This window comes from Corythoichthys intestinalis, unplaced genomic scaffold (genome assembly GCF_030265065.1).
Source record: "Corythoichthys intestinalis isolate RoL2023-P3 unplaced genomic scaffold, ASM3026506v1 HiC_scaffold_23, whole genome shotgun sequence".
NCBI classification, from domain to species: Eukaryota; Metazoa; Chordata; class Actinopteri; order Syngnathiformes; family Syngnathidae; genus Corythoichthys; species Corythoichthys intestinalis.
Window position 1 is genome coordinate 7,284,154 of NW_026651592.1, and position 1,153,433 is coordinate 8,437,586.

The window sequence follows — 1,153,433 nt, forward strand, 5'->3', positions numbered from 1 at the left end:
ATATGAAACTGTATGTTGTCGGCGATTAGCCTCACAATGATCTTAATTGTGGTTGTCAGTCCGAAACCCTCTAAATATATGTTAAATGCATCTGACCAGGTATAACATGACTACTACATAGTCTGTGGTGATCGTTTGGTGCCCAGTTTTCTTGTCGAACTGCAGCAGTCCATCTCGCTCTCCTCTCCGGGTCTCTTGGAATACGGTAGAACTTCAAGGCTCTCCGTCTATCTTCTCTGTTACTGCAACCAACCGCACACACGCCTTCAACATTTAGATTATTAATGTTAACGAGCAGAAAAACATGCCGCAATATGAGGCATGTACGTAGCAGTAATGTGTAAACAAGACGAGTTGACGGACAATATGCCGGCCCCAGTCAGGGGGGCGAGTTGTGACGTCATGTGATTGGGGTCTATAGACCAGGGGTCCCATTCCTTTTTTGCACCACGGACCGGTGTGAGTTTGGGTCTTTTTTTCACGGACCGGTGTCCTATCAAATTTTGCAACCTTATAAAATTTTGCTCACAAAGCTTTTGTGGCGTGAAAAAAGCCCTCTTTAATATTCAGTTGGACTCTCAATGTTATCCAATGGTGCTAAAAAACTATTTACATCATAAACATACATGTGCAACACGGAAATGGCGTAAATTAATGCTTAACGACACGGCGAAGTTGTTAAGTGAGAGGGATACGTGCAGTTGTTGTGTGCACCTAACATGGCAAACGTAAGTCAATATTCCTTTCTTTAAAGAAAGTTTGTAGTGTGTACTTTGGAATCGCTGCATTCGTGGTCCTTTTTAACGTTACGTGCATGCCAACTTTGTCAGAACACCGGCAATGTGAGGCAGAATAATACAGCAAATATAAAATAGCATTTGTTTTTAGCCCAGTCATGTTAAGTGCAGGGAAAAAATACAACTCACCCGCTGAATCAGTGGGAGGCCTGAGTTTGTTTCGTTGAGACAAGATGGTCCCGAAATGGGTGAGTGAGAGAAGCTAGCATCACAAATACACGATGTTGGAAATTGTAGCACAGTTTTCAGCGCGCTCCTAGCGATGTCAGGATATTCCGAAATGACTTTAATCCAGAACTTCGGTAGTTGTCTCAAATGTACGTTTAAGTCGCCGTGATTTGCGATCTCTACAAGCTGATATTCCTGTTCCACAGACATGCTCGAATAACTCGGTTTATTCACATACGGGTCACGAATTCACTCCTTCGCAGTTCGTGGGTCTTTAGTGATTGGGAAGTAGCATGAATTTTGTTTTCTTCGAGGTTGTAGGCACATCTTCTGGCTCGTCAGGTTCCCTTTTCCCCGTAAAAAGTCTGTCCAAATTCGTCTGTCATTCTAGTGTGGGGGCTAATTATTTCCGGGAAGAAATGTGATTGGCGACGACCTACGTCATACGTTATTATCGAGTCCAAGCGCGCATAGATATACAAAACGAGATTTAGTGCTAACAGCCCAATCAATGCATTTCTATGATGACCTCCTATCCTGTAGTTGTATATCTAGAGTAGACAGAGATATTGGTGTGTTACGCGGCACAGGCCAAAGTCAATTGGCCAGAATGCAGTCGTTAATAAATTACTTATTATTTCTGCGCGGCCCGGTACCAAATGCGCCACGGACCGGTACCGGTCCGCGGCCCGGTTGTTGGGGACCCCTGCCAAAACCCACAAAATTTGGCACACTTGGTCGAATTGGCCCAATTAGAAGAGTCATTTTGTTGTGAATATGGGCGTGGCTGCACAGCTCAGTAGCGCCTCCTTTTTTGTAGGACTGTCTTCAATAGGGGCTTTTTTACTTAGGTGTGTGAATGTATTTGTAATCCCAAAAAAACGCAAGTTCCAAGAAAGGTTCTCAGAAGATGATGAGAGGGAGACGATCTGCCACCACCCTGACCTGGGTGCCGTCCGAGTTGCGCTAAAGTGCGAGGGCCCGTCCAGTCCTGCTTCTAGGCCTAGTTCATCTTGTTTTTTCTGAACCGGAAGTTCCAGGCAGATATTGTCCGAGATGGCGTCGCCCATATTTCGCTCAGGAAACTTGTCTATATAACTGAAGTCATCATACAATGCAAATATGGTTGCTTAAAAGTTGGTAGGGACAATTTGAGCACCTGTTGGTAGTATTTTGTCCCTTCCGTCTCCATGCAAACCTATGCCCTCGATTAGAATGATAATGTTCCAAAAGCAAATGACAACAAACGCACACATTAGCTTGATTTTTTTTTCTTTATTCATCCATTTTTTTCTTGTTTTTCCTTTTTTCCTTTTCGCATTACGAAACAAATGTTTGCAGATGTCCTATGAATAAACAACAGCACCCTTTGCTCCCTTTCAAAAGAGAGGCCTTCATCACCTTTGTTTTGTCCACCAAAGAACCTCCTTTTCTTCCTCTCCAGATCCCCCCTCTTTCTCAAGGTGACTTCTTTGACTTGACATTCTTTTAAGTGCATTTAGCGGAAGCCTTTTTTCTCTCTCTCAGTATCATTGATGATATCATGGTCAATGGCAAACAAATATTTACATTGCAGCTGTGACTCACATGAACTGTCCTTTTTTATGGTAGTTTTCCCTGTCACTTGAGAACTGGAGAGGGAGACAAGCATTCGTAAAACGGCTAACCACATGAACATCATTATCGTCATCAACAGGATTAACAAGACTCTTTTGTCGTTACCTGTGTTTTCCCGCCGGTAAGACAAAAAGGTTAATAGATAAAATGGTTTAAAATAAAGTTTAGTGATTGTGCTTTTAAAACCAATGTAAAACAAGAATAAAAGAAAGCAAAAAACATTGACGACAACACGTAACATAACAGTGCATTACAAAAAAAACAAAAACAAACAAACAAACAAAAAAATCCCAAAGTGGCACTCTTGGGGTTGCTAAATAATATTGCAATTTACAAACATGGATGGAAATGATAAAAATATTTATATTTACTGGCATAATAAAATTAGGTTTTGTATTCTTTTTTTTTAAATACCCCAAAACAAACAGGTTACGCAAATTGAGGTACCACAATGGGACGACATGTATTACATACTGTACGCATATTTACACACATAAAATCCAGCCCTCTCTGCTTGCATCTTACAGTAACGCATGTGTGCCGACTCGACGAAAAAAAGCTCTTGAGCCTTTTTCTTTTTCAAGACTTCACTCCATATTGCATTGGAAATAAACATAAATACCCTAGCGGCGCACTTCAGCGCACCCTTCTTGCGTGTCCTTATCTCTTCATCGGTTTAAAAGTGATCAGTTAGAAGACAAAAGAAGACAGTGGTGAGGTTTCCAGATGTAAAGAAATGCTGGCGATGTACAATATGAGCGGCAGTTGACATGGCGGCGAAATACTGAGATATTTTTAAGAGGAAACAAGGGTACTCAGCAAAAAAGCAAAACAAACAAACGTAATCATTCTTATCATCTTCAGCTTTCCACCATCTGAAAAAGAGGAGGAATATGAAATTAGCATCACGCTTTTATATTTGTCTAAAATTTCATACCTCAAGCTCTTCATTTCCTGCCTGCAAAGTCCCTGTGGTGCTGAGGCTCATGTCAGCCAGGTTCCTTTGGCCAGCTTCGCCTCTCCGCCGGCCGCCTGAGCCCCTAGACGACATGGAGCTGGAGGAGCTCGGGTCTCGCGGGCTGTTGACCACAGGAAACTGCGGTCGGCTGTACGGCAGAATGTCCTCTGTACCTACCGAGCCCAAACAGTACTGATTAGATGGAACAGGTTTATCACACTTGAGAGAGCCATCCTATGAGACTCTTTGGAATTTGGAAAAAAAACAATACCACTTTTGAATTGAAAGACTTGTCATGTTTTTTCAGGTTTGGTTTCTTGTCAGTACAATCATTATAGACATGGTTACAACTCGCTTCTAGGGCCAAACAAAATAGAAATCATTTTACAGAGTCACAATCCGTCAAAATCCAGGTAGTCCCAGGTTACGAACCACTTCCGTTCTTATACTGGCTACGTAACATGAATTTCCACAAAAATTGGAATTAACCCTTCAAGTACCCCTAAATCCCAAAATAACTATCTAAAAAGTCCAATATTGTAAGTCCCTGAAAAAGTCTTGTCCCTTATCCATTTTGTAGAAACAATTGCTAATAACCTGACTTTTAATTATTCAATCGGTTTCAGAAATGGCTCATATGAAAGCTAAGACCTTCCCAAATGATGTTGAATGTACAAAAATATATTTTTTTCAAAAAGATTTATCATTTAATGAAAACATAAAGGTCAAATTTTGGCAAGACGAAAGTTCTGTCGCCTACAGAAAGAAAATTGAACAAAAAATGTTCTTCAAATACAAAAATATGTTACATAAGAATTAAGTAGTGGTGCTGTGAGATCCAAACTTTACAAATTGTCAAGAGTGAAAGAAGTAAAAAGCTTCAAAAAGCACAATTGCCTTGTTTGCTGTCTGTAAAGCTGAACAATTTCACATTTAGTGAGGGCAGAACACGTCATACTAATAAAGTACATTAAAAAATAAGATACTGTGAGATACGATAAGGTACTGTTAATGAAAAAATTTAAAAAAAGACTGGTGACAAAATAGCGGATGAGACCCTGGCGTCGTAGTCGGAATCACGTACAATAAGTCGAGTACGTCGTAACCCGACGACTACCTGTCCGTTAAACGTTAACCCAAAATGGCTTAGCAACCTAGCCAATCATCATCGCGTTTGCAACCGCGTCACCACCCCTTTCCTTCCTCACCCCTCCCACTCAGCTCTCTCCCAGGAAGCTGTGACGAAATCAGACAACTCACATTTCATTCAAACAAATTGTAGTAACGCGCCCCTTCGCATCCTCAGTAACGGTAAAGGCGTTGCAAAGATGGGAAAAGTAATTAATTACATTACTCACTACTGAAAAAAATAACGCCGTTAGAAATGCGGTTATCCTCTAGCGCCGTTATTAAAAACACTGGTGATGAGTTCCATATAAGGGTTCTATAGAAGTGTTGTACCTCCTTGTTGGCGCCCCCTCTGGCCGCCTTTGCTCCCATGTACTTTTTGTCTCTCCTGGGCCTCCCTGCGTTCCGATGAGCTGGTTCTAGGGTCCGAGCCATCTTTGGGTCGATATCCCCCCGCTCCAGCTGCCCCTCTCTTGTCTCTACCATCTCCCGATTTGGGCGAGACCACTCCTCGGCCCTCCAGGCTCACTTTGGAGGGATGCGTGGGGGACTTTAGCACCGCCGGGGGAGGGATGGGTGGCGGTGGAAGATCTGTGGTTGGGACACAGAAAATAAGACCACATTGTTTACGCTTGATACGCTCATTCCAGTCCTAGCTACAGTGGGGCAAATAAGTATTTAGTCAACCACTAATTGTGCAAGTTCTTCCACTTGAAAATATTGGAGAGGCCTGTAATTGTCACCATGGGTAAACCTCAATCATGAGAGACATATGTGGAAAAAAAACAACTGAAAATCACAGATCAGATTTTCTACGGGGTTGAGATCTGGAGACTGGCTTGGCCACTCCAGGACCTTGAAATGCTTCCTACGAAGCCACTCCTTTGTTGCCCTGGCTGTGTGTTTGGGATCATTGTCATGCTTAAAGACCCAGCCACGTCTCATCCTCAACGCCCTTGCTGATGGAAGGAGATTTTCATTCAAAATCTCTTGAAACATGGCCCCATTCATTCTTTCCTTTACACAGATCAGTCGTCCTGGTCCTTTTGCACGAAAACAGCCCCAAAGTATGATGTTTCCACCCCCATGCTTCACATTGGGTCTGGTGCAATTCAGTATTCTTTTTCCTCCAAACACGTGAACCTGTGTTTCTACCAAAAAGTTCTATTTTGGTTTCATCTGACCATAACATATTGTTCCAGTCCTCTTCTGGATCATCCAAATGCTCTCTAGCGAACCGCAGACGGGCCTGGACGTGTACTGGCTTCAGCAGGGGGACACGTCTGGCAGTGCAGGATTTGAGTCCCTGGCGGCGCATTGTGTTACTGATAGTAGCCCTTGTTACTGTGGTCTCAGCTCTCTGTAGGTCATTCACTAGGTCCCCCTGTGTAGTTCTGGGATTTTTGCTCACCGTTCTTGTTATCATTTTGAAGCCACGGGGTGAGATCTTGCATGGAGCCCCAGATCAAGGGAGATTATCAGTGGTCTTGCATGTCTTCCATTTTCTAATAATTCCTCCCACAGTTGATTTCTTTACACCAAGCGTTTTACCTATTGCATATTCAGTCTTCCCAGCCTGGTGCAGGTTTACAATTTTGTCTCTGGTGTCCTTCGACAGCTCTTTGGTCTTGGCCATAGTGGAGTTTGGGGTGTGACTGACTGAGGTTGTTGATAGGTGCCTTTTATACCGATGTTTACAATTAATTCAGCCCGAAAAGGGCTGACGGGAGAAGCCGAAGCTTATTGAAACCCGTCCCCAGTATACCATATAGGACGCAGAAAATATCGAATATCAATTTTTGACATTCAGATTTCGTAGTGATTACAAGTTTTATTTATTTATTTTTTATTTATTTTTTTAATAGTAACCATCCCCTCTGATTGTTCATTTTCCCAATAGTCCATTGTCGATCGTGGCAATGTGCTCGTTATGTTGATTAGATCCAGTAGATTACTTCATAATTCAGTAGTTAGTTTACGAACATTCATCTTAAGGTTGCGCAGCTTCGTAGTAGGTTGCATCGCCATTCCGGTTGTGGACTCATGGCCTAGGGGACTGGCATCGCTAGGTCCTTCATAAGGACCGTCCCAGCGATCACTGTCACAGTTTGGAGTATGACTGAGGACAGGTGTCTTTTATACCGATAATGAGTTAAAACAGGTGCCATTAATACAGGTAACGAGTGGAGCCTCGTTAGAAGAAGTTAGACCTCTTTGACAGCCAGAAATCTTGCTTGTTTGTCGGTGACCAAAAACTTTTTTCCACTCTAATTTTTAAATAAATTCTTTAAAAATCAAACAATGTGATTTTCAGTTTTTTTTCCACATTCTGTCTCTCATGGTTGAGGTTTACCCATGTTGGCAATTACAGGCCTCTTTAATCTTTTCAAGTAGGAGAAATTGCACAACTGGTGGTTGACTAAATACTTATTTGCCCCACTGTATTTTTCAATGCCCGATCGAAATACATTGAAATATTTAAGGTAATTAAAAAGTAAAGATTTAGGCCAGAATATGCAAGAAAGGTAAAATACTGTTGAGAGCGGCAGACAAAAGAATTCAAGCAATATGAAGCAAGAGGGGTGATGGAGTGGTGTTGGTTGGCAAACAAGAGCAAAATGAGGAGGTCAAAGAGTCGACTATATGGAGGGTGGCAGCCGAGGCGAAGGGTTGTTTTAATCAATTTAATATATCTTTATGGGAGACTAGTCTCAGTCGTCAACAAATAAGATTGAATGAGTGGGAAGCTACAGGAATATGTATTGGATTCTATAATGTGAAAGCATTTCTAATAAGAAGTATTACAGCTGATAGAATTTTCTTTGTCTCTCTCTTAAATGTTTTCAATCAAGTTAATGTGTCTTTATGGGAATATTCTCAGTCTGGAGCAAAAAAAAATAAAACGGGAATTCGTTGGACACGTTCCGTATATATACACAAGTATATAAATTCAAGCAAAGGATCTTTTTTCTTTATTGACTTGAAAATAAGGTCAAATTTCTAAGCAAACAGAGTAGCCTACATTGATTGAAAGGTGTTTAAATGAAGGATTTTATTGGATCATATAACATGAAAGCTCGAGCTTGGTCTTGCCCCAATTGATTCGCTAAACATGATGATGGTAGCGAATGTCATCGGAGTGCATTCAAAGGTTACGCTTTGATTAATTCTGGAAAAATTTATTATGATCTAAATGGTAAATGATAAATTGAGTAGACTACCCCTCTAAAGTACAATATCTGCTCAAAAGCAATGCCTTGCTAGATGATAGATGCTGTACCACGCCTTAATTCATAACTGACTGAAAGCAACTTCATCATGGATAACTAATGTTAAGCTAGGGTGACGAAAAGTCCTCTTTTGCCTGTACATGTCCACTTTTTACATGCTGTCCGTGGCGTCCGGCGAGGTTTTTTTAATTATGAAAATGTCTGGTTTTCATTATTTTTCAAGAGACCAATTAGCGTGTGTTGAGATTGACTGACGCTTTGCACAGAATTCGACGGTACTGTGCTGCCTGTGACGTGTTCCCAGAGCGCCTGCCCAGTTGTTAAGACTTTTATTAAAAACAATAGGTATATAATCAAATTGTCATGTACCCAAAAGAGTAATTGAGTCGACAATATATTTATTCTACTTCGGATACCAATTTGCGCGTGCGTGCGCAGTCAAAGACTGGCTTTATCATGCCGTCATTCCCAAACAAACCTTTGTCACGCCAGGAGCTCACATGCTATCGGTATGTACACTTGCTAAATTTTCCTTTCGACAACTGTTGACTTCTGTTAGAGCTTTGTACTGGTGTGATCTCTAAAACCCGTTTGGTGTTGCATCATTGCGCTGCCTATGTTTGTAAACTTTTAAAGTAATGTTTGATTTTTGCCTTGGCTATAGGTGCTCGTTAATAGGTAGTTTGTCAGTGAGCTAAGCCCTGCTAGGCTTTATGGGAAATGTAGTTTTGAACTACTTCTGCGTTTGGAAACTTGCTGGTTGAATTGTTTGTGCGTTTATTTCGGTTATTGTTTGCGTGCAATCTAGAAAATTGAATCAGGATAATAATTGAGTACGAATAACAATTTATCAATGACAATTGTATTGATAGTGATTTCTAAAAATGTTCATTTATCACAAAGCCTACTGCGTGTGTGTATTGACTGGACTACACTTCCATGGGTCTGCATTACATTTTATATATATATATATATATATATTAGGGCTGTCAAACGATTAAAATTTTTTATCGAGTTAATTACAGCTTAAAAATTAATTAATCGTAATTAATCGCAATTAATCGCAATTCAAACCATCTATAAAATATGCCATATTTTTCTGTAAATTATTGTTGGAATGGAAAGATAAGACAAGATGGATATATACATTCAACATACGGTACATAAGGACTGTATTTGTTTATTATAACAATAAATCAACAAGATGGCATTAACATTATTAACATTCTGTTAAAGTGATCAATGGATAAAATGTTATATTAAAACGCCTCTTAATGTTTTCGTTTTAATAAAATTTGTAAAATTTTCAATCAAAAAATAAACTAGTAGCCCTATTCTGTCCTCAATGTGTGTGAGTACACAAATTGACAGATAGCGAACAAAAGTTCCAAAAAGAAATCAGACGGTGTGGCAAAGTTGCATGGACTTTACTGAAGTCATCTCTTTTTGACAGGAGCACGTTTCTTGTATTTTTGTAAAACTGAAAATAACAAGGCAATGTGTCAATAACTTGCATAAATCACAAAATAACATAAAATGTACACACACGTGTCCATTTGAGCAGTAGCACTAGCCAATTAGCTCACAAGCATCTAACAATGTAACTGCATTTCACCATATATGTGAACAAATTCAAATACACATCATCAATAACTATCTAATGCTCATGAATATAAACAAAGGAGGAATATGACTCACAAGCGATGCATGTATTAGACACAAACAGTGTGATGGGGCTATGAGAACTGCCACTGAATACTGGATGCGGACGTTAGCTGGTCTGAATAGCACTGTCTATTAGTGTGAGTTCACGTCGACATATAATCACGTCAGAAAAGCGCGCCGAAACCCAAATAATCCGCTGCACTGAATCGCCAGCAGAGGGCGACATTACGCCACATAACATATGCAAGTCACACCCAAGCGCCAGCAGAGGGCGGAAAAACTCCATAAAACACAATTAACAAGTTGGCCTTTCACTGTACTGACATTTAAATCTGTCTGAGCGGGCATAGTGCGTTAATTGCGTCAAATATTTTAACGGGATTAATTAAAAATAATTAATTAACGCCCGTTAACGCGATAATTTTGACAGCCCTAATATATATATATATATATGTATATATACATATATATACATATATATATATACATATATATATATATATATATGTATATATATATGTATATATATGTATATATACATATATATATATATATATATATATATATATATATTTTAGCTATTAGTTTTTAAACAACTTCTGTGCAATGATGAAGTTGCTATCTGATTATATCGAGGTCGATTTCTGTCTTTAGTTTTCATTAAAAAAAAAAAAAAAAAAATCAAAGGAAAATATTATTAATAAAACTGAATGTTCCTATCCAGACGGAGGAGGCACACTTTTAAATATATTAAAGTGATAAGGCATCTTTGAGTGAACTTGAGGCCGAGCTTTTTTGGAAATCAAAATGTGGACCCTATGTTAAGCTAACCCAGTGGATATCGTTCGCAAACCCCTTTTGTTTTTTTGCAGTGTGGAGTCAGATGCTAAGAACAACGTAACAACAGAACATACTATTGAGATGAGCTTTATCGATATAATTATGAGTTAAAGCTGACAACTAAATGATAACAGTGAAAACAAAACTGTTTTTTTTTTTTTTTCAACAAACCAAGAGATGAATTTTTGAAGGAAAAAAAAAATTTAGTCATATAAGTCTATATGATCAACAACAACAAAAAATCTTGGTAACACTTTACAATAAGGGTCCCTTAATTAACATTAGTTAATGCATTTTTAGACAATAACTCATGTTTAAGTAACATGACAATAATTAATGTAATCCCTTATCTAACATTTATTAATATGTTAATTAACATGAGTTAATGCATTTTAAGACAATAACTAATGTTTAACTGGCATTACAATAATTAATATAATTGCTTATCTAACATTTATTAATATATTAATTAACATGAGTTCATGCACTAGTTAATGCATAACCAGACAGTAACTAATAGTTTGGTAAAAAAAAAAAAAAAAAAAATATATATATATATATATATGTATATATTAGGGCTGTCAAAATTATCGCGTTAACGCGTGGTAATTAATTTTTAAAATCACGTTAAAATATTTGACGCAATTAACGCACATGTCCCGCTCAGAAAGTATTCTGCCTTTTGGTAAGTTTTAAAGCAAGGCTTTTTGTGCTGTCTAACAGCGAACTCTTGTGGTCGCTTTGCGACATGGTTTATTGTTTTCTTGCCAGTTCCATATGGCTGCACGATGTCTCGGGCTGACGCCTACGTTGTAATGTTGTGCTTATATGATCCTTGGACAAGATTTGTCCGTAAGTATGGTCGTTGTAAAGAATGTACATATTATGTTAGTAAGCGAAATGTTATATTTTTTGTATGAGACGCTTTTTGTTTATGTTTAGTGAACCTGTATAGCATGCTAAGCTAACGTTGTTGCTAATGCAATGCTTGTGTACTTTTTTTGTGTAGTTTTACGACGGTCTAAAGAGGACAATGGTTTGAGGCCATTTTATTAATAAATCAGATGAAAAAGGAAGAAGTCTGATTATTAAGGCGTCGTTCACTAGCTGTCTAGCTTTGGAAAAAGTAGACGCTTCGGAGTGAGGACAACATAGACAGATTTAAATGACAGTAGAGTGAAATGCCCACTACAGTCCTTATGTACCGTATGTTGAATGTTTATATCCATCTTGTGTCTTATCTTTCCATTCCAACAATTTATTTTACAGAATATATATATAATTTACAGAAAAATATGTCATATTTTATAGATGGTTTGAATTGCGATTAATTGCGATTAATTATGATTAATTAATTTTTAAGCTGTAATTAACTCGATTAAAAATTTTAATCGTTTGACAGCCCTAATATGTATATATATATATATATATATATATATAAAATTTCTTAGTTAAGGGATATGTGTGCTACACTTTACAATAAGGGTCCAGAAAACATTCAATAATGGTTAATTAAGGTTAAGTAATACTCATGAGGTACGTTCATGTCAAATAATACCATACTTAAGGTTAGGTTATAATATATAATATATATGATACGTTACTTAACATTAATTCACATATACATTAGTGCATTAATAAATAGTTATTAACGTATACTGGTACTAGTAAGTGATTATGTTATTTCAAAATGAGAAATATTGCTCTGTGAGTCCTTGGGTGCTGCTAACCTAACCTTAAGTATGGTATTATTTAACGTGAACGTACCTCATAAGTATTACTTAACCTTGATTAACCATTACTGAATGCTTTTTTGGACCCTTAATGTAAAGTGTAGCACATATGTCCCTTAACTAAGAAATTATAAATGCTAAGTTAACAAACCCTAACCCTATGTAGGCCCATATATATTTTTAATTTTACCAAACCATTAGTTACTGTCTGGTTATGCAGTAACTAATGCATTAACTCATGTTAATTAATATATTAATAAATGTTAGATAAGCAATTATATTAATTATTGTAATGTTACTTAAACATTAGTTATTATCTAAAAATGCATTAACTACCGGTAATGTTAATTAAGGGACCCTTATTGTAAAGTGTTACCAAATTCTTATTAGATAATTTTTCCTTTAGTACTTGCAGACCATAAACGGTATGGTCTTCGCTAGAGTGGCTGCAGTGGTAGACAGGATGGGGGACGTGGAGGACTGGAGGGGGGAGTATTCAATAACCTCCAAATGAAAAACAATCCATTCAGATCAAATGTAATCAGCAGGAGTACTGACAGACTGACTGTGACGGACAGATCTGTCCGCTCAAACAAAGACAGAGGAAGAGGATGAGGCTGAGGAAGGAATATAAGGAGCATGGCAGGAGGAAGAGGAAGCGGAAGCCGAGGGTGGGTGGGGGTTGAATATATAGCTGCTCCGCTGGTTCCCACTGAGCTGGATATTAAATCTCACTGTCAAGTGCTTCCAACACTCAAGGGCAGCTGACACTAAAAAGGAGAGCCAGCAGCACACATCCACCTAAGGCGTGTACAAATACATTTACACACCATACCGCATAAACATGTAGCACATTTGGTTAGTTAAATATTTTTTCACAGTGAATTATTATTTTTCCTGTACTATAAGGGCACTTTCACGTTAGACCAAGAGGACCAGCGTCTAGTTGGAGAAATACCTCAGAACAATAATTGCAAATGACTTGTTGAAAAGGTTCAGTATTAAAACCCTACCAACCGAACTTTCCGGGTAGCATCACGTAGACGAAAGGCGCACTCATTGATTGGACAAATTCAGAAGAGGAAATACCTCCTTCGGAGCGAAGGGGAGGGAGCGTGGCGTGACGCTGCACAAGTGCACCGAGACCCATGATTTTTGAGGGGACAAGAGTTCCTTTGTTTGGTCCGAACTAGACTTCAGATGCGCATTCATATTTACAAAATGAAACAGACAGCATATATGAGAAAACAGAACTCTGGTCCGTTTAAAAAGGACCAAAAAGTGCTCATGTGAAAGCGCTCTAAGGTTATATTCTGCCAAACTGCCACAATATTTCATGCAGTCATTCCTTTATAAATGAAAGTTCTCACAAATTCATTGCATGCATGTGACTAGCAAAGCCCCCCCCCAGCCTCATCAGCAACAAATTTCTGCCCAGCAACACAAAACAAACACATACAGTACAGTATTTTAGTTTAAACACATACTTTAGTTTACTTAGATTTTATGATTTGATTAAAAAAAAATGGTTTTTAATTATCAACTTTATTAATTGGCACAATAGATTAAACATTATGGTGTCAGCCAAAACTGGCCAAACAAGCTGCCCAGGGACTCAAAGCTTGTGGAGTTATGTCAACAAACGGCAACAGGTGGTTAGGAAAGCCATAATTTTTACTCAAGTATAAGAGTGGTCTTACTTCTAAATAATATTACTAAAATAAAAGTAAAAGTAGTCATCGAAAAATTTCCTGAAGTACAAGTAAAAAAGTATTCGATGAAAAGAATACTCAAGTAATGAGTAACATTTTGAGTAACTATTTATGATGTCTGATTAAAAACATAATGGTATTTTTTTTTCAGCACAACTTCTTCTATATGAACTCTTATTATTATACTGTACTATAACCTATTACTAAAGTTGGGCATCGAGCATCGACTGGACCCGGTTTTTACACTCTAATGGTCCTGGAACCGTTTGAATTTTAAAATTTTGATTCCATGTTTCAATGCCCTGACCGCCGAATGGAAAAAAATTGCTGCCGAAAACCACGAAAAAGAAGCCACAAGAAGCGCGTGTTTGTGCATTGCAACTTGCATGTGCGGCGGTGCCCAAAAGTTTGGCTCAACTTTACAAAAAAAAAAAGACCAGCCAGCTCAGTGCAAGATTTGCAACACAACTATACCACGCAAAGGTAGCTGTATGACCAGTATGATTAAACACCTCCGGCTTCATGGAATACAAGTGCTGAGTAGCATAGCTGAGTGCCGCCCCGGTCCTCTAACCAGTCAGAAAGGTAAGTAAAACAATAAATTACATCTGTCTTCTGCTGTTCCAGCGATCCGACCCCGGATTAAGCAGTAGATGATGAATGGATGAATGGAAAACAGTCCGAGAATAAGTCGTATTATTACATCGGGCTATGGTCAATATCATGTATATTGAACTAGATGCGAGATGACTGAGTTGGCAGCGTTAGCACATGTATAGAGGACTAGATGCGAAATGACAAGACTTCCTGGCGTTAGCAAACAGCCGCCATCTTAAAGCAGTCGACGCCGCCGTTAAAATTAACAGTATTAAAAGATATTCAAATTATAATCAATAGAAGAATTTATACTAATGCTTTGTTGTAGCTCCCAGCTAAGGTACATCTATGGCAACGGAATATGTGTAAATGTTTTCTCTGTGAGCTTTTGAAAAGTAAACATCTTTGTGAAAGTGCACTCCTATTAAAAGAAACTTCATCACATTCAAGTTCAAAGACCAATATTTATATCCAAGTTAAAAAAATAGCCTTGCGAGAAGTTAATATAATTCATAATTTTTTTATTTTTTTTTTTGCATTTTTTTTTTTTTTAACCCTGCCTCTTAAAAGAATCTGAATCGAGAATCGTTCGGAACCAGATTCGAAACATGTAATCGGAATCGTTCAATTTCAAACGATGCCCAATCCTAACTATTACGTGACCTTATTAGGCCAAGAAGATGACACAAAAACCATCAAATTCATACCAGAAAAACACTATGAAACATCACCCATTAAAGAGAATGAATGCCCTCTAGTAGAGAAAAAAACCAATGGAGTCATGTGGTTATTGTTGAGGCGTCACATTGGTGAAACTGAGAAGGCCACTGGCATCTCTAGCAAAAATAATGTCGTACGTAGAATGAAAACGAAAAAATGTAGTGACTAGTATAGCCCATAGTAGTGACGCAAGACTAGTGTTTCATCAAAAAGCTACTCAAGTAAAAATAAAGAGGTGGTCAAACTACTCTAAAAAAATACATTTTTCTCAAAAAGTCACTCAAGTTAATGTAAATGTAACTCGTTACTACCCAGCTGTCAACTCCATTCTTCAATTCTTGGAAAATTCAACTTTTTTTGTGTTAACGCAATTTCTAATTGAGGAAAGGCAAACCGAAAAAAAAAAAAAAAAAAAAAAAAAAGCCATGGCTTTTGATTCAAAATCAAGAGAGTTGGTTCATTTTAAGTGAAGGTAGCACTGAACTATTTATCTAATTCAGGGGTAGCCAGCGTTGGTCCTCGAGGGCCCCTATCCAGCTTGTTTTCCATGTCTCCCTCCTCCAACACACCTGACTCAAATAATCAGGATCGTTATCAGGCTCCTGCAGTGCTTACTGATGAGCTGATCATTTGATTCAGGTGTTTTAAAGGAGGGAGACATGGAAAACAAGCTGGATAGGGGCCCTGGAGGACCGGAGTTGGCAACCCTTGATCTAATTGAAGAGACTAATTCTAGTCGGGAATAATGCTCTACCTTCATTGTAGGCTTCACGTCTCTGGTTCCCCACTGGTGTGTGGTGCTTCTGCTTCTTCGGAGGCCTCCTCTGCACCGCCGCCATACTCATGCTGCTGTCTGTGGACACTGGGCTGCTTGGACGATGGCCCACTGGGTGGATTTGGTATTTCCGTGCTGGGAAAGCAAAAAAAAACTATATATATATACAGATGGAGCAGAGGTTATGCCACATTATACACATAGGCCATTTTTGTGTGATAACCTCTTTCCCTCAACCTTAACTCTATTAAAAGATGTATTTTGAGTTCTAAGCTTTTACTACGTTTAAAATAAACCTACCTGATAGTGGTACACTTTCCTGGCCTTGCATGCCCGGATGTCTGGCCACCCGCATGCCCGAGTATTCCGCGGCGGCCACAACAGCTTGCGCAAAGTCGGTGTCCGTAAAGAAGGATCCGTCTGACGAGCTGACGGCACTGGACCTCCCCGAGGAGACATTATCTTCCTCAGAGGCGGAACCCCAACCATTGATCATGGAACCCGTCACCGAGCTCTCCAGGTCGCCCATGCTGGACGCCGGCGTCTGTTCGATGCCCCGTAGCAGCAACCGCCGTTGGTGCATCTGCGGGTGGTGGGGGTGGGTGTGGTGGTAGTGCATCTTTGCAACCTCGGCGTCAGTGTCCTCTTCCTCCTCGTCTTCCTCTGGAATTGCCTCTTCATCGTCCTCCATGCCGTCGGTATCCAGGGGATTATTGATGTAACTATATGTATGTGATGGCGAAAGGGGCATGGGAGGGGGTGGGGGGCTCACAGCATGGCGCCTAGCAAGAGAAAAAGTCAGAGTCTGTCATTATAATCAACATTTTGAGCCCAAAAAGACAAAAAAAAAAAAAAAAAAAAAAAAAGTTTTTGGGTCAAAATTTGTAATATTGCTGTCCTATTGACAACCAAATATGCGCAACAAAACATTTTGAAGCTTGATAATATTCATTCAACTTCTTAGGACAAATATTCAACAGAAATAAATTAGATTTAGAATTAACAGAATAATTACACGTGTATCAAATACTTGTTCTCCCCACTGTGTGTGTGTGTGTATATATATATATATATATATATATATATATATATATATATATATATATATATATATATATATATATATATATATATATATATATATTAGGGCTGTCAAACGATTAAAATTTTTAATCGAGTTAATTACAGTCTAAAAATTAATTAATCGTAATTAATCGTAATTAATCACATTTCAAACCATCTCTAAAATATGCCATATTTTTATGTAAATTATTTTTGGAATGGAAAGATAAGACACACGACGGATATATACATACAACATACTGTACATAAGTACTGTATTTGTTTATTGTAACAATAAATCCACAAATGGCATTGACATTCTTTCTGTTAAAGTGATCCACGGATAGAAAGACTTGTAGTTCTTAAACGATAAATGTTATAGTTACAAGTTATAGTAATTTTATATTAAAACCCCTCTTCATGTTTTCGTTTTAATAAAATTTGTAAAATTTTCAATCAAAAGTAGAGTTAATATAATAATAAGAAGAATAAAAATAACAATAATAAAAATAGAGTGACCAAAGTTTTACGTGTATTTTGCATAGCTATTTTGATATGGAATGCCAGTTCATTTTGCATTGTTGTTTAACTGAGTGTCAGAATAGGGCCTCATTACTATAGACTGAAGTGCTTTTCTTTTTGTGAATTTTTTTTTTTTTTTTTTGGAGAGATAGGAATATTATTTTTGTTGTGCTTTCACTAAACGATACTTACATTGGGGAGAGCAAGTATTTGATACACTGCCAATGGGTTTTCCCATTGGCAGTGTATCAAATACTTGTTCTCCCCACTGTATGTTTGTTGTGAAGGAGTTGCCAATAAACGGCGCGGTCCAAAGAGCGCCTGTGTCCACTCGCCTTTACTGTATTAAATATATCTGCACATATCTTACCCAAAATACAACAAGAAACACATAATTGCCACTAAAAGAAAGAAAACTTACCAAAATATGTGTGGAGCACAAATAGCAATTTGCGTTGCATTGTGAATACAGCATAAACGTCTCACAACTACTAATTCTCCCACGTTTTGAAGAAATAACATGAGTATGGAACGGCGCTGCCCCCAAGCGGCCGGTGGCATTCTCTTCACTCTTAATGCCCATAAACTGCCTCATTGTATAATCTATTTGAGGCAATATGCGAGATGGTCATTCACCCAAGCGCCAGCAGAGGGCGGCAAAACTCCATAACAACAAGTGAGCTTTTCACTGAACAGTCATTTAAATCTGTCTGAGCGGGACATCTGCGTTAATTGCGTCAAATATTTTAACGTGATTAATTAAAAAAATTAATTAACGCCCGTTAACGCGATAATTTTGACAGCCCTAGTATATATAAATATATATATACCTCAACTTCCGCACTTTCAAATGAGACAGCATGACGAATTCACATAAAAAACAAACAAACAAACAAAGAAACGCTTTTCACAAAAAAAAAAAAAAAAAAAAAAAAAAAAAAAAAAAAAAAAAAAAAATAAACGTCAGTATTGAAGTTGCCATGCTGTACATGGGATTACTTTACCTGCGCTCGTGGCTGTCGGGCGCCTCCTGTAGCATGGGCGTCATCTCTTCCTGCGGCGAAGGCGTTAGTGTTGCAGTGGACTGGTGGCTGTACGACACGGCGGCGGGGGAGGACGCCGTGCCGCGGACAGGAGGAGTGGGCCCCCTCTCCATCTCTTCCTCCTCCATGTCCTCTAGCTCGCCGGGCTGAAGGTACATGTGAGAGGGCGGCATGGAGCACTGCATGTCTGGGTCGCAGCTGCCAACAACAGAGAGGAAAGTGAAGGCTCATTATTTCCACATCATTTGCCCAAGACGCGCGTGTTTTTCAACATCGGAAAACATGTGGTAAATATTCATGGCATCCCTCCATCAAGGTTTGACATAGATTAAACCCCCCCTTGGGCACATCATACCCGTCATACCTTTCTTCCATTGACAGTGAGTAGTCCTCGGCGCTCCGCGTCGGAGGCGGGTTAGCAGGCGGGGGAGGCAGAAGGTCGGCCCAATTCATTGTGCTCTGTTTTGTCAGTTTGGGGGTGCGTGTTCCCTTCTTTTGACCCTGGCTGCCTGCTCGACAAAACACGAAAAAGCAGTTTCAATAAAAGCTGCATGCGGCAATAAAAGATTGTTTGTACCGCCTATTCCATGGCAAATTGTTGTCTGTCTCACAGATTTGCGGTTAGGGATTTGAATCTGGTCTTTCAGGTTGACCCCTTTATTGACTCTAAATTGTCCGAAAGTGTGAATATGATTATAAATGTTTTGTGCCCTTCGATTTTCTGGCAACCAGTCCATTCTGTACTCAACCTATCCACCCACAACACTAAAAAAGACAAGCATTTGGATGATGGATTAAATTTGTGTCACCCATTAGTTTGCGTCTGTGAGATCTAGTTTGAGCTTTAGTTGGAGGAAATCCTTTGTAGGACTTTGCAACCCTGGAATTTACCACCAAAAAGAACATGCTAATTCAAACTAAAATGGCAAAATCCCAGTTCAAATTTATACATGAATCAGAGTGACTTTTTTTGTACGTACCGTTATGATAAGCATATTTACCCAACTTCGGTTTGATCACCAAAACACATGAAAGAGGTTCTGTTTTTTTTTTAGGGGTGTCAAACAATTAAAAATTTTAATCGAGTTAATTACAGCTTAAAAATTAATTAATCGTAATTAATCGCAATTCAAATCATCTATAAAATATGCCATATTTTTCTGTAAATTATTGTTGGAATGGAAAGATAAGACACAGGATGGATATATACATTCAACATACGGTACATAAGTAATGTATTTGTTTATTATAACAATAAATCAACAAGATGGCATTAAAATTATTAACATTCTGTTAAAGCGATCCATGGATAGAAAGACTTGTAGTTCTTAAAAGATAAATGTTGTACAAGTTATAGAAAGTTAATATAAAAACCCCTCTTAATGTTTTCGTTTTAATAAAATTTGTAAAATTTTCAATCAAAAAATAAACTAATAGCTCGCCATTGTTGACGTCGCCGAGCGGGACGTCACATGGGCTCCCTGCCGTTGCCATTGAGTGCTTTTCTTTTTCTGAACATTATTTTTTTGAGAGATAGGAATATTTTTTTTGTTGTGCTTTCACTAAATGATACTGTAGCGACGTAACTGTTCCGCCCAAATGCATGATGGTAAGTTGGGCAACCATGACTGTCAGTGGTGGCTGCAAATAGTATATGTTCTGGTTTCTTTTTTTTTTTTGTGCATTTTAATTAATTTGCTTTAAGTCTTTTCTGTTACAAACAAAACAATGTTAACGAAGTTATTATTTGTTTATTATAACAATAAATCAACAAGATGGCATTAACACTATTAACATTCTGTTAAAGCGATCCATGGATTGAAAGACTTGTAGTTCTTAAAACATAAATGTTAGTACAAGTTATAGACATTTTATATTAAAACCCCTCTTAATGTTTTCGTTTTAATAAAATTTGTAACATTTTCAATCAAAAAATAAACTAGTAGCCCGCCAATGTTGATGTCAATAATTACACAACGGTCATGGGTGCTTAAGCCCATAAAATCAGTCGCACCCAAGCGCCAGCAGAGGGTGACAAAACTCCAAAAAACACAAGTAAAAAGTCGGCATTGCACTGTGCTGTCATTTTAATCTGTTTACAGAGCGGGGCATGTGCGTTAATTGCATCAAATATTTTAACGTGATTAATTAAAAAAATTAATTACCGCCCGTTAACGTGATAATTTTGACAGCCCTAGTTTTTTTTCATAACTTTGCATGGATCTTGCACCATTTTTTAAGGGCGAATCTTCATAATGATCATAAAAATTAGATATTTGCTATTTAGAATCACCTATCTTTAAGCTGCAACTTTCGAAATGGTTGTTTCAAACTTATATAGACGACACCCCTTGAAATTTTAACATGTCATCGCAATTTTTATTTTTCTGCTCCTAACGATAAGCTTTTCCACCCAATTTCATGTTGAAAGAAAAATATGACGGGTGCTAATTTGCCCCCCTAATTTTCCAGAGAGCTCTATTAAGTCAGTTTTGGGGGCAGCATTACCAAGGAATTTACTCATCATAATAGACATGTGTTTGCCCTAAATTGCTGTGATTCTTGGCATCTTCAAACCCCCAAAAGGTTATTCATTCATTTGGAAAAGAATAATAAACACAGGTCCACCGCCTCACGCTCAATTCTGAATGATTGACAGATGACTAACAGAGCGTGAATTGACCGCAGAATAAATGCATAAATACTGCTCAGACTTTGTTTGTATGCATCCACATGCCTCTCAGGCCTTCAGTAATGGGAAGTGCAATAAAGGCGGCGTTATCCCCGCAGCGTTAAAAAAAAAAAAAATGCTTCGAAAAAAGCAGCCAATTAATACCTAGAGTGTGAACCAATGAGCTGTGAGGCCTAATGACTACAACTTGAAATGTGATATCTGAATGGATATGTAACATTAAGCGTGGCAGCCTTGCATGGCGTCTCTCTAGTGTGATAACATTTGTCCTTGTCCAGAAGACAGCATAGATCCCGACAGAATTAAGTGGTATTTTCACAATTAAAGCAAAGGCAATAAGGGGAAACAGAAGTTAAAGAAATGCAAATGGCACAATGATTCACAAAAAAGAAATCAGATAGGACCATAAACTACTCTATGAAGGAAGATTTGTTTATGGCTTGATATTCATGATTTCAATTAAAAAGCAAGGCCTTGTAATCAAATAACTGTATTACAATCAGGCACACTAACCTTACCCTGTCCTATCCTAGTCCTTCCTGTCATCCCTATTCCTGTCCTATTGATCACCCCTTCCTCAAACAGTATCTCTCAGTAAAATCAATGTTTGACGACTTTGTAATGCATTCATTACAATTGCATTACAAACGCATAATTGACGACAATGTAATGCAGTCATTATGCTAGCATATTCAATCGGGAAAAAAACACAAAAACATTCAACCGTAATTTTCGCACTATAAGGAGCACCTGACTATAAGCCGCCACCCACCAAATTTGGCACCAAAACGGCATTTGTTCATAGATAAGCCGCACTGGACTATAACACCAAAAGAAACCACCATGAAGTTTTGAACCAATTGGCTGCAAAGCTTCAATGCTTCAAGAAGTGTCATTTGGCCAACACTGCTCCCGTGCGGCAGACAGTCAACCTCTACTGCCATCTGCTGTCAACACTGTTGTTGTCCAACATGCCTCCTAGCATGCATTGCAGCGCTAGATATGTAAATAACAATCAAAATTCATGTTCCGTGCTAAATATTTCTTCAGTTACTGTTGTAGTTGTTTCATTAATTCCTAGTTATGGTATTTGGTAACACTTTATTTGACAGTGGTGCCATAAGACTGCCATTAGACAATAACAATTATGACATGACACTGTCATGAGCATTGAATGCTTATAACAAATGTCATTTAGTGTTATCTGGTGAATTATATCCCTTTTGAATGGATGTAAAAGATCAAAGCTGGACATAAATGGCGTTAGTGACATAATTTGCCAGATGACACTTAATAACATCGGTCATAAGCATTCAGTAATGACCATGATAGTGTAATGTCATAGTTATGAATGTCTTATGACAGTCTTATGACGCCGTTGTCATATAAAGTGTTACCTCTCACCCCAAATAAATCAATAAATAAGTCGCACTGGACTATAAGCCGCAAAATGAAGGAAAAAAGTAGCGACTTATAGTCCGATAAATACGATAATTATCCCCAAATAGACGACAAAATCACTACTCTAATTGATTTCTGAATACCAATGATCAAAGTTAAATTTAATTTATATTTGATAAAAAAATATTAGTACATGCTGAAAGGTTAGCAACATCTTACCAGAGGTGCTGCTGCTACCTCGGTCTGAGCTGTTGTAGGAACCTCCAGTGTGGGTGTCGTGGCTGTGATTGTAGGGTATGGTGGCGGGCATCATGGAGGTGTCACCCCCTCTGTAGCGATCTAATTGGCAATGGGCGAGGGGACAGAAAAATTACTTGAGGGTTTGAGGAAAAACAACATTGCATCAGACTTTCCACAGGATTTTAGAGAGGGAATGAAGTTCTTTTGCATTCCATAAAGGCTGGATTTATGCTACATGTTTAAAAGGACAATTATTAGCACCTCAGGCACAGTTATTATCAGAGGTGAGTAGAGAAGCCAAAAAGTAACAGTAGCATTACTTCAAAATAATATTACGCTAGTAAAAGTAGTCATCCAAAAACTTTACTCACGTACAAGTAAAAAAAAAAGTATTTGGTGAAAAGAATACTCAAGCAATCACTAACATTGTAACTGTTCACAATGTTTTATGATTTTTTTAAATATATTTTTTTTCTCAGCACAAAGTTATCTATATGACCTGTCATTATTATATTGTACTATAACCTATTACATAAAATGAAGCAAAATGAATACAAAAAATAAAAATCATTGAATTCTGAAGAGAGGAAAAAATACGTACAGAAATAAAACATAAAGAGCATGAGTGCTATGCGAAATCTGCGCTTTCGAGCCATGTTGACTGCAGTGCTCAATGCCAAATACTTAATTTCTTACGGTGCTTTAAAGACGCCATGTGATTGAACAGGCCGGCGTGATCATAGAACGGCAGGCTTGAGTATGATTGGTAGAATGGCGCCATGTGATTAATGTTGTGACGTTTCATTGGCGAAACTGGTAGAGCCGCTGTTGGAAAAATTTAATGACTAGTGTATCCCAAAGTAGCGGAGTAAGAGTAGCGTTTCTTCTTCACAAATCTACTCAAGTAAAAAGTATGGCTTTGTAAAACTACTCTTAGAAATAAATTTTTTCTCAAAAAGTTACTCAAGTAAATGTAATGGCGTAAATGCAATGCGTTAATACAACCCACCTCTAGTCAGTATACGCATTTTGTAAAAGTAAATAGAAAATATTAATCAAACCAGTTTTAAATTACATAGGGGAAACTGGACAATCTCAGTGCGACCCACACCTTAAAAAAAGAATATCACTTGCAGAATCATAATTGGACACTCAGACCTGTTGTGTAAATCCAGCCATGGTAGGTTACAAAATGTTAAATCATGTTAACAGTGGTTGGTATTTGAACATGCGAATGAAAAGGAAATATAAGCTCTAAAATGTTCCTCTTCCTATTGCGAGGCAAGATAATAAAAACTAAGCAACACACGAAATAGCGTTGTATTTTCCTTGATGAGCCTTGGAGATGATCCAGAAAGTGCAACAGCAGAAGAGATGCGAGTAATTGATGAAGGGTTAGATCAGGGGGTGTCCAATTACATGCAGAAAAATTAAAAGCCAGTTTTATTTTTGTTTTATTGTACCAGACACACCAAAAGAAGTCAATCAGTTAATTTGGGCTCTATAACTAATGTACCTCTGTACCAATGCTGCTTTTTGCAGCCCTTTGAATTTTCGCCTTAGTCTTTTGGACGATAATACATATTAGTCTTAGTCATATTTTAGTCATCTCAAAATGTGTTAGTCTCTGTCTAGTTTTTGTGACAAAAACTCACAACTAATTTCGCATAGCTTTAGTCGACGTTTACTCAGAATGCTTTTGTCTTCAAAATTAGAAAATTTTGCTCCCAAAAAATAAAGGTTTCCAACTATTTCAAATGAGCGTTGACAGATGAGCAAATATTGTAGCATCTACAAATCTTATCACGTAATAATACACACTCAGCAGGAAAATAGCACATTATTTTCAATTAATTACACCCACCTGGAAGCCACGAACTGTTCGTCAAAAAAGTTGTCAGAGGGTTTAAGAGGACGCTCACTGTTAGCATTTGCCTAATGCTAACGCAAACGCTATACTAACGCAACGATTTACATCTAGTGTGTGACGATCACTCAGCACAGACCTTTAAAGGCTAAAGCAGTGCTTCTCAATTATTTTCTTTTTCGTTTCACGCCCACCCGACTCTCTGCCGCCACTGTAAATAGTATCATTTGTCTATAAAATTATTATTATTGTAAGTACACCTCTGCATAATGTTGTCCTTTTTAATATAAAAGAAAAACGTAATATAAAACAACTTACAATAATGTATAAATTCATTAAAATTGTTTTTTTTTTTGTAACAGAAAAGACAAACTAAAAGCACATCAATTTGACTTAATTAAAAATAAAATAAAATAAAATAAAAACTCACATCCAAACTGTAAAAATATACTCAGGTAATTGTTTTGACCATTTGATACGGGAAAAAAAAAATCAATAAATAATAACTCAATTCAAACTGATTTGCAAAATTAACTCATGAGGACAATATGCCAAACAATTTGACCGAAAAAAAAAAAAAATAATAGAACAAAAATGACAGTTGACAGAGGGACCGTTTTAATTTTTGCTGCAGGCAGTATCAGCTCCTTCACTATGGCATGGGGTTATTTTGCACTGAGCAACTTGGTATCCAACCTTATATGATGCTAACAGTGCTCGCTGGTTTACTTATGTAACACAAAGCAGGACGATTGTTGGCAATATTCAGCACGCTTTCGCTGGAAAAAAAAAATCAAGTGGCTTATCAATGTGATTGGGGTATAATGTCTTTAAGTCACGTCTTAATTGATTTGGCTTCCTGCTGTCTGCTGCAAACATTTTTAGACACAGTTAACAGACTGGTCTTTCCTCATCTCCCACTGTATTAAAAGTCAAGGCCAAACACTACATACGCTTCATGATATTTCCTCGTCTTAGCTCTTTATATATCCAGTGATCTTAGCAGTGTGCTCTTTGGTTCAAAAGTCCGCACACTCTGAAAATGACAGCGCCACTGCCACACACTGAGTGGATGTGCAATTACACTTTATTCTAGTACGGCAAAAAAACATGTTCCCCGAGGTCACAATGGCGCCACCCTGTGGGGTCCCGCCCCACTATTTAAGAAGTATTGGGCTAAAGCAGCATTGCATATTTCAAATCTTACCGTGTGTGCGAGAGGACACTGCACTGGTGAGTGATGGGGGCGCAGCACGTCACATGAGTGACACAACCAGACACTGGTACGATGCAGGCTAGCTACCGTATTTTTTGGACTATACGTCGTACGACTATACGCCTGAGTATAAGTCGCACCAGCCAAAAAATGCGTAAAAGAAAAGGAAAAAAAACATATAAGTCGCACCGGAATATTAGTCACATTTTTAGGGGGAAATTTGATGGAATCCAGCACCAAGAACAGACATGTCATCTTGAAAGGCAATTTAAAATACAATAGAGAACAACAGGCTGACGCTAGAAATTAGATCGGGCCTAAAAAATCCAGCCCGACCCGACCGGCCCGTGGTTATTAAAGCCGGACGGGGCCCGAGCCCGATCAATTAACTTGATTTGCTTGCCCGAGTCCAAAAAACTCCGAAATTGTATATTTTATTTGTAGGCACGGGCCAGAAACCCCCCCCACGAAATTGTATGTTTCATTTGTGAGGACTCAGGAGAAGGAGGAAATGCGGGGATGCGATGCGTGGTTGCGTTTTGTGGTATCACGTTTGTGATGATGCCGGTGCACATATGAATAAGGATAACAAATTAAAGCCTGTCTTTTGTAACAAATTCTCCCAGTTAAACAATACTGTAAGATGGACATTCAATGAACATTTACATCTTTTATATTTGCGTGTCTGTTCTAACAGGCGGATAGTGGATTTGACATTTATTTTAATCTCCTCGATTTGGCAGAAAAAAACGAAAAGGTTTTCTCAATGTTTAAATAGTCTACATATTTTTATGATCATTATAAATGCATTTACGCAACGAAATAACACTGGAAAAGTTTGTTAAATATATTTCTCGTATGAGACTAAAGCGCCACATTCGTTTACATTCAGTGAAGCCAACACCAATTTCCATATAGCGATTTTAATCCTTTCCATATACCACTCCTATCGCAGTTGTTTGCTTTTCAATTCCCCTGTCTTTAGTTTGCTTTCACTCCTCTGCTGCTCCATATCGAAAGGAAATACCAGGATGCTCGCGGAGGGCGCCATGAGAGCGGTAGGGGAAGATTGAAAAGAGAGCGGGGTCACTGCGTTCACGTGCGCAGACATGCACAGCGCCTCCTCTGTTGTATCCAAACTATTTATTTTTATTTAACATCCATACATCTTTTTAGTATAGATATATGAATATATATTTATTTTTTAAAAAAGTTAGCGAGCGACAAGTCGGCTTGACCAGACCGTAAAAAATCAGACACAAGTCTATGAGTATGAGACGCACCCTCTGCCAAACTATGAAAAAAACTGCGACTTAAGGCCGAGTTATACTTCCGCGTCAGACCTACGCCGTCAAGAAAGAACCGAGTTACGACCCTACGCCGTAGCCTGACGCGCGCCTCTCGAATTTTCTAACCCTCGCGTCGCATAGACGTGTATGACGTGGCGAAAACAGACTTTGATTGGTCCGCTCAGACTGTTGTTTCCGGTTTAGCGTGAAATCACCGCCATTGTAGAATAGAATCAAACATTATTTTCTACACGCAAAAATGGACCAAGCCGACGGGAGTATCATCGAAGAGCAAGACGTTATTGTGATTGCCAAATGGCGAAGTCGGCGATTGAAAAAAAAAAAAAAATGGAAGAACCACCGAGACGTGTGTGTTCGGAATCGAGTGGCCACACGAAGCGGTGACCCAGTTGGCCAAAAACTGCCAACTTTTTATCACTTTATGTCGTATTTTTGGTTGGTGCACTTCATCATTTATTGTGTACATATGTTTGCTGTGAGTCTGACTTATTTACGTGTCACACTTCAAGTATATGAAGAATAAACACAGATTTGGTGTCAAAAGAGTTGTTTTGATCTTTAATTTTCAATAACAGACAGTTCACACACAATATATCATCACTGATTGAGAGTGCCTCGGTGCTTTATATGATAACGTTAAAATCAAGGCTCCCAACACAGTTTGGGAAGTTCCATAGACGCCAGAAATCTGCTATGGCTTCCCACTGGCTGGTTGTAGGACACGGCAAACAAATCGGGCTGGAGGGCTTTGCAGACCTTGAACGCAGTGCTCGACGCCAGTTTGAAGCTAGCCGCCACAGCTAGCTCTCTCCACCCGAGTCTAAAACTCTCTGTGCGGCATCAAAAGTCGGCCAGACCGCCTCGAAACCGTCTTCTGCGTCGCCTGCCCCTCAACATTTGGATGTTCAATATTTATTCAGTGTTGATGAGCAGAATATTTACTTTAAAGAGTTCCATCTTGCATTGTTTATTTTTTCTCCGACTAGCGGAAGTCAACAAGCATGCCCCAAAACCGTACCAACATAACGCCACATCCCTCTAGTGCAGACATGTCCAAAGTCAGGCCCGGGGGCCAAATGTGGCCCGTGGACAAATTTTATCCGGCCCCCAGCCTCTGTCATAAGATCAATAACATCTGGCTCGCACACAGACTTAATAAATTGGTCAGCAGCTCTGCAACCAGCATGTGAAGTAGCTTACACACTAAATGCTGCTCCTCATTTACCCACTAAAAGGCAGCAGCACTCTAAGCAACATTACCCCGTGTGACCCTTTACTCTCAGTTTTCTAAAATGGCAACAATCAACAAAAAACTTACTTGCTCCTACTGCTGAGCTGTGCAGTCGCACACAATTGAGCTCCTGAAGGGCACGCAAATTGACAATATGTGAAATTTCCATGGCAATCAATGACTTTTCAACGAAATGCGTAAAACTATGACTGGACTGATACACAATATGCTGTTTGTGCGATGGGGGACGGGTTTCCGATAAGCATTTGCTTTTCCCGTCTCCCTTGTCAACAGTAGAACGCACACACATCACAGATAAGATGTTCTCACAGCAAAGGATGATTAAATGCCAGGGTCAGAGAATAAGACATAACACTTCCAAATGAATCGGACATCTAAGGGAGGGGGGGTGTTGCAATATTTGTAAAAAATGAGTTTAAGTTTGATGTCCAACATGACATGTCAACTGCTATTGAAGATTTAATGGAATGTATCACAAGTGAATTAAGTATCCCAAACTGCCAAAGCATTACCATTTGCTGTGTCTATCGTGCACCTGACTCAAACGTACAGCTTTTTACTCAGCATATGGAAAAGATATGGTTTAAAACGAATAACAAGCATGTGTTTTGCTGTGGGGACACAAATCTGGATATCAGAGAACATTCCCTCTGTAGCTACTCATATCCTTCTAAAATCCATGTTCTTGGAACCAATACTGACAACTGAGGTAAAGAGTCTAATTATGCAGTGCGACAACAAAGATTAAAAGGACAACTGAAACGGAGAACAAATTTAAAAAAATACAGAAATAAACTTAACTCCATCCTACGTGCTTGTAAAAAACAATACTATTGCAATTTACTGGAAGACAACAAAAACAACACTTGCAAATTATGGAAAATTCTAAACGGGATGATAAAAAGAAATAGGGAGTAAGGGAAATCTTACCCTGAGTGATGACAATGACAATAAATTCAATTCAATTCAAAAAAAAAAAAAAAAGAAATTTGACTGCGACGGCCGACGCTTCAAGTATAGGTAGAAATTGGACTATTTCATCTCTAAAATATGCAACTGTGTCTGCCTCATTTGCAAAGAGACAGTCGCTGCTTTTAAAGAGTTCAATGTGAGGCGATATTACCAAACAAGACACGCTGACATGTACAACAAGATTACAGGGAAGATACGTAGTGATAAACTGAAGCAACTTGAAACTAGTTTAATTTCACCTCAGCAGTATTTCGCAAGAGCCCGAGACTCCAAAGAGTACGCCACAAAGGCTAGTTGCGAGATTGTTGAAATTATTAATTTAAAAAAATAATAAAGCAAATGTGACACACAGAATGGCTTGCTAAAATTTGCTTAAATATATTGTTCTATGTAAAGGACGTCAGCCAAGGTCGGCCCCCCACATTTTTATCACACCAAATCTGGCCCCCTTTGCAAAAAGTTTGGACACCCCTGCTCTAGTGGCTTGGCGGTGAAATACAGAGCAACGCGTTCCCTCACCGCAGAACTATCGAATGTCGAATGACGCCGTTGTCGCTACGCCGTCAACGCAACGCGGGAGTATAACTCAGGCTTTACTGTATAGTCCGAAAAATACAGTACAAATAAAATTGTCACACATTGTGAACATGTGAAGGAAATTATTGCGCATGTTCGTTTCGTCTAGCCTTGTCAGAGGAAAACTGTCGTTACGCTCGTTATGTTTTAGTCTCCCAAAACACGTTTTTAGCTTGTTATCTTCTCATCATCGTCATGAAAAAAGTATTCGTTGTAGTCCTCGTTGTCGAAAACAACACTGCTCTGTCACTGATCAAACATTGGACACCCCTAGGTTAGAGATTAATGTCTCACACAAACACACGCACGCACACCCATACAAATAGGTGAAAGGGAAAAATGGCAGCGTCTAAATGAGTTGAAGATGGACTTCCACATTGGAAAAGATTGAAGAAGAAGAAGGAGGAGGTTGCGTTGGATGGCGATGATAAAGGCTTTTGGAACCACCGGGCTGCTCGAGTGACGGGGACCGTCCTCACACTCACCCTTGTTGAGCTTGTTTTGCTCCATGATGCTGTACTGCATTTCCTGTTTGGGCTGCAAGATGCCGCCAGCGGGCTTCCAACAGTGTTTGTCATTCAGCTCCCCTCCAACAACTCCTCCTCCACCCGCAGTCCCTCTCTCGTTATTGCTCATGATGGACGACTGGATGAGCTGCGTGGTGGCGTATGGTGTGGGCTGGCCGCCGGTACCCACGAAGCGGCCGTCCTTTAGGTTTGGGCTGTTGAAGGTCTTCATCTCGTTGATCTTATTGGACAGGTCCACATCGCCGTACATCCCTGGTTCGGGCACCAGGAGGCCGCTTTGCTTATTGTCCATCTGGCTGTTGTAATTGGCGATGCAGTCGGCTGGAGGACACGGGGATGGTTACTGAAGCTGCCTGCCATTTGCTAAACAATTTTTAAATGCTGGGGCCGTTTATGGGAGAGGAGAAGCAGCGTTTGTATAATTATACATTTTATATGGTGAATTCTTAAGCAAGCCGCTTAGTGTCACACAAACACACAGGTGCCATGCAAAGGTCAGTTAAAAATTAATTATTCTTAAAAATGAAGAAATCATATATTTGGCTGTATTATATGCCTTGACACTATGTCTACCAGAATAACATCTTGAGTCCTTTCTCCCTCTTTTCTGGTATGTCTCTCATTGTATTTCCCTCCCACAAACATGTCAACTTCTGCCTGGGAGAAATCAAACACAGCCTCCTGCTCTTAATCCTAATATTTCCTTTGTGTGGGTCGCTTTTGTAGAGAGAGAGGCACACACAGTAGAGAAACCTCTCGGGGGAGCTAACCCAGATATCGCACTTTAGTTCCACTGGCAGCTCCCACCTTTGTCTTATCTGTGTACTCTTATTTTTTGTGGTGTTGGTAGTGTGTTGTTTTTGTGCTTTGCTTACCAGGTCGGCTGTACGTCGCCAGGTTGCTGTCGCTATTGCCGTTACCGGCGGCGCAGCAGTTGATGCTGCAGTTGTTGTGGTTGGAGCACGAGTTGGGCCAAGTGTCAGCCAGCCAGGGCTGCGTGGCAGACTCGCCCATGTTGAGGAGGCCTGGCCTGCAAGCAAAAAGAAAAAAAACCCCAAAATATTCAGATATCAGTTCAACATCAATGATAGTTTCATTATCTTTTGTCGTTTTATATTCTGGTTAGATACACAATGTGTTTTATTTGTTTCACATTTAGCTCCACCTTAAATTTCAAATGAATTTCGCTTATACTACCCCTAGCAAAAAGTATGGAATCACCAGTCTCGGACAAGCACTCACTCAGACATTTTATCATGTAGAACAAACTCAGATAAAAAGCTTGAAAAAATAATGAATTAGTTCAAAAGTGCAACTCCTTGGCATTCAGAATCACTAAAAGAAATGAATAAAAAAACATTGTGTTGGTCAGTAAATGTTACTTTTAGAGAGCAAGTGCAGGGAAATACATATACAATTGCTCCATTCTGTAGAAAAAAATATGGAATCACTCCATTTTGAGTAGAAAATACAGCCACACCTAGTCAATTTCCTTTCCTTAAATGGGCGCCTGCCTCAGATTAGATCTGCTCGTTAGTCAGCAGTTAAAAACAGTGCAGTTATCACACCTTGGAGGGTTCCTGGAACAAGTGGATTCACAAAAAATCATGGCTCCAACAAGAGGGATGTCTCGAGACCAAAGAGAAGGATTATCAAACTTCTTGAAGAAGGTAACGCTACACGTATGGTTGCCATAAATGTCGGCGGTTCACAGTCAGCTGGACCAAGTACAAACAGTATGGCAAAGTTGTTAAAGTTAAGCGTACTGGTAGACCGAGGAGGACATCCAAACGTCATGACAAACAACTAAAGGCCATAATTCTTAAAAACAGAATATGTACAACAAGACAAGTGAAGAAGAAATAGGAGGAAGCAGGAGTCAAGGTATGTGACAGAACTGTGCAAAATCGCCTAAAGTAAATGGGATTTTCATACAGGAAAGCTAAAAGGAAACCATCATTGACACTTAAACAGAAAATAACAAGACTGAAATGGGCTAAGAAGAGGCAATCATGGACTGTGAATGACTGGATAAAGGTTATTTTCAGTGATGAGTCAAGAATCTGCATTGGACAAGGTGATGATGCTGGAACTTTTGTTTGGTGCCATTCCGATGAGATTTACAAAGATGCCTGCATGAAGAAAACAACAAAATTCCCTCAGTCCTTGATGATATTGTGCTGCGTGTCAGGCAAAGGCACTGGGGAGATGGCTGTGGTTAAATCTTCAATAAATGCACAAGTTTACATTGAAAATTTAGGCAGCTTTCTTATCCTTTCAATTGAAAATATGTTTGTCATTTTCCAAGATGACAATGCATCATGCCACAGAGCTAAAACTGTTAAAGCATCCCTTGGAGAATGACCTGCAAATAGCCCAGATTTCAACCCTATTGAAAACCTGTGGTGGAAATTGAAAAAAAAAAAGGTCCACAGCAAGGCTCCAACCTGCAAGGATGATCTAACAACTGCAATCAAAGAGAGTCGCACCAAATTAATGAAGATTACTGTTTGTCACTCATCAAGTCTATGCCTCAGAGACTGCAAGCTATCATAAAAGCCAGAAGTGGTGCAACTAAATACTAGAGATGTGTTTTGATTGTTATTTCTTTGTTTGTTTATCATGATTCCATATATAATTTTCCTCAGAATGGAGTGGTTCTATATTTATTTCACTGCACTTGCTCTATAAAAGTAACATTTACTACCACCATAATGTTTTTATTCATTTCTTTTTAGTGTTTCGGAATGTAAAGAGTAGCACTTTTGAACTAATTCATTATTTTTTTCAAGCTTTTTATCTGAGTTTGCTCTATATAATAAAATGTCTGAGTGAGTGCTCGTCCGAGACTGGCGATTCCATACTTTTTGCTAGTTGTTTAAGGTATTTATTTATAGTTGTATAAGGTATGTAACACAAGAAGTTCCCGGGTTACATGATTTTGACTTTACGACACCGGAGTCTGCAGTCATTTATTTAATTAATTTTTTTAGTCACGTAACAATGTCTCGTCCACCATTTTGTCGCCACTTGCGCAACAGTGTAGGATGTGTGTTTGAGGTCCATATTTTTCTCAGTGCACCTTTTTCACCATCCACCAGCATTAATGGTAAGTCCAGTATCTTCATTTTTAACTTAATTTCATTAATATGACGTATTAATTTTAGATCGTTAGTTTGAGATTTAGGGGTTTTTTAGGCATACTTAAAGGGATCCACCGATAGAAAGACTTGTAGTTCTTAAATGATTATGTTATTATGAATTAAAATAATTTGATACTAAAACCCTTCTTGATATTTTCATTTTTATACAATTTGTAAAATTAGTTTAACTAGTAGGTCGCCATTTTTGTTGACGTCGCAGGGCGGTGACGTCACTGGGTTACGTTGCCGGGCTTCCCGAGTATGACTCTAGTGACATAAACATGTCATCTATTATCCCTTTCAATTTGAACCAGTGGAGAAAATTAATGACCATGACAGCACTGTCGATATTTTACAAAAAGAGCAGCAAAAGCAAAATGAACAGGAAAGACTGGATGAGACAAGACGAGAGTAGGACGAACCCGGTGTTCTGCCAAAATGTGCTACACCGAAGAAACATCCTGCAGGAGGCGAATTTGACACCCAAAGTACTACCGTGCGCTTTCAGCTTGTTTTGTTTAGATGCATACAGACAAAACATACTAATGATGCCTTAAGAAAATACTTAGACATAGTGATATAAAATAAGGGTGGTTTAAATACGCTACGTGACTAATGTGGTCAACAGAACAACAATCTGCTTTAAAGCTACAACAAGAAAACACAATGCTTAAAGGTACTAGACGGAAACACATGCAAAAAGTATTTTAAGGCAATGAAAAGGTAATAAAAGACTCAATAAAAACAAAAATAGTAAGTACTCGCCGCTTTTAACCGATGTGCGCATGTGTTGGACATCTCGCCGCGTAGAAGGAATTGCAGAATACCAGTATTGTTCGTCTAGTGACAGTGACAAACTACGTCATCACCCCAGCGTCCATTGCGCGCATAAAACATGGCGCCCTCCGTAGGTCAAAACACGTACTAAATATTACACATTTTTAAATCATTGGCAGTATTTTACATGTTTCTGACAACATGTTTTAGTAAAAGAGAACTATTGTGGCTTATTAGAGCCTACAACTTTTAAGTCCGAGGTTTCCTTAAAGGGTTAATTCCAATTTACGTGGAAATTCGGGTTACGTCGCCAGCCTAAGAACGGAACTCGTCCGTAAACTGGGGGCTTACTGTATTTTATCAGTAGAAAAAAGTAAGCTCTGAATTGGAAAAAAACTCAATTTACCACTGCATTACCATGTATAATAGTGTTAGCAGAAATCAAAATGGTAGCATTGCAAATTTTGAAGAAATATCACATACGTGAAGTCACAAATCAACAAATTATTATCAGCTACTTTCATATAAAAGAGAGGAGCTGATTGGAAAGTAACTTCTTCTCTGTACTTCTAAAATATAGTCTGCACAGAATTGGTTAATGTAACAGGACACAATGGCATTAATGTGAAAGAAGTGCAGAAACATCATATTTGAAAGAGAAGATTATGTGCAGTTTTCATCCAGCAGCTGAGAAGAGGGAAACTACAAATCCGGCTTTAGTACTTTTTGCCTTTTGGACACACACACACATACAGACACAGCACAAAAATCCCAGCTAAACAGATGGTGTCTGCTCAACTCGCCTAAAGCTTGACAACACTTTCTCTGAGCCCACGTGAGCATTAGCAGACCGCCTGGATTAGACAAACAGATAAAACTCCCTTGCAGTATTGCTAAATGTAACATCCCAAACTGCCCGTGAACCCTGAATGCACCTCACTTGCTCACTCGCATTCCAAAATATCTCGAACGTCAAATACATATGGCGGAAAACACAAACAAGACTGAAAAAGCAGTTTCTGCTCTTGCACTCCTCTTTAAAATAAATAGCTGTATTTTAGGCCAAAAGAACTGTTGTGTTCGATAGACCAATATGTCTATATGCTGCCATAGCAGATTCATGGTGCATTAAGCCCCCGAACTATTTTCAATTTGTCCCTTTTACCCTGGAAACCCCTGTTTACAGATGTCGCGCAACCGCTTTTGTTTCAACCCAGCCATAAAAAGAAGGTAAGTAATTATATTTATTAATCAAAATGTCTGTCATTTTTAGCTTAGAATCATTAATTGCTGTCTAATATTTTGTTTTGAAAAAAAAAAAAAAAAAACTTTAAAATTTTTTTCACTCGCATATTTTAAACTTTTAAACAATGAAAAAAATGGCGTCTGTAAAAAAGTCACGAATATCTACCTCATAACTATCGATTAACTGTATTTTTTGTTACTGTCGCATTTCCCCCAATATGTTAGATGATAAATAATGGATCCAAACAAAGAAAAATTGAAAAAAAAAAAAACCTTTAAAAGGGTAAATATATGAAAAAGAACATCTCAACCACTCCTTGATGTCTGCGATTTCTGCATCGCGACCGTTGTTATATTACCATGTTTCACCCATAAAATCCCCCCCAAATCCGGCTGTGGCTATTCACATCTGTGTCTTGACACTCAATGATACATGCTACACGGACATTTTTGGTCGAAACAAGGTAAGTACGCGATAATATCTCGTTAAAATCATGGCATCTTTAATTCTGCTCTCGCATGCTCTCGCCTCCAGTTAGGGCTTTGCTGTTTAAATTTTTTTTTTTTTTTTAATGCCCTCCTGTTCAAAAAATTTCTTCCCCCAGAAAATAGAGATTTTAAGCTTTCCAACGATGTATCACATTTGCATATAGGACTATTTTGAAATTTGGTCAAATTGGGGGTCTCAGGACAGAACTTCCAAGTCATCTGAGTGTTTTCTGCCATATACATAAATATGCTCCTTTTCTAGCACACTTTGGATTACTAAACACATGTCCAACATGAAATGAATGAGCTATGTATTAACTGTTCAGGGGAGCCTTAAAATATTTTAGTTACGTTTATCTTAAAGGTCCTACTTAGCATAGGGTGACCAAACGTCCTCTTTTGCCCGGACAAGTCCTACTTTCACGCAGTATCCTCGTTGTCCGGGCGGGTTTTATAAATTCATAAAAATGTCCGGTTTTTATGATTTTTTTTTACGGGACCATCTTGAAGAGAATTTCTCCGGCCGCTAGGGGGCAGCGCTTGCCTGCGTTGACGTTGCTCCTACTAGTAGGGGCGGGAGAAGGAGTAGATCTTCCTCTTCTTTTTTGTTGGCAGTTCACCCTTTGTTTCATGGAGAATTACCACCATCTACTGACGGATTGGCGAGAGCTCAGACTACAGTAAGGAGTTCAATAAGAAGTTCTAAAAAACGCGGCTCCATACACCTTTCTGTAAGTTTCTCCTGTTAATGTCGATCACGTATCTTCTGTTGTACATAGGGTTATATGTGTACACAGAGAAGCAGTATATTGTATGAGTCTTGTAATTGTTCTGCGTTAGTCAGTGGTTGAATGCTAGTATAGCTAAATAGCTGTGTTGCTTATGAGTTTTTTTTTTTTTTACGATAAATACGTATATAATGGCAACTGTTGACTTCTGTCGGAGATTTGTACTGGTGTAATCTGTAAAATTCCGTTTGTTGTCGCATCTTTGCGCTGCCGATGGTAGTAAACTTTTATAGCAAAGTCTGATTTTTTGATTATGGGCAATGTAGTTTTGAATTTGAACTGCTGCGTTTGGAAACATGCTGGTTGAATCGCTTGTCAGTTTATTTCAGTTATTGTTTGCGTACAATTTAGAACATTATTTGAGAATAAAAATTGAGTGGGAATAACATTTTGTCATCGACAATTGTCGTGATCGTAATTTTCAAAAATGTTGAGTTGGCACATAGCCAACTGTGTGTGTGTATTAAGTGGACTATCATTTTTTTTTAATAATTCTTCTTTTTTTTTTTTTTTTTTTTTTAAGGAAGAATAAAGCCTGTTGAGTAAAAAAAAGTGGGAGATATACGCATCTTTGATTGATCTTCGAGTAAAATTCAAGTGTCTCGAGGCCGGGCCGAGTGTCCTCTTTTTTGGAAATCAAAATATGGTCACCCTAACTTAGCATGCTGTAAATTGCAGCCAAAGAGTTCAAATGAATTAAATGAATTATCCAATTTTAAATTTCGTAATAGCACCTTGACTCACAATTGCCACGACTTGCGAGTTCTGAACATTTTCCTCAAAATGTATTCATGCAGCTTTGCACAAGCCTTGACCTGCAGTGTTTTTCTAGTATAAAATGTACCATTCCACCACATAAAGGGCGTTTGCACTATACGGTATGTGTGAGTGTCCATGTTTTGCAATGATGCAACGGCGCAGCCTGGTGGTCGTGAGTTTTTCTACACATCATCTCGTTTAAGTAACTCCCCCAACCCCAGTGAACCCACTAATCATGGATCACACCATTCTGTGGCATTGCGAAGTCACAGCACGCCCTCTGTAGTTCAGATGAGGGAAGTACACACAGCTCAAACACCTCCAGCTCTTTCATTATTTTTAATAACTTATCAGTCATTATGTTGAGAAAAGATGGTGGAAAAATAAAATACAAGTCCTCAGAGCTGAAAACGGGTGACAACTGCTGACCAAATATGAATTTACATTTGGCCTGGTAAAGAATACTCTCACATAATAATCACTTTTTTGCCAACAGTTACAAAAACTCAGTAGAGCTGAAGGTGAAACTCATAATTCAAGCCATCAAGTTGTGTCATTTTCTGACAGCATTCAAATGGCAAATTCAAGCATAAGCAAGCATTGAATCTATTAAGTATTCAAACTCCCCAATATTTTCCATAATTCAGAATATTTTGGGGGGACACAAATATGCACTGTATTGTAGTAAATATTTTTTTTATTCATGACAGTATACTTTTTTCACATGTTTCTATTTTTATTTATTTTTGTATTTTATCTATGTTGTATTTTCCAGCGTTTTATTATATCTTTCCACAATATTCCACATTTTTTGACTGTTTTTTGTATTGAAATTTTCAATGATGCAACTGTATTTCTCATATTTTTGAAAAATATTTGGTCATCCTAGGGTGTCCAAACATTAGCACCAAGTACTGTAATTCTTTCACAGTATAAGCTGAAACCACCCAACTTTACAAGAAGCAAGTGAGCCAGAAAAAAAAAAAAAAACAACAAAAAACTCCAAAGATTATAGTACGTACAGTGGTATGAAAAAGTATCTGAATCTTTTGGAATTTCTCACATTTCTGCATAAAATCACCATTTTTTGTGTTCTGATCTTTGTCAAAACCACACAGATGAAAAAACAATGTCTGCAAAAACTAAAACCACCCAAACATTTATAGGTTTTCATATTTTTAATGAGGATACTATGCAAACAATGACAGGAGGGAGAAAAATAAGTAAGTGAACCATCACATTTCAAAAAATTTAGTGGCTTCCCTTTGGCAGCAATAACTTCAACCAGACGCTTCCTGTAGCTGCAGATCAGTCTGGCACATCGATCAGGACTAATCTTGGCTCATTCTTCTCGACAAAACTGCTGTAGTTCAGTCAGATTCCCGGGATGTCTGGTATGAATCGCTGTCTTTAGGTCATGCCAAAGCATCTTAATGGGGTTCAAATGTGGACTTTGACTTGGCCACTCCAGAACGTGTATTTTGTTGTTCTGAACCATTTTGAAGTTGATTTACTTCTGTGTATTGGATCATTGTTTTGTTGCAGCATCCATCCTCTTTTTCACTTAAATTGTCTGACAGACGGCCTCAAGTTTTCTGCAAAACATCCTGATAAACTTTTGAATTCATAGTTCCATTAATGATTGCAAGCTGTCCAGGCCCTGAGGTGGCAAAACAGCCCCAAGTCATGATGCTCCCTCCATCATGCTTCACAGTGGGAATGAGGTGTTGATGTTGGTGAGCGGTTCCCTTTTTCCTCCAGACATGACGTTGTGTGTTACTCCCAAACAATTCAACCTTGATTTCATCAGTCCACAAAGTATTTTGCCAAAACTTCTGTGGATTGTCCAAATGCATTTTTGCGAACATTAAACCAGCAACAATGTTTTTTTTCGACAGCAGGGGCTTCCTCGCATGAACACCATTCTTGGCCATAGTTTTACATATAGTTGATGTGTGCACAGAGATATTGGACTTCCAGTGATTTCTTTTAAGTTTTTAGCAGACACTCGGTTCTTTTTTTACCTCTCTGAGTATTTTGTGCTGAACTCTTGGCGTCATCTGTGGTGGACGGCCACTCCTTGGGAGAGAAGCAACAGTGCTAACTCTCTCCATTTGAAGACAACTTCTCTGACTGTCGATTGATGAACATCCAGACTTTTAGAGATGGTTTTGTATCCTTTCTCAGCTTTATAAAAATCAACACTCCTTGATCTCAGGTCTTCAGACAGTTGTTTTGGCCAAGCCATGATGCACATCAGACAATGCTTCTCATCAAGACAATTCTTACCAGGTGTGTGTTTTATTGTGGGCAGGGCAGCTTTAAACCACTCATCAGTGATTGGGCACACACTTGTCTTAAATTGTTTGCTAAAAATTGGTTTCAATTGCTGTTTAAGTCTCCTTAGGCAGATGGTTTACTTACTTATTTTTCCCCCTTATGTCATTGTTTGCATGCTATCCTCATTAAACTATGAAAACTTATAAATGTTTGGGTGGTTTTAGTTAAAGCAGACACTGTGTTTTCATCTGTGTGGTTTTGACAAAGATCAGATCAGATTGATGATTCAGATTGTGATTTTATGCAGAAATGTAAGAAATTCCAAAAGGTTCAGATACTTTTTCATACCAATGTATATTTTATCACTTAATGTTCATTGATTTTGTCTTCAATGTCCTTTTTCAAAATTTTTTACGTACATTCAGGTAGTCCCCGGGTTACGAACGAGTTCCATTCCTATGCTGGCGACGTAAACCAAATTTCCGCGTAAGTCAAGCTTAACAATTAAGTACTTCTAAAAAACCCCTGAATCTCAAAATAACTATAAAAAACATGTATTATGTGTCATTGTACCATCCTCACCATGACGCTGGACCTAAGTCCTAGCTAGACAGCGAGCTAAGCTCTGAAATGAGGATGAAAGAAATCAGTGTGGGTTGCTGACTTTTTTCATCTGCTCATGACTCAACACTTGAAGAATGAAACGAAAATAAAATAAAATTAAATCCGTTTCACCTTTAATAACAGCAATTCAAATTTGCATATATAACTTGCAGGTGATACAGTAATAACAATCAGCACAAACGATTAGCATGTAGGCTATCAGTTAGCGTCTGCACATTATCAAAAACAATCACTCAAACTCGCCCCAAGTATTCCACCACAATTGAAAACGCACAATAAACAGTACAAATGTGTTATTTACAGGTGTTGCCTCCGTGGATGCTTCACAAGCAACAAATGTGTGTGCAGGCTTGCACGCCCAACCCCCCCCCCCACCCACGTGGCTGCACAACTTCTTCGTTGGAACAAATGTGCTCTTCCTTGTGTGTGTCTGTCCCCAGGCACTCTTCTTCGTGTATGCAAATATGTTTTTCTTTGTGTGTACATGCACTCTTACTTGCATGCAATTAGTACTACCTGCTCTAACCTTCCTGCGCCAAGATAAAAGCATGCACACACACACACACACACACACACACACACACACACACACACACACACACACACACACACACACACACACACACACACACACACACACACACACAAAAAAACGAGACTCGGGCGTCGTAAAGTCGAACTCATGTAAGTCGGGTACGTACTTTAGAGTACGTTAGCACTCATCATTTGCATTTTTTGCAGTTATTTCTTTTCTAATTTTTACTTATTCAAATCTTATATTCATGATGAAACTAGGGCTGTCAAACGATTAAAAATTTTAATCGAGTTAATCACAGCTCAAAAATTAATCATAATTAATCGCAAACCAAACCATCTATAAAATATGCCTTATTTTTCTGTAAATTATTGTTGGAATGGAAATATAAGACACAAGAAGGATATACAGTGCTGCTCGAAAGTTTGTGAACCCCACAGCGATGGTCAGATTTTTTGTAAAAAAACCTAAAATAACCTTATTAAATGTTAAGTTATACCCAAATCCACAATACTGACATTCCAAATAATGGACTGAAACAAAAGAAATAGTTATATTGTCATTCTTTATTTAACAAAAGTGGTTGATTTAAGAAAAACTCAGATATCATGTGTGCAAAAGTATGTGAACCCCTTCAGTTAATAGGATATTGCGCCTCCTTTTGCAGAGATTACCTCAACCAAACGGTTTCTGTAGTGACTAATCAGCCTCTCACATCTACTTTGGGGGATTTTTGCCCATTCTTCCTTGCAGAACGCAGTCAGTTGAGAGAGGTTTGATGGGCGTCTGGCATGAACTGCTCGCTTCAGGTCCCGCCACAGCATTTCAATGGGATTTAGGTCAGGACTTTGACTGGGCCAGTCCAGAACACGAATCTTCTTCTTTTTCAGCCATTCCTTGGTTGTATTGCTGGAATGCTTTGGATCATTATCATGTTGCATGATCCACCTTCTGCCAAGCTTTAACTTCAAAACAGATGGCGTCAGGTTATGTTCTAGGATTTGACAATATTCCTCAGAATTCATGATTCCCTGGACTATGTGGAGTTGTCCAGGTCCTGAGGATGAAAAGCAAGCCCAGATCTTGACATTCCCACCTCCATGCTTCACTGTTGGGAGAAGGTTCTTTTGGTGGTATGCAGTGTTGACTTTTCGCCAGACATGGCGGTTTTGGTTGTGACCAAACAGTTCAATTTTGCACCTACATCAGTTGATGAAAACTCTTTTTAATTTAGTCTCGACAACACAACTGTTAAAAAAACAAAAAAAAAAATACTGAATTGATTGATTAGGAAATCAGGTTGAAATAATAGAAAATTGCAAAATGTTGAGGGGGTTCACAAACTTTTGAGCAGCACTGTATACATTCAACATACTGTACATAAGTACTGTATTTGTTTATTACAACAATAAATCAAAAAGATGTCATTAACATTATTAACATTCTGTTCAAGCGATCCATGGATAGAAAGACTTGTAGTTCTTAAAAGATAAATGATAGTACAAGTTATTGAAATTTTATATTAAAACCCCTCTTAATATTTTCGTTTTAATAAAATTTGCAAAATTTTCAGTCCAAAAATAAACTAGTAGCTCGCTATTGTTGATGTCAATAATTACACCATGCTCATTATGCTGAAACCCATAAAATCAGTTGCACCCAAGCGCCAGCAGAGGGCGACAAAAAAACAAAAAACACAAGTAACACGTGCACATGACACTGTGCTGTCATTTTAATCTGTTTGAGTGGGGCATGTGCGTAAAAAGTGTCAAATATTTTAACGTGATTAATTTAAACAATTAATTACCGCCCGTTAACGCGATAATTTTGACAGCCCTAGAACTATTCCAGTTAGATTATAATTACAGATGTCCCGATTGATCGGGTCCGATCACGTCATTTTCAAAGTATCGAAATCGGCAAAATAATATCGGCCATGCCTTTTTTCAATATATATATATATATATATATATATATATATATATATATATATATATATTTTTTTTTAAATTAAATCGTTTTCTAATTGTATTTAACGTTACAGACATAATATGTTACACTCATCCAGAGTCTTTAGTTTAGGCTTAAGGTAGGGTTATCAAATTTATCCCGATAACGGCGGCAATTAATTAAAAAAAAAAAAAAGTATCATGTTAAAATTAATGCAATTAATGCATGCGCTGCACGACCCACTCACGCATTGTCGCGCTCAATCAGTAATCGCGCTGTTTTACCTATATAGAGAGATAAAAGGCAGCTTAAAATGAGTGAATTTTGGCAGCCTTTGGAGCCTTTTTTTAATTGGCTAAAGCCTTACAATCCCTCTCCCTACGATTTGAAATATCATGGGAAGCAATGTGGGGAAGCAAGGTAGCATTTAATCTTTTTCTTAACACCTTATGTTATTTCCCAATGCAGAGAAGATATATCAATTGGTAGCACTACGCACAGTCATGGTTCCATTTCCCATCATGCATTTGGGCATGTCTACAGTATCATTTACTGAAAGTTCAACAAATACACTAGATGGCATTATTTAGTCACAATATACAAAGTCACAAGTCTTTCTATCCATGGATCCCTCTCACAGAAAGAATGTTAATAATGTAAATGCCATCTTGAGGATTTATTGTCATAATAAACAAATACAGTACTTATGTACTGTATGTTGAATGTATATATTCGAGTTTTATTCATTTTTTTCTTAATGCATTGCCAAAATGTATATGATCGGGAAAAATTATCGGGAATGATTGGAATTGAATCGGGAGCAAAAAAAAGCAATCGGATCGGGAAATATTGGGATCGGCAGATACTCAAACTAAAACGATCGGGATCGGGAGCAAAAAAAAACATGATCGAAACAACCCTAATTATAATCTTAGTCATTGCAAAGGGTATTTTGTTTCCATGCCGTTAAAATTAATTTTCTTTCATTGATTTCATTGCCTTAAATATGCTTTATCTTTTCTGAGCATTTCTTACCTTCCAGCACTGCTCACTCCTTCTCCGCCTCTTTGGTACGCCACTGGAATGACAAATCGTGACAAATCATAAAGTACAATGAACTACAGTTATCCATTATACAATTAAAACCCACTTGCGTGCGTGTGTGTGTCTGTGTGTGCCCACACTTACCAGTTGGTGTGAAGGTGAAAGATGGCACTGTTGAAAAGGAGGAAAAGTTTGAACAAATACAATTAAAAACTTCCATCTTTCACTTAAAAAATTAAAATACTCGAAAAGTATACAAAAAGTAATAATAACTGTGTATTAAAGATGTGACCAACAATTAATTTTTTTATTTTATCTTTATTTTATCAGGCAGTCTCATTGAGATTAATATCTCTTTTACAAGAGAGGCCTGAGCACAAAGAAACATTCACAATTGTCAAACAACACAAAATACTCTAACGGAAACAGTTACAATAATCAGTAAAAACATCAGACAAAAGAGATTTAAAATCACCAAGATGGAATGTTTAGGGTTAAGTAGTTGGATGATCGTGTTTTGTAGTTACTGGATTTGAATGACAGGAGAGATGTGAGGTAATTCGGAAGTTTGCAAAGTAAAGCCTTATAGATGAATAACATGATACGGATATTTCTTCTTGACTGTAGTGAGGATCAACCAACGTTTTGATAAAGGGTACAATGATGAGTGTAGAAATTGTCATTGGTGTCATTGGTCGTAGTGCACTGTGATAGACCGGGTTTAACTGTTGAAGAGTTGATGGAGATGCTTGACAGTACAGGATGTCCCCATAATCAAGTACAGAAACAAAAGAAGATAATACAATGGTTTTTCGGTTAGAAGTTGACAGACAGCCTTTGATTCTATACAGGAAGCTAAGTTTAAATTTAAATTTACGGATTAGATGATGAATATGAGTTTTGAATGATAAATTACTGTCAATCCAAATTCCTAAGTATTTGTATGAATCGGTGAAAGTAATTTGAGTACCATTTAGGGATTTGATTCCGGGTAAGTCATTGTCAGTAACTCTTTCACTCCCAGCCATTTTCTCCAGAGCAAGGCCCTTCGCTCCTGGCCGTTTTTTCTGGATTTTGACTGATTTTGCAAGGCCCACAGAAAAGTATGTTCTATTGCTATATAAACTTGGAACCCACCAAAAGAAAGATTAGACTCTCTTCTTTCAGCAGAAAAAAAGTAAGTTTGTATCTTTTTCCATTCTTTAGAAATCAGCATTAGAAAAGAGCTTAGTTTGAGCAATTTTCCAATTTCTGATGAAAAAACGGAGAAAATGAGCTTTTTGTAAACGCATACATTTCAAACATAACTTTGACTTTAACACAGCTATTTTTTGCATTAGTTACATCCCAAACATCTGAATAATGTTTTCCTTTTACAAAATATAATGAACAATACAAATACAGCTTTTGATAGCAAAGTAAACTTTTCCCTCATCGTTGTCTGTCTCACAAAGATGGATTATTTTTGCATTTCTGCGGGGTCTGCTTGGCGAGCCGCTCCACGGGGGGTTTCACTCATTTTGCACGGTCGTCCAGCGCCTGGCGTCCCAGGCGTCCTCTCGTTGTTTTGTCCGGTCGGAGCGCCGCCTGGCTTCATGCCGCCAGCGCTCTGACAAAGCTGCCCGGCCGTTCACTGCTGTTGAATCGGTTGCCTGGTCTTCCAAAATGCGCTACTGCCCTCCAGTGGCCAGTTTTATTGCTTTAAAAGGGGTTTGGAGCGTTGCTCTTTGTTTCTCAGATACAGCGGAAGCTATATATGCTTCTTATAAAAAAAAACAAAAAAAAACGCAAAAGACGTATAAATACGTTTGTGGGCCAGTGGAGCATTTAAAAATAGAACGTTTTTATACGTTTCTGGGAGCAAATGAGGTAATAGTGGAAGTATAGTAAACCATGTATTTAGTTTTTTCAGAATTGAAAACTAATCTGTGATTATGAAGAGATATTTGTAAACTATCAAAAGCAGTCTGTAAATGAGTCAGAGCTAGAGATGGGGAAGAACCGGGCGCATATAGAATACAATCGTCAGCAAAAAAGTGGACATTTTTAATAGTAAGTGGACTTGATTGAACATTTTTGGCGCCAAATAAATTGTACACGAATGAAAATAAAATAAATTTGCTTCATCACCGCTACACTCGCGTTCTAAAGTCACTTTCCATTAGGGCTGGAGTTATCGAATATTTTAGTAATCGAGTAATCGACTGAAAATTCTATCGATTAATCGAGAAATCGGATAAAACAAATATATTTTTAGGTGAAGAGCAATTATAAATATACATGAGAAAACAAGACATTTCATCTAATTTTGAAACATTTTCAGTCAATCAATGTCTTTATTTTTGATGTATATTGTTGAAAACAGCCAACAATTGCATCTCAGATGTAACTAGAATTAAAAAAAACTGCTTTCACTCAAAAAACCTTTAGATCTTATTAAAAGAAAAAAAAAAAAAAAAAAAATATATATATATATATATATATATACCTAAAAATACCGTTACACTTGATAACACACATCACTTAAAACTTTGGATTTTTTCCCACGTGTTTCAATTGAATTTCTATTTGTTTAAAGCCATTTTTAAGCTCTAGTTAAGTTTTAAGTTAGTCTAAACTGTAAGTCCTGATAGGATTTTGAGTTTTTGCAGTGTTCAAAATAAATGCATTATACAGGCTGTATTAGAGCACATTAGGGACCAGTGCTACTTGGTGTTTTATCCAGCAATGACTACTGAGCTAAAATTGATAGTTAGCATTATTGAGTTTTTATTTTACACCCTCATCACTCCACAACACTATGTTATGTTAAAGCCTGTATGTAAGACACGTTAGCCACGCATTGACAGTGGTCATAATTAATAGAAACCTAGCCCTCCGCAGGGCTAACGTTACGTGAGCTAGTGACAGTAACGTTAATCTTATTTATTAGCGCTTAGCGCTTTTTATTAGTGCTTAGCGCTCTACTGCTTTAAGATGGCGGCTGTTTACTAACGCTGCCCAGAAGCGGCCTAGTCTGTCATTTCACATCTAGTTCAACATACATGTGATCTCTGTGAGATTCATCAGACGCTACCTGCTATCAACGTAGCATCGTGCGGGCTAGTATTTAGCAACGTCGGCGTCGTTTGTAGCGGCTGTCGGCTGATGTAAGGGTTTTTGCTGTTTTTTTAAGCTTAGAGCTGTCAAAATAAACGATTACTCGAGGTGAATAAAATTACTCGGATCAGTTTTTAAACTCGAGTTACTCGAGTTGCTCGAGTATTTGTTTCAGCTCTACTTTCCATTGATGTCTTGCGTCACAACGAGTGCGGTGCATTTGAGCCTGTGCGTGAGTAGTTTGGAGTTTGATCAATAAACAGTATACAACAAAGTAGCATTTAAATGCATAAATGAGCATTTGCTGTGGTTTAGTACAATACGTCTATAGCATGACCGTATCAACCGTGCGTCCGTCTTGCGGCAAAACAAAGAAACTGCGGCGTTGTCATAAATCGTCACATTTTTACATTACGGATGTCGAAAAGATCATGTGTCGAAGAGATTGTGTCTCGAAGTACCACTGTATGTGTAATAAATTCCGATTTTTCTTGCTCATGGGCTAGTCAACTAATCGCAATAAAATCTGAGACTAGTCGGTAAGGAAATTAGTCGAAATTCCCATCCCAACTAGGAATACCTTAGTCATCCTCGGACTCTAAATGGGGCAAATGACTTACATGTCGTCTTGGCAGAAAAAGAGTTTTAGAAGCTGTTTTCTACTCTTTTGAACTCAGAAAACAGAAAGTCGTGGAAGATTTGATGCAATGGCACAGGACACACCACATAGCACCCTACTCCGCCGCCCTCACGCCTTTGAACCCAGTCCAAATGAGACATCTGAGGCGAATATGCAGTTGTTGACGCAATTAAGTCTGAGCGTGAGAAATGCGCTTTGACGAAGAAAATAAATCAAGGCGAAAATTGCTTCAATCCGAGGCCAAAATATAGCATTCTAATGACATATACTGCTACAGAATATAATTAATGTCCTGTTTTAACCTGCCTCACCCTGAGCGCTCTGTTACTTCACGTGGCTGCAATTATACTCTTTTCCAAACACTCTTCAGACGCTGAAAAGCAAGGCCTCCTGCAGTTGGAGTGCAGAGTGAGGATGAAGAGGAGGCGGAAGGAACATGAGAAAGAGATCTCAACCCACCCTGCACGCTTTGCCACGGTTCATTTCAACTAGATAGTCTCAAGAGGTCCTAACTGCTTTCTTTATCAATTTTTGGAAGTATCTGTTTAATATTTTGTGTTATATTTATGCTTTCTATTTTTTTTTTATGTGTGAAAGTATTCCTCCATTTCTGTTCATTCATGTTACCTCTATGTAAATTTAGTTGACAGCAGGTTAACTGTAAACTAGGAATAGATTTGACACACTTGAATATTAAACACAATTATAACAACAATATTTGCCTGCTCTTGCTGATTTTTAAGTAGAATTTAGTTCGCAATGTACAGTGGGGAGAACAAGTATTTGATACACTGACGATTTTGCTGGTTTTCCCACTTGCAAGCCATGTAGAGGTCTGTAATTAGTATCATAAGTTCTCTTCAACTGTGAGGGACGGAATCTAATAAAAAATCCAGAAAATCACATTGTATAATTTTTAAATAATACATTTGTATTTAACCGCATGAAATCAGTATTACCAACTAGTAAATATTTCTGCTCTTAGTTCTTTTTTAAGAGCCCCTCCTGTTCTCCACTCATTACCGGAAGTAACTGCATCTGTTTGTACTTGTTACCTGTGTAAAAGACACCTGTTCACATGCTCAAACAAACAAACTCCAACCTCTCCACAATGGCCAAGACCAAAGAGCTGTTTAAGGACATCAGGGATAAAATAATAGACCTGCACAAGGCTGGGATGGGCTACAGCAAAATAAGCAAGCAGCTTGGTCAGAAGGTAACAACTGTTGGAGCGATTATTAGAAAATGGAAGAAGTTCAAGTTGACGTTCAATCTGCCTCGTTCTGGGGCTCCATGCAAGATCTCACCTCGTGGGGCATTACTGATCATGAGGAAGGTGAGGGATCAGCCCAGAACTACACGGCAGGAACTGGTCAATGACCTATATAGAGAGCTGGAACCACAGTCTCGAAGAAAACCATAGGAAACACAATACGCCGCCATAGATTAAAATCCTACAGCGCACGCAAGGTCCTGCTGCTGAAGCCAGTGCATGTCCAGACACGTCTGAAGTTTGCCACTGTCCATCTGGATGATCCAGAGGAGCAATGGGAGAAGGTCATGTGGTCGGATGAGAGCAAAATGGAACTTTTTGGTCTACACTCGGCTCGTCGTGTTTGGAAGAAAAAGAAGGATGAGTACAACCCCAAGAACACCATCCCAACCGTGAAACATGGAGGAGGAAACATCATTTTTTGGGGCTGCTTCTCTGCCAAGGGTACAGGACGACTACACCGTATTGAGGGGAGGATGGATGGGGCTATGTATCGCCAGATCTTGGCTGACAACCTCCTTCCTTCAGTGAGAGCCCTGAAGATGGGTCGTGGCTGGGTCTACCAGCATGACAACGACCCAAAGCACACAGCCAAGGCAACTAAAGAGTGGCTCCGTAAGAAGCATCTTAAGGTCCTGGATTGGCCTAGCCAGTCACCAGATCTGAACCCGATAGAAAATCTATGGAGGGAGCTGAAAGTCCATGTTGCCTGGCAGCAGCCCCGAAACCTGGAGGCTCTGGAGAAGATCTGCATGGAGGAGTGGGCCAAAATCCCTGCTGCAGTGTGTGCAAACCTTGTCAAGGACTACAGTAAACGTTTGGTATCTGTTATAGCAAACAAAGGTTTCTGTACCAAATATTCAGTTCGATTTTTGTGATGTATCAAATACTCATTTCATGCAATTAAATGCAAATTTATTATTTAAAAATCATACAACGTGATTTTCTGGATTTTTGTATTAGATTCCGTCCCTCACAGTTGAAGAGAACTTAAGATACAAATTACAGACCTTTACATGCTTTGCAAGTGGGAAAACCACCAAAATTGGTAGTGTATCAAATACCTGTTCTCCCCACTGTACTTTGGGAATCTATTTCTTTGTAATTTCAATGTATTCAAAAATGTTATCTAGTAGTACTTAAGAGGCAGGGAAAAAACAAGACATATGACAATATTTTTGCTCTTGGCATTGATAGGGCTAGATGCTCAATCCATTTTGAGTGGGAGTGTATGGTAGCTAATGAGTTAGAAACAGGGCAAAAGGTCACATCACCATCTTTAAGCCTGGCAGGCAGACTTCACATAACGTAATCAATACTTACCCTTGCGTATTCCAGCGTAGCTGCTGGAGAGTCCGTTCCTTTTCTTCCTGTGCCGGTACAGCCAAATGCTGAAGACCAACAGGATGATCCAGCATGCGGTACCGATACCGGCGATAAATGCCGGCTGTTTCACCACATCAGATATCTGCTGCGATAGAGGATTCTGTGGGCCCTCCGCTGCCGCCGTCATCCTCCCTGATGCATCTGAGTCAAACAATCAAGAATTTTATTTTTGTCGCGCAGACGTTATTCGGTAGTACTTTCTACTCACCGAGTTGGAAGTAGGTGACGTCACTCTTGACCCCGGGGCCTGCCCCGGTGCTTGCCGCCACTTCCACGCCATAGCGGACCCCCGGAGCCAGACTGGGAATGAGCACGGAGAAGGTGGTGGCGTCCACAGTGCGGTTGATGTGGTACCGGCTCTCGTTTCCTAAGCACCAAATCTTCCACAAATGAGACAGAAATACACGTTTAAGAGTGAGAGCGCATCCATCTGAACATTTCTGTTTAAACTTTGTGTCTCTGTTCACCGAGTCAAACATTACATGGTGGCAAATTGGAGCCATAGCTCTAAGAGCCTGAGCTCAGTGGGACGCAGCTATCGTGTTGTGCTGTACTTTGTACTTTCTATTTTCAAAACTTAACATTATGTTTTCCAAGCCACGCCAAAAAATGCCTCAGTATTAAAGTCGGGTAGTCATAACATTTATATGGAAAATAAACAGTGATATTGGGGGTGGGGGGGGTAAAATCAATCATCTTGAGCCACTTAGAGCGGCTTGGGGGAGCGGCAATCTGTACATCAAATGTTAGTGCCACAAAGGGAACCAAATGTCCAAGAAACATTTGCTTTCATGTTACACGTGCACGCTTCCTGGGGACTAAAAGCCATAAAATGACTGCAAATTGTGGGAATATGAAAGTGCTATTATGTTGTTTGTGTAATATACTGTATGACAACATGCCACATACAACATACGACAAACAGGCTTGGACAATAACTACTTGCAGCATTATGTACAAATGAAGGCTATTTATTGTATCTGCACAAACAGGCTTGGACAATAACTACTTGCAGCATTATGTACAAATGAAGGCTATTTATTGTATCTGCAAGGAATGCAATTATTCCATGCCATGAGTAGGCAACCTATTCCAGAACGGGCGGCAGCGGGTGCAGGTTTTCGTTGCAACCCATCAAGAGAACACCTTTTCACCAATGTGGTGTCTTACAAGTGCAATCAGTTGATTGCAGTCAGGGGCTTCTTGTTTTCCCCGGACCCCTCATTGGTTAAACTGCCTGTGCTGGATCAGTTATAACAAAGCCACCTCGGGCCTTGAGGGCCGGTTTTCCCGCCGCTGTTCTATGCTATTCAAGTACCGTAATTTTCGCACTATAAGGCGTGCCTGACTATAAGCCACTACCCAAAAAATTTGACACCAAAACGACATTTGTCCATGGATAAGCCACACTGGACTTTAAGCCTCTGCTGTCCTCACTGTATTATGGGATATATACACCAAAAGATATTAACTGGTAACACTATTTGACATCGGCATCATACGACTGTTATAAGACCAAATGAACCACCGTGAAGCTTCATTTGGCCATCACTGCTCCCTGGAGGAGACAGTCAACCTCTGCTGCCACCTGGTGTCAATATTGTTGTTGTCCAACATGCCTCCTAGCCAGTGTTGTCACAGATTACTTGAAAAAGTAATTTAATTACGGATTACTGATTACGCCTCAAAAAAGTAATCCAGTTACTTTACTGATTACTTCATTATCAAAGTAACTAAGTTACTTTAAAAGTAATCTATCAGTTACTTTTGACCCATTTTTCTCCCTTTGCCGCCTCAACATAAGAATGACAACAGAAAAATGTCATCACATGTAATTGACTTTCCGATGATTGAATTTAAAGGGGAATATCAGAATTTCGCGCTAGCTTAGCCACTCCAGAGCCCTGAAACTAACAAATATCTGACAAACTGCTTGGAATTTGTTGAAATCAACTCCACCGACCAATTAAACCCCGCTAACTCTAAGATGAAGCCTAATGTTAAAACTTCTGAATTTCGGGTTATGGTTAACATCATATCAGTGCCAATGTAAAACAATGCAAACTGACGGCACAATAATCAACAACACACAAGTGGATTGTACAGTGCAATAAACACAAAGGTGGTGGCTGGCGTTAACAAACAGGTGGTGTGCCGAAAAATGTCCCCCCCCCCCCGCGTGAAATGTCCCCCTGGACGGGAGCGCTTAATTATGAGGCTTTATTGAGGTGAAAACGTCAAATGTTTTCATGGACGCATTACAGTAATGGATTTTCGACTGTAAAATCAGTTTTAAATAAATAAATTACACAAAATACTAGTAATGTATTTTGGTAACAAATCGTGGATTTGGCCACATAACCATCTTTGAACAGAAATGTATTAGTATACAGGTTTTCACGACCATATCCCGATGACAATCACACAGGTATGACATTTATTAGTTCAAGCAGAGCAAAATAATACAGATTCACAGTACAAGATTCATTAGTTCAAGCAGAGTAAAATACATAATCACAATACAATATTTATTAGTTCAAGCAGAGTAAAATAATACATATTCACGGTAAAAGAAAGTCGCTTCCGTGTCCATCGATTGGAAAGAAAAAGCTGGTTGTACGAGCTAAGTGTGGGCGCTTCCGTCAGGGGGACATTTCACGCGGGGCGGCTATTTTTCGGCACAACACCGGAAGTACTCCTCTCAACACACACGCGGTAAATTTGGCCACAAAACGTGGCGGCAACTAAGCACTTTACACTCAATCGGACTTACAACACATCCCACAGATGCTAAACGAACACATCACCTCACGGCATAAATGTCCAACACGCATATGATGTAAAAAAGCTAGCCAACTTGGAGCGATGACTGCCCGTCGTTGCTACGGCAAAGCTACGAAACGGCCGCGCATGTAGGGGGTCCAACCTTTTGCGGATACCCTCCAGAATGAAGGAAAAATACTCACCTTCATTCATGGATATCCACAGATCAACATTCCCTCGCAACGTCTCAACATTTGGCGCTAATGTCCACCCGCCTTAGTCCCACAACACGTGACGCGAGACCAAAACAGGAAATAGCTAAGACGTTGTCATGGAAACTTGTACCGGGACACTTTTATTTTAGCATTTTCCATTCAAAATGCTCTTCGTACATGACTACAATATTCTTCATTCTACATACGTTATGAGGCAATGAAAAAATAGTAACGCAGAGACACTAAGGAAACTAACTTTAATCAGATTACTGGTGTAGAAAAATGAACGCGTTAGATTACTCGTTACTGAAAAAAGTAATCAGATTACAGTAACGCGTTACTAACTAACGCGTTACTGACAACACTGCTCCTAGCATGCATTGCGGCGCTATTAATGTAAATAACAATCCATATTTAATGTTCCGTGCTAATTATTTCTTCAATTACTCTTCCAGCTGTTTCATTAATTGCTAGTTATGGTATTTGGTAACACTTTATTTGACAGTGGTGTCATAAGACTGTCATTAGGCAATCATAGTTATGACATGACAATTTCATGAGCATTAATGAATGCTTGTAACAGATGTCATTTAGTGTTATGCGGCAAATTATATCACTTTTGAATGGATGTAAAAGATCCGAGCTAGACAAAGATGGAGTTAGTGACACAATTTGCTGGATGACACTTAATGACATCTGTCATAAGCATTTAGTGATGCCCATGATAGTGTCATGCCATAATTATGATGGTCTTATGACACCTCTGTCAAATAAAGTGTTACCTACTCACCCAAATAAATCCGAAAATTACGGTATTTATAACAAGAACTGACAGTGAACCCAAAAAAAGACAATGTGAAAAATGACAAGTGCACCTAGACTGCGACTGTCTGACTTGGGGTGCTCAAAGTACTGCAAGGCTGAACTGGAGTTGGAAGCATTTTCTGTACTAGCTCTATGATCAACCTGAATAAACAAATGAAAGAATTTATTTTTCAATGCAAGTTTTACGTATCCAATTGATTATAATATATCTCTATATATCTCTGTCTATAAAAACGACTTCATTGTTTGTGCCATAATTCAGTGGTCTCCAAACTATTCCACATAGGGCCGCGGCGGGCGCAGGATTTCATTCCAACAAAACAAGACAACACCTCTGCACCAATCTGGTGTCTTACAAGTGTAATCATTTGATTGCAGTCAGGTGCTGCTTGTTTTAGCATAAACTTCATTGGTTAAACTGTCGGTACTCGATCGGTTGAAACAAAAACCAGGCCCCACAGCGGCCCTTGAGGACTGGTTTGGAGACCCCTGCCATAATTAATCTTGCCATACAAATAATAAATTTCAATGAAAATACAATAAACATTTCAAGACAAATCCTGTATATTGTAACCTTCATTGGAAAGTATTAACCAGAAAACAAAACGATATATAAATGATTAAAAATATATATCATATCAGTTTAACTACCTAAACTTTAAAGTAAAACCATTCATTTTATTAATATTTTGTTGACATTTTAATGCTTCACTCTCCAGTTTCATTAATTTTTTCTCCCTAACCTTCTCCGCGCCACCCTGCTCTTTTCTGTTATTTGCCACCACCATCCATATTTTGCATTAACGCTCGTCGCTATTTTGCTTCCACAAGGAAGGAACCAATGAAGGCTACTCTGTGCTTTCTTCATTCCTCGTCTATCAGATTGGCGGTGAACAGCCAGGCGCATTGCTGCTACCTGTCGGATTGGATGCGAACTGTAGATAATCAGAGGATAGGGGGGATAAAAAAAAAGTGATGTATAATGAATGGCGGCCGTCCAGGGCACCGGCCGTTCTGTGACCCTCCAGAACTCACAGATTACCAGTCCGCCCCCCCCCCCCCCGCCCCCCCAAATTTCTTGAATAAGAAAATCAAAAATGAAAAACACATTGAAAAGGGCGATTCTTTTAAAGATTATAATAACAATTATAATTATTATCGTGACTGTAATAATACCGCACATATATGACATCATATACAAAATTCTGCTCATTAATTACCAATGAAGGTTTACACATTTATGATGCATGCTTGTACAAAAAAAAAAAAAAAACGTGACAGATAATCTGAAATATTTTATTAAACGTTTAAGTAAAAATATCTTTTTTCCCCCATTAAAAGCATTTGTGAAGGTACATGATTTTAATCGAGTTTGAATATTTTAGATAAAAATATCATTATGCTTATAATATGATTTGATATATTTTTCAAACAAATACATCCCTTTTTAACTTAAAAAAAGGAATCATTCTAATTATAATCATGTTTTTATATCAATCCACACCAACCAAACTACATATATTTTGAATATCCATGAATATAGTTGATTTAATTTGCTTAAAAAACAAAAACAATAAAAAAACAAAAACAAAACAATATTTTCATTATCTGACAACCTTTATATGTCCCACTAGATGGCACTATTTCCCAACAGTCTGCTTAACCTTTTTTGAGCTACTCAATTGATAACTACACATGGACACTTAGAAGTGCCTCTGTGTGGCTTTGTGTCCCTACTGCACCCCCCAAATAGATTGTTCACCTTGTACTCCTGGACCACCCCGTTCCGCTCCTCCTCTGGTGGGGGTTGCCAGGAGACCACGATGGCAGTCCCGTTGTCGCCGCTTTCAGTCACTGTAACCTCACGGGGCGGCGCGCTAGGCACTGATGGGAGGTTGGGGGTGTAGACAAAGGAGGAAAAAATACATTATACACACCTTTGCACTACATCACCACTGTCAGTAAGCCCGCCTAGTTTCAGACAACAAAGAAATAGCATGGATGATTTTTGAACCTAGTTACGTTGGCCTCGCAGTTTTAATGGCACAAATACTATAAAAAAGGTAACAAAATATGATCCACGCATTCACCCCAACTGTGTATTTCATGTGATACACACCCTATCCTCAGAACTCATCGGCTGCTTTGACACACCTAAACGTCAAATCCATTTTGACTGGGAGGCCTGGCAGTAAACCTTACTGTTTAAAATGGATTAGCTGTCTATCGCCATCAATGTCAGTTAATGAGTTAAAAAAAACAAAAAGCGCGGCTTTGTTCCATCTCAATTTTCCCCAGCAGGACGGTTAATTAATTTGGGAGAGAATTAGTGGACATTTTAAAGCGATAATTAAAATAATGACAAATGCACGTTAGAGAGACAGTGTGGGTGGTGGTTAATGTGAAAGCAATCATTTTCACCAAAGGCAGCATTCAATTAAGCACAAAACGACATCCAAAACAGAAAAACACTTTCCAGTAAACACTCTGGCAGACAAGCACATTTTTCCATCTGGTCCACAATTAAAAATGTGCAGTTACGTGCTTAACGCCGCACCCCCTGTTGTAAATGGAAATGTTGCCTCTTGTCTGTTTTTGTCATTTCTGCTCTTATGTCCTCAAATGTTACCACGATGTGCCCATTTTATCAGAGCGGGGACTAAAGGCACAGGTTAAAGTGATTTCTAAACAGAGTATTTTTGTACAAAAATGTTACAATTTCACAGCAATTGAGATAGAAGTTTGAAAACAGCGGTATTTTGCTGTGGCGGACAAGGTTGATTGCGTGCTTGTTGTGAGTTTTGCAAAAACAGGCTTTAGCTCCTTTCAGATACACGCTGAACTCCCGTTAAAATCCCTGGATTTAAACAGGTAGCCCTTATGCAGTGGTGGATGAAGTACTCACTTCTTTTTTCTTTTTGTTTTTAGTGAAGTAAAGTACAGATACAGTTGCAAAAAATGACTTAAGTAAAAGTACAAGTATCTAACAAAAAAAAATACTCCAAAGTACATATACTACTCCCGCTATTAACATCTCAAAAACAACAACAATAAAGGCTAAACAGTACAAGAGCGTTCGTGTACTCACCTCTAATAGATGCACAAGGGTCTTAGCAACACACTCAAGAGAGACAATAGCTAATTAATATGCTCACTCGCCACCCTGTGGTCTGGGGTGTGAATTGCAACCTGTCAAAATGACAGGTGGACTTCAGTTTTTTCCGTCACCGTTTTAAAAAATCGGTCAACGACAGAAAATATTCGGTTAACGCGACCCCTGCTCCTACCACAACAAAACAAGTAGGAACTAATATTCACATAGGAACTAAAGTTATACAACATAAAATATACAATATAAATGAATACTACATCACATTTGTAAACTATAAACACATAATAAAATAAATCCACCAATAAAGTTTTTGAAAACCATTCATAAGAAAAAAAAGGGATTCATTGAGGCATTTAGTTTGTAAAATACATGTTAAAATCTTTGTCATTGGGATTGATTTTCTCTTTAGCACAGGACTTCTTATTTCTTCTTTCTTTCAGAAAGAAAGCTGACCAATACGAATATGGGTCTGAAAGGCAAATCGTTGTTGGATTATCTTTAAATACCCGCTACTTTAACAGCAGAATTCTAGCTTTGTATAGGCTAATGTTCCTATTGGTGAAAGCACAAAGGTGTGTAATAAACAACTAGCACATTTATATTTTGCATTTTGTTTTCTTACTGTACCGAAAATGAACCGAACCGTGACCTCAAAACCGAGGTACGTACCGAACCGAGATTCTTGCGTACCGTTACACCCCTAATTGAGAGACTAGCTGACTTTTTTACCCCTCTACCTATCTACCAGTCAATCGTGGTAAATGTTTCGGGCACCTCTGGTGTACAGGCGCTAGCATGCTTCAGTGTGGCACATTGGAACATAATCCCTCCCCACTGCCCCCCTCACACTGCCTGGTGTGAACAGCTGTTGTCTACTCGCACACATGCAAGCTGTGCATATAAAAGAGTGTAAACATGAAAACGTGTGAGCAAGCATGCTAGTGTTAAAGCGCTTAAGCACACACATACTCGCAGACACACCTTCCTCCAGGGTCCGGCCGATTTTCACGTCGCTGTCGGTGCCTTGGAATTCGTTGAAAAATGGCCGCACTTTGAACTCGTACGTGACGCCCTTGCGGAGTTGAGGTACGACGGCGCTGTCCTCGCCTGGCGTGCGCACCTCGAATATAGCCCAGTCACTCCGCGGTTGTCCCTCCGGAGAAGGCCTGTACATCACCTTGTAACCCTGGATGTACTGGGACTGCTGCTCTACCTAGTGGACAGTGAAAAAAATGCCACAATATTAGTGGGAGACAGTTGACTCATTGGGATTTTTATTCCAGAGGAGACCGAGTGTATCAAGAAAAAAGGAAACTAGTCTGAGGCAATTAAGATAAACCATAAAAAGTTTGGTTGAATTGGAATTTTACCCAAGGGCAGCAATAATTTACTGTTTCAGCAAAATTGAGACTGTGGATAAAAGTGTTCACAGCTAAAGTGCAGGGTTCAAGAACAGTTTAAGCACTGGAACTGTTTTAAAAAGAACAGAGTAGTAACCCGTATCGAATGTAACCCAAACACCCTAGTTGTGGGCAGTGTTGTTAATAACGGCGTTAGAATATAACGGCGTTACTAACGGTGTTATTTTTTTTCAGTAGTGAGTAATCTAATTAATTACTTTTCTCATCTTGGCAACGCTGTTACCGTTACTGAGGATGGAAAGGCGTGCGTTACTATGCGTTACCACGTTGGTTGAATGACGTGAGAAAAGTTTGAGGGAGACGGACTCACCAAGACCAGAGCAGGAGTGGGGAGGAGGCAAAAAAGTTGTGACGCTGAGCAAACGCGATGCTAGGTGGCTCCAATAATACCTGACTGTAGCCGATAGCCTACAAACTACGCCCACATGATATGGTAGATATGGTAGACATGGTAGATATCACATATATACAGTTGTGGTCAAACGTTTACATACACTTGTGAAGAACATAATGTCATGGCTCTCTTGAGTTTCCAGTTATTTCTACAACTCTGATTTTTCTCTGATAGAGTGATTGGAACAGATACTTCTTTGTCACAAAAAACATTCATGAAGTTTGGTTCTTTTATGACTTTATTATGGGTGAACAGAAAAAAGTGATCAAATCTGCTGGGTCAAAAATATACATACAGCAGCGCTAATATTTGGTAACATGTCCCTTGGCCATTTTCACTTCAATTAGGCGCTTTTGGTAGCCATCCACAAGCTTCTGGCAAGCCTCTGGTTGAATCTTTGACCACTCCTCTTGACAGAATTGGTGCAGCTCAGTTAAATTTGATGGTTTTCTGACATGGACTTGTTTCTTCAGCATTGTCCACAAGTTCTCAATGGGGTTTAAGTCAGGACTTTGGGAAGGCCATTCGAAAACCTTAATTCTAGCCTGATTTAGCCATTCCATTACCACTTTTGATGTGTGTTTGGGGTCATTGTCCTGTTGGAACACCCAACTGCACCCAAGACCCAATCTTCGGGCTGATGACGTTAGGTTATCTTGAAGAATTTGAAGGTAATCCTCCTTCTTCATCATCCCATTTACTCTCTGTAAAGCACCAGTTCCATTGGCAGCTAAACAGCCCCACAGCATAATACAACCACCACCGTGCTTGACGGTAGGCATGGTGTACTTGGGGTTAAAGGCCTCACCTTTTCTCTTCCAAACATATTGCTGGGCATTTTGGCCAAACAGCTCGATTTTTGTTTCGTCTGACCACAGAACTTTCCTCCAGAAGGTCATATCTTTGTCCATGTGATCAGCAGCAAACTTCAGTCGAGCCTTAAGGTGCCGCTTTTGGAGCAAGGGCTTCCTTCTTGCACGGAAGCCTCTCAGTCCATGGAGATGCAAAACACGCTTGACTGGACACTGACACCTGTGTTCCAGCAGCTTCTAATTCTTGGCAGATCTGCTTTTTGGTGATTCTTGGTGAATCTTCACCCTCCTGACCAATTTTCTCTCAGCAGCAGGTGATAGCTTGCGCTTTCTTCCTGATCGTGGCAGTGACAAAACAGTGCCATGCACTTTATACTTACAAACAATTGTTTGCACTGTTGCTCTTGGGATCTGCAGCTGCTTTGAAATGGCTCCAAGTGACTTTCCTGACTTGTTCAAGTCAATGATTTGCTTTTTCAGATCCATGTATGTATATTTTTGACCCAGCAGATTTGATCACTTTTTTTGTTAACCCATAATAAAGTCATAAAAGAACCAAACTTCATGAATGTTTTTTGTTTTGTATCTGTTCCAATCACTCTATCGGAGAAAAATCAGAGTTGTAGAAATAACTGGAAACTCAAGAGAGCCATGACATTATGTTCTTCACATGTGTATGTAAACTTTTGACCACAACTGTACATAGAACTAGATGCGAAATGACAGAACGGGGGCGTTAGCAAACAGCCGCCATCTTAAAGCAGTAAACTTCTTAGGAAGGCTCTGTTGTAGAGAACCTTCCTAGCGAACCTGAGTAACTTTTTCTATCTAAAATACTCCTAAATCGGCAAAATCTTGACTTGAATCTATCTTTAAATGATGAAACAGTTTTAAAACATGTCAAAAGTAGACAGAAGGGAACTGATGCAATAATGGGAGTAATTTTAACAACTTTTAAAGGGGAACTTTGAAGTAAGGTTGGCCAACCATGTTTTTGAATAATATCAATGGCTAAACAATTATAAGCATATTTTCTTTTTTTTTTTTTACGCAACCCTTCCAGATTCTTTGTTTAACCCATAGCAACGCCCTTGACAACGAAAATGCTTTTCTTCGGCAATCTTCGGAAATCTTCGGAAATTACGTCACACCGGGAAGTGCGAGGGAAGTCCGCCATAGAACAGTATTGTTTGTTGCATTGTTTCTCGGTAAGATGCCACGGCGGTGTGTGGCGATGTTTTGTTCTCACTCAAACGAAAAGTTGTATGAGTGGCCAAAGGATAGCAGGGCACGTAAATGGACATCTTTCGTTCGCACGAAGCGAATGAATTTCATGCCATCATCGAGTAGTGTTCTCTGCTGCAAACACTTCGAAGATGCCTGCTTCCTACCGGTCTGCTTATGATCAAGGATTTGCCAAAAAGTAAGTGTGATTTTTGGATAGATGACTGATGACTTTGTCAAAGCAGAGGCTGCCAACTGTTGTGGAATGAACAGTATAAGCTAGCGACGTTAGCCGAGGCTATCCCCGATCATAGTTGTTGTTGCGTTCGCTAGGTTAAGCGTGTTTAAATTGTGCGTCATCTACGATCTTGTCCGAAAGGGTTAATCCACTATCAATCGGGAAAGGGGTGTGGATGTGCACATAAGCGGGTCGGCGTCACGATAACTCACGGTCATGTTGCAGATAGCCTTCTAGTTTGTGTTTCGCCGCTTTGCGAGAGCCGCTGACAGGTGACAAGTGTTGCTTTTAATGTCTGGCAGCGAATCAGCGAGCGCGCAGGCCACGCAGTGAATCATGGGAAATGTAGTCTCGGGACAACACTGAATTGGTGCTTTGTAATCTGTTCGCTTGTGTGAAAAAACTACATTTCCTCACGCCATTATTGATGCCTCAAAAAAGTGGAGAAAGTCATCGGCGACTGTGATATAGTGGATATTATTTAGTTGTAATACGGGAATTGACCAGTAGAGTGTACGCATGTCATTTGGATGTGTTATTGTTTGTGCCTTACTCCTTCACTAAGAGAAAAACGTTATTGTTCAGAGTGACTTGGCAAGACGTTGAGTAAAGTTGTAAAAGCCAATAAAGGTGTCGTGTGGGTCACTCGGTCAAGATATAACAACGACTCATCTCCTCCCCCCCCCAACGTTTTTTTTTTTTATTATTTAATATGCACGAGAGCTGCTGGATCTGCCAAAATGAACATGAAGTCTGATTTTTTTTTTTTTTTTTTTTTAAACAATGTCATCAGATAGACAAAACCATAAAATTATGTGCAAATGCCTGCATCTTCAAATCATGAAAATAATAACAGCCTATATCTTACCAATGTTGTAATCTCGATGGGTCTTGTATCCATTCCATGTCAGGAAGTCTAGGCACATTGTTGGCATCCTGACTGGCGTCTGGCTAATAACATAAAATTCCAATCTCCTCTTCTTCTTCCAACTCTTCAAAAACTTGGATCTCCTCCCTTGCGCTTGATCTATCGCTGTTTGGATCATTGTTTGAAGGGCTTTGTATGGCGGCCGTATGTATGGAGGTGCCATCGCGTTCCCGGTGTGACGTATTACTTCCGGGTTCGTCCCCTTTCAGGCTCGAACTTCGGAAACGCGACTATTTTGTCAAATATACAACATATAAATTATTTTTTCATGCTTTATTTGTTGGACAATGTTTAATTACTTTACTTGTGACCCTATTTGGCATGTGAAGAAATTAGTTCCAACTACAGCTTTAACTGTTGATTCAGGGTAAATTAGGGTAAAGAATTGGGCTACGGCCAATTGTCCCAAAAACCTTTTACACTTCACATAGTGTGACCTAAGTTTTTTTTTTTTTTTTTTTTTTTTTGAGAAAAAAAAACAAAACAAAACAAAACATGAAAATTATCACTAGTTACTTTGCCAAGTAAATAATTACTCTTACATTTAGGTAACTGAGTTACTAACGCAATTACTTTTTGGGAGAAGTAATTTGTAACTATAATTAATTACTTTTTTAAAGTAAGATTAACAACACTGGTTGTGGGCCACTCCAGGAAAGCGGAAACTATGAAGGAATATTTCACCTGGTACAAATAATGAAGCTTTTCTTGATTTGTTGATTTGTTGTCATTCAGTAGATTGTAACTGCAAATGTTACAATTTTATCTAAGATTAAGGATGGCAAAATATAACTTAAAAGAGACTGGTTTCAGCAGCCAGAACTAGACATGTGCCGATTACTGGTTTCAAGGTATACCGTGGTGTGAAAATGTCACGGTTTCAAAACTGTAAAAAATTTCCGTCATACTGTCCCTATGGTATTAGCTATTTTTCATGCCCCAAAAACGCAGGGAGAAATCCCTCGCTTTCAGTTGAAAGCCTCAACCCTCCCCGACTGGTTTTTGCTCAGTGTCAGCAAGTCAACTGTGCTCCACGATGGCTGGAGGAGGTGAAACCACCTGAACTTTCTCCCCCATCGGAGAAAACATCGCTGCTACGGGAATACTTCGGCTACAGAAAAGTTACAGATGGCTTAGAGGAGGAACGCCAACCGACATGCAAAACATGTTTGCGGAGGGTGGCTGCCCAGTAGGCAATACCTCCAATATGATTTCGCATTTATACAAAATTAATTGTAAACACTGTCAGGAACATTTCCCACCAGCTACGAGAGTTAACTCCAGTATTTTTAGTGTGTCTAGCTGTGGTAAACATGTTTTTTTTTTTCTTCCTGGCAACTGCCTGTGTTGAAAAAGAGAGTGTGTGTCTAATGTAAACATGATACGAGTCCTACACACATGCTTTTTATGGAAAATAACTCAATTACTTTTGTTCTGATGGTAATAATGTTGAGCTGTGGGTTTAGGCTCACTGTACAGATATCTCAAAGTAACACATTTTAGAGCTGTAATTGCAATACCATGATACCGTGGACCCGTGGTATTTTGGCTTAAGGTTATTATACCGTCAGAATCTCATACCGGCACATGCCTAGCCAGAACTAAAGCAAAGACGTAATGGTAGTTTGCCAGCAATGTTATCCAAGAGGAGACTGTGTGCCGCTGTAGCAAAGTGATGACTGTGGAGTCCATTGTGAATTCCAAGTGAATTTACAGGATCAGGGTCAGCCAATGTTTGCATGAATGTTTATTATTATTTGTCCTGCTTCCCCAAATGTCACAATGATGTAATTTTTTAATGCATGACGAGACTTAGGCCAGGAAGTAAATGTGACACTGTAGCAAAGTGAAGACTCTGGAGTATAATCCTGTAGCGTCCAGAACAGGCAGGGTAAGTCAGTTTACGTTACCCCTCTGGAATGAACTGGAATTTCTGGCAATGAAGCTTTTGAACGGAAAAAAGGATCCTCAGCTCCACAGTAGCATCACGAAACCGCAAAGCATTTGCTCATGCGGTACACCTGAGAGTCTGTCGAAAGTTGTCGCGCGAGTTTGCGTCTCTGACACGCTTTCTGACTGTGTGTCAATTGCTCTACTTTGGCATGGTGCAGCCATTTGCACAAACCACACTATGAGGTCATTGGATAGAGGTTCCTGTAAGTCTGGATCTGGTTAGAGTGGGATTAGAGCACTCTCCAGTGGAGTGACAGAGTGCGCCAAGGAGGATGACATGTTAAGGGCTAGGGTACGCTAGGCTACGTTAACTCGGTAGTTTCTGTTTGTTTAATTAAAGCAGTTTTACGATATATTGTAACCACCGAGCTAATATCCCCGTAAGTCCCAGTAGAAGGTGAACAGCTCTCCTTTTAAACATGTTTTTTCTATTTTTATTCCTATAAAATAAACTACAGGCTCAGGTGGTTATGATTAACTCGTAAAGACAAAACAGAGTGAAATATAAAGCCAATAAATCTCACGTTGGAAAAAGATTAAGCCCTGAGAAACATGGGAAAGGGGGTTGCTTAAAACTCAGTTTATGTGGCGGGTCAAATTGAACTGGCAATGACACAGAAGGCTCACGCCAATGTTTTTGAATGTACGGAAACATTTCCAGTACTAAGAAACGCATATTCATTTCCATGCGTTTTTCCTGTGTATCCCGGGATTTGAATGACAAAGCAATTTTATCCTAGAAGAGACTGCGGTAGCATGTTAATTTTTGTTAAAAATTGGCTCACTTGGATATTTTAAAAAATATTATATCAAAAGAATAACAATGGTAATATTACATTTTTTAAAATTTGAGCTATTTCAAGCTTTATAAATGGACAATTTTATCGAACATACCCGAAGAGGCGGTTTTCCGCTTCTTTTCTCTCAGTCCCACCTTCAACATCTGCAAACCATTTTCACTTTAGAGTTGGCCGCCTATTCGTTCACACTCGTATTCTTTTAACAGCCGTCCACTGTTTTCAATCAGAGAGGGGGCACAAATTGGCACACCTCGCACATGGTATCCTCCGTTGCGCCAAAATGGACCTTTTAAGGCTGCACATTACAGACCTGAGCCAAATGGACTTATAAAAGCACTTGTTCTGCAATCTGTTCATTGGCTGCCATCCGCCGACGACCTTTTCACATAAACTTTCAGGACATTAGCGCTTTTGGTGATCAGACAACTCGACCGAAACGGCTTTCTGGCGTACTCACCGTCCACTGCACCCTGACAGAGGATGATGACAAGATGGTAGGGTTGTGCAAGTGGATGACCACCTCGCCAAGCTCCCTCTGGATCTGACGGTGGTCCACGCCTTGGCTAGTTGGGGGGATATCTGCATGCAAACATACAGATTTAGCTGACTTCAATCCATTACAATGAGGGAAAATTGATTACCGTAATTTTCCGAATAAGGCCCGTGTATGATGCACACCCCAAATTTACTTGTAAAATCTAGGGAAAATGATTGTACTCGTTTATAACGCGCACCCTAATTTTAGCACCAATAAATAAAAGAATACAAGAAAACAGAGCTCGTGTAAAGATACAGAAATGTCATTTTACTGACTGGTGAAACACAGCACAAGCATAGCACATTGGTAGTTCAAAACATGACTATAAACTGACAATATTTACGGTAATAATGTGATTTGACAACTTCTCCAACTTACAAGAATCTAGGAGAAATCAAAACAGATGTGATTTTCTTTTAAAGAATGCTGTATAACTTGCTCGTTTCATCATGATGAATAAATGTTTCTTCCATGGATTAATACGGTAAAATGAAAGTGAGAACATAAGTCGGAAATCTGTGAGAGCTCATCACTGTCAACACGACAGTAACAATAGGAACTATTGTTATTTGGGTTTGAGGTTCCCGAGGGACACATATAGTTGACGGACACAGGGAGTCTGTGTGCTTACGTTTGTTATGGTCCGAGTTGCGGGGCTGCAATAAACGTTGACTCAAATGAGTTCAAGAAACTAAATTCTCTGCCTTATGAAGAGTGAAAAAAGCAGAATTTAACACAAATGAAATCATTCGCCCGATTAGCGTGAAGTATTACCGAAACAAAATGGTGACGTCACGTACCGTAATGGTCGGCAACGGGTCGCCGCATACGTTTCTTCAACATAACGTGGCCGTGTCAAAAAAAAAAAAAAGTTTATATTAGGGCTGTCAAAATCATCGTGTTAACGGGCAGTAATTAATTTTTAAAATTAATCACGTTAAAATATTTGACGCAATTAACGCACAAGCCCCACTTATATTAAAATGACAGCAGTCTAATGTCCGCTTGTTACTTTTTACCTGTTTTTTGTTGTTTGGCGCCCTCTGCTGGTGCTTGAGTCCAAATGATTTTATGGGTTTGGGGAGTGAACATGGTGTAATGACATCAACAATGGCGAGCTACTAGTTTATTTTTTGATTGAAAATTTTACAAATTTTAATAAAACGAAAACATTAAGAGGGGTTTTAATACAAAATTTATATAACTTGTACTAACATTTATCTTTTAAGAACTACAAGTTTTTCTATCCATGGATCGCTTTAAGAGAATGTTAATGTTAATGGCATCTTGTTGATTTATTGTTATAATAAACAAATACAGTACTTATGCACCGTATGTTGAATGTATATATCCGTCTTGTGTCTTATCTTTTCATTCCAAGAATAATTTACAGAAAAATATGGCATATTTTATAGATGGTTTGAATTGCGATTAATAATCACGATTAATGAATTTTTAAGCTGTAATTAACTCGATTAAAAATTTTAATCGTTTCACAGCCCTAGTACGATAATATATATATTTCTGTTTCCATCCATGTACCCGTTTATAATGTGCACCATGATTTTATAAGTTGATTTTGGGGAAAAAAAGTGCGCGTTATATTCGTGAAATTACGGTAATGTACTAGTCCTTCTCTTAAAATTTGCATATTGTGATAAAGTTCAGTATTTTCTGTAATGTACTGATAAACATTTCATATATTTTAGATTAATTACACACAACTGAAGTAGTTCAAGCCTTTTTTTAATTTTAATATTGATGATTTTGGCAAAAAAGTCAAGAAAAAACAAAAATCGCTAGCTCAAAAAATTAGCATATTTCATCCGACCAATACAAAAAAGTGTTTTTTAATACAAAAAAGTCAACCTTCAATTAATTATATCAGCTATGCGCTCAATACTTGGTCGGGAATCCTTTTGCAGAAATGACTGCTTCAATGCAGCGTGGCATGGAGGCAATCAGCCTGTGGCACTGCTGAGGTGTTATGGAGGCCCAGGATGCTTCGATAGCGGCCTTAAGCTCATCCACAGTGTTGGAACTAGTGTCTCTCAACTTCCCCTTCCCAATATCTCATAGATTCTCTATGGGGTTCAGGTCAGGAGAGTTAGCAGGCCAAATGAGCACACTAATGCCATGGTCAGTAAACCATTTACCAGTGGTTTTGGCACTGTGAGCAGGTGCCAGGTCGTGCTGAAAAATGAAATCTTCATCTCCATAAAGCTTTTCAGCAGATGGAAACATGAAGTGCTCCAAAATCTCCTGATAGCTAGCTGCATTGACGCTGCCCTTGATAAAACACAGTACACCAACACCAGCAGCTGACATGGCACCCCAGACTATCACTGACTGTGGGTACTTGACACTGGACTTTGCCATTTCCTTCTCCCTAATCTTCCTCCAAACTCTGGCACCTTGATTTCCGAATGACATGCAAAATTTGCTTTCATCTGAAAAAACGTACTTTGGACCACTGAGCAACAGTCCAGTGCTGCTTCTCTGTAGCCCAGGTCAGGCGCTTCTGCCGCTGTTTCAGGTTCAAAAGTGGCTTGACCTGGGGTATGCGGCACCTGTAACCCATTTCCAGCACACGCCTGTGCACGGTGGCTCTGGATGTTTCTACTCCAGACTCAGTCCACTGTTTCTGCAGGTCCCCCAAGGTCTGGAATCGGCCCTTCTCCACAATCTTTCTCAGGGTGCAGTCACCTCTTCTGGTTGTGCAGCGTTTCCTGCCACACTTTTTCCTTCCCACTGAGGTGCCTTGATACAGCACTCTGGGAACAGCCTATTCACTCAGAAATTTCTTTCTGTGTCTCAGCCTCTTGCTGGAGGGTGTCAATGATGGCCTTCTGGACAGCAGTCAGGTCGGCAGTCTTGCCCATGATTGCGGGTTTTGAGTCATGAACCAGGCTGGGAGTTTTTAAAAGCCTCAGGAATCTTTCGCAGGGGTTTTGAGTTAATTCGCTGATTCAGATGATTAGGTTAGTAGCTTTTTTAGAGTACCTTTTCATGATATGCTAATATTTTAAGATAGGGATTTTTGTTTTTTCTTGACTTTTTTGCCAAAATCATTAATATTAAAACAATAAAAGGCTTGAACTACTTCAGTTGTGTGTAATGAATCTAAAATATTTGAAAGTATAATGTTTATCAGTACATTACTGAAAATAATGAACTTAATCACAATATGCTAATTTTTTTTAGAAGGACAGTATGAATGAATCGAGTAAAAAGCTTGGTCAGGGAATATTTTGAAGTCGGAGTGTCTTACCTTGTGTTTTCACAGCATCAGTGATTGGACTGGGGTCGCTTAGTCCATAAGCGTTGGCTGCCCTCACGAGGAAGAGGTAGACGGCGCTGGGCTTCAAGCCCTTCAGTACATACGACTCCATTTTCACATGATCCGCCAGCGTCTGCCAACTGCTGCCCGACGCATGACTGCGGACAAGAAAAAAAATAAAGATTGAAATTGTTTTTGGTTGCCAAAACTCAGTGCTGTTTTTGCAGCTAAATAAATGTTGTGAAACATCTTTATAATCTGAGACTTGTTTATTTCATAGACTCCACCATCAGTTGACAAGACAACACACACAAGCATTGCGCCGCACATTCCCGTAGGGGGCCGAAGCAGGCAGAACCTTGAGTTGGCTTTCACTGTGATAAACTCAAACACACGCTGCGTTCTAACGCCGGATTTAGGTGGAAAGAGGACAAAAGTTTTACTGCATACAAGTAGGCAGGATGGTCTCAAAAGTTATTTGATCGAAGTTTCTAGGTAATTATTATATTAAATAGCACCATGCATGCACTTTGAAACAGGATAATAGATAAAATCAGTGTAACTTTGGCTTGAAATATTTACGAAAAATGAATAATAACTGCCTGTTTTTTGCTGTTAACCAAGAATCTAGACTGTTTTACATTCATATCTATAAAATTGCGCGATTTAAGCACCTATTTGCAAGAATTTTCACCTTAAAAAGCTCTCTGTTTCGTGACGGCCGCCATGTTGCATTAAACAATACCTTAACTTTTGCATGAAATATTTACGTAAAATGAATGATAACTGCCCGTTTTTTGCTTTTAACCAAGAATCTAGACTGTTTTACGTTCATATCTATAGAAATTCCGCAATTTAAACATTTGTTGACAATTGGATTTTGTATCGCTACACAATAGCGGAATTCAACCTCAATAGGTTGTTATTGTTTTGTTTTGCTTTTGTTGAGTAAAATTAAGATGATTCTGCATGCTTTCCTCAAGTATTAAGTTTCTGATGTGTGTGAGTTATTTATTAGCTCTTGAAAACTAATTTAAAAACAAATGATGTAGCTATTTTGGGCAAAAACTTACACGATATGTTTAATATTGCTATTCATCCTGAAAATATAGGTGATTATCTCTGCAATTGGTGATTTTTGTGCAACTAGCGTAAAATCTGAGAAATTTATAGTTATTTTAAGTTTTGTTGTACTTGTATAAAAAATAATTAATCAGGATTAGGGAACGACTTTGAATTTTTTTATGTCGCTGCTCGTGGACTGATATATGCCTAAGGCAGTGCTTCTCAATTATTTTCTGTTACGCCCCCCCAAGGAAGACGTAAATGTTTCGCGCCCCCCCCCAACTCTCTGCCGCCACTGTAAATAGTATCATTCGTCTATATTACTATTATAAGTACGCCTCAGCCGAACATTGTGTCCTTTTTTTTCTATTAAAGAAAAAAAAGTAACATAGATCAACTTATAATAAAGTATAACTTTTTTAACATTGTGTTGCTTGTAACAACAGAAAAGACTTAACGCGCATCAATTTGCCTGAAGTTAAAAAAAAAAAAAAAAAGTCACATCCAAACTGTAAAAATTACACTCAAGGTACATTTTTGACCATTTGATACTGAAAAATAAAATGTAATAAAATCAGTAAATAATAACAAATTCAAATTGATTAGAAACATTTACTCTTCAGGACAACATGCCAAAAAATTTGACCGAAAAAAAACAAAACTGAATAGAAGGGGGGGGGGGGGGGGGGGGGTCTTTGGACAGAAGGAAAGTTTTTATTTTCGCTGATTCACCACAGTGCTCACTGGTTTACTGATATAACACTGACAAAGCGGGACGATGGTGACAATTGGCAATATTTGGCACATTTTCGCAGAAAAACAATCAAGCGGCTTATCAATGAGATTGAGGTCTAATGTCTTTAAGTGGCGTCTTAACTGATTTGGCTTCTCCGCTATAATCATTTTTAGACTCAGTAAACAGTGGTCTTTCCTCATTTCCCACTATATTAAAAGTCAAAGGCAAACGGCCCGAAAAAAGCGCATTCTCGGCGGCCGAGGGAGAACCGTAGGTGAGGGCGGTGGTCGTGACGATCCCAAGCCGAAAACGGCACTTCTCGGCCGGACACGTGAGAACCGAAGAAGACAGTGGGTCGCTGCGTGAGTCCAGCTCTGCATGAGTCTCTTCCGTGTGCTCTTGCTTACTTCAAAAATACTGCACGCACTTTGAAAATGAGAGCGCCACTGCCACCCACGGAGTGGATGTGCAAGTACACTTTATTCTAGTACGGCAAAAAAAAAAAAAAAAAAAAAAAAAGCATGTTCCCCGAGGTCACTCGCGCCCCCCCTGGCATCGCTCTGCGCCCCCCTGGGGGGGCGCGCCCCACCATTTGAGAAGTACTGGCCTAAGGGAGGTGCCTGTTTCCGTTTTAGGTCACTAGCGGCTTTGTTTTGAAAATATTTGAATTTGGAGTTTTTGAAAATAGGCCCCCTACGGATCAGCCCCAAGCACCGTGATCCCCTCAAATGATGGTGAAGTCTATGTATATCAAAATATAATTTTTTTTATGGATAAAAAACAGAAAAGTCACGTAATTTTTTTTCTTGATAAAATATTTAAAAAGAAAAGATTTTGGTTGCTTTAAAAGAAAAAAAATGCTGTGTTGAAGTTAATTTTGTGACTTTGTGATTCAATAACAAATACAGGAAAACACACAATTTGGTAAGTACAATTTTGACATGTTTTGTACCAAAACAAACAATTACTTGCTTGCTAAAACGAAGAAGACTTGATTTTGACTGATTTTGAAAATATACTACAAAATTGTAGGTACACACTTTTTTTTTTTCTCCAAAATATAGGCACTTTTCCCCCGTTTGCAGTTGAAAACAAACACCAAGATCTCTAAATTTAGAGATACATGCTTAAGTCCAGTGTGATTTTTTTTTCTTCCAAAAAGCAACACATTTTTTGGTCAATATTTCGTTTTACTGTATGTGATTTTTTTTTTTTTTCAAAATAACAAAAACAGACAATATTGAGACAATTATTAATTGAGATGTTTTGGGTGATTTTCCTAAAGCAAAAACGTAATAAAATTTGGAGACGCGTGTTTAATTATGTGGTATTTTTCGTAGAATAAATTGGCCTTGGAGAAGGATGTTTACCTGAAGGCTTCAATGACATAGGAGGTGGGTGTGGCCCCAGCGTTTGGGTTTGGCTTCCAGGAGAGCGTGACTGAGGTGCGTGTGACATCTGTGACTTCCGGTTTTGAGGGGGCGCTTGGGATCAAATTGGGGTCGGTAGGTCTATTTGGCTGCACTGGGATTCCAAACTCTGATCAGAAGAACACATAATATGAAAACGTTTTTTCCACATTATACCCCGCTTATGATAAATTTAATCTCTGAGTGACGCTGTCATCATTTACCCTGAACTTGGAGATGAGCTTTCCATGAGGCCTCGCCCCCGGGCGTGGATGCGATGCAGGTGTAGTATCCGGAGTCACTCAGCTGGAACAAGACATTTGTAGAAAATAGAAATGATTTGTTAGCGTTTGACACACTTTTCTGTTCTTCCCTCACCCAAGCATGCTTGCTGTCAGTCTGTAGCCGCACAGCTGTCATTGACTGATCATCTCGCTATCATGTCTTCTGTGGAAGGTTGAGTGACAGACGCCAAATGGAAAATGGAAGACAGACTAATTGGAGGCAACCGCATTTCTGCACATACCAGCCATCTTAGAGGAGTTTGAATGATCTTGCAAGGCCCATAGAATATGTTTTATATTGTTATATAGTCAGAGGTGGGTAGAGTAGTCAAAAATTGTACTCAAGTAAGAGTAGGGTTGCTTCAAAATAATATTACCTAAGTAAAAGCAGTCATCCAAAAAATGTACTCAAGTATAAGTAAAAAGGTATTGGGTAAAAAGAGTCATTCAAAAGTAACTTAAGTAATGAGTAATATTGTGAGTAACTGCCTACAATGTTGTTGTTTTTTTTTTTCACAATGGTACATTTTCTCAGCACAATTCTTTTTCTATGTGAACTGTTATTATTATTCTGTACTATAACCTAGTACATAACCACATTAAGCCTAAGAAATACAAAAAAAAAAACCCAAAAAGTGATAGAATTCTGGCGAGAGAAAAAAAATCTCCAGAAATAATTACCGTATTGGCCCGAATATAAGACAGTGTTTTTTGCATTGAAATTAGACTGAAAAAGTGGGGGTGGTCTTATATTCGTGGTCTAGACGTCATACCCATTCACGACACTAGATGGCGACAGATATCATTGAAGCAATTTTCTTTTTTTTTCCCCCCCAAACTTTTTTAATTGAATTTTCACACATTAATGGGTTAGGTACAGGTAACACACAACAAGAGTAGAACACGTAAATGATAGTTGATGCTAGATAAGGTTCTGATAACACAAAGTAAGCTTCTTTCCAAAAAGGTCATTCACGACGATAGATGGTGCCAGATATCATTGAAGCGATGTTCTGTCATGACCGATCTCAGCTACTCTCAAGTTTAACCTGTTTGCATTATTTTATTGCAATGTTTTTCCTTATTCAGATTTGTTTCAACAGTTATTTGTTTTACAGTTAGACTTCACTTTACTGGTTAATGCAGTTATTGCAATTTTGTTGTTTTATCACAATAGATTGGTTTATTTACATTTCAAAAAAACCAGAAGTCATTCATTTACGAATGTGATTGCACCTTAGTTTACATATTTAAATGTTCAGATATTAAGATTTGAATGAGACAAAATAACATGCTTTTTCTCTCAAATATATTGTTATAATCAGGGGTGCACATAATTTTTTTGCCCAGGTTCTCAGAGGAGGACCTGGAGATGTGACTTGGTCCTCATTGAGCTTGAGAGCCGACCCGCCTGATGCGATAAATTTATGACAAGCTTTACTTAGAGCCAATTAACTTTAATTAATTATATTAACAATTAATGCTTGATTAACATCAACTGGCACAACAAAATCGCCATTACTTTGAAGTGAAATGTAAAGAAACAAAAAGCACCAATTCAAAATAAAGGGCATTATGCGGCTCCCACATTAACTCCAAGCCTTTTTAAAAGTGGGATGTCCTCCTCATAAGACCTCATTGAACGTGCATGTTTAGCTTTGTAAAATGCGTGCAAAAAACACGTTTGTCAGTGCATGTCGCTGTTCATTACCTTTATTCCGCCACTTGTCCATAGGGCGAGTGGGGTCCGTTTGACATCGATAGTTTGCTTAATTGCCACATGCGCTGTTTTTTTCGTGCTTTTCAAAGTTTGGATGGCTGAAATTCTTTGACCCTACATAAAATGCGCTGCTCTTATCGGCGACATTGGGATTCTAACGGCACATTTTGTACCGCATTTCCGTGCGAGCCTCATTTGCTTCTAGCCATGTTACCTCCTGTAGCCACTTTTCAGCAAAAGTCCTTTTTTTCGGTAGCTCCGGTGACGTCTCTGTCGTCTGTCTGTCTTTTGACGGGGGTGGGGGAACACGGAAGTAATTACTCAGTGTGGCCTGCCTCTTCCACTTTTTGAGAAGTTATTTTCTCGTGTCCGCCACAGCCATCGGTACGCAAAAGCGTATGGAAGCCATTGAGGGCCAGCGCGCTTGTCTACGTCCAGTACGCATGCGCGCATGCGGACCACTTATGTGCACCCCTGATTATAATCATTTGTTTCAGATGTACTGTAATTATTTTCTGTATAAAAATTAATTTGGTCTTCAAAAAGTCTTTTTTTCAAACTTGAGTCTTGAAAAAGACAGGGTCGTCTTATAATCGGGGCCGTCTTATATTCGGACAATTATGGTAATTAATTTTCTCATCTTGGCAACGCTGTTACTGTTACTGAAGCGGGAAAGGCGTGCGTTACTATGCGTTACGATGTTGGTTGAAAGACGCGAAAAAAAAATCAGAGAGACGGACTCACGGAGACGAGAGAGCAGAGCAGGAGTGGTGAGGAGGCAAGGGAGTTGTAACGCCGTTGCATACGTGATGCTAGGTGGCTCCAATATTACCTGACTGTAGCCAATGGCCTACAAACTACGCCCACATGATGCTACGGTAGATATCACATATATAAATATAGAACTAGATGCAATAACAGGCATTAGCAACATGTATAAAGAACTAAATGCGTTAGTAAACAGCCGCCATCTTAAAGCAGCAGACTTCTCAGCTCAACTGCAGTCTTGAAACAAATCTGAAAAAGGAAAAACATTGCAATAAAAATAATGCAAACTGGTTAAACTTGAGAGTAGCTGAGATTTGTCATGACAGAACATCACTTCACTGATATCTGGCGCCATCTAGCGTCACGAATGGGTATAACGTCTAGACCGCGAATAAAAGACGACCCCTACTTTTTCAGTCTTATTTCAATGCAAAAAAACATCGTCTTATATTCGGGCCGATACGGTAATTAGATTACTCACTACTGAAAAAAATAACGCCGTTAGTAATGCCGTTATATTCTAATGCCGTTATTAACAACACTGGGAATAACGTTTTGGAAGAAACAAAGTGAGCAAAAAAATAAATAAATATAACACCCTAAATATGTTTAGAACTAGAGAAATGAGCCCTAAACCTATTTTTTTTAACATTGGCAAACTAAATGGATCAGAAATACAATACTTTACAATACAAAAAAAAAATGATGGTAACTTGTCGCTAGATTTGTCGCTAGTATCTTTTGACAAAAAAGTCGCGATGCTATGGAAAATCGCCCGATTTAGCAAGAAAGCCATTCAATTCAAAGTCATATATTGAGTATTACTATTAAAATTTAATTAGGGCTGTCAAACGATTAAAATTTTTAATCGAGTTAATTACAGCTTAAAAATTAATTAATCGTAATTAATCGCAATTCAAACCATCTATAAAATATGCCATATTTTTCTGTAAATTATTGTTGGAATGGAAAGATAAGACACAAGACGGATATATACATTTAACATACGGTACATAAGTACTGTATTTGTCTATTATAACAATAAATCAACAAGATGGCATTAACATTATTAACATTCTTTTAAAGCGATCCATGAACGGAAAGAATTGTAGTTCTTAAAAGATAAATGTTAGTACAAGTTATAGAAATTTTACATTAAAACCCCTGTTAATGTTTTCGTTTTATTAAAATTTGTAAAATTTTTAATCAAAAAATAAACTAGTAGCTCGCCATTGTTGACGTCAATAATTACACCATGCTCACTCATTCTGCTGAAAGCCATACAATCATTTGGACCCAAGCGCCAGCAGAGGGCAGCAGAGGGCGCCAAACACCAAAAAACAAGTAACAAGCGGACATTACACTGCTGTCATTTTAATCTGTTTGAGCGGGGCATGTGCGTTAATGGCGTCAAATATTTTAACGTGATTGATTTAAAAAAATAATTATCGCCTGTTAACGCGATAATTTTGACAGCCCTAAATTTAATATATAGTTTAAACAACTTAATATTGTTCGTAAAATTTTCAATAGAATTAATGTAGCTTGCTACAACTTAGTTTACGGAAGGAATCATCTTAACCCTTAGATGCATAAGTGGGTCAAAAATGACCCGGTGAGGTTTTTTTCATGAAATATCTTTGGAATGAAAAATTGTTATCATTCATTTTCCAGGTATTCCTCGAAAAACATGTTTTTGATATAATGCCATTAAAATTGTTGATTAACTTTTTATACATTTGAACAAATTGTCATTTTTGTATCAAATGCATTTTCTATGGAATCCAATGGGAATCTTTCATTCTTATCAACTTTGGCTGTCAGGAATAAATTTACTGTGGACCACACAGACTATGTATGTAAAAAGTGACATCCCTTAAGAAGATTATTTTACACAGCAATAGCTGATACGTGTACTATTATGTTCATCTAGTATTTTGTGTGTGTGTCTTTCATGACGCTTTATTATTATTCATCAACAAATGAACCTATTTCATAACTAGCTAGCTAACTAAGTTCATACCGCAGGTCCAAATGCAAAATTTCGATTTTTTTGTCATATCTATTTTTTGGCGTACCCGTTCAGACTGCCTTTGTCCATTGAGCCTGTTCAAGTATCACACATGCGCTCTAATTCACAGTCCGAGATGCGCTGAGCAAACTGGCCCGCAGGAGCATTAGAGCAGAAAAAAAACGAGCATTTTCAGGCTTATTCTCAACCCATTTTATTTTTTTATGACTGTTGTCAAGCCCGCTCCTACCCTAAATGCCGCGTTCAAGCTAGGCGCTAATGCTAATGCACAGCTACCGTAGCACCCTGTCTCTCTTGCTCTTTGCTGATGTTAATTGCTGCATGAATTCCTATTTGGGGGACTTGACAGTTCGGACTGCAGCCACATTTTGGAAAAATTTGGCCCGGATGGGATTTTAACCACATACGAAAGTGACCGTGATCGAATTTGAAAATGGTCCACTTTTATGCGACTTTTCCCGCTCAGTCGAGTCGGAAAAACACGGGAAAAAAATCGGATTTGTGCTAGATTTACAGCTGAAATGGTCCTACAGATGTTGGATGATGGAGAGGCAGTGACAGGGTTGGACTCAAGTGTCCGAAATTTCTGATTATGAGGACCCAGACTATTGTCCAGGTGGCAGTGGCAGTTGTCCACCTGGAAATCCAACTGAACAGGATCAATCTGACTCATAAGATTCCACTTATGTGTCCTCTGAAGAAGAAAGTGTCCAAATCATGGCCAACAGAATGAGTTGGTAGGGTTCTTACTAGAGAGAATTACCTCCCACCCAGGGCAGAACACAGAGCCACAATATCCTCAGAAATCAGTCAGTGCCTCCACAAGGGCTTAGCGCTGCTGTCTCACCAAAAAGATGCAAGGGAGCTCTTCATCATTGATGATAAAATCCAAGGAAGGATGAAGTTTATTGCTGGTTTTTCTTTTTTTTTCTTTTTCTTTTTTAAAAAAAAAAAAAGTTAATTGAATCATAAAGATATTTCAAGCATGAAATAATTCTTGTGTGGCCCTGAATATCATAGTAATTAATATACAAGTGATTATTCTTCACCAAAATTGCATAAAAACACATTGGTTCTTATATGGGTCATTTTTGACCCACTTATGAAAGAGTGTAGGGTCAAGTAACTTGTGCATCTAAGGGTTAAAGCTGTCCAGGTTAGCAAAACAATAGATGATGTGCGCTGTGTGTGGGACGCATTAATAAAATCAACTGCCTAGCCTGTCACAATCATCTTCACGAAAACGTAGTCCTGGAGAAGTGACACCTTCGTTAATGGAAAGTGCCTGAGCAGTTACATCTCTTCCATGTGGGGGGTATGTCCACCCTCGCCCCCTCCATCAACCTCCTTGCTTGCATTGCCTTCACTACAGGTCCACTCGCACTGCAATCTTGTAAACCACAAGACATGCCAGCAGTCATCACCACACCGCAGACTGACGTGAACTATGACCCAGTGTTGAAGGGGGGCCGCACTCCTGCCCCCTCAGCTCTCTCTCACACACACATGCACTAAAGCAATTTCACACAAAAGCCGCTACCTGACAGGGACCAAAGATTGTATGGAAGAGCCGGTGACAATTGAGTGGCGGCACACTGAGGTGTTATTTGCAAACCTGCGGGGACGGGTTTTACCCCCAGCCTTCACGAAGGCGAGGCGCGCAAGATTTGAGATGTCAAAGCTGAAACTCAAAGTTGTGAATCAGTCACCATGACAAACAGCTCTTCAAAAGCTGTCTCCAGATGAAAACGTATTGTAGTGATTAGGAGTGGGAACCTCTTGGTACCTCACGATACGATACGATTTGCGATACAAAGCTTACGATAACGATGATCTGACGATATGGCGATATGGCAACGATTATCGATACATTGGTCAGGAAATCAACCTAAGATATTCTACCAAACGACTATTAAACAGAAAAACATGCTTCCCTTGTGAATTGTAATGAGTTTACCACTAGTAGACATCCAATCCATTTGAACTGGGAGGGTGGCAGCGAATGAACATTCGTTCATTCGCTGCCATCCCTCCCACTTCAAACGGATTGAACGTCTATGGCCGTCAGTGGCAGCAAATGCTAGGCAACGAGGTAATTTTGGGGCAATTCAGATCATTACCTTATTGATTTTCAGTCACTTCCTGAAGTTCCCGTCAATTTTGTGGCATTTTATGAGTCACTTCCTGATGATCTTGGGTTACAGAACAGGAAGGTGACTTTGGAGTTGGCATTTTTTAGACCTATCCAAAGCATTTGACACCATTAACACTGAAATACTCATCAATAAACCGCAGCATTATGGGATTAGAGGCCTAGCACTCGACTGGTTCCGTAGTTAACTGTCTGGATGACATCAGTATGTCAACATTAACAATTCTAAATCATCATACAAACTCATCATTCTAAATCATCATACAAACTCATCAAACATGGAGTCCCCCAGGGCTCCATCTTAGGGCCGCTCCTCTTCAACCTGTACATTAATGATTTTGTCAATTCCACGTCCGTTTTACATAAAGTAATATTTTCTGATGATACAAATTTGTTTTTTTTCCCATAAAAATCCAACTGTACTTGGGCAAATAGTGAATTAGAGAAAATAGACACATGGTTAAAATGTAATAAACTATCTCTAAATATCAATAAAACAAATTACATTGTGTTTCGCTCCCATAAAAAAACAAGCCACTAAACAAATCTGCCTAAACATAAACGGAGAAAACATTGAAAGTGTCGACACTGCAAAATTTCTGGGAGTCCATATTGATGAGTGCCTTAATTTTAGAAAACATACTGATGATCTTACAAATAAACTGTCAAAATATGCTGCTCTTTTTTTTTTTTAAAACTGAGACACTTATCTCCGCCACTTCTCATTTTGTAGAAATCTTTATTTGAGCCACTTACAATACCGTAATATCATATGGTGCAACACATATCCAACTTATTTAAAAAAGCTTGAAATACTAAAGAAAAAAGTTATAGTCTGAGTTTAATGCTCCAACTGAAATAATTTTTCACCGCCACCACCTTCTGAGGCTTATCTATAGCCTAAACTATAAATTAGGTAACCTCATTCCAGTCTGTACTCCTCAACACACATAGTATACTACCAGAAGAAAACATCAAATCACAGGGAAAAAACGAAGGCTAAAGTGTACAAGCTTTAGCATTCAGGGTTTCTCCTAGGATTTTTTGAAGCTGCGGTGGTGGGCAGCATCAGAGTCGAACCGCCTCACCATGTCCTGCCACAGCAAAATTGCGTCATATCATGACAATTTTTTTTTTCTTCACATTTTGTTACCCAAGAAGAACCATAACAAAGATCTATTTGAAATATTTCATTAACCAGGCTAATGTCGTAGCTCTCAGCTACGGTACATGTACGTAAAATGCGTAGCTGATTACTATGGGGCGCCGTTTGTAAAGCAGCACATGCTGAAAATTACGACAACATTTTCTCACATTTAGCACCACACAGTGTTTAAAATGGTGTGAAATTTTTAGAGTCACTTTTTTTTTGCACATTTACCACATTATTTAGCAACTTAGATATTTATTTTTAAATAAGACGTTTTGGACCTGATTGTTTAAATCCAGAACCAAATATTTAATTTAAATCTTAAATTTATATCCTACTCCTTTACATTTATATCCTAAATGCTAAATCTGGAAACGGTTGGAACTAAATATTTAGCTTAATATGCTAATTCACATGACTGGAGACCGGAAGTAACAAAATAAAAGCTGGAGCACACAAAATACTCTTTAAATAGTTTCTCCTAAATATGTATTTTACCTATATATTGTTATTATCTCAATGACTCATGTCCAAGAGCAGACTGCCACCGTTGTTTTATTCATTTTCAAGCAACGTAAACAGACAGTCTGAGCTGCTCCACCAGCTTTTATTTTGTTACTTCCGGTGTCCAGTCATGTGAATTTGCATATTAAGCTACATATTTAGTTCCGACCGTTTCCTGATTTAACATTTAGGATATAAATGTAAAATTGAAAAAAATATTTAGCTCTGGATTTAAACATTAAGCTCAAAAACTTATTTAAACATGAATGTTTAGGTTGCTAAATAATGTTGTAAATGTGTAAAAAAAAGTGACTGTAAAAATTTCACACCACGTTTTCGACACTGTGTGGCGCTAAATGTGAGAAAATGTTGTCGTAATTTTCAGCATGTGTTGCTTTACAAACGGCACCCCATAGATTACAGCTACATTACCCTACGTAATGATACGACTTTTTTTTTCCTCGTAGCAATAGTACTACTTACATCTCGTAGTCCTTAATGTACTACATTGATACAACAATACCAGCCCTTCTGTTAATGGACCAATGGCGTAGGTTTGCATAGGGATGTTAGGAACATAACACTAGGAACTTTTCAGGATGCTCAAATTGTCCCCACCAACTTTTAGGGCAACCTTATTTGCTATTATAACCTTTATTTGAACATTTGTTCGACCTTCCCAGTCTAAATGGATTGGGCATCGAGCGCCATCGATGGCAGCCACATAGTTAACCAAGACACTATTATAGTGGAAGATTTTGATAGCAACTTGTTGGGTCCTTTTTTTTTTTTTTAACATTGACACCTTTTTAAAACGATATCTCGATTCTTGGCAGGAATATATCGATAACCTTTTGGGACACAAAGTATCACGAGATATCACTATTTTGACATTTTGTCACACCCCTAGTAGTGATTGATTCACAGCTTAAAGTGCGTACGACACGAGAAAAAAAGTCTTAAATATGATTAGTATGTGAATTAGAATCATATTTTGAGACGATTCACCTATATACAATAATTTAGCAAAGCACAGATGACGAGAAATTAGTCTTTTAAGCTGCCGGCTAGCCACGCCTACCATTATAGGGCTCTAGCGTCCCCAACAGGTGGATGATGTCAGCGGAGTCACGATTTCATCCGATTTAGTATGCAGCCCATTGAGGGGGAATTATTCACAACGAGGAAAACACGTCGAAAAGAGCCGAAAAATGTCATTGTTTCAGTCTCTCTACTCCGATATTTTTACAGGATATTCTTTTTATCCAAGTATTTTCCCCAATAGCTAAATAAATGGCTTGAGAAGGACCAGTTAGCCCGTTGAGGGGGAACTGTTCACAAGGAGGAAAACGTGACGAAGAGAGCCGCAAAATGTCATTGTTTCAGTCTCTCTACTCCAATATTTTTACAGGATATTATTTTTTTTATCCAAGTTTTTTTCCCAAATAGCTAAATAAATGGCATGGTCATGACAATTAACAGTCTTGTGCTAAATGGAATATTAAATAATAAAAACGCATTTATTCAAGACGACATGGCAAAGTTACTCCATAATGGTCAAACTGTCGACTTCACCTTTACTGTCGCACCTCCCGAACGATATTTTATGCCACCTAAATCGGGCTTATGTCATTTCCCTTCCCTGGCTTCGGAGAATGTAAACAAACCAAGAGGCGTGACAGCTAGCCGACATGCTAACCCGAACCGAGTGATGTTTCAAAGTCTTCGATGCGGAAAATCACACATAACTAGCTCGGAACATTTCACATGACGACTGGGTTGTCGATTGTCTTTGCCGATTGGCAAACCGCCTGGCGAAGAGCAATTTACAGCTCGTTCCCCGGAGAGGGGTGCCGCAGTTGTTGTGCAGCTAACGTGCAGCTAATGTGCATGAGGAGAGCTTTTTACATGCTTATCAATAATCAAACGTAAGTAGTCCTTTATTTAAAGAAAGTTTGTAGTGTTTACTTTGTAATTGCTGTATTCGCGGCTATTTTTAACACAAAGTTGCAATTTCTGATCGGGTGGAAAACTTGACAGAACACCAGGAGTGCAAAAGCCGAGTATAGTGCTCGCTCGGCGGGGGGATGTGCGACAAGCCACCTTCGTATTAAAATGATCCCAGTATTTGACATAATACAAAACACGATGTTTACTCAATTCCTCGTAAGTCCCATGGTCCCACAGTAGTAGGGCTTGTTTTGGCCAATATCCACCGGTGAATGGGAACCTTTTGAAACTCCAAAAAGTCGCACATGCCTCTCCCTCATACAGCAAGATTTTTCTGCAGCCGTTTGGCTGGCGTGATGCGAAAAATAAACGTATTAATCCGCAAAATCAGCTGAATCCTTAGTCCTTCTCATACAACAGTACGGCTGTATAGTGAAGAGGACTCCTTCCTCCGTACACGTCATAGCGCCCTCTTTCTCAACTCGAGTCACTCATTTTCATGGCGCGGGATTCAAAAAACTAAATAAATATAGCGATCACTTCCACACACATCCAAGCGGTCCATTTCATTCAGGAGCATAAAATACAGCGTCTATTATGAAATAAACATGCTTTTTCGTGTCACAGGCACTAACTACAGAATCTACTGGACTCACCTTAGCGTAACGTATCTGCAGAGCGCCCGTGTCCAGCTGCTTGACCCGCGAGTCATGGGTGGACACCAGCATGCCGTCCTTTCTCCACAAAATGGTGGGATTACCCGATGCAACGCAGCTGAGGACCACGGTGCCGTCCACCGCCACCGTTTGATTGGTCGGACCCTGCCGGATGACCGGGGGCGGACGGTCTGACACCACTGCAGGACCAAAGAGCAAAAACCCGGCTTACTATGTGGCCTATTGGAAGGAAGTGTACAAGCAGTCCAGCAGGGGACAAAATAATTTCATCCTAAGATTATTGTGAGGAAACACAAGAACGTAGCAAACGGGTGACAAGCAGCATGAGAGCGTGGGAGATGATGAAAACAAGGCAGTCTGAAGAACTGAAAGCAATTTTCTAATCATTCCGCAGCAGGTGGACGCTGCATAAAACATAAACAGCACAATTAAAATCAAACAGACTCAGATGTATGCTGAGTATTTTGGTTTCCGAAGGTGCGGCTCACAGTGAGCTGAAGTCTTATTTGTAGCTGTTTCGACACCACTGCAGTGATTTTTGAGTTTAAGTCATCTGACTGACTGAAAAGCACTTGACAGACAGTGAATGATGTGGATTTAGAATTATTTTTTAACTGAAGAATTCAGTTTTTTGTTTGTTTCTTAAGTACAGTGGTACCTCTACATACGAATTTAATCCGTTCCAGGACTTGGAAATGGTCGTAATTTTGAGCGGTATTTTCCCTTAAGCAGTGGCATGCACACATAGAAGCCAGGTGGTGCCCAGGCACCGGGCCTTGCCCTCTTAACCGAGCAAGTGCCCTTATCAAGTTTATTAAATCATGAGTTACGTTCATTTGAGTGTTGGCTTTACAATGTAAAGACCTCTGATCGTTTGTATATTGTGACTAAATATTGCCATCCATTGTATTTGTTGAGCTAAACGAAATATTTATAGAGTTTGACCAAAGTCTGGGTAAGTTTTATGTGTATTTTGCATAGCTATTTTGATTGGGAATGCCAGTTCTTTTTGCACTGTCGTTTTACTGTGTGAGAATATGGCCTCATTAATACAGACTGAAGCGCTTTTCTTTTTGTGAACATTATTTTTTTGAGAGATATTATATATGTTGTGCTTTCACTAAATGATACTTACAGTGCCTTGCAAAAGTATTCGGCCCCCTTGAATCTTGCAACCTTTCGCCACATTTCAGGCTTCAAACATAAAGATATGAAATTTAATTTTTTTGTCAAGAATCAACAACAAGTGGGACACAATCGTGAAGTGGAACAACTTTTATTGGATAATTTAAACTTTTTTAACAAATAAAAAACTGAAAAGTGGGGCGTGCAATATTATTCGGCCCCTTTACTTTCAGTGCAGCAAACTCACTCCAGAAGTTCAGTGAGGATCTCTGAATGATCCAATGTTGTCCTAAATGACCGATGATGATAAATAGAATCCACTTGTGTGTAATCAAGTCTCCGTATAAATGCACCTGCTCTGTGATAGTCTCAGGGTTCTGTTTAAAGTGCAGAGAGCGTTATGAAAACCAAGGAACACACCAGGCAGGTCCAAGATACTGTTGTGGAGAAGTTTAAAGCCGGATTTGGATACAAAAAGATTTCCCAAGCTTTAAACATCTCAAGGAGCACTGTGCAAGCCATCATATTGAAATGGAAGGAGCATCAGACCACTGCAAATCTACCAAGACCCGGCCGTCCTTCCAAACTTTCTTCTCAAACAAGGAGAAAAACTGATCAGAGATGCAGCCAAGAGGCCCATGATCACTCTGGATGAACTGCAGAGATCTACAGCTGAGGTGGGAGAGTCTGTCCATAGGACAACAATTAGTCGTACACTGCACAAATCTGGCCTTTATGGAAGAGTGGCAAGAAGAAAGCCATTTCTCAAAGATATCCATAAAAAGTCTCGTTTAAAGTTAGCCACAAGCCACCTGGGACACACACCAAACATGTGGAAGAAGGTGCTCTGGTCAGATGAAACCAAAATTGAACTTTTTGGCCACAATGCAAAACGATATGTTTGGCGTAAAAGCAACACAGCTCATCACCCTGAACACACCATCCCCACTGTCAAACATGGTGGTGGCAGCATCATGGTTTGGGCCTGCTTTTCTTCAGCAGGGACAGGGAAGATGGTTAAAATTGACGGGAAGATGGATGCAGCCAAATACAGGAACATTCTGGAAGAAAACCTGTTGGCATCTGCACAAGACCTTAGACTGGGACGGAGATTTATCTTCCAACAGGACAATGATCCAAAACGTAAAGCCAAATCTACAATGGAATGGTTCAAAAATAAACGTATCCAGGTGTTAGAATGGCCAAGTCAAAGTCCAGACCTGAATCCAATCGAGAATCTGTGGAAAGAGCTGAAGACTGCAGTTCACAAACACTCTCCATCCAACCTCACTGAGCTCGAGCTGTTTTGCAAGGAAGAATGGGCAAGAATGTCAGTCTCTCGATGTGCAAAACTGATAGAAACATACCCCAAGCGACTTGCAGGTGTAATTGGAGCAAAAGGTTGCGCTACAAAGTATTAACGCAAGGGGGCCGAATAATATTGCACGCCCCACTTTTCAGTTTTTTATTTGTTAAAAAAGTTTAAATTATCCAATACATTTTGTTCCACTTCACGATTGTGTCCCACTTGTTGTTGATTCTTGACAAAAAAATTAAAATTTTATATCTTTATGTTTGAAGCCTGAAATGTGGCGAAAGGTTGCAAGGTTCAAGGGGGCCGAATACTTTTGCAAGGCACTGTATGTTTGTTATTAAGGAGTTGCCGAAGCTTATGTCAATAAATGGTGCGGTTCGATGAACGGCTGTGTCGACTCGCCTTTTGTAATATTCTGATATAGAATTATCCGAGGCACCCTGAAGTGCACGCGGCGCCAAAGTTGTTTACTCACATGATGCAAGAGTGAGTTAGAGTTACGGCCTGCCGAGAGCCGTAAGCTGTGTTAATGTTAAAGCTGAATGTGCTAATAAAGAAACAAAGTGCCAGCACGTCGCGTGTGGTATACCTAAGTTACGAAAAAGCACAAAACAAGACACCTTTCTCTGCCTCTTAGCTCTCAAGTGCGTCATTGTAATCTGTTTGAGGCAATGCATGAGCGGGTCATTCCGCGCATGCGTGAAATATTTTAATGTGATTAATTTAAAAAATTAATTACCGCCCGTTAAAGCGTTAAATTTGACAACCCTAATTAAAACCCCTCTTAAATGTTTTCGTTTGAATGAAATTTGTAAAATTTTCAATCGAAAAATAAACTAGTAGCTCGCCATTGACACATGGGCTCCCTGCCGTCCTTCCACAGTGTCTTTAACTACAGTAGTTATTGAAATACACCACAAGGTGTCAATGGCGAGTTTTAAATTAATTAGAGATCCAACCAGTGCGTTTCGCCCTTCGACTGACGCCGAAGTTTCTGGGTTAATTGTACCTTACGTTCATTTGAGTGTTGGCTTCACAACGTACGAGATCTCCGATCGTTTATATATTGCCATCCAGTGTATTTGTTGAGCTAAACGAAACGTTTGAATAGAGTTTGACCAAAGTCTGAGTAAGTTTTATGTGTATTTTGCATAGCTATTTTGATTGGGAATGCCAGTTCTCTTTGCACTGTCATTTAACTGTGTGAGAATAGGGCCTCATTTTTACAGATTGAAGTGCTTTCTTTTTGCGAACATTATTTTTTTCTATAAGATATTATTTTTGTTGTGCTTTCACTAAATAATACTTATGTTTGTTGTGAAGGAGTTGCTGAAAGTTATGCCAATAAACGGCGCGGTTCGATGAACGCCTGTGTCCACTCGTCTTTTGTAATATTCTGATATAGAATTATTCGAGGCACCCTGAAGTGGACGCGGCGCCAATGTTGTTTACTCACATGATGCAGGAGTGAGTTAGAGTTACGGCCTGCCGAGAGCTGTAAGCTGTGTTAATGTTGAAGCTGAATGTGCTAACAAAGAAACAAAGTGCCAGCACATCATGTGTAGGATACCTTTGTTAAGAAAAAGCACAAAACAAGACACCTTTCGCTCCCTCTTAGCTCTCAATATGCAAATAACGGCATCATTGTAATCTGTTTGAGGCAATGCATGAGCGGGTCATTCCGCGCATGTGTCAAATGCGTCAAATATTTTAAATTTAAAATAATTTTAAGAATTAATTAACGCCCGTTAACGTGATATATTTGACAGCACTAATTTCAATAATTGGAATTTGGATGTTTGTGAATCGTTCTTGAATCTTCCACGGCCAAATCGAGAATAATCTAAGAATCGGAAATTTCGCACACCTCTATCCACAACCATCGATGGCAGGTAATGAGTTAAGTGTAACACCAGCATTATACAGTGTATGACGTGTTCCATGTAATAGTTTGATCGTGCCAACGCTTACCCGCCTCTCCACTCTTTAATTATCGGTATTATTCACAGCTATATTGATGACCAACGCAGTCATCCTCCATGATTCAACCTTGCCTGGGTCAATCTCACACCTCCTCGCATAATGATGCATGTTTTTGTTTTGCCAGGGATGACTAAAACCCCTGTTGGCGTGACCTGTAATTACCTGGTCTGCACTGGCCTTCTCGCTTTAATAACCGTTATTATTATCCAGAGAGCAGGATGGTAGAAGGCAAAGTGAGATGGAAGAAAAAGGTTTCACTAAATGACGGGTTGAAAAATAGACCAGTGTGGCTGATGGGGGAAGGAAGGTATCGGTACTCGTGTTAAAGCAGTACTGAAAGCAATTTTGCCACCTCTGCAATTAGAGCGCCCGATCCAGAGCTCACCACACTTGACAGCAGCAAGCCAGCCGTTGAAGCAGAGAGGATGAGGGCAAATAATGAGTTAGCTCAGTCTGGTTAAGGAGGCACCAGAGTATTGCACCCCAAACCTCACAGGGCTTCATTATTGGATATAAATGCACCTCCGCTAGGGATGGAAACTGCCCCTTTACCTTAAAGGGATCCTCTATTTTTAAGACAAGTAATTCTTAAAAGATAAATGTTAGTATGAGTAATAATAATTTGATATTAAAACTTGTCTTAATGTTTTTGTTTTAATAAAGTTTGTAAAATTATTTTAAGTGATAGGTCGCCATTCTTGTTACGTCGCAGTGCGTGACGTCACCGGGCCCATTGCCGAAATTCCAGCGTGTCACTCGTTAGCTTTCCCAACATGTCGTCGGTTCTACCCTTCCTATTTGAACCAGATCTGAAAAGTGAGGAGCAGGACAGCACTGTCGGTTGTTCACAAGACGAGCTTCAGGGAAAAATGCGTGCAGCAAATACCTGATAAGTCAAAAGTTAGGCAAAAGTCTCAATGACAACAGAGTGAGAGAGCGTATGCTGTTGGGAACTCCGGTTGGGAGCGAGAGTGTATGCTGTTGGGAACTCCGGTTTTATTAGCAGATATTCAAGGTAAGCATATTGCGTTTTCAAACTCATCCCAATGTAATTATGTAGATTGTTAGCATCCAGAGCTGTCGTGTGCTTTACATACAGAACAGGCCAAAGAGCACACCTTGTGTAATCCATGTCTTGTACATTGTAACGCGTGGTAGCTAGGATACGTGTATAAAAGTACCAAAAAAGGGGAGAAGCTTCCACTTATGCACATTTATTCACAAAAAATAATATTTCCATCTTGACCACTCTTTACTCGGGAGCTCAGCAGTACGCAACCACGCGTTCCCTGACGAACTCCAACATTGTTGTAAGTCCATGTCAGAGTCACTGTCATCACTGTACCGTGCCATAGTGCTTTGATTATTTGGTATGATCTGGGGAAAACTCCCACGAAGAATAGCCCCCCCCCCCCAAAAAAGATAGCAATAGTAATCCAAATCCGCGTTTTTTACTCACTCGAAGATCCAGGAATTAGACTGATCCCATGTCAATGTTGCAGCCGCGATCAGGCCGTCGATTCCACAAAATAGATTGATCCGAAAAGCCGCTGTGGGACCGAAGTTTAAAAAAAAAATAGACAGATCGAAACCAATATTGCAGACGCGGTGGGATCGTTGGATCCAGAAAATAGACGGATCCCTTACTTGACTGAGGATCCAGGAAAAATGTTCGGGCGCCAGTTGTAATGCGTGGTGGGTAGGATACGTGCATACAGGGACCAAAAAGGGGGAGAAGCTTCCACTTATGCACATTTATTCACTAAAAATAATAATTCCACCTTGACCACTCACTTCACTCCTCTTGTTTCCATTTGACTGGAAATTGCATCCAAAAGCAGCACATCGTGGCATTTTACTTCCCGAGTTTAGGCAGCAATAGCAATTGTTGAACACGCTACACATTTGGAAAGATCCCAATGACGTCATCACTGCGAGCCCGCAAACCATGGCGCCAACTAACGGTCAAAATATGTAGTAAATATTATAAAATATTGCCATTGATTTAACATTTTATGTGTTTCCAACAACATATTTTAGTACAAGAGAACAATTGTGGTTGATTAGAGCCTACATGTATTTAAGGTAGAGTATCACTTTAAAAGTTCATACGCTTAATGTTACAAGTTTCAAATTGTAACTGTCATTAACGGTGACAGAATTCTAATCCATATTAACTGGAGATGGGGCAGCCAATGTATGATCACTTCTAAGCGTTGCTTACCGTCAGTGACCTCTAGCAGTGCCTTGGTGATGACACTGCCGGCGATGTTTAGAGCCTGGCAGCTGTAGTAACCCACGTCAGAGCGCTCGGCGCCGGTTATGGTCAGATCCCCCGTCTGCGATACAGAGAAGCGGCTGGACGGTTGGGGCGGTTGGTAGGAAAACAGCAGGTTCTGAGGGTGATACGGAACAGATCCGATACAGTCAGATGGATATTTCACAATTCAGTGGAGTCTTGATGATTGAGTTTACCGTCTTTTTGAGTTACAGGTTGTTGCTGGTCATTTTTATGTGAATGTTAAAGGCCTATATTCTGTAAATACAGCATAATAGGCTGAAGGAAAAATGTCAGGGACATGACTAAGCCATAACCTTGTACGCCCTGAAATTAATTGAGCTGCTTGACTGGACGCGAAGTTACTAAACTCAGATTGTTGATTGTGTTATTGTACAGTTTTGATGTATGTTGCATGCCTGAATGTGCGTCTTTAGTTGTATGGGGGACGGGAAACTGATAAGCATATGCTTCATCCCGTCCGCCTTTGTCTTCTTCTTCGGTTCCTCCGGGCAAAACATATCACATTTTGTAATTGTCAATGATTGTCAATGATGCCGATGATGATGACAATAAAATTCCATAATGCATCTGATTTGTCGCAGTCTTCTTCGTTTTTTATCATCAACGTGTTTGCAAAATGGAATACACATTAAAAAAAAAAAACAAGTACTAAAATTACGGATTAAATACATTTTTGATTGTTTTCAATGGGAGATTGGAATGAGTAATTTGTGTGGATTAAAACAATATTTTTAATGATTATACACATTTTATAGCAAAATGACAACACAAAACAAAAAATAAACAAAAACAAAACCGTCCACAAGTCAAGTAGTTTCACAACTTATTATACCACAGGTAGTTGTACACCCCATTTGTCAATAAAGTCCAATAAAGGTTTCCATATTTGCTCAAAATCATCTGCCTTCCCTCTCACTGTGGATTAATAAAAAAACTCGTAGTCTGTTACGACCCGCGAATGGGGGATACAACATTGGACCCAAGAGCAGAAAACAATTGAGAGGATGCGTACAAGGGTTTATTAATACAAACAAAACAAACACTCGATCGCGGAAAAGGGGGAATAACAAAAAGGGTTAGTGACAATAGGTTGACAAGGATAAAATAACACTAGAGTAAGCAGTGGGCACCTTAATACCTGCATAAGGCAGAGGAATCGCAAAACAAAAAACAGCTGATGAACAAGCTAGAAAATACGATGAGCTTCGAAAGTACAAGTGTCGAATGGCGATCAGCAAGTTAATATCTCGGCACCGTTCGCTTGGATCACTGGCGTTTATACAGTGCGGCAAAGAAGTATTTAGTCAACCACCAATTGTGCAAGTTCTCTTACTTGAAAAGATTAGAGAGGCCTGTAATTGTCAACATGGGTAAACCTCAACCATGAGAGACAGAATGTGGAACAAAAAAACAGAAAATCACATTGTTTGATTTTTAAATAATTTATTTCCAGAGTGGAAAATAAGTATTTGGTCACCTACAAACAAGCAAGATTTCTGGCTGTCAAAGAGGTCTGACTTCTTCTAATGAGGTCTAACAAGGCTTCACTCGTTACCTGTATTAATGGCACCTGTTTTAACTCATTATCGGTATAAAAGTCCTCAGTCATACTGCAAACTCCACTATGGCCAAGACCAAAGAGCTGGTGAAGGACACCGGAGACGAAATTGTAGACCTGCACCAGGCTGAGTTAGGGTTAGGAAAGAATGAATGGGGCCATGTATCGAGAGATTTGAGTGAAAATCTCCTTCCATCAGCAAGAGCATTGAAGATGAGAAGTGGCTGGGTCTTTCAGCATATCAATGATCCCAAACACACAGCCAGGGCAACAAAGGAGTGGCTTCGTAAGAAGCATTTCAAGGTCCTGGATTGGCCTAGCCAGTCTCCAGATCTCAACCCCATTGAAAATCTTTGGAGGGAGTTGAAAGTCCGTGTTGCCCAACGACAGCCCCAAAACCTCACTGTTCTAGAAGAGATCTGCATGGAAGAATGAGCCAAAATACTAGCAACAGTGTGTGAAAAAAGAGTTACAGAAAACGTTTGGCCTCCGTTATTGCCAACAAAGGGTACATAACAAAGTATTAAGATGAACTTTTGGTATTGACCAAATAGTTATTTTCCACCATTATTTGCAAATAAATGCTTTAAAAATCAAAAAATGTGATTTTCTGTTTTTTTTCCCCACATTCTGTCTCTCATGGTTGAGGTTTACCCATGTTGACAGTTACAGGCCTCTCTAATATTTTCAAGTGGGAGAACTTGCACAATTAGTGGTTGACTAAATACTTATTTGTCCCACTGTATATTACTGTTAATTAGCTGGAATTAGCTGTAGGTGTGACGTCGGGAACGCCCCCACAGTAACAAAACAAAATATGACCAGCAGCAGAATGGTACATGGTCAATGTACCACTGTGTCACACTATTTGTTTTTCTGTATTTCATCGCATTTACCTGACTTCCTTCCCGTTGCCAAAAAATTGCCGGTTGAGGGTTCCCCGTGGCCTCACACTGGAAGGTGACAGTCCGGCCGACACCAATCACTTGGTTCCTTGGTCTCACCACAAACGCTGGTGGCACTGTAGAGCAGCCAGGATTCAATAATTAAACACCATAAAACACAATTAAGCAAGTTTTAATGCTAAGTAACATTGGGGGACGGCAGAATGAGTTTCCACACAGAACACAGGGTAGATCTATTTCGTATCGCATTTGCGAATTCGCCAATTGAATGATTTTGGGGCACCAAAAAATAAATAAAAAAACATAGCCACTGCCTTCTCATGGCTTCTATAGGCAATTACAAACCTTTTTGAGGTTATCTCGAGATTAAATCAGAGTTCACTTTTTCGGGAACTGTAAAGGAACTGAAATTCTGATATGTGAACAGTGTAGCTCAGCCTCTGGCTCACGGATGTCGGGGCGGTGTGCGTTTTCGTCAAACTTGCAAACGCATTTAAAATGTAAAGTAAAATAATTTGAAAAATATTAGAGCAAAGCAAACAAATCGTGAAGAGCATTTTTTTGTTTTCAAAACATATTAATTCAACCAATTGAACTTTACACTGCACATTTTTTCTCCAAGAAAAATTGAAAAAATTAGCTTGTATGAACTTTTGCTATCTTGCTTTCCAAATCAAAACACAAATATTTAAGATGTTGTTTATGACTTTATTAACTGTAAGTGTAAGACTTAATCTTAGTATTAGGAGAATGAAGGAGAAGAACAACGATATATAATGGATTTTTCACATCAAAAAAAAAAAAAAAAAAAAAAGATTTAAGCGATATTATGTCACGAAAGAACATTATTCAATTGTCCTAGACTGCATTGCTTCTTCCTAAAAAGACAACAAAATATAATGATTAAAAAAAAAAAAAAAATGTTGATTTGATAATCTTTCTTTTATTGGAGACACTCATGTCAACAATTAACTTCCACCTAAGTACTGGTAGTTTTATGTTTCATACAGTGCTGGCCAATAGTATTGGCACCCCTGCAATTCTGTCAGAAAATGATTGCAATTACAAATGCTTAGGTCGTAATTTCTTCACTTATTTTGCTTGCAATTAAAAAAGACAAAAGAGAATGGAAAAAAAGGACTAAATCATTATCTTCAAGTGGCCAGCAATATGTCCAGACCTGAATCCCATACTGTAGAACAACTGTGGAGAGATCTGAAAATGGCAGTTTGGAGAAGGCACCCTTTAAATCACAGAGACCTGGAGCAGTTGGCCAAAGAAGAATGGTAAAATTCCAGCAGAACATTGTGAAACTCATTGATGGATACCGGAAGCCGTTGTTCGCAGTCATTTTGTCTAAACGTTGTGCTACCAAGTACCGTATTAGCCCGAATATAAGACTGTTTTTCGCATTGAAATAAGACTGAAAAATAGGGGGTAGTCTTATAGTCGCGGTCTAGATAATATACCCATCCACGACGCTAGATGGCGCCAGATATCATTGAAGCGATGTTCTGTCATGACAGATCTCAGCTACTCTCCTCATTCACGACGCTAGATGGCGCCAGATATCATTGAAGCGATGTTCTGTCATGACAGATATCAGCTACTCTCAAGTTTAACCAGTTTGCATTATTTTATTGCAATGTTTTTCCCTATTCAGATTTGTTTCAAGACTACAGTTACAGGTAGACTTCACTTTGATGGTTAATGCAGTTATTGCAATTTTGTTGTTTTATCACAATAAATTGGTTTATTTACATTAAAAAAAAAACAGAAGCTATTCATTCACGAATGTGATTGCACTTTAGTTTACATATTTAAATGTTCAGATATTAAGATTCGATTGAGGCAAAATAACATGCTTTTTCTCTCAAATATATTGTTATAATCATTTGTTTCGGATGTACTGTAATTATTTTCTGTATAAAAATTAATTTGGTTTTCAAAAAGTCTTTTTTCAAACTTGAGTCTTGAAAAAGAGGGGGTCGTCTTATAATTAGGGCCGTCTTATATTCGGGCCAATACGGTATTAGGCTGAGGGTGCCAATACATTTGTCTGGCCCATTTTTGGAGTTTTGTGTAAAATGATAATGATTTTTTTTTTTTTTTTTTCCATTCCCCCTTGTGTTTTTTCATTGCATGCAAAATAAATGAATACATTAATACCAAAGCATTTGTAATTGCAATCATTTTCTGGGGGAAATTGAGCATTATCTGACAGAATTGCTGGGGTAACAATACTTTTAGCCAACATTGTACATCTTTGTTCATGTACTGTAACAAACTCATTGTGATTGATTTTTTGATATTAACATGCAATCTACAGTATACATTATTTACAGTTATTAACCTTAACTAGCCAACATGGACTAAACAATGCTAAGCACTGCACAGATGCAAGTATGATTGTTATATAAACAACAAAGGTTATCAAGCTGCCAACTCATTTATATGGAAATGGTTTGGGAAAATGCGTTTTAACCATCTGCTCCACACCGACGCCCTCTAATCGGGCGGACGTCGACACCCATGCATCTTCATGACAAGCTGAATGGGTGCGGCATTACCACATTCGACCTTCTACTGTGAGGATATACACTAGTTAGCGGCCAGGTGCGGCCTAACATTTTCTGCCTACTAATGTGTTAATGATTTGTACACCGGGGCTGTGTGATGCATAGAAAAAAAGCAATTGGAAAGATGTCGTCTGAAATAAAAGAGTCATTTGTCCACAAATTAGACGCGCTGTTTGGTAATGCATTAAAAGAAGAAGGGGACAACAATAGAAAAATAAATGAGACAGCTTTACCTTGGAGGCCCTAACACCAGTGTTTTTTTGTTTTGTTATTTTTACCCATTTTGTTGCCGTTGCCAGTGACAACAGCGACATGATTGGCATGTGGAGTGGTGATAGGAAGAGGATGGATGGGGGGTGGGTGCGGGTGAAGTGGCGACAGCTTCCTGTCTTGGGTGACGGATGACAAGCCAACTTACCAGACACAACTAAAAAAAAGAAAAAAAAGACAACAACACAAAACCACAATGTAAAACTAAGGTGATGTCAATGGATGCAAATGCATACACATTATTGTCATTTGATATAAAAACATATACAATTCATTGTAAATTGGTAGGAAAACCTGAACCCTCTTGTTATGATGCGGGTCAACCAGACCTGTGTAAAATCATAAAAGATATAAGAAAAATATGGAAAAATGAAAGAAAATACCTGTATTATGTTAAAAAAAAAAAAAAAAGACATATGTTTTGATTCAATTTCTTGTAATTAGTCCGTTGGTCACATCCATTACTTTTTTTTAATCTTATTTTTAATGAATAAAATGAAGCATAGTTAAAACAACACTAGGTAACTTTTCAACCTTTATTAAGAATTTTCATAACATTTGTGATATGTCAACTAACAACTAGTTGAATGACACCTCTTTTATATCTTGAATGGGTCTGCATCGCTTTCACCGGCACTAATTAACTTTGAGTAAGGTGGCAGGAACCCTGTCACACACAAAAAAACTTACAAATGTGCTGACTGCTTTACGGCATAGAGTACATCACTTCCTCCTTTCCCTAGTCATTATGTAGACGTACATCGATGCTAACGCTTTAGCGCGAATTCTGCGAAGATGGCAGAGCAACAGATACAAAAAGTTTTGTTCGAGGAGGAAAAAAAAGGCTAGGATAGAAGGATACTCAAGAATCAACATTGGCCCGGCTTTCATTTGCTGGCGTGACGTCCCCCCATCCCCCCTCCCACCAAACTCGTCAGCGCTGACGAGTTCCAATGGTGTGGGGGTTAGCCACATTAAAGGCTGAGTTATGCTTCTGCGGCAGACCTACGCCGTCAAGGCAGACCCGATTTACAACCCTTCACCGTAGCCTGATGTGCTCCGCCATCAAATTCTGACTACGCGTCACGTCAACACGTGGTGATGTGACATAAATGAGCAGTGATTGGTTCACTCAGACTGTTGTTTCCTGTTCAGCGGGAAATCGACGCCATAAACAAACATTTTTGCGCTGCGTTCAAAAATGGACCAAGCGGACGAGAGGATCATCGAAGAGGTCTGCAAGTACAACCAACTGTACAATGTTTCGTCAAGGCATTATAAAGATTGCCAAATTGCAAGCAATTTGTGAAAGAAGATTGCTGAAAATACGGGGCTGGAGGTCAGCGAATGCATGAAAAAATTGAAGATCCTCCATGACAAGTATGTGTGTTCGGAAACAAATGGCCACACAAAGCGGTGAACCAGACGGCCAAAAACTGCCAGCTTTTTTTTTTTAATCACTTTATGTTGTATTTTTGGTTGGTGCACTTTATCATTTATTTTGTACATATGTTTGCTTTGAGTCTGTGACTTAATTACATTTTATACTTCAAGTATATGTAGAATAAAGCACAGGTTTGGTGTCAAAAGAGTTGTTTTGATGTTTAATTTTCAACACACAGTTGATACATCATCACTGATTGAGAGTGCCTCGGTGCTTTTATGATTACAGTACGTGTTTACTATCAAGGCTTCCAACGCAGTTCGGGAAATTCCACAGCCGCCAGAAATCTGCTATGGCTTCCCACTGGCTGGTTGGACGATATGGCAAAAAATTGGGCTGGAGGGCTGTGCACAATGCTTTCCAGATCTCAGACAAAACGCTGGACATATTCCTCAACGTCTGTTTGAAGCTAACCGCCACAGCTTACTGGTTTCCACCGAAGGCTAGAATTCATAATGTCTCTATGCGGCATCAACAGTCGGACAGACCACAGCCGCAACAGTCTTCACCATCGCCTACGCCACAACATTTGTATGATCAACATTTGTTTTTCATTGTTGATGAGCTGAAGATGCATATTCAAGCGTTCCACCTCCATTTGCATTGTTGTGTAACCTTAAGAAAACTAGAGGAAGTCGACAAGATTCCCCCAAAACCGTACAAACACAATGCCACACCCCTCTAGTGGCTTGGCGGTGAATTACAGAGCAACGCGTTCCCTTGCCACAGAACTATCGAATCCTTATTGACGCCGTAGGGTCTACATCGTCGCCATGTCGTCACCGCAACGCGGAAGCATATCTCAGGCTTGAGCCACACGGTTGCTAACCATCATATGGTATTGTTTAGCCACAGGCACAGGATTACTTTTCATCCTGCACACAGCCACTGAAAACAAAAATGTTGTTTAATCCATCTGCAGGCGGCCATCATGACATTACGACACTAAGCAGGACTGCGCTAATCCTCATGGGAAATGCAGTCTTCCTTATGGCGAAACATTTTAGATTTTAGCAATGCCGCTTTTGTCCACCGGCGTTGCTGAAATCGACCAAAACTGAGAAGTTACCAAGTGTTGCTTTGTACTGTAGTTTGATATTGAAAAAAAAAACACAAAAAAAAACAAACAAAAAAAAACAATAAGGGTTGGACGTCATTCAAAATTGAATCTAAATAGTGAAAAAAAAAATACTAATAATAATTGTGAATTAAAAAACAGAGAACTTTTTTCATATTTTAGTAGTTGTAGTAGTAGTTGTTATTTTCAATCTTTGATACTTGAACATAAATTTTCAACAGATCATTTTTGTCATTTCAAAGGAACATAACTTGGAAGGTTGCAGATTGACCAATGGAAATCTATGCACAAGGACACAAAGTATATTTCGGATTATGCTAAATAAAATGACAACATGATGGAACATTTCCCAAACACGATAAACGCTTCCACACCCTCCATGGGAGTCCTATCCCATCAGCTGAGGGATGGTTACGAATGTGGGCTGAGGTCCATAAAAACGCAAGGTGAATGTTAACTTGTCACTCCCAGAGTCATAAATCTCTCGCAGTCGATCGCTCACCTTATCTAATCTATGTGCTCCCACGAAAACATAAACGCTGTCAGTTGGTGTAATGAATTTAGCCCATCCTGTCTGCCGCATACCCCTTGTGCCGTTGACTCGTGTGTACCCTTTACAATGCAGATTTACATCAGCACTCATGTGACGAAGACGTTCATTAATGTCTATCATGAAAGCTCAAATTTCAGAACAGCCCACACAACACCCACATGTCTGAGCCTTTAATGAGATACTGTCTGTCTTTGTCTAGGGCTTGGCAGTTGGATTCCTGATAGCTTCACCAGTATATGGATCTTCAATAAATCGAGAAAGACAAACTACAAAAGGATTTATGCACACTTCTCGCTGTAACCAAGCATTATGATTTTGTAATTACTAGAGGTGTAACGGCAAATGAAGGAACAAAAGCAATTGGCTAGCAATAAATATTTGGGCAAAATAATGATACAATAAAAGATAAACGATTTATGAAGTAACTGATGAACAGTATGTAAGATTTTCTTCTTAGGGAACCTGGATTGCAGCCAATGACAACAGTAATAAATATGTGAGAATAACTTATTCAATAAAATGTCTCATAAAAAGGGTTGACAGTAACATCTTTGCTTGTAATTAGAGATGTCCCGATCGATCGGGTCCGATCACGTCATTTTCAAAGTATCGGAATGGGCAAAAAATATCGGCCATGCCTTTTTTTAAATATACAGTGTATATATTTTTTAAATTAAATCGTTTTCTAATTGTATTTAACGTTACAGGCATAATGTGTTACACTCATCCAGAGTCTTTAGTTTAGGCTTAAGGTAGGGTTATCAAATTTATCCCGATAACGGCGGTAATTAATTTTTAAAAAAATGTATCACGTTAAAATATTTAACGCAATTAATGCATGCACTGCACGACCCACTCACGCATTGTCGCGCTCAATCTGTAATGGCGCCATTTTACCTTTACAGAGAGATAAAAGGCAGTGTAAAATGAGTAGAGTGAATTTTGGCAGCCTTTGAAGCCTTTTTTTAATTGGCTAAAGCCTTACAGTCCCTCTCCCTACGATTAGAAATATTCATGGGAAGCAATGTGGGGAAGCAAGGTAGCAATTGATCTTTTTCTTAACACCTTATGTTATTTCCCAACGCAGAGAAGATATATCAATTGGTAGCACTACGCTAGGGCTGGGCGATATGGCCTTAAGTAAGTATCACGATAAATTGAGCAGATTTACCTCGATAACGATAAATGACGATAAATTCGCCCAAGCAAACTGTTATATAATTTGAAAATTTGAATCAATGCATGGAATACAAATTAACAGTTTCTCGTTAAATTTATTTACCAGCTTTCAATTTAACAATTGCACATGCAGTCTAAACATTAAGTGTTAAAAAAAATCTTCTAAACAATAAGAATTCTTGTGTGAACATTTATAACAGCTTGTATGACTTGAAAAATATCATCACTTGAATTTCATTAAATTCATTCCGCATTGTTATACACTAGATAGTGGCATACGTTTAGATATTTAGAATAGATACAAATACGACACATCCACCCGCCCCCCAGAAATTATACTTAATTAAAAAATAAAATGTTTCACAAACCTTTCCTTTCTTTTATTCGGCTCAATTATTTACATCTTATGATTTTGGAAATCCTTACAGTATGCAATAAATAATATTCCTGTTCCCAAGCACTGTGCTTACTGTACTGTAATTTTTACAAAAAATAAACAATACATAGTTACTCCCCGTCATCTAGGACGAGCCACTTACAAGACTAGCACTGTCGTGTATTACAAATACTGCTTTGAACACATCTTCACAGACAAAAGCAATGACACAGGCTTAAAGAGGTCAACTTTAATTGTGTAAATCACACTTAATGACGACACGATCTCCTGGTTGAAATAGACGACATCCACTTAATTCTATTGAAGATATGTAATGCTGAGGCAATTTGTCAACTTTACTTTTAAAAAGAAATGTGCACTGTTTATCCAGTAGATGGGGCTCTTGCAGTGTGTCAAACAGTGATTCAATTTAGGGCAATTGTCTTAAAAGTGGTTCATTGTTTCAGAAAGCCTCGGTTTTTCCATCCCTATCTGGAACCCGTCAAGAGTTTACTTAATGTCGGGTGAAAGTTTGGCGAAGCTAACTTAAGCCCGACTTCATCCCGTTTACTTGTAGTGTTAGCCGCTAGCGTTAGCAGCTAGCGTTAGCAGATAGCGTTAGCCTACCGGGCTTCTGTTTGATTGGCTTCCTGAAAACCATGTGACTCCAAACGTAAGCTCACTGTCTGCTTTCTTAAAGGGGAATGAACATAGCCGAACAACACAGAGTCAAAGCGGGATGAAAAGACTATATTTTCTTCCTTTATTAAATTACCGAATTTACCGACATGATCAAAATTACGTCGGTCATCGTGAAGAATTTCGGTAACGGTAATTTTTCGGTTTACCGCCCTGCTCTACTCTACGCACAGTCATAGTTCCACTTCCCATCATGCATTTGGGCATGGCTACAGTATCATTTACTGAAAGCTCAACAAATACACTAGATGGCAATATTTAGTCACAATATACAAAGTCACAAGTCTTTTTATCCGTGGATCCCTCTCACAGAAAGAATGTTAATAATGTAAATGCCATCTTGAGGATTTATTGTCATAATAAACAAATACAGTACTTATGTACTGTATGTTGAATGTATATATTCGTCCGAGTTTTATTCATTTTTTTCTTAATGCATTGCCAAAATGTATATGATCAAGAAAAAGTATCGGGAATGATTGGAATTGAATCGGGCGCAAAAAAAAAGCAATCGGATTGGGGAATATTGGGATCGGCAGATACTCAAACTAAAACGATCGGGATTGGATCGGGAGCAAAAAAACATGATCGGAACAACCCTACTTGTAATATTATTAAAACCCTTCTTTTTAGGGAATAAATTCAGCAAAAAAGGCAACAAAAAAAAAATTATAACGAAAAGACTGATCAACAAGCAAAATGTTTCCTGGATAAAAGTACCATAATTTTCAAACTTTAAGCCACTACTTTTTCCCCCTCATTCTGAATCCTGCAGTTTATAGTCCAGTCCTTATTTCTTGATTTATTTGAGTTAGTAGGTGACATTTTATTTAACAAGGGCATCATAAGACTGTCATAACACCCTCATAAATATGACATGACACTGTCATGGGCATTAATGAATGCTTGTGACAGATGTCATTAACCCTCTAACACCAGACGTGTCAGCTGCGCCACGTTTACACATATCATCTTTGAAGCCTCGTCACACAACGTGACGCTGGTTGGTCTAATTTGGAAGTGCGGAAGATGAGGTCCACGACCATTTTTACTTGAAGTCAATCAACCAAGTAAAACGGGAGATAATGTCATTTGAGTTTTATAGTTATTGCCCTCACATATAAACATTAAAACGTTGCATAGACCATGCGTTTATGTCCATATTTCCATCATTTCTTGTCCTTTTTCAAAACTGAAAGCACCACGAAAAACTACATATCCCAGGAGCCATTGTGAGGTCACGAAGGACGGACGTAATGTAAATATTTTTAATACATTGTCGAGCGAGGCGTTACCTAAGGAGAGGGAGTCGACATTGCGGGCAACGGCTGGTTGGATTGAGCGAGCGACTTTGAAAGGTGCAGAATTATTAGGAAAACTAAATTTAGTGCAAGCTAATGCATTATTTCACCAATTCGAGGATTTGTCGTTGTTTTCTTCAGATGAGTCGGCAAGTGAGAAGTGACAGCAGTGCGCAAACGGCGGAAGCGTGGGCTGTGTGACGTAGTGTGTGATGTAGCCTTTTGTCCTGTTCAAAGGGAAACTGAGTGGCATGCCTAAAAAAAAATCGAACTGAACTACTATGTTGTCAATATTTTTGAAGACTTTTTTTTTTTTTAATTCAATGTTATTTTGATTTTTTTTTCACTATCAATCTTTTCAATGTGTACTGTATATAGATGTGTGTGTTTGATTTACTACTATAGAAGAAGCTAATATACTTTTGATAAGGTAATGGGTGCTAGATGATATACTGTATATGTACTAGTATATTCACTATTTTACACTGGTCTCCTGCATATAACCTATTTTGACAATAGTATGTAGAAAGAACAAAAACGCGGATGGCTATACCTGCTATTTCTGTAGAATTATCAATAGAAAACTATTGGTAAATGGTGTTATATTTGTATAGCGCTTTTCCACCTTTCAAGGTGCTCAAAGCACTTTACACTACAGTGCCATCTACCTACTGGTGACGCAGCACCAGGAGCAATGTGGGGTTCAGTATATTGCTCAAGGATACTTAGGCGAGTTCATCAGGGCAGAGAATCGAACCAACAACCCCTGGGTTGGGGGACGACTACTCTACCAATGAGCCACGCCATCCCCGATTCAGTCTCATTTTTTTCTGTTGAATGTTTATCCTAACAAGTTGAATAAATATTATCAAGCTTCAAAATGTTTCGATGAGCATGTTTGGTTGTCAACTACAAAGGGACATCAATATTACAAATTTTGACCCCCGCAAAAAAAGGATTTTTTTGTATTTTTGGGTCCAAAATGTTGATTATAATTGGTCAGTGAAGAAAACAACAATAGGGACAGGAAGGTTATGATGTCCTGAAAAAAGGGACCCAAACATTGTGAACATTTTTTTCTTTGAAATATAAAGGCAATATCAAAGGCATACCGATTCAGACAAAATAGGCCCAGGTGTTAAAGGGTTTTAAGAGTCAGCCGGGAAATTTTGTCACTAACTCAATTTATGCCCAGCTCGGATCTTTTATATCCATTCAGAAGTGAGATCATTTGCCGGATGACACTGAATGACATCAGTCATAAGCATTCATTAATGCTCATGACAGTGTCATGTTATGACGGTCTTATGACACTGCTATCAAATAAAGTGTTACTGGTTAATATCTTTTGGCTAGCCGAATTTTTCTTTTATCCCAGACAATAGTAGGTGATTTAATTACCTGGCATGCTTCGGCAAACACTTCCGCCTTCATCTGAGGGTCAAAGGAAGTGTTGTCTGGGATAAAAGAAAAATTTGACTGATCTATAAGTGTAGGCAAAATGAACTCAATACAAATATCTTTCGGTGTAAATATCCCATAATACATTGAAGACAGCTGCGGCTTACAGTCCGGTGCGGCGTATCTATGAACAAATGCCGTTTTCAGGTCAAATTTGGTGGTTGCGGCTTACTGGACTGTCTCAGGAAATTAGAATACACAATATTCTAATTTTTTGAGACAGTCCTGTGTATATATACAGGACTGTCTCAGGAAATTAGAATACACAATATTCTAATTTCCTGACTGTCTCAGGAAATTAGAATATTGTGTATTCTAATTTCCTGAGACAGTCCTGTATATATACACAGGACTGTCTCAAAAAATTAGAATATTGTGTATTCTAATTTCCTGAGACAGTCCAGTATAGTCAGGTGTGCCTTATAGTCCAAAAATTACGGTAGTAAGACTTTACTTAATTTGGGTCAGTAAAAAGAAAAATGAGGTCAAAAGTGTTAATTTGCTATAGGTTGACAGACACAGTATCGGCTGAAATGTTAAAATCCAAGCAACTTAGGCGAAATGTTTTGCATACATCCAGGTGTTTTGGAAGTGGACAAAATTATTTAACGTAGACACATTTCAAAAGCGGTGGCACACACTGATATATCCATTTCATGCCAAATATAGCAACTGTAAAACTGATACTATGCATATAATTACTAGGGCTGTCAAAATTAGCGCGTTAACGGGCGTTAATTCAGTTTTTAAATTAATCACGTTATAATATTTGACGCAATTAACGCATGCACTGAATGACCCACGCATTGCCTCAAACAGATTAATGATGCCGTTTATGGACATTAAGAGTGAAGAGAATGCCACCGGCCGCTTGGGGGCAGGCAGCGCCGTTCCATACTAATCTTATTCCTTCTACTAGTGGTAGAATTAGTAGTTGTGAGACGTTTATGCTGTTACATTGTGCTACTTGTGCTCCACGCATATTTCTGTAAATTTTCTTTCTTTTAGTGGCAATTATGTGTCTCTTGTTGTATTTTGGGTAAGATATGTACAGAGATATATATGTTATAAAGGCGAGTGGACACAGGCGTTCTTTGGACCACGCCGTTTATTGGCATCAGCTTCGGCAACTCCTTCACAACAAACATAAGTATCATTTAGTGAAAGCACAACAAAAATAATATTCCTATCTCTCAAAAAAAAAAAATCTTTAGTCTGTAGTAATGAGGCCCTATTCTCACACTGTTAAACAACAATGCAAAGTGAACTGGCATGAACTGGCAACTTACTCAGACTTTGGTCACTCTATTCTTATTATTGTCATTTTTCTTCTTATTCTTATTATATTAACTCTACTTTTGATTGAAAATTTTACAAATTGTATTCAAACGAAAACATGAAGAGGGGTTTCATTATAAAATGACTATAACTTTTAACTATAACATTTATCTTTTAAGAACTACAAGTCTTTCTATCCGTGGATTACTTTAACAGAAAAAAATGTTAAAAATGCCATTTGTGGATTTATTGTTCTAATAAATAAATACAGTACTTATGTACAGTATGTTGTATGTATATATCCGTCTTGTGTCTTATCTTTCCAATCCAACAATAATTTACAGAAAAATATGGTATATTTTAAAGATGGTTTGAATTGCGATTAATTACGATTCATTAATTTTTAAGCTGTGATTAACTCGATTAAAAATTTTAATCGTTTGACAGCCCTAATAATTACACAAATGTATCGTTGTAATAGCTAACATTAAATATATTGAATACTTTAGCCAACCACCATTAAAATAATTTATTTTTCAATCCATGTCCATGTACAATTTAGCCATTTTTTAATTTCTGAAGCAGATATTTTACAACATTTTGCTGACCAATCAAATCAAAAAACACAATAGCCTACCACGGTGCATACACAACTTAACTAAATTGCAGTAGCTGATGTACAACGTCACTAATTCAAAACCTAACATTAGCACTTACAGCACTTAACGGGATCCAACCCAGTAGGGGGCGCACTCAAGACCGCCGCAAACCTACCAGGCGCTGACATCGAAATATTATCCTGGTCGCATTCGGAGAATTAACAAGATTAATAGCGACTCCCATCGGGGATTGTGTGCATGCATCTGTGCTGTCTGGGACTATCAGTGTGTTGTACATCAACAGTGAGAAAAGCACAATGGGAGTGTTTGAGGCCGAGAAAAACCATATGCACACATGCGCGCGCACACACTGACAAACAGTGTTTAAAATGTGGTCACCCAGCTGGGGTTTCAAGTGTTTTATCAACAGCATGCATGCTGCTGACAAGAAAGTGCCTGCCTTTAAGTCTCCTTCAAGGCTCTTTAGCATGGGCTGTTAGTAACATCGCTCTAGGGACCGGGAGTCCATTTAAAACCATTCTCTGCCTCAACTAAAATAAAGAAAACTTGTTTCGGGAAAATAGTGCTTCATCAAAACCATTAAAATGCTTTAGCACACGCAAATCTTTAAGCATACATACTTTACCGTTAGGGATTGGCTAAAAATCATAAAACCCCCAGGCGTTTACTCTAAAATTCCCCAAAAGTTACAAAGGTAAGACGAAACAAGCATCAAAATTTTATAGCAGGTTAAATAAGATTATCATAAAACGTCTCAGTGTTGCAGTAGTGTTGTGCTGTAAGTCATCCAAAATTTGTAAAAATTCTGCAGTTGTCAATATAATCTACAAAAAGTCTCAAAACCAAGTCCGCCGATTGAGGATTCATGCATTAACGTGCTTTCTGACTCACTAGCTGAAGTAACAACTCGGCACATGGCTTCAAGCTAAAGTCTTAGCTTTACTTTGGTGGCTTTCCGCCATCAATTAAGGGGAATATTTTTCTTGACATATTTATAAGTCCCGGGGAGGTGTAGCCGACTGAGACGCGTGTATAACAACAATTCGCCGATTTAGTTAGTAACGAGAGTGGCGCGCATCGAAAGAAAAACAGCCCCAGGGCAGTGCTTGCACACTGGCTACATTGTTTCGCCAACAGTCTGACTGTGGAGGGTGTGAAAATCCCCCCTTTCTGGGTTCCTCTCTGGAGCTCAAAGGGGATTTGATTTGAAGGACGCTGGGTGCGCCCTGCGAATGCCATTTTCACATGCTACATTATATAATAAGCCAAGTGAATCACACCACTGTGGACTCTAAATTTAACATATGTTCTCACACAGGCGGATTTAATGCAACTAGTGGTTCGCTAGTACTTAGAATCCACTGAACACACTTTAGATAACTTCCCAAAAAATCTTTTATCTCTATAATGTATTTGTAAAAAAGAAGGAAAAAAAAAAAAAATCAGTAAATCTTCCAAATACTATTCAGGTAAAATAACATGACTCTAAATCCCCTTAAAATTTGCCTAGGTTCAAATGACTCTACCGCAAAATTATAATTGTTGCGGATGTTAAAAACAGGGACTGCTGTGAAATTCTTTCAAACTTTTGTTGATTGAAATAAGACAATATAAACCCATCAAAAAAAAAAAAAAAAAAAATTTATTAAAAAAAAAAATAAATAAAAATAAAAAAAAGGGGAGTACCCTAAAATTCTAAATCTTTGTGTAGGTTAAAATAAGACTGCAACAAATACACCAAAACCCAGGCAAATTAAATAAAAGTGTTTTTAAAATAGGTACATGCAGAGGTGGGTAGAGTAGCCAAAGATCATAGACTTCATAATGTATCGATGGGACATGGGGCGCGGGGTCGATTCATAGGGGGCCTATCTACGTCAAAGCTGACCGAGTGCAAACACAGACAAAGAGCTTTTTCCATTGAAAATAATTGCGAATAAATGCTTAAATCCCTGTTTTTTTTAATAGATATGGTTGTAAAACAGTTTCGATTCTTGGTTAAAAGCAAAAAAAAAAAAATAAATAACGTGCAGGTAGCATTTATTTTACGTAAATGTTGCGAACTACACATTGTAAACACATATAAATGCTGTATGTTTGTTCGGATTTGTCATGCCTGAAGGGAAAATAAATACATTAAAAAAACTATGAGGCCAGTCAGTAAGGAAATTAGCAGCCGCCATATGTAAACAAAGAGCTGTTTTCCGTTGAAAATTCTTGTGAATAAATGCTTAAATCCCTGAATTCCTTATAGATATGGACGTAAAACATTCTCGAGTCTTGGTTAAAAGCAAAAACAACGTGCAGGTAGCATTTATTTTACGTAAATATTGCGAACTATGAGGCTACTCAGTAAGGAAATTAGCGGCTGCCATATGTAAACAATGACCTTTTTCCGTTGAAAATTCCCGTGAATAAATGCTTTAATCCATAAATTCTTTATAGATATGGACGTAAAACAGTCTTGATTCTTGGTTAAAAGTTAAAAAAAAAACGGGCAGTTAGCAGTTATTTTATGTAAATATTGTGAAGTCATAGACATCATAATTATTGACGGGTCAGGCCACATCAAGAGGAACTATTGACAAACACGCACGCAGCCAACTAACGGTGGATTTCGGTTCAAAAAGTACAAAAGCTGTACCACATACAAACAGGAAGGATTGTCTCGGGAGTGATTTGTTTGAGAATTCAAGGTAATTATTATATTTTTCGTACCATGCATGCATTTTGAAACGATGTGAAAAAAATTGAGAAATTGGCCGCTAATGCATTTGCATTATTGTGCGCAATATTTACGTAAAATAAATGCTACCTGCACGTTTTTTTCTTTGCTTTCAACAAAGGAGCAAGACTGTCTTACATCCATACCTATAAAGAATTCAGGGATTTAAGCATTTATTCCCAAGAGTTTCAACGTAATAAGCTCTTTGTTGTGGTAAGGCGGTGCCACAGTGAACTTAAAGACGAGCGCACATTGGACATATTTACGTAAAATAATGCTACCCGCATGGTTTCTTTTGCTTTTAACCAGGAATCAAGACTGTTTTGCGTCCATATGTATAAATAATTCAGGGATTTAAGCATTTATTCACAAGAATTTCAACGTAAAAATCGCTTTGTTGTGGTAAGGCGGCGCCACAGTGAACTTAAAGACGAGCCGCGCATTCGACATATTTACGTAAAATAAAATGCTAAAATTTTTTGCTTTTAACCAATAATCTACGTCCATATCTATAAAAAAAATTCAGTGATTTAAGCATTTATTCACAACAATATTCAACGAAAAAAGCTATTTGTCCATGATTCCACTCGGTCAGCTGTGACGGCCTCGCCAACAATGCAGGCCCCCTATTTATCGGCCCTGCGCTCCGTGTTCTGCCAATTACATTATGAAGTCTATGGTGAAGTATAATGCCAATACTGTAGCGGCTAATTTCTCCCATTGATTTTTTTCACAACGTTTCAAAATGCATGCATGGTACGAAAAATATAATAATTTCCTTGAATCCTTGAACAAATCACTCCTGAGACAATTCTTCCTGGTTGTAAGCTTTCGTACTTTTTCAACCTAAATTCAGCGTTTGATCCCTGCATGTGTTGACTAACTGCGACCGACTGCCAATAACTGAAGCGGACTGCCCCCTACTTAAAGGGTATGAAAACGCAAAGGGGGTGTGAGACATCAATAGAACCGTTATGTGCCAAGATAACAAATATTGATAAAGTTAACAAAAAAATCCATCACATTAATAAGCAATTATCGAAAATAGATCGAAAATGACGAACATTTCCGAAAGTGTTCCGGAAACAGCCGAATGGGGCGGAGACGTCATAACAAGGAAACAAAAGGTCGAGGCGGGTGCCATCGTTGTTTATCGACGAGAGAGTTGCGTTCGTGTTTTATCAAAAAATCGCTAAAATGGTTCAAACCTGTCATGCTATGTGGTTTACAAATAGCCATTTGTCGCAATGTAGTACCCATGAGTTCCCGAACGCGAGAAAAAGAGCTGGACTACGCAGACAATGAGTAAAGTTCGTCAGTGCTAAGAGGGCTAATTTTGCAGACCCAGCCTCCGGCACGGTTTTTTGTGGTGCGCATTTTACACCTGAAAACTATACGAACTATGGGCAAATGAAATCAGGTTTTGCTAAGAAATTGCTGCTGAAAGCAGATGCGGTGCCCGGTGAAAGAGGACGATGACTGGCTCTGATGAGACCACCTCACCACCACAGGCAAAGCAAAGGAGGGAAATGGCCAGAGTGAGTACTCTTTTATAATAAAAAACATATCAAGCATTGGATATAGGACTGGACACATGTATAAATTATCGCTCGTAAAATATATAGAACAAATCCTCTAATTCCATTCATATTTGTGTCGGTTGGCAGAGCGAAACCGATGATAGCATATTAAATGATAATTATTCTATACATTACTTTATTTTGCGGTCACGGTGTATCAGCTTCACAAAAAGAAATGCAAAACAAACCATTCGGTGATTCTGTTGCCGCCGGTGTTTCATCAGTGTGATTGCTCCGCTCAATGATCCTTTCATTAGGCTGCATTGGCTTTCGTTTGGGCTCAAATTGATAACCCAAAACACCAAAGAAAGGTTCATAACTCCCCTCGTCACCATTAGAAGAATGTTCGTTACGTCGGATCCGTCGCTGCAAATAGAAACAAAATTGTCCGCCATCATCGCCGCCATTCAGTACTAAAGAAGTTATATGTGGTTATTGTTGCGACGTCTGATTGGTGAAACTGCCACTGTCGGTATCTCTTGCAAAAATAAATTCAAGAAGTAGAATAAAGAGGAAACATGTAACGACTCTTGTGTAGCCCAAAGTAGCGGAGTAAGAGTAGTGTTTCTTTACAAATCTACTCAAGTAAAAATAAAAAGTTTAGCGTGGTAAAACTACTCTTAGAAGTACCGGATTTTTCGGACTACAAGTCGCACCTGAATATAAGTCGCATCAGCCATAAAATGCCCAACGAAGAGAAAAAAAACATATATAAGTCGCACCGGAGTATGAGTCGCATTTTTGGGGGAAATTTACTTGATAAAATCCAACACATAGAACAGACATGTCATCTTCAAAGTCAATTTAATTAGGGCTGTCAAAATGATGGCGTTAATGCGCGGTAATTAATTTTTTAAATTAATCACATTAAAATATTTGACACAATTAACGCACATGCCCCGCTCAAACATATTAAAATGACAGCACAGTGCAATGTTACTTGTTACTTGTGTTTTTTGGAGTTTTGTTGCCCTCTGCTGGTGCTTGGGTGCGACTGGGGTTAAGCACCCATGAGCATTGTGTAATTCTTGACATCAACAATGGCGGGCTATTAGGTTATTTTTTGATTGGAAATTTAACAAATTTTATCAAAACGAAAACATTAAGAGGGGTTTTAATAGAAAATGTCTATAACTTGTACTAACATTTATCTTTTAAGAACAACAAGTCTTTCTATCCATGGATCGCTTTAACAGAATGTTAATAATGTTAATGCCATCTTGTTGATTTATTGTTATAATAAACAAATACAGTACTTATGTACCGTATGTTGAATGTATACGGTATATCAATCTTGTGTCTTATCTTTCCATTCCAACAATAATTTACAGAAAAATATGGCATATTTTATAGATGGTTTGAAGTGCGATTGATTACGATTAATTAATTTTTAAGCTGTAATTAACTCGATTAAAAATTTCAATCGTTTGACAGCCCTAAATTTCAATAAAAAAATACAATAGAGAACAACATGCTGAATAAGTGTACAGTGCATGAACAACGAAATGCAAATATACTGTCCTCACCAGGACGCTACGGGTTGGTCCTGGCTATTCAGCGGGCCAAACTCCCAAATGACGATGCTGGACGCCTGTATGATTTGCTGAATCAATTTCGTCCTCGATACCAAACAGGGTTGCATCAACGTATATAAATGATAATTAGGTGCTTTTACAGCAATGACAAAATCGGTTAACATGCGTTCGCTCGCATTAGCACATCGTTCAAACAACCACACAACTGGCTCTAAGTGTCCGATCACGGGTGGAAAACAAACAACAACAACAGAAAAGATGACACACACAGGCGTTGCCTCTGTAGAGATATTTTACAAGCATAAACAATGAATGTAGGTTCGCAGCCGTGTTTCTCTCTCGCTAACTCGCCCACTCACTCAGAGCTACGTAGCTGTGGGTCTTCTTCTGGCGTGTGAGCGCTCTTCTTCACGTAAACAAGTGCGAGTGCGCCCCCACGTGGGCGTGAAAGCGCCACAAACTAAAACCATGCATTTCAATATAAAAAAGTCAATAATACAATTGAACACACATTGCCTAAGGCAGAACGCGAACGTGGCCATAGCTAATAAGAGTTATTCAGATAACTACTAAGTTTACCAAACCATCAGTGTCACTCCAAAACACCCAAATAACATGTGAAATGATATCATAGTGTGTTAATAATTTCACACATAAGTCGCTCCCTAGTATAAGTTACACCCCCAGCCAAACTATGAAAAAAAGTGCAACTTATAGTCCGAAAAATATGGTGTTTTTTTCCATTTTTTACTCAAGTAACAGTAATTGAGTAAATGTTACTCATTTCTACCCACCTCTGCATAGAGGGATGTCGTCCTATAAAGTGGTCTGATAAATCTGCACTTCTCTTTCCTTTCCCGTAATTAGAAGCATGCCATTTCCAGGCAAGGGACTGTGGCCTGCTGGTCTTTAATTCACTGGACTACACAGTGACCACAGCTTCCATTTCTTATGCCTTCATAGTCTACCAATTCAACTACAGTATGAGAAGAAGCACTTGTGATTTGATTAGCGAAGCTTTTATTTCATCAACTCATCTTTGTAACTTTCCAGTGACTGAAGTTGAGAACTTTCCTCCAGAAACGGTCCCAGGGTGAAGTGACTTTCATTCTTATTGAATACAAAGGCAGTTTCTGCAAGAAAACAATTTATCGAATGAACTCATCAATGCTTTTCTCTTCCATTAACTAAGCTTTCATCAGGGAGGAAAGCATTGAGTGAGCAATGCGATAGGATGACCTGATGTATTGACGTGGTATTGGCACTTGAAGCTAATCGTACTCCCAGAGCCAATTTAAAGGATGTTGTCGGGCTGAGAAAATGAAGGAATAATTGCTAAGGGTAACCATGTGAGTATGAAGTAGATGCCTTTGCGGACAGGCGGGGGGTTGGCATAAGATTAGAACTGCCCTGTCTCGTTATATCGGAGCGTCAACGACTGCTGGAAGTGACATTAATATGGCTGACCTCACCGCGGAAAACCTCTCCGCCGAGCCACCGCAAATCCCAATTCCCAAGACGTTCCGCATCGGTGGCGAGACGCCGACTCACCATTCTTCTACCCAACCCCCCATACCTTCCCCTCTTCTCGAACAACTCCCAACATTCCCATTAGTTTGCTGTTAAATGGCCCCTGTGTTCCATCCGCATCTCAAGGGGGCTTCTGGACCGATCCCAGTCAACCCTCCCCAGCTCAACTGAAAGGGTTCTTTCTGAATGTTCACGCTCTGTGACCAACTGCTTTATATTTGAACCGTGTTAATAAGACATCCAGTGGAGAAGGCCACATGAGAGTCATAGATGTTTACAAAGAGCATCGTGCGGACTTAAGATGCAAAGGGGGCGGGTTCTCCTGAGAAATGCCACTTGTGTAAAAAAAGGGCAAATGAATCAAAGAAAAAATCGACTAATAAGGGCAAATGAAATTGATCAAAGGGCTGACAACATTTATGTGCATCTCTATAGATTCTTTTAATTAGAAATCAATCAGCTAATTGGGAAAGGTGAAGAGATAAAGATAGGCTGGTAATAAAACTGCAGGCTGCTACCACAACGCAGCCAGCCTTGATTGCTCTGACACCAAACCGCATAATCACCTCAAATGGAATTGAAGGCAAAGACGTATCGAAAATTTCATTTAATTCCCTCCACATTTGATAGCATATGAAAAGAAATCAACTCCTACTATCTGTCGAGGGTACCTGCTTTCGACTGGGGCTCATTTGGGTGAATTTCCTAGTAGGAGTTTATCATGATATGAGCTCTGGAATTTGGTCAACATGGCTGTCTCAACTAATAGTAGACAAACTTTTCAGGCATAATAAATTTTGTGTCATGATTCAGTACAAATAGTCCAAACTGGTGACGGAATGTATTAACTACCAAGTAATGGGGAAAACCTACAACGCATATTTCGTCAATAGGATGGACGCATTTCTCTGTTAAATTTTTGGCTGTGTTTATTAGGGGTGTAACGGTACACAAAAATCTCGGTTCGGTACGTACCTCGGTTTTGAGGTCACGGTTCGGTGCATGTTCGGTACAGCAAGAAAACAAAATGCAAAATATAAATGTGCTAGTTGTTTATTACACACCTTTGTGCTTTCAACAATAGGAACATTAGCCTATAAAAAGCTAGAATTCTGCTCAAAAAGTAGCGGGTACTTAAAGACAATCCAACAACAATTTCTCTTTCAGACCATGCGTATTGTTCAGCTTTCTTTCTGAAAGAAAGAAGAAAAAAGAAGTCCTGTGCGAAAGAGAAAAGCAATCCCAATGACAAAGATTTTAACATGTATTTTACAAATGAAATGCCTCAATGAATCATTTTTTCCCCTTATGAACAGTTTTCAAAAGCTTTATTGGTGGATTTCCTCAAGTTAAAGCGCCACACAGAAATTAATTAATTATTATTATGTAATTACAGGTGTTTTAGCTCATTTCATTTTATTTAAATGGGCTATTTTTTTTTTATTATGTGTTTATATTTTACAAATGTGATGTCGTATTCATTTATATTGTATATTTTATGTTGTATAACTTTAGTTCCTATGTGAATATTAGTTCCTACTTGTTTTGGTGTGGTAGGTGGGTTTTGTATTGACCACGGGGCCGTGTTGGTTATTATTATAGCAGAGAAGACAGCAGTAAATCAACAAAGACAAGTCAACTGTGCCCCGATCTACCACTCAAGAGATCTGATGGACTCAAAAAGTGGGCTACGATTGCATATTACTTTGAAAATCAACCAGATCCACCGTATTTTTACACGAGTGACTACCGGTCTGCCTGATCCTAGCTACCGGTAGTAGTATTGACGCAGGAGGGTCACGTCTCGCGTCAAATAATAAACTCTGCCGTTCTTTTCGTGTGCGTCGTGGTGAGCCGCTTCTGGGTATCTAACACGCTGCCACACTGCGACTGGTAGGACTTGGCTGAGTGACTTTAACGCCCGCGTTTCACTGCGTTCTCGTGGCGGCCACGTTGTCGCGCCGTTGACGTTTCTGGGTTATACTGTCGTACCGTGTTGGTCCTCATTATAGTAGAGAAGACGGAGTAAATATAATCTACACAAAGAAAATGTAACCCGGTCGACTCACAGCCTCGAAAAGTAAGGGTTACATTACGTCAGAAACTCGCTCGGTACGCCTCCGTTCCGAACCGAGCACCACGTACCGAAACGGTTCAATACAAATACATGTACCGTTACACCCTTAGTGTTTATAGCTGCTAGCATCAATGAATGGTTCTTTGCCTTTCACTCTCTGATTAAGTTCGACTGTAGAAATGAAATCACTCAGTCATCCAACATCTTGGTTAGTATGATGCTACCTCAGAATTTTGAGAGCACAACTCGGTCCTGTCAGAAGAGCGCATTCACAGAAAAAGTGCTGCCTTACCGTGGACTGTGAGGCTGGCCGATGCCTCTGCCTTGCCCACCATGTTCTCCGCTACACATGTGTACGAACCGACGTCTGCTGAGGTCAGACGGCGAATCTTCAGGGTGTGGTCCTCCCGGATCTCGTACCTTAGGAGTGTCAACCAGAACAGATGTCTGTTAGGCATCACGAACAGCCAAAGAAAAGTTGGATTTGCCCTACGATTTCCCACCTTGCTTTGGGCAGGTCACCGTCATCTTTTCGCCATCGGACCGTCGGAACCGGGTCACCGCGTGCTTCGCAACGGAACTCCACACTCTGGTCTACAAGCACAACTTGGCTGCCGGGACGACGGACAAAGCTGGGTCGCTCTGTGTGGATGTAAACAGTAAACAAGTGGAATACTGTGATTTATGAGTGGCCCCAGGTTTTTTTTTTTTCCAACTAAAAATTGAGTTAAAAGTTTGGTCATGGAAAGTATTAAACTCATATGTCAAGGTACATCTGTAGTAAGTAAACTGAAGAGGTAAAATCACGATGTACTCCTTTTATTAGCTTGTAAATGGATAGGATGTCAGACTCTTGCGCTTAGCTGAAATTTTGTTAAAGGTTATGTTGTCTGGAATGAAAACCATCCATTTTACAGAATGCTGCATTCTGTTGAAAGCACTGCCTGACAGTAATATTGAGGTCAGACACATGGAACTCAACTAAATGAAGACAAAAGAAAGGTCCTGTTATATAGCAGTGACAACTCTCTTGGGCAAATTCTATGAGGTCTCTTACGAGTTGGTGAAAAATACTGAGTAATGAAGTGTTGGAAGTCACCAAGCAGAGGATTGAGGTGCAACTGGTTTCAGCTTATGATTTTTACCTTTGAGAGTGAGATTGGACGTCATCTCACACTCTTATCTAATTAAAGGTGACTGCCACCATTAGAGAAAGTAGGGCTGTCCCAAACGACTAATTTTCTCCCGATTAGTCAGCCGACTATTTTTACGATTAGTCGACTAATCTAATAATTAAAAAAATATATATATTATTATTTATTTTTTTTTTTTTTACTGATTTAGCAATGAAATTTTATGTTGATGCTTATCAATTCACAAAAACATTTTGGAACACTTAAATCATTTATTAAAGTACAAATAAACACGTAAATAACAATAATAAATCACAAATAAACAATGAGTTGAAATGCTGATAGAATTAACTCGTGCAAAAGAACGGAATGTAAACAGATTCAGAACACTGACTTCGCCTTTCCAACATGATTCGAAACAATTCTTAAAAAAACACCTAGTATTAATATTATAGTATAGTAGTATACACTCACCTGCCACTTTATTAGGTACACCATGCTAGTAACGGGTTGGACCCCCTTTTGCCTTCAGAACTGCCTCAAATCTTCGTGGCATAGATTCAACAAGGTGCTGGAAGCAGAGAGTTTTTTTCCATATTGACATGATGGCATCTCACAGTTGGTGCAGATTTGTCGGCTGCACATCTATGATGCGAATGTCCCGTTCCACCACATCCCAAATATGCTCTATTGGATTGAGATCTGGTGACTATGGAGGCCATTTGAGTACAGTGAACTCATTGTCATGTTCAAGAAACCAGTCTGAGATGATTCCAGCTTTATGACATGGTGCATTATCCTGCTGAAAGTAGCCATCAGAAGTTGGGTACATTGTGGTCATAAAGGGATGGACATGGTCAGCAACAATACTCAGGTAGGCTGTGGCGTTTAACGATGCTCAAATGGTACCAAGGAGCCCAAAGAGTGCCAAGAAAATATTCCCCACACCATTACACCACCACCACCAGCCAGAACCGTTGATACAAGACAGGATGGATCCATGGTTTCATGTTGTTGACCCCAAATTCTGACCCTACCATCCAAATGTCGCAGCAGAAATCGAGACTCATCAGACCAGGCAACGTTTTTCCAATCTTCTATTGTCTAATTTCGATGAGATTGTGCAAATTGTAGCCTCAGTTTCCTGTTCTTAGCTGAAAGGAGCGGCACCCGGCGTGGTCTTCTGCTGCGGTAGCCCATCTGCCTCAAAGTTCGACGTACTGTGCATTCAGAGATGCTCTTCTGCCTGCCTTGGTCGTAACGGGTGGTTATTTGAGTCACTGTTGCCTTTCTATCAGCTCGAACCAGTCTGGCCATTCTCCTCTGACCTCTGGCATCAACAAGGCATTTCCGCCCACAGAACTGCTGCTCACTGGATATTTTTTCTTTTTCTGACCATTCTCCGTAAACCCTAGAGATGGTTGTGCATGAAAATCCCAGTAGATCAGCAGTTTCTGAAATACTCAGACCAGCCCTTCTGGCACCAACAACCATGCAGCATTCAAAGTCACTCAAATCACCTTTCTTCCCCATACTGATGCTTGGTTTGAACTGCAGGAGATTGTCTTAAACCATGTCTACATGCCTAAATACACTTAGTTGCCGCCAAGTGATTGGCTGATTAGAAATTAAGTGTTAACGAGCAGTTGGACAGGTGTACCTCATAAAGTGGCCGGTGAATGTATATATTATATGTATTATAATAATTATAATAATTATTCATTGCCAATCAGATTTTTCATAAAGGGTGTCATTTTAAAGGTATTCTTGATGTAGAATCTGAATTCTGAAGTATGTAGGATTAACTCCAGAAATCGTTATTTATATGACCAACATGGCATGCTTTTATTTTGAAATGTTCACCGGAAGTCCTCTTGCTAAACAGCTAACTTCAGCTTTACACTCCGCAAAAAAACACTTTTTGTCATTGCATGTAGTGTCAGTAATAGATTTTTTTTTTTTCGTTTGCAAAAGCTGTTAACCAGCAATTTTTCATGTTTGAAGTGTCACCTTTTAACTGCAAGTTTGTTTTCACGAGACGACTGCAGGCTAAATTAGGTTGCCTTATTTCCCCCCTTTTCACCTGAGCGTAGCCGTGCTAACTTTACAGTGTTTAATATAGATGTGTTTTCTTATTTTGTATGTCTGAACTTTAATTCTACAGCGTGTTGATAAGAGAAAGGAACTGGAGTCTCATATGCAATCAGCACGCACGCACCAATGTATACGCGCACGCACGCGCGCAGCGATAAAACGCAGCTGTGAAAATTACCGCTCTCATTTTTATTTGCCGTGCGATAAATGTACTCATTGCATATCGCGACAGGCTTAGCAACTTCAATAAAACATGTCGTTAGTTAGTTAGATGGACTTACAAACTGGGTGACGGCGCTTTAGGTGTTTATTCACGGCTGACATGCAGCCAAGCTTGGCATTGAAGAGACAGAACACAAGAGTGTACCCTGCTTTGTTTCTTTGAAATAAGTCAATGTTATGGATACTGGTGCGCTTTTTTGCTTTGTGTCGCTTTCCCCGCTTGCATACAGAGCGTCCGACATTCTGAACTTTCCACGCATATGTTTTTTTAACCCTTCATTAACCGTCGACGGGATGTTGTGCTTGTCGACGGATTTACGTCATCGATGACGTCGACTATGTCGACTAGTCGGGACAGCTTTAAGAGAAAGCCAATCAAAGATGTGCATCTGGCTTATCCAGAAAGTGGGTCCGCGTGGCAATAAACGGTAGAAGAAGTGAAAGTGCAGACAAATACAGAAGTTCAAAATGTTAATTACCTAACACTGTGAGTTCGGCTATTTCGCTCTCCCGTTCACCGACCATGTTAGTCCCTACGCAGACATACTTCCCAGCGTCGCTCTTCCTCGCGTTGGTGATCATCAGTTTCCCGCTGCGTATCTGAAGAGTAAAAGTGAGAAGAAAATGAATTATTTAGGTGTGTGCGGCTCAGACATCTCATGGAGGTCGTTAGAACTGTCATGATAAAACAGCCCGGGCCTGTAAAAAAACATGAGTCGTTCCTGAAAGGCTCCATTCATTCTGACTGCCTCTCAGCTTCCACTTAAAGTCTAAATCACTATCAGTCAGCCTGTTTCCCCTCAACGTAAGCTGAGCCAAAAAACACTTTCACAATCCAACACAACCGCGGCCTCCTCCACACCACCCAAGGGAGCACCTGAGGCTCTGCAGGACCACAAGCACTTTTCCAGGTGGCTCAATGAGCTGCGATACGGCCCAAAATTGTGGGGAATCATTCAAGAACTTAACAGGTTTTCTGAGACGTTCTTTTGCTGTTGGCGCGCCAACACTCAAAAGAACATGAAGAGCATCGAATGAGGGTTTATCCAGGTCCAGGTATTTCCCAGGGCTTTGATTACAGGCCAGAGGAGATGCTTTGTTCTTGAGCAGACAGGACAAGTTATCCAAGGCCCCCCTCTCCTCAGTACTCCTCTCGGCTGACAACCACACCAGTCAGACAATAGCACGGGTACCATTGGTCTCAGTATCCCGGTAAGGCTTAACCTTTAAAGCACCTATGAGTCGCAGATCTCCACCTGCAGGCAGGTAACGGATACTCTTATTAAAGCGCTAACCGGCGGAGAACTTGACACACAATGATTGGAAAACCGCAACTTTGGATTGATGCAAAGTAGAGCTAAGGCAGAAAAATGTGTTTGTGTTCAAGCTTCTTGTGTGACAATTCGTAGGGTGAGTTTGGAGTGAACAGATGTTACACTTTCGTTACAAATAATATTCAAATCCACCTTTTGTTTGTTAGTTACAAAATGTAGATAGACTTCGGAACAAGATTACTAGTTCTCAATGTATGGCTTGCGTGCAATTTGCCTGGTGTTAAAATGTTGGATGACCCAAATGTTTGTTGTTTCTGTTTAAGACTAGGGAAAATAGGTCTTGGATGTGGTCTACAAAGAGCTCCAAACAAAGACCAGAAAACCCACCAAAAGGGAAGGCTGTATCCCTGTTACTACTTAAAATCCTAGCAGAATCAAAGAGTGCCTCAAATAAACCGATATTTCCACATCCACTTCAGATGATTTTCCATGGTAGAGGCCCTGCAAATAGAAGCTAAGGAGTTCCTTAAGTCTGGTTTGTACTATAGTTAGATTATTTCACTTTCATTTGAAGTACAACTAAATATGACTTGAGGATGTAAGGGTATGACTCTCTTCTACTTGTTCCACATGAATAGAATTTTACTTAATTTACGAGGACCATAAAATACATAAATAATATGTCTGGGATTTTAAGCCTGAGCCAAAGCCATAATCGACCAATGAGCAACACATATGATTTTTAAAATATATATTCACAGTAGTTTACATTGTTTAATATTCATTGTGAAACAGGAGGCCTCAGGCATCTGAAGAGGCAAAAGAAAGCTCGATTTTTTGGGGGCTACCCTGTGGTGGTGCAGCCTAACTCTACGTATTATTTTGTTACTGTTTGTTTGAGCAAAAGCTTAACAATTAACCAAGGGCGTAGGTTTGGTCTCAACATTGGTAGGGACAATATAACAGCATACCTGCATGTACACTTTTTGATGGGATGGGACATTATTACACCAAACAGATTGGGTGAACAACGATCACGATCGACCAATCGATCGCAATGCTAGCGTGGGTAGCTCGCAGCATCAAAATAAAATAAATAAAATTTATGTACACTACATAATTAATTATGATTATGTTGTGTGTATGGTGTATTGTGTGAGCAACATATGAGGTTATGCAGAACCCCTCTCTCTCTAAACAGCTTCTTGCTCACATTTTTCTAGTTCTATAGTTTCCAGCAGAGTTCACTACATTTTCTCACGGTTTAATTCACGTTAAAGGTAGAAAACACAAACAGAAGGACAGTTCTCTCCATGTAGCTTCCTACTCGGGTTTTGCAGGTTAGCAAGTTCACACAGTTTAATGTTATGCTAACTAATGCAGGTCGACCTTTAAGTAGCAAAATTAGTGTTTTTTTTTTTTTTTTTCTCTAGCCTGGAATTCCAGACTCTCCATTGTTCCAGCGTTTGAGTCCGGTGACCTTCCCGCAGATCAAATTCCCAGGGTGGAGCAAACCACAGCAAACAGACAGCAGAGTGGACCAATCAGGGATGGGCAGACGTGACGTTCGTTAAGCGACAACTCTAGCGTGGCGTGAGCGGGGAATGGAGAAGTTTATTTAACATGGCTAGCGTGAGACAGACTGCTGTCAATGACTTATGTCGATGTGTTTTTGGTCATTTAAAACTGATTTTACCGTGGACTGGAACTTATTCGCGGCTCTCCCGCTTGCCCTCTGTGTTGTTGTGGAGACGACTTCCGATGCACAAGAGTGGCGTTGTTCGTTAAGAACACGTCGCGCAAATAATTGAATCTGATTACACAGATGATTTCCTTCGGCTCGAGAGGCCTTTAAGGAAGTAGGTCCCAGACTATTCTCACAGTGTTTGAAAAATACAGGGAGAACAGTCTGGCCGTGCCAAGCAAGTTTTTCTCACCTCCACATCAGTGGCGTATTTTTAAATTACTTACAGTTGCTGCTGCTGGCCGATAAAAAAATTCTAACATCCCCTTCTTTGAAAGGGGCTGAGGCGGTAGCATGTTGTCGACATGCATTTCTGTCAGGGCTGTGTGAGTGTGAGCGTGCGTGTGTGTGTCGGGGGTGGGTCAAGTCATCAGCCAATCAAAGGTGCGTTTGAGGGGGGAAAAAATGGACTGGCACATTCAGCAAGTGTAACAGGGTAAATGTAAGTCCGAAAATAATGAAAATAATTCACTTGATAATGGTAGGGCCAGTTCTATTGTTTCAACATATGAGAAGACAATCTAAATGACCTATATAACTAAACTCATTATATAATGCATATAACGTTGCTTAACTCATTCACTCCCAGCCATTTTCGCCGGAGCAAGGCACTTCGCTCCCGACCGTTTTACTGGATTTTGACTGATTTTGCAAGGCCCACAAAAAAATCTGTTCTATTGCTATATAAACATGGAACCCACCAAAAGAAAGATTAGACTCTCTTCTTTCAGCAAAAAAAAGTAAGTTCATATCTTTTTCCATTCTTTAGAAATCAGCATTAGAAAATAACTTAGTTTGAGCAATTTTCCAATTTCTGATGAAAAAAAGGAGAAAATGAGCTTTTTGTAAACGCATACATTTCAAACATGACTTTGACTTTAACACAGCTATTTCTTGCATTAGTTTGCAAACATCTGAATAATGTTTTCTTTTTACAAAATATCATAAAGAACAAGACAAATAGAGCTTTTGATAGCAAAGTAACAGTTTATTTACACATGACTACTGAGAGATGACGCCTGTTGTCGTCGAGATGACGCCGTTGTCGCCGCGTCAAGCGTGTAAACTTTTCCCTCATCGTTGTCTATCTCACAAAGATGGATTATTTTTGAGTCTCTGCGGGGTCTGCTTGGCGAGCCCGCTGCACGGTGGTCCCAGTCGTTTTACTCGGTCGTTCAGCGCCTGGCATTCCAGGCGTCCTCTCAGTTGTTTTGTTCGGTCGTCCGCCGCCTGGCATCATGCCGCCAGCTGTCCGACCGTGCTGCCCGGCCTTTTATTGCTGTTGAATCAGGTTGCGGGTTTTACAATATGCGCTACTGCCCTCCAGTGGCCAGTTTCATTGCTTTAAAATGGGTTTGGAGCTTTGTTCTTTGTTTCACAGATAGATCGGAAGCTATAGAAGCTTCTTGTGAAAACAAAAAACAAAAAAGAAAAACAAAAAAAACACGCAAAAGACATATAAATACGTTTTTGGGACAATGAAGCAAATAAAAATAGAATGTATTTATATGTTTTGGGGTGAAAATGAGTTAAAAGTTGGTGGGGACAATTTGAGCATCCTGAAAAGTTGCTAGTGTTATGTCCCTTCCGTTCCTATGCAAACCTACGCCCTTGCAACTAACACACTGTTACACACAAAGGAGAATGGTCAGGGCTGTGTAGACTGTATAGCAGCCAAAGAAAGCGGTGCTGGGTAAGGTGAACGGGGTATGCAGGTCACTGTCCCTTTTACAGGGGTTTTGACATGAAGATCCACTTAAGGCCCGGTCCACTCTATCTGTTCTTACCCATGACTGTGGCAATTCCCCATCCTCAGAGTTTATATTCTGAGTGCCAAAACAGCAGGGACTCAGAGTATTCGTCAGTTTCTTTTTTGACAAACTCACTGCACCCCCCACCAACCAGCTGACCATTATCCCTACATTGTGGCGAGATGGCTCCATCCTGTCGCTTTTTTTTTTGTCTAGTGCCATTTGGCAATGCTGATAATGTGAGAGCCTCCATTCAATGTGCACCCTCTTTTGTGTTCACACAGTGGTTCATTTTGCAGGTTGATGATTAGCTACAACTATAGCACAAAACGAGGCACAATGCTGCAGTTGCGTTTTGGGGGATTTATGACGAAAAGACAATAGACTTTTTCATAATGTTTGCAAATGACAGGCGCCAGGGTACTTTTGAGTAGCAGAATGGGAGTGACTATTGCTGAATAGAACAATGACAAAAAATGCTGTGTTGGGACTGCCAGAAAGCTCCCAAAAATTCCAGCTGTCAAGATGAACATTATTACCCACTTATTAAGAAACAGACTGGGAACTGAACGGCCATCATTAAGTTTGTGGAAGATAGTTTGTCACAGATATGTATTATTTGGTGTGTCCCTAATATATTTAGAAAAACAAAGTCTAGCCTTCTAGGTAAGTTCAGCTCACATTTAATTTATAAAAAGCTCACATCAGTGCCATTAAATCGAGGCTCAGAAAAGCACTCCAGTTGAGGTAAAGTATAACAGTTAACATGCATAAAGAAAATTACACATGGAGTACTGAGCATAAGAATCCAAAATATGTTTACCGTAATTTCCCGAATATAACGTGCACTTTTTTTCCCAAAATCAACTTGTAAAATCATGGTGCGCATTATAAACGAGTACATGGATGGAGACAGAAATATATATATATATATATATATATATATATATATATATATATATATATATATATATATATATATATATATAAACCTTTTTTTTTTAATTTTATTTTTTTTATTGACACGGCCACGTTGTGTTGAAGAAACGCATGTGGCGATCCGTTGCCGACCATTACGGTACGTGATGTCACCATTTTGTTTCGGTAATACTTCACTCTGATCGGCCGAATGATTTCGTCTGTGGTAAATTCTGCTTTCATAAAGCACAGAATTTAGTTTCTTGAACTCACTTGAGTCAACGTTTATTGCAGCTTCGCAACTCGGACCACAACAAACGTAATAACACAGAATTCCTGTGTGTGTCCGTCACCTATATCTGTCCCTCGGGAAACTCAAACCCAAATAACAATAGTTCCTATTGTTACTTTAGTGTCGACAGCGATGAGCTCTCTCGGATTTCCGACTTACGTTCTCACTTTCATTTTACCGTATCAATCCATGGAATAAACATTTATTCATCATGATGAAACGAACAAGTTATACAGCAGCCTTTAAAAGAAAAGTCACATCTGTTTTGTTTTCTCCTAGATTCTGGTAAATTGGAGAAGTTGTCAAATCATATTATTACCGTAAATATTGTCAGTTTATGGTAATGTTTTGAACTACTAATATGCTATGCTTGTGCTGTGTTTCACCAGTCAGTAAAATGACATTTCTGTATCTGTACACGAGCTCTGTTTTCTTGTATTCTTCTATTTATTGGTGCTAAAATTAGGGTGCGCATTGTAAACTGGTACAATAATTTTCCCTAGATTTGACAAGTAAATTTGGGGTGCGCATTATACACAGGTGCGCCTTATATTCGGGAAATTACGGTAGTTTTCATTAGGCGTCCGCTAACTTAATGCTAATATTCGTACATACGCCATACAAGCAATAAAAAAATACGCATCAATTTGCCTTATTTAACTCTCAAAACAATCAATATTGACACACACAAACACCACCACATTTCTTGTCAGAGACCAGGGGTCAGCAACCCGCAGCTCTAGAGCCACTTTAGCGCTGCCCTAGAACTCCCTGGAGCTTTTTCAAAAATGTTTGAAAATGGAAAAAGATGGGGGAAGAGATTAAAAGAAAAAGAGATTTTGGTAACACTTTACTTTTTTTAAGTGTCCCTTAATTAACATTAGTTAATGCATTTTTAGACAATAACTCATGTTTAAGTAACATTACAATAATTACTATAATTGCTTATCTAACATTTATTAATATATTAATTAACATGAGTTAATGCATTAGTTAATTCATTAGTTAATGCATAACTAGACAGTAACTAATGGTTTGGTAAAAGTAAAAAAATATATAGGCCTATATAGGGCTAGGGTTTGTTAACTTAGCATTTATAATTTCTTAGTTAAGGGACACATGTGCTACACTTTACAATAAGGGTCCAAAAGGCATTCAGTAATGGTTAATGAAGGTTAATGGGGGCAACTTAAGCATTTATAATTTCATAGTTAAGGGACACACGTGCTACACTTTATAATAAGGGTCCAAAAAACATTCCGTAATGGTTAATTAAGGTTAAGTAGTACTTATAAGGTACTTTCACGTGAAATAATACCAGGTTGTTTCTTCTCCTTTGCGTATACACGTCCCATAAAAAGCCCCATATTTTTTTAGCTATAGCAATTTTTATTCTTGCATTGTTGAACAATGTTTTCAGGGTAGTTTTCCTTACTTTTTTTTTTTTTTAAATTCAATATTGACTTTATATATTTTGTAAATTGGCATCTATTGTGCAACATATTTTTTGCCATATTGCGCAGCCCAAGATTAGGTATGTTAAGAGTTTCCATATCTATTTTTGAATCAACTCATCAGTTCAAATGGAACTATGGCCGCTGTTCAACCTTCCTTTCAAACAATTTACATCACATAACAGCGTTTCATCTACAACTTCACACTTCACTACTCAATTAGAGTATGTTACACTATCGATTGGACGGAGTAGATGATGATCCAAATTTACACAATGTTTGCTTACATGTTGTTCCTGTAAGGCCAATGACTAAGCAGCATCATGGAGTTCACATTATCCCTATAAACCATACCGCATGAAATCAGGAATACATTTTACGCATGTCATAAACATGTATGATCAATCCACCAAAATAGACATCAGTGGAATAGAGGGTATACATGGGAGGCATGTTGCAAAAATCCAAACGACAAGGAACTTTGCTGTTGCCATGGAGACGGCATGTTCCGGCATGCCGCGATGGGAGGACGGCTTTAAGCTAACGACAACACTGCAGCCGGGGATGAAGGACCCTTTGATGAGCTCAGCTGCTGGAGACATTAGAAATATTCCGCCATCTGCTTCCCGCTCCCACAGCTCTATACACCAAAAATATATGTATTTATATATACTCCAGCCTGACAAATTGACTCTGTCGTAAACATACTGCATATTCACAGGTCTGTTGTGCAATGCAGTAAATAAAGAGAACATTCCTGTTTGTAGCCAAGCTTGAGTTGACAATCATAGATGAAAGCTCAGAGTGGGTGTGTGTTGCGGTATGCATGTGTGTGTATCCTAGTCCTGGCTGACACTATATTTTAAAACGGCTCAATAAAGTACCATAAAATTTTTATGGAAAATTTGATCGAGGGTGTGTTTGAATCTGACTACTGCCATACCTGTTAAGTTGTAGAAATTGCAATTAGGGAGATTTCTGTTTGCCAACCCCAATGACGCGCGCGCGCGCGACAATCGCTAAGACAAAATGCAACCATTTTTTTTCAAGTTCATTTTGGTCACAACACTTGTGTAAAAATTAACTACACTGTCAAAGAACCTCTTTTTGGTGGCATCAGAGATAGTCTTCAACTTGCTCCATGTATTGTCTGGCATCATGTGATACTGCTATGTTGCCTGTGTCATGCCAGTTCTCCTTGTTCCTGTAATCAACATCTAGGATATCCTCAGCTTTCCTGATCACATCCATTTGCACAAATTTGGACATCAGCTTCCTCAGCAGCCTCTTCATCTCATCAACCATCACTCCAATTAGGGTTTCGTCAGACTAAATCAGCAAGATTAAAAACATTAATTACATCATTTAGAAAATTAATCATATTTGTTTTTAAAAGTATCTTTGTCATGGCAGTTTTTTAATTGAATTGTAACCTAGAATTGAAACTTTATATTTTTTGTTTCAGCACAGTAATAATGATATAATGTAATAAAGTGTATAGTATACACTTTAGCTTTAGCATAATAGCGAATCTAAATGATTAAACTTCAAGTAAGTAACGATATGCTTTCTCACTTAAATTCATATATTGTGGGGGTAGGACCGCAGTGGTTTAATATTCCATGACGTTTGATCCACGAAAACACAGAGTAAAGCAGCGACTTCTTCCTCATCGTTCTCCCATCATTAGCTCCAATGCTATTAGCATTAGGCTAGTTAGCTATCGCTGGCAGGTAAGACTTACGGCAATTACGTTGACGAACGTCGTTTTTCCCGAATACTGGAGGCCGACCAGGGTCAGCTCCATCTCTTCCTTCCAAAATAAAGACTTGAACCAGTCTAAAAGCCGGTTTATTAGTGCCAGCATCTTGGGAAGTCGGTGGTGCTTCGCCTCTTCCCTCCCTGTCAGATGATTGATTGGGCTTTTCCAGCTCTGAAGGGGAGTGAGGGCAGGGAAGTCGGAGACGGCCAGGCTATTCGTTGTTGGTCACTTTCCGAATCGGGCCGAATGGTATCGTTACAAAACGGTGACAAACAAAAACGTTAAAAAAAAAAAAAAATTGACATTTTTGGAAAATCGGGAGATTTGGCTTTGTAATCGTGAGGCGTGAGCATTGGGATCAAAATCGGGAGTCTCCCGACCAAATCGTGAAACTTAACAGGTCTGACTACTGCCACCTTTTTTTTTAAACCACGATAAATTACATATTTTCTGCCATCGACTTAGAGCAGTGCAGTAAACCAAAAATTTACCGTTAACAAAATTCTTCACAATGACCGACTTAATTTTGACCATGTCGGTAAATTCGGTAATTTAATTCGGGTGACCAAATGTCCTCTTTTGCCCGGACAAGTCCTACTTTCACGTAGTATCCTCGTCGTCCGGGCGGGTTTCATAAATTCATAAAAATGTCTGGTTTTTATGATTTTTCACGGGACCAATTTGAAGACAGTCCCTCCGGCTGCTGGGTGGCAGCCCCTGCCTGCGATGACATGGCTCCCAGTAGTATTGAGGGAAGGAGTAGTTCTTCTTGTTTTTGTTGGCAGTTTACCCCTATCATGAGGCATTACCGCCATCTACTGGGTTGACGATTTGGCCACAACGCCTGCCCAGTTATGTTTTTTTTTACGATAAATACGTATATAATGGCAACTGTTGACTTCTGTCAGAGCTTTGACTGTAAAATCCCGTTTGGTGTCGTATCGTTGCGCTGCCGGTGATTGTAAACTTTTATAGCTAAGTTTGATTTTTGCCTCAGCTAGCTATCAGTAAGCTAAACCACGCTAGGCATTATGGAATACGTAGTTTTGAACTGCTACGTTTGGAACCATGCTGGTTGAATAGTTTGTCAGTTTATTTCGGTTATTGTTTGTGTGCGATCTAGAACATTGAATGAGAATATCAATTGAATGGGAATAACAATTCGTCATGGACAATTGCCATGATAGTAATTTATAAAAATGTTTAGTTGGCACATAGCCTTCTGTGTGTATGTGTATTGACTGGACTACATTTCCATGGGTCTGCATTCTATATATTATTATTATTATTATTTTTCAAACGACATTTTTCCATCCAGAGTGAGGGGGCACACTTTAAATATATTAAAGTGATATAGGCATCTTTGAGTGAACCTCGAGTAAAATTCAAGTATCTTGAGGCCGGGCTGAGTGTCCTCTTTTTTGGAAATCAAAATATGGTCACCCTAAATTTAATAAAACAAGAAAATATAGTCTCAAAATGCCGCTTTGACTCTGTATTGTTTGTTTATGTTTATTCCCCTTTAAGAAAGCAGTCATTGTGCTTACGTATGTAGTCACGTGGTTATCAGGAAGCAAAACAAACAGAAGCCCGATAGGCTAATGCTAGTGGCTAACGCTACAAGCAAACGTGATGGAGTGTGGCTTAAGGGAGATTCGCCAAACTTTCACCTGACATTAGGTAGACTCTTGGCGGCATCCATACGGGCTTTCACCCGCTGTCCTCCCTTGCTCACACGGTTTCCGGAGAGGGTGCTTTCAGTGCTTTCTACTGGTAGCCAGGCCACAGGCTAATGCTAGTGGTTAACGCTACAAATGAACGTGATGGAGTCCGATAGCGGCTCTAACCTTGTCGAAACGGCTGAACTTAATGAGTGGATTGGGCACGGACTGCATCTAGCAATTAGTATGTCGCGTTATTATGTATCTGTCTGTGTGTGATTTCTCTGATAGCTTTTGTGATGATAAAGCATTCAGCATAAAGTACAATCCAACAGTGAAACTTATAATAAGACCGTTTAATGGCCCCAGCTATTTTTCTGTTTGTGCTTAATTATGTGCCATTACTGCCATCATAAAATCTTAAATGTTTCATTTGCAGGAGATCAATATAGCTTTAATGTGTGTGTGTCTGTTTGGGGGTTCATGTGTGCATGCATTTATTAAAAAGTGGAAAAAAGGGGAAAAAAACTGAAACCATGGAGTAAACACTTGTGTTGAATAATTATGTCACAGCAGCCATTAACAATAAGTTGTCTTTTTGAAGTGGACTGTTCAAGCCGTAAGTCATTTGTGTTACAATGACATGTTTGCACAGGCATATTGATTTTGACAATGTACATTGTTCAAGCCATACAAGCTGTTATAAATGTTCATACTTGAATTCTTATTGTTTACAATACATTTATCTATACTTAATGTTTACACTGCATGTACAATTGTTAAATATATTAAATTAAAAGCTGGTCAAAAAAAACCTACGAGAAACGGTTAATCTGTATTTCATGCATTGATTCAGACTTTCAAATTATATAACAGTCCGCTTGGGCGAATTTATCGTCATTTATCGTTATCGAGGTAAATCTGCTCAATTTACCATGATACGTGCTTAAGGCCATATCGCCCAACCCTGATCGACTCAATTTTTAACTGGGAGGACTGTCAGTTATTCTTCAGGGTAATGACAGTGAATGAGCGGAAGTATCCTGATAAAACATGTAATTGTTTTATAAAACAATATATAACCTCAATGGAAATTCCATTTGAGGTTTATGTTTGAATCTTGCGATACCATTTTCAAGGATTAATTTAACAATTCGGATGTGCCATGAAAGCCTTCTAAAGAAACATGTGTCTTTTACTTGCTAAATTCTTATAACCACAAGGAGATTCAGGGAATAATAGATGACAGAGCTCAAGGACATACCTTAATCTAAACTTTCCAGGTAAGGAAGCAACTCTGCACTTTAGCACTGACATGACTTTAAGCTGCTGTTGAGTCTTTTTTTGTACCTATGTCTAATACTGTGTCAATTAGTGTTGCACCGATACCATTTTTTGGGCCCGATACCGATACAGATATCTAGCTGTGCAGTATCGGCCAATACTGATACCATTCTGATACCACTCTGTTTGCAAAAAAAAAAAAAAAAATAAATAAATAAACATATATATACATATATATACGTATATATACGTATAAGGGATGCAACGATACAGTTAAGTCAAGGTTGGGTACGATTTTCAATACAATTCAATACATTTAATGCTCTGAAACAGAAAATACAACTGTTATTATTATTATTATTTTATATATTATATATTATCTTTATTCCGGAATCTCACAGTGGGTCCATAGCACACACACACCAACAAAGAAAAAAAAAAAAAAAAAAAAAAAAAAGACTACCGTACATACGGAGACATAATAATAAAGTGACTTGAAAGGAAAGAAAGAAAAGAAAAAAAAAAAAAAAAAAAAAAAAAAAAAATTTTATTTGCTAACAAGCAAAAATAACAGTGCCATCATATAAACAAGCATTTTAGTGCATAATATTTATGTGCTTACTTATTACTGATCTGAAGAAATTTTGTATATAAGTGCTGAGAACAATCTTTACTGTTTGTAAAGTGGGGCACACTGTTGATTGCCGCAGCTCTCTTAGCAGCTATATTTACCATATAAGCAAAATATCCTATTTGTGGTCCGAGTCCATCTGTAACATGTGCTGAATTAACAATATTTGCAGCATTATCTATAGTCACTGGTATGGATTGATTTGGCCTGCTTAACTTCCATTCAGTCATGGCGGTTTCTAATTCATCAATGTAGTATATGGACAACGCGTCGCTCGGGGCTCACGCAGCTAATGGCATGGGATCTATTGTAGCACATCTAGGTTGCTATTTGATGATATCTAGTGTGTGCGCGCGCGAGTTGGCATGGGATCTAACATAGGTCATTTAGGTTGCTATCTAATGATATCTAGTGTGCGCGCTGCGCCGCTTGAGTGTTTTCTGGCCACAGAAGTCACTTCTGCTCATTACTGCACAACACCAGCATATGAAAATCGACTTTCATAAACAGGACGAGTTTGAAGAATTTGCCACTCATTGTTCATCATGAAACCATGAATTTGCTTAGTCTCTCACAGTCTTAACCTTTCTGATCCCATCGGCGCTATAACAGCAAGCGTTAGCTTACGCATGCTAATCGTTTGTGAATGACATGTTAGAAAAGCAGCGTAACATCAAGGATATGCGTAGTTGTGAACATCTTTAATATTGAAGACGAAAGTGTTATTGTCGTTTGGTAATTTCGAGACAAAGACATACAGATGTCATGCATCGGGATTTGGGAAATTAGTTCACGTGGGGAGGACAGGTCATTTTCGCTGAAGTGATGCCAGTAGATGGTATCGACGCCCTAAATGTTGGTACTCGTCGATACCGATACCACCAATTTGGGCCGGATCGGCGCCCCCTGCCGATACTGGTATCGGTATCGGTGCAACTTTAGTGTCAATGTTTACACTTGGTACTGAAGAGTATTTGTTATATGGGTTTCGCACTTAACCAACTTAGCTGTATGGATGCTCCAAACAGTTTCGTTGTTCTTTTTGTTACAATGACAATAAATATTCAGAATCTGAATCTGAAAACGCCATCTGTTGAAAAAAAGACGAAACTTTGAGAAGGGACCTGAAATGGTAGTATCCCCCTTTACGGATGACCAGGCAGCTATGTATTACGGGTGGGAAACATTTTTCACTTAGAATGGTGGCACTAGGAGTGGGAACCTCTTGGTACCTCACAATGCGATAGGATTTGCGATACAAAGCTCACGATGGATGATCTGACGATATGGCGATACAACAATTATCGATATATTGGTCAGGAAATTATTTTAGGATATTCTACGAACAACTAATAAACAGAAAAACAAGCTTATGGTGTGAATTGGAATGAGTTTATCACTAGTAGACGTCCAATCCGTTTGAAGTGGGAGGGTGGCAGCGAATGAACATTCGTTCTACTTCAAACGGATTGAACGTCTATGGCTGTCAGTGGCAGCCAATGCCAGGCAATGAGCTCATTTTGGGTCATTTAAGGTCATTTACCAGTTGATGTTCAATTACTTCCTGATGATTTGGGGTATTTTATGAGTCACTTTCTGTTTATTTTGAGTTACAGAACAGGAAGTGACCTGGGAATCACCCATATGAAAAGGCAGTGACTCAAACTCAACAGGAAATGACCTGAAAATGCCCGAAAATGAACCGCAAGTGACCTGTAAATGCCCTGAAAATCGGACGGAATGACTGTGAATGCTCTGGTTTCGAATGAACAGCCATTCCCAGTCTAAATGGATTGGGCGTCATGCACCGTAAATACAGCCTTAGAGTTAACTGAGACACTATTATGGCAAAAGATTTTGGTAGCAACTTGTTGATTCCTTTTTATTTTATTTTTTTTTAGACATTGACACCTTTTTAAAACAAAATCTCGATTAATGGCAGGAGCATAACCTTTTCGGATACAAACTATCATGATATATCACCATTTTGATATTTTGTCACACCCCTAGGTGGCGCTATACAATTTTAGTTCAAACAAGGTTGCACGAGAGTAGGTAGACTCAAGAAATCGCTCCTTACTCAGGATCTCCCTTCGACAGGTAATGCAGGACTCTGACTTTAAAATTAGCGTATCGGTATGAAAATTCACTGTCTATCCAATCAATACATCAAGTCCAAACCTCCTGAGTAACCGTCACATATAAAAAACTATGGTTTCATGCACTGCCTACCAGGGGGATGGCTATTATTTGTTTCTCTTCAAACAAGATTATGTGCTTGTTCCTTTCAATTACGCTGCTAGGGGGCCAGAGACATATTGGCTGCACCAGTGCGGCTTATAAAGAAAACAAAAAGAAAAGCGAGCACTTGTACCCTTTATGAGTTTGACTCGAGACCAGGACTCTCAACCTTACGCGACCTGTGCAGAGAAAACAGTTGTTTTCCCTGACTTTTTTTAGGTTCTCAGCATGACCCTGCAATGATGGATGGTTACAGGGACTAAGCCAGTAATATACTCAGGACAAGGGAAAAGTATTTTTTTTAAATCACTTGGCTAAAACAAGGGTGTTCATCCAAAAAGGCCCCAATCAGAAGCAGGTGTTCCAGATACAGTATGTAGATGGCTAATGTCAAATTTCCAATATATATACACATACATACATGTTGCTAAAGACCCTTTCACACACATATCCCGGTAAATTCCCGTTTAAGGTGATGCGGGATTTACCCGTGTCATTGATTTCACACATGGAGAGATGACAGGGAATGATGCGGGTTGGACACTTTCACGGACTTGTTCCGTGTTGACGAATCAATATCCATGTTTCCATATTTGTGCCTTTTTGAACAAAAGAGAAATGCCATTGCTTCGAGTGGGCGGGCATATTTTTTTCCGGGCTAAAGAACTTTGGTGGGGTCAAAGTGCATCATTCGCTGTCGCCTTGTAAATTTACACTGCCCCCTAGGGCCTTGCATGAATACTACATTGTTTTCATGCGAAATTGCGACATTGTTCTAATGGAGACGGGCTCATATAAATGCAAATTTGAAATTTTTCGTATTCTCAGAGAGTCACCATGTAAACGGCCCCTAAATGTCCAAATTGAGTACTGCTTGTCATTTTCCCTCCAAAATGTCACGTGACTCATTACAGGAGTGCTGTCAGAATTGCTGCAGAGATTGAAGATGTAGGGGGTCAGCTTGTTAGTGCTCAGACCATACGCCATAGGACATGCAAACAAAAGCCAGCAAACAGTTTGCTGAAGAAGTGTCAACAAAGCACATGGAGTACTGGAACCATGTATTATGGTCTGATAGGACGGGCGGGCTTTCTTGTGTACAGTCTTCAGAAGAGGCTTCCTCCTGGGTTGACAGCCATGCATACAAATTTGATGTAGGGTGCCGCGTATGGTCTGAGCACTAACAGGCTGACCCCCCACCTCTTCAATCTCTGCAGCAATGCTGACAGCACTCCTGTAACGAGTCACATGACTTTTTGGAGGGAAAATGACAAGCAGTACTCAATTTGGACATTTAGGGATGTACTGTACATAGTTTCTAAGGGGTGTACTCACTTTTCTTTGCCAGGGGTTTAGATATTAATGGCAATATTTTGAGGCTTTTTGAGGGGAAAATGAATTAACTGTTATATACCGTAATTTCCCGAATATAAGGCGCACCCGTGTATAACGCGCACCCCAACTTCACCTGTAAAATCTATGGAAAATTCATGTACCCGTGTATAAAGCGCATCCTAATTTTAGCACCAATAAATATGAGTCTCGTGTCTCGAACTTTTATAAAGTACGCGGTTGCAGCATTTTTAATCCTTTTGTCAAATATTAAAAAAAAAAAAAAATTGAATATTAATTTTCTGTGGTAAAATTGCTCACAGTATACGATAATAATTTTCACAAAGTAAGGAGTTGTAGCGAGGTTGAACAGAATTCACCAGCGGAACTAATGTTGGCAAGTTGTGTAGTTTCCGGGGGGAAGAGTTTTGTTAAGGGAACAGCCAGAACTAAACAAATGTCCCGCGATTTGCGTGCAAGACGTACGTTGTTTCAATGTAAATTAAACAACGCGGCTTGGCTCAGTGGTTCGACACTCTTCCTCAGACTCCTGTGCTAGCTCACCACACGGTCAACATTTATACGAAACGGCTCGCCATATACGTTGTCTTCAAGACAACATCGCCGTGTGCCGGCATGTTGCAACGCAAAGGTTAGAAAAATGTACCGGTAAATAATAAACAAATAGTCCCAAAAAACATTTTAATTTTATTAGATGTGAAAAATATCATGAAAACAATTATTTATCACATGAAACTTGATTATTATATCACTGTCGTTCGGATTGGGTAATATTGTGCTGGTCCATGCTTACAATGGAACATGAATCAAGATGAATTTTTTCTGTCTCCGTCCCTCCCTGTACCCGTGAATAACACGCAGCCATGATTTTACGAGTAAATTTTGGGAAAAAAAGTGTGCGTTATATTCGGGAAATTACGGTAAGCTGCACACAGACTACTTTTCATTGTGTCAAAATGTCATTTTGTCAGTGTTGTCCCATGAAAAGATATACTTAAATATCCGTATGTGACGGCCCCTGGCCGTTTAATGGTTAATTTTCTGAGATTCTTCCAATCAGCTGATCGTCGCCTCCACCAGCTGGCTGCTTCCCCTCCCACTGTGACGACAGCTGATCGACGCAGGACGGACCGACGACGTCGCCACCGCTGATTGGCCAAGAAAAAGGGGCCAAGCTTCATAAACCTGCCGCTGTCAACGCTCTATGAAGTCGCATTTGACAGCATTCTGCCGCGGTCCTCCTCGCCAGCTATTTGCTCGCCATTCACTCTCGTTTGCATTTGATCGCTACTTTGATACACTCCCACTTTTTTTCGGTGAGGTCTTTTGTGTTTATTCGTTATTGGATCGTTTTTGTTCACCACTGTAAATAAGAGCACTGAAGCAAGTAAGGGTAAGTCGCCATTTCTGTTCAACCCGTTTTCTCCTGTTTTGTATAGAGTAGGAAGTTAGGTTTGAAGCTGTCTTTTTTTTGTTCCTTTTAGGGTTTAGTTAGCGGGTGGGGTTTATGTGTAGTTCCTTTTGTTTGTTGTTTTGGCCTGGGCTTACCCTGAAGTCACGCTTCGCCGGCATTCTGTACATATTCATTGTGAGTTAATATTGTGTAAATAAATTTGTGTCCACTCGTACATTTGTGTGGCTTGTTTTATGTTACGCCCTTCGCGAGCCCCCCTTGGGATGTAACACCGTATCACTTTTGTGATACACTGTAAAAGCTTTTTGTAAATTACATTGTGTAAGCACTCTGGAAAGTGCACCATAGCCTAAAAAAGATTTCTGAAGGGAGAATTGTCTCGTGCTTGGACACCTCACGCCCTCCAGACTACTATATAAATGGAATGTTTTACACCAGCACCACTTTGAAAGACCGCATAATCAAAAATTATACTTTGTCACAGTAGCCAAGACATTAGCAGGCAGCCAAGCAATAAAAACAAGACCCGGCTCCATAATTTCTGTCCTCGGTAGCTGCTGGGACTTCTTTTTCTGGAGCGTTGCTTTCTGAAACAGAGTTCTTTGACACTGTCCACCGATACCCGCATGCTAATTGATAGTACTGCTGAGTCCAACTTCTCAGAGAGAAGTATTTTCAGGGTGTTTTCATCACGAGGACTGAAGCCAATCAATGCACTGCCGCTGACTAATGAGGCAAGGAGGTTTGTACGCCCCGGTCATTAAGGTTTTTTAAACAGCATGCTTTAGATTGGCTCAACATAATGAGCTAATCAATGTCTCAACAAACAATTCAAGTTGCAATAATGACTTCACTCGCATCGCCGGCGCCATTCTGGATAAATGCATCGACATATCGGTCCTCTACTCACTGTGATTCTTTCATCTCGGTCATCAATGTTTAGGCCGTCTTTTTTCCAGGATATGGTGGGTTCTGGATGTCCACGGGGCGGTTGACACTCCAGGACGGCTGGCTCTCCGGCTGCTACGATCACGTCGGCTGGATTCTGTCTGAAGTCATCACGCAGAACTGTAGGGGAAAAAAATCACCAGTTAGATGCTATTACAGCTTCATAACCAGTCATGAAACAACAATGAAACAGCTGTCAAACAAATTTTGGAAGCATATCACTCTAGAGGTGAAGGGAGCTTCACCAGGACACCATTCAGGTTGTCCTGAAACTCCCCCAAAACTATCCGGGTGTTCAGTGGTACGCCACAACACGCTTATGAATTCCCCATCGACATGGCAACCAAATGGTTTGATCTATATGTGTCTTCTACCTACAATATATGTGTTTAAAATCGACTAATAAAACTTTCCCAGAGGGAGGGCAGGCGTAAGAGATGCAGTGGAAAAGCAACAATGCTGCGCCTCTAGCTAGATTTTCCAGCTTAGCAGTGCAAAAAAACATATGAAGAGTGCTAATAAATTTCAGGCCACACATGCAGTACACGAATATAGTGTATATGCACGCACAGGATAAATAATACAGATTATTTGTAGCTGTTCGGGGAGGTTAAGAGTGAGCTTTGGCTGGGTTATCTCACACTGCTCAGCTCGTTCCCAAATGCCAGATGAAAGTCAGACTCGCTCCGGGAAACCTCTCACCTAAAGAGAGAGCCAGCACATTCCTGAGTCCTGACTTGAGTTAAGTGAGCCAAAACGTTCTTTAAGTCATGTAATGTGGAGCTCCTTTCACATGGGATTACCAGAGTCGGCAAAATAACTCGCACAGTGTACTGTATTTTTCGGACTATAAGTCGCAGTTTTTTTCATAGTTTGGCTGGGGGTGTGACTTATACTCAGGAGCAACTTATGTGTGAAATTATTAACACATTATGATATAATTTCACATGTTATTTTGGTGTTTTGGAGAGACACTGATGGTTTGGTAAACTTGTTAGCATGTTCTTTATGCTATAGTTATCTGACTAACTCTTAGTAGCTATGGCCACGTTTGCATTCTGCCTTTGGCAATGTGTGTTCAATTGTATTAGTGACTTTTTTACATTAAAATGCATGCTTTTAGTTTGTGGCGCTTTCACGCCCGATTGGGGGCGCACTTGCGCTTGTTTACGTGAAGAAGAGCGCTCACATACCAGAAAAAGACTGAAAGCTACGTAGCTCTGACTGAGTGGGCAAGTTAGCGAGAGAAAAAACACGGCTGCGAACCTACGTTCATTGTTTATGCTTGTAAAATATCTCTACAGAGGCAATGCTTGTGTGTATCATCTTTTCTGTTGTTGTTGTGTGTTTTCCACCCGCGATCGGACACTTAGAGCCAGTTGTGTGGTAGTTTGAACGATGTGCTAATGCTAGCAAACACATGCTAACCGTTTGTGTCATGTCATTGCTGTAAAAGCACCTAATTATTATTTATTTATGTCGATGTGAACCTGTTTGGTATTGAGGACGAAAGTCAGCAAATTATACGGACGTCAAGCATCGTCATTTGGGAGTTTAGCCCGCTGAATAGCCAGGACCGAGCCGTAGCGTCCTGGTGAGGACAGTATATTCACATTTCGTTGTTCATGCACTGTACACTGTACACTTATTCACCATGTTGTTCTCTATTGTATTTTTATATTAAATTGCCTTTCAAGATGACATGTCTATTCTATGTGTTGGATTTTATCAAGTAAATTTCCCCTAGAAAAATGCGACTTATACTCTGGTGCGACTTGTATATGTTTTTTTTCTCTTCGTTGGGCATTTTATGGCTGGTGCGACTTATACTCAGGTGCGACTTGTAGTCCGAAAATACGGTACTTATTAATGGTGGAAATCACCAGTTGAATAACAATAAAATATTTATTCTTTGGAAAACCGTATGCCATTTTTCAATACCTGTATTACCTTGTTTCAATTCAAAGGCATTCGGTTGATTTAATATGGTATTATGAACACATTTAACACAAGTGTCTACATGTGACCTAAAGAAAGAAAAAAATACAGAGCACTTTTGACATTTTTGACAATTTTATTGCTGAAACATTTCATTAATTTGAAAAAAAAAAAAAAAGCATTAATTTGACCAAAATTAATATCTAACGCAAGGGTCACCAACAGTAGTGTTACCAGGATGCCAGGTGTGGGTGGGTATTGGTCTTACCTGGGACAGCAAAAAAAAAAAAAAAAAAAAAAAAAAAAAAACCCAAAAAGCTTTAATGCTCAAGTAGGTCGAAATCCAGCGTAGGGCTACTGCACCTTAAAACATGTTTTGTTTTCTCCTTGAGGTTACTGTTGTTGTGATTTGGTCTGAACAAATACAAGTTGATTTGATTTGACTGATTTAACTATGGAGCTTCGGGCCCAGGCTTCAACTGGGACCGTACTGGGATTATTTGAATTAAAAAAAATATATTAGAAGCTAAAAAACACATCTTAACCAGGGGTGCCAATAATTATGGAGGGCACTGTATGTTGAATCCACCACTAGTTTTTTTTTTGAAACCTCCAGGTGTTCAAGAACTTAGGTTATACATTTAAAAATTATATATTTATTATCGGCAGTGTTGGGAGTAACGCCGTTATATATAACGCCGTTACGTAACGGCGTTATTTTTTCAGTAACGGGGTAATCTAACGAATTACTTTTTCCACCGTTACAACGCCGTTACCGTTACTGACGGTCAAAAGCGGTGCGTTAATTACACTGAATAAATTGAAGAAACAAACAGCCGTGTCGAGTCGAGACTCTGCCCTGTTGATTTGTCATCCAAGACTTGGGGTGCGTTCAGGTTCGAGAATAGCGCACGTACTTCTGACTCCAAGCTGTTTGTCCCTGCTCATTCAATTAGACAATGCTTTCCAAAGTTTGGTAACGTTTCTGTGTTTGCTACACCTGATGCTAGCCTCGTTCCCATCTCCCACTGTCAGCCAGCAATAATTCTGCTTCCATCTTGAGGACGGCAGACGCTTTGAAGGTGACTTGAATTGTCGGGAAAACGGGCCTACCTGAATGCAGCCCCTCGAGAGATGCGATGGAACTTGGAAGTGATTGTGATTGGCTGAGGGTTAGAGTCATGTGTCGTGGTAAGCCAATCAGAGCCGCTGATTTCACAAGCAAACCGGAACAGCGCGTGCAGCAAACACACGCAAAACAGATGCACAGGGTCGGGATGGCATAGCATTCAGAAGAAAAAATGTCCTTTAAGAGGTGGAGATATAGACACTATTTCAAGTTTGTCGAAATTAAAGGAAAGAACCTGCATGTAATGTGTAATTTATGTCCCGGGGCAAAGCTTTTGTCGACATCTGTGGTAAGCAATTCAAATCTGCTGAAGCACCTAACAAGTTAACTACCTGTCTGTTCTTCTCTATTCCACTGACTCGAATACTGCTCAGAAAATTTCAAATTCTTTGACATACAACAAGTTCTTTTTAAAGTAACGGAAATAGTTACTTTCCCTGGTAACTAGTTACTTTTACTATAGAGTAATTCAGTTACTAACTCAGTTACTTTTTGGAAGTAGTGAGTAATGTACTAATTACTTTTTTAAAGTAACGTGCCCAACACCGATTATCGGTTTTCAATATCAGTATCGGCTTTGAGGAGCAGGAATTTTTCGATATCAGTATCAAAAAATGGATATCGTGCACCCCTAACAGAAAGGCAAAAGACTGATAAAACTCCCGCTTGACGTATGAGTGGAGGAAGTCTTCGGACAAAAACAGCAATAAGAACAGCAAAAACACCAAACCATTTTCAAACCTAAACATTTACTTGAAACCCTAAACGGGATTTTTCCCTTGGCTCCTGTTATAAAAACATAGCTGGCGACATTAAAACCGACTCCTCTCCTCACTGTGTCTCTCCAAGCTCACCATCTACATCTAACTACGCAAGCCAACTCAGGAAGGATATGAAAGAAAGGGAAGAGGCCTGAGGGAAAACTGGCATGGTCCCATGTTTACACCAACACTGCTGCTGTGAACCCCTGCACACAGCGCCCCCACCACTCCCCCTCCAAACTAACACCTCTTTGCTGTAAACACAGCTGAGTGCGCCCCTGAATATGTGAGACCAGGACACGCTACAGACATATGCCAAAAAGTGACCCCAAAGCGAGACATTCATTCAAGCTTTCAGCATGTTGAAATGCTCTGAGAAAAAAAGTTGGTCATAATGACAAACTGGGGGTTCGTGCACGGTCGTGTGCATTGGGGATAATGATTCTATGCGAGAATTCTGTCTCTTGGTGTAAGCCTGCAGCTGTCTTCTCGTGGATAGTATTTCCTGCACTATTAACAGGGAGACCAGTCTCAGTGCGTATGTGAGGTTGTGTAAATGAGTGGGAGTCAAAGAGCAGAGTGTGAAAATGTTGTTTTCAGAGGGGCAGATTTGTTCAAATATGGTGACGAAAGGCGCGAAGTCCACTCCGACTCAATGTCCCACGCCTCACCCTGGACATGGGCGAAGCTCTGCCGGAGATCTGAGTTGAAGTTTCTTCTGATGGGACTCTGCCAGGCGTTCCCAGCAGACCCTTAGAAAACGAGCCGGGGGGGCAATAAGTATGCCCACTAGAGCTGAAACGAATACTCGAGCAACTCGACTAACTCCAGTTTAAAAACGGATCCGAGTTATTTTATTCGCCTCGAGGAATCGTTTAGTTTTCCCAGCTCTAAGCAACAATCATGTTTTGCCCAGACTACTTTTAATGCGGGACAACGCGCTGACGTCACGTGCGGAGAGGAAGAAGCAAAAAAAAAAAAAAAAAAAAAAACAACAACAACAACAAAAAAAACCAAATACCTGACTGCAGCCGACAGCCGCTACAAACTATGGCGACGTTGCTAAAAACTACGCCCGCATGATGCTACGGTGGTAGCAGGTGGCGTCTGATGCGTCTCATAGATATCACATGTCTATAGAACTAGATGCGAAATGTCAGTGGCGTTAGTAAACAGCCGCCATCATAAAGCAGTAGGCTTCTCAGCGTTAATAAATAAGATTAACGTTACTGTCCCTTGCTCATGTAACGTTCGCCCTGCGGAGGGCTAGGTTTCTATTAATTATGACTACTGTCGATGCATGGCTAACGTGTCTTACATACATACAGGCTTTATTTAATCTGTAAAAACATAGCGCTGTAGAGTGATGAGCAGTGTTGGGCACGTTAGTTTAAAAAAGTAATTAGTTATAGTTACTCACTACTTCTTCCAAAAAGTAACTGAGTTAGTAACTGAATTACTCTATAGTAAAAGTAACTAGTTGCCAGGGAAAGTAACTATTTCCGTTACTTTAAAAAGAACTTGTTGTATGTCAAAGAATTTGAAATTTTCTGAGCAGTATTCGAGTCAGTGGACTAGAGAAGGACAGACAGGTAGTTGTGTTATAGAACCTTGTAATATTTATTGCACCTCACCGGCAACAGATTTATCCTACTCTTGAAATGCAACAAAAATAAACAGATTTGAATTGCTTACCACAGATGTCGAAAAAAAGCTTTGCCCCAGGATATAAATTACACTTTACATGCATGTTCTTTCCTTTAATTTAGACCAACTTGAAATAGTGTTTATATCTCCACCTCGTAAAGGACACATTTTCCTCTGAATGCTCTGCCATCATATCCCTCTGCATCTGTTTTACGTGTGTGTGTTTGCCGCACGCGCTGTTCCGGTTTGTGTGTTAAAACACCGTCTCTGAAGTACGTGCGCTATTATGCTCGAGCGTTTACGTCACAGAATGGGGGATCCCGTGAGAATTGACAACAACGCAGCCATATTGGAAGCAGGTCTGGCTCGCTGGACATTAAACTTTAACTTGCCAGTTCAATAAAGAGACAAACTCGTTACCAAGGCGAAGAACAGGTATATGATCAAACTCAAGGATGAGAACAATGTTGACCTTTACGAGCAAGCCGAGGACAAATGGAGTAAAGAGGTCGACGGGCTTCCACAATTACGCAAAATGGACATTCTGCTGCATTTATTGTTTGGTGTGTGTTACTAAACTCATCAGCGATTCCGAAATTACAAATCGCTACAAACCTACAAACAGTTTTGCTACGGATGGGTGCAGGACCTGCACATCATGACCGTATCAAACGGCAACTCCATCATTCTTGCAAAGGTAGGCTATGTGTGTTTACTATTTTCATTGCCATGAACCTGAACGCACCCCAGGTCTTGGATGACAAATGAACAAAGCAGAGTAGACTGGCTACATCTGGTAGTTTCTTCAATTTATTCAAAGTAAGTAACGCACCGCTTTTGACCGTCAGTAATGGTAACGGCGCTGTAACGGCGGAAAGAATAATTAGTTTGATTACCCCGTTACTGAAAAAATAACGCCGTTATGTAACGGCGTTATTTATAATGGCGTTATTCCCAACACTGGTGATGAGAGCGTAAAATAACATAATTAAAGCTAACTTTCAATTTTAAACTAGACTGGAATCCTAAACTTGGAACCATAAGATCTAGGCCAGTGTTTTTCAACCAGTGTGTCGTAGTGTGCCGTGAGAGATAAATCTGAAAAGTCCTACATTGTGGTAGAGACATTAATACTACTTGCCTGAAAAGCTATTGTAAGTGAGATGATCGGCCCAGGATGCAGTTAAAGACATTGCTAAAGTCGACCTGTCGGGTAATTCTAAAAATTTCATGCCTAACTGTTGTAAAAAAAAAAAAAAAAAAAAAAAAAAAAACAGAGAAAGACTGTTGAAGCTGTTGAAGGACATTCCTGCCAGGATATTGGCTTTGTGTTCATATAAACAGGCTCAAGTTTGACACTGAGTAAGTATAAATACTGACAATTTTTTTTATAACTAAATTAGGGCTGTCAAAATTATCGCGTTAACACGCGGTAATTAATTTTTTTAATTAATCACGTTAAAATATTTGACGCAATTAACGCACATGTCCCGCTCAGACAGTATTCTGCCTTTTGGTCAGTTTTACAGCAAGGTTTTTTGTGCTGTCTAACAGCGAACTCTTGTGGTCGCTTTGCGACATGGTTTATTGCTTTCTTCCCAGTTCAATATGGCTGCACGACGTCTCGGGCTGACGCCTACGTTGTAATGTTGTGCTTATATGATCCTTGGACAAGATTTGTCCGTAAGTATGGTTGTTGTAAAGAATGTACATATTATGTTAGTAAGCGAAATGTTCTATTTTTTGTATGAGACGCTTTTTGTTTGTGTTTAGTGAACCTGTATAGCGTGCTAAGCTAACGTTGTTGCTAATGCAATGCTTGTGTACTTTTTTTTTTGTAGTTTCACTGCGGTCTAAAGAGGACAATGGTTTGAGGCCATTTTATTAATAAATCAGATGAAAAAGGAAGAAGTCTAATTATTAAGGCGTCGTTCACTAGCTGTCTAGCTTTGGAAAAAGTAGACGCTTCGGAGTAAGGACAGCATAGACAGATTTAAATGACAGTAGAGTGAAATGCCCACTACAGTCCTTATGTACCGTATGTTGAATGTATATATCCATCTTGTGTCTTATCTTTCCATTCCAACAAATTATTTTACAGAATATATATATATAATTTACAGAAAAATATGGGATATTTTATAGATGGTTTGAATTGCGATTAATTGCGATTAATTATGATTAATAAATTTTTAAGCCGTAATTAACTCGATTAAAAATTTTAATCGTTTGACAGCCCTAAACTAAATATATTGCACAGAAAGTAATTTTGGAACATTTTCAGTATGTGGTGTACCGCGAGACTTTTCCACTGTTAAAACGTACCGTGATTCAGTAAAGGATGAAAAACACTGATCTAGGCCGTTACGTTACTTGTGTGAGTTTTTACTCTACTACAGTATTGCATCGTACGATCAATCACGGATGGAAGAAAATTAAAGCTGCTTTTGAAGCTAACGCAGTTAACTGATGTCATGACTGGCGTTGGAATCCTGCCTTGAAAGGTCAGCTAACGACGCTTTCAGGTTCATCACCCTTTTAACTATCTGTCTCAGCCACACACAAACAGGCCCACGCACACTTTGCTCCTGAAGGAAATTGAAAACAGATGTTTAAATGTCAAATTAAAATGAGATCCCTGAGCTGCCCCCCCTCCAAACATTAATGGAAAAAAAAAGATCTTAATGCCACACAAGGCAGGGTGAAAAGATCACATGAGCTTTGTTCTGAGGAAATGAAACACACTACAACAAACCTATGCAAGGATAGACACACAGGCAAACATACACACAAAACAGCCGCTCGGGTATTAAAGATGTATCAAAAGGCGCAGCGTGGGTCTGGCCCCTCGGCCTTTTCCTTGAAACGCGATGGACAAGGTTCACCCCGTGGGAGGGGAAAAGAAGCAGCGTGAACGACAAACAAATGAAAGTGGAAAAAAAAAAAAAACAGAAAAACATAAGTTTGCCATATTAATGGGTGAACACCAAGGAAATTATCCTTGGTTTTTTTGGTTTTTTTTTTTTTAAGTTTGAAAGTAAGCTTTTTTTGGGATTGGACCAATAGGTTCTGTTGGTTTCATTTTGGAATTCGTTTAGGTTTTTTGTGGAACAGACACAGAGTCAGGGAAATATTCAAGTATGTTTTGAACTGGTTTCGTTTTGCTTTCGAAGTTCTTTTGAAGTTGGCTGATGGGCTACTTATACGTTTAAAAAAAAAAATATATATATATATATATATATATATAATATAAAATATAATATAATAATAATAATATAAAAAAAAAAAAACCTTTTACATTTACCAATTTGTTTTTAAAAAGAAATGTTATAACTAGGGCTGTCAAACGATTAAAATTTTTAATCGAGTTAATTACAGCTTGAAAATGAATTAATCGTAATTAATCACAATTAATTGCAATTCAAACCATCTATAAAATATCCCATATTTTTCTGTAAATTATTGTTGGAATGGAAAGATGAGACATAAGATGGATATATACATTCAACATACGGTACATAAGTACTGTATTTATTTATTATAACAATACATCAACAAGATGGCATTAACATTATTAACATTCTGTTAAAGCGATCCATGGATAGAAAGACTTGTAGTTCTTAAAAGATAAATGTTAGTACAAGTTATAGAAATTATATATTAAAACCCCTCTTAATGTTTCCATTTTAATAAAATTTGTAAAAATTTCAATCAAAAAATAAACTAGTATCCCGCCATTGTTGATGTCAATAATTACTTACACAATGTTCATGGGTGCTGAAGCCTATGAAATCAGTCGCACCCAAGCGCCAGCAGAGGGCGGCAAAACTCCATAAAACACAATTAACATGTGGGCATTTCTCTGTACTGTCTTTTAAAACCTGTCTGAGCGGGACATGTGCGTTAATTGTGTCAAATATTTTAACGTGATTAATTAAAAAAATTAATTACCGGCCGTTAACGCGATAATTTTGACAGCCCTAGTTATAACATGTATGTAAAAGAAACCAAAAATGTTTCACAACACACTTCCAAAGAATCCCCCTAAAAATTCCAAAACTATAAGAAAAAAACAATCAAACAAACAAACAAAAAAATCTTTATTTACAGTGTCCATGAACTTTTCTTAATATCATTTTCAGAAAATTTTCAGGTTCAGCAACTCTGTGCTAAAGCTAAATGGCAAATAGAAGCCTAATGAAGGTAGTAGTTGGCAACATTTTCAGTAACATTCAATTTGCATTCCTGCAAATGAAAGTTTTGGGGATAACCTCATGACATCGTGGCTGGTGCAGGTGCAACATGCTACCCTCTAACCGCAATTTAAAAGACAAAAAATAGAAAATTAAGGTCTCATGGGCAGTTGTCTGCCATTGCTGACACATTTACAGCTGTCGGGGACGTGTTTTGGGGTCAATCAGGCACTTGAGTCTGCCATATGTGGTTTTGCACATGTGAACCCTCGCAGAATATTCGGGCATGTTTGGGGAAATTTTTTTAAATAATGCTTTTTTTCCACTTGCCCCAACACACACACACTCTTTTTATTTTAGTTGGTTTTCCACTGCTTTCATGTAAGGAATTGCTGCATTATTTATGTAGGAGGACTGTTTGTGTGATTTTAAAAATGTCTTAACATTAAAATAGTTTTTTTTCCCCCTTTTAACTGGTTGTATTAAACCTGCAACCTTAATAAAAACAAGCAACATCTGCTTTGTTCTTCTTCAGGAATGAAGTTGGTCCATAGACTTCATAATGACATTGACGGGTCAGATTCGACCTTCACTGCGCCCAGCATCAAGTAGGGGGCCATCTCACAATCCGCTTCAGTTATTCGCAGTTGTTCGCAGCGACACATGCAGCGATCCAACGCCGGATTTATGTTGAAAAAGCATGAAAGCCGTACCGCATACAAATAGGAAGGATTGTCTCAGAAGTGATTTGTTCGAAGATTCAAGGTAATTACTATTTTTATATTTATAGTTTTTTCACAAGAATTTTCAATGTAAAAAGCTCTTTGTTGTAAGGCTGCCGCCACATTGTCTAACAGACTAAGATCATTCTTCGACATATTTACATAAAATAAATGCTAACTGCACCTTTTTTTTTTTTGCTTTAAACCAAGAATCAAGACTGTTTTGTGTCCATATTTATTAAGAATTCAGGGATTTAAGCATTTATTCAAAAGAATTTTCACCAGAAAAGTTCTATTTACATGAGGCGGCCGCCACATTGACTGACAAACTAGCATTGTACCTCGACATATTTACGTAAAATAAATGCTAACTGCACGTTTTTTTTTTTTTGCTTTTAACCAAGAATCAAGGCTGTTTTACGTCTATATCTATAAAGAATTCAGTATCATTATGAAGTCTATGGCTGGTCTTTTGGAATGAGCAGAGAGAGAATAGTAATATGATTGCCAACTAGAGCTGTTACCGAATTTACCGTTACCGAAGTGGTTCACGATGACCGACATAATTTTGACCATGTCGGTAAATTCGTTTTGTTAATGAAACGAAAAAAAAAAAAGTCTTTTCGCCAGCTTTGACTATGTGTTGTTCGGCTCTGCTCATTCCCCTGTAAGAGACTTCATCCTGTGTGCTTACGTGTGAAATCACGTGGGTATCAGGAAAAACAAACAGAAGCATGTTGCTGTAAACCGGTGTGCTAATGCTACAAGTGAAAGTGATGGGGATGGATAAAAGAGAAATGGCCACCGGTAGCCAGGCTAAAGGCATTTCGAGTATAGCATTAGTTGACGCTCATTGTGTGGTGTTGGTGCCAAGAAATAACTTGACGTCGGTTGTATTTTGGGTTGAAGGACGACGAATCATGGAACCCTGAATCAGTTCGATGGTCCGTTTTATAAACAACAAGTGGGAGCTGCGAACCCCGCGTGCTGGATGACCACATGGGTGTAATGACTGCTCAGGCCCTGAAAAAAATGCTCTCTATGTGTGGGACATGAAGTCGCTGACAGCGCCGCTAACTTCGTCGAAGCGTCTGAACTTTAACTTAATGAGTGGATTGAGCACAGAGGGCATCTAGCAATCAGTATGTCCCGTTATTTTGGTATTTCTGTTCGGCATAAAATATAATCCAACAGTGTAGCCTATAATATGACCGTTTAATGGCCACAGCTATTTTTCTGTATGTGCTTGCTTTATTCTGTGTCATTACTGCCATCATAAAATCTTAAATGTTTCATTGGCATAAGAGTTAAACCAGTATAGCTTATGTATTTCAGTAAATGCTCTGGGCAAATTACTTGAAACCCTGAAGTAAACACTTGTGTTGAGTACCGGTAATCATGTCACAGCAGCCATGAACAATAAGTTGTCTGATACTCGGTCCTCTGTTTGAAGTGCACTATTCAAGCCCCTTTTTCTGTGAGTCATTTGTGTTACAATGACATTTTTTCCCAGTGGCCATAGCAATATTTTCAATGTTGTACATTGTTAAAGTCATACAAGTCGTTTTAAATGTTCATACTTGAATGCTTATTGTTTACAAGATATTTTTACATAATTAATGTTTCCACTGATTGTACTATTGTTAAATATGTTAAATTGAAAGCTGGCAAACGAATCAACGAGAAACTTGATTTGTATTTCATGCATTGATTCAGATTTTCAAAATATATAACAGTCCACTTGCGCGAATTTATCGTCATTTATCGTTATCGAGGTAAATTCGCCTAGCTTGATGGCCAACTCATATCATATTGTTTTTCCAGAAAAAAAAAAAAAAACAAACAAACAAACAAAAATCAGGTTGTAATGGATATTTTCCTCAATCTTTCAAAATTGTTTTTATCAGGTTGTTGTTGTTGACCAAACGCACGCTGCACCATATCAAGTGATTACACTCTATAGCTGGCACGAATAGCCGTAGCAGATGGCTTTGCATGCTGATAAGCTAATGGCTAAAGCGCGCACAGAGGGGCGCCACTAAGCGGCCCATATTTGTTTAAACTGCCGTAAGTCTTCTGCTTGGCTGGTGAGTGAGTGCGTGAGTGAGCAAGTGACTTGGCAGCCTGTAGATCAATATACAGCACCCGTTTGATCGAAGTGTCAGATGAGGAGTGAAAATAAAGAACGTTTCAAATGCAGTCGGGAATGTGGACGCAAGGAAAATATGAATTCCATTGAAATGTGATTGAGGAACCATCTGCCATGCATGCGATGAGATTGACATATGGTGGAAATACACTTTTCACATTTTACTACACCCACTCTATCATGGACTGGTCAGGGAAAAACACTGAAGGATGTCAATTTTCAGAATAACCCCCAAGTATTTTTTCTTGAATTCAGTTTTCAGCTCTTGAATTTAAATTTCATTGTACTTTAATTAATTTGTAATATTTAGGGCCCTAGCACCAATTGTGCGAGAGCCCTGTTGTAATGCAAAGGATTATTATTCTTTTATAGGGCAAATGAAAATGGCCAATTTGGAGGCCTGAACATGTTTGAAAACTTACTAAAAATTGTACATTAATGTGGTTTCGCGTTAATTTAGATAATTTTGTAACATTGCGACGAAAATTGTAACAAAATGGCTCAGTGGCGCCCCCTTGAATTTTTCAAAAGGCCTCTCCTGTTAGGTGTTTTTCAACAAAAAGCGATGAAATTTGGGGAGTTGATACCTTTTGCAAAAATACTCCAAAAAGTCTCTTGCACCCATATTCCAAACCCAACAGGAAATCGGGTATTTTGGATTGAAAGTGAAATTTTTATCGATTTACAGGGTGCACATTTGAGACCTTGGGGCCTAAGGAGTTAGTTGAATTATCCTCAAAATCGGTGATACTGTTCATGAGACGTGCGATCTTAAGTTATCAAAATTGTGATTTTTCATTCACGGGCCTGACCTGGGCAGGGTGTCAGAGTCAGAGAGTTTTTTTTTGGGGGGGGGGGGGGGGGGGGGGCAACACACCAAATTCAGTAAATAACTAATAACTCCCTGATCCGAGGTTCAATCTTTTTCATATTTGGCATATGTGTGAGGTATCTCAGCCTCAACACAACTGCATTGAAATATTACCCCTTATGCCTTGTTCCCTTCAGGGAACAGCCCTTCTTTACTAGACAGGCTCCTCCTCCAAAGGAAAAAAAACAGTTAACCTCAAACCTGCATCAGGGGAGCCGTAAGACATGTGTTCAGGTGCCTGGTGTAAAATATTGAGGTTTCATGAAAGCAGAGGGTCCAAACAGGAAAGTAAAAAAAGCCATCACCATTTTGTCTCGCCACAAATTTTGAACAGTCATAACTTGGGTGACATACAACATATCTGCGCCAAACTTCCCGTGCTTGGTGAGAGTCGTACCCTGAAGGGTCCTGTAGGGGTCATTTTCATTAACGCTACAGCACTAACTAGTGGCAACTGGAAGTCACTCATTTTTCTTATACATGTCCAGTTCTTTTCAGGTTGGTCAGTGTAGTTTAAAGCCCTTTTGTGAGACAAAATTTTAAGGCACATGTCCGCACGTCCCTGTCTGTTGCCTTGACAAAATTCGCCATTAAAAGAAAGTATATTTTTTCAGAGACTTAGGCAGCTCATAGAGCCACGGAATTTGGCACACTTAGTGAAATTGGCCAAATTAGAAGATATATTTTGGGTTTGAATAAGGGTGTGGCTGCACAGCTCAGTAGCGCCTCCTTTTTTGTAGTACCTTCTTCAATGTTTTTTTTGTGTAAATGTATTCAGTCCCAAAAAAGAGGCGAGTTTCGAGCATGTTAGGTTCTCGATGTGTCACCACCCAGACCTGCATGCCGTCCGAATTTGCGAGACGTCCGAGTTGCGCCAAACTGCGAGGGCCTTTTTTAGTCCTGCTTGCAGGCCTAGATTAGTGTTGTTTTCCAGAAATTCTTTTTATTAGTTTCAATATTGATTTTTAAGAATTATAACTATTGTTTGGTTTAAATTTGTTTTATAGCTTTCCTTTTTATTCTTTGTCTATATGTTTTTATATGGGAAAAAAATGCTTATTTGACAAAGATAAAATTGCAAATATTTATGATGTAAAATGTTTTTTTCACCTTGTTTTTGTTATTAATTAGAAACAAAAAGGGAAATTTCGAAAAATGTTATTTAATTGGTACCATTGTTATTTTATTTATGATTCATCAACTTTAGGGTGTTATTGAAGAGTGTTATAACCAGAGACAACAACCACCTCTAAGCCTCACACCGTATAATATAAATGGATAATTGGTTGGATAGTATATAAAACCCTCTTAACCACCTACAGAATACAGTGGGGTAAATAAGTATTTAGTCAACCACTAATTGTGCAAGTTCTCCCAATTGAAAATATTACAGAGGCCTGCAATTGTCAACATGGGTAAACTAGGTCCCCCCGTGTGGTTCTGGGATTTTTGCTCACCGTTCTTTAATTTTGACGCAACGGGGTGAGGAGGGAGTTGAAAGTCCGTGTTGCCCAACGACAGCCCCAAAACATCACTGCTCTAGAGGAGATCTGCCTGGAGGAATGGGTCAAAATACCAGCAACAGTGTGTGAAAAGCTTGTGAAGAGTTACAGAAAACGTTTGGGCTCTGTTATTGCCAACACAGGGTACATAACAAAGTATTGAGATGAACTTTTGGTATTGACCAAATACTTATTTTCCACCATGATTTGCAAATAAATTCTTTAAAAATCAAACAATGTGATTTTCAGTTTTTTTTTCTTCCACATTCTGTCTCTCATGTTTGAGGTTTACCCGTGTTGACAATTACAGGCCTCTCTAATATTTTCAAGTGGGAGAACTTGCACAATTAGTGGTTGACTAAATACTTATTTTCCCCACTGTATATACAATGACTTAACACAGCTTTGTCTGCATATTGCCATTCCATCCTTGCACGCAATAAACAGAACAATAAGAACAAAGACGAAGCGGTAAACATGTTTTTACAGGCCCGCAAACGGTCTTCCTTTGCAAAAACCACACAATTGCTTATCCTTAAGTTGCTTTTACGTCCAAAGTGAAGTCATTTCTTCTCCAGGTGGAGCTCAGCTGTCGGCTCCTCAGGGGGAGCAAAAGAAAAAGCTTCAGTCACGTTATCTCTCAGCACTCGGGAGATGATATCAGCCCGCAAGCTTTCCTGCATGCACGTACAAAAGAGAACTTGTAACACTAGAGAGCGTGGACACCTGTACACTGTATGCTCTCATTATTCTACACCTCTTCACACATATGCACGGCAAAATTAGCTCACTTGTCATGTGTGCAGTATTGGGTACACCTGTGACATCTAATGAGAAGCTGTCTGAGAGGCAGTCAGGTGAAAAAGTGTTGGCGGTTGTAGAAAACTGCATTATTGTAGTCCACTGACATGAAGGTAGGGAAGACACATGCAAGATTATCAAAATGTTAAGCAAACGTTGGGCAGAAATAATTTAAGAACTTGCATAACGGTATATTTTAGGCAGTGTCACATCATTAACTTATTTTCCTTTCAAATGTTTTCTTTCAAGACAGTGCAACATTATTAGTTTTCATTTTAAGGAAAGTGAAAAAAATGCAACATTAACTGTTAATTTTCTTTCTAAGAAACTGCAAACAATAGTTCTTTTTTTTTTTTATATAAATCTATCGTCAACAGTTTGTCTCTGTTTAAGGAATGTACTACATTAGTGCTGCAACTATTAATCAATTAACTCTAGCAATTTGATTAGAAAAAAAGCTTCAAATCAAATTTTGCTGGATCAAGGATTCGTTAAACTAGAGTGGCGTAATGGTTTGTTTTGAAAGTGTTTTCATTTAGTTGTATTGATTTGGGTGGATACACTGCCCTCTAGTGGCAACAGTGAATATAACATAACTCATCTAATATAGCTCATAGCTCTCAGGGTTATGGCTATGAGGTGGATATGAGCTCATAGCTCATCTAACATGCTCCCTGTGAAGACCAACATAAGTTTGTAAGTTTTTTTTGTTTTGTTTATTTAAAAGTGTTTTATTTTTTATTTTTTATTTTTTTTATGTGGGAATACAGTATGTGTTTCGATGATTTGTTAAGATCGCTGTAAAAAAGAAAACGCTTGCATTTTCCAGCATTTAAGCTAGTGGACTTTTGCTATGCATGCTAAGCCAATTATTCTTTTGTTGTACTTCGATCCTCATTTATTTATTTATTTTTTAAATACAGCTTGAGGCAAAACTCAGGTATTTAAATTAATTTTTAAATGCATTCATTGCTCTTGCGAAATAAAAGTGCAATTCTGCATAGTTTCCAAAAAACAGTTGGGAATTTTATTTTGTATTCGCATTTAATGCTCTTTTGAAAGTACAATCTTAGCAAGCCTTTGTTTTACATCTCCTAAAATATAACCTGCAATCCGCCGGTGAGACATTCTCGGAATACCTCTCAAGGGAGGCAACCGAACCAGATGCCCAAGCCACCTCAACTGGCTCTTCTCAACGTGGAGGAGTAGTGGCTCGACACAGAGCCCCTCAGGTTGACCCTTACCCTTACGACAGACTAAACGGGAAAATATTGCCTCTTGTTAACTCATTTGCTCCCAAAAACGTACAAGTACGTTCTATTTTTAATTGTTTCAGTGTCCCAAAGACGTAAATACGTCTTTCACGTTTTTTTTTCATAAAATACATCTCTGGGTCGTGATTCAATTTAGCTCCAAAGCACAAAGCTGAAAATCCATTTTAAAGCAATAAAACTGGCCACTGGGGGGCAGTAGTGCATTAGGTAAGACCCGCAACCCGATTCAACGGCAACGAACGGCCAAGCCGCAGAGAGGGGGGTTGAAGCCGCACAGCCGGGCGCAGGCGGAAGACGACCGAATGGATGCCATGCGGCGGACGACCGAGCAGAACGACCGGGACCACTAGATGCCTTTTGAGCCCGGGCTGCTCGCGAGCAGAGCCCGCAGAGACTCAAAAAAATTCATCTTTATGAGACAGGTGGCAATGAGGGAAAAGTTTAACCGGCTGTTGCGGCCAGAACAGCGTCATCTTTTTAGTTAGTTATGTGTAAATGAATTGTTACTTTGCTATCAAAAGCTCTATTTGTCTTGTTCTTTATCTTATTTTGTAAAAAGAAAACATCATTCACATGTTTGGGATGTAACTAAAGCAAAAAATAGCTGTGTATAAGTCAAAGTTATGTTTGAAATGTATGCTTTCACAAAAAGCTCAATGTCTCCGTTTTTTCATCAGAAATTGGAGCATTTCTCAAACTAAGCTATTTTCTCATGCTGATTTCTAAAGAATGGAAAAAAGATATTAAATAACTTTTTTTCTGCTGAAAGAAGAGAGTCTAATCTTTTCTTTGGTCGTTCTTTCCATGTTTATATAGCAGTAGAACAGAATTTTCTGTGAACCAAAAACAGTCAAAATCCAGTAAAACAGCTGGGAGCGAAGGGCCTTGCTCCGGTGAAAATGGCTTGGAGTGAATAACTTAATAAAGAAATACTGTAAAATATACTTTTCTACTTCCTGTTTTTAAATGTCATGACATGCTGCCTGCTGCCCTATTGGTCTTAATCTTTCCCATCATGATCAATATTGGGGTTTTGCTCTCCTATTGGCAGTTTTTTAAAACCCACATATGGTTGACTACATTAGAGCACAGGCCAACTCGGGTTTTTGTGTCACGAAGAGTGAGATAGGCGATAGGTACCATCAAACTGCATTACAGGTATCAACAGTTAGGTTAGGTATACGGAATGAGTCAAATGTGTTTGGCTGTTGTTTTATACCGGTTTTACCCAGATTATAAAATTTAATTTGGCTTTTTAGTAATGCTTGGTATGGCTTAGTGCATTTACGTGGAAAACGCTTCTCTACTTATGGTTACGAGACTACTTCTAGAAACAGTTAATCTCATAAATAGAGGTACCACTGTATTATTGACATTTCATCATCTTACTTTTTACCACAAGCACTGATATCAACACGTACAGGGGATGAAAACTAAGATTTTTCATTTATACGATGGTCATGAACTCTTCACCTCTATCAATCTAAGTTTCAGACATAACTAAGAAGCATATCAAATAAACACTTAACTTTTATCACCTTGAGCAAACAAGCCTTAAAGCGTTGAAAGTATCTTAATCTCAGCATCCCATATTAATGTCTATAGCGTGTGTTTGTTAGACTTTCAAACATTAATGGGATTTTTAAAGAACACATAAGCGTGTCGGACATTTATCGCCGTCGAGCGCTCATTAAGTGAAATCCTTTTCGTCTCAGTGGAGCAGACGTAAAACAACGAATCTCCACACAGCGAGCCAGCGTGATATTTGCTGACAATATCTCACTGTGTGGGGCCTACTCTCCCAGCATCTGCAGAGATGAGGGTCTTATTAAAACAATCTTTCCAATTAACATTCCTCCTCCTCGGAGCCCAGTTGACCCTCCTGGAAGACGCCCCAGCCTGCCCTCCTCTCTTCTTTCTCCTCCTCAAGCCCTCCAATGACAAAGACGCTGTGTAGGAACCTGACCTGGCAAAGGGACCTTTGAATGAGCCGAGGATGTGAGGCAACTTGTTTTTCTTTCCTGGGAAAAGCCACAAAGTGCGTGCCGGCTCGTCTGTTTTGACATGTGGTTTCTTTGATTGGATGAGGACAAAGGGACAAAGGATGACTTTAGCTAAGACAGCAGGATGGTAAAAAGCAACTGATGAAGGCATACAGGAAAGAACTGAATATCCGAGATGAACGTCAGCTGACCAACATACGTCACCTTGGAGAAATTGTGTCAATAAACAAAGAGGGAGTGATATATCCTGACCCATCTCCCAGGCGGGATCACCGAGGGCAAGAATACACTGTGAGCTGACTTTTGGGTTTTCATGAAATTATACACTTGCCAGATTCAACATTGGTTACATTTCTGACAGTAGGAGGACAAATATGAATTGCTTCATAATTCATAAGGTACCAGACGGTCGAGCTCCGACATTGTGGAGTTTTGTGTTTGGTAGCTCAAAACAAAATTGCCAAACTGTGTCAATTTAGACAAAGGATCTTCGGACTAGGGCTGTCCCAAACGACTAATTTTTTCTCGATGAGTCAGCCAACTATTTTTACGATTAGTCGACAAATTAAATATTTATACAGTGGGGCAAATAAGTATTTAGACAACCACTAATTGTGCAAGTTCTCCCACTTGAAAATATTAGAGAGGCCTTTAATTGTCAACATGGGTAAACCTCAACCATGAGAGACAGAATGTGGAAAAAAAACAGAAAATCACATTGTTTGATATTTAAAGAATTTATTTGCAAATCATGGTGAAAAAATAAGTATTTGGTCTATACCAAAAGTTAATCTCAATACTTTGTTATGTACCCTTTGTTGGCAATAACGGAGGCCAAACATTTTCTGTAACTCTTCATAAGCTTTTCACACACCGTTGCTGGTATTTTGGCCCATTCCTCCATGCAGATCTCCTCTAGAGCAGTGATGTTTTGGGGCTGTCGTTGGGCAACAAGGACTTTCAACTCCCTCCGCAGATTTTCTATGGGGTTGAGAACTGGAGACTGGCTAGGCATCATATAAGGTGGTATGCCAAGTTGCTCAGTGCAAAGTAATCCCACACCATAGGAAAGGAGCTGATCCTGCCTGCAGCAAAAAAAAAAACTGTCCCTCTGTCCAATGACATTGTCATTTTTTTTTTTTTTTTTGGATTATTTTTTGTTTTTCAGTCTAATATTTTGGCATATTGTTCTCGTGAGTTAATGTTGCTAATCAATTAGAATTTATTATAATTTTATTATTATAATATTATTATTATTTGTTATTAAATTTTATTTTTTCATATCAAACGGTCAAAAAATTTATCAAGTGTATTTTTACAGTATATGGTTGTGCTTTTTTTATTTTAATTTTGTAAGTTGACCTATATTACTTTTTTCTTTAATATTAAAAAGAAAAAAATGTTATGCAGAAGTGTTCTTATAATAGTAAGAATTTTATTTACAAATGATACTACAGTATATTTACAGTGGCGGCAGAGTTGGGGGGGTGCGGGACGTTTATGTCTTCCTGTGGGGGGGGGGGGGGTATAACAGAAAATAATTGAGAAGCACTGGCCTATACAAAGCTAGAATTCTGCTCAAAAAGTAGCGGGTATTTAAAGATAATCCAACAACAATTTGCCTTTCAGACCCCGCGTATTGGTCAGCTTTCTTTCTGAAAGAAAGAAGATAAAAGAAGTCCTGTGCTAAAGAGGAAAGCAATCCCAATGTGAAGATTTTAACATGTATTTTACAAATGAAATGCCTCAATGAATCTTTTTTTTCTTATGAACGGTTTTCAAAAGCTTTATTGGTGGATTTTCTCAAGTTAAAACGCCACACAGAAATTAATTTAATTGTGTAAGCAGGATCTGTGTATTATTCTTGTTACTTAATTACAGGTGTTTTAGCTCATTTCAATTTATTTTATTTAAATGGGCTATTATTTATTTTATTATGTGTTTATATTTTACAAATGTGATGTAGTATTCATTTATATTGCATATTTTATGTTGTATAACTTTAGTTCCTATGTGAATATTAGTTCCGACTTGTTTTGTTGTGGTAGGAGGGCTTTGTATTGAACACGGGGCCGTGTTGGTTATTATTATCGCAGAGAAGACAGCAGTAAATCAACAAAGACAAGTCAACTGTGCCCCGATTTACCACTCGTGAGATCTGATGGACTCAAAAAGTGGGTTATGATTGCATATTAGTTTGAAAATCAACCGGATCCACCATATTTTTACACGAGTGACTTACGGTCTCCCCGATTTTAGCTACCGGTTGTAGTATTGACGCAGGAGGGTCGCGTCTCGCATCAAATAATAAACTCTGCTGTTCTTTTCGTGTGCCTCGTGTTGAGCCGCTTCTGGGACGTGTCTAACACGCGGCCGCACTGCGACTGGTGTGCATTGGCTGATTGACTTTAACGCCCGCATTTCACTGCGTTCTCGCGGCGGCCACGTTGTCGCGCCGTTGACCTTTCTGGGTTATACTGTCGTACCGTGTTGGTCCTCATTATAGTAGAGAAGATGGAGTAAATATAATCTACACAAAGCAACTGTAACCCAATCGACTCACAGCCTCGAAAAGTAAGGGTTACATTACGTCAGAAACTCGTTCGGTACGCCTCCGTTCCGAACCGAGCGCCACGTACCGAAACGGTTCAATACAAATACATGTACCGTTACACCCTTAGTATGTATGTATCTAAACAAAACAAGCTGAAAGCGCACGGTAGTACTTTGGGTGTCAAATTCGCCTCTTGTAGGACGTTTCCCCAGTGTTGCACATTTTGGGAAAACCAGTTTTTTTCCCTACTCTCGTCACATCTCATCCCGTCTTTCCTGTTCATTTTGCTTTTGCTGCTCGCTTTGTGAAATATTGACAGTGTTGTCATGTTCATTAATGTTGTTCTCGGGTTCAAATTGAAAGGGTTGAACAGATGACATGTTTATGTCGCCACAGTCATACTGTTGAAGCCCGGCAGCGTAACCATGTGACGTCACCGCCCTGCGACGTCAACAACAATGGTGACCAACTAGTTAAACTAATTTTACAAATTGTATAGAATTAGAAACAAAAACATCAATAGGAGTTTCAATAACAAATTATTTCAACTCATAATAACGTTTATCGTTTAAGAACTACATGATTTTCTATCCGTTGATCCCTTTAAATTCTTCATCCAGCTTCGTTTAGTGCAGTTGGTGGTTCATTCAATGAGGCATAACTCTAAGAAAAAATTATCATGTTGGCCCCATGTTACCCATGCATTTCATAAAATAATAAAAAAATGATTCTAATTATATACATTTGTGGTTCAACTTCAAACCGTTGCTACTGACAACTCTTGCTTGGCTAAACACTTAATGAGATCCGGCACACACGCAGCGAGCAGATGTTCCCAGTGTAGCTCATCAAACAAACTAATTTAAAGCAGAAAAAGGTCTAAAGGGTGGAAAGCTAAGCATCTTGTTTGTCAAGAGGAAACAAGAAGTTGTTTTGAAGATTCTCTTTTACGTGGGTGCTGACACCAATGACTCAGTAACACCATAGCGGCTGTGCGGAGGAAAAGAGCCATACAGTATGCAGAGTTGTGGCACATCCCTGAGCCTTTCGTCATGGGCACTTGCGCATTCCCAACATGCTGATGTCTCTTCAATGTCTTTACCAGGCACTAGGGAAGGGGAGGGGGTACTGTAAATGGAGGGAAGGGCGGAGAAACGACACGCTGGAAAGGTCAATGCATGGAGATGGAGCACAAATAGGCGCATGTTCCGGGGCTCCAGAGGGGAACGCCATTCCCAATTCAATGGCTTCCACATGGATACTGAACATTCCCAGATGGATTGTATTGCCATTTAGGTTTAGGCTACATTACAGTTGGAAATACTGCTGAGAATTCCGTTTAGAGCAGACCAATGCCAAAGTCAAAGAATCACAGTTAGGAACAAAGTAAAGCACCATACTTTTTCTACCCTTACACACACTGCATATGTCTGGATTTTACCATTCATTTTCCTTCAAAAAAATATGAGAAGAACTGTAATTTGTATAAATTGTATGTTTCTTCACACTGTCTGCGACTAAAATGGACAGCGGTCGTAAAAAGTAAAAGGTTTTGAGCCTAAAATCTTGCAATATAGGCTATCAAATGAATCACACTTGGAGAGCACTTTTCCACCTTAATGGCACTCAAAGCACTATATCCTCATTTATTGGCACCCCTGCAATTCTGTCAGGTAATGCTCAATTTCTCCCAGAAAATTATTGCAATTACAAATGCATTGGTAATAATATATGCATTTATTTTGCTTGCAATTAAAGCACACAATGGGAAAAAAATAAATCAATATCATTTTACACAAAACTCCAAAAATGGGCCAAACAAAAGTATTGGCACTCTTTGAAAAATCAGTAGTTAAGTAATTAACAGCACCTGTTACTTACCTGTGGCTCGTAAGAGGTGGTGGCAATAACTAAATCACACTTGCAGCCAGTTAAAATGGATTAAAGTTTACTCAACCTCTGTCCCGTGTCCTTGTGTGTATCACATTGCTCATGGAGAAAAGAAAGAAGACCAAAGAACTGTCAGAGGATTTGAGAAGCAAAATTGTGAAGAAGCATGGGCAATCTCAAGGCTACAAGTCTATCTCCAAAGACCTGAATGTTCCTGTGTCTAACTTGTGCAGCGTCATCAATAAGTGTAAAGCCCATGGCACTGTGGCTAACCTCCCTAGATGTGGACCGAAAAGAAAAATTGACAAGAGATTTCGACGAAAGATTGTGCGGATGGTGAATAAAGAACCTCGACTAACATCCAAACAAGTTTAAGCTGTCCTGCAGTCCGAGGGTAGAACAGCGTCAACCCGTACTATCCGTCGGCGTCTCAATGAAAAGGGACTCTATGGTAGGATACCCAGGAAGACCCCACTTCTGACCCACAGACCCAAAAAAGCCAGGCTGGAGTTTGCCAAAACTTACCTGAGAAAGCCAAAAACATTTTAGAAGAATGTTCTCCTGTCAGATGAGACAAAAGTAGAGCTTTTTGGTAAACGGCATCAATATACTAATAGATTTTACGGGGAAAAAAACGAGGATTTCAAAGAGAAGAACATGGTCCCAACAGTCAAACACGGTAGAGGTTCCCTGATGTTTTGGGGTTGCTTTGCCATTTCTGGCAATGGACTGCTTGACCGTGTGCATGGCATTATGAAGTCTGAAGACTACCAACACATTTTTCAGCATAATGTAGGGCCCAGTGTGAGAAAGCTGGGTCTCTCTCAGAGGTCATGGGTCTTCCAGCAGGACAATGCTCCAAAACACATTTCAAAAAGCACTACAAAATGGTTTGAGAGGAATCACTGGAGACTTCTAAAGTGGCCAGCAATGAGTCTGGACCTGAATCCCATAGAACACCTGTGGATATATCTGAAAATGGCAGTTTGGAAAAGGCACCCTTCAAATGTCAGAGACCTGGAGCAGTTGGTAAAAAACATGGTCTAAAATTCAAGCAGAGAATTATAAGAAACTCATTGATGGATACCGGAAGCGGTCGTTCGCAGTTATTTTGTCTAATGGTTGTGCTATCAAATATTAGGCTGAGGTTGTCAATATTTTTTTCCGGCCCATTTTTGGAGATTTGTGGAAAATGATAATGATTCTTTTTTTTCCCCATTCTCTTTAGTGTTTTTTTCATTGCAAGCAAAACAAATGAAGATGTTACTAACAAAGCATTTGTAATTGCAATCATTTTCTGGGAGAAATTGTGCATTATCTGACAGAATTGCCAATGTCAACAGGGGAGGAAATTGAACCAACAACTCCTGGTTAGTGGAACAAGTACTCTACCACTGAGCCGTGAAGCCTCAAATATGAAACAGTTTAGAAAAAAAAAGAAAAGGAAAAAAAAAGCGAGGGGGGGTTGTAATTGGTATTCAATCAAGACATTCACCCCAAAATTATTCATTATTATTATTATTATTTACCAAAAATGAAATCAAATAGTTTATTTTTTAAAAAAAGACACGAGGATTAAATCTTTGCTCATGAACACTTTTGAACAAATATATAAAATAATTTAGGATTTAATATATTGTTCTTTGCTAAACATCGGGATTACAATCACAATGATGAAGTCTTTAATGTTCCTTAATAACACTAAAACTTAAAATTTTATGGTATTGTGCATTGTTCCATAAAGATATCAATCAAATGGCAAAAAAATACAATCTTACTGGACAAAAATAATAATAATAATAAAAAAAATACATTTTGAAGGGTCAGTCATTGTATCTTTAAAATGATGGGGGTTTACCCCCCTGAAAATGAGGGGGAAACACATAAAGGTAGAAAATATGGGCGAAAAAATCTTCAGGATTTTATTATTTTTTTCTTTAAAGGGAAAAAATCACACCTTGCATGATTTATGTAGCAGCAGAACAAAAATGGAGACTTTAAAACTCAACAAACCAAGAGTTTAAGTTGTTGTTATGAGGAGAACATTGAAGCTTGCCAGTGGTTGCTCTTGACAACATTTTGAAAACTTATTATCAATCATTTTTAAAAAAAGGTAAAGCCTTCTGGAGGACATATATGACCAGATTTTAATACTATCTCAAAATAGGTATGGTGCAGTTGTCAATAATTCTTTATTGATTCAAACTGGGATCTCGCAAAACAAAAACGGCAAAGATCACTTGAACAGATGTGATTTTAAAGGACAAGATGGGACTGAAAACAAAGGCAGGGACGTTTCCTGCTACGGTCAACGCAAATATGGACTTTACAGGGAAGAGTTGCCAGCTGTGTAGCGGCACAGAACCATGCGACAGATGTTTCGCTGTCGTGAAATTACCTGATTTGACAATTAACTACATCCACCCAAGAAGTTATGCTGATATCGTTGCTGTTTGTAAGTTGTTGGTTTGACGTTGACTTAAATCCTGGATTCGGATCATTTTGGCTACATCTTTCGAACATAATTCTCATAACACCATAATGACGATTATTTTCAACTACGCCACCGGACCACTGTACACTTATTTTAGTGCACTTGCAGGTGTCCACGCTACTACAACGACCTCGACTTCACCTCGTCACAACCAACGAGAGTTGACGTGAACGCTGTATTTCAACATCGAAGGAAGGGCATGTGGTCAGCTAAAAGCCTTCTGTGGACTCGGGACCAATTTAGCTCTCAGTAAAGATGTCTGCGGTAAGACTGCCGAGAACAAACAAATACTACCAGTTGAAGAGTTTGAATATCGCCGGAGAAATAACGGTCGAGTCCGTCATTTTCAGTTTTTTTTTTAAAGAAGGTCTCGGTTTTTCAAAAAAATTACAGATGAGTAACCAATAACACATCCTGAAAAGATCTTAAAGCATTCAGCATGACATTTTGACTTTCTTAAAAGGAAATACAAGGAACTTGCCCATGGATTTCAAGAATTTGAAAAACTACCAAAAATAAAAATAAACTACCGTATTTTTCGGACTATAAGTCGAAGTTTTTTTCATAGTTTGGCTGGGGGTGCGACTTATACTCAGGAGCAACTTATGTGTGAAATTATTAACACATTTTTATATCAATTTATATGTTATTTCGGTGTTTTGGAGTGACACTGATGGTTTGCTAAACTTGTTAGCATGTTCTTTATGCTATAGTTATGTGAATAACTCTTAATAGCTATGTTACGTTAACATACTGGCCATGTTCGCATTTTGTTCATGCATCATGTAACATTATCATACTGTACACTTATTCAGCATGTTGTTCTCTATTGTATTTTTATTTTAAATTACCTTTCAAGATGAAATATCTGTTCTATGTGCTGGATTTTATCAAGTAAATTTCCCCCAAAAATGCGACTTATACTCCAGTGCGACTTATATATGTTTTTTTCCTCTTCATTGGGCATTTCATGGCTGGTGCAACTTATATTCAGGTGCGACTTATGTCCGAAAAATACCGTACTCACCTGTTAAATTTAGAAATCCGGCGTTCATTTTTTTGGGGGGCACTACTTTCGCCCCATCACGGGTTAAACTCAGGCTACCTCAGTGGAGTGCATGTTTGTGTGTACACAGCACTGTTAAGAACTGCCAGCTTTTGTGTTCAGTGGTACACATCTCATTAGCACTTGCTGACTGGGCTGCTCCACTACATTTCTGGACCCGGGCGATAGCGTTGGGTGCGTAAAACCAGCGAGCGTGAACGCAAATATAAAATGGCTCCCGTGCCAGCCAAACCAATGCACAAACAAACAAAAAAATCTGGTTTGTCAGAAAGAGACAGGGATAGGATCAGGACACATCCCTGAAGTCGACATAATCAGCAGGGCAAGGACGACTGATAAACTCCTTGCAAGGAGATAAGACGAGCATGACGCATACGATAGGGGCAGCACGGTTTAAGCACATCATCAAATAAATCTGTTGTTTAGCTTTGCCGACGTCCAAATATGCCAACAAATCCACGATAAAACAGCTAAAAAGCTACATTGTGCTAAACAAAGAGGGAAAACTGCCAGTCCAGGGCCGGGATGAAACTGGCGGAATGAGGGCGATCTGTTTGGAGAATGAGGGCGATCTGTTTTGAAAATGAGCGGCATTCAAGCTATCTGGGCCAAATCTGACCTAGAAAACGAGTCAAAATAACAGTCCAACTCCATATTACAGTGGGGCAAATAAGTATTTAGTCAACCACTAATTGTGCAAGCTCTCCCACTTGAAAATATTAGAGAGGCCTGTAATTGTCAACATGGGTAAACCTCAACCATGAGAGACAGAATGTGACACCCCCCCCCCCCCCCCCCCCCCCCCCCAGAAAATCACATTGTTTGATTTTTAAAGAATTTTTATTTGCAAACCATGGTGGAAAATAAGTATTTGGTCAATACCAAAAGTTTATCTCAATACTTTGTTCTGTACCCTTTGTTGGCAATAATGGAGGCCAAACGTTTTCTGTAACTCTTCACAAGCTTTTCACACACTGTTGCTGGTATTTTGGCCCATTCCTCCATGCAAATCTCCTCTAGAGCAGTGACGTTTTGGGGCTGTCGTTGGGCAACACGGACTTTCAACTCCCTCCACAGATTTTCTATGGGGTTGAGATCTGGAGAAAGGCTAGGCCACTCCAGGACCTTGAAATGCTTCTTACGAAGCCACTCCTTTGTTGCCCTGGCTGTGTGTTTGGGATCATTGTCATGCTGAAAGACCCAGCCACGTCTCATCTTCAATGCCCTTGCTGATGGAAGGAGATTTTCACTCAAAATCTCTCGGTACATGGCCCCATTCATTCTTTCCTTTACACAGATCAGTCGTCCTGGTCCCTTTGCAGAAAAACAGCCCCAAAGCATAATGTTTCCACCCCCATGCTTCACAGTGGGTATGGTGTTCTTCAGATGCAATTCAGTATTCTTTCTCCTCCAAACACGAGAACCTGTGTTTCTACCAAAAATTTCTATTTTGGTTTCATCTGACCATAACACATTCTCCCAGTCCTCTTCCATGCTCTCTAGCAAACTGCAGACGGGCCTGGACGTGTACTTTTTCAGCAGGGGGACACGTCTGAAAGTGCAGGATTTTAGTCACTGGCGGCGCATTGTGTTACTGATAGTAGCCTTTGTTACTGTGGTCCCAGCTCTCTGTAGGTCATTCACTAGGTCCCCCCGTGTGGATCTGGGATTTTTGCTCACCGTTCCTGTTATCATTTTGACAACACGGGGTGAGATCTGGCATGGAGCCCCAGATTGAGGGACATTATCAGTGGTCTTGTAAGTCTTCCATTTTCTAATAATTGCTCCCACAGTTGATTTCTTTACACCAAGCATTTTACCTATTGCAGATTCAGTCTTCCCCGCCTGGTGCAGGTCTACAATTTTGTCTTCGGTGTCCTTCGACAGCCCTTTGGTCTTGGCCACAGTGGAGTTTGGAGTGTGACTGACTGAAGTTGTGGACAGGTGTCTTTTATACTGATAATGAGTTAAAACAGATGTCTGTCTCTCATGGTTGAGGTTTACCCATGTTGACAATTACAGGCCTCTCTAATCTTTTCAAGTAGGAGAACTTGCACAATTGGTGGTTGACTAAATACTTATTTGCCCCACTGTTAATCACTGTCAATGCTCAAAGTTGAAATAGATGTCTACCTACCATGTCAATGGCAGCAAAGTTGTTAAGAAGCCATTTTGGGGTGCCATTTTCAGATCATTTCTATGAATCCCTGGAAGACAAACTAGTACTTGCTAATTTGAACTATAGACAGACAGCCAAACACACAAAAATGGAGGCTTTGCCTAAGCCCAACTGTGAAGTTAGCTTAGCCTCATTAGCCATCCAGACAATCATCCCTTTTGTATTTGCACACAAAATGGAGAGAGACGGACACTCTACACCCAATTAGAGTCGACATTTGCATCCTTCTCGGAAAGTGGCACCAAAGTGGCACAGCTGGCTTTCGTTACGCTGGCAGGAGAACTAAGTGATGCTGAAACGCTACAATCGTTCTTCTCTGCTTGCAAAACCTTCAGCCCTGATTGCAACCCCCCTTCCTCCTCTCGTCTTCAAGTACCACATGCTCTCTTTTGTCTGCTTCTACAACATGTTGTCTGTATCCATCGCTGATAATATCTGAGCGAGGCCTCGTATTTTATTGGATAAAACTACATGGCCACCTACACAGTGGACAATGGCGACCATCTTAGATGGACCTGTTCAGAATGTTTGTAAACAATAGGCCCCAGGTTCTTCTGGATGGTAGAACGCATTTGCTGACTTGAGCCGAAAATGAAAACAACAAAAAACAAACAAACAAACAAAAAAACCAGACTGCCAGATATAGTGCAAGGTTTGGGTTAAGAATCCAAAATTTCATGCCAGTCAAATTGGGAAAGTGCCACTGCTGCATTTGACGCCTGCTCTCCAAGTTAAGTGGCAGCGAGTTTGCATAGCGGCACCTAGGTACCCTCATATGCATAACTTTCTGTGAGAAGAGCTATCAAAAAAAGCACAAGCTCCAATATGAAATATCCCTGCATGAATTATTCATAAAGCACAGAACAGTAATATTTACCTCGATCTAATCTAATCTGGCTGTTTCTATAGCAGATTTTCCGTGCTCTTATTTTCTGTTCAATAAAGGCAAAGTCCCCAAACCAACTTTTTTACTCCATGGAACGCATAAAAAAAGTATGTCATCAGAAAAGTGCATTAATTATATATATTTCAAATCGCATGTATCTAGTAGGTCACAACTGTGCAAACACAACTGCACTGGTCAAACTGAAGGACCTGCTTCACACCGGTGATCACCATTAACAATGGCAACTGTTTAGCAAAGCCGCTAGTAGCAGCATCTCAATGCAGTGAGTGGCCACTCCGAGCGGGCGACAAGCGCAAGGCCAGGTTGGAGAGGCCCTACACCGCCTCTGCATGTGCCTGGGTGAGGTGAGCATTCTCGCCCACCAGGCACACATAATGAGCTGTGGGCTAATGCTTGGAACAGCGCCATTAGAGCCGAAATACCCATCAGACCACTCCAAGCCTTAGCATGAACAAGTGAGCGCTCACTGTGACCTATGATGTGATAGTGGCTCTCTTTAATTAGGTTAGTCTTTGAGGGATGGCTGCAAATGGTGAAAATGACTGGAAAACAGCTGAATTGCACGGTCTGAAATTCCATGTTTTTAAATCTTTTTAGTTTTTCCCCTCAGATTTCAGAGTGATAAGAATGCTCTGCTATTTTATTGTTAACATAAGCAGGAACAGCGTGTAGCAAGCTTCAGTGAGCTGCTAGCCTTATTCTCATGTGACCACATGATCTAAGAACAAAAAGTACAACAACTAAAACAAGCACACAAGAATAGAGGAAGCGCCCTCTATAGGACACTCATAGTCCTGGATGCCTCCTTCAGGAGGTGTTACGGGCATGTCCAACTGGGAGGAGACCCCAGGGCCGACCCAGGACATGCTGGAAAGATTATATCTCTCGGCTGGCCAGGGAATGCCTTGAGATTCTCCCAGACAAGCTGGTGGAAGTGGCTGGGGAGAGGGCTGTCTGGGCCTCTTTGCTAAGGCTACTGCCCCCGTGACCCGAATTGGGATAAGTAGGAGACGACGACGACAAAGAACAAAATATATTGGTTTTACGGTAAACAACATGCATGACATAATAATAAATGTCCTCACCTGAGCTCTACGACACAGGAGTAATGACGACATTGATTAAAGATCTACATGACATTGAATACACCAGGTTAGCATTTCAAGAGTAGACGTCTAGCATTCGTAAAAAAATACTTCTCCTATGTACAACCAGGCCCAAATGTCATCCCTGCTGTCATCCCAATGCCATCGTGCAGTGCACAGCACCAAAGTTTGAGAGACAGCGAGAACCAAAAGTGGTATTTGCCACGTGGCAAAAATGTTTTGCCATGTGGCAAAAAATTTTTTGCCATGTGGCAAAAATTTTTTTGCCATGTGGCATTTTTTTTTTTTTTTTGCCATGTGGCTTTATTTTTGCCATGAGGCATTTTTTTTTGGCATGTGGCATTTTTTTTTGCCATGTGGTAAAAATGGCAAAAAAATGCCATATGGCAAAAAAAATGCCAGTTGAATGTCGAAAAACTCTATTGTAAAGCGTATGGTCAAAAAACAGCCACACATGTTTTTCTGCCATTTAAAATGAAAATACAATTTGGACGTGCGTAGCCGTGAATGGCATGGACTTCTTTGGCCTGCAAAAGAGCCATATCCCACAAAAAATGCCATATACCCCCCCCCCCCCCCCCCCCCAAACCAGAATGCATTTAGCCACATACCCCAAATAAATGCCACATGGCAAAATCCATTTTGCCACATGGCAAAAAAAATGGCACATGGCAAAAACATTTTGCCACGTGGCAAAAAAAAATGCCACATGGCAAAAAAAATTTTGCCACATGGCAAAAAAAAAATGCCACATTGCAAAAACATTTTTGCTACCAGGCAAAAAAATGCCAGATGGCAAAAAACACTTTTGGTTTTCGGCCCTGCTTCAGTTTTGTGCATATTGAAAAGCACTTAAGACATTTTTTGTTTCAGAGCTATCAATTCTACTTGTTATGAATGCCTCTAAGAGAAAAGCTGTACAGTAAACAAGGCTGAAGAAGCTGAAAAAAAGACAGACCATTGACCTGCGGTTCAATGACCCAGCCCAAGGCGAGGGTGCATGTCGGTATTCAGTTCTTTGTCGTTGGCATGGCCATGCCAAGCCCAAAGGCCAAAAGGCACATGGATGGCATCCAGGTTGCAACACTTGGTTTGAACCCACTCCAGACTAAAGCTATGTTCATACCGCAGGTCTTAATGCACGAATCCAATTTTTCGTGTTTTTCCGACTCGAGCGAGGCAGTGACGGTATGGACGGGAAAAGTCGCATAAACGTGGACCATTTCAAATCCGAACTAGGTCACTTTCGTATGTGGTTAAAAGCCGATCTGGGTCACATTTTTCCAGAATGTGGCTGCGGTCTAAACTGTCAAGTCCCCCAAATCGGAATTCATGCAGCAATTACGTCAGCAAAGAGCAATAGACAAGCCACTACGGTAGCGGTGCAGCTGTGCATTAGCCATAGCGCTAGGACTGGGAACCTCTTGGTACCTCACGATACGATACGATTTGCGATACAAAGCTCATGATAACAATGATCTGACGATATGGCGATACGACAATTATCGATACATTGGTCAGGAAATCATTTTAGGATATTCGACAAACAACTAATAAACGGAAAAATAAGCTTCTGCTGTGAATTGGAATGAGTTTATCACTAGAAGACGTCCAATCCATTTGAACTGGGAGGGTGGCAGTGAATGAACATTCGTTCATTCGTTGCCATCCCTCCCACTTCAAACAGATTGAACGTCTATGGACGTCAGTGGCAGCCAATGCCAGGCAATGAGGTCATTTTGGCCCATTTAAGGTCATTTACCTGTTGATTTCCAGTAACCTCCTGTTGATTTTGGGGTATTTTATGGGTCACTTCCTGTTTATTTTGAGTTACAGAACAGGAAGTGACCTGGGAATCACCCAAATGAATAGGCAGTGACTCAAACTCAACGGGAAATGATCTAAAAATGCCCTAAAATGAACAGCAAGTGACCTGTTAATGCCCTGAAAATCGGACAGAATGACTGTGAATGCTCTGGTTTCGAATGAAATGTTTCTAGTCTAAATGGATTGGGCGTCGAACACCGTCAATGCAACCTTAGAGTTAACTGAGACACTATTATAGTGGAAGATTTTAGTAGCAACTTGATGTTTTTTTTTTTTTTTTTTTACATTGACAGCTTTATAAAACGATATCTCAATTCTCGACAGGAGTATATCGATAACCTTTTGGGATACAAATTATCACGATATATCACCATTTCAATATTTTGTCAAACTCCTAGTTAGCACCTTGCTTGAACGGGGTTTTTGGGGAAGGGGTGGGCTTGACAAGTCATAAAAAAATTAAATGGGTTGAGGATAAGCCTGAGAATGCTCGGTTTTCTGTCTGCTCCAAATGAGCAATTTTTCAAGATTGCTTACACGGCCGAGAGTCAGGGCAAACTGTCCGTATGTGTGTGCGCGTGTCATGTGTAGTCATTTGTTTTGATGCTCCTGCGCATGCGGGTCAGTTCGCTCAGCGCATCTGGGATTATTAAGGTGATTAAGGCAGTCTGACCGGGCATGCCAAAGAACAGATATGACAAAAAATCAGAATTGTGCATTAACACCTGGGCTATGAACCTAGCCTAGAAGAAGTGAAGTCTTGTCCCTTCTGAAGGGGATGGAAGAACAGAGTTCTATGTGTGTGTTTTGTTGCAGTCTCGAAATGCGAGCCAGATTTATGCGCCGCGAATCCAAGTTGGTCTCACAATAATAATTTCACAGAAGCAATATTTGCTTCCAGCTTTAACCGTGTGGGAGTTAAATAGTCGACACAATAGCATGTGTTATGGCCCTGATATATCCGCCTTTTTTCTCATGGGCCAAATGAAAAAAAGCATGATGCAGGTTTCAGTTCTGCTGGCCTCCAATTTCTGTCACCACTATTATTTTGTGCAATTTGACTCGTGTCATACTGTTTCTTTCCAATTTCCTTCGTGGCAAAAACCTACTCCCCATGTCAACATTCTCTTAAGCACACAGTGACAAACATCACTCCCTGAGATTCATAGATTCAGTTTGACATTGTTAATTCTGTGACATGATGAGATATCCCAGAAAATTTAAAAAACAGCATAGGCTTCTGATAATTTAGTTCCTGTCCAATTCACGGACTACCACAGTAGTAGAAGTTGAAAGTAAGCTTGTGGGTCTAAACAAACTGACCTACGTTGGCCTGCCTTTTTCCTGTCTGATCGATATCTCGAGCTGGGGTTGTTCCCACAGTTAAGACTCATTTAGTCAGCTGTTCTTCATCGGCGGAGTCACCACAAGAACCCGACTTCCCTGAGGACCACTTTGGAGGTTCCTCTACCGGAATGTCTTCAAAGTGACTGCATGTGTGCGTTATATAAAGCACAGGCATCATGAGAATTCACAGATTTCAAGTTCCGTTTCCGATTGCAATTATTCTACATTAACAAAAATAAATGATGTTTTCCTGGGCTGAGATTATAAAGACTACAAGACTAAGACTTAATGGAGCGCAATCAGCCCAAAAAGTGTTTCAGTAAAAACAAAAATAAGTGTCATGGCAGTTTTAAACTTCAACTGAGCCATTTGAGAAAACAAATAAAGGTACGTGACAGTTCAGCAAGGGTATTAATGCTTGGTTTGAAACAACGCCAATCAAAAATGAAAGTTACTCTCTTTGTAAAATCTTAATATTTTGAATGCAACTCATTTATTTTATGATGTTGATGAGAGAATGTTGATCAGTTTGCTTATAAAACAGATATTTGACAGTGATGCCTCATGTAAAAAAGGACTACTTTGTGGTTACATGTAGAGCTGAAACGAATACTCGAGCAACTCGAGCTCTAAACATCACGTTTTGCCCGGACTACTTTTAATGTGGGACAACGCGCTGATGTCACGTGCGTAGAGGAAGAAGCAAAAAAACCTTCCTGCAGCCGACAGCCGCTACAAACGACGCCAACGTTGCTAAAAACTAGCCCGCATGATGCTACGGTGGTAGCAGGTGGCGTCTGATGCGTCTCATAGAGATCACATGTATGTTGAACTAGATGCCAAATGACAGAGTCAGCTGCATTAGTAAACAGTCGCCATCTTAAAACAGTAGACTTCTAAGTGCTAATAAATAAGTTTAATGTTTCTGTCACTCGCTCACGTAACGTTAGGCTTGCGGAGGGCTAGGTTTCTATTAATTATGACCACCGTCGATGCGTGGCTAATGTGCCTTACTTACAGGCATTATTTAATCTGTGAAAACATAGCCCTGTAGAGTGATGAGGGTGTAAAATAAAAACTTAATAATGCTAACTGTCAATTTTAGCTCAGTAGTCATTGCCTGATAAAACACCAAGTAGCACTGGTCTCTACTGCGCTCCAATACAGCAGGTATCATACATTTATTTTGAACACTGCAAAAACTAAAAATCCTATCAGGACTTACGGTTTAGACTAACTTAAAACTTAACTAGATCTTAAAAATAGCTTGACACAAATAGAAATTCAATTGAAACACGTGGGAAAAACACATAACTTTTAAGTTATGTGTGTTATCCAGCGTAATGGCATTTTTAGGTAAGAAATGTATACATATCTAATATATATATATATATACAGTGCCTTGCAAAAGTATTCGGCCCCCTTGAATCTTGCAACCTTTCGCCACATTTCAGGCTTCAAACATAAAGATATGAAATTTAATTTTTTTGTCAAGAATCAGCAACAAGTGGGACACAATCGTGAAGTGGAACAACATTTATTGGATAATTTAAACTTTTTTAACAAATAAAAAACTGAAAAGTGGGGCGTGCAATATTATTCGGCCCCTTTACTTTCAGTGCAGCAAACTCCCTCCAGAAGTTCAGTGAGGATCTCTGAATGATCCAATGTTGTCCTAAATGACCGATGATGATAAATAGAATCCACCTGTGTGTAATCAAGTCTCCGTATAAATGCACCTGCTCTGTGATAGTCTCAGGGTTCTGTTTAAAGTGCAGAGAGCATTATGAAAACCAAGGAACACACCAGGTAGGTCCGAGATACTGTTGTGGAGAAGTTTAAAGCCGGATTTGGATACAAAAAGATTTCCCAAGCTTTAAACATCTCAAGGAGCACTGTGCAAGCCATCATATTGAAATGGAAGGAGCATCAGACCACTGCAAATCTACCAAGACCCGGCCGTCCTTCCAAACTTTCTTCTCAAACAAGGAGAAAACTGATCAGAGATGCAGCCAAGAGGCCCATGATCACTCTGGATGAACTGCAGAGATCTACAGCTGAGGTGGGAGAGTCTGTCCATAGGACAACAATCAGTCGTACACTGCACAAATCTGGCCTTTATGGAAGAGTGGCAAGAAGAAAGCCATTTCTCAAAGATATCCATAAAAAGTCTCGTTTAAAGTTTGCCACAAGCCACCTGGGAGACACACCAAACATGTGGAAGAAGGTGCTCTGGTCAGATGAAACCAAAATTGAACTTTTTGGCCACAATGCAAAACGATATGTTTGGCGTAAAAGCAACACAGCTCATCACCCTGAACACACCATCCCCACTGTCAAACATGGTGGTGGCAGCATCATGGTTTGGGCCTGCTTTTCTTCAGCAGGGACAGGAAAGATGGTTAAAATTGACGGGAAGATGGATGCAGCCAAATACAGGAACATTCTGGAAGAAAACCTGTTGGTATCTGCACAAGACCTGAGACTGGGACGGAGATTTATCTTCCAACAGGACAATGATCCAAAACATAAAGCCAAATCTACAATGGAATGGTTCAAAAATAAACGTATCCAGGTGTTAGAATGGCCAAGTCAAAGTCCAGACCTGAATCCAATCGAGAATCTGTAGAAAGAGCTGAAGACTGCTGTTCACAAACACTCTCCATCCAACCTCACTGAGCTCGAGCTGTTTTGCAAGGAAGAATGGGCAAGAATGTCAGTCTCTCGATGTGCAAAACTGATAGAAACATACCCCAAGCGACTTGCAGCTGTAATTGGAGCAAAAGGTGGCGCTACAAAGTATTAACGCAAGGGGGCCGAATAATATTGCACACTCCACTTTTCAGTTTTTTATTTGTTAAAAAAGTTTAAATTATCCAATAAATTTTGTTCCACTTCACGATTGTGTCCCACTTGTTGTTGATTCTTGACAAAAAATTAAAATTTTATATCTTTATGTTTGAAGCCTGAAATGTGGCGAAAGGTTGCAAGGTTCAAGGGGGCCGAATACTTTTGCAAGGCACTGTATATATATATATATATTATATAAATATATACATATTTAAACATTGCCATCGCGATGTGTGCGTGCGCGATAGTCCCATCGCAAGGACGTGCGATAGTTTTTGTTTGTTTTTTTTTTAATCCACATACGCCCTACTTTCTGCTTTGCGCAAAGCCTCAAACGCTCTTTGAACCTCACAGTCACTGCAGCACTTGCTTATTAAAGTTAACGATGCTGGTATCTTTGATCTTGCCAAAGAAGCGGACATCACAGCACAGCAGCTGTCAATCATCGTTTAACTTGTAAAACAGTTTCTGCAAGGAGCCACTTTGGAACACTTTGTGTGTGTGGAGATGTTTGAGACATATAAATTAAATGCCAGAAGTGATCATGAGGAGTTTGTAATTTCTACATGTCCAACAAGAGTCACAGCTAAGGTAGATAAACAGAAGTATTTAATAAAGCCAAGCATTTTTCGACTACAGTACTTTATTCTTGTTCAAAAATGATTTGGTTGGACAGTTATGTTTAAAACTGATCATAATATAACATAACATTTGAAGTGCTTAAAACCATTTACTAATATATATATATATACATTTTTTTAAATCATACTTTGGGGAAAAGGTGAGAAAAAAAACATGCCTTATATGTATCTCTTTCCAATGCTAAATCTGAATAAATACATTGAGCACACACACACACACAAAAAAAAAAAAAAAAAATTGGGGGGGCGGGGTGCGCAACTTCGCGGTTTTTCACCTATTGCGGCGGGTTCTGGTCCCCATTAACCGCAAAAAACAAGGGATCACTGTACACTGGTCATTGAGGGTCATCCAAAGTCTTTCCAAACAGCTATTCAAGTCATCTAGTGAAAATTTCTTTAAAAAAAAAACTATATATATATTTTTTAAATATCGCAATATAATATCGCAAACCCCCCAAAAATCGCCTTCCTGTGTGGAGTTTGCATGTTCTCCCCGTGCCTGCGTGGGTTTCCTCCGGGAGCTCCGGTTTCCTCCCACATCCCAAAAACATGCATGGAAGGCTGATTGAACACTCTACAATATTGTCCGTAGGTATGAGTGTGCGCGCGAATGGTTGTATGTCTCCTTGTGCCCTGCGATTGGCTGGCGACCAGTTCAGGGTGTCCCCTGCCTACTGCCCGTAGTTAGCTGGGATAGGCTCCAGCACCTCCGCGACCCTCGTGAGGAAACAGCGGCTTGGAAAATGAATGAATGAATATATATGTATATGTATATACAAAGGTTAAAGGCTAAAGGTTTTTTGAGTGAAAGTAGTGAATTAGTCTTTTTTTAAAATTCTATTTACATCTGAGATGCAATTGTTGGCTGTTTTCAACAATGTACATCGAAAATAAAGACATTGATTGACTGAAAATGGTTCAATATTAGATGAAATTCTTGTTTTCTCATGTATATTTAATAATTGCTCTTCAACTAAAAATATATGTTTTAGGGCTGTCCCAAACGACTAATTTTCTCCCGATTAGTCAGCCGACTATTTTTACGATTAGTCGACTAATCTAATAATTTTAAAAAATATTTTTTGTTTTTGTTTACTAATTTAGCAATGAAATTTTTGTTGACGCTTATCAATTCACAAAAAACATATTGGAACACTTAAATTATTTACTAAAGTACAAATAAACATGTAAATAACAATAATAAATCACAAATAAACAATGACTTCAAATGCTGATAGAATTAACTAGTGTAGCATCCCGGTTGAAAAGATGGTCTCTTAAACTGATGGTTTACAACTTTTATTCCATCCTTGATGTAATCACACTGTAAGAGCTACGGTGCACACAAATAAAACAACACAATTAGAAATTAATGAAAACTTTTCACCTTTTTCCTTTTAAACCTTATTTATATATCAATGAATTGCCTTTACCTTAATTTATTACCTTATCATTGACAATCTCTTCCTTGAGTGCAATCACTGTATATACTGTATATATTTATGACCTTTTAACGTTATATAATTTTCTATACCATAAAATAAACCATAACAAATAAACCTTTCAGTTGGCAATACTAATAGCACTTATAGGCCCATTGTCAATGAAACATTATTATTTAGTAAAGCGACAGCACCCTCTGGTGTACAAAAAATGAATTTTTTTTTTTTTTTTTTTTTTTTACAAACGGTGACGGCGCTTGAGGTGTTTATTCACGGCCGACGTGCAGCCAAGCTTGGCAGTGAAGAGACAGGACACAAGAGTGTACCCTCCTTTATTTCTTTGAAATAAGTCAATGTTTTGGACACTCTGGTGCGCTTTTTTGGCTTTGTGCCGCTTTCCCCGCTTGCATACAGAGCATCCGACATTCTGAACTTTCCGCGCATTTTATAACCCTTCATTAACCGTCGACGGGATGTTGTGCTCGTCGACGGATTTACGTCATCGATGACGTCGACTATGTCGACTAGTCGGGACAGCTCTAATATGTTTTATCCGATTGATCGATACAATTTTCAGTCGATTACTCGATTACTAAAATATTCGATAGCTGCAGCCCTAGTTACATGACCCACATATGCGTTGCACTGAGATACGCCGGTGCTCATCTGATGTTCCGTGTTGCCTGAGGAAAGGACCTCTTGGCACACTTTAATCTTCTTATTCATTTTTAACTTCAAGAAGTCAATGCGGGTGAATTCAAGACTACCTGTACATCGTCTGAGAAGTACCGTCAACTCCAGTGGTGCCTTCACACAAATGTATTAGGTTTGACCACTTCAGACCAAGAAATGGCTCCTCATTCAAAACATTCTGAAATGTAGGACTCGGCCCCTAGAGTCGCTAATTGAAAAGGCTCCTCAGTGAAAAACCAACCCCGCAGCGTAGTAACGTCCCAGACCTCCCGGTGTCATTCAATCCCATCTATCCTTCATCGAGGAATGCACTTCACTCATTCTCCTCCTTGTGTGTTTGCTTGTCCCATATCTATTGGTGCTTTCGGCGGAAACAGGATACAATGACCCCCCACCCCCTGTGTTCAGGGCATGTCAAGCTCCCGTCTTGTGTCAGTGATGGACACACTGCAGTGGAAGTGTATTAGGGAGTGGCAGGGGTTGCCTGGGGGTTTGGTAAGGGAGTGGGAACATACAGTAAATGCGAATATGGAAGGTTTTACCTTCATTTGCCTGTTTAATTTGTACTGAACCAAACATTTACTGTATATGGAAAAATAAGTTTCAAATTCTCAAATGCTGTTATTCTGTTCCTGTCCCCCTAAAAATTAAGACAATTCATTCGTTAATCTTTATACAAAGATTAACTCTGGGGCAAATTGTTATTAAAACCCAAACAAAACAGATGGATACAGGTCATCCACAGGTTACGACAGACAAGACTTACGCAATTTTGACTTTACGACGCCTGCGTCTCGTCTCGTCTTTTTTTTTTGTTTGTTCTTTTAATTTAAATTATTAATTAAACTTTTGTTTTGTGATGCATGCTTTTATTTTGGCGCAGGAAGCGTAGAGCAGGTTGTACTTCCGCACGCGAGAGCATTTACACATCCTTCCACCCCACACACAGCAGTGACAGCACATATGAGGAAGCAGCCGAGTGAAGAGGTGACAGCCTGCGCGCACATTTGTTGCTTGTGAAGCATCCAGAGGCGACGGCTGTATATAATCCCTTTCGTACTGTTGTTTGTGCATTTTCAACTGTGGTCGAATACTTCAGGCGAGTTAATGTGATTGTTTTTTTTATGAAGTGCGAATGCTGATACATGCTAATCGTTTGTTATTGCTCTATCAGCAGCTATTTGTAAAAACAAATTTGAATTTCTGCTATTCAAAATGAGACTAATTTAATTTCATTTAATTTTAGTTTCATTCTGCGAGTGTTGATGTCATGAGCAATTGAATAAAGTCAGCATACCACACGGACGTCTGACATCGTCATTTCGGCGCTTAGCACACTGTCTAGCTAGCTCTTGGCGAGGACAGTACAATGACATCAACAGCGCCGGAACGGAACTCGTTCGTAAACCAGGGACTACCTGTATATTATTTAATAAAGCACTTACCTATACTTTTTACAACAATTACACTGTTTTTAAGGGTAGGCTGGTATTTACAGTATCTACAGTATGTGACTGAATGTGACATTAGCATAATTTAACCGTGTGAGATGCTATTTTCCTGAAAAAATCTCCACTGCTATATATTTATTATTTGGAGTGTGTCCATTAAAAAAGTGCATTAGCATCTCAATTGACTTAAAACAAGCTACAGTGTCGGGAGTCCCTAATTGGATCCATTAAAGGCAAGAGGGAAAGGACGGGGGTTCAATAGGAAGTGTGGTGCATGTTCTTTTGTGTTGCTCCCAGTGACAAACTTGCTTTATACGGCGATAGACGCCCTGTGCTAACTTGAGCGTATGCACTAATTGGAACATATTTTGTGCTTAAGTGATAGTGAGTTCTCAATTACCACCGTAACCAAATATATCCGTCCACACCAACCAAATAACCAGCATACACTAGTTTACTAGACCTTGTTTTGTACTGTATCGAGTAAAACATCATTAAACTGTACTTAACAATTGTACTATACTGGATTTAAAACATTCATAACATTTAATTTTATCAAAACTTGGAAGAGACTTGATTCCTATTAAAAAAAAAAAAAAAAAAAAAAAAAAAAAACATCCGAATGCACGTTTTTCCTTGTTCTTTTTTCCCCCCCTCATACTGCCATCAAGGATATCCCCATTGTGTCACTTGGAAGCTGCTATAATCTGAATTGTGTCACTTGCCATGCAGCATAAAGTCAACAAAACAGACTCAAATATTCAACATCAACAACAACAACATAGCTGCTCCTTGTTTGCGGATGATATGAAATTACTGTGATCTCACAAGCCGTTCATGTCAAAGTGAATAAGAAACTCTAAAAACCTTCGGAATCATTTATGCAGAGTTTATCCTGAATTGAAGAAAAAAAAAAAATGGCGGAAAACACAGACAAGACTGAAAAAGCAGTTTCTGCTCTTGCACCCCTCTTTAAAATAATTGCTGTATTTTAAGACAAAATAACTGTTGTGTTTGACAGAACAATATGTCCATATGCTGCCATAGCAGATTCATGGCGCACTAAGCCTCTGAACTATTTTTAATGTGTCCGTTTTACCCTGAAAACCCCCGTTTACAGACGTCGTGCAACCGCTTTTGTTTCAACCTAGGCATTAAAAGAAGGTAAGTAATTATATTTATTATTCAAAATGTCTGTCATTTTTTTAGCTTAGAATCATTAATTGATGTCTAATATTTAGTTACAAAAAAAAAGACTTTAAAAAAATCATTCACTCGCATATTTGAAACTTTTAAATGACGTCACAATGAAAAATTTGGCGTCTGTAAAAAAAGTCACGGATATCAACCTCATAACTATCGCTTAATTGGATATTTTTTGTTACTCTCACATTTTCTCTGATATTTTAGATGATGAATAATCGATCCCAAAAAAGAAAAATTGAAGAAAAAAAAAAAAAACGTTTAAAAGGGTAAATATATGAAAAAGACAATCTCGACCACCCCTTGATGTCTGCGATTTCTGCGTCGTGACCCATGTTATATGACCAAGTTTCACCCATAAAATACCCCAAAAATCCAGCTGTGGCCATTCACAGCTGTGTCTTGACACTCGTTGATACATGCTACATGCAGTTTTTGGATCGAAACAAGGTAAGTACGCGACAATGTCTCGTTAAAATTATGGCGTCTGTAGTTCTGCTCTCGCGTGCTCTCTCCTCCAGATAGGGTTTTGCTGTTTAAAAAAACTTGTTTTTAAAAAATGCCTTCCTGTTCAAAAATTTTCTTACCCCAGAAAATTGAGATTTTAAGCTTTCCAATGATGGATCAAACATGCATATTGGACAATTTTGAAATTTGGCAGGTCACCTGAGTGTTTTCCGCCATAAATATATATAATAGGAGTGGGAACCTCTTGTTACCTCACGATACGATACGATTTGCGATACAAAGCTCACGATAATGATGATATGACAATACATTGGTCAGGAAATCATTCTAGGATATTCTACAAACAACCTATAAACAGAAAAACAAGCATCTGCTTTGAATTGGAATGAGTTTATCACTAGTAGACGTCCAATCCATTTGAACTGGTAGGTTGGCAGCGAATGAACGAATGTTCATTCACTGACAACCCTCCCACTTCAAACGGATTGAACGTCCATGGCCGTCAGTGACAGCCAATGCCAGGCAATGTGGTAATTTTGGGCCATTTTGTTGATTTTCAGTTACTTCCTGTTGATTTGGGGGTATTTTATGGGTCACTTCCTGTTGATTTTGAGTTACAGAACAGGAAGTGACCTGGCAATCACCCAAATGAACAGGCAGTGACTCAAACTCAACAGGAAATTACCTGTAAATGTCCTAAAATGAACAGCAAGTGACCTGTAAATGCCCTTAAAATCGGACAGAATGACTGTGAATGCTCTGGTTTCGAATGAACAAACGTTCCCAGTCTAAATTGATTGGGCGTCAACTTCGTCAAGCACTGTCAATGCAGCCTTAGAATTAACTGTGACACTATTATGGTGGAAGATTTTGGTAGCAACTTGTTGGTTCCTTTTAAAACAAAAAACAAAAAACATTGACACCTTTTTAAAACGATATCTCGATTCTTGGCAGGAGTATATCGATAACCTTTTGGGATACAAAGTATCAAGATGTATCATCATTTTGATATTTTGTCACAACCCTAACATACATAGACGGATCTACTATTCAGGCGAAGTAGACGATCGCCTTAAGCCCCAACCAGTAGGGGGCCCCCAACCAGCTCCCCTTGCCCTAACAAGCAACGGCTTGGGCCACCGGAGCCAGCAACACCCCCAACTATTCGTCATGTATAATTATGTCAGCATAACAAACAAACAAATAACAAAACAAAAAAGAAAGCCATTTGAATGCTGCATTTATATTATCTCTCCCCCCTCCACACATGCACTACAATGGACTGTTCCTCGACGACGGACAGAGTATCAGTCGCTTAGCTTCATTTAGCGCCGTTTAGCATTGCTTCGCTGTTCGTTAGCGTCACTTAGCTCTCCCGCGTTTTTCACGCCACTAAGCTTTTTACAGCTCACTTGCTACTTTGCACGTCGGCTATCGTTTATTTCGAACACACGAGCGAACGTGCTCTCCATGAGAGCCAAAGTGCAGTGAGGGAGAAGTTGAGAACAGGCCTCTAATGCCTCTTTGAACTTTCTTCTTCTTCTTCTTCACACCTAACATATACACAACAGCACACCCTGTGGCAAAACAATGTAGTACAGTTCCAATCAGTCATACAATAACACTCAACAGCTGGTTAACAGTAAAAGCACGTCATGTTTGTCATATAAATAATGATTTCTGGAGTTAATCCCACATACTTCAGAATTAATATCATAATATGTTGAGTAAAATAGTACGTAATACAGAATTTTAAAAAATTGCTTTCAAAAGACACTCTTCATGACAAATATGATTGGCAATGAATAATTATTATACTACTATTATACATAGTAGTATACTATAATAATATTGCTAGAATTTTTTTTAAAGAATTGTTTTGAGTAATATTGGAAAGGCAAACTCAGTGTTCTGAATCTGTTTACCTTCCATTCTTTTGCACTAGTAAATGCTATCAGCATTTAACCTCATTATTTATTTGTGATTAATTATTGTTATTTACATGATTATTTGTACTTTAATAAACTATTTAAGTGTTCCAAAATAGTTTTGTCAATTAATAAGTGTCAACAAAAATTTCATTGCTAAATTGGAAAAAAAAAAAAGAAAATTATTTGATTAGTCGATTAATCATAAAACTAGTCGGCTGACTAATCAGTAGAGGTGGGAATCTTTGGGCACCTAACGATTCAATTATAAATCGATTATTGATGACACCCCCACCCCGCTATTAGCTGCTTTTAATGTTTTGTACATTAGTTACAAAAACAAAAACAAAATTTTTTAATTTAATTTAATAAACGACTATTTCAGTATCAAGTTAACAGTTAAAAACAATAAATAAAATACTCAAATCCCCATTCTGTATCAGCAGCTTTAAACTACATTTAATTAATTTAATAATGTGAATCAACCGTTAAAGTTGTTAAAATTGCTCCCGTTATTCCATAATTTCCCTTTTGTCTACTTTCGACATGTGAAAGTGTTAAAAACATTTTAAAGACAGATTCAAGTCAATATTTTGTCGTTTAGGACAGCCCTAGCGTACAGGAACATATTTCCTCCACACCCTTCTCACCTTTTTAACCCCTGACCCATGAAGAGGGCCCCTGGATATGTTCGCCTTAGGCCCCAAAATTGCCAAGTCCGCAACTGCTAATATATACTTTCGTTAGATAAAAGCCCTGTTACAACATCAGGTTCATCTCCTTAATGTTAACAAGCTTTACAAGCTATACAACACTAGAGGCTGCATTATAAAAGCTACCAACAGCAACACTCACAATCTAAACCCAACCTTTCCTTCTCCTTCCAGTATGATGAATGGACAAGGCCATAAGAGTCCTTGAGGCTTTGTAAGGTGACTAGGAAATGCCATTGGCCTATCTGTCTCAATTGTTCTCAATGGTCTGTGATTTCAATGGGTCCATGCAGGAATGTGTGTGTGTGTGCGTGTGTTTGGCCTAAAAAGAATGAGTACCGTAAAGCCATTAACTATTTGAAACGATGTCCACATTATTACAGCCGCCTTCCGCATGCATGTAACCTTGCATGAGTATAGAGATAAGTCATTTATACACTTTTTAAAAATCTTTTTTATTTTATATTATTCAGTGAATACACTTTTGACATCAGCACAACGATCTTTAAAAAGACACAGTCTTTAGCAACCCAGAATCTTTTATACCCCAATGTAATTCGTTATCCTCCTATTTGACTCAAGGTTAGTGGGGTTGGCACACAAGGACATTCCTTGGGGGTGTGGGGGGGAGCCGCAACGCTTGGTCGGCGCTAAATAAACGGAGACGTTTTATGGGCCGTTGGTGACTGTAAAACTGGACAATATGACAGCTCAGACAGATGGGTTAGTCTGAAAAAAAAGTCGCAGATTTAAAAGTAAAAGGAGGGGCAGGGGAAACTGCTGGCAAGCATTATCTGGATTATTTCTGCTTTTCATCAAAAATCTTGAAAAACTTGCAAGGAACGAGCGTACTGATTTTCTGACAAATGTCTGCTGCAAATGGTTCCACACCTTGGCACAACTCTTTGAAATGAAGCACCAAACGAGCATATGTATCAGAACACTTGCAATTCCCAATCGTGCCAGGCATAAGGATCATGTGAACCTAACGATAGTTTGAATGACCTTATATGAGTACACCCAAACAGTAAATCTTGCATTATAGATTTACGGAGGAAGAAAATAGCCTAAGGCAAGGCAGTCGTAGAGAGACGTGGGCCTTTCCTTCTTATAACAAGCTCTATATTCTCAGGGACCAATCAGAAACTCAGGCAGGAGTCTTCCTCCCTCGCATTTGCGTTCTAGAATTGACCCTCCATGTATCTCAGTGGCAAGCCCCTGGGGATGCTCCCCCTGCCCATCCCTCACTCCTTGGTAGGTATGCGTATCTGCTGATAATGTTACAGGGGGGATACCTTACAGGGGGAGCCACATGACAACAGAGTCAAAGTCAAATTGTACACAGATGGCTCATATCAGCGGGCGTTTGGCTCAACTGTTGAGCCCTGGTTCTCAGCTACGTCTTAGATGATGGACTCCAGGGACTATCTTGCCTTCTGGCTTTGCTTAGACTTCTGAAAAGGCGGCTGCAGTAACTGTAGAAGCCAAGCTGTCAAATGTGTACAGACAATACATTGGAAAACAAAACTGATCACTATGAAACGGTATGCGGTGGTCACAATCCATGATAGCTCAAACCACTGCCTAATTTAAACATGCCGCCACACTGCGGTGGGTCATTCTTGGCTCTAGTATGTCTGACGGTGAGGTGACCTCCCTCTTCGTCTCTCACGACTGTTGTTTTGAATACCTCCTCATTAAAAGCACCAATGCATGCCCAGGATTCCTAATAGAGGTGTTTTACACTTGCAAATGACACCGTCACTCCACCATTGGGCCTTTCCCCAAAGGTCATCAGTCCAGTTTCCCATAAAGAAGGGGGGCCATCTTATTGCGTTACACCCGTAAAACCTCAACGCTACAAGACAAGCCCTTACCAAGCCTCCTAATAATGACAGATGACTCCTTGGTTGTGCCGATGAGGACGAATGCTGTGCTTGAATTATTTAAGACTGGATCAGAGTGGAATATTTTGATACCGAACGCTCTCATAAATAATTCTAAGAGTGCCAAATTTAATAACCTTGTTCTTCGTGTAGCGCAGAAGACTGGTGTTTGTCTCCAGGGGATTGTAGTGTAAGATATTCTACAGTGGTTCTATCTCACGCTGATATTCAATATTTTGGGCGAGGCAAACACCCCGATGCGCCATGATGCGTTCGGACAGCGCCGAATCGTATATTCCTTTTGATCGGGGCGGTCAAAGACGGGTCCGTAGAGATGCTCGACCAAGGGTGTGTTATAGAGGGTTGTGGGGTAGCGTGTCCAATTATCCGGCAGAAAAGGAGCAAGAGGAGCCGGCCAATTAGAGGTGCAGGAGACCCCCACGGAGCGACAGACAAGCAGGCAGACAGAAATACTGCCTAAGGAGACGGAGCTAGGGAGGGAGAAACTTCTTTCAAATGATCTTTCGAGGTGTAAATTACTGATACACCTTGATGCATCTTGTGAAGAGATTTAGAGGCAGTTTACATGGCGACTCTCCGACACAAAGAAGCAATGACTGAGTAGCGGAATGGCCTCGCGTGCATATGGTGTCTGCGAAGACGAAAAAGTCTGAATCCTGCCTCCAAAGTGGAAGAATTCGATTGAGGGGGGCTTGCTCCGAATGCATATCAAAGGCTCCCATGGCGCGAGACTGTGCCGATAACGTCAGCACTCGTACACGTCACATTGGCGTGCGCAGCGGTGCTACTAAACACTAAAAACACAAATATGACGGAATGTCGGCTTTAATTTACTGTTTTGAAATGAAATGAATGAATGAATGAAATTTATTGTCATTGTCATCATCATCAGTATCATTGACAGTTACAGAATGTGGGATAGTTTGGCCAAGAAAGAGAATCATTGACATACACAGAATATAGAATAATTTGCCCGAGAAGACGATGACTGACAAAGGAAGATGGGAAAAAAGCATATGCTTATCGGTACCCGTCCCCCAACAGCCCGGGACGCACAATCTCGCATATTAGTGTTGCATAGTCCATTTTTTACTCATATATCTTCCCAAAAGTCATTGATTGCCATGGCATTACGCAATATTGTTAATTTGAGTAGGTTCATTGGATAGGTTGATTTTCAAGTTGGTGTAGGGAGGGATGGCCGGGGGTGTCATGGAGGCCCACGTCTGCTGTATCCGCTCCGGAAGATTAGTCATCATCCTCCCTTGCCCGGTTCCTGCGAGCGAGCCTTTCATGATCCCGGATCTCCGTGATGATTTCCGTGACCATTTGAGCGGTGGCATCACTTAACGCTGCTTGTTCCTTCCTCACCTGGGACAATTTGTCGCCGTTGTTACGAGCAATCTCCATTGGCTCGAGTTGACGCTTCATTCTCATCGAGAATCGGTGTACCCAGAGGGCACCAAGAAGCAGCAGGAGAGCGAGCGCCATCAGAGTGCCGAAGATAAAGAGGTCCTCGACGTCCTCAATCTGGAGAGACGTTAAGCATATGGGCCTCCATTTTCCCCAGGCATCCTCCGCATATCCAGACGTGAAGGTGTTGGCCGGACATGGCCGCTAGTTTGGTGTGGGTCGCATTGTAGAAAATATTTTGTCCAATGAGCTGAGTGTCCAGTCAGTTTTAATAAGATTTTTAAACTAAATATGTTGAATGTTTCCATTGTTGTGCCTTTTTGAACAAAAGAAAAATGCCATTGCTTCTAGTGGGCGGGCATATTTTCTTCCGGGTTAAGGAGCTTGGTGGAGTCAAAGTGCATCATTCGCGGTCGCCTTGTAAATCTGCACTGCCTCCTAGGGCTTGGCATGCATACTACATCGTTTTCATGCGGATTTGCGACATTGTTCGAATGGAGATGGACCCATATAAATGCAAATTTGAATTTTTTTGTATTCTCGTAGAGTCACCATGTAAACAGCTCCTTAATAATAGCAACTAATGGAAGCAGAGTGTTGAAATTTGTACTGAAGAATTTTCAATTTTACCAAACCACCTTGGGCCATGCTTCAATGACCTCCTATTTCAAATTCTTCTTTCTATTGAAGGAGGAAGACTATCATTTTACCTGCCACGGAAGAACAAAATGATGATAAAACTATGATACATTTATAAGAAAAGAAAAAATAGATTCAACAAATACACGAGCAGGATTAAAAAAAATATTGAGAAAATGCCTATTACAATTAAATCTATGTATGCACTACGACAGATCATTTTCCCCAGGGTATTTTGCCGACTATTTTTATACCTGTCCGCACTACGTTTAAGGTGCGTTAAAGGCCCCGCCCACTTTTGCAAGGCAAACTACACATGCGTAGATAGGAGCAGCCTCATGTGTTACGTCATCGCCTGCGCGGTTTATTTCTGAACCGTAAACTCATTACTCGCGGGAAATTTCAAAACTACCACACCTTCTAGACCAGGAGTCGGTAACTTCGTTTCGTGATCAGTTTTTTCTGGGAGCAAATGAGTTACGCGTTGGGTAATATTACCTACCTAAATTGTCCGCGTAGCAACTAATCCAGACAAGAGGCACATTAGTGTAGCCAACATGCTGTGTAGTCTAAAAAATTACATGTTTAAGACCATTATCCATCCTAGTGTAGATGTAGCCTATTGCAGTATAAAAAAACAGACCCTGGAAGAGACAGAAACAAACACATGAAAATGATAAAACCCGTATGCAAAAACAAAAAATCCTGCGTTGATGTAATGATCTCATATCTCTGCGTCTCTGACTTGGCCAGGTAAAGCGACTTCGGCAGACAAGCAGGAACAAGAGTCTAATTGGACGCAGAGATTTCGAGGAGGCCACCCAAACCATTTCCAGTTTGAATTTACAGCTCATTGGCTGCACCGTGACATAAAGCGCATATCACGATGGAAGCAAGAGGAGCCACCAAGGCTGCACGGTGATGACGAAGATGAGAAGTATAGTCTTGCTGTTGACAGGCACCTCCAGGCGGGAAAAATGATGATTACAGCCCATGCCAAGCGGCAATCAGCCAAATCCTTGACTGAACAACATGTAATTGGGTTATTACTTAATAAATAATACTGTGTACCCACGTTGTACAAAAGCTCTTTGTGCGGCTGCCACTGTTTGTAGTGATTTACAGGGAACATAATCTCTCGCTTAAGGAAACCTGGCAAGGAATCGCAGTTAAATTCAGGAAAGAGGAAGGAATGGTCTGATTTCGATTAGGACAATGGTCTACTATCTTTGTGGAGATGTTTTCTTCCCTTTCATGTAGAAAGATGTACTCCTGCAAGAACTTTAACCGGTCACTTCCTTTTATTTGTTGGCACAGTTATCTGTCTGATGGCTTGATGATTTTGGCTATACTATCGTCGTGTGGAGTTGCACTGTTTATTTCTACTGTGCAATGTGGTGATTTATATAAATAACCGGCGAGGTCAAGTGATTACATACACACACAATTATAGATCATGTCATAGACTTCATAATTTATTGACGGGACAAGGAGCGCGGGGCAGATTCATAGGGGGCCATCTCCGTCAAAGCTGATCGAGTGGAAACACGGACAAAGAGCTTTTTATGTTGAAAACTCTTGGAAATAAATGCTTAAATCCCAGAATTCTTTATAGATAAGGATGTAAAATAGTCTCGATTCTTGGTTAAAAGCAAAAAAAAAAACCCGGCAGTGAGCATTAATTTTACGTAAATGTCGAATGTGCTGCTAGTTTTTAAGCCACTGTTGCTCCGTCTTATCACCACAAAGAGCTTTTTATGTTGAAAATTCTTGTGAATAAATGCGTAAATCCCTGAATTCTTTATAGATATGGACGTAAGACAGTCTCGATTCTTTGTTAAAAGAGCAAAGAACCCAGCGGTAAGCATTTATTTTACGTAAATATGTCGAATGTGCTGCTAGTCTTTAAGCCACTGTTGCTCCGTCTTATCACCACAAAGAGCTTTTTACGTTGAAAATTATTGTGAACAAATGCTTAAATCCCTGAATTCTTTATAGATATGGACGTAAAACAGCCTCGATTTTTGATTAAAAGCAAAAAAAAAAACGGGCAGTTAACATTTATTTTACGTAAATATTGCGAATTATGAATTATGAATCACTCCTGAGATAATCCTTCCTATATGTATGCGGTACAGCTTTCGTACTTTTTCAACCTAAATCCGGAGTTGGATTGCTGCATGGGGTTGAGAATAACTGCGACCGACTTCAACCTGAAGCGGAGTGTTGGACGGACCCCTGCTTGAAGGCGTGGCGCAGTGTCTGGGGAATATGTCCCGTCAATATCATTATGAAGTCTGTGATCATGTACATAAATATTGAAGGTGACATGAAATCCTTTAGTAGACTTTTAATGATTTGTAATTATGGTTTATTTCTATTGTGTACTTATAGTGCCTACTTAAGTATGAAAATGCTTAGATTTTGTGTCCTCTATCGTTTCGGCAAAATCACACACCAGTGAACTTCTCTTATCCTTGATTTGATCTGCCTTCATCTGAATGTCTGAACAATGCTCAATCATCTGAGGAATGTTTGTTGACTACTTCAATGTCTCATTCAGGTCTTCGCAAATTGAAGGTTTTCCGAGCCGTGACAACCGCTACACAGTCAAGTCCAAACAAGGCAGTTTGAAGTTTCAGGCAAAAGGTGTAATTTCCCTCACCACAGGAATGAGCTACAATTCCTAAAACTGGAGACAATGCTGAAAAGCATCCCGAAACTCTAATGCGAAATTCTGCCAATGGATGCTGCGACAACAAGGAGTGGGAACCTCTTGGTACCTCACGATACGATACAATTTGCGATACAAAGCTCACGATAACGATGATATGGCGATCAGTGTTGGGGACGTTACTTTAAAAAAGTAATTAGTTATAGTTACTCACGACTTCTTCCAAAAAGCATCAGAGTTAGTAAGTGAATTACTCTATAGTAAAAGTAACTAGTTACCAGGAAAAGTAACTATTGACCTATTGAACTATTATTTAAGTTGTTGTATGTCAAAGAATTTGAAACTTTCTGAGCAGTATTCGAGTCAGTTGAATAGAGAAGAACGGACAGGTAGTTGTGTTATAGACAGTGTTGTTAATAACGGCGTTACAATATAACGGCGTTACTAACGGCGTTATTTTTTCCAGTAATGAGTAATCTAATGAATTACTTTTCTCATCTTGGCAACACCGTTACCGTTACTGAGGCGGGAAAGGCGTGCGTTATTATGCGTTACTAAGTTGGTTGAATAAAAAAAGTCAGAGAAATGGACTCATGGGGACGACAGCAGAGCAGGAGTGGGGAAGACGCCGTTGCAACCGCGATGCTAGGTGGCTACAATTATACCTGACTGTAGCCATAGCCGACAAACTACGCCCACATGACACGGTAGATGTCATATTATAGAACTAGATGCAAATGACAGACACTGCTGCATTGCCAACATGTTTTAAGGACTACATGCGTTAGTAAACAGCCGCCATCTTAAAGCAGTAGACCTCTCAGGAAGGCCCTGATGTAGAGATCCTTCCTAGCGAACCTAAGTAATTTTTTTTTTTTTTTTTTTTTTTTTAAATCTAAAATGCTCCTAAATGGGCAAAATCTTTACTTAAATCTATCTTTAAATGATGAAACAGTTTTAAAACGTACACATGTTTAAAGTAGACAGAAGGGAACTAATGAAATAACGGGAGCAATTTTAACAACTTTAACGATTGATTCACAACTTTAAATGACTTCCACACATAGCAAAGGTTACTAGCTAGTTATCGCAATACCCTTGTGTCTAGTTAAGTGGAGGGTAAAGAATTGGGCTCGGGCCAATTGTCCCCCAAACCCTTTAAGCTTCACATTGTGTGACCTGTTTTTTTGTTTTTTTTTTTTTTGGAGAAAAAAAAAATATATATATCACTAGTTACTTTGCCAAGTAACTAATTACTCTTACATTCAGGTAACTGAGTTACTAACGCAATTACTTTTTGGGAGAAGTAATTTGTAACTGTAATTAATTACTTTTTTAAAGTAAAATTAACAACACTGGTTATAGAACCTTGTAATATTTATTGCACCTCACCAGCAACAGATTTATCCTACACTTGAAGTGCAACAAAAACAGATTTGAAATGCTTACCACAGATGTCGACAAAAGCTTTGCCCCAGGACATAAATTACACTTTACATGCATGTTTTTTTCCTTTAATTTCGACCAACTTGAAATAGTGTTTATATCTCCATCTCGTTAAGGACAAATTTTCCTCTGAATGCTCGGCCATCATATCCCTCTGCATCTGTTTTGCGTGTGTGTGTTTGCCGCACGCGCTGTTCCGGTTTATGTGTGAAAACAATGGCTCTGAAGTACGTGCGCTATAAGGCTTGAGCGTTTACGTCACAGAATGGGGGATCACGTGAAATTTGACAACAACGCAGCCATATTAGAAGCAGGTCTGGCTCGCGGGACATTAAACTTTAACTTGCCAGTTCGATAAAGAGACAAACTCGTTACTAAGGCGAAGAACAGATATGTGATCAAACTTAAGGATGTGAACAATGTTGACCCTTACGGGCAAGCCGAAGACAAATGGAGTAAATATGTCGACGGGCTTCCACAATTACGCGAAAAGGACATTCTGCTGTATTTATTGTTTGGTGTATGTTACTAAACTCATCAGCGATTCCGAAATTACAAATCGCTACAAAGCTACGAACAGTTTTGTTGCTGATGGGTGCAGGACCTGCACATTATGACCATATCAAACGGCAACGCACCCCAAGTCTTGGATGACAAATAAACAGAGCAGAGTAGACTCGCTACGGCTGGTAGTTTCTTCAATTTATTCAAAATAAGTAACGCACCGCTTTTGACCGTCAGTAACGGTAACAGCATAAAAAAATAGATTACCCCGTTACTGAAAAAAATAACGCCGTTAACGGCGTTATTGCCAACACTGGTGGCTATACAACGATTATCGATACATTGTTCAGGAAATCATTATTCTGCAAAGAACTAATAAACAGAAAAACAAGCTACTGCTGTGAATTGGAATGTGTTTATCACTAGTAGACGTTCAATCCGTTTGAAGTGGGAGGGATGGCAGCGAATGAACATGGCCGTCAGTGGCAGCCAATGCCAGGCAATGAGGTAATTTTGGGCCATTTAAGGTCATTTACCTGCTGATTTTCAGTTACTTCCTGTTGATTTTGGGGTATTTTCTGCGTCACTTCCTGTTTATTTTGAGTTACATAACAGAAAGTGACCTGGGAATCACCCAAATAAATAGGCAGTGACTCAAACTCAACAGGAAATGACCTGTAAATGCCCTAAAATGAACAGCAAGTGACCTTTGAAAGCCCTGAAAATCGGACAGAATGACTGTAAATGCTCTGATTTCGAATGAGCCAACGTTTGTAGTCTAAATGGATTGGGCGCCGAACACCGTCAATGCAGCCTTAGAGTTAACTGAGACACTATTATGGTGGAAGATTTTGGTAGCAACTTGTTGGTTTCTTTTTATTTTTATTTTTTTTAGACATTGACACCTTTTTAAAAAAAATATCTCGATTCTTGGCAGGAGCATATCGATAACCTTTGGGAATACAATGTATCAAGATATATCACCATTTCGATATTTTGTCACACTCCTAGCGACAACCAGAAATGGTTCTTTGAGGTAGTGAAGAGCAGCTACGTCTGAGATTATCATCTCATTCGCATCTCAGAAGACTATCTCGGATAACATCCACCATCGAAGACATCACTCCGCCCTCGATCAAAGCTGTAGCCTCCATTGTTCCGTCGGTATGCGACGCACAGATAACAGCTGGAAAGGCAAACAACATATTACAGGCTGCGCTTCCACGACATTTACAGCTGGCTCTCTCAATGCTAGTCAGTAATTAGCTCTGCGTCCACTTCACATGCTCACCGCTAACCCCTGACCTGTTGTCTTAGTCACCACTGCTTCCTGTGACTGTCGTAAACGACGCTTTGATCAGGGGAAAAGCACAGATGTTTAATACATGCAAAGTCATTAGGGCTCCTTTGCGGCTAATGCATCGTAATTTGGAGTTAAGCAGATGAAAGGGCAAAAGGGCATCCAACAATGACTTAGGTCGGCCCTCGGTGGCTCTTTGAGAAAAGTTAGCGGTGACGTGCCAAGAATTGCATTTGGAAATTAAAGCGGAAATGTGATGTAAGGTTGGCCAACCATGTTTTTGAACTTTTTCCTGTGAGGGCCACATAACTTTTCCCTTCTCTGATGAGGGGCCGGGGTCAGTTTGTAACAGAAAAAGTGTGACGATTGCAGAAGTGCATAAATGTAAAAAATTATTGTTTTTCAGAAAGCCACAATCAAATAACCCTTTCTGGATTCGTTATAATAAAAATAATAATAATTAATAATAAAAACACTATTAATTAAGTACATAATAACCAAATAACCCTCTCTGAATTCTTCAAGGAAAAGGCCAGAAAATAAATAACACGATTGAGAAAAAAAAAAAAAAAATCAAAATGGCCGGACCAAATGTGGAGGCGGGCCGTATTTGGGCCGCGGGCCGCAGTTTGGGGACTGATGGGTTAACGTGTATTATTTTACCATTACATTGAATTGTATGCCTTTTAGTTTTTGTGGCGCTTACACGCTCAAGTGGGGGCGCCCTTGCGCTTCCTCACGCGAAGAAGAACGCGCTCATGTGAAGAAGAGCGCGCTTACATCCAAAGAAGAAATGCCGCATCCAAGTGAGTGAGTGAGTTAGTGAGAGAGGGAAACACTTCTACGAGCCTACGTTCTTTGTTAATGTTAATATCTACAGAGGCAACGCCTGTATGTATCATCTTTTGTGTTGTTGTTGTTGTGTTTCCACTCGCGATCGGACACTTAAATCCAGTTGTGTAGTGGTTTGAACGATGTGCTAATGCTAGCGAACAAATGCTAACCATACTGTTATTAGCAGCTAATCATCGCTGATTTACGTTGATGCAAACCTGTTTGTTATTGGGGACGAAATTGATTTGTTTCATTTCTATTCTTAGTTTCACTCTTCAAGTGATGGTTGAATAAAGTCAGCAAATTATACCAACGTACCAACTGCATCGTCATTTGGGAGTTTAGCTAGCTGTATAGCCAGGACTGAGCCTTAGCCTCTCTGTGAGGACAGCGCAGTCGTATTCCCTCCCGATGCAGTTATCTCCACCTTGCAATGACTACAAGTCGCTTTGTTGTAATTTTTCCTCGTGAAGTGAAGACACACTTTCGAGCGTTTGAACCTATGTGCTGTCATTGTTATGTTTATGGCTGCAATGCTCGTGCTTACCCGTCGTAACCTTTCATTTTCACACTCTTTCCTGGTGAAGTGTAGTCAAACTTTGGAGCGAGTGGTTCTTGGCGCCATGCTAGTTTGATGCGTCTGGACAACAACACATGTCACGACGCAATACGCGTCTTTAGGAATCGTTAAAGGGATCGTTAAGGCTTTTTCATTGTGATGTCGTGGCCTCGAAACACTCGGAACCGGTTCCGAATTGGAATCGGACTTCGATTCCCATCCCTACGGCATGTTACGAAATTACTTCACATTTCTGCTTTAAAGTTCCGAAAAAATGGCCCATGCGCCAATCTTTTCAAGAACACAATCATTGAAATTTGATACTTTGCTTTGCCCATATTAGATGGTGGAGGAAAAGCACTGCTGAATTTAGCTTCACCCACCTGTCTAGGATATCAGATCATTTAGGACAGTGTCGTTCGTTGTGTCAGACAATTCACCCAAAATGGCTGATTCAAAAAAACAACAACAAAAGGTTAACTTAGAGTTCAGGTTTGAACTAATTTTGCGTCGAGAAATAAAACTGGTGCCAGATGCAGATTTCTTTCCTATCAGACCACAGCAAACACTATGATCAATAGTTGAAGCTGCTTCCAATCATTGTTAATGTAGGTACTTTTCTAAGGGCCCTGGAATTCCCCCAAAATGGCAGACTTGCTCACCTATTTGAAACATGGATCCTCCATCAGACATTTTTATGAAACCTGTAATAAGGGGCATGTTCAAAACCGCTATCACTCAATTGCTTCAGGTTCTATTGAATTGGTTTGGGGGGAAGTTTTTAAGACCCCTCTCATTGGGTATGTTGAGGCTGAAAGAGCTTGTCAAAATTTGACTATTCATGTATAAGTGTTCCTTAACATGACACATGAAATTCATGCTCCTCGGAAAAATAAATAAAAATAAAAATATATTTTTTTAAAAACGAGTCACAGAAACCAGTTTTGAACTTATCCTCAAAGGATGCACAATGAATAGTCTGTTAACAAGTCAGGCACATTGCAGGGCTTGTACATTAAAGGGAACGTCGGACTTAAACACTTGTAGGTTCTAACAAGCTACAATTGTTCTCTTTTACTAAAATATGTTATTAGTAGGGCTGTCAAAATTATCGCGTTAACGGGCGGTAATTAATTTTTTAATCACGTTAAAATATTTGGCGCATTTAATGCACAAGCCCCGCTCAAACAGATTAAAATGATAGCACAGTGTCATGTGCACTTGTTACTTGTGTTTTTTGGTGTTATGTCGCCCTCTGCTGGCGCTTGGGTGCGACTTATTTTATGGGTTTTGGAACCATTGTGTATATATTGACATCAACAATGGCGAGCTACTAGTTTATTTTTTTGATTGAAAGTTTTACAAATTTTATTAAAACGAAAACATTAAGAGGGATTTTAATATAAAATTTCTATGACTAGTACTAACATTTATCTTTTAAGAACTACAAGTCTTCCTATCCATGGATCGCTTTAACAGAATGTTAATAATGTTAATGTCATCTTGCTGATTTATTGTTATAATAAACAAATATAGTACTTATGTACAGTATGTTGAATGTATATATCCGCCGTGTGTCTTATCTTTCCATTCCAACAATAATTTACATAAAAATATGGCATATTTTATAGATGGTTTGGATTGCGATTAATTACGAAAAATTAATTTTTAAGCTGTGATTAACTCGATTAAAATTTTTAATCGTTTGACAGCCATAGTTATTAGAAACACAAAAAATATTGCCATTGATTAAAAACTCTGTAATATTTAGTAGATGTTTTGACCTACAGAGGGTGCCATATTTTATGCGCACAATGGACACTCGGGGTGATGACGTAGTTTGTCACTGTCACTAGAGGAACACTAACAGTGTTCTGCAATAACTTCTACGCAGGGAGACGTCCAACACATGCGCACATCAGTTAAAAGCGGCGTGTACTTACTATTTGTGTTTTTATTGAATCTTTTATTACCTTTTCATTGCTTCAAAATACTTTTTTTATGTGTTTCCCTCTCATACTTTTATGTATTGTGTTCCCAAATTGTGGTAGCTTCAAAGCAGATTGTTGTTCTGTTGACCACATTAGTCACATAGCGTATTTAAACCACCCTTGATTGATATTACTACGTTTAAGTATTTTCTTAAGGCATCTTTAGTATGTTTTGTCTGTATGCATCTAAACATAACAAGCTGAAAGTGTACGGTAGTACTTTGGGTGTAAAATTCAACTCTTGTAGGACGGTTCGCCGGTGTAGCACATTTTGGCAACATCGTTTTCGTTTCCTAGTCTTGTCTCATCCCGTCTTTCCTGTTCATTTGCTTTTGCTGCTCGTTTTGTGAAATATCGACAGTGCTGTCATGCTCATTAATGTTCCTGGCGGGTTCAAATTGAAAGGGCTGAACAGATGTTATGTTTATGTCGCTAGTCGTACACTGGAAGCCCAGCAGTTTAACCCAGTGACGTCACCACCCTGTGACGTCAACAAAAATGGCGACCTACTAGTTAAACTAAATTTACAAATTGTAGAAAAACAAAAATATCAAGAGGGATTTTAATATCAAATTATTTTAACTTATAATAAAATTTATCTTTTAAGAACTAAAAGTCTTTCTACCCGTGAATCCCTTTAACCTACTCAAACTAGAAAATTTACAATGATGAAGTCTAATTGGAGGCCTTTGTTTCAGGTAGGTGAAGCTTTTAATCACTTTGAGGACGCACGCTAGGAACTGTGGGGTGCTCGACTTCGCCAGGCGGTATTTTGTGACGCAATATTTTTCGAGCAGTTAAAACGACTCCATAAATGTGGGACACTCTTTGTCTGGAATTCCAATGCTGAGCGGCCCTAATGCTTCTACAGCATGCGTCGAGAACAGAAGCCAGTTATTAGTCCATCCTCACCGCTTGAGTAGTCATCAGCACTGACCGCAGCCATGAAAGCTTCTCTTTTGTTCTCTGGCACGCCGCCCCCACTGCTATTTTCTTTAATGTCGACTGTATCCTGTGGCATACCACATGAATGATTTCCACACACGCGCATTTCCCTATAGGGACGCATGGATTTACTAATGGTGAAAAAATATACATATATACGCGTGATTGAGTCTTCATATTGTAGGGCATTCAAGTAAATTATTACAGCACACATGTAAATTATCATACGGGATACAATACAGCAATAAAAATTCAGAGTGAGGTACATTATTAATGTTCCTAATAAATCATTACGCCTCCTGACAAGGCAGAAACATGCAAGCTTCCTCAACCAATAAGATTTAATTCAGTCATTCTTCATTAAAAATTCTGATTTATGGCAAACCAAATAGTGTTGAGAATTCCCCTCGCACCCAAAGGACACCATCAAATTCAAGACAGATACAAGAAGATAAATCAGATGTGTTACGGCGACTGTGGAAAATGGCAGGATGCATTAAAATTCAGGCGTTTTACAGCCTGATGTTCATCTTTTGCTGGTCGCCCCAAGCTTGATGAAGATCTGTGATTTGAGGGTTTTACTGATTGTAATCTTGGAACGACGGCAATCGATGGTTAGCAGATCAATACAAATGTATGTTGGTTTTTGGCTGTGATTACACATGCGTGGGTTTTACAATCCTTAGAGATTATTTTGCATCAATCCCACGCAACATACGTAGGATGTGTTACAAATTATTGAGCTATACTGTGTCCCATAGTGGACATAATCATTAATAGAACATATGCAAAGACTGGGAATAGTGGTATGCTTCCATTAATAAATGTTTACTACAAATCTTTACAAATGAAAAGCATGAAAGGCATTATCTCAAATCAAAACTATCCTTTCGCTCACTGGATTTCTAACAATTTAACCCACCCTTTAGCTTATTTGATCCTTAGAAAATGTCAATGGGTCAATGAGACTGCATAGAGCAAGGCTCCGCAAAAAATTGAGAAGACATTTTAAAATTACCATTTCTGTGACTTGATATACAAGTGTTTTTTCAAAGTTTTTATTTTTTTTATTTTTTTTTTACATTTGTCAAATGATTTTGACTGTGAAATTATAAACTTTTATCATCATTGGGTGCTGTGTTGTTTTCGTCAACAATGACTACAACGAAAATATTTTATTGACAAACACCTTTTTCATAACGATGACTAGCAGGGGTGTAACGGTACACAAAAATCTTGGTTCGGTACGTACCTCGGTTTAGAGGTCAAGGTTCGGTTCATTTTCGGTATAGTAAGAAAACAAAATGCAAAATATAAATGTGCTAGTTGTTTATTACACACCTTTGTGCTTTCAACAATAGGAACATTAGCCAATACAATGCTAGAATTCTGCTAAAAAAGTAGCGGGTATTTAAAGATAATTCAACAACAATTTGCCTTTCAGACCCCGCGTATTGGTCAGCTTTCTTTCTGAAAAAAGAAAAGAAAAAAGAAGTCCTGTGCTAAAGAGAAAAGCAATCCCAGTGACAAAGATTTTAACATGTATTTTACAAATTAAATGCCTCAATTAGTCTTTTTTTTTTTTCTTATGAACGGTTTTCAAAAGCTCTACTGGTGGATTTTCTCAAGTTTCACACTTTAATTTCACACAGAAATTAATAAATGTAATTGTGCAAGCAGGATCTGTGTATTATTGTTATTATTATTTAATTACAGGTGTTTTAGCTCATTTCAATTTATTTTATTTAAATGGGCTATTATTTATTTTATTACGTGTTTATATTTTACAAATTTGATGTAGTATTAATTTATATTGTATATTTTATGTTGTATAACTTTAGTTCCTATGTGAATATTAGTTCCTACTTGTTTTGTTGTGGTAGGAGGGTTTTGTATTGAACGGGGGCCGTGTTGGATATTATTATAACAGAGAAGACAGCAGTAAATCAACAAAGACAAGTCAACTGTGCCCCGATCTACCACTCAAGAGATCTGATGGACTCAAAAAGTGGGTTACGATTGCATATTAGTTTGAAAATCGACCGGATCCACCGTATTTTTACACGAGTGACTTCCGGTCTGCTCGATCCTGGCTACCGGTAGTAGTATTGAGGCAGGAGGGTCGCGTCTCGCATCAAATAATAAACGATGCCGTTCTTTATGCATGCGTTGTGTTGAGCCGCTTCTGGTACGCGTCTAACACGCGGCCGCACTACGACTGGTGTGCATTGGCTGATTGACTTTAGCGCCCGCGTTTCACTGCGTTCTCGCGGCGGCCACGTTGTCGCGCCATTGACGTTTCTGGGTTATACTGTCCTACCGTGTTGGTCCTCATTATAGTAGAGAAGACGGAGTAAATATAATCCACACAAAGAAACTGTAACCCGATAGACTCACATCTTTGAAAAGTAAGGGTTACATTACGTCAGAAACTTGTTCGGTACGCCTTCGTTCCGAACCGAGCACCATGTACCGAAAGGGTTCAATACAAATACATGTACCGTTACACCCTTAATGACTAGACGATAACAAGCTGAAAACGTGTCTTGGGAGCCTAAAACATAACGAGACAAATGCCAGTTTTCGTCTGACGAGACGAAACGTCATATGTTCACAATTTGTGACATCTTTATTTTTACTCAGTCTGCATCTTAGTTTTGTCTGGCAGTGTCACTCATGTGAGGTGCGGAGCCCCCCACAACTCACCAGTGTTGTTGCCAGTCTTCAAGCTTGCTTATTTTGAAACAAACCGGATTTTTTTTCTATGCAATGTTGCTTTAGCCTTTAAAAGTCTCTGCTGAGTGATCATCACACACTCAGTGTAACTTGTAAAGTTAGCATAACATTCACGTTCGCGTTAGCATTAGGCTAATGTTTACGGCGAGCGCCCTCTTAGACGCTCGGACAACCTTTTTTTTTAGGGCTGTCAAATGATTAAAATTTTTAATCGAGTTAATCGCAGCTTAAAAATTAATTAATCGTAATTAATCGCAATTCAAACCATCTATAAAATATGCCATATTTTTCTGTAAATTATTGTTGGAATGGAAAGATAAGACACAAGACGGATATATACATTCAACATACTGTACATAAGTACTGTATTTGTTTATTATAACAATAAATCAACAAGATGGCATTAATATTATTAACATTCTTTTAAAGCAATCCATGGATAGAAAGACTTGTAGTTCTTAAAAGATAAATTTTAGTACAAGTAATAGAAATTTTGTATTAAAACTCCTATTAATGTTTTCGTTTTAATAAAATTTGTCAAATTTTCAATCAAAAAGTAAACTAGTAGCTCGCCACTGTTGATGTCAATAATTACACAATGCTCATAGTGCTGAAACCCATCAAATCAGTCGCACCCAAGCGCCAGCAGAGGGCGACAAAACACCAAAAGAACACAAGTAACAAGTGGACATAACACTGTGCTGTCATTTTAATCTGTGAGCAGGGCATGTGTGTAAAAGGCGTCAAATATTTTAACGTGATTAATTTTAAAAAATAAATTACCGCCCGTTAATGCAATAATTTTGACAGCCCTACTCTTTTTTACTTACATATAGTTCGTTGTGTCCAGGTGGGCAGAACTAATTTTAAATAATGCACTGTTTTCCTGCTAATTGTGCGTTAAAACAAAGTTTCCCTTATCGACGCTACAATATGTGCTCGTCTGTCAATGTTCATATGAAGTAGTTTGAAACCTTTATTAAATTATTTAATTTTGGAGTAAAACTTTTGAATTTTACAGACGAAAACATTTTGAGTAAACATCAACAAACAAAAAAAAAAAAAAACAAGACGAAATTGGTATAAGATTTCATCCCAAAAAAACTAGGCAAAGACAAACATACTGTATTTTGAAATGACTAAGATATGACTAAGACTTATAAGTGTTATCTTCCAAAAGACTACGATGAAAATTAAAAGGGCTGCCAAAAACAACACTGGTTGGGTGATGCCAATTTTGAGATTAAACACTCCATCCATGCGTTGCATCTTGAATTAAGGTTAAAAAAAAAAAAGGCCTGACTTAAACTTATGGGTCAATTTGATATTGGATTTCAACTGTCATATAGAATTACCGTAATTTTAAGACTATAAGCCGCTACTTTTTTCATTTTGAATCCTGCGGCTTATAGTCTAGTGTGGTTTATTTGTTGATTTATTTGGGTAAATAGGTAACACTTTGTTTGACAGTGGCGTCATAAGACTCCAATATGACAGTCATAATTATGACATGACACTATCATGGGCATTAATGAATGCTTATGACTGTTGTCATTTAGTGTGTTCCGGCAAATTATGTCACTAACTTCGTTTACGTCCAGCTGGGATCTTTTACATCCATTCAAAAGTGACATAATTTGCCGGATGACACAAAATGTTTTCTTTCATAAGCATTCATTAATGCTCATGAAAGTGTCATGTCGTAGTTATGATGTTTTTATGACAGTCCTATAGCGCCACTGTAAAATAAAGTGTTACCAAAAACCATAACTAGCAATTAATGAAACAACTAGAACAGTAACCGAAGAAATAACTAGCAGAAAACATGAATTTTGATTGTAATTTACGTCTGCAGCGCTTTAATGCATGCTAGAAGGCATGTTGGACGACATCAGTGTTGACAGAAGGTGGCCGGAGAGGATGACGGTCTCCCCCAAGGGAGCAGTGATGACCAAATGAAACTTCTATAAGCAATGAAGCTTTTCAGCCAATTGGGGCAACGCTTCATTTGCTCTTATGATGCCGCTGGAAAATAAAGTGTTACCGGATAATATCTTTTTGTGTAAATATCCCATGATAAAGTGAGGACAGCTGCGGCTTATAGTCCAGTGCGGCTTTAGTCAAGTGCGACTTATAGTCTGAAAATTAGTAAGTACATAATAATTATTATAAATAAAATACAATGATAGCACACGGCAGTGTTTTTATGCACTCCCAACAGTAAGTAGTAGGAAACATTCACCTGGGAATACAATTAGATTGGTTGAATATAATATGCAAGTACATAATACTATGATGCAATTAACACATACTGTATAGTATGACACAATGAGGCGTTTAATGCACACGACCTTGCGTTTTGTTAAATGGCATCGTGTGCATATATTTTAAAGACACCAATTTGAATCCCTCACCTCTCTCAGGCAAAAGATAGCACTCTTAAGTCCGCTTGAAAAACAAGTCAAGGTCAAACACTCGATCTGGCTCTCAATTAAATAAACCAGCCATTAGTCTCCAAGCAAATTGCAGTAATCTGACTAAGAAATAAGCCTGCCTGCTTTTGTGGAAGTGAGCAAAAGGACGCCCTTGCAGTCCTGTACGGATCTGCTGGTGTTGAACTGTTCCCAGATGAGCGGAATTATCAGCCGTTCCCATCTGCTGGATTCACTGAGAAGCAGACACGGTGGTGATTGGTAGCAACAGAAGAGAGCAGTACCAGAAAATACAGGGTGCCTAGTACCACACCTTTTTTCCAGGTAATGAAAGAGCAAAGCTTCCAAATGAGTAGGTTCACGGGGCAACAGAGAGTTGAGATAGGTAAATAAATGGGGTGCAAGAAAAAGACGGACATCACAAACGAGACGTCAAGTTGTCAGTTATTTTGCTGCCTTGTCATCCGCCAAAAGAAATGTAGCATTAGATTTATATTTAGAGGAAATTTCCAAGGAACCTGCAAGAAGAATTTAACTGCGAAGTCTCGAGTTTTACAGCAACTTGGTGCGTCGTCAAATATGATGCAAATGCTCCACCATAGACCTTATAATGATATTGACGAGACATTAGGCGCGGGGCCAATTAATAGGGGGCCTGCTTTGTTGGCGTGGCCGTAAAAGCTAACGGAGTGGAATCACAAACAAAGAGCTTTTTTTGTTGAAAATTATTGTGAATAAATGGTTAAATCACTGAATTTGGTATAGATATGGACCAAAAACAGTCTCGATTTTTGGTTAAAAGCAAAAAAACAGGCAGTTAGCATTTATTTTACGTAAATATGTCGAAGTACGATGTTAGTCTGTCAGTCAATGTGGCGGCCGCCATACGTAAACAGAGCTTTTCCGGTGAAAATTGTTGTAAATAAATGCTTAAATCCCTGAATTCTTTATAGATTTGGACGTAAAACAGTCGAAGACTCTTGGTTAAAAGCAAGAACGTACATTTAGCATTGATTTTACGTAAATATGTCGAAAAATGATGCTAGTCTGTTCGACAATGTGGCGGCAGCCTTACAACAAAGACCTTTTTACATTGAAAATTCTTGTGAAAAAAAGAAAAATATAATAGTTACCTTGAATGCTCAGATAAATCAATCCTGAGACAATCCTACCTGTTTATAAGCGGTGTAGCTTTCGTACTTTTTCAACATGAATCCGGCGTTGGATCGCTGCATGTGTTGCTGCGACCGACTGTGAATAACTGATTGTGGGATGGCCCCCTACTTGAAGGCGTGGCGCAGTGAGGGTCGAATGTGACCCATCAATATCATTATGAAGTCTATGGCTCCACCCATGTGAAATGGAAAAAATGCTATTTTCTCACGATTTAAAGTAGCCCATCTGTCTTATATAGTTTTGTCAAATGAGGAAGGAATTGGGGAGAAAAAATCCTTTGTCAAATTAGGAAGAAAAAACCGAAGACAAGATTATTTGCAAAGCCTCCCTTAATTACATGTTTCGTGCCTCGTACATCTATTTGGGTAAAATTCCATGATGTGTCTGAGTCACAATCACATAGCATTGCCGTATATCTGGCAAACAAATATTGAAACAAATTGGCAGACATCTTTATCACGTTCATTTGCTTAGAATCAAAGTTTTAGGATGTCAGTTTAAACTATGATTTTTTTCTCTCACTGCAGAAAAAGGAAACATCTGAAATGAGTCACTCAATACAAAAACGAAGCAAAGATTCACATTAATTTTTTTTTTTAAAAACCCATTTAACACAATGAAATCTTAAAAGTTCCCCTTTCCCTCAAACTGAAGTACTGTACTTTCTTGGCACATGACCACATCTATACAGAATTTAATTGAAATTGCCAGTAGTTTGGAGTCAGGCATAACCTTGCTAACTAAATGCAAACAATGATGAAAACCTTCTTGGCAGAGGTCATAACAGTTAATTAATATTGCCTCACGATAAACACCAAAAGGCATGGAGGAATTGCTCTCACATATGTAGTTAATGGGGCCTCGCTTTAGTTATTTTTTTCTTCATGACAGTCTTTTGAAATGTCCTGTGCAGATGTCAACTAACCCTGAGCGCACCCACAACCCAAGGGAAACAGGAATGCTTTCATCTTCACGAGAGCATTTTTAACACCTTGAATACAAAATGAATTTCTTGCACCTTAAAGTTCAGTCAGCTCAAGGTTATCACTTAAGTCATATTGCAAAGTCATGCGAGCCAACTAACGCCTCGCTTACTTCTCCGGAAAGGTTACAAAAGCCAGCTTAGTTTGTCACGGAGAAGGATTAAAGCAGCTGTCTAGCGCTTGGCACGGGGCACCGTTGATAGCGGGTGACTAAACCAGCAAAGTTGACAGATAAATTAGAGCGGAATATTAAGGCCGGACCAACACGGAATCACTCAAATTCCTCGAGAATGAGGAGACCATGTTTTTAATGGACGTGACAAACAGGAAGACAAAAACAGACAACACTTACACCATGCTGACAGCTCACAGCGTGGTATGAAAGCCTGCCCTATCTCACTTTATATGGTAATTCGACACATCCAGGTTAGAGAAGACAGACATGACATGGCTTTGGAGGACTGCCACTATATAAAATGCATTTGGAGACAGTCTACTGTGAAAGTGGCGACGCGCTTCAGTGCGATTAGCTTTGAGCGTGTATGGGTTCTCTACAATGGTAGCCCTCACATAGGTAAAAATGGGCCCCCTTGATCCAATGATGAAGAATCATTCGGACCACTGAACAGCTCCACCAGTTTAATTTAAAGTTAAATACGGAGGTGTGACGATGACACTAGTGGGCATTCAAAGGACAAATGGACAGTTTCTCTACAGCGAGCACTATAGATTAGCTTCCTTTTGCTGGTAATAGGTCAATCCAAAGATTTATTGGTTAAATATTCTCTGGCCAATGATCAAACGTATCTGCAGTGCCCACACACAACAAGGTACAGGTACAGTGGGGCAAATAAGTATTTAGTCAACCACCAATTGTGCAAGTTCTCCTACTTGAAAAGATTAGAGAGGCCTGTACTTGTCAACATGGGCAAACCTCAACCATGAGAGACAGAATGTGGAAAAAAATAAAACAGAAAATCACATTGCTTGATTTTTTTTTTAAAGAATTTATTTCCAAATTAGAGTGGAAAAGAAGTATTTGGTCACCTACAAACAAGCAAGATTTCTGGCTGTCAAAGAGGTCTAACTTCTTCTAACGAGGTCTAACGAGGCTCCACTCGTTACCCGTATTAATGGCACCTGTTTTAACTCATTATCGGTGTAAAAGAAACCTGTCCACAACCTCAGTCAGTCACACTCCAAACTGCACTATGGCCAAGACCAAAGAGCTGTCGAAGGACACCAGAGAAAAAATTGTAGACCCACACCATGCTGGGAAGACTGAATCTGCAATAGGTAAAATGCTTTGTGTAAAGAAATCAACTGAGGGAGCAATTACTACAAAATGGAAGACATACAAAACCACTGATAATCTCCCTTGATCTGGGGCTCCATGCAAGATCTCACCCCGTAGCGTCAAAATGATAACAAGTACGGTGAGCAAAAATCCCAGAACAACACGGGGGGACCACAGTAACAAAGGCTACTATCAGTAACACAATGCGCCGCCAGTGACTCAAATCCTGCACTGCCAGACGTGTCCCCCTGCTGAAGAAATTACGCATCCAGGCCTGTCTGCGCTTCGCTAGAGAGCATTTGGATGATCCAAAAGAGGACTGGGAGAATGTGTTATGGTTAGATGAAACAAAAAAAGAACTTTTTGCCAGAAACACAGGTTCGCGTGTTTGGAGGAGAAAGAATACTGAATTGCATCCGAAGAACACCATACCCACTGTGAAGCATGGGGGTGGAAACATCATGCTTTGGGGCTGTTTTTCTGCACAGGGACCAGGACGACTGATCTGTGTAAAGGAAAGAATGAATGGGGCCATGTATCGAGAGATTTTGAGTGAAAATCTCCTTCCATCAGCAAGGGCATTGAAGATGAGACGTGGCAATGTCTTTCAGCATGACAAAGATACCAAACACACAGCCAGGGCAACAAAGGAGTGGCTTCCTAAGAAGCATTTCAAGGTCCTGGAGTGGCCTAGCCAGTCTCCAGATCTCAACCCCATAGAAAATCTGTGGAGGGAGTTGAGAGTCCGTGTTGCCCAACGACAGCCCCAAAACATCACTGCTCTATGGGAGATCTGCATGGAGGGATGGGCCAAAATACCAGCAACAGTGTGTGAAAAGCTTGTGAAGAGTTACAGAAAACATTTGGCCTCCGTTATTGCCAACAAGGTATTGAGATGAACTTTTGGTATTGACCAAATACTTATTTTCCACCATGATTTGCAAATAAATTATTGAAAAATCAAACAATGTGATTTTCAGTTTTTTTTCCCCCCATATTTTGGAGGTTTACCCATGTTGACAATGGCGTACCGCACGCAGGCTATTTTTAGACCGTGACGTCGCATCGTAAAGTGGAAGTAAAGCCGAAGTGGGACATTATAGACCCGCCCTCGCATAGACCCCACGTAAAAAGTGCTACTTTTCGCCGGTAATCTTTCAAAAACGAACATGGCGATCACACATTTCTTTTTTGGAACTTGTAGAAACGACTCTAGACATTACGACCATGAAGGATGTTTTCTTCATACGTTCCCGGAAACCAAAAACTCGGGAGGAAAAAATGTGAAAACCGAATCAACATGCGCGGACTTTAACACCAGCTCGGCGAATCCATTCACGTTTCATATGCAGTAAACATTATGTTGGGTTGGCATGGTCTTTCAGAGGACAAAGAGGTAAGCCATTTTTATATTTTTACTTTATTTTTTTTAGCGTAACATTGTGCCGTACTGCTTCTGTCTGACAATGAATGACCTGAAAAAACTGCAATGGTATCTGACTGCCACTGTTACCGTTTCTGTTATATATATATATATATAAAAAAAAACTTTAATAAGGGGGAAGTGTAAATAAATTATAGGATTAAGATGTGTTATCAATGAAAAAATTTAAAGTGTTCGTTGGCTGTCACTGAGTAGCATTTGTGACCGCTACACAAAGCTAACTAAATTACCCCCAAGAACGGTAAGAGACGTAGGACAACCAGAGGATATATAAGAAAGACAGGGCTGATGGTAAAGGATAGCTTGTTGAAACCGGAGAATGTCATTGTCAGTCGCGTCAATTAAAAAAAAGCTAAAGCTATGCTTAGGTCGGCTCGTTTTTTTCGTCTTTTTCAGCCTTCGACGCTAAAGCCATCTCTTTAACTGAACATTTTTATGTTCTTCCACATCTATGCCAGTCAATTTGGCACCAGGCACATCATTTTCAGAGAGAATTGGTAGGTTTAGCGCTGTAAACATCTCCTTCGTACACGATTTCCATTCATTTCCTATTAGGGACAAATGGTGGCTTGTCCTTGCATAGCAACCGTAGCTAATGCCATGAATATTAATGAGCGGAAGTGACGTGTTGCTTGCGGTACGCCATTACAGGCCTCTCAAATATTTTCAAGTGGGAGAACTTGCACAATTAGTGGTTAACTAAATACTTATTTCCCCACTGTACATTCTTTTCAAGTTTGAGTCACAACTTTGGCTAGGTTATGCTGTTCAAATTTGCTGGCAATCGCATATAATCCCCAGGTCGAGTATGGTTGTAGGGCCCATGGTAACAATACAATATGCGTTAGAACAGTCACCAGTATGCAATGATGAAACGTCAGCTATGAACAGACAAGTAAACAAATTGATTTCTTTGTTGGATTTTGAAGGGGAAAAAATGGGAACATGAAATTAAAAATGCAACTTTTTAAGGTTCTGCGACTTTGTGCAGGGATACTTACAAAATACATATTTACAAAGTGTCCTGTTTCACAGCGAAACTAGCTTAAGAGGCTATCTCAAGTCTTGTTTCAGAAGTAAAGAATTGTGCTGTATAATAATCATTATTGTCGTTAAAAATTCTAAGAACAATAACTTGGTTACTCTGCGCTTATATGGCACAGGACTTTTAAATTGTGCACTGGCAAGCAGAGGGAAACTGTCAAAATTTCCAGTTCATCCTTAATGAAGAAGTACACCTGATCCAACATGGCAGCTTGATTGGGAAAAATTGGGATGGTGAGATCACTGCACTGTGATAGAATAGAGCAGCATGACTCTCCACATGGGGTCGGTCTCAGATAAGAGCTCCCATAGTGTGTATGGGTGTGTTTGTGTGTGTGTGTGTGTGTGTGTGTGTGTGTGTGTGTGTGGCAGTGGGTGATGGATGACCATTGCCGAGGTTAAAGTGGGGTCACCTTGTTTGTTTTTAGCTGTTTAGGTCGAGATGGGGCTGAGGAGTGCCTCATAGCTTTGGCCAGTGTTAATAATAAGGTCTATTTGCCGCACTTCATCACCATACCTCAAAGTTTCTCAACCTCCTTGCCTAACACACACAAACACACGCACACCCCAACGCACAAAGCCCTACACACTTCTAGATAAACTGGGGAGTGGGGCTTGATAGATACTTCATCACTATCTCCAGGTAAGTGTGAATGATCGTCACACGCTGGTAATGACTCGCTCTCCCTTGACGTTCTGCAGTTTGCAGTGCATCAGCAGTGCTCGGCAGCACTTGTCAGTGTCTCCATCCATCAGTACAACCTAGAGCCCGGTGTTGGCCATCTTTCCTGGCCTAATGGCTTGCCTTCAAGTCAGTGAAATATTCCCAGGATAGGGAAGAAAAACCCCAATGAGAGGAATTCATTTGACCTCAGAGATAGCCTTACCCTGTAGGGTGCAATTTTTTTTTTTTTTTTTTAATTAATAATACAATAAAATAAAAATAATAACTGCACAATTGTGTCCTCCAAAAAGAGCCTATACAACTTATGGTTTAATAAATTCTTATGTTTACTTAAAAATGAAATAATATGCTAATACAGTGATCCCTTGGTATTTCACGCTTCAAAATTCGCACCCTCAGTCCAACACATTTTTTCCCCCCAATTAAAAAAAAAAAAATAATAAATGCAGTATTTTATAGACCTGTCCGATCACGTAGTCTCGCACTGTCGCTCCTGCCGCTTTTTTTGTTCAGGCAGTGTCCTGGAGTTGCTTATTAAACTAAACGATGATTCATAGACATTAAGGTTTGATCTTGCCAGAGACGCTAGGAAACCAAAATTTCAAAGTGCCGCATGCATCAATCATCGTTTAACTTGTTAAACAGTTGCTGTGGCAACTCATTGTGTATAAGTGAGCAGCTTGAGTGGCTTTGACTGGACTCACTCAATGAAGCATTTAATAAAGACAAGCATTTTTCTACTTTATTCTTGTTTAAAAATAATTTGGTGGGACAGTAACGTGTTTAAAACTTATAATTATTACATGTTGAATGCTTAAAAATTTATATATACGTATATACGGGCGGTAATTAATTTTTTAAATTAATCACTTTAACATATTTGTCGCAATTAATGCACATGTCCCGCTCAAACAGATTAAAATGACAGCACAGTGCAATGTCCACTTGTTACTTGTGTTTTTTGGATTTTTGTCGCCCTCTGCTGGAGCTTGGGTGCAACTGTTTTTATGGGCTTCAGCACCCATGAGCATTGTGTAATTATTGACATCAACAATGGCGGCGGGCTACTAGTTTATTTTTTGATTGAAAATTTTACAAATTTTATTAAAACGAAAACATTAAGGGGGGTTTTAATATAAAATTTCTATAAGTTGTACTAACATTTATCTTTTAAGAACTACAAGTCTTTCTATCCATGGATCACTTTAACAGAATGTTAATAATGTTAATGCTATGTTGTTGATTTATTGTTATAATAAACAAATACAGTACTTATGTACCGTATGTTGAATGTATATATCCATCTTGTGTCTTATCTTTCCATTCCAACAATAATTTACAGAAAAAAATATGGCATATTTCATAGATGGTTTGAATTGCGATTAATTATGATTAATTAATTTTTAAGCTGTAATCAACTCGATTAAAAATTTTAATCGTGGGAAAAAAGTGAAAAAAATATGTCTGATATGTATTGATCCAATGCTAAATCACAATAATGAATTTTTAAAAAAAAAATGTTGGGGGGACGCAACTTCACGGTTTTTCACTTATCGCAACGGGTCCTGGAACCCCATTAACCGTGAAAAAAGAGGGATCTGAAGTATTGAAAAGCCTGAGTAAGGAAAATTGCAAATCTTACTTGATTCCCTGAACAAAGACCATAATACTCTGCCTGCAACCATAGATTTTAAGATTAAGAATTCAGGGGATTAAGTACAATTAATTGATATACTATTACTCGGCCCAAAGGGAAAAGTCAAATTAACTATTGATTAAAAAAAAAAAAAAAAAAAAAAAAAGGAAAACTCCCAATATACTCAATGCAGATCTACAAAGGAGATGTAAATTCACAAACTTGATCCTTGGATGATAGGTCACATAATTTAGAGCTCAACTGACTTTCTCGTAGAATAGATCAACTAGAAATTATATGATCAATCAGTAATCCCAATTTGTGGGAAAGTCTAATTGAACTCGGTGAAGATCTACGAAGGGGAATTATAGATCCCTAGGCTTGATCCTCCGAAGACAGGCCGCAAAACTCAAGAGTTTAACCACACTTCTAGGGGAAGAGCTCAAAATTACAATATCGAACAGTACTACGCACTTTAGGGAAAGTCCAAGCAAGTCAAAGAAGATTTAAGTGTCAAACACGGTCACTTAGGCCAGAGGAAATCCCAGTCATTTGTCGCCATCCCTGCAGACATATGTTCAAGCTCAAGTCTTCTCTCCTGCCTGGCTTCCCTCCGATGTCACTAGTTTGAAGTTCAAACAAAGGTGAAGGTTTCATCCCACCCCCGCCATCCCATCCCAACTCCCCTCAACCACTCAGTTGACCCCTCGCTCTCTGTGTGTCTGAGTGCAGCAGACTCCCTCAGGGAACAACATTTTCTCTCGAAACAAACACATTCACATACCTTGCTTGTATGTACATTCTGCAGGTGTTGCATCATGCAGACAAGCATGCCAAAGTACTTTTTAATAAAGACAATAACTCAAAATGTGGTGTCAAGCACAGCCACAAAATTGTGCCATTAAAAGTTTAAAGCCACTTTCACACACATATCCTGGTAAATTCCCGTGCAAGAATGCACGAGATTTACTCGCGTCATTGCTTTCACACATGGAGAGATATCCCGGGAATGACGCGAGTTGGACACTTTTACAGACTTGTCCCGTGTTGCCGACTCAGCGCTCTCTGTGCGGGGAGGGCTGCTGGCATGATTTTATAACCTGGACATTACGTCATTTTTGTCGGCATTGTCTGTCACATTCTGTTGGTCAGATCATGTTTTGTTACAAAGTCGGTTATGGGAGCGTTCCCAACGTCGTAGCTGCAGCCAATTCAAGCTCATCAAGACTGTATTTAAGCTCAGGCGATCCAAGAAATGGGTGCCAAGATATTAACTTGCTGGCCGCCATTTGACACCTTGTACACTCGAATTCCATGGATTTGCTAGCTTGTTCGTGTTCCGCCCTTGTTTTGAAATCCTCTACTAGGCCTGTCGCAATAACAAATTTTAGTGTGCGATAATTTTTCTCATAAATTATTGCAATACGCGATATTATTGCGCCCCCCCCAATTTTTTAAAACCAATTTACAATGATACAGTGAGAATACAGTAAATATTAATAAATCAAGTACACCCATTTCAACACGTTAAATGTTTACTCTTAAATTCAAAAATACGTAAGAAATCAACTAAAAACAATAGACCATGCCTCTATTAAGTAAACGACAACAATATTAATACCGCACAGAATAAATAAAATGTCTTTTTCAAGAAAAAAATAAAATTGCACTCAATAACAAGCATTTAGGCAAATGAAAACTTTTCTCCCTCATAGCTTCTGCTATGCTTTCTGAGGCACCCTGAAGCGCAAGCAACTGTGATGTTGTTTTGTTCATGTGATGCGGCAGTGAGAGAGAGACAGGGCCCAAATACATCGCACGGATCTTCGTTCCGGGTCCGGCACGGCTCTGTGTTGACTGCGCAGTACGTCAAAAACAGGCAAAACATACCGGCTGCGCACGGCTGCGGTCCGCCAACTCCGTCCTGTTGTAATGTGGCATTCAAAACAACGCACGCGGAGTCTGTACTCATCAGAGAAGCAGACAAAGAGAGAGGTGGACTTGATTTGATTGAACATTTTTCCCCAATTTGTTTTTTTGCTTTTATCATGAGTTTGCGACACTATTTCATTATCATCATTCTGTTTTAAATTCCCGGTCCATCCTCATAGCTTCTGCTATGGTATTCCATGTTTAATATTCTGATGGGATGTTTTCCGAGGCACCCTGAAGTGCACTCTACAGTGATGTTCTTTTGTTATGTTATGCGGGAGTGAGAAAGAGACAGTCTACTGAGAGCCACAGGTTGAGGAAGTGTTAGCGCCATGTGTTAATAAAAACAAAGTTGTCAGCACTTGTGTTTGATATCATTGCCAGAAAAACACACATAATAGGACGTCTTGCAGCTTCCTTTTTAATCCTCTCCTTATAGTAATGATCTGATGCGTTGTAAATCACTTTGTAACTTTCCACCTCCATGATAAAACATTTTTCATCCACGTTCGCTGGTGTTTAAACCGTGAATAAGACACTGGGCTGTTGACTCCAGGCCTCAATCCGTCTATTTTGACGGATGCATCTCCGGCAAAAACAGAAAATAGCTAAAACAATCCGGCGGGCTCCGGCGCACCAGAGATGCTCCGCAGTCAATCCGGAGCACTGACGCGGCATGTACACGTTGAACAATAGGATATAATGGCAACGGATTGGCTCCGGTGCTATTTTTAGCCGGACCCGGACTGAACCCGGAACGAAGATGCATTTTGTGTAGTTGGTAACAAGGAAGCCAAATTTTTAACAGCACGTCTGCAGCGATAAATCGCAGCAAAATTACCGCCTTCGTTTTGTTGTCATTGTTTTTATTATTATTATTATTGATTTCCCTTGACCTACTGTCACGGACCCATTGTGTTATTCCCCTTTTTCCGCGGTGGCGTGTTTTTTCTTTTTGTTTGTTAGTATTTAATAGGGCTGTCAAAATTATTGCGTTAACGGGCAGTAATTAATTTTTTAAATTAATCACGTTAAAACATTTGACGCAATTAACGCACAAATGCCCCGCTCAAACAGATTAAAATGACAGCACAGTGAAATGTGTACTTGTTGTGTTTTTCGGAGTTTTGTCGCCCTCTGCTGGTGCTTGGGTGCGACTGATTTTATAGGCTTCATCACCCATGAGCATTGTGTAAGTAATTATTGACATCAACAATGGTGGGCTACTAGTTTATTTTTTGATTGAAAATTTGACAAATTTTATTAAAACGAAAACATTAAGAGGGGATTTAATGTAAAATTTCTATAACTTGTACTAACATTTATCTTTTAAGAACTACAAGTCTTTCTATCCATGGATCGCTTTAACAGAATGTTAATAATGGTAATGCCATCTTGTTGATTTATTGTTATAATAAACAAATACAGTACTTATGTACCGTATGTTGAATGTATATATCCATCTTGTGTCTTATCTTTCCATTCCAACAGTAATTTAGAGAAAAATATGGCATATTTTATAGATGGTTTGAATTGCGATAATTGCGATTATATACGATTAATTAATTTTTAAGCTGTAATTAACTCGATTAAAAATTTTAATCGTTTGACACCCCTAGTATTTAATACACATTTGAACGCTTCCCTCCGTTGTTTTCTGCTTTGAGGTACAACCTTGTTCCCACAGTTGCGGACCCTAACATCGGTCCAAAGATGAACGACGGACTCTCTTCTTCGGCTCTACGATCCAGTAGCAATTTAAGTTTGTTATGTTTTCAGTTTAATTTTGTCATTTCCAATTTGCCATGTTGATAATTGTGATGTTGGTTTACCGCTTTTCGTCTTACTGCGGAGAAATAGGAAGTGACGATCGGCCCACTATGATATTTATGTCATCAGCCATCGCGCTGTGACCCGGGACTCAAATGCGTACTTTCACACATAGCTCCTCCCAGGAAAGTCCCAGACATAATACTAGGACTCGACCTGTTAAATGTCCGCGTGATCTCCGTGTCAGTCGACCCGGGAAAATAGCTTTCACACACAAGGGCTATCCTGGGATTTTAACGGTGTTCGGGTATATGTGAAAGGGGTTTAAGACTTTTGAAATGAGAGAAAAAATTATAATAATTACACTGTTTAAAAAAGTTGTTTTTTCATTTTTAACCTTGGACACGCAATTTGGGGGTGCGGGGTGGGATACTTATTTTATTCATTTTATTCTTAACTAGTTAGATTTCATACTAAATTTATAGTTAGATTTGATTTGTTTTTTAATCTGATTTACCATATTTTAAACAAATATATCAACTTTTTTTCATATCTACTCATATTTTGCATTCCCCATCTCCTGATGGTAAAAAAATATACATCGAGTATATATACAAATAGATAACAAACAAATACAAGAATGAGGAGCTCTATCTTTAATTTACTTCCAGTTTTGGAGTATTATTAGCTACTTATTGTGATATTTTTTTTTAACTCGTAATAAGGAAAAATCAAAACCAAACCTTAACTTGCTAAAGTATCCTATTGAATGACATACTTTTTACAACTTCTTTAACAGATAATGTGATTAACTCTCTCTCCTCTTTCTACCCTACATGAAGTCCTGATGCCTTAATATTATTTTAACCTTATTTCATTATGAGAGTGTTCGACTCATCTAAATCCCATCTTGAATCAAGATAAAAAGCCTCTCGACATTCTCTAAATTGTATAACCTATTATCTCACAATGTGAGGATTGAAAGGAATAAATGATTCTCAGTGTTCCAAACACTTTCAGACAATGGTGTGTTAGAACATTTGATCTACAATAGTTTACAGTTGCACAATACAAGAGAAGGCAGTAATTGTGCATGGTAACAGAACAGAGAAGTGGAGGCTTTCTTGGCACAAAGACTAAAACAAGAGTCTAATGATATGCAGCTCAATTGATTCCATCATGTGTAATCAATAACAGAAAACACGGTGTTTGGTCATCCATACAAATTACGCGCCTCTATTACAGATAAGTGTCACTTCCAGCCATGACATCCATGTCCCCCCCCCCAACCCAGTAGCTCACCTTTCTGTCCCTCCCCCCTTCCCACAGCCTGGGGAGGTAATGAGAGGGCAAAAGAAGCCAATCACTGGGTTCAACCATTGAGTTTAGGGTGTGGGGGTTGAAAGCAAATAGGATGAGCTGCATACTAAAGAGGCACCGAAGATGGATTCTTTGGCAGCCCCATCACAGCTAATAAAAGTGCCCTCTGATCCAGACAAAAAAAAGCTGAGCGTGGAGAATCCAGAGCGAGGTTCCTGCATAGCTAAACATCTTCACAAGAACTGCTTGTCACCTTTAGTGAGGGAAGGTTGACGGAGGGAGGACCCTTTTGTCTTTCATCAAAGAAGCATCCGGAAACATTTATTTGAAACTATAGAACTTTTCACCATGGCGTTTCACACATACTTTAGGCTATTTCTGACTGCACCAGGATGTTTGCAGTTAAAATAAACCTTTGGAAATGGCAAAAATCAATGTATAATGGTCACGTCAAACTAAAATACTGTACTTCCAATGTCTTTCAGGCATTGCTTCTGATAAGACTACGAATTAGGGCTGCAACTATCGAATATTTTAGTAATCGACTAATTGACTCAAAATCCTATCGATTAATCGAGTAATCGGATAAAACATATTTTTTAGGTAAAGAGCAATTATAAATATAAATGAGAAAACAAGACATTTAATCTAATATTGAACCATTTTCAGTCAATCAATGTATTTATTTTTGATGTACATTGTTGAAAACAAAACAATTGTCTCTCAGATGTGACTAGAACAATAAAAAAGACCAATTCACTGCTCGAAAAACTTTTAGATCTTATAAAAAAAAAAAAAAAAAAAAAAATATATATATATATATATATATATATATATATATTATATTTCTGACCTAAAAATGCTATTACGCTTGATAACACACATCACTTAAAAGTTTTTCCCACGTGTTTCAATTGAATTTCCATTTGTGTCAAGCCATTTTTAAGTTCTAGTTAAGTTCTAAGTTAGTCTAAACTGTAAGTCCTTATAGGATTTTGAATTTTTGCAGTGTTCAAAATAAATGTATTGTAACTAGGGCTGTCAAATGATTAAAATTTTTAATCGAGTTAATTACAGCTTAAAAATGAATTAATCGTAATTAATCGTAATTAATCGCAATTTAAACCATCTACAAAATATGCCATATTTTTTTGTAAATTATTGTTGGAATGGAAAGATAAGACACAAGATGGATATATACATTCAACATACGGTAGATAAGTACTGTATTTGTTTATTATAACAATAAATCAACAAGATGGCATTAACATTATTAACATTCTGTTAAAGCGATCCATGGATAGAAAGACTTGTAGTTCTTAAAAGATAAATTTTAGTACAAGTTATAGAAATTTTATATTAAAACCCCTCTTAATGTTTTTTTTTTAATAAAATTTGTAAAATTTTCAATCAAAAATAAACTAGTAGCCCACCATTGTTGATGTCAATAATTACACAATACTCATGGGTGCTTAAGCCCATAAAATCAGTCGCACCCAAGCGCCAGCAGAGGGCGACATAACTCCAAAAAACACAAGTAACAACTGGACATTGTGACACTGTGCTGTCATTTTAATCTGTTTGAGCGGGGCATGTGCGTTAATTGCGTCAAATATTTTAACGTGATTAATTTTAAAAAATTAATTACCGCCCGTTAACGCGATAATTTTGACAGCCCTCATTGTAACATATCAAGTTATAAAATGGCGGGGATATTTGCATGTGTTCCTGAATGCACCGCGTAACGTACGGGGGTGAGGGAGGTGCAGGAGCGCGAGAGACGTGCCTTCCTGTTGTTGTTGTCGTTCCACAAGTTCCCAAAAAAGAAATAATTGCAACCTAACGAAGCGGGTGACTCTTTGTCAACATTACAGTATGATACCTGCTGTATTGGAGCACATTAGGGACCAGTGCTACTTGGTGTTTTATCCAGCAATGACTACTGAGATAAAATTGACAGTCAGCTTTATTATATTTTCATTTTACACCCTCATCACTCTACAATGCTGTTTTCACAGATAAAACAAAGCCTATATGTAAGACACGTTAGCCACGCCCAGGGCTAACGTTACGTGAACGAGTAACGTTAATCTTATTTATTAGCGCTGAGAAGTGTACTGCTTTAAGATGGCGGCTGTTTTCTAACACCGCTGACTCTGTCATTTCGCATCTAGTCCGGGCAAAACGTGATCCTTAGAGCTGGCAAAATTAAACGATTCCTCGAGCTGAATAAAATTACTCGGATTAGTTTTTAAACTCGAGTTACGCGAGTTGCTCGAGTATTCGTTTCAACTCTACTACGCATTATAGAAATTGCTAGTTAATTTCATGTTTCTAAGTACAACTATCTTTGAGGGCTAAATTGTCAGAAAGTGAGGGCCATAGAGTTCCAAATAGAGAGCCATTCAATGCAGCAATGCCACCCCGTTCAACCCGCAGGACTGTGACAGCTTGGACCCATCACCAAGATGGATGGCTGTGTCCTACACAAGACCTTTTAATTAGCTCCACAAGCTGCCTTTTATGAACTGCCGACACACATGTACACAAAGGCACACGCACACCCGATTGCCCACAACCATAAGAAAAAACAACCAAAAAGCTTAAGGTAGTCATCATGATGTCCCAAACATTTATTTTTTTATTCCAAACAAACATTCTCACAAACCACTTCTGTCTCTATGTGATTCTGTTATTGCAGTATGTTCCATCTATCATGATGATGCCAGTGCCATTAAATTGTGCTGGTGTAAACTAGAGTTGCATCCACTGAGTTTGGGAGTCCTTGGGATCTTATCCAAAAGGTACTGGCAGTAAAAGACTTGCTTATTAATAGAGGGCTTTTTAGTGAAGTCCACACAACGACTTCATCTTCCTGTGGAGTGTTAACCACTCGGCCACACAAAAGCCCCGCAAGCAGACAATAAAAGGCAGCAGAGTACATCTGTCACACTGCTGGAACAAACAGAGGAGGCCTCACAAGACAACCCCGGCAGCTGTTCCCGGGGCCTTGACTCCATGCCGTTTGTTTATAGGTCGTTGTGTAACCCCCAATCGTCCAACCACAGCATCACCCTCAACCTGGGGCAGTCGTTTTTCCCTTCTCGATTTCAATTTGCTCAGATAGTCCAAGCTACAAAGGAGGGCAGTGTGTCAACGCCCACGGCCCTTTGAAGAGCGCTCTGGATGTTAGCTTAGACATCCAAGAAGATCTGTGGGGGTTTGAGCGCACACCACTCTTAGGAAATGTTTACATTAGACCGTTTTAAAAGTATACACGGAAAAAATGCTGAGTGGCTTTCCCTTACAGATGTACAAAGTAATGGACTTAGCAAACCTCACTCATTTCATTTCTCCAAATGAAGTCTCTCCCTTTTGAGTTTTTTTGTCAACCATGTGATTCTCAAAGATACATTGGAATATACAGTCCGCAGCCATTGAAGAAGATCATGATGTGGGGTGAACTGAGTGGAAACACAATGAGTTTATTGTTAAGTATGCTGAACCATGGTGACTTGACTCACTAAACCTCTGTAGATAGAACCCATGTTAAGAACTGTCTTAGAGTTCTGTGCCTAAAACTACATAATCCAAACCGAGACAAAGACTTTCCTGAGATCAGAACTCATGGAGTCAAAGTCCATGACTTGGGGGTTCGAGATTATACGAGATCTTCCAAAATTGGTCTCGAGAGCAGTCTTGTCTTTACCTGAAAAATCTCTTTACAAGTGACATCACTAAATGATGGCCTGGCTGCTACGGTCTGAACCGGCTCATTTTGATTAGGAGGAAGAAGCTACAATATGATTACTTTATCCGCAACTCTTTTTTTTCAGTTTATCAGCCAACTCCAAAACGATCCAAGATCGGAAAAGTAAAGAAATCAGGGTTTCCCTTACACAAAAAAGATTGTGGCGCACCGCCACACCAAAATAAAAGCCGCCACGCCTTGCAAATGAAATGCTTTTTTTTTTTGTTTGTATGTTTGTTTGTTTTGTTTTAAGGCCATTTCAAACTAGCGATAGCCTAGTGTGAAGGGTTCAGCGACAACCTATTCATTGTGTATTGTAATGTCCGTAACTATGCACGACCCCCTTTAGAGACGATCGGACTGGGGAGCTGTGACGTAGGGGGAAGTGAGTAGGAAGAATGGCAGAACAGGCGAGATAGCGAGATATAGCGGTCGCATGTCGTGGCAGCCCCTGTTATTTTGTTACTGTTTTTCTTTATTATTGTTGCCACAATAAACTGGGTAACCCAATACAGACTCCTCTCCTTCCCCCCCCCCCATCCGGGGCATTACAGTATTTTGGATCGGACTTTTCGGGAAAAATGAACGGTGGAAGGCCATCTTAGACAGAACAGTAACTTTGAATGAATTTGCGTCAAGAGGCGAGGCCCAAAATAGAGCCTTGCTAAATTCAACGTCAAAAACGCATCCAATAGCAGAGGGGCAAGCATACTTGTATCTGTGCAATCAGGCTGTTTCGGAAGACGGATATACGCAATCATCTCTGAAGAAACTTTGATAAATCCGCCTTTTTCAAGTTTCGCGAGCTCTGGGACACTCGAAAAATGACTCTCATACCTCTTCTTGCTAAGCTAAATGGTACCTCGATGTGTGTTTGTGTGGAAATGTAGTTCACGAACAACAACAAAAAGCGATTCACTTTCTCACCGAAACTAGTAAACCTCTTTACACAGCTATTAGAATTTCCCCCTACTCCTTAAAATGGATCCGTTAACAGAAGGACTATTATTATTGTGGTAATGTAGTACATATTAGGGGCAAAATAAAAAGGACTACGAGATGTAAGTCGTACTATTGCTACGAGAAAAAAAGTCGTATTATAGTCGTATTAAAGTCGTATACATTACTTAGGGTAATGTAGCTGGAATCAGCTACACTATTTACTTACTTATTTACTTGCGTCCCGAAGACCACGCTGACTGTGTTTTATTTCCGCTTTACCTGGTATAATTCAATAATCGGAATTTGCATGTTAGTGAATCGTTCTCGAATCTTCCACGGCCAAATCAAGAATAATCTAAGAATCGGAAATTTTGCACGGCTCTAATAGACAATGCTGCAAATATTGTTAATTCAGTACATGACACAGATGGATTCGGACCACAAATTGGATGTTTTGCTCATGTAGTAAACCTAGCTGCTAAGAGAGCTGTAGCAATCAACAGTGTGCCCCGCCTCACTTTACAAACAGTAAAGATTGTTGTCAGCACTTTTATACAAAATTTCTTCAGATCAGGAAGAAGTAAGCACATAAATATTATGCAGTAAAATGCATGTTTATATGATGGCAATTTAATTATTGCTCGTTAAGCAAAAAAAAAAAAAAAAAAAAAAAATCATACAAAAAATACAATTGTTTTTTATTTTCAGAGCATTAAATGTATTGAATCGAATAGAAAATTGTGTCCCCCCTATCGAAAATCCTACGGAACCATGACTTAACTGTATCGTTGCATCCCTATGGAACACAATTGCAGAAGCTATGAGGGGAAAAGTTTTCATTTGTCTAAATGCTTAAGTTATTAAGTGCGATTTTATTTTTTTTTCTTTCAAAACACATTTGATTTATTCTGTGTTTCTGTGCGGTATTAATATTGTTGTCTTTTACTTAAGCGGCATGGTCTATTGTTTTTAGTTGTGATTTCTTAAAAAGTATTTTTGAATTTAAGAGTAAACATTTATCGGGTTTAAATAAAGTGAAATAAAGTGTACTTGATCAATTAATATATACTGTATTCTCACTGTGTTATTGTAAATTTTTTTTTTTTTTTTTTTTTTAATTGGGAGGGGCGCAATAATAACGCATATCGCGATAATTTATCTCGCGCACTAAAATTTGTTATCGCGACAGGCCTAGTCATGATATGACGCAATTTCGCCATGGCACAACATGGTGAGGCTGCCTGACTCCGATGCAGCCCACCACCACAGCTTCAAAAAATCCTAGGGGAAACCCTGGAAATGTAGCAATATAAATGCATTTGAGTAGTTTGCTAGGTTTTTTGACGACTCATTTCCAACTGAGCTCCCTACGGAAATAAACGCATTGCTTATCAGCGTGACTGAGAATACCGATAGTGCTATCAATCTGTCAGGTGCACTCTGGGTAACACAATTCACGTATTCGCTCGATCCTCATTCCTCTGCCGCGGGAAAAAACGAGTGCGCCTCACTGGTAGGCGAGAGTCAAACAGATTCAATTTCACTCATATCTGGTAACAGCGCATTTTTCTTTCTCTTGTGCCGGCTGTAACTGAATACGCCTTGTTGCTCTCGCCCCTCAGGAGAAATCTTCTGCCTAGCGGGCCTGGGGTTGGCAGGCGAGAACTCTGACTGCCTCTGCGGGAGGAAAACAAGCTCATCAGAAGAGAGAAGGAGCGAGAGAATGAGAACTGGGTGGATGTGCTAAAGGGATCGGACAAATCAATAAGTGTGTCCTTGGGTCTAAATGCACCTTTTCCCCCCTCATTTTATATTTACAAAAAAAGCAAAGGACATAGAAGTTAATGATAGCAGCACAAAGAAACCAATCCACTGCCACAATAACGACTATTGTTGCTTATCTGGAAGCAATCTCGACTGTTATTATGAGGAGTTTAAAAACGCCAACATCTTCAGGCAGAAAACTAAAAGAAACACTAGCGAATATTCCAACGCATCCGTACGGCTTTACTGATAACACTTTTATTTTTTTTTCTAGGAAAAAAAAAAAAAAAAAATGTGGTTGCGTTTTCCCAAAAATAAACAAACCTTGACAAACTCGTCGCAATCTCTCTCGAAAATTGAGTTGAACTCGTGGCAAGCCTTCTACAGTTAGTCCCCACAGAAATCCACGATGCAGCGATTGCTGAATTTTACATGTTTTCAACATCTTCCACGAAACTCAAAGAAGTCCACGGAAAACAGAGCGAGGTACATATTACAATTAACATGTAGTTTTCTTCATGACTGCTAGATGTTGTGATTAAAAAGCACCTGCCACACATGGAAAAAAACTGCATTCAACTGCCTGTATGAATGGTTGGATTTTTACTAGCAGTAATGTTTATAAAACAAGTGGATCATTATTACTTAGTTTAATGTGTTTCCTTTATTGCAATGTTCTGCACTTCATAAGATTTTTTATCCTGCTGCGTGTTCTTACAATATGCAAGTGAAAAGGATGGCTTCCGCTTTGTATAACTCTTTCCTTCAATAACGGTTCTGCCTAAAACCCATTATTTAATTAATTTTACAATGATTCACAGTCTTTGTTATTGCAAATAATTTCACAAGAGAATGTTTACATCAAAATTGCATAAATGTGATTTCCAACTCGTCATTTTAGGTTGTGTTTTTATTAGGGCTGTCAAAATTCATTAATGTAATCAATTTTTTAAATTAAACCCGTTAAAATATTTGACGCAATTAACGCACATGCCCCGCTCAAACAGATTAAAATGATAGCACAGTGCAAATGTTCACTTGTTACTTGTGTTTTTTGGAGTTTTGTCGCCCTCTGCTGGCGCTTGGGTGCGACTGATTTTATGGGCTTCAGCACTCATGAGCATTGTGTAAGTAATTATTGACATCAACAATGGCGGGCTACTAGTTTATTTTTTGATTGAAAATTGTACAAATGTTATTAAAATGAAAACATTAAGAGGGGTTTTAATATAACATTTCTATAACTTGTACTAACATTTATCTTTTAAGAACTACAAGTCTTTCTATCCACGGATTGCTTTATCAGAATGTTAATAATGTTAATGCCATCTTGTTGATTTATTGTTATAATAAACAAATACAGTACTTATGTACCGTATGTTGAATGTATATATCCATCTTGTGTCTTCTCTTTCCATTCCAAAAATAATTTACAGAAAAATATGGCATATTTTATAGATGGTTTGGATTGCGATGAATTACGATTAATTAATTTTTAAGCTGTAATTAACTCGATTAAAAATTTTAATCGTTTGACAGCCCTATTTTTTATCTTTCTATTGCTCCTGGAAAAACAACTTTCAAGCCACAGAATCAAGAATTGCTCTCCTCAGAATCGGGATTGTTCTCCATGGAATCAATGCTTTTCTACACAAATTTCTTGAGGACTATCAAGTCTGCCTCCCACCCCCAGAAAAATAGACCAAGTAGTTGAAGTTTTTTTTTTTCCTGATGGTTTTCAACAGTTTAGGGAACTTTTATGCTGAAAATATGCGTGGCTGTGTATGTCTATTTGGGGCGGTTGGGGCAGGGGGCGCCCAACAGTGACAAAATATAGATAAGTTTCCATGGTACTTCCGCTTTACTTCCGCATTTCTGGTCGCGACTTCCATTTTATACTTTCTTTAACCAAAACAACAGTGGCGCTGGAGTGGTGTCACTCATCAAAATCCCTCAGAAAAGCCAATTTGGAAATACCGCATTCATCTGCCATCATCATGACATGGGAGGACAACATGTTCATGAAAGCAGATGTGGAACCAAACCTGTGCCACCACAATGACCGGGTGTTTATGTAGCCATTTTGCCGCTGTGTTGTGGAAGGTATGTTCTGCCTATCCCTGCATTTTCATGTGTCCTGTGCTCCAAAAATCCTAAAGCTAAAATCTTGCACATGAAACCAATTGTTGTCTTTAATATTGTTATTACGATGATGATTATAATTATAATGATGTTTAATATCATTTACTACAACTACTGTACTGCTGTGGCGCATGCTATCTGCTGCTAGCCTGTTGCTAATCAGTTTGTGTAGGATGGCACAATTATGTTCAATTTGACTCCAGTTCTGTGTTTTCCGGCACAGCCGAGACATCATTAACATTGCTTAATCTAGTTATACAACGATAAAGAAATGGAAAACGAACATTCATCTACTACAAGTCATACATGGGCTTCTTACCCTAAATGCAAAAATGCAAGTAATACAAGTTTTTGTTCATTTGTTTACAGGTGGAAAACACTGTCAGGCAAGGGAAGACTACTTGATGTGCCTCACAACAACACTTACGGTACGTTGATGGACATTAGGGGTGCACGATATCCAATTTTTGAAACCGATACCGAGATCGATAACTTCCTGCTCCTCAAAGGCGATACCGATATCAATAACCAATAATAAATATATAATTTTTTAAATGTATAACCTGTTTTTGAACACCTGGAGGTTTAAAAAAAAAAAAAAAAAAAAAAAAACTAGTAGTGGATTCAACATAGATTCATTTGCCTTTGATCTCACCAGATTTTTCATAATGACATGAGCAAAACAGTGCGTTTCACTTCTGCACTGCCCGACAGCCAGCTAAGAATGAATGCACTTCCATAAACCACAAGGCTTGGTCTTGCTTTTATGGGTCTCAATATTGGGAAAGTACAACATAAAAATACACATATTCAATACTCAATATACAACAAACTGCACAATACACTTATATACACAACTATTATATGTATAGCATAGCACACTACTAAAGCTTGAGCTACTAAAGCATTGGCTGGCTTCTATAACACAACAACTTATGAAGTTCTGTACATATGACCCTTCACCACAGAAGTCAACATATATTGCACATCCATATGTTATAGTAAACATAAAATACTTACATATATTTCCAAAGCGGAAACGTAACAGAAAGCATTCACGATTGTCAATGCTTCCGCTAGACACCGCAATGTGTAAGTGAATGAACCAAACTACTGTAACAAAAAAATAGATGCAGCAAATTATTCTGACCAGCAGGTAGAAGCAATGCCCCGCAAATGGTCAACTGATTTCCCATACTAGTGTGTAAACTGTAAAGCCAGCACAGCACATATTATCAGTCCTATTAATAATGTTATTTGATTCATCGGGATGACGTCATAATTCCTATTATCGAACCGATAATTATCGGACCAATAATTACTGTGCACCAGTAATGGACATATATTGAGACTACGTCCATTCTACTTTGATGATGGAAGGCTCGACTTGCACTCCATCTTTGTTAATATTTTCCTAATAAATTTATAAATTGTGATTTGTTGACCTGTTTTGCACATGCTCCAATCGTTATAAATAAAACAAGAAATGAAATCATGTTGTGCAAAAGTTTTATTGCAATCAATATCTGCAATAAAAAAGAATGACATACTATTTGTGTTTATTTGTACATGTGTGATGAGCACATAATTCCATTACTATAAGCCAACAATACCTTGTAGTATTTCCTTGTAACAACAAAATCGGTGTCAGCCCTTCTGCATTCGGCAACTGTAATATTATTTGTAAGTTTGCCTCATTTTGGTCACTTAAGTGGCTAGTCTATCAATCTACACCTTAGGTTAACACAGGCTGAACAGATTGTTAGAATTTTGACCACGAACGATCAACGAAGTGATAAGAACAAACGCACAACACAGAAGGTCTCAGGCTTCATCTACGTTGTGCTGTATCCATTTTTGAAATTTCTGTGGGTTCCTCTGGTTTGATTTTGCAGTTTTAACTTTGTCTACACACTGCTCAACCGCACACCATGTTGTTCTGTCTAAACCGGAAGTCTGGCAAAAAAATGTCAAAGATGGCGGAGCCCATGTTTCGCTCTGGAAACTTGTCTATATGCAAATTTGATGACCATTTCCACATCAACAACACCTGGGGGGGTCGATTTTGGCCAAACAAATAGTGGGCAAGGGGACAAAGAATTACTCACATATTTCTTCAAAAATAGAAATTATATCACTGAACTCATTTGCTCCCAAAAACGTATATATATGTTCTATTTTTAATTGTTTCAGTGTCCCAAAAACGTATTTATACATCTTTTAGGTCTTTTTTTTTTTTTGACAAGAGGCATCTCTAGGTTCTGTTGCACCTAAACTGCAATGCACTATACTCAAGACTCATTTTAAAGCAATATACTTGCCACTGGAGGGCAGTAGCGCATTTTGTAAGAACTCATCTCAGGCTAAGAAAGGAAGAGAAGAAAAAGAAGAAAAATAGTCAGGAAACGGAAGTTGGAGGGATCTTGTGAAGACGTGTGAGAATTTGAGAAAAATGTGGAGAACGATCGGAAAAAAGGCGAACGACACTGGAGGAGTGTTTTGAAAAGAAATCGAAACCATCGTCAAAGAAGGACTCAAAAAAAATCTATCTTGATGAGACAGACGGTGACGGCCACAACAGTGTCAGGTTCCACACGTGTTCTGCGGAGCTCATGTTGCGTTACTCCTGAGCCCTAGGTTGAAACCAACGATGAAGATGATGAAGATGATACAAAAAGTGAGACCGATCTTGATCCAGACTCATCAGATTACTGGGTGCCACCTCATTCAACCGGGAGCAGCAGAGAGCGTTCCACGTTGTTATGTGCACAAATAGTTCAACAGTTCAATAGTTTAGTTATGCGTAAATAAATTGTTACTTTGCGATCAAAAGCTCTATTTGTCTTGTTGTTCATGTTATTTTGTAGAACGAAAACATTATTCGGATGTTTGGGATGTCACAAAAGCGTAAAATGTTAAACGTTAAAAGTCTTAAAGTCAAGTTATGTTTGAAATGTATGCTTTTACAAAAAGCTCAGTTTCTGTTTTTTTCATCAGATATTGGAAAATTGCTGAAACTAAGCTATTTTCTAATGCTGATTTCTAAAGAATGGAAAAAGATATGAACTAACTTTTTTTCTGCTGAAAGAAGAGAGTCTAATCTTTCTTTTGGTGGGTTCCATGTTTATATAGCTAGAGAACAGAATTTTCTGTGGGCCTTGCAAAATCAGTCAAAATCCGGTAAAACGGCCGGGAGCGAAGGGCCTTGCTCCGGTGAAAATGGCTGGGAGTGAATGAGTTAAAATGAACAACAGTTTAATTTTCCTGAGCAGAAAGTACCAAATAAATAATGTGTTTGTGAAAAATTGACAATCTTGGTACTCTAAGCCCTTTAACCTATGGCAAGGCTTCATTCAAATCCTTTTTCATCAGCAAAGAATGACAAACAATCAAAGTGAGCGCAGTGCTGAGGGCAAAGCACTACACTTCACCCACAAGGTCAATACTGAAGCCCCCTTGAAGCAGATAGGACAACAAATCTAACAATAAGCAGAAGACAACAGCAGGTATAACACCACCTGGATTTTCCACAAAAATAAACAAGTCAAAGTCAAAGCAACAGTAAAAATCATTCACCCTGACCCCTTGTCAACATTCCTGTGCTATTCAGACACCATCCATCTTAAATGGATGCGCCGAATGAAAGGACAGCTGTCGTAGTAGGGGCGACCACCGAAAGTAGTGTGACGACAGCGTGATGCTGCAGGAAAAGGAGGTCATGTCCTGGAGAGTCAGTTTAGGGGCCTCTGAACAAACAGGGTGAGATGGATTTGGAACAGGACAGTTTGTCAACATGATGAACCCCACAAGGCTTAGAGAAACATGTCTGGTTTAGACTCCTCTATAGGAAACCACGGCATCAAGAACACTTGTAGGAAATCGCTCCATTGAATCCAAGAAAGAAAAGCAAAGAGTAGGATAGCAGAGTCAGCGGAATGTCCGGGCAAAAAGAGTCTCAACCTGAGGTTTTGGCATGGATGTTCTTTTGAGATGTAAACATTGGCAAGAAGTGGAATTAAAGACTGTAACACAAAGAAAAGTAAACGTTTTCATTTGGATACAATTGTACAATTTTTTTCCAACAATCTGAACAAATCAGAGGTTCACCAGGCATGCAGAGGTCTCGAATCCATCATAAAAGTCCTCCAATGCTCCAACTAGGGGTGTGACCAGTGTTCTTCATAAAGGCGTTAAAATATAACGGCGTTACTAACGCCGTTATTTTCTTTAGTAGTGAGTAATCTAATTAATTACTTTTCTCATCTTGGCAACACAGTTACCGTTACTGAGGCGGGAAAGGCATGCGTTACTATGCGTTACGATTAGAGGTGTGCAAAATTTCCGATTCTTAGATTATTCGCGATTCGGCCGTGGAAGATTCGAGAACGATTCACAAACATCCAAATTCCAATTATTGAAATATGCGAAGTAAAGCGGAAGTACACAACACTCAGCGCGCCGGTCTTCGGGACGCAACGGAGCGAGAGTAGCTAAACATCATGCTTCCCATTACCCGGCCCCTCGGGTAATGCCAATGCTCAACTCACGGCTCTAGCTCAACTCATGCAATGAGATAAAAAAACACAACAACATACCTGACTGCTGCCGAAAAGCTGCTCCAAAGTACATCCATATAATGTTACGGTGGATATCATTTATATAGGACTAGATGCAATATAGATTTGGTAGTGTTAGCACCACATCTACAAAAAGCTAGATGCGGGCGTTATAAACGGACGCCATCTTAAAGCAGTACACTTCCCTGCAAGGCTGTTGTAGCGAACCTTCCAAGCAAACCTAATTAACTTTTTATCTAAAATACTCCTAAATCGGTAAAATATTGACTTGAATCTATCTTTAAAATAGTTTTAAAACTTTCACATGTCGAAAGTAGACAAAAGGGAAATTATGGAATAACGGGAGCAATTTTAACAAATTTAATGGTTGATTCACAACATTAAATTAATTGAATGTAGTTTAAAGCTGCTGATACAGAATGGGGACTGGAGTTTTTTATTTAATGTTATTTTTGTACATTTGTTTACTGCTATATGTTAACTTGATACTGAAATAGTAGTGTGGTTTAGCCGGAGAGTATTTTTGAAAAATTTTGGAACTAATGTACAAAACATTAAAAAAAAAAAAAAAAAAAGAGAGAGAAAAAAAAAAGGTGGGGGGTGCATCAATAATCGTTTTATAATTGAATCGGAGCCTATGAATCGTAATCGTAATCGAATCGTTAGGTGCCCAAAGATTCCCAGCTCTAGTTACGATGTTGGTTGACTGACGAGAGAAAAGTCTGAAAAAGACGGACTCACGGAGACGAGAGAGCAGAGCCGGAGTGAGGAGGAGGCAAGGGAATGTGACGCCGTTGCAAACGCGATGCAACCATGCTAGGTGGCTCCAATAATACCTGACTGTAGCCGATAGCCTACAAACTACGCCCACATGATCCTTCGGTAGATATCACATATATATAGAACTAGATGCAAATGACAGACACGGCGGCATAGCAACATGTATAATAAAGAACTAGATGTGTTAGTAAACAGCCGCCATCTTAAAGCAGTAGACTTCTCAGGAAGGCTCTGTTGTAGAGAACCTGCCTAGCGAACCTAAGTAACTTTTTATCTAAAATGCTCCTAAATCGGCAAAACTTAACTTAAATCCATCTTTAAAACTTACACATGTCGAAAATAGAAGGGAACTAATGCAATAACTGGAGCAATTTTAACAACTTTAATGGTTGATTCACATCATTAAATGACTACCACACATAGCAAAGGTTACTATCTATATACAGTATATCCGCAATACCCCTGTGTCTAGCTATGTTTAGGCTAAAGAATTGGGCAAGTGTCAATTGTCGCAAAACCCTTTAAACTTCACATTGTGTGACCTGTTTTTTTTTTTTTTAAAGAAAAAAAAAAACATGAAAATTATACCCAGTTACTTTGCCAAGTAACTAATTACTCTTAAATTCAGGTAACTGAGTTACTAACGCAACTACTTTTTGGGAGAAGTAATTTGTAACTGTAATTAATTACTTTTTTTAAAGTAAGCTTAACAACACTGGTCACGGCAAAAAAAGACTTCACTTACTTGATTTGATTCGCTTGTTGAATGTTTCTGATAAATTCAAAGTTTCAGAGTTTATGATGTCTGTGCCAGTGTAAATTTTAATTGGCTTCTATTTTCAGCAATTAGACAAAACCTTATCAGACATGTCCACTTTGAAGCATCTGTTCAAATGGATAGATTTTGAGTCTTCCAAAACATTTTTTTTTTTTTTTTTTTTTTTAGGGGGGAAAAAGAAAAAAAAATGAAATTATCACCAGTTACTTTGCCAAGTAACTAATTACTCTTACATTCAGGTAACTGAGTTACTAACGCATTTACTTTTTGGGAGAAGCAATTTGTACCTGTAATTAACTACTTTTTTAAAGTAAGATTACTGGGTGTGACAAAATATCGAAATGGTGATATATCATGATACTTTGTATCCCAAAAGGTTATCGTTATGCTCCTGTCAAGAATCGAGATATCGTTTTATAAAGGTGTCACTGTTTTAAAAATATGAAAAAGAACCATCAATTTGCTACCAAAATCTTCCACCATAATAGTGTCTCAGTTTACTGTGACACTATTACAGTGACTGTGCTGGACGTCCAATCCATTAAGACAGGGAACTAGGGCTGCAGCTATCGATTATTTTCGTAGTCGATTAATTGATGAACTACTAGTTCGAATAATCGAGTAATCGGATAAGGAACATGAAAAATTTTAAATTACCTGACCTGAGCCTCAAACGGAGAAAAAAATACATATATGAGGATCTATGTACAACAAAAGAACAATTGGCTAACTTACATAGCAAAAGTCCGCTAGTTTAAATGCTATAAAATGCTAACGTTTTTTACAATGCTCTTAACAAATGGTTCAGACTCATATTCCACAAAAATAGGCTAAAAATATCTATAAACTAAATAACGAATGCATTAAAAAACATTAGCTCAAACAAAAACGTAGCTTATGTTAGTCTTAACAGGGGGCACCTGGATTCAGCCATGTGAAATGAGGCAGACTAAAATGGAGTGTATCCACCCAAATCAATAAAACTAAATGCAAACACTTTCAAAATAAACCATTAAAACGCCACCGAAATTAAAGGACTACTCGAAGCAGCAAAATTCAATTTGAATCTTTTTTTTTTCTAATCGAATACTCGATTTAATCGATTAATCGTTGCAGCACTACTGGGAAAGTTCGTTTATTCAAAACCAGAGCATTCACAGACATTCTGTCCGATTTTCAGGGCATTAACAGGTCACTTGCTGCTCATTTTAGGGCATTTCAAGGTCATTTCTTGTTGATTTTGATTCACTGCTTATTCATTTGGGTGATTCCCTGGTCACATCCTGTTCTGTAACTCAAAATAAACTTGAAGTGGCCCATAAAATACCCCAAAATCAACAGGAAGTTACTGAAAATCAGCAGGTAAATGGCCCAAAATTACCTCATTGCCAGGCATTGGCTGCCACTGACGTCCATAGACGTTCAATCCGTTTGAAGTGGGAGGGATGGCAGCGAATGAACAAATGTTCATTCGCTGCCACCCTCCCAGTTCAAATGGATTGGACGTCTGCTAGGGATAAACTCATTCCAATTCCCAGCAGAGGCTTGTTTTTCTGTTTATTAGCTCTTTGTAGAATATCCTAGAATGATTTCCTAACCAATGTATCGATAATCGTTGTATCGCCATATCGTCAGATCATTGTTATCATGAGCTTTGTATCGCAAATCGTATCGTATCGTGAGGTACCAAGAGGTTCCCACTCCTAGCTCCAACATAAAGCTGCTTTGATACCAACATGAAGAAAGCCAGGTTCTTTCGATCTCTCCTAAGAGAGAATCATCTGGTCCCGATTTTTTTTTTTTTTTCAACATTTCTGTTCAAAATTTACAGACGTGACACCGTTTCCAATACAGAGGCTCTCCAGAAGCTTTCCTCTGACACATGACATCAAGCTAAGGCATGGGCAGAAAGGAGGATGTGACAGCGCGCCTTTTGTGGAGCATGCAATCCTGTTCACGTCTGCTAATGAGCGCATTCGCCTGAACTCACACACGAATACACAGCTTTGCTTAGTCTACCAAGTCTCATTGTATAGTCCGCCAGGGGTATAAATAGACATGGCCAAATGGTACAACATAAACTTAAGACCGAATCGTGTCTCTCGGCAGCATCTGCCACACAGTAAATCTGCCTGCAGCCTGCAGCTGTCAACAGGAAGCCCAGAATGACCTATACACACACACATAAGCGCAAGCCGTAAGAGTCAACAAACAGACACACAGTCTTTCATCTAATCAGAACTGGCCCATGTACAGCCGGGCAAATCGGTTTCACGCACTTGCCAATAGGGTTGCCATATTACATGAATTTTCATAGCTGGCACCTTTTCATGAGAACTGGTGGGAATAAACTAGGAATTTAACAACTGAAGGTTAGGTCATAATTAGGATTGGGCATCGAACATTGAGAATTGATGAGACCCTGGGTTCTGAAAGGAAAGAAAATTGCATCATATTAGTGCTGATGCAATTAACAATGCAAATTGACTGTAAAGCAGTCAATAACACATATACATGCACCGTACATTGTAATGAACACAAAGATGGGGGGACGCGAGTGCGTGTGCACAACCCGGAAGCACGCTGCGTGCTTGTGCGGTCATCTTGGCCATAAAAGTGCGAAAACTAAGCATATTATACTCATATGGATGTATAACATCATTTTAAGATGCTAAACTAACACATTCCCTCTTAACAAAAATGTGCAATGCAAATATAATGTAAACAACGCTCTCCTCGGCGCAGCGAGGATGAGCGGGAGCAACCAGCCAACGTAACAGTAAAAACATGAAACAGTCGCGCTGATAACGGCTGTAATTTATCATAAAAACTTGATGACATGAAGAGGAAATACTGACATTCGTTCATGGACGCACACTGTGCCACACTCTGCTGGAAATGTGCACTTTACGCCTATTCTCGGTCCCAGAATAAGCAGCGCTTGTGACTTAGGACAATAACAGGAAATGGACTGGTTGCTATGGGAACGAACGCATACCCCAGGAACTTTTCTAACAGGAGTATTAAAATTGCTAATAAAATTGTTTAGGATTATTTTAGATGCATATAGGTTATATTTTTCTTATAGAGTATTCGACGAGAAATACGATAGACCCATTAACAGACTTTTTGGGAAAAAAAAAATCACCATTTCTTTAAGTAGTCTCATGAATAATGACGTGAAAATAAATGCATAATCACTCGGCGATGACTCCTCAGATTATTCTTGGGGAGTTGTCCCTCTTAGAGTAATGATGTAGTGTTTCTTGCTGAATTGAGTATAACATACGTAAATAACGTGACATAATTTGTACGGTTTGGAATCGATAAGAGAATCGTTAGATAAACTGTCAAACGATTCCATGGAATTGAAACACACGGAACCGGTTCTCTATCGGAACCGGTACTCCATTCCCATCCCTAAATACGAGTGTCGTGCTGAAACAACACTGTGGCTCTAACAGACAGTAGTCTTATTGACGCTACAATATGTTTCTGGTTAATTTTATTTTGTGCGCTGCATAGATTTTCTTGTGTGCAAAGTATGTGCACGCAGTGCCCGATCGCTCACAAGCGTAGCTTAGAGGGAACATTGGAAGTGTGCTGGAACTAATTCACATATAGACTAGGCATGTGCCAGTATGACATTCTGACAGTATGATAACCTTAAGCCAAAATATCACAGTATCACGGTATTGCAATTACAGCTCTAAAATATGTTACTTTGAGAGATTTGAGTTTTAAAAAAATATTAAAACTTTCTTCCATTGAACAGGATTTTTATATTTTAAAAAATATTAGCAAATTGGAACATAAGTATAACGTTAACTTAAAATAAATAAACAAAAACAAAATATTCTAAATAAAATTAAAATAAATTCAGTCCTTTAGGTGAGCCTAATGTGCCCATGTGTATGACTCGTATCATGTTTACATTATACACACACTCTCTTTCTCAAAACAAACACTTGCCAGAGAAAGAAAAAAAACCACCACGTTTTACCACTGCTAGACACACTAAACACGCTGAAGTTAACTTGTAGCGAGTGGGAAACGTTCATGTCAGTGTTTACTAGAGATGGGAATCTTTGGGCACTTAACGATTCGATTACGATTACGATTCAGAGGCTCTGATTCAATTATAAAGCGATTATTGATACACCCCCCCCTTTTTTTTTTTCTTTTCTTTTTTTTAATGTTTTGTACATTAGTTCCAAAATTGTTCAAAAATCCTCTCAGGCTAAACCAAACTACTATTTTAGTATCAAGTTAATATATAACAGTGAACAAATATACAAAAATAACAGTAAATAAAATACTTCTGTCCCCATTCTGTATTAGCAGCTTTATACTACTGTACATTCAATTAATTTAATGTTGTAAATCAACCATTACAGTTGTTAAAATTGCTCCAGTTATTCCATAATTTCCCTTCTGTCTACTTTTGAAATGTCAAAGTTTTAAAACTGTTTCATCATTTAAAGATAGATTCAAGATAAGATTTTGCCGATTTAGTATTTTAGCTAAAAAGTTAATTAGGTTCACTACAACAGAGCCTTCTCGAATAGTCTATTGCTTTAAGATGGTGGCTGTTTACTAACGCCGGCAAGTCTGTCATTTCGCATCTCTGTTCAATAATACATGTTCTAACACCGCTGTCGTCTGTCATTTTGCATCTAGTCCTACATATATATGATATCTACTGTAGCCGTATGTTTGTAGCAACTAGCAACTGGGTGTTGTTTGTGTCCGCTGTCGTCCCGAATCAGGTATGATTGTTTTTTGTTTTTATCTAGTGGCATGAGTTGAACATGATATTTAGTCTCGGTCCATTCCTCATTGTGTCCCAAAGACCACGCTGACTGTGTTTTACTTCCGCTTACCTGGTATAATTCGATAATCGGAATTTGGATGTTTGTGAATCGTTCTCGAATCTTCCATGGCCGAATCGCGAATAATCTAAGAATCGGAAATTTTGCACGCCTCTAGTGTTTACTAACCTTTAATTTTGTATACAGCAGCCACCCTCCGCAAACATTTTTACATGTCGGTTGGTCATCATAAGGACCTCTAAGCTGTGGCCGCCTGCAAATTTTCTGAACCCGAAGTATTCCCATGCCGGCAATTTAATTTTTTTCGATGGTGGGAGTTCAGGAGTTTCACCTCGTTCAGCCATCATGTAGCACAGCTGACTCACTGACACTGAGCAACAACCGGTGGGGCGGTTGAGCCTTGCAGCTGCAAGCGTGGGATTTCTCCATGCATTTTTGGGGCATAAAAAATAGCTAATTCCTTAGGGACAGTATGACGGAAATTTTTGGGCGGTTTTGAAACCTTCATGTTTTTATGCAATGGTATACCTTGAAACCGGTAATCGGCACAAGCCTAATAGAGACTCACAGTTACATTCACACTCATAGGCAATTTACAATGTCACGGCATGTTTTTGTAACATGGGAGAAAATCGTAGTACCATTAGAAAAATCGTGAGCACGAGAAGATGCAAACTTCCTACCTGAAAGCCAGAGTCAAAGTTCGGCCGATTATTTTGCCTTGTTTAGTGGGTTACACTTTGTTACAAAAGAGCTTCTCGGGTGGAGCGGAAAACAAAATGGAACACTTATGGTACTGTAATGCCTTGCATGTGGGTAAGGAGAGCTATTAGTTTTAAATGCTTGTCTACTTATGACAAAACTAAATATTACCAGAATATGTATCAATATGATACTTTTCTATTAAATTACCATCAACTCCTCTGGAGACCTACTTTAATACTGTCTCTGCAGCATGTACAGTATGTGGTTAATTATTACTGATAAGGGAAAAGGTCATGCTTAATAGTGGGTTTGTGTTTTAAAAAAGCAAATCAAAGCGCTTATGGGGATGTTTTGTAAACACAGGCTGCATAAAAAAGGGCTTCACTGCCCTACATTCCTATTAGCAGGGAGGCTTAAGTGAGGAAAGGGTCTATGGTTTTTTTGTTCATCGAGTTTCCACTGTCAGTTTGCACATATTTCAACCCCTCAAGCATGTTGGCAAAATATTTACAAACAGGGTTTTTGTTGTTGTCAGAGAGTTTCAGATGGCCACAGCACAATAAGCTATTAATCTTAGGCCAAATAAATTGACATTTTCACAGCTTTCCTATTATAATAACAAATTTGTGATTCATACCAAAAGCTAGTATTGGTAATATGGACAAAGAAAATATTTAGTTGTAAATAAATAATTCTTTCTCCTGATAAGTGACAATTAGACTTCACAATCTGTTGACGAGACAGCTCCTCCAGACATTAGGCCACGGCTTCCTGTAGGGGGCCGGGCCAGGCAAAGCGTCGTGGCAGCTTTTACTGAGATGAACTCAAATACTTGCTGCTTTCTAACGCCAGATTTAGGTGGAAGCAGGACGAAAGTTTTGGTGCATACAAGCAGGCAGGAGCGTTGCAAGAGTGATTTGATGGAGGATTCAAGGTAATTATTATATAAAATAGCACCATGCATGCACTTTGAACTGTTGTGAAAGTGGAAGCAGGACGAAAGTTTTGGTGCATACAAGCAGGCAGGAGTGTTTCAACAGTGATTTGATGGAGGATTCAAGGTAATTATTATATAAAATAGCACCATGCGTGCACTTTGAATTGTTGTGAAAAAAAAAATTAAAAAATGGAAAAACAATGTAACTTTAGCTTGAAATATTTACGTAAAATGAATGATAAAAGCAACAACAACAAAAAAGGAACGGTTAAAAAAAAGAACCTAAAGTGTTTTAAGTTCATACCTATAGGATTACAAGAATTTTCAACTTAAAAAGCTCTTTGCTTTGTGATGGCCGCCATGTTGGATTTTGTATCCATACACAATAGCGTAACTTTACATTCAAATCATCAGGTAATTTTAGGCCAACTGCCCCATTTTTTGGCAAACAAAATAGTAATTTAGACATTTCTGCGTCCATAAAAATAACAATTCAGCTTGTGTTTTATTGTATGCAACATTTCAATCTAAAAACAACGAGGGCCAGATAGCCGGCAAGACGTGCTGAGGCAATAGTGACATCGGAATTCAACCTAAATAAGTTGTGATTGTGTATAGAAAAATGCAAAATTTACTTTTCTTGAGTAAAATATCAGATGATTTTGCATGCTATCTTCAAGTTTTAAGTTTCTGATGTGAATATGGAGGGATTTATTAGCTTTTGAAAACATGTTTTGCACTAACTAAAAGGGTAGGGTAAAATCAGAGAATTTTATAGCCATTTTAAGTTTTTTTTTATACTTATATAAAGAATAATTAATCAGGATTTTATTAGGGAACGACTTTGAATTTGGTTTTGAAAATATTTGAATTTGAAGTTTTTGAAAATAGGCCCCCTACGGAGCGGCCCCGCAAAGTCTTTGAGTTACATTACAATTGTAGATAATTTATCAATCACATCTGATGATCTCTTGTCTGTTACGAATGGACCCAAGAAGCTATCCCCAAAAAACAAAGAGCTAGTCCCCCATTTGGATGGGGGTAAAAACCCTTTTAGAGTAACTTTGGAATATAATGTGTATATGATGACTTGTTAAAAAAAAAAAAAAAAAAACTCAGCTGTTTCATCAATTCAGCCCTCAAAGGCAGTTGTCTGACTTGGCAACGTGACATTTGGCAAGAGTTTATAAAAGCAGAGACCATCAAAACAAAACAAAAAAAAAGAGCCTCAAGTAGCTATGCTCGAAAAGAGACTTAGTGTATCTTGGACTCAATTAAGCCTTTTCCAGTACCTTAAAAGTAATTTTTATTTTAAGCCTTTTAACATCAACACAAGTCGGGAAAATGACAGACATGTAGCAGTAGTGACTACAAAGATGTCTGCCACCCCACACACTCTAAATCACTCATGTTTCATCACCAAAACTGATGAAATGGGCAGATGACACATGCACAAACGACACACGGGTGCACTGGGGACACATGGAGTTGGGGGTCTGACAGGCAGCACGACGGGTAACCATGCGTCCCTGTCCGGGTGCCAGGTTGCCATCTGTGCCCAGCAGAGTTAATGAGGGGAATTAAGCCATCCTGCACCAGGCAGATGATATGACTTCTGCGCAGTAACCGGCAGGACATCATTGCAATGCCGCATTCATGTGAAAGGTACACGATGGAGTTAAAACAAAAGAAAAGTCGTTTAGGGCGTTTAATGCAATTGCCATTGTGAGGCTCATTATGATTCAATTCAATTCAATTTTATTTGTATAGCCCTCAATCACAACAGATGTCTCAAAGGGCTTTACAGAGGCAATATGATACACAATTAGAAATGAAGCAACAAAGATGAATAGATACAGTTCAAGTCCTGGGTATCCCCTATCCTTAAGACCCTCCATGCCGGCAAGGAAAAACTCCAAAAACTCCAGAGTCAATTGGGAGAAAAATGAGAAAACCTTGGGGAGTACCACAGTCAGGAGAGATCCACTCCCAGGACGGATAGACAAGAACCCCTGAACTGCTATGATGTGGGGCTATGAGTATTGCTGTTATTGTTGTTTTAAATATAAGGCATGAAAATGGGTCAGGGTGAGGCGACCCAGGTGAGAAGGGTGTGGAGGAAAAATGTTCCGGTACACTGTACAACCAAGGCTGTCTCAAACGACATAATTTTCTCGCGATTAGTCAGCAGACTATTTTTACGATTAGTCGACTAATCTAAGGAGCAGTTTACATGGCGACTCTGCGACACAAAGACGCAATGACTGTGTAGCGGACTCGCCTCGCGCGCATATGGTGTCGGCGAAAACGGAAGGCGAACAAGAAAAATTCTGAATCCTGCCTCCAAAGTGGAAGAATCCGATTGCCGGGGATTGAGAGGGGCTCCCTCGGCATGCATATCAAAGGCTCCCGCGGCGCGAGATGGCGCCGTTAACGTCAGCACTCGTACACGTCACATTGGGCATGTGCAGCGGTGCTACTAAACATTAAAAACAGCAAATATGGCGGAACGTCGGCTTTAATTTACTGTTTTAATAATATTTCTAAATTAAATATGTTGAATGTTTAAATTTTTGTGCCTTTTTGAACAAAAGAAAAATGCCATTGCTTCGAGTGGGCGGGCATTTTTTTCCCCCCGGGCTGAGGGAGCTTGGTGGGGTAAAAGTGCATCATTCTCTGTCGCCCTGTAAATCTGCACTGCCCCCTAGGGCCTGGCATGATTACTACATCGTTTTCATGCGGAATTACGACATTGTTCAAATGGAAACGCAAATGCAAATTTGAAATTTTCCGTATTCTTGGAGGGTCACCATGTAAACGGCCCCTAATACCCCCCCCCCCCCCCTCCTTTTTTAAAAATTAATTAATTAATACATTTATTTATTTATTTATTTATATATTTTTTAAAACTAATTTCGCAATGACATTTTTGATGACACTTATTAATTCACAAAAACATTTTGGAACACCTAAATTCTTTATTGAAGTACAAATAAACACGTGAATAACAACAATAAATCGCAAATAAACAATGAGGTCAAATGCTCATAGCATTAACTAGTGCAAAAGAATGGAATGTAAACAGATTCAGAACACTGACTTCGCCTCTCTAACATGATTCAAAACAATTCTGAAAGAAAAAAATATATCTCGCATTAATATTAAAGTACTCTACTATATATAATAGTAGTATGTATAATAATTATTCATTGCCGATCAGATTTTTCTATAAAGGGTGTCATTTTAAAGCAACTCTTAGTGATGAATCTGAATTATGAAGGATGTGGGATTACTCCTCCAGAAATCGTTAATAATATGACGAACATGAGGTGCTTTTATTTTGAAATGTTCACCGGAAATAGGTTCGCTAAACCGCTAACAGGAAGCTTTACGCTCCGTAAAAAAAAGCTCTTTTAGTCATTGCATGTGAGGTCAGTAATCATTTTTTTCCCCAGTTTTTTCGTTTGCAAATGCTGTTAAGCAGCGATTTTTCATGTTTGACGTGTCACCTTTTAACCGCAAGTTTGCGTTTTGGAGAAGACTAGCAATGTTTTATAGCATAAAGTAGATTGTCTTTTTTTCCCCATTAGCCTCAATGTAGCAATGCTAATGTTTACAGTGTTTAATATAGATGTGTTCCCTTATTTTGTATGTCTGAACTTTAATTCTAATGCATGTTGATGACTAATAAACATCTGTGAAAAGAACTGGAGTCTCATATGCCATCAACACGCACGTGCACACACACGCGACGAAATAAACGCATCCGTGAAAATTATCGCCCTCACTTTTATTTACCATGTGATAAATGGACTCATTGCATATCGCGACAGGTTTAGGCTAGGGGTGTAACGGTACACAAAAATCTCGGTTCGGTACGTACCTCGGTCTTGAGGTCACGGTTCGGTTCATTTTCGGTACAGTAAGAAAACAAAATACAAAATATAAATGTGCTAGTTGTTTATTACACACCTTTGTGATTTCAACAATAGGAACATTAGCCTATACAAAGCTAGAATTCTGCTCAAAAAGTAGCGGGTATTTAAAGATAATCCAACAACAATTTGCCTTTCAGACCCCGCGTATTGGTCAGCTTTCTTTCTGAAAAGAAAGAAGAAGTCCTGTGCGAAAGAGAAAAGCAATCCCAATGACAAAGATTTTAACATGTATTAACATGTATTTTACAAATGAAAAGCCTCAAAGAATCTTTTTTTTTTCTTATGAACGGTTTTCAAACGCTTTATTGGTGGATTTTCTCAAGTTAAAGTAATTAATTGTGTAGGCAGGATCTGTGTATTATTCTTATTATTTAATTACAGGTGTTTTAGCTCATTTCAATGTATTTTATTTAAATGGGCTAATATTTATTTTATTATGTGTTTATATTTTATAAATGTGATGTAGTATTCATTTATATTGTATATTTTATGTTGTACAACTTTAGTTCCTCTGTGAATATTAGTTCGTACTTGTTTTGTTGTGGTAGGAGGGTTTTGAATTGAACACGGGGCCGTGTTGGTTATTATTATAGCAGAGAAGACAGCAGTAAATCAACAAAGACCAGTCAACTGTACCCCGATCTACCGCTCAAGAGATCTGATGGACTCAAAAAGTGGGTTACGATTGCCTATTAGTTTGAAAATCGACTGGATCCACCGTATTTTTACACGAGTGACTTCCGGTCTACCCGATCCTAGCTACCGGTAGCAGTATTGACGCAGGAGGGTCCCGTCTCGCGTCAAATAATAAACTCTGCCGTTCTTTTCGCGTGCGTCGTGTTGAGCTGCTTATGAACCGCGTCTAACACGCGGCTGCACTGCCATGTTGTCGCGCCGTTGATTTTTCTGGGTTATACTGTCCTACCGTGTTGGTCCTCGTTATAGTAGAGAAGATGGAGTAAATATAATCTATACAAAGGAACTGTAACCCGATCGACTCACAGCCTCGAAAAGTGAGGGTTACATTACGTTGGTAACTTGTTCTGTACGCCTCCGTTCCGAACGGAGCACCACGTACCGAAACGGTTCAATACGAATACATGTACCGTTACACCCTTATTAGTTGCTTAGATGGACTTTGACTTCAAAACAGCAAATTTTGCCAAAAGGTGAGAGATTTTCATGCCTGCATCTCAAAGCACTCTATTTGTGGTATGACCAATGGTGTTGGCCCATTGCCAACATCTTTCAAATATGCTAAGGGGCAAAAAGTGTACTAGGCCAAGTGTGAGTGTGCCCCTAATATGGGAAGAATAGAACAATCACTCAGACAAAATGAGAACATGTTGGCAGCTAATCAGCACAACTGTTTACACCCATCACCGAGACCCCAGTGCAGGCCCTCAGGCTACTGGGCCACAAGCAGCACAGTCGGGGCCCCTCGTGTTTAGATGACAACACCTTCACGTGTCGCTGCCTTCCTGGACAGGGTGCTCATCACCTCTCCACACTAAACGCTTCTAGCCAAACAGCCGTGGTGATGGTTTGACCCTACTTGAAAATGAATGAGTGGATAAATGAAGAAACCGCTGACCTTGGGCGCAATTAGCCCTTAATTACCAGGCAATTCTCCTACGTGCCCATGGGGCACACTTTAATTAACGGGGGATAATGGAAAGACACAATGACAATCAAACTTTTAACGCTTTGGAATATTTCTAGTCATTGTTTAATTCTATTGTGAACGGTGATGGCTGTTGTGAATGATCGGCATGGGAGCGATTACATCAATCATGATGCACATTGCTCATGACAATGACTGTTTTTCTTTCTGTTTTACTGTTAGATTTGTAGTCATAAGTAAGTAGTCTTTTTCTTTTCTACCGCACAAAAGATTCATGCACACAAATTCTAAGTAAATTTTTAACCATTCTAAGGATCATTTGTAAAACCTCTTCTGGCCAAGTTGGACATTTTAATTTCTAGTTTTCAAAAGCAGTATTTCCTGCTGACCGCAGCCCTAAAGCTGGAGGGACTACCTCAATTGTGTCTTGGCAAAAGCCTTAATTTGCAGGTTTTTGTCTGTTCTTATTTCTGTGCTTCTTAACGTGCTCACGCAACTCCATAACGTGCATTTTTTCCCCTTTTTCATTACTTTTTTCTGTGGTAACCATCATTCTCCTGCCCAAACGGCAAGACGAAGGAGCAAAATCAAGCCTTTGAGTACATGAAAGGCAAGAGAAGAAACCATAACATTTGTCATTGGGAACCGCAGTCTTTGTTTTTCTCAGCATGCAATGTAGAGGATTGAATGCCAGTCCTCCCATGACACTAGAGTCTGGTGTTCGTTCAGTCTCTCCACACTTGCTGATCAAGGGCGGCTCTCATCGCTGATTGTCAATTATAGCGTTTGTCTCGTGTGACCTTGCAGCCTGGACACTAAGGAGCCGTTGAAAAGCATAGCTTGGTTGTCGCTACCTGGTTACTCATTAAGATCTTTTGGAGATTACAGATAAACTGTTAGGCATCTCCAGGGACAACACTCTTAGCTTCTACTCGAAACAGTGACCAACAGAATCAGTAACACTTTACGATAAGGGTCCTTTAATTAACATTAGTTAATGCATTTTTAGACAATAACTCATGTTTAGGTAACATTACAATAATTAACATAATTGCTTATCTAACATGTATTAATATATTAATTAACATGATTTAATGCATTAGCTAATGCATTAGTTAATGTATAACCAGACAGTAATTAATGGTTTGGTAAAATTAAAAATATATATAAACCTATATAGGGTTAGAGTTTCGGGTTTGTTAACTTAGCATTTATAATGTCTTAGTTAAGGGACACATATGCTACACTTTACAATAAGAGTCCAAAAAACATTCAGTATTGGTAAATTAAGGTTAAGTAATACTTATGAGGTACGTTCACGTGAAATAATACGATGATTAGGTTAGAGCACCCAAGGACTCACAGAGCAATGTTTCTCATTTTAAAACAACATGCCGTAATTTCCCGAATATAGCCCGCACCCGTGTTTAACGCACACCCCAACTTTACTTGTAAAATCTAGGGAAAATTCTTGCACCCGTGTATAAAGCGCACCCTAATTTTAGCACCAATAAATATAATTCTCGTGTCTCCAACTTTTATAAAGTAAGCGGTTGCAGCATTTTTTAATCCTTTTGTCAAATATATATTAGGGGTGTCAAACGATTAAAATTTTTAATCGAGTTAATTACAGCTTAAAAAGTAATTAATCGTAATGAATCGCAATTCAAACCCTCCATAAAATATGCCATATTTTTCTGTAAATTATTGTTGGAATGGAAAGATAAGACACAAGATGGATATATACATTCAACATACGGTACATAAGTACTGTATGTCTTTAATATAACAATAAATCAACAAGCTGGCATTACCATTATTAACATTTTGTTAAAGCGATCCATGGACAGAAAGACTTGTAGTTCTTAAAAGATAAATGTTAGTACAAGTTATAGAAATTTTATATTAAAACCCCTCTTCATGTTTTCGTTTTAATAAAATTTGTAAAAATTTCAATCAAAAACTAAACTAGCAGCCCGTCATTGTTGATGTCAATAATTACTTACACAGTGCTAATGGGTGCTGAAGCCTATAAAATCAGTCGCACCCAAGCGCCAGCAGAGGGCGGCAAAACTCCGAAAAACACAATAAGTACAGCTTTCACTGTGCTGTCATTTTAATCTGTTTGAGCAGGGCATTTGTGCGTTAATTGCGTCAAATATTTTAACGGTATTAATTTAAAATATTAATTACCGCTCGTTAAAGGATCATTTTGACAGCCCTAATATATATATTTTTTAAAAAATAGAATATTAATTTTCTGTAGTAAAATTGCTCACAGTCGAATGACGCCGTAGTCGCTGCGCCGTCACTGCAACGCGGGAGCATAACTCAGGCTTCACAAACAAGGTCCTGGAACGAATTTACTTAGTATGTAGAGGTACCACTGTATTAACATAATAATAAAACACCCTTTTGAGGGAAAAGTGGTTTTAAGATTTTCATGCGAAGACCAAAAGATTAAAGTAAATTTCCACCAGCATTGATTTTTGTAATTATAGCTGTAGCATAAATGAACAGCAAAAATCACATACATTCTATCATTTCTTTGGTTTCTGACTGCTGAATTTTGCATGCATTAGTCAAAAGAAACAGACCTCAGTGTAAAATGACAAGGAATGAATGCTATGTGCTTTCCTGTGCCTTGAAACACGTCCGAATGCAGCATTGGCAGGGCCAGCAGGACGTACTCCAGCCGTTGTGTTTTATTGGGAGGCTTGTATTTGTTAATGTGTCTGGGCTTCTGTGTTGTGGAGATGCCCGAGGAGGCCTTAACAGAGAGGCTGTTGTGCCGTGTCAGTCTGGCTCAGCTCCACAGGCTTCTCCGGCCAAAAGCCATACGAACCTGTGACACAATAACTCTTAACTTCAGCAGTGATTGTTCAGAAAAGAGTGCTTTTGCTGTATCTCCTCAGGTCAAGCTTGCATTTGTGTCTTTCTCCTGAATAGCCAGCCTACATCCCCTTTTTTCCAGGACTGACATGTATGGCCTGCAAGCTGACAGCAGCATTGTGGGACAGCAAAAAAGGGGGTGGGAGTTGTTGGGGGGTTGGTGGCAGGAGGCCACTGGGACACTCAGAGAGGAGAGACAAGCTGAAGGAGCCCCTTGAGAAACAGAAAACTACAACAACACTTCAACAAGGACTGCAGTCATCCAGCCAAGTTCAGCTGGAAACGAGCAAGAAACAGTATGGGAGATTGGACACACCGGTCAATTGAAAATGAACTAATGGGAAAGGGACAATTGAATGCCTGACTTGCAGACTGACATTGACATATCGAGCAGCCGAAGGGACATAAACAAAAAATCTTAGTCAAAACAATCCGGAAATCGTTCATTGCGTAACTAACAACACATAGAGGTTGCAATGTATTTTTTGCCATGCATAGTCACACACTCCGGAACAACGGGAATATTGTGGGATTTAACCGTGCAGCAGTTGTATGTGTAAAGAATTTCCCGGGTCCACTGACACGGGGATAGCGCAGATATTTCATGGGTCGAGTCTTACTATAATGTCTGGGACTCTCCCGGGAAGCGGTGTGTGTGAAAGCAGGTGTTAAATTCCCGGGTCACAGCACGATGGCTGATGACGTAAATATCATGGCAGGCCGATCGCCATTTCCTCCTTCTTCGCAGTAAGACGAAAAGCGGTAAACAACCATCGCAATTATCGACATAGCAAGCTGGAAATGGCTAAATTGAACTGAAAACAACTAAATTAAATTGCTACGCGATCATAGAGCCAAGGAAGAAAGTCCATCTTTGAAAATGTGTGGTTTATTTTGTTGCTGATGTTGGGGTCCGCTACTATGGAAACAAGGTTGTGCTTCAAAGTAGAAAACAACGGAGGGACGCGTTCAATTATTTATTAAATACAAAAATACACGCGATCGCTGGAAAAGGAGAATGCGTCTGTGACAGTAGAACCGAGGAAGAGAGTCCATCGTCCATGTTTGGAAATGAGTGGTTTATTTTGTTGTCAATGTTAGGGTCCGCTACTGCGGAAACAAGGTTGTACTTCACAGCACAAAACAACAGAGGGAAGGGGAAAAGCACAAAGGGTCCGTGACAGTAGGTCAATGGGGATCAATAAAATACTGTATTATTGTGTATATTGTGCTAGGCGGTAGGCAGAGAGCAAATAAGACAACAGAACAAAGCCAGCGGGATTCTCCCTTCCACCCTTCTTTTGGATCGCCTGGGCTTCAATACAGTCTTGATGACCATGAATTGACTGCAGTTACGACGTCGGGAATGCTCCCTCCGGAACAAAATACGATTTGACCAACATTGTTAACAGCCAATGCCAACCAAAAATGACGTAATATCCGGGTTATAAAATCGTGCCAGCAGCCCTCCCCACACAGAGAGCACAAGTGGGCAACACGGGACAAGTCTGTGAAAGTGTCCAACCCGTGCCATTCTCGGGACATCTCTACATGCGTGAAAGCAATGACGCGAGTAAATCCCGCGTCACTTTACACGGGAATTTCCCTGGATATGTGTATGAAAAGGGCTTTCGAATGGCTAGCGAAAATCTCAACCGAAAGAAAAAATATTTGTCAGTGAATCATCGATCGTTGTTATGGTGCAGAACAAAGATCACCTAGATTGTGTAATAGCACACTGACCCTCTGGACACCCAACAATTTGGATACAAACAAATAAAAGCAACTTTTATATCGCATCTCCCCTTTAACAATAGGGGTGTGGCAAAATATCGAAATGGTGATATATCGTGCTACTTTCTGTCTCAAAAGGTTATCAATATGCTCCTGCCAAGAATTGAGATATCATTTTAAAAAGGTGTCAATTTCAAAAAATAAAAAGGAGTCAAGAAGTTACTACCAAAATCTTCCACCATAATAGTGTCTCAGTTAACTCTCAGGCTGCATTGACGGTGCACGACGCCCAGTCCATTTAGACTGGGAACGTTCGTTCATTCGAAACCAGAGCATTCACAGTCATTCTGTCCAATTTTCAGGGCATTTACAGGTCATATTCGGTTCATTTTAGGGCATTTACAGGTCATTTCCTCTTGAGTTTGAGTCACTGCCTATTTATTTGGGTGATTCCCTGGTCACTTCCTGTTCTGTAACTCAAAATAAACAGGAAGAGACCCATAAAATACCCCAAAATCAACAGGAAGTAACTGAACATCAACAGGTAAATGACCTTAAATAGCCCAAAATTACCTCATTGCCTGGCATTGTCTGCCACTGACGGCCATAGATAGGGTTGTTCCGATCATGTTTTTTTGCTCCCGATCCGATCCCGATCGTTTTAGTTTGAGTATCTTCCGATCCCGATATTTCCCGATCCGATTGCTTTTTTTTTTTTGCTCCCGATTCAATTCCAATCATTCCCGATAATTTTTCCCGATCATATACATTTTGGCAATGCATTATGAAAAAAAAAAGAATAAAACTCGGACGAATATATACATTCAACATACAGTACATAAGTACTGTATTTGTTCATTATGACAATAAATCCTCAAGATGGCATTTACAGTATTAACATTCTTTCTGTGAGAGGGATCCACGGATAAAAAGACTTGTAATTCTTAAAGGATAAATGTGACTTTGTGTATTGTAACTAAATATTGCCATCTAGTATATTTTTTGAGCTTTCAGTAAATGATACTGTAGCCATTTAACTCTTCTGCCCAAATGCATGATGGGAAGTGCAACCATCACTGTGTGTAGTGGCACCAATTGATATATCTTCTCTGCATTGGGAAATAACATAGGGTGTAAAGAAAAAGATCAACTCCTACCTTTCTTCCCCACATTGCTTCCCACGATGTTTCTAATTATTGAGAGAGGGATTGTAAAGTTTTAGTCAATTAAAAAAAGGCTCCAAAGGCTGTCAAAATTCACTCTAATCAGTTTACGCTGCCTTGTAGCGCTATATGTAGGTAAAACGGCGCCATTATAGATTGAATACGAAAATGCGTGAGTGGGTCGTGCAGCGCATGCGTTAATTGCGTTAAATATTTTAACGTGATTAATTTAAAAAAAATTAATTACCGCCGTTAACGTGATAAATTTGATAGCCCTACTTTAAGCCAAAACTAAAGACGCTGGATGAGCGTAAGACATTTTGTCTGTAATGATAGATACAATTAGAAAACGATTTGATTAATATATATACTGGTATATATATATTAAAAAAAGGCATGTCCAATATTTTTTTGCCGATTCCGATACTTTGAAAATGACGTGATCGGACCCGATCGATCGGGATGCTGACATCTTTAGCCATAGACGTTAAATCCGTTTGAAGTGGGAGGGATGGCAGCGAATCCAGTTCAAATGGATTGGACGTCTACTAGTGATAAACTATGTAAATCACAGCAGATTTCTGTTTATTAGTTTTTTGTAGAATATCCTAGAATTATTTCCTGACCAATGGATCGATAATCGTTGTATCGCCATATCGTCAGATCATCGTTATCGTGAGCTTTGTATCGCAAATCGTATCGTATCGTGAGGTACCAAGAGGTTCCCACTCCTATTTGACAATATGAAAAACTTTTATTTGTTGTTCTCAAAGCTAAGCCAATTAAAGCCCCACCAGAAGGGGCCACTCCGCCACTGGGCATCCCATTAACGAGACAAAAGAATCTTATTCACAGACGTCATGATGGATGTGCTGACGTCCACACCTGTCCCAGAGTGATCAGCCAGCGTTGGCGCAAAAGCCTGAAAGGGACAAAGTTCGAGCTAGCTGCTTGTCTAATGACCGTCAAAAGAGAGGGAGAGGTCGCCGTCCTCCCCCTTACTGTTGGCATGGACAGTAAATCCTTCCTCAACAAGGCCTCCGAACGTTGTGACATTCGGAGTGGAAAAAAACTGACTACTCTGAAACATGACCGCTTTTGGTAACACAACAAGAGACAGTAGCTAATGGTTTTAAACGCCAAATCCCCTTCTGTCATGTCCACAAATGCTGCCATTGATACTTCACTACAGCTGCAAGCTTTGTTTTCCCACTCTGCATATCCCTTGAGCGTCGTGCCAGGAAGCTATGCGACTGGTATGTGAGCGCTTTGGCTGGACCAAGGTGGGTCCGGTTTGAAAACCTGGTCAGAAAAAAAAAGTCCTACTTCTACAGGAATATACTTTGTGTTTATGATAACAGTTCTTAACTTGCTACCCGTTTAGTGACGAGATAAAATTGTCTCCTGATCAGGACACCTACAGCAGTTGCTTGATTATGGCAAACTGATAGGTCTGTAAAGGTAAGTCACCAACAGCAACTTGTTTGCCTGGGACGGTGATGTTACTTGGTGTGTGGCGTGTCCTTAGCGCTACACATCAACAACGAGCAGTGAGTGAGGTGTGGTAACAATAAACAGTCGAGACGCAGGAATGCAGTTGGCCGTAAAAATGTGACACAGCCCCATTCATCACGGTACCTCGACCTGGGGTGCAAATATCAATGTCCAACCCGCCACATATTTTGTCATAATTTAGTGGCTGTCCGTATGCCATAACAGACAGCATGGCATTCCTACGCTGTCACCGATATGGTAGGATTTTATTAATAGCTCAGAGTAAACAATTTGAGGTTTAGCCTGCCACTGCAACCCTGGTGGTAAATGCCTGATGGGTCAAGGTCATGAAGATATTTTGATTAGTTTGAGAAATTATTTGCCACATGAAAATGCAGAATCAAGGACCTCTGAACCTTCGGAATATCCCCAGTGTGAACCAAAATTTATGTAAAGATTGATGCCCAGTTACTGTATCTCTGAGAAATCTTATAGTATATCGAAAAATGTCATGGAGAAGCTAAGGTGCCAAACTTCACACATCGAAACAGGCCTGTGAAAAGCTAATAAAGCTTAAGTACCCTAATTTTTGGACTATAAGCCGCTACTTTGTTCCCTCATTTTGAATCCTGCGGCTTATAGTCCAGTGGGGCTTATTTGATGATTTATTTGGGTTAATAGGTAACACCTTGTTTGACAGCGGCATCATAAGACTGTCATAAGAACGTCATAATTATGACATGACACAACACTATCATGGGTATTACTGAATTATTATGACGGATGTCAAAATGTGTCATGTCACTAACTCTATTTATGTCCAGCTCAGATCTTTTACGTCCATTCAAAAGTGAGATAATTTGCTGGATGACACTAACCAACATCTATTATAAGCATTCAACAATGCCTATGACAGTGTCATGTAATAATTATGACAGTATTATGGCACCACTATCCAAGAAAATATTACCAAATACCATAACTAGCAATTAATGAAACAACTGGAAGAATAACTGAAGAAATATTTAGCACAGAACATGAATTTTGATTGTTTTTACATCTGTACGCTATGCATGCTAGGAGGCATGTTGGATGACAGTGTTGACAGCAGGTGGCAGCAGAGGTTGACTGTCTCCCCCAAGGGAGCAGTGATGGCCAAATGAAGATTTTTAAAACAATAAGGCTTAGCACCAAATTGGTTCAAAGCTTAATGGTGGTTCATTTGGTTTCATGACAGTCTTATGATGCCATTTTCAAATGAAGTGTTACCATTTACTATCTTTTGGTGTAAATATCCCATAATACAATGAGGACAACTGCAGCTTATAGTCCAGTGTGGCTTATCTATGAACAAATGCCGTTTTCATGTCAAATTTGGTGGCTGGCGGTTTATAGTCAGGTGCGCCTTATAGTCCAGAAATTACGGTACACAATATGGGCCACAATTATAACTGCAGCTTTTGGCCTTTTAAACTTTAAAGTGGAAGTTCAAAATTTTTGACATTAGGCTTAATCTTCAAGTTCACGGGGATTTAATTAGTTGGTGGAGTTGATTTCAACAGATTCTGTTTCGTTTGCAAGTTATTTGTTAGTTTCAGGGCTCCAGAGTGGCTAAGCTAGCGCGAGTCAATGGGGCAAACTTAGCATGCCAATAAAAAATGATACATATTGACGAACAGATCCAACATCGACAAAAGATCTTTGTTCCAAAACACCCATGCGACCAAAAAAACTGCTGTTATTCATTTAATTCTGAAGGACTATTTTTTAGATGCATAATATGACCACAATAGAGAGGAGTGCTTCGGCCACTAGTGCTCACGTTGCCTTCGAGAAAGGTGGGAAGTCGGACTTATCCTGCTCAGAGGGCACAAGTTGCGACCCAAGCGTTCCAAGCGAATGTAAACAGCAAAGATGGCTGATAGCGACAACTTGTTTTTTATTTGGGCCATCAAAAGACATTTCGACCTCCAGCAAACCTGCCTTCTTGTAAGCGATCAAATGGTGGAGGCGTTCCAATGTTATTTTTCCAGATCGGAGGTTGGAAACTCTGACTTCCAACCTTCCTCGAATGCAGCATCAGTCTGCTGAGTTAACGGACGGCCGGCAATATGGTGAAATGTTCATGAAGAGGCTGTGGAAACAGACAGAAGATATAGGCAAAGGGAAGTTGCCACAAATTCCCTACGAAGAACCAGGAACAATATAAACTGGTTTAGGAATGTCCCGATCCAGTTTTTTGCACTTCCGATATGATACCGATATTGTTTTGCACTTCCGATCCGATACTGATACTGGCCAATACCGATAATGGCCTATCTGAGCATGTATTAAAGTTTAAAGTTATTTAGCCTCCTTACTTAGTTGTCAGACTCATGTTGAAAAGGGTTTTAGTACTCTTGATAACGACTAGCCAGCTGAATTAGGTGAGTTTGAATAACACACAATGGTTGGTAACAAGAATCTGGCCTGTTTATTCAGTGATAAACACAAAACATTATGAATAACAAACAGAAATGGCATATTCAGTCAGTAAAACGTGCAAATAACATTGTAAACTGTGTTTAAAAAGCAAAACACACAAACAACCTCAGTGGAAAATAAACTATTAACTCAGCATCAGTTCTCTGCTCTTGAACAACTGTACCAAGGCTTTAAAAAACTCAGTGCAAATAATACTATTTTAAACCAAAAATGGATTCTACTCCCCAATTTCTCCACACTTTGTTGCTCCATCTCCATCTATTCTACACATTCCCTTCAGCTGTTTGACCTGGATGCAGTCCCAGCATGATGGGGAGATTTTTTTATACAAAGCATTTCAAGATGCTCAGGTGACACCTGACATTTTTACCGATTAACTTTAAATTTACGTTGCAGTCATAATGTAGGAGAGGCCGCAGAGGTAAGTTGGGTGCTGGTAATGCGAGTGTGCTGAAGGTGAAGGTGTCCCGGATTTTAGGGACACCAAAGCAAAAACTGGAATGGATTAGGTAAAGCGATGCGCTGGAAAACCCGGACCGGATCTCCCCAAAAACTGAATCGGGAGTCTGGATCGGAATTTTTCCGTGTCGGCCGATCCGATACCAATTCACATTTTTTTGTGCATATCGGCGGTTGATCCGATCCAAATATCGGATCTGGACAACCCTAAACTGGTTACTTGCTGCTGGCTACGACATAAAAAATCAGCGGTGAAAAAAAACGATATCACTCCGCACTGCTCCTTTGCAGAGCTTCTGGATTACAAATGTTGCTGTTCATACTGCAATTAATGACATGCAATGGTTAGTTTTAAAGTGATCCTCTAACTTAAATAGATGTAGGCTCTAATAAACCACAATTGTTCTCTTGTACTAAAATATGTAGAAACACATAAAATGTTAAATCAATGGCAATATTTTATAATTTTTAGTCCATATTTTGACGTTAATTGGCGCCATGGTTTGCGGGCTCGCAGTGATGACGTCATTGGCATCTTTCGTGTTCAACAATTGCTTATTGCTGCCTAAACTTGCGAAGTAAAATGCCACGATGTGCTGATTTTGGATGCAATTTCCAGTCAAATGGAAACAAGGGGAGTGAAGTGAGTGATCAAGGTGGAATTATTTTTAGTGAATAAATGTGCATAAGTGGAAGCTTCTCCCCCTTTTTGGTCCCTGTATGCACGTATCCTACCCACCACGTGTTACAACTAGCGCCCGAACATTTTTCCTGGATCCTCAGTCAAGTAAGGGATCCGTCTATTTTCTGGATCCGGCGGTCCCACCGCGTCTAAAATATTGGTTTCGGATCTGTCCATTTTTTTGATTCGTTGGTCCCACAGCAGCTTTTCGGATCAGTCTATTTTGTGGAATCGACGGCCTAATCGTGGCTGCGACATTGCCATGGTAGCGGTCTAATTCCTGGATCTTCGAATGAGTAAAAAACGCAGATTTGGATTACTATTGCTATCTTTTTTGTTGCCTATTCTTCATGGGAGTTTTCCCCAAATCACACTAAATAATTAAAGCACTATGGCACGCTACAGTGACGACAGTGACTCTGACGTGGACCTTACAAGAATGTTGGGAGTTCTTCAGGGAACGCGTGGTTGCGTACAGCTGAGCTCCCGAGTGAAGAGTGGTCAAGGTGGAAATATTATTTTTTGTGAATTAATGTGCATAAGTGGAAGCTTCTTCCCTTTTTGGTACTTTTATACACGTATCCTAGCTACCACGCATTACAATGTACAAGACATGGATTACACAAGGTGTGCTCTTTGGCCTGTACTGTATGTAAAGCACACGACAGCTCTGGATGCTAACAATCTACATAATTATATTGGGATAAGTTTGAAAACGCAATATGCTTACCTTGAATATCTGCTAATAAAACCGGACAGCATATACTCTTGCTCCCAACCGGACTTCCCAACAGGACTCGCATCACCAGTTTTGCCCAACTTTTGCCTTATCAGGTATTTGCTGCATGCATTTTCCCCTGAAGCTCGTCTTGTGAACGACCGACAGTGCTGTCCTGCTCTTCACTTTTCAGATCTGGTTCAAATACGAAGGGTAGAACTGACGACATGTTGGGAAAGCTAACGAGTGACACGCTGGAATTTCGGCAACGGGACCAGTGACGTCACGCACTGTGACGTAACAAGAATGGCAACCTATCACTTAAAATAAATATACAAACTTTATTAAACCAAAAACATTAAGAGAGGTTTTAATATCTAATTATTATAACTCATACTAACATGTATCTTTTAAGAGTTACTTGTCTTAAAAACAGAGGATCCCTTTAATAACTTTATCCTAAAAACATAGCCAACACTATTGATTGCATGGGTCATCGATGATTCTCATGTGTGCATATGTTGTTCTTTAATGGCATGTTAAGTCGGCCCAATTGACTTACTAGCTTAGCCACTCCGGAGCCCTGAAACTAACAAATAACTAACAAACTACACGGAATTTGTTGAAACCAACTCCAGCGACTAATTAAACCCCTCGCAAACTCGAAGGTTAAGCCTAATGTCAAAAATTCTGAACTTCCCCTTTAAGTCAATTTGCAATGCAGTTGTCATCACGATTTTGGGCCTGTTAGTCATTGGAAGAACGTTCCAGGTAATTAAATGCCCGTTTAACGCATGGATCTTATGAGTCTGCATATAAGTGAACTCATGTGGTTGACTCAGTTAGATGCATGCATCTGTGACCATTGGAGTGGAGGTGCAGCCCATATACACCGTTACGGATCATTTAGCACACGGCCGACGGGGCAGGGCAAGCGCAAGTGAAAGCACGTGTGACATTTAGGAGTTAAAGGTGCGTGCAAGTATGGTGATAAATCCCCAAAATGTTTTCTGGCCAACTTAAACACAACATCAATCTCTTCCCTTGGAGACAGCTTGCAAGAAACACACAGTCGTTAGCTACATGCATGGTGTGCACTGGCAAAGCCATTCCTCCTGGCAAACACAAAGTCATATTTAAACTTTCCGTCGTCGCCAAAACAGACAAATAAACAAATGGAAAACAAGCCAATATTAAATCCAGGCACACGCCGGGAGCTCCCCGGGGATCCTGCAAATGAAAGAGCTGCAATTGGAACAAGTGGAACAAGGTGCTCTGAGCAGGAACAACAACAGCGACAACATAAAAAAAAAAATAGAAAGAAAGGAGAGAAACAATGAGCGATAAGGACCGTTGTGCGGATAATTAATGAATGGCGGCGTCAAGCAACACCAGCACCAACTGTGGGGACCCCCTGTCCTACTTTTGCTGAATATTAAGTACACGAAAAGCATCTCAAATAGGAAGCATGGGAAGGAATTGGTTGCAAATGGAATTTAATGGCTAGAAAATGAAAATGCAGACACGGAAAAAACAGCTATGCAGCAGTGTCAATGGGGGAATTTATTGTTATGAAACTGACAGGGACACTACACTGCATCTGATTAATACTATTCCAATGAGGAATTTTCCTCAAATGCAGAGAGATGCCGAAATGACAAAGAGAAAAAAAAAAAAAACATTGCATATTGTAAGATTCCCTAAATAACCTGAAGACAGAGATGGGAAGGGGTAATGAGAGTCGACTAATACAAAATCAATGCATTTTCAGATAACTGGTAGGTCACAAAGGCTAGGGTTCAGACTTCAGTTCTTAATGCAAGAATCCGATTTTTCGTGTTTTTCCGACTCGAGTGAGGCATTAAGTTCACGGTCTGAATGGGACAAGTGGCGTGGAAGTGGACCATTTCAAATTTGACCCCGGGTAACTTTCGTATGTGGTTTAAATCCGATCTGGGCCACATTTTTCCAGAATGTGGTGGGGATCTAAACTGTCAAGTCTCCCAAATCGGAATTCATGCAGCAATTACGTCAGCAAAGAGCGAGAGCGGCAGGCAGGATGTGCATTAGCGTTAGCTAGTGTTGTTAATAACAGAATTAGAGTATAACGACGTTACTATAGACGTTATTTTTTTCAGAAGTGAGTAATCTAATTAATGACTTTTCTCATTTTTGCCTTTGCCGTTACTGAAGATGTAAATGTGTGCATTGCTATGCTTTACGACGTTGGTTGAATAACGCGAGAAAAGTCTGAAAGACGCGGAGTCCCGGAGAGAGCAGAGCGGGAGTGGGGAGGAGGGAAGGGAGTTGTGACGCCGTTGCAAACGCGATGCTAGGTGGCTCCACCTGACTGTAGCCGATAGCCTACAAACTATGCCCACATGATGCTACGGTAGATAATGCATGTATATAGACTGATGCAAATGATGCAAAATGACTTGTCGGCGTTAGTAAACAGCAGCCAGTAGACCTCTCAGGAAGGCTATGTTGTACAGAATCTTCCTAGCAAACCTAAGTAACTTTTTATGTAAAATACTCCTAAAACGGCAAAATCGTGACTTAAATCTACCTTTAAATGATGAAACAGTTTAAAAACTTTCACATAACGAAAGTAGATAGAAGGAAACTAATACAATAACGGGAGCAATTTTAACGGTTGATTCACAACATTAAATGACTTCCAAACATAGCAAAGGTTACTATCTAGTTATCACAATATCTGCAATACCCCTGTGTCTAGTTAAGTTTAGGGTACAGAATTGGGCCAGGGCCAACTGTCCCAGAAACCCTTTGAACTTCACATAGTGTGACTAATGTTTTGTTTTTTTGTATGGAATGGGGAAAAAAATAACATGAAAAGTAACACCAGTTATTTGCCGCCAAGTAACTACCATAATTTCCCGAATATAAGGCGTACCCGCGTATGATGCGCAGCCCAAATTTACTTGTAAAATCTAGGAAAATTATTGTACCCGTTTATAACGCGCACCCTAATTTTAGCACCAATAAATAGAAGAATACAAGAAAACAGAGCTCGTGTACAGATACAGAAATGTCATTTTACTGACTGGTGAAACACAGGACATGCATAGCATATTGGTAGTTCAAAACATTACCATAAACTGACAATATTTACGGTAATAACATAATAATATGATTTGACAACTTCTCCAACTTATCAGAATCTAGGAGAAAACAAAACAGATGTGACTTTTCTTTTAAAGGCTGCTTTATAACTTGCTCGTTTCATCATGATGAATAAATGTTTCTTCCATTGATTGATACGGTAAAATGAAAGTGAGAACGTTAAGTCGGAAATCCGAGAGAGCTCATCGCTGTCGACACGACAGTAACAATAGGAACTATTGTTATTTGGGTTTGAGTTTGCCGAGGGACAGATATAGTTGATGGACACACACAGGAAGTCTGTGTTGTTACGTTTGTTATGGTCCGAGCTGCCAAGCTGCAATAAACGTTGACTCAAATGAGTTCAAGAAACTAAATTCTGTGCTTTATGAAGAGTGAAAAAAGCAGAATTTAACACGGATGAAATCATTCGGCCGATCAGAGTGAAGTATTACAGAAACAAAATGGTGACGTCACGTACCGTATTGGTCAGCAACAGATCGCCGCATACGTTTCTTCAACACAACGTGGTCGTGTCAATAAAAAAAAAAAAAAAAAAAAAAAAAAAAAATCGGTTATATATACAGTGCTGCTCGAAAGTTTGTGAACCCCACAGCGATGGTCAGATTTTTTGTAAAAAAAACTAAAATAACCTTATTAAATGTTAAGTTATACCCAAATCCACAATACTGACATTCCAAATAATGGACTGAAACAAAAGAAATAGTTATATTGTCATTCTTTATTTAACAAAAGTGGTTGATTTAAGAAAAACTCAGATATCATGTGTGCAAAAGTATGTGAACCCCTTCAGTTAATAGGATATTGCGCCTCCTTTTGCAGAGATTACCTCAACCAAACGGTTTCTGTAGTGACTAATCAGCCTCTCACATCTACTTTGGGGGATTTTTGCCCATTCTTCCTTGCAGAACGCAGTCAGTTGAGAGAGGTTTGATGGGCGTCTGGCATGAACTGCTCGCTTCAGGTCCCGCCACAGCATTTCAATGGGATTTAGGTCAGGACTTTGACTGGGCCAGTCCAGAACACGAATCTTCTTCTTTTTCAGCCATTCCTTGGTTGTATTGCTGGAATGCTTTGGATCATTATCATGTTGCATGATCCACCTTCTGCCAAGCTTTAACTTCAAAACAGATGGCGTCAGGTTATGTTCTAGGATTTGACAATATTCCTCAGAATTCATGATTCCCTGGACTATGTGGAGTTGTCCAGGTCCTGAGGATGAAAAGCAAGCCCAGATCTTGACATTCCCGCCTCCATGCTTCACTGTTGGGAGAAGGTTCTTTTGGTGGTATGCAGTGTTGACTTTTCGCCAGACATGGCGGTTTTGGTTGTGACCAAACAGTTCAATTTTGCACCTACATCAGTTGATGAAAACTCTTTTTAATTTAGTCTCGACAACACAACTGTTAAAAAAACAAAAAAAAAAAACTACTGAATTGATTGATTAGGAAATCAGGTTGAAATAATAGAAAATTCCAAAATGTTGAGGGGGTTCACAAACTTTTGAGCAGCACTGTATATATATATATATATATATATATATATATATATATATATATATATATATATATATATATATATATATATATATATATTCATATATATATATTTCTGTCTCCATCCATGTACCCGTTTATAATGCGCACCATGATTTTACAAGTTGATTTTGGGGAAAAAAGTGCGCCTTATATTCGGGAAATTACGGTATTTACCCTTACATTCAGGTAACTGAGTTACTAACTCAATTACTTTTGAAACTGTAATTACTTTTTTAAAGTAAGATTAACAACACTGGCTTTACCTAGCTTGAACTCTGCTTTTACGCAGGAGGCGGGCTTGACCGCAGACATAAAAAAATAAAATGAAGAAAAAGATAAGCCTGATAATGCTCGGTTTTCTTTCTGTGTGCCAAATGAGCAAGATTTCAGTATTGCTTACATGGCCAAGTCATGGCAAATTGACGCACAACGCACGCACAGTGCGTGCATGCGTTCTGTCAATTCATATAAGACGACCAACAAATTTTGCAGCATAATGTGGGGCCCAGTGTGAGAAAGCTGGGTCTCCATCAGAGGTCATGAGTCTTCCAGCAGGACAATGACCCAAAACACACTTCAAAATGCACTGGAAAATGGTTTGAGAGAAGGCACTGGAGACCTCTAAAGTGGCCAGCAATGATTCCAGACCTGAATCCGATAGAACACCTGGGGAGAAATCTGAAAATGGCAGCTTGGAGAAGACACCCTTCAAATTTCAAAGACCTGGAGCAGTTGGCCAAAGAAGAATCATCTAAAATTCCAGCAGAGCATTGTAAGAAACTCAAACTGGAGTTTGGTGTAAAAAGATAATGATTTAATTTTTTTTCATTGCAACCAAAATAAATGCAGAAATTACTACCAAAGCACTTCTAATTGCAATCATTTTTTGGGAGAAATTGAGCATTATCTGACAGAATTGCAGGGGTGCCAATACTTTTGGCCAGCAGTGTATGACAAAAAATCGGAATTGCGCATTAAGACATGCAGTATGAACCTAGCCTAAGCCCTTAAGCACATCTGACCTCATGCAGTCAATCCCCCACAAAAGACCGCCTGAGAATTTATATGGTAAGAGTTTTGTACATTGCTCCATCAAGTTATGGATTTTGTATTATTGGTCTAGGACGTGAGGCATGAGGATCTTTTTTGGCCCTAAAAATGTGTGGTTCTGAGTATCTGACACTGTGAGGCCCGAAGGAGAGAAGACACTGCCTACAAAGTGAACAAACTCAGAAGAACTATTTTATATGGAAATCCTGACAGCGGTTTTGCATTATCAAAGCCAGGAGACGTGGGGTGAAAAAGTTTCACCATTGGGTTACGAATCAATATTCAGCTCGTCATACGGGCTAGCTCTTCATCAAGTGCTTTTCTCAGGAGCAGGTAATGCGAATGGAGCATTGGACTGGCCTGGATTGCCTCTTGGACGTTGGACTATTTCTTAAAAAAATAAAAGAAAAAGAGGGGAAAAAAGTGGCGTGTTGTTCCCGTCACGGCACACAGAACGAGGATTAATCTGAATTTCCCCAACAATGGCGAGTTAATCCATGTGGCCTGTGCAGCCATGGCTGCCAGTTATTCCTGTTACGACCATTCACACTTTTTTGTCTGCTGGGAATGACAGGGTTTAAAGGTCGACTCCACTTTAAAAAAAACAAAAACAAAAAAACAAGTGATTCACAACAACTGAGAGAAGTTTCACTTAATTGGTCTGAAAATTGTTACTGACTATTTAAAATTATGTACTGTATCTCAAACGTAAATCCTCAAGTCAAAACCTTCATGTGCTCATTTACTGGACAGTGATATTTACCTTGGGCTCAATAAAGGTTGAGTTGCACCATAGGCGGAGTTTGACTTTTGGGGCAGGGGGAGCACCACATGTTGATGACCCCGAAACGCAGTGTAAGCAATTAAATTAACTTACAAGAATATTTATAATAATAAGATGACAATGTTTTTTGTTTCCCATCATTCTTGAGGGGAATTCTAAATCAGGCTGCTTAGGCAATGCTTTTTGTCAAGATCGTAATCCATTGAATATGGTACACCCACCGGTGTTGTGCCAATGTAGTTACCCCAGTCAAAATAGTATCCCCTGGGCTGAGCCATATGGAGGTAGATTTGTGTTATTATTCAATCAAAAAAAAAAAGTTGCTTCGAAAAAAAAAATTTTTTTTGAATGCAAAAATACATTTGAAACTAAAAAAATGCATGTGAAAGCTATTATTCTTTGATTTTTTTTTTTTTTTTTTTTTTTTTTTTGATTGAAGTCAAGTTTTTCTTGATTGAAGCAACTTTTTTGATTTAAGTAATGTTGATTTGTGTTTGGGCCGCATTTTGGCTAGGACATTTTTGTCTTCATTATTCAATCAAAAAATAAGTTGCATTAAAAAATATAGATTATCAGAAAGAAAATCACTTCAATCAAAAAAGAAAAAATTTCAATCAAAAAAAAAAAAGCTTTTGGATGCGAAAAAATATTTGAGATTGAAAATTTTGCATTTGAACACTTAATTTTTCATTGAAAAAGTTTTCTTTGATTGAAGCAATCCTTTTTATGCGCTGGCCATATTATGAAAAAAATTTTATTAAGAAAAAAATCATTTTTTAAAATATTTTTTTCCAATACATATTTTTAAATTATTACTTTGACCCTTTATAAAATGTGTTTTTTTTTTTGTCATTTCATTCATTTTTGTTGCAATTTTATTGCTTTACAACTCTTATATATATATATATATATATATATATATATATAAGAAAGTGAATTACATGCAATGACACTTTTCGGCACGGGGGGGCTGCCCCCCCTTAAAATCCGCTTATGAGTTGCACTAATAATCAAAACAAATATCTACCCTTTATTCCTAATTACCTGCCACCTTCGCAAGGTATGGAAAACAAAATAGTCATGCTCCTAGATCCTGCAATGTCCCTGAAGTTGTTCGCATTTTCCGGCACCCATGCTGACATTGTGGAGGTAAATCACCATATGCATCCATCTATCATGTACGCTTACATGCCCTTCCCTGCAAACCCAACGCTCCTACGAAGGACTGAAGTGGGTCAGTGCGTTATCTATTTATTTCTTATTTAAAATATGATGAGAGGAAAATGAGAGTTCTGCAAAAGCTGAAGGTTCCTAAATTAGCCGCAATTGAGAGATTTGACAAGTGTTGTTATTCTTACTTTAAAAAAGTAATTAGTTCCAGTTACAAATGACCTCTCCTAAAAAGTAATTGAGTTAATAACTCTGTTACCTCATTGTAAGAGTAATTCATTAGTCAACAAATTAACTGACATTACTAATGGTCTCAAAAGCCCTTTAAACTTCACATTGTGTGACCTGTTTTCATTTATTTATTTTTTGGGGAGAAAAAAAAACATGAACATTATCACCAGTTACTTTGTCAAGTAACTAATTACTCTTAAATTCAGGTAACTGAGTTACTAACGCAATTACTTTTTGGGAGAAGTATTTTGTAACTGTAATTAATTACTTTTTTAGAGTAAGATTAACAACATTGGTCACGGCAAAAAAAAGTCTTCACTTCCTTGATTTGATTCCCTTGTTGAATGTTTCTGATAAATTGAAAGTTTCAGAGTTTATGATGTCTGTGCCAGTACAAATTTTAATTGGCTTCTATTTTCAGCAATTAGACAAAACCTTATCAGGCATGTCCACTTTGAAGCATTTGTTCAAAGGGGTAGATTTTGAGTCTTCCAAAACTAAGGGGATGGTTTTTGAATAGTGTTTCAAAGACATGCATTATTCACTGGGAATTTAAAGATAAAGTTTGATGAATCTATTCCACCCTCTGTAAACAAAAGTTTGTTCAAAGATTTATTTAAATTGGTGAAGTAGCATTATGCTAAAAACAGCATTTTTGAAAACTCACAAACAAACCCATGAGGTGAAAAATAAGCACTCCTTGATATAAAGCTGGCATGCTTCATCTTGTCATTTCAAAACTGGCAGCCTGTGTATTGAGGCGGTTTCCTCCAGCAAGGCATTCAGAACTCATCCCAAAAAGCGGGAATGACCAAAATCATAAAATCTAATTTTACTGCCGTGCGGTTTTGACTTGAAAAGTGACTGAGGCGACTGTTAAATGAGGAAGCGGAGGATGATGAAGAGAATGAGGCATCAGAAGGCAGCAACCAAATAAAAGCCAGTTAAAAACAACAACACGATACCATAGTCACTGGATTTTCTTTGTGTTCTGCTAAGCTCCTGAACAGTCTGTTCGAAGGATACCCTTCTAAGCTAAATTTGAATAACCTGCACGGTCATTATGACAAAAATAAAAATTAAAGGGTAGGCAAGTCTCTACCTATTAAACAAGCCTTTCATTTAGCAACACATACACAATAAATAAATAACTGAAAAAAGGAGCGAGTTAATTAACGCAATTTTTCTTGCTCCCGTGAGAGTGAAGCAAAACGTGGCTAGTGTTGACGAGTAGGAAACAGGCGTTTTAATTAGAGATGTTTCATCAAGGAGTCTCCTGGTGCCACTTAGGAAAATGTTGCATTCATCAGTCACAGATCGTGTCAGTGGAACTCAATACACCCAATTTCTTCAACTTAAACCATAATGAATAATACCTAATTAAAGTCAAGTGTTTGCTGCTTTTCCAAAAGCAAGCATTTGAATTGTTTTTCTTTAAGTTTGTTGTATTTCTGTATTGTCAGTATCTTTAGATTTTGTTAGAACGTAGGGCATTCAAAGCACATTCAAATTACGACGCACCAAGATGGGCAATTCATCGTTCCCACTTCCCCAAGTTATGTGGCCTGTTATCACAAAAGCACCCAGAGTGAGGAACACACAAGATCTTCAAATGACCAGTTCGCACACACGTGAGCCATCACAAAGTGCACCAATGAGGCAACACAGAGCGCCACTGAGCCAAGACAAAGAACACCTACACCCCAATAAAGGGTGTGGATTATTCAAACCAAGATACTGAAGACCTAAGACATCATGGACAGGAATTCAACTTACGCGAAACACACCTTGGGCACCCAACAAAGTGTAATCAAGCCTCTATTAGGACAGGACGTCGTTCCCAAGAGTTACAACTACAAGGCATTCAAGCAACCAAGAATATATCCGAAGCACCTCCCAAAGCACAAGTAGTCCCCTAAGAATTCATGATATATAATAACAAATACTGTATTTTTCGGACTATAAGTCAGTTTTTTTTCATAGTTTGGCTGGGGGTGCGACTTATACTCAGGAGCGGCTTATGTGTGAAATTATTAACACATTATGATATCATTTCACATGTTATTTTGGTGTTTTGGAGTGACACCGATGGTTTGGTAAACTTGCTAGCATGTTCTTTATGCTATACTTATCTGAATAACTCTTAATAGCTATGGCCACGTTCGCGTTTTGCCTTCGGCAATGTGTGTTCAATTGTATTATTGCCTTTTTATATTAAAAAGCATGGTTTTAGTTGTGGCGCACTCACTTGCGCGAAGAAGAGCGCTCACACGCCAGAAGAAGATGGACGAGAGAGAGAGAAGAGATAGAGAGAGAGAGTTAGCGAACGCATGCTAACCGTTTGTGTCATTGCTGTAAGAGCACCTAATTATCATTTATTTATGTTGATGCGAACCTGTTTGGTATCGAGGACGAAATTGATTCAATAAATTACACGGACGTCCAGCATCGTCTTTTGGGAGTTTAGCTCACTGTATAGCCAGGACCGAGCCGTAGCGTCCTGCTGAGGACAGTATATTCGCATTTGGTTGTTCATGCACTGTACACTGTACACTTATTCAGCATGTTGTTTTCTATTGTATTTTTATATTAAATTGACTTTCAAGGTGACATATCTGTTCTTTGTGTTGGATTTTATCAAGTAAATTTCCCCCCAAAATGTGACTTTTACTCCGGTGCGACTTATATGTTTTTTTTCTCTTTGTTGGGAATTTTACAGCTGGTGCGACTTATACTCAGGTGCAACTTGTAGACCGAAAAATACGGTAGTAATAAAAAACACAATAAAAACAAAAATAGTGAATACTTGCCGCTTTCAACCGATGTGCAGATACGTGCGGATGCTTGCGCAAGCACGCTGAGCATTGTGTAGCACGTTTCGCCGAGTAGAAGGAATTGCCGAACATCGGCAGTCAGGCCACGGGCATTTCGAGTATAGCATTAGTCGACGCTCATAGTGTGGTGTTGGTGCCAAGAAATAACTTGACGTCAGTTGTATTTTGGATTTGAGAAGGACGATGAACAATGGAGCCCGAAATCAGTTTGATTGTCCATTTAAGAGACACTAAGTGGGAGCTGCGAACCCCGAGTGCTAGATACATCTCTCGGATGGCCACACGTGTGAAATGACTGCTCAGGCCCTGAAACCCGATAGCGGCGCTAACCTTGCCGAAGCGGATGAACTTTAACTGAGTGGATTGGGCACAGACGGCATCCAGCAATCAGTATGTCACGTTATTTTGTATTTCTGTTCATCATAAAGTATAATCCAACAGTGTAGCATATAATATGACCGTTTAATGGCCACAGCTATTTTTCTGTAAGTGCTTGCTTTATTCTGTGTCATTACTGCCATCATAAAATCTTAAATGTTTCATTGGCATAAGAGTTAGAGCAGTATAGCTTAATGTGTATGTCGGTTGCATGTTTGCGTGCGTGTATTTCAGTAAATGCTCTGGGGAAAAAAAGACCTGAAACCTTGAAGTAAACACTTTTGTTTAGTATTCATGTCACAGCAGCCCTGAACAATAAGTTGTCTGATACTCGGTCCTCTGTTTGAAGTGCATGGTTCAAGCCCCTCTTGCTGTAAGTCATTTGTGTTACAATGACATTTAAGCACAGAGCCATAGCAATATTTACAATGTTGTACATTCTTAAAGGTCATACAAGCTTTTATAAATGTTCAAACTTGAATACTGTTTACAAGATATTTTTGTATGGGCCTATGTTTACACTGCATGTACAATTGTTAAATACAGTGCTGCTCGAAAGTTTGTGAACCCCACAGCGATGGTCAGATTTTTTGTAAAAAAAACTAAAATAACCTTATTAAATGTTAAGTTATACCCAAATCCACAATACTGACATTCCAAATAATGGACTGAAACAAAAGAAATAGTTATATTGTCATTCTTTATTTAACAAAAGTGGTTGATTTAAGAAAAACTCAGATATCATGTGTGCAAAAGTATGTGAACCCCTTCAGTTAATAGGATATTGCGCCTCCTTTTGCAGAGATTACCTCAACCAAACGGTTTCTGTAGTGACTAATCAGCCTCTCACATCTACTTTGGGGGATTTTTGCCCATTCTTCCTTGCAGAACGCAGTCAGTTGAGAGAGGTTTGATGGGCGTCTGGCATGAACTGCTCGCTTCAGGTCCCGCCACAGCATTTCAATGGGATTTAGGTCAGGACTTTGACTGGGCCAGTCCAGAACACGAATCTTCTTCTTTTTCAGCCATTCCTTGGTTGTATTGCTGGAATGCTTTGGATCATTATCATGTTGCATGATCCACCTTCTGCCAAGCTTTAACTTCAAAACAGATGGCGTCAGGTTATGTTCTAGGATTTGACAATATTCCTCAGAATTCATGATTCCCTGGACTATGTGGAGTTGTCCAGGTCCTGAGGATGAAAAGCAAGCCCAGATCTTGACATTCCCACCTCCATGCTTCACTGTTGGGAGAAGGTTCTTTTGGTGGTATGCAGTGTTGACTTTTCGCCAGACATGGCGGTTTTGGTTGTGACCAAACAGTTCAATTTTGCACCTACATCAGTTGATGAAAACTCTTTTTAATTTAGTCTCGACAACACAACTGTTAAAAAAACAAAAAAAAACTACTGAATTGATTGATTAGGAAATCAGGTTGAAATAATAGAAAATTCCAAAATGTTGAGGGGGTTCACAAACTTTTGAGCAGCACTGTATGTTAAATTGAAAGCTGGTAAATAAATCAACGAGAAACGGTTAATTTGTATTTCATGCATTGATTCAGATTTACAAAATATATAACGGTCCGCTTGGGAAATTTATCGTCATTTATCGGTACTAAGGTAAAACCACTCAATTTACCGTGATAAGTACTTAAGGCCATATCGCCCGGATTGAATGGGAAGCAATGCCTTATGCAAAAGTAAGAGCTGGACTGATCCCTGGAGGGGGCACTACACTACAACTATAGATGGTCATATTTAGGTCAAATCTCAGTGGTATTATGAGGATTTAACTAATATTCAATTACACACTGGCTTAGTTCTAATATAAGCCATCCGTGAGTTGGTCTGTGAGGCTTTGACGGCGTGAACGTGCACTGAGTTCAACCCGCAAACATCCTGTATCCTGCACGCATAAAGCGGACACCAGGCCACTGTCGGCTCTGTTTATGAGGGCTAGTTTTTAAAAAAACACTCTTGGGTGTAGGTTTGCTTGTAACAGGACCTTTGATGTGTATCAATGCTGCCTCTCAACATTGGAAACGTTACACCGCTGCCAGATGCGGAACACATTGTGAGACCGAGAATGTAGAAAAGCAGCAAAGAGGTGCATTGACGGCTCATAGGGTCCCCCCAACCCACCCCTGACACCCCTTTCATGCACACCATTAGTCCAAGCTGTGGGCAGCACATTCCACTCCCCATGAGTGGGGGCCTCTCCACTGTGGATCCCTCCGCAGGGACCCAATCCAATGGTGAAATGGGCGCATAAATAAATAAAAATGACTCGAATCACCACAGTTTTGCTGTTTCAATCAAGCACGGGGGGATGGAAAGCAGACAGCGGGAGCACATCAGGGGTCCAGTCAGGCTCAATTAGAGAGCCCTTCACCTAAAACACTGAGTGATCTTGGCTGTTTTTCCACTGCACGGTGCCGGATTGGATCAACTGGGCTCGGGTTTCAACGGTTGGTTTTCGGGAATTATGAAAAAACATGCAGCCTTGAACGCATCAGTGACAACTATGGAAATTGAGGGTGAACTGTTTTTACTTCTCAGCTGTGGATGCTGCTAGATAGAAGCTCCTAACAAGCAAATTAACCAACCAAATTAAGTATCCCTCCATCGACCGACTAACTAACTGCACCAACATTGAAATTGGTTCCACAGAGTTAGAGTAATTGGGTCAATCACATCTGTGTTGTCCATGTGGACAAGTTAACAGTCACAACAACGACAACTAGTATTTTTAATTTCTGCTAAGTATCCTACATATAATTGAGTATGATTCTAACCAAATGGACTAATTGGACATCAAAATGTATTTTTCCCCTTTGTCCTATGTGTTAGCCTACGCAAAGTTTCAAGAAAATTTTACATAGTTTGTTTAATTTTGCTTAAAAAAAACAAACAAACAATAACCAACTAAATTTAATGTCTTGCACCAAGGCTGATTTATGCTTCTGTTTTCCGGTGACGGCGGAGCGACGGCGTAGACCCAACGCCATCATTGCGCATTTGAAGTTCTGATTCAAGGGAAAGCGTTGGTCTGTAATTCACCGCCATGCCACTAGAGGGGTGTGGCTTTGTCTTTGTACAGTTTTGGGGGACTCTTTTCGAATTCCTTTAGTTTTCCTCCAGTCATTGACAGCAATTGCAACGGAGATGGAACGTGTATAGTTGCAGTTGCAGCTAATCAATATTGAACAAAAAATACTGTTAATACAAATGTTGAAGTGTAGGCTAAACAGACGTTTGCTAATGTTTGCTAACACAGCGGTGTTGTTGTGCTGATCTGGAAACAACGTTCCGAGCGGACCAATCACAGTCCTTCCATAGACTTCATAATACATTGACGTGACACATTCCCCATTCACTGTGTAACGCCTTCCCGAAGGGGGGCATCCCACACTCTGCTTCATTTATTAGCAGTTGTTCACATGCAGCGATCAAACGCCAGATTTAGGTTGAAAAAGTACGAAAGCTGTACTGCATACAAAAAGGAAGGGTTGATTTGATTTTTTTGAAAAAGGCAGGAGTGATTTGTTCGAGGATTCAAGGTAATTATTATATTTTTCGTACCATGCATGCATTGTGAAACGTTGTAAAAAAAATCAATGGGAGAAATTAGCCGCTACAGCATTGGCATTATACTTCGCAATATTTACGTAAAATAACTGCTTAATGCCCGGTTTTTTGCTTTTAACCAAGAATCGAGACTGTTTTATATCAATTTCTGTAAGGAATTCAAGAATTTAGGCATTTATTCACAAGAACTTTCAACGCAAAAAGATCTTTGTTGTACTAAGGGGGCCGCCACAGTGACTTAAAGACTAGCAGCGCATTCGACATATTTACATAAAATAAATGCTATAATGATTTCAGCATTTATTCAGAAGAATAAAGAAGAAAAGCGTTTTGCTTACATATGGCACCCGCTAATTTGCTTTCTGACTAGCAGCATAGCTCGAAATATTTACATAAAATAAATGCTGACTGCACGTTTTATTTGCTTTTAACCAAGAATTGAGACTGTTTTACGTCCATATCAATAAAGAATTCCTGGATTTAAGCATCTTAGGCATCAGCTTTAATGGTAATAAGCCCCCTATAAATAGGCCCCGTGTACCGTCAATACATTATGAAGTCTATGGTCCTTCAAAGTTCACGTCACGCCCGTTGACGTGACACGTAGTCAGGATTTTTTGGAGGTGTACATCAGGCTACGGCGTAAGGTCGTATATCGGGCCTGCGTTAACGGCGTAGGTCTGCCGTCACCGCTACGCAAAAGCATAAATCAGCCTTAATTAACCAACCAAACAGCCAATCAAATAACTTTGCAACTTAGGCTGGTGCTTACGTGTAATTAGTTTTCAAGTTCCATAAGGCACTTTTTCCATAACTTTGGTTGAAGTTGTTCTCTTATTTTGCACAGAATGTTTATTTGGAAAACCTTGATGTTGTTACATTTATCATTGTTAAAGCATCCAGTGGGGCATCACTATACAATAAGCCACAATATGTTAAGTCACCGACCCCATATATCGGTACTGGTTTGATATCACTATCGGATTTTTGAAATTGGACAATATCGGGATATCGGTGAAAAAGTCATTATCAGACAACTCTACAGTAAATAGTGCATATTTTTTCTAATTTTTATTTCCCCCACTGACCCCGCACAGGCAGCGCTTTTGTGTGGGTTGGTGGACCACCTTTCTCGTCCAAATCTCCAAAGTTTATAAACAGAGACAGACGGGATTAAAGGTGCAAGGAGGGAGGTCAACGTGGAGTGAAAAACAGCTAGGCACAACCCCCAAAGAGCCTCCCTGAACTTTGTCACTGACAGATAACAGTCGCCCACACTCCACTGTTTACTCCCGCCGCTGTTTCACCAATTAGCTCAGTGTCGGTATGCAGAGCGATGACAGGCACCACACTGTGGGTGAAGAGGGTGGGGTGGATTTAGGACATAACTGAATAGACCTTAAAATGGGAATAAGTTATCCATTAGGGGTGTCCAAACTACGGCCCAGCAGTGTTTAGTGGCGCCAAAATCAGTGTTTAAGCAACACATGGCATATACTATCCTAAGATTAATAACTGAAAAGGCCCTAGTGATTGTCATACATGATGCGACTTTCTCAACACAACATTACATGTTAAAAAAAAAAAAGCAGTTGACCTTCATTGGTGTTTTGACACCCCTTATATACAGTACTTGTATATGCTAGGTACTGATGAGACAAAGGAAATACGTTTTATGAATGAACTTCTAGGAACTAGGTGGGCTGCATCCGGAAAAGAAGAGCCCTTCAGGCTCAGGGTTTGTTATATGTATGTAAAATGCAGCTCAAGAGGCTCCATTTCCGCTGGTCGAGTATATTAAGTGGATTAAACTTCCTGTTATACAGTATGTGCGTTGCCTTTACTGAATAATTTTCCAGATAGTTCATCACATCTCTAAACGAACTCTGCCTCACAGAAATTAAAAGGTACAGAGGCAAAACCTAATCTATCAAGTGTTCTATAGTCACAACTTGGTTGAACAAGCCTACATTTATTTTACAAGCTCTATACTTTTCCCAAGCTCAGCATACGTACATGACAGTTCCAACAGTGGAGTGTTTGTGAACAAAGGAGCATACTGTGCCATTGTCCATATCCAACCCCGGATACGTTTAACTCCATTACCCAATTACAGGTCAAAGCTGTCGGCAGCCCAGACGGACGCAGGGGCTCCCGGATGAATTGAGGCATGTTGACGATATAAAATCGCTCGCATCTGGAAGCCCTCCATGAATAGAATAGTGCATACACACTAACAGCTCACATGTACCGTATTGGCCCGAAGAAAAGACGGCCCTGATTATAGGACGACCCCGTCTTTATCCAGACACAAGTTTGAAAAAAAGACTTTTTGAACACTAAATTAATTTTTATACAGAAAATAATTACAGTACATCTGAAACAAATGATTACAACAATATATTTGAGAAAAAAAGCATGTTATTTTGCCTCATTCAAATCTTAATATCTGAACATTTAAATATGTAAACTAAAGTGCAATCACATTCGTAAATGAATGGCATCTGGTTTTTGAAATGTAAATAGACCAATCTATTGTGATTTAAAAAAAAAAAAAAAAATTGCAATAACTGCATTAACCATCAAAGTGAGGTCTAACTGTAACTGTAGTCTTGAAACAAATCTGGATAAGGAAAAACATTGCAATAAAATAATGCAAACTGGTTAAACTTGAGAGTAGCTGAGATCTGTCATGACAGAACATTACTCCTCAAGTTCAGCATTCGCTTAATTGATATCTGGCGCCATCTAGCGTCGTGAATGGGTATAATGTCTAGACCCTGAATATAGGACGACTCTCACTTTTTCAGTCTTATTTCAATGCAAAAAAACACCGTCTTATATTCGGGCCAATACCGTATTTGCTTCTCACCATTTTTACTTTGCATGAAGTCTCTCTCTCTTTTGATGGAATGAAAGTCAGTTTATTGTGAATTGAATCTGACCGCTTGAAAAGATTTATCACACCCTTGTCTGCCATGTTCATTTGAAATGGTTGGAAACCTTTTATTTATTCATGGACTAAAACGAAGTTTATAGACAAAATCATTTTGAAAATTGTCAACTATGTTTTCTTTGACTAAAACGAACACATTTTAAAATGATCAAAATATGACTAAGACTAATAAGTATTTTCTTCCAAATGACAAAGACTAAGACGAAAATTAAAATGGCTGACAAAAACAACACAGATTTTGAGTAAATGTATTTTGTAAAAGGTTAGAAAAAATTGCTTAACACTAGCAAGAAAAATAAAAACACTGCAAGTATAAGTAGTTAAAAAAAAAAAAAAAAAAAAGATGTCACTCTAATATAATTACTTTCTTGGCTCTTTCCACCTAAACCTCACAATCTAGCGGGGTAAACCTCTTCCCATTACTTCACCAACGAACTCACTCGGAAAAGCCAGATATTCTTGTTCTTTTTTTTCCCCCTTCAACGCCTGCTCTTTGACGTCCATCCATCTCTTTAGTCTAAACGGCAAAGAAACGCTCATGCAACGGGAGGATTAACGGCCGGTTGGAGTCTTATCGTACCTCACAGAGATCCATCAGAAACACAGCCCTGTTCCCGCTGGGAAGGCGAACAGAAAGAACTCACACAAACAGCATGTGTTTATTTGAACACCCTTTAAACGTTTGAGCTGGCGGATGATGTTCAGAATTCCACCTTGATGTCTCTCACTATGACACTTTCCAGACAATGCAGGGAAAAAAATCTTTGGAAAACTTCAACTACATCCGATATTAATTTTACCCAACTATCCAATCAGCATTGACCATATAATCTTTTTTTTTTTTTTTTTTTTTGGTATAGGTTTTCATCAGCTTAACTGAATTAAGTTTTAGAAGTTGCATGCTCGGCCACTTAGGTTTTCACTAGGGTTGTTCCGATCATGTTTTTTTGCTCTCGATCTGATCCCGATCGTTTTAGGCTGAGTATCTGCCGATCCCGATATTTCCCGATCCGATTGCTTTTTTTTGCTCCTGATTCAATTCCAATCATTCCCGATAATTTTTCCCGATCATATACATATATTTTGGCAATGCATTAAGAAAAAAATGAATAAAACTCGTACGAATATATACATTCAACATACAGTACAAAAGTACTGTATTTGTTTATTATGACAATAAATCCTCAAGATGGCATTTACATGATTATTAACATTCTTTCTGTGAGAGGGATCCACGGATAGAAAGACTTGTGACTTTGTATTATGTGACTAAATATTGCCATCGAGTGTATTTGTTGAGCTTTCAGTAAATGATACTGCAGCCATGCCCCAATGCATGATGGGAAGTGGAACCATGACTGTGTGTCGTGCTACCAATGGATATATCTTCTCTGCTTTGGGAAAGAGCTTAAGGTGTTAAGGCAAAGATCAATTGCCACCTTGCTTACCCACATTACTTCCCATTATATTTTTAATCATAGGGAGAGGGATTGTAAGGCTTTAGCCAATTAAAGAAAGGCTCCAAAGGCTGCCAAAATTCACTTTACTCATTTTGCGCTGCCTTTTTTCTCTCTATATAGGTAAAACGGCGTCATTACAGATTGAGCGTGACAATGAGGGAGTGGATCGTGCAGCGCATACATTAATTGTGTTAAGTATTTTAACGTGACACATTTTTTAATAAATTAACTGCCACCGTTATCGGGATATTTTTGATAACCATGCCTTAAGCCTAAACTAAAGACTCTGGATGAGTGTAACATATTGTCTGTAACGTTAAATACAATTAGAAAACGATTTAATTAAAATATATACTGTATATATTAAAAAAAGGCATGGCCGATGTTTTTTTGCCGATTCCGATACTTTGAAAATGACTTGATCGGACCCGATCGAAATCTCTAGTTTTCACCATACTTCATTTCTCTCAATACAAGTGAATTATGTGCATATATCCAATAGAAAACCTGCTGTTTTGTGTTTAAAAACCTCCCGCAAGCCACACGCTGTAAATGCGCAGCAGGCGCTGCTAAAGATAAGTTCAATGCGCGGCTCCACATCACAAAACATAAGCACATGCTGTTATTTGGAACTGTACAGCACGCCAAAAAGTGAATGTTTTTCGGGCCAGTTGACAACTTTATGGTAAAGATGAATACAAGATGATGCGGAAATTGTATGTATTTATGGTATGACAACGAGGACGGCAATAAAAGTTGTCAAGGGGGTGGCGGGAAATGGGAGGGATGAAAGGAAATCCTCCTTTTTGATGTCACCATTAAGTTTAAAAGTGCAGCAGTGCTTTATGTGGGAAAAGTGAATACTCACTGCCTCAATTTGGAATTGAGTTTCCATCTTTAACCATCCTCTTATGTTGAATGTCAAGCTGACCCAGTTGAAAACTAGAAAAATGTTAACATTGGAAATACCAGTGTCCTCTTATTTTCTTTATTTATGTTTTTTAGTTATGTTAAAGTTGTAGTTATGTTAAAGTTGTGTTTCTTTATTGCATGTTTCCACATTAAAATCTTACTGACACTGTCATATTTATCCACTTTGCAGCAAATTAGTCTCTACATGACATTATATTGGCTATAACACTTATTCTAGGGCTGCAGCTATCAGATATTTTAGTAATCTAGTATCCGACTGAAAATTGTATCGATTAATTGAGTAATCAGATAAAACATTTTTTTAAGGTAAAAGGCAAGTTTCAATATACATGAGAAAACAAAACATTTCACCTAATATTGAACCATTTCAAGACTGTCAGTGTCTTTGTTTTCGATGTACATTGTTGAAAACAGCCAACAATTGCATCTCAGATGTTACTAGAAAATACAACAACAAATTCACAGCTTTCACTCAAAAAACTTCTAGATCTTATAAAAAAAAAAAAAAAAATCGTATTTCTTACCTAAAATGTCATTACGCTTGATAACACACATAACTTAAAAGTTAGGCGTTTTTCCCACGTGTTTCAATTGAATTTCTATTTGTGTCAAGCTATCTTTTAGTTCTAGTTAAGTTTAAATTAGTCTAAAAGTCCTGATAGGATTTTGAGTTTTTGCCGTGTTTAAAATAAATGTATGATACCTGCGGTATTGGAGCACATTCGGCACCACTGCTACTTGGTGTTTTATCCAGCAATGACTACTGAGCTAAAATCGACAGTTAGCTTTATTATTAGGGCTGTCAAACGATTACAATTTTTAATCAAGTTAATTACAGCTAAAAAATTAATTAATCGTAATTAATCGCAATTCAAACCATCTATAAAATATGCCATATTTTTCTGTAAATTATTGTTGGAATGAAAAAAAAAAGTCACAAGACTAATATATACATTCAACATACAGAACATAAGTACTGTATTTGTTTATTATAACAATAAATCAACAAAATGGCATTAACATTACTAACATTCTCTTAAAGCGATCCATGGATAGAAAAACTTGTAGTTCTTAAAAAAATAAATGTTTGTACAAGTTATAGAAATTTTATATTAAAACCCCTCTTAATGTTTTCGTTTTATTCAAATTTTTAAAATTTTCAGTCAAAAAATAAAATAGTAGCTTGCCATTGTTGATGTCATTACACCATGCTCACTCCCCAAACCCATAAAATCATTTGGACCCAAGCGCCAGCAGAGGGCGCCAAACAACAAAAAACAAGTAACAAGTAAAAAACGGACATCACACTGCTGTCATTTTAATCTGAGCGGGCCATGTGCGTCAAATGCGTCAAATATTTTAACGTGATTAATCACCGCCCGTTAACGCGATAATTTTGACAGCCCTATTTATTATGTTTTTATTTTACACCCTTATCACTCTACAGCGCTGTTGTTTTACAGATTAAATACACCCTGTATGTAAGACATGTTAGCCACGCATCGACAGAAGTCATAATTAATAAAAACCTAGCCCATCGCAGGGCTAATGTTATGTTAGCAAGTAGGGGTGTGAAAAAATATCGAAATGGTGATATATCGTGATACTTTGTATCCCAAAAGGTTATCGCTATGTTCCTGTCAAGAATCGACATATCGTTTTAAAAAGGTGGCAATGTTAGTTTTTTTTTTTAATTAAAAATATTTTAAAAAAAATAAAGGAACCAACAAGTTGCTACCAAAATCTTCCACCATAATAGTGTCTCAGTTAACTCGAAGGCTACCATTGACGGTGCTCGACGCCCAATTCATTTAGACTGGGAACTTTTGTTCATTCAAAACCAGAGCATTCACAGTCATTCGGTCCGATTTTCGGAGCATTTACAGGTCACTTGCTGTTCATTTTAGGGCCTTTACAGGTCATTTCCTGTTGAGTTTGAGTCACTGCCTATTCATTTGGGTGATTCCCATGTCACTTCTTGTTCTGCAACTCAAAATAAACAGGAAGTGACCCATAAAATACCCCCAAATCAACAGGAAGTTACTGAAAATCAACGGGAAAATTATCTTAAATGGCCCAAAATTACATCATTGCCTGGCATTGGCTGCCACTGACAACCATCGATGTTCAATCTGTTTGAAGTGGGAGGGATGGCAGCGTTCATTCGCTGCCACCCTCCCGGTTCAAATGGATTGGACGTCTACTAGTGATAAACTCATTCCAATTCACAGAAGAAGCTTGTTTTTCTGTTTATTAGTTGTTTGTACAATATCCAACAATGGTTTTCTGGTCAAAGTCTCAATAATTGTTGTATCGCCATATCGTCAGATCATCGTTATCGTGAGCTTTGTATCGCAAATCGTATCGTATCGTGATGTACCAATAGGTTACCTCTCCTATTAGCAGGGTACAGTAACGTTAATCTTATATATTAGCGCTGAGAAGTCTACTGCTTTAAGATGGCGGCTGTTTACTAACGGTGGCGAGTCATTTCGCATCTAGTTCTACAGTATATACACTACAGTATATATAGTACATGGGCTAACGCGGCCGAGTCTAATTTCGCATCTAGTTCAATATACATGCAAAATCTATGAGACGCATCAGACGCTACCTGCTACTACTGTAGCATCATGTGGGCGTAGTTTGTAGAAACGTTGGCATAGTTTGTGGCGGTTGTCGGGTGCAATCAGGTATTATTGCTTCTTCCTCTACAGACGTGAACACAGCGCGTTGTCCCGCATTAAAAGTAGTCCGGGCAAAACGTGACGCTTAGAGCTGGCAAAATTAAAACATTCCTCGAGGTGAATAAAATTACTCGGATCGGATTTTTGAACTCGAGTTGCTCGAGTATTCGTTTCAGCTTTAGTTTATATTAGGGCTGTCAAAATGATCGCGTTACGGGCGTTAATTAATTTTTTTAATTAATCACGTTAAAATATTTGACGCATTTAACGCATATGCCGCGCTCATACAGATTAAAATGACAGCAAAGTGTCATTTCCACTTGTTCCATGTATTTTTTGGTGTTTTGCCGCCCTCTGGTGGCGCTTGGGTGTGACTGATTTTATGGGTTTCAGCACCATAATTATTATTGACATCAACAATGGCGAGCTACTAGTTTATTTTTTGAATGAAAATTTTACAAACTTTATTGAAACGAAAACATTAAGAGGGGGTTTAATATAAAATTTCTATAACCTGTACTAACACTTATCTTTTAAGAACTACAAGTCTTTCCATACATGGATCGCTTTAACAGAATGTTAATAATTTTAATGCCATCTTGTTGATTTATTGTTATAATAAACAAATACAGTACTTATGTACAGTATGTTGAATGTATAAATCCGTCTTGTCTTATCTTTCCATTCCAACAATAATTTACAGAAAAATGTCGCAAATTTTATAGATGGTTTGAATTGCGATTAATTACGATTAATTTTTAAGCTGTGATTAACACGATTAAACATTTTAATCGAATGACAGCCCTAAATTATATTGATAAGCACTTTCATTTAAAAAAAAAAAACATGCAGCAGGTCCAATTTGCATTTTTGATATATTAATCTAATTGATTGTATTGCCCTTACACAAGTGACAAAACATGTTTTTTAAATTATTATTATTATTAATTCAATAAAATAGTTAAATACTTGTATTTCTTATGGTCAACGTTGAGGCATGAGCTTTCTTGTTCTTTACCAAAGAAGCTAAAAATAATAGGAGTATGACTGTTCCACTATCAGGATAAAGTCAACACGCCTAACGATGAAATATGTGCGCTCAACAAGCTAAAGGTAAGAGTAATCACAGGCTTGAAAGGACCTCCATCGCTATTACAGAACTACTTTAACACATGATTAGAATGCAACTAAACGCCCCCATAGTCTTGATTCATATGGGACGGCTACCATTGTGTGGCAGTCTAATAAAGAAAGATTGGCGAGTGGTTACAGATGGCGCTTTCATCTTAAAAAGCCACCATTAATGCTTGTGCGCAACAAAAAGCGCATCCCAATCAAGGTGACCGTAGGGGGGTTGGGTGGAACATGAGTGGATCAGGTGCAGCAGCTTCAAAGAATCCTTTGCGTTTTAATTCTACTGACATCAATCAATAAACTCAAGCTTCTGAGATCGAATACAATCTGTTACAAGACACTGCTCACTTGAAAAAAAGGGGAACTTTTTAACAAGGAGTTTGACGCTTGCAAATGCAGGGAGAATTCATTTTATCTTGAAACAAATAACCTATAGACAAGAATGAAAAGTGAAAAGTTGTTCAGATGTTCAGATAAGAACCAGATACTGTGAGATGAAAAAGTACAGTATCTGAACCTTTTGGAATTTCTCACATTTCTGCATAAAATCACAATCAAATGTGATCTGATCTTTGTCAAAATCACACAGATGTAAAAACAGTGTTTGCTTTAACTAAAAGCACCCAAACATTGATAGGTTTGCATATTTTAATGACGATAGTATGCAGACAATGACAGAAGGGAGAAAAATAAGTAAGTGAACCCTCTGCCTAAGGAGACTTAAAATTGGCAAACAATTTAAGCCTGGTGTGTGCCCAATCACTGATGAGTGGTTTAAAGCTGCTCTGTCCACTATAAAACACACACCTGATAAGAATTGTCTTGATAAGAAGCATTGTCTGATGTGCATTCTGGCTCGGTCAAAAGAGCTGTCTGAAGACCTGCGATCAAGGTTTGTTGATTTGTATAAAGCTGGGAAATGATACAAAACCACCTCTAAAAGTCTGGATGTTCATCAATTGACAGTCAGAGGAGTTGTCTACAAATGGAGAGAGTTTGGCACTGTTGCTTCCAAGTAGTTCAGCGCAGAATACTCAGAGAGGTAAAAAAGAATCCTAGAGTGTCTGCTAAAGACTTACAGATATCATTGGTACAGTCCATTATCTCTGTGCAAACATCAACTATATGTAAAACTATGGCCAAAAATGGTGTTCATGGGAGGACTCCACGGAGGAAGCCACTGCTGTCTAAAAAAAAACGTTGTTCGTTTAATGTTCGCAAAAAGGCACTTGGACACTCCACAGAAGTTGTGAAAAATATTTTGTGGACTGATGAAACCAAAGTTGAATTATTTGGGAGTAACACACAACGTCATGTGTGATGAAAAATGGAAAAGCTCACCACCATCAACACCTCATCCCTACCGTGAAGCATGGTGAATGCACCATCATGATTTGGGGCTGTTTCGCTACCTCAGGGCATGGACAACTTGCAATCATTAATGGAAGAATGAATTCAAAAGTTTATCAGGATGTTTTGCAGGACAACCTGAGGCCATCTGTCAGACAGTTGAAGCTGAAAAGAGGATGGATGCTGCAACAAGACAATGATCCAAAACACAGAAGTCAATCAACTTCAGAATGGTTTCTTAAGAACAAAATACATGTCAAAGTCCAGACTCGAACCCCATTGAGATGCTGTGGCATGACCTAAAGCGATTCATTCCAGACATCCCAGGAATCTGACTGAACTACCGCAGTTTTGTAGAGAAGAATGGGCCAAGGTTAGTCCTGATCGATGTGCCAGACTGATCTGCAGCGAGAGGAACCATTTGGTTGAAGTTATTGCTGCCAAATGGGGGGGCACAAAATATTAATAGTGATGGTTCACTTACTGTATTTTTCTGACTATAAGTCGCAGTTGTTTTTTTCATAGTTTGGCTAGGGGTGCGACTTATGCTCAGGAGCGGCTTATGTGTGAAATTATTAACACATTATGATATCATTTCACATGTTATTTTGGTGTTTTGGAAGAGACACTGATGGTTTGGTAAACTTGTTAGCATGTTCTTTATGCTATAGTTATCTGACTAACGCTTAATAGCTATGGCCACGTTCGCGTTCTGCCTTTGGCAATGTGTGTTTGATTGTATTATAGACCTTTTTTACATTGAAATGCATGCTTTTAGTTTGTGGCACTTTCACGCCCACGTGAGGGCACACTCGCACTTGTTTACGTGAAGAAGACCGCTCACACGCCAGAAGAAGACGGACAGCTACGCAGCTCTGAGTGAGTGGGCGAGTTAGCGAGAGAGAAACACGGCTGCGAACCTACGTTCATTGTTTATGCTTGTAAAATATATCTACAAAGGCAACGCCTGTGTGTATGATCTTTTCTGTTGTTGTTGTGTGTTTTCCACCCGCGATCTGACACTTAAAGCCAGTTGTGTGGTTGTTTGAACGATGTGCTAATGCTAGCGAACGCATGCTAACCGTTTGTGTCATTGCTGTAACAGCACCTAATTATCATTTATTGACGTTAAAGCGAACCTGTTTGGTATCGAGGACGAAATTGATTCAGCAAATTATACGGACGTACAGCATCGTCATTTGGGAGTTTAGCTTGCTGTATAGCCAGGACCGAGCCTTAGCGTCCTGGTGAGGACAGTATATTCGCATTTGGTTGATCATGCACTGTACACTTATTCAGCATGTTGTTCTGTATTGTATTTTTATTTTAAATTGCCTTTCAAGATGATTCCAAGATTCCAAAATGCGACTTATACTCCGGTGCGACTTATATATGCTTTTGTTTTTTCTCTTCGTTGGGCATTTTATGGCTGGTGCGACTTATACTCAGGTGAGACTTGTAGTCCGAAATATACGGTACTTATTTTTCCCCCTTTTGTCATTGTTTCAATACTATCCTCATTAAAATATGAAAACCTATAAATATTTGGGTTGTGGGTTGGGTTCAGAGAAAGATCAGATCACATTTGATGGGAATTTTATGCAGACATGTGAGAAATCTGTAAATTTAAATTATCAGAAAAAAAAAACAACAACAAGAAATCAGTTATCAAGTATTGGCCAGCCCATCAATTTCATCTGGATTGGATAGCTGTCATTGTCAATGGCAGTCAATAAGTTAACTGGGGGTTTCCGCAAATAACAGGAGGCAGATGTCAAACAGCAAATATGAGGGAGTTCACTGTACGCTAGTTCGAGAAACATGACCTGATACGCTACATTCAAAACAGAAGCGATTTCAGTACTGGTATTCAGAGAAAATATTTCTCCCTCCCTACACATGATATGCACAGTTCAGCAGAACTAAAATAATTATCATACAACTCAGCATGAACATAATAAATGAGCCGAAGTTCAAGTCTAGCAGGACTATTAATCTACTTATGACTACAGTACATTGAAAGAGACTTCACACAGATGACTCTATGCCTCTACTGAATATATTTTCTGCTTTTCTACTGAGACAATGATGAACTGTGCAAACAATAAGTCAAGGGAAAATAAGAGCTATGGAAATGTTTCCTCTGTGAAGCAATTATCATATTTCAAACAAGGCTACAAATCTTGGAAGCTGCAAGAGAATCAACTTTGGTATCATAATTTCCTTAATGTTACCCACACGAAGCACGAGTAATAATTACATGTTTTATCACCCAAGGCCTAATTATTTTATTCATTAATAAAAATGTGAAAAATAGCTTTACAGATGTTTCAAATTTCCGCTATTGTATCATTTCAGTATCAGGATATTTGTGAGGTATAACATTAAAATAATAATGTTTATATTAGGAGCGGGAACCTCTTGGTACCTCAAGATACGATACGATACAAAGCTCACGATAACGATGATCTGACGATATGGCGATAGAACGATTGACAATACATTGGTCAGGAATTTTTTCTAGAATATTCTACAAACAACTAATAAACAAAAGCAAGCTTCTGCTATGAATTTGAATGAGTTTATCACTTGTAGACGTCCAATCCGTTTGAAGTGGGAGGATGGCAGCGAATGAACTTCATTCGCCGCATCCTCCCACTTCAAACGGATTGAACGTCTATGGCCGTCAGTGGCAGCCAATGCCAGGCAATGATGTAATTTTGGGCTATTTAACTCATTCACTCCCAGCCATTTTCAGCAGAGCAAGGCCCTTTGCTCCCGGCCGTTTTTCTGGATTTTGACTGATTTTGCAAGGCCCACAGAAAAATTCTGTTCTATTGCTATATACCCTAATTTTCGGACTATAGGCCGCGACTTTTTTCCCTCAAGCATTACTGAATGCTTATGACCAGGGGTGCACATAAGTGGTCCGCATGCGCGCATGCGTACTGGACGTAGACAAACGCGCTGGCCCTCAACGGCTTCCATACGCTTTTGCGTACCGATGGCTGACCACTGTATTTGCGGCGGACACGAGAAAATAACTTCTCAAAATGTCGAAGAGGCAGGCCACACTGAGTAATTACTTCCGTGTTCCCCCACCCCCGTCAAAAAACAGACAGACGACAGAGACGTCACCGGAGCTACCGAAAAAAAGGACTTTTGCTGAAAAGTGGCTACAGGAGGTACCATGGCTAGAAGCAAATGATGCTCGCACGGAAATGCGGTACAAAATGTGCCGTGAGAATCCCAATGTCGCCGATAAGAGCAGCACATTTTATGTAGGGTCAAAGAATTTCAGCCATCCAAACTTTGAAAAGCACGAAAAAAACAGAGAGCATGTGGCAATTAAGCAAACTATCGGTGTCAGACATGACCCCACTCGCCCTATGGACAAGTCGCGGAATAAAGGTAATGAACAGCGACATGCACTGACAAACGTGTTTTTGCTCGCATTTTACAAAGCTAAACATGCACATTCAATGAGGTCTTATGAGGAGGACATCCCACTTTTACAAAGGCTTGGAGTTAATGTGGGAGCCGCATAACGGCCTTTATTTTGAATTGGTGCTTTTATGTTTATTTCTTTACATTTCACTTCAAAGTAATGGCAATTTTGTTGTGCCAGTTGATGTTAATCAAGCATTAATTGTTAATATAATTAATTAAAGTTAATTGGCTCTAAGTAAAGCTTGTCATAAATTTATCGCATCAGGCGGGTCGGCTCTCAAGCTCCATGAGGACCAAGTCACATCTCCAGGTCCTCCTCTGAGAACCTGGGCGAAAAAGTTATGTGCACCCCTGCTTATGACAGATGTCAATATGTGTCATGTGGCATATTGTGTCACTAAATCCATTTCTGTCCAGCTCAGATCTTTTACGTCCATTCAAAAGTGAGAGAATTTGCTGGATAACACTAACCGACATCTATTATAAGCATTCATTAATGCTTATGACAGTGTCATGTAATAATTATGACTGTCTTATGACAGTATTATGGCACTAATATCCAAGAAAATGTTACCAAATACCATAACTAGCAATTAATGAAACAACTGGAACAGTAACTGAAGAAATAATTAGCACAGAACATGACTGTTATTTACATCTGTAGCGCCGCACTGCATGCTAAGAGGAATGTTGGATGACAAAAGTGTTGAGAGCAGGTGGCAGCAGAGGTTGACTGTCTACCCAAAGGAAGCAGTAATGGCCAAATGAAGCTTTTAGTGACAATAAGGCTTTGCAGCCAATTGCTTCAAAGCTTAATGGTGGTTCATTTGGTCTCATGAGAGTCTTATGATGCCATTGTCAAATGAAGTGTTACCAGTTAATATCTTTTCGCGTAAATATTCCATAATACAAGAGGACAACTGCGGCTTACAGTCCAGTGCGGCTTATCTATGAACAAATGCCGTTTTCATGTCAAATTTGGTGGCTGGCGGCTTATAGTCAGGTGCGCCTTATAGTCCAGAAATTACGGTAAACATGGAACCCACCAAAAGAAAGATTAGACTCTCTTCTTTCAGCAGAAAAAAAGTAAGTTCATATCTTTTTCCATTCTTTAGAAATCAGCGTTTGGAAAATAGCTTAGTTTGAGCAATTTTCCAATTTCTGATGAAAAAACGGAGAAAATGAGCTTATTGTAAACGCATACATTTCAAACATAACTTTGACTTTAACATAGTTATTTTTTGCATTACTTACATCCCAAACATCTGAATGTTTTCCTTTTACGAAATATCATAATGAACAAGACAAATAGAGCTTTTGATAGCAAAGTAACAATTTGTTTACACATGACTACTGAGAAGTGACGCCTGTTGTCGCCGCGTCTGCCGTGTAAACTTTTCCCTCATCGTTGTCTGTCTCACAAAGATGGATTATTTTTTAATCTCTGCGGGGTCTGCTTGGAGAGCCTGCTGCACGGTGGTCTCAGTCGTTTTGCTCCGTCGTCCAGCGCCTGGCATTCCAGATGTCCTCTCGGTTGTTTTGTTCGGTCGTCCGCCGCCTGGCATACTGCCGCCAGCACTCCGACCGTGCTGCCTGGCCTTTCATTGCTATTGAATCGGGTTGCAGGTCTTTACAAAATGCGCTACTGCCCTCCAGTGGCCAGTTTTATTGCTTTAAAATGGGTTTGGAGCCTTGTTTTTCGTTTCTCAGATCGCAAGCTATAGATTCTTCTTGTAAAAAAAAACAAAAAAACGCAAAAGACCTATAAATACGTTTTTGGGACAATGAAGCATTTAAAAATGAGAGGTGCACGATAATTATCGGTTCGATAATTATCTGTCCAATAATAGGAATTATGACGTCATCCCAATAAATCCAATAACATTATTTATCGGCCCGATAATATACTGTATAATGTTTTTGCCACTGTGTTGATGGATTGGGATGTGTGCGTTTTTTTCCACTCCTGTTTTGCCAGTATGCAAAGCTTTGTTACTATTCTAGAGGCCGTATTTTTCCATCACTGAGTTATAAACCTTACTATGGCAATTAGCAATTTTTTTGCATTTTACAGTGTTAGTTATAAGTTAGTAAGTTATTGATAGGCCTTTTGGTTATTGATAGGCTTGCTGTCCTATAATTGTCAGGTTAAGAAAGTCGTTTTATGGGCCAAGACCACAAAACTCTCCTCTCCTGTGCCTCAAATGTTTTTATCTGATGACAAAGCAAAATACCTGTTGGGTTTATGTTTTAGTTCAGTGCTCATTGTTCAGGGAACACATCTTCAATGACATTGACTAATTGATTGTGATTGACTCAAATTATGTTTATTTGGAAAAATAAATATGGGCACTTTATGTTAGGTAAATACTTGTCTTTGTTTTAGTTCATCATAATAATGTTCAAGTCATCATGAAAATTCTGGTTAGGTCAAAGGCAAATCTATGCTGAATCCACCGCTATCATTTTTGACTTATAGGTGTTCAAAAGGTGAATATACATTTAAAAATATAAATATTATCAGTTATCGTATCGGTATCGGCCTTGAGGAGCAGGAAGTTATCGATATCGGTTTTAAAAAACTGGATATCGTGCACCCCTATTAAAAATTGAACGTATTTATACGTTTCTGGGAGCAAATGAGTTAAGGTCATTTACCTGTTGATTTTCAGTTACTTCCTGTTGATTTTTGGGGTTTTTACGGGTCACTTCCTGTTTATTTTGAGTTACAGAACAGGAGGTGACCTGGGAATCACCCAAATGAATAGGCAGTGACTCAAACTCAACAGGAAATGACCTGTAAATGTCATAAAAGTCGGACAGAATGACTGTGAATGCTCTGGTTTCGAATGAACGAACGTTCCCATCCTAAATGGATTCAGCGTCGTGCACCGTCAATGTAGCCTTACAGTTGACTGAGACTCAATTATGGTGGAAGATTTTGGTAGCAACTTGTTGGTTACTTTTTATATATTTTTTTAGACATTGACACCTTTTTAAACCTATACCTTTATTCTTGGCAGGAGCATAACGATAACCTTTTGTGATACAAACTATCACCATTTCAATATTTTGTCACACCCCTAATTTATATTGTGACAACACCAGTCTGGCATGACATTAAACTGGTTGAATTGGTAATTGGAGATCTTTAGGGTCAAATTTAGAGTTCAAGAGAAACTCAGCTGACAAAGACGCCTTTCATGACCCAATGGCCTTGTCAACCATGTAGGACAGTGTCTGTTTGCTTAAAGCAAACAGCAGCCTCTGGTTCATTTGGCTCAAAGCAGCGTGCCACTCGAATGGTAGGCCGTCATAGCCACCACATTGCCCGAACAAACGGAACGTGGTAGGAGCCAATAAATGCATGCGGAATATTCCAGTTTACACATTTTGCAGTTTCTATTCTAGATCCCGCCTGCACTTCTTTGGCCCATTTATTCTCCCGGTGACTACTTTGAATAGGAAAAGCTTGAATAGCGGTGAAGTGAAGCCTAAAAGGCAAACAAACATAGCTGTTTTTTCTGTCTTTGAGTTATGTGCAAGACAGATCTTTGATAGGCCCTTTCGTCCTGGATGCAATTTGTCATAAGCATGCAGGACAAAGGGAAATGATCCAGGAAAATAGGTTAAACAAACACAGTCTGCCAACAGGAAAACACAGCTCGTAAGTCTTTCTTTCCACTCTCAACCTGCAAACATTGACATAATATTTCCAAGCACTGGATGGACAAAGGGTAGAGAATGTTCTACTTGGGCAAAAAAATGGGACAAAGCCAGCTTTGGTTCTGAGTGTTTAAAAGGCTGTTTTCAGTCATTTTAACATCATGTTTTTTTTTATTGAAGTTTGTGTGGAGCAGAATAGAATGGGCCAGGAAAAGTTGCCATATTTTCCTCCATTTCACAATGATGAATTATAATGTTGACACTAAGGCAACTCAAGATTGTTCTATTATGGCAGAGCAGCTCCACTGAAACCTGTTAGTCATTGCTAGTATTTGTGTGTGCATGTAATTTTTGATGTCGATAACCTTCCCCTTACTCATCATGGTTGATATTTTCTTGATGGATCCTCATTTTCAGACTTATGTACTAAGCCTATGACGATGTACTGTACCGTAATTTCCCAAATATAACGCACACTTTTTCCCCCCCAAAATCAACTTGTAAAATCATGGTGCGCATTATAAACGGGTACAGGGATGGTGACAAAAAAAAAAAAAAAAAAAATTATATATCATTACGGTACGTGACGTCACCATTTTGTTTCGGTCGTGGCGAGCTTGGGAAGGAGTCGGAGTATCAAACAACTATCTCTCCGGCTGTTCCCTCAACAAAATACCTCCCCCTGGGAACTATACAACGTGCCAACGTACGTTCCGCCGGTGAATTCTGTTATAACTCGCTACACGGTAATACTTCACTGTGATTGGTCGAATGATTTCGTCAGTGTTAAATTCTGCTTTTTTCATGCTTCATAAAGCACAGAATTTAGTTTCTTGAACTCATTTGAGTCAACGTTTATTGCAGCTCCGCAACTCGGACCGTAACAAACGTAACACAACACAGACTTTCTGTGTCCGTCAACTATATCTGTCCCTCGGGAAACTCAAATCCAAATAACAATAGTTCCGATTGTTACATTCTAGTCAGCAGCGATGTGCTCTTCTGATTTCCGACCTAAATTACCACTTTTATTTTACCGTATCGATCCATGGAAGAAACATTTATTCATCATGATGAAACGAGCAAGTTATACAGCAGCCTTTAAAAGAAAAGTCACATCTGTTTTGTTTTCTCCTGGATTCTTGTAAATTGAAGAACTTGTCAGATCATATTATTACCGTACATATTGTCAGTTTACGTAATGTTTTAAACTACCAATGTGCTATGCTTGTGTTGTTTCACCAGTCAGTAAAATGACATTTCTGTATCTGTACACAAGCTGTTTTCTTGTATTCTTCTATTTATTGGTGCTAAAATTAGGGTGCGTGTTATACACCGATACAATAATTTCCCCTAGATTTTACAAGTAAATTTGGGGTGCGCGTTATTGTCACATGCCAAGCACAGCTTATACACAGGTACTACTTATATTTGGGAAATTACGATATTTTTCTGGTATGCCACACTTTTTTTGTAACTGCCACCACAATCGCTCTAATCTCATAGAAATTTTTCCCACCACCTTGTCGAGAATTTCAAGCTACATAGCAAATGACAAATGGTAGAATATTTCTGTTGCAAAGGGTTCACAAATAACAGCCATGCCATGTTTTTTGTTGACGAACTAGATATCATGGTACTGCTTACCAGTAAGTTAACCACAAATAATTAATTTCCCAGCTAAACACATTACGCACATTTACAGAAGCAAATTTAACTGAACCTGAGGAAAAATGTGGCTTCAGCAGGTCTTAGAGGCACACTACACCGTTAAACGCAAGAGAATTTCCAGTAGTTTGCAGAGAATAAACCACCAACTGTCCCTGTTGTCTTCCCTCCCAAGGGAGTCAGAACCCAGGATTCACCTTCCTGTCTACATCTGACCTCAAAAAGCACCCAGACGGAGTGCAATTACTTTAAATAAATTTGTGTTTTGTCAACAAGAGTTATCCAAGTGTTATACCTAGAACGTAGGTGTGGTGATGAGACCTGACGATGGTTAGATTCTGTTTAAGACTTTCCAGGTGTTGCACCAATGTGTACTTTCTGATAGCTGGGTACCAAATTCTTTCAATGTTTCTTAATAAAATCAAAATAAATAAATAAATAAAACAATATTTTTTCTTTAGGAAACCTGCATAAAGACCCCCCAAGGGCGCTATAACACCTTGCACAGCTTTTGTTATGCCTGCATTTTTGGGGTTATTTAGTATGTTTAAAAGGTGTGTTTTTAGCATGTGATCGAGGAGAAGCAATTCAAATTTGTTGTTTATAACTCTATATATAGCTGATACCTCCACATTGCGGATGGACCTGAAACATTTCACCACGATAAATGCAGTTCCACTGTTGTGAGAATGCACCAGTGATCAGCACTAATGTACCACAGTTCCTCGTGCCTGTGCGTGACGGGGGAAAGCGCAATGGAATCAGTGAGTGATGGTCCAAGCAGCTGTCAAGGAATCCCAGCGTAAATAATGGAGGGCCAAGCTGATGTTTTACGGGCAACCTGAGTGCCACTGTGGCAGATGGAGGTCGGCGCTGCATGGCTAAAATTAACACAGCATCTTTGGACTTGGGGGCAAGGCGCCTTCATGCAGCAGAAAGAGAAAATGCAGGTCTAAATCAACACGGAGAACTCATTTACATGGCGTCAGAGAACAACCATTGATGTGATTAAGCCCTGGCAACATGCTGACTGATGATTAACTTATTCCCTCCGCTCATGGTGCCCTCGCACGATGCTTCTTGCATCTTTGTCAAGCAATCAATAAGCTATTATGGCTCCAAACTGGAGGCCAAATTAACTTAGGGCTCCACCTGCAAAGTCGGCACTCTTGACTAATCCCATTGGCAGGCGAGAAGCAGACCGGACGTTCCAGAGATTATCTACCTGTGATGCATGATAATTGATGTAAGGCCCACCGAGGATATCAAATGGAGACTTTATAACAAGGTCAAAACATCCTTATTTGGAGGTGCACCAAAACTTTCTTAAACATGATAAATTTAGTCATTCATCTGCAGTGTTGGGAGTAACGCCGTTATAAATAACGCCGTTACGTAACGGCGTTATTTTTTTCAGTAACGGGGTAATCTAACTAATTACTTTTTCCGCCGTTACAACGCCGTTACCGTTACTGACGGTCAAAAGCGGTGCGTTACTTACTCTGAATAAATTGAAGAAACTACCAGCCGTGTCGACTCGACTCTCTGCTCTGTTGATTTGTCATCCAAGACTTGGGGTGCGTACAGGTTCGAGAATAACGCACGTACTTCTGACTCCAAGCTGTTTGTCCCTGCTCATTCAATTAGACAATGCTTTCCAAAGTTTGGTAACGTTTCTGTGTTTGCTACACCTAGCCTCGTTCCCATCTCCCACTGTCAGCCAGCAATAATTCTGCTTCCATCTTGAGGACGGCAGACGCTTTGAAGGTGACGTGAATTGTCGGGAAATGAGCCTACCTGAATGCAGCCCCTCGAGAGATGCGATGGAAGTGATTGTGATTGGCTGAGGGTTAGAGTCATGTGTCGTGGTAAGCCAATCAGAGCCGGTGATTTCACAAGCAAACCGGAACAGCGCGTGCGGCAAACACACACACGCAAAAAAGATGCACAGGGTCGGGATGGCAGAGCATTCAGAAGAAAAATTGTCCTTTAAGAGGTGGAGATATAGACACTATTTCAAGTTTGTCGAAATTAATGGAAATAACCTGCATGTAATGTGTAATTTATGTCCCGGGGCAAAGCTTTTGTCGACATCTGTGGTAAGCACTTCAAATCTGTTGAAGCACCTAACAAGTGACAACTACCTGTCTGTTCTTCTCTATTCCACTGACTCGAATACTGCTCAGAAAATTTCAAATTCTTTGACATACAACAAGTTCTTTTTAAAGTAACGGAAATAGTTACTTTCCCTGGTAACTAGTTACTTTTACTATAGAGTAATTCAGTTACTAACTCAGTTACTTTTTGGAAGAAGTAGTGAGTAATGTAACTAATTACTTTTTTAAAGCAACGTGCCCAACACTGTTCATCTGTCCCCAACACCAGGAAACAGATGACTCAATTTTTATGCCACATACTCTTCAAACTGCTACCATTTCTCTAGTGACTACACATTCTCTACATAGCTTTAATTCAGCACAAAGCCTAATCCACCAACTAACTCTGCCCTCAACAAAACATAAGCCTGATGGGGTGTAACATATATTTCAGAAGGAGAACGTAATTGGGAGACAAGCCACTTCATCCAGCGATATTAGCTATTTTAAGGAGCAAACTCTTAGTCGTTGAAGAGCTGTCTGCACCATCCATCAGGATGAGAGCCAATCGGCTAAATGGAGTCAAGGCAGCGCTGACAGATGAGAACCCAACACGAGCACTAGGTGGATCAAGAGAGTGAAAGATGTCTGGAATTGAGAATGGGCATATCCTTTACATACTCACAGCAACACCAATGCTACTGCTACAACTACTACTAATACTACTACCACCACCCCCGAGGCCTGACAGCAGCTACATGGTCATATAATACTGGGCCTCTTCAACTCAGATGTCAGCTCTCTCTAAAACCGACCGTTATCAGCGTCTCTATTCTGAAAGGACTGTCTCTGCTGAGCTCCCTTTACACATGACGTCCCCCTGTCTGTCTCTTTAGCCGACCCCTAGGCGCTATACGGTTACAGCGAGGTGGGCCCATTGTGTCACCGCCACACCCTTCTCAGAAAGGTCAAACATGTACAAAAGAGGAGGTGATGGGGGATCTGTTCTATTCAGCCGTCAGGCAAATTAACCATTCTCCTCATGGCTCGAATTAGATTAGTTGGTGTATATGTTTACATACTCTCCTATGCGGACGGTCATGCACTGAACGCGTGCTTAGCCTGAGGTGTACAAACAACATGGCCAATAGGATGAGGAGTGGGTGTTTCAGGTCAATACTTCTAATTTCTCAGAGACATCAGTGTTCGGGTGGACAATTTCCTGACGAGGGATGCTATGAACAATAGCTAAAGGCCTGGACGCGGTTCCATAAAAAAAGATAAGACTGCATGAAAATGGGATGATAACTCAGAGAAAAACAAATAGCAGAAGAGAGATAGTCCGTACAAATTCTTTTCAACTTACATCATATTCATCTTTTTGAATAATTTGGGAATCACTTGAGGAAATTTTCCTTAACTTAGACACACAGATGTGAGCCAGGCCCTGTTGCAACACTTTCGACCGTGACCCTGACAAAAGTGACAATTCCCACATACACGCTTCAAAATCTTGCAGAAAGTCAAAAGTGTAGTTATGCCGGCCAGTCCTCTGTGCAGTTTACCCAAGACAGCATAGAATTCCTGGCCAGAAGGGACTGTGTTAAAAGAAGCTATTATGTGTGACCATTTCTTTTGTATGCTATGTCCACTTCACAGCTGGATGTCTGCTGAAAGTTCGAGTGTTGCTACTAAACTCTCGGGATGTGGAGAATGTCTCCGCAATTAAGAGGTGCAATACAAACTTACTTTAAGCAAGTTTGTCAAAGTCTTGCCATAAAATCCCCAAGTTCGAAAAGCTACAAACCCTTTAATCCCCCCCAAACTCTGCTGTCTCGGATCAAGGAGCATGATAGAAGGTTGGGAGCTTGACTGGGCTTAACCCAGGTTTAATAAGCCAACCATGTTCACCAGGTCATATGACCAGGCATCAGTGTGTAGTGGAAAGATGCGTCTTAGACCATGGAAAAGGCTCAGAGATAAAACCTTACAAGAGTAATAAGCAGGTCAGGAGCAAAGATTAGCGCGAGGGACACACATTCATCACGAGAATACAACATGGACACAGTTGAGTGAATCATGCACACATGGTGGAGGGGATTTTAAGGGTTGAAGTGAGGATACCGCCATTCAACAGTCCTCTCGAGTGCTTGTAAAAGAACCAGCTTCTCTCAAGAGCGCTCATAAATTATCTTATCTGCTCTAGAATGGCACTTTCTTAGGTTGAGATCATGATTTGCCATCCTGGGACCAACCTCCCATCATACCCATGATGCCAGAGGCAAGGATTACAGGGAAAAGTATAAGCAGTCGCTGTGGCAACACAGACTAAAAACTGCCGTCTAAGTATTTGTACACATCTGCTAAAAACAAAGATATAGTTTGACTTCTTGAGAGGATTGCGTGATGCAAAACCTTCCATTGGTTGTGTTGGGGAGAGCTCGTCACAGGAGACTTTTCAAATAGTCTTTCAAACAGTCTTAAAGTCTGGAAAAGCTGTTTCCACATGCATGCATATAGGACAGAGAAGCAAAAGCCTCTGATTCACTTGTCTCCAATTGTGCATGCATGCGACATCTATCACACTAAACTGCCAGGCTCCAGTGGTACCAACAAAAGCAGATGTTTGGTGCCACGAGAAGGTGCCCCCATTAATTTGTCTTTCCTTGGTACTCGTCATCCCACAGGACAATACGAGCAGATTTGAAGGAGGGTGAGGTAGATGCTGTTTGCATCGTCACCATCTTTCTTGGCCAAGTAGGCTGTCAGAGATGGGTGGAGCACTAGGGTTGAGATTGATGACACTCTTAGAAGGCTATTTTCGGGAAGGCTAACAATGTGTAGACAGACACACTAGCACTGACCATCGAAGCATGCTCTTTCCAGGCTACTCGCTGTCTTCTATATTAGAAATCGACACAAGTTGGTGAAGTTGGAGTCAATTTTCCCTTTCTTTTCAAATTGGCACAGGCCAGGACTTAATTGATTGCCCCTTTCAGACAGAACTAACAGTGTACATCTATTCCACCCACCGCTGCTAATTTTGCGATTATGTCAGTATGACAACATGGAATTGCTTTCAATGTTGAAAGGTGTAGACACATTCTCAAGTGTTAAACTTCACATTCATTTGTGTTAGCTGGCCATTGTGCGTGTTGACTTCAACGACCTATCCCACATCTGTACCACTTACGTACAGGGCAGCAAGAACTTGTGATAAACCTTGCTAAGCTGGCTAGGGTTTCATCTGCGAAAAGCCTAACAGAGGCAGGTATTGGGAAGACGCAACTCGGCATGTGCCGGTTACCGGTTTCAAGGTTTACCGTGGTATGAAAACGTCACGGTTTCAAAACCACTAAAATTTTCCGTCATACCGTAGTACGGTATTCGCTATTTTACAAGTCTCAAAAATGCAGCCAGGAGTATCTTGGAGCGGCAGCGCTCACCCCTCCCTCTCCGGTTGTTGATGTGTGTGCGTCAGTGACGCTATTCTGCTAAACACAAAAAAAAAAACACTCCAAACAAAAGGCGTACTTACTTACTTACTTATATATACAGTTTTAAAACGTTGTACAATAGTATCTTACACGTGTGAGTAGCTTCATTAGCACAAACAACAGAATGTGAGGAAGTCATCCATGAAAAAGTTCGCCAAAAACAAAACACACATTTTCCTTTCAAATTCAAAATACTAATTGACTAAAAACTTACAAAGACGAATGTTAGCCTAGTCTTAGCTGGGAGAGCAACTTCGTCGAGGTTATAAATCTCACGGCCACTGAGAAACAAGCTTGAATGAAGGAAAAGGGATAACATCAAAGATCGCTAATTGCAACAGATGATCTTGCCCTAAGCACAAATGTACGCTCGCTGGACAAGGAGAGGTCTCACTCGCAGTGTTTTTAGATGAAACCTTTACACAACAACATTCACATTTAACTAACTTATCCATTTTTAACTTATTAACTTGAATTCTGTGTCTTTTTAACACAAAGGCATGACATGCCTAGAGTTGACACAGTGGCTGAAGATGGCGAAACTTCACTTGAGCTTTTGCCCCCTTCAAAAAAAAAAAAAAAAAAAAAAGTAAAGTCAATATTTTTCAATTTTATTTAGAAGTGTTTTTACTTTTTTATAGCAATTAATTTAGCTCTTGCTCCAATCTTGAGCAACATGAGCTGTGGCTGTGGGTAGTCTATAAGTTCTATTTATCTTAATTTTATTTAAAATATTTTTTTTGTTTATTTATTTATTTTAGCATAATATTCATGAAATTCTTTTTAAAAATCCCGGTAAAAAGTTTTTGTTTTTGTTTTTTTAACCCATACCTCTCAAAATAACACATTTTGGAGCTATAATTGCAACACTGTGATACCGTAAAACCGCGGTATTTTTGCTCACGGTTATCGTACCGTCAAAATCTCATACCGGCACATGCCTAGACGCAACGTGAAGAAAGTTGAAGATCTGTCAAAGCTCTTTGTGAATTAATATCTAACTCTGACGTCCCAAAAGCTCTGGTAATGCCACACTTCTAAAAATCTGAATTCACAAAATTGCAAAAATAGGTAGCCTACTACAAACACAGCCAAGGTAAATAAATGTCAGCCAATTTGTTTTGTACTGTGAAAGAGTCTACTCTATAAATCAACGGAGCTACTTTCAGAAAAAAATTAAGTATCACTTCTCTTCTTCATGGCATGAGGACTAAACACAGGACCTCATGGTGTACACCATACTTTTACAGTACAAAATATTTCTAAGCTATAAAAGTCAAGAAGTTAGAATGTAGCAGGTATAAAATGTTTTAGAGAGTAGGAGGCCTATACTTTGTTTTTATTAGTTCTCAGGTAACTCAAACTATTATTTTTGTACCCTTCATTTCTTTGCTTTCCCCTTATAAAAACACACCCAAAAAAACTTTCTGCTGCTGTATCATTTTGTCCACGTCTCCCCTCTACCCATTAATGCAAAAGCGCAACAATGCGTGGGTGAGGTCATGGTGTCGAAATCAACCCTTTAAAATCCATAAACCAGTGTGACATCTGACACGTTTTACACGGCTGAAAGAATCTCATATTGACACATCTTAGGGTTACTGTCACCGTCTGAGTCTTTGGATCAAATAAATCAGCGTAAGAGTACTTAATATGATCAAATTTAGATATAGTATGTAGGGCTGTCAAAACTATCACGTTAACGGGCGGTAATTAATTTTTTAAATTAATCACGCTAAAATATTTGACACAATTAACGCACATGCCCCGCTCAAACAGATTAAAATGACAGTACAGTGTCATGTGCACTTGTTACTTGTGTTTTTGGGAGTTTTGTCGCCCTCTGCTGGCGCTTGGGTGCGACTGATTTTCTGGGCTTCAGCACCATGAGAATTGTGTAATTATTGACATCAACAATGGCGAGCTACTAGTTTGTTTTTTTTTTTCTAATTGAAAATTTTACAAATTTTATTAAAATGAAAACATTAAGAGGGGTTTTAATATAAAATTTCTATAACTTGTACTAACATTTATCTTTTAAGAACTACAAGTCTTTCTATCCATGGATCGCTTTAACAGAATGTTAATGTCAATGACATCTTGTTGATGTATTGTTATAACAAACAAATACAGTACTTATGTACAGTATGTTGAATGTATATATCCGTCTTGTGGCTTATCTTTCCATTTCAACAATAATTTACAGAAAAATATGGCATATTTTATAGATGGTTTGAATTGCGATTAATTACAATTAATTAATTTTTAAGCTGTGATTAACTCGATTAAAAATTTTAATCGTTTGACAGCCCTAATGGTATGTACAGAGGCCAAATAAGACTACGTTATTAAAAAGCACACTGTGGTAATTTGAACTCGATGACATTTAAATATCGAGTGAACGCCTGGAAAATAGATGTTGCATCTTTAATTGTATACATAAAGTGCAGTAATTCGAGTAAACTGCCTGAAGTGCTTGCTAAATATGCAATAGTCAACAGCCCAGGACCACTTTAAAATGCATTTGCTGCATATAAATGCTGCAAGAGATGTACAGTAATTAGGTAAACTTCCATTCACTAGTCATTTTGAGGCCAACAGCAAATAGACTGCAGCCCACACCGCAACTCAGCTTCAGGAAAAGATCAACAGTTAATGCCAATAAGAACGCGGTTGCCTGTTTTGTAGACTTTTGACAACTGCACATATACACATGCACACAAGAGGTTTTTTTTTTAACATTCTGCCAGTAAAGGCTGGCGGGTGTGTGTGTGTGTGTGTGGGGGGGGGGGGGGGGTGTACCCCACGTCTCAAATGAAGCAGACCCCAACTGCGCCGTTTGCACCAATTTGCTGTGAACCAGCCCGAGACAAATAACCGCAGCAGAGCCTGTGACTTGTCGGGCAGCTCGCCAGAGTGAAAGCTCGCCAGCCAGCGGCTTCCTCTGCTCTGCTGGCGTCTGCCTGTCCTGATACTTGTTTCATTCACGGTGCGTCTGACTCACGATTTGACTCTGTGTTAAAATTAGATACTAAAATGGCCACAAAACCTCCTAAATTGGTACAGCCCGCATCAATCTAAGTATCAACGAAATTATTGGAGTCCAGATAATAATGAAAACTTACTACAGCATTGACATGAATCAGTAATGAGATTGATGCAGAAAATTGCCAAGTTTTTTTATTTATTTATTTTTAAACCTACAGGATACTTTCTAATGTGTCAAAACCGTGGCATTCAAATGTAAAAAGATTTTGAGTTATTACCAGGAGTTTGTTTTAAAGGAGGTCCAGTCTTTTGTGAGCCAACATAAATGGCATATATACCGTAATTTCTGGACTATAAGGTGCACCTGACTATAAGCCGCCAGCCACCAAATTTGACATGAAAACGGCATTTGTCCATAGATAAGCCGCACTAGACTATAAGCCGCAGTTGTCCTCATTGTATTATGGGATATTTACACCAAAAGATATCAACCGGTAACACTTCATTTGACAATGGCATCATAAGACTGTCTTGAGACCAAATGAACCACCAGTAAGCTTTGAACCAATTGGCTGCAAAGCCTTATTGTCACTAAAAGCTTCATTTGGCCATCACTGCTTCTTTGGGGTAGACAGTCAACTTCTGCTGCCACCTGCTCTCAACACTGTTGTCATCCAACATTCCTCCTAGCATGCATTGCGGCCAGGACCGGCCCAGCCTATACGCAGACTATGCAGCTGCATAGGGCCCCTGACCACTAGGGGGCCCCCAATCTGGCAATTGTTTAATTTATATTCTATTTTGTTTACTAAAGTTTGCTTTATTTGACTTTTGTGAGTTTTGATACTTGATTACAAGCCTAAAAAAAATAAAAGTTCTTCCTTAACGTCTTTCTTTCCTCTTTTAGAAAAAGGTTTGGCGCTATCTACTGTAAGTACTGACAATCATTTGGGGTGAGAAGTTTGAAGTATGCAGTGCAACAAAATCTGATTAATATACAAAATATGGACGTATGGGTTGGATTGCATGTATGGGTTTCACAGTACACTGTGACAAAATGGTGGGCCAAAAATATGGGCCCCTTAGCATTATTTTGCTTAGGGCCCCCAAATGGCCTGGGCCGGCCCTGATTGCGGCGCTACAGATGTAAATAACAGTCATGTTCTGCGCTAATTATTTCTTCAGTTACTGTTCCAGTTGTTTCATTAATTGCTAGTTATGGTATTTGGTAACATTTTCTTGGATAGTGGTGCCATAATACTGTCATAAGACAGTCATAATTATTACATGACACTGTAATAAGCATTAATGAATGCTTATAATAGATGTCGGTTAGTGTCATCCAGCAAATTATCTCACTTTTGAATGGACGTGAAAGATCTGAGCTGGACATAAATGGATTTAGTGACATAATATGCCACATGACACATATCGACATCTGTCATATGCATTCAGTAATGCCCATGATAGTGTCATGTTATAATTATGACGTTCTTATGACAGTCTTATGATGCCGCTGTTAAATAAAGTGTTACCTATTAACCCAAATAAATCAACATATAAGCCACACTGGACTATAAGCCGCAGGATTCAAAATGAGGGGAAAAAAGTAGCAGCTTATGTCCGAAAATTAGGGTACCTCATATTCCATGATATAGACAGACAGCCTAGGGTTCAACGTTCAGAACAATTGGAGATGTTCATGCTAGCATCAGATTGATGCATGCCAAGTAATGGTATACCACTAAGCAGTATACCTGTGGACATTGCACCTGAATCTGTCAGGATGACCCAGGTGGAACGGTTCAGCAAAGGCAGCTGGCTTCACATGGTGTTGAGATCAATATGAGATAGCACGATTGAGTGTTATAGAAGAAAACGGCGCTCCACATTTACAGGTCGTGGTCCTAAAAGTCAACTGCGCCATTGCTTGGGATTTAAGGAATGGACGCTGGGCCAGCAGCCAATCTTGAGCGATTGTGCCACTAGACAGAGGTTATCGGCTGCTTGAGTGAATCAGTCCATTACCTCACCTTACTATCTGTGTAAGCAGGAAACAGGAGTAAAAGCCTATTCATAGAGTCCCTTGGGGCCTTACGCTGAACTGTAACATGTCAAAAAATGCTTTATGTTACTTTCCAGCAGCTGAGTGGTTAGTACATCTTTAATCCAGTCCTGAGGTTCAAAGTTCAAATTTTAGCATTGGTTTTCCGGTATGAAGCTTGCATATTTCTCCAGGTAAAACGACTTCCATCCAAAATAAGGCTAAATATCTTAAGAAAACCACAGGTATGGAAACATGAGTCCATCCATGAAGAGTTTCCCATCACCTTAACAACTCAGATTTAATTGATCCTTGTCGCAACAGGAAAGACAGTTGAGAAAATACCCATCCTTAACCGGCGTAGCGAACAATTTGGAGTCTCTCACGAAATCTGCATGAGCAACCACGGCAAAAGTTTAGCCACAAAGCTGGAAGAAACCCATCTGCCAATTCTCAGATGTGGCTGGCAAGAATGGGGAGGGTTTGCAGACTCAGTGCACCACAGTTGCGGGACTGATGTGGCTCATAACGCCTCAGGCTACAGTACAAAGTAAAGGCTTGAAGAGAGAAGACGGCGATTCAAACAAGGCTCATTTTGTGTGATGTAAAATACACTCGAGAAGTAAGTGGTCGGAATGCAATATGAATTGCTGTGACCATTGCGACAAATTGATGCTTGTTGGTGCACCAAGCAACCGTGGTTACGAAAGGGAAATTTTGTTGGTTTTGTCACAAGACAGAAAAGCAACTTATCATCAGTCATAAGCCCCTTTAACATTTCCATTAAAATAGGTTGTTTTTTTTGTTTTTTTGTTTTTTTTTTGCATGTTTTTGAATTGTGCTCAGCTTTCGGCTGGTCTGCTATCTTGAATGTAAGGAACGTACTATAAGTTAACAGGAACGTACCTGTAGCAGTCAAACTGGGACACATTAATATTTTGCTATCAAAAAGAAGTCACTGAAGTGTGACATCAATTTCAACAAAGAGGAGCATGGGCATGCTGGTTGTTGAACACTAAGGTGTTACAAATAAAGATCCTGGTAAATTCCCACGTGAATTGAAACGTGATTTACCCATGTCATGGCTTTCAGAAATGAGGAGATGTCCCGGGAATAACCTGGGTTGGACACTTTCAGACTTGTCCCGTGTTGGCGACTCGACGCTCTCTGTGCGGGAGGTTGGGGGGCGGGATTTTATAACCCAGAGATTGCGTCATTTTTGATCGGCATCGTCAACAAAATAAACCACACATTTCCAAAGATGGACGAAGAACTGTCTCTTCCTCGGTTTGAAGATCCAGTTGCAATATAATTCCGTTATGTTTCCAGTTTAATTTTGCCATTTCCAATTTACCCTGTTGATAATTGCGATGTTTGTTTCGGCCCGCCATGATATTTACGTCATCAGTCTTCGAGCTGTGACACGGTCATTCATTGGCTGCTTTCACACATGCCGTGTCCCGGGTAAATCAAGGACATTATAGTAGGACACGACTCGGGTAATCTCAGTGTCATCTCCGTGTCAGTCGACCCGGGAAATTACTTTCAGACATAAGGGCTGAGTTCAGCGTATGTCTAAAAGGGGCTATAGTGAAAACGTCCTCCCATGGGCAGATATCCAATTCCCCTTGGAAATAGCATTTTTTGTCTGTTGCCGTAATGTAAATCATGCATAGGAAATGAATCCTCTGATTATGTTAAAATGTTCTTTAAAAGAACAGCACAAACCATCCAAGTTGAACAACAAAGACAAGTGGGAGGTTTGGTGTGCAACCAATCATACCAATAGTCACCACAATCACTTCAAAATGGATTTTAAAGAACATGAAATATATAACAACAACAGAATTGTAATATTATCAGCTAAACCTATTTGTAACAATATACCATATTGCAGTTTTTTAAGGACAAAAAATATATTAAACAAGTAAAATGCTCTCACACAAAAGCTGCCTGGTAAGAAAAAAATACTTTGGTGGACAAAGAACAAGATGGAAGTTTATCGGGCCTTAATTTTATATATTGTGACGGCCCTGGCCGTTTAGTTATTGTTTTTTGAGACTCTTTCAGTCAGCTGATCGTTTCCTCAGCCAGCTGGCTGCGTCCCCTCCCAACGTGATATAAGCTGATCGACGCCGGACAGACAGACGATGTAGCCGCCGCTGAATGGTCATGATAAAAGGGCGCCAGGCTTCGTAAACCTGCCGCTGTCAACACTCTGGGAGGTCGCATTTGACAGCTATCGTGCCGCGGTCCTTCTTGCCAGCTGTTTGCTCGCCATTCACTCTCGTGTGCTTTGATCGCTAGTTTGATACACTCCTGCTTTTTCGGTGAGGTCTTTTGTGTTTTGCCATTATTGGATCGTTTTTGTTCACCACTGTAAATAAGAGCACAGAAGCAGTAGGGGTAAGCTGCCATTTCTGTTCAACCTGTTTTCTCCTGTTTTGTTCAGTGTAAGAAGCTAGGTTAGTGGCTGTCTTTTCTTTGTTCTTTTTCACGTTCAGGGTTTAGTTAGCGGGTGGGGTTTAAGTGTAGAACCCTTTTATTTGTTGTTTTGGAATGGGCTTACCCTGAAGCCGCGCTTCATCCACATTTTGTATATATTGTTCATTGCGAGTTTGCCTGTGTAGATAAATTTGTGCCACTATTAAACTTGTGTGGCCGTTTTATGTTACGCCCTTAGCGAGCCGTCCGTGGGACGTAACATATATTAAATCTTTTAAAATTGAAATGTTTGCAGGGTATTAACTAGACAAGACTTTAAATTAATCATTAAATGTATGTCAAGCTGCAAGTGTAAGAGGTGGTGGGAATTAGACAGAAGGCAGATCTATTTCAAATAACTTCAAATCCAAAAGTCAGTGCCTCAGAACCTTCGGTTCAAATCTCAGGTACGTCTGAATGCACAAAGCAAACACAATTAAGGGTAAATTCATCAAACCATGCTTGTGAGAAACTGCAAAGTAGACTGCATAAACCCGTAAAATGATTATCAAAACAAACTGAGTTGGCTCACCCTAACCCATTCACTGCGGCCAGGCCAAACAGAACTTGTTGAAACTCGGACTGTGTTAACAAGCTGTGGTGAGTGAAAAAGAACTGCAATAACATCCCTCTTAAAGTTATGTTCTTTGCTTTAGACGTGAATCGAAAATTAATGGCAGAATATTCAAATTTTTGCCACCCATAACCGAGAACACCTGAAATCGCAATGGGGAAAAAATGTCAATAAACACTGTTATTAAGATCATAACTTCCTCTTTACCAATTACCTTGAAAATGAATACTTTTTTTCTTGCAAGGTCAGATTAGACTCCAGGAACCTTTGTGCATTTATCAACTGGCAGAAGTTATAAACGAGGCCTTGAGAAGGAGCCTCTGTGTTGCTGAACCTGGCTTTGGCGCGGGTGATCCATCTTTGCTGCTGCGACTACATAATTATGTGCAGTTAAGCATGAGCTGCACTGAGGGGCGAGAAGCTCAGTGGCATCACGGCGGCTTGTCATTATGAGGTCTGTTTGAACCCGGCACAGAATAATGTAGCCCACAGTTGAGCGCCAGCCAATGCCGCTCATGCGCTCGCGTGGCCTGCCAAGTGGCTTGTTTTCTTTTTTTTTTCTTTTGCATGACAAAACTCAGCTCTGACATAAACACTGCACATATATCATCCACGAACATAGGGAAATATTCTAAGTTTGACCTTTGCAATCGGTGTCTTAAACACATTTTAGCATCATTTGATGTGATTTATGTCTGTGGGAGATTTTGGAAACGTATTAAAAATGTTCCATGCAGAAATTTCACACTGGAGGTTGCTGAGAAAGCAGAATATCCCGCTGACGACATCAAAGGTTATAGTTAAACATGAAAAGAAAGAAGAAAAAAAACACCTCTCATGGCTGCACAAAACTAGTATTGATCTGCCTGAAAACATGCAAAAGTTTGAAAGCAAGAACTGGGATCACGTCCAAACTATCATGTGTTTTGCTCCTTTCCCATTTTGATTGGATTACAGCCAGCGGGCAGGAGACAGGCCTGAGGCCATGGCCGAGGAACACTGGATATCTAAGATGTACTTCACAGCCTTCACTCAGACTGTCCAGAGACCAGCATATAAAGCATCTAAAGAGATGATTTTCATGCTAATGTAGCTTTCAAAGAATCATAGGAACTTATTCACACATCGCCTTTCACCTTAGAGTATCATTAAAAGATCATTAATGCTAACACATTTCAGGTCTCCAGACTAACATTTTTACTAGGAGTACAGTGGCCCCTAACTTAACATGGCGACTCTGCGACATGAAGACGCAATGACTGTGTTGCCGAGTGGCCTCGTGTTCGTATGGTGTCGGCGAAGACGGAAGGCAAAGACGCAAACCTTGGAATCCTGCCTACAAAGTGGAAGAATTCGATTGCGGGGGCTTGAGAGTGGCTTGCTCCGCATGCATATCAAAAGCTCCCGCGGCGCTAGACCGCGCCGATAACGTCAGCACTCGTACACGTCACATTGGGCGTGCGCAGCGGTACTATTAAACATTAAAAACAGCAAATATTGCAGAATATTGGCTTTAATTTACTGTTTTAATAATATTTTAGATGAATATGTTGAATGTTTCCATTTTTGTGCCTTTTTGAACAAAAGAAAAATGCCGTTGCTTAGAGTGGGCGGGCATGTTTTTTTTCCGGGCTGAGGAGCTTGGTGGGGTCAAAGTGCATCATTTGCTGTCGCCTTATAAATCTGCACTGCCCCCTAGGGCCTGGCATGAATACTACATCGGTTTAAGGCGGAATTGCGACATTGTTCGAATGGAGACGGGCCCATATAAATGCAAATTTGAAATTTTTCGTATTCTCGGAGAGTCACCATGTAAACAGCCCCTAAAATTATAGGAGCCCAAGGAGGAGATTCAGGTGTGCACGCTGTAAATCAGCATGCAACGCTCACCTCTAATTTTCACTGTTTAACCGATAAATACTTTCATAATAAATGCATAAAACTACAAACTTATGAATCTGTATTTTAAACTCTATCAGTTTTGACATCAACTAGTATTCTACAGGTCATCCCCAGGTTACGACGTACACGACCGTTTTTTTGTTGTTGTTTTTTTTTGTTTTTTTAAATTTTTTAAGTCTCATAACAGTGTCTCATCCACCACCACTCAGCATTGATGGTAAGTAGAGTTTATTATTTGTCATTTAATTGTGTTAATTATTTGGTCTAATTATTGTATGGCTACAGCTATCGATTATTTTTGTCGTCGGTTTATTGATGAACTAGTTAGTTCGAATAACCAAGTAATTGAATAAAGAAAATAAAAAATGAAAATACCTGTGCTGAGCCTCAAATGGTATGAAAAAGAAAAAATAAACGAGGATCTAAGTACAACAAAAGAACAATTGACTAACTTACAAAGCAAAAGCCCGCTATCTTAAATGATATAAAATGCAAACTTTTTTTTTTTAACTATGCGTTTAACAAATGGTTTAAACACATATTCCCACCAAAAAAAAAAAAAAAACGGCTAAATATACCTATATAAACTAAATTATAAATGCATTAAAACAATTGCTCAAATAAAAACTTAGCCTATGTTGGTCTTAACAGGGAGCAGTGGGATTCAGCCCTGTGAAATGACTTATGTCATATTCACTGTTGTCACTAGGGGGCAGTGTATCCACCCAAATCAATAAAACAATGCAAATACTTTCAAAACAAACCATTACAATGCCACTTTAACTAAACAAAAACTCAGCAAAATGTAATTTGAATCTTTTTTTCTAATCGAATTACTCGAGTTAATCGATTAATTGTTGCAGCACAAAATTATTCTAAAATGTTGATTTCTACAGTAATTGCTGGGGATGAACGCCAGTTAACATTGCAAGAAGGCAGAGGAAGGCTAAACGGCACAGTCTCAGCGATGCAGTTAGACCGCTAGCTTATTGAGCAGCGTTCATTTTCACCGCTGGACCGGTGCTACTAATAGTTGTCGTTTTCCTTGGTGAATTGTCCAAGATTTAGACATTATTTCCCTCTGTATTATTGTGCAGCCATTGAGGTATGTTTTTGTAAGCAAATATGTCTCTATTGATTTACTTTATACCATTATTGTACTTTTTTTGTCATTATTGTATTTTATTTTCTAATAGTGTGTTCATAGTTTTACGGTGTCAAATCAATAAATTTCAGTTTTAAGAAGAATTATGGTGTTACTGTTGTTACCAGAAGGAAGCATTCTTATTTATTTATTTATTTATTTATTTATTTATTTATTTTATGTCGCCAGCGTAGGAACGGAACTTGTTCGTAACTCGGGGAATACCTGTTGTTAGATAATAGTTTAAAATTGGATTTTTATGTCGCTGTCAACTGGCATTACAACCAATCAGCAATGGATTTATTGATTGGCAAATCACCTGTGAGGACACTAGGCAACCCGTAAATCAGGGGTGGGCAAACTATTCCACAAAGGGCCGCAGTGGGTGCGGGTTTTTGTTGCAATCCATTAAGAGGACACCTTTTCACCAATCTGCTATTTTACACGAGCAATCAGTCGATTGCATTCAGGTGCTTCCTATTTCTGCTGAAACCTCATTGGTTAAACTATCTGTGCTGGGTCAGTTGGAACAAAGACCAGGACCCACTGCGGCCCTCGAGGACCGGTTTGCCCACCCCTGCCGTAAATTGACATCCACATACCACACTTTGTCAGCATGGAGGAGTGTATCACTTTAGCAGTGTGCAACCAGCACATACCTTATGATACCTCTCGGCATGATTTTCAGGAGATTGATAAAAAAGCAGCAGCATGGAAAGTTATTGGCGCTCAGAACAAAAATTTCAAGATGCCCTCTAAATTCATAGCTAATCAGAGGCAAGCGATGATGCATCACACCCCGTGTGATGGCCTGAAAAATACTCATACTGGCTCTAATTTTAGACCATTTGGTCACAGTCTGGAGACCTGTGGTTTTTCCATGTTAAATACTAAAACCTTTATAACACGTCCCATCTAGGATTTCTGAGAGTGATATGGCACCGATCTCGTGTATGTTTTTGCGAGATTTCACGCAAGCAAATTTAAACAATGGGGCTGTCAAAATGATGACATTCAACAGAGAATCTTGATTTTGCAGGTCTATTGCAAGAAATGTTTATTTTCTGGTAAGAATAAAACAGACAAATCAAGTGATATCACGTCCCGATACTCTACGTTGTTTATGTGGCTCCACTTGTCATATGTCATACGAATGATTGGGTGGACTTTTAGCAACGGCTAGATCACACTACTTGATGTCCTGTTGTACCCGCCCCTGCCCACAATTTTCTCCATGAGCTGTAGGAACCCTGCCAATATTTTCATTTCCACTCATTTTTTACTATATTACTGACAAATGCAATTCTTTAGCAACTTATTTGCACATTAACGCTAACAATTAGGCTTGAGTTGTCAGCCAAAAAAAAAGTTTTCTTTTTTTTTCTTTTCTTTTCTTTTATTTTTTTTTTAAACCTACTCGCACAGGTGCAAGTAGATGAAAAAATTACTTGCGTTGTGTCAAATTTTAGGGGTCAAATGCCTAAGAGGGGCCTAGGAGCAGTCGTTTGGAGACCTGCATTTTGCATACTACAAATGTAACCTTCAAGAGATCCTTGGGAAATTTTGTGTCATTAGATTTTTTCCCTATTTTCAAGTCATTTTGGCTGTGCTGAGTGAATATAGGTCAAATGAGTGAAATTTACCAGATGGAATTCTGTTCCAGATATAAGCTCTTATGACAACGCAATGGCAAAGAATTGACATGTATCTGGTAGCAAAAACATGTCCCATTGTAAGCGCCACCTAATATTCCAATTTTTAATCAAAACTAACTACAGAAAAACATACTTTATGTACAGATTGCACTCTAGATTATGGTCTTTATTTTACACTTCTTTGTTTTACACTCATCCACAAGATAGCATGAGTTTTTGCCATTCAAACCATGCAGCAAAATGTCATATCTTTTACTGTTTGTGTTCTATGAGCGTCAATTTATTTTCCCTTTCAAAATCTTACACGGCACTTTAAACTACGTAATTCGATAGGATACGTGTATATCAAAACACTGTGCAAAATATCGATAGCCTAGTATGCAAGTTTTACGCTGAAGTCTGGGATAACATTTAGAGTTAAAATGCTGTATTTTACATTGGCGTTTTTGGAAGATTACATTGACATAGTGAAATAAAGAGTGAGCACTTTTAAAGGACTTATTAAGGGTTAAGGACGAGATTTAAAACTTCACATCTCTCTGGCTAACAAAAAACAGAAGCCGGGCTAAAACAGAAAGACCTTTGTTCCCATTGTCACTCCTGACCACCTACTAAGGGCCCTTTAGAGGAGCACTCACCCTGGAAAGATCAGACTCACACAGTCCCCCATTGCCCCCTCACTCCCAAGGCTCCGCATGGCTATGGAGACCACTGGGCCAAGCACATCCTGCCCATCTCCTGAGAGATTATCCAACTCAATGAGCACATTGATGCCAAAAAACACTGGGGGGAAACCGGAGCCTTCTTTTTCAGAACTTCGAGCAGAAACCCCCGAAGGAGATAAGAAGACATGCTGCACTTACTGGCTACTTCCAGCGAGGCGTTGTGGCTCACTGCCTCTCCAAGGTAGTTACGGGCAACGCAGACATAGGAGCCTTCGTCCGGCTTGCTCCGCCGCCCGTGCACGATGCGCAGGAAGAAGAGTGAGCCGCTAGGCAGCAACATGCGGTGCGAGCGTGGGTCATCCCGGTCAGTTTCCACCCGCTCGCCATCCTTGTACCACTCCACGGTGGGCGAGGGCCGGCCCTCTGCCTTACAGTTGAGGGTGGCTGGCTCGCCTTTGGAGACGATCAGATCGGACGGATGCTCAACAATCCGGGGCGGCGTGTCCTCTTGGCGCAGACGGGATCCTGGAACAGCAACAACAGAGCAACATTTAATATTTATCTTTTTAATAAGATATGTAATCACTAATTGTAGTTTTGAGAGTACGCATCCACATGTTCTCATTTCACGATTCGCCAATTCACATTATTGTGGCCTTTCCGAAAAAGTTTACGATGCGTAACGATAGAAGACCAGTCCAAATAAGAGTAATTGCATATCAGCCTAAAAAGATTAATACAGTGATCCCTTGTTTTTCGCGGTTAATGAGGGCCCAAACCCATCGCTATAATTGAAAAACTGCAAAGTAGTGCCCCTCCCCCATGTTTTTTTTTTTTTTTTTATGTGTTATCAATGAATTTATTTAGATTGAGCATTGGAAAATGATACATAAAATACATGTTTTTCACTTTTTCCCCGAAGTAAAATAAAAAAAAATATATATATAAGTATATTGTAATAAATGTTTTTTAAGCACTTCAAATGTAATAATCATTATAAGTTTTAGACAGGTTATTGTCAGCACAGAATTATTTTTAAAGAAGTATAAAGTAAAAAAATGCTTGTCTTTGTTAAATCAGTCCAGTCAAATCCACTCACGCTGCTCACTTACACACAATGAGTTGCCACAGCAACTGTTTAACAAGTTAAACGGTGCTTGACGCATTAAACGTCTGTAAATCATCGTTAAATTTATTTATCAGCAACTCCAGTGCACTGCCTGACCAATAAAGAGCAGCGGGAGGGAGAGTGAGACTACGTGATCGGCTCAAGACTGCTAATCTGTATTTTTTTTTTTTTTTTTTTTTGATTGAAATAAAAATCCGCGATGGACTGAGGGCATGATGTTTGATGCGCAAAGTAGCAAGGGATCACTGTATTATATTGTAACTACTCACAAATGCCACAAGATGGTAGAAAATGGGTTTCCGGGTTTTGACGAATTGAAACTTGTAAAATTACTTGAACACCAAAAGTCCTATTGATGAACTTTTTTTGTGCAAAATATGAAAGATTCCTTTTGGACGATCTGGATATTTTTTAGACAAATATATACCGTAAACATGATTTAACATTAAATTCCGAGGCCCCTGCATTAAGTACATGACAAAGAATGCACTCAACAGTAAAGTAACATGCTATGAACTTGGGATCATAATATAATAGAGCCATGTTGATCTTTAACCAACTCTGACAACTTGGCTGGATAAATAATGCACTATAACAAGGGTGTCAAACTCATTTTGTTCGCAGGCCTCATTTATAAAAATTAGATCTCATATGGACCTGGACAGTTTATTTTGGCCAAAATAGTTAACTTACTGGCTGCCATTGATGGCATTTATCGTCCAATCCATTTTGACTGGGAGGGGGAGAATGAACTAAGATGAGCATTCACAGCCAGTACTTCCAGGACTGAATAAGTGAATTGGACAGCTATTGTTGGCAATGGCAGGCAATCATTTTGTGTCACTTCCTTGTAATTTTAAGATATTTACAGGTCACTTCCTGTAAAATTTGGATCATTTTCTGTTGATTTTTTGAATGATTAAGTTACTTCCTGTTGGTTGGTGCACTTCCTGTTGGGAAGGGGCATTTTGGGGTCACTTCCTTGTTAACTCATTGGCTGCCATTGACGATGACAGACAGCCAGTCCATTTTGGCCAGGGGAGGGCAAATGAACGAATGCAACTGCGGACAAGAAAGTTGGCCAAGTACACGCAGTCAATCACGAAAATCACAAATATCCAGTTTTAAGGCCGCAAAAAGACTTTTTAGTTGGTCTACTAAGAAAGAAGTTACTGCCAAACTTTGTGTAGCCAGTGAAAGTGACTTTCATCTTATAGGGCATCTTATAAGTTCGTGGAATAATATGTTTATTATAGGGTGACCAAACGTCCTGTTTTGCCCGGACAAGTCCTACTTTCACGTAGTATCCTTGTCGTCTGGGCGGGTTTTATAAATTAAAAAAAATGTCCGGTTTTTATGATTTTTCACGGGACCAATTTGAAGGGAATCCCTCCGAGCGCTGGGTGGCAGCGCCTGCCTGCGATGACATGGCTCCTAGCAGTAGGGAGGGAAGAATCGTTCTTCTTGTCTGAGTTGATGATTTGGCCACAACGCCTGCCCAATTGTTACGTTTTTTACGATAACTACGTATATAATGGCAACTGTTGACTTCTGACGGAGCTTTGACTGTAAAATCCCGTTTGGTGTCGCATCGTTGCGCTGCTGATGATTGTAAACTTTCATAGCTAAGTTTGATTTTTGCCTCAGCTAGCGATCAGTAAGCTAAACCACGCTAGGCATTATGGGAAACGTAGTTTTGAACTGCTACATCTCGAAACATGCTGGTTGAATAGTTTGTCAGTTTATTTCGGTTATTGTTTGTGTGCAATCTAGAATATTGAAGGAGAATATCAATTGAATGGGAATAACCATTTGTCAAGGGCAATTGTCGTGATAGTAATTTACTATTGTGTGTATGTGTATTGACTGGACTACATGTCCATGGGTCTGCATTATATAATATATATATATATATATATATATATATATATATATATATATATATATATATATATATATATATATATATATGTATATATATAAATTTTAAAACTGCATTTTTCCATCCAGAGTGAGGCGGCACACTTTAAATATATTAAAGTGATATAGGCATCTTTGAGTGAACTTCAAGTAAAATTCAAGTATCTTGAGGCCGGGCTGAGTGTCCTCTTTTTTGGAAATCAAAATATGGTCACCCTAGTTTATTATATGAAATCATCAAACTGTGCCACAATGCTCCCCAATCTACCCCGGTCCTAGTGGTTTAGCATTGTCTATCTTGCTTATATCTGTGGTTGAAAAATGTCCTATGAAGACATAATGTTGGATTTCCTGTGGATTTTAATGAACAATTTCAGATAAACACTACTCTTGATTAACATTTGTACCAGATTTAAAGGTACTTGGAGAATATGGCTTTAAATCCTCAAGTACTCTATTGAGCAAATTTTGGTGGTACAAACCACTAACACCAAGCAAATGTGAATTTTAAACAAGATTTACATAACTAAAAATTTGCACGTTTAGGTATTGGAAAGATGTTATACATTGATTTAGATACGCTTGGCTATGCATGATTTACTTTAATTACAGAATCAGTCCATTTGATAAGGCTCCGGTCACGCGTCTCCTGATCAAACGGCACAGCAGAGGGCAAAGGCAGCGGCGCACCTTGAAGTCAAAAGGAAATGAAGTGATAAAAGATAAGAGAAGGATGTGTGGATGTGTCACTTGCTGACAAAAAGAAGCAGTGAACTGAAACCACACCGAAGAAGCTTCTTAACACCTCTGCGGTATCTCGGGTCAAATTACTCCCCTACTGGTCGACCAAGCTGCTTTACATGCTAATTAGTTTCCTGGTGGCGTTTCCACTTACAATAGCAGCCAAAAGTACCCAACCCCCAAGCCCCCATCCCAGTCTAGTCCCTCTTTCAAGTCATATCTGCCAGTGCTGGCATATTCAGCACCAATTAAAAAGAGTCGAGTCTAATTGGAGGCTTGGGTTTCATTTACTTGCGTACCGTGACGCTGCCATACTGACCCCCCTCCTACCGCCAACTGCTTCCTCCAACCCCTCATCCCGTGTGCCCTCTGCCATCCCCCCATTAACTACTACTGCTGAGGAAGGCACATTTTAAGTGTGGTCACCACGCATTTCCAAATAGTCAGCATAATTAGTGACAGCACCGCAGTAAGATTAATCATTTCAACACAAGGAAGTTCAGTGGTGGCACCCAACTCAACACATTTTAGTTAATGCACTCCAATAATACTTAGGATGCATCATAGTGGGTATAATGATCATCAGAGCTATCATCAAAAGCTATTAATTTTTTTTCTTTCTCTGGTTGCTAGGAGTTGCCTTTCTTTCATTGCTGCAAACAAACCACCATGTGTTTTCTATCAGTTCTTCCTAATGCAGCTGTGGAAAAAATGTCAGTGTACAGTAGGGCAGGCGGTAGCTATTAATATCGCTACTAGGCATTGAATGAACTTGATCGAATAAAGGCTAAAGTAAGCATCATTTAAAAGATTTCTTTCCACTTCTTCAACAAGTGTTTTCCAATAAATACCAAACAGCATGTTGACAAAGTTATAAACTGAGAACTGTGAGTGCAAAATGCATGAATTTGGATGACACCGTTATTGACTCCCCAGATGTCAACACTTTTAAGAAGACGAAAAAAAAAAAAAAAATCCAAACGATGTTTCAGGTTAAAACGGGCACACAACATACCGCAAGTCCTAAATCTCAAAGCTCCAGTAAGAGCTTTGGGGCATGAAGCAGAAAAAAAACATTCCTAAATCTCAAGACATTGTTAAAAACAGAACAAAGCTCAAGAAAGAGCTTTAAGGAAAAAAAGCAGAGAAACAAAAGTCCAGAATATTGAGACGATGTCCAAGAGACCAAAGCTCCATAAAGAAGAAAGAGCTGAAGACTAGACGAGACATAGATTAGCTCCCTTGACAAGACAAGACATTTGTATGCTTCACTGCATTTCACACTGATCTTGGAATCATTTTTTAAATTGTGTGTATTCAAAGCATCTGACTGCGCTATGTTTGAATACACCAACCTGCATTCGTATTAAAGCATCTCATCTGTTCATTAAGCTGAGGAAGAGACTTAGAAAGAGCAGGACATGAAAGTGGAGAAGTTCAAATGATACATAGCAAATGCAGCCACAAACTTTACAAACAAGACCACAATGTCACCAAACAACAACTTAATTGAGAATCTGTGAGGCAATAAACTACTATATTTTTCGGACTATAAGTCGCACCCTAGTAGGCATGTGCCAGTTACCGGTTTCACGATTTACCGTGGTGTGAAAACGTCGCGGTTTCAAAACCACTAAAATTTTCCGTGAGACCGTAGTACGGTATTCGCTATTTTTCTTGTGTCAAAAATGCAGCCAGAAGCGGCTTGGCGCAGCAGCGCTCACCCCCTCCCGTTTGTTGCTGTGTGTGAAAGTGACGCTATCGGCTAGCCAGCCAGCTAACCCAAAAACAAATACTCCAAACATCAGGCGTACTGTTCTTCAATTTATTGAGCTCTTAAATCGTGGTAAGTGTAATATACAAAATGAATACATTTAAAATGTTGTACAATTAGATTTTTCCATGTGAGTAGCTTCAACAGATTAGCACCATGGAAAAAGTTCCCCAAAAACAAACAGTGTTGGGAGTAACGCCGTTATAAATAACGCCGTTACGTAACAGCGTTATTTTTTCAGTAACGGGGTAATCTAACTAATTACTTTTTCCGCCGTTACAACGCCGTTACCGTTACTGACGGTCAAAAGCGGTGCATTACTTACTCAGACTAAATTGAAGAAACTACCAGCCGTGTCGAGCCGACTCTCTTCTCTGTTGATTTGTCATCCAAGACTTGGGGTGTGTTCAGGTTCGAGAATAGTGCACGTACTTCTGACTCCAAGCTGTTTGTCCCTGCTCATTCAATTAGACAATGCTTTCCAAAGTTTGGTAACGTTTCTGTGTTTGCTACACCTGATGCTAGCCTCGTTCCCATCTCCCACTGTCAGCCAGCAATAATTCTGCTTCCATCTTGAGGACAGCAGACGCTTTGAAGGTGACGTGAATTGTCGGGAAACGAGCCTACCTGAATGCAGCCCCTCGAGAGATGCGATGGAAGTGATTGTGATTGGCTGAGGGTTAGAGTCATGTGTCGTGGTAAGCCAATCAGAGCCAGTGATTTCACAAGCAAACCGGAACAGCACGTGCGGCAAACACACACACGCAAAACAGATGCACAGGGTCGGGATGGCAGAGCATTCAGAAGAAAAATTGTCCTTTAAGAGGTGGAGATATAGACACTATTTCAAGTTTGTCGAAATTAAAGGAAAGGACCTGCATGTAATGTGTAATTTATGTCCCGGGGCAAAGCTTTTGTCGACATCTGTGGTAAGCAATTCATATCTGCTGAAGCACCTAACAAGTGACAACTACCTGTCTGTTCTTCTCTATTCCAATGACTCGAATACTGCTCAGAAAATTTCAAATTCTTTGACATACAACAAGTTCTTTTTAAAGTAACGGAAATAGTTACTTTCCCTGGTAAGTAGTTACTTTTACTATAGAGTAATTCAGTTACTAACTCAGTTACTTTTTGAAAGAAGTAGTGAGTAATGTAACTAATTACTTTTTTAAAGTAACGTGCCCAACACTGAAAACAAAACACACATTTTCCTTTCAAATTCAATATACAAACTAACTAAAAGCTTACAAAGATGAATGTTAGCTTAGGCTTAGTTGGGAGAGCAACTTCGTTGAGTGTGACAGCCGCAGAGTGAGAAAACAAGCTTGATTCGCTTGAATGAAGGGGAAAAAGTGATAGCGTCAAAGATCGCTAATTGCGAAAGATGATCTTGCCCTAAGCACAAATCCACGTTCGTTGGATCAAGGGGAGGTCTCACTCCCAATGTTTATTTTATTTTATTTTTTTAGATGAAACCTTTCCACAACAATATTGACATTTTAACTAACTTATACATTTTTAACTAACTTATGAATTCTTTATGTTCTTTTTAACACAAAGGCATGACGTCATGTAGACTAGAGTTGACACAGTGGCTGAAAATGGCGAAACTTCACTTAAGCTTTTCCACCCTCAAAAAAAAAAAAGTCATGCAGTATAATTTTTAAAAAAAATTTATTCAGAAGTGTTTTTACTTTTTTATAGAAATTATTTTGTTCTTGCTCTAATCTTGAGCAACTTGAGCTGTGGCCGTGAGTATAGTCTATAAGTTATATTTAGTTTGATTTTATTTAAAATATTTTTTTATTGATAATATATTTATTTTAACAATATATTCATGTTCCAATTTGCAACTATGGTCTGAAAAAAAAAAAATCCTGTTCAATGGAAAAAAGGAATTTTTTTTTTAACCCATATATCTCAAAATTTTTTGGAGCTATAATCGCAATACCGTGAAACCGCGATATTTTTGTTCACGGTTATCGTACCGTCAAAATATCATAACGGCACATGCCTACACCCGAGTATAAGTCGCACCAGCCATAAAATGCCAAATAAAGACGAAAAAAACATATATAAGTCGCACCTGAGTAGAAGGCGCATTTTTGGGGAAAATTTACCGCATTTTTCGGACTACAAGTCGCACCAGCCATAAAATGCCAAATGAAGACGAAAAAAAACATATAAGTCACATCGGAGTATAAGTCGCATTTTGGGGGGAAATTTACTTGATAAAATCCAACACTTAGAACAGATATGTCCTCTTGAAAGGCAATTTAATATAAAAATACAATAGAGAACAACATGCTGAAAAGGGTACAGTGCATGAACAATGAAATGCGAATATACTGTCCTCACCAGGAAGCTACGGCTCGGTCCTGGCTATACAGCGAGCTAAACTCCCAAATGACGATGCTGGACGTCCGTATAATTTGCTGAATCAATTTCGTCCTCGATACCAAACAGGTTCGCATCAACGTATATAAATGATAATTAGGTGCTATTACAGCAATGACACAAACGGTTAGCATGCGTTCGCTAGCATTAGCACATCGTTCAAACAACCACACAACTGGCTCTAAGTGTCCGATCGCGGGTGGAAAACACACAACAACAACAGAAAAGATGATACACAGAAGCGTTACCTCTGTAGAGATTTTACAAGCATAAACAATGAACGTAGGTTCGCAGCCGTGTTTCTCTCTCGCTAACTCGCCCACTCACTCAGAGCTGCGTAGCTGTCCGTCTTCTTCTGGCGTGTGAGCGCTCTTCTTCACGTAAACAAGTGCGAGTGCGCCCACACATTGGCGTGAAAGTGCCACAAACTAAAAGCATGCATTTCAATATAAAAAAGTCAATAATACAATTGAACACACATTGCCAAAGGCAGAACGCGAATGTGGCCATAGCTATTAAGAGTTATTCAAATAACTATAGCATGAAGAACATGCTAACAAGTTTACCAAACCATCAGTGTCACTCCAAAACACCAAAATAACATGTGAAATGATATAATAATGTGTTAATAATTTCACACTTAAGGCGCTCCAGAGTATAAGTCGCACCCCCAGCCAAACTATGAAAAAAACCTGCGACATATAGTCCGAAAAATACGGTAGTATATTTCATTGTGCACCATGGGTGAATTGGAAACCTCATACGTTGGAATCCTACCGTGATGAATCGAGGACAACTTATTCTATAACTAAAAAGCAAGGCATTCATTAAATGTCATGACTGAGGCTCGGGAGTGCTATACTTAGCTAACTTTGAATAACCAATTCTATCCCTTTAGTGTCCTCAAGCCATGTGTCATGATTTACTTTATACAGCAGTGGTCTCCAACCTTTTTTGCACCATGGACCAGTGTGTTGTGGGCCTTTTTAGGCGGAATCAACCTTTTTAACAGCGCAGCGGTCTCTCCTAAAATCAAGTTTTAGGAATCAAGTTTGGTTGCAGGCATAATGAGTTCGAGAATCGTGAAAAGTTTCTTGGCTTTAGCGATATAGTTCACCACGAGGTATGATGCGCTCAGTGCATTCAATTTTGCTGCCTCGTTTGCTAGCGTTTTGCCACATATAATGCAGAATGGACTTGGTTGTAGACTCCTCTTCTGGCTCAGCAGGTGGCCTTCTCCCTGTAAAAAGCTGTCCAAAGACATCTGTTTTTCAGTCATCTTCGCTAACGTGTGGACTTATAATGTCATTATCAAAGACAAGACCAATCCGAACAAAACGAACGGAAGTACACCGTCCCCCATTGCTGAGGTGTGCCGCCCACTGCACACAGTCAACAGCAGCTAATATTACTGTTTACATTGATTGACGCAGGGCTGCTGTAGGTGTCCAAACACCCCAGTAATGGCAGCCAACCACTGGAGGGTGACATACACAAATCTCTACTCAGATTAGTCAATAGGTGTGCTAACACCCCAGCAACGGGGCCAATCACTGGGGGGCGACATACATAAATCTCTACTCGCATTAGTCAAAACAGGCATCTTGATGTGTCAAGAGCAGTGTTGTTAATAACGGCGTTAGAATATAACAGCGTTACTAACGGCGTTATTTTTTTCAGTAGTGAGTAATCTAATTAATTACTTTTCTCATCTTGGAAACGCCGTTACAGTTACTGAGGAAGGAAAGGCGTGCGTTACTATGCGTTGCTATATTGGTTGAATGACGCGATAAAAGTCTGAGGGAGACTGACTCACCGAGACGACAGAGCAGAGCAGGAGTGGGGAGGAGGCAAAAAAGTTGTAACGCCGAGTAAACGCAATGCTAGGTGGCTTCAATAATACCTGACTGTAGCCGATAGCCTACAAACTACGCCCACATGAAACGGTAGATATGGTAGACATGGTAGATATCACATATATATATATATATATATATATATATATATAAAACTAGATGCGAAATGACAGACACGGGGGCGTTAGCAACATTTACAGTATAGGAAGAAGATGCTTTAGTAAACAGCCGCCATCTTAGAGCAGTAGACTTCTTAGGAAGGCTCTGTTGTAGAGAACCTTTCTAGCGAACCTAAGTAACTTTTTATCTAAAACACTCCTGAACCGACTTGAATCTATCTTTAAATGATGAAACCGTTTTAAAACTTCCACATGTCAAAAGTAGACAGAAGGGAACTAATGCAACAATGGGAGGAATTTTAACAACTTTTAATTGTTGTATGAGGGTAAAGGGTAAATTAGGGTAAAGAATTGGGCTAGGGCCAGTTGTCCCAAAAACCTTTTACACGTCACATAGTGTAACCTAAGTTTTTTTTGTTTTGTTTTGTTTTTTTGTTTTTGTTTTGTTTTTTATCACCAGTTACTTTGCCAAGTAACTAATTACTCTTACATTCAGATAACTGAGTTACTAACACAATTACTTTTTGGGAGAAGTAATTTGTAACTTACTTTTTTAAAGTAAGATTAACAGCTCTGGACAAGAGGCACAGGCCACATTGCGGTCGTTAACGCATTATTATTTATCTGCATCCCGGTCGCAAATGCTAACAACCATATTTTGGAAATCCCAATAAACCACCTAACTTCAGCACGTTGATAGGAACAGGGTATTTCCAAAGTAAATCAAATAAAGAAAAGGAAAAAAAAAAAAAAACACTCACACATATCGAAGTCAACCAAATCTCTTTACAGTAAGAAATTGTAGTCTGAATAGTAGTCTCATTACAGCAATGTGACATATAAAGTGACATATCAAACCTGCATAATGAGTAAACAAGTCTGCAATATGATGTTGCTTTAGCTTCATAAAACACATCGCTATGCGTTTGAGGTATTCGAAGCGCAACCAGATTAATTAACCTCCATTTGTAGCCTATTCCTGTTGCAGACTATTTAATAACAAGATCCCCGCCCTCCAGTTGAACAGCATACTGCAATGACGCTTGCACACTGCCTCCTTCACCCACTCACCAAGCAAGCAAGGGAGGGTGTATGTTTTATTAAAGAGGACTTTTGAAAAGCTTCGCCAGAATGTACCCACCACTCACTTCCCCTTTGCCTGATTTAAAATAGATCGTCTTTAATTTGAAACCTAAAAGTTTGGGGTTTTGTGGGGGTGCTGTTAACTATTCACACGTGGAGGGCACTGTAAAGTGTATGCGAGCTGCTTTTGAACTAGCAATGACGACACTGCAGCCCTCCTCTAAGGATTTTTTTTGTCGTAGGGACAAACAAACATTTGGTTATGGTTTGATTCGTTGTCACCAAATTTTACTACCTTACTACTAGTGATGCACGATAATACATTTTTCAACCGATATCGATAACCGATAATTTCCTGCCTCTCCCACCCGATAACTGAAAATGTCACACCGATCATTCTATTCAAATATGTATGTAAAATGCTAAAGTATACAAAGATCAAATGTTACTGTGCAAAAAATGTAATTTAGTGCTATTTTTTTCCACATCAAATGTGAACAAGTAGTCAATCCCAACATCTAAACAATGACACCCAAGTTGCACAAAAATGCCTTTAAAAGTAAGCCATTCCTAACATATATCACATTACTACACTGCAAAAACACCTCCTTAAAACTAGCAGAATTGGACAAAACTGTTGATTGCGCACATTTGGAGGCTAAATCAAGTATATACCGTAAATTCCGGACCATTGAGCGCCCCGGATTACAAGCCTCACCCGGTACATTTTTAAAGGAAAAAGCATTTTGTACATACATAAGCCTCTCCTGCCTATAAGCCGCGTGTGCCCACATATTAAACTGAAATATTTATAAAGAAATACACAGTTTTCCAAGTTTAAATACCATATTTTAACAAATCGGGTTATGATACAGCGCGTGACTTACAGGTAAGGGAGGTGCGGAAGAGCATGAGACGTGCTGTCGTTGTTGTTGCGGGTGTGTCTGTGTGTGTGCGTCGGCTGCTAGAGGCAGCAGTCGTGTGTTGTTCGACGAGTTTCCAAAATAAAGAATTGCAACCTAACTTAACGGGTTACTGTTAGTCAGCGTTACAATACCTTAACTTTTCTTTCCAAACAGCGCCAGCAACACGGCACTTAGCTGACTCCTCAAGCTCACTCCCTAGCGTGTCGTCCTCTTCATCACGCAGCAGACCGGCTTTTCGAAACCCGTTGGTGATGGTGGATTTTTTTCACGCTGCTCCACGCTGTCAGACTTTTGCAAAAGTTGCTCTTCGCATACGACCACTTTTGTAAACGATCTGACGCCGCTGGCCATCCAAGCCTTCAATTCAACTCGACACATCATATCCATTTCTTCTAGCATGATGCGGGTATGCTAATTCTTGCCTGGCACGGCCAGACTGTTCTCCGTGTGTTTTTCAAACACTGAGAGAAGTCTGAGACCCAGCCCATTAACGCCCTCTCGAGCAAGTACAAAATCAATCGATAGATTCGTTTATTTGCGTGACGTGCTTAACGAGCGGTGTCACTCTTCCGCGTCGGAAGTCGTCTCCAAAACACAGATGGCGAACAGGAGAGCCGAAAATACGTTCCAATCCACGGTAAAATCAGTTTTAAATTACCAAAAACACATCACCACAAGTCAGTGATAACAGTCTGTCTCGCGCTAGCCATGTTGAATAAACTCCGCTCTCCTCGTATGTTTACTTCCGCGCGCAAGTCCCTCGTCCCGCCCGTCGCTGATTGGTCCACTCCGCTGTCTGTTTGCTGTGGCTTGCTCTGCTCTGAAAATTTTATCCGCTTAATGGTGGCCAGAATCAATAGCTGGAACAGCGGTGAGTCTGGAGTACCAGGCTATGCTAATTCTACTAATGCACAAAGATGAGGGTCTGCTACTTTTATTCGTGCACAAAGCACAAACTTAAAATATGGGTAAGAGTGCCAACTAGCGTCTTCCTCGACACACATATTCCACGTGTCTTATGCTTATATTTTATGCTCGAGCGCTCCTGGCGGTCGTTAGAAAAATTGATAAATTGGCCGCATCATTGCATACGCCGCAGGATTCAAAATGAGGGAAAAAAGTAGCGGCTTGTAATCCGGAATTTACGGTAATTATCGGATTGCATTATAGGTTGAATTTCGTTTTATCTGGATTATCTGTGTGACATCATAATTGCCATTATCGGCCGATAATTATCGTGACCGATATTATCGTGCATCTCTACTTACTACTCCTATAAGCAGAGATTTAAAACATAAAATAAAGATTCACGGCTCCAATGCTTATACAGTACATCGTTCAAGGGTATGTGCCAACTCACCCAATAGCCTGATGAGGATAAGCAGTGTAAAATAGATGTATGTGTAAACACACCTAAGCCTGTCGCGATATGCAATAAGTCAAATTATCGCACGGTAAATAAAAATGAGGGCGGTAATTTTCCCGGCTGCGATTATTCGCCGCGTGCGTGTGCTGCGTGCACTCGGCACATTTGCGTGTTGATTACATATGATACTCTAGTAGCTTTCACAGATGTTTAATGGCCATCAACACGCCGTGGAATTAAAGTTCAGACATACAAAATAAGGAAACACTTCTATATTAAACATTGTAAAACGTTAGCATTGCTCCATTGAGGCTAATGGAAAAAAGACAAAGCACTAACCACTTTAATCTGCTATAAAACATTGACAGTGTTCTCCACAACGCAAAATTGCAGTCAAAAGGTGACACGTCAAACATGAAAACTTGCTGGATTAAAGAATTTGCAAGCAATGCGAACAAAAGAAAAAAATTCTTTTACAGATACAACATGCATGACCAAAGAAAAGTGCAATTTGTTTTTGTTTTTTACTGAGTGTAAAGCTTACGGTTAGTAGCTTAGCAAACAAACATCCAGTGAACATTTCAAATTAAAAGCAAATCATGTTCAGATTTCTGGAGGCAATTGCATATACTTTTTACATTGTGAAAAATCTGATTGGCAATGATAATATGATGTAATAAATGGTAATAATTTGGCTATAAATTTGTTGCGTGCACACTTTGCAGGACAAGATGATGGTCATTTATGATAAAATTACAACTTTTAATGGGCTCTAATTGACAGACAACAAAAATGACAGTGGGTTACTCACCTATTTCATATTCTGCACTTAACTTGCTTAAAATGACTCATTATGTATTGCGTATTTTTTTTTAATATTTATGAAACGTAATATAGGTTTTTATTCAAGAATAACAATTTATTTTAGTTCAATAGGTGATTTATTAGGATGTATTGTCACTATATTTGTGGTTGAATAGGCAATAATATTGCATATCGCAATAATTTATGAGACAATGCAGTATATCGCCCAATGAAATTTGTTATCGCTACAGGCCTAAACACACCTACAAAATTTCGTGAGCTGTTGTGTCTGAGAAGTCTCTCATAATGGATTTGAAATTCAATATAAGCAATTGACCTATAAAAAACATTGATGCAAATCCCAAAATATTCTGGCTGACACTTGAAAATAAATTTGTGAGGGGATTCCAGAGACTGTGTTTGGGCACCGGGTATCTGTTACACAATGCTATTCTACTTGTTTTGTGACCCTGATTGAATTCCCTGGGCACCCAACTGAGTGACCTCGGTTACTTCAGCACCATTACCTCTCACTAGGGGTGTAAAAGGGGGGGCCAAACACTAAGGATGATAGTATCTCTGTACAGGTGCATACAGGCAGAAACTACATGCAGAAATGATCTACTCTGAAAAAGATCTGCATCTGGTTGGTTTTGAGTGATCTCACCATTATTTGTTGAGTTTCCTTTCTTTTCCTTGGTTGGTTCCAAGTGCCTGCCTACAAATTTTCTACCCTCATCCCCCTATCTCCATCCATTCTTTCTCCCCTAGTTATGCTTTGCTTTGTGCGATGAGCTAATGCAACAGCCAGCCTACCTGAAGGGAAGCTGGGACCTCTACTTTGAGGGTCAGATTGATCGAGGCCTCGAGCAAAAATCTCTTTTCCAACTCGTCAGAGCGCTCCCTTATCCCCTCCCCCCTGTCTTGCTTACTCCCTCATACACAGATACTCAAAAAAGGGAGGCTTGAGGGAGTAAATTAAGAAAAAAAACATATTTATCAAGAGTTTCTTTTCAGCAACGAAGGCAGAAAGTTGAACCACATCGTATGGAGGAGACTTGTCTGTATAGAAACCACCAGGGCCCGGACCCAGACACTGACCCATACTACTAAGAGCTCCAGGTGGTTTTCCTGAACACCAGCATAATGAAAAGCAAGATACAACAGACTTAGCTTTTAGCTATGAGTTCATTGATGGTGTCCACTGGAAGTCTTCAAGGACTTGCCCCTGAACTGAAAGCCATGAGATGGACTATACAGGGGAAATATGGAAATTTGGGACTGTCCATGATTTATGACCGCATTTTCCATTTCAGAGACTGGTTTCCTGGTCAGGCTTGAAATCTTCGAGGACTTGCCCTTTATGTGTGTACTGAAGAGAGAACGGATTTTGCTTTAGTCGTTTTTTTCCCAAGTGTTTCTTTTCACCAACCTGGAAGCAACTGTACTAGCTTTACCGCAACAAGTGTGTCTGTTGCTCATGTGTTTAAATAAAAGGATGGGTTGAAAAGTGTCAAGTAGGCATGTGCCGGTTACCGCTTTCAAGGATTACCTTGGTATGAATACGTCACGGTTTCAAAACCACTCAAATTTTCCCTCATACCGTAGTTACGGTATTAGCAATTTTTGAAGTCCCAAAAATGTAGCGAGAAATCCGTGGCTTGGAGCGGCAGGGCTCATCCATCCCCTTCCAGTTGTTGCTCTGTCCTGTGTCTATTAGTGACACTACACCTGAGCTTTTCCCCCCGCAAAAATAGACAAAAGTCACTAGTATGGGAGTACTTCGGCTACTAAAAAGAAACAGAGGGCCGAGGCTTAGAGGGGGAAGGTCAGCCGACGTGCAGGCAACACCTCCAACATGATTTCACATTTACGTGACAATCATTCGTCACTTTACACTAAGTGTAAGGTAGGCAAACGCTGTCATGAACGTTTCCCACCAGCTACGAGAGTTCACTCAAGCTGGTTTAGTGTGTCTAGCGATGGTAAAACAAATACTATAACTAGTGCTGTCAAATGTATCGCGTTAATATTTAATTACCGCGTTAACGCGTTTAAATATTTACAAAAATTTATATAAAATACTTGACGCATTTAACGCATGCGCGGAATGACCCGCTCATGATTTGCCTCAAACAGATTACAATGACGCACTTGAGAGCTAAGAGGCAGAGAAAGGTGTCTTGTTTTGTGCTTTTTCTTAAAAAAAGGTATGCCACACGCGACGTGCTGGCACTTTGTTTTTATGTATTAGCACATTCAGCTTCAACATTAACACAGCTTACGTCTCTCGGCAGGCCGTAACTCTAAGTCACTCCTGCATCATGTGAATAAACAGCATTGGTGCCGCGTGCACTACAGGGTACCTCGGATAATTTTATATCAGAATATTACAAAAGACGAGTGGACACAGGCGTTCATTGGACCACGCTGTTTATTGGCATACGCTTCGGTAACTCCTTCACAACAAACATGAGTATCATGTAGTGAAAGCACAACAAAAATAGTATCTCTCAAAAAAAAAATAATGTTCACAAAAATAAAAGCGCTTCAATCTGTATTAATAAGGCCCTATTCTCACACAGTTAAACAACAGCGCAAAGAGAACTGGCATTCCCAATCAAAATAGCTATGCAAAATACACATAAAACTTACTCAGACTTTGGTCAAACTATTTTCAAACATTTTGTTTAGTTCAACAACTACAATGGATGGCAATATTTAGTCACAATATACAAACTATCAGAGGTCTCGTACGTTGAGAAACCAGGACTCAAATGACCGTGATGGACCTGTAAACAGGGAACTATGGCGTCAGTCGAGCGACAAAACACACTATTTGGCTTTATTTCTCAGTTCATTTAAAACTCGCCATTGAGACCTTGTGGTGTATTTCAATCACTAACAGAAAAAATGTTAATAATGTTAATGGCATCTTGTGGATTTGTTGTTATAATAAACAAATACAGTACTTATGTAAAGTATGTTGAATATATACTGTATATAAGTATAAATATATCATTTGACAGCCCTAACTATAACGTAAGCTTATTAACGAGGCAGACAACGTGGCTAGTTAGCATGCCAAGACTGCTAACTAGTTTCCTCTCTACCATTAGCCAACATTTGTAAAGTCTTCCACCATTGTAAACATCTGCCAATTTGCAAATATGTTGTGAAAAAAAAATCATTTTCAATATAATTTTTTTTAAACCCAAGCATGTCAAAATATTACATTTTAGAGCTATAATTGCAATATCGTGTTACCGATATATTTGCTTAAGGTTATCATACCGGCATGTGGGACCAAACAGGTCAGATATTTTAGAGCTCATACACAACAGTACAGTTTGTTTTGGAGGCACACATTAACTTAACTACTCTAAAGATGAAGGAAACCAATAAAAGAAAAAAAAGACCCTAAAAATCAGCCACCAAGCAAACTGATTGTAAATTAAAAGCTAAGCTGTTTTTGTTTTTGTTTTTTTTAAAACTAATTATTCTCATATGAATTCATCTACAGTGTATCACAAAAGTGAATATATATCGTTTCATGGGACAACACTGACAAAATGACACTTTGACACAATGAAAAGTAGTCCGTGTGCAGCTTATATAAAAGAGTTAATTTATTTTCTCCTCAAAATAACTCAAAATATAGCCATTAATATCTAAACCCCTGGTAACAAAAGTGAGCACACCCCTATGAAAAAAACGTACATCCCTAAATGTCCAAATTGAGTACTGCTTGTCATTTTCCCTCCAAAATGTCATGTGACTCACAACAGGAGTGTTGTCAGCATTGCTGCAGAGATTGAAGAGGTGGGTGGTCAGCCTGGTAGTTCTCAGACCATACGCCACACTCTACATCAAATTGGTGTGCATGGCTGTCACCCCAGGAGGAAGCCTCTTCTGAAGACGGTACACAAGAAAGCCCGCAAACATTTTGCTGATGATATGACAACAAAGCACAAGGATTACTGTCCTATGCTCTGATGAGACGGGCGGGCTTTTTTGTGATATACTTAAATATCTGCAGAAATGCAATGGTTATACTCACTTTTGTGATACACTGTACATAAAATGGGTTTTTCTAGATAAATGCAAACTGTTACATACACCTTGGCTCAAGAAAACAATGATTTTGGAGGGCTTCTAGGAGAGCAAGATGCTTTCAGTATACTGTAATGTATTTTTCGGACAGTTAAATGACATGTCTGGGTTTTTACAAGTGGTGCCATCTTGAAAAACAATCCTTCTACATGTGACATCGTGGCGAAAAGGTCCCATTCACAAACAGAACAAAGACTTGCCGCCCTGTAAAATATGTTTAATTTCCACCATAAACCTGCTCAAGGTAATCTCGTAAAAGGCCCGCTCCTGGCAAAATCCCAAGCCACCTGTCAGATGTCCCGCAGATAAGCAATATGGATCCCTGATAGGGAATGCCGAGCACAGTAGAGCGCCGCATATCTACAGGGCCCATTAATGTGTGATTAGGGGCCTTAAGAGGGATTTATAGCGCAGATAAGAGTAGAGGGCATGTCCCTCAGGGGTTTGACGCAAGCCGCGAGGGCACGCTGGATAGGAGAGGGCATAGATAAAACGGCAAAAATCCATTGACTATCGAATCGGACAGTGAGCCTTTGAAGAATTTAGGCACGCAAACACACACACTGAATCACTGGACATTAGACCTTTTTTTCCCTTCTTTAATGCTTTAACACAAGGCTATCAGTTACAGCGCTAAGAGGCAGGATTAAAGCCTCCGGTGTGAATGTGTGCCGAGGGCCGAGGTGGGGTGAGGTGAACTGATTGATATCTTTATGACTTCTTTCCTTCCTAATCTCTTTGTCTTATAATAGACTCAGCTGCTCTCACCCGTGAGTGACAAACCCAGCAGGCGTAATGAATAACAAAATGCTAGCATTATTATTAGGAATGTGAATCACTATTTTCATGATAATATATGATATGATATGTAACGGTACACAAAAATCTTGGTTCAGTATATACTTGGTTTTGAGGTCACAGTTCTGTTCATTTTCGGTACAGTAAGAATACAAAATGCAAAATATCAATGTGCTAGTTGTTTATTACACACCTTTGTGCTTTCAACAATAGGACCATTAGCTTATACAAAGCTAGAATTCTGCTCAAAAAGTAGCAGGTATTTAAGATAATCCAACAACAATTTGCCTTTCAGACCCCGCATATTGGTCAGCTTTCTTTCTGAAAAGAAAGAAGAAAAAAGAGGTCCTGTGCTAAAGAGAAAATCAATCCCAATGACAAAGATTTTAACATGTATTTTACAAATGAAATGCCTCAATGAATTTTTTTTTCTTATGAAGGTTTTCAAAAGTTTTATTGGTGGATTTTCTCAAGTTACAGCGCCACACATTAGTTAATAAATTTAATTGTGTAAGCAGGATCTGGGCATAATTCTTATTATTTAATTACAGGTGTTTTAGCTCATTTCAATTTATTTTATTTAAATGGGCTATTATTTATTTTATTATGTGTTAATATTTTACAAATGTGATTTAGTATTCATTTATATTGTATATTTTATGTTGTATAACTTTAGTTCCTATGTGAATATTAGTTCCTAATAGAGATGTCCCGATCGATCAACATCCCGATCGATCGGGTCCGATCACATCATTTTCAAAGTATTGGAATCGGCAAAAAAATATCGGCCATGCCTTTCTTTAATATATATAGTTTTTAATTAAATCGTTTTCTAATTGTATTTAACGTTACAGACAGAATATGTTACACTAATCATGAGTCTTTAGTTTAGGTTTAAGGTAGGGTTATCAAATTTATCCCAATAACGGCGGTAATTCATTTTTTTAAAAAATGTGTCACGTTAAAATATTTAACGCAATTAATGCATGCGCTGCACGACCCACTCACGCATTGTCGCGCTCAATCTGTAAAGGCGCCGTTTTACCTATATAGAGAGATAAAAGGCAGCATAAAATGAATAGAGTGAATTTTGGCAGCCTTTGGAGCCGTTTTTTAATTGGCTAAAGCCTTACAATCCCTCTCCCTACGATTAGAAATATAATGGGGAGCAATATGGGGAAGCAAGGTAGCAATTAACCTTTTTCTTAACACCTTATGTTATTTCCCAACGCAGAGAAGATATATATGAATTGGTAGCACTACGCACAGTCATGGTTCCACTTCCCATCATGCATTTGGGCATGGCTGCAGTATCAATAACTGAAAGCTCAACAAATACACTAGATGGCAATATTTAGTCACAATATACAAAGTCACAAGTCTTTCTATCTGTGGATCCCTCTCACAAAGAATGTTAATAATGTAAATGCCATCTTGAGGATTTATTGTCATAATAAACAAATACAGTACTTATGTGTTGTATGTTGAATGTATATATTCGTCCAAGTGTTATTCATTTTTTCCTTAATGCATTGCCAAAATGTATATGATTGGGAAAAATTATTGGGAATGATTGGAATTGAATCGGGAGCAAAAAAAAAGCAATCGGATCGGGAAATATCGGGATCGGCAGATACTCAAACTAAAACGATCGGGATCGGATCGGGAGCAAAAAAACATGATCGGAACAACCCTAGTTCCTACTTGTTTTGTTGTGGTAGGAGGGTTTTGTATTGAACACGGGGCCGTGTTGGTTATTATTACAGCAGAGAAGACAGCAGTAAATCAACAAAGACAAGTCAACTGTGCCCCGATCTACCACTCAAGAGATCTGATTGACTCAAAAAGTGGGTTACGATTGCATAATAGTTTCAAAATCGACCGGATCCACCGTATTTTCACACGAGTGACTTCCGGTCTGCTTGATCCTAGCTACCGGTAGTAGTATTGATGTAGGAGGGTCGCGTCTCGCATCAAATAATAAACTCTGCCGTTCTTTTCGCGTGCGTCGTGTTGAGCCGCTTCTGGGACGCGTCTAACACGCGGCTGCACTGCGACTGGTGTGCATTTGCTGATTGACTTTAATGCCCGCGTTTCACTGCGTTCCCGCGGCGGCCACGTTGTTGCACCGTTGACGTCGACTCACAGCCTCTAAAAGTAAGGGTTACATTACGTCAAAAACTCATTCGGTACGGTACGCCACCGTTCCGAACCGAGCACCACGTACCGAAACGGTTCAATACAAATGCATGTACAGTTACACCCTTATGTGATACGTAATGATTGTTTGGACAACAATTTGATATTTGCTGATATTACAAAGTCTGCCACCATTTGATTCACAGATGCCAATTTGATACCAAATATACACATTTAACCTTAACTGTTAATTTTCGGCATTCAGTTGGGTTGGGCATCGAGCATCGATGGGAACCGTGTCTAACACTCAGATGCTCCCGGAATCGTTCGATTTTTAAAATTTCGATTCCTTGTTTCGATGCCCTGACCGCCGAGCGGAAAGAAAATTGCTGATAACTGATATTTATATGCAAGTTATAATTAGCCCTGTGAGTAGTTCATTTATTTTAAAAAATCGTCGAGAAGTTAAGACTTTAATATAAATTATGGCATTTTTTTCGACCCAGCATTTTTTTTTATTTTTTTTTTTGACCCTGCCTAATAAAAGAATCAGAATAGGGAATCGTTCAGAACCGGAATCGAAACATAGAATCTGAATCGGAGCTGGAATCGTTAAATTTCAAACAATGCCCAACCCTAGCGGTCAGGGCATCGAAATTTGGAATCGAAATAAAAAAATCGAACAGTTCCGGGAGAACCGGAGTCTTAGTCCCGGATCCCATCGATGCCCAACCTTACTTGTGATTTATTAAATCTCTAAACCCCTCAGATTTGAAACCCACCCTCTGGTGTTGCTTCCACTTTGGGATGCAAAATTTCCAAGATTCATTGACAGAAAATTATAGAATAAATCAATGTGAATTTACCAGGAACTACAACAACTGAAGGTTAGTGCTTGACAGGTGATGGGGAAAATATTATGTGACCCAAAGTGAATTAACACATGATGCCTTATGATAAATTCAATCTGGGTCAAAGGGCAGAATGATGGGGGAAAATATTATGTGATGCCTTAACATTAGCACATGATGCCTTTGTGATGTATGATTGCCTCTGTGATCTAGATTGTAACAACTTGTTATTGTTTTTCACCTTGGGTTCCATAGTTAGGAGGGAATCTCATGAGATAACTTGTTTTGCACCATAGTACGCGCTTAGGTTCCATAGTTAGGAGGGAATCTCATACCCTTACGGGCAGGGAATCTCACGAGTTCAACTTGTTTTTCACAATATTTTAGCGCCAGGGTTGTACAACAAACCAACATCGGGTGGGAATCTCTGGGAGGTGGTGCGTTTTCGTGGGGGCGGGGATTGGCCACCTGTGCCCCCATGTCGGCGCGCCTATAAGAGTCGGGAGATTCCCCAACCCCCCGAAGTCTGCCAGAGGATTACGTACGGGTCGCTTGGCTGTGTTCCTTTGCCGCTTTGCCGGATCGTTGGCTCCCCGCTCATTTGTCAACGGTAAGCGATTTTCATTGTTAAGGAACATTTTGTTGTGCTGTAACGGTAATGCGGGGATTCTGGGATTAACAAACTAGATCTAACATCATCATTACCACTTGTTATGCTTGTTTTGATACTTGTTGCTTGCTCTTCTGGGTTTGTAATCAATACATCTCATTTACTCTGCATTTTCTAATCAATAAACATTGTCTATTGAGCAAAAATGTGCTGGTTGCTGACTCACCGCGAACCCGGAAATTTCAGAAAACAACAGGGAACTTAAATATACAGAAGTTGGGGAAAATATTTCAAAATACTGTATATCTTCTCTTATCAGTGCGTCGTGCAATGAGTTTTTGCAAGTTATGAGTCCTTGCTTGAACGATGAGCCAGAATTTAAGGAAATCTTAACCAGTCTTTCAAAGTTCCTAGAAACCTTAAACTGGAAACCATTTAAAAGTGCATCTAATCCTTTGGCAACACACAACAAAAACCACTAGCATTAAACACAAACGACACTGATTTTTTGGCCAACTTTTTGTGAGGAAAATTCAGCCTCCAAATCCAGTTCCAATACGAAACATTTGGTAGACAATAGTATTGCTTTTAAAAAATGAACATGTCCTTGAAGTTGTGTCTGATTGCTTCTCAACCATATGAGACGGATGGACAACGCAAAATTGTAAAAGAAATAATTATCGCCATTGTGCGTGTGATCAGTGTTTGACGATCACCAATGAAACTGATAGTGCCATCCAATTTATCCCTGGTGCTAAACAATAAATAGTGTTCCACTGGCTCTTCGTAGGACGTTAACCCAAGCGTGGCGCGAAATGACAGATGCACATTAAACACATTATTACATATTTGATAGTACTGAAGGTCTAATTTATTCGTTTGGCCTTTGGCTTAATGAATTCTTGGACAGCCGTAGCATCCTTCGGTGCCTTTTCCCCGTCCACTCAGATCAGACCCATTTGTCATGTGCAATAAAGAGCTGACAAACGTGCTGATGACACCATAAACAAGCTGCTTTGCCTCCCTGCAGGTTAGCACCTTCAACACCCAAGGACTCAGCATTTTCTAAAAATTACTCATCAGAAGAGGAAATGACAAGTCCCTGTCATTATCTCGCAATGCTTATGAGTTTAGCAACAAAACATGCAGATGTGTGGGGGGTAAAAGACACTTTTGGAGTCATGAATTGGGAATCCCGAAGAGAGTGTTTGTGGATAAGTTGCAGCTCCTCTGAATGCCATTCCAGAAAATTAAAAAAAAAAGAGCTGTCAAAATAAGACCTGAGTGCTTTCCTGCCAAATAAATACAGTCCCGATATGTTTTATCAAAACCAATCAAATAGACAAGGGGAAGCCCGAAATGCTTGTTAAAGGGAGCAGCATGTCAAAGAAGCTCTGGAGACTGGCAAACTCTCAATCCATATCCTATTCATTGCATTGCTGTATTATGTGAGTGACAGACTCAACATGTTGACACCACAAATTTGGCACTAGGCACCCGTCACTTTTTACAAAAGAACGACAGCTACAGTGTATCACAAAGGTGAGTACACCCCTCGAATTTCTGCAGATATTTAAGTATATCTTTTTATGGGACAACACAGACAAAATGACACTTTGACACAATGAAAAGTAGTCTGTGGGCAGCTTATATAATAGAGTTAACTTATTTTCCCCTCAAAATATAGCCATTAATATCTAAATCCCTGGCAACCAAAGTGAGTACACCGCATGGGAACTACGTACATCCCTAAATGTCCAAATTGAGTACTGCTTGTCATTTTCACTCCAAAATGTCATGTGGCTCCTTACAGGAGTGCTGTCAGCATTGCTGCATAGATTGAAGAGGTGGGGGGGTCAGCCTGTTAGTGCTCAGACCATACGCCACACTCTAAATCAAATTGGTGCGCATGGCTGTCACCCCAGGAGGAAGCCTCTTCTGAAGACGGTACACAACAAATCCCGCCAAAAGTTTTCTGACAATGTGGCAACAAAGCACATGGAGTACTGGAACCATTTGCTATGGTCTGATGAGACGGGCGGGCTTTTTATTTGATACACTGCCAATGGGTTTTCCCATTGGCAGTGTATCAAATACTTGTTCTCCCCACTGTATATAAGCTGCCCACAGACTACTTTTCATTGTGTCAAATTGTCATTTTGTTAGTGTTGTCCCATGAAAAGATATACTTAAATATCTGCAGAAATGCGAGGGGTGTACTCACTTTTGCGATACACTGTACATGGGCATCATTTGCTCTGAAGATGATGGACCACAAAAAAAGATGGTAATCAATGTAAGCTCCATATGGAAGGTTGGAAAGCAGCATTAGGAAGAGATTACACAAAAGAAGCACAAGGGATTGCCACACATCGGCAATCACTCCTTTTTCATGCTTTTCAAACTTTTTTAAAGCAAAGTTTGACCATTGGTCCGCAATCAGTCTGAGCAATACATCAAAGCCGAGCACACTGATTGAGCACATTTTTCCCCAACTGGGGAATCGCTGGAGTGTCACTTCTGCCTTTCTCATCCTTCAGATGATAGAGCAGGAATTCCTCAAGAGGCTAATGAAGTCAGAATTTGAGCGCAAAAATAAATTGGCTTGTCATTTCAAAAAAAAAAAAAAAAAACTTTAAAAGAGTCTTGCATCAACCTGTTTAGCTCTCAGACAAGAAACTGTACCTAAAAGCAAGATCAATTAGCAGAACAAAAGCCATTTGAAAAAATATTCAATGGTCAGAATAACAGGTGCAAACAAGAAAATATAAAACCATATGCAGGTTCGATCAGAAAAAGGTCTTGATAAAGAAGCAAATGCAGGAACTCCACAACCGGCACTAGATTTTGATACTTGCACCTGTCTGTAACCATCCCTTAACCTGAAAAAAGCTTACTAATGAGGAAAAATAGGAAATTATAGTGGAAAAAAACCCTAACCTAACCCATGTGATCCTTGACTTAAAGCAACACTTTGTAATTTTTCAGTTTGGTCAATTTTAGTGACATCGGTGGACAAAAGTGGTAGTGTTTTTCCTTAAGGAAGACTGTGTTTCCCATGAGGACCAGCGCTGCGTTTCCTATGAGGATCAGCCATAGACTTCACTATCAGTTGACGGGGCTCAGGGCCGCTCCGTAGGGGGCCTATTTTCAAAAACCTAAATTAAAATATTTTCAAAACCAAAGCTGCTAGCGACCTAAAACCAAAACAGGCCCCTCTCTTAGGCATATATGGGTCTCCATGAGCAGCGGCATCAAAAACTTCCAAGTAAATAGAGTCCTAGTAAAGCCCAATAAAATCCCGATTAGTTTTTGTATAAGTATAACAAAGCTTAAAATGGCAATAAAATTCTCAGATGTTCACCAAATGCAGAGATAATCTCCTATATGTTCAGGATCAAAGGCAATATCATATACGTTTTTGCCCGAAATAGCGACTTAATGGTGTTATGGTGTTATACTTGTATAGCGCTTTTCCACCGTTCAAAGTGCTCAAAGCGCTTTACACTACATTGCCATCTACCTACTGGTGACGCAGCACTTAAAAAAAACAAACAAACAAAAAACAATTAAGTACAATTTTGACAGTTTTCAACAGCTAATAAATCACTCCATTTTCACATGAGAAACTTAATACTTGAGGAAATCATGCAGAATCATCTTAATTTTACTCAAAAAAAGCAAATTTTGCATTTTTTTATATACAATCACAACTTATTTTGGTTGAATTCAGATGTCACTGTTGCCTTTGCATGTTTTGCCGGCTATCTGGCCCTCTTCGTTTTTAGATTGAAATGTTACGTAAAATAAAACACGTAAAAGCCAATTTTTTTTGTATGGATGCAGAAATTTCTAAACTACTAGTTCTTTGCCCAAAAACGGGCAATTGGCCGAAATTACCTCATTATTTGAATGTAGAGTGACACTTTTGTGTATGGATTCAAAATCCAACATGGCGGACATCACTTTTTAAGTTGAAAATTCTTGTAAATAAATGCGTAAAACCTAGAATTTCTGTAGATATGAACGTCAAACAGCCTAGACTCTTTGTTTAAAAAAATACATAAATAAATAAAAAATGGGCAGTTATCATTCATTTTACGTAAATATCTCAAGCCAAAGTTACGCAAATTTTTTATTCATTTTTTTCATGTTTCAAAGTGCATGCATGGTGTCATTTTATATAATAATTACCCCAAATCCACTAACAAATCACTTTTGACACACTCCTGCCTGCTTGCATGCAATAAAACTTTTGTCCTGTTTCCACCTAAATCCGGCGTTAGAACGCAGTGTGTGTTTGAGTTTAACGCAGTGAAAGCTTCCACAATGATCTGCCTAGCACGACTCCCTACAGGAAGCCATGGCGCAATGTCAGTATGAGCTGTCTCGTCAACTGATAGTGAAGTCTATGGTGTGGCATAGTGTGGCTAACCCCCACACCCCACCCGAGTTGGGGGGGGGGGGGGGGGGCGTCAGGCTTACAATTAAAAGTCGGGACAATTTTTATTCTGTATATCCTGGTAGCCTCGCTTTTTTCCCTCCTCAGATAAAACTTTTTGTCTCTTGTTGCTCTGCCATCTTTGCAGCATTCGCGCGAAAGCATTTGCATCAACTTCTGTCTTTATAATGAATGTGGAAAGGGGGAAGTGATGTGCGCCGTAAATTAGTAAGCACATTTGTGTTTTTTTTTTTGTGTGGCAGGGTTCCTTCCACCCTCCTCAAATTTAATTAATGCCAGTGAGAGCGATACAGACCCGCTCAAGATATTTAAAAAAAGTGTCATTTAACTAGTTGTCAGTCTAAATATTATCACAAATGTTATGAAATATTTTATAGTGCTGCAACGATTAATCGATTAACTCGAGTAATTCAAATAGAAAAAAGATTTGAACTAAATTTTGCTGCTTCTAGTATTCCTTTAACTAAAGTGGCGTTGTAATGGTTTGTTTTTAAAGTGTTTGCATTCAGCTTTATTGATTTGGGGGACTACACTGCCCTCTAGTCGCCACAGTGACTATGACAACTCATTTCAAATGGCTGAATCCAGCTGCTCCCCGTTAAGAACAACATAAGTGAAGTTTTTGTTTGAGCTAATAAGGTACATTTAGGGAGTATGTGTTTGAGCCTTTTGTTAAAAGTATTGTTAAAAAAAAAAAAAAAAAAAAAAATTATAGCATTTAAACTAGCGGATTTTTGCTATGTTAGCCAATTGTTCTTTTGTTGTAATTAGTTCTTCATTAAAAAAAAAAAATTTTTTACAGTATTTTCTCATACTGTTTGAGGCTCAGCTCCGGTATTTTAATTTTTATGTTCCTTGTCCGATTACTCGATTATTCACTTTAGCTAGTTCATCGATTAATCGACGACTAAAATAATCGATAGCAGCAGCCCTAATATTTTATAAAGGTTGGAAAAAAGAAGGGAGTTTGACTTGGCAACAGGACATTTAAGCATGTCTACAATAAGTAGAAGACATAAAAACAAATGTCTGCCATATTAGGGTGACCTCTGCCAATCCTTTGAAAATTAATCAACAATTCCCTCACAAATCAACACACAATTGGACTACTTAAGAATGTTGCATTTTTTTTTTCATTACAAACACCTCCCACAACAATTCGGTGAGACATAAAGCATGCACATAATGGGGTGTCTACTGAGTGGAGATTTATTTTGGATTTGCTCGAGAACCTGCGCACACACTGAGTCATTCAGTCTCCGTGCCAAGAAAGAAAGCGCGAAATAAGCGCTTGGGCTTAAAAAGCCAAACTTAATTGGTCTTAATGGTACTTGCCTCGATTTCAGAGACTGATAGGGCCGTACTGTCGGACCCGTGTTTTGTTACAGTCCAACAAGAGCCTTACCCGTTCATGCGGGCTATTCGCAATTCTCGGGCCAAATACAAGCTTGAAGAGATTTAAGACAGCTGGGTGTTGAAAGGGAATCGCGGCATCGAGGGCACAGTTATGTTTACGTCTGAGCACAGAAAACATTGGCACATATTCCTTGGGCGTCCTTCGGTTAAAAGGGTAAAGAGTGGCTAGAGCCTAACGCTCCAGTGTCGATGTGCTTGTGCTGGCGTATGTGACGACAGTTCATAAACTACAGCTGCGTAAGTGAGGTATTATTAAATTGCTAAGCAAAGACTCAGCGGAGCCACTTCTGCATGCGGCCGAGGCGCGGAGACACCAACACGAGCTGGGCTGAGTGTGGCATGGCCAGCATCCAGACAAATGGGAGCTCAAACTAGCCCCTGAAATCTGGCCACTGGAAAATATGAAAGCAGGATTTTTTAAAATGTATTTATTCTCTAAGGCATGCCATATGTTGCGGCGTAAAATATTTGGTCAAAATTCATCATGAAAGAGGGGACGGGTGCCAAGAGGCCTCAGACTTCCACAGAGGAACGTTTTTGTGCAATGTTTGTCTGGCACTTAAATCGTACTTCCACTGTCAAAAATTGAGATGGGTAACAAAGGCCCCTTTCACACTGCCTTCAGTGCATCACTGGTGTTGACTTAAGTCACGCCATTTATTCGCTTGTGCCTTTCTGACAATTAGAGATGAAGTTATGTACAGTGACAATGGCTACATTTGGAAAAGATTTTTGAAAATCCAGCAATTTAAGCAAGTTCCGTTTAACAATATGAAATGTGGTCAGCAGTAGAGGTGGGAATCTTTGGGCACCTAACGATTCGATTACGATTCAGAGGCTCTAATTTGATTATAAATCGATTATTGATGCACCACAAACCCCCCATCTCTTCCCCCCCGCTTTTAATTTTTTGTACACTAGTTCCAAAATTCAAAATTCCTCTCAGGCTAAACAAACTACTATTTCAATATCAAGTTAACTGTTAAAAACAGTAAATAAAATACTCCAGTCCCCATTCTGTATCGGTAGCTTTAAACTACATTCAATTAATTTAACGTTGTGAATCAACCGCTAAAGTTGTTAAAATTGCTCCCGTTATTCCATAATTTCCCTTCTGTCTACTTTTGACGTGAAAGTTTTAAAACGGTTTCATCATTTAAAGATAGTTTCAAGTCAAGATTTTGCCGATTTTTTTTTTTTTTTTTAAATATAAAAAGTAATTAGGTTCGGCTGTCGGCTAGCTGTCACGTCTCTTGGTTTGTTGGCATTCTCCGAAGCCGGGGCAGGGAAATGACAAAAGCCTGACTAACTACGGTGGCATAAAATATCGTTTGAGAGGCGTGACAGTAAAGGTGAAGTCGACAGTTTTGACCATTATGGAGTCATTTTGCCATGGTGTACTGAATAAATGCATTTTTATTATTTCATATTCCATTTAGCACAAGACTGTCATTTGTCATTACCATACCATTTATTTTGCAATTGGGGGAAAATACTTTGATAAAAAGAATATCCTGTAAAAATGTTGGAGAGACTGAAAGAATGAATATTTGAGGCTCTCTTCATCGTATTTTCCTTGTTCTGAATAATTCCCCCTCAATGGGTTGTATTCTAAATCAGATGAAACCACGACCCTGCCGACGTCATCCTCCTGTTGGGGACGCTAGAGCCCTATAATGGTAGGCGTGGCTAAACGGCGGATTAAAAGACTAATTTCTCGTCATCTGCGCTGTGCCAAATTGTTGTATATAGTCGAATCGTCTCAAAATATGCAGAAACCTTTGTTTGCTATTACAGATACCAAATGTTTCCTGTAGTCCTAGACAAGGTTTGAACACACTGCAGCAGGGATTTTGGCCCTCTCCTCCATGCAGATCTTCCCCAGAGCCTTCAGGTTTCGGGGCTGCTGCCGGGCAACACGGACTTTCAGCTCCCGCCATAGATTTTCTATCGGGTTCAGATCTGGTGACTGGCTAGGCCACTCCAGGACCATAAGATGCTTCTAACGGAGCCACTCTTTAGTTGCCTTGGCTGTGTGCTTTGGGTCGTTGTCATGCTGGAAGACCCAGCCACGACCCATCTTCAGTGCTCACACTGAAGGAAGGAGGTTGTCAGACAAGATCTGGCAATACATAGCCCCATCCATCCTCCCCTCAATACGGTGCAGTCGTCCTGTACCCTTGGCAGAGAAGCAGCCCCAAAAAAGTGATGTTTCCTCCTCCTTGTTTCACGGTTGGGATGGTGTTCTTGGGATTGTACTCATCCTTCTTTTTCCTCCAAACACGACGAGCCGAGTTTAGACCAAAAAGTTCAATTTTGGTCTCATCCGACCACATGACCGTCTCCCATTGCTCCTCTGGATTATCCAGATGGTCAGTGGCAAACTTCAGATGTGTCTGGACATGCTCTGGCTTCAGCAGTGGGAGCTTGCGTGTGCTGTATGATTTTAATCCATGACGGTGTAATGTGTTTCCGATGGTTTTCTGCGAGACTGTGGTTCCAGCTCTCTTCAGGTCATTGGCCAGGTCCTGCCGTGTAGTTCTGGGCTGATCCATCACCTTCCTCATGATCAGTGATGCCCCACGAGGTGAGATCTTGCATGGAGCCCCAGAACGAGGCAGATTGACCGTCAACTTGAATTTCTTCCATTTTCTAATAATCGCTCCAACAGTTGTTACCTTCTCACCAAGCTGCTTGCTTATTTTCCTGTAGCCCATCCCAGCCTTGTGCAGGTCTATTATTTTATCCCTGATGTCCTTACACAGCGCTTTGGTCTTGGCCATTGTGGAGAGGTTGGAGTTTGTTTGTTTGAGCATGTGAACAGGTGTCTTTTATACAGGTAACAAGTTCAAACAGGTGCAGTTAATTCCGGTAATGAGTGGAGAACTGGAGGGGTTCCTAAAAAAGAACTAAGAGCCGAAATATTTACTAGTTGGTAATGTATAAATACTTATTTCATGCAGTTAAATACAAATTTATTATTTAAAAATTATACAATGTGATTTTCTGGATTTTTGTATTAGACTCCGTCCCTCACAGTTGAAGAGAACTTAAGATACAAATTACAGACCTCTACATGGCTTGCAAGTGGGGAAACCAGCAAAATCGGCAGTGTATCAAATACTTGTTCTCCCCACTGTATGTTACTTATATCTTTATTATTAAAAACACAACAAAAGTAAATGTTTACATTATCTTCAATTTTAATATACTGGTACATCCTATGTTCTTAAGAAGTTAAAATTGAGATTTGGCTTTTAGTATGTGAGGAAATGAGGGAAAATAAAAATTAGGAGATTGACTTTGGTGTTATAGCGGTTTTTGTCAACTTTTAGTTTGCAAATCATTGAAAAAATACAATTTTGAATGAAAATTAGTTTTTGTATGTGTTATAGAAATAACTGACCAAAACACTTTTCTTTGCATTTCAGTAGTTTTGCCCCCCCCCCCCCCCCCCCCAATAAATAAATAAATAAACAAAATTTCCGCCTCCGTGGCGACCTTCCGGCAAGAAATTCTAACCACTTTCACTCCTGCTCCTCAGGATGCTGAATAGCCTGCTGCTACAATGGTACCCTGGGCCCAGTTTTTTCCCCTCTGTTTGCCTTACAGTTTTCATTGTTGTTCTTGTTATTTTTTTACTGTTCTTGCCTCGTATTAAATGCTCTACTTTGTGAAAAGTCGTTAGAACTTTTCTTCAGATAATCTACTGTATCTATCTACTGTAGTCTGTAAGTAAATGTTCTTGGAGTCGTATAATGGTTATAAAAACATGAACGCACGGCGTTTGACTACGAGTTCTCACGACAACAAGAGGCATCTTCTTAGGACCACTGAGGTGCCCTTAAGCAAAACACGGCGAGGTATCGCTGGCCAATTTGTAGATGTGATCGTGAGTTTGGGTTAGAGTGTGCAAAAGAGAAAAGTTTTCTTCAACTTCTTCTTGGAACAAGCAAATATAGCCTCAAACGGTCTGGTCCTGATGATACAAAGAACACATATTCCCGCAATCACAAATCGCTCTTGGTCAACTTGAGCTGTCCACTCTTGACAGAATTGAAATTACTAAAATAACTGATAGTGAGAGGTATGTAATTACGTGAGCTTTTTCTAGCCGTCAATTTTCATTTCAGCAGCTTTCAATGATTCTTGGTCAGCATGGGAGCAAAATTTACATTGATATTAAATGCTAGCCGAGCAACGATATTTAACTTTAGAAGTATGGGACTCTAATTATAAAATGATTGGATACTTCTGTCAACAGTCCTAATTATAATGATAATAAGCAGTCACAATTATTCAAGTATTACCATTCTTGATTATAATATACTGTATATTCCGAGTTTTAAAAGTGAAATGTCAAAGGTATGTAATCACATTAGCATTTTCTTAACCATCAATTTTCATCTCAACAGCTTCCAGTGGTTCTTGGTCAGCATGGAGCAACATTTACTTTGATATTAAATGCTAGCCGAGCAACGATATTTAAGTTTAGAAGTGTGGAGCCCTGATTATATTATATGATTATAAGATGATTGGATACTTGTGTCAACTGTCTTAATTATAAGGACCATATGTGTTGCGGAGTTGCCTCGCGTGCATATGGTGTCGGCGAAGACGGGAGGCAAAGACGAAACATTCTGAATCCTGCATCAAAAGTGGAAGAATTAAGATTGAGGGGGGCTATCTCCGCATGCATATCAAAGGCTCCCGCGGCGCAACACCACGCCGATTACGTCAGCACTCGTACACGTCACATTGGGCGTGCTCAGCGGTGCAACTAAACATTCAAAACTAGAGATGTCTAGTTTCACGTCATTTTCAAAGTATCGGAATCGGCAAAAAAATATCGGCCATGCCTTTTTTTAATATATATATATATATATATATATATATATTAGTGATGCACAATAATGCATTTTTCAACCGATACCGATAACCGATAATTTCCTCCTCATTCCAACCGATAACCGATAATGTCAAGCCGATAATTCTATTAAAAGATTTATGTAAAATTTTAAAGTATACACAAAAGAAAATATTACTGTGCAAAAATATAATTTATTGCTCTTTTTTTCAACACAATGTATGAACAAGTCGTCAATTCAAACATCTAAATAATGACAGATTGTCTGACATTGTGTAATGGTAAACCTTTGGCAACAATTACTTACAGAGTAAATACCTAAGTTGCACAAAAATGCGTTTAAAAGTAAGCCATTCCTAACATATATAATATTAATCCGCTGCAAAACACACCTCCTTAAAACTAGTCAGTTTTAAGTGTAAATCTATTGGCAATAAGTGAAATTATCTGCCATCGCTTCAAGTGTATTTCTCTCAGATTTCTTGGAAGAAAAATAGCTAGCTGAAAATAATCTTAACAGCCTTGTTTTAAGCAATACATTACTATACTTAATCCTAAAAAAAAAAAAAAAAAAAAACTTGAAGAAGGAAAGATTTTGAATAATATTTGTGGCTACAGAATATTGATTTAAGAATTTGATTATCTACTGTAACTGTAATTGAGCAAAGAAATAAGTTAAATAATTTGAAAAGTGATTGCTAATGTTATATGCTTTGTTGCACACTGTGAAAATGATTACCTCAAAAGAGCGAGATGTCATGTACCCATTCTGCAGCGCTTTGTTTACATTTGCGGCTTTCACAACATTTGCGTTACAGCAGCTAAACTGCTACACGGCAGTACTATTTGGACGGAGTTTGCGCTCGCATCCGTGTGCGTGTTGTTTTGTGCCTGAGTTTTATTAAGCCGAAAATAAAGGCAGCGTTACAAAGTCATCTGACCGCTCGTCATTTCACATTCTGAATGCATTATTGACTGGCTGACTTCGTTTTCTCCATGTTTAAATTATCTTATAACCACTGTGCCGTCATGATAAGCTTGCTTACCGGACATCACTTTTTCATGAAGAATGGTGGTCGTATAAACTGCATTATTTCTTTTATCCAGGGCTTTGGTTCTCGTGTCATTAAGGTAAAAAAAAAAACTGTGTCTCGTCTCGGCGGCAGCTACATTCGTACCGGATAATACGCCCGCCCGGCCCGGCCGGTTCGCCGCAGCGTATTCGGGTCCTGGCTCTGCTCGCACGCCGTGGGGGAACGCTCGAGAAACCGGGGTGTTCGCCGGAGGTCCAGAGGCCGGGGAACCGGGCTCGGCCCGCCCCGCCTATGGCGAGGCGGCGGCGGCTTGCCGGACTGGCCAAAGCGGCGGGCTCCGTCGGAATTTACCACCCGCCTTGGGCTGCATTCCCAAACAGCCCGACTCTGTATCGTCACAAGCCCTGTAGTTTAGCTTAGTGTTTACAATAGCTTTAGCATTCCTGCTAGCGGCAGCCTCGTATATGTTCCAAAATTCTTTGTGATGCAGTTTTAAATGGCTGCTGGGTTAGTGGTTTTGAATGAGGACGCGTTCTTTCTACCTCGTGGAACTTGTACGGTACATGTTTCGCAGATGGCGAGAGCGTCGTTTTTTTAGTAACAGCCGCCATAATATTCAACTACTTCTTGTCTTGTAACTCCGCCTCCTCAACCCCTCCTCCCTCAGGGGCTTCAGAGAGGGGAGGGGTTGAGGAGGCGGCGTGCTGAATTCTTCGGTTGAGCACATTTGGAGGCAAAATCAAGTATATAATTATCGGATTGCATTATCGGTTGAATTTTTTTATTATCTGGATTATCTGTGTGACGTCATAATTGCCATTATTATTAATTATCAGTGACCGATATTATCGTGTATCTTTAATATATATATATATATATATATATAATTTTTTTTTTTTTTTAAATTAAATCGTTTTTTTAATTGTATTTAATGTTACAGACATAATATGTTACACTCATCCAGAGTCTTTAGTTTAGGCTTAAGGTAGGGTTATCAAATTTATCCCAATAACGGCGGTAATTAATTTTCTAAAAAATGTATCACGTTGAAATATTTAACGCAATTAATGCATGTGTTGCACGACCCACTCACGCATTGTCGCGCTCAATCTGTAATGGCGCCGTTTTACCTATATAGAGTCTACCCACGTACCACGTGTTCGCTGTAGGGTTCCGCCCACTTGTCCGTCAAAACATAGTGTTAACCTATTACGGCTACGTACATTTCTCCTATTTACGGCGTGTTTTTCTGCTCCTTAACATTAATAATCAAAATGGTGAAGGCGTGTGTGGCTGTTGGTTGCACTAACAGAGAAGATGGAAGGAGAGACTTGAAGTTTTACCGTATTCCGAGGGATCCAAAGAGACGAGCGAAATGGACGGCTGCAATTCGACGTGAAAACTGGACACCAAAAAATCACCACAGACTATGTAGTAGTCATTTTATATCCGGTAAGATGCATTTAATATATATTTAGAGGGTTTTGGCCTGACAACCACAATTAAGATCATTGCTAGGCTAATCGCCGACAACATACGACGTAGTACGACATAGTTTCAAATTCAAGATGTTTGTGACTTCCCTTTCTTCCACCATCGTTATTTTTTGAATAATATTTAGCTGTACCAAGTGAAAGAAACTGGCCTCGTCTACGGGGCTGACAAATAACCACAATTAAGATCATTGCTAGGCTAATCGCCGACAACATACACGTATGTATGTAATGAGTGCTATCGCTAAACCATATAAACATTAAAAGCCTTAACTCCATTGACAAACGACATGAAATACATTAGACTTGACAGTGGATGTTAGCAATAACAAAAGAATTCGAATTGAAAATTTCGTAACTCACCTTTCCAAGCACAAGATAGATTCCTGCCAAACGAGGACCTGTTTCACCCAACCAGCAACGAAGTATTTATAAGCGTCCAAGCTCTTGAAGTTTTTCGTGAGAATAGGCTGATTTTGTGTGGACAAGATCATTGTAAATATCAGCGTAGCAGATGTCAGGCAGACAGGGCGAAGACAGTGGGTCGAAAAACATCGATTTGGGCATCAAATATGGATCTGGCGACTGTATAAAACGAAGCTTTTCCTCATAATGCCTTTTATGCAACAGATCCAGTGAGTTTGCGGCATCAGAAAGCACCGGGTCTTCCATGAAATGCATTTTAAATTCCGCCATCAATTGAAAACAATGCAAATACAGAGTCAAAATGACGGACAAGTGGGCGGAACCCTACAGCGAACACGTGGTACGTGGGTAGACTCTATAGAGAGATTAAAGGTTGCGTAAAATGAGTAGAGTGAATTTTGGCAGCCTTTGGAGCCTTTTTTTAATTGGCTAAAGCCTTAAAATCCCTCTCCCTAAGATTAGAAATTTCATGGGAAGCAATGTGGGGAAGCAAGGTAGCAACTGATCTTTTTCTTAACACCTTATGTTATTTCCCAACACAGAGAAGATTTAACAATTGATAGCACTACGCGCAGTCACGGTTCCACTTCCCATTATGCATTTGGGCATGGCTACAGTATCATTTACTGAAAGCTCAACAAATACACTAGATGGCAAAATTTAGTCACAATATACAAAGTCCCAAGTCTTTCTATCCGTGGATCCCTCTCAGAGAAAGAATGTTAATAATGTAAATGCCATCTTGAGGATTTATTGTCATAATAAACAAATACGGTACTTATGTACTGTATGTTGAATGTATATATTCGTCCGAGTTTTATTCATTTTTTTCTTAATGCATTGCCAAAATGTATATGATCGGGAAAAATTATCGGGAATGATTGGAATTGAATCGGGAGCAAAAAAAAAGCAATCGGATAGGGAAATATCAGGATCGGCAGAAACTCAAACTAAAACGATCGGGATTGGATCGGGAGCAAAAAAACATGATCGGAACAACCCTATTAAAAACGGCAAATATGGCGGAATGTCGGCTTTAATTTATTATTTTAATAATATTTTCAAATTAAATATGTTGAATGTTTCCATTTTTGTGCCTTTTTGAGCAAAAGAAAAATGCCATCGCTTCGAGTGGGCGGGAATTTTTTTTCCGGGCTGAGGAACTTTGGTGAGGTCAAAGTGCATCATTCGCTGTCGCCTTGTAAATCTGCACTGCCCCCTAGGGCCTGGCATGAATACTACATCGTTTTTATGCGGAATTGCAACATTGTTCGAATGCTAGACGGGCCCATATAAATGCAAACATGAAATGTTTCGTCTTCTCGGAGAGTCACCATGTAAACAACCCCTGAGTGATAAAAACAGAACATCGTTGACGATCCACGTCGCACCCTCGCCATATAATAACGGACTGACAGATAGTTCTAAGCACCTAAGCTGGTGTCGTGCGCTGAGTCAGCCCACTCAAGACTGACGCCGGCAGAAGATAATCAGCGTCGCCCCGACAGTGATCACAAACTTTTTTGCCCAATCCAAGACTGGCAACGCCCCTGTGTACAGGCCCTCCGATCTGCCTCCCCGCCTCCAGAACCTTCAAAAAGACTGAACATTTCTGTAAAGGTGTCACTTCTCAGGATGCTGCTAGAATGGTAAACTGGGCCCAGTTTTTTCCCTCTGTTTGCCTAACAGTTTTCATTGTTGTTCTTGTTATTTTGTACTGTTCTCGACTCGTATGAAATTGTCTACTTTGTGAAGTCGTTGTTAGAACTTTTCTTCAGATTATTTACTGTAAGTAAATGTTCTTGGAGTCATATAATGGTTACAATAACATGAGCGCACGGCGTTTGACTACGAAGTTTCAAGCCAACAAGAGGCATCTTCGTAGGACCACTGAGGTTGCCTGGCACGGCCAGACTGTTCTCCCTGTGTTTTTCCAAAGACAGAGTATAGTCTGGGACCCAGCCCATTAACGGCCGCTCGAGCAAGTACAAAATCAATCAACAAATCACATTCGTTTACTTGCGTGACGTGTTCTTAACGAGCAACGTCACTCTTCCGCGTCGGAAGTCGTCTCCACAACAACACAGATGGCGAACAGGAGAGCCGAGAATATGTTCCAATCCACGGTAAAATCAGTTTTAAATTACTAAAAACACATCGACACAAGTCATTGACAACAGTCTGTCTCGCGCTAGCCATGTTGAATAAACTCCCTCTCCTCGTATGTTTACTTCCGCGCGCAAGTCCCTCGTCCCGCCCGTCGCTGATTGGTCCACTCCGCTGTCTGTTTGCTGTGGCTTGCTCCGCCCTGGAAATTTTATCCGCTTAATGGTGGCCAGACTCAATAGCTGGAACAGCGGTGAGTCTGGAGTACCAGGCTACCACTGAGGTGCCCTTGAGCAAAACACGGCGAGGTATCGCTGGCCAATTTGTAGGTGTGATCATGGTCCTTCATGGTCAAAATGTGTGCAACGAAGAAAAGTTTTAAGCGTGTTTCTTCAACTTCTTCTTGGAAAAAGCAGATATAGCCTCAAACGGTCTGGTCCTGATGACATAAAGAACACACACTCCCACAATCAAAAATCGTTCTTGGTGAGCTTGAGCAGCCAACTCTCGAGTGAACTGAAAGTACTAAAAGAACTAATAGTAATATGTGAAGGGGTCCACGGACCTGAAAGATATGTAATCACATCAGCTTTTTCTAGCCATCAATTATCATCTCAACAGCTCTCAGTGGTTCTTGGTCAGCATGGGAGCAAAATTTACATTGATATTAAAGGCTAGCCGAGCAACGATATTTAACTTTAGAAGTATGGAACCCTGATTATAAGATGATTGGATACTTCTGTCAACGGTCCTAATTATAATGATAATAAGCGGTCACAATGATTCAAGTATTACTATTCCCCATTACTATATATAGGAAACACTGAATGCTAAGACATTAATGTAATCTCAACAGTTGATTCATTGATTAGTTGATTCAGACATTAGCAGAAACTTTACTGCTGTTAACTTCTGAATAGGCCAGGGTGAGACTCTGTGGCTGAGCAAAAGAATTAAGAATTCATAACAAATATTTTCTTCCTGGTATTCTTTATTTGGCGGCACGGTGGCTGAGTGGTTAGCACATCCGCCTCACAGTTCTGAGATCAAGGGTTCAATCCCGGGCTTTGGCCTTCCTGTGTGGAGTTTGCATGTTCTCCCCGTGCCTGCGTGGGTTTCCTCCAGGAACTCCGGTTTCCTCCCGAAAACATGCATGGTAGGCTGATTGAACACTCTAAATTGTCTGTAGGTATGAGTGTGTGTGTGAATGGTTGTATGTCTCCTTGTGCCCTGCGATTGGCAGGCAACCAGTTCAGGGTGTCCCCTGCCTACTGTCCGTAGTTAGCTGGGATAGAGTCCAGCACCTCCGCGACCCTCGTGAGGAAAAAGCGGCATGGAAATTGAATGAATGAATATTTTTTTTTTTTTTTAAATCTCATTTGCATTTGAGAACATGACAGTGTTCAGTCTGGTCTCTTACAAATGAAGGGCCCAAATCGGGACAGTAAAACAAGCTGAAAGTGCACGATGGTACTTTGGATGTCAAATTCGCCTTTTGTAGGGACGTTTCGCCAGTGTAGCACATTTTGGAAGAACACAGTTCTTTTTCCCAACTCTCGTCTCATCCCGTCTTTCCTTTTCATTTTGCCTTTGCTGCTCGTTTAGTGATTTATCGACAGTGCTTACATGCGCATTAATATTCCTCTCAGGTTCAAATTGAAAGGGTTGAACAAATGACATGTTTATGTCGCTAAAGTCATACTCTGGAAGCCCTGCAGCGTAACCATGTGACGTCACCGCCCTGCGACGTCAACAACAATGGCGACCTACTAGTTAAACTAATTTTACAAATTGTATAAAAACGAAAACATAAGGGGGAGTTTCAATATCAAATTATTTCAACTCATAATTTCGTTTATCTTTTAAGAACGACAAGCCTTTCTATCTGTGGATCCTTTTAACTAAAAACAAGAGGTACAATTTGTTGAACTGGCCCTTAATTGCATGGGTTCACTTCTGTCTGGTTTGAGTCACATCTCACTGTTTATATAGCTAACTAGCTAGTCTGAATCTCTTCATGGAAAGATTTGAACTTTTAACAAACACAAAACTCTCTCCTCACACCGTCAGGTTAAGAGCATCTGAGTAATCTCCTCCCATGCTCTGACTGACAACGACTTCCTCCCATTCCAGATCCTCGATCGCCATCTGTTATGTTTTAAGCTTTCGACATTAGGACTGACTGACGTCTGAAGACCTGTTTGACTCCAAAGTTGGGGAAATGATTGTGAGGGTCTAGAGGGGGTAATGTGGGCGGGGGCAGAAAGGTGGGGGTAGGATGACAAGTTCAGCACAAGACAGCTGTGATGACAAATGCTTTTTGGAAATAACCTCCCCCAGGACGTATGCTCTTTCTGAATGTTATTGATTACCTCCATCTCATCCGAAGAAAAACCTGCTGCCAATGCAAGCTTTTTCCGCACATGACATCACTTACAGCCTGCGTTAATATTAAGTCCATCATTTCATCCCATTCAAAAAGTCATGCAGTTGCCATTTTGTCAAGAAGACATGATTTCAGAAGGAAGCACTATCTTGGGCTTTGTACAAAAAAACATGTTATAATATACAGTATATGAAAGTAACAATATAATTACAATAATTCCAATAAATTTAATCTCTTTGATACCATTCAGATGGAGTGTGATGGCGCATTTTGCTGTGCCCTTATATAAAACTACTTACCGTATTTTTCAGACTATAAATTGCATTTTTTTTTTTCATAGTTTGGCTGGGGGTGCGACTTATACTCTGGAGAGACTGAAGTGTGAAATTATTAACACATTATTATATTATTTCACAGGTTATTTTGGTGTATTGGAGTGACACTGATGGTTTGGTATACTTGTTGGCATGTTCTCTATGCTACAGTTATTTGAATAATTCTTAATAGCTATGTTACGTTAACATACCGGCCACGTTCGCATTTCGTTGTTCATGCATCACGTAACATTATCATACTGTACACTTATTCAGCTTGTTGTTGTATATTTATTTTAAATTGCCTTTCAAGATGATATACAGTGGGGCAAATAAGTATTTAGTCAACCAACAATTGTGCAAGTTCTCCTACTTGAAAAGATTAGAGAGGCCTGTAATTGTCAACATGAGAGACAGAATGTGTAAAAAAAAACAGAAAATCACATTGTTTGATTTTTAAAGAATTTATTTCCAAATTAGAGTGGAAAATAAGTATTTGGTCACCTACTAAAAAGCAAGATTTCTGGCTGTCAAAGAGGTCTAACTTCTTCAAACAAGGTCTAACGAGGCTCCACTTGTATTAATGGCACCTGTTTTAACTCATAATCGGTATAAAAGACAACTGTCCGCAACTTCAGTCAGTCACACTCCAAACTCCACCATGGCCAAGCCCAAAGAGCTGTCGAAGGACACCAGAGACAAAATTGTAGACCTGCACCAGGCCGGGAAGACTGAATCTGCAATAGGTAAAACGCTTTGTGTAAAGAAATCAACTGTGGGAGCAATTATTAGAAAATGGAAGCCATACAAGACCACTGATAAGCTCCCTCGATCTGGATCAACTGTGAGAGCAATTATTAGAAAATGGAAGACATACAAGACCATTGATAATCTCCCTCGATCTGGGGCTTCATGCAAGATCTCACCCCTTGGCGTCAAAATGATAACAGGAACGGTGAGCAAAAATCTCAGAACCACACGGGGGGACCTAGTGAATGACCCACAGAGAGCTGGCACCACAGTAACAAAGGCTACTATCAGTAACACAATGCGCCGCCAGGGACTCAAATCCTGCACTGCCAGACATGTCCCCCTGCTGAAGCCAGTACACGTCCAGGGCCGTCTGCGGTTCGCTAGAGAGCTTTTGGATGATCCAGAAGAGGACTGGGAGAATGTGTTATTGTCGGATGACACCAAAATAGAACTTTTTGGTAGAAACACAGGTTCTCATGTTTGGAGGAGAAAGAATACTGAATTGCATTCAAAGAACACCATACCCACTGTAAAGCATGGGGGTGGCAACATCATGCTTTGGGGCTGTTTTTATGACCAGCACCGGGACGACTGATCTGTGTAAAGGAAAGAATGAATGGGGCCATGTGTCGAGAGATTTTGAGTGAAAATCTCCTTCCATCAGCAAGGGCATTGAAGATGAGCCGTGGCTGGGTCTTTCAGCATGACAATGATCCCAAACACACAGCCAGGGCAAGAAAGGAGTGGCTTCGTAAGAAGCCTTTCAAGGTCCTGGAGTGGCCTAGCCAGTCTTCAGATCCCAAAACATCATTGCTCTAGAGGAGATCTGCATGGAGGAATGGGCCAAAATACCAGCAACAGTGTGTGAAAAGCTTGTGAAGATTTACAGAAAACATTTGGCCTCTGTTATTGCGAACAAATGGTACATAACAAAGTATTGAGATGAACTTTTGGGATTGATCAAATACTTATTTTCCACCATGATTTGCAAATAAATTATTTAAAAACCAAACAAAGTGATTTTCTGTTTTTTTTTTTTCCACATTCTGTCTCTCATGGTTGAGGTTTCACCATGTTGACAATTACAGGCCTCTCTAATATTTTCAAGGGGGAGAACTTGCTCAATTAGTGGTTGACTAAATACTTATTTGCCCCACTGTATCTGTTCTATGTGTTGGATTTTATCAAGTAAATTTCCCCCAAAAATGCGACTTATACTCCGTTGCGACTTATATGTATTATTTTCCTCTTCATTGCACATTTTAGGGCTGGTGCGACTTATACTCAGGTGCAACTTATAGTCTGAAAAATACGGTATATTATAAGACTTTCTTTCTACAACAAAAGACACAGACTCTGCTCAAACGGAACTTAAGGCTAAAGAATCTTCAAATAGTCGCACAGGGGTGGAATTTTTCATATAAATCATCAGAAAATCTCCAATAAATTCCATTGAGATGATAAAGTGAGGAATTTCTGAAATAGTCCAAAAGTGAATCAAAATTGGTTGTTATTCATTGGACACCTAACCTTATCCCACGAAAACATTCTCAAAAAAGATTATGGTGCTGTATTAAAGTGAAAACTGGCAAAGATGTTGCACTTTAAAACATATTTGCACCACTGAATCACAAATGTGACATTTTTGAGTGCACTGGCTGACACTTGCTTGACACACGAGGCCTCTGATTAAGACGCGCAATCAAATGCAAATGTAAATCCCTTTTCGCCCTGAGCCACGGAGAAGCTGTCTTTGAGCCAACAGAGCTACAATTGTTATTCAATTAGAGCTTTCACTGAAGCCGCACAGTGAAGGGTATGTGGGTGGTGACTGATAAACAGACCCTCAATGCCGGAATGCTGTGGCTTGAAAGCATTTTTTTCAGTTGAAGGGGATATCATATGTGTTAAAAGCCTTGTGTAATTTTCATACATGCCAAACACAAAAGCTCATGGCAATAAATAGTGTGATAAACAACACAAATCATGTCAAGGCATTTTCATATTGAACAGACACGATCGGATTATTTCCCCTCTTTCATTTCTGTTGTGCAAGGTAACGGTTAACATGAATGAAGAGCAAAGAAAGTGCGTTAATCATTAACTCTGCAGAAAATTGAGAAGGTCGCAAGAGAGGATAGAGGAACTGGAGTAGGGGTGTGACAAAATATTGAAATGGTGATATATCGTGATACTTTGGATCCAAAAAGGTTATGGCGAAAACACAGACATGACTGAAAAAGCAGTTTCTGCTCTTGCACTCCTCTTTAAAAGAAATTACTGTATTTTAAGCCAAAATAACTGTTGTGTTTGATAGAACAATATGTCTATATGCCGCCATAGCAGATTCGTGGCGCATTAAGCCTCCAAACTATTTTTAATTTGTCCGTTTTACCCTGAAAACCCCCGTTTACAGACGTCTCGCGTAACCGTTTTTGTTTTTACCCAGCCATAAAACGAAGGTAATTAATTATATTTATTAGTGCTGCAACGATTAATCGATTAACTCGAGTATTCGATTAGAAAAAAAAGATTTGAATTAAATTTTGTTGCTTCGAGTATTCGTTTAATTATTGTGGCGTTGGAATGGTTTATTTTGAAAGTGTTTGCATACAGTTGAGTGGATACACTGCCCTGTAGTCTGCCTCATTTCACATGGCTGAATCCAGCTGCTCCATGTTAAAACCAACATAAGCTAAATTTTTGTTTGAGCTAATGTTTTTTTTTAATGCATTCGTAATTTAGTTTATGGGTATATTTAGCGGTTTTTTTGTGGGAATATGTGTCTGAACCATTTTTAAGCGCATTGTAAAAAAAAAAAAAAGAGAAAAAAAAGTTAGCGTTTTGTAGCATTTAAGCCAGTGGACCTTTGCTATGCTATAAAATCCCCCCAAAATCCAGCTGTGGGCATTCACAACTGTGTCTTGACACTCAGTGATACATGCTACATGGATTTTTTTGGATTGAAACAAGGTTACCACGTGATAATATCTCGTTAAAGTCATGGCGTCTGTAATTTTGCTCTCGCGTGCTCTCACCTCCATATAGGGTTTTGCTGTTTAAAAAACATATTTTTTTAAATGCCCTCCCGTCCAAAATTTTTCTTCCCCGAGAAAATTGAGATTTTAAGCTTTCCAATGAAGTATCACACATGCATATCGGACTATTTTGAAATTTTGCCAAATTGGGGGTCTCAGAGCGGAACTTCAAGTCACCAGAGTGTTTTCCGTCTTATCGATATGCTCCTGCAAGAATCGAGATAACATTTTAAAAAGGTGTCAATGTCTAAAAAAAAAAAAAGAAACCAAAAAGCTGCAACCAAAATCTTCCACCATAATAGTGTCTCAGTTAACTTTAAGGCTGCCTTGACTGTGCTCGACACCCAATTCATTTAGACAGGGAACGTTCGTTAATTCCAAACCAGAGCATTCACAGTCATTCTGTCCGATTTTCAGGGCATTTACAGGTCACTTGCGGTTCATTTTAGGGCATTTACAGGTCATTTGCTGTTGCGTTTGAGTCACTGCCTATTCATTTGGGTGATTCCCACAAAAAATACCCCAAAATCAACAGGAAGTAACTAGGAGTGGGAAGCTTTTGGTACCTAACGATACGATACGATACAAAGTTCACGATAACGATGATCTGACGATATGGCGATACAAGGATTATCGATACATTTGTAGAATATCCTAGAATGATTTTCTGACCAACAACTAATAAACAGAAAAACAAGCTTCTGCTGTGAATTGGAATGAGTTTATCACTAGTAGACGTCCATCCAAATGGATTGAACGTTTATGGCCGTCAGTGGCAGCCAATGCCAGGCAATGAGGTCATTTTGGGCCATTTAAGGTCATTTACCTGTTGATGTTCAGTTACTTCCTGCTGATTTTGGGGTATTTTATGGGTCACTTCCTGTTGATTTTGAGTTACAGAACAGGAAGTGACCTGGGAATCACCAAAATGAATAGGCAGTGACTCAAACTCAACAGGAAATGACCTATGAATGCCCTAAAATGAACCGCAAGTGACCTGTAAATGCCCTGAAAACCCACAGTCTAAATGGATTGGGCTTCGTGCACCGTCAATGTAGCCTTAGAGTTAACTGAGACACTATTATCGTGGATTTTGATAGCAACTTGTTGGTTCCTTTTTATTTATTTATTTTTTTTAGTTATAGACACCTTTTTAAAACGATATCTCGATTCTTGGCAGGAGCATACCGATAACCTTTTGGGATACAAAGTATCACAATATATCACCATTTCAATATTTTGTCACACCCCTAGAAGTCACTGAAAATCAACATGTAAATGACCTTAAATGGCCCGAAATTACCTCATTGCCTGGCATTGGCTGCCACTGACCGCCATAGACGTTCAATCCGTTTGAAGTGGGAGGGATGCCACCCTCCCAGTTCAAATGGCTTGGATGTCTACTAGTGATAAACTCATTCCAATTCACAGCAGAAGCTTGTTTTTCTGTTTATTAGTTGTTTTTAGAATATCCTACAATGATTTCCTGACCATTGTATCGATAATCGTTGTATCGCCATATCGTCAGATCATCGTTATCATGAGCTTTGTATCGCAAACCGTATCGTATCGTGAGGTACCAAGAGGTTCACACTCCTAAACTGGAGTGTTGCAAATATGCAATTCAAGAACAAAGCACATTCGACAACATTACCAATTGCCGTAGTAATGATATGCTAATTACTACAGCTACGGGTGACTTTGTTTGTCCCGGCGGTGGAGTCCGATTAGCGGCAACGACCTGATCCATTCACTAATAGTTTGGGATTAGCTTGATTCTGATTATTTGAAGCTGCCCGTTACCGTGGTTACAAATGAAGGAAGCGGCTCTATCGCAATGAATCTCAAGGTTACCTTCTCATTATATTTTGCTGCGACTACTTTTATGGCCATTTTTATTCTTTTGTCTTGACAGACGGCGGCAACAGAGATGTAAATTTGCTGACGAAGCTGCGACTGATAATAGCTTTAGGATGAGCAGGGCGACAGAGAAGAAAAGTTGAGAATGTAAAGCGTTTGATGGTTTTTACTGTCAGCAAAAGGGAATATTAACTACAACAATAAAGCAGAGGTGGGAGGGAGTGAAGACATTCATCTTCTAATTAGCAGTCTCTTTTAACTGCTAATTGAATATGTTCCTGTTAGCATCTCTTTGGGCAAAAGCAGGGGTGGGGGGTAGCATTTGAAAATTTGAAAACAGAGCAACGGTCACTCATCCCTGGGAGGAGCCCAGAGTTCCCTGGGAGCACGCTATACCATTCTAAGAGATATATATAGAATTCTGATTTAAATTAGCACCATTCTGCTGCTTTGTACTAGCTACTCCCATTGACTCAACACTTCCAAAAACAAACGACAGCACCTACCCCACACATCCACTTTTCAAAGTACTTAGGGGCCGTTTACATGGTGACTCTCAGAGAATACGAAAAATTTCAAATTTGCATTTGCATTTGCGTCTCCATTTGAACAATGTCACAATTCTGCATGAAAACGATGCAGTATTCATGCCAGGTCCCAGGGGGCAGTGCAGATTTACAGGGCGACAGAGAAAGAAAAAATGAAAAAAAAAAATGCCCGCCTCGAAGCAATGGCATTTTTCTTTTGTTCAAAAAGGCACAAAAATTGAAACATTCAACATATTTAGTTTAAAAATATTAAAACAGTAAATTAAAGCCGACATTCCGCCATATTTGCTGTTTTTAATGTTTAGTAGCACCGCTGCGCACACCCAATGTGACGTATACGAGTGCTAACGTTAACGGCGCGGTCTCGTGCCGCGGGAGCCTTTGATATGCATGCCGAGGAAGCCCCCCTCAATCCCCCGCAATCTGATTCTTCCACTTTGGAGGCAGGATTCAGAATTTTTCGTCTTCGCCGACACCATATGCACGCGAGTCAAGTCCGCTACTCAGTCATTGCATCTTTGTGTCGCAGAATCGCCATGTCAACTGCCCCTAAGAGATGCAGAATATATAAAATCCTGATTTAAAGCAGCACCATTCTGCTGCTTCGTACCAGCTACTCCCATTGACTCAACACTTCCAAAAACAAACGGCACCATCTACCCCACACATCCACTTTTCAAAGTACTTAATCATCATCACCACATTGACCGTGATGAAAAGAGGACCTTCATGGATTCTCAGTGTTATTGGGAATGAGTATTCCCTCTGCTTCATCCTGTCCCTTCCTATTCTGCACCCCCCAGCCCTCCTACACCTTCCAACCTCAAGCTTCTGTGGGAGGCTTTGTTAGCCACCTCCCCCTGCCTTTACATACACCCTTAAGTCCCTGGCGAAGCCTTCCCCTCCTCCATGCCTTACAATCAGGCTGTTACGGCAACACAATGCAGCATCCCCATTACAGTCCCCGCAGGGTCTTGTGCGTGTCGACCTGCTTTACTGGAGAATGGTAGTCTGGCCACTAAAAAAGGCAAGTTTTAAAAATGGGCCAAAATAAAACAAGGGGGAGGGGTTCTTTGGATGCATTTTGCCAATCCCCATTTCTACTCATACCTGCATTGCATTCCCAGAATAAAGGCTTGAAGCCTAAATACTTTAATGACAATCTACCCTAGGTTGAGAAGTTGATTAAAAAAAGTTGTCTGAAAACCTGATCAAGCCTTAAAAAACCTAATTTGAACCAATATTTAAAAATGCAGTCGTCTTGAAATTCTGAATTGGAAACCTAAACCAGGAACAAAACCCTAATTTGAAACGATAACCCAGACTAAAAATTAGACGTGCAACAATTAATCGATTAATCGACAACTAATCATTAGCAAATTAATCGACAACTATTTTGATAACCGATTAATTGGTTAGGCCCTTCTTCACTTTAAACTTGCCTAAATTCTTGAAATTACTAGTATATACATGTCTATATATGGCGAAAAACAGGCTGTATATAAGGCTGAATAGCTCTCCTGCACCCCTCTTTAAGATAAACTGCTGTATTCTAAGCAAAAAGAACTGTTGTGCTTGATAGAACAATATGTCTGAATGCTGCCAGTCAGTTTCATGGCGCATTAAGCCCCAAAACTATTTTTAATTTGTCCGTTTTACCCTGGAGACCCCCGTTTACAGACACCGCACAACAGCTTTTGTTTCAACCAAGCCATAAAAAGAAGGTAGGTAATTACATTTATTATTTGTAAAGTCTATAATTTTTAGCTGAGAATCATTAATTGATGTCTAATATTTAACAACTTTAAAAAAGTTATTCACTCACACATTTTAACGCTTTAAACAACTTACATCACAATTGAAAAAAAAAAGTGTCTGTAAATAGGTCACGGATATCTACCTCAGAACTATCGCTTAATTGTATGTTTTTGTTATTGTCGCATTTTACCCAATATTTTAGATAATAAATAATCCATCCAAACAAAGAAAAACTGAAAAAAAAAAAGTTTTAAAGGGTAAATATATGAAAAAGAAAATCTCGACCACTCCTTGATGTCTGTGATTTCTGCATCGCGACCCTTGTTATATTACCGTGTTTCACCCATAAAATCCCAAAAAAGTCCGGCTGTGGCCATTCAAAGCTGTGTCTTGACACTCGGTGATACATGCTACATGAAGTATTCGGATCGAAATAAGATAAGTACACAATAATATCTCGTTAAAATCAAGGTGTCTTTAATTACGCTCTCTCATGCTCTCACCTCGAGTTTAGGGGTTTAATTTTTGTCTTAAATGCCCTCCAGCTCAATTTTTTTCTTCCACCAGAAAATAGAGATTTTAAGCTTCCCATTGATGTATCACACATACAGTATATATTGGACAATTTTGAAATTTGGCAAAATTGGGGGTCTCAGAGCGGAACTTCAAGCCACCTGAGTGTTTTCCGCCATTTACACACACATATATATAAACACATATATATGGCGTATCTGGGGATGAGAGCATGCGAGAGCAGAATTACAAACGCCATGACTTTAACGAGATATTATCGCGCACTGACCTTGTTTCGATCCAAAAACTCCATGTAGCATGTATCACTGTGTGTCAAGACAGCTGTAAATGGCCACAGCTGAAATTTTGGGGGATTTTATGGGTGAAACATGGTAATATAACAAGGGTCACAATGCAGGAATCGCAGACATCAAGGAGTGGTCGAGATGTTTTTCATATATCTACCTTTTTAAACGTTTTTTTCCCCCAATTTTTCTTTGTTTGGATCGATTATATATAATCTAACTGTTCTAACATGTCAGAAAAAATGCGACAGAAACAAATAAAATACAACTAAGCGATAGTTCTGAGGTAAATTTCCGTGACTTTTTTACAGACGCCATTTTTTTTTCAATTGTGACATAATTTGTTTAAAAGTTTACAATCTGCCAGTAAATAATTTTTTTCTGTTGGTTTTTATGTAAATGAAATATTAGACATAAATTAAAGATGCTAAGATAAAAATGACAGACATTTCGAATAATGAATATATTTAACTACCTTCGTTTTATGGCTGGGTTGAAACAAAAGTGGTTGTGCGACGGCTGTAAACAGGGGTTTTCAGGGTAAAACAGGCAAATTAAAAATAGTTTGGGGGCCTAATGAATCTGCTATGGCAGCATATTGACATATGGGTCTATCAAACACAACAATTGTTTTGGCTTAAAATACAGCAGTTTCTTTTAAAGAGGAGTGCAGGAGCAGAAACTGCTTTTTCAGTCTTGTCTGTGTTTTCTGCCATATACTGTATATATGCCAATATTTAGACAGATTAATGTCTAAACTAGCTTCTTAATAAAGCTGAGAACACTAATCGATGTAATCGATTATTAAATTAGTTGCCAACTAATTTGATAATTGATACAGTTGAAGGAAGTAGTCATCCATTTTGTTTTCATTACTACTCACAACGTGCCGAAAACAACTTCAAGGTAAATTGGTAAGATACCGGTAATTGAAAGAAGTGAAATTCATCCCATTAATCGATTATGAAAATAATCATCAGTTGCAGCCCTCCCAAAAATATACATTAAAACCTCTAAATCTATTTTGAAACCCTAATTTTATGCTCTGAACCTGGATTGAAATGTTTCAAAATCTTATTTGAAACATTCATTCAGAACCTGGAATGAGGTCTTAAAAATTGAACCAAACCAAAAAATGGGGCTGTTGGTATGATTCTCCTTTCCAGTCACATACTTAAAGGCATGAAACTCAAACCCAATCAACCCACATCCAGTAAGCATGTCAGAGAGCTTTGAGTGTGGATTAGCATTATGTAAGCATTTTAGTGGGCATAAGCTTTTGACTGTGCAATTGTTCATTACAGGAAAAAGCTGCCTGAATTCCAAGTGTGCCGTTTTTCAAGTTTGAAAGCAGACCTTTCACGCCGCGGCAAAACACTTGTTTATCATGATGTTTGTTTTCCGATCAAGTGTCAAGAACAAGATGCAGCACCTACAGCGATTGACCCATGTGCTGGGAACACCTGCTGCCCTCTAACAGCCTCGGCCATGCTGAGGGAGGAAGATCATTGGAAGTGATGTTCCAGAACCTTCAAGGAGTGAAAGCTTTAAGCAGGACTGATTGTATGTTGCTTATGATTACACAGACTGTCAACCTGATAAGGAGTCCATACTCTGTCTGACACCAAACAGCTGTTTCTCAAGAAAATGGAATTGGAAACTTCAACCTAGGCCAAATTCCATAACCCTTGTATGACACCCTAACCCAAGGTTCAAGACTGAATTTGAAATTTTAATACTTGCTTGAAACCCTAGTTTAAACCAAAAACAATCTTAATACACTAATAGACATGTGCCGATTACCGGTTTCAAGGTATACCGTGGTATGAAAACGGAAAAAAATTTCCGTCATATCGTCCCTAGGGTATTAGCTATTTTTTATGTCCCCAAAAAGCATGGAGAAATCCCTCGCTTGCAGCTGTAAGGCTCAACTCTCCCCCACCGGTTGTTGCTTAGTGTCAGTGAGTCAGCTGTGCTACACGATGGCTGGAGGAAGTGAAGCTCATGAACTTTTCCCACAATCGAAGAAAACAAAATCGCTGGTATGGGATTACTTTGGCTACGGAAAAGTTACAGCCAACTGCAGCGTAGAGGAGGGCCAGCCGACAAGTAAAACATGTTTGCGGAGGGTGACTACCAATACCTCCAATATGAGTTCACATTTTTACAAAATTAAAGGTTAGTTAACACTAAGAGTGTGACAAAATCTCGATACAGCGATATATCGCAATATTTTGCAAACTGATCGGTTATCGATATGCTCCCACCAAGTATCGATACTTTTATTTGACATATTGGCCATTGGATGCTGTCAACTGCTCAATGTTTGTTGAGCAATTCCTTGGCGGTCCACTACGCTACAAATCACACATGTGGACACACTTTAGATTTTACACCAACAAGAAAGGAAGTAAGGTGAACAAGGACTTTGCTGTATGCAAGAATTGTCTAACAAAAATAAGGTTCACTGGCAGCCGGTGATGAAGTGGACACGGATTTCTTCACTGCTTCGCTTTCATCACTTAAGGTAAGAAAGTTTTGGAATGTAATAGATTTTTTAATTTGCATGTATTATTTTGGTGGCATTTGGTGTTGAGTGATATAAAATAAACCAGGACCCCAAACTGGATGAAAATGAATATCGAACAAGCCTACATGAATTTACTGATTTATTTGATATTATTTGAGAATCACTTCCCATCTAGTTTACTACACAAACTGTTATTACTGCCATTTTGATGCAATAAGCTATAAAAATGGTTTGAATAGCTTCCAAGATATATAAGGTGATGTGCATGATAATTAATGGTGTCTACATATTACTAATAGGTAATTATTGCATTTTTAATTTCTATACATTCAATTCATATTTTTTTCTAATTCACTCAATACTTCCAACAAACACACAAAAAAATCAGGATTTCAACTCAAAAGCTAATAAATAACTAATTTTTTTATTTTATTTTTTTTTTGTTGTTTTTAAGGTGGGGAAGAATGTGACTGACTGAGTCCAACTTCTCAGATGCTGAAGCAGATGGTGGAAGTGCTCTAACCAATGCTTTTGGCAACAAAGGTCATATACGAAGAAAAGACCCACCAATTTTATCATTGCCCCACTCCAAGCTCAACTGCTGACTGACACCTACAGCACTGTTTTTTTTTTTTTTTTTCTAAAGATTTCAAACTTTAAAGAAATTAAGGGTGCCATTCATCATGATCTCTCCAAGAGATATAAGTGGTTGTGGTTTGTTTCCTCTATATGTGCAGGTACACAATTTGCAATAGATTCATATTTTACAGCAATGTTGCACATAAAAGGTATCACTGTTTAATAAATGACTTAAACAGTACTTTTTCTATTTTGAAATATCTTTTTTTCCCCTCTCGTTTCAACAGCTATATCCAGGGGTGCACATAATTTTTTTGCCCAGGTTCTCAGAGGAGGACCTGGAGATGTGACTTGGTCCTCATAGAGCTTGAGAGCCAACCCGCCTTATGCGATAAATTTATGACAAGCTTTACTTAGAGCCAATTAACTTTAATTAATTATATTAACAATTAATGCTTGATTAACATCAACTGGCACAACAAAATTGCCATTACTTTGAAGTGAAATGTAAAGAAATAAGCACCAATTCAAAATAAAGGGCATTATGCGGCTCCCACATTAACTCCAAGCCTTTTTAAAAGTGGGATATCCTCCTCATAAGACCTCATTGAACGTGCATGTTTAGCTTTGTAAAATGCGAGCAAAAACACGTTTGTCAGTGCATGTCGCTGTTCATTACCTTTATTCCGCCACTTGTCCATAGGGCGAGTGGGGTCCTGTTTGACATCGATAGTTTGCTTAATTGCCACATGCTCTCTGTTTTTTTCGTGCTTTTCAAAGTTTGGATGGCTGAAATTCTTTGACCCTAAATAAAATGCGCTGCTCTTATCGGCGACATTGGGATTCTAACGGCACATTTTGTACCGCATTTCCGTGCGAGCCTCATTTGCTTCTAGCCATGGTACCTCCTGTAGCCACTTTTCAGCAAAAGTCCTTTTTTTCGGTAGCTCCGGTGACATCTCTGTCGTCTGTCTGTCTTTTGACGGGGGTGGGGGAACACGGAAGTAACATTGTTAAGAATTCAATGGCTATTTGCTTAAGACAAAGATATGAATGTGCTTGTGTTAGTAATTTAGTATGTGAACAAAATACAACAAGTGCTAAGGGTAATTTGTTATTCATTTTTATTTAGAAATAATAGCTTTCCCACAGTGGCTGGCTTTAAACAGTTTCTTTTTTTGGGGAAAATATTTCACCAGCTTTAGAAAATATTCTTTCACAAGGCACAGATGAAGCTGGGGTGCAGAGAAATATGAGTGCCAGTTTATATAAATTTGGGTAGGTATTCTTTTGTGCCTCCCAGTACACTAATGGATTGTTCATTCTGTTGATGTTTGGTTCAGATAGGTACACACACACACTCACATTTATATTAAAGTAGTTTTTCTCCCTTACCTTATTGAAAGCAATCAAATCAAAATGTTCCCATACAGGGGAGGATCACTCTTTTCGCGCAGGTTCCATCGCAAGCAAAGGACAAGGCTCGAAAAAAGATTGCACTGGTTGCACTGTTGCGCACAGAAGTAACAAGTACAGGAGCCCGAAATCCACAAAATGTGAGATAACAGGCGATCGCCATTGCGTTTTGCAACCAATTTATACCGTAGTCTGTCCTGTTTTTGCAATGTGCGCCAAACGTTGGATCACTTCCGAAACACTCACGAGATTCAGCCGGTCGCCGGCCGCCGGCGAGGCTTCCCACGTCATCATTTCCAGGTTTTGCCGAAATGAAGCGCGCCTCGCTACAAGCTTCGTGGAAACCCCCCTCCCATTACTCGACACAAGCTTCGGAACCTCGGCTCATTTCGTCCCATCACTAAAGTAATTACTCAGTGTGGCCTGCCTCTTCAAAATTTTGAGAAGTTATTTTCTCGTGTCCGCCGCAAATACAGCGGTCAGCCATCGGTACGCAAAAGCGTATGGAAGCCGTTGAGGGCCAGCGCATTTGTCTACGTCCAGTCCGCATGCGCGCATGCGGACCACTTATGTGCACCCCTGGTTATATCATAGAATATCATGTATCAAATTTCTGACCAATATATCGATAATCGCTGTATCGTGATATCGTGAGATAATCGTTATCGTGAGCCTTGTATCGCAAATCGTATCCTATCATGAGGTGCCCTTAGGTTCCCACTCCTAATTAACACCATCATGAGCCTTTCCCACCAGCTACGAGAGTTAACTCCAGCGTGTTTAGTAGAGCTGGGAATCGTTGGGCACCTAACGATTCGATTACGATTACGATTCAGAGGCTCCGATTCGATTATAAAACGATTATTGATGCACCCCCCTCCTTTTTTTTTTTTTTTTTTTTTTTTTTTTAAGTTTTGTACATTAGTTCCAAAATTGTTCAAAAATACTCTCAGGCTAAACCAAACTACTATTTCAGTATCAAGTTTGCATATAGCAGTAAACAAATATACAAAAATAACATTAAATAAAAAAAACTCCAGTCCCCATTCTGTATCAGCAGCTTTAAACTACATTCAATTAATTTAATGTTGTGAATCAACCGTTAAAGTTGTTAAAATTGCTCCCGTTATTCCATAATTTCCGTTTTGTCTACTTTCGACATGTGAAAGTTTTAAAACTATTTTAAAGATAGATTCAAGTCAATATAGCTACGTTCATACTACAGGTCTTAATGCACGAATCCGATTTTTTCGTGTTTTTCCAACTCGAGTGAGGTATTAACTTGACGGTCTGAACGTGACAAGTCGCATAGAAGTGGACCATTTCAAATCCGATCTGGGTCACTTTCGTATGTGGTTCAAATCCGATCTGGGCCACATTTTTCCAGACTGTCGCGGCGGTGTGTACTGTCCAGTCTCTCAAATCAGAATTCATGCAGCAATTACGTCATCAAAAAGCGAGAGAGACGCCACGTTAGCGGTGCAGCTGTGCGTTATTAGCGCCTAGCTTGCCTTGAACACGGCTTTTTAGGAAGCGTCGGACTTGACAACAGTCATAAAAAAAATAAAAATGGGTTGAGGATAAGCCTGAGAATGATCGGTTTTCTGGTTGGTCCATATAAGCAATATTTCAACATTGCTTACACGGCCGAGAGTCGGGGCAAACTGCGCGTATGTGTGTGTGACATGCACGGACACTGCGTGCATGCTATCGATCCATATACTTTGAATATAAACCTAAACTGGGATTATTTGTTTGTTATTTGTGCCCTCTTTTTAAAAAGCAAAATATGATATCCCTGGAATGATTGATGACAGCCAGCGTGTGTGGTCGTTTGTTTTGATGCTTCTGCGCATGCGGGTCGTCTTGCTCAGCGCTTGTCGGACTGCGAATTAGTGCGCATGGGTAATACTTGAATGGTCTCAATGGACAAAGGCAGTCTGAACGGGCACGCCAAAAAAACAAATATGACAAAAAATCGGATTCGTGCATTAAGACCTGTAGTATGAACGTAGCCTATTTTACCGATTTAGGAGTATTTTAGATAAAAAGTTAATTAGGTTTGCTTGGAAGGTTCGCTACAACAGCCTTGCAGGGAAGTGTACTGCTTTAAGAAGGCGGCCGTTTACTAACGCCCGCATCTAGCTTTTTGTAGATATGCTGCTTACGCTACCGAATCTATAATGCATCTAGTCCTATATAAATGATATCTACCGTAACGTTATGTGGCTGTACTTTGTAGCAGCTTTTCGGCAGCAGTCAGGTATGTTGTTGTGTTTTTTTATCTCGTGGCATGAGTTGAGCTAGAGCCGTCAGTTGAGCATTGGCATTACCTGAGGGGCCGGGTAATGAGAAGCATGATGTTTAGCTACTCTCGCTCCGTTCCGTCTCGAAGACCGCGTGGCGCGCTGAGTGTGTTGTACTTCCGCTTTACTTGGCATATTTCAATAATCGGAATTTGGATGTTTGTGAATCGTTCTCGAATCTTCCACGGCCGAATCGCGAATAATCTAAGAATCGGAAATTTTGCACACCTCTAGTGTTTAGTGTGTCTAGCGGTGGTAAAACATGTTATTCTCCTCTCTGGCAACTGTCTGTGTTGAGAAAGAGAGTGTGTGTATAATGTACACATTATACGAGCCATACACACGTGCTTTTTATGAAAAATAATTAATTTTGTTCTGATGGAAATAAGTTTGAGCTGTGACTGTGAGCTTAGGCTCACCTAAAGGACTGCATTTATTTTAATTTTATTCAGAATTTTTTTTTTCTAATTTTAACATTTTGCTTATGCTATAATTTGCTAATATGTTCTGAAAATTAAAAATCCTGTTCAATAGAAGAAAAAAAAAGTTTTTTTTTTTTTTTGTTTCAAACCCAGATATCTCAAAGTAACATATTTTAGAGCTGTCATTGCAATACAGTGATACCGTGAAACCATGATATTTTGGTTTAAGGTTATATCATACCGTCAGAATATGATCCTGGCACATGCCTATACAGTATACTAATTTCAATGTTTATCAATTTTGCATTTCCTACTAAGATTCCAATAGGGAAAAAAAGTTTACTCCAGAATGTCATGGCATTCACCTATATTTGAACGGATATGTAGATGTCTGATAATAAAAACTGATTTATAATAAAAAATTATAATAAATAATCATTTAGAAACATTGCCCACCTATGATTTTCATGTCTTTGACACACATTAACCCAAGATGGCGCAACAAAAGATGACAATCTTTGGGCATGAGATGGATTAGCTAATTAATCAAATTAAGCCCATCTATTGCTTCATTAAAGCAAGAGTACTCAGAAGGGATGTTGAGTTAGAAGATCATTAAGACTCCAATTTATCTACGCTCTAATGCTTATCTTGTCAGTCGTTACGGAATTTGTTACACTTCTCACGAACCTTCCTCCACTGAACCAAAATCTGTCTAATCTCTGATGGTAGGGCTAACAGGCGTGTTAGATTGGGATTAGGAGAGATGCATTAGTGGTTTCAATCGAGATGAGGTGTCATTTAGTGCCTCACTAAGAAAGCAAAAGCATCCCAGGGAATTAATATTTCTGGACAGATAGCATGACATGGTACATTTTCTGTTGCGTTGTAGGTTGAAAGCTACAGTGGTATGAAAAAGTATCCGAATTTTTGGGGAATTTCTCACATTTCTGCATGAAATCACCATCAAATGTGATCTGATCTTTGTCAAAATCGCTCGGATGAAAAAACATTGTCTGCAAAAACTAAAACCACCCAAACATTTATAGGCTTTTATATTTTAATGAGGATAGTATGCAAACAATGACAGAAGGGGAAAAATAAGTAAGTGAACCATCACATTTAATATTTTGTGACACCCCCCCCTGGCAGCAATAACTTCAACCAGACACTTCCTGTAGCTGCAGATAAATCTGGCACGTAGATCAGGACTAATCTTGGCCCATTCTTCTCTACAAAACTGCTGTAGTTCAGTCAGATTCCTGTGATGTCTGGCATGAATCGCTGTCTTTAGGTCATGCCGCAACCTCTGAATGGGGCTCAAGTCTGGAATTGGACTTGGCCACTCCAGAACGTGTATTTTGTTCTTCTGAAGCTATTCTGAAGTAGATTTACTTCTGTGTTTTGGATCATTGTCTTGTTGCAGCATCCATCCTCTTTTTAGCTTCAACTGTCTGACAGATGGCCTAAGGTTTTCCTGCAAAGTATCTTGATAAACTTTTGAATTCATTATTCCATTAATAATTGCAAGTTGTCCAGGCCCTGAGGCAGCTAAACAGCACCAAATCATGATGCTCCCTCCACCATGCTTCACGGTGGGGATGAGGTGTTCATGTTGGGGAGCTGTTTCAATTTTCCTCCACATATGACATTGTTTGTTATTTCCAAACAATTCAGTCCACAAAATATTTAGCCAATATTTCTGTGGAGCGTCCAAGTGCCTTTTTGCAAACATTAAACGAGCAACAATGTTTTTTTAGAAGGCAGTGGCTTCCTCTGTGGAGTCCTCCCATGAACACCATTCTTGGCCATTGTTTTACATATAGTTGATATATGCACAGAGATATTGGACTGTGCCAGTGATTTCAGTAAGTATTTAGCAGTCACTATAGGGTTCTTTTTTTTTTTTTTTTTTTTTACCTCTCTGACTATTCTGCGCTGAACTCTTGGCATCATCTTTGGTGGACGGCCACTCTTTAGGAGAGAAGCAACAGTGCCAAACTCTCCATTTGTAGACAACTTCTCGGACTGTCGATTGATGAACATCCAGACTTTTAGAGATGGTTTTGTATCCTTTCCCAGCTTTATAAAAATCAACAATCCTTGATTGCAGGTCTTCAGACAGCTCTTTTGACCAAGCCATGATGCACATCAGACAATGTGTCTCATCGAGATATTTCTTGACAGATGTGTGTTTTATAGTAGGCAGGGCAGCTTTAAACCACTCATTAGTGATTGGGCACACATCTGACTTAATTGTTTTGGTAAATATTATTTCAATTGCTCTTTAAGTCTCCTTAGGCAGAGGGTTCACTTACGTATTTTTAACCCTTCTGTCATTGTTTGCATGCTATCCTCATTAAAATATGAAAATTTATAAAAGTTCGGGTGGTTTTAGTTGAAGCAGACACTATATTTTCATCTGTTTGATTTTGCCAAAGATCAGATCACATTTGATGGTGATTTTATGCAGAAATGTGAGAAATTCCAAAAGGTTCAGATACTTTTTCATACCACTATAGGTTTCAAGCACAGACAATGATGAGTCTCACTTGTGCTCTGTGGTCATTAATTGGCCGAGGAAACCGGCTGTGTTCTGTCATGATGTAGGAGGCAGAGGCGCGCTGCAATTTATCAGCACTTACAAGCCAATTTGTCAAGATGGTGAGGTGCTAGCGTTGCAAGGTTCAAAACTGAGTCACATTTTTTTTTATCAATACCGATCTGATTTAATGACAAACCAAATCTTTCGCCTTAATTTAGTGGCTACTTTTTGCTCGAAAATATCGACTTATGCAAATGTTCCTGAGTTTTATAGTGCCGCCACTTTTTTACTGTGAGCTGAACCTGTGGTCTGACGAGCAATCATGTGGCGTGATAAGCATCTAACACTTGTGTTCGATGATCTAATAAAAGGATGACTCATTCGTGATTGATGCATGCGTCCGTTATTAAACATCAGGTAGGGCGAGGCAGTAACAGGCAAGTTCACAAGGCTGTGCACCGGTGGCAAAGTTCAGTTTGTTATAAATGCAGATACCACTGAGGGATAACAAAGCGATAGGACTTCCCAAATTGAAACGCTACACCTAGGAAGAACCAGGGCTAGGTTGGCTCGGCAGGGCTCGGGAGGGGGGTGGAGCGCACCCTGGTGCGGGCCTCTTGGAGGCCCAGTTTTCGGGCATAAAGGGTGTCCGGTTAGGCGAGGGTAGGCTGTAAAAAGAAAGTATGATGACACGTGGAGCACTAAAATAGTGTACAAATTTTGAATCTGTTCAACTGTGAGCCCTGTTCAAATTTGTTCCGCCACTGGGAAGAAGCCCAATTTTAAACCCAAAAATTAAAAACCGAAAACACTGACATTTGGTTCAAGACTTGATTAAAAACTCAAAGTCAGGCTACAAACCATGATTTCAAAACCCTATTGCTAGCAGAAACCTACTTTAAACCCCGATCCATGTCTTGAAATCTTAACAAATGCTCAAAACCTTGAATTTTGAAAGACACATTTAGAATTTTAACCAAACTATATAATTATTTGAAGGCCTAACCATGTCCCCAAACCTGAATTTCAAACGTTAAAATATGTGTGAAACCATAAAGCTTTAGTTATGCTCCTGCGTTGCGATGACGGCGAAGTGACTACGGTGTCAATGAGCATTCGATAGTTCTGCGGTGAGGGAACGCGTTGCACTGTAATTCACCGCCAAGCCACTAGAGGGGTGTGGCGTTATGTTTGTACGGTTTTGGGGCATGCTTGTTGACTTCCGCTAGTCTAGTTTAACGGAGAAAAAAATAAACAATGCAAGATGGAACGCTTGAATGTAAATCTTCAGCTCATCAACATTGAATAAATGTTGATCATACAAATGTTGAGGGGCAGGCAACGCAGAAGACGGTTTCGAGGCGGTCTGGCTGACTTTTGATGCCGCACAGAGAGTTCTAGACTCGGGTGGAGACCAGCTAGCTGTGGCGGCTAGCTTCAAACTGGCATAGAGCACTGCGTCCAAGGTCTGCATAGCCCTCCAGCCCAATTTGTTTGCCGTGTCCTACAACCAGCCAGTGAGAAGCCATTTATGGCATCTATGGAACTTCCCTTGATGTTAACGTTATCATAAAAGCACTGAGGTACTCTCAATCAGTGATGATGTATCGAGTGTGAACCATCTGTTGTGGAAAATTAATCATCAAAGCAACTCTTTTGACACCAAACTTGTGCTTTATTCTTCATAAACTTGAAATGTGACACGTAAATAAGTCACAGACTTACAGCAAACATATGTACACAATAAATGATGAACTGCACCAATCAAGAATACGACATAAAGTGATAAAAAGATGGCAGTTTTTGGCCGACTAGGTCACCGCTTCGTGTGGCCATTCGATTCCGAACACACAGATACTTGTGTGGTCCTTCCATTCTTTTATTCAATCGCTGGCTAACCTCTAGCCCCGTATTTTCAGCAATCTACTCCCACAAATTGCTTGCTACATGGGAATCTTCATAATGTCTTGACGAGCCATTGTAGAAGTTGTCGTACTTGCTCTTTGTTGATACTCTCGTCAGCTTGCGCCATTTTTGCTTGTATAAAAAGAAATCATGTTTGAGAATGGCGGTGATTTTGCACTGAACCAGAAACAACAGTCTGAGCGGACCAATCATAGTCCATTTCCACCACGTCACACGCGTTGATGCGACACGAAGTCAGAAAAAAAAGAAAGACCCAGGCTACAGCGTAGGGTCGTAAATCGGGTCTTCCTTGACGGTGCAGGTCTGACGCGGAAGCATAACTCGGCCTTAACTTGAAACTCTACACTTACACTGGAAGAAACCCTAACCTTTGGTTAAAAATCCTAAACCTGGCTTTAAATCCAAATGTGAAACCCTAAGAGGTCTTCCACATCAGAATCAAGTTGCTAAGCTTCCAATTAGTAGTATATGTGACATCTTATTTTCTGGCAAGTGGGTCTTAATCCAATCTAATTTGTGTGTCTAATCCACTTTGGCCTTTTGGAGCACTCCATCCATCTCTATGCACCTTCTCACACTCACACACAGGACCTATTACTCACTGCTGACCACTTAGGTGTTTAGGTTTACTGTATCCACGACTGCCAATGGTGTCATTCCATTTTAATAATATCTTGTATTAAGGATTTTTGTAGAACCCAATAGGGGTGGGAACCTCTTGGTACCTCACGATACGATACGATTTCCGATACAAAGCTCAAGATAACGATGACCTCAAGTATGGCAATACAATAATTATCGATACATTGGTCAGGAAATCATTCTAGACTATTCTACAAAACGACTAATAGACAGAAAAACAAGCTATCTTCATCCTTCTGCTGTAAATTAATCACTAGTAGACGTCCAGTCCAATTGAACTGGGAGGGTGGCAGCAAATGAACCCCTCCGTCTTCAAACGGCCCCCTCCCATTTCTATGGCCGTCAGCAGCAGCCAATACCAGGCAACGAGGTCATTTTGGGCCATTTCTCGTCACATGTTGGTTTTGTCACTTCTTGTTGATTTTGGGGCATTTCAGGGTCACTTCCTGTTGATTTTGGGGCATTTTATGAGTCACTTCCAGTTGATTTTGTGTTACAGAACAGGAGGTGACCCAGGAATGAATAGACAGTGACTCAAACTCAACATAAAGTGACCTGAAAATGTCCTAAAATGAACAGAAAGTGACCTGTAAATGCCCCGAAGATCAGAAGGAGTGACCGTGAAAGCTCTAGTTTCGAATGAACCAACATTCATTTGACCTTCCCAGTCTTAATAAATTGGGCGTCGAGCGCTGTCAATGGCAGCCATAGTTAACTGAGACACTGGAGTATTCCACTATAGTGGAAGATTTTGGGAGCAACTTCTAGGTTTTTTTTTTTTCTTAAACATTGAGACCTTTTTAAAACTATCTTGAGTGCATCGATAATCTTTTGGGACGCAAAGTATCATGATATATCATCATTTCGATATTTTGTCACACTCCTAGCACCCAATATGCATGGATTTTATTGGAAGAGCAGACAAAGCAAATGGACAAGATAAGATGGAAAATAACACGACCTACTCAGGCTACACTTGCACTAATGTCTTTTAATAGGGAGCCAGACCATAACTCGGGATTCAAGTGACCTGGAAAAGCTTGGATATCACGGTCCAGAAGCCCTATAAAGACATTCATGTGACGGCCGAAGAGGAAAAAAGATAATAAGATGCTATGGGAGGACAAGAGACCAAGAACCCCTGTAATCTGTATTGCCTGCAAATTTCCTTTAACTCTCTGGCTGCCATTAGACATTCCAACACCTCCCCATCAAAATACTGTATATTCAGCATCTATTGCCATCAATGGCACTAAAATGTGATCATTCACTGTCAAATTTACCAATCAAAATGGATTGGACATATTTGAGTGTTTTAATATAAATTTCCATCTTCTTTTACAATCTACAACAACACATGCTTTGTTAATACAATGGTTGGCAGTAAATGAGTTGATAAACCACTGTAGGCCTGGATTAAGAATTGTTTTACTCAATGTGGCAAATTAGGGAATAAAATACTGAGTTCAGCAGAAAAAAAAACATGGAAGGAAGGTAGGAGCTCATCCATGATGGATGGTGGACTCCGCATACACATGATTTCAATGCTTTACATCCAGGCTTGACTTGTATGTCTAATAAATACCTCTTTCAAACATGTTTCCTCGTAACATGCAAAAAACAAAAACAAAACAAAACAAACAAAAAAACCAATACTTAAATGTTTTACAACAACATTTTTTTGTGAACACGAATGCAACTAGATAACTAGTTTTGTGCAAAGTATGGAACTACACTTTTGGTACCCGACAAATTTTGACGAGAAATATAAATATTGACTTTAACTTTACATTCATTCATGATGAGTGCTTTAATGCAAATACTTTTAAATTTAGCCCATCGTTTAGACAGTTTTGATGATTGAGGATTTTGAAAATGTGAATATTCACAAGTTCATACAACTTTAAATATATATTAGACCCCATTATTCATACATATAGATATATATACATATAGCCTTGTGATTGGCTGGCAACCAATTCAGAATGTACCCCGCCTACAGCCCATAGTTAGCTGGGATTGGCTCCAGCACCTCCATGACCCTTGTGAGGATAAGCGGCTCAGAAAATGAATGAATGAATGTATATGGCAGAAAACACAGACAAGGCTGAAAAAGCAGTTTCTGCTCTTGCACCCCTCTTTAAAATAAACTGCTGTATTTTAAGCCAAAAGAACTATTGTGTTTGATAGAACAATATGTCTATATGCTGCCATAGCAGATTCATGGTGCAGTGAAACCCCCGAACTATTTTTAATTTGTCCGATTTACCTTGGAAAGCCCCGTTTACAGACACAGCGCAACTGCTTTTGTTTCAAGCCAGCCATAAAAAGAAGGTAAGTAATTATATTCATTATTTGAAATGTCTGTGATTTTTAGCTTAGAATTAGTAATTGATGTCTAATATTTAGTTTAAAAAAAACGACTTTAAAAAATTATTCACTCACATATGTTGTACTTTTAAACAAATTACTTCAGAATGAAAAAAAATTGTGTCTGTAAATAAGTCACGGATATCTACCTCCTAACTATCGCTTTATTGTATTTTTTTTGTTACTGTCGCATTTTTGCCCAATATTTTAGATGATAAATAATCGATCCAAACAACAACAACAACAAAAAATGAAAAAGAAAATCTCGACCACTCTTTGATGTCTGCGATTTCTGCTTCGCGCCCCTAGTTATATTACCATGTTTCACCCATAAAATCCTCCAAAAATCCGGCTGTGGCCATTCACAGCTGTGTCTTGACACTCAGTTATATGGAGTTTTTGGATCGAAAAGAGTACGCATAAGTAAGTATGCAATAAAATCTTGTTAAAATTGTGGTGTCTTAAATTATGCTCTCTCATGCTCTCACTTCCAGTTAGGGTTTTGCTGTTAATAAAAAAAAAAAAAAAAAAAAAAAAACAAGGAAATTTGAAATTTGGCCAAAATTGGGGGTTTCAGAGCATAACTTCAAGTCACCTGAGTGTTTTCCGCCATAGGCTATATATTCCAATTTTCTATTCGTTCTGTCCCACGTATCCACATTAGTAACACATTTGGGTCATTCCAGTTATTTTTTTAGTTGTGAGCTCCTCAAATGACATCACAAAAAGTTGAAATTCTGATTAAAATCTGATAAGTGGGGAAACTGTATTAAAGTACTTCAATACTTCTTAATGGTTTTCTGCACTTTTGCTCTGACTGGTGGTCCAAAAAACTGCTGTATAGTACTTCACGTTTAATTTTATCTGTCAACTTAATATGGGATTTAATGCATGCAAAACTAAAAACAAAGGAAACTTTCATTCCACACGTTTCAAGTTGATTTGTGGATTTCACCCCCCACCACTCACCTGAGCACACATGGACAATTCCTAATAGCAATACAAATCCAGTAGAAATCGGAGACATCATTCAACGCCTCTCTCTCTTGGCAGAAATAATCCAAATTAATTCCAAATGGGACTGTATGGACGTCAACGCATGTGCTCTTTCCGAGATAGGTGATGAATTAAAGCAAAAAAGTGTCCAGTGTGAAGAAGCATCCCGATATCGCTGCCGCATACGTCTTGAACACTTCATTCATACCATTCGGATAGAAACGTGTTTAAAAATGACACCGAGATGATTTCCTCCCTCGCGAATCACATTATTCCAGTCCGATGTTGGGTCACCGGAGTTAAGGCAACTTTACCGCCGTCCCGTCCGCGTTTCCACAAGCAAAAGAAAATCGGATACAATCACCGTAACTTTTCCATCCCACTTTTCCCTTTTCTTTTCTACATCCCGAAGTTTAATAAATATGGGAGCAGCATGAGGAGAAGCAACGCGGTAAACCGGGATCACTGCTCTGCTATTCAGGAGGAAAAGCAGGAATGGCTCTGACTATTGCCATGAACAGACACACACCCCTCTCTCCCCTCCTCCCGCTTCATGGAGATGTTTCCCAATGTGGAAATTTAACCACTTCCCGTCTGGATGCACAAAAAGTACACTTATCGTTTTATCATGATGATTTTTACTGAGTGGTTTTCCCAAAATGGCTTTGCCACATAGGGGTAACGATAAGCTGCTGTTACTGAAACGCTACTCTTATTATATAATGGTCTTTTTATTATTTATGAGATTAATATTCCCAAGAAAATTCAGCAGCACAGAAATGTACAGCATAAACGGAGTTTAAGGGGGCCAGGGGGGCCAGGCCGCCCCTGGTGGCTGAGAAGTTTCATTGCATGTTATTGACTTTCCTATATATTTCAATGTTGTAAAGCAAGAAAACAAACAACAAAAATGAATGAAAGGAACAAAAAAAAGATATTTTTATCATGGGTCAAAATAATTTTTCAAATAGATCATGTGACTAGCACCTTAGACGTTCATTTGGTTTGCATATTTAAAAAATATATATTTTTCAAAGGATTTTTTTCTTTGATTGACATTTTTTTATTTATTTTTTTTTTGATTGAAGCAACTTTTTGGGGGGATTGGATGATTTAGACACAAATGTCCTACCTACCCATAACATGGCCCAAACACAAAAAGGATTGCTAAAATCAAAGAAAACATTTTTTTATTGGAAAATTAAGTTTTCAAATGCACATTTTTGAGTCTCAAATCTTTTTTTTGGGGGGGGGGGGGGGGGGTTAAAGCCTTTTTTTTCTATGATTGAAATTTTTCTTTTTTTGATTGAATTGATTTTTCTTTAAAAAAATTTATTTTATTTTTTTTGTATGAAGCAACTTATTATTTGATTGAATAATAAAGAGACAAATGTCCTAGCCAAAAATGTGGCCCAAATGCAAAACATTACTTCAATCAAAAAAGTTGCTTCAATAAAAAAAAAAAAAGACTTCAATAAAAAAAAAAAAATCAAATAAAAATAGCTTTCAAATGCATTTTTTTGTATATATATATATATATATATTTTTTTGCATTCAAACACATCTTTTTGATTGAAGTGACTTTTTTTGTTTGATTGAAAATACATATTTTGATTGAAGCAACTTTTTTTTTAATAATGAAGACACAAATCTACCCCCATATGGCTCCGCCCAGGGGATACAATTTTTGACTGAGGTAACTACATTGGAACGACACCGGCGGGCGTACCATATTCAATGAATGACGTTCTTGGTGAAAAGTATACCTGTCCTGCCAGCAGCCTGATTTAGAATTCCCTTTATGAATGATGGGAAACAAAATAACGCTCATTTTCAATTTTCTATTATAAATATTCTTGTAAGTTAATTTTATTGCTGACACTGTGTTTCGGGGTCATCAACATGTTGTGCCCCCCAAGCCCCAAATGTCAAACTCCGCCTATGATGTACAGTGGGGAGAAACTACTGCGCTAAAGGCACTTTAAAAAGACAGCAAAGCTTGTTGACTTTAGTTTATCAGTTGAATAAAAAAAAAAAAAAAAAAAAATGCTGTACAATTGCCATTAAAACACAAATGTACAGGATGAACAGTGATCCCTCGTTTTTTGCGGTCAATGGGGACCAGAACAATTATTAAAAAAACGCGAAGTAGCACCCCACCATGTGTGCTCAATGCAGTGGTGTTACCAGGATGCCAGGTGTGGGTGGGCATTACTCTTACCGGGGGGGGGCCAAGAAAAAAAAAAAAAAAAAAGCTACAATGCTCAAGTAGGTCAAAATTTCGGGTAGGGCTACTGCGCCTTAAAACATGTTTTGTTTTCTTCTTGAGATAACTGTTGTTGTGATTTGGTCTAAACAGAACAAAGTTGATTTGATTTTATTTGACTTAGAACACATCCATAACTGAACAGTATGGACATGCAGGTGACAATGTTTATTTTAGGTAACCTATTGTGGTTCCTCGGTTTTATTATTATTATTATTATTATAGTTATTCTTTGTTCCGCAGCCTCTTTGAGCTCAACTTGACCCCCTTAGAATGCTTCAAAATGCACCAAAATCAGCAGGCAGGTCAAGACAGGTGCAATCTTTGATACTGTGTAAAGACAAATTCCAAATACATTATTTAGCGCCCCCGAGCAGTTTTTGGGGTTTTTTGTCCGGCCGACGATTTGAGCCCTACTTTGACCCCCTCAGAATGCTTCAAAACTCACCAAACTCAACAGCCAGGTGAACACTGGTGAAAACTTTGATTAAAAAAAAAAAAAAAAAAACAAACATAAATAAATAAAAAATATGCGTAAATGTGTGTATCGCCCCCTCGGAAAAAACCCAACATTTCATTTCTTTTTTTTTTTTTTTTTAAGGTGAAAGAGGAGGTAACAACGCAAAGGTCAAAACTTTGTGTCAACAACTTGCACAAATCGCAAAATAACACAAAGTACACACACACACGTGTCCATTTGAGGAGTAGCACTAGCCATTTAGCTCACAAGCAACAAAAAATATAACTACATTTGCCATATATGTAAACAAAATGAAATACACATCACTAATAACTACGAAATGCTGATGAATATATACAAAGAAGAAATATAACAAGTGATGCATGTATTAGACACAAACAGTGTGATGAGACTGTGAATACTGCCACTGTGTACTGGATGTAGACGTTAGGTGGTCTGTCACTCTGTCTAGCACTGTAGTATGAGTTCGCATCCACATATAATCACGTCAGCAGAGAGCGCAGAAACCCATAAAATCAGTTACACTCAATCACCAGCAGAGGGCAACAAAACACCAAAAAACACATGCAGGTAACAAGTGGACATGACAGGGATACCATATGGAAGAAAAAGAAAACAGAGAGGTGGGAAAAAAAGTTGACGTTTAAAAAAAAAAACTGTGCCCCTAAAGCAGTTTTTTTCAACCGGTGTGCCACGGCACACTAGTGTGGCATGAGAGATTGTCAGGTGTGCTGCGAGAAATTATCCAGATTTTTTTTAGGTATGTAGGTAATAAGTTCTCGGTCGTGTGCAGATGAGCGAGGTATTGCTTGCGTCACGTTCAAAAACTGCTCGGATTTCTAGCCATCAGCCATGACCCCAGGACATCTACTGTACATCATTTGATTAGACTCGTCATGTGTCGATATACACGAAAGTGTCCTTTCAATTTCATCCTCCCCCTGTGTTTATTCCAAAACATTGTGGAAGACAGTAAGGTGGCTGATGGCTAGAAATCCGAGCAGTTCTTGAACCGACACGAGTCGCTATCCTACAGCGCCATGGAGCCAAGCAAGTCTAAATGTCATATCCGACTGAAACACTCGCCGCTTCAAACTAGGGACTATTTTGTTTGCCTTCGTGAAAACCTTTTTTAAGAAAAATTACAAAGGTAAATGAGAAAGCCCTCAAAGTTAGTTAGCTTGTTGGTGAACTAAAACTACAAAGGTAAATGAGAAAGCCCTCAAAGCTAGTTAACTTGTTGGTGAACTTGTTGCTAAATCCAAAAAGTTCCACACTGTGGCAGAGACAGTAATACTACCTGTCTGCAAAGCCATTGTGAGCGAGATGCTTGGTTCTGATTCGGCATAGCTAAAGTCTCCCTGTCTGATAATTCTGAGCTTTTCAAGCCTAACTGCTATTAAAAAAATAAATAAAAACAGAGAGAGACTGAGAGCTGTTGAAGAAGATTCCTGCCAGGATACCACTTTTGTGTTCATCTAAACAGGCTCAGGTTCACACTGAGTAAGTATACGGAGATTTTTTTTAAATAATTAAATATACTGTACAGAAAGTAATTTAGGGACCTTTTTTGGTTTGTGGTGTGCTGTGAGACTTTTTCCAATGTAAAAAACGTGCTGTGACTCAAAAAAGGTTGAAAAACACTGCCCTAAAGGGACACGTAAGATTTTTCTCTCAAAGCGGAAAAAAAACAAAGCGGAAAAAAAAAAAAAAAAAAAAAAAAAGCACGAAAGTAAAAAGAAAAAAGAAAAAAATGAGGTCGGAGTATAAAAAAAAAAAAAAAAAAAATTATGCTTCGATGTAAATTTATTTTATTTTATTTTATTTTATTATTTTTATTTTTTTTTATTTTTTTTTTTACTTCCGTGTCATTTTTTTTGTCGGGGCTTTTTAAAAAAAAAATTTTTTTTACGTGAACTTTTTTTTTCCTTTTTTTTCTTCTTCCATGTCCCCTTGTGGGCTTCTTAAGATTTAGCATTGGAAAGAGATACATATAAGACATGTTTTTTTTTTTTTTCATTTTTTGCCCCAAAGTAAAATTTAAAAAATGTATCTGTCCCACCAAATTATTTTTAAACAAGAATAAAGTAGTAGAAAAATGCTTGGCTTTATTAAATGCTTCATTGAGTGAGTCCACTAAAATCCATCCAGCTGCTCACTTACACACAATGAGTTGCCATAGCAACTGTTTAACAAGTTAAACGATGACTGACGCATTTGTCAATCATCGTTAACTTTAATAAGCGACTCCAGTACACGTGCACAGCCTGACGAACAAAGAGCAGGGAGAGACAGCTGATCTGTATATATACGTGTGTGTATATATATATATATATATATATATATATATATATATATATATATATATATATATATATATATATATATATATATTTTTTTTTTTTTTTTTTTACTTTAAAAACAAAGTCTGCGAAAGACTGAGGGCGTGAAGTTTGAAGCACAAAGTAGCAAGGGATCACTGTATATCCGCTCCCAGTGAAGAAAGAATTTTTTTTACAGTCAACCTACAGTTAGTATTATTAAAAACTTAACTTTATGTTAAAACGTAACAACAACACCTTTATACTGTATCTAATTGGAAAAAATACAGAATTTCATTTTTCTGATGTGTAATAGTGGAGAAAAACACAAAAGCCAATATTTCCAAGAGGTGAAGAAGAAGATCAACGCAGGTACTTTTTTAGCCAATGGAATGTGTGTATCCCAAACAGATGTGGGTGTAACACATTACATTTACTTGAGTAACTTTTTGAGAAAAATATACTTCTAAGAGTTGCTTTACGAAGCCGTACTTTTTACTTTTACTTGAGTAGATTGTTGAAGAAGAAACGCTTCTCTTACTCTGCTACTTTGGGCTACAGTAGTCGTTACATGTTTCCTCTTTACTGTACATATTAGATAGTACTTTTTTTATGCCCGAGATGCCAACAATGGCTCTACCAGTTTTACCAATGAGACATCGCAACAATAATCACTGACTCCATTGTAGCAATCAGACTCAAGCATGCCGTTCTATGATCACACTAGCCTGTTCAATCATGTGTTGTCTTTAAAGCAACATTAAAAATTAACCGTTTGACAAAGAGCGCTGCCGTCAACATGACTCGAAAGCGTGGATTTTAACGTCTCTTCCAGTTTTTATTTGGCACCAATTGACCAAGGAAAACCGGAGATGTGATCATCTTTATGTAATAAAAGGAAATATGTTTTCTCCACGAGAGGGCACTCATGCTCTTTGGATGAATGTTGCTTAATTTGTGGAGATTTTTTTTTCTCCCATCAGAATTCACCGTGTTTAAAAAAAAATAATAATAAATTTCTTCGGTAGGGGGTAGCGTGGCTCAGTGGTAGAGTAGTTGTCCCCCAACCCAGAGTTTGTGGGCTCAATTCTGAGCCCTGATGAACTCGTCTAGGTGTCCTCGAGCAAGACACTGAACGCGTTGCTCCTGGTGCTGCGTCATCAGTAGGTGGATGGTGAGATAGTGTAAAGCGCTTTGAGCGCCTTGACGGGTGGAAAATCACTATATAAGTATACCACCATTTACCACCATGTAATAGGTTATAGTGCAGAATAATAATAACAGTTCATATAGAAAAAAATGTGAAGAGAAAAAAATACCATTGTTAAAAAAAACAACAACAACATTGTAAGCAGTTACTCACAATGTTACACATTATTTGAATATTCTTTTCACCATATACTTTTTTTTCGGGATAACTGCTTTGATTTTTACTTGAGTAATACTATTTTCAAGTAACGCTACACTTACTATAGTAAATTTTTTGGCTACTCTACCCACCTCTGATTTTATAATTAACCAATCATTTCTTGTTATGTCATTAATACCCATCATCACATGTGCTTGTGCTCAAGTCTATTAGTTTTGTATGTATGTGGGTAAAACTGACATCACAAAATGGCATTGCCCTTCATCTTTGTTGTTTGTGTGTGTGTGTGTGTGTGTGTGTTTAAACATTATTTTCTCATTGAGAGGTCTAACAAATTTGAAATTTGCATACCAGATACTTAAATTCTTTTGGTGACTGTCTTTTATATAAATGTTATTCATACTAGATGTTGCGTTGTGCTTTAACTTGAATTAGGCTTCAATTTAAGATAATAGAATGTCAAACAGTAGCAGGGATATGGAATTGTTGTAATGCTAACCTAACTAGAAAGAAAAGTAGCCAGCTAGCTTAGCTGTTAGCTACAATATCAATCGACAGAGTAGTAGGACACCATGGCTGGACACCCGCGATAAAATACTTCAACAGTACAAAGATACACTAAGGAGAATGGGATATGAGTAAAAATCATGAATAATTCAAATTTAGTATTCAAGCAACATTTTTGTTTGTTGAAACCATACGGTCTCCTAATTCAAATAGAAAAACAAATGTGGGTTTAATATTAACACCCTGATTAAATATGACGTGCCTCTTCCTCATTGCAACACACAGACACTGTGCGCAATATAGGCTCCAGTCTGCCATTTCTTTGCTCTTTTGATGAAGCAAAAGCTTAAACACAAGACACCTCCCTCCATCTCATGCATAATTCACACTGGTGCATTAAAAGATGATATAGGCGTGGAAGGGGAGAAAAAGTTATAACTGAGTGGCATGAAACAGAATATCTGAAAGCCTCTTTCACTCTCTCTATCATCAAGAGCGTTGAGCTGCTGTCGAGCTGCAAGATTAATTTGTTACTACGCAGCGACCTCTAGCGATATTTACTTAAACTGACCTCACTGGAATCCAGTAGCCAATGCAATGCTAAGATCTGTGCTGAATAATGGACAATTTTCTATCAATGTTTATATTATAATCAGAGTATAACAGCAACCGATCACAACTGACTTTAGGAGAGTGGGTTGTACACCCTGAACTGGTTGCCAGTTAATAAACAAGTGTTTAGAATTTCAGATTCATGACTATAGTCAGTTTAAATACTGATTTGTCCATAAAATTAATATTATTATTATAAGTACACCTCTGCATAAAATGGTGTCCTTTTTAATATTAAAGAAAGAAAAGTAATATAAACTTACAATAAAGTCTAACTTTAATACATTGTTTTGTTTGTAACAGAAAAGACTTAAAGCACATCAATTTGCCTGAATATATATATTAAAAAAAAGTCACATCTAAATTGAATTTTTTGACCATTTGATACTGACAAATAGAATTCAATGAAATCAATAAATACCGTATTGGCCCGAATATAAGACGGCCCTGATTATAAGACGACCTCTCTTTTTCAAGACTCACGTTTGAAAAAAGACTTTTTGAACACTAAATTAATTTTTATACAGAAAATAATTACAGTACAGCCGAAACAAATGATTATAACAATATATTTGAGAGAAAAAGCATGTTATTTTGTCTCGTTCAAATCTTAATATTTCAACATTTAAATATGTAAACTAAAGTGCAATCACATTTGTAAATGAATGGCTTCTGGTGTTTGAAATGTAAATAAACCAATTTATTGTGATAAAACAACAACATTGCAATAACAGCATTAACCATCAAAGTGAAGTCTAACTGTAACTTTAGTCTTGAAATAAATCTGAATAAGGAAAAATATTGCAATACAATAATGCAAACTGGCTTAACTAAAAAGAGTAGCTGAGATCTGCCATGACAGAACATCGCTCCAATGATATCTAGCGCCATCTGGCGTGGTGAATGGGTATAATGTCTAGACTACGAATATAAGACGACGTCCTCTTTTTCAGTGTTATTTCAATCCAAAAAACAGCGTCTTATATTCGGGCCAATACGGTAATATCACCTTAAAATTAATTAGCAAAATCAACTCATGAGGAAATTATGCCAAACCATTTGTCCAAAAAAACAAAAAATTATAGAACAAAAACGACAGTCTTATTGGACAGAGGGTCAGTTTTTATTTTATCTGCAGGCAGTATCAGCTCCTTTGTTATGATGTGAGGTTATTTTGCAATGAGCAATTTGGGACGCCAATTTAGTGCTAACAGTGCTCACTGGTGTACTGATGTAACACTGACAAAGCAGATTGATTGTCGGCAATATTCGGCACGTTTTTGCTGAATAAAAATCAAGCAGGCTATCAATGTGATTGCAGTCTAATGTCTTTATGTGACGTCTTAATTGATTTGCCTTCCTGCTGTCTGCTGCAAACATTTTTAGACACAGCAAACAAACTGGCCTTTCCTCATCTCCCGCTGTATTAGAAGTCAAAGCCAAACGCTAAATACGCTTTGTCATATTTCCTCGTCTTGCCTCTTCATATGTCCAGTGCTCTTTGCTGTGTGCTCTTTTTTGGTTCAAAAATACTTAACACACTCTTAAGCGCGCAACCGCCACACACTGAATAATTTGCAATTACATTTTATTCTAGTATGGCAAAAAAGTATGTTTCCCAAGGTCACATGCGCCACCCCCGGCAATGCTCTGCGTCCCCCTGGGGTGCGTGCCCGGCTTTTTCCATGATGCAAACATTTTCTGTTCGTTAATAATCAGGGGTAGAACACTGAACAAAATAATAATAAAAAATTATTGCTGTCATATTTATCACGTTAACGGGTGGGATTTTTTTTTTTTTTCATTAATCACGTTAAAATAATTGACACAGTTAACACATGCACGGAATGACCCGTTCATGCATTGCCTCAAACAGTTTACAGTGACGCCGTTTTAGCATATTGAGAGCGAAATGGCAGAGAAATGCGAGTGAACACAGGCGTTCATTGGCTTAAGCTTTGGCAACTCTTTCAAAATAAATAGGCTGTAAGTAAGTGACGAACGACTTGAGGAAGAATGACAGGAGACGATCTTTTTCTTAACACGCTTAATTGAACACAGTGCAGATCATACCGTATACCATTTGCAGCCACCACTGACAGTCATGGTTGCCCGACTTCCCAACATGCATTAGGGCAGAACAGTTAAGTTGCTACAGTATCATTTAGTGAAAGCACAACAAACCTAATATTCCTATCTCTCACAGGAGATATTTTTCTTAACACACTTGATTGAACACAACAAAGAACATACTGTATACCATTTGCAGCCACCACTGACAGTCATGGTTGCCCAACTTCCCATCATGCATTTAGGCGGAACAGTTAAGATGCTACAGTATCATTTAGTGACAGCGCAACAAAAATAATATTCCTATCCCTCAAAAAATAATGTTCACAAAAAGAAAACCGCTCAATGCAATGAGAACTGGCTTTCCAAATCAAAATAGCTATGCAAAATGCACATAAAACTTACCCAGACATTGCCTTGGCGAGATCTCTAATTAATTTAAAACTCGCCATTGACACCTTGTTGTGTATTTAATTCGCTACCTTAAGTAGTTAAAGACACTGTGGAAGAACGGCAGGGAGCCTATGTGACGTCCCGCTCGGCGTCGTCAACAATCCCGAGCTATTAGTTTATTTTTTGATTGAAAATGTTACAAATTTTATTTAAACGAAAACATTAAAAGGGGTTTTAATGCAAAATTACTATAACTTGTATTCAAATTTATCTTTTAAGAACTGCAAGTCTTTCTATCCGTTGATCCCTTTAATAGAAAGAACGTTAATAATGGTAATGCCATCTTGTTGATTTATTGTTATAATAAACAAATACAGTACTTATGTACAGTATGTTGAATGTTTATATCCGTCTTGTGTCTTATTTTTCCATTACAACAATAATTTACAGAAAAATATGGCATATATTAGAAATGGTTTGAATTGCAATTAATTACGATTAATGCATTTTTAAGCCGTGATTAACTCGATTAAAAATTTTAATCGTTTGACAGCCCTAATAAAAATATAAGGCTTGTTGTGTACGATTTCCAACCTGTTGGCTGTATTCCACCTCATCACTGCCATCGCCAAAAAGAAAATGCATGATTGGATGCTAAATTTTCTTTAACTCAGAAGCTGTGCTTTTAGCAAAGACAAAGAAAAAGCCAGGCAAAAGGGATCACAGACCGAAATTTCTCACTTCCATTACTTCCCGTGGGGGTAAATTGGAGGGAAAGGACTACGATAAACTTCAGAGCTTCCGATGGAAAGAGAAGCTAAAACGACTGCGTAAAAGGCAGCCATGTTGCATCAACCCTGTGATAATTACCATATATACCAGCCTCTCTTTTATCACCCAGCTCCCTTGATCAGAGCAAAACAGGCCGGAAAAGTGTCAAATGGTTGTGCGTGTGAAGTCAGATTCAAAGTAGTTCATTTGCATTAAGAACATATTTTGATATCCTTGACTTCCAAAGCTTGCAAAATAAAAACTTGGCACTTTTACAAAGTGAGACTTACTGTAAGGACATGTGGGTGCTTTCCCACGTGAACGCCGTGAGGAAGGACGGTACAGTCCAAAGTTTCCGGGTAGCTGTTTGCATTTGTGCAAAGCGGTGGCACGATGATGACCCCTGCGTTGGTCTTCTCTTGGGACACCAAGCGTGACCAGCATGGCTAATAGCAACACTAAAATTTGCATTGTGATCATTTACTTCAGCTCCGTTTCAGCTCATGCCAAGCAAATATTGTAATATTCCGAAATCTTCCCATTGAGTGTCCTTCATGCTGTCACACTAGCAAATACACAAACCCCAGTGGGCTGGTCTGACAATGTTTCCCTCTAAGTACGCTTAAATACAACATGCAATGGTAGAGTCCGAACCCCCCTTTAAATCTCACTATCCCTTTTCTCAATGGGTTCTTTTCATGTGCTGTAACACTCCTTTTAAAAGTTTTTTTTTTTTTTTTTTTGGAAGGGGGGTCCATCTTTTCTCAGGATGTTTCTATGTATGCGACGAGACGGGGATCCTCTTAGCTTCCACGCTGAGCTGCCATTCACACGCGTCAGACCCCAGCACAAAACCTAGGCCTCCTCGGTAAAGAGGGTGAAGGAAAAGGAACCCGCATTACCTCAGCGACAAAGACGATTTAATGGCTTTCATTCCAATCTTGCTCAAACTCCAAAATAGATAAAGCAAACAAAACAAAGACACTGTTGTTAATGAAGACATTTTGAGGTGATTATTAGACATGTCGCTAGTTGGAAGTTAAAGAAGAAGGAGGGAATAATTGTTTCTTTGTTTTGTCATTTAGGTTTTCCATATAATTAAGGGCTTCTACTAACTGAGGTGTAAATTTTAACATGCTCTGAGCAGTGAACCCTTGCATAACCGCCATTTGGCATTCACGTTTTGACCTATTCAATGATTTTTCAGTTTCTTAGTGGGGAAGTGGACCCAACGGTCATTATTTGCTGAAAATTTGCAGGAACTGAGGAGCTCCATTTTTCTCTGATTTTGAATCATGCGGCTTATTTGTTGATTTATTTGGGTTAATAGGTAACACATTATTTGACAATAGCGTCCTAAGACTGCCATAAGACCGTCATAATTATAACAATTTCATGGGCATTACTGAATGCTTATGACAAATGTCATTGTCATCCGGCTAAATTATGTCATTAACTCCATTTATGTCCAGCTCAGCTCTATTACATCCATTCAAAAGTGAGATAATTTGCTGGATGACACAAAATGACATCTGAAATTATGACAGCCTTATGGCTGTATTACTGTACAACAAAGTCATAGACTTCATAATGATATTGACGGGACGCGGGACACAGGGCCGATTGATAGGGGGCCTGTATTGTTGGCGTGGCCGTTAAAGCTGACCGAGTGGAATCACAGACAAAGAGAAAATTTTTGTGAAAAAATCCCTGAATTCTTTATAGATATGGACATAAAACAGTCTCGATTCTTGGTTAAAAGCAAAAAAATCTTGCAGTTAGCATTTATTTTACGAAAATATGTCGAAATACGATGCTAGTCTGTTAGTCAATGTGGCCGCCGCCATATGTAAACAGAGCTTTTCCGGGGAAAATTCTTGTCACTAAATGCTTAAATCCCTGAATTCTTTATAGATATGGCCGTAAAACAGTCTTGATTCTTGGTTAAAAGCACAAAAATGTGCAGTTAGCATTTATTTTACGTAAATATGCCGAAGTACAATGCTAGTCTGTTAGTCATTGTGGCCACCACCATATGTAAACAGGTTTTCCGGGAACAATTCTTGTGAATTAATGCTTAAATCCCTGAAGTAGTTATAGATATAGACCCAAAACAGTCTTGATTCTTGGTTAAAAGCAAAGAAACGTGCACTTAGCATTTATTTTACGTAAATATACCTACGTACGATACTAGTCTGTTAGTCAGTGTGGCAGCCGCCATATGTCAACAGAGGTTTTCCGGTGAAAATTCTTGTCACTAAGTGCTTAAATCCCTGAATTCTTTAGATATGGCCGTAAAACAGTCTCGATTATTGGTTAAAAGCAAAAAAAAATTTAATTTAATTTATTTTACGTAAATATGTCAAAGTATGATGCTAATCTGTTAGTCAAAATGGCGGCCGCCATATGTAAACAGAGCTTTTCAGTGAAAATGTTTGTGAATAAATGCTTAAATCCCTTAATTCTTTATAGATTTGACCATAAAACAGTCTCGATTCATTGTTAAAAGAGCAAAAAAACGCACGGTCAGCATTTAGTTTACGTAAATATGTCGAAGAATGATGCTCATCTGTTAGCCATTGTGGCAGTCCGCTTATCACAACAAAGAACTTTTTACATTGACAATTCTTGTGAATCAACGTTTAAATCCCAGAATTATTTATATATATGAACATAAAACAGTCTCGATTCTTTGTTAAAAGAGCAAAAAAACGGACAGTTAGCATTTATTTTATGTAAATATGTCGAAGAATGATGCTAGACCGTAGCGGTTAATTTCTCCCATTGTATTTTTTTTCACAACGTTTTAAAATGCATGCATGGAACGAAAAATATAATAATTACCTTGAATCCTCAAACAAATCCCTCCTGGGACAATCCTTCCTGTTTGTATGCGGTACAGCTTTCATACTTTTTCAACCTAAATCCAGCATTGGATTGCTGAATGTGTTGACTAACTCCGACCTACTGCGAATAACTGAAGTGGACTGAAGGCGTTGCGCAGTGGCTGACGGATGTGACCCGTCAATACAATTATGAGGTCTATGAATAAAGTGTTACCAAATACCATAACTAGCAAATAATGAAACAACTGGAACAGTAACTGAAGAAATAATTAGCAGAGAACATGAATTTTAATTGTTATTTATATCTGCAGCACTGCAATGCATGCTAGGAGGCATGTTGGACGACATCAGTGTTGACAGCAGATGGCAGCAGATGTTGACTGTCTCCCCAAAGGGAGCACTGATGGCCAAATGAAGCTTCTTGAAGCAATGAAGCTTTGCAGCCAATTGGTTCAAAGCTTCATGTTGGTTCATTCGGTCTAATGACAGTCCTATGATGCCGCTGTCAAATAAAGTGTTACCGGTTAAAATCTGTTGGTGTAAATATCTCATAATACAGTGAGGACAGCTGCGGCTTATAGTGCAGTGCGCCTTATCTATCAGCAAATGGCGTTTCAGTGGCAAATTTGGTGGGTGGCAGCAAATAGTCAGGTGTGCCTTATAGTCTGAAAATTATGGTAGGTTTTGCTTTTATCTGTGAACGAAACAAGGCAAAAAAGCTTGATGACTCCCCCTCTTTTAAGTCAGTGTTTATTTTTGAACACTTTTCTGTAAAAGTCCTCAAAAGTCAATTGAACAGCAACGAAAAAATTATTGTTCCTAAATATTTGATTCAGATTTCAAAGTTTATGTTATAACCATGAGTGAGCTTAGACTATTGCTATTGATGTTTTTGGACAAGGAGTAGTTGTTTCTGTTGTCGTTTACACAAAAATGGATAGCAGCCCAAAATGTGAAAGGACAAATTGCCCCACTGTTCCAATGATTTACCTGGAAAAAGTTAAAGAAAATTAAAATAGCTCAATCACACAAAGGTTCTTTGACTGCTGTTTATCTGTTCCAAGCACCTTGGGAAAACACAATGCTTGCTGCTAACTCCTACCACAACAAATTTGGCTAAGCTGCTTTGTACGTTTTTTAATTTTCTTTTTTGAATAAATAAAATGCCTCCTCAAGGACAGCTGAAATGAAGCTTAAATCAAAGCACAGAACAACCGGGCCATCAAACAGCTTTACAGTTGCTTTAAAATGCTGCTATGCTGATGATTTATGAAAAGAATAGCATCTTCTTTCATTTGACTCTTCAGTTCACTCTCAATAGCTCCAATTATCGTGCATTATTTGATTTGAACAATTATTCACAAAATTTTCGAGCTGTACTTTACTGATAGGAACTCTAGTTACTAGCAATATGGCGACTAGGAATTAGAAAAACCATAAGCAGATTTAAGCAATAAAACAGCTACAAAAAATAATGAAATGAACAAAAAAACATTTTTTTTTATAATGGGTCGAAATTATTTTTCGAGCACCTTAGATTTGTTTTGCATATAATTTAAAAAATATATATATTAAAGAAAAAATATTTGTAAAAATAATGTTTTTCTTTGATTGGAAAAAAAAAAAAAAAAAAAAAAAAAATATATATATATATATATATATATATATATATATATATATATATATTTTATTGGTTTTTTTTTTTTGATTGAAGCAACTTTTTTGGGGATTGAATTATTTACACACAAATGTCCTAATCATATTATGCCCTCCCCCCCAAAAAATAATTGCTTCAATCAAAGACAACTTTTTCAAAGAAAAAAATCAGTGTTCAAACGCAAATTTTTCAATATCAAATATTTTTTTGCGCTCAAATTTTTTTTTCTATGTTTGAAATTTTTCTTTTTTTTTGATTGAAGTGATTTTTCTTTTTGAAAATCTATATTTTTTTGAAGCAACTTATTTTTTGATTGAATAATAAAGAGAAATCAACATTACTTCAATTAAAAAGTTGCTTCAATAAAAAAAGTTGCTTCAATAAAAAAAAAAAATCAAAGAAAAATGGCTTTCACATGCAGTTTTTTTTTTTTTAGTTTTTTGGGTTTCAAATTTATTTTTGCATTCAAACAATTTTTTTTTTTTTGATTGAAGCAACTTTTTTTTGGTTGAAAATATATATTTGGATTTTTTTTTTTGATTGAATAATAAAGACACAAATTTACCTCCATATGGCTCCCCCAGGGGATACAATTTTGGACTGGGGTAACTACATTGGCACGACACCGGCGGGCGTACCAAATTCAATGGATTACGATCTTGGCGAAAAGTATTGCCTAAGCAGCCTGATTTAGAATTCCCCTCAAGAATGATGGGAAACAAAAAACGCTCATTGTCAACTTATTATTATAAATATTCTTGTAAGTTAATTTTCTTGCTGACACTGCGTTTTGGGGTCATTAACATGGTGTTTCCCTCCTGCCCCAAAAGTCAAACTCCGCCTATAAGACAAACTGGTTGGCTTTCTGGCTTTGCAGACATTCGTTATTGAAACATTATTGTGGGGGGTACTCTTGACTGATAAGCCTCCGAAATTCCATGCTCACAAGTGAAACGTGCCTCGGGGGATGAATTTTAAAAATCATGTGGGTAAAGGTTGTGGTTTCATGGCGAGCCTTCAAAATTTGGCGGCCATTTCAACCCTCACACAATGACAAAACTTGAATTTTTTTTTCAGTTTAGCACTCGTTTGTCTTGATGACATGGTTCAACATTCAGAAGAAAATTTACAGGGCAAATTCCAGTCAAAACGGTTGAATGAAAACCCTTAAAATTGTCATTTGTTTGCCTGAAAATAACGACAGCAAAAACCTCCTCCTTCCCAAGCGCTGCCCTTCTCTCACTCTCAAAATGTTTTCCATCTCTGTCAACAAACAAAGGTATCTCTTTTTACAACTTCCTGTTGGAATGTTCTCTGATTTATACGCGCGGCCTTGACGCCTCCCCTTCTTCCGTGTCAGTCGGCTATGAAAACGAGGCAAAGGAGTGAAGGCGAGGCAGACATTAATTAGAGATGGGGAGGAGACGGGAGACGACCTTGGGAAAAGGTAGATTGTATTTCTGTCGGTGAGGGCCACTGCTAAAAGAGGCAACAAATCATCTCTGATTGCATGCAAGGGGAGCGGCGAAGAAGCACCTGAAGGAAAAGCGGGTCGCCACTTCAGATTACAAATGTGCCCTGACGTTGGGTCATTGACATTTGCATATAATAATGTGTAAATTGTTTTTTAAGAATGAAGCAATAATGATGATGTATAGCAAAGAAAAAACTATTATGTTTGTTTAGTGACTGCAAAGGGCAAAAAAGATTATTGTTATTCTTATCCTTTAAAAAGTTGCGTAGTTATATTCTGGAAAACCTAATTTTAATGAGGTAATAGTGCGCATGTAAAAAAAAGTGTGATAAGTCATTAACCCTTTTGCTCCCAAAAACGTATAAATACGTTCTATTTTTAATTGTTTCAGTGTCCCAAAGACTTTTACATTTTTTTTTTTTTTTTACAAGAGACATCTCTGGGTTCTGAATCAATTTAGCTCCGTAGCACAAAGCTGAAAATCCATTTTAAAGCAATAAAACTGGCCACTGGAGGGCAGTAGCGCATTTGGTAAGACTCACAAGCCGATTCAACGGCAACGAATGGCCGTGTTGCACGGCCGGGGCGCCGGCGGAAGACGACCGAATGGAGAACAACCTAGAGGACGCCCGGGATGCCAGGTGCGGGACAACCGAGCAGAACGACCAGCACCACCAGTGCAGCGGACGAGGCCGTTGAGTCCTTGCTGCTCGCCGAGAGACTCAAAAAAATTACTGGTGCACGATAATTATTGGTGCGATAATTATCGGTCCGATAATAGGAATTATGATGTCATCCCGATAAATCCAATAACATTTATAATAGGACCGATAATATGTACGGTTCTGGCTTTACAGTTTCTAGTATGGGAAATCAGTTGACCATTTGCGGGCCATTGCTCCCACCTGCTGGTCAGAATAATTCACTGCATCTATTTTTTTTGTTACAGTAGTTTGGTTAAATCACTTACACATTGCTGTGTCTAGCGGGAGCATTGACAGTCATGAATGCTTTCTGTTACATTTCCACCTCGGAAATATATGTATTTTATGTTTACTCTAACATATGGATGTGCAATATATGTTTACTTCTGTGGTGAAGGGTCATATGTACAGAACTTCATAAGTTGTGTTATAGAAGCCAGCCAATGTTTTAGTAGCTCAAGCTAGTGTGCTATGCTATACATATAATAGTTGTGTATATAAGTTTATTGTGCAGTTTGTTGTATATTGAGTATTGCATATGTGTATTTTTCTGTTGTAGTTTCACAACATTAAGACGAGTGTCTTCCCATAAAAGCAAGGAAAGACCAAGCCTTGTGGTTTATGGAAGTGCATTCATTCTTAGCTGGCTGTCGGGCAGTGCAGAAGTGAACCACACTCTTTTGTTCATGTCATTTTGAAATATCTGATGAGATCAAAGGCAAATCTATGTTGAATCCACCACTAGGTTTTTTTTTCTTCTTTTTAAACCTCCAGGTGTTCAAAAACTCAGGTTATACATTTAAAAAATTATATATTTATTATCGGTTATTGATATCGGTACCGGCTTTGAGGAGCAGGAAGTTATCGATATCGGTATCGGTTTCAAAAAATGGATATCGTGCACCCCTTAAAAAAATCCATCTTTATAAGACGGGCGGCGATGAGGGAAAAGTTTACCCAGCTGTTGCGTCGGCTGACTGCGTCATTTCTCAGTTAGTTATGTGTAAATAAATTGTTACTTTGCCATCAAAAGCTGTATTTGTCTTGTTGTTTATGTTATTTTGTAAAAGGAAAACATTATTCAGATGTTTGGGATGTAACTAAAGCAAAAAATAGCTGTGTTAAAGTCAAAGTTTTGTTTGAAATGTATGCTTTCAGAAAAAGCTTAATTTCTGTTTTTTTCATCAGTAATTGGAAAATTGCTCAAACTAAGCTATTTTCTAATGCTGATTTCTAAAGAATGGAAAAAGATATTGTCAGGGAAATTCAACTTTGAACTCGCAGGCAAGTGTTACCTCGATAGCTCGATTAGAGAAATGTATATGACCCCAACCATGGACTGCTTTTCTTCGAAGGCTTCATGAACAAGAGCTCTCGGGTACAAACCGATGTGACCCAGACAGGAGCTGTGATCACCCAGAAAGTACGAAGAAGTACAATAGAGGCTGGACATTTATACTGTTGAAAGGCCGTGCCGAAGCCCACCGTGAAACGAAACTTACTAAGAAACGAAACTCATCATCTCACAAACCTGGGTATTTTTCCAAACAAAAACATCTTTGAGCTGAGACCTTGAACACCGGTCCCGGCTAGAATGAAGATAAGCTTAGTCTGATAAACCACAGTCGCTCATTATATTCATTCAGGGCATATTGGAAAACAGGAACATAACAGTCCATATTTGGGCATATTGTGACACAGTCTATGGGAAGGCACACTCAAACAGGTTGATATAACAATGATGCTTTATGCTACAATGTTCTCATGCAAGCATAACAAAAGCATACAAAATATGAAGTATAATGGTTGTGTTTTAAGCATGAATAAAATTCTCTCACAGAAGAGAGTCTAATACCCCTTTCCCACTGGCCAAAAAACCCGTGTCAGCCCACTAACAATCGGCTTTTGGTGTCAGTGGGAAAGGTGCAGCGACCCGCCTCGACCCGTGTCAATCAACCCGCCAAGCGACCCGCGTTAAAATCAGCTCGGCTCTGATCATCATGCAGTGTGAAAGCAAAACCCCGGGTCAACAGTCAACACCCTAATCTACGTGGTGACGTAGGCTCTTACGTGATGCGTCATAACAACATGCCAGTCGCCTCCCATTTAAGAATTTTAGAAAGTAAAATAGCATGAAAACAGAGAACACAAACGGAAAGGAGGCTTCCATAATGCTCTGCATTGTTTACTTCCTTGAATTGAATCAATTCGGTGGCACTTGTCGACATTGAGCTTAGCGTGGTGATGTCACGTAACCTTACGCACAGCTGAGGAGGGGTGGGGGGTCAGACGGGTGAAAAAAAAAAAAAAGACACAGCTTTTTTTTTTTGTCAGTGGGAAAGGTGCCAAATGCCAATTGCTAGTGGGTTGCATCGGCTTGGAAAAAACGCGCGTTGACCCACTAGTTTCAGTGGGAAAGGGGCATATTCTTTCTTTTGGTGGTTTCCATGTTTATATAGCAATAGAACAGAATTTTTTGTGGGCCTTGCAAAATCAGTCAAAATCCAGTCAAATGGCGAGGAGCGAAGGGGGTTGCACCGGTGAAAATGGCTGGGAGTGAATGAGTTAAGAAGTCATGACTACTTTAATAGTAAAGGCTTGAAGTCTGGCTATATTTTCAGGAAATAGTTCATGTATTAATGTGCCATATTTACTACCTAATGTTGTGGACAAAGACTATCAGTATTGAAAAGTGTGAAAGGAAACAATGTCCTATTGAACAACATAGTGTATCTGTGTACAGGGAATCCCCCCCATGAATGACTGTGGCTGAGGCTAAAAAGGAGATGAGTGGGGGGTGACTGAGTGTGCTACATCCCGCACAAAGCAGGATGAGGCCATAAACAGGCTGTTGCTTTTCCGCTTGCCTGCGCACGACCAATTCGTCCCTCTTTTCCCAGTGTCTTCAAACCCGCCTCACATTAGCATCTGTTTAGCGTCAGGGCAGACAAAAAAAGAGAACTTAAGATATTGCGTCACATTCTGGCAATATGGGGTGAAAACCAATTTGGAAGGGTAACTAAAAGCTGATCCTGATTTATTGGAACCTTCCATAGACTTCATAACGATATTGCTATTGCCATTATTGCATAATGATATATACATGGGGCGTGGGGCCGATTAATAGGGAGCCTATCTTTGTCAAAGCTGACTAAGTGGAAACACAGACAAAGAGCTTTTTAAATTGAAAATTCTTGTGAATAATACATAAATCCCTCAATTCCTTACAGATATGGATGTAAAACGGTCTTGATTCTTTGTTACAATAGCAAAGAATCGGGCTGTTAGCATTTATTTTACGTAAATATATCAAAAGTGCTGCTAGTCTTGAAGCCGCTGTAGTGCCGCCTTATCATCACAAAGAGCATTTTCCGCTGAAAATTCTTGTGAACAAATTCTTAAATCCCTGAATTCTTCATAGATATAGATGTAAAACAGCTTCGATTCTTTGTTAAAAGAGCAAAGAACCGGGCAGTTAGCATTTATTTTACGTAAATATATCGAATGTGCTGCTAGTCTTTAAGCCACTGTAGCGCCGCCCTATCATCACAAAGAGCTTTTTCTGGACACTAGCAACCGCCATATGTAAACAAAGAGCTTTTTCCGTTGAAAATTATTGTGAATAAATGCTTAAATCCCTGAATTCTTCATAGATATGGACGTAAAACAGCCTCGATTCTTTGTGAAAAGAGCAAAGAACCGGGCAGTTAGCATTTATTTTACGTAAATATGTCGAACGTGCTGCGGCCGCCTTATGAAAAAAAAGAACTTTTTCTGTTGAAAATTGTGAATACGTGCTTGAATGCCTGAATTCTTCATAGATATGGACGTAAAACAGTCTTGATTCTTGGTTAAAAGCAAAAAAAAAAAAAAAAAAATGCAGTTAGCATTTATTTTACGTAAATTTTGCGAACTATGACGCCAATGCAGTAGCGGCTAATTTCTCCCATTGATTTTTTTCACAACATTTTAAAATGCATGCATGGTACGAAAAATATAATAATATTCTTGAATCCTCAAATAAATCAGGAGTGAGACAATCTTTCCTGTTTGTAGGCGGTAAAGCTTTCGTACTTTTTCAACCTAAATCCGGCGTTAGATCGCTGCATGCGTGTGTTTGAGAATAACTCCTCTTGATGTGGGCAGGCCCCTTATTTGAAGGCGAGGCGTAGTGTGACCCGTCAATATCGTTATGAAGTCTATGAACCTTCATTCTTAACCTTAACTCAATTCACTCGCAGTTAAAATAGTTTGGATGTCTATCACCGTCAAAGGCAAATTAGGATTTAATTATTTATTTATTTATTTATTTTTATATGAACAATTGTGTTAAATTTTGGAACCCTGACCCATTTTTGAAATCCTTCTCCATTACCCTAAAATGCTTGAAACCCCAGTTTGTGCTTTCAATCTTAATTTAAACCCTAATTTGAAATATTATAAGCATTGAAGACTAGGCATTTAAGTGGAAACCCAAACCAGATTTAAAACCTTAACCCTGACTTAAAACCATAATTTGCAACCCAGAATGTTATATGGAACGCCATCATTAAAACAAAAATGCCAGATCAAGAAGTGGGTTGAGTAGCCCAAAATTGTACTCAAGTAAGAGTAGCGTTACTAGTCATTATATTACACCAAGTAAAAGTACTCATCCAAAAATTTACTCAAGTACAAGCAAAAAAGTATTTGTTGAAAAGAATACTCAAGTAATGAGTGACATTATGAGTACCGTAATTTTTGGACTACAAGGCGCACCTGACTATAAGCCGCCACCCACCAAATTTGACACAAAAACAACATTTGTTAATAAATAAGCCGCACTGAACTATAAGCCGCAGCTGTCTTCACTGTATTATGGGGTATTTACACCAAATATATTAACCGGTAACACTTTATTTGACAGCGGCATCAAGACCAAATGAACCACCATGAAGCTTTGAACCAAGTGGCTGCAAAGCTTCATTGCTTCAAGAAGTTTCAATTGGCCATCACTTCTCCCTCGAGGGAGACAGTCAACCTGTGCTGCCACCTGCTGTCAACACTGTTGTCATCCAACATGCCTCCTAGCATGTATTACAGCGCTACATATATAAATGACAATCAAAATGCATGTTCTGTGCTAATTAATTTCTTCAGTTACTGTTCCAGTTGTTTCATTAATTGCTAGTTATGATATTTTGTAACACTTTATTTGACAGTGGCACCATAAAACTGTCATAAGACTGCCATGAGCATTAATCAATGCTTATGACACATATCATTTTGTGTCATCCGGCAAATTATCTCACTTTTAAATGGATGTAAAAGGAGTTAGTGACACAATTTGCCGGCAAATTATCTGACTTTTGAATGGATGTAAAAGGAGATAGCGACATAATTTGCCGGATGACATTAAATGACAACCGTCATAGGCATTCATTAATGCCCATGATGATGTGATGTCATAATTAATACGGTCTTATGACGCCGCTGTCAAGTTAAATGTTCCCTATTAACCCAATAAATCAACAAAGAAGCCACATTGGACTATAAGAAGCAGGATTCAAAATGAGGGGAAAAAGTAGCATCTTATACTCTGATGATTACGGTAACTGCTTAAAATGTCATAAAAAACAAACAAAAAAAAAAATTGTAAAACAAATTCTCAGCACAACTTCGTCTATATGAACTGTCATTATTATACTGTACGATAACCTATTACATGACCATATTAGACCTAAAAGATGACACAAAAACCATTGAATTGAGACCAGAACAGCACTTGAAATATCAACTGTCCAAAGAGCATGAGGACCGTCTAGTGGAGAAAAAACATTGTTACCTCTGATTGGTATAACTGTGGTTATTGTTGCGGGGTCTCATTGGTGAAACAGACAGCCACTCTCAGCATCTGTGACAAAATTACCGTATTTTTTGGACTATAAGTTGCACCAGAGTATGATTCGCATTTTTGGGGGAAATTTACTTCATAAAATCCAACACATAGAACAGATATGTCATCTTGAAAGGCAATTTAAAATAAAAATACAACCAAGAACAACATGTTGAATAAGTGTACAGTATGATAATGTTACATGATACAAGAACAACGAAATGCGAACGTGGACAGTATGTTAACGTAACATAGCTATTAAGAGTTATTCAGATAACTATAGCATAAAGAATATGCTAACAAGTTTACCAAACCATCAGTGTCACTCCAAAACACCAAAATAACATGTGTAATGATGTAATAATGTGTAAATAATTTCACACATAAGTCTCCCCAGAGTATAAGTCGCATGCCCAGCCAAACTCTGACAAAAACTGCTACTTATAGTCCGAAAAATACGGTAAAGTCAATATGTAGAATAAAGAGGAAAAATGTAATGACTCTAGAGTAGCCCAAGGTAGCGGCATAAAAGTAGTACGGTGTGGTAAAACTACTCTAAGAAGTACATTTTTCTCAAAAAGTTTCTCAAGCAAATATAACAGAGTAAATGTAAGGCGTTACTACCCACCACTGGCCGGATCTGCCTTGAAACTTTCATCTAAAAGACTAAAATTCATTGTTATAAACTTGATATGGAGTCTTTGAACATCTACTTTGGAACACTAAACCCTGTTGGAAAACACAGCACTGGCCTGAAATACAAACTCTAAAGTGAAACGCTACTTTGCAACCTGAACTCGTGTTTGAAACCCTACCCCAAGTTTAGAGCCTTAACTCATTCACCACTAAGGGAGTGCCAAAAAATCGATTATTAGATACATCGCTATCCGACACGTGATGATTCGATTACGATTCATAAATGTTCAAAAACGATGATTTTCCCAAATAACTTTATGACAGCCGCTCGTAGCGGAACGAAATTCAAAACACGTCTGTCGCCCGGACACCCTTAACGGACCCATGGACAATGTTATGATGGATGCTGCCGGTTACTGAGCGAGAGATTTACTCCTTTTTAAGAGACTAAAAAATAAATTTGTGTATGAGACAGGCAGGGACCCGGCGGTCACGCTTTTGTGCACAACTTATCTTTTAGAGCGAGAGGGGAAGAGAGATAGTTTGTTGCTCCTTGTCTTTCAGTTGCCCAGCAGTAAGTTAAAGTCATTTGATTGGAAAAAGTCCTTACTGTTTTGTTAAGTCCTGTGTCCGTCTATCAGAAGTGAGTACACGAACCCTCTTGTACTTTTTAGCCTTTATTGTTGTTGTTTTTGAGATGTTACTAGTTAGCTATGCTAATTAACGACTTCGCTAACATGTATTTCCATGTCAAGCTGTGCGTTGTTTGGTGGTTTACATAAATTACTCCAGATGCAGAACGTTTAAAGGCAAGGCAAGGCAAGGCAAATTTATTTATATAGCACAATTCAACACAAGGCAATTCAAAGTGCTTTACATCACATGAAGATCATAAAAATCACATTTAAATCAATACAACGTAAAAACCAAGACAAAAGATCGCACTTAATCACAGAATAAAAATAAATAAATACAAAACAAAAATAAAAAATTAAAACAAAACCTACTACTCCTAATAATAATTGAAATCAGCAATGGAGATAAGCACAAGAGGAATAGAAAGCAGGTAGATTGAAATATATAGACAGTTATGGATATGCAGTGCTAAACAAAAGCGTTTTTAGCCCTGATTTAAAAGAGCTAACAGTTTGAGCATACTTCAGAGGTTCGGGTAACTTGTTCCAGAGGTGAGGAGCATAATAACTAAATGCTGCCTCACCCTGCTTGGTTCTTGTTCTTGGAACATGCAGAAGACCGGTTCCAGACGACCTTAGGGGTCTGGATGTCTCATAGGAATCTAACAAGTCAAGCATATATTTTGGTCCAAGGCCATTAAGTGTTTTGTAGACGAGCAGTAGTATTTTATAGTCTATCCTTTGACTCACTGGAAGCCAGTGTAGCGATTTCAAAACCGGTGTAATGTGGTCCAGCTTCCTTGTATTTGTGAGGACTCTGGCTGCAGCATTCTGTACTAGCTGCAGCTTCCTGACTGATTTTTTATCAAGACCTGTAAATACACCGTTGCAATAGTCCAATCTGCTGAAAATGAATGCATGCATAAGTTTTTCCATGTCTTGTTGTGTCAGAAGCCCCTTAATTCCGGTTATATTTTTTTAGATGGTAATAAGCGGATTTAGTGACGGACTTTAGATGGCTATCACATTTTAGGTCTGAGTCAATAATTACGCCCAGGTTTCTGACTTGATTTGTAGCTGTAAGTGACATTGTGCTAAGTTGGCTGCTTATCTTTGACCTTTCCTTTTTTGGCCCAAAAATGATCACCTCAGTCTTCTCCACACTGGTTTAAAACCAGGATTAAGTACAGCGGTAACACTACAAACATGCAAAATAGTACAGAAATCTGTGAAAACAAAGTATATTGGTTAAAAGAAGCCTTATTTTTAAAGACACTTTGTTTGTTTCCAGAAAATGTGGAATTCATTCCAGTAAATTTTATTGTATTGTTGAGAAAATTAAGTACTGCCTTTGAAGCAGTTAATGTTTCTTCTTGTGAAAAACAGTATCTCAAGGTCAGCTGTGTGTTGTATGGCATGTTGAGAAATAAGTACTGCCTTTCAAATGGTTAATGTTTTTGCACTTTCTTGTAAAAAAAATAAAATAAATAATAATAATAAAAAACAAACAAAAAAAAAAAACGTTTCAGAGCAGCTTTTTGTTGTATTGGCATGTTTCCATCATTCATGTTGAATCATTAGGATATTTTAAATAAATAATGGACACAGGGATGCATCGATAATCACGAGTATCGTTATAACTGTGATCATCGTGAATACCGTGATCATCGTTCAATAATCGAATCGTAGCATACCTAAGATGGCACACTCCTATTCACCACCAAAGACGTATAACAATGTTGTTTATCATGTTGATGATGAACTGCTCATTACTAAAGAATGAAAAAGAATATAAAGCTTTTTTTTAATGATGAAAGGTGACTATCTTTCTTATAGTTCTGTGTTCATGTAGCCATAGAACACAATATTATGTGGTGCTTGAAAGAAAGGGGATATCTTGTGACATGATGTTTGGGAATGAATGAGTTAATTTGAAACCATAAGTTATGACTGATGATATCATAACCTGTGATCTGGAACTTTGTCTTTTCAAATGCCTGAAACCCTGAAGTCTCAATTTGAAATCAATTTCCCAGTCACAATGGGCCTATCGACGTCACTGACAGCAAACAAATTCAAGATCAGCAAAAGAAAGTCAACTGAGCCGGCAACGACAAAAAATAGTGTTTTTATTCTTCCTATTACAAGCTCGGGAGCAAAAAGTTTTTCAAACTGAAACTTTTAGATGTAAAGCTCCACTGCGCACAAGTTGCCTGGGGTCTGAGAACAAAAATTTACTTCTCAAATGAAAACTTCCCAGAAAATGTTCCGACTTGTACCCCTTGTAGTCGATGTCTTGACGGGACCACCGGGCCAACCCGCCCACGCGTGAAAACGAAGTCCCTGAGAAATAAAATGCCTGTTCTTATTTCTGTCTCGCTTTCTTTCTTGTTCTATCCACACAGCTGCCAAAACAAACTGGCGCTGCGATGAGCGTAATAAATATGAGCGATGGGATATCTGACCTCACACCACGCGCTCCAGACGGGGGAGCAGGTGCTGCTCAGATTTACAACCCTGAAACACCCCCCACCTCTTCACTCTCTGACCCCCCCCCATCCAACTTGTAACCCTGTCGTGGAAGCCTTACTCTTATTTGAAAGCTAATTCCAGGCTCACTTGGCTGCGCACATGTCAATTAAGTAGTAAATGTCTTGTCAAACTATAACAACCGACAACAAATGTATCTTTAGCGAGGACTACCGCTGTGCTGAAGAGACCAAGGATTGCCCAGGACCAAGAAATGTAGGAGTTGAGACTGGGACAAGACCAACACAAGCTTAAAGCACAGGGTAACTTTTCAACCTGTTATAAAATATTTTCATAACCGCTTTCGCATAAATTCTGCAAAGATGGCAGAGCAACAAAAGAGACAAAAAGTTTTGTCTGAGGAAGAAAAAAGGGAGATTACATGGATATACAGAATAAATATTGGCCTGGCTTAGCCACACGGTTGCTAACCGTCATGTGCTCTTGTTTAGCTACAACTGGATTCATTACCTTATTACTATTCATCCTTCACACAGCTGCTGGAAACAGAATTGTTGTTTAATCCATCTGCAGGCGACCGGGAGATTAATTTTTGATTGATCAATGATTTTTCGACACTGTGCGGGTGTGCGCTGGTCCATAGATTTCACTGTCAGTTGACAAGACAGCTCCCACAAACATTGCGCCACGCCTTCCCGCTGGGGGCCGACCCAGACAGAGCTTAGTTGGCTTTTACTGTGATAAACTCGAACACATGTTGCATTCTAACGCCGGATTTAGGTGGAAATAGGACAATTTTTTTTACTCCATACAAGCAGGCAGGATTGCCTCAAGAGTGATTTGGTCAAGAATTCAAGGTAATTATTGTGTAAAAGAGCACCAAGCATGCACTTTCAACTTAAAAAGCTCTTTGTTTTGTGACGGCTGCCACATTGGATTACACAATAGCGTAATTTTAGCTCAAAATGATTACGTAAACTGAATGATAACTGCCCGTTTTGTTTTGTTTTTTTGAGCTTTTAACCAAGAATCGAGACTGTTTTATGTTCATATCTATAGAAATTACGGTAAAGTACGCATTTATTTATAAGAGTTTTCAACTTAAAAAGCTGTTTGTTTTGTGATGGCCGCCATGTTGTATCCACACAAAGTAGCGTAGGTTTACATTCAAATGATCAGGTAATTTTCGACCAAATGCCCGTTTTTTTGGCAAAAAAAAAATAATCGTAATTTAGACATTTCTGCGTCTATACAAAAAATAATTCACCTTTTCCATGTTTTATTTTACGCAACATTGCAATCTAAAAACGACGAGGGCCAGATAGCCGGAAAGACGTGCCTCCGTGCTAACTTATATGATATGTTAAATAATGCTATTGATCCTGAAAACATAGGTGATTATCCCTGGCATTTGGTGATTTTTGTGCATCTAGCATAAAATTCGAGAATTATATAGGCATTTTAAGTTTTGTTATACTTGAAAAAAAATAATTAATCTGGATTTTATAAGGGAACGACTTTGAAAATGTTGATATCGCTGCTCATGGAGACATATATGCCTAAGGGAGGTGCCTGTTTTTGTTTTAGGTCGCTAGCGGCTTTTGTTTCGAAAATATTTGAATTTTAACCCTTTATTGCCAAATGTATCACATTTGATACACCTAAAATTTCATGATTTTGAGAGTAACTCAGAATTTTGACTTTTTTTTTTTAAATAAAAATGATGGATGCATGTGTTGACATGCATCCATCAGATTCCATGAGAGATTCTGCAGATTCTGCAGGTTCCATGAGAAAAAAAACAGGGTTTAGCAAGGGTTATAGATATTACAACGCTTATTATACATATTAATTTTGACTTTTCTTTATACAAACTTGAAAAAAAAGGTTTCATTAGGACCTTATTTTTCAAATTTTGGGATTCTCTGATAATTGCTTCATGTTCCAGGAATTAAAGGGTTAAGTTTTTGAAAATAGGCCCCCCACGGATCTGCCCCAAGACCTGTCAATTTATAGTGAAGTCTACAGCTGGTCCTCATGGGAAACTCAGTTTTCCTGAAGAGGAAAACACTACCGCTTTTGTCCACCAGCGACGCTAAAATCGACCAAAACTGAAAAGTTACCAAGTGTTGCTTTAAACAAGATCAAAACAATACAAATCTGTTATAATTTTTTTAACATACTGTAGTTTCAAATTTGTGTTCATTTATAGTGGGATGGAATTATAGTAACACAAAACTTGAAAACTTTAAAATCACATTTAAGAAGTTCAAGTGCTTGCTAGTCCGAGACCAATACAAGATCCTAAAAATGTGAACCCAAGAATGATTTACAACACTAACAAGGACAAGATGGGTTTTAATAGACACTTAACGCTTAACTCATTCAGCTCAAAGCGGATTAGTTGATAACCACCGCCAAATGCAGCCAAGGAGTTCATATTGCAACTAGGGCTGTCAAAATTATCGCGTTAACGGGCGGTAATTAATTTTTCAAATTAATCACGTTAAAATATTTGCCGCAATTAACACACATGTCCCGCTCAAACAGATTAAAATGACAGCACAGTGCAATGCCAACTTGTTAGTTGTGTGTTTTTTGGAGTTTTGTCGCCCTCTGCTGGCGCTTGGGTGCGACTGATTTTATGGGCTTAAGCACCCATGAGCATTGTGTAATTATTGACATCAACAATGGCGGGCTACTAGTTCATTTTTTGATTGAAAATTTTACAAATTTTATTAAAACGTAAACATTAAGAGGGGTTTTAATAAAAAAATTCTATAACTTGTACTTACATTTATCTTTTAAGAACTACAAGTTGTTGATTTATTGTTTTAATAAACAAATACAGTACTTATGTACCGTATGTTGAATGTATATATCCATCTTGTGTCTTATATTTCCATTCCAACAATAATTTACAGAAAAATATAGCATATTTTATAGATGGTTTGAATTGCGATTAATTACGATTAATTAATTTTTAAGCTGTAATTAACTCGATTAAAATTTTTAATCGTTTGACAGCCCTAATTGCAACTGAAGTTGCACTACTCTACCCACTCACATACACCCCATCTCCATCTTACCTCTATTCCATGCTGGCATGCTGCTCAAAGGAGCTAAGCTGCGTTGATGAGGGAGATGAAAATGAGATTGGATGGGGAACAAGAATCCGCCATCTCTTGTCCGGGCCGCTTTCAGTACGGTTACTATGGGAAGAAACGACCTCCGCCAAGGCGGAAATAACACGGTAGAAGCGAAGCTATATGAGCTTGTCATGATGATATAAAGCCAATGTAGTGGAAATGGCCTGTATCTACATACAGTAGAAATATACTGAATTTATAGACGTTCACAATGCTGTCGAGGAATTTGTTTTAATCGAATTAGAGTCAAGGCTGGTTGAGCAATAAAGATTTAGTTGTAGAAACACATCACTTTATAAGCAACAAGTTTTCCCACTTCCTCATTAACAATGTTGGGAGTTGTTACTCCATAAATCATTACATAGAAATAGTAATGCCTTACATTATTTTATCACTCCTTGCCTGCTGAAAGGAATTAGTTATATTACATGTACATTTTTTCCCACTTATTTTTAATTTGCCTGAAACCGGATGAAGTATCGTAGGATAGATGGATGGATGCATAAAATGGGGGAGGAAAGAAGAAAAAGTCTTTTTCATGTTTTTATTGCACCAGTGTCGGGGCTCGTTACTCAAAACGTAATACTCAAGGGCATATACTGCTGGTGAAAAGTATCGGCACCCCTGCAGTTCTGTCAGATAATGCTCAATTTCTCCCAGAAAATGATTGCAATTACAAATGCTTTGCTAGTAATATCTTCATTTATTTTTCTTTCAATGAAAAAACACAAAAAAGAATGGGAAAAAATTGAAATTACTATCATTTTACACAAAACTCCAAAAATGGGCCGGAAAAAAGTATCAGCACCCTTTGAAAAATCATGTGCGTGTGGCACTTAATAGGTGGTGGCAATAACTAAATCACGCTTGCAGCCAGTTAAAGTGGATCAAAGTTGACCCAACCTTCATCCTGTGTCCTTGTGTGTACCACATTGAGCATGGAGAAAAGAAAGAAGACCATAAAACTGCCTGAGGACTTGAGAAGCAAAATTGTGAGGGAGCATGGGTATTCTCAAGGCTAAAAGTCCATCTCCAAAGACCTGAATGTTCCTGTGTCTACCGTGTGCATTGTCATCAATAAGTGTAAAGCCTATGGCACGGCAGCTAACTTCCCTAGATGTGGACGGTAAAGAAAAATTGCTAAGAGATTTCAACGATAGATTGTGCTGATGGTGGATAAAGAACCTTGACTAACATCCAAACAAGTTCAGGCCATCCTGCAGTCCAAGGGTACAACAGTGTCAACCCGTACTATCCGTCGGCATCTGAATGAAAAGGGACTCTCGGGTAGGATACCCAGGAAGACCCCACTTCTTACCCAGAAACATACAAAAGCCAGGTTGGAACTTACCTGAGAACACCAAAAATGTTTTGGAAGAATGTTCTCTGGTCAGATGAGACAAAAGTAGAGCTTTTTGGGAAAAGGCATCAACATAGAGTTTACAGGGGAAAAACGAGACCTTCAAAGAAAATAACACGGTCCCCACAGTCAAACATGGCGGAGGTTCCCTGATGTTTTGGGGTTGCTTTGCTGCCTCTGGCACTGGACTGATTGTTTGGGAGAATGTTCTCTGGTCAGATGAGACAAAAGTAGAGCTTTTTGGGAAATGGCATCAACATAGAGTTTACAGGGGAAAAACGAGGCCTTCAAAGAAAATAACACAGTCCCCACAGTCAAACATGACGGAGGTTCCCTGATGTTTTGGGGTTGCTGTGCTGGCACTGGACTGCTTGCATCATACAGTCTGATGACTACCAACACATTTTCTAGCATAATGTGGGGCCCCGTGTGAGAAAGCTGGGTCTCCCTCAGATGTCATGGGTCTTCCAGCAGGACAATGACCCAAAAGCAACATCAAAAAGCACTAGAAAATGGTTTGAGAGAAAGCACTGGAGACTTCCAAAGTGGCTAGCAATGAGTCCAGACCTGAATCACATAGAACCCCTATGGAGACATCCGAAAATGGCACCATTCAAATCTCAGAGACCTGGAGCAGTTGGTCAAAGAAGAATGGTCTAAAATTCCAGCAGAGCATTGTAAGAAACTCATTGATGGATACCGGAAGCTGTTGTTTGCATTTATTTTGTCTAAAGGTTGTGCTACCAAGTATTAGGCTGAGGGTGCCAATACTTTTGTCCGGCCCATTTTTGGAGTTTTGTTTAAAATGATAATATATATTTTTTTTTATATCATGCTCTTTTGTGTTTTTTCATTGCAAGCAAAATAAATGAAGATATTACTCCCAAAGAATTTGTATTTGCAATCATTTTCTGTTAAAGTTAAAACCCAAACACGGTTGAATTGCTTTGTACCTTTAATGTCTGATTTTTGTTGGAAATTCTAATCCTGCTTGAAATCTTATTTCAAAACCCTAATCGTGACATGAAACTAGGAGTGTCACGAAACATCAATCTGGATCATCAATTTGTTAAAAAAAATAAAATTAAAAAAAAAAAGTCAAATCAGTGAAAATGCACAACATCGATCTACATAGTCAACTAAATTGCGTTGTAAAAACCTTTTGTTTTTTTGTTGCACTTAAACTCCAGTTTGAAACCCAACTTTTCCTGTCTGGATTCTGACAAAATTTTCCTCATAGAATCCAAATACATGTCAACTTTCTAAAGTCATTCCTTGATCATTTGTGCCCTTCGCAACCTGACAAAATAAAGTCTTGCTCTGTTTCGTGTCGTCTTTTGTGGTTTGCATTGGTGGCGCAGTCGTAAATATTCCCTGTGAAGTCACGCTCGGCCTCTCATGTCGACAAACTGAAAAAAGCTGTGCGCCGCGTGCGTCAGCCTGTGTAGCGTTAGCACCATGTTTCAGCTCGTCGCTCTCATTCATTATGAATGCGATGTGCTGTGAGATCGGGAAACAATTTGGAGTCTCTCTAAAGGGAGCAATGAAAGCTTTCAAAGTGTTGCAAAGTTGAGGCTCGACACACTCTTCTAGTGCCGTTCAAAATGATTCTTAAATGTTAACCTTTGTTTAAAACCCTATCCTCATTTCCGCCTCACTCGAAAAGCGATTTATGCCATTTTTTTGCCATGGACTAGAACGCAACAGCTGCCTCCTGTACTCTAAAGCAGGGGTCCCCAAACTTTTTCCTGTGAGGGCCACATAACTTTTCCCTTCTCTGATGAGGGGCCGGGGTCAGTTTGTAACAGAAAAAGTGTGACGATTGCAGGAGTGCCTATAAGTAAAAAAATATTGTTTTTCAGACAGCCACAAACAAATAACCCTTTCTGGATTCTTCACGGAGCAAAAGTAAATAAAATAAAAATAATAGTGTTATTAATTTAAAAAATAATTAATTTTTAAAATTATTTATATTTATTAATTTAATTAATAGTGTTATTATTATTTATTATTATTATTATTATATTATTAATGAAATAGATAATAACTAAATAACCCTCTCTGAGTTCTTCACAGAAAAAGGCCAAGAAATAAATAACACTATTGAGAAAAAAAATACATATGTATACATTCAAAATGCTCTCTGGTATTGTCAGGGGGCCGGACCAAATGTGGAAGGGGGCCGTATCCGGGCAGCGGGCCGTAGTTTGGGGACCCCTGCTCTAAAGACATCTTAAAACCATAATTTTAAACTTGCTAATGCTAATGCTTGCGGCAATTACCGTATTGGCCCGAATATAAGACGGCCCTGATTATAAGACGACCCCCTCTTTTTCAAGAATCAAGTTTGAAAAAAGACTTTTTGAACACCAAATTAATTTTTATACAGAAAATAATGACAGTACATCTGAAACAAATGATTATAACAATATATTTGAGAGAAAAAGCATGTTATTTTGCCTCATTCAAATCTTAATATCTGAACATTTAAATATGTAAACTAAAGTGCAATCACATTCTTAAATGAATGGCATCTGTTTTTTACATGTAAATAAACCAATCTATTGTGATAAAACAACAAAATTGCAATAACTGCAGTAACCATCAAAGTGAAGTCTAACTGTAACTGTAGTCTTGAAACAAATCTGAATAAGGAAAAACATTGCAATAAAATAATGCAAACTGGTTAAACTAGTAGCTGAGATCTGTCATGACAGAACATCGCGTCAATGATATCAGGCGCCATCTAGTGTCGTGAATGGGGAGAGTAGCTGAGATCTATTATAATAGAACATCGCTTCAATGATATCTGGCGTGATCTAGCGTCGTGAATGGGTATAATGTCTAGACCGCGGATATAAAACGACATCTTTTTCAATCTTATTTCAATGCAAAAAACACCGTCTAATATTCGGTATGCGGTAATATTAAAATTTATTAGCTAAATCAACTCATGAGGACAATATGCCAAACCATTTGTCCAAAAAAACAAAAATTAATAGACCAAAAACGACAGTGTCATTGGACAGAGGGTCAGTTTTTCTTTTATCTGCAGTTGTTATGATACGGGGTTATTTTGCAATGAGCAACTTTGGACGCCAATTTGATGCTAACAGTGCTCATTGGTTTACTGATGTAACACTGACAAAGCAGGTCGATTGTCGCAAATATTCGGCATTCGGCATGATATAACATTTTGTGGTTTGAGGGTTTTTTTTTTTTGTGTATTCCCACTATTCAGGGAAAAACTGTACCTTCACACATAAGGCTTGATGAGACCACAGCTTTTCTTAGTGCTTTGCTTCATATTCCACTCCACATTTGGGTTTTAATAATCAGACAAAGACAAAGCTGCCATGCTATTACATTTAGTTTGACTGTGATATGAAGCAAGGGTCAGCGAGAAGTCACAATCAAACACGATGCGAGGTGACCTCTCGGACACTTATCATCCCTGCTAATGTTCGTCAAGCGCTCTGTTCGAGTGCCCAGTTAAAAGCGACAACTGTCAAGACGGCATCAGTGTTTCACGCAACGGGCGTACGCGAGGTATTAGGATGTATCAGGCTCATTTCCGACTCGCTAAGCGGCCTGCAATGATTGGCTTTATTCTTAGCTATGCGCTAATGGGATTAAAAATGGCCAGATTAAGAATGAACTCGGGGAGCCATTAAATGATAGGAGAAAAACTATCATTAACTCTTTGGCTGCCATTAACTGCGATGGTCACCCATTCAATTTTGAATGGGCGGGATGGCAGCGGTGGCTTTCATTATAAACTGGCAAAACCCTCAGCCTTTGATTCAAAACAATATGAGGGAGGGCAGAAGGACAAAATGGTGCAACTCTAAATCCAATTGTTAATAGAGGTTGATCTGCTGGAAATAGTAACCGGGTCACAATCCATTTTGACTCCAATTCAAAGGGGATTGAACATTAATCACTGTCAATGGTAGCAATGAGTTAAATATAATGTGATTATAAATGTTTTTATTTATAAATCATTCAGGAAATGTTTGTATTTACTCACCATAATAGTTACTAGGAATGCCATGATTAATCAACTAATCCACGACTAACTGATAGTCAAATAAATCAACAATTCTTTTTTTTGATTGAGTTGGCTGTTGTAAGCATTTTAAAATGATATCAGATAACACTGACATCGGTTTTTCATTAACGGTTTTGGGCCAATATGCATATGGCAGTGCTGTCATGTCCATTTATTGCCTGCCTGTGGATATGGTGTTTTTACATGCCTCTGCTGGCACTTAGTTATCATTATGTTTGATAAGTTAACACACTTTTTGCCGATGTAAACATATGTCGACGTGAGCTCATTGCGAATAGAGAGCTAAATTGGCGAGCTATCGTCTGCAGCCAATGTACCATAGCAGTACTTGCCTTATCACATTGTTGTTTGTGCCTTTTTCAAGCTTTTTCCAATGTGCATCATTAAGTTTTTTACACGTATTTCAGTGATACATGACATTTATTTTAGGGCCGTCAAATTTAACGCGTTAACGGGCGTTAATTAATTTTTTAAATTAATCACGTTAAAATATTTAACGCATTTAACGCAATGACCCGCTCATGCATAGCCTCAAACAGATTACAATGACACACTTGAGAGCCAAGAGGCAGAGAAAGGTGTCTTGTTTTGTGCTTTTTCTTAACAAAGGTATACCACTCGCGACGTGCTGGCACTTTGTTTCTTTATTAGCACATTCAGCTTCAACATTAACACTGCTTACAGCTCTCGACAGGCCGTAACTCTAACTCACTCCTGCATCATGTGAGTGAACAACATGTTGGCGCCGCGTGCACTTCAAGGTGCCTTGTATAATTCAATATCAGATTATTACAAAAGGCGAGTGGACACAGGCTTTCATTGGACCGCGCCTTTTATTGGCATAATCATCATTTAGTGAAATCACTTCAAAAATATTATCTCTCAAAAAAAAAAAAGTTCACAAAAAGAAAAGCGCTTCAATCTGTATTAATTATATTCTCACATAGTTAAACAACAGTGCAAAGAGAACTGGCATTCCCAATCAAAATAGCTATCAAACATACACACAAAACTTACTCAAGACTTTGGTCAAACTCTATTCAAACATTTTGTTTAGTTCAACAAATACACCGGCTGACAATATTTAGTCACAATATACAAACTATCAGAGATCTCGTACGTTGTGAAGCCAGCACTCAAATGACGTGAATTACAATGGATGGACCAGTAAAGCAGAAACTACGGCGTCAGTTGAGGGACAAAACACACTATTTGGCTTGATTTCTAATTTAATTTAAAACTCGCCATTGACGCCGTGTGGTGTAATTAGTGTATATAGTTTATTTTTTGATCGAAAATTTTACAAATTTTATTAAACTGAAAACATTAAGAAGGGTTTTAATATAAAATTAGTATAACTTGTACAAACATTTATTTTTTTAAGAACTACAAGTCTTTCTTGTGGATCCCTTTAACAGAAAGAATGTTAATAATGTTAATGCCATCTTGTGGATTTATTGTTATAATAAACAAATACAGTACTTATGTACAGTATGTTGAATGTACATATCCGTCTTATGTCTTATCTTCCCATTCCAACAATAATTTACGGAAAAATATGGCATATTTTAGAGATGGTTTGAATTGCGATTAATTACGATTAATTCATTTTTAAGCTGTGATTAACTCGATTAAAAATTTTAATCATTTGACAGCCCTAATTTATTCATCTACTATGCTGGTACTCACTCTCAGAACAATATTGACATACCACAAAAAGAGAAAGTAAGAATTGTTTTGAATCCTGTTGAAAAAGTGAAGTCACCGTGTTCTGAAACTGTTTACATTCCATTATTTTGCACTAGTTAATGCCATCAGCGTTTGGTGTTTATGGTGTTATACTTATATAGCGCTTTTCCACCTTTCAAGGCGCTCAAAGCGCTTTACACTACATCGCCATCTACCTACTGGTGACGCAGCACCAGGAGCAATGTGGGGTTCAGTATCTTGCTCAAGGAAACTTAGGCAAGTTCACCAGGGCAGAGAATCAAACCCACAACCTCTGGGTTGGGGGACAACTACTCTACCACTGAGCCACGCCATCCCCACATTGGCCACATTGTTTGTGATTTATCATTGTTATCTATGTGTTTATTTGTACATTAATAAAGAATTTAAGAGTTTGAAAATGTTGTACCAATTAATAATTGTCAGCAAAAATTCAATTGCAAGATTAGTTAGGAAAAAAATATTTGACTAAACGACTATTCGTCAAAAAAGTCGGCAGGCTAATCGGGAGAAAAATAATCGTTTGGGACAGCCCTAGTGATTATTATGACTATCAAATTAATCGTTTGTGGTAGCCATGGACGTGTAATAAGAAATGCGACTACAAGTCTGTAAACAGCAGTTCATTTTCACCATCAACACAAGTCATCCAGTACCTGTGTAGCCCAAGGAGTTGTCATCGCCATGTCCCGTGGTGGGAGCCGCCGTTGGACCCTCTTTCACTCCGTCCTGTGTCACTCCAGTCTCTGTCAACAATAATACCACAGGGACTAAGAAACCAGACGCTTCTTCCTCGTGATGCCCTGTGCCTGCCGCACCCCCAATGCAGGCCCAGAGTAAAAACAAGCTCCATCCCTGGTAGTTGTCCATGCCAGTTCAGAAAAATATCTTTAAAACATAATTATCAGGCTTGATGATAAAGTTTACTCATTTAGCACCCCAGCAGGAGGTTGTGTCTTTCAGCTTCTGGATGTCCGAATGTGAAAACCATCGGGTGTATCAATATGTGACTGCACCCAGCACAAAGGGGGACCAGGGGGCAGACTGACACTCAACATGATTGACACCACCGTACACACAAGCAAAGACTGTTGATGCAAATACAATTAGGCTCCATTAATTGCTAATCTGCTCCCTTAAATGGCAACTTTTGTGTCATCTTTAGAATGACAGGCGGCATGAGGGCGGAATGAATCAGACACAGCCATGCTAAATCTCTTTGTGGGTCAAGAGATAGGTTCATTTCAAGGACCCCCTCCCAGTCTTTTGCACCTCACAGAGTGTCAATCTGTCCCAAGTGGGATCAGGCTTGATTGACGGCAGGCGGCCAGACGGGATATTTCACTGGAGAGCACTTGAGATCGGCCAAGTGTGACCACTAAGGGAGGATACTCACACTCCTTCTGTCTATTTCTATTGTGCAAGGTTTAGGTTTTCATGAATAACTGGTGATGGGAGGGGTAGTCATATGACACACACGTTACATGTGCACATGTGTCCATGCTGTGAGCTAATTTTGAGTCTATGGCTTTCAGACTCGTAATTGCATAACCTAGAAATTGAAAGTTAAATATAACTGAAGTGTACTTAGTAATTCTTAATACAGTGGTACCTCGACATACGATCACTTCGACACACGATCTTTTCGACATGCGACGTAAAATTTGACATGTCATTTGTTTCTACATCCGACGACATGCTCGAAATACGACGATTTATGACAGTGCCGCAGTTTCTGTTTTCCCGCAAGGCGGATTTTCTTGTGAGAGAACTCATCATGGGTTCCAACAAGTAGGGTTGGGCATCGTTTGAAATTGAACGATTCCGGTTCTGATTCCGATTCCACGTTTTGATTTCGGTTCCGAACAATTCTCGATTCCAATTCTTTTAAGTCATTTGCTCCCAGAAACGTATAAATACGTTCTATTTTTAAATGCTTCATTGTCCCAAAAACGTATTTATACGTCTTTTGCGTTTTTTTTTTTTTTTTACAAGAAGAATCTATAGCTTGCGATCTATCTGAAAAACAAAAAACAAGCCTCCAAACCCATTTCAAAGCAATAAAACTGGCCACTGGAGGGCAGTAGCGCATTTTGTAAAGACCCGCAACCCGTTTCAACAGCAATGAAAGGCCGGGCAGCACGGTCAAAGTGCTGGCGGATGACCGAACAAAACAACCAAGAGGACAGTTGGAATGCCAGGCGCTGGACGACAGAGCAAAACGACTGAAACACCGTACAGCGGGCTCGCCAAGCAGACCCCGCAGAGATTGAAAAAAATAATCCATTTTTATGAGACGGACAACGATGAGGGATAAGCAGCAGACGCGGCGACAACGGCGTCATCTCGGCGGCAACACGCGTCATCTCTCAGTAGTCATGTGTAAACAAATTGTTACTTTGCTATCAAAAGCTCTATTTGTCTTGTTCATTATGATATTTTATGAAAGGAAAACATTATTTAGATGTTTAAGATGTAACTAAGGCTAAAAAATAGCTGTGTTAAAGTCAAAGTTACAGTGCCCTCCATAATTATTGGCACCCCTGAAAAAGATGTGTTTTTTAACTTCTAATAATTTTTTTAAAAAATTCAAATAATATGGGACCTTAATGGAAAAAAAGAGAAAAATCCAACCTTCAATACAAGTGCATTCATTCAGTGGGGAAAAAATCCCATATAAAGAAAAAATGATTTGACATCAAATAATGTGTGTCACAATTATTAGCACCCCTGGTGTTAATACTTTGTACAACCCCTTTTGCCAACAAAACAAGGTCTGGGGACTGAGATGGCCATGGGAGGAGCTTGATTTTGTGTCTGCTGGACCATTTCTGTGTAGATTTGGCCATATGTTTAGGGTCATTGTCTTGCTGAAAGACCCAGTGACGACCCATCTTCAGCTTTCGGGCAGAGGGTAACAGATTTTGATTTAAAGTGTCCTGGTATTTCAAAGCATTCATGATGCGATGTACCCTAACAAGGTTCCCAAGGCCTTTGGAAGCGAAACAGCCCCACAGCATCACTGACCCACCCCCATACTTCACAGTGGGTATGAGGTGCTTTTTAGCATGCGCATCTTTCGTGGCACGCCAGACCCACTTAGAGTGTTGCCAAAAAGCTCAATCTTGGTCTCATCTGACCAAAGCACACGGTCCTTATGGGGTTTGCGATATTAAAAAAATATATATATATATATTTTTTTTAAAGGAATTTTCAGTAGATGACTTGAATAGCTGTTTGGAAAGACTTTGGATGACTCACCATCACCACAGTGTACAGTGATCCCTCGTTTTTCGTGGTTAATGGGGACCAGAACCCGCCGCGATAAGTGAAAAACCGCGAAGTAGCGCACCCCCCCACCCCCCAATTTATTTATTTATTTTTTGTGTGTGTGTTTTTCTGCTCAATGTATTTATTCAGATTTTGCATTGGAAAGAGATACATATAAGCAGAGGTTGCGCTAGACATTTTCGTTGTCTGTCATTTTGACTGACAGGGTCATAAAAATCCGGTCATAGTCTATTTTTACCCGTCACTTAAATTTTTAAAATGATAATGATGACATATTCAATAGTATTTAGTTTTCATTCATTTTTAATTAATATTGTAACGCTTGCTTGGCGGCGAAAAATTAGACACGGAAGTCGTGGTATTTTTCTCCCTTTTTACTCTGCTTACCGCCAACAACTCCGCCCCCAAAGAAAAAGAGGCAACGATATAGACCCCAATCACCAACGTCACACAATGATCTTAATTGTGGTTGTCAGCCCAAAATCTTCTAAAAATATATTAAATGCAACTTATCAGATATAAAATGACTACTACATAGTCTGTGGTGATCGTTTGGTGCCCAGATTTCTTGTCGAATTACAGCAGTCCATCTCGCTCTCATCTTCGGGTCTCTCAGAATACGGTAGAACTTAAAGTCTCTCCGTCTATCTTCTCTGTTACAGCAACCAACCACACACGCCTTGACCATTTTCATTATTAATATTAACGAGCAGAAAAACACGCCGTGATAGGAGGCATGTACGTAGCGGTAATGTGTAAACATGACGAGCTGACACACAATATGGCGGCTCCAGTCAGGGGGGCGGAGTTGTGACGTCATGTGATTGGGGTCTATACACAGGCGGCAATCTTGTCCATCAATTGGATGACGCGCTGGCACACCGGGTGCACCAATATGAACCTCGCGTTGATGTGTCAATCACGGTGCCGCCGCCAGACCCCGGTGACGCTACAATATTCTGACAGAAAAGCCAACGACGTCATGCATTAAGAGAGACAATAGCTAATTAATATGCTAACTCGCCACCGTGTGGTCTGGGGTGTGAATTGCAACCTGTCAAAATGACAGACGGACGTCAGTTTTTTCCGTCACCGTTTTAAAAAACCGGTCAACGACGGAAAATATCCGGTTAACGCGACCCCTGCATATAAGACATATTTTTTTTCTCACTTTCCCCGCCCAAAGTGCTTTAAAAAATGTATATAAATAAATGGTTTTTAAGCACTTCAAATGTCATAATTATGATCAGTTTTAAACATAACTGTCCAACCAAATCATTTTTTAACAAGAATAAAGTACTATAGTAGATAAATGCTTGGCTTTATTAAATGCTTCTGTTTATCTACCTTAGCTGTGACCGTTAGAGTGACATGTAGAAATTTCAAACTCCTCATGATAACTTCTGGCATTTATATGTCTCCAACGTCTCCACACACACACACATTCATTCCAGCGCAGCTTCCTTGCAGAAACTGTTGAACAAGCTAAACGATGATTGACAGATGCCGGTGTGAAGTCTGCTTCTTTGGCCAGATCAAAGCCATGTTAACTTTAATAAGCAAGAGCTGCAGTGACTGAGAGGAACAAAGGCCTGGGAGAGGGAGGGTGTGAGGCTGTGCGCAGATCAGTAAGCAAGGCGTATGTGGATTATTATGTGGATTAAAAAAAAAAAAAAAACTATCGCACGTGCTTGCGATGGGACTATCGCGCACGCGCACATCGCGATGGCGATGTTTAAACGATATATCGTTCAGGCTTAGTGTTTATGATGCTGGGAGCCATTATCAGGGGTCGTGTTTATTGTGAAGACAACATTCAAACAAATGTGAAGTACAACAGACCCGCAGTTAACAGGGAACTACGGCGTCAGTCGAGGGACAAAACACACTTATTGGCTTGATCTGTAATAAATTTAAAACTCGCCATTGACATCTTGTGGTGTATTTAAATGCCTACCTTACATAGTTAAAGAGTGACACTGTGGAAGTACGGCAGGGAGCCCATGAGATGTCATCGCCTTGCAATGTCAACAACAATGGCGAGCTACGAGTTTATTTTTTATTCAAAATTTTACAAATTTCATTAAAACGAAAACATTAAAAGGGGTTTTAATATCAAATTGTTATAACTCGTACTAACATTTATCTTTTAAGAGATACATGTCTTTCTATTTGCGGTAGCCTTTAAAATTCATTCTGAAACAGTTTTGTTGAACAGTATCAACAACCGAGGTGTCTTGCTTGATATATTCATGTACAAACCTCAGCGATCATTTGCTGCTGGCCTCTCCCAGTTCAAAGTTTAGTGGATGTCTACTGCCGACAATGTCAGCCAATGAGTCAGTATTTGTCAAGTGAAACAGCTTGTTTACCATTTATAATTGGCAACTATTGCTCATCATTATCTGACAGGAAACCGGTGAATTCTTAATGCTAAGCATCAGCAATCTGATTCAAAACATTCAAAATTTAACAGTTCCTAAAATACTTGGTTTGTTTTAAGTGTTGAAAAACACTCAAAAGACACTCGAAGAACTCGGCATGCTGCAACTAATGGCTTCATGCTGCGTCCAAGTTGTCACTACACACACATTTGCGTACACGCACCGAGCAGATGAGCACATGACAAATGAGAAGAAAGCAGCACACTGTCTGACTGTGAGAGCGCGACACCAGAAGGCTTTGTGTTCACACTTGTCACAACCTAAAATAGATCAAGAGCAGTGTAAGTTGTCTTCATGACTTCATCACTGATGGGAAACAAGTCTCATCCTTACTTTAATTGTATGTGGGATTCTATTAATAAATATGTACCCAGTTGTCATGGAGATGGCCAAACCTTATCCCGGTGGTGAAAACCTTACTTGGAAACATGACTCAAAAGAGAGAAAAAAATTCTCATTTCAACTGACTGTTTTATCATTAAACAAAATGGAGCAAAATCGGAATTGAGTGTACCGTAATTTTCGCACTATAAGGCGCACCTGAAAATAAGCTGCCATCCACCAAATTTGACACGAAAACATTCAGAGATAAGACGCACTGGACTATAAGCCGCAGCAGTCCTCACTGTATTATGGGATATTTACACCAAAAGATATTAACCGGTAACATTTTATTTGACAGCGGCATCATACGACTGTCATAAGACCAACCACCATGAAGCTTTGAGCCAATTGGCTGCAAAGCTTATTTACTTCAAGAAGCTTCATTTGGCCATCACTGCTGCCTTGGGCGAGACAGTCAACCTCCGCTGCGATTTGCTGTCAACACTCGTCCAACATGCCTCCTAGCATGCATTGCTGCGCTACAGATATAAATAACAATCAAAATTAGGGTTGTTCCAATCATGTTTTTTTGCTCCCGATCCAATCCCGATCGTTTTAGTTCGAGTATCTGCCGATCCCGATATTTCCCAAACGATTGCTTTTTTTTTGCTCCCGATTCAATTCCAATCATTCCCGATAATTTTTCCCGATCATATACATTTTGGCAATGCATTAAGAAAAAAATGAATAAAACTCGGACCAATATATACATTCAACATACAGTACATAAGTACTGTATTTGTTTATTATGACAATAAATCCTCAAGATGGCATTTACATTATTAACATTCTTTCTGTGAGAGGGATCCACGGATGGAAAGACTTGTGACTTTGTATATTGTGACTAGATATTGCCATCTAGTGTATTTGTTGAACTTTCAGTAAATGATACTGTAGCCATGCCCCAATGCATGACGGAAAGTGGAACCGTGACTGTGCGTAGTGCTACCAACTGATATATCTTCTCTGCGTTGGGAAATAAAATAAGGTAATAAGAAAAAGATCAAATGCGGCCTTGCTTCCCCACATTGCTTCCCATTATATTTCTAATCGTAGGGAGAGGGATTGTAAGGCTTTAGGCAATTAAAAAAAGGCTCCAAAGGCTGCCAATATGCACTCTACGCATTTTACGCCGCCTTTTATCTCTCTATATAGGTAAAATGGTGCCATTACAGATTGAGCGTGACAATGCGTGAGTGGGTCGTGCAACGCATGCATTAATTGCGTTAAATATTTTAACGTGATACATTAAAAAAAAAAACGTATTACCGCTGTTATCGGGATAAATTTGATAACCCTACCTTAAGCCTAAACTAAAGACTCTGGATGAGTGTAACATTTTATGTCTGTAACGTTAAATTCAATTAGAAAATGATTTAATTAAAAAATATATATATATTAAAAAAAGGCATGGCCAATATTTTTTTGCCGATTCCGATACTTTGAAAAATTCATGTTCTGTACAAATTATTTCTTCAGTTACTGTTCCAGTTGTTTCATTAATTGCTACTTATGGTATTTGGTAACATTTTATTTGACAGTGGCGCCATAAGACTGTCATTAGATAATCATTATTATGACATAACACTGTCATGAGCATTAATGAATGCTTATAAAGGATTGTCGTTCAGTGTTATCCAGAAAAAATGATCTCACTTTTGAATGGATGTCAAAGATCCGAAATGGACATAATTAGAGTTAGTGACATAATTTGCCGGATGACACTTAGTGACATAAGCATTCAGTAATGCCCATGATAGCGTCATGTCATAATTATGATGGTCTTATAATGTCGCTGTCAAATGAAGTTTTACCTATTAACCCAAATGAATCAACAAATAAGCTACACAGGACTATAAACTGCTGGATTCAAAATGAAGGAAAAAAGAAGCGACTTACAGTCAGAAAATTAAGGTATTAATCTCATGCAAAACACGTTTTGAATTACTCAGATTTATTCACAAAATATGTAGGCTGCTTGCCAACACTTAAAAATGTCATTCTAGATTTTTAAGTTCCTGCTTCAATTATTGCAATCACATTTTACATAAACAAGGGTACAGTACATAATTAGCCAGCCCTTATGTGTACTGTAAAATTGCACTAAATATTTAATTTCCTCGTATTATACATTCAGAAAACCTGGTGCACAAGCATTTCTTTCACGTTTGAGTAGCGTTAAATTTTCATGTGAAGAGTACAGTAATTCTAAGTGTGTAATACCAGATATAGAATTGTCTTTTTTCTTGTTGACAACTCGCCTTACAGTGTGTGCGCAAGTGTTCTGCTGACTTCCCATAAGCCTGCAGCAAATATACGCATGTAAATCCTCAAAGCCACCGCATGACTCATCTGCCAAAGGGAGGAATAACTGTGGTTTAAAAAAAAAAAAAAAAAAAAGGGAAGTGTCAAAAAAGGAAATGTGCTAGTATATGAAATTGAGTGATAGTTTCAAACTATATTGATTGGCAAAAGTGTTGGGCCTTAATCATTTCTTCACAATGTTTTGAATATTGTTTGTTATTCTAAGACAGAAACTGCTGGATGGAGATTCAAATAATTGCCACGTGCACACATTTCACTTGATTTTGTCAATCATGTAATGTATCTATCCAGTATGAAGATGTAACGCAGCAGACAGCTGGTGTAAAATGCTGCTGATTAAGCACTGATTTGAACTAGAAGAAGAGAGCCCAGTTATCTTATATGAACTTCTTGAAACTGCAATCCAAGTTTGAAAGCACAAAACATACAGTGAAGAATATCAATATTTGAACACCCTGCTATTTTGCAAGGTCTCCCGCTTAGAAATCATGGAGGAGAAATTTTCATCGTACGTGCATGCCCACTGTGAGAGAGATAATCTATAAACTAGAATTCTAACCCTGAAAGATCCATTAGTCCACCTATTAAAGACCACCTCCAATACAGGGCCAGCCCAGCCTATACGCAGACTATGCAGCTGCTTAGGGCTCCTGACCACTAGGGGGCCCCTAATCTGGCAATTGTTTAATTTGTATTCTATTTTGTTTACTACAGTTTGCTTTATTTGACTTTTGTGAGTTTTGAGACTTGATTACAAGCTTAAAAAAATAAAAGTTCTTCCTTAACTTCTTTCTTCCCTCTTTTTGAAAAAGGTTTGGCGCTATCTACTGTAAGTACTGACAATCATTTGGGGTGAGAAGTTTGAAGTATGCAGTGCAACAAAATCTGATTAATATATACCATGCACTTGGGATTTATTTTATGTAAATATGTCGAGGTACAATGGTAGTCTGTTAGTGAATGTAGATTGTGACCGCCTTATGTAAGCAGAGCTTTTCCGGTGAAAATTCTTGTGAATAAATGCTTAAATCCCCGAATTCTTTATAGATATGGACGTAAAACAGTCTCTATTCTTGGGTAAAAGCAAAAAAAAAAAAAAAAAAAGCAGTTAGCGTTTATTTTACGTAAATATTCCCAACTATGATGCTAATGCAGTAGTGGCTAATTTCTCCCATTGATTTTTTTCCCACAACATTTCAAAATGTATGCATGGTACGAAAAATATAATAATTACCTTGAATTATCGAGCAAATCACTCCTGAGACAATCCTTCCTGTTTGTATGCGGTACAGCTTTCTTATTTTTCAACAGAAATCTGGCGTTAGATCGCTGCGTGCGTGTGTTTGTGAATTGATCCTCTTGATGTGGGCGGCCCTCTACTTGAATGCGAGGCCCAGTGCATGACCGATCTAACCCGTCAATACCATTATGAAGTCGATGAACCAGCCCATGTCATGGCCCGTCTAAAGTTTGCCTATGACCATTTGGATGATGCATAGGAGTCATGGCAGCAAGTTTTGTGGTCAAACGAGAGTAAAATAGAACTTTTTTTTGTCATAATTCCACTAACCGTGTTTGGAGGAAGAAGCATGATGAGTACTATCTCTAGAACACCATCCCTACTGTGAAGCGTGGGGGTGATAGCATCATGCTTTGGGGGTGTTTTTCTGCGCATGGGACAGGACGAGTGCACTGTATTAAAGACAGGATGACTGGGGCCCTGTATTGTGAGATGTTGAGGAACAACTTCCTTCAGTCAGAGCATTGAAGATAGGTAATGCGTGGGTCTTCCAACATGACACTGACCCGGAAAACCAAGGAGTGGCTCCGTAACAAGCATAACAAGGTTCTAGCATGGCCTAGCCGGTCTCAAGACCTAAACCCAATAGAAAACCTTTGGAGGGAGTTGAAAATTAACGTTTCTCAGCAACAGCCCAGAAACCTGACTGATGGATGGGCCAAGCCTCCTGCAGTTTGTGCAAACCTGGTGAAAAACTACAGGAAATGTTTGACCTCTGTAATTGCAAACAAAGGCTACTGTACGAAATATTAAAATTAGTTTTTTTCAGGTTTTCAAATACTCATATGCAGCTATATCACACAAATAAATTGCTATCACAATCATACATTGTGATTTCTGGATTTTTCTTTTTAGAGTCTCTCTCTCACAGTGGACATCCATCTACGATGAAAATTTCAGACCCCTCCATGATTTCTAAGAGGGAGAACTTGCAAAATAGCAGTGTGTTCAAACCCGTATTTTCTTCACTGTATCTGAATCTGAATCTTTGACCTTAACTTCAAACCAAAAGATTTTTTGAAACCCTAATCCAGGCTTGACATTCTACTTTGAAAGCCGAACCATTTCTCTCTCGGTTTAATCACACAATTGAATAAATCTTTGTTATGATTATAGGGTTGAATATTTTATTCCAACAGTGAAGGGAAATAAGGACAAAAACAAGTGTGCAGCTATTTGAGGTCTTCAGAAATATGGATAATGAGAAACTGCAGAGATGCTACTTACCCCCCACATAATAAGGCACATGTGCTCTTGACACAAACATGCCTCAATAGAAACTCACATGTGTTTTGTATTGAAATCCTCTTAAAGAAATCAATCACTGGCTTGCCCCCCTCCCCCAAATACAAACTTCTTGTCTTTCATTGGAAACATCTTCCAATTCGCAGATAGATGAGATCTCCACAGACCTTTTTCATTGATGACTCATGAGGACATGATAAACATCACCAGTGTTAGCGCTGCAGCTGCTTATGCTAGCGAAGGGGAATTCTTCCGCTTTTTAATTAAAAGCCAAACTAAGGACACCTGGCTGAGAAGTAGGGACACACCCAAGAATGTGTTTCTTCTTAAAAGATATGTAAGTCACAACAATTTTTCTTTGATATGCATCATCGGGCCCTAAATGTGGTGTTTTCTTTCTTCATATTAAAACTCAACAATTAAACTCAATTTTTGGTGTCTCACGATCCCGCCTTGGGACAGGGGGAAATACAGTGGTAGGAAAAAGTATCTGAACCTTTTGGAATTTCTCCTATTTCTGCATAAAATACCCATCAAATGTTATCTGATCTGTTTCAAACTCACACAGATGAAAAAACAGTGTCTGCTTTAACTAAAACCACCAAAACATTTATAGGTTTTCATATTTTAACACAAGAAGGATAGTATGCAAACAATGACAGAAGGGGAAAAAATAAGTGAACCATCACATTTAATATTTTGTGCCCCCCCTTTGGCAGCAATAACTTCAACCAGACACTTCCTGTAGCTGATTCTTGGCATGAGCGTATCGATAACCTTTTGCGATACAAAGTATCACATATATCACCATTTGGATATTTTGTCACATCCCTACAATAAATTGTATATTTATCTGTAAAGAATGGATACTGATGTCATGATGAGTAAGCCAAGAGGAATGCGAGTGAGCCCTTTGTGTTGGTGAGGCAGCTGCGACGAGATCTCCGGCTGCCCCTGGCGTTGCGGTGATAGCAATGTCATGCTGAACGAAAGACAAACGACGCGTCAAAGTGCGCTGAGATCAAATTGATTAGGTCGTGGAGTGAAAAGAAAGAAAAAAAAAATTGAACCTCTGCTGCCTCTGGCAAAGTTAAAAAACATTCCTAAGGATGAAGACAGGATGGAGATTTACAGCGTGACTACTCAGTGTCTGCCTGGGCTGACAGGTTAAGCCACACGTTTTTTTTTTTTTTTAATTTTATTCTTTCATAGCAGACACGTCTAAAAGGACTTTAAGACACTTTCAACTCCAATCACCCATCAAAGACTAGAAGAGCATGAGTAAGGCTATACAACGTGACATCACATTCTTTTTAAAACATCCTTTCTTAAAAATCACATTTGATTCACTGCCAGGGCTCATTCACAAACGATCATAAAACAATTCATTGTAGCATGTGATTGGCAGTTTTGAGTCATATGGACGAGTTTTAAACCCTTTATTGCCAAATGTATCACATTTGATACACATAAAATTTCATGATTTTATGACTAATTCAGAATTTTGACATTTCCTTTTGAAAAAAAAAAGATGGATGCAAGTCAACACGTGCATCTGCAGGTTCCATGAGAAAAAAAAACAGGATTTAGCAAGGGTTATAGATATTAGAGCGCTTATTACACACATTAATTTTGACTTTTCTTTTTACAAATTTGAAATAAAGGTTTCATTAGGACCTTATTTTTCAAATTTTGGGATTCTCTGATAATTGCTTCATGTTGCAGGCATTTAAGGGTTAAGTGTTAACCCCACACTTTCGGTTATGACTAAAGATGCACCGATTCCGATTACAGTATCGGCGGGGGTTAATCCAGCCGAAAATGTAAGTATCTGCATCGGCGAGTACCAACAAACAGGGCGCCGATACCATTCACTAGGGATGCAACGATACAGTTAAGTCACGGTTCGGTATGATTTTCGATACGGGGGACACGATTTTTGATTCGATTCAACTAGGGCTGCAGCTATCGATTATTTTAGTAGTCGATTTATTGATGACCTAGTTACTCGAATAATCGAGTATTCTGATAAGGAACATGAAAAATTAAAATACCTGAGCTTAGCCTCAAATGATATAAAAAAATAAATGAGGATCTATGTACAACAAAAGAACAATTGGCTAACTTACATAGCAAAAGTCCGCTAACGTGAATGCTATAAAATGCTAACTTCTTTTTTTATTACAGTGCTCTTAAGAAATGGTTCAGACATGTATTCCTACAAAAAATGGCTAAATATACTTATAAACTAAATTCCGAATACATTAAAAAAAACATTAGCTCAAACAACAACTTATGTTGTTCTTAAGAGGGAGCAACTGGATTCAGCCATGTGAAGTGAGGCATACTAGAGGGCAGTGTATCCACCGAACTCAATAAAACTAAATGCAAACACTTCCAAAATAAACCATTACAACCCAACTTTAATTAAACGAATACTCGAAGCAGCAAAATTTAATTCGAATATTTTTTTCTAATCGAATACTCGAGTTAATCGATTAATCGTTGCAGCACTAGATTCAATACATTTAATGCTCTCAAACAAACAAAAAAAATACAAGTGTTTTTTTTTGTTGTTTTTTTAAAATATTTTTCTATTTTGCTAACAAGCAAAAATAACAATGCCATGATAAAAACATGCATTTTAGTGCATAATATTTATGTGCTTACTTCTTACTGATCTGAAGAAATTTTGTATAAAAGTGCTGAGAACAATCTTCACTGTTTGTAAAGTGAGGTGGAGAACACTGTTGATTGCTACAGCTCTCTTAGCAACTAGGTTTACCACATGAGCAAAATATTTTATTTGTGGTCCAAGTCCATCTCTGCATCAATGCTGACAGCACTCCTGTAACGAATCACATGACATTTTGGAGGGAAAATGACAAGCAGTACTCAATTTGGACATTTAGGGATGTACGTAGTTTCTATGCGGTGTACTCACTTTTGTTGCCAGGGGTTTAGATATTAATGGCTATATTTTGAGTTATTTTGAGGGGAAAATAATTTAACTCTATTATACGTATAAGCTGCACACAGACTACTTTCCATTGTGTCAAAGTGTCATTTTGTCAGTGTTGTCCCATGAAAAGATTTACTTAAATATCTGCATAAATGCGAGGGGTGTATTCACTTTTGTGATACACTGTGTATATAAACTGAGTGGTATCGGTATGGTATCGACCGATACTGCACAGCCAGGTATCGGTATCGGGCCAAAAATGGTATTGGTGCAACACTAGCTATGACACAAAGTGTTTACCAACCTGCAGCTCACAACACTGTACATTATTTAAAACTGAATCTTATTATACCAGTTACAGAGAGTACCACGGAAAAATGCAATACCAAATTGACCAATATTAAATGAAAGTGATCAAAAACAAGGTAAAAACTTAACAGTATTAAAAAAAAAAAAGGGGGGGGGGGGTCAACCATGGTTTTGCATAGCTATGTGCAACTGTAAAAATAGAGGAAAAACGAAAACAGTATTTGAAATGAGCCAAATTAGATGTATGCTGTGACTAAAATAAACTGTACTGGACATGAACAGCAAAAAAAGATACTTTACTATAGATCATTTTTTAAATAACTATGTACAGTTTCAACAATAAATACAGGGAATTAAAAATAAATAATAAAATGCTTCCACATGTTGAGTCTCACGAAATGACATATATAAATGATAAGTTTTATTCAATAAAAGTCAATAAGTAAAATTAACAAAGGAAGAAAGACATCCTTCACCAATTTTCAAAAACTTACTGTAATTTCCCAAATATAACGCCTATTTTTTTTCTCCCCAAAATCAACTTGTAAAATCATGGTGCGCATTATAAACGGGTACATGGATGGAGACAGAAATATATATATATATATATGTTAGGGGTGTCAAAATTATCGCGTTAACGAGCGGTAATTAATTTTAAAAATTAATCCCATTAAAATATTTGATGCAATTAACGCACAAATGCCCCGCTCAAACAGAAAGGAAATCAAAAAGGACTGCAAAGTGAAAGGTGCACTCGTTGTGTTTTTCGGAGTTTTGCTGCCCTCTGCTGGCGCTTGGGTGCGACTGATTTCATAGGCTTCAGCAACCATGAGCATTGTGTAAGTAATTATTGACATCAACAATGGGGCGCTACTAGTTTATTTTTTGATTGAAAATTTTACAAAACATGAAGAGGGGTTTTAATATAAAATTTCTTGTACTAAATTTCTTGTAACTTGTACTAGTTATTATCTTTTATTTTCTATATTTTTTAAATAAATATTTATATATTTTATTTATTTATATATTTTATTTATTATTTTTATTTATCTTTTAAGAACTACAAGTCTTTCTATCCATGGATCGCTTTAACAGAATGTTAATAATGGTAATGCCATCTTGTTGATTTATTGTTATAATAAAGAAATACAGTACTTATGTACTGTATGTTGAATGTATATATCCATCTCAGTCTTATCTTTCCATTCCAACAATAATTTACAGAAAAATATGGCATATTTTATAGATGGTTTGAATTGCGATTAGTTATGATTAATTAATTTTTGAGCTGTAATTAACTCGATTAAAAATGTTAATCGTTTTACACCCCTAATATATATATATATATATATATATATATATATATATATATATATATGTATATATGTATATATACTGTATATAAACCAATTTTTTTTTAGAAGAAACGTTTGAAGAAACGTATGCGGCGATCCGTTGCCGACCATTACGGTACGTGACGTCACCATTTTGTTTCGGTAATACTTCACTCTGATCGGCCGAATGATTTTATCTGTGTTCAATTCTGCTTTTTTCACTCTTCATAAAGCACAGAATTTAGTTTCTTGAACTCATTTGAGTCAACGTTTATTGCAGCTCCGCAACTCGGACCGTAACAAACGTAACACAACACACTTTCTGTGTCCATCAACTATACAGTATCTGTCCCTTAGGAAACTCAAACCCAAATAACAAGAGCTCTCTCAGATTTCAGGCTGACGTTCTCACTTTCATTTTACCGTATAAATCCATGGAAGAAACTTTTATTCATCATGATGAAACGAGCAAGTTATACAGCAGCCTTTAACAGAAAAGTCACATCTTTTTTGTTTTCTCCTAGATTCTGGTAAGTTGGAGAAGTTGTCAAATCATATTATTACCGTAAATATTGTCAGTTTATGGTAATGTTTTGAACTACCAATATGCTATGCTTGTGCTGTGTTTCACCAGTCAGTAAAATGACATTTCTGTATCTATACACGAGCACTGTTTTCTTGTATTCTTCTATTTATTGGTGCTACAATTAGGGTGTGCGTTACAAACGGGTAAAATAATTTTCCCTAGATTTTACAAGTAAATTTGAGGTGTGGATTATACACGGGTGCGTCTTATATTCGGGAAAGTACGGTAACTATTATCACAATAGTAGTATAGACAACAAACTTCTACAACTCTCGCCCTTCTCTCTCTATAATATAGTTCATGACTCATGCAGGGATGTCAGTTTTACTGTATGCAGTATCATATTATGAAGAATACTTGGTTTGTTTTTCAAAAGCCACATTCATCCCAGTATGTAAATATGTAGTTTTTGAAATAATTCAACTAAATATTTTCTTATATGTCCTACTAAACCACCTTAATCACGCATGAATCATGAATAAATCAAAAGATTACAGCTAAAGTCATGTAAAAACGCTCCATTACAACATAGGAACAATGTTAAAGCATAAAAAGAAAGGCAGCATCATTCAAATATTAATTACAAGGTGCCAAGCACTCCAAACGTTGATGAGACCACTGCGTCTATTTAATGAAGTTCACATCAAAACCACTGTTTGATGGATTTTAATAGCAAACATCTGAAATAAAACCTCAACCGGCAATTACGTTTGGAAGAGGAACACATTTGTCAAGCGCTTGTTTAATCTGTTGAGCAGCTAGTAATTAAAGATGTCAAATAATAAGCGTGGGACTTTTTATGCCTAACCTCAACTTCTTTAATAAATTACCACAAAAATGTAACAGAGGAGTTTTGTTTGCTGAGTGGATGCAGTCTTGGCGATGTCAACACATCTCCAACCATTGGGGTCTTTTGATCTGATGTCACATGGCTGGTGGGAGCAGATGATAAACAAGACTAGAAATGTCCTAAATAAACTGAATTATTTGAATATGGATAAAAAACATGGTCAAGAAATGAGGTAGTTGGATGTAAATATGTCTAATATTTCTTCATTTGAGAATTGGACTGTAAAAAAAATATGGATTATGATACACTAAATGATGTCATGAATAGGGTTCTTATTTTGAAGTTGAAACTTTTAAAATTGATGATTAAATATATACCGTAATTTTCGAACTACAACGCGCACCTGACTATAAGCCGCCACCCACCAAATTTGACACAAAAATGGCATTTATTTCTCGATAAGTAGCACTGGACTATAAACTGCAGCTGTCCTCACTGTATTATGGAAATTTTACACAAAAATATATTGACCAGTAACATTTTATATGACATATGACAGCGGGATCGTAAGACTGTCAGAAGACCAAATGAACCACCATGAAGCTTTGAACCAAAGCTGGCTGCAAAGCTTCATTGCTTCAAGAAGCATCATTTGGCCATGACTGCTCCACCTGTTGTCAACACTGTTGTCATCCAACATGTCTCCTAGCATGCATTGCAGCGCTACACATGTAAATAACAATCAAAATTTATGTTGTTTGCTAATTATTTCTTCAGTTACTGTTCCAGTTGTTTCAGTAGTTGCTAGTTATGGTATTTGGTAAAACTTTATTTTACAGCGGCGCCATAAGACTATCATAGTTATGACATGAAAGTGCTATGAGCACTGATGAATGCTTATGACATGTCATGTTGCGTCATCCGGCAAATTATCTCATTTTTGAATAGATGTGAAAGATCTGGACATACAGTGGTATGAAAAAGTATCTGAATCTTTTGGAATTTCTCACATTTCTGCTTAAAATCACCATCAAATGTGATCTGATCTTTTTCAAAATCACACAGATGAAAATTCAATGTCTGCTTTAACTAAGACCACCCAAATATTTATAGGTTTTCATATTTTAATGAGGATAGCATGCAAACAATAACAGAAGGGGGGAAAATAAGTAAGTGAACCCTCTGCCTAAGGAGACTTAGAGAGAAATTGAAACCAATTTTTACCAAACAATTTAAGCGAGGCGTGTGCCCAATCACTGATGAGTGGTTTAAAGCTGCCCAGCCCACTATAAAACACACACCTGGTAAGAATTGACTTGATGATATGCATTGTATGATGTGCATCGTGGCTCGGTCAAAAGAGCTGTCTGAAGACCTGTGATCAAGGATTGTTGATTTTTATAAATAAATTGTAATACATTTTTAGAAATATTAAATGTGATGGATCACTCAGTACTTATTTTCCCACTTCTGTCATTGTTTGCATACTATCCTCATTAAAATATGAAAACCTATACATGTTTGGGTTGAGTTAGGTTAGTTTAGTTTAGTTTAGTTAAAGCAGACACTTTTTTCATCTGTGTGATTTTGACAAAGATCAGATTACATTTGATGGTGGTTTCATGCAGAAATGTGAGAAACTCCAAAAGGTTCAGATACTTTTTCATACCACTGTAAATGGAGTGACATAATTTTCCAGGTGACATCTGTCATAAGCATTAATTAATCAGCATGACAGTGTCATATCATAATTATGGCGGTCTTATCGCAGTCTTATGATGACACTGTCAAATAAAATGTTACCTATAACACAAACAAATCAACAAATAAGCCACACTGGACTATAAACCGCGGGATTCAAAATGAAGGAAAAAAGTAGCGGCCTATAGTCAAAAAATTACGGTAAAAATTATGACTGTGGAAGGGTAACGTCAATGTCTAAAATATTTTAACTGAACTGGGAATGTTATCTTTAAAAAGTGTTTATGGTTTTTGATTTGGTGGAATAAATTGTGAACATGGATGTTACTATAATTTTGAAAAATGTCTCCACTGATTTACATGGGACTTATTTTCATGGAAAATGTAGAATCATTTGGAAGTGTACAGATGTGCAAACAGTTAAAAAAAAAATGTTCCCTACGTATGATGAATTAAATGCTGGAATGGTTTGAATGCGTTAAAAAAATATACTTTTTTTTTTTTTTTTCCAGCAACTTTCTACAATGTAACTATATTTTAAGGCTATAATAACGCTATTCAAAACCAAGAGGTACTGGAAAAAAATAATTAGTATGATTATGACTTGAAAGAAGGCTATACAACAACAGCATGTCATTGAAAAACAAAAATGAGCTATAATTTAGTTGTTAAAGCTTTACTGAACTCCATCTACTGCTAGAGTTTGGGAAAGATCTTGCAAGGAGAGGAGAGAAAAAAGTGTGAGGCGGTGTAGAAGGTTGATTGCAGTCACACATCTGGAGCTAATGTGGCCTTCTTCATGCGGCCTGGATTATATTTCTTTGCACTTTCATCCTGGAACACTTAGTCTCCATGACTTAAGATGCGGGTTTGAAAGTGCTTGTAATGACTTCATATAATAATGGGCACTTATTGACACTCACTTCATGACTTATATTGTGAAACCTTGGATGACAAAAACACAGTAAGATGCTTTAGGATTTCAATAACTGAGTGCTAAACTCATCCATCATATGGTGGCACAAACCATGACACAAAAAGTGCCCTGGCTAATCAATGCTACTGCACAGACCCTCAAGACCAGTGAGTCAGGGTCGCTTTAACATTGACACAACTCGTATCTCATTAAGACAATCACACAGAGCAGCAACCGTGCACATGTTGACATTTTGACACTGAGACAGTCTCATTCAGAGTAATTATTACATTATCCCAGCAGTTGACTTTTTAGTTGAAAGTGCTCAGCTCTATTTTCCCACTTCATTAGCACTAATTAGCATCATCTCTTGAAGTCAGCTGTAATGAACAAATGAGCTCCATACTCCAGAACTGAGCAGACTGTATATTCAAGCAGCGGATTCTGTACCATCAGTCTGTCCGAACCCAAAGAAAATCTCACTTATCTCGGCTTAATGGTAACACACACTATCTCACAATGGACGCTCGATGTGTCTGAAACATCACCCCTCCGGTTTAGTATGTGTAAAAAAAAAAAAAAAAAAACTATGTAAAACAAAATGGCTAAAATGACAATAGCTTAGACATTTATTTATTTATTTATTTGTTTTCCCTTAAGGCATGACAAATCCGAACAAACATAGCATTTATATGTATTTACAATAAATTCAACTCGAAAAGAAAAGGGCAGACGGCAGAAGCCGAAGCTTATTGAAACCCGCCCCCAGTATAGACCCTACTTACCAACGTCACAGAATGACGTGTCGCTGTATCCGGCCGCCATATTGTCCGTCATTGTTTATCTGTATTCTCAATGGTTTCAATTTGTCGTGCAATTTATAGTGCAATTCATGGAAGCCCCGGTGCTATCAGACGCTGTAAACTCATTGGGTGCGTTGCATAAAAGGCGTTATGTGGAAAAGCTTCAGTCTATCCATTCGCCAGATCCATATTTGATGCCTAAATCGATATTTTTCGACCCGCTGTCTTCGCCGTCTCTGCCTGACATCTGCTACCCTGATATCTACAACTATCTTGTCCATACAAAATCAGCCTATACTCACGAAAGTTTGAAAAACTTTAAGAGCAGCACTCAAAGCAACATTACCCCGTGTGACCCTTTACTTCCAATTTTCTAAAATGGCGACAATCAATAAAAAAAAAAGTTGACTGCGATGGCCGACGCTTCAAGGATAGGTGGATATTGGACTATTTTTTCAATAAAACACGCAACAACTGTGTCTGCCTCATTTGCAAAGAGACAGTCGCTGTTTTCAAAGAGTTCAATGTGACGCGATAATGATATTACCGAACAAGACACGCTGACATGTACGACAACATTACAGGGAAGATACGCAGCGAGAAATTATAGCAACCTGAAGCTAGTTTAATTTCACAGCAGCAGATTTTCGCAAGAGCCCGAGTGTCGAAAGAGAACGCCACAAAGACGAGACTGTTGAAATTATGAATTAAAAAAAATAATAAAGCAAATGTGACACACAGAAGGGCTTGCTAAAATTTGTTTAAATATATTGTTCTATGTAACTCAACCAAGGTAGCCCCCTGCATTTTTACTAGTGTTGCACCGATACCATTTTTTGGCCCCGATACCGATACTTGGCTGTGCAGTATCGGCCGATACCGATACCACCTCGATTTTATATATATATATATATATATATATATATATATATATATATATATATATATATATATATACACATATATATATATATACTTTTTTTTTTTCCCCAAAGAGCTACATAATTGGATGTGAAATCATTGCTATCAAGGCTTTGTCAGGCTGTTGCTTACCTTTGCAAAATAGGAAAAAGACTAGTACAAAGTATAATACTAGCCCAACAGTAAGAAAGTAATAATAAGTTCATAATAATAAACTCTGAATGAACTGAGTAAACTTTTTTTAAACCTCTCAAAGGCCAAACAGTGCAACTTTCATGAAATTATTGTCACATTCTGCTGCTGGTTAGATTGTGTTTTGTTGCTGGGCTGTTAGTGGGGGCGTTCCTGACGTCACACCTGAATCCAATGCGGGCTCATCAACGCAGCATTTAAGCACGGGTGAGCTCAGAGAAGGCTTCCGAGATATTTGCTTTGCTGATCGCCATTTGACATCTCGCACTATAGTCTCGCTACATTTGCTTGTTAGGCCCCTGCATTGGGTTTTTTCTGGTAGTGTGCTGCACTCGTTTGTAACCTCTACCCTGTGCAGGTATTTGAGTGTTTTATTTTGGCTTTTTGGCTCGCTGCCTATCGTCTTAGTTATCAAATCTTCGAGTTTGTAGTATTGAGCTCCGTCGACCTGCTGTCACGGACTCCTTTTGTTATTTCTACTATCCCGCGATCGCGTGTTATTTTTTGTTTGCAATCATTAAACCCTTGTACTTATCCCCCGCTTGTTGTCCGCTTCGAGTTCCAACCTTGTTTCCGCATTTGCGGACGCTCACAATTATAAGTAATAATAATTGACCACAGCATCCCGTCTCTCTATTAGCCTCATTTTTTCGGGAGGGGGTGGGTCCCTTATTTCTATTTCTGAAAGGTGGCAACCCTACTTTGGAAACAGTTCCCAAATTACTGCAGCATTTCTTTCAGTAAAAGACAATAAAAGTTAAGTAGACGTAGTGAACTGACCAGAGATGGTTGCACCTGTCCAGCGCCCTTCCTCTGGATAGCAGTCCTGCTCTTGCAGGCTCAAACTCATTGTGTTCGTTCACGTTTCGTTTTCACATGTTTTATCAGGTTCGAGGTATTGAAACTGGCCGATTTAACTCCACATCTCGAAACTTTCAGGCCGCAAATCTTGCACGCAGCCATTGATTTTAATTGACGGGATTTCTATTTTGAAATATTTCCCGACCGCCGCCATGCCGCCATGTCGGCCATGTCGCCATGTCGCCATGTCGGCCATGTCATTGGTCAGAAGTGGCTATTGGCCCGTTCTCATTGGTCTGGAGCAGGCCAATAGCGATAGCTGTTTGGTGGTCACGTGTCATCACACAACACAGAGACAAAGTGTAGTGAGCGCCAGGAGGAAAAAAAAAAAGGCTGCGGTCAGATGTTATAATAATGGACCGGTAAATGGTATCGGGCGGCGCCGTCTTTGTTGGTACTCGCCGATACCGATACCACCATTTTGGCCCAGATCGGCGCCCCCTGCCGATACTAGTATCGGTATCGGTGCATCTTTAATTTTTACCACACCAAATCTGGCCCCCTTTGCAAAAGGTTTGGACACACCTGTTTAACTGATGATCCGTACACGAGGTCAGCTTCTTTCACTTGGTACCAGCTAAATGTTATTCAAAATGTAATGATGGTGGAAGAAATAAGCATCTTGAATTTGAAACTGTATGTTGTTGGTGATTAGCCTCGCAATGATCTTAATTGTGGTTGTCAGCCCAAAACCCTCTAAATATATATTAAATGCATCTTACCAGATATAAAATGACTACTACATAAACTGTGGTAAGCGTTTGGAGCCCAGTTTTCTCGTCGAATTGCAGCAGTCCACCTCGCTCTCCTCTCCGGGTCTCTCGGAATACGGTAGAACTTCAAGTCTCTCCGTCTATGTTCTCTGTTATTGCAACCAACCGCCACACACGCCTTCACCATTTTGATTATTAATGTTAACAAGCAGAAAAACACGCCATAATAGGAGGACTTTACGTAGCAGGTAATGGGTCAACACGACGAGTTGACGGACAATATGGCGCGGAGGCGTGGTTGTGACGTCATGTGAGTAGGGTCTATACCATATAGGACGCAGAAAATATCGAATAACAATTTTTGACACTTAAAACAAAAATGGCAGTCTTGCTGTGTTTGGGGGGTGGCTTCTTGAGACTTTTAATGGGATTTACTCATGAAAGACATGTCTACCATATTTCATGTTTATAAGTCAACATGGATTTCTTTTTGAAGTGTACCACGGATAGAAAGACATGTAATTCCTAAAAGTTAAATGTTAGTATGACTTAAAATAATTTGGTATAAAATGTTTTCGTTTTAATAAAATTTGTAAAATTAGTTTATCGAGTAGGTCGCCATTGTTGTTGACGATGCAATGCACTCTCGGCGGTGATGTCACTGGGCAGCGCTGCCGGGCTACCACAGTGTCAAAACAAACAAAAAAAAAACAATTTCACTCTTTAGGTACATAAACATGTCGTCGTTTCTGCCCGTCCAATTTGAAACTGAGCTGAAAAGTGATTAGCAGGACAGCACTCTCGATATTTCACAAAATGAGCAACAAAAGCAATTAAATGAAGGTCTCCAGAAGGATTCAAACCCGCATTTCCCGGGCTACAGATGAGTGCGTAGATCACAGGACTATACTTTCGCGTTACATTATAGTCATGATTTTCCTTATAAAGCAATCGAAACCCACATGCACATCTGTCTCTGTGCGATAAAATCTGAACGGGAAACGCAACTGAAAAGAAAGTGCAGCTGACTTGCCAAAGAATTACAAAACTCGGCACACTGCAGACAGCAAGCTGACAACAATAGCACAGGGATTGTGTAAAAAGGTTAGTTGAACAAACAAAAAAACACGTGATCGCGAAAAGCGAGACATAAAAAGGGTCCATGACGGTAGGTTAGGATAAAAAAAAAAAAAAATTCAAAAAAAAAAAAAAAAAAACAAGGGAAAACCGTGGTGAAAGGCAGACAAACAAAAAAACGATAATGACGCAATTAGCAACAAAGGGATACTCCTTCTAAAATCATCACATCACAATTTATCACATTGTGATGAAGTTCATTATTTTCTGTAATGTACTGATAAACATTAGACTTTCATATATTTTAGATTCATTACACACAACTGAAGTAGTTCAATCCTTTTATTGTTTTAAAGCGATCCTCTGATTTAAGTACATGTAGGCTCTAATAAACCACAATTGTTCTCTTGTATTAAAATATGTTGTTAGGAACACATAAAATGTTAAATCAATGGCAATATTTTATAATATTTAGTCCATATTTTGACCGTTTGTTGGTGCCATGGTTTGCGGGCTCGCAGTGATGACATAATTGGTATCTTTCCAAATGTGTAGCGTGTTCAACAATTGCTTATTGCTGCCAAAACCCGCGAAGTGAAATGCCACGATGTGCTGCTTTTGGATGCAATTTCCAGTCAAATGGAAAAAAGGGGAGTGAAGTGAGTGGTCAAGGTGGAATTATTATTTTTAGTAAATAAATGTGCTTAAGTGGAAGCTTCTCCCCCTTTTTGGTCCCTGTATGCATGTATCCTACCCACCACGCGTTACAACTGGCGCCTGAACATTTTTCCTGGATCCTCAGTCAAGTAAGGGTCCCATCGCGTCTACAATAATGGTTTTGGATCTGTCCATTTATTTTTATTCGTCGGTCCCACAGTGGCTTTTCGGATCAGTCTGTTTTGTGGAATCGACGGCCTAATCGCAGCTGCGATATTGCCATGGGATCGGTCTAATTCCTGGATCTTCGAGTGAGTAAAAAACGCTGATTTGGATTAGTATTGCTATCTTTTTTGTTGACTATTCTTCGTGGGAGTTTTCCCCAAATCATACTAAATAATTAAAGCACTATGGCACGCTACAGTGACGACAGTGACTCTGATGTGGACCTTAAAACAATGTTGGAGTTCGTCAGGGAATGGGTTAGATTAGTTTTTATTTCAAGAACCCCTGCAAATGACTCCAAAGTAATAACCTCAAACCAAATTGGCAAATTTCCTGTGTGTTTTTTGATATGGCTCCTTGAAACTATTTTTTGGGGTTTACTCAAGATAGACATGGCTATCAAATTTAATGTTAAATAGTAAAACCACAGGAAATGTCATTTCCATAAATTGGATGCCTGCCAACAAAACTATTTTGGGCAAACTCTCACTATGCCTGACCAAATGTTTATGTTATACATTTGTAACTTCCTATACAGTACATGCCACAAGATGATGGCAACTCATGTCCTAAATGAAACTCCTCAACTCTCTTCACCACAGCACCCTGGCAACCAGCAAATAAGAAAATTCAAGATTGTCAAATCGTGAATATGTGAGGTTTACTTAATGTTATTTTGCCGAGTTCAACCTGAGGACTACTGAGATGGCATCAAAGCAACGTTATGAGATACTGACTCAAAACGGGGAGAAAACAAACGATAAAAAAAAAGAAGCTGCAAACTCTTTGTAATTGAATCAAGGTGCTGTCAGCTAAACGTCCCTGCTGCTGTTTGCAACTCTCCCAAGTTGCTCACAAAGCTGTGAGCCATGACGCCTCCTTAGCTTTAACTGCGTGGTGCAAAACAGCAGTGGGACGACAGGAGGCCTGATGCACGTGTAAGAATGTTCAGCACACCACAGGCGAGTAGACGATCTATAATTATCACCTCATACCAGGAGGGAAAACAGGATGCCGTCTGTTCGCCAAGGTGCTTGGACAACACCGCCTGCATGCATCCATTCATCCATCCAGACTCGGTGTATTTTAGACTGTCTCATCAGCAAGAACAGCAATGAAACACAAATTGAACTCATTCTGTCAAATGTTAGCATAAAAAATATGCTGATGTGCTTTTAATTTTTTGGAACAATGGCGTGAAAGAAACCTCAACGTTATTTTTCTTGCCGGGAGGGTTGAGTGTCAAGCGTGCGTCAACATTTATCTTACTCTAACCTACATTTTGATTTTTTCTTTTTTCCTACTCCCGCCTCATCGCTTCACTTAAATGAAAAATGTTAGCAATAAAACCTCAAAAGAACACAAATATTAGTGTCTGATGACACATTTTGGGGGCTTTGACTTGTTTTGGTCTCGACTCGCAAAAGTCTTGGCCTTGTCTTGGTGTCAGTGAGTTCTGCTCTCAGATATTGTGATCTTGGCGGAACACTAGCACAGAGTCCACCCAAACAGATACCTAGAACTTTTTAGACCTTTTTAAAATATATTTTATTAAAGCTCCCCAATATTTCTATTCAAAAACTGTGCTTTTCTCAAATCTGAAGCAATGTAGCGTCGCCATCTACTGGCATCTCTTCGTCATGGTAATCATGTAGCAGTTTAAAGTGGATACAACAGGATAAAAAAAAGTCTAAAATAGCATTATAATGTGAATTAGAATTATATTCCGAGACGATTCGACTATATACAACAATTTGGCCAAACACGAGGATGACGTCGGCAGGGTCATGGTTTCATCTGATTTAGAATGCAGCACATTGAGGGGGAATTATTCAGAACGAGGAAAATGCGATGAAGAGAGCCGCAAAATGTCATTGTTTCAGTCTCTCTACTCCAATATTTTTACAGGATATTCTTTTTATCGAAGTATTTTTCCCCAATTGCTAAATAAATGGTATGGTCATGACAAATAACACCCTTGCGCTAAATGGAATATGAAATAATAAAAATGCATTTACTCAGTACGACACGGTAAAATTACTCCATGATAGTCAAAACTGTCGACTTTACTGTCGCACCTCCCGAACGATATTTTATGCCACCGTAGTTAGTCAGGCATTTCCCTGCCTCGGCTTCAGAGAACGTAAACAAACCAAGAGGCGTGACAACTAGCCGACATGCTAAACCAAAACGAGTGATGTCTCAAAGTCTTATTTTCACTTTTCAAAGCAAAAAAATCACACAAAACTAGCATGGATTATCTCACACGGCGGCAGGGTTGTCGATTGTCTTCGCCGATCGGCAACCCGCCCGGCGGTGAGCAAGTTATGGCTCGTTCCCCTGCTATGGACAGGAGAGCTCGCTGGGGAAGCAGCTGGAGAGTACCGCCGGACAAACCGGCTGCCACATGGTCAACAAGAATATGGTGTAAAATAATGCTTTACTACACGGCGAAGACGTAAACAGAGAGTGGCGCGCAGTCGTTGTGCAGCTAACAAGGCAGGATATGTCTGATGAGAACTTTTCTACATGTCAATGATCAAATGTAAGTAAATAGTCCTTTACTTAAAGAAAGTTTGTAGTGTTTACTTTGTAATTGCTGTATTCGCAGCCATTTTTAACGCAAAGTTGCAATTTCTGATAGGGTTGAAAATTTGACAGAACGCCGGGCACATGAAGAGGGCAATAAGCCGAGTATAGAGGGCGGTGTGCGACAAGCCGGCGGTCGTCGGCCGAGTGGCATTTTCGGTGGACAAGGATCATTGTCAGCCGCAAAATGCAAGCCACCTCCTTATTAAAACGTGTGCCATGATCCCAATATTTGACATAATACAAAACACGATGTTTACTCACTTCCTCGTACGTCCCACAGTAGTAGGTTTTGTTTTGGCCAATATCTGCGGTGAACGGGAACCTTTTGAAACCCAAAAAGGCTCACACTCCGCTCCATGTTGCAGCAACAATTTTCTGCAGCTGTTTGGCTAGCGTGATGCGAAAAACAAATTATTCCGCAAAATCAGCTGAATCCGCAGTCCATCTGCATGCTATAAAGCAATGCTGTATTTTGAGATGCTGACCTGGGTGACATCACATTCGCATTCGTCCTAAAACCGAGACTGAAGCCGGAAGTCACTCATTTTCATGGCGCGTGATTCAAAAATAGAATATGTAAAACAATCACTTCCACACACATCCAAGCGGTTCATTCAGGAGCATAAAACACAGTGTGAAATAGGGTTGTTCCGATCTTGTTTTTTTTGCTCCCGATCCGATCTCGATCGTTTTAGTTTGAGTATCTGCCGATCTCGATACTTCCCGATCCGATTGCTTTTTTTTTTGCTCCCGATTCAATTCCAATCATTCCCAGTAATTTTTCCCAATCATATACATTTTGGCAATGCATTAAGAAAAAAATGAATAAAACTCGGACGAATATATACATTCAACATACAGTACATAAGTACTGTATTTGTTTATTATGACAATAAATGCTCAAGATGGCATTTACATTATTAACATTCTTTCTGTGAGAGGGATCCACAGATAGAAAGACTTGTGACTTCGTATATTGTGACTAAATATTGCCTTCTAGTGTATATGTTGAGCTTTCAGTAAATGATACTGTGGCCATCCCAAATGCATGATGGGAAGTGGAACCATGACTGTGCGTCGTGCTAGCAATTGATATATCTTCTCTGCGTTGGGAAATAACATAAGGTGTTAAGACAAAGATCAATTGCCACCTTGCTTCCCCACATTGCTTCCCATGACATTTCTATTCATAGGGAGAGGGGTGCAAGGCTTTAGCCAATTAAATAAAGGCTCCAAAGGTTGCCAAAATTCACTCTACTCATATTGCGCTGCCTTTTATCTCTCTATATAGGTAAACGGTGTCGTTACAGATTGAGCGCGACAATGAGTGAGAGGGTCGTGCAGCGCATACATTAATTGCGTTAAATATTTTAACGTGACACATTTTTTTATTAATTAATTGCCGCCGTTATCGGGATATTTTTGATAACCCTACCTTAACCCTAAACTAAAGACTCTGGATGAGTGTAACATATTATGTCTGTAACGTTAAATACAATTAGAAAACAATTTCATTAAAATATATATATATATATATATATATATATATATATATTTTTTTTTATATATATATTAAAAAAAGGCATGGCCGATATTTTTAGCCGATACTTTGAAAATGACGTGATCGGACCTGGGATCGGGATGCCGATCGATCGGAACATCTCTAGAAATAACCATGCTTTTTGGTGTCATACGCACTTTAAATTTCACAGCCAAGCTGGGCAAGACACTGTCCTATGCCGAAACCATTGAAAGTTATACTATTTAAATCAGGGTACTACTGTGCTAAAACTAAACATCTCTGAATATTGACATCATCCCTCCTGGTCATCAAGCGTTCCCCAAAGCCAATGAAGCATTCATGCTTGTTAGGGCTTCTACTTCTTTTGGCCTCACTGTGTGATGACAGAGAGCACTGTGGTGAAGAGCGTCTGGACTCCATCTGCATGTGGGATTTGATCCGCAGTTCATTAGCGACGGTCTAATCCATCCGACCCATTCTCGCTGAGCAGCACATCACTGTTGCCATCTATCGGATCAAAGTATGACTTCATATCTCTTCGTATACTCTGAACACAAAGTGATGAACACAATCCGCTCCGTGACTCTGGTTGACTTCAAAGCCATTTTCCCCAACGGAAATAATGTAAAGTGAATTAATCTGATCCAGGCTTAGTTTCCCCATCATAAAACCCTTATTGACCGTGCATGTGATTTTTGAAATGACATTAAAACATTCTTAACTGTCATACGAGTGTAAATATAAGTATAATTAGAATGACAAGCAGCAATAAGCGGTCCCACGCATCACCTTTTTCATCCCTAAAAATAAATATCCTCATACCTGTCAAGTTGTACGGTTTCGGCGTAATTTGTACAAGTGAGCACTAATTTTTAAATGTGCACGCCGTACGTTCAAAATCTGTACGTTTTTCATGCATTACGTTTTCTTTTTCTCCGTTCACATTTTGACACTGTTTCGGCAATGAGACAATGTGTTACTATGAGTTACTACGTTGGTTGAATGATGCGAGAAAAGTCAGAGACACGGAGAGAGGGGAGCGGGACAGAGGGAGTTGTGACGCTGTTGAAAACGCGATGCTAGGCTAGGTAGCTCCAATATTTCCTGAATGTAGCTGACAGCCTACAAACTACGCCCAGATGATGCTACGCTAGATATCACATGTACAGTTGGGCAAATAAGTATTTAGTCAACTACCAATTGTGCAAGTTCTCCTACTTGATAAGATGAGAGAGGCCTGTAATTGTCAACATGGTTAAACCTCAACCACGAAAGACAGAATGTGGAAAAAACCCTAGAAAATCATATTGTTTGATTTTTAAAGAATTAATTTCCAAATTAGAGTGGAAAATAAGTATTTGGTCACCTACAAACAAGCAAGATTTCTAGCTGTCAAAGAGGTCTAACTTCTTCTAACGAGGTCTAACGAGGCTCCCCTCTTTGTTTTAATGCATTATCGGTATAAAAGACACCTGTCCACAATCTCAGTCAATCATACTCCAAACTCCACGATGGCCAAGAGCAAAGAGCTGTCGAAGGACACCAGAGACAAAATTGTAGACCAGCACCAGCCTGGGAAGATTGAATCTGCAATAGGTAAAACGCTTGGTGTAAAGAAATCAACTGTGGGAGCGATTATTAGAAAATGGAAGACATACAAGACCACTGATAATCTCCCTGGATCTGGGGCTCCATGCAAGATCTTACCCGGTGGCGTCAAAATGATAACAAGAACGGTGAGCAAAAATCCCAGAACCACACGGGGGGACCTCGTGAATGACCTACAGAGAGCTGGGACCACAGTAACAAAGGCTACTATCAGTAACACAATGCGCCACCAGGGACTCAAATCCTGCACTGCCAGACGTGTCCCCCTGCTGAAGCCAGTACACGTCCAGGCCCGTCTGTGGTTCGCTAGAGAGCATTTGGATGATCCAGAAGAGGACTGGGAGAACGTGTTATGGTCAGATGAAACCAAAATAGAACTTTTTGGTAGAAACACAGGTTCTTGTGTTTGGAGGAAAAAGAACACTGAATTGCATCCGAAGAACACCATACCCACTGTGAAGCAAGGGGGTGGAAACATCATGCTTTGGGGCTGTTTTCCTGCAAAGGGACCAGGACGACTGATCTGTGTAAAGGAAAGAATGAATGGGACCATGTATCGAGAGATTTTGAGTGAAAATCTCCTTCCATCAGCAAGGGCATTGAAGATGAGACGTGGCTGGGTCTTTCAGCATGACAATGATCCCAAACACACAGCCAGGGAAACAAAGGAGTGGCTTCGTAAGAAGCATTTCAAAGTCCTGGAGTTGCCTAGCCAGTCTCCAGATCTTAACCCCATAGAAAATCTGTAGAGGGAGTTGAAAGTCCGTGTTGCCCAACGACAGCCCCAAAACATCACTGCTCTAGAGGAGATCTGCATGGAGGAATGGGCCAAAATTCCAGCAACAGTGTGTGAGGAGTTACAGAAAACGTTTGGCCTCCGTTATTGCCAACAAAGGGTACATACCAAAGTATTGAGATGAACTTTTGGTATTTACCAAATACTTATTTTCCACCATGATGTGCAAATAAATTCTTTAAAAATCAAACCATGTGACTTCTCAGAAAGGCTCTTTTGTAGTGAACCTTCCTAGCGAACCTAAGTAACCTTTTATCTAAAATACTCCTAAATCGGCGAAATCTTGACTTGAATCTATCTTTAAAGGATGAAACAGTTTTAAAACGTTCACATATCGAAAGTAAACAGAAGGGAACTAATGCAAAAACGGGAGCAGTTTTAACAACTTTAACGGTTGATTCACAACATTAAATGACTTCCAAACATAGCAAAGGTTACTTTTTGGGGGGGGGGGGGGGGGACATGAAAGGTAACACCAGTTACTTTGCCAAGTAACCTATTACTCTTACATTCAGGTAACTGAGTTACTAACTCAATTACAAATTACTTCTCCCAAAAAAGTAACTGTAATTAATTACATTTTTAAAGTAAGATTAACAACACTGGTCATAAAGATGTAGTCTGCAGAATAAAAAGTGACGAAAGCGTAGATTTTATTCTGCCAATTTGTTGCCGAACACAATTTGGCTGCAACTATTGCTGATCACTTCTCAGAATTATCAAAAGAAATGTTCCCTGACTCAAAGATTGCATCGGTAAGTTAATTTTATCAATTGACCTTTTTAATTTATAATTGGACACACTAACGAACTACCTTCAAGTCAAACTGAATTGCGAGCTGAAGTGCCATGAAGAGCAGCCATCAAAAGACATGATAGAAATTGCCAAAATTGCCACATACAATTATAACACAATTCACTGTTAAATTTCAGTAATCATGATGTAGCTGAAGATATTGTTCTTTGATTGCACCAGGTTATACGTGACATTATTGCCAATAAATTCATATTATTTTAAAAAATGAGTTTTATTTTTGTTTTATATTGCACGCTATATAAAACGTTGTAAGATTAGTCACGAATTTGTAAGGGCATACGTCACTATTTGTAAGATTGCCAACGGCCTCGGGTTGACAGGTATGTATCCTGCACAAAAAATGGGGGTGGGGGGGGCATCAATTGGTGTTTGTTAACTCTTTCAAATTAGTTTTTTTTTTGCTTAGTTTTTTTAATGCCCTAAATCCAAGGGCGTAGGTTTGGTCTCAACATTGGAAGGGACCATATAATAGCATAACCTGCTTGTACACTTTATGCTGGGGAGGGGACATTAAAAAACCAAACGTATTGGGTGAACGGGCTTCAGGGCTACATTTCTCAAGAAAATGTGAACCTAATGATTTAATAGGCTAAATGATCAATGCAAAAAAAATGTGTACGTATGTATTTTAGGGCTGTCAAACGATTAACATTTTTAATCGAGTTAATTACAGCTTAAAAATTAATTAATCGTAATTAATTGCAATTCAAACCATCTATAAAATATGCTATATTTTTCTGTAAATTATTGTTGGAATGGAAAGATAAGACACAAGATGGATATATACATTCAACATATGGTACATAAGTACTGTATTTGTTTATTATAACAATAAATCAACAAGATGACACTAAGATTATTAACATTCCGTTAAAGCGATCCATGGATAGAAAGACTTGTAGTTCTTAAAACATAAATGTTAGTACAAGTTATAGAAATTTTATACTAAAACCCCTTTTAATGTTTTCATTTTAATAAAATTTGTAAAATTTCCGATCAAAAAATAAACTAGTAGCCCGCCATTGTTGATGTCAATAATTACACAACGCCCATGAGTGCTGAAGCCCATAAAATCAGTCGCACCCGAGCGCCAGCAGAGGGCAAAAAAACTCCAAAAAACACAAGTAACAAGTGGACATTGCACTTTGCTGTCATTTTAATCTGTTTGAGCAGGGCATGTGCATTAATTGCGTCAAATATCTTAACGTGATTAATTAAAAACATTAATTACCACCCGTTATCTCAATAATTTTGACAGCCCTTATATATTTATGTTATATACACTCAGTATATATATAAAAATATATATATATGGCGTAAAACACAGACAAGACGGAAAAAGCAGTTTCTGCTCTTGCACTCCTCTTTAAAAGAAACTGCTGTATTTTAAGCTAAAACAACGGTTGTGTTTGATAGAACAATATGTCTATATGCTGCCATAGCAGATTCATGGCACATTAGGCCCCCAAACTATTTTTAATTTGTCCGTTTTACCCTCAAAACCCCTGATTACAGACGTCACGCAACTGCTTTTGTTTCAACCCAGCTGTAAAACAAAGGTAGTTGGTAATTAATTATATTTATTGTTCAAAATGTCTGTCGATTTTAGCTTAGAATCATTCATTGATGTCTCATATTTTGTTAAAAAAAAAAAAAAAAGACTTTAAAAAATTATTCACTCACATATTTTAAACAAATTATGTCACGATGAAAAAAATGGCGTCTGTAAAAAAAATTCACAGATATCTACCTCATAACTATCGCTTAATTGTATTTTTTTTGTTACTGTCGCATTTCCTCCGATATGTTAGATGATAAATAATTGATCTAAACAAAAAAAAGTTGAAAAAAAACGTTTAAAGGGTAAATATATGGAAAAGAAAATCTCGACCACTCCTTGATGTCTGCGATTTTTGCATCGCGACCCTTGTTATATTACCATGTTTCACCCATAAAATCCCCCAAAAATCCAGCTTTGGCCATTCACAGCTGTGTCTTTCTTCTCATTGATACATTCTACATTGAGTTTTTGGATCGAAACAAAGTAGGTGCGCGATAATATCTCGTTAAAGTCATGGCATCTGTAATTCTGTTCTCGCGTGCTCTCCCCTCCAGATAGGGTTTTGCTGTTTAAAACTTTTTTTCTTTTTTTGTAAAAATGCCCTCCTGCTCAAAATTTTTCTTCCCCCAGAAAATTGAGATTTTTAGCTTTCCAGTGATGTATCACACATGCATATCGGACAATTTTGAAAGTTGGCTAAATTGGGGGTCTCAGAGCGGAACTTCATGTCACCTGAGTGTTTTCCGCCATATATAAATACTAACTTTCATATCTTTTGGTTCAGGCGATATACCATTCGATTCAAACCTTCGTTTCAAAAACTACAAATGAAACATTTTGAAAACTCTAGTTTTGCAGGTTAGCAAGTTTACACAGTTTAATGTTATGCAAAATGTGATACAGGGCAGACTTTCAGTAGCAAAATTAGTGGTGTGTTTCCCACATCCACAACATTGACATCTTTTTACATTACTTACAGTGGCTGCTGCTGGCCGAAAAAAAAAAAAAAAATTCTAATATCTCTCCTTTTCGAAGGGGGCGGAGGAGGAGGCATGACAATTTTCTGTTGTAACTGTACATGTGTGTGTGGGGTGGCTTTGGGGGGACCAAGTCATCAGCCAATCAAACATGCGTTTGAGGGGGAAAAATGGACCGGCACATTCACCAAGTGAAAAAGGGGAAATGTAAGGCTGAAAATAATGAAAATAATTCACTTAATAATGGTAGGGTTAATTGTATCCTTACAGCATACAGTCTGTGAAGACAATCTAAATTACCTATTTAACCAAACTCGTTATATAAAATGGTAAATGGTAAATGGAGTGTACTTATATAGCGCTTTATCTATGCAAATAAGGTTGCTTAAAAGTTGGTGGGGACAATTTGACCACCCTGAAAAGTTGGTAGTGTTATGTCCCTACCATCCTTATGCAAACCTACACCCTTGCCCAAATCTGCATTTGTGTCTTGAGGATAGGCCAAAATGCCTTCTTTCAACAAGGTACCCTGCTTCTTGTGGACAAGCCCTGAAACTTTACAAAAAAGTTTGACTTCATTTTTAACTCACACGGCAGCGTCCTGCAAGTGAACTCCAACTAATCTTACAATGTGCATGTATGCATACCCAAGTGCTTATGGGAACTGTGCACACAACAAATGAATAAAATATATTCTATTTATAGATTTGACTACATTGACACTTTACTTTTTTGTTACTACATGCACAAAGTATCGGGCTGTTCAAAATAACCTCCACAACACTGCAGTGTGGTTGGATTTCTTTTCCTTCCGCGGTCCCTGACATTGTCACCCGGTGATGGATGAGGCAGATTATAGGATTTACGGCCGACTGACTCGGCTCAGGATGCAAATAGAAGCCATGGGAAAATGGCCCGATGTCTCTGATGATTCCATCAAAGTGTATGATGAACCGGATGCAACACGCGACAGTACATAAATGCAGCTCGTAAGTATTGTCTTACTCGTAAGTACCGCTGTTATTATCTTTATTATTTTCCATTGTTACCACAATAAAGTGGGAAATTCATCACCAACTACTCTCCTTTCCATTTCCCAATTCGGGGCTATTACAATATTTGTTTTATGTCGTCGGGCGGAGTTGCAGTAGGACGGAAGGAAGGAGTAGGTAGAAATTTCTCGGTCGTGTGCAGATGAGCCAAGTATTGCATGTGTCGCGTTCAAAAACTTCTTGGATTTCTAGCCATCAACGACCTTGTTGTCCACGACAATGTGGACCCCAGCACGTCTACTGCACATCATTTGGTTAGACTCGTCATGTGTCGATATACTCGAAAGTGTCCTTTCTATTTTATCCTGATGTGACGACCGTCAATCCTTCCCCTGTGTTTTATTCCAACACATCGTTGAGAACAGCAAGGGAGCTAGTGGCTAAAAATCTGAGCAGTTCTTGAACGCGACACGAGCAGCTATCCATTCAGCGCCATGGTACCAAGCAAGCTTAAACGTGATCTCCAAACGAAACACCCGTCGCTTCAAAACAAGTGGATAGACTATTTTGTTTGCCTTCATGAAAACACAAAGAAACAGGCAACTTTTTTTGATAAAAACTACGAAGGTAAATGAGAAAGCCCTCAAAGCCAGTTACCTTGTTGCTAAATCCAAAAAGTCCCACACCGTGACAGACATTAATTAATACTACCTGCAAAGCCATTGTCTGCGAGATGGTCGACCTGATGTGGTTAAAGACATTGCTCAAGTCCCCCTGTCTGATAATTTTGAGCTTTTTCAAGCCTAACTGCTATAAAAAAAAAAAATAATAATAATAATAAAAACAGGAAGACTGAGAGCTGTTGAAGAATAAGGATATCGACTTTGTGTTCATCTAAACAGGCTCGTTTCACACAGAGTAAGTATACATATACTCAGAAATTATTTTATAATTAAATATACTGTACAGAAAATAATTTTGGAACATTTATGGTTTGTGGTGTGCCGCAAGATTTTTTCCAATGTAAAAACATGCCATGAGTCAAAAAAAGTTGAAAAACATTGACCTAGACGGCCGTTTGGGAAAACATTAAGGTGCTTTAATTTTTTAAAAAATTAATTAAAAAATTTCAAAATTAAATTATAAAATATTTAAAATAATAGTAACAAATATATATATATATATATAATATATATATATATATATTTATATTATATATTATATTTAATTATCAATTAATTATTAAATTAGTAATTAATGATTAAATAAATAATACAAAAAATATTAAAATAATTACATTAAAAATTTCAAATTTCAATTCAAAAATGTTTTTTTACCCCCACCAGGTAGGACTAATGCCCACCCAGACCTGGCATCCTGGTAACACTACTGGTTTGAAAGTCATTTATTGTTTTGAATCAACTGTTAAAGCTGTTAAAATTGCTCCCGTTGCATTACTTCCCTTCTGTCTACTTTTGACATGTGAAAATTTTAAAACTATTCCATCATTTAAAAATAGATTCAATCATGATAAAAAGTTACTTAGGTTTGCTAGGAAGGTTCTGTACAACAGAGCCTTCCTGAGAAGTCTACTGCTTTAAGATGGCGGCTGTTTACTAACGCCGGCGAGCCTATCATTTCGCATCTAGTTCTATCGACATGTGATATCTACCGTAGCGTCATGCAGCCGTAGTTTGTAGGTTATCGGTTGCAGTCATATATTATTGGAGCCACCTAGCATCGCGTTTGCAACGGTCTCCCCACTCCTGGTCTCTCGTCTCCGTGAGTCCGTGTTTCTCAGACTTTTCTCGTGTCATTCAACCAACATAGTAACGCATAGTAACGCACGCCTTTACTTCCTCAATAACGGTAACGGCGTTGCCAAGATGAGAAAAGTACTTAATTAGATTACTCATTACTGAAAAAAATAAGGCCGTGAGTAACGCCGATATTAACAACACTGGTAACAACAGAACTTAGCAAATAAATTAAGTTATGTATGTTAATAAATTCACTCACTGGATCCAATTGATAGACGTCCAAGCCATTTGAATTGAGATGAGCATTTGCTGCCAAGTGCCAACCCTCCTAAAATGGATTGGCCATCTATCGCTGTTAATAGCAGCCGATGGCTTGATTAACTTCATTTCATGACATTAAATGAAAAATCATCAACTCAAATTACTGGCAAATGGATTGCAGTTTCAAAGTAGTGGTGTTTAAGAAAAAGCTTCACCTTTGCCAGCTGCCTGTGGTGAAAAAAGATGGAATGTGAGATGTGCTATCCAATTTTAGATAACTGCTCAACTTAAAAGCTAAGTTTGAACCCCCACTGAATGCAATGAAATACTGAAAGTCCCATCAGTGCTCCATCTGTGGCACTGAAAATGATATTAAAAAAAAGAAAGAAAATGGAACCACAAAAAAGGGCAATGGGACAAGATGCAAAGAAAAAGAAAATACACATTGCTAATAGCATGCAGTTTTTTTGTTTGCTTGTTGTTTAATCGTTCACAAAATAAAAAATGTCTTATATTTGTTATCTTAAAAACATAGACTTCATAATTGTATTGACAGGTCACTCTGTCAGCCACTGCGCAACGCCTTCAAGAAGGGGGCTGTCCTACATTCCGCTTCAGTTAATCGCAGTCGGTCGCAGTTGGGCAACACATGCAGGGATCCAACGCCGGATTTAGGTTGGAAAAGTACAAAAGCTGTACGGCATACAAACAGGAAGGATTGTCTCAGGAGTGATTTGTTCGAGGAATCACGGTAATTATTATATTTTTTGTACCATGCATGCATTTTGAAACGTGAAAAAAATTAATGGGAGAAATTAACCGCTGCGGAATTGCCGTCATAATTCACAATATTTACGTAAAATAAATGCTAACTGCTGTTTTTTTTTTTTGCTTTTAACCAAGAATCGAGACTTTTTTACGTCCATATCTTTAAACAATTCACGGATTTAAGCATTATTCACAAGAATTTTCAATGGAAAAAGCTCTTTGTTTACATATGGCGGCCACTAATTTCCTTACTGACTAGCATCATAGTTCGCAATATTTACGTAAAATAAATTACTACCTGCACATTTTTTTGTTTTGCTTTTAACCAAGGATCGAGACTGTTTTACGTCTATATCTATAAAGAATTCAGGGATTTAAGCATTATTCACAAGAATTTTTGAAGGAAAAAACTCTTTGTTTACATACAGCGGCTGCTAATTTCCTTACTGAATAGCCTCAAAGTTCACAATATTTACATAAAATAAATGTTACCTGTCAGTTTTTTTTTTGCTTTTAACCAAGACTCGAGACTGTTTTACGTCCATATTTATAAAGAATTCAGGGATTTAAGCATTATTCACAAGAATTTTCAATGGAAAAAGCTCTTTGTTAACATATGGCGGCCGTTAATTTCCTTACTGACGAGCCTCATAGTTCGCATTATTTATGTAAAATAAATGCTACCTGCACTTTTTTTTTTGCTTGTAACCAAGAATCAAGACTGTTTTACGTCCATGTCTTTAAAGAATTCAGGGATTTAAGAATTTATTCACAAGAATTTTCAACGGAAAAAACAGTCTGTGTTTCCACTCAGACAACTTTGACGGAGATAGGCCCCCTATGAATCGGAGCTGCGCCCTGTGTCCCGTCAATACATTATGAAGTATATGCTGAAAATTAGAACAAACCAACAGAAGTTTCCGTGTACTGCAATAAATTAATTTATGACTGCCATTGCGGTCCCACAAAGTTGGACCCATGCAAAAAGACCAATTAAATATCAAAGAGTTCTAATCAATCGCTAACATCCAAAGACATCAGTCCACAAGAAATATGCTCAATCGTCCATGGAGCCACCATGCTAGGAAGTATGCAATGGCCATCTGTGCCACATTATACTGACACATGGCGTACCTGTGACTGTGGCGCATGCTAAACAACACCGCCTGATACTGTAGGTGGGATTACTCAGCCAGCAATGTGGCAGTAGAACGTCCACATGTCCTCAGTGTTACCAGTGGAGATCTATGGGTCAGACTACAGAACCACTACAAAGTACTCAAGATGTAAGACAAGTTGAAATCCCTGGCTAGACCAGGTGTCGGAGCAGGAACACATTAAAATACTTTCAAAAAAATAAAAACTTTTGACAAACTACACAATGAATGCACATGTTATACAGTACAGGTCAACAGAACATTGAACTAAGAGCAGAACAGGAATAGAACAACAGTAAGGAGTTTATTGCAAAAAGCAGGAACAATTTGACATTTCATTGAACTATCTTTAAGTCTTATCTTGGTCTTGACTCCCAAAAGTCTCGGTCTTCTCTTAGTCTGACTTAGGTCTGATCTCAGGTAGCCTGAGTCTTGTATAGCAGGTATCTCCAACCACCGGGCCGGTACCCGTCCGTGGTGCATTGGCTACCGAGCCGCAGAGAAATAATTATTTGTTAACGACCGCAATCTGGCCTGTGAATCTTGACACATCAATATGCATGTATTGGCTAAAATGAGTAGAGATTTGTGTACATCACCCTCTAATGGTTGGGCGCCATTACTCCGGTGTTTGCACACCTATAGCAGCCCAGCGTCAATGAATGTAAATAGTAACGTTAGCTACTGTTGGCTGTGTGCGGCACACCTCACAGGTTACTTCCGGTCGTTTTGTCCTCAATAATGACATAGGCTCATCTGATTTGTTCCAGGAAAAAAAAAGCCCACACGTTAGCAAAGATGACTGAAAAACAGAAGTCTTTGGACAGCGTTTTATGAGGAAAACGCCACCTACTGAGCCAGAAGAGGAGCCTACAACAAAGTCCATTCTGCATAATATGTGGCTAAAAGCTAGCAAACAAGGAAACTAAAAGGAATGCACTTAGAGCATCATACCTCGTGGCAAACCGGATTGCGAAAGCCAAGAAAGAAGCACTCATTATGCCTGCGACCAAGGATATTTGCCGTCAAGTTTGAGGAGAGGGCGCTGTTAAAAAAGATTTTTTCAGCTTATGGTGAATTATATTTTCCCAGGACTTAATGTTCGTTTCTAGCCACATCGTATTATTTTATATTTACTGTAATTTTTTGCCACACATTGCCGGTCCATGAAAAAAAGGCCTACATCACACCGGGCCGTGGTGCAAAAAAGGTTGGGGACCACTGTTGTATAATGTAGTCTTTGGGATAATACTTGAGATTACTTCAGAAACCGTCATAGTGACATGCTTCCATGAAGTTTATGTATCTAAAATAATGTTAGCCTTTTCAGGGTTCCCAAGTGTATACAGGACAGTATACAGTGTATCACAAAAGTGAGTACACCCATTGCATTTCTGCAGATATTTAAATATATCTTTTCATGGGACAACACTGACAAAATGACACTTTGACACAATGAAAAGTAGTCTGTATCAAGCCATTAATATCTAAACCCCTGGCAACAAAAGTGAGAACACCCCATAGAAACTACGTACATCCCCAAATGTCCAAATTGAGCACTGCTTGTCATTTTCCCTCCAAAATGTCATGTGCCTCGTTACAGGAGTGCTGTCAGCATTGCTGCAGAGATTGAAGAGGTGTGTGTGTGTGTGTGTGTGTGTGTGGGGGGGGGGGGGGGGGGGGGTTCAATATTTTTTGCATTGAAATAACACTGAAAAAGAGGGGGTCGTCTTATATTCGCGGTCTAGACATTATACCCATTCATGACGCTAGATGGCGCCAGATATCATTGAAGCGATGTTCTGTTATGACACATATCAGCTACTCTCCCCATTCACGACGCTAGATGATGCCAGATATCATTGAAGTGATGTTCTGTCATGACAGATCTCAGCTACTCTTTTTAGTTTAACCAGTTTGCATTATTTCATTGCAATGTTTTTCCTTATTCAGATGTGTTTCAAGACTAAAGTTACAGTTAGACTTCACTTTGATGGTTATTGCAGTTATTGCAATTTTGTTGTTTTATCACAATAGATTGGTTTATTTACATTTCAAAAACCAGAAGCCATTCATTTACGAATGTGATTGCACTTTAGTTTACATATTTAAATGTTCAGACATTAAGATTTGAATGACGCAAAATAACATGCTTTTTCGCTCAAATATATTGTTATAATCATTTGTTTAGGATGTACTGTAATTATTTTCTGTATAAAAAAATAATTTGCTATTCAAAAAGTCTATTTTCAAACTTGAAACTTGAAAAAGAGGGGGTCGTCTTATAATCAGGGCCGTCTTATATTCAGGCCAATACGGTACTTAAATATCTGCAGAAATGCGAGGGGTGTACTTACTTTTGTGATACACTGTATATGACGGAAAACACAGACAAGACTGAAAAAGCAATTTCTGCAAGAAACTGCTGTATTTTAAGCCAAAACGACTGTTGTGTTTGATAGATGCTGCCATAGCAGATTCATGGCGCATTAAGCCCCTGTATTATTTTTTATTTGTCCGTTTTAGCCTGGAAACCCCCGTTTAGAGATGTCGCGCAACCGCTTTTGTTTCAACCCAGCCATGAAACGAAGGTAATTAATTATATTTATTATTAAAAATGTCTGTCGTTTTTAGTTTAGAATCATTAATTGATGTCTAATATTTCGTTAAAAAAAAAAAAAAACTTAAAAAAATTATTCACTCACATATTTTAAACTTTTAAACAAATGACGTCACAATGAAAAAAATTGTGTTTGTAAAACAGTCACGAATATCTACCTCATAATGGTGGCTTAACTGTATTTTTTTTGTTACTGTCACATTTTCTCCGATATGTTAGATGATAAATAATCGCTCTAAACAACCCAAAAAAAAAAGAGGGAAAAAAAAAGGTAAATATATGAAAAAGAAAATCTCGACCACTCCTTGATGTCTGCGATTTCTGCATCGCAACCCTTGCTATATTACCATGTTTCACCCATAAAATCCCCCAAAAATCCAGCTGTGGCCATTCACAGCTGTGTCTTGTGAAGGGGAAAAGATATCGTCATCGCACGCACCATATATTTGTTTGCATTAGTCTAACACATATATAGTCTAACACATACATATGGTACAGGTTCTCGTAGGCACCGTCTAACTGTTTGCATTACTCTAACACACGTAATATAATTAATCAGGAAATAGTATCATTTTCATATTTACGGTAGGACTACACTACTAATATAAAATAAATAGCACACCATAGTTTAATGAGAAGAAATAGAAGAGATACACAATGCCGTCTTATCACAAGATTGACGCACCAACTCGTGCAATCAGCTCTCCCAGCAAACTCCAAGGACAAAGCGCTTTGTCCTAAAACAAGTACAACCAGCCCGGACAGCAAAGTTGATAGCGGGCGTCCCAATCCGCGCACGAACCTATGCTGCCTAAAACCGGCCACCAAGGGGAAGACCCAAAAGGCCACGCCTTCGACATGACCCGCGTCAGCAAAGACTTTAAAAAGACTGGACACTGAGATAACACACATTTTTTCTGCTCGGAAACATGTAGCCTTGTTTTGGATCCAGAATTGTCCCTCCGTCGTCTGTTTTTGCCTTGTTTTTACCATTGTCGACGAATAAATTGTCAACCTGTTTTCAGTGAGTGTTCTTCAAGCTTTTGAAACATGGAGTCAGTACAAAGGGTTAAAATAAGAGGACGCGCGAAGTTCGGCCTTCCCGGCGGGCGCACACGGGGCAGCGTCAGCCGAGCGGCACTTGTTTTGGCTGGTGCTGTTCCCGGGTGCGTCTGGGCCGGGGGGGGCCAATTTCAACAGTGCATATTGGACAGTTTTGAAATTTGGCCAAATTGGGGGTCTCAGAACGGAAGTTCAATTCACCTGAGTGTCTTCCATCATATACAGGACAGTATATGCGTACACACAAGGACTGCCTTTGCATTGTCATTCAAACACCGGCAAACTCCAATCCGAGATTATAAACAGCATAGATTGTTTTGCGCCGGTCCCCTCAGCATGACACTGTGCTAAATATCCGAGTCATCAAAACAAAAAGTCTCTGAACAGTTTTGTTTTCTCCTGCCCACACAGGACTACATGGTTCAACAATGGCGTGATGAAACTTCATCAATGTTGCAAACAACACAGCACACAGACAACTTTAGACAACAGTCCAAGCAGCGGCTATTTTTATACTGCTATTACTGCTTACGAGCTGCGTTTACTGTCAATATTCAATGAGGATAGGTTTGAAACAAATAGATCCATGAGTGGGGGTACTTCGCGATTATGCAGGAGAGTGCACTATAACGCAAAGTCACTCTTCTGCCATCAAAGACAACCGTCACATCTCCTTGAGCTACTCAGCCGGACTCGGCAGCGTTTCCTACTCTGTCGTAGTCATTTAATCTTGGAAGGGTATCAAGACTACAGTGTCCCTTTAACCTCCGCACAGGGGATGGGGACACACATGCGCTCGCCACTTCATCACTCAAATACTCATGCACTGCCAAACAATCCCATTAGCTGTCAGCAGCCAAAAGCCAGGCGGCGATCGTTTCCTATCTGACATTCAACCAGCGAGCTACCCATAAGCGGATTTTAAGGGGGGGACCAGGGGTGCCAGGCCCCCCCTGGTGGCCGAAAAGTGTCATTGCATGCAACTGACTTTCCTATATATATATTTAAAAGTTGTAAAGAAATAAAACTGCATCAAAAATAAAATGAAATGAACAAAAAAATTTTTTATAATGGGTCGAAATTATTTTTCGAGCACCTTAGACAGTCATTTGCTTTGCATTTAATTAAAAAATAAATAAATAAATAAATAAATTATATATATATATATATATATATATATATATATATGTGTATTTGAGAAAAAAAAATATTTTTTAATGATTTTTTTTCTTTGAAAATATTCTTTTTTGATTGAAGCAACTTTTTGGGGGGATTCAACGATTTAGACACAAATGTCCTAATCATAATATGGCCCAAACACAAAATGGATTGTTTCAATCAAAGAAAACTTTTTCAATTAAAAATTAAGTGTTCACATGCAAATTTTTCAAATTCTAATATTTTTTTGCATTCAAAAACGTTTTTCTATGATTGAAATTTTTCTTGTTTTGATTGAAGTGATTTTTCTTTTTGGAAATCTATATTTTTTTGGAAGCAACTTATTTTTTGATTGAATAATTTAAAAAAAAAAAAAAAAGAAGAAGAAATTGCTAGCCAAAACGTGGCCCAAACACAAATCAACATGACTTCAATCAAAAAGTTGCTTCAATAAAAAAAAAAAAAAAAACTTGATTTCTATTAAAATAAATAAATAAATAAATAAATAATCAAAGAAAATAGCTTTCACATGCATTTTTTTTTTAGTTTTTTGAGATTCAAATTAATTTTTGCATTCAAACACATTTTTTCTTTTTTTTTTTTTTTAAACGACTTTTTGGGTTGAAAATATATATTTTGATTGAAGCAACTTTTTTTTAAATTGAAGCAACTTTTTTTTTTGATTGAATACTAAAGACGAAAATCTACCCCCATATGGCTCCGACCAGGGGATACAATTTTTGACTAGGGTAACTACATTGGCACGACACCGGCGGGCATACCAAATTCAATGGATGACGATGTTGGCGAAAAGTATTGCCTAAGCAGCCTGATTTAGAATTCCCCTCAAGAATGATGTGAGACAAAAAACGCTCATTGTCAACTTATTATTATAAATATTCTTGTAAGTTAGTTTTATTGCTGACACTGCGTTTTGGGGTCGTCAACATATTGTGCCCCACTAGCCCCAAAAGTCAAACTCCGCCTATGGAGCTACCATGTCATCAACTATGTAGAGCAACATATGACATCAAATGAACTTTGAAATGAATGAAAATGTCAACTATTTGTAATATTGTGAGAATTTCTTGCACAAAACACCAATTAATGGACAGATCGCTGTGTATTTTTGCACAAAGATGTCACAGTGCAAGGTGCAAGTGTGCTAACTTTAAAGGGAATGGCAGGTGCCACTATAATTTGCTGCAAATGTCTCGTATACAAAGCGGCTTCGCTTCACAAATAGCCAACCTAAAATGTCTTTATTTATGTGACACATTTGCACAAGGCACAAAAATAGAGCCTTGTGGCTTAAATCTAAACTGTTTTTGTCATATAATTTTCAAAATAATTATTTTTTTTTAATGTAATTATCGTGACAATTTCCCCCCAACTTTATGCGTGTGATTATTAGTAATGTCCCGATAAGACACTCGGTATTGGTATCGGCACCCAATATGGCTATTTTTGGATTATCGGGCAGTATTGGATTTAGTCACAAGATCGAATCCGATCCAGTAGTTGCATGTTTTCAGTACCATCGTAATTTTCTGCTGCTGTAAATCAAACCACTAGGGGCAAATGTGTTCGTTGAGTGAGACTACAGCTCTTTATAATCTAATGATAGTAACATTTCATCATGTAATATTTTTGGGGGGGTACTAGCAGAGCTCGGTTTCATACAAAAAATTTCAGATTTTTTTTTTTTTTTTGGCATTATTTTGACTGGTTTGAAAATATAGGCATCAGATTGGTATTTGTAAAACGTATCTTGAAAAAAGACATCCCTAGTGTTTATTAAAATATGTTTCTTTTCTATAATTCCATTCCTTTATACCGCTACTCAGATTAAAACACGATCTTTTCTAATTGAGTTATTTTTTTTCTCAAATTCCATGATTTTGCTTACATTTCTATGACCACTATCAAAATCATAGTACTTCTAAACTTTTGTCTCTGAATATTATGACTTAGTTTTGCCTAACTTAAAGCGGAAGAATTTTTAACATTAGGCTTAATCTTCGAGTTAGTGGGGGTTTAATTAGTCGGTGGAGTTAATTTCAACAAATTCCGTGCAGTTTGTAAGATATCTGGTAGTTTCAGGGCTCCGGAGTGGCTAAGCTAGCACGAGTCAATGGTGCCTGCTTAGCATGCCAATAAAAAACGATACAGACCTAGAAGCGGATCCAACATAGTCAAATAAATTTAAAATGCAGATCATTGTTCCAAAACACCCATGCGACCAAAACAATGTCACACCAAACTGCCGTAATTCATTCATTCAATCATTCTGCAGGCCCATTTTTTTAGATGTGTAATACGACCACAATAAAGAGGAGTGCTTGTGCCACTCGTGCTCACGATGCATTCGAGGAAGGTAGGAAGTATGACTTATCCCGCTTGGATGGTATTAGTTGCAACCTCAAAGCGTTCCAAGTAGAGCTGAAACGAATACTCGAGGAACTCGAGTAACTCGAGTTTAAAAACTGATCCGACTAATTTTATTCACCTCGAGGAATCGTTTAATTTTGCTAGCTCTTAGCATCATGTTTTGCCCGGACTACTTTTAATGCGGGACAACGCGCTGATGTCACGTGCGCAGAGGAAGAAGCAATAAAAAAATATTTTAAAAAACCTTTCTGCAGCCGACAGCTGCTCCAAACTACGCCGACGTCGCTAAAAACTAGCCTGCATGATGTTACGGTGGTAGCAGGTAGCATCTGATGCGTCTCATAGATATCACATGTATGTTGAACTCGATGCGAAAATGACAGAGTCAGCGGTGTTAGTAAACAGCCGCCATCTTAAAGCAGTACAATTCTCAGCGCTAATAAATAAGATTAAGTTACTGTCACTCGCTCACGTAATGTTAGCCCTGCGGAGGGCTAGGTTTCTATTAAGACCACTGTCGATGCGTGGCTAACGTGTCTTACACACAGGCTTTATTTAATCTGTGAAAACATAGTGCTGTAGAGAGATGAGGGTAAAATGAAAATATGATAAAGCTAACTGTCAATTTTAGCTCAGTAGCCATTGCTGGATAAAACACCAAGTAGTACCGGTCCCTAATGTGCTCCAATACAGCAGGTATCATACTGTAACGTTGACAAAGAGTCACCCGCGTCATTAGGTTTAGGTTGCAATTATTTCTTTTTTGCGAACTTGTGGAACGACGACAACAACAACAGGAAGGCACGTCTCTCGCTCTCCCACACCTCCCTCACCCCCGCACGTCAAGCGGTGCATTCAGGAACTCATGCAAATATCACCACCATATTATAACCTGACATGTTACAATACATTTATTTTTAACACTGCAAAAACTCAAAATCCTATCAGGACTTACAGTTTAGACTAACTTAAAACTTAACTAGAATTTAAAAATGGCTTGACACAAATGGAAACTCAATTGAAACACGTGGGAAAACACTTAACTTTTAAATGATGTGTGTTATCAAGTGTAAAGGCATTTTTAGGTAAGAAATATACATATATATCCAAAAGTTTTTGGAGTGAAAGCAATGAATTGGTCTTTTTTTAAATTCTAGTCACATCTGAGAGGCAATTGTTGGCTGTTTTCAACAATGTACATCGAAAATAAAGACATTGATTGACTGAAAATGGTTCAATACTAGATGAAATGTCTTGTTTTCTCATGTATATTTATAATTGCTCTTTACCTAAAAAAATATGTTTTTTTTCCGATTACTCGATTAATCGATAGGATTTTCAGTCGATTACTCGATTACTAAAATATTCGATAGCTGCAGCCCTAGTTCCAAGCGAATGTAAACAGCAAACATCCTGATCGCGACAGGTTTTTAATTTTTTTATTTTTTTTTTGACCTCCAGTAAACCTGCCTTCGCTTAAGCGATCAAATAGTGGTTGCGTTCCAAATAATATTTTTCCAGATCAGAGGTTGGAAACTCTGACTTCCTACCTTCCTCTAATGCAGCATCAGTCTGCTGAGTTAACTGACGGCCGGCAACATGGCAAAATATGCATTGAGAGCCTGTGGAAACAGACAGAAGAAATGTGCAAAGCAAAGTTTCCACAAATTCCCTATGACGAACGAGGAACAATATAAACTGGTTACTTGCTGCTGGCTATGACATAAAAATTCAGCGGTGAAAAAAAAAGATGGGATATCACTCGGCTTTGCTCCTCTGCAGAGCTGCTGGACTACAAATGTTGCTGTTATATAGACCTTATAATTGTATTGACCGATCACATCCGTCAGCCACTGCGCAACGCCTTCAAGTAGGGGGCAGTCCTACAGTCTGCTTCAGTTATTCGCAGTCGGTCACAGATAGTTAACAAATAAAGCGGTCCAACGCCAAATTTAGGTTGAAAAAGTACGAAAGCTGTACCGCATACAAACAGGAAGGATTGTCTCAGGAGTTATTTGTTTGAGGATTCAAGGTAATTATTATATTTTTTTTGTACCATGCATGCATTTTGAAAAGTTGTGAAAAATCAATGGGAGAAATTAACCGCTACGGACTAGCATCATTCTAATCTTCGGGATATTTACGTATATACGTATTACGTATATTTGATATCTATCAAGAATTCAGGGATTTAAGCATTTATTCACAACAATTTTCACCGGAAAATTTCTGTTTACATATGGCAGCCGCCATATTGACTGACAGACTAGAATCGTACTTCGACATATTTACGTAAAGTAAATGCTAACTGCACTTTTTTTTTCTGCTTGTAACCAAGAACCGAGACTGTTTTACGTCCATATCTATAAAGAATTCAGGCATTTAAGCATTTATTCACAAGAATTTTCACCGGAAAAGCTCTGTTTACAAATGGCGGCCGCCACATTGACTAACAGACTAGCATTGTACTTCAACATATTCACGTCAAATAAATGCTAACTGCACATTTTTTTGTTGTTGCTTTTAACCAAGAATCGAGACTGTTTAACGTCCATATCTCTCAAGGATTCAGAGATTTAAGCATTTATTCACAAGACTTTTCAAGGAAATAAACTCTTTGTCAGTAATTCCACTTGGTCGGCCCCGCGGCCCATGTCCAGTCAATATCATTATGAAGTGTATGGCTGTTCATACTGCAATTATTGCAATGTAATGGTAAGTTTTAATAACTTTATCCTGAAAACATAGCCAACACTATTGATTGCATGGGTCATCGATGATTTCTATGTGTGCATTCTTTTTTTTTTTGTTTTTTTTTTATTGTTACGCTAAGTCAGCCCAATTGACTTGCACTAGCTTAGCCACTCCGGAACCCTGAAACTTACAACTTACAAATAACTAACAAACTACATGGAATTTGTAGAAATCAACTCTACCGACTAATTAAACCCTCGCTAATTTGAAGATTAAGCCTGATGTAAAAAAAATTCTGAACTTCCCCTTTAATAATGTTCATCATTTTCCTCATACACGATTTTATAACTTCATACTTAGGATACAAGCAGTATATTCTTCAAATTCTAAGACTTTATTATGGTAATGCATTTTCAAGAATTGTATTTTTTCAAAAGGGTGAAGGCCTGTCAAGTAGCCACTCAAGTAGTTGTTGTTCTTTTGGATACTAACTTTTAAATTCTACTCCTCTGTTATTGATTAACCGGACGTCTTGAAAATTGGTAGCTATTTATATTTAGCATGTGCCAGTATCTTTCGATCGCCAATTTTTAAAAAATATTTTATATCAGGTTAATTAAATAATTGCGAACTTACAGTATATTTGCCCATACAATATAAAAAAATTAAACATGGTATTTTTGCAAGAACCTTATTTCAAGTGGTTCACGGATGGTTTCACACAACTGCTTTAAGTAACTATTAAGTTATGTAGTTAAATGAAAATTGCCTAAATGATTTAAGTAAGACTTAATAAACTACTTGAACAAGTTAAGCAATTCCTATTCAAACTCTTTATATGCAAGATGTGTAACCACATTTTTTTTTCTTAAGATGGGAGTGTTAGTTTTGAATATTCATTGTGATGTTGTAAATATTTTGGATGAGTGGGGGACCCAAGTGCAGAACATGGGACTAAGTGGCAATTGTACCCTACTGTTGCACTCGCGAGAGGTAACAGAGGGCTTTGCATCCCTTAAGTAAGCACAGAAATCAGCCTCACTGTAATGTGACTTTTCAACCGAACACACTCCAACTATTTACAGGCAGCACTACTTACAGTCGTGGTGTCACTTCACCCACAAGTCTTAGTGCCTGCTGGTTTTCTGACAAAAGCACTTAAACTGGGTGTGGCTGATTAACTCTCTGTGTCTGTGTCTGTGTTCAACTCACTTAATTGACACCACACCAAGATGATCTTAACACTGCTAGTGTTAAAACAACACCCAAATGAAAGCCTATCAACCCTAAAATTATTTACACCAAAAAATCAACTCCACAGATTTTGCTGTGTACGGCAAACCTCAGAGGGATAAAAGTCATATAATTTGTGCAATCAAGTCACATATAAAGTATATAAGCAACTTTTTCATAAGTGTTTTAATTGACTGTCTTACATGATAAATACAACAATTGGTTCAGTAATTTGTAAAAACACTAAGCTAATATGTATATACAATGAAAAAAAATCCTAAAATTAATTTAATTTAATCACGTTACATATATATTAGGCAATGCTTTTTCATAAGTGTTATAGTTGTAGTATAGTATAGTCTTACATAATTAATATAACAATGGAATCAGTAATGTGTACAAACACAAAGCTAATGTGTATATACAATGAAAAATACCTATTTAAAAGTTATAATCACTTTACGTAATTATTAATTATTAAGCAATGCTTATTCATAAATGTTACAATTGACTCATTTACATATTAAATACAACAATGGATTCAGTTATGTCTAATGTGTATATAAAATGAAAAACATTTTAACATAAAAGTTAAAATAGTGCATGCGTATTTTTCTGAGTGTAGATTACCAGTTAGCAAGAAACGGGCATGCTCGCTTTTTGTCACAGCCTTCAGCCTATAGTGTCTTGCAGATAATTTTTTTTCCCACTTAAGAAGCATTTTTCATAGTTTTACTACTTTATTTACATAACGTACTACATTTTTATCATACGGAGTAATTACAACTTTATTTCTTGTGTAATAATAACCCTTTTGATCTCATAATTCTGGAACTCTATCAATGAAATATTGTACTATTCTCTCAAATTCCATAACTTCATTTTTTATATTTTACAACCTAATTGAATCTAAATATTGCAACTTTTCGACTCATTCTGATGCTTTCGTCCCACAAATTTCTCACTTTTCTTTCTTCATATCATGGCAGGTTTGCCATTTCCAGCATTGATAGTTTCAAATTCCTGCAAAAAGTGTACATCCACACATTGCCGCAAATAGCGTCACAACTCATTACAAACACCACCAACGCAGAAAGAAGCAGCAAAGGCATCCCAAACTTCTTAAAGCCAAGTCTTAGTGGCTGCAGCGTTACTCACGGCCTCGGTCTCCTTTCCACCTCCAGCTGCCTTTGAATTTGCCCGGGGCGTCCCCCGGTGTACACCCCCCACTGTGCGCCCCGACTAACAGCAGCAGAAGAAGCAGCCTCCGCCTAGCCATGCCTCCAAGCCACTTGAGCTCACGACTGGGCTTCAATGGAAGCTGCTGTCATGTCTTTCGATCCGCAGGGCACTGGAATGAAGCCCTCATCCTCCTTGATGATCGGGTCCATCCCTCAGTGGGCAAAGTGGCTGTAAAAATCCAGCACTGGCATAATCCACTTTTTCTTTGAAGAATGCTCTGAGTGCTGGAAGTTGACTAGTACTTCTCAAGCAGAAGGCGACCAGGCTAGGTTTCGTGCGGATCCGAGTCCTCTCCTTGTTGCAGCTTGTCACTTGTCCCCGGGTGTCAAAAATAAATCACCACCGCGCAGCCTTGACTTTGAGAGCGAGCATGTGAGGAGACGGGCGTGGAGTAATTTCCCAAGTCCTTTTACACTGGCACACCCACAACGCACATACACGGATGGATTTTCATCATGTGAGTATGCACTCGCACACACTCACGGCAGTATGACTGGCTGTTAATGTGCAAGCAGTAAACCCCCTAATGGCTCTGAAAGAACATCACACATTACACAGCAGAGCGTCGGAAATGGCAACACTTACAGTGCTTCAAAGTGGCTCGTAAACAGAGGATGCAACATTAGGCGTAGGTGTACTGTCAACAATCTCATAGACATTAGTTGGAGGAAAACATGAGGAAAAGAAGAAAAGTCAATGCAACAACTCCAATTTGGTTACAATGACATGAGATCTCTTGGACAAGTTCTACTTTACAGGATCTCTGAAAAAAAAAAAAATAGATGGACCTTAAAGTGCCTGTAACACAAAAAAATAGGGGTGGGAACCTCTCACTACCTCACGATACGATTTACGATACAAAGCGATATGTCGATACAACGATTATCGATACATTTCAGAAAATAATTCCAGGGTATACTACAAAACAACTGATAAACAGAAAGACAAGCTGTAATTTACCGAATATAACGCGCACTTTTTTCCCAAAATCAACTTGTAAAATCATGGTGCGCATTATAAACGGGCACATGGATGGAGACAGAAATATATACGTATATATATTATATACTGTATATATAAAAACCAATTTTTTTTTTTTTTTTTTTGACATGGCCATGTTGTGTTGAAGAAACGTATGCGGCGATCCATTGCCGACCATTGCGGTACGTGGCGTCACCATTTTGTTTCGGTAATACTTCACTCTGATCGGCCGAATGATTTCGTCTGTGTTAATTTCTGCTTTTTTCAGTCTTCATAAAGCACAGAATTTAGTTTCTTGAACTCATTTGAGTCAACTTTTATTGTAGCTCGGCAACTCAGACCATAACAAACGTAACAACACAGACTTCCTGTGTCTGTCAACTATATCTGTCCCACGGGAAACTCAAACCCAAATAACAATAGTTCCTATTGTTACTGTTGTGTCGACAGCGATGAGCTCTCTCGGATTTCCGACTTACGTTCTCACTTTCATTTTACCGTATCAATCCATGGAAGAAACATTTATTCATCATGATGAAACGAGCAAGTTATACAGCAGCCTTTAAAAGAAAAGGCACATCTGTTTCGTTTTCTCCTAGATTCTGGTAAGTTGGAGAAGTTGTCAAATCATATTATTACCGTAAATATTTATTTATGGTAATGTTTTGAACTACCAATGTGCTATGCTTGTGCTGTGTTTTACCAGTCAGTAAAATGACATTTGTGTATCTGTACACGAGCTCTGTTTTCTTGTATTCTTCTATTTATTGGTGCTAAAATTAGGGTGCGCGTTATAAACGGGTACAATAATTTCCCCTAGATTTTACAAGTAAATTTGGGGTGCGCATTATACACGGGTGCGCCTTATATTCGGGAAATTACGGTAGTTGATGTGTGCACAGAGATGTTAGACTGTGCCAGTGATTTCTGTAAGTCTTTAGTAGACACTCTCGGGTACTTTTTTTATGAACATCCAGACTTTCAGAGATGGTTTTGTATCCTTTCCCAGCTTCATACAAATCAACAATCCTTGATCGCAGGTCTTCAGACAGCTCTTTGACTGAAGCCATGATGCACATCAGACAATGCTTCTCATCAAGACAATTCTTACCAGGTGTGTGTTTTATAGTGGGCAGGGCAGTTTTAAACCACAGTGATTGACTACACTCCTGACTTAAATTGTTTGGTAAAAAATGGTGCCCATTGCTCTTTAAGTCTGTTTAGGCAGAGGGTCCACTTACGTACTTATTTTTTTCCCTTCTGTCATTGTTTGCATGCTATCCTCATTAAAATATGAAAATCTATACAAGTTTGAGTGGTTTTAGTTAAAGCAGACACTTTTTTTTTTTATATCTGTGTGATTTTGACCGAAGATCAGATCACGTCTGATGGTGATATTATGCAGAAATGTGAGAAATTCCAAAAGGTTGAGATACTTTTTCATACCATTGTACATCCAATGTTCTTAAATAGTTAAAATTGAGGTTTTGCATTTAGATGTGAGGAAATGAGGGAAAACGGAAAATTAGGAGATGTGGTTGGCATTACTGGTGTTTTTGTTAATTGTTATTTTGTAAATCATTGAAATGTTTTTGAATGAGAATCAGTTTCTCATGCATGCCTTGTTACAGTAAGTGTAATGCAGTAGCCTAATGCATGTGTAAAACACGTTGGGTTTTATAGGCCAAAAGCAGTTTTATTTGCATTTCTATGGTTTTAGGAGGTTTGACCCCCCCCCCATTCCCCTCAAAATAAAATAATTCTGGCTCAGTGGCAACCTTTATGTCAGGGAGTTCCGGCAAATTCTAGCCACTTTCACCCCTGATAAAATCTCCAAGGATGACATTTTACGAGAGCTACGAGGCTTTGTCGAAAAAACTCATAGAGTTTAAAGCATAGGCGGCGTTTGACTTTTGGGGCTGTGGGGGCACAACATGTTGATGACCCCTAAACACAGTGTCAGCAATTAAATCAACTTACAAGAATATTTATAATAATAAGATGACAATGAGCGTTTTTTGTTTCCCATCATTCTTGAGGTGAATTCTAAATCAGCCTACTTAGACATTGAATATGGTACGCCCGCAGGTGTCATGCCAATGTAGTTACCTCAGTCAAAAATTGTATCCCCTGGGCGGAGGCATATGGAGGTAGATTTACAGTGCCTTGCAAAAGTATTCGGCCCCCTTGAACCTTGCAACCTTTCGCCACATTTCAGGCTTCAAACATACAGGTAAAGATATAAAATTTTAATTTTTTGTCAAGAATCAACAACAAGTGGGACACAATCGTGAAGTGGAACAAAATGTATTGGGTAATTTAAACTTTTTTAACAAATAAAAAACTGAAAAGTGAGGCGTGCAATATTATTCGGCCCCCTTGCGTTAATACTTTGTAGCGCCACCTTTTGCTCCAATTACAGCTGCAAGTCGCTTGGGGTATGTTTCTATCAGTTTTGCACATCGAGAGACTGACATTCTTGCCCATTCTTCCTCGCAAAACAGCTCGAGCTCAGTGAGGTTGGATGGAGAGTGTTTGTGAACAGCAGTCTTCAGCTCTTTCCACAGATTCTCGATTGGATTCAGGTCTGGACTTTGACTTGGCCATTCTAACACCTGGATACGTTTATTTTTGAACCATTCCATTGTAGATATGGCTTTATGTTTTGAATCATTGTCCTGTCGGAAGATAAATCTCCGTCCCAGTCTCAGGTCTTGTGCAGATACCAACAGGTTTTCTTCCAGAATGTTCCTGTATTTGGCTGCATCAATCTTCCCGTCAATTTTAACCATCTTCCCTGTCCCTGCTGAAGAAAAGCAGGCCCAAACCATGATGCTGCCACCACCATGTTTGACAGTGGGGATGGTGTGTTCAGGGTGATGAGCTGTGTTGCTTTTACGCCAAACATATCGTTTCGCATTGTGGCCAAAAAGTTCAATTTTGGTTTCATCTGACCAGAGCACCTTCTTCCACATGTTTGGTGTGTCTCCCAGGTGGCTTGTGGCAAACTTTAAACGAGACTTTTTATGGATATCTTTGAGAAATGGCTTTCTTCTTGCCACTCTTCCATAAAGGCCAGATTTGTGCTGATTGTGGTCCTATGGACAGACTCTCCCACCTCAGCTGTAGATCTCTGCAGTTCATCTAGAGTGATCATGGGCCTCTTGGCTGCATCTCTGATCAGTTTTCTCCTTGTTTGAGAAGAAAGTTTGGAAGGACGGCCGGGTCTTGGTAGATTTGCAGTGGTCTGATGCTCCTTCCATTTCAATATGATGGCTTGCACAGTGCTCCTTGAGATGTTTAAAGCTTGGGAAATCTTTTTGTATCCAAATCCGGCTTTAAACTTCTCCACAACAGTATCTCGGACCTGCCTGGTGTGTTCCTTGGTTTTCATAATGCTCTCTGCACTTTAAACAGAACCCTGAGACTATCACAGAGCAGGTGCATTTATACGGAGACTTGATTACACACAGGTGGATTTTATTTATCATCATCGGTCATTTAGCACAACATTGGATCATTCAGAGATCCTCACTGAACTTCTGGAGTGAGTTTGCTGCACTGAAAGTAAAGGGGCCGAATAATATTGCACGCCCCACTTTTCAGTTTTTTATTTGTTAAAAAAGTTTAAATTATCCAATAAATGTTGTTCCACTTCACGATTGTGTCCCACTTGTTGTTGATTCTTGACAAATAATTAAATTTCATAGCTTTATGTTGGAAGCCTGAAATGTGGCGAAAGATTGCAAGATTCAAGGGGGCCGAATACTTTTGCAAGGCACTGTATGTCTTTGTAATTCAATCAAAAAATGTTGCTTCTATAAAAAAAATGTGTTGGAATGCAAAAATAAATTTGAAACTCAAAAAAATGCACGTGAAAGCTATTTTTCTTTGATTGATTGATTTTTTTGTTGTTGTTGATTGAAGCAACTTTTTTGATTTATGTAATGTTGATTAGTGTTTGGGCCACATTTTGGCTATGACATTTTTGTCTATATTATTCAATCAAAAAATAAGTTTCTTTAAAAAAAAATATAGATTATCAGAAAGAAAATCACTTAAATCAAATAAGGAAAAATTTCAATCAAAAAACAAAAAAGTTTTTGAATGTGAAAAAATATTTGAGATTGAAAATTTTATCATTTGAACACTTAATTTTTCATTGAAAAAGTTTTCTTTGATTGAAGCAATCCTTTTTGTGTTTGGGCCATGTTATGACTAGGACATTTGTGTCTAAATCATTCAATCCCCAAAAAAGTTGATTCAATCAAAAAAAAAAAAAAAAAAATCAACCAAAGATAAAAATAATTTTTTAAAATATTTTTTCCCCAATACATATTTTTAAATTATTTGCAAAGAATTTGCAAAGCAAATGGCCGTCTAAGGCAGGGGTCCCCATCTGCCGGGCCGCAGACCGGTACTGGTCCGTGATGCATTTGCTACCGGGCCGCATTAAAATAAAAATTTAATAACGACCGCATTCTGGCTGAATTAACCCTGTGCCCCTGCTTAACACACCAATATCCCTGTCTATTCTAGATATAATACTACGGGATAGATTAGATGTCGTCAAATCCATTGATTGGACTGCTAGTAGTACATCTTGTTTGTGTATATAATATATCCATGTGCGCTTGTCCTTGCTAATAACGTATTGCTAGGCCGCGGGCGCAGCACATTTGTTCCCGGAAATAATTAGCCCCCACACGAGCGAAGATGACTGGAAAACAGACGTCTTTGGAGATATTTTTACGGCGAAAAGGGCACCTGACGAGCTACAACCTTGAAGACCCATGAACTGCGAAGGAGTGAATTCGTGACCCGTTTGTGAATAAACCGAGGGATTCGAGCATGTCTGTGCAAAAGGAAGATCAACTTGTAGAGATCGCAAATGACGGCGACCTTATTAAACGTACATTTGAGACAACAACTCTACCGAGGTTCTGGATTAAAGTCATCCTGGAATATCCTGACATCGCTACAAGAGCATTGAAAACCTTGCTACAATTTCCAACATCGTATCTTTGTGAAGCGGGCTTCTTAATTAATGTTTAACGACAAGGCAAAGTCGTTAATGGTGAGAGCGGTGTGCAGTTGTTGTGTGCAGCTTACATGACAGGATGTATCTGAGGAGACCTTTTCTACAAGTCCTTCCACGATCAAACGTAAGTTAATATTCCTTTCTTTCAAGAAAGTTTGTAGTGTTTACTTTGGAATCGCTGCATTTGCGCATTTTGCGGCTATGTTTAACGTTGCGCGCATGCGCAGAACCGCATCATTGCCATTTTTGATGGGTTGCAAAATTTGTCAGAACACTGGTCCGTGAAAAAAAGACCCAAATAACACCGGTCCGTGGTGCAAAAAAGGTTGGGGACCCCTGGTCTAAGGTGCTCGAAAAATAATTTTGACCCATTATAAAAATATTTTTTTGTTTGTTAATTTAATTCATTTTTGTTGCTGTTTTATTGCTTTACAACTTATATATATATATATATATATATATAGGAAAGTGAATTACATGCAATGACACTTTTCGGCCACCAGGCGGGCTGGCACCCCTGGCCCCCCCCTTAAAATCCGCTTATGGGTAGCTCGCTGGTTGAATGTCGGATAGGAAATGATCGCCGCCTGGCTTTTGGCTGCTGACAGCTAATGGGATTGTTTGGCAGTACATTTGGTTTTATTTTGCGAAAAAAGGAATAGAAACCCAGTTACTGGCGACCTGCAAAACGTCACTGAGTCTCTTTTGTTGCTCCCTCTGGCATACAAGCCACAACCCCCCCACCCCCCACACACACGGCATAAAGACTATTTTAGTAAGGACAAGCTCAGCAAGTCTGCGTTTAGAGTTACATTGCTCGTTTCCTGCGGCTGTTGGAGGGGGAGGCAGGTAGGTGCAGGTTACTATGTGAAAGTGAAGGTCGTGCCTCTTTTGTCATTCACACTCACTATGTTCCTCAAGTCCCTGCGGTGCAACCCTCTCAATGGCCAAAGTGTACAATGTCATTACATAGTAAATAGTGTACCTAGAAAATGTACGAACAAACATCAACAAGACATAAATGATTTTACAATCCATTTTTCCAATGTGCTAAATGATTTTGGAGTCTGATGCTGCTTCTCTGTGAATTGCATGATTGGAAACAATTTTGCAACTGCTCACCTCCCATCTGATGGCAGCAGGGCACCAGTTTAGCTAATTCAAATTCCACATTCAAAGTTTCTGAAAGAAACCGTATTAACTTGATAAAACCAATCCATGTTCCCCTGCTGTTTACAAAAGACCAAAACAAGTTCCCAGTTATATGACCCTTAAAGTGCCTGTGACACGAAAAAGCATGTTTATTTCACAATACACGCGGGATTTTATGCTCCTGAATGAAATGGACTGCTTGGATGTGTGTGGAAGCGATCGCTATATTTATTTAGTTTGTTTTAATTACGCGCCATGAAAATGAGTGACTTCTGGCAACAGTCTCGAGTTGAGAAAGAGGGCGCTGTGACGTGTATGGAGGAAGGAGTCCTCTTCACTATACAGCCGTACTGTTGTATGAGAAGGACTAAGGATTCAGTGATTTTGCGGATTAATACGTTTATTTTTCGCATCACGCCAGCCAAACGGCTACAGAAAAATCTTGCTGTAAGAGGGAGAGGCGTGTGCGCCTTTTTGGGGTTTCAAAAAGTTCCCATTCACGGTGGATATTGGCCAAAACAAGCCCTACTACTGTGGGACCATTGGACTTACCAGGAAGTGAGTAAACATCATGTTTTGTATTATGTCAAATACTGGGACCATTTTAATATGTAGGTGGCTTGCAATTTGGGGCTGACATGCTCCTTGCCCCCTCGGCAGCTTGTCACACATCTCCCCGCCGGGAGAGAACTATACTCGGCTTATTCCCCTCTTCTTGTGCCCGGTGTTCTGTCAAATTTGAGTTAAAAATAGCAGCGAATACAGCGATTACAAAGTAAACACTACAAACTTTCTTTAAATAAAGGACTACTTACGTTTGATCAAAGATGTGCATGTAAAAAGTTCTCCTCATATACATTAGCTGCAGATGTTAGCTGCACAACAACTGCAGCAGCTCTGTAGTAGCAGGTGAACAAGCTGTAAATTGCTCTCCGCTGGGCGGTTTGCCGATCGGCGAAGACAATCGACAACCCAGTCGTCATGTGAAATGATCCAGGCTAGTTACAGTGGGGTATATAAGTATTTAGTCAACCACTAATTGTGCAAGTTCTCCCGCTTGAAAATATTAGAGAGGCCTGTAATTGTCAACATGAGTAAACCTCAACCATGAGACAGAATGTGGAAAAAAAAAAAAAAACAGAAAATCACATTGTTTGATTTTTAAAGAATCTATTTGCAAATCATGGTGGAAAATAAGTATTTGGTCGATACCAAAAGTTCATCTCAATACTTTGTTATGTACCCTTTGTTGGCAATAACGGAGCCCAAACATTTTCTGTAACTCGTCACAAGCTTTTCACACACTGTTGCTGGTATTTTGGCCCATTCCTCCATGCAGATCTCCTCTAGAGCAGTGATGTTTTGGGGCTGTCGTTGGGCAACACAGACTTTCAACTCCCTCCTCACCCCGTGGCGTCAAAATGATAACAAGAACGGTGAGCAAAAATCAATCAAAACATATATTTTCAACCAAAAAAAAAAAAAAAGTCGCTTCAATCAAAAAAAAAAAAAAAAAGCAAAAATAAATTTGAAACTCAAAAAAATGCATGCAAAAGCTATTTTTCTTTGATTTTTTTTTTTGTTTGTTGATTTTTTAAAATTTTTATTTTATTTATTTATTTATTTTTGTCTTGAAGCAACTTTTTTGATTGAAGTCATGTTGATTTGTGTTTGGGCCACATTTTGGCTAGGATATTATTGTCATTATTCAATCAAAAAATAAGTTGCTTCAAAAAAATATATAAATTCATTCATTCATTCATTCATTTTCCATGCCGCATTTCCTCACGAGGGTCGCGGAGGTGCTGGAGCCTATCCCAGCCAACTACGGGCAGTAGGCAGGGGACACCCTGAAATGGTTGCCAGCCAATCGCAAAAAATCACTTCAATCAAAAAAAGAAAAAATTCAATGATGGTAAAAGTTTTTGAATGTGAAAAAATATTTGCGATTGAAAAATTTGCATTTGATCACTTAATTTTTCATTGAAAAAGTTTTCTTTGATTGAAGCAATCCTTTTTGTGTTTGGGCCATATTATCGGTAGTACATTTCTGTCTAAATCAGCTAATCCCCAAAAAAGTTCCTTCAATCCAAAAAATATATATATTTTCAATCAAAGAAAAAAAATCATTTGAAAAAAAAATATATATATATATATTTATATATATATTTTTTTTTAATTATTAAATTTATTAGGATCACGGAAGCTTCCACTTGGGGAAAATATATACATACAGTATCCTGTATATACATAATATAATAAAAATATACAGTACTGTGCAAAGGTTTTAGGTAGGTGTCCTGCCTAAAACTTTTGCACAGTACTGTATATATTCTTTTTATTGTGTGTGTTTGTTTGTTTGTTTTAATTTATATGCAAAGCAAATGTTCGAGAAATAATTTTGACCCATTATAAAAAATATATATATATATATATTTTTTTTTTTTGTTCATTTCATTCATTTTTGTTGCAGTTTTATTGCTTTATAACTTTTATATACATAGGAAAGTCAATTACATGCAAGGACACTTTTCAGCCAAATCCGCTTATGACTAAACATCTCTCTGTTTATTAAGCATGTTGCTGTGTGCTACATGGAATTATCATAACAGTCTGGGAGGAGCCCAGTTTTATTTTTTTCTCAATTGATAGTTAACTCGTTCAGTGCCATTGATGGTAAGAGGCGTCGAATCGTTTGACACTTTTCATCGTTCTGCTGTGAAGTTGTCAGTTTGTAGACAGTTTGTATCTTGGCAGCGAATATTAAAATTCTTTGCCAGCCCTCCCACTTTTACAACTTCAATGTCTGTACAATGCCATGACATACAGATCATACATTATCAAGCGCCATAAGAGCAACTCACTATGATGACATACTTTTTTTGCACCTGTCACTTGGGAATGTACACAGGAAGTACTGCTTTCCCATCCTCTAACCCCTGGACCACAAAACAAGGAGCACACGCTTGCAAGTGACCGAACAAATTCTTCCATTACACGATGAGCCATTCAATCAGCACGGCAGCACCACCCACACCTTCAGCCTCTATTTGTCTTCTGCCCTGACACACATGCTCGCACAATGGGCCACTACAATCAATGAGAAGTCACAGGGGCAACCTGGCTGAAGGTTAATGTGTGCAGGGAGAAAAGATGTGATCACTTAAAGGCGCAGAGGTACAGACCTTCAACACAGTCACCAGCAAAAGTAATGAAATAAAGTGGTTATAGGGTGTTCGTACAACTAATATTCGATGCTCTGCTTACATTCTTTCAGTACCATTGACAATGATAAATGTCCAATCATGTGGCTCTTTTCATTGTTTGGCTGTGAAGTGAAATGAGTTCGTTACTAGTAGATGTCCAATCCGTTTGAACTGGTTTACTAAGCACACTGTTGTGAATAAATAGACAATGTGAGGATAATAGTTTTGGACAAGACAAGATGAGAGTAAATGTTGCCAAATTTCGATGTTAAGGTAGCATTGATAGTTTTGCTTTTAAGTAAAGTGATCAATTTTTGTCATGCTTTAAATTTTAGATAAATAAAATCTGCCTGTAATATTAATGATTATACTGATAAATACATACAAATATATATGTGAGACCCCCAATTTGGCCAAATTTGAAAATTGGTCTATATGCATGTATGATACATCATTGGAAAGCTTAAAATCTCAATTTTCTGGGGGAAGAAAAATGTTGAACTGGAGGGCATTTTATTTATTTTTTTGAAACAGCAAAACCCTAACTGGAAGTAAAAGCATGGGAGTGCATAATTAAAGACGCCACGATTTTAACGAGATATTATCGCGTACTTACCTCTTTTCAATCCCAAAACTCCATTTAGCATGTATCACTGAATGTAAAGACACAGCTGTGAATGGCCACAGCTGGATTTCTGGAGGATTTTATGGGTGAAACATGGTAATATAACAAGGGTCGCGAGGCAGAAACCGCAGACATCAAGGAGTGGTGGAGATTTTCTTTTTTATATAACTTTTTTTTTTTTTTCTCAATTTTTCTCAATTTTTTTTTTTTTTTCTGATCGATTATTTATCATCTAACATATCGGGGAAAAAGTGACAGTAACAAATAAAAATAAAAAAAATACAATTAAGCGATAGTTATGAGGTAGATATCCGTGACTTATTTACAGACACCATTTTTTTCATTGTGACGTAATTTGTTCAAAAGTTTATAATATGAGAGTGAATAGTTTTTCAGTCTTTTTTTTTTTTTTAAACCAAATATTAGACATCAATTAATATTCTAAGCTAAAAATGACATTTTGAATAATAAATATAATTAATTACCTTCTTTTTATGGCAGACATATTGTTCTATCAAACACAACAGTTTTTTTGGCTTAAAGTACAGCAGTTTATTTTAAAAAAGGGGTGCAAGAGCAGAAACCTCTTTTTCAGCCTTTTCTGTGTTGTATATATAGAACCCTCAAGCTCCCAGGCCTCTGGTAGAGGACCCAAGCTTGAAAGGAGGGACCATACCGCCCAGGTGGGCAAGACGACGATTTATATATTATCTATGTATATATATATATATATATATTTGTGTATATATATATATATATATATATATATATATATATATATATATATATATATATATATATATATATATATATATATATATATATATATATATATATATTAAGGCTGTCAAAATTATCGCGTTAACGGCGGTTAATTAATTTTTTAATTAATCACGTTAAAATATTTGACGCAATTAACGCTGATGCCCCGCTCAGACAGATTTAAATGACAGTACAGTGAAATGCTCACTTGTTGTTTTTTTATGGAGTTTTGCCGCCCTCTGCTGGCGCTTGGGTGCGACTGATTTTATAGGCTTCAGCACCCATGAGCATTGTGTAAGTAATTATTGACATCAACAATGGCGGGTTACTAGTTTATTTATAATTTTACAAATTTTATTAAAACGAAAACATTAAGAGGGGTTTTAATATAAAATTTCCATAACTTGTAGTAACATTTTTCTTTTAAGAACTACAAGTCTTTCTATCCATGGATCGCTTTAACAGAATGTTAATAATGTTAATGCCATCTTGTTGATTTATTGTTATAATAAACAAATGCAGTCCTTATGTACCGTATGCTGAATGTATATATCCATCTTGTCCATCTTTCCATTCCAACAATAATTTACAGAAAAATATTGCATATTTTATAGATGGTTTGAATTGCGATTAATTGCGATTAATTATGATTAATTAATTTTTAAGCTGTAATTAACTCAATTAAAAATTTTAATCTTTTGACAGCCCTAATATATATATGTATATATGTATATTTGTTTAATATATAAGTATCATATGCATTATCCATATTGTTTGTTTTGAAAACTAAACAAATATTTTGTACTAAAAAATATTTACCTATGCTTAGTCATTTTATTTGTATTTTTAATTATTCGAGGGGAACAATTTCTCAGTTATTATAATATGTAATCTAATTCATGAAAGACTGTCAAATGACATCGCTGTTGTTATTCAACTTTATTTAGAATTTCAGACTTTTTTTTTATACAGTCGATTTGGTTGTCTTTATAGATTTTAAATTATTTTGAGTCCTAGTTTGAATCCTAGTCCTCTACGTTGCACTTATTATAAAATAGTTTACAGCAGTGGCGCAGTTTAAAAATGAGATGTCCACTAGAGGTCAGTATTGCATTCAGTTGGAGACTTCAGCTTCATATGACTTCAGGGGGACGCAATTTTTGCCTACAGTCGATTACACACATTATGGAAACTGACTTTGCTTGTATATATATTAAATAATAATAATAATAATTGACTCCGCTATGGCCTGCTTGCTCGCCATCAACTCCTATTTCTAATTCAATTCTATTAGCACTTTTGAAATAAGCACAGAAAAAGAGGTAGATGGTGGGGTTAAAATATAGGCAGGCGGACTGATTAAACTGCACTCATATTAATTGTCTTCTTGTTTACTTGCTTTTAATCAATTTACACTTGCTCCAATTCCATCCAGTTGCCATTCACAACATATGCAGTGACGTGAATGGCCAACAGATGGCAGTGACGCCACTCATAGATGGAAACGAGTGAGGATGGGGTGGTGTATGTCCACCGCCCCTCCCACCCTCTTTGCCTCCCTTGCAGTTGTGCCAGACAAAAGGCCCCCGCAGCATCATCCTTCTCTTGTAGTTTCAATGGGACTAATTACAGCGTCCTTCATCATCTTCACCGCTAAAGAAATATTAATACTAAAAGTACAACATGCACGGTTTACTAATCCCCTTTTCCTACTTCATGGTAATTTACTTATAATCCTGTTGAGCCCACTAATGCAAGATTCCGCTTCATCAAACTTAAATTAAACATGTCTATAATGTTTGCAAACAATAGGTGCTTAGGAGCAAGACGAATCATTGCGTAGAGGCCAAAAGTGTATTTTACTAAATATTAGATTTTTTTTTTTTTTTTTTTTTTTTTTTTTTACATGGAGGGGAAAAAGCATCTGAAATCATCCAGTGGACCTGTGGCTAATGGGGATAAATGCTAGAACGCTAGTATGGTAAATGCTAGTGATAGGGGAAAATATTACATGATGCTTTTGTGATGTATGATTGCTTCTGTGACATAGATTGTAACAACTTCTATTGTTTTTCACCTTGTTCCCATAGTTAGGAGACGCGCTTGAGAATCTCACGAGATAACTTGTTTTGACACACCTGAGTCCCATAGTTACATGCCTGGGTCCCATAGAGATAACTTGTTTTGCACCCATAATATTTACCATTTGTTGGCATCTGTTGCAGCACAGCTCATTTGTCCTATGTGAAAAGCCCTTTTTCAAGGGGGCTGACCCAAAAGTAGCTTAAATGTTTGTGATTGGACGGGGCCGCGCCGCTCGGGGGCGAAAGTTGGCCTCTCCGCCTCCGACGGGTGCGTCCCTACAAAAGCCGAATATTTCCGGGCGACCACTGAAATCTGCCAGCGGGTCACGTACGGATCGCCTGGCCTTTGTCCTTTTGCCGCTTTACTTGAGTGTTGTTGGCTTCCCACTCGTTTGTCACGGTAAGCGATTTTCATTTCTAAGGGACAACCAGTTATGCTGTAAAGTAACGCGGGGATTCTGAGATTGACAAACACAAATCTAGCATCACGCTACCATTTGTTTGCTTGTTTTTGATATAATAAATAAATAATACAATAAATCTCATTTCTGCATTTTCTAATCAATAAACATCGTCTATTGAGCAAACGTGTGCCTGTTACTGATTCACCGCGAACCTGGAAATTTCGGAAAACAGCTAGTATGTTGATTGACAACCAGTAGGCTATACTTGATTATACTTGATTAACTTATCTGGGTTTTGCACTGATTTATGCCTGTTATTAACTGGTAAATTTTTGCTCTGCATTTTAGCACTGACATGACCTCATACTGCTGTGGAATCTTTGTTGTACATATGTCCAAAACTGTGTCAATGTTCACACAAGGTATTAAAGGGTATTTATTTTATGGGTTTTGCACTTTACCAACTTAGCTGCATGAGATGCTCCAAACAAAGTTTCGTTGTGCTTTTAGTAACAATGACAATAAATATTCTGAATCTATGTGTAGATATATTCATGTATTCCCACACATTTGTCCTTTCATATTATCAGGAACGTCATAATGGCATATTTTCGACTGAAACGTGACAAATATTCAAACTATGCCAAATAGAGTAAAGTAGGATTTTCATCTTTATGGAGCATTCTTAGTTTTTCCCACCAGAAACTTCACGTTGCGTGCAATAAACAGGAGTACAGAAACAAAAAGCTTCAAGAGAGCTCGCGGATTAGCACTACAAGGTTAGTAAAAGAAGCAGAGTCATCATATGGAAATGAAGATAGTGATGATGCCGTCGGCCTCGCTGTGATTAATGGAGCTATTTTCTTAGCGCAGCTTGCTGAGCAGGCCACCACTTGGCCCCCATTACGCCTCCGCGATGCCATTCGTCAGGCCAGATACCAGCGGTGTAGTGTTTGCGCATCTTTTTTTTTTTTTGCCTGATTTATGAGTTTTCATGTTTGAAACGCCAGAAAGATTGGGGAGGGCGGGGAGGCAGCAAACTACAGTCCGCGGGCTATCTACGGTCCACTGTCCAGTTTTAATTGGCCCGCAGCAAATGAAAATATCAATAAATATGGCCTGCACAAGAAGCTAAATTCAGCCTACTGTACAGTATATTATTTTGCTCTTCTCAGCTTTAACAGTAGTTTAAGCCAATGAAACAGTACCTTTCCATTAGCTTAGGGGGTCAAAATATGACAATATATTGAAATCAATGAAAAAAACGGTAGAATTTCAGTATTTTGTTTACATAAATTTATATTTAAAAAAATAATTATATCATGTAATAAATCAAGCTATCTCGGTAAGTTTTGTATTAGGGCTGTCAAACGATTACAATTTTAAATTGAGTTAATCACAGCTTAAAAATGAATTAATCGTAATTAATCGCAATTCAAACCATCTCTAAAATATGCCATATTTTTCTGTAAACTATTGTTGGAATGGAAAGATATGACAAGACGGATATATACATTCAACATACTGTACATAAGTACTGTATTTGTTTATTATAACAATAAATCAACAAGATAGCAATAACATTATTAACATTCTCTTAAAGCGATCCATGGATAGAAAGACGTAGTTCTTAAAATACAAATGTTAGTACAAGTTATAGAAATTTTATATTAAAACCCCTCTTAATGTTTGTAAAATTTTCAATCAAAAAATAAACTAGCAGCTCGCAATGGTTGATATCAATAATTACACCATGCTCACTCCCCAAACCCATAAAATCATTTGGACCCAAGCGCCAGAAGAGGGTGCCAAACACCAAAAAAACAAGTAACAAGCGGACATTACACTGCTGTCATTGTAATCTGTTTGAGCGGGGCATGTGTGTTAATTGCGTCAAATATTTTAACTATTTTAACTATATTTTAATTTTAAATATTTTTTTCTTTTTTGTTTTTTAAGTAATGATAATAATAATAATAATAATAATAATAATAATAATAATAATGACCAAGCGAGATGATTGGCTTGGTTATAACACAATTTTAGTTTTAATGCTTTACAACATTTACTTTAATCATTGTTGTATAGGGAATATTGTGATGAACTATTTCCATCAATTCCTACAGGGCAAATACACAGACAACATTCCCTCCGTTTAGAGGCGTATGCAAATGCACTGTTAAATTTCATTTTTCAAATCCCTTTAATCAGGAGCGGGGGAATAAAGCCAGCTGGTAGGAACCCGTGTTAGGATGTAATTAAGCATCTGATTGAATTTTCAGAGCCCAGCAAAAGTGTGCATGCCAAGACGAAGCACCAGGAGGGGGTGGCGGAAGATAGACATGGACTGCGAGCGGTGGGGGCAGTCTTGTACACCAGATTGAGTGTTTGGGGAAAGAGAGTGGAGCGGCAGGGGGTGGGCGATTGTAGACAACGGCGGGGGACCTGGACCTCGAGGCGGGCCTGAAATTTTCTCGCATGCGTGAACAGCGATCAGACGAGGATTTTTATACACGACTGAGGGAGCTCCCGCGTCAATCATCTTCTGGCTGCCGTGGAAACATATGCTGCCGGGAAAACTGGCAACAACGGCGTCGCGCTGGAAGCAAACATGTTGACAAAAAAAAAAAAAAGATTGGAGAAGAAGCATTTTGTTCTTGGAGTAGTCATTTTGCTATCAGGACATATTAGCCAATAGCTTATTTGAGCAAACAGAGGACGCTGTGATGAACAAAATTTTTTTTAATGTTTTTTTTTTTTTTAAACTAGGGCTGTCAAACGATTAAAATTTTTAATCGAGTTAATTACAGCTTAAAAATTAATTAATCGTAATTCATCGCAATTAATCGCAATTCAAACCATCTATAAAATATGCCATATTTATCTGTAAATTATACATATATTCTGTAAAATAAATTGTTGGAATGGAAAGATAAGACACAAGATGGATATATACATTCAACATACGGTACATAAGGACTGTAGTGGGCATTTCACTCTACTGTCATTTAAATCTGTCTATGCTGTCCTCACTCTGAAGCGTCTACTTTTTCCAAAGCTAGACAGCTAATGAACGACGCCTTAATAATCAGACTTCTTCCTTTTTCATCTGATTTATTAATAAAATGGCCTCAAACCATTGCTCTCTTTAGACCGTAGTAAAACTACAAAAAAAATGTACACAAGCATTGCATTAGCAACAACGTTAGCTTAGCATGCTATACAGGTTCACTTAACATAAACAAAAAGCGTCTCATACAAAAAATATACCATTTCGCTTACTAACATAATATGTACATTCTTTACAACAACCATACTTACGGACAAATCTTGTCCAAGGATCATATAAGCACAACATTACAACGTAGGCGTCAGCCCGAGACGTCGTGCAGCCATATTGAACTGGCAAGAAAGCAATAAACTATGTCGCAAAGCGACCACAAGAGTTCGCTGTTAGACAGCACAAAAAACCTTGCTGTAAAACTTACCAAAAGACAGAATACTGTCTGAGCGGGACATGTGCGTTAATTGCGTCAAATATTTTAACGTGATTAATTTAAGAAATTAATTACCGCGCGTTAACGCGATAATTTTGACAGCCCTAATTTAAACTTTTTTTTTTTTTTTTTTTAGCTAGACACCAAAAAATGCCTTTATTCTAAATATATATAGCTTTGGTAAAAATTAAAATACCTCCCCACCTACCTCCTCAAGAGAATAAAAACAAACATAAATGTTGTGTGTGTTCACAATTTTCCATATTCTGCAACAAAGTGCACAAAGGTTTGGGACTTGGGAAGATTTTTTTGACAATTTCAGCAATATGTCAATTGTGATTACAAAAAAATGAGGGTGGATGAAATAATCAGGAAAAAAATAACTGATAACAAACTGATATTTTGATATTTGAGCTGTATGTTGCAAAATATTTAAAATATTTATTTATTTATATATTTATTTTAAAATAAAGTGTAAAACTTTAAACTACTGTACATCTCTTTAAATGTCCTTTGTTACAAAACTTAATATGGACATTAATATCAAGACAAAATAAAACAAAGTAAACAAGGTACCGGTAACTTTAATTAGATTGATAGGTTTATCATACATATATCAAACACAAATTAAAGAATTATCTAAACGTAAAAGCATTTCTGATGGTATTTTGGAAAAATATTTATCGTAATTAGGGCTGTCAAACGATTACAACTTTTAATCGAGTTAATCACAGCTTAGAAATTAATTAATTGTAATTAATTGGAATTCAAACCATGTCTAAAATATGCCATATTTTTCTTTTGGAATGGAAAGATAAGTGTGGTGGTCCTATCCCACACTCCCCTCTACTGGCTCTTATTGTTGTTACACTTCCTGTTTTATGTGGCATGAGCTCAACCTTGGCAGACCTGGGAGTGCACCTGCAGCGCATCACAATCAACTCTGCTTTTAACGTGCGGCCTGGGCAGCAAGCAGGTGCCAGATGATTCTGCCAATCACCAGTGGTACATCGGCCAACTATGCCTGTAGTTTTTGACAATTGTTCATAGATCTCTTGACTAAAACTTGTTCTTTGCCATCAGGACAACCACCCATCAAGCCCTCGCAGCCACAGCCTGAACCACAGCCACAGCCTGAACCACAGCCATTGATCATTCAACCCACCAGACGCTCAACACTTTGTCCTTGTACAATAAATACCACTTCACGCTTCATCTGTTTCCGGCTCGCACTTTGGTCCAAGTCAACTTTGCCTGCCTTGCCCTAACATAATCATCTGGCCACTAAAAATGGACCAAGCGACCGCTGACACCTTCCAGGAGGCCCTCGGACACCAGGGAATCATGCTGGGCAAGCATGAGCAGGTGCTATGTAGCCTTGGGGAAATACTCAGGACAATTGCCATGGACTTGCAGCAGGTCAAGACACAGCTCTCCCCCCCATCCAGGGCCGGTTCTACTGAATCCGTGAGTAGTCCGACAGGTGGCCTACCGAGCCCCCCTCAGCCGAACGTATTCATTCCAACCCCTGAATGTTATTCGGGGGAGTTGGGCTCTTGCAGTCGTTTTTTGCTCAATTGCAATCTAGTGTTCAATATGCAGCCTTCTAGTTATGCCTCTGATGCCGCCAGGGTTGCTTTTTGCATTAATCTGTTAAGGGGAAAGGCTGGTCAGTGGGCGACGGCACTTTGGGAGAGAAACTCGCCTATGTTAAATACTTTTGAGGCCTTTTCCAGGGAACTCCGCAGGGTATTTGATCACCCTGTTCGTGGGAGAGAGGCCAGAAACCGCCTCTTCTCCCTCCAGCAGGGTTCTAAATCAGTGGCAGACTTTTCAGTCGCGTTTCGTATTTTGGCCGCAGAAAGTGGCTGGGACGAGCTTGCCTTGGTCTCAATTTTCTCACGCAATTTGGCAGACGATATCTAGGAAATACTAGCAACACAAGATGAACCTTCCACCCTAGAAGAGCTAATTACCCTAGCTATAAAAATAGATCATCGCCTCAGGGAACGTAGGAGGGAGAAAGCAAACAAATCATGTCCATTCCTGCCACTCGCGTCACCATCGGCTGGTGCAGTCAACCCACCCCCTGATGCTACCCCGACACCGACACTCCCTTCTCCTTTGGAGGAGCCCACGCACCTTGGGCGAACCCAGTTAGCTCCGGACGAGCACCGCCAAGATAACCCTTGCTCTTACTGCAGACAAACTAGACACTATGCGATCTCCTGCTCAGCACGGTCACAAGACAGGGCTCACCAGGGAAAGAGCCCGCTAGTAAGCCTAAAGTCCTCAGATCCTCGCCTTCTGTCAAGACTCGTACTCCCTGCTAGCATCTCCCATGATTTGGACGCTAAGCCACTTCAGGTTCTCATTGATTCAGGTGCTGACGACAGTTTCATGGACGAAAGCTTTGCAAACAAAGCCAAAATCCCCCTCGAACCCCTCAGTGCCCCGAAAGTAGTAGAAGCCGTGGACGGTAGAAAGCTGTTTTCGGTAACCCATCGCACCATCCCTCTCATGCTCAAGGTCTCAGGAAATCATCATGAACTAATACAATTGTTTATTATCTCCTCACCAGTAGCACATGTCATCCTTGGTCTCCCCTGGCTAAAACACCACAACCCAAACATCAACTGGACGGAGGGAATGATCGTGGGATGGAGCAATCGCTGCCACTTGGAATGTCTTGGCTCGGCGCACCCACTTAGTAGACCGGTAAGAAAGCCAACCTGTCTGCCAGTGCCTCCTTACCTCACCAATGTGCCCCCTGAAAACCATGACCTGGCTACAGTGTTCAGCAAGGACCTCGCCCACACTCTGCCTCCCTGTGGCCCCTATGACTGTGCAATTGATCTCCTGCCAGGGGCTCCCCTTCCATCGAGCAGACTCTACAACATATCCGGTCCTGAAAGAGCAGCCATGGAAGAATACATCAGACTCTTTGGCTTCTGGTATCATACGCCCCTCTTCCTCTCCAGTCAGTGCCGGTTTTTTCTTTGTGGAGAAAAAGGATTCCACTCTCCGCCCCTGCATTGATTACCACAGCCTAAACCAAATAACAATACAGGATAAGTACCCTTTGCCTCTAATTGACCCTTCTTTTGAGCCCTTCAGTCATGCCAGGTTCTTTACCAAGCTGGATCTCCAAACTGCATATTACCTCGTCCGAATCCGTGAGGGGGACGAATGGAAGACTGCGTTCAACACTCCCCTAGGTCATTTTGAAGACCTAGTAATGCCCTTTGGTCTAACAAATGCCCCCGCTGTATTTCAAAGACTCATGAACGACCTGTTCAGAGACATTCTGTATCGCTTTGTGTTTATTTACCTTGACGATATACTTGTTTTCCCGTTCCCTAGAGGACCATCGGCATCACGTCAGGATGGTCCTGCAGCGACTTTTGGAGAACCGGCTTTACGTCAAACCGGTGAAGTGCGAGTTCCACGTGTCATCAGTGAGCTTTTTGGGCTACATCATCGCCCAGAGCCAACTCCAACCAGACCGATAAAGATAAAGGCAGTTGTTGACTGGCCTACTCCCATTACCCGTAAAGAGCTACAGAGATTCTTGGGTTTTGCCAATTTCTATCGTCGCTTCATTAGGGACTACAGCAAGGTGGCACTCCCTCTGACCCAACTCACTTCCACCAAACACCCCTTTGCCTGGTCTGAAGCCGCAGGTAACGCCTTTTCACGTTTGAAGTCCCTCTTCACCTCTGCCCCTATCCTCAAACACCCAGACACCTCACGCCAATTTGTGGTGGAAGTGGATGCATCCGACGCTGGGGTAGGGGCTATTTTGTCCCAGCGGGATCCCACTACCCAGAAATTGCATCCATGTGCCTTTTTTTCCCGGCGGCTGAGCCCTGCCGAGAGAAATTATGATGTGGGCAACCGCGAATTGCTGGCGGTTGTTTTGGCCCTACAAGAATGGCGTCACTGGCTGGAAGGTGCTAAGATCCCTTTCTTAATCTGGACAGATCACAAGAACCTCTCGTACATCCAATCCGCACAGTGTCTTAACCCCCGACAAGCCCGCTGGTCACTGTTTCTTGCCCGGTTCAATTTTACTTTCATACCGCCCAGGTTCACGCAATGGTAAAGCTGATGCACTATCACGGTTACATTCTCCAAATCTGGACACAGAAGACCCTGGGCCCATTCTCCCCTCGGCCTGCGTGGTCGGTGCAGCTAGATGGGAGATCACATCACTGGTCAGGGAAGCTCAAAAGGCTGATCCGGATCCAGGAAACGGTCCCCCAAACCGCCTATATGTCCCATCTGGCGTGCGGTCTCAAGTCCTGGAATGGGGCCATTCGTCCAAGCTAACCTGCCACCCTGGTATCCATAGGACCCTCTGTTTCCTCCAGTGACCTGTGTCCTCCTGCCGTTGCACCTTCCCCGCCCCTTCTCATTGATGGCCACCCCGCTTTTGCAGTCTCTAGGATTCTTGATGTCCGGCCTCGCGGCCGTGAATTCCAGTTCCTGGTGGGCTATGGCCCTGAGGAGAGGTCATGGATTTCCCGTAGCCTCTTTCTGGATCCGTCCCTCTTGCAGGACTTCTATGCCGCCAACCCTGGAAAGCCGGGCAGGCCGCCCGGTGGCGTCCGTTGAGGGGGGGGTACTGTGGTGGTCCTATCCCACACTCCCCTCTACTGGCTTTTATTGTTGTTACACTTCCTGTTTTATGTGGCATGAGCTCAACCTTGGCAGACCTGGGAGTGCACCTGCAGCTCATTACAATCAACTCTGCTTTTAAGGAGCGGCCTGGGCAGCAAGCAGGTGCCAGATGATTCTGCCAATCACCAGTGGTACATCGGCCAACTACGCCTGTAGTGTTTGACAATTGTTCATAGATCTCTTGACTAAAACTTGTTCTTTGCCATCAGGACAACCACCCATCAAGCCCTCGCAGCCACAGCCTGAACCACAGCCATTGATCATTCAACCCACCAGACGCTCAACACTTTGTCCTTGTACAATAAATACCACTTCACGCTTCATCTGTTTCCGGCTCGCACTTTGGTCCAAGTCAACTTTGCCTGCCTTGCCCTAACAATAAGACACAAGACGGATATATACAATTACTGTTGAAGGGATCCACAGATAGAAAGACTTGTAGTTCTTAAAAGATAAATGTTAGTACAAGTCATAGAAATGTTATATTAAAACCCCTCTTAATGTTTTTGTTTTAATAAAATTTGTAAAATTTTCAATCAAAAAATAAACTAGTAGCCCGCCATTGTTGATGTCAATAATTACTTACACAATGCTCATGGGTGCTGAAGCCTATAAAATCAGTCGCACCCAAGCGCCAGCAGAGGGCAGCAAAACTCCATAAAACACAATTCACACAAATCATTTTATATTAAAACCTCTCAATGTTTTCGTTTTAATAACATTTTTAAAATTTTCAATTAAAAAAAAAACAAAAAAAACTAGTATCTCGCCATTGTTGACGTTGCCAAGCAGTGACGTCACATTGGCTACCGTTCTTCCACAGTGTTTTTAACTACGTCAGGTAGTGATTGAAATACACCACAAGGTGTCAATGGCGAGTTTTAAATTACTCAGAAATCAAGCCAATGAGTGTGTTTTGTCCCTCAACTGACGCCATAGTTCCCTGTTTACTGGTTTATCCATTGTACTTCACGGTCATTGAGTGCTGGCTTCACAACGAACGAGACCTCTGATAGTTTGTACGTATATTGTGACTAAATATTGCCATCCAGTGTAGCTAAACGAGAGCTAAACGAAATGTTTGAATAGTTTGTCCAAAGTCTGAGTAAGTTTTATGGGTATTTTGCATAGCTATTTTGATTGGGATTTCCAGTTCTCTTTGCATTGTTTAACTGTGTGAGAATAGGGCCTCAATAATACAGATTGAAGCACTTTTCTTTTTGTGAACATTATTTTTTTTTGAGTGATAGGAATATTTCTTTGTTGTGCTTTCACTAAATGATGCATACGTTTGTTGTGAAGGAGTTGCCGAAGCTTATGCCGATAAACGGCGCTGTCCAATGAACGCCTGTGCCCACTCGCCTTCCTCTGCCTCTTAGCTCTAAATGTGCAAAAAACGGCGTCTATGTAATCCGTTAGTGGCAATGCATGAGCGGGTGATTCCGCGCATGCGTTAAATGTGTCAAATATTTTAACGTGATTAGTTTAAAAAATTAATTACCGCCCGTTAACGTGATGAATTTGACAGCACTAATTGTAATATATATAATATTATTATGATTTCAATCAACATTAATACTTTTCTGTATTTAAGGAATAATATCCGTTGAGCAATCACTTAAAATGACAACAATTTTATTTATTACTTAAATATTTATTTTTTCCTTTTCCGTTTGAAATAAAAAAAAAAAAAATGAATATAAATAAACATTCGTTTTTTTTTTTTTTAAATACCTATTTGTAGAGAAAATATTTGTTCATAATTTATTTTTTAATTATTTTTTTTATTAAAAAAATAAAAACACTAGATGGACTGTAGTTATTTTGTTGTTTTGGTAACACTTTCTTTGACAGTGGCATCATGAGATGGTCATAATTATCACAAGACACTGTCATGAGCATTAATGAATGCTTATCACAGATGCCATTAACTGTCATCCAGCAAATTTTGTCACTCACTCCATTTTTGTCAAGTCCGCATTGTTTACATCTATTCAAAAGTGACGTCACTTGTCGAATGACACTTAATGATATTTTCCATAGGCATCCATCAATACTCACACCAGTGTCTTAACAGTGTTGTGACTCCACTGTCAAATAAAGTGTTAACATTGCAGTGTTTTTTTCCCACTCCCAGGCAGATTATAATATTTCACAAATTCCCCACTGCATGTTTTCTATCTTTGGTCAAACATCGCAAAACGACTACAAGAGTTGCGTGTGCATATGCATTGAAAATCTAATGGCATGCATTGCATTCCACTTAAAAAAAAAAAAAAAAAAAAGGCAGCCTTCCATTCTCTATCAAAGGAGAGACAACAATAAAATCCAGTGTGCAGAAGAGTGGAGAGCTGTCACACTAGTTTAGCCAGACCGGGATGTAGAAAAGATCCATTACTGAGGCTCTTTCATCACTTCTATTGTACACCAGCTGGCAGGAGTGGAGTTGGGGGAGGGAAGCAAAGCCAGACAAAGACAGGTGACGCAATTGGACAGGTCGAGATGCGCATCTCGCCGTCCTATCCTGTTTGTCCTTCACCTTTGCACCGACGCAGCATCCCCGCCCTCCACATCTGCTCCAACAAGGATTCACACCAGGGCCGATTCACCAAAGGCTTTAAAGATAGGCAAAACATGTTGCAACTAGTGCCAGAACAAACATTAGAGATGATCATTTTAATACCAGCAGGACAATTAGTTTGACTGGAGGGAGAGAAAAGTAAACTGCATAACGTACAAAAAATTGTCAGGAAAAAGCAATAAAACAGCTGAACTAAATAGGGGTTAATCTTAAACAATTTGAATGGTGTGCTGGTTTGTGCTGACTCCTGTTAATAGGAGTTTGAATGTGAATGGTTGAGTCTGAACACAACTACATCAAAGTTATAAAAGAATATCAGTTGTTTATTGTTTGTAATGCTAGAAAAAAACTATTGTGTTCATTTTGGATTAGGTGTATCTACTATATATAATTACTACAGAGGTAATGGCGTTTATTTTCGTGTTTTTTTAAATATATACTAGGGCTGTCAAACGATAAAATTTTTTAATCGAGTTAATCACAGCTTAAAAATTAATTAATCGTAACTAATCGCAATTAATCGCAATTCAAACCATCTCTAAAATATGCCATATTTTTCTGTAAATTATTGTTGGAATGGAAAGATAAGACACAAGATGGATATATACATTCAACATGCGGTACATAAGGACTGTATTTGTTTATTATAACAAATCAACAAGATGGCATTAACATTATTAACATTCTGATAAAGCGATCCATGGATAGAAAGACTTGTAGTTCTTAAAAGATAAATGTTAGTACAAGTCATAGAAATGTTATATTAAAACCCCTCTTAATGTTTTCGTTTTAATAAAATTTGTAAAATTTTCAATAAAAAAAATAAACTAGTAGCCCGCCATTGTTGATGTCAATAATTACTTACACAATGCTCATGGGTGCTGAAGCCTATAAAATCAGTCGCACCCAAGCGCCAGCAGAGGGCAGCAAAACTCCATAAAACACAATTAACAAGTGGGCAGTTCACTGTACTGTCATTTACTGTAAATCTATCTGAGCGGGGCATGTGCGTTAATTGCGTCAAATATTTTAACGTGATTAATTTAAAAAATTAATTACCGCCCGTTAACGCGATAATTTTGACAGCCCTAATACATATATATATATATAATATAAACATATATATATATATATATTAGTCATTATTAATTGTTTTGTTTAGTTTTTTTTCAAAATGCATTTTTCCATCCAGAGTGAGGGGGCACACTTTAAATATATTAAAGTGATATAGGCATCTTTGAGTGAACTTCGAGTAAAATTCAAGTATCTTGAGGCCGGGCTGAGTGTCCTCTTTTTTGGAAATCAAAATATGGTCACCCTAGAATAGGGCAAAATAAGATGTTGAAAAAATAGGAGAAACAATGGTATCAGAAACAAAACAGCTCAAAAAAGCAAATTTCTGAATTAAAATGAATCATTTTAACGCAAGAACAAAGCTCTCATTTCTCCATCACCGCAAACTCTAACTACCAAAACGGCACTTGAAAACAAACAATCACGTGTACAAAATAATGTCTGCCGATAGAAGCCATCCATCCATCCATTATCTTCCGCTTAGTCCGGGGTCGGGTCGCGGGGGCAGCAGCTTTAGCAGGGAAGCCCAGACTTCCCTCTCCCCAGCCACTTCAGCCAGCTCCTCCGGCGGGATTCCAAGGCGTTCCCAGGCCAGCCGAGCGACATAGTCTCTCCAGTGTGTCCTGGGTCGACCCCGGGGCCTCCCGCCGGTGGGACATGCCCGGAACACCTCTCCAGGGAGGCGTCCAGGAGGCATTCGAACCAGATGCCCGAGCCACCTCAACTAGCTCCTCTCAACGCGGAGGAGTAGTGGCTCGACACCAAGCCCCTCCCGGATGACCAAGCTTCTCACCCTATCTCTAAGGGAGAGCCCGGACACCCTGCGGAGGAAACTCATTTCGGCCGCTTGTATCTGGGATCTTGTTCTTTCGGTCACGACCCACAGCTCATGACCATAGGTGAGGGTAGGAACGTAGATCAACCGGTAAATCGAGAGCTTCGCCTTTTGGCTCAGCTCCTTCTTCACCACAACGGACCGGTGCAGAGTCCGCATCACTGCAGACGCTGCACCGATCCACCTGTCAATCTCCCGCTCCCTCCTACCCTCACTCGTGAACAAGACCCCAAGATACTTGAACTCCTCCACTTGGGGCAGGATCTCCTCCCCGACCCAGAGAGGGTATGCCACCCTTTTCCGGCTGAGGACCATGGTCTCGGATTTGGAGGTGCTGATCTTCATCCCAACCGCTTCACACTCGGCTGCGAACCACCCCAATGGGAGTTGGAGGTCACGGCTTGATGAAGCCAACAGCACCACATCATCTGCAAAAAGCAGAGATGAAATGCTGAGACCACCAAACCGGACACCCTCAACGCTTCGGCTGCGCCTAGAAATTCTGTCCATAAAAATTATGAACAGAATCGGTGACAAAGGGCAGCCTTGGCGGAGTCCAATCCTCACTGAGAACGAATTCGACTTACTGCCGACAATGCGGACCTGACTCAGACACCGGTCGTACAGGGACCGAACAGCCCTTACCAAGGGGCTCGGTACCCCGTACTCCCGGAGCACCCTCCACAGGACTCCCCTAGGCACACGGTCGAACGCCTTCTCCAAATCCACAAAACACATGTAGACTGGTTGGGCGAACTCCCATGCACCCTCAAGGACCCTGCCGAGGGTGTAGAGCTGGTCCACTGTTCCACGGCCGGGACGAAAACCACACTGCTCCTCCTGAATCCGAGATTCGACTTCACGACGGACCCTCCTCTCCAGCACCCCTGAACAGACTTTACCGGGGAGGCTGAGGAGTGTGATCCCTCTATAATTGGAACACACCCTCCGGTCCCCCTTTTTGAAAAGAGGGACCACCACCCCGGTCTGCCAATCCAGAGGCTCTGTCCCCGATGTCCACGCGATGTTGTAGAGGCGTGTCAGCCATGACAGCCCTACAACATCCAGAGCCTTTAGGAACTCCGGGCGGATCTCATCTACCCCCGGGGCCTTGCCACCGAGGAGCTTGCCGATAGAAGCGTTGAGTACATTTACGCCGATAGAAGCGTTGAGTACATTTACGCTTCCCAGTAATAGAAGAAAAGGAGACAAAGGAAGGACGAAGAAAAGTGATGTATGATCAAATGTGAAAGCACTATCGATTCTCCTCAATTGTGTTTGCTGCGATTAAAGTGTGGCTCCTGAAATGGACACACTCACTGGAAAAAGGCTTTTGCAATAAAACACTCACTTGACAAGGAGGAAGAAAGAGCGAGCGGATAGTCATGTTGTGCTTGATTTCACTTGAAAGGGACGGTAACGACACACACAACAGTAGCACTGTGATTCAACAACTCCTGGATATGCCTGAATTGTCTTCGCAATTTTTGAGCCACTGTGAATAAAGGTGGGCTAACTCCATTTTTTCAAGTGAATAGTGAAAAGCCATATCTTTAAATCAAGGAGCACTCCACACATTGCAACACTGGGCCAATACAATATAGCATAATGTTTAGAGACATTAAAAGTATTGCGTTAGCTTGTGCACTTGAGCATTGTTGGCGTCTATTAGAGTTGAAGACAAAAGACGGAAAAAATAAATACAAATAAAAGCAAAACTACAGACACTATATGTTTTTGACTAGTGGCAATGATCAAATACACAATGATAGTGCAACAAACATCCACTTATGTGCCACTGAGATGCATAAATCCACACTGATGTTTCATCTAACGTCGACCAGATCGCAATTTCTGGTGACAAAGTGCACATTAGCTGCGAATGCAATGTCCTTGTGAAGCCGCCGCTGTGTCAGGGCGACCGTTAAATGCCTTGTTTGACTAAGGGAAGTAAATATTTGATGTGTTAATGCTTTTCAATGGGCCTGAACTTTGAAAATGATTGTATAGGAACAATTGATGCGTTTGTGGTTGTTACAGTTGTGCAGTTTATGTTTAGTTTCCATCCTCATGATGTTGAATGTGACTTCAAGCTATCAACACATTTACAAGGACAAGTGAAAAAGTATTTGGTGAAAAGAATACTCATATAATGAGTAACAACTTACAATGTTTTCCCAGTACAATATCATCTACACTGCTGGCCAAAAGTATTGGCACCCCTGAAATTCTGTCAAAAAATGCTCAATTTCTCCCAGACAATGATCGTATTACAAATGCTTTGGTAGTAATATCTTTATTTATTATGCTTGCAATGAAAAAACACACAAGAGAATGAAAAAATAAATAAATAAATCGTTATCATTTTACACAAAACTCCAAAAATGGGCCGGACAAAAGTATTGGCACCCTCAGCCAAATACTTGGTAGCACAACCTTTAGACAAAATAACTGCAAACAACTGCTTCCGGTATCTGTCAATGAGTTTCTTACAATGCTCTGCTGGAATTTTAGACCATTCTTCTTTGGCCAACTGCTCCAGGTCTCTGAGATTTGAAGGGTGCCTTCTCCAAACTGCCATTTTCAGATCTCTCCACAGGTGTTCTATGGCAGGGGTCCCCATCTGCCGGGCCACGGACCGGTACCGGTCCGTGGCGCATTTGCTACCGGGCCGCACAGAAATAATAGTTTAATAACGACCGCATTCTGACCGAAATAACCCTGTCCCCCTGCTTAACACACCAATATCCCTGTCTACTCTAAATATAATACTACGGGATAGATTAAATGTTGTCATAGAAATCCATTGATTGGACTGCTAGCAGTACATCTTGTTTGTGTATATAATATATCTATGTGCGCTTGTCCTCGATAATAACGTATTGCTAGGCCGCGGTCGCATCACATTTGTTCCCGGAAATAATTAGCCCCCACACGAGCGAAGATGACTGGAAAACAGACGTCTTTGGAGATATTTTTACGGCGAAAAGGGCACCTGACGAGCCTACAAAGTCGAAGACCCACCAACTGCGAAGGAGTGGATTAGTGACCCATTTGTGAATAAACAGAGTGATTCGACCATGTCTGTACAACAGTAAGATCAACTTGTAGAGATGGCAACTGATGGCGATCTTATTTAAACGTACATTTGAGACAACAACTCTACCGAGGTTCTGGAATAAAGTCATTCTGGAATATCCTGACATCGCTACAAGGGCATTGAAAAACTTTCCAACATCGTATCTTTGTGAAGCGGGCTTCTTAATTAATTCTTAACGACAAGGCGAAGTCGTTAATGGTGAGAGCGGTGTGCAGTTGTTCTGTGCAGCTTACATGGCAGGATGTATCTGAGGAGAACTTTTCTACAAGTCCTTCCATGATCAAACCTAAGTTAAGATTCCTTTCTTTCAAGAAAGTTTTTAGTGTTTACTTTGGAATCGCTGCATTTGCGCATTTTGCGGCAATGTTTAATGTTACGCGCATGTGCAGAACCGCATCGTTGCAATTTTTGATGGGGCTGCAAAATTTGTCAGAACACCGGTCCGTGAAAAAACAAAAACAAATAACACCGGTCCGTAGCGCACAAAAGGTTGGGGACCCCTGTTCTATGGCATTCAGGTCCGGACTTATTGCTGGCCACTTTAGAAGTCTCCGGTGCTTTCTCTCAAACCATTTTCTAGAGCTTTTTGATGTGTGTTTTGGGTCATTGTCCTGCTGGAAGACCCATGACCTCTGAGGGAGACCCAGCTTTCTCACACCGGGCACTACATTATGCTACAAAATTTGTTGGTAGTCTTCAGACTCCATAATGCCATGCACACGGTCAAGCAGTCCAGTGCCAGAGACAGCAAAGCAACCTCAAAATATCAGTTAACCGCTGCCATGTTTGACTGTGGGGACCGTGTTCTTTTCTTTGAAGGCCTTGTTTTTTTCCTCACAATTTTGCTTTTCAAGTCCTTAGACAGTTCTTTGGTCTTCTTCCTTTTTTCTACTGGTGCACGATAATTATTGGTCCGATAATTATCTGTCCGATAATAGGAATTATGGCGTCATCCCAATAAATCCAATAACACAATTAATAGGACCGATAATACAGTATTAGCTGTGCTCGCTGGCTGGCAAATCAGTTGACCATTTGCGGGGCATTGCTGCCACCTGCCGGTCAGAATAATTCGCTGCATCTATAATTTGGCCCACAAACTCATTCACTTTACACAGTGCTGTGTCTAGTGTTAGCGTTGACAATCGTGAATGCTTTCTGTTACTTACGTTTCCGCCTCGGAAATACAGTGGGGAGAACAAGTATTTGATACACTGCCAGTGGGTTTTCCCATTGGCAGTGTATCAAATACTTGTTCTCCCCACTGTATATGTCTGTAAGTATTTATGTCTACTATAACATATGGATGTGCAATATATGTTTACTTCGGTGGTGAAGGGTCATATGTACAGAACTTCATAAGTTGTTGTGTTATAGAAGCCAGCCAATGCTTAAGGCTAGTAGCTCAAGCTAGTGTGCTATGCTATACATACATATAATAGTTGTCGTGTAATGTTAGTCCTGTCAGCATGCTTGGTAGGATTTTTTACTATGCAGAGAATAAACCTAATACTTTATTGAATATGGGTTCACTCACTGCCGTTTATATTGATTAATATAAGGTAAGCCATTAATCCTTTTTGTTCTACCATATTTTTGTTATGAGGAATGAGTGATAAACCTTACTATATAATGTTTACAGTGTTAGTTATAAGTTAGTAAGTTATTGAGAGGCCTTTTGGTTATCGATAGGCTTGCTGTCCTGACCTGTCTCCCAGGTTAAGAAAGTTGTTTCATGGACCAAGACCACATCAGTCTCCTGTAGCACCAAATATTTTTATCTGAAGACAAAGCACAATACCTTTTGGGTTTATGTTTTAGTTCAGTGCTCATTGTTCAGGAAACACATCTTCAATTATATTGACTAATTGATTGTGATTGACTCAAATTATATTTATTTGAAAAAATAAATATTGGCACTTTATTTGAAGTCACGACTGTTCTTGTCTTTGTTTTGTTCATTATAACAATGTTCATGTCATTATGAAAATTCTGTTGAGATCAAAGACAAATCTATGTTGAATCCACCATTATTATTTTTTTTAAACCTCCAGGTGTTCGAAAACTGGGTGAATATACATTTTAAAAAATTATATATTTATTATCGGTTATCGATATCGGTATCGGCTTTGAGGAGCAGGAAGTTATCGGTATCGGTTTCAAAAAATGGATATCGTGCACCCCTACTTTTTTCCATGCTCAATGTGGTACACACAAGGACACAGAACACAGAGTCAATTTTAATCCATTTTAACTGGCTGCAAGTGTGATTTAGTTATTGCCACCACCTGTTATGTGCCACAGGTGCAGTTAATTACACAAATTAGAGAAGCATCACATTATTTTTCAAAGGGTGCCAATACTTTTGTCCGGCCCATCTTTGGAGTTTTGTGTAAAATGATAAGGATTTAAATTGTCTTTTTCATTCCCTTTGTGGTTTTTTCATTGCAAGAAAAATAAATGAAGATATTACTACTGAAGCATTTGAAATTGCAGTCATTTTCTGGGAGAAATTGAGCATTATCTGACAGAATTCCAAGGGTTCCAATACTTTTGGCCAGCAGTGTACGTGAACTGTAATTAATATACTGTAATCGATCAGTTTCCCTTTCATGACTTTTGCCTGGCAAATTGTCGCCACTCTTAGGAGAGCCAGACTCAAGAAAAGGCTGCCCGAAGAGACTCCACCCGTCTCGGCCAATGTTATGCAGCTGTCCTACTTGTTTGTCCCTGGTTCTGGTTTCCACTTCCAGGAAATAAACCCAACACCACATGAACGGGACAAGTTGCATAAAAGTGGACCATTGCAAATCCGATCTAGTCACTTTCATATGTGGTTGAAATCTGATCTGGACCACATTTTTCCAGAATGTGGATGCGGTCTGAAGTCTCAAGTCTCCCAAATCGGAATTCATGCAGTAATTACTGTACGTCAGCAAAGTATGAGAGATGGGCAAGCTTGACCACCCCATTAGATATTCAGTTTTTTTTAAGAAATGTTCATATGTCAATGTCTGATCTTGTTTTTCTTTATCTCTGGAAAAGAACGAACGAACGTCAGTGAGACACTTTTTTGTAGCCATCTATCACTCTTTGACATTGGTCTAAAGAAAGTTTGCCCCACTCGTTAATGCAGAATAATTCCAACAGTGACTGACTGTTGAAGTAACAGAAAACACCATGGTGAGATCAACTTAGCTGTCTGAAGCCTTCAGAAAGAAGATTGTAGAAGCTTATGAGTCTGGTAAGGGATTTCAAAAGATCTCAAAAGAATTTAAAATCCACCATTCTACTTTCCGGATAACAGTCTACAAGTGGAGGACATTCAAAACAACTGCCAACATGCCCCGTCCAAGTAAGTTTACCCCAAGAGCAGGCCGCAAGATGCTAAAAGAAGTCTCCAAAATCCCTAAAATGTCATCACGGGACCTACAGCAGGGTCTTATTACTATTGATGTGAAAGTGAATGCCTCTACAATCGGATAGAGACTAAACAAATTTAACATTCATGGGAGGTGTGCAAGGAGGAAACCTTTGCTCTCCTAGAAGAACATGAAGGCCAGACTGAAGTTTGCCAGAGTGAATGTAGACAAAGACCAGGACTTCTGGAATAATGTTCTTTGGAGAGATGAATCTAAAATTGAATTATTTGGACACCAGAACAGAGGACGTGTTTGGCGTAAACCCAATTCAGCATTCCAGGAAAAAAAACCTCCATATAAGTGCTGATGTCACGTGTGTGGAGGAAGAAGAAATTAAAAAAATATATAAAAAACCTATCTGCAGCCGACAGCAGCTACAAACTACGCCGACGTTGCTAAAAACTAGCCCGCATGATGCTACGGTGGTAGCAGGTAGCATCTGATGCGTCTCATAGATATCACATGTATGTTGAACTAGATGCGAAATGACAGCGGTGTTGGTAAACAGCCGCCATCTTAAAGCAGTACACTTCTCAGCGCTAATAAATAAGATTAACGTTACTGTCACTCGCTCACGTAACGGTTTCTATTAATTATGACCACTGTCGATGCATGGCTAATGTGTCTTATATACAGGCTTTATTTAATCTGTGAAAGCATAGCGCTGTAGAGTGATGAGGGTGTAAAATGAAAATATGATAAAGCTAACTGTCAAATTTAGCTCGGTAGTCATTGCTGGATATAACACCAAGTAGGACTGGTCGCTAATGTGCTCCAATACTCAGGTATCATACTGTAACGTTGACAAAGAGTCAACAACAACAGGAAGGCACGTCTCTCGCTCTACCACACCTCCCTCACCCCCGCATGTGACGCGGTGCATCGCCTGATGTGCTATAATACATTTATTTTGAACACTGCAAAAACTCAAAATCCTATCAGGACTTACAGTTTAGACTAACTTAAAACTTAACTACAACTTAAAACTTTTAAGTGATGTGTGTTATCAATAAGGTTGGGAATCTCTGGCATGAAGCCGATTCAATATGTATCTAGATACACAGGTTACAATTCAATTAAAAAACAATACATTTTTAAGGCCGCGCGATTCGATACGGTTCGATACAGTGTAAGAACGATAGGGTTCGATAGAGTGAAAACGATACGATAGTAAATATTTGTTGTGTGTGTTTGTACTGTATTTTAAACATATGAAAAGACCACATTTCTAATATAGCAGAATTAAACAACAAAATTTCATACCAATGTTATGTTTTATTTTTTTATGAAAAAAAATAAGGCTTACTATATGACTGTCATTTTGTTGGATGGGATTGATAATAAAACTCCAGTGACAGACAACAATAAAGTGCAGTAATTCAATTACTGTATTTCCTGGTGTTTTTAACACAAGAGGTAAGTAATTTAAGTGCAAACTTTCAACGTAAACATCTTACAAACAAAAAATATTTATTATATGCAGCAGCTCTAGAAAAAAAAGAATTAAACCTGCTAGTGTCATCATAAATAAATAATAAATTATGCTTTATGACTGGTATAATTGGGGGAATAAAAAAATGGCATTTTAGACAGGTCAATAGTCATTACTTTAACCTAATACACAGCAAAGTCATTCACTTATGCCTGTGCTTCCTCATTTTTTATTCCTCATCACTGTCCATATCTTTTTTGGAGGGCAGATTTTTCTTGAGAAGATCAACTAATCCACATGTTCATGTTTAAGTAGATTGCGTTTCGTGGAAACAATACGCCGCCATTTCCACCATTGTAGTGGGTTATTTTTCAGGGTTAAAAACTCACAATCTCTGTACCGCTCCACACTTCACACAAACTCTGTCCCACGCGAACAGTTCTGGCTGCCTTCATCACTTCAAACTCCGACTTTTGTTTTCCTGGGTGCGTTGAAAATCAAACGCTGCACGTCGCTGGCGTCGGTGATCACACTGTCCATTGGTTTAGCATGTTGCTTCGTTGCCACTACTAGTTTCGTATTGGGCTGTGAAGAAAATGCTACGGAGCGTGCGTTACAGTGGTTTCGTTAGCTCTCACGTTGTTATGACACGCCCGTGACGATCAGGTAATGACGGCGACTATTAGCAGTTCTGCCGAAATGCATGGGAAGTTGAGGCAACCACGACTGTGAGTAGTGCTTGTCCATTTTATATCATGCGTGCGGTTTCGATCCAAGTGCGCTGTGTGGTGAATGACACAAGCGCAGCATGTGAAGTAAAATATTAAGCAATTTATTGAGCTAGGCATTAGAAGCAGATTCTTGTGCTCGCAATAGACCCCACTCACCAACGTCACACAATGACGTGTCGCTGTATCCGGCCACCATATTGTCCGTCATGGTTTATCCGTATTCTCAATGGTTTCAATTTATCGTGCAATTTATAGTGCAATTTATGGAAGCCCCGGTGCTTTCAGACGCTGTAAACTCATTGAATGTGTTGCATAAAAGGCGTTATGTGGGAAAGCTTTGGTCGATCCATTCGCCAGATCCATATTTGATGCCTAAATCGATATTTTTCGACCCGCTGTCTTCGCCGTCTCTGCCTGACATCTGCTACCCCAATATTTCTCAGCGTATTCTCACGAAAGTTTGGAAAAACTTTAACAGCAGCACTCTAAGCAACATTACCTCCGTGTGACCCTTTACTTCCAATTTTCTAAAATGGCGACAATCTATAAAAAAAAAAAAAAAAAAAAAAAAAAAAGTTGACTGCGATGGCCGACGATTCAAGGATAGGTGGATATTGGACTATTTCTTCAATAAAATACGCAACAACTGTGTCTGCCCCATTTGCAAAGAGACAGTCGCTGTTTTCAAAGAGTTCGATGTGACGCGATATTACCAAACAAAACACGCTAACATGTACAACATTAAAGGGAAGATACGCAGCGAGAAATTAAAGCAACTTGAAGCTAGTTTAATTTCACAGCAGCAGTATTTCGCAAGAGCCCAAGTGTGGAAAGAACGCCACAAAGACGACATTGTTGAAATTATGAATTAAAAATAATAATAATAAAGCAAATGTGACACACAGAAGGGCTTGCTAAAATTTGTTTAAATATATTTTTCTATGTAAATCAGCCAAGGTAGCCCCCCGCATTTTTACCACACCAAATATGCCCCCCTTTGCAAAAGGTTTGGACACACCTGTTTAACTGATGATCCGTAGACGAGGCCAGCTTCTTTCACTTGGTACCAGCTAAATATTATTTAAAAAATAAAGATGGTGGAAGAAATAAGCATCTTGAATTTGAAACTATGTTGTCGGCGATTCGCCTCGCAATGATCTTAATTGTGGTTGTCAGCCCAAAACCCTCTAAATATATATTAAATGCATTTTACCAGATATAAAATGCCTACTACATAATCTGTGGTGATCGTTTGGTGCCCAGTTTTCTCTTCAAATTGCAGCAGTCCATCTCGCTCTCCTCTCCGGGTCTCTCGGAATATGGTAGAACAAGTCTCTCCGTCTATCTTCTCTGTTACTGCAACCAACCGCCACACACGCCTTCACCATTTTGATTATTAATGTTAATGAGCAGTAAAACACGCCATAATAGGAGGAATCTACGTAGCGGTAATGCATAAACACGACGAGTTGACGAACAATATGGCGCGCAGGCGTGGTTGTGACGTCATGTGAGTGGGGTCTATAGCCGAATTCTATCTCTACTATCGGTTCATTGAATATTTAATGGCTAATTACTGTTAAATGGTAACTTTACTATCGATACATCTGTATCTCTCACCTGTAAAAACGGATATCCGGTCGTATCGGTTTATCGTTCTCAAGCTTAGTTATTAAGCGTAATGGCATTTTTAGGTAAGAAATATATTTCTATAAGATCCAAACGTTTTTGGAGTGAAAGCAGTGAATTGGTCTTTTTTTTTTTTTTTTTTTAATTCTACTCACATCTGAGAGGCAATTGTTGGCTGTTTTCAACAATGTACATCGAAAATAAAGACATTGATTGACTGAAAAAGGTTCAATATTAGATGAAATGTCTTGTTTTGTCATGTATATTTATAATTGCTCTTTACCAAAAAGTATGTTTTACCCGATTAATCGATAGGATTTTCAGTCGATTACTCGTTTACTAAAATATTCGATAGCTGCAGCCCTAATCGTATGTTGAAGCGATCATATGTCAAGGTACCATTCTATCTATATATATCATACATACATCGACAGAAACACACAGACACACTGGAGGGCTTTCGCAGAATCACATTTTAAAACATGTTTTGTGTTTTGGCTCTCTTGGTCAAAAAAGTTCCCGACTCCTGGTTTAGGGTATGGGTTATAGTTTCAGATATGAGTTGTTTCTCCAAGCAAGGTTAGAGTTTCATGAGAGTAGCCTGTTAACGGAACAACAGATGGACAAACAAACAACGAGTTGACACTTTGGCCTTGGCGGAGGTTTAAAGGTCGACATTATTGACTTGTGTCTTGTATTGAGAGCGGGATTTTGACCTTCTAATTTGTACACACACGCACAAACACACCTCTCCACTCACGTGTATTATATCTATAAATCCCTTCTTATTATTTTATTGTCTCCTGACATTTCAGCGTAGGAAAGAGACAAACAGCTCTGATATTAATCCGCTCCTATTTCCCTGATGGCTCTTTTATCTTAACTCTTGGTCAAATTATGCAAATGCCCTATCTCCTGGGGGCGGAGGCGTTTCATCAAGTGACGAATCCAGTCGAAATGAGCGAAAGGATTTGAATAGACCTCGACACTATCATGTCACACCTAATTCCAGGAGGGAACGGAGTACAAGTTTAGGCATCCTACACTCACAGTGAGTACTCATGCAGCATGTACTGTATGTGAGTGCTGAATGACATTGGAAAAAACTGGCATTGCAACTTTTTAGGGGTTTGTGATATATTGCGATATACAGTATATTGCGATATTAAAACTAGAAGAATTTTCACAGGAGGACTTCAATAGCTCTGTTTGGGAAGACTGGTTGATTCACCAAAACTACAATGTATTTATTAGGCCTGTCGAAATTATCGCGTTAATGGGTGGTAATTATTTTTTAAAATTAATCACGTTAAAATATTCGACGCAATTAACGCACATGCTCCGCTCAGACAGATTTAAATAACAGTACAGTGAAATGCCCACTTGTTAATTGTGTTTTATGGAGTTTTGCCGCCCTCTGCTGGCGCTTGGGTGCGACTGATTTTATAGGCTTCAGCACCCATGAGCATTGTGTAAGTAATTATTGACATCAACAATGGCGGAATACTAGTTTATTTTTTGATTGAAAATTTTACAAATGTTATTAAAATGAAAACATTAAGAGGGGTTTTAATATAAAATGTCTTTAACTTGTACTAACATTTATCTTTTAAGAACTACAAGTCTGTCTATCCATGGATCTCTTTAACAGAATGTTAATAATGTTATGCCATCTTGTTGATTTATTGTTATAATAAACAAATACAGTCCTTATGTACCGTATGTTGAATGTATATATCCATCTTGTGTCTTATCTTTCCATTGCAACCATAATTTACAGAAAAATATGGCATATTTTATAGATGGTTTGAATTAATTACGATTAAAAATTAATTAATCGTTTGACAGCCCTAGTATTTATATAGGGTGTGACAAAATATCAAAATGGTGATATATCGTGATACAAAGTATCCCAAAAGGTTATCGATATGCTCCTGCCAAGAATCGAGATATCATTTTAAAAAGGTGTCAATATCTAAAAAACTAAAATAAAAAGGAACCAACAAGTTGCGACCAAAATTTTCCACCATAATAGTGTCTCAGTTAACTCTAAGGCTGCATTGACGGTGCACGACGCCCAATCCATTTAGACTGTGGGTTTTCAGGGCATTTACAGGTCACTTGCGGTTCATTTTTGGGCATTTATAGGTCATTTCCTGTTGAGTTTGAGTCACTGCCTATTCTTTTTTCTTTTCTTTTTTTTTTTTTAAAAACCTGTCCTGTTCAGCTGTTTGACACAGAGAATGGAAGTCTAAGTGCCCGGATAGTCTGCAAAGTTTTAATGTTTCACATTGAGCGCAGCCCATCCCTCCTCCCGCAGCCCAGCAAAGGAGCCATCGCCCCCCCTCCCCCGGGATCCAGGGTGGTCCCCTGGGCCACCCGCGCACCCATCAACCGGCCTTCAGGGACGGCAAGAGGGGATGCACCACCAACCCCATCTGTTCTGCAACTCAAAATCAACAGGAAGTGACCCATAAAATACCCCAAAACCAACAGGAAGTAACTGAACATCAACAGGTAAATGACCTTAAATGGCCCAAAATTACCTCATTGCCTGGCATTGGCTGCCACTGAGGGCCATAGAAGTTCAATCCGTTTGAAGTGGGAGGGATGGCTCCCATTTCAAATGGGTATTATATGGGTATTTTATGCCGGCAGCAGCCACTGTAAATAATGTAAAAAAGATGTCAATGTTGTGGAGGTAGGGGAAAACACCACTAAGTTTGCGACTGAAAGTCTGACCTGCATCAGAGTTAGCATAACATTAAACTATGTGAACTTGCTAACCTGCAAAACTACTGCGGTCAAACCAGCCTCCACAAGAAAACATGAAGTCAAGCTAGCTGTCCCTCATTTGGATCATTGTTTGCATTATGGTAATGCAACGCGGTGGCTTCGGAGAGCAAGTCTCTTTATAAAAAAAACAAAACAAAACAAAAAAAAAAAACGGGGAGCTATCTATCAAAGAACGGGTCCACTTCAGGGGGACACTAACATTAAAAAAGATAAATCTGTCAAACTAAATCACACCTCGGAATTTCATGAGAGAACTTTGGCTTGAGTCTTGGGGTAGTCTCGTATGCCTCAGATGTAGATCAGTCTTTGAATAGTTCAGATATTTTTTTCATTCATTTTTTTTCAAATCACTTTTACATTACAATACTTCAGTTTGAGTCTAGGGGTGCTTGAGTGTCCCCCAGAAGTGGACCCATTTTTGGATAGCTCCCTGTTTTTTGTTGTTGTTGTTGTTGTTGTTTTTTTAAACAAAGGGACTAGCACTTCAAAATGTTTCTTTAGTAGTTTTTGAAAACTAAGGTTTGACTCGAACATTGTATCACCTGAACCAATACACGCAAATGTAGTATAAGGCAATACAGATTTATCTTGCATGGATCATTTAGCCTATGATCATAGCCTATCAATTAATTAGGTTCAAATTTGTGAGAAATGCAGCCCTAGTTCAATAATCTGCTTGGTCTTGTTAATGTTTCGTCCCCAGCAAAATTGTACATGTAGGTTATGCTGTCATATCGTCCCTACCAACGTTGAGACCAAACATATGCCCTAGATTTTCACATACTTTAATCGTACATATGCGTGTTATATAAAAAAATAAATTGATTAAAAAAGATTTAAAAAATCAAAAATCGCACGTCCTGTGATGGGACAACTGCGGATGCGCACATTGCGTTGGCGATATTCAAACGATATATCGTTCAGGCCTCCTGTGTACGTATGAAAAAAAGCATTATCACACTCAGTAATATTAAGTAAAGTGAATGACAAATAATACAATTTGAAAAGATAAGGTTCAACTAGAGCCATGCGGTGAATCAAGATCACTCATTGCACATCTCTGATTATTTGACTATTAAAAGTCCATTGTTTGCGTTGTTTTTCTGAGGTGTCAAGGAAGCAAAAAAAAAAAATTTGCATCAAAATAACTGCGCTTGACATATTTCTTTGCATGCAAAGCTTGTTTGCTCCATTTTGTTGCACTGCTATAAAAAAGCTACTGTTGAAAAAAAATTCTATTAAAAGGAGTGGGTCCATTCTTTATTTTGGTAGGTTTAGTTTGATTCTTCTACGTACATAGGTTACAAAAAAAATGAAAAACAACCTTTTGTGGTATATCTGGCAGTTCAACCCCAAATACAACACATTTTTTTCCCCATCGTTTTCAATTCATGTTAACAGTTGAAGGTTGAAGAGGAGAGAGCCACTTAGCAGGGCCGCCACCTTATCTAGTTGCATCGCCCCCTCATTCATTAGCGCCCTCGCCGACTGACTCGTTCACAATAAGCGACGTCGTTACGGGACGGTTTAGAGGTAACCGCGGCGGGATTTCTCATTCGGGGGTGCGATAAAGCTCCATAATAGAGCAAGACGGACAATAAGTGAGTGAACCCCAGAGCCAGGATTGACTTCTATCGTTGTCATTTTCTCCCCTGTGTCTTTATCTGTCCCGGCAGTCCTTCCAGGAAGCACATTCTATTTATTCCAGGTGCTTATTTCCAGTTAAGTGACATTGTTTCTTTTTTATTTGACCGTCTCTGTCCTTCAACAGTCTAGGATGACAGTCTAAATGTAAAAGGCTATATGAAAACAAAAGCATTGCCCCTTTTGAGGCACCAATTTTTTATTCAAGATGTAATAATTTAAGATAAATATAATTGGGTTGGTTTTGCTGGCCACAATAAGCTGTAAGAATAAGAGACTATTACATATTTCCGAAAAAAAAATCTCAGGATTGTTGGTGGTTTCAGTCAGTGCTGGTTGTAATGTGATGCTAGCAACAAAACCGCCAAAGCCGAATACAGACTTGTTTTTGGACTTTATTGGCAATTAAATTCAACTCATTTTATGCTCACTGAATGTCAGGATGGCATGTAAACGCATAAATGTTTGTTTTCAAAAATGGGGAGACAGCATGGCCACTAGAGGTGGGAATCTTTGGGCACCTAACGATTCGATTACAATTACGATTCAGAGGCTACGATTCGATTTTAAAAATCAATTATTGATGAATGTTTTGTACATTAGTTACAAAATGGGAAAACCCATTGACAGTGTATCAAATACTTGTTCTCCCCACTGTATGTATATACATATATATATATATATGTGTGTGTATATATGGCCGAAAACACAGACAAGACTGAAAAAGCAGTTTCTGCTCTTGCCTACCTCTCTAAAAGAAACTGCTGTATTTTAAGCCAAAACAACTGTTGTGTTTGATAGAATATGTCTATATGCTGCCATAGCAGATTCATGGCGCATTAAGCTCCCGAACTATTTTTAATTTGTCCGTTTTACCCTGAAAACCCCCGTTTACAGACGTCGCGCACCCGCTTTTGTTTCAACCCAGCCATAAAACGAAGGTAATTATATTTATTATTCAAAATGTCTGTCGTTTTTGGCTTAGAATCATTAATTGATGTCTCACATTTCATTAAAAAAAAAAAACGACTTTAAAAAATTTTTCACTCGCATATTTTAAACTTTTAAACAAATAATGTCACAATGAAAAAAATGGCGTCTGTAAAAAAGTCACGGATATCTACCTCATAACTATCGCTTAACTGTATTTTTTTTTTTTTGTTTTTTTTTGTTACTGGCGCATTTTCTCCGATACGATAGATGGCAAATAATCCATTCCAAAAAAAAAAACGTTTAAAAGGGTAAAAATATGAAAAAGAAAATCTCGACCACTCCTTGATGTCTGCGATTTCGGCATTGCGACCCTTGTTATAATACCATGTTTCACCCATAAAATCCCCAAAAAATCCAACTGTGGCCATTCACAGCTGTGTCTTGACCAGTGTTGTTAATAACGGCGTTACAATATAACGGCGTTACTAACGGCGTTATTTTTTTCAGTAGTGGGTAATCTAATTAATTACTTTTCTCATCTTGGCAACGCCGTTACCGTTACTGAGGACGGAAAGGCATGCGTTACTATGCGTTACTATATTGGTCGAAAAGTCTGAGGGAGACGGACTCACCGAGACAACAGAGCAGAGCAGGAGTGGCTAGAAAGTTGTGACGCCGAGCAAACGCGATGCTAGGTAGCTCCAATAATACGTGTTGTAGCCTACAGCCTACAAACTACGCCCGCATGTTATGGTAGATATGGTAGACATGGTAGATATCACATGTACTGTATATAGATATAACTAGATGCAAAATGACAGACATGGCACTAAATGCGTTAGTAGACAGCGCCATCTTAAAGCAGTACTTTTTAGGACGGCTCTGTTGTAGAGAACCTTCCTAGCGAACCCAAGTACCTTTTTATCTAAAATACTTCTAAATCGGCAAAATCTTGACTTGAATCTATCTTTAAATGATGAAACAGTTTTAAAACTTTCATATGTCGAAAGTAGAGAGAAGGGAACTAATGCAATAATGGGAGCAATTTTAACAACTTTTAACAGTTGATTCAGGGTAAAGGGTAAATTAGGGTAAAGAATTGGGCTCGGGCAAATTTTACCAAATACCTTAAAAAAAAAAACACATAATGTGGCCAATGTTGTTTTTTTTTTGCATTTTTGTTTTTTTGAGGAAAAAAAAAAAAGTAATTATCACCAATTACTTTGCCAAGTAACTAATTACTCTTACATTCAGGTACTTGAGTTACTAACGCAATTACTTTTTGGGAGAAGTAATTTGTAACTATAATTAATTACTTTTTTTCAGTAAGATTAACAACACTGGTCTTGACACTCGGTGATTCATTCTACATGGAGTTTTTGGATCGAAACAAGGTAAGTACGCGATAATATCTTGTTAAAGTCATGGCGTCTGTAATTCTGCTCTCGCATGCTCTCACCTCCAGACAGCGTTTTGCTGTTTAAAAAACTTTTTTTTTTTTTTTTTTTTAAATGCCCTCCTGTTCAAAATGTATATTCCCCCAGAAAATTGAGATTTTAAGCTTTCCAGTGATGTATCACACATGCATATCGGACAATTTTGAAATTGAGCCAAATTGGGGGTCTCAGAGCAGAACTTCAGTCACCTGAGTGTTTTCCGCCATATATTTTTTTAAAGAATTAACACCTATAATGTTTTTGAGAGCATACTATTTACTGCATTCTATTGTTATTCGTGATAGAAGTATTTTATGAGCAGGCAATTGGTGTAATAGGTTTGACATTTGATGCTTAGAAAAATGTGGAGCTGGCTTTGTTAGCCTAGTCGACCAAGTGCAAGTTGACAAAAAAAAAAAAAAAACACTTGAATCTTCACAATGTCGTGTGGATGTGACTGACTGAACACGCTTGAGACGCAATTTCCGTCTGCAAGCTAGCAAAGTGTCGTGAGTTCCAATAAATTAGTTGCTTGCGATGAGATTACAAGGATCACAAGAGCTGTTTTGAAGCTAAGCCTCCTTTCTGGGAGGAAAATAACACTGAAACAGAATGCAAAGCAGATCAAGGACTTTTTGCGCAATGGCTCACTAGGGGCTGACAGGGAATACGATGACACACTAATGTCACTTGTGACCGATTTGTAATTTTGACATTAATATAAAGAAAACTTCTTTTGAATGGCTCTCTACTATAGTGACAAAAGTTTAAAATGATTCATATCTTTATTTGCTATTTAATGTATGATCAAATCTGTGACTTTTCCAGCTTCTTGCAAGTACAGTAATCCCTCGTTTTTCACGGTTACTGGGAACCAGAACCTCCTGCGAAAAGTGAAAAAACGCAAAGTACCATTTGACCCCCAACTACTATAAAAAAAAAAAATTTAATCAAAGTAAACAGTATTTAATTACCGTATTGGCCCGAATATAAGACGGCCCTGATTATAAGACGACCCCCTCTTTTTCCAAGACTCAAGTTTGAAAAAGACTTTTTGAACACCAAATTAATTTTTATACAGAAAATAATTACAGTGCATCTGAAACAAATGATTATAACAATATATTTGAGAGAAAAAGCATGTTATTTTGCCTCATTCAAATCTTAATATCTGAACATTTAAATATGTAAACTAAAGTGCAATCACATTCGTAAATGAATGGCTTCTGGTTCTTGAAGTGTAAATAAATCAATCTACTGTGGTAAAGCAACAAAATTGCAATAACTGCATTAACCATCAAAGTGAAGTCTAACTGTAACTGTAGTCTTGAAACAAATCTGAATCTGAAAAAACATTAGTGATGGTAATTCCGGCTCTTTTTAGAGAGCCGGTTCTTTTGGCTCTGCTCACTAAATAGAGCCTGCTCCCAAATGGCTCCTCAGTTTTTTAGTTGCGTAAATTAATTTACTACCAAAAATAATGTAAAATTATGTGTAAAACGAATTAGTAATGTTAAAAAAATATAGCTTAAAATATACAGTATATGAAATATTTATTATTTATATGGCTTTATTTACATTCTTCTGAACATACTCAACATGGAGTACAACATGGAGTGCTACAAAAAATAAATTATAAAGTACAAAAACAAAGACCCATCTCAAAACAAGGTCAATAAAAAGTTCCGATCTCTGATTGTGTATATTTATAAGCTTTTAACTCTTTACAGTAAAACAAAATAAGTAAGCTTTGATTACCACACAACAAATTATAAATTAAAATTTGTAAAACAAAAAGAAAAAAGCAGCATCCAGGTAAAAGTTTTAGCTAGTCTTTAGCGAAGATTGGCATTAAGAAAAACCATATCATAACCATATATTATCTAAGTATATTATATATATTATATATACAGTATATTATATATAGATGAGTATATATCTAACCCCTCCCCCTTCTCCTCACTGCAGCGTGTGTGTGTAACCCTCCCCTCCCTCTTCTACCACGGATGTTGACCAATCATGTGTGGCTTTAACCGAATGGGGGGGGAAAAACAGGAGAAAAAAAAAGTCGGCTCCTATTAGGAGCGGCTATTAGGAGCCGCTCCTCATAGTCGTTCACTTCAAAGAGCCGGCTCTAAGAGCCGGTTCGTTCGCGAACGACACATCACTAAAAAACATTGCAATAAAATAATGCAAACTGGTTAAACTTGAGAGTAGCTGAGCTCTATCATGACAGAACATCGCTTCAATGATATCTGGCGCCATCTAGCGTCGTGAATGGGTATAATGTCTAGACTGCGAATACAACACGACCCCCACTTTTTCAGTCCTTTTTCAATGCAAAAAAACAAACTACAAACAAACAAACTTATATTCGGGCCACTACGGTACATGTAGTTATATATTGCATACTTCACATATACAGTAAAGTAATGTATTTACATTTATTTACTGTAACTACTGTCCTTATGCAGTCATTGTGATACGTAGGGGACAGTTTGCACACCTCCTAGATGTCATGGCGCTCCAATCAAAAGCGGGGATATGATGCTTCATTTGCAGGTAAAAAAAAAAAAGGTAAAAACACCCTAAAGATATTGGAGATTTTGAGCCAGCTTTAGGTGCTATCAAAGCAGGTAAAAATGGAGAAAAATAATGCTTAATATCCCCTTGGAGGCCGAAGAGGTGTTTGGCAGTAGGGGTGTGACAAAATATCGAAATGGTGATATATCGTGGTATTTTGCATCCCAAAAGGTTATCGATACACTCATGCCAAGAATCGAGATATCGTTTTAAAAAGGTATAAAGAACCAACAGTTTGCCACCAAAATATTCCACCATAAAAGTGTCTCAATTAACTCTATGGCTGCCATTCATATCGCTCAACGCCCAATCCATTAAGACTGGGAAGGGCGAATGAACATTCGTTCATTCGAAACCAGAGCATTCACGGTCACTCTTTCCGATTTTCGGGGCATTTACAGGTCACTTCCTGTCCATTTTGGGGCATTTACAGGTCACTCTCCGTTGAATTTCCCAGGTCACTTCCTGTTCTATAACCTAAAAGAAACAGGAGGTTACCCATAAAATGCCCTAAAGAAACAGGAAGTGACAAAATAAACAGGAATAAACTACCTGAAATGGCCCAAAAATTGCCGGGCATTGGCTGCCACTGACAGCCATAAAAGTGGGAGGGGCCCTGTTGAAGAGGGAGGGGTTCATTCGCTGCCAACGGAGCATGTGCCATTTTCAAGGTTTATCGTGGTATGAAAACGTCAAGGTTTCAAAACCACTTAAATTTACCGTCATACCGTAAAAGGGTATTAGTTGTTTTTTTGGTTCCAAAAATGCATCAAGAAATTCATGGCTTGGAGTGGCAGTACTCACCCCTCCCCCTCCAGTTGTTGCTCTGTCCTGTGTCTGTCAGTGACCCTAAGTGACCCTACACCTGAGCTTTTTTCCCCCTCAATAAAGTCGCTCATATGGGAGTACTTCGGCTACCAAAAACAAACAAGCGGCTGTGGCTTACAGGAGGAAGGAGAGCAGGATCTCCAACATGATTTCACATTTACGTGACCATTATCCGTCATGTCAAGAACGTTTCCCACCAGCTACGAGAGTTCAATCCAGCGTGTTCAGAGTGTGTAGCGATGGGAAAACCAATACTATAACGTACGCTTGTGAACGAGGCAGATAACGTTGCTAGTTAGCGTGCCAAGACGGCTAACTAGTTTCCTCTCTCCCATTTGCGTGCTTTTGTAAAGTCTTTCGCCATTGTAAACATCTGTTCAAAATAATTTTCATAAGACAGCCAGTGGTGTTGTTTCCCTCCTGCGACTTTCTGTGTTGAGAGGATGCGCGCGTGTGTGTATAATGTGTAAATAATGATACGAGTCATACATGTGCGCTCTGTTTGTCAAGTTTGTCAATTACTATAGGGAAGGTCCCAATGGTGCGCAACCAATGAGTTCACGGAATAAAGCCACTCTTATATGCGGTGTCATCGTGTCGGTCATAGTAGGGGCGGCTTCGATGGTGCTAATGGAACTTGTCATGTGTCATCTCGCACCAGGAACCAGTCACACGCCTCGGATGAGTGCCGGTAGGTATGTACAAAGCCCCTGAGTCATGTTTAGTATGTTTTGCTGCTGCGAAGGGCGACGCATTCTCTCCTGCGCCTCAAAATGAAACGACGCACGTTTTTTCATTTAAATTTTCTAATGGATACAGTACTCCCTCGCTACTTCGTGCTTCAAAACTCGTGCCCTCAGTCCATCGCGGATTTTTTTTTTCCAATTAAAAAAATAAACCGATCACGTACGGACTCTCAATCTCCCTCCTGAAGCGTTTCTTTCTCACCAGGCAGCTGAAGCTTGTTAAAATAAACGATGAGTGACAAGGGGGCTGCTTTGAAGTGGCCAGACAACTATACCTTTCAAAGGCTGCCGCCTCGTTTAACTTTTTAAACATTAGTTGTAGGACTCACTCAATGAAGAACTTAGTAAAGAGCTATACTTTTGGGAAAAAAGGGGAAAATCATGTCTTATATATAGAATTCATTTCCAGTGCTAAATGTGAATAAATAAAATGAACACACTTCAAAATTTTTTTTAATGTAATTAAGCTACACCTTTACTTCGCGGATTTCGATTATCGCTGGGAGTGGGGGTCCCCATTAACTCATTTGCTCCCAAAAACGTATAAATACGTTCTATTTTTAATTGTTTCAGTGTCCCAAAGACGTATTTATACGTCTTTTACGTTTTGTTTACCAAGAGACATCTCTAGCTTCTGATGCAACTTAGCACCAAAGCACAATGCTGAAAATCCATTTTAAAGCAATAAAACTGTCCACTGGAGGGCAGTAGCGCATTTGGTAAGACCCGCAACCCGATTCAACGGAACGAACGGTTGGGCCGCATGGCCAGGGCGCCGGCGGAAGACGACCGAATAGATGTCCAGGATGCCAGGTGGCGGACGAGCGAGCAGAACAACCGGGAGGACGCCAGGGATGCCAGGCGCTGGACGACCAAGCTGAACGACCGGGACCACCAGTGCAGCGGACGATGCCATTGAGTCCGTGCTTCTCGCCGTGCAGAGACAAGCGGCGATGAGGGAAAAGTTTACCCCGGCTGTCGCAGCCACAACAGCGTCATCTCTCAGTTAGTTATGTGTAAATAAATTGTTACTTTGCTATCAAAAGCTCTATTTGTCTTGTTGTTTATGTTATTTTGTAAAAGGAAAACATTATTCAGGTGTTTGGGGTGTAACTAAAGCAAAAAAATAGCTGTAAAGTTATGTTTGAAATGTATGCTTTTACAAAAAGCTCAGTTTCTCTGTTTTTTCATCAGAAATTGGAAAATTGCTCAAACTAAGCTATTTTCTAATGCTGATTTCTAAAGAATGGAGAAAGATATGAACTAACTTTTTTCCTGCTGAAAGAAGAGAGTCTAATCTTTCTTTTGGTGGGTTCCATGTTTATATAGCAATAGAAGAGAATTTTCTGTGGGCCTTGCAAAATCAGAAAAAAATCCAGTAAAACGGCCGGGAACGAAGGGGGTTGCACCAGTGATAATGGCTGGGAGTGAATGAGTTAACCGCGAAAAACGAGGGAACACTGTACTGTTTAAAACCCCGCAAATGACTGAAATCGCAAATTTCGAAGTGCGAATTGGCTCTTTGTAATGTCAACTTGTGTTGGTATGGTAATTGGCTGCTGACGACAATGCCAGTTGGAAGACGAAACTGTCCTTTTTTTGTCCGCCTGGCTATCGAGGATCAACAGATGGACTAAAAGCGTCAGCCGCAAAACCAGTCGCACTGCTGATTCTGCTTGCAATCGATCCCAAGTGGGCGGCTCACTCTTATGTGGAAGTACTGCAATATGAGGGTTACAGCATTTTGAGGGGGATATTATTGGGCATATCTCAAAGGAACTGAATTCTTCTTGGTGAATAAATATAGACATCCACATTTTTGATGGACATCTTGAACTCCTTTTTAACCTCAAAGTTGGAATCCATTTTTTCCACCTCGCATAACAAAGAAGAGCATCTCACATCTCCTGGCACGCATACATTTGTGGTCTTGCCTCAACTAGAGGCAACTCTTGGCTCTGTATATTTAGTAGAGCGCCGCTACTTCTCGGCTCGGGGTCACAGGTTCTTTTTTTCATGCCGCCAGGGAATACCGAGAGCTTTCATTGGCTTCTCGGCGCTTTAATGGGGCACCGAGGGAGGCGAGGTTTCAGCCAGGACTATCGCCGATTCTTTGGCGGGTTTAATTGGGCATAAAGAGACGTTCCCCCCACCACCACATGCCACTGAGGTCTTCACCTCAGGGTAAAGCATGCGGCATGTTTAAATAAAAGGACTAAGCTTTTTGTCGAAGCCGCTGTCAGATAGAAACGATGACTGCATTCTACTGTTGGATTGATGCCTATTTCAAGGGTATACAACTTTCTGTAGTTGGAGTAACACTTCCGTGCCAGTTCAATTTATTTGTAAAACAGACGGAGGGCTACAGTTCCTTTGTAGGGGGGTATAAAAGCCTTAGAAAGTCATACAAAACCAGAAAATCTTCCAATTTTGTTTAAAGAAAGTAGTTAAGGGACAATAGCGTACCACACGAATGCTATTTTTAGACCGTGACGTCGCCATCGTAACGCGGAAGTGGGGCAGTATAGACACGCCCTCGCATACAACCCATTTTATTTCTGCTTGTTTTCTCTGGTAATCTTTCAAAAAAAAGAACATGCCGATCAAACACTGCTGCTATGGAGCTTGTAGAAACGACTCTAGACATTACGACATATGAAGGATGTTTTTTCCGTACGATTCCCGAAACCAAAAACTTGGAGAAATAAATGTGAAGAATGGATCACCTTGCGCAAACGTCTAAAAGACAAGTTTAACGCTAGCAAGGTGAAGCCATTCACATTTAATATGGAGTAAACATTTTGTTGGGGGCCACGGTCCTACAGAGGACAAAGAGTTGAGCCATTTTGATATTTTTACTTACTTTTTAGCATGGCTGCTTCTGTCTGACGATGAATGACTACGACTGACAAGACTCCAAGAGCCCCTTAGACACTGAGGTGGCAAAATCCACAACCCTCATTGCCCGGACAACAGTAACTCCCGAATCCTCCAGTACAATCCACAATCCTTCCTGCCCACGGCCCGCCCCGCGAGAACCTTCAAAAGACTGAATGTTTAACTAAGCATTGTCATTTTTCTCGGGAACCTTTTGTTCACTTCTGATATGGTGAGCTTGGAACGAGTTTGCCTCCTCGCCTGAGTGTTTCTGTTTTGCTTTGCCGTTTTGATCGCTGTCGACCCGAATAAATTGTCAGCTTGTTCTCGGTGAGCCTTCTTTAAACCTTTCAAAATAGAGTCAGTACAAATGGTTAAGACCAGTGTTGTTAATAACGGTGTTAGAATATAACGGCGTTACTAATTAATTACTTTTCTCATCTTGGCAACGCCGTTACAGTTACTGAGGCGGGAAAGATGTGCGTTACTATGCGTTACTAAGTTGGTTGAATAAAAAAAGTCTGAGAGAGACGGACTCACAGAGACGAGAGAGCAGAGCAGGAGTGGGGAAGACGCCATTGCAAACGCGATGCTAGGTGGCTCCAATAATACTTGTGACTGTAGCCATAGCCTACAAACTACGCCCACATGATACGGTAGATATCACATATTATAGAAATCGATGGAAATGACAGACACGGCTGCATTGGCAACATGTTTTAAGGACTACATGCGTTAGCAAACAGCCGCCATCTTAAAGCAGTAGACTTCTCAGGAAGGCTCTGATGTAGAGATCCTTCCTAGCGAACCTAAGTAACTTTTTTTTTTTTTTTAAATCTAAAATGCTCCTAAATCGGCAAAATCTTGATTTAAACCTATCTTTAAATGATGAAACCGTTTTAAAACTTACACATGTTGAAAGTAGACAGAAGGGAACTAAAGCAATAACGGGAGCAATTTTAACAACTTTAACGGTTGATTCACAACTTTAAATGACTTCCACACATAGCAAAGCTTACTACCTAGTTATCGCAATACCCTTGTGTCCAGTTAAGTGGAGGGTAAAGAATTGGGATAGGGCCAATTGTCCCCAAAACCCTTTAAACTTCACATTGTGTGACCTGTTTTTGTTTTTTGTTTTTTTGAGAAAAAAAAAAAAAAAAACATGAAAATTATCATTACAATCAGGTAACTGAGTTACTAACGCAATTACTTTTTGGGATAAGTAATTTGTAACTGTAATTAATTACCTTTTTAAAGTAAAATTAACAACACTGGCTAAGACTAAAGTAGATGCGCGGAGTTTGGCTTTCTGGCCGGATTGCCGGGTTCCCGCCGGCCCGGGCCGTTGGAGCTGTGCCTCCTTCAGCTGAAAAAATTTTAAATGGTATCTGACTGCCACTGTTACCTTTTCTGTTGTAAAAAACAACTTTAGTAAGGGGGAAGTTTAAATAAATTATAGAATTAAGATTTGTTATCAATGAAAAAATTAAAAGTGTTCGTTGGCTGTCACTGAGTAGCATTCGCAATCGCTACACAAAAATAGCAATGTAAATTGCCCCAAGAACGGTCAGAGACATAAGACAACCAGAGGATATAATATATAAGAAAGACAGGGCATATGGTGGTAAAGGATAGATTATTGAAACAGGAAAATGTCATTGTCAGTGGTGTAAGGCAATGCACACAAGAAAAAGGTGTCGATAAAAAAGTTAACTCTGGATCAGGTCAGTTCGTCTTTTTCAGCCCTCGACACTCAAGCCATCTCTTGAACAGAACATTTGTATGTTCTTCCACACCTTTATCAGTAAATTTGGCACAAGGGACATCATTTTCGGACAGAATTGGTAGGTTTAGCTCAGTTCCATTCATTTACTATTAGGGACAATCGGGAGGTTGACCCACCTAGCCACAACTGCTAACTTAATGAATATTAATGAGCAAAAGTGACCTGTTTCTTGCGGTATGCCATTAGCTCTGATTGGCTTAACCCTAAATTATTTTTATATTCAGCCCATAGAGCCCATTTTACAAAGCAATGCACAATTTGGTAGACATGTCTATCATATGTAGACCCACCTTAAAGTCTCATGTAGCCATGCCTTAAAAGACACAGAATGTCTGCAATTTTGGTTTGAATCAACCATTTTAAATCGGTTTTAGGGTCATTCTAGTCACAAAACTAATTACTCAGCTCATCAATGTCATACTTTAGGGGCATAGCCTACAATTGAATGACAATCACGTGGCCACAAATCAGCTCCGGTTAGTATTGTAGGTTTAAGCAGATAAATTCAGTCAGGATCTATTGGACATGCACAGCACTATCCAGGGACACTAGTGGGCATAAAACCACAACACGCATTGAAAGAGCAATCCCAATAAAAGGTCAGATAAATCACTGTGAGGCTGTAGGTCAGTCACATCCAACAATAAACGCCTTACCGCTGTCCCTTCTTCAGTGAGAAGCCCTGCCGTAGGGTCACTGGTCTCTGTATGGACAGAAGCACTAATGTGTGCTAATATGCTAAAAGCCACAAGCCTCTTCTGGGTGATGGATAGCCGCTGCTAAATTGGTGTGTGTGACAGCTTTAATGCGCTACAATAGGTGGCGGTCTGTGTAAACAATCCGGAGCAGTCAAACCCTGTGAACATGTGCATGCATGATGCTGCCAGCTTGAAGAAACAAAAACGCTAAATTATAAGACACAGTATAATGCCCCTGGTGGCTTTCGCAGCAGGCAAGTGAGCGTGAGCTACATGAGTAACCACGTGATTGACGGAAAATCAATAAGACGCAGCTTGGTTCTCACCGAGCAGAAGCATCTGGATGTGTAAAGAACAGCAACATGTCTGTAAAGAAAAAAATGCTATGTGTTTTTACAACTAAAGTACCTGTAAATAATTATATTTTTGAGTGAACAGTTGCGCAGCACATTTTTATACACTGTAGTATGTTCTTCCAACCCAAAATCGCATGTTTTTGTGAACATACATTACAAATAATATATGTTTATTGAAGGAATCTGACCTTTTAGCCAGATTGCCGGAATCACGCCAGCCGAACCAACCGCCGGACCTGCACTGACAAAGCTTAAATGACCCGGGCCGGCAAAACTTCAACAACCCGGCCAAAAGGCCAAACCCCAAGCGGTCATCTTTGCCTGAACCCCTTGTAATGACTCCATTTTGAAAGCTGGAAAAAGACTTCGAAACACAAGTTGAGAATTTATTCAGGTCAACAGCGATCAAACAGCAAGGCAAAACAGCAACAGACCCAGGCGAGAAAAAAGACTGGTTCCAGGGTCGCCATATCACAAGTCAACAAAAGATTCCCGAGAAAAAATGACAACAGTTAGTTAAAAATTCAGTATTATTTAAGGCTCTCATGGGGCGGGCCGTGGGCAGGAAGAGGGAGTATGTTTGGGTCTTCTTCTGTTGTAGATTTGGGCGGTCAAGTTCGTGTGTCACCGGTGCTGCGTCATGGTTAATGAGGCAACTGAGGTGGGAGGTTCAGCACACCTCACCGTCTGAGAGGCACTAAGCTATCAAACTTAGAGTCCTTTTTGTTATCGGGTGTTGTGTTAGTATAAGACATCCCGCCATTTGTTCTGGACTGTCCTGAAGAGCTGATTGCGAGATTGGGTGTTGCAGACGTGGGCTTGTAGATGTCTTGCCTATCACCTGGCAGTCAGCGTCAATCTTGCACAGTCAGCTGCATGACGCACGCGTTGTGCTTCCATGGTCAGAAGGTGTCATATCTTTTATGTCCTATGTCAAATATATTCTGCTTGTTTTCCTAAAACTATGATATAAATGCTATTTATTTTATATTGGGTACGTTAGAGTAATATAAACATTATACAGTAATATAAACATTCAATACGAAAAAAGATACTATTCCTTCATTATGCAAAAACGAATAAATAAATATATATATATATATATATATATATATATATATATATACACACATAAAACACTGATAAGACTGAAAAAGCAGTTTCTGCTCTTGCACTCCTCTTTAAAATAAAGTGCTTTTTTAAGCCCAAAAAACTGTTGTGTTTAATAGAACAAAATGTCTATATGCTGCCATAGCAGATTCATGGCACATTAACCCCCCGAACTATTTTTAATTTGTACGTTTTACCTCGGAAACCCCCGATTACAGAAGTCGCGCAACCGCTTTTGTTTCAACCCAGCCATAAAATGATGGTAAGTAATTATATTTCTTATCCAAAATGTCGGTCATTTTTAGCTTAGAATCATTAATTGATGTCTAATATTTCGTTTTTAAAACAACAACAACGACTTTAAAAAATTATTCACTCGCATATTTTAAACTTTTAAACAAATTACGTCAAAATAAAAAAAATGCCGTCTGTAAAAAAATCACAGATATCTATCTCATAACTATTTTTTTTGTCACTGTCACATTTTCCCCAATATTTTATATGATAAGTAATCGATTAAAAAAAAAAAATAAACGTGTAAAAGGGTAAATATATGAAAATAAAAATCTCGACCACTCCTTGATGTCTGCGATTTCTGCATTGCGACCCCTGCTATATTACCATGTTTCACCCATAAAATACCCCAAAAATCCAGCTGTGGCCATTCACAGTTGTGTCTTGACACTCGGTGATACATGCTACATGGAGTTTTGGATCGAAAAGAGGTAAGTACTCAATATCTCGTTAAAATCAATGCGTCTTTAATTATGCTCTTGCGTGCTCTCGTTAGGGTTTTGCTGTTTGAAAAAACTTTTTTTTTTTTTTTTTTTACATGCCCTCCTGTTCAAAATGTTCTTCCCCCAGAAAATTGAAATTTTAAGCTTTCCAATGATGTACATCATTGGAAATACATGCATACATGAATACATGCATATCGGACAATTTTGAAAGTTGGCCAAATTGGGGGTCTCAGAGCGGAACTTCAAGTCACCTGAGTGTTTTCAGCCATATACAGAAGTGTATTGATGTAAACCATTGTATGTTTGTGTAAATACTTATACAGTGGTACCGCGACACACGATATTTTCAACATCGGACGTAAAAATGTACTCATTCACTCACAGCCATTTTCACCGGTGCAACCCCTTCGCTCCCGGCCGTTATACTGGATTTTGACTGATTTTGCAAGACCCAAAGAAAATTCGGTTCCATTGCTATATAAACAAGGAACCCACCAAAAGAAAGATTAGACTCTCTTCTTTCAGCAGGAAAAAAGTTAGTTCATATCTTTTTCCTTTCTTTAGAAATCAGCATTGGAAATAGCTTAGTTTGAGAAATTTTCCAATTTCTGATGAAAAAACAGAGAAATTTAGCTTTTTGTAAACGCATACATTTCAAACATAACTTTGACTTTAACACGGCTATTTTTTGCTTTACTTACATCCCCCCAAACATCTGAATAATGTTTTCCTTTTACAAAATAACATAAACAACAAGACAAATAGAGCTTTTGATAGAAAAGTAACAATTTATTTACACATAACTAACTGAGAGATGACGAGGGTAAACTTTTCCCTCATCGCCGCCTGTCTCATAAAGATGGATTTTTTTGAGTCTTTCTTTTGTGGTGACCACTGCCTCGTGGCAGAGTTCGCCTGGGGAACTGGTTTGGCCGTGCGCGTTTCCGTGCGGGACACAGGAGGGTGCGGGGTACGCGACCGGCCGAGCACAGCGGCGCGGGCTCTGCTCGGCGATCAGCACGGACTTAAGGGCATTGTCCGCTGCACTTGTGGTCCCGGTCGTTCTGCTCGGTCGTCCGCCGCCTGCCATCCTGGACGTCCATTCGGTCGTCTTCCGCCGGCACCCCGGCCGTTCGTTCCATTAAATTGGGTTGGGGCTATTACCAAATGTGCTACTGCCCTCCAGTGGCCAGTTTTATTGCTTTAAAATGGATTTTCAGCATCGTGCTTTGAAGCTAGGTTGAATCAGAACCTAGAGATGTCTCTTGTGAAAAAAAACAAAACGTAAAAGACGTATAAATACATCTTTGGGACACTGAAACAATTAAAAATAGAACGTATTTATACGTTTTTGGGAGCAAATGAGTTAAGTACATTTTCGAAGTACTTTTATTTCACTACATTCCACCACCGCGCTCTTGTGTGTTTGTGTCAGTTGCTGTACATTTACAGATAATATTTTGTAAACCATTGCATTTTTGCTTAAAAAAATAGTGTTAGAAGAAAAACAATCATTTTCTTGTGTAAACAGATGTACGTTTTTGTACACCATTGTATGTTCGAGTAAACAACTGTGCTTTATTTTTTAGGAAACGGGAACTTTTTAGCAATCCAATGAAATCAAGAGTAATGGAAGAATTGTATTAATTTTTTAAATTACGTCCTTTCATCGGTACAGATGCATTCTTGAAATCTGCTGTTGAGCTTCTAAACTGTACTATGAATTAAATTCTGAATTCGGCATTATTATTCAATCAGCGGAGTATTTACTTGCTCAAGGTCACCGTATTGCTGTGCTGCCACTTGCTCGTGTCTACCAATACGCACTTCAAAAACGCCCGTATCTTTCTTATCTTATCTGAGGGGTAGGGTCAGCCTGTAATTAGTGAGTAATTGTATTAGGTTTAGGGTTAAAAAGTTGTACATTTGAATAGATGTTTAATAAATTGTACATTTGTGCAACTTGTATGTATGTGTAAACAATTGTGCTTTATTCCTTGCAACAAAGAGCTTGTTAAGGGCTACAGACAACTTTTCTGTGTACTATATTCCTGTCAAATACAAAGTACTTCTAAAAGAACAGGTAGGTAAGCTATCCCGTCCGATATTGTGAAGCCACGTCACACGGGAGCCGTGTCAGCTCGCTACCCGGCAGTGCTGCGTCAGCTGCCTGGCGATCGATTGAGGAGCTTCTTCTGGGAATAGCGCTCGCCCGCTGCGGTCAGGCAATTGAATAAAGAAATCAAACGTATAAATTAGCGGTGATGGGCAAGACGGCGATGACATAGTCACCTTGACGCATCTCCGACACTCCGCGCCTTTAATGACTATCTATGTGCTTTTAAGTAGACATTTAAAAAGCGAACGTCTCCATCTTTTTTTTCTGTCAATGTATATTGCCGCCATAAAATTAGAAGACGGGTGCTAAATCCGTCATCAAATGGTAAGTTAAAGACTGTAATTGGCGAATTGAATGCTGTTAAAAAAAAGGAAGGGTTCTTGGCATTTTTTATTGTGACTGCCGTATCAGGCAAAGCCCCTCAAACCGCTTTGAAACTTTTGTTATGGGACTTTTCCCCCTAAAAATCTTGACAAGATTCAAATTTATCCTACTAAGACACAGACTGTGACTGTTTTAAATTCCGACTTTTGAAATATGAATAGAAAATCTAAAAACAACAACTCAATGCTCAGAGCATTGATTTACTTCATTTCCATTCACTTCAAAATGTAACCTTATTTCTAGTAATAATCAGTGTTGTTAATCTTACTTTAAAAAAGTAATTAATTACAATTACAAATTACTTCTCCCAAAGTCCCAAGTCATTTAATGCTGTGAATCAACCGCTGAAGTTGTTAAAATTGCTCCCGTTATTGCATTAGTTCCCGTCTGTGTACTTTCGACATGTAAAAGTTTTAAAACTGTTTCATCATTTAAAGATCAAGATCAAGTCAAGATTTTGCCGATTTAGGTGTATTTTAGATAAAAAAGTTACTTAGGTTCGCTAGGAAGGTTCTCTACAACAGAGCCTTCCTGAGAAGTCAACTGCTTTAAGGGCTGTTTACTAACGCCGGCAAGTCTATCATTTCATCTACAGTGGGGCAAATAAGTATTCAGTCAACCACAAATTGTGCAAGTTCTCCCACTTCAAAATACTAGAGAGGCCTGTAATTGTCAACATGGGTAAACCTCAACCATGAGTGACAGAATGTGGGGAAAAAAAAGAAAAAATCACATTGTTTGATTTTTAAAGAATTTATTTGCAAATCATGGTGGAAAATTTAAGTATTTGGTCTATACCAAAAGATCATTTCAATACTTTGTTATGTACCCTTTGTTGGCAATACCATAGGCCAAACGTTTTTTGTAACTCTTCACAAGCTTTTCACACACTGTTGCTGGTATTTTGGCCCATTCCTCCATGCAGATCTCCTCTAGAGCAGTGATGTTTTGAGGCTGTCGTTGGGCAACACGGACTTTCAGCTCCCTCCTCACCCCGTGGCGTCAAAATGATAAGAACGGTGAGCAAAAATCCCATAACCACACGGGGGACCTAGTGAATGACCACCAGAGAGCTGGGACCACAGTAACAAAGGCTACTATCCGTAACACAATGCGCCACCAGGGACTCAAATCCTGCACTGCCAGACGTGTCCTCCTGCTGAAGAAAGTACACGTCCAGGCCCGTCTGCGGTTCGCTAGAGAGCATTTAGATGATCCAGAAGAGCACTGGGAGAATGTGTTATGGTCAGATAAATCAAAATAGAACTTTTCGGTAGAAACACAGGTCCTCGTGTTTGGAGGAGAAAGAATACTGAATTGCACTATACCCACTGTGAAGCATGGGGGTGGAAACATCATGCTTTGGGGCTGTTTTTCTGCAAAGGGACCAGGACGACTGATCTGTGTAAAGGAAAGAATGAATGGGGCCATGTATCGAGAGATTTTAAGTGAAAATCTCCTTCCATCAGCAAGGGCATTGAAGATGAGACGTGGCTGGGTCTTTCAGCATGACAATGATCCCAAACACACAGCTAGAGCAGAAGGAGTAGCTTCGTAAGAAGCATTTCAAGGTCCTGGAGTGGCGAAGCCAGTCTCCAGATCTCAACCCCATAGAAAATCTGTGGAGGGAGTTGAAAGTCCCTGTTGCCCAACAACAGCCCCAAAACATCAATGCTCTAGAGGAGATCTGCATGGAGGAATGGGCCAAAATACCAGCAACAGTGTGTGAAAAGGTTGTGAAGACTTACAGAAAACGTTTGGCCTCCGTTATTGCCAACAAAGGGTACATAACAAAGTATTGAGATGAACTTTTGGTATTGACCATGTACTTATTTTCCACCATGATTTGCAAATAAATTCTTTAAAAATCAAACAACGTGATTTTCTGGGGTTTTTTTCCACATTCTGTCTCTCATGGTTGAGGTTTACCCATATTGACAATTACAGGCCTCTCTAATATTTTCAAGTGGGAGAACTTGCACAATTAGTGGCTGACTAAATACTTATTTGCCCCACTGTAGTTCTCCATACATGTGCTAACGCCGCTGTGTCTGTCATTTCACATCTAGTTCTATATACATGTGATATCTACCGTGGTATCATGTGGGCATAGTTTGTAGGCTATCGGCTACAGTCAGGTATTATTGGAGCCACCATAGCATTTTCAACTGCGTTACAACTCCCTTCCCTCCTCTCCACACCCGCTCTGCTCTCTCGTCTCCATGAGTCCGTGTCTCTGACTTTTCTCGCGTAATTCAAACAACGTAGTAACGCATAGTAACGCACGCCTTTACATCCTCTGTAACGGTAGCAGCGTTGCCAAGATGAGATAAGTAATTACCGTATTTTTCGGACTATAAGTCGCAGTTTTTTTTTCATAGTTTGGCTGGGGGTGCGACTTATACTCAAGAACAACTTATGTGTGAAATTATTAACACATTATTATATCATTTCACATGTTATTTTGGTGTTTTGGAATGACACTGCTGGTTTGGCAAACTTGTTAGTATGTTCTTTATGATACAGTTATACGAATAACTCTTAATAGCTATGTTACGTTAACATACCGGCCACGTTCGCATTTCGTTGTTCATGCATCATGTAACATTATCATACTGTACACTTATTCAGTATGTTGTCCTCTACTGTATTTTTATTTTAAATTGCCTTTCAAGATGACATATCTTTTCTATGTGTTGGCTTTATCAAGTAAATTTCCCCCAGAAATGCGACTTATACTCATGTGCATATATGTTATATATATGTTATATGTTATATATGTTTTTTTCCTCTTCGTTGGGCATTTTATGGCTGGTGGGACTTATACTCAGGTGCGACTTATAGTAAAAAAAAAGAAAAGGTAATCAGAATACTTACTGCTGAAAAAAATAACGCTGTTAATAACGCCGTAATACTCTAACGTTGTTATTAACAACACTGGTAATAATAATCACAATTGTGATAAGATTATGATTTTGATGTCTAAGTCATTTCCTTTAACACAATTTAAATTTTCTTTTGATAAATCTAGACTACAATCTCCAAAGATTTTTCTTCTTGAAAATATACTTTTTTTGTACTGAAAGACACCCTTCACACAAGCATCTCATATCTCATTGCAATAAAAATAAATAAATAAATAAATATAAAAATAAACTGGTTATGAATAATGCATTTCTCATACAGGTGGATTTATGTTTATGGGAATGTTGTGCGCCAGGTCATAAATAAGTCATCCCTAAAATCCATCTTTGTGCTTCCAATGCAAACAAAAAGACATGAAAGAGATTCAGCAGGCGTGTGTCGTTGAATGCAAATGTCCTTCAATGCAACTTTAGCCTAGTTAGGACTCTTGAAGTGTTCTCTTTTCTCATTCCTGCCCTGACTCGCTGCAAGGGTCCCGAAACTTGGAGTCAGCACTTTGGCCACATGGGAAGTCCAAGTCAGCACACTCGGTAAACAAACATGTGATGTGTGTTGAACTATTTCATCTGCAAAAAGGGTGGAAGTTGAACCCATTTTGAGAAAAAGTTTCAACCTCCGAATATGAAGCGGGGATTATTTGTGAGAAAATTTTTTATTTTTTATTTTTTTACATTAAAAAAAAAAAGGTAATTATTAAAATATATTTTTTACATTACAGTTCGAAGATCATGACATATAGAAAATGTTTTTTGAGTTTTGTAAATTAGCTAGAAAAGCTCAATTTTTTTTTCTTAAATCAAAAGAACATTTAAAGGTACTGTAATGTGAAATGTTTTACCCCCCCCAAAAAGGCTGATTTGAATATTGATTTTTTTTTTTTTTGGAAAAAAGGGGATTAAAACAATAAAATTCTTATTTCCCCAGCTTTACATTTTTATTTTGGTAAAAGCATTTGCATTTTTTTTAATGCATCTTTCACACTACCCATAGGCAGTTTGACTTTGGTGACAGGGGGATGGCAAAACATGTTGATGACCCTGAAACGTGGTGTCAGCAATAAAATTAACTTACAAGATACAGTATATGCTTGGTTAGTAGCTTAGCCCATGCTCGTAAATACAGGCATCCCAGTTACGGTATCTGTGTGTGGGGTGAGCGTGCGTGTGCGTGCGCGTTTTTCTGTGGAGAAGTAGACACTGATTTTTGCATTCCGCGGAAGTGTCCAATTTAACTCATTTGCTCCCAAAAAATGTATAAATACGTTCTATTTTTAATTGTTTCAGTGTCCCAAAGACGTATTTATACGTCTTTTACGTTTTTGTTTTTTTTGTTTTTTTTTTTTTTTTTTTGTTTTTTTTTTACAAGAGACATTCTCTGGGTTCTGATTCAATTTAGCTCCAAAGCACAAAGCTGAAAATCCATTTTAAAGCATTACAACTGGCCACTGGAGGGCAGTAGTGCATTTGGTAAGACCCGCAACCCGATTCAACGGCAACAAACGGCCGGGCCGCACAGCCGGGGCGCTGGCGGAAGACGACCTAGAGGACAACCACGATGGCAGGCGCCGGACGACCGAGCAGAACGACCGGGACCACCAGTGCAGCGGACGATGCCGTTGAATCCATGCTGCTCACCGAGCAGACCCCGCAGAGACTAAAAAAAAATCCATCTTTATGAGACAGGCGGCGAAAGTTTACCCGGCTGTCGCGGCTGCAACAGCGTCATCTCTCAGTTAGTTAAGTGTAAATAAATTGTTACTTTGCAATTAAAAGCTCTATTTGTCTTGTTGTTTATGTTATTTTGTAAAAGGAAAACATTATTCAGGTGTTTGGTATGTAACTAAAGCAGAAAATAGCTGTGTTAAAGTCAAAGTTATGTTTGAAATGTATGCTTTTACAAAAAGCTCAATTTCTCTGTTTTTTTCATCAGAAATTGGAAAATTGCTTGGAAATGGCTGGGAGTGAATGAGTTAATGGCAAGTTTTTCCACTCACACCCTTGAATATGGTACCCCGCTTGTGGCTCTGATGTACAATAAGCGTCTATGGTGGACAAACAAACTCCGCTCACCGTTTTGGCGGTGCTGTCTGGCGTTTCATGGTCAACATCTTTAATCCTTGGTTTTCGCTCAGTAGTTGCTGTCGCTTTTGAAATGTATGTTGTATGTCCATCTTGTTTCTTCTGTCCTCAGGTGGTTTTGGCTCAGCAAAGCAAATGACCGTCTCTAAGGTGCTAGTCACACGATCTGTTTCTGCTTTACAACTATTATCGACAACATTTTACCGGCAAAGTCTTCATTTTAAATTCATGTATTGGAAAGTCAATTACATGTAGGAGTGGGAACCTCTTGGTACCTCACGATACGATACGATTTGCGATACAAAGCTTACGACAACGATGATCTAACGATATGGGGATACGACTATTATCAATACATTGGTCAGGAAATCAACCCAAGATATTCTACAAAACAACTAATAAACAGAAAAACAAGCTTCTGTTGGGAATTGGAATGAGTTTACCACTAGTAGACATCCAATCCATTTGAACTGGGAGGGTGGCAGCGAATGAACATTCGTTCATTCGCTGCCATCCCTCCCACTTCAAACGGATTGAACGTCTATGGGCATCAGTGGCAGCCAATGCTAGGCAACGAGGTCATTTTGGGGCATTTCAGATCATTACTTTATTGATTTTGAGTCACTTCCTGTTGATTTTGGGGCATTTTATGAGTCACTTCTTGTTGATTTTGGGTTACGGATAGAGGTGCATGATAATTATCGGTCCAATAATAGGAATTATGACGTCATTCCGATAAATCCGATAACATTATATATTATCGGGCCTATTAATAATATCTTTGGCACGGTGTGGGATTGGGATGTGTGCATTTGTTTCCACTCCTTTTTTGCCATTATGCAAAGTTTTGTTACTGTTCTAGAGGCCGTATTTTTCCTTCACTGAGTTATAAACCTAACTATAGCCATTAGCAAATGTTTGCATTTTACAGTGTTATGTTTACATGTTCTTGGGAGGCCTTTTGGTTATTGATAGGCTTGCTGTTCTATAATTGCCAGGTTAAGAAAGTTGTTTCATTGACCAAGACGACAAAAGTCTCCTCTCTTGTTTAACCAAATGTTTTATGTGCTGACAAAGTACAATAACTGTTGGGTTTACGTTTGTTTTAGATCAGTGCTCATTGTTCAGGGAAACACATCGTCAATGATATTGACTGATTGTGATTGACTCAAATTATATTTATTTGAAAAAATGAATATGGGCACTTTACTTGAAGTCAAAACTGTTCTTGTCTTTGTTTTGTTCATTATAATGTTTATGTCATCATGAAAATTCTGGTTCGGTCAAAGGCAAATCTATGCTGAATCAACTACTAGTATTTTCGACCTACAGGTGTTCAAAAACTCAGGTGAATATACATTGAAAAATTATATATATATTATCGGTTATCGTATCGGTATCGGCCTTGAGGAGCAGGAAGTTATCGATATCGGTTTCAAAAAATCGGTATCGTGCACCCCTAGTTACGGAACATGAAGTGGCACAGGAATCTCCCAAATGAATAGGCAGCGACTCAAACTCAACAGGAAGCGACCTGTAAATGCACTAAAATAAAAGAAATTAGAGTGCTCTGGTTTTCGAATGAATGAACGTTCTTTCGACCCTCCCAGTCTAAATGTATTGGGCGTCGAGCGCCATCAGTGGCAGCCATAGAGTTAACTGAGACATTATTATAGTTGAAGATTTTGATAGCAAGTTGTTGGTTCCTTTTTTTTTAATTTTTTTTTTAGCATTGACACCTTTTTAAAACAATATCTCGATTCTTGGCAGGTGCATATCGATAACCTTTTGGGATACAAAGTATCACGATATATCACCATTTTAATATTTTGTCACACCCCTAATTACATGCAATGACCAGTTCACCCCCTCTCCCCCCGGCCCCCCTTAATCTCCGCGTATGAAGCTACCTATTTACCTCACACAACATCTTTTTGGCAAGAACTTGCATATGATTTCATGAAAAGGTAGAGTATATACACACAGTTAACTAAATGGCTGCCATCGATGGTGACAGACATGCAATCCATTTGGACCAAATTGGCAGCGCGTGATCATTGTAATGCTGCAACGATTAATCGATTAACTCGAGTATTCGATTAGAAAAAAATATTGGAATTAAATTTTGTTGCTTCGAGTATTCGTTTAAAGCGGCGTTGTAACGGTTTATTTTGAAAGTGTTTGCATTTAGTTTTATTGATTAGGTTGGATACACTGCTCTCTGGTCTGCCTCTTTTCACATGGCTGAATCCAAATCCTCCCTGTTAAGACCAACATAAGCTAAGTTTTTGTTAAGCTAATGTTTTTTAATGCATTCAAAGTTTATAGGTATATTTAGTCGTTTTTTTGTGGGAATACGTGTCTGAACCGTTTGTTAAGAGCATTGTAAAAAAAAAAACTTTAGCATTTTACAGCATTTATGCTAGCGGACTTTTTCTTTGTAAGTTAGCCAGTTGTTCTTTTGTTGTAAATATCCTCATAAAAAAAAAAATCTATACCGTTTGAGGCTCAGCTTAGGTATTTTAATTTTTCATGTTCCTTATTCGATTACTCGATTCGAACTAAATAGTCCATCGATTAATCGACTACTAAAATATTCGATAGCTGCAGCCCTAGATCATTGAGTTGAAAATCAACAATAAGCTCAGACCAGTGGATCGCAATCAACTCATTGGCTTGTCCTCTTATCATTTTAGGTACAGAGTGCAACGCCGCCAGAATACCGCATCAGGTATTCAGGTGAAAATCGGTCACATGACAAACATATTGATTGCATGATCAATAAGCAATCACCATGGACAAAAGATAGGGAACTTTTCTCACAGAGTGTTTATTTGGGAATCACTCGACTTTGCACTCAGGAAAATTGCTTGATTGAAAGAAGTCGAATGAAAAACAAAAGAAACTCGACAGCCTAGCTCCAGTGCAACAATGGGATTATCCTGGATAAAAAAGGAAGGCTTTTATGATCTACTGACCTTTAGAGGAAGGTTTAGAATGTGACGGCTTATATTAAGTAAAAAAATCTAATGTAGATATTTTTCCCACACCCCATATTTATTTATTTTGGATAGAATTATATCTGAATGTTTCAACCCCCTTGAGTTGTCATCAACAATGACGATAACAAAAATACTTTGTTGACAGGCATTTTTTTCATGACGATGACGTGACGATGACTAGCTAAAAACGTGGTTTGGAAGACTAGAACATAATGAGACGAATGCCAGTTTTCACCTGACGTCTGAAAACAAGATGAATATGTGACATCATTTTTGTCATATCTTCACAATGCGTGACATTTTCATATTGGACGTGGAGCACGTCAGCTTGCATTATAGCAAAGTTTGGGTCGTGTCGCTTATGTGAGATGTGCTGCACCTCTCCCTCACCGGAGTTTAGGATGTATCTCAAGCTAGACTGCACTCCATCTTGCTTGTTTTGAAACAGGGTAAGATTTGTTTTCTTATCTTGGCAAGAGAGAAAAGGCAATGTTGCTTTAGGCTTTAAAGGTCTGTGCTGAGTGATCATCAGACGCTAAATGTAAATCCTAGCGTTTGCGTAGCATTTGCGTTAGCATTAGCTTTAGAATGGTGCGCGTTCTCTTAGAACACTGGCCAGTCTAAAGCAGGGACACTTGACTTTTCTGGTCAGTAAGTCAAGACTTTTTTTTTATATATATATAATATATAATAATAACACTATTAATTAAATAGATAATAACCAAATAACCCTCTCTGGGTTCACAGAAAAAAGCCAGAAATAAATAACACTATGAAAAAAAAAAAAAAAAAAAAAAAATCAAAATGCTCTCTGGTATTGTTCATGGGGCCGGACCAAATGTGGAGGCCGTAGTTTGGGCCGGTGTTTGGGGACCCCTGTTGTAGACGCTACAATATCTCCTCGTCTGTCTATATTCATTTGAAATTGTTGAAAACCTTTATTTATTTATGGACTAAAACTTTTGAATTTTACAGGCGAAAACAAGATAAGTAACTCAACTAAAACTAGACAAAAATTGTATGAGATTTCATCGACTAAAACTAGACGAAGACAAAAAATTTTTGAAATGACTAAACTATGACTAAGACTAATAAGTATTTTCATCCAAAAGACCAAGAAAAAAATTTAAAAGGCCGCTGAAAACAAAACTGCAACACCCCCCATATTTCAATTTTTTATATTAAATTCCTACAAAAATTAGCATTATATTTCTAAAATTATTTTTGCCTCAAAAAAAAAATTTTTTTTGAACTTATTTAATTTAGCTTTGCCCTGATCCATTCCTATATTTTATTTGATTAACATATGTATATGATTACAATTTGTACAAATCCTCAGAGGGTTCCTAAAATAATCCTCTAAACTAGTAATTCACTTTATCATTACAGAAAAATAGTGGTGATTTGTGTCATTTTATTTAAATGGTGGTGGTAAATGGTGTTATACTTATATAGCGCTTTTCCACCTTTCAAGGCGTTCAAAGCGCTTTACACTATCTCGCCATTCACCTACTGGTGACACAGCACCAGGAGCAACGTGGGGTTCAGTATCTTGCTCAAGGATACCTAGGCGAGTTCATCAGGGTGAAGAATCGAACCCACAACCTCTGGGTTGGGGGACAACTACTCTACCACTGAGCCACGCCACCCCATTTAGTATTTATATATGATAGTACTACACTACAAATATATATTTACACATTGTAATGTATTTTTCCATAATATTTTATGTTTTATTTTATCTAAAATTGCAAATTTGTGCAAAAGGTAGGGCAAAATATCCAAGCCACCCAAATGTTCAATTTAACCATTATAAAATAAAGAGTTTTTTTGTTTTGTTTTAAATATTCAATCTAATCGCAGGCAAACAAATGCAACCAATACAGTACACCTCTCAATTGGGACGGCAGGCATAGTGACTGCGGCCCGTCCGAACTTGGCGCTAATTTGTCAAGGCGCAGCCTTTAAAGCCTTTAAGTGGCCATCAAGTGTATTCGGGCATGGAAAGCCGTGACTTATGTCATTGCCATGCCGATAAAGCAGGTGTTAATGAGGATGCCGCGCAAGGAGCTGCAGTAATCTGCTATCTTTGGGGTGGAGCTTCCCCAAATAACGGGCAGCTAAAGTAGGGTCCCGGGGCCACCTTTGGCTCGCCCTCTACTTTATCTGGCCTGTCAAGCATTTATGCTATCAAGAGTTGCATGAAATATTTGTGGCATTAATTCAGCTATGTAAAACTTGTTCAATGACTTCTGCTTTAGAAGCAAAAATGTGAAAATGGTCATTGATTAAATTACGGTATTGGCCCGAATATAAGACGGTGTTTTTTGCATTGAAATAAGACTGAAAAAGTGGGCGTCATCTTATATTCGGGGTCTAGACATTATACCCGTTCACGACGCTAGATGACCCCGTATATCATTGAAGCGAATGCTGAACTTGATGAGCAATGTTCTGTCATGACAGATCTCAGCTACCCTCAAGTTTAACCAGTTTGCATTATTTTACTGCAATGTTTTTCCTTATTCAGATTTATTTCAAGACTACAGTTACAGTTAGACCTCACTTTGATGGTTAATGCAGTTATTGTCAGCAAGGTAAAACAGCAAATAGGCTGGAAGTCCAGAGTTTTTTGTGGCGATAAAGAAAGACCAGAAAGGCATCAAATGACCCCGATACCAAACTGACTACTTGGCTTTGTCAAACAATAGACCACTCAAACAAGCAATCCAGCAGACAACCCCCTCTACACACTCCTGTGGAGTCGCTGCCTATAAGGGAGGGTTGCACTCTGGATAGCTGCAATTAGCATCTTGAATATAAGAGAGACTGGTGGACTTCTTGGTGGGTCTTGCAAAGGAATTGGCCTCTCTCATGTGGGCGCAAAGAAGGCGCAGAAGGAAAAATTGCTTCGCAATAACCTCCAACACCTAGGCCTGAGAAAAGGGCGAAGTGTCATATGTCACCATATAAAAAATGTTTTGTTTTTTATTACACCGTCCCTTGTACGGTAGGCAAACTGCAGATTTTGGAATATGTAAAAAGGTTGTAAGCCCGATTGCCTGCCTGAGCTGTCCACGGTCCAACAAAACCAAGGCAGCCCTGCCCTGCAAACACTCAAGATGCTAATTTGGAGCAATCCAACCCTTGGGTTTTGCAAGTGTGAATGTGAATGACAAATGAGGACCTCTATGTTCACAAAAGATATGCTGTTTAGGGTCAAATGACCCTTCTCTGGATACAAAAGGGATTTGTTTAAAGTGATCTTGGCTGAACTTCGTAGTTCTAGTTTAAACATTCAGTCTTTTAAAGGCTCTGGTGAGGCATGCTGTGGTCTGGAAGAAGGGTGTGTTTGGGCGTTGTTTAGGATTATTGTCTGTTGTGGATTGGACAGGAGAATCCAGGCGTTACTGTTGTCAGGGAAACTAGAGTTAAGGATTTTGCTATCTTCAGCGCCACGCTAGTGTTAAGTGTTTACTTCTTAGTCGCAGATTCTTCTTGTTGTCAAGCGTTCCTTGTGGCAAAATAGGATGTCCCGCCATTTGTTCTGGACTGTCCAGCAGAGCTGATTGAGAGATTTTGTGGTGCAGACGTGGGCTTGTAGCTGTCTTGCCTATCATCTGCTTGTCAGTGTCAATTTCGCTCAGTCAGCTGTATCTCTTATGCCCGTTTCTGCCCGTTGTATTGGCTCTGCAATTTCCAATTATTCCAAGTCCATATTATCAAATATATTCTGCTTGTTTTTCTTAAACTAGGATATAAACAGAGGTTGCGCTAGACTTTTTCGTTGTCTGTCATTTTGACTGACAGGGTCATAAAAATCCGGTCATAATCTATTTTTACCCGTCACTTAAATTTTTTAAATGTTAATAATGACATATTCAATAGTATTTAGTTTTCATTAATCTTTAATTAATATTCTGTCCGAACAAGCTTAACAGAGAATCCACACCGCGCCATCACACATCAAGCAGCTGTGCGTTATTAGTGCCTGCTGGCTGTCATCCGTCATTCCAGGGATATCATATTTTGCTTATTAAAAAGAGGACACAAATAACAGGCATAAATAATCCCTGTACAGGTTTATATTCAAAGTATATGGATCGATAGCATGCACGCACTGTTCGTGCATGTCTCACACACACATACAACCAGTTTGCCCCGACTCTCGGCCGTGTAAGCAATGTTGAAATATTGCAGAGAGAGCAGAGAGAAAACCGATCATTCTCAGGCTTATCCTCAAACCTATTTTTTATTTTTTTTATGACTGGTGTCAAGTCCGACCCTTCCTAAAAAGCCGTGTTCAAGGCAAGCTAGGCGCTAATAACGCACAGCTGCATCGCTACCGTAGCTACCGTACCGTCTCTCGCTTTTTGATGACGTAATTGCTGCATTAAATCTGATTTGCGGGACTGGGCAGTACAGACCACCACGACAGTCTGGAAAAATGTGGCCCAGATCGGATTTAGACCACATACGAAAGTGACCCAGATCAGATTTGAAATGGTCCCGTTCTATGCGACTTGTCACGTTCAGACCGTCAAGTTAATGCCTCACTCGAGTCGGAAAAACACGAAAAAATCGGATTCGTGCATTAAGTAGTAGTATGAACGTAGCCTTAGTTCGGAGCTCAGATACCTTGACATTTTTACGAGTCAAGCCAACGACGTCATGCATCAAGAGAGACAATAGCTAATTAATATGCTCACTCGCCACCCTGTGGTCTGGGGTGTGAATTGCAACCTGTCAAAATGACGGATGGACTTCAGTTTTTTCCGTCACCGTTTTAAAAAAACGGTCAACGACGGAAAATATTCGGTTAACGCAACCCCTGGATATAAATGCTATTTATTTTTATATTGGGTGTGTTAGAATAATACAAACAGTAAATATGGGAAAGGATACTATTACCTACAAAATTTTGACTTATTTTGCCTAGAATTTAAAAATGATGAAGCCTATCTTTACATATTTAAAAGCAAATGTCATTCGAAAAGTATTGGGACACCACCGCTCCATTAAGAATTACTAGGCTGCTGTCTCAGTAATTTTGCAGGCCGTTATACATAGGGGTTCCCTTGTGTTGATGCCTTGGCCCAGCTGCGTGTGTCTTAACGCCAGCTCCGGTGATCTTTACAAGGGCCTCCATGCCGTCCTCCCTGCACCCTTCATCCACCGTGACGGGCAACCGTGACGGGCACCCGGCAGTGACTGATCACCCGGCTCCCTTGTCAGCGATTTTCATCGTTATAGCATGGCGGGGGCGGCCATAAAAGACAATGTCACCCGGCTCTTTTTTTTTTTTTGTATTAATTTTCCGCTTGTCTTTTGTGTACATCATTTCCACTTAATAATCCCATTGTTGCATGCCATCATTAGCGCTTCAAAGTCATTTCACTGCATTCGGCTTTGTTTATTTTGTGCAGTCATTAGCTGTTATGCTCTCAGTTACATGCTTATTGAGTTCGAACTGAAATGTTTCTGTAGTGGTATTTTTAAGTCTTTGTATTTGTCAAGGGAGCATGAATACTATTGTTGATTACAGTACGATAAAATCATTTACTGTATGCGGCCAATTTCTATATATTTTTTTAAATTATTATTAATAGATAGCTGGGATAGGTTCCAGCACACAACGACCCGAGTGAGGTTAAGCAGTACAGAAGATGGATGAGTGAATAAATAATACAAGCACTTGATTTTTTTTTTTATTGTATTATTGTTTATTTTTTTCATGTATGTCAACTGCCACCATCCTATGCTGGTTCATGCATATTGTTAAAATGTAAATTCTGGCACCAAGGGGTTCATCATTGTTCAGTTGTGTTTACTTTGAATTGCAATTCATTTGTATTTAATATTTTCAAAGTTTTGATCATAGACTTCATAATGATATTGACAGGACACATCCACAGACACTGCGCCACGCCTTTAAGTAGGGGGCCGTCCCACAGTCCACTTCATTTATTCGCAGTCGGTTCCAGGTATTCAACTTATGCTCAGATCCAACGCCGGATTTAGGTTGAAAAAGTACAAAAGCTATACCGGATACAAACAGGAAGGATTGTCTCAGGGGTGATTTTTTTTTGAGGATTCAAGGTAATTATTATATTTTTCGTACCATGCATGCATTTTGAAACGTGGAAAAAAATCATTGGGAGAAATTAACTGCTACGGCATTGACATCATAATTCGCAACATTGATGTAGAATAAATGTGCCAGTTTTTTTTGCTTTTAACCAAGAATCGAGACTTTTTTATGTTTATATCTATAAAAAATTCAGGGATGTAAGCATTTATCCACTGGAATTTTCAACCTAGAAAGCTCTTTGTGGTAATAAGCCGACGCTACAGTGGCTTAAACACAAGCAGCACATTCGAGATATTTAAGTAAATAAATGCTAATGGCCCGGTTCTTTGCTCTTTTAACAAAGAATCGAGACTGTTTTATGTCCATATCAATAAAGAATTCAAGGGTTTAAGCATTTATTCACAAGAATTTTTAAGATAAAACGCTCTCTTTGGTGATACGGCGGCGCTACAGTGGCTTAAAGAGTAGCAGCACATTCGACATATTTATGATATTTATGTAAAATAAAAGCTAACTGCCCGGTTCTTTGCTCTTTTAACAAAGAATAGTGACTGTTTTACATCCATATCTATAAAGAATTCAGGGGTTTAAGCATTTATTAATAAGAATTCTCATCGTAAAAAGCTCTTTGTACCGATAAGGCGGCGCTACAGTAGCTTAAAGATTAGCAGCACATTCGACATATTTACGCAAAATAAATGCTAACTGCCCGGTTCTCTGTTCTTTTAACAAAGAATTGAGACTGTTTTACGTCCATATCTATATGGAATTCAGCGATTTAAGCATTTATTCACAAGAATTTTCAACGGAAAAGCTCTTTTTGGTGATAAGGCGGTGCTACAGTGGCTTGAAAACTAGCAGCACATTTGACATATTTACGTAAAATAAATGCTAACTGCAGGTTTTTTTTTTTTTGCTTTTAACCAAGAATCGAGACTGTTTTACATCCATATCTATAAAGAATCCAGGGGTTTAAGCATTTATTCACAAGAATTTTGACGTAAAATGCTCTTTTTGGTGATAAGGTAAAGATACAGGTACAGTGACTTAAAGACTAGCAGCACATTCGACATATTTATGTAAAATAAATGCTAACTGCCTGGTTCTTTGCTCTTTTAACAAAGAATAGTGATTGTCTTACGTCCATATCTATAAAGAATTCAGGAATTTAAGCGTTTTTTTACAAGAATTTTCAACGGAAAAGCTCTTTGTGGTGATAAGGCGGCCCTACAGTGGCTTAAAAACTAGCAGCACATTCGACATATTTACGTAAAATAAATGCTAACTGCCCGTTTTTTTTTTTTGTTGCTTTTAACCAAGAATCGAGACTGTTTTATGTCTATATGTAAAAGGATTCAGGGATATAAGCATTTATTCACAAGATTTTTCAATGTAAAAAGCTGTTTTTCTATGTTTCCACTCAGTCAACTTTAACGGAGATAGGCCCCCTATTAATCGGCCCCGCGCCCCGTCAATATTAATTATGAAGTCTATTTTTTTAATTACATTTATTTAGCTATAATTTCTATTTAGCTCATAGAAATGCAGTGTTTTAACCACATTATATGGATGCACAACATGGATTATCATATTTTGTCATTTTGTTTTTGTTGTTTTTTAACCGTGCTTAAATGTTGTTATGGTTATACTGCCTAATGTATTTAGCCAGATGCTAAGTGGGTTAGCGTCCGTTTGTTCAACTGAATTGTGCATGTAATAATATTTTAATGTGATCATTTGTATTCACCTTTTTCTAAAGTCTTTTTTCCATCTCAAAGTTCACTACCTTTAGTAGCATTCCACTTGAGAGGATTCAATACATATCAAACATATTGTGTCAACTTGGCCTATTTCCATTTCCCATCTTTTCTCTCGTCCCATTTAGCTGAAGCAGGAAAAGGAACATTCCTCACCTCTGTAATCTCCTAGTGTCCAGTCCAACACATTGCTTATCCAAAGCATGACAGTAGTACCAGTAGACGAGATTAGGACAGCAGGAACATTAGGAGGAGATAAGAGAAACTCATAAAATGCTCGCATTTCATTTCCTAAAAATAAAAAAAGCACAATATATTCCCGACTCCTATCAGACGCGCCCGTTGAGTTACGACGCCGTTATCCCTGGGCGAATTGAAAAGGAAGTCGACAGTAAGCAGGAAGGCGGTATGGCCCAGCGTGGTCTTCAGGGAGGGAATGATGTTTAAGTTACTGCAACCTGCTCCATAATTGAACACGTCTCCCGTCCCGCAATACTCCTGACCTCCTGCCTCTGGAAGTGCAGCCTGCATGAATATTTTACAGCGCAAACACGCGTACCAAACACCTCTGGAAAAGTTCTCCCAAACACACTGGCACGCTCTAACACGAGAGGATTCAGGAATAACTCAAGATTGATGTAATAATCCTGCAAAAACACCCAAAGATTGATGCTTTCTTAACTTGCCCATAGATTGTGTACGACTTGCTTTTATGAAACGCCTCAGTTGGAAAGTTCCTACAAACATGAGAAATCAGTCAGAAAAAAACGACAAGATTGATGTAATAATACTAAATTAGTCATTGCAAATACAGGTAAAAAACTTGTCTCGGTTGGAAAGTTCTTAAACAGGCAAACAATCTGTGAAAAGAAAAAAAAAACTATTGTGTAATGTGACATGGAATCTACATGGAATATGTTATTTGTATGCTTTCTGCTTGTCCAAATTTATTCCATATTAGAGTGAAAAAGAGTAAGGACATTTTAAACACCTATAGTGCAGGGGTCATGAATTAAAAATCCTCTGGGTCCAAAATTAAAAAATTACAACAATCTCGGGTCCGGAAATATTTTTAATGCTTCATTTTTTCCAAAAAATACAAACGTATCTTTACGTGGCCATGCTGATAATTACAACATTCAAAAATGTAAATAAATATAAAAAATAAATTTATAGTAAGTAATAAATAATATTTAATAATAATTAATTAGTAATAGATAATAAAGCGATCATATTGAGCCCTTAATTCCGCCTTTTTTTTTTGAGAACGGATGGCAGAGTTCATAGGGAAACTTTGCGAAAAAGCTGCGTACTTCGTCTCATAGTGCCTTTTCAAATTGCTGCTTTTTACAAACGCTACCATTGTTCGGCCATTCCTTACTACGCGGCGAAACGTCTACACAACGCTCAGCGCGCTTGCGCAAGCATCCACATGCATGCGCACATCGGTCAGAAGCGGCGAGTACTCACTATTTTTGTTTTTATTTAGTTTTTTAGAACCTTTTCATTGCCTCAATAATACTTTTTGCATGTATTACCCTCTCATACTTTTAAAAATTGTGTTTTTTTTGTGTTAGCTTTGAAGCAGTTGACCACATTAGTCACGTAGTGTATTTAAACTGTCCTTATTTGGTATAACTGCATTTAAGTATTTTCTTAAGGCATTTTTAGTACGTTCTGCCTGTATGCATCCAAACAAAACAAGTTTAGCGCGCATGGTAGTACTTTTGGTGTCAAATTCGACTAATGTTTCGCCGATGTAGCAGATTTTGGCAGAACACCGTCTCTGAACAGATGAGGCTTAGCGGTCTTGTGCTGCCGCCAGGTAAAATGAACAAAAATGTGTTGGTCTACTTCTCCTTAAACACTCCGTTTTCTCCATCGATCTTGCGTAGTTTTGAGCACGCCATTTGCCGTACCTTTTCGCCTCTTCCTCCAACTTCATTCAGCTCAGTTTTTTGCTGTCCATCCGCGGAGTCTGGAAAGCGAGTGTGAGACATGCTGTTCTAAAAATAACTTTCAAATGCTTCACTCCCATTGGCTGGCTCACGCGCTTCACCACTAAGGTTTTTGCTTGTTGCCCACCTCCGCTCTGCAAACCCGCAGAAAAAAAAAATATTTTTGTTGTTGCAACGTGTATTAGTCCGGACAGCTTGAGATCCGGTCCAGACGGCTTGGGGGTCCGGAACCGGAACGAGGTCCGCGGTTCCGTGACCTCTGCTATAGTGTCTCCCAGAGGGGAGCAGTTCAAACAGCTGGACTACTCATCATATTACCGGATTATGCAAGGGGCAAATATAAAATAAAATAGAAGGTCATATACAATATTTGCCACAAAGACAGATGTTTTCCTTAGTGTTTCCTTTTAAGATAAATTACCTGCTTTTCTTCACCATCCTACCAATCAGTCCTGGTATAGATAATGAATGCATGTCACATCCAGGGTGGGAAGGACAAAAGAAAAATCAAGCAAGTCAACAAAATTGAAACGCTCTCAGTGGGGTTGAAACACAATTAGTCAAGAAACGTGATGTGGGCGGGCGGCACCCCGTGGTCCGCCGAGTAAACGCTTCAGTTTAACGAGACAATCGAAGCGAAGGCAAACGCTCGTTGCCTTGGTTGTGTTCCCTCGTGTCAAAGAGAAGATTTGCATGAGATTAAAACTGCCATCATCATACCCCAGTTGGATGCCTTTGCATCACTAAGAAGTTTTTGTCCGTGCCTCCTGATTGCCATCATGCAATGCGATTTTTGAAAGGTTTACTATCTCTGTTGGAGTGTGGCCTAGGCTACGTCTACTCTAGGACGGATAATGGCCTTAAATGTGTAATTAGGCTACGTCTATACAAGGACAGATCATTTTCTCTAGGGTATCTTACAGAATATTTTTATACCTATCCGCACTATGTTTAAGGTGAAATTAAGGCACCCCCGCTTCTGCAAGGTACGCCTGCATTTGCGCAAACTACGCATGCATAGAAAGGAGCAGGCTCATGTGTTACGTCATCGCCCGTGCGGTTTACCTCTGAACCGGCGGGAAATTTCAAAATTACTACACCTTCTAGACCAGGGGTCGGAAACTTTGTTTTGTGATCACTGTTTTTTACATGAACGCATCATGCATGTTCAAGAGGGAAGGGAGAGCACGCTCAGCTTTTACAAGCAGTAGCCGAGTTGTGATTGAAATAAAGAAAAAAAATTTTTTTAAATAAAACAACAACGAAAGCCTGACATCGTTACCTGGGATGTTACAATTGATGCTTAGTTGCACTCCCACCACTTGGAAAATAACAAATAGAAACATATGGTGTTGAGCTGCCTATATTTCCTGGAAGCCGCAACTTGGAGTGCTTGTGCATAACAGTGGCGATCAAGGAAGTGGCGACAGTTTTGACAGGCGGAAATGTCATGAAAGAAACTGATCGCCCACCTCTTTGACTGGGGGTACCACGCAGTTCACTTTTTGGGGGTTAATTTTCCGCTACGCATTTTTATGTACTCATGTTCAGTCGGCATTGAGTTGGGAGGGGCCTGCCCCAGAGCTGGCTGATCGGTGACTCAATGCAGGAGAAGAGCTCTGTAAGAAAACGCTTATCTCTGCGTAATCCGCAATGGGAGGACCACAAATGGGCACTGAATTGAAGCCATTGTTGCGACGTAGCTTGAAGGTTCAAGAAAAAGAAAAGAGGAGCAGGAATGCTACGTCTTGATCGTCCACCTCCATTGTTTACGATGCAGTCATGCCGCACTAAAAATGGCGACGGCATGACGTCACTTCCTTAGTATCCGATTGCTGTACGGACACACTATTAAGCTCAGGGTGATATTAGCCGGTTAATTTATGTGTAAATTCTTGCACAGATAAGAGGCTGATTAGGGTATCCGACGTGCTGTATAGTCTAACTAATTACACATTTAAGGCCATTATCCGTCCGAGTGTAGACGTAACTTGTCTCGCGCATTAAGTCTTCGCGGGGCTGGCCCCTCCCAACTCTCTCTCTCTCTCTCTCTCTCTCTCTCTCTCTCTCTCTCTCTCTCTCTCTCTCTCTCTCTCTCTCTATATATATATATATATATATATATATATATTATATAACGTCAGCACTCGTACACATCACATTGGGCGTGTGCAGCAGTGCTACTAAACATTAAAAACAGCAAAATGGCGGAACGTCGGCTTTAATTGACTGTTTTCTATAATAATTTTAATTTAAATATGTTGAATGTTTCCATGTTTGTGTCTTTTGGAGCAAAAGAAAAATGCCATTACTTGTAGTGGGTGGGCATGTTGTCTTCCGGGCTGAGGAGGTTGTTGGGGTCAAAGTGCATCATTCACTGTCACCTTGTAAATCTGCACTGCCCCCTAGGGCCTGGCATGAATACTACATCGTTTTGATGCGGAATTGCGACAATTGGTCGAATGGAGACGGAACTATATAGATGCAAAGTTTTTCGTCCTCTCGGAGAGTCACCATGTAAACGGCCCCAAAAGCTTGCGTCTTCGCCTTCCATTTTCGCCGTAACCATGTAAAGGTGAGGCCATTCCCTAACACAATCGTTGCATCTTGGTGTCGCAACATCACCATGTAAACGGCCCCCTTTGATTGTAAAGGAAAAAACTGGATGAAACCCTTGGTGACATCCTGTGTTAACTGGCCCCCATTCACTCCCGACTTCTCATTGATCAAGAAATATTACTCTCACAACTTGTCACTTTAACAATAGAAGTCGTACATACATACATTTTTCTGTTAGAGTAACTAACAGTTGATTCATTTACCGTCATATATTTTTATATCACAAAAAAGGAACGTTTAAACAGGTGTCTAGATTTTTTTACATGCACTCTTGCTTTCCACACCTACCTTGTTATTAGTTCTAATATTGATTCGATTATCGTGTTAGCACAAATAAATGATGATGATGAAGCGTTTTTATTTCGAGCATGCCCCAAAAAAAAGGTCTTTGCACTCGAAAGGGAGTGGGAATAAGAAAAATTTATTTAATCCCACCCCTGATTTCATCGTCCAGAATTCTAATTATTCTGTGGGATACTCGTGTACTTTGACTTTAAATCCAAACAATGAAAAAACAAAACAAATTTAAAAAAAAAAAAAAAACAACAGAAAAATAAAATGCCAAAAAACAAGAAAATAAACAACTCATTGACAACCTACTAGACAAAACCAATTCATTATATACAACGATTGGACAAGAGTTAAACAAATTAAATACAGGTAGTCCCTGGGTTACGACTTGGTCTCTTCGATTTTGCCAAACAAGAAAATCCCAATTATTTTCTCTCAAACCCGATTTTCCGATACAGATTACGATTTCTTGGCAAATAGAAAAAATAGAGATAAATAATTATTCTGAATGTCTTCTATTTAAACTTATTTTTTCTTTCTTAGAGCTGAATTTGCCATTGAATTTAACTCCGTTAATACATACAGAACAATCCTTGGGATTAAGAGCATTTTATTTATACAACAGACTAAGCCTGAGCGATATATCGTTTAACCATCGGCATCACGATGTGCGCGTTAGTCCCATCGCAAGCACGTGCAATAATTTTTATTTTTTCTAATCCACATTCGCCTTGCTTTTTGCTCTGCGCACAGCCTCACACCCTCCCTCTCCCAGCCCTTTGTTCCTCACAGTCACCGTAGCACTTGCTTATTAAAGTTAACGATGCTCGTTGTCTTTGATCTTGCCAAAGAAGCAGACTTCAAAGCGGAGCAATGTGTCAATCATCGTTTAACTTGTTAAACAGTTTCTGCAAGGAAGCCGCGCTGGAATGAATGTGTGTGATGTGTGGAGACGTTGGAGACATATAAAATAAATGCCAGAAGTGATCATGAGGAGTTTGAAATTTCTTCATGTCACTCCAAGTGTGACAGCTAAGGTGGATAAACAGAAGCATTTAATAAAGCCAAGCATTTTTCAACTACAGTACTTTATTCTTGTTCAAAAAGGATTTGGTTGGACAGGTATGTTTAAAACTAATGATAATTATGACATTTGAAGTGCTTAAAAAACATTTATTTATATACATTTTTTTAAAATCACTGTCTTATATGTATCCCTTTCCTATGCTAAATCTGAATAAATACATTGAGCACATAAAACACACACACACACACAAAAATATGGGGGGGTGCTCTACTTCGCGATTTTTCACTTATCGTGGCGGGTTCTGGTCCCCATTGACTGCATAAAACGAGGGATCACTGTACACTGTGGTGATGGTGAGTCATCCAAAGTCTTTCCAAACAGCCATTCAAGTCATCTAGTGAAAATGTCTTTAAAAAAATAATATATATATATATATATATATATATACAGTGATACCTCAGCTCACGAACGCTTAAGCTCACGAACTTTTCGCCTCAAGAACATTAAATTCGCGAGCATATAGTCTCTGCTGACGAACTAGTTTTCGGCGGACGAACCAATTCACGCGGTCGAAAAGCGCCACGAGAAGCTGACGCACGCTCACGGCGTCCCAGTTCGTCCCCTCCCTTTCGTTGAGTGCGGACGTGGTTTGTGTTTGATAGACATTTTGGACCATATTGAGTGTACTTTTGCTATTATGGGACCGAAAAAGAGTTACCTACAGTCCTTATGGAAGGTGACTCGTGTTACCAATTCGCCCTCGACTGGTAATTGGCGGTGCTTTCAGCTTCCCACCGTAGTGAGAAGTGGACCGGCGAGTCACGTTGGCTCGTTGTCGTCGGTTGTCTTCGGTTCGCCCGATTTCCTCTCCAGAAAGGTGGCGGCGTGCATACAAACACCCAGAGGCGTTGGATGGCTTTTTGTGGGCACTTTTATTAACAACCAAAAGCATGTGGGGGGCACAGCAGTGGAGTCTACGCTAACTGCGCACTTTGCCGGTAACACTCTCCTTCCAAACAGTAACTCCCTCCCTCCCTCCTCCTCCCACTCCATTCCATCAAGCCATCAACTACCATCACAAAGGTAAATAAAACGACTTTATTATACAGTACAGTTTATTTCTTTAATTATAATACAATAGCACATTTATTATACATAAAATAAGGTATATTTTTGTGTAGTTTTAAGGCTTATTTAGTAGAAAATTATGTTTTATGGGGACCTGGGAACGGATTATTCTCATTTTAATGGTTTCTTATGGGAAATAAATGTTCGGAAGACGAACTTTTCGCCTTACACACACTTTCTGGGAACCAATTATGTTCGTGAGCTGAGGTATCACTGTATATATATATATATATATATATATATATATATATATTTTTTTTTTTTTTTAATATCGCAATATAATATCGCAATATATCGCAAACCCCCAAAAAATCCCAACAATAGTTTTTTCTAATATCGTTCAGGCCTACAACAGACTCCAGCTCCGTTCATAATTAGAGCAATAATGAACGCTAAAAATATGAAGAAAGACAGCAAGGCTCAGGGTGATGTGCTGTCACATTTCTATCTGGTCTAACTTACATAAATTAATGATTACTTCAAAACTGTCATTCAAATAATAACAATATGCAAGGTGGCAATCACCTTGTCTAAAGAAACACTACTATGCACCCCAGTAAAGGCAACAATGATGAGATCAACCACAATTTGTTTTTCATAGCAATCATGAAATCAGACCTAATCCCAAAACTCATCTTCCAACATTACCCTTACCAAAAATGTCTTACAGATGATTTCAATACATCAATTTTTACTTATTTACATAAAAATGCAGACACTCTACATAATCTTCCTATAGGCTACAGCACGAGCTAAATTGACCTCATATAGCACAAAATATGTATTTCTATCAGAATGTATCACTTTAACATAATTCTAGACCAATTGGATGGAACGCAGTAATAAGAAAGTTCTCTAGAGTGTATGTGTGTGTTTGAGAGTGCACAAACAGCTGCAGCATAAATGCTTTATTTAATGGCGACGGCGATGTGAAGAGAAATTCATTTGTGGGTTGACACTCCTACTGCAGTCCCACAGCACAAAGCCTTCGAGAGGGATGTTCAGGGGAGGGTGTATCTGTGTGTGTGGGAGAGGGGTATTAACTGAATGAGAATCAGGGTTAAGAGATACAGAGGTGCCCGTGCCGCGTCTCTATGGAAATCAATAACCTGCGCTGCCCGTGCGCAGTGCAGAATTCCAATTTAAATGTCATTCATCGCATTTAAGAGCAATAACGTCAAATTTAATGGCATTTTATATTGTTATATTAATGCACAAACTAAAAGCGGAAAGGAGATTTTGTGGTTTGAATTTGAGTTAATTGCAGGAGAACATCCAGTATTGGCTTTTTGTTCTTTCTCAAATCAAATGTTACTTTTAGAGGCTTTGTTTTTTCCGCCTAATGTTTGTTTTATCGTCTTGTCAGCAGCAGACATCATGCTCAAGGTGAAATCACACCGGACACATGTGAAGCTGATTTTTTTTTTTTTTTGCCAAAGGCACTCAAGTCAACTCTTGAGCAAAATATGAAAGAAAAACAACAAAAACAAGGAGAAAGAGTCAGTAGACATCCTTGGACACACTAAGGAGTGTATACATAAAAAGCAGCAGAATGTTGCTAATAAAACAAATGCCACACACTCCCACAGTGGATTGGGCATCATTAAATGGTGGCCTGGGGGTGGATGGAGTGTGATGAGGAAGTGTGGTCTCGTGGCCCCGTCTCGTAATTAAATGGCGGCAGGCTGGAAGACGATAAGAGTGCCCCCCCCCCCCCCCCCCCCACTCCTGGGATATAGGGAAATTGTTAGAAGCTATAAACAATAAGGTCACTGGTGGGCAAAACCACATTTTCAGCCAAAACAAGAAAAGCTGACAGATTGCTTGTTTTCGCGAAAGCAATAGTGTACCCTCGCTCTTATGACACCTACGGTCACCTCCCGGTGGGAAACCTCGCCAGGGAGGCACCCTGACTTGACACCTGAGCCATATCATCTGTGGGTTTTCCACTCAGCCTTTCGCACATGACCGAGCTTTTCACCTAATCGCCAAGGGCAGAATCACCCGCGGAAACCACCCTTTTCAAACTGAGAGCTGTGGTCTAAGATTCGCATGGTCGGACTCTCACCTCAGGACTTCACATTTGTCTGCCAACCATTCCTGCTAAAGGCCCAGAGTAGTCAACAGAACCTCATCAGGCAATCAAAGCAGAAACTTAACACCAAACCTACAGCATGAAACTGCCTATATACAGTGGGACAAATAAGTATTTAGTCAACCACCAATTGTGCAAGTTCTACACTTGAAAATATCAGAGAGGCCTGTAATTTTCAATATGGGTTAACCTCAACTATGAGAGACAAAATGTGGGGGTAAAAAACCCCAGAAAATCCCATTGTTTGAATTTTAAAGAATTTATTTGCAAATCATGATGGAAAATAAGTATTTGGTCAATACCAAAAGTTCATCTCAATACTTTGTTATGTACCCTTTGTTGGCAATAACGGAGGCCAAACATTTTCTGTAACTCTTCACAAGCTTTTCACACACTGTTGATGGTATTTTGGCCCATTCCTCCATGCAGATCTCCTCTAGAGCAGTGATGTTTTGGGGCTGTCGTTGGGCAACACGGACTTTCAACTCCCTCCACAGATTTTCTATGGGGTTGAGATCTGGAGACTGGCTAGGCCAGTCCAGGACCTTGAAATGCTTCTTACGAAGCTACTCCTTTGTTGCCCTGGCTGTGTGTTTGGAATCATTGTCATGCTGAAAGACCCAGCCACATCTCATCTTCAATGCCCTTGCTGATGGAAGGAGAGTTTCACTCAAAATATCTCGATACATGGTTCCTTTCATTCTTTCCTTTACATGCATGAGTCGTCCTGGTCCCTTTGCAGAAAAACTGCCCCAAAGCATGATGTTTCCACCCCCATGCTTCACAGTGGGTATGGTGCAACTGAGTATTCTCTCTCCTACAAACACGAGAACCTGATTCTCTACCAAAAACTTCTATTTTGGTTTCATCTGACCATAACACATTTTCCCAGTCCTCTTCTGGACCAGCCAAATGCTCTCTCGTGAACCGCAGACTGGCCTGGACGTGTACTGGCTTCAGCAGGGGGACCCTGGCGGCGCATTGTGTTACTGATAGTAGCCTTTGTTACTGTGGTCCCGGCTCTTTGTAGGTCATTCACTAGGTCCCCCCGTGTATTTCTGGGATTTTTGCTCACCGTTCTTGTTATCATTTTGACGCCACGGGGTGAGATCTTGCATGGAGCCCCAGATCGAGGGAGATTATCAGTGGTCTTGTATGTCTTCCATTTTCTAATAATTGCTCCCACAGTTGATTTCTTTACACCAAGCGAAGAGTGAAGAGTTACAGAAAACGTTTCGCCTCCGTTATTGCCAACAAAGGGTACATAACAAAGTATTGAGATGAACATTTGGTATTGACCAAATACTTATTTTCCACAATGATTTCCAAATAAATTCTTTAAAAAAATCAAACAATGTGTTTTTCTGTTTTCTTTTCACATTCTGTCTCTCATTGTTGAGGTTTACCCATGTTGACAATTACAGGCCTCTCTAATCTTTTCAAGTAGGAGAACTTGCACAATTGGTGGTTGACTAAATACTTATTTGCTCCACTGTATGCAGTCTGGCACCCCAAATCCCTGACGAACTACCGCTTACACAACTTCAGAATTCTCTGAAGAAAGATGATCTGATGGCCAATCTCAAATTTAGAGGCACTGATTTTAATATGGGCTTGTAAACCTTGGCAGTGAGACTTGAAGAACCCTATGACGAAGCAATCGAACCAGACCACTGTAGCACCTTATCTGTGACTAGAAATTATGTCGATAAAAGAACTCATGTACGCATGTTTAGGAGTTTAATCCTCACCGGAAATGTATGGGATTTACAGGTGTGTGGCCCATAGTCTGGCACTGGTCAAACAGGGACAAATCAGTCTAGATAAGAAACCCCAAGAAGTACATTTAAACTCCTAGATCAGTCATGTTCAAAGTCCGGCCCGGGGACCAAATGCGGCCCGTGGTCAAATTTTATCCGGCCCGCAACCTCTGTCATAAAACCCATAACGTCTGGCCCGCACATAGACTTAATAAATTGAGCAGCATATGAAGTAGCTTGCACTAAATGTTGTTCCTCATTTACCTACTAGAGGGCAGCAGCACTCTGAGTGACATCACTGTTTGTGACGCCCAATTTTCTAAAAAAAAAAAAAAAAAGGTAGACTGTGAAGGCCGGCGCTTCAAGGATAGGTGGAAATTAGACTATTTCTTCACTGAAATCCGCAACAACTTTGTCTGCCTCATTTGCCGGAAGACAGTGGCTGTTTTTAAATAGTTCAATGTCAAGTGACATTACCAAACGAGACACGATGACATCTACGACAAGATTGCAGGGAAGGAACGCTGAGAGCCACAGCCGGCACCAGCAGCTTTCTCTCGCCAACTTTTACCGACAGCTGGATAAGAACCGGTTTCGAGAAATTCGAGCATTTGCCAAGAAAATGCTCAGCTTGTTTGGGTCGACGTATTTGTGTGAGAAGACATTCTCGGTTATGAACTTAATTAAGAGCCGTGTAAGGACACGGCTGACGGACACTCACTTGCGAGACATCTTGCGCATCAATACCACTTGCCTTTGAGCCAAAGCTGGCCTTTGTGCTGGAGTCCCGATCTCAATATCACACGTCCCATTAATGGAGGCAAGTCATTCGAAATTTACAAATAGTATTATGTCATTTACACTGAGTCGTTGTATTGATTTTGTTTGTTGAGATCAAAATCAGTCATAAATTCAGACAGGTTATCAGTTTTCACTCCAGAATAAACTTTTAAAAGTTCATTCAACGTTTATAGTTACTGATATGTCATATTTCAAATGAGCCTTGCATGATTGTTACTTTCTCATTTGTACAATATTTTATTCAAAAGTTCTTTGAACATTGAACTGCCATGTTGTTATATTTCATTTTTCAAATGTAATTTGCACTCATGAGTACAATTACTCCTGTTTAAGAAAAAAAATGCTATGTGAATATTCAACTGCATGTGATATGCATGTTTCAAATGACCCAAAACACATGCTTAAGACTGTTGAAATTATGATAAAAAAAGCAAATGTGAAACAGAATGACTTGCTAAAAATTTGTTTAAATTAGGACTGTCAAACGATTAAATTTTTTAATCGAGTTAATCACAGCTTAAAAATTAATTAATCATAATTAATCGCAACTCAAGCCATCAATAAAATATGCCATATTTTTCTGTAAATTATTGTTGGAATGGAAAGATAAGACACAAGATGGATGTATACATTCAACATATGGTACATAAGTATTGTATTTGTTTATTATAACAATAAATCAACAAGATGGCATTAACATTATTAACATTCTGTTAAAGAAATCAATGGATAGGAACACTTGTAGTTCTTAAAAGATAAATGTTAGTACAAGTTATAGTAATTTTATATTAAAACGACTGCTTTCGTTTTAATAAATTTGTAAAACTTTCAATCAAAAAATAAACTAGTAGCTCGCCATTGTTGATGTCAATAATTACACAATGTTGCTGAAACCCATAAAATCAGTCGCACCAAAGCGCCAGCAGAGGGCGACATAACACCAAAAAACACAAGTAACAAGTGTACATGACAGTGTGTTGTCATTTTAATCTGTTTGAGCAGGGCATGTGCGTTAAATGCGTCAAATATTTTAACGTGATTAATTTTAAAAAATTAATTACCGCACGTTAACGCGATAATATTGACAGCCCTAATATATAAATATATTGTTGTTGTATGTAAACAACCTCAGCCAAGGTCGCCCCCCCCCCCATATTTTTACCACACCAAACCTGGCCCCCTTTGCAAAAAGTTTGAACACCCCTGTCCTAGATCCTGAATGACCCTCGTGAAATATAGTAACTGTGTTCCTGATTCTGGGAATCTCTACAATCCCGGTGAAAGATACCAGCAAGGCTGAGAAGATTGATCCCCCTTTAGTTAGAACTCACCTACCCTCCCTAGTTTCACCAAAGTCTACCAATCCGGACAACAAACAAGGATCCAGAAAACTTTTGTATCACTGAGGAACATTTAAAACCCTTATGGCGATGTCGTCCCTCAGAGTTCAGTCCCACAGACGTGAAAGTTGAGAGAGCCATAGGTTTTTGTACAGCACAGTGCAAGAACAAAAACATTTTGGGTTATATTTCAATTGGACATTTTCATCTGTAAAAAGCTTTCGTGTGGATTTTGCCAAGCGGGCCACTAGATTGGTTTGGACTCCAGATAAGTGCGTACATCCCTTGAAAAATGGCTGTGGCTGTGCATCCTGATGCCAAAAGGCCGACTTCATGCTTCATTTTTCTTGCTTTAGCTTCAAATTGGATCAGCAGCTGACGACCTTCAGCTATCAGCTTACTCGATAGCGCTGAGTTGGCAAATAGAACGATCGAGATGTGTGAGGTTCCATCAACGCTAACATGAAACGGCAGTTTATTTGGCATGTGTGTGTTTTTAGCTTGTCTGCAACAGGCCAAACTGTCAAACATGGTTCTGACAGAACATTTCTAAGGAAGGCAGCCCAGGAGAGGCACATCTATTCACCGCGGGGTTCGTTTTGGCAGCTCAGGTTATAAACTTCACCTCGGCCGTCTCACACAATCGCTTCTGTAATTTAAAAAGGTCAGCTTGGCTCCTGTGTAATTCAAGGCTTTCTCGGACGCCGTATTAACCACATATTTAATCACCCTCAGGCGAGGGAGAAAGAGGTAGCTGAATACTGAGTGCAAAGTAATGCAATGCAATCTTCCTGTCACAGTAAGCAGTAGCGACGCCATTTTCTTTAAAGGGAATTACTTTAATAGCTTTTTTGGAGGCTTATTATGATTTCACCTTGACAAAAAAGGAAGAACTGGACTAGTCGATAAGTTGAAATTCAAACTTTTGTAAATGTTGTCGTGAAAATATACCATCTACACAATAGTATCAATTGTGCTTAGATTTAAAGCAGAAATGTGAAGTAATTTCATAACATGCCAAATAGGGTCACAATTAAAGTAATTAAACGTAGTCCAACAAGTAAAGCATGAAAACATAATTTATATGTTGTATATTTGACAAAATAATCGCGTTTCCGAAGTTCGAGCCTGAAAGGGGACGAACCCGGAAATGATACGTCACACCGAGAACAGCGATGGCAGCGCTCCATACATACGGCCGCCATACAAAGCCCTTCAAACATGATTCAAACAGCGATATAAGCGATAGATCGAGCGCAAGGGAGGAGATCCAAGTTTTTGAAGAGTTGGAGGAAGAAGAGGTTGGAATTTTATGTTGGACCTAACATGTATTAGCCAGATGCTAATTAGGATGCAAACAATGTGCCTAGACTACCTGACATGGAATGGAGACAAGACCCATCGAGATTACAAGATTGGTAAAATATAGGCTGTTATTATTTTCATGATTTGAAGATGCAGGCATTTGCACATAATTTTATGTTTTTGTCTGTCTGATGACAACAATTTTTTTTTATCAGACTTCATGTTCATTTTGGCAGATCCGGCAGCTCACGTGCATAAAAAATAATAATAATATAAAAACGTTGGGGGGAAAGAAGGAGATGAGTCAATGATGGCTTTCTCCACCTTATTGCGGCAACAATAAGAAAACAAAATAATAGCGGACTGCCTTCACATTCGACCGCGAAGTTTTGCTTCTCGCTCATCTCTGCCTCGCCTCATACTACCAGCTACTACTACTTCCAGTCCCAGCGTCTCTTAAATGGATCGTGCATAGTGTCTTGTTATGAACTTTTTGTTGACAAAGGTATCGAACACACGACGTGCTGACAACTTTGTTTCTTTATTAACACATGGAGCTAACAGTACAAACACAGCTTGGGGCTCTCGGCAGGAAGTGGCGTCTAATGGCGTGAGGAAATGTAGTTTTTTTCACACAAGCGAACAGATTACAAAGCACCACTTCAGTGTTGTCCCGAGACTACATTTCCCATGATTCACTGCGTGACTTGAGCCGCTCGTTGATTCGCTGCGAGATTGACTCAATGCCAACACGCTAGTTGTCACCTGTCAGCGGCTCTCATAAACACAAACTAGAAGGCTATCAAGCGATCACCGTGAAAGAAACGCCGAACCGTACAAATGCAATGCAATGCTTGAAGTATGAAGGTGGAAATACATAATACAAATACAAAAAAATGTGCACAAATTCACCGGCGGTGTGTGTCTCTTACTGCAACGTGACCGTGAATTACCGCGACGGCGACCCGCTTATATACACATCCACACCCCTTTCCCGATTGACAGTGACCCTTTCAGACAAGAACGTAGATGACGCAAAATTTAAACACGCTTAACCTAGCGAACGCAACAACAACTATGTTCGGGGATTGCCACGAGTTAACTTTCGGCTAACGTCGCTAGTTTATGCTGTTCATTCCACAACAGTTGGCAGCTCTGCTTTGACAAAGTCATCAGTCATCTATCCAAAAATCACACATACTTTTTGGCAAATCCTTGATCATTAACTGACCGGTTAAGGAAGCAGGCATCTTCGAAGAGTTGGCAGCAGAGAACACTACTCGATGATGGCGTGAAATTAATTCGCTTCGTGCGAACGAAAGATGTCCATTTATGTGCCCTGCTATCCTTTGGCCACTCATACAACTTTTCGTTTGAGTGAGAACAAAACATCGCCACACACCGCCGTGGCATCTTACCAAGAAGCAATGCAACAAACAATACTGTTCAATGGCGGACTTCCCTCGCACTTCCCGGTGTGACGTAATTTCCAAAGATTTCCGAAGATTGCCGATGAAAAGTATTTTCATTGTCAAGGGCATTGATATGGGTTAAACAAAGAATCTGGAAGGGTTGCGTAAAAAAAAATAACAATAACGAAAATATGCTTATAACTGTTTAGCCATTTATATTATTCAAAAACATGGTTGGCCAACCTTACTTCACATTACTGCTTTAAGCAAAGACGTAATTACTGTAAATTTACTAGGAATCATCTGATTATAAATCTGTGAGAGTATTTCAAATTACAATTAGAATTTCAAATTATGGTTTAAAAACAAAAGTTAGAGTTCCAAAACAACATTAGTGATTCATGCTGGTAGTGTTTTGTACAAGAGTTTGGGTTTTAAAGTCAGGTTTCATGCAAGGGTTAGAATTTCTAACCAGGATTTTCATTCAAATGAGCATTTCATGCCATGATACCCCTATCAACAAGGTTTAGAATACAAAATAGGGTATTAAGCCAAAGTAAGGGCTCAAATCAGCACTTCATGGCAGGATTATTGTTTCAAACAAATGTTTAAAAGAAATGTTTCAAGACAATGGTAGGAAAACTTCATGCCAAGAGTTAGTGTTTTAGAACAGGGTAAGGGTGTCAAAGTCAGGTTTTAAGATAAGGTTAAGGGAGAGCTTCATGCAGACTATTGTTTCGGACAACAAGTCAAATTGGGGTTTCATTTCAGGGACATGGTTTCAAAGTAAGGTCTCAAGACAGTGCAAAGCGTTCAAATGAGGGTGTCATGCCAATGTTAGGATTCCGGACAAATGTTAGGCTTTCAAACTTGGGTTTGTGATTAACACTGAATTATGATTAAGTAAGGCTTGCAGAAAAAACGGCTAGCATCTAAAACTATGTAATTTGAATTTGTGATTCCTCAAACCAAACAATGAAAGTAGAAGCCAAAACTAAACTTAGGAGTTACGAGTAAACATTCATGCAAAAATTTGTACTGATCTGTTTCCAAAAATCTTCTAGCGCAGGGGTCCCCATCTGCCAGGCCGCGGACCGGTACCGGTCTGTGGCGCATTTGCTACCGCACAGAAATAATAATTTAATAACGACGAATTAACCCTGTGCCCCTGCTTAACACACCAATATCTCTGTTTACTGTAGATATAATACTACGGGATAGATTACAATGTTGTCATAGAAGTCCATTGATTGGACTGCTAGCAGTACATCTTGTTTGTGTATATAATATATCTATGTGTGCTTGTCCTCGATAGTATTACTAGGCCGCGGGCGCAGCACATTTGTTCCCGGAAATAATTTGGCCCCCACACGAGCGAAGATAACTGGAAAACAGACGTCTTTGGAGATATTTTTACGGCGAAAAGGGCACCTGACGAGCCTACAACCTCGAAGACCCACGAACTGCGAAGGAGTGGATTCGTGACCCGTTTGTGAATAAACAGAGAGATCGCAAATGACGGCGACCTTATTAAACGTACATTTGAGACAACAACTCTACCGAGGTTCTGGATTAAAGTCATTCTGGAATATTCTGACATCGCGACAAGAGCATTGAAAACCTTGCTACAATTTCCAACATCGTATCTTTGTGAAGCGGGCTTCTTAATTAATGTTTAACGACAAGGCGAAGTCGTTAATGGTGAGCGCGGTGTGCAGCTGTTGTGTGCAGCTTACATGGCAGGATGAATCTGAGGAGAACTTTTCTACAAGTCCTTCCATGATCAAACGTAAGTTAATATTCCTTTCTTTCAAGAAAGTTTGTAGTGTTTACTTTGGAATCGCTGCATTTGCGCATTTTGCGCTATGTTTAACGTTACGCGCATGCGCAGAACCGCATGGTTGCAATTTTGATGGGGTGCAAAATTTGTCAGAACACCGGTCCGTGAAAAAAAGACCCAAATAGCACCGGTCCGTGGTGCAAAAAAGGTTGGGGACCCTTGTTCTAGCGTATGACCAGTATATCTTGTTATGCTTCTGCGTCAGACCTGCACCGTCAAGGAAGACCCGATTTACGACCCTGCGCCATAGCCTCTCTGTGTCCTTTTTATTCTGACTTCGCGTCGCGTCAACGCGTGTGACGTGGTGGAAATGGACTATGATTGTTCCGCTCCGACTGTTTTTTCCGGTTCAGCGCGAAATCACCGCCATTCTCAAACATTATTTTTCTACACGCAAAAATGGACCAAGTCGACGACAGTATCAACGAAGAGCAAGTACGACAACTTCTACAATGGCTCGTCAAGACATTATGAAGATTGCCAAGTAGCAAGAAATTCGTGGGAGTAGATTGCTGAAAATATGGGGCTGGATGTCAGCCAGCGATTGAATAAAAGAATGGAAGGACCACACAAGTATGTGTGTGTTCGGAATCGATTGGCCACATGAAGCGGTGATCCAGTCGGCCAAAAACTGCCAGTTTTTTATGACTTTATGTCATATTTTTGGTTGGTGCACTTCATCATTTATTGTGTATACATGTTTGCTGTCAGTCTGTGACTTATTTACGTGTCACACTTCAAGTTTATGAAGAATAAAGCTCAAGTTTGGTTTCAAAAGAGTTTTTTTGATGTTTAATTTTCCCCAACAGACAGTTCACACTCGATACATCATCACTGATTGAGAGTGCCTCGGTGCTTTTATGATAACGTTAACATCAAGGCTTCCGATGCAGTTTGGGAAGTTCCATAGACGCCAGAAATCTGCTATGGCTTCCCACTGGCTGGGTGTAGAACACGGCAAACAAATTGGGCTGGAGGGCTTTGCAGACCTCAGATAAAATGCTGGACGCAGTGCTCGACGCCAGTTTGAAGCTAGCCGCTACAGCTAGCTGGTTTCCACCCGAGGCTAGAACTCTCTATGCGGCATCAATAGTTGGACAGACCGCCTCAAAACCGTCTTCTGTGTCGCCTGCACCTCAACATTTGTATGATCAACATTTATTCAATGTTGATGAGCTGAAAATTTACATTCAAGCATTCCATCTTGCATTGTTTATTTTTTCTCCGTTAAACTAGACTAGCGGAAGTCAACAAGCATGCCCCAAAACCGTACAAACATAACGCCACATCCCTCTCGTGGCTTGGCGGTGAATTACAGAGCAAGGCGTTCCCTCACCGCAGAACTATCGAATGCTCATTGACGCCGTAGTCACTTCGCCGTCACCGCAACGCAGGAGCCTAACTCAGTCTTAATACAGTGGAAAAATACGCAGCCTTTAAAAGTACACTGCAGCATCACCCTCTGCTGTTATATTATATAAAAAAAAGAACAACTGAGATTCATTTATTTCATGTTCAGCCACTCGTATCTTGTCACGCCTCGCCAGTCAGACATGTATACTGTACATATGAATGGAGGCGGATGATAAAAGACACGCTCATGTTATAAGCAAGATACCAAGATAGTCTTACCTGCTATTAAGGGAGCCTCTTGGCAGCACACTAGCTTAAGGATGACCATCAATAGGAGGGACGTGGCCCCTGAGCGTGTGCCACACATGGTGGCGCTCACTCTAATGCCATCTCTGGACATCGGTCTGAGGAGAGGAAATACATACAGAACATCATTTAAACAAATGCAGTACATACGGTATAGGGCAAAGGCGTTTTTTTAAGACTGCAAGGGAAGCTCAGCTTCCTCTAAAATGTTAAAAAAAAAAAAAAAATCAAATGCATACAGTTGTGTGTACATGTCATTGACGAAATACTTTTGTTCAGAATCCGCTTCTTAATCACTGGTTATGACGCGGCTTACTTTTCGTGTATTTGCGCAGCTTCACAGTCCTTTAAACCAGTGGTCCCCAACCACCGGTCCGTGGCGCATTTGCTACCGGGCAGCAGAGAAATAAAGAATTTATCAATGAGTGCAATCTGGCCTGTGGCTCTTTACACATTAATATCCCTGTCTACTCTATAGACTAATCCGAGTAAAGATTTGTACAGACCCCATTCACCTACGTCACACAATCACATGATCGCTTTATTGTGCCGCCATATTGTCCGTCATTGTGTGTCCATATTGTCAATGATCGTAGTTTCTAAAGGTGGATTCACTTGCAAATTATGGAAGCCCCGGTGCTTTCAGACGCTGTAAACTCATTGGATGAGCTGCATAAAAGCCGTTATTTGGAAAAGCTTCGGTCGATCCAGTCGCCAGATCCATATTTGATGCCCAAATCAATATTTCCTCCCGTCCGGTCCCGTCCCGTGCGTCAGAGCTCGTCCTGAGACCACAAAATTTCCAGTCATACTCCAGTTTATGTCGCGATGAGGAGTCGGGTAGCCAAAATAGACACCGGACCGAATATAAACCGACATTTGGGCAGCTGAGTGTCACCGTTGTCACTATTGTAAAATGAAACCTGATCGGCGGTTTGACGACGGGCCGGTGTTGTGCCGAAAAATAGCCGCCCCACGTGAAATGTCCCCCTTGATGGAGGCGCTTATTTATAATGCTTTATTGAGGTGAAAACATCAAATGTTTTCATGGGCGCATTACAGTAATGGATTCTACAGGTTTTCACGACCATATCCCAATAACAATCACACAGGTATGACATTTATTAGTTCAAGCAGAGTAAAATAATACATATTCACAGTACAAGAATTATTTAGTTCAAGCAGAGTAAAATAAATACAAATTCACGGTACAATAAAAGTTGTTTCCGTGTGGGCGCTCCCGTCAGTGGGGACATTTCACGCGGGGCGGCTATTTTTTGGCACATTGGTACAACACCTGTTGTTGCACTCACCTTCTTGCTGGGCGACCGTGGCGACGAGCTTCGTAGTCTCAGTCTGATGATGTCTGCGATCGTATTGGCATCACGACTATTGATGTTTTCACCGCTGTCTGACGGCTGTCGACACAAACGCATCATGGACCAAGATAAACAAACCGTGCTGCTTTAGACATTTGCCCTTTTAACAATGGGCACACAGTAACTACTAAAATGACCGCTTCTTTCACTTGGTCCCAGCTAAATATTATTAAAAAATAATGATGGTGGAAGAATGGGTAGAAATAAACATTTTGAATTTGAAACAAACTGTATGTTGTCGGCGATTAGCCTCGCAATGATCTTAATTGTGGTTATTTGTCAGCCCAAAACACTCTAAATATATATTAAATGCATTTTACCAGATAGAAAATGACTACTACATAGTCTGTGGTGATGTTATGGCAACCAACCGCCACACATGCCTTCACCATTTTAATTAATCAATGTTAACAATTGTCAGGAAGGTTTTTGGTTTTTTTTACTAGGCGGTGATTCCTTAGACAAGCAGAAAAACACGCAGTAATAGGAGGAATGTACGTAGCGGTAACATGTAAACACGATGAGCTGACGGACAATATAGCGGCACAAGTCAGGGGGGCGGTGTTGTGACGTCACGTGAATGAGGTCTATAGGTTGCCATCTAGTGGTTGGCCGCAATTACTAGGGTGTTTGCACACCTATAGCAACCTAGCGCCAGTCAACATAAACAGTGACTTTAGCTACAGTTGGGTGTGTGCTGCGGGTGGCGACGTCTTTGGACAGCTTTTTTACGGAGAAAGGCCACCTGCTGAACCAGAAGAGAAGCCTACAACCATGTCCATTCTGCATAATGGACTTGGTTGAGGCTAAAAGCTAGCAAACGAGGCAACAAAAGCGGGTGCACTGAGAGCATCGTACCTCATGGCGAACCGTATTGCTAAAGCTAAGAAACCTTTCACGATTGGAGAAGAATTCATTATGCTTGTGACCACAGATATTAGCCGATAGGAGTGGGAACCTCTTGGTACCTCACGATATGATACGATTTTCGATACAAAGCTCACGATAACGATGATCTGACGATATGGCGATACAACGATTATCGACATATTGGTCATTCTAGGATATTCTACAAACAATTAATAAACAGAAAAAACAAGCTTCTGCTGTGAATTAGAATGAGTTTATCACTCGTAGACATCCAATCCATTTGATTGGATTTAAATGGACTGAACGTCTATGGCCGTCAGTGGCAGGCAGTGCTAGGCAATGACGTAATTTTGGGCCATTGAAGGTTATTTACCTGTTGATTTTCAGTTACTTCCTGTTTATTTCGCGTTACAGAACAGGAAATGACCTCGGAATCACCCAAATGAATAGGCAGTACCTCAAACTCAACAGGAAATGACCTCTAAATACCCTAAAATGAACAGCAAGTGACCTGTAAATGCCCTGAAAATCGGACAGAATGACTAAATGCTCTGGTTTTGAATGAACGAATGTTCCCTCTCTAAATGGATTGGGCGTCGATCATCATCAAAGCAGCCTTAGAGTTAACTGAGACACTCCTTGAAAGGTGGAAAAGCGTTATTTAAGTATAACACCATTTACCATTTACCATTACTACTATGGTGGAAGATTTTGGTAGAAACTTGTTGGTTCCTTTTTATTTTATTTTATTTTTTTAGACATTGACACCTTTTTAAAATGATATCTCGTTTCTTGGCAGGAGCATATCGATAACCTTTTGGGATATAAAGTATCGCGATATATCACCATTTTGATATTTTGTCACACCCCTATTGGACAAGTCGCATAGAAGTGGACCATTTCAAATCCGATCTGGGTCACTTTCGTATGTGATTTAAATCCGATCTGGGCCACATTTTTCCAGAACGTCGCGGCGATCTGAACTGGCAAGTCTGCCAAATCGGAATTCATGCAGCAATTGCGTCATCAAAGAGCGAGAGAGACGGCGCGCTACGGTAGCAGTGCAGCTGTCTGTTAGCGCCTAGGTCGCCTTGAACACTGCTTTTGGGGAAGGGTCCGGCTTAGCAACAGTCATAAAAAAATTAAAATGGGTTGAGGATAAGCCTGAAAATAATTGGTTTTCTTTCTTCTCTATATGAGCAATATTTCAAGATTGCTTACACAGCCAACAGTTAGGGCAAACTGCCCGTATGTGTGTGTGTGTGTGTGTGTGACATGCACGGACAGCGCGTGCATACTGTTGATCCACAGAAACTTTGTATATAAGCCTAAATGGTATTGTTTATGTCTGTTATTTGTGTCCTCTTTTTGGAAATCAAAATACGATCGCCCTGAAATGATGGATGACAGCCAGCATGTGTAGTAATTGGTTTTGATGCTTCTGCGCATGCGGGTCTTCTTGCTCAGCTCGTGTCAGACTGCGAATTAGTGCCCATGCGTAATACTTGAATGGTCTCAATGGACAAAGGCAGTCTGAATGGGCACGCCATAAAAACAGATATGACAAAAAATCGGATTTGTGCATTAAGACCTGCGGTACGAACGTAGCCTATGTGCTCGTCTGTCAATGTTCATTCATTCATTAATTGAAAACCTTTTTTTTTTTTATATATTTATTTTTGGAGTGAAACTTCCAAATTTTACAGACAAAAATAAAACAAGAAAAAATTAGTCTTGAAATTTTGTCAACAAAAAACTAGACGAAGACGAACACATTTTGAAATGACTAAAATAGGACGAAGGCGATTACCGTATTGGCCCGAATATAAGACGGCTCTGATTATAAGACGACCCCCTCGTTTTCAAGACAAGTTTGAAAAAAAGACTTTTTGAACACCAAATTATTTTTTATACAGAAAATAATTACAGTACATCTGAAACAAATGATTATAACAATATATTTGAGAGAAAAAGCATGTTATTTTGTCTCATTCAAATCTTAATATCTGAACAAATAAATATGTACACTAAAGTGCAATCACATTCATAAATGAATGGCTTCTGGTTTTTGAAGTGTAAATAAACCAATCTATTGTGATAAAACAACAAAATTGCAATTACCGCATTAACCATCAAAGTGAAGTCTAACTGTAACTGTAGTCTTGAAACAAATCTGAATAAGGAAAAACATTGCAATAAAATCATGCAAACTGCTTAAACTTGAGAGTAGCTGAGCTCTATCGTGACAGAACATCGCTTCAATGATATCTGACGCCATCCAGCATCGTGAATGGGTATAACTTCTAGACCGCGAATATAAGACGACCCCCTCTTTTTCAATCTTATTTCAATGCTAAAAACACCGTCTTGTATTCGGGCCAATACGGTAAGTATTATCGTCCAAAATACTAAGACAAAAATTGAAAGGGCTGCCAAAAATAACACTGCTAATATGTTTAATTAATGACACATCAATTAACTTTTTGTTTAATTTTTTTTTTTTTTAACAGATTGCTAATTGTCACTGGATTGTGTGATGACTTATCAGTCTCTCCCAGTCAAAAATGGTTGGACGTCTAGCGCTATCAATGGTAATGCATGAGATAAAAATAAATAAATAAAAAACTGACCATAAATTGCTCAAATTTTCTTTTTGGCAAATTTGGCTAAGGGTTGACCGGCGATTCCTCTTGTGCCTGCCTTACAAAACTCAAAGATAGCGACAATTGTGTTAAACACAAAAGGCGTGTTGCCAGCGAGTAATAGTAGTTAGGCTTTACAATATGTTTTGGGTTTCCCACCATTTGATTTTGCCTATATCATGTCCACTTGATGCGTGTGTGTGTGTGTGTGTGTGTTTTTTTTTTTTTTTAATGGACATCGTGTCTTTGCACTAAGATAAATCGATCATTAGGAACAGCAACAATTGGCTTTTGATACAAGGGGATGTGGCTGGGTAGTCTCCACTAGTTCAATCCTACTCACATGCAGCACACCAACTTGACAAAAAGCTGCACAAAACACTCATCTTTATATCAACAAGTAATCAAGAGTCTGACTGTATATACGCAACAGCGGCAGCGATCTGACTTCACCTGCGTGTGCTGATCGTGAGCAACTGAGATGAATCAGGTGAAATTGCGAAGATCAGCCATCTGTGGAACAACCCATTCACCTATGTTTGATTACAGGCAGCCTCCGCCAAGTCTATCTTATACACCTCCACCCTGCTTGGACATGCACTATGATTTTCTCATTGCAACAATGTTTCCATGCATGAAACTCCATGAATTGCATATTATTCAAGTGTCATAGCATATTGTATTTTTACTTTGTGGATTGTGTGTGATATTTAACCAGGGGCGTTACCGGGGGTGGGGGTGGGGGCATGGGTGGGCAGTGCCCACCGACGAACACACTCTGCCCAACCAAAGAAAACTGGAAGTAGTACTAAAGGCAGTCTGGGCACCGCATATGGTATCCCATTCATATAGTACTGATGTGTTTTAAGGTTTAACACTAGAAGTCCCAGAGAATTCTGGTACTCCTACTAGTCCCAAACAATGGCCGATATGGCCTCTTCCCTGGAAAACCCAGAGGTAGCAAAAATGACCCAAGTGCTTTTCGTGGAAGTCGTTGTCGAGCAGACAACAGCCGTTCATATGGAAATGCAACCACTAGACATACATTAACTTCAGACACAATGACCACAATCCATACACCATGCCCCTGATACAGTCCTTCTAAACTATAGACACATTTCCTGCTTTACACTCAAATTTCAGTTCTAAAACGCTTTTTTTTCTTCTTAAGAACAATGTACACATTTGGGCCATTATTTCTGTCGTTATGTGTGGAGTATAGGAGAAGTGAATTAAAAAATGTGTAAAAAGTGTCAAACTTGATCAATAAATGTAAGTAAATAAATGTAGCTTGACTTGAACTGACACAAACTATCACGAGTCACGGAGGATAGGCCAAATTGGCCATTACTAAGGAATATTAGGAGTGTTTGTCTTGGGAAAGGCCAAGTCGGCCTCTGCTGGGTTTTCTAGTGTTAACCTTTGCATTGTTACCTCCTCCTTCAACTTAAAAAAAAAAAAATAGAAATGTTGGTTTTGTTCTTAAGGGGCGCTATACACAGTTACGAATATTTTGATTTTTTTTTTTTTTTTTTACATTTTGTCAAAGTTTTCACCAATGTTCACCTGGCTGTTGAGTTTGGTGAGTTTTGAAGCATTTTGAGGAGGTCAAAGTCGGGCTCAAAGCGTCGGCGAGACAAAGAATGACTGCTAGGGGGAGCTACATAGTGTATTTGGAATTTGTCTTTACACGGTATCAAAGATTGCACCAGTCTTGACCTGCCTGCCGATTTTGGTGCATTTTGAAGCATTCTAAGGGGGTCAAATTCAGCTCAAAGGAGCTGCGGAACAAACTATAATAATAATAATAATAATAATAAAACCATGGAACCACGATAGATTACCTAAAAAAAGACCGTCACCTGCATGTCCATACTGTTCAGTTATGGATGTGTTCTAAGTGAAATATAATCAAATCAACTTTTATTTGTTTAGACCAAATCACAATAACAGTTATCTTAAGGAGAAAACAAAACATGTTTTAAGGTGCAGTAGCCCTACGCTGGATTTACTTACTTGAGGATTGTAGCTTTTTTTTTTTTTTTCTTTTGCCCCCCCAGGTAAGACTAATGCCCACCCACACCTGGCATCCTGGTAACATCACTGCATTTAACATCAATATCTGGAAAGAAAATGAAAACTTGTGCTTATGTGAAGAAAAAATTGCATTCTAAACACCATGAATTTTTCTCCAAAAGATTTTTTTTAACACAAAGTTAAATGGGTGAATTCTTTGTTGGTTTTGATTTTGAGGTGAGTGCACCACTGCACTTTCATTCAGTATTTTTATCTCCCATCTTATCTCTGGTTCCTCAGTGGACACTCTCTTTATCCCTCACTTCAACAAATCGAAGCCTTTCTGCAAAGACTGTCTATCAGATCCAAGCCACTGGTTAGTCATCTCCACCAAATAGCTTTCCATCCAATCTCATTCCCGCTGAGTTACAGCGCAGCGATCCATTTGCACAATTGCTCCATTTGCATGGAAGGATGACGAGTGAAATGTTTCAATGCAGGACCTCCCGTCCATAGACTCCATTGGACATAGTTCTGCTGTAGTTTTCCAGATAATCACAGCAGATAAACACTGCAGGCTGCTGGTGCAAGGGATCTGATAAATATCCAATTACCAGGCAGGAGATGCCTGTGACAAGTCCACTGCAGTGGTGTTTGTGTAGGAAACACATGCGTTCAGAATTGAAATGAGTTCGGGATTGGATAGGGTAAGGGTTAGAGCAAGGATGTCATATTAATTTTTTTCACGAGCCACATTGTAGTCATCGGCAGGGGTAAAAGTGGGCCGGAATGGTCCGGAACGGTGTTCGGCTAAGAAATTTTTCGCCGGAACGAGGCAAAACAGTGGTTTGATCCAGAAAATATGACGGAACGGTCAAAACCCCATGCTAAAAACAACCTGCCTGGCTGCCACACAGGCATCTCCAAGCGTAAAACAATCTATTGACGTCAGATTTACATACACAAGTGTTAACAACAAGCATAATAAAGTGCTTGTGTAGCATCATCAATTTTCACAGATATTCATTATTTATTTATTTCACGGACAGCACAGAACTCTCCACAGCTGCAGCAGTTATCGTAGTCTGAGGAGACCAGGTACGAGCAGTCGCGTCGATGTGTGCATGGACTTAGTTGTCCTTTAATTGGCTGACATACTCACATGTAGGCCTGCAGCTATCGAATATTTTAGTAGTCGATTAATCGATGAACTAATTTATTCGAATAATCGAGTAATCGGATAAGGAACATAAAAAAAATGAAAATACCTAAGCTGAGCTTCAAATGAAAAAACTAAAAAATGAGGATCTGTGTACAACAAAAGAACAATTGGCTAACCTACATTACAAAAATCCGCTAGCTTAAAGGCTATAAAACGCTAACTTTTTTTTTTTTTAATTCTCTAAACAAATCTGTGTACAACAAAAGAACAATTGGCTAACCTACATAGCAAAAATCCGCTAGCTTAAATGCTATAAAACGCTAACTTTTTTTTTTTTTATTCTCTAAACAAATGCTTCAGACACATATTCCCACAAAAAACGGCTAAATATACTTAAAAACTATTTTCTGAATGCATTAAAAAACATTAGCTCAAACAAAAACGTATGTTGGTCTTAACAGGGAGCAGCTGGATTCAGCCATGTGAAATGAGGCTGAATAGTGGGTAGTGCATCCACCCAAATCAATAAAACTAAATGCAAACACTTTCAAAACAAACCATTACAAAGCCACTTTAATTAAACGAATACTCGAAGCAGCAAAATTTAATTTGAATCTTTTTTTCTAATCGAATACTCGAGTTGATCAATTAATCGTTGCAGCGCTACTGATGTGATCAGCATGATAGTTAGCTCTGATAGGTTCAAATGCACGTTTTCTGGAACAGCCAATAAAGAAAAAAATGAACAAGTTCGTTAAATTAATGTGATAAAAAAAAAAGGGCAATGCAACAGAAAATTGATCAGATCTTTAAGAGAAAGGAAAGATTTGAAGAAGCTTATTCATTTAATTTAATTTTACTTTATTTGTTTTGATGGGGCGGTTCAGAACATATTTCATGTCAATGTGCCCTTTGGGCTTATTTTTGTTCATTTATGTTAGGCTACTTATTTATTTCCTCATAATTAATTAAAAAAAAAAAAAAAAAGTCAATGTTTGCGTGATCTCCAAAGTATATTCAATTTTACTGCATAATACACGTCATTTGTTCTTATTTTGTGAATGTATGTTATTTATAGCTTTATTATTTAAAATACAAAAAGTAAATGTTTGCATTAGCTTGAATTTTAAGGTATATCCAATGTTCTTAAGTACCGTATTTTTCAGACTATAAGTTGCACTGGAGTATAAGTCGCATTTTGGGGGGAAATTTACTTGATAAAATCCAGCACATAGAACAGATATTTCATCTTTAAAGGCAATTTAAAATAAAAATGCAATACAGAACAATATGCTGAATAAGTGTACAGCATGATAATGTTACATGATGCATGAACAACAAAATGCAAATGTGGCCAGTATGTTAACGTAACATAACTATTAAAAGTTATTCAGATAACTATAGCATAAAGAACATGCTAACAAGTTTAGCAAACCATCAGTGTCACTCCAAAACACCAAAATAACATGTGAAATGATATAAAAATGTGTTAATAATTTCACACATAAGTCGCTCCTGAAAAACTATGGGAAAAAAACTCTGACTTATAGTCCGAAAAATACGGTAGTTAAAATTGAGGTTTTGCATTTAGATGTGACAAAATGAGGAAAAATAAAAATTAGGAGATAGAGGTTGGGGTCACTGAATCATTGAAAAATACAATTTTAAATGAAAATCAGTTTCTCAGTTTGCCTTGTGATAGTATGTGTTATGCAGTAGCCTAATGCATGTGTAAAACAATTTTTTTTGTGTGTGTGTATAAGTAGTAGGTATAATTGTGCCAATAGCAGTTTTCTTTGCATTTTAGTGGTATCAGGAGGTTTCACCCCCCTACCTCCACAGAAACAAATAAACAAAATCTGGATTTGTGGCGACCTTCACGTCAGGGAGTTCCAGCAAGAAAATCTAGCCACTTTCACCCTGGTCAATGATTCCCTCGGAGGGCCATTATGACATTGAAGTCATATAAATCTATGATCGTCTCGTTTTATCACACAAAATAATTTCAATGATTTTTGGATTTGAAATCTCAAGCTTGTTCAGCATTTTAAAAAGTGACATCCATAAGCAATTAGAGGATTTTAGCAAGAAAAATTCTGAAAAAAAAAAAAACCTATGGCAAGGCAAGGCAAGGCAAATTCATTTATATAGCACAATTCAACACAAGGCAATTCAAAGTGCTTTACATCACATGAAGATCATAAAAATCACATTTAAATCAATACAACGTAAAAACCACGACAAAAGATCGCATTTAATCACAAATAGAATAAAAATAAATAAAAATAAAACTAAAATAAAACTAAAACTACTACTAATAATAATTGAAATCAGCAATGGAGATAAGCACAAGAGGAATAGAAAGCAAGTAGATTGAAATATATAGACAGTTATGGGTATGCAGTGCTAAACAAAAGCGTTTTTAGCCCTGATTTAAAAGAGCTAACAGTTTGAGCATACTTCAGACGTTCAGGTAACTTGTTCCAGAGGTGATGAGCATAATAACTAAATGCTGCCTCACCCTGCTTGGTTCTTGTTCTTGGAACATGCAGAAGACCGGTTCCAGACGACCTTAGGGGTCTAGATGTCTCATAGGAATCTAACAAGTCAAGCATGTATTTTGGTCCAAGGCCATTAAGTGTTTTGTAGACGAGCAGTAGTATTTTATAGTCTATCCTTTGACTCACTGGAAGCCAGTGTAGTGATTTCAAAACCGGTGTAATGTGGTCCAGCTTCCTTGTATTTGTGAGTACTCTGGCTGCAGCATTCTGTACTAGCAGCAGCTTCCTGACTGATTTTTTATCAAGACCTGTAAATATACCGTTGCAATAGTCCAATCTGCTGAAAATGAATGCATGCATCAGTTTTTCCATGTCTTGTTGAGTCAGAAGCCCCTTAATTCTGGTTATATTTTTTAGGTGGTAATAAGCGGATTTAGTGACGGACTTTAGATGGCTATCAAATTTTAGTTCTGAGTCAATAATTACGCCAAGGTTTCTGACTTGATTTGTAGCTGTAAGTGACATTGTGCTAAGTTGGCTGCTTATCTTTGACCTTTCCTTTTTTGGCCCAAAAATGATCACCTCTGTCTTCTCCACATTTAACTGGAGAAAATTCTGGCACATCCATTCATTGATTTGATGAATGCATTTACTCAGGGACACTAAGGGACTAAAATCATGTGGGGACACAGAAATGTACAGCTGTGTGTCATCTGCATAGGCGTGATAGGAGATGTCATACTGTTCCATTATCTGAGCTAACGGAAGCATATAGATGTTAAATAAGAGTGGTCCAAGAATTGATCCTTGAGGGACTCCACACGTGAATTTGGTTCGTTCTGACTGATAGTTTCCGAATGACACAAAGAAATCCCTATCATGTAAATAGGATGTGAACCACTGAAGAATAGTGTCAGTAAGCCCTACCCACTGTTCCAATCTGCTGAGTAGTATGACTATGGGTCAGAGGGTTTAGAGCCGGGATCCTCAATTAGCGGACCACAGTCCATGACCGGACCACGGCACACCTCTCTACGGACCCAGAGCAAATGGCACTTTTCAAAAAAAAAAAAAAGCGCTACTATTCTATCACTGAATTATGTTTAATTTTTAGTCAAATATCTTCCATGTTCCCACTTCTGTTGTCATCTCTATGACAACGATGCGCTGATTGGCTGAGAGAGCATGCATGGATGCGCTAATTGGCTAAGAGAGCCTGCATGCTACTAGCTAGAGTGGACAGACCGCAGCAGTGTGAAACACGTGTCGCACCCGGCACTTTGCAATCCCAGTAGAAGACCGAATCTTACAAAATGGAGACCGAATTTTACAAAATGGCATGCTCAAAGTTGACCAAGAGAAGTAAAGTGGACAACGAAAATCGCGTTTCAATGACAAATGGACTGACAAATATGCGTCCAGTTTTACCAACTGCAGGTACCAAACCTATGTGCTTAATATGCTTCAAGACAGTTGCTCTTATAAAAAAGTGAAAATGTGAAACGCCATTATGTTAAAGAGCACAGCTTTTTTGAAGATGTTACCTCCTAAATCAGAATTGAGAAGGCAAGAAATTTACAGGTTGAAGCAGTCAAATCAAGACTCAAGCAAGGTTATTGTTAAATCTATAGCACAACAACAAATTGCAACGGAGTGCTCACTCAGAATGTCGTGGGTGTTGGCCAAACATGAGAAGCCGTTCTCTGATGGAGGAATAATACAAGAGTCGATGACGGAAGTGATGGCAGCGATGTTCGAAGGAAAAGAAAAGGAGGAAATGACAACAAAAAAAATCAAACAAATCTCAGTTCTCTCAGTTTCATCAACCACAAGACAGACTGAAGTACTGGCTGATGATGTGAGTAAACAGCTTTGTGACCCCCAAATGTCATTTCTCTCATTGAGCAGTGTTTTACAAAGTTACTGTCAATAATTATTATGTTTGCACCTTAATGAGCTTGTCATTTATGTTCTGTACATGTAACATGTACTGTACTCCTATTTGTCAACGTTAAAGGTTAAAGGAGTTTTTGGTCCCACAGTAACATATATAGAGGCGTGCGAAATTTCCGATTTATAGATTCTTCGCCATTCGGCCGTGAAAGATTCAAGAACCATTCACAAACATCCAAATTCCGATTCTTGAATTATACCAGGTAAAGCGGAAATAAAACACAGTCAGCGTGGTGTTCGGGAAACAATGAGAAATGGAGCGAGAGTAAATATCACGTTCAACTCATGAGGCTAGATTTAAAAAAAAAAAAAAAAAAAAAAAAAAAAAAGAAGAATACCTGACTGCGGCCGTTAGCCGCTACAAACAACACCCAGTTGCTAGTTGCTACAAACATACGGCTATGGTAGACATCACATATATGTAGAACTAAATGTGAAATGACGACGGCCGCGTTAGAACATATACCAAGAACTAGATGCGAAATGAAAGACTTGCCTGCGCTAGTAAACAGGTGCAATCTCATAGCAGTAGACTTCTCCAGAAGGCTCTGTTGTAGCGTATGGGGCGCCGTTTGTAAAGCAGCACATGCTGAAAATTACATTTTCTCACATTTAGCGCCACACAGTGTTTAAAATGGTGTGAAATTTTTAGAGTCCCTTTTTTTTTTTTGCACATTTACAACATTAATTAGCAACTTAAATATTTATTTTTAAATAAGAAGTTTTGGACCTGATTGTTTAAATCCAGAACTAAATATTTAATTTAGATTTTGAATTTATATCCTATATCCTAAATGTTAAATCAGGAAACGATCGGAACTAAATACTTGGCTTAATATGCAAATTCAAATGACTGGAGAGCGGAAGTAACAAAATAAAAGCTGGTGGAGCAGCTCAGACTGTCTGTTTACGTTGCTTGAAAATGAATAAAACTTACTCAACGGTGGCAGTCTGCTCTTGGACATGAGTCATTGTGATAATAACAATATATAGGTAAAATACATATTTTGGAGAAACTATTTAAAGAGTATTTTGTGTGCTCCAGCTTTTATTTTGTTACTTCCGGTCTCCAGTCATGTGAATTTGCATATTAAGCAAAATATTTAGTTGCAACCATTTCCACATTTAGATTTTAGGATATAAATGTAAGATTTAAACTAAATATTTAGTTCTGGATTTAAAAATTCAGGTCCAAAACTTCTTTAAAAATGAATATTTAGGTTGCTAAATAATGTTATAAATAGAGATGTCCCGATCAATCGGGTCCGATCACGTCATTTTCAAAGTATCGGAATCGGCAAAAAATATCAGCCATGCCTTTTTTTTTAATATATATATATATATATATATATATTTTTTTTTTAATTAAATCGTTTTCTAATTGTATTTAACGTTACAGACATAATATGTTACACTCATCCAGAGTCTTTAGTTTAGGCTTAAGGTAGGGTTATCAAATTTATCCCGTTAACGGCGGTAATTAATTTTTTTTTTTTTTTTTAATGTATCACGTTAAAATATTTAACGCAATTAATGGATGCACTGCACGGCCCACTCACGCATTGTCGCGCTCAATCTGTAATGGCGCCGTTTTACCTATATAGAGAGATAAAAAGCAGCGTAAAATGAGTAGAGTGAATTTTGGCAGCCTTTGGAGCCTTTTTTTAATTGGCTAAAGCCTTACAATCCCTCTCCCTACGATTAGAAATATCATGGGAAGAAATGTGGGGAAGCAAGGTAGCAATTGATCTTTTTCTTAACACCTTATGTTATTTCCCAACGCAGAGAAGATATATCAATTGGTAGCACTACGCACAGTCATGGTTCCACTTCCCATCATGCATTTGGGCATGGCTACAGTATCATTTACTGAAAGCTCAACAAATACACTAGATGGCAATATTTAGTCACAATATACAAAATCACAAGTCTTTCTATCCGTGGATCCCTCTCACAGAAAGAATGTTAATAATGTAAATGCCATCTTGAGGATTTATTGTCATAATAAACAAATATAGTACTTATGTACTGTATGTTGAATGTATATATTCGTCCGAGTTGTATTCATTTTTTTCTTAAGTCATTGCCAAAATGTATATGATCGGGAAAAATTATCGGAAATGATTGGAATGGAATCGGGACCAAAAAAAAAGCAATCGGATCGGGAAATACCGGGATCGGCAGATACTCAAACTAAAACGATCGGGATCGGATCGGGAGCAAAAAAACATGATCGGAACAACCTTAGTTATAAATGTGCAAAAAAAAAAGACTAAAAATTTCACACCACGTTTTCAACACTGTGTGGCGGTGAATGTGAGAAAATGTTGTCGTAATTTTCAGCATGTGCTGCTTTACAAACGGCGCCCCATAGTAGCCAACATAATTACTTTTAATCTAAAATATCCCTTAAATTGGCAAAATCTTGACTTGAATCTATCTTTAAATGATGAAACAGTTTTGAAACTTTCACAATTCAAAAGTAGACAGAAGGGAACTAATGCAAAAACGGTAGCAATTTTAACAACTTTAACGGTTGATTCACAAAATTAAATGAACTGAATGTAGTTTAAAGCTGCTGACACAGAATGGGGACTTGAGTATTTACTGTTTTTAAGTGTTAACTTGATACTAAAATAGTAGTTTGGTTTAACTGAGAGGATTTTGGGGGGGGGGGGGGGGGGGGGCTGTGGGGTTATCTGAATTGAAATTCTGAATTGAAATCGTAATCGAATCGTTAGGTGTCCAAAGATTCCCACCTCTAAACATATGATTGTCAAAAACTGCACTGCAACATGTGCCATTTGGTGTGACGGTGATTACAGATAAAAGATTGTTTTGACGCGTGTTCTCCAGGAATCATAAATATGAATCAGCCCAAGGATAACCAATCAATCCTGAAAGGAAATTAAAGTTTTACGGTACTTGTTTCCATCCCCACCGTCGCTGGCGGTTCAATAGCAGAGGAATGAAATGCCATTATAGTCTCTCGTTATTCGACTCCACGGTCGCGTTGAATTGATTGAAGCCTATTACGATGGGGGTGACAAGACAATGCAAAGCTGCCAGGCTCCTTCCCATAAAAAGCACAAAGAAAATTCTGGAGAGACTATGCTGAGCTGCATATCGATTCTCAAACGGCCTCCTGCTGGAACATTCAGAAAGCTTCACTTTTTCACAATGACGAAGGCTCGATAAAGCACAAAAGTTCTGTTCCCCTAGGTGGCAAAAGTTGGTGCAGTGGCGCCTAAAACAAAGCAATGATCGTCTGATTAGCAGGTAACTCATGATTTAGCCTGTTTAATGAGCGTGAACTCAACACGACCTCCCGATAGCGACTTCGCCGCTGACCTTTCAATCCAATACGCTTCCATCTCTTGCTTCTGTCTTCCACAACTTATACTGCGGTTGCCACCTTAACTCATTCACTCCCAGCCATTTTCACCAGAGCAAGGCCCTTCACTCCTGGCCGTTTTACTGGATTTTGACTGATTTTGCAAGGCCCACAGAAACTTCTGTTCTATTGCTATATAAACATGGAACCCACCAAAAGACAGATTAGACTCTCTTCTTTCAGCAGGAAAAAAAGTAAGTTCATATCTTTTTCCATTCTTTAGTAATCAGCATTAAAATTTAGCTTAGTTTGAACAATTTTCCAATTTCTGATGAAAAAAACTGAGAAATGAGAAATAAAGCTTTTTGTGAAAGCATACATTTCAAACATAACTTTGACTTTAACGCAGCTATTTTTTGCTTTAGTTACATCCCAAACATCTAAATAATGTTTTCCTTTCACAAAATAACATAAACAGTAAGACAAATAGAGCTTTTGATAGAAAAGTAACAATTTATTTACACATAACTAACTGAGATGACGCTGTTGTGGCCGTGACAGCCGGGTTAACTTTTCCCTCATCGCCGCCTGTCTCATAAAGATGGATTTTTTTGAGTCTCTGCAGGGTCTGCCCGGCGAGCAGCACAGACTCAATGACATCGTCCGCTGCACTGGTGGTCCTGGTCGTTCTGCTCGGGCGTCCAGCGCCTGGCATCCCGGGCGTCCTCTCAGTTGTTCTGCCCGGTTGTCCGCCGTCTGGCATCCTTCCGCCGGCGCCCCGGCCGTGTGGCCCGATCGTTCATTGCCGTTGAATCGGGTTGCGGGTCTTACCAAATGCGCTACTGCCCTCCAGTGGCCAGTTTTATAGCTTAAAAAAGGATTTTCAGCTTTGTGCTATGGAGCTCAGTTGAATCAGAACCCAGAGATGTCTCTTATGAAAAAAAACGTAAAAGACGTATAAATACGTGTTTGGGACACTGAAACAACTAAAAATTGAACATATTTATACGTTTTTAGGAGCAAAGGAGTTAACAGCTGCAGTAAAAGCCCTGATTTCAACTGCTTAAACTTGCTTAAAACTCAAAAACCAATCCAAAATTTAAACATAACCCCAGCATGGTCTTTACTAAAACCGCTTCAGGAGACTTGTGGAGCGCTTGCCGACGGTGCTGCGTTTTGACGGATGCATCCCGCGTTCTTTCGCGCTGTTCTCGTGTGCCGCTGTGGTAACTCCCTCCTCATAAAAACGGATTAAGCATCTCGCATCCCTATGCCCACCACAACCGTGCCGCCCTCCTCACTTTATTACAATAAAAGGATTAACCTGCCTCAGCAGCGTAAAGTGATCAGAGGAAGGCGGACCGCGGGCAACTCGGCTGTCCTCCGTTAATCATCAAGCGCTCACCAGCAAAGATGAGTTGGTGGGGGTGCGCCATGGTAGCGCCATACTCCAGAGACAAACTGACAAGCCATTTGGATGCCATGCAGTTGACTTACATAAGAGCAAATATTTTTCTTTTGTGTCTGTTAAAGAGCAAATCTTTTTCTTTTGTGTCTGTTAAAATCATGACTTGTTTCAACCATGTTTGAATCCCTCTTTGAAAACCTCAATCTGAAACCTTAACCCAGTAATTAAAAAAAATATATGACACATATGTAGATTTCCTGAACCTTAACTTGAAATGTTAAAGGGCAGCTGAAGAGCTTTTCGGATTTCGGTGTAATTTTATGAATATAAAACCGGCAGAGAGGCGCGTTCCTCATTGCTAGGGTGTTGCTATGGCAGTAACTCAAAACTATGCGGTCAATTGTTATCATTCTTTTTTTTTTATATGAGCTTTGAGACAGCAAATGATGCATTTAATACAATTTAACCAAGTAAAGCGCTCAAGAACGAAATCCGAAAAGCTCTTCAGCTGCCCTATAATTTAGGCAAGGCGTAAAACTCTTAATTTGAAGTCCTGACCTATCTTGATGTTTCTATTGTCCTGGTATTTGTTCCCATTGTTTGTTAATTGTACTTGGCACATTAATTTTATATCATTTTGTACCGGATTAGATTTGTACAGCTCTCAGCGTCTCAGCGAAGCAAGGTCATACACAGATAACACAGCTGCCTGGTAAAATTCCACTTTCTTATGATCCACTTCATGGGTTAACGTGGGGGCCTACCTATTCGCATTGGAAAAATCAAAAAGCGTATACGTTGAGAGTTCAGGGCAGATCTTCTCAGAGGCTGCGTGAGGATCTCAGGGACACTTTTCCTGGCCGGCCAGCTTTTGATTATTCTTTCCTGAATAAATTTATTTATCTTCGGGGATTATTGCTTTTTGTTCATGAATTGTGTGTTGACATCTCCTGTTCATTAAGCGAATAAAATAACCTGTAAAAAGAGTACATCAACTTTTTCCTATTCACCATCTACTTATCAATACATAATTTAATTTTTTTTTGTCGATCCATGTTATCCTAAATTCCTTCTATCGTCTCAGTCGTCAATTTAAATTATATATGATAGAAATCAGATGTGCTAAACTGTACTGTAATGTTACTTCTTAATCTATGAAATGGAAGGCCACCAGTTGTCCCTACCAGTCCAAATGGATTGGACATCTATTGCCATCAATGGCAGAGAATGAGTTAATGAAAGTGAATAGATCGTGGAGTCCTACTTTTAACCCTTCCTTTGTTTTGAAAACCAAACTGAAAACACTAATCCTTGTTTGCTATGACCAGTGTTGTTAATTTTACTTTAAAAAAGTAATTAATTACAGTTACAAATTACTTCTCCCAAAAAGTAATTGCGTTAGTAACTCAGTTACCTGAATTTAAGAGTAATTAGTTACTTGGCAAAGTAACTAGTGATAATTTTCATGTTTTTTTTTTTTTTCTCAAAAAAAAAAAAAAAAAAGGTCACACAATGTGAAGTTTAAAGGGTTTTTGGGACAATTGGCCCTTACCCTCCACTTAACTAGACACAAGGGTATGGCGATAACTAGATAGTAACCTTTGCTATGTGTGGAAGTCATTTAAAGTTGTGAATCAACCATTAAAGTTGTTAAAATTGCTCCCACTATTGCATTAGTTCCCTTCTGTCTATTTTCAACATGTGTAAGTTTTAAAACTGTTTCATAATTTAAAGATAGATTTAGGTCAAGATTTTGCCAATTTAGGACCATTTTAGATTAAAAAAAATAAATAAATAAATTAAAAAGTAGGTTCGCTAGGAAGGATCTCTACAACAGAGCCTTCCTGAGAGGTCTACTGCTTTAAGATGGCGGCTATTTACTAACGCATGTAGTCCTTAAAACATGTTGCCAATGCAGCCGTGTCTATCATTTGCATCTAGTCCTATAATATGTGATATCTACCGTATCATGTGGGCGTAGTTTGTAGGCTACAGTCAGGTATTATTGGAGCCACCTAGCATCGCGTTTGCAACGGCGTCTTCCCCACTCCTGCTGTGCTCTCTCGTCTCCGTGAGTCCGTCTCTCTGACTTTTCATATTCAACCAACTTAGTAACGCATAGTAACGCACGCCTTTCCCGCCTAAGTAACGGTAACGTCGTTGCCAAGATGAGAAAAGTAATTACTTAGATTACTCACTACTGAAAAAAAATAACGCCGTTAGTAACGCCGTTATATTGTAACGCCGTTACACTGGCTATGACATAATAATTAAAAACTCCAGGTCTGTCTTGAAACCTTGAAATAAAAGTCTAAACAATGGCTGGAAAACCTACTTGTAGAACTCACGTTTGAAGCCCAAATATGAAACACTTATCATTGTATGAAACCCCAATTTTAAACCCTAACCTACTTGTAAGCCTTAACTTGAATCCCTGGGTTAATGACACAAAAAATATTCATTTGTCTGTGTCAGTCTTCCAATATGTTGTTCCTGTATAAACGAAGAGAGCATTTCATCGGCTTTCATTAGCAAACAAAATGCTTTTCAAACAGCCACTCAGTCTAAATCAGACGTAAACGCGAGGTCCGGCGTTTGGAGCGCGGCGTCAGTCCCTGCGGCCATCCGTCTTCCCGCGAGCTCGATCCTTGATAAATTAAAAGCTGATTATTTCCTGCGGGAATCCCGCGCCAGGCGGTGATTGATTAGCGGGACGCTGGGCAGTGTGCGGACCGGTCGCCGCCTAAGTGGCTTCTATCCAGTTTGCTATTTCTGACAACTCTTCATTTGTTTGAATTAATGCAGAGCAATGGCATTAGGGGACAGATGGATGATTGTTTGATTTTCGGTGTGCACTCTTGTTATCGCACTGTTCAGCGTTGACGTTCCCATAACAAACAAAATGACGAGTTGTGGACGAGGAGTTGTGCAAATGACAAACGTAGACCTAACCTAACCTAACCTCTAACCCTAACCCAGTACTTCTCAAATAGTGGGGTGTGCCCCCCCAGGGGGGGCGCAGAGTGATGCTGGGGGTGGCGCATGTGACCTTGGGGAACATACTTTTTTGCCAAACTACAATGAAGTGTAATTGCACATCTGCTGATTGGGTGGCAGTAGCGCTCTCATTTTCAGCATGTGCGCAGTATTTTTGACCAAACAAGAGCACACAGCAAAGAGCACTGGAGATATGAAAAGCTAAGACAAAGAAATATGACGACGCGTATGTAGCATTTGGCTTTTGACTTTTAGTACAGTGGGAGACGAGGAAAGACCAGTTTGTTTACTTTGTCTAAAAATGTTCGCAGCGGACAGCAGTAATTTTTTTTTTTTTTTCAGCGAAAAGGTGCCGAATATTGCAAACAATTGTCCCGCGTTGTCAGTGTTACATCAGCAAACCAGCGAGCACTGTCAGCATGACATAAGGTGGCATACCAAGTTGCTCAATGCAAAATAACCCATCAAAGGAGCTGATACTGCCTGCAGCAAAAAATAAAAACTGTCTCTCTGTCCAATGACACTGTCGTTTTTGTTGTATTAATTTTTGTTTTTTCAGTGTAATGGTTTGGCATATTGTCCTCTTGAGTTAATGTTGCTAATCAATTTGACTTTAGGATTATTTTTTGATTTGATTTTTTTTTTTTTTTTCATTATCATACGGTCAAAAAATGTATCTTGAGTCTATTTTTACATTTTTTTAAACACTTTTTTCTTCTTCTTTAATATTAAAAAGGACAATGTTATGCAGAGGTGTACTTATAATAATAAGACATTTGTACACAAATGATACTACGGTATATTTACAGTGGCGGCGGAGGGTTGGGGGGGCGCGGAACATTTACGTCTTCCTGTGGGGGGAGCATAACAGAAAATAATTGAGAAGCACTGTCCTAACCTAACCCTAACCCATCAAAAGCGTGAAGTGCAAACAGTAGTTCCAAATGTTATTCCTAGTTTGAAACCCTAACCCCAATATCCCAACAGATTCCATCTCAACTCTGCTCAGTTCCTTTGCGGACCACCTGCGTGCAGGCTGTGTTTCCCAATACCCACTACATACATCTCTCATCCGCTCCATACATATCCAGGCTCTAGACGTGCATGCGCAAAACGGAGGAGAGCACCTGGTCATATGACTAAAAGCCGGAAGATTGAAAGGACTTTGCAATTGCATCAGAGACTCATTGCGTGAAGATTCTCCACTGATATTAGGGGTGTGACAAAATATCGAAATGGTGATATACAGTGATGAACAAAAGGTTATTGATATGCTCCTGCCAAGAATCGAGATATCATTTTAAAAACGTGTCAAGGAATCTGTCACTATGTTCGTAGCGGCGCTGCGGAAGCTGGCTGAACATTGTGAGTTTGGTGATGTTTTAGAAGACACATTAAGAGACAGATTGGTATGTGGACTGAGAAACTTTTGTTATGTACTTCCCTGATCTAAGTACATGTAAGGCCGAGACTTGAATGGAACAACACTTCTTTATTCAGTGTGCTTCTCATCATATATGTCACAGAGACATAACAGATTCCTTTTTATACTGTAATACCACACCCACGGGGAGTGCACACTATGGCAACAGCAGTGTGACATAAATATGTCACATCTCCTCCCCCCTTACATATTAAAAAGAAAAAAAAAAAATCACTGCCATCCCTCCCACTTCAAACGGATTGAACGTCTATGGACGTCAGTGGCAGCCAATGCCAGGCAATGAGGTAATTTTGGGCCATTTAAGGTCATTTACCTGTTGATTTTCAGTAACTTCCTGTTGATTTGGGGTATTTTATGGGTCACTTCCTGTTTATTTTTAGTTACAGAAGAGGAACTGACCTGGGAATCACCCAAATGATTGGCAGTGACCCAAACTCAACAGGAAATGACCTTGAAAATGAACAGCAAGTGACCTGTTAATGCCGCGAAAATCGGACCAAATTACTATGAATGATCTGGTTTTGAATGAACGAACGTTCCCAGTCTAAATGGATTGGGCGTCGAGCACAGTCACTGGCAGCCTTAGAGTTAACTGAGACACTATTACGGTGGAAGATTTTGGTAGCAACTTGATGGTTCTAAACATTGACACCTTTATAAAACGATATCTCGATTCTTGACAGGAGCATATCGATAACCTTTTGGGATATAAAGTATCACGATATATCACCATTTCGATATTTTGTCACACCCCTAGTTATATGATATATTACTATATGTATACGTATATCTATTCACTATTTTGCACTCTTGCTCTACTGTATACTGTATAACCTATTTTGACAATAGTATGTGTAAAGACCAAAAACGCCTATGACCATACCTGATGTTTCTGTTGATTTATCAAGTATAAAACGTCTTTTTTTTTTTTTTTTTTTGGTTGAATGTTTATCCTAACAAGTTGAATAAATATTATCAAGCTTCAAAACTTCGTCTCACATGTTTGGTTGTCAATAGGACAACAGCATTACATGTTTGACAAAAAGTTTTGGGATTTTTTTTTGGTTTATTTGTTTTTTGGGAGGGTCCAAATGTTGATTATAATTTGTCGGTGAAGAAAACAACAGTTTGGACATGAAGGTTATGGTGTCCTGAAAAAACGAACCCAACCAGACCATTGTGCACATTTTTTTCTTTGAAATTGTGAGGAAAAGCGGCATGGAAAATGAATGAATGAATGAACTAATGTAATAAGGCAACATCAACATCGGACTAAATAGGCCAGGACCTTAGAGGGTTAAACTCAAATTCAAACAGTAATTCTGTAGAGACTAGTGTTGTGTTTAAGACCACACTATGAGAGACCAGAACTCACCAAGACCAAGACATTTAAGAGTTTAGACAAGGCCATGACTGGTATTGAATGTCACAACATTACGAGGAACCTTTGACCTTTGACCTCATTAGAAAACTGAGTTTAAAGGATTTGTCAGGTTTCCTCAGAAAGGCATGCAGCTCTGATGAATTCTTCAGTATACAAAGCTAGTGATGTCACTGTCATAAGCACACTCAGCAGATGTGCCTTCATAAATAAAAGCTAGTGAGATTCAACAAACCTCATTCGAAAGGGATTTGACTGGCCATCAGGGAAATTTTGGAGGATTACCTCTACACTACTGAAGTTTTTCTTATGTAACACATGTGTGAATACCCAAATTCCAGTTTGTGAGTTTATTTGTGTACGAGAGTGCTTCAGAACTGTGTTTGAGTATCATTTGAGAGTTTCAAGTACTGTGTGTAAGTAAATCCTGAATAACTTTGCCCCTCACAGATGTAGTTCCTCTGTTGGCGGCACGAATTAATCACCATGAAAGTGCACTCTCACAACCCGCTTGGGCAAATGAAATGCCCGCAAATAATACCTCCTTCGACTCCACTCCGTTTGTGGACTTTGACTCGGGCGGGAATATATCTTGACCTGCCTCGTGCCAAAACCCGACATCAGGTACAGATAAAAGGGCACATCAGCAAATGGTCGCGATAATAGTTTTCTCAAACGTTAAAACAGTTCCAAGTGTACCTGAATGCATTGCAGTAACCAATGTCATGCCACTCTCTTCTATTCATCGGAAGAATGCAATTTGTAACCCTAACCTCGGCTTCAAACACAAATTTCAAAACCAAACGCTTACTCTTGAAACCCTAATAAGAAAATCCGATTTGAAATCGTACCCCTCTCTTGACGCCTTAATTTGAATACACCCCTGAGTTTAACCAGATTTGACACTTTTAAAAGATTAGATGTAAGCGTATGTCCTATGAAGTTAAATACAACAGAACTATACTTAAACGAACTACACTGCTGGCCAGAAGTGTTGGCATGCCTGCAATTCTGTCAGATAATGCTCAATTTCTCCCAGAAAATCATTGCAATTACAAATACTTTGGTAGCAATATCTTCATTTATTTTGCTTGCTATGAAAAAACACTAAAGAGAATGGGGGGAAAAAATCATTATCATTATACACAAAACATTAGACGAAATTACTGCGAACAACAGCTTCCGGTGTCCATCAATTAGTTTCTTACAATGCTCTTCTGGAATTTTAGACCATTCTGTCTTTGGGCAACTGCTCTCTGATATTTGAAGGGTGCCTTCTCCAAACTGCCATTTTCAGCTCTCTCCACAGGTGTTCTATGGGATTCAGGTCTGGACTCATTGCTGGTCACTTTAGAAGTCTCCAGTGCTTTCTCTCAAACCATTTTGAAGTGTGTTTTGGGTCATTGTCTTGCTGGAAGACCCATGACCTCTGAAGGAGACCCAGCTTTCTCACACTGCTGCAAAATATTATGCTCCAAAATTTATTGGTAGTCTTCAGACTTCATAATGCCATGCACACGGTCAAGCAGTCTAGTGCCAGAGGCAGCAAAGCAACCCCAACACATCAGCGGACCTCCCCCATGTTTGACTGTGGGGACCGTGTTCTTTTCTTTGAAGGCCTCGTTTTATTTTCTTAAACTTTATGTTGATGCCTTTTCCCAAAAAGCTCTACTTTTGTCTCATCTGACCAGAGAAAATTCTTCCGAAACGTTTTTGGCTTTCTCAGGTAAGTTTTGGCAAACTCCAGCTTGGCTTTTTTATGTCTTTGGGTCAGAAGTGGGGTCTTCCTGGGTATCCTACCATAGAGTCCCTTTTCATTCAGACGCAGACGGATAGTACGGGTTAAAACTGTTGTACACTCAGACTGCAGGACAGCTTGAACTTGTTTGGATGTTAGTCAAGGTTCTTTATCCACCATCTGCACAATCTTGCTTTGAAATCTCTTGTCAATTTTTCTTTTCCGTCCACATCTAGGGAGGTTAGACACAGTGCCATGGGCTTTACACTTATTGATGACACTGCGCACGGTAGACACAGGAACATTCAGGTCTTTGGAGATGGGCTTGTAGCCTTGATATTGCCCATGCTTCCTCACAATTTTGCTTCTCAAGTCCTCAGTTCTTTGGACTTCTTTCTTTTCTCCATGCTTAATGTGGTACACACAAGGACACAGGACAGAGGTTAAGTTTTAACTGGCTTCAAGTGTGATTTAGTTTTTGCCACCACCTGTTATGTGCCACAGGTAAGTAACAGGTGCTGTTAATTACACAAATTAGAGAAGCATCACATGATTTTTCAAAGAGTGCCAAAACTTTTGTCCGGCCCATTTTTCGGAGTTTTGTGGAAAAGGATTATGATTTTTTTTTCCATTCTCTTTTTGTTTTTTCATAGCAAGCAAAATAAATGAAGATATTACTACCAAAGCATTTGTAATTGCAATCATTTTCTGGGAGAAACTTAGCATTATCTGACAGAATTGCAGGGGTGCCAATACTTTTGGCCAGCAGTGTATATACTCCACTGAACATTTTAATTTAATGAGTGCATGTCTAATACTTCTTCAAATCATTACACAACATCCACTTGGAAACACCGTTGATTTTTAAAACTACTTTAAATGTAACATCCAGCACATTTCTACTGTAGACAGCTTGTTAACAGCAAGTGACAAAACACTTTATCTGCTCTCAAGTAAACTAGCTCCTGGTTGGGAGGGGTTTTTGCAAGCCATTCCAAAATGGTGCTTAGAAAAAAAGATTAAAATTCCTGCCGCTGCCGCCTTCTGACAACTACAAGTGGCAGACTTTCACGCTCTGGCAACTCGCCGACGAAGCTCAAACGAGCGATATGAGACATAAAGCGCGCGCAAGGGGGAGTGAAGATTACCGCAGTCAAGATGCGATGGCAGGGCGACGAGTAAAACATGATAACGAGAACTCGCTAGGTTTGTTCGGAGGGAGGACCGACACTTTTACAAGTCGCGGACATTTTTTTTTTAATTATTATTATTCAACCATAAAAACTTGGTGTGATTGTCAAGGAAGAACCCCATTTTTGTTAAAAATGTTCTCTGAGAGCCCCTCCCAGTTCAAATGGGTTAGATGTCTATCACCATCAATGGCAGTGAATTATTTAAAGTGTTGAATCTACAGTGGGGCAAATAAGTATTTTAGTCAACCACCAATTGTGCAAGTTTTCCTACTTGAAAAGATTAGAGAGGCCTGTAATTGTCAACATGGGTAAACCTCAACAAGGCTACTATCAGTAACACAATGCGCCGCCAGGGACTCAAATCCTGCACTGCCAGACCTGTCCCCCTGCTGAAGCCAGTACACATCCAGGCCCGTCTGCGGTTCGCTAGAGAGCATTTGGATGATCCAGAAGAGGACTGGGAGAATGTGTTATGGTCAGATGAAACCATAATAGAACTTTTTGGTAGAAACACAGGTTCTCGTGTTTGGAGGAGAAAGAATAGTGAATTGCATCTGAAGAACACCATACCCACTGTGAAGCATGGGGGTGGGACCATCATGCTTTGGTGCTCTTTTTCTGTAAAGGGACCAGGACGACGGATCTGTGTAAAGGAAGGAATGAATGGGGCCATGTATCAAGAGATTTTGAGTGAAAATCTCCTTCCATCAGCAAGGGCATTGAAGATGAGACGTGGCTGGGTCTTTCAGCATGACAATGATCCCAAACACAAAGCCAGGGCAACATAGTAGTGGCTTCGTAAGAAGCATTTCAAGGTCCTAGAGTGGCCTAGCCAGTCTCCAGATCTCAACCCCATAGAAAATCCATGGAGGGAGTTGAAAGTCCGTGTTGCCAAACCACAGCCCCAAAACCTCACTGGTCTAGAGGAGATCTGCATGGAGGAATGGGCCAAAATACCAGCAACAGTGTGTGAAAGCTTGTTAAGAGTTACAGAAAAAGTTTGGCCTCCGTTATTGCAAACAAAGGGTACATAACAAAGTATTGAGATGAACTTTTGGTATTGACCAAATATAAGTGATATAATAATAATAATTTTCCGCCATGATTTGCAAATGAATTATTTAAATTCTTAAATTGAAATTTAAATTCTTAAATACATTTTTCAAAAATCAAACAATGTGATTTTCTGTTTCCTTTTTCACATTCTGTCTCTCATGGTTGAGGTTTACCCATGTCGACAATTACAGGCCTCTCTAATCTTTTCAAGTAGGAGATCTTGCACAATTGGTGGTTGACTAAATACTTATTTACCCCAATGTATATCTACAACTACAGTAGCAGAAGCATTTGTACTTCTGTTCAATAACAGAGTGTAAAGATTTTACCCAGTTTGACAAGCAATGAGTGATCCTGAGTGTGTCAATTTATATTCCATTACAAGTACGCACGTTCACCTAATTAGATTGCAGTATACATATGCTTAATTAAAAGTAGATACAAAAAGAAAATCCTGAGATTACAAATTCTGCCATTAATTATCACCGCGACAGACAGAAAGCAGCGGCGTGCTTTTGCACCAATTAAAGGGGACATATATTGAGAAAGAGACTTTTTAATTGCTTTTAAACCTATTTGGGTCTCTAGAGTGCCTGTGTGACATTACATTTTGTGAGACATACTAGCTACCATTTTGTGAGACATACTAGCTACCCGGGTAAGGCCCTACCATTTTCTTTACTTCATAAGCTTTGTGGAACCATGATGATGTCAAAGCCAATCACTGATCTTTTAAGGCTTAAATAACAGCGTAACCCGAACCCTAATTTTGAAACCTTAGTTCTGACGCTACACTCTAATTTTAACTTTCATTTTCAAAACCAGCCATGAATCCACCACAATCAAGGTTCTCAACTCATACGCACTGACCGTGTTTCTGACCTATTTCAGGCCCTACGCCACACCTTCCATTTCTCATGCCCCAAAAAATATAGCTCTACCATTGTCATAATGCAAAAATGGAATTAAGTTACTCGGATCTTAAAATCATTCTACAGTGGTACGGTGGTACCTCTACATACAAAGTTAATTATTTCCAGGACCGTGTTTTTAAATCAAAATGTTCGTATGTCGAGCAGCATTTTCACCTAAGAATACATAATTAGTGATGCACGCTAATACATTTTTCAACTGATAGAGATAACCGATAATGTCAAGCCGATAATTCTATGAAAAGATTTATGTAAAAATTTTGAAGTATACACAACAGAAAATATTACTGTGCAAAAATATTAATTTATTGCTCTTTTTTTCAACATCAAATGTGAACAAGTACTAAATTCCAACATCTAAATAATGACAGATTGTCTGACATTGTGCAATGGTAAACTTTTGGTAACACTTACTTACAGAGTAAATACCTAAGTTTCATAAAAATTAGGGCTGTCAAACGATCAACATTTTTAATCGAGTTAATTACAGCTTAGAAATTAATTAATCGTAATTAATCGCAATTAATCGCAATTCAAACCATCTATAAAATATGCCATAATTTTCTGTAAATTACATATATATTCTGTAAAATAATTTGTTGGAATGGAAAGATAAGACACAAGATGGATATATACATTCAACATACGGTACATAAGGACTGTAGTGGGCATTTCACTCTACTGTCATTTAAATCTGTCTATGCTGTCCTCACTCCGAAGCGTCTACTTTTTCCAAAGCTAGACAGCTAATGAATGACGCCTTAAAAATCAGACTTCTTCCTTTTTCATCTGATTTATTAATAAAATGGCCTCAAACCACTGTCCTCTTTAGACCGTAGTGAAACTACAAAAAAAAGTACACAAGCATTGCATTAGCAACAACGTTAGCTTAGCACGCTATACAGGTTCACTAAACATAAGCAAAAGGCGTCTCATACAAAAAATATAACATTTCGCTTACTAACATAATATGTACATTCTTTACAACAACCATACTTACGGACAAATCTTGTCCAAGGATCATATAAGCACAACATTACAACGTAGGCGTCAGCCCGAGACGTCGTGCAGCCATATTGAACTGGCAAGAAAGCAATAAACCATGTCGCAAAGCGACCACAAGAGTTCACTGTTAGACAGCACAAAAAACCTTGCTGTAAAACTTACCAAAAGTCAGAATACTGTCTGAGTGGGACATGTGCGTTAATTGCCTCAAATATTTTAACGTGATTAATTTAAAAAAATTAATTACCGCGCGTTAACGCGATAATTTTGACAGCCCTAATAAAAAATGCATTTAAAAGTAAGCCATTCCTAACATATATAACATTACTACACTGCAAAAATGCACCTCCTTAAAACTAGTAAGTTTAAAGTGTAAATCTATTGGAAATAAGTGATATTATCTGCCAGCGCTTCAAGTGTATTTCACTCAGATTTCTTGAAGAGAAATTGCTATCTGAAAATAAGCTTAACCGCCTTATTTTAAGCATTAAATTATGATACTTAATCCTAAAAAAAACTTGTTTGTCAGAAATGTTCTTTATTCAAGAATAGGTCTAGTTGAAAACATTATTTGAAAGCATGATTTAAGTGAAAAACGACCAATTTTTTTTTTAGATGAATGTGCTTAATAAGAACAAATGGAAATATTAACATACTTCAAGTAAGTGGAATAATCTGGCGCATTCATCTGTTAACTAGTCTTTAACACTCAAAACAAGATGGGGAAAATTATTTGACCAGATTTAAGAAGAATGATCTGATTAAGACGTCATAAATTTACAGCGTACGGAATGCATTACTGACTGGCTGACTTCATGTGTCGTTTTGTGCATGTTGAAATGATCATCTAACCCCACTGTGCCCTCATAAGAAGCATGCTTACTTGACATTACTTGTCCAAACGTCCGTGGTGAAACTGATGTGATCGGTATGTTTTTCACGAAGAAAGGTGGTCGTATAAACTGCATTATTTTTTTATCCGGGGCTCTGGCTCTCGGGTCATTTCGGTAAAAAAAAAAAAAAAAACGTCTCTCATCCGGCATCTCCTACCACCTGTGCCCTTCAGTCCGTCCGGCTGCCCTCGACCCCTCCCCTCCTCCCTCAGGGGCTTCAGATAGGGGAGGGGTTGAGGAGGCGGCGGTTCTGAATTCTTCGGTTGCGCACATTTGGAGGCTAAATCAAGTATATGCAGTGGGGCAAATAAGTACTTAGTCAACCACTAATTGTGCAAGTTCTCCCACTTGAAAATATTAGAGAGGCCTGTAATTGTCAACATGGTTAAACCTCAACCATGAGAGACAGAATGTGGAGAAAAAAAAACAGAAAATCACATTGTTTGATTTTTAAAGAATTTATTTGCTAATCATGGTGGAAAATAAGTATTTGGTCAATACCAAAAGTCAACACGGACTTTCAACTCCCTCTGCAGATTTTCTATGGCGTTGAGACCTGGAGACTGGTTAGGCCACTCCAGGACCTTGAAATGCTTCTTACGAAGCCACTCCTTTGTTGCCCTGGCTGTGTGTTTGGGGTCATTGTCATGCTGAAAGACCCAGCCACGTCTCATCTTCAATGCCCTTGCTGATGGAAAGAGATTTTCACTCAAAATCACTCGATACATGGCCCCATTCATTCTTTCCTTTACACAGATCAGTCGTCCTGGTCCCTTTGCAGAAAAACAGCCCCAAAGCATGATGTTTCCACCCCCATGCTTCACAGTGGGTATGGTGCAATTCAGTATTCTTTTTCCTCCATACAAGAGAACCTGTGTTTCTACCAGAAAGTTCTATTTTGGTTTCATCTGACAATAACACATTCTCCCAGTCCTCTTCTGGATCATCCAAATGCTCTCTAGCGAACCGCAGACGGGCCTGGACGTGTACTTTCTTCAGCAGGGGGACAGGTCTGGCAGTGCAGGATTTGAGTCCCTGGCGGCGCATTGTGTTACTGATAGTAGCCTTTGTTACTGTGGTCCCAGCTCTCTGTAGGTTATTCACTAGGTCCCCCTGTGTGGTTCTGGGATTTTTGCTCCCCGTTTTTGTTATCATTTTGACGCCACGGGGTGAGGAAGGAGTTGAAAGTCCGTGTTGCCCAACGACAGCCCCAAAACATCACTGCTCTAGAGGAGATCTGCATGGAAGAATGGGCCAAAATACCAGCAATAGTGAGTGAAAAGCTTGTGAAGAATTCCAGAAAACGTTTGGCCTCCGTTATTGCCAACAAAGTGTATATAACAAAGTATCGAGATGAACTTTTGGTATAGACCAAATGCTTATTTTCCACCATGATTTGCAAATAAATTCTTTGCAAAAGTTGATGAAATAAATCAGAAACCTATCGAAGATGACCATTTCTTTGTGATGAAAGACTGGTGAAAGGAGGTCCGCGGAGGACCGTCGCGAGTAGACATTCTATGGCCGGGTTATCGGGCCAGTTCACGGATGTGCACCCCGCGCTCATATTTTTCTATCATTTCCATCGTCATTTCAATGTTAAGCATCACCTTTTTGCTTTTTTTCACCACCTGCACTAACATTCTTGGAACCCAAGTTGATATTTCTCACAAGAAAATCCGCCGCGCGTCTTACGGGAAAACAAACTGCAGCCCTGTCATAAATCGTCGTATTTCGAGCATATTGTCGGATGTAGAAACAAATGGCGAGTCAAATTTTACATCAGATGTAGAAAAGATCGAGTGTTGAAGCGATCGTATGTCGAGGTATTTATATTTGCTGCACACCGTCAGTACAATGTGGTTCACCCAGTAGATATCACATATACTGTACTATTTCAGTCTAGATGTCTAAAGGCACTGTCAGCACCTTAAGTAACCACTGCCCAATGGACTATGATGGTGGGCTTTATTGTACAGTATATTGAATGACTTTCGCCACTAAAATAGTCGTTGAATTCTTGAAGGATTTAAAAACAGATTGGTTTATAAACAACCAAGCCACGCTAGGCTAGGATTCCAGCTGGATTTTAAGAAAATGTTACCATCATTTTAAAAATTTGCAGTAAAATTACTACATCTATTACCTTCATAGTAAATCATGTCATTTGAAGATTGAGAAAATTGGGCAGTTTAACTATCACTTAATTGTATTTTTTTTGTTACTATCGCATTTTCCCCGATATGTTAGATGATAAATAATCGATCCAAACAACAAAAAAAAAAGAAAAATAACGTTTAAAAGGGTAACTATATGAATGAAATCTCAACCACTCCTTGTTGTCTGCGATTTCTGCATCGCGACCCTTGTTATATTACCATGTTTCACCCATAAAATCCCCCAAAAATCCGGCTGTGGCCATTCACAGCTTTGCCTTGACACTCGATGATACATGCTACATGGAGTTTTTGGATCGAAACAAGGTAAGTACGCGATAATATCTCGTTAAAATCGTGGCGCCTTTAATTCTGCTTTCGCATGTTCTCGCCTCCAATTAGGGTTTTTCTGTAATTTTTTTTTTTTTTTTTTAAATGCCTTTCTGTTCAAAATGTTTGTTCCCCCAGAAAATTGAGATTTTAACCTTTCCAATGATGTATCACACATGCTTATCGGACAATTTAGAAATTTGGCCAAATTGGGGGTCTCAGAGAGGAACTTCAAGTCACCTGAGTGTTTTCCACCATATTTATATACGCTAAAAGAAATCCTAGAGGAAACACTCTACACACACAGTATCACGCTAAACAGTTTCCATAAATTGAGAACTCTGACTACAACTATTTCATTCGGTACGACAAATGTTATCACATGAACATTTCAAAGAAAGTACGACTGTGTTCCTCCCTCGTGTTCACCATCCCCTCAAGCGCTACCAGGAAAGTCAAATTGGCAATTATCAACCTCCACTGCCGTTGGCACGCTGTTTGTTTACCGCTGTAAATCAACCCTTGCCTGATGCACCTGCAGCAGTTTAACATAAGTGTGGCACAAACGAGAGATGAGGGCAGAATATTCATTCCAGCAATGGAACGTTCACGAATCACACTTGAGATTTGCCTCATTGAATATGCCAATTTGTTTTAAGGGACCCTCTACAGATGGCCCTCTTGTTACTTTCTTACTGTACAACCATGCAGGCACACACACACACAGATATAAGCGGAATGAAAACATTGTTTTAATATCACTTATTATTGTACAAAAACTTACGTAATCCTCTATTTTTAAGGTCTAAAGGCCATGTGCAAAATTCAACAATCAACTGACTAACAGAAATGAATCTGCAAGCACTTACCTTCAGAATACTGCACTTTTCCATTACATTGAGTTGGACAAACAAGCCGAGTCAGATGTAAGTAGCTTCACTATGACTCATTGTTGTCAAAACGACATCCAGAATTTGAATGTAACTGAGGAAGTAGGGGAAGTTGAGCTTTCAAGAGCATCCATCAAAGTTCAAGAAACCTAGTTTGACAACATAATTTGGTTTTGAAACCCTCATTTGAATTATATATAGCTATATCTATATCTCTATATCTCTATATATATATATATATATATATATATATATATATATATATATATATATATATATATATATATATATATATATATATATATATATATATATTAGGGCTGTCAAACGATTAAACATTTTAATCGAGTTAATTACAGTTTAAAAATTAATTAATCGTAATTAATTGCAACTAATTGCAATTCAAACCATCTATAAAATATGCCATATTTTTCTGTAAATTATATATATAGTCTGTAAAATAAATTGTTGGAATGGAAAGATAAGACACAAGATGGATATATACATTCAACATACTGTACATTAGGACTGTAGTGGGCATTTCACTCTACTGTCATTTAAATCTGTCATCTGTCTATGCTGTCCTCACTCCGAAGCGTCTACTTTTTCCAAAGCTAGACAGCTAGTGAACAACGCCTCAATAACCAGACTTCTTCCTTTTTCATCTGATTTATTAATAAAATGGCCTCAAACCATTGTCCTCTTTAGACCGTCGTAAAACTACAAAAAAAAGTACACAAGCATTGCATTAGCAACAACGTTAGCTTAGCATGCTATACAGGTTCACTAAACATAAACAAAAAGTGTCTCATATAAAAAATATAACATTTCGCTTACTAACATAATATGTACATTCTTTACAAGAACCATACTTACGGACAAATCTTGTCCAAGGATCATATAAGCACAACATTACAACGTAGGCGTCAGCCCGAGACGTCATGCAGCCATATTGAACTGGCAAGAAAGCAATAAACCATGTCGCAAAGCGACCACAAGAGTTCGCTGTTAGACAGCACAAAAAGCCTTGCTGTAAACCTTACCAAAAGGCAGAATACTGTCTGAGCGGGACATGTGCGTTAATTGCGTCAAATATTTTAACGTGATTAATTAAAATAATTAATTTATACATCATACATACATACATACATATATATATATATATATATATATACATATATATATATATATATATATATATATATATATATATATATATATATATATATATATATATATATATATATAAGGGCTGTCAAACGATTAACATTTTTAATCGAGTTAATTACAGCTTAAAAATTAATTAATCGCAATTCAAACCATCTATAAAATATGTCATATTTTTCTGTAAATTATTGTTGGAATGGAAAGATAAGACACAAGATGGATATATACATTCAACATACGGTACATAAGGACTGTATTTGTTTATTATAAAAAAATCAACAAGATGGCATTAACATTATTAACATTCTATTAAAGCGATCCATGGATAGAAAGACTTGTAGTTCTTAAAAGATAAAATTTAGTACAAGTTATAGAAATTTTATATTAAAACCCCTCAATGTTTTCGTTTTAATTAAATTTGTAAAATTTTCAATCAAAAAATAAACTAGTAGCCCGCCATTGTTGATGTCAATAATTACTTACACAATGCTCATGGGTGCTGAAGCCTATAAAATCAGTCGCACCCAAGCGCCAGCAGAGGGCGGCAAAACTCCACAAAACACAGTTAACATGTGGGCATTTCACTGTACTGTCATTTAAATCTGTCTGAGCGGGGCATGTGCGTTAATTGCGTCAAATATTTTAACGTGATTAATTTAAAAAATTAATTACCGCCCGTTAACGCGATAATTTTGACAGCCCTAATATATACTTGAAGTTCCGCTGTGAGACCCCCAATTTAGCCAACGTTCAAAATTGTCTTATATGCATGTGTAATACATCACTGGAAAGCTTAAAATTTCAATTTTCTTGGGGAATAAAAATTTTGATCAGGAGGGCATTTAAAAAAAAAAAAATAGATAAATGGTTTTTAAACAGCAAAACCCTATCTGGAGGTGAGAGCACGCGAGAACAGGATTACAGACGCCATGACTTTGACGAGATATTATCGCGTATTTAACTTGTTCCGATTCAAAAACTCCAAGTAGCATACATCACTGAGTGTCAAGACACAGCAGTGAATGGCCACAGCTGGATTTTTGGGGGGATTTAATGGGTGAAACATGGTAATATAACAAGGGTCGCGATGCAGGAATCGCAGACATCCAGGAGTGTTCGAGATTTCCTTTTTCATATATTTACCCTTTTAAACGTTTTTTTTTTTTTTTTTTTTTTTTAATTATTTTTCTTTGATTTGATCTGTTATTTGTCATCTAACATATTGGAGAAAATGCAACAGTAACGTGATAGTTATGAGGTAGATATCCGTGACTTTTTTTGCAGACGTCATTTTCTTCATTGTAACATAATTTGTTTAAAAGTTTAAAATATGTGAGTGAATAATTTTTTTTAAGTTTTTTTTTTTTTTTTTTTTTTTTTTATGAAATATGAGACATCAATCAATGAATCTAAGCTAAAAACGACAGACATTTTGAATATTAAATATAATTACCTTCGTTTTATGGCTGGGTTGAAACAAAAGGGGTTGCGCGACATCTGTAAACGAGGGTTTTCAGGGTAAAACGGACTTGAAAATAGTTCGGGGGCTTAATGCACCATGAATCTGCTATGGCAGCATATAGGCATATTGTTCTATCAAACACAACAGTTGTTTTGGCTTAAAATACAGCAGTTTATTTTAAAGACGAGTGCAAGAGCAGAAACTGCTTTTTCAGTCTTGTCTGTGTTTTCCGCCATATATATCCAAACCAGTGTTTTTTTCATCTAACGAGAATATTTTGTCAACGAACATTTTTTTCATGACGATGACGTCACGATGACACGCTGAAAATGTGTCTTGGGAGACTAAAATATAACGAGATGGATGCCAGTTGTCGTCTGAAGACATGAGAACGAGATGAAACTTTGCCATAGTTTCCGTCACAAATTCACAAGGTCTGATATTTTCTTATTTTATATGTAGTTAGAACACATTTAGCAGTGTTTGGTCGTGTCACTCATATGACATGCTGCAAATACCCCCCTGCCCGATCCCCCCGCCCCACACACATGCTTACTCACCGGGTGAGTAAACCGGTACCAATTCCAGGCTCCTTTTGTGAAACATATGTGTCAGGTGCTGCTTGGTAAGTTTTGCTTTCTTATCTTGGCTAGATATGCCATATGTCTTTAGCCCTTAAAGGTCTGTGCTGAGTGATAATCACACACTAAACTAACTTGTAGCATTACCGTCGTGTTTGCATTAGCATTAGCATTCCCCTTAGCATTAGCATTTAGCACGGTGACTGTGTCTTCTTAAACTCTTGTAAAACATTTTACATACAGTTTGTGGCGACCAGGTGAGTTTAACTAAATGCAAATAATGTTCCGTTTTCCTGCTGAGTGTGTATTATCATCATGAAAATGGTGATGTCCTTGTAGACTCTAGAGCTATGTGCTCTTCTGTCATGTTCCTTCGAATTTGTTGAAACCTTTTATTTATTTATTCATGAATAAAACTTTTGAAGTTTATAGACGAAAACATTATGAGAATTGTCAACTAAAACTAGACGAAGACCAACACATTTTGAAATTAAATAAAATATAAAATACGACCAAGACTAATAAGTACTTTCGTCCAGAAGACTAAATCTAAGACGAAAATTAAAATGGCTGCCATAAACAACACTGATCCGAAGCCTGTCTTGAAATTCTCAATTTGAAACCTTAACTCATCCATGTGAAATCATTTTGAAAATTATTAATTTTGAATCCTTCCTCTGAAATTGTAAATTTTCCAATTTGAATCCTAATTTAAATTCTTCAATTACTTTAAGTTTTTAAACCTCAATTTAAAACAATAAATTGAGTGTTAAATAGAGCTGCAACGATTAATCGATTAACTTGAGGATTCGATTAGAAAAATAATATTCAAATTAAATTTTGTTGCTTCGAGTATTCGTTTAATTAAAGTGACATGGGAATGGTTTATTTTGAAAGTGTTTGCATTTAGATTTATTGATAAGGGTGGTTACACTGCCCTCTGGTCTGCCTCTTTTCACATGGCTGAATCCAACTGCTCCCTGTTAAGACCAACGTAAGCTAAGTTTTTGTTTGAGGTAATGTTTTTTAATGCATTCATAATTTAGTTTATAGGTCTATTTAGCGTTTTTTTTTTTTTTTTTTGTGGGAATATGTGTCCAAACCATATGTAAAGAATATTGTAAAAAAATATATATACATGTAGCATTTTATAGCATCTAAGCTATCGGATTTTTTTCTATGTAAGTTAGCTAATTGTTCTTTTGTTGTAAATAGTTCCTCATTGAAAAAAAAAAATACCGTTTGAGGCTCAGCTCAGGTATTTTAATTTTTCATGCTCCTTATCCGATTACTTGATTATTCGAACTAACTAGTCCATCGATTAATCGACTACTAAAATATTCGATAGCTGCAGCCCTAGTGTTAAACCTAATTTAATGTTTCTATTGAAAATATAATTTGAAACAAATATTCTGTCTCTGTATCCTAATTTGACACACTAAACCAGTCTTGAATTTTGAACCAGTTTAACCCAGAGGGTTTATACCCTAAACCTGGTTTGAAGCCCCAATTTAAAACCTCAACAATGTATTGGAACCTTAATTTTAAGGCAAACTTAATAGTTTTGAAATCCTACATGAACATTATTGTCAAACTACCCTAATCTTATTTTTAATCGCTCATTCATAATCCTAAATTTGTCTTGAAACCAAAATTCAAAATCCTAAACATATCATGAAACCCTTATTTCATTCCCAGACTTGTACCCATAAACCTGGCTATTACCCCACCACTTATTGGAAACCCTAATTCAAATTCAAACCAACACAATTAAGCCCATGGCTGCTTTTGTCATAAAGAGATGGAAACTCCTGTTGTGACCACAACCACTGCAGGCTGCTGATCCCCCAAACTGCTTGAGGTCATTCAAATGTGCACACAGAGTGGAGTGGAGGGAGGGGCACAACCCTGACACACTCATCTGTCTTACTTACACTGCCGTCACAACTACACATATGCACCGTAAATGTGGTACTACATTAACAATGCTCAATGGAGCGAAGATGGAAGTATTGCAAATTTCATGGGGGGCAGCATAAACGAAGATACGGAAGTGTGTGCTGAGCTGTCCATCACGCGATGAGACCACTCAGCTTGGAATTTGAAGCCATGCCGTGGGACATTTTTATTGACATACTGAAGGATATAAAGTAAGGTCAACCCTAAACAAGACCCTAAAGCCTAATTTATGGTTCTGCGTTGCGGTGACGGAGTAGTGACGGCGTAACCCTACGTCGTCAACGAGCATTCGAAGTTCTGCGTCAAGGGAACGCGTTGCTCTGTAATTTACCGCCAAGCCACTAGAGGGGTGTTGAATTGTATTTGTGCGTTTTTGGAGGACTTGTCGAATTCCTTGAGTTTGAGAAATGGAACGCTTGAATGTGGATCTCCAGCTCATTAACATTGAACAACAAATGTTGATCAAACAAATGTTGAGGCACAAGTGACACAGAAGACGGTTGCGGAGGTGGTCTGTCTGACTGTTGATGCCGCACAGAGACTGGCAGTCACAATACGAACTCTAGGGTGGAAGCCAGCAAGCTGTGGCGGCTAGATACAAACTGGCGTCGAGCAATGTGTCCAGTGTTTTGTCTGATTTCTTTGCCTGGTCCTACAACCAGCCAGTGGGAAGCTATGGCAGATTTCTGGCGGCTTTGGAACTTCACAATCTGCGTTGGAAGCCTTGATGGTAAACATGTTATCATAAAAGCGGCGAAGCACTCTCAATCAGTGATGATGTATCAATTGTGTAAACTGTCTGATGTTGAAAATTAAACACCAAACAAGTCTTTTGACACCAAACCTGTGCTTCATTATTCATACATCTAAGTGTAAAATGTAAATAAGACTCACAGCAAACATATGTACAAAATAAATGATAAAGTGCAACCAAAAATACGACAAAGTGATAAAAAAACTGCTTTTTTTGGCCGGCTGGGTCACGGCTTTGTGTGGCCATTCTCTTCCGAACACACGCATACTTGTGTCGGAGGTTCTTTCATTTTTTAATGCATTCGCTGACCTCCAGCCCTGTATTTTTAGTAATCTCCTTCCACAAATTGTTTGCCATTTGGCTATCTTTATAATGCTTTGACGAAACGTTGTACAGGTGGTTGTACTTGAGGACCTCTTCGATGATCCTCTCATCGGCTTGGTCCATTTTTGAGTGTACCGTCAGAATGTTTGCGGTGATTTCGCACTGAAACAACAGTCTGAAGGACCAATCGCAGTCCATTTGCGCCACATCATCACGCGTTGACGTGACACGTAGTCAGGATTTTGTGGAGGTGCACGTCAGGCTACGGCGGAGGGTTGTAAATCGGGTCTGCCTTGACTGTGTAGGTCCGCCGCAGAAGCATAAACCAGCCTTAACTCTGGCACTAAACCCAGACTTAAAACCGAAATTAAAAGTGCAAGATTTCATAAATTTTGGGGAATTAGTGATCATACGATCACTGCTGTTTCAGTGCGATCATACGATCACTAATAATATTACCGATCGCGTCTAGCTAGGGTGACCACCTGTCCGGTTTTGGGACGGACCCTCAGCCTTTTCAGTGATGTGTCCGGGACCCGGCACAACCAATTAGCCGGATGCTATTTGTCTGGATTTTGAAGAAAATGGGCCACGGTTCAGCTTATGTGACTCAACTCAGCCCCACGGTTGTCACAACTGGTCTATGATTGGCCAAGAGTGGTTTCAGTTAAAAACGTCCTAAATCATTGGTTCAATGAAATGTAACTTAAGCTTTACGTGTGAATATCTGACGACATTCTTTCCTCACGGAGATTTTACAACAGTGCTTGCAAACATGCTCCTTGTTAATACCGTTGTTCTGACAAATATCCTACACCGGCAAAACATCTACCAATGGCGAATTTGACTCTAAGTACTACCGTGCTTTTTCAGCTTGTTTCGTTTGGATGCATTCAGGAAGAATGTACAAATAAATGCCTTAAGAAGATACTTAAACATAAAATTATCCAATGAGGTTGGTTTAAATACACTAATACTAATGACTAATGTGGTCAACAGATAAACACTGCTTTAAAGCTACCACAAAAAAACAATGCTTAAAAGCTATCAAAGGAAAACACACACCAAAAATAGTTTGAGGCAATGAACAGGTTAAAAAAAAAAAAAAAAAAGCGTTAGATGGCCTCATTACTTTATCTTTCCATTGTTAGTGAATCAAATCATATAATACATGTTGTTTAGGGAATGCTGACATTCAGACTGGTATCAAAAGGTATCAAAATGCTAAAAAATAAAGACTTAGAGAATTTATATAATTTAGTATTTCTCGTCTCCTTTTCAATTATATAGTTATTTATTTTTAGAAAACTACTGTATGTGCAATTTTACATCCGTCTTGGTTCACAGGCACTGTTATCACTAATAATCTGATGACTTTCTTTCAGTAACAAGTGATCTAATGCGTTCAATTTTCCAAACAAGTAATCTGATTAAAGTTAGTAACGCACAGACACTAAGGAAACTATTATTTTATTGTCTCATATTGTATGTACAATGAAGAACATTGTAGTCATGTACAAAGAGCATTTTGATACTTTTTAGAAAGGCTCCCGCTACGTGTTCGTTTCCATGCTAACCGCTCATAGTTACTTCCTGTTTGGGTCTCGAGTTACATGCGCTAAATGTTTTAGGACTGAGAAAGGTGTGTGCCAGCGTGGTTGCACATTTGAGTCAAGTGTAGCCACCTTTTGAGATATGCGAAGTAATGTTGAGCTTTGTGCGTCCATGAATGAACGTGAGAATTTTTCCTTCTTTCTGGATGGTTCCAGCGATAGGTTGGAGCCGCTAAATATGCGGTCGTTTCGTAGCTTTGCCGTTGCAGCATCGTGTAGTCGTCGCTACCGTCCTCCCAAAGTCGGTGACCATTATTTACATCATATTCGTGTTGCACTTTTATGCCGTGAGGTGACGTATTCGTTTAGCTTCTTTGGGATGTGTTGTGAGTCTGGTTGAGTGTAAAGTGCTTAGTTGCCGCTACTTTTTGTGGCCAAATTGACCGCGTGTGTGTAAAGCGTATTTCCGGGTTCTGCGCCCCCACCTTTGTGTTAACTGCACTGCACAATTCATTTGTGTGTTGTTGATTATTGTGCAGTCAGTTTGCATTGTTTTACGTTGGCACAGATATGCTCTTAACCCTAAACCGAAATAAAGAATTTTTGATTAGGCTTAATCTTCGAATTAGCGGGGTTTAATTCATTGGGTAGTAGGGCTGCAGCTATCGAATATTTTAGTAATCGAGTAATCGACTGAAAATCGAGTAATCGGATAAAACATTTTTTAGGTAAAGAGCAATTATAAATACACATGAGGAAAAAAAAGACATTTCATCTAATATGGAACCATTTTCAGTCAATCAATGTCTTTATTTCCGTTGTACATTGTTGAAAACAGCCAACAATTGCCTCTCAGATGTGACTAGAATAAAAAAAAAAAAAAAAGACCAATTCACTGCTTTGACTCCAAAAACTTTTAGATCTTATAAAAAATATATATATTTCTTACCTAAAAATGCCATTACACACATCACTTAAAAGTTAGGTGTTTTTCCCCACTTGTTTCAATTGAATTTCCATTTGTGTCAAGCCATTTTTAAGTTCTAGTTAAGTTTTAAGTTAGTCTAAACTGTAAGTCCTGATAGGATTTTGAGTTTTTGTAGTGTTCAAAATAAATGTATTGTAACATATCAGGTTATAATATGGCGGGGATATATGCGTTCCTGAATGCACCGCATGACGTGCGGGGGTGAGAGAGGTGCGGGAGAGCGAGAGATGTGCCTTCCTGTTGTTGTTGTCGTTCCACAAGTTCCCAAAAAAGAAATAATTGCAACCGAACGAAGCGGATGACTCTTTGTCAACGTTACAGTATGATACCCGCTGTATTGGGGACATTAGGACACATTAGGGGCCAGTGCTACTTGGTGTTTTATCCAGCAGTGACTACTGAGCTAAAATTGACAGTTAGCTTTACCATATTTTCATTTTACACCCTCATCACTCTACAGCTCTATGTTTCACAGATTAAATTAAGCCTGTATGTAAGAAAACGTTAGCCACGCATCGACAGTGGTGTTGATAGAAACCTAGCCCTTCGCAGGGCTAACGTTACCTACGTGAGCGAGTGACAGTGACGTTATTCTTATTTATTAGCGCTGAGAAGTGTACTGCTTTAAGATGGCGGCTGTTTACTAACACCGCTGACTCTGTCATTTCGCATATAGTTCAACATACATGTGATATCTATGAGACGCATCAGATGCTACCTGCTACCACCGCATCATGCGGGCTACTTTTTAGCAACAACGGCGTAGTTTGTAACGGCTGTCGGCTGCAGAAAGGGTTTTTATCAGGGCTGTCAAACGATTAAAATTTTTAATCGAGTTAATTACAGCTTAAAAATTAATTAATCGTAATTAATCGCAATTCAAACCATCTATAAAATATGCCATATTTTTCTGTAAATTATTGTTGAAATGGAAAGATAAGACACAAGATGGATGTATACATTCAACATACGGTACATAAGGACTGTATTTGTTTATTATAACAATAAATCAACAACATGGCATTAACATTATCAACATTCTGTTGAAGCGATCCATGGATAGAAAGACTTGTAGTTCTTAAATGATAAATGTTAGTACAAGTTATAGAAATTTTATATTAAAACCCCTCTTAATGTTTTCGTTTTAATAAAATTTGTAAAATTTTCAATCAAAAAATAAACTAGTAGCCCGCCATTGCTGATGTCAATAATTACAGAAAGCTCATATGGTGCTTAAGCCCATAAAATCAGTCGCACCCAAGTGCCAGCAGAGGGCGACAAAACTTCAAAAAACACAGGTAACAAGTTGGCATGGCACTGTGCTGCCATTTTAATCTGTTTGAGCGGGGCATGTGCGTTAATTGCGTCAAATATTTTAACGTCATTAATTGAAAAAAATTAATTACCGCCCGTTAACGCGAACATTTTGACAGCCCTAGTTTTTATATTTTTTTTTATTGCTTCTTCGTCTACGCATGTGAGGAAGCGCGTTGTACCGCATTAAAAGTAGTCCGGGCAAAACGTGATGCTTAGAGCTGGCAAAATTAAACGAATCCTCGAGGTGAATAACATCACTCGGATCAGTTTTTAAACTCGAGTTACTAGAGTTTTGTTTCAGCTCTAATCGGTAGAGTTGATTTCAACAAATTCCATGCAGTTTGTCAGGGCTGTTAGTTTCAGGGCTCCGGAGTGGCTAAGCTAGCGTGAGTCAATGGCAGTTGAAATCAACTCCATCGACTAATTAAACCTTCGCTAACTCGAAGATTAAGCCTTTTGTGAAAAATTCTGATCTTCCCCTTTAAATTCAATTTTCGAAAAGTCAATTACATTTTTCTTTTGTCATTCTTATGTTGAGGCGGCCAAGTGAGGAAAAATTAGTAAACAAGTAAACGATAAATTAGTTTTAAAATAAGTTAGTTACTTTGGTAATAATCAGTAAAGTAACTAGATTACTTTTTTCTTAGGGTGTAATCAGTAATTAAATTACTTTTTCAAGTAATCTGTTACAAGACTGTTCAAAGGTCATTTTCCATGTTTCACGATGAAAGAAAATTGATTCGAATAGTTCATCTACATGCTGTTTTTATAGGGGAAAAAAATTGGGATCGACAAAAGCTTTTCAAAAGCCAGAATATTGTGATCAGTGCACACCTAGTAGAAAAACCCTATTATGAAGCATTAAGTTCCGTGCATTACTGGTTCATTTGAAAGTCTGGAAACCTTACTTACACCCCCCGGCTGTATAAAAAAAAAAAAAGCTGAATGAGTACTGAATGCAAACTCATCATTAGCGCTAACACTGGTTGACTGACATCATGAAGGTAACATCTGCTTTTCGCACATCGGTGCTGGTAGGGGGGCCTCAGGGAAGAAGCATTAGGGGGGGACGTCTGTGTGGAGGACCACCACTGCCCCCAGCGTGAATAACAATCTGTATCCGCAGGTAATTAAAGGGGACACACAATGTCCATGCCGCACTGCTATCAAGAAAAAGCTCTTATTGCACTCGATTCACAAACACAATAATATCCAGGGATTTAAAGATGATAGCACAAGCCACTGCACAAAGTCTTTGTGGTGCATCATATTGCTATACTATTTCACTGTATGTAAAGTATGTACTGTACTAGCAAGTAGAATGCATGAATCCAGTAATGAAACTAATAAATCATCCTTTGTACGGTAAGGTTTGGTATTACCATGGCCACAATTTTACCCAAATGAATAAAATTTATTTCTGATATCCTAAATATAAATTCAAAGGATCCACTTGAAACATGTTGAACAAGGCCCACAAGTTTTCTCTCCGGAGGCAAATATTGGACATCAAAGCTTAGAGCTGAGCACACACAAACCTGACGCAATGCCACAGAGAATGCAAATACCATATCGAAAAGCAGCAAGGATGACCTTGATGTACGTTTTCTTGACGGAGCCTATACATGACACGAAAGGCGCATCTTTTCCCGATGTCGGAAAACGTGCAGGTGCAGTAGCAGATGACATCAAAAAGAAAGTCGCAAACAGATTTTGAAAGGAAGGCATATGAAAACATAAGATGCTACCTCACCAAAGAGCTACAGTGTATCACAAAAGTGAGTACACCCCTCATATTTCTGCACATATTTAAAGAGAATTCTAATTAGGGTTGTTCCGATCATGTTTTTTTGCTCCCGATCCGATCCCGATTGTTTTAGTTTGACTATCTGCCGATCCCGATATTTCCCGGTCCGATTGCTTTTTTTTTGTTCCCGATTCAATTCCAATCAGTCCCGATAATTTTTCCCGATCATATACATTTTGGAAATGCATTAAGAAAAAAATGAATAAAACTCGGACGAATATATACATTCAACATACAGTACATAAGTACTGTATTTGTTTATTATGACAATAAATCCTCAAGATGGCATTTACATTATTAACATTCTTTCTGTGAGAGGGATCCACGGATAGAAAGACTTGTAATTCTTACAGGATGAATGTGACCTTGTATATTGTGACTAAATATTGCCATCTAGTGTATTTGTTGAGCTTTCAGTAAATGATACTGTAGCCATTTAACTTCTGCCCAAATGCATGATGGGAAGTGAAACCATGACTGTGCATAGTGGTACCAATTGATATACAGTATCTTCTCTGTGTTGGGGAATAAAATAGGGTGTTAAGAAAAAGATCAACTACTACCTTTCTTCCCCACAATGCTTCCCACGATATTTCTAATTGTTGAGAGAGGGATTGTAAGGCTTTAGCCAAATCAAAAAAAGCTTCAAAGGCTGCCAAAATTCTCTCTACCCATTTAACGTTGCCTTTTAACTCTATGTACAGGTATACGTAAAACGGTGCAATTATAGAATGTAGATTGGATGCGTGAGAGGGTAGTGCAGCGCATGCATTAATTGCGTTAAATATTTAAAAGTTATTACCACCGTTAACACGATAAATTTGATAGCCCTAGTTTAAGCCAAAACTAAAGACTCTGGAAGAGTGTAAGACATTTTGTCTGTAATGTTAAATACAATTAGAAAACAATTTAATTAAAAATATATACTGTATATATATTAAAAAAAGGCATGTCTGATATTTTTTTGCCGATTCCGATACTTTGAAAATGACGTGATCGGACCCGATCGATCCGATCGATCGGGACATCTCTAATTATAATACTAAGGGGCTGTGAGATTTCAATAGAACCGTTATGTGGCAAGATAACAAATATTGACAAAGTTAACAAAAAAATAAATCACATTCATGACCAATTATCGAAAATAGATCGAAAATTACGATCATTTCCGAATGTAGCCCGGAAACATCCGAAAGGGGCTGTGACGTCACAGCCAGGAAACAAAAGGTCGAGGCGGGTGCCATCGTTGTTTATCGACAAGAAATTTGCGTTCGTGTTTTATCAAAAAAATCGCTAAAATGGTTCAAACCTGCCGTGCTATGTGGTGCACAAATAGCCATTTGTCGCAATGTAGTACCCATGAGTTCCCGAACGCGAGAAAAAGAGCTGGACTACGCAGACAATGAGTAAAGTTCGTCAATGCAAAGAGGGCTGATTTTGCAGGACCAGCCTCCGGCACGGTTTTGTGTGGTGCGCATTGTACACCTGAAAGCTATTCGAACTATGGACAAATGAAATCAGGTTTTGCTAAGAAATTGCTGCTGAAAGCAGATGCGGTGCTCACCATACACGCGCAGCCACCTAAATGTCCCGAGATATCAAGAAAGAAGACGATGACTGGCACTGATGAGACCACCCCACCACCACAAGCAAAGGAGGTGAGCAGCCAAGCTCGAAATGGCCAGAGTGAGTACTTTTTTATAATAAAAAACATATCACACATTGGATATAGGACTGGACACATGTATAAATTATCGCCCGTAAAATATATACAACAAATCCTTTAATCCCATTCATATTTGTGTCTGTTGGCAGAGCGAAAACCAATGATAGCACAATAAATGATAATTATTCTATACATTACTTTATTTTGCGGTCACGGTGTATCAGTTTCAAAAAAAGAAATGCAAAACAAACCATTCGGTGTTTGCCACACGATCTGTTGCCGGTGTTTCATCAGTGCAATTGCTCCCATCAATGATTGTTTCATTAGGCTGCATTTGCTTTTGTTTAGGCTCAAATTGATAACTCAAAATACCAAAGAAAGGTTCATAACTCTCCTCGTCACCATTAGAAGAACGTTCGTTACGTCGGATTCGTCGCTGCAACTCGAAACAAAATTGTCCGCCATCATTGCTGCCATTCAGTACTTTGTCAGGAACCAAGTTGTGACGTCACGCACAATATGCTAGATTTCCGGGATCTCGGGCGCCGGTTGTTTTAGCTTGACAAAAGATGCAAATTTCTATCATTTTCTTGGTGTTGCGATGTGTGTAATTACATGAAGTGGCATGATATGAATCCAAAAGGCATGCGTTTATGGATCAATGATGGAATATTAGCATTTCCCAAGGTGTTTTAATACTCTTTAAGTATATCTTTTCATGGGACAACACTGACAAAAGGACACTTTGACACAATGAAAAGTAGTCTGTGTGCAGCTTATATAATAGAGTTAATTTATTTTCCCCTCAAAATATGGCCGTTAATATCTAAACCCCTGGCAACTAAAGTGAGTACACCCCATAAAAACTACGTACAAGAAAGCTCGCAAACAGTTTGCTGAAGACATGTCAACAAAGCACATTGATTACTGGAACCATGTCCTATGGTCTGATGAGACAAGCGGGCTTTGTTGTGTATCGTCTTCAGAAGAGGCTTCCACCTGGGGTGACAGCCATGCCCACCAATTTGATATAGAGTGCGCCGTATGGTCTGAGCACTATCAAGCTGACCCCCCCCCCCCACCACCACCACCACCTCTTCAAACTCTGCAGCAATGCTGACAGCACTCCTGTAACGAGTCACAGGACATTTAGGAGGGAAAATGACAAGCAGTACTCAAATTGGACATTTAGGGATGTACGTAGTTTCTATGGAGTGTACTCACTTTTGTTGCCAGGGGTTTAGATATTAATGCCTATATTTTGAGTTATTTTGAGGGGGAAAATAAATTAACTATCATTTAAGTCAAAGTGTCATTTTGTCAGTGTTGTCCCATGAAAAGATATACTTAAATATCTGCAGAAATGCGAGAGGTGCACTCACTTTTGTGATACACTGTATGAAAGAGCCTTCAATCAGAAAAAACAGACAAATCAAGAAATCAGGATGAAAAATACTAGCGGGTAAACAGCTCAATGCCTCCAGTCCCCTGCTGGGATGCAAGCTGCGTTGTGACTTTAAAAGCTGCTAAATAATACAAGCAGCCAGAAGAAACACAAAATAATAGAGAACAAATATCCTATAAGTCCAAGTGAGAGACTTGACTCACCTAAGCAGGAGCTAAACTATGAAGTTCCCTCCTAATATGGTATTATATCAGGCCAATAGCCTATATTGACTATTTGGCTGCCAATAGTAGCCAAAGAGGTAAACACTTACTCAATTAATGACGATTATTTCTAAAACAATTTTTGGTTTTTAGCTCCTGAGGCTGACAGAAACTCGTTCCACTAATCTTTTATGGGGACAACACAATGCAAAGCCAACAAAAAAGTAGATTTGTTGAGAAAAACAGACAATTTAAATGTAGTAAGTAAGGCAGCTCCATGCTGAGTCTGTTGATGGTCTCAGGAGGAGTTTAGGGGGGCCTGAGGCAGCTGACAGCAGGTGTATGAAACAAACCACGAGAAGGAGGGGGAGTATATATCACAGAGCATTAACCGCAGTAAATAAAAGGGATGCCAGTTGCACTAAATACAAGCTAAGATGGCTAGCAGGTGCTTCAATGTATGAGAGTTTTGTGTTCATGTAGAGTCATCGAAGATCACCTTCCAGGACCACCTACACCACAACTTTCATGCTTTACTGTCACCAATTCATCCACTGATACCCATGCTATATTTAGCGTGACTGGTTGACATCGAAAGGAATGAAGGTATTTGCTTAAATTTAACCCCTGGAAACAACTCTCGTATCTGAAAAATTTTGCCTCCAAATCAAAATGGCCAACAACCTGTACAATAAACCCACCCAATAGACCCACTTAGAGTGTTTGTTGCCAAAAAGCTTAATCTTTGTCTCATCTGACCAAAGCACACGGTCTCAGTTGAAGCCTGGGACCGTGTGTATTTTTGTGTGAGATTTTTTTTTTGTATTGTGTTTTGAAGAAGCATATTAGCACTTGAGTTTTTGTTAAAGAGCAAAGTCTCATTTCATTTTTTAAAGAAACCATACACATAGACCCATTAATACAGGGTGGGGCAAAGCAACTTGCTTATTTAAATTTTGCGCCCTGAAGCAATAGTTCCTCTGAGGATGGTAGGGATGGACTTATTTGAGCGGTTGGGGTTTAAAGTTTGGTTCTTAACATGCGTTATTTATTTTTTGTTTATTTTTCAGGACCCCCACTGAGCATCATGGAGTGGACGAAGTTGGAACGCACGTTCGCTGTTGAGGCATTCTTTGCAAACGGTTGCACAGTCTTCGCAACGTAACGTGCATTTCGTAGACATTTGAATATTGCCCCCCTTGGTCGTCTTCCTTTTATTATATGATAATTATTATAATTAAGAGGCAAGCAAAAAATAACAACTAAAAATAACAACTAAAATAATTTGAAGAAGCCTTGATCGAAGGTTATATACACTATATACTGTATGTCACCTTTAAACCATAAGGGCCCACCAGCCGTAGAATTAACCACATGAATAGTGCTTATCCAAACATTTAACATTAAATGCAAAATTAAAAGTTAAATATAACTCAACTCTGCTGTGGCAGTTCAACTAAGAAACAATCCAAATTCTCAAAACGTTACTTCAAGATGTTTCATGGCATTCCTCCAGGTACTTCATCTTCAAGCATTGTGCAGCACTCTCTATTTCTTTGATTTACGTAACACTGGAGCTCCTTGTGGAACTTCCCCGCTAAGTCTTAAACCGCCGTCTTTTGATCGCCGACTTAGGTTTCCCAGCGTGTGACTCTCCGTCTGCCACTTCTCGCTTACAATCGTCTCACTGTGATCGTCACTTTATGTGCTCTGCATGACAAATTGGCATCAAAATTGAAACGCAAACGCAATTGAAGTGACGTGCTCATGTGTAAAAGTGCTGCAGTAATTCTCCAAAGTTAACAGTGGAATGAGTTCTTCTGGGGTCTTTGATGAAAACTCCCTTGCTTTCCAAAAGCCGCTTGGCATTTTGGGCCTAATTTCTAATAACGTGTATTCAAAACTAAACAACGAGATGTACATCGTCCTAGTAAAAACTCGTCCCGCGCACAGTTGCCCGTTGCCTGTGACACGAAAAAGAATGTTTATTTCATAATACATGCGGTATTTTATGCTCCTGAATGAAATGGACCACATGGATGTGTGAAAAAGCGATCGATATATTTATTCAATTTTTTTGTATCCCGCGCTAAGAAAATGACAGACTTCCGGCTTCGGTCTTGCATTGAGGAAGAGGGCGCTGTGGCGTGTACGGGACAAGCAGTCCTCTTCACTATACAGCCGTACTGTTGTATGAGAAGGACTAAGGATTCAGCTGATTTTGCGGATTAATTTGTTTATTTTTCTCATCACACCAGCCAAACGGCTGCAGAAAAATCTTGCTGTACGAGGGAATGGCGTGTGAGCCTTTTTTGGGGTTTCAAAAGGTTCCCATTCACCGGTGGATATTGACCAAAACAAGCCCTACTACTGTGGGACCATGGGACTTATGAGGAAGTGAGTAAACATCGTGTTTTGTATTACCGTAATTTCCCCGAATATAACGCGCACTTTTTTTCCTTCCCCCAAAATCAACTTGTAAAATCATGGTGCGCATTATAAACAGGTACAGGGATGGAGACAAATATATATATATATATATATATATATATATATATATATATATATATATATATATATATATATATATGTATATATATATTAGGGCTGTCAAAATTATCGCGTTAACGGGCGTTAATTAATTTTTAAAATTAATCACGTTAAAATATTTGACGCAATTAACGCAGATGCCCCGCTCAGAGTTTTAAATGACAGTACACATTGAAACGCTCACTTGTTGTGTTTTATGGAGTTTTGACGCCCTCTGCTGGCGCTTGGGTGCGACTGATTTTATAGGCATCCATGAGCATTGAGTAAGTAATTATTGTCAACAATGGCGGGCTACTGGTTTATTTTTTGATTGAAAATTTTACAAATTTTATTAAAACGAAAACATTAAGAGGGGTTTTAATATAAAATTTCTCTAACTTGTACTAAATTTAATCTTTTAAGAACTACAAGTCTATCCATGGATCGCTTTAACAGAATGTTAATAATGTTAATGCCATCTTGTTGATTTTTTTATAATAAACAAATACAGTCCTTATGTACCGTATGTTGAATGTATATATCCATCTTGTGTCTTATCTTTCCATTCCAACAATAATTTACAGAAAAATATGGCATATTTTATAGATGGTTTGAATCGCGATTAATTGCGATTAATTACGATTAATTAATTTTTAAGCTGTAATTAACTCGATTAAAAATTTTAATCGTTTGACAGCCCTAATATATATATATATATATATATATATATATATATACATATATTTATTTATTGACAGGGACATGTTGTGTTGAAGAAACGTATGCGGCGATCCGTTGCCGACCATTACGATACGTGACGTCACCATTTTGTTTCGGTCGTGGCGAGCTAGGGAAGGAGTCGGAGGCGGAGTATCAAACAACGGAGCTAATCCGCGTTGCTTTATTGACATTTAGGCTGCAACAAAATACGGTAGCAATGTCTGTCTCACATGCAACCTGCGGAATATAACTATCTTTCTGGCTGTTCCCTCAACAAAATACCTCCCCCCGGGAACTATACAACGTGCAAACATAAGTTCCGCCGGTGAATTCTGTTATAACTCGCGACACGGTAATATTTCACTCTGATTGGTCGAATGATTTCGTCTGTGTTAAATTCTGCTTTTTTCACTATGCATAAAGCACAGAATTTAGTCTCTTGAACTTATTTGAGTCAACGTTTATTGCAGCTCCGCAACTCGGACCGTAACAAACGTAACACAACACAGACTTTCTGTGTCCGTCAACTATATCTGTCCCTCGGGAAACTCAAATCCAAATAACTATAGTTCCTATTGTTACATTCTAGTCAAAAGCGAAGCGCTCTTCTGATTTCCGACCTAAATCACCACTTTTATTTTACCGTATCAATCCATGGAAGAAACATTTATCCATCATCATGAAACAAGCAAGTTATACAGCTGCCTTTAAAAGAAAAGTCACATCTGTTTTGTTTTCTCCTGGATTCTGGTAATTTGAAGAAGTTGTCAGATCATATTATTACCATACATATTGTCAGTTTACGGTAATGTTTTAAACTACCAATATGCTATGCTTGTGCTGTGTTTCACCAGTCAGTAAAATGACATTTCAGTATCTGTACACGAGCTCTGTTTGCTTGTATTCTTCTATTTATTGGTGCTAAAATTAGGGTGCGCGTTATACACGGGTACAAAAATTTTCCCTAGATTTTACAAGTAAATTTGGGGTGCACGTTATACACGGGTGCGCCTTATATTTGGGAAATTACGGTATGTCAAATACTGGGATCATTTTAATATATATTAATATATAAGCCCGATTTAGGTGGCATAAAATATCGTTCAGAAGGTGCAACAGTAAAGGTGAAGTCGACAGTTCTGACCATTATGGATTAATTTTGCCATGTCGTCCTGAATAAATGCATTTTTATTATTTCATATTCCGTTTAGCACAAGACTGTTATTTGTCATGATCATGCCATTTATTTAGCTATTAGGGAAAAATACTCGGATAAAAAGAATATCCTGTAAAAATATTTGAGTAGAGAGACTGAAACAATGACATTTTGTGGCTCTCTTCGTCGCGTTTTCCTCGTTCTGAATAATTCACCCTCAATGGGCTGCATACTAAATCAGATGAAATTGTTACTCTGCTGTCATCCACCTGTTGGGGACGCTAGAGCCTTATGATGGTAGGAGTGGCTAATCGGCAGATTAAAAGACTAATTTCCCGTCATCTGCGCTTTGCGAAATTGTTGTATATAGTCGAATCGTCTAAAAATATTATTCTAATTCACATAATAAGGCTATTTAAGACTTTTTTTCTCCTGTCGAACGCACTTTAAGGTTTTTAAGATGTCTGCATCCAATTACATACATTGATAATAAAGTATAGTTAGTACCGGTATATTCTTCTAAATGTTTTGCTTGGACTCAGTATAGTTCGTCATTATGCTTCATAGGAATCCCGCTTGGTGAAAGAATATATTCGTGGTATTGTTGTTACTAAGAACCTTTTCAGCTATCAAGTCAAACATATCTGTACAATTGCTTTGTTTTTGGCATTTATGTCAAATTTTGGTAGAAATGGGAAGTGAACAGGCTATATGTGTAGGTTCAAGAAGAAGCACAAAAAAAGAGCAGCGTAAATTAAATGCTGGACCTTCTCACATTAAGGTTCAGTAGTTTTGTCGCTGCTGACAATCAAAAAAAAAAAAAAAAACTGGTGTTCCGTCAGATCCACACATTAAATGTTGGTCAAAGCGGTTCACAATTACTTATACTGGTAAATTTATAGATGTAATTTTGGACCATTCATGTTTGGCACACACTGAACTGCATTTCATAAAGGCAATGGCCACCACCTTTTCTGTATTAATGAAGATACATTTACAGTACTATCTTATGTTTTCTTTTTTTAATCATTTGATGATGGTCATTGTATTAGGTATAGAAATGACAAAAATAACAAACAAAATCATTGCAGGGCTTTTAATTACTTCCATTTTCTTGGCAATACATATTTTGAGCTTCTAGAGAAAAAAAATCATCCTCCGCTCTTCAGAAGTCATACACAGAGATTAAGGGGGGGGGGGGCGGAGGGCATAGCCCCACGTGGTGGCTAAAATAGCTCATTGCATGTAACTGACTTTCCTATACAGTGTACTGTATATGAATTTAAAAATTAAGACTTTGCTGGTAAAATGTTGTCCATCAAAGTTGTAAAGCAATAAAACAAACAACAACAATGAATGAAATGAACAACATACTTTTTCGAACAGATTATGTGACTGGCACCTTAGAGAGGGTCATTTCCAACTACTTGAGGACAAACGAGGCAATATGGATAATGATTTGATTTTTCAAACCTAAGCTTACAAAAGCAAAAACAACTACTGAGTGGGAATCAAGGATTGAAGTTGTGGACCATGAAATGCCAGACAGCACCGCCAAAATGGTGAGCAGAAATTGTTTCCCCCACTGAAGACATTAATCGTACAACAGAACCATCACTGGGCGTATCATATTCAGTGGATACCAATCTTGGTCAAAAGCATAGCTGTCCTAAGCATCCTGATTAAGAATTTCCCTAAAAGCTGATGGGAAACAAAAAAAAATGTTTATTTTCAACTAGGGCTGTCAAATTTATCGCGTTAACGGGCGGTACTTAATTTTTTTAAATTAATCATGTTAAAATATTCAACGCATTTAACACATGCGCGGGACGACCCACTAATGCATTGCCACAAACAGACTACAATGGTGCCGTTTTATGTATATTGACAGCTAAGAGGCAGAGACAAGCGAGAGGAGAGGACTCAGGCATTCATTGGGGCTGCGCTATTTATTGGCATAAGCTTTGGCATGTCTTCCACAACAATTATAACTATTGTGGCGAGCAACATGGGGTGCATGGGGTAAGCCAAAAATATGTCAACAAAGATCCTCCACTCAGGAGCGACTTATGTGTGAAATTATTATAACATTATGATATTATTTCACATGTTATTTTGATGTTTTGGAGTAACACTGATGGTTTGGTAAACTTGTTAGCATGTTCTTTGTGCTATAGTTATCTGAATAACTCTTAATAGCTATGGCCACGTTCGCGTTCTGCCTTTGGCAATGCGTGTTTAATTGTATAGTTGACTTTTTTATATTGAAATGCATGCTTTTTGTTTGTGGCGCTTTCATGCCCACGTGGGGGTGCACCCGCACTTGTTTACGCGAAGAAGAGCGCTCACACGCCAGAAGAACTTCATGCTTAAAAGCAGAGTTCAGGCTAGGCGCTAATGCCTACATGGCTGCCGTCCTCCGTGCCTCCTGCTTTCTGCTGAAAAAATTGCTGCACGAATTCCGATTTGGGAGTTTGACAGTTCAGACCGCAAGTCGCATTCTGAAAAAATGTGGCCCGGATCGGATTTGAACGACATACGAAAGTGACTCAGATCAGATTTGAAATGGTCCACTTCTATGCAACATGTCCCGTTCAGACCGTTAAGTTAATGCCTGACTCGAGTCGGAAAAATACGAAAAAATCAGATTCGTGCATTAAGACCTGTAGGATGAACCTAGCCTTAGAGCCAGTTGTGTGGTTGTTTGAACAATGTGCTAATGCTAGCGAACGCATGCTAACCATTTGTGTAATTGCTGTAATAGCACCTAATTATCATTTATTTACGTTGATGCGTACCAGTTTGGTATCGAGGACGAAACTGATTCAGCAAATTATACGGATATAGCCAGGAGCGAGCCGTAGCGTCCTGGTGAGGACATATTCGCATTTCGTTGTTCATGCACTGAAGACTGTACACTTTAGGGGTGTGACAAAATATCGAAATGACGATATATCGTGATACTTTGTATCCCAAAAGGTTATCGATATGCTCCTGCCAAGAATCGATATATTGTTTTAAAAAGGTGTCAATGTTTTTTTGTTTAAAAAAAAAAAAAAGGAACCAACAAGTTGCTACCAAAACCTTCCACCATAATATAATAGTGTCTCATTTAACTCTAAAGCTGCCATTGACGGTGCTCGACGCCCAAACCATTTAGACTGGGAACTTTTGTTCATTCAAAACCAGAGCATTCACAGTCATTTGGTCCGATTTTCGGGGCATTTACAGGTCACTTGCTGTTCATTTTAGGGCATTCACAGGTCATTTCCTGTTGAGTTTGAGTCACTGCCTATTCATTTGGGTGATTCCCAGGTTACTTCCTGTTCTGTAACTCGAAATAAACAGGAAGTGACCCATAAAATACCCCCAAATCAACAGGAAGTAACTGAAAATCAACAGGAAAATTATCTTAAATGGCCCAAAATTACCTCATTGCCTGGCATTGGCTGCCACTGACGGCCATCGACGTTCAATCCGTTTGAAGTGGGAGGGATGGCAGCGAATGAACATTTGTACATTCGCTGCCACCCTCCCAATTCAAATGGATTGGACGTCTACTAGTGATAAACTCATTCCAATTCACACTAGAAGCTTGTTTTTCTGTTAATTAGTTGTTTGTAGAATATCCTAGAATGATTTCCTGACCGATGCATCGATAATCATTGTATCGCCATATTGTCAGATCATCGTTATCGTGAGCTTTATATCGCAAATCGTATCGTATCGTGATGTACCAAGAGGTTCCCACTCCTACTACACTTATTCAGCATGTTGTTCTCTATTGTATTTTTATTAGGGCTGTCAAAATTATCGCGTTAACGGGCGTTAATTTTTAAAATAATCACGTTAAAATATTTGACGCAATTAACGCAGATGGCCCGCTCAGACAGATTTAAATGACGGCACAGTGAAACGCTCACTTGTTACAGTGTGGAGAACAAGTATTTGATACACTGCCAATGGGTTTTCCCATTGACTGTGTATCAAATACTTGTTCTCCCCACTGTAATTGTGTTTTATGGAGTTTTGCCGCCCTCTGCTGGTGCTTGGGTGCTACTGATTTTATAGGCTTCAGCACCCATGAGCATTGTGTAAGTAATTATTAACATCAACAATGGCGGGCTACTAGTTTATTTTTTGATTGAAAATTTTACAAATTTTATTAAAACGAAAACATTAAGAGGGGTTTTCATATAAAATTTCTATAACTTGTACTAACATTTTTCTTTTAAGAACTACAAGTCTTTCTATCCATGGATCGCTTTAACAGAATGTTAATAATGTTAATGCCATCTTGTTGATTTATTGTTATAATAAACAAATACAGTCCTTATGTACCGTATGTTGAATGTATATATCCATCTCTTGTCTTATCTTTCCATTCCAACAATAATTTACAGAAAAATATGGCATATTTTATAGCTGTTTTGAATTGCGATTAATTACGATTAATTAATTTTTAAGCTGTAATTAACTCGATAAAAAATTTTAATCGTTTGACAGCCCTAATTTTTATATTAAATTGTCTTTCAAGATGACATATCTGTTTTATGTGTTGGATTTTATCAAGTAAATTTCCCCCAAAAATGCGACTTATACTCAGGTGCGACTTAAATGTTTTTTTTACCTCTTCGTTAGGCATTTTATGGCTGGTGCGACTTATACTCAGGTGCGACTTGTAGTCCGAAAAATACGGTAATGAATTTTATTTCATAAGAGACTGTAATCAGATCCACCAAAACTCAATCCAAATATAATGTTAATTTTCAGTTCTTGGGTTTCTTTCTTCAATGAGCCCATTTCAATTTTTAATTGGATGTTCTTATGCATTGCGTGGTACACAAAAGCAACTTGCATCACAAAGGATACACTCAGTCACCATTGAGTTTAACATAGCTTGGAAATCCATTGATCCTTAAACCACATTGAAATAATTGACAATCTGTACACACTGGAACACATTCAACATTCATGCTTTTGTTTGTGTTGCTTTTTTGTGTGTGGGGGGGGTGGTCAAACTTTCCAAGGGTTCAAACTTGACAACACGAATGGCAGCATGTACAACCTGGAAGTATGTTTGACGTCACAGCCAAAAGGTCTTTACTCCAACTGTGGGCTTTCATCCCTCACAGGGATTTAAAACTTGCAGCTACACATGCTAATCTGCTTCCACGCCATGTCTACCTGCCAGCAAACACTCTCCAGAGTCCCCGCAGACGTGACTAATTGACTCGCCTGCACGGGTGACTGACACGCCGTTTCTAGACCTTAATAATACCGCGTCATGGGGGAATGATGGCAGCGAGAATGATCCCTGACCTCGCGGTCGGGGGCCCAGAGGCTCCGCGAAGGGAGACGGCGGCCAGCGGATGGGCGGGTTTTCAATCAAGAATGGTGGCAGGACAGTGATAGAAACAATAAAAGCGGAATCAATCGCAGTCAGCCTGAGGGCGTTTGGACAACTTGAGTGACTTTCTCTGTCATTCCTAGCTTTGACAAGGTGCTTTTGTTGCTTTGGGTGAAGGGAAAAGGTGATTGTTGTTCTTTGAAATGGATTGGTCATCTATGTCCGTCACTGGCAGCTAATGCCTTGAGTTGGGAGTCAAATTTACACAGTGTAATGTAAAACACATGACCGTTAATACCATTCGTACCATCTTTATTTGTGGGGGATGCGAACCAAGGTCTGAGGAAGTAATCAAAGTATTAGAAAATTACCTTGACTTATTGTATACGTAAAATTCAGACGCTCAATTATCTAAAAAGTAGGGATGTCCCGATCGCACATTTTTACTCCCAAGTCCAAGTCAACGGATTTTGAGAATCTGTTCTCAAAACATGTTACAGGACTTTACCGTTTACAGTACCTCCTCTTCTGCTGTTTCCCATAGTGTTGCGGAGTATAAAACATATGGCGAAAAACACAGATAAGGTTGAAAAAGCAGTTTCTGCTCTTGCACCCATCTTTAAAATAAACTTCTGTATTTTAAGCCAAAATAACTGTTGTGTTTGCTAGAGCAATGTATCTATATGCTGGCATAGCAAATTCATTGCGCGATAAGCCCCTGAACTATCTTTAATTTGTCCGTTTTACCCTGAAAACCCCTGTTTACAGACGTCGCGCAACCGCTTTGGTTTTAACCTGGCCATAAAAAGAACGTAAGTAATCGTATTTATTAATTGAAATATCTGTCATTTTTAGCTTTGAATCATTAATTGATGTCTAATATTTAGTTTAAAAACAAAAAAAACCTTTTAAAAATTCTTCACTCATATATTTTAAACTTTTAAACAAATTACGTCACAATGAATAAATTGGTGTCTATAAAAAAGTCAGATATCTACCTCATAACTATAGCTTAATTGTATTTTTTTCGTTACTGTCGCATTTCCCCCCACTATTTTAGATGATAAATAATCGATCCAAACAGAGAAAATGTAAAAAATAAATAAATTTAAAAAAACATTTTAAAGAGTACATTTTTAAAATCTTGACCACTTCTTGATGTCTGCGATTTCTGCATCGTGACCCTTGTTATATTACCATGTTTCACCCTTAAAATCCCCCCAAAATCTGACGGTGGCCATTCACAGCTGTGTCTTGACACTCAGTGATACATGCTATAAGGAGTTTTTGGATCGAAAAGAGGTAGGTACGCGATAATATGTCGTTAAAATAGTGGCGTCTAGAGGCGTGCGAAATTTCCGATTCTTAGATTATTCGCGATTCGGCCGTGGAAGATTCGAGAACGATTCACAAATATCCAAATTCAGATTACTGAACTATACCACGTAAAGCAGAAGTAAAACACAGTCAGCGCGGTCTTTGAGACGCAACGAGGAACGGACCGAGAGTAAATATCATGTTCAACACATGCCGCTAGATAAAAAACACAATCATACCTGACTGCGGCCGAACAACGGCAGTTGCTAGTTGCTACAAACATACGGCTACTTGTAGATATCATACATATGTAGAACTAGATGCAAGGTGAAAGACGACGTGGGTATTAGAACATGTATTATTGCACAGAGATGCGATATGACAGACTTTCCGGTGTAAGTAAACAGCCGCCATCTTAAAGCAGTAGACCTCTCTAGAAGGCTTCGTTGTAGCAAACCTAATGAACTTTTTATTTGAAATACTCCTAAATCGGCAGAATCTTTTCTTGAATCTATCTTTAAATGATGAAATAGTTTTAAAACTTTGACAAAAGTAGACAGAAGGGAAATTATGGAATAAAGGGAGCAATTTTAACAACTGTAACAGTTGATTCATAACATTAAATTAATTGAATGTTGTTTGAAGCTGTTGATACAGAATGGGGAGTGGAGTTTTTTTTATTTACTGTTCTTTTTGTATATTGGTTTACTGTTATATGTTAACTTGATACTGAAATAGTAGTTTGGTTTAGCCTGAGAGGATTTTTCAACAATGGTGGAACTAATGTACAAAACATCATAAAAAAAAAAATAATAAAAAAAAAAAAAGGAGGGGGGTGGATCAATAATCGTTTTATAATTGAATCGGAGCCTCTGAATCGTAATCGTAATCGAATCGTTAGGTGCCCAAAGATTCCCAGCTCTAATTACAGCACAGCTCATTTGTCCCATGCGACAAGCCCTTTTTCAAGGGGGCTTAACCAAAAGTAGCTTTAATGTTTGTCATTGGGCAGGGCCGCGCTGCTCGGGGACTGAGGTTGGCCTCTCCGCCTCTGCAGGGCGCGGCCCTACAAAAACCGGACATTTCCGGGCGACCCGTGAAGTCCCCCAGCAGGTCACGTACAGATCGCCTGGCTTTGTTCCTTCGCCGCCTTACCGGAGCGTTGGCTCCCGCTCATTTGTCACGGTAAGCGATTTTCATTGCTAAAGAAACACCTGGTTGTGCTGTAACAGTTTCACGGGGATTCTGGGATTGACAAACTCAAATCTAGCGTCATCGTTGCCATTTGTTATGCTTGTTTTTGATACTTGTTTGCTTGCTCTTGTGGGATTATAATCAATAAATCTCATTTATTCTGCATTTCCTAATCAATAAACATTGTCTATTTTGCAAAAGTGTGCCTGTTACTGATTCACCGCGAACCTGGAAATTTCGAAAAACATCACCCAATTCTGATCTTCTGAACAATGGCGCAATCGGCCCGATTTCCGATCATGTGATCGGATCAGGGACATTCCTACTAAAAAGAGAAAATTTATATCATGGAGTAAATTAACTTGTTGGTTTGGAGGATTAATGTTTAGTTTGATGCTTAATCATAAAAAAGAGCCAGAAACCCAAAGATAGTGTCACATTATTGATGTCCTTTAGAAATGAACATAAAATTAACCTTTACTTTTGTGTCTATGTGTCAAGTTGGCCCAACAACACTATTGCTATCTTTTATAAATGAAAAAAGATAGGTTAGTTTAATTTTTTGAGATTTTAAATTTTTGTGTAAATAAATACACCCTGTGTTAAACTAACAAATTAGTAATGATGTTTGTTGGCAAGATTAAAGCTGGCAAAATGACCCAGTAAAACTATTGTTGTAACTGAGAAAAAAAAATGTACTAGGAGTATGAAAATGAGGTTCTGCCTTTGTTCTGTGAGGGGGATTACTAACAGGTTTATTTCCTGACATTGTTGAATAGTCGAAAATGCACTGGGACAAATTGACCTATAGGTACAGTGTTGTTGTCTAAGAAATCAACAAAGCAAACGTCTGCTTTGTTTATGACTGGGATTACAAAAGGATCGTCGTCTCCTGACAAAAATAAAACGTAACAGGAGGCTGAAACACTTGGAATTCTTGCAAACCACTTTGAGGAAGAATCGGATATTCATGTCTTACTCAGCGTCTGCCCGCTTTTTTTCACCCAAATATTCACTAATCCTGTTAGATGGAAATCTATTAATGTTCCGCCTTTAGGCTACCACACACAAACTTGCAGATAAACCCACGCCGCCACCCCCAAGTCCCAAATGTGCCGTGAAGGCACATCAGCACTGCCTCTCTCCGGATTAGAGAGCCTTAGCCAGACGAGCAGGCAGCGACGTGTGACCGGACCTTGGGTCACAAAAGTGGAATTTTGCTTCAATTTCTCATCTGGAAACGAGTTTTAGGGGCGTTTACATTTTCACCGTTCAATCCAATTTTGTGAATCCAATTCGGGAAAAGGTCATGGTACAGTAAATCAAATATAGGGTCATATTTTAGAAGGAAAAAAAAAGAATTAATGCAGTTTGTTCTTAAAACATGAAAGGTGTGCTTTATAGGGGATGCGTCTTATACTCCAGAGAAGTTACAGAAATCTCCCGTTAAAAAGCTTATTTTTGCTCTCCTCGAGGAGCGTCTCTATCTATTTCTGCACACGTGGGAAAGTTTCAGCACCACGGAGAGAGCTCGCAGCGACCTGCCAATCAAACGCACCTGTCTTTCAACTCGACAGGATAACATACATACACACCTGCCAAACAAGCGCACTAATAAAACGCTTTTCAACCAAGAGCAGACAATGAAGTATTCACTCGATATTCGCGGTTTGACAAACGCAATTAAAGTGCGTAAAAGGGGCGCACTCACCTCTCCAAAACGTACGGCGTCCTCCTTCAGAAAGCAGCCATAGCCAGGAAACTTTTTTTTAGTGTTGACACATGCTCGCACCGGAAAAGTTTGACTAAGCAGGAGATAATGATGAGGACAGGGGTCAATGTGCAATCTTCCCCGATGTGGTCGTGTTTCCCCCGGCGTGCAACTTGCAGGCAAACGGGATGTATCCTTTACAAAATTTAAATCAAAAGAAATTAGGAGAAGGAGAAAAAATCCGGAGTTTTATGTCTCACTACGTGCGTCGATATGTGACTGCGGTGGAGGTGGAGAGAGAGTGCTCAGCAGAACCTGAGCAGGCTTCAATCGTCCTGTAGGAAGCACCCTCGTGCGTTTGCCTCCCAGGGTCCTAAAGAAGGCTGCAGCCAGCACGTGCTATCCAGTAGTATACCACAACAGCATTGTACTGCAGTTGTAGTTTTTTGTTCAAACTAAATACAATAAAATGATCATGGCAAAAATTGTAGTGGAAGAGTGCTGATGGTTTATGTGTATACAGGGGCGTCACTAGGTTGTAAGAACAAAGGGGTCACATATTTATGTATGTATATATATATATATATATATATATATATATATATATATATATATATATATATATATATATATAAGGGCTGTCAAACGATTAAAATTTTTAATCGAGTTAATTACAGCTTAAAAATTAATTAATCGTAATTATTCGCAACTATATCACAATTCAAACCATCTATAAAATATGCCATATTTTTATGTAAATTATATATATATTCTGTAAAATAAATTGTTGGAATGGAAAGATAAGACACAAGATGGATATATACATTCAACATACGGTACATAAAGACTGTAGTGGGCATTTCACTCTACTGTCATTTAAATCTGTCTATGCTGTCCTCACTCCGAAGCGTCTACTTTTTCCAAAGCTAGACAGCTAGTGAACGACGCCTTAATAATTAGACTTCTTCCTTTTTCATCTGATTTATTAATAAAATGGCCTCAAACCATTGTCCTCTTTAGACCGTCGTAAAACTACAAAAAGTACACAAGCATTGCATTAGCAACAACGTTAGCTTAGCACGCTATACAGGTTCACTAAACATAAACAAAAAGCGTCTCATACAAAAAACATACCATTTCGCTTACTAACATGATATGTACATTCTTTACAACAACCATACTTACGGACAAATCTTGTCCAAGGATCATATAAGCACAACATTATCAGCCCGAGACGTCGTGCAGCCATAATGAACTGGCAAGAAAATAAACCATGTCGCAAAGCGACCACAAGAGTTCGCTGTTGGACAGCATAAAAAGCCTTGCTGTAAAACTTACCAAAAGGCAGAATACTTTCGCAGCGGGACATGGGCGTTAATTGCGTCAAATATTTTAACGTGATTAATTAAAAAAATTAATTACCGTGCGTTAACGCGATAATTTTGACAGCCCTAATATATATATATATATATATATATATATATATATATATATATATATATATATATATATATATATATATATATATACATTCACCGGCCACTTTATATCGTACACCTGTCCAACTGCTCATTAACACTTAATTTCTAATCAGCCAATCACATGGCGGCAACTCAGTGCATTTAGGCATGTAGACATGGTTTAAGACAATCTCCTGCAGTTCAAACCGAGCATCAGTATGGGGAAGAAAGGTGATTTGAGTGACTTTGAACGTGGCATGGTTGTTGGTGCCAGAAGGGCTGGTCTGAGTATTTCAGAAACTGCAGATCTACTGGGATTTTCACGCACAACCATCTCTAGGGTTTATAGAGAATGGTCCGAAAAAGAACAAATATCCAGTGAGCGGCAGTTCTGTGGGCGGAATGCCTTGTTGATGCCAGAGGTCAGAGGAGAATGGGCAGACTGGTTCGAGCTGATAGAAAGGCAACAGTGACTCAAATAACCACCCGTTACAACCAAGGTAGGCACAAGAGCATCTCTGAACGCACAGTACGTCAAACTTTGAGGCAGATGGGCTACAGCAGCAGAAGACCACTCCTTTCAGCTAAGAACAGGAAACTGAGGCTACAATTTGCACAAGCTCATCGAAATTGGACAACAGAAGATTGGAAAAACGTTGCCTGGTCTGATGAGTCTCGATTTCTGCTGCGACATTCGGATGGTAGGGTCAGAATTTGGCGTCAACAACATGAAACCATGGATCCATCCTCCCTTTTATCAGCAGTTCAGGCTGGTGGTGGTGGTGGTGGTGGTGCAATGGTGTGGGGAATATTTTCTTGGCACTCTTTGGGCCCCTTGGTACCAATTGAGCATTGTTGGAACGCCACAGCCTACCTGAGTACTGTTGCTGACCTTGTCCATCCCTTTATGACCACAATGTACCCAACTTCTGATGGCTACTTTCAGCAGGATAATGTGCCATGTCATAAAGCTGGAATCATCTCAGACTGGTTTCTTGAACATGACAATGAGTTCACTGTACTCAAATGGCCTCCACAGTCACCAGATCTCAATCCAATAGAGCATCTTTGGGAAGTGGTGGAACAGGAGATTCGCATCATGGATGTGCAGCCGACAAATCTGCACCAACTGTGTGATGCCATCATGTCAACTTGGACCAAACTCTCTGAGGAATGCTTCCAGCACCTTGTTGAATCTATGCCACGAAGAATTGAGGTAGTTCTGAAGGCAAAAGGGGGTGTAACCCGTTACTAGCATGTTGTACCTAATAAAGTGGCCGGTGAGTGTATGTATATATTAGGGCTGTCAAAATGATCGCGTTAACGCGTGGTAATTAATTTTTTTAATTAATCACGTTAAAATATTTGACGCAATTAATGCACATGTCCCGCTCAGAAAGTATTCTGCCCTTTGGTAAGTTTTACAGCAAGGCTTTTGTGCTGTCCAACAGCAAACTCTTGTGGTCGCTTTGCGACATGGTTTATTATTTTCTTCTTTTCTTTCTTCATTATGGCTGCGCGATGTCTCGGGCTGATAATGTTGTGCTTATATGATCCTTGGACAAGATTTGTCCGTAAGTATGGTTGTTGTAAAGAATGTACATATTATGTTAGTAAGCGAAATGTTATATTTTTTGTATGAGACGCTTTTTGTTTATGTTTAGTGAACCTGTATCGCGTGCTAAGCTAACGTTGTTGCTAATGCAATGCTTGTGTACTTTTATTTTGTAGTTTTACGACGGTCTAAAGAGGACAATGGTTTGAGGCCATTTTATTAATAAATCAGATGAAAAAGGAAGAAGTCTTAATTATTAAGGCGTCGTTCACTCGCTGTCTAGCTTTGGAAAAAGTAGACGCTTCGGAGTGAGGACAGCATAGACAGATTTAAATGACAGTAGAGTGAAATGCCCACTACAGTCCGTATGTTGAATGTATATATCCATCTTGTGTCTTATCTTTCCATTCCAACAATTTATTTTACAGAATATATATATAATTTACAGAAAAATATGGCATATTTTATAGATGGTTTGAATTGCGATTAATTGCGATTAATTACGATTAATTAATTTTTAAGCTGTAATTAACTCGATTAAAAATTTTAATCGTTTGACAGCCCTAGTATATATATATATATATATATATATATATATATATATATATATATATATATATATATATATATATATATATATATATATATATATATATATATATATATAAGGGCTGTCAAACGATTAAAATGTTTGAGTTAATTACAGCTTAAAAATTAATTAATCGCAATTCAAACCACCTATAAAATATGCCATATTTTTCTGTAAATTATATATATATATTCTGTAAAATAAATTGTTGGAATGGAAAGATAAGACACAAGATGGATATATACATTCAACATACGGTACATAAGGACTGTAGTGGGCATTTCACTCTACTGTCATTTAAATCTGTCTATGCTGTCCTCACTCCGAAGCGTCTACTTTTTCCAAAGCTAGACAGCTAGTGAACGACACCTTAATAATCAGACTTCTTCCTTTTTCATCTGATTTATTAATAAAATAGCCTCAAACCATTGTCCTCTTTAGACCGTCGTAAAACTACCAAAAAAAAGTACACAAGCATTGCATTAGCAACAACGTTAGCTTAGCACGCTATACAGCTTCACTAAACATAAACAAAAAGCGTCTCATACAAAAAATATAACATTTCGCTTACTAACATAATATGTAAATTCTTTACAACAACCATACTTACGGACAAATCTTGTCCAAGGATCATATAAGCACAAAATTACAAGCCCGAGACGTCGTGCAGCCATATTGAACTGGCAAGAAAACAATAAACCATGTCGCAAAGTGACCACATGAGTTCGCTGTTAGACAGCACAAAAAGCCTTGCTGTAAAACTTACCAAAAGACAGAATACTGTCTGAGCGGGACATGTGCGTTAATTGCGTCAAATATTTTAACGTGATTAATTGAAAAAATTAATTACCGCGCGTTAACGCGATAATTTTGACAGCCCTAATATATATATATATTTATATATACACATATGTGGCGGAAAACACTCAGGTGACTTGAAGTTCCGCTCTGAGACCCCCAATTTGGTTGGGCAACTTTCAAAATTGTCCGATATGCATTAATGGTACATCATTGGAAAGCTTAAAATCTCAATTTTCTGGGGGAAGAAAAAGGAGAGAGGGAGGGCATTTAAAAATTAAAAAAAAAAAAAAAAAAAAAAACCTTTAAACGGCAAATCCCTAACTGGAGGCAAGAGCACGCGAGAGCAGAATTAAAGACGCCACGATTTTAACGAGATATTATCGCGTATTTACTTTGTTTCGATCCAAAAACTCCATGTAGCATGTATCACCGAGTGTCAAGACACAGCTGTGAATGGCCACAGCCAAATTTTTTTGGGATTCTATGGGTGAAACATGGTGACATAAGAAGGGCCGCGATGCAGAAATCGCAGACAACAAGGAGTGGTTGAGATTTTCTTTTTCATATAGTTACCCTTTTAAACGTTTTTTTTCAATTTTTCTTTGTTTGGATTGATTATTTATCATCTAAAATATTGGGGAAAATGCGACAGTAACGAAAAAAAATACAATTAAGTGATAGTTATGAGGTAGAAATCCGTTTTCCAAATTTTTCATGTTTGTTTTTGTCTGTTTTACCCTCAAAACACCCGTTTACAGACAAGTGCTTTTGTTTTAACCCAGCCATAAAACGTAGGTAATTAATTATACATATTATTCAAAATGTTTGTAATTTTTAGCCTAGAATCATTAATTGATGTCTAATATTTCGTTTAAAAAAAAAAAAAACGACTTCAAAAAATTATTTACTCGCATATTTTAAACTTTTAAACAAATTACGTCACAATGAAAAAAGTGGTGTCTGTAAAAAAGTCACGGATATCTACCTGTATTAGCATGGTTATGATTCCAGCTGGATTTTAAGAAAATGTTACAAATATTTTAAAAATTTGCAGTAAAATTACTACATCTATGACCTTCATAGTAAATCATGTCATTTGAAGATCGAGAAAATTGGGTAGTTTAACTATCGCTTAATTGTATTTGTTTTTTTATTGTCACATTTTCTCCGGTATGTTAGATGATCAATAATCGATCCAAACAAAGAAAAACTGAAAAATAACATTTGAAAGGGTAACTATATGAAAAAGAAAATCTCGACCACTCCTTGATGTCTGCGATTTCTGCATCGCGACCCGTGTTATATTTTCATGTTTCACCCATAAAATCCCCCAAAAATCCAGCTGTGGCCATTCACAGCTGTGTCTTGACACTCAGTGATACATGCTACATGGAGTTTTTGGATCGAAACAAGGTCAATACACGATATTATCTCGTTAAAGTCATGGCGTCTGTAATTCTGCTCTCACGTGCGCTCACCTCAAGATAGGGTTTTGCTGTTTAAAAAACTTTTTTTTTTTTTTTTTTTTTTTTTTTAAATGCCTTCCTGTTCAAATTTTTTCTTCCCCCAGAAAATTTAGATTTTAAGCTTTCCAATGATGTCTCACACATGCATATCGGACAATTTTGAAAGTTGGCCAAATTGGGGGTCTGACAGCGGAACTTCAAGTCACCTGAGTGTTTTCTGCCATATGTATATATGTATATGTGTATATGTACAGTATATGTATACGTATATGTGTATATGTACATGTATACACATATATGTACAGTGGGGAGAACAAGTATTTGATACACTGCCAATGGGTTTTCCCATTGTGAGTGTATCAAATACTTGTTCTCCCCACTGTATATGTATACATATATATATATATATATATATATATATATATATATATGTATACATACAGGGGTGAACGTGGCCAGAATTTCTTGCCGTAACTCCCCGACGTGAAGGTCGCCACGGAGCCAGAAATTTTGTTTATTTATTTATTGATTGATTTTCATTTTTTGGGGGGGGGGCGGAGGGTCAAACCTTCTAAAATTACTGAAATGCAAAGAAAACTGTTTTGGCACAGTTATATAACACATACAAAAACTGATTTTCAGTCAAAATTTTATTTTTTCAATGATTTGCAAAATTAAAAAAAAAAAAAAAACCAGCAATAACCCCAACCTCCACCTCCTAATTTTTAAACTTTACTTTTATTTACTTTTATATTAAAAGTGATGTTAATGTAAATATTTACTTTTGCTTTCTTTTTTTCTTTTTTTTAACAATAAACATATAAGTAACATACATACAGAAAAATAAGTACAAATGACTTAAATTATGCAGAGTGAAATGGAATATATTTTGAAGATTGCGCAAACATTGACTTTTTTAAATCATAAGGAAATTAATAAGTAGCCTAACATAAATGAACAAATATAAGTCCAAAGTGCACATTGACAGCTAAGATGTTGTGAACCTCATCAGAGCAAATAAAACTAAATATGAAAAATAAGCCTCAACTCTTTCCTTGCTCTTAAATGCCCCTTTCCCACTGAAACTAGTGGGTCAACGCGCGTTTTTTCCAAGCCGATGCAACCCACTAGCAATTGGCATTTGTCACCTTTCCCATTGACAAAAATAAAGCCATGTCTTTTTTTTTTTTTTTTTTTTTCACCCGTCTAACCCCCCACCCCTCCTCAGCCGTGCGTAAGGTTACGTGACGTCACCACGCTAAAGCCGGTAACACACTAGAAACGTCAATGTCGCGTCAACGATCCCGCCGCGATAACGCAGTGAAACACGGCCGTTAAAGTCAATCAGTCAATGCACACCAGTCGCAGTGCAGCCGCGTCCCAGAAGCGCTCAACGCGTCGCACGCGAAAAGAACAGCGGAGTTTCAATTTCAATTTACTTTATTTACATAGTAAGTTACGATTGCATATTATTTTGAAAATCGACCGGATCCACCGTATTTTAACACGAGTGACTTCCGGCCTGCCCGATCCTACCTAGTAGTATTGACGCATGGGGGCTGCGTTTTGCGTCAAATAACAAACTCTGCTGTTCTTTTCGCGTGCGACGCGTTGAGCGCTTCTGGGACGCATCCAACACGCGGCCGCACTGCGACTGGTTGTCAGGAACGCGGGCAGGCAGGTTGTGTGGACCCAAATGCAGGGAAACAAAAAGGGCAGCGAGGCAGGTGGCAGTTAACTCAAAAAACGTTTTAATAATAACTAACAAAATCACAAAGTACAAACGAAAGGACTATGGATCAAAAGGCAATGTTCCAACAAAACTTACTTAAAAGGAGGGACAGGTACACGAGGGCTTGGACGGGACTTGACTTCAACGTTGACATAGACACTGACATTGACAATGACGCAAAAAGACTGAAAAGGAACTGGGAGCTTATATACACACGTAGACAAAGGGTAACGAGACAATGAGGAACAGATGGGTGACACAGGTGGACGCAGATTGGAGGATACACAAGGAGCGGTACACCAGGTGAAATCAATGGCAATTACAAGGACACACTAGGAGGGAACCAACACAAAACCTAACACTGGTGTGCTTTGGCTGATTGACTTTAACGGCCGTGTTTCACTGCATTATCGCGGCGGGATCGTTGACGCGACGTTGACGTTTCTAGTGTGTTACCGGCGTTATTTGACGCGAGACGCGGCCCCCCTGCGTCAACACTACTAGGTAGGATCGGGCAGGCTGGAAGTCACTCGTGTAAAAATACGGTGGATCCGGTCGATTTTCAAAATAATATGCAATCGTTACTTAATATATAAATACAATCAATTGAAATGAGCTAAAACGCCTGTAATTAATATGAATAATTCACAAATCCTGCTACACAATTAAATTTGTTAATGTCTGCGTGGTGCTTTAACTTGAGAAAAAACATCAATAAAGCTTAGAAAAATGTTCATAAGAAAAAAAAATGATTGAGGCATTTAATTTGTAAAATACATGTTAAAATCCTTGTCATTGGGATTGCTTTTTGCTTCAGCACATGACTTCTTTTTTCTTCTTTCTTTCAAAAAGAAAGCTGGCCAATACGCAGGGTCTGAAAGGCAAAGTGTTGTTTTTTTATTACCTTTAAATACCCACTATTCTCGCGCGATCTTGCAATCCTCTCGTGAACCGATCGAGCCGCTCCACAGACGCGCTGCTCGTGAAACGCGTCCTATGGAAATTGACGCCGAGCGTCACTGGTGCGTTATCGCGGCGGGATCGTTGACGCAACGTTTCTAGTGTGTTACCGGCGTAAGATCAACGTCGACAAGTGCGACCGAATTCATTCAGTTCAAGTATGTAAACAATGCAGAGCATTATGGAAGCCTCCTTTCCGTTTGTGTTCTCTGTTTTCATGCTTTTTACTGCCCTCAAAATGGTCGAAATGCGGCAAAGGATCAACACTCTGCTTGTGCTGAGGCAACGTAGGCGACGTGAATTCTTCTTCTTCTACTAGCTTTGTTTTTAGCATCGACGTAACTACGGTTGTGGGGCGTGTTAAATGGGAGGCGACTGGCATGTTGTTATGACGCATCACGTAAGAGACTACGTCACCATGTAGATTAGGGTGTTGAATGTTGACCCGGGGTTTTGCTTTCACACTGCATGACGATCAGAGCCGAGGTGATTTTAACGCGGGTCGCTTGGCGGGTTGATTGACACGGGTCGAGGCGGGTCGCTGCACCTTTCCCACTGCCACCAAAAGCCGATTGTTATTGGGTTGACACGGGTTTTTTGGCCAGTGGGAAAGGGTAAAAGATTTGATCCATTTTCTGTTGAATTCCCTTTTTTGTCACATCAATTCAACAAACTTTTTTTTTTTTTTTTTGCTGTTCCAGAAAACATGCACATTTGAACCAATCAGAGCTAACTATCTCTGCTGATCACATGTCAGTGTGACAGCCAATTGAACGGATAAATGAGTCCAGGCGTTTAGCTTTGCTGCATGCAGTCGCACATTGACGTGGCTCATCATCGTCAGACTCAGATAACTGCAGCAGCTGGGGAAACCTCCATGCCGTCCGTGGAATAAATTAAATAATAAATATCGGTGGAAATGGATTACGCTACACAAGCACGTTATTATGCTTGTTGTTAACACTTGTGTATGTAAATCTGTTGTTTTCTTCTTGGAGATGAAATGCATGTGTGGCAGCTTAACATTTTTTACACAACGTTTTGACAGTTGCCGTCATGTTTTGGGAATCAAAGCACCATGTACCGGAACAGCATTCCGGCCCTAAATCTTATACCGGAACTGCTTTCCAGCCCTAAAACTTATACCGGAACTGCGTTCCTGACCATTCTGGCCCACTTTCACCCCTGTATATATATATATATATATATATATATATATATATATGGCGGAAAACACAGACAAGACTGAAAAAAGCAGTTTCTGCTCTTGCAGTCCTCTTTAAAAGAAATTGCAGTATTTTAAGACAAAACAACTATTGTGTTTGATAGAACAATATGCCTATATGCTGCCATAGCAGAGTCGTGGCGCATTCAGCCCCTGAACTCGTTTTAATTTGTCCGTTTTACCCTGAAAACCCCCGTTTACAGACGTCCCGCAACCGCTTTTGTTTCAACCTAGCCATAAAAAGAAGGTAAGTACCGGGTATTTATATTTATTATTCAAAATTTCTGTCATTTTTAGCTTAGAATCATTAATTGATGTCTAATATTTAATTAAAAAAAAAAAAAAAAAAGAAAACGACTTTAAAAAATTATTCACTTGCATATTTTAAACTTTTAAATAAATTACGTCACAATGAAAGATTTGGCGTCTGTAAAAAAGTCACGGATATCTACCTCATAAATTAAAAAATGAAATTGTATTTCTTGTTACTGTCGCAAATACACACGGTTATGGCTCCGAGTAACACTCAAAAATAGATTTTTTTTCTGTTCATACTATTTAACTCATTGCCTGCCATTGACGATGAAAGATGTCCAATTCATTTAAGCTGGGACTCGTTCATTAGCCCCTTCCATTCAAAATGTATTGGATGTCCAACGCCATCAGTGGCAGCCAACCGGTTAAATAAGTAACTAAACTTACTACCTGCAAGTGACAGCGCTAGACGTCCAGTCCGGTTTAACTGGAAGGGTCTGGCATTAATGATTGTCTGCCACTTTCGATGGATTAGAAAGTGTGAAACTAATTTTGTACTGCTGTGTAATATTTTCATGTCCTCATGACTGAATGTCAAAAATTGATATTCGATATTTTCTGCGTCCTATATGGTATACTGGGGACGGGTTTCAATAAGCTTCTGTCATATTTGTGTGTGTTCTCAGTTCTTTTTTCTTTATGCAGCACCTGATTGAGCCAGATTGGCGGGGTAACACGACACACCTGTGCTTGATTAGGAAAGCTCAGTATTTAAGGAAGCCTGTCACCATCTGCAAGTGTCGGACTATTGCTTGCTATTTGCCTTGCTTACCGCCTGTGTGTTCATCGTCATCCTTCGAGCTTCCCGACGTTCTACGGTCGTATTCTGGTTTGGTTATCTTTACTTTAGTGCTCTTTTGGACTTTGTAGTTAGATTCTTGTACTCTGTTATATTCATGCATTCTTGCGTGCTCTTTAGTTGTACTTGTTAAACTCGCATTTTTTAGCGTGCTCTCTTAGTTGTACTTGTTAAACTCGCGTTTGTTAGCGTGCTCCCTTTGTTGTACTTGTTAAACTCGCGTTTGTTAGCGTGCTCCCTTTGTTGTACTTGTTAAACTCGCGTTTGTTAGCGTGCTCCCTTTGTTGTACTTGTTAAACTCGCGTTTGTTAGCGTGCTCCCTTTGTTGTACTTGTTAAACTCGCGTTTGTTAGCGTGCTCCCTTTGTTGTACTTATTAAATACAAACATTTACTCTACTGATCTCCTGGTCTGTGTTTTGGATCCACATTAACGGTTTGCCGTTCTTAACAGCTTCGGCTTCTCTCGTCAGCCCTTTTCTTTTCGGGTTGAATTAATTGTAAACACATATAAATACTGTATGTTTGTTTGGATTTGTCAGGCCTGAAGGGAAAATAAATAAATAAATACAATTTTTAAAAAATTACTATTCATATTCTATATATTATTTTTTAATTTGTAATACAGTATTAAGTTCCTACATAATTTGATAATAGATTTATTATAATATTTTGATTAGTCTTAAGTCTGTAAATATGAATACTTATCCTTTCAACTGTGTAATATTTCAATGTCATTATTAGCATCATTAATATTACAATTGTTAAATAACACATTCACAAGAATATTTTGAGATTATTATTATTGTTCCATCCAAAACTTCTCATTCTTTACTAATGTGTACTATTTGTATTTTCTTTTATTCATCATTCCTATGAAATGGTTTTGATTTTTTTAATTTGCATAATTTAGCATAATGCTTTATTATCACATCAATGTGATTGCTCCTTTCTCCAGTAATCGGTAACCTGCAGGTTGAACAAAAGGAAAAAAACAGCGCCGTGTTGAAATAACAAAACAAATCAGACACCATTCAACATAAAACATTATTGTAAATGCTTCCGGAAAGCTGACGAGGCTCTTAAAGTATTCTTGTGTGTGTGTGGGGGGGGGGGGGGTTGTGTGTGTGTGTGTGGGGGGGGGGGGGTGTGAGGGTGTTTGCGCGCATTTTATAAATGATGAGTTTGAGGCGGGAATTGGGGACAGATTGGCGTTCCCCGCAGACGTGACCTCTCTTCCCCCCTGTGGCCACTGCAGACAAGCCTGTTAAAATGCACCCGGGGACGAAGAGAAAGAAGGAAAAAGAAGAACCTGCTCAATCCGGACTCTGCAGTGATTGACGGGGGGAGGGGGAGACTGTCCAGCACTCACTCGTCCTGGAAGAAATCCATGAAAAATCCCAATGCAGTGCAAAAAGGCTTGCAAATTACGAAATACTTTAAGTGATTCAAGGGCAAGATAGAATCCATAAATGCATGTGAATGTAAATTCAATTGTGAAATTATTCTTTCTAAAATCACAAATGATGGGCCTTCAAGTATGCATTAACATATAATACAAAAGGAGGGAGTAAGCAGCCCCTCCAGGTCAAGAGGGACCAGACTTTCATTGCTGTCAATGGCACAAAAAGATTGAAATACATTTCAAGACAGTACAGTCATCGACATTCACCTTAGATGTACGTGTGAAAACTGAAGAGTCAGCTGTTAAACTTGATAATTATGCACAACGATGAACAAAACGCCTTCATGTGCAACTTGTTCATCATATCAAAGCACGGCACGCACCCGAAGGTCAAGCATCAATCAGCAAAACAAAACAGGAGCGTTCCCTAAACACAAAAGGTGATCATGTTTGCATATTCATGAGCGCATGAGTCGTGTACAATAGATGCTCGAGTTCATCATCTGGGGAGAAGATGACACGTTTACCCTCACAGGAGGGGAAACATTGTCTCAGTCAGGAAGCCCAACCCAGAATTTTTGAAAATCAAGCCTCTAGAAAAAGGAGGTTAACCATTTTGAGTGGATGCAAACCTATTGGTTTTGGGCATTGTATTGGAAATTGTGTGTGTGTGAGAGGGTTGAGTGTCACCCGCTAAAAGCAATTCCTCCAAGCAAAATGAAATTTGGCAGGCATGTCTATGAGAAGGAGACCCACAAAAAGTTTCAATAACCCATTTTTTTTTAAAAAAGAGAAAATAATTCATTTTCTCTTTGAAACAGAACATGCATATTTTGTTCACTGCTTGGAGATGGAATAACATAAAAATTATGTCCCTCAAATAAAATGCTTATTAATGTTAATGTTGATTGACAGAAATTAAGGTTTGATTTTGCCAGAGATGCTTGGAAGCCGAAACTTCAAAGCGCCGCATGCGTCAATCATCGTTTAACTTGTTAAACATTTGCTGTGGCAACTCATTGTGTGTAAGTGAGCAGCATGAGCGGATTTGAGTAGACCTACTCAATGAAGCATTTATTATTCATTATTATATATAATGTACATCTCAAAATAATAAAGGGAACACTAACATAAACCGTTGTAGATCTTAATGAATGAAATATTTTTATTAAATACTTTATTCTTTACATAGTTGAACATGCTGACAACAAAGTCAGACAAAAATTATCGATGAAAATGAAATGTATCAACCCATGGAGGTCCGGATTTGGACTTATACTCAAAATGAGAGTGGAAAAACAAAATAAAGGCTGATCCAACTTTGATGTAATGGCCTTTAAACAAGTCAAAATGAAGCTTAGTAGTGTGTTTGGCCTCTGCATGCTTGTATGACCTCCCTGCAACGCCTGGGCATGCTCCTGGTGAGGTGGCAGATGTTCTCCTAATGGATTTCCACCCAGATCTGGACCACCACATCACTGAGTTCCTGGACAGTCTGAGGACCAACCTGCCGTCCTGCAGTAGATTCCAGGAGACAGGTAGTTACTCCAGGAGAGCTGGACAGGGCCGTAGAAGATTTTTAAACCCTCAGCAAGATCGGTATCCACTCCTTTGTTCAAAGAGGAATGGAATGAACACTGCCAGAGCCCTACAAAATGACCTCCAGCAGGCTACTGGTGTGAATGTTTCTGGCCAAACAATCAGAAATGGGCTCCATGAGGAAGGTCTGAGGGCCTGACATCCTGTAGAGAGCCCTGTGCTCACTGCCAATCACCATAGAGCTTAAGAGGCATTTGCCATCGACCACCAGAAATTGCAACTATGCCACTGACTCTGTGCTCTTCACCGATGAAAGCAGGTTCAACCTGAGCACATGCAACAGACGTGAAAGGGTCCGGAGATCCTATGGAGAACGTTATGCTGCCTGGAACATCATTGAGTATGACCAGTGTGGTGGTGGGTCAGGGGAGGCATATCCCTGGAAGGGCACACAGACCGGTTAGATGATGGCATCCTGACTGCTATTAGGTATCGGGAGGAAATCCTTGGACTCATTGTCATTAGCTACGTTTGTGCAGTGGGACCTGGGTTCCTCCTGGTCCACGACTGTGCCCAACTAGTAGTATGCAACAGTTCCTGACGAGAGAAGGAATTGATAACATTGACTTGGCCCCACGTTCGCCTGACCTAAATCCATAGAACACCTCTGGAACATTGTGTTTAGGTCCATCTGGAAGAGCCAGCCTCAGACTGTCCAGGAGCTCAGTGATGCCCTGGTCCAGATCTTGGAAGAGATTCCCTAGGACACCTTCCGTCGTCTCATTAGCAGCAGGCGTTGTAGGGAGGTCATCCAGGCACTTGAAGGCCACACATACTACTGTGCCTCATGTTGACTTATTTACATGAAATTTGAATCAGCCTGTAGTGTGTTATTCCACTTTCATTTTGAGTATAACTCCAAATCCAGACCTCCATGGGTTGATACATTTGATTTTCATTGATAATTTTTAGGTGATTTTGTTGTCAGCACATTCAACTATGGAACGAACAAAGTGTTTAATAAAAATATTTAAAAAAATAAATAATAAATATAAAATATAATAAATAAATACATTTAAAAAATAAATAATAAATATTAAAACATATTTAATTCATTTATAACTACAAAAAAAATGCTAAACCTGAATAAATACATTGAACGCACGCAAAAGTTTTTTTTTTTTGTTATTGTTTTTGTTGCTACTTCGCGGTTTTTCACTTTGGGGGTTCTGGTCCCCATTAACTGTAACATAAATTAACCAGGGATGTCAAAATTATGGCGTTAACGGGCGGTAATTATTTTTTTTAAATAAATCACGTTTAAATATTTGACGCAATTTACGCACATGCCCCGCTCAAACAGATTAAAATGACAGCACAGTGTAATGTCCACTTGTTACTTGTGTTGTTTGGTGTTTTTGTCGCCCTCTGCTGGTGCATGGGTGCGACTGATTTTATGGGTTTCAGCACTACATGAGCATTGTGTAATTATTGACATCAACAAAGGCGAGCTACTAGTTTATTTTTTGATTGAAATTTTGCAAATTTCATTAAAACGAAAACATTAAGAGGGGTTTTAATATAACATTTCTATAACTTGTACTAACATTTATCTTTTAAGAACTACAAGTCTTTTTTTTTTTTTTTTTTTTTTAAAACCTGTCCTGTTCAGCTGTTTGACACAGAGAATGGAAGTCTAAGTGCCCGGATTCTGAACAGTTTTAATGTTTCACATTGAGAGTCTACAAGTCTTTCTAGTCTTTCTATCCACTGATCGCTTTAACAGAATGTTAATAATGTTAATGCCATCTTGTTGACTTATTGTTATAATAAACAAATACAATACATATGTACCGTATGTTGAATGTATATATCCGTCTTGTGTTTATTTTTCCATTCCAACAATAATTTACAGAAAAATATGGCTTATTTTATAGATGGTTTGAATTGCGATTAATTACGACTAATTAATTTTTAAGCTGTAATTAACTCGATTAAAATTTTTAATCGTTTGACAGCCCTAAAATTGACATAAATGAGGGCACTGTACATGTAATCTTTAATTTGGGTTAAAGCAGCTATTTTAAGAATGTTTTTGTCAGTGCCATGAGATATTACTACCCAATTTGAACAATACAACCCAAGACATAAAACTTGTAAATCTTCACAAGATTAGCGCTTGATCAAAGTCTTTTAAGATCCCACCCTGATGATATCCATAACCCAGGCCTACTGTCAGAAATGTATGTACGCAACAACTCCCCTCCCGGTTCGTCAATTTGGCACATCCCCAATGGACCAGGGAATGCAAGGGTCCGCTAATTGTTGCTTGCAGCTTTAATATTATTTGTTTCCTTTTATGTTCTCAAGCTGTTGTCTGCATTGCGATGCACAATCACAGATGCTTGATAGAAAATGTCTATTTTGGGGGGTTACGACACCTTGAAGGAATAGTGAAATTGAATGTGTTTAGAACAGATAACTGGGGGGAAAAAAGCAGATGCTGGCTGATAGACAATTTCGCACACAATATAAATAAGAACAAATGACACACCCGCAGCAATATACTACATATACATTTGAATTAAGACCCTCACTATGACATTTAAAGTAAAAATTGTCACGGCTCCTTCAGAACAAGTAAAAAAGTCACTCCTGTGAGTTACAAAACAGACTCCTAACACGTCAAATGTAATCTCTGTGAGAAATAAGCGGCCAGTGCCGGTGCTTCAAGTGATAAAGTACCATTTAAATAGAGTCGGATTCACTTTTATTCACTGACTCACAATCAAAGGTGGTCTCTTCTCCTTAAGTGTGAGCTACAAAATCGGGGGGAGCAGTTGCTTCAAGTCAGGGACGTGACTGAAGGAAGTTAGTCAGCTTGGTATATGTATAGGATAAAGTCTGGTTTTCACCAGCAACAATACATATTGCCACAATTGTTGTCATACTAACCTAGCATGCCATATTGATTTTTTTTTTTTAAACACCCAATTAGATTGTTGCTTCCTGGCTCACGCTGGGGATGTGGTTAGACAGTTGAGGTTATCATGACAGTACTGCACAGTGAATCAATGAATCAGTAACTACCGTCTTGCTTGCAAGGCTACAATAGTTGATAAATTATTGCATATTACAGATTATAAATCATCTATTTTATCTTGAAATAAGCCCCTACTTGTTCGCTGCTTTCTCCTAATAAATAAAACATCATGAACAACCAAAATGGGAGTTAATCAAACTCCCATGTGGCACATTAAAACTGTTCAGACCATAAAGACAGACAGATTATCATTGTATCTAAGCAGCTGAACAAGACACGTTTTGATTTAAAAAGAACCGTATTGCTTGAAAGGCTATACATGGAATCCAAGTATTATTTAGGACCCTCCCCATGACCAAACGACGATTTTCAGTGTTCCTCTGTTTTTTATCACCACCATTCTACACTGTTTGATATATATTCACAATAATTTTGCCTAGTCTATAAAGTTTCCATCAAGTTGTCAAGAAGACTAATACAGTAACTGCTGAACTTTAAATGAAGTCAAACAAAAGTTTCACAGTATGTTTAGTGAAAACAAACATCAATTATCTCAGTAATGGCAACGCCACGTGTTATTAGAAATGGTATTTAAATTTAATATGGGTAGACTCAAGGTATAACACGTAGCATCTCGGTGTGTGTATTGTTATGGATGTGATATATTAAACTCCTGTTGAGAAGAAAAAATATACAGCACATATATGTTTATTAAGGTCTCACCATGACGTTCTCTCCATGAAAAACTAAAGGTGGATTTAGAAACTCTTTAGAACTGATTTGAGCTCGAAACCGTGAAATGAAATTGTCAATGTGGTGCGTGTCCAACAACAGTTTGAAACATGGTCAATTATTTATAGAATAATGTCATCCAATTTGAACAAATCAAGGCTTGAATGTAAATAAAACTGTACTTTAAATATAAATTATAGAGCTATACCCCTAAAAGATTGCAGCCCCAAACCGCTACATAGCTTGGAGCTTCTTGTGTTGGAAGTTAATTTCACGATGAGATTATAAGGCTTGTCCTAAAAAATTACCGTCAAATCGCAAGAACCTTTCTTTATTAATTCATTTACTTTTTTGACAGGGGTGAGGGCATTTGTAATCTAACGCTTGAACCCCTCGCAATGCCCCTAACATCCACACACCCACCCCTCCTCCCTTCTGTGCTTCCAGGTAATATTTTCAACCCCCCCCAACAATTCCATTTTCAGTAGCCATAGAGAGAGAGAGGCTCCACGCTGCAAAGGGCGAGATTAATGTGTCGGCTGAGTGAGGATACAAAGGAGGTGGGTGTAGTCCCAAACGCAACACTGGAAAATGGAATGAATACAGATGTGTGTACACATGGTAGTCCTTTATTTTACCAGGAAAAAAATGAGTATTCTATGAATAATGAATTTTCAAAATTAATTTTACATGACTTTGAGTTTTACCAAAAGAATATTTTAAAAGATTTTTGTGAACTATCAATACAGTGTATCACAAAAGTGAGTTACACCTCTCACATTTCTGCACATATTTATATATTTATATACAGTGGGGCAAATAAGTATTTAGTCAACCACCAATTGTTAAAGTTCTCCTACTTGAAAATATTAGAGAAGCCTGTAATTGTCAACATGGGTAAACATCGAACATGAGAGACAGAATGTGGAAAAAAAAAACAGAAAATCACATTGTTTGATTTTTAAAGAATTTATTTCCAAATTAGAGTGGAAAAAAAGCATTTGGTCACCTACAAACAAGCAAGATTTCTGGCTGTCAAAGAGGTCTAACGTCTTCTAACGAGGTTTAACGAAGCTCCCCTCGTTACCTGTATCAGTGTCACCTGTTTTAACCATTATCGGTATAAAAGACACCTGTCCACAACATCAGTCAGTCACACTCCAAACTCCACTATGGCCAAGACCAAAGAGCTGTCGAAGGACACCAGAGACAAAATTGTAGACCTGCACCAGGCTGGGAAGACTGAATCTGCAAGAGGTAAAACGCTTGGTGTAAAGAAATCAACTGTGGGGGCGATTATTAGAAAATGGAAGACATACAAGACCACTGATAATTTCCCTCGATCTGGGGCTCCATGCAAGATCTCACCCCGTGGCGTCAAAATGATAACAAAAGAACGGTGAGCAAAAATCCCAGAACCACACGGGAGGACCTAGTGAATGACCTACAGAGAGCTGGGACCACAGTAACAAAGGCTACTATCAGTAACACATTACGCCGCCAGGGGCTCAAATCCTTCACTGCCAGACGTGTCCCCCTGCTAAAGCCAGTGAATGTCCAGGCCCGTCCGCGGTTCGCTAGAAAGCATTTGGATGATCCAGAAGAGGACTGGGACAATGTGTTATGGTCAGATGAAACCAAAATAGAACTTTTTGTTAGAAACGCAGGTTCTTGTGTTTGGAGGAGAAAGAATACTGAATTGCATCCGAAGAACACCATACCCACTGTGGGGGTGGAAAAATCATGCTTTGGGGCTGTTTATCTGCAAAGGGACCAGGACAACTTATCTGTGTAACGGAAAGAATGAATGGAGCCATGTATCGAGAGATTTTGAGTGAAAACCTTCTTCCATCAGCAAGGGCATTGAAGATGAGACGTGGCTGGGTCTTTCAGCATGACAGTGATCCCAAACACACAGCCAGGGCAACAAAGGAGTGGCTTCGTAAGAAGCATTTCAAGGTCCTGGAGTGGCCTATCCATTCTCCAGATCTCAACCCCATTGAAAATCTGTGGAGGGAGTTGAAAGTCCGTGTTACCCAACGTCAGCCCCAAAACATCACTGCTCTAGAGGAGATCTGCATGGAGGAATGGGCCAAAATACCAGCCACAGTGTGTGAAAAGCTTGTGAAGAGTTACAGTAAACGTTTGGCCTCCGTTATTGCCAACAAAGGGTACATATTGAGATAAACTTTTGGTATTGACCAAATATTTATTTTCCACCATGATTTGCAAATAAATTCTTTAAAAATAAAAAAATGTGATTTTCTGGTTTTTTTCCACATTCTGTCTCTCATGGTTGAGGTTTACCCATGTTGACAATTACCGGCCTCTCAAATATTTTCAATTGGGAGCCCAATTAGTGGGTCTTTTTCCCTCCAAAATGTCACGTGACTCGTTACCGGAGTGCTGTCAGCGTTGCTGCAGAGATTGAAGATGTGGGGTGATGTCAGCCTGTTAGTGCTCAGACTATACGCCGCACTCTACATCAAATTGGCTTGCATGGATGTCACCCCAGGAGGAAGCCTCTTCTGAAGACTGAACACAAGAAAGCCCGCAAACAGTTTGCTGAAGACAAGTCAACAAAGCACATGAATTACTGGAACCATGTCCTATGTTTTGATGAGACGGGCGGGCTTTTTTGTTTTTTTGTTATATTCTTTTGAGATCTTTTTAAATGCCTGACCAGACTCATAAGTGTCTACAATCTTCTTTCTGAAGGCCTCAGACAGCTCCCCATGGTGTTTTCTGTTACTTCAACAGTCAGTCACTGTTGAAATTATTCTGCAATGAGGAGTGGGGCAAACTTTCTTCAGACCAATGTCAAAGACTGGTAGATGGCTACAAAGTGTCTCACTATGGTTATTTTAGCCAAAGGGGGTAATGCTAGCTATTAGGTGGTAGGGTGTCCTAACTTTTTCCTTAGTTAGAATATGCATTTTTTGTTGATAAATTTGGTTTAATGAGTTAAACAATGTTAATTTTTGTTGTTTACCTGCAAATAAATCACTTTCTTTTCCAGAGATAAAGAAAAACAAGATCAGACATTGATATGTGAACATTTCTTACTTAAGAATTGAATATTTAATGGGGTGTCCTAATTTTTTTTCACATGACTGTACATAGATTTGTATCAATATTTAATATTAATTATAATAATAGTATTGTTAATTATAATAGATAAAAAATAACATTGTATTTTAAAAATATTTTTAAAAAATTTATTATGAGGTTTATTGAAATTGTTGAAAGTTTTGAGTACCTAATTTTGTGGTAGCGTGTTCCATCAGTCCTGTATCGATACACACTTCAAGCTCTCGACACAGGCTTATCCTTTGGGACAACAACACTACAGAACTGACTAACTATTGATCCAGCAGGTTCCATCTATCTCATGAGCTTTTTATGCAAGTATTTAGCCCATTTTATGTCAGTTTTTTATTTTAATTTTTTTCGTCAAGTAAAATACTGTATAGTGCTAGATTGAGTAATGTCAAAATGAGTAAAATTTGAACAAAACCACTGTATCTACAGGCTAAACGAAATGGAGAATTTATTTCTTCTCCTCAAACCAAAGTCACATTGTCCACGTAATGAACACTTTGAGCACATCACAAGGCCACTCGAGTGATCCATCTCTGTATGGATTCCGTGGAGATGTAAGGAGTAATCAGCATTCTTGATGGGGATGATCGCAGGTTGGCGCTAAACACCAACACACATGAAGCAGAGGATGGAGATTGAGGTGGTGGCCAAAGGGTGGTTATCTGCGGCACAATCACTTGTGAAAGAAACTGCCGCCCTTTGATGGAGTGAAGATGAAGGGCAAGGATAAGAAATAGTTATTGATCGATGTCAGCTTTATCGGCCTCAAGCCCAGACAAGAGCAAAATGTGGTCTGACCGCTAGGCCAGCGAGGTGCGAAAAGCTGCCTGATTGAAACCAGCAGGAACTTTGCTTTTATTTAGACACTTGATTTGATTTTCTGTCAATAAGAACAAAACCCCACTATTTGCTTCAGGAGGGGAAGCATAAAATGATCCACCTGACATAAGTGAATGTTATTTATCATTATCATTGAATATTGGTAGGTTCAAGGATGTTTGGATTTGGAATACTACTGCACCCAATGTAATTTCAAATCAGTTTGTTTAATTTTCATGTGGAGTCCCTGACAAAAGTCTTGATGCTTATCCATTTTGTAGAAACAATTGCTAATAACCTGACTTTTAATTATTCCATTGGTTTCAGAAATGGCTCATATGAAAGCTAAGACCCTCCCAAATGATGTTAAATGGACAAAAATATTAGTTTCACTGAAAAAAGATTTATCATTTAATGAAGACATAAAAGTAAAATTTTGGCAAGGCAAAAGTTTTGTCGCCTACAGAGAGTAGTGAGAAAATTGAACAAAGAATGTAATTCAAATACAAAAATATGTTACATACCATAAGCGAATTAAGTATTGGTGCTGCGAGATCCAAATTTAATATTTATGTTTCACTTCCATAGGCTTCGGCAAGGATTCATACAATTTATTGATGAAGTCATCAGGAACATCAAAGAAAGCAGTCTTGCATGCCTCCCAGAGTTCTTGGGTTTCGTCTTCGATGCTTCCTCTTTCATCCTACCCCAGACATGCTCAATAATGTTCAGTGTTGGGCACGTTACTTAAAAAAAGTAATTAGTTATAGTTACTCACTACTTCTTCCAAAAAGTAACTGAGTTAGTAACTGAATTACTCTATAGTAAAAGTAAGTAGTTACCAGGGAAAGTAATTATTTCCGTTACTTTAAAAAGTTGTTGTATGTCAAAGAATTTGAAATTTTCTGAGCAGTATTCGAGTCATTTGAATAGAGAAGAACAGACAGGTAGTTGTGTTATAGAACCTTGTAATATTTATTGCACCTCACCAGCAACAGATTTATCCTACACTTGTAGTGCATCAAAAATAAATAGATTTGAATTGCTTACCACAGATGTCGACAAAAGCTTTGCCCCGGGACATAAATTACACATTACATGCACGTTCTTTCCTTTAATTTCGACCAACTTCTTTCTTTTCTCCATGCTCAAATTGGTACACACAAGGACACAGGGCAGAGGTTGAGTCAACTTTAATCCATTTTAACTGGCTGCAAGTGTGGTTTAGTTATTGCCACCACCTGTTATGTGCCACAGGTAAGTAACAGGTGCTGTTAATTACACAAATTAGAGAAGCATCACATTATTTTTCAAAAGGTGCCAATACTTTTGTCCGGCCATTTTTGGAGTTTTGTGTAGAATGACAATGATTTCTATTTTTCCCATTCTCTTTTGTGTTTTTTCATTGCAAGCAAAATAAATGAAGATATTACTACCAAAGCATTTGTAATTGCAATCGTTTTCTGGGAGATATTGAGCATTATCTGGCAGAATTGAAGGGGTGCCAATCATTTTCGCCAGCACTGTACATGTATTGTGATGCCCCACTCGATGGTTTAATAATGATAAATGTCTTAGAGGTTTTCTGTGAAAAATATATAAACAACTTCAACTGAAGTCATAGAAAATAAGTGTCCCATATAAATAATATCAATTGAAATTAGGCAAAATGTCCATAATTAAATAAAAGGGATCATTCACAATTAATTCACGTTTACATTGGTTACCCCAAAGAGCCACTAGGGGAGCAATTAAAGCATTACAGATCAAGAGCGTAGGTTGGGTCTCAACATTGGTTGGGACGATATAACAGCATAACCTGAATGTACACTTTTTGCTGTGGACGGGACATTAATAAGACCAAACAGATTATTGAGCAGGTGTCAGGGCTACATTTCTCACAAATATGAATTAATTAATTGACTAATTAATTGATAGGCTAAATGAACAATGAAAAATAAACCTGTATTGACTCATACTAACTTTCATGTGTATTGGTTCAGATGATACAAGGTTCGATTCTGCGAATCTTTGTTTTCAAAAACTACTAAAGAAACATTTGGAAGCGCTTGTCCCTTTATTTAAAAAAAAAAAAAAAAAAAAGGGTGAGCTATCCAAGAATGGGTCCACTTCTGGGGGGACACTGGAGCACGCCTAGACTCAAACTAAAGTATTGTAATATGAAAATGATTTGAGAAAAAAAAAGAATACAAAAAAAAATCTGAGATATCCAAGGACCAATCTGAATCTGAGGCATACTAAACCACCACATGACTCGAACCAAAGTACTCTCATTAAGTTCTGATGTGTGATTTCATGTCACAGATTTTTTTTCCTATGTCCCCCTGAAGTGGATAGCTCCGGATTATTTTTTCATTTCCATGTCCCCCTGAAGTGGACCCATTCTTGGATAGCTCCTTATTTATTTATTTTTTTTTTTTAAATAAAAGGACCTGCACTGTGAAGCCACCACTTTGCATTACCGTAATGCACATAATGCAAACAATGATCCAAATGAGGGATGGCTAGCTTGATTTAGTTGTTCCTTGTGGCGGTTGGCCTGACCGCGTGGTTTTGCAGGTCAGCAAGTTCACACAGTTCAATGTTATGTTAACTCTGATGTAGGTCAGACTTTCAGTAGCAAAATTAGTGGTGTTTCAGTTTCAGTTTAATTTTTTCACATATCATATCAAGGTACACACAAAAACATGGTCGTGTACAAACAGTTCATCTGATAAGATGCGTGAAAGGGACACTACGAATAAGCTATTTAAAGCTTTTAGTAGGGGCCCTGTTGGACAGCACACATATACACACACCCATACACATACTAGTATATACAATTAACTAAGGACATTTTCAAAATTCTGATTACATCGGATTTGATATGAGATACTTTAGTTTGTTTATTTATTTATTTATTGTCATCATCAACGGTATCATTGACAGCTGCAAGATGTGATATGAGTAACCCGAAAAACCGAAGAAAAGACAAGGGCTGACGGGGGAAACATATGCTTATCAAGTCCCGTCCCCTGCAGCCAAGGACGCACAATCAATACATGGTAGAGTAGGCATTTTACATTGCATTACATGAGCAGCTTTTTTTTTTTTTTTTTTTTTCTCAGCGACCAGTTTAGCAACTCCATTGCCTACAGATGTTACAGTTCAGATCAGTGGGCATCATGCTGGAGCTCGGTAAACACAGCTGATAATTATGCTTTTACTTTTGGGGATAAGGAGCTCAATCGTAATACATTCCATGAGAATCCTATATATATGTGTATATATATATATATATATATATATATATATAGATATATATATATATATATATATATATATATATATATACAGTGGGGAGAACAAATATTTAATATTTATATTGAGTATTGGTTTTCCCATTGGCAGAGTATCAAATCAAATACTTGTATCAAATACTTGTTCTCCCCACTGTATAAACCGATTTTTTTTTTTTTTTTTGACACGGCCACGTTGTGTTGAAGAAACGTATGCGGCGACCATTACGGTACGTGACGTCACCATTTTGTTTCGGTAATACTTCACTCTAATCGGCCGAATGATTTCGTCTGTGTTAAATTCTGCTTTTTTCACTCTTCATAAAGCACAGAATTTAGTTTCTTGAACTCATTTGAGTCAACGTTTTTTGCAGCTCCGCAGCTCGGACCATAACAAACGTAACAACAGACTTCCTGTGTGTGTACGTCAACTATATCTGTTCCTTAGGGAAACTCAAACCCAGATAACAATAGTTCCTATTGTTACTGTCGTGTTGACAGCGATGAGCTCTCACGGATTTCTGACTTACGTTCTCACTTTCATTTTACCGTATCAATCCATGGAAGAAACATTTATTCATCATGATGAAACGAGCAAGTTATACAGCAACCTTTAAAAGAAAAGTCACATCTGTTTTCTTTTCTCCTAGATTCTGGTAAGTTGAAGAAGTAGTCAAATCATATTATTACCGTAAATATTGTCAGTTTATGGTAATGTTTTTAACTACCAATGTGCTATGCTTGTGCTGTGTTTCACCAGTCAGTAAAATGACATTTCTGTATCTGTACACGAGCTCTGTTTCCTTGTATTCTTCTATTTATTGGTGCTAAAATTAGGGTGAGCGCTATAAACAGGTAGAATAATTTTCCCTAGATTTTACAAGTAAATTTGGGGTGCACATTATACATGGGTGTGCCTTATATTTGGGAAATTACGGTAATATTTGCCCTGGGACTAAACGCTAAAAAAAAAAAAAAAAAAAAAAAAAAAAACAGGCTTAGTGCAATAATTGGCTTTGTCATTATTTGGAACTAAACCTTAGTCTTGCTCTTCATACATACATTAGGTTATATACTCTACATATTGTCTTGTACATAAATTCATTGCGTGTTATGTTTTGTTTTACGCTTAATCACGCCTGCATGGATAACAGTTGCACCCTAACATAACATTTTATGATCATTCAATAAACTAAATAAACAGGTACCATGGGAGTCATATATGTTTGTGCGGGCGTGTTATAATGAGGCCCCACATTGCTGTTCTCATGCATCCCCAGTTACAATCACACACACATATATAACCCCATAAACAAGTCAGTGGGTGTGCCCCAATAAAAAGATCAGTTTGGTAACAAGGGGATAGAAGCACGTGAGCCCATGTGTCTGGAGGTGCAAATCCATTAAAGTGATGCATGGGCCCCCGTATTTCCTAATTGGAACACAGCGATGTATTTAATAGCATGCATCAGACACCTAATTAGACGTAAATTGAGCTGCATGCTGTCGTCCACGGATCAACATAGATGGTTGGGTGGAAATAGGTGCTCCCCAAAGTGTTGCTAAAATGTCAAATTGAAAAAACGTTGTTTCTAGACAAGACACAAAGAAATATTTATTTTAACAACACTTTTAGTATGCATCAGTGTTGTTAATCTTACTTTAAAAAAGTAATTGATTAGTTACAAATTACTTCTCCCAAAAAGTAATTGCGTTAGCAACTCAGTGACCTGAATGGAAGAGTAATTAGTGACTTGGGAAAGTTACTGGTGTTACTTTTTATGTTTTTTTGTGTGTTTTTTTTTTCATTCAAAAAAACAAAACAAAACATAGGTCACACTATGTGAACTTCAAAGTGTTTTTGGAACAACTGGCTCTAGACCAATTCTTTACCCTAAACTTAACGAGACAAAGTGGTATTTCGGATATTGCGATAGTTAGATAGTAACCTTTGCTATGTTTGGAATTCATTTAATGGTGTGAATCATCCGAAAACTGTTTCATCATTTAAAGATAGATTTAAGTCAAGGTTTTGCCGATTTAGGAGTATTTTAGTTAAAAAGTTACTTAGGTTCGCTAGGAAGGTTCTCTAGAAAAGGGCATTCCTGGGAAGTTTACTGCCTTAAGATGGCGGCTGTTTACTAACGCCGGTGAGTCCATCATTTCGCATCTATTTCTCTATACATGTGCTAACGTTGGCAAGTCGATCATTTCGCATCTACTTATTGAACTCATAAGTTGAGTATGCAATTACAGTGGGGAGAACAAGTATTTGATTCACTGCTGATTTTGCTGGTTTTCCCACTTGCAAAGCATGTAGAGGTCTGTAATTTGTATCATAAGTTCTCTTCAACTGTGAGGGACGGAATCTAATACAAAAAAACAGAAAATCACGTTGTATGATTTTTAAATAATAAATTTGCATTTAATTGCATGAAATAAGTATTTGATCACAAAAATCGAACTTAATATTTGGTACAGAAACCTTTGTTTGCTATTACAGATACCAAACGTTTCCTGTAGTCCTTGACAAGGTTTGCACACACTGCAGCAGGGATTTTGGCCCACTCCTCCATGCAGATCTTCTCCAGAGCCTTCAGGTTTCGGGGCTGCTGCCGGGCAACACGGACTTTCAGCTCCCTCCATAGATTTTCTATCGGGTTCAGATCTGGTGACTGGCTAGGCCACTCCAGGACCTTAAGATGCTTCTTATGGAGCCACTCTTTAGTTGCCGTGGCTGTGTGCTTTGGGTCGTTGTCATCCTGGAAGACCCAGCCACAACCCATCTTCAGGGCTCTCACTGAAGGAAGGAGGTTGTCAGCCAAGATCTGGCGATACATAGCCCCATCCATCCTCCCCTCAATACGGTGCAGTCGTCCTGTACCCTTGACAGAGAAGCAGCCCCAAAAAATGATGTTTCCTCCTCCATGTTTCACAGTTGGGATGGTGTTCTTGGGGTTGTATTCATCCTTCTTTTTCCTCCAAACACGACGAGCCGAGTTTAGACCAAAAAGTTCAATTTTGGTCTCATCCGACCACATGACCTTCTCCCATTGCTCCTCTGGATCATCCAAATGGTCAGTGGCAAACTTCAGACGTGTCTGGACATGCACTGGCTTCAGCAGCGGGACCTTGCGTGCGCTGTAGGATTTTAATCCATGATGGCGTAATGTGTTTCCGATGGTTTTCTTCGAGACTGTGGTTCCAGCTCTCTTCAGGTCATTGACCAGGTCCTGCCATGTAGTTCTGGGCTGATCCCTCATCTTCCTCATGATCAGTGATGGCCCACGAGGTGAGATCTTGCATGGATCCCCAGAACGAGGCAGATTGACCGTCAACTTGAACTTCTTCCATTCTATAATAATCGCTCCAACAGTTGTTACCTTCTCACCAAGCTGCTTGCTTATTTTCCTGTAGCCCATCCCAGCCTTTTGCAAGTCTATTATTTTATCCCTGATGTCCTTACACAGCTCTTTGGTCTTGGCCATTGTGGAGAGGCTGGAGTTTGTTTGTTTGAGCATGTGAACAGGTGTCATTTATACAGGTAACAAGTTCAAACAGGTGCAGATGCAGTTCAAGACGACTGCACCGTATTGAGGGGAGGATGGATGGGGCTATGTATCGCCAGATCTTGGCTGACAACCTCCTTCCTTCAGTGAGAGCCCTGAAGATGGGTCGTGGCTGGGTCTTACAGCATGACAACGACCCAAAGCACACAACCAAGGCAACTAAAGAGTGGCTCCGTAAGAAGCATCTTAAGGTCCTGGAGTGGCCTACCCAGTCACCAGATCTGAACCCGATAGAAAGTCTATGGAGGGAGCTGAAAGTCCGTGTTGCCCAGCAGCAGCCCCGAAACCTGAAGGCTCTGGAGAAGATCTGCATGGAGGAGTGGGCCAAAATCCCTGCTGCAGTGGGTGCAAACCTTGTCAAAGACTACAGGAAACGTTTGGTATCTGTAATAGCAAACAAAGGTTTCTGTACCAAATATTAAGTTCGATTTTTGTGATGTATCAAATACTTATTTCATGCAATTAAATGCAAATTTATTATTTAAAAATCATACACCGTGATTTTCTGTTTTTTTGTATTAGATTCCGTCCCTCACAGTTGAAGAGAACTTATGATATAAATTATAGACATCTACATGCTTTGCAAGTGGGAAAACCAGCAGAATCGGCAGTGTATCAAATACTTGTTCTCCCCACTGTATATATATATATGAAAGTCAATTACACGCAATGACACTTTTCGGCCAGGGGGGGGGGGCTGGCCCCCCCTTAAAATCCGCTTATGACTGAAGAATTACAAAAATGGGCACATGACGAAATACGACAGAGTTGTCTGTTCAGGCCTACCCTGTTCTACAGTATTTTGTCCCTCTTTTGCTCTGTGTTTCCTTTTCGGACCTTTGTGTATCATGGGGTCATGCTCTCGATCTGTGCTTCTTTTTACACACAGTCACACTTTGACTGTGTTTTATTTTCATACTTGTACGGCACACTGCTATCTCGCCTAATGGCGTACCGCAAGCAACACGTCACTTCCGCTCATTAATATTCATGACATTAGCTACTGTTGCTAAGTAGGGACCGTTTGTCCCTAATAGGAAATGAATGGAAATACGAAGGAGATGTTTACAGAGCCAAACCTACCAATTCTTTCCGAAAATGATGTGCCTGGTGCCAAATTGACTGGCAAAGATGTGGAAGAACATAAAAATGTTCAGTTAAAGAAATGGCTTTCGTGTAGAAGGCTGAAAAAGACGAAAAAAACGAGCCGACCTAAGCATAGCTTTAGCTTTTTTATCGACGCGACTGACAATGACATTCTCCTGTTTCAACAAGCTACCCTTTACCATCAGCCCTGTCTTTCTTATATATCCTCTGGTTGTCCTACGTCTCTTACCGTTCTTGGGGGTAATTTAGTTAGCTTTGTGTAGCGATCGCAAATGCTACTCAGTGACAGCCAACGAACACTTTTAATTTTTTCATGATAACACATCTTAATCCTATCATTTATTTACACTTCCCCCTTATTAATGTTTTTTTTTTATGTATATACAGTGGGGAGAACAAGTATTTAATACACCGCCAATGGGAAAACCCATTGGTGGCGTATCAAATACTTGTTCTCCCCACTGTATATACTGTATATATTAGGGCTGTCAAACAATTAAAATTTTTAATCGAGTTAATTACAGCCTAAAAATTAATTAATCGTAATTAATCGCAATTGATTGCAATTCAAACCATCTATAAAATATGCCATATTTTTCTGTAAATTATTGTTGGAATGGAAAGATAAGACACAAGATGGATATATATACATTCAACATACGGTACATAAGGACTGTATTTGTTTATTATAACAATAAATCAACAAGATGGCATGAACATTATTAACATTCTGTTAAAGCGATCCATGGATAGAAAGACTTGTAGTTCTTAAAAGAAAAATGTTAGTACAAGTTATAGAAATTTTATATTAAAACCCCTCAATGTTTTCATTTTAGTAAAATTTGTAAAATTTTCGATCAAAAGATAAACTAGTAACCCGCCATTGTTGATGTCAATAATTACTTCCACAATGCTCATGGGTGCTGAAGCCTATAAAATCAGTCGCACCCAAGCGCCAGCAGAGGGCGGCAAAACTCCATAAAATACAACAAGCGGTTCACTGTACTTAAATCTGTCTAAGCGGGGCATGTGCGTTAATTGCGTCAAATATTTTAACGTGATTAATTTAAAAAATTAATTAACGCGCGTTAACACGACAATTTTGACAGCCCTAATATATACATATAATAGAAATGGTAACAGTGGCAGTCAGATACCATTGTAATTCTTTTCAGGTCATTCATTGTCAGACAGAAGCAGTATGGCACAACGTTCAGTAAAAAAATAAGTTAAAAATGTAAAAATGGCTTACCTCTTTGTCATCTGAAAGACCATGCCAACCCAACATAATGTTTACTGCATATGAAACGTGAATGGATTCGCGGAGCTGGTGTTAAAGTCCGCGCAAGTTGATTCGGTCTTCACATTTTTTCCTCCCGAGTTTTTGGTTTCCGGAAACGTATGAAGATAACATCCTTCATGTGTTGTAATGTCTAGAGTCATTTCTACAATTTCCAAAAAAGCAATGCGTGATCGGCATGTTCGTTTTTGAAAGATTACCGGCGAAAAGTAGCACAAATTACGTTGTGTCTATGCGAGGACGGGTCTATAATGTCCCGGCTTTACTTCCGCTTTACGATGCGACGTCACAGTCTAAAAATAGCCTGCGTGCGTTACGCCATTGTAGATACCACTGACTGTACTCAGCACGTCTTTGGCTATAAGTGTACCAATGTACATTATTGGAAGATTTTTACCCCACGTTAGTTAACTTCAAACCAAACTTAAATTGTCATTTTCCTCCAAAGCTCTAAACAACTCTTTCCGCATTTCCCTACCGTGTATCGATACGGTGAGGACTTTGCTTATCTATATGCTAATGAATCGAGGCTGCATGTCTCATTTGACTATTTCATCTTTCTCCGTGTGCTCATTACAAGAGCTCCGAGCCGGGCAAACACCTTCTGCGTATCTAGATAAGACCATTAGGATGGAGGAGGCATTCTCCTTTTCTTCCAGCACGCCTGCAAAAAAAGGCGGGGGTTATCTGGAAAAGAGCAAGCCCACCTGCTCCGACTTGATGCCATTCATCATTTTGGCTTCACGATAATCTATGGTCTTGGCAGTGATAATTAGCATAGCAGGGCCGGAGAAAGATCATTTATTTACAGACGGAAACGTTCAACGGACGGCCGAGAGCTGTTGAACAAGTGAAAATGTCAGGAGCAATCTGTTTAAAGGGAAGAAAAATCATGTTTTAGAAGAATGAGGACCTATTTGAATTTGGCCCTGTGATCAAGGCCATTGATAATGAGGAAGTTGGCACCATTTGGCCATTGAGGGGTTGCCATGCTAGCACAACAGATGCCCAAATCTGGTCACTTTCCAGTCATTGTTTGACTACACCAATGGAAATGAATGTATCTAATGTCTTCTTTTGACCGCGCTTTGCAATTCTTTTTTTTCAGGCTTTGGGCAGCTGTGTGTAGTCATCGGTGCTCTCACAAAGAAGTAATTACCATCAGTAGTTTACCAACTGAACTTTAAAATTGAACCACTCTCCAGATCAAATTCCCTTGCTAGTTACATTCCCCATTTTCCAGCGTTTCAGTATTCTCACAGTTTGTTTCGACCATTTTATCTCAGAAGGCCGACCGGTCATGAATTGTTGTCGGGTCTGAAATAGCTCAGCGGTTTATTGATGGCCTCCTACATGCGTGACTCCTAAAGCCTCTCGTTCACACAGGCACGTCAAAGGTATTTAATCAAGCCGCAACCCAGAGGAGACGTTTGCAAGTATACAAAGATCACAATCAATCTGAACAGACATTAAACAGACTTTTAGCCTGCCAGTGCAAAATCTACAAAGCATGTGTTACATGTATAGAGTTCTGCGTGGTTGCTGGAGCCAAATGTGACACTATGGGATGGACTCGTTGTCGGTGTTTGTTGAGCCATGCATGAGGAGAATTTTAAATAGGATCAAAAACTTCAATGTTATTTTTTTATGTAAACTTAAGACTTGACATTCAGAGAAGATGATTTGATCCAAAAATCAACATTATATACAGTGGGGAGAACAAGTATTTGATACACTGCCAATGGGTTTTCCCATTGGCAGTCTATCAAATACTTGTTCTCACCACTGTATAAGATCAATAATTCATATCGTTTTGAACCATTAACATTAGGGGTGTGCCATTTTAGGCACCCCACGATTCGATTCGATTATGATTCATGGTGCTATGATTCGATTATTGAACGATGATCACGGTATTGGTGATGATCACCAGTGTTGTCAGTAACGTGTTCGTAACGCGTTACTGTAATCTGATTACTTTTTTCAGTAACGAGTAATTTAACGCGTTCATTTTTCTACACCACTAATCAGATTAAAGTTAGTTTCCTTAGTGTCTCTGCGTTACAATTTTTTCATTGCCTCATAACGTATGTAGAATGAAGAATATTGTAGTCATGTACGAAGAGCATTTTGAATAGAAAATGCTAAAATAAAAGGTTCCCGCTACGTGTTTCCATGACAACCTCTTAGCTATTTCCTGTTTTGGTCTCGCGTCACGTGTTGTGGGACTGAGGCGGGTGGACATTCGCGCCGAGTATTGAGACATTGCGAGAGAATGTTGATCTGTGGATATCCATGAATGACGGTGAGTATTTTTCCTTCATTCTGGAGGGTCTCAGCAAAAGATTGGACCCCCTACATGCGCGGCCGTTTCGTAGCTTTGCCGTAGCAAAGACGGGCAGTCTACGTTCCAAGTTGGCAAGCTTTGTTTACATCATATGCGTGTTGCACATTCATGCCGTGAGGTGATGTGTTCGTTTAGCATCTGTGGGATGTGTTGTAAGTCCGACTGAGTGTAAAGTGCTTAGTTGCCGCCACCTTTTGTGGCCAAATTGACCGCGTGTATGTTGAGAGGAGTACTTCCGGGTTGTTAATGTGCACGGCTGCACGCGCATCCGCGCCCGCCACCACCTTTATGTTTATTGCACTGTACAATCCACTTGTGTGTAGTTGATTATTGTGCCGTCAGTTTGCATTGTTTTACATTGGCACTGATATGCTGTTAACCATAACCCGAAATTCAGAAGTTTTGACATTAGGCTTAATGGTCGGTGGAGTTGGTTTCAACAAATTCCAAGCAGTTTGTCAGATATTTGTTAGTTTCAGGGCTCTGGAGTGGCTAAGCTAGCGCGAAATTCTGATATTGCCCTTTAAATTCAATCATCGGAAAGTCAATTACATGTGATGACATTTTTCTGTTGTCATTCTTATGTTGAGGCGGCAAAGGGAGAAAAATGGGTAAAAAGTAACTGATAGATTACTTTTAAAGTAACTTAGTTACTTTGATAATGAAGTAATCAGTAAAGTAACTAGATTACTTTTTTGGGGCGTAATCAGTAATTAAATTACTTTTTTAAGTAATTTATGACAACACTGATGATCACGATCATCAATGCATCATATATTAGCAATTAATAAAGAAGCCAAACAAATTTATGCCCATTATTTATTATAATTTTTTTACAAGACAATGCAAAAACCATTAACCATTTTAAAGGCAATACTTATTTCTCAACATGCCTAGACAACACACAGCTGACCTTGAGATGCCCTTTTTGACAAGAAGGTGCAAAAACATTAGCTGTTTCAAAGGCAGTACTTATACAATAAAAAAACAATACAATAAAATTTACACTGGTGGAATGAATTCCACATTTTGTGGAAACAAACAAAGTGTCTTTAGAAATAAGACTTCTTTTAATCAAAATATTGTACTTTATTTTTACATATTTCTGTACTACAGTCCCTGACAAGTCTCCATTTTGTAGAAACAGTTGCTAATAACCTGACTTTTTATTATTTAGTTGGTTTCAGAAATGGCTCATATGAAAGCTAAGACCCTCCCAAATGATCTTGAATGTACAAAAATATATTTGTTTCACTGAAAAAAAGATTTATCATTTAATGAAGACATAATGGTCAAATTTTGGCAAGACAAAAGTTTTGTCGCCTGCAGAAAGTAGTGTGAAAATTGAACAAACTTGTACTTCAAATACAAAAATATCTTCCATAACATAAGTGAATTAAGTGGTGGTGCTGTGAGATCCAAATTTAATATTTTGTATGACTCCCATGGGCTTGAAGGACTGCATCCATGCGGTTCGGGCAGGGATTCATACAATTTATTGATGAAGTCATCAGGAACATCAAAGAAAGCAGTCTTGCATGCATGCCAGAGTTCATCAACATTCTTGGGTTTCGTCTTCCATGCTTCCTCTTTCATCCTGTCCATGTCTGGTGACTGGGTTGGCCAGTCCTGAAGGATCTTGATCTTCTTTGCCTTGAGGAAATTTTAGGTAGAGATTGAAGTATGTGACGGAGCACCATCCTGCTGCAGAATTTGTCCCTTTTTATGGTAAGGAATGTCAGAGACAGCTAAGATTTGTTGATATTTCAGGCTATTTATGTTGCCTTCCACCCTGCAAATCTCTCAGGGGGCAGACAATTAAAAAAAACGTGTGTTAAAAATATCACTCCGCTCTGCAGCCTCTTACCTACGGAGCTGCTGGATTACAAATGTTGCTGTTCATACTACAGTTATTTCCATGCAATGGTAAATTAAAATAACTTAATCCTGAAAACATAACCAACACTATTGATTTCATGAGTAATCAGTGATTTTCATGCATGTATATGTTGTCCTTTATTGGCATGCTAGCCCATTGACTCGCGCTAGCTTAGCCACTTAGGAGCCCTGAAACTAATAAATAACTAAGGACCTATCGCAAAACTCCTCATCCTTGTAAATCTCGGTCAACCCAAGGCTCTGTCAAATTCTCTCATTGACAGTTATTGAGTGAACGAACGATTTATGGATGATGGTGAGAGTTCAAATTTCCAAATTTGCACTTAAGCTGGTAGTAGACCTGTTTTTTTTTTTTTTTTTTTTTTTTTTTTTTTAAATCAAATGAATTTCGTCTACAAGCAGACAGAAAGGGTTGCAGAATGTAGTTGACCAGTATGTCCACAGTACTAAACTTTACAGAGACCAGACAATTGTTATGATCTAGGCGAAATGCTACCACTCGCAACTTAAAAACGAGAAACCCCATAGGCCGAATATCTATCTCATGTGTTCTGTCAGATTTTTCTCCCAAAGCTTTTGTGGCGATGAATAAGCAGTCTTTTCCATTTAGTTGGATTTTCAATATTATCCAGAGATGCTAAATAAACAACTTACAACATAAACATTCATGTTCAACATGAATACGACGTGAATAAATGCTAAACTTTGAGAGAGCAGCGTGCATTCGAGTTGACGCAGCCAAACGCTAGGTGTGCGCGTGAGGAGAACTTTCCTTCATGTGCGTCCGTGACCATATGTAAGTACATCTTCCATTTTTTAGAGAAAATTTTTGGTGTTTACTTTGGACTTTCAAAGCTCGGGTTTTGACAGCTTAGATTAGTTATTTTTTATTCTATTTGTGTAGTAACAGGCTAGTCAACAAGTAGTTAAAAGTTAAGTTTACCTTTTTGCTACATGCAATCCAATATTATCTGTTTTACAAATCGAACATTAACTTACCTTTGAGCAAGCATAACTGTCCTTGGGTGACTGTCTTGAAATTAAGTTGCTTATGTGGTCGACGACAGAACCTTATCCATAGCGTGCATTTGGCAAGCCTGCTTTTAAACTTTGAAAAAGGCACCAAAAAATTCCTCCCCCCAATCATTCACATTACCTGGTGTCGAAATTAAAAAAAAAAAAAAAATTGCTATTTTAAGTTAGAAAAATATGTTTTAAGTAGGGGTGTCAAACAATTAAAATTTTTAATCGAGTTAATTACAGCTTAAAAATTAATTAATCGTAATTAATCGCAATTCAAACCATCTATAAAATATGCCATATTTTTCTGTAAATTCTTGATGGAAAGATAAGACACAAGGCGGATATATACATACAACATACTGTACATAAGTACTGTATTTGTTTATTGTAACAATAAATCCACAAATGGCATTATTAACATTCTTTCTGTTAAAGTGATCCACGGATAGAAAGACTTGTAGTTCTTAAAAGACAAATGTTATAGTTACAAGTTATAGTAATTTTATATTAAAACCCCTCTTCATGTTTTCGTTTTAATAAAATTTGTAAAATTTTCTATCAAAAGTAGAGTTAATATAATAATAATAAGAATAAAAATAACAATAATAAGAATAGAGTGACCAAAGTCTGAGTAAGTTTTACGTGTATTTTGCCTAGCTATTTTGATATGGAATACCAGTTCATTTTGCATTGTTGTTTAACTGTGAGAATAGGGCCTCATTACTATAGACTGAAGTGCTTTTCTTTTTGTGAACATTATTTTTTTTTAGAGCGATAGGAATATCATTTTTGTTGTGCTTCACTAAACGATACTTATGTTTGTTGTGGAGGAGAAGCTTATGCCAATAAACGGCGCAGTCCAAAGAACGCCTGTGTCCACTCGCCTTTATAAGATATATATTTCTGCACATATCTTACCCAAAATACAACAAGATACACATAATTGCCACTAAAAAAAGAAAACTTACCGAAATATGCGTGGAGCACAAATAGCAATTTGCATTGCATTGTGCATACAGCATAAACATCTCACAACTACTAATTCTCCCACGTTTAGAAGAAATAACATTACTATGGAACGGCGCTGCCCCCAAGCGGCCAGTGGCATTCTCTTCACTCTTAATGTCCATAAACGGCCTCATTGTAATCTGTTTGAGCCAATGTGCGAGATGGTCATTCAGTGCATGCGTTAATTGCGTCAAATATTTTAACGTCATTAATTTAAAAAATTAATTAACGCCCGTTAACGCGATAATTTTGACAGCCCTAGTTTTAAATCACGACCACATATTATTCTAATGCAACTCCATGGCTAGGTGACCGACTTTTATGATTTGGGGTATGGTTTTGCGATAGGTGAATTATTAATGCTTTTATAACCTTTTTAAAAGATCTGTACTTCATAATTTCACATAATTATGAATTCAGCACATTAGCCGAAAACACGCAACGTGTACTGTATGTGTACAGTGTCAGGTCAGCATGGAAAATTTGTTCGGTAGAACGGTAGAGGCTGCTGTTAATGTCATTGACAGGTGATGGAGGCATGGTCCAAAGAGCGGCATTTGGCGATCATGCGGTCCAGGCGGAACAATAATGAATGGAAGCACATTTGTAGTCATTGTGTGAAACTTCCTCATCCTTCTTTCCTGGCGTCAGGCTCATTCACATGCCGAGCCATGCTTTGCTTCCAGCACACACGCACCTACAGACGCATGCACAGACCACTCGCCTGCTTGTTTGTCAATTGTTTTCCCCCAGTTCTACGTTCCACGTGGTGGCTGGCACGGGAGATTTATGTAGGAATTAACCATTGTTTGTTTGTGGAAATGATTAATGATGTAAATTGTTTTGTGTATTTATTTTCTAAATTTAAAAAATATTTGTATTGCTTTTCATTTTTAAATAGCTATTATTAAGGGTGTAACAGTACATGTATTTGTATTGAACGGTTTCGATACGTGGTGCTCGGTTCGGAACGGAGGCGCACCAAACGGGTTTGTAATGTAACCCTTACTTTTCGAGGCTGTGAGTCGATCGGGTTACAGTTTCTTTGTGTAGATTATATTTACTCCGTCTTCTCTACTATAATGAGGACCAATACGGTAGGACAGTATAACCCAGAAACGTCAACGGCGCAACAATGTGGCCGCCGCGAGAACGCAGTGAAACGCGGGCGTTAAAGTCAATCAGCTAATGCACACCAGTCGCAGTGTGGCCGCGTGTTAGACGCGTCCCAGAAGCGGCTCAACACGACGCACGCGAAAAGAACGGCAGAGTTTATTATTTGACCCGAGACGCGACCCTCCTGCGTCAATACTACTACCGGTAGCTAGGATCGAGCAGGCCGGAAGTCACTCATGTAAAAATATGGTGGATCCGGTCGATTTTCAAACTAATATGCAATCGTAACCCACTTTTTGAGTCCATCAGATCTCTTGAGTGGTAGATCGGGACACAGTTGACTTGTCTTTGTTGATTTACTGCTGTCTTCTCTGCTATAATCATAATCAACACGTGTTCAATACAAAAACCCTTCTACCACAAAAAAACAAGTAGGAACTAATATTCACATAGGAACTAAAGTTATACAACATAAAATATACAATATCAATAAATACTACATCACATTTGTAAAATACAAACACATAATAAAATAAATAATAGCCCATTTAAATAAAATAAATTGAAATGAGCTAAAACACCTGTAATTAAATAATAAGATTAATACACAGATCCTGCTAACACAATTAAATTTATTAATTTCTGTGTGGCGCTTGAACTTGAGAAAATCCACCAATAAAGCTTTTGAAAACCGTTCATAAGAAAATGTCACACATTCTTGTGTATTTGCCACTTATTTCCACAGTTAACATTGAGACTTTGGGCCTCTTTTGACCTCGTTATAAGTTTGTAAGGTTGTGACTTCGGATTAAACAAACTCGATGCCATTCAAAACGTTTGTTCTTCTTTTTCTCCAAATTAGAATCGATAAAGAATCGAATCATTAAGCAATATCGATAAGGGAATCGGAATTGTAAAAATCGTATCAACTCCCATCCCTACTCATTAGTCATTCACACTCACAAAACCACAGGGTTGGATTGCTCCAATTAGCATCTTGAGTATTTGCATGGCAGGACTGCCTGTTTGCAGAGGATTGTCTAACATTACTGCATTGAGAAAGAATAGCTGTCTCAATCTCTCTGAATATTTAGATCCACTGTTTCTTGTACGTATGGAGCTAGAATTGTCATATTGCTGATGATGTATGGCTGATGATGCACAACACAAGTCATTTTTTGCACAAAAAAAGCTTTTTATTCAAAAAGAAACGTATGTGAAAAAGACAACAACAAAAATTATATACAGTACAAGGGATGGTGTGATAAAAAATCAAACAAAACATTTTTTAGGTGGTGACATATGACACTTGGCTGTTGCCAAAGCAATTTTTCCTTCTGAGCTTCCTTTGCGCCCACATGAGAGTGAGCAAATTCCTTTGCAAGACCCACCAAGGAGTCCACTCGTCTCGCTTGCCTTGCCTTCCAGGTCGTAGAGAGCATGTATGCCCCCTCGTCCCTGTTGATGGTCCTCGGGCCCTGCTTGTGGATCTCAATGGGCTCCCTGATCCAGCGCTGGAACAGCATCTTGGAAGAGTGAATGGGCAGCAGAGGGCATGACTCACCTGTCATTCTGACAGGTGAGTCACGCCTTCATCGATCAGCTGATAAAGATGCATCACACCAACATCAGTGACCCTCTGACGAAGGCGGAAGTGCCCGCCGAAACATGTCAGGTAAATAAAACTACCTACTATTGCCTGGGATAAAAGAAAGGGTTTGACAAACTCAAGCCATCTCTTTAACTGAACATTCTTATGTTCTTCCACATCTTTGCAAGTGAATTTGGCACCGGGAACATCATTTTCGGAGAGATTTGGTAGGTTTAGCTCTGTAAACATCTTTGTACACGATTTCCATTCATTTCCTATTAGGGATAAACGGTCGCGTGGCCCCCCCTTAGCAACAGTAGCTAACCTCATGAATACTGTATTAATGCACGGAAGTAACATGTTGCTTGCGGTACACCATTGCAGCTATCCAGAGTGAACCCCCCCATCCCCCTTCACACCTAGGCAGGGACTCCACAAGAGTGTGTGTGTGTGTGTGTGGGGGGGGGGGTTGTCTGCTTGATTGCTTGTTTGAGTGGTTTATAGTTTCACAAAGCCAAGTAGTCAGCTTAGTATCAGGGTCATTTGACACCTTTCTGGTGTATAGCCTTCTGTATAGCCCCCCCCCCCCCCCCCCCCCAAAAAAAAACTCTGGGGCTTCCAGTGCTAATAGTGGTTCAAAAGTAATTCATAGTTTCTTTGTTTTTTTCCAGTAATTAATACAGCAGGGTTCAGGTGGGTGCTGAGTGCCACAGAGCTAATTTGACAAATCAGAAGCGCTTGATTTAGTACTCATGCTGCAACCTCATTGGCTCATTTGTATTATCTTCACTGTGACTTAACCATTTGTGTTCCACACAGGTCGCGTTTTTCCCATTTTTTTAGCTTTGGGTTCAGAGTTTTTAAAGATACAGTATCTTCATCAAATATTGCAGTATGAAGTCATAATTTCCCTCAGTCTTTATTTAGTTGAATTTTTTTCCTGCCACATCTAGAGTTCTAAGTGAAAGAGCAAGTGTATCTGCTCTTGTACGTATATTTTAACATTTGTACACACGTGAACTGCATGTTTGTCCCCTAGTACACGTTGAAGCAAATATAATCACTATACCCCTCAACAACAACAATGCACTGCCACCGACGGATGACAGGTAGAGGATCCGCTGTCTGCTAGATAACGCGCTGAACATTCACTTCAACAAATGTCAGTCTGCACTTCTGATGATTCTACTTCCTTCACGCCTGCCGAGCGAGATACCAGGAGACATCCAAATGCAAATCCTCCACCTCCCAATTCCACTTGAGCTGCATCTGTGCTGTCAGTTAATGGATGGCAACAAGAAAGCCACTGGGTTTGAATGTAAAACAAAAAGAACATGGGGTAGAATGTAATTGACGTGTACTGAGCTCTTAAATAATTTTCACCGTGACACAAAGCTTTATTAGCAAACTTAATTGTACGTGAGATGATGTGGATATATTGACTGATATGTCGTGATCATTTACATTTCATTTTTGCAGATAAAGCAAAGCACTCATTTTAAAAAGCTGTTCAACGAGTTAAAGTACACCAACACCAAAGAGCAACATGCTTGTGTGTGAATGGGTGTACTCTGGCCCGTACATCCAATGTGACCCATGCATGAATTGTCTTTGATTGACTGTAACCTTTGTATTTGTGTGCATGTGTGTTCTCGCTACAAGAACTGATTTGAATCGGTCCCACTTGGGACCCCCTCCCGCCGAATCCATCGGCTGGCGCCAGCTCAGGTGTTGTATGAATGTGATTTATTTCTAAACAAGAAGAGCCAAATAAAGATGAGGGGAAAGGTGGCCGCCGCAATTGTCTGGTGGGGTTGGAGGGGGGTTGGAGGAAGGAAGGACGTTTGAGGCCGGTAAAGAGGCTTCGTACAGTGCATTAAAACTAGCATTTACAGGATTAAAAAAAAAAACAATTATAGAAATAAAAAATATATGGCGGAAAACACAGACAAGACTGAAAAAGCAGTTTCTCCTCTTGCAATTAAAAAAAAAAAATTATAGAAATAAAAAATATATGGCGGAAAACACAGACAAGACTGAAAAAGCAGTTTCTGCTCTTGCAACCCTCTTTAAAATAAACTGCTGTATTTTAAGACAAAAAAAACTGTTATGTTTGAAAGAACAATATGTCTATATGCTGCCATATCAGATTCATGGCTAATTAAGCCCCCAAACTATTTTTAATTTGTCCGTTTTACCTTCAAAACCCCCGTTTACAGACGTCGCGCAACCGCTTTTGTTTTAACCCAGCCATATAACGTAGGTAATTAATTACCCGTAATTTCCCGAATATAACGCGCACTTTTTTTTCCCCAAAATCAACTTGTAAAATCACGGTGCGCATTATAAACGGGTACATGGATGGAGACAGAAATATATATATATATATATTACATATATATATATATAAACCGATTTTTTTTTTTATTGACACGGCCACGTTGTGTTGAAGAAATGTATGCGGCGACCCGTTGCCGACCATTAGGGTATGTGACGTCACGATTTTGTTTCGGTAATACTTCACTCTAATCGGCCGAATGATTTCGTCTGTGTTAAATTCTGCTTTTTTCACTCTTCATAAAGCACAGAATTTAGTTTCTTGAACTCATTTGAATCGACGTTTATTGCAGCTCCGCAACTAGGACCATAACAAACGTAAGCACACACACTTCCTGTGTCCGTCAACTATATCGGTCCCTCGGGAAACTCAAACCCAAATAACAATAGTTCCTATTGTTACTGTCATGTTGACAGCGATGACCTCTCACGGATTTCCGACTTATGTTCTCACTTTCATTTTACTGTTTCAATCCATGGAAGAAACATTTATTCATCATGATGAAACGAGCAAGTTATACAGCAGCCTTTAAAAGAAAAGTCACATCTGTTTTGTTTTCTCCTAGATTCTGGTAAGTTGTAGAAGTTGTCTAATCATATTATTACCGTAAATATTGTCAGTTTATGGTAATGTTTTGAACTACCAATGTGCTATGCTTTTGCTGTGTTTCACCAGTCAGTAAAATGACATTTGTGTATCTGTACACAAGCTCTGTTTTCTTGTAGTCTTCTATTTATTGGTGCTAAAATTAGGGTGCGCGTTATAAATGGTAAATTACGGTATATATATTATTCAAAATGTCATTTTTAGCTTAGAATCATTAATTGATGTCTAATATATCGTTTTAAAAAAAACAACTTCAAAGAATTATTCACTCGCATATTTTAATCTTTTAAACAAATTACGTCACAATGAAAAAAGTGGTGACTGTAAAAAAGTCACGGATATCTACCTCATAACTATCGCTTAATTATGTTTTTTTCGTTACTATCACATTTTCTACGATATGTTAGATGATAAATAATCGATCCAAACAAAGAAAAATTGAAAAACATTTGAAAGGGTTAATATATGAAAAAGAACCTCTCGACCACTCCTTGATGTCTGCGATTCCTGCATCGGGACCCTTGTTATATTACCATGTTTCACCCATAAAATCTCCTAAAAATCCCACTGTGGCCATTCACAGCTGTGTCTTGACACTTGATGATACATGCTACATGGAGTTTCTGGATCAAAACAAGGTAAGTACGCGATAATATCTCGTTAAAGTCATGGCGTCTTTAATTCTGCTCTCGCATGCTCTCACCTCCAGATAGGGTTTTGCTGTTTAATTTTTTTTTTTTTAATGCCCTCCTATTCAAAATTTTTCTTCGCCCAGAAAATTGAAATTTTAAGCTTTCCAATGATGTCTCACAAATGCATATCGGACAATTTTGAAAGCTGGCCAAATTTGGGGTCCCAGAGCGGAACTTCAAGTCACTTGAGTGCTTTCCGCCATATATATACATATATAGATATATGTATATATCTATATATGTATATGACGGAAAACACAGACAAGGCTGAAAAAGCAGTTTCTGCTCTTGCACCCCTCGTTAAAATAAACTGCTGTATTTTAAGCCAAAAGACCTGTTGTGTTTGATAGAACAATATGTCTATATGCTGCCATAGCAGATTCATGGGGCATTAAGCCCTCGAACTATTTTTAATTTGTCCGTTTTACCCTGGAAACCCCCATTTACAGACGTCGCGCAACCGCTTTTGTTTCAACCTAGCCACAAAGAGAAGGTAAGTAATTAAATTTATTGTTCGAAATGTCTGCCATTTATTGCTTAGAATCATTAATCGATGTCTAATATTTCGTTTAAAAAAAAAAAAAAACGACTTTAAAAAATCATTCACTCGCATATTTTAAACTTTTAAACAAATTACGTCACAATGAAAAAATTGGCGTCTGTAAATAAGTCACGGATATGTACCTCATAACTATCACTGAATTGTATTTTTTTTTCGTTACTGTTGCATCTTCCCCAATATTTTAGATGATAAATAATCGATTTAAACAAAGGGGAAAAAAAATATATTAAAAGGATAAATATATGAAAAAGAAAATCTCGACCACTTCTTGATGTCTGCAATTTCTGCATCGCGACCCTTGTTATATTTCCATGTGTCACCCATAAAACCACTAAAAAATCCGGCTGTGGCCATTCACAGCTGTCTTGACACTCAGTGATACATGCTACATGGAGTTTTTGGATCGAAACAAGGTAAGTACGTGACAATATCTCGTTAAAGTCATAGCGTCTGTAATTCTGCTCTCGCGTGCTCTCACCTCCATATAGGGTTTTGCTGTTTTATTTATTTATTTATTTTTTTTAAAGATACCATCCTGTTCAAACTTTTCTTCCCGCAGAAAATTGAGATTTTCAGCTTTCCAATTATGTATCACACATGCATATAGGATGCAATAGCATGCAATTTTGAAATTTGGCCAAATTGGAGGTCTCAGAGCGGAACTTCAAGTCACCTGAGGATTTTCCGCCATATATTGTTAACATTATTATTTATTTTTACTGTTATCCATCATTTTTCGCGGTTAATGGGGACCAGAACCCTTCGCGATATGTGAAAAACCACGAAGTAGCGCCCTACCCCCCCAATTTTTTTGTGTTCAATGAATTCATTCAGATTTTATGCACATAAGACATGTTTTTTCACCTTTTTTCCGAAGTCTAATTAAAAAAATAAAATAAAAAATATGCGTCCGTATATATATATGTGTCATGTGATATGTGTCAGCATCACAGTACACATTTACAGTATCACAAAAATGATCAATGTAACAATTTGAATGTAAAAGTATAGGACTTTTCATTTTAAACTTCTTAATATTGGTACAGTAAAAATATTGAATTATGACTGTGAGTATTCAGATATCCTATTCTCAGATACATCAATTATTTGCAGAAATTATGGAGGTATCTGTTTACATCTTTACAGTGTTACCAAAATGAGATATGTAGCCTATATCGGAATGTAAAAAAAAAAAAAAAAAAAAAAAGATTTTACCGTAAAAATGAATGTAATGAAAGAGATGTCCTCTATGGACATAACATAACGATTCACTGCCAGAAAATCCTATTTATCGCTGCCACGAGCAGCCTATGAGTTTAACAGTATTTATTTACATACTGCATGGAAGTGATTTATAATCTGAAACATGGTATTGAGAAATAATATCTTTGCCTTGGTTTTGCTGAAGACTTCTGCCTTACATATTGTCATTATAATAGTACATGGAGAGCCAAATATTTTGGGGGGGAATATCTGTCACTTTGTGTAAAGAGCTCGAGAATGACTGAGTGACATGGCATGCATTAGAAATGCCAGCAATGAATACCTGAGCAGGAGTACCGTGTAAATAAATGTAAATATGCCATGAAAACACACAGTAGCGATGCTCTATCTTTCATTATTCATCGCGTATCATTTCCCCAATGTGTTGGGATAATGTAGAGAGATGCCACTGCTCTCCTGTGTCAGCTAGAAAATACTTCACCTTCCTCATCAACCCACGCAGGTTGACCAGCATACGGAGTGTATGCGTTTTGAATTGCATATCATTTGTTTACCATTGTTTGGGAAAGATTCATATTGTGCCGTCTTACCACAAACATACTGTTTGTGGGAGCTGTTCCGATGATCAGTGGTTTATGAAGAAACTCGCATATCAGAAACTTTCACTTCAAGGCATGCACCATTAAGTGTTGCGTCTTTTAAACCAGGGGTCCCCAACCTTTTTTGCACCACGAACTGGTGTGAATTGGGTCTTTTTTTCACGGACCGATGTTCTGTCAAATTTTGCACCCTTATAAAATTTTGCTCTCAAAGCTTTTGTGGCGGTGAAAAAGCCCTCTTTTATATTCAGTTGGACTCTCAATGTTATCCAACGGTGCTAAAAAAAACTATTTACATCATAAACATACATGTGCAACACGAAAATGGCCTAAATTAAAGCTTAACGACACGGCGACGTCGTTAAGTGAGAGAGCTGCGTGCAGTTGTTGTGTGCAGCTAACATGGCAAATGTAAGTTAATATTCCTTTCTTAAAAGAAAGTTTGTAGTGTTTACTTTGGAATCGCTCCATTCGCGACCATTTTCAACGTTACGCACATGCAAAATTTATCAGAACACCGGCAATGTGCGGCAGAAAAATACAGCAGATAAAAAAATAAATAAATTTGTTTTTAGCCCCATCGTTTTAAGTGCAGGGATAATATAACTCACCCGCTGAATCAGTGAGAGGCCTGAGCTTGTTTCGTTGAGACGGGATGGTCCCATCAATGTGTGATGGTAGAGTGAGAGAAGCCGGCTTCACAAAGATACGATGTTGGAAATTGTAGCACAGTTTTCAATGCTCTCCTAGCGATGTCAGGATTTTCCGGAATGACTAATCCAGAAACTCTGGAGAGTTGTTGTCTCAAATGTATGTTTAAGATCGCCGTCCTTTGTGATCTCTACAAATCGATCCTCCTGTTGCACAGACATGCTCGAATCACTAGGTTTTTTCACAAACGGGTCATGAATCCATTCCTTCGCAGATTGTGGGTCTTTAGTGATTGGGAAGTAGCGATTTTGTTTTCTTCGAGGTTGTAGGCTCATCTTCTGGCTCGTCAGGTGCCCTTTTCCCCTTAAAAAATCTGTCCAAAGACGTCTGTTTTTTAGTCATACTAGTGTGCGGGGCCGGATCTATGGGTGGGCCAGGGTGGGCACGGCCCACCCAGATGTGAGTCGTGCCCACCCAATCAAAATGTCGGTGTTCTGTTATGCATAAAAGATTGATGGGTTTTGTGATTGAATACCTGAGTTTATTGCTTTTACGTCTTATTAGCATCATCTAGTGGACGCCTTAATTTACTGCATCCCATGTGCACTTTATTTGAAAGAAACTGTCACACGGATGTTCAGTAGTTGTTCAGTAGGGAATCACACGACGACGGCCGCAGTCAGTTCGCACCATCTCTGTGACCACTTTGCCTTGAATTTGAGGTTGCATCGCCGGTAGGTATTGTTTAAATGTGTTTAAAAACGTAAATATGTGAATTGTGTGTACTTCAGTGCTAAAAAAGTGAGACAGATTTACTTAGCATGAAACTTGTGATATGCTAATTACCCACGAGTTAGAGGGTCGGCAAAATGGCGTCTCGGGCGCTCTGCTAATTGTTTATTCATATTTTCATATGCAGTTTGCTACAGATAGGGCAGTACATATGCGATTTCATATATTGTGCATAATTTGATTGTGTTGTTTTGTCTGTTTTCTTTAGTTTCACCCTTTTGAGTGTTAATAAACCTGCTTAGACATAGCCACGTCTGTAGAGTCGTTGATACGAGAAAGGTGTTCATAGCCACGACTATCGTGACGGCACAGTCTCTATTTAGCGTCGCACTGGATATAGAGAACGCACGGAGAGTTGGTCTCACCTACTTTTTTATTGCAGGATTAACGGTTACTGTTGGCCGCAACCACGCCGAACAAGCAATCACCAAAACAAGCTGTTTTTCCAACCTCATTTGTTATCCGCGCGCTTCCTCTCTCTCCTCCAGACACATTCTCGCAGTCGGACATCCGGGCATTAATGATGTCACCAGCCACAACAATGCGTCGCCATATTGAAATGGGGGCAAAACACGAGTCACAAGCAGTTGCTCTGTCCTTTATTGAAGTACAAACGCGTTGAACTTTTGTCTTATTTGCGGTCTTTTTTTCCATCGGAATGACTAAAAGTTGCCGTGTTGAGGTTTGTAACACAAGGAAGAGTTCGGAGCCGCATTTGAAGTTCTTTATTCTTCCTCGTGAGAAGAAAAGGACAAGCAAATGGCTGAAAGCAGTTAATTAAGGAACAGTAAAACAAGACGTTTCAGTGGACCATTCTCGCCAGTGGGAACCTAAATCCAGGCACATTTACTGTACGTTTGCAGCTGACATTTTATTACTGGTGAATAAACTTTAATCGATTTTTCTTGCCCCAATTAGCTGCTAGGATTCAATAGACTAAGCATTTTTATTATTACCGTAACTGACAACTTGCAAAGCGTTATTTTTCTTTTGCCATGAACTGCTCTGATCGGTCAATCGGTATATTATTGGCCTGGTGGGAATTGGTTATTTTACCGTGACGTGTTCACAGCTAAATAACGCTTGGAGGCAAATTACCGGTTACGGCAGAAATGATCACTCCGTATATACTACCAGTTTTCTTAGTTCCTCACAGTACATATTCCACGTAATTGGTAAAGGTCAACTTACTGGGTGACTTTGTGAGGTAGTTGTAGATGTTACCGAACTCCACTGCAGGCAATTCCTTTGGATTGTTTATCCAGCTATCAGCTGCGACTTTGTATGGGCAGATTTGCAGGCCAATACACGCTAATTTTAGGTTGTATCGCCTCCTCGCGTCTGTCGGCAGTGACTCCTGATAATAAGTCATGTTTAAGATGTTTTTAATGAAAAAAAGACGCAAAACACACCTGAAATATATGAATTTCAGGCGTTTGTCTACGGATGTTTACCTGTGTGTGCCCCCATCTCAAAATGGCGACACGTTGCTATGCGAGATGACGTCATCGTGACATCACGCCGACAGCGAGAATGAAAAAAAACAAACAAACAAAAAACAAACCCCCCCAAAATTAATGCAGCCTCAACGGGACACAAGCCAGTGTCCTACTTGCGCCGTTCCCAAGCCTGGAGAAATGCAGAGGGTTAAAAAAAAGCCCCCATTTGGGGTGCCCCCTCAAGTTTTCTTAGTGCCCACCCTGGTGGGTAAACCTAGATCCGGGCCTGCTAGTGTGGGGGCAAATTATTTACAAATGTTATTCGCCCGCCCTACGTCAGACATTATTATGAAGGACAAGCGCACATAGATATACGAAATAAGATGTACGGCTAGCAGTCCAATCAATGGATTTCTATGACGACATTCCATCCTGTCGTATTATATCTCGAGTAGACAGGGATACTGGTGTGTTAAGGGACACAGGCCAAAGTTAATTTGGCCATTATGCAGTCGTTAGTAAGTTATTACCGTATTGGCCCGAATATAACATGGCCCTGATTATGAGACGACCCCCTTTTTTTCAAGACTCAAGTTTGAAAAAAGACTTTTCGAACACCAAATTCATTTTTATACAGAAAATAATTACAGTACATCCGAAACAAATGATTATAACAATATATTTGAGAGAAAAAGGATGTTATTTTGTCTCATTCAAATCTTAATATGTGAACATTTAAATATGTAAACTAAAGTGCAATCACATTCGTAAATGAATGGCTTCTGGTTTTTGAAATGTAAATAAACCTATTGTGATTAAACAAAATTGCAATAACTGCATTAACCATCAAAGTGAAGCCTAACTGTAACTGTAGTCTTGAAACAAATCTGAATAAGGAAAAACATTGCAATAAAATGAAAGTAGCTGAGCTCTATCATGACAGAACATCGCTTCAATGATATCTGGCGCCAACTAGCGTCGTGAATGGGGAGAGAAGCTGAGATCTGTCATGACAGAACATCGCTTCAATGATATCTGGCGCCATCTAGCGTCGTGAATGGGTATACTGTTTAGACCGCGAATATAAGACGACCCCCACTTTTTCAGTCATATCTCAATGCAAAAAACAACGTCTTATATTCGGGTCAATACGGTATTTCTTTTGCGGCCCGGTACCAAATGCGCCACGGAATGGTACCGGTCCGCGGCCTGGCAGTTGGGAACCCCTGTTTTAAACAACTCCACCATAAGCATTGAGAAAACACCAAAGCAAGACAAAAAGTTGTTCGTTATTTACTCATTTCAAATATCTTTGCTGTTTTGTTAAACTCTTCAAAATCACAATAGGAAGAGTAGAATATCTTAATTTGAAAGTTTTAACCTATGTGTATGGTTGAAAGTGCGACGCCGGTCAAAATGTTGCTTCCCATTTTTTAGGCCATACTTGCTGACCTGAAACATACAGGCTATATTTAATCCCAATCTGTCCTGTATTTTTGACACAGTTTGACATCTAAAGTGCACCCGCCTTAAGAGCTACAAGACACCTCCGCATTGGAGTGTAACGTCACTCGAGGTGTTTACACATTCTCTAGGCGGTACTTCCATATTAGTCCATTCATGAGTCACGAGGGATTGGGGTTAATAATGGTATACATGTGTATATTTCACAGCCGTAGTAAGTAGTCAGAGCCTAGTGTTATAACAATAACACTACATGAATTTCCTAATGGTACCCTGATTAGGATTCCCTGGAAGTGTTTTGTCAAGTGGACGCTGGCTCAGAAGAGAGGACAGTCGAAATGGACTCGTTTCTACAGTGAACACTTCACCCAAGACGGCTACGAAAATTGGCTATAATGGCAGACGGATCGTATGTTAGTTTGTTGCAGTTAAAGCCGTCAGCTGTGCCGACAATATACCACAAGGGCATTTGTAGGACACTAACTACAATTATGATCTTAGCAGCTAGCTATTAGCGACTAGCTTATAGTATCTTTGAGTCACAACGCTTTGATCCTCACACCACATGTTCATTTTACTCGAGACAGTGAAGGGATTAGTATCCTTTCCCATATTTACGGTTTGACTGTTTGTATTACACACACCCAATATAAAATAAATAGCATTTATATCATAGTTTAAGAAAAACAAGTAGAATATATTTGATATTATATTGTTTTATAAATTGTATTTTATATATATATATATATATATATATATATATATATATATATATATATATATGATATTATTAGGGCTGTCAAAATTATCGCGTTAACGCGCGGTAATTAATTTTTTTAATTAATCACGTTAAAATATTTGACGCAATTAACGCACATGTCCCGCTCAGACAGTATTCTGCCTGTTGGTAAGTTTTACAGCAAGGCTTTTTGTGCTAACAGCGAACTCTTGTGGTCGCTTTGCGACATGGTTTATTGTTGTCTTGCCAGTTCAATATGGCTGCAGGTCGTCTCGGGCTGACGCCTACGTTGTAATGTTGTGCTTATATGATCCTTGGACAAGATTCGTCCGTAAGTATGGTTGTTGTAAATAATGCACATATTATGTTAGTAAGCGAAATGTTATATTTTTTGTATGAGACGCGTTTTGTTTATGTTTTGTGAACCTGTATAGCGTGCTAAGCTAACGTTGTTGCTAATGCAATGCTTGTGTACTTTTTTTTGGTAGTTTTACGACGGTCTAAAGAGGACAATGGTTTGAGGCAATTTTATAAATAAATCAGATGAAAAAGAAAGAAGTCTGATTATTATGGCGTCGTTCACTAGCTGTCTAGCTTTGGAAAAAGTAGACGCTTTGGAGTGAGGACAGCATAGACAGATATAAATGACAGTAGAGTGAAATGCCCACTAGAGTCCTTATATACCGTATGTTGAATGTATATATCCATCTCGTGTCTTATCTTTCCATTCCAACAATTTATTTTACAGAATATATATATAATTTACAGAAAAATATGGCATATTTTATAAATGGTTTGAATTGCGATTAATTGCGATTAATTACGATTAATTAATTTTTAAGCTGTAATTAACTCGATTAAAAATTTTAATCATTTGACAGCCCTAGATATTATATTATATTACAGTTTGACTTGGAATGATAGGAATTTGAAGCTCCAAGACAACGGACAGATAAGGGCAAAAGAGATACAGGACGCCTACTGACCATGGAAACCCAACACGCGAGTCATGCAGCTGACTGAGCATTGCCTGGCACGGCCAGACAGTTCTCCCTTTTCAAACACTGCGAGAATAGTCTGCGACCCAGCCCATTAACGGCCTCGAGCACGGACAAAATCAACCAACCGTCCAATCAGATTTATTTGCGTGACGTCTTCTTAACGACCAACGTCACTTTTCGGCGTTGGAAGTCGTCTCCACAACAACACAGATGGCGAACAGGAGAGCCGAGAATATGTTCCAATCCATGGTAAAATCAGTTTTAAATTACCAAAAACACATCGACACAAGTCCATGACAACAGTCTGTCTAGCACTAGCCATGTTGAATAAACTCTCAACATACGCTATCCTCGTATGTTTACTTCCGCGCGCAAGTCCCTCGTCCTGCCCTCGTCGCTTTACTAACGTCACGTCCGCCCTTCGCTGATTGGTCCACTCCGCTGTCTGTTTGCTGTGGCTTGCTCCGTCCTGGAAATTGTATTCGCTGAATGGTTGCCAGACTCAATAGCTGGAACAGCGGTGAGTCTGGTGTACCAGGCTAGACTGAGCAAGATTGACAATGACAAGCAGGTGACAGGCAAGACATCTACAAGCCCACATCTGCACCACTAAATCCCACAATCAGCTCTTCTGGACATTCCAGAACAAATGGCGGGACATCCTGTTTTGCCACAAGGAACGCCTGACAACAAGAAGAACCCGCTACACAGAAGTGGAAATTCAGCACTCATGTGGCGCTGATGATGGCAAAATCCTTAACTCTCGTTGCCCTGACAACAGTAACGCCCAAATTCTCTTGTCTAATCCACAACAGACAATAATCCTGAACAACGCCCAAAAACACCCTTCTTCCGGAGCACAGCCCACCTCACCAGAGCCTTTAAAAGACTGAATGTTTAACTAATCGTTGTCATTTTTCTCGGGAATCTTTTGTTTGATTTGTGATTTGGTGAACCTGGAGCCAGTTTTCCTCCTCGTCTGGATCTATTTGCTGTTTTGCCTCGCTGTCTGATTGCTGTCGACTTGGAACAAATTGTTAACTTGTGTTTCAAAGCCATTTTCCAGCTTTTAGAATACAGTCAATGAAAGGGGTTAAAACTAAGGTGAACATGTGGAGTTTGGCCTTTTGGCCGGGTTGTCTGGTTTCTGCCAGCCCGGATCGTTGGTATTGCGCCAACGCGGTTACGGCGGTTCAGCTGGCGGGATTCTATAGGACTGCTCCCTGCTGTGCAAGGATAAACATGTTATATATATATGAAATTCTACTGCTACTATGTACCGCTTGGTCGCAGCGGTCACATATCGCCACCATGCAGTACACACTTTAACAGTAGTAGGTTTTTTTGTTGTTGTTTTTTTTCACATAATCTACTAAAAACAGTGCATTTAGCATTATATACTGTATGTCGTTATTCAGATGTTCAGATAGTCCCCGGGTTACGAAAGAGTTCTGTTCCTACGCTGGCGACGTAACCCGAATTTCTGCGTAAGTTGGAATTAACCCTTTAAAATTTCAAAACATCTATCCAAAAAGTCCAAAAGTATTGTATTTTGTTTAATGGTGGAGGACACACTGCACTCTGGGGGGAACGTTGAATTTGGCTGGACTGTCGTTTAATAATGCTTCCATAAAGGAGCACTTGTCTCACATGGATAAAGGATAGCTGTGCTGTTTTGGTCCAGATACAGCTGTAAGTTGCTTCAGCTAATATATGTTTATGTATCCATTTGTAATTGGGTTCAGAGCTACAGTTTGTGGAGTTGCAAGTGAGCGATTTGTTATGAGAATTGTAAATACGCTAGCAGTTGCAGCATTCAAGCTAGCAGACGTTTGTTAAGCAAATTATGATAATTGAATCTACACACATTGATCAGACTAGATGGATGTTAGAACACGTTGTGTCGTGTGTTTTATTGTTAAAATGCGTGTCGTCTTGAACAGACGTGTACATATGTGTGTTACAGCTTTACAAATTGTCAAAAGTGAAGGAAGTCAAAAGGTCAAAAAGCACAATTGCTCTGTTTGCTGTCTGTCAAGCTGAACAGAACGAGTCATATTAATAAAGTAAAGTAGAACTGCAAAGTTTAATCGACTAACTCGAGTATTCGATTAGAAAAAAAGATTCCAACTAAAATTTGCTGCTTCGAGTATTCGTTTAATTAAAGTGGTGTTGTAATGGTTTATTTTGAAAGTGTTTGCCTTTAGTTTTATTATTTGGGTGGATACAATGCCCTCTAATCTGCCTCATTTCACATGGCTAAATCCAGACGTTCCCTGTTAAGACTAACAAAAGATTTTGTTTGAGCTAATGTTTTTTTAATGCAGTCGTAATTTCATTTATAGGTATATTTAGCCATTTTTTGTGGGAATATGTGTCTGAACCATTTGTTAAGAGCATTGCAAAAAAAAAAAAGTAAGCATTTTATAGCATTTAAGCTAGCGGACTTTTGCTATTTAAGTTAGCCAATTGTTCTCTTGTTGTACATAGATCCTCATTTATTTATTCTTTTGTAACGTTTGATGTTCAGTTCAGGTATTTTAATTTTTCATGTTCCTTATCCGATTACTCGATTATTCAAACCCACTAGTTCATCGATTAATCGACTTCTAAAATAATCGATAGCTGCAGCCCTAAAGTAAAGTAAAAATAAGATACTGTGAGGTAAAATTAGGTACTGTTTATGTGACTAAAAAAAAAAAAAAAAAAAAGACAAACTGGGACAAATAGACTTCGGCGTCGTAAAGTCGAAATCGCATAAGTCGCATACGTCGTAACCCGGTGACCACCTATATAGCAAAAGTTTAGGGTAAAAAAAGAAACATCTTCAAAGCACTTCAGTTGGAATGGCTCACAATTGTTACCGTGACTTTTGACTGAAAATTTACCCCCCAAAAAATCTAACTTTTGTCCTGCGTCAAACCCTACTTAAAATTGTCTCAAGACAATACTTTAAATCAGAATCAGAATGCTATTTATTCAAACTATGACCCACAAACTTAAAATCTATTTTGACTTAAAACCCAAATTGTCGGTGTTTCATAGAAGTATGACAGCTGCTGCCAAGTTAGTTTTTCCTGTACATATTGCTCCATACAACCGCTTGCGGGGATTAAAAATAAAAATAAAAAATTTTTAAATGAAAGACAACTTTTGTCCAGAAGAAAAAGCAAACAAAACAATCCAGCCAAGTGCATTTTTGCCCTATATTTCTCATCTATTTCTGTCTGGATACATGGAAATCGGCCGTGAGCGCATTAGCAGCATGAGGAAAGCTGCAAAGGCCTATTGATTGTGCACCTTTCCACACAAGGCCCCTCTCCCCTGGGCGGGTTCTTTCAGGTGGTGAGTTGGAGAGCGCCAACAACAGCGGGTTTAAAAAAGCAGATGTGCCACATGAGCAAAAGCAGCAGAAGAAACAGCCAGTAAGGAAAGCAGCCTTTCAGGCTCCTTCTTCACACCAGTGTTTGAAAAACGTGGAAAGTGTTTCAATTCAGGATTATTGAGCAGCACTTCTCTGGAGATTAATGGGGTGTCAGTGTGCACCTTGTTGGACAAAAAAACCCTGAAATGTGGCTGAAGGTGACATTGGTGTCGAACCTACAAACAGTCTCATTTGAAACCACATGCCTTGTTTGAAACTTTATTTATAAAACACTACCCATTCTCAAAACCCTAGCCCAGTGGTCCCCAAACTACGGCCCGCCTCCACATTTGGTCCGGCCCCCTGAACTTTTTTTTTTTTTTCAATAGTGTTATTTATTTCCTGGCTTTTTTTCTGTGAAGAACCCAGAGAGGGTTATTTGGTTATTATCTATTTAATTAATAGTGTTATCATATAATATCATAGTATATATTTTGGGCTGTCAAACGATTAAAATTTTTAATCGAGTTAATCACAGCTTTAAAATTAATTAATCGTAATTAAACGCAATTCAAACCATCTATAAAATATGCCATATTTTTCTGTGAATTATTGTTGGAATGGAAAGATAAAACACAAGACGGATATAAACATTCAATATACTGTACATAAGTACTGTATTTGTTTATTTGTTAAAGCGATCCATGAATAGAAAGTCTTGTAGTTCTTAAAAGATAAATGTTAGTGCAAGTTATAGAAATTTTATATTAAAACCCCTCTTAATGTTTTCGTTTTAATAAAATTTGTGTCATGCCACGTCACTTCCTGTTTTATTTTGAAAGCTTCACCCTCTTCATAGTCGCGTACTTGCCCTTCCTCTTGTCATCTAATCACCTATTGTTTCCACCTGTTCCCCATTACCTTGTGTGTGTATATAATGCCCAAGTTCCCCTTGTCTTGTGCAGAAGTGTCTTTCATGTAAGGTCAGTCACGTCAGCCTCTCGCCATAGCCATCATAGTTATTCGGTACATTATCCTCTATTGGAGGGCTTTGTGTTTGTAACTTTTGATCCTAGCTAGCTTGATTTTTTCCTCCTTTTGGAGCGCTTTATGTTTTTGCATTCCCTCCCGTTTGGAGCGCTTTGTGTTTGAAACCTTATTTTGTTTCTAGTCATCCTGACTCATTCCTCCGTTGGAGCGCTTTTTGTTTGTGCTTTTTTTTCATCCCCGTATGTTAGCAGAAGAACCTGTGTTTTCAAAATAAATTTTTGCCTGAACCTCCGCAGCTGAGTCCGCTTCGTCATCTCGGCCTGACAATTTGTAAAATTTTCAAACATAAATTAAACTAGTAGCTCGCCATTGTTGATGTCAATAATTACACAATGTTCATGGTGCTGAAACCCATAAAATCAGTCGCACCCAAGCGCCAGCAGAGGGTGACAAAAAACCGTAAAAACACAAGTAACAAATGGACATGACACTGTGCTGTCATTTAAATCTGTTTGATCGGGGCATGTGCGTTAAATGCGTCAAATATTTTAACGTGATGAATTTAAAAAATTAATTACCGCCCGTTAACACGATAATTTTTACAGGCCTATATATTATATTATATTATACTGTCCACAATCTCAGTCAGTCACACTCCAAACTCCACTATGGCCAAGACCAAAGAACTGTCGAAGGACACCAAAGACAAAATTGTAGACCTGTACCAGGCTAGGAAGACTGAATCTGCAATAGGTAAAACGCTTGGTGTAAAGAAATCAACTGTGGGAGCAATTATTAGAAAATGGAAGACATACAAGACCACTGATTATCTCCCTCGATCTGGGGCTCCATGCAAGATTTCACCCCGTGGCGTCAAAAGGATAACAAGAACGGTGAGCAAAAATCCCAGATCCACACGGGGAGACCTAGTGACTGACCTAGAAAGAGCTGGGACCACAGTAACAAAGGCTACTATCAGTAACACAATGCGGCGCTGGGGACTCAAATCCTGCACTGCTGAAGCCAGTACACGTCCAGGCCCATTTGCGGTTCGCTAGAGAGCATTTGGATGATCCAGAAGAGGACTGGGAGAATGTGTTATAGTCAGATGAAACCAAAATAGAACTTTTTGGTAGAAACACAGATTCTCGTGTTTGGAGGAGAAAGAATACTGAATTGCACCATACCCACTGTGAAGCATGGGGGTGGAAACATTATCATCCTGGACTGGCCTAGCCAGTCTCCAGATCTCAACCCCATAGAAAATCTGTGGAGGGAGTTGAAAGTCCGTGTTGCCCAACGACCGCCCCAAAACATCACTGCTCTAGAGGAGATATGCATGGAGGAATGGGCCAAAATACCAGCAACAGTGTGTGAAAAGCTTGTGAAGAGTTACAGAAAACGTTTGGCCTCTGTTATTGCCAACAAAGGGTACATAAAAAAGTATTGAGATGAACTTTTGGTATTGACCAAATATTTATTTCCACCATGATTTGCAAATAAATTATTTAAAAATCAAACAATGTGATTTTCTGTTTTTTTTTCCCCACATTCTGTCTCTCATGGTTGAGGTTTACCCATGTTGACAATTCCAGGCCTCGCTAATAATTTCAAGTGGGAGAACTTGCAAAATTAGTGGTTGACTAAATACTTATTTGCCCCACTTTACCTTAGGGACAATATAACGGAAATTTTTGCGGTTTTGAAACCGTAACGTTTTCATGCCACGGTATACCTTGAAACCGGTAATCGGCATATGTCTACTTGAAACCCAACTTAGAAATTCCAGCCCTATTTTGAAATGCTACTTTGAAACTCAAACCAATCAAACCCAACCGTTGTAAATTGATAGTACAGCCCTTAATGTGAAAGAAGGTTGCACTTGCAGTTATGTCCGGAAATCGCACATTTCTTAGACCTCTGAGAATGGAGAAAATAATGATTAAACACCCGCATACAGCACAAAAATGCTGATACACTTGAAACAGGTAAAAAAATTGCAAAGCATGAGCAATTACTTTTTATAGTTTCTGTACATATGCAATCCGTTTCTATCTTTCACCATCTGAGACTAAGAAAAAGCCCACATCCCTTTCTGGCTCCATGTAAACTTTCTTTTCATACCTCAAAATTCGGTAAAAAAGCTAACCCTAAACAAACCAAGAAAAGCATCATTGGATCCAAAACACTGTTTTCATTTGAAACCCCAATATTGGCAATAAATAAAATAAACCCCGGTACTAATTTGATGCCAGCCCTACCCTCTTTAAATGGATTCGACGTCTGTCGTTGTCAGTGACAATAAATTATTTAACAAACAATTGAAATTCTAACTGCGACTCAAGACTTAGATTTATTAGTCAAACCCCTTCTTTTCAAGTCCAAACATGTACTCTTTTGTTGTTTCTGCGTTAGGTGTAATTAACCGCTGCAGTTGCAGGCAATTGATGCCCATTTCCTCACGGAAACCTCGAAATCTGTATCGATCGTCAACTTAAGCGGGCCAACTTTCCCATCCCCTCCCTTGAGAGATCAATACAAATTTCACAGCCCGCAGCCACCACTGTCACATAGGCCAAGAACTGTAGGTGTTATCTACAGGCAATGTGTTCATAGCAGGGGTGCGTCCTCAACTGCCGCTACTTGTGGTGCTGGTGAAATCTAATTAAAACCACAGTCACTAATCTGTAATTAATTCAGTGCAGATGAAGGTGATTGATAAAAGTCACCTCGGCTCACTAACTTCCCAAGCAAGTTGGTACAAAAAGCCAGATGACATCACCAGTGCGAAGTGATCTGAGCGGCAGAAGTACTTGAGGACAAAAAAAATAAAATGCCAATCAATTTCTTGGTTTACAATGGATATAAAAAGTCTACAGTCCCGTTTGCGTACAAGATTCTTATCAATTGAACCTATGGGTGTCGAACCTGCGGCTCGGGGGCCAGATTCGGCATTGTCATTTTGTGTGGCCCTACAACAGGGGGCGCTGGAATTCACCCACAGCAGGGGATGCTGAGGATCTTGTTTTGTTTCTCATATCGATAAACAGCTTTTTTGGTCCAAATTTGTCATGCTCGCACTTTTTCTCCACACAAGGCATGCACAATCGGGATTCAATAAGCTTCGGCTTCTCCCGTGTGCCCTTTTCTTTTCGGGTTGAATATGCCTGAAGGGAAATTAATAAATAAATAAATTAAAAAAAAAAAAAAAAAAAAAAAACAATAGCAGTACACTACACACGCATGCTGGATAGTTTATGTACTACTACGAGGCTACTACAAAGACAGTTCTATTTCACCTACAGTGTGTGTTGGGAGTTTTTGTCATGGAAATAAAAGCACGTGTGTATTATAAACAACACAAACACATTGGAAAACTAAAAGGTCGAAAAAGCCTCGGTTTAACACCCACCTTTCACAACACTCAAATAAATTGCACACGAATATCCAACAGCGCTTAGCACGGCGACCGAAAGCTTGAAGACTCCAGCAATCAGGGACTATATACTCCTGTTTTGTAATAATAATTAAATAAGTAATATATATATATATATATATATATATATATATATATATATATATATATATATATAATATAAATACTGTATAAAATATAAGAATTATTGTTTTTAAAAACACAATATTAATTGTTTTCCTTTTTTTTTGTTAAAAAAATGTTCTAAATGAATAAATAAAATGTTCCCCACGCTTTGTTTTTTTTTTTTTTTTGTAATTTAAATAAATACATAAAAATGAAAGATAGTAATACCCAAACACATGCAGCGATCCAACGCTGGATTTAGGTTGAAAAAGTACTAAATCTGTACCGCATAGAAACAGGTAGGATTGTCTGAGGAGTGATTTGTTCTAGGATTCAAGGTAATTTATTATAGTTTTCGTACCATGCATGCATTTTGAAAGGTTGTGAAAAAAATCAATGGGACAAATTAACCGCTACGGCATTGGCTTCATAATTCGCAATATTTACATAAAATAAATGCTAACTGCCCTTTTTTTTTTTTTTTTTTTTGCTTTTAATCAAGATTCTAGACTGTTTAACGTCCATATCTATAAAGAATTCAGGGATTTAAGCATTTATTCACAGGACTTTGCAATGTAAAAAGCCCTTTGTGGTGATAAGGCGGCACCACAGTGAATTGAAGACTAGCAGCACATTCGACATACAGTATTTACGTAAAATAAATGCTAACTGCCCGTTTTTTTGTTTTTTCTGCTTTTAACCAAGAGCGGAGACTGTTTTACGTACATATCTATAAAGAATTCAGACATCTAAGCATTCATTCACAAGAATTTTCAACGTAAAAAGCTCTTTGTGGTGATGAGGCGGCGCCACAGTGGCTTAACGATTAGCAGCACATTCGACATATTTTGTAAAATAAATGCTAACTGTCCAGTTTTTTGCTTTTAACTAAGAATTGACACTGTTTTATGCTCATATCTGTAAAGAATTCAGGAATTTAAGCATTTATTTACATGAATTCTCAACTTAAAAAGCTCTTTGTGGTGATAAGGCAGCGCCACTGTGGCTTATAGATTAGCAGCACATTCGACATATTTACGTAAAAAAAATGCTAACCGTTTTTTTTGTTTTGTTTTTTTGCTTTGAACCAAGAATTGAGAATGTTTTACATCCTTATGTATAAAGAATTCAGGGATTCAGGCATTTATTCAACATAATTTTTAATATAAAAAGCTCTTTGTGGCAATAAGGCGGCGCCACAGTGGTTTAAAGATTAGCAGCACATTCGACACATTACGTAAAATAAATGCCTTTTTTTTGTAGTTGTTTTTTTTGTTTTTTTTTCTGCTTTCAACCAAGAATCAAGGCTGTTGTACATCCATATCTATAAAGAATTCAGGGATTTAAGCATGTATTTACAGGAATTTTCAACGTAAATAGCTCTTAGGCTGCTTTTCCACTCGGTCAGCTTTGACGGAGATAGGCCCACTATTAATCCGCCCTGTATCCTGTCAATCTATTATGAAGTCTATAATTTAGGTCAACAATGTCTCTAAACAAGTTATCGTTTATCAAAATAGTCAGCGATTCATTTCGTTATCATTGATGGCATTTCAAGTACAGAGTAAAGTCAAAGAATACTAAATATCATAAAATACTCAAGTCAAGAACAGACAACTGAATAATCCACACAAATACTGCGACTAAATATTTGTTCACACCTTCTAGACTTTGTAGACACCCTTCTAGACGGTTCAACTCAGCGGCAGTCAAATCACTTTCCTGTTTCCCAGAATTGCTTTGGCCCCTGTTGTTACCACACATTATGAAAGGTCTCGTGACTATTCTGCTTGCTGGGGCAGTGCTGCAGTCGCTAGGTTTGGCTGGTTTACCTGAGAACCCATGTGTAAATATCGTGAGGAGCGCTTAATGCTCCCGACGGCCTTGATCACCGCCAGTGTACTATTTCGGCATTTCCAATTAGCTCATCTCAGCTCAAACAAAAGACGATGGGGGGGATTATAGTGTATCTTCTTCTGTAACAAGCCAACTTAATCGCTCACTCCCCTCTCTCCTCTATTGATTAAATTTTTTTTTTCTCCCTTTCTCCCTCTATAACATTGATTCCTATCTCGGCATGAATAATGGCCCTCCCAAAAAAGCGTCTATCTAACAATACTGTTATATGGACAACAGTTTTTGGGACACGTACCTCTTAATCAATGAACAAATCCATCACAGGAGTCAAACGAGACTTGTTGCCTTGTTGCTTCCAACTTTGACAACAATGAATTTACCGGTTTTAGCCATTCAAAATACCATATTGGCCCAAATATAAGATGGCCGTGATTTTAAGACAACCTCCCCTTTTTCAAGACTCAAGTTTGAAAAAAGACTTTTTGAACACCAAATTAATTTTTATACAGAAAATAATTACAGTACATCTGAAACAAATGATATAACAATATATTTGAGAGAAAAAGCATGTTATTTTGCCTCATTCAAATCTTAATATCTGAACATTTAAATATGTAAACTAAAGTGCAAACACATTCGTAAATGAATGGTTTCTGGTTTTTGAAATGTAAATAAACCAATCTATTGTGATAAAACAACAAAATTGCAATAACTGCATTAACCATCAAAGTGAAGTCTAACTGTAACTGTAGTCTTGAAACAAATCTGAATAAGGAAAAACATTGCAATAAAATAATGCAAACTGGTTAAACTTGAGAGTAGCTGAGATCTGTCATGACAGAACATCACTTCAATGATATCTGGCGCCATTTAGCGTCGTGAATGGCTAAAAATTCTAGACCGCGAATATAAGATGACCCCCACCTTTTCAGTCTTATTTCAATGCAAAAAACACCGTCTTATATTCAGGCCAATACGGTATGTTTGTTTTTACAAATATTCAGTACCAGTGTTGTAAATATCACTTTAAAAATGTAATTAGTTACAGTTAAGATCGTTTTGACTTCTTAGTAGAGTAACTTACACAAATATTTCATTTTAACACTGTGCAATGTTGAATTCATTATAATTTAACGTTTAAGCCGGAAATTATATTTTGGAAAATGTTCAATTACTGAACAAATTCAAATTTAGTGCCAAATTTCATTCGAATCAATCCACGAATAACGGAGGTGTAGGCCTTTTAGTTAGTGTCCTGACAAAGAACAACAAAGTGGATGTGATCAGGAGCCCTGCAGTCACACAATTATTGCCTTTTCTTAGGGTGATCATATTTTGATTTCCAAAACGAGGACACACGGCCCGGCCTTGAGATACTACAATTTTACTCGAACTTCACTCACAGATGCCTATATCAGTTTAATATACTGTATTTATAGTGTGCCTCCTCTGTCTGGATTGAAAAATTGTTTTATTTGAAAAAAATTACAGCCATATAGCATATAACCAAAGACACACATTCAAATTCTCAGAGGTTACTCAACAGGCTTTATTATACCTAAAAAAAAAATTGACTGATAAAAATGCAATCAAACAAAAAATATATATATATAATTAAATAATGATACATAATCATAATAATATAATTGAAATGTAGTCCAGTCAATGCACACATACAGTAGGCTATGTGCCAACTAAACATTTTTATAAATTACTAGCACGACGATTGTCGTTGCAAATTGTTATTCCCGCTCAATTGTTATTGTCATTCATAGTTCTATATTGCACGAAAACAATAACCGAAATAAACTGACAAACTATTTCTTTTTATTTATCTATTTTTTTCTTTCTTTTTTTCTGTGTGTGTGTGGGGTGGGGGGTGTATACAGAGTTTGTCATTGTCCATTAGTATGTTTCTGAATGACAACACTGTAAAATACTGCAACTCACCCTTCTGCTCATCTGATTATTTTTTTCTTGATTGTCTTGAAGTACGCAGGCTCCTGACTAGAGCTGAAACGAATACTCGAGCAACTCGAGTAACTCAAGTTTAAAAACTGATCCGAGTAATTTTATTCACCTCGAGTAATCGTTTACTTTGACAGCTCTAAGCATCATGTTTTGCTCGGACTACTTTTAATGCGGGACAACGCGCTGATGTCACGTGCGTAAAGGAAGAAGCACAAAAAAAAAAAAAAACTTACATCAGCCGACAGCCGCTAAAAACGACGCCGACGTTGCTAAATACTAGCCCGCATGATGTTACGTTGATAGCAGGTAGCGTCTAATGAGTCTCATAGAGATCACTTGTATGTTGAACTAGATGCGCATTGACAGACTCGGCCGCATCTGGCCAGCGTTAGTAAACAGCCACCATCTTAAAGCAGTAGAGCGCTAAGCGCTAATAAATAAGATTAACGTTATTCACTAGCTCACGTAACGTTAGCCCTGCGGAGGGCGAGGTTTCTATTAATTATAACTAGTGACGGGATCTGTCGTTCACTTGAGTAAACGAATCCATTCCGGTTCGTTCAGTAAAAAGATTCGTTCAAACAAATCGTTCAAACAAATTGTTCAACGAATCGTTCGCTCCCCTCACCTCCCTCCCCACCCAAATGAATCGTTCGGTTAGTGAACGGGAAGTGACGTTGCCGAACGAATCCCCAAAGACCGCTTCGCAGTATAACTGAACGGGAAGTGACATTGCTTGGTCCCTCCCTCTCTTGCACACAGGCTCCTCATTGACCACTCGTCGTAGTTTCAGAAATGAGAGACAGGCAATATCATTCTGCTTTCACAGACAGCCTCGTCTCCCTCCCGCTGCTGCAAAAGCGAGGGAGAACTTCCGGGTCGTCTGTCCTAGTTCAAGGGGATCAAAGTCATGGCTCGTGCTTGCATTTCGATTTAGGACACGGTTAAACATTTTCCTTTTGTGGGGGGAGTGGGGGTTTGGGGTCGGGGGCGCACGGACTTTCTTTAGCATGATCATGATCACATATACAATGCTGCTGCTACCAGCCAACGCGGCATGCTTGCTGTCACGAAAATAAAAATAAATCGAAAGTTTAATTTCTAAATGTGGAACGACCAACACATCATATTTACCTCTCGCTCTGTTGTATTTTAGTTTTTATGCTCATCACTATTATTTTTAGGTCACTATTGTTAAAACTAAAGTGTAAATAGCTAGTTGTCAAATGTGCTGCTCTGAAATAAAAACAATACTGCATTTTGATATTTGACATTTTAATTGCAAATCAGTATTAAGATGATCGTATTGAATTTTTGCACTGGTATTAACAATTAAAATAATCCGGTCAGCTCCCCTGTCGTCCCCTCATCTCAGATCGTCAAATGCTGACGAGAAATAATTGTTTGCTCTTTACGATGTTGCCTTCTACTCTCATTAGTCTGTTAAGAAAAATGTAGACATTGCGACATCTCCCGTGTCCGCGTGCGTTGTTTTTGGGCGCTTGAGTAGCACATGATGGACGGATGGACATAATTTGTCAAACCAACCAACACCCGACACGCTCAGACACGAATAAAAATAAAACAGTCGGAAAAAATTGACATGTATATACAGTTTCATAGCAAATCAGTATTATGGTGATCATACTAAATATTCCTTTTTTCTGTGCACATATGAGGTAAATATCGCTGCCATGAAGTCTCCATATAGTGACAGTTCTCTGCCCCCTTCACTGCCGTCACACGACCGCAGCTCACTTTTGCTTGCCTCGTAGCTACCCCTGTTTTTTTTTTTTTTTTTTAGCTACCCGTGTTTTAAACTACTGTAAATTTGATAGTATGTCGTCAGTCATAGGTAGTCCCGAGTCTGTTGAGAAAAGTACACTAAACCATGCTCGCTAGATTTGTGTGGCGTTTTTGTCTGTTTGAGCAGCATTTGACAGGCTCCACATTAACAAATATGTGACAATGTTTCATTTTTTTTCACCGCATTACTGGAAAGTCAAGTTAGCAGCAAGCTAGGTCAGGAACCGGAGGACCGAGTCACTGAACGGAAGTGACATACCTCAGTCTTGCACCCTTGTGTGCACGCTGGCTGCTTATTGGCTACACGTCGAAGTGAGTGACAGACGCCCTGATTCTGTTTCCGCTCCCTCCCCTGCCCGCAATGAGGCTGGCGTCTGATTGGTCGTATGCGATGTCAGAAGACGCTGCCGCTTGTTCAACGCCCTCCCACGCAGCGAACAAGCCCTAACTTCATAGAACGAATCAGTGCAGATGGTGATTAGTTCGGTCTCGTTCACCCAAACAATTCGTTCAAAAAGAACGAATCGTTCGCGACCGATACAACACTAATTATAACCACTGTCGATGCGTGGCTAACGTGTCTTACATACAGGCTTTAACAAAACATAGCGTTGTGGAGTGATGAGGGTATAAAATAAAAACTCAATAATGCTAACTATCAATTTTAGCTCAGTAGTCATTGCTGGATAAAACACCAAGTAGCACTTGTCCCTAATGTGCTCCAATACAGCCTGTATCATACATTTATTTTGAACACTGCAAAAACTCAAAATCCTATCAGGACTTACAGTTTAGACTAACTTAAAACTTAACTAGAACTTAAAAATGGCTTGAGACAAATAGAAATTCAATTGAAACGTGGGAAAAAAATCCTAACTTTTAAGTGTTGTGTGTTATCAAGCGCAACGGCATTTTTAGGTATATATATATATATATAGTTTAATAAGATCGGTTTTTTGAGTGAAAGCAGTGAATTAGTCTTTTTTTTTAAATTCTAGTTACATCTGAGATACAATTGTTGGCTGTTTTCAACAATATACATTGAAAATAAAGACATTGATTGACTGAAAATGGTTCAAGATTAGATGAAATGTCTTGTTTTCTCATGTATATTTATAATTGCTCTTCACCTAAAAATATATTTGTGTTATCCGATTACTCGATAGAATTTTCAGTCGATTACTCGATTACTAAAATATTCGATAGCTGCAGCCCTACTCCTGACTATAAGCTTTTAGTAGCTTCTTAAGGAGACCTGACTCACACATAATCTTGGCTCAGCACTATGAAACGATGTACACTTTGTAAATATGAATGTGTGTGTGTGAATAAATTGAATTGAATTGATAGCATAAGAGAGGCAGTATTTTATTGTTTCTCTAATTAACGACAATGCTTACTAAGAAAACCTTTCAATAAGACTAACATTGATTTGTTTCTTACAAATACTGGTATCTCAATTTTCCACCAGAACTGTCCTTCAATTACAGCACTTTCGATTCACACCACATTTTCCCATTGACCTTGTTTTGAAGAGCAGACCCAACATTGTCAAGATAAATGCTGTTCAGTGCCACTTTGTTATAATAAAGTCAATACAAAAAAAAAAAAAAAAACTTTCAACCAGCATGTTTCCAAACGCAGCAGTTTAAAACTGCATTTCCCATAATGCCTAGTGTGGCTTAGCTCACTGACAGATACCCTATTAGCATGCACCGGTAGCCAAAGTAAGATCAAGCATTGCTATAAAAGTTTTAATCATCGGCAGCGCAACGATGCGACACCAAACGGGATTTTACAGATCACACCAGAACAAGGCTCCGACAGAAGTCAACAGATGCGAAAAGTAATTTTAGCAAGTTTACATACCAATAGCATATGATGGTCCTCAATTAGCGGACTGCGGTCCACGACCGGACCATGGCACACCTCTCTGCGGACCCATGGACGTACGAAAAAAACGAAAGAAAAAAAACTTTTTTTCAACATACATCATTTGTATGAACCGCCAATCTATTGCTATGCGCTACTATTCTATCGCTAAATTCTGTTTGATTTTCAGTCAAATATCTTACACGTTTTCACTTCTGTTGTCATCTCTATGACAACGATGCGCTGCTTGGCTGAGAGAGCCTGTGTGGATGCGCTGATTGGCTGAGAGAGTGTGCATGGATGCACTGATTGGCTGAGAGAGCCTGCATGCTACTAGCTAACGTGGACGGACCGCAGCAGTGGACCGTAGCAGGCTCAACTTTGAAAAACAGATTAGTTCTGTTGTAAGAGCACGTTTTTTCCAGCTCCGTCTCTTGGCAAAAGTGAAGGCTCTTCTTACTCACCACGACCTTGAAAAAGCAATTCACGCTTTTATAAGCTCAAGGCTGGATTACTGCAACGCACTTTATGTTGGTCTTCCCAAGTCCTCAATTTCTCGTCTCAAACTTGTTCAAAATGCTGCTGCTCGATTTTTAACAGCTACACCTAGAACGAACATATTACCCCCGTGCTATCATCGCTCCACTGGCTTCCAGTCCATTTTAGAATTGATTTCAAACTTTTACTGTTTGTTTTTAATTCTATTTATGGTCAGGCTCCTTCTTACTTATCGTAAATTTTAACCATCCCTAATTCTGGCAGGACTCTTCGCTCTACCGGCCAACTTCATTTGCACGTTCTGAGGTCCAAACTCAAACAGTGGGGAGACCGATCTTTTGCAGTTGCTGCCCCCAAGTTATGGAATAGTCTTCCTCCTGAAATCCGCACCACTACGAATTTGGGCCTTTTTAAATCTCGTTTAAAGACACACCTTTTTAGACTCGCCTTTACCTCAGATTAGTTTAGCCTGGTTTTATTTCTTAAGGGTTTTTAATGTTTTCGGATTTTATGTTTTATTGTTTTATTTGCTGTCTGACTTTTATCGTGATGCGTTGTTCTGTTTCTTTTTTCTTTTTTTTCTTCCTGATGTCATTGTATAATACTTTCCTGCCTTTTATTTACTACGAGCCATGTTTGTCTTTGTTGTAAAACACTTTGGGGATCTTTCGGGTTTTGTAAAGGGCTATATAAATAAATTTGATTGATTTGATTGATTGAGCAGTGTCAGCAACCTCAAACACGAGTTGCACCCGGCACTTTGCAATCTATTTGTACATGCTGTCAAGTACTTTATTTTTCATTCAAGAACATGAGGCATACTGTGGCATACTTTTCTAACTTCAACTGCAAAAATCCCGGGTTTCTTACTGGGAATCCTTTGAATTGCAGTCAGAATAGCTCTGCCGATAGGCTCGTCTAAATTTGACTCGCCTGACATATTTTCTTACAGCCCACCTTCGCCGACTGTGAGAAACGCGGGATTTTTGCAGTTGAAGTTAAGTCAACCTTACTCTCCAGTCCAGTCCAACAAAGACCCCTCGTGACTATTCTTAGTAACTTTAGTCGGCTCGTGCGTAAAAGTGACACTAAAAGCACAAAATACTCCTTAAATATTTTCTCCTAAATGTGTATTTTACCTAGATATTGTTATTATCACAATAAATCATGTCCAAGAGCCGAGTGCCACCGTTGAGTAGGTTTTATTCATTTTCAAGCAACGTAAACAAACTGTATGAGCTGCTCCAGCTTTTATTTTGTTACTTCCGGTCACCAGTCATGTGAATTTGCATATTACGCTAAATATTTAGTTTCAACTGTTTCCAGATTTAAGATTTAAATTAGGGCTGTCAAACGACTAAAATTTTTAATCGAGTTAATAACAGCTTGAAAATTAATTAATCGTAATTAATCGCAATTCAAACCATTTATAAAATATGCCATATTTTTCTGTAAATTATTGTTGGAATGGAAAGATAAGACACAAGACGGATATATATATTCAACATACGGTACATAAGTACTGTATTTGTTTATTATAACAATAAATCAACAAGATGCTATTAACATTATTAACATTCTCTTAAAGCGATCCATGGATAGAAAAACTTGTAGTTCTTAAAAGATAAATGTTAGTACAAGTTATAGAAATTTTATATTAAAACCCCTCTTAATGTTTTCATTTTATTAAAATTTGTAAAATTTTCAATCAAAAAATAAACTAGTAGCTCGCCATTGTTGATGTCAATAATTACAATATACTCACTCCCCAAACCCATAAAATCATTTGGACCCAAGCGCCAGCAGAGGGCGCCAAACAACAAAAAACAAGTAACAAGTAACAAGCGGACATTACACTGCTGTCATTTTAATCTGTTTGAGCGGGCATGTGCGTTAATCACGTTAAAATATTCGACGCAATTAATTTTAAAAATTAATTACCGCCCGTTAACGCAATAATTTTGACAGCCCTAATTTAAATATAGCATTTAGACATAACATTTACATTTAGGATTTAATATAAAATTCAGATTTAAGATATATATTTCGGATATAAATTTCATTTATATATTTAGGATATAAATTTCAAATATATATACATATATATCTATATAGAATATAAATTTAAGATTTACATTTAAGATTTAAATATTTAGTTCTGGATTTAAACATTCAAGTCCAGTACTTATTATTTAAAACTAAATATTTAAGTTTCTAAATAATGTTGTAAATGTGCAAAAAAAAAGGGGACCGTGAACATTTCACACCACATTTTTAACACTGTGTGACGCTAAATGTGAGAAAATGTTGTCGTAATTTTCGGCATGTGCTGCTTTACAAACGGCGCCCCATACACTCTCAGATTTATCAAGCACAAGACGCACTGAAGGACTGGCTGATGATGTGGGTAAACAGCTTTGTGACCCCCAAATGCCATTTCTCTCATTGAGCAGTGTTTTACAGTTAAAGTTACTGTCATTAATTGTTATGTTCGCACCTTGATGACAGAGCTTATCATTTATGTTCTGAACAAGTCAGCATGTACTGTACTACTTGCAAATGTTTTCTTTTTTTGTCCAGCAGTGTTTTACAGTTACAATATGTACTGTCAATAGCTATTGTTTGCACCTTATGACAGATCTAGTCAATTATTTAGTGTACATGTGTAAACATTGTTCTTGCATGGGTTTTTTTTTTTTTTTTTTTTGTATTTTTATTTTAAGTCAAAAAAATGTTTTGTTATTCATTCATTCATTCATTTGTCATGCCGCTTTTCTTGTTCATTTATTTTTATTTAATCAGAGATTACAATGTATTTTTGTTTGGTCCAAAGAAAACCACCTTTACCACCTTCGACCTGCCTTGTACTTGACCGACATTAACAAATGGACCCATGCTTGCATGAAAAAAATTAATTGTGGACCTTCAAGACTTGTATTTGAGGACCCCTGGCATATGAGCTCCTGTCGTGAAGAAGGTTTGTTTGTGAATGAGAATTGACAGTTGACGCCATGATAAAGCCTGTCTGTGACTGCGCACGCATGCGCAAATTTGTATAAGTAGAATAAAGGAATTTTCGTCTTAATTACTCTTTTGTGTACATGAGCATTTGATTATAAACATATTAATCGTAATAAAAGTCTTAACAACTGGGCAGGCTCTCTGGGAACAATTTACAGACAGCACAGCACCGTAGTATTCTGTGCAAAGCGTCAGTCAATTTGAACACACGCTAGTTGGTCCCGTGAAAAACATTGAAAATCTAACATTTTCATGATATTATAAAACCCTGCCGGACGCCCCGGACAGGATGCGAAAAGTGAACATGTCCAGTAAAAAGAGGACGTTTGGTCACCCTGCTTATATCTCAGAATTTACTGTAGCTATGCCATGTCACATTTGTACATTCATACATATCGGTATGCTCAATTGTCAAAAGTCACCCATCCAAACTTTTTTTTTTATTTTTTATGCTAAATTGTATTTTTCTCCATTTAACAGTGGACCCTGTATACATATTGAACACACACCCACACGTCTGAGTCTAAGTGGCCTCTCCATGGCCATTAGCGGCTACGCGCTACAGTTTAATTTGCAGGCCTTACATAAACCCCTCGGTGCTCAATTCATTTCAGTTTTTTTAGTTATGAAAATACAGAGGGAAGGAGGAAACACCTGTCAGCCTTGATAAACACCATTTCAAGTGAGCTAATTAGCCTTCATGACCACATGCCACACAAAGCAAATGTTTTTGACCAATCTCCTACGCGTCCACCTCCTCACTTTCCTCTGTTTGAGTGCAAGTAAACACTGTATGCAGGATTATTAACAGCCTAAATCAGTGGGTTATCCTGCTAACCCTGTAGTTGTGCAAAAGAGTTTTTTTCTTTCAAAACTGAGTCAAGCACATACACTGCAAGCCAAAATATTGGCACCCCTGCAATTCTGCCAGAAAATGCACAATTTCTCCCAGAAAATTATTGCAATTACAAATGCTTTGGTAGTAATAACTTCATTTATTTTGCTTGCAACGAAAAAACACAAAAGAGAATGGGAAAAAATTAAATCATTATCATTTTACACAATACTCCAAAAATGGGCCGGACAAAAGTATTGGCACCCTTTGAAAAATCATGTAATACTTCTCTAATTTATGTAATTAACAGCACCTGTTACTTACAGATGATGGCAATAACTAAATCACACATACAGACAGTTAAAATGGATTAAAGCTGACCCAACCTCGGGCCTGTGTCGTTGTCTGTACCACATTGGTCTTCTTTCTTTTCTCCATTCTCAAAGAACTGTCTGAGGACTTGAGAAGCAAAATTTTGTGGAAGCATGGGCATTCTCAAGGCTATAAGTCCATCTCCAAAGACCTGAATGTTCCTGTGTCTACTTTGCGCAGTGTCATCAATAAGTGTAAAGCCCATGGCACTGTGGCTAACCTCCCTAGATGTGGACGGAAAAGAAAAATTGACGAGAGATTTGAACGAAAGATTGTGCGGATGGTGGATAAAGAACCTCGACTAACATCCGAACAAGTTCAAGCTATCCTGCAGTCTGAAGGTACAACAGTCTCAGTCTCGTATTATGAGTCTGCGTCTGAATGAAAAGGGACTCTATGGTAGGATACCCAGGGAAATCCCACTTCTGACCCGGAGACATAAAAAAGCCCGGCTGGAGTTTGCCTAAACTTACCTGGGAAACCCAAAAACGTTTTGGAAGAATGTTCTCTGGTCAGATGAGACAAAAGTAGAGCTTTTTGGGAAAAGGCATCAACATAGAGTTTAAAGGGAAAAAAACGAGGCCTTCAAAGAAAAGAACACGGTCACCACAGTCAAACATGGCGGAGGTTCCCACAAGTTTTGGGGTTGCTTCGCTGCCTCTGGCACTGGACTGCTTGACCGTGTGTATGGCAATATGAAGTCTGAAGACTACCAACAAATTTTGAAGCATAATATAGGGCCCAGTGTGAGAAAGCTGGGTCTCTCTCAGAGGTCATGTGTTTTCCAGCAGGACAATGACCCAAAACACACTTCAAAAGCACTAGAAAACAGTTTGAGAGAGAGCACTGGAGACTTCTAAAGTGGCCAGCAATGAGTCCAGACCTGAATCCCATAGAACACCTGTGGAGAGATCTGAAAATGGCAGTTTGGAGAAGGCACTCTTCATATCTCAGAGACCTTGAGCAGTTGGCTCCAAAAATCTAAAATTCCAGCAGAGCATTGTAAAAAAAACTCATTGATGGATACCGGGAGCGGTTGTTCGCAGTTATTTTGTCTAAAAGTTGTGCTACAGTATTAGGCTGAGGGTGCCAATACTTTTGTCTGGCCCAGAGTTTTGTGTAAAATGAAAATGATTTAATTTATTTCATTCTCTTTTGTGTTTTTTCATTGCAAGCAAAATAAGTGAAGATATTACATCCAAAGCATTTGTAATTGCAATCATTTTCTGGGAGAAATTGAGCATTATCTGACAGAATTGCAAGGGTGACAATACTTTTCGCCAGCAGTATTTGTGGAATATTGTAGCATGCTATCCTGAACATTAGCTGTGCATCACACTTGAGCTTTAATAGCCTCTTATGTCTCAATTTTCTCCATGTTGCTTCTATGGCTGAATAGAACAAAAGATCAGTGTTATGAGTTTGAAGCACACAAAAGCTAATTGAGATAAGAGAATTTTACTTGAAAGCGGGCATGGGCGGCAAAGTATCTACTTAAAGGGTTGATGAAATGTGCATTTTGCCAGTTCTCGGGCTGAGCTCGGATGGAAAATCAACAATAGTGATAGAATGCAGTGAACGATCATAGCGCCGTCAATGGCAGCAATAGAGTTAACCCTTTATAGGCAGCTTTGTTAATAATGGCGTTAGACTATAACAGCGTTTCTAACGGTGTTTTTTTTTTTTTTTTAGTAGTGAGTAATAGCATTGTTAATGTTACTTTAAAAAAGTAATTAGCTACAGTTACAAACTGCTTCTCCCAAAAAGTAATTGAGTTAGTAACTCAGTTTCCTCATCGTGAAGGTAATCCGTTACTCGGCAAAGTCAGGTGTGTGCCCAGTCACGGATGAGTGGTTTAAAGCAGCCCTGCCCACTATAAAACACACACCTGGTGAGAAATGTCTTGATGAAAAGCATTGTCTGATGTGCATCATGGCTCTGTTTAAAGAGCTGTTGGAAGACCTGCGATCAAGGATTGTTGATTTGTATAAAGCTGGGAAAGGATACGAAACCATCTCTAAAATTCTGGATGTTCATCAATCGACAGTCAGAGAAGTTGTCTGCAAATGGGGCGAGTTTGGTTGCTTCTCTCCCAAGGAGTGGCTGTTCACCAAAGATGTCGCAGAGTCGGAGAGTTCAGCGCAGAATACTAGGAGAGGTAAAAAACAACCCTAAAGTGTCTGCTACCGACTTACAAAAATCACTGGCACAGTCCAATGTCTCTGTGCACACATGAACTATATGTAAAACAATGGCCAAGAATGATGTTCATGGGAGGACTCCGCGGAGGAAGCCACTGCTGCCAAAAAAAAACATTGTTGCTCGTTTAGTTTTAGCAAAAAGTCACGTGGACACTCCACAGACGTTTTGGCAAAATATTTTGTGGATTGATGCAACCAAAGCTAAATTGTTTGAGAGTAACACACAATGTCATGTGTGGAGGGAAAAATGGAACAGCTCATCAACATCAACACCTCATCCCCGCCCTGAAGCATGGTGGAGGGAGCATCATGATCTGGGGCTGTTTTGCTGCCTCAGGGCCTGGACAATTTGCAATCATTAACGGAAGAATGAAATGTAAAGTTTATCAGGATGTTTTGCAGGAAAACCCGAGGCCGCCTGTCAGACAATTGAAGCTAAAAAGAGGATGGATGCTGCAACAAGACAATGATCCAAAACACAGAAGTAAATAAACTTCAGAAGAACAAAATACACGTTCTGGAGTGGCCAAGTCCAGACTTGAACCCCATTGAGATGCTGTTGCATTACCTAAAGACAGCTATTCATGCCAAATATCCCAAGAATCTGACTGAAATACAGCAGTTTTGTTGAGAAGAATGGGCCAAGGTTAGTCCTAAGCAACGTGCCAGACTGATCTGCAGCTACAGGAAGCGACTGGTTGAAACTATTGCCGCCAAATTGGGGCCAAAAAAATATAAAATGTGATGGTCCACTTACTTATTTTTCCCCCTTCTGTCGTTGTTTGCATACTATCCTCATTAAAATATGAAAACCTATACATTTATGGGTGGTTTTAGTTAAAGCAGACAGTTTTTTCATCAGTGTGAATTTGACAAAGATCAGATCGCATTTGATTGTGATTTTATGCAGAAATTTGTATGAAATTCCTAAAGGTTCAGATACTTTTTCATACCACTGTAAACATCGTTGACGTGAAATATTTTATAATGTATAATGTAATAACGTGTATAAGATGAAAAGTAACATCAGTTACTCTGCTGAGCAACTAATTACTCTTACAATGAGGTAACTGAGCTACTATGTCAATTATTTTTGGGAATAGTATGTCGTAACTGTAACTAATTAACATTTATTAAAAATAAGATTACCAACACTGTTTATAGGGCACTCATTTAACTCACTGGCTGCCTTTGACGGTGCAGGACATCCAATCCAATTTGACTGGGATAGGCCGATATTATAGAATTAAAGATATTTTTTTTAAATCAAGTGTTATTGGGCGGCATAACCAGTGTATTTCTCTTTTTAATCATTTTTAATTGCATGAAATTTTGTTTTTATTAATATTTTATCAAATGTGGGTCCTGTTGGTGTAGGCCACAATATTTACATGTCCTAAAATGCGATGTTCACATATGTAGACACCAGGATGATGTGTTTTCTATGACCAGAAATACCGTATTGGCCTGAATATAAGACGACCCTGATTGTAAGACGACCCCCTCTTTTTCAGTATTATTTCAATGCAAAAAACACCGTCTTATATTCGGGCCAATACGGTAGTTACTTGATTAGAAAGGGTTAAATGGTTTTTTTTGTTTTTGTTTTTTTAAACAAGCAGGAGGGGAGCCCGAAACCCTGTTTGTGTAAAAACATGCTCTTAAAATAGACAAAAACTAAAAATGCATATACATACAGATAGATACATCATAGTACACACAAAGCCAGACATTTTGTAAAAGTAAAATATGCAAAAAGGTCCTTAAGCTTGCAGACAGAATTTAAAGTGGCAGGCAGTGCACACTCGCCAGAAGAGGAGATCCCCGCTTGAGATCTTTTGGTCAATAATGAGATGTGGGGCCACTGGTAGGGTGGAGGATATCTGTGGGCACCCTTTGATGGCCCGATGCTGTTGAGGGTGGAGTGCCCCCCCCCCCAACCCCGCCCCTCAACACACACACACACCTCAAATAGCCAGGGGGTCCAGCGTTGGCAGGAAGTGGTACACTGTCCAGATGGGGTCTCATCTGGCCCCTCTAAATAAGAATAAATAAATAAAACACAATGTCCTCACCCTACTGCAGGACTTTCAATCCAAAATCCCCGGAAATGGACAGTAAAAGTCAACGTGACATCAAAAGACTAGCAGACGGATGAGGCCATGACATTTGGAAATTATATGGCGGGCACATGAAAAGGTTACACTTGGAAGGTTGGAGATGGCCAAAAGAATAGAACATGAAGGGCAGTTCATTCGTAATTTCTTACTATTTCAAAATACTATTTAAATCGTAACAAATTAACCATTAATCTCAACACAAGATGTGAAAATTTTTCTTTCAAATTAAAAATAAACACAACTTGCTGTATAAGCATTTCATTCATACATGAATGTTGAAACACCATTTATGGGCCCAGAATTTCTACAAAGTAATTATCTGAAAATAGAGTTGTCCGATATTATCAGTGGAGCCGATAATATCGGCCGATAAAAGCATTTTAAAATGATATTGGACAATATCAGTTTTTCATTATCGGTTTTTGGGTCAATATGCATGTTACCTTCAAAGTGAATGTAGAAATGAAAACTGATGTTTGCACTATTTTGATTTCAACAATAAATATATGTTTATTTGTTACATTTATCATTATTAAGGCATTTAGTGAACATCACAATACAATTAGTCATAATATGTTAAGTACACGAATGCATAGCTCGGTATCGGTTTGATATTGGCAAAGGTGGGTAGAGAAGCCAAAAATTTTACTCAAGTAAGAGTAGTGTCACTTCAAAATAATTTTACTCAAGTAAAATTAAAGGTAGTCGTCCAAATAATTTACTCAAGTACAAGTAAAAAAGTATTTAGTGAAAAGAATACTCAAGTAATGAGCAATATTGTGAGTAACTACCAATATTTTTGTTGGATTTTTTTGTTTTTTTTAAACAATTGTATTTTTTTTTCTGACCACAAAGTTATTGTTATAATGATACAAAAAATGATGATAAAAAAAAATCATTGTATTCTGGCAATAGAGAAAAAAATAAATAAATGAATGAAGCATTATTCGTCTACAGAGCATGACTGCCCTCTGGTGGAGAAAATATTTCCTGGTTTGAATAGTGAAGAGTTCCTTCCTAACCCAAGCCAAGCTCTCCTATTTTAATGCATACATTGCACTACCCTCCCCTCACAATCCCATCACGGTGCTGGGTACTGCTGCCAGCCGGGAACCTGGCAGCCACAGTAATAGGGTGGTAGGTGGGTCCCACACTTTTTCTTTGTGTGAAATGTTTCATTTAACAGACAAGTTGTTTACACATTTTTTGAAACACTAGCTATTGTTACTGTATTGTGCTTGTCTGCTCTTTAAGTTGGCAGTTAATTTTGGGCAATATGCCAAACGGTACTTGAGCCACATTGTTAGTCTGAGGCACTTTAATCTGTTAAGCTCTTTTCTGTATAATACTGACAATTTTTTTTTTATATACGTGCTGAGTTGTTAAATAAAATTTTAAAACTCTATTTGATTAAGTATTAATTCATTCATACATCATACATTTCATCTGAAAACAAATTTTAAGTCAATTATTGTATTTTCCTAGATTTTTTTTTTTTCCTGAAGAGCAACTTTATTCATCCCGAGGGAAGTGTGATTAATCATGATTAATCACACAGTTGATATATGATTAACTAGATTTTTTTTTTTAATCATTTGACAGCACTAATAACAATAATAATAATTCCTGTAACAATGTAATGAATCGGGTTCTAATGTGGCGGACGTTTTTTGCTGTACCTGAACGCACCGCGCGGCTGACGTGACAGAGCGAGGGAGTGGTGGAGGTTGAGAGTTTCACTTTCAATGTTTTCTTGAGCACACCGTCAACTTTTGTGTTGGATAACTTCTGAAATCAATGATAAAAACCTGACGAAACTGGCGATTGCTTTGGCGATGTTACCACAATAGAAATTGCAATCTTAACTAATAAAGACTGGTTAACGGTGGTCGTCGGAGGATGTATTGTTGAGCCAGTTCACGGATGCGCACCCCACCCTCAAAATTTTCTATTATTTGCATCATCATTTCAATGTTAAGCGTCACCTTTTTCCTTGTTTCACCACCTGTACCAACCTTTTTGAAACCTTTTTTTAGTAAAAAGTAGGGCTGTCAAACGATTAAAATTTTTAATCTAGTTAATTACGTCTTAAAAATTAATAATCGTAATTAATCGCAATTCAAACCATCTATAAAATATGCCATATTTTTCTGTAAATTATTGTTGGAATGGAAAGATAAGACACAAGACGGATATATACATTCAACATACGGTACATAAATACTGTATTTGTTTATTATAACAATAAATCAACAAGATGGTATTAACATTCTGTTAAAGCGATCCATGGATAGAAAGACTTAGATAGATAAATGTTAGTACAAGTTATATAAATTTTATATTAAAACCCCTCTAAATGTTTTCGTTTTAATAAAATTTGTTAAATTTTCAATCAAAAAATAAACTAGTAGCTCGCCATTGTTGATGTCAATAATTACACAATGCTCATGTGGTGCTGAAACTCATAAAATCAATCACACCCAAGCTCCAGCAGAGGGCGACAAAACACACACACACACACACACACACACACACACACACAAAAAAACACAAGTAACAAATGGACATTACTCTGTGCTGTCATTTTAATCTGTTTGAGCGGGGCATGTGCGTTAAATGCGTCAAATATTTTAACGTGATTAATTTAAAAAATTAATTACCGCCCGTTAACGCGATAATTTTGACAGCCCTAGTAAAAAGACATATTTAATCAGTCTTACATCATATGTGATTTTGAAAGAAAAAAATGGAGGTATTGTATTGTATTTAAAAAAAAAAAAAAAAAAAAGCAGTTAATTTATTTATTAAAAACATGATGAATTCATAAAACCTGTCATTAGTTCAGAGGAAAAATAAGTCGTTTTATGCATGATTATTTTACATTTCTTTATGGAAATAATGTGAATTATGAAATCAGGCATTAAAGGTATTTATTTATTTGTTTTAACTTCATAAAATTAATACAATTTTTAATAAGTTTTCTCACAAATTTTTTAAAAATCATTTGAAAAAAATATTTCCGTTTATCAAGAATTAAAATTACACAAATCCCACTCTTATGCAGTGTTACATATTTTCTTGTTTTCAAGATGATCAACTTTTAAGAGACTTCCACTTGTATAAAGCCTTTAAATATCGTCGAATTATAGAACTAAAATGCAACTTAGACATCCTGACAACAGAAGAGACCAGCTTTTGAATTGCTGTCCACTTTGCATGAAAGGGTTACGAACAGCTGAAAACACAATCAAACACAAAAGTGTTTCCTTAGAAAAAGTAAGATGCTAATGGAATATTTCCTTTCCCTCCAGTGAACTAATTATGTCCTCTTCCTTATCTCCACCGTGTATAAATCCCCACACTGAAGGCTGAGCTTAACGTTGTCGGGGTGATGGGGAGAAAAGAAAAAGTGGTCAAAATTGTAAAAACTAGCAGCCGGCAGCCGGCAGCCAGCCAAATCTCTCATTTGCCTGCGGAATAATAAACACCTGAATTGGGAGGCATAGGGAAAAAACTCATTTGTACATCTTTTCCACCGACTGGTCTCCCATTTTGCCGCATGATAACATCATCACACAATAGGCTCTGCTGTTTATCAAATTGAGTTTCATTCCTTCACAATGAAGGACAGAGCAACGAAAGAGAGAGAGAGAGAGCGCGCCTGTGGGCATGCTATCATTTCAGCTTAAATTGCTGGACGAGGGAAAAGGAGAAAAAAAGCAATTATTGATAAGACGACTGGTCGCAGTAATTGAGCCCAAGCGCATTTTCTTTTGCATCATTTACACGATAACATGCACAGATGGAGGAGCCCAACATCAACCATGCTCAATCTTAAGTGGCGGAGACGTCCAGATTCCGAGAACAACAAATGCACCAAAATCACTCAGAAGCCCACAAGATGGCTACATGTAACCGGTTATGGGATTTGACCACTAATATTTCGAGAATCCTTACTTTAACACCAGGAGAAGCATAATGCCCACTGAATTGGAAAAAAAAACGTGGTGAAAAATAATTTCTTCACATTCTACAGTGCCTTGCAAAAGTATTCGGCCCCCTTGAATCTTGCAACCTTTCGCCACATTTCAGGCTTCAAACATAAAGATATGAAATTTATTTTTTTTGTCAAGAATCAACAACAAGTGGGACACAATCGTGAAGTGGAACAACATTTATTGGATAATTTAAACTTTTTTAACAAATAAAAAACTGAAAAGTGGGGCGTGCAATATTAATCGGCCCCTTTACTTTCAGTGCAGCAAACTCACTCCAGAAGTTCAGTGAGGATCTCTGAATGATCCAATGTTGTCCTAAATGATAAATAGAATCCACCTGTGTGTAATCCAGTCTCCGTATAAATGCACCTACTCTGTGATAGTCTCAGGGTTCTGTTTAAAGTGCAGAGAGCATTATGAAAATCAAGGAACACACCAGGCAGGTCCGAGATACTGTTGCGGAGAAGTTTAAAGCCGGATTTGGATACAAAAAGATTTCCAAAGCTTTAAACATCTCAAGGAGCACTGTACAAGCCATCATATTGAAATGGAAGGAGCATCAGACCACTGCAAATCTACCAAGACCCGGCCGTCCTTCCAAACTTTCCTCTCAAACAAGGAGAAAACTGATCAGAGATGCAGCCAAGAGGCCCATGATCACTCTGGATGAACTGCAGAGATCCACAGCTGAGGTGGGAGAGTCTGTCCATAGGACAACAATCAGTCGTACACTGCACAAATCTGGCCTTTATGGAAGAGTGGCAAGAAGAAAGCCCTTTCTCAAAGATATCCATAAAAAGTCTCGTTTAAAGTTTGCCACAAGCCACCTGGGAGACACACCAAACATGTGGAAGAAGGTGCTCTGGTCAGATGAAACCAAAATTGAACTTTTTGGCCACAATGCAAAACGATATGTTTGGCGTAAAAGCAACACAGCTCATCACCCTGAACACACCATCCCCACTGTCAAACATGGTGGTGGCAGCATCATGGTTTGGGCCTGCTTTTCTTCAGCAGGGACAGGGAAGATGGTTAAAATTGACGGGAAGATGGATTCAGCCAAATACAGGAACATTCTGGAAGAAAACCTGTTGGTATCTGCACAAGACCTGAGACTGGGACGGAGATTTATCTTCCAACAGGACAATGATCCAAAACATAAAGCCAAATCTACAATGGAATGGTTCAAAAATAAACGTATCCAGGTGTTAGAATGGCCAAGTCAAAGTCCAGACCTGAATCCAATCGAGAATCTGTGGAAAGAGCTGAAGACTGCTGTTCACAAACACTCTCCATCCAACCTCACTGAGCTCGAGCTGTTTTGCAAGGAAGAATGGGCAAGAATGTCAGTCTCTCGATGTGCAAAACTGATAGAAACATACCCCAAGCGACTTGCAGCTGTAATTGGAGCAAAAGGTGGCGCTACAAAGTATTAACGCATGGGGGCCGAATAATATTGCACGCCCCACTTTTCAGTTTTTTATTTGTTAAAAAAGTTTAAATTATCCAATAAATTTTGTTCCACTTCACGATTGTGTCCCACTTGTTGTTGATTCTTGACAAAAAATTGAAATTTTATATCTTTATGTTTGAAGCCTGAAATGTGGCGAAAGGTTGCAAGGTTCAAGGGGGCCGAATACTTTTGCAAGGCACTGTACTTACCATATTTTTCAGACTAGGAAGCATACATGATTGTAAGACGCATTAGTGCATTTGTCTTAGTGCTTTATCGTTTACAGGATCATTATCGTTATATCTTTTAATTAATTTCTCATTTCTTTCAATGTTTTATTTATGTTCTACTTAAAGCAACACCAGGTAACTTTCCAACTTTCATAAAATATGTTCATAACATTTGTGATAATACAGTGGGGCAAATAAGTATCTAGTCAACCACCAATTGTGCTAGTTCTACTTGAAAAGATTAGAGACACCTGTAATTGTCAACAGAGGTAAACATCAACCATGAGAGACAGAATGTGGGGAAACAAAGCAGAAACTCATATTGTTTGATTTTTAAAGAATTAAACAAGCAAGATTTCTGGCTGTCAAAGAGGTCTAACTTCTTCTAACGAGGTCTAACGAGGCTCCACTCGTTACCTGTATTAATGGCACCTGTTTTTAACTCATTATCAGTATAAAAGACACCTGTCCACTCAGTCAGTCACATTCCAAACTCCAGTATGGCCAAGACCAAAGAGCTGTCGAAGGACACCAGAGACAAAATTGTAGACCTGCACCAGGCTGGGAAGACTGAATCTGCAATAGGTAAAACCCTTGGTGTAAAGCAGTGGTCCCCAAACTTTTTCCTGTGAGGACCACATAACTTTTCCCTTCTCTGATGAGGGGCCGGGGTCAGTTTGTAACAGAAAAAGTGTGACGATTGCAGGAGTGCCTAAATGTAAAAATGTATTGTTTTTCAGAAAGCCACAATAAAATAACCCTCTCTGGATTCTTCACGGGACAAAAGTAAATAAAATTTAAAAAAAATATTGATATAATGTAATATAATATAATAATAACACTAATAACACTATTAATTAATTAGATAATAACCAAATAACCCTCTCTGGGTATTCTTCACAGAAAAAGCCAGGAAAAAAATAACACAAGTAAAAAAATTTAAAAAAAAAATGCTCAGGGAGGCGGGTCGTAGTTTGGGGACCCCTGGTGGACGGAAATCAACTGTGGGAGCAATTATTAGAAAATGGAAGACATACAAGACAACTGATAATCTCCCTCGATCTGGGGCTCCGTGCAAGATCTCTCACCCCGTGGCGTCAAAATGATGACAAGAACGGTGAGCAAAAATCCCAGAACCACACAGAGGGACCTAGTAAATTACCTACAGAGAGCTGGGACCACAGTAACAAAGGCTACTATCAGTAACACAATGCGCCGCCAGGGATTCAAATCCTGCACTGCCAGACGTGTCCCCCTGCTGAAGCCAGTACACGTCCAGGCCCGTCTGCGGTTCTCTAGAGAGCATTTGAATGATCCAGAAGAGGACTTGGAGAATGTGTTATGGTCAGATGAAACCAAAATAGAACTTTTTGGTAGAAACACAGGTTCTCGAATTTGGAGCAAAAAGAATACTGAATTGCATCCGAAGAACACCATACCCACTGTGAAGCATGTGGGTGAAAACATCATGCTTTGGGGCTGTTTTTCTGGAAAGGGACCAGGACGACTGATCTGTGTAAAGGAAAGAATGAATGGGGCCATGTATCAAGAGATTTTGAGTGAAAATCTCCTTCCATCAGCAAGGGCATTGAAGATGAGACGTGGCTGGGTCTTTCAGCATGACAATGATCCCAAACACACCGCCAGGGGAACAAAGGAGTGGCTTCGTAAGAAGCATTTCAAGGTCCTGGAGTGGTCTAGCCAGTCTCCAGATCTCAACCCCATAGAAAATCTGTGGAGGGAGTTGAAAGTCCGTGTTGCCCAACGACAGCCCCAAAACATCACTGCTTAAGAGATCTGCATGGAGGAAGGGGCCAAAATACCAGCAACAGTGTGTGAAAAGCTTGTGAAGAGTTACAGAAAACGTTTGGCCTCCGTTATTGCCAACAAAGTGTCGAGATGAACTTTTGGTATTGACCAAATACTTATTTTCCACCATGATTTGCAAATAAATTCTTTAAAAAAAAATCAAACAATGTGATTTTCTGTTTTTTTTTTTTTTTTTCCACATTCTGTCTCTCATGGTTGAGGTTTACCCATGTTGACAATTACAGGTCTCTCTAAAAGTGGGAGAACTTGCACAATTAGTGGTTAACTAAATACGTATTTGCCCCACTGTACATCCTCCAAATTTGATAATAATCCCACTGCCGGCAATAGACATACAATCCATTTGAACTGGGAGGGCTGGCAGTGATCATTTGCTACCATTCTCTCCCAATTTGAATAAAATTGGCCGTCCATTGCATTCCCACCACCGTAAAACAGCCTCAGTCTGTTCACAGTGAGCACATCACGTGTCAACACAGAAATGCTAAACCGACAGCAGGATTAAATCCCACCAAAGTGTAGGGGGCAATCAGCGGCGCTCTGTTCCACTGGGACCCTCCCAGCGGCAATGATTTCCAATGCAAAACAGCCTCCGCTGTGGCTCGCTAATACTGGGGTTACATCTGTGCTGGCTCATGGGAGCCAATCCATGCAAATCATTGAGAAAACCCACTGAAAGCCAGCTAAAATTCCTACCATCCATTTTCTATAATGCGTATCCTCATTAGTTGTGGGTAAAACGTAGCCTATAAAGCTGAATTTGGGCGAGAAAAGACAGAAAGACTAGGATAGATAAATAGAAGAATCGAGACAATAGGTTTGCAATAAACAACAATGATGGAATAAAGGCATATGGAAGGAAATACTAAATTAAAAGAGTCAAAAAACAATCAGGCAGCAAAGGAGGCATTTTCCCACCTTGGTACCATGAGCGCAAAAGTGCCTGATACATCAATCGTGATGGACTGGTACATTTTATAGAACAGGTCAATGGATCCAATTCACATTTTTGGGGGAAAAAAAAGACCAAAAGTCCATACTTGTGGATCTTTTAATGGAATTGACATACAGAACTACCTCGACCAGGGGTCGCGTTAACCGAATATTTTCCGTCGTTTTTTACAACGGTGACGGAAAAAACTGAAGTCTATCTGTCATTTTGACAGGTTGCAATTCACACCCCAGACCACAGGGTGGCGAGTGAGCATATTAATTAGCTATTGTTTCTCTTGATGCATGACGTCGTTGGCCTTACTCGGAAAAATGTCAAGGCAACTGAGTGTCCGAAGTTTCTTCAAAAAGCCCCAAAACGACGATGGTGTTGATAAAAGAGGTGAAAAAAGAGGGACTGATGCAGTGAAGGATGACAACGAATCAAGTGAATCGCCGGTTCACTCCTCACTGCGGCGAGCAGTTGAAAACGCCGCCAATTACCAAGAAGGGCAGAATTGGTAACTCGGTGAAAGCGGCATAAAGCCAAAAAAGCGGACCAGACTAGCCAGAGCCTGAAATTATTTCAAGGAAAATATGGAGGGTGCCACCACTGTGTGTACTCTTTTTGCTAAGCTGAGCTCGCATACCACGGTAGCACGTCTGCTATGAACGAACACTTGACGCGCCGTCACCCAGGTGTATTTCGGAAGACAACAGGAAACAACAAGCTAGCGGATTGTAAGTCCATACAACTTTCTAACGATTGTTAAAAAAATTGGAAGTTGCCTTTATGTGCGTCGTATCAACGTGCATTTTTATTTAATAATAATAATAAATTAAATATATATATATATATATATATATATATATATATATAAAATGGAATTATATAATATTATTATTAAATGTATTAGGATCATGGAAGGTCCCACTTGGGGGAAAAAAATAAAAATACATATATATACATATATATATATATATATATATATATATATATATATATATCCTGTATATACATAATATAATAAAAATATATATGGAAACACAGTACTGGCCTGCTTACTGTAATCCATGACTGCGCTAATGTTAGTTACTTTATATTATAAAGTATTATTGTGTATATACATATAGTGACTGCATCAAGAAAAAGTCATTTTAAAAATTTAAGTGACGGGTAAAAATAGATTATGACCGGATTTTTATGACCCTGTCAGTCAAAATGACAGACAACGAAAAAGTCTAGCGCAACCTCTGACCTCGACATACAATTGCATCGACATACGAACCTTGCGACATCCGTTGTAAAATGTGATTCATCATTCGTCTCGACATACGACGACAGGCTCGTAATACGACGATTTGTGACGGCGTCGCAATTTCATTGTTTTCCCGCAAGACGGACATACCGTGGGTTTTCTTCTCAAAGAAATCTACATGATTCCCCAAAAGATTAGTGCAGGTGGTGAAAAAAGTTTAAAAAGTGCCACATATCATTGAAATTAAGATTGAAATGATAGAAAAATATGTGCGTGGTGTTTGCATCAGTGAACTGGCTCGACAATACAGCCGGAATATGTCTATGGCGGAAAACAGACAAGACTGAAAAAGCAGTTTCTGCTCTTGCACTCCTCTTTAAAAGAAACCACAGTATTTTAAGCCAAAACAACTGTTGTGTTTGACAGAACAATATGTTTATATGCTGCCATAGCAGATTCATAGCGCATTTAGCCCCCGAACTGTTTTTAATTTGTCCATTTTACCCTGAAAACCCCCATTTACAGACGTCGCGCAACCGCTTTTGTTTCAACCTAGCCATAAAAATAAGTAATCGTATTTATTATTCAAAATGTCTGTCATTTTTTAGCTTAGAATCATTAATTGAGGTCTAATACTTCGTTTAAAAAATAAATAAATAAAAAATTATTCACTCACATATTTTGAACTTTTAAACAAATTACGTCACAATGAAAAATTTGGCGTCTGTAAAAAAGTCACGGATATCTACCTCATAACTATCGCTTAATAGTATTTATTTATTTATTTTTTTTTGTTACTGTTGCATTTCCTCCGATATGTTAGATGATAAATAATCGATCCAACAAAAAAGATGATAAATAATCGATCCAACAAAAAAAATTTGAAAAATAACGTTTCAAAGGGTAACTATATGAAAAACCAAATCTCGACCACTCCTTGTTGTGTGCGATTTATGCATCGCGACCTTTGTTATATCACCATGTTTCACTCATAAAATCCCCCCAAAAATCTGGCTGTGGCCATACACAGTTGTCTTGACAGTCGGTGATACATGCTACATGGGGTTTTTGGATCGAAACGAGGTAAGTACGCGATGATACCTTGTTGATTCTGAATGGTTACTTTCGGTGGAAATATCACTGATATCGTTGCTGCTGCTATGCTTGCTGTGGATAGTCTTCTGTTGCGTTCAGGAAATTACGTCACACTTCCGGGTTAGGGAATTCAGGAATTGAAGCATATATTGACAAGATTTTTCAACATAAAACCACTTTGTCTGTGTTTCCACTCGGTCAGCTTTGACGGAGATAGGCCCCCTAAGAATCGGCCCTGCGTCCCGTGTCCCATCAATACATTATGAAGTATATGCATTATACTACTAACTCTGATGTAATACAGTTGTAAACAGGTTGGCTATCATGAAAGCTCATTATGTTATCACTCACACTGGTGTAATGACACAGGAGTCAGCTCACACAATTAACCCTCAACCAGAGACTGCACGTAATCAAGCCCCTTGGTGAACCCGACTGGAGGAATTAAAATGCAAATCTTCACAGCCCTTACTCGGGATTACATCAAATTACCTGTCATAAAACGTGACGTTAATATTCTGTCTGCTGATAAAAGCCCTGACAGCAAGTGAAGGGATGGCACTTCATTTTTGTGTGTGTGTGCTTTTCATCGGCTCTCGCAAAATGTAAAATATTTGAACTATTCAATGCAAACACATCTCATTGAATTCCATCTGTGACAGCGTCCAGTCATGTTCTATTTCTAATCATACTTGCAAGTTTTCTGACATTAAGCAATGTTAATTAACTGAATGTTTATTATGATTTTTTTATTTTTTAGGTATATTGATGCAATCTTAGTTTGTAAATATTGTTGTGCTATTATTTTCGTATCAACTTTGTTTCTTGCTTCTGCCTCCAGCTATCTCATTTGCTCAAATTTCCTGATAACAAGTAATTTGAAATCTTGATGAACTGAAGGCTGAAACAAACAGATTTTGCTGGATTTATACTATGTGTTAGTGTTAGTGTGTTAGTTTACCTTCATAGAAGCATTCCTAACAGACCCCAAATTCATGTTTACAAGCAGGCATCTCAGACCAAAGTGAAGTTCCAATCATAAAAACACTGGGCGTGAAAACAAATTGACTTTTTAGCAGGCCAAACATTGCTCATTCCACGCTTTGTCTCCCCTCACGTAATGAAAACTAAACAGCACATTAAGTCAGACGTTGACTTCTCAGCCATCTGCTGGACAAATGCATCGTTTATTCCGGCTTGTGTGTTGAAGTGCTGATGGGGTGGGTGGAGGGTCGGCCCTGATGTCTCTTCACTGTCACTAGCTGATTGAAATCAAGCGTGTCTGGTCTGGATTTTTGGGGGGAGGGGTAATAGCTCATTTGCAGCTCTGATTAAGAGTGATAAACTGGCAGGTTAGGAGATTCAAAAGATTGGACTGAGCACTGAATACCAGTCGGCCCTCAAACAGGTGGCAGAAGTCTTCATCTGAAACGTGGAGATGGTCATAACCAGTGTTAGGAGTAACGCCGTTATAAATAACGCCGTTACGTAACGGCGTTATTTTTTCAGTAATAGGGTAATCTAACTAATTACTTTTTCCGCCGTTACAACGCCGTTACCGTTACTGACGGTCAAAAGCGGTGCGTTACTTACTCTGAATAAATTGAAGAAACTACCAGCCGTGTCGAGTCGACTCTCTGCTCTGTTGATTTGTCATCCAAGACTTGGGGTGCGTTCAGGTTCGAGAATAACGCACGTACTTCTGACTCCAAGCTGTTTGTCCCTGCTCATTCAATTAGACAATGCTTTCCAAAGTTTGGTAACGTTTCTGTGTTTGCTACACCTGATGCTAGCCTCGTTCCCATCTCCCACTGTCAGCCAGCAATAATTCTGCTTCCATCTTGACGCCAGACGCTTTGAAGGTGACGTGAATTGTCGGGAAACTAGCCTACCTGAATGCAGCCCCTCGAGAGATGCGATGGAAGTGATTGTGATTGGCTGAGGGTTAGAGTCATGTGTCGTGGTAAGCCAATCACAGCCGGTGATTTCACAAGAAAACCGGAACAGCGCGAGCGGCAAACACACACACGCAAAACAGATGCACAGGGTCGGGATGACGAAGCGTTCAGAAGAAAAATTGTCCTTTAAGAGGTAGAGGTATAGACACTATTTCAAGTTTGTCGAAATTAAAGGAAAGAACCTGCATGTAATGTGTAATTTATGTCCCGGGGCAAAGCTTTTGTCAACATCTGTGGTAACCAATTCAAATCTGCTGAAGCACCTAACAAGTTAACTACCTGTCCGTTCTTCTCTATTCCACTGACTCGAATACTGCTCAGAAAATTTCAAATTCTTTGACATACAACAAGTTCTTTTTAAAGTAACGGAAATAGTTATTTTCCCTGGTAACTAGTTACTTTTACTATAGAGTATTTCAGTTACTAACTCAGTTACTTTTTGGAAGAAGTAGTGAGTAATGTAACTAATTACTTTTTTAAAGTAACGTGCCCAACACTGGTCATAACTCACAATATTCAAAGTGTGTCCGGCATATGTGGAGATTAAGGTGGGGCCGAGAGGCATAGCCCCCCAGGCAGCTGAAAATGTCATTTCATGTAATTGACTTTCCTATATATGAATTTAAAATGAGGACTTTGCCAGTAGACTGTTGTCTATAAAAGTTGTAAAGCAGTAAAACAAACAACAAAAATGAATGAAAACGTTTTTTTCCCTCTCTGCCACAAAAGTCCAACTCTGCCTACGCTTCTTTCATTATTTCCGACAAAACTTGAGAAACTAAAAGAACCGCTTTGGACATTCTACTCAACCAGATAGTTGCTTCCTGGTCGGACGGTTGCAAGTAGGTCCAGCTGCGGCCCGCAGTACTCGCAGGGGGCGTGGTTGGCCGATGACAAACATTTGATCTGATTGGTCGTTGAAAGCAGTGGGTGTGGTTTGGTGGTTTACGAACGCTTGATCTGATTTGTCGTTGAAAGCAGTGGGCGTGGTTTACGGATGATGAATGCCTGATCTGATTGCTATCAACGACCGAGGGATAAGAGGTCAAGCTAGTCGGAAGAGGTCGCTCTTCAAGGAAGACACGAAACCATTCCTCCGGTATTTAATCATAGAACTAGATAAATTAATCATTTAAAGTCATGTAGTTACATTTTTGAAAGGATTATATAAATCATAATATTCCAAGGTCTAGTTAAGTTTAGGGCTAACGAGATATATAATTTTCTTTCATAGACTTTAAAATATATTGAGGTGACACGGGGCGTGGGCCGATTCATAGGGGGACTATCTCCGTCAAAGCTGACCGAGTGGAAACACGGACAAAGAGCTTTTTATGCTGAAAAATCTTTGACAAGGATGCACTAAAGGACCCAAATGCTCGACAGTTCAATCCAAACAAAGATTTATTTTCCAGTTAATAAATTATATAAAAGGAAGTTAACAAAAATTCAACAGCTGGACATCAATCGAGTAGTTTCACTAGAAACAAAAAGGCATTGGTTCAAAAACATGAATCGTTCTCAAAAAGGGGCTTACACAAGGACAAGGCATAGGACGTGGCAGGATAGCAGACAAACCGTCACTGGGCAAGGTTAGAAGCAGGCTATTTATACAGAGGGTCACAGGTGGATGCAATCAGCCTGATTGGCAAGGGCAGGAAGTAAAGTTAACTCTAGGAGGCACACCACTACCATAATAAAAGAATATGACATGAATCAACACAAAACATTAATAAGACTTCCGAGACATGACAATCTTGTCAATAAGTGCTTAAATTCCTGAATTCTTTATACATATGGACGTAAAACAGTCTAGATTATTGGTTAAAAGCAAAACAAAACAAAAACGGGCAGTTAGCATTTATTTTACATTAATACTGTATGTCGAATGTGCTGCTAGTCTTTAAGCCACTATGGCGCAGCCTTATCACCACAATGAGCTTTTTACGTTGAAAATTCTTGTCAATAGATGCTTAAATCCCTGAATTCTTAAAAGATACAGATTCTTGGTTAAAAGCAAAAAAAAAAAAAAAAAAAACGGGCAGTTAGCATTTATTTTATGTTAATATGTCGAATCTGCTGCTAGTCTTTAAGCCACTATGGCGCAGCCTTATCACCACAAAGAGCTTTTTACTTTGAAAATTCTTGTCAATACATGCTTAAATCCCTGAATTCTATATACTGTAGATATGGACATAAAACAGTGTCGATTCTTTGTTAAGAGAGCAAAGAACTGGGTAGTTAACATTTATTTTACGTAAATATGTCGAATGTGCTGCTAGTTTTTAAGTCACTGTGGCGCGGCCTTATCACAACAAAGAGCTTTTTAAGTTTAAAATTCTTTTGAATAAATGCTTTAATCCCTGAATTATTTATAGATATGAACGTAAAACAGTCTTGGTTAAAAGCAAAAAACCGGGCAGTCAGCAATTATTTTACGTAAATACTGCGAATTATGACGCCAATGCCGTGGCGGTTAATTTCTCCTATAGATTTTTTTCACAACGAATCAAAATGCATGGATGGGATGAAAAATATAATCATTACCTTGAATCCTCAAACAAATCACTCCTAAGACAATCCTTCCTGTTTGTATGCTTACAGCTTTTGTACTTTTTCAATCTAAATCCGGCGTTGGATCGCTGCAGGTGTTTTGAGAATACCTGTGACCGACTTCGACCGACTGAAGCGGAGTGTGGGACGGCCCCCTACTTGAAGGTGTGGTGCAGTGTCTGGGGAATGTGTCCCGTCAATATCACTATGAAGTCTAAGTTTCTATTCATAAGAAAGACTTGTTAACTAGAGGGGTTCGAAGTTTAGAATGAATTGTGGTTAATCAGGCGCTTAACTAAAAGTTGCTACATGAATATGGGCAGGTACCCCATAATCAGCATATCTATTAATTTCTAAATACAACTGTTTGGATCATTGAAAGCAGGGGGCGCTGTTCGCGGATGACAAACATTTGATCTGAATGGTCGTTGAAAGCTGTGGGTGTGGTTGGCTTGTACTGCGGGCCGCAGCTGGACCCTTCAACGGTTGAAGTTTGCAAGACAGTATTGAGTGATAAATCAGGAAGTACAGTCTTTCTTGCAATGCTTAAGTTGTCATACTGTAATTATCTATTCCACTGAAGGGCGCATCTAAAATATGAATATTAATTTTTCTTTGTTTACATCAGGGGTCCCCAAACTATTCTACATAGGGCCGCAGTGGGTGCATGATTTCTTTCCAACAAAGCAGAACGACACCTTTCCACCAATCTGATGTCTTACAAGTGTAATCAGCTGTTCGTAGTCAAGTGCTGCTTGTTTTTTTCATTAGTTGAGCGGTCTATGCTCGATCGGTAGGAACAAAAACCAGAACCCACAGCAGCCACAGGGTCCCTTGAGGACCGGTTTGCGCACCCCTGCTTTATATGGTCAGGTCTCATGAACTGTCCACTAACTAAACATTTCCCTACTACTCAAAATGTGAAATATGAACCCTATATTTATTGAAAAGAAGCTAATTCAGAAAAAAATACTAGAAGCATAGACTTCATAATGATATTGACAGGTCACATCCGTCATACACTGCGCCTCGCATTCAAGTAGGGGGCCTGCCCAAATCAAGAGGAGTAATTCTCAAACAAACGAAGGCAGCAATCTAACGACAGATTTAGGTTGAAAAAGTACGAACACTGTACCACATACAAACAGGAAGGATTGTCTCAGGAGTGATTTGTTTGAGGATTAAAGGATTCATTTTTCGTACCATGCATGCATTTTGAAACGTGAAAAAAAATCAATGGGAGAAATTAGCCGCTACGGCATTGGCGTCACAGTTTGCAACATTAACGTAAAGCAAATGCCAACTGCATGGTTTTTGTTGCTTTTAACCAAGAATCGAGACTGTTTTACATACATATCGATAAAGAATTCAGGGATTTAAGCATTCATTCACAAGAATTTTCAACGGAAAAAGCTGTTTTCATAAGGTGGCCGCAGCACATTCGACATATTTAAGTAAAATAAATATTAACTACCCGGTTCTTTGCTATTTTAACAAAGAATCGAGACTGTTTTACGTCCATATCTATAAAGAATTCAGGGATTTAAGTATTTATTCACAAGAATTTTCAACGTAAAAAGCTCTTTGTGGTGATAAGGCAGCGCTACAGTGGCTTAAAGACTAGCAGCACATTCGACATATTTACGTAAAATAAATGCTAACCGCCCGTTTCTTTGCTTTTTAAACAAAGAATAGACACTGTTTTAAGTCCATATGTAGAAAGAATTGAGGGATTTACGCATTTATTCACCATAATTTTCAACGTAAAAAGCTCTTTGTCTGTGTTACCACTCTGTCAGCTTTGACTGAGATAGGCCCCCTATAAATCGGCCCCGGGCTCCATGTCCCGTCAATATGATTTTGAAGTCTAGAAGTTATACATGAGGACTTGTTAACAGTTGATAATGAGGCATCCAGCGATACTTCAGCCATTATTCTGATTAAAGAGAAGGCAACATGACACCATTAGCAAACATGATACCTTGGAGCAACTTGTCACAGTCATTTGAGAGAATCATAACTTACAAAAATCATGTTTGAGTTCTGTGTGCAATACTCACTTTCCCTGAGGAAACCAGAGGCAACTAGCCCCAATCAAGCTATAGTGCCTTTAACTTGGAGCATAGACTTCATAATATACAATAATGTAGGGTGACCATATTTTGATTTCCAAAAAAGAGGACACTCGGCCTGGCCTCAAGATACTTGAATTTTACTCGAAGATCACTCAAAGATGCCTATATCACCCACTTTTTTTTTTTTTTACTCAACTGGTACTTAACAGGCTTTATTCTTCCTAAAAAAATAATCAAACAATTAAAAAAACAAAAACAACAAATAATGATTAAAAAATAATAATAAAATGCAGACCCATGGAAATGTACTCCAGTCAATATACACACACACACACACAGTAGGCCAGGGGTGGCCAACCCTGTTCCTCAAGAGCCGCAATCCAGCTTGTTTTCCATGTCTCCCTCCTCCAACACACCTGAATCAAATTATCAGGATTGTTATCAGGCAACTGCAGAGCTTGCTGATGAGCTGATCCTTTGATCTTTGTTGCCCTGGCTGTGTGTTTGGGATCATTGTCATGCTGAAAGACCCAGCCACGTCTCATCTTCAATGCCCTTGCTGATAAAGGACATTTTCACTCAAAATCTCTCAATACATGGCTCCATTCATTCTTTCCTTTACACTGATCAGCCGTCCTGGTCCCTTTGCAGAAAAACAGCCCCAAAGCATGATGTTTCCACCCCCATGCTTCACAGTGGGTATGGTGTTCTTCAGATGCAATTCAGTATTTATTCTCCTCCAAACACGAGAACCTGTGTTTCTACCAAAAAGTTCTATTTTGGTTTCATCTGGCCATAGCACATTCTCCCAGTCCTCTTCTGGATCATCTAAATGCTCTCTAGCGAACCGCAGACTGGCCTGGACGTGTACTTTCTTCAGCAGGGGGACACGTCTGGCAGGATTTGAGACCCTGGCGGCGCATTGTGTTACTGATAGTAGCGTTTGTTACTGTGGTACCAGCTATCTGTAGGTCATACACTAGGTCCCCCCGTGTGATTGTGGGATTTTTGCTCACCGTTCTTGTTATCATTTTGATGCCACGGAGTGAGATCTTGCATGGCGCCCCAGATCGAGGGAGCTTATCAGTGGTCTTGTATGTCTTCCATTTTCTAATAATTGCTCCCCCAGTTGATTTCTTTACACCAAGCGTTTTACCTATTGCAGATTCAGTCTTCAGGTCTACAATTTTGTCTCTGGTGTCCTTCGACAGCTCTTTGGTCTTGGCCATAGTGGAGTTTGGAGTGTGACTGACTGAGTTGTGGACAGGTGTCTTTGATACCGATATTGAGTTAAAACAGGTGCCATTAATACAGGTAACGAGTGGAGCCTCGTTAGACCTCGTTAGAAGAAGTTAGACCTCTTTGACAGCCAGAAATCTTCCTTGTGTGTCGGGAATCAAATACTTATTTTCCACTCTAAGTTGGAAATAAATTCTTTAAAAATCAAAATACGTGATTTTCCTTTTTTTTTCCACATTCTGTCTCTCATGGTTGAGGTTTACCTATGTTGTGCCGTCTAATCTTTTCAAGTAGGAGAACTTGCACAATTGGTGGTTGACTAAATACTTATTTGCCCCACTGTACTTTGGTGTACTGTGTAATATTTGATGTTACTAATGATTTAATGTGCATAGTCCATAACTGTCCAGTCAACATTTTGAGTTCCACAACAATTCTGTTTTATTGTGTTATGTAAATATTAGGCATAATGTGTACATTTAACAAAACAAAATAAATGCATTCATTTGGGATGAAATGCAAAACTGATGCTACAACAATCTAATGATATACTGGCAAGCGGTGTGGCCAGTGGGGTGGCCAACAAATTTATGGGGGGGGGTCGTGGCCACCCCTGGCAACCCCTGGTGGTGCCACTGATAATCAGTCTTTGCTATAAAAGTTCACAATCATCGGCAGCGCAACGATGCGACACCAAACGGGATTTTACAGATTACGCCAGTACAAATCTCCAACAGAAGTCAACAGTTGCCATTATATACGTATTTATCGTAATAAAAAAAAAACTAATAAGAAACACTGCTATTTAGAATATGATACTTGCATTCAACCAAATAAACTAACGCAGAACATTTACAAGACTCATACGATATACTGCATCTCTGTGTACACATATAACCCTATATACAACAGAAGACACGTGATCGACATTAACAGGAGATAAACTTACAGAAAGGTGTATGAAGCCACGTCTTTTAGAACTCCTTATTGAACTCCTTACTGTAGTCTGGTCTCTCGCCAAACCGTCAGTAGATGGTGGTAATTCCCCATGAAACAAAGGTTAAAGTGCCAACAAAAAAGAAAAAGACCTACTCCTTCTCCCGCTCCTACTAATAGGAGCCACGTCAACACAGGCAAATACTGCCCCCTAGCGACCGGAGGGATTCTCTTCAAATTCGTCCCGTGAAAAATCATAAAAAACGGACATTTTCATGAATTTATGAAACCCGGCCGGACGCCCCGGAGGGCACGTAATAAGAAAACTTGTCTGGGCAAAAAAGAACGTTTGGTCACCCTACAATAATGAAGTCTATGCTCGGAGAATGTCAAGTGACATTTGTGTGACCTGGACTGCTACTTGTTACAATTCTCTTGTATATGTGAGGAAATTTCAGTTATTTCAAACATGAATAGCATAGAGCTACACAAAAGCCTGAAAATGAAGCACAGAATGACAGGAGATCTTATAACTCGCCCTGTCTCATATTCTATGTATGAAAAGCTCTTTGTAGTCATACATTGCTCAAAGAAATGTTGGGAAATAACAAAGACATGTAGACCTAATGTTTGTAACCTTGAGGCAGTGTGGCAGATTGTATTATAATTAGCATCTTTAGACATTAATATATCTCGTTTTTATAATCAATAATAAAAATGTTTTTGACATCCTCTTGCATATTTACAACATCTTTGTAAATATTGAATTAATACAGCCTGACAGTAGATTGTGAATGTAATACCAGTGGTAGGGAGTAATAAAGCACTATATACTTTGTTCGTGTACTTAAATCACTGACGATGTTAGACGTTCAATCATGTGTTTCTTTTCATGCTTCTGCTGTGAAGTGAAATGTGTTTATCATTAGTACACATCCAATCCATTTGAACTGGAAGTGCTGGCAGTTGTTTGTTCATTTGCTCCCACCCTCCCATTTACGGTAAAATGAATAGGACCATAGACTTCACCAGCAGTTGACGGGACACGGGGCAGATCCGTAGGGGGCCTTTTTCAAAAACTTAAAATTCAAATATTTTCAAAACCAAAGTCACTAGCAACCTAAAACCAAAACAGGCCCCTCCTCGAGGCATATATGACTCTCCTTGAGCTGTGGCATCAAAAAATTTACTTTCCATAATAAAATCCTGATTAATTATTTTTAATATACAGTGTATCACAAAAGTGAGTTCACCCCTCGCATTTCTGCAGATATTTAAGTGTATCATTTCATGGGACAACACTGACAAAATGACACTTTGACACAATGAAAGGTAGTCTGTGTGCAGCTTATATAATAGAGTTAATTTATTTTCCCCTCATAATATAGTCATTAATATCTAAACCCCTGGCAACAAAAGTGAGTACACACCATAGAAACTACGTACATCCCTAAATGTCCAAATTGAGTACTGCTTGTCATTTTCCCTCCAAAATGTCATGTGACTCATTACAGGAGTGCTGTCAGCATTGCTGCAGAGATTGAAGAGGTGAGGGGGTCAGCCTATTAGTGGTCAGACCATATGCCGCACTCATCATCAAATTGGCGTGCATGGCTGTCACCCCAGGAGGAAGCCTCTTCTGAAGACGGTACACAAGAAAGGCCGCCCGTCTCATCAGGCCATAGGACATGGTTCCAGTAATCCATGTGCTTTGTTGACATGTCTTCAGTAAACTGTTTGTGGGCTTTCTTGTGTACTGTACTTAAATATCTGCAGAAATGCGAGGGGTGTACTCACTTTTGTGATACACTGTAAGCATAACAAAACTTAAAATGGCTATAAAACTCTCTGAATTTAGGCTAGATGCACAATAATCACCAAATGCAGAGAAAATAATCTATATTTTCAGGATCAATAGCAATATTTAACACATCATATAGGTTTTTGCCAGAAATACCAACTTAAATGTCATGTGTAGGGATACAAAATACGACATTGCGGACGTCACAAAACAAGGAGCTTTTTAAGTTGAAAGCGCTTGTAAATAAAGGCTTAAATCTTGGAATTTCTATAGATATGAAAGTAAAAAACAGTCTAGATTCTTGGTTAGAAGCAAAAAACGGGCAGTTATCGTTCATATTGCGTATATTTTTCAAGCAAAAGTTACGGTATTGTGTAATCCAACATGACGGCAGTCACTAAACAAAGAGATTTTTAAGTTGAATTTTCTTGTAACTAAATGCATAAATCACAGAATTTCTACAGATCTTAAGGAAAACAGTCTAAATTCTTGGTTAAAAGCAAAAAACAGGCAGTTGTCATTCATTGTACGTAAATATTTCAAGCCAAAATTACACTAATTTTATCCGTGATTTTTTTTCGCATTTTCAAAGTCTACGTATTTCATATGATAATTACCTTGAATCCTCGACCAAGTCACTCTTGAGACATTCCTGCCTGCTTGTATGTAGTAAAACCTTTGTTCTGTTTCCACCTAAATCCGGCATTAGGAAGCAGTGTGTGTTTGAGTTTATCAAAGTGAAAGCCAACTCAACGTTTTGCCTGGGTCAGCTCCCTCTGGGAAGGCATGGCGCAATGTTTGTGGGATCTGTCTTGACAACTGATGGTGGAATCCATGATTGGACATCTATCACGGTCAATGACAGCCAATGAGTTAAGTAGCTTTGTCCATTTTAAGAGATTCTTTATTCATGCACTTACATCTCTTTACCCCTACTGAGTACGTAATCAGCATATTATTCCTACTGCTAGGAATATTGTATTGCAATTGGCTAATATATCATCTTTGTGGTCTTACAATAATAATCTCCAACACACAGTTTTGGTGAAATGCACTGGTGTTTTCAAAGTAGCCTAATAATGACTCTGGTTACAGTCTGTATGGAGGCCAATGCCAAACCTCTTCTGAATATGGTAAAGGCTGCACACATAGTGAACAAGTACTTTTACCCTTCATGTCACATGGAGAACCAGCTTGGAAGCATTTTATCTCACTGAAAACATTGACTGTAACAACTTTTGTGCAACATTTACAGCTGTTTTCTTATTGTACTGATCTCAAATACACATGATCCTCGGGGGCCCCTGCAGGATCAAAGTTACATGAAAGCTCTCTGTCAGCTTTACTGTTTCTCTGACAACAGTAAATTTGCTACAAGCACACATTGCCTGTAGATGCTGTTGCAGGGGCGTCACGAGAACTAATACAATACTGGGGCACAACTGGGCACAGGCAAGCGGGCAAAAAATTTTTTTTAGCGTTTATCATATAACGATATAGAGGTTTAAACTATATATAATCAAACCAAAATACAAATTTCTGTCAAAAAAATAAATAAATAAATATATATATATATATATATATATATATATATTATTTTTGTTTTGCAATCATTAGTATTTAAAATCAAAATTGGGACATCTCTTGTCGACAGTCAATTCACCTCTACTCATGCTCATCAACTTCCATCTCTCCATCACCTCTTCCTACACTAACTAGCTGAAATGGGGTAATATCTCCGTACCAGTTATGCAATTAATCAGTGTTTCTCAACTGGTAGATTGTGATCTAAAAAGGGTTTATTTTACCTAACTTACCTCTCTCATTCCTCCTTGCTGCGAGCAAATAACTTTCTAATATACAATTGCAAGAATAAGGCTGTTTGGGTCAAATAGAAATAAGAAATAATAGATCTTGTTACAGATTGCAGGGACTGCAGTAACAAATAAAATGCTTGTAAACAGTGGTGTTACCAGGATGCCAGGTGTGGGTGGGCATTTGTCTTACCTGGGGAGTGTGAGTGTGTGTCTGTGTGTGTGTGTGTGTGTGTGTGTGTGTGTGTGTGTGTGTGTGTGTGTGTGTGTGTGTGTGTGTGTGTGTGTGTGTGTGTGTGTGTGTGTGTGTGTGTGTGTGTGTGTGTGTGTTGGGGGGCAAAAATAATAAAAAAAAAAATTTTTTAAACATTTTTAAAAAGCTACTATGCTCAAGTAGGTTGAAATCCAGTGTAGGGCTACTGCACATTAAAGCATATTTTGTTTTCTCCTAGAGATAACTGTTGTTGTGTTGATTTTATTTGACTTAGAACAGATCCATAACTGAACAGTATAGACATGCAGGTGACAATGTTTTTTTAGGTAACCTATTGTGGTTCCTCGGTTTTATTATTACTATTATTATTATAGTTATTCTTTGTTCCACAGCCTCTTTGAGCTCAATTTGACCCCCTTAGAATGCTTCAAAATGCACCAAAATCGGCAGGCAGGTCAAGACAGGTGCAATCTTTGATACCGTGTAAAGACTAAATCCAAATACACTATGTAGCGCCCCCAAGCAGGCATTCTTTGTCCCGCCGACGCTTTGAGCCCTACTTTGACCCCCTCAGAATGCTTCAAAACCCACCAAACTCAACAGCCAGGTGACACTAGTGCTGCAACCATTAATCGATTAACTCGAGTTTTCGATTAGAAAAAAAGATTCAAATTAAATTTTGCTGCTTCGAGTATTCGTTTAATTAAAGTGGTGTTGTAATGGTTTATTTTGAAAGTGTTTGCATTTAGTTTTATCGATTTGGGTGGATACACTGCAGTCTTCCTAATTTCACATGGCGGAATCCAGGTGCTCCCTGTTAAGACTAACATAAGCGTTATGTTTAAGCTAATTTTTTTTAATGCATTCGTAACCGAGTTTCTAGGTATATTTAGCCTATTTTTGTGAGAATATGTGTCTGAACCATTTGTTAACAGCATTGTAATAAAGTTAGCATTTTATACCATTTAAACTAGCGGACTTTTGCTGTGTAAGTTAGCCAATTGTTCTTTTGTTGTACATGGTGTTGGTGTAGATCTTCTTTTTTTTTTTTTTTTTTTTTTTTTTTGGGAGGCTCAGCTCAGGTAATTGTTCATGTTGTTTTTCCGATTACTCGATAATTTGAACTAATGGTTCATCGATTAATCGATAGCTGCAGCCCTATACTGGTGAAAACCTTGATAAAATGTAAAAAAAAAAATAAATAAATCGAAATATGCGTAAATGTGTGTAGCGCCCTCTCGGAACATAACCAACCTTTCAATTTATTTTTTTTTTGTTTGTTTATTTTATTTTTTTCAAGGTGAAAGAGGAGGTAACAACGCAAAGGTTAAAACTTAGAACACATCAGTACCCTATGAATGGGATACCATACGCAGTGCCCAGACTGCTGTTAGTATTAAATCCAGTTTTCTTTGAGTGGGCAGAGCGTGTCTGTGGGTGGGCACTGCCCACCCCTGCTACAACCCCCGTAACTCCCCTGCTTGTAAAACAACTGGGAATTATGATGAGCACACATACAAAATTGATAGAGGTTATATACCAAAGATTGGCAATTAATTCATACAGAATGATCCTATTCATTTAGGTCAAATAAACAAATAGCAGTAAACATCATCAATATTGATACAGTTCAAATACAACATATCATCATATTGGCACAATATTAGACAAAGCTCTTGCAAGAGCCTCTCACTCAAATCACATTTAATTTTCATTGTATTCATAGCCAGTTGGCTAAAAGATAATCAGCTAATCTGATATTTTAATTTGCAGTTTACCGCAGTTAACTGTCTGATGCGTAATGAGTAAAGTTGAACCATTGAATTTCACAATTCATGGGAATAGGCAACCATACAAACATCAACACAGAGATAAAAACGAACAATAATGATGGGCAGTTTAGGCATCAATCCTAAAAGTCTGGTTCCGTCTTGCATGGCAACCCAGACAGAGATACATTTCTATTGCTCCCTTCATTTTGGTCAATTGGAGGTGATGGGGCATTGAGCTGTTTGGCATTGGCAGTTAGGTTGTGCTTTAGGTTTCAGTTTCATGGTTTGGGTTGTCAAGATTAAGGATTAGAGGTTAGTGTAAAAAGTTATTTTATGTTGTTGGGGGTTTAGGATTAAAGTTTGAGGGTTAGGGTTACATTTTTAGTAGGGGTTGAGATTGAGTTTTGAAACTTTTTTTTTTTTTTTCTGGCAGTACAAAACCAAAGCAGAAGTGTTAAAGGGAACCTCGGATTTATAGACATGTAGGTTCTAATAAGCTACAATTGTTCTCTTATACTCAAATATGTTATTAGAAATGCATAAAATATTGCCATTGATTTCAAAATCTATAATATTCGGTACATGTTTTGACCTACGGAGGGCGCCATGTTTTATGGGCGCTCGGGGTGATGACGTAGATTGTCACTGTCACTCGAGGAACACTACCGGGTTACTGCAATTCCTTCTACGCGGCGAGACGTCCAACACATGCGCTCATCAGTTAAAAGCGGGGAGTACTTCTATTTTATCACCTTTTCATTGCCTCAAAATACTTTTTTGTGTGTGTTTTCCTCTCATATGTTTAAGCATAGTGTTTTCTTGTGGTAGCTTTAAAGCAGGTTGTTGATCTGTATACTACATTAGTCACATGGCAAATTTAAACGACCTTATTTGATATTACTACATTTAAGTATTTTCTTAAGGCATCTGAAACAAGCTGAAAGTGCGCGGTAGGACTTAGTGTCAAATTTGCCTCTTGTTGGACGTTCTACTGGTATAGCACATTTTGGCAGTACACCGTTTTTTCCCCTACTCTGTTCAAGTCTCATCTCGTCTTTCCTGTTCATTTTGCTTTTGCTGCTCGTTTTGTGAAATATCAACAGTGCTGTCAGGCTTATTAATGTTCTTCAAATTGAAAGGGTTGAACGAATGACATGTTGAGGTCGCTAGAGTCATACACTGGAAGCCCGGCAGCGTAACCATGTGACGTCAACGCCCTGCGACGTCAACAACAATGGCGACCTACTAGTTAAACTAATTTTGCAAATTGTATAAAAACGAAAACATCAGGAGGGGTTTGAATACCAAATTATTTTAACTCATAATAACTTTTATCTTTTAAGAACTACAAGTATTTCTACCTGTGGATCCCTTTAATCTGTGTCACAATTTTCAAACACTTTGATTACCAAAGGGAGAAACATCCTATTTCGTTGAAAACTCAATTGACCATTAGAATCTCTTTTCAGAAGCAGCTAATAACATCTCCATACTTGGCATAGTTTCTCTTCAGCGTGAGAATGAAGACGTATTTAGGACGACACAAATAAATGACGACTGTCTCTTTGTGTTCCTCAAGTTCATCCACACACGCAAGCGGTAAATGGGAGACGAAAAGCAGCACAAACTGCATGTAAAATGAATGGCAGCCTTTGAGTGTGATGCATATTTTACAATATGGGAACACCTGTCGAGAACTAACAGCTTAGTGTTTGCCAAGAAGAAACTTGAATTGAATCCTATAGGCCATCTGTTTGGAAAGAAAAGTGAGCAGCAAGTGTCCAGCTGGGACTAGGTTCATGTCAGACCCGTGCGGTCCATAAGGCGAGCTCGGCAATAGACTAAGGGCGTCCCAGCGTCCAAAAGGGCGTCAAGAAAAATGGCCAAATAATATTTGATGATAGCAGTATTCAAAAAATTATACAATACAATAAAACAAAAGAACAACAAAACATATCGTAATCGGTCTTTAAATAATAATGAAATCATTTTTCTCGTGTGCCTTCTGCCCGTTTCACTGTTTTCAGTGACGCGGTAATTTCACCACAGACCCAAGTCTCACTAATTACCCAGCACACCACCGGGCTACCTGAAGGTGCTATTTTTAGCCTCCGCAATTGAGCGACGTGACGGTGACGAGTCATCGTCGTGAAAAGACAAAATCCCTCCGGGTTGCATTTCAGAAGAAAAAGAAGAGAAGAATGAATGTGAACAAAGACAGGTTTGTTGTGATGAAAAAAAAACTTTTTTCAACAATATAAGCACGTATACTTAGCACAACTGCAAGCTAGCGGTTATTTGCATCGAGTTTATATGATATACTGCTAATGTTTTAGAAATATTTTCAGTATTTAGCCTGCTGTGGATTAGTTTCAGTTAAATTTACTCCCCCTCCCATTTTAGAGAAAGTTGGACAAAGTGTATGGGGGACTAAAATTGTCGTGCTGATTTTCATGTGATGTGAACCACTTTTACCTTTTGTTAAATTGTGCTCTTCAAATAAATTTGCCTTGTCTAAAAGTGCCAAGGTTAATTAAATAAATACACCATTAAATATGCGATGAATAATTTCAAAGTTCTGTGGTACGAGGGACTAAAAGTGCCATGGATTTGAATGCAAACATTTTTATTAATTGTGTCATTAATTCATTAAAATTGCGATCACGTTCATGAAAAAAAAAAAAAAATCAATATTTTATTTTATTTTTTGCGATCATATATTATTTAATTCATTATTATTGGATGGTCCTGAGTAGTTGCAGTGTTTCAAGAATTTATTTTATTTTAACTAACCCCATCAAAGATGGTGGCCAGATCCAGTAGACAGGTACAGTAGACTGACTGCAAGAATTTAGGCGCTATTATGGTTATTTAATGCTCGTTTCACAATCAACTGCTATTTGACTAATATAATGTAACATTCCACTTTCTTCTCTTTGTAGATGCTTTTCTAAAATATGTTCCTTCCACCTCTGTACATCCTGGGTCATCTTTTACAGCCAACTTATCCACATCAGCACCAAGTCCAAGTCCAGAACCTTCCCACACACGAACTACCAGTGGTGAAAGAAGTGCACATTCCAAAACAACTGTCATATGATGCTTTTGAGCCAGTGAAGACAAGGTGAGTAAGGTTATAGGTCAAGGTGAAAAGAAAGTTACATTTTGAAGTGTTCTGTGTGTTTTTATATAGGTTTGTGCAGGTGGGTGTTAATCATATTGTAATAACAATTGTAATTTGTAATAAATTATAAAGAGATAATGTGCTTTTTCAGTGTGAATATTTGAATACACAGTGGGGCAAATAAGTATTTAGTCAACCACCAATTGTGCAAGTTCTTCCACTTGAAAATATTAGAGAGGCCTGTAATTGTCAACATGGGTAAACCTCAACCATTAGAGACAGAATGTGGGGAAAAAAACAACAGAAAATCACATTGTTTGATTTTTAAAGACTTTATTTCCAAATTACAGTGGAAAATAAGTATTTGGTCACCTACAAACAAGCAAGATTTCTGGCTATCAAAGAGGTCTAACTTCTTCTAACGAGGTCTAACGAGGCTCCACTCATTACCTGTATTAATGGCACCTGTTTTAACTCATTATCGGTGTAAAACACACCTGTCCACAACCTCAGTCACACTCCAAACTCCACTATGGCCAAGACCAAAGAGCTGTCGAAGGACACCAGAGACAAAATTATAGACCTGCACCAGGCTGGGAAGACTGAATCTGCAATAGGTAAAACGCTTGGTGTAAAGAAATCAACTGTGGGAGCAATTATTAGAAAATGGAAGACATACAAGACCACTGATAATCGCCCTCGATCTGGGGCTCCATGCAAGATCTCACCCCGTGGCGTCAAAATCATAACAAGAATGGTGAGCAAAAATCCCAGAACCACACGAGGGGACCTAGTGAATGACCTACAGAGAGCTGGGACCACAGTAACAATGGCTACTATCAGTAACACAATGCGCCGCCAGGGACTCAAATCCTGCACTGCCAGACGTGTCCCCCTGCTAAAGAAAGTACACGTCCGGGCCTGTCTGCGCTTCGCTAGAGAGCATTTGGATGATCCAGAAGAGGACTGGGAGAATGTGTTATGGTCAAATGAAACCAAAATATAATTTTTTGGTAGAAACACAGGTTCTCGTGTTTGGAGGAGAAAGAATACTGAATTGCATCCGAAGAACACCATACCCACTGTGAAGCATGGGGGTGGAAACATCATGCTTTGAGGCTGTTTTTTCTGCAAAGGGACCAGGACGACTGATCCGTGTAAAGGAAAGAATGAATGGGGCCATGTATCGAGAGATTTTGAGTGAAAATCTCCTTCCATCAGCAAGGGCATTGAAGATGAGACGTGGCTGGGTCTTTCAGCATGACCATGATCTCAAACACACAGCCAGGCCAACAAAGGTGTAGCTTTGTAAGAAGCATTTCAAGGTCCTGGAGTGGCCTAACCAGTCTCCAGATCTCAGCCCCATGGAAAATCTGTGGAGGGAGTTGAAAGTCCGTGTTGCCCAACGACAGCCCCAAAACATCACTGCTCTAGAGGAGATCTGCATGGAGGAATAGGCCAAAATACCAGCAATAGTGTGTGAAAAGCTTGTGAAGAGTTACAGAAAATGTTTGGCCTCTGTTATTGCCAACAAAGGGTACATAACAAAGTAATGAGATGAACTCTTGGTACTGACCAAATACTTATTTTCCACCATGATTTGCAAATAAATTCTTTTAAAATCAAACAATGTGATTTTCTGTTTTTTTCCACATTCTGTCTCTCATGGTCTCTTGTTGACAATTACAGGCCTCTCTAATATTTTCAAGTAGGGGAACTTGCACAATTAGTGGTTAACTAAATACTTATTTGCCACACTGTATGTGGTGAAAATAGGGGGAGTGCGCCAACAAATATGTTGCCTATGGTACCAAATTGGTCAGGAACGGCCCTGATTCATGTTTCAAAGTTAGCCTGACACGCTATCTGCCATATGCTAAAAACTACCATGCTAAAGATGTTTGAGTCATTGTCATTTTTTTCTATGTTAAGTGGTGCAAAAGCTACTTATGGTGGATGATTTGGCGTCGCCCCTCACCCCTAAAAAGTAACAGGATCATCAATCGTGACATCTTAAAGTCATGGCACCCTATTAAGACGCATAATCTCCTCTTTCTCCTTTTTCTCATTCTTCAGTGAACAGCGATGTGGGGCAGCATCATGCAAACTTACCTCTTACATCCTCAATTAACTTTAATGGCCAATCATATTTTTTTATCCTCTTTGGCTCTGTTTTCACTATTCAAACTCTTCGTTGAAAGCGTATCATGACCTCCACCTGCTTCCTGCCAGCCGTCGTCCCTTACACCTTCTCTGTACTCCATTCATCCATCCTCCTCCTTTTCTCCAGACCTAAAGTGTCAGTGTTTGGAATGAATTGCCCGGGCAGCCCATTTAACCTTCTCATCCCATAAAAAGTATAATTGGTTTACCAGAGAAAGAAGCCATTTTGCAGGCACGGGATAATCCTTCAGCATGATTAATGTGTCTTTAATCAATCGACGTTGGTGTGTGAAAAAACACAAAACATCTCACAGGGAAAGAAAGAAAGAAAGAAAGAAGGTCAGTGAGAAGGGAGTCATCAGGGCACGAAGGTCTGATGGATGGAGTCAAAGCACTTACGCATATTAACTCGCCCTCAACGTTATTTTAGGGTGACGTTAAATGTTTGAGCCTCTTCAAGATTAAGACAAGTGATCAGCTGCTTAAGGCACTTTATTGTCACTATTCTGATATCATATGGCATCTTGCATTTACATTATTTGGGTGACAATAAAATCGAGAAGTATAAGGCCGTCTTTGGATTAAGGAAGAGGGACAGGATCTAAAGGTGAAAGGTTAAATTTAGCAGTGGTGTCAAGAGTGAAGGTTAAGGTCAAAAGGTGTGTTGGGGCCAAAGATTGTAATAGGATGTCGTCCAAATGTATATGCCACAGGCACATCTGTGTGTCTACTTAGATGATCGACCATAGCCAATCGATTGAAATGGAAATAATCCATTTGAGAGTCACATAGTCACGATGATTCAAAAGGACCGCATTCACATTTTCCAAATTTTGTGATTTTTAGTTCTTTAGTAGAGTTCTATAGTACACAGCAATTAATGAGGTGTTTTCTTTGCCTCAAAATAAAAATTTTAATATTTTACAGACCCTAAGTTTCATTTTAATCTTTTGGGTCTATTTTCCCTGTGTGTGTTACAGTGTATCACACAAGTGAGTACACCCCTCATATTTCTGCAGATATTTGAGTGTTTCTTTTCATGGGACAAGACTAATAAAATAAAACTTTGACACTAGGGTTGTTCCGATCATATTTTTTTGTTCCCGATCCGATCCTGATCGTTTTAGTTTGAGTATCTGCCGATCGCGATATTTCCCGATCCGATTGCTTTTTTTTGCTCCCGATTCAATTCCAATCATTCCCGATAATTTTTCCCGATCATATACATTTTGGCAATGCATTAAGAAAAAAATGAATAAAACTCGGACGAATATATACATTCAACATACAGTACATAAGTACTGTATTTGTTTATTATGACAATAAATCCTCAAGATGGCATTTACATTATTAACATTCTTTCTGTGAGAGGGATCCACGGATAGAAAGACTTGTGACTTTGTATATTGTGACTAAATATTGGCATCTAGTGTATTTGTTGAGCTTTCAGTAAATGATACTGTGGCCATCCCAAATGCATGATGGGAAGTGGAACCATGACTGTGCGTCGTGCTACCAATAGATATATCTTCTCTGCGTTGGGAAATAACTTAGGGTGTTAAGACAAAGATCAATTGCCACCTAGCTTCCCCACATTGCTTCCCATGATATTTCTATTCATAGGGAGAGGGATTGCAAGGCGTTATCCAATTAAAAATAGGCTCCGAATGCTGCCAAAATTCACTCTACTCATTTTGCGCTGCCTTTTATCTTTCTACATAGGTAAAACGGCGTCATTACTGATTGAGCGCGACAATGAGTGAGAGGGTCGTGCAGCGCATACATCAATTGCGTTAAATATTCTAACGTGACACATTTTTTAATAGATTAATTGCCGCCGTGATGGGATATTATAGATAACCCTACCTTAAGCCTAAACTAAAGACTCTGGATGAGTGTAACATATTATGTCTGCAACGTTAAATACAATTAGAAAACAATTTAATTTATATATATATATATATATATATATATATATTTTTTTTTTTTTTTTTTTTTTATTAAGAAAAGGCATGGCCGATAATTTTTTTGCCGATTCCGATACTTTGAAAATGACGTGATCGGACCCGATCGACATCTCTATTTGACACAATAAAAAGTAGTCTGTGTTCAGCTTATATAATAGAGTTTATTTATTTTCCCCTCAAAATAACTCAAAATATAGCCATTAATATCTAAACCCCTGGCAACAAAAGTGAGTACACCCCTGTGAAAAAATGCACATGCCTAAATGTACAAATTGAGTATTGCTTGTCATTTTCCCTCAAAATGTCATTTGACTTGTTACAGGAGTGCTGTCAACATTGATGCAGAGAGTGAGGTGGTGGGGGGGTCAGCCTGTTTGTCCTCAGACCACATGCCGTACTCTACATCAAATTGGTGTGCATGGCTGTCACCCCAGGGGAAAGCCTCTTCTGACGGTAAACAAGAAAGTGGGAAAAGTAGATCGACCTTAGCCAATCGATTGAAATGGAAAAAATCCTTTTGAGAGTCACACAGGCTACGTTCATACTACAGGTCTTAATGCATGAATCAAATTTTTTCGGATTTTTCCGACTCGAGTGAGGCTTTAACTTGACGGTCTGAACGTGACAAGTCGCATAGAACTGGACCATTTCAAATACGATCTGGGTCGCTTTCGTATGTGGTTCAAATCCGATCTGGGCCACATTTTTCCAGACTGTCGTGGCGGTCTGTACTGTCCAGTCTCTCCCACAGTTGATTTCTTTACACCAAGCATTTTACCTAATGCAGATTCAGTCTTCCCAGCCTGGTGCAGGTCTACAATTTTGTCTCTGGTGTCCTTCGACAGCTCTTTGGTCTTGGCCATAGTGGAGTTTGGAGTGTGACTGACTGAGGTTGTGGACAGGTGTCTTTTATACCGATAATGAGTTAAAACAGGTGCCATTAATACCGGTAATGAGTGGAGCCTCGTTAGAAGAAGTTAGACCTCTTTGACTGCCAGAAATCTTGCTTGTTTGTAGGTGACCAAATTCTTATTTTCCACTCTAACAATGTGATTTTCAGTTGTTGTTTTTTTCCACATTCTGTCTCTCATGGTTGAGGTTTACCAATGTTGACAATTACAGGCCTCTAGTCTTTTTAAGTAGGAGAACTTGCACAATTGGTGGTTGACTAAATACTTGTTTTCCCCACTGTATCTTCTTTTATGTATTGGTAAAATACTGTAGTATAGATGCGGGGGGGAGAGGTTCGGTATAATCTTTTAAGCTTCACTTTTTTAATGCAAGTTTCACCTGCTAGCCTGATACGTTTCAAAAAGTTGGACTAACGCAGGTCAGCTATTGAAAGAATTGTCTTTGTGAGTGCATTCAGGAAGAGAAACTATCATAAATAAGGGTTAAAAAGTCATTTCCAAAAGAATCTGGTCCAAAAATCACGTTTCAGCAGTGTGAGGAAAAACTACTTTTTTCACCCCAAAGGATATTTTCTCGGTGCTACAGTGGCCATCCCCCTCGAGTAATTTTCCCCTTCAGCGCAGCAGACCATATTCTTCACAGCAAGCGCTGCCGAGAGGTTTATGCTGCTCTCACAACACATTTGAATAAGACTTGTGGAATGGACACGCGGCCCACGCTGAGACATATGAATATAAATGGCACCCTCCCCGTAACAGAGTGGCAAATATAAATTCATGATGAGTTGTCAATTGGAACAAACTAGCCCCCGCAATCCCCTAGTTTTTCAGGAACTTTGTGTGAAAAATTCATACGGCAATTGCTGGGATGTCATGCATGAGTTCCCGATTCTGTGCATTTTTCAGGAAGACCTGGATTAGACTTGAAAACAGTGCTTTGCAAATTTTTTACACTAAGTATCACCTGAGGGGGAAAAAAGGCAGGTAGGAGGCGTGTAACCCAAGGCAACATGTTTTTCTTAGTACTCGAGGGAAGTGTAATTGCACATCCACTACAGTAGATGGCAGTGTCAATGTTATGTTTATTGAGGCACTTGACATTTTGCACACAAAATACAGAATAGGACACATGAAGTGCAGTGGAAAAAATACACCAAAGACAAAATTTAAAAATTTCACAAGGATGAAAAGAGAGGCGGCGCGAAACCAAGCTCATGAGACAAATGAAAGTCTATTGATAGCTACGGCTAGGAAAATGTTAAGCGCTAGGCTTCATTGTGACTATGGTGTGAGACTAGGAAAGACTTGAGTGTTTAATGTGTTGCCAGTAGCAGGCAACGCATATTGTTGCCTACAAATATTATGCCCAAATTACACTTACAGTATATTGTAAGATGTTGCCTGGCACAGTCAGACTACTCTCCCTGTATTTTTAAAACCCTGTGAGAAATAGTCTGGGACCCAGCCCATTAACGGCCTCTCGAGCAAGATATAGAATCAACCGTCCAATCAGATTCGTTTATTTGTGTGACGTGTTCTTAACGAGTAATGTCACTCTTGCGCGCCGAAAGTCGTCTCTACAACAACACAGATGGCGAAATAGATCTAATACGTAGAATAAAGAGGAAAAATGTAACAACTCTTGTGTAGCCAAAAGTAGCGGAGTAAGAGTCACGTTTTCTTTCTTCACAAATCTACTCAAGTAAAAAATATGGCGTAGTAAAACTACTCTTAGCAGTAAATTTTTCTCAAAAAGTTACTCAAGTAAATGTAACGGAGTACATGTAACGCATTACTACCCACCTCTGCTGGGGTCAGTTGGAAGCGATCGATATTAGTTAATTTCATTTATTTATTCATTTCTTAACTGGCCAATTCAACACACAACCTTCCTAAGTGGTAATATGCCATAGGCCCAAAGTTATTGTGTGGTCAATGTAAAAACAGTTTATTTTAAAGTGCCTGTGACACGAAAAAGCATGTTTATTTCATTATACACATGGTATTTTATGCTCCTGAATGAAATGGACCGCTTTGATGTGCGTGGAAGCGATCGCTATATTTATTTAGTTTTTTTTAATCCCGCGCCATGAAAATGAGTGAAAATGAGCTGCTGCTTTAAGGCTCTGCTCAGCCACTGAGACACATCATCAGTTGTATCCTCAGATCACGGGGCGTTTCGGCCACTTATCACAAGACTCCCTCAGCTGAGGCTGGCCCACCACATATTAAAAATATTGGAGTAGAGAGACTAAAATTTTGCGGCTCTCTTCGCCGCGTTTTCCTCGCTGTGAATAATTCCCCCTCACTGGGCTGCATACTAAATCAGATGAAATCGTGACTCCGCTGACGTCATCCACCTATTGGGGCGCTAGAGCCCTATAATGGTAGGCGTGGCTAATCAGCAGATTAAAAGACTACTTTCTCGTCATCTGTGCTTTGCTAGATTGCTGTATACAGTCGAATCGTCTCAAAATATGATTCTAATTGAAATAATAATCCTATTTAAGACTTTTTTTCTCCTGTCGTACGCACTTTAAAAGCAACTCTGGTTTATAGATAGTGAATGAGTGAATAACTTTCAAACAGAACAAGTCTCCATCCATTTAAATCAATTTTGAATATACTAGGGCTGTCAAAATTATCGCGTTAACGGGCAGTAATTAATCTTTTTAATTAATCACGTTAAAATATTTGACGCAATTAACGCAAATGCCCCATTTAAACAGATTAAAATGACAGCAGTGTCATGGCCACTTGTTACTTGTGTTTTTTGTCTCCCTCTGCTGGCGCTTTGGTGCGACTGATTTTATGGGTTTAAGCACCATGAGAATTGTGTAATGTTTGACATCAACAATGGCGAGCTACTAGTTTATTTCTTGATTGAAAATTTTACAAATTTTATTAAAACGAAAACATTAAGAGGGGGTTTTAATATAAAATATCTATAACTTGTACTCACATTTAACTTTTAAGAACTACAAGTCTTTCTATCCATGGATCGCTTTAACAGAATGTCAATGCCATCTTGTTGATTTATTGTTATAATAAACAAATACAGTACTTATGTACAGTATGTTGAATGTATATATCCGTCTTGTGTCTTATCTTTCCATCCCAACAATAATTTACAGAAAAATATGGCATATTTTATAGATGGTTTGAATTGCGATTAATTATGATTAATTAATTTTTAAACTGTGATTAACTCGATTAAAAATTTTAATCGTTTGACAGCCCTAGAATATACCCAAAACTTCTGCTGCAGGCACTGTTCGCACCTTGCACTAAATTTCCCGCAACTCTTCGGACTCACTTCAGTGTGTAAACAGTGGAGGCCATCTGTCTGCATCTACTTTAATACCCGCTCAATGCTTATTCCCTTATTCATAAGACTCAAGAGCACCAGGCAGCAGGCTCTCAGTGTTAGCCGCGAAAAAAGAAAAGGGGAGGAAAAAAGTGCAGGCAGTGTTAGTATGCGCACGCATGCTTCTCCTTTGCAGAGACTCACTGCGACAACACTGCAGTGAGGGGGGATAAAGGGCGAGGGGTAATAAGGTGAAAAGGAACAGAGATCACATTTGGAATAGTCTCGGCGTGGTCATGAGGGCATCCGCTGGCGAGGGAGACACCCGGCTGAGCGCCGAGACCATCTTTTAATTGAAGCACAGCGAGTCGACGTAATAAATATTCCGCGGGTGTAAGCCAAAAGAAAGCAAGAACCTACTGTGAATGTGTGCTGAGAAGGCTCCTTATTGTGTTGTTTTATTATTAATACCCTCCAGCCAACCAGCTGAGAAATATGCAATGTAGCGACCCTGTACTCCTTATGCTAATATTGAAGTTACTACGCGTGGCCCACAGCTGGACACGATGCGGCACATGCATTAGCACAAAATAGTGTCAGCCAAGTGGAAATATGAAGGCGCTTACTATTTTTTTTTCAACATGACACCTTATTAAAGTCTTAATTTAGTTAAAAGATTGCCGTAATTTTCAGACTATAAGCCTCTACTTTTTTTCCCTCATTTTGAATCCTGTGGCTTATAGTCCACTGCGGCTTATTTGTTGATTTATATGGGTTAATAGGCAGTGTTGGGCACGTTACTTTAAAAAAGTAATTAGTTATAGTTACTCACTGCTTCTTCCAAAAAGTAACTGAGTTAGTAACTGAATTACTCTTTAGTAAAAGTAACCAGTTAACAAGGAAAGTAACTATTTCCGTTACTTTAAAAAGAAGTTGTTGTATGTCAAAGAATTTGAATTTTTTTGAGCAGTATTCGAGTCAGTTGAATACAGAGGAACAGACAGGTAGTTGTGTTATAGAACCTTGTAATATTTATTGCACCTCACCATCAACAGATTTATCCTACTCTTGAAGTGCAACAAAAATAAACAGATTTGAATTGCTTACCACAAATGTCGATAAAAGCTTTGCCCCGGGACATAAATTACACTTTATATGCACGTTCTTTCCTTTAATTTCGACCAACTTGAAATAGTGTTTATATCTCCACCTCGTAAAGGACAAATTTTCCTCTGAATGCTCTGCCATCATATCCCTCTGCATCTGTTTTGCGTGTGTGTGTTTGCCTATTTTTTTTTTTTCCCCGGCTATGAAGTACTAGGCTCGAGCATTTACGTCACAGAATGGGGGATCATGTGAGATTTGACAACAACGCAGCCATATTGGAAGCAGGTTTGGCTCGCGGGACATTAAACTTTAACTTGCCAGTTCGATAAAGAGACAAACTCGTTACTAAGGCGAAGAACAGATGTGTGATCAAACTTAAGGATGTGAACAATGTTGACCCTTACGAGCAAGCCGAAGACAAATGTAGTAAAGATGTCAACGGGCTTCCACAATTACGCAAAATGGACATTCTGCTGTATTTATTGTTTGGTGTATGTTACTAAGCTCATCAGCGATTCCAAAATTATAAATCGCTACAAAGCTACGAACAGTTTTGCTGCGGATGGGTGCAGGACCTGCACATTATGACCGTATCAAACAGCAACTTCATCGTTCTTGCAAAGGTAGGCTATGTGTGTTTACTATTTTCATTGCCATGAACCTGAACGCACCCCATGTCTTGGATGACAAACAGAGCAGAGTAGACTCGCTACTAGAGGTGTGCATCGGCACTGACCTCACGATTCGATTCGATTACGATTCGGAGGGCCACGATTCGATTCGATTCGATTCAATTCGATTAAGAGGGCCACGATTCGATTCGGTTCGATTCGGCAATGCATCACGATGCATTAAAGCCTGGGATGCATTAAAATGCTAAAGCAAAGCATATTTTTCGTGAATCATGAGGCAACACAAGCGGTCAGACATTAAACACCTTTTTATAGGCTCTTGTGTCATTCCTGGTTGTAGTTAAATGAAAATAGTAATATATATAAAAATAATTAAAAAAACATCACAGCATTTAATTAGTGCTTTGAATGAGACCAGGGCTTTCTTTTTTTTTTTTCTACACACACTAGCAGTCTTTCATTTTTTACACACCGCATAAGTTTGGTCAAGTTTCCCACCAACCTCATAGAAGCCAAAATGTCTCCATATGCCTGCTTTCAATGTCTTTGGTGCGTCAGTAATCTTTCGCGCTTCCTCTTTCACCGCTTCAGCCATTGTTAGTATGTCTTATCTCTGCTTTCTTGAGTGCCACTGCGCAATTGCGCATGTCTGTGACGTTACTCCCGTGAGGAAACAGATTTGAGTTCCTCGTCCCCCCTGCATTGCTTGTACAATAGCTCCCTCTACAGGTAAACATGAGAATAATAATACAAATGTGGAAACCAAATCCATTGCATCACTGGAAGATTTTTGAACGGACTTATATATTTTAATATGTGCTGAATCGATTCGGCTTGTTGCCCGCATCGAATCGCATCGTCCATGGCCCGCATCGGGATGCATCGCCGCATCGATTATTGTTGACACCAGTACTCGCTACTGCTGGTAGTTTCTTCAATTTATTCAAAATAAGTAACGCACTGCTTCTGACCGTCAATAATGGTAATGGCGTTGTAACGGCGGAAAAAATAATTAGTTAGATTACCCCGTTACTGTAACGGCGTTATTTATAACGGCATTCTTCCCAACACTGTTAATAGGTAACACTTTATTTGACAGCGGCATCATAAAACCAGTGTTGTTAATAACGGCGTTACAATATAACGGCGTTACTAACGGCGTTATTTTTTTCAGCAATGAGTAATCTAATTAATTACTCTTCTCATCTTGGCAACGCCGTTACCGTTACTGAGGCGGGAAAGGCGTGCGTTACTATGCGTTACTAAGTTGGTTGAATAAAAAAAGTCTGAGAGAAACGGACTCACGGGGACGAGTGCAGAGCAGCAGTGGGGAAGACGCCGTTGCAACCGCGATGCTAGGTGGCTCCAATAATACCTGACTGTAGCAATAGCCGACAAACTACGCCCACATGACAAGGTAGATATCATATTATAGAACTAGATGCAAAAACTGACACAGCTGCATTGCCAACATGTTTTAAGGACTACATGCGTTAGTAAACAGCCGCCATCTTAAAGCAGTAGACCTCTCAGGAAGGCCCTGATGTAGAGATCCTTCCTAGCGAACCTAAGTAACTTTTTTTCTTTTTTTTTTTTTTTTTTAAATCTAAAATGCTTCTAAATCGGCAAAATCTTAACTTAAATCTATCTTTAAATGATGAAACAGTTTTAAAACTTACACATGTTTAAAGTAGACAGAAGGGAACTAATGCAATAACGGGAGCAATTTTAACAACTTTAACAGTTGATTCACAACTTTAAATGACTTCCACACATAGAAAAGGTTACTAGCTAGTTATCGCAATACCCTTGTGTCTAGTTAAGTGGAGGGTAAAGAATTGGGCTAGGGCCAATTGTCCCCCAAATCCTTTAAACTTCACATTGTGTGACCTGTTTTTTTGTTGTTGTTGTTTTTTTTGTTTTTTGTTTTTTTTGAGAAAAAAAAACAAAAAATTATCACTAGTTACTTTGCCAAGTAACTAATTACTCTTACATTCAGGTAACTGAGTTACTAACGCAATTACTTTTTGGGAGAAGTAATTTGTAACTGTAATTAATTACTATTTTAAAGTAAAATTAACAACACTGCATAAAACTGCCATAAGACATTATACAGTACTGTGTTTTTACAGATTAAATAAAGCCTATATGTAAGATACGTTAGCCACGCATCGACAGTGGTCATAATCAATAGAAACCTAGCCCTCCGAAGGGCTAACGTTACATGAGCGAGTGACAGTAACATTATATTTATTAGCACTGAGAAGTCTACTGCTTAAAGATGGCGGCTGTTTACTAACACTGCCCAAACGCGGCTGAGTCTGTCATTTCGCATCTAGTTCTAAATGCATGCGATATCTATGAGACGCATCGGGCACTACTTGCTACCACACTTGCATCATGCGGGCGTAGTTTTTGGCAATATCGGCGTAGTTTGAAGCGGCTGTCGGCTGCAGTAAGGTTTTTTTTTTTTTTTATTGCTTCCTCCTCTACGGACGTGACATCAGCGCGTTTTCCCGCATTAAAAGTAGTCCGGGCAAAACGTGATGACTTGAGCTGGCAAAATTAAACGATTCCTTGAGGTGAATAAAATTACTCGGAACAGTTTTTAAACTCGAGTTAATCGAGTTGCTCGAGTATTCGTTTCAGCTCTAATAGCAACTGTCAAAACCCCATGCTAAAAACAACTTGCCTGGCTGCCACACATGAATCTCCAAGAGGAAAACAATCTGCTAACGTCAGATTTTTATACGCAAGTGTTAACAACAAAAATAATCAAAGTCTTGTGCTTGTCATCCCTTTCCACTGATATTTATTTATTCCACGGACGAAGCGGAGCTCTCAGCAGTTAGCGGAGTCTGACGAGACCAGGTACGAGCAGTCGCGTCGATGTGCGCATGGACTCAGTCGTCCTTTCAATTGGCTGACATACTGACATGTGATCAGCAAAGATAGATAGCTCTGATAGGTTCAAATGCAAATGTTTTCTGGAACAACAAAAAGAGGAAGAATGAACAAGCTTGTATAGTTAATGCGATAAAAACGGCAATGCAAAAGAAAATTAATTAGATCTTTAAGAAAAAGGAGCAATTTCAAGAGCCTTATTTAATTTTATTTTATTTGCATTAATGGGGAGGTTAGGAACATCTTTCATGTCAATGTGCACCTTCGACTTTTTTTTTGTTCATTTATGTTAGGGTAATGACAGTCATATGAAAAAGTATCTGAACCTTTTGGAATTTCTCACATTTCTGCATAAAATCCCCATCAAAGGTGATCTGAGCTTTGTCAAAATAACACGGATGAAAAAACAGTGTCTGCTTTAACTGAAACCACCCATACATTTATAATTTTTCATACTTTAATGAGGATAGTATGCAAACAATGACAGAACGGGGGAAAAAATAAGTGAACCAACACATTTAATATTTTGTGACCACCTTTTGGCAGCAATAACGTCAACCAGATGCTTACTGTAGCTGCAGATCAGTCTGGCATATCGATCAGGACTAATCTTGGCCCATTGTTCTCCACAAATTGCTGTAGTTCAGTCAGATTCCTGGGATGTCTGGCATGAATCGCTTTTTTTAGGTCATGCCACAGCATCTCAATGGGGTTCAAGTCTGGACTTTGATTTGGCCACTCCAGAACATGTATTTTGTTCTTCTGAAACGATTCTGAAGTTGATTTACTTCTGTGTTTTGGATCATTGTCTTGTTGCAGCATCCATCCTCTTTTTAGCTTCAACTGTTTCCTGCAAAACATCCTGATAAACTTTTGAACTCATTCTTCCAATAATGATTGCAAGTTGTCCTGGCCCTGAGGCAGCAAAACAGCCCCAAATCGTGATGCTCCCTCCATCATGCTTCACGGTGGGGATGAGGTGTTGATGTTGGTGAGCTGTTCCATTTTTCGTCCACATATGACGTTGTGTATTACTCCCAAAGAATTCAACTTTGATTTCATCAGTCCATAAAATATTTTGCCAACTCATCCGTGTAGTTTCCAAGTGCTTTTTTGTGAACAACAACATTCCAATGCAACTATGTTTTTTTAGACAGCAGCGGCTTCCTCCGTGGAGCCCTCCAATTTTTCTCACACCAACCAACCAACACTAACCCTTCTTGGCCATAGTTTTACATATAGTTCAGATATTGGACTGTGCTAGTCATTTCTGGAAGTCTTTAGTAGACACTCTAGGGTTCTTTTTTATCTCTCTGAGTATTCTGCGCTGGACTCTTTGGTGGATGGCCACACCGTGGGAGAGAAGCAGCAGTGCCAAACTCTCTCCATTTGTAGACAACTTCTCTGACTGTCGGTTGATGAACATCCAGACTTTTTGTATCCTTTCCCAGCTTTATACAAATCAACAATCCTTGATCGCAGGTCTTCAGACAGCTCTGCCTAGCAACAAAACTTTTCAAAACTATTGTGAGATAGAATTTTAAAAATAATACTTTGTTTATTCATGTATTTATTTTTACTACCCTGCTTGAGAGCTAAATGTAAACAATTTTACCCAAACATAGGACCATCATGCATTGATGGATTTTATATTTTGATTCACTCATATAATAGACTTGTTTTTATCCTAGTTGCCATACAAATAAATGGTGCCTTTTGTTTCAAAAAGGCATCTAGATTCTGCTTGGAAAAAGGTGAATACTCAAACATACGACCAATTAAAATAATTTGGACTCCACTAGTGAAGCTTTAGGATTCAATCAGAATGCCATTGTTAAAACTGTGCAATTTTCAACTTCAAACGTCAAAGTGCTTAGTGCATGCATACCAAGTTCTTGACTTGAATGGTGTCTAGTTATGAATAATAAAGAATTTTCTTTTCTCTGAAAGGTTGCGCCATTCAGGTGTTCTTTGTCCTACGGCAGCCTGCGGCTTCTGCCCATTTATCATTCTCGTCTCAGTGGCAGCGAGCGGCGCATTCATCTCTCCATCCATCAGTTCAAACAGCCTTTGTTCCACGTGTGGATTCATCTGTCACGGCCCCTGCCACCGCTCGGCCTTTCATGTGGAGACGTCTCATTCCGCCTGTCCACCTTTTTTTCAAATTCACTCAGAATACGCAATTGTTGCCGCAAACAAAATTTCAAGAACCTGCCCCCATCAGCGGATCATTACGGTGTCCGTCACCATGAACGTGACAATGGCAGGAGCGATAATTGCAAATTTGCTGTGTAGAATGAAAAAGGTCTACATTTGCTAAGGACAGCCAGGAGTATTAATTTTTTGCCAAAACATGCAGCCTCATTTTGCACAGAACATTGTGTTTTAGGATTATGTAAGCATTGACTATAATAATAATAATAAAGGGCATCCCAACTTTATTCATCCTTCATTTACAGCGATACAAGTCTAATTCATTTCAATTGGGATGGGCTGGCAGCAATGATTGGCTCCCTGAATGGATTATCACCTTCACTAGATGAATTAATCTGCTGTAAAAAGTAGGTCCTACGTGTATACAGACATTGATCTGAATTAACAGTTTAAACCAGGGGTGTCCAAACTTTTTGCAAATGGGGCCAGATTTGGTGCAGTAAAAATGTGGGGGCCGACCTTGGCTGACGTCGTTTAAGTAGAACAATATATTCAAGTAAATTATAGCAAGCCATTCTTTGTGTCACATTTGCTTCATTAATTTTTTGAATTAATAAATTCAACAATCTCGCAACTAGCCTTTGTGGCGTACTCTTTTGACTCTCGGGCTCTTGCAAAATATTGCTGCTGTGAAGTTAAACTAGCTTCAAGTTGCTTCAATTTCTCGCTACGTATTTTCCCTGTAATTGTAAATGTCAGCGTGTCTTGATTGGTAATATTGCCTCACACTGAACTCTTTAAAAACAGCGACTGTCTCTTTGCAAATGAGGCAGACACAGTTGTTGTGCATTTTAGTGAAGAAATACTCCAATTTCCAACTATCCTTGAAGCGTCGGCCGTCCCAGTCAACTTTCTTTTTTTTGTTGATTGTCGCCATTTTAGAAAATTGGGAGTAAAGGGTCACACAGGGTAATGTTGCTTAGAGTGCAGCTGCCTTTTAGTGGGTAAATGAGGAGCAGCATTTAGTGTGTAAGCTAGTTCATATGCTGGTAGCAGCACTGCTGACCAATTTATTAAGTCTGTGTGTGGGCCAGACATTATTGATTTTATGACAGAGGGTGGGGGCCAGATGAAATTTGTCCACGGGCCGCATTTGGCCTCCGGGCCAGACTTTGGACATGTCTGGTTTAAACTAGGGATGGGAATCTCTGGCATGAAGTCGATTCGATATGTATCTAGATACACAGGTTACGATTCAATTAAAAAACGATACGTTTTTAAGGCCGAGCGATTCGATACGATTCGATACAGTTTAAAAATGATACGGTTCGATACAGAGTGAAAACGATACGATAGTAAACATTTGTTGTGTGTGTTCGAACAGTATTTTAAACATATAAAAAAAGACCACATTTCTAATAGCAAAATTAAACAACAAAATTTCATACCAATGTTATGTTTTATTTTTTTATGAAAAAAATGAATAAAAATAAGGCTTACTATATGACCGTCATTTTGTTGGATGGGATTGATAATAAAATAAAACTCCAGTGACAGACAACAATAAAGTGCAGTAAATCAATTAGTGTATTTCCTGGTGTTTTGAACACAAGAGGTAAGCAATTTAAGTGCAAACTTTCAACGTAAACATCTTACCAACAAAAAATATTAATTATATGCAGCAGCTCTAGAAAAAAAAGAATTAAACCTGCAGTGTTATCATAAATAAATAATAAATTATGCTTTACCACTGGTATAATTGGGGGAATAAAAACATGGCATTTTAGACAGACAGGTCAATAATCATTACTTTTACCTTATACACAGCAGAGTCTTTCACTTATGCCTGTGCTTCCACATTTTTTTATTCCTCATCACTGTCCATATCTTTTTTAAAGGGCAGATTTTTTTCTTCAGGAAGATAAACTAATCCACATGCTAATGTTTAAGTAGACTGCGTTTCGTGGAAAAAAATCTCTAAAGGGGCGTGCTGCCCTTTCCACCATTGTAGTGGGTTATTTTTCAGGGTTAAAAACTCACGATCCCTGTAACGCTCCTCACTTCACACTAGCTGTGTCTCATGCGAACAGATCTGGCTACCTTCCTCACTTCAAAGTCTTACTTTTGTATTTCCTGGGTGTGTTGAAAATCAATCGCTGCACGTCGCTGGCGTCGGTGCTCAAACTGTCCATTGTTTTAGCATGTTGCTTCGTTGCCACTACTAGTTTCGTTTTCGTTTTGGGCTGTGAAGAAAACGCTGTGGAGCATGCGTTACAGTGATTTTGTTAGCTCTCGCGTTGTGACACGCCCGTGACGATCGGGCAATGACGGCGACTAGTAGCGGTTCTGCCGAAATGCATGGGAAGTAGAGGCAACCATACCGTGAGTTGTGCTTGTCCATATTATAGCATGCGTGCGGTCTCAATCTAAGTGCGCTGTGTGGTGAATGACACAAGCGCAGCAAGTGAAGTAAAACCTAAATTATCGTCTCATTAAGCAATGCATTGAACTAGGCATTAGAAGCCGATTCTTGTGCTCGCGATAGCCGAATTATAGCTCTACTATCGGTTCGTTGAATATTTAATGGCAAATTACTGTCGAATGTTAACTTTACAATCGATACAGCTGTATCTCTCACCTGTAAAACCGGATATCCGGTCGTATCGGTTTATCGTTCTCAAGCTTAGTTTAAACGATATCAAATTGAAATCCATAAAAATATCGATCAATATTGTCATCTTTTAGCGACTGTATGTTGCTTTTAACAAAGTAACGGTTTTCCTTCAAAAGTCTGAAATATTTCAGCAACAACTTGGTCAGAAATGTCAAAATTGTTTTTGTATTTTTTTATTGTTTTAGAAGAAATGTAACCGATTGTGTTAAATATTATATTGCATTTTCTCAATTGCTAAAACACATTTCAAAAATCCCTCAATTTTAACAAACTTCAATCGCATACATTGCCTTTTCAACACTCAAACTCAAAAAACTTTCATAACCTGCAAAAATTTAATCACAATATGCGTCACATACCAAAAGCAAATGACTTGAAAAACCAATGTCGAGTTTGTTAGTTTCAGTGTTGTTATATGCCAAAATTTGTCAATGGTTGCCAATTAGTTAACTAGCACCAATTTAGGCTACAGGCGAGATGCATCACCCTTTTCTGCACTTCTTTCCACTTTTTTTCCCCATTTCTCATGACAATTTACACCACCGGTCACATGGCAGCTAGGCCAGTTATTTAAGAAAAATTGAAAAGAATTGAAATCCATGCTTTGTATTATTTGATGGGGGAAATGACAGTAAATCAATGAAGCTTTGAATTATTTCTTGAACAGGACTAAGCAAGTATGGATGAGTTTTCCGGCGCAAACCATGTACTGGGTAAGTCCAATGTTTTTTTTTTCACAAATCAGTAGTAAAAGTTATATTTGTTGTTAATGATTAACCTTTTTGTCATTTTGTAACCTTTCACTGTCTCATTCAAAACCAAAGCCCTCTATTTCTTTCTCCAGGAGGCCACATCTGGAAGTGGTGTCTCTCACAGTCCTGGCCGCAGCACTGTTAATAAATCGCTGGACGACATGGACTCAAGTGGGCTTTGGACATCAACCCCGATCAAGTGTCACTTGATCACAGATATATTGATAAATTCATCTCTACTTTAAGTTTTGTATGAATGTTTTTCTGTGCTTTTTTTGCCAGCAGAATCGCGGTGACCATAGAGGACTATCTGGTTGGGAGGCAGTGGATGGTCAAAAAGATACCTAAAGTCAGCGGTCACCATAAAATGTGTAAAAAACACTGCATGTTAAGTTCAGCAAACAACGTTAACTACCATGAAACAAGTAGGCAGACACAAGCGTCAACTGATGGTGTTGACTGACTAAAATCATCAAACAACACTCAAAGTGCCTATGACAGAAAATAAGCATGTTTATTTCATATTTCACGCAGTATTTTATGCTCCTGAATGAAATGGACCGCTTGGATGTGTGCGGAAGTGATGAATTTTTTTATTTATTTTTTTAATCCCACGCCATGAAAATGAATAACTTCCTATCTTGAGGAGGAATGCTAATGTGACGTCACCCGGGTCAGCATCTCACAATACAGCATTGCTTTATAGCATGCAGATGGACTGCGGATTCAGTTGATTTTGCAGATTAATTTGTTTATTTTTTGCATCACGCCAGCCAAATGTGCTGCAGGTTTTTGTTGCTGCACCAGGAAGAGGCTGTGAGCCTTTTTGGGTTTGAAAAATGTTCCATCCCCCACAGACATTGGCCAAGACAATTCTGACAACTGTGAGACCATTGGACTTACGAAGAAATGAGTAACTACGTGTTTTGTATTATGTCAAATACTGGGATCATGGCACACATTTTAATAAGGAGGTGGCTTGCATTTTGTGGCTGATTGTCCACCGAGAAGGCCACTCAGCCGACGATTAGCGGCTTGTCGCACACCCGCCTCGATCCGCTTTGTGTGCCCAACAAGAGAAGGCTATATTCCACTTATGCTGGTGAAGCCCCCTGCTCTCGTCTGCGGTTTGCCATATCGTCCAGACTTCCAGCCCCCTCTGCCCTCTTTGTGTGCCCGGCAATAGACCACTATCCTCGGGTTGGTCAGTTTGTCCGGTGGTCATACTCAAGCTGCGTCCCCCTCAATGAGCATTCCTGTCCGCAGCAGGGGAACGACGAACTTGCTCGCCACCGATCAGTTAAGGCTGTCACCCTCGCCGCCGTGTGTGACACGAATTGGGGTAGTTTTATGCTATTTTACCGTTTTCAAAAGGCGAAAAAGATTGGAACAGCCACTCGGTGGGCATTCTCCAGCTGCTTCCCTCTCAACGAGCACTCCTGCACGCAGCAGGGGAACTACGAGCTGTAACTTGCTCGCAGCAAGTTGTTGGTGAAGACAGTCCACCTCGCCCCCATGTGGTATGATCCGGGGTGGTTTTGTGTGTTTATACGTTTTCGAAAGACATGAATAATAATTGGAAACGCTGCTCGGTTCGGGTTAGCACGTCGGCTAGCTGTCACACCTCCTGCTTTGTTTACGCTCTTTTCTCCGTCTCCGAAGCTGGGGCAGGGTAATGACAAAAGCCGGACTAACTCCAGTGGCATAAAATACCATTCCGGAGGTGCAAGAAGTCAACAGTTTTGACCATTATGCAGTAATTTTGCCCTGTCGTACTGAATAAATATATTTTTAATATTTCATATTCTATTTAGCACAAGAATGTTATTTGTCATGACCATACCATTTATTTAGCAATTGGGGAAAAATACTTAGATAAAAAAAATCCTGCAAAAATATTAGAAAAAAAATAATGACATTTTACTGCTCTGTGTCGTATCATCCTGTATCATAATCTTACCTCTCAGTGGGCTGAATTCTAAATCAGCTGAAATCATGACCCTGCTGACGTCATCCACCAGCTGGGGACGCTAGAGCGCTATAATGACAGGCGTGGCTAAATGGCAGATTAAAACACTAATTTCTCATCATCTGCGCTTTGCCAAATTGTTGTATATAGTCGAATCATCGCAAAATATGATTCTAATTCACATAGTAATGCTATTTAAGATTTTTTTATGATGTCGTAGGCCCTTTAAGTCCCTCCTTATATACCTTTAGCCAGTGTTGTTAATAACAGAGTTAGAATATAACGGCGTTACTAACGGTGTTATTTTTTTCAGTAATGAGAAATCTAATTAATTGCTTTTCTCATCTTGGCAAAGCCGTTACCGTTACCTAGGCGGGAAAAGCGTGCGTTACTATGCGTTACTAAGTTGGTTAAATAAAAAAAGTCTCAGAGAGACGGACTCATGGAGACGAGAGAGCAGAGCAGGAGTGGGGAAGACGCCGTTGCAAACGAGATGCTAGGTGGCTCCAATAATACCTGACTGTAGCCATAGCCTACAAACTACGCCCACATGATACGGTAGATATCACATATTATAGAACTAGATGGAAATGACAGACACGGCTGCATTGGCAACATGTTATAAGGACTGCATGCGTTAGTAAACAGCCGCCATCTTAAAGCAGTAGACCTCTCAGGAAGGCTCTGATTTAGAGATCCTTCCTAGCGAACCTAAGTAACTTTTCTTTTTTTTTTTTTTTAATCTAAAATGCTCCTATATCAGCAAAATCTTGACTTAAATCTATCTTTAAATGAGGAAACAGTTTTAAAACTTACACATGTTGAAAGTAGACAGAAGGGAACTAATGCAATAACGGGAGCAATTTTAACAACTTTAACGGTTGATTCACAACTTTAAATGACTTCCACACATAGCAAAGCTTACCATCTAGTTATCGCAATACCCTTGTGTCTAGTTAAGGGGAGGGTAAAGAATTGGGCTAGGGCCAATTGTCCCCAAAATACTATAAACTTCACTTTTTTTTTTTTTTTTTTTTTTTTTGAGGAAAAAAAACCATGAAAATTATCACTAGTTACTTTGCCAAGAAACTAATTACTCTAACATTCAGGTAACTGAGTTACTAACGCAATTACTTTTTGGGAGAAGTAATTTGTAAATGTAATGAATTAGTTTTTTAAAGTAAAATTAACAACACTGCCTTTAGCTAGTCTGGTTGTCACCAGATGATGGTTATAAACCCAGGTGCACTCATTATCTTCTGATTAGGTTAAGAAAGACGGCAGAAACCTAATTTAGTGTTCATTTTAATAGGTATCAACCCAATGAGAGCCGTGGGGGATATAGTTTTATTATTTATATACTATATGTATATTTACTATGTTATGTGTCGAACAAACTCAAGCAATGTTCTTGACAATAAAGCAAACTTTGTCTTTGATCCATGGTGAATTTATACCATTTGCGAACTAAATCAGAGCATCGTGAGCGTACAGCCTGTAATAAGCGTGTGTGTTCCTTTAATTATTTTTGGCCATTTGGCAGCAACGGGACACTAAAAGTATTCACAGCGTGGAATCCACCTTGGTGCAGCAGTGCTATAAATGTCCTTGTTAGAATATTATTACATTGTTGTGTGCTACTACTGGGGCTCATCCAGTCTACCACCTCCTCGAGGCCACCTTTGGCTCTCGCCATCTGCAGCCATCAATGAGAAGCCAATACGCAGGTGAGTCACTTACTTCCCTTTTGAAATAAGAACGCGTCCTTGAACAGGCAGGAGCAGTTTTTAGTGGCCTTGATATAAAAGTTCTCTTTTTTGCACGGTTCCTCTTTTGGATACATCGATTTCTGTAATAGGCCTTATTGGAAGGTCTTAATTGGCAGTCGCGCTTTGAGCTTCACAAGAAAAGTTTCTTCACTGAGGCAGCACAAAGAGGAGCAGATGGAACCTTAATTGAATGGCAGAGCAAAAGATGGACTCAGCCAAACTAGTGCTGCGGCTTATACAAAAGAGCGAGACGGAAAGTGTGTGCGTGTCAGTTTCTAGTATGGTGAATTAGTTGACCATTTGCGGGCCATTGCTCCCACCTGCTGATCAGATCAGAATAATTCACTGCATCTGTTTATTTGTTACAGTAGTTTGGTTCAATCACTTACACATTGCGGTGTCTAGCGGGAGCATTGACAGTCGTGAATGCTTTCTGTTACGTTTCCACCTCGGAATTATATGTAAGTATTTTATGTTTACTATAACATATGGATGTGCAATATATGTTTACTTCTGTGGTGAAGGGTCATATGTACAGAACTTCATAAGTTGTGTTATAGAAGCCAGCCAATGCTTTAGTAGCTCCAAGCTAGTGTGCTATGCTATACATATAATAGTTGTGTATATACGTTTATTGTGCAGTTTGTTGTATATTGAGTATTGAATATGTGTATTTTTCTGTTGTACTTTCACAATTTTAAGACAAGTGTCTTCCCATAAAAGCAAGGAAAGACCAAGCCTTGTGGTTTATGAAAGTGCATTCATTCTTAGCTGGCTAACGGGCAGTCCAGAAGTGAACCGCACTGTTTTGTTCATGTCATTATGAAAAATCTGATGAGATCAAAGGCAAATCTATGTTGAATCCACCACTAGTTTTTTTTTTAACATCCAGGTGTTCAAAAACTCAGGTTATACATTTAAAAAATTATATATTTATTATCAGTTATCGATATCGGTATCGGCTTTGAGGAGCAGGAAGTTATCGATATTGGTATCGGTTTCAAAAAATGGATATGGTCCCCCCCTAGAATGCAGCAATATCTGAATAACACAATTCGATATTGCAATAGAGTGCAGTTCAAACCTGGGCCTGCTTGGAATGCCAATGTACTGTTGAGCAAAATCCTAAATTGGTGCTGGTAGTGTGAATGTGTGAGGCTGCTTTGTTACTTCAGGACCTGGATGACTTATTGTAATAGCGTACCGCATGTAACACATCAACTTTGCTCATTAATGTTCATGACGTTAGCAACTGCTGCTAGGAGGGTCAAACTTGCTTTGCCCCTCTTGCTAGATGCATGTAAATAGTGTACAAATGAGACTTTTACTGAGCTAAACCTACCAATTATGTCCAAAAGTAATGTACCTGGTGCCAAATTCACTGATAAAGATGTGGAAGAACGTGCAAATGTTCAGTTAAGAGATGGCTTGAGTGTCGAGGACTAAAAAAGACGGGAAACAGAGCCGACCTGATCCAGATATCTGTCTCAATCTGGGTACTGCTTATGCAATATTTGCACCGTTACATTATAGCATTTTTGTACTGTTACATCAATATCGATTCACAAACTGTTGCATATCACGCATATCAGGAACGTTGTACAATGGCAATAAAGGCTTTCTGTTTATTCTATTCTATTCTAAGATAAAAGATCCCACTCCTCACACAAGTCAGTTTACATTTTGTTTTGAGCTACGCATCTATGGTCATAGGTGGAGTTTGACTTTTGGGGCAAGGGGGCACAACATATTGATGACCCTGAAATGCAGTGTCAGCAATAAAATTAATTTACTAGATTATTTAAAATAATAAGTTGAAAATAAACGTTTTTTGTTTCCTATCATTCTTGAGGGGAATTCTTAATCAGGCTGCTTAGGACAGCTATACTTTTCGCCAAGATCGCCATCCATTGAATATGGTACGCCCGCCGGTGTCGTGCCAATGTAGTTACCCCCGTCAAAAACTGTATCCCCTGGGAAAAGCCACTGCGCTGCACTGATTTGCTTGATTTCCGTGGTTTGGTGATGTAGTTATCTACGAGGTTTTAAAACATGGCTCATCCATAATTTTTTTTTTTTTTTAATCTGCCGTATAACTTAACATACTAATGAACGTTAAGAAAGGCAATGTTTTATTGCTTTTCTCGTAGGATGACCTATAATTGTTATTACTGTAATTCAAGTCCTGTATGGAGTTTCTTCAGTTTAATAAACGTTGATGTCCAAAACATATAACTGTGGTTCTTTTCTGGCTTCAATTAATTGTTTAAGTTGACATAACTCATAACTAATGTGTGTGTGTGCGTTCCCGTGGCCAGGGGATACAATTTTTGACGGGGGTAACTACAATGGCAAGACACCGGTGGTGGCTCTGTTGTACAATTAGCGTCTTTAGTGGGGCAAATTGAAACTCCGCTCACCATTTTGGCGGTGCTCTCTGGCATTTCATTGTCCACGTTTTCAATTCTTGGTTCTTGCGCAGTCGTTGTTGTCGCTTTTGAAAGCTTAAGCCTGAAAAAATGACATATATCATATAGGCTAAGCAAAGCAAATGACCGTCTAAGGTGCTAGTCACGGGATCCGTTCGGGAAAAAAAATTTCACCCATCATGAAATTTTTGGGGGGTTCATTTCATTCATTTTTGTTTGTTTTATTGCCTTACAACTTTTATGGATAATATTTTACTGGAAAACTCTTAATTTTAAAATCATATATAGGAAAGTCAATTACATGCAATGCCACTTTTCAGCCATCAGGGTGGCCAGCGCCCCTTTAAACTCCGCGTATGGTAAAAGCATTGAGGCTGCTTTAATCTGGTGTGGTCCTAATTGGGTACAATACACATTAAGGGGTTAATAAAAATAAAAACTCTTGTGATGAATTGCATCAGTGCAAGCATCGTGTACCTAATAAGCAGGCAACTCAGAGTCCCCCAAAATATATATGGATGTAATAAATCAAACAAAAAAGTGGCATGAAATACTAAGAGCCGAATGCAAAGTGCTTGTATCCGCTGCACATTTTTCACCAGCTGACAGGGCAACGTGCTCATGGATTACTTTTACTATCAACAGGGTCAATAAGAAAGCCAGGCACAACAAAACACACCCATTTATCTGCCAAGCCTCCTCTGCCCGCCTCTATTCTCCCACAGGACCCACACAATCAAACCCAGACGTATTGATAGATGTTTGGCTGATGCCAGTACGTCCTTGACGTTGGCATCGGGCCGATATCGTTTATGACCTTTTTATCTGTGTGTTTTTTTTTTTAATCACTTCCCGTCTGAACATTTTTATATTTTAACCTAGTTTCATGGTGCAATAGTTTCTACATAACTTTTGTAGACATTCATAAACACAGCAAGTTTCAGTTATGTTTTTTCCTTGAAGTAAAAAGCTGCCAGTGTGAAATCATTTTTGGCACCCGATTCCGATACCAGTCTGTGCGGTATCACTCGGTGCCGATACTTTACTCAGACCACGCGGTTTGAAAGAAATAAACAAAATTGTTCTTTTTTTAATATATATGTATATATACAATATATATATATATATTATATATAATATAATATATATACATATATATAAATTTTAGGGCTGTCAAACAATTACAATTTTTAATCGAGTTAATTACAGCTTGAAAATTAATTAATCGCAACTCAAACCATCTCTAAAATATACCAAATTTTTATGTGAATTATTGTTGGAATGGAAAGATCAACATACTGTACATCAGTACTGTATTTTTTTATTATAACAATAAATCAACAAGATAGCATTAACATTATTAACATTCTGTTAAAGCAATCCATGGATAGAAAGACTTGTAGCTCTTAAAAGATAAATGTTAGTACATGTTATAGAAATTTTATATTAAAACCCTTCTTAATATTTTTGTTTTAATAAAATTTCTAAAATTTTCAATCAAAAAATAAACTAGTAGCCCGCCATTGTTGATGTCAATAATTACAGAATCCTCGTGGGTGCTGAAAGCCATAAAATCAGTCGCAACCAAGCGCCAGCAGAGGGCAACAAAACTCCAAAAAACACAAGTAACAAGTGAAGATTACACTGTGCTGTCATTTTAATCTGTTTGAGCGGGGCATGTGCGTTATTTGCGTCAAATATTTTAACGTGATTAATTTAAAAAATTAATTACCACTCGTTAACGCGATAATTTTGACAGCCCGAATATATTTAATAAGTGCATACTCAGTTGGATGTTAAATTATTGTTATAGAATTTTGAAAGTTCGCCAAAATGCCACACTTCATAGCTATAGTAGTAGTTCTTGTAGACTGAGTTATTTATTTTGTTTTGAAGTTCTCCCAGTGTCATTTGCATAAAAATTGGCTGCACATGATGGTGCTAGCTAGGGGTGTGACAAAATATCAAAATGGTGATATTGATCGTGATACTTTGTATCCCAAAAGGTTATCGATATCCTCCTGTCAACAATCGAGATATCGTTTTAAAAAGGTGTCAATTACAAATGAAAAAAAGGCTGACATTGACGGTGTTCGATGCCCAATCCATTTAGACTGGGAATGTTCGTTCATTCAAAACCAGAGCATTCACAGTCATTCGGTCCGATTTTCGGGGCATTTACAGATCACTTTCTGTTCATTTTAGGGCATTTACAGGTCATTTCCTGTTGAGTTTGAGTCACTGCCTATTCATTTGGTGATTTTCAGGTCACTTCCTGTTCTGTAACGCAAAATAAACAGCAACAGACCCATAAAATACCGCAAAATCAACAGGAAGTAACTGAAAATCAACAGGTAAATGACCTTAAATGGCCCAAAATTACTCATTGCCTGGCACTGGCTGGCATTGACAGCCATAGACGTTCAATCCGTTTGAAGTGGGAGGGGTGGCAGCGAATAAATGCTGCCCTGCCCACTATAAAACACACACCTGGTAAGAATTGTCTTGATGAGAAGCATTGTCTGATTTGCATCATAGCTCCGTTAAAAGAGCTGTCTGAAGACCTGCGATCAAGGATTGTTGATTTGTATAAAGCTGGAAAAGGATACAAAACCATCTCTAAAAGTCTGGATGTTCATCAATCGACAGTAAGAGAAGTTGTCTACAAATTGAGAGAATTTGGCACTGTTGCTTCTCTCCCAAGGAGTGGCCGTCCACCAAAGATGACGCCAAGAGTTCACCGCAGAATACCGAGAGAGGTTTAAAAAAAAAAAAGAACCCTGCTAAAGACTTACAGAAATCACTGGCACTGTCCAATATCTCTGTGCACAAATCCACTCTAATGTAAAACTATGGCTAAGAATGGAGTTCATGGAAGGACTCCACAGAGGAAGCCATTTAATGTTCTCAAAAAAGCACTTGGACACTGCACAGAAGATTTTACAAAATATTTTACGGACTGATGACACCAAAGTTGCATTGTTTGGGAGTAACACACAACGTCATGTGTGGAGGAAAAATGGAGGAGCTCACCAACATCAACAACTCATCCCCACCGTGAAGCATGGTGGAGGGAGCATCATGATTTGGGGCTGTTTTGCTTCCATAGAGCCTGGACAGCTTGCAATCGTTAATAGAAGACTGCATTCAAATGTTTATCAGGATGTTTTGCAGGAAAACCTGAGGCCGTCTATTACATAGTTGAAGCTATAAAGAGGATGGATGCTGCAACAAGACAATGATCCAAAACATAAGTAAATCAACTTCAGAATGGTTTCAGAAGAACAAAATACATGTTCTGGAGTGGCCAATTCAAAGTCCAGACTTGAACCCCATTAAGATGCTGTGGCATGACCTTAAGACAACGATTCATGCCAGATATCCCAGGAATCTGACTGAACTACAGCAGTTTTGTTGAGATGAATGAGCCAAGATTAGTCTTGATTGATGTGCCAGACTGATCTAAAGCTACAGGAAGCGGCTGGTTGAAGTTATTGCTGCCAAAGGGGGTGGGGGGGGGCACAAAATATTAAATGTGATGGTTCATTTACTTATTTTTCCCCCTACTGTCATTTTTTTGTATACTATCCTTATTAAAATATGAAAACCTATAAATGCTTGGGGGGTTTTAGTTCAAACGGATGCTGTTTTTTCATCTGTGTGATTTTGACAAAGAACAGATTTTGATGGTGTTGCAGAAATGTGAGAAATTCCAAAATCTTCGGATACTTTTTTTTACCACTGTAGCTGTCCTAAGCAGCGTAATTTAGAAGTCTCCTCAAATATGATGGGAAACAATAAAAACACTCCTTTTCAATGTATTATTATAAATATTCCTGGCTGGAATATTCAGTCAGAAAAGGATGCAGCGTAAACATCTTCAATAGGTAATACAGAAAATCGCGCGGGATCACACACGCAAGCACACACACACAGCTTGGATACGGTTATGTACGAGCATGGGCTAAGCTACTATCTGAGTTTATATCTTGTGAGTTCATTTTATTGCTGACATTGCGTTTTGGGGTCATCAACAGGTTTTGCCCCCCCCACCACCCACCCACCCCCTTTAATAAATTGACAAAAAAAAAAACACAATGTAATTTTTTTAATGAGCAGTGGTTAAAAAAATGTTTTATCTGAAGTCAATATTTCCCGGATGTGGCCAGTGTAAATGGTAAGAGATTTTGAAACGCCAATACTGTTTCACAAGCAAGGTCAATTTTAATTTTAATGTTCTGCCATAGCAACACAGCTTTAATGCAGCACATCCTTATCCTTTAGTCCAGGCTTATTTGTTTTCCGCCAAATTTGAGGAGAGCAAACAATCCCAGAGGCTTCGTCTATCTTGTCGTGTGGTGTTCGGGGACCTCTTGGCACTGCACGAGCTCTATATAGGCGTCCTGGATTTGTGGCGTGTTTGCCAACGCGGTCGTTCGCTAATGAAGTTTGCTGCTTGTGCACAGAAGCCGTCATGCGCCGAGGACGGCGAGGCCGGGAAGGTGACCGGCAATTCATATCAATTAGTGGAGTAAAAGTGTGTGAAAGTGACTTCACTATACCGCAGCTCGCCTTCTGTACTAAATCCACACGAGCGAAGCCCGTGTAAAATAGAGGCTGACACACCCACCCGCATTGAATCACATTGTAAATGTAGTTGTAGTACCAAGGTTATAATTTTGAGAGTATTTTTCATCTGTTATGTAGTTTATTTTGTTAGCTTAAAAAAACTGATTATAAATAATTTATCTGACCAAACTAGCAAACACGTGCTTGAAACTTGAAATATATTTAAATTTTAACAATGTGGTGACTAGGGATGGGAATTAATAGGATTTTTACGATTCCGATTCCATTATTGACATTGCTTAACGATTCGCTTCTTTATCGATTCTCTTATCGATTCTAATTTGGGGGGGGGGAGAACAAACGTTTTGAATGGCATCGAGTTTAATCAGAAGTCACAACCTTACAAACTCACAATGAGGTCAAAAGAGGCCCAAAGCCTCAATATTAACTGTGGCAATAAGTGGCAAATGCACAAGAATGTGTAACATTTTAGAGAAACATTTTTCTAATAGAAATAAAAAATATTGGTATATATTGGCATATAGGTTGTTGGTTTGCCGTTGGCAATATGTGTTAAAGCATGGGTCTCCAAACTTTTTCCTGTGAGGGCCACATAACTTTTAACTGATGAGGGGCCGGGGTCAGTTTGAACAGAACACAGAAAAACTGACGATTGCAGGAGTGCCGAAATGTAAAAAATTATTGTTTTTTTAGAAAGCCGCAATCAAATAACCCTTTCTGGATTCTTCACGGAACAAAAGTAAATAAAATAAAAATAATAATTTAATATAATATTAATAAATAATAATAACACTATTAATCAAATAGATAATAACCAAATAACCCTCTCTGAGTTCTTCACAGAAAAAGGCCAGAAAATAAATAACACTATTGAGAAATTTTTTTTTTAAAAAATCAAAATGCTCTCTGGTATTGTTAAGGGCCGGACCAAATGTGGGGAAGGGCCGTATCCGGCCCGCGGGCTGTAGTTTGGGGACCCCTGTTAAAGTGTATTATTTACCATTATATTGAAATGAATGCTTTTTAGTTTTTATGGCGCTTTCACGCTCAAGTGGGGGCGCCCTTGCGCTTCCTCACGCGAAGAAGAATGCGCTCACGTGAAGAAGAGCGTGCTTACGCGCGAAGAAGAAATGCCGCATCCAAGCGAGTGAGCGAGTTAGTGAGAGAGGGGAAACACTGCTACGAGCCTACGTTCTTTTTTAATGTTTGTAAAATATCTACAGAGGCAACGCCTGTATGCATCATCTTTTGTGTTGTTGTTGTGTTTTTCCACTCGCGATCAGACACTTAAATCCAGTTGTGTAGTGGTTTGAACGATGTGCTAATGCTAGCGAACGCATGCTAACTGTTTTGTTATCACAGTATTAGCAGCTAATCATCGCTGATTTACGTTGATGCAAACCTGTTTGTTATTGGGGATGAAATTGATTTGTTTGATTTCTATTTTTAGTTTCACTCTTCAGGTGATGGTTGAATAAAGTCAGCAAATTATACCAACGTCTTCTGTATCCTCATTTGGGAGTTTAGCTAGCTGTATAGCCAGGACTAAGCCTTAGCGTCTCGGTGAGAACAGTGTTGTCGTATTCCCTCCCGATGCAGTTATCTCCACCTTCCCTCCCGATGCAGTTATCTCCACCTTGCAAAACTGCAAGTCGTTTTGTTGTAATTTTTCCTCGTGAAGTGAAGACACACTTTTGAGCGTTTGAACCTACGTGCTGTCCATTGTTATGTTTACGGCTGCAATGCTCGTGCTAAACCATCGTAACCTTTCATTTTCACCCTCTTTCCTGGTGAAGTGTAGCCAAACTTTGGAGCGGGGTTTCTTGGCGCCATGCTAGTTTGATGCGTCTGGACAACAAGACACGCCACGACGCAATATGCGTCTTTAGGAATCGTTAAAGGGATCGTTCAGGCTTTTTCATTGTGATGTCGAGGCCTCAAAACACAAGGAACCGGTTCGGAATTGGAATCGGATTTCGATTCCCATCCCTAGGGGTGACCGTACATTCTACATAATTAACCCATGGAACTAATGTGGGGTATGATGGGTTCCGGAAGGGGGGTGGGGGGGGGGACTCTTTGTCGCGCACATTCCCAGCAGAGAGATTAGAGTTAAAAGAGACACGAGCGGCCTAACACGGCAACACGAGCTCAGCTCACCGGGCAACAGACTCACCAACATCATCCGCTACAGTGGTGACTAGGCATGTGCTGGTATGAGATTTTGACGGTACGATAACCTTGAGCAAAAATACCGCGGTTTCACGGTATCGCAATTATAGCTCCAAAATGTGGTATTTTGAGATGTATGGTTTAAAAATAATAATAACTTTTTTCCATTGAACAGGATTTTTTTTTTTTTTTTCAGAACATAGTTTCAAATTGGAACATGAATATATTGTTAAAATAAACAAAAAATAACAAATATTTTAAATAAATTGAAATAAATAGAACTTTTAGACTATACCCACAGCCACACCTCAAGTTGGTCAAGATTAGAGCAAGAACAAAATAATTTCTATAAAAAAGTAAAAACACTTGTGAATAAATTTTTTTTAAATTTATACTGCATGACTTTTTTTTTGAGGGTGGAAAAGTTCAAGTGAAGTTTCGCCATTTTCAGCCACTGTGTCAACTCTAGTCTACATGATGTCATGCCTTTGTGTTAAAAAGAACAAATTCATCAGTTAATAAGTTAGTTAAAAATGTATAAGTTAGTTAAAATGTAAATATTGTTGTGGAAAGGTTTCATCTAAAAAATAGAAAAAATTAAAAAAACACTGGGAGTGAGACCTCTTCTTGATCCAGCGAACGTGGATTTGTGCTTAGGTCAAGATCATCTTTCGCAATTAACGATCTTTGAAGCTATCCTTTTTTCCCCTTCATTCAAGCAAATCAAGCTTGTTTTCTCACTCTGCGGCTGTAACACTCGACGGAGTTGCTCTCCCAGCTAAGCCTAGGCTAACATTCGTCTTTGTAAGCTTTTAGTTAGTTTGTATATCGAATTTGAAAGGAAAATGTGTGTTTTGTTTCTGGCGAACTTTTTCATGGTGATAATCTTTTGAAGCTACTCACTTATGAAAAAATACAATTGTGCGTTTTCAATGTTTTCATTTTGTATACTCCACTTACCACGATTTGAGAGCTCAATAAATTGAAGAAAAGAATGCCTTATGTTTGGAGTATTTGTTTTTGGGTTCGCTGGCTGTCACGCACAGTCACAAACGGGACGGGATGAGCTCTGCCGTGCCACGCCACTTCTGGTTGCATTTTTGACACATGAAAAATAGCGAATACCGTACTACGGTCTGACGGAAAATTTTTGTGGTTTTGAAACCGCGACGTTTTCACACCACGGTAAACCGTGAAACCGGCACATGCCTAGTTGTGACCCCGAGTTGCCAAGTCTCAGAGGCATTTTACGAACACGAAACGTTATGGTGGACACAAGCTTTCTCGAGCTTTTGATGTTTAACGAGTTTTCTGTGGCGCAGTTCGTCCTCCGTGGTATTTCAGATGATAACATGCGCTTCTAACACGTGGTGTCTGCGCTCGGGTATTCGACAGCGGTCAAAGCTCAGGGCCTCAACGTTTTTCCTCTGAAGGAGTTTAAGGCACACCTTCTCACACTTTTTGAACTGTCGCATGCATTAATGACTTCAAAGACACCCGAGGTGCCCGCCACTAGTTTCCTGGCACGGCCAGACTGTTCTCCCTGTATTTTTCAAACACTGAGAGAATAGTCTGGGACCCAGCCCATTAACGGCCTCTTGAGCAAGTTCAAAATTAATCGTCAAATCAGATTCGTTTATTTGCGTGACGTGTTCTTAACGAGCAACGTCACTCTTCCGCGTCGGAAGTCATCTCCACAACAACACAGATGGCGAACAGAAGCCGAGAACATGTTCCAATCCACGGTAAAATCAGTTTTAAATTACCAAAAACACATCGACACAAGTCATTGACAACAGTCTGTCTCGCGCTAGCCATGTTGAATAAACTCCGCTCTCCTCGTATGTTTCCTTCCGCGCGCAAGTCCCTCGTCGCGTTTCTAACGTCACATCCGCCCGTCGCTGATTGGTCCACTCCGCTGTCTGTTTGCTGTGGCTTGTTCCGCCCTGGAAATTTTATCCGCTTAGTGGTGGCCAGACTCAATAGCTGGAACAGCGGTGAGTCTGGAGTACCAGGCTACGCCACTAGAGCCCTACTGCCCGAGGTTCCCGACGACCATGGCGGTACTTCCACCCTGATTCCTCGCAGTCGTACTTCCATCTCGATGCCCGCGCCGCCACAGCTCGACCCCGCTCTGGCGCTTCCCAATGCTGACGTTCTCGTCTCGCCTCCAGCGCAACTCTCGCTCGCCTCGGGCACTGCTCTACGACGGTGCCGCCGCGCCCGTCTATAGCCTTCTCGATGCCGTCGCGTCCGTCTAAGGCCTTCCCGACGCCGCCGCGCCCGTTCCCAGCCTTTTCGGCAACGCCGTGCCCGTTTATGGCATTCTGGACGGCGTCCTATCCTTTCCTGGCTTTCTCATTGACGCAGCACCTGCTCTTGGTTTTCCTGACGAGGTCAATCCTGTGCCTGCGTCTCTGGCCACTGCTGACGTCGCTCCTGCGCTTCCGGAAGTCTCCGAGGTCCCTCCTCTGCCGGCGCCTGTGAACGCCTCTGCCGACGTCTCTCCTTTTTCGCCGCTTAACGACTAGGATGCCGCTTCGACTCAGGTTTCAGCGCTTCCCTCGTTACTGCGTCTGCGTCCATCTGCTTCAACCAAACCTCAATATTTTTCATCAAGCACCAGAACTAGGGGTGTAACGGTGCACAAAAATCTCGGTTCGGTACGTACCTCGGTTTTGAGGTCACGGTTCGGTTCATTTTCGGTACAGTAAGAAAACAAAATGCAAAAAATAAATGTGCTAGTTGTTTCTTACACACCTTTGTGCTTTCAAAAATAGGAACATTAGCCTATACAAAGCTAGAATTCTACACAAAAAGTAGCAGGTATATAAAGATAATCCAACAACAATTTGCCTTTCAGACCCCGCGTATTGGTCAGCTTTCTTTCTGAAAGAAAGAAGAAAAAAGAAGTCCTGTGCTAAAGAGCAAAGCAATCCCAATGACAAAGATTTTACATGTATTTTACAAATGAAATGCCTCAATGAATCTTTTTTTTTTTTTTTCTTATGAACGGTTTTCAAAAGCTTTATTGGTGGATTTTCTCAAGTTTAAGCGCCACACAGAAATTAATAAATTTAATTGTGTAAGCAGGATCTGTGTATTATTCTTATAATTTAATTACAGGTGTTTTAGCGCATTTCATTTTATTTTATTTAAATGGGCTGTTATTTATTTTATCATGTGTTTATATTTTACAAATATGATGTAGTATTCATTTATATTGTATATTTTATGTTGTATAATTTTAGTTCCTATGTGAATATTAGTTCCTACTTGTTTTGTTGTGGTAGGAGGGTTTTGTATTGAACACGGGGCCGTGTTGGTTATTATTATAGCAGAGAAGACAGCAGTAAATCAACAAAGACAAGTCAACTGTGCCCCGATCTACCATTCAAGAGATCTGATGGACTCAAAAAGTGGGTTACGATTGCATGTTAGTTTGAAAATCGACCGAATCCACCGTATTTTTACACGAGTGACTTCCGGTCTGCCCGTTCCTAGCTACTGGTAATAGTATTGACGCAGGAGGGTCGCATCTCGCGTCAAATAATAAACTCTGCCGTTCTTTTCGCGTGCGTCGTGTTGAGCCGCTTCTGGGCCGCGTCTAACACGCGGCCGCACTGCGAGTGGTGTGCATTGGCTGATTGACTTTAACACCCGCGTTTCACTGCGTTCTCGCAGCGGCCACGTTGTCACGCCGTTGACGTTTCTGGGTTATACTGCCCTACCGTGTTGGTCCTCATTATAGTAGAGAAGACGGAGTAAATATAATCCACACAAAGAAACTGTAACCCGATCGACTCACAGCCTCGGTAAGTAAGGGTTACATTACGTCAGAAACTCGTTCGGTACACCTCCGTTCCGAACCGAGCACCACATACCGAAACGGTTCAATACAAATACGTACATGTACCGTTACACCCTCAACCAGAACACAACAGGCTCCCCTGATGCAGGTTTGAGGTCAATTGATTTTTTTCCCTTGGAGACGAGCCTGTCTAGTAAAAAAGGGTGTTTCCTGTTCCCAACAGAGGGCACATGGCCTAACGGGCGAGGCAGTCGTGTTCAGGCTGGGATACCTATCATACATGCCATATAAGAAAAAGACTGAACTTTGGATCAGGGAGTTATTCATCATTTACTGTGTATGGCATGTTGCCCAAAAAAGGCTTTGGCACCCTGCCCAGTTTAGGCCCATGTATGAAAACTCACCATTTTGATCATTTTAAATCTCATATAACTCATGAAAACTCGCACCAATTTTGAGAAGGATTCTAATAACTCCCTAGGCGCCAATTTCTTAAATGTGCGCCCTGGAAAAAACTCACATTCAATTAAAAATACCCGATTCCTTTTGGGTTTGGGATATGGGTCCAATAGACTTGGTGCGGTTTATCACAAGGCATTAACGCTCCAATTTTCATAGCTCTACGTTTAAAAAAAAAGGCCTTTTTGAAAAATTCGGGGGGTCGTTGTTGAGCCATTTTGTTGCAGTTTTTCGCAAGGTCGCAAAATTAACAAAATTTACACCTAGCAGCATGTATCTGCAAATTTTGGGGAGTTATTGAGCATGTCTCGGGCCCAAATTACATATGGCAAAACAAATAAATAAATCGCAAATAAAAAAAGCTTTTCTCTTTTCATCTTAACTTATAGAAACTGGCGAATGGAGGTTGGAGGAGAAGGTGAGTGTGGAGGAGGACACCTTAAGCCGTCTTTTGTCTAATTTAACATGCATATAAATATAACACATACACACTAGGGTTGTTCCGATCATGTTTTTTTGCTCCCGATCCCAATCGTTTTAGTTTGAGTATCTGCCGATCCCGATATTTCCCGATCCAATTGCTTTTTTTTTTTTTTTGCTCCCGATTGAATTCCAATCATTCCCGATACTTTTTCCCGATCATATACATTTTGGCAATGCATTAAGAAAAAAATGATTAAAACTCGGACGAATATATACATTCAACATATAGTACATAAGTACTGTATTTGTTTATTATGATAATAAATCCTCAAGATGGCATTTACATTATTAACTTTCTTTCTGTGAGAGCGATCCACAGATAGAAAGACTTGTGACTTTGTATATTGTGACTAAATATTGTCATCTAGTGTATTTGTTGCGCTTTCAGTAAATGATACTGAAGGCCATGCCCAAATGCATGATGGGAAGTGGAACCATGACTGTGTGTAGTGCTACTAATTGATATATCTTCTCTGCGTTGGGAAATAACATAAGGTGTTAAGAAAAAGATCAATTGCTACCTCGCTTCCCCACATTGCTTCCCATGATATTTCTAATAGTAGGGAGAGCGATTGTAAGGCTTTAGCCAATTAAAATAAGGCTCCAAAGGCTGCCAAAATTCACTCTACTCATTTTACGCTGCCTTTTAGTTCTCTATATAGGCAAAACGGCGCCATTACAGATGGAGCACGACAATACATGAGTGGGTTGTGCAATGCATGCATTAATTGCGTTAAATATTTTAACGTGATACATTTTTTAACAAATTAATTACCGCCGTTATTGGGATAAATTTGATAATCCTACCTTAAGCCTAAACTAAAGACTCTGGATAAGTGTAGCATATTTTGTCTGTAACGTTAAATACAATTAGAAAATGATTTAATTAAAAAATATATATATACAGTATATTAAAAAAAGGCATGGACGATATTTTTTTGCCGATTCCGATACTTTGAAAATGACGTGATCGGACCCGATCACATCTCTAATACACACATATAAAACAATGTAGCCTTGTACAAAGGCAACATGCATATTGGCTTATTTTATCGACTACTCAATAATATCAGTCAACTCCATTGACAGCGATAGACGCCCAATACAGTTGAACTGCAGAGCAATCCGAATGAATTGGACATCTATCGTCGTCAATGCTAGCCAATGAGTCGTCATTTTTAGTAACAATATGTCCAGAAAGCACAAGCTCTTCAAATTTGTGCAAAATGCATCTTGTAGTGATTGTAGCATTGAACTTTGATTCCTTCACGTATGCAGCCAAAGGCCACGCTAATGGAAGCCGAAGTAGCGGAGGCGTGCAAGCCGAGGCGGGCAAAGGTAATCAATATGAGATCCGTGTACCGAGGAGTGATGTTTACATAGATTTTACCTTTTTCAAGCCGCAGCTGTCTGAGCAAATAAAAGATGATGATGACGACGACAATACGGTGAAGTGGAAAACAAACACCACCTGTGGACTCGAGGCTGAGACCCTCGTCTAAAGCTAAAGACGGATGATTTCAATTAAAGCATGCCGAGCGTGAGAGCGGCCAGATTCTGTAAACACAGACTGGACAGCCAAGAATTCTTGGATTCAGTTTGAGTTCAGTATGCTATGGAGCTATAGGAGGGTTGTCAAATTAATTTATCTGAAGGCCACTGCAGATAGAATGTGGGTGAGTGTGCACTGTAAGAAGGAAAAAAAGTTAAATATTTAGGAAAAATATGTTAAAATACCGAGTTTTGATTGCTAGAGTTGTACTGTTAAAAAACTGGAAAGCCGTGAAGTGTTCTGACAATTGAACTGTTGTTTTACAAATGTTTGAACCAACACCACTGCCATGGCAGTTGAGCATGCTTATTGTCGAGACAATTCCCCGATCTAGCTTTAGATAACATCACTCTGTTTGAGGTTCTCCAGGAGGAGGTTTTCTTAACCTTCTACACGTACTGCACTTGAGCCAACTGGTCATCAGTAGCACAGTAGTCAGCACGCTTGACTACCAAGGGGAACTGGCGGGTTCAAATCCTGGTTGCAGAGAAACAAGAAAAGGAGTGCCGTAATGTCATCACCACCATCAAGACTAGCTACATGTAGATCATACTGTAAAAAAAAATGCAATATTAATTTTTTTCTACCATGAGTCTCACCAGGGGGAAGAAATCTGTAAAATTTATAGCTACTGAAACACACTAGCATTTTTACATGTATTTTACGGTTTGTTGGTTTGTTTAATGGTAAAATTCTGGCAACCACAGTGGGCTACGTCAAGTATTCCACAAATTAGTATTCCACAGGACTATGCGGCACAGTGACTATAAACCACACCCACCATAATTTCAGAAGAAATCAGTCCTGTAGTGTTTATACTGTATATAAACTGCACTGGACTTTAAAGTGCCTGTGACACCATAAAAAAAAAAGAAAAATCTTAAATCGCATTATGTGAATTAAAATCATATTTTGAGACGTTTTGACTATATACAACAATTTGGCAAAGTGCAGATGACGAGAAATAAGTCTTTCAATCTGCCGTTTAGCAACTCCTGTCATTATAGCGCTCTGGCGCCGCCATCTGGGTGATGACATCGGTATAGTAACAATTTCAGCTGATTTAGAATTAAGCCTAATGGAGGAGGAAGATTCAGAATGAGGAAAATGCGACAGAGCAGCAAAATGTCATCATTGTTTTTATCTCTCCAATACTTTTTCAGGATATTCTTTTTATCTTTTTAAGTATTTTTCCCCAATTGCTAAATAAATTCTATGGGCATGACAAATAACAGTCTTGTGCTAAATAGAATATGAAATATTCAAAGTGCATTTATTCAGTACGACAGGGCTAAATTACTTCATAATGGTCAAAACTGACAACTTCTTAAACCTGCCGAACGGTATTTTATGCCACCGGAGTTAGTCCAGCTTTTGTCATTTCCCTGTCCCTGCTTCGGAGACGGAGGAAAGAGCGTAAACAAAACGGGAGGCGTGAGAGCTAGGCGACACACTAACTCGAACTGAGCGGCTCGTCCTAGTCTCTTCCTCGCCTTTCAAAAACAAAAAAATCACACAAAACTACCCCGACTCATCTCACACCCGGCAGCGGGGTGATTGTCTTCACCGATCGGCCAGCCCCTGGAGGTGAGGAAGTTTCAACTCGTCATTCTGCTGCAGCCCCAGCAGGCAGGCAGTGCTCATCACCGGGATGTATAGAGGAATGAAAGCCGAAAATGGCTCACTTTCGGTGGACAAACCGGCCGACATCGAAGCACGTGGCTGCCCAAGCCCAAGACGAGTACAGGGCTCTCTAGGCAGGCACGTGAAGAGGGCCGAGGGGGGTGGAAATCTCAACACAATCGAGAACCGTAGACGAGAGCGAGGGGCTCCACGGGCCCAAGCCGAGGATAGCGCCCTATAGGCGGGCACGCCCTTATCGGCAGGCGACCATGGTGTGCGACAAGCTGCCAGTCATCAGCCAAGTGGCCTTCTCGGTGGACAGGGAGCATTGTCACCCACAAAATGCAAGCCACCTCTTTATTAAATGTTTGCTATGATCCCAGTATATGACGTAACATAAAACACGTAGCTTACTCACTTCGTCATCCGTCCAATAATGTCTAGATTGTTGGACGTGTTTTGCCCATTCTTCGCGGTGAACAGGATCTTTTGGAAATCAAAAAAGGCTCACACCACTCGCCCTGGTGTAGCAACAAAAGTTTGCAGCACATCGGGCTGGCATGACGCAAAAAATGAACAAATTAATCCGCAAAATCAGATGAATCCGCATTCCTTCTGCATACTCTAGAAATGGCTTTATTGTGCAAATGATTAGTCTGCTGACGTCACATTCGCCTTCTTCCTCAGTCCAGACTCTGGCCGGAAGTCACTCATTTTCATGGCACAGGATTCAAAACATTTTTAAAAATTAGGGCTGTCAAAATTATCGCGTTAACGGGCGGTAATTCATTTTTTAAAATAATTACATTAAAATATTTGACGTATTTAACGCACATGCCCCATTCAAACAGATTAAGATGACAGCACAGTGTAATGTCCACTTGTTACTTGTGTTTTTGGGTGTTTTGTCACCTTCTGCTGGCGCTTGGGTGCAACTGACTTTATGGACCACCATGAGCATTGTGTAATTATTGACATCAACAATGGCGAGCTACTAGTTTATTTTTTGATTGAAAATTTTACAAATTTTATTAAAACGAAAACATTAAGAGGGGTTTTAATATAAAATTTCTGTAACTTGTACTAACATTTATCTTTTAAGAACTACAAGTCTTTCTATCCATGGATCGCTTTAACAGAATGTTAATAATGTTAATGCCATCTTGTTGATTTATTGTTATAATAAACAAATACAGTACTTATGTACCGTATGTTGAATGTATATATCAGTCTTGTGTCTTATCTTTCCATTCCCACAATAATTTACAGAAAAATATGGAATATTTTATAGATGGTTTGAATTGCGAATAATTACGATTAATTTTTAAGCTGTGATTAACTCGAATAAAAATTGTAATCTTTTGACAGCCCTAAAAAAATATATATCTATTGCTTCCACACACATCCAAGCAGTCCATTTGATTATGGAGCATAAAATACCGCATGTAATATGAAATAAACATGCTTTTTTTGTTTCACATGCACTTTAAAACGCAGGGTGAAGAGTGGGAAGAAAAAGTCCCATATAGTCTGAAAATTGCAGTAGTGAGTTTTAAACATTGGCGTCAGGATGAGCCCTATACTTTACTAAAAAAATATTCTCCCCATGTTTCCTAAAATTGTTCGAAATATATGACTGGGTGAAAAATATATTTTTCTTTCATCTGGTGACATTTTAGAGTTACATTTTAATCCATGATTTTATAAAAAAGGGGAAAAAAACACAGCCCAGGACTGTACAAATATGGGTGACTGTTCTTAACTCAAAACTTTACAAGTTAGGGAACTCGTAAATCAAGGTCTAACTGTATTTTGAGGAAAAATTGCTAGACTTCCACCATATTTTTTTCTTAATGAATGAACAATTCACTCGTAACAGAGGAAAATGAACCCCCTCTCCCTCAAAAAAAAAAAAAAATCTTCAGCTACGTGGATTAATATGCATACACAAAGCACTCGAGGCTTCTTTCCATCCCATCGCAATTACAGCGTTGCACTTGAGTTAACCCTCGTCCATATTCATATCCACAAACACCTCATTCACTCAAGGCCGAGTTCCTCCGCTGGGCCGCGAGCCCCCAAACAACTGTGGGATGGCTCGTAATGAAAAGTGCCTTCAATATTGTCCAAGAGACTTTGAAACAATAGCTTCGCGCTCATTAGGACTCATCAAGCCACGAGCTACTCTGTACCCTTCCCCCACACCTGCATGCAGAATTGCTCTTGCCCGCCCGGGCGTGATCAGGGTACGGAACAACGCGCCTTGGACGGCAGCCAAGGAAACGCAGCCGTGTAATGAAATCGCACACACACCCACACACACTGATTTTAATTATTTGGTGAATAAATTTGCACAAAAAAAAAAAAAGGCGCAGCTATCGGCAATAGCAGATCCACGGCAGGGTTGAAGTCCAACAATTCAAATTAATGAATTGGGCTAAACTCCTTCTAGTAGTCTGCAAAAGACTGACTGAATAAAATGATCAAAAAATACTTTTTCAATTCACTACACTGCATTAATCAAGTAAAGTTCAATTGTTTTCAAAACTAAACTACGCTGGTGACGTAACCCAAGTTTCCGCGTAAATCGGAATTAACCCTCTAATAACCCCTAAATCTCAAAATAACTATCTAAAAACATTTATTATACGTCATTGTGCTGGCCTTGCCAAGACATTGGAGTAGAGTCCTAGCTAGACACGAGCTAAGCTCTAATCCTTCCCTTCTCTCTCACTCAGCTGCGTGCGCGACTTCTTTGGGGCGCACATGCAGTCTTCCTCACATGTGCAAATATGCTTTTCTTCGTGTGTACATGCGCTCTTACTCACGTGCGCAAGTACATGCATCACGAAACAAAAAGTCAAAATTATAATCAAATACACATTTCATCTAACGGCAGACCAGTCATATTAGTAAAATAAAGTAAAAAAAATAATAAGACACTGTGAGGTACAATAAGGTAATGTTTACGCAACTAGAAAAAAAACAAAAAACGACTGGACACAAAATAACGGACGGGACTCTGACGTCGTAAAGTCAAAATCACATGAGTCGGGTTTGTCGTTACTCGGGGATGACCTGGATTACAATTAATTTCTTGAAAAGAATACAACTGCATTATTGTACAAATCATGTACATTGCTATGAAGAGTATCTGAACATTTTGGAATTTCTCACATTTCTGCATAAAATTACCATCAAATGTGATCTGATCTTTGTCAAAATCACACAGATGAAAAAAACTGTGTGCTTTAACTAAAACCAAACAAACATTTATAGCAGTGGTCTCCAAACTATTCCACATAGGGCCGCAGTGGGTGCATGATATCACTCCAACAAAACAAGACCACACCTTTTCACCAATCTGGTGTTTTATAAGTGTAATCAGTTGATTGCAGTCAGGTGCTGCTTGTTTTAGTAGAAACCACATTGGTTAAAAGGTCTGTGCTTGATCGGTAAGAACAAAAACCTGGACCCACTGCGGCCCTCGATGACCGGTTTGGAAACCCCAGATTTATAGGTTATGGTAATGAAGATAGTAAGCAAACAATGACAAAAGGGGGAAAAATAAGTAGGTGAACCATCACATTTAATATTTTGTGACCCCCCCTTTGGCAGCAATAACTTCAACCAGATGCTTCTTGTAGCTGCCGATCAGTCAGGCACTTCGATCAGGACTAATCTTGGCCCATTATACTCTAAAAAACTGCTGTATTTCAGTCAGATTCCTGGGATGTCTGGCATGAATCGTTGTCTTTAGGTCATGCCACAGCATCTCAATGGGGTTCAAGTCTGAACTTTGACTTGGCCTATCCAGAACGTGGAATTTGTTCCTCTGAAACCATTCTGAATTTGATTTACTTCTGTGTTTTGGATCATTGTCTTGTTGCAGCATCCATCCTCTTTTTAGCTTCAACTGTTTCCTGCAAAACATCCTGATAAACTTTTGAATTCATTCTTCCATTCATGATTGCAAGTTGCCCAGACCCTGAGACCCAAATCATGATGCTCCCTCCACTATGCTTCACGGTGGCCATGAGGAGTTAATGTTGGTGAGCTGCTCCATTTTTCCTCCACACATGACGTAGTGTGTCACTCCTAAACAATTCAACTTTGGTTTCATCAGTCCATAAAATATTTTGCCAAACTGCTATGGAGTGTCCAAGTGCCTTTTTGTGAACATTAAACGAGCAACAATGTTTTTTTATAGACAGTGGTGGCAGTCCTCCCATGAACACCATTCTTGGCCATAGTTTTACATATAGTTGATGTGTGTACAGAGATATTGGACTGTGCTAGTGATTTCTGTAAGTCTTTAGCAGACACTCTAGGGTTCTTTTTTACCTCTCTGAGTATTCTGAGCTGAATTCTTGGCGTCATCTTTGGTGAACGGCCACTCCTTGGGAAAGGAGCAACAGTGCCAAACTTTTTCCATTTGTAGACAACTTCTCTGACTGTCGATTGATGAACATCCAGACTTTAACAGATGGTTTTGTATCCTTTCCTAGCTTTAAAAAATCAATAATCCTTGATCGCAGGTCTTCAGACAGCTCTTTTGACCGTGCCATGATGCACGTCAGACAATGCTTCTCATCAAGACAATTCTTTATGTTCTTGAGTATGTTCTTTATATTCTTATTGTGTTAGTTATTTATAGCGGGCAGGGCAACTTTAAACCACTCATCAGTAATCGGGCACCAGTGTTGTTAATAACGGCGTTAAAATATAATGGTATTACTAACGACGGTATTTTTTTCAGTCATCTAATTAATTACTTTTCTCATCTTGGCAACACCGTTACCGTTACTGAGGCGGGAAAGACGTGTGTTATTATGCGTTACTATGTTGGTTGAATGATGTGAGAAAAGTCAGAGAGATGGACTCACAGAGACGAGAGAGCAGAGCAGGAGTGGTGAGGAGGCAAGAGAGTTGTGACGCTGTTGCAAACGCGATGCTAGGTGGCTCCAATAATACCTGACTGTAGCCGATAGCCTACAAACTACCCCACATGATGCTACGGTATATATCACATATATATATATATATAGAACTAGATGCAAATGACAGACACGGCGGCATTAGCAACATGTATAAAGAACTACATGCGTTAGTAAACAGCCGCCATCTTAAAGCAGTAGACTTCTCAGGAAGGCTCTGTTGTAGAGAACCTTCCTAGCGAATATAAGTAACTTTTTATCTAAAATGCCCCGAAATCGGCAAAATCTTGACTTAAATCTATTTTTAAATGATGAAACAGTTTTAAAACTTACACATGTCGAAAGTAGACATAAGGGAACTAATGCAATAACGGGAGCAATTTTAACAACTTTAACGGTTTATTCACAACATTAAATGACTTCGAAACAGAGCAAAGGTTACTCTCTTGTTATCGCAGTATCCGCAATACCCCTGTGTCTCGTTAAGTTTAGGGTAAAGAATTGGGCTAGGGCCAGTTGTCCCAAAAAACCCTTTAAACATCATATTGTGTGACCTGGTTTTTTTTGTTTGTTTTTTTGGGAAAAAAAAAAACATGCAAATTATCACCAGTTACTTTGCCAAGTAACTAATTACTTTTACATTCAACGTAACCGAGTTACTAACGCAATTACTTTTTGGGAGAAGTAATTTGTAACTGTAATTAATTACTTTTTTTTAAGTATCAACACTGGTTGTGACGCCTTTGCAAACAAGCTGCTATGTGGCACCAATAATACCTGACTGTAGCCGATAGCCTACAAACTACGCCCACACGTTGCTACGGTAGATATCATATGTATAGAGAACTAGATGCGAAATAATCGACTCGCCGGCGTTGGTAAACACCCCCCATCTTAAAGCAGTAGACTTCCAAGGAAGGCTCTTTTGTAGAGAACCTTCCTAGCAAACCTAAGTAACTTTTCATCTAAAATACAGTGGGACCTCGACATACAATCGCTTCGACACACTATGGGAAAATCCTGCTCGACATACAACCATTTCGACTTACAAACAAGGTCCTGGAACGAATTAACTTCGTATGTAGCGGTACCACTGTACTCCTAACTCAAAATCATGACTTGAATCTGTCTTTAAAGGATGAAACTGTTTTAAAACTTGATTGTGAAATGTCAAAAGTCATCAGAAGGGAACTAATGCAATAACGAGAACAATTTTGACAATTTTAACAGTTGATTCACAACATTAAATGACTTCCAAATGTAACCGGTGTGTCAGCGCCACCCCGCTCCCACCTCTGACCAGGCTAGCACGCGAACCCGCGCGAAACGACGCTTCCACTCGGCAGGTAGGGACGCAAACCACTGTGCCAATAAAGCTCGAGCTAACAGCACGGCCGTCAGCGTCCCCACATGAAGGAATAGGCAAGGAGGTTTCCACGCTCCACAACGGACCTGCGTGTACTTGTTACACTAACCCCCCAAAACCTTCACTGCCAATCCGGGTCACGGCACCAATGTAACCAGTGTGTCAGCGCTGCCCCGCGTCCCACTCCCACGTCTGACCAGGCAGGGACACAAATCCGCACGCCACAACGCTTCCACTCAGCAGGTAGGGACGCTGACCACTGCGCCAATAAAGCTCGAGCTAACGGCACAGCAGTTAGCGTCGCCACACGAAGGAATCGGCAGGGAGGTTTACACGCTCCACAACAGACCTGCGTGTACCCGTTACACAAACATAGCAAAGGTTACTATCTATTTATCGCAATATCCGAAATACCCCTGTGTCTAGTTAAGTTTAAAGTAAAGAATTGGGCTAGGGCCAATTGTCCCACAAACCCTTTGATCTTCACACCGTGTGACCTATGTTGTTGTTTTTTTGTTTTTGTTTTTTTGGAATAAAAAAAAAAAAAAACATGAAAAGTAATGTCAGTTCCTTTGCCGAGTAACTAATTATTCTTACGTTGAGGTAACTGAGTTACTAACGCAATTACTTTTTGGGAGAAGTAATTTGTAACTGTAATTAATTAATTTTTTTAAAGTAAGATTAACAACACTGTTGGGCACACACATGACTTAAATTGTTCGGTAAAAATTGGTTTCAACTGCTCTTTAAGTCTCCTTAGGCAGAGGGTTCACTTACTTATGTTTCTCCCTTGTGTTGTTGTTTGCATGCTATCCTCATTGAAATATGAAAACCTATAAATGTTTGGGTGGTTTTAGTTAAAGTAGACTTTTTTTTTTATCTGTGTGAGTTTCACAAAGATCAGATCACATTTGATGGTGATTTTATGCAGAAATTGAGAAATTCCAAAGGTTCAGATACTTTTGCATACCACTGCATTCATATTTTCTTGAACACATGTGCAAACTCATAGTGAGGGGATTAGCAAATTCATATGAGTGCTGCCGACGGGTGCCTCAAAAATAAACAAATAAACCAACGGAGCATCGCTTTTCAATCTGTGTACTTGTTTGTGTTGTTTTTATCACTAAAGTCATTAAGTCTGCCAACAGAGCGCAGATCACTTGTTGTTTTTTTTGTTTTTTTTTACAATTGTGATTAAAGAAAGTTGAGGCAAAAGTATACACCTCCCCCAAAAAATGAGTGATAAACTACATCTGCTATCATCTAGAGCAATGAGCCATGTTTATATGCACGTGTGCTGGCCTCATGAGTCATGACTCTGCAAATTATTCACAAATAAACTCGAGAGGCGCCCGTAAAAAGGGTTTGTAAACAAGTAGTTTAGCAAAATGCATGCGCATTATTTATAATCATGCTCATAACAGGCCGGGCTTGTTGCTATTATCCACAAAGATGAGTTTGGAAAACACGTATTAAAAAATTTACTGAGAAAAAATATGGTCAGTGAGGCAAAATTGATTTTGTCTTTATGCCATATACAAATTTCACATGAATTTGGGTTGTTCAGGAATAAAATAATTAAATAGTATTGAACAATTAACTCATTGACTGTTAATGACGGCGATAGACTTGTATTTGGACTAGGAAGGCTGGCAGCAATCAACCTAACACAAATCCAGGGGTGGCCAAACGACTCCACAAAGGGCAGCAGTTGAAAGAGAGGAAACCTTTACACCAATCTGGTGTCTTGAAAGCGCAATCAGTTGATCGCTGTCACATGCTTCTTGTTTCAGTAGATGCCTCATTTGTTAAACTGTCTGTGCTGGATCAGTTGGAACAAAGACCAGGACCCAACCCACTTGAGGACCGGTTTGCCCACCCATGCCCTAACCCATCAAATGGATCAGAAAGGGAAAGACAACACCTAGTATGAATGATTTTCTTGTAAAAGATTAATTAAGGTTAAGATTAAAGTTGCTTAAAGTATTTAAGTGTGCAAATCAAGAATTCATAAGACCTCAGACAATGTAGAAATAATGTGTACATATACACTGCTGGCCAAAAAGTATTGGTACCACTGCAATTCTGTCAGATGATGCTCAATTTCTCCCAGAAATTGATTACAATTACATATGCTTTGGTAGTTAAATCTATGTTTATTTCGTTTGCAATTTAAAAAAAAAAAAACACAAAAGACAATGGGGGGGGGGGAAAAATGAAATCATTATTATTTGCCACAAAACTCCCAAAATGGGCCCGACAAAAGCATTGGCACCCTCAACCTAATATGGCTAACATGGTAGCACAACCTTTAGACCACTGGTGTCAAACTGACTCCATAAAGGGCCAAGTGGGTGCAGGTTTTCTTTCCAACCAATGAAGAGGACACCTTTTGACCAATCTGATCTCTTACATGGGTAATCAGTTCAACTTTGTCAGGTGCTGCTTGTTTCAACAGAAAATTCATTGGTTAAACTGTTTGCGCTGGATCGGTTGGAGCAAAGTCCAGCACCGACTTGGCCCATTGTGAAACTGGTTTGACACCTACACCTTTAGACGAAATAACTGTGAACAACCGCTTCCAGTATCCATCAATGAGGTTCTTACAATGCTCTGCTGGAATTTTAGACCATTCTTCTTTGGCCACCTGCTCCAGGTCTCTGAGATTTGAAGGGTGCCTTGTCCAAACTGCCATTTTCAGTTCTCTCCACAGGTGTTCTATGGGATTCAGGTCTGGACTCATTGCTGGCCACTTTAGAAGTCTCCAGTACTTTCTCTCAAACCATTTTGTAATGCTTTTTGAAGTGTGTTTTGGGTCATTGTCCTGCTGGAAGACCCATGAACTCTGAGGGAAACTCAGCGTTCTCACACTGGGCCCTACATTATGCTTCAAAATTTGTTGGTAGTCTTCAGACTTCATAATGCCATGCACACGGTCAAGCAGTCCAGTGCCAGAGGTAGCAAAGCAACCCCAAAACATCAGGGAACCTCCGGCATGTTTGACTGTGGGTACCATGTTCTTTTCTTTGAGGGCCTTGTTGTTTTCCTGTAAACTCTATGTTGATGCCTTTTCCCAAAAAGCTCTACTTTTGTCTTATCTGACCAAAGAATATTCTTCCAAAGCGTTTTTGACTTTCTCAGGTAAGTTTTGGTGAACTCCAGCCTGGCTTTTTTATGTCTCTGGGTCAGAAGTAGGGTCTTCCTGGGTATCCTACCGTACTACCCTTTTTATTCAGATGCCGACGGGTAGTACGGGTAGACACCGTTGTACCCTCAGACTGCAGGACAGCTTGATCTTGTTGGATGTTAGTCGAGGTTCTATCCACCATCCGCACAATCTTTGGTTGAAACCTCTCGTCAATTTTACTTTTCCGTCCACATGTAGGGAGGTTAGCCACGGTGCCATGGGCTTTACACTTATTGAGACACTGCGCACGGTAGACACAGGAACATGGAATGTTGAATGATGGAATTGTAGCCTTGACATTGCCCATGCTGCCTCACAATTTTGCTTCTCAAGTCCTCAGACAGTTCTTTGGTGTTCTTTCTTTTCTCCATGCTCAATGTGGTACACACAAGGATACAGGACAGAGGTTGAGTCAACTTTAATCCATTTTAACTGGTTGCAAGTGTGATTAAGGGGCGGTTTACATGGCGACTCTGCGACACGAAGATGCAGTGACTGTGTTGCGGAGTGGCCTCGCGTGCATATGCTATCGGCGAAGACGGAAGGCGATGACTAAAAATTCTAAATCCTGCCTCCAAAGTGGAGGAATTCAATTGCGGAGGATTGAGGGGGGCTTCCTCCGCATGTATATCAAAGGCTCCCGCGGCACGAGACCGCACCAATAACGTCAGCACTCGTACACATCACATTGGGCGTGTGCAGCGGTGCTACTAAACTTTAAAACAGCAAATATGGTGGAATGTCGGCTTTACTGTTTTAACAATATTTTTTAAATAAATATGTTGAATTTTTCCATTTTTGTGCCTTTTTGAACAAAAGAAAAATGGCATTGCTTCGAGTGGGCGGGCATATTTTTTTCCGGCTGAGGAACTTTGGTGGGGTCAAAGTGCATCATTCGCTGTCGCCTTGTAAATCTGCACTGCCCCCTAGGGCCTGGCATGAATACTACATCATTTTCATGCGGAATTGCGACATTGTTCGAATGGAGACGGGCCCATATAGATGCAAATTTGAAATTTTTCGTATTCTCGGAGAGTCACCATGTAAACGGCGCGTTAGTTATTGCCACCACCTGTTATGTGCCACAGGTAAGTAACAGGCGTTGATATTTACACAAATTAGAAAAGCATCACGTTTTTTCAAAGGGTGCCAATACTTTTGTCTGGCCCATTTTTGGAGTTTTGTGTAAGATGATAATGATTTAATATTTGTTTTTCCATTCTCTTTTGTGGTTTTTCATTGCAATCAAAATAAATGAAGATAGTACTACCAAAGCATTTGTAATTGCAATCATATTCTGGGAGAAATTAAGCATTATCTAACAGAATTGCAGGGGTACCAATACTTTTGGACAGCAGTATATACAACTTCAAGCAAAAAGTATGGAATCCCCAGTCTTGGACGAGCAGTCACTCACACATTTTGTCATGTTGAACAAACTCGGATAAAAAGCTTGAAAAAAAAAAAAAAAAAAAATTTAGTTCAAAAGTGCAACTCTTTAGCATGCAGAAACACTAAAAGAAATGAATATAAAACATAGTGCTGGTCAGAAAATGTTACTTTTATAGAGCATGTGCAGGGAAATATTTATGAAATCACTCCATTCTGAGAAAAAATATATGGAATCATGAGAAACAAACAAAGAAATAACAATCAAAACACATTTCTAGTATTTAGTAGCACCACCTCTGGCTTTTATGACAGCTTGCAGTCTCTGAGTCATGGATTTGATTAGTATTTTTCATCAATTTGGTGCCAACTCTCTTTGATTGCAGTTTCCAGATCATCCTTGCAGGCCAGAGCCTTGCTGTGGACCATTTTTTTCAATTTCCACCACAGGTTTTCAATAGGGTTGAGATCTGGGCTATTTGCAGGCCATTGACTGAATAAGTCTTTCTCCAAGGAATGCTTTAATGGTTTTCACTCTGTGGCATGATGCATTGTCATCTTGGAAAATGACAAACATATTTTCAATTGAATTGATAAGACAGCTGTCTAAAATTTCGATGTAAACTTGTGCATTTATTGAAGATTTAACCACAGCCATCTCCCCAATTCCTTTGCCTGACATGCAGCCCAATATCATCAAGGACTGAGGGAATTTTGATGTTTTCATAAATCTCACTGGAACAGCACCAAACCAAAGTTCCAGCATCATCACCTTGTCAAGAGTCAAGAATATGCATTGGACAAGGTGATGATGCTGGATCTTTCTGTTTAACTTGTAGTTTTTATACAATGTTGTCTGCAATTGTATATTAGCACAAAACTAGCAGAAACTTGATGCTAATATATACGTACTCTGTACATTTACATATGCATATGAACGAGTAAATGTGACATGGCTGATTACCGAAAATTGTTTTCCTATCTTCAATCTTGATCTTAATATTGCCCAGCCCTTGCACTACAATCCAAAAGACTATCAAGCCGACAACACGTAAGCCAAAAAAATCATTTTACATTCTCTAATTATAAGGTTGTTGTTGTACCTAATTTTGTGGTAAGTGCAGAATAAAATGAAGTATACGTGCATATGCAGTGACATTTATAAATTGACCATAAAAACCTGGGCTCCAACTTAAATTTCATCACCTCCCTTTGTGATCAAATGCCATCCCTGTTAAAATGTCATCTAGTGAAAATATAAAGCGTCAATCATAGTGTAGTGGTAGATGTAGGTACCAGTGCTGAGAAAGTTCACTTTCTACATGATCTAGTTCAAATTGCAGTTAAAAATTTTTTAAAATGAACTGTTCTGTTCATAGTTCAGAATTCAAAATTTTGAGCTAAAATTCATGGTTTGAAAATATGAACTTTGTAGTTATGTTCTTTCTCCTCCCGAATAACTGCTGCAAGCTTTTATTGACAGAGTTGAAATATAACGAAAGACAACATTTATTTTATCCACTTTAACACTGAAAGTGTGTCAGATTCATCTTCATATTCAATGTCAAATCTGCGTCGGTACTGACCTGTTTGTAAAACAAGCTGTTCTGTCAGATTTTTCACCCCATCAGAAATTGCAACTTTGCATTCACATATTGCAACAAATGGCTACAAATGGCTGCAATACAGCCATGTTAAATAAAACGTTAACACTTTACAATAAGGGTCCCTTAACTAACATTAGTTAATGCATTTTTAGACAATAACTAATGTTAAAGATAATTTCTTATCTAACATTTATTAATATATTAATTCACATGAGTTAATGCATGAGTTAATGCATTAAGTAATGCATTATTTAATGCATACCCAGACATTAATGAATGGTTTGGTAAAATTAAAAATATAAATAGGCCTATATAGGGTTAGGGTTTGTTAACTTAGCATTTATAATTTCTTAGTTAAGGGACACATGTGCTACACTTTACAATAAGGGTCCAAAAAACATTCAGTAATGGTTAATTAAGGTTAAGTAATACTTATGAGGTACGTTTACGTGAAATAATACGATACTTAAGGTTAGGTTAGCGGCACTCAAGGACTCACAGAACAATGTTTCTCATTTTATAATAACATAATCACTTTCTAGGACCACATACATTAATAACTATTTATCAATCCACTAATGTATATGTGAATTAATGTTAAGTAATGTATTACCATATATATATTATTTATTATAACCTAACCTTAAGTATGGTATTATTTCACGTGAATTTACCTCATAAGTATTACTTAACCTTAACTGACCATTACTAAATGTTTTTTGGACCCTTATTGTAAAGTGTAGCACACGTGTCCCTTAACTAAGAAATTATACATGCTTAAGTTAACAAACCCTAACCCTAAATAGGCCTTTTTTTAAATTCTATTTTACCAAACTATTAGTTACTGTCTGGTTATGCATTAACTAATGCATTAACTAATGTTAATTAATATATTACTAAATGTTAAATAAGGGATTATATGAATTATTGTAATGTTACCTAAACATTAATTATTGTCTTAAAATGCATTAACTAATGCATTGACTCATGTTAATTAATATATAGACCATCAACTTAATGCCTCACTCGAGTCGGAAAAACACGAAATAAATCGGATTTGTGCAGTAAGACATGCGGTATGAACTTCGCCTAATTCATGAATGGGGTTATCAACGCCGCTCACAACTGCTATAATTAGTGCGTACACAGTAACGTTCATATTGAAGCCTTTAATTCATGTTCAAAATATTAATGCGTTCATGAACGATTGTTCATTGATCGCGTTTGTGCGCAACACTGGCAGGTACTGTGGACGGTATATGTTTATAAAGTATAAAAACCCCAGAAATACAGCTGAGTGACAGATTGTACCAAAAAAAAAAAAAAAACCATGGAAAAGGTTACTTGTAAGTCGAGGTCATGCTGTAATACACTGCCATACGCACTTCTTTCATATGCCGATCCCTCACTGGTATTCAAGCTCACACTTCCTGCCAGGTTTGTTGGTTTTCAGACCGCCAGCTGCCGCCTAAGGTTAGTGTTTGTCCTTCGCCTTAAAAACAGCCCTGCAGCCTGCATGCAGCTGGGATAAGAGAATATGTCTCCTCATGCACCGTACACCCCAGCCCTCTATATTTGGAGGATAACCTGAGACCGATCCCCTACAGCAGCAATGAATTTATTTGGGCTTGAGCCAGGAAAAGAAGGTGAGAGACAAAAGGGGGGTGCGATGTATCATCTCTACCTTCAGCACAAGACAGAATAAGAAGATAATTGGAATACAGAGGAATAAAAGGCTGCGTTCAGACAGCAGAAACATCTGATTCTAGCCTACTCAAATTAGGGGCGTTACCGGGGGCATACAATGACAATTAAATGTGATTCGAGTGAGAGGCTCTTGCAAGAGCTTTGTCAAATGTTGTGCCAAAATGATGATATGTAGTATTTGAACTCTATCACTACTGATGATGTTTATTGCTATTTGTTTATTTGACCTAAATGAATACAATCAATCTGTATGGATTAATTGCCTATCTTTGGGATATAACCTCTATAAATTTTGTATGTGTGCTCATCATAATTCCCAGTTTTTTTACAAGCAGGGGCTTCACCAAGGGGGCAGAGCGTGTCCGTGGGTGGGCACTGCCCACCCAAAGAAAACTGGATGTAGTACTAACGGCAGTCTGGGCACCGCATATGGTATCCCATTCATATTCAGTGCCTTGCAAAAGTATTCGGCCCCCTTGAACCTTGCAACCTTTCGCCACATTTCAGGCTTCAAACATAAAGATATAAAATTTTAATTTTTTGTCAAGAATCAACAACAAGTGGGACACAATCGTGAAGTGGAACAAAATGTATTGGATAATTTAAACTTTTTTAACAAATAAAAAACTGAAAAGTGGGGCGTGCAATATTATTCGGCCCCCTTGCGTTAATACTTTGTAGCGCCACCTTTTGCTCCGATTACAGCTGCAAGTCGCTTGGGGTATGTTTCTATCAGTTTTGCACATCGAGAGACTGACATTCTTGCCCATTCTTCCTTGCAAAACAGCTCGAGCTCAGTGAGGTTGGATGGAGAGTGTTTGTGAACAGCCGTCTTCAGCTCTTTCCACAGATTCTCGATTGGATTCAGGTCTGGACTTTGACTTGGCCATTCTAACACCTGGATACGTTTATTTTTGAACCATTCCATTGTAGATTTGGCTTTATGTTTTGGATCATTGTCCTGTTGGAAGATAAATCTCCGTCCCAATCTCAGGTCTTGTGCAGATACCAACAGGTTTTCTTCCAGAATGTTGCTGTATTTGGCTGCATCCATCTTCCCATCAATTTTAACCATCTTCCTCATAACTATCGCTTAGTTGTATTTTTTTTGTTACTGTTGAATTTTCCTGATATGTTAGATGATAAATAATCGATCTAAACAAAAACAAAAAAAATTGAAAAATAACATTTAAAAGGGTGACTATATGAAAAAGAAAATCTCAACCACTCCTTGTTGTCTGCCATTTCTGCATCTCGACCCTTGTGAAATCACCATGTTTCACCCATAAAATCCAAAAGAAATCCGGCTGTGGCCATTCCAAGCTGTGTCTTGACACTCGGTGATACATGCTGCATGGAGTTTTTGGATCGAAACATGGTATGTACACGATAATATCTCTTTAAAATCGTGGCGTCTTTAATTCTGCTCTCGCGTGCTCTCGCCTCCAGTTAGAGTTTTGCTGTTTAAAAAAAAAAAAAAAAATGTAAAAGCCCTCCTGTTCAAAATTTTTGTTCCCCGAGAAAAATGAGATTTTAAGCTTTCCAATGATGTATCACAAGTGCATATCGGACAGTTATGAAATTTGGCCAAATTGGGGGTATCAGAGCGGAACTTCAAGTCAGCTAAGTGTTTTCCGCCTTATATATACTGTATATATTACTCATATTTTCTCATATTTTATACTTTATTCTTAAAGAAATGAAAAAAGGACTATTTTTCCTGCTGGATCTACGGGGCACAGTGCCACTTGCCCCCAATATAAAAATCACCACAGCTCCGAGCAACATACTGAGTGACAGAGCGAGTCTATCATTTTTCCCTTGAGGGACAGCATCAACAAATCATCCTTGGCTTGTGTGTCACACGGCCATCGCAAAATATGACGCTGACTGATGGTTGTGACGCGCGCAAGAAATCTCAATAACAGTCCAACAGTCAAATGAGGCACTTTCGCACCTTGGCGTCATCTCTGGGCAATCACATGACGACCAGGTAGAACAGAAAGTGGGATGGTTTGTTAGACAGTGCTAGGTTTGTAAGTTGGTCGGTCAGCTGTTTTATAGCTTGGATGACATATTTTCAGAGGTGGGTAGAGTAGCAATAGGCGGAGTTTGACTTTTGGGGCAGGGTGGGCACAACATGTAGATGACCCCGAAACGCAGTGTCAGCAATAAAATTAACTTACAACAATATTTATAATGATAAGTTGAAAATGAGTGTTTTTTTGTTTCCTATCATTTTTGAGGGGAATTCTAAATCAGGCTGCTTAGGACAGCTATACTTTCCGACAAGATCGTCATCCATTGAATATGGTACGCCTGCCGGTGTTCTGTCAAATTTTGCACCCCATCAGAAATTACAACTTTATGTTAAAAATGGCTGCGAATACAGGGGTTACAAAGTAAATATTACAAACTTTCTTTAAATAAAGGAATATTTATTTACGTTGATCACGGTCGGACATGTAGAAAAGTTCTCCTCAGACACATCCTGCCATGTTAGCTGCACAAAACTGCATGCCACACTCTCACTGTTTACGCCTTCGCCATTTAGTTAAGCATTAATTTATGCCGTATTCGTGTTGAACATGTATGTTTACGATGCTACTTGTTTATTTAGCACCTGTGGATAACATTGAGAGTCCAACTGATTGTAAAAAAGGGCTTATTCACCGCCATAACAGCTTTGGGAGCAAAATATTATAGAGGGTGAAAAATTTGGCAGAACACCAGTGGTGGCTCTGTTTTACAATTTGCATCTTCAGTGGGGCAAATTAAAACTCCGCTCACCATTTTGGCGGTGTTTTCTGGCGTTTCATGCTCCACATTTTCAATCCTTGGTTCTTGCTCAGTAGTTGTTGTCGCTTTTGAAAGCTTAGGTTTGAAAAAATTACATCTAGCCTATCCATCTTGCCTCTTCGGTCCTCAGGTGGTTTTGGCTAAGCAAAGCAAATGTCCGTCTAAGGTGCTAGTCACATGATCTGTTAAATAGAAAATAATTTTGACCCATTATAATATATATTTTTTTCATTTCATTCATTTTTGTTGTTTGTTTTATTGTTTTACAACTTTTATAGACAATATTTACCGGAAAACTCTTACTTTTCAAATCCTATATTGGAAAGTAAATTGCATGCAATGACACTTTTTGACCACCGGGGGAGCAGGCCCCCTCCTTAACTCCGCGTTGGAGAGTAGCCAAAAAATGTACTCAAGTAAGAGTAGCATTAATTCTAAATAATATTACAAAAGTAAAAGCAGGCACCCAAAATTGTACTCAAGTACAATTAAATAAATAAGTATTCGTTGAAAAGTATACTCAAATAATGAGTAATATTCTGAGTAACTGCTTACAATGTTTGATGGTTTTAAATCATGGTAGCCTTACTAGCCTATATTTGTTTTCTGAGCACAACTTCATCGAAGTGAACTGTTATTATTATACTGTATTATATTATAACCTATTAAATGAAATTATTGGGCCAAAATGATGACACAAAAATCATCAAATTCAGGCCAAAACAACAATACGAAACATCACCCCTCCAAAGAGCAGCAGTGCCCTCTAGTGAAGAAAAAACATTGTTAACTCTGATTGGTATAATCAAGGGCGTATGTTTGGTCTTAATATTGGTAGGTACGATATAACCTGCATATACATTTTTTTGCTGGGGAAGGGACATTGATAAGACCAAACATATTTGGTGAATGGGGGTCAGGGCTACATTTCTCACCAATATGAACCTAATTAATTGATAGGCAAAATTATTAATGCAAAATAAATCTGTATTGACCTACACTAACTTTCACACTGCAAATTTATAACGTTTTAATCTGATAATTTTTGTTAAATCTAGTCAAATAATTTTGTCCATCTTTTTTGAGTGTTAAAGGCTCGTTAACAGATTAATGCATTGGATTCTTCCACTTACTTTAAAGCAGAAATGTGAACTAATTTCATAACATGCCAAATAGGTTCACAATTAAAGTAATTAAACATTGTCCAACAAATAAAGCATGAAAAAAATAATTTATATGTTGTATATTTGACAAAATAATTGCGGTTCCGAAGTTCGAGCCTGAAAGGGGACGAACCCGGAAGTGATACGTCACAGCGATGGCAGCGCTCCATACATACGGCCGCCATACAAAGCCCTTCAAACAATGATTCAAACAGCGATATAAGCGATAGATCGAGCGCAAGGGAGGAGATCCTAGTTTTTAAAGAGTTGGAGGAAGAACAGGAGGTTGGAATTTTATGTTGGACCAAACATGTATTAGCCAGACGCTAATCAGGAAGCAAACAATGTGCCTAGACTACCTGACATGGAATGGAGACAAGACCCATCGAGATTACAAGATTGGTAAGATATAGGCTGTTATTATTTTCATGATTTGAAGATCCAGGCATTTGCACATAATTTTATGTTTTTGTCTACCTGATGACATTGTTTAAAAAAATAATAATCAGACTTCATGTTCATTTTGGCAAATCCGGCAGCTCTTGTGCATATGAAATAATATAGGGCTGTCAAACGATTAAAATTTTTAATCGAGTTAATTACAGCTTACAAATTAATTAATCGTAATTAATCGCAATTAATCGCAATTCAAACCATCTATAAAATATGCCATATTTTTCTGTAAATTATTGTTGGAATGGAGAGATAAGACAAGATGGATATATACATTCAACATACGGTACATAAGGACTGTATTTGTTTATTATAACAATAAATCAACAAGATGGCATTAACATTATTAACATTCTGTTAAAGTGATCCATGGATAAAAAGACTTGTAGTTCTTAAAAGATGAATATTAGTACAAGTTATAGAAATGCTATATTAAAACGCCTCTTAATGTTTTCGTTTTGATAAAATTTGTAAAATTTTCAATCAAAAAATAAACTAGTAGCCCTATTCTGTCCTTAATGTGTGTGAGTACACAAATTGACAGATAGCGAACATAAGTTCCAAAAAGAAATCAGACGGTGTGGCAAAGTTGCATGGGCTTTACTGAAGTAATCTCTTTTTGACAGGAGCACGTTTCTTGTATTTTTGTAAAACTGAAAATAACAAGGCAATGTGTCAATAACTTGCATAAATCACAAAATAACATAAAATGTACACACACGTGTCCATTAGCAGTAGCACTAGCCAATTAGCTCACAAGCATCTAACAATGTAACTGCATTTCACCATATATGTGAACAAATTCAAATACACATCATCAATAACTATCTAATGCTCATGAATATAAACAAAGGAGGAATATAACTCACAAGCGATGCATGTATTAGACACAAACAGTGTGATGGGGCTATGAGAACTGCCACTGAATACTGGATGCGGACGTTAGCTGGTCTGAATAGCACTGTCTATTAGTGTGAGTTCGCGTCGACATATAATCACGTCAGAAAAGCGCGCCGAAACCCAAATAATCAGCTGCACTGAATCGCCAGCCGTGGGCGACATTACGCCACATAACATATGCAAGTCACACCCAAGCGCCAGCAGAGGGTGGGAAAAACTCCATAAAACACAATTAACAAGTTGGCCTTTCACTGTACTGACATTTAAATCTGTCTGAGCGGGCCTAGTGCGTTAATTGCGTCAAATATTTTAACGTGATTAATTTAAAAAATTAATTAACGCCCGTTAACGCGATAATTTTGACAGCCCTAAATAATATAAAAACTTTGGGGGGAAAGAAGGAGATGAGTCGTTGATGGCTTTCTCCACTTTATTGTGGCAACAATAAGAAAACAAAATAATAGCGGACTGCCTTCACATTCGACCGCGAAGTTTTGCTTCTCGCTCATCTCCGCCTCGCCTCGTACTACCAGCAACTACTACTTCCAGTCCCAGCGTCTCTTAAATGGATCGTGCATAGTGTCTTGTTATGAGCTTTTTGTTGACAAAGGTATTGAACACACGACGTGCTGACAACTTTATTTCTTTATTAACACATGGAGCTAACAGTACAAACACAGCTTGGGGCTCTCGGCAGGAAGTGGCGTCTAATGGTGTGAGGAAATGTAGTTTTTTCACACAAGCGAACAGATTACAAAGCACCACTTCAGTGTTGTCCCGAGACTACATTTCCCATGATTCACTGCGTGACTTGAGCCGCTCGCTGATTCGCTGCATGATTGACTCAATGCCAACACGTTAGTTGTCACCTGTCAGCGGCTCTCGTAAAACACAAACTAGAAGGCTACCAAGCGATCACCGTAAAAAGAAACGCCGAACCGTACAAATGCAATCCAATGCTTGAAGCATGAAGGTGGAAATACATAATACAAATACGAATAAATGTGCACAAACTTACCGGCGGTGTGTGTCTCTTACGGCAACGTGACCATGAATTACCGCGACGCCGACCCGCTTACATGCACATCCTCACCCCTTTTTCCCTATTGACAGTGGATTAACCCTTAATAGTAAACATTACTATTTGTTCATATTAAGCCCATATACAGTGCCTTGCAAAAGTATTCGGCCCCCTTGAACCTTGCAACCTTTCGCCACATTTCAGGCTTCAAACATAAAGATATAAATTTTTAATTTTTTGTCAAGAATCAACAACAAGTGGGACGCAATCGTGAAGTGGAACAAAATTTATTGGATAATTTAACTTTTTTAACAAATAAAAAACTGAAAAGTGGGGCGTGCAATATTATTCGGCCCCCTTGCTTTAATACTTTGTAGCGCCACCTTTTGCTCCAATTACAGCTGCAAGTCGCTTGGGGTATGTTTCTATCAGTTTTGCACATCGAGAGACTGACATTCTTGCCCATAATTCCTTGCAAAACAGCTCGAGCTCAGTAAGGTTGGATGGAGAGTGTTTGTGAACAGCAGTCTTCAGCTCTTTCCACAGATTCTCGATTGGATTCAGGTCTGGACTTTGACTTGGCCATTCTAACACCTGGATACGTTTATTTTTGAACCATTCCATTGTAGATTTGGCTTTATGTTTTGGATCATTGTCCTGTTGGAAGATAAATCTCCGTCCCAGTCTCAGGTCTTGTGCAGATACCAACAGGTTTTCTTCCAGAATGTTCCTGTATTTGGCTGCATCCATTTTCCCGTCAATTTTAACCATCTTCCCTGTCCCTGCTGAAGAAAAGCAGGCCCAAACCATGATGCTGCCACCACCATGTTTGACAGTGGGGATGGTGTGTTCAGGGTGATGAGCTGTGTTGCTTTTACGCCAAACATATCGTTTTGCATTGTGGCCAAAAAGTTCAATTTTGGTTTCATCTGACCAGAGCACCTTCTTCCACATGTTTGGTGTGTCTCCCAGGTGGCTTGTGGCAAACTTTAAACGAGACCTTTTATGGATATCTTTGAGAAATGGCTTTCTTCTTGCCACTCTTCCATAAAGGCCAGATTTGTGCAGTGTACGACTGATTGTTGTCCTATGGACAGACTCTCCTACCTCAGCTGTAGATCTCTGCATTTCATCCAGAGTGATCATGGGCCTCTTGGCTGCATCTCTGATCAGTTTTCTCCTTGTTTGAGAAGCAAGTTTGGAAGGACGGCCGGGTCTTGGTAGATTTGCAGTGGTCTGATGCTCCTTCCATTTCAATATGATGGCTTGCACAGTGCTCCTTGAGATGTTTAAAGCTTGGGAAATCTTTTTGTATCCAAATCGGGCTTTAAACTTCTCCACAACAGTATCTCGGACCTGCCTGGTGTGTTCCTTGGTTTTCATAATGCTCTCTGCACTTTAAACAGAACCCTGAGACTATCACAGAGCAGGTGCATTTATACGGAGACTTGATTACACACAGTTGGATTCTATTTATCATCATCGGTCATTTAGGACAACATTGGATCATTCAGAGATCCTCACAGAACTTCTGGAGTGAGTTGGCTGCACTGAAAGTAAAGGGGCCGAATAATATTGCACGCCCCACTTTTCAGTTTTTTATTTGTTAAAAAAGTTTAAACTATCCAATAAATGTTGTTCCACTTCACGATTGTGTCCCACTTGTTGTTGATTCTTGACAAAAAAATTAAATTTCATATCTTTATGTTTGAAGCCTGAAATGTGGCTAAAGGTTGCAAGTTTCAAGGGGGCCGAATACTTTTGCAAGGCACTGTATCTAAAAGTTGGTCATTTTTCACCTAAATTATGACCAAAAAAATATTTTAAATAACATTATGAACAATATTCTTGAATTGAGAACATTTTTGACAAACAAGTTTTTCTTTTAAGATTAAATATACAAACTTTTTGCTTAAAATAAGACTGTTAAGCTTATTTTCAGCTAGCTGTTTTTCTTATTTCAAGAAATCTAAGAGAGTAAAATCGACTTGAAGCACTGTAACAGTAGCAAAATTAGTGGCGTGTCACCTAAACAACATTGACGTCTTTTTACATTACTTACAGTGGCTGCTGCCACAGTAAGTAATGCAAAAAGAATAGATATTAGATATTAGAAAATATTAGAAGAATTAGAAGATATTAGAAAAAACTTCCCTCGTCTTTGAAGGGGGGCGGGGGAGGCGGCATCTGTCGGGCTGTGAATGCGTGTGTGTGTGTGGGGGGGTCAATTCATCAGCAAATCAAACGTGTGTTTGAGGGGGAAAAAATGGACTGGCACATTCAGCAAGTGAAAAGGGGTCAGTGTAAGTCTGAACGTAATGAAAGTACTGTAATTCACTTAATAATGGTAGGATCAATTCTATCCTTACAACATATAGGAAGACAACCTAAATGACCTACTGAAGTCCATAACTGAAGTCGTTAAATAATGCAAATAAGGCTGCTTAAAAGTTGGTGGGGAAAATTTGATCATTCTGAAAAGTTAGTAGTGTTATGTCCCTACCATCCCTATGCAAACCTACGCCCTTGGGTATAACGGAGTCGTGGTTATTGTTTCGACATCTCATTGGTGAAACTGAGACGGCCACTGTCAGCATCTATGGCACTAATAAAGTCAATCTGTAGAATAAAGACGAAAAATGTAACGTGGAGCAAGAGTAGTGTTTCTTCACAAATCTACTCAAGAAAACGTAAAAAGTATTGTGTGGTAAAACCATAGGCGGAGTTTGAGTTTTGGGGCAGGGGGGTCACAACATGTTGATGACCCCGAAACGCAGTGTCAGCAATAATATTAACTTATAAGAATATTTATATTATTAAGTTGAAAATGAGCGTTTTTTTGTTTCCCATAATTTTTGAGGGGAATTCTAAATCAGGCTGCTGGCAGAACAGCTATGCTTTTCACCAAGATCATCATCCATTGAATATGGTACGCCCGTTGGTGTCGTGCCAATGTAGTTACCGCAGTCGAAAATTGTATCCCCTGGGCGGGGTCATATGGGGGTAGATTTGTGTCTTCATTATTCGATCGAGAAAAAAAATTGCTTCAATCAAAATATATATTTTCAATTTTCAAAAAGTCACTTCAATCAAAAAAAAAAAATGTGTTTGAATGCAAAAATACATGTGAAATTAAATAAAATGCATTTTAAGGCTATTTTTAATTTTTTGATTGAAGCAACTTTTTTTGATTGAAGTAATGTTGTTTTGTGTTTGGGCCACATTTTAGCAAGGACATTTGTGTCTTCATTATTCTTTCAAAAAATAAGTTGTTTTATACAAAAAATATATATATATTTTCAAAAGAAAAATCATTTCAATCAAAAAAAAAAATTAAATCATAGAAAAAACATTTGAATGTAAAAAAATATTTGAGACTCAAAAAAAATTTGCATTTTAACACATAATTTTTCATTTTAAAAAAGTTTTCCTTGATTTTAGCAATCCTTTTTGTGTTTGGGCTATATTAGGGGTTGGATATTTGTGTCTACATCATTCAATCCTCAAAAAAGTTGCTTCAACAATCATAAAAAAATATTTTCAATCAAAGAAAAAAATTATTTGAAAAATTTGCCTTTTTTTTTTTTTTTTTTTTTTTTTAAATAATACGCAAAGCAAAAATACCGTCTAAAGTGCTAATCACATGATCTGTTCGAAAAATAAATTTGACCCATTATAATTTTTTTTTTTTTGTTCATTTCATTCATTTTTGTTGTTTGTTTTCTTGCTTTACAACCTTTATATATATAGGAAAGTTAATTACATGCAATGATACTTTTCGGACTCCAGGGGGGGCCTGGTCCCCCTAGCCCCCCCTCAAACTCCGCTTATGGGTAAAACCACTCTAAGAAGTACATTTTTCTCAAAAAGTTACTCAAATAAATGTAACTGAGTAGATGTACCACATTACTACCCACCTCTGCGTATTTTAAGTGCGTTGGGAGTGCGTGCGTTGATGTGCAATATGGACACTTGCCTGTATGATTACTACCCAGCCACTGTTTACATATTGCGTTTCAAATATAGTCAATTATGAGAGCCAGTGACAGAATTAACACGAAGCCAGAGTGTTCCCTCTGACAACGTGTTTGCTTTCAACCGCCACGTTGACTCGTAATTGCATGCAGATGACAAAGTGAATGGGGAAAACATGCATTAGGGCAGGTAAAGTGGAAGGGGCGGTACGAGACAGCTGTGTACGGTCTCTGATGAATATTTCATCAACACATTTGGCAGAAAGTAGTGGATTTCAAATTGGATTCCCACCCCAGAGCTTGTGTGATTGTAGGAGGCGACTTGTTTGAACACTTCCTGATGAGCGGTCGCAGGCTGCATATTAACATTCAGAACGGTATTATTGCAGCAACAAAACTAGACTTGCATCTATTTGCAGTCGCCCATCTGTTTTGTACAAGTGGTTCAACTTTAGTAGCAATCAAACCAAATCACTAAGGTAAGTGCACCAAAATTGCCTAAAAATTGCAACTTCAAAAATCAAATGGCAACATTCCTGTGTATTTTGGTGTCCCATTGAAGGGTCACTCAAAAGAATTAAAGTGGCTGCTTCGAGTGAAAAATGGCAGCATTGCTGTGGCTTTTTGGGTTTGACTTCTAAAGACTTTTCATTAGGCATGTCATGAAGATTTCATATTTCTAAAGGAAACCCCATTCGGGGGCTGATTTCTTAAAGGGAACCTCAGACTAAAAGATTTATAGGCTCTAATAAGCCACAATTGTTCTCTTTTCCTAAAATATGTTATTAGAAACACATAAAATATTGTAGTTGATTTAAAAATCTATAATATTTAGTACATGTAATGACCTACAGAAGGCGCCATGTTTTATGTGTGCAATAGAGGCTCGGGGCGATGACGTAGATTGTACAGTGGGGCAAATAAGTATTTAGTCAACCACTAATTGTGTAAGTTCTCCCACTTGAAAATATTAGAGAGGCCTGTCATTGTCAACATGGGTAAACCTCAACCATGAGAGAGAATGTGGAGAGAAAAAAAAAACAGAAAATAACATTGTTTGATTTTTAAAGAATTTATTTGCAAATCATGGTAGAAAATAAGTATTTGGTTAATATCAAAAGTTCATCTCAATACTTTGTTATGTACCCTTTGTTGGCAATAACGGAGGCCAAACATTTTCTGTAACTCTTTATTTTGGCCCATTCCTCCATGCAGATCTCCTCTAGAGCATTGATGTTTTGGAGCTGTTGTTGGGCAACACGGACTTTCAACACCCTCCACAGATTTTCTATGGGGTTGAGATCTGGAGACTGGCTGGGTCACTCTAGGACCCTGAGATGCTTTTTTCGAAGCCACTCCTCTATTGCCCTGGTACTTTGGGTGTAAAATTCGCCTCTTGTAGGATGTTTTGCATGTGTAGCACATTTTGGCAGAACACCTTTTTTTTCTACTCTCATCTCATCTCGTCTTTCCTGTTCATTTTGCTTTTGCTGCTTGTTTTGTGAAATATCAAAAGTGCTGTGATGCTTATTAATGTTCCTCTCGGGTTAAAATTGAAAGGGTTGAACAGATGACATTTTTATGTTGCTAAAGTCATACTCTGGAAGCCCGGCAGCATAACTTTGTGAGGTCACCACCAGGGTTAGGCATCGTTTGAATTTGAACGGTTCTGATTCCACGTTTCGATTCTGCTTCCAAACGATTCTCGATTTCGATTGTATTAATAGGCAGGGTAAAAAAAAAAATTGCATAGTTTATATGATTTTTTTAACTTCTCGATTATTTTTTAAATTATATGAACTTTGAATTAACTGTGAATTATCACAGGGCTATTTTTAACGACATAAATATCAGTCTCTGAAATTGAATATGATGAAGTTTCTTTCCACAGGAGTGCACTTTCACAGAAATGTTTGTTTTTCAAAAGCTCACGAAGAAAATATTTACTCATATTCTTTTGCCCATGTTTCCGAGTGTCTTATGCTGCAGGCATTTTTAAATGTTATTTAACTCCCACTAATGGGTTAACCTGGTGCAGAATATCAAACAAACAAACAAACATAAACAACTTGTAAAACCCTGTACAGAATGGCAGCGGGTACCAATATAAAATCAGAAACTGTTTTTGTTGAGGAAAATAATCATATCTGCCTTCTCAGGCAGTAAGCGTGAGAGTTCTGGACAGATAGTGTCTCCTGCAGTGGAGAACACACATTCACTGGGTGTAGATGTAGTTTGGACCCATAAATATGAGAAAGCGAGAAAAAGTCGCAAATATTACATCGGGGTAAGATAACTGTGAGCCGCAACGCACTTTACATACATGTACCGTAGCTGAGAGCTAAGATGATACATTAGTATACATTCTTGTATTGATTATAATTTGATGTAGATGAGGCAAAATAATAAGGATTCCCTTATTTGTAAAACCCATTCTAAAACAAAAGATGCTTTTAATACTGATGATCTTAACGGAGGGGGCGATTCGCTACGTAAAGTACGTAGCTGCTAATAGGCCTCTACCAGTGTTGTCAGTAATGCGTTAGTTAGTAACGCGTTACTGTGATCTGATTTTTCAGTAACGAGTAATGTAACGCGTTCATTTTTCTACACCAGTAATCTGATTAAAGTTAGTTTCCTTAGTGTCTCTGCGTTACTTTTTTTACATTGCCTCATAATGCATGTAGAATGAAGAATGTTGTAGTCATGTACGAAGATCATTTTGAATAGAAAATGCTAAAATAAAAGGTTCCCCGTACGGAAAGGTTCTCTCAGCTACATCCGGTTTTGGTCTCACGTCACGTGTTGTGGGACTGAGGAAGGCGTGGGCCAGGCGAGTAGACATTCGAGCCGAGTGTTGAGACGTTGCGAGGGAATGTTGATCTGTGGATATCCATGAATGAAGGTGAGTATTTTTCCTTCATTCTGGAGGGTATTAGCAAAAGGTTGGACCCCCTACATGCGCGGCTGTTTCGTAGCTTTGCCGTAGCAACGACGGGCAGTCACCGCTCCAAGTTGGCAAGCTTTGTTTACATCATATGCGTGTTGCACATTTACGCCGTGTGGTGATGTGTTCGTTTGGCATCTGTGGGATGTGTTGTAAGTCCGATTGAGTGTAAAGTGCTTAGTTGCCGCCACGTTTTGTGGCCAAATTGACCGCGTGTGTGTTGAGAGGAGTACTTCTGGGTTGTGCACGCGCATCCGCGCCCACCACCACCGTTGTATTTATTCCACGGTAAAATCCACTTGTGTGTTGTTGATGATTGTGCAGTCAGTTTGCATTGTTTTACATTGGCACTGATATGCTGTTAACCATAACCCGAAATTCAGAAGTTTTGACAATAGGCTTAACCTTAGAGTTAGCGGGGTTTAATTGGTCGGTGGAGTTGATTTCAACAAATTCCAAGCAGTTTGTCTGATATTTGTTAGTTTCAGGGCTCCGGAGTGGCTAAGCTAGCGCGAGTCAACGGTGCTAATGTTGAGGTGGCAAAGGGAGAAAAATGGGTGAAAAGTAACTGATAGATTTCATTGACAATAAAGTAATCAGTAAAGTAACTAGATTACTTTTTTTTGAGGAGTAATCAGTAATTACTTTTTCAAGTAATCTGTGACAACACTGGCCTCTACCTACCTACAGAGTGTTAGTCCCAGTTCCCACCAATGCTCATTGCCCAACTCTAGTCACCGCCCTGCAACGTCAAAAACAATGACGTCCTACTAGTTAAACAAATTTTACAAATTGTATAAAAACGAAAACATCAACAGGGGTTTCAATATCAAATTATTTTGACTCATAATAACGTCTATCTTTTAAGAACTACAAGTCTTTCTATTTGTGGTTCCCTTTAAAAAGTTATAAATTCCTGTTTTAAGGACAATTTAAAAGAACTTGAATTCAATTTTCAATACAAATGGAAGTCTTCCTGTTTATTTTCAGGAAATGGATGCTACTCATGTTAATAGATTAGCATGTCTACTCATGCTAGACATGCTAACTGAATTTCAAGCTGCTAAGTGAAACAAGCTTTAGAGCAGTGGTCTCAAACCGGTCCTCAAAGGGCCGCAGGGGGTACTGGATTTCATTCCAACCAAACGAGACAAATACCTTTTCACCAATCTGGTTTCTTACAAGTGTAATCAGTTGATTGCAATCAGGTGCTGCTTATGTTAGTAGAAACCTCATTGGTTGAACTGTTTGTGCTGGATCTGTTGGAACAAAAACCAGGACCCACTGCGGCCCTTTGTGGAGTCGGTTTGAGACCGCTGCTTTAGAGGCTGAATTTTCAACCTCTTAATTCCGATTTGAGTTATTACTATTTTCGAGTAACAGTCTTGTTTCACACGTGCGTCCCAGTTAACCTTTCACACCCCACAAGAGGCTGCTGGGGCATTTATGTACAACACTGTGGAAAAGGTCACATGCATTGAGGCGTGTTGTAAAAGGGGATTAATAAATATCACATCCCTTTAGGAATGTTCATTGACTCCAGCCAAGAGCATAAAAAAAACATGGGACTAGAAATTTGATCCTCCTATTTATCCACCTAAAGGACTTGAATGCAACACGACCTTTAAGCCTCAGGATGTGTTGGATTTTGTTATTTCAGTGTGAAGCAATAGCTTTGCTGTGTTTTGCCCAATGCGTTAGTTAAGTTGCCATGTTAAAACGTGTTATCAAATTATTGCATGAAGCATAAGAGAAATGTGTCACATGTTATTGTAATATTTATTTGTCTATTTTACTGTGACAGGCTTCCAGATATTTGGGCCATTTTGGGTCTCAGTCTCTATTTTAAGATTTTATGATCGTTTCTGCTCCTTTTTACGAAAAATGTTTTTTAACTGACCTCAGCTCTTGTCGAAAATATATTAAATATCCATGCATTTTAAAAATCTAAGCCTTCAAATGTCAGTTGTCTTTAAATTTCAGCACAACTCAACTGCATGCTTACTGATTTTTTCAAGATTATACTAGAGAGTTGAAGCCACTGTAACATTATGTATGGTTAAACATTTTATTACGTGATTCTTTTCCATCTCAATTCAAGAATCACAACTTTAGCCTTCCTCAACAGGTTGGTAAGACAAGTTAAACATTAAAGCAATTGTATCTTTCAAACCATCCATGCTGCACTTAAGCAAACATTGTCTTTGTTGTTTAGGCTAATGTGGCTAATGCTGCTAATGACCATCTTGCTAATTAGTGGGGGCTAATTGTGGGCTTTAAGAGCCTTGTTGGTCGGCTTTAATTGTCGCACTGCTTGCAGTATGGTGTCATTTGTTATTCTTTCTTTCTCCCATACCAAAAGAAAGACCAAACACACAATAGGTAACAAGTTTTATGACACCAGTGGTCCCCAACCACTGGGCCGGGGACCAGTACCGGTTCGTGGCGCATATGCTACCAGGCCGCACAGAAATAATGAATAATTTATTAACGACCGCATTCTGGCCTGTGCCTCTTGACACACCAAGCTGCCTGCCTAAGCTAGTGACAAGTGCTAGTAGAGATACAGCATGTGGATGTCGCCCGCTAGTGGTGGCCGCCATTACTGGAGTGTGCAGCCCAACAACAAACAATGTAAACAGTAATATTAGCTGCCTGCTGCCGTGCGGCTAGAGTTGCCAACTGTCCCTTAAAAACAGAATCGTATGGTATTCAGAAACAAAACTACGCGTCCATTAATGATCGTTTAAGGGAGTGACTTTGTCCTTTATGATTATCAAACTCAAAAATAGTGTCTTGTTTGCAGGGGTGAAAGTGGTTAGAATTTCTTGCCGGCACTCCCAACGTGAAGGTCGCCATGGAGAAAGAAATTTTATTTATTTATTTATTTATTTTATTTCATTTTTGGAGGCTGGGGGGGTCAACCCTCCTAAACTACTGAAATGCAAAGAAAACTGTTTTAGCACAGTTATTTCTATAACACATACAACAACTGATTTTCATTCAGAATTGTATTTTTTCAATGATTTGCAAAATAAAAGTTGACAAAAACAGCAATAACCCCAACCTCCATCTCCTAATTGTTATTTTCCCTCATTTTCTCACATACTAAATGCCAAATCTCAATTTTAACTACTTAAGAACATAGGATGTATAATACAATTGAAGTTAATGTAAACATTTCCTTTTTTTTAATAATAAAGATGTAAGTAACATACATTCAGAAAAATAAGTACAAATGACTTATATTATGGAGAGTGAAATGGAATATATTTTGAGGTTCGCGCAATCAAAGTCAAAATATTGACTATTTTTAAATCATAAGGAAATGAATAAGTAGCCTAACATAAATGAACAAATATAAGTCCAAAGTGCACATTGACAGCTAAGATGTTCTGAACCTCCCCATCAGAGCAAATAAAACTACCCTAATTTTCGCACTGTAAGGCGCACCTGACTATAAGTCGCAGCCCACCAAATTTGGCCGGAAAATGGCATTTGTTCATAGATAAGCCGCACTGGACTATAAGCCACAGCTCTCCTCACTGTTTTATGGGATATTTACACCAAAAGATAGTAACCGGTCACACTTAATTTGACAGCGGCATCATACGACTGTCATAAGACCAAATGAACCACCATGAATCTTTGAACCAGTTGGCTGCAAAGCTTCATTCCTTCAAAAAGCTTCATTTGGCCATTACTGCTCCCTTGGTGGAGACAGGCAACCTCTGCTGCCACCTGCTGTAAACACTGTTGTCATCCAACATGCCTCCTAGCATGCATTGCATTGTACAGATGTAAATTTTAATCAAAATTCATGTTCTGTGCTAATTATTTCTTCAGTTACTGTTCCAGTTGTTTCATCAATTGTTAGTTATGGTATTTGCTAACACTTTATTTGACAGTGGCGACATAAGACTGTCATTAGACAATCATAATTATTGACATGACACTGTCCTGAGCATTAATGAATGCTTATAACAGATGTCATTTAGTGTTATCCGGCAAAAGATTTCACTTTTGAATGGATGTAAAAATTCAAGCTGGAAATAAATGAAGCTAGTGACATAATTTCCCCCTGGATGACACTTAATGACATAAGCATTCAGTAATGCTCATGATAGTATCATGTCATAATTATGACTGTCTCATGACAGTCTTATGATGCCGCTGTCACATAAAGTGTTACCTATTAACTCAAATAAATCAACATATAAGCCGCACTGGACTATAAGCCACAGGTATCAAAATGAAGGAAAAAAGTAGCGGCTTATAGTCCGAAAATTACGGTAAATATGATAAATAAGCCTCCTCAACTCTTTCGTTGCTCTTAAAGATTTGATCCATTTTAAGTTGCATTGCCCTTTTTTGTTGCATCAATTCAACAATTTTTTTTTTTTTTTTTTTTTTTTTTTAGCTGTTCCGGAAAACATGCACATTTGAACAAATCAGAGCTAACTATCTCTGCTGATCACATGTCAGTATGTCAGCAAATTGAATGGATAAATGAGTCCAGGCGTTTTGCTTTGCTGCGTGCATTCGCACATTGACGTGACTCATCATCGTCAGACTCAGATAACTGCACTTTATTATGCTTGTTGTTAAAACTTGTGTATGTAAATCTGATGTTGGTAGATTGTTTTCTTCTTGGAGATGAAATGCATGTGTGGCAGCTTAACATTTTTTTTTTCATAGCGTTTTGACAGTTGCCATCATATTTTCGGAATCAAAGCACTGTGTACCGAAACAGCATTCCGGCCCTGAATCTCATACCGGAACTGCGTTCCTGACCGTTCTGGCCCACTTTCACCCCTGCTTGTATGTCGAACCAATGAATACTGGTATGGCGATTTACAAGAATATGCAGGGAAACGCATTCCCCGCCTATCCTGCTTTTTGACCAATGAGCTGAGGGAACAATGCCAGTACAAAATCTCAAAAACTCATCTCATTGGGCGAGGTACCGTCGCTAATAGAAGACAACGTAAGAACGTGGGAGATGAAAGGTTTGAATGAAACAAGAGTAAAAAGCATGTTGAAATGATGATCATTTGTTGACTTCTTCTCTGTGCATTCAATTTTCACTTACTGCATTATTTTTTTGTGTTCTATCAAATTCATTATATTTGGAATGATCATTTGCGAAAATACTCTTCAAATGAGGTGTTCGTTTTTTGTTTTTTTTTTGTTTTTTCAAGGAGTTGGCAACTCCTCATTTTGTTAGGATTAGTCAACAGATATAATAATAAATGGTATGGTAAATGGTGTTATATTTGTATAATAAAACTGGATAGGATGTTGTCATAGAAATCAATTGGAACTTAAAATCTACTTTTTTGTCATATCTATGTGTGGTTGTCCTCGAAAATGACGTATGATGTAGGCACATCACTTTTGTTCGGTAATAATCAGCCCACACGCTAGTGAAGATGATTGAAAAACATACGTCTTTGGACAACTTCGTACGGGGACAAGGTCACCTGACGAGTCAGAAGTGGAGCCCACGCCAAGTCCACTCTTCAAAATATGTGGCCAAAAGTTAGTAAACGAGGCAATGAAGCCTTCAAAGCTGCTTTGGCACATAAAGACTTAAGCACCCTGGAATAATAGATAAGTCTTTGGAATTATTTAAACAGAAAAGTGCGAGCACGAACGACAGCAACAATTAATGAGGGCCACCACATCAACAAAAGCAAATGCACTGAGAGCATCATACCTCGTGGTGAACTGCAATGCTAAAGCCAAGAAACCTTTCACGATTGGAGAACTTATTATGCCTGCAACCAAAGATATAAGTTTTAGCAGAGGCCGCTATTAAAACAGGTTGATTCAGCGTCTGGTGAGTTACATTTTCTGTGCACTTAACGTTCGTTTTTAGCCCCGTCGAGTTATTATATATTTACTGTATTTTTCTGCCACACATTGCCGGTCCGTGAAAAAAAGGCCTACATCACACCTGTCCGTGATGTAAAAATGGTTGAGGACCACTGTATTACAGTTTCATCAATGATTTATAAGGGTTTTACTGCTAAAAAATGTTACAAAAGGTTGCTTTAAGTTGACCAAAAAGAACACAAAGGCTAGGCTATATGCTGGCTGTACGTCATTCCAGGGTGATCAGATTTTGATTTCCAAAAAGACAACACAAATAACAGACATTAATAATTCCCGTTTAGTCTTATATTCTAAGTTTATATGGATTGATAGAATGCATGCATGCCATGGTTTCTCCTACACATTAAATATGGTGGCGCACCACATAAGCCTTATGTGTGTGTCAGTTTGCCCCGACTCGGCCATGTAAGGAAGATTGAAATATTGCTTGTTTGGCACACAGAAAGAAAACCAAGCATTACCAGGTTTGTCCTTTATTCATTTTATTTTCTTTTTATGACTGTGGTCAAGCCCTCCTGGGTAAAAGTTAAGTTCAAGATAGGTGCTAACGCTAATTCATAGCTGTCGCTGCCGTCCTGCCTGCCACTCTCGCTATTTGCTGACGCATTTGCTGCATGAATTCCAATTTGGGAGACTTGACAGTTCAGACAGTTCGCCACATTCTGGAAAATGGCCCATATCAGATTTAAACCACATACAAAAGTGACCCAGATCGGATGTGAAATGATCCACTTCTATGCGACGTGTCCCGTTCAGACTGTCAAGTTAATGCCACTCTGAAGTCGGAAAAGCACGAAAAAATCGGATTCGTGCATTAAGACCTGTGGACCTAGCCAAAGTGTCCTGAGTAGTGTTTTGGACTACTAAAATAGCTGATTGCAAGGGGCTAGCTTTTTTGGCTAGCCTGTTTTTTTTTTTTTCTATCAAAAAAATGTTATACAAATAGGCGATCTAAATTGGGATTTAATGGTTTTGTGAGTGAATGCAAAATGATTTAAAGGGATCCTCGATCTTAAAGACAAGTGATTCTTAAAAGATAAATGTTAGTATCATAAGTGGATTTTAAGGGGGGCCAGACCCCCCGTGATGGCCGAAATGTGTCATTGCATGAAATTGACTTTCCTATATATGTAAAAGTTGTAAAGCAATAAAAGTGCAATAAATATGAATGAAATGAACAAAAATATATATTTTTTAAATGGGTCAAAATTATTTTTCAAACAGATCATGTGACTAGCACCTTAGACGGTCATTTGCTTTGCATATAATTAAAAAAAAAAATAGGGGAGGACAATTTTATTTTTCAAATGTTTTTTTTCTTTGATTGAATTTTTTTTTTTTTTTTTTTTTTTTTTTTTTTTTTTGATTGAAGCAACTTTTTGGGGGATTGAATGATTTAGATTTAAATTTCCTACCCATAATATGGCACAAACACAAAAAGGATTGCTTTAATCAAAGAAAACTTTTTCATTGAAAAATTAAGTGTTCAAATGCTAATTTTTCAATCTCGAATATTTTTTCGCATTCAAAAAACGTTTTCTATGATTGAAATTTTTCATTTTTTTGATTGAAGTGATTTTTCTAGCTACTTATTTTTTGATTGAATAATAAAGACAAAAACATCCTAGCCAAAATGTGGCCCAAACACAAATCAACATTGCTTCAATCAAAAAAAAACTTGACTCCAATCAAAAGAACATTTCAATCAAAAGAAAAATAGCTGTCACGAGCATTTTTTTTAATTTTAAAAATGTATTTTGGCTTTTTTTTTTTGATTGAAGCGACTGATTTTTGATTGAAAATATATTTTTTGATTGCAGCAACTTTTTTTTTATTGAAGCAACTTTTTTTATTGAATAATAAAGAAACAAATCTACCTCCATATGGCTCCGCCCAGGGGATTCAATTTTTGACTAGGGTAACTACATTGGCACGACACCGGCAGGCGTACAATATTAAATGCATGATGATCTTGGCTAAAAGTATTGCTTAAGCAGCCTGATTTAGAATTCCCCTCAAGAATGATGGGAAACAAAAAACGCTCATTGTGAACTTATTATTATAAATATTCTTGTAAGTTAATTTTTTTGCTGACACTGCGTTTTTGGGTTATCAACATGTTGTGCCCCAAAAGTCAAACTCCGCCTATGGTTAGTATAAGTTATAATAATATGATATTAAATTGGAGTCGTGTCGTGGCAGACTGTCCTCATTAAATTCATCTGACGGGGACTAATCCTGGGATCGAGTGTCCTCCATGTCTCCACATCCAACTCATCTTTAGCTATGTAAGTGTGGTCAATATTAAGTGCTCGGCGAGCATCGGCTGGCCACTGTACCACTGTATCGGACGTGTCTGGATCAGTTTGAGTGGCAGCATCACTCATATTAGATGAATACTGAACAAACACACTTACTGCCTGATGAACTGACAGTAGAGGTGAAATATTAGCTTCCTCTGTGACTAGCGGTACGCCCAAAGGATCGCCTACTGCTGTAGCAACAGGAGCGGCTTGCCTGCTTAAGATAGCGCCCAGCAGTTTCTTGTCTTTGGCGCTTTATTGCGCGCATTTCACTTGCTATCCAGGCGCGTTGAGGCTTCTTGTGAGGGAAAATAGTTGGAACATCATTTGATTTTAGTCTCCGCTTATATCCAGCCGCTCCAGTGAGCGCTTTCATAAGTTGTCGTCGACTAAAAGCTTCGAACGCGGTAGGAGAAAAATGGTGAGAACAAAGCCTTGGGTCTTTGGGAAGTTTTGTCAGTCTACAGGCATTTTCCCAAACCTTTCTCCTCTTCTTGTCAATAGGAAATCTGTGAAGACTCACATTACTCCCCTTGTTTCCATTTGACTGGAAATTGCATCCAAAAGCAGCACATCGTGGCATTTCACTTAGCGAGTTTAGGCAGCATTTGTTGTACACAACTGGAAATATCCCAATTACGTCATCACTCCGAGCCCGCAATACATGGCGCTAACTATCGGTCAAAATATGTACTAAATGTTATAAAATATTGCCATTGATTTAACATTTTATGTGTTTCTAACAACATCTTTTTGTACAAGAGAACAATTGTGGTTTATTAGCGCCTTCATGTCTTTAACTCATTTGCTCCCAAAAACATATAAATACATTCCATTTTTAATTGTTTCAGTGTCCGAAAGACGTATTTATACGTTTTTTTTTTTTTTTTCATAAGAGACCTCTGGGTTCTGATTCAACTGAGCTCCAAAGCACAAAGCTGAAAATCCATTTTAAAGCAATAAAACTGGCCAATGGAGGGCAGCTGCGCATTTGGTAAGCCCCGCAACCCGATTCAACGGCAACGAACGGCCGGGCAGCACGGCCGGAAGGATGCCAGGCGGCGGACGACCGAGCAGAACAACCGAGAGGGCGCCCGGGATGCAAGGCGTTGGACGACCGAGCAGAACGACCGGAACCACCTGTGCAGCTGACGATGTCGTTGAGTCCGTGCTGCTCGCCAAGCACACCCCGCATAGACTCAAAAAAATCCATCTTTATGAGACAGGCGGTGATGAGGGAAAAGTTTTCCCAGCTGTCGCGGCGACAACGTAATCGCTAAGTTAGTTATGTGTAAATAAATTGTTACTTTGCTATCAAACGCTCGACTTTGTCTTGTTGTTTATGTTATTTTGTAAAACGGAAATTATTATTCAGATGTTTGGGATGTAACTGAAGGAAAAAATAGCTGTGTTAAAGTCAAACATATGGACGAAATGTACAGTATGCTTTCACAAAAAGCTCAATTTCTCTGTTTTTTCATCAGAAATTGGAAAATTGCTCAAACTAAGCTATTTTCTAATGCTGATTTCTAAAGAATGGAAAAAGATTTAAACTTACTTTTTTCTTGCTGAAAGAAGATATACTAATCTTTCTTTTGTTGGGTTCCATGTTTATACAGCAATAGAACAGAATTTTCTGTGGGCCTGGCAAAATCAGTCCGGTGAAAATAGCTGGGAGTGAATGAGTGAAGATCGAGGATCCCTCGATGAATAGATTACAATTGCAAATAATCAAAACACACTTAGACTGCTGTTTCTTGGCTTGGATTCATACTTCTATGGCTTTTGTCTGCCCCCCTCCCCCATATTTATTTGCTCATGCATGAGATTTCATTAATGCTGCAAAAGGCTTCTGCGCTAAAAGCTACCTTTCTGTAATTAAACTCATACATTTCCATAAAATTTGCTGTGTGTGTGTGTGTCCTTATTAAATTAAAAAGAACAAAAATGTCTTGTTCTTTTTTTATCCATCTTCCAGGGGACTCTAATTACACTGCTCACACACTGTATTTGATATTTGTATTATTGACACATGGTCAGACCGACAGACAGACAGTGCACAACTTGAAGACAATTCTAGATCAATAAATGCAGTGTATATACTCTCTGGAGAAGGAAACAAGAGAGAGAAAGAAATGAGGTTATTGTTCCTGTGAGGACGAATATAATTGGACAAATAACTCAAGCTGATCAATGGCAAATTACAACAAATCATAATTGATCTGTGTTCATGGATCATGCCACTCGATAGACGCCACTACACCGCTAATTCATCAACCAATCTTTGCGAATGTTCGTGTGTATGTGTGAGAGGGGGTAGTAGGATGCAAGACTGAAACAAATGCTATAACCTCATTGGCTGCCATTGACAGCATAAGCCGTCCTGTGCATTTGAACTAGAAGGGCTGACAGCAATCACCGACTGAAACATGATCATTCAATGCCAACTTTCCTGGTTAAAATGTATCTAAAAATGCAATTTCTCCATGTTTTGCATCTAGGGCTGTCAAATTTATTGCGTTAACAGGCGGTAATTTCTTTTTTTTAATTAATCACGTTACAATATTTGAAGCAATTAACGCATGCACGGAATGACCTGCTCACGCATTGCCTCAAACAGATTACAATGACGCCGTTTATGCAAATTGAGAGTGAAGAGAATGCCGCCGGCCGCTTGGGGGCAGCGCCATTCCATACTAATGTTATTCCTCCTAATACTGGGAGAATTATCGTATTGGCCCAAATATAAGACGGTGTTTTTTGCATTGAAATAACACTGAAAAAGAGGGGGTCGTCTTATATTCGCGGTCTAGACATTATACCCATTCACGACGCTAGATGGCGCCTGATATCATTGAAGCGATGTTCTGTCATGACAGATCTCAGGTACTCTCCCCATTCACGCCGCTAGATGGCGCCAGATATCATTTAAGCGATGTTCTGTCATGACAGATCTCAGCTACTCTTTTTAGTTTAACCAGTTTTCATTATTTTATTGCAATGTTTTTCCTAATTCAGATTTGCCTCAAGACTACAGTTACAGTTAGACTTCACTTTGATGGTTAATGCAGTTATTGCAATTTTGTTGTTTTATCACAATCGATTGGTTTATTTACATTTCAAAAACCAGAGGCCATTCATTTATGAATGTGATTGCACTTTAGTTTACATACAGTGCCTTGCAAAAGTATTCGGCCCCCTTGAACCTTGCAACCTTTCGCCACATTTCAGGCTTCAAACATAAAGATATAAAAAATTTTGTCAAGAATCAACAACAAGTGGGACACAATCGTGAAGTGGAACAAAATTTATTGGATAATTTAAACTTTTTTAACAAACAAAAAACTGAAAAGTGGGGCGTGCAATATTATTCGGCCCCCTTGCGTTAATACTTTGTAGCGCCACCTTTTGCTCCAATTACAGCTGCAAGTCGCTTGGGGTATGTTTCTATCAGTTTTGCACATCGAGAGACTGACATTCTTGCCCATTCTTCCTTGCAAAACAGCTCGAGCTCAGTGAGGTTGGATGGAGAGTGTTTGTGAACAGCAGTCTTCAGCTCTTTCCACAGATTCTCGATTGGATTCAAGTCTGGACTTTGACTTGGCCATTCTAACACCTGGATACGTTTATTTTTGAACCATTCCATTGTAGATTTGGCTTTATGTTTTGGATCATTGTCCTGTTGGAAGATAAATCTCCGTCCCAGTCTCAGGTCTTGTACAGATACCAACAGGTTTTCTTCCAGAATGTTCCTGTATTTGGCTGCATACATCTTCCCGTCAATTTTAACCATCTTCCCTGTCCCTGCTGAAGAAAAGCAGGCCCAAACCATGATGCTGCCACCACCATGTTTGACAGTGGGGATGGTGTGTTCAGGGTGATGAGCTGTGTTGCTTTTACGCCAAACATATCGTTTTGCATTGTGGCAAAAAGTTCAATTTTGGTTTCATCTGACCAGAGCACCTTCTTCCACATGTTTGGTGTGTCTCCCAGGTGGTTTGTGGCAAACTTTAAACGAGAATTTTTATGGATATCTTTGAGAAATGGCTTTCTTCTTGCCACTCTTCCATAAAGGCCAGTTTTGTGCAGTGTACGACTGATTGTTGTCCTATGGGCAGACTCTCCCACCTCAGCTGTAGATCTCTGCAGTTCATCCAGAGTGATCATGGGCCTCTTGGCTGCATCTCTGATCAGTTTTATCCTTGTTTGAGAAGAAAGTTTGGAAGGACGGCCGGGTCTTGGTAGATTTGCAGTGGTCTGATGCTCCTTCCATTTCAATATGATGGCTTGCACAGTGCTCCTTGAGATGTTTAAAGCTTGGGAAATCTTTTTGTATCCAAATCCGGCTTTAAACTTCTCCACAACAGTATCTCGGACCTGCCTGGTGTGTTCCTTGGTTTTCATAATGCTCTCTGCACTTTAAACAGAACCCTGAGACTATCACAGAGCAGGTGCATTTATACGGAGACTTGATTACACACAGGTGGATTCTATTTATCATCATCGGTCATTTAGGACAACATTGGATCATTCAGAGATCCTCACTGAACTTCTGGAGTGAGTTTGCTGCACTGAAAGTAAAGGGGCCGAATAATATTGCACGCCCCACTTTTCAGTTTTTTATTTGTTAAAAAAGTTTAAATTATCCAATAAATGTTGTTCCACTTCACGATTGTGTCCCACTTGTTGTTGATTCTTGACAAAAAAATTACATTTCATATCTTTATGTTTGAAGCCTGAAATGTGGCGAAAGGTTGCAAGATTCAAGGGGGCTGAATACTTTTGCAAGGCACTGTATTTAAATGTTCAGATATTAAGATTTGAATGAGGCAAAATAACATGCTTTTACTCTCAAATACATTGTTATAATCATTTGTTTAGGATGTACTGTAATTAGCACATTTTGGCAGAACACCGTTTTTTTCCCTCCTCTCGTCTTTCCTGTTCATTTTGCTTTTGCTGCTTGTTTTGTGAAATATCGACAGTGCTGTGTTGCTTATTAATGTTCCTCTCGGGTTAAAATTGAAAGGGTTGAACAGATGATATGTTGTTGTCGCTAGAGTCATACTCTGGAAGCCCGGCAGCATATCTATGTGACGTCACCGCCAGGGTTGGGCATCGTTTGCATTTGAACGGTTCCGATTCCGATTCCACGTTTCGATTCCGGTTCCAAACGATTCTCGATTCTGATTCTATTAATAGGCAGGGTAAAAAAAAATTGCATAGTTTATATTAATTTATTAACTTCTCGATTATTTTTTAAATTATATGAACTTTCAATTAACTATGAATTTATCACAGGGCTATTTTTAACTACATAAATATCAGTTTCTTTCCACAGGAATGCACTTTCACAAAGATGTTTATTTTTTAAAAGCTCATGGAGAAAACATTTACACTAGGGCTGTCAAATTTATCGCGTTAACGGGCAGTAATTAATTTTTTAAATTAATCACGTTAAAATATTTGACGCAATTAACGCATGCACGGAATGACCCGCTCACGCATTGCTTCAAACAGAATACAATGACGCCGTTTATGCACATTGAGAGTGAAGAGAATGCCACCGGCCGCTTGGGGGCAGCGCCGTTCCATACTAATGTTATTCCTTCTAATAGTGGGAGAATTGGTAGTTGTGAGACGTTTATGCTGTTGCATTGTGCTATTTGTGCTCCACACATATTTCTGTAAGTTTACTTTCTTTTAGTGGCAGTTATGTGTCTCTTGTTGTATTTTGGGTAAGATATATACAGAGATATATATGTTATAAAGACGAGTGGACACAGGCGTTCATTGGACCGTACAAACATAAGTATCATTTAGTGAAAGCACAACAAAAATAGTATTCCTATCTCTCCCAAAAAAAATTATGTTCACAAAAAGAAAAGCACTTCAATCTGTATTAATGAGGCCCTATTCTCACACAGTTAAACAACAATGCAAAGTGAACTGGTATTCCCAATCAATAGCTATGCAAAATACACATAAAACTTACTCAGACTTTGGTCACTCTATTCTTATTATTCGTATTTTTATTCCTATTATTATTATATTAACTCTACTTTTGACTGAAAATTTTACAAATTTTATTAAAACGAAAACATACTACAAGTCTTTCTATCCGTGGATCCCTTTAACAGAAATAATGTTAATAATGTTAACGCCATCTTGTAGATTTATTGTTATAATAAACAAATACAGTACTTATGTAGAGTATGTTGTATGTAAATATCCGTTTTGTGTCTTATCTTTCCATTCCAACAATAATTTACAGAAAAATATGGCATATTTTAGAGATGGTTTGAATTAATTACAATTAATTTTTAAGCTGTGATTAACTAGATTTTAAAAATTTTAATCGTTTGACAGCCCTAGTTGCATCCAATGCAAAGATTCCACGTTTTAAACAATAACAAGACGAACCAATGAATTGAAAAGCAGACAATCCATTTACTGATGAGAAATGTCTCGTCTCTGCCCGACTCTGACCTTTTTCTGCTGTCAGTGCAGACCATCTTATGGACACACTCCATCTCTTGGCAAATGAGGCCAACGAGTGAGCACTAAGGAAGTCAATGTGTTGCCTTTTTTGTGCGTAGTCATGGGAAGCAGCTGTCACGGAAGTTAGGCTTAACATCGACCGCGTACTAAAAGCCCCCATGCAGTTGGACAGCACGCTATACAGTACAGTATATCCATACTTAAGTTGCACTGTATACTGTATATGTGCTGGGCAGAGGTCCATTTTTGGTAATCAAATTATTAAAAAAATAATGGCTTAACCCATAAATACCTGACGTCCACATAGGATTAAATAATTATTAATCATTATTGTGGGTTTTTTTTCATATATATTTTAACATTTTTAATGAATAAATCAAGGGCTTGGGTTTGCATAGGGATGGTAGGGACATAACACTACCAACTTTTCAGGATGCTCAAATTGTCCCCACCAACTTTTGAGAAACCGTATTGGTATTATATAATGAGTTCATTTACAGTGGGGCAAATAAGTATTTAGTCAACCACCAATTTTGCAAGTTCTCCTGCTTGAAAAGATTAAAGAGGCCTGTAATTGTCAACATGGGTAAACCTCAACCATGAGAGACAGAATGTGGGGGGTGGGGGGGGGGGGGGCACAGAAAATCGCATTGTTTGATTTTTAAAGAATTTATTTCCAAATCATGCTGGAAAATAAGTATTTGGTCAATACCAAAAGTTCATCTCAATACTTTGTTATGTAGCCTTTGTTGGCAATAACGGAGGCCAAACTCTTCACAAGCTTTTCACACACTGTTGCTGGTATTTTGGCCCATTCCGCCATGCATATCTCCTCTAGAGCAGTGATGTTTTGGGGCTGTTGTTGGGCAACACTTTCAACTCCCTCCACCGATTTTCTATGGGGTTGAGATCTGGAGACTGGCTACGCCACTCCAGGACCTTGAAATGCTTCTTACGAAGCCACTCCTTTGTTGCCCTGGCTGTGTGTTTGGGATCATTGTCATGCTGAAAGACCCAGCCACGTCTCATCTTCAATGCCCTTACTGATGGAAGGCGATTTTCGCTCAAAATCTCTCGATACATGGCCCCATTCATTCTTTCCTTTACACAGATCAGTCGTCCTGGTCCCTTTGCAGAAAAACAGCTCCAAATCATGATGTTTCCACCCCCATGCTTCAAAGTGGGTATGGTGTTCTTCGGATGTAATTCAGTATTCTTTCTCCTCCAAATACGAGAACCTGTGTTTCTACCAAAAAGTTCTATTTTGGTTTCATCTGACCATAGCACATTCTCCCAGTCCTCTTCTGGATCATCCAAATGCCCTCTAGCGAACCGCAGACGGGCCTGGACGTGTACTGGCTTCAGCAGGGGGGCATGTCTGGCAGTGCAGGATTTGAGTCCCTCGATTGTGTTACTGATAGTAGCCTTTGTTACTGTGGTCCCAGCTCTCTGTAGGTCATTCACTAGGTTCCCCCGTGTGGTTCTGGGATTTTTGCTCACCGTTCTTGTTATCATTTTGACGCCAAGGGGTGAGATCTTGCATGGAGCCCCAGATCGAGGGAGATTATCAGTGGTCTTGTATGTCTTCCATTTTCTAATAATTGCTCCCACAGTTGATTTCTTTACACGAAGCGTTTTACCTATAGTGTAAAGCGCTTTGAGCGCCTTGAAAGGTGGAAAAGCGCTATATAAGTATAACACCATAACACCATTGCAGATTCAGTCTTCCCAGCCTGGTGCAGGTCTACAATTTTGTCTCTGGTGTCCTTCGACAGCTCTGTGGTCTTGGCCATAATGAAGTTTGGAGTGTGACTGACTGAGCTGTGGACAGGTGTCTTTTATACCGATAATGAGTTAAAACAGGTGCCATTAATACAGGTAACGAGTGGGGCCTCGTTAAACCTCGTTAGAAGACGTTAGACCTCTTTGACAGCCAGAAATCTTGCTTGTTTGTAGGTGAACAAATACTGTACTTATTTTCCACTCTAATTTGGAAATAAATTCTTTAAAAATCCAACAATGTGATTTTCTGTTTTTTTTCCACATTCTGTCTCTCATGGTTGAGGTTTACCCATGTTGACAATTACAGGCCTCTTTAATCTTTTCAAGTAGGAGAACTTGCAAAATTGGTGGTTGACTAAATACTTATTTGCCCCACTGTATCTCATTTTAAAAATGATATCATGAGATCTAGTTAATTAGACCAACCGATCGCCTTAGAAAATAAAAGGACCACCAGGATCACCGTAAGAGCTTTGGCTCTTCCAAAGGGGCCGCTAGACTAGATCAAAACTCTCACAGTTCGCAGTCACTCCTTTTGGCCCTCTTGCAAGTTACAAACATTGCAAAACACACGGAATAGGAAATACACCAAAATAAAAGCATAACTGGAAGTTATGGTGAATTACAAAATAAAATACGTTCGGGAGGCAGAAATTAGGCTTTGGTTATTTACACTCCCACTAAAATTATGCATACTAGTAACAACAAACAAATGAATAATTTTCAACAATGAAATAACCAAAATTCAGTAAGCTTTCGAACATTCCAACACAAGAATTAGCTTCTGTACAGGACGCTCGACAACAGAAGGCTAACGAGTGTGTTGCCCATTGTAATTCAGTCATTTATCGCCAAAGGATATTTTCACTTTCTGTACAAGTCCATCCTTGCCGTTGAAAGTTTGCTTTCAAATAATGTTTTGAACAATATCTATTCTTGAATTTCTGACAAACAAGCTTATTTTAAGATTATATATACTAACTTTTTGTTCAAAATAAGTCTGTTAAGAAAAATAGCTAGCTGAAAATAAGCTTATTTCAGGATATCTGAGTAAAATTTGGCAGATAATTTCATGTATTTCAAGTAGATTTACACTGAAAACAGGGGAATTTAACTAGTTTTAAGGAGGTGTGTTTTTGCAGAGTAGCTGCTCAAACACTGAGAATAGGAATCTTGATTATCCTTATTGTCTGAACAGTTTTAATGTGTGAGTTTGTTATACCGTACTCCCATTGTAGTTGTTCATTATGTTTTATTTATTAACTCATCTATGCCACAACTGGACCTTACCCAGCCCAAAGCAGGATTCTTGCTATGGTTAAAGCAGGAATCTCACATATAACATAGTATACATGTGTCATGAACAAGGAGATTTTTGTCTTTTTCTTTTTATGTGGGCCAAATCAATGAAAATTGCTGCTGTAGTTTCATCTTTTAAATAAGCTATGTAACTTGCTATGATCCAGGGTTTTGAACAGGCGTGATACTGATGTGTGGCCCAAGGGTACACATCTGATGTTGCTCACCGTGGTCCGTAGTGTGCTCAGGGAGCTTGTGTGTTGGCTCAGACACATGAAAAATTTGAGGGAACATTGACTGTAAGTATTGTAAAAAGACGTCAATGTTGTGGAGGTGGGGGAAACACCACTAATTTTGCAAATGAAAATCCGTCCTGCATCAGAGTTAGCATTATAACAGGCGTGATACTGATGTGTGGCCCAAGGGGTACACATCTGACGTTGCTCACCGTGGTCCGCAGTGTGCCCAGGGAGCTTGAGTGTCGGCTCAGACACATGAAAAATTAGAGGGAACATTGATCGTAAGTATTGTAAAAAGACATCAATGGTGTGGAGGTGCGGGAAACACCACTAATTTTGCAAATGAAAGTCCGTCCTGCATCAGAGTTAGCATAATAATAAAATGTGTGAACTTGCTATTTTTTTTTTTTTTCTCCATAAATGACTTTTTTATTTCAATACTGTAGTTTGAGTCTCGGGGTGCTCCAGTGTCCCCCAGATGTGGGCTCATTCTTGGAAAGCACCTATTATTTTTTTCTTAATAAAGGGACTTGCACCTCGAAATTTTTCTTTAGTAGTTTTTGAATACAAAGGTTTGAATCGAACCAATACACATGAAAATTAGTAAGTCAATACGGGTTTATTTTGTGTTGATCATTTAGCCTATCAATTAATTAGTTTCATACTGGTGAGAAATGTAGCCCCAGCCTTTCTGGCCAAAATATCCCACACTCTTAAACTGTCATTGATTCTGATGATGATGACAATGACAATAAATTCAAATGTAGCCCCAGCCCCCATTCAATAATCTGTTTGGTCTTATTAAAAGGCAACTGAAGACCTTTCCGGATTTTGGTGTAATTTTATGAATATAAACTTTGGACGAGTTCCTCAAAACAACCATGACATTATCAACACGTAATTAATTGTAAGGATAATTTGCATTTTTTTTAAGGTTTTTTTTCGCTCCGTTAATGGTCCCTTCGCAAACCCGGAAGTGTGACGTAGATTCCCTGACGCAACAGAGAAGACTATCCACAGCTAGCATAGCAGCAACAACGATGTCAGTGATATTTCTACCAAAGGTAACCATGATCAGGATCGCTCTTTCGTGATGCTACCGATGGCAACGGCTCCCAGGAAAGATGAACTACAATTAATCCCTACATGTTTGAACCTGAGGTCAGATGACAACGATTTGCTTGACACAGCATATGTCGTCATGACGCCAATTGACAACTCGACACTTCACGAACGGGAGAGTGAGTGGTAAGCCTAAGTCCAGCATCGTGATTTTTTTATTTGAGAGAATGCGATTACATGGTTGTATATTTTTCTATGTTCTCCACATAGCTAAAACTGGACAGCTCCTACCGATCTAAATATGGTAAAGCTAGCCCAAATGTGGCTAAATGAATAATATGCTATTGATTTTTCAAAATAAATGACAAAACGATTTTATTTTCCAGGTGTTGCTGTAAACCGTCAAGTAATTACCCTTCCAAGAGTATGCCTGTGTCGTCAGGAGATCCCAGACGTGAGAGCCAAACTTTAGGAGGCTCAAGCACTGACAGGGGTATGAATTACATTTAAAAAATAAAAACATAAATTGTAAACAACATTGACATGTTTTGTTGACTGTTTAATCTATTCTATAGACCCTACTCACCTACGTCACAAAATGACGTGTCGCTGTATCCGGCCGCCATATTGTCCGTATTTTTAGACTTATTCTCATTGTTTTCAATTAGTCGTGCAAGTTATAGAGCAATTCATGGAAGCCCCAGTGTTATCTGACGCTGTAAACTCATTGGATGCGTTGCATAAAAGGCGTTATGTGGAAAAGCTTCAGTTTATCCATTCGCCAGATCCATATTTGATGCCTAAATCGATGTTTTTCGACCCGCTGTCTTCGCCGTCTTTGCCTGACATCTGCTAGCTACCCTGATATTTACAACTATCTTGTCCACACAAAATCAGCCTATTCTCACGAAAGTTTGAAAAACTTTAAGAGCTTGGAGGCTTATAAATACTTCGTTGCTGGTTGGGTGAAACAGGTCCTCGTCCACGAAAATTCGGCAGGAATCTATCGTGTGCTCGGGAAGGTGAGTTACGAAATTTTCAATTCAAAATCTTTTGTTATTGCTAACATCCACTGTCAAGTCTAATGTATTTCATGTCATTTGTCAATGGAGCTAGGGGCTTTTAATGTTTATATGGTTTAGCGATAGCACTCTCACTACATACATATATAATACGTAATAAATATGAAGTGCGATAGCACTACTCCAGATTGTCCCTAGTTGAATTTATTTTTTGCTTTTGACCTCAATAGTGAAATTGTAAATTAATTGTATGATAACTGTCTGATTATCCCCTTATAATTATATATTTTCAGGTAGTTCATTCACAACGTCTGAGTGTATGTTGTCGGCGATTAGCCTAGCAATGATCTTAATTGTGGTTGTCAGCCCAAAACCCTCTAAATATATATTAAATGCATCTTACCAGATATAAAATGACTACTACATAATCTGTGGTAGTCGTTTGGAGCCCAGTTTTCTCGTCGAATTGCAGCAGTCAATCTCAGTCTCCTCTCCGGGTCTCTCGGAATACGGTAAAACTTCAAGTCTCTCCATCTATCTTCTCTGTTTTTGCAACCGACCGCCACACACGACTTCACCATTTTGATTATTAATGTTAACGAGCAGAAAAACACGCCATAATAGGAGGAATTTACGAAGCGCTAATGCATTAACATGACGAGTATACGGACAACATGGCGCGGGGGCGTGGCTGTGACGTCACGTGAGTAGGGTCTATAGGTATATACTGGAATATATTGTAATTATATTACATTCTGAAACACTATTCAATAGGCCACAATAATAAATACCAGATTTATGCTGAATCAGCATCAAAACTTTGCTGTCAGATTGTGACACAACATGTAAGCTAAGTTATACCAAGCACACAATGGCACACATCAAAGAACATAAATTGAGTTAGGATAGCAACGGACTAGCGCAACATTGAAAAATGATAATGGCAGTGGGAAATATGTATTTACTCTTTTCTGTAGCATTAAGTTTTCTCTATACAAAGACAAATCATTAATGAAATATGAAGGTAACGAGATTTTTCTTTTAAAAATGTGTACAGTATACATGACTAGTTTATGATTTCATGTCATCAAAATTTGCTACATTTATTTCTCCTAAGTCATCGTCATCTCATGTCGCAGACGGAAGAAATTCAGCATCTGGCAGGCCTCATAGGATCTCTTCAGTCGTCATTGCTGGACACCGCATCACTTGGGTCATCATATGACTCGACCCACTCTCTGTTGATTTTGGGAAACTGGGTGGCGACTGACTTGCAACGCTTTTTTCATCGTGTTGAGGGTTTCCGCCGCGTGATTTTTTTATGTTTGGCTTCCTGGGGGGGGGGGGGGGGATCACAGCAGCATGAAAATATTGGATGAATCCTAATTTTATTTTAATAATTTTTAATAATAATTTCATGGTGATCAAATAATAATGCCCCAGTCAAATCAGAATCTATTTGACCCTATTGTTCCTTCAAAAAAAAAAAAATTCAACAAACAGGCAGTAGGAGTCCCCCTCGTTTATCAACAGAAGTGCATCAAATTTTAGAATCAGGGGGTCTTCTTACCAACCAAACCAAGGTTGCATTGTTGTAGGTTTTCAAAGCTGTCGTCGCTGAAATGATGAAAACAATGAGCCGATTGGGGACCTGTATGCATGCTCACAAAAACGGTCCAAACCTTTGCAGGAGAAGTTTTTGGGGACCACTCATAGTCTCGAGTCTTCCTGCAAGCAATTCATCGCTACGCATCGAGATGGCATGACGAATCTCGCGAGTAAAACCCAGAAAATGTACGCAATATATGGCGAGGATAGCGTGGTGCTATATTTCCGTGTTCAGAGTGGTGGCGAGGCTCCCTGGAAGTTACGTCATCAGGTAGCGGTCGGCAGGGCGGTGCGTGCCTCGTTGCTATGGTGTTGCTATGGCCATAACTCAATAACTACGCGGTCAATTACTTTTTTTTTTTTTTTTTTTTTAATGTGACTTTTTGAGACAGCAAATGATGCATTTAATACAATTCAACTGAGTAAAACACTCAAGAGCGAAATCCGAAAAGCTCTTCAGTTGCCCTTTAATGTCCTGTCCCCAGCAAAAAGTGTACAGGCAGGTTATGCTGTTATATCTTCCCGACCAATGTTGAGATCAAACCTTCGCCCTTGGAATAAATACATTTATACATTAATAAAACTAGATTCAAAATTTTTAAAAACAATTAAAAACAGAAATATACTCTGGTTGTGGCCCCAAAAACACTGTAAAGTAGGTTTAATTTTATAGTATTTGACTCATTGCCTGCCATTAACAACAATAGATGTCCAATTCATTTAAACTGGAAGGATTGGCAATGAATGCGCATGTTTGAGTTCCATTGACTGCGCTAGATGTCCACTCCATTTTGACTGGGAGCCAAAAAGTCTCGCCTTTAGTCAAAATGGATTAAACGTCCACTGCTGTCAATGGGAGTCAATGTGTTCACTGAGCGCCATATAAAGGGCTAAGTAAAATTATGCCAGAAAATTTAAGTTTTGAATGGAGGACAAACAGACAGAGGGTTTCCTCTGTTGGCATTCGAGTAGCTACAGTATCATGAGAAACAACAACCAAAAAGTTGGGAGTGGGGGTGATTTAAAGTGTGATAGCAGGAAAACTGAAATAACCTATAGAATTACATAATATGAAACAAAACAGTCCTAATAGTAACTTCAAGATGTACTGCAAAAAATTAGGTGGTTTGAAGAGTTGCTGTCAAAATAGAAGTGACATTCTGTCTATTTTCTCATAATTTTGTTTGAACATTTATGAGATGAATCGTTAAACCTTGTAGTTATATGCTTCATGTCAATGGAAAGCAGAATTCTTTTTGTTATACCAAAACCTCACCTTAAAAAAAAGGTAGGGAGTCTATCTGACTCATTTTGCTGTGCCGGATCACATATTATAATAAACACTGAGGATAAACAGGAGTATTTTTAATGTACATAAGTGTCACAAGAACCTTTGTGTTTATATATCTTGCCTCATTTCCCATTGAGATTATTCATCAACGCTCTACTCATTAATAAGAAAAATGTTGAAGTGACATTGTCTGGTTCATGTGACCTTTCCTGCCAAGAGGATTTTGGAAAACGGAGGAGGAGACAGAGGAGCATCTTGAATGAGGGGCATTGTGTCTGTGCCGCTTAACTGGATGACCGTGCACACTCGTGGGAACCTTATCAACCCAATTACAACGTTACAAAAATTATAATATCAAAAACAGCCAAAATCGTAATGAATGGTCACAGATGATGGTTGCTGTATGTGTACACTTTAAACCAAATGATTTTGAGCTTGTTGCATTAATTGATGAATCAGATACAAAATTCCTTTTAAGGGGAAAACGCACAAACAAACTAGAAAATACCATCTCTGGAGAAATTGAGTGGGGATGCTTGGTTGATAAACTTCCTTGGGTAACGTCCATGTCTGACTCACTTCTTGTTGGAATTGGGTCTGTTGATTTTGGGGCATTATCAGGTCTTTTCCTGTTGATTTTGAGGCATTTCGGTGTCACTTTCTGTTGATTTGGGGGCATTTTGGGGTGACCCGTGAATTATTTGGTTATTGGTTTGGTCCATGTGGTCCATAAAGCGTCTGAAGGCAAGAAGGTTGCCCTTTTTTGACAAAACAAAAGCAGATGCTAGCAAATTTCTTATTTTGATAAAACACAATGATAATATGTTTGCTTTCATAGAAGTCCAACCGGAGTCCAACCCTCACTGGGAATGAATTCGACTTACTGCCGGCAATGCGGACCAAACCAAACCAAAAAGGCTGGTGGAGCAGCTCAGACTCTCTGTTCACGTTGCTTGAAAATGAATAAAACCTACTCAATGGTGGCAGTCTGCTCTTGGACATGAGTCATTGTGATAATAACAATATATAGGTAAAATACATATTTAGGAGAAAATATTTAAAAAGTATTTTGTGTGCTCCAGCTTTTATTTTGTTACTTCCGGTCTCCAGACATGTGAATTTGCATATTAATCTAAATATTTAGTTTCGACCGTTTCAGATTTAGCATTTAGGATATAGGATATAAATTTAAGATTTAAATGAAATATTTAGTTCTGGATTTAAACAATCAGGTCCAAAACTTCTTATCTAAAAATAAATATTTGAGTTGCTAAATAATGTTGTAAATGTGCAAAAAAAAGTGACTCTAAAAATTTCACACCACGTTTTAAACACTGTGTGGCGCTAAATGTGAGAAAATGTCGTAATTATGAGCATGTGCTGCTTTACAAACGGCGCCCCATAAAAATGAGCTTTGTTTTCAATAAGAAGCCACACATTTTTAAAATGTAAAATAACGATGAATAACCAAGTGTTGTCCCTTTGTCAATGTCTATTTTTCAAGCTCAAATTCCACTTTTGACAATGAATTTCACACCAAATACTACCACCAGTCCCTTGGCTTATGGTGATTGTAATGAAAGAGAAGATGGCATTTAGCAAAGTCAGTTTTGCATATTCATGAATAATTAAACACGAATATTCAAATGAAATGAGCGCGCGCATCAATTTGCTGTGCTGATGTTTGTTATTACAGCTTACGGTTCAAGGTGGCGACTCGGGGTGCAACTGTACGCCACGCTGTCTGAGTTGTCAGTTTGCACATGTTGCACCCACCCCCAACCCTGTCAAGCCGCAGCCCCTCCAGAGCAGCATGAACTGATGAAGAATTTCACCTTGAAGTTTTAAAATGATTTACCAATAACTAGGTTAGTTTAAAGTATTTACATGTAGTGAGGAATAATGTTTTGGCTTTTGTGTCATACATGGCAAAAAGATAACAACAAATTGGGAAATCCCTCATCACGACTGTTCATTTGAGGTGTAACTCAATGGGGGTTTGTTGGAATTTTGTTGTTTTTATTTTGACAAATGTGCCCTGTAATACAGTAAAAATAAAATCGACACATTAAATATTAAAGTTCTTGACAAGCGCTTTTCGAATATGCAACTATAACTTTCCCATATACTTTTATGATGGTGTAAGAAGGAAACCCAGTACTTTACTTAAAATAAATGTGCAGCATTTTAACGCGTAATGCATAAAGCACATCATGAGCACTCTACATGTTTCTAGTCAAATGAAAAATCCTCTGTAGTACTTTGAATGTTTGCAGTTTCTAACTAACATTCAGCAAATTGTCAGTCCCTACCCCAACTGACACTACTTTTACCCACAGGTTACCTCCCCCAAGGGCGCTCTTTCTCTTGTTCTGTGCTCAGATCTTCACACAGGTCGCTAAAACAAAGCACTGCTATTATTAATATGTATGAGCTAACTGTGATGAGATCAGTGGAGAGTAGAGAGAATAATCAACAGCCGCCCGTTCTCTGCCCTCGCCATGTTTTTTCCCCAACAGAAGATGCTTTGAAACTACAAAGGCACTCTGTAAGGGACCGACCTGGGCCAAGACAAATCAATATTGTTTGTAATTTGATGAGGAAATATGGGAGATTTTCAATAACAATAAAGAAAGACGCCATATGGAAAAAAACATCCATAAGGTGGGTATATTGAAAACCTATTTTAAAAGCACTGCGGGAGACTTTTATACGATGTATGGGGAAATAGTTTGTTGCAGACACCTCAGGCGCACCCCCTAATTTTTCATCGTCATTTGAGAATAAATTTATTATTGGAAGTCTTTACCAAGGCAAAGATGAAAAACATGTTTTTTTGTCCTTTTAGGTCACCATACAAGTGTAGACTAAAATTGTAGCAGCCTAGTTAGCTGGATAGCTAGGAACACTAAAGCCATAGATGTCATATACAGTGGGGCATATAAGTATTTAGTCAACCACCAATTGTTCAAGTTCTCCTACTTGAAAAGATTACAGAGGCCTGTAATTGTCAACATGGGTAAACCTCAACCATGAGAGACAGAATGTGAAAAAAAAAACAGAAAATCACATTGTTTGATTTTTCAATAATTTATTTCCAAATTGGAGTGGAAAATAAGTATTTGGTCACCTACATACAAGCAAGATTTCTGGCTGTCAAAGAGTCTAACTTCTTCTAACAGGGTCTAACGAAGCTCCACTCATTACCTGTATTAATGCACCTGTTTTAACTTATTATCGGTATAAAAGACACCTGTCCACAACATCAGTCAGTCACACTCCAAACTCCACTATGGCCAAGACCAAAGAGCTGTCGAAGGACACCAGAGACAAAATTGTAGACCTGCACCAGGCTCGGAAGACTAAATCTGCAATAGATAAAACGCTTGGTGTAAACAAATCAACTGTGGGAGCAATTATTAGAAAATGAAAAACATACAAGACCACTGATAATTTCCCTCATTCTGGAGCTCCATGCAAGATCTCACCCCGTGGCGTCAAAATAATAACAAGAACGGTGAGCAAAAAATCCCAGAACCACACGGGGGGACCTACTGAATGACCCACAAAGAGCTGGGACCACAGTAACAAAGGCTACTATCAGTAACACAATGCGCCGACAGGGACTCAAATCCTGCACTGCCAGACGTGTCCCCCTGCTGAAGAAAGTACACGTCCAGGCCCGTCTGCGGTTCGCTAGAGAGCATTTGGATGATCCAGAAGAGGACTGGGAGAATGTGTTATGGTCAGATGAAACCCAGAAGAGGACTGGGAGAATGTGTTATGGTCAGATGAAACCAAAATAGAACTTTCTGGTAGTGAAACAGGTTCTCGTGTTTGGAGGAGAAAGAATACTGAATTGCATCCGAAGAACACCATACCCACTGTGAAGCATTGGGTGGAAACATCATGCTTTGGAGCTGTTTTTCTGCAAAGGGACCAGGACGACTGATCTGTGTAAAGGAAATAATGAATGGGGCCATGTATCGAGAGATTTTTTATGAAAATCTCTTTCCATCAGCAAGGGCGTTGAAGATGAGACGTGGCTGGGTCTTTCAGCATTACAGTCTTCCCAAACACAAAGCCAGGGCAACAAAGGAGTGGCTTCGTAAGAAGTATTCCAAGGTCCTGGAGTGGCCTCGCCAGTCTCCAGATCTTAACCCCATAGAAAATCTGTGGAGGGAGTTGAAAGTCCCGTGTTGCCCAATGACAGCTCCAAAACATCACAGCTCTAGAGGAGATCTGCGTGGAGGAATGGGCCAAAATACCAGCAACAGTGTGTGAAAAGCCTGTGAAGAGTTACAGAAAACGTTTGGCCTCCGTTATTGCCAACAAAGGGTACATAACAAAGCATTGAGATGAACTTTTGGTATTGACTTAAATACTTATTTTTCACCATGATTTGCAAATGGATTATTTAAAAATCAAGCAATGCGATTTTCTATTTTTTTTATTTTCCACATTCAGTCTCTCATGGCTGAGGTTTACCCATGTTGACAATTACAGGCCTCTCTAATATTTTCAAGTGGGAGAACTTGCACAATTAGTGGTTGACTAAATACTTATTTGCCCCACTGTATATGGTATGTCCAAATTTCCCATTCATTTTCAATGGCAGGAAAACAAGGGCCTTGTGTTTTTTGACCATTTACCATGACAGCCAATTGACATTCAACTGGTGCCGAAGTATTGACAGCCATGTACAGTGCCTTGCAAAAGTATTCGGCCCCCTTGAACCTTGCAACCTTTCGCCACATTTCAGGCTTCAAACATAAAGATATAAAATTTTAATTTTTTGTCAAGAATCAACAACAAGTGGGACACAATCGTGAAGTGGAACAAAATTTATTGGATAATTTAAACTTTGTTAACAAATAAAAAACTGAAAAGTGGGGCGTGCAATATTATTCGGCCCCCTTGCGTCAATACTTTGTAGCGCCACCTTTTGCTCCAATTACAGCTGCAAGTCGCTTGGGGTATGTTTCTATCAGTTTTGCACATCGAGAGACTGACATTCTTGCCCATTCTTCCTTGCAAAACAGCTCCAGCTCAGTGAGGTTGGATGGAGAGTGTTTGTGAACAGCAGTCCTCAGCTCTTTCCACAGATTCTCGATTGGATTCAGGTCTGGACTTTGACTTGGCCATTCTAACACCTGGATACGTTTATTTTTTAACCATTCCATTGTAGATTTGGCTTTATGTTTTGGATCATTGTCCTGTTGGAAGATAAATCTCTGTCCCAGTCTCAGGTCTTGTGTAGATACCAACAGGTTTTCTTCCAGAATGTTCCTGTATTTGGCTGCATCCATCTTCCCGTCAATTTTAACCATCTTCCCTGTCCCTGCTGAAGAAAAGCAGGCCCAAACCATGATGCTGCCACCACCATGTTTGACAGTGGGGATGGTGTGTTCAGGGTGGCGAGCTGTGTTGCTTTTACGCCAAACATATCGTTTTGCGATTTTGTTCAATTTTGGTTTCATCTGACCAGAGCACCTTCTTCCACATGTTTGGTGTGTCTCCCAGGTGGCTTGTGGCAAACTTTAAATGAGACTTTTTATGGATATCTTTGAGAAATGGCTTTCTTCTTGCCACTCTTCCATAAAGGCCAGATTTGTGCAGTGTACGACTGATTGTTGTCCTATGGACAGACTCTCCCACCTCAGCTGTAGATCTCTGCAGTTCATCCAGAGTGATCATGGGCCTCTTGGCTGCACCTCTGATCAGTTTTCTCCTTGTTTGAGAAGAAAGTTTGGAAGGACGGCCGGGTCTTGGTAGATTTGCAGTGGTCTGATGCTCCTTCCATTTCAATATGATGGCTTGCACAATGCTCCTTCAGATGTTGAAAGCTTGGGAAATCTTTTTGTATCCAAATCCGGCTTTAAACTTCTCCACAACAGTATCTTGGACCTGCCTGGTCTGTTCCTTGGTTTTCATAATGCTCTCTGCACTTTAAACAGAACCCTGAGACTATCACAGAGCAGGTGCATTTATACGGAGACTTGATTACACACAGGTGGATTCTATTTGTCATCATCGGTCATTTAGGACAACATTGGATCATTCAGAGATCCTCACTGAACTTCTGGAGTGAGTTTGCTGCACTGAAAGTAAAGGGGCCGAATAATATTGCACGCCCCACTTTTCAGTTTTTTATTTGTTAAAAAAGTTTAAATTATCCAATAAATGTCGTTCCACTTCACGATTGCGTCCCACTTGTTGTTGATTCTTGACAAAATGTTTTTATTTCATATCTTTATGTTTGAAGCCTGAAATGTGGCGAAAGGTTGCAAGATTCAAGGGGGCCGAATACTTTTGCAAGGCACTGTACGTCCAAATTTCCCATTAATTTCCAATGACATTTACATTGCATTGATGCCCATGTACACAGATGCCAATGAGGGCGATGCAATGTCCGTTAACTAAGAAATGATAAATGCTTAAATTAACAAACCCTAACCCTATATAGACTTTTTTTTTTTTTTTAATTTTACCAAACCATTATTTACTGTCTGGTTATGCATTAACTAATGCTTCAACTCATGTTAATTAATACATGAATAAATGTTAGATAAGCAATTATATTAATTATTGTAATGTTACTTAAACATTAGTTAATGTCTAAAAATGCATTAACTAATGTTATATTATGGGACCCTTATTGTAAAGTGTTACTGAAGTATTCAGTAAGATTTGAAACTGAATGAACTAGATTTTTTTTTTTTTAATGTATTTATTTTTACAAATGATTAGCAAAAATGCAAAGTACAGTTGTGAAAAGGAGTTAAGTGCTGGAGGCTTTTTAGATCATGTAACCCAGCCACCTCTCTAAGCGGCATCCATTTGTCCACCAGCTTTGTGCAATAAGCTTGATGGAAAAGCAGCAGGCTCTCAATCATAACACCAATCAAAAGCTTCGGTGTCTGGTTCATTTATTTATTTTTTTTTGTATTATTACTTTTTTCGTCAGCTGCAACGCGCCTCCTCCATCAACGTCTGCAACCACGTTCAATGTTACGTGCTGGCATATGAGATGGGGTCAGGATGAGAAAATAGAGGTCAGAAGACAACAAACATGTTATTAGAAGACACTCAAAGATCACTGTATCGCTGGCTGTATTTCATACCCGCGTCTTATTTTTGCTTTTTAATGTTGGAATGCAGTTTTAAAATGTTAGGAAATAATATGAAATGATATAATAAATTATGTCAGAGGAGAAATGCATAAATAGAGTAGCATCATTTGCTTAACCCTTTAAGGTGTGGGCCTATTTTGTCTGATTTTGCATGCCTTTGAAGTTGCCTTTATATTTCAAAGAAAGAATTGTTTACGATGGCCTGGTTTGGTCCCTTTTTTTGTGACACCTTGAACTTCATGTCCAAACTGTTGTTTCCTTCACTGACCAATTATAAATCATCATTTTGGGCCCAAAAAGACCAAAAATTCCAAAATCGTTTTGTCAAAATTTTTAATATTGATGTCCAATTGACAACCAAACATGCGTAACGAACCGTTTTGAAACTTTGTAATATTTATTCAACATGTTAGGATGAACATTCAACCAAAAAAATTTAGAATAAATAGTCTTATATTTGACAATTCAACATAAACAACAGGTATAGCCATAGGCGTTTTTTGCCTTTATACATGCTCTAGTCAAAACAGGTTATATACAGCAGACCGAACAGTGAAAAAATATATACCATCTAACACAAAAAGTGTTTAGAGGCCATCTCTTTATGAGTTTAGGTATTGCGGCCCATCACCTGATGAAAACTATGTACACACAATCAAGCTTCTTGAACACACATTTATATACACAAATTGAGAAGACTGATTGTGGGGGAAAAAAAAAAAAAATATATATATATATAACATTGGGAAAAAAAGTATTTTCAAAAATATTTACAATAAACAAGTTAATTTTTTTTCAGGCATGCCACTCCGAAAAGCAGTTTCGTCCTGGAATTAGACACAGGGCGACATCACACAGCTCACACTTCCATGGGGTGTCGGTCCTCTTTCCACCCTTCCGCCCTTCCATTTTCATTTCACTTTACTTTCATTGTCACTATAAATGTACACGAAAAAAAGTCAGTATTTATGAAAATAATAAAGTATAAAAATATATATATATATATACCGCAATAAATAATAATGGAAATCTATATATATGACAATAGAAAGAATACCATAGCTGAATATGTGCTACATCCCTAATCTTCATATAGAAAGAAGAACACCACAATTATAAATTCCTGCCTTGGATAGACACAGTACACGTACGACTTTGATCTGATATGCACATTTTATTATTATATACACAAACACACACTTATATTGCATCAAAATTAACTTTGTCTTGCAATATCAAAAGAAACTTTCAAAAGAAACTTTTTCAGCATCAAAAAAAAAAAAAAGTGAGTTTGCTTACCTCTGCTCGTCGATGGCGTCACCCACGTGTTCAAATCCGTCACTATCTTCACTCGAGGACTCTTCCGAAGAAGACGATGATGACGAATTTGGACCATCCTCTTCCTCAAGTTGATCAAAAAGCACAATTGCCTGCGCTAAATTTCGTTTTCCGTTCATTCTCAAAGTCACACAAAGTCGCTGCTCGAGCCACACGGCCGTCGCTCGCCACCTAGCTGCTTCAGAACAATCCTCCCTGACGTTCGGTGGAACCTCGCACGGCAGTTATATTTATTTAAAAAACGCATTTTGTGCTTCCACTGTGACTTCGAAAGGGTTCGTTTGATTTGTGTTTTTTTCATGGAGCTTCCGTTTTGAAAAAGGACAAGAAATGATGGAAATATAGACATAAACAAATGATCCATGCAGCGTTTTAATGTTTTTTTGAGAGGACAATAAAACTATAAAACTTAAATGACAATATCTCACGTTTTAGTTGGTCGATTGACTTCAAATAATAACGAGAGTAAACCGCAACTTCTGCACTTTAAAACGAGACCAACCAACGGCATGTGGGTGACGTAATTAAAACGTGAGGGCGCTTCAAAGACGACGTGCGCTGAGGACGCGCCGGCGCGTCCTTCGACTCTCAAGGGTTAAACTGCGTATGACACCAAAAGGCATGTTTATTTCATATTTCGGGAATGTTCGTTCATTTGAAACTAGAGCATTCGCAGTCACTCCGTCTGATTTTCAGGGCATTTACAGGTCACTTGCTGTTCATTTCCAGGTCATTTCCTGTTGCGTTTGAGTCACTGCCCAATCATTTGGGTGATTCCCAGGTCACTTCCTGTTCTTTGACTCAAAATAAACAGGAAGGGACCCATAAAATATCCCCAAATCAACAGGAAGTAACTGAAAATCAACAGGTACAGTGGGGAGAACAAGTATTTGATATAAACACTTGTTCTCCCCACTGTAAATGACCTTAAATGGCCCAAAATTACCTCATTGCCTGGCATTGGCTGCCAATGACAGCCATAGACGTTTAATCCTTTTGAAGTGGGAGGGATGGCAGCAAATGAGCTAACGTTCATTCGCTGCCATCCTCCCAGTTCAAATGGATTGGACGTCTACTAGTGATAAACTCATTCCAATTCACAGCAGAAGCTTGTTTTTCTGTTTATTGGTTCAGTCATCTTTGTAAATGTCACTGGAATGGCACCAAACAAAGTTCCAGCATCATCACCTTGTCAAGAGTCAAGAATCTGCATTGGACAATGTGTCAAGAGTCAAAAATCTGCATTGGACAAGGTGATAATGCTGGAACTTTTGTTTAGTGCTGTTCCAGTGAGACCTTGAATGGCCCAAAGTTACCTAATTGCCTGGCATTGACTGCCACTGACAGCCATAGACGTTCAATCCGTTTGAAGTGGGAGGGATGCCACCCTCCCAGTTCAAATGGATTGGGCGTCTACTAGTGATACACTCATTCCAATTCACAGCAGAAGCTTTGTTTTTCTGTTCATTAGTTGTTTGTAAAACATCCTAGAATGATTTCCTGACCAATGTATCAAATTGTATCGCAAATCGTATCGTATCGTGAGGTAACAAGAGGTTTCCACTCCTAGACGATACACACAAGTCACTGCTCATGGTTCAGGGGGTTCAGTACAACAGGAAAAATAAAACAAAAAAAAGGCCTTTTTTTTGTCACAGCATTTGGTTGTATACCATTACACTCTGAAAAAGGTGAAATTAAAAAAGGTAAAAATAAAAAAGTAGAGTGACCTTTTTTTTTAATATAAATATCAAAGAATTATATACTGTACCATGTAATTTATGTATAAAACATGAAAAGAAACATCAGTTACTTTAAATAATAACTCTTACAATGAGGTAACTAAGTTTCTAACTCAATTACTTTTTGGGGAAAAGTAATTTAACTGTAATTACTTTTTTAAAGTAAGATTAACAACAATGCACCTCAGTGCTAAGGAAACTATTTGAAGTGAGTTGAGGATCTTTAATTTGACAAAAGTAGTGATTTTGTGCCATCTTGTGGCAATTACAGGCAGTCCCAAATAACTTTTAGGGCTGGGGCTTCAGTTTCCTAGCTTTTTCCATTTTTCTATTGGAAAATGTGGGTTTTCTGTATATAATACTTTTTCTGTTTGAATATCCATATCCTTCCCCCCTGTTGTAAAGTGTTGTGTCTAGAGATGTCCCGATCGATCATTTTCAAACTATCGGAATCGGCAAAAAAATATCGGACATGCCTTTTTTTGATATATTTTTTAAATAAATCGTTTTCTAATTGTATTTAACGTTACAGACATAATATGTTAAACTCATCCAGAGTCTTTAGTTTTGGTTTAAGGTAGGGTTATCAAATTTATCCCGATGATGGCGGTAATTAATTTTTTCAAAATTATATCACGTTAAAATATGTAACGCAACTAACGCATGCGCCGCACGACCCACTCACGCATTGTTGCGTTCAATCTATAATAGCGCCGATTTACCTATATATAGAGCTAAAAGGCAGTGTAAAATGAGTAGAGTGAATTTTGGCAGCCTTTGGAGCCTTTTTTTAATTGGCTAAAGCCTTAAAATCCCTCTCTCAACAATTAGATATATCGTGCGATAGCAATGTGGGGAAGAAAGGTAGTAGTTGATCTTTTTCTTTACACCCTATGTTATTTCCCAGTGCAGAGAAGATATATCAATTGGTAGCACTATGCACAGTCATGGTTCCACTTCCCATCATGCATTTGGGCATGGCTACAGTATCATTTACTGAAAGCTCATCAAATACACTAGATGGCAATATTTAGTCACAATATACAAAGTCACATTTGGCCTTTAAGAATTACAAGTCTTTCTATCCGTGGATCCCTCTCACAGAAAGAATGTTAATAATGTAAATGCCATCTTGAGGATTTATTGTCATAATAAACAAACACATTACTTATGTACTGTATATTGAATGTGTATATTCATCCGAGTTGTATTCATTTTTTTCTTAATGCATTGCCAAAATGTATATGATCGGGAAAAATGATCGGGAATGATTGGAATTGAATCGGGAGCAAAAAAAAGCAATCGAATCGGCAAATATCGGGATCGGCAGATACTCAAACTAAAACGATCGGGATCGGATCGGGAGCTAAAAAACATGATTGGAACAACCCTAGTTGTGTCCATTATAAGAAGGCACAATTGCAGACAAAATGACAAAAATATTTTGGATTAGTGGCCTAATCCTTTAATGCAGGGGTCCCCAACGACCGGGCCGTGGATCGGTGCCGGTCCGTGACGCATTTGGTACCCGGCCGCGCAGAAATAATAACTAATTTATTAACGACTGCGTTCTGGCCGATTGACTTTGGCCTGTGCTGCTTAACACACCAATATCCCTGTCTACTCTAGATATACAACTACAGGATAGGGTGTCGTCATAGAAATGCATTGATTGGACCGTTAGCAGTACATCTTGTTTTGTATATCTATGTGCCCTTGGCCTCGATAATAAGTATGACGTAGGACGGGCACATCACATTTGTTCCCAGAAATAATTAGCCCCCACACTAGAATGACTGAAAAACAGACGTCTTTGGACAGATTTTTTACGGGGAAAAGGGAACCTGACGGCCAGATGAGCCTACAACCTCGAAGAAAACAAAATCTATGCTACTTCCCAATCACTAAAGACCCACGAACTGCAAAGGAGTGGATTCGTGACCCATTATGTGAATAAACCGAGTGATTCGAGCATGTCTGTGCAACAGGAATATTCGCTTGTAGAGATCGCAAATCATGGCGACCTTAAACGTACATTTGAGACAACAACTCTGGATTAAAGTCGTTTCAGAATATCCTCACATCGATAGGAGCGCACTAAAAACTGTGCTACAATTTCCAACATCGTATCTTTGTGAAGCTAGCTTCTCTCACTCTCTCATCTCGGGACCATCTCGTCACAACGAAACAAGCTCAGGCCTCCCACTGATTCAGCGGGTGAGTTGTATTTTCCCTGCACTTAACACGACGGGGCTAAAAACAAATGTTATTTTATATTTGCTGTATTTTTCTGCCGCACATTGCCGGTGATATGACAAATTTGGCATGTGCGTAACGTTAAAAAGGACCGCGAATGCAGCGATTCCAAAGTACACACAACAAACTTTCTTTAAAGAAAGGAATATTAACTTATTTTTGCCATGTTAAATGCACACAACTGCTCGCAGCTCTCTCACTTAACGACTTCGCCGTGTCGTTAAGCATTAATTTACGCCATTTTCATGTTGCACATGTATGTTTATGATGTAAATAGTTTTTAAGCACCGTTGGATAACATTGACAGTCCAACTGAATATAAAAGAGGGCTTTTTTCACCGCCACAAAAGCTTTGGGAGCAAAATTTTTATAAGGGTGCAAAATTTCACAGAACACCTGTCCGTAAAAAAAAGACCCAAATCACACCGGTCCGTGGTGCAAAAAAGGTTGGGGACCCCTGCTTTAATGTATGTCCAGCTGAGTGTGGACACATTTTTGCAATAAATTCCATCTATTTCTTCGTCTGTGAGCGTGAATTTTTGCACTTTGTAAGTGTGAGAAAAGGATAAAGCCCAGTGGGACAACTGCTTTAAGATGGAGCATCTTTAATCTGCGCCGTGATTGGCTGATGAGATGGAAGAGGAAGCGGGAGTTGGGCGGAAAAGCAATGTTCCACAAGACTACACATTCATTACTGCAAATAAATCTCCATTAACACAAATGCCACATGCATAATCAGGCTACGGGAACAATTATACACTTGTGATTAGTTTCTCCAACACAAAATTGTGAGTGACACTCACACAAAATCTATTGCGGAACAAAGATGATCTAGCTAGCAAACATTTTTGGTTTGTTTATTCAGCCTTAAGGGGTGGTTTTAATATAATTATTTCATGTACTGTATCATTCATGTATTGTATGATCGGTATAAATCAATGTTAAGCATTTAATGGTTCCATAGAATGCAGGATGGAAACAAATTATTAACCTATTAACTTAGCGATAGATGAATAATTTACTTAAACAAAAGTAAACTGAATATTGATTAATTTTAATGGTACCTTACCACTACAGTGCAGAAGAGGCCATAAATGTTTTCAAAAACATGAACTTTATGATCATATATAAAAACCTAATTAAAAATGGTATGTTCAAAAGGAAAACAAGCTGACTACTGTTTAAATGTACTCTGCAGCAGCCGTGAACCTGTCATTAAAATAATTAAAACTTAATTTAAAAAACGATTTGGTCATAAATAATAATTTCATTTAAAGAATGTAAGGAGTTGAATACTGATTAATTCACTAGTAGTTGGCAATATAGAGAATATAAAGAGAGCAAAAATCCCAGGGTTTCTTTTTTTTTTTTTTTTTTTTACTGAAAATTTAACAGAGGAAAAGGTCAGGTGAACACCTTGACTTTGCTAACTGGTACCTCCAAAAACCTCAAACCTAATATTTTCTGTAGTTGCAGATCAGGATTGCACAGCCATCAGGATGAATTGTGGTTCATCTCCTAAAACCTTTGCAGTTCAGCAACATTCCATACCCTCCTACACCGGCTATCCACCATTGGCATCACCCACATCCCGTTGAACTGGTTGTCATCCTACCTCTCTGGACGAACTCAATATATCGAACTCAAGTCCCTTAAATCTTCCCCCCTCCCGTTACATCTGGTGTGCCCCAGGGCTCTGTCCTCGGGCCCCTACTTTTCATCACCTAACTCCTTCCCCTTGGCAACATTTTCCGTAAATTCAACATCCACTTTCACTGTTACGCTGACGACACCCAGCTCTACCTCACCTCTGAACCCTCCTCCTCTCTCCCGCCCACCTTCCTGACTACTGTATCAGGGAAATAAAAACTGGTTCACCCACAATTTCCTGAAACTCAACAGCAACAAAACCGAGGTGCTCCTCATTGGCTTCAAAGCTTAACCAGCTTATCTCTCAACATCGACAACTACACCCCCCCCCCAAGTCAAGAGCCTGGGTGTCATCCTGGACAGAACACTTTCTTTTTAATTCTACATCAATAACATTATCCAGACTGCCCACTTCCACCTTCTCACCATCAATTGCCTCTGCCCCTCACTCACCCTTCATTCTGCTGCCATTCTGGTTCACAATCTGGTCACTTCCCGCCCAGACTCTCTCTCCTCTTTGTCCTCCCTCAAACTGGCATTCAGCTGCCCAAATCTTAATCCGTACCCCTTCTATCCACAACATCACTCCAGTTCTTCAACTGCTCCATTGGCTCGCGGTCCACTTTCGTATCCAGTTCAAAGTTCTCCTCCTCACATTCAAGGCCATCCACAACATTGCTCTGTCACACCCTTTCTGACCTCCTCCATGCTACACCTCCCTCGCGGGCCCTCAGATCCCCCTTTTCCATACACCTGTCTGCCCCCCACCCACCCCACTTGCCTTGGTACCATGGGGAGCTGCTTTGGAACTCACTAGGGACACCGACCCTTTCCCTCTTTTTCAATCCAGACTCAAAACACACCTTTTCAGACCTGCCTATCAACAATAATCATTTGTCTTTTTAGTTTTCTACTGTTTATCTTTTTTTTGTTTTGTTAGTTTTTCTATCTGTTTAGCATTTTAAATCTGTCTTAAATGTTTTATACTCTTTATTTTCCCTTATTTATATTGTTATATAGTTTTGTTTTTCTTTAACCTTAAATCTGTCAAAATATTTTTAATGTGATTGTCCGGTGCCCTTGAGGGCCAGAAATGCGCCTTCAAAGAAAATGTATTATTATTATACTGTATCTCTCTTGAGGTCAAGCCAGAACATTTCAATCGGGCTGAGGTCAGAAGTTTAGATTTAAACCTAGAGAACCAATGGGTCAAAATAGGCTGCTATGAAATAACTAGGGTTGTTTCGATCATGTTTTTTTGCTCCCGATCCAATCCCGATCGTTTTGAGTATCTGCGGATCCCGATATTTCCCAATCCGATTGGTTTTTTTTGCTCCCGATTCAATTCCAATCATTCCCGATCATTTTTCCCGATTATATACATTTTGGCAATGCATTAAGAAAAAAATGAATAAAACTCGGACGAATGTATACATTCAACATGTAGTACATAAGCACTGTATTTGTTTATTATGACAATAAATCCTCAAGATGGCATTTACATTATTAACATTCTTTCTATGAGAGGGATCCACGGATAGAAAGACTTGTGACTTTGTATATTGTGACTAAATATTGCCATCTAGTGTATTTGTTGAGCTTTCAGTAAATGATACTGTAGCCATGCCTAAATGCATGATGGGAAGTGGAACCATGACTGTGCGTAGTGCTACCAATTGATATATCTTCTCTGCGTTGGGAAATAACATAAGGTGTTAAGAAAAAGATCAATTGCTACCTTGCTTCCCCACACTGCGTCCAATGATATTTTTAATTATAGGTAGAGGGATTGTAAGGCTTTACCCAATTAAACAAAGGCTCCAAAGGCTGCCAAAATTCACTCTACTCATTTTACGCTGCCTTTTATCTCTCTAAATGGGTAAAACGGCGCCATTACAGATTGAGCGTGACAATGCGTGAGTGGGACGTGCAGCGCATGCATTAATTGCGTTAAATATTTTAACGTGAAACATTTTTTTAAAAATTAATTAACGCCATTATCGGGATAAATTTGATAACCCTACCTTAAGCCTAAAGAATGTAACGTTAAATACAATTAGAAAACGATTTAATAAAAATATATATATATATTAAAAAAAGCCATGGCCGATATTTTTTGCCGATTCCGATACTTTGAAAATGACGTGTTCGGACCCGATCGATCGGGAAATCTCTAGAAATAACTTTTATTTTCCACGGCTGAACTTACAGAGCCCCTTGGCGGATATCAGCAGAAATACAATAAATTCAAACCATCTGGTGCGCACCAGAAACAATCTGGTAAACATTTGCTTTATATAGCATTTAAGCTAATACACTTTTACTATGCAAGTTAGCCAATTCTTCTTTTGTTGTACTTACATCCTCATTTATTTGTTTTCTAATATCGTTTGAGGCTAAGCTCAGGCGCTAGTTGAGTCGAAGATTGAAGTGAAGCTCAACTAAATCCTGTTTTATCATTTTTAGCACACCAAACTGCTGATGTCCAAAGCATGCCTGAGTTAGCCTGAAACAATATATAAAAATAAATAAATAAGGATCTTACAAAAGAACAATTGGTTAAATTGCATAGCAAAAGTCCTACCTTAAATGCTATGTAATGCTAATGTTTACCAGATTGTTTCTGGTGCGCGCTAGAAACAATTTGGTCCGCACCAGATAGTTAGTATAGATATATATAATATATATAATGTGAACCACATACGATCTGGTGCGGATCACATGGTTTAAATTTATTTTATTTCTGTCGATGACGCTTTAGAGGCTCCATAGAAGCTGGTAAAGGTTACAAATATATTTCTATAAGTCTAGATTTTCATCACCCAACAGCTTGACAAACTGCCTCTGAATGGAAAAAAGTTTAGCAGTTTCTTCTCTTCCATCAGTCAGCCTGTCAAGATGACTGAAATAGAGTGCAGAATGTTCAGTGAGATAAAAACAAAAGCACTCAAGAATATCATCTGAAGACAGACAAAAAGACAAATGACAAATATACAATAAGTAATCAGTAAAACACGGAAAAAAGAAATTAGGAAACCTTTGATTCAGCCTATATATAGCGAGTCAACCAATTATCAGAGGTGGGTAGAGTAGCCAAATATTTTACTCAAGTAAGAGTAGCGTTACTTCAAAATAAAAGTCCTCAAGTAAAAGTAGTCATCCAAAAAATGTTATCAAGTACAAGTGAAAGAGTATCCAGTGAAAAGAATACATTCAAAATAATAGTCCTCAAGTAAAAGTAGTCATCCAAAAAATGTTATCAAGTACAAGTGAAAGAGTATCCAGTGAAAAGAATACATAAGTAATCAGTAACATTGAGTAACAGCTTATCTTTGTTAGGTTTTTTTTTTTTTTTAACAAACGTATTTTTTTCTCTCTCTCAGCAAAAACTTAACAATATGAACTGCTGTTTTAATGATACTGCACAATAACCCGTTACATAACCATATTAAACCAAAGAAATACAAAAAAATCAATAAAAAATCTGCAGAACTGAAGAATCATTCGTCCTAGGAACACGCTAGCCCTCTAGTGGAGAAAATAGTTCCTACTATGATTTGTTCATGGTTCCTTCATAGTTACTATTATGAAATTAAAATGATCATATCTTCGGTTTCCGTGGTCAATCGGTGCCAAATAAAAACTGGGAGAGAAGTTTAAATCCGCAGTTTCAAGTCATGTTGGGGGCAGCGCTCTATGTCAAATACCTCATTTTTTTATGGCGCTTTAAAGACGCCACATGATTGAACAGGCTGGCGTGGTAATAGAACGGCAAGTTTGCGTCTGATTGGTGTAATGGAATCATGTGATTAGTGTTGTGACTTGTGACATCTCATTGTTGAAAATTGTAGCGCTACTCTTGGCATCACTGGCAAAAAAAAAAAAAAAAAAAAAAATGTAATATGTAGAATAAAGAGGAAAAATGTAACGACACTTGTGTAGCCCAAAGTAGCGGAGAAAGAGTAGCGTTTTTTCTTCAAAAAGCTACACTTAGTAAAACTACACACATTACACAGTACATTTTTCTCAAAAAGTTACTCAAATAAATGTAATGGAGTACATGTAACGCGGCACTACCCACCTCAGCCAATTATTCAATGTGAGGGTTCACTTACTGTATCTCATCCAGCCTGTCCTGAGAATTACTCTTTGTATTAATAAGCAGATTTTAAGGGTGGGAGGCCAGCCCCCCCCCCCCCCCCCCCCCCGGCCGAAAAGTTTCATGGCATGTAATTGACTTTCATATATACTGTATATATAAGTTGTTAAGCAATAAAACTGCAACAACATTTTTTAAAACATTTTTATAAAGGGTCGAAATTATTTTTCAAGCACCTTAGACAGTTATTTGCTTTGCATATAATTTAAAATATAAATATCTACATTGGAGAGAAAAATATTTTTTTTAATGATTTTTTTTTTGGATTGAAAATATTTTTGGGGGATTGAACCAACTTTTTGGGGGAGTGAATGATTTAGACACAAATTTCCTAATCATAATATGGCCCAAACACAAAAAGGATTGCTTCAAAGAAAATGTTTTTTCTGTGATTGAAATTTTTCTTTTTTGGATTGAAGTGATTATTTTTGAAAATGTATATTTTTTTGAAGCAACTTATTTTTTTGATTGAATAATAAAGAGAAAAATGTCCTAGCCAAAATGTGGCCCAAACACAAATCAACATTACTTCAATCAACAAGTTGCTTCAAAAAAAAAAAAAAAAAAAGTGACTTCAATAAAAAAAATTTAAAAAAAGATAAAAAAATTAAAATTAATCAAAGAAAAATTTCTTTCACATGCATTTTTTTTTTATTTTATTTTTTTTTAGTTTCAAATTTATTTTTGCATTTAAACACCTTTTTTTTTTTTTGATTGATTTTTTTGATTGAGGCGACTTTTTTTTGGTCGGAAATATATATTTTGATTGAAGCAACTTTTTTTGATTGAATAATAAAGACACAAATCTACCTCCATATGGCTCTGCCCAGGCGATACAATTTTTGACTGGGGTAACTACATTGGCACAACACCGGCGGGCATACCAAATTTAATGGATGACGATCTTGGCGAAAAGTATTGCCTAAGCAGCCTGATTTAGAATTCCCCTCAAGAATGATGGGAAACAAAAAATGCTCATTGTCCACTTAATATTATAAATATTCTTGTAAGTTAATTTTATTGCTGACACTGCGTCTTGGGGTCATCAACAAGTTTTGCCCCCCCCTGCCCCAAAAGTCAAACTCCGCCTATGTTTGTATTTAGTTAAAAATATGAAAATAAAATTACATGTGCTACTAGGCTGAGCTGACGATTGTTGCGAATTTAACCAGGAAAAGACCATGTTATGTTCAATCCATTGGTTGGATCGGGCTATCCAAGAATATTGGGTAATGATGAAGCACATGCTGCTCGAGCAGACATAGCATGTTTTAAATGCCAGTCAGGGTTATTCCAACTAAAGGTCCCAGGTGAATTCGGGTGGACTCTTCAAACGTGAGCTAATTCCGCACGAGAGGCTACGTTATTAGCTTCCTGCTGGCTTTCATCTCCAAAGCTTTTCCTAGGGAAACAAAGAGCAGCTCTTGCCTGGGAGAGGAACCTATCCTGGGAAAAGGTGGGGGAGGATGGGATACATTGGAAAAGAAAAGAAAGGGATTTAGTTTGTTTCATGTGTGAATTTAAAGTTAGTTTACAGTATGCTAAAGATGTGGCTTCTTTTCCATTTGAATGATAACATGCTGGCTTGTGTTGTAGGTCTCAAGACCGTCTACAAGTTGAGGCTTCATACTCTATAGACCCTACTCACGTGACGTCACAACCACGCCCCCGCGCCATATTGTCCGTCAACTCGTGTTGATGCATTACCGCTACGTAAATTCCTCCTATTATGGCGTGTTTTTCTGCTCGTTAACATTAATAATCAAAATGGTGAAGGCGTGTGTGGCGGTCGTTTGCAATAACAGAGAAGATAGACGTAGAGACTTGAAGTTCTACCGTATTCCGAGAGACCCGGAGAGGAGAGCGAGATGGACTACTGCAATTCGACGAGAAAACTGGGCTCCAAAGATTATGTAGTAGTCATTTTTATATCTGGTAAGATGCATTTAATATATATTTAGAGGGTTTTGCGCTGACAACCACAATTAAGATCATTGCTAGGCTAATCGCCGACAACATACCGTTTCAAATGCAAGATGCTTATTTCTTCCACCATCTTTATTTTTTTGAATAATATTTAGCTGGTAACAAGTGAAAGAAGCTGGCCTCGTCTACGGATCATCGGTTAAACAGGGGTGTCCAAACTTTTTGCAAAGGGGGCCAGATTTGGTGTAATAAAAATGTGGGGGGCTCCCTGGGCTGATTTACGTAGAACAATACATTTAAAGAAATTTTAGCAAGCCCTTCTGTGTGTCACATTTGCTTTATTATTATTATTTTTAATTCACAATTTCAACAATCTCGCCTTTGTGGCTTTCTCTTTCGACCCTCGGGCTCTTGCGAAATACTGCTGCTGTGAAATTAAATTAGCTTCAAGTTGCTTTAATTTCTCGTTACGTATCTTCCGCGACTGTCTCTTTGCAAATGAGGCAGACACAGTTGTGTATTTTATTGAAGAAATAGTCCAATATGCACCTATCCCAGTCAACTTTTTTTTTTCCATTGATTGTTGCCATTTTAGAAAATTGGAAGTAAAAGGTCACACGGGGTAATGTTGCTTAGAGTGCTGCTCTTAAAGTTTTTCAAAGTTTCTTGAGAATAGGCTGAGTTTCTGTGGACAAGATAGTTGTAGATATCAGGGTAGCAGATGTCAGGCAGAGACGGCGAAGACAGCAGGTCGAAAAACATCGATTTAGGCATCAAATATGGATCTGGCGAATGGATAAACTGAAGCTTTTCCACATAACGCCTTTTATGCAACGCATCCAATGAGTTTACAGCGTCAGATAACACCGGGGCTTCCATGAATTGCTCTATAAATTGCACGACTAATTGAAACCATTGAGAATAGGGCTAAACAATGACGGATAATATGGCGGCCGGATCCAGCGACACGTCATTTTGTGACGTTGGTGAGTAGGGTCTATAGCAAAGTCAGATTTTGCCTCGGCTCCCGTATTTGCTAATAGGGTAGCAATCAGTGAACTAGGCATTATGAGCAATGTAGTTTTGAATTTGAACTGCTGCGTTTGGAAACATGCTGGTTGAATCGCTTGTCAGTTTATTTCAGTTATTGTTTGCGTACAATTTAAAACATTGTATGAGAATAAAAATTGAGTGGGAATAACATTTTGTCAACGACAATTGTCGTGATCGTAATTTTAAAAAATGTTGAGTTGGCACATAGCCAACTGTGTGTGTGTGTATTAACTGGACTACATTTCCATGAGTCTGCATTATATTATTTTTTCAATAATATATATATATATATTTTTTTTTTTAATTGTTTGATTTTTTTTTTTTTTTTTAGGAAGAATAAAGCCTGTTGAGTAAAAAAAAAAAAAAAAAAAAAAAAAAAAAAAAAGTGGGAGATATACGCATCTTTGAGTGATATTCGAGTAAAATTCAAGCATCTCGAGTCCGGGCCGATTGTCCTCTTTTTTGGAAATCAAAATATGGTCACCCTATTCATACCCTATAGGTATATGCTAACCTTTTGTTGAAAATATCATTTGTTACCATAAACTGTTTCAACCCAGATTATTTTTTAAACTCCATTAGAGTTCATTAAAACCTACACTGGAAGCATAACCACAGCTCAAATTCCCAACCCAATCCCTAATTTGAAAGCCTAACCCATACTTCAAACCTTTTGGCTCTAGACACAAGCTTGAAACCATAACCATTGAGTGAAACTTACCTGAAACACTATTTGAAAAGCCTAAAATCTTGAAACCCAAATTACTAGTACATAAACTGAAACATTAATTTGAAACTCCCCTTTATTAAGGCTAACTTGTAATACTTGTTCCTGTCATCCATGCTGAGCATAAAGTGTATAGCTCTATCTCGTGGATAAAATGTGCATTGCAAGTAAGAACCACATTTTATTCCTTTTTTTTTTTTTTTTTTTAATCGCTGAGTGACTAAGTTAAGAACCACATTTTATTCCTTTTTTTTTTTTTTTTTAATCGCTGAGTGACTATGTTTGGTCATTAAAAAAACTCAATGCAATGTGTGTGGACAACACATTGGGTAATGTAGGCCACAAAATTAACATTTGGTTGACATGACTCAAAATGTGATGTCCACGTACACGAGGATGCCACGTCTCCCATTATACAGTGGTATGAAAAAGTATCTGAACCTTTTGGAATTTCTCACATTTCTGCATAAAATCCCCATCATATTTGATCTGATCTTTGTTAAAATCACAAAGATGCAAAAACGGTCTCTGCTTTAACTAAAACCACCCAAACATTTATATGTGTTCATATTTTAGTGAGGATAGCATGCAAATGAAAGAAGGGGGAAAAATAAGTGAACTCTCTGCCTAAGGTGACTTAAAGAGCAATTAAAACCTAATTTTTACCAAACAATTTAAGTCAGATGTGTTCCCAATCACTGATGAGTGGTTTAAAGCTGCCCTGCCCTGCCCACTATAAAACACACACCTGGTAAGAATAGTCTTGATGAAAAGCATTGTCTGATGTGCATCTTGGCTCTTTCAAAAGCTGTCTGAAGACCTGCGATCAAGGATTGTTGTTTTGTATAAAGCTGGGAAAGGATACAAAACCATCTCTAAAAGTCTGGATGTTCACCATTCGACAGTCGGATGAGTTGTCAACAAATGGAGAGAATTTGGCACTGTTGCTTCTCTCCCAACGAGTGGCCTTCCACCAAAGATGACGCCAAGAGTTCAGCGCAGAATACTCAGAGGGAAAAAAGAACCCTGGATTGTCAGTTAAAGACGTACAGAAATCACTGGCACAGTCCAATATCTTTGTGCAAACATCAACTATTTGTAAAACTATGGCCAAAAATGGTATTCATGGGAGGGCTTCACGGAGAAAGCCACTGCTGTCTAAAAAAACACATTGTTGCTCGTTTAATGTTCGCAAAAAGGCACTTGGACACTCCACAGAAGTTCTGGCAAAATATTTTGTGGACTGATGAAACCAAAGTTGAATTATTTAGGAGTAACACACAACGTCATGTGTGGAGGAAAAATGGAAAAGCTCACCAACATCAACCACCATGAAGCTTGATGGAGGGGAGCATCATGATTTGGGGCTGTTTTTCTGCCTCAGGCCTTGGACAACTTGCAATCATTAATGAAAGAATTAAGTCAAAAGTTTATCAGGATGTTTTGCAGGAAAACCTGAGGCGGTCTGTCAGACAGTTGAAGCTTTAAAGAGGATGGATACTGCAACAACACAATGATCCAAAACACAGAAGTAAATCAACTTCAGAATGGTTTCAGAAGAACATACCAGTTATACACGTTCTGGAGTGGCCAAGTCAAAGTCCAGACTAGAACCCGATTGAGATGCTGTGGCATGACCTACAGACAGCAATTCGTGCCAGACATCCCAGGAATCTGACTGAACTACAGCAGTTTTGTAGGGAAGATTACGCCAAGATTAGTCCTGATCGATGTGCCAGCTACAGGAAGCATCTGGATGAAGTTATTCCTGCCAAAGGGGGGGCACAAAATATTAAATGTGATGGTTCACTTATTTTTCCCCCTTCTGTCATTTTTTGTATACTAATTAAAATACGAAAACCTATAAAAGTTAGGGTGGTTTTAATTAAAGCAGTTTTTTCATCTGTGTGATTTTGACAAAGATCATATCACATTTGATTTTATGCAGAAATGTGAGAAATTCCAAAAGGTTCACTTTTTCATACCACTGTGTTATTACTATTAATTTTTCAAAAAATACTTTGTCATGTATAATTCAGCTGAATTTAAGAATTTGAAAAAATATATACTAGAATATTTACTATTAACTAGGGTTGTTCCGATCATGTTTTTTTTGCTCCCGATCCGATCCCGATCGTTTTAGTTTGAGTATCTGCCGATCCCAATATTTCCCGATCCGATTGCTTTTTTTTTTTGCTCCCGATTTAATTCCAATCATTCCCGATAATTTTTCCCGATCATATACATTTTGGCAATGCGTTAAGAAAAAAATGAATAAAACTCGGACGAATATATACATTCAACATACAGTACATAAGTACTGTATTTGTTTATTATGACAATAAATCCTCAAGATGGCATTTACATTATTAATTCTTTCTGTGAGAGGGATCCACGGATAGAAAGACTTGTAATTCTTAATGGATAAATGTGACTTTGTATATTCTGACTAAATATTGCCATCTAGTGTATTTGTTGAGCTTTCAGTAAATGACACTGTAGCCATTTAACTGTTCTGCCCAATTGCATGATGAGAAGTGCAACCATGACTGTGCGTAGTGGCACCAATTGATATATCTTCTCTGCGTTGGGAAATAACACAGGGTGTAAAGAAAACGATCAACTACTACCTTACTTCCCCAAATTGCTTTCCCACGATATTTTTAATTGTTGAGAGAGGGATTTTAAGGCTTTAGCCAATTAAAAAAAGGCTCCAAAGACTGCCAAAATTTGCTCTAAACATTTTACGCTGCCTTTTACCTCTATATATAAGTAAATCAGCGCCATTATAGATTGAACGCGACAATGCGTGAGTGGGTCGTGCAGCGCATGCGTTAATTGCGTTAAATATTTTAACGTGATTAATTTTTTTAAAATTAATTAATTTGATAGCCCTACTTTAAGCCAAAACTAAAGACTTTGGATGAGTGTAAGACATTTTGTCTGTAAAGTTAAATACAATTAGAAAACGATTTAAATAAAAAAAAAAAAATATATATATATATATTAAAAAAAGGCACGTCTGATATTTTTATGCCGATTACGATACTTTGAAAATGACGTGATCGGACCCGATCACATCTTTACCATTAACTCATTGCCCGCCATTGATAACGATAAAACATCCAATTCATTTAAACCGCGCCGTCAATGGGACACATCGAGTGCCCTATAAACAGTTAATAATGTACAAACACAATAGAAATGACAACAAAAACCAGCAATGATATGTTGACATTTATTGTGTGGTGACGCCTTATATATACACACACATCCATTTTTTTTTAACACCTAAAATGTACATGAGCGGAAATAATAAATTAAACCCGCCTTCCAGTCATCAGCGTGGACACATTGGCAAACGGGATGAGGACAGCGGTGGTTACATGATCAACATGGGTTAGTGTTTTCAATATAGAAATATGTACAGTATACATTTTGGATTTTTTTTCCCCGTTGACTATACTAGTGTGCTACATACATCTCAACAATAAAATCATTCACTTGTTCCTTATAAAAAAAAATCATACATTTTAGTGTGTGGACTTATAACTTTCATATATGTACAAACAAACCTGTTTAGTGGTGTCTCTCTACCGCTAATTTGGGATTATACACACACAGTGACTCACAGAGAACGCACAGGATACACTGAAGGGCCCTCACACTTAAACATGCATCCTACAGTACTATTGAGCAGGTGTGTGTATTCAAAACATGAATGTGTTGTGCCCTCGCTCTCTCGATACCATTTCTGTTAAAGATATTGCACTCGAGCCACTCAACTTGCATGCAAATGAGTCAGTTAATGTTTGCTAAATCTTTGGAAGACTAATGTACATTGTGTTTAATTACCTAGTACACATAGTTTAGTCTAAAGATGGACATACACTTGTACGATAAGTCAATTAAAAAACAGTGAACCTCAACATTTTCACTTTTTTTTTTTTAAATTTAAAAAAAAAAATTTTTTTTAAGGCTTTATTCCAATAAGCGCATTCAAACGAGTTGAGGATTTTAGTTTCGAATACAGGTGCCAAATTTTTTTTTTTTTTTTTTAAATGAAAGTACAACTTTTTCACAACTAGTCGGTTTAGGTATAAATCTTTACAACAGGGGTCCAGACATTTCACCCCACATTTATATTTTTTCAATAATCTCTTCGAACCTGTGCGAGGAGTAAAATACTTTTTTTCCCCCATTATTGTTGATAATTGTTTATTGCTGGCGAACTACTACACTCTTAAATCCAGTTGTAAGTGATAACAATGGCCAACTCCCCCCCCCCCCCCCCCCCCACCCTTTCATCTGCAATCAGTTTTTGCTGTATGCTTTGGTTTCATGCAATCAGCAATTTGGATATTTATACAGTGTATCACAAAAGTGAGTACACCCCTCGCATTTCTGCAGATATTTAAGTATATCTTTTCATGGGACAACGCTGACAAAATGACACAATGAAAAGTAGTCTCTGTGCAGCTTATATAATAGAGTTCATTTCCCCCCTCAAAATAACTCAAAACATTGCCATTAATATCTAATCCCCTGGCAATAAAAGTGAGCACACCCCTTAAAAACTACGTACATCCCTAAATGTCCAAATTGAGTACAGCTTGTCATTTTCCCTCCAAAATGTAATGTGACTCGTTACAGGAGTGCTGTCAGCATTGCTGCAGAGATTGAAGAGGTGGGGGGGTCAGCCTGTTAGTGCTCAGACCATACGCCACACTCTACACCAAATTGGTAAGCATGGCTGTCACCCCAGGAGGAAGTCTCTTCTGAAGACAGTGCACAAAGCCCGCCCATCTCATCAGACCATAGGACATGGTTCCAGTAATCCATGTGCTTTGTTGACATGTCTTCTGCAAAATGTTTGCGGGCTTTCTTGTGTACCGTCTTCAGAAGAGGCTTCCTCCTGGGGTGACAGCCATGCACACCAATTTGATGTAGAGTGCGGCGTATGGTCTGAGCACTAACAGGCTGGCCCCCCCCCACCAATCTCTGCAGCAATGCTGACAGCACTCCTGTAATGAGTCACATGACATTTCGGAGAGAAAATAACGAGCAGTACTTAATTTGGACATTTAGGGATGTACGTAGTTTCTAAGGGGTGCACTCATTTTTGTTGTCAGGGGTTTAGATATTAATGGCTATATTTTGAGTTATTTTTTGTCAAAGTGTCATTTTGTCAGTGTTGTCCCATGAAAAGATATACTTATATATCTGCAGAAATGTGAGGGGTGTACTCTTTTTTGTGGTACACTGTATATTAGTTGTATTTTATTCAGATTCTTAATTTATTTTCAACCAATAACAGTTTTATCTTTTAAATACTTTGCAAAGTTATATCAGCAAATATATTAAATATAACAGAAAATAATTGAGAAGCACCAGTCTCAACCACGGCATAACAGATATTATTTTGAGTTTGGGCTATTTTTAGTGCCACCTATCAAGCCACTTTGTTCAAAATATATTTTTGCAATAATTTTTGCATTGCACAAAAAATGTTTAATCATGATTTCAAAAAATAAAAACTAGATTACAGAAAAAAAATTAAGATGTTTGAGTCAAATACAACAATCTCTTTTGTTGACCATTGTCATGCACAAATATTTTAGTAAAATGTAAAGGTATGTATTAGTAATACAGTGAAAATGACTGAATAGTTACTCCGCAAGCGAATTTACATTGTGCGCCCCTTGGAGGACCGAGGAGCGGTACTTTTCCCATGTGGCCAATTATGTGACCAAGCATGCCATATTTATTTTTTCTGTGTGTGTACTCACTGGATTATTTCTATCATGAGGCCTATATAGATTTCTATTGTGAAAAGTGGCAGTAATTATAACTTTCAAGTGGAGTGACTGCATTCATTATATGGGGTGTAGATGGTACATGTGGCTGTGCAAGGCTGAGTTTTCCAGCACAATTGTATTGTGCGCAGTGATGGTTATGACTAATAACTGGCAAGAGGAGTGATCGCATTGCATGTGCAAGGCAAAACTTTTTTTAAATTTCTTGTATTTTTTTTTTGTCATTTTATTTCTATTGTGTAAGGTGGTGATTATCAACTTAGTGTGTGTGTCTGTGTGAAACAATCGATGGCGCCCGTTTGAGCATCTTTTAGCATCTGACATACATTACGTCCCAACATTCCGTCCGTTGTTTGTTAAAACACAAATATAGTTAAGAATCACATAAAACAATCCCAAAAATGCTGGAATTTCATCTATTAGGACAGTAATGTGAGAGGGAAGAACAAAAAAAAGACTGGGTAAGTAAAATTGTTGCACATTTTCCCCACGAGCTACTTCACAACATGACAGGACAAGAGTAGAAGTAAGAGAGTGACAAAGAAAGAGAATGAGGAGTGGATGCTTTGCTTGAACCTTCCTGGTGTGGAAGGCTGGGGCACCTCAAGGCGACTGAGAGCCAGACCTGTAACTCTTGAAGCTCCCCAGCAGACTCTGCACGCCCTTCTTGACGCGTCGGGCCACAGAGTCTGTGGGCGGTGTGGGCAAGCAGGACGCAAGGCTGGGCGGACGGGCGTCCAGACACTTCTGGTAGCGTAGCTTTAAAAAAATAAATAAAATGGGAAAACACTTGAATGTAAGCAATTTGAAAGAATAACATAGTTTTGCTAGCGACAAACAAATATACCAACTAAAAAGCATCGAAAGCATCAAAACTTCTAGGACTACAGAGATAGACCGATTATCCGCCAGGCCGATATTTGGAAATTTGACGGATATCGGTATGGGTCTATTTTTTTTTTATCCGACCGGCAGATATGAAAAAAATCCAATTAAATCTGGGTTATTTTGGCTCAGATGCAGCTGCGCCTCTCTCTCCTGCCTGCTGTCTCCTGCACTAGTATTCACCCAGTCCTCTGATTGGTTAAATCAGAGGTCGGGAAACTGTCTCGCGAGCCATATCTGGCTCTTTTGATGACTGCATCTGGCTGTCCGCCAACCTGTAATTTTAAATGTGGGACCGGCCGGCTCATTTGACATGGACGAGCTGTGATGAGCTGATGGTCCATTCACACATTTTTCTTGGACCTTCAAACATACGTCGCATTAATATGCTTCAATTCAGTTCCCATTGGTGGTCCTCCCGTCGCGGATTGCGCGGAGACAGGCGTAAGTACAGAGCTTGTCTTGTGCCTTAAATCTCTGCTCAGCCAGAAGCGGAGCTGGCCCCTCCCATTCCGATCGATCTGGAGTATATAAAAATGCATAGGGGAAAATTAAACCACGAAAGTGAACTGCGTGGTACCTCAAGTCATAGAGGTGCGCAATCAGTTTGACTTTCATGACTTTTTTGCCTGTCAAAATTGTCGAGTTCCCTGGTTGCAGTTTTACACTTCCAGGAAATATATGCAGCGCCACAACATGATTCTATTTGTTATTTTCCAAATGGTGAGTGCGCAACGATTGTAACATACCAAATAACAATGTCAGGCTTTCATTGTCGTTTTCTAAAGATTTATTTTAATCACAAATCGGTGACTGCTCATAAAAGCCTCACTCTACCACATGATGCGTTCAAATGCGCTCAAGAAAAAAAAAAAAGGTGATCACAAAGCCGACTCGGACAAGCTGGCAACAGAATATGTCAAATATATATGTATATAGACACACCCACACACACACACGCTGTATGGCTCTCGTGGAATCATATTTTAAAATATGTTGAGTTTTTTGGCTCTCTTGGTCAAAAAGGTTCCTGACCCCTGGGTTATATAGTAGTGGTGGTAAATGGAGTTACACCTGTATTGCTCCTTTCGACCTTTTTAAGGCCTTCAAAGCACTTCATACTATATCCTCATCTACCTACTGGTGCCACAGCACCAGGAGCAACGTGGAGTTTACTATCTTGCTCAAGGATACTTTGACACTACTGACACTTTGAGGTCATCAGGGCTTTCTTTTCTGTGGAAAAAATTCAAAGAGCTATTTATTCAACTTTATAATAGATGAGTCTTAGTCTAGGAAATTCAGCCACTTCTGAAGCTATTATTTTCTGTTTGTGTGATTCAATAAACATGCTTTAGGCATTTTAATGAAGTTCAGTTTTTGCATTATTTAAACTTTTTACGCCAATTATTGCACTTCTACTGCAAATGAATATCAGCTCCAAAAATCTGTCATCGGCTCCCTCTACCTACTTATAATCGGTTTCGGTCCTGAACAACCCATATCGGTCGATCTTTACTTTAAAGTTGAAAAGTTTCATTGATTTCAGGTTTCTAGACCCCCAGCTTGGATTTAAAACATTTAATTGATTGTGTTAAGGAATTGGTCATGAAAAACCAAAATCTGTTCACATTTCCTCTTGAAAACTACACTTTTCATGGTCAGTATTTGAAATACTAGAACCAAAATTTCAAAAATACAAAGAAAATAATAGGTAAAATAAATATGGGAAACTACCATAAATAAATTGTCCAACAAAGCGAGAATGTATAAAAATCTTTTAGAAGTTGAAATGTAGTTGCCCACCCTCCCACCTCCCCAAACACATAAAACTGACCATGCAGGCGGCCTGGACGGCCTCGCTGAGACTGGCAGCATTGGGCTCGCACCAGAACTTGTGGCAGGTGAAGTCTCTTGGGCCATCCGCCATTATGAATGCAAAGGTGCGCACGTCTTTGCCCACGCCCATAAAGGAAAGGAACCGCACCCGGCACTCTGACAGCACTTCTTCAGTCTGAAATGAGCAGTTGTAGTGATTTTTGTTACTGATTATAAAAAAAAGTCCAAAAAGATTTATAAAACGTTCTATATCATCACTATGATTGTCATAGAAAGTTCATTCTGCAGCTTCACTATGATTCTGTTACCTGTTTTGCAAGTATGGTGAGCGTCGCAGGCGCCACGTTGACAGAAACTGGCGTCCAGTCATTCTTGTCTTTGCCCTCTACAGCCGCCTCCAGTGCGTCATTGATCACATCCATACCTGAAAAGAATTTCCTCTGGTTATATAATGTGAGGATGAAGATCTGATGAGTACTGTAGAAAATGATTCTTTTCTTACCCACAGGCTTCACCACAGGCTCACTACCAAGGTAATACACATGGAAGCGCTGGAAAAGTTCATTTTTGGGAGCTGGAAACTCTGGTGAAGAATAACAAGGAAGTGTCCGAAAATGCAAACAGATGAGCTTGACATTTTGGAAAATGTGCTTTAGTTTACCTTCCACCGACAAAGGTTTCCCTGTGTCCGAGCTGAGACGACTCAAGCCTGACTTTGATGCCTTTCTTTCCATCATTATCTATTAAGAAAAATGTTTTGCTTACTGAAAATATACTTTAACCATGTTGATAGTAGCATCACAAAAAGCGCGCAACCTTGGAACACATCTCGTGCAAAGTGGTGGCGATGTTCTTGGCGGGCGAGTCGCAGCGGAACACATGACACTTAAGGACTTGCGTCAGGTTGTCCCGAGCCACATAAGCAAAATCCCTGTGGGATGAAGCACATTAATATTAGCTGATTGCACTACAAGTTATACACATAGAAGACACGGTGCACCAACAAAAATGACTCATGTATACCTTTCCCTGTTTGTATGCCGGGGAAAAAAGCAGCATGGAAAAAAGACGCGAGCGTTAGAAGATTGTGAAAAACCGGCACTGATTGTAATAGCATAAAATATCCAGCAGAGGTCCCAGATGAGTAACCAATGCAAACAACAAAGATGGAACCAAGAAAACGAACCTGCCATTGTCTCTGCCAACACCCCAAACACGGATGCTGCCGATAGGCTGCGTGTGGAGCAGCGTCTGACCTAGTGGATCGATTAGGTTCATGGTGTCGTTCTCCAGCACCATCAGCATGTCCTTACCCTGCAGAAAACACAGATTTTGGCCATTATCATCACAGCAGAGTAGCGCTGGGCAATGTGGCTAGGGTTGGGCATCGTTTGAAATTGAACGATTCCGGTTCCATGTTTCGATTCCGGTTCCGAAAGATTCTCGATTCTGATTCTTTTAAGAGGCACGGTCAAAAAAAGCTGTGATGAGACCCTCGACGGGCCGACAGAATGGGTTCCAAAAAAAAAAAAAAAAAAAAAAAAGGCAGGGTCAAAAAATCTATAGTTTAAAAATTTATTAGTTTATATTAATATCTTAACTTCACTTTTTTTTTTAATTATATGAATCTAAAATTTCTTATTATTTATATGAATTTAAAATATATTATTATTATTAATATAATCAATATGAAATTTATGAATTATATGAACCCCTCGCAGGGTTATTTTTAACTTATATATACATTTCAGTCTTTGAACTCGAATGTGATGAAGTTTCTTTCCACAGGAGTGCGCTTTCACAGAGATGTTTATTTTTCAAAAGCTCACGGAGAAAACAGTTATATTCTTTTGCCAAACATGTACCTTAAAAATCCTTTTGATACTGATTTTAACGGAGGCGCCTACAGCTTTAAGATGTCGGCTGTACTAACGCCAGCGAGTCTGTCATTTCGCATCTGTTTCTCTTTATATGTTCTAATGCTGCTGAGTCTGTCATTTTGCATCTAGTTCTATTTACATATGATATTGACCATAGCCCACCGTAATAATATGATTTTTTCTAAATCTATTCCATCCATCCATCATTTACTGCTAAATTCGGGGTCGGGTCGCTGGGACAGCAGAAGACAGACGTAATGTATTGTTTGACCTACCTGGTTCGGGCAGTGCAGCGTATCAACTACGTAGCACTCAGCTAGCTTTGCACTTAGCACTTAGGCTATATTCCATGAAGCCGGTCGTGCATAATTGGTCATGCAGCCACCTTTGCATGATATACAGTGGGGCAAATAAGTATACAGTCAACCACTAATTGTGCAAGTTCTCCCACTTGAAAATATTAGAGAGGCCTGTAATTGTCAACATGGGTAAACCTCAACCAAGAGAGACAGAATGTGGTAAAAAAAAAAAAAAAACAGAAAATCACATTGTTTGATTTTTAAATAATTTATTTGCAAATCATGGTGGAAAATAAGTATTTGGCCTATACCAAAAGTTCATCTCAATACTTTGTTATGTACCCTTTGTTGGCAATAACGGAGGCAAAATGTTTTCTGTAACTCTTCACAAGCTTTTCACACACTGTTGCTGACAAACAAAGGCTAATATTAGTAACACAATGCGCCGCCAGGGACTCAGATCCTGCACTGCCAGACGTGTCCCCCTGCTAAAGAAAGTACACGTCCAGGCCTGTCTGCGGTTCGCTAGAGAGCATGTGGATGATCCAGAAGAGGACTGGGAGAATGTGTTATGGTCAGATGAAACCAAAATAGAACTTACTGGTAGAAACACAGTTTCTCTTGTTTGGAGGAAAAATAATATTGAATGGCACCATACCCAGTGTGAAGCATGGGGGTGGAAACATCATGCTTTGGGGCTGTTTTTCTGCAAAGGGACCAGGACAACTGATCTGTGTAAAGGAAAGAATGAATGGGGCCATGTATCGAGAGATTTTGAGTGAAAATCTCCTTCCATCAGCAAGGGCATTGAAGATGAGACGTGGCTGGGTCTTTAGGCTTGACAATGATCCCAAACACACAGCCAGGGCAACAAAGGAGTGGCTTCGTAAGAAGCATTTCAAGGTCCTGGAGTGGCTTAGCCAGTCTCCAGGTCTCAACCCCATAGAAAATCGGAGGGGAGTTGAAAGTCCGTATTGCCCAACGGCAGCCCCAAAACATCACTGCTCTAGAGGAGATCTGCATGAAGGAATGGGCCAAAATACCAGCAACAGGGTGTGAAAAGCTTGTAAAGAGTTACAGAAAACATTTGGCCTCCGTTATTGCCAACAAAGGATACATAACAAAGTACTGAGATGAACTTTTGGTATTGACCAAATACTTATTTTCCACCATGATTTGCAAATAAATTATTTAAAAATTAAGCAATGTGATTTTCTGTTTTTTTTCCCCACATTCTGTCTCTCCTGGTTGAGGTTTAACCACGTTGACAATTACAGGCCTCTCTAATATTTTCAAGTGGGAGAACTTGCACAATAAGTGGTTGACTAAATACTTATTTGCCCCACTGTAGTTGTGTTGCAAATGTTGCACTGAGCTGACTGGTCTTTTTGTTGTTGTTGTAAAGTTAAGCCAAACTTTTGAGCGCAGCCGCACCGTGTCCATGGTTGTAATACGGTTGCAATGCACAAACACGCGCTTCTTGTGGCTGCTTCTTCGTGGTTTTCGGCAGCATTTTTTTCCGCGGCGGTCAGGGCATCGAAACATGGAATCGAAATTTAAAAATTCGAATGGTTCCGGGAGAACCGGGGTGTTAGAACCGGGTGCCATGGTTGCTTGATGCCCAACTCTGAATATGGACTTAACATTAAATGTTGTTTTATTTAAGAATTTGGGAACACTGCCTGAAGACTGTGCCCACATCTTCGTTTAAGGTGTACGAGTGGTGTCGGCTAATCGTTTGCAGCACCCACAGTATTTCTGCCTTTAGCATAGCGGTTGGGGTGAATGCAGCGAAAGCACTTGTGCTGAGACCCGGGCTCGACACGAAGGGCCTTGTACGTGCCTTAGTGCCTGTTGGTGCAAACATTTGCATGAGGACTGTTATTGCCGGACCAGCAGCATAGCGTTTATGCTTTTCCCCTTTCATGTGAGTGTCAAGAGCTTGACCGCCCATTATTCCCACCTTGATGTCTTTTTGACATACTTTGCATATCTATTCTGAAGTTGTTTAAAAAAGAAAAATAAAACAGTTGTATTTCGGCTCCTCAAGCCACTTATGTTCAAGTATGCATAGATAGTAAAAGAAATGTACATATGCCTTTTCCAACCACCCTGGTTCTACTACATGGCTAGAAGGACACACTGCCCCCTGCGGCGTGATTCCTACGCAATTAGACAGGGTTGATTTAGCCTCTCTATTTTACGGAATCTTGGATTATGAGGCTGGCTAAATTAATAAAATTAGCACAAAAAAACTCCAGACACACATGTAAGGTTACCTGGATGAATTTTAATGCCTCCCATGTGAAATTTAATGCCATACCTCACAACAACAACAAAAAAGCAAACTATAATGCTTATTAAGACCTTTAAAACCACATATTGTAAATAAGACCTTTTAAGGATTCGCGGAGACCACGATCTTTGGGTTTCCTGAAAAAGCGCCTTAAAAATCCAAGGCATTATGGTTATGATCAGTGTTGGGAGTAACGCTGTTGTAAGTAACGCCGTTACGTAACGGCGTTATTTTTTCAGTAACGGGGTAATCTAACTAATTACTTTTTCCGCCGTTACAACGCCATTACCGTTACTGACGGTCAAAAGCGGTGCGTTACTTACTCTGAAAAAACTGAAGAGTTTCAAGTTTGTCGAAATTAAAGGAAAGAACCTGCATGTAATGTGTAATTTATCTCCCGGGGCAAAGCTTTTGTCGACATCTGTGGTAAGCAATTCAAATCTGCTGAAGCACCTAACAAGTTAACTACCTGTCTGTTCTTCTCTATTCCACTGACTCGAATACTGCTCAGAAAATTTCAAATTCTTTGACATACAACAAGTTCTTTTTAAAGTAACGGAAATATTTACTTTCCCTGGTAACTAGTTACTTTTACTATAGAGTAATTTAGTTACTAACTCAGTTACTTTTTGGAAGAAGTAGTGAGTAATGTAACTAATTACTTTTTAAAAGTAACGTGCCCAACACTGGTTATAATTATCATTTTTTTTCATCTTTACAAAGGTGGACTACACCTTAAAAAAATAGTCCAATTTTTCACAACACATAGCTTTTAGCAATTGAAATTTCCGGCTAAAATATAAAGCCCAGAGTAGTAATAAATAACGTCATTTACATGAATTAAATAGTCGAGTAATTGTAAAATAATTACTGATTAATTTTTAGCAGCCAGTGTGTAAACAATCATTCTGACAAATCTTTTAATTTCATAGTCATACAAAGGTGTAAAAACAAAAAGTAAGTACCTCTCCCCAGATCCCGGCGGTGTCGTGCAAGTTGTGTTTGTGGTACGAGAGTTGTCGAATACAATTGTTGACTGCCACGCTGCTCTTGCCGGGCGCCATGTCTTCCTCAGACATCTCCACCCAGCCCAAAGAACGCACTGCGAAGCACTGTCAAGACAAGGAGGACAGTGAAACATTTGTATCATTTTTTTATTTTAATATTGTGTTTTACATTCATCCTGAAACAATCAAAAATTAACTCAGTACCTTGCTTTCTAAATCTGTGCAGGGTGGAATCATCTTCTCTTCATCCTCAGGCTGGGAGCAGTTGTAGCTTCAGATTAAGGAGAAAGTGAGAAATTATTATATTGTATTTAAAGATCAATTTTAATGACATGAGTAAATACTTGAGGTTGATTGAAGCATAACGTAGAGTTGCTCCCTCAAACTCTCGCAGGCTTTGATCGGACGTAACCTCTCCTTCCTCCTGAGAACGCAGACAAGAATGGTTAAATGTGGAAAACTTTCCATACTTGCAATTTATTTGGGTTACCTTCCACAGCTCTCCATCAGCGCTTTCTTCTGTGCTAGAAAACTGACCCCAGGTTTCCTGAAAAACATAACCTAAATATAAAAATCTCACGTGGAAAATCCAACCATGGACCAGAGCATAAGTATCAAACTCAAGGCCCGGGGGCCAGATCCGGCCTGCCATATAAATCTTTATGGCCCGTGACAATAAATCATGTCGACTTGCCATTCTTCTTGCAATTATAAAATTGAATATAAAGTTTCTGTAGTCCTTGATAAAAGATGGAGGACTCTGGAAATGAGGGGATTATTTACCTCCGCCAGTAGGTGAAACCTAAGGAAGGCAGAGGTTAAGCATTCTGCTCCATTATTTTTGCTTGTCTGTATGTTTTTGTTGAACATAACTCAAGAATAACTAATTGCGTTATTGTGAAACTTGCAGGATAGGTTTGTCAGATGAAACAAGAAAGGCTATTACATTTTGGGGCAATCAGGTCAAATGTAAAAGATAACAGAGTTCAGAAATTGAATTTTGTGATAATGTGGTTAGCCTGTTTAAATAAAATACAGTATTTGCAGGCCAGGTGATAGGATGACAAGAGAAAGGGTCAAAGGTGACAGGTCAGAAATATGGCAATGCTTTGAATTTGGATGATGAACGAACACTTGAAGCAAGTTGCCTTTATGTGCGTCGTATCAACGTGCATTTTTATTTTAAAAAATAATTAATATAATTATATATTTTTTTTAAATTATTATTAAATTTATTAGGATCATGGAAGCTCCCACTTGGGGAAAATGTATACATACTGTATATCCTGTATATACATAATATAATAAAAATATATATGGAAACAGCACTGGCCTGCTTACTGTAATCCATGACTGCACAAATGTTAGTTATTTAGTATTTTAAAGTTTTACATATAGTAGTATACTATAAAATTAATACTATATATTTAATTTTTGTTATTGTGGGTATGTGTGCCTTCCATTCAAAATAATTGTAGTAATATTTTAGTGTGCCCTCTACTTTATTTATTTTCAGGTTAAAACAAAAGTTGAAGTTTTTCCCATCCCCCAAAAATGCGGCATGCACACCAGAAAAAGCATCTGAACTCACAGAAAGTATTCTGAAAATGGTTGTCCGGGACATTGCAATTCATTTTAACATTTAGAAATATATAGACAATGACATACCACAAAAAGAGTAAGAATTTTTTTGACTCCTGTTAAAGAGGTGGAGTCACAGTGTTTCCATTTACATTTTTTTTTGCACTAATTAATGCCAGCAGCATTTGACCTCATTGTTTGTGATTTATTTTTGGTATTTATGTTATTTATTTATACGTTAATAAAGAATTTAGGTGTTCCAAAATGTTTTTTGTGAATTAATAAGCTTGAACAAAAATTTCATTATTAAAGTAGTAGTAAAAAAAAAAAAAATAGTCCGCAGACTAATCGGGAGGAAATTAGTGGTTTGGGACAGCCCTAGTTCATACTGGTGAGAAATGTACCCCTGACCCCAGTTCACCTAATCAGTTTGGTTTTATTGATGGCATGTCCCCAGCAAAAAGTGTACAAGCAGGTTATGCTGTTTTATCGTCCCCACCAATCTTGAGACCAAACTTACACCCTTGTAATTGACCCATTTCAAGGTATAGGGGGAAATTATAATTGCCGTGGAAAGAGTTTTACTAGTTTCGGTGACAAGGTGAATAGTTTTTTTACTGTTTTTCGTGAACCACATTTCCACACAAACGCACATCGAGGTACCACTTAGCTTAGCAAGGAGAGGTATGAGAGACATTTTTCGAGTGTCCCAGAGTTCGCGAAACTTGAGGAATAAAGCGCATTTATCAAGGTTTTGTCAGCCGTGATGGCGTCCGCTGTATCAGCCCTGCCCCTCTGCTATTTAATGTGTTGTTGACACAGTAGCTCAGCGGCGCTCTGACCCGCCGCTCGGCGCAAATTCATTCAAACTTGCCTTTCTGTCCAAGACGGCCATCCACCGCTCACTTTCGCCGAAAAGTCCGATCCAAAATACAGTAATGCCCCGGATGGGGGAAAAAGGAGAGGAGTCTGTATTAGCTTAGTCACTTTATTGTGGGAACAATAATAAATAAAAAGAATAACAAAATGACAGCAGGCTTCCATGACATGCGACCACTCTCTCCTTCTCGGTTCCCTCTACGTCACAGCTCCCCGTCCGATCGTCTCTTAAGGAGGCCTCGTATTGTTACGGATATTACAATACACAATGAATACGATGCCGCTGAACCCTTAACACGAGGCTGGCTCTAGTTTGAAACGGCTTTAAGAAATAAAAATAAAACATCTCTTTTTCACGGCGTGGCGGCTTTCATTTTGGTGTGGCGGTGCGCCACAACATTCAATATGTAGGGGAAACCCTGATTATCATGCACCTCCAGTGTTTCCCCTAGGATTTTTTGAAGCTGTGGTGGTGGGCTGCATCGGAGTCGGACAGCCTCACCATGTCGTGCCACAGCGAATTTTTTTTTCTTCATTTTTTCCCCCAAGAAGAACCATAACAAAGATATATTTGAAATATTTCATTAGCCAGGCTAATGTTGTACCTCTCAGCTACAGTACATGTATGTAAAATGCGTAGCTGATTACAGCTACGTTACCCGATGTACTAATGCGACTTTTTTTCTCGTGGCAATAGTACGACTTACATCTCGTAGTGACTCAGGGTTGGCAACCCAAACTGTTGAAAGAGCCATATTTGACCCCCAAAAAAACACAAAAAAAACTGATACAGTATGTCTGGAGCCACAAAAAATTAAAAGCCTTTTACAAGCCTTATAATTATCGATACTAGCTATATTAGCCTACTATAGAAATACGTAATTAGCCTTCATGATTAAATGTTTGTTTTCCCTGCAGTGGATCCTATAGAGAATGACGCACCACGTGACTACTCTGTTGTACTATGCCACCACAAGTTTAACTTCATTACAATATTAATGAATTGAAAGAATGTTTGTGTCATGTTTGTCCTCCTAGAAATCCTATTAAAACAAAAAAATATATTTCCCTCCCCCATCTTTTTCCATTTAAAAAAAAAAAAAAAAAAGCTCCGAAGCATCGCTAAAGAGCCGCATGCGGCCCGAGAGCCGCGGGTTGCAGACCACCGTCGTAGTCCTCCTTTTTCCTTTTATTTGACCCTCATAAGTACTACATTACCACAACAATAACAGTCCTTCTGTCAACTGATCCATTTAGAGCACTGGGGGAATTCTAATAGCCGTGTAAAGAGTTTTACTTGATTCGGTGAGAAGGTGAATAGTTTTTTCCCCGTTGTTCGTAAACTAAATTTCCACACAAAGGCACGTCGAGGTACCATTAACTTAGCAAGGAGAGGTATGAGAGTCATTTTTCGAGTGTCCCAGAGCTCGCGAAATTTGGGTGGGGGGGCGCATTTATCAAAGTTTCGTCAGCCGTAATTGTCTGAAGTTGGCGCGCCGGTGTTGTGCCGAAAAATAGCCACTCCACGTGAAATGTCCCCCCTGACGGGAGCGCCCACACGTCACTCGTACAAACAGCCTTTTCTTACCAATCGATGGACACAGAAACGACGTTCTTGTACCGTGAATATGTATCATTTTACTCTGCTTGAACTGATAAATCGTTTACTGTGACCAACGCTCTGAAAATAGAGCAAGGCTTTATTTTGGGCCCCGCCTCTCCGCAGTCTCTCAGCGCAAGTTAGTCAAAGTTTGCTTTCCGTCCAAGACGGCCGTCCACTGCTTACTTTCGCCGAAAAGTCCGATCCAAATTATTGTAATGCCCCGGATATGGGCAAGAAGGAGAGAAGTCTGTATTTGCTTACCCACTTTATTGTGGTAACAATAATAAAGAAAAACAATAACAAAATAACAGCGGGCTGCTACAACATGCGACCGCTATCTCTCGCTATCACGCTCGTTCTCCCAATCTTCCTACTCGTTCCCCTTGCGTCTCTTAAGGGGGGGCCTGCATAGTTACGAACATTAGGCTACAATACACAATGAATAGGTGTCCGCTGAACTCCTCCCACTCGGCTGCCGCTAGTTTGAAGCGGCCTTAAAAAAAAAGTTTTTATTTAAATAAATAAATAAAATACATCTCATTTGCCAGGCGTGGCGGCTTTCATTTTAGTGTGGCGGTGCGCCACAATCTGTTGAATATAGGGGAATCCCTGACCTCTAATTCTTATGTGAAAATCCTGCTCCACATATGACCATTTCAACTTACAATGTCCTGAAACGAATTAACTTAGTATGTAGAGGTACCACTGTGGTTATTTAATTGTGGCAGCCCTAGCTGGGCAGATGTAATGGCCCTCCGAAGGAAACTAACCATGATGTGGCCCGCAAAAAAGATGACTTTGACACCCCTGCTGTAAGGTATTCCAAATAGACATAATGAAAAAAGAACACCTATAGCTTACAGGGCGACCCAAAAAAAAGTTTACACTGCCATAATACAACTTAAATGCCATGTTTATTCATCTTAGAATTAGAATTTAATCACAAATTATACATTATTGTAAAGAACATGTACAGTACACTCTATTTTTCAATGTGTCCTCTCTTAAGTGTCACAACAGCCTCCAGGCGCCTGCGGAACGCTTGACAGGTCTTCTTTATGTAGGATGCTGTCATCTTTTCCCAAGATCTAACAATGGACCTCTCCAAGGCTGCCACAGAAGTTTGTGGCTTCTTACAGGCACTGTCCTCCACAGTTGCCCATATGCTATAATCCAGGGGATTGAGATCTGGTCTCTGGGGTAGCCACATATCACCTTGTCAATCAACTTTTTGGTCCGCACAGATCGGCACTTCCAGACCCAGGTTTTCGTGAGGCTGTTCCAGTATCTTTCAGCTTCTTTTTAACTTTGCAAACTGCACATCTGGATATTCTCAGATTTGCTGCAATCTCAGTCGGTGTCAGACCGGCACGCAGCAATTCAGGTACAGCTAAAGTTTTCTTCATTTTCAGCAGAAGCACAGGAATTGTAGAGACGAGAGATTACCAGCTGCATTGAGTGACCTTAATGAATCACTTAAGCATGACAACCTATTTAGATATGTTTCAATGGCTTTTAAACAAGCAGTCAACTGAGTGTAAACTTTTTTTTGGGTCACCCTGTAGGACACTCGTATGTCAACGTACCCCTACACACACAAACTTCAAGTGATTCTCACCTCAGGCTCCTCGCATGGGGTGGTCTCCAGTGACATGGTGGACGACAGCACAGAGTCGTCAATCTTCCCCAGGGGTGAGGGGGGCTCCCACTGTGTGGTGCCGGTGGGAATATGCCAGTAGTATGTGCCCGACGTATCACGCACTCTCATCCAGCCGGTAGGTAGGTCAGTGTCCGTCTCAAAGGCATTGGAGTCCCAAAAGGAGTCTAGGAAAAGCAAATAAGGAGACGTTGATGAATTTATGCTTGAAGAAGTTACTCGCTTGCAAAAGTTTCTTCAACAGTGCTTACCTCTATTGCCGTTGGGAGAAGTAGCATCAGTAACATTGTCTTGAGCGGCGGCAGGCCAGTTGGCCTCGTCATCGCTCGGGGACGCGTTGACATTGGCGAAAAGGAGGCACGCATTCCTCCCAGGGACGCTACCTTCTATTCCTCCACCTGACTGGGCCTTCTCCCAATCTGTAGCCGCTTCTTCCAACTTCTCGCCCTTGTCCTCCTCTTCTCTCTCCTTCTCTTCATCATCATCGGCGGTGTGGATGAGGAGCGGCTCATTGAGGATGTTATTGGCCTCCTCCCGGGTGGCTACTTTGGGGGACTCCTCGCGCTCCTCCTCCAGGTTGCCATTTTGAGAAATGTTGCAGTTGTGGTCCTGCTCCTGCTGGTTTTCGCTCACTTTACGCAACTGGTTCTGGCCCTCCTTGCGCCACTTGGCATTGTTGCCCGTTGACTCCTGCTCGCACCAATCATTGAGTTTGTTCTTCTTCAGCTCTTTGTCGTGCTGTTTGTTGCCCACATACGGCATCGTGTCGTCATCATCGTGGCCGCCCATCGCTGCTTAGCGTTTCGCGTAGCTGCAAGCCGTGACAGCGGAGTGAATAATATTAGGAGTGGGAACCCCTTGGTACCTCACGATACGATACGATTTGCGATACAAAGCTCACGATAACGATGATCTGATGATATGGCGATACAATGATTATCAATACATTGGTCAGTAAATCATTCTAGGACTTTCTACAAATAACTAAGAAACAGAAAAACAAGTTTCTGCTGTGAATTGGAATTAGTTTGTCACTAGTAGACGTCCAATCCATTTGAAGTGGGAGGGATGGCAGCGAATGAACATTCGTTCATTCGCTGCCATCCCTCTCACTTCAAACCATCAGCGGCAGCCAATGCCAGGCAATGAGATCATTTTGAGCCATTTAAGGTCATTTACCTGTTGATTTTCAGTTACTTCCTGTTGATTTTGGGGTATTTTATGAGTCACTCCCTGTTTATTTTGAGTTACAGAACAGGACGCGACATGGGAATCACCCAAATGAATAGGCAGTGACTCAAACTCAACAGGAAATGACGTGTAAATGCCCTAAAATGAACAGCAAATAACCTGTAAAAGCCCCGAAAATTGGATCGAATGACTGAACACTCCGGTTTTGAATGAACGAGCGTTCCCAGTCTAAATGGATTGGGCGTCGTGCACCGTCAATGGCAGCCTTAGAGTTAACTGAGACACTATTATGGTGGAAGATTTTGGTAGCAACTTGATGGTTCCTTTTAAAAAAAAAAAAAAAAAAAAAAACTGACACCTTCTTAAAACGATATCTCGATTCTTGACAGGAGCATATTGATAACGTTTTGGGATACAAAGTATCACGATATATCACCATTACGATATTTTGTCACACCCCTAGAATATACAGTCATTTGTCATGTATAATACACTTGACTATAATACGCACACCTAAAATCACACTTTCGCAGCTGATTTAGATAATGTAGACGAAAAACCTTAAAGGGTACCATGGATAGAAAGACGTAGCTCTTGAAAGAGAAATGTTAGTCCGAGTTTTAATAATTTGATTTTAAAACCCCTCTTAATGTTTTTGTTTTCATAAAATTTGTAAAATTTTTAATAAAAAAATAAACTAGTAGCTCGCCATTGTTGTTGACGTCACAGGGCGGTGACGTCACGCGGCCACTCTTTAACTATGTAAGGTAGTGATTTAAATACACCCCAAGGTGTCAATGGCGAGTTTTAAATTAATAAGAGATCAAGGCAAAGAGTGTGTTTTGTCGGTCGACTGACGCCGTAGTTTCCGGTTTAGTGCAGGCCCATTGTGATTTACGTTCATTTGAGTGTTGTCTTCACAACAAACAAGACTCCTGATAATGGCTCCCAGCATTATAGTTTGTATATTGTGACTAAATATTCCCATCCAGTGTATTTTTGTTGAGCTAACCGAGTTGCTAAAATGTTTGACCAAAGTCTGAGTAAGTTTTATGTGTATTTTGCATATCTATTTTGATTGTGAATTTGTGAATGCCAGTTCTCTTTGTATTGTTGTTTAACTGTGTGAGAGTAGGGCCTCATTAATTCAAAATTAAGCACTTTTCTTTTTGTGAAGATTATTTTTTGAGACATACATTATTTTTATTGTATTTTCACTATATGATACTTGTTTGTTGTGAAGGAGTTGCCAAAGCTTATGCCAAGAAACGCCTGTGTCCACTCTTTCTCTCTCCCTTACATTCCACTGTCGATTAAAGGAAAACTACACGTCATTCACGGTACAAAACGCACTAACTGGCTTGATCCTTAATTCATTTAAAACTTGCCATTGACACCTTGTGGCGTATTTGAATCACTACCTTACATAATTAAAGAGTGACACGTTTTGTTTTTTTCCCGTTTTTTAATGAGTGACACGTAGAATTCCTGCAGCGTGGCCATGTGACGTCACTGTCCTGCGACGTCAACAACAATGGCGACCTAGTTAAAATAATTTTACAAATGTTATTGAAACGAAAACATTAAGAGGGGTTTTAATATCAAATTATTATAACTTGTACCAAGATTAAGCTTTTAAAAACTACGTCCTTCTATCCATGGTTCCAATTTGTCATGTTAAATATGTTTCTGCTATTGGTTCAAAGTTCACATTTGTGCTTGTTTATTCATATTTTTGTTAGGATTTTACAATTTACTGATTGATTTTTTTTTTTTTTTTTTTGTATTTGAAAAACTCATTCTAATTTGAAATGTCAGAAAAAAAAAACGGGTTGCTTGTATGTAATTGCACAGGTTCTATCATTTTCTTTAAAATAAAAACCTTTTTTCCTGCCATTTTTGTACCAAAAATAAAGTATATATATTTATATAAATATACTTTTTTCCTCTTATTTTGTCGGATTGTTCCTTTCACACCCGAAAATATGTTGGGTTTGACTGCAATGAGTTTGTATGGTGTAAAAATTATGGTTGTCAATAGTGTCAAAAAGCACCAGTACTTAAATGTTGTATCCAGATATTATATTTGATATCTTAAGTAACGATACGCAGTATCGATTTGTTTGGTTTTGCATGATTACAGATCACCAGAAATGTCTTGGGGTAAATTTGATTTTGTACTACTAGACTCTTGTTAGTAATGGAGGATAATTTTGCCTTTTCCTTTTTAACTCATTGGCTTCCATTGACGGCACTACACATCCAATCCATTTGAAGTGAGAGGGTTCGCAGTGAGTGAGCTAACTCGTTCATTTGCTGCCACTCTCCTAGTTCAGATGGATTGGACGTGCAAGATTGACAAACTAATCCAGTTTAATTTAATTTTCAAGAGCCATATTATTGGACGTTTATCACCATCAATGACAATTTTAAAAAATCCAATGGAATTTTGGATGTATTTTTTGGTAGCAAGTAAAATGGTAGCAAGTATCGAGTATATTTTGAGCATCGATATCTAGTTCAAAATCTATTATTACATTTTATTTTTATAATACTTTTTAAAATAACCTAACAAAATGATAGTAAAAAATACGACAGATGACATGTTGGTTCGCAAAAGCTTACGATGGCTTAAGCGCAATTAATGTCTGACTCGCTACAGGTGAGAAAATACACACATTCAAAACATAATGATCTTTTTTTAAAACCACCTACCATAGCCTGTTTCTTCCTAGCCTGACATTTCCTTATCACATTCAAATCATTCAAATCCTGAAGCGTACTTTGGCCATTTCATTTACACACTCAGTTGATCTATAAATAAACAACGTTGATATAAAACACCGTGGCATCGCAGGGGTATTTAATAGTCGTTAGGTAATGAAAAAATAAAACACAATACCCGAAACGAAACCCCACCACGTCGGTCCCAGATTTTTCGAATGCCACGGCCAGCCGCTGTATGAAAATAACGGGGCGGTCGGGCACGGTCCGTCCGCCATCACCGCCGTCATCTTGGCTAAGCTAACGCTAGCTCTTCGGGCTAGCTCCGAAACGTCGAATTAAAAGGCAGTTTCGGGGATTACACACAAGGATGGAAGCATTCCCACTTACCGGCGAACCCTCCTTGGCTTCGAAAGACGTCGAATTGTGCGAGTTAGCTACATGTTTCCATGTTAACGAGATGGCTACGGTGCCAAAGGTCCGGTCCGTCTCCAGGCTGGGCAGAGAAGGTGGGGGTCGTTGTCACGAACGAGCGACTGGGCTCGGCTGGTAACGCGCCTACGTCAGTGGTTCACGTCACAGCCCCGTTTGGATGCTATCATGCTACCAGTCGCTGCTCTCATCGGGTCCATCACCTAACGTAGTGCTACTTCTTAACAATGACACTATGCTTAAGAAAAACTAATTAAAAAATGCCCCTCCTCCAATCAAAATGGATAAGACGTTCAGCGCCGTCAATGACACTGAAACATGAGCATTCACAGCCAGTCCTCCCAGATTAACTGAATTTTACACCTAATGTTGTAATTTTTATATGGCGGGAAAACACAGACAAGGCTGAAAAATCGGTTTCTGCTCTTGCACCCCTCTTTAAAATAAACTGCTGTATTTTAAGCCTAAAGAACTGTTGTGTTTGAGAGAACAATATATCTATATGCTGCCATAGCAGTTTCATGGCGCATTAAGCCTCCAACAGTGGCGCCACCAGGAGGTGGCCAGGGGTGGCCACGCCCCCCCCCCCCATGAATTTGTTGGCCACCCCACTGGACACCCCGCTTGCCAGTATATCGTTAGATTGTTGTAGCATAAGTTATGCATTTCATATACGTTATAGCCTGGTAATCTGTTGATCCCTGTTGGGAAGTACTTTTTATGTTTTGTTCATTCAATAATAATTATTTTTGTGTCACATTAACATTGTGTTGGGAAATATCCATTTAAGATATAATTGCCTATGTACTTGCTTTTATTTGTATCTGCCAGCACCTGCTTTTCCCCATTAATTATTTTGTTTTGTTAAATGTACACCTTATGCCTAATGTATACGGCGGAAAACACAGACAAGACCGAAAAAGCAGTTTCTGCTCTTGCACCCCTCTTGAAAAGAAACTGCTGTATTTTAAGCCAAAAGAACTGTTGTGTTTGATCGAACATTATGTCTATATGCTGCCATAGCAGATTCACGGCGCACTAAGCCTCTGAACTATTTTTCATTTGTCTGTTTTACCCTGAAAACCGCCGTTTACAGACGTCGCGCAACCCCTTTTGTTTCAACCTAGTCATGAAAAGAAGGTAAGTAATTATATTTATTCTTCAAAATGTTTGTCATTTTTAGCTTAGAATCATAAATAGATGTATAAATTTTTCTTTAAAAAAAAAAAAAAAAACAACTTTAAAAAATTATTCACTCGCATATTCTAAACTTTTAAACGAATTACGTCACAATGAAAAAATTGGCGTCTGTAAAAAAGTCCCGGATATCTTCCTCATAACTATCGATTAATTGTATTTTTTTGTTGCTGTCGCATTTTCCCCCATATGTTAGATGATAAATAATTGAGCCAAACAAAAAAAATTTGAAAAATAGCTTTTAAAAGGGTCACTATATGAAAATGAAAATCTCAACCACTCCTTGTTGTCTGCGATTTCTGCATCGCAGCCCTTGTTATAATACCATGTTTCACCCATAAAATCCTAATAAAATCTGGCTGTGGCCATTCACAGCTGTGTCTTGACACTCGGTGGTACATGTTACATGGAGTTTTTGGATCGAAACAAGGTAACTAAGCGATAATATCTCGTTAAAATCGTGGCGTCTTTAATTCTGCTTTCGCGTGCTCTCGCCTCCAATTAGGGTTTTGCTGTTTAAAAAAATTTTTTTTTCTTTAAATGCCTTCCTGTTCAACATTTTTGTTCCCCCAGAAAATTGAGATTTTAAGCTTTCCAAAGATGTATCACACATGCATTTCGGACAATTTTGAAAATTGGCCAAATTGAGGGTCTTAGAGCGGAAGTTCAAGTCACCTGAGTGTTTTCCGCCACTTACAGAATATTTCATATTATTTAAAAATAAGGAACAAAAGGAAAGAGAAAAATCTTATTTTTAATGAAAAAAAAAATGGTACCAGTAATAATAAACTTTTTTTTAGCCATGTCCACAGCACGTTTCTATTCATTTATTGCATGTGGCCCTCGGTGGAAACGGTTTGGACATCCTAAGTTTTGGATTCTCATTAAAATATGCACCCACATCTCAGGTTATTTTCCCAAGTGTGTCAGCATTTTTAAAAGATTTTTTTCCTCAGGTATTCACTTTATCCAAATTGCCTAATTTTGCAAATTATAAGCCCCAAACAAACTTGTATGCAACGTTCACACAAAATGAAAACAGCAATCTATCCATTCGTTTCCATTTAATATATTTATATAAATACATACATTTGTATAGGTTGCTTTTGATTTTGGCTTGGACGCAATCAAGCAAGCTGATGAAGGCACAGAAACAATGACAATATAGACAAGTGGGAAAAGAAGTGTAATAAGGAAAAATAATGGCACACTGAATGCAATGAAAAAAACATGACGATTAACATGAAGTACGCTAATTGTTCTCTGTTGGAGGCCACAATTCAACAATTAAACACTCAAGTTTCATCTCAGGCACTTTTACAGTTGTAGAAATATTATTAAAAGCACATTTGTTCCGAATTTTCAAATGAGACGTAACTATACATAATAGAATTTAATCCAAACACTATTTTATGCACATTGGTAACATGAGTTAGTTTTTAAAAATAGCTTTTACTCATGAATACACAGAGAAATGCATTGCCATGCTTAGCAAAATGCTGATGCGGCAACTCAGGGCGGGATAAGACCTGCTTTTAGCATATATAAAGAACATTCAGATCCAAATGAAACCCGTCGATGCTGTCCACAGGTTATTCAGTCCATTTGATTACAGTCAACACGAACAATTTAAAGAAAAAAAAAACACACACACACATACTGAAACAAGCAAACAATGGCTGCTGCTGGATTGTAGTGGTGGCGGTGCTCAATGCTGCGGTAAAAAAAATAGTTTAAGGCAACATCCCAAGGGTTGGGAAAAAGTCCATTCTTTTTTACTTGTCCTGCATTTTCTCTAGAATAGGCACAATCATGTCAAACTTGGGCCTCTTGGCTGGATCCTCATTCATGCAGATCTTCATTAACTTGCAGATGTGTGGCGAGATGCCGGGAGGAATGGTGGGCCTCAAGCCTTCCAAGGCAACCTGAAAGAAAATAAAAGACTATCAGTATAAGCTCTATTTTTTTTTACATTGCCTGTAAAAGACAAAAACACAATTTTCCTCATGTCTGCTGACCTTCATGCCTATTTCCATATTGGAGAGGTCTGCAAATGGCACCTCCCTGGTGACCAGCTCCCAGAGCAACACGGCAAAGCTCCACATGTCGGCCGACCGCCGATTGATCTCCTCTGGTTTCTTCTGCAGGGCTGCAAAGGTAGAACCAGGCAAATGATTTAGCCCACATTGTAAAAAAAATAAACTTCCTAGTCATGCGAACTTAAGATTTGAAGTAGACATAACTAGGGATGGGAATCGAAATCTGATTCAAATTCCGAACCGGTTCCTAGTGTTTTGAGGCCTCGACATCACAATGAAAAAGCATTAACGATTCCTAAAGACGCGTATTGCATCATCAAGTGTCACGTCACATGATGACATGACATGTCTTGTTGTCCAGACGCATCAAACTAGCATGGCGCAAAGAATCACTAGTGAAGTTTGGCTACACTTCACCAGGAAAGAGGGTGAAAACGAAAGTGCAACTTGCAATATTTGCAAAGTGTTGATATCATCTAAGGGTCGGACACCAGTAATATGATTAAATATTTGCAAACACAGCACGGCATCCGCATCACCGAGTGTTGTGTTTTCGGCTCATTGCGGATACAAAAAGACTCAAGTATCGGAGACAGCGGCAGCACCATGGATACTCCAGGTACGTAGTCCCGTAACTAACAGCGCACACAACTTGCCCTTTGCTTCACATCGACATGTAACATTAAGCAAAAAAAAAACGTTGTTGTTTCTTTCACACTTAGATCGCCACGATTAGAGGAGTTCCAAAAAAAATCGATTATTACGTGCATCACGATTCGACACGTGACGATGTTTTTCCCTCATAACTTTATGGTAGCCGCTCGTAGCAGAACAAAATTCAAGACGCATCTGCCGCTGGGCACCGTTAACAGGTGCGCGCACGTTATGATAGATGCTTCTGGTTACTGAGAGAGAGATTTACTCCTTTTTAAAAGACTGGAAAATAAATTTGTGTATGCGAGAGGCAGGTACAGAAGCGCAACCCGGTGGTCGCGCTTTTGTGCACAAGTTATTTTTTTAGAGCAAGAGGGGAAGAGAGAGAGTTCGTTGCTCCTTGTCATTTAGACGTCCAGCAGTAGTTTTAAGGCATTTCAAAAGAAAAATGTCCTGAGTGTGTTGCTAAGACCTGTGTGCATCTAAAAGAGGTGAGTACACGAACCCTCTTGTACTGTTTAGCCTTTATTGTTGTTGTTTTTGAGATGTTAATAGTTAGCACCGAGCGCTAAGCTAATTAGCTAATTTGCTAACGTGTATTTCATATGGCTCAGTGACCATCTGATGTGGTTTGTTCTCAGATGAACAAGTTGAGGAAGGAAGTTTTGATGTAGAGGTTGAAGCAAGAAAAGAGGCAGTGACTGAGTCACAGCCAGAAATTGTTGATTACTATTCACTGTTGCCCCCTCCCAATTAAAGTATGTCACAGTCACAGCCAATTATAATCTCAAGCTGGTTAAAATTGAAGTTATGTTGTTGTAAGGTGTATTAAATACTTGTTCATGTGGCCCTTTTGATCTATGAGCACCTGCCCCTCCACCGGTCTCTGCACGGCCCTGCTGAAAAACAGTGTGGGTCGACAGAGCTCAATATTTTGTTGGGTTGTACAGTGTACCGTATCATGTTTCCTCCACATCCTTCTCACCTTTTTAACCCCTGACCAATTTTCATGTCTGTGCATGCTTTTCTCAAGTATTAAGTTTCTGATGTGAAAATTGAGTGATTTATTAGCTCTTAAAAAAAACATCAAAATTGCACTAAAAAAGTCGCTAAAAGGTAAAACGTATATCATATGTAAAATATTGGGGATTTTATTACGGAACAACTTTGAATTTTTTCATGCTGCTGCTCACGGAGACTCATGTATGCCTAAGGGAGGTGCCTGTTTTGGTTTTAGGTCGCTAGTGGCTTTGGTTTGGGGAAATATTTGAATTTTAAGTTTTTGAAAATAGGCCCCCTACAAAGCGGTCCCACGCCCCGTTTCCTGTCAACTGATAGTGAAGTGTATGGATAAATGTATTACCTCTGCCAGTACATGTAATTAATATGATGGAAATAAAGTTCCACTCTACCAATTATGGCGATGCTTTGAATTTGGCTGTGGAGGTGAAGGTGTGCTCAGAGTGCTGCTCTAGTTATGCAAGTCCAGTTTACTCAAAATTTTCATTCAGACTACTTAAAGTGGATATTTGTAAAAATTTTGCGTTTATGGCGAAAACACTGAAAGTCTGAAATTCCATCCATTGATCCATTAACTTACGCTTGTTCCGGGGTCGGGTCGCGGGGGCAGCAGCTTTAACAGGGAAGCCCAGACTTCCCTCTCCCCAGCCACTTCAACCAGCTCTTCCGGCGGGACTCCAAGGCGTTCCCAGGCCAGCCGAGAGACATAGTCTCTCCAGCGTGTCCTGGGTCGCCCCGGGGCCTCCCGCCAGTGGGACATGCCCGGAACACCTCTCCAGGGAGGCGTCCAGGAGGCATCCGAAACAGATGCCCGAGCCACCTCAGCTGGCTCCTCTCTACACGGAGGAGTAGCAGCTCGACGCCGAGTCCCTCCCGGATGACCGAGCTTCTTACACTATCTCTAAGGGAGAGCCCGGACACCCTGCGGAGGAAAATCATTTCGACCACTTTTATCCGGGATCTTGTTCTTTCGGTCACGACCCAAAGCTCGTGACCATAGGTGAGGGTAGGAACGTAGATCGACTGGTAAATCGAGAGCTTTGCCTTTCGGCTCAGCTCCTTCTTCACCACTACGGACCGGTGCAGAGTCCGCATTACTGCAGACGCTGCACCGATTCGCCTGTCGATCTCCCGCTTCCTCCTACCGTCACTCGTGAACAAGACCCCAAGATACTTGAACTCCTCCACTTGGGGCAGGATCTCATCCCTGACCCGGAGAGGGCACTCCACCCTTTTCCGATTGAGGACCATGGTCTCGGATTTGGAGGTGCTGATCTTCATCCCAACCGCTTCACACTCAGCTGCGAACCGCTCCAGTGAGAGTTGGAGGTCACGGCTTGATGAAGCCAACAGCACTACATCATCTGCAAAAAGCAGAGATTCAATGCTGAGGTCACCAAACCTGACCCCCTCAACGCTTCGCCTGCGCCTAGAAATTCTGTCCATAAAAATTATGAACAAAATCGGTGACAAAGGGCAGCCTTGGCGGAGTCCAACCCTCACTGGGAACGAATTCGACTTACTGCCGGCAATGCGAACCAAACTCTGATACCGGTCGTACAGGGACCTAACAGCCCTTACCAAGGGGCTCGGTACCCCGTACTCCCGGAGCACCCCCCACAGGACTCCCCGAGGCACACGGTCGAATGCCTTCTCCAGATCCACAAAACACATGTAGACTGATTGGGCGAACTCCCATGCACCCTCGAGGACCCTGCCGAGGGTGTAGAGCTGGTCCACTGTTCCGCGGCCGGGACGAAAACCACACTGCTCCTCCTGAATCCAAGATTCGACTTCTCGGCGGACTGTCCTCTCCAGCACCCCTGAATAGACTTTACCAAGGAGGCTGAGGAGTGCGATCCCTTTATAATTGGAACACACCCTCCGGTCCCCCTTCTTAAAAAGGGGGACCACCACCCCGGTCTGCCAATCCAGAGCACTGTCCCCGATGTCCACGCGATGTTGTAGAGACGTGTCAGCCACGACACCCCTACAACATGTTGTAAGGGTGTTGATGTTGTAGTCTGAAATTTAAATTTCTTTTCTTTTTTTTTTTTTTAACAGTGGAGTTTTGCAGGTATTGTAATCTTGTAATGCTTTCCTGGGAAGTGTTTTTTGACGCAATGGCGGATGCGTGTTTTGCATTACCAATTAGCAAAATCGTATCACATAAACAGATATTTGAGCCAGGAAAAATCTTGAAAACATTGTGATTTCACTTCCACAGTTCACTAAAGGACAAATTCCGCTTCGCGCTCATCTCGAAGGTTGTTTCCTTTCTAATCAGTTTAGACGACACATCTCTGGAGGACATCATACAGAGATAACAGTTTCCTTACCCTCCCCCCAAAGTGATCATTCATGCTTAAGCTGTCACTTTGAACGTGAGTGTACTGCATCACGCACCCTCAGGGGCAACCCAAGCGGGTGAGTACATCCTGCCAGGACACTGAAAGGAAAACTTGACGTCGGCCATGCTGATCCTGGCTGTCATGTCTTCATCGATCTGTGGATGGAACAAGAGTAAGATGTCAGTTCTGAGTGGAAAGGATGTGTGGCAGGGGATATGAAACCATGTATTCAAAAGTTTTAGGACATTCAGTTAACCCAGTGCTTCTCAATTATTTTCTGTCACGCCCCCCCCCAAGGAAGACGTAAATGTTTCGCGCCCCCCCCAAACTCTCTGCCGCCACTGTAAATAGTATCATTTGTCTATAAAATTACTATTATAAATACGCATCTGCCTAACATTGTGTCCTTTTTTTCTAATAAAGAAAAAAAGTAACATAGATCAACTTATAATAAATTATAACTTTATTAACATTGTTTTGTTTGTAACAGAGAAGACTTGACGTGCATCACTTTGCCTGAATTAAATAAAAAAAATTCACATCCAAACTAAAAAATACACTCAAGGTACATTTTTGACCATTTGATACAGAAAAATAAAATGTAATAAAATCAGTAAATAATAACAAATTAAAATTGATTACAAACATTCACTCATGAGGACAATATGCAAAAAAATTTGACCGAAAAAACAACTGAATTAAAAAAAAAAAAAAAGTGTCGTTGGACAGGACAGTTTTTATTTTTGCTGCTCACAGTATTTACCTCCTTTGCAGGACGATTGTTGGCAATATTCGGCACGTTTTCACTGAAAAAATCAAGCGGCTTAACAATGAGATTGGGGTCTAATGTCTTTAAGTGGCGTCTTAATTGATTTGGCTTCTGGCTGTCTGCTATAATTATTTTTAGACACAGTAAACAGTGGTCTTTCATCATCACCCACTGTATTAAAAGTCAAAGCTAAAAGGCAAACGGCACGAAAAAAAGCGCATTCACGGCGGCCGAGGTAGAACCGTAGGTGAGGGCGGTCGTCGTGACGATCCCAAGCCGAAAATGGCACTTCTCGGGCGGCGACGTGAGAACCGGACAAGACAGTGGGTCGCTGCGTGAGTGAGTCCGGTCGGAAAACGGCTTTCGAAAACGGCGGTGGCACACTGCTCTTCATATCTGTTGTCTGTGTGTGCTGAGTGCCCTTCCTTAGTTCAAAAATACTGCCCGCACTCGGAAAATGAGAGCGCCACTGCCACCTACTGAGTGGATGTGCAAGTACACTTTATTCCAGTACGGCCAAAAAAAAAAAAAAAAAAAAAACATGTTCCCCGAGGTCACATGCGCCCCCCCTGGCATCGCTCTGCGCCCCCCCAGGGGGGCGCGCCCCACTATTTGAGAAGTACTGAGTTAACCCATGTAAAGTGCAGCTAAGAAAAACTTCGATAGGGTGAACATGTTCTGTACATATATTTTTTTCCAACACTTTATAAGGCAAGTAACTGTTTTTGGTCATTAAAAAACTTGTAAAGACCTGGCATCTACATATTTGGACATCACATTTTGGGTCATGTGTCAATTAACGTTTGTTAAGAGAACTAAAAACGAGTGTTTTTTTATGAATAAATACAATAACTATGATAAAATGTCATTAAAAAAAACAAATACATTGTAATACTAACAGAAATATAGTAGTTATGGCCCTTGATTCAAAATAAAATCCCATGATTAACAAATAACTTTTTTTTAAATGTTACGTATTTGTTTTTAATTGGGGAAAAAAACAACAACAGAGGAATAAACATTTTGAATAACTAAAGACTTTTTAAAATCCATTTCATAAAATATATCCTGTTTTTGTTGTTTTTGCAATTTCATTTTTTTATTAATGTAAAAAATATATATTTTAAAAACAACAGAAAATTTACTACTAACTCATTGACAATGATAAATGTCCAATTCAGTTAACCCCGGGTGGATTGGTTGTGAATGCTAACGTTTCACTGCCATTGACAGCGCTAGACGTCCATTCCTTTTTGACTGGGAGGGTTGGCAGCGATTGTTCCAAAATTACTTTCTGTACAGTATATCTAATTATAAAATAATTTCTCAGTATTTATAATTACTCAGTGTGAAACTTGAGCCTGTTTAGATTAACACAAAGCTGATTACCTGGCACGAATCTTCTTCAAAAGATCTTAGTCTCTCTCTTTTTTTTATTTTTATTTTTTATAGCAGTTGTGCGTGAAAAGCTCAGAATTACCAGACAGGGGGACTTTAGCAATGTTTTTAACCGCATCAGGACCGAAAGTCTCCCTGTCAATGACTTTGTCGACAGGTAGTATTAATGTCCCTGTCACAGTGTGGGACTTTTTGGATTTGGCAACAAGTTCAGCAACAAGGCTTTGAGCGCTTCTCATATACCTTTTTAGTTTTACTCAAAAAGTTGCCTGTTTCTCTGTTTTTTTCACAAAGGCGAACAAAATAATCCACCGACTTGTTTTGAAACGACAGGTGTTTCGTTTGGAGATGATGTTTAAGCTTGATTGGCACCATGGTGCTATGGTGCTGCTCGTGTCGCATTCAAGAACTGCTCGGACTCCTAGCCATCGGCCACCATGCTATCATCGACAATGTGTTGGAATAAAACACAGGGGAAGGATTGATGATTGTCACATGTGGGTAAAATGGAAAGTAAACTTTCATGTATATCAACACTTGACGAGTCTAATCAAATGATGTACAGTAGACGTTCTAGGGTCCACATTGTCACGGACAGCAAGGTGGCTTATGGCTAGAAATCAGAGCAGTTCTTGAACGCCACACGGGCAATACCTCGGCTCATCTGAACACGACCAATAACTTTCTACCTACTCTCCTTCCTCGGCGACAGCAACTCCACCCGATAACATTAAAAAAAAAAAAAAAAAAAAAAAAAGCGATATAGGATAATTTGTCGCGGCACACCTGACGATCTCACGGCACACAAATTGAAAAACACTGGTCGAGTGGCTTCAATAGCAGCCAATTATTTCAACGCAGTGTTGTTGCCCTTTTAATTTTTGTCTTAGTCTTCTAAACAAAAATAATTAATAGTCTTCGTCATATTTTAGTCATTTCAAAATGTGTTCGTTTTCATCTGTGAAATTCAATAGTTTTAATCTAAAAATATATAAAGGTTTCCAAGTTCTAACAATTTCGAATGAACATAGACAAGCACATATTCTAAAATTGAAGCTAACGCGAATGCTGTGCTAATGCGACGAGTAATATTTAGTATGTTATGATCACTAAGCACAGACCTTTAAAGGCTAAATCAACTTGCATATTCTCCCTTGCCAAAATAAGAAAACAAATCTTACCATGTGTTTCCAAACAAGCAAGATAAAGAGCAGCCTAGCCTGAAACACATCCTAAACTCGGGTGAGTAAAGTGAATTAGAGGTGCAGCACATCTCAAGTGAGTGGCACGACCCAAACACTGCTACAATGCAACCTGACGTACTCCATGTACAAGATAAAAATGTCATGCATTCTGAACATGACAGAAATTGTTGCATTTTCATCTGGTTGTCGTCTCGTCCGACGAAAACTGGCAACGTCTCGTTATGTTCTAGTCTTCCAAGTCACGTTTTTAGCTTGTCATCGTCCCGTCATGAAAAAAACTGTTCATCAACGATATATTGTCATTATCATCCTTGTTGCAAAAACAACACTGATTGAATGAGTGACCTTAGAGTCTTCTCACCATGATACTCTTGCTGTTCAGATAGTGTCGCGGGATCATTGGCTCCAGCGTGTGCAAGAAGGCCATCCCGCACGCGATGTCCAGAGCGAACTTCACCGCTTGCGTCTGGTCCACTACAAAGTCTGACGGCAGGACGACACACAAGCATCCGTAAAAAGGGCCTTTTCATCTTGCAACCATGTAATTAAGTACTCACTGGTGCCCTCATGCAGAACGTTGTAAAGGGAGCCGTAAGGCATCCAGTGTGTGATGATGATAGGGTGTGGGGCTGGCGGTGACTGACAAGCTCCCAACATAGGGAGGACATTAGGATGGGAAAAGATCCTGGTATGATGATGAGGAAGACAGGGACAAAAACAAAAAAATGGCAAATTTGACACAAACAAACAATGTGCTATACACTATCACTTGATATCTGACACCAGGAAGTACCATACTTTCCGGACCAGCCGTCACTCTAGAATTTAAGTTGATTTAGTAAAAAAGAAAGAAAAAAAAAAAGTTATTTTCTCTTTATTTTTTTAAAGCCTCATGATGGCAATTACCATTGGTTGCACTGGACTACTAGTCCCATTTTTGTAGGGGAAATGTATGTTATTCGTCAAGTATACACACTCACTAGTATTATTTCAGAAGAATTGCATAGTTGAAGCCACCTTCATAGTAAGCAGCATTACACGTTGCAGCACATCAGCTCAACAGAAGCCACTTCTAAAACCCTCCCCCCCCCCCACAACTTTTGTAGCATGTGCACTGGCTTTGACTCACAGTTTAGGTAATAGTCTGCTCACCAACTGTCCCGTTAGTTTAGCTTAGCTGCTGTAGCTTTGCATTCTCAACATTAGTTCCCGGATTTGGTTACTTGTTTCAAGTGACCAAGTTGTATCCAAAGCGTTCGCATATCATCCTTTCTCTGCTCAGATCTCGTATATTCCTTCTCTCTAACCTCCGGAAGCCATTTTAGACTGTCCAGATTTCTGTAGCTACATGTGTAGTTTAAAAAAAAAAAAACTGGGTTGAAAAAACAAGCTGAGGCCTTTAAAAACGATGAGTGGAAATGAAAATGTACATAGCCCCCAACCCTCCCCGGGCTGGCTGGGTGGGGGCCGTGGCCCTGGGTTGGCGCCCGCGCGGTTTCTCCACCCGTCTCCGTGGCTGTCGCACGCCAGGTGGGGCTTGCGTGCTGCTGGATGTGGTAGGGCATGCTCGGGTTGGGGGTTCCGGTGCCGGGATTGGTGATGCGGCGGCGTAGGGTTGGTCGCCAACGGGCTTACACTCATAAGAGATTCACACGATTACTGGGTTCTAGATCACAGAACTGATTTGTGTACACTCTACCCCTTTCAATCACTTAGCTTATAGTCTTATAGACACCCCCACCCCCATTCTCCTCTTTCACTGGCCAGTAGGCCCCCACATGGTGTAAACCGGAAATACATCTCGCTGACGATAGCACCAGCATATTAGTAACTAGTTTAGATGTTCAATGTATTTCTTGTTGTTGTTTGTGTATGTGTTTCTTTTCTTTCTTCTCTTGTATTTCTTTTCTTCTGTCCCCCCATAATCCCTTCCTGTTCGCTGCTTTGTCATAATAAAAAGGTATTTTGAATGATCACAATGGGAGTATGTCAGACTCTCAATGTGAAACATTAAAACTGTTCAGAATCCGGGCACTTAGACTTCCATTCTCTGTGTCAAACAGCTGAACAGGACAGGTTTAAAAAAAAAAAAAAAAAAGAAAAAAAGAAAATGCACATAGAAATTAATAACTCAACATCGATAATTCTTTCGAAATTGGTTTAATTGATATCTTAAATACAGATCCATATAAATGTTGTATATTTTGAGATCACTATTTATTGTCCCTTCTAAATAACAAACCTCTCTAGCATCTGATTGTGGGTAATGTTTAGTCCATTAGACCATTTTACACTAGATTTTAACAACACTGTATACAGTATAAGTCACTTGTGAGTATGAATTGAAAGCCCAGCCAAATACTGGAAAAAAAAGATCGACTTAAAAGTCTGGAAAATATGGTACCTTGGTGCCTATCATTTCAAGACACGGAAATGTGTATACATTGTGGTTCAACCACACAAACAAGACAAATGGCGATCACAATCACAAGAGCACAGCTCAGATGATCACCTGAGTTTGGGATACTCCTCGTTGAAGTCTCGGCTTTTTCTCGTGGTCCAGTCGCGGACCTTCAGCACTTTGACAACTATTTCGTTCCCTTGCCAGCGCCCTTGCCACAACTGCAGGGGATCAACGAAATGTTTCAGAAGTCACAGACATTACAGATACAGTCTAGCTGTTAATATTGACTTTTCCTGACATTTATGTTGTCAGTTTTTTTCAAATCGAGTTGTCCTGTTTTATAGTATTTTCATATTTCCACAGCATTTCTTCAGTAAATCAGTAAAACCATTTTTTCAGCAGCTGGGTTGTGGTGACAGTTAAGTAGGGTTGGGCATCGTTTGAATTTGAACGGTTCTGGTTCCACGTTTCAATTCTGGTTCCAAACGATTATTTATTCCGATTCTTTTAACTCATTCACTCCCAGCCTTTTTCACCGGAGCAACCCCCTTCGCTCCCGGCCGTTTTACTGGATTTTGACTGATTTTGTAAGGCCCACAGAAAATTCTGTTCTATTGCTATATAAACATGGGACCCACCAAAAGAAAGATTATATTCTCTTTTTTCATCAGGAAAAAAGTAAGTTCATATCTTTTTCCATTCTTTAGACATCAGCATTAGAAAATAGCTTAGTTTGAGCAATTTTCCAATTTCTGATGAAAAAAAAGAGAAATTGAGCTTTTTGTAAACGCATACATCTCAAACATAACTGACTTTAACACTGCTATTTTTTTGCTTTTGGGACATTCCAAACATCTGAATGTTTTACTTCTACAAAACAACATAAACAACAAGACAAATAGGGCTTTTGATAGCAAAGTAACAATTTATTTACACATAACTAAACCACTGAACTGAGAGATGACGCTGTTGTGGCCGCGGCTGTATTGGCAGACGGGGTAAATTTATCCCTCATCACCGCCTGTCTCATAGATTTTTTTTTTAATCTTTCTTTTGTAGTGACCACTACCTCATAACAGAATTCACCTAGGGAACGTGTGGGGCATGTGCCTTGTGTTTACATCGTTCTCCACATTTTTCTCACGCTTCTTACTTCTTCCAACTTCTGTTTCCTGACTATCTCTGATCATTCATTTCCTTTCATGGTCCGATACGAGTTCTTACCAAATGCACTACTGCGCTCCAGTGGCCAGTTTTATTGCCTTAAAATGGATTTTGAGCGTTGTGCTTGGGAGCGAATTTGCATCAGAACCTAGAGATGTCTTTTGTGGAAAAAAAAAAAACATAAAAGGCGTATAAATACGTTTTTGGGATACTGAAACAATTAAAAATAGAACGTATTCATACGTTTTTGGTTTTTGGGAACGGCACGGTCAATTATATATATATATTATATTATATAGTTTATATTAATTTCTTCTCAATTATTTTTTTTAAATTATATGAAATTTCAATTAACTTCGCTATGAATTTCTCACAGGGCTATTTATAACGTGTATATAAATATGTCTTTGAACTTAAATATGATGACGTATGATTAAGAAATACGATAAAGTACTATTCCACATAGGGCCGCAGTGGGTGCTGGATTTCATTCCAACAAAACAAGACCACACCTTTTCACCAATCTGGTGTCTCACAAGTGTAATCAGTTGATTGCAGTCAGGTGCTGCTTGTTTTAGAACACATTTCATTGGTTAAACTGTCTGTGCTCGATTGGTAGGAACAAAAACCAGGACCCACAGCGGCCCTTGCGGACAGGTTTGGACACCCATGTTTTAGAGCACAGGTGTCAAACCGATTCCAGAAAGGGCCTAGTGGGTGCAGGTTTGCTTTCCAACCAATGAAGAGGACACCTTTTCACCAATTAGATCTTTTACATGTGTAATCAGTTAAACTTTGTCAGGTGCTGCTTGTTTCAGCAGGAAGTTCATTGGTTAAACTCTCTGCCTGTTATCGGTTGGAACAAAATCCAGCACCCACTAGGCCCTTTCTGGAATCGGTTTGACACCTGTGTTTTAGAGTGTCTTATGCTGCAGGCATTTATTGTATTGCATCGTTTGTTTTAGGTGGTATTTCTACAAGTTAGTAAAGGGAGATGTCATGTGGGGAGTGTTCAGTCCCTTGACTACTTTTTAAGTTAGAATTCTTTCTAAACTGATATATTGTTCATCCGTCCACAAGATGTCACTATTGTAACTTCGGTCTCTACAGTTTTTCTTTGGTTTAGCTATGTGCGCTTGGCTTCCCCTAGTGGTGACTTACTGGAAGCAGCAGGCAAAAAGAACACTGCTTCAGTTGGAAAAGAATCCTTGAAGTGTACAGACGCTACACACCTCCTCTGCACTACACGTCGTTGGTAACCCTTGATGAAACAAAATCTGCAAATTTCGTTGTGTTTATTCTGTTACTTTGTTGTCGTTTATGTGACGCAAAGCAACACGTTTTTTGTGCTAAGCTAAATTAGCCAATTCATATGATTTGCTCATAATGGAGCTAGTCTTCATGCGGCTTCTTCTTCGTGGTGTTCGGGCATCGAAACTTGGAATCGAAATTAAAATATTTGAACGGTTCTGGGAGAACCGGAGTGTTAGTCCCGGATCCATCGATGCCCAACCCTACATTTAAGCATAAACTTTGTCCGTAACCCCTGCAAACAGCCAAGATTTACTGTACAATACAAGACAACGTATTAGCATTAGTATCAACATACCTCTCCAGACTGATTCTCGTTTATTCTAGCCAGGAGAGAGAGCTGTTTGTAGTCGATGCCTGCATGTTTGTTTAAAGTACCATTGCCTAGCAAGAAAAGAACATAAAAAAATAAGGTGCAATTTGAACACAATTTTTAAAGACACCTGTAATCATTTTGGAAATAATCACTGTATTTCTGCAAATAGTGGAAAATCTCTGGTCTATACTCACGGGGTCGAGTTCTGGTTGTGCCTTTCCAAAAAGTGTCCTTGAAGGGGATTTTGGTCAGATTCTGTCCCATTTTCTCAGCTTTTTCTACAGAATAATACAAAATGAGCACACAGTGCAGATTGTGTAATAGTAACGAGTGAGATGGGGGCTGATGAGATACCTTTTAGAAGTTCTCGCAGGTGAGGTTTGGCTTTGTCCAGAGGAGTTTCCCCGTATTTGTTACAAATGCTCACCTGAGCCCCGTTGTTCACGAGGTCCTGCGAAATAGGGGAGTATCGATTTAATATAGCTATTGAGCAATTAAAATATTTAATGTTAATGCCATGGAGTGGCGCACTAACCTCTGCTACCAGGTCTTGGCCCCAGAAGCAGGCGTAATGCAGTGGCGTGTTCCCGTGTTCATTGGCAGCATTGGTGTCTGCTTTGCACTGAATCAGCTACAACCAAAAAACAAATGAACAAGTCAAAAACGGTTGGTAGATTCTCTTTGGGCTGCATTTAGTGAATTCAACACAGGAAGGAAAACATCGCAAATCCATATGTGTATTGCCTTACATGCCTAATATTAAGAGCGTTCTAATTTTGACACCCCGCGGCAGAGAGTTCATATCATGACAGATCTAAGACTAACAAGTGTTGCCAACAACAACATACCCTACCTGGCAGATTACGACAGGTTTACGCAACCTGTTGCTATGTCTGAGTCCGCAGTGTTCTTCAATAATAAAAGGATCCTGCACATTTAAAAAAAAAAAAAAAAAAAAAAAAAAAAAAACAAGCCAGAGAGGAACGACAGAAAAGTTGCTGGATGTTCTTTTGATGTATAAAAGTTCTTATTTGATGTGATTTAAGGCTTTTAATGCTATACTATGAAGTCTTGAAAAAAAATAAAAATAAAAAAATAGAAAAATAAAACTCAATGTACTTTAGAGTGTTCTTGGGGGCCCTAATCATAGTTTTTATTCATTTTAATTGAATCAAGTTTGTTGGTGTTAACATGTTATTAATTTATAAATGTATTTACAAAAACTATATGGTACACAACATAAAATTAATACTTAATGTATATACAGTATAGTAATTAATAATACAGTGGTTCCTCTACTTACGACATTGATTGGTTCTAGAAGTAGTCTCGTAACCCAAAAATTTCGTGAATAGAGATGTGTTTTACATGTAAATGCCCTAATCCGTTCCAAGCACTACAGACACGACACATTTATTTTATAATTGGGTAAAACCGGAATAAAAAAACAGCAAAACACATTTGAAGCATTCCATATACCTTACCTAACTATTAATACCTGTAATGAAGTAGATAATATACCAAAATGCAGAGAACAAAATGCAGAGAAAACAAAAGAACATAAATGTCCTCTTTCACAAGATAGATGGTGGTCACTTATCTCACTCTTCGTGACACAAAAACGCTATTGCAATGGTCCCCAACCACCGGGCCAACCACCCCCACGGACCGGTACTGGTCCGCGGCGCATTTGGAACCGGGCCGCAGAGAAATAAATAATTTATTGACGACTGCAATCTGGCCTGTGGCTCTTGACACATCAATATCCCTGTCTACTCTATAGACCAGTGGTTCTTAACCTGGTCTCGATCGAACCCCAGGGTTTCGGTGAGTCAGTCTCAGGGGTTCGGTGAAGGTTATGCCAGCCATGGCCCTATTTTTGGAATGCTGACTAAATCCAGGCAAAGTGATGTTTTAGACCAGGTTTTGGACTGCTAAGTCCCCAATTTACAGGCATTATTCCAATTCTTCTATTCCTCCATCCGATGGGAGGAGAAACTAGTTTGCTCCGTAGAAGGTTGACTCGCAATTGGTATGAGGACGTACAACAGACCTACGGGCAGCGCGCACTACATTGACTTAAAAAAAACAACATTTGCGTCACATTTTACGCCATGAAAATAGTATTTGAAGCAAGGATGTGATAACAGGAGAATGTCAACATGAAAAAAAAAAAAAAAAAAACAGAAGAAACGGTGTTAAATGAATCGAGTTTAATTTCATTTTCCATTGTGAAAAGCAAATCAAAAGGAAACATTATTTGTTGTGAATTCACACTGTTTATTGTATTTGTGAGAAGATTATTTCTTTTTATTAAAGTTAACGAAAAATAACGAAAAGTGGTATTTGGTATGTGGCAAAATTTATTTTGCCATGTGGCATTTTTTGGGTATGTGGCAAAATGGATTTTGGCAGGTGGCATTGTTTGGGGATGTGACATTTTTTTGGGAATCTGACAAAACGTATTTTGGCATATGGCATCGTTTTGGTTTGTGGCAAAATGTATTTTGGTCATGTGGCATTTTTTGGGGGTATGTGGATGTTTTTTTGTATGTAGCAAAATTGATTTTGCCATGTAGCATTTTTTTGCCATGTCGCAGAATGTATTTGGGCATGTGGCATTTTTTGGGGATGTGACATTTTTGCAATTTTGCCATGTGGCAAAATGGATTTTGGCATATGTCCTTTTTTTTTTATAGCCTATGTGGCAAAATGGATTTTGGCATGTGGCCTTCTTTTGTCATGCGACATTTTCTTTGGCGTGTGGCAAAATGGATTTTGGTATGTGGCATTTTTTTGGGTTGAGAATCATGAGATGTAACCATGACAGCAACTGCACGGTCAAGGTTCATGCAACAAAGCAGGTTTAATCTTGAACAATATAAGAAATATTCCTCCAAATTTGAATGAAAAATTCTAAGATATGCACATTGGGCTAGTCTTTGTTTTGTGGTCTGACGATGATGATGCATGCTGTGAGCGATGCAAAAAAAAAAAAAAAAAAAGACAAAAACAAACATTTTGGCCTGTAGTCTAAATGAGAAGAAATTTGAATGGAAATTCATTTCGGTAATATATTGAGTTTGAATCTGAAATTTAAAAAAAAAAAAAAATCAAAGGGTTCGGTTAATGCACGTGTGAAACTCATGGGGTTCCGTATCTTTAGCGAGGTTAAGAACCACTGCTATAGACAGGGGTGCACATTATTTTTTTGCCCTGGTTCTCAGAGGAGGACCTGGAGATGTGACTTGGTCCGCATTGAGCTTGAGAGCCGACCCGCCTGATGCGATAAAATTATGACAAGCTTTACTTAGAGCCAATTACCTTTAATTAATTATATAAACAATTAACGCTTGATTAACATCAACTGGCACAACAAAATTGCCATTACTTTGAAGTGAAATGTAAAGAAATAAACATAAAAGCACTAATTCAAAATAAAGGGCATTCATATGCGGCTCTCACATTAACTCCAAGCCTTTGTAAAAGTGGGATGTCCTCCTCATAAGAGCTCATTGAACGTGCATGTTTAGCTTCGTGAAATGCGAGTAAAAACACGTTTGTCAGCACATGGCGCTGTTCTTCAATAACTTTATTCCGCCACTTGTCCATAGGGCAAGTGGGGTCCTATCTGACATCGATAGTTTGCTTAACTGCCACATGCTCTGTTTTTTCGTGCTTTTCAAAGTTTGGATGGCTAAAATTCTTTGACCCGACATAAAATGCGCTGCTCTTATTAGCGACATTGGGATTCTCACGGCAAATGTTGCACCACATTTCCATGCGAGCATCATTTGCTTCTAGCCATGTTCCCTCCTGCAGCCACTTTTCAGCAAAAGTCCCTTTTTTCGGTAGCTCCGGTGATGTCTCTGTCGTCTGTCTGTCTTTTGACGGGGGTGGGGGATCACGGAAATAATTACTCAGTGGGGCCGAGAGAAAGTGATTTTCTCGTGTCCGCCGCAAATACAGTGGTCAGCCATTGGTACGCAAAAGCGTATGGAAGCTGTTGAGGGCCAGCGCGTTTGTCTATGTCCGGTCCGCATGCGCGCATGCGGACCACTTATGTGCACCCCTGGCTATAGACTAATCCGAGTAAAGATATGTATAGGTTGCCATCTAGTGGTTGGCCAAAGTTACTAGGGTGTTTGCACACCCATAGCAGCCCAGCGCCAGTCAATGTAAACAGTAACTTAAGCTGCTGTTAGCTGTGTGCTGCGGCCACCAACGTCTTTGGACAGCTTTTTTTACAGGGAGAGGAAGAGGAGCCACCACTAAGTCCATTCTGCATAATATGTGGCTAAAAGCTAGCAAACGAGGAAACAAAAGCCAATGCACTGAGAGCATCATACCTCATGGCGAAGCGCATTGCTAAAGCTAAGAAACCTTTCACGATTGGAGAAAAAGTCATTATGCTTGCGACCACGGATATTTGCCGACAGGTTTTCGGAAAGGCCGCTGCTAAAAAAAGGTTGATTCAGTGTATGGAAAGTGATATTTTCCCTGCTCTTAATATTCGTTTATAGCCTCAACGAGTTATTTTATATTTACTGTCATGTTCTGCTACAGATTGCCGGTCCATGAAAAAAAGGCCCACGTTACACTGGTCCAAAAAGGTTTGGGACCACTGCTCTAATGTGCTACTAATGTAATGAACCGTCTGTGGGCTTATACAAACTCTTTGTGAGACAAAAACAGGAGCAACCTTGTGCTCATTTGGCTCAGATGTTGACCCACAATTTTAACACTAATACTGTTCACTAATACAACAAAATTGAAATGTCATCAACAATAGGCCAATAGGAGAGCAGAATTCCATTACTAAGCGTGATGGGAAATAGTATGACCAATAGGGCAGCAGGATCTCAAGGTGTGACATTTAAAAGCAGGTAGTACATATGTATCTTTTACAGTATTGTCTAGTATTTTTGCCTCCCATAACCTGAAAGAGGCAATATTTTCCCATTTAAACGTGTCGTAACCTGACAATAATGTTTGTAGAGACCTTCGTAAATAGAGGTACCTGTATTAAACTGTATTTAAGTTAACACTAGAGAGAAAGCATTTCACTCTTGACAGGGTGAGACGTCCAATCCATTTGACCTGGGAGAGCCGGTGAATGATAGCTGCCAGCCCTCCCCAGTCAAAATGGACTGAATGTTTAGCACCGTCAACTAGAGATGTCCCGATCCGATATTTGGATCGCATTGGGCGCCAGTATGGGCAAAAAAATGCGCATCGGTATCGGATCGGAACACGGGGAAAATTACGATCCAGACTTCCGATCCAGTTTTTTTTTTTAAATCCGGTCCGGGTTTCCAGCGCACCAATTTACATAATCCATTCCAGTTTTTGCTTCGGTTTCCCTAAACCCCGGTCCGCATTTTACAGCACACCTTCAACACACTACATCTACATTACCGTCTCCCAATTTACCGAGAGACTTTATCGGTAAAAATGTCAGCTGTGTGGGATCATTTCACCTTAAAGGACGACAAAGACGAAGAGGCAGAGAGCAACATATGCCACAATAAAGTCAAGCGTAGTGGTAAAGCTGAAAGAAGTTTTAATACAACCAACCTAATCAAGCATTTAGCGAAATACCACCACAAACAATATGAGGAGTATGTTAAGAAAACCGAAGACAAAAAGAAAGGTCCTACGCTACTAACACTGGCAGAAACTTTTGCTATGCGTGACAAACTGGCACTCCACAGTCCCAAAGCCCAGGGAATAACAAGAGTAATTGCCGAAGAATTCATTCTGGATGACGAGCCATTATCTCACGTGAGTAAAGACGCACCATCCAACACGCGATTCGGCCGTGGAAGATTCGAGAACGATTCACAAACATCCAAATTCTGATTACTGAAATATGTCAAGTAAAGCGGAACTAATACACAGCGCGGTCTTCGGGACGCAATGAGAAACTGACCGCATTGCGTCCCGAAAGTAAACACAACTTGTCTTAGACCCGGCTAATGCCAATGCTCAACTCACGGCTTTAGCTCAACTCATGCCGCTGGATAAAAAAACACAAGAATACCTGACTGCTGCTGACAGCCGCTACAAACTACGTCAACGTCGTTTTACTGGAGATAATAGATATCACATGTATGTAGAACCAGATGCTACACGACAGACTCGACTGCGTTAGCAACATTGAAGTATTGAAAACCAGATGCGTTAGTAAACAGCCGCCATCTTAAAGCAGAAGACTTCCCTAGTAGGCTGTTGTGAACCTTCCAAGCGAACCTAAATAACTTTATCTAAAATACTCCTAAATCGGCAAAATCTTGAATCTTTCTTCAAAACAGTTTTAAAACTTTCACATGTCGAAAGTAGACAGAAGGGAAATTATGGAATAACGGGAGCAATTTTAACAACTTTAACAGTTGATTCGCAAAATTAAATGAATTGAATGTAGTTTAAAGCTGCTGATACAGAATGGGGACTTGAGTATTTTATTTACTGTTTTAAAATGTTAACTTGATACTGAAATAGTCGTTTATTTAAACCTGAGAGGCTTTTTATACAATTTTTTTAACTAATGCACGAAACATTAAAAGCATCTAATAGCTTGGGGGATTTGTGGGATTTTCCACTGAGGTTGTTGGTGTGTTTTGCTTTTTTAAGACTGTTTACAATATTATTTGCACGTTTTACTGACTAGCTATGCCATTTCTGTTTGTCATTTATAATGTTTTGTGTTTGTCACTGGATAAACAGGTCAGTTTCTTGTTACCAACCGTTGTGTGTTATTCAAACTCACCTAATTCAGCTGGCTAGTTGTTATCAAGAGTACTAAAACCTTTTTCAACATGAGTCTGACAACTAAGTAAGGAGGCTAAATAAACTTTAACACATGCTCAGATAGGTCGGTATCGGTATCGGATCGGAAGTGCAAAACAATATCGGTATCGGATCGGAAGTGCAAAAACCTGGATCGGGACATCCCTACCATCAACGGCAGCCAATGAGTTACAAAAAAAGTTGTATTTATTATTATTATTATTATTAAAAATTGAAAACAATTCTGAACTGCCAGCCTGTCCCAGTAAAAAAATGGATTAGAATTTAAGTCATACGTTGCCAACTTGCCATCAACGGTGATAGTTGCGTCAATGTTTACAAATACGTTTTTTTTTTCCAGGCCATAGGAAATTGAACCTCATAATACTGTGTCCATCTGGGATTTAATGCAAAATGAAAGATCTGTAGACTATAAGCGACAACGGTTTTCCAGTACCTTGCCCAGAATGTCGCGATGTCCGTGACTGGCAGCCAGGTGCAGGGGCGTATCGTCCCCGCGGTTCATGACGTTGATGCGGGCGCCTCGCATAATGAGCATATCCACCACGCTGGAGCGGCCCTCCCGGCACGCCCAGTGCAGAGGGCTGAAGCCATGGTCGTCACTGTAAAGTCAAAAATCACATATGTCAAAGCGTGTTATTTTTGACGAGTGCAATATCACTCAACTTATTGCATCACTCTCGCTGTAGTCGTCGCCGATTGAATTTTGGGAGTGACACAGTAGCACAGTAAGCCTTCTGTCAGACAGACCGATAGCGTCCTCTGGCAGATACACACCAGCTGAATGACAGAGTCAATCAAATCAGGGCGGGACAATGAAAGAGTGGCCGCAGTCCTTTTAAGGACAGCTGAGCTCCCTCTACTCTGAGTCAATATGTCTTTTTTTTTTTTTCTTTACTCCACTGTTGACTTCACTCGCCTCAGTCTCTTCTGAAGCCTCAAATTAAAGTCACACACTATTGCTTTGAGTCAGCATGCAGCACAATAACACCAGAGAGAACTGAAGGAGCATTATAAAGGAATCTCAACCCTTTGCCCCCGCCGGCTGGTGCACTGGCTTGTGGCAACACGTTCTGTGTGGCTGTGTGGAGGTCCCACACAGACCCTCTCAGTCCCACGACACAAGACTATCTGTTCATCAGGTGGGAGGGGGTCATTTCCTGTCTAACTAAAAGGCCAAACCCTAAAAAGTCATTAGTTCAAATTTATGAGAGCAAAAATCCACCGGAAGGAAGTCTGATGCTTAAGATCTTGAATCCTGACAAAATAATGCTACAGAAGAGCAAGGTGGAGATCATTTGTTGGGTGCTTTTGTTGACCCGACTGTCAAAAAAACTGCAACAGGACATCCCTGCGATCCTATGCGATACAAAGCTCACGATAACGATGATCTGACGATATGGCGCTACAACGATTATCGATACATTGGTCAGAGAATCATTCTAGGATATTCTACAAAAAACTAATAACAAGAAAAACAAGTTTCTGCTGTGAATTGGAATGAATTTATCACTAGTTGACGTCCAATCCATTTGAAGTGGGAGGGTGGCAGCGAATGAACGAATGTTCATTCGCTGCCATCCCTCCCATTTCAAACGGATTGAACGTGTATGGCCGTCAGTGGCAACCAATGCCAGGCAATGAGGTCATTTTGAGCCATTTAAGGTCATTAACTTGTTGATTTTCAGTTACTTCTTGTTGATTTTGGGGTATTTTATGACTCACTTCCTGTTTATTTTGAGTTACAGAACATGAAGTGACCTGAGAATCACAAAAATGAATAGGTAGCGACTCAAACTCAACAGCAAGTGACCTGTAAATGCCCTAAAAATCACAAAATGACTGTGAATGCTCTGGTTTCGAATGAACAGCGACAAGCATCATCAATGCGGCCTTAGTGTTAACTGAGACACTATTATGGTGGAAGATTTTGGTAGCAACTTGTTTGCTCCTTTATATTTTTTTTTAGACAGTGACACCTTTTTAAAACGATACCTCGATTCTTGGCAGGAGCATATCGATAACCTTTTGGGATACAAAGTATCTCGATATATCACCATTTCGATATTTTGTCACACCCGTAATCCCTAATCATAATACGATGTCGGGTGTCAATTCAGCCACTGTGTCAATTCAGCACGTTTGTCAAGTTTACAATGTGTTAACTGGGTGTTAATTTCTGACCGTGTGCCAATTTCGGGCTCTTGTGTCAATTTGGGCCTCGTAAGTTGGGAAGTAATGTTTTCAAACTGTTTTGTTTTTTTGTTTTTTTTTTTGTAGAAAATCCTTAAAATAAAAATTGAAGTCTAAATGTGTCATGACACCATGGGGCTTTTATGTGTATTTCCACTTGAGTAGACGTTTACAAGATATTTTCCCTTTTGAGACAGACTTCATCCACACATTTTTCCCCCCTGCTCCACCTCTGAGCCCCCCTTGGCCAACTGCGGTCATTTATTTCAGGCACTTCCACCTGCCAACGGGCCTCAGTCTGGCAGACGCAACAGCCAGAATGCATCAACGCCAGCTCTTCAAACGAGCCGGTTAAACCCAGGGAAATGAGTGTTACTCTGCAATAAAAGGATGATTCATTCCATTTTACGATAAACTAATGACCACGTAAACAAATCCCTCTGAACCACGACGCACCGATTTTTACTGACTTCCATTCATAAAAACTGTCAGATGGGAGTTAAGGCGACCACTAAATGTCCGCTTCCCTCCGCACTGACAAAGGGAGTTATATATAAAATCAGCCATCACCCTGTAAACCTCCCACCTTCCCAAACAAGGAGCCTCCACTCCGCACTGCTGGGCCTGCACAGCTACCGGTTCTAGCCTTCCAGCTAAATAAAGACAAGCGCTAAGGCTGCAACTAGAGTACTAAGCCAAAAGAAAACACAACAAAGCGAAGCTCTTTTATTTGAGACGAAACACCTCAAATATGAGACAGGATGGGTGATATTAAGCAGACTGCAATAAAATGACAGGAGCAGTCTTCAAAAAACTAGGGAAAAAAAGAATGCCGGAAAAAGGAATCGGTGGAGGAGGCGAGGGGGAGGTGATACACATTCCACACACACTTGTCTGTCTGGCTACACGACATCAACAGTGCAACACACTACGGTCGTCCCATCAAGCGGGAGCGGGGCAGCCTGCGCATTATTCCTTGTAAGGAGATTCAGCATTCCGTGATGACGCTTTCCTGGGGGTGTTACAGCAGCGTAAACAATCTAAGAAGGCGTAATGTAGTTAACTCTGAGATTTCAGATCCGGTCAAGAATGATCCCAATTTTACAGTTTCCAGATGATAAAAGCTTTTTTTTTTTTTTTTTTTTTTTTTTTTTAAATAAGCAATGCTCCAAGTTTTTTTTGGTTCATTATTGTTCAATATCTGACAAACTGCTGCTTATTATGAAGTGTGGGTTGAGATTCGAGCACTGTGTGGTGGCAGAAGAATCAAGTTTGCACTTGCAAGTAAAGCACTGGAAAAAAAAATGTCGAATGATTACATGCTTCTCATAAAAACTTACAGTGTATCACTAAAGTGAGTACACCCCTCACATTTCTGCAGATATTTAAGTATATCTTTTTATGGGACAACACTGACAAAATGACACTTTGACACAATGAAAAGTAGTCTGTGTGCAGCTTATATTAGAGAGTTCATTTATTTTCCCCTCAAAATAACTCGAAAAATAGACATCAATATCTAAACCCCTGGCAACAAAAGTGAGTACACCCCTTTGAAAAAACGTACATCCCTAAATGTCCAAATGGAGTACTGCTTGCCATTTTCCCTCCAAAATGTCATGTGACTCATTACAGGAGATCTGTTAGCATTGCTGCAGAGACTGAAGAGGGGCCGATGTCAGCCTGTTAGTGCTCAGACCATACGCCGCACTCTACATCAAATTGGTGTGCATGGCTGTCACTCCAGGAGGAAGCCTCTTCTGAAGACGGTACACAAGAAAGCCCGCAAACAGTTTGCTGAAGACATGTCAACAAAGCACATGGATTACTGGAACCGTGTCCTATGATCTGATGAGACGGGCGGGCTAGTTAATATTGACAACTTTCACTAAGGGGTGTACTCAAATATGTTGCCAGGGGTTTAGATATTAATGGCTATATTTTGAGTTATTTTTAAGGGGAAAATGAATTAACTCTATTATATAAGCTGCACACAGACTACTTTTCATTGTGTCAAAGTGTCATTTTGTCAGTGTTGTCCCATGAAGATATACTTAAATATCTGCAGAAATGTGAGGGGTGAACTCACTTTCGTGATACACTGAATATACTATATACACATATACTAGTATTTCTCATTTCTTACCTAAATATGCTATTACGCTTGATAACACACATCACTTAAAATTTAGGTGTTTTTCCCACGTGTTTCAATTGAATTTTCATTTGTGTCAAGCTATTTTTAAGTTCTAGTTAAGTTTAAGTAACGCGTTCGTTACATCTGTATTGGATTACTGTAACTCCTTACTCGCAGCTTGTCCTAAAAGTTCCCTAAAAGGTTTTCAGCTAGTCCAGAACGCTTCCAGTCGAGTTTAGAATTAAATTTAAAATCCTCCGTCTTACAATTAAGACTGTTAATGGTTTGGGGCCATCTTATATCCCAGATGCTCTGGTTCCATACCACCCCAACAGAACACTTCGATCTCAGAATGCAGGTCTACTGGTAGTTCCCAGGGTCTCTAAAAGTACAGTAGGAGCTAGAGCCTTTAGTTACCAAGCTCCTGTCTTATGGAATCAGCTTCCAGCTAATATTAAAGAGACCGACACAGTCTTTAAATTTAAGATTAGACTAAAAACATTCCTATTTGACAAAGCTTATGGTCAGGCTAGTTGAAAACGGACTAGACTCACAGTTCCGTCTAAAGCTGCCCTAGGAGCTATAATGCTGGGGGAAGTACAGCCACTGAGTCCTATCCCCTGTTTTTCACTCTACTTACCACTTTTTCTTACTTTATTTCTCTTTTCTAATTCTAATATCTAGTTGACTAGTCCTTTCATCACTACCCCCCCCCCCCCCGCCCCCTCTGGGGAGGGGCTACTTTTTCAGCCGCAGCCGCCTACCTATCCTGACCCCTTGCTTGATGGATGTCCTCGTTGCCCCCCCGTCCTTCTCATCTGGCTAGATGGACCACCTCATGTTCCCTTACTCCACTGCATCTCTACAAACTGGAACTCCTTCTGCTACTACCCATCATCAGTCCTGGTGCATCTACAGCCTGTCCGTCCTGGGAGTGGATCTCTCCTGATTGTGGTTCTCCCCAAGGTTTCTCTTTTTTCCCATGGGTTTTTTTAGTTGTTCCTTGTCGCCATAGAGGGTCTAAGGATGGGAGGATTTTAAGTTTTTGCAGTGTTCAAAATAACAAATGTGCTGCACATTAGGCACCAGTGCTACTTGGGGTTTTATCCATCAATGACTACTGAGCTAAAATTGACAGCTTTATTATGTTTTTATTTTACACACTCATCACCCTACAGCACTGTGTTTTTACAGATTAAATCCTGTATGAAAGACATGTTAGCCACGCATTGACAGTAGTCATAATTAATAGAAAGCTAGCCCTCCTCAGGGCAAGGTTAAATTTGCAAGGTACAGTAACGTTAATCCTATTTATTAGTGATACGTTAACTTAATTTTACCTTTTCCCGAGTATTGCTCCTCCGCTCTCAGAGTAAACTGGGTGCCTTCGGTGGACCTGCAGCATTGAAGACTTATGCAAGCACTGTTTTAGAGTGAATACATGAAACAGTGTTCGCTCTGGTGTCCAGCTTGAAATGCTCCCACACTTTGACATCTTCTTCTTTTCTTGGTGCCTTTCTCTTCACTTTCGTCGTTCGGCTTCTTCGTTGTTACCTCTATAATAATGCATGGTTGAAATCAAATATATCCGCCACCTCTGTGTTTTTCCTGTGATGTCAGCGTGTTGTGCCGCATTAAAAGTAGTCCGGGCAAAACGTCATACTTAGATGTGGCAAAATTAAAGGATTCCTCGAGGTGGAGAAAATTCCTCGATCAATTTTTAAAACGAGTTACTCAAATAATTCGAGTAATCCTTTCAGCTCTAGATATAAGTAATAAGCTTGTTCACAGAACAAAATATGCAGTCATAGGACAAGGTACAAGTGGACATTATTCTTCTTGACACCACTTGTTGAGGAAAAGTACAACATTCTTTCAGTTAATCTTGAAATGAGATTTTGTAATTTCAGAGAAGTAATTTCCTACCCAACCAAATAGTACAAGCTCAGTAGAAAGAGGCTTGTCTGCATGTAATTTTACACCGACACCGCAGCAAGGATGGAAAAGTGTTCTCTCACCCAAGGCGATAAATCAGCCAGAGAGAAAGGAGCTTGGCATGGTAATCAGCTAATGGAAACGCCACTACTGCCTATAAATACAAATGCACCGTCAATTGCCGCAGACGCCATTTGGCATGTCAGTGGTATTCTGTGAAAATACTGCAGTCTACACCAGTCAGTCCTGCATCTCACTCAAAGATCTCCACAATCCTCATGGCGGGCTTCCTGTGACAGCGTCACGCTTTTTGAAGGGAATTCCCAACCTATAAACATGCACTTCCACAAAAGTGGGTTCAATCACAGGCCAGGGTCTCTCAAGGGACAAACAAATAGTAATTGCTTTGAAAATGCTAATTCATTAGACAAACCACTGTGTTTTCCTATCATACTGTCATGACCTCCTTATACACAGCCTACAAAAGACAGCTTTGTTATGATGCGCTTTACCGCTAGACACAGAACTTTTCAAAGTCCAATTGCCAATTTTCAGCCTTTGGGGGTAGTAGTGCCTTTTACTGTCACCTAAATTTGTTGACTCATGTTCTGGGTAAACACAGAATGGAGAAGCAATGTCAACCCAGCAGTTTCATGAGTTATAGTACTAACTTTTCAAACACATTTTGTCACAGTTTTGCATAAAATGAACAATAGGAAACAGGGCACAATGTACACTAGATCATGCAATTTTCTGATTTCAGAGGTAGAAATCTTTGTCACGCTCTTACTAAATAATTATTTATTCCTGAGCAGTGTTGTTTTCGTCAACAAGGACTAATACGAAAATATTTCCTCGACAAACAATTTTCATTATGATGATAACGAGCTAAAAACATATATTGGGAGACTAAAATATAACAACACAAATGCCAGTTTTCGTCTGACAAAACGAGAACAAGACGAAAATGCGCCATAGTTTTCGTCGCATGTTAACAATGCGTGACTTTTTATGTGTAGTTAGCCTGCCTGGTTGTGTCACTCATGTGACGTGCTGCAATCCCCCAACCCACCTACTAGTTCGGTGTCCTCTCCGGTCTCCCCATTGCTTGTTTTGAGACACACACTGTAGTATTTGTCTTCTTATCTCGGCAAGAGAGAATATGCAATGTTGTTTTGGCCTTTAAAGGTCTGTGCTGAGTGCTAAATGTAACTCGTAGCTTTAGTTGAGCATTCACTTTAGCATTAGGCTATTGCTAATGGCGATTGTCCTCCTAAATTCTTGGACAACTTTTTTTACATACAGTTAGTGGCGTCCAGCCGGGTATAACTAATTAAAAAATATTGTAGCCTACTGTTTTCCTGCTGAGTGTGTATTATCACGTGACAGATTTGTAGATGCTACAATATTTGCTCCTCTGCCAATGTTAATTGGAAACCTTTTCTTACTTATTTATAATGTGAATCTTTTGAATTTTACAGACGAAAATATTGAGTTAACGTCCATTAAAATTAGACGAAATCTGTCTCAAGTTTTGGTCAACAAAAACTAGACGAAGGCAAACACATTTTGAAATGACTAAAATTTGACTAAGAAGTATTATCGTCCAAAAGACTAAAACTAAGATGAAAATTAAAATGGCTGCCAAAAACAACACTGCTCTTGAGTATGTTGTTTTTTTTACATGGCTTCCCGGAGTAGGAATGACAAGTCAATTAGAGGTGGGAATCTTGGTGCGCCTAACGATTCGATTACGATTCAGAGGCTACGACTCGGTTATAAATCAATTATTTATGCATCTCCCCCACCCCCCCAGCTCTTAGCTGCTTTTAACATTTTATACATTACTTACAAAAATTGTAAAAAATCTTCTAAGGCTTGAATAAACTACTATTTCAGTGACAAGTTAACAGTTGAAAACAGTAAATACTCAAGTCCTCATTCTATATCAGCAGCTTTAAAATACATTCAATGAATTTAATGTTATGAATCAACCGTTAAAGTTGTTAAAATTGCTCCCGCTATTCCATAATTTTCCTTCTGTCTACTTTCGACATGTGAAAGTTTCAAAATTGTTTCATCATTTAAAGATAGATTCAAGTCAAGATTTTGCTGATTTAGGAGTATTTTAGATCAAGTTATTTAAAGCTAATTAGGTTAGCTCGGATGGTTCGCTACAACAGCCTTCCAGAGAAGTCTACTGCTTTAAGATGGCAGCTGTTTACCAACGCCGGCGAGTCTGTCATTTCGCATCTAGTTTTCTATACATGTGCTAACGCCGCTGAGTGTCATTTCGCATCTAGTTCTTTATACATGTGCTAACGCCGCTGAGTGTCATTTCACATCTAGTTCTTTATACATGTGATATCTACCGTAGCATTATGTGGGCGTAGTTTGTAGCGGCTGTCGGCCGCAGTCAGGTATTACTGTTTTTTTATCTAGTGGCATGAGTTGAGCATGATGTTTACCCTCGGTCCGTTCCTCATTGCGTCCCGAAGACCCTGTGTTTTAGTTCCGCTTTACTTGGCATATTTCAATAATCTGAATTTGGATATTTGTGAATCGTTCTCGAATCTTCCACAGCCGAATCGCGAAGAATCTAAGAGTCGGAAATTTTTCACACCTCTAAAGTCAATCTGTCTTTTTTCCTATCATTAATGGTTGAAGACCATTAATGCTCTTTATAGACCCAACATAATTCTTGTTTTATAAAAAATACAAAACACAAAATGGGTGTACAATTTTAAGCAGCTGTTTAAGGATCTCTTTTTAAAATGTCTTAGTGAAACATCCTAGTAAGAAAAAACAGACCCTCACCCTTGATTGAGGTCGTTTTCCGTGTTGTCCAACCACAGGCGCACAGCCACCGCGTTGCCTTCTCGACACTGCGTAAAGATGTCATCCATCTCGGGACGTCCAACGTTAACCTGAGCGACACGACGCGGAGATGAAGCGACCTGTTGGAGGTTTCATCCGTCCCTCACCGGGGGCAGTGAGGGACACGATCGCAGAGCCTCGGGGGAACGTTTGTACCAACCTAAAATAGGAAAAGGATCAAAAATAAAAGTTATGCTATAATAGCCATGTAAAAATAACTGCTAATTCTGTCTATTAATTATAATAATAATCAAAGCTGTTATGATAATCAACCAAGGTTAAGCAATCCAGTATGTTAGTAATACTTTTCACAGTGAGTCAGATTGGCCTGTAAAAAACAACACTAACAGGCCACTGGATTAAGTACAGTACACTTGACACTAGACATGTTCCGATTACCGGTTTCATGGTATATTTCACGGTATGAAAACATCAAGGTTTCAAAACCGCAAAAATTTTCCTCCATACCGTCCCTAAGGAATTAAAATACTTATTATGTCCCAAAAATGCATGGAGAAATCCCTCGTTTGCAGCTGTAAGGCTAAACCCTCGCCCACCAGTTGTTGCTCAGTGTCAGTGAGTCAGCTGTGCTACACGATGGCTGGAGGAGGTGAAACTCCTGAACTTTTTCCCACATCAAAGAAAACAAAATCGCTGGTATGGGAATACTTCGGCTACAGAAAAGTTACAGCTGGCTGCGGCTTAGAGGAGGAGGGCTAACCGACATGTGAAACCTGTTTGCGGAGGGTGGCTCCCAAGGGGCCAATACTTCTGATATGATTCCGCATTTGTACAAAATGAAAGGTTAGTAAACACTGTCATGTAGGGGTGGGACAAAATATCGAAATGGTGATATATCGTGATTCTTTGTATCCCAAAAGGTTATCGATATTCTCCAGTCAAGAATCGAGATATCGTTTTAAAAAGGTGTCAATATTTGTTTTTGTTTTTTTTAAATGAACCATCAAGTTGCTACCAAAATCTTCCACCATAACAGTCTCTCAGATAACTCTGAGGCTGCCATTGACGGTACTCGACGCCCAATTCATTTAGACTGGGAACGTTCGTTCATTCAAAACCAGAGCATTCACAGTCATTCGGTCCGATTTTCGGGGCATTTACAGGTTATTTCCGGTTCAGTTTCAGTCTCTGCTTATTCATTTGGGTGATTCCCAGGTCGCGTCCTGTTCTGTAACTCAAAATAAACAGGAAGTGACCCATAATGTACCCCAAAATCAACAGGAAGTAACTGAAAATCAACAGGTAAATGACATTAAATGGCCCAAAATTACCTCATTGCCTGGCATTGGCTGCCACTGACGGCCATAGACGTTCAATCCGTTTGAAGTATAGATGGCAGCGAATGAACCCTCCCAGTTCAAATGGATTGGACGTCTACTAGTGATAAACTCATTCCAAATCACAACAGAAACTTGTTTTTTTTGCTGATTAGTTGTTTGTAGAAAATCCTACAATGATTTCCTGACCATTGTATCGATAATCGTTGTATCGCCATATCGTCAGATCATCGTTATCGTGAGCTTTATATCGCAAATCGTATCGTATCGTGAGGTACCAAGAGGGTTCCACTCCTACTGTCATGAACGTTTCCCTCGAGCACCGAGAGTTAACTCCAGCGTGTTTAGTGTGTCTAGCGGTGGTAAAACATGTGGTGATCTTTTCTCTCTGGCAGCTGTTTGTGTTGAGAAAGAATGTGTGTATAATGTAAACATGATACGAGTCATACACATGTGCTTTTTATGGAAAATAATTTAATTTTTTTGTTCTGATGGTAATAATGTTGAGCTCACCTAAAGGACCACATTTATTTTAATTTTACTTAGAATTTTTTTTTTTTTTTTTTTAACTAAACATTATACTTATGTTCCAATTTCTTAATATGGTTTGAAAAATAAAACCCCTGTTCAATGGAAAAAATGTTTTTTTAAACCCAGACTGTCAAAGTAACACATTTTAGAGCAGTACCATAATTTTCGCACTATAAGGCGCACCTGACTATCAGCCGCCACCACCAAATTTTACACAAAAACTGCATTTGTTCATAGATAAGCCGCACTGGACTATAAGCTGCAGTTGTGCTCACTGGATTGGTTTGACAGTAGGCCTGAACGATATTGGAAAAAACTATTGCTGCGATATTTTTGGGGTTTGCGATATATTGCGATATTATATTGCGATATTTAAAAAAAATGTACATATATTTTTTTCAAGAAATTATCACAAGATGACTTAAATAGCTGTTTGGAAAGACTAGATGACTCACCATCACCACAGTGTACAGTCATCCCTTGTTTTTCGCGGTTAAAGGGGACCAGAACCCGCCGCGATAAGTGAAAAACCGCAAAGTAGCGCACCTCCCCCATTTTTTTTGTTGTTGTTGTTGTTGTTGTTGTTGTTGTGTTTTTTGTGCCCAATGTATTTATTCAGATTTAGCATTGAAAAGAGATACATATAAGACATGTTTTTTTCTCACTTTTCCCCCCAAAGTGATTTTAAAAATGTATATAAATAAATGGTTTTTAAGCACTTCAAATGTCATAATTATGATAAGTTTTAAACATAATTGTCCAACCAAATCATTTTTGAACAACAATAAAGTACTGTAGCAGATAAATGCTTGGCTTTATTAAATGCTCCTGTTTATCTACTTTAGCTGTGACCATTGAAGTGACATGTAGAAATTTCAAACTCCTCATGATCACTTCTGGCATTTAAATGTCTCCAACGTCCCTACAATACACACATTCATTGCAGCGCGGCTTCTTTGCAACTGTTTAACAAGTTAAACGATGATTGACAGATGCCCGTGTGAAGTCTGCTTCTTTGGCCAGATCAAAGCCATCGTTGTGCTGCAGTGACTGAGAGGATCAAAAGGCTGGGAGAGGGAGGGTAGGAGGCTGTGCGCAGACCAGAAAGTGAGGCGTATGTGGATCAAAAAAAAAAAAAAGAAAAACTATCGCACGTGCTTGCGATGGGACTATTGCGCACACGCACATCGCAATGGCGATGTTTAAACAATATATCGTTCAGGCTTATTTGACAGCGTCATTATATGACTGTCATAAGCTCAAATGAACCACCATGAAGCTTTGAACCAGTTGGCTGCAAAGCTTCAAGAAGCTTCATTTGGCCATCACTGCTCCCTTGGGGGAGAGAGTCAACCTCTGCTGTCAACACTGTTGTTGTCCAACATGCCTCCTAACATGCATTGCAGCGCTACTGATGTAAATAACAATCAAAATTCATGTTCTGTGCTAATTATTTCTTCAGTTACTGTTCCAGTTGTTTTATTAATTGGAAGTTATGGTATTTGGTAACACTTTATTTGACAGCTGCGTCATAAGACCGTCATAATTAAGACATGACACTGTTATGAGCATTAATGTATGTTTATAACAGATGTTATTTAGTGTTATCAGGCAAATTATGTCACTTTACATAATTTGCCGGATGACACTTAGTGACATCTGTCATAAGCGTTCAGTAATGCCCATGTTAGTGTCATGTCATAATTATGACGGTCTTATGACGCCGCTGTCAAATAATGTGTTATCTATTAACCCAAATAAATCAACAAATAAGCCGCACTGGACTATAAGCCGCAGGATTCAAAATGAAGGGAAAAAGTAGCGGTTTACAGTCCGAATATTACGGTAATTGCAATACCGTGAGACCGTGATATTTTGGCTTAATGTTATCATACCGTCAGAATACCATACCGACACATGTTGACTTGCCAGCCAATCTAAATGTCTTCTCAAAATATGGTGATTAATTTGTTGCACTTTATGTACACTCATTGCATGCCCCAAAAAATACATAAGACAATTTCGATCACTAATATAAGTACTGTACAAGAAAATATTTATTAAGTGTTGGTTGGCCATTTAAAGGAAATTTGCAAACAAAACCTGCAAATATTTACACGTCCCTTCTTCTTCAAGGGGAGGAACGGTGTTGTTTGTCTGCAACACTAAAGTTTCTCAATTTGGATTTAAAAGTTTAATTCAAGGAAATAATATAATATATCATGTAAATATCAAGTACAGCTTGCGTGGAAGGCACAACTGTGCCAAAAGCGCATCGATGATTCATTTGGGTTGAACATTTAAATAATTCGAGCTCCTGGACTGGAAAAAGTGTAACATTAGTCAAGAGATCGTAAAAACATAAGCACCCAAATGAGCTCATATCCTCGGAGTATTTCATACAATGACCAAGTTCAATGACCATTTATGTCTGGATAGCAACGCCTGCTACCGAACCTTCGCGCTTAACCACGAGAAAAAACAACTTTGTTAAGTTCCATTTAACTCCAGGACAAAACACGCAGCTCTTGTCCAAGTAATCAAGCCGTGTCAAAACCAAAGACATATAAAGAGGAAGCAGTAAGAAATAGACATTTCAGCTTTTAGCCTCTCAAGCTAACCTACATTCTTGACGGTCCGTTCCTCTCATTGAGTTGAATAAGCGCGACTAAAAACGGCGCCCTTTCACGATTAAACAAACACGACGGGCGAATAAATGTCACGAAAAAAGTTAAGGCGATTACTTACCAGATGGAATGGCGTGAAAGAGACGTAGACGGGCCTCGGGAGAGGTCTTTGCGGGGTTCTTTTGCGTCTCGGTGGATTGAACCGTGACTCTTTGCCGACTGCCTCTGCCTGCCTACGTCCACACCCTCACGTAACGTAAGGACGTGGTACATCAGCCGGAGGAAGTGTGACGCCGCCTCTAGCCTATACGGAGTACTGCACATCAAATAATACACCCTGGGGGCACGGATTCTAGATTGATACTAAGTGTAGATCAGGGATCCGCAAATACGTATCTCGAAGGTCCACAATTGTTTTTCTCATACAAGCATGGGTCCATTCATTCATGTCGGTGAAGTACAAGGCAGGTCGAAAGTGGTAAAGGTTGTTTTAGTTTGACCAAACAAAAATACAATGCACATTGTGGTTAAATCCAAAATAAATTGACAAAACATTTTCTTGACTTAAAATAAAAATACAAACAAAAAAAAAAAAAAACCAACATGCAAGTACAATGTTTTTGGAGAAAACTTCTCAAAAGAGCTGTGCTGTTTAACATAATGGCTTTTCACATTTTCACTTTTTATCAGAGCAACTGACTTTAAGCATATTAAGCACATACTGTAGGTTTGGTACTTGCAGGTGGTAAAATGGGCGCATATTTGTCAGTCCATTTCTCATTGAAACAGCGATTTTCGTTGTCCACTTTTCTTCTCTTGGTCAACTTAGAGCATGGCATTTTTTTTTTAGATTCGGTGTTCTACTGGTGGCATGTAAACAAACAGATTGCAAAGTGCCGGTTGCGACTCGTGTTTCACACTGCTGCGGTCCGTCCACTCTAGCTAGCAGCATGCAGGCTCTCTCGGCCAATCAGCGCAGAGTTGTCATAGCGATGACAACAGAAGTGGAAACATGGAAGATATATGACTAAAAATGAAACAGAATTTAGCAATAGAATAGTAGTGCATAGCGATAGACCGGCGATTCATACAAATAATATGTGTTTTAAAAAGTTTTGGGTTTTTTTTTTTCCCGTTTTTGTTGTTGTTGTTGTTGTTGTTGTTGTTGTTGTTGTTGTTAAATGCCATTTTCTATGGGTCCACTGAGAGGTCTGCCGTGGTCCGGCCCTTGACTGCGGCCCGCAAATTGAGGACCCTGGCTGTAGATAAATTAGGTGGGAAATTTTTATTTAAATGAACTCTCAGTTTTAGAAATGTTGGATACACTTTGTATAGTGTGAATCCCGAAGAATTTTTTTTTTTTTTTTTTTTTTTAAACATGTAGACACATTGTTTAGTTGTTGTTTTTTTGTTTTTTGTTTTTTGTTTTTTACAACTTTAACATATGACGACCAATCACTATTCAACACACATACACAAATCGGCCGCTCAAAAAATGGTGTCCAATTTTTTTTTCACCTCTCTTGTTTAGTTTCTTCCGAAAGTGTTGTACTTTGAAATATTTCATTTTTTTCCCACTAACGTCTAAGATTAAGGTAATTAACTGCATTCTTAGAAATGTTTTTCCCTCAACATCCAGCTTGAATCATAGCCGCGTTGATGCTACTAGTTATAAACCAAACCGTTTGTAAATTCGTCATGAAATCAGTGAGTTTAGAGTATTTTAATCGAGTAATAAACTCACATTACGACCGCTACGAACCCACCTAATTACAGTACAGTGTTCTGACGTAAGATGGCCGTTAGTTACGTACGCCGCCGAATCTATCATTATTGCATCTATTCTTATTTATGTGATATCTATGGTTCCTGTGAAGCATTACACATACGTCATCAACCTGCGCCGTGGACCCACGCGCATACAAATAAAGCGACGAACGTGGTCGATAAAGGTTGGTCAAAATTACGATTTGGAAAATATTTTCGTGCTTAAAATAGCCAAATGAAATAAAGATATTCGGAATTACCGCTGACATTCTTATCACCCGTCCAGTCGTTTCGACGCCGTAGTTTGGTAAGTTAAATTTACTCTGATTTTGCCCGACTGTTGTGTTATTTTTAAACATCTGCTTCTACAATGTACAGTTTACTGGAACTTAGAAGATGTTTAATGAGGACGACGACTGGAATGACGCTGCCGAAGTCCTCAGCCAAAGTGTTGAGAAAAAGAAGCCAAACAGCGCCAAGGTAAAGGTATGTACTGTACGATACTTAATTGTCATTACTTGCAATGCAAAATACTGTGTGCAGACTTGTAGTCTACACGACTATTGCATGTTTAGGTAGGATCAAGTAGAGCGATAGTCAGCATATGTTTTAACAAATATACACAGTGGTTGAGCCATAAACTACAGTACAATGCCTAGGAGGGAGTGGGCCAGGTCGTATTTATGAGAGGTGATGCTTAGCAGTACTATCAGTAGCAATATAATGTAATTTTAGCCTCCTAATGGTGGCTATTTAGGGTGATGTGTTGTATTATTTTACACAATTAGGCTTGTCTTAAAAGATGCCATAATGACAGCATTTTTTCATGCCGTTTAGTCCAAAAATGTGGGAAAGAAGAGCCTCCTGCGGACGCTGCAGACATTAGGATCAATACCAGACTGGAAGAACGAAGACCAGCGTCAGATTGACAGTGACAGTGACACCGCAGTCGCCATGCAACACACCAAGAAGAAGAAAAAGAAATCCAGAAAAAAGCGGACAAAAAAAGGGACAACCACAGCAGGAGTTCAGAGCAACAACGTGGATGTCAAGAAGGAGCAAAAAGTGACCAAGAAGAAGAAAGTGGAAAAGAAAATTGGTGAGTGTCGGATTTTTGTGTTTTGAAATGAAGCGTGCCACTCCTTTTAGGCTGTTGATGGAAAAGCATTTGGTTTTGACATCACAAGATGAAAACAAGAGGGTACAATTTTATCAATTCATCAAATATTTTGCAACAGAAGTAAAATGGGTTAAAGATAAGCTGAAGTTTTTCATCTTTTCATGTCAAACCCAAATATTTTAGTATATAGCTAAAGTAAAGAGGAGTACTATGCACATACATTATCATTAATGGAGAAACAAATGTCATCTCGAAGGTGTTCCAAATGATAAACATGCACCTGCAGAAGCTGTGGTGGGAAAAGAAACCCCACCGAAACCAGCCGGCGATGCCCCGAAACTGAGCCGACAGCAGTGGAAAAACAAAATGAAGAGCAAGAGGAAATGCAAAAACAAATTCCGCCAGGACAAACTTGAAAACAAAGTCGAAAAGGCCGGTGAACTTCTCCCGTCAACGTGTTCCATCCCCAACGGAGGCGGACCGGTGGAAGTGCGGCATGAGAAAAAAATGCCACAGAAAAGGAAAAAGACTGTTGACGATCAATCACCGTTACCATTAAAAACAGCCAAGAAGGAAGGGGAACAAACACTCAACGGTTTGAAACATGGAGGAGACAATTCCCGCGCAAATCGACTAAAAGGCGAGCTGTGCAAAGCCGAGAAGCTGAAACGAGACCGTCTCCGGAAGCTTCTCCAGCAAGTGAGTCCCGAGGAGCCTGAAGAGGAGGTGCAGTCTGTTCCAGAAGAGAACGAAGAAGTGAAAGAAGACCGTTCGACCTTGTTGCGTTTACGCATGGAGCAGCGTCTGGAGTCTGCTCGCTTCCGCTACATCAACGAGCTCCTTTACAGCAGCACCAGCGGCGAGGCCAAGCGCATGTTCAAGCAGGACCCGCAGGCCTTCCAGATCTACCACAAAGGCTACACGGCGCAGGTGAGCCGTTGGCCCACCAACCCCGTGGATGCCATCATATCCTACATTAAAAATAAGTAAGACTCTTAGACCAAAGTATAATTCCTTCTCAGAAAAATCTGTTGCTAAAAGTGGTATTACTGGATGGTTTCAGACCTGCCTCACTGGTGGTGGCCGATTTTGGCTGCGGCGACTGTAAGATAGCACGTAGCGTCAAAAACAAAGTACACAGCTTCGACCTGGTGGCGACCTGCGACCTGGTGACTGTTTGTGACATGGCCAAGGTGACCGACTATGCTGTGTTCCGTCTACATTAACCCTTTCGTGCACAAAATGAAAGATGCTTCAATGGCACTGAAACATGAGCATCCGCAGCCACGCTTCCCAGTTTAAATGAACATGTGTCGTTGCCACAGGTCCCGCTAGAGGACAGGTCAGTAAGCATCGCCGTCTTCTGCCTCTCCCTCATGGGAACCAACCTGGCAGAGTTCCTCGCCGAGGCCAACCGTGTGTTGAAACGAGGGTAAATCATGCGAAAATTGTTCGTGTAAACCGGTATTCGGGTGTGTAACTGCATCTTATCGTGTTTAGCGGCGTATTGAAAATTGCCGAGGTGGCAAGCCGATTCGAAAACGTGCGGAATTTCATTAACGCACTGGCCAGACTGGGATTTAAGATGGTGTCAAAGGTAAGAGATGCACACACACAAGACACTTGATTAGATATCAAAGGCCATGTGTAATTATTTTTTTCCCTTTTAAAACTCATGAGCTGCCACTGACAGTAATAAATAGACGTCCAATCCATATGAACTGATAGGGAGCCCTTCCAGTTCGATTGGATTTGATGTCCCAGTCAATGGCTCTAAAACTTGATCAATCACTCCCAGCCCTGTCTTACATCATAATTAGGGCTGTCAAACGATTAAAATTTTTAATCGAGTTAATCACAGCTTAAAAAATAATTAATCGTAATTAATCGCAATTCAAACAATCTATAAAATATGCCATATTTTTCTGTAAATTATTGTTGGAATGGAAAGACACAAGACGGATATATTCATTCAGCATACTGTACATGAGTACTGTATTTGTTTATTATAACAATAAATCATTAAGATTGCATTAACATTATTAACATTCTGTTAAAGCGATCCATGGATAGAAAGACTTGTAGTTCTTAAAAGATAAATGTTAGTACAAGTCTGTCTACACACCAACAAGCTGTTTGGGAGGCATGCACGGAGAAAACCTTTCCTCACAATCATAAACGCAAGCGTCTGGAGATCGCCAAGTGGTATTGGGGCTTCAACTGGGACCGTGTGCTTTGGTCAGATGAGACCAAGATTGAGCTTTTTGGCAACAAACACTCTAAGTGGGTCTGGCGTGCCACGAAAGATGTGCATGCTGAAAAGCACCTCATACCCACTGTGAAGTATGGGGGTGGGTCAGTGATGCTGTGGGGCTGTTTCGCTTCCAAAGGCCCTGGGAGCCTTGTTAGGGTGCATGGCATCATGAATGCTTTGAAATACCAGGACATTTTAAATCAAAATCTGTTGCCCTCTGCCCGAAAGCTGAAGATGGGTCGTCACTGGGTCTTTCAGCAAGACAATGACCCTAAACATATGGCCAAATCTACACAGAAATGGTTCACCAAACAAAAAATCAAGCTCCTCCCATAGCCATCTCAGCCCCAGACCTCAACCCCATTGAAAACCTGTGGGGTGAGCTGAAGAGGAGAGTACAGAGGAGAGGACCCAGGTCTCTGGATGATTTAGAGAGATTCTGCAAAGAGGAATGGCTGAAGATCCCTCTTTCTGTCTTTTCCCATCTTGTGAAACAGTATAGGAGAAGATTAGGTGCTGTTTTGTTGGCAAAAGGGGGTTGTACAAAGTATTAACACCAGGGGTGCTAATAATTGTGACACACATTATTTGATGTCAAATAATTATTTCTTGATGTGGAATTTTTCCCCCACTGAATAAATGCACTTGTATTGAAGGTTGGATTTTTCTCTTTTTTTCCATTAAGGTCCCATATTATTTAGGGGAAAAAAATTAGAAGCTAAAAAACACATAATTATTATAAATCCAATTATTATGGAGGGCACTGTACTAGTATATTTACATTAATGAAACCACGTCACACTACGCACAATGTAAACGTATTTTTAACCAATTCTACATATATTATTTACAATAAAAGAACAAATTAATTATGAATATATTTTAACGTAAACTTAAATGTTATTTTCATCACATTTAGTTTTTTTAATTGGAGTCCATTAATGAGCAAATTCACGAGTCAGTAAATGATCTAAACCCTTGCTGTTGCATCATTTCTTTCAGGATACAGACAACACTCATTTTTTCTCTTTCGAATTCATGAAGACGGGCGACGCGCCAGCAAACGTGAAAAAGTTCGGCTTGCAACTAAAGGCCTGCTTGTACAAGAAGAGATGAGGAATCAAAGATATGCATGTGTTTCTGGCAACATTTGCTCAATTTGTAGAGGAAATTTCAAAAGTATTGAATGGATTGTTCGTTGTTAAAATATATATGCATTTATTATCAAGAGTCTACTTTGATTTATTGTACTGTATTTGGCAGTACAGATATTTTATTACTGTACTTGACTATATCTTCCACAAGGGGGCGTTCTAACACAAACTTGCTTTAGCTTGGAGAAATGCAATTAACATTACGTTAGGTCAGGATAAGAAGGCCCAGGTTTGAGTTAAGTTCAGCCAAAGTTAGTTTGGCTTTAAAATGACATATTTGGATGCTACTCGTGAGCAGAAATTCAATCTGCCGCTAGCCTGAGACTATAAAGAGGTACATCTTTTGTTCATTTTCCTGTTGGAAACGGCACGAGTGAGTCACTATATGCGGGATATCAGCGAGACGCCTAACGGTTTACGCCGAGCACAACTTTCCACACGGAAACGCCACATCACTGTGCTGGGCTGATCAGGAGCACATTTGTGGGTCTCGCATTACAATGGCCACTTGAGCAAGGAAAGCAGAATATGAAACTCAAATTCCCTGACAGGTTAGCGTACTTGAACTTCACATTGGGGGGATTGAACTTTTTACCACCCGCAAGACACGTGACATCATATGGAGGTCAATTCAGGCTGGTGACATTGCGTCCCCCAAACATGGCCGCTGACCTCTGTCAGCGTGCAAAGCCAAAGAAATGTCAGAGACTGCCCAAGACCACCCTGAATCTCTGCTTTAACACTTTGTTAATTTCTCAGCGGCTTAATGTCTTTTCCAGCAAATTAAGCTAACGCGAGCAAAACACAGGCACAGGGCTATATTTGTGCTTAAAACATACATAAAGTAACCAGGCTCATGACTTGGAGCACGTCCACTTCAGAGGTTGTTTGGAGCATCCGGTGTGGATTTTTCATGTTTGCATTGTGAGTTTTAGGGGAAACGTAGAGGTGATCATTTGAAAAATAAACAGTTTTGTAATGTTGCACATCTATGCATAAGCGGATTTTAGGGGGGGGGGGGTGCAGGCCCCCCCGGTGGCTGAAAAGTGTCATTGCATGTAATTGTCTTTCCTATATATATACAAGGTGTAAAGCAATAAAACTGCAACAAAAATGTCTGAAATGAACAAAAAAATATATTTATATAATGGGTGAAAATTATTTCTCGAAAAGATCATGTGACTAGCAACTTAGACGGTCATTTGCTTTGTATATTATTTTTAAAAAAAAAACGTTAGGGGAGGGCAATTTTTTTTTTAATGATTTTTTTCTTTGATCGAAGCAACTTTTTGGGGGGATTGAATGATTTAGACACAAAAGTCCTACCCATAATATGGCCCAAACACAAAAAGGATTTCTTCAATCAAGGGCAACTTTTTCAATGAAAAATTAGGTGTTCAAATGCAAATTTTTCAATATTTTCAATATTTTTTCACATTCAAAAACGTTTTTTTGGATTGAAATTTTTCTTTTTTGATTGAAGTGATTTTTCTTTTTGAAAATTTTTTTTTTTGAAGCAACTAATTTTTCGATTAATAAATAATATAATAATAAAGACAAAAATGTCCTGGCCAAAATGTGGCACAAATCACAAATCAACATTACTTCAATCAAAACAGTTGCTTCAATCAAAAAAAAAAATACTTGACTTCATTCCAAAAAAAAAAAAAGGAAAAGAAATCAAAAATAGCTTTCACATGCATTTTTTTTAGTTTTTTGAGTTTCAAATTTATTTTTGCATTCAAACACATTTTTTTTTTTTTTTTGATTGAAGCAACTTTTTGGGGGGTTGAAAATATATTAATTGAAGCAATGTTTTTTTGATTGAATAATAAAGACACAAATGTACTTCCATATGGCTCCGCCCAGGGGATATAATTTTTTACTGCGGTAACTACATTGGCACGACACCGGTGGGCGTACTATATTCAATGGATGACGATCTTGGCAAAAAGTATTGCCTAATCAGCCTGATTTAGAATTCCCCTCAAGAATGATGGGAAACAAAAAAACGCTCCTTGTCAACTTATTATTATAAATATTCTTGTAAGTTAATTCTATTGCTGACACTGCGTTTCGGGGTCATCAACATGTTGTGCCCCCCCCGCCCCAAAAGTCAACTCCGCCTATGCATCTATGCTTATCTGTTTTCTAACGTGAAAATCACATGATTGTCCATAGACTTCATAATATATTGACGGGACATGGGGGGCCGACACTGCCCCACTCCTTCGGGTGGGGGGCCTGCCCGCATCTAGCATCAAGAGGAGTTGAAAATTACTTCAATCAAAAAAAAACTTGACTCCAAAAAAAAAAAAAAAATAATCAAAGAAAAATAGCTTTCACATGCATTTTTTTGAGTTTCAAATTTATTTTTGCATTCAAACACATTTTTTTTTTTAATTGAAATGGCTTTTTTTTATTGAAAATATTTTGATTGATTGATTGAATAATAAAGACACCAATCTACCCCATATGGCTCTGCCCAGGGGATGCCATTTTGACTGGGGTAACTACATTGGCACGACACCGGCGGGCGTACCATATTCAATGGATGACGATCTTGGCGAAAAGTATTGCCTAAGCAGCCTAGTTTAGAATTCTCAAGAATGATGGGAAACAAAAAAAAAGGCTCATTGTCAACTTATTACTATAAATATTCTTGTAAATTAATTTCATTGCTGACACTGCGTTTCGGGGTCATCAACATGTTGTGCCCCCCCCCCCCCCCCCCCCCCCCAAAAAATCAAACTCCACCTATGCAAAAAGAGTCCAATGTTGATAGTTGATCAAGTTTGAAGATAAACCAAAAAAAAAAAAACATATTGTGCCATAAAATACAAAATACATTTAATTTTTTCAAACCCCCGGTAGCTTAATGCTAATGTTTTCTACTATGGTTGATGCGATTGCATAAAAACTACTTGTTAAAAAATAGATAAATAAACGTGATCAGACAATATGCCCAAAAAAACTCCTTCCATCAAAGGTAAAGCTCTAACTTTGACAGCCCTAATATTTATATTTATTGGGATATTTTAACTAATTGCCTGTCAAAAACCTGTCTTTACGGCATTAAAAATAAAAATCACACGGCGGTGTGTAGTATGCTGGGGAATCCGGCAAAAAAAAAAGGACAGTTTTATTATTATACATATATCTGAAATTGATTCTTTTCATAATTATTTTCTTTAACTTGTTTTGAGGGTAGTTTTTATACAATGGCGTCAACGGTTGCATATTAGCATTAAGCTAGAAGCTGTTTGAAAAATGAAATGTATTTTGTATTCAAGTGCACAATATGTGTAAATATTCTTTGATTAGTTATGACTTTTCAAAATCTGAGTTTGCATCTTTATATGATCGGTTACATATGATACAGTATAGCTGATTGCTATATACGATCTGAAATTTTTTTCCGGTATTAAACTTCAATCTTAAAATCGCCCAGCTCTATTCTGTGAATTCCAAGCCATTGGCCGGGCCTCACAGTTCAAACAAATAGGAAGTTTATCCCCGTCAATGACGGAACATTTTAAATTAAAAGCAGAAGAATGAAAAGCTATACACGATTGGACGCCTATCGTCAATGGCGCTTTAAAAGTTAAGAGAGATGCTGACGCATTTTACTCTCGCTCAAAATACTCGTGACTCATGCAGAAAATGTTTTGTTTCTGCTTTTTGTTTTGCTTTGTCATGACAACACTATAACTCCAAAGAATCACAAGTCTTTCTAGTCCTGAGTGCGACTTGTCTCCCCAGTCGTGGAACGTCATCAAACAAAGAAAAGCCAGAAAAATCTTTGGTGTAGTGAGATGTGCACTCCGCGTTGACTGGCAGGAGTCATCGCGCTCCAAAGTGCTGGCTGCTCCCATGATGCCTTGCAGGGCGCATCCAGAAATGTGGGGAAGGATGAGTCACACTGCAGACAAATGCTAGCATGTTAAGCTCCCCTTATTTACGACGGATATGGACTGAGCTCTGACATAAAGTTAGGCATTTATAATGGATCTGCCTTGGTTAAATCATATGGAAGGTTTAGGTTTACTACTGGTGCCATCGGAGCCGTCGCCACCTGGAAGTAAGCGTACGTCAGGATGAAAAGTTTGGTTGCAGAGAGCATGAGCTTTATTTGTTAGGTTTTCATGCACCCAGAATGCGCACACACAGCACAGAGTGGGGGAGACATGAAAAAATTGAAAACACATAAAATATTGCCATATATTTTAAAAATCTATAATATTTAGTACATGTTTTGACCTACGGAGGGCGCCATGTTTTAAGCGCGCAATGGATACCCGGGGTGATAACGTACAGTGGGACGAATAAGTATTTAGTCAACCACTAATTGTGCGAGTTCTCCCACTTGAAAATATTAGAGAGGCCTGTAATTGCCAACATGGGTAAACCTCAACCATGAGAGACAGAATGTGGAAAAAAAACAGAAAATCACATTGTTTGATTTTTAAAGAATTTATTTGCAAATCATGGTGGAAAATAAGTATTTGCTCAATACCAAAAGTTCATCTCAATACTTTGTTGTACCCTTTGTTGGCAATAACGGAGGTCAAACGTTTTCTGTAACTCTTCATAAGCTTTTCACACACTGTTGCTGATATTTTGGCCCATTCCACCATACAGATCTCCTCTACAGCAGTGATGTTTTGGGGCTGTCGTTGGGTAACACGGACTTTCAACTCCCTCCACAGATTTTCTATGGGGTTGAGATCTGGAGACTGGCTAGGCCACTCCAGGACCTTGAAATGCTTCTTACGTAGTCACTCCTTTGTTGCCCTGGCTGTGTGTTTGGGATCATTGTCATGCTGAAAGACCCAGCCACGTTCCATTTTCAATGCCCTTGCTGATGGAAGGAGATTTTCACTCAAAATCTCTCGATACATGGCCCCATTCATTCTTTCCTTTACACCTGTACTTCTCAAATAGTGGGGCGCGCCCCCCCAGGGGGGCGCAGAGCGATGCCAGGGGTGGCGCATGTGACCTCGGGGAACATGCTTTTTTTTGCCGCACTAGAATAAAGTGTACTTGCACATCCACTCAGTGGGTGGCAGTGGCGCTCTCATTTTCAAAGTGCGCGCAGTATTTTTGAACTAAGCAAGAGCACACAGAAAAGAGATATGAACTTATGAAGAGCCGTGCGCCGTTTTCGAAAGCCATTTTCCGGCCGGACTCATGCAGCGACCTTCTCCGGTTCTCACGTGTCCGCCCGAGAAGTGCCATTTTCTGATTGGGAGCGTCACGACGACCGCCCTCACCTACGGTTCTCCCTCGGCCACCGAGAATGCGCTTTAATCGGGCTGTTTGCCTTTTGGCTTTGACTTTTAATCCAGTGGGAGATGAGGAAAGACCACTGTTTACTGTGTCTAAAAATGATTATAGCGAACAGCCGGAAGCCAACTCAATTAAGATGCCACTTAAAGACATTAGACCCCAATCTCATTGATAAGCCGCTTGATTTTTTTTCAGCGATAACATATCGAATATTGCCAACAATCATCCCGCTTTTTCAGTGTTATACCAGTAAACCAGTGAGCACTGTTAGCATGCTCAGTGCAAAATAACCCCACACTATTGCAAAGGAGGTGATACTGTGAGCAGCGAAAATAAAAATTGTCCTTCTGTCCAAAAACACTTTTTTTTCTTCTATTCAGTTTTTTTTTGTCAATTTTTGGGGCATATTGTCCTCATGAGTTAATGTTTCTAATCAATTTGAATTTGTTATTATTTACTGATTTTATTACATTTTATTTTTCAGTATCAAATGGTTAAAAATGTACCTTGAGTGTATTTTTACAGTTTGGATGTGACTTTTTTAATTCAGGCAAATTGATGCGCGTTATGTCTTTTCTGTTACAAACAAAAGTACTTTATTATATACTACTTATATAATACTTTATTATAAGTTGATCTACGTATGTTACATCTTTTCTTTAATAGAAAAAAAGGACAATGTTAGGCAGAGGTGTACTTATAAAAGTAATATTATAGACAAATGATACGATTTTCAGTGGTGGCAGAGTTTGGGGGGGCGCGAAAAATTTACGTCTTCTTGGGGGGGGCATAACAGAAAATAATTGAGAAGCACTGCTTTACATAGATCAGTCGTCCTGGTCCCTTTGCAGAAAAAACAGCCCCAAAGCATGATGTTTCCACCCCCATGCTTAACAGTCGATATGGTGTTCTCCGGAGTCAATTCAGTATTCTTTCTCCTCCAAACACGAGAACCTGTGTTTCTACCAAAAAGTTCTATTTTGGTTTCATGTGACCAGTTCTCCCAGTCCTCTTCTGGATCATCCAAATGCTCTGTAGTGAACCGCAGACGGGCCCGGACGTGTACTGGCTTGAGCAGGGGGACACGTCTGGCAGTGCAGGATTTAAGTCCCTGGCGGCGCATTGTGTTACTGATAGTAGCCTTTGTTACTGTGGTCGCAGCTCTCTGTAGGTCATTCACTAGGTCCCCCCGTGTGGTTCTGGGATTTTTGCTCACCGTTCGTTATCATTTTGATGCCACGGGGTGAGATCTTGCATGGAGCCCCAGATCGAGGGAGATTATCAGTGGTCTTGTATGTCTTCCATTTTCTAATAATTTCTCCCACAGTTGATTTCTTTACACCAAGCGTTTTACCTATTGCAAATTTCAGTCTTCTCAGCCTGGTGCAGGTCTACAATTTTGTCTCTGGTTTCCTTCGACAGCTCTTTGGTCTTGGCCATAGTGGAGTTTGGAGTGTGACTGACTGAGCAGGCATGAAAATCTCTCACCTTTCAGCGAAATTCGCCGTTTTGAAGTCAAAAAGGGCGACCTACGTGAATTGCGTAGATCCGAGGAGAAATTCTTTTTGGGAGGGGGGGGGGGGGGGTCGGGAGGTTTTATTTAATTATTATTATTATTATCATCATGTGATTAATTTAGTACGTAAACTGAGCACTTAAGAACACAGTCAGCAAATCCTTCTAGATGCTTCGCTGACGAGAACCAATCATCGCTCCAAGCTGCGTTCCATTATTCCAAACGCGCGCACTCCTTACTGTACATGGAGTGCTCGGAGAGCCTTTGGTTGCATTGCAAAGCTGCGGGGAAAAAAAAGCAGGCCTTAGCCACACCGGGGCAGACCAGAGCGCAGCATACACACTTGCCTGTATTTGCCAGCAGATTGAATTTGGTGAGTAATGGTTTCAATCGTTTTCACATTTTGCGATATAAAAAAGTTACTGCCATTCGTTGCAGCTTGCGTTGAACACTGCCAGAGGTAGCCAAATCTCCCATGAAAAAAAATAGCTCCCGTTAAATTGGCGTCAAGATTGTGTATTTAGCGGGAATATAAACGGAGAAACACACTGTTGAGTCAAATTAAGCGGCATGCTCTCGGATGGAGGGGGCGCCTCACATCGCTCCCGTCGTCCGCCGGAGACGCGTTATTTTCGGCTTGGATTTGAGCTGTCGGCCGGTGTCGGCACAACACCGGCCCGACGAGTTGTGGGAATGAGTCCTGCTTCTTAAAGCTTTTCAGAAATACAGGGATCCCTCGTTTTTCGCGGTTAATGGGGACCAGAACCCGCCGCAATAAATGAAAACCGCGAAGTAGCGCCCCCCCAACCCCTTTTTGTGCATGTTCAATGCATTTATTCAGATTTTACACTGGAAAAAAGATACGACATGATAAGATAAGACATGTTTTTTCACTTTTTTCACCAAAGTATCATTTATAAATGGTTTTCAAGCACTTCAAAATGTAAGAATTATGGTAAGTTTTAAACATGTTACTGCCCCACCGAATTATTTTTAAACATGAATAAAGTAGTAAGAAAATAATTGGCTTTATGAAATGCTTCATAGTGAGTCTACTCAAACCCTCTCAGGCTTTGGTAAACGGTGATTGACACATGTGCGAAGTTTTTCTTTTTATATATATTTTTATGTTTGAAGCAACTTATTTGATTGAATAATAAAGACACAAATGTCCTAGCCAAAATGTGGCCCAAACGCAAAACAACATTACTTCAATGGAAAAATTTGTTTCAATCAAGAAAAATAGTTTTCAAATGCTTTTTTTGTCTCAAATTTATTTTTGCAATCAAAAACAATTTTTTTTTTTTTTTTGAAGTGACTTTTTGGGGATTAAAAGTATATACTGTATTTTGATTGAAGCAACTTTGTTTTTGATAGAAGTAACTTTGTTTTTTGATTGAATAATAAAAACACAAATCTACCTCAATCGTTATTGAGAGAGAAAGAAATTAAGAAAGCTTGAAAACTAAAAGCCACCGGGGAGTCTGTTTTTTTTGTTTTTTTAAATATTTATATTTCATTACATAGACATGCGTCGTAGGGAAGGGAGATTGAGGGATAAAAAAAGGAGTTAGATGAGGCTGCTAAAGGCAGTGGATACCTCATCAGCTGGGTGAATAGCAGACCTGGTAAGAACAAGTTTGCAAGGATAGTCTGGATTTAATACAATTATAAACACAATTACAATGTTATTTTTCTATAAGATTTTTATGTCATTGCTTTATTAATCATTAGGTGCTAGAGTTGTTAAGTATGGATAATAATGAAATAATAGTTTTAAGAAAACTGTGCTGTTGGTGGCTCAGTGACCATCTGATGTGGTTTGTTCTCAGATGAACAAGTTGAGGAAGGAAGTTTTGATGCAGAGGTTGAAGGAAGAAAAGAGGCAGACTGACTGAGTCACAGCCAGAAAGTGTTGATGACAGTTTTGATTTCTATTCACTGTTGCCCCCTCCCAATTAAAGTATGTCACAGTCGCAGCCAATTATTATCTAAAGCTGGTTAAAATTGAAGTTATGTTGTTTTAAGGTGTATTAAATACTTGTTCATGTGCCCCTTTTGATCTACGAGCACCCGCCCCTCCACCGGTCTCTGCACGGCCCTGCTGAAACACAGTGTGGGTCGACAGAGCTCAATATTTTGTTGGGGTGTACAGTGTACTGGAACATATTTCCTCCACACCCTTCTCACCTTTTTAACCCCTGACCCATTTTCATGCCTGCTGAGGATGTGGACAGGTGTCTTTTATACCGATAATGAGTTAAAACAGGTGCCTTTAATACAGGTAACGAGTGGAGCCTCGTTAGACCTCGTTAGAAGAAGTTTGACAGCCAGATATCTTGCTTGTTTGTTGGTGACCAAATACTTATTTTCCACTCTAATTTGGAAATAAATTCTCTAAAAATCAAACAGTGTGATTTTCTGTTTTTTTTGTCCCCACATTCTCTCATGGTTGAGGTTTACCCATGTTGACAATTACAGGCCTCTCTAATCTTTTCAAGTAGAAGAACTTGCACAATTGGTGGTTGACTAAATACTTATTTTCCCCCACTGTGGATCGTCACTGTCACTCGACACACTAACTTAGGTTCAGGGCTCCGGATCCGCTAACAAGCAAACTCCACGGAATATGTTGAAATAAACTCCACTGACAAATAAACCCCGCTAACTTGAAGATCAGGCCTTATGCCAACACTTCTGAACATCCCCTTTAAATTTATGTTTAGGAAAGTCCATTACATGCAATGACATTTTTAAGCCATCGGGGGACACCCCCCCAAATCTTCGCCTATGCTCAACTTCCACCAAAATGTCACAAATAAGTGATCAAATGTATACTGTTGTGTGTAAATGTAATTGACTGTATATGCACTTGAACATGCTCAACTTTTGTTCAGAATTAGCTTCGTATCATTGGTTACGATGTGGCTTGCTTCTTATTCATTCGCGTGTGTCGCTTTATCGTCCTTTAAACGGTGTGGATGCTGTGTGTCTCCAGAGTTGAGTGTGCATTGTTCCACTACAGCACAACAAGACCAGTCACTGGCTAAGGCCTGGGTTTATCCTGCCCGTCGGACACTGTGTGTCTCTGGGGCTCTATGGGCAGTGAGGCAGGCGGACATAATTTGAGCTTCCTTTCATTGAAAGACTAACATCCGCCACTGCAGTGCTCCTAAGTAAAATAACGATTGATGTGGCACTCGTAAGTCAAGGTAGCGCATTATCACTTTCGTGCAAATCCTTTACGGAGGTGTGATCATTTCACTTTAGAGGCCCGTAAAGAAGCCGATGCGGTTTCAAGTCACGTTGCCGAGTGTAAACATGTCAAAGTGGAACGCTGACAAAGAAAGCAGCCCCTTAAGCGCACGTCCGAGTGGTCGGTAGAGGCCTTCGAGGGCCCGTAAAAGAAGACTACGACGAGGAGTCCCGGGATGTTTTCCAAGCGCGAGAGCGCCAAAGTCAATATGTCATTCAGTGAAATATAGCGCAGCTTCAGAATCTGGATGAAAAAAATAAATGGATTTAAAGTGTGTCTTATTGATACAGGTGCACACTCATTTACCAGACACAGATTTGCTGTCTTTTGCAGAGAACACTTTTTTTAATCAATCATAACCACAAAAAAAAAGAATTTTTTTCCCCCTGAACATTAAGTATATTTGCTCCCTATAAATAAATTTTTAAAAAATAATAATAATAAGGGACACCTTATTGGTAGAGTCGGCCAGCCCTGTAGCCATCACCCTTTAAAAAATATATTTTTTGTTTGTGAAAGTAATTTAAAAAAAAAAAAAAAAAACATTATAATATTATGATAATTTTACTGAATTAATTAGGTCCATATTTGAGTGATAAAAGCAAGAGTGCAGCTTTGGTCTCAACATTGGTAGGGGACGCTATAACAGCATAACCTGCATGTACACTTTTTGCTGGCGACATTAATACGACCAAACAGATTGGGTGAACGGGGTCAGGGCTACATTTGTCACGAATATGCTGATGTGTTTCCTATGTAAAAATGAAAAAAAAAAATGTGTTATTTTCAAGGGAGTGAGTCATTTTTCAAAACGGGGGAATTCCCTCTTGCTTCATATAAAGGAAATTTAAAGTGTTTTTTTTGTGTAGGCTTTTTTTTGGGGGGGGGGGGGGGGGGATACTAATTAACCCATACATGGAACTACGTGTTAGCCTACATTGGCCTTCTTCACCCGAAGAATAATTTAATTGGTCTCTTTTATCATCTTTTCCCTTATTTTCATCTCTCAAGTGCATCAGTGGGTTGAGCAATTATGGAAAAAATCTAAATTGGGATTAATTAAACTCTTTACCTGGATTATATTTAATGCATGATTATCTGAAAAAATGTCTGCATAGGCTACAAATATTTTTAAATAAACAATGTAGTAAATAAATAAATACATATTAATTAATGAATAAATGCACTCATAGGTACCGTAATTTTCGGACTATAAGCCGCTACTTTTTCCTTCATTTTGAATCCTGCGGCTTAGTCCAGTGCGTCTTATTTGTGATTTGTTTGGGTTACTAGCTAACACTTTATTTGACCATCATAATTATGACATGTCACTATCATTGGTATTGATGAATGCATATGACTGATGTCATTAAGTTTCATCTGGCATTTTATGTCACTACCTCCATTTATGTTCAACTCTGATCTTTTACGTCCATTCAAAAGTGAGATAATTTGCTGGATGACACAAAATGACATCTGTCATAAGTAGGGTTGTTCCGATCATGTTTTTTTGCTCCCGATCCAATCCCGATCGTTTTAGTTTGAGTATATGCCGATCCCGATATTTCCCGATCCGAGTACTTTTTTTTTGTGCTCCCGATTCAATTCCAATCATTCCCGATAATTTTTCCCGATCATATACATTTTGGCAATGCATTAAGAAAAAAATGAATAAAACTCGGACGAATATATACATTCAACATACAGTGCAAAAGTACTGTATTTGTTTATTATGACAATAAATCCTCATGATGGCATTTACATTATTAACATTCTTTCTGTGAGAGGGATCCACGGATAGAAAGACTTGTGACTTTGTATATTGTGACTAAATATCGCCATCTAGTGTATTTGTTGAGCTTTCAGTAAAATGATACTGCAGCCATGCCCCAATGCATGATGGGAAGTGGAACCATGATGGGAAGTGGAACCATGACTGTGCATAGTGCTATCAATTGATATATCTTCTCTGCGTTAGGAAACAAAATAAGGTGTTAAGAAAAAGATCAAACGCTACCTTGCATCCCCACATTGCTTCTCATGATGTTTCTAATTGTACGGAGAGGGATTGTAAGGCTTTAGGTAATTAAAATAAGCCTCCAAAGGCTGCCAAAATTCACTGTACTTATTTTACGCTGCCTTTTATCTCTCTAAATAGGTAAAATGGCGACATTACAGATTGAGCGCGACAATGCGTGAGTGGGTCGTGCAACGCATGCATTAATTGCAACGTGATACATTTAAAAAAAAATTATTACTGCCGTTATTGGGATAAATTTGATAACCCTACCTTAAGCCTAAACTAAAGATTCTGGATGAGTGTAACATATTATGTCTGTAACTTTAAATACAATTAGAAAACGATTTATTTAAAATATATATATATATTAATAAAAGGCATGGCCGATATTTTTTTGCCAATTCCAATATTTTGAAAATGACGTGATCGAACCCGATATCGGGATGCCGATCGATCGGGACATCTCTAGTCATAAGTATTCATTAATGCTCATGGCAGTGTCATGTCATTATTATGATGGTCTTATGACCGTCTTATGGCGCCAATGTTAAAGTGTTACCAAATACTATAGCTAGCAATGAATGAAACATCTGGAACAGAAACTGAAGAAAAAGCACAGAACGTGAATTTGGATTGTTATTCACATCTGTAGCACTGCAATGCAAGCTAGGAGGCATGTTGGATGAAAACAGTGTGTACAGCAGGTGGCAGCAGAGGTTGACTCAAGGGAGCAAATGAAGCTTTTTGAAGCAATGAAGCTTTGCAGCCAATTGGTTCAAAGCTTCATGGTGGTTCATTTGAGCTCATGACAATCTTATGATGCCACTATCAAATAAAGTTTTACTGGTTAATATCTGTATGTGTAAGTATCCCATAACAAAGTGAGGACAGCTGCGGCTTATAGTCCAGTGTGGCTTATCTATGAACAAATTCCATTTTCGTGTCAAATTTGGTGATTGGCGGCTTATAGTCAGGTGCGCCCTTTAGTCCGAAAATTATGGTATTTGGTTTCAAAAGTGTAAAGTCACAGCATGCGCTAGCCTTCTTTTCTTCTGAACCAGGCCGTTTACAAGAAAAAAAGCAACAGCATGTGTTTTTTGACTGTCAACACTTTCCTGTGAAACACAAAATGGGACCTCTCTCTCTAAGCAACTTCTTGCTCACGTTTTGCTGGTTCTATAGTTTCTAGCAGAGTTCACTACATTTCTTACAGTTTCATTAACGTTAACTAGAAAACAGCTTCCTACTCAAGTTTTGCAGGTTAGCAAGTTCATACAGTTTAATGTTATGCTAACAATGATGTAGGTTGGACTTACAGTAGCATAATTAGTCGTGTTTCCCCCACCTCTGCAACATTGATGTCTTTTTACATTACTTACAGGGTGATCCAAAAAAAAGTTTACACTGCCATAATACAACTTAAATGCCATGTTTATTCATCTTAGAATTAGAATTTAATCACAAATTATACATTATTGTAAAGAACATGTACAGTACACTCTATTTTTCAATGTGTCCTCCCTTAAGTGTCACAACAGCCTCCAGGCGCCTGCGGAACGCTTGACAGGTCTTCTTTATGTAGGATGCTGTCATCTTTTCCCAAGATCTAACAATGGACCTCTCCAAGGCTGCCACAGAAGTTTGTGGCTTCTTACAGGCACTGTCCTCCACAGTTGCCCATATGCTATAATCCAGGGGATTGAGATCTGGACTCTGGGGTGGCCACATATCACCTTGTCAATCAACTTTTTGGTCCGCACAGATCGGGTTTTCCAGACCCAGGTTTTCGTGAGGCTGTTCCAGTATCTTTCAGCTTGTTTTTAACTTTGTAGACTGCACATCTGGATATTCTCAGATTTGCTGCAATCTCAGTAGGTGTCAGACCGGCACGCAGCAATTCAGGTACAGCTAAAGTTTTCTTCATTTTCAGCAGAAGCACAGGAATTGTAGAGACGAGAGATTACCAGCTGCATTGAGTGACCTTAATGAATCACTTGAGCATGACAACCTATTTAGATATGTTTCAATGGCTTTTAAACAAGCAGTCAACTGAGTGTAAACCTTTTTTTGGGTCACCCTGTACAGTGGCTCCTGCTAGCTAAAAAAACCCTCCCCTTTGAAGGAGGTGTTGTACATGTTGACATGTATTTTTCAGGATTGTGTTTATGTGTGTGTGTGTGTGGGGGGGGGGGGGGGGGGGTCTAGTCATCAGCCAATTGAACATTTGGGGAAAACAAAAATGGACCGGCACATTCAGTTTACCCCCTTTTCACTTGGCTTAGGGTTTACTTATCTAAACCTAAACCCGAACCTAACCAAAACCTTGCTTGAGCGTAATGAAAATTCGTTGACCTAATAATGGTAGGGTCAGTTATATCCTGACAACATATGGGAAGACAATCTAATTACCAATATAACTGAACCTATTATGTAATGCAAATAAGGTTGCTTAAAAGTTGGTGGGACAATTTGAGCATCCTGAAAAGTTGGTAGTGTAATGTCACACATGAGTAGGGATGGGAATCGAAATCTGATTCCAATTCGGAACCGGTTCCGAGTGTTTCGAGGCCTCGACATCACAATGAAAAAGCCTTAACGATCCCTTTAACGATTCCTATAGACGCGTATTGCGTCGTGACGTGTGTTAATGTCCAGACGCATCAAACTAGCATGGCGCCAAGAACCACTCGCTCCAAAGTTTGACTACACTTCACCAGGAAAGAGTGTGAAAATGAAAGGTTACGACAGGTAAGCACGAGCATTGCAGCCATAAACATAACAATGACAGCACATAGGTTCAAACGCTCGAAAGTGTGTCTTCACTTCACGAGGAAAAATTACAACAAAGCGACTTGCAGTCATTGCAAGGTGGAGATAACTGCATCGGGAGTGAATACGATTGCGCTGTCCTCACAGAGAGGCTAAGGTTCAGTCCTGGCTATAAAAAAAAAAAAAAAAAAGTCCCGGCTATACAGCTAGCTAAACTCCCAAATGACGATGCAGAAGACGTTGGTATAATTTGCTGACTTTATTCAACCATCACTTGAAGAGTGAAACTAAGAATAGAAATGAAACAAATCAATTTCGTCCCCAATAACAAACAGGTTTGCATCAACGTAAATCAGCGATGATTAGCTGCTAATAACAGTATGGTTAGCATTCGTTCGCTATCATTAGCACATCGTTCAAACCAATACACAACTGGATTTAAATGTTCGATCGCGAGTGGAAACACAACAACAACAACACAAAAGATGATACATACAGGCGTTGCCTCTGTAGATATTAACATTAACAAAGAACGTAGGCTCGTAGAAGTGTTTCCCTCTCTCACTCACTTGGATGCGGCATTTCTTCTTTGGGTGTATGCGCGCTCCAGTAGTCCTCAAACTGCGGCCCGTGGCCCAAATACGGCCCGCCTCCACATTTGGTCCGGCCATTTTGATTTTTTTTTTTTTTTTTTTTCTCAATCGTGTTATTTATTTTCTGGCCTTTTCCTTGAAGAATTCAGAGAGGGTTATTTGGTTATTATCTATTTAATTAATAGTGTTTTTATTATTAATTATTATTATTATTATTATTATAAAGAATCCAGAAAGGGTTATTTGATTGGGCTTTCTGAAAAACAATAATGTTTTACATTTATGCACTTCTGCAATCGTCACACTTTTTCTGTAACAAACTGACCCCGGCCCCTCATCAGAGAAGGGAAAAGTTATGTGGCCCTCACAGGAAAAAGTTTGGGGACCCCTGCTTTAACACATATTGCCAAAGGCAGAACAAAAACCTATCTGCCAATATATACCAATATTTTTTATTTCTATTAGATAAATGTTTCAGTAAAATGTTACACATTCTTGTGTATTTGCCACTTATTGCCACAGTTAACATTGAGGCTTTGGGCCTCTTTTGATCTCGTTGTGAGTTTGTAAGGTTGTGACTTCTGAGTAAACAAACTCGATGCCAATCAAAATGTTTGTTCTTTTTCCCCAAATTAGAATCGATAAGAGAATCGATAAAGAATCGAATCGTTAAGCAATATCGATAATGGACTCGGAATCGCAAAAATCTTATCAATTCCCATCCCTACACATGAGCACATGAAAAACAATGATCAGCAATGCATTAAAAAAAAAAAAAAAAAAAAAAAAAAAAAAAAAACTAAAATAAAATGAACATCTGTCATGCTAAATTTAATACTGTATAATTTATCCTAAGCCTTTTTTATGTGGGTGTTTGTGTTTTTTGGTCATTTGTGCAAACAGGTTTTTTTTTTAACTATCTAGGTGCGTTCATAGTCCCCTCAGCAATAACAGTTTCACAAATGACCACTCCAAATAATGGGGATGGCAGATGAGTGGGATTGTCATTGTTCTGTCAGGTCATTGGTCAGAAAGCAAGAGAGGGGAATGCGTTCCTCTAAACATTCTTGGAAAGTACCATACCAGTATTCGCTAGTTCTACAAATGAAAAACACCATTTCCAATTTTCATGATGATACAGGACAAAGTGCGTCCCTTATAAGCTTAATACGGGACATGTATTTTTGTTTCTGAATACCGGACCATTCCGTTTTTCAAGGGATGCTTGGCAACCCTACCCTCAAGGAACACAGTAATTTGTAGAATGCAATAAGCTTGCTTCCGTATGTTCATTTTTTTACTGCAGGATTGTAAGAGGCCAAGTCGAGCTTTCATGCAGACCGCAGCAGGATAACAGTAAAATGACAATAGGAAAAATGTATGCCCACCCATTTGTTAGTGGTTTGTAGAAGCCTTTAAAAGCTAGTATCAGTAAATGTCTATTAAGACTGTCCACAGATCAATTTGAAAATTAGACTTGGAATTACTCTGCAGTCAGCACCATGTACTGTATCCTATGGTTAACGGACCAATTGTTAGCAATGTTTAAAATTGCAACATTGTAAGACTTTATTTTTTTTATTTTTTTTATTTTATTTTATTTTTTTAATTTTAGAAACAGATTTTCCTATACAAGCAAAGCTAGCATCTACAAATATACTAGACTTGTTCAAATTTCAGAATCAAGACTGTTTTACATCCATATCTATAAAAAAATACGGGTATCTAAACATTTATTTACACAAATTTTCACCAAAAAAGCTCTGTTTACATCAGGCGGCTGCTAGCTACATTCACTAACAGACTGGCATTGTACTTCGAAATATTTACGTAAAATAAACACTAACTGCACTATTTTTTGTTTTGTTTTGCTTTTTAACCAAGAATCGAGACTGTTTTACGTCCATATCTATAAAGAGTTCGGGGATTCAAGCATTTATTCACAGGAATTTTCAGCTGAAAAGCTCTGTTTACAAAGCGGCTGCTAGCAACATTCACTAACAGACTAGCATTGTACTTCGACAAATTTACATTAAATAAACCCTAACTGCACGTTTTTTTTTTTTTTTTTTTGCTTTTAACCAAGAATCGAGACTGTTTTACGTCCATATCTATAAAGAATTCGTGGATTTAAGCATTTATACACAAGAATTTTCACCAGAAAAGCTCTGTTTACATCAGGTGGCTGCTAGCTACATTCACTAACAGACTAGCATTGCACTTCGACATATTTACGTAAAATAAACGCTAACTGCACGATTTTTTTTTTTTTTTTTTTGCTTTTAACCAAGAATCGAGACTGTTTTACGTCCATATCTATAAAGAATTCATGTATTTAAGCATTTATTCACAGGAATTTTCACCGGAAAAGCTCTGTTTACATCAGGCGGCTGCTACCAAATTCACTAACAGACTAGCATTGTACCTCGACATATTTACGTAAAATAAACGCTAACTGCACTTATTTTTTTGCTTTTAACCAAGAATCAAGATGGTTTTATGTCCATATCTATAAAGAATTCGGGGATTTAAACATTTGTACACAAGAATTTTCACCAGAAAAGCTCTGTTTACATCAGGTGGCTGCTAGCTACATTCACTAACAGACTAGCATTGTACTTTGAAATATTTATGTAAAATAAACGCTAACTGCATGGTTTTTTTTCTTCTGCTTTTAACCAAGAATGGAGACTGTTTTATGTCCATACCTATAAAGAATTCGGGGATTCAAGCATTTATTCACAGGAATTTTCACCAGAAAAGCTCTGTTTACATCAGGCAGCTGCTCGCTACATTCACTGACAGACTAGCATTGTGCGTCGATATATTTACGTAAAATAAACGCTAACTGCACAGTTGTTTTTGCTTTTAACCAAGAATCAAGACTGTTTTACGTCCATATCTATAAATAATTGGGGGATTCAAGCATTTATTCACAGGAATTTTCACCGGAAAAGCTCCGTTTACATCAGGCGGCTGCTAGCAACATTCACGAACAGACTAGCGTTGTACTTCGACATATTTACGTAAAATAAACGCTAACTGCATGTTTTTGTTTTTTTTTTTTTTGCTTTTAACCAAGAATCAAGACTGTTTTATGGCCATATCTATAAAAATACGGGTATCTAAACATTTATTCACACAAATTTTCACCAGAAAAGCTCTGTTTACATCAGGTGGCTGCTAGCTACATTCACTAACAGACTAGCATTGTACTTTGAAATATTTATGTAAAATAAACGCTAACTGCATGTTTTTTTTTTTTTGCTTCTAACCAAGAATGGAGACTGTTTTACGTCCATACCTATAAAGAATTCGGGGATTCAAGCATTTATTCACAGGAATTTTCACCAGAAAAGCTGTTTACATCAGGCAGCTGCTAGCTACATTCACTGACAGACTAGCATTGTGCTTCGACATATTTACGTAAAATAAACGCTAACTGCACAGTTGTTTTTGCTTTTAACCAAGAATCAAGACTGTTTTACGTCCATATCTATATATAATTGGGGGATTCAAGCATTTATTCACAGGAATTTTCACCGGAAAAGCTCCGTTTACATCAGGCGGCTGCTAGCAACATTCACTAACAGACTAGCATTGTACTTCAACATATTTACGTAAAATAAACGCTAACTGCATGGGTTTTTTTTTTTGCTTTTAACCAAGAATCAAGACTGTTTTATGGCCATTTCTATAAAAATACGGGTATCTAAACATTTATTCACACAAATTTTCACCAGAAAAGCTCTGTTTACATCAGGTGGCTGCTAGCTACATTCACTAACAGACTAGCATTGCACGTCGACATATTTACGTAAAATAAACGCTAACTGCACGATTTTTTTTTTTTTTTTGCTTTTAACCAAGAATCGAGACTGTTTTACGTCCATCTCTATAAAGAATTTGTGTATTTAAGCAAGTATTCACAGGAATTTTCACCGGAAAAGCTCTGTTTACATCAGATGAAGTGACATGTAAACAGCTGATGTGAAATTTCCATTCGGAATGATTTGAATCGGTATGAATAAAAGTCAGCATGTAAACTTGGCTTATGGGTGGAAACAGCTGAATTTTTGTAAAAACATACCCATCTTGTACTGCTGATTACTGAACATTTTAAATTGAATATACAATCATTTTTTTCCCCCCTACTGAAAAGAAGAGAGTCTGTTCTTTCATTTGGTATATTGTATTTAGTGTCATAAAACACAATATCTCTGGGTTTTGAAGAAATGTCAAAATCCTCCTCAAAAATGGCAGAAGGATCACTTTAACAATTTATTACAAATTATTTTCCGGACCCCCAGGAGTCCGGAGACCCCAGTTTGAGATCCACTGCTATAAACTATATTAATGCAGTAATTCATCCAGTCCTGGTAGATGATGATATTTTTCCGGAAGGTGAAAGACAGTTCAGGAATGACTTGGAACATTCCTCTTTTTTGGGACGCACAGGCTTTCACTTGTCACAGCGTTTTGCCGCCAATTTAATTATGACAGTAATGTTAGGCTGGAGGTCACTTTTACACGCTAATTAAAGCAGCCCAAGCGCTTCCTCGCAGAATACTTCGAGAGCTTGGACGCAGAGTCCGGAAAATGCCAAAAGTGCTCGGCTGCTCTCGGGCGGAATGTTTTTCCCAGATGAGGAGTTTACACACGAACCCTACGCCGAGACATCGCACTTTTCACAGATGTGAATCTTGGTCACATGGCTGACCTCGTCGTAATATGCTACAACAACATACGATGGAAAAGACGCTTGGGGATGTGCCACTAAAAATGAATAAAAATCAAAGCTGCGAGCAGCAAAAACAGCCTAAGTACTTGGACAAAAGTTGAATAAAGTATACAAACAGACCAGAATTTGAATGGATGAAATATAAGATAAAAATGAATGCGAATGGCAAAAACCGGTGTTATTTAAAAACGTTTTATGCCATTTTTTTAAGCCTTTAAAAATGGCAATGAACATGCAGAAAAGATAGTAAAATCCAACACGGCTTGAACGTAAATGGAAGGATTTATATTGTATTTGCTTGAGAATGACAATCCATGTCAGGATCGTGGAGTACAAGAAGTGATTGTCAGCACGTTTAGTGGAAGAAATCCATTAAATGCGCCATTTGGTCTGGACGGAATGCTTTTAAAGAGACAAACTTATTGAGTGACACGACTCTGTGACTTCCTGTTGACGCTGCGGTGCACTCAAGAACCTAATGACTCTTTAGTAGACTCCAAATGAGTCGCACGTGATCTCGTTTCAGATGATCAGCCCATCAACAAGCAAGTGCTTATTATTATTATCAAGAACTTATTACGCTGCGGACACAGCTGAGTGCTTCGTTCGTTTATGCGATGGAGAAGCAGGAGGCGAATAAACGTTTTATTTGATCAATAAGTGGACTCACCGGAAGAATCGCAGGCTGTTGATTCGTTTGGAGTAGTTCAATGACTCAAGTTAGTGAACCCAGTTGATTCAGTTGTATCAGTTCAGTGACTCATTTAACATACTCTGAAGCAGGCTCGTGCAGAGGGGGGGCGGAGGGTGCTTGAGCACCTGCCCGTACATTCCCAAAGTGCCCCTTTTGACTGGGCTTTTTTTTTTTTTTTTTTTTGTGCGTATGGGTGAGCTGGCCGACTGTGCAGGCACCCCACCACAAACTGATGACTCGGGCCAGCCCGACGAGTGGTGTGCATGATTGTTGCTTCTTCAAGCTTTTCAGAAAGAAGCCATTGGTGTAGCCATTTGTCACTCAAACATGTCTGACCAATAGACCGTACTCACATGACGTCACAACCACGCCTCCGCGCCATATTGTCCGTCAACTCGTCGTGTTGACACATTACCGCTACGTAAATTCATCGTATTATGGCGTGTTTTTCTGCTCGTTAACATTAATAATCAAAATGGTGAAGACGTGTGTGGCGGTCGGTTGCAGTAACGGAGAAGATAGACGAGAGACTTGAAGTTCTACTGTATTCCGAGAGACACGGAGAGGAGAGCGAGAGGGACTGCTGCAATTCGACGAGAAAACTGGGAACCAAGCGATCACCCCAGATTATGTAGTAGTCATTTTATATCTGGTAAGATGCATTTAATATATATTTAGAGGGTTTTGGGCTGACAACCACAATTAAGATCATTGCGAGGCTAATCGCCGACAACATACAGTTTCAAATTCAAGGTGCTTATTTCTTCCACCATCTTTATTTTTTTGAATAATATTTAGCTGGTACTAAGTGAAAGAAGCTGGCCTCGTCTACGGATCATCAGTTAAACAGGTGTGTCCAAACCTTTAGCAAAGGGGGCCAGATTTGGTGTGGTAAAAATGCGGGGGGCTACCTTGGCTGATTTACATAGAACAATATATTTAAACAAATTTTAGCAAGCCCTTCGGTGTGTCACATTTGCTTTATTATTATTTTTAATTCACAATTTCAACAATTTCGTCTTTGTGGCGTTCTCTTTCGACACTCGGGCTCTTGCGAAATACTGCTGCTGTGAAATTAAGCTAGCTTCAAGTTGCTATAATTTCTCGCTGCGTATCTTCCCTGTAATGTCGTACATGTCAGCATGTCTTGTTTGGCAATATTGCGTCACATTGAACTCTTTGAAAACAGCGACTGTCTCTTTGCAAATGAGGCAGACACAGTTGTTGCGTGTTTTATTGAAGAAATAGTCCAATATCCACCTATCCTTGAAGCGTCGGCCATCGCAGTCAACTTTTTTTTTATTGATTGTCGCCATTTTAGAAAATTGGAAGTAGAGGGTCACACGGGGTAATGTTGCTTAGAGTGCTGCTCTTAAAGTTTTTCAAACTTTAGTGAGAATAGGCTGATTTTGTGTGGACAAGATAGTTGTAGATATTAGGGGAGCAGATGTCAGGCAGAGAGGGCGAAGGCAGCGGGTCGAAAAATATCGATTTAGGCATCAAATATGGATCTGGCGAATGGATAGACTGAAGCTTTTCCGCATAACGCCTTTTATGCAACGCATCCAGTGAGTTTACAGCGTCTGAAAGCACCGGGGCTTCCATGAATTGCACTATAAATTGCACGACAAATTGAAACCATTGAGAATAAGGATAAACAATGACGGACAATATGGCGGCCGGATACAGCGACATGTCATTCTGTGACGTTGGTGAGTAGGGTCTATAGCGAAGTGCAACATTTGTCTCGGAATGATTCAATTAAAAAAACAAAAAAATGGGCAATTTGATTTTTGCATATGAAATTTTTCTTTGAAAAGATCTACTTTGATTGGAGCACCATGTTGTTCCTTTTTGAGTCTCAAATTTATTTTTTGCATTCAAACACTTTTTTTTTTTTTTTTTATTGAAGTGACTTTTTTTGATTGAAAATATTTTGATTGAAGCAACTTTTTTTTTTAATTGAACTTTTTTTGGTTGAATATTAAAGACACAAATCTACCTCCATAGTTTTTGAGAGAAAAATTAAGAAAGCTTTAAAAATAAAAGCCACCGGGGAATCTGATTTTTTAAATTTCAGATTCATATTTCATTTTGTAGACATGCCACATAAGGAATGGAGGTTAAGGGATTAAAAAAAAGAGCTGGATGAGGCTGCTAAAGGCAGTGGATGCCTCAACAGCTGGGTGAATAGCGCAATTGGTAAGAATAACACAGTTTGCATGGATAGTCAAGTATAAAATACAACAATTATAAACACAATTTTAATGTTATTGTTCTATAACATTCACCATCTGATGAGGTTTGTTCTCAGATGAAGAACAAGTTGAGGAAGGAAGTTTTGAAGTAGAGGTTGAAGGAAGGAAAGAGGCAAAGACTGAATGAGTCACAGTCAGCAACTGTTGATGACAGTGTTGATTTCTATTCACTATTCTCCTCCTACCACTGAAAGTCTGTCACAGTCATAGCCAATTATACTGTAAAGCTGGTTAAAATGGAAGTTGTTGTAAGTTGTGTTAAGTACTTGTTCATGTGCTCCTTTTGATCTATGAGCACATGCCCCTCCATCGGTCTCTGCACGGCTCTGTTCTGAAGCACCGCAGGCGTGTTTTGGTTGTACAGGTTCACCGATTCAAGTTCGTCGACTCAGACAATTCAGACACAGAAGATTCGGTTGTATCATTTCGTTGACACGATTTGACCAACGAATCAGAAAGATTAAAATTAGTTGATGCTGTAGTTCGGGCTCACTTGACTAAATTAGTGGACTCCATTGATTTGATTTTATCAGTTCACTGACTCGAGTTGGCTCTCTTAATGGAGACACATGTGACCGACCAGGGATTTCTGGGGCTATAATGTCTGCCAACTGCTAATTGAAAATTAATCGATTATCAAATTGACAAACTAATTTGATAGTTCATTTAGAGACGTTGTTGAGTTGTCCAAATTCCCTTTTTTGAGGCTCTTAGTAGAAAATACTTTTTATATTTATATTTTACATTTATTTATTTATATTTTAATATTTTTTTAAATGTACATTAATGAGGAGAATAGATATTCGCATATTTTATTTTATTTTTTTAAATATTAAAACAATATTTTGAAGGGTGCCTTCTCCAAACTGCCATTTTCAGATTTCTCCACAGGTGTTCTACGGGATTCAAGGTCTGGACTCATTGCTGGCCACTTTAGAAGTCTCCAGTGCTTTATCTCAAACCATTTTCTAGTGCTTTTTAAAGTGTGTTTGGGTCATTGTCCTGTTGGAACCCATGACCTCTGAGGGAGACCCAGATTTCTCACATTGGGCCCTACATTATGTTGCAAAATTTGTTGGTAGTCTTCATATTCAATGGATGACGATCTTGGCGAAAAGTATTGCCTAAGCAGCCTGATTTAGAATTCCCCTCAAGAATGATCAGAAACAAACAAAAAAAAACGCTCGGTGTCAACTTATTATTATAAATATTCTTGGAAGTTAATTTTATTGCTGACACTGCGTTTCGGGGTTATCAACATGTTGTGCCCCCCCTGCCTCAAAAGTCAAACTCCACCTGTGTGAACTAACTTTTTTTTCCTGCTGTAAGAAGAGAGTCTAATCTTTCGTTTGGTGGGTTCCATGTTTATATAGCAATAGAAAAGAATTTTCTGTGGGCCTTGCAAAATCAGTCAAAATCCAGTAAAACGGCCAGGAGCGAAGGGGGTTCCACCGGTGAAAATGGCTGGGACTGAATGAGTAAATCAAAGTTCATAAAATGAATACCAACAATGAGGCAAATGCATTAATCAGAAATAAACGGATACAAATGATCCATAAAAGAACCCTCACACGTAGCAGTGTAAGTGCACCATTAGGTGTTAAGTGAGTGAAAGATCGCCTTCCTCGCCAGCGGGCTCCTAATTAAGGCAGCCAAGAGATAATGAGCACGAGTGCGTGTGTGCACAGCTGACGCAACACAAAACTCCCGTGCAATGCTCAGAGCGGTGGGACAAATGACTCTGGCAAAGAGGAAGGCGAGCAGCAAATCAATGTGAGTTTATGGACGTGGAGCACGCTCCGGTGTTCCCGGTTGGTCGCGCCGGCTTCACGTCTCCTTTAATGAGAAAGCGGACAAGAGAAGATAGCTAAGATAGCTCCGACGCATCGCCACTGCAGAGTCAGGCTCAGTTACGCGTGAAACTGCACGCTGAATGGACAAAATTTGAAATCGGCGTGAGTGTAAAAGTTGGTCGACTCAAAATCGTGTTGATCTTAATGTGAGCAAAATGGAAGACTCATTGTTGGCCATGGCTTTTTTTTTGTCACGCGCCTACCAAATTTAATCTCATGCTACGGAGTGAAAACATGTCGGTTCCCTTTATGTGTGATATCACATATAAACAAGATCGGAAATTCGTTGCTAGAGCCAGTACGAGCATTCATCTATTATGCACCACAAAATTATGCATGCAAACACGCACAGCTAACACTGAGCCCTCGAAAATCCCTGTGGCGCCCCTCGTGTACGCTATGATCACTCAACCGCTGCCTGCATTCCAGTCAGACACACACACACACAATGTTGAGCCATCACAATGACAACACAATCTAAAAAGGCGACATTCCTACTGTACGAGCCAATTTCGCAGGTGTTATCCCAATACACACGCACATACACGCGCATAGACGTCCCTGCTTTCCTGCCAATAGCACACAACAGTGTGACCTTTGCATTACTTGCGCTGACTCAGCATTTAGCTGCCTTGCGCTAAGTGATTACACGGCTGCCTATGTTTGTGTGTGAGGTGTTTAATCCAGAAGGATTCAAACAACAACACACACTCATTGTGTGCGCAATTGAATGGGTCAGGGTGCTAATTGACCCTGCTAATGGAAGAATGCTAAAGATGTTAACGTTATATTAATTGATTTTAGCATATAGACAAGCTTCGTGAGAGAAAATTGGGCACCGCCATCTTTGAAATTTTCTGCTACGGACTTCCAGTTTAGACAGAACAACATGAATTGTGGTTGAAGTAGACAAATTTTTAAATTGCCCAATCAAACCAGAGGAACCCACTGAATCACCAAAAATAGATTCAGCGTGACATAGATGAGACTCCGGGAGTTTCAGTGCTGTGCGTGGCTGTGTGAACTCCTAGAAGCACCTATATATACAGTGCTGACCAAAAGTATTGGCACCCCTGCAATTCTGTCAGATAATGCTCAATTTCTCCCAGAAAATGATTGTAATTACAAATGCTTTAGTAAAACACAAAAACGAATGAAAAAAAAATATTGAATCATTATCATTTTACACAAAACTCAAAAATGGGACCGACAAAAGTATTGGCAAACTTTGAAAAATCATGTGATGCTTCTCTAATTTGTGTAATTAACAGAACCTGTTACTTACCTGTGGCACATAACAGGTGGTGGCAATTGCTAAATCACACTTCCAGCCAGTTAAAATGGATTTAAGGTGACTCAAGTTCTGTCCCGTGTCCTTGTGTGTACCACATTGAGCATGGAGAAAAGAAAGAAGACCAAAGAACTGTCTGAGGACTTGAGAAGCAAAATTGTGGGGAAGCATGGGCAATCTCAAGGGTACAAGTCCATCGCCAAAGACCTGAATGCTCCTGTGTCTACCGTGCGCAGTGTCATCAATAAGTCTAAAGCCCGTGGCACTGTGGCTAACCTCCCTAGATGTGGACGGGGAAAAAAAATGACGAGAGATTTCAACGAAAGATTGTGCTGATGGTGGATAAAGAACCTCGACTAACATCCAAACAAGTTCAAGCTGTCCTGCAGTCCAAGGGTACAAGAGTGTCAACCCGTACTATCTGCCGGCGTATGAATGAAAAGGGACTCTTGGTAGGATACCCAGAAAGACTCCACTTCTGACCCAGAGACATAAAAAAAAAGCCAGACTGGACTTTGCCAAAACTTACCAGAGAAAGCCAAAAACGTTTTGGAAGAATGTTCTCTGGTCAGATGAGACAAAAGTAGAGCTTTTTGGGAAAAGGCATCAACATAGAGTTTACAGGGGGGGGGGGGGGGGGGGGGGGGGGGGGGGACGAGGCCACGGGCCCCACAATCAAACATGGCGGAGGTTTCTTGATGTTTTGGGGCTGCTTTGCTGCCTCTGGCACTGGACTGCTTGACCATGTGCATGGCATTATGAAGTCTGAACACTACCAACAAATTTTGCAGCATAATGTAAGGCCAAGTGTGAGAAAGTATTGGCACCTTTGCAATTTTGTCAGATAATGCTCAATTTCTCCCATAAAATGATTGTAATTACAAATGCTTTGGTAGTAATATCTTCATTTATTTTGCTTGCAATGAAAAAAACACAAAAGAGAATGGAGAAGAAAAAAATAAAATCATTATCATTCTACACAAAAGTCCAAAAATGGGCTGGACAAAAGTATTGCCACCCTCAGCCTAATACTTGGTAGAACAACCTTTAGACAAAAATAACTGCAAAGAACTGCTTCCGGTATCCATGAATGAGTTTCGTACAATGCTCTGCTGGAATTTTAGACCATTCTTCTTTGGCCTACTGCTCCAGGCCTCTGGGATTTGAAAGGTGCCTTCTCCAAACTGCCATTTTCAGATCTCTCCGCAGGTGTTCTACAGTATGAGATTCAGGTCTGGACGCATTGCTGGCCACTTTAGAAGTCTCCAGTGCTTTCTCTCAAACTGTTTTCTAGTGCTTTTTGAAGTGTGTTTTTGGGTCATTGTCCTGCTGTAAGACCCACGACCTCTGAGGGAGACCCATCTTTCTCACACTGGGCCCTACATTATGCTACAAAATTTGTTGGTAGTCTTCAGACTTCATAATGCCATGCACACGGTCAGGCAGTCCAGTGCCAGAGGGAGCAAAGCAACCCAAAAACATCAGGGAACCTCCGCCACGTTTGACTGTGAGGACCGTGTTCTTTTCTTTGAGGGCCTCGTTTTTTTCCCTGTAAACTGTATGTTAATGCCTTTTCCCAAAAAGCTCTACTTTTGTCTCATCTGACTAGAGAACATTCTTCTGAAACGTTTTTGGCTTTCTCAGTTAAGTTTTGGCAAACTCCAGCCTGGCTATTTTATGTCTCATGGTCAGAAGTGTGGTCTCCTTGGGTATCCTACCACATTATTATATACTGTATATTATATACCAGCATTATTTGACAGAATTGCAGGGGTGCAAATACTTCTGGCCAGCAATGTACATATGTAACCGGTTTCGAATTGAACCGCGCCACGCACCGCAATTTGTCCCTCTCGTCCAGATCGGGACTCGTACCTGCGCCGCACGACGCGCCAACACGGCAGGCTGAAGCGCTGACCACAATACCAAAAGCCCGGGCTAGCAGCTTTAGCTGCCAGCGCACCCACTTGAAGGCATCGGTCAGGAGGATTCCACACACCGCACACAACGGACCTGTGTGTACCCATTACACATATAAACACAAATAGTATGTCATCCTTTTTTATTGCAGATATTGATCGCAATAAAACTTTTGGACAACACGATTCCATTTTGTGTCAACAGCGCACCCGTTAGCGTCCTTACATGAAGGAATCAGCGGGGAGGTTTCCACGTGCTACAGCGGATACACTGTGGGTGTACCCGTTACACTCTCCCCCCGAAACCTTCGCTGCCGATTCCGGACGAGCCCCCATTTGCATCCCGAGTGTCAATGCCGCCCCGCGTTCCGCTCCCATCTCTGACCAGGCTGGGACGCGAACCCGCGCGCCGCGACAAATCTGCTCAGCAGGAAAGGACGTTAACCACTGCGCCAATAAAGCTCAAGCCAACGGCGCAGCCGTTAGCGTCCTTACATGAAGGAATCGGCGGGGAGGTTTCCACGTGCTATAACGGATACACTGTGTGTGTACCCGTTACATATGTCCAGCAACGTATTGAATGTAAGCGTTGTTGTGAGGCACATCAGTTGTCTTCCCTTGCCTAACAGGCTTTTCCACCTGTAAACAAACAAACAATAATGTATAACACTTGAATTTATGCATTTTGGTTAAAAAGCCAGTGTATGACTTGTAGTAGATGAGTGTTTTCGATTTCTTTATTGTTGAAGCTAATGCCAAGCTAATGATGTCTCAGCTGTGACGCAACACACAGAATTGTAGTCAAACTGAACATAAATGTACCTGTTACTGCTTTGTGGTGGCACTGTCTTGGTTCCACATCTGCCTTCATGAACACAAAATTCGCATGTTCATATATTACGACTAGGGGTGTCAAACGATTAAATTTTTTAATCGAGTTAATTACAGCTTAAAAATTAATTAATCGTAATTAATCGCAATTACTCGCAATTCAAACCACCTATAAAATATGCCATATTTTTCTGTAAATTACTGTTGGAATGGAAAGATAAGACACAAGATGGATATATACATTCAACATACGGTACATAAGTACTGTATTTCTTTATTATAACAATAAATCATCAAGATGGCATTACCATTATTAACATTCTGTTAAAGCGAGCCATGGATAGAAAGACTTGTAGTTCTTAAAAGATAAATGTTAGTACAAGTTATAGAAATTTTATATCAAAATCCCTCTTCATGTTTTTGATTTAATAAAATTTGTAAAATTTTCAATCAAAAAATAAACTAGTAGCCCGCCATTGTTGATGTCAATAATTACTTACACAATGCTCATGGGTGCTGAAGCCTATAAAATCAGTCGCACCCAAGCGCCAGCAGAGGGCGGCAAAACTAAAAAAAAACACAACAAGTACACCTTTCACTGTGCTCTCATTTTAATCTGTTTGAGCGGGGCATTTGTGCGTTAATTGCGTCAAATATTTTAACGGGATTAATTTAAAAAATTAATTACCGCTCGTTAACGCGATAATTTTGACAGCCCTAATTACTACACATTCAAATGGATGCTTCGGGGATTTTCAGGTCCCCGATTGTGTATCCATCCACAGCCATTAAATCAGGCATGCCCAAAGTCCGGCCCGGGGGCCAAATGCGGCCCGCGGTCAAATTTTATCCGGCCCCCAGCCTCTGTCATAAATTCAATAACGTCTGGCCCGCACACAGACCTAATGAATTGGTCAGCAGTACTGCTACCAGCATATGAAGTTCCTTCCACACTAAATGCTTCTCCTCATTTACCCACTAAAAGGCAGCAGTACTCTAAGCAACATTACCCCGTGTGACCCTTTACTCCCAATTTTCTAAAATGGCGAGAATCAACAAAAAAAAGAAAGTTGACTGGAAATTCGAATATTTCTTCACTAAAACACGCAACAACTGTGTCTGCCTCATTTGCAAAGAAACAGTCGCTGTTTTTAAAGAGTTCAATGTGAGGCGATATTACCAACAGGCATGAAAATCTCTCACCTTTCGGTGAAATTCGCCGTTTTGAAGTAAAAAAGGGCGACCTACGTGAATTGCGTAGATCCGAGGAGAAATTCTTTTTGGGAGGAGGGGGGGTCGGGAGGTTTTATTTAATTATTATTATTATTATCATCATGTGATTAATTTAGTACGTAAACTGAGCACTTAAGAACACAGTCAGCAAATCCTTCTAGATGCTTCGCTGACGAGAACCAATCATCGGCCCAAGCTGCGTTCCATTATTCCAAACGCGCGCACTCCTTACTGTACATGGAGTGCTCGGAGAGCCTTTCGTTGCATTGCAAAGCTGCGAAAACAAAAAGCAGGCCTTATCCACACCGGGGCAGACCAGAGCGCAGCATACACACTTGCCTGTATTTGCCAGCAGATTGAAGTTGGTGAGTAATGGTTTCAATCGTTTTCACATTTTGCGATATAAAAAAGTTACTGCCATTCGTTGCAACTTGCGTTGAACACTGCCAGAGCTAGCCAAATCTCCCATGAAAAAAAATAGCTCCCGTTAAATTGGCGTCAAGCTTGTGTATTTAGCGGTAATACAAACGAAGAAACACATGTTGAGTCAAATTAAGCGGCATGCTCTCGGATGGAAGGGGCGCCTCACATCGCTCCCGTCGTCCGCCGGAGACGCGTTATTTTCGGCTTGGATTTGAGCTGTCGGCCGGTGTCGGCACAACACCGGCCCGATGAGTGTTGGGAATGAGTCCTGCTTCTTAACTTTTCAGAAATAAAGGGATCCCTCATTTTTCGCGGTTAATGGGGACCAGAACCCGCCGCAATAAGTGAAAACCGCGAAGTAGCGCCCCCCCCCATTTTTTTTGTGCGTGTTCAATGCATTTATTCAGATTTTACATTGGAAAAAAGATACATATATATAAGACATGTTTTTTCACTTTTTTCACCCAATTATCATTTATGAATGGTTTTCAAGCACTTCAAAATGTAAGAATTATGATAAGTTTTAAACATGTTACTGCCCCACCGAATTATTTTTAAACAAGAATAAAGTAGTAAGAAAATGCTTGGCTTTATTAAATGCTTCATAGTGAGTCTACTCAAACCCTCTCAGGCTTTGGTAAACGGTGATTGACACATGTGCAAAGTTTTTCTTTTTATATATATTTTTTTGTTTGAAGCAACTTCTTTGATTGAATAATAAAGACACAAATGTCCTAGCCAAAATGTGGCCCAAATGCAAAACAACATTACTTCAATGTTAAAATTTGTTTCAATCAAGAAAAATAGTTTTCAAATGCTTTTTTTGTCTCAAATTTAATTTTGCAATCAAAAACAATTTTTTTTATTGAAGTGACTTTTTGGGGATTAAAAGTATATACTGTATTTTGATTGTAGCAACTTTGTTTTTGATAGAAGTAACTTTGTTTTTTGATTGAATAATAAAAACACAAATCGTTATTGAGAGAGAAAGAAATTACGAAAGCTTTAAAACTAAAAACCACCGGGGAGTCTGTTTTTTAAAATATTTATATGTCATTACATAGACATGTGTCGTAGGGAAGGGAGATTGAGGGATAAAAAAAGGAGTTAGATGAGGCTGCTAAAGGCAGTGGATACCTCATCAGCTGGGTGAATAGCAGACCTGGTAAGAACAAGTTTGCAAGGATAGTTGGGTATTAAATACAATTATAAACACAATTACAATGTTATTTTTCTATAAGATTTTTATGTCATTGCTTTATTAATCATTAGGTGCTAGAGTTGTTAAGTATGGATAATAATGAAATAATAGTTTTAAGAAAACTGTGCTGTTGGTGGGTCAGTGACCATCTGATGTGGTTTGTTCTCAGATGAACAAGTTGAGGAAAGAAGTTTTGATGCAGAGGTTGAAGGAAGAAAAGAGGCAGACTGACTGAGTCACAGCCAGAAAGTGTTGATGACAGTTTTGATTTCTATTCACTGTTGCCCCCTCCCAATTAAAGTATGTCACAGTCGCAGCCAATTATTATCTAAAGCTGGTTAAAATTGAAGTTATGTTGTTTTAAGGCGTATTAAATACTTGTTCATGTGCTCCTTTTGATCTACGAGCACCGGCCCCTCCACCGGTCTCTGCACGGCCCTGCTGAAACACAGTGTGGGTCGACAGAGCTCAATATTTTGTTGGGGTGTACAGTGTACTGGAACATATTTCCTCCACACCCTTCTCACCTTTTTAACCACTGACCCATTTTCATGCCTGTACCAAACAAGACACGCTGACATGTACGACAAGATAACAGGGGAGATACGTAGCGAGAAATTGAAGCAACTTGAAGTTAGTTTAATTTTACAGCAGCAGTATTTCGCAAGAGCCCGAGAGATGAAAGAGAGTGCCACAAAGGCTAGTTGCGAGATTGTTGAAATTCTTAATTTAAAAAAATAATAACGCAAATGTGACACACAGAATGGCTAAAATTTGCTTAAATATATTTTGTTCTACATGAAGGACGTCAGTCAAGGTCGGCCCCCCACATTTTTACCACTCCAAATCTGGCCCCCTTTGCAAAAAGTTTGGACACCCCTGCATTAAATCAATAAAATACAAAACATTTTGGGTTGTGGCGACTCTTAGCCATTTCTCCATGTTGTCCTTCCATGTCCTCCCTACACCATGTCCAACAGATGGTTCCAAGTTGGTAATCAATCAACCGAAGCAAAAAGCCAGGAAAGCTTGTCTAGCTTAGCACAAGCGCTGAAAATGGGAAAATATACATTTTACAGTTTTTAATCGAACAAGTACTAAGTATCATGAAGATAAATCAATGACATCGTACATGCTCACGAACAAGAAACAAGTAGAAACAGTCCATCTATATTAGAATTTATGCTATGCTAACCTGTATCATTAGCTTCGGTAAATAAATCAGTCTCATCGAATTGTGAATCGAGGCTTAAAACTGTCAGTCAGTGTTTTGGAAAGCGCATTTTTCCAGATGCAGGCGGAAAAGTGACGGCAGGGATCCAAAAAGTAAATCCTTAAACTGACTGGCGGGCCAAAGACTGAAGAAGCCCTAACAACAGGATACAGGCACAAAGCTGGAAACCTGAATGAACATCGACACAAACAGGAACAAGACGGGCTTCAGTGGTTGTGAGACAGGTTTAATACCCCTTGTGAGGAAGCCAGGTGGAACGCAAGAATCACAAAACAAGAACCTTAAAGAAGCATTCTAAAAGAAAACAACTTAAGAACCTTTGGTTCTAAAGTTGGTTCTAAGTGTCACATTTAGGGTTTTGGTTCTTAAATAACACTGGCCCTTATAACCAGAGACCAAGCAGCCATATAGTTTATATAGGTCTCTGACTCTTTAGACCAGTAACACAAACCAATTACTGTACAGCCCCAAAACATCACTGCTCTAGAGGAGATCTGCATGGAGGAATGGGCCAAAATACCAGCAATAGTGTGTGAAAAGCTTGTGAAGAGTTACAGAAAACGTTTGGGCTCCGTTATTGCCAACAAAGGGTACATAACAAAGTATTGAGATGAACTTTTGGTATTGACTAAATACTTATTTTCCACCATGATTTGCAAATAAATTCTTTAAAAATCAAACAATGTGATTTTCTGTTTTTTTTTCCCCACATTCTCTCTCTCATGCTTGAGGTTTACCTGTGTTGACAATTACAGGCCTCTCTAATATTTTCAAGTGGGAGAACTTGCACAATTAGTGGTTGACTAAATACTTATTTACCCCACTGTATAAGAAAGACAGGCTGGTGGTAAAGGATAGCTTGTTGAAACAGGAGATTGTCATTGTCAGTCGCGTCGATAAAAAAGCTAAGGCTATGCTTAGGTCGGCTCGTTTTTTTTCATCTTTTTCAGCCTTCGACACTCAAGCCATCTCTTTAACGGAACATTTTTATGTTCTTCCACATCTTTGCCAGTGAATTTGGCACCAGGGACATCATTTTCGGGGAGAATTGGTAGGTTTAGCTCTGTAAACATCTCCTTCGTACACGATTTCCATTCATTTCCTATTAGGGACAAACGGCGGCGTGTCCCCCCCTTAGCAACAGTAGCTAATGTCATGAATATTAATGAGCGGAAGTGACGTGTTGCTTGCGGTACGCCATTGCTGCAACTGTTTATTTATTCTCACCAAGCTGCTTTCAAATTGTCTCGTAGCCTTTTCCAGCTTTGTGGAGCTCAACAATTTTTTCTCTGGTGTCTTTCGAAAGCTCTCTGGTCATGCCCACGGTAGTATTTGGTAAATGGTGTTATACTTGTATAGCGCTTTTCCACCTTTTCAAGGCGCTCAAAGCGCTTTACACTACATCGCCATCCACGTACTGCTGACGCAGCACCAGGAGCAATTTGGGGTTCAGTATATTGCTCAAGGATACTTAGGCGAGTTCATCAGGGCAGATAATCGAACCCACAACCTCTGGGTTGGGGGAAAACTACTCTACGACTGAGCCACGCCATCCCCAGTTGGATTATAACCAGGGGTGCACATAAGTGGTCGGCATGCGCGCATGCGTACTGGACGTAGACAAACGCGCTGGCCCTCAACGGCTTCCATACGCTTTTGCGTACCGATGGCTGACCACTGTATTTGCGGCGGACACGAGAAAATAACTCAAAATGTCAAAGAGGCAGGCCACACTGAGTAATTACTTCCGTGTTCCCCCACCCCCGTCAAAAGACAAACAGACGACAGAGACGTCACCGGAGCTACCGAAAAAAAAAGACTTTTGCTGAAAAGTGGCTACAGGAGGTACCATGGCTAGAAGCAAATGATGCTCGCACGGAAATGTGGTACAAAATGTGCCGTGAGAATCCCAATGTAGCCGATAAGAGCAGCGCATTTTATGTAGGGTCAAAGAATTTCAACCATCCAAACTTTGAAAAGCACGAAAAAAACAGCATGTGGCAATAAGCAAACTATCGATGTCCGACAGGACCCCACTCGCCCTATTCACAAGTGGCGGAATAGGGCGGAATAAAGGTAATGAACAGCGACATGCCCTGACAAACATGTTTTTGCTCGCATTTTACAAAGCTAAACATGCACGTTCAGTGAGGTATTATGAGGAGGACATCCCACTTTTACAAAGGCTTGGAGTTAATGCGGGAGCCGCATAATGCCCTTTATTTTGAATTGGTGCTTTTATGTTTATTTCTTTACATTTCACTTCAAAGTAATGGCAATTTTGTTGTGCCAGTTGATGTTAATCAAGCATTAATTATTAATGTAATTAATTAAAGTTAATTGGTTCTAAGTAAAGCTTGTCATAAATTTATCGCATCAGGCGGGTCGGCTCTCAAGCTCAATGAGGACCAAGTTACATCTCCAGGTCCTCCTCTGAGAACCTGGGCAAAAAAATTATGTGCACCCCTGATTATAACTGACTGTGGGGTATACGGGTAACAATAATGAGCTCAAACGGGTGGTTTGGTTACTCATGGAGTAAAGGTGGACATTTTTTTAAGGTAGACTGACAACTCTTTGAGTGTCATAATTATTGAAAATTCTCAGGGGTACAAATACATATGAACAGTAAATTACAAATAAATTATTTTTAAAAAATCATTAAATGTGAGTTTCAGATTTTTTTTTTTTTTTTTGATTATGTCTAAGTAGAAATGCATCTATGATTGAAATTTCAGACCTCTACCTATTCTCTAAGTGGGTGGACTTGCATAATCACAAGAGGTGCAAATACTCTTGATCCTCACTGTATCTGTACCTAATCCGACTTGTATAGCCTTTGTACGAGTTCAATCAGTTAGCTGTTGTCCTGCCATCAACCTATAAATTTTGCCTCTTGAATCCAGGACTTGATCCTTCGGGTCACTGAAGTTTTTGACCCACTACTGTTGTCCACAAGATCCATCTTTGTATTTATTTCCTAAACCACACTTCCTGTTCAAGGTAATCATGGCAAACCTAGGCGCAAATGGTAGGCTAGGCCCTGGGCTGATCACCAGTCAACTCCAGGACTAGACACTTGGAAACCGTTGCATTCCCACCGACAGCCAATTTAAGAGTTTTCTGGCAACCAAACATACTATGTATGTTTTTGGACTACCCAGAAAGAACCCATTAAAGAAGCATGACAGTCAAGCCAGCCATATCCAGAACTACACCTTCCAATTGAAATTTTCCAACATTTGTAGTCATTTCAGGAACATTTGTCAAGATCACTGACACAACAACGCCAGCTGTCTTTCTGCCATTACTCTGAGGCCAAACCCCTTCTGGATCTGTTAGTATGAGATTGGCCAGCAGGGGGTGGCACTGTAGGATCATTACCGCCAATCAACCTGAGCACGCGTGAAAGTGTAACCTGACAGGGAGGATAAAGGTGGGACAAAAAGGTGCAATTTGGTGGTCCAGATGCAAAGTGGAGAACAGGATGAGGCCTTTTATCTGACAGTCGCGGAAAAACAGTTAATCAAGCGTCACCCTGCACCTCAGCGCCCCCTCTGCCCCCTACTTGCGCTTTGTTTTGTCTCCAGTTCGCCGTTCTTCTCTTCCTCGTCCAACTCCTGACCGTCGCAGCGTGACGTCAGAGTTAAGTCTCACTAATTAAGACTTCACGCTGCTAGACTTTAAACGCTGCTGTACGGGCCCCCCGCCGTCTGCTAACCCCTTCGGCTAAAAAGTCGTTGATTCGATTTGACGCCGGCCCCGCTTCACCTCACCCTCGACTCGGCCTTCCGCGCACGCCGCCGCCTGCCTGATAGGAACAATGGACTTCCTCTCGTCCTTTTGTCTGTTTTGCGAATTGGTTCCGTACGCGGCGTACGTTGTGACGGTTGCATTTAACGAAGTCAAAAGCGTCTTTGTTTAAAGACAGAACGTCTGATGTCAGGAAGTCATGTAGGCAGTGATTGTGTCTGAGATGAAGAGAAGGCGGACTTTCACACTGGAAAGAGAACTGATGTGATTTCGTCCGTGTTTAAACATATTCAGGGGTATTGTTGAATTGGCTTGGTACCTGTGTAGCTACTTGCCATCTCAAACATTTTTTAAAACAATATCACACTGTTTTCAAAGGGGCTTCCCGCAGTGGTTCACAGGTACTCGCGTGACGCCACTTAACGGTGCCGAGTCGTCCCGGTACGAGCCTGTAGCAGATGTCTGCAGACGGAACTGAGCAGGTGAAGTCGCAAACGCGTCCTTAAAAGTGATGGATGATGATGAGAGAAGTTTTTTTCCCTACAACAACATTTGCTTTGCTGAGGGAATGTGACACTGCGGTGTCAAAGCAAAAAGTGGCCTTCACGTAGACGCCTGAAAAGTCACACAATTAGATTTCAATAGACGCACACAAAGGAAGTATGTTCGATAATTATCGAACTCAACCTTAGAAAAAAACATTAACATGGCCACATTTGATACTTTTTTAACCCAAGTTAAAATGACTGGTCTTCATCTAAACTTGCTATGTAGACACTGAAACAATTAAAAATAGAACGTGTTTATTACGATTCGGATGGCCACGATTCGATTCGATTCAGAGGATCACGATTCGGTTCGATTCGGCAATGCATCGCGATGCATTAAAGCCTGGGATGTATTAAAATTCTAAAGCAAAGCATATTTTTCGTGAATCATGAGGCAACACAAGCGGTCAGACATTAAACAACTTTTTATTGGCTCTTGTGTCACTCCTGGTTGAAGTCAAATGAAAATACTTTTAGATATATATATATTAAAAAAACATCACAGCATTTAATTAGTGCTTTGAATGAGACCAGGGCTTTCTCTTTTTTTTTACACACAGTAGCAGCCTTTCACACAGTGCAACATCTGAGCTCCTGTGCAAAATCATTAATAACAGTCACTGTATTTTAGTCACAACGACCCATCAATAAAAATATTCAAGTAAATATTAAAGAAAACGACAAAGAAAATATTGTAGTGCAGCAGCATCTTTATCGCAATATCAATCCAGGGATAAGTTCAGTTGCAAACAAAACATCAACTAAATTGCAATGTAGAACAAAAGTAAAATGTAGGCCTAGCCCACTATTTATGTGCAATAGAGGTTAGATCGGGCCTAAAAAATCCAGCCCGACCCGACACGGCCCGCTGGTATTGAAGCCCAACCCGGCCCGAGCCCGATCAATTAACTAGATTTGCAGGCCCAGCCCGAAAAACCCGAATTTTTTTTTTTTTTTTTTTTTTGTTGGAGTGACGCGGGGGGAAAAAATGCAGCAGCAGCAATTTATTTTTATTTCTTCGGGTTTTCTTAATGTTTAAATAGTCTACATATTTTTATGATCATTATAAAAGCATTTACACAACGAAATAACGCTGGGAAAGTTTAATATAAAAAAAAACATGCGGGCCACGGCATTCATGTGCGTGCACAAGCAAATGCACAATACAGAGAGCCTGCTCTCGGTTTTATCCCATTTTTTTTTCATAATTTATTAGTCCTGCGCGGCGGCCCGACCCGACCCGAACGTGAATGCTTAACATGTTGGGCCCGACCCGAAATGTTAATCGGGTTCGGGCACAAGATCTAACCTCTAAGAGATAGGACATAACATAACAATGGCTGAAGCGGAGAAAGAGGGAGCGGGAAAGATTATTGATGCACCTAAGACATTGAAAGCAGACATCTGGAGACATTTTCGCTTCTACGAGGTTGGTGGGAAACTTGACCAGAGTTATGTGGTGTGTAAAAAATGAAACATGAGAATAATAATACAAATGGGGAAACCAAATCTGTTGCATCATTTTTGAACGTACTTATATATTTTAAAATGCGCTGAATCGATTCGGTTTTTTGGCCGCACCGAATCGAATCGTTCATGCCCCGCATCGGGATGCATCGCCGCATCGATAATTGTTGACACCACTATACGTTTTTGGGAGCAAATGAGTTAAGAGCAGCTATCGGCCCGCTCTCAATGGTCTGGAGCAGGGCAATAGCGATAGTTGCTTCGCATGCAAAGTGATCACGTGTCATCACATCAGAGAGTGTAGTGAGTGTCAGGAAGAAAAAAAGGCTTCAGTCAAGTGTTATAATTCTGGACCGGTACATGGGCCGATACTGATACAATCATTTCAGGCTGGATGGCAACCCCTGCCAATACTGGTATTGGTATCGGTGCATCTTCAGAAACGAACCATCCAATTGATGAGAGTTAAGACAAGTCGCATTGTATTAGCTTGTGCTTGCTAGCTGCCAGGTTGTTGTTGTTTTTTTTTTTGGTGCCACTTTTGTTCCCAGCCAGCCCGCGCAAAGCACCTCGTCGCTCAGGGCCTCCGAGTGAGTGCAGATTAGGCGATGCTTTCTAGCACGGCGGAATAATTCTCTAAGATGCAGACTCTCCCACACATCCGTCCGGGCTGAGGTGGCCGCCCACCCGCTGCGATCACAGCCTCGACCACCAATGAAGCACTCCAGCCCCAACAGAATCTACGAGCGCCACACTGTTACGACATTGTTACGACATGTGATTGGGTCGCGGTAATTCTGCAGAGTGATGAGGTGTTGGGAGGTTTCTCTTGTGCTGAACAGTATATTTTTCGCGAGAGAAAATTCATCAAGAGAAAGATTCAAAGCACGTCAACATGAGAACTTTTTCATTGTTATTTACGATGATGGACGGCAAAACAAGCTCTTTTTATGTCTGCTGTGAATTTAAATTTGTTTTTCTATAGACAGGTTTCCGAGGTACTTCCGTATTTCTGCTCGCGACTTCCGCTTTACACTTTCTCTAACCAAAACAACTGTAGAGCTGGAGTGGCATCACTGATCAAAATCTCTCAAAAAAGACCATTTGGAAATACCGCATCCATCTGCCATCATCACGACATGGGAGGACAACATGTTCATGTAGGCCAGTAAATGGTAAATGGTGTTATACTTATATAGCGCTTTTCCACCTTTCAAGGCGCTCAAAGCGCTTTACACTATCTCACTATTCACCTACTGGTGACGCAGTACTTCTCAAATAGTGGGGCGCGCCCCCCTGGGGGGGCGCAGAGCGATGCCGGGGGGGCGCATGTGACCTCGGGGAACATGTTTTTTTTTTGTTTTTTTTTGCCGTACTGGAATAAAGTGTACTTGCACATCCACTCAGTAGGTGGCAGTGGCGCTCTCATTTTCAGAGTGCGCGCAGTATTTTTGAACTAAGGAAGAGCACTCAGCACACACTGACAACAGATATGAAGAGCAGTGTGCCACCGCCGTTTTCTGACCGGACTCACTCACGCAGCGACCCACTGTCTTGTCCGGTTCTCACGTCGCCGACCGAGAAGTGCCATTTTCGGCTTGGGATCGTCACGACGACCGCCCTCACCTACGGTTCTACCTCGGCCGCCGTGAATGCGCTTTTTTTCGTGCCGTTTGCCTTTTAGCTTTGACTTTTAATACAGTGGGTGATGATGAAAGACCACTGTTTACTGTGTCTAAAAATAATTATAGCAGACAGCCAGTAGCCAAATCAATTAAGACGCCACTTAAAGACATTAGACCCCAATCTCATTGTTAAGCCGCTTGATTTTTTTTCAGTGAAAACGTGCCGAATATTGCCAACAATCGTCCTGCTTTGTCAGTGTTATATCAGTAAGCCAGTGAGCATTGTTAGCACGCTCATTGCAAAATAACTCCACACCATTGCAAAGGAGGTAAATACTGTGAGCAGCAAAAATAAAAACTGTCCTGTCCAAGGACACTTTTTTTTTTTCTTTTATTCAGATTTGTTTTTTCGGTCAAATTTTTTGGCACATTGTCCTCATGAGTGAATGTTCCTAATCAATTTTAATTTTTTATTATTTACTGATTTTATTACATTTTATTTTTCTGTATCAAATGGTCAAAAATGTACCTTGAGTGTATTTTTTAGTTTGGATGTGAATTTTTTTTTTTAAATTCAGGCAAATTGATGCACGTAAAGTCTTCTCTGTTACAAACAAAACAATGTTAATAAAGTTATACTTTATTATAAGTTGATCTATGTTACTTTTTTTCTTTATTAGAAGAAAAGGACACAATGTTAGGCAGATGCGTATTTATAATAGTAATTTTATAGACAAATGATACTATTTACAGTGGCAGCAGAGAGTTTGGGGGGGGCGCGAAACATTTACGTCTTCCTTGGGGGGGCGTGACAGAAAATAATTGAGAAGCACTGATGTAGGCAGATGCGGAACCAAGCCCAGGCCACCACAAAGACCGGGTGTTTGTATAGCCCTGTTGCTGCTGTGTTATGGGAGGTATGTTCTTCCTATCCCTGCATTTTCATGTGTCCGGTGTTCAAAAATACTAAAGATAAAAATCTTGTGCATGAAACGACTTGTTGTCTTTGATATTGTTATTACAATGATGATTGTAATTATGATGATGTTTAATATTATTTACTACAACTACTGTACTGCTGTGGCTGCAACACATGCTGTCTGCTGCTAGCCTGTTGCTAATCAGTGTAGGATGGCACAATCATGACAATGCAAAAGTGTAACAAGTTTTTTTTTTTTTTTTTTTACAAGTTTGTTTGTGTTTGGTTTTGTGTTGGTTTTCTCCTAGTGTGACTTATCCCTGTGATTGCCCATTGATTTCACCTGTTGTACCTCCTAGTGTATCCTCCAATCTGCATCCTCCTGTGCTCACCTGTTCCTCGTTGTGTCGTTACCCCTTGTGTGTGTGTGTGTGTGTGTGTGTGTGTGTGTGTGTGTGTGTGTGTGTGTGTGTGTGTGTATATAAGCTCCCAGTTTCTTTTCACTCCTTGTTGCATCATTGTCTAGGTCAATGTCAATGTAGATGTCGAAGTCCTGTCCAAGCTCTCGTGTATTAGTCCCTCCGATAAAGTAAGTTTTGTTTCAAATTTGCCTTTTTGATCCCCAGTCCTTTTGGTTGTACTTTGTGCTTTTTGTTAATTAAGACCTTTTTTGAGTTGTCTGCCACATGCCTTGCATTATTGATTCCCTGCATTTGGGTCCACACAACCTGCCTGCCCACGCCTTTCCTGACAGTTTGTTTACAGGTGGAAAATGCTGTTAGTCAAGGGAAGACAACTTGATTTGCCTCACAATAACACTTACTGTAAGTCGATAGACATATATACAGTGGGGCAAATAAGTATTTAGTCAACCACTAATTGTGCAAGTTCTCCCACTTGAAAATATTAAAGAGGCCTGTAATTGTCAACATGGGTAAATCTCAACCATGAGAGACAGAATGTGGAAAAAAAAAACAGAAAATCACATTTTTTGATTTTTAAAGAATTTATTTGCAGATCATGGTGGAAAATAAGTATTTGGTCAATACCAAAAGTTCATCTTAATGCTTTGTTATATACCCTTTGTTGGCAATAACGGAGGCCAAATGTTTTCTGTAAGTATAACACCATAACACCATAACTCTTCACAAGCCTTTCACACACTGATGCTGGTATTTTGGCCCATTCCCTCATGCAGATCTCCTCTAGAGCAGTGATGTTTTGGGACTGTCGTTGGGCAACACGGACTTTCAACTCCCTCCACAGATTTTCTATAGGGTTGAGCTCTGAAGACTGGCTAGGCCACTCCAGGACCTTGAAATGCTTCTTACGAAGCCACTCCTTTGTTGCCCTGGCTGTGTGTTTGGGATCATTGTCATGCTGAAAGACCCAGCCAGCCACGTCTCATCTTCAATGCCCTTGCTTGGAAGGAGATTTTCACTCAAAATCTCTCGATACATGACCCCATTGATTCTTTCTTTTACACAGATCAGTCATCCTGGTCCATTTGCAGAAAAACAGCCCCAAAGCATGATGTTTCCACCCCCATGATTCACAGTGGGTATGGTGTTCTTCGGATGCAATTCAGTATTCTTTCTCCTCCAAACACGAGAACCTGTGTTTTTACCAAAAAGTTCTATTTTGGTTTCATCTGACCATAATACATTCTCCCAGTCCTCTTCTGGATCATCCAAATGCTCTCTAGCGAACCGTAGACGGGCCTGGACGTGTACTTTCTTCAGCAGAGGGACACGTCTAGCGGTGCAGGATTTGAGTCCCTGGCGGCGCATTGTGTTACTGATAGTAGCCTTTGTTACTGTGGTCCCAGCTCTCTGTAGGTCATTCACTAGGTCCCCCCGTGTGGTTCAGGGATTTTTGCTCACCGTTCTTGTTATCATTTTGATGCCATGGGGTGAGATCTTGCAGATCAAGGGAGATTATCAGTGGTCTTGTATGTCTTCCATTTTCTAATAATTGCTCCCACGGTTGATTTCTTTACACCAAGGGAAGAGTGAAGAGTTACAGAAAACGTTTCGCCTCTGTTATTGCCAACAAAGGGTACATAACAAAGTATTGAGATGAACTTTTGGTCATTGACCAAATACTTATTTTCCACCATGATTTGCAAATAAATTCTTTAAAAATCAAACAATGAGATATTCTGTTTTTTTTCCCACATTCTGTCTCTCATGGTTGAGGTTTAACCATCTTGACAATTACAGGCCTCTCTAATCTTTTCAAGTAGGAGAACTTGCACAATTGGCAGTTGACTAAATACTTATTTGACCCAATGTACAAGACTAAGTGCATTCTACTTTGATGATGCCAGGCTCAACTTATGCTCCACCTTTGTTAATATTTTTCTGATAATTTTATAAATTTTAATTTATTGACCTGTTTTGCACATGCACCAATCGTTTTAAACAAAACAAGAAAAGGAATCATTTTGTCATAAAGTTTTATTGAGATCAATATCTGCAATAAAAAAAGAATGACAAACTATTTGTTTTATATGAACTGTGCATACCTTGTAGTGTTTCCTTGTAACAACAAAATCCGTGTAAGCCCTTTTGTATTTGGCAACTGTAATTCTATTTGTCATTTTGGTCACTCATGTGGCCGGTGTCTCAATCTACTCCTCAGTCCAACACAGGCTGCAGAGGTTGTTATAATTTTGTCCACAATTGATCAACGAAGTGATAAGAAAAAACATACAATACATATAAGGTGGATCCTTAGGTTTAGCGTGCCCATGACAACATAAAAAAATCTTAAATAGCATTATTATGTAAATCAAAATCATATATTGAGACGATTTCACTATATACAACAATTTGGCAAAGTGTACATGACGAGAAATTAGTCTTTTAATCTGCTGTTTAGCCCCGCCTGTCATTATAGCACTCTAGCGTCCCCAGCTGGGTCATGACGTTGGCAGGGTCATGATTTCATCTGATTTAGAATTCAGCCCATTGAGGGGGAAGATTCACAATGAGGAAAATGCGACAGAGACTAGCAAAATGTCATGATTGTTTCAGTCTCTACTCAATTATTTTTACGGGATACTCTTTTTATCGAAGTATTTTTCCCCAATGGCTAAATAACAGTCTTGTGCTAAATGGAATATGAAATATTAAAAATGAATTTAGTCAGTATGACAGGGCATAATTACTGCATAATGGTCAAAACTGCTGACTTCTTCCTCTCCTGAATGGTATTTTATGCCACAGGAGTCCGGCTTTTGTCATTTCCCTGCCCCGGCTTCGGAGATTGACGAAAGAGTGTAAACAAAACAGGAGGCGTGACAGCTAGCCGACATGCTGTCCCAAACCGAGCAGCTTTTCCAAATCTTTATTTCCGCCTTTCGAAAACGAAAAATCACACAAAACTACCCCAACTCATGTCACACACTGCGGCGGGGTTGATTGTCTTCACCGATCAGCCAGCCCCTGGCGGCGGGAAAGTTACGGTTCGTCGTTCTGCTGTGGCTCCGGCGGGCAGGCAGAGAGGGGAATGAACCTAGAAAATAGCGCATTCTCGGTAGACCAACCAGCCGACGTCTGAGCGGGGGGCAGCCCGAGCCCAAGCTGAGGATAGTGGTTTATTGGCTGCCACACAAAGAGGACCAAGGGGTTGGAAGTGACCATGGTGTTTGACAAGCCGTAGTCGTCGGCTCAGTGGCCTTCTCGTTAGACAAGGAGCACTGTCACCCACAAAATGCATGCCACCTCCTTATTAAAACGTGTGCCATGATTCCAGTATTTGACATAATACAAAACACGTAGTTTACTCACTTCCTCGTCGGTACAATGGTCCCACAGTTGTCTGACTTGGCCATTCTCCACGGTGAACGGGAACTTTTTGAAACCCAAAAAGAGGCTCACACGCCTCTCCCTGGTGCAGCAACGAAAGCCTGCAGCACATAGGGCTGGTGTGATGCAAAAAAATAAACAATTCACAAATTCAGCTTAATCCGCATTCCATCTGCATGCTGTACAGCAATGGCTATATTGTCAAATGGTGACCCGGTTGACGTCAAATTCGCATTCATCCTCAATCCAGGAAGTTACTCATTTTCATGGCACGGGATTTTAAAAATGTAATAAATAAATCGATCGCTTCCACACACATCCAAGTCGTCCATTTCATTCAGGAGCATAAAATACCACGTGAAATGTGAAATAAACATGCTTTTTGCTTTCATAGGCACTTTAAAGCACATTTTAACTAATTTTCTGCTTCTGGTTTCGATTTAAAGCGTATGGCGAGGTCGCTCCACACTGGCCCATTGTAGCTACTAGCTGGTCGCTGATCAAAACATTCCACTTCCAACCATATTATAGGTGCTTCCAGTTCACACACAGCACAGAAAGTCTAGGAGTCTCATCTACGTCGCGCTGTATCCATTTTTGGAGATTCGGTGGGTTCCTCTGGTTTGATTTTGCAGTTTTAATTTTGTCAACACATTGCTTACTTCAACCGCACTTCATGTTTTTCTGTCTTAACCGGACGTTCAGAGCAGAAATTGTCAGAGATGGCGCCGCCCATGTTTCGGTCAGGAAACTCGTCTATAAAGAACTAAATTTTTGAGACCTCCCTCTGAGTGGTCTAAAAATTATGACATTGTGATGTCAGGATGCACTTCAAGAACTTTGAAAGTTCCGCTGTTTTTCACAATGACTAAAACTGGACACTTTTGCTGACAGATTCATGAAGTGCCAAAAGAAACCACATCTGCCGGACCGGCTGTGTAACCCGAACCCACGCCGACACGCAAAACATCAGCGGTGACGGATTAGCCACTTCGGAGAGTTATCGGAACGACATGCCACTGGGGATTAAGGATCTGCTTTCTCCTTCTAATCTGACGTTGGGGGTGGGAACATTTGTCATTTGGCAAAACAACACGTTTTGGTTTGATAGCGGGGCTGCAGGGTTAACGCTGTGGGGATTAAAGGCGGCCACTTAGAGCAGGACGGCCCGGATTAGGGACGCCATTGTTACGAGGCGTCGTTCCTGTTAAGAGCTCGTTGTGTTTACCCACCTCGTTTTAAGAGGAGGGAGTTTGTAGTGGGTGGTCGGACTAAATAGTGGTCAGATTATTATTATTATTTTTTTTTAAGAAAAACATTTAATAGTCCAAAAGATAATAAATCATGTAGGATTTGTTTTTTTTAATAGAATTGAATTGAATGCCTTTATTCTCGTCATTCAGTGGGGCAAATCAGTATTTGGTCAACCACCAATTGTGCAAGTTCTCCTACTTGAAAAGATTAGAGAGGCCTGTAATTGTCAACATAGGTAAACCTCAACCATGAGAGACAGAATGTGGAAAAAAACAAAATCACATTGTTTGATTTTTAAAGAATTTATTTCCAAATTAGAGTGGACAATAAGTATTTGGTCACCTACAAACAAGCAAGATTTCTGGCTGTCAAAGAGGTCTAACTTTTTCTAACTAGGTTTAACGACGTCTAACTAGGCTCCACTTGTGACCTGTATTAATGGCACCTGTTTTAACTCATTATCAGTATAAAAGACACCTGTCCACAACTTCAGTGAGTCACACTCCAAACTCCATCATGGCCAAGACCAAAGAGCTGTTGAAGGACACCAGAGACAAAATTGTAGACCTGCACCAGGCTGGGAAGACTGAATCTGCAATAGGTAAAACGCCTGGTGTAAAGAAATCAACTGTGGGAGCAATTATTAGAAAATGGAAGACATACAAGACCACTGATAATCTCCCTCGATCTGGGGCTCCATGCAAGATCTCACCCCGTGGTGTCAAAATGATAACAAGAAGGTGAGCAAAAATCCCAGAACAACAGGGGGGGACCTAATGAATGACCTACAGAGAGCTGGGACCACAGTAACAAAGGCTACTATCAGTAACACAATGCGCCGCCAGGGACTCAAATCCTGCACTGCCAGACGTGTCCCCCTACTGAAGCCAGTACACATCCAGGCCCGTCTGCGGTTCGCTAGAGAGCATTTGGATGATCCAGAAGAGGAATGGGAGAATGTGTTATGGTCAGATGAAACCAAAATAGAACTTTTTGGCTCGTGTTTGGAGGAGAAAGAATACTGAATTGCATCCGAAGAACACCATACCCACTGTGAAGCATGGAGGTGGGAACATCATACTTTGGGGCTGTTTTTCTGCAAAGGGACCAGGACGACTGATCTGCGTAAAGGAACGAATGAATGGGGCCATGTATCGAGAGATTTTGAGTGAAAATCTCCTTCCATCAGCAAGGGCATTGAAGATGAGATGTGGCTGGGTCTCTCAGCATGACAATGATCCCAAACACACAGCCAGGGCAACAAAGGAGTGGCTTCGTAAGAAGCATTTCAAGGTCCTGGAGTGGCCTCGCCAGTCTCCAGATATCAACTTCATAGAAAATCTGTGGAGGGAGTTGAAAGTCCGAGTTGCCCAACGACAGCCCCAAATCATCACTGCTCTAGAGGATATCTGCATGGAGGAATGGACCGAAATACCAGCAATAGTGTGTGAAAAGCTTGTGAAGAGTTACAGAAAACGTTTGGGCTCCATTATTGTCAACAAAGGGTACATAACAAAGTATTTAGATGAACTTTTTGTATTGACCAAATACTTATTTTCCACCATGATTTGCAAATAAATTCTTTAAAAATCAAACTGTGATTTTCTGTTTTTTTTTTTTTTTTGGGGGGGGGGGGGGGGGGGGCTGTTTCGCTTCCAAAAGCCCTGGGAACCTTGTTAGGGTGCATGGCATCATGAATGCTTTGAAATACCAAGACATTTTAAATCAAAATCTGTTGCCCTCTGCCCGAAAGCTGAAGATGGGTCGTCACTGGGTCTTTCAGCAAGACAATGACCCTAAACATATGGTCAAATCTACACCGAAATGGTTCAACAGACACAAAATCAAGCTCCTCCCATGGCCATCTCAGTCCCCAGACCTTGTTTTGTTGGCAAAAGCGGGTTGTACAAAGTATTAACACCAGGGGTGCTAATAATTGTGACACACATTATTTGATGTCAAATAAAGTGCTACCTATTAACCCAAATAAAACTACAAATAAGCCGCACTTGACTAAAAACCGCAGGATTCAAAATGAGGGGAAAAAAGTAGCGGCTTATAGTCTGAAAATTACGGTAAAATTTTTCGCCAACCAAAAAAATGACAATAAATTACAACATGTTCATTTCAGGCCATAGGAAAATTTCTTACTTAACTCAACACTATTACTTAGTGGAAAGATTGGCAGTGCATTGTAAACACTTCAAGAATTTGTGAGGGACAGGTGGTGTCAGAGGGATTTTGGGGGAAGTGTGCACTGATGTGGGTGGCCACCCGGCATCCAGGTGGGACAAAGAAAACGCCTTGGTGATGAAGAAGCTGCGATACGCTTCATTTAAGCAGCAGTGCAGGTGAGGACAGCTTTGACACAAGATGGACGACCGCCACAAAAATGGACAATAAAACGGCTAGTCGTTGATGGTGACAAAAGAACTGACAAAATGATTTGCACGAGCTGAAAAGAAGAGTTTTAGATTAGGAGTGGGAACCTCTTGGTACCTAACGATACGGGTTGCGATACAAATCTCACGATAACGATGATCTGACGATATGGCGTTACAACGATTATCGATACATTGGCCAGGAAATCATTTTAGGATATTGTAAAAACAACTAGTAAACAGAAAAAACAAGCTTCTGCTGTGAATTGGAATGAGTTTATCACTAGTAGACATCCAATCCGTTTGAAGTGGGAGGGTGGCAGCGAATGAACATTCGTTCATTCGCTGCCATCCCTCCCACTTCAAACGGATTGAACGTCTATGGCCGTCAGTGGCAGCCAATGTTAGGCAATGAGGTAATTTTGGGCCATTTAAGGTCATTTACCTGTTGGTTTTCAATTACTTCCTGTTGATTTTGGGGTATTTTATGGGTTACTTCCAGTTCATTTTGTGTTACAGAACAGGAAGTGACCTGGGAATCACCCAAATGAATAGGCAGTGACTCAAACTCAACAGGAAATGACCTGGAAATGCAAGGGCGTAGGTTTGGTCAAACAATAACACTCAACAGCTGATGAACAGCATTTGCTAAAAATTAAATCTATTCGTGACACCACAAGCAATGACGAAGAATGTTTTTTTACGGAGTGTAAAGCTTTCGGTTAGCGGTTTAGCAAACTTACCTCCGGTGAACATTTCAAAATAAAAGCACGTCATGTTCGTCATATAGATAACGATTTCTGGAGTTAATCCCACATACTTCAGAATTATTATTATAAAATGTAGAGAAAATACTACAGAATACAGATTCTACACTAAGAATAGCTTTCAAATTACACTTTATGTCATTTACTATTATACACTCACCAGCCACTTTATTAGGTACACCATGCTAGTAAGGGGTTGCACCCCCTTTTGCCTTCAGAACTGCCTCAATTCTTAGTGGCATAGATTCAACAAGGTGCTGGAAGCATTCCTCAGAGAGTTTGGTCCATATTGACATGATGGCATCACACAGTTGGTGCAGATTTGTTGGCTGCACATCCATGATGTGAATCTCCCGTTCCACCACATCCCAAAGATGCTCTATTGGGTTGAGATCTGGTGACTGTGGAGGCCATTTGAGCAGAGGCGTAGCGTCCCATTAGGCATACGCAGGCAATTGCCTAGGGCCCCCAGCCAGCAGGGGCCCCCAGAGAGCCAACAGATTTGGCACACAAAGAGTTAGCACACTCAGCTTCACCGCACTGTCGTAGCTACAAGTATTGGGAGTGATTCAATACCATGGAATCATTTGGCAGATTATCTAACAATACTGTTATCAGTCCCAATTAGCATTCATGTTTAAGCAAGTCCTATCAGTTTTAACACTACATGTATGTGCAAAGAGTGATTCACCAAGAACTTTATGAAAAGTTCTTGCTGTAATATTTTATGTTGGTTGACACAGGCCACCTCATTATTCATGTGACTACTTAAAGAAATGGTGAGTTTTCCAAAAAAGTCTATTAATGGGTCTATTGTATTCCTCGTTGAATACTCCATAAGAAAATATAACATATATGCATCTAAAATGATCTTATGTATGTCCTAATGTAGTAGAAGCCGGGCACTTTGAGTGTCCTAAAAAGCACTCTATGAGACTGAGGCGTTATTTTACTTTTATTAAATATGCTATTGCTCCAAGTCCAACTGTCCCCCTTACTTGCACACGCTCAAAGGGCCCCATGTTGCTTGTTGCCTGGGGCCCCCTGGGACCCTTGCTACGCCTCTGCATTTGAGTACAGTGAACTCATTGTCATGTTCAAGAAACCAGTCTGAGATGATTCCATGGCGCATTATCCTGCTGAAAGTAGCCATCAGAAGTTGGGTACATTGTGGTCATAAAGGGATGGACATGGTCAGCAACAATACTCAGGTAGGCTGTGGCGTTCCAACGATGCTCAATTGGTACCAAGGGGCCCAAACAGTGCCAAGAAAATATTCCCCACACCATTACACCACCACCACCACCACCAGCAGCCCTTACCGTTGATACAAGGCAGGATGGATCCATGCTTTCATGTTGTTGACACCAAATTCTGACCCTACCATCCGAATGTCGGAGCAGAAATCGAGGCAGGCAACTCATCGGACCAGGCAATGTTTTTCCAATCTTCTATTGTCCAATTTCAATGAGCTTGTGCAAATTGTAGCCTCAGTTTCCTGTTCTTAGCTGAAAGGAGTAGCACCCGGCGTGGTCTTCTGCTGCTGTAGCCCATCCACCTCAAAGCTCGACGTACTGTGCTATATTTTGTCACAACCCTATTTTAGATGACATTTTTGTATGTTCTTCTGTAGTCATGAATAAAAGATTTTTTTTGTGGGTAAAAATAAGTCATTGGGAGAATCACAATTTTACAAGATGAGTGTCTTGCAAGTTTTGAAGGTGCTTGCTGGATTTGGAAGATTGTTTTCATTGTTATTTTCAAAATGTTAACGAGCTTAAGCCACAAAATGGCAGCACTTGGGCCCTAAAGCAGTACTTTGGCACAAAATCCCACCAAATCCTTGTCAAAACAACTGGAGTATTTGGCCGTATCAAGGATGCCTGCCGCTCAAGAGCTGCTTGTTGAAAATCTTAATGTTAAATCACTGAAAAAAAACGTTGTCCTTCCGTTCCGCTCCAGTAAAAAAAAGCCTTCAGCCTTCACTAAGAAAAATGATGTTATCTTGTCAGCTTGGCCAAAATGGATGAAACATCGATCGGCATCAATGGTAGTGGATTTTGAGGATTTCTTCTTCTGGCAGAAGAGATTTTTTTTTAAGCCTTAAGTGCAATATACTTCGGAAAATGTGTTTCTTTGTTGTATTATTATTATTATTTTTTTTTTACTAATACAGTTTATTTCAAGAAATTGCTATAAGTTTTCTTTTCTTTTTTAAAAAATATTAACCATGTTGTATTAATAACTAGAAAATGCAATTTCTGGAGAAATTGCGATGGTAGCTTTGCCGTGGTAGGTAAACACCTGAGACACTTCCCTTTGATTTTTGGTTAAAGTCTCTTCAGGTGATATCGAGTCACTTCCTGTTTATTTGAGGGCATTCTGGAGTCACTTCCTATTGATATTAGGTCACTTGTTGACATCAGTTCACTTCCTGTTCCGATGTAGATTTGAAGGTGTGGTTTGGAAATCAACAGGAGGGAATAGACGTATTTGTGCCATTGAAATGAATGGGAAATTTTGTCCATTGGCTATGAATGATTAAATTTTGCCCTCTAGAAATGAATGAGTATGTTTTTGGCAACTTTCGGCCAAACCATAAGTTTTTGGTAAAAACTGTATACAGCTTTTGTACCCCTTAAGGGGCCATTTACATGGTGACTCTAGAGCAGGGGTGTCCAAACTTTTTGCAAAGGGGGCCAGATTTGGCGTGGTAAAAATGTGGGGGGGCCGACCTTGGCTGACGTCCTTTACGTAGAACAATATATTTAAGCAAAAATTAGCAAGCCATTCAGTGTGTCACATTTACTTTATTATGTTTTTTAATGAATAATTTCAACAATCTCGCAACTAGCCTTTGCGGCGTTCTCTTTCGACTCTCGGGCTCTTGCGAAATACTACTGCTATAAAATCAAACTAGCTTCAAGTTGCTTCAATTTCTCGCTGCGTATCTTCCCTGTAATCGTACATGTCAGCGTGTCTTGTTTGGTAATATCGCCTCATTGAAATCTTTAAAAACAGCGACTGTCTCTTTGCAAATGAGGCAAGACACAGTTGTTGTGAAGAAATAGTCCAATTTCCATCTATCCTTGAAGCGTCGGCCGTCACAGTCAACTTTTTTTGGTTGATTGTCACCATTTTAGAAAATTGGAAGTAATGGGTCACACGGAGTAATGTTGCTTAGCCCTTAAATACCTGCAACATGAAGCAATTATTAGAGAATCCCAAAATTTGAATAATAAGGTCCTAATGAAACCTTTTTTTCAAATTTATGAACAGAAAAGTCCAAATGAATATGTGTAATAAGCGCTCTAATGTCTATAACACATGCTAAATCATGTTTTTTTCTCATGGAGCCTGCAGATGCATGTGTTGACTTGCATCCATATTTTTTTTTTTTCAAAACGAAATGTCAAAATTCTAAATTAGTCTGAAAATCATGAAATTTTAGGTGTATCAAATGTGATACATTTGGCAATAAAGGGTTAAAGTGCTGTTGCCTTTTAGTGGGTAAATGAGGAGCAGCATTTCATGTGTAAGCTACTTCATATGTTGGTTGCAGTACTGTTGACCAATTTATTAAGTCTGTGTTGTGCGGGCCAGATGTTATTGATTTTATGACAGAGGCTGGGGGCCGGATGAAATTTGACCACGGGCCGCATTTGGCCCCCGGGCCGAATTTTGGACATGTCTCCTCTAGAGAATACGAAAAATTTCAAGTTTGCATTTATATGGTTCCGTCTCCATTCGAACAATGTCGCAATTCCGCATGAAAACAATGTAGTATTCATGCCAGGCCCTAGGGGGCAGTGCAGATTTACATGGCGACAGCGAATGATGCACTTTGACCCCACCAAGCTCCTCAGCCTGGAAAAAAACATGCCCGCCGACTCCAAGCAGTGGCATTTTCCTTTTGCTCCAAAAGGCACAAAAAATGGAAACATTCAATATACAGGTATTTAAATTTAAGAAATATTATTAAAACAGTAAATTAAAGCCGACGTTCCGCCATTTGCTGTTTTTAATGTTTAATAGCACCGCTGCGCACGCCCATGTGATATGTGCGAGTGCCTATGTCTTCGAAGCCAAAGCGGGTTCCATTCATATGAATGCGCTGCGACCCCCATAATCGAATTCTTCCACTTTGGAGGCAGGATTCAGAATCTTTCGTCTTCGCCGACATCATATGCACGCGAGGCCATTCCGCTACTCAGTCATTGAGTCTTCGTGTCACAGAGTCGCCATGTAAACTGCCCCTTACTAGTGTCCTGAATTTTTTTTATGTGTAAATGATGTGATTTGAACAAAAACTGTAGGAAAAATGACCTTTTGAATGACCCTACACCTCCAACACACAAAGACAGCATTTTTGGGCAAACGGTCATTTTTGGGCTGTCAAACGAAAGCAAGCCGTGAAAATTCAGGACATTTTTTTGTTTGAACTGTATCAGTTGGTCAAATGGTTTTGGATGGGTTGCGCGCTGAGTAACGCCATTGGAAAAAATACGGAATATTATAGACCAGGGGTCCTCAAATACAAATCTTGAAGGTCCACAATTGTTTTCATACAAGCATGGGTCCATTTATTAATGTCGGTCAAGTACAAGTAGGGATGGGAATTGATATGATTTTTACGATTCCGATTCCATTATCGATGGTCGGTCCACACTAGCTAGTAGCATGGAGGCTCTCCCAGCCAATCAGCGCATCCATGCACGCTCTCAGCCAATCAGCGCATCCATGCACGCTCTCAGCCAATCAGCGCATCCGCGCACGCTCTGTCAGCCAATCAGCGCATCCACGCACGCTCTCAGCCAATCAGCACATCCACGCAGGCTCTCTGCCAATCAGCGCATCATTGTCATATAGATGACAACAGAAGTCAGAACATGGACGATATTTGACTAAAAATGAAACAGAATTTAGCGATAATAGTACAATAATAGTAGCACATAGTGATAGATCGGCGATTCATACAAAGGATATATGTTGAAAAAAAGTTTTTTTGTTTTTTCGTTCGTCCGTGGGTCCGCAGAGAGGTGTGCCGTGGTCCGGTCGTGGACCGCGCTCTGCTAATTGAGGACCCCTGTTATAGATGGTAGCATCAACTATTTGACAAAAACATTTCCAAGATTTGAGAAAGCTGCCCCAAGCCGAGCTCTCCTATTTTAATGCATACACTGCACTACCCTCCCCATACAATCCCATCACAGTGCTAGGTCATGGCTGCCAGTCGGGGACCTGGCAGCCACAGTAATAAGGGGGTAGGTGGGTCCCCACACTTTTTCTCTATGGCGTGGCTTCCGGGGCGTGGCCTCCCCTCTGCCTGGGCTGTCAGCCGCGGGAGTGGGGGGAGTTTGGGGCTCCGATCCTGCGTCGCCCTGTGGCGGCTCCTCTGCGTTCTCCTGCTTCCACCTTCCTCCCTCTTCTCTGGCTGGGTCTCCGCCCTGTACTCCGGTGCGGATCGCTGGCTGGATGTCGCCTACTCCGGCGGGGGGCCCTGCCCTGGGCTTGGTGGGCCGTTAAGGGTCTCGCGATGTGCTGTGCCGGTTGGGGGCTGCAGCTGTGGCTCGTGGGCCGGCGGGTGTGGGCATGAGGGTTGGTGGTGCGTCCCCTCTTTCCATCCCTGAAGGCCGGTTGATGGGGGCGCGGGTGGCCTGGGGGACCACCCTGGATCCCTGGGGGCTCCTTTTCTGGGCTGCGCTGGCTTGCCCCGCAAGTATTGGCTAGGGAAGGGCCATCGACCTGGGGTGGCACCAACGTGGCATCCACACTCGTCTGCGGGGACTATCACGTTAGATGGGACTCACGCATGACAAGGTGAAATTAGACACACATCTTTACATCAATAATCGATTTATAATCGAATCGGAAACTCTGGATCGTTATCGAATCCTTAGGTGCCCCAAGATCCCACCTCAAGATGAGACAGCATAGAATAGGATGCCAACATGCACTCGTAAAGGATTTACACAAATACTGGGTTCTAGACCACATGGCTGATTTAAGTGCACTTCACCCCTCCCAATCACTTATCTCTTAGACCCCCCCCCCCAACCTCTCATTGGTCATCATGCCCCCCACATGGTGTCAACCGGAAATAGCTAACGATAGCTCCAACATAGTTAGAATATGCGTTTAATGTATTTCTTGTTGTTGTTTGTGCTTTTTCTGTCTCTCCCTCTTTTCTTTTGTTCCCCCATAACCCCTTCCTGTTCGCTGCTGTCTCCTAATAAACGAGGTTCGTTGAATAATCCCAATGGATGTATTTTATACTCCCATATGATATTAAAACTGTTCAGATCAATCGGACACTCAGATCTCCATTGTCCGTGTCAAGTAGCTGAACAGGTTAGATTTGATAAAGCAACATGATAAATCAATTCGAATTTTCTTCCATTAATATAAGTAATTTGAGGATATTGGGAAAAGGAGGGAGAAAAGTTTGTAATAATAAAGGTATTGTCATTTTTCTTGGGTCGGTCAAGGGATGAAGTGTTTGGGGGGAAAAGGCAATAACATTCATAGAGTGTATATGTAAGATATGCTTGATTGTATGACCATTATACTCTGCGGGTTATACAAGTTTGCTCTCCCACAGCTATTATACGCGCTCTCCCAAGCTATTATGAAGAATACAGTTTAAGCCCATAATCATGTGCTTACATTTTTATTACCGGCAATTGCTCACATTCTGCTGATAAATAGATACACACACATATGTTGATTCATCACACGTCGTCTCAGTACTTTTCCACCAAGCTACTTCGAGTGCAAATGTGTGTTCAAAACAAAGTTATCTTGCTCGCTCAAGAGTGTGACTGTTAATTTAATCAATGAGTGTGACTGTTAATTTGATCAATGACTAAAATAAGGAACTTGCCTGATCGAAACTGCCACGTTGAACAACAGTGTTGTAACTGTATTCTGCCTAGCAACAAGCCCTAAATAAAAGTCAGCAGCGCGGGGAGCTCTGAGAGGGACTTCGATGAGACGCTCTTAGTCACGTTGCCCGATCTCAGACCTCTCCCCAAACTGCAGTTAGTAAAGTCTACTCTCTGACTCCTGCCTCCTTGTGTCCTGCCTTTGTCACCTCGCTCTGGGTCAACAGCTAAATTGAAGAAGGTGTTTTAGACTCAACAGTATATATAATTTTATAATAAAACATTTTGATATTTGAGGATGCAATATAATAAAAGGGACAAATGATTTTGCTAGTCTTTAAAAAAATTTTTTTTTTTAAATGAATGCATACTATTCTGTTAGTAAAAGCAGTAATATTAGGATATTGTCATATTGGGGAAAGGTAAAAAAGTTTGGGCAACAAAAAAAAAAAAAGTACTACTGTATTGGCCCGTATATAAGACGGTGTTTTTGCATTGAAATAAGATTGAAAAAGAGGGGGTCGTTTTATATTCGCAGTCTAGACATTATACCCATTCACGACGCTAGTGCCAGATATCGTTGAAGCGATGTTCTGTCATGACAGATCATAGCTACTAGTTTAACCAGTTTGCATTATTTTATTGCAGTGTTTTTCCTTATTCAGATTTGTTTCAAGACTACAGTTACAGTTAGACCTCACTTTGATCGTTAATGCAGTTATTGCAATTGTGTTATTTTATCACAAAAGATTGGTTTATTTAAAACCAAGAAGCCATTCATTACGAATGTGATTGCACTTTAGTTTACATTAGGGCTGTCAAACGATTAAAATTTTTATTCGAGTTAATCACAGCTTAAAAATTAATTAATCGTAATTAATCGCAATTCAAACCATCTATAAAATATGCCAAATTTTTCTGTAAATTGTTGGAATGGAAAGATAAGACACGAGACGGATATATACATTCAACACTGTACATAAGTACTGTATTTGTTTATTATAACAATAAATCAACAAGATGGCATTAACATTATTAAAATTCTGTTAAAGCGATCCATGGATAGAAAGACTTGTAGTTAAAAGATAAATGTTAGTACAAGTTATGGAAATTCTATATTAAAACCCCTCTTAATGTTTTCGTTTTAATAAAGTTTGTAAAATTTTCAATCAAAAAATAAACTAGTAGCTCGCCATTGTTGATGTCAATAATAATTATGGTGCTGAAGCCTGAAACCCATAAAATCAGTCGTACCCAAGCGCCAGCAGAGGGTGGAAAAACACAAGTAACAAGTGGAAATGACACTTTGCTGTCATTTTAATCTGTTTGAGCGGGGCATGTGCGTTAAGTGCGTCAAATATTTGAACGTAATTTAAAAAATTAATTAACACCCGTTAATGCAATAATTTTGACAGCCCTAGTTTACATATTTAAATGTTCAGATACTAAGATTTGAATGAGGCAAAATAACATGCTTTTTCTCTCAAATATATTGTTATAATAATTTGTTTCAGATGTATTGTAATTATTTTCTGTATAAAAATTAATTTGGAGTTCAAAAAGTCTTTTTTTAAACTTGAGTCTTGAAAAAGAGGGGGTCGTCTTATAAACAGGACCGTCTTATATTCGGGCCAATACGGTAAAAACATTTTTGGGTTCAAATTGCATATTAAATGCATAAAGTTGTGATATTGTTTCTTTTTTATATGATAATTTCAAATTAAAAACTTTTTAATATTTGAGAAAGCAACAGAATACATGGGGGAATTTTGTGTAAAACAAAAAAATGTTGGGGAAGCAAACTTTACACATAAAAAAAATCATATTGAGTTATATCTAACTAGGTGGCTGTCGAAAATCTTAAAAAGTTAATGTTGATTCTTGTTTCCCGTTAATTTTTCCTCGCAGCCCAAATACCCTCAGCCCCCAAATCCACGCATTTAACGCTAATGGCCATACTTTGGCTGAAATCCTCGTCAATCTTCGTGAGAAAGAAAATCAGTGCCATCCTTTTACGCTCCCTCGACAATGCGGCTAAACGAAAACCAAGCCTGACAAGCATGAATTTGTCTGAACAAAAAGCACGCGTGCCATTAAAGGTCAAAAACTTTTATTGCAAACAAAGAACCAAAAAAGCAAACACACACCCGCAGCACTCCGTACAAAAAGATTGGTCAACAACAACAAAAATTTTTTTTCAATATTACAGATAGAAAACAGTAAAAAAGTGGTGAGCTTATTATTTACAAGACAATATTTCCTGCCGTTGTGGCTCAAGAGTTCCACGCGTCGTCCGTTTACAAAATGTCCTTTTGTCCCGGTTTTAACTTTAAATAGCAAACACCTCGTTAGCTTAAGGCACCTTCTACTCAGCAACAACAGCTGATGCTGATCCAATGCCTTCGTGCTCTCAACACAAACCGGAATAACTTCATTTTGGTGAACACACTATTTCAGTGGCGTTGACGGGAGATCATGTTCAATCCATTTGGGAGGGGTTGGCCGCGAACAACTATCAATGAGTTAATTTATTAAATAACTACTACTTGAGTCCTGAATTTACATTTTACTCTGTCAGTGTTATTGACGATGCTAGACCATTTGGGGTCCTTTTGACCTCTGTGAAGTGGCCCAAATTTATATGCTATTGTTTTTGAGATATTATCAATTCTTTTACAGGTCAATCTGAGGTCAACCAGCCCTGCATTTGGATTAAAAATGGCTAAAAACGGCGTCAATCGTTTGTGCTGTAAAAATGTTTGTTTCTGCCACTATCGTTTTTGAGATTGAGATATCGAATGTAGGACTGCGGCAGACTAATATTTTAGTAATCGAGTATTTGACTAAAAATTCTATCGATTAATCGAGTATTCGGATTCGTGCTGCAACGTTTAATCGATGAACTCGAGTATTCGATCAAAAAAAAGGGTTGAATTAAATTTTGCTGCTTCGAGTATTTGTTTAATTAAAGTGGCGTTGTAATGGTTTGTTTTGAAAGTGTTTGCATTTAGTTTTATTGATTTGGGTGCATACACGGCCCTCTAGTCTACCTCATTTCAAATGGCTGAATCCATCTGCTCCCCGTTAAGACCAACATAAGCTAGGGTTTTGTTTCAGCTAACGTTTTTTTTTAATGCATTTGTAGTTTAGTCTGTTGGTATATTTAGCCATTTTTTGTGAAAATATGTGCCTGAACTATTTGTTTAGAGCATTGTAAAAAAAAAAAAAAAAAATTACCCTTTTATATAGGGGTGTAACGGTACACAAAAATCTCGGTTCGGTATGTACCTCAGTTTTGAGGTCACAGTTCGGCTCATTTTTGGTACAGTTAAGAAAACAAAATGCAAAATATAAATGTGCTAGTTGTTTATTACACACCTTTGTGCTTTCAACAATAGGAACATTAGCCTATACAAAGCTAGAATTCTGCTCAAAAAGTAGGGGGTATTTAAAGATAATCCAACAACAATTTGCCTTTCAGACCCCGCGTATTGGTCAGCTTTCTTTCTGAAAGAAAAAAGTCCTGTGCTAAAGAGAAAAGCAATCCCAATGACAAAGATTTTAACATGTATTTTACAAATGAAATGTCTCAATGAATCATTTTTTCCCCCTTATGAACGGTTTTCAAAAGCTTTATTGGTAAGATTTTCACAGAAATTAATAAATGTAATTGTGTAAGCAGGATCTGTGTATTATTTAATTACAGGTGTTTTAGCTCATTTCAATTTATTTTATTTAAATGGGCTATTTATTTAATTATGTGTTTATATTTTACAAATGTGATGTAGTTTCCTTTATTTTGTATATTTTATGTTGTATAACTTTAGTTCCCATGTGAATATTAGTTCCTACTTGTTTTACTGTGGTAGGAGTGTTTTGTATTGAACACGGGGCTGCGTTGGTTATTATTATAGCAGAGAAGACAGCAGTAAATCAACAAAGACAAGTCAACTGTGCCCCGATCTACCACTCAAGAGATCTGATGGACTCAAAAAGTGGGTTACGATTGCATATTAGTTTGAAAATCGACCGGATCCACCATATTTTTACACGAGTGACTCCCGGTCTGCCCGATCCTAGCTACCGGTAGTAGTATAGACGCAGGAGGGTCGCGTCTCGCGTCAAATAATAAACTCTGCCGTTCTTTTCGCGTGCATCATGTTGAGCCACTTCTGGAACGCGTCTAACACGCGGCCGCACTGCGACTGGTGTGCATTGGCGGATTGACTTTAACGCCCGCGTTTCACTGCGTTCTCGCGCCGTTGACGTTTCTGGGCTATACTGTCATACCGTGTTGGTCCTCATTATAGTCGAGAAAACGGAGTAAATATAATCTCCACCAAGAATCTGTAACCCGATCGACTCACAGCCTCGAAAAGTAAGGGTTACATTACGTCAGAAACTCGTTCGGTACGCCTCCGTTCCAAACCGAGCACCACGTACCGAAACAGTTCAATACATGTACGATTACACCCTTAATTTTATAGCATTTAAGCTAGCAGACTTTTTCTATGTAAGTTGGCCAACTGTTCTTTTGCTGTACATAGATCCTCATATATATATATTTTTTAAATATAGTTTGAGGCTCAGCTCAGGTATTTTATTTTTTTATGTTCCTTATCCGATTAATCAATTTTTCGAACTAAATAGTTCGATTATTCGACTACTAAAATAATCAGTACCTGCAGCCCTAAATTGGATAAAACTTTAGGTAAAGAGCAGTTATAAATATACAAAAAAAAAAAAGACATTTCATCGAATATTGAACCATTTTCAGTCAATCATTGTCTTCATTTTCTACGTACATTGTTGAAAACAGCCAACAATTGCATCTCAGATGTAACTAGAAAAAAAAACTATTTCACTGCTTTCACTTAAACTTCTAGATCTTACAAAAAAAAACTAAAAATCTTATTACGCTTGAAAACAAACATCGCTTAAAAGTTAGGTGTTTCTCCCATGTGTTTCAATTGAATTTCCATTTGTGTCAAGCCATTTTTAAGTTCTAGTTTAGTCTAAACTAAGTCTTGATAGGATTTTGAGTTTGCAGTGTTCAAAATAACACATTGGGGACCAATGCTACTTGTGTTTTATCCAGCAATGACTACCGAGCTAAAATTGACAGCTTTATTATGTTTTTATTTTACACCCTCATCACTCTATAGCACTGTTTTTACAGATTAAATAAAGCCTGTATGTAAGACACGTTAGCCACACATCGACAGTAGTCATAATAGAAACCTAGCCCTCCGCAGGGCCAACGTTACATGAGCAAGGGACAGTAACGTTTGGAGTATTTATTAAAGGTAAAAATTTAAGATGGGGGCTGTTTACTAACGCCACATCGTATCTAGTTCTGATATCTATGAGAGGCATCAGACGCTACCTGCTACCAACGTAGCATCATTCGGGCGTAATTTTTAGCAACGTTGGAATAGTTTGGAGTAGTGGTGTGATAAAATATTGAAATGGTGATATATCGGGATACTTTGTATCCCAAAAGTTTATCGAGATATCGTTTTAAAAAGAAGTTTCTGACGTAATGTAACCCTTACTTGAGTCGATCGGGTTACAGTTTCTTTGTGTAGATGATATTTACTCCGTCTTCCCCATTATAATGAGGACCAACACGGTAGGACAGTAAGAAACGTCAACGGCGCAACAACGTGGCCGCCGCAAGAATGCAGTGAAACGCGGCCGTTAAAGTTAATCAGCGAATGCACACCAGTCGCAGTGCGGCCGCGTGTTGAGTCCCAGAAGCAGCTCAACGCGATGCACGCAAAAACAACGGCAGAGCTTATTATTTGACGCGAGACACGGCCCTCGTGCGTCAATACTACTAGCTAGCAAACCGGGCAGACCGGAAGTCACTCGTGTAAAAATATGGTGGATCCGGTCGATTTTCAAACTAATATGCAATCGTAACCCACTTTTTGAGTCAATCATATCTCTTGAGTGCTAGATCGGGGCACAGTTGACTTGTTTTTGTTGATTTACAGTTGTCTTCTCTGCTATAATAACCAACACGGCCCCATATTCAATACAAAACCCTCCTACCACAACATAACAAGTAGGAACTAATATTCACATAGGAACTAAAGTTATACAACATAAAATATACAATATAAATGAATACTACATCACATTTGTAAAATACAAACACATAGTAAAATAAATAATAGCCCATTTAGACAAAATAAATTGAAATGAGCTAAAACACCTGTATTTAAATAACAAGAACATACAGATCCTGCTTAGGCAATTAAATTTATTAATTTCTGTGTGGCGCTTTAACTTGAGAAAATCCACCAATAAAGCGTTTGAAAACCGTTCATAAGAAAAAAAAAATCATTGAGGCATTTCATTTGTAAAGTACATGTTAAAATCTTTGTCATTGGGATTGCTTTTCTCTTCAGGACTTCTTTTCTTGCTTTCAGAAAGAAAGCTGACCAATACGCGGGGTCTGAAAGGCAAATTGTTGTTGGATTATTATCTTTAAATAACCGCTACTTTTTGAGCAGAATTCTAGCTTTGTATAGGCTACTGTTCCTATTGTTGAAAGCACAAAAGTGTGTAATAAAAAACTAGCACATTTATATTTTGCATTTTGTTTTCTTACTGTACCGAAAATGAACCGAACCATGACCTCAAAACCGAGGTACGTACCGAACCGAGATTTTTGTGTACCGTTACACCCCTACTGCATATGTTGTTTTTTTTATTGGCATGCTTAGGGTGACCAAACGTCCTCTTTTGCCCGGACAAGTCCTACTTTCACGCAGTATCCTCGTTGTCCGGGCGGGTTTTATAAATTCATAAAAATGTCCCGGTTTTTATGATTTTTTTTACGGGACCAACTTGAAGAGAATTCCTCCGGTTGCTAGAGGGCAGGGCTTGCCTGCGTTGACGTTGCTCCGACTAGTTGGGGCGGGAGAAGGAGTAGATCTTTTTTGTTTGCAGTACACCCTTTGTTTCATGGGGAATTACCACCATCTACTGACGGTTTGGCGAGAGCTCAGAGTACAGTAAGGAGTTCAATAAGAAGTTCTAAAAGACGTGGCTCCATACACCTTTCTGTAAGTTTCTCCTGTTAATGTCGATTACATGTCTTCTGTTGTAAATAGGGTTATATGTGTACACAGAGATGCAGTACATTGTATGAGTTTTGTAATTGTTCTGCGTTAGTTAATGGTTGAATGCTAGTATAGCTAAATAGCTGTGTTGCTTATGAGTTTTTTTTTTTTTTACGATAAATACGTATATAATGGCAACTGTTGACTTCTGTCGGAGATTTGTACTGGTGTAATCTGTTAAATCCCGTTTGTTGTCGCATCTTTGCGCTGCCGATGGTAGTAAACTTATATAGCAAAGTCTGATTTTGCCTCGGCTCCCGTATACGCTAATAGGGTAGCAATTTTTGAGCTGCGCTAGGCATTATGGGCAATGTAGTTTTGAATTTGAACTGCTGCGTTTGGAAACATGCTGGTTGAATCGCTTGTCAGTTTATTTCAGTTATTGTTTGCGTACAATTTAAAACATTATATGAGAATTGAGTGGGAATAACATTTTGTTAACGACAATTGTCGTGATCGTAATTTTAAAAAATGTTGAGTTGGCACATAGCCAACTGTGTGTGTGTGTATTAACTGGACTACATTTCCAGGAGTCTGCATTATATTATTTTTTAAATAATAATAATAATAATTATTATTATTATTTTTTTTATTGTTTGATTATTTTTTTAGGAAGAATAAAGCCTGTTGAGTAAAAAAAAAGTGGGAGATATACGCATCTTTGAGTGATCTTCGAGTAAAAATCAAGTATCTCGAAGCCGGGCCGAGTGTCCTCTTTTTTGGAAATCAAAATATGGTCACCCTAGGCATGCTAAACCAGCAAACTACACAGAATATGTTGAAATCAACTCCTCTGACTAATTAGGCCCTCGCTAACTCTAAGATTAAGCCTGATGTCAAAAATTCTGCCTTTAAAGCCATTATAATAGTCGTGAGGTTGTCAATGTGTTCTCTTAAGTGTCAGAAGTTACTGCGTGGTCAATGTAAAAAAAAATATATATATATATATATCATTTTTGGAGTAACTCTGGTTTGTCAAAGACAGAAAATGAATTAACAATACAACTCCCTAAAAACTTTTTTTTTTTTTTTTAAACTTCCGTCATCTTCCGTCCAGGCGCAGATGCGCCGCAAGCGACCGATTTAGCCAGAGGCTAAGTAGGAAATTTGAGGCAAGGGCTGCTCCCCCGATGTGGGCGCCGCGCGCACGCTCGTGCAACATTAAAGCGGTTTATTCTCAGCAAGGGCGGGGCCGAGATGCGCCCACAAGCGGCAGTGCGCAAAACCCCAAACGGGCGGCGACGCCCGGACGCACTCGCCCTGACTAAATAGCTGAAATTGGTCTTTGTGTCTCATGTCAAGGCATCTCTGTATTTTGATTTTAGTCCAATTTGACATAAGCACATCCTCTTTGATAGCAGCTAAGAAAGTGCTGGTTTGTTCAGCGCTCCCAAGTGGTGATGTCAGTGCTTTTATGTGAGTTGTGTGTTGGAGAGAAGAAAAAAAAAGTCTTCTTGGGAGCTTTTCCGTGCTTCTTCCCCTCCCGACGGCGGATCACGTTTCTTTTGACTTTTTTTCCCGTGACGAGCGAGCGAACTGTTCCGCGATGGGCGGTGATGTCAGCGGCTAACAATGTTTCCGCCAAGATGTCGTCCCGGCAAACTTTTTCTTACTCGCCGACGCTGGTGCGGCGCGGCGGGAGAAAATGACGACGGTTTACATGGTAGCGCAAAAAAAAAAAAAAAAAAACCTTCAACAGATGGCGGCGTCACATCTGCAACGCGGCACTTTGATGGGAAATTACATAAACATTGATTTTAGGGTGATGAGTGAGCTGCATTAAATATGATGAGAAAGTGAAGTTCACCACAGAGTGCAAGCCTTTCACATTTAGACTTGGTGAATGTACGCAAAAATCCTCCGAAAATTTTCAAACAAAATTCTTAAATAAGTATGAACAAAACACTGATAGGCCAAAAAACAATGTACAGTGGGATGAAAAAGTATCTAAACCTTTGGGAATTTCTCAAATTTCGGCATAAAATCACTATCAAATGTGATCTGATCTTTGTCAAAATCATACAGATGAAAATACAGTGTCTGCTTTAACTAAAACCACCCTAACATTTATAGGTTTTCATATTTTAATGAGGATAACATGCAAACAATGACGGGGGGAAAAAATAAGTAAGTGAACTAGGGGTGTGACAAAATATCGAAATGGTGATATAAAAAAAAAAGGCTATCGATATGCTCCTGCCAAGAATGGAGATATCGTTTAAAAAAGGTGTCAATGTCTCAAAAAAAATAAAAATGAACCAACAAGTTGCTACCAAAATCTTCTACCATAATAGTGTCTCAGTTAATTCTAAGGCTGCATTGACGGTGCTCGACCCCCCATCCATTTAGACTGGGAACATTCGTTCATTCAAAACCAGATCATTCACAGTCATTCTATCAGATTTTCAGGCATTTACAGGTCACTTGCTGTTCATTTTAGGGCATTTCAGGTAATTTCCTGTTGAGTTTAAGTCACTGCATATTCATTTGGGTGATTCCCTGGTCATTTCCTGTTCTGTAAGTCAAAACAAACAGGAAGAGGCCCCTAAAATACCCCAAAATCAACAGGAAGTAACTGAAAATCAACTGGGAAATTACCTTAAATGGCCCAAAATTACCTCATTGCCTGGCATTGGCTGCCACCGACCGCCATAGACGTTCAATCCGTTTGAAGTGGGAGGGATGGCAGCGAATGAACGAATGTTCATTCGCTGCCACCCTCCCAGTTCAAACGGATTGGACGTCTACTAGTGATGAACTCATTCCAATTCACAGCAGAAGCTTGTTTTTCTGTTTATTAGTTGTTTGTAGAATATACTAGAATGATTTCCTGACCGATGTATCGATAATCGTTGTATCGCCATATCGTCAGATCATCGTTATCGTGAGCTTTGTATCAAAAATCGTTTCGTGAGGTACCAAGAAGTTCCCACTCCTAAAGTGAACCCTCTGCCAAAGGAGACTTAAAAGAGCAATTGAAACCAATTTTTACCAAACAAAAAGTAGGGTGTGTGCCCGATCAATAATGAGTGGTTTAAAGCTGCCCTGCCCACTATAAAACACACACCTGGTAAGGAATGTCTTGATGAGAAACATTGTCTGATGTGGATCATGGCTCGGTCAAAAGAGCTGTCTGAAGACCTGCGATCAAGGATTTTGGATTTGTATAAAGCTGGGAAAGGATATAAAACCATCTCTAAAAGTCCAGATGTTCATCAATCAACAGTCAGAGAAGTTGTCTACAAATGGAGAGAATTTGGCACTGTTGCTTCTCTCCCAAGGAGAGGCCGTCCACCAAAGATGACGCCAAGAGTTCCGCGCAGAATACTCAGAGAGGTAAAAAAGAACGCTAGAGTGTCTGCTAAAGACTTACAGAAATCGCTGGCACAGTCCAATATCCCTGTGCATATATCAACTATATGTAAAACTATGGCCAAGAATGGTGTTCATGGGAGGACTCCACGGAGGAAGCCACTACTGTCTAAAAAAAATATTGTTGCTCGATTAATTTAAAAAAAAAAGGCACTTGGACACTCCACAGACGTTTTGGCAAAATATGTGGACTGATGAAACCACAGTTCAATTGTTTGGGAGTAACACACGTAATGTGTGTGGGGAAAAAATGGAACAGCTCACCAACATCAACACATCAACCCCACCGTGAAGCATGGTGGAGGGAGCATCAAGATATGGGGCTGTTTTGCTCCCTCAGGGCTTGGACACCGAGCAAACATTAATGGATGTGTTGCAGGAAAACCTGAGACAGTCTGTCAGACAGTTGAAGCTAAAAAGAGGATGGATGCTGCAACAAGACAATGATCAAAAACACGGAAGTACATCAATTTTAGAATGGCTTCAGAAAAACAAAATACACGTTCTGGAGTGGCAAGTCAAAGTCCAGACCTGAACCCCATTGAGATGCTGTGGCATGACCTACAGACAGTGATCCATGCCAAACATCCCAACAGGAAACGTCTGGTTAGAGTTATTGCTGCCAAAGGGAGGGGAGGTGGGGGGGGGGGGCACAAAATAGTAAATATGACGGTTCAACTTACTTATTTTTCCCCATTCTGTCATTGTTTGCATACTATTCTCATTAAAATATGAAAACCTATAAATGTTTGGGTGGTTTTAGTTAAAAGTAGACACTGCTTTTTCATCTGTGTGATTTTGACCAAGATCTTTATGCAGAAATGTGAGAATCTCCAAAAGGTTCAGATACTTTTTCATAATACCGTAGATCACTGACAGACCGGTCGCCAAACAAACAGTCGACAAAGCAAGCTTTCCAGTGGTAAACGAAGCGCATTTTTAAAATGTCCCCATCCCTAAGAAAATGAAGTTCAATGCCTGGCTTTGAACAAAACACTGTCAGGCAGACGTGAGAACCAATAGTCCAACTTGCCGTAATGGAGGAAAAAAATTCAATGAAAAATTTCTGTGTGAAACCATAGAGGGTTTAGGATTTCTTACAGAAGGGTGTGGGATTACAGTACGTAATCGCCCCCACATTTGGTTATCAATTTAAAGAAACGTTTCGAACAAGAAAATTTGCGGTAAGCTTTCGCAGGCCGAGTAAAACGGAGGACGCGGCCTTGAGGAAGGGGGGTAAAAAGCGAGAAAAGCCAACCACGGGAGTCTCTGGTGTGTCTGGCTTTGACATTTGTGCGACTGTTCACATTTCAGTAGTGTGTAACGGAAAGCCTTCTCTTTTGTTTCCTGACGTTCCCTTTGAGAGCGTGTCCGATACTTAATACTTTCATAAGGCCAAATGTTGGCCGATCACATCGCGGCGGAGGCGTTCCGGCCTCCTTTATAAGATAAAGCGCTTTTCAGTTTTGCTCAGACGTACCACTCCCGTCGTGAAATGACCGAGCCGTCCACGTGCGCCACGTAGTCGCTGTCGGTGCAGTTGTTGTAGCGGTTGTTTGAGAGGTAGGGCGAGCCGTTGGTGAGCACGGGGGGCCCGCACGGGTGGTGCATGTTCTGACCGTGGTAGGGGTCGGGGTAGTAGTCGCCCTCGCGATCGGTCCAGTCGTCACCGCCCTGTTCCTTACTCGTGTAGTCGGGGTAAATGACGTCCCCGCAGAGTTTCGGCTTCAACTCCTGACTGCCTTTGTCGGCCTTGTCTCCGTACACCTCTTGGAGCTCGTGGGGCTGCAGCACGTCCAGCTGCGTCTCCTTCTGCATGTCCGAAGGGCCCAGGTACTGCTTGGTGTAGTAGTCGCCCCGGAAGGTCCGGCGCTTGCGGATGAAACAAAACCAGGCCGCAAGCGGTGCCAGGATCAGAAACAAGAGGCCGATTACCACTCCGCCCACTATGACACCCAGCATGTTGTCCCCCTCAGGGGCCAGTGTGGGGGAGGTGAATTGGGAGCGCTCTGTGCCAGACACTATGCTAGTCGTCCGGGTGGTGGGAGAAGGGGTGGCCGTGGTAGATGGGCGTTCTGTGGATAAAAAAAGTCTTGAGTTAATGTGTCGTTGAAAAAAAAAAAGCTCTCTGACTTCTGTTAGATATATATTAGGGCTGTCAAAATTATCGCGTTAACGGGCGTTAATTTTTAAATTGATCACGTTAAAATATTTGACGCAATTAATGCATGCAATGAATGACCCGCTCGCATATTGCCTCAAACAGATTTTACGATGAGGCCGTTTATGGACATTAAGAGTGAAGAGAATGCCACCGGCCGCTTGGGGGCAGCGCCGTTCCATACTCATGTTATTTCTTCAAAACGTGGGAGAATTACTTGTGAGACGTTTATGCTGTATTCACAATGTAATGCAAATTGCTATTTGTGCTCCACACATATTTCGGTAAGTTTTCTTTCTTTTAGTGGCAATTCTGTGTCTCTTGTTGTATTTTGGGTAAGATATGTACAGATACAGTGGGGAGAACAAGTATTTGATACACTTTTCCCATTGGCAGTGTATCAAATACTTGTTCTCCCCACTGTATATGTTATACAGTAAAGGCGAGTGGACACAGGCGTTCTTTGGATCGCGCCGTTTATTGGCATGAGCTTCGGCAACTGCTTCACAACAAACATAAGTATTGTTTAGTGAAAGCACAACAAAAATAATATTCCTATCTCTCAAAAAAAAAATGTTCACAAAAAGAAAAGCACTTCAGTCTATAGTCATGAGGCCCTATTCTGACACACAGTTAAACAACAATGCAAAATGAACTGGCATTCCATATCAAAATAGCTATGCAAAATACACGTAAAACTTTTCACTCTATTTTTATTATTGTTATTTTTATTCTTATTATTACATTAACTCTACTTTTGATTGAAAATTTTACAAATTTTATTAAAACGAAAACATGAAGAGGGGTTTTAATATAAAATTACTATAACCTGTAGCTATAACATTTATCGTTTAAGAACTACAAGTCTTTCTATCCGTGGATCACTTTAACAGAAAGAATTAATAATGCCATTTGTGGATTTATTGTTACAATAAACATATACAGTACTGAGTATGTTGTATGTATATATATCCGTCGTGTGTCTTATCTTTCTATTCCAACAATAAATTTACATAAAAATATGGCATATTTTAGAGATGGTTTGAATTGCGATTAATTACGATTAATCAATTTTTAAGCTGTAATTAACTCGATTAAAAATTTTAATCGTTTGACAGTCCTAATATATATACATTGGAACCTCTACATATGAAGTTCCAGGACGTTGTAAGTCGAAATAGTCGTTTGTCGAGCTGGATTTTCCCAAAAGAATACATTATAATTCCATTAATTCGTTCCACAGCCCGTAGACCTAAACTAAATCTTTAAAGGGATCCTCTATTTTTAAGACAATTCTTAAAAGATAAATGTTAGTATGAGTTATAATAATTTGATATTAAAACCCCTCTTAATGTTTTTGTTTTAATAAAGTTTGTAAAATTATTTTAAGTGATAGGTCGTCATTCTTGTTACGTCGCAGTGCGTGACGTCACTGGTCCCGTTGCCGAAATTCCAGCGTGTCACTAGTTAGTTTTCCCAACATGTCGTCAGTTCTACCCTTCCTATTTGAACCAGATCTGAAAAGTGAAGAGCAGGACAGCACTGTCGGTCGTTCACAAGACGAGCTTCAGGGAAAAATGCGTGCAGCAAATACCTGATAAGACAAAAGTTGGGCAAAACTAGTGATGCACTTGCGGCAAGTGAGTCTCACCAGAGCGAGAGAGTGTTGGGAACTCCGGTTTTATTAGCAGATATTCAAGGTAAGCATATTGCCTTTTCAAACTTATCCCAATATAATTAAGTAGATCATTAGCATCCAGAGCTGTCGTGTGCTTTACATACAGTACAGGCCAAAGAGCACACCTTGTGTAATCCATGTCTTGTACATTGTAACACGTGGTAGCTAGGATACGTGTATAAAAGTACCAAAAAGGGGAGAAGCTTCCACTTATGCACATTTATTCACAAAAAAATAATATTTCCACCTTGACCACTCTTCACTTGGGAGCTCATCAGTACGCAAACAGGCGTTCCCTGACGAACTCCAACATTGTTGCAAGGTCCACGTCAGAGTCACTGTCGTCACTGTAGCGTGCCATAGTGCTTTAATTATCTAGTATGATTTGGGGAAAACTCCCACGAAGAATAGTCAACATAAAAGATAGCAATAGTAATCCAAATCCGCGTTTTTTACTCACTCGAAGATCCAGGAATTAGACCGATACCATGGCAATGTCGCAGCCGTCGATTCCACAAAATAGACTGATCCGAAAAGCCGCCGTGGGACCGACGAATAAAAAAAAAATGGACAGATCCGAAACCGACATTGCAGACGCGGTGGGACCGTCGGATCCAGAAAATAGACGGATCCATTACTTGACTGAGGATCCAGGAAAAATGTTCGGGCGCCAGTTGTAACGCGTGATGGGTAGGATATGTGCATACAGGGACCAAAAAGAGGGAGAAGCTTCCACTTATGCACATTTGTTCAGTAAAAATAATAATTCCACCTTGACCACTCACGTCACTCCCCTTGTTTCCATTTGACTGGAAATTGCATCCAAAAGCAAAACATCGTGCTAATTTTACTTCGTGAGTTTAGGCAGCAATAAGCAATTGTTGAACGCACTACACATTTGGAAAGATCCCAATGACGTCATCACTGCGAGCCCGCAAACCATGGCGCCAACTAACAGTCAAAATATGGACTAAATATTATAAAATATTGCCATTGATTTAACATTTTATGTGTTTCTAACAACATATTTTAGTACAAGAGAACAATTGTGGTTTATTAGAGCCTAAATGTATTTAAGTTAGAGGATCACTTTAAACCGAACCTCGGACTTAAAGACTTGTAGGCTCTATTAAGCCACAATAATTCTCTTTTTCAAAAATATGTTATTAGAAATGCATGAATTATTGCCATTGATTTAAAAATCTATAATATTTAGTAAATGTTTTGACCTAGGGAGGGCGCTATGTTTTATGGACGCTTGGGGTGATGACGTAAATTGTCACCGTCACTCGACGAATACTGGGTTACTGCAATTCCTTCTACACGGCGAGAAGTCCAACACATGCGCTCATCGGTTAAAAGCAGCAAATAATTACTATTTGTGTTTTTTATTTGGTGTAGTTAAAAGCAACTAGACTTTCCAAAGCGGTGACACAAGCCAAACAAGGCCGATGGATGAGGTGAGAGGGTGTCGAGAAGAGGAAGCTGTCTTGGAGTGAACTCTGGGGCACGGAATCCAACAGGTTGAGTTTCATTTTCGAGCAACGTATGATGTGCTTCCATCTCCCGAAAACCTGCAACAATGGTTTGGAAAGGACCCAGCATGCGCCCTGTGTGCGACCCCAGCAACACTCAAGCACATCATGGTAGGCTGCAAAACCAGCCTCACTCAAGGCAGATACACATGGAGACACAACCAGGTCCTCAGATGTGTAGCTGATAAACTTGAGCGCAAGAGGGTTTCCATCAATGCCTAGGCTATCAACCAGCACGCGTACCAACACCCACCATCATTTGTTCGGGAGGGGGAAAAGCAGAGGTCAAGGCCTTCAAACCCTGACCTGGGCCCACTGAATGCAGTCGACCTTGATCGGAGGCTCATCTTCCCCCCGGGGATCGCGAAGACCACTCTACGTTCAGACCTCATCCTATGGTCCAATACATCCAAGCTCGCCTACATCATTGAGCAAACATTTCCTTAGGAGGATGCCGTCGAAGAAGCGTACGAACACAAAAAGCTGCGGTAGTCCGACCTAGCGCTGCAGCAGAGGACAGAGACTGGAAGGTGAGGTTGCGCCCGGTGGAGGTGGGGTGTAGGGGTTTTGTCGCCAGTTCAACAGCAAAGCTCCTTAGGGAAATTGGGAGTCAGGGGACAGGCCCATAGACAGGCCATCAAAGAGCTGGCCAACACCGCCAAGAGGGCAAGCCATTGGCTGTGGCTGAAGAGGAGCAACACCATCTGGGACGCTAGAGCAAATGCTTAGCCCTGAGAGACACACCCAGGAGTGATCAACCTGTGGTGGGCAGTGTTGTTAATTTTACTTTAAAAAAGTAATTAATTACAGTTACAAATTACTTCTCCCAAAAAGTAATTGCGTTAGTAACTCAGTTACCTGAATGTAAGAGTAATTAGTTACTTGGCAAAGTAACTAGTGATAATTTTATTTTTTCTCAAAAAAAAAAAAAAAAAAAAAAAAAAAAAAAACAGGTCACGCAATGTGAAGTTTAAAGGGTTTGGGGGACAATTGGCCCTAGCCCAATTCTTTACCCCGCACTTAACTAGACACAAGGGTATTGCGATAACTAGATAGTAACCTTTGCTGTGTGTGGAAGTCATTTAAAGTTGTGAATCAACCGTTAAAGTTGTTAAAATTGCTCCCGTTATTACATTAGTTCCCTTCTGTCTACTTTAAACATGTGTAAGTTTTAAAACTGTTTCATCATTTAAAGATAGATTTAAGTTCAGATTTTGCCGATTTAGGAGCATTTTAGATTTGAAAAAATAAAAATTAAAAAAAGTTACTTAGGTTCGCTGAGAAGGATCTCTACATCAGAGCCTTCCTGAGAGGTCTACTGCTTTAAGATGGCGGCTGTTTACTAACGCATGTAGTCCTTAAAACATGTTGCCAATGCAGCTGTATCTGTCATTGGCATCTAGTTCTATAATATGATATCTACCGTGTCATGTGGGCGTAGTTTGTCGGCTATGGCTACAGTCAGGTATTATTGGAGCCACCTAGCATCGCGGTTGCAACGGCGTCTTCCCCACTCCTGCTCTGCTCTCTCGTCTCCGTGAGTCCGTTTCTCTCAGACTTTTTTTATTCAACCAACTTAGTAACGCATAGTAACGCACGCCTTTCCCGCCTCAGTAACGGTAACGGCGTTGCCAAGATGAGAAAAGTAATTAATTAGATTACTCATTACTGAAAAAAATAACGCCGTTAGTAACGCCGTTATATTCTAACGCCGTTATTAACAACACTGGTGGTGGGCCGGCCTCAGCTGAGGGCGTCTGCCGAAACGTCCCATGATCTGAGGACACAACTGATGATGTGTCTCAGTGGCTGAGCAGAGCCTTAAAGCAGCAGCTCCTAGTCCATCCAGGCATGCCGTCAGGTGCGAGCTTGGCTCAGGGAGGACACCCATGCCATGCATAGTCCTGGGGATTGTTACTCAGAGTCCTTTTATCAAATCTCTTATTACCTTTTCATTGCCTCAGAATCGTTTTTGCATGCGTTTTTCCTCAAACTTTTAAGCATTGTGTTTTCTTGTGGTAGCTTTAAAGCAGATTGTTGATCTGTTGACCACATTAGTCACGCAGCATATTTAAACGACCTGTATTTGATTACTACATTGAAGTATTGTCTTTAAGCATCTTTAGTACGTTCTGTCTGGATGCATCTAAACAAAACAAGCTGAAAGCGCACGGTAGTACTTTGGGTGTCAAATTGGCCTCCTGTAGATGTTTCGCCGGTGTAGCACATTTTGGCAGAACACTTTTCCCTACTCTCGTCTCGTCTCATCCCATCTTTCTTGTTGATGTTTGCTTTTGCTGCTCCTTTTGTGAAATATCAACAGTGCTGTCATGCTCATTAATGTTCCTCTCGGGTTCAAATTAAAGTTCAAATTCAAAGGGTTGAACACAGCATTTTTCGTCTTAGTCGTTTGGACTTAAGTAAAACTTTTGCGTGCTGTACCTGAACGCAATGCATGGCTGACGTGTTGGAGTGAGAGAGGACTTTTTACTTTCACTTAGAGATAAAATTTTACTTTCTCTTTCAAATGTGCTGATGTTGTTGGCGTCAACTGCGGCAGACAGTAGGTGTGTTGTGTTGCACAAGTTCTGAAATAAATGATTAAAAACCTGACAAAGCAGGCGATGTTTTTATTGTCACCTTAACTTATAAAGACTGGCAAAGTTTGAGTAGAGCGAGTCAAAGTAGTGCTCCTTCCTTCCCAACATGGCAGCGAGGTTCTGCTGCATTAGCTTTCTTAGCAGAACACGTAGACGCAGGAAATTCGGACCTTGAACACATGACGTACAAATCACAGCGGTTTATCGTGAGAGAAAGAGCTCATGCAGAACCTCAGCAATTACTGCCATGCCGCCATGTTGGGAAGGAAGGAGCAATAGCTTGACTACAGAGCCATGGAGCAGGACTCGCTCAACTCAAACGTTGCCAGTTTTTATAAGTTAAGGTGAAAATAATAAATCGCCAGCTTCATCAGATATACAGTGGGGAAAACAAGTATTTGATACACTGCCAATGGGTTTTCCTATCGGCAGTGTATCAAATACTTGTCCTCCCCACTGTATATTGGAATAAATAAATTGATCTTGAAAGAAACATGGAAATAAATGTTTAAATAATTAAATAGAAACTGAAATAAAAATTGAAATAAATACCGTATTTTTTGGACTATAAGTCAGTTTTTTTTCATAGTTTGGCTGGGGGTGCGACTTATATTCAGGAGCGACTTATGTGTGAAATTATAAACACATAATTATATAATTTTACATGTTATTTTGGTGTTTTGGAGTGACACTGATGGTTTGGTAAACCTGTTAGCATGTTCTTTAAGCTATAGTTATCTGAATAACTCTTACTCCCAGCCATTTTTACTGGAGCAACCCCCTTCGCTCCCGGCCGTTTTTCTGGATTTTGACTGATTTTGCAAGGCCCACAGAAAATTCTGTTGTATTGCTATATAAACATCGAACCCACCAAAAGATTAGACTCTCTTCTTTCAGCAGAAAAAATAAGTTCATATCTTTTTCTATTCTTTAGAAATCAGCATCAGAAAATAGCTTAGTTTGAGCAATTTTCCAATTTCTGATGAAAAAACGGACAAAATGAGCTTTTTGTAAACGCATACATTTCAAACATAACTAACACTGCTATTTTTTTCTTTTGTGAATTGGACAAAACTGCTTCGATTGTGCACATTTGGAGGCTAGAATATAATTATCGGATTGCATTATCGGTTTAATTTTATTTATCTGGATTATCTGTGTGACATCATCGGCCGATAATTATCGGTGACCGATATTATCATGCATCTTTACTTCAGATGGGACAAAACACTGCAACACGTGTCAGCCCACTCCCCACTAGCCAAACGTAGCGGAATTTGGTTCCAGAAACCTTGTGAGAGTTCGCTTTGAAGCTGAGTTTCCACTATTACACTGCAAGTATTTAAGCGCAGATGTATGAGTCTCCTGTGGGCAAATCAGTTGAATGCTGCACTATTCAGTGGAAAAAGGCGCAAATGAAAGAAAGAAGCCTGAGCGCTGAACGGATGTCTTTGTGTTTGGTGCACAGAAGATAAAAGTAGACAAGGAGGTTATGAAAGGACACAGGCGCCACTCCACACACACATCCACAAAAACTGCCGCTGGGTCGTCACGTGGGAAGACGCTGTGATCGATCATTTGTCCTCTGGAGGAGGAAAAGGTGGCTCTTCGTGATAGCGGTAAAGAAAAGGCCTGCTCAAGGTCAAGAATGAGCATCCCTCATTTTGACCACCGCCCCACCCCCCGTAGCTTGATACCACCTCGTACGTCAACATCACTCACATTCTAATGTTTATTTGGGATTCGCGCTTAGCCACTTGAGCGGCTTATTATGTGCTGCTGAAAGGTCAACAAGGGTCGACGGACTTCCCTGAGAAAAAGCGAACCAAATTTCAATGCCTCTATTCTGAGCAATTACACTGTGGTGCAGGATACACATAAAAAGATACATTTTAGCAGTTCCCAAACAGCGATAATTGTTTCTTCCTCCTCAAACTCTTCAGTCAGCAAAGGCCTATTTTAGTCTCTCATTTTTGTAAAAGGCATAAAAAAAACTGGATTGTTGGCATATATACAGTATATGACAAAACACTACGCAGAAATGATGTTTTTCCCAACTTCCCCACCCTTCCTGGCTCAACCCATATAATTTCTTCTTATTCATCCAAAGGTTGGAGAGCTATGGTCAGGGAAATACCAGCAGTGCACAAGTCATATAAAAGACTGACGTAAACACAGAAATTTTAATTCCAAAACATCATTTCTGCTTATCTGAGTTTGGTTCACGGGGGCAGTAGCTTTAGCAGTGAATCCCAGACTTTCCTTTCCCCAGTCTGGCCAGGCTTCTTTTAGAGACATAAACAAGTAATCCGTTCAACCCTTTCAATTTGAACCATTAATGAGCATGACAGCACTGTCGATATTTCACAAAACGAGCAGCAAAAGCAAAACGAACAGGAAAGACTGGATGGAACGAGACCATCAAAACAAAACCGGTGTTCTGCCAAAATGTGCTAGACCCGTGAAACGTCTACAAGGGGCCAATTTGACACCCAAAGTACTGCTGTGCGCTTTCAGCTTGTTTTGTTTAGATACATACAGACAGAACATACAAAAGATGCCTTAAGAAAATACTTACGTTGTAATAACAAATAAGGGTGGTTTAAATACGCTACGTGACTAATGTGGTCAACAGATCAACAATCTGCTTTAAAGCTACCACAAAAAAACAGTGCTTAAAAGTATGAGAGGAAAACACATGCAAAAAGTATTTTTGAAGCAATGAAAAGGTAATAAAAGTCTCAATAAAAACACAAATCGCAAGTACTCGCCGCTTTTAACCGATGTGAGCATGTGTTGGATGTCTCGCCGCGTAGAAGGAATTGCAGAACACAGGTAGTGTTCGTCTAGTGACAGTGACAACTACGTAATCACCCCGAATGTCGATTTTGCGCAAAAAACATGGTAATCAATGGCATTATTTCATGTGTTTCCAATCACTTATCTTCGTAAAACAGAACAAATGTTGCTTATTAGAGCCTACAAGTCTGTCCGAGGTTCCCTTTAAATTCCCGGGTCATAGCACGAAGGCTGATGACGTAAAAAATATCATGGCGGGCTGATCGTCATTTCGTCTTTTTTTTCGCAGTAAGACAAAAAGCGGTAAACATCGCAATTATCAACATGGCAAGCTAGAAATAGCTAAATTAAACTGAAAACATAACGAAATTTAATTACCGGTACTACTGGATCGTAAAGCCGAGTCCATCGTCCATCTTTGGAAAAGTGTGGTTTGTGGTTCATTTTGTTGCCGATGCCGACCAAAAATGACGTAATGTCCGGGTTATAAAATCGCGCCAGTCGCCCTCCACACACAGAAAGCGCCGAGTCGGTAACACGGGACAAGTCCGTCATTCCCAAGATATCTCCCCTTGTCTGAAAGCCATGGCACGATCAAATCCCACATCACTTTACAGGGGAATTTACTGGGATATACAGTGCCTTGCAAAAGTATTCGGTCCCCTTGAATCTTGCAACCTTTCGCCACATTTCAGGCTTCAAACATAAAGATATGAAATTTTATTTTTTTGTCAAGAATCAACAACAAGTGGGACACAATCGTGAAGTGGAACAACATTTATTGGATAATTTAAACTTTTTTAACAAATAAAAAACTGAAAAGTGGGGCGTGCAATATTATTCGGCCCCTTTACTTTCAGTGCAGCAAACTCACTCCAGAAGTTCAGTGAGGATCTCTGAATGATCCAATGTTGTCCTAAATGACCGATGATGATAAATAGAATCCACCTGTGTGTTATCAAGTCTCCGTATAAATGCACCTGCCCTGTGATAGTCTCAGGGTTCTGTTTAAAGTGCAGAGAGCATTATGAAAACCAAGGAACACACCAGGCAGGTCCGAGATACTGTTGTGGAGAAGTTTAAAGCCGGATTTGGATACAAAAAGATTTCCCAAGCTTTATACATCTCAAGGAGCACTGTGCAAGCCATCATATTGAAATGGAAGGAGCATCAGACCACTGCAAATCTACCAAGACCTTCCTAACTTTCTTCTCAAACAAGGAGAAAACTGATGAGAGATGCAGCCAAGAGGCCCATGATCACTCTGGATGAACTGCAGAGATCTACAGCTGAGGTGGGAGAGTCTGTCCATAGGACAACAATCAGTCGTACACTGCACAAATCTGGCCTTTATGGAAGAGTGGCAAGAAGAAATCAATTTCTCAAAGATATCCATAAAAAGTTTCGTTTAAAGTTTGCCACAAGCCACCTGGGAGACACACCAAACATGTGGAAGGTGCTCTGGTCAGATGAAACCAAAATTGAACTTTTTGGCCACAATGCAAAACGATATGTTTGGCGTAAAAGCAACACAGCTCATCACCCTGAACACACCATCCCCACTGTCAAACATGGTGGTGGCAGCATCATGGTTTGGGACTGCTTTTCTTCAGCAGGGACAGGGAAGATGGTTAAAATTGACGGGAAGATGGATGCAGCCAAATACAGGAACATTCTGGAAGAAAACCTGTTGGTATCCGCACAAGACCTGAGACTGGGACGGAGATTTATCTTCCAACAGGACAATGCTCCTAAACATAAAGCCAAATCTACAGTGGAATGGTTCAAAAATAAACGTATCCAGGTGTTAGAATGGCCAAGTCAAAGTCCAGACCTGAATCCAATGGAGAATCTGTGGAAAGAGCTGAAGACTGCTGTTCACAAACACTCTCCATCCAACCACACTGAGCTCGAGCTGTTTTGCAAGGAAGAATGGGCAAGAATGTCAGCCTCTAGATGTGCAAAACTGATAGAAACATACCCCAAGCGACTTGCAGCTGTAATTGGAGCAAAAGGTGGCGCTACAAAGTATTAACGCAAGGGGGCCGAATAATATTACACGCCCCACTTTTCAGTTTTTTATTTGTTAAAAAAGTTTAAATTATCCAATAAATTTTGTTCCACTTCACGATTGTGTCCCACTTGTTGTTGATTCTTGACAAAAAATTAAAATTTTATATCTTTATGTTTGAAGCCTGAAATGTGGCGAAAGGTTGCAAGGTTCAAGGGGGCCAAATACTTTTGCAAGGCACTGTAAGTCTGAAAGGGGCGATGTTGTATGCACACCCCAGCCTGCTTGCAGTCAAATGAATGAAATATTTATTGTCATCATCATCGGTATAATTGACAGTTGCAAAATGTGATATGATTAGCCGGAAGAAAGAAAGAAAGAAAACCGAAGAAAGACAAGGGCAGATGGGAGAAGCATATGCTTATCAAGACCCGTCCTCCTGCAGCCAAGGACATACGATCAAACATGGTGAAATTGCATACATCATATTACATGCGATTTTTTTTTTTTCCCCCACATGAATTTTCTTCCCAAAAGTTATTGTTTTGCCATAGCACTTAAGCAATATTGTCGATTAGTGTGAGTTCATTGATTAGGGTGATTGCCAGATTTGCGTAGGGAGATATAGCCGAGGGAATCATGGAGGCCAACATCCGCTGCAATCCGCTCAGGTGGGTTAATCGTCATTTGCCCTGGCCTGGTTCCCGCGAGCGAGCCTTTCTTGGTCCCGTATCTCCGTAATGATTTTTGTCACCATTTAAGCGGCGGCATCACTAAACGCTGTATGTTCCTTCTTCACCTGGGACAAATCATCACAGGCCTTGTCGACAGCGTTGCCGATGTTACGAGCAATCTCCATTGCCTCTTTGTGTTGCCGCATCACTCTCACCGAGAGTAACACTACCTGGGAGGTAGACTTCTATCTCGGTAAATTCCCGTGCAAGGTGACGTGGGATTTAGCCTTGTCATGGCTTTTACACATGGGGAAATGTCCCAGGAATAAACCGGGTTGTATGTGTGAAAGTGGCTTTAGCCACCTAATCTACTCTCAATGCAGAGAGAGGAGCAGCGCTTTGAACATCCTGGACATCCTGCTCACTCATTTTGCCCTCATGTACAGGATCTTGTACCTTCAGTCATGATCTATACAGTTAACAACCATAGGTGAGGGTAGTAACGTGGATTATCCGGTGAATGAAAAGATGTCTTTTCTGCTCAGCTCCTTTCACATGATGGACCAATACAGGCTTCTTCTCTTGTTCTATCTTTGCCTGTCATTCTACCCTAACTTGTGAACAACATACTTCAATTGTTCCACTTGGGAAAGGACCTCACACCTGACCCAAAGAAAGTACACCACCCTTTTCCATCTGCGTTCCATGTTCTCAGATTTGGAGGTGCTGATTTCCATCTCAACTGCTTCACACACGCTTGAGCACCACTCCAGCGAGAGGAGCAGCTTGATACAGGGAAACAAATCCACTTCAAGCCTTGGCCGCACCAATAAATTGTGTCCATGCAGGTTACAAAACAGAATCCGCGACCAAGTCAGCCTTCGCATACAGAAGAACCATCAATTTATTAAATTACTTAGAATTCACCATCAGTTGACTAGACAGCTCCTACAGACAGTGCGCCACACCTTCCCGAAATATTTACGTGAAATGAATGATAATTGCACATTTTTTTGCTATTAACCTAGAATCTAGACTGTTTTATGTACATATCTATAGAAATTCTGGGGCGCATTTATTTACAAGAGTTTTAAACTTAAAAAGCGCTTTGTTTTATGATGGCCACCATGTTGTATCCATACAAATTAACAAATGATCAGGTGATTTTCGGCCAACTGGCCGTTTTTTGGCAAAAAAAAAAAAAGAAGTAATTTAGACATTTCTGCCTCAATACAAAAAAAATTCTAAAAACGACGAGGGCCAGCTAGCCTGCGAGACGTGCAACGGAATAGCAACATCGGAATTAAACCTAAATAAGTTGTGATTGTATATAGAAGAATGCATATTTTGCTTTTGTTGAGTAACATTAAGATGTATTAGGTTCCGGTGTGAAAATTGAGTGATTTATTAGCTGTTGAAAGCTTGCACTAAAGAAAAAATTAACAAAGTTGCTATTTCGAGCAAAAACTTATGTTAAATGTTGCTATTGATCCCGAAGATGTCGGTGATTATCTCTGCATTTGTTTTTTTTGTAAATGTAGCATACAATTTGACAATTTTATAGCCAGTTTGTTTTGTTATACATCTATGAAAAAAATAATTTATTAGGGAATGACTTTAAATTTTTTGATGTTGCTGCTCATGGAGACATATATGCCTAAGGGAGGTGCCTGTTTTGGTTTTAGGTCGCTAGGGGCTGTGGTTTTGAAAATATGAGAATTTTAAGTTTTCCAAAATAGGCCCCCGACGGATCGGCTTTGAGCCCAGTGTCCCACTGACTGATAATGAAGTCTATGTTACTTACAGTGGGGCAAATAAGTATTTAGTCAACCACTAATTGTGCAAGTTCTCCCACTTGAAAATATTAGAGAGGACTGCAATTGGCAACATGGGTAAACCTCAACCATGAGAGACAGAATGTGGAAACCCCCCCCCGCCAGAAAATCACATTGTTTGATTTTTAAAAAATTCATTTGCAAATCTTGGTGGAAAATAAGTATTTGGTCAATACCAAAAGTTCATCTCACTACTTTGTTATGTACCCTTTGTTGGCAATAACGGAGCCCAAACATTTTCTGTAACTCTTCAAAAGCTTTTCACACACTGTTGCTGGTATTTTGGCCCATTCCTATTCAATTCAATTTTCAATTCAATTTTATTTGTATAGCCTTCAATCACAACAGAAGTCTCAAAGGGCTTTACAGAGGCAATATGATAACAATTAGAAATGAAGCAACAAAGATGAATAGATGCAGTTCAAGTCCTGGGTATCCCCTATCCTTAAGACCCTCCATGCCGGCAAGGAAAAACTCCAGAGTCAATTGGGAGAAAAATGAGAAACCTTGGGGAGTACCACAGTCAGGAGAGATCCACTCCCAGGACGGATAGACAGGAACCCCAGAACGGCTAATGGGAATTAGCAAGCGAAATTATAGTCCGTAAAAATACAGTGGAGTCCATGCAGATCTCCTCTAGAACAGTGATGTTTTGGGACTGTCATTGGGCAACACGGACTTTCAACTCCCACCACAGATTTTCTATGGGGTTGAGATCTGGAGCCTGGCTAAGCCACTCCAGGACCTTGAAATGCTTCTTATGAAGCCACTCCTTTGTTGCCCTGGCAGTGTGTTTGGGATCATTGTCATGCTGAAAGACCCAGCCACGTCTCATTTTCAATGCCCTTGCTGATGGGAGGAGATTTTCACTCAAAATCTCTCGATACATGGCCCCATTCATTTTTTCCTTTACACAGATCAGTCGTCCTGGTCCCTTTGCAGAAAAACAGCCCCAAAGCATGATGCTTCCACCCCCATGCTTCACAGTGGGTATGGTGTTCTTCGGATGCAATTCAGTATTCTTTCTCCTCCAAATACGAGAACCTGTGATTCTACCAAAAAGTTCTATTTTGGTTTCATCTGACCATAACCCATTCTCCTAGTCCTCTTCTGGATCATCCAAATGCTCTCTAGCAAACCGCAGACGGGCCTGGACGTGTACTTTCTTCAGCAGGGGGACACGTCTGGCAGTGCAGGATTTGAGTTCCTGGCGGCGCATTGTGTTACTGATAGTAGCCTTTGTTACTGTAGTTCCAGCTCTCTGTAGGTCATTCGCTAGGTCCCCCCGTGTGGTACTGAGATTTTTGCTCACCGTTTTTGCTATCATTTTGACGCCACGGGGTGAGATCTTGCATGGAGCCCCAGATCGAGGGAGATTATCACTGGTCTTGTATGTCTTCCATTTTATAATAATTGCTCCCACAGTTGATTTTTTACACCAAGCGTTTTACCTATTGCAGATTCAGTCTTCCCAGCCTGGTGCAGGTCTACAATTTTGTCTCTGGTGTCCTTCGACAGCTCTTTGGTCTTGGCCATGATGGAGTTTGGAGTGTGACTTACTGAGGTTGTGGACAGGTGTCTTTTATACCGATAATGAGTTAAAACAGGTGCCATTAATACAGGTAACGAGTGAAGCTTCGTTAGACCTTGTTAGAAGACGTTAGACCTTTTTGACAGCCAGACATCTTGCTTGTTTGTAGGTGACCAAATACTTATTTTCCACTCTAATTTGGAAATAAATTCTTTAAATATCAAATAATGTGATTTTCTGTTTTTTTTTCCCATTCTCTCTCATGGTTGAGGTTTATCCATGTTGACAATTACATGCCTCTCTAATCTTTTCAAGTAGGAGAACTTGCACAATTGGTGGTTGACTAAATACTTATTTGCCCCAATGTATCAACTAATAACACCTTTACACCATGAAGAAAATGAAGATGCAAACTTACTCTAATCTTTATACCTCAGGGTCAAAATGGGTCATAGACTGCATTATAGTACCCAAGCGGTATGTAAGGGGTTAAGCGCATCTGCAATGGCATAGTTGATCCATCTGAGAACATCAGTGGCCAAAAACCACAAGGCTTCATACAGCAGCAGCAAGTGGGGGAAGGGGGTAGCAGAAGGGAGCCTAACTCCGCTACAGGGGGGACGGCGGGGGGAAGAGGCCGCATGCCCAAAGTCTTAATATTTGAAGAAAGAGGAAAGATAATTGGCCAGCCGAGTCTTTCCTGGACGGGATGTCTGTCAGCTGTGCTTTCGCTCGGAGGAGGGCTCCGGCTCGGGCCTGTAAACAGACGAAGCGTGACAGCTTTTTTGGGGCGCGTCCAGCTCTTCCCAGAGCCGAGCGATCGGCGGGGAGGTGATGGGGGATCCAAAGGCAGCGGTTGCTTTGTTTGGAGAGGGATTACAAAGGGGCGATGCAGGAATGAAAACAAAAAGGAGAGTTCTCAGGATCCACACCCTGGCCCTGACTTGGCAATAATGAGACGGCCTGAGTGGCCACACGGGACCGCGGTGCAGGAAGCGCAGATGTGGATGCAGCAGCGTCAAAGGACTGGGATTTATCTGTGGCATTCATAGAACCCCAATAAGGAAAACACATTTGGATGATCCGGGTACGGTTCAGTCTGCGGCCTTCGTTGACATTTACACAAACGCGCACGTACTCAACAGCTCCGCAGTGTTACACTGGAACATTTCACGGCCTATATACTGCTCATAACTCTTTAACCTGCAAATCTGTCAGTGCAATTCATAATGACTCCAAGAAAGCTGACTAGGAGATAAAAGTGCACCGCTGAATCACAATACTTAAAAACGTATTAAATGTTTTTATTTTTTAAAATGGATTTTAATGGTCCTGTCTTCTCCCTGTCTTAGCTTGTCTCCGTCTTGGGTCTTTTATCATTCTCGACTCATAAGTCTTGGTCTCCTCAGTTTTAGTCTTGATCTTGACAGTTTGGTCTTGAGCACGACACTGCCGAACAATCAAGTCTTCAAGAAACCCCATTCACACACCGGCACACGCAAACTCTTATGTGCATGAATTATAGGAGTCAGAAGCGAGACACTACCTTGGACCCAGAAGGATAAGTCTTGGCTACGGGTGCCGACATCATTGCTGGCTTCGCAGCGGTATACGCCTGAGTCATTGAGCTCCAGCGGACGTAAGAACGCAAACCTGTTGCTAATGGCCTCAACGCCATTCGGCATTGGCCCGTCCAACCTGGGAACAAAAGCAAACCAACAAAATAGTCCTTTTTAGTGATGCCATCATGTTGTCACTTGAAATCAGTTTATACCAATTTTAAAAAGAATAGCAAACATTTTATTTGGCTTAAGGTAATTATATACAGACATTTCCGCAAAAAAAAGTCTGGAAAACCGCTCGAACGAAGATAGCTTTTGTCCTGGGGGCATAAGGTTTCACCGGGCGAGACTTTATTGCTCCTGTCAAGATGCCGTGAGCCTTGTTTTCGCATCAGAGGACAACAGAGTGCCACAAGGTCTGGCTTACTCCCACGCAGGAGACATTTGGACTGTTATTCATAGCCTCTTGATGATGGCTACAACCAGCGGATCCAGTTTCAAAGAAAATAACCTGGAGAAACTACAGTACAGTGATCCCTCGCTACTACGAGCTTCAACCTACGCACCCTCAGTCCATCGCGGATTTTTTTTTTTCCAAATTAAAAAAAACGAAAAACAAGTGAATGAAAAGGTAAATACTTATATGGTGCATTTATCTGCATGGTTACCATGCCCAAAGTGCCTTACAGTAGCACACATTTACCCATTCATGCACACATTCACACACAAATGGGGCTGCTGCCATGCAAGGCGCTGTCAACCCATTGGAGGCAAATCAAGGTTCAGTGCCTTGCCCAAGGGCACTTCGACAGTGGGCAGTTGTAGCTGGGAATCGAACCCAGACCCTTTGGTCCAAGGACAACTCCAGATACCAACTGCGCCACGGCCGCCCTACATCGTACTTGTTCATTTAATTCACTTGTTCACTTAATCATTTAACTCAGGGGTCCCCAAACTACGGCCCGCCTCCACATTTGGTCCGGCCTGTTATTTATTTCCTGGCTTTTTTCTGTGAAGAACACAGAGAGGGTTATTTGGTTATTATCTATTTAATTAATAGTGGTATTATTATATTATATTCTGGGCTGTCAAATGATTAAAATTTTTCATCGAGTTAATCACAGCTTAAAAATTAATTAACCATAATTAATCGCATATCAAACCATCCATAAAATATGCCATATTTTTCTGTAAATTATTGTTGGAATGGAAAGATAAGACGGATATATACATTCAACTAGAGCTGAAACGAATACTCGAGCAACTCGAGTTAATCGAGTTTAAAAACTGATCCGAGTAATTTTATTCACCTCGAGTAATCGTTTATCTTGACAGCTCTAAGCATCACGTTTTGCTCGGACTACTTTTAATGCGGGACAACGCGCTGATGTCACGTGCGTAGAGGAAGAAGCAAAAAAAAAAAAAAAACTTACTGCAGCCGGCAGCCGACGTTGCTAAATACTAGCCCGCACATGCTACCTTAGTTGCAGGTAGCTTCTGATGAGTCTCATAGAGATCACATGTATGTTGAACTAGATGCATAATGACAGACTAGGCCGCGTCTGGGCAGCGTTAGCAAACAGCCGCCATCTTAAAACAGTAGAGCGCCAAGCGCTAATAAAGAGCGCTAAACGCTAATAAATAAGATTAACGTTACTGTCACTACTAGCTCACGTAACGTTAGCCCTGCGGAGGCAGCCATGCGTGGCTAATATGTCTTACATACAGGCTTTAACATAACATAGCGTTGTGGAGTGATGAGGGTGTAAAATAAAAACTCAATAATGCTAACTATCAATTTTAGCTCAGTAGTCATTGCTGGATAAAACACCAAGTAGCACTAGTCCCTAATGTGCTCCAATACAGCCTGTATCATACATTTATTTTGAACACTGCAAAAACTCAAAATCCTATCAGGACTTACAGTTTAGACTAACTTAAAACTTAACTAGAACTTAAAAATGGCTTGACACAAATAGAAATTCAATTGAAAAACGTGGGGAAAAAATCCTAACTTTTAAGTGATGTGTGTTATCAAGCGTAAAGGCATTTTTGGGTGTATATATACTTTTAAAAAAAAATAAGATCTAAAGGTTTTTTGAGTGAAAGCAGTGAATTAAGTCTTTTTTTTTATTCTAGTTACATCTGAGATGCAATTGTTGGCTGTTTTCAACAATATACATAAAAAATAAAGACATTGATTGACTGAAAATGGTTCAAGATTAAATGAAATGTCTTGTTTTCCCATGTATATTTACAATTGCTCTTCACCTAAAAATATATTTGTTTTATCCGATTACTCGATTAATCGATAGAATTTTCAGTCGATTACTCGATTACTAAAATATTCGATAGCTGCAGCCCTACATTCAACATACTGTACATAAGTACTGTATTTGTTTATCATAACAATAAATCAACAAGATGGCATTAACATTATTAACATTCTGTTAAAGCGAACCATGGGTAGAAAGACTTGTAGTTCTTAAAAGATAAATGTTAGTACAAGTTATAGAAATTTTATATTAAAACCCCTCTTAATGTTTTTGTTTTAATAAAATTTGTAAAATTTTCAAACAAAAAACAAACTAGTAGCTCACCATTGTTGAGGTCAATGATTACACAATGCTCATGGTGCTGAAACCCATAAAATCAATCGCACCCAAGCGCCAGCAGAGGGTGACAAAAAACACCAAAAAACACAAGTAACAAATGGACACGACACTGCTATAATTTTAATCTGTTTGAGCGGGGCATGTGCATTAAATGCGTCAAATATTTTAACGTGATTAATTAAAAAAATTAATTACCGACCGTTAACGCGATAATTTTGACAGCCCTATATATTATATTATATTATATTATATTATATTATATTATATTATATTATATTATATTATTATTATTTTATTTAATTACTTTTGTTCCGTGAAGATATCAGAAAGGGTTATTTGATTGTGGCTTTCTGAAAAACAATTAATTTTTACATTTAGGCACTCCTGCAATCGCCACACTTTTCTGTTACAAACTGAACCGGCCCCTCATCAGAGAAGGAAAAAGTTATGTGGCCCTCACAGGAAAAAGTTTGGGGACCCCTGATTTAACTTTTTAAACAATTACTGTGGCAAATCATTGTGTGCAAGTGAACAGCTTGAGTAGATTTAAGTGGACTCACTCAATGAAGCACTTAATAAAGACAGCATTTTTCTACTTTATTCTTGTTTAAAAATAATTCGGGGTGCAAAAAAATGGAACGTAAACAGATTAAGAACACTGACTTCGCCTTTCCAACATGGCATTTCTTTAAAAAAAAATCTAGCATCAGTATTATAGTATACTACTACATATAATATAGAATAATTATTGATTGCCAATCAGATTTTTCATGAAGGGTTTCCTTTTAAAGCTATTCGTAGTAGAATCTGAATTCTGAAGTATGTGAGATTAACTCCAAAAATCGTTATCTATATAAGGAACATGATGCGCTTTTATTTTGAAATGTTCACCGGAAGTACGTTCGCTAAACCGCTAACCGTAAGCTTTACACTCCTCGAAAAAAAGCACCTTTTAACCACAACTTTGCGTTTTGGAGAAGACTGCGGATGTTTCATAGCAGGCTAAAAAAATTAGGTTGTCTTTTTTTTCTCATTAGCCTCAATGTAGCAATGCTAACATTTACAGTGTTTAATATAGATGTGTTTTCTTATTCTGTATGTCTGAACTTTAATTCTATGGGGTGTTGATGACCAATAAACGGTAACACTTTATAATAACTATTCGTTTTACTAGTTAATAGATCATTAGTAAACTGTTGATAAATGACTTATTGTTGATTTGTGAAGTATTTGTTAACAGTTTGTTACAGGGTGTTCTCAACCTGAAACACAGTTTGTGTGGAAACGTTTCAAGTTTTTGTGTGTAACGTTTGGCATTTCTATCTTTTCAGATTAAGAAATGCCGTTTACTTCAAAAGAAAAGGCATTTTGATAAGGCATTTTGCAGGCAGCGCTCATGTTGCACATTTAGGAAAATCTGCCATAGAACCAACAAATATTTGTACTTTGTATATTTAACCAATAAAACTTATGACCTTCAACATAAAGTGTATATAATTTTATTAAGATCCATCAACTAGCATGGGCATTTAGAATGGGGTCAACCATATTGGAACACCCTGAAAATGCTTAACAAACTGTTAACAAATACTTCACAAATCAACAATAAATCATTTATCAACAGTTTACTAATGATCTATTAAGTAGTAAAACGGATAGTTATTATAAAGTGTTACCCAATAAACATCTGTGAAAGGAACTGGAGTCTGATATGCCATCAACACGCACGCATGTACTCACGCGTGCGGCAATAAAACACAGCCGTGAATATTACCGCCCTCATTTTATTTACCGTGCGATAAATGGACTCATTGCATATCGCGACAGGCTTAGCAACTTCCAGAAAACATGTAGTTAGTTAGTTAGTTAGATGAACTTACGATCTGCCAGATTGTTGTCTCCTGTCGTCTTCCAACATGACAACTAGGAGACGGCGCTTTAGGTGTTCATTCACATCCCACGTACAGCCTGGTATGCAAGCTTGGCATTGAAGACACAGGACAAACGAGTGTACCCTACTTTGTTTCGTTGAAATAAGTGTTTTGGCTAATCTGATGCGCTTTTTTTGGCTTTGTGTCGCTTTCCCCGCTTGCATACCGAGCGTCATTCTCAACTTTCCACGCATATATTTTTTTTAACCCTTCATTAACCGTCGACAGGATATTGTGCTCGTCGACGCATTTACGTCATCGACTACAACTAGTAGGGACAGCTCTACTTTTATGTATCTCTTTCCAATGTTTAATCTGAATAAATACATTTCACACACCAAAATGTGAGGGGGGGGGGGGGGGGGGCTACTTCAAACTTTTCACTTATTGGCGGGTTCTGGTCCCCATTAACAACGAAAAACGAGGGATCACTGTACTATCCTGCATCTTTTTCTGAGATCAGCGAGCCAAGTGCTTAAGGTAAAAGTACATGCAACAATATGGTGAAAGTGTCCAGACTATCAAGCATCCGATACATACCTGGCCCATAAATACTGGTGGGTAGGGGGGTTGGCCTGTGCGTCACAAATGAGCACAACGTCGGTTTGTCCGGCATACCAGTTTTTCTCTACCCCCTCTATGATGACTGTCGGTGCAACTGTGTAAAAACAAAACAAAACACAACAAATGTTACCTCTAACAATGGCTCAATTACGCTGAACACAGCACATTTGGGACCATGTATAAGCACAACAAGCACTTCTATGAAGGAGAAAAATATAATGTGCATTGTGTCTATGTTACACGAAGCAAAGTACCCTAGCCTAGGTTTGGCAATGTTGCCAAGACTAAATAATGAGGTTGGAGGAGAATTCGAACAAAAGAAGGACAAAAGTTGCACAGCTCATAAATTCCACCCCCTAAAAAATAAAACTTCACACAGGGGTTACACATACAGGATGAAGCCAGCACGTGCTGTTGTAATAAAACACAGCAAACAGACTCTGATATCATATTTTGCTCATTTTGATTTCTCTTGAGAACAAATGAGAGTTGTTACTGAACCAAAAGGAAGGCGTCTCTGTTCGTCTCGCCTGTCGAACGTCCTGCGCTTTGCCGTGGAAATTGTGCTTCTTTTGCACTTAAAAAAAAAATCACTTGTGTCTTGGAGATGATTTATTGAGCCACAAAGCCTTGTTCCGCCTATATTACCCTTGCTTTTTCTCACTGCTTTCTCTCTACGCCCACAGCCTTCTTCACTCCTCCCCACTGCTACCTGTGTCACGGGTGAGGCTTGATCAATACTTCAAAAAATGGCTTCATTAGTAGTCACACAAAATGGTGTCATTTAGATAATACTGTAATTATATGTCATCATCATAAGAATAAATATTAGTTACTATGCCAAGAGCTGATCTGAAAATACTGTAGAGGCAGCGATTTTGTTTGAACTTGAGCCTGGACTTCAAGGCAATTAATTAATGACAGAAAAACACATTAAATTGTTCTCACATCCTTAATTCCAATATTGTGTGGTATTCATTCATGAGTGGCCCCTTTTCGCGGCCAGCATGGGAAAAAAACTGAGGGAAGAGTATAGTATAAAGGAGGTGTAGCTATTAGCTAATGAGATTAAAGAAGCAAGACAGTCAGCCGGACGTATACGGCATTACCGCTAGTTATTATTTTTTTTAAAAAGGCACTTCAAAGGTTTAGCTCTCATTTAAAAAAAAAAAAAAAAAAGAAATCAACCAAGTAATTGTAAAGAAAATTATTTTTTCAGACTACCCTATGCTAATGCTAACAGGATTTAAATTCTCTTCTAATTATGAAAGGTCATATTTACTTTAGGGCTGCAGCTATCGAATATTTTAGTAATCGAGTATTCGACTGAAAATTGTATCGATTAATTGGATAAAACATTTTTTAAGGTAAAGAGCAATTATAAATATACATGACAAAAAAAAAGACATTTACCGTATTTTTCGGACTGTAAGTCGCGTTTTTTTTCATATTTTAGTTGGGGGTGCGACTTATACTCAGGAGCGACTTATGTGTGGAATTATTAACACATTATGATATAATTTCACATGTTATTTTGGTGTTTTGCAGTGACACTGATGGTTTTGTAAAGTTGTTAGCATGTTCTTATGCTATAGTTATCTGAATAACTCTTTATAGCTATGGCCACGTTCGCGTTCTGCCTTTGGCAGTGTATGTTCAATTGTATTATTGACTTTTTTTATCTTGAAATGGATGCATTTAGTTTGTGGCGCTTTCACGCCCACGTGAGGGCGCACTAGCACTTGTTTACGTGACACGCCAGAAGAAGACGGACAGCTACGTAGCTCTGAGTGAGTGAGTGGGCGAGTTAGCTAGAGAGAATAGACGGCTGCGAACCTACTTTCATTGTTTATGCTTTTAAATCATCTCTACAAAGGCAACGCCTGTGCGTATCATCTTTTCTGTTGTTGTTGTGTGTTTTCCACCCGCGATCGGACACCTAGAGCCAGTTGTGTGGTTGTTTGAACGATGTGCTAATGATAGCGAACGCATGCTAACCTGTTACTTATTACTAATAGTACCAAATTATCATTTATTTACGTTGATGCGAACCTGTTTTCTATCGAGGACCAAATTGATTCAGCAAATTATATGGACGTCCAGCATTGTCTTTTGGGAGTTCGCTGTATAGCCAGGACCGAGCCGTAACGTAGGACAGTATATTCACATTTCGTTGTTCATACACTGTACATTTATTTAGCATGTTGTTCTCTATTGTATTTTTATATTAAATTGCCTTTCAAGATGACATGTCTGTTCTATGTGTTGGATTTTATCAAGTAACTTTCCCCCCAAAAATCAATTTATACTCTGGTGCGACTTGTATATGTTTTTTTTCTCTTCGTTGGGCATTTTATGGCTGGATCGACTTATACTCAGGAGCGACTTATAGTCCGAAAAATACGGTAATCCGATATTGAACCATTTTCAGTCAATCAATGTCTTTATTTTCGATGTATATTGTTGAGAACAGCCAACAATTGCATCTTACATGTGACTAGAAAAAAAAAAATCACTGCTTTCACTCAAAAACTTCTACATCTTATATATAAAAAACCATATTTCTTACCTAAAAATATAATTACGCTTGATAACACACATTACTTGAAAGCTACGTATTTTTCCCACGAGTTTCAATTTAATTTCCATTTCTGTCACGCTATTTTTAAGTTCTAGTTAAGTTTTAAATTAGTCTAAACTGTAAGTACTGATAGGATTTTGAGTTTTTACAGTGTTCAAAATAAATGTATGATACCTGCTGTATTGGAGCACATTTGGGACGAGTGCTATTTGGTGTTTTATTTAGCAATGACTACTGTGCTAAAACTGACAGTTAGCTTTATTATGTTTTAATTTTACACCCTCATCACTCTACAGCGCTGTGTTTTTACAGATTAAATAAAGCCTGTATTTAAGACACGTTAGCCACGCATCGACAGTGGTCATAATCAATAGAAACCTAGCCCTCCGAAGGGCTAACGTTACGTGTACGTGAGCGAGTGACAGTACCGTTATGTTTATTAGAGATGAGAAGTCTACTGCTTAAAGATGGCGGCTGTTTACTAACGCTGCCCAGATGCGGCCGAGTCTGTCATTTCGCATCTAATCATAAATGCATGCGATATCTATGAGACGCATCGGACACTATCTGCTACCGCACTAGCATCATGCGGGCGTAGTTTTTAGCAACGTCGGCGTAGTTTGTAGCGGCTGTCGGCTGCATTAAGTTTTTTTTTTTAATTGCTTCTTTCTCTAGGCACGTGACGTCAGCGCGTTGTCCCGCATTAAAAGTAGTCTGGGCAAAACGTGATGCTTAGAGCTGGCAAAATTAAACGATTCCTCGTGGTGAATAAAATTACTCGGATCAGTTTTTAAACTCGAGTTGCTTGAGCATTCGTTTCAGCTCTTCTTCAAAAGTATTTAAAAGTCATAATAACGTTATCCCACCGAAATTCTGATTTAGGGCTCTTCAAGTGATCCACTGATAGAAACACTCGTAAGTTCTTAAAAGATAAACATTATGAGTTAAAATAGTTTTATATTAAAACCCCTCTTCATGTTTTCGTTTTAATAAAATTTGTCAAATTAGTTTTTAACTAGTATATCGCCATTGATGTTGACGTCACTGGGTTACGTTGCCGGGCTTCCAGAGTATGACTCTAGAGACATAAACACTCCTGTGGCAACTCATTATGTAAGTGAGATGCTGTTCTCAGCATCGTGAGTGGACTCACTCAATGAAGCATTTAATAAAGACAAGCTTTTTTACATTAGTCTTATTTTTAAATAATTCTCATTAGGAAGGCGTCAAGGTGGGACAGTAACATGTTTAAAACCTGTTAAAAAAACAAACAAACTTTTTTCGGTATCAAATCGGGACACTGTATCGGCAGATTCTCAAAATCAGGTGACTCGGACTCGGGTACAAAAATATGCGACTGGGACATCCCTAATTAACTAACACTTGGGAGCTTGTCTAGGTTCCAAACAGATAAAAACTGGACACTTACACTGAATATTGAGCACGTATGGTATCCTGAACTCTGTCTGCAGTGCGGGGTGGTGCACCACACAGGTGAGCGTCTTGCCCTGGGCGGAGCTTGACGGCTGCCACAGGTAGCGGACCTGCACACTGACCGTGCCGTCAGTCTCCTCAACAGTCTGTTTCTCCACACGGCCGCGCAGGTCCGTCTCCCAGGAGACCTCGGCAGTGGGGCGGCCTTTCTCTGCGATGCAGGTGGCCACCAGAGATTCGCCCTCACCGTCCACGAGGGCGACGGGACTGGCCGACACGTACACTTTGGGCTCCACTTGAAGAATGAGACAGTGACAAAACGAGTGACAAAACGACTTACAAGAAAAAAATCAGAGATGTGAAGATCAGATATATGAAAAAAGCAGTGGAAACCATTATCCATTTACATACTGCACGCATTATGATTGCAAAAGTTGGCGTAGTATCCGGTAAATTTTTACAACATGAACCTGACTTGCTTTCGCGGGCCACACAAAGTAATGTGGTCGGACAGCTCTAGCCCTCGGGCCTTGAGTTTGACTCCTGTGCTCTAAATTACCATAGCAAGTTTACAACTTGAATATGAATTAAAATAGATGTTAGTCAGTCAAAAAGATAATTATGAAGGTGTACCTGTAGCAAATATCCTTTTGTAAAGCCTAATGGCTATTGAAAGTATACATTGATATTTTAAATCTATGAACTTAGTGAGTGGCAGTGCAAGTAAATCTGCTCTGAGATACCCAAAATGACTGTACACTGCTGGCTAAAAGTATTGGCACCCCTGCAATTCTGTCAGATAATACTTAATTTCTCCCAGAAAATGATTGCCATTACAAATGCTTTGGTAGTAAAAGGTTCATTTATTTTTATTTTTTTGCAATGAAAAAACAAAAAAGACAATGGAAAAATAAATTAAATCCTTATCATTTTACATAAACTCCAAAAAGGGGGGGCGAACAAAAGTATTGGCACCCTTTGAGAAACTCATTGATGGATACCGGAAGCGGTTGTTCGCAGTTATTTTGTGTTGTGCTACAAAATATTAGGCTGAGGGTGCCAATACTTCTGTCCGGCCCATTTTTGGAATTATGTGTAAAAAAAATGATATTTTTTTTTCCATTCTCTTTTGTGTTTTTTCATTGCGAGCAAAATAAATGAAGATATTACTACCGAAGCATTTGTAATAGAGATGTCGATGCCGATCGATCGGGTCCGATCACGTCATTTTCAAAGTATCGGAATCGGCAAAAAATATTGGACATGCCTTTTTTTTAATATATATATTATTTAATTAAATCGTTTTCTAATTGTATTTAACGTTACAGACATAATATGTTACACTCATCCAGAGTCTTTAGGCTTAAGGTAGGGCTATCAAATTTATCCCATTAACGGCGGTAATTAATTAAAAAAAAAAATTATCATGTTAAAATATTTAACGCAATTAACGCATGCGCTGCACGACCCACTCACGCATTGTCACGTTCAATCTGTAATGGCGCCGTTTTACCTATGTGTAGAGCTAAAATGCAGTGTAAAATGAGTAGAGTGAATTTTGGCAGCCTTTGGAGCCTTTTTTTAATTGGCTAAAGCCTTACAATCCCTCTCCCTACGATTAGAAATATCGTGGGAAGCAATGTGGGGAAGAAAGGTAGTAATTGATCTTTTTCTTAACACCTTATGTTATTTCCCAACGCAGAGAAGATATATCAATTGGTACCACTACGCACAGTCATGGTTGAACTTCCCATCATGCATTTGGGCAGAACTGTTAAGTGGCTACAGTATCATTTACTGAAAGCTCAACAAATACACTAGATGGCAATATTTAGTCACAATATACAAAGTCACATTTATCCTTTAAGAATTACAAGTCTTTCTATCCGCGGATCCCTCTCACAGAAAGAATGTTAATAATGTAAATGCCATCTTGAGGATTTATTGTCATAATAAACAAATACAGTACTTATGTACTGTATGTTGAATGTATATATTCGTCTGAGTTTTATTCATTTTTTTTCTTGCCAAAATGTATATGATTGGGAAAAATTATCGGGAATGATTGGAGTTGAATCAGGTGCACATAAAAAAAAAAGCAATCGGATCGGGAAATATCGGGATCGGCAGATACTCAAACTAAAACGATCGGGATCGGACCAGGAGCAAAAAACACATGATCAGAACAACCCTAATTTGTAATTGCAATCATTTGCTGAGAGAAATTGAGCATTATTTGACAGAATTGCAAGGGTGCCAATACTTTTGGCCAGCAGTGTATATTGATTATAACAAAGCCAAGGGCTGAAAAAAACAAAAAAGTTGTCCTCCTATGTGAGAGTAGGACAAAGCGTGACAGCAAAAGAAACATAAACCCATCCTTTAAATGTATTTTTTGACATTTCCCAGTCAGTAATTTTTTTTGTCTCGTGTGTCCTTATTAAAGTGCACAAGCAGCTGCTCCACCGACTTCAGCGATGACAGTTTTAAAAGGCGACCACCTAATTCCCGAGACAAGGCCGTCACCTCCGGGACATCTGCTCCCCTCGACCTCAGTCGATCAGGAACTGCTGCCACAAATTCCAAAAATAACTCCCGGCACCCCGTTCCCTAAAAATAGCAGTCGGTCTCCTCCACTGGAGCGAGGGAGGCGGCACTCGTGCCGCAGTCATCAGGCTTCCTCAGTCTGCCCCTAACTAGCAGGCACATGCTAAAAACAGTAGCTGCTCTATGTTCGTGACTCCGTGACACAGACATGTTAATTTAAGAGTAATGTCAGGAAGGGAGGGAGCACTAAAAGAGTGGAAAGGTTTACAAAACATTAAACTACACACTGCATAGTATTTCTTCCAGTGGTGTAAAGTCAAAAGTAAAAATACAAATCATGCCAACACTATTCCCAGTTTTACTAAACGTATGTTGCAAATGAAATTTTTGGAGGTCACTGTGTCAGAGATAGAGGTGTGACAAAATATCGAAATGGTGATATATCGTGATACTTTGTATCCCAAAAGTTTATCGATATGCTCCTGCCATGAATTGAAATATCGATTTAAAAAGGTGTCAAAGTCTTAAAAAAAAAAAAAAAAAAAAAAGGGAACAAACAAGTTGCTACTAAAATCTTCCACCATAATAGTGTCTCAGTTAACTCTAAGGCTGCATTGACGGTGCTTGACGCCCAATCCATTTAGACTGGGAACATTCGTTCATTTGAAACCAAAGCATTCACAGTCGTTCTGTCTGATTTTCAGGGCATTTACAGGTCACTTGCTGTTCATTTTAGGGCATTTTCAGGTAATTTCCTGTTGAGTTTGAGTCACTGCCTATTTATTTGGGTGATTCCCAGGTCACTTCTTGTTCTGTAACTCAAAATAAACAGGAAGTGACCCATAAAATACCCCAAAATCAACAGGAAGTAACTGAAAATCAACAGGTAAATACCTTAACTCATTCACTCCCAGCCATTTTCACCGGAGCAAGGCCCTTCGCTCCCAGCCGTTTTACTGGATTTTGATCGATTTTGCAAGGTCCACAGAAAATTCTGTTCTATTGCTATATAAACATGGAACCCACCAAAAGAAAGATCTTTCTGCTTTCAGCAGGAAAAAAAAGTTCATATCTTTTTCCATTCTTTAGAAATCAGCATTAGAAAATAGCTTAGTTTGAGCAATTTTCCAATTTCTGATGAGAAATTGAGCTTTTCGAAAACCATACATTTCAAACATAACTGACTTTAACAGCTATTTTTCGCTTTTGTGACATGCCAAACATCTGAATAATGCTTTCGTTCTACAAAATAACAACAAGACAAATAGAGCTTTTGATCGCAAAGTAACAATTTGTTACACATAACTATTGAACCGTTGAACTATTTGCGCACATAACAACGGGGAAGGCTCTCGGCTGCTCCCGGTTGAATGAGGTGGCTCCCAGTAATCTGATGAGTCCGGATCAAGATCGGTCTCACTTTTTTCATCATCTTCATCGTTGGTTTCAACCTCGGGCTCAGCAGTAACGCAACGTGAGCTCCGCAGAACGCGTGTAGAACCTGAGGCTGTTGTCGCCGTCACCGTTAGTCTCATCAAGATGGATTTTTTTGAATCCTTCTTTCACGATGGTTTCATTTTCTTTTCAAAACACTCCTCTAGTGTCGTTTGCCTTTTTTCCCCCGATCGTTCTCCAAATTTTTCTCAAATTCTCTCGCGTCTTAACAAGATCCCTCCAACTTGTTTCCTGACTATTTTTCTTCACTTCCTTTCTTAGGCCGAGATGAGTTCTTACAAAATGCGCTACTGCCCTCCAGTGGTCAGTTTTATTGCTTTAAAATGAGTTTTGAGCATTGTGCATTGCAGTGTAGGTGCAACAGAACCTAGAGATGCCTCTTGTAAAAAATTAAAAAATAAAACGTAAAAGTCGCATAAATACCTTTTTGGGACACTGAAACAATTAAAAATAGAACGTATTTATACGTTTTTGGGAACAAATGAGTTAAATGGCCCAAAATTACCTCACTGCCTGGCATTAGCTGCCACTGACAGCCATAGACGTTCAATCCATTTGAAGTGGGAGGGATGGCAGCGAATGAAAATTCATTCATTCGCTGCCATCCTCCCACTTCAAATGGATTGGACATCTTCTAGTGATAAACTCATTCCAATTCACAGCATGAGCTTGTTTTTCTGTTTATTACTTGTTTGTAGAATATCCTAGAATGGTTTCCTGACCAATGTATCGATAATCGTTTTATCGCCATATGGTCAGATCGTCGTTATCGTGAGCTTTGTATCGCAAATGGTATCGTATCGTGAGGTACCAAGAGGTTCCCACTCCTAGTCAGAGATGTGCATCACATTCTTTCACCATTGTAGCGGGTGCGCAACTGAGCAGTTACTCGCCACTGCATGAGCTTGGGCTTTTCCATGAGTCAGCAAATCTCAATGTGCAGCTGAATTCTCAGTTTTCTGACTAAGGAAAAAGCTGCATCGTTGGCCGCATGAACAAGCAGACAAATTTAAAAGGGAGCGGGATAATAAATTGTTGTAGTTGCTGCATTTGTCACGATGGTGTGTTGTAGAACCGAAATGTCCACTAACACTGCTGGCTGCCTTATTAACATGTCAGCTTGCATACAAGCAAAGGTCTGTCTCTTCTTTTGGCATAAAATACTACCTCGATATACACTTTAATTTATGATTCATGATGTTGTTACTCTTTTGTAAAAAGCATGTATTATATCTCTGATTAAAGCCATGTGTGGAGTTTTCAGTGCCATTGTCTGGGTGGTTTTATTCTGGAATAGTTGGTCTGTTCCAGTGCCAATTGGAGTCAGTAAGGAGTTCCAGTTCTTGAGGTTTGTTTGTAAACAACCAAAGCCAATGCACTTTTGACACACTTTGAAATGCGATACTCTGTTGGTTAAATGTTCATTAATAATTTAGATGTTGAGGTTTTCCTGCCGAGGCCAAAGGAAGACTAAAGAAAAACAAAAAACTACAGAGCTGGCAATTCCTAGACACACAATTTAACAGTTAGCATGACAACAGTAAACTCTTCTCCAACGTTACTCAATTTGACCTAATAACCAGGATTTACACTGGGTGACATTGTGTTAAGGTAGTAGAATACGTCAAAACCATATATTGCCCCAAATTGTCCATGATATCAATTGTCACACTTGTCTAACTCCAAACTAAAGCATTCCTTTCGACCGCAACATCAGCTCTGGCCAAAATTAAGTCATTTTTGCTCCCAGAAACGTAGAAATACGCTCTATTTTTAATTGCTTCATTGTCCCAAAAACGTATTTTGCGTTTTTTTTGTTTGTTTTTTTTCCAGGAGGAATCTATAGCTTGCGATCTGAGAAACAAAAAACAAGGCTCCAAACCCATTTTAAAGCAATAAAACTGGCCACTGGAGGGCAGTAGCACATTTTGTAAAGACCCGCAACCCGATTCAACAGCAATGAAAGGCCGGGCAGCACGGTCGGAGCGCTGGCGGCAGTATGCCAGGCGGCGGACGACCGAACAAAACAACCGAGAGGACGCCTGGAATGCCAGGCGCTAGACGACGGAGCAAAACGACTGAGACCACCATGCAGCGGGCTCGCCAAGCAGACCCCGCAGAGATTCAAAAATAACCCATCTTTGTGAGACAGACAACAATGGGGGAAAAGTTTACACGGCAGACGCGGCAACAACGGCGTCATCTCTCAGTAGTCACGTGTAAACAAATTTTTACTTTGCTATCAAAAGTTCTATTAGTCTTGTTCATTATGATATTTTGTAAAATGAAAACATTCTTCAGATGTTTGGGATGTAACTAATGCAAAAATAGCTGTAGTAAAAGTAAAAGTTATGTTTGAAATGTATGCGTTTACAAAAAGCTAATTTTCTCCTTTATTTCATCAGAAAATGGAAAATTGCTCAAACTAAGCTATTTTCTAATGCTGATTTCTAAAGAATGGAAAAAGATATGAACTTAATTTTTTTTCTGCTGAAAGAAGAGAGTCTAATCTTTCTTTTGGTGGGTTCCCTGTTTATATAGCAATAGAACATAATTTTCTGTGGGCCTTGCAAAATCAGTCAAAATCCAGAAAAACGGCTTTGAGCGAAGGGCCTTGCTCTGGTGAAAATGGCTCGGAGTGAATGAGTTAAGAGACCATAAGAAGGTAGGAACATTTTTTTTTTTGACTGTTAAACTCTGTTATTACATGAAAGGTCTTATTAGCGGAACAGTTTTTGTAATATCGCCGATAATCCAGTCAAAAAATGCCTTCAAATTGTACAACAGCCTAACCTGTCCCATTTCGGCTCTGGTCAGATTGTGTTCTCATTACATAGTGTGGGCGGCGTCTCCACGATCGCGTCTACGCCTAATCTCATCAGCGGTGTATATAATAGGGGTGTGCCATCTTAGGCACCCCACGATTCGATTCGATTACGATTCAGGGTGTTTCGATTTGATTATTGAACGATGATCACGGTATTGACTAGAGGTGTGCAAAATTTCCGATTCTTAGATTATTCGCGATTCGGCCGTGGAAGATTCGAGAACGATTCACAAACATCCAAATTCCGATTATTGAAATATGCCAAGTAAAGCGGAAGTACAACACACTCAGCGCGCCGCGCGGGCTTCGGGACGGAACGGAGCGGGAGTAGCTAAACATTATGCTTCTCATTAACCGGCCCCTCGGGTAATGCCAACACTCAACTCACGGCTCTAGCTCAACTCATGCCACGAGATAAAAAAACACAAAAACATACCTGACTGCTGCCGAAAAGCTGCTACAAGTACAGCTAAGCTATATAATGTTACGGTAGATATCATTTATATAGGACTAGATGGATTATAGACTCGGTAGCGGTAGCAGCACATCTGCAAAAAGCTAGATGCGGGCGTTAGTAAACGGCCGCCATCTTAAAGCAGTAAACTTCCCTGCAATGCTGTTGTAGCGAACCTTCCAAGCAAACCTAATTAACTTTTTATCTAAAATACTCCTAAATCGGTAAAATATTGACTTGAATCTATCTTTAAAATAGTTTGAAAACTTTCACATGTCAAAAGTAGACAAAAGGGAAATTATGGAATAACGGGAGCAATTTTAACAACTTTAACGGTTGATTCACAACATTAAATTAATTGAATGTAGTTTAAAGCTGCTGATACAGAATGGGGACTGGAGTTTTTTTATTTAATGTTATTTTTGTATATTTGTTTACTGCTATATGTTAACTTGATACTGAAATAGTAGTTTGGTTTAGCCTGAGAGTATTTTTGAACAATTTTGGAACTAATGTACAAAACTTTATTTAAAAAAAAAAAAAATAATAATAATAATGATTAAAAAAAAGGAGGGGGGTGCATCAATAATCGTTTTATAATCGAATCGGAGCCTCTGAATCGTAATCGTAATCGAATCGTTAGGTGCCCAAAGATTCCCAGCTCTAGTATTGACGATGATCGCGGTTATCGCGATTATCACGGTTATCGAGATTAACGATGCATCGTACATTACTAGTGCCAGGTGACAGTGACAGAAATAGAAACTTAAAATTTTAAGTTAGGGGCCACTGTGCTCCTAGTAAAAATTGTTTGTCTGGAGCCCTGTACTTATGGAACCCTTTCCCCAATTGGCTGAGAAATTTCAGTTAAAAATGTCCAACAAATAAGCTATAGTGCAGGCAAAAATTCTTTCAAGATGTTGACTTTACCATGACGTTTCATATGGCTTCACTTGCCCTAAAAAGCGCATAAAGAACATTCACAGAATATTCGTGAGAAGAGAAGCATGGTCTGTTGAGTTTTTGTTTTTGTGTGTGAAGGTATTAATAATTGAGGATTTAGACACAGTTCAAGAGCTCTGCACATTAAGAAACCTTCACTTACATTGCAGCCACCTGTCAGATTGCTGGTTTACACCGCTGATAAACAAGGCTAACGAGGCTAATCAAGACTTTTATGATGTTCCAATCACAACAGTTCAAATGAATCCATACAAGTCTCGTTCTTGTGTAAGGTTGCAATATAATCAAATCAAGACTTTCCACACATTGAACCAAGCATTGGATCTTTAACTCAAACCTGGCGTCCACATTCATGGACATCACATTTTTAATCAAGGAATCAAATTTTAATACTAAAGGCTACATTTGGGCTCCAGTCAAATGTTGCCGCCATGGAAATCAGTGCCAGCTCTGTAGAAATTTTTAAATCTTGACTAATTTCACATTTGGTCAAAACACACCCAAGTACGTTTTTTTTTTTTTTTTTTTAAATCGACTTGAAATACAAGAACCTTAAAAAACATCAATTTTTTAAATAAAAATGCCGTCTCAAATCCGGTATTTGGAACACTTTTGGACATTAAAAAAAAAACAAAAAAAAACATAACACTTACCTAATACATTGACTTGTGTGGATGCTTGGGAATTTCCTAGTGGAAAAGTGGACGCCTTGCAAGTGTATACGCCGATATCATCAAGGGTTACGTTGTCCAGGGTGATGCTGACATCGCCGGTCGTGGCAGAAACGAAGGTGACGCGATTGGCTAACTCTGTGGGGATGGATGTCCCGTACTCTGAGTGGTACACTGCGAGAATCTCCTTGCCTGAAGGGAGTTGGCGCTCCCAGGAGCTCTGGATAAGTTTCAGGTCGGGCACTGACCCGATCCAGCAGTTCAATGTGATCTTCTTGCCCTGCACTGCGTCCAGTGTCTCAGGAACCACCACCAAATTGCTGGTTACACCTGCAAAAATAAATCAACCCTCAATGTTTGTGTCACTATTCTATTTTACCATTATTAAAAAACACTAATAAATAGAAATACACGCTAAATCTAATCTAGTGTTTACCTTGTAGTTCCTCAAAGGCGACGAAACAACTGATTTACACCGACCCAAACATTACGTGTATATTAAATCATATTCTCAAGTATTTCAGGCCAGTTGAGTCAAACATTTAATGACCCACTCGTATTTTTTGAAGGTCCGTTTTAGCTCTGTTGACATGTTTACAACGCAGAGTTTGTTATATTTGGGAACCATCAATCTGCTGTGTGTGCCTCTCGGATGTGCGCGCTGAGTGAAACGTATAAAAGTGGCCCACCGGCTGGTATTTTGGCTCCTTGGCATCCACGCAAGCGGTTAGCCGCAGCAATGCTATGGAGCTAGGCTGAGGCTCCCCTGTGCTCTCTGTAATTTCCCTGATTACACACAATACACACAATTTCTCGCATGCAAAATAAGACCTGAGCGTGCTTGAGTCAGACATTTTGTTTGAATGGCGAACTATTGTTGAATTGTGTTGTAAACTTGCCAGCTGTGCTATAGTACTCGGGCTTTCCCGACTCCCTCCCCCCTCAACACTGCTTGCCCAACATTGTCAAAATATTTTCCGTGGGATTCTGGCACCCGCCTACATTCAAGTGGGGGATTTTTGCCCTAATAACATAGCTTTACTTGAAAGAGGGAATTCCTGAGAAGGGTATCACTATTTTTAGATCCACAGTCTGGACCCAGAAGTCGACATCATCAATCTTTTCTTGTCAAACGTCACATACAGATCAACTCAAATTCACAACACCTGTCATAGTAAAGCCAACTGGAATGTTACTTGTCAACAAAGCACCCCAACAAAATACAACATTAAACCTAGAAAAATAAAAGCAGTAACAGTTCAAATATCAATCGTTAGCCTAATAGCGCAACTGTTTTTTCTTCGCCTCTCTGTAGAATCTGTCAAACAGTTGATGATGGCAATCCACAAATGTTCAACTGAGTTATCAGTTTCTTGTCAAACAAACAGATGAACACAAATGCCTCAAAACATCCACACTGTCCCACCTAGTCCACGTTGTCGACGTCATCGATGACGTAAATGCGTCGACAGGCACAACATACCGTCGACGGCTAATGATTGATTTAAAAAAAAAAACCCATGCAGATAAAGTTTAGAATGGCGGATGCTCGGGATGCAAGCGGTGAAAGCGGCATAAAGCCCAAAAAGCAAAAGGGCCAAAGCCTGGAATCATTTTGATGAAAATAAGGAGAGTGCCACTGTGTGTGGTCTTTGCAATGCTGCGTTCGCTTACCACTGTAGCACATCGGCCATTAAACGAACACTTGAAGCGCCATCACCCAGGTGTAATTTTGGAAGACAGCAAGAAACAACAAGCTGGCGGATCGTAAGTCCACATAACTAATGTTTTTTTTGTTTATGTTGCCTTTATGATCATCGTATTAACGTGCATCATTCATTTTTTTTTTCACGTACTTCACGTTTTATTTACACTGCTGCTGCTCCCGAAAGCTGTAGATCTCCAGTCTCTCGACATATATATATATATATATATATATACACACTCACCGGCCACTTTCTTAGGTACACCATGCTAGTAACGGGTTTGACCCCCTTTTGCCTTCAGAACCACCTCAATTCTTCGTGGCAAAGATTCAACAAGGTGCTGGAAGCATTCCTCAGAGAGTTTGGTCCATATTGACATGATGGCATCACACAGTTTGTGATTTGAGTGACTTTGAACGTGGCATGGTTGTTGGTGCCAGAAGGGCTGGTTGGGTATTTCAGAAACTGCTGATCTACTGGGATTTTCCATCTCTTGGGTTTACAGAGAATGGTCCGAAAAAGAAAAAAATATGCAGTGAGTGCCAGTTCTGTGGGCGGAAATGCCTTGTTGATGCCAGAGGTCAGAGGAGAATGGCCAGACTGGTTCGAGCTGATAGAAAGGCAACACTGACTCAAATAACCAACCGTTACAACCAAGGTAGGCAGAAGAGCATCTCTGAACGCACAGTACGTCGAACTTTGAGGCAGATGGGCTACAGCAGCAGAAGACCACGCCGGTTGCCACTCCTTTCAGCTAAGAACAGGAAATTGAGGCTACAATTTGCACAAGCTCATCGAAATTGGACAATAGAAGATTGGTAAAACGTTGCCTGGTCTGATGAGTCGATTTCTGTTGCAACATTCGGATGGTAGGGTCAGAATTTGGCGTCAACAATATGAAAGCATGGATCCATCCTGCCTTGTATCAACGGTTCAGGCTGCTGGTGGTGGTGTAATGGTGTGGGGAATATTTTCTTGACACTCTTTGGGCCCCTTGGTACCAATTGAGCATTGTTGGAACGCCACAGCCTACCTGAGTATTGTTGCTGACCATGTCCATTCCTTTATGACCACAATGTACCCAACTTCTGATGGCTACTTTCAGCAGGATAATGCGCCATGTCATAAAGCTGGAATCATCTCAGACTGGTTTCTTGAACATGACAATGAGTTCACTGTACTCAAATGGCCTCCACAGTCACCAGATCTCAATCCAATAGAGCATCATTGGGATGTGGTGGAATGGGAGATTCGCATCATGGATGTACAGCCAACAAATCTCCACCAACTGTGTGATGCCATCATGTCAATATGGACCAAACTCTCTGAGGAATGCTTCCAGCACCTTGTTGAATCTATGCCATGAAGAATTGAGGCAGTTCTGAAGGCAAAAGGGGGTCCAACCCGTTACTAGCACGGTGTACCCAATAAAGTGGCCGGTGAGTGTATATGTATATATATATATATATATATATATATATATATATATATATATATATATACACATATATGCAAAAGACATATAAATACGTTTTTGGGACAATGAAGCATTTAAAAATAGAACGTATTTATATGTTTCTGGGAGCAAATGAGTTAAAAGGGTAAATATATGAAACCACTCCTTGATGTCTGCGATTTCTGCATGGCGATCCTTGTTATATTAACCATGTTTCACCCATAAAATCCCCCCAAAATCCAGCTGTGGCCATTCAGAGGTTTGTCTTGACACTCGGTGATACATGCTACATTGAGTTTTAGGATCGAAAAAAGGTATGTACGCGATAATATCTCGTTAAAATTGTGGCGTTCTTAATTCTGCTCTCTCATGCCCTCACCTCCAGTTAGGGTTTTGCTGTTTTTTTTTAAAAAATGCCCTCCTGTTCAAAAATGTTCTTCCCACAGAAAATTGAGATTTTAAGCATTTCAATGGTGTATCACACATGCGTATAGGACAATTTTGAAATTTTGCCAAATTGGGGGTCTCAGAGCGGAACTTCAAGTCACCTGAGTGTTTTCCGCCCTATACATATAGTAGTATGATATAATATTAATACTATATATTTGCCAGCAGCATTTAACATCATTGTTTGTGATTTATATTATTATTTATGTTTAGCATTTCTACCTTAACAAAGCATTTTAAGTGTTCCACAATTTTATTTTGTGAATAAGCGTCAACAAAAATGGATTTACTAAATTAGTAAAACAAATATAAATATATTTACATTAGTCGACTAATTTGTAAAAAAATTAATAAATAAAATTAGTCGTTTGGAACAGCCCTAATCCACGCACACACAAAAAATACCTTTTGTCAAAAACAGGTGAACTCAAATAGGCCAAATGAAGTCAATTATAGTCATTTGAAACCACCTCAACACCAGCAATTGTCCGACAGGGACAGATTTGATTGTTACAAGCGATGACACGGTAAGCTAACACTGGTGATCGATGTCCGCACACACATGTGCAAGACTTATTCCCCAACTGCTACTGTACCACTTTGGCGTGGGTGTTGTCTTTCTTATCCCGTGTAGCACACCAAGAACCTAGAACCGAAGTGCGCGCCATGTGCTGTTTGCTTTAGCGTAAGCGTAGGGGAGCATGTACATAAACACAGGGCGGGGGTGCACAGAGCAGACTCCACCCTGACCATTAGGGTGGCGGAGAAGGAGAGACAGATGGCCTCAATGTGGGATACCTACAGGCAGGAAGTGTGAGTGTGGAGGAAAAGTTGGCATGGCAATGACGATTGAGCTGCATGAAACATTTGCTGAAATACGTCTGGAACACAGACAAGGCTGAAAATCAGTTTTTGCTCTTGAACCCCTCTATAAAATAAACTGCTGTATTGTAAGCCAAAAGAACTTGTGTTTGATAGAACAATATGTCTATATGGTGCCATAGCAGATTCATGGCGCATTAAGTCCCGGAACTATTTTTAATTTGTCCGTTTTACCCTGGAAACGCCCTTTTACACACCTCACGCAACTGCTTTTGTTTCAACCCAGCCATAAAACGAAGGTAAGTAATCGTATTTATTAGGGGTTTAACGGTACACCAAAATCTCGGTTCGGTGCGTACTTCAGTTTTGAGGTCACGGTTCGGTTCATTTTCGGTACAGTAAGAAAACAAAATGCAAAATATAAACGTGCTAAACTAGAATTCTGCTCAAAATGTAGTGGGTATTTAAAGATAATCCAACAACAATTTGCCTTTCAGACCCTGCGTATTGGTCAGCTTTCTTTCTGAAAGAAAGAAGAAAAAAGTCCTGTGCTACAGAGAAAAGCAATCCCAATGACAAAGATTTTAACATGTATTTTACAAATGAAATGCCTCAATGAATCTTTTTTTTTTTTCTTATGAACGGTTTTCAAAAGCATTATTGGTGGATTTTCTCAAGTTAAAGCGCCACACAGAAATTAATAAATTTAATTGTGTAAGCAGGATGTGCGTATTATACTTATTATTTAATTACAGGTGTTTTAGCTCATTTCATTTTACATAAATGGGCAATTATTTATTTTATTATGTGTTTATATTTTACAAATGTGATGTAGTATTCATTTATATTGTATATTTTATGTTGTATAACTTTAGTTCCTATGTGAATATTAGTTCCTACTTTTTTTGTTGTGGTAGGAAGGTTTTGTATTGAACATGGGGCCATGTTGGTTATTATTATAGCAGAGAAGACAGCAGTAAATCAACAAAGATAAGTCAACTGTGCCCCGATCTACCACTCAAGAGATCTTATGGACTCAAAAAGTAGATTACGATTGCATATTAGTTTGAAAATCGAACGGATCCACCCTAATATTACACGAGTGACTTCCGGCCCAATCCTAGCTAGTAGTATTGATGCAGGAGGGCCGCGTCTCACGTCAAATAATAAACTCTGCCTTTCTTTTTGCGTGCGTCGCGTTGAGCCGCTTCCAGGACGTATCTACACGTGGCCGCACTGTGACTGGTGTGCATTGGCTGATTCTAAAGCCCGCGTTTCACTGCGTTCTCGCGGCGGCCACGTTGTCGCGCCGTTGACGTTTCTGGACTGTCCTACCGTGTTGGTCCTCATTATAGTAGAGAAGACGGAGTTAATATAATCTACACAAAGAAACTAACCCGATCGACTCACAGCGTCGAAAAGTAAGGGTTATATTACGTCAGAAACTTGTTCGGTACGCGTCTGTTCCGAACCGACTACCACATACCGAAACTGTTCAATACTATTGCATGTACCATTACACCTTTAGTATTTATTAATCGAAATGTCTGTCATTTTAGATTAGAATCATTAATTTATGTCTAATATTTAGTTAAAAAAAAAAAAAGACAACAATATTATTCACTCGCATATTTTAAACTTTTAAACAAATTACGACACAATGACAAAATTAGCGTCTGTAAAAAAGTCATGGATATCTACCTAATAACTATCGCTTAATTGTATTTTTTTTTCGTTACTGTCGCATTTTCCTCGATATTTTAGATGATAATCGATCCAAACAAAGAAAAAAAAAATTAAAAGGGTAAATTGATGAAAATGAAAATCTCGACCACTCCTTGATGTCTGCGATTTCTGCATCGTGACCCTTGTTATATTACCATGTTTCACCCATAAAATCTCCCAAAAATCTGGCTGTGGCCATTTACAGCTGTGTCTTGACACTCAGTGATACATGCAACATGGAGTTTTTGGACCGAAACCAGGTAAGTACGTGATAATATCTCGTCAAAAACTTAAAATCATGTAGTCTTTAATTATGCTCTCGTGTGCTCTCACCTCCAGTTAGGGTTTTGCAGTTTAAATTTTTTTTTTTTTTTTAATTCCTGTTCATAACATTTTTTCTCCCAGAAAATTGAGATTTTAAGCTTTCTAATGATGTATCACACATGTATTTGGACCATTTTGAAATTTGGCCAAATTGGGGGTCTGAGAGCAGAAGTGTTTTCCGCCTTTTATATCTGGGAAGTCAGTCGTCCAAGAACTTTATCCACCTGCTCTAAGCAAGCCAAAAGCATTCGTCTCATTATGAAAGATTATTTTGTGATCATGATGTAGTTGTACAGTATATTTACGGGTGCACTTTTGCACTTTCCCCTCGCTTTGTGGGCAGTCCAGGGAAACAATGAACTCATGGGAAGACTTGGCTGGCTTTGAAGAAGTGCTTCAATATTTGTTTCTTTCCCTCATGACATCACTAATTGTGACAAGCTGCTGCGAAGGGTAAATCAAGACCCTCCTCCTGGCGGCCTGGAAAAGCGGCCCAAGTCTGCCGCCGATTGTTGAGCCAAATTCAACGCCCACCCATGGCCGGCGCGCACCTCCCTGGAGGAGCGCGTCAGCTGGATGAGAGAACCACGCCATTAGGTCGGCCTGTGTGCGTAGGACGAAATAAGAGTATTGTTCCTGTTGGTGTAATCAAATATTGCGTACAGACATTCATGAGGGATTGATTTAAAGATCTCACCAATCAAGAATGTAGGTTCTGTGCAGGAGGAAAAGTAGTTTCAGGACTAGCAGAAACATGGACATGACAAATCAGGTCTGGAAGTTGTTGCTGTTGGCCGAGAGCTTTCAACTAATTGGCTGCTATTGATGGCAATAAACATTTGGACTGGGAGGGCTTTGTAACAATGCAGATCAAGCTGTATTAATATACAAACTGCGTCAATTATGTCTTTTTGGCTAACCCACAAAATGTATGCATTGTAGCTTACTTTTTCTCTGAACACAAAGGAGGAAAATAGGGGTGCATGATATCCATTTTTTGAAACCGATACCGATATCGATAACTTCCTGCTCCTCAAGGCCGATACCGACACGATAACCGATAATATATATATAATTTTTTAATGTATATCAATCAGTCAATATCATTGACCATGTGTCCCCTGAACAATGAGCACTGATCTAAAACAAACATAAACCCAACAGGTATTGTGCTTTGTCAGCAGATAAAACATTTGAAACATTTATAGAACAGCAAGCATATCGATAAGCAAAAGGCCTCTCAATAACTTGTAAACATAACATTGTATAATACAAACATTTTCTAATTGCCATAGTAAGGTTTATAACTCAGTGAAGGAAAAATACGGCCTCTAGAACAGTAACAAGCCTTTGCATACTGGCAAAACAGGAGTGGAAACAAATGCATACATCCCAATCCGATACCAAAAATATTAACAGGCCCGATAACATATATTGTTATTGGATTTATTGGGATGACGTCATCATTCCTATTATCGGACCGATAATTATCGGTCCCTCTAGAGGAAAATAAAACTGGTTCAACTGAAGTCCAATTTTGTAAATAACAATTGCAATACGTACTCGCTAGGAGTGTAACGGTACATGTATTTGTATTGAACCGTTTCGGTACGGGGTGCTCGGTTTGGAACTAGGGCTGGGCGATATGGCCTTAAGCACGCATCACGATAAATTGAGCAGATTTACCTCGATAACGATAAATGACGATAAATTCACCCAAGCAGACTTATATAATTTGAAAATCTGAATCAATGCATGAAATACAGTTTAACCGTTTCTTGTTGATTTATTTACCAGCTTTCAATTTAATATATTTAACAATTGTACATGCAGTCTAAACATTAAGTATACAAAAATTTATTGTAAACAATAAGAATTCAAGTATGAACATTTAAAACCGCTTGTATGGCTTGAACAATGTACATTGTCAAAATCAATATGCCTGTGCAAACATGTCATTGTAACACAAATTACTTACAGCTTGAACAGTACACTTCAAAAAGACAACTTACTGTTAATGGCTGCTGTGACATAATTACTCAACACAAGTGTTTACTGCAGGGTTTCGTTTTTTTTTTTCCCCAGTGCATTTTTTAATACATACACACACACACATTAAAGCTGCATTGATCTAACGACACAGAATTAAGCACATACAGAAAAATAGCTGGGGCCATTAAACAGTTATATTATAATTTGCACTGTTAGATTGTACTTTATGCTGAATGCTTTACCATCACAAAAGCTATCAGAGAAATCACACACAGACAAGAGATACACAATAACGTGATAAACTAATGCTGCATTCCAGAGAAGTGGGAAGTCGGATAAATCCCACTCGGATGGTACCAGTTCCGATATCAAAGCGTTCCAAGCAAATGTAAACAACAAAGATGGCCGATCGCGACGAGGTGTTTTTTATTTTGGCCATCCAAATACATTTTGACCTCCAGCGAACCTGCCTTCCTATAAGCGATCAAATAGTAGAGGAAAAACGACGGCTGCGTTATAGCCCACACTGTAAACTGCCTTTTTTTTTTTAGTTACATCCTTTGCTGATCGTCAATATAAAAACATAGCACAATAAAGATAATTCACTGTATGAGGAAAAAATACATGGCGTCTCAAATAAACTTGATTTACTTCATTATTGTGTTATCATTCAATACGTTTTCATGAGCGCCAATTTGTCCAGTGACGTCAGATTGAAACAACTTGGAAGTCAGGGTAGTTATTTTTTCTCCGACTTCGCGACTTGGACCTACCAGTTCGAGTGGCGTTCCAATGATATTTTCCAACTCGGAGGTCGGAAAAGTCCGACATCCCACTTTTCTGGAACCCAGCATAATTGCTAGATGTAGTCAGAGACCAATCCACTCATTAAGTTCAGCTGTTTCAACTAGTTTAGAGCCGCTATCCGACTCCATCACGTTCATTTGTAGCGTTAACCGCTAGCGTTAGCCTGTGGCTTGGCTACCAGTAGAAAGCATTGAAAGCATCCTCTTTGGAAATCGTGAGAACAAGGGAGGACAACGGGTGAAAGTCCGTCTGGGTGCTGCCAAGAGTCTATTTAATGTCGGGTGAAAGTTTGGCGAACCACCCTTAAGCAACACTCCATCACGTTTGCTTGTAGCGTTAGCCGCTAGCGTTAGCATACCGGGCTCATTTTGTTTGGCTTCCTGATAACCACGTGATTCCATACGTAAGCACACTGTGTCACTGTCTGCTTTCTTAAAGGGGAATGAACATAGCTGAACAACAGAGTCAAAGCGGGATGAAAAGACTATATTTTTTTGTTTTATTAAATTACCGAATTTACCGTCATGGTCAAAATGATGTCGGTCATCGTAAAGAATTTCGGTACCGGTAAATTTTCGGTTTACCGCCCTGCTCTATTTGGAACGGAGGCGTAACGAACGAGTTTCTGACGTAATGTAAATGCACACATCCCAATCCTATACCAAAAATATTATTGTTATTGGATTTATTGGTAATGACGTCATCATTCCTAGTATCGGACCGATAATTATAGTGCACCTCTAGAGGAAAATAAAACTGGTTCAACTGAAGTCCAATTTTGTAAATACCAATTGCAATTAGGGCTGTCCCAAACGACTAATTTTCTCCCGATTAGTCAGCCGACTATTTTTACAATTAGTCGACTAATCTAATAATTAAAAAAAAAAAATGTTTGTTTTTGTTTACTAATTTAGCAATGAAATTTTTGTTGACGCTGATCAATTCACAAAAAACATATCGGAACACTTAAATTATTTATTAAAGTACAAATAAACACATAAATAATAATAAATCACAAATAAACAATGAGTCCAAATGCTGACAGAATTAACTAGTGTAGCATCCCGATTGAAAAGGTGGTCTCTTAAACTGATGGTTTACAACTTTTATTCCATCCTTGATGTAATCACACCGTAAGAGCTATGGTGCACACAAATAAAACAACACAATTAGAAATTAACAAAAACTTTTCACCTTTTTCCTTTTAAACCTTATTCATATATCAATGAATTGCCTTTACCTTAATTTATTACCTTATCATTGACAATCTGTCCCTTGAGTGCAATCACTGTATATACTGTATATATTTATGACCTTTTAACCTTATATAATTTTCTTTACCATAAAATAAACCATAACATGAAATAAACCTTTCAGTTAGCATTAAGGACAATACTAATAGCACTTATAGGCCCATTGTCAATGAAACATTATTATTCAGTAAGGCGACAGCACCCTCTGGTGTACAAAACATGAAAAAAAAAATTACAAACGGTGACGGCGCTTGAGGTGTTTATTCACGGCCGACGTGCAGCCAAGCTTGGCATTGAAGAGACAGGACAGAAGAGTGTACCCTCCGTTGTTTCTTTGAAATAAGTCAATGTTTTGGACACTGGTGCGCTTTTTTTTTTTGGCTTTGTGCCGCTTTCCACGCTTGCATACAGAGCATCCGACATTCTGAACTTTCCACGCATATATATATTTTTTAACCCTTCATTAACCGTCATAGTCGACTCGTCGGGACAGCTCTAATTGCAATACGTACTCGCTAGGGGTGTAACGGTACATGTATTTGAATTGAACCGTTTCGGTACGGGGTGCTCGGTTCGGAACGGAGGCGTACCGAACGAGTTTCTGACGTAATTTTAAGTGCTGTCAAATTTAGCGGGTTAACGGGCGGTAATTAATTTTTTGAATTAATCACGTTAAAATATTTGACGCATTTAACGCAAGCGCAGAATGCCCGCTCATGCATCCCATAATCCCACTGTTACGTCCCACGGACGGCTCGCTAAGGGCGTAACAAAAAACGAGCCACACACACAAGTTGCAAGTGGACACAAATTTATTCACACAAGTCGAACTCGCAATGAACAAAATGCGGAAGAAGCTGGCTTCAGCGTAAGCCCAGGCCAAAACAACAAACAAAATGAAACTACACTTAAACCCCACCCGCTAAGTAAACCCTGATCGTAAAAAGGAAATAACAAAAAGACAGTCACTACCCTGGCTTCCTATACGAAACAAAACAGAAGAAAACAAGTTGAATGAAAACGGTAGTTTGCGCCTACTGCTGCGGTGCTCTTATTTACAGTGGTAAAAAAAAACGATCCAATAACGAATGAACACAAAAGACTTCACCGAAAAAGCGGGAGTGCAACAAACTAGCGATCAAATCACAGGTGAATGAATGGTGAGCAAACAGCTGGCGAGGAGAGGAGGTACGCGGCACATATGCTCCAAATGCTAACTCTCAGAGTGTTGACAGCGGCTAGTTTTTGAAGTTGGCACCCATCAGCGGCGGCGAGGTCGTTTTCCTGTCCGGCGTCAATCAGAGTACGTCACGTTGGGAGGGGAGGCAGCCAGCCGGCGGACGCGACGATCAGCTGACTGACAGTCGCAAAAAAGATTACAATTAAACGGCTAGGGCCGTCGCACCACTCAGAAGTGCAGTGAGCAGCCTGGGTAACGGTTAAATGTAAACATGGAAGAAAAGCAGGTTGGCCCTCTGGGTGGGGAATTCAAATTTTAAAAGAATATAGATGGAACAACTCTCAGAAAATGTAAATAATTTGGTTTGCCTCAGCGACTGGCTAGAGGATGAGTAGGGAAGAGGGCCACATTTACGTGTACGCTACACACACTTTGCACACATTATAAATAATACTGTTTTTGTTACTGTTCTAAGGCTCTGTTGTGTCTTTGTTTTTGCAGAGGAAAAGAAAATGTCTTCAACAGAAATAATATTAATGTTAATGCCATCTTGTGGATTTATTGTTATAATCAACATATACAGTACTTATGTACTGTATGTTGAATGTATATATCAGTCTTGTGTCTTATGTTGACTGTATATATCAGTCTTGTGTCTTATCTTCCATTCCAAAAATAATTTACAGAAAAAATATGGCATATTTTAGAGATGGTTTGAATTGCGATTAATTATGATTAATTTTTAAGCTGATTAACTCAATTAAAAATTTTAATCGTTTGAGTGCCCTAATAACCCTTACTTTTCGAGGCTGTGGTCATAAAGTTAACATGAGAAAGTTGAAACTGTTCAGTGTTGCAACTGTTCAATTTTGCACATCAGATATTTTTTTTTCAAGAAAAAGTCTGAGCCAATGTTTGTTTTTCAATTCTTCAATTTTTCAATTCAATTTTTGTTTTTCAAAATATCTACATTTCAGAATATTGTATTTTCTATTTTTGAGCAGAATTCTAGCTTTGTATAGGCTAATGTTCCTATTGTTGAAAGCACAAAAGTGTGTAATAAACAACTAGCACATTTATAATTTGCATTTTGTTTTCTTACTGTACCGAAAACGAACCGAACCGTGACCTCAAAACCGAGGTACGTACCGAAACGAGATTTTTGTGTACCCTTACACCCCTAGTACTCGCGCATAGGTCACAATTTCTTTTTACCAAATTTTTGTCTAAGCCAATGATGCTGTCCTCGCTCAGATGATTGCCCAATTTAAACAATTGTAAAACTGAAAAAGCATTAAGCTTAGCATTAGCTATGTATGCTAACTTTATATGCAGACAAGTACGCTAACTATACAGACAAGTTACTCTCAAAATAACCTACAAATGTCTAACATACAAGATACAACATCTCGTACAACAATAAAAATATGCGCTGTACTGAAGACAGGGGTGTCCAAACTTTTTGCAAAGGGGGCCAGATTTGGTGTGGTAAAAATGTGAGGGGCCGACCTTGGCTGACGTCCTTTACGTAGAACAATATATTTAAGCACATTTTAGCAAGCCATTCTGTGTGTCACATTTGCTTTACTACCGTACTGGCCCGAATATAAGACGGCCCTGATTATAAGACCCTCTTTTACAAGACTCAAGTTTGAAAAAAAAGACTTTTTGAACACCAAATTAATTTTTATACAGAAAATAATTACAGTACATCTGAAACAAATGATTATAACAATATATTTGAGAGATAAAGCATGTTATTTTGCTTCATTCAAATCTTAATATCTGAACTTTTAAATATGTAAACTAGAGCTGAAACGAGTACTCGAGCAACTCGAGTAACTCGAGTTTAAAAACTGATCCGAGTAATTTTATTCACCTCGAGTAATCGTTTATTTTGACAGCTCTAAGCATCACGTTTTGCTAGGACTACCTTTAATGCGGGACAACGCGCTGTCACGTGCGGAGAGGAAGAAGGGAAAAAAAAACAAAACTTACCGCAGCCGACAGCCGCCACAAACGACGCCGACGTTGCTAAATACTAGCCCGCACAATGCCACATTGGTAACAGGTAGCATCTGGTGCGTCTCATAGAGATCACATGTATGTTGAACTAGATGCGAAATGACAGACTCGGCCACGTCTGGGGAGCGTTTGTAAACAGCCGCCATCTTAAAGCAGTACAGCGCTAAGCGCTAATAAAGAGCGCTAAGCGCTAATAAATAAGTTTAATGTTACTGTCGCTACTAGCTCACGTAACGTTAGCCCTGCGGAGTGCTAGGTTTCAATTAATTATGACCACTGTCGATGCGTGGCTAACGTGTCTTACATACAGGCTTTAACATAACATAGCATTGTGGAGTGATGAGGGTGTAAAATAAAAACTTAATCATGCTAACTATCAATTTTAGCTCAGTAGTCATTGCTGGATAAAACACCAAGTAGCACTGGTCCCTAATGTGCTCCAATACAGCCTGTATCATACATTTATTTTGAACACTGCAAAAACTCAAAATCCTATCAGGACTTACAGTTTAGACTAACTTAAAACTTAACTAGAACTTAAAAATGGCTTGACACAAAGAGAAATTCAATTGAAACACGTGGGAAAAAATCCTAACTTTTAAGTGATGTGTGTTATCAAGTGTAACGGCATTTTTAGGTAATATATATATATATATATATATATTTTTTTTTAATAAGATCTAAAAGTTTTTTGAGTGAAAGCAGTGAATTAGTCTTTTTTTTTTTTTTTTTTTAATTCTAGTTACATCTGAGATGCAATTGTTGGCTGTTTTCAACAATATACATCGAAAATAAAGACATTGATTGACTGAAAATGGTTCAAGATTAGATGAAATGTCTTGTTTTCTCATGTATATGTATAATTGCTCTTCACCTAAAAATATATTTGTTTTATCCGATTACTCGATTAATCGATAGAATTTTCAGTCGATTACTCGATTACTAAAATATTCGATAGCTGCAGCCCTAATGTAAACTTAAGTGCAATCACATTCGTAAATGAATGGCTTCTGATTTTTTAAATGTACTGTAAATAAACCAATCTATTGTGATAAAACAACAAAATAGCAATAACTGCATTAATCATCAAAGTGAAGTCTAACTAACTGTAGTCTTGAAACAAATCTGAATAAGGAAAAACATTGCAATAAAATAATGCTAACTGGTTAAACTTGAGAGTATCTGAGATCTGTCATGACAGAACATTTTTTCAATGATATCTGGCGCCATCTAGCGTCGTGAATGGGGCGAGTAGCTGAGATCTGTCATGACAGAACATCACTTCAATGATATCTGGCACCATCTAGCATCGTGAATGGGTATAATGTCTAGACCGCGAATAGAAGACGACCCCCTCTTTTCAGTCTTATTTCAATGCAAACACCGTCTTATATTCGGGCCAATACGGTATTTTTTTAAATTAATAATTTCAACAATCTTGCAACTAGCCTTTGTGGCTTTCTCTTTTGACTGTCGGTCTCTTGTGAAATACTGCTGCTGTAAAAATTAAACTAGCTTCAATTTTTCGCTACTTACCTTCCCTGTATTCTTGTCTTACATGTCAACGTGTCTTGTATGGTAATATCGCCTCACATTGAACTCTTTAAAAACAGCGACTGTCTCTTTGCAAATGAGGCGGACACAGTTGTTGTGTATTTTAGTGAAGTAATGTCCAATTTCTACCTATCCTTTAAGCGTCGGCCGTCGCAGTCAACTTTTTTTATTGTTGATTGTCTCCATTTTAGAAAATTGGGAGTAACGGGTCACACGGGGTACTGTTGCTTAGAGTGCTGGTGCCTTTTAGTGGGTAAATGAGGATCAGCATTTAGTGTGTAAGCTACTTCATGTGCTGGTAGCAGTACTGCTGACCAATTTATTAAGTCTGTGTGCAGGCCAGACGTTATTGATTTTATGACAGAGGCTGGGGGCCGGATGAAATTTGACCACGGGCCGCACTTTGGACATGTCTGACTTAAGACAAACAGTACTTACGAACAAAGCTTTCCCAAGGACGAAATAAAGACCAACATCATGACCGAAGATGCAACTGTGTACGTCGTTCAGCCATCTTAGCTTTCGCAACAAATTATGTTGCCAAGTGGCTTCAAGAGGATGCTCTAGGAGCCCACAAAAAACCTGATAGTGATGAAAAGGAAATTGATCACTTCCATCCATGATAATGAGGAGGTTATTTTTCCAGAGTTAATGGAATTGTTTGGTTTGTGTACTTAGTTGTTATATGTAAGTTGTTACTAAAGAAAAATACTGTCAAATAATAAAATTTAGTTGTTATATGTGAGTTGTTACTAAATAAAAAAATACTGTTAAATAATAAAGTATACCGTTTTATTTGTTTGTCATATTGGTATTGAAAATTGGTCCAAAAATGTGCCCAAAAATCTCCCATATTGTTGCTCCGCCTATAGAAAGGACAACCTAAATACCTAGTTTTATTTTTTTTTTTTTTCCACAGGTGCACATTGTAAGATTTGCAATTATTCATGAAATGGCCACAATATATTAAGAGACAATTAAAGAAACATGTTTTTTGGAAATATTTCTAAAACGGTTCTCAGTGGTTAAGCGGAGATTTTCCCATTATAAAAGAATATTTGCAAGTCGCAAATTTGTTTGTTTTGCTTCTGTGTTCATCATCAGCCAATCACGAGCCCAGTTTCCAGTCTTTGTCTGGTTTACCACAGCTCTGTACGCCCCGTAAACTAATGATGCGTCAACTTTGACAAACAGTCTGAATTATGTCTACCACTCAAGCAAAACCATCGTTACGAATCTCAAAGGATTCAAGACAAGAACAGAAGCAAGATAAGGATATTTCATTTGGCCTGGTTGTGCTACATTATTTACCATGTGGTTCCATTGACCGGGGCAAAGAGTCTTTACGCTTATATATATTTAGTCGGTCATTTAAATTTAAAAAATTAAGCAATTAAATCATCTTTGTGGATGCTATCAATGCATTACAAAATGATTTCTTTGCCAATGGGTTTGTATACATTGAGAAAAGTAGCCCTCCCTTACTTCAGTCATGGTGACATCACCTAAATTGGACCTCGTATCACAGCTCTTACTTGTTATTACTAAATGTTGGAATTTTTACATTGAAAACATCTTGAAGGAAATTGTAAATTAATATATAACTTCTACAAAAGGCTCATCGCTTGCAACTTAAAGCAATATCAAGCAGTATACTGGCAACCCGAAGAGTGAGGGCATTTAGTGCAAGGCAATATTTTAATCAGTACCTTCACTATGCCTGGGGAAAAAAAAAAAATCACATGCTAAGGTGGTAAACAAGTGAAACATTGTGAATGCTCGGGTTACTTTCAGAGCAGCATATAACAGTGGCTTGTGTCCAAAGACATCAACAACCCTCCAGGGAGGCCTGCTGCTTCTAGCTGGGCTAGCCCAACCTCAGTCCAACCCTAGCCACAGCCTCGCCCTCTTTTCCTGCCGCCACTCATTTTTAAGGGGGCGTAGCAGGCTAAGACATAATGAGGGTCAGTGTTTCATTACTGTTTAAGGGTGTGTGCACAGGCTAATAATGCAAAGGCAATATTAAAGCTCCATTAAGATGATCCTGGGCTTCTGTTATTCTGATCAAGGACAAACAAATGCAAAAAAACCCAAAAACACCAGAGCATAAAATGCTTCAAATGAGGGCGTAATCACACTAATCACAATAAGATAGTTCAACCATGCCAGATCAGGGCAGGATTTCCACTTCTTGTCCCATTCTCAGTTGGAGTTTTAGGTCATTAGAAGGTCGAGAGGAGCGTATACATTGGTCACCAATTAATCGAAGGATACAGATATAGGCATTTTAGAGTGTTTTTAAAAAATTACAATTAAGTAACACTTGCATACCTCAGGAGAATATACAAAGGAAGAGTAATCAGAAGCCAAAACCTCAGAACTGAGAAGCAGCAGTGTTGACAACATACACAACATTGTGCTGCTGAACAGAGACACATTTACATTCACTACCAAACCTGGTATTTTTGCCGTTTTGCATATTTATATACATACTATGTGAGACGAGGGATTTTGTGTATGGCTTTAAAAGGTGGGGCTTTGCTTTGTTATTAATATGGCAGCATCAGAAACAGGTGAACTTCAAGTTTTTTTTTACCTCGCCAAATTAGCAGATTTCAGGGCTCCAGACTGCAAGCAAATGGTCCCATTTTGCAACTACCGTATTTTTTGGACTACAAGTCGCACCTGAGTGTAAGTCGCACCAGCCATAAAATGCCAACGAAGAGAAAAAAAACATATACAAGTCGAACCGGAGTATAAGTCGCATTTTTTGGGGAAATTTAAACAAAATCCAACACATAGAACAGACATGTCATCTTGAAAGGCAATTTAATATAAAATTAGGGCTGTCAAAATTATCGCGTTAACGGGCGGTAATTAATTTTTTAAATTAATCGCGCTAAAATATTTGACACAATTAACGCAAAAATGCCTCGCTCAAACAGATTAAATTGACAGCACAGTGAAATCTGTACTTGTTGTGTTTTTCGGAGTTTTGTCGCCCTCTGCTGGCGCTTGGGTGCGACTGATTTTATAGGCTTCAGCACCCATGAGCATTGTGTAAGTAATTATTGACATCAACAATGGCAGGCTACTAGTTTATTTTTTGATTGAAAATTTTACAAATTTTATTAAAACAAAAACATTAAGAGGGGTTTTAATATAACATTTCTATAACTTGTAATAACAATTATCTTTTAAGAACTACAAGTCTTTCTATCCATGGATCGCTTAAACAGAATGTTAATAATGGTAGTGCCATCTTTTTGATTTATTGTTATAATAAACAAATACAGTACTTATATACCGTATGTTGAATGTATATATTCATCTTGTGTCTTATCTTTCCATTCCAACATTAATTTACAGAAAAATATGGATTTTATAGATGGTTTGAATTGAGATTAATTACGATTAATTAATTTTTAAGCTGCAATTAACTCGATTAAAAATTTTAATCGTTTGACACCCCTAATAAAAATACAATAGAGAACAACATGCCGAATAAGTGTACAGTGCATGAACAACAAAATGCGACTATACTGTCCTCACCAGGACGCTACGGCTCGGTCCTGGCTATTCACTGGGCTGAACTCCCAAATGACGATGCTGGACGTCCGTATAATTTGCTGAATCAATTTCGTCCTCGATACCAAACAGGTTCGCATCGACGTAAATAAATGATAATTAGGTGCTTTTACAGCAATGACATGGCACAAACGGTTAGCATACGTTCGCTAGCATTAGCGCACCGTTCAAACAACCACACAACTGACCCTAAGTGTCCGATCGCGGGTGGAAAACACACAACAGAAAATATGATACACACAGGCGTTGCCTCTGTAGAGATATTTTACAAGCATAAACAATGAACTTAGGTTCGCAGCCGTGTTTCTCTCTCGCTAACCCGCCCACTCACTCAGCTACGTAGCTGTCGGTCTTTTGGCTTGCGAGTGCATTTCAATATAAAAAAGTCAATAATACAATTGGAACACACACTGCCAAAGGCAGAACGCGAACGTGTCCATAGCTATTAAGTTATTCAGATAACTATAGCATAAAGAACAAGTTTACCAAACCATCAGTGTCACTCCAAAACACCAAAATAACATGTGAAATGATATCATAATGTGTTAATAATTTCACACATAAATTGCTCCTGAGTAAAAGTCGCACCCCCAGCCAAACTTTCAAAAAAACTGCGACTTATAGTACGAAAAATACGGTATTACAGCCAGTATGAGAATTTTTTTCCAACTACTCACACATGCGCGACAAGTAGCATAGCTGAGTTTTTTGTTGTTGTTGCTGCTGCTGACAAACCACATTTTTCAAAGTTTTCGTATCAACAAATTCTAATCGCGATCTATGCCTGGTAGGAATTCAATTCTAAATAAGCTAACAATACTTCTCGACTGCGATAACATTAATCAAAGTTGAAATGATCGTTGCAAAGCTCAATTGTAAAGATTTTGAATAATATTAATCAAAGTTGAAATGATCGTTGCAAAGCTCAATTGTAAAGATTTTGAATAATTTAAACATTTTCACAATAAAGTTGAGGCATTTTCCTACTCTGTCACTGCAAATTGGTGAATAAATTCTGGGTTCTCTGATATGACCTCAGCTTGAAATGGTTTCTTTGTGTGGCACATTGTGTTATGTGTGTGTAACCTTCCTAAATATACCGCAAACCCCCAACAACAAACAATAAGACAGGACATGAGGAATGTTTGTGTTTCCTCAGTACACAACCCTTTCAGCGAGAAGTGCGCTGTAAAGTTGACTCTGGTGAAAAAGTTGTGGCTTACCAAGTCCCTTGGAAGCGATCCATATCATCCTGTTAAGTGGACATCTTTAATCAGATGACTGGAAGGCTGCTGGGGCTCCACTTTGTAAAGAGAAAGGACTGTGACTAGTGAAAGAGCCCCGCTGGCCTCACTTTTTCAAGGCCTGTCACCCTCTATTTGTCTACCCTCAGCAGGGCACAATGCGAGGAAGGAAGGGGGTCCATTACATGGGTGTTCTCGTCACCCTGTACAAATATTCTTTATGATAAAAGACAAGCTGGACAGGAGGCAATTTGCCACTCTGCCTTTTTCTAGCGTTCTCTGTACAGCCTGCTGGTATAAAGCACAGAGGCACTGTGTGTTTGTGTTATCCACCTCTTCACACAATGGCAATAGGTGCCATGTGGCCTCTATTGACCACACTTTGCAAAACCAAAGGAATTTGAATCTCCCTTGCGCTGTTAACATTTTATAGCCATTGAGTCTTTTCAAGACCACCTTTGGTACGTTTGGCAGGTGTTATAGCTCTGATGCATACCCAAAAATTGGAAAAACACGGGTCCTCTGGCACACTTGGAAGATTGGTCATTGCTTCCCATTTTTTGTCAACAGGCACCTTGTAAAGAACAGAATGACGAGAAGTCATGTGAAGTCAAATGCTTATTTTTGTTACGCCTTGAGTTGAGTTCTGTTATGTTTGTGCCCTAGTGTGTCTGGTCATTTCCCTTGATTCACCCGTTGTGTGATTTCCTTGTGTGTTGAGCAATCCGCTGCCTCTTGTGTCACCCACCTGTGCCTCATTGTCTCGTTACCCCATGTCTGTATTTCAGATCCCCATGTGCTGTCTGTTGTTGTTGCGTCATTCAGTTCACCTCATGTTGCGCGTCCATGCCTGGTTTATTCTGAAATTTTGACTCCAGAGCTTTTCTTTGTTTGTACTTGTACTTTTATTTTGTTGTTAACTATCATCAAAACATTTTTAATCACCCTACCTCGCCTCCGTTTTTCCCTGCGTTTGGGTCCACCTTGCCCCCGCTTCGTGATAATCCTATTGTGAAGAACAATTTCATTACATGCCTAATACCCGATTTAATAGTATAATTGTTACTATACAGGACTGTCTCAGATAATTAGAATATTGTGATAAAGTTCTTTACTTTCTGTAATGCAATTAAAAAAACAAAAATGTCATACATTCTGGATTCATTACACATCAACGGAACTATTTCAAGCCTTTTATTATTTTAATATTGCTGAATTTGGCTTACAGCTTAAGAAAACTCAAAAATCCTATCTCAAAATATTAGAATATCATGAAAAAGTATACAAGTAGGCTATTCAACTAATCACCTGAATCATCTAATTAACTCGAAACACCTGCGAGGGTTTCCTGAGCCTTAAAAACACTCAGCTTGGTTCAGTAAACTAAATCACAAGTATGGGGAAGACTGCTGATCTGACTGCTGTCCAGAGGACCATCATTGATACCCTCCATCAGGAGGGTAAGACACAAAAAGAAATTTCTCAAAGAGCAGGCTGTTCACAGAGTGCAGTTTCAAAGCATATCCACAAAAAGTCTGTTGGAAGGGAAAAATGTGGCCGGAAACGCTGCACAACCAAGAGAGATGACCGCAGCCTTAACAAAATTGTGAAGAAGAGCCGCTTCCAGAATTTGGGGGAGCTTCAAAGACAGTGGGCTGAAGCTGGAGTCCAGGTATCAAAAGCCACAGTTCACAGACGTGTCCGGGAAATGGGCTACAATAGCCGTATTCCCATGGTCAAGCCACTTCTGAACTCAAGACAACGGAAGAAGCGTCTGACTTGGGCTATGGAGAAGAAGCACTGGACAGTTGCAGAGTGGTCCAAAGTCCTCTTTTCAGACGAAAGCAAGTTTTGCATTTCATTTGGAAGTCAAGGCGCCAGAGTCTGGAGAAAGGCTGGAGAGGAGCAAAATCCAAGTTGCTTGAAATCCAGTGTGAAGTTCCCACAGTCAGCAATGGTTTGGGGAGCCATGTCAGCTGCTGGTGTTGGTCCACTGTGTTTCATCAAGTCCAGAGTAAATGCAACTGTGTACCAAGAGATTTTAGAGCACTACATGCTTCCATCTGCTGAAAAGCTCTATGGAGATGAGGATTTCATTTTCCAGCATGATCTGGCACCTGCCCACAGTGCCAAAACCACCAGTAACTGGTGCACTGACCATGGCATCACTGTCCTTGATTGGCCTGCTAATTCCCCTGACCTGAACCCCATCGAGAATTTGTGGGGTATAGTTAAGAAGAAGATGAAAGACACCAGACCTACAAATGCAAATGAGCTGAAGGCCGCTATCGAAGCATCCTGGGCATCAATAACACCTCAGCAATGCCACAGGCTGATTGCCTCCATGCCACGCCGGATTGATGCAGTAATCCGTGCAAAAGGATTCCCAACCAAGTACTGAGTGCATCAATGGACATTTTCAAATGTTTGATTTAGTTTTGCTGTTATAAAATTATTTTTTTACTTGGTCTGAGGAAGTATTCAAATTTTTTGATATAGGATTTTTGAGGTTTCTTAAGCTGTAAGACAAAATCAGCAATATTCAAATAATAAAAGGCTTGAACAGTTGATGTGTAATGAATCCAGAATGTATGACATTTTTGTTTTTTTAATTGCATTACAGAGAGTAAAGAACTTTATCACAATATTCTAATTTCCTGAGACAGTCCTGTAGTGCTGCAACAATTAATCGATTCACTCAAGTAATTCGATTAGGGGGAAAAAAAAACTCCAAATGAAATTTTGCTGCTTCGAGTATTCGTTTAATTTGAGTGGCGTTGTAATGTTTTGTTTTGAATGTGTTTGCATTTAGTGTTATTGATGTGGGTGGATACAATGCCTGCTGGTGGCATGACGACTCATTTAACATGGCTGAATCCAGCTGCTCCCTGTAAGACCAACATAAGGTAAATTTTTGTTTGAGCTAATGTTGTTGTTTTTTTGTTTTTTTTTTAATACATTGGTTTTTTTTTAAATACATGTTTCATATAGTTTAAAGGTATATTTAGTAGAGCTGGGAATCTTTGGGCACCTAACGATTCGATTACGATTATGATTCAGAGGCTCCGATTCGATTATAAAACGATTATTGATGCACCCCCCTCCTGTTTTTTTCTTTTCTTTTTTTTTTTTTTTTTTTTTTTAAATGTTTTGTACATTAGTTCCAAAATTGTTCAAAAATACTCTGAGGCTAAACCACAAGATAACATATAACAGTAAACAAATATACAAAAATAACATTAAATAAAAACTCCAGTCCCCATTCTGTATCAGCAGCTTTAAACTACATTCAATTAATTTAATGTTGTGAATCAACCATTAAATTTGTTAAAATTGCTCCCATTATTCCATAATTTCCCTTTTGTTTACTTTTGACATGTGAAAGTATTCAAACTATTTTAAAGATAGATTCAAGTCAATATTTTACCGATTTAGGAGTATTTTAGATAAAAAGTTAATTAGGTTTGCTTGGAAGGTTCGCTACAACAGCCTTGCAGGGAAGTGTACTGCTTTAAGATGGAGGCCGTTTATAACGCCCGCATCTAGCTTTTTGTAGATGTGCTGCTAACACTACCAAATTTATATAGATTCTAGTCCTATATAAATGATATCCACCGTAACATTATATGGATGGACTTTGTTGCAGCTTTTCGGCAGCAGTCAGGTATGTTGTTGTGTTTTTTTATCTCGTTGCATGAGTTGAGCTAGAGCCGTGAGTTGAGCATTGGCATTACCCGAGGGGCCGGGTAATGGGAAGCATGATGTTTAGCTACTCTCGCTCCGTTCCGTCCTGAAGACCGCACGGCGCGCTGAGTGTTGTGTACTTCCGCTTTACTTCGCATATTTCAATAATCGGAATTTGGATGTTTGTGAATCGTTCTCGAATCTTCCACGGCCGAATCGCGAATAATCTAAGAATCGGAAATTTTGCACACCTCTAATATTTAGCCATTTTTTGTTGGAATGTGTTTGAACAACAATTTGCATAGTAAAAAAAAAAAAAAAAAAAAAAAAAAAAAAAAGTCAGCATTTTATAGCATTTAAGCTAGTGGACTTTTGCTATGCAAAATAGTCCTTTTTTTTTTTTTTTTTTAAACTAAAATCCTCATTTTTTGTACCGTTTGAGGCTAATTTTATTTTTAAATGAAAGTGCAATTCTGCATAGTTTGATGAAACAGTCAGGAATTTTATTTTGTATTCACATTTAATGTTCTTTTGAAAGTGCTATTTTTCGCATTTGTTTCACAACTCAAATTTTAGGTGTGGACTTGTGGAACAAATTTACTGAGGACCTGAAGAAAAGCGCTAATTTGAGCATGTTTGAGAAAATACAAAGATCTTGTTTTCTGTAATTATAGAAATGAATTACAGTATTTATGTTGAGAAAATGTTGAGTGATGCCAACCATTGTTTTTTAGGCATTATTGAACTGTTGTGAATTGTATTTGTTTTGTCTGATTCATGCTGATGAGTATGTCTTCTTCCTACTCCTTTTCGAGTCTTATGTTTTGTTTGTATTTTTGTATATCCATAATTTGATGCATGTTTTCGAAATAAATTCAATCACATTTATTCTGCAACGCATTAAATAGTCCTAATCAGATTACTCGAATATTCAAACTAACTAGTTGATTGAGTAATTGACTACTAAACTAATTGATAGCTGCAGCCTTACTATACTTCCTCAAAATGGTACAATAACAATATTTTAAAACATTACATACATAACTGGTAACTCCATTGTGAAATTTCATTTGTGATATTATTTGAGATGATCATTGGGTTACTTCCCAGTTGCTTGCAGTGTTGTTTATGGCAGCACTATTAATTTTCGTCTTCATCTTTTGTACAAAATATACTTATTCGTCTCAGTCATATTGCAGTCGTGTCAAAATGTTTTCATCAAATTTTCTTTGATGAAACCTCCCAAAAAAAGTCAACAATACAAAAACTCACTCCTGTCATGCTCACTTTTGACACATCTTTTTTAACGACCCACTCACACATGTCATTCATTTGACAACTATTTACAATATCAGTGCCACTCAGAAGGTGGACCCTGGTCTGTTTCTGGGAACGCACCAATAGGAGTGACGGGTTACTACGCTATTGCAGCGCCGGCAGTACCGCTAGCGACGCTACAATATGTTCACAAAGTGTGATATTTTTTTAAACACTAGAGCTACAAAGGGTGGATCACTTGATACAAATCCCTTTTGTATCCAGACAAAGGTCATCAGACTAGGGGTGTGACAAAAAATATCGAAATGGTGATATATCGTGATACTTTGTATCCCAAAAGGTTATCGATATGCTCCTGCCAAGAATCGAGATATCGTTTTAAAAAGGTGTCACTGTCTAAAAAAAATAAATGAAAAGGAACCAACAAGTTGCTACCAAAATCTTCCACCATAATAGTGTTTCAGTTAACTCTAAGGCTGCATTGACGGTGCACGACGCCCAATCCATTTAGACTGGGAACGTTCGTTCATTCGAAACCAGAGCATTCACAGTCATTCTGCCCGATTTTCAGGGCATTTACAGGTTATTTCCTGTTGAGTTTGAGTCACTGCCTATTTAGTTGGGTCATTCCCAGGTCACTTCCTGTTTGTAACTCAAAATAAACAGGACGGGACCCATAAAATCAACAGGAAGTAACTGAAAATCAACAGGTAAATGACCTTAAATAGCCCAAAATTACCTCATTGCCTGGCATTGGCTGCCACTGACGGCCATAGACATTCAGTCCGTTTGAAGTGGGAAGTTTGCAGCGAATTAACAAATGCTCATTGGCTGCCACCCTCCCAGTTCAAACGGATTGGACGTCTACTAGTGATAAACGCATTCCAATTCACAGCAGAAGCTTGTTTTTCTGTTTATTAGTTATTTGTAGAATATCCTAGAATGATTTCCTGACCAATGTATCGATAATCGTTGTATCGCCATATCGTCAGATCATAGTTATCGTGAGCTTTGTATTGCAAATCGTATTGTATCGTGAGGTACCAAGAGGTTCCCACTCCTACATCTGACCAAAATCAGAATATCTTTTGTGAGCATTGATGTCCTCATTTGTCATTCCCATTCACACTCGCAAAACCACAGGGTTTGATTGCTCCAATTAGCATCTTTAGTGTTTGCAGGGCAGGGCTGCCTTGTCTTTGTTGGACAGTGGACCACTGAGGCAGGCAATCGGGCGGACAACCTCTTTACATATTCCAAAAGCTGGAGTTTGCCTGTACAAGGGACGGTGTAATAAAAAACAAAACAAAACATTTTTTATGTGGTGACATATGACACTTCGCCCTTTTCCCGAGGCTAGGTGTTAGAGGTTGTTGCCGAAGCAATTCTTCCTTCTGCGCCTTCTTTGCGCCCATATGAGTGTGCCAATTCCTTTGCAAGTCCACCAGTCTCGCTTATATTCGAGATGCTAATTGCAGCTATGTAGAGTGAACCCCCCCCCCACCCCCCTTCACACCTAGGCAGCGACTCCACAGGAGTGTGTAGGGGGGTTGTCTGCTGGATTGCTTGTTTGAGTGTCTACTGTTGGACAAAGCCAAGTAGTCAGTTTGGCATCGGGGTCAAATGACGTCTTTCTGGTCTTTCTTAAAGCCCCCCCCCCCCCAAAAAAATCCCGGAACTTCCAGTGTTAAGTTGCTGTATTTTCCTCATATTGATTAACGTATGATATGCATTACTGCCATCACACTGTTCCGCCTCCGTTGCAACAAATTTGTTAATGGCTTCATGCTCAACACTTTTACTTGCGCATGCTTCTGCGACGTCTGTCATTGTAGTCCGTGGAGGCACTGGAGAGACATCATGACACCACGATGATCTGTGGGGAGAGAGTGGCGTCCCAGGAACCAGTTTGAAGATCTAAGCTGTTACCTGTGTACATTTTCCACTGACTATCGTGTGTTGCTGGTTTTATGAATGACCTGTGGTCGTACTCGGGATAAAGTTGCTCTGGTGTAGGTACACAAACTGCTCTGGTTGCACAAAGTGTAGTGGAGCAACGCAATGCTCCTATTGGAGCATTCCCAGGCACAAAGACTTGTGGGTATACTTTTTTGAGTGGCACCATCATTGTAAACAGTTTTTGAATGCATATAAACACATTAAACACATTTATAGCTTTCCGTCATGAAAAAATTGCTTAAATATTTTCGTTGTTATCATTGTTGACAAAAACAACGTTTGCCTGGTTTAATGGCACTGCCAGCCACCTTTTGTTTGCAAACATTACAAAAACGAATATTAAATGAGCAGAACTTGAAACATTAGTCAATTTTTGCAAGAAGGCTGGCGACTGAATTTTTGTTTTTTCCCCACATACAGGAAAAAAAAACTGCAGGGAATTATACTGATGTTTTTCTTTCAAAATCATTCCCACGAATGTCCTGTTTGAGATCTAACCACCAAGAAGACTACATTAATAAGGGACAGCCACAATATAACGTCACTTTCTGTTTGTATAGGAGGGTGTGTGCAGTTTTTTTTTTTTTTTTTTTTTAAGTGCATTGCTCTTGAGAAAGGATGTTGAGAAAGTTTCAAGTTTTGTTATGGGGTCATACTTTTTTTCCACTTGCTTTTGTTTTCCTGTATTTAAGGTCATGTGAAAAGCAGAAATGAGCAATACATTCTCAGGAGGAAGTGAAGCTGCCCAGCGAAAACCGTACACTGGTAATTTGGTTAAGCATGGCATAGTACCAACATTATCCGTCCTGGTCAGAGGGAGTTCACTTGCTTTTTTTTCCTCCCCTCAGTTCTATGGTCACCCTGTTTATGTAAAAATGAATGACACAGACTCACAATTTACGCACAAGCAGCCGCCGTGCGACACTTGGTGCAGTCAGCGGAAAGAAAAGTCTCCGAGTACTGTTTTCTCTTGCTATTTTAAATGTTACAAATTAGAGATCGACCGATATTGGATTTTCAAATGCAGATGCAAATACCAATATCTTAAAAAAAAAAAAAATCAGCCTATTGCCGATATCCAAAGCAGATTTTGTAAGCCAATATATGTTTTTTTTAAAGCACGTAAATTACGAAAGGCAATGTTGATGACCAATAAACATCTGTGAAAGGAACTGCAGTCTACGCCATCAACACGCACGCACAAATGTACGCACGCACGCGGCGATAAAACGCAGCAGTGAAAATAACAGTCTTCATTTTTATTTACCGTACCATAAATTGACTTATTGCATATCGCGATAGGCTTAGCAACGTCAATAAAACATGTCGTTAGTTAGTTAGATGGACTTACGATCTGGCAGTGTGTTGTCTCCTTCCAAAATTACAACTAAGTGAAGGCGCTTTAGATGTTCATTCAAGGGTGATGTGCAGCCAAGCTTGGCATTGAAGAGACAGGACACAACAGAGTACCCTCCTTTGTTTCGTTGAATCAAGTTAATGTTTTGGCCACTCTGGTACGCTTTTTTGGCTTTGTGCCGCTTTCCCCGCCTGCCTATTTTAACCCTTCATGAACCGTCGATGGGATGTTGTGCTCGTCGACGCATTTATGTCATCGACTACGTCGACTAGTTGGGACAACTTAAGTGTATATATAAACATATATAGGACAAATTAATAGTTGATTTTTGACTGTCATATCAGCCTACCCGATTTACGACCCTGCGCCGTAGTCTGACGCGGTCCTATTGGTCTTTCAAACCCTAGCGTCACGTTAGCGCATATAACGAGGCGGAAATGGACTGATTGGTTCGCTCAGACTGTTGTTTCCGGTTCAGCGCGAAATCACCGCCATTGTAAAACAAAAATGGACCAAGCCGACGGGAGTATCATAGAAGAGCAAGTCTCGTGAAGACATCATAAAGTTTGCCAAATGACAAGGTCAGCGACTGAATAATAAAAAAATGGAAGAACCACCGAGACGTGTGTGTTCGGAATCGAGTGGCCACACGAAGCGGTGACCCAGTCGGCCAAAAACTGCCAGCTTTTATGTCGTATTTTTGGTTGGTGCACTTCAATATTTATTGTGTATATACGTTTGCTGTGGGTCTGTGACTTATTTACGTGTCACGCTTCATATATATGAAGAATAAAGCACAGGTTTGGTGTCAAAAAGATTGTTTTGATCTTCAATTTTCAATAACAGACAATTCACACACGATACATCATCACTGATTGAGAGTGCCTCGGTGCTTTTTTATGATAACAACAAGGCTTCCAACGCAGTTTGGGAAGTTCCATAGACGCCAGAGATCTGCTATGGCTTCCCACTGGCTGGTTGTAGGACACTGCAACCAAATCGGGCTGGAGGGCTTTGCAGACCTTGGACGCAGAGCTCGACGCCAGTTTGAAGCTAGCCGCCACGGCTAGCTGTCTCCACCCGAGTCTAGAACTCTCTGTGCGGCATCAAAAGTCGGCCAGATCGCCTCGAAACAGTGTTCTGCGTCGCCTGCCCCTCAACATTTGTACAACATTTATTCAATATTGATGAGCTGAAGATTTACATTCAAGCGTTCCATCTTGCATTATTTTTTTCTCCGTTAAACTAGACTAGCGGAAGTCAACAAGCATGCCCCAAAACATAACGTCACACCCCTCTAGTGGCTTGGTGGTCAATTACAGAGCAACGCGTTCCCTCACCGCAGAACTGTCGAATGCTCATTGATAGACGTGGGAATCTTTGGGCACCTAACGATTCGATTACGATTCAGAGGCTACGATTCGATTATAAATCGATTATTGATGACAACCCCCCCCCCCCCATTAGCTGCTTTTAATGTTTTGTACATTAGTTACAAAAACTGTAAAAAAAAAAAAAAAAAAAAAAAAAAAAAAAAAAAAAAAAAGGCTTTAATAAACGACTATTTCAGTGTCAAGTTAACAGTTAAAAACAATACTCAAATCCCCATTCTGTATCAGCAGCTTTAAACTACATTCAATTAATTTAATGTTGTGAATCAACCGTTAAAGTTGTTAAAATTGCTCCCGTTATTCCATAATTTCCCTTTTCTCTACTTTCGACATGTGAAAGTTTAAAAACTATTTTAAAGACAGATTGAAGTCAATATTTTACCGATTTAGGAGTATTTTAGATAAAAAGTTAATTAGGTTCGCTTGGAAGGTTCGCTACGACAGCCTTGCAGGGAAGTCTACTGCTTTAAGATGGCGGGCGTTAGTAAATGCCCGCATCTAGCTTTCTGTAGATGTGCTGCTAACGCCACCGAGGCTATATTGCATCTAGTCCTATATAAATATGATATCTACCGTAACATTATGTGGACGTACTTTGTAGCAGCTGTTGGCAGCAGTCAGGTATGTTGTTGTTGTTTTTTTATCTCGCTGCATGAGTTGAGCTAGAGCCGTGAGTTGATCATTGGCATTACCCGAGGGGCCGGGTAATGACAAGCATGATGTTTAGCTACTCTTGCTCCGTTCCTCATTGCGTCCCAAAGAACGCGCGGCGCGCTGAGTGTGTTTTACTTCCGCTTTACTTGACATATTTCAATATTCGGAATTTAGATGTTTGTGAATCGTTCTCGAATCTTCCACGGCCGAATCGCGAATAATCTAAAAATCGGAAATTTCGCACACCTCTACTCATTGACGCCGTAGTCACTTTGCCATCACCGCAACGCAGGAGCATAACTCAGGCTTAAGGCGATTGCTGTTTTGCATGTCACTCCATTTGACTGGATAATTGCTGACAAATTGATGTACACCATTATTTCAAGTGCATTTTTTGACATTCCAGACGCTGACATAGTCACAAATTTAATCATCTTATTGCAAGTTTGTTGTCTGACGTAAACCCAACTTTGTGGCTCATTTTTACATTTTACTGCAGGATGTCTGTGTAAAAGACTACAAATGGCTTCCAGGTACTTCCTTGGTTAACTCCCAACTGGGAATGAGCCTTTTTTGCTTGCTGTTTTTTTGTTACGTCGAGCAACCCCCCACCACCTAAAAGTGACGCCCCGATGTTAAGATCGCTGCAGTGTTGTCATTTATATTAAAGAGCATTGGGTACATAAGACTCATGGAGGTGCAGAGTCAGCAGGGAAAGCCGCAAGGGGGGTTATAGGAAACAGGTGGAGCTGCCGTTCGGCCCTATTCAGCTGTCAAGTAGTAGTGCCGTTTGGCTTCGATGCGCCCTACCGCCCAAGCAGGAATATTAACAGCCATCAGTCAAGTAGTGACAAATGCTGACTGTACGAAGTGATGTTGTGGTGTACTGTCTCATTTCCACTATATGCTTGATTCCACCAAGCAATACAACCACTTGGCAGTTGCATTTTTTTAACAGATCACACAAAAGCATCAGTGGCGTGCTCTCTTCAGGAATGACTGCTCCAAAAAGAAGCAGGAAATGTTTGCTAGAATGCATTATTTACAACAGGCCAAAAACAAGGAGACTTCCGACTATTCTGTAAGGAAAGCCCGACAAATATATGTCTTCCTGTGATATACCAAAGACAATACAGGGGCATTAGTCATGAAAGCATTTCAGTAGTGCAACTTTTCTTCACCGTAGCCACCTTATGGCTGGGAACGCCAAAGCAGGAGAAAATTATAGTCCCCCAAGCTTGGATTTCTCCGGTTGTGTTTGTTCAGCAGCCTCGCTCCTTCACAGATGTACTGTGGTAATGGTCTGAAGAAGAATGTGCTCAAATAGATCCACACTGCTTTTTGGATAGTCAACTATTCCCCCTGTGACACTTCACTCAAGATGCACTCATGACCCACAATACTTCATTTTTTTGTTGCCTCATTCACACAGAAAGACAGACGCAAGATAGACCTGCTTCAGCTGGGATTGGACAATACTGCATTAGCCATAAATTGCAGGAGCATTTAGCAAACTGTTTTGCAGTCGACTTGATACAGGTTGTATAAGTGAGGATAAAAAATATTGCAGATTCATCTGTTTTAATCTGTTTCACAGATTCCCCCAGTGCTTTCTAAGCAGGCGTTAACTTCCTCTGATGGTTGAATTTGTCCATTCATTCTATTTTATATGGAACAGTGACACGGACAAATGCACAAATCGATTTATGTGGCAGGAGAGTTCAGTGCCGAACGTTAAATTTCACATCCACGTCCTGGAATTGCAGAATTGCCTTACACACAGGTGCCATCTAACCTTTGTTCGGCTCGGATACTACCTAGTAAGGTTCAGATTTTCATGGTTGACTTCAACCCGGCAATCCAGTTTATATAGAAAAAACTAATTAGGGCCGCAGCTATCGAATATTTTAGTAATTCAGTATTCCACTAAAAAATTCCATCGATTAATTGGATTTTTTTTTTTTTTTTTTTTTTAGGTATAGAGCGATTATTAATATACATGAGAAAATGAGTAAATTCACCTAATATCGAACCCTTTTTAGACAATCAATGTCTTTATTTTTGATGTACATTATTGAAAACTGTCAACAATTGCATCCCAGATGTGACTAAAAAAATAATACAATACATCTTATGAAAAGAAAAAAGTCCTTATTTCTTACCTAAAAATGTCATTACGCTTCATAACACACATCACTTAAAAGGGTATTTCCCACGTGTTTCAATTGAATTCCAATTTGTGTCAAGCTATTTTTACGTTCTAGTTAAGTTTTAAGTTAGTCTGAATTGTAAGTCCTGATAGGATTTTGAGTTTATATAGTGTTCAAAATAAATGTATGATAGCTGCTGTATTGGAGCACATTAGGCAACGGCGTTACTTGGTGTTTTATCCAGAAATGACTACCAAGCTAAAATTGACAGTTAGCTTTATTATGTTTTTATTTTACACCTTCATCACTCTACAGCACTGTGTTTTTACAGGTACAGTAATGTTAAGTCTTATTTTATTAGCGTTGAGAAGTCTACTGCTTTAAGATGACAGCTGTTTACTAACACCGGCGAGTGTCATTTCGCATGTAGTTCTATGTACATGTGATATCTATGAGATGCATCAGACGCTACCACTTTAGCATCATGTGGGCGTAGTTTGTAGCAACGTGGGCGTAGTTTGTAGTGGCTGTCAATACTTTTAAAGTCAAATGGTCAAAAGAATGTTTAAAAGCACCAAATTCAATCTGGTATTTCATCCCGAATAATTATATTTTTAACAAGGTTGGAGGTCTTCGATTTCTGTTGTCATGTAATTACAAGGTCTCGAAACTTCCAGTTAAAATGTCAGGTTTTTATCAACAAGCCTTGTTGTCATTTAAGTTATGTCACTCTCACAATTTTTCTCCACACAAATATATCATCTGGATACAATATTAGAACTAATGAAAGAGTATAAGGACAGAATGACCAAGCCGGTAATGAGATCCTTTATTTAAATAATATAGATCTTTTAAGCAAGAAATATACAAATAAACATATAAGGGAATCATTCTATAGTAAGAGGAGAATTTTACCTCGTAGGAAATTCTTTTGGAATCGACAGTTTGATAATATAAAATGGAGGGAGGCGTGGCTTGTTCCTTTTAAACTGTTTCCAACAAAGTACGGGAATTGCACTTGAAAATTTTACATAATATATACCCGACTAACGTGTACTTGTCTTGTTTTAAAGATATTGACAAAAAATGTACATTTTGTATGACTGAACCTGAAAGCGAGACTCATTTGTTTTATGGTTGCCCCATTAGTGTAAAGTTTTGGACGGATCTTCAAAAATATATTTTTTGTCAAACTAAACAAAACATTGACTTGACGGGAAAAGCGATCATTACTGTATTTGAATCCAAAGATAAAAAATATTTACTATATTAAATCTTTATATATTGCCAGGGAAATTTCATATTCATAAATCTAAATTTCAAAAAGTAAATCCAAAATTTAAATTTTTTTTGGTTGAAGTTGAATCATATTTCACATCACTTAATATGATACAAAATAATAAATGCAAGTCTACTATAGACGCTCATGCAAAATTCTTTAGTGTTTAATTAATTTCCTCTTGGATTATTATTTTTATTTATTTATTTACTATTTTTTTTTTGTCTGTCTTGTGATGTAAATATGTTGAGATGGTTATATTCTATGTGAACTAGTTGTTTTGTATTATTTGTTATTTGTATGTTGTGTATTGTTCAATACAAAAAAAAAAAAAATTGTAGTGGCTGTAGGCTGCAGTCCGATATTATTGCTTCTTCCTCTACGCACGTGACGTCAGCGCGTTGTGCCGCATTAAAAGTAGTCCGGGCAAAACGTCAAACCGTCCGAATTTTAAAATTTTGATTCCATGTTTTGATGCCCTGACCGCCGAGCGGTAAAAAAAAAGCTGCCGAAAACCACCAAGAAGAAGCCAAAAGAAGCGTGTGTGCATTGCAACTTGATTACAACCTTGGACACGGTGTTGCGGCGATCAAAAGTTTGGCTCAAGTTTACAAAAAAAATATGACCAGTCAGCTCACTGCAGCATTTGCAACAAACCAATATCACGCAAAGGTGCCTGCACAACCAATATGGTAAAACACCTCCGGCTTTATGGAATACAAGTGCCAGGTAGAGCAGAGCTGAGTGCCGCGTATTTGACACGCTGCGCCGATCCTCTAACCCAGGGGTCCCCATCTGCCAGGCCACGGACCGGTACCGGTACGTGGCGCATTTGCTACCGGGCTGCACGGAAATAATAATTTAATAATGACCGCATTCTGGCCGAATTAACCCTGTGCCCCTGCTTAACACACCGCTGCATTTGCGCATTTTGCGGCTATGTTTAATGTTATGCGCATGCGCAGAACCGCATCGTTGCAATTTTTGATGGGTTGCAAAATTTGTCAGAACACCGGTCCGTGAAAAAAAGACCCAAATAACACTAGTCCGTGGTGCAAAAAAGGTTGGGGACCCCTGCTCTATCCAGTCAGAACCAGGTAAGTAAAACAATCAATTCAGTCTATCGTCTGCTGGCCCCGCGACCCGACCCCGGGTTAAGCGGTAGATGATGGACGGACGGAATAGTACGAGATTAAATTGTATTATTAAATTGGGCTAATATAGTAACATAAGCAGCTAGTGCATTGCCGGCGCCGTTAAAATTAACAGAATTGAAAAGATTTTTTTGTTTTAGAATCGGTTTTACAAATAAGGAAATCCTCATTAGTTTGCCTTATCTACATCAAGTTAAAATCAATAGAAAAATTTATACAAATACGTCGTCGTAGCACCCAGCTAAGGTACATGTATGTAAAATGCGAAGCGGCTCACAACTACCTTACTCCTATGTAATATTTGCGACTTTTTCTCGCTTTCTCATATTTATGCGTTCAAGCTTCATCTACACCCAGTGAACGTGTGTTCTCCACTGCAGGAGACACTATCTGTCCAGTGAACGTGTGTTCTCCACTGCAGGAGACACTATCTGTCCAGAACGCTCGCGCTTACTGCCCGAGAAGGCAGATATGATCATTTTCCTCAACAAAAATTTTCTGATTTCATACTGTACCTGCTGCCAATCTGGACTGGGTTTTACAAAATGTTTTATGTTTGATATTCTGCACCAGATTAGCTCATTCGTGGGAGCTCAACAACATGTAAAAATGCCTGCAGCATAAGACACTCTAAAACATAAGCAAAAGAATATGTGTAAATGTTTTCTCCTTGAGCTTTTGAAAAATATCTTTGTGACAGTGCACTCCTGTGGAAAGAAACTTCATATATGTTCACAGACTGATGTTTCTATACAAGTTAAAAGTGGCTCTGTGAGGAAGTGATAGTTTATTGAACGTTCATATAATTAAAAAATAAACTATGCAATTTTTTTACCTTGCCTATTTGAAGAACCGGAAACAAAACGTGGAATCAGAACCGTTCAAATTCAAACGATGCCCAACCTTAAGCATGTGTACCAAATGTTAATATTCAAGGATTTTTATTGTCTCATCGGGCACTTCTGTGGTCCTTTTTGTTCCTTAGTACATCCACCACAGGGTGGCGCCTCTTTATGTTTGTCGGCTTCTTCAGTTGCTGCTCACTTTTTGGTGGTGTCAATTGTGACCGCGTGTGCGTGGTCCGTTGTACTCCCGGGTGACGGGTGGTCGAGCTGGATTTATTTGTGTTTTTGTGTAATAAAGTGCACTGGAAAGCTGCTTCCATTTTTACTTTTTATGCACATATCCTGCCCTGCCACACGTTACAAATGGGCCCAGGTTTGTTTTTAAATTACAAAAAATAGTACTTGTCCTATAAAGGGTTAAACAGAGATGCGATACAAAAACAAGATGGCTTTCACAGGCAGCATACAGTAGAAAAGAAACAAGCATTTTGTTTCAATTTATGTGGCAACCTGTTTGAATTTGGCTTTGCCCCGCCAAATTTAGTTCATACAGAACAGTGGAATGTACAAACGCTTGTGGAAGGAACTGAGTCACCCAAAACAGATACAAAACTGTCGTTTGGCCACCCATTTATTCATCAACAACAGGTCCCATACTGTTCAAAAGCAATGGCTGAGGTTAAATGAGGTGAAATTTCAAGCTCACGCTCAAAATACAGTTGAACCATATGACTGTTGTAGACGTGTGGACAGCCATGTGTGTTCGAGAATACACACGCACGCACATTTGCACACACCGTTGCTAGGCTCTTTTATTTAATGACAGAAAGTCCAAAGAGAGATGTGACATCATCTATCATTAGCCTCCCTTCATGGAAGGAATTAATTTGACCTCTGCTTAGTATCTGCAAAGTATTTTTCTTTTCTACAAGCACAGCCTCTTGTAAATCACAGGCGTTTATGTCTGTCTTCATTTCTCAGAGCTGTGTTCAGACAAAGATAAGCTAAAGAAGTACACGTTTCAATTCTGAGTTCCTTGAATGGACCACCGGGTAGAAGTTTTCCCTGAGGAACCTTTAACGGTCGCATCTGTCAGGCCAAAAAAGGGGGGTGGGGAAACGATGGGTGGAGTCGACAGAAGCCGGCGACCGCAAGCCGCTAGCGCCGCACGCTTGCAAGCAGCTCCCACAATAAAGCGCGACGCTCATCTGCTGATGGCTTCGCTTCTCCAAAGAAAACATTGCATGTGTTGCAATGGTGACGACCAGTTTCCAGTCTTCGCAGCTGAAGGTCAGCCGCGCGCATGATGGAACAGCTGAGCCCACAGATGCGAAGACTTAATGCCACATGCCGTAAAGATGTTGATTAAGTCCATCAGGTGGAATTGGATGGATTATAAGTTCATATTCACACAGCTATAATAAGAAGGTCAATTAGGTCAGAATTGCCTGGCTGCCAGATTGGACGGCAAAAGAAATTTTTAAATTGACCAAATTTAGTTGGGATACCGACTCAACAGCGATAAAACATATGAAAGCAAATACAAAATTACCGTAAGCAAAAATTACGATGGTATTAATATGAAAAATATTGGGGAAAATACAGCTAACAAAATTGATTATAATATTAAGTCGCCCCCCCTCCCCCCCGCAAAATTTCAAAGTTCGTGTCGAATATATTTGTCTAATAATTTTTTTTCAATCTTATTTATTATTTATGTAATATTTTCTCACCAAACTTTATTGTAATTTTCCACTTATATGTATATTTTCTATTAGTTTCTAGTTTTTCTATAGCAGTTTCATATTTTTGAGTCCAATATTTATTATTATATTAATATTTATTGCATTTTTTTGGTAATGTGTACCTTTTGTGTTTTTATATTTAAGTTTTTCTTCATTTATCTTTATTACTGCATTAAAAAATGATTTTTTTTTTCTTTGTTTCCAGTTTTTCAGTTTTATCAATTTAATGTTTTGTTTTTTGGTTAATCAAATTTGTGTATTTTCTATTTTTATCATTTACCACTTATTTTTAGTTTATACTTTTGTGTCCAATACTTCTGAATTCAGTCTGATATGGGCATATGCCGGTTATCGGTTTCAAGGTTTACCGTGGTATGAAAAAGTCACGGTTTCAAAACCACTAAAATTTTCCATCATACCGTAGTACGGTATTAGCTATTTTTATGTCCCAAAAATGCAGTGAGAAATGGCTTGGAGTGGCAGCGCCCACCCTTCCCCTTCCGGTTGTATCTCTGTCCTGTGCGTCGCTGTCAAAACTACACCTGAGCTTTTTCAAAACCCACTCAAAAAAGTTAGCCTAATATAGGAGTATTTCGGCTACCGAAAAGAAACAAACGGCCGCGGCTTAGAAGACGAACGACAGTCAATGTGCAGGCAACACCTCCAACATGATTTCAGATTTACATGACCATCATCGGTCACTTTACACAAAATTTAAGGTACGTAAACGCAGTCATGAACGGTAAGATACAGTGTCCTCCATAATTATTGGCACCCCTGGTTAAGATGTGTTTTTTAGCTTCTAATAATTTGTTTTAATTCAAATAATATGGGACCTTAATGGAAAAAAAAGAGAAAAATCCAACCTTCAATACAAGCATGCTGAAAAGGACCTCATACCCACTGTGAAGTATGGGGGTGGGTCAGTGATGCTGTGGAGCTGTTTCGCTTCCAAAGGCCTTGGGAACCTTGTTAGGGTGCATGGCATCATGAATGCTTTGAAATACCAGGACATTTTAAATCAAAATCTGTTGCCCTCTGCCCGAAAGCTGAAGATGGGTCGTCACTGGGTCTTTCAGCAAGACAATGACCCTAAACATATGGCCAGATGTACACAGAAATGGTTCACCAGACACAAAATCAAGCTCCTCTCATGGCCATCTCAGTCCCCAGACCTTGTTTTGTTGGCAAAAGGGGGTTGTACAAAGTATTAACACCAGGGGTGCTAATAATTGTGAGACATTATTTGATGTCAAATATTTTTTTCTTTATGTGGGATTTTTCCCCACTGAATGAATGCACTTGTATTGAAGGTTGGATTTTTCTCTTTTTTTCCATTAAGTCCCATACTATTTGAATTTTAAAAAATTATTAGAAGCTAAAAAAACAACATCTTTTTCAGGGGTGCCAATAATTATGGAGGGCACTGTAGTTAACTCCAGCGTGTTTTGTGTGTCAATCGATAGTAAAACAAATGCCATAACGTAAGCTTGTTAACGAGGCTAATAACGTGGCTAGTTAGCAAGGCAAGAAGGCTAACTTGTTTCCTCACAATAAGCGTACTTTTGTAGTCTTCTGCCATTGTAAACATCTGTTCAAAATAAGGTTTTAGTAAAACAGACTGTGGTGTTTTTCTCCCTGGCAACTTACTGTGTTGAGAGAGGTAGAATGTGTGTGTAATGTGTAAATAATGATAAGAGTTATGCACACGGGTTCTGTCTCTTTGCTGTCACTCTCCATTAATATTCAAATAATTAATATTAGTAGTGGTATATTAACCCAGAAAAGGTGAACATACATTCCTGCATCATAACATGAACTGAGAGAGAAATATGTAGAAAATGTTGAGATGAGCTTTAAAGTAAGTGAAGTGCCTGCAATATTATTTTTTTTAAAGAAGTGTTACTTTAAACTTTATGGAAAATAATTATTTTTGTTCTAATGTTTAGCAACTTGAGCTGTGGCTGTGGGTTTAGTCAATAAGTTCTATTTATTTCAATTTAATTTGGATTATTTCAGTTATTTATTTTTGTTATTTTTATTATTATTTTAACATTATATTCATGTCGCTGTTCCAATTTGCAAATATGGTGTGAAAAAAAAAAATGCAGTTCAATGGGGAAAAAAATATTTTAACACTTACATCTCAAAATAATACATTTTAGAACTCTAATTGCAATACTGTGATAGCGTGGTATTTTTACTTAAGGTTATCATACTGTCAAAATCTTACATCTTCTTAGTAGATTTTCAATCCATAATTATGTTTCCTTTATTCTCTATTTTCTAGGGATGTCCCGATCACGTGATCGGAAATCGGGCCGATTAAGCCATCTTTCAGAGGATCACAATCGAGTGAAAAGGATCGGGCTTTTAATTTTAAAAATAGATTCAGGTTTTTCTGCTTCATGCTCGGCGCCACAGCCTCTCACCCTCCCTTCATGCAAAGCATGACTGGTTGGTTTGTAGCTTTGATCTTGCCAGAGAATCTTGGTAGCTCAACGTTCAAAGGCACAAATGCGTCAATCATCGTTAAACCTACATGACGTGTGCTGTGGCAATTTATTATGTAAGTGAGAGGCTGTTCTCAGCAAAGTGAGCGGATTTGAGTGGAGTCACTCAATTAAGCATTTAATAAAGAAGACAAGCATTTCTCTATGTTATTCTTGTTTAAAAATTCACATTATGAATTCGGTACTGTTGGACAGTAATATGTTTTTTAAAAAATCGGGACGTGGTATTGGCCGATTCTCAAAATCAGGTGACCAGACTCTGGTGCAAAAATATGCGATTGGGACTTCCCTAGGTTTATTTTGTCCTCTAGGTTTTCTCCTAATGCATGTATTTTTCAACCCAATTTTAGTATTTTAAACGGAATTTATTTTTTATTTTACTGAACATTTTATAACCAATTCATTTTCTTCTGTTGTATTTTTCATCTTAAATTATTGTGCTTTTCACAAAATATTTGAAGGGCAATTTTTGGTCAATTCTTTTAAACAGTAATCTATTCTTTATCTAACACTTATACATTTTATCCTCAAAAAAAGATTTAAGAAATGTAATCTTATTAAGGGTTTTATAGGTAAATCTCATGAAGCTAATTTGAACTATGTATTTGGGGATTTTAGGGATATAGTCATTAAAAACCTGAAATAGTGCATTTTTAGATGAAAGATGGTTATGTCTATTAAATGGGTCGCAATTTGTTACCAATATTTTGTATGTTTTTAACTGATCTTCAGAGTCATAATAAGTTCATGGCTGTAATGCGTCCATGAAAAATCTTTGATGTTTTCAACCCAACATAGCATTATAAACTTCATAATACAGCAGATTATGAAAAACTAGAATGGTTTTTACTTGTATCAAAATATATTTATGGAAACTAGGAAACTAGTGTCCAAGCATGCAGCTTTCATGACTGTTTTGTGTTCATGGTCCGGTCAAAATCAGTTTTTTTAAATAGTTATTCTGACCCTTAAAGTGCCTATGACAGCAAAAAGCATGTTTATTTCATAGTTCACACGGTATTTTATGCTCCTGAATGAAATGGACCGCTTGGATGTGTGAGGAAGCGATCGATTTATATATTCAATTTTTTTTTAATCCCGCATCATGAAAATGAATAACTTACTGTTTTGAAGAGGAATGCGGATGTGAGGTCACCTGGGTCAGCATATCACAATACTAGGGCTGTCAAACGATTAAAATTTTTAATCGAGTTAATTACAGCTTAAAAATGAATTAATCACAATTCAAACCATCTATAAAATATGCCATATTTTTTTGTAAATGATTGTTGGAATGGAAAGATAAGACACAAGATGGATATATACATTCAACATACGGTACAGTACTCTATTTGTTTATTATAACAATAAATCAAAAAGATGGCATTAACATTATTAACATTCTGTTAAAGCGATCCATGGATAGAAAGACTTGTTCTTAAAAGATAAATGTTAGTACAAGTTATAGAAATTTTATATTAAAACCCCTCTTAATGTTTTCGTTTTAATAAAATTTGTAAAATTTTGAATCAAAAAATAAACTAGCAGCCCGCCATTGTTGATGTCAATAATTACACAATGCTCATGGGTGCTTAAGCCCATAAAATCAGTCGCACCCAAGCGCCAGCAGAGGGCGACAAAACTAAAAAAAACCACAAGTAACAAGTTGGCATTGCACTGTGCTGTCATTTTAATCTGTTTGAGCGGGGCATGTGCGTTAATTGCATCAAATATTTAAATATTATTAATTAAAAAAAAAAATAAATTACCGCCCTTTAACGCGATAATTTTGACAGCCCTACACAATACAGCATTGCTTTATGGCATGCAGATTGACTACGGATTCAGCGGATTAAATCCTTTATTTTTCGCATCACACCTGCCAAATTTCTTGCAAGATTTTGTTGCTGCACCAGGGAGAGGCGTGTGAGCCTTTTTAGGTTTCAAAAACCCCCACCCCGAAATTGGCCAAAACAAGTCCGACAACTGTGGGACCATTGGACGAGAAAGTGAGTAAACGTTGTGATTTGTATTATGTCAAATACTGGGATCGTGGCACACATTTTAATACGGAGGTTGCTTTCATATTGTGGCTGACAACGCTCCTTGTCCACCGAGAATGCCACTCGGCCGATGACCGTTGGCTTGTCGCACACCCTCATCGGTCCTCTTTCCGTGCCCGCCGGCAGAGAGCACGATAGTAGGCTTATGCTCATGCGGTTCTCCATATCGTCCAGACTTCCAGCCCCCTCTGCCCTCTTAGTTTTCCTGGCAATAGACCACTATCCTCGGCTCGGGCAGCTACGAACTCCTCTGACACCGGCCGGTTTGTCCGGCGGTCATTCTCCAGCTGCTTCCCAGGCGAATGAGCTCTCCGACCCGCAGCAGGGGAACAACGAGCTGTAACTTGCTCGCCGCCGGAGGAGTTGCCTATCAGTGAAGACAATCCCGCCACCGTGTGAAACGATCCGGGGTCGTTTTGTGTGATTTTTCGCTTCGAAAGGCGAGAGTAAGGCTTTGAAAAGCCACTCAGTTCAGGTTAGCACGTCGGCTGTCACGCCTCCTGGTTTGTTTACACTCTTCACAGGGAAATGACAAAAGCCGGACTAACTCCAGTGGCATAAAATATCGTTGGGGAGGTGCAAGAAGTCGATAGGTTTGACCATTATGGAGTAATTTTGCCATGTCATACTGAATAAATGCATTTTGAATATTTCAGATTCCATTTAGCACAAGACTGTTATTTGTCATGACCAAACCATTTATTTAGCAATTGGGGAAAAATACTTCCATAAAAATAATATCGTGTAAAACTATTGGAGAGAAACAATGACATTTTGCTGCTCTCTTTGTCGTGTTTTCCTCGTTCTAAATACTTCCCCCTCAATGGGCTGAATTCTAAATCAGATGAAATCCTGCCCGTGTGCACCTAATATTGCGACTTGCGCCACTACTAACCGACAACTTTTTTTTCTTGCTCAAATCTTCATAGCGTTTTGTCTGCAGTTTTTTTCTGCAATGACTCAAAGGGTTTTCTCATCTGACACATATTTGAGGCTCCACATGTTGACAGCAAAAGCCCATATTTTATTTATTCTTAGCGGGACAAATACTTTGGAATAGTTTTATGGTGCTACTGTGACCAACATGCTGTATGTCAAAAACATTTACTGTCATTACTGCAATTTAGCATTCCCAATTTCCCAGCAATATAAAGTATGTGGAATGTCCTGATTACATGTGCTTTTTCACCACTGTGTTTCGGGGATCTTTGAATAATCTGTGTCTCACGCTGATTCAACATATTTCTACAGTCAAGCTGATTGATAGCTTTGGCTTTTGTTTGTATTGTCTACCCAAAATGTCATGAGGTATCCCCCTCCCTCTCAACGCCTGTAACCATAAAAAGCTGCATAATAAATCAACACAAATAGTCAACTTTGCTGATTAGCTTCCAAGTTGACGCAGTCATTTTCAAGGCGTCGACCTCAGTGGATCGATTGGAGTGAGGCGGAGCTAAAAGCTCTGAGGTCTCTTTAATTGAAGACCTCACTTTGGTGGTTGTGGTCTCCCCCTCCGGGCGGTGTGATTCGCATCGAAGTAAATAAAATGTGGCAGTAATGGAGCCGCCCAAATTACAGGCTCAAAACAGAAATAGATTTTAGAAAGAGGCAAGGCGAAGCAACTGAGCTAATTGATTTGAATTTAGCTTGCTTCCATGCTTGTTAATGAGAAACGGGGCACAGTAAATACATTAAAGTGTTGCAATGAATAAACCAAGAGAAAGATTTGGAAAAATTCAAAGGTTTTAAAGGAAAAAATCTAGATGAAAATAATATAAACCTTGAAGGGGGTGGGGGAAGACTAATATTTGAGAATTAAAAAAAATTAAATTGGACACCTGAGTCAGAAAAATGCAAAGGTTTTAGTTAATATAAGGAAACACTACAACTGAAAAAAAAATGGAAATATTGTGAAAGTCAAAATAATAGGACTCATTTTAAAGTGAAAAACCGCCCAAATACAACAAACATTATGCAAAATACATATAGTCACACTAGCATCAACTAAGAAATGTGAAAAACTGTTTAAGTGTGGAATTTTAAGTCCTGCTCTCTTTACGATCCAGCTGGCACATGCCTATGCCTATTTTCAGACGTCACTGTCGAGTAGCCCAAGACTTACGCATAGAACATACTGGCAGTCTCTTGATTTTAGCAAGCCTGTGGAACCTTTTTCATGCTCTATACTATACAGTATATTTAGATCCTTCTTAGTGATTTCCCTCCCAGGTGTATTCAGAACAGCCAAACCCATAATGCCAGCCATTTAAGACCATTTTCACGTTTTTTTCCCAAAAGATACACAAAAAAAATACTAAACCAAATCAAAGGCACATTTCATTCAACAAGTTGATTTTTATGTTTAAAGAAGCACTTAGCTTTTCAGTTTTGGTCAATTTTAGCAACGCTGGTGGACAAAAGCGTCAGTGTTTTGCCTTAAGGAAGACTGCGTCTCCCCATGAGGACCAGCGCACACCCGCAGTGTCGTAAAATCATTGATAAATCAAAAATTGCTCTCCCGGTCACCTGCAAGGTGGAATTTCTGTTTCCAGCTGCTGTGTGAAGGATGAATAGTAATAAGGTAATGAATCCAGTTGTGGCTAAACAATAGCATATGACGGTTAGCAACCATATGGCTTAAGGCCGAGTTATGCTACTGCGGCAGACCTGCGCCGTCAAGGTAGACCCGTTTTATGACCCTCTGCCGTAGCCTTTCGTGTTCTTTCACAATTTTCTGACTTGGCGTGGAAATGGGACTGTGATTGATCCGCTCAGACTGTAGTTTCTGGTTCAGCGCGAAATCACCGACACTGTCAAACAAGATCAAGTACGACAACTTCTACAATGTCTCGTCAAGACATTATGAAGATTGACGGAGATTGCTGAAAATACGGGACTGGAGCTCAGCCAGCGATTAAACAAAAAAATAGAAGAACCACCGAGACAAGTATGTATGTGTTCGGAATCGAATGGCTGCACGGTGACACAGTTGGCCAAAAGCTGCCAACTTTTTATCACTTTATGTCGTATTTTTGGTTGGTGCACTTCATTTATTGTGTACGTATGTTTACTGTGAGTGACCTATTTACGTGTCACACCTCAAGTATATGAAGAATAAAGCGCAGGTTTGGTGTCAAAAGAGTTGTTTTGATCTTTAATTTTCAACCAGACAGTTCACACACCTGATACATCATCATTGATTAAGAGTGCCTCGGTGCTTTTATTATAACGTGTTTACCATCAAGGCTTACAACGCAGTTTGGGGAGTTCCATAGCCGCCAGAAATTTGCTATGGCTTCCCACTGACTGGCTGGTTGTAGGACACGGCAAAAAAAAAAAAAAAAAAAAAAAAAAAGGGCTGGAGGGCTGTTCACAATTCTTTGCAGACAAAACGCTGGACATAGTGCTGGACGCCCGAGGCTAGAGTTCGTAATGTGACGGCATCAACAGTCCGACAGACCGCCTCCAAAACAGTCTACTGCGTCGCCTGCGCCTCAACATTTGTTGTTCAATGTTGATGAGCTGAACATCCACATTCAAGCAATTTATCTCCATTAGCATTTTAGCATAGCAGTGTAACCGGAAGAAAACAAAGTCGTCAAGAGTCCCCCAAAACCATACAAACACAACGGCACACCCCTCTTGTGTCTTGGCGGTGTATTACAGAGCAACACCGCAGAACTATCAAATGCTCATTGACGCCGTAGTCACGTCGCCGTCACTGCGACGCAGTAGCAAGTGAAAGCCAGGCCAATTTTTGCTCTGTATATCGTGGTAGCCTGTCATTTTTTTCCGCCTCAGACAAAAGTTTTTGTCTCTTGTTGCTCTGCCATCTTTGCAGAATTCGCACGAAAGCGTTCGCATCGACTTCCGACTTATAATGAATGGAGAAAGGGGGAAGTGACAGATGCTGTAAAGCAGTCAGTACCGGTGAAAGCAATACAGACCCACACTCAAGGTAAAATAGGTGTCATTCAACTAATGTTCAGTCGACATATCACGAACGTTATAAAAATACTTTATAAAGGTTCAAAACTTACTAAGTGTTGCATTAACTGCTCTTAACTGAAGAACAAAAAAGATAAGAAAAACTTTTTTGATAATGTAAGATGGAAATCGAATTTTCTTTTTGTAAGTTCTGTTTTCAAGTAGCCATAGAACACAATATCCTCTGGTGCTTGAAAGAAGGGGATGCCGTGTGACACGATGTAGGTCGTGAACGAGTTAACTGGGCTGTTCATGGATAAGAAATTTCGCATCGCTGCCATTGAAGCTTAAAATTCAAACTGATCCATTCATCCAATCCCATTGAAGGGGGAGGACTGATGATGATAATCATGTTTCAGTGCGACTGGCAGTGATAGATGTCCAATTCATTTGAATTAGAAAAGGCCGGCAGCGAACCCTCCCAATTAAAATGTTGTGCAGGTCAATCGCTGTCAATGGCGGTTAATGAGTTACGACTCAAGACTCCTAAAAACAATATGAATTACTGATAACTCACTCTCAAATGTGCCATCAGTATGAAACGTCTGTTTAGTTGACATCCTGCAATGTACTGCAGCAACCTAGATGACATTGTCTCCTTTAGTCGTGCCCGCTCATCCCAGAATCTATGCATAAAGAAGCTTTCGTAGGCTGAACCGCACAGGTTTAAGAGGAGGACAAAGAATGAGGTAAAAGGGTAGGGGGGATGGAGAGTCCCTCAAGCTGGAATTCAGCCCAACTGGCAGGTCAATCCTCCCAGAGACACTGCAGTGCCTCCCCTGGAGTGACCTTTCATTTCCCCTAAGTCTGCACTGCCAAGTCAGAACATCTTGACCTCAAATCAACAGTAACATAGCGCTAACTTTTCTCCCTATTTTAATGTTTTTTCGGATGTTAAAGGATTACCGTTTTGGGACAGAAATGTCCCCAAAAACATGAAGTGAAAAATGCTGAAAATGTTGAAATTTAGACAAACTTCTGAGGCGAAAAAAAACAACTCAAAAATACATTGACTGGAAATGTCTGAAAATGCGATCAAAAATATTTAAAATTATAGCAAAACAGCCATACTTTTGTGTTGCTTTTGGTCTTTGGTGTCAATTGGATTTTACCTGTGAGGGTTAATTCTTTATAAGGTACTCATTTAACTTATTGGCTGCCTACAGTGCTGGCACAAAAAAATGGCACCCCTGCAATTCTGTCAGATAATGCTAAATTTCTCCCGGAAAATAATTGCAATTATAATTGCTTTGGTATCTTTCATTTTTCCTGCTATGAAAAAACACAAAAGAGAATGGAAAAAAATTAAATTATCATTTTACACAAAACTCCAAAAATTGGCCGGACAAAAGTATTGGCACCCTTTGAAAAATCATGTGATGCTTCTCTAATTCGTGTAATTAACAGCACCTATTACTACCCATTTCCAGCACAGACCTGTGCACGGTGGCTCTGAAGGTTTCTACTCTAGACTCAGTCCACTGTTTCTGCAGGTCCCCCAAAGTCTGGAATCGGCCCTTCTCCACAATTTTTCTCAGTGTGCGGTCACCTCTTCTGGTTGTGCAGCGTTTCCTGCTACTTTTTCCTTCCCACAGACTTCCGACTGAGGTGCCTTGATACAGCACTCTGGGAACAGCCTATTCGCTCAGAAAATTCTTTCTGTGTCTTAGCCACTTGCTTGAGGGTGTCAATGATGGCCTACTGGACAGCAGTCAGGTCGGCAGTCTTGCCCGTGATTGCGGTTTTGAGTAATGAACCAGGCTGGGAGTTTTTAAAAACCTCAGGAATCTTTCGCAGGGGTTTTGAGTTAATTTGTTGATTCAGATGATTAGGTTAGTAGCTTCTTTAGAGTACCTTTTCATGATATGCTAATTTCTTTAGATAGGAATTTTTGGGTTTTCATGACTTTTTTGCCAAAATCATCAATATTAAAACAATAAAAGGTTTGAATTACTTCAGTTGTATGTAGAGCTTAAACGAATACTCGAGCAACTCGAGTTTAAAAACTGATCCGAGTAATTTTATTCACCTCGAGGAATCGTTTCATTTTGCCAGCTCTAAGCATCACGTTTTGCCCGGACTACTTTTAATGCGGGACAACGCGCTGACGTCACGTGCGTAGAGGAAGAAGCAATAGAAAAAAAAAACTTACTGCAGCTGACAGCTGCTACAAACTACGCCGATGTAGCTAAAAACTACGCCCGCGTGATGCTAGTGTGGTAGCATGTAGTGTCCGATAAGTCTCAGATATCGCATGCATTTAGGACCAGATGCGAAATCACAGACTTGGCCACGTCTGGGCAGTGTTAGTAAACAGCCGCCATCTTTAAGCAGTAGACTTCTCATCGCTAATAAATATGTTACTGTCACTCGCTCAAGTAACATTAGCCCTTCGGAGGGCTAGGTTTCTATTGATTATGACCACTGTCGATCCGTGGCTAACGTGTCTTACATGCAGGCTTTAATTAATCTGTAATAACGTGTCTTTATTTAATCTGTAAAAACACAGCGCTGTAAAGTGATGAGGGTGTAAAATTAAAACATAATAAAGCTAACTGTCAGCTTTAGCTCCGTAGTCATTGCTGAATAAAACAAGGAGCACTGGTCCCTAATGTGCTCAATACAGCAGGTATCATACATTTATTTTGAACACTGCAAAAACTCAAAATCCTATCAGTACTTACAGTTTAGACTAACTTAAAACTTAACTAGCACTTAAAAATAGCTTGACACAAATAGAAATTAAATTGAAACACGTGGGAAAAACACATAGGTTTCAAGTGTTGTGTGTTATCAGGCGTAATTACATTTTTAGGTAAGAAATATGTTTGTTTTTTGAGTGAAAGCAGTGAATTTTTTTTTCTAGTCACATCTGAGATGCAATTGTTGGCAGTTTTCAACAATATACTGTACATCGAAAATGAAGACATTGATTGACTGAAAATGGTTCAATATTGGATTAAATGTCTTTTTTTTCCAAATGTTTATTTATAATTGCTCTTTACCTAAAAAAAAAAGGTTTTATCCGATTACTCGATTAATTTATAGAATTTTCAGTCGATTACTCGATTACTAAGATATTCGATAGCTGCAGCCCTAGTTGTGTGCAATGAATGTAAAATATATGAAAGTCTAATGTTTATCAGTACATTACAGAAAATAATGAACTTTATCACTATATGCTAATTTTTTGAGAAGGATCAGTAGACATGATGAGTCGGTGTGTCTTGACCTCAGCGGCAGAAGCTCCACCGAACCCCTAGGGTTTGATCGAATCCAGGTTAAGAACCACTAGTCTAAAGGTTGTGCTACCAAGTATTAGGCTGAGGGTGCCAATACTTTTGTCGGGCCCATTTTTGGAGTTCTGTGTAAAATAATAATGATTTACTCATTTTCTTCCATTCTACTTTGTGTTTTTACATTGCAAGCAAAATAAATGAAGCTATTACTATCGAAGCATTTGTAATTGCAATCATTTTCTGGGAGAAATTGAGCGTTATCTGACAAAATTGCATTGTTGCAAATACTTTCGGCCAGCACTGTATATTTAGCCATTTTTGTGGGAATATATGTTTGATGCTTTAAAAAAAAAAAAAAAATGAATAAATAAAATAAATAAAAGAGCATTTTATAGCCTTTATGCCAGCTGACTTTTTCTGAGTTAGCCAGCTGTTCTTCTGTTGTCCTTAGAGCCTCATTTTTTTAATACCGTTTGAGGCTTAGCTAACACTAACTACTGATAGCTACAGCCCTATCCACATACGTTGGGAACACATTTTGGGATGCCAGGTCGATATAAGGTAAAATATTTTTCAATTACCAAAAATAGTCGCAATCTATAAAGCAGGGGTCCCCAAACTACAGCCCGTGGGCCGGATACGGCCCGCCTCCACATTTGGTCCGGCCCCCTGTACATTTTTTTTTTTTTTTTTACTTGTGTTATTTATTTCCTGGCTTCTTCTGTGAAGGACCCAGAGAGGGTCATTTGGTTATTATCAATTAAGTTAATAATCTTATTATTATATTATATAATTATTTTATTTACTTTTGTTCCATGAAGAATCCAGAAAGGGTTATTTGATTGTGGCTTTCTGAAAAACAATACATTTTTACATTTAGGCACTCCTGCAATCGTCACACTTTTTCTGTTACAAACTGATCCCGGCCCCTCATCAGAGAAGGGGAAAGTTATGTGGCCCTCACAGGAAAAAGTTTGGGGACCCCTGATATAAAGGGTTAAAAAAAAATAACTTGCTCAAAACTTCAGTAGGCGTGCAGTGGGGAAGGTTCCAGACTATAGGGGACAATTTTGAAAATACAAATATATTTGATTAAAATTATTACTATAAACTAAATATTAGTTGGAAAAAACAGTCAGTGCTGATATTCAAAGCTAGACAGAATTTTTTTTTTTTTTTTTAAACCTGAAAAATTAAAGTCACATATACAGAGAGCTAAACTGAGCATTTGGTGAAGAGCTTCCAGGAGGGGACCTCCAGCTGGCACGGAGCCCGAGTTGCAGGTCAAGCCTCCCAGCGAGTCCGCAGTGACTCCCCACAAGTGTCCCTTCATTTCCAACCTCTCGGTGTCTGCCAAACTTTACGCCCGCAGCGAGGCAAACTCCCGTGCACCAAGACCCCCAGTCCCACCATCTCCACATCAAAGTCAACACTCACACACCAGGCACCTATCAGCTATTTTAACGCCATTTTAACCACCTTTCATTGACTTTTTAGGTCGTTTTAGAGTGGGTGAAAAGCCCCATCAAGCTAGCAGAAGCCAAAGCAATCCAAAAAGCAAGCACGACTCGCCGGTCGCAGATGTGGCAAGGGGAAACCACACAAGAAACGCACCATGAACTTACTCGAACTAACAAAAGAGACTGAGCGACTTACCGGCGAGTCCACAAACGACCAGGATTGTTGTTAAAAGTCCGTAGAGCGGCTCCATGGCTCCGTTGACTGGACCGGACCGTGTAGTCCTCGTGCGTCCCGGCCAACTGTGGATGGAAATCTGCCTGCCTCCGAAAGGAAAAGTGGGCTGTACCACTTGGACGGGCTAACGGGTTCGCTAACAAAGTAGGATGTACCACTAAAAAGGACGTCGAAAAAGTCGATTACAAATCTCGGCGTTTCAAAATACTGCTTTTCTCAACAAATGTTTCCACAAATTGACTCCTGTGTACCAACAGTTCAAGTCGCATTAAGGAATTTGAACGAATCAAACTCACAAAGGCACGTGTACGTCACAGAGGTTCAAAACATCATAGAGCTGTCAATCAATTCAAAGCTCCTGCGTCACGTGATAAAGATATGACGGAACCTTTATATGGCAAAATGATCTCATAGGACATACGTAACATACAGTGCCCTCCATAACTATTGGCACCCCTGAAAAAGATGTGTTTTTTTAGCTTCTAATATTTTTTTTTTTATTCAAATAATATGGGTCCTTAATGGGAAAAAAAAGAGAAAAATCCAACCTTCTATACAAGTGCATTCATTCAGTGGGGAAAAAATCCCACATAAAGATAAAATTATTTGACATCAAATAATGTGTGTCACAATTATTAGCACCCCTGGTGTTAATACTTTGTACAACCCCCTTTTGCCAACAAAATAATGTCTGGGGACTGAGATGGCCATGGGAGGAGCTTGGTTTTGTGTCTGGTGAGCCATTTCTGTGGAGATTTGGCCATATGTTTAGGGTCAATAGCCACGTTTACATGGAGCCAAATATTCCGATTACAATGGGAATATTTGTTCAAACCGAATAAATGTGTTCCATAGAAAACACCTCATTCGGAATGAACTGGCCCAAACCGAATGGAATTTCATTCCGTTTCACAGGGGTGGAATATTCCTTTTCCCAAACCGATTAGAAGTAAAATTATATCATGTAAACAGGGAAGCGGAATGGTGTCTGGTTGCGTTCTTTCTGCGCATGCTCCGTACTGACGTGGTGACGTCACTTGGTGACGTAAGGAACATCACTTGCAACATGGCTTCCAAGCACACGCACAGCGCACCCACACAACTTTTTAAATGAATGGCGTGTCATTCTGAAGTTTTGTTTCCACTCGAAAAGTTAAAACAGCAGCTGATCTGACGATCGATCTCCATGTTTTGCAACGTGACGCTTTGTTTTGATTAATCTGCGCGTGTCAGACGGCAGTTGTCAAACGTCCTTTCGGAATAAAGGCAGTCACATGTAAACGCTGGATCGGAATAGATGAAGTGACATGTAAACAGCTGATATGAAATTTCCATTCGGAATGATTTGAATCGGTATGAATAAAAGTCAGCATGTAAACGTGGCTAATGTCTTGCTGAAAGACCCAGTGACGACCCATCTTCAGCTTTCGGGCAGAGGGCAACAGATCTTGATTTAAAATGTCCTGGTATTTCAAAGCATTCATGATGCCATGCACCCTAACAAGGTTCCCAGGGCCTTTGGAAGCGAAACAGCCCCACAGCATCACTGACCCACTCCCATACTTCACAGTGGGTATGAGGTGCTTTTCAGCATGCGCATCTTTCGTGGCACGCCAGACCCACTTAGAGTGTTTGTTGCCAAAAAGCTCAATCTTGGTCTCATCTGACCAAAGCACGTGGTCCCAGTTGAAGCCTGGGACCGTGTGTATCTTTGTGGGAAACCAAGATTGAGCTTTTTTCAGGGCATTTACAGGTCACTTGCTGTTCATTTTAGGGCATTTACAGGTCATTTCCTGTTGAGTTTGAGTCACTGACTATTTATTTGGGTGATTCCCAGGTCACTTCCTGTTCTCGAAATAACTCGAAATAAACAGGAAGTGACCCATAAAATACCCCGAATTCAACTGGAAGTAACTGAAAATCAACAGGTAAATGACCTTAAATGGCCCAAAATTACCTCATTGGCTGCCACTGACAGCCATAGACTTTCAATTCGTTTGAATCATTCGCTGCCACCCACCCAGTTCAAATGGATTGGACGTCTACTAGTGATAAACTCATTCCAATTCACAGTAGAAGCTTGTTTTTCTGTTTATTAGTAGTTTGTAGAATATCATGGAATGATTTCCTGACCAATGTATCGACAATCATTATATAGCAATATCATCAGATCATCGTTATTGTGAGCTTTGTATCACAAATCGTATCGTGAGGTACCAAGAGGTTCCCACTCCTAGGCTTAACCTGCATGTACACTTTTTGCTGGAGATGGGACATTCATAATGATCAATGCAAAATAAATCTGTATTGATTTATACTAACTTTTATGTGTATTGGTTCAGCCAACACAGTTCAATTCAAACTTTTGTTTTCAAAAACCACCAAAATAACAATTTGAAAACTTCCAGAAAAAATATCCGGATTTCATGCGCAATTTTAAATTGCATTATTTGAACATTAATTATATTAACATACACAATAAATACAAGTGTGTTAATCATCTCTTAACTATCCAGGAATTAAAAAAAAAAAAAAAACATTTGTCTTAAGACCCCTCATCATTGTCTAAATAAAGAAATAAAACTGAAAAAACTTAGTTGTCAGGGAATAACAAAAATAAATAAAAATGGAGCTGTCATTCAGGTAAAACAATACTGCTTTTGTCCACAAGCACAGCCAAATTTAATAAAATAAAAAGTATAATTGGGGAGAAGGGGGTAAACCTCGGTTCACTACATTTCTGTCAGTTAATTTAACGTTAACAGTAGAAAACAGGAGGACACTTCTCTCTAAGCAGCTTCTTACTCGAGTTTTGCAGATTAGCAAATTCACACAGTATAATGTTATGCTAACTAGGATGCAGGTCGGACTTTCAGTAGCAAAATTAGTGGTGTGTTCCCCACTCCTACAACATTGATGTATTTTTTACATTTCTTACAGTAGCTGCTGTCTGCTAGGGAAAAAAATTCTAATATCCGTAATATCTAATGTGTGGTGGTGGTGGGGTGGGGGTGGGGGTCAATTAATCAGCCAATCAAATGTGCCTTTAGGAGGGAAAAAATGGACTGGCAGCATGTTCAGCAAGTTAAACAAGGTACATGTAAGTCTGAATATGATGGGGAAAAAATCATTTGACAATGGTGGAGTCAATTAAAACAATCAAAACATATGGGAAGGCACTCTAAATGACTTATACAGGGTGACCCAAAAAAAAGTTTACACTCAGTTGACTGCTTGTTTAAAAGCCATTGAAACATATCTAAATAGGTTGTCATGCTTAAGTGATTCATTAAGGTCACTCAATGCAGCTGGTAATCTCTCGTCTCTACAATTCCTGTGCTTCTGCTGAAAATGAAGAAAACTTTAGCTGTACCTGAATTGCTGCGTGCCGGTCTGACACCTACTGAGATTGCAGCAAATCTGAGAATATCCAGATGTGCAGTCTACAAAGTTATAAAGAAGCTGAAAGATACTGGAACAGCCTCACGAAAACCTGGGTCTGGAAGTGCCGATCTGTGCGGACCAAAAAGTTGATTGACAAGGTGATATGTGGCCACCCCAGAGTCCAGATCTCAATCCCCTGGATTATAGCATATGGGCAACTGTGGAGGACAGTGCCTGTAAGAAGCCACAAACTTCTGTGGCAGCCTTGGAGAGGTCCATTGTTAGATCTTGGGAAAAGATGACGGCATCCTACATAAAGAAGACCTGTCAAGCGTTCCGCAGGCCCCTGGAGTCTGTTGTGACACTTAAGGGAGGACACATTGAAAAATAGAGTGTACTGTACATGTTCTTTACAATAATGTATAATTTGTGATTAAATTCTAATTCTAAACTGAATAAACATGGCATTTAAGTTGTATTATGGCAGTGTAAACTTTTTTTTGGGTCACCCTGTATAACTGAAGTCATTTTATAACACAAATAAGGTTGCTTAAAAGTTGGTGGGGACAATTTGAGCATCCTGAAAAGTTCCTAGTGTTTTGTCCCTACCATCCCTATGCAAACCTAGGCCCTTGCTTTAAGGTCATATAGGTATGACGCAAAATGTGATGTCCACTTTTCTGGACACCAGTTCTCAAATGTAGTTATGTTATTTTTGAATTATCATCATTTTATTATTAACAGTGATAGATGTCAAATCCATTTGAAGGCTGCCATTGACAGCGATAGATGTCCAATCCAATTTGACTGGGGGACTGGCAGTGGAATGTATCAGCCAAACTGGATTGAACATCTGTCAGCGTCAATGGTTGCCAATGAGGAAATACCTAAGAAGATAAATACATTTTGAAGGCTCTCTCAGTCTAAATCGATTGGATGATTATCGTTGTCATTGGCAACCTCTGTAAATTTATGAAATAAGATTAAAGCGGATCTGACAATAGGAATGTTGTTGATCTGTTTCCTTAGTTTCACTTATAATGTGGTCAATATAAAAACTTCATTTTAAAAAATTTGAGTTCATAATTAATTTTATTTTATATGAGTACTAATATAATATTACCAAAAATTAAGTTAGAATGGATTAAACAAATACACTATGATCAGGGCACCTAACAGCACTCTTAAATGAACAAATAATGAATAACATTTATTAAAAAATCATTTCTGTTTAAAGCATAAAAATGAAAAAAACATTTTAAATGAATGAAGAGAATATATATTTTCAAGCTTTTTAACAAATAATAAATAAAAAATAACCAAGAAAACATTTACTGTTTTTAAGTTTATTAGGTTTTTTTTTTGTTTAGATAATAAATGTAAATAATAATAATAACAATTTTGACTATTATGTGAAACAAATAATAAAATATTACCAAAAATTAAGTTAGAATGGATTAAACAAATACACTATGATCTGGGCACCTACCAGCACTCTTAAATTAACAAATAATGAATAACATTTATTTAAAAATCATTTCTGTTTAAAGCATAAAAATGAAAAAAAAAAAAAAAAAAAAAGAATTTTAAATGAATGAAGAGAATATGTTTTTTAAAGCTTTTTAAAAATAATAAGAAATCAAAAATAACCAAGAAAACATTTACTGTTTTTAAGTTAGCTTTTTTTATTTAGATTATAAATGTAATTATGTAATAATAATAACAATTTTGACTATTATGTGTTATTTTAGCCATTTATTAACAATACTTACATAGTCTTACAAAAAAGGCATGATCTTTAAAGTGCATGTGACACCGTAAAAAAAAAAAAAAATCTTAAATAGCATTATTATGTGAATTGATAAAAATGCATTTATCCAATATGACAGGGCTAAATTTGTGCATAATGGTCAAATACCTCCTGAACGGTATTTTGTTAGTCCGGCTCTCGTCACTTTCCTGCGGGGACTCCGAGACTAAGAGCTAGGCTACATGCTAACCCAAACCGAGTGGCTCTTTCAAGTCTCTTCCTTGCCTTTTGAACACGAAAAATCACACAAAACTACCCCGACTTATGTCACACATGGGAGCAGGGGTGATTGTCTTCACTGATCGGCCAGCCCCTGGCAGCGAGCATGTTTTGGCTCGTCATTCCATTTCTGTGGCCCTGCCAGGCAGGCAGTGCTCGTCGCCGGGGACGCAGCAGGGAATGCAAGATACCTCCTTATTAAAACACGTAGCTTACTCACTTCTTCAACCGTCCAATGGTCGCTCCATTGTCATATTTGTTTGTCCCCGAACGGGAACTTTTTGAAACCCTGAAAGGCTCACACCACATTCCCTGGTGTAGCAACAAATGCCTGCAGCACATTGGACTGGCGTGACGTGAAAAATGAAAAAAATAATCCGCAAATTCAGCTGGATCCACAGTCCTTTTGCATACAATCTTATCGTAACGCTGTATAGTGAAGATGATGTCTCCTGTTAAAGTCACATCCGCTTTCTTCCTCTATCCGGAGTGCCTGGACGGATCTCATTTTCGTAGCGCAGGATTAAAAAAATTGAATAAATATATTGATCGCTTCTACACACATCTAAGTGGTCCATTTCATTCAGGGGAATAGAATACCGCGTGTAATATGAAATAAACATGCTTTTTTTGTTTGTCACAGGCACTTTAAATACAGTTGGCAAACAAGCGCAAATGTTTTGCTTTTTAAAACTTGATGGCTTGATTCAGTCAAAGCAAAAATTCCTGGTGTGACTTTTTGTTCTGAAGCAAAAAGCTATCATTAAGTATACAAAAATGTTTGTTGTAAGGAAGCCATGAATGCAGCAATGTGTTTAAGCATGGTATTTAATTTTTTGACCCTTCTTTGAAAAAGAAGACAATTGGAATTCTGAAAAGCATGAATGAAGCTGTTCTAAAAAATGTTATGGTTGGTTGTCACGGTGGGGGGGGAAATGTGGACACAAATCCACAAAAACAGAAGAAGTGAGGCTTTTGTGATCTCCAATTCTCCTTAAATTTGTTATATCGTAAAATGAACAAAGTGATGAAAGAGTTTCAGGGTAATAAAATAAGGCTTTAAACACCGCAAAACATCAGACCCTTTAAACGTGACTCGTGACAATGACATCACTAAGAGTGAAAATAAATAAGGGAACTAAATACAAACAAATATCTGTTTCTCGGAAAAACAATATGAAACAAAAAGAAATATTAAAACTAATACCATGTCCACAAGCAAATCATACATTAAAATGTTTTAAATATGGGAAACAGTTGTAGTTACTAGTACAAAATCAAAATGTAGTCACTCTGGTGTTATCAGGGAACACAACAATGAGATACTATTCGTAATAGTGTTGCAAAACAAGGAAGTGCAAGTTAATATAAACTCCAGGAGATTGCTTCCTGAAGGACAAAGTATCCAACTATGATCATTGACTTTGGCACAGGCTGATGAACCACCACTGTCAGCACTTTGGAGGAGTCATCCTATTTATTCACTTACGATAAACAAAAGTGCTTCTACGGTGGAATGTGCCAAAGTTGTCTTCTAAGTTGCCATTGTTTAGAAACACATTATTTCCCATATTCAAAATGAATTCATTCATTTATGTCGTCATCAATCGTGCAGCCAGCCCCTCCCAGTTCAAATGGATTGGTCTTTTATTGCCATCAATGGCGGACAAAAGTTAATGTTGTTAAATTTTCAATACTTTATGTTTTTTAAATATAAAAGTTATTCTGTATATATGACGGTCACGGAAAACACTCAGGTGACTTGAAAGTCTGCTCTGAGACCCCCATTTTGGCCAAATTTCAAAATTGTCCTATATGAATGTGCGATACATCTTTAGAAAGTTTAAAATCTCAATTTTCTGGGGGAACAAAAATTTGGAACAGGAGGGCATTTAAAAAAAAAAATTTTTTTAAATAAAAATCTGTGTAGCATGTTTAACCAAGTGTCAAGACACAGCTATGAATGGCCACAGGCATACTTTTGGGGGATTTTATGGGTGAAACACGGTAATATAACAAGGGTCGCAATGCAGAAATCGTAGATAAGGAGTGGTCGAGATTTTCTTTTTAAAATATTTACCAAATATTCAAATATTTATTTATATATTTTTAACCTTTTTTTTCTTCTTCAATTTTTCTTTGTTTGGATTGTTTTTTTTATCATCTAAAATATCGGGAAAATGCAACAGTAAGAATAAATAAATAAATAAATAAAGCGATAGCTATGATGTAGATATCCGTGACCTATTTACACAAACTATTTTTTTCATTGTGATGTAATTTGTTCAAAGTTCAAAATATGCCAGTGAATAAATTTTTTGTCGTTTAAAAAACAAACTACAAATTAGGCATCAATTAATGATTCTAAGCTAAAAATGGTAGACATTTTGAAAAATAAATATAATTACTTACCTTCTTTTATTGGCTGGGTTGAAACAAAAGCGGTTGCACGGTGTTTGTAAACAGGGGTTTCCTGGGTAAAACAGACAAATTAAAAATAGTTCGGGGGCTTAATGCACCATGAAACTGCTATGGCAGCATATAGACATATTTTTCTATCACACACAACAGTTCTTTTAGCTTAAAATACAGGAGTTTATTTTAAAGATGGGTGCAAGAGCAGAAACTGGTCGAGGGTATAATGAGATGTTCTCCAATCGTGAAAGGTTTCCTGGCTTTAGCAATACGGTTTTCCACGAATTATGATGCTCTCAGCGCATTCTCTTTCGTTGCCTTATTTGCTAGCTTATAGCCACATATTATGTACAATGAACTTTTCACACGAGCAGCAGACCAGTGTGAAGAGGGCTCCACGGCAAGCGCAAAACGAGGGAAGCCACGTAGCCTGACGTAAATGCTGTGAGGACGTGAAAAGCGGCAATCATATTTACTATAGTCTCAAGCACTAATGCATTTATTTTTCATTGTTGCACAAGAAAACAACGACTTTTCCTATTTCAAGGAGTAGGGGGCATTATAAAAGCGGTGTAAAGAGTTTTACAAGTTTCGGTGAGAAGGTGAACAGTTTTTTTCTTGTTCGTGAACTACATTTCCACACAAACGCACATAGAGGTACCATTTAGCTTAGCAAGGACAGGTATGATAGTCATTTTTCGAATGTCCCGGAGCTTGCAAAACTTTGAAAAGCGCATCTATCAAGGTTTCATGGGCCATGTTTTGTGTCTATCCGTCCGCCAAACAGCCAGATTTAAGTACGCCCGCCCCTCTGCCATAGACCTCATAATGTATTGACAGGACACGGGGCCGATATATAGGGGGCCTGCATTGTTGGCGAGGCCGTCAAAGCTGACCGAGTGGAGTCACAGACAAAGAGCTTTTTCCGGTGAAAATTCTTGTGAATAAATGCTTAAATCCCCGAACTCTTTATAGATATGGACGTAAAACAGTCTCGATTCTAGGTCAAAAGCAAAAAAAATGTGCAGTTAGCATTTATGTTACGTAAGTATGTCGAAGCACAATACTAGTCTGTTAGTGAATGTAGCTAGCGGCTGCCTTATGTAAACAGAGCTTTTCCAGTGAAAATTCTTGTGAATAAACGCTTATAAATCCCCAAACTCTTTATAGATATGGACCTTAAACAGTCTCGATTCTTGGTTGAAAGCAAAAAAAAAAAAAAGTGCAGTTAGCATTTATTTTACGTAAGTATGTTGAAGTACAATTCTAGTCTGTTCGTGAATGTAGCTAGCGTCTTCCTTATGTAAACAGAGCTTTTCCGGTGAAAATTTTTGTGAATAAATGCTTAAATCCCCAAATTCTTTAGAGATATGAACATAAAACAGTCTCGATTCTTGGTTAAAAGCAACAACAACAACAACAAAAAAAACGTGCAGTTAGCATTTATTTTATGTAAATATGTCAAAGAACAATGCTGGTCTGTTAGTGAATGTAGTTGGCGGCAACCTTATGTAAACAGCTTTTCCGGTGAAAATTCTTGTGAATAAATGCTTAAATCCCTGAATTCCTTATAGATATGGACGTAAAACAGTCTCAATTCTTGGTTATAAGCAAAAAAAAAAAAAAAAAAACGTGCAGTTAGCATTTATTTTACATAAATATATCGACAATGCTAGTCTGTTAGTGAATGTAGCTAGCGTCTGCCTTAAGTAAACAGCTTCTCCGGTGAAAATTCTTGTGAATAAATGCTTAAATCCCCAAACTCTTTATAGATATGGACGTAAAACAGTCTCGATTCTTGGTTAAAAGCATAAAAAAAAAAAAAAAAAAAAAAAAAAAAAAAAAACGTGCAGATAGCATTTATTTTATGTAAATATGTCAAAGTACAATGCTGGTCTGTTAGTGAATGTAGCAAGCGGCAGCCTTATGTAAACAGCTTCTCCGGTGAAAATTCTTCTGAATAAATGCTTAAATCCCTGAATTCCTTATAGATATGGACGTAAAACAGTCTCGATTCTTGGTGGAAAGCAAAAAAAAAAACGGGCAGTAAGCATTTATTTTACGTAAATATGTCGACAGTGCTGCTCGTCATTAAGGCGCCCCCTTATCACCACAAAGAGCTTTTTACGTTGAAATTTTTTGTGAATAAATGCTTAAATCACTGAATTATTTATAGATATGAATGTAAAACTGTCTCCATTTTTTGTTAAAAGCAAAAAAACGGGCAATTAGCATGGACGTAAAACAGTCTCGGTTCTTGGTTAAAAAAAAAAAAAAAAACGGGCGGTTAGCAATTATTTTACGTAAATATGTCAAATGTGCTGCTAGTCTTTCAACCACTGTGGCGCCGCCTTATCACCACATAGAGCTTTTTACGTTGAAATTTTTTGTGAATAAATGCTTAAATCCCTGAATTCTTTATAGATATGAAAGTAAAACAGTCTCGATTCTTGTTTAAATTATTAAATTAAAAAAAAATAAATAAATAAACTGGGCATTTACAACCCCTAGCAAAAAGTATGAAATCACCAGTCTCGGACGAGCACTCACTCAGAAATTTTATGATGTAGAACTAACTCAAATAAAAGGCTTGAAAAAAATAATGAATTAGGTCAAAAGTGCAACTCTTTAGCAATCAGAAACACTAAAAGAAATGAATAATAAACATTGTGGTGGTCAGTAAATGTTACTTTTATAGAGCAAGTGCAGGGAAATATATATGGAATCACTCGATTATGAGGGGAAAAAATATGGAATCATGAGAAACAAACAAAGAAATAACAATCAAAACACATCTCTAGTATTTAGTAGCACCGCCTCAGGCTTTTATGATAGCTTGCAGTCTCTGAGGTATGGACTTGATGAGTATTCTTCATCAATTTGGTGCCAACTCTCTTTGATTGCAGTTGCCAGATCATCCTTGCATGTAGGACCCTTGCTGTGGACCATTTTTTAAAAAAAATTACATTACAGGTTTTCAATAGGGTTGAGATCTGGGCTATTTGCAGGACTTGACATTGACTGGATGAGTCTTTCTCTAAGGTATGTTTTAACAGTTTCAGCACTGTGGCATGATGCATTGTCATCTTGGAAAATAACAAACATATTTTCAATTGAATGAATAAGAAAGCTGTCTAAAATTTCAATGTAAAGTTGTGCATTTATTGAAGATTTAACCACAGCCATCTCCCCAGTGCCTTTGCCTGACATGCAGCCCCATATCATTAAAGTGATCCTTTAACTTAAATACATGTAGGCTGTAATAAACCACAATTGTTCTCTTTTACTAAAATATGTTGTTAGAAACACATAAAATGTTAAATCCATGGCAATATTTTATAATATTTAGTCCATATTTTGACCGATAGTTGGCGCCACGGTTTGCGGGCTCGCATTGATGACGTAATTGGGATCTTTCCAAATGTGTAGCGTGTTCAACAATTGCTTATTGCTGCCTAAACTTGCGAAGTAAAATGCCACGATGTGCTGCTTTTGGATGCAATTTCCAGTCAAATGGAAACAAGGGGAGTGACGTGAGCGTTCAAGCTAGAATTATCATTTTTAGTGAATAAATGTGCATAAGTGGAAGCTTCTCCCCCTTTTTGGTCCCTGTATGCACGTATTGGCGTACTGGCGGCCGAACAGTTTTCCTGGATCCTCAGTCAAGTAAGGGATCCTTCTATTTTCTGGCTCCGACGGTCCCACCGCGTCTGCAATATTGATTTCGGATCTGTCCATTTTTTTGATTCGTCGGTCCCACAGCGACTGTTCGGATCAGTCTATTTTGTGGAATCGACGGCCTGATCGCGGCTGCGACATTGCCATGGGATCAGTCTAATTCCTGGATCTTCGAGTGAGTAAAAAACGCGGATTTGGATTACTATTGCTATCTTTTTTGTTGACTACTCTTCGTGGGAGTTTCCCCCAAATCATACAAAATAATTAACGCACTATGGCACGCTACAGTGACGACAGTGACTCTGACGTGGACCTTACAACAATGTTGGAGTTCATCAGGGAACGCCTGTTTGCGTACTGCTGAGCTCCCGAGTGAAGAGTGGTCAAGGTGGAAATATTATTTTTTTGTGAATAAATGTGCATAAGTGGAAGCTTCTCCCCTTTTTGGTACTTTTATACACGTATCCTAGTCACCACGCGTTACAATGTACAAGACATGGATTACACAAGGTGTGCTCTTTGGCCTGTACTGTATGTAAAGCACACGACAGCTCTGGATGCTAACAATCTACATAATTATATTGGGATATGTTTGAAAACGCAGTATGCTCACCTTGAATATCTGCTAATAAAACCGGACAGCATACACTCTCGCTCCCAACCGGACTTCCCAACAGCATACGCTCTTTCGCTCTGTTGTCATTGAGACTTTTGCCCAACTTTTGTCTTATCAGGTATTTGCTGCACGCATTTTTCCCCGAAGCTCGCCTCTTTTCAAATCTGGGTTAAACAGGAAGGGTAGAACTGACAACATGTTGGGAAAGCTAACGAGTGACACGCTGGAATTTCGGCAACGGGACCGGTGACGTCACGCACTGCGACATAACACCAATGGCGACCTATCACGTAAAATAATTTTACAAACTTTATTAAACAAAAACATTACGAGGGGTTTTAATATAAAATTATTATAACTCATACTAACATTTATCTTTTAAGAATTACTTGTCTTAAAAATAGAGGATCCCTTTAAGGAATGAAGGAATTTGTATGTTTTCTTCATGCAGACATCTTTGTAAATCTCACTGGAACAGCATCAGACAAAAGGTCCAGCACAATCACTTTGTCAAGAGTCAAGAATCTGCATTGGAATTATGATGCCAATGCCGTAGCGGTTAATTTTTCCCATTGATTTTTTTTCACAACGTTTCAAAATGCATGCATGGTACGAAAAATATAATAATAACCTTGAATCCTCGAACAAATCACTCCTGAGACAATCCTTCCTGTTAGTATGCGGTACGGCTTTCGTACTTTTTCAACCTAAATCCGGTGTTGCATTGGTTTTAAGAATTACTGCGACCGACTGCAGAGCATTACTTAGCCTTAACTGAAGCTGAGGCCCCCTTACCGTAGGCGGAAGTGTCATGTCAATATATAATGAAGTCTATGTCTTCACTTTGGTTTGAGTTTTTAAAAACCCTCATTTTTAATGACCAAAATGTGTGTCTGCGTGTGGATGATAGGCCTAACCGTAAAAAAAAAATTCTTTTTGCGAGATAGGCCATGTCCACATCAGCTGGGTAAGTGAAAAAGTTGTCAGGGGCTCAATTTTTTAAAGGTTTCTCTCTGAAGGATCAATGGAAAATTCAACAACACCTAATACTGAGGACGCGAAACAATTTCAGAAGGCCTTTGAGTGTCATTATGAGTCATTATGAATAAAGCATGGGCCATAATGTGATCGATCACTATACCTCCTGCCTTTGAACAATCTCTGGAGGTATATTAATAATATCCCAGGAGAGTGCAAATCCCCAGGTGGGAAAGCTTTGCCCTAAAAGAAAATCAATCCAACCTATTCCAGGGCCGGTTTACATGGCAACAGCAGTCATTCATCTCTCACATGATTGATTAATCATTTCATTTCTCATAAAAAGAAAAATACTGTAGCTTTTACCTACAGTTGGGAGAACAAGTATTTGATACACTGCCGATTTGGCTGGTTTTCCCACTTGCAAGCCATGTAGAGGTCTGTAATTTGTATCATAAGTTCTCTTCAACTGTGAGGGACGGAATCTAATACAAAAATCCAGAAAATCACATTGCATAATTTTTAAATACCGTAATAAATTTGTATTTAACTGCATGAAATAAGTATTTGATACATTACCAACTAGTAAATATTTCGGCTCTTAGCTCTTTTATAACAACCCCTCCTGTTTTCCACTCATTATCGGAAGTAACTGCACCTGTTTGAACTTGTTACCTGTAAGACACCTGTTCACATGCTCAAACAAACAAACTCCAACCTCTCCACAATGGCCAAGACCAAAGAGCTGTGTAAGGACATCAGGGATAAAATAATAGACCTGCACAAGGCTGGGATGGGCTACAGGAAAATAAGCAAGCAGCTTGGTGAGAAGGTAACTGTTGGAGCGATTATTAGAAAATGGAAGAAATTCAAGTTGACGGTCAATCTGCCTCGTTCTGGGGCTCCATGCAAGATCTCACCTCGTGGGCCATCACTGATCATGAGGAAGGTGAGGGATTAGCCCAGAACTACACGGCAGGACCTGGTCAATGACCTGAAGAGAGCTGGAACCACAGTCTCGAAGACAACCATCGGAAACACATTACACCGTCATGGATTAAAATCCTACAGTGCACGCAAGGTCCCGCTGCTGAAGCCAGTACATGTCCAGACACGTCTGAAGTTTACCACTGACCATCTGGATGATCCAGAGGAACAATGGGAGAAGGTCATGAGGTCGGATGAGACCAAAATTGAACTTTTTGGTCTAAACTCGGCTTGTCGTGTTTGGAGGAAAAAGAAGGATAAGTACAACCCCAAGAACACCATCCCAACCGTGAAACATGGAGGAGGAAACATCATTTTTTCAAGTTTGGGGCTTCTTCTCTGCCAAGGGTACAGGACAACTGCACCGTACTGAGGGGAGGATGGATGGGGCTATGTATCGCCAGATCTTGGCTGACAACCTCTTTCCTTCAGTGAGCGCCCTGAAGATGGGTCGTGGCTGGGTCTTCCAGCATGACAACGACTCAAAGCACACAGCCAAGGCAACTAAAGAGTGGCTCCGTAAGAAGCATCTTAAGGTCCTGGAGTGGCCTACCCAGTCACCAGATCTGAACCCGATAGAAAATCTATGGAGGGAGCTGAAAGCCCGTGTTGCCCGGCAGCAGCCCCGAAACCTGAAGGCTCTGGAGAAGATCTGCATGGAGGAGTGGGCCAAAATCCCTGCTGCAGTGTGTGCAAACCTTGTGAAGGACTACAGGAAACGTTTGGTATCTGTAATAGCAAACAAAGGTTTCTGTACCAAATATTAAGTTCGATTTTTGTGATGTATCAAATACTTATTTCATGCAATTAAATGCAAATTGATTATTTAAAAATTATACAATGTGATTTTCTGGATTCCGTCCCTCACAGTTGAAGAGAACTTATGATACAAATTACAGACCTCTACATGCTTTGCAAGTGGGAAAACCAGCAAAATCGGCAGTGTATCAAATACTTGTTCTCCCCACTGTATTTTGCTTTGATTTTTTTTTTTTTTTTTTTTTTGGATTGAAGCAACTTTTTTGATTGAAGTTATGTTGATTTGTGTTTGGGCAACATTTTGGCATGAACGTTTTTGTCTTTATTATTTAATCAAAAAATAAGTTGCTTCAAAAAATATATATTTTCAAATAGAAAATCACTTCAATCAAAAAAGAAAAATTTTAATCACAGAAAATGTTTTTAAATGCGAAAAAATATTTGAGATTGAAAAATTTGCAATTTTAACACTTAATTTTTCATTGAAAAGGTTTTCTTTGATTGAAGCAATCCTTTTTGTGTTTGGGCCATATTATGGGTAGGACATTTGTGTCTAAATCATTGAATCCCAAATAAAGCTGCTACAATCAAAAATATATATATTTTCAATCAGAGAAAAAAATCATTTGAAAAATTAAATTGCCCTCCACCATTTTTTTTGGTGAAAATTATATGCAAAGCAAATGACCGTCTAAGGTGCTAGTCACATGAACTGTTCAAAAATAATTTTGACCCATTATAAGAAAATCTTTTTTTTGTTCACCTCATTCATTTGTGTTGCAGTTTTATTGCTTTACAACTTTTATATATATAGGAAAGTCAATTTCATGCAATGCAACTTTTCCGGCAATCAGGAGGGGCCTGGCCCCCCCTTAAAATCCGCTTATGGCCGCACTCAATGTTGGCTTTATTGGACAATATCTTGTTCACCTGCCTAATCTTGCTTGTACTCGTGTTGCTGCTTCTAGTGCTCAATTACAGTATACAGTAGTTGTGCGGGGCTTATCCATGCACTGGAGGCATGAAAACAAAACTATCAATTCACAATAAGAAAACAAACAAACAAAATTCACCTTTAATGCAGGCGACAATTTAAAAACTACTAGTAGAACTACTTTTGCTTCCGAAGTACTTTTACTTCATTACCTTCCACCACTGGCTTTCAACGTGTTTTGTTTCGATGCATACAGGAATAACCTACTCAAAAAATGCCTTAAGAAAATACTTCAACTTAATAATATCAAATAAGAGTGGTTTAAATACGCTATGCGACAAATGTGGTGAACGGATCGACATTTTGCTTTAAAGCTACCACAAAATAAAAAACAATGCCTAAAAATATGAGAGGGAAACACATGTAAAATGTATTTTGAGGCAATGAGAAGGTAATAAAATACTCATCAAAAATAAAATCAGTACTCGCAACTAGCGTTGTTCCGATCATTTTTTTTTTGCTCCCGATCCCATCCCGATCGTTTTAGTTTGAGTGTCTGCCGATCCCGATATTTCCCGATCCGATTGCTTTTTTTTTTTGCTCTCGATTCAATTCTAATCATTCCCGATAATTTTTCCCGATCATACACATTTCGGCAATGCATTAAGAAAAAAATGAATAAAACTCGGACGAATATATATACATTCAACATACAGTACATAAGTACTGTATTTGTTTATTTTGACAATAAATCCTCAAGATGGCCTTTACATTATTAACATTCTTTCTGTGAGAGGGATCCACGGATAGAATTGTGACTTCGTATATTGTGACTAAATATTGCCATCTAGTGTATTTGTTGAGCTTTCAGTAAATGATACTGTAGCCATGCCCAAATGAATGATGGGAAGTGGAACCATGACTGTGCGTAGTGCTACCAATTGATATCTCTTCTCTGCGTTGGGAAATACCATAAGGTGTTAAGAAAAAGATCAATTGCTACCTTGCTTCCCCATATTGCTTCCCTTGATATTTCTAATCGTAGGGTGAGGGATTGTAAGGCTTTAGCCAATTAAAAGAAGGCTCCAAAGGCTGCCAAAATTCACTCTACTCATTTTACGCTGCCTTTTATCTCTCGATATAGGTAAAACGGCGCCCTTACAGATTGAGCACGACAATGCGTGAGTGGGTTGTGAAACGCATGCATTCATTGCTTAAATCTTTTAACGTGATACATTTTTTAAAAAATTAATTACCGCCGTTATCGGGATAAATTTGATAACCCTACCTTAAACCTAAAGACTCTGGATGAGTGTAACATGTTATGTCTGTAACGTTAAATACAATTAGAAAATGATTTAATTAAAATATATATATATTAAAAAAAGACATGGCCGATATTTTTTTGCAGATTCCGATACTTTGAAAATTACGTGATCGGACCCGATCGATCGGCATGGGACATCTCTACTTGCCACTTTTAACCTATGTGCGCATGCGTGCGCAAATGCACTGGGCATTGTGTAGGACGTCTCGCCTCCGCTGGTTAAAATGGATTAGACGTCTATCGTCGTCAATGGCACTGTAACATTATTATTCACTCACCCGCCATCCAAGTTCAAATGTATTAGATTTCTATCGCATTCAATGGCAACCAATGAATTAATGCCTCACTTCCCCAAAGTGGTTCAAAAAATGGATGTTATTTTTTTGTTATCCTTCCTTTTGTTTGTCCCTGGGTTCCCAAACAATGTAGTTTAAAAATAAAAATGGGTCCAAGATTATCTTAATGTTGTTGTTCTTAACCAAGGAAACACAATTGCGGTATTTTTGTGTACAATATGAGCTCACTTCAAAGAGCACATATTTAATCCATTACTGCCGAGTTGATTGAATTAAATAAAGTGGAAAAATGCGGCGAGAGCGCCATCTGCTGTCATACTTTTTTAGAAAAGACAAATTGTTTTCATTTTGTGTACTATTTTGGGAAACATTTTTAATAGGTATGGCGGAAAACACAGACAAGGCTGAAAAAGCAGTTTCTGCTCTTGCACCCCTCTTTAAAATGAATTTCTGTATTTTAAGCCAAAAGAACTGTTGTGTTTGATGAGAACAATGTGTCTATGCTGCCATAGCAGATTCATGGCGCATTAATTCTCCAAACTATTTTTAATTAGTCTGTTTTACCCTGGAAACCCCCGTTTACAGCCGTCGCACAACCGCTTCTGTTTCAACTTAGCCATAAAAAGAAGGTAAGTAATTGATTTATTATTCGAAATGTCTGTCATTTTTAGTTTAGAATCATTAATTGATGTCTGTTATTTAGTTAAAAAAATAAAAAACTTTAAAAAAATTATTCACTCGCATATTTTAAACTTTTGAACAAATGACATCACAATTACGTCTGTAAAAAAGTCACGGATATCTACCTCATAACTATGGCTTAATTGTATTTTTTTTTTTTTGTTAGTTTCATTTCCCCCAATTTTTAAATGATGAATAATCAATCCAAACAAAGAAAACAATGGGGGGGGGGGGGGGGGGGGCGTTTAGGAGGGTAAATATATGAAACTGAAAGTCTGGACCACTCCTTGATGTCTGTGATTTCTGCATCGCGACCCTTGTTTTATATTACCATGTTTCACCCACAAAATCCCCCCAAAATCCAGCTGTGGCCATTCACCGCTTTGTCTTGACACTCAGTGATACCTGCTACATGGAGTTTTTGGATCAAAAAGAGGTAAGTACGCGATAATATCATATCTTATAAAATCATGGCGTCTTTAATTATGCTCTCGCGTGCTCTCACCTCCAGTTAGGGTTTTGCTTAAGCCTGTCGCAATATGCAATAATTCCATTGATCGCACGATAAATTAAAATGAAGGCGGTAATTTTTCAGCTGCGATTTATCGCCTCGCGTGCACGTGCATGCGCGTGTGCAACAGACGTGCTGTTAAAAGTTCGGATTCCTTGTTACCAACTGCACAAAATGCATCTTCGTTCCAGGTCCGGCAAAAAAATAGCGACGGAGCCAATCGTTCCTGTAGCTGCCATTAAGGCAGAATAAATAAATAAATAATTGACTCTTTGATCTGGGGGTGTGATGTTAAGTATTTAGTTTCTTTGATATGGGGTGGGAACTAAAGTTCACTGTCGCGAGTTGGCAGGGGCACTATTAAGTGTTACATCGGCTTATTATCTGATGAACACTAGTGACGGGATCTGTCGTTCACTTGAGTAAACGAATCCATTCCGGTTCGTTCAGTAAAAAGATTCGTTCAAACGAATCGTTCAACGAATCGTTCGCCCCCCTCATCTCCCTCCCCGCCCAAATGAATCGTTCGGTTAGTGAACGGGAAGTGACGTTGCCGAACGAATCACCAAAGACCGCTTCGCAGTATAACTGAACGGGAAGTGACATTGCTTGGTCCCTCCCTCTCTTGCACATTGACCACTCGTCGTAGTTTCAGAAATGAGTGACAGGCGATATCATTCTGCTTTCACAGACAGCCTCGTCTCCCTCCCGCTGCTGCAAAAGCGAGGGAGAACTTCTGCGTCGTCTGTCCTAGTTCTATGGGCTCAAAGTCATGGCTCGTGCTTGCATTTCGATTTAGGACACGGTTAAACATTTTCCTTTTGAGGGGGAAGTGGGGGTTTGGGGTCGGGGGCGCACGGACTTTCTTTAGCATGATCTTGCTCACATATACAATGCTGCTGCAGTGCTGCTACCAGCCAATACGGCATGCTTGCTGTCACGAAAATAAAAATAAATCGAAAGTTTAATTTCTAAATATGGAATGACCAACACATCATATTTACCTCTCGCTCTGTTGTATTTTTGTTTTTTATTATTAAGATGATCGTATTGAATTTTTGCACTGGTATTAATAAATAAAATAATCCGGTCAGCTCCCCTGTCGTCCCCGCATCTCAGATCGTCAAATGCTGACGAGAAATAATTGTTTGCTTTTTATGATGTCGCCTTTCTAATCTCATTAGTCTGTTAAGAAAAATGTAGACATATTGCGACATCTCCCGTGTCCGCGCGCTTTGTTTTTGGGCGCTTGAGTAGCACATGATGGACGGATTGACATAATTTGTCAAACCAACCGACACCCTCTGACACGAAAAAAAAATAAAACACTCGGAAAAAATTGACATGTATATACAGTTTCATTGCAAATCAGTATTATGGTGATCATACTAAATATTCTTTTTTTTTTTCTGTGCACATATGAGGTAAATATCGCTGCCATGAAGCCTCCATATAGTGACAGTTCTCTGCCCGCTTCACTGCCGTCACGCGACCGCAGCTCAGCTTTTGCTTGCCTCGTAGCTACGCGTGTTTTAAATTACTGTAAATTTTATAGTATATAGTCATAGGTACAGTCCTGAGTCTGTTGAGAAAAGTAGAACACTAAACCATGCTCGCTAGATTTGTGTGGTGTTTTTGTCTGTTTGAGCAGCATTTGATAGGCTCCAAGTTAACAAATATGTGACAAAGTCATTTCCTTTCATTTTATGACTCGTACACCGCATAGTCATTACTGGAAAGTCAAGTTAGCAGCAAGCTAGGTCAGGAACCGGAGGACCGAATCACTGAACGGGAAGTGACAAAACTCAGTCTTTCCCCCCTGCCTGCATGCTGGCTACTTATTGGCCACACGTGGAAATGAGTGACAGACGCCTTGATTCTGTTTCCGCTCCCTCCCCTGCCCGCGATGAAGCTGGCGTCTGATTGGTCGTGTGCGATGTCAGAAGACGCTGCCGCTTGCTCAACGCCCTCCCACGCAGCGAACAAGCGCCACCAACTTCATAGAACGAATCAGTGCAAATGGTGATTAGTTCGGTCTCGTTCACCCAAACAATTCGTTCAAAAAGAACGAATCGTTCGCGACCGATACAACACTAATGAACACTATTAGAGTACAGACAACTTTTCAGTACCTCTGACTGAGATCAACAAGGAAACATCTCAAGTGCATAGTGCATCGAAGAATTGAAGCTGAACTAATTTCCTCGGGAGTAAAGCGGCCAATGAGGTAATTTAGTTTGTGTTTGTTTGTTGTTTGTTTGCGTTACTTGACTTTGATTGTATTCATGTTGTTTTACGGTTCTGTGTTGATATAATTTGACTTCATGTATATATTTATCTGTGCTGTATGAAAATGATCTGACTTAATGTATATATTTGTCTGAACTGACGTTATGTATATTTTTATCTGTATTGTTCAGTTCTCACGGCATTGTCACGGCTTTGTCAAGGCAATTCAAGGCATTGTCAAGGCAAATCAAGTTCTGTGATTAAAGCCCGTAAAAAACAGCTTGGTTCGTCATTTCGACTCGAGAGGGAATTACAGTTCCCATCATATCCTATTGTTCAACGTATACCGGCCGCGTCAGTGCTCCGAAGAGAATGCGGAACATCTCCGGCGCGCCGGTGAGCGTCAGTGGGCGCTCCCGTCAGGGGTGACATTTCACGTGGGGCGGCTATTTTTCAGCAAAATACCGGATATTTACAACGAAGTCCACCAAAACATTGTTACCGACTTGGCTGCTACGAACAACCTCGCTTTGACAACGGACAGCTGAATGGAAATGATGAACAAATGGCAAATTAAGAGCACTGTGCTTCAAACTTGTCCTGTTTATGAAAGTCGATTGTCATATGCTGGTGTTGTGCAGTAATGAGCAGACGTGACTTCAGCGGCGCTTGCTAACTTTTTTAATGCGCGCACAGACTAGATATCATGAAATAGCAAACTAGATGTGCTAGGTCCCATGCCATTGGCTACGTGAGCCTAGAGTGATTATGGGACACGTAGTTCATATACTACATCGATGAATTCTAAACTGTCATGACTGAATGGAAGTTAAGAAGGCCAAATCAATCCATACCAGTGATTATAGATAATGTTGCAAATATTGGTAATTCAGTACGTGACACAGATGGATTCGGACCACAAATAGGATGTCTTGCTTAGGGCTGCAGCTATCGAATATTTTAGTAATCGAGTAATCGACTGAAAATTCTATCGATTAATCGAGTAATCGGATAAAACAAATATATTTTTAGGTGAAGAGCAATTATAAATATTCATGAGAAAACAAGAAATTTCATCTAATCTTGAACAATTTTCAGTCAATCAATGTCTTTATTTTCGATGTATATTGTTGAAAACAGCCAACAATTGCATCTCAGATGTAACAAGAATTAAAAAAAAAGACAAATTCACTGCTTTCACTCCAAAAACCATTAGATCTTATTAAAAAATATATAAATTATATATATACATATATATATATATATATATATATATACATATATATATATACTGTATATATATATATACCTAAAAATGCCGTTACGTTTGATAACACACATCACTTAAAAGTTAGGATTTTTTTACCACGTGTTTCAACTGAATTTCTATTTGTGTCAAGCCATTTTTAAATTCTAGTTAAGTTTTAAGTTAGTCTAAACTGTAAGTCCAGATAGGATTTTGAGTTTTTGCAGTGTTCAAAATAAATGTATGATACAGGCTGTATTGGAGCACATTAGGGACCAGTGCTACTTGGTGTTTTATCCAGCAATGACTACTGAGCTAAAATTGATAGTTAGCATTCTTGAGTTTTTATTTTACACCCTCATCACTCCACAACACTATGTTATGTTAAAGCCTGTATGAAAGACATGTTAGCCACGCATCGACAGTGGTCATAATTAATAGAAAACCAGCCCTCCGCATGGCTAACGTTACGTGAGCTAAACGTTAATCTCATGTATTAGCGCTCTTTATTAGCGCTTAGCGCTCTACTGCTTTAAGATGGCGGCTGTTTGCTAACGCTGCTGAAGGAAAATAGTCGATTTATCCTTGTTACAGGTTGTTTTATTCTTATAAAGAACAGGAGATGAAGACATAGAATTCGGAAATGAAAAAAAACAAAGACTTTACATTGAAAGACACACAGACAGAATAAACGAGACATGGCCCGGACGAGACGCAAGACAAAAGTGTTTCTCTCTCTGCTTGGAGTCCTTTTCTCTCTTACTTGGGGGTGGGTAAAGTTCCTTGAAATGTGCATTGTGAACCCCTATAGCTAATGTTTTCCAGATGTGCTGCTACTCGAAGGCATACACGGTCTTAAGTTGGAGAATGCAATGTCCATATATAATTATTGTGAATAAATGGAAATATAATTCTTCACTGCCCAGACGCGGCCGAGTCTGTCACTTCGCATCTAGTTCAACATACATGTGATCTCTATGAGACTCATCAGACGCTACCGACCTATCAACTAGCATCGTGCGGGCTCGTATTTAGCAACGTCGGCGTTGTTTGTTGCGGCTGTCGGCTGATGTAAGTTGTTTTTTTTTTTTTTTTTTTTGCTTCTTCCTCTACGCACGTGACATCAGCATTTAAAGTAGTCCGAGCAAAACGTGATGCTTAGAGCTGTCTAACGATTACTCGAGGTGAATAAAATGACTCGGATCAGTTTTTAAACTCGAGTTACTCGAGTATTTGTTTCAGCTCTAGTCTTGCTCATGTAGTAAACCTAGCTGCTAAGAGAGCTGTAGCAATCAACAGTGTGCCCCGCCTCACTTTACAAACAGTAAAGATTGTTCTTAGCACTTTTATACTAAATTTCTTCAGAGCAGTAAGAAGTAAGCACATAGATATTATGCACTAAAATGCATGTTTATATGATGGCAATTTAATTTTTGCTCGTTTGCAAAAAAAAAAATAAAATGTTATTTTTTTTCCCAAGACCATTAAATGTATTGAATCGCATCGAAAATCGTGTCCCCAGTATCGAAAATCGTACCGAACCGTGACTTACTGTATCGTTGCATCCCTATGGAACACCATTGCAGAAGCTATGAGGGGAAAAGTTTTCATTTGCCTAAATGCTTAAGTTATTAAGTGCAAATTTTTTTTTCTTTTTTCTTGAAAAACACTTTTTATTTATTCTGTGTTTCTGTGTGGTATTAATATTGTTGTATTTAAGAGGCATGGTCTATTGTTTTTAGTTGTGATTTCTTAAAAAGTATTTCTGAATTTAAGAGTAAATATTTATCGCGTTTAAATGGGTGCACTTGATCTATTAATATATACTGTATTGTCAATGTGTTATTGTAAATTGGTTTTAAAAAACTGGGGTGGTGCAATAATATCGCATATCGCAATAATTTATGAGAATAATTATCGCACACTAAAATGTGTTACTGTGACAGGCCTAGTTTTGCTGTTAAAATTTTGTATTTTTAAAATGCTGTTCAAAAATTTTCTTCCCCCAGAAAATTGAGATTTTAAGCTTTCCGATGATGTATCACACACGCATAACAGCACAATTTTGAAATTTGGCCAAATTGGGGGTCTCAGAGCGGAACTTCAACTCACCTGAGTGTTTTACATGAACTGAGGGATGATGCTGTTGTGGCTGCGACAGCCAGGGTAAACTTTTCCCTCATCGCCGCCTGTTTCACCAAGATGGATTTTTTTGAGTCTTTCTTTTGTGTTGACCACTGCCTCGTGGCGGAGTTCGCCTGGGGAACTTGTGTGAGGCATGTTGTGTTCCTGGGGGGAACTGGTTTGGCCGTGCGCATTTCCGGCTGAGTCGCGGGACACTGGAGGGTCGCGGGGGACGCGAGCAGCCGAGCATGGTGGCGCGGGATCTGCTCGGCGAGCAGCAAAGACTCAACGGCATCGTCCTCTTCACTGGTGGTCCCGGTCGTTCTGCTCGGTCGTCCAGTGCCTGGCATCCCGGCCGTCCTCCCAGTTGTTCTGCTCAGTCGCCCGCCTCCTGGCATCCTGGACGTCCTCCTGGTCGTCACACTTGGGCGTTCGTCGCCTGGCGTCCCGGACGTCCTCCCGGTCGTCCTACTCGGACTTCCCGCACCTTGCGTCCTGGACGTCCTCCTGGTCGTCCATTCGGTCGTCCTCCGCCGGTGCCCCCGGCCGTGTGGCCCGGCCTTGCGGCCCGGCCATTCGTTCCGTTGAATCGGGTTGCGGGTCTTACCAAATGTGCTACTGCCCTCCAGTGGCCAGTTTTATTGCTTTAAAAGGGATTTTGTGAAAAGAAACATAAAAGACGTATAAATACGTCTCTGGGACACTGAAACAATTAAAAATAGAACCTATCTATACATTTTTTGGAGCAAATTAGTTAAGACACATTATTTATTCGACATTTGATTAGATGCATGGTGATTGATCATACATTGGTATTATAAGGAAATAGATCACAAAGTGAGGCTTTACACACAGGTAGGTTGCTAGCCTTATTAGCATTACTTAGCTTCCACTCCCACCTAATCTAGAAATGTTCATTATAAGTAAATTCAAAACATGTATTCTGTAGCGAGTGTTCCACCCGCAACGGTTGATGGATAGTTGTGGCAACCATGACTGGCAGTGGTGGTCGTCGGAGTTATGTTCAATGTAATAAAATGCACCGTCTCTTGTGGTCGTGCGGTGTATGGGGAGCAGAAAGTGTAAAATATAAAAAGTGTCCCTCTCTTTCTTCTCCACATTGCTCGCCACAATACATTTAGCAAGACAACATATTGCCTTATCGATTATATCGATTTTGATTTCTGATAAAGTTCATGTAAGGCAATGGTGGGGAGGGGAAACAAAAATCTAAGCTTGTTTGATATCAAGAAGAAATCTTAAAAATTGTCATGTGCGTTTCTAACTTGTCAAGGCAAAAATAATTGGATTAAAATTAGCAATTTTTTGGGGGGTGGAAAAATCAGACCTTTTGAGGAGAAATGATTGGCTCCTGCTCCGTGTCCCTGTTTTGGAAACCACAAAGGTTGATATGTGATGAACATAAGCGGAGTTTGACTTTTGGGATAGAGGGGGCACAACGTGTTGATGACCCCGAAACGCAGTGTCAGCAATAAAATTAACTTACAAGAATATTTATAATAAGTTGAAAATGAGCGTTTTTTTTTTTGTTTCCCATCATTCTTGAGGGGACGTCTAAATCAGGCTGTTTAGGACAGCTATACTTTTCGCCAAGATCGTCATCCACTGAATATGGGACGCCCGCCGGTGTCGTGCCAATGTAGTTACCCCAGTCAAAAATTGTATCCCCTAGGCGGAGCCACCTCGCTCCACTGATTTGCTTGATTTCCCAGTTTTAGTGATGTAGTAATCTATGAGGTTTTAAAACATGGCCCATCCATGCAAATAAAAAAAAAATCTTTCATATTACGTAACATACGTAGTGAATGTAAAAAAAAAAAAAAAAAAAAAAAAAAAAAAAGCCATGTTTTACTCGTAGGATGACCAATAACTGTTACTACTGTAATTCAAGTCCTGTATAGAGTTACTCCAGTTTCATAACTGTGATGTCCAAAATATGAAACTGTAGTTCTTTTCTGGCTTCAATTAATTTTTTAAGTCGACATTAGGGCTGTCCCAAACGACTAATTTCCTCACGATTAGTCAGCCGACTAGTTTTACGATTAGTCGACTAATTTTTTTTTTTACTACTTTTATTATGAAATTTATGTTCAAGCTTATTCATTCACAAAAACATTTTGCAACACCTAAATTCTTTATTAACATACAAATAAATAACATAAATACCAATAATAAATCACAAACAATGAGGTATAATGCTGCTGGCATTAACTAGTGCAAAAAAAATGTAAACTGAAACACTGTGACTTCACCTCTTGAACAGGAGTCAAAACAATTCTTACTCTTTTTGTGGTATGTCATTGTCTATATTGTTCTAAATGTTAAAATGAATTGCAATGTCCCGGACAACCATTTTCAGAATAATTTGTGTGGGTTCAGATGCTTTTTCTGGTGTGCATTCATTCCGCATTTTTGGGGGATGGGAAAACTGTTCAACTTTTGTTTGTTTTAACCTGAAAATTGATCAAATAGAGGGCACACTGAAATATTACTACAATTATTTTGAATGAAAGGCACACATACAAACAGTAACAAAAATTAAATATATAGTATTAATTTTATAGTATACTAATATACAGTGTTGTTAATCTTACTGAAAAAAAGTAATTAATTATAGTTACAAATTACTTCTCCCAAAAAGTAATTGCGTTAGTAACTCAATTACCTGAATGTAAGAGTAATTAGTTACTTGGCAAAGTAATTGGTGATAATTACTTTTTTTTTTCCCTCAAAAAAAAAAAACAAAAAAAAAAAAACATTGGCCACACTATGTGAAGTTTTTTGTGAAGGTTTTTGGTACAATTGGCCCGAGCCCAATTCTTTACCCTAATTTACCCTTTACCCTGAATCAACTGTTAAAAGTTGTTAAAATTGCTCCCATTATTGCATTTGTTCCCTTCTCTCTACTTTCGACATATGAAAGTTTTAAAACTGTTTCATCATTTAAAGATAGATTCAAGTCAAGATTTTGCCGATTTAGAAGTATTTTAGATAAAAAGTTACTTAGGTTCGCTAGGAAGGTTCTCTACAACAGAGCCGTCCTAAAAAGTCTACTGCTTTAAGATGGCGGCTGTCTACTAACGCATTTAGTGCCATGCAGTGTTGTTAATTTTACTTTAAAAAAGTAATTAATTACAGTTACAAATTACTTCTCCCAAAAAGTAATTGCATTAGTAACTCAGTTACCTGAATGTAAGAGTAATTAGTTACTTGGCAAAGTAACTAGTAATATTTTTTTTTTTCTCCAAAAAAAAAAAAAAAAAAAAAAAAAAAAAAAAAAAAAAAAAAAAAAAAAAAACAGGTCACACAATGTGAAGCTTAAAGGGCTTGGGGGACAATTGGCCCAAGCCCAATTCTTTACCCTCCACTTAACTAGACACAAGGGTATTGCGATAACTAGCTAGTAACCTTTGCTATGTGTGGAAGTCATTTAAAGTTGTGAATCAATCGTTAAAGTTGTTAAAATTTCTCCCGTTATTGCATTAGTTCCCTTCTGTCTACTTTAAACATGTGTAAGTTTTAAAACTGTTTCATCATTTAAAGATAGATTTAAGTTAAGATTTTGCCGATTTAGGAGCATTTTAGATTAAAAAAAAATTACTTTGGTTCGCTAGGAAGGATCTCTACATCAGGGCCTTCCTGAGCGGTCTACTGCTTTAAGATGGCGGCTGTTTACAAACGCATGTAGTCCTTAAAACATGTTGGCAATGCAGCAGTGTCTTTCATATGCATCTAGATCTATAATATGATATCTACCGTGTCACGTGGGCGTAGTTTGTCGGCTATGGCTGCAGTCAGGTATTATTGGAGCCATCTAGCATCGCGGTTGCAACGGCGTCTTCCCCACTCCTGCTCTGCTCTCGTCCCCGTGAGTCAGTTTCTCTCAGACTTTTTTTTAATTCAACCAACTTAGTAACGCATAGTAACGCACGCCTTTCCCGCCTCAGTAACGGTAACGGCGTTGCCAAGATGAGAAAAGTAATTAATTAGATTACTCATTACTGAAAAAAAATAACGCCGTTAGTAACGCCGTTATATTGTAACGCCGTTATTAACAACACTGCTAATATATGTAATACTTAATAATATTAAGTAACTAACATTAGTGCAGTCATGGATTACAGTAAGCAGTCTACTGCTGTTTCCATATATATTTTTATTATGTATATACAGGATATATGTATATATTTTCCCCAAGTGGGAGCTTCCATGATCCTAATACATTTAATAATAATTTGATTTTAAAAAAAAAATTATTATATTATACATGTATTAATTATTTTAATTAAATAAAAATGCACGTTGATACGACGCACATAAAGGCAACTTCCATTTAAAAAATCGTTAGAAAGTTGTATGGACTTACAATCCGCTAGCTTGTTGTTTCTTGTTGTCTTCGAAAATTACACTTGGGTGATGGCGCTTCAAGTGTTCGTTCATAGCCGACGACGTGCGACCGTGGTATGCGAGCTCAGCTTAGCAAAGAGTACTCAAAGTGGCACCCTCCATATTTTCCTTGAAATAATTCCAGGCTTTGGCTATTCTGGTCTGCTGTTTTGGCTTTATGCCGCTTTCACGCGTTACCAATTCTGCCCTTTTTGGTAATTGGCAATGTTTTCAACTCCTCACCATAGTGAGGAGTGAACCGGCGATTCACTTGGCTCGTTATCGTCGGTTCGTCCGGGTCCGTCAGATTTCCTCCTCAGGAAGGCGGCGGCGTGCATAAAAACACCGAGAGGCATCGGATGGCTCTTTATGGATACTTTTATTAACCAAAACAAAAACGTGGGTGACGCAGCCACTCAACTCGGCGCCACCCGCGCACTTTTCCAACTCACCGATCTTGCTCCCTCTCTCTCGCTCGCTCGCTCGCTCACTTTCTTCCTCTTTGCTCAATCTGACAACGCTGGTCACATTGAAATAACAGCGGCCCCCTTGGGGGTGCCAGTAACAACCGCTTGTATCGCGAGCGCCCGCCATTCTAAACTTTATCCACATGTAATTTTTTTAAAACTCGTCATTACCCGTCGAAGGTATGTTTTGCCCATCGACGCATTTACGTCATCGATAACATCGACAACGTCGACTAGTCGGGACAGCTCTAGTCGACATATCTCATAACTAAGGTGTGTGTGTGTGTGTGTGTGTGTGCGCTCCCGAGGCCAGGGGATTCAATTTTTTGCCGGGGTAACTACATTGGCAAGACACCGGTGGAGGCTCTGTTGTACAATTAGCGTCTTTAGTGAGGCAAATTGAAACTCCGCTCACCATTTTGGTGGTGCTCTCTGGTGTTTCATGGTCCACAGTTTCAATCCTTGGTTCTTGCTCAGTAGTTGTTGTCGCTTTTGAAAGCTTAGGTTTGGAAAAAATTACGTCTATCCATCTTGTCTCTTCGGTCCTCGGGTGGTTTTGGCTAAGCAAAGCAAATGACCGTCTAAGGTGCTAGTCACATGAGCTGTTCGAAAAAATAATTTTGACTACGGCTGTCAAAATTATCGCGTTAGCGGGCGGTAATTAATTTTTTAAATTAATCACGTTAAAATATTTGACGCAATTAACGCACATGCCCCGCTCAAACAGATTAAAATGACAGCACAGTGACATGTCCACTTGTTACTTGTGTTTTTTGGTGTTTTGTCGCCCTCTGCTGGCACTTGATTTTATGGGTTTCAGCTAGGGCTGTCAAAATTATCGCGTTAACGGGCGGTAATTATTTTTTTAAATTAATCACGTTAAAATATTTGACGCAATGAACGCACATGCTCCACTCAAACAGATTAAAATGACAGCAGTGTAATGTCCGCTTGTTACCTTTGTTTGGTGCTCTCTGCTGGCGCTCGGGTCCAAATGATTTTATGGTTTTCAGCACAATGAGTGAGCATGGTGTAATTATTGACATAAACAATGGCGAGCTACTAGTTTATTTTTTGTTGAAAATTTTACAAATTTTAATAAAAAGAAAACATTAAGAGGGGTTTTAATATAAAATTTCTATAACTTGTACTAACATTTGTCTTTTAAGAACTACAAGTGTTTCTATCCATGGATTGCTTTAAGAGAATGTTAATAATGTTAATGCCATCTTGTTGATTTATTGTTATAATAAACAAATACATTACTTATGTACTGTATGTTGAATGTATATATCCGTCTTGTGTCTTATCTTTCCATTCCAACAATAATTTACAGAAAAATATGGCATATTTTATAGATGGTTTGAATTGCGATTAATTACGATTAATTTTTAAGCTGTAATTACCCCGATTAAAAGTTTCAATCGTTTGACAGCCCTAGTTTCAGCACCATGAGCTTTATGTAATTATTGACACCAACAATGGCGAGCTAATAGTTTATTTTTTGATTGAAAATTTTACAAATTTTATTAAACTAAAAACATTAAGAGGGGTTTTAATTAGGGCTGTCAAAATTAACGCGTTAACGCGCGGTAATTAATTTTTTAAATTAATCACGTTTAAATATTTGACGCAATTAACGCACATGTCCCGCTCAGACAGTATTCTGCCTTTTGCTAAGTTTTACAGCAAGGCTTTTTGTGCTGCAGCACAACAGCGAACTCTTGTGGTCGCTTTGCGACATGGTTTATTTTTTTCTTGCCAATTCATATGGCTGCACATCTCGGGCTGAAGCCTACGTTGTAATGTTGTGCTTATATGATCCTTGGACAAGATTTGTCCGTAAGTATGGTTGTTGTAAAGAATGTACATATTATGTTAGTAAGCGAAATGTTCTATTTTTTGTATGAGACGCTTTTTGTTTATGTTTAGTGAACCTGTATAGCGTGCTAAGCTAACGTTGTTGCTAATGCAATGCTTGTGTACATTTTTTTTGGAGTTTTACTACGGTCTAAAGAGGACAATGGTTTGAGGCTATTTTATTAATAAATCAGATGAAAAAGGAAGAAATCTGATTATGAAGGCGTCGTTCACTAGCTGTCTAGCTTTGGAAAAAGTAGACGCTTCGGAGTGAGGACAGCATAGACATTTAAATGACAGTAGAGTGAAATGCCCACTACAGTCCTTAAGTACCGTATGTTGAATGTACAGTGGGGAGAACAAGTATTTGATACACTGCCAATGGATTTTCCCATTGGCAGTGTATCAAATACTTGTTCTCCCCACTGTATATATCCATCTTGTGTCTTATCTTTCCATTCCAACAATTTATTATACAGAATATATATAATTTACAGAAAAATATGGCATATTTTATAGATGGTTTGAATTGCGATTAATTGCGATTAATTAATTTTTAAGCTGTAATTAACTCGATTAAAATTTTTAATCGTTTGACAGCCCTAGTTTTAATATAAAATTTCTATAACTTGCACTAACATTTATCTTTTAAGAGCTACAAGTCTTTCTATCCATGGATCGCTTTAACAGAATTTTAATGCCATCTTGTTGATTTATTGTTATAATAAACAAATATAGTACTTATGTACCGTATGTTGAATGTATATATCCATCTTGTGTCTTATCTTTCCATTCCAACAATAATTTACAGAAAAATATGGCATATTTTATAGATGGTTTGAATTACGATTATTTTTAAGATGTGATTAACTCGATTAAAAATTTTAATCATTTGACAGCCCTAATTTTGACACATTATAAAAATATCTTGTTCATTTCATTCATTTTTGCTGTTTTTATTGCTTTACAACTTTTTAAGACAATATTTTACCGGAAAACTCTTCATTTTAAAATCATATATAGGAAAGTCAATTACATGCTATGACACTTTTCGGCCAGCGGGGGGGGCTGCCCCTTCTTAAACTTTGTGTATGGTTGAGAGCAGAAGTGATTGATTCCACTGGTAATTTTTCGGAAAGTTGTTAGCTGGTAACTTTGGGAATCAACAATTAAACTATTCAAATAGCAACACACTAACATTGCAAGATTGCAGCGTGACTGGCCGAAGGGTTTTAGGAAGTGTGTTTTAAAGATAAGTTTGATTTAACCCATAAGGATATTGTATTCCCAAAGTTATTTTGATTTAGATGCTAGCAATGATTACACACTTCCTTATACAACCACAAAAAGTACTTTTGTCTTGTTCTCTCCACCAGCAGTTGAACCCTGGGGAAGGCGGAGGTTATTCGGTTAGCTACTGTATGTCTGACTCTGTATGTTTTAAATAAAGGGATTATTATTAAACTTGCAGGATACAGTCATGTGAAAAAATTAGGACACCCCATTAACATTCAGTTCTTTTTTAAGAAATGTTCACATATCAATGTCTGATCTTGTTTTTCTTTATCTCTGGAAAAGAAAGTGATTTAATTGCAGGTAAACAACAAAAATTAACACTGTTTTACTCCTTAAACCAAATATAACAACATAAATGCATATTCAAACTGAGGAAAAAGTTCGGAAAACCTACCACCTAATAGCTATTGTTACCTCCTTTGGCTGAAATAACTTAAGTGAGACACTTTTTGTAGCCATCTACCAGTCTTTGACACCGGTCTGAAGAATGTTTGCCTCACTCTTCAATGCAGAATACTTTCAGCTGTGAGAGGTTTAAGAGGTTTCTTGCATGTACAGCCTGTTTCAGGACACCCCACAGCATCTCAATGAGATTAAGATCTGGGTTTTGATTCGGCCATTCCAGGACTCTCCATTTCTTCCTTTTTAGCCAGTCCTTGGTGGATTTACTGGTATGTTTTGGGTTACTGTCATGTTGCAGGGTCCAGTTTTGCTTCAGCTTTAATTTTTTTTTTCACAGATGATCTCACATGTTCCTCAAGCACCCTCTGATACACGATAGAATTCATGGTGGATTTTATAATAGTGAACTGGCCAGGTCCTGCTGGAGTAAAGCATCCCCAAACCATGACACTTCCACATCCGTGCTTCACAGTTGGTATGATTTCTTTTCCTGGATGCTGTATTGGGTTTATGCCAAACATGTCCTCTGTTCTCGTGTCCAAATAATTTAATTTTAGATTCATCTGTCCAAAGAACTATTTCAGAAGTCCAGGTCTTTGTCTACATTCACTCTGGCAAACTTCAGTCTGGCCTTCATGTTCTTCTTGGAGAGCAAATGATTTCTCCTTTCACACCTCCCATGAAGGTTAAACTTGTGAAGTCTCTTTCCGATTGTAGAGCCATGCACTTTCACATGAACAGTAGCAAAAGCCTGCTGTAGGTCCCGTGATGACATTTTAGGGGTTTTGGAGATTTCTTTTACCATCTTGCGGTCTGCTCTCAAGGTGAACTTGCTTTGATGGCCAGACCTGGGTATGTTGGCAGTTGTTTTGAATTTCCTCCACTTGTAGATGATTTTCCGGTCAGTGGAATGGCTGATTTTATATTCTTTTGAGATCTTTTGAAATCCCTTACCAGACTCATAAGCAGGAGTTCCCAAACTATGGCCCGCGGGCCGGATACGGCCCGCCTCCACATTTGATCCGGCCCCCTGAACAATTTTTTTTTTTTCAATAGTGCTATTGAAAGAGAGGGCTATTTGGTTATTATCTATTTCATTAATAGTGTTATTATTATTTATTATCATATTTAGGGCTGTCAAACGATTAAAAATTTTAATCGCATTAATCATAATTATTCGCAATTCAAACCATCTATAAAATATGCCATATTTTTCTGTAAATTATTGTGGGAATGGAAAGATATGACACAAGACGGATATATACATTCAACTAGAGCTGAAACAAATACTCGAGCAACTCCAGTAACTCGAGTTTAAAAACTGATCCGAGTAATTTTATTCACCTCGAGTAATCGTTTATTTTGACAGCTCAAAGATCACGTTTTGCTCGGACTACTTTTAATGCGGGACAACGCGCTGATGTCACGTGCGTCGAGGAAGAAGCAAAAAAAGAAAAAAAAAACTTACTGCAGCCAACAGCCGCTACAAACGACGGCGACATTGCTAAATACTAGCCCGCACGATGCTTCGTTGGTAGCAGGTAGCGTCTGACAGATGAGTCTCATAGAAAGCACATGTATGTTGAACTAGATGCGAAATGACAGACTCGGCCGCGTCTGGGCAGCGTTAGTAAACAGCCGCCATCTTAAAGCAGTAGAGCGCTAAGCGCTAATAAAGAGCGCTAAGCACTAATAAATAGGAATAACGTTAATGTCACTAGCTCACTTAACGTTAGCCCTGCGGAGGGCTAGGTTTCTATTAATTATGACCACTTTTGTGTCTTACATACAGGCTTTAACATAACGTTGTGGAGTGATGAGGGTGTAAAATAAAAACTCAATGATGTTAACTATCAATTTTAGCTCAGTAGTCATTGCTGGATAAAACACCAAGTAGCACTGGTCCCTAATGTGCTCCAATACAGCCAGTATCATACATTTATTTTGAACACTGCAAAAACTCAAAATCCTATCAGGACTTACAGTTTAGACTAACTTAAAACTTAACTAGAACTTATAAATGGCTTGACACAAATAGAAATTAAATTGAAACACGTGGGAAAAAATCCTAACTTTTAAGTGATGTGTGTTATCAAGCGTAACGGCATTTTTAGGTATATGTATATAGACCCTACTCACCTACGTCACAAAATGGGCGTGTCGCTGTTTCCGGCCGCCATATTGTACCTATTTTTTAGACCTATTCTCATTGTTTTCAATTAGTCGAGCAAGTTATAGAGCAATTCATGGATGTCCCGGTGTTATCTGACGCTGTAAACTCATTGGATGCGTTGCATAAAAGGCGTTACGTGGAAAAGCTTCAGTTTATCCATTCGCCAGATCCGTATTTGATGCCTAAATCGATGTTTTTCGACCCGCTGGCTTCGCCTGACATCTGCTATTCTGATATTTACAACTATCTTGTCCACACAAAATCAGCCTATTCTCACGAAAGTTTGAAAAACTTTAAGAGCTTGAAGGCTTATAAATGCTACGTTGCTGGTTGGGTGAAACAGGTCCTCGTACACGAAAATTCGGCAGGAATCTTGTGCTCGGAAGGTGAGTTACGAAATTTTCAATTCAAAATCTTTTGTTCTTGCTAACATCCACTGTCAAGTCTAATGTATTTCATATCATTTGTCAATGGAGATAGGGCTTTTAATGTTTATATGGTTTAGCGATAGCACTCTCACTACATACATATATAATATGTAATAAATATGAAGTGCGATAGCACTACTCCAGATTGTCCCTAGTTGAATTTATTTTTTGGCTTTTGACCTCAATAGTGAAATTGTAAATTAATTGTACGACAACTGTCTGATTATCCCCTTATAATTATATATTTTCAGGTAGTTCATTCACAACGTCTGAGTGTATGTTGTCGGCGATTAGCCTAGCAATGATCTTAATTGTGGTTGTCAGCCCAAAACCCTCTAAATATATATTAAATGCATCTTACCAGATATAAAATGACTACTACATAATCTGTGGTAGTCGTTTGGAGCCCAGTTTTCTCATCGAATTGCAGCAGTCAATCTCGGTCTCCTCTTCGGGTCTCTCGGAATACGGTAAAAATTCAAGTCTCTCCATCTATCTTCTCTGTTTTTACAACCGACCGCCACACACGACTTCACCATTTTGATTATTAATGTTAACGAGCAGAAAAACACGCCATAATAGGAGGAATTTACGAAGCGCTAATGCATTAACATGACGAGTATACGGACAACTTGGCGCGGGGACGTGGCTGTGACGTCACGTGAGTAGGGTCTATATACTAGAGCTGGGAATCTTTGGGCACCTAACAATTCGATTAAGATTACGATTCAGAGGCTCCGATTCGATTATAAAACGATTATTGATGCACCCACCTCCTTTTTTTCTTATTTATTTTTTATGTTTTGTACATTAGTTCCAAAATTGGTGTAGCCTGAGAGTATTTTTGAACAAACTACTATTTCAGTATCAAGTTAACGTATAGCAGTAAACAAATATACAAAAATAACATTAAATAAAAAACTCCAGTCCCCATTCTGTATCAGCAGCTTTAAACTACATTCAATTAATTTAATGTTGTGAATCAACCGTTAAAGTTGTTAAAATTGCTCCCGTTATTCCATAGTTTCCCTTTTATCTACTTTCGACATGTGAAAGTTTTAAAACTGTTTTAAAGATAGATTCAAGTCAATATTTTACCGATTTAGGAGTATTTTAGATAAAAAGTTAATTAGGTTCGCTTGGAAGGTTCGCTACAACAGCCTTGCAGAGAAGTGTACTGCTTTAAGATGGCGGCCGTTTACAAACGCCCGCATCTAGCTTTTTGTAGATATGCTGCTAACACTACCGAATCAATATTGCATCTAGTCCTATATAAATGATATCTACCGTAACATTATGTGGATGTAATTTGTAGCAGCTTTTCGGCAGCAGTCAGGTATGTTGTTGTGTTTTTTTATCTCGTGGCATGAGTTGAGCTAGAGCCGTGAGTTGAGCATTGGCATTACCCGAGGGGCCGGGTAATGAGAAGCATGATATTTAGCTACTCTCGCTCCGTCCCTAATTGCGTTCCGAAGACCGCGCGGCGCGCTGAGTGTGTTGTACTTCCGCTTTACTTGGCATATTTCAATAATTGGAATTTGGATGTTTGTGAATCGTTTTCGAATCTTCCACGGCTGAATCGCGAATAATCTAAGAATCGGACATTTTGCACACCTCTAATATATACTGTATATATATATTTTTTTAAATAAGATCTAAAGGTTTTTGAGTGAAAGCAGTGAATTAGTCTTTTTTTTTTTATTCTAGTTACATCTGAGATGCAATTGTTGGCTGTTTTCAACAATATACATCGAAAATAAAGACATTGATTGACTGAAAATTGTTCAAGATTAGATTAAATGTCTTGTTTTCTCATGTATATTTATAATTGCTCTTGACCTAAAAATATATTTGTTTTATCCGATTACTCGATAGAATTTTCAGGCGATTACTCGATTACTAAAATATTCGATAGCTGCAGCCCTACACTCAACATACTGTACGTAAGTACTGTATTTGTTTTTTATAACAATAAATCAACAAGATTGCATTAACATTATTAACATTCTGTTAAAGCGATCCATGGGTAGAAAGACTTGTAGTTCTTAAAAGATAAATGTTAGTACAAGTTATAGAAATTTTATATTAAAACCCCTCTTAATGTTTTCGTTTTGATAAAATTTGTAAAATTTTCAAACAAAAAATTAAACTAGTAGCCCGCCATTGTTGATGTCAATAATTACTCGATGCTCATGGTGCTGAAACCCATAAAATCAGTCGCACCCAAGCGCCAGCAGAGGGCGCCAAAACACTAAAAAACACAAGTAACAAATGGACATGACACTGTGCTGTCATTTTAATCTGTTTGAGCGGGGCATGTGCGTTAAATGCATCAAATATTTTGACGTGATTAATTAAAAAAATTAATTACCGCCCGTTAACGCGATAATTTTGACAGCCCTAATTATTATTTTTTTAATTTTAATTTTTTTTTATTTTTGTTCCGTGAAGAATCCAGAAAGGGTTATTTGATTGTGGCTTTCTGAAAAACAATACATTTTTACATTTAGGCACTCTTGCAATCGTCACACTTTTTCTGTTACAAACTGACCCGGCCCCTCATCAGAGAAGGGAAAAGTTACGTGGCCCTCACAGGAAAAAGTTTGGGGACCCCTTCTCATAAGTGTCTACAATCTTCTTTCTGAAGGCCTCAGACAGCTCTTTTGATCTCACCATGGTGTTTTCTCTCACTTCAACAGTCAGGGGCACACTAAAACTAAATGTGAGGTTTAAATAAGGCAAGCTTCCTTCAAAACACTGGGTAATGATTAAAGGTGTGCAAAATTTCCGATTCTTAAATTGTTCGCGATTCGGCCGTGGAAGATTCGAGAACGATTCACAAACATCCAAATTCCGATTATTGAAATATGCCAAGTAAAGCGGTAGTACAACACACTCAGCGCGCCGCGCGGTCTTCGGGACGGAATGGAGCGAGAGTAGCTAAACATCATGCTTCTCATTACCAGGCCCCTCGGGTAATGCCAATGCTCAACTCACGGCTCTAGCTCAACTCATGCCACGAGATTAAAAAAAACACAACAACATACCTGACTGCTGCCGAAAAGCTGCTACAAAGTACAGCCACATAATGTTACGGTAGATATCATTTATATAAGACTAGATGCATTATAGATTCGGTAGTGTTAACAGCACACCTACAAAAAGCTAGATGCGAGCGTTAGTAAACGGCCGCCATCTTAAAGCATTACACTTCCCTGCAAGGCTGTTGTAGCGAACCTTCCAAGCAAACCTAATTAACTTTTTATCTAAAATACTCCTAAAACGGTAAAATATTGACTTGAATCTATCTTTAAAATAGTTTTAAAACTTTGGGGAAATTATGGAATAACGGGAGCAATTTTAACAACTTTAACGGTTGATTCACAACATTAAATTAATTGAATGTAGTTTAAAGCTGCTGATACAGAATGGGGACTCGAGTTTTTTTATTTAATGTTATTTTTGTATATTTGTTTACTGCTATATGTTAACTTGATACTGAAATAGTAGTTTGGTTTAGCCTGAGAGTATTTTTGAACAATTTTGGAACTAATGTACAAAAAAAAAAAAAAAAAAACTAAAAAAAAAAGGAGGGGGTGCATCAATAATCGTTTTATAATCGAATCGGAGCCTCTGAATCGTAATCGTAACCGAATCATTAAGTGCCCAAAGATTCCCAGCTCTAGTAATGATGTTCTGATCATGTGCACCTGATGTGTTACACCTGTGTGTAATTTTAGCCATTTTAGGTGGGATTGAATATGGGGGTGTCCTAATTTATTCCTCAACAGAAATTGCATGTATTTAAAAATGACATTTTACAAAAGTTATAAAAAATATTTTTTTCACAGATTTTTAGTTCTATTAATTGAATCTTTCAAGAGTGTTAAAATTGATACTCAATATCCATATGGCCAAGTATGTTAGAAAACACACAGGCTTCCATAGGGTGTCCTTATTTTTTTACATGACTGTATGTTCAATGTGTTGTAGGGGTCCTAAAGAGTAAATCTTTCAGACTATTTTAGTCTAAAAACTTCCCGTTTCAAATTCCATGCTCTTTTTTTTAATGTTGGCAGAGCAAGTTCGACATTACAGGGACATTCTGAAATCCACAAACAGTGCAAAGACCTCCACTTCGGTCAGACATGAAAAAAAAAAAATCACCCATTCTCCACAATGTGTTCAGAGTAAGAACTGTCAAATTCACAAGTATTCCACCAAGGCAATCCAGTTTTGCGCCAACATGTACTAGTTTCTCACTTCTGTGTTTGTTCTTAGCTTATCTCAGTCTTCTCTGAGGTAAGCTTCAGGCACATCTTCATCGCTTTTCTCTAGAGCGGCGGCCCGCTGGGCTGATGCTTGGACCTCCAGGGCTTTGGCCTCTACCAGCTTCTTGTCTGCATCCCTGGAGAAGTTTCGTGCCTCCTCTGCCTGGGACCGGGCAAGCTGAATGTTGGTCTGCATGGTGATGGATGCGTGCTCTGCCCCTGCAAACGTAACGTTACGTCAATCCATCAGGAGAGACAGCGAGAACCAAAAGCGGTATTTGCCATACGGCAAAATGGATTTTGCCATGTGGCAAAATTGATTCTGACATGTGCCATTTTTTATTGTATGTGGCAAAATGGATTATGGTTTGTGGTAAAAAAAATTTTTTTTGAGGGGGCGTATATGGCATTTATGCAGGCCATGCATGTCCATGCCATTGACGGCTATGCACGTCCAAATTTTCCATTCATTTTAAATGGGGAAAAAAACCGTGTGGCTGTGATTTTCGACTAAACACTGACCATTAGAGTTCACTGACATTCAACTGGCACCCAAGTAGGGCTGTGTCATTGACGGCTATCCATATAGCATTTTTTTTTTTTTTTTGCCATGTGGCAAGTTTTATTTTGACGTCGATTTTTTTTTTTTTTGCCATGCGGCAAAATTGATTTTGCCATGTGGCAAAATTAATTTTGAAATGTGGATTTTTTTTGGGGTGGGGGGGGGGGGGGGGGGGTATTTGGCATAATGGATTTTGGTTTTTGGCTTTTTTTTTTTTTTTTTTGGTATGTGCCTTTTTTTTGGGGTGTATGGCATTTATGCAGGCCATGCACATCCATGCCATTGACGGCTATGCACGTCCAAATTTTCCATTCATATTAAATAGCAGAAAAACTTATGTGGCTGTGGCAAAATTAATTTTGAAATGTGGATTTTTTTGGGGTATGTGGCATAATGATTTTTTTTTGTTTTTTTTGGTATGTGGCTTTTTTTGGGGTGTATGGCTTATATGCAGGCCATGCACGTCCATGCCAAAGACGGCTATGCACGTCCAAATTTTCCATTCATATTTAATAGCAGAAAAACTTATGTGGCTGTGATTTTTGACCATACACTTACCATTACAGCGTACTGACATTCTACTGGCGCCCAAGTAAGGCTATGCCATTGACGGCTATCCACATAGCATTATTTTTTTGCTATGTGGCATTTTTTTTTTGCCATGTGGCAAAATTGTTTTTGCCATATGGCAAAATTAAATTTGACATGTGGATTTTTTTTTTTGGTATGTGGCATAATGGATTTTGGATTTGTGGCCACATACCCCCCCAAAAAATGCCCCAAACCAAAATCCAATAATGTCACATACCAAAAAAAAAAAAAAAATCCACATGTCAAAATTAATTTTGCCACATGGCAAAATCAATTTTGCAACATGGCAAAAAAAAAAAAAAAATCCATCTCAAAATACATTTTGCCACATGACAAAATCAGTTTTGCCACATGAGAAAAATATGCCCCATGGCAAAAAAAAAATCCGCATTGCAAAATCCATTTTGCCACATGAAAAATACTGCTTTTCGTTCTCGGCCCTGCTGGTAAGATTTCCAGATACGAATCATCTTTTGTCTGCCTTTTTAAAAAAATTTTTTAAATAAATTGGTTTGGAATTAAAATTTGGATTTACCGCTGCACATTAGACATTTCAACACAAGAGGGCGACAGTGGACTCCGCAACGTCTAACCCCCATTAAATTATGTAGTTTGGCTTTCATTGAAAGTGAAGTTTGGTTCTCACATTTTCACAATTTTTGTTCAGGTGTTTTTGCCATATTTGAGAAAAAGTGAAGTCTAAAAAAAACATTGTTGCTCGTTTAATGTTCGCAAAAAAGCACTAGGACACTCCACAGAAGTTGTGGCAAAATATTTTGTGGACTGATAAAACCAAAGTTGAATTGTTTGGGAGTAACACACAACATCATGTGTCGAGAAAAAAATGGAACAGTTCACCAACATCAACACCTCATCCCCACTGTGAAGCATGGTGGAGGGAGCATCATGATTTGGGGCCGTTTTGCTACCTAAGGGCCAAAACTGACCAACTAGAAGGCTGTGAGGTCACTTTTCCACACCTGAAGTATACGCCGCCTCAGCCGCTGTTTCACACAAACGGATGGCGTTGATCCACACTGCCTCAAATCGCTTACACTCCTCTTGCCTGTCGCTGATCTATTTCAAAGGAGAACATGAAATGTCGGACCGCCACAGCAGTCAGCTTTGTTTAGAAGGCCAAAACTCACCTCCGCTCTCTGGCCAACCATCACCTGCCAGATGGAATCCTCCTCTGCTTGGCTCAGTTTCCCCAGTGATGCTAGGTAGCGCTTTTGGAGCGCTACTAGCGTGTGAACAGCCTGACCAAAAAAAAAAAAAAACCCCAGACATATAAGCTCTTATTTGCGGCATTTTGTGTCCAATTGTTCTCACTTTTGGCCACCTTCTTTCAGGATAAATTCGTGCAGATATTCATCAGCCATTGGTGACTGCACATACAGTAGACACCACAAAATTGTGGCATCGGTTTATTTGAGATTTAAATTATTCTTTATTTTATTCTTTTAAAAGGCAAAGAAATTATTTCCATTATATTTTTCGTTTTTGGGGATTTATTCAAAGAACATGCTAAATAAATATATTTAAAAAAATTTAAAAAAAACTTTTTAATTTTTTATTTATTTCTAAAAAGTAAAAGGGAAAAGTGCATTTTAATGTATTCTTTTGAAAATAAACTAGGGCTGTCAAAATTATTGCGTTAACGGGCGGTAATTAATTTTTTAAAATTAATCACGTTAAAATATTTGACGCAATTAACGCACATGCCCCGCCCAGATTAAAATGACAGCAGTGTAATGTCTGCTTGTTACTTGTTCTTTTTTTTTTTTTTTTTGTCTGGCGCCCTCTGCTGGCACTTGGGTCCAAATGATTTTATGTGTTTAAGGAGTGAACATGATGTAATGACATCAAGAATGGCGAGCTACTAGTTTATTTTTTAATTGAAAATTTTACAAATTTTAATAAAACGAAAACATTAAGAGGGGTATAAATACAACATTTCTATAACTTTTACTAACATTTATCTTTTAAGAACTACAAGTTTTTCTATTCATGGATCGCTTTAAGAGAATATTAATGCCATCTTGTTGATTTACTGTTATAATAAACAAATACAGTACTCATGTACCGTATATTGAATGTATATATCCGTCTTGTGTCTTATCTTTTCATTCCAACAATAATTTACAGAAAAATATGGCATATCTTAGAGTTTGAATTGCGATTAATTACGATTAATTAATTTTGAAGCTGTAATTAACTCTATTAGAATTTTTAATCGTTTGACAGCCCCAAAATAAACCTAAAAAGCTATTAGAAAAATAAGTATTCTCTGATTGTCTCGATGAAAGCAAATGATTATCTTTGTAATGTGTAAAATGAGATTATTGCAATGATAACTACATAATATTCATTGAACGCACAGCTGTTTATTCCAATGCAAATTTACAGCTAAAATGTAAATCCCACAGTAATGCCACAGCAATAATAATAATAATAATAATACATTTTATTTATAACGCGCTTTACATTTGAAAACAAATCTCAAAGTGCACATCGCCAGAAAAAAATAAAATAAATAAAAAGACTAAGAATAAAAGAGGAAAAGCAAAACAGGCAGAAGCACAGATAAAATCAGATACCAATCAGATAAAAATAAGATAGTCAAATAAAATTAGCTAGAATAAGCTTTTTTAAAAAGGTGAGTTTTAATAACAAATGTTATATATGGGCAAATTAATTGACTAATCGCAAAAAATAACCAGTAATTCGTGTTAGTGGTGTAATATGATATAACTGATTTGCTACTTCAGAGACATCTAGTGGTCAATACATACTACTGCAATTCATCAAACAGCTGAGCTGTCATATATTTTCAGGGTTTTGAGTCAAACTCACCTTTGAATACTCAGTAATTGCATCTATGAGCGCTAAAGTGGTCTGAGACAGGAACGTGTTGGAACTGTCAGTCACCAGTGAGGCTGCTCGTCTTATCAACGACTCATGAGACAAACTCGGAGCCTGCAACACAGAAACAGGCTTGAATTTTTAATGCTGACAACTTTCTATGAAAATCACTGGACATTTCTGACTATAAACATGAATTTAAGAAATGTGGCTTAAAGGGGAAGTTCAGAATTTTTGACATTAGGCTTAATCTTCGAGTTAGCGTGGGTTTTAATTAGTCGGTGGAGTTATTTCAACAAATTCCATGCAGTTTGTCAGATATGATAGTTTCGGGGCTCTGGAGTGGCTAAGCTAGCGCGATTCAATGGTACAATCTTAGCATGCCAATTAGGGATGCAACGATACAGTTAAGTCACGGTTCGGTCCGATTTTCGAAATGAGGGACACGATTTTCGATTCGATTCAACACATTTAATGCTCTGAAACAAAAAATATAAGTGTTATTTATTTATTTTGCTAACATGCAAAAATAAATGCCATCATAAAAACATGCATTATAGTGCATAATATTTTTGGGTTTACTTCTTACTGATCTGAAGAAATGTTGTATATAAGTGCTGAGAACAATCTTTACTGTTTGTAAAGTGAAGCGGTGCACACTGTTGATTGCTACTGCTCTCTTAGCAGGTATGTTTACCATATGAGCAAAACATCCTATTTGTGGTCTGAGTCCATCTGTGTTACGTACTGAATGAATACTATTTGTAGCATTATCTACAGTCACTGGTATGGATTGATTTGGCCTGTTTAACTTCCATTCAGTCATGGCGGTTTTAAATTTATCGATGTCGTATATTTACTACGGGTCCCATGGTCACTCTGGGCTCACGCAGCCATTGGCATGGGATCTAACGTAGCATATCTAGGTTGCTATTCGATGATATCTAGTGTGTGTGCGCAAGTGTTGTCGGGCATTAAAAAAGACGCCACAGAAGTCACGTCTGCTCAATACTGCACAACACCAGCATTTGACAATCGACTTTCATAAACAGGACATGTTTGAATTACAGCGCGCTTAATCTGCCACTCACTGTTCATCATGTAACTAGGGATGGGAATTGATAGGAGTTTTACGATTCAGATTCCATTATCAATATTGCTTAACGATTCGATTCTTTATCGATTCTCTTATCAATTCTAATTTGGGGAAAAAGAAGAAGAAACGTTTTAATTGGCATCGTGTTTGTTTAATCAATAATATAATAGTATAATAATAATATAATAGTTTGGGGACCCTGTTAAAGTGAATAGTTTACCAGTATATTGAAATGCATGCCTTTTAGTTTTTATGGTGCTTTCACGCTCAAGTGGGGGCGCCCTTGCGCTTCCTCACACGTCGAAGAACGCGCTCACGTGAAGAAGAGCGCGCTTACGCGCGAAGAAGAAATGCCGCATCCAAGCAAGTGAGCGAGTTAGTGAGAGAGGGAAGCACTGCTACCACCCTACGTTCTTTGTTAATGTTTGTAAAATATCTACAGAGGCAACGCCAGTATGTATCATCTTTTGTGTTTTTGTTGTGTGTTTCCACTCGCGATCGGACACTTAAATCCAGTTGTGCAGTGGTTTGAACGATGTGCTAATGCTAGCGAACGCATGCTAACCGTTTTGTTATTACTGTATTAGCAGCTAATCACGTTGACGCAAACCTGTTTGTTATTGGGGATGAAATCGATTTGTTATCTATTATTTCTATTTTTGGTTTCACTCTTCCAAGTGATGGTTGAATAAAGTCAGCAAATTATACCAACGTCTTCTGTATCGTCATTTCGGAGTTTAGCTAGCTGTATAGCTGTCTCGGTGAGGACATTGCAGTCTATTCCCTCCCGATGCAGTTATCTCCACCTTCCTTCCCAATGCAGTTAGCTCCACCTTGCAATGACTGCAAGTCGTTTTGTTGAAATTTTCCCTCGTGAAGTGAAGACACACTATCGAGCGTTTGAACCTACGTGCTGTCATTGTTATGTTTACGGCTGCAATGCTCGTGCTAAACCATCGTAACCTTTCATTTTCACCCCCTTTCCTGGTGAAGTGTAGCCAAACGTTGGAGCGGGTGGTTCTTGGCGCCATGCTAGTTTGATGAGTCTGGACAACGAGACAGTCACGACGCAATATGCGCCTTTAGGAATCGTTAAAGGGATCGTTAAGGCTTTTTCATTGTGATGTCGAGGCCTCGAAACACTAGGAACCGGGTCGGAATTGGAATCGGATTTCGATTCCCATCCCTAAATGTAACTGAATTAGCGCTCTGTGTCCCAGGGTCTTAAGCTGCCTGTTGTGAAAGCGAGGTTATTCGTAGCAGGCAAGTCGGCAAAAATATACTTTGTTGTACGTATCCATAAAGGCAGTCATTGTTAACTCATTCACTCCCAACCATTTTCACTGGAGCAAGGCCCTTCGCTCCCGGACGTTTTACTGGATTTTGACTGATTTTGCAAGGCCCACAGAAAATTCTGTTCTATTGCTATATAAACATGGAACCCACCAAAAGAAAGATTAGATTCTCTTCTTTCAGCAGAAAAAAAAGTTATGCACTAACTTTTTCCATTCTTTAGAAATCATCATTAGAAAAGAGCTTAGTTTGAGCAATTTTCCAATTTCTGATGAAAAAAACAGAGAAATTGAGCTTTTTGTAAAAGCATACTTTTCAAACATAACTTTGACTTTAACACAGCTATTTTTTGCTTTAGTTACATCCGAAACATCTGAATAATGTTTTCCTTTTTCAAAATAACATAAACAACAAGACAAATAGAGCTTTTGAAAATTTATTTACACATAACTAAACTATTGAACTGTTGAACTATTTGCGCACATAACAATGGGAAGGCTCTCGACTGCTCCCGGTTGAATGAGCTGGCTCCCAGTAACCTGATGAGTCCGGATCAAGATCGGTTTCACTTTTTTCATCATCTTTGGTTTCAACCTCGGGCTCAGAAGTAACGCAACGTGAGCTCCGCAGAACGCGTGAGGAACCTAACGCTGTTGTGGCCGTCACCGTCTGTCTCATAAAGATAGATTTTTTTTTTTTAGCCTTCCTTGACAATGGTTTCGTTTTCTTTTCAAAACACTCCTCCAGTGTCGTTTGCCTTTTTTTCTCCGATCGTTCTCCGCATTTTTCTCAAATTCTCACGCGTCTTCACAAGATTCCTCAAACTTCCGTTTCCTGACTATTTTTTCTTCACTTGCTTTCTTGGCCCGAGATGAGTTCTTACAAAATGCGCTACTGCCCTCCAGTGGCCAGTTTTATTGCTTTAAAATGAGTTTGAGCGTTGTGCAATGCAGTTTAGGTCCAACAGAACCTAGAGATGCCTCTTGTCAAAAAAAAAAAAAAAAAAATGTAAAAGACGTATAAATACGTTTTTGGGAAACTGAAACAATTAAAAATAGAACGTATTTATACATTTTTGGGAGCAAATGAGTTAAATATATACCAGTGGGAAAAGCATATCAGCTCATACAAAATGCTGCCAATCAACGGATTTGTACGACATTGACGCTGGCAAGCTGTCACCTTAAATTTCTGTCTTACCTCACATTTATCAGGCAGTTTGGGGGAGGAAGGGAGCTGCTAGCGGCAGAGTTTATTATGTCAAGGCAAAGCTGCGCCGGACATTTTAGCGAGAGAGACGACAAAAATAAATTCCCAAAATTCATTGTGGGTGGGAGCTTTTCATTTGGATCGAATACTTTTACGTATTGAATCATAGAGGGCGTATCGAACGGTTCAATATAAAACTGAGTATTGTTGCATCCTTAATGCCAATATAAAACTATATTAACAGATCTAAGATAGTCAAACAAATTCAAAATGCAGATCATTTTTCAAAATCCCAATGCAGCCAAAACAATGTGACACCAAACAGCCGTAATTCACTTCAGTTGCGCCCTCATAGCGTTCTGAGCGAATGTAAACAGCAAAGATGGCTGATCGCGCCAAGTTGTTTTTATTTTTAGCCATCAAAAGACATTTTGACGCCCAGCAAACTTGCCTTATTGTAAGCGATTAAATAGTGGAGGAAAATCTATTTTACTGTTAATTATTTTACTGTTTTACTATTGACGGTCTGCTTTTCGAACGGCAGCTGCATTTTGTCGAGTCACATTAGATTGAAGCAACTCGTTCAGTCTGGGTGCTTTTTTTTTTCTCAACTTTGCGACTAGGATCTCCCAGTTTGTGTGGCTTTCCAATGATATATTGAAGAACGTGGAACAACATAAACTGTGGTTATTTGCTGCTGGCTACGACATGAAAAAAATCAGTGGTGAAAAAAACGATGTGATATCACTCCTCCCTGCTCCCTGCAGAGCTGCTGGATTACAAATGTTCTGTTCTTACTACAATTATTGACATGCAATTGAAAGTTTTAATAACTTTATCCTGAAAAAACAGCCAACACTATTGATTGCATGGGTCATCAGTAGAGGTAGGAATCTTTGGGTACCTAACGATTCGATTACGATTCAGAGGCTCCGATTCGATTATAAATTGATTATTGATGTCACCCAAACCCCCCCTTTTAATGTTTTGTACATTAGTTCCAAAACAGTTTAAAAATCCTAATAAGCTAAACTAAACTAATATTTAAGTATCAAGTTAACAGTTAAAAACATTAAATTAAATACTCAAGTCCCCATTCTGCATCAGCAGCTTTAAACTAAATTCAATTACTTTAATAATGTGAATCAACCGTTAAAGTTGATAAAATTGCTCCCGTTATTCCATAATTTCCCTTCTGTCCACTAACAATATGTCAAAGTTTTAAAATGGTTTCATTATTTAAAGATAGACTCAAGTCAAGATTTTGCTGATTTAGGACTTTTTCAGATAAAAAGTTAATTGGGTTCGCTACAACAGAGCCTGCTAGAGAAGTCTACTGCTTTAAGATGGCGGCTGTTTACAACACGGCAACTACTAAACGGCAAGCGTGTCGTTTCGCATCTAGTTCTTTTTATATTTCCTAACAACGCAATTGTCTGACATTTAGCATCTAGTTCTGCGTATATGTGATATCTACTATAGCCGTATGTGGCCATATGTTTGTAGTAACTAGCAACTGAGCGTTGTTTGAACCAGCTGTCGGCCGCAGTCAGGTATTTTTGGTTTTTTTATCTAGCAGCATGAGTTGAACATGATATTTGCTCTCAGTCCGTTCCTCATTACGTCCTGAAGACTGCGCGGACTGTGTTTTAGTTCTGCTTTACCTGGTATAATTCAATAATCGGAATTTGGATGTTTGTGAATCGTTCTCGAATCTTTCACAGCCGAATCGCGAATAATCTAAGAATCGGTAATTTCGCATGCCTCTAGTCATCAGTGATTTTCACGCGTTCATAGGTTGTTTTTTTTATTGGCATGCTAAGATTGTACCATTGACTCGTGCTAGCTTAGCCACTCTGGAACCCTGAAACTAACAAATAACTAACAAACTGCACGTAGTATATTGAAATCAACTCCACCGGCTAAATAAACAAGATTAAGCCTAACGTCAAAAATGTTGAACTTCCCCTTTAATAGGGGAGGTGGCCTTACCTGAGTGAAAGGAACGGCGCACAGGCTGCCACCCACAGCCACAGACGTAGCCATGCTTCTCCATCTTGCCAAGGTGCATCCTGCTGGTTTACCGCACCTGCACAGTACCTGTGTGTTGCTCCTGCAAGGGGCCGGTAGAGAGGTAAATTGATTCAGGAGTTACATTCATTCTGGACAGCTAGTACAGTGCTACCTCGACATATGAAGTTAATTCGTTCCAAGACCTTGTTTGTAAGTTGAAATGGTCGTATATCGAGCAGGATTTTCCCATAAGAATACATAATAATTCCATTAATTCGTTCCACAGCCCAAAACACTATTCTAAATCTGTTTAAAATGCCAAGTTGCTTGCATGTTACGTGTTTTGGATCCCCCTGGTGGCGAGTTGCAATTTGTTGTTTTTCTGAGAAGGCATACAGTATAGTGGCCACCTAAAGAGAGCTAAGACAAACTTTCTCATAGAAAGAAAATAAAAAGGCAACGCGTTGATGAAGAGAAAGTTTTGGTCTGATTAATTCAGGACGGGCATCATTATTGTTCTAACCGGACTAACCGTCAGACCAGCTCAGTGCTTATTATATTTTTCTATCATTCCATCTTCATTTCAATGGTAAGCCTCAACTTTTTTTTTTACCACCTGCTTTAACATTCTTGGAACCCACGTTGATTTCTCTCACATGAAAATCCGCCGTGCGTCAGTCTTGCGGGAAAACAATGACATTGCGACGTTGTCATGAATTGTCGTATTTCGAGCATTTCGTCGGATGTAGAAACAAGTGACGTGTCAAATTTTACGTCGGAAGTCGAAAAGATAGTGGTCGAAGCGATCGTCGAGGTACCACTGTACTTGCTTTTCTATGATTTAAAGATTTAATACCATAAACATCATAAACTTCTTACAAATCGCCATTTAAGGGCCAAAATGTAGTTAATAACAATATATATACACTAACGTTCAAAAGTTTAGGGTCACATAGAAATTTCCTTATTTTTGAAAGAAAAGCAGTTTTTTATAATGGAAATAACCTTAAACTAATCAGAAAAACACTCTATACATCATTAATATGGTAAATGACTATTATAGCTATACTATTACAGCGGTTTTAATGCAAAATCTACATAGTTTTGTAAAGAGGCCCATTTAGAGCAAACATCACTCCAGTGTTCTAATGGTACATTGTGCTTGCTAGTTGCCTTAGAAGGATAATAGATGATTAGAAAACCTTGTGCAGCTATGTTGGCACAGCTCAAAACAGTTTAGGTGGTTATAGAAGCTATAAAACTAATCTTCCTTTGAGCTAGTTGGGTATCTGAAGCATCACCTTTGTGGGTGTGATTAAACTCTCAAAATGGCCAGAAAAAGACAACTTTCACGTGAAACTTGACAATCTGTTCTTAGAAATGAGGGCTATTCCATAAGAGAAATTGCCAAGAAATTGAAGATTTCCTACAACGCTGTGTACAACTCCCTTCAGAGAGCAGCACAAACGAGATCTAACCAGAGTAGAGAGAGAAGCGGGAGGCCCCGCTGCACAACCGAGCAAGAAGACAAGTACGTAAGAGTCTCTAGTTTGAGAAATAGATGCCTTGCAGGTCCTCACCTAGCAGCTTCGTTAAATAGTACCCATAACATGCCAGTGTCAATGTTGACAGTGAAGAGATGACTCCGGGATGCTGGCTTTCAGCATCAAAACAAAACAAAACATGAAAATGATCACCAGTTACTTTGCCAAGTAACTAATTACTCTTACATTCAGGTAACTGAGTTACTAACGCAATTACTTTTTGGGAGAAGTAATTTGTAACTATAATTAATTACTTTTTTAAAGTAAGATTAACAACACTGGTCAGCATATCGACATATTGTTCTATCAAATGCAACAGTTGTTTTGGCTTAAAATACAAGTTTCTTTTAAAGAGGAGTACAAGAGCAGAAACTGCTTTTTCAGGCTTTTCTGTGTTTTCCACCATAAGCATATGATCAATGAAATATGATATGGCTGATAACAGAGATTGATGGACATTTTTGTCCCATCTTTGATCTTAAAATTTCCCAGTCCTACCCAGAACGTGTAATGTGAACACAAAATACAAAATTCTGGCGATGAAGTAGCATTAAATGCACATTTAAGTTTCGTACTTCGTACTTCATAGTGGCCACAGAATACAAATTTGAATTTGATGATTGATGTTTTTGGCAACAATTTGCATTTTTTGTGTTTACTCACATGTCCAGTTAGAACACAGCTACTCTGTGAGTATAAACGTGAGTTTCGTGCACATATAAACTAATTTCCAGGTCACGAATTACCATTGTGTGCGCACGTCAAAGTTTTTTTGAGGCGACAATTTAATTTCACATTACATATCTGGGGCTCCATAAATTTTACTCCTTAGTTATTTACCTCGCGCAGGAGTAAATGGAGATGTTTCTTAAGCTGCGGCTGCTATCGCCAGTGTCCTTCATTTCAACTGAATCAACACGATGAGTAGCTTGTTCAACTATTACTTTTATTTCGATGTTTAATTAGTTGTTTATGTGCAAATTGCGCACATATCTTATTGCGTCACTTTATGTACCTTCCAGTATCTTCCGGTTTCTTTTTCGGTCCAACCCAATCGTCTAATGGATTGAAGAAACAAACCAGTACTCTTTGTGCATGTGTAGTTTCATCAAAACGTCACGTCAATATTTTTCAAAGACGTTTTAATCAAATTCATTTGAATCAGGACTTACCGGAGAAAACGTAAGAAGGCTGCCCCCCGCCCGAGTGCGGCCATGTTGGTCCGCCACAGTCAAGGTTCCACCATGTCAATACTTCCGGCTTCATGCCGCGTGCGGCTGCCATCTAGTGGCCAAAAGTTTCAAGGACGGCCTCGATTATCGTATTTCCTCCCAGTTTTTATTATTTTTTTAGGGCTGTCAAACGATTAAAATTTTTTAATCGAGTTAATTACGGCCTAGAAATTAATTAATCGTAATTAATTGCAATTCAAACGATCTATGAAATATGCCATTTTTTCCGTAAAATATTGTTGGAATGGAAAGGAAAGACACAAGACGGATATATACATTCAACATACGGTACATAAATACTGTATTTGTTTGTTATAACAATCAACAAGATTACATTAACATGATTAACATTCTCTTAAAGCGATCCATGGATAGAAAGACTTGTAGTTCTTAAAAGATAAATGTTAGTGCAAGTTATAGAAATTTTATATTTAAAAACCCCTCGTAATGTTTTCGTTTTATTAAAATTTGTAAAAATTTCAATTAAAAAAATAAACTAGTAGCTCGCCATTGTTGATGTCAATAATTACACCATGCTCACTCATGGTACTAACCCATAAAATCCGTTGGACCCAAGCGCCAGCAGAGGGCGCCAAACACCAAAAAACAAGTAACAAGCGGACATTACACTGTACTGTCATTTTAATCTGTTTGAGCGGGGCATGTGCGTTAATTACGTCAAATATTTTGACGCGATTAATTAAAAAAAATAATTAGCGCCCGTTAACGCGATAACTTTGACCGCCCTAATTTTTTAATTTTTTAAAAATTATTATTAACAACAATAACATGACAGACAGAACAAATAACAATACAAACCAAAAAATAAACTGAAGAATAATCAACAATACAAAGCAAAAAACAAACACAAATATTCCAGGAGGTATAAACATTCTAAACATTGCACATCAGAGGGGGAAAAAAAACAATAAATAATACTTCAAGCAATTATTCACAAAAAAGTTTTAGCATATCACAAATATTAATTATTTTTTCTGGTTTCAGATTCTTTGACTTTTTTAAACAGATTTATGTAGCACACATTTTCATTATGAAAGTGAGAAAAAGATGGTAACAGCTTGCTGTATTTATTTTACATTTGTGGAGGTAGAATTTTGATGACAAAATGAGTAGATAATTAAAAAAAAAAAAGATATATATATATATATATATATATATTCCTGATATTTGTATTGAAACAAAAAATGGCATTTTCCCATTTTAGTTTGATGTCCACTTGAGATACCTGTCAATGAACTCGCAAAAATCTTTCCAAAATTTATTGGAAAAAGAGCAGGTCCAAAAAAGGTGCTGAACTGTCTCTGAATGAGTTCCACAGATCGAACAGTTCGTGTCAATGTCCCTCTTGAATTTTTTCATGTTGTGGTTTGCAGGGTAATATCTGTGAATAATTTTGAAACAGACTTCTTTGACCTTATTAGTCAACAGAAACATGTTGGGGATAGTCCATATATCTTAGACCAAATGATATTTCCAACAAATTTATTCCAAAAAGATTTAACATACGGTGTGAATCTAAAATGACTCTGAAAAAGCGATCAAACATATCTATTCGAAGTTTTGTTATGCAGCAAACAGTTTCCCCTCACTTGAGTCTAGTATATTTGGAAGAGATAAACTTTGTAATGACAATTTTACATTTCTGCACAGCATAATGATGCCTGAAGGAATTGAATCATAAACAATGGCATATTGTCGAGGACTAACTGGGAACTGAAAATAATCCAGAAAATCTGCATCAAACAAAATGTGCCCGTTGTGATTAAAAAGTTGGGACACAAAAATGATATTATTTTGCACCCAATTGTCCAAGAAATAAGGATTTGTTTTTATAAAGAATTGTCCTGTTATTCCAGAATATTTATGCATGTATGTATGTGGTGAGAAATTGTGTTTGTAGATCATGGACCATTCCAATAATGCTTGTTTGTGAAACAGAGAGATTATTCCTGCGAATTTGTCAACATCATAGTTGCAACTCAGAATAAAGTTCAGGCCACCATACTTAGAAAAAATAAAATGAGGGATAAAATTCCACATTGAAAGTGGATTTTTAAGGCAACATTTGGCCCAATTAAGTTTGAAGGTGCAGTTCAAACTAGAAAAATCTATGGCATTCAGACCTCTCTGTTCATATGTGTTCATAAGTACATTTTTTAAATGTAGTGAGTTCGGTTCTTCCAAATGAAGTCAAATAGTATTCGGTCAACATCCTTACACGTTTTAGAATCAATATGAAGAGAATAAGAAGCATAAATTAGCCAGGACAACCCTTCTGCCTTAGGTAGTAAGATACGCCCTCTTAATGATAGGTTTCTTTGAATTTTCCCACAGGTAAGCTCGGTGCTGCCAATGGCGTACCGCAAGCAACATGTCACTTTTGATCATTAATATTTATGATGTTAGCAACTGTTGCTAAGGGAGGGACACGCTTCCGTTTGTACCAAAACCTGGAAAAGACCTCTTGTCCATTGAGAACTGGAGATCTATATCTCTTCTAAATAATGATTATAAAATAATTGCTCAAATTTATGCTAAGCAATTAAAAAAAAATAAAGGAAATAATAAGTGAAAATCAAAATGGCTTGATTGCTGAGCGTCAGATTTGTGATAATGTTAGGCTTGTATTGGATCTCGTTCATCATGCTGAATTGATAGAAACGGATACGTTAATGCTTTTTCTCGATTATTACAAGGCATTTTATTGAATAGAACATCCCCTCATTGTTCAAACATTTAAAATCTTTGGTTTTGGGAATGGCTTCATCAATATTACTGCCATGTTCTATGATGATATTACAACTCTATTATTTTGTATCCCACAATGTCCGAAAGATTCTCTGTCTCCAGAGGTGTTCGTCAATACTGCCCAATTTCTTGTTTTTTTATTTATAGTGTGGCAAATAAAGTATTTAGTCAACCACCAATTGTGCAAGTTCTCCTACTTGAAAAGATTAGAGAGGCCTTGCCTTGCCTGGGGCTTGGTGGGCCGCTGGGGGTCCCGTGGCGTGCCGTGCCGGTTGGGGGGCTGTGGCTCGTGGCCCGGGTGGGCGGGCGGGGGTGGGTGTAGGCGTGGGGTTGGTGGTGCGTCCCCTCCTGCCATCCCTGAAGGCCGGTTGATGGGTGCGCGGGTGGCCCGGGGGACCACCCTGGGTCCCGGGGGGGGGACGATGGCTCCTTTGCTGGGCTGCGGGAGGAGGGATGGGCTGCGCATGGCCCCCCGCCCCCGCCCTCCCTCCCTCCCTCCCCGGGCTGGCTGGGTGGGGGCTGTGGCCCTGGGTTGGCGCCCGCGCGGCTTCTCCGCCCGTCTGCGTGGCTGTCGCGCGCCCGGTGGGGCCTGCGTGCTGCTGGATGTGGTAGGGCATTCTCGGGTCGGGGGTCCCGGTGCCGGGATTGGCGATGCGGCGGCGTAGGGTTGGTCGCCAACGGGCTTACTCATAAGAGATTCACACGATTACTGGGTTCTAGATCACAGAACTGATTTGTGTACACTCTACCCCTTTCAATCACTTAGCTTATAGGCTTATAGACACCCCCACCCCCATTCTCCTCTTTCACTGGCCAATAGGCCCCCACATGGTGTAAACCGGAAATACATCTCGCTGACGATAGCACCAGCATATTAGTAACTAGTTTAGATGTTCAATGTATATCTAGTTGTTGTTTGTGTATGTGTTTCTTTTCCTTCTTCTCTTGTATTTCTTTTCTTCTGTCCCCCCATAATCCCTTCCTGTTCGCTGCTTTGTCATAATAAAAAGGTATTTTGAATGATCACAATGGGAGTATGTCAGACTCTCAATGTGAAACATTAAAACTGTTCAGAATCTGGGCACTTAGACTTCCATTCTCTGTGTCAAACAGCTGAACAGGACAGGTTTAAAAAAAAAAAAAAAAAAAAAAAAAAGAAAAGATTAGAGAGGCCTCAAATTCTCAACATGGGTAAACCTCAACCACGAGAGTAAGAATGTGGAAAAAAAAACAGAAAATCACATTGTTAGATTTTTAAAGAATTTATTTCCAAATTAGAGCGGAAAGTAAGTGTTTGGTCACCTACAAAGTATCATGTCATGTCATTCCCTGTTTTATTTTGAAGGCTTCGACCTCCTCGTGTCTGCGTACTTGCCCTTCCTCTGGTCACCTAATCACCTATTGTTTCCACCTGTCCCTCATTACCTCCTGTGTATATATTGCCTTAGTTTCCCTTGTCCAGTGCAGAAGTGTCTTTCTACTCAAGTAAGTAACAGCAGCCTTTCGTCATAGCTCTCATAGTAATCCTGGATATTTATCCTCCATTTGGAGCGCTTTGAGTTTGTAAATTTTGGTCATAGTAATCCTGACTTTGTCCTCCTTTTGGAGCATTTTATATTGTTAACTTTCCTCCCTTTTGGAGTGCTTTTTTGTTTCTAGTCATCCTGACTCATTCCTCCGTTGGAGCGCTTTCTGTTTGTACTTTTCTCATCCCCGCATGTCAGCGGAAGAACTGTGTTTTCAAAATAAAAGTTTTTTGCCCCAAACTCCGCAACTGAGTCCACCTCGTCGTCTTGGTCTGACACAAACAAGCAAGATTTCTGGCTGTCAAAGAGGTCTAACTTCTTCTACGAGGTCTAACGAGGCCCCACTCGTTACCTGTATTAATGGCACCTGTTTTAACTCATTATCGGTATAAAAGACACTTGTCCACACTCTCAGTCAGTCACACTCCAAACTCCACTATGGGCAAGACCGAAGAGCTGTCGAAGGACACCAGAGACAAAATTGTAGACCTGCACCAGGCTGGGAAGACTGAATCTGCAATAGGTAAAACGCTTGGTGTAAAGAAATCAACTGTGGGAGCAATTATTAAAAAATGGAATACATACTAGTGATGGGTCCGTGAGACCTCATGGAGTCTGTTGACACAGTGTGGATACTGTGTCATTGAATACTGACACCTGTTGGACATTAAAAAATCCCTACGAGCAACCCACTTGACAGACTGACACTGAATTGATGAGAGAGCATGTAAAATCAAATCATTTAAGTATTTGCATTCATATTGCACTATTCCATAGCTTTAAATTATGTCAACATACATTATAATGTGAAAATGTAAGTAATAAGGAATGGATGGATGAAAGGATGCTTGTGGACATTTTGTTGTGATAAAATTTTATTCAAAAACATAGTTTTTTTAATGTTTAAAATTTAGTTGGTTCCTTTTTATTTATCTTTTTATAATCAAGCCTGCTGTGGACAACACACATTCGCATGGAACCAACGATGCCAGCATGCTCAAGAATTTATTAGCCAGGTGAAAGAGGTTTGTCCATTGGCTCCTCCAGTATTGAAGAAAATCTGCATTGCCTGCCATGTTCGGCTCAGCCATGCATCCTTGCACTTTTGCAATTTCATCTACAGTTGCATTGCCTCCTTGACTCCCCACTTTGTCATCAAAGTGCTACCATAGCCCATCAGAAAAAAAATGAGGTGGACAAAAAATACTGTTTGTATATGACCGGTTAGTCATATCAAAGTACAAATGCGACAGTTCACCTGCAAAAAAAATAACGTTAATAATATAATCAGGACTCGTACCTGCGTGCACGATGCGTCGAGGACGAATGGCGAGTGCTCTGGCCACTAAGCTAGCAGGTTAAATGCCAACGAGTACTCTTGAAGGCATCGAAAGGGATATGTCCACGTGCTGCAAACGACGGACCCGCGTCTACCCGTCACACTAATAAACCAAAAGTTACCTTAAAATTAATTGTATGGAAGATGACAAGTGCATTTTCCCTGTGTTCCGTCCATTTCCACAGCATGTAGACAACGAGGAAGTAACCGTGAGATGTGGATTGTTTCAGCAGCTCCATCGCGTTGACAGACGCGCTTCCTTTTGAACCAGTTTGCCGCGTCATGACTGTGTCGACACAGTTCAATGAGTTCATGCATCGGTCACGTGTATTTTCTTGTAGCGATACGCGCACTGACACAGCGGTTGCTCCATGAGCTGGGCGCGCACGCCGGCGCGTTAGTGTCACTGGACCCATCACTAGTTGAAAGTCTGTGTTGCCCAAAACAGCCTCAAAACATCACTGCTCTAGAGATCTGCATGGAGGAATGGGCCAAAGTACCAGCAACAGTGTGTGAAAAGGTTTTGAAGAGTTAAAACGTTTGGCCGCAGTTATTGCCAACTGAGGGTACATAAAAAAGTATTGAGATGAATTTTTGGTATTGACCAAATACTTATTTTCCACCATGATTTGCAAATAAATTCTTTAAAAATCAAACAATGTGATTTTCCGTTTTTTTTTTTTTTTTTCCACATTCTGTCAATCATATTTGAGGTTTACCCACGTTGAAAATTACCGCCCTCTCTAATATTTTCAAGTGGGAGAACTTGCACAATTAGTGGTTGACTAAATACTTATTAGCCCCACTGTATGTCGTAATGTTTATAGTTGTTTCTACAAGTTCCATAGCAGCAGTGTATACTCGTCATGTTCTTTTTTTGAAAGATTACTGGCAGAAAACAAGCAGTACTAAAATGGTTTGTATGCGAGGTGCTTCTATGTTGACCCACTTTAGGTTTAAGATGGTGACATCACGTCTAAAAAATAGCATTAGTGCGGTAGGCTATTCACTGATACTGGAAGGACTGACTGTGAATAGTCATCTTCCAGTGCCATTGACAGCACTTAGCGTCCAATGATATGGTAATAAATTAATAATGAATAATGAGCCTAGTATCACAATCCGTGTATCATGATCATATTATATCGTGATCCCACACCTAATGGTTGTGGTTAATAATGGTTAATAATTAATGGTATACATATTAAGGGTCAATTATCAATGGTCAAAACACAGCAAAAGCTTTCGTAGCGTACAACACATCCATGTTTTAAATATTCATTTATGGCAAGACTTTGTGACTCACATTTGGCACATATCATTATACCAATCTCGATATTTGTTTGAAAGTTGCACAGCTGTACTTATACCACACTTTTCACTTTTTTACAATTACTGTCAATAAGATTAAGGCAGACTGGTTTGTTTGATAATAAAAGGTTTGGTTGCATGGAGATGTTAAAGAGGGCCACAAGGGGGGAACACCTCCAACAACAACAACATCTCTCTGAAGTCATTTTATCCGTGTAGCTATTCTCACAAGATAAAACAGTTCCCGTGAAACTCATTAAACGCTAAAAACAGTCATTAATTATTCAAGCTGTTCAGCAAAAATGTTTTCGTGCAAAATGATGGACATAGCACATGCAATTACACCGATGCACGCAAGTTGTTTTTTGCTTTGTCATCATGTGTTTTTGTACACAAGGAGGCTATTCTGAGACGATTGTCTCTGTCCTGTGTATTGATAATAAGGTCCAGTGCAACTCATTACCAGGAACATTATTCATTAATTGTTGTTTCCATACAGCATTATGTTGGATTTCATCAGACAGCAACAACAATAGGATACTTGCATTACGGTTACTCTTTTAAATAAAAAATAAACTAATCAGCCTAACATACAAAGTGATATCTGAAAGATATGTGTATCAGTTTGGTGAACTCCAAACTCGACTAATTATATATATATATATATGGCGGAAAACACAGACAGGACTTAAAAAGCAGTTTCTACTCTTGCACTCCTCTTAAAAAGAAACTGCTGTATTTTAAGCCAAAACAACTGTTGCGTTTGATAGAACAATATGTCTATATGCTGCCTAGCAGATTGATGGCGCATTAAGCCTCCGAACTATTTTTAATGTGTCTGTTTTACCCTGAAAACCCCTGTTTACAGACGTCTCACAACCGCTTTTGTTTCAACCTAGCCATAAAAAGAATGAAGCTGGCAGACCACAAGACCAAGACTGCCCTGCTTAACCAGCGCCGCTACCTAAAAGGGTCGAAGATTTTCTTGAATGACAACTTGACTCGCCGAAATGCCGAAATTGCAAGAAAAGCACGTCAATGTAACGGGTACACAGAAAGTGTAACCGTTGTAGCACGTGGAAACCTCCCCGTCCTGGGACGCGAACCCGCGCGCCGCGACGATTCTAGTCGGCAGGCAAGTTCGGTAACCACTGCGCCAATAAGCTCGAGCCAACGGCATAGCCGTTAGCGTCCTTACATGAAGGAATCGGCGGGGAGGTTTCCACGTGCTACAACGGATACACTTTCTGTGTACCCGTTACATCAACTCAAGATAGCTGGGAAAATAGCCAACACCTGGGTCTCGGATTGCAGGATCCTTGTCAAGACGCAAGATATGAAGATTAAAGCTATTACGAGTTTTGAATAACTGACTACAATAGCTGGATAACTGTAAATACTACACAGCCGACCAGTATAACAACTCGTGGATGTGGACGGTAAGCTGAAACTTATCAACGGCAGGAGTTACAAGAATCTTGAACACATTAAGGATTATCTACCAAAGACAACAAAGGCTCTGACTTTAATTTGCACGGATATAACATGACACAAAAGTATCGGGCATCTAAGGGGGGAAGGGGTGTTGCAATTATGATTGACCATCTCCTGGAATGTATTACAATTGAACTCCTAATCCCCAATTGTAAAAACATAATTATCTGCTGTGCCAAAGGCAGAACGCGAACGCGGCCATAGCTATTAAGAGTTATTCAGATAACTATAGCATAAAGAACATGCTAAAAAGTTTACCAAACCATCAGTGTCACTCCAAAACACCAAAATAGCATGTGAAATGATATCGTAATGTGTTAATAATTTCACACATAGGTCGCTCCTGGGTATAAGTTGCACCCCCAGCCAACTGTGAAAAAAACTTCGACCTATAGTCCGAAAAATAAGTTACCTTGAATCCTCGAACAAATCACTCCTGAGACAATCCTCCTGTTTGTATGCGGTACAGCTTTCGTAGTTCTTCAAAAATCCAAGCTTAAATCCGACATCAGTGTGTGCCGTCTTTGGCTATTACTAAATGAAGCTCGGCCCCCTATGATAAGGCGTGACGCAAAGAACGACGAAGTGTCAGGTCAATAGATTATGAAGTCTATGCCGGGGACTACATGTCTTATGTTATGATTTGTATTTGTAATGTATTAGTTTTGCAATGTGTACTTGCTATTTGTAATTGTACCAGCAATAGTTATTAAGGATTTCGCGCAAGTTTTTGGGCTGTGGAATGAATTAATCGAATTGTAATTTACTGTTATGGAAAAATCCCGCTCAACATACAACCATTTTGATTTAGAAACCAGGTCCTGGAACGAAATAAATTAGTATGAAGAGTAGGGCTGCAGCTATCGATTATTTTAGTAGTTGATTAATCGATGAAATAGGCAGTTTGAATAATCGAGTAATCGGATAAGGAACATGAAAAATTAAAATACCTGAGCTGAGCCTCAAACGGCATGAAAAAGTACATAAATAAGGATCTATGTACAATAAAAGAACAATTGGCTAACTTACATAGCAAAATTCCGCTAGCTTAAATGCTATAAAACGCTAAGTTTTTTTTTTAATGTATTTATTTTTTATCATTATTTTTTTATTCTATTACTGATAAAATGCGATTATTATGTATAATTTTATTTCCTATTTTCGATATTTCGTCTTTGTTTTTACATTCTATTGATTTTAATGTGATTTTTATGATCTTCATGTGATGTAAAGAATTTTGAATTGCCTTGTGTTGAATTGTGCTATATAACTAAATTTGCCTTGCCTTTCCTACAATACTCTTAACAAATGGTTCTGACACATATTACCACAAAAAACAGCTAAATATACCTATAAACTAAATTACGAATGCATTAAAAAAAATTCGCTAAAACAAAAACTTGGCTTATGTTGGTCTTAACGTGGAGCAGCTCGACTCAGCGATGTGAAATGAGGCAGACCCGAGGGCAGTGTATCCACCCAAATCAATAAAAGTAAATGCAAACACTTTCAAAATAAACCATTAGAACGTCGCTTTAATTAAATGAATACTCAGAGCAGCAAAATTTAAGTCGAACCATTTTTTCGAATCGAATACTCGAGTTAATCGATTAATCGTTGCACCACTAATGTAGAGGTACCACTGAATTTCGACGCTGTCTTAAAATAATCGTCCAAATCATTTTTTCATATTTTTCAGGAAACGCAAATTAACTATTATATTTTTTTTAATGTTTACAAACAATTTTATCATTTTTGTTGGGGGGGGGGCGGAACCGATATAAGACGTAAAAGTTTTATAAAGAAAACATCTAACATATCAGCCAATAGTAGGTAGTTTTATTTACCTGACATGTTTCAGCGGGCACTTCCGCCTTCGTCAGAGGGTCACTGATGTTGGTGTGACGCGTCATTATCAGTTGATGGATGAAGGCGTGACTCACCTGCCAGAATGACAGGCGAGTCACGCCCTCTGCTGCCCATTCACTCTTCCAAGATGCTGTTCCAGGTCGTAGAGAGCATGTATGCCCCCTCGTCCCTGTTGATGGTCCTCGGGCCCTGCTTGCGGATCTCAATGGCCTCCCTGATCCAGCGCTGTTTGTTTTCTTCGGTGCGGATGACTCTGGCCTTTTCCCAGTCCATGATGTGGTTTTCGCTTTTGCAGTGATAGGTGATGGCTGATTTGTGATGTTCTTGTCTTGATTGTTCTTTTATTGCCCCTGTTTGTCTCATTGTTGTCTCCTTTTCACATTCCTTCTTGTGTTCTGTTTTTCTTGTAGTGAAGGTCCTCCCTGTCTCCCCGATGTATGATTTATTGCATGATTTGCATGGAATTTCATATATTGAGTTGCATTTGTTTTCTGGATGGATTTTGTCCTTTGGGTGGACCAATATCTGGCGGAGTGTTGTGTGTGGTTTGACCGGTGTGTTTATGTTGTATTTTTTCATGACCCTTTGGATACGTTCCGTGACTCCCCTCACTTACGGCAACGTCACCATATCTGTGTGTTCTTGTTTTGTTTGTTTTTTTCCTTCCCCCCTGTGTTGTGTTGTTCTTGTTTTTGACCTGTCCTGCACCTTTTTCTCTTGCCCACTGTGGATACTGACACCTTTTTAATGCCTGTTGTATATGTTTTTCTTCCTGTTTTCTGTCTTCCGGGTCCGTTATTATTGTCATACGTTCATATAGTGTTCTGACTACTGATAGTTTGTGGATAGTGGGGTGTTCCGATGTCCATAGAAGGTATTGGTCGGTGTATGTGGGTTTCCTGTGTACTTTTATTTTGATGTCGCCGTTGTCTGTGTGATGTATTTTTATGTCCAGAAAGGCTATGGATTGATCTATTTCTTCTTCATGGGTGAATTTGATGCTGCAGGTGGTGTCCATGGTGTTGAGGTGGTCCGTGAGAAGAAAGGGTTTGACGAATATATAAGTGTAGGCAAAATGAACTCTATACAACTATGTAACATATCATAAATTATGGACATTTTTATTTCTCATTTCCAGATGAGTTTTGACAACGTAATGCAATCAATGACATAAAAATACTGATCATAGTGATATAGACAAGACAACAGACTCCACCAAATCACTAAGTTTTGTGCTAAAAACACAAATATTGCTATAAATTTACTGCAATAATCATGGATACTTGCACTGCAATGAGGACAAGGAGTGCAGAAAATGAATGGGTCGATAGAATATATTCATCCTGGTCTTAACAGTGTTTTGAAGTGACTAGAAATAGAAACTGTTTTAATAACTGTGCAGTCCATTTGCTCGATTAAATACTAATCAAATGCAGTCCATTTGCTCCATTAAATACTAATCAAATAAATAATCACCAATTAAATACAAAGAACGCCCACGGCTATCTGGCAAGTAATTGAGGACAAGGCCACAACCTTCCCTCCAGGCCCCAATGGTTTAAAATTGCCCGTAGATGCCACTAGAAGGCAGCAAAGCACAACTTTTGTCTAAATGTAGCTCTTCCACTCAGAACACCATTTTTTTTGACACCAAATTGTCACAAAATAGTGAAAATTAATTATTTTTGTCCATGTGAAACGATTTCACTCACTTCAAGTTTCCTGATACCAAGATGCCCGAAGATTACAGTGAATCACTATCTTAATGAGACTCCCCAACTCACTTCAACAGAGTTCCTTGACACCGAGATATCACAAGGAAACATTTGTCAAAAATTAGGCTCTTCCACTCTTCCACTTACTGTACATCAGCATAGTTCCTCGTGGCAAAAGCACTATTTTTGTCTGAATGAAACAACTCAATTACAAATACGACTACTACAAATTGGACGTCCTCTTCAGTCCTCTCTCAAGTAAGCGTCCTGTATTTCAAGCTCGTCCGCCTCCTCCAATGAGGCCACGTACTCCGCCATCCTTTGGATCTCATCCACTTTGGTCTCGGCCAGCTTCTTGTCCACAGCTGCCGCCGCTTGCTGGGCCTGGTCGGCGTGCGACTGCATCAGTTGGATGTTGGCCGTCAACGTGACGGACGCCTGCTCCGATCCTGAGAACCAGAGGTGTAAAATTCTTGTCAGACATGAACAATTACAGGACGTAGAACTTGCAAGGCTAAAATTAGTGGTGAGGAGTAAGAAACTACAAATACTTGAATACTATAAGCCCACTGACCAGATGCATAGGCCACCTCCGCTGCTATTTTGCAGAGATTAACAGCCTTGATCCATGTGGTCTCAAAGCGTTTACATTCATCCAGATGTTCGTTGACCTATCAGAAGGACACCATTTCAAAGTCAGTTTTCTGCATTGTGTTATACACAAGGTCGCCACGGAGCCAGATTTTTTTTTTCTTTTTTTTGAGGGGGGAGGGGGGGGCATAAACTACAGAAATGCAAAGAAAACTGTTTTGGTCAGTCATTTCTGTAACACATACAAAAACTAATTTTTAGAGATGTCCCGATCGATGCCGATCGATCGGGTCCGATCCCGTCATTTTCAAAGTATCGGAATCGGCAAAAAATATTGGCCATGCCTTTTTTAAATATATACAGTATATACAGTACTGTGCAAAAGTTTTAGGCAGGACACCTGCCTAAAACTTTTGCACAGTACTATATATTTTTATTATATTATGTATATACTGAATATACTGTATGTATATATCCTGCCTAAAACTTTTGCACAGTACTGTATATTTTTTAATTGTTTTCTAATTGTATTTAACGTTACAGACATAATATGTTACACTCATCGAGAGTCTTTAGTTTAGGCTTAAGGTGGGGTTATCAATTTTATCCCCATAACGGCGGTAATTACTCTTTAAAAAAATGTATCAAGTTAAAATATTTAACGCAATTACTGCATGCGCTGCACGACCCACTCACGCATTGTCGCGCTCAATCTGTAATGGCGCCGGTTTACCTATATAGAGAGATAAAAGGCAGCGTATAATGAGTAGAGTGAATTTTGGCAGCCTTTGGAGACTTTTTTTGAATTGGCTAAAGCCTTTCAATCCCTCTCCCTGCGATTAGGAATATCATGGGAAGCAATGTGAGGAAGTAAGGTAGCAATTGATCTTTTTCTTAACCCCTTATGTTATTTCCCAACGCAGAGAAGATATATCAATTTGTAGCACTACGCACAGTCATGGTTCCACTTCCCATCATGCAGTTGGGCATGGCTACAGTATCATTTACTGAAAGCTCAACAAATACACTAGATGGCAATATTTAGTCACAATATACAAAGTCACAAGTCTTTCTATCTGTGGATCCCTCTCACAGAAAGAATGTTAATAATGTAAATGCCATCTTGAGGATTTATTGTCATAATAAACAAATACAGTACTTATGTACTGTATGTTGAATGTACATATTCGTCCGAGTTTTATTCATTTTTTTCTTAATGCATTGCCAAAATGTACATGATCGGGAAAAATTATCGGGAATGATTGGAATTGAATCGGGAACAAAAAAATGCAATCGGATCGGGAAATATCGGGATCGGCAGATACTCAAACTAAAACGATCGGGATCGGATTGGGAGCAAAAAAACATGATCGGAACAACCCTACTAATTTTCAATCAAAATTGTATTTTTTCAATTATTTGCAAAATAAAAGTTAACAAAAACAGCTATAACCACAACCTCCATCTCCTAATTTTTATTTTCCCTCATTTCCTCACATACTAAATGCCAAATCTCAATTTTAACTAATTAAGAACATAGGATGTATATTCAAATTGAAGATAATGTAAACATTTACTTTTTTTTTTTTTTTTTTTAATATTAAAGATATAAGTAACATACATTCAGAAAAATAAGTACGAATGACTTGTATTTCATTTCACTCTGCATAATATATTTTAAAGATCGCGCAAACATTGACTTTTTAAAATCATAAGTAAATGAATAAGTAGCCTAACATAAATGAACAAATATAAGTCCAAAGTGCACATTGACAGCTAAGATGTTCTGAACCTCCTCATCAGAGCAAATAAAACAAAATATGATAAATAAGCCACCTTAACTCTTTCCTTGCTCTTTTTTTTTTCTTTTTTTTTTTTTTTGCTGTTTCAGAAAACGTGCACATTTGAATGTGCACGTCAATACACAGCCAATTGAATGGATAAATGAGTCCAGGCATTTTGCTTTGCTGCGTGCATCCGCACATTGACGTGACCAGTCATTGTCAGACTCAGATAACTGCAACAGCTGGGGAAACCTCCATGCCGTCCGTGGAATAAAACAAATAATAAATATCGGTGGAAACAGATTATGCTACACAAGCACTTTATTATGCTTGTTGTTAACACTTGTGAATGTAAATCTGATGTTGGTAGTTTGTTTTCTTCTTAGAGATAAAATGCATGTGTGGCAGCTTTGTATTTTTTTTTACATAGCGTTTTGACTGTTGCCATCATATTTTTGGAATCAAAGCACCCTATACAGGAACAGCGTTCTGGCCCTGAATCTTATACATGAACTGCGTTCCTGACCGTTCCCGCCCACTTTCACCCCTGGTCTCGCCTCTTAATGACATTACTACAGAGTACGAGGGGAGTAAATCACCAATTTCATGATTATATGATACAATATCGCTTCTTCCGTCTCAGAGCAGAACTTCAAGTCACCTGAGTGTTTTCCGCCATATGTAAACATTTTAAATAAAATTAATTCTTATTAGATTTAAAAAAAAAAAAATAGTACCGCATATAAAAGAACGAACATGAACATTAAAAAGCAAGAAGCAATTTATTTTTTTTATAGCCTAACATAGCTCAAGCTAATGATAACTTTTGGTAACTAGCATAAAGCGTTTTTGAGTGTCTATAAAGGCACTACATTCATAAGGGTTTCAATTTACCTCTGCTTTCTGTTCAAAGATGGCCTGCTGAAGCGAGTCTTCCTCAGCTGAAGTCAGTTTTCCCAACGAAGTCATATAACGTCTCTGCAGGGCGATCCGTGTGTGCACAGCCTGGAAACGCACCAAGATATTTCATAAAATAAAGAGAAGTTTGCTTTCCACGTGGCAATAAATACGTTTGAAATGACATGACACCGCGCAACCGCTTTTGTTTAACCCAGCCATAAAAGAAGGTAAGTCACTACAATTATTATTCAAAATGTCATTAATCATGAATTCCTTAATTTCATCATTAATTTCTGTCTAATATTTGTTAAAAAAAATAAAATATTTTAAACATATTTTAAACTTTAAACAAATTACGTCACAATAAAAAAAAATTGTGTCTATAAATAGGTCACGGCTATCTACCTCATAACTATCGCTTAATTGTATTTTTTTTGTTACTGTCGCATTTTCACCGATATATTAGATCATAAATAATCGATCCAAACAAGGAAAATTTGAAAAAAAAAAAAAAAAATTTAAAAGGGTAAATATTTGCAAAAGAAAATCTTGACTACTCCTTGATGTCTACGATTTCGGAATTGCGACCTGTGTTATATTACCGTGTTTCACCCATAAAATCCCCAAAAAGTCTGGCTTTCAATCAAAAAATAAACTAGTATCCCGCCATTGTTGATGTCAATAATTACTTACACAATGCTCATGGGTGCTAAAGCCTATAAAATCAGTCGTACCCAAGCGCCAGCAGAGGGCGGCAAAACTACATAAAACACAATTAACATGTGGGCATTTCACTGAACTGTCATTTAAATCTGTTTGAGCTGGACATGTGCGTTAACTGCGTCAAATATTTTAACGTGATTAATTAAAAAAATTAATTAACGCCCGTTAAAGCCATAATTTTGACAGCCCTAATATATATAATATATATATATGTAAGTATATATATGTATATATGTATATATATATATATGTGTGTGTGTGTGTAAGAAAGACAACTTTCCCTTATTTATTGTGTTGTATCCCACCTTTGTGTAGGCTTCGAGGGCGTCGACCAGAGCGTAGGTACTTTGTGAAAGGAGTGTACCGGTGCCGTCAGTGAGCAGTAACGTCGCCCTTCTGATCAGTGCGTCGTGACTCAGGTGCTCTGTTTGCTGCAAGAAAACATTTGAATGGTGAAGCAGCATGTGGATCATTCATTACCCAAAACAGTGGTGTGTCCGAAGCTTACTTGTAAGTAAATTTTTCAATTGCAACTTAACATAAAAATCTATATTTTGGCACACACCTGAATAGATGGAGTTGAACAAAGATGGCTCAAGCTTAAAGGCGCAGCGCTTGTGTGTGCACACTCTTTCCCCTGCGCCAATCTCCTGTTTGCAGTCATTCTGGTGCTGAGGAGGACACCCGAATGACTGCTGCTAGGTTGGAAATAAACAAAATTGTTAGTTTTTTTTAAAAAGTAAGTGCATTTCAGTTAGTGTTTCTTTAGATAAAGTAGGTTTTTTGGTGTTGTTGCTATTACAATGGTAATTGATTGGTTGCCATTGACAGCGAGAGACGTCCAATCCATTTGAACTGAAAGGGTTGGCTGCAAATATATGAATGTCTACTGGTGAGAAACTGATTTAAATTCACAGCAGAAGGATTAAGAGAGCCACATGAATGGACTTCGATCAATGTCAATGGCACTGAAATAATTAAATTGGCAGGAATTATGAAATTAGGACTTACTGTATGTGTTATTATAAACCATTAAGTACTTAAATGTAGTCTTACCAATAGACAGTCTTTAAATAGTTTTAATACACACACAGTTTTATCTTTCAGTTCAGTTTTTTTTTAAAGACATTTACTTATTTAGAAATAGTAGGTGTAATAAAATGGTTTTTTTTCCATTTACCCCAAAAAAATAAATAAAAATAAAATGTATTTAAATATAATTTCCATGTTCATATTTTTGTCAGTAATCATCAATTGCTCAAAGAATAGGAGCCATAGTTTTAGGAATTTATTATTGAATTAAATTATTTTTATTCTAAATACAGAAGTCTCAGTTTTTATTGAAATAGTTTTTTTTTTAATTCAGTTGATCACAAATATGTAGATTTTCTCTAGAAAAAAAATCTATTTGTGTCTATTTTTTTTTTTTTTTTTTTTAACATGTTTTTCCAAAATAAAACTAGTATGTTTTGGAGAACAAAAGTACCTAAGCAGACGGCTGCATGCTGCTCCTCTCCTGCTTGGAACGTCTCTTTGAGAGCCCAAACGTTGTCCCATAGTCCGAACGGCACATGTTGAACACTGACGCACAGCTTGCATTCTAAACTTTTTCTGTCGTTTGTTAAATACGAAGCAAAAAAATCTTTCACTTGTCCAATTTGCTTCTAAAGTACCCTCTCCCTTGTATTTATACAGCCCTTGAAGTTGCGTCACATTGCGTAAAAGTCATCGATCTGTTGACTCGGCCTGAATGTGCGCTTGTTTGGCCTTATCTCACCAGAAAAAAGGCAATGTGCGTGCAGCCTGCAAAGTCTGATGTACAAGAACGCTGTGCAATACGTGCATGCTAGACGATCACATAATCTTGTGGTTGATCTTTGACGTGGTGAAGCAACATGGTTCGTAATCCAAGGCTATTCCTGTATGCTGTTCCAACAATTACATGTTATTCTCATTTGGTGCATTTGATTTGTGTCAAAATGTCATTAATTGCCAACTTTTCAGGCCTGTCACGATAATCGTAATTTTCGAACTATAAGCCGCAACTTATTCCCATAGGCGGAGTTTGACTTTTGGGGCAGGGGGGGCACAACATGTTGATGACCCCGAAATGCAGTGTCAGCAATAAAATTACCTTACAAGAATATTTATAATGATAAGTTGACAATGAGCGTTTTTTTGTTTCCCATCATTCTTGAGGCGAATTCTAAATCAGGCTGCTTAGGCAATACTTTTCGCCAAGATCGTCATCCATTGAATATGGGACGCTCGCCGGCGTCGTGCCAATGTAGTTACCCCAATCAAAAATGGTATCCCCTGGGTGGAGCAATATGGAGATAGATTTGTGTCTTTATTATTCAATCCTAAAAAAAGGTTGCTTCAATCAAAAAAAGTTGCTTCAATAGAAATATATATTTTAAACCAAAAACTGTTGCTTCAACAACAACAACAAAAAATGTGTTTGAATGCAAAAAATAAATTTGAAACTCAAAAAACACGAAAAAAAATTCATGTGAAAGCTTTTTTTTTTTGGGGGGGGGGATTGAAGTCAATTTTTTATTTATTTATTTATTTTTAAGCAACTTTTTTATTGAAGTAATGTTGATTTGTGTTTGGGCACGTTTTGCCTAGGACATTTTTCTCTTTATTATTCAATCAGAAAATAAGTTGCTTAAAAAAAAATTATAGATTTTCAAACAAAGAAAATCAGTTTAATAAAAAGAAAAAATTATATATATATATATATAAATATATATATATATGTATATATACACATATATACATATATATATATATATATATATATATATATATATATATATATAATTGGTATTCTGTTTTTATTTACTGTATGTATAACACAACGTCCCAACTTCGTTTGAATTGGGGTTGTTTAATCATAAATTTACCCCCATTCATATTAATGATCACAATAATAATGCCTTGCATTCGGGTTGTTCCAATCATGTTTTTTTGCTCCCGATCCGATCCCGATCGTTTTAGTTTGAGTATCTGCCGATCACAATATTTCCCGATCCCATTGCATTTTTTTGCTCCCGATTCAATTCCAATCATTCCCGATAATTTTTCCCGATCATATACAGTACATTTTGGCAATGCATTAAGAAAAAAATGAATAAAACTCGGACTAATATATACATTCAACATACAGTACATAAGTACTGTATTTGTTTATTATGACAACAAATCCTCAAGATGGCATTTACATTATTAACATTATTTCTGTGAGAGGGATCCACGGATAGAAAGACTTGTGACTTTGTATATTGTGACTAAATATTGCCATCTAGTGTATTTGTTGAGCTTTCAGTAAATAATACTGCAGCCATGCCCCGATGCATGAGGGGAAGTGGAACCATGATGGGAAGTGGAACCATGACTGCGTAGTGCTAGCAATTGGTATATCTTCTCTGCGTTGGGAAATAAAATAAGGTGTTAAGAAAAAGATCAAATGCGACCTTGCTTCCCCACATTGCTTCCCATGATATTTCTAATCATAGGGAGAGGGTTTGTAAGGCTTTAGTCAATTAAAATATGCCTCCAAGCCTCCAAAGGCTGCCAAAATTCACTCTATTTATTTTATGCTGCCTTTTATCTCTCTATACAGGTAAAATGGCGCCATTACAGATTGAGCACGACAATGCGTGAGTGGGTCGTGCAACGCATGCATTAATTGCGTTAAATTTTTAACGTGATACATTTAAAAAAAACTTATTGCCGTTATTGGGATAAATTTGATAACCCTACCTTAAGCCTAAAGTAAAGACTCAAGATGAGTGCAACACATTATGTCTGTAACGTTAAATACAATTACAAAACGATTTATTTAAAAAATATACAGTATATATATTAAAAAAAGGCATGGCCTATATTTTTTGCGGATTCCGATACTTTGAAAATGACGTGATCGGGCCCGATCGATCGGCATCTCTACCTTGCATTTATATAGCGCTTTCTTGTCAGACACTCAAAGCGCGTTTAGATTGCATTATTCTTTCACTCCGCACACTTGGTGACGGTAAGCCACTATTGTAGCCACAGCTGCTCTGGGGCAGTCTGACAGAAGCGAGGCAGCCAATCAGTGCTATCCGCCCTTTCGACCACCATCCGTCCACTCGTTCTGACACTCTTTCACACAGGGTGAATTATCTTGCCCAGGGATACAGCGATGATGGGCTCAGGTGGGATCTGGAATCAAAACCTTGATCCTTCAATAAATGCATGAGAGATATGTTCAGTCAGAAATACAGAAGTTATTACTTTGACTCTGTTTTATAATCCTAACAAAAAATCTATTTAGCCAGCTGTTTGGAAATGACAGTGAGGGAGCAGCCAAGTGTTTGCGCTGAGAGTTTGTTTTGGACGCCCAGCTCCCCGGCTGTGTCCAGTAGTGACGCAGAACTTGCGCAAATAAAAGCGGCCAGTAACCCGTACCCCCCGTCCCAACCCCACTACCACCTTCAGAGTGAGGCGCTCCCCAGAGTCAATGTGTTTGACAAACAATGGGAGTTAAGTTAAGGTTGCACAACAACACTCGGTGGCTGTGACGTTAATGATAAGCTTGTCTGGTAATTGCTAACTGAAACCACCTTCAGGAGGCCTTCGAAAACAGCAAAATATCCTAGTGTTGCAACACAGGTACGAATAAAAAGTTCCCTTTCATACATGTGGTAAGCACAAATAATAGTGTTGTGCTCAAAGCCACACTGTCTGGGAGCATGACTTACACGAGACCGGAACTCACCTAGACCGAGACAAGACAAAGACCCTCAAAATGTGGTCTCCAAACCAAGACTGGTCCTGTTTACAGTTTTACAGCTTTACTACTGTAGGTAAATGGGCCCTTAGATCTGATGTGGCATCTTGCTCGAAAACTGGAAAGCTCGAAATCTGTTAATAAAATTGTTAATAACAGCGTTAGACTATAACAGCGTTACTAACAGTGTTATTTTTGACAGCAGTGAGTAATCTAATTAATTACTTTTCCCATTAGCATAGCATTCACATTCTCGCTAGCATTAGCATTTAGCGTAGCAAGTGTCATCTTAAACTCTCGGGCAACTTTTTTTTTTTTTTTTGTACATACAGTTTGTGGCGTTCATGGTGAGATGGAAAGAACTGTTATGGTACAGTGGCTGCAGACGTTAGCTTGTCATTTCGCAATGAGCTCGCATCAAGATATGATGATGTCAGCAGAAGGTGCTGGAATTTTTAAAAACTAATTACGCCCAAGTGTCAGCAGGGGCTATAAAACATCAACTGCCACATGCATATGGCGGAAAACACAGACAAGACTGAAAAAGCAGTTTCTGCGCTTGCACTCCTCTTTAAAACAAAACTGCTGTATTTTAAGCCAAAACAACTGTTGTGTTTGATAGAACAATGTCTATATGCTGCAATAGCAGATTCATGGTGCATTAAGCCCGCAAACTATTTTTAATTTGTCCGTTTGACCCTGAAAACCCCCGTTTACAGACGTCGCGCAAACGCTTTTGTTTCAGCCCAGCCATAAAACGAAGGTAGTTAATTATATTTAGCATTCAAAATGTCTGCCGTTTTTAGCTTAGAATCATTAATTGATGTCTAATATTTAGTTTAAAAAAAAAAACTTTTAAAAATTATTCACTCGCATATTTTAAACTTTTAAACAAATTATGTCACAATGAAAAAAATGGTGTCTGCAAAAGTCACGGATATCTACCTCATAACTATCGCTTAATTGTATTTTATTTTTTACTGCTGCGTTTTCTCCGATGTTAGATGATAAATAATCGATCCAAACAAAGAAAAAATGAAAAAAAACTTTAAAAGGGTAAATATATGAAAAAGAAAATCTCGACCACTCCTTGATGTCTGCGATTTCTGCATCGCAACCCTTGTTATATTACCATGTTTCACCCATAAAATCCCCCCAAAATCCGGCTGTGGCCATTCACAGCTGTATCTTGACACTCAGTGATAGATGCTACATGGAGTTTTTGGATCAAAAAAAGGTAAGTACGCGATAATATCTCGTTAAAGTCATGGCGTCTGTATTTCTGCTCTCGCGTGCTCTCACCTCCAGATAGGGTTTTGCTGTCTAAAAAAACATTATGAAAAAAAAAAAAAATGCCCTCCTGTTCAAAATTTTTCTTACACCAGAAAATTGAGATTTTAAGCTTTCCAATGATATATCACACATGCACATCGGACAGTTTTGAAATTTGCCAAAATTGGGGGTCTCAGAGCGGAACTTCAAGTCACCTGAGTGTTTTCCGCCATATACATAGACAATGGTACCTCTACATACAAAATTAATTCGTTCCAGGACCTTGTTTGTAAGTCGTAATGGTGTATAGTTGTATCTTGAGCAGGATATTCCAATAAGAATCCATTATAATTCCATTAATTCGTTCCACAGCCCGAAAACCTACACTAAATCCTTAATAAATACTGCTGGTACCATTAAAAATGGCAATTACAAAACAAAGAAATTACTATGAACCAAAATCAGAATAATAATATAGTACAATAATTCCAGCAATAATGTAATGAATCGGGTTCTAATGTGGCGGATGTGTTTTGCGTGCTGTACCTGAATGCACCGCGTGGCTGACGTGACAGAGTCAGATAGGTGCAGTAAAGATTTTACTTTCCCTTTAAATGTTATGTTGTTGCTGGCATCAACTGTAGCATACAGTAGGCGTGTTGTGTTGCACAAGTTCTGAAATAAATGATTAAAATCCTGACGAAGTTGGCAATTTCTTTGGCAATGTTACCATAATAATAATTGTCACCTTATAAGGACTGGCGAAAGGAAGTCAAAGGAGGTCCATCGTGATCATAGACATTCTACGGCCGTATTGTCGAGCCAGTTCACGGACGGGTTCATGTTGACCATTTGGCAGCTACACGCTCCTCCGATGCGGGCCGGTTTGTTCGGCGGTCATTGTCCAGCTGCTTCCCCGGCGAGCTCTCCTGTCCGTAGTAGCAGGGGAACGAGCTGTAAATTGCTCTCCGCCGGGGGAGTTGCCGATCGGTGAAGACAATCAACAACCCAGTCGTCATGTGAAATGATCCGGGCTAGTTACGTGTGATTTTCCGCTTCGAAGACTTTGAAACATCACTCTTTTAGGGTTAGCATGTCAGCTAACTGTCACTCCTCTTGGTTTGTTTAAATTCTCCGAAGCTGGAGAAGGGAAATGACATAAGCCCAATTTAGGTGGCATAAAATATCGTTCGGGAGGTGCGACAGTAAAGGTGAAGTCGACAGTTTTGACCATTATGGAGTTATTTTGCCATGTCGTCCTGATGAAATGCATTTTTATTATTTCATATTCCATTTAGCACAAGACTGTTATTTGTCATGACTATGCCATTTATTTAGCTATTGGGGAAAAATACTTGGGAAAAAAAGAATATCCTGTAAAAATATTGGAGTAGAGAGACTGAAACAATGACAATTTGCGGCTCTTTGCGTCACATTTTCCTTGTTCTGAATACCGTAATTTTTGGACTATAGGCCGCTACTTTTTTCCCTCATTTTGAATCCTGCGGCTTATAGTCCAGTGCGGCTTATATGTTGATTTATTTGGGTTAATAGCCAACACTATATTTGACAGCGGCGTCATAAGACTGCCAGAAGACAGCCATAATTATGACATGACACTATTATGAGCATCAATGAATGCTTATGACAGATGTCACTAAATGTCATCCGGCAAACTATATCACCAACTCTATGTCCAGCTCAGATCTTTTACATGCAGTGAAAAGTGAGATAATTTGACATCTCTCATAAGCATTCATTAATGCTCATGGCAGTGTCATGTCATAATTATGATGGTCTTATGACAGTCTTATAGCGCCACAGTCAAATAAAGTAGCTAACTAGTAATTAATGAAACAACTGGAACAGTAACTGAAGAAATTATTAGCACAGAACATGAATTTTGAATGTTATTTACATCTGTAGAGTTGCAATGCATGCTAGGAGGCATGTTGGATGACAACAGTGTTGACAGCAGGTGGCAGCAGAGGTTCACTGTCTCCCCCATGCGGAAGTGATGGCAAAATGACGCTTCTTGAAATAATGAAGCTTTGCAGCCAATTGGTTCGATCTTTGCAGCCAACTGGTTCGTGAAGCTTTGTAGCCAAAGCTTCATAACTATTCATTTGGTTTTATGACAGTCTTCTGATGCCGCTGTCAAAAAAAGTGTTTCCGGTTAATATCTTTTGATGTAAATATCTCATAATACAGTGAGCACAGCTGCGGCTTATAGTCCAGTGCAGCTTATCTATGAACAAATGCCTTTTTTGTGTCAAATTTGGTGGGTGGCGGCTTATAGTCAGGTGCGCCTTATAGTCCAGAAAGTAGAGTAATTCCACCTCAATAGGCGGAATAGTAAAACTGATGAGCCCATTCTCCCGCTGAGGTCATCCACCTGTTTGGGACGCTGGAGCCCTATAAATGTAGGCGTGGTTAACCGGCAGATTAAAAGACTAATTTTCGTCATCTGCGCTTTGCTCAATTGTTGTATATAGTCGAATCGTCTCAAAATATGATTCTAAATCACATAATAATGCTATTTAAGACTTTTTTTTTCTCCTCTGTCCTGTGTAAGCACTTTAATGAATGTTTATGACAAATGTCATTTTGTGTCATCCGGCAAATGATCTCTCCCTTTTTAATGGATGTAAAATATCCGAGATGGACATAAATGGAGTTAGTGACATAATTTGTCGGATGATACTAGTCGTCAGCATTCATTCATGCCTATGATAGTGTCATCTCATAATTATGACCGTCTAATGGCAGTCTTATGACGCCGCTGTCAAATAAAGTGTTATCTTTAAACTAGGGCTGTCAAAATTATCGCATTAACAGGCGGTAATTAATTTTTTAAATTAATCACATTAAAATATTTGACGCAATTAACGCACATGCCCCGCTCAAACAGATGAAAATAACAGCACAGTGCAATGCCAACTTGTTACTTGTGTTTTTTGGAGTTTTGTCACCCTCTGCTGGTGCTTGGGTGCGACTGATTTTATGGGCTTTAGCACCTATGAGCATTGTGTAATTATTGACATCAATAATGGCGGGCTAAATTTTACAAATGTTATTAAAACGAAAACATTAAGAGGGGTTTTGATATAAAATGTCTATTCCTTGTACTAACATTTATCTTTTAAGAACTACAAGTCTTTCTATCCCTAGATCGCTTTAACAGACTGTTAATAATGTTAATGCCATCTTGTTGATTTATTGTTATAATAAACAAATATAGTACTTATGTACCGTATGTTGAATGTATATATCCATCTTGTGTCTTATCTTTCCATTCCAGAAAATTATTTACAGAAAAATATGGCATATTTTATAGATGGTTTGAATTGCGATTAATTACAATTAATTACGATTAATTAATTTTTAAGCTGTAATTAACTCGATTAAAATTTTTAATCATTTGACAGCCCTACTTTAAACCCAAATAAATCAACAAATAAGCCGCACTGCACTATAAGCCGCAGGATTCAAAATGAGGGGAAAAAGTAGCAGCTTATAGTCCGAAAATTACGGTAGCTGTCATTGGAGTTGACTGATATGTCTGTCATTGGAGTTGACAGATACTTATAGCCATCATTGGATAATACTGTAATGGCCATCTCTTGGCATACTCGAAACCTGTAGTCCCTTGTGATGATATGCAAATGCGAAGAAGTGATGCTTCATGATGTTGCAATCATGTTGATGAAAAGGTGGATTCAAGGTTGCAAGGTCTGCACACGCGTGTTCAGCACCGAAAAGCCGACAGTGCACACTAACCTCATGACCACAAGAAGGTGAGTATATAATCAGTAAATGGTTGATGTATTGATTAATCAAATTGTCCAAATGGATATGCTTTGTGTCTCTTCTACAGGGTCTCTCACTGTTTTGGCAATGTCTTAAGAAATTACTGAATTACACGTTGTTTTTCCCTCCTTTTTGACAGTTTGGATCGCTATTTGGAAAACGGTGCGGCTGAGTTGGTGCACATATCTGTACTAATGTTGCAGCAGGTTTTAAATGTATTTCAAGATGGTTGAACAACCTGTTTATGCATTGTTTTTCCCTTTTCTGACAGGTTGGATCACCATTGTACAATACAATCCCATTAATTTGATGTTTTAAATCGATGTATTATAAGTAGTTCATTTGATGGTAAAACCATTTTTGCAATGTGGTACCAAATGGTTACAATTGAAAGATTGTCGGTGACTCTCTCTCACTCTATCCAGTGTCGACTTTGTCGCTTGATGACCGTGCTGCATCCTTGGCTAACTGTCTCCAGGTTTTTCCGTCCTCTGCTTTCCTTAAAAACGTCCTGTATTGTCCTGTTACTCCATTTCATGATGTTGTCCATGTATGCCGTTCTTGGTCTTCCCCTTTTATGTTGACCCTCTACCTCTCCTTGAATTGTGTCTCTTGTAACGCTGCACTTTCCCTTCCTACTTATGTGACCAAAGTAAGACATTTTCTTTTCAATTATTTCTGGTAGAAGTTGTCGCTTGATGTGTGGTTCTTCGAGAATGCTGAAGTTTGTTCGTCTTTCTTTCCAGCGGACTCTCAGTGGTCTTTGGTCGAACCACATTTCTGCTGCATGTATTTTCTTTTCATCGTTCTTTTTGATGATGACTATTAGAACCAAAAGCAATTGTAGTATTGTGAGAAAAACACACCGGAGTAAATTATGGTACTTTTGCTACAATGTCATTCTTTTACAAGTCAGTCATTTTAGCTTCTCATCGTCCTTTAACAACACCATCTGCCAAAATGTCTTGTCATGTGACATTCTATACTGTATGTGTTCAGTTGCGTTTTATTTAAACACGTCTGCGGTATATTGTTGTAGTATGACATTTATTCTTTATCTTATTCACACTCAGATCAATTTAAGACTTGTAAAATTGAAACATTTATTTGTGTATATTGTACTGAAGTCCTTTTTTTTTTATCTGTTTTTGGAATTAGGTTTCGTGTGTGTAAGTCCTTTTTTGGATCTGTTTTTGAAATAGGTGAAAAAAAATAAACGTCAGACTTGCTCAACTACAATACAGCAATGGCGGCCGAGTAACTTTAAACACAACAGTAAATTTTTGTATTCTACTGCCTCGTCATGATTGTCGGTTTACTCCCGTGTGTATTCATGCCGTGATGTATTATTCTGTAGTACACATGAGAACCTTGCAAGTAGGTTTTGTGCAAGAGAAATGAATTTTTATGCAAAATCATTCTATTTTTTTCCAAAATGAATTTGATATTTTTCCTGAAAAAGTGGTTGGGGGAAGGAATAACTTCTTTTCCTCTGATAAAGATAATTATTACACATCTACTTTGTGACAATATGGTTGTTTTTATTCTTAAATAGATATAGCGGAAAACACTCAAGTGACTTCAAGTTCTGCTCTGAGACCGCCTATTTGGCCAACTTTCAAAATTGTCCAATATGCATGTGTGATACATCATTGGAAAGCTTAAAATCTCAATTTTCTGGGGGAGGAAAATTTTTGAACAGGAGGGCATTTTTTGAAAAAAAAAAAAAAAAAAAAAAAAAAAAAAAAAATGTTTTTTAAACAGCAAAATCCTATCTGGAGGTGAGAGCACGCGAGAACACAATTACAGTCGGCATGACTTTAACGAGATATTATTGCGTACTTACTTTGTTTCGATCCAAAAACTCCATGTAGCATGTATCACTAAGTGTCAAGACTCAGTGTGTGAATGGCCACAGCTGGATTTATGGGGGATTTTATTGGTGAAATATGGTAATATAACAAGGGTCACGATGCAGAAATCGCAAACAACAAGGAGTGGTAGAGATTTTCTTTTTCATATATTTACCCTTTTAAACTTTTTTTTTCAATTTGTCTTTGTTTGGATCAATTATTTATCATCTAACATATCGGAGGAAATGCAACAGTAACAAAAAAAAAAAATAATAATAATACAATTAAGCGATAGTTATGAGGTAGATATCTGTGACTTTTTTACAGACGCCATTTTTTTCATTGTGACATAATTTGTTTATAAGTTTAAAATATGTGAGAATTTTTTCTTTTTTTCAAACGAAATATGAGACATAAATTAATGAATCTAAGCTAAAAACGACATTTTGAATAATAAATATAATTAATTACTAGGGTTGTTCCGATCATGTTTTTTTGCTCCCGATCCGATCCCGATCGTTTTAGTTTGAGTATCTGCCGATCCCGATATTTCCCGATCCGATTGATTTTTTTTTTTTTTTTTTGTTCCTGATTCAATTCCAATCATTCCCGATAATTTTTCCCGATCATATACATTTTGGCAATCCATTAAGAAAAAAAATGAATAAAACTCGGACGAATATATACATTCAACTTACAGTACATAAGTACTGTATTTGTTTATTATGACAATAAATCCTCAAGATGGTATTTACATTATTAACATTCTTTCTGTGAGAAGGATCCAAGGATAGAAAGACTTGTGACTTTGTATATTGTGACTAAATATTGCCATCTAGTGTATTTGTTGAGCTTTCAGTAAATGATACTGTAGCCATGCCCAACTGCATGATGGGAAGTGCAACCATGACTGTGCGTCGTGCTACCAATTGATATATCTTCTCTGCGTTGGGAAATATCATAGGGTGTTAAGAAAAAGATCAATTGCTACCCTGCTTCCCCACATTGCTTCCCATGATATTTCTAATTGTAGGGAGAGGGATTGTAAGGCTTTAGCCAATTAAAAAAAGGCTCCAAAGGCTGCCAAAATTCACTCTACTCATTTTACGCTGCCTTTTAGCTCTCTATATAGGTAGAGCGGCGCCATTACAGATTGAGCACGACAATGCGTGAGTGAGTCATGCAGCGCATGCATTAATTGTGTTAAATATTTTAACTTGATACATTTTTTAAAAAATGAATTACCGCCATTATCGGGATAAATTTGATAACCCTACGTTAAGCCTAAACTAGACTCTGGATGAGTGTAACATATAATGTCTGTAACGTTAAATACAATTAGAAAAACGATTTAATTTTAAAAATATACAGTATATACAGTGTATTCAAAAAAAGCATGGCCAATATTTTTTGGCGATACCGATACTTTGAAAATGACGTGATCGGCATCCCGATCGATCGAGACATCTCTATTGATTACCTTCGTTACCTATCATTTTAAAGCAGTTGCGTGACGTCTGTAAACGGGGGTTTTCAGAGTAAAACGGACAAATTAAAAATAGTTTGGGTGCTTAATGCTCCATGAATCAGCAATGGCAGCATATAGACATATTGTTCTATCAAACACAACAGTTGTTTTAGCTTAATATACAGCAGTTTCTATTAAAGAGGAGTAAAGTAGCAGAAACTGCTTTTTCAGTCTTGTCTGTTTTCCGCCATATGTGATTAAAGATGTTCATTTTGGAGGTAAAAACAAAAAAAAACAAAACATGTTCTTTTGAAAATAGTCATATTTTTTCAGGAAGATGGGTTTGACATCAAAAATCAAGAAAAATTTTGAAATATATTTCTTCAATTTTTTCAGTATTGGTTTGTTTGTTTATTTTAGGAAACATACATAAAATGAAATTATTCTTGAAGGTATGTTTTGCATAAAGAAATTGCAATGTAGCAAGAATGAAGACACATTAAGGTGGTTTTGTGTTTTAATTTGTGTTCTCGGAAATACAGTTTAATGTTACAACAATAAAGAACCAAAAAGTAGTGTACAGCTTAGGAAATAAAGGCTTTTTATAAGTATTAAGAAAGTGTTCTCTACTTTTTGATAAGAATCAGTTTTCTTTCAAGGGAGAAAAATTAGTGTAGCAAAAACCCATTCTTTTGAGAGGAATTAAAGCCTTTTGGAAAAAAGAATCAATACTTAAAAAATGTTTCATTAGAAAACAATTTTGATTAAAAATAAATATCTTAATTATTGCATTAATAGGAAATATTGTCATAAAAGTAGATTTTACTTACAGAAATAGTAGTAGTGTTACAAAATTAAGGATATATTATTTCATTGAAAAAGTAGTAGTTTGATATTCAAAATATTTTATAAAAATTCCACAGAGCAATATTGTTTCAAATAAAAACTTGTAGGTGGGAAGACAATGAAATTATACAAACAGTTTTACAAAGTGCTGATTTTTTTTTTTCTTCAGGCAAAGTCATTTCCCCCCCCCTCAGAACGATGGTAATTATGCTGACAAAGACTTTTTTTTTTTTTTTCAAGAAAAGGCAGAAGTGGCTATAATCTTGTGTTTTTCATGACTTTTCCTCTATAGAAAGTGAATTTTATGTGAATAAAGATTTGACTCATTGGAGTTTTTCATTTTCACGACAGGTGGCTCGTGCTCAAAATGTCTTCTTCCCCTGAGCTTCGCGCAAATGTGACGTGGTCGCTCAACCAGGCGAGGGCCATCATGATAGCCACTGTGCTGCCGTTGTTCTGCGTGTTCCTGTTATGCGTCGGACTCATGCTGTGCGCTATAGCCAAGCTGCCCCACACCCTCGACACGCCTCGTTACCTCCTCTTCACGTGCATGCTAGTCAACGATAGTATCCAACTAGTGTCTTCTGTACTCCTTTTCATGTTGGCCATGATTGATGTGCGGTTGCCGCTGTTCTACTGCTTATCCCTTATCTTCATTGCAAAAGCCAGCTTCCTCAACTCACCGCTCATCCTAGCCACCATGTCATTAGAGCGCTTTGTTGCAATCTTCTACCCGTTGCGCCGCCCGGCTGCCTGGCGATCTGACCGCATCTGGGTCATCATCCTGGCCATGTGGCTGCTGAGCTGCTTGGGCCCTGTCTTGGACAATATCATCTGGGATAGACAAACCTTGCCCGTCGGCAGCGAACCCGTGCTGTGCAAGAGCCCTCAAGTGAGTGCCACGCCAGCCCAGGCCTTGCTCCGCATAATTGTCAACGTGACCGTCTTTTCCCTGATGACTGTTGTTATCATCTGGACATACATACAGTAGGCATCATGGTTCAGACGCGGAAGCTGCGCAGGGCCGGGGAGTCAGCGGATCGCGGTAAACGGACGGTTCTGATTCACTCCGCACAGTTACTGCTCTGCGGGCTAGCTTTCACGATCCCTCTTACTGAAACGCTCATTAAGCGAGACTCCTACCAGTCACAATATACAGTGATCTTCTTCAATTACTACTGCTTTGTCATCTTTCCGAGGGCCCTTAGTCCGCTCATTTACGGGTTCCGGGACCAAACCCTACGCGAGCAGATGGCTAAGGCCTTCGGAGACTGTGCCAGGTCGAAGGAAATTATTATTATGATAAAAAGAATTTGATTTTTATGCTGATTTTTTTTCTCAAGTTTGGAATTTTAGGCATGATAACAGTTTCAAAGTGTCAGTTTTCTTCTACTTATAAAAGGTTGGGCCATAGCAGCAACAGTTTAAATTCGCTTTCCCCAGCTGGGAAACATGGGCCATTCTCAATATACAGTACATTCTTGTCCATGCTTGTGTTCTCGTGTGCTGGTGACACGTCATCAGAGCCAGTCTATAGACTACGAAAGGCTATTTTAACTTTTAAATAGGTGTCTTTCATTCTATGGACACATTAGTTTTGTGTTTTTACTAGGGCTGTCAAAATTATCGCGTTAAAGGGCGTTAATTTTTTTAATGAATCACGTTAAAATATTTGACGCAAATAACGCATGCACTAAATGACCCGTTCGCACATTGCCTCAAACAGATTACAATGAGGCCGTTTATGGACATTAAGAGTGAAGAGAATGCCACCGGCCGCTTGGGGCAGCGCCGTTCCATACTCATGTTATTTCTTCTAAACGTGGGAGAATTAATAGATGTGAGACGTATATGCTGTATTCACAATGCAATGCAAATTGCTATTTGTGCTCCTCACATATTTCGGTAAGTTTTCTTTCTTTTAGTGGCAATTATGTGTCTCTTGTTGTATTTTGGGTAAGATATGTACAGATATATGTTATACAGTAAAGGCGAGTGGACACAGGCGTTCTTTGGACCGCGCCGTTTATTGGCATTAGCTGCGGCAACTCCTTCACAACAAACATAAGTATCGTTTAGTGAAAGCACAACAAAAATAATATTCCTATCTCTCCAAAAAAAAAAATAATGTTCACAAAAAGAAAAGCACTTCAGTCTATAGTAATGAGGCCCTATTCTGACACAGAGTTAGACAACAATGCAAAATGAACTGGCATTCCATATCAAAATAGCTATGCAAAATACACGTAAAACTTAGACTTTGGTCACTCTATTTTTATCGTTATTTTTATTCTTATTATTATTATATTAACTCTACTTTTGATTGAAAATTTTACAAATATTATTAAAACGAAAACATGAAGAGGGGTTTTAATTAGGGCTGTCAAACGATTAACATTTTTAATCTAGTTAATTACAGCTTAAAAATTAATTAATCGTAATTAATCGCAATTAATCGCAATTCAAACCATCTATAAAATATGCCATATTTTTCTGTAAATTATATATATATTCTGTAAAATGTTGGAATGGAAAGATAAGACACAAGATGGATATATATATTCAACATACGGTACATAAGGACTGTAGTGGGCATTTCACTCTACTGTCATTTAAATCTATGCTGTTCTCACTCCGAAGCGTCTACTTTTTCCACAGCTAGACAGCTAGTGAACGACGCCTTAATAATCAGACTTCTCCCTTTTTCATCTGATTTATTAATAAAATAGCCTCAAACCATTGTCCTCTTTAGACCGTCGTAAAACTACAACAAAAAAAAGTACACAAGCATTGCATTAGCAACAACGTTAGCTTAGCAGGCTATACAGGTTCACTAAACATAAACAAAAAGCGTCTTATACAAAAAATATAACATTTCACTTACTAACATTATATGTACATTCTTTACAACAACCATACTTACGGACAAAACTTGTCCAAGGATCATATAAGCACAACATTATCAGCCCGAGACGTCGTGCAGGCATAATGAACTGGTAAGAAAACAATAAACCATGTCACAAAGCGACCACAAGAGTTCGCTGTTGGACAGCACAAAAAGCCTTGCTGTAAAACTTACCAAAAGGCAGAAGACTTTCTGAGCGGGACATGTGCGTTAATTGCGTCAAATATTTTAACGTGATTAATTAAAAAAAATAATTACCGCGCGTTAACGCGATAATTTTGACAGCCCTAGTTTTAATATAAAATTACTATAACTTGTAACTATAACAATTATCTTTTAAGAACTACAAGTCTTTCTATCCGTGAATCACTTTAACAGAAAGAATGTTAATAATGCCATTTATGGATTTATTGTTACAATAAACAAATACAGTACTTATGTACAGTATGTTGTATGTATATATCAGTCGTGTGTCCTATCTTTCCATTCCAACAATAATTTACAGAAAAATATGGCATATTTTAGAGATGGTTTGAATTGCGATTAATTGCGATTAACTACGATTTTTTTAAAGCTGTAATTAACTTGATTAAAAATTTTAATCGTTTGACAGCCCTAGTTTTTACACATCACTGAATCCATTGTTGCATTTATTATTTAAGAGAGAATTAAAACAATTATTTATAAACATTGCTTAATATATACGTAACGTGATTTTAACTTTTAAATACAGTGGGGCAAATAAGTAGTCAACCACTAATTGTGCAAGTTCTCATACTTGAAAATATTACAGAGGCCTGTAATTGTCAACATGGGTGAACCTCAACCATGAGAGACAGAATGTGGGGGGAAAAAAAACAGAAAATCACATCGTTTGATTGTTAAACAATTTATTTGCAAATCATGGTGGAAAATAAGTATTTGGTCAATACCAAAAGTTCATCTCAATAGTTTGTTATGTACCCTTTGTTGGCAATAACGGAAGCCAAACGTTTTCTGTAACTCTTCACAAGCTTTTCACACACTGTTGCTGGTATTTTGGCCCATTCCTCCATGCAGATCTCCTCTACAGCAGTGATGTTTTGGGATTGTCGTTGGGCAACACGGACTTTCAACTCCCTCCACAGATTTTCTATGGGGTTGCGATTTTGAGACTGGCTAGGCCACTCCAGGACCTTGAAATGCTTCTTACGAAGCCACTCCTTTGTTGCCCTGGCTGTGTGTTTGGGATCATTGTCATACTGAAAGACCAAGCCACGTCTCATCTTCAATACCCTTGCTGATGGAAGGAGATTTTCACTCAAAATCTCTCGATACATGGCCCCATTCATTCTTTCCTTCACACAGATCAATCGTCCTGGTCCCTTTGCAGAAAAACAGCCCCAAAGCATGATGTTTTCAAACCAATGCTTCACAGTGGGTATAGTGTTCTTGCAATGCAATTCAGTATTCCTTCTCCCCCAAGCACGAGAACCTGTGTTTTTACCAAAAAGTTCTATTTTGGTTTCATCTGACCATAACACATTCTCCCAGTCCTCTTCTGGATCATCCAAATGCTCTCTTGCGAACTGCAGACGGGCCTGGACGTGTACTTTCTTCAGCAGGGGGACACGTCTGGCATTGCAGGATTTGAGTCCCTGGCGGTGCATTGTGTGACTGATAGTCGCCTTTGTTACTGTGGTCCCAGCTCTCTGTAGGTCATTCACTAGGTCCCCCCATGTGGTTCTGGGATTTTTGCTCACCGTTCTTGTTATCATTTTGACGCCACGGGGTGAGATCTTGCATGGACCCCCAGATCGAGGTAGATTATCAGTGGTCTTATATGTCTTCCATTTTCTAATAATTGCTCCCACAGTTGATTTATTTACACCAAGCGTTTACCTATTGCAGATTGTCTTCCCAGCCTGGTGCAGGTCTACAATTTTGTCTCTGGTGTCCTACTACAGCTCTTTGGTCTTGGCCATAGTGGAGTTTGGACTGTGATTGGCTGAAGATGTGGACAGGTGTCTTTTATACCAATAATGAGTTAAACAGGTGCCATTAATACAGCCTCGTTAGACCTCATTAGAAGAAGTTAGACCTCTTTGACATCCAGAAATCTTGCTTGTTTGTAGGTGACCAAATACTTATTTTCCACTCTAATTTGGAAATAAATTCTTTAAAAATCAATCAATGTGATTTTGTTTTTTTTCCCACATTCTGTCTCTCATGGTTGAGGTTTACCCATGTTGACAATTACAGGCCTCTCTAATCTTTTCAAGTAGGAGAACTTGCACCATTGGTGGTTGACTAAATACTTATTTGCCCACTGTTTATTCACATTGGCTTTGTGTTTTTACACATTACTGAATCCATTGTTGTATTAATTATGTACGAGAATCAAATAAAACACGTATGAAAAAGCATTGCTTAATATATGTAAATGTAAGTGATCCCTAGTTTTTCGCAGTTAATGAGGACCAGAACCCGATAAGTGAAAAACCGCGAAGTAGCGCCCCCCCCCTCAATTTTTTGTGTATGAGTTCAATATATTTAGTTTAGTATATGTAGTTTTAAACATGTTACCGGCCCACCAAATTATTTTTAACCAAGAATAAAGTAGAAAATGCTTCTCTTAATAAATGCTTCATTGAGTGAGTCCACTCAAATCCGCTGAAGCTGCTCACTTACACAGCGAGTTGCCACAGCAACTGTTTAACAAGCTAAGCAATGACCTACGCATGCGACGTTTTGAAGTTTTGACTTCCAAGCGTCTCTCACAAGATCAAACCTTAATGTCTGCCAATCCTCATTAACTTTAATAAGCAACTCAAGTGCACTGCCAGACCAAGAAAAGCAGCAGAGGGGAGACATGATCGGATCGGGACAGCTCATCTGTATTTATTTATTTTTTAATTATTTTATTTTATTTTATTGTTTTATTTTTATTTTATTTTTTATTTAAAAAAAAAAAAATCTGCGATGGACTGAGTGCATGAAGTTTGACTTGCAAAGTAGCGAGGGATCACTTTAATATGATCACAAAAATTGTATGATAGGATAGCTTTATTAGTCATTGACCCCCGCTCTCACAGATGACAATGTTCCGCGCAGCAAACTTCTCTCTGTTCTTCGGAAGTTACAGAGCAAGTTACGAGCAAGATACAATGTACATAACATATACAACATAGCAGGGATATGACACGATGCGTCACGTGCAGGAATTTTTTGTATGACAAAAAGGTAAACTACCGAGTCATGGCATGTTTTGCATGTCTCCCTCCTTTAACACATCTAAATCAAATGATCAGCTCATCAGCAAGCTTTCCAGTTGCCTGATAACAATCCTGATAATTTGATTTAGGTGTGTTAAAGGAGGGAGACATGGAAAACAAGCTGGATTGCGGCTCTCGAGGACCAGGGTTGGCCACCCCTGCTGTAGACAAAATAAGAGTTGCAGAGCCCTGCGACCAGCCTTGAGAAGAGAATCAAGGGCAACGGATAGGGTCACCTGTGCAGCTCTCCCAGGAGAAGTGGGGTTGGGATGAGGGGGATTGGGAAGGGAAAAGGAAAAGTTGTAATCAAAATAAGCCGAATCAGAATTTAGAATGTCCACAAGTGCAGTTGTCCTTAGTCAGTTGCGCACATCAAGGCAAAGGGCAGCCCTCAGTTCCCGAAAGTCTCTCCCAACAGACGTAGTGTCTTGAAACTTCCGCCAGTTGGAATGCGTTGTTCTCCATACGTCTCCATCCCTCCCCGGATTGGGCCGCGCAAGTGCGGGCGAATGAATGAATGATGAACTTTTGGTATTGACCAAATACTTATTTTGCACCATGATTTGCAAATAAATTATTTAAAAATCAAACAATGTAATTTTCATGGTTGAGGTTGACCCATGTTGACAATTACAGGCCTCTCTAATATTTTCAAGTGGGAGAACTCGCACAATTAGTGGTTGACTAAATACTTATTTGCCTCACTGTACATGACCCATGATGCAATATGTTACCGGGAAGACCATGTACATAGTACGGCTACCCGATTATATCGTACAGCTCTACTTACACTGCTGGCCAAAAGTATTGGCACACCTGCAATTCTGTCAGATAATGCTCAATTTTTTTTGCAGAAAATGATTACAATTACAAATGCTTTGGTAGTAATATCTTCATTCATTTTGTTTGCAATGAAAAACACACAAAAGAAAATGGAAATAGATAATTTTAAACAAAACTCAGGAAGACACCACTTCTGAACCAGACACATAAAAAAGCCAGGCTGGAGTTTGCCAATTCTCACCTGAGAAAGCCAAAAACATTTTAGAATAAATCAAGAAATAAGCCTCACTGGACTATAAGATGCAGGATTCAAAATGAGGGGAAAAAAGAAGCGGCTTATAGTCCGAAAAATACGGTAACTATGGAGATAGAATAGTGCCATAAGAAGTGAAGCTGTAAAATGAAATTATAACTTGTAAAACAACAAAAAGAGTTAATATTTTAATTTTACAACTTCTTCACACCTGTTTTGGCACTATTCTATTCTCCTTACATTGTAGTCCCTTGTGATGATATGCAAATGCGAAGAAGTGATGCTTCATGACGTTGCAATCATCTTGATGAAAAGGTGGATTTAAGGTTGCAAGGACTGCACACGCGTGTTCAGCACCGAAAAGCCGACAGTGCACACTAACCTCATGACCACAAGAAGGTGAGTATTTAATCAGTGAATGGTTGCTGAATTGAATCATGAAATTGTCCTAATAGATATGCTGTGTGTCTCTTTTACAGGGTCCCTCACTGTTTTGACAATGTGTAAGAAATGACTGAATTACATGTGTTTTCCCCCCTTTTTTTGACAGTTTGGATCCCTATTGGCAAACGGTGTGGCTGAGTTGGTGCACATATCTGTACTAATGTTGCAGCAGCTTTGAAATGTATTACGGAATGGCTGAATAACCCGTTTATGCATTATTTTTCCCTTTTCTGACAGGTTGGATCACCATTGTACAATATAATCCTATTCATTTAATGTTTTAAATGCTTACAATTGAAGCATTGTTGGTGACTATTACAACCAAAAGCAATCGAACTATTGCGAGAAAAATGCTCCAGAGTCAATTATATTTCTTCTTTTGCTACAATGTCATTATTTTCCAAGTCAGTTGGACTTGTCATCCTCCTCTAACCAGTGGTGCCCCCAGAAATTTTTCATATGTTAATATTATGTCTTATAAACTATCAGAAAGACTTGAGGACAAACCAACTGATATACTTCTCGCTATCTCGCTTCCGTGACCTGTGTTGGTGCTGTTTCTGTTCTGCTTCTGTCTGATCTTCTTCCTCATCACATCTCTCTATCACCGATGCTGGCTGTGCATCATCGTCATGCTGCTCTGTCTGGTGCTTTCCTCCATCCTCCTCCTGCTTTTCCTCCTCCTCACTAAGCCTCTGTTGCTCCCCTGTGGTCTCTTTCTCTCCTCCTGTGCTAATTTTCTCTCCGTCGACTTTCTATCCATTGTCTGAAAATTGACCAGCAGCAGCTTGTGTTAGCTAGGTATCAAGTTACAAGTTGAAAACATGTCAAAAAGCTGCTCTAACATGCGTGCAACAGCACCATTTACTTCTTAAAAAGCACGTTATGATGGCGCATACTTCCCCTTCTGCTTGAAATACGTTCTGTTCAGTTTGTGCCCTAGTGTTTCTTGTCCATGTGACCCATTGATTTCACCTGTTTTGGCCTGCTTCTTGTGTCTTGACCAATCCGCTGTCTCTTGTATCAACCACCTTTGTCTCATTGTCTCGTTTCCCTTATGTCAGTGTTTAAATTCCCCATGTGCTGTCTGTTCTTGTTCGGTCATTGTCTATCCGAGTGTCTACTTGTACACCCAAGCCCTCGTGTTCAGATCGTCTGTTTGAGTAATATTTAATGCCTATTGTTTGATTCCCTGGCCTTTTTTTTTTTTTTTTTAAATACTTTTTTCCAGTTTTGAGTAAGGTATTTTTGAGTTTTGCACCACTCTGCCTTTTGTTTTTGCCGCCTTTTGTTTCCCTGCGTTTGGTTCCCCCATGTCCCCCGCATGTGACCGACTTATATACTTATTGTATTCGCCCCAGTCTTCTCTCTGAACTTTTGTGTCGTTCACTGGTGTCTCATGGAAATAAGCGATCCACCGATATGTGATCTCTAGTCGCGCACACTGAGCCGTTGCCATTGGAGCGCCCAACAGCAGCAGGGGGGTGGGAGGGCTACTGTGAAGGTGAAGAGCAGTGGCTTGCCTGGCTGTGCATTTGGATAACTGATGTTACTACAAGTACATTCTAACAAGATACTGGCCAGTTTGGTGGCCAACAAATTTATAGAGGGGGCCGTGTCCAGCCCTGGCCACCCCCTGGTGGCACCACTGCCTCTAACAGCACCATCTGCCTAAATGTCTTGTCTAGGGCTTGTTTTTTGGTGTTTGGCGCCCTCTGCTGGCTCTAGGTTGCGACTGATTTTATGGGTTAGCACCATGAATGAGTATGGTGTAATTATTGACATCAACAATGGCGAGCTACTAGTTTATTTTTTGACTGAATATTTAACTAATTTTAATAAAACGAAAACATTAAGAGGGGTTTTAATATAAAATGTCTCAAACTTGTACTAACATTTATCTTTTAAGAACTACAAGTCTTTCTATCCATGGGTCCCTTTAAGAGAATGTTAATGTTAATGCCATCTTGTTGATTTATTGTTATAATAAACAAATACAGTACTTATGTACCGTATGTTGAATATATTTATCCGTCTTGTGTCTTATCTTTCCATTCCAACAATAATTTACAGAAAAATATGGCATATTTTATAGATGGTTTGAATTGCGATGAATTACGATTAATTAATTTTTAAGCTGTAATTAACTCGATTAAAATTTTTAATCGTTTGACAGCCCTCGTCTTGTCATGTGACATTTCATACTGTATGTATTCAGTTGTGTTTGAAATTATTCGAACATCTTTGCTGTAAACTGTTGTAGTACAGGGGTCCCCAAACTACGGCCCGCGGGCCGGATACGGCCCGCCTCCACATTTGGTCCGGCCCCCTGAATATTTTTGTTTCTTCTTTTTTAATAGTGTTATTTATTTCCTGGCGTTTTTCTGTGAAGAACCCAGATAGGGTTATTTGGTTATTATCTATTTAATTAATAGTGTTATTATCATTTATTATTATAGTTTATTTAGGGTTGTCAAACGATTACAATTTTTAATCGAGTTATTTACAGCTTAAAAATTAATCGTAATTAATCGCAATTCAAACCATCTATAAAATATGCCATATTTTTCTGTAAATTATTGTTGGAATGGAAAGATAAGACACAAGACTGATCTATACATTCAACATACGGTACATAAGTACTGTATTTGTTTATTATAACAATAAATCAACAAGATGGCATTAACATTATTAACATTCTCTTAAAGTGATCCATGGATAGAAAGACTTGTAGTTCTTAAAAGATAAATGTTAGTACAAGTTATAGAAATTTTATATTAAAACCCCTCTTAATGTTTTCGTTGAATTAAAATTTGTAAAATTTTCCATCAAAAAATAAACTAGTAGCTTGCCATTGTTGATGTCAATAATTACACCATGCTCACTCATCATAAAATCAGTTGGACCCAAGCGCCAGCAGAGGGCGCCAAACACCAAAAAACAAGTAACAAGCAGACATTACACCTATCATTTTAATCAGTTTGAGCAGGGCATGTGCGTTAATTGCGTCAAATATTTTAACGTGATTAATTAAAAAATTAATTACCGCCCGTTAACGCGATAATTTTGACAGCCCTAATTATATTGCATTATATTATATTATATTTTTATTTTATTTACTCGTACTTTTGTTCCGTGAAGAATCCAGAAAGGGTAATTTGATTGTGGCTTTCTGAAAAACAATAAATTTCTACATTTAGGCACTCCTGCAATCGTCACACTTTTTCTGTTAAAAACTGACCCGGCCCCTCATCAGAGAAGGGAAAAGTTATGTGGCCCTCACAGGAAAATGTTTGGGGACCCCTATTGTCGTATGACATTTATTCTTTGTTTTATTCACATTCAGATAAAATCAAGACTTGTAAAATTGACAATTTTATTTGGCTATAGACCCTACTCACATGACGTCACAACCACGCCCCCGCGCCATATTGTCCGTCAACTCGTCGTTGTTGATGCATTACCGCTACGTAAATTCCTCCTATTATGGCGTGTTTTTCTGCTCGTTAACATTAATAATCTAAATGGTGAAGGCGTGTGTGGCGGTCGGTTGCAATAACAGAGAAGATAGACGGAGAGACTTGAGGTTCTACCGTATTCCGAGAGACCCGGAGAGGAGAGCGAGATGGACTGCTGCAATTCGACGAGAAAACTGGGCTCCAAACGATTACCACAGATTATGTAGTAGTCATTTTTTATCTGGTAAGATGTATTTAATATATATTTAGAGGGTTTTGGGCTGACAACCACAATTAAGATCATTGCGAGGCTAATTGCCGACAACATACCGTTTCAAATTCAAGATGCTTATTTCTTCCAACATCTTTACTTTTTGAATAATACTTAGCTGGTACCAAGTGAGAGAAGCTGGCCTCGTCTACAGATCATCAGTTAAACAGGGGTGTCCAAACTTTTTGCAAAGAGGGCCAGATTTGGTGTGGTAAAAATGTGGGGGGCTACCTGGGCTGATTTACGTAGAACAATACATTAAAAGAAATTTTAGCAAGCCCTTCTGTGTGTCACATTTGCTTTATTATTATTTTTTTTAATTCATAATTTCAACAATCTCGCCTTTGTGGCGTTCTCTTTTGACCCTCGGGCTCTTGCGAAATACTGCTGCTGTGAAATTAAATTAGCTTCAAGTTGCTATAATTTCTCGCTGCGTATCTTCCCTGTAATGTTGTACATGTTAGCGTGTCTTGTTTGGTAATATCATCGCGTCACATCGAACTCTTTAAAAACAGCGACTGTCTCTTTGCAAATTAGGCAGACACAGTTGTTGCGTGTTTTATTGAAGAAATAGTCCAATATCCACCTATCCTTGAAGCGTCGGCCATCGCAGTCAACTTTTTTTTAAATTGATTGTCGCCATTTAAGAAAATTGGGTCACACGGGGTAATGTTGCTTAGAGTGCTGCTCTTAAAGTTTTTCAAACTTTCGTGAGAATAGGCTGATTTTGTGTGGACAAGTTAGTTGTAGATATCAGGGTAGCAGATGTCAGGCAGACAGGGCGAAGACAGCGGGTCGAAAAATATCGATTTAGGCATCAAATATGGATCTGGCGAATGGATAAACTGAAGCTTTTCCACATAACGCCTTTTATGCAACGCATCCAATGAGTTTACAGCGTCTGAAAGCACCGGGACTTCCATGAATTGCTCTATAAACTGAACGACTAATTGAAACCATTGAGAATAGGGCTAAACAGAGACGGACAATATGGCGGCCGGATACAGCGACACGACATTCTGTGACATTGGTGAGTAGGGTCTATATTGCACTTAAATCCTAATTTGATCTCTTTTTTTAATTAGATGAAAAAATAAAAGTCAGACTTGCTCAACTACAACACAGCAATGGGGGCTGAGTCGCTTCAAACACAACAGTATCTTGTTGTACTCTACTGCCTCGTCACAATTGTCTGTTTTCTCCCAAATTTTGCTGTGTGTATGTATTTTACTGTGTGTCTTCATGCCGTCATGTATTATTCTGTAGTACAAATGAGAACCTTGCAAACAGGTTTTTTGCAAGAGAAATGAATTGTTGTGCAAAATAATTTAGACTGTTTTCTCAAAATGAGGTTGATATTTTTCCTGACTCCTTCTGAAATCATAATTATTACATATGAAGGAAGCACACTTTGTGATAATAAAGTTGTGTTTTTATTCTTGGATAGATATATGATTATAGATGTTCATTTTGGAGGTTTAAAAAAACATGTTCTTTTGAAAATAGTCATATTTTTGCAGGAGTAGGGAGTATGACATAAAAAATCAATTGGCAATATTATTTTTTTCAACACAGTATTTGTTTATTTCAGGAAACAGTGAATACATAAAATTAAATTATTCTTGAAGGTATGTTTAGCAGGAAGAAATTGCAATGTCGCAAGAATAAAGATACAGTATGGTGGGTTTGTGTTTTATTTATTATTTATTTGTTTTCTCAGATATACATTTCAAAGTTTCTAGAAGAAATAACCAAAACGTGATTTACAGTTTAGGAAATAAAGGTTTTTGTGGAGGAGAAGTATTAGGAAAAATGTTCTCTTTTTTGATAAAAATCTGTTTCTTTTGAGGGAGAAAAAGTAGTACAGTATAGAGATATATTTATCAAAAAATCTTTTGAGGGAAATAAAAGTGTTTCTGATATATAAATCAATATGAAAAAAAAAAATATTCGAAAACATGTTTTATGGAAAAAAATAGATATTTGATTATGTTGTGTTAATGGGAAATATTGTCCATAAAAGTAGATGTTACTTACAGAAATAGTAGTAGTGTTACAAAATTAAGGACATACAGTATATTCCAATGAAAAAGTAGTAGTTTGATATTCAAAATAAATATAAAAAATTCACAGAGCAAGAATGTTTCAACTTGTGCGAAGCCGATAAAATTATCCAAACAGTTTAAAAAGTGCAGATTTTTTTTCCTTAGGCAAAAAGTCATGTTCCCCCCCCAGAAAGATGGTAATTATGTTGACAAAGACATAAAAAAAAAAAAAAAAAAGGCAGAAGTGGATATAATCTCTTTTTTTTCATGACATCTCCCCTATAGAAAGTGAATTTTGTCAGAATAAAGATTTGACTCATTGTAGTTTTTCATTTTCACGACAGGTGGCTCGTGCTCAAAATGTCTTCCCCTGAGCTCCGCGCAAACGTGACGTGGTCGTACAAACAGGCGAAGGGCGTCATGATAGCCACGGTGCTGCTGTTGTTCTGCGTGTTCATGTTATGCGTCGGCATCCTGCTACACGCGTTGGCCAAGCTGTCCAACTCCCTCGACACACCTCGTTACCTCCTCTTCAAGTGCATGCTAGTCAACGATAGCATCCAGATGATGTCGTCCATGCTCCTCTTCATGCTGGCCATGTTTGATGTGAACTTTGCGCTGTTCTACTGCGTTCCCATGATCATCATCTCTACGGCCAGCTTCCTCAACTCGCCGCTCATCCTGGCCACCATGTCAGTAGAGCGCTTTGTTGCAATCTTCTACCCGTTGCGTCGCCCGGCCGCCTGGCGATCTGACCGCATCTGGGTCATCATCCTGGCTATGTGGCTGCTGAGCTATATGAGCCCTGTCTTGGAGAACGCCATCGGCGATCCACGTACCTTGCCCGTCTGGAGCGAACCCGTGCGGTGCAATCGCCATCTAGTGAATATCACACCAGCCCAGGCCATGATTCGCATAATGGCAAACGGGCTCGTATTTTCCCTTATGGCCGTTCTCATCATCTGGACATACATATGCATCATGGTGCAGACGCGCAAGCTGCGCAGGACTGGGGATTCAGGAGGTCGCGCTCAGCGGACAGTTCTGATACATGCCGCACAGTTACTTCTCTGCGGGCTGGCCTTCACGATACCTATTTCTGAAACGCTCATTACCCAAAACTATGACATCCAGTCACAACGTTTGTTGAGCTTCTTCAATTACCTCTGCTTAGTCATTTTCCCCAGGGCCTTCAGTCCGCTCATCTACGGATTCCGGGACCAGACCCTGCGCAGGCAGATAGCTAAAGCCTTCAGGGCCTGTGCCAGGTCGAAGGTCGGTGTCTGAAAATTGATGCAGTCATGTTGTAGGAAATTATAATTATATTACGATTTTTTTTTCTCAAATAAAGGTGGAATTTTGGGCATGATAACAGTTTCAATGGTTTATCAATTTTCTTCTTCTTATCTGAGGTCGGGTCATGGCAGCAGCAGTTTAAATTCGCTTTCTCCAGCTAGGAAACATTTGCCACTCCTCAATATACCGTGGGGCAAATAAGTATTTAGTCTACCACTAATTGTGCAAATTCTCCTATTAGAAATAATTAGAGAGGCCTATAATTGTCAACATGGGTAAACCTCAACCATGAGAGACAGAATGTGGAAAAAAAAAAAACAGAAAATCACATTGTTTGATTTTTAAAGAATTTAATTGCAAATCATGGTGGAAAATAAGTATTTGGTCTATACCAAAAGTTCATCTCAATACTTTGTTATGTACCCTTTGTTGACAATAATGGAGGCCAAACGTTTTCTGTAACTCTTCACTCTTTGCTTGGTGTAAAGAAATCATCTGTGGGAGCAATTATTAAAAAATGGAAGACATACAAGACCACTGACAATCTCCCTCGATCTAGGGCTCCATGCAAGATCTAACACCATGGCGTCAAAATGAGAACAGGAACGAGGCTACTATCAATAACACAATGCGCCGCCATGGACTCAAATCCTGCACTGCCAGACGTGTCCCCCTGCTGAAGAAAGTACACGTCCAGGCCCGTCTGCGGTTCGCTACAGAGCATTTGGATGATCCAGAAGAGGACTGGGAGGATGTGTTATGGTCAGATGAAACCAAAATAGAACTTTTTGATAGAAACACAGGTTCTCTTGTTTGGAGGA

The 1,153,433-nt window shown here is 39.0% G+C and overlaps 8 protein-coding genes, 1 long non-coding RNA gene and 1 pseudogene across 14 annotated transcripts; 3 read left to right on the forward strand and 7 right to left on the reverse strand.

The window, feature by feature from the left end:
- Positions 1 to 2,233: 2,233 nt before the first annotated feature.
- On the reverse strand, positions 2,234 to 557,136 carry LOC130911162 (roundabout homolog 1-like). 2 transcript variants are annotated; one of them, XM_057828938.1, is made up of 32 exons: positions 557,119 to 557,136; positions 555,779 to 555,903; positions 410,850 to 410,939; positions 307,336 to 307,662; positions 137,214 to 137,371; positions 119,004 to 119,124; positions 115,579 to 115,717; positions 115,368 to 115,495; positions 95,788 to 95,796; positions 92,782 to 92,906; positions 90,250 to 90,421; positions 83,582 to 83,781; positions 72,590 to 72,671; positions 72,327 to 72,495; positions 69,147 to 69,313; positions 65,795 to 65,916; positions 58,549 to 58,780; positions 56,218 to 56,339; positions 50,861 to 51,032; positions 50,590 to 50,793; positions 44,399 to 44,425; positions 44,246 to 44,288; positions 31,496 to 31,650; positions 30,579 to 30,941; positions 22,880 to 22,999; positions 18,932 to 19,076; positions 18,529 to 18,765; positions 16,241 to 16,722; positions 15,920 to 16,075; positions 5,002 to 5,259; positions 3,520 to 3,713; positions 2,234 to 3,457 (listed from the first exon to the last, which is right to left on the reverse strand). In XM_057828938.1, exons 2-32 carry the CDS (start codon positions 555,897 to 555,899, stop codon positions 3,443 to 3,445), a joined length of 5,055 nt encoding a protein of 1,684 aa, XP_057684921.1. In that variant the 5' UTR covers positions 555,900 to 555,903; positions 557,119 to 557,136; the 3' UTR covers positions 2,234 to 3,442. The 2 variants fall into 2 exon arrangements, with proteins under 2 accessions (XP_057684921.1, XP_057684922.1); XM_057828939.1 differs by lacking the exons at positions 410,850 to 410,939; positions 555,779 to 555,903; positions 557,119 to 557,136 and adding an exon at positions 372,751 to 373,676.
- Positions 557,137 to 831,759: 274,623 nt separating this feature from the next.
- LOC130911101 (uncharacterized) lies at positions 831,760 to 837,691 on the reverse strand. The gene is made up of 3 exons (XR_009061973.1): positions 836,321 to 837,691; positions 835,502 to 836,253; positions 831,760 to 832,493 (listed from the first exon to the last, which is right to left on the reverse strand). It is a non-coding gene; the product is annotated as an uncharacterized LOC130911101 (long non-coding RNA).
- A 2,183-nt stretch (positions 837,692 to 839,874) lies between these two features.
- On the reverse strand, positions 839,875 to 859,045 carry LOC130911243 (amyloid beta precursor protein binding family B member 1-like). 2 transcript variants are annotated; one of them, XM_057829084.1, is made up of 14 exons: positions 858,801 to 859,041; positions 854,747 to 855,306; positions 854,457 to 854,662; positions 849,266 to 849,322; positions 849,120 to 849,199; positions 848,980 to 849,046; positions 848,734 to 848,880; positions 844,480 to 844,607; positions 844,110 to 844,224; positions 843,955 to 844,033; positions 843,796 to 843,876; positions 843,602 to 843,717; positions 843,292 to 843,468; positions 839,875 to 841,328 (listed from the first exon to the last, which is right to left on the reverse strand). In XM_057829084.1, the coding sequence occupies exons 2-14, from the start codon at positions 855,282 to 855,284 to the stop codon at positions 841,173 to 841,175; spliced, it is 1,947 nt and encodes a 648-aa protein (XP_057685067.1). In that variant the 5' UTR covers positions 855,285 to 855,306; positions 858,801 to 859,041; the 3' UTR covers positions 839,875 to 841,172. The 2 variants fall into 2 exon arrangements, with proteins under 2 accessions (XP_057685067.1, XP_057685066.1); XM_057829083.1 differs by having other exon boundaries at positions 843,602 to 843,876; positions 858,801 to 859,045.
- Positions 859,046 to 861,072: 2,027 nt separating this feature from the next.
- LOC130911195 (integrin-linked protein kinase) lies at positions 861,073 to 895,327 on the reverse strand. The gene is made up of 13 exons (XM_057829001.1): positions 895,200 to 895,327; positions 890,563 to 890,782; positions 881,917 to 882,082; positions 875,206 to 875,301; positions 875,025 to 875,121; positions 874,865 to 874,948; positions 874,653 to 874,738; positions 871,988 to 872,097; positions 870,033 to 870,160; positions 869,837 to 869,958; positions 866,159 to 866,258; positions 862,058 to 862,188; positions 861,073 to 861,964 (listed from the first exon to the last, which is right to left on the reverse strand). The coding sequence occupies exons 2-13, from the start codon at positions 890,649 to 890,651 to the stop codon at positions 861,815 to 861,817; spliced, it is 1,359 nt and encodes a 452-aa protein (XP_057684984.1). The 5' UTR covers positions 890,652 to 890,782; positions 895,200 to 895,327; the 3' UTR covers positions 861,073 to 861,814.
- A 1,664-nt stretch (positions 895,328 to 896,991) lies between these two features.
- On the forward strand, positions 896,992 to 901,449 carry LOC130911194 (ribosomal RNA-processing protein 8-like). 3 transcript variants are annotated; one of them, XM_057828997.1, is made up of 8 exons: positions 896,992 to 897,152; positions 897,224 to 897,331; positions 897,683 to 897,944; positions 898,222 to 898,951; positions 899,029 to 899,158; positions 899,291 to 899,397; positions 899,466 to 899,562; positions 901,222 to 901,449. In XM_057828997.1, the coding sequence occupies exons 2-8, from the start codon at positions 897,242 to 897,244 to the stop codon at positions 901,333 to 901,335; spliced, it is 1,530 nt and encodes a 509-aa protein (XP_057684980.1). In that variant the 5' UTR covers positions 896,992 to 897,152; positions 897,224 to 897,241; the 3' UTR covers positions 901,336 to 901,449. The 3 variants fall into 3 exon arrangements, with proteins under 3 accessions (XP_057684980.1, XP_057684982.1, XP_057684981.1); XM_057828999.1 differs by having other exon boundaries at positions 898,252 to 898,951; XM_057828998.1 differs by having other exon boundaries at positions 897,224 to 897,325.
- Positions 901,450 to 964,520: 63,071 nt separating this feature from the next.
- On the reverse strand, positions 964,521 to 1,056,206 carry LOC130911201 (nectin-3-like protein). Its single transcript, XM_057829010.1, has 6 exons — positions 1,055,915 to 1,056,206; positions 1,004,820 to 1,005,167; positions 995,916 to 996,215; positions 991,882 to 991,999; positions 986,780 to 986,931; positions 964,521 to 970,484 (listed from the first exon to the last, which is right to left on the reverse strand). The coding sequence occupies exons 1-6, from the start codon at positions 1,055,967 to 1,055,969 to the stop codon at positions 969,880 to 969,882; spliced, it is 1,578 nt and encodes a 525-aa protein (XP_057684993.1). The 5' UTR covers positions 1,055,970 to 1,056,206; the 3' UTR covers positions 964,521 to 969,879.
- Positions 1,056,207 to 1,094,825: 38,619 nt separating this feature from the next.
- On the reverse strand, positions 1,094,826 to 1,107,885 carry LOC130911230 (diablo IAP-binding mitochondrial protein-like). Its single transcript, XM_057829063.1, has 6 exons — positions 1,107,797 to 1,107,885; positions 1,105,060 to 1,105,180; positions 1,099,461 to 1,099,583; positions 1,097,753 to 1,097,863; positions 1,097,585 to 1,097,681; positions 1,094,826 to 1,095,670 (listed from the first exon to the last, which is right to left on the reverse strand). Exons 1-6 carry the CDS (start codon positions 1,107,838 to 1,107,840, stop codon positions 1,095,468 to 1,095,470), a joined length of 699 nt encoding a protein of 232 aa, XP_057685046.1. The 5' UTR covers positions 1,107,841 to 1,107,885; the 3' UTR covers positions 1,094,826 to 1,095,467.
- Positions 1,107,886 to 1,119,262: 11,377 nt separating this feature from the next.
- Positions 1,119,263 to 1,125,520, reverse strand: LOC130911181 (diablo IAP-binding mitochondrial protein-like). Of its 2 annotated transcripts, none has more exons than XM_057828975.1 (6): positions 1,125,364 to 1,125,520; positions 1,124,443 to 1,124,575; positions 1,124,183 to 1,124,308; positions 1,123,149 to 1,123,259; positions 1,120,454 to 1,120,550; positions 1,119,263 to 1,120,328 (listed from the first exon to the last, which is right to left on the reverse strand). In XM_057828975.1, the coding sequence occupies exons 1-6, from the start codon at positions 1,125,474 to 1,125,476 to the stop codon at positions 1,120,123 to 1,120,125; spliced, it is 786 nt and encodes a 261-aa protein (XP_057684958.1). In that variant the 5' UTR covers positions 1,125,477 to 1,125,520; the 3' UTR covers positions 1,119,263 to 1,120,122. The 2 variants fall into 2 exon arrangements, with proteins under 2 accessions (XP_057684958.1, XP_057684959.1); XM_057828976.1 differs by having other exon boundaries at positions 1,119,264 to 1,120,328; positions 1,124,443 to 1,124,572.
- LOC130911257 (odorant receptor 131-2-like) lies at positions 1,123,207 to 1,152,603 on the forward strand. Its single transcript, XM_057829104.1, has 3 exons — positions 1,123,207 to 1,123,381; positions 1,124,193 to 1,124,387; positions 1,151,661 to 1,152,603. Exon 3 carries the CDS (start codon positions 1,151,677 to 1,151,679, stop codon positions 1,152,601 to 1,152,603), a length of 927 nt encoding a protein of 308 aa, XP_057685087.1. The 5' UTR covers positions 1,123,207 to 1,123,381; positions 1,124,193 to 1,124,387; positions 1,151,661 to 1,151,676.
- Positions 1,128,611 to 1,145,605, forward strand: LOC130911256 (odorant receptor 131-2-like; annotated as a pseudogene).
- Positions 1,152,604 to 1,153,433: the final 830 nt, after the last annotated feature.

Coding starts and splice junctions, on each gene's coding strand:
- LOC130911201 (XM_057829010.1), bottom strand. CDS start 1,055,969: ATGGAGCCGCTCTACGGACTTTTAACAACAATCCTGGTCGTTTGTGGA. Junction 996,216..1,004,819: donor CACACAAGTCAATGTATTAG/GTAAGTGTTATG, acceptor TCATTCTTCAAG/TGGAGCCCAAAGTGTACGTG. Junction 986,932..991,881: donor CACCAGTATTTATGGGCCAG/GTATGTATCGGA, acceptor TTTTGTTCCCAG/GTTGGACGGGCCAATGCCGA.
- LOC130911195 (XM_057829001.1), bottom strand. CDS start 890,651: ATGGATGACATCTTTACGCAGTGTCGAGAAGGCAACGCGGTGGCTGTG. Junction 874,739..874,864: donor CACAACCAGAACTCGACCCC/GTGAGTATAGAC, acceptor TTTTCTTGCTAG/GCAATGGTACTTTAAACAAA. Junction 870,161..871,987: donor GAGGAGTATCCCAAACTCAG/GTGATCATCTGA, acceptor TCATCATACCAG/GATCTTTTCCCATCCTAATG.
- LOC130911230 (XM_057829063.1), bottom strand. CDS start 1,107,840: ATGGCCGCACTCGGGCGGGGGGCAGCCTTCTTACGTTTTCTCCG. Junction 1,105,181..1,107,796: donor GCCTTCTTACGTTTTCTCCG/GTAAGTCCTGAT, acceptor GGCCCCTTGCAG/GAGCAACACACAGGTACTGT. Junction 1,097,864..1,099,460: donor CAATTACTGAGTATTCAAAG/GTGAGTTTGACT, acceptor TTTTTTGGTCAG/GCTGTTCACACGCTAGTAGC.
- LOC130911243 (XM_057829083.1), bottom strand. CDS start 855,284: ATGGGCGGCCACGATGATGACGACACGATGCCGTATGTGGGCAACAAA. Junction 849,200..849,265: donor CTGATGGAGAGCTGTGGAAG/GTAACCCAAATA, acceptor CTGCGTTCTCAG/GAGGAAGGAGAGGTTACGTC. Junction 843,877..843,954: donor GAAACCTTTGTCGGTGGAAG/GTAAACTAAAGC, acceptor ATTCTTCACCAG/AGTTTCCAGCTCCCAAAAAT.
- LOC130911162 (XM_057828938.1), bottom strand. CDS start 555,899: ATGTCCAGAGATGGCATTAGAGTGAGCGCCACCATGTGTGGCACACGC. Junction 137,372..307,335: donor CGCCTCGCTGGAAGTAGCCA/GTAAGTGCAGCA, acceptor TTTCCCCTACAG/TTCTGCGTGATGACTTCAGA. Junction 50,794..50,860: donor CGTCACCTACTTCCAACTCG/GTGAGTAGAAAG, acceptor TGTTTGACTCAG/ATGCATCAGGGAGGATGACG.
- LOC130911181 (XM_057828975.1), bottom strand. CDS start 1,125,476: ATGCAAGCTGTGCGTCAGTGTTCAACATGTGCCGTTCGGACTATGGGA. Junction 1,124,576..1,125,363: donor GCATGCAGCCGTCTGCTTAG/GTACTTTTGTTC, acceptor TTTCCAACCTAG/CAGCAGTCATTCGGGTGTCC. Junction 1,120,329..1,120,453: donor GGAGGTGGCCTATGCATCTG/GTCAGTGGGCTT, acceptor TCTGGTTCTCAG/GATCGGAGCAGGCGTCCGTC.
- LOC130911257 (XM_057829104.1), top strand. CDS start 1,151,677: ATGTCTTCCCCTGAGCTCCGCGCAAACGTGACGTGGTCGTACAAACAG.
- LOC130911194 (XM_057828997.1), top strand. CDS start 897,242: ATGTTTAATGAGGACGACGACTGGAATGACGCTGCCGAAGTCCTCAGC. Junction 897,332..897,682: donor CAAACAGCGCCAAGGTAAAG/GTATGTACTGTA, acceptor CATGCCGTTTAG/TCCAAAAATGTGGGAAAGAA. Junction 897,945..898,221: donor GAAAGTGGAAAAGAAAATTG/GTGAGTGTCGGA, acceptor GTCATCTCGAAG/GTGTTCCAAATGATAAACAT.